This window comes from Colletotrichum destructivum, chromosome 3 (genome assembly GCF_034447905.1).
Source record: "Colletotrichum destructivum chromosome 3, complete sequence".
In the NCBI taxonomy this organism is placed as follows: domain Eukaryota; kingdom Fungi; phylum Ascomycota; class Sordariomycetes; order Glomerellales; family Glomerellaceae; genus Colletotrichum; species Colletotrichum destructivum.
Genome location: NC_085898.1, coordinates 4,116,580 through 5,034,177, shown reverse-complemented (window position 1 = coordinate 5,034,177; position 917,598 = coordinate 4,116,580). Strand labels below are relative to the sequence as shown.

Below are 917,598 nucleotides of genomic sequence, written 5' to 3'. Positions count from 1 at the left end.
AGGCTCGCAACCGTATCTCGCGTTTGACGATGGAAACCCTCCCGTGGAGACGATACCCGTCCTTGTGTGTGTGTGCTTACTTAATGGCGGGGGGAGGAGTTTCTGGGGTAATCTAGTGCCTCGCGGTAGACCAGACACTCGAGTGAGTCCTCTTACAGCGGCGCCGATGGTTCTCACGAACTGCGCCACTGCTAAGAAACACGAAACAGAAGAAATGGAGCAAGACGTTCCATGTCGTCTCCGAGTCGTAGGTAGGTCGTAAGTAGTTCGTAGGTAGGTGTCGACGGCGGCCTTCTCCCCCCCCCCCGCAAACTTTTTTTATGATTCTCGACTCCGGTCCCGAGTGCTGTTCCCCCGTCTCCTCCTTTCGGCTTCTGTCTTTGCCCAGCTGGAAAATCAACCTCAATTCCGTTCCTCGCAACGTCGTGCTCGGTTAAGGAGCACCCCCCGGGTTACATTTTGCCGCCCGCTCGCTCTCTCGATCGGTCTCTGCATCGCTTCCCTCCGTGTTGGTGCGGGAGTGGCTTTAACTTGCCCCAGCCACGCCGAGCGTCCCGACGCCCAGCTTTGATTTCCGGAGGGAGGGGGGGGGGGGGGGGGGAGGCTACCCCCGCGAGCTCCATCGCCGCTCTCCCGGATCAGTCGATTACTGCCTTGCCGTCCCAAAGAATAACAAGAGACTTGGAAGCTGATCCCTATCAGGAAACCCCAACAAACTCGTTAATGATATTATTCCGTTCGGTCTATCATAGCCTCTTTAATGGCAAGGAGAGGGATCACCCCGGCCCTCCCGCGTCGCTCTCTCAATCGGTGTCTCTATCGCTTTCCGCAGTGTCTGGTTTTTGGATTCCACTCAACGAGTTTGAATAGTGAGTATAGAGGACTGGCTACCTAGGCCAAAGCATAATGCAAAATAAAGATCTCAAGCCGGGACTCCTGGTGCAGTTTTATCTCCCTATCCCCCTGAAGAGCGCGTTCGGTCGTGTGGTATCATCCCAAAAAACAAAAACCCCCGTCATAGGAACTCCAGGCTATCTGAAACAAAACACTTACAGAGCGTGGGTGGTGGTACAAGAACAGATGGAAAGAAAAACAAGACGAAGGAACTGCCGTCTCCTTTTCCCAGCCTGATGTGACAAGACAAAATGACCTCACATCTTCCCCCAGCCCCTGACAAACCCCCTCTGCGCTCGGTTCACCCGAGCCAGGATCCCGAGACCGACATCCTCGCCGCCGCCCCAGCCACCGCCGCGCTTAACGTTGATCCCGTACGCCACGTCCTTGTCACCTTTGGACCCCCCGTTTAGGTCCTCGGCACCCCTCCGCCTCCGCACACGCTCGTAACCCATCTTGAACCCCATCGAGTGGCTGCCGTCCAGGAAGCTCCTCTTCATCTCCTCCGTCGCCTGCCACTCGGCGCCGCGCCCGAGGAACCCGAACACGTTGCCGTCCGCGAGCAGCGCCGCGATCGAGGCGATGCTGCACGGGTTTCGCGGCAGGATCAAGTCCGTCCCCGGCGTGAGGAGCCAGGCCAAGAGCGTCAGGGCGACGAGCAGTGCCAGAACGGACTGAATGATGCGTGTCGAGGGGCTGTCTTGCACAAGCCGCCGCAGCGAAGTGACGGAGGTGGACTCGAGCATAGCCGGGATCACGTCCTGCGCAGCGACATCCGGCAGGCGGCGGCGAGAGTTGACGTTGAGGTTTTGGGCGCGAAGGATGCCGTGCTGCCTGACGATGGCGTCAGCCACGAGCCCGCTCTTGCCGAGGCCCGGATCGCCCAGGCTGCCCGCCGGCACCGCAAACCGGGACGTGACGAGGGAGCTGAAGAACGGGTCGAGCTGGTTGCCCGTCGTGAGATTGGCGAGCAGGCCGTACTGGAGCGCCAGCAGGTTCAACGTCACCGGCCTGGCCGTGTTCTCCTGCAGCACCGGCGGGTACGTCGGGTCGACGTGCAGGGACGCGCCTGTAAGCCGGACGCTGGCCATGACCGTCTCGAGCGTCTCATTGCAGCCCATGGCCGAGATGTAGCCGACCTGCGACGGCGTGCTGTCGGCGAGCTGGCCCCAAACGTAGGTGAAGTCGGAGCACTGGGACGATGTGGCGGACCGGGGCGTGGCGACGCCAAAGACGGAGGATGGCAACACACCTGGCGGCAAGACGGCATTGGACTTAATGGACGGGTCCAGACACGGCTCGCCGGCGATGTCGATCTTCATCTCTTGGGAGGAGAACTGCTGCGTCGGCAGGTCGGGCAGGGTGAAGTTGGTGTTGATCTCGGACTGCGGATATAGTCTGCATTCAAGTCGCGAGCGGATGGCCGGCAGCGTCACGAGGATCGTCCCGGCGCCGTCCTGCATGTCGAGCCGCTCTGTCAGCTGCAGGCTGTTGAAGTTGAGGTCCTCGAACGTGAAGGACGGAAACGTCAAGTTCGCGTCGAGGATCAGGGAGGCCAACAGCGTGTCTGTGGTACACGTCGGGCACGGCGAAGAGGCGTTGACGAAACTATCGAGCGCTTTGAGACTGACGGGACGCGTCGAAGGTATCGGTGTCGTACTGTACAGCGCGCCTGAGAAGGTCGCGAGAAGTGATGCTACAAGAAGGGCTGTGGTGGTGAAGACGACGGCAATGTTTCGCGTCTTGACGGCGTCGTAGAGAATAATGGGCTTCGATTTGTCCATGAAGTCGACGTCGACCGTCGTTTCAAAGGAACCCCCTTCTTTGAGCTTCGCGTAGGGGGCGAGACATCGCGTCGCGCAGTCCGCCGCAGCGAGATACAGGACCACAAGGCCAAAGATAACCCCGGACCCAGTGGTCCACAGGAAGTGCCTGTCGGTGTTGGCTTTGATAGTTGTAATGCCGCTGTTGGCATTCGATATGCGGAGGACGACCTCGAGAGAGACGATCATGCCAATCATGGTGACCACCGCGGCCAGCCGTGCCCAGGGATTCAGCGGTAGCGGGTGTCTCCAGCGAGCGCTCTGAACGAACTCGGGCGGTGCGTTCTGCGGCGGAGGTGCCCCGCCAAATATCTTAAAGTACCCCCTCGCCTCCTTCTCGGCCTTCTCGTATGGTTCGACTCCGGTGTAGTACTTCGTTCCTAGTAGCTTCTCTCGAATGGTGGATATCTGCGCGGCACCCGTGCCGCGCAGACACTGGAGAAGCTGGCGGCTATGACCGAGCAGAGCCGCCATGTTGATGATCGTGTTCGGATTTCGGGGCAGGAAGCCTCTGGCGGGCGCAAGAGCAACTGCAGCCAACACGAGGACGAGGACGAAGCCGAGAAGCCCGGACAGTAGATGCGCCGGGATCGGGCGGACGTTGAGGCGTTCGCCGATGATAACGGCCGTGCCGGTGGACTTCTCCTGCGTCGCCCCCATCATCGAATTGCGTGCCACAAGCGCAGTGTACTGCCTCCAGTACGCCGTCGATAGTTGCGTTAGGTTGTCCGTCTTCAGAAAAGTATCGATCGGAGGCACTCCGTGATCATGGACCTCCATCGCGACGACCGAGTTCATGACGGCGTCGGACGCGACGGTAACGGCGCCAGGGTACCAACTGTTGACGTCAGGCATCGCGGCTAAAATCTGCGAATCGGTTGGGTAGGAGTTGAAATGCCCCTGGACAACGTCCCACGGGTGGACTCTGTCGAGTGATTTGTTGCCGGCGGAGGGGTTCCGCTCGATCCTGATGAGCTGGGTGTTGTTCTTGGTTACGTGAACTCTAGTCAGAAGATACGACGGGCGGCAGATGAGAGCCGCAGACTTGGTGACGATACCGGCAATGGGAACGTTGAAGACACCGCTCTGGGTGGGGACAGTTGTCTGATCAATGGTTATGGCCCCGGCCATTACAACAACGCGTCCGTCATCGGGAAAGGACGAGTTTCCGCACGTGCCGGCTTGGAAGGCCATGAAAAATGTTGGCAGCGTAGAGCCGAGGAGTGACATGCTCGGTATCGTCTGGGTCATGACACAGGCCGGGGTCGACACGGTGACGTTGAGCTGAGTGTCCGAGGCTTGGATGAACTGGACTCCGGTAAGGTTGAACAGGGCTGGCTCGCACTCGATATCGGATTCGAAGCCGTCGACGTTTGTGCGCAACTCAGCGGTGGCAGGCAAATCGGCCGAGAAAGACTGGAATGCGAATTGCTTCGAGGTGCCATCCGGAAAGCTCAGGCCTCTCGTCTGTAGAGCAGTCATCGTGAAGAAGGGCAGCGCTCCCGCGTTCTGCAAACCCGTGGGGTCGTTCACAAACGCGTTGTGCAGAGTCAAGCTCGCCCCTCGAGCCGTCACGATTTGAAAGGTCGGGCTGACGAGGGCGACAGCAATGACGATGATGATCTTTAGCGTCAGACCAACGGTGGCCGCCGCAGCAACGAGCCAGTCTCGGTTTCTTGCCGCCTTGACGATCGTCCAGGGCTCGAACATGAAGACGTAGTCGAGCATTAGGGTCCGGTCCACGCTCGCGGGTCCCTTGGCCATCCGCAGCCACGGCGCGCTTGCTTTGGCTTGGTGTTCAGGTCTCGCCCAGAGCGCCGCAATGCAGGTGAAGATGAAGGCCGAGCCGTACTGCCACAGGTACCTGAACCCGTGTTCGGGCGAGCCAAGTCCCCCTCTTTTATTTGATAAGTCTAACACGGCTTCCACAGTGACGAGAAGCCCGGCGAACAGGACCGCAAAAGAGCTGAGAACCCTTCGCTGTAGATAGAACGGCCGGTATGGCAGCGCAACATCGATTAGCCCATCTCGTTTGCGTGAGTCATCGGGCGAAGCTGTGATCGGCGGTCTTAACGCCAGCGGCGGTTGGACTTGCTGAACCCTTGATCCCGGTGGCAAATGTGGCTGCGCAGGCGGAAGCGGCCTCACCGCGGGAACGGCCAACCTTTGCGTCACTGGCCGAGGGAACGTCGTCTGACGAGGTGTCAAGGAGTATCGAGGGCCGGCCGTGGAGGTCTTCCCAGGACTCGTGGCGGGACTCGTGATTTTAATATCGGGCACTTTTAGCCGCGCTGGCGACTCGGCAACGCTGTTACTCCTAGTAGAAGCCTGGTCGAACGTCGAAGGGCGAGGCGTGCTGAAGGAAAGGGAGTGGCTGGTATACGGCCGCGCAACAAGGTCGCCTTGCGACGTCGTTGATGTCATTGTCGTTGTCGTTGTCGTCGTCGTTGTCGTCGTCTTTATCGACGTTAGCGGCGGCGAGGAAGACTCTGCGACGTATCGATGGTACGAGTCCATGCCATTCGTCGTCTGCTTCCCTACTCGACGGGGCACGTTTGCCCTGGCCCTCGCCTCTGATGCCATCGATTGGCGGCCTGCGGGCGAGTAGGAGGTGTAGTCGTCTCGAGCGACGGACAAGTCCGGTCGGAAGAGGGAGGGAGAGGAAGCTCTACCGCAGCGTGATGTTCATCGTCGTCTCGGGCTCGGATATGTTTGTGTGCGTTTGTGTGCCGGGCCGGTGTTTTGTTTCTATCCGGACTATTTGGGAGCGGGAAGGAAAACGAAGATCAATGTTGGGGTGTACCGTCGATCCTCTGGATTAGACCAGGGAACAAGAGCGCGCTTGTTGCGAGTAGATTGAACCCAAATGGCGTTATAACAAAAGAGCGGAGCGACTGACAGGCAAGAAGTTGGTGGGAGCCGGACTGAAGAGGGTGGCAACGGCGACAAGTTTGGTTTCCCGGCGTACGAGCTTGGACGAGTCCCGGAGAGGGGGGGGCGGGGAAAGGTTGCCCTATGCTTCTCACTTGTAGACGCGCGAATGAATTCCCGGGCCTAAACGACGGATGTTTCGAGCAATCTGGATGGGATTTCCTACAGTTCGGGCCTATAACTGGAGCCAGCCCAGGATGAGGCAATTCGATATACAAAAGTCAGATAAGAGCTAGAAATTAGAACAAGGGAAGAAGACCAAATCCCAGGGCTCAAGGGGGGAGGGGGGAGACAGGAAGGGCCTTGCTCGCAACCCACGGGCATTCACAGGTTCACGCATGATATAAGAGAAGGACTCGTCAATCCTCGGGACGAAAAGCGGGGAGGGGCCAAGACGGACGTCGCATGGCTGGCTGGCTGGGCTAGCTTCTGCCCTGACTGCAGATTGAATGTCGTCGTCCTCCCTCCCAAAAGAGATGGTGCCGAGCTGTCTTGTGTCGACTGTCTTCTGTCACCTCGGCGTTCCTCAAGTGCTATTTTTCGTCCCAAATTCGTGGGTCGGCCGCCTGGTACAAGCAGCCAGGCACGGAGAAAGAAACTTTGGCACGGCCAAGGGCGACAGACGTGCAGAGACAGCGGGCCAGTTTCAGAAGCAGGCTGGTCGAACGCCCGTGGATAAGGCTGGCGATGGGCGGGCGGATGTTGGGGGTACGGCAGCCCTGATTGGGTGGTATGAAACTGCCGCGTGTGGCGGCTGTATGACATGGTGTCACAGACCCCGGTTTCGACCGGTGCTAGCTAGGCTGGTCCTTTTCCGTGCTCAACTCCCTCCTAGGAGTAAGGAGTCAGAGAGTCGAGGAGAGTGTGGGCTTTGGCGCGCTAGTCTGGCTGTCTGGCTGTCTGGCGGCGTCGCATTGCAGCTTGGGATCATAGCTTGCTTGGGCTAGGAACGGCCCCGGCCTTGCGGGGACCCCTTTCGAACTTTGATGAAGACGCCAAAGAAGAAGGAGAAACGTGGAGAGCGATCTGCAGCTAGCAGGGAGACGCAGACGAACGAGTGTACCTGTAAGCGGACCGCATGGCCTGATTCGCTGCTCGCAGAGGGAGGCAGAACCCTTCAGGGTGCTTGTCCAATCGGCGACTTCGCGACTTCGCAACAAGCGGAAACATTTTGGGTCATCGGGTCTTCAAGTGACCAAAGAGTTGAGAACAACCGGAGTCGAGATTCGGTCTAGCTCTCTCAGCAGCGTGAAGTGGGTGTTAGGGAAAGAAGGGATGAAACATGGAGAAACTGTCTCCCGGGAGAGGAGGAGAAGGAGGAGGAGGAAGAAGAGGATTGAACCAGGTCGGATCAGGTCGTTGGGTACGTGCCCAGTTGATCCATTGGCTCCACTTCGGGATGGGACGGTTTGTGCGACAGAGCCAATCAAGAGATGCTTATGGCAGCACATATCCCACCTACTCTCTCTCATACTAATGTGACGAGTCTCAACCTTGCGCAGAGTCTTCGATGTTGTCGTTGCTGGTTGGTGTGCCTATTTATAAATCGTGCGCTATTTTTCAGACGCTAGCTGTACCATTTTGTTAAACGATTCAGTTTTGCAGAACAGTTGTTGGTTTCGTCGCCCCAATACGAAAGTTTACCTAGGTAGTTGGGTCATCCCAGCACCGTCCCCCTCTCGAGGCTAAAACTGACGAACACTGCGACCGGATACCGCCAGCCAAGCCCGGGAAGGCTACATGTTTTCTTTACGATCTCTAGTGAATCTCTAAATCATCGTTATACAATTATTCATAGTCCAGAGCTCGTGCTACAAAGCCCAGAGGTTGCGAACAACTCCAAATGCTGCGTTGAACATCGTCACTGGTGGAACCGAGACTTTACGCATCAAAACATAGGTCCACAAAGCGCCCCATTCGTCACACCGAGCAAGGCTTAGCCTTGAATCTTCCCTTGGTGTAGTTGGTTCATCACGTTCGACTGTAATGGTTACATTGTCGTCGAAAGGTCTCTAGTTCGATTCTGGAAGGGAAGAATTTCTTTTTTTTCGCTGGTTGCACAATTTTCTTTTTACCCTCCAGCGCCACACACTGATGCAAGTGGGTATACTGCACAGGGAAGCTTGGGGGGCGAAGTGTAAGTTTGGTCTGTCGTACGTCGTGCTTAGAACAGCACAATGCCAGCTAGGTTTGACACTTTGCTGTGTTTCCCGACTTGTGCTTGCTCTCTTTTCGTGTCATGTACCGGTGCGATCTTCAGAAGGGGCTACTTTAACCACGTCTATCCAACCCTGCTGGATTCTAGAGAGGCTTGGTAACAGGCGGTTGGATGTATTGCTGAGTAGATTTCAGATGACGGATTGGATGCAGCAACACCAGACATAAAAGTAGCTGGTGGGGTCGAGCTGCGCGGCCGCGGTGTGCGGTTGATACCTGTAAGCCAGCAGTAAACCAGTCTGGAACGATTCCGGGTATTACTGAGAACTAAAGAGATGAGAAGGCAAGGCTGTACTTCAACCAGATGAGGTAGGTTTGGCAGAATTGGTCTGCTCGCACACTCGGCCAGCCAGGTAACAACAGCCATCTCCGAAACCCTCATCTGAGTCACCAGGCAGGCACATGGAGAATCTTGACAATACATCACACCAACACTTTCCAATAGTTTTCGACGAACATAAATCACATTTTCCCCACCAACACCGTTATTACAATATCAAGCAAAGTCACAATCACCAGGACAAGAACCCCTCCCACCCCCTTTACCCAAAAAAAAAACCCCCCCACCATGGATCTCCTCGACGAGCTCGAATCCATGGCACGGTTCGCCGCCACACAGCCAGAGGACACCGAGCCGAACTCTGACGACGTCAAGAGGTGGCAGTCTCTCTTGGGCTACACCTACTTCGAAGCCGCGCAGAAGATAAAGGAGCACCGGTCCAACTTTGCGCGCAGGCAGGTGTCCGAACATCACTGGGAGATGGTCCGCGCAGACAAGGAGGCCCAAGGGCACGACAAGGAGTCGTATGCATATTCTTGCACCCTCTCCCCGATCAAGTCACCAGTGGCTGCCGCCTTGCAGACCAAAAATAAGGCCAGGCCCGCGACCTACCTCCTCAAGCTAGAAGGCCCCTTCTCCGACCCCGAGATTGTGAAGCGGGCCGGAGGCGCCTTCGCCTTACCCCCCTCCCGGCTCATCGGCATTGACGACACCGGCGCCGCGGTCTCCTTCTGCAAGGTTGACGAGGCGACCAAGAAGTCTCTCCTCGCCCAACTCTCCCGGATCGGGTCAGTTTTCCAGCCCACCTTCGTCCGCTACTCCCAAGCCGACAAGGACCTCTCCGCCGCCTCTGTCCACCCCACTCTCGGATCCGGCGCGACCCTGCCCCACAACCGGCTGAGCTCCGAGTCCGATCAACGACTGCTTCCGGCTCAGGACCACTACCCCGTCTGGTACTTCTTCTACGGAACCCTGGCCGACCCAGCCGTCTTATAGAGCTGTCTCGGTGTCGAGCCGGTCTACCGACCCACCAAGACTCGAGGCGGCGTCTTGGCCACCTGGGGCGGGAAGTACAGGGCCTTGGTTGACGCGCCGGCCTCCGGGACGGCCTCCGGGACGGCCTCCGTGGAGGGCCATGCCTTTCTTGTCGCCGACAAGGACCAGGAGGATGCGCTCCGGTACTACGAGACAGACAACTACGAAGTCGTCCGGTGCGTGATCGATATGGGCGAGGGCGAGGAGGTCAGGGGGCTCACGTTCCGGTTCATCGGGGAGGCGGATGCCTGACGCGAGTCGCGAGACGCGTTGGCTACCTCAAAGAAGGAACCACGCCCAGCTAAAGAAGAATATATACTAGGGACGGCTGTATGGGCTGAGGTTCTAGAGTTGAGGGTTTGAATCTAGGGATGCACGGGGAGCAAAGGATGGGTCCATTGACGACGGCATTTACACTGTTTTCTGACGAGGAAAAGGAGGAAAAAAGTCTACATGAAACAAAACTTATCCGGACTGGAGTCCAAGCCCCCTACATCCTCATCCTAAGTCAAATGATACAGAGGATAAGCCGTGATCGCTGGATATGGTTATCTTTCGTCGGTGGACGAATTCTTTTCTTTCTATTCGTTCTTGCATGACCCGTTAGCGAACATTCGATATCGCAACCCAAACATCCATTGTGGGCGTTTCCAGCAAATATTTTCGTTCGCTCTCTGGCAACACGATTCGCGGCCCAAAGTCAACGGGGGTCATATGAGAGCAATGACAGGGCCCAAGGTTCACGGCCAGGACGGCTGAGGCGAGTTGAGCTAAACAACTGCATACTTAAAGGTGCAGAGAAGACACGTCGGTGCAATCTCGCGGTCGACCCGGGCTCATGACAGCCATGCTTTGCCTAATTCTGGTCAGCTACGCTGTAGGAGACAAGCGGATTAGCCCTTCCCCCCTGCCGGACCGACCGAACATCTCATGAACCGCTGCATCGGCCCATCTCACAGGGCCGGCCGGCCGACTGCATCACCCGGTTCGCCGCCCTCGTTTTCTCACCTGCGGTAAGATACGTGCGTTCCGAGACCGAGGAGGGGGCCCATCCGTCTTGGAGAGTTTGATCGGGCGCAGTGAGCAATCGAAAGTCAGGTCATTTTCTGTTTCGACGGCTTTGGCCCCTTTTAGCATTATGTGTTGTTTCTTGGCTGGAAAAAAAAAAAGATCAAAGGGAACGCCGCGGCGACTTTTCGGGCCGTCATACACTCATCACCTCCGTGTTCAGGGCCCAGTGCGCCCCTAGATCATAAGCGAATCGTGTGCGACGAGGACCGACGAGAATTGGACGCTTTGGAGGAAAGCGCACATCGGATTGACAGACACCCGATTTTGTGACGGTCCTAGCAATACACACATGTGAAGTGAACCCCACGCCCCCCCGCCCTCATCCAAGCCGCCTTGCCGCCGAATGCACAGCCAACGTCGATGGGTCATCTGTTTTTGTTCCTCCCCGGACCTTTCATCTGGCGACTCGTCGTAAAAGTTCGGGTGTTGCTGTTGTACAAGATAAGATGCAAGCAATAATTAAATTTCAGTCGTCCTGGGTATATAAAATGCGAAAGCCCCTGGGTAATTTCGTTCAAGGGCGATACGTTGCAGTCGTGCCTTCATAACGCGCTCATCGCCCGCAAAACCCGCCCAAAAAATGTCTATGTTTCTTCGTCGTGCAGCGTGTATCGTTCCAAGTTTTCAACAAGGCGCAGGGCGGCCTCTCTGTTTTTCTGGCCGAGACTCTTTCCATCCCCAAACCGCGGCTTTGGCGAAAAATCCCTAGGCTCCGTAGGTTGTTGTTGAAGTTGGAATACCACTCGAGGCCTTCAGCTCACGACGTAGATCCTGGTTCTTCATGGGAAGCAGTGGTGATCAATGTGCACGTGTCGCGCAAAGCCCCGCTGGTGCCAAACGCGAGCCCTCTACTGCAGGCTCGGGGTGAGCGCGTCCTTGTTGTTCTGTTGCCTCTTTTCTACTCTTAGTCGGTAGCCATCAAACGCCGTAGTTCTCGGGGATCCAGTTTCGAGCATTGATGATGTTCTTCGACTCAGGTTTGACGAGAAAACCGGCGTCGCAGAACGACATGTCAGGTCGCGGAATTTCAGGCGGGTAGTGCTGTAGGCATGGTCAGTAAGTTGGTCTGGCTCGGCTGGGAGTGCTGCAATGTAGACCTACCAATCGCATACAGCATGCGTCGACCCAGCCCGTCGCACAGGTTCCCAAGTCCTGTCCAAACTTGGTCTTGTATTTCCCTCCGTTGGCCAGCTCACATTGGGTGCCGACCCTTAGCTTGTTGTCAATTGGGCCCTTGCAGCAATGCGGCTGTAGAGTGATGAAGGGACTTGCGAGCTTGTCGGCAGGCGGGTACGGGTAGCAGTGGAAGGGTTCGCTTTGGGCGAGGATGACAGGCAAGCCGATGATGAGAAATAGCACGACTAACAGGGCCGAGAAACCTAGAGGGCGTCGCATCTTTGGGGGGATGGTCGAGTGTAGGCGGACGACGATGGTAGAGGACAAGACACGGGCGATGTGATGTTGAGTCTTGCAGAGGAGTTCGTAGACGGGTCGGGGTAAATGTTGGGCCAGCAGCTGGAAATAAGTAGCCGTGATGGCCAGGATTGGGGGCGGCGAGGCGGCGGACGAGGGTGGCATGGCTGCAACCTGAACCAATGGACTCTATATTAGGTGTACAGGTACTGTGACAGGCACGCAACGCGACTCAGCAAGGGAGCTTCGACTGCGACCAGCAACAGCCCGGAGCAGGAGCGAATCGCCGGAGGCAGAAGCCTGTCTGGATGGAACGCCGGATTGCAAGGCAGATCCAGGGGCCGGCAGTAGGCGAGAAGTTACACTGTATGCTGTATCTGCCCTAAGCCTGTAGGGTGCTGCACCACAGACTCGCCTCTACAGTACGCAGTAAGTCAGGGGCTGTTAGGTATCACGGCGGCCGTTGCAACGTCCAGTACGGGTGTACCAGTGCACAGGGTGCCAAGGGAACGCGGCGTCGAGAGAGGAGTGCTGTCGCAGGTGGAGGGCGCCGGGACTGGGCGGAGGTCTCTGCGGAGGGGAGCGTCGCAGTGCTCTGAGCTTAAAGAGTGGCTCTACCGGGAATATCGCCGTTGAGAGGTTGAGTGCGGTCAGGGAAGGGGAGACTGGGGGCGCGTGGAGAGGCGAGGCGTGGGCGTGGCGGTGGTGGGTGGCCTGCCAGGATGTGGTGCCTTTGACAGACAGAGAGAGACCTTGCAGAGTATGGATGGTCGTCTTGAGGAAGAGTCGCGGCGGCAGTACTGCAATGGAAACGACTGGCTGTTGTGAACTTCAGACCCGTCTGTCTGGCCCTACAAGAGAAGATCGGACGAAGGAAAGGGGGATCGCTGGAGGGATTGGCGGCTGGAGAGTTTCGCGTTGACGAGGTGAGAGAGGCTGCGGCCCAGCGAGATGGGATGCGAACGCAGATGAAGCGTGTTACTGTCGGGGTATCGCTGTCGAGGAGAAGCTTGACGTTGCCGAAGAAAAGAAGTAGGCGCACGTTCAGGTTCGCGAGCTTGCGAATCGGGAGGAGAGCAGGTTGGCGACAAAGGACGAGACGAGGGATGGCGGCAAAAGAGGGAGAAAAGGGACGGAAAAGAGTAAGCAAAGAAGAAAAGAGGATTGCTTATGCAGGTGCAGGTTGTTGGCGCAAGTAAGCAGCACAAGCGAGGAGAGGCTAGACTCATCTAAGACACCCAGACATGTTTGCCCTGAGGACGGACGGATAACCAGGCACCTACCTACCTACCTACCTACCTGTAGGCTGGCTGTGGGTAGCCGAAGGTAGGCCAGCACCTATTAGGGAATATCGCAAGAGGGAAGGAGCCAAGAGCAGCAAGGGAGGGGACTTGCTATATGGGAGAAGAGGCACCGAGGTAGGAGCCAGAGGGCCAGAGGGAGAAGGCAGGAACGGCAAGCACTGATGCGCGGGGCACCTGCTCACGAAGGCTGGGCACACATACCAATACACTCTCACTCGCTCACTCACTCGCTCAGTCGCTCGCTCATTCAACTCACTCAACTCACTCACTCATGCTAGGTAGGTACACACTCACACACCGAGGAAACCAGTTGAGAATGAAGCAAGAGAGTCAGAAAAACGGCTGCCTGCCCGCCCGCAACGCAGTAACGCAGGGTACCCACCCCTGTACCCATAGTGCAGTAAGCAAACCAATTTAAAGCACCATGACAGCGAAAGAAAAAAAGAAAAAAAAAGGGCCTTCAACCGCGCCAACAAACCGCAGATGCTCGCTTAGCCGGGCGTCTTTTCCCCGCCCTCGCGCCGCTCTTGGAGGCGAGCTGCTAGAATGTCTCCCCCTCCAATGGTCCCCGCCGAGCAGAAATCGTCAACCCTAGCGCGGCACAGTCAGTCACCAGGGTCCGCCGTTGTCGAATGGCTCTGTGCGGACATGATGACCATTCAACCGACACCGACAGAAGGCAATCAGACAAAAACCTGTAACGTATAAGCACCTGGATGGTAGTTTGGATCTTCCGATCAAAAGGCAACAGCAATAGCATCACCGACACCAATACCAACACCAACGCCAGCAACGAGCTTGCACATCATCTCCGACAATCAATCCATTCTTCTTCCCCATCCCTGCTCCAAGGGTGTCGATGCTGCCATCGTCACCCATGCAACGGCATCAATCCACACTCCATAGCCCCGTCCGTCGCTATTCATTGGCTTCCGCCCCGTCGAACCACAGCAAGATACAGCTCCAACACCTCCCTCCGCCCCCCGTTCTTCTGCCTTATCAGGCGCGCACTCCATAATCTCTACAAATCAGAGTGCGCCCGCCTCACTCCGGCTCGGAGTCGGGGGGCACGAGCACCTTAGCAGCCCGGGCTCCCCGATTAAGGTTATCCAGCCGGCCGTTCATCACACGAAGTGCCGGGGTTGCCGGTGACAGCCAAGGCCCCCCCCTCCTCCGTCGCGAGTCGGCGTCTGAAGCCTTTTTCACCCCTTACCAAATGTGCCTCAGATTCCCATACTGTGCAGTCTGGATTGACAAAATACTAGCTAGACCATTGGAAGTTAGGTTCTCTTTTCGTATAGTGGTTTTAGTGTCTATTTGGACCGATATCACCACTTGGCTCCTCTTCTCCGAAAGACCTGCCGATGGGGATGAGGGCTGCTCGGCCTTTTAACTGCCATGACTCCGTCTCCCCCATCGACTCCAGTGGCACTGCCATCGCTGCTGCGCCGCGCCCCTTGGGGGACGCAGCTCTTCTCCGAGCCTCTACCCATCGAGTTAGACTTTTTCCCTCATAAAACTCTGACCTCACCTTGGGCCGATCCGAATATCTTTGTATGTCAACCCAAAGACTCGTTAAATTGCTGGCCCGCTTCACGCATAACTACGGGACCACACGGTTGGGCATCGTTTCCAAGCATCCCCTAGTCGCGACAGCGTTCGTCCATCGTGCCCTCAATCCTGCGGATTCGGTTGGACGCAAGGAAGGCCCTGGATCGGGGAACACCAGATCCCTCATGCATCGTACGCTTGACCTTTATGGGCTCCAACTAACGGGCAGATTCATCGGCGAAAATCACCCCTTTTTCACGAACTTGACCTCATGCATCATCGTAGGTACGTACCACACAAGTACGATGTATAACCTGCAGCCTGGAGGCTCGGCGGTTTTCCATGTGAAAGGCACATACAGATACGGAGTTTGGGACGACGAGAAACCAAGTTGAGCATAGGGTCTTACGTTTCTGTTCGTGTTAAATGCAACATTGTGTGCTGTAACTAGGTGCTGGAAAGCCCGCTGGCTCCCCGTCTCAGAAGCAATGCCGTTCCCAGTTGCACCCTGCGTCGATTCATCTCATCTCCAGGACGAAGAAGCATTCCACGCAAGATCCGAAGACCAGGATCGATGTCTCCTCCATCCCTTCGATTGCCCAACCATGTTTACTAACCCAGACAAATGACCTCACTCCCCTCCAGCAGACAGATGGCCTCCCCCACCCTCGCAAGCCACCCATTAGACGACGTTCACTAACACCACCACAACCACCACGACGAACCCCCACCACACAGTCTCCTCCGCCGCCGCCGCGTTCCTCCACCTCCACACCGCGGTGACGGCCCGGCAGCGCCCCTCGGCCACGCACCTCCCCCCGCAGCAGACCTCTCGGGGCCGCCCGCCGCACGACCCCGTCGGCCCGCAGCAGCCCCCGTCGACGCAGACCCCGCCGCACAGCGTCTTCCCCTCGGCGCAGCACACGCCCACCCGCGCGTCGGCGCAACGGAACCCGCGCGCGCAGCACCCCGGTCCGCAGCACGGCATGCCCTTCGGGCAGCAGTTCCAGTTGCGTGGAAGGTGGCAGGCGACTAGATGGGCCGGAAGCCGTCAGCACAAGACAGATAAGGGGATGGAAAGACAAAGAGAGAGAGAGAGGGACAGAGGGAGAGAGAGCGAGCCAGGCAGAAAAAAGACGAATGGAAGGAATGGGGAACGAGGGGAAAAGGGGTATGTGATATACCGGTGTCCCTGGGGCAGGTCGCTTCGCCGCTGTCATCCAGCATACGGCCCGGCAGGGCAGAAGTGCCGACCTCGTGGTACGCCAAGGTCGCGGCCGGTTCTTCCCACATCGACGACCGCCGCTCGTCCCGTGCGTTCGTCGACGGAGCCATCGTGATCTCCGGCTCGAGCGTCACAGAGCATGATGTGGCTGCGGCCAAGGCGGCTGCGAATAGCCACAGAGTCTGGAAGGCCCTCATTCTCGTGTTAACGTGCCGGCGTTCGTTTGTGGTCTTCGCCGTGTTTATATGTGTATATGTGTATATGTTCGTTCGTGTATTTGTGGGTGTACGGGTGAGTATGTTGCGTGGGCGGTGACGGTATAGACAGCGAGTCGGCCAAAAGACAACCTGATATAGATAGATTCTCGATGTAAGTTGCAGTGAATCACTTCTTTCGCGATTATACTCGTGTGAAACAAAAAGTCATTTTCTTCAACCACTGTTTGTGGATTCCGTTTGGTATTATAAATCCCCGTCTATGCAACTCCGAAAGCTCCCAGCCACCAATCCTCCGTACCGGTTTTCGCCCAAACCCTTTGCACGAACTCAGTCACAAGTGACTCAGACCTTTCCAGCATCCTCCTTCAGCGAGACGATACGGTTGAGGATGATCTTGTCGTCGGTGCTGTCGGAATCAACGGCCTACATGCATGTTAGTATGTCTCTTTTACGTTCTCATGTGCGCGGGCAACTCACAAAGTAGGCGATGCGAGTAGCCTGGAAGCGCACGCTCTCCGGCCCGCCCTTGCCCAGCTCGCTCTCGCCGGCGGCCTCGGGCCACGGCGCACGGCGCTTAACCTCGTCGAAGCCGCTCTCGATGAGCGCGTCGGGGTAGATGACCTCGCTCTCGGGGTTGATGTCGTTCAGGAAACCACCCTCGGCGTCGTCGGGCTTCTCGCTCTTGAACAACGAGTTGTGGATGCGCGCCTCAACCTTCTTGGAGCCCTCGGTGCCGACCCAGTTGATGTAGGCCTTAGGCTTCTTCGTCTCCTTGTCGAAGACGGCGCGAATCTCCGTCACCTTGCCCGTGGTCTCATCCTTGGTGTACGAAGTGGCCTTGATAGGGAAGGGCGCGTTGAGCAGGCCAACTGTCTTGTTGGGAGCGAGACGGAAGTAGTCCTTGCTGTCAACCTCTCTGAAGTCGGCTCGGTCGATGTACACGGTGGGCGTGAACTTGATGGTGTGCGATCCCATGTTGGGGTCCTTGGGCGAGAAGGCCAGCTCGACGTCGGCGGGCTCGGCATCCTCGATGACGACGCGAATGGGGTCCAGCACCATCATCAGTCTGGGCACGGTACGCTCGAGGTACTTGCGCACCGTCTGCTCGAAGCGCTTGATCTGGATGACCGAGACGGAGGTGGTGACACCGAGCTCGTTGACGAAGTCGAGAATGGCCCGAGGAGGCACACCGCGGCGCTTGATGCCGATGAGCGTGTACAGACGGGGGTCATCCCAGCCGCGGACGATCTTTTCCTCGACCAGCTTGAGAATCTTCCTTTTGGAAAGCACGGTGCCGGTGATGCCCAGGCGGCCGTACTCGCGCTGCATGGGCTCGTAGACGCCAAGCGTCTTGTTCAGCCACTCGTACGAGACGCGACTCTGGACGAACTCGGTCGTGCACAAGGAATGCGTGATGCCCTCGAAGCTATCGCACAGGCAGTGCGTGAAGTCGTACGTCGGGTAGATCTTCCAGTCCCAGCCGGTGCGGTGGTGCGGCGTGTCCGTCTTGATGCGGTATGCCGCCAAGTCCCACATCTGAGGGTTACCGTCGGTGATGTCCTGCTTCATGCGCAGGAAAGCCTCCCTGGGCTTGTATTTCCCGTCCTTCATGTCTCTGAATTTCTGGAGGTTCTCCTCGACGGTGTGGTTGGCGTGCTCGCATCGGAATCGAGGGGAGGCGCCCTTCTCGCCGCCGCGCTGAAGCTTGATCTCGGTGTCTGTAGGTTGGCGGGGTCAGCAATGAAAAGATACGATGGCTCTTGAGAGTAGTCCCACCTCCACAGTAGCAGACGTAGGCCTTTTCCAGCGTAATCATCTTCTCGGCCAGGTCGTACAACTTCTGGAAGTTGTCGCTGGAGTAGGTGATCTTGTAGGGGGTAAAGCCCAGCCACCTCACCATCTCCTCGATGGCCGTGAAGTACCTCTCCTCCTCCTTCTCGGGGTTCGTGTCGTCGTATCTCAGGTAGCAAACACCACCGTGGTACTTTGCGAACCCAAAGTTGACGGCAATGGCCTTGGCATGGCCAATGTGCAAGCTGGGAGGGCTGTTAGCCAGGCAGGCAACGAGGGTAAGACCAGCTGAGCACTTACTAGCCGTTGGGCTCAGGGGGGAATCGCGTCACGACATTCTCCGACGGTCTCTCCTTGTAGACCTCCTGGAGGAAGCCCTGCTTGAACATGGCCTCGGGATCCATAACAACCTCCTCAGGCTTCGCCTTGGGCTTGGGCGCAGGCTTGCTGTCACCGGCACCGACGGCCTTTGCGACAGCATCCTTGGCGGCCTTTGCCTTCTCCGAGGCGGCCTTCTTCGCGCGCTTCGCCATTCTCTTCTTCAGCTCGCCCTTGCTGACCATCTCGCCCGTCTCTTCATCGAGCTGGAGCTTGGCCGTCGACTCGGCCAGCTTGGCAGTGGGGTCCGCTGGAGCGTCCGCCATGGTTCGTATTCGATCGGGTGTATAAAGGGGAAGACGAAAAGAAAAGTTCGAGGCAACTCGTGGCAATCGTGTCGTTCGCTTGATGGTCGAGCGTCGTTCAATTGGGCATCACAGCAGGGGAAAATGTGTGGTTTAGTGGCGGGGCAACACTCTTCTTTTACGGCGGGGATGACTCAAATGGATCCAACGAGGGGTTACAGCGCTCTCTCCCACTGCAACACGCGACAAAGGGGGCCAGCCACCGATTAGATAAGGGTGACGATGCACACGGATAAGATAACAGTCCCGCCAGTGCGATAAGGCACCTGTGGTACCTAGGTAGGTATTGGTGAATTGGTGGCGCCGCCGTGACTTCAGGGTACTCTGTACTATTACACCTACCTACCAAGCTACACAAGGTGCAAAGAACCCTAAGCTATCAACCATGGTTGGCATTCTTCTGGACACAACGGTCAAAAGCCGAGGATACACGTTAAAGCCTTTAAAGAGAGTGTTTTTTCTCCGGAAAGAACAAAGAAGAAGCCGATTTTTCCATTCGCCCATCCCTCGGAAGTATTCAGGCAAGCAAACTCACCCTTCCCTCTGAACAAGTCCGCGGCAACAGCAGCAAATCCTAGGTGGTAAGTTAAGTCACTGATAAGGATAAGACCAGACAGGCCAAAGCTCAAGCTCCCTTACCTCCTTCCACGCGAGACGACTCCAGCATCTAAATTTAGCGCGGGGTCCCCCATCTGTCGTCATGGGCTGCCAAATCTCCTCCTCTCGCCAACCCACAGCGCAATCTGCATCTGCATCTGCATCGACGGCAACTGCCACATCTCCTTCAAACCCTCACAAGCAAGCAAACCGACGAGCCAACACCATGGCCACCACCGCCGCCGCCGACATCCCGACTGTCGAGCTCCTCTACAAGCTCGGCAAGCTTACGCCTTCGTCGCAGCCCCTCTACACCCCGAACGCGTCGCACAACCAAAAGGTTGCCGTCACCCGGGGCGACATCACGCGGCTCGCCGTTGACGCCATCGTCAACGCCGCAAACGGCTCCCTCCTCGGCGGTGGCGGCGTCGACGGCGCCATCCATCGCGCCGCCGGCCGCGGCCTCCTCCAGGAGTGCAAGACCCTGAACGGGTGCGCCACCGGCTCCGCCAAGATCACGGGCGCCTACAACCTGCCCTGCAAGAAGGTCATCCACACCGTCGGCCCTGTCTACGACGAGCTCAACCCGGCGCCCGCCCAGCATCACCTCGAGAACTGCTACCGGACGAGCCTGGCCCTCGCCGTTCAGCACGGCTGCCGCACCGTCGCTTTCAGCGCCATTAGCACCGGCATTTACGGATACCCCAGCTACGAGGCCGCGCCCATTGCCGCCGAAGTTGTTAGAGACTTTCTCGACGGGGAAGACGGCGACAAGCTCGACAAGGTCATCTTCTGCACCTTTGAGATGAAGGACGTCAATGCTTACAACGAGGCCCTCCCGTACGTCTAACATTTCCCTCCCCGATTCGTCCCTGCCATGTGCCGCACAGTAAACTGACGTAGTGCTTTCAGAGTCTTCTTCCCTCCCCCCGACCAGACCACTGCTCCCAAGCAGACAGACGACGGCCCGACCCAGAAGCAAGCCGACGAGGCCGATGCCATTGCCGCGGAGCTGCCCAGTGTCCCCAAGACCGATCCCGCCCAATAGACGAAGGAACAAAACGTACCACGACAGCAGGATTCAGGAGAGCTGGTTGGCAGAGGCCAACTGCTAACGACGTCACGAATGGATGCAATGACTTTCGGGGGTTCGCGGCGTTAGAACGGGGGAAAAGTAAGCCGTTTGGCATATGCCATTTCCCAGGATCAAGAGCGACGATACCAAGAACTGGTCGACTTAAATTATTGTTCTTTTTTAGCAGTAGAGAAGGGTACTTTTGAGTGCCCATCTTTCATAAACTTTGATTGTTTTAGGGCCCGTATTCGGCCACGTTAAATTAACTTCGCAATGGAACCTTCCAATCGCGGTAGGTGGTACTTCTTCGGGAAATGACACACCCTAGCTGGGTGCCTTTTGGTAGAGTGAAAAACATCAGAATACGAGAAAAAGCTGTAGACATCTGGGGAGTTCAGCAAACTCAAGACCCGAGGTATAACTACCTCAATAGTTACATATCGCAGCTTTCTGATCCACAGCAAGAGTTCTGTTGGCCAATCTTGTGGAATTTTCTTGAAGATTTTTTGCAATAAGCATTACAGCCTTTGGAACGTATTAAAGTGATGGAGAGCCACGAGAATTCCCTGTATCAATAGGATTATAGTACAATATGCGGACACTCATTTTGACAATCTCATCTGGGTATTGTAAATAAAGATCATTTAACTTGGTATTTGCACTCTTATATGATTGGCGAGAAGAAGTCTACACCATGCAGGCTTAATAGGACAGTTTCCATCCCTAGAGGTTTTGGGCCTGTTAGAAACACGACCTTAGATTACACTCGCAGTTCTAAGATGATTATATTCAACAAAGAACCGGTTTCAAGTTTGAAACAAGGAGTGCCGTTGGCCACTTGGACTATTAGAAGAAGAAACCTCGAAAGTTCGGTAAGAGACAATTGAACCTTGCCTTCGAGTTGCGTACGATCACTCGTCGTGTTAGTAACACGCCTTATTAGACCAGCTTGTCTTGAACACATTAGCGCCAGCTTCATCCTGCAACTTCCCTAGTCTCTTGCCTGGCTTGCGAGTCCTGGCAGAGGCACCTGTGTAGTTGTCTCATTGACCAACTGATGCAGGTCGAGCAGGCTCGTTGCAGAGAGCAAACATCCGATTCAAGGCGATTACTCCCATAAGACCGGAACCCAAACAGCGAAAGACCGGCCGGGGGAATTGCATCCTACGGGCCGATCGCACACCGGCAATTCTGTGCCGCAGACCGGGGCTCTCCCCTCCCGGCCTAAGCCGTGTTAAGCAGGTGTTTCTAACCGATCTCCACAACAAACACTAGAGCGATGAGAGTGACGCCAACCAACAGCGCTACAACGGCCAAACCAACTGGGGGGGTGGCGGTAATGCCTCATATATCTTAGCCTTGATGACTTGATAAGACCGGCCGTCTACTCCTGGGACAAAACTCTGCGGCCTGAAGTCTCCCCCCCCCCTTCCGAGCCCTCAATTTAGTTTTCTCTACGCATGTAACTATGCAGCAGACAGATGACGGTTGCTCGTATGCATCAGTGCATCCTGCTCGGCAAGGAGGCTAAGGATCGCGGCACTGGGGGGCCGGTCCCCAGTCGTGGAGTAACCTCGCAACGCGACCTGCCATCTCAAGCTAGCGGGCTCCAGTGGTGAAGACGGAACAAGCTCTTTTGTCGGGGATGAGAGCCCACTCGACAGGCGATGGTGACATCGCCGGGCCCGGCAAACGAACGGCGGCCCTCGGTCGACGGAAAGTGGATGACGAGTATAGAGTGACGCTGGGTATAAGAAGGTCGTCTTCCTGGGCGTTGGCCAAGACGTACGTTGAGCCTCAGTCTCAGCGTTCAGCCAGACTGACTAGAAGATCCAGCGGGTTGCGAAAGACCTCCGTCGCCAACATGCGAAGCTCCTCCATCGCCGTGCCGGCTCTGCTGGTCGCAGCCGCCGACCACGCCGCCGCCTTCTTCCCCAACACCACGGCCCCGGTCAACGGCTCTGAGCCCTGTGCCGCCGTTGGTGCTGCCTGGGCTGCCCAGCACGCAACGGCCCCAACTGGTACAAAATCCTGTGTAACTTCTGTGACGCTCCCAGCCAACTAACGGGGCTTTTGTTTGTAGTCACGCCGACTGTACCGGCTCAACTGGCGCATGCCTGCCTCAACTCGGTCCCCTTGGGAAAGGAGGCCGCCATTGAGCTTGTGGACTCGTTGTATCCTTACCTAGAGTGGCAGAGTGGTAAGTTACCAATGGGGAAAAAAAACTTGTTTCAGTGTATCACTCACTAACTCTCCCAAAGATGCCGCTTACAAGGCGGACCCCCCAGCCGGCTACGACTTCCCGGGCTACGACCTCTTCGCGGCCCTCTCCAACATCAGGGAGAACCTCGTCAACGATGTCTACCCCGGCGAGTACGCCTTCCAGTCCGCGCTTTACGAGGAGGTCTTCGGCCCCGGCCACGACGGTCACTTCGTCTACTACCCCGACCTGCTCACGGCCGTCTTCGAATGGACTCGCGAGCGGGCTCTGGTGTCCATCAGCGAGGACGGCTCGTCCTTGCCTGTGATCAAGATCTATGGTATTACATTGCCCCATTGTCATTGGTCGTCTTGAATTTGTTCAGTGCTGATGCCTCCCCCCCCCCTCGCAGAGGAAGTCATCTCCACGCCCGAGACAGCGTCTGTGGTCAAGCTCATCAACGGCATCGACGCCGCCAAGTATTTGGAGGACACCGTCAACAAGGCCAACTGGAACCGCGATGCCAACTCGGCTTACAACTCCATGTTCTTCGAGAAGTCCGGCGAGGCCGCTGGCGGCGGAAAGGGCTACTTCAGCTCCGGCGGTCGTGTTCGGTAAGAGAGACAAAGCCTTCCGGATATTGAGCCTGGACTTGCACTAACACTGCGGTCGGTCAGCTACATCTACCAGGGACCCAACACGACAATCACATTCGAGAACGGCACCGAGGTCGCGTTCGAGAACCACGCCCGCGTCAAGAAGGACCTCACCGGCGTCGTCGACGGCCCGTCTTTCTACGCCAAGTTCTGCAACCCGCAGAGCCCGGCGTCCGAGACCCCAGCCGGCACCATCACCCCGAACGCCACCGCCCCAGCCCCCGTCTTACCGGGCTACCCGGCCCCGGTCATCGTGACCAGTGACGGCGTTGTCTCCGGCTACTTCCTCGAGGGTGAAGGCTTCGAGGATGTCGCCGTCGTCGCCCTCACGGCCTTTGAGAGCGCCAGCCCCGCCGAGTTCCAACAGGTCACGCGGGACTTCTACGCGGCCGCCCTCGCCGCCGGCAAGACGAAGCTCGTCATCGACTTCCAGCAGAACGGCGGCGGTTACATCCTCCAGGGCTACGACTTCTTCCGCCAGCTCTTCCCGGACGCCGTGCAGGATGGCTTCTCCCGCTGGAAGGAGAGCGACGGCTTCATCGCCGCCGCCGAGATCATCTCGGACCTCGTCGCGGACCTGGACCTCGCCACCAGCGACGACGGCGACCTGATCAGTCTCGCCGAGAGCTGGTTCAACTGGCGCTACGACTACAACCTCACCAACCAGCCCTTCACCTCCTTCGACGACAAGTTCGCGCCCCGCGTCTTCCAGAACACGTCTTACACCGCCCTGATGCGCTGGAACCTTGACGATCCCCTGACGACCTCCAACGCCACCTTCGGCCTCGGCGTCGAGATCAACGGCTACGGTAACCTCACCGGCCTCCCGCAACCCTTTGAGCCCGAGAATATCGTCATCCTCTACGACGGCGTCTGTGCCTCCACCTGCACTCTGGCCTCCGAGTTCCTCCGCCTCCACGGCGGCGTCAAGTCCGTCGCCTTTGGCGGCCTCCCCGTCGAAGGGCCCATCGAGGGCGTCGGCGGCATCAAGGGCTCCCAAGTGCTCGACTGGAGCAACATCTACTCCTACACCACTTTCCTCCTGCCCTACGCCTCGACTGACGCGCAAAAGACCGCCTTCGCCCGCTACGACGACCTGCCCCTGAACCGCAGCCTCGCCGCCGCCGTCAACGTCCGCGACCAGGTCCTCCGCGACAACGTCGACGACGGCATCCCCGCCCAGTTCGTCCGCGAGGACGCCGACTGCCGCCTGTACTGGACGCTGCCCATGATCACAGACGTCGCCGAGGTCTGGAAGGCGACTGCCGCGGCGGCCTTCAACGGCGGCAAGTGCGCGTACGGCGGCATCGCGAAGAGGGACGTCGCCGACAAGGCCGAGGTCACGCGCAGGAACTACCTGGCCGCCTCGCGTTTGCAGGAGCGTGATGCGGTCGTCCGCCGCGACGCGCCATTGGTTACGGACCGATTCTGGCAGGACAAGTACATGTTGAAGGCTATTGACTAAAGGGAGGGAACTTGCTAGATACTGGCTCTAAGATAGACATAGTTTGTGTTTGTACATCCGACTTGCGAGTTTCAATGATAGCTGCTTGAACTCGTCTACATTGGTTCATGCTGCCCTCTTCGTTCTCTCTGCTCTGTTACAACTACTCCCTTTTAGCGCATGTTCAATGTTCTACAAAGAGCCTCATAGGAACTTGCGGTTGTAACAAGCCGTCATAAAGGAAACAGGTTCGGACCTGAAAGGCTGGCTTGGCTGTTGAATCAGGAGTAGACTATATGTCCACGTCCAGCCTCTACACCAGCGCCACTATTACAACACACGCGGCCACTGATGCCCAAATAGCGTTTCTTCTGAATGAAAGAACGCTGGCGGCCGATGGCGGAAACTCTCCCTCGGGCACCCGACTGCCGTCTGTGACGTTGCTCGGGGCCAGGCAGACCACCGCAGCGTGCCGCTCATCCGAGTTCGCCACACTGGACGTGATGAGCATCGGGATCGGCTGGCGGACACGAAGGTCGTAGGCCTCGAACGACTCCCGCGTCCGGTCCGCCGGGAGGATGCTGCCTCCGACGAGGCCGCTATATGTCCGATAACTTTCGGGGAGGTCGATGTGCCGGAGGCCGTCCAGCGTACACGTGCCGCTGGAAAAGTTTGACGGCGCGACTTGCAATGCCGCATCAGAGACCAGAAACATCAAGCAAGGGGTAAAAGCCACCGCAACTGGACTGAAGGGTCTAGGAAATAGAACACGAACCACGGCCGACGATGACTCCAAAGCCGCAAGCTTCAGCCGGGTCTATCCTGGGACAGTCGTCCTCTACAGGCGGCGGCGCGCGTAGGAGAGCCTGGATGCACTCATCGCTCAACACTCCCTCACACGACCCAGAAGCGCCCTCAGCCTGGTCGTCCAGCGTCTTATTCTGGCCCGGCATCCTGTAAGAGCAGATCCTGGTGTGGCTGCCGCGTGGACTGCTGATGAACGACGCGGGGACGCTGAGAAAGGTGCTTAGATACTGCATGGTGACCCAATGCCCGGCCCTGAAGTTCTCGGCGCGCATGTCCTGCAGGCCGTACGAAAGTTGCCAGTCATCCTCCTGGCCGAGGTTGAACGACGTGCTGCCGGTCGAGTTGTATCTTGCGCGCCCGTTGGCAATGCTTTGGATGTCTTGCGGGCAGCTGTCGAGGGAGGAGGTATTTGATGCCTGCGCAGAGGCCGGCGAGACACTGTTGGTTATGGCCCATGCGACTAGGAACCAATTGTTGGCAATGTTCATGATGATGGCGTTTGTTGTTAGGGGAGGGATGCCCGGATTGATGATTCACCTTCTAAGAAAAACGATGCAAAACTTGGAAAAAGGCGTGGCCCGTAGCCCGTCTGGTGGAGTGGAAAGTTCGGAAGTAAATAAAAGACGAGGATGGATGGCCCATCACGCTTTGTTGCCCTTCGTCATCGAGATCGTCGTCTCTGTTGCAACAGTTGCGCCCGACAAGAGCTTGGCGGTGCCAAGAGAACAAGGGAACTTGGCATTATGAGGCAGATCGTGGTCCCTGGTGGCGGCTGCTTGGCGGTTGAGGCTCTCGAATCCTTAAACTGGATACACGGATGACGTAGAAACGGCTCGATGGAAACGTGGAGGTTGTCAAGCGTTTTGAGACTTTTACATGGAGGTTTGTGGGTTGTTCAGTAGTTCCCATTTTACCCTTGGGCATGTTAAGCCAATGATATCGGAAATATCTCTCGAACAACCGGATTGGGTAGACTATCAGCCGTTCGTGCCGTCAAGGCCCTTGGCAAACTCCCTTTCCGCTCACCGCATTTGAACAAGACACATATGCAGCCAAGGCCATCCAAGTCACTTCACATATTGTCCATCAAGGTCCCTAAATCCAAGACAGCCTAGGGTTGGTGCTTCAAGTTTTGAACAGCCTCATGTTCTCAGCCTCTCGACAAGAAACGTGACCACCTAGATGGTATTAACATTCTGAAATTTGGAACTCCAATGAGCCTACTCTAATCTTCAGTCCAGCTGATGCTAATGACGTATGTGAAGTGGATAGGCTGCCCACGGGCACCTGCAAGACCGGTGTTATTGGTACCAGACCCGGGCGTAAACGATGTGCGAGGTGACTGCTCCGCTATACGAGCTGGAAACAACCGACGAGATGGAATGACATCATAATCCAGATAGAGTCTGGCTGGGTTGATGCCATAACCAGTGCCTCAATATTAGTTAGCAGCATAGACGTAAAGACATTGTGCATAGAAACGGAACCTGAAGTTTAATTTGCAGGTGCTACGCTGCTTGATTGTTCTTCCTCGTGTACCTCGAAATAAAAACTTTGGATGGATAATAGTCTGGTTTTGTTTCTTTTGGCTAGCGAGTGAGAGCACTGACTTTACCGAGCGAAAAACAACGGTATTGCCATGGCTTGAAGCAGAGGATTATTGTAACCCAACCGCAACTAAACCACCTCGAAAACACCGAATCTGACTCGCTGGAAAGGGGGGAGCTTGAAAAAGAGTGAACAGATTGGATTTTTGAATCAATGACAGCAGTCGGGTTTTCACATTGGGCCTCCTCCCAATCCAATCAACCGATCTGACCCTGACTTGGTTTCCGCGAAACTCTGAAAAGTCACAGTCTAAATTCTTGACTTGTATGCCTTGGAGGATTTTACAGACAAAGCGGCAGCTCTGCGTGGAGGCATGGCAAGTAGGCCTAGTCGCCCGTTGATTGACTAACACGCCTCCCGGCAGGTGGCTGCAGCAGAGGATCTCAATCCTTGGAAGTTTTGGGCGGCTTTTGTGGCTAATACGTCCAGTTTCGTACAGAAAAGGTTCAAAACCATCGAATCCACTCCAAAAACAATCTTGGACGGAGTCCATTCGAGGGAGCCGCCAAGCGCTCAACATCCACATTCCGGCCGGAACCCGAGATCCCCGACAAGCTGCTCGCCCTTCTCCTACGGCTTCTCTAGATGTCTTCACCGTTTATTAATGCGTGACACAACTTATATAGTCATCCTTGAGAGTAAAGAAGTAAAGCGACTTAGATCGCCAGCTCAACTTAGAGCGCCTTTCTATGTGGAAACCTTTGATATCATCTTTGCCGTTTGAGTTGGTCAACAAGGTGCAAGGGGGAAACTTGCTGACTAAGACAAGTTATCTGTCCTGTCGAATCCATGTCTGCTAACTCTCAATGAAACATTGCAACCAAACCAATCAACCAACCACCAACAGCCGATTCAACTCTGCATCTGACCGGACCATTTCACCGCCATTCACGATGGCGGACAAGTATGCCGCACAGGACCTCTCCGATGCCGCCCTGGGAGGGCCGATTGGCCTGAAAGACGGCTACTTTATCGACGGACACGGCCGCACGCTCACGCTGCACGGCCTCAACATCTCGGGGGCCAGCAAGCTGCCGACGAAACCCAACGGCCTGTCCCATCTCACCGACGGCTTCTTCGAGCACCGCACCGTAACCTTCGTCGGCAGACCGTTTCCCCTACAAGACGCCCCGCTGCACTTCCGCCGCCTGCGGGCCTGGGGACTCCCCCTCGTTCGCCTCCTCGTCACGTGGGAGTCCCTCGGCCACGCCGGCCCGGATCCCGAGACGGACCTTGACTTTGAGTACATTGATTACCTGCGCCAGCTCATCGAGCTCATGCCCAAGTACGGCATCAAGTGCTTCGTCTGCGCCCACCAGGACGTCTGGAGCAGGTTCAGCGGCGGGAGCGGCGCCCCCGGGTGGACTTTCGAGGTCGCGGGGCTCGACGTCGAGGCTTTCACCGACACGGGCGCCGCCTATGTACACGGCCAAGATGAGCTGCGCCGCGCCAATGCGCCTGTCAACGAGAAGGAGCCCAGCGGTCCCTTCGTGTGGCCTTCGGGGTACCAGAAGCTGGCTGCGTCGACAATGGCCACGCTGTTTTGGGCGGGAGATGCTCTCGCGCCAAACCTGCGCTGTCCGCGGCCCCCGAGCTCGTCGAAAGGCGACACTGTTTCCGTGCGGGAGTACCTCCAGCACGCTTTTATAGAAGCGTTTGGCCGACTGGCCGACGAGGTCAGCGGTCTTGAGGCCTGCGTTGGGTTCGAGCCGTTGAACGAGCCGCATCGCGGCCTCATCAACCTCCACGGGTTTGACGGGTGGAACTATGACACCGACCTCCACATCGGATATTACCCGTCTCTAACACAAGCTCTTGCGCTCGCCAGCGGCTACGCCCAAGAGGTGGATTACTACGTGAAGTCGTGGCCGTTCCCAACCCGCGTCTCGCACCGAACTCTCGTCGACCCCAAGGGAAGATCGGCTTGGTTGACTGCGAAGCCAGACGCTGCAAAGCCTCAGAACTACGGCCTGGGCGAGTGTGTATGGCGCGCTCACGGTGTTTGGGAATGGGACGAGACGAAGAAAGGCCCGAAAGTGCTGCAGAAGAACTACTTCGAGGTGGACCACCGGCCGGGCAGCGAAGGGAACCCTATCGAGTGGTACAGAGACTTCTACGGCCCGTTCCTGAAGCGCTTCTCTGACCGCGTCTCCCGCAAATCCCCTCGCCAATTCTGCTTCTTTGAGCCCATACCGAACGAGTTCATGCCGCCTTGGATCGGGCAGGGGGACAAAGCGGACGAGTCGGCGCAGAAGCAGACGTATGCGACCAAAACCATCATCGACACCCAGAGGCCGGATAACCTCGTGTTTGCGCCTCACTTCTACGACCTCAACGTCTTGTTCAGCAAACACCACTCGTGGATGAGCGTCAACGTGCAGGGCGCGTCGAGAGGCATGTTCATACTCAAGGCGCTCCACTTCGGCGCGAAGGCACTGCGGAAGAACTACCGCCTCCAGCTTTCTAATATCCTGAGGTACGGGAGGAAGTCGTTGGGCGGCCACGTCCCGGCCCTCATCGGCGAGGTCGGCATCTCCTTTGACATCAACGGCGGCGCGGCGTTCAAGACCGGCAACTACGACAAGCAGCGCGAGCTGATGCACGCCCTCATCTCGGCCATGGAGGACAACCAGGTCGCCTTCACGCTGTGGAACTACAACCCCGACAACCGCGTCGAGTACGGCGACGGCTGGAACATGGAGGACTTCTCCGTCGTCAACGGCAACACCGAAGCCAAGCCCGGCCACATCCTCCCCGACTACGCCAACGAGGCCCACGAGGAGGACGAAATGTACCGCGGGGGCAGAGTGCTGGACGTCATCATCCGCCCCTATGCCGTCAAGGTTGCCGGACGGCCCCTGCGGTCGGACTGGGACCCCCGAACCCTGCATTACGAGTTTGAATGGGCGACAGAGACCCCCGACGCGGACCAGACAGGGAAGAAGCAGTCGGACAAGTCGCGGACGACCGAAGTATTTGTGCCCAATTATCACTATGCTGGACGCGGCATCCAAGTCAAGGTCAGCGGGGGGGAGTGGTCGTACGACCCGGACCTGCAGACGCTCTACGTCCATCACGACGCCAGCAGGACCGAACACCGGTTGACCATCGATATTCCTAACGTGCCGAAACACCTCATGGAGACGGTGGAACGGCGACGCCGCGCGTTCCCGCCACGCTTCCCCCTGAGCCTGGTCTCGCCCAGCACCGAACTGGCGATGGAGGAGTTGATGCTGACGGTGCTGCTGCCGGGTCTCGTGCTCATCCTGCTGGCGGTGGCACAGATGTTTATCTGAGGGCGATGGGGCAGCCAGCGGAGTTTACGCAAAATGGGTAGGTAGTGGTATTTGAATGGGTACGATATGAAGGACGAAAAAAGTACGACGTGGTATCAAGAATAATACAGAGAAAAGAACGCGAATGTATTTTTGGCGTGACGTGTGAGGCAGGAGTTCAGCAAATGCGCCGCTAGAACCTCCAATTCCTGTTCAGCTTGCAATAATCACCGATATGAGCGTAGATGGAAGTCTGGCTCATCCAAATGATCAAGAAATAGAAAAGGAAAAAAAAAGGAACTACTTTTATCCGCACTTTGGAAATCAAATCTGCCCTGAGATGTACTTGGCTTCCCCCTCTTTTCGTCAAACATTGCTGGAGACCTGGGATTGATGTCTGTCCACGATCTCAACATATCCAGACGAATTGCATTCCCAGATAACTAAAACACCCCCTTTTCTTACGGATCATCGTACGAGAATTTGGTATCTTCTCGCAATCAGGGTCGATCAGAGAAGAGAAGCCCGTACGTTACAAGAAACGTCACTTCCACGCGTCCACATACCTAATCCACAGCAGATATTCGACAAGGACCAAGATAATACATCACATATACCCAATCATCAGCCAAGTAAGCTCGGCAAGATGATGATGGGCTACGACGATGACGATGGCCAGGGGAGCCGGCTCTTTGAGCACCGCGCCAGCGACCCGCACAGGCTGGTGCCAAGATCAGAGCTCGTCGTTTACGACCCCCGGAAACAAGTCTTCGGCCTCCAGATGTACTCGTGGCAGATAAAACGCGTCGTACCCGACCCTGGATCCCTCGTCGTCTACATCGACGGCGCCTGCCGGGACAACGGGACCCCCGCGGCCCGGGGTTCGTGGGGCGTCTACTTCGGCCCCAGGTCCCAGTACAACCGCCGCGGCCTGCTCGCGCCGGACCTCCCGCAGACCAGCTCGCGCGCCGAGATCGAGGCACTGGCTCAGGCGCTCGACGCCCTCCACGAGATCACGCGCCGCGACTACTCCCTGAGGCATATCACGATCGCGACGGACTCGGAATACCTCGCCCACGCCATGTCGCTGTGGATCGGGGACTGGATCGAGAACGAGGGGCTGAACGCCCGCGGCCGCCGGGTCGCGCACTTCGAGACGCTCAAGGCGCTGCACGAGCGGCTCGACGAAATGACGTACGGCGACGAAGGCGGGCTGGACTTCATGTTCTGGCCGATACCAGGGGAAGAGAACATGGAGGCCGACAGGCTGGCCAACCAGGCTTTTGAGTAGTTCTGTGGGCAGTGGCGGTGTCGACGAGCGGACAACAACAGGCTTCAAAAAACGCCTTGTTGTAGAGTGATCCCGGAGCCAGTGAAAAATACGACTGGACCTGCTTGAGACCATCAGTCAGGCAGCTCGCCTGAGATATATCCCTTGGTTCTGTCTCAGGTCTCTTCATTTCCCATGCTGTCCGGAAGTGATTACGTGAGTGTCAACTATGGCCGAAGTCCGGAAGAACAATAATCTATATAACCAAAAGAGGCATCCTATGGAGGGCACGACAAACGCCAAGACCCAAGATTCAGGAACTTTACTCTGGAATCCTTAAATTTTAGCGGAAGTCTGGTAACCTGATACACTAAAGAGGCAACTTGCTGTAGCCGTCATATTTTATGAAGAGTAGTAACCTTCACACTGGCGGAGAAATTAGTCAATCCAATCAGTTTCGCAACTTCGCAAATCTATCCGAACCTCTAGTATATATCCAAGGTAACGCGTGTTCCGCTCTTTGTCTCATCGTAAATACATTTGGGAATGCTCTGACTTCTGCTGCCATTGGCAGTGCCTTCCCCCAGGGAAGATATCTCTCTTTATGTGTGACAACTCAATCCAACCGCTTCCACCAAAGCTCGCCTCTGTTGCTGCCGTCTCTCTGGGAGGAGATGCGGAGCAGGTTCCCATTTTCAAAGGTCGTGTAGTTGCGCACTTGCCTGACTCCCACCATGGTGGGAACGTTTGCAACGGTCAAGGGGCCGTGGACGAGCTGGCCGGAGGTGGCAGTGGCCTCGATGGCGTCGGTGAGCGAGAACGGCCCGGCATATCCGATGCTGTGCTTGCCGATCTGGGCCCAGTCGGCGTCGGACTGGCCGTCTTGGAAGGGAAATGTCAAGTTCGCGGGTCGGTGCTCGGGATCCGTCGATGTGATCGTGGCCGACATGTAGCCGGACTTGCTGTAGGAAAGAATGCCGACCGGGTTGGAGCCGTACGTCCTGTCCTCTACTGGCACTCCGTCGCGCGTACTGTGAAATATCGTCAGCAAAGGCTACTACCGGCATGGACTGGAGTCGTGCTGCGAGGGACCTACGCTGATGTGTTAAGGAGCTGGTACGTTCCGGCCAAAATGGCGATGATCTCTGTAGGCTGCATCTTGGTGTGAAAGAGACAGGAGTTCTTCTCGAATGGCCGCAACGAGTGAATTTGGCTGCTGTGTTTCCTCCCTCAGGTCTTCGAAGCAAAGGCACGGGGAACGGACTTTAAAGACGTAATTGGGCACCCGGAACGAACGCCGCCCGCGCTGAGCTCGGAGACCCAGATGAGTCCAAACAGGTCCGGTCTTCCGCACGTCCATCGGCGCGTGTACTTGGGCTCTGGGACAGGGTGTGCCAAGTTCGAGTTACGTGATAGGGTGCGACATCTGATGGTTCGGCTTCGAGAAATGCCTCGCAAGGGTCCCCAAGGAAACTCTAATAAATAAAAACAAAAAAATCAGGCACGCCAATCCTTCCGGCGTGGGTTCTGGAAGTGGAACGCATGCGCCAAGCCGTTGTGATTACAGGAATTTCATGGACGTGCCCGTCCTGAAAGCTCGGAGTGGTCCCTCATGTCATCGTGGAGGCATGTTAGCCGAGCCTCGCGTCCGACTTGTCGGGGTCAACAAAGGGAGCACAATAGTCACTGTGTTCATGGCGAAGGGCAGAGTGCCGTGTCCCTTTGAACCCCGTTCCGAGTTTTCACGGCGACCCAGGCACAGGAAACACCTCGTTTCGTCCAAAGTCCCGCACTCTTGGCACTTGAAGGCTGTGTCAACCTTTGCAAATGGGGTCACACGGCGATGAAGGAGAAAACGAACCAAAGAGCTGACGGCCCTGCTTGGCAAACCGGCGAAATGGACATATACTGGGGGATTGTGGGGGTGAATGGGTGCGGGGTACATCGTTAGCCGTGTTCTTAATTGATGGAGGCCATGTGGGCATTGGAGAGCCCGGACTCGGTGACACTTCTTGAACCCGGCAACCCCATATACGGGGTCACAATGGTCTTCAAGACAAGGACCAGGGCTTTCTGCCAAGAGCTGTTCTGTCAGCCATGCCTCAGCTTGGGTTGGCCCGACAGTCCACCTTTATGGCTTCCCGAGGATCAAACTTCCATCCTAAAGGTCTTGGCCCAAGGGAGGATGATTCGATGCTCCGACACGAGGGATATCTCCTGAAAGAGGGAGCCCCGGGCGTTCCACTGGTGAAAGAAGGCTCTATGGATGCATGACTCGTGATAAAGGTATATTTGAACCTCTTTCTGGACATCCTAGAGACAAAAAAGATCCAGCAGTAAGGACACATTTCTCGGCTAGTATGGCAGGTGACGCCGCCCAGTCTATAAAGCTAGACAATCCTACAATGAACGTTCATCTTCATCTTTTCAAGTCAACAGAATTGTTACGGTGCCACCGTTATCGACTTGTCGTTGGCAATGTCACCTAGGGGTGGTTGGTAGCATGGTCAGACGGAGCATTTACAAGCTATGCTCGCGACTGTCTATGCTTTCGGATCTTATCTTTTATTTTGCCTCCGTAAATTTTCCAGTGCTTGGTTAAAGAAAAATTTCCGCCTGTCACATTTTGGTTTACCGTAACTACATGAAAGCCTGTTGAGAATCGAAGCAGTTTGAAATTTACTGGAACGAATGTTATTGCGCGCGGAATCTTTGTGGATCACAACCTCAACGTACCGGTATTGTTAGATGACCCCACAAGGCCTATGAAACATGGGCAGAATTTCGTTTTTGGGCCCTCGCTGGGTTTCGTATTCATTGCCTTGTTTACTTTTGGTTATATTGTGGCACCCGAGGGGCTAAAGTATAGACAACCTGCACGAAACTTCGCTGACTACAACCTGGCAGCAGTGCTAACGGAACCTCTTTTTTTGCAACGAATAGGAGAACGCGTTTTTAAAGTAAGCTTCGGGCCTCTCCCGTAACCCATATTACTTCAAGTAAGGCTTGACTGCATACAGCAGTTGTGAACTTTAGCAAACGAAGCAATACTCTGATGTCTTGAGTTTCCCTGGTTGGGTGAAGGAAAATGAAGATTGCCCAGCGGAGGAAGTCCTCCTGGAGAGATGACCTATTTAGCTAACATGCTGGCACTTAAGATCGAGTCATCTTTGTCCCACCACACACTGCAGTAAAGTTTGACCTTAGAGTCTGAGGAGAGGCCCGGGAACTCAATCATTAGGCTTAAGTTAAGTTTCTTTCTCAACGGCGAAAGGCGCACGAGTAGCGGTCAAAACTACCATCTTGATCAAGCATCATGCCACAACAGCGGTGAGGGCAGCAGACAAGATCATCGTAACTAAAAGGAATACACTCAAGAACAATACTGTTGAATTGAAGTATGGTATTAGGTAAGAAAATGTATGCTCTTGACTTCAGTTTATTATCTGGAATTGCAAGTAGCCTAAATAGATGAAACTGAGTTTGGAATAATAAGTAACTTTGTGCATGAATAGAAACATGCAGAGTGGTCGCCAAAGGTCTGACGTAAGATTTCAAGAAAAGGCTGCAAAGAAAAAAAGAGAACAGTCAGATTTAGAAGGTATTAATTAGCCTTGGATGTAACATAAGAAATCCTTTACACGTCCCCTTCCTCCTCGTCATAACCCTTCTAGGCTGCTGTGCACGCCTTGGCATCCTTGCTTGTCCGGGTCGCCCAGCTGGTCACCGTAACGCCAACTTTCGAGGTCTTCGTCTTGGTGACCGTCGAGCGGTCCGTGACGGTGGCAGAGGGGCGGACTGTAGAGCGCACCGTCGTCCAGATCGTCGCCGTGGAGACGGGGAGAACCACGGTCTGCGTCTTCGACGAGTCCTCCCGACGGGTCACGGTCTCGGTCTGCTGGGGGAGCACGCTGGTGGCAACGTGGGTCTGCGTCTCGACCACGGTCTGGGTGATGGTCTCCAGCTTCGTGGTAGACCTGACGACCGCCGTTGTCGTGGCTCCAACGACGACGGTGATGGTGGTTGGCTTAAGCGTGGTGGTCTTGCCGGCGGAGACCACTGTCATGATGGTTGTCGTGGAAGGGTTTCCGGCCAGGGTGGTCGTCGAGGCGAGGGTTCGCACGGTCACGCTGGTCTCCAAGATAGTCGCAGGCTTCAGCGTGATAGGCTTTCCTTCTGTCTTAGTCGTGATGAGCTCAGTCGTAGCGGTGCTTCCAGGCAAGGTAACTGTCGAGGTCTTTATGTCGGTGCTGAACGTGGAAAGGATGGTGACAGTCACTGTCTTGTCGCCGATGGCTCGAGCCTCGATGTATTCGGCCGCGGTGTCCACGGCGCTGACCTCGAACTCTTCAAACGATCTCTCATTCAGACCATTAGTAGGGATACACTTGATCGTAGTTGTCTTCTTGGCAACACTGGTAGTGGTCGTGAAAACTGTGACAGTAGTGACAAGAGCCTTGGCCGTGACAGTCGTTGCGCCACCGTCGCCAATAGTCTGCGTCTCAGTCTTCTTGATGGTAACCGGCTTGGGGGTTGTGGTCTTGGTGAAGAGCTGTGTGGTGCGAATAACCTGAGTGGTAGTTGCGACCTTGGGGGTGCTAGTGGTCCAGCGAGTGGTGGTAATCGTGGATGTAATAGTGCGAGGCTTGGCCTGCTGGGTTACAATCTCGGTGCGGGTGGAGGTAGCGACCAAGGTGGAGGTGGTCACGACAGGCTCGGGAGTAATCGTAGTGCCAACGTTGGTAGTCGTAGTCCGTTTCTGGGTGACAGTGGTGTCAGGCTCTTGAATCGTGACAAATTCCACAGTTGTGGACTTGACGACAGAGGTCTTGGTGGCGGGAGGAGGGGTGATGGTAGTCGCCGCGTTGATTGTCAGGGTACTCTTGAGCGTTACAACGGCATCAGGCCCTTGGATGCAAGTGAGCAAGGTCCCCTTCAGTGTAGAAACCTTGGTGGTGAAGACGGTCGTGGTCGTGATCGGGATGCTGCTAGACTCAGTCGACGTGATTGAAGTAGTGGAAGTGCTGGCTACTATAGTAGTTGTCGGCAGAACGACAGCACCAGCCTTGAACGGCGTGACGGGTACCAGTGTCATGTTGATCCACGATGTCACGCCGAAGAAGTTTGCAAGCTCAAACTGGGCAGCGGTCTCAGCAGTGAGGTTGGTGGCGAAGGGAGCTCGCAACGATAAGCCAGAACCAGGTCCGCCGTTGGCAAACTCGCCAAAGACAGCGCCATCCGTGCGAGGGTCGGTCTTGGTCCATTGGTCCCAGCCCGCCGTCTTGACACACGAATCAAGATAGCTGTCCACATAAGCGACGCGAGCGTACGCGTTCCACGGCCTACCGAGAGACACTGACGTGTACCGGGCTCCTCTGGCGGGCGTGATGGTGCACTGGTCGAACACGAAGCCGGCGGCGGTGGTGTTCGTCGCACGCTTGCTGGCAGTGAGGGCAATGCCGTCGCGGTTCGGGGCGATGGTGCTGTTGAGGAAGTAGCCAGCGCCAGCACCCCATATCATGTCGATGTTGCCCTCGATGTACGAGTTCGATGCGAAGAAGAAGCCGTTGATGAGCAAGCTATCCTGGTTTCCGTAGACTTGGCAACCGTACAGCGAGGCGTACTTACTGCTCTTGACACCAAAACCAAGGGAAGCGTAGCTTTGTAAAAGGGTCAGTTATGAATCAGTCGAGACGAAAATGGAGGCACAGGGGGACTCACTTGGAAGCAGTGCCAAAAGTGTTGGCAAAGTTGATGTTCACCGCTTGCAGATAGTTGCCTGTCGCGTAAACAGTGGCCGAGTCGGAGTTGGAAGCATCAGCTTGTGTGTCGATGCCCTTGTTGAAGCTGATGGTAACCTGGTTCTGAGAGTAGTCTCCAGACGCAGAGCTGTAGCCGAGCAGAATGGTCGTTCCCGGCTTGCTCAGGATTAGCTGCTCGTTGTATGTGCCAGGGTAGATGAACACTGTAGAAGTGATCTTGCTCGAAGCGGGAAGGGCGTTCAGTGCGGCTTGAATGGTGTCATATGTAATCTGGCCCTCAACTGGAGTCTTGGACACGATGAAAGCACCGGCAGGAGGCTTGGTACCGTCGTAGATTGTGGGAGTGGTTGGGGTGACGGGCACGACCTCGGGCTCAGGGGTCTGGATCTGGTCCCAGTAGGTCATATCAATCCAGTCCGTGCTTGGCATGACCTTGCTCAGAGAATATTCGTCGCTCGCGAGCAGGGTGCAGTTCTGGAAAGCTTGACGCGCGGCAACGTTGTTCTCCCAGCTACCCGGGCCGGTGTTGTTGTACTCGGCGAAGGTGATGTGATCGGTGCGAGGGTCCGAGGTTGACCAGATCTTCCAGCCGGCCGGATGGACGACATCGTCGAGATAACTGTTCTTGACGACGACGAGAGCATACTGAGAGTACGGGCGGCCCAGGTAAACCAGCCCCTTGAGGTCAACGGTGGCAGTGGCGGCCTCGGTGAAGAGACACTGGTCGAAGATGTAGCCGCCGATGGTTGACAGGCTGGAACGGCTATGAGCGGTGATTGCGGATTTGGCTCGCTTGGCAGCGATGGTGCAGCCCTTGAAGTACGCCTTGGAGTAGCCCCAGATGAAGTCAATGGCGCCGTCAATGTAGCAGCTCTCATAGTACTGGGTGCCCGCCGTGGCGCCAGTGAGCAGCGTGTCCTGCCATCCCACAAAGGAGCAACCGTAGAAGCCAATCTTGTCGCCGTAGATGCTGGCGGCGAGAGTCACGTAGCTGGCAATGGCACCATCCAGGTTGTCCCGGTTGACGAGGTTGATGTTGTACCAAGAGATCTTTGAACTGGCCGTGGCAATCGTAGCCGTCTCTGCATCGCTATGTCCAACCGGGGCGGGACTGACAGAAAGACCGCGAGCTTGGGTGATTGTGACCTGGTTGTTCTTGTAACTCTTGCCAGGGGCGTCGCTAGTGTAACCGATGATCATGATGGGGCCGGGCCGGTTGATGGAAGGGACCTGTTCGTTATACGTTCCAGGGTACATGAAGATAATTTGACTGCTCGCGTCGGATGGCAGGCTTGCGAGAGCTGCGGTCAAACTGGTGAAAGCCCCTGAGACGCTTCCATCAGCCGCCACTAGTACCGCTCCTACCGGAGGCTCAGTTCCGCTCGCGGGGTGTGTCAGGGCCGGGGAAGTGGGAGTGGTAGTGTCAGGGCCACGGGCCGGTCCAGTGAGGTTGTAGCTGGGCGTGTAAGCATAAGCCTTCGCATCGATCCAGCCAGTGTTGCCAATGAAGTTCTCCAGAGAGTACTGCGCGGCCTGGGCGTCGGTGAGTTTGGTTGCGAAAGCGGCACGGCCGTCCGTCCAGTTGCCGTCGCCAATGTTGTTGTACTCGCCGAACAGGACATTCGAGGTCTGGGGGTTGCTCTGCTGCCAAACACTCCAGCCAGCAGGGGCAATGTGCTTGTCCAAGAACGAGTTCATGTACACGGTGATGGCATATTGGGACCAAGGACGACCCAAGAACGTGGTGCCAAAGTTTGATCCATAGCTGGACGTGTACGTGATGACGGACTTGTCGAAGACGAAACCGCCCGCCCAATCCGCGTTGGGCCGGTTCTGGGCGGCGATGTAAGTGTTGGGCGTATTGGAAGCCACATAGCACTGCCGGAAGTAGGCCTTGCTATAGCCCCAGATAAAGTCGACACTGCCCTCAATATACGAGTTACTGAAAACCTGCACGCCCTGGTTCACAAGAAGGGTGTCCTGAAACCCGTTGAAGGCGCAGCCATAGGCCGCCATGTTGGTGCCGAAGAAGTTGCCGGCGAGGGCAGCGGTGCTCGGTTGCTGTGGGTATGTGTTGGTGAAGTTGATGTTGTACAGCGCGAGGCCATCGCCGTATGTGTTCTTCCAGTTCACCACGGGGGTGTCCTGATTCTGGCCTAGAGAGGTTGACACGCCGCGACTGAAGCTGATGAGAACAGTGTTTTGAGTGAAGTCGTTTTCGAACGGCGTCTCACCACGGAGCGTAACCTTGCCCCGACGAGTGATGCTAGCCTGCTCCACGTACGTCCCGGCCTTGATGAAGATGGTGTATTCCTTGCCATCGGCAGGCAGAGCCGCAACAGCGGAAGACACCGTCCCGTATTCGCCGCTGGCTGGGGAGGGGGCGACAGTCAAGGTGTTGGACGCGGAAGAGGTGGTAGTTGTAATGACTGTCGAGTTGGCCGCAGTCGTGGTCGTAGCATTCGAGGTAGTCGTCGTCGCTGCCGCATAAACCGAGCCAGGCCAGGCTTGCTGGGGAGCAATGGCAGCAGAGTCCAACCAGCTGTCATCCCCGAGGATCTTCTTCATACTGTATGCGGAGGTGTCTGACAGAATCCGGACAGCCGACGCGCGCCCCAGAGCACTGGCTCCTGGGCCTGTGTTGTTCGCCTCGGCGAAAGTGCCAGTGAAGGCGGCTGCGTTGTTGATCTTCCAACCGGCTGCGTAGATATGCGCATCGAGGTAGGAGTTGATGTAAGCAACCTGGGCATTCGCGCTGTAGTCTCTGCCCAGGTAAACTGACTGCTGGGCAATGGTCTTGCCGGAAGGCACTACGGCGCACCCGTCAAAGACCAGCTGGGAACCTCCATAGGCATTCTGATATCTGTGGGCAGCGATGCTCTGGCCGAAAGCGGTGTCCGTGGACACGATGACCGAGTTGTAGAAATATCCTACGCCGATGCCCCAGACAAACTCGGTTGTACCCTCAATGCGGCCGCCGCTAAAAAAGACATTGCCGTAGTCGAGATAAATTGAGCCCTGAGAAGACCTGACGTTGCAGCTGTAGAAAGCCACCTTGGTACCTTTGGAATAGGCGGCCAGCGCAATGTAGTTCGTCTGAGCGGGGTAGTTGTTCTCAAAGTTGATGTTGTAGAACGAGACAAGCTTGGCCTCGTACTTGTTGGCGGAGAATGTGGCGGTACCAGCAGAGTTACCGGCGCTGGAGAGGACGCCCGATGCGTTTTGGATGGTGACCTTGTTGGACGACGAGGAGAGCGCGTTGTCCGTTTCTCCTCGGATGATGGTGGTGCCCGTCCGCACAAGAGACACCTTCTCGGTATAAGTGCCGGCCAGGATGTAGATGTGCTGGGTGGTCGTATCGGCGGGCAGGGCAGCAATCGCGGCCGCGATGCTATTGTGAGTGGCGCATGAGGAGCCTGCTGGGCCGACAATCAGAGCTGTCGATGGCACCGACGACGGAAAACAGGACGCGGCGCCCGTAGTTGTCACGGCCGAACTGGAAATCGTCGTCTCGCTAGTTGATGAGACTTCGGAAGTCGCGGTGACATTGTAGCTTGTGCCAAAGCTCGCAGCAGTTGTGCTCTGAGCAGCAGTGGAAGATGTGGTGTTGGAAACACCAGTCGTGGGGGAGGAGGTTGCGCTGAAAGTACTAATAACGGCCGAGGTGCTGGGCGTGCCGGTTGTGGCGATGTTGCTCGAGGTGCTAGAATCCTGAGAGATCGTCGTAGATGATGATGCCGACTCTGGCGTGCTTCTCGTCCAAATCGAAGCCAGAATGGTTGCGTCAACCCAGTCAACAACATCAGAGACCATAACAGTAGGGTACACTTTGCTAAAGAATACCGAGATGCCATAAGGAGCTAGGCCGGTGACATCGGTGACCAGTGAGACGTAGGGGCTGCGAGCAGCAGCGTTGTTCGAGTAGCTCCCCGGGCCGGTGGTGCCAGACTCGATGTAAGCGTTGCGGAAGGCCGAGTCCTGCGTCGTTGCGTCGACATGCACACCAGTCCTCGCAACGAAGCTGGCAAGAGAGGTGTCACGATACACAACCACAGAGCCTGCGCCATTGGCAGCGGCCAAGAAGACGTTCGTGTTGGTGCTTCCCGGCTTTTGAATCACCTGGCAAGTATCGAAAACGACCGTGGAGTTGTACTGCTTGCCAGTGGAATCGGTGGCGCCCTTGTTATACACCAGAAGGGCGTTGTTGTTAGTGGCTGTGATGATGGTTCGATAAATATAGAGGCTGCCGTAAGAGTAGATGGCTTTGTCGGCGGCTTGGATGTACGAGTTGGCGATGATGCCCGAGGCTTGACTGCCTGTAAAACCCACTTGCCCGGCGGCAGTAAATTGGCAGAAATAAAAGGCATTTCGGGAGCCCCGGAGGGAGATGATGCCAGCGGCAGAGGCCGCGTTCGAGTTGACAAAGTTGATGTTCCTCCAGGCCACGCCCTTGGAGGTGCTTGTAACGAAAGTGACAGGCGATGAGTCTCCACCGCCGTTGGTGATTGTGACGAGGTTGTCAGAGTAGCTGCTGCCGGAAGTTGCGGTCTCGCCAACGATGGTGACGGCAGCAGTGGCCTGAATCGAAATGGTCTCGGTGTATGTGCCGGCCTTGACAGTAACCGTAGCAACATTATTGGTCTGGGCATACAGAATGGCCGAATTGATGTTGGTATACCGGCCAGTTCCATCGAGGGCAACAGTAACGACAGCCGAGGAACTGTTCGCTGCCAACAGTGGTGTTCTGGCGGTGTTGGCTTGGCTGGCAGCAGACGGGATCAAGACCGCGCGAGTCTTACAGGTCGAAACCTGTGAGACAGATGTGGAATCTCTCAAATCTTCCTGGGCGGCACTCCATGCGCAGAGGCCGAGCAGTACTAAAGGCACGATCACAACCATCGTGCTGACGGAAGCGGGTCTCCCTACGAGTATGGTCGACTCTCACAAAAGAATGAAGGAAAGTGGCACAGAGTACCCGGACCGAGGATCGAGACGCCACAGCTGTCCGAAGGGATTCTTGTATGCTCTCCAAGTCGGAGGAGCCTCTCCAGCTCGGCCCATGCCCATATTATTAGATTGGTACGTGGACCCAGCCGGGACTGTTTCGCCTCGGGATTTCTCCATGGGTAGCAGCACGCCTACGCAGTCAGATAGCAACCTTTCAAGGGTTGGTTGGACTGCCAAAAAAAATGTTTTTTTTTAATTTATCCTTGCTCGGCCTCGTGATCACTGCTTGAGGAGACCAGGCCCCCTGCAATCGCGGTAGCTGCAGGGCAGTTCCGAGCTGAATCCTTTTTGCGCTTGACTCCAGCAAGACAAAAGTCATAGATAGGCCTGGCCTGGACTTGAGTAGCAGCAGGGGCTTCACGAGTGATCCGCACAACCGGTGCCCCCCACCCCACGTCTCCAGTCTCGCGGCGCCGCCGGATCTAAAGACGCCTGACGTGTGGAGAGACTAGTTCCCAACAGGCTGGATGCGTGATACCAATCCGTAATCCAGCAGCCACTAGAGCCAATAGCTTGGCTGACATCATTTGATGTATGGGGAGGTTTTGTACGCGGCTGAGTTGCCTCCCTGAAGGGAAGAGTCCTTAGACATGGGGCCTGATGCGGGATCGAGTTAGACTAAGCTTTTCTCTGTGGGCCTCGCTTCCGCTTCCTAGCATAGCGCCGGACTACTTGGCCCAACCCAGCAAGCATCGCGGGAACGCTCTGAAGACCCGCAGGCCTTGAGCGACGGGGTCTCAGACCACCTCACCTCAGCTAGACCCGGTCTCTGTTCTTATCGTGCTTTTCCACCTGTAGAAAGGCTGCATTTGCTCGTTGGCCGGGTGGGCCGGCAACGGTGCCTGGTCAAAGGGCCGGCCCAGGCTCGGAACCGAGTCATCTCTCTCGCTCAGGTCAGATTACAGACTCCTAAACTTGTCGAATCCGGAGTTGCGGGGCTCTCAGCTCTCAGGAGCCACGGCCAGAATCCGAATCTTTGGATTGACCAACGAGCACTGTGCTGTTCTCGTTCTGTGCAGCTTCCTTTAGCTTTCGATGACAGTAGGTGACAGGGGCAGAAACAGGACGTTTTACAAGAGAAGAGGTAAGAAATGATCGTTGGTGTTTATGTAGAATGATAAGGGGAGGTGTCTCTTATCACTATTCCCTCGGGTGCGAAAAGGCTCCTGGACCCATTTATAAATGAGCTTCTATCCGGTTCTACTAACCCAATAAACAACACAACGCAACCATCTTGCCCCCTCTGTGTTTGTCTATAGATTTAGTTCTTGCTTTGGTATTTCCTATCTATGTACTGTTCTCTGTGTTTGACGAACAAGGGTAGCAGTAATGGGTTTATCATATAATCATCAAGTATGCTACATCTGCAACTTTTCTTTCAGGCAGAGACTGCGCCCTTGCTGCTTGACAAGGCCTTTAACGGCCCCTTTTCTCAGAGCGTAAAGCTTCTACGAGGTATACTGCTTGATACAAAGCCTGCAGCAGTCCCCTCATTATTATCAAGCAGCTGGATGAGCTGGCCAGTCACTCCTATCTCCAAGGGTTCTTAATGTGCCTCGTACGCTTCATTTCAATAATTTTAAAAACAGGTTTCTTCTTGAGAATCTGCTGCAACACTAAGGACTAAGATTCAGCAAGAAACCTATAAAACAATTTGGACTATACCGAGAGCTTAACGGTTGGCAATAAATCTCACACACCAGCAGAAACCAGTGACACAAGAAAGGTATAGCAGCCAATAGGCATAATTTAGAGGATAAGAGGAAAGGCTATGTACTGTATAGTATGCAGTTCCAACCCACAGCTCTCCACACCATATACTTCTTAAAAGGTCTACCGCCCTTACCAACCTAGCAATAGATACGACAACTAAGCAAGTATGTTTCAGTGACTGACTAGGCGCTGGTGTTGACCTGCCACGCATCGAGGGCGGCCCAGCGAGTTCCGTCCGTAGTAGTTCCGTTGGTCAAGATCGCAATGGCGAGTATGTTGTTCAGCCAGTAGTACTTCTCACTGCCCGTCTCAAAAATGACTCGCAAATGATTTGTTCCATCAGGCTGTCCAGGCCCGCTTGTCTGGACAAAGATCTCCGCTCCATCATCCGTCCGCAAGTTGTACCGTGCATCGGCCCAGAAAAGGCCGTTGCTGTCAACGATGCCCCAATCGGCTCCGATAGGAAGCACCTGTCCTGCAATTCTTATAAGCGTCTGCCAGAAGATGTTCTCGCTGTCAATGTATGCTGCTTACCAGAAATGTTAGGGCCGGAGAACGGGCCACCAAGAACAGGAAGGACGGCGCGCGTGCCATGCGGGCCTACTCCCGTCGAGAATGGCTCGCCGAGTGTACCGTTAAGGCTGTACAGATATGTCAAGCCTGGTCTAGTCGGCTCGGCGACGGCATAGCCAGCGGCCGCAAGGGCAATAGCGAGGTACTTGAATGTAGCTTGAAACGACATTTTGAGGAGTAGGAAGGGTTGTAATTGATACAGTCAGTTGATGAAGTTGGAAACGATTGTAAGATGGTGAGAACTGAGAGTTGTAGAGGATATTTCTTCTTGTACTTATAGCTTCTTACTTTCCTGCTGGCCGATTACTGCATCGTGTAATCAATGTATTTTGGGTTTCCCTCCTATATTGCGTTCATATTGGCTTACTGATCTTTCTGTAGACATCAATTTGGAGGCCGTGTTACACTACGGCTTAGAGTAGGGTGATGGTAGATGTCAAAAGCGGTGGCCACAAGTCATCCACGTGACGCGGCGAAGAGGTAGAGCAACTACATTTGTGTTAGGCCGAATCAGTAACACTTTTTGGAACTTAGTAAATCAGGTTCATTATGCTTATGAATTCATCCGCTCAACTCTGTAGTCTAGCCGCATTTGTGGTTAACAGGCATCGCAAGCGAAACTTAGACTAATGATGTTAAATTAAGGGGGAATTAGCACGCAATGTCTTCTGCTCGCAACAAAGATAGACCCAAAACCACTGTTCGAAGCTACAAAAGTAGGAAATAACGAGCGAATATAAGATTGAGGAAAACCTCCTGCATCGACCAATTTTTCCGCCACGTTACCAAAGGATATCGAGTTCAGCTTCCGGAGAAACTTCGTCTGGCCCATGATTTCGCCTCAACCTGAGGAGGGGAAAGGCCAGAGACTTGGTTCCTTGGCGCTGATGACACGAAGCTCTGGATGACAAGACCTCGGCTTACGTCACACCAATTTTTTTTCCAGCTCCGATTAGCCAAGGCACAATGGCACGCGACGGTACCAGAGCCGTCAGTTGTTGCTTGGAACCATACCCCTCTTCCATTGGACCATCATTGTAGTTCTACGTGCCGATGTGTTACGTTTTGTCGCCCGAACAGAGCCTTGCTGGCATCTCCAATCGGTCTCCGAGGAAACCTGGAGGTCGTCAGCCACAGACAAAAGTCTACAATGTGGCACAGCAGGAGCGTGATTCTCACAAGCGCGGTCCCTAAGACGATGATCTACGAAGGCGACAACACGTAGTTGGACCGCGGGAAACCCCGTCCAGATTCGGTGTCACCAGCCACGTCGATCAATCCTTTCGGAGCCGTGTATCCAGCACCCATTGTGTCTGTGACCGCGCCGAGTCTTTGATTGACATCAGAGGCTGAGACACAGCCATACGATGTGTCTTAAACCCTTGAAATCAGGCAACCGTCTTTGCTCAGGTTGGATGCGTTCGTGGTTTCTATTTCGCCCGGTTGATATGGGTCGACAGAATTATTTTACATATAGTCAGAACGGTAGCCGCAGCAGGTAGCACACTGTTCGTGACTAGTTTACGTCTTTGGAAACTCCAAGAACCTAACATTAATTACCATCAAATACTTTTGTTACTCAAGATCTGCAAATAAGCCCGCCCCAACTCTCCTTAACGATGGTCGCTGCACGCATGCTTCTGGGTCTCGGCTTTGTGTTGCTGCTTGCTTCCTTCAGTCTTCTTATCGTTACCTGTCTTTCTACTCCCGATACAAGCCTACCAATATTCACCCTGGAGGCTGGACGGAGGTCTAATGGGGCATATACTCCTGATATCAGACTTGATTTTGGTCTTTGGGGCTACTGCCAGTCGACATCAACTGCATGGTAAGTACTGCCACATCTAAAGTCACTGCTCTGCTCCAACGGACCAGAAGCCCGGAACCCAAAGGGCGTCTATAGCTAATCCGCAACTGTAGGAGAACTCACCGGGAAGGATGTATCCAGAGGACCACGCGAGGCTATGATTTGTCCTCCTCCGTCGGGTCCATCGTCGAAACTTTCCCTTCGTCCATGTCGAGAAATAAGCTGCGCGACTTGACTTTGGGCTTCATCCTCCCAGCGTTTGCCGCTACGACAGCCGGACTGGCCATCATCGCCACCGCCGTGGCCTTTTTCAGGCCCAAGCGGATTGCCTCCTTTGCCGGCATGATATTCTCCGCGCTGTCTTTCATCTTCACGGTTGCTGCCGTCGGTTGCGTGTTCTCGTGCTTCGAGAACATCAGGAAGAAGACGCCAGATGTCGGTAGCATATGGACCGCACCTTACAACTCGTCGACAAGAGTGAGGAACAGGTACTTGTTATCGACCAAGTATGGAGCGTGTGCTTTCACGTTGGCCGCCGCGTGTGTGACTCTCTTGGTAACCACAGTCGTCATGTCCCTCGCGTGGAAGACGAGTGAAAGACAAAATAGGCCGTCATGGAATGAGGCTGAGGTTGAGAAGAACAGAGTTTCTCATTCGGAGGGTAGACCGTCAGGTACAACCCGCTAGTGTTCTATCCAACAGCAACGAGATGGAAGGGCAAGAGATCGCATGGTTATTTCCCCAACGGGTGGAGAATAGAGAACGCTAGTTCCTTAGCGAACGAATTCTGCTTGTATAGGAAACAGAAGGGGACCCATTATCCGCGTGTCATCAACATGATCTCGACAGAAGCCATTTTCCATTTGGTGAGAAAATCATGGTCTTTAGATAGGAGGTAGAGGGGGGGTTGATTGTCGTGTTTCGTTGTCACGGGCTTGTGATATCAGAGACAAAGCCCTTCGCGGTTGCTTCAATCCCTCGTCAGATGCCCCAGAGGGAACCGGAATTGTCGACTTTAACGTCAAGCTTCCACAGACCTATTCCTATTCCTGTCAAAATGCAATCCCGCAGACACGGCTCAAACTAAGCTTATCCAGTCACGAGAACAACCAATCAGGTTTAGGTTGGAAATTCGCTCAGACTCATGAAGGCCGTCACTAGTCAGACATCGGATGTTTCACCATCTGACCTCATGCCGGACTTGACCAGTCGGACATGCGGGGAAAACATTGTTGCGGACTACAAATGAGCTTTGCCCCCCTCGGGATCAGAAATTCGCAGTTCTCAACAACAGCTAACCATATTTGTTTCATTTGAACACGACGGCTTTGGGCATCTCGCAATCCCACTCTCACTATGGCGACGGTCTTTCAGGTCACTATTCACGTCCATCCCCGTGATGTTGCTAGATTCTTGGAGGCGGCCGAGCCAACCATCGAGAAGATGAAGAGGGAGTCTGAGCTGATGTACTTCGAGATGTATCAAATTCATGACTCTCCGGGCACGATCACGTGGATTGAGAAATGGTGAGTCTGGGACACGCTTCCTCAACGTGGTCACCGTCATGTCTTGCGGGAGCTAAAGCAGTTGCTAGGTCCGAACCTGTAGATTGGATCCTGAAAGTGAGACGGTCTCAGCATAGAATCCATCAAAACTTTGGCTAATCGCTCCCATTATCCGACAGCACCAAATGACGAAGGAGTATTACAACGCCTATTTTGACGCGACAGAGCCCTTCTACGTAAAACCGCGCGAACTGAAGATTTTGAGTTCTTTGGGACCACGGTACTCATACCAGAAGTGATGGGAGGCTTGGTGAAGTTAGACATTGTTGATGTAAGAGAAGGGGACTTGAATAAGTTACATAAACAGGCTGATAATGAATGAAACCCTTTGTCACTTTTTCTGATGCATGCAAATGATCAAGAAAAACAATTTCATTCTTACCGGAATGGAAGCTGGACTCAAGCGCGTACGTACAGGCTTCAAACTGAATGCAAAATACTAGTATTGAAATGATATATGCAAGTTACAAGACATCATTATCATATTCTACTCGATCCTAACTCTAGGGGTCCACTTGACCTTCAACAACAAGCGACTCTTTGGACATGAAAGAGAGAGTGAGAACTGGCCTTCCAAGATTGCAAATCCCCAACGTAGCTCTGGGACGGCATCAAATCCGGCCAAACACATCAACCCCTGATGAGACTCGTCTTCTATCGGGGAACCGGTCCCAAGCTTCCGCATAAGGCACAGCATACAACTACCTTGGCGGCAGGGGCAATTTAGTTCCAATTGGCTTGGAGTCGGTTGAGATCCACTGCTGCAAACATCAACACGTCCAACAGACGAGTTGGCGGAAGTGTGAAATGCACGACGCTGCAGCTTGATGCCCCCTTTCCTTGGGAAAAGCTGATCTGTCGTCTCGGAGTCAGGTATTGATGGCATTTTTGCTTGTAAAACCCCGCTTCTTGCCACAAACTGTTCCAAGATCTCTCTCTTCTCTTTTCGTTGTTGTTGTATCGACTCGCCTAACCCGTGGACACTCCTCTCGACGTTGACGCCAAGATGTCTGAAGCGACTGATCAACAAACGAGCCTGGCGCCGGCGACTGTTGTGTCCAGCGTATCAGCCACCCCTGGCTCGGCCCGCCTTAACACCAGTTCAATTATACCCGAGTTGGATACCAATGGGGAAGCACAGGAAACCGTACTTGAGCCCGATGAGGGGGAAACAGTTCGTTCTTTTTGATACTCATTATTACCCGATAATCTGCTAATCAATAAAAAGGTTGACGACGTCAGGTCGATTGATGATCGAATGTATGCTTTCGCCCCGTAAAATCATTCTAATTTTATTTTACACTGCCGGTAACACGGGTTTCACGTCAGCTCGAGCTACACTGCGTCTCTGACATCAAGCGTGTTCAACTATCCGGTTGAGTACGGTCGCCGATACCATGCTTTCCGAGCAGGATGTGCGTTCTTTTCCTTACTACACTTTGTCGCACTTTGCACATAGGCCGTCCGAAAAGGTTGTCTAACAAATTCTAGCTTATATCGCTCCGAACGATGAGCTCGAAAGCGACCGGCTGGACATGACACATGCCCTGATCGTAAGGGCAATTGGGAATAGGCTTTTCTTGGCGCCTATTGAAACGGAAAACGTTCACCGCATCCTCGACATTGGAACTGGTACAGGAATCTGTGGGTCACTCATGTTCTTTGTACTTGATACTGAAACTTTGCGTGTGTTTTATGTGTTTACGCTGTTGTAGGGGCGATGGAGATGGGCGACTTTTTCCATCATGCAGAGGTAAGTTTACTTCGGTGTTTTCCAACGACTCGATTTCAAAATAAAGGGCTAATACGGCATTAGGTGATTGGTAACGATTTGAGTCCCACTCAGCCAGAATGGTGAGGTGTTGACTTCTGGAATCAGATGATGTCTTGCTAACTAGCCATCAAACAGGGTTCCTCCCAATGTCAGGTTCGAGATTGATGACGTGGAAAGCTCCTGGATCGAGGGCAAGAAGTACGACTTCATATTCTGCCGGTACATGGTGGGGGCAATTGATGATTGGGAAACTCTTGTGAAGCGAGTCTTCAAGTACGTTTTCAGGGCGGTCGGTGCATTGCCTTCCACAAACCCAACTGTCGTTGACGACAAGGTTCTAACGAGACGGCTTTCAGCAACCTTAACCCGGGAGGCTGGGTTGAGTTCCAAGACATGAAAATTCAGCTTTACTCAGACGACGAGACTCTGGAGAAGAAGGGTAAATCTACCATGGAATGGATAGAGACGTTCGTCAAGGCTCTTCAAAGCATCGGGCGCGAGCCCAACCCTGGCCCATTGCTTGAAGGCTGGGTGAGAGAGCACGGCGGCTTTGACCACATTGCTCACCAGAAGTTCAAGATGCCGTTGGGTCCTTGGCCCAAAGAGCAGTATTACAAGGATCTTGGACTTCTCAACCTCGCACAGATTCTCAAAGGCTTGGAGGGGGGCTCGATGAGGCTGTTCTGCGGTGTCCTGGGGTGGACAACCGAGGAGGTGCTGGCGCTGCTTGCGGGTGTGCGTCAGGAGTTGAAGAGCAACCAGTTGCATCCCATGTATGATCTGTAAGTTCTGCTCTTTGTTCCGAGTAAACTTTAGACGTTGCTGATTTAAACCGGCAGCCATGTAGTCTACGCCCAAAAGCCACACATCGATGAGGCGGGGGAGACCTGAAAAACGACTCACACAACCAGCTGTGCTAAACGGCACGTGGCCAGATGAAAGATAACTCTATTCAACATCAAGTCTGTAGTATTCTATTCCGCAAATAAAGACACATGCCCTGTTTCCATCAACTTTGAAAGATGTGGCATCAATCACCTTTACGCTGCGAGGCGAAGCAAAGGTGAACACTGTAGATCATTTTGATTATGGTCAAGGATGGATACAACGCTTGCAGTTTACGGCAATCATGGTTTAAAGACAATGTTCCACTTCCACCTCAGCTGCTATTGGTAAGAGAACTCGACCAACTGGCTATTAGCAAATCCAAACGGCAAGCCGAATGAGCAAAATTTTCCCGTGCCCGGCGGCTAGGGACCTTTTTGAAGCTTGGCGAGATAACACGCCTTGGCGAGCGATTTCGCTGGTCAGGCCGAAGGTTTCCTAGAGACAATGTCAAGGATCCGGGACGTTCCCCAACTCTTCCAACTCCACACGAGGAGGGGCCCCCTTCTCCACACTGCAGACAGACACATTCCTATTCCTGCATAGCTCTAGGTGAAGTGCCGTGATCACTGGTGTCACCGCCCAACGGAGGGGGAAGTCATGACGTTTCCTGGCGCCGGGGCAGCTTGAAATGAGGCCTTGGCGACCACTATCGCTCTCGGCGGAAAGCCGAGAGATGCCGGGGAGGTTCGAGACTACAATAGAAAGCCCGGCGCAAAGTGCTTGCTCGACCGTCTTGCCTCTCTCTCTCTCTCTCTCTCTCTCTCTCTCTCTCTCTCATTGACGAGCCCATTGAGAAGCCGGAGCCAAGTCCGCAACGATCACGACAATGCGTTTCCAGCAGGTAGCGACCCTGGGCCTGCTCCGCGCAGGTCTCGCGACGGCTCAACTCACTTACGCGGACAACCAACCTAAGGTTATCCGCGACAGCGAGGCCGTCGCCGCCAATTTCCCAGAGGTTGAGGGCGTCGAGCTGTTCTCGCCCGCGTTCGCAAGCCCGGAGAGTGTGCCCAGCACCTTTGCCAACGGCACCAGCGGCCCGACGGACGAGGCGACTCTGGGTGAGTCGAATCCAGAAGCCTTCGGCTGACTCTCTCTCTCTCTCTCTCTCTCCCCACTCCTCCGGCCCATTGGCTAACAAGATACTCGCGCAGACCACTTCCTCCGCACGCTCGCGGCGCGCAACGAGTGGATGACATACCACAATCCAGCCTTCAAGTCGGAAGAGGGCCGCTCGATCCCCTACGTCTACCTCTCGACCTCGAACCGTGTCGTCGACGGGCTCGCGTCCCACGCCAACGCCAGCGCCCCCGGCAAGGTGCGCATCTGGATGCAGGGCGGCGTCCACGGCAACGAGCCGGCGGGCGACCAGGCCCTCCTCGCGCTGCTGGGCAAGCTGGACGCCAACGCCACGTGGGCTGCCTCGGTCCTCGATAAGGTCGACATCATGATGCTGCCGCGGTACAACCCGGACGGCGTGGCCTACTTCCAGCGGTACTTTGCGACCAACTTCGACCCGAACCGCGACCACACCAAGCTCGCGCGGCAGCAGACCCGCGACATCAAGCAGCTCGTCATGGGCTTCGCGCCACACGTCGGCGTCGACTGCCACGAGTACAGCCCGACGGGTCCGTACGGCGCGCGCGAGCAGTGGGTAGACGCGCAGGACGGCCAGTTCTCGGCCATGAAGAACGCAAACATCCACCGGGCCATCCGGGACATGTCCGAGGCCGTGTTCGCCAACGCCGTCGCCGCCGCCATGGAGCGCCGCGGCCTGCGCTGGGGCGCCTATGTCACGGGCCCCTCGGGCACCGACGACGTTGTGCTGGAGGAGACGACGGGCGACGCCAAGATTGGCGACAGTTCCGTCGCGCTTGGCCAGACCATCATGTTCCTCACCGAGACGCGCGGCATCGGGTTGGCGGACCAGCACTGGCAGCGCCGGGTCGCCGCGGGGCTGACCATGGTCGAGACCATCGTCCAGACGGCCGCCGACCGGGCCGAGGAGGTGTACGCCACGGTCGAAGGGGCGCGCGCCGACTTCATCGCCAGCACGGAGGATATCGTCGTCACCGAGTCGGCGCGGCCGACCAACATCACGTGGCAGTTCATCGAGGCGACGACGGGCGCGCTCGTCGACGTCCCGGTGCAGTTCCTCAACACGACGCCCGTGGTGGCGAACCTGACGCGGTCCCGGCCCGAGGCCTACGTCTTCTCGCGCGCGTGGGCCGACGTCGCCGAGCGCTTGCGCGTCGCCGGGGTCGAGGTGCAGACGCTGCGGGCCGACTTCCGCGGCGAGGTCGAGGCCTTCAACGTCACGGGCGCGGCGGTCGCGGGCGCCAAGTACGAGGGCGTCGCGCGCACGACGGTGACGACGGGGACGGTCCGCAAGGAGGTCCGCATCCCGGCCGGCGGGTTCTGGGTCAGCACGAGGCAGAAGAACGCGGCGCACGCGTTCGTGACGCTGGAGCCCGAGGGCATCGACTCGTACGCCACCTTCAACGTGCTCCCGGTCAGCGTCGGCGACGAGTATCCCGTCTACCGGGTCATGGCTTGATGCTGCTTTTGAAGTCTAGATAATGAAAGGATAATGTCAATGAATATATGCATGCTGCATTTGTATCTTGCATCAACATCACATGCTTGAACAACCTGTGACCATGATAAAGACTGTAAAAGCACGGAGGCAAGGCCCCGATCACCCCGAAACATAACGCTTGTGGAGGGAGGTGTACGAAGACGCATCCTGGCCAGAGTCCTGATCCTTTGCGGGGAAATGCCGGGGGGTTCCGACCGGCGGAGGTCCGGGTTTCGGTGCCGCGGGCAGGGTATCACTCCGGCCTATTATTCTCGGCTTTGATTGACGGCTGCTTCCCTGCTTTGACCCTGACAACACATCTTAGATTCCGCATATCACTGAAGCAGGCCGCCCGCCTGGGGGGGAAATGGCAGTTGAAAGATCCCAGAACTCCATCATCCCGGACTTCGCACCCGACCCTTACTCAAACTCGAGACGAGCGACGACGGAAAAGCTGCGCTGCTCCCGAATCACAGTATCACACAAATCAGAAGCTTAGTGATACACAAAACGTCGGCAACCAGGAAGCCAGAGAGAGAGATGTCCAGCAAGGCAGAAAAAGAAAGGCAAGAAGGAGAACGGATAGAAATCCTCAGCTTGTAAAAAGGAAACGCGTTTGTTGCCGACTGACGACGGAAGCCCCGAAAGGCAAAAGATTTTGACCAGCATGGGGGTCGAACCCACAATCTCCTGATTCCACGGTATATCGTAGTCAGACGCCTTGCCATTGGGCCAACCGGCCAGACAATTCAGAGTACCTGAGATACTCGTCTGTGATTTCGGGCTCTGAGTTTGCAAACCATATTCTCTTCGTCGGAAGCAGGGTGGAACGCTGTTGAAATTTATGGATTTGCTCTGACTGGGTCTGTGAACTCCCGTTGGCCAATCACGTGTAATCCAACAGGGGCTCCGTCACTCCATGTTGGAAAAATTTGCTAGCCCGGCTATCTTCGGCGGCTTCCGGGGGGAAACGCTAAATGCCTCAGCGCCCCTCCCGATGTCGGGGATCTGTGAGTGATCTGTTGGAGGGGGGAGGAGGAATGAGAAGACCCCGATCTCCTCGGCCCCGCTGGTCGCGGCGAGTCTCCAGTGGGTGCCCCGGACTTGGGCCCCGCGGAGCAAAGAGTCATACATACGTTTGCGTCCACGCTGACGTTGTTGAGTGGAAGACGTTGTGGCTTCGGAGGTATCGAGAATCGAGATGTCGAATGGCGACCATGATTAGGGGTGAGGTGGGTTTCAGTTGACAGACACACACGACTAGGGTATTGAGATCGGAAATTGGGAGAGCTCGACTTCAACGAGGAGGCCCTGTCTTATGTGTCGTCTATTGTTTTCTGGTTTACATCGAAATTCTATCAACAATAGCACCAAGCGTCACCGCCGTCGTTTTTACTGCGACGTTCGGTCGTTATCCCTCCTTTACAACCCTTTTAATGACGGCAAACAGCCGGCTAGTATCTGCGGAAGATAAGGTCCTCTCTCTTGGGGCCAGTGCCGATCCAGACAACCTTGACGCCGACAAACTTCTCGATGAACTCGACGTAGGCGCGGGCCTGCTTGGGCAGGTCGTAGAACGTCTTGGCGCCCGTCGTGGGCGTGTTCCAGCCCTCGAACTCCTCGTAGACGACCTCGGCCTCCTCGAGCGCCTTGAGGTCCGCGGGGAAGGACGCGAACTGCTCGCCCGTGCGCTTGTTCTTGTACGCGACCGCCACCTTGATGGTCGGGAACGTGTCGAGGATGTCAAGCTTGGTAAGGTTCAGCGCCGTGTAGTGGTTCAGGTCCGTCGAGTACTTGATCACGACGAGGTCGAGCCAGCCGCACCGGCGGGAGCGGCCCGTTGACACGCCGATCTCGTGACCGATCTTCTGGAGCTTCTCGCCCGTCTCGTTGAGCAGCTCGGTGGGGAAGCCACCGCCGCCGACGCGGGTCGTGTAGCTCTTGACGACACCGACGATGTTGTTGATCTTCTTGGGGTTGAGGCCAAGCTGCGAACATTGTCAGGAGCGGATTAGGGAGCACGAGACCATCATGAGGAGGGAGAGAGGGCTTACACCAGTGAAAACACCGCCGAGGCCAGTGTTCGACGATGTAACGTAAGGGTACGTTCCGAAGTCTGTGGGTCAAGTATCAGCAAAATGTCGCGCGCAAACAGAGCATCGTGCCGGCGTACTCAGGTCGAGCATGACAGCCTGGGCGCCCTCGACGAGGATCTTGTTGCCGTTCTTCTGGGCATCGGCGATGATGGGGACGGCGTCGACAACAAAAGTCTGTAGATGCGCGCGCGTTAGTGATGAGTCCACAAAGTCGTTGACGCGCGACCGGCCAGACATACGCGAAGGTCCTCTCTGTACTGCTTGAAGCGGGTGATCTCATCCTCGACATCGTAGACGAGAAGGTCACCGAAGCGCTTCTTGAAACCCTGGGCGAGCTGGCGAAGCTTGCGCGCAAAGACCTCCTCGTCGAACATCTCGCTGATGGTGATGCCGTTGCGGGCGGCCATGGTGCTGTAGGTTGGGCCGATACCGCGCTTGGTGGTGCCGATGCTGTTACCGCCCAGCTCCTGCTCCTCCAACCCGTCGACCTGGATATGGCAGTCGGTGATGATGTGGCAGCGGTCCGACACGAGGAGACGCTCGCGGATGTTCTTGAGGCCCTTGGCTTCGAGGTCGGCCATCTCCTTGAAGAAGGTCGGCACGTGGACGACGGCGCCGGATCCGATGAGGCTTATGCACTTCTGGTGCAGGAGACCGGAGGGGAGAAGGTCTGGAGAGAGGGAGAGAGAGAGCAACAACAGCGGTCAGCATAAGGAGGAGGGAGAGAAAGCGGCGCAACGGCATTGATCGGAGGAGACAAGAGGGACTCACGGAAGTCGTAGCTGACACCATTGGCGATGACGGTGTGACCGGCTGGAAAGCAGTCGGGTTAGAATCCCTTGTCTTCGGGTTGGTCTCTAGGAGTTTTGGAGCGACTCCTACCATTGTGTCCGCCCTAGGGCCATCAGCATGCCATCGATTAACCACAAGGTACCGCATTCCCAACCTGAGCTCTGGCGCAAATCTGCGCGTCTTGTCCGAGGCTGCAACCGGGGAGAGGGGGGGCGCGTTAGAGGGTCATTGCGACGAGACGAGATGAGGGCACCAAGGGTGAGCTTACACATCAACCAGCTTTCCCTTGCCCTCGTCACTGTTGTTGCGCCACGTGTTAGTCGATGAATGCCGTCGCAATTGAAGATGCAGCAGGGCAGCGCGCGTCATGCAGAAGACGCGACCGCAGCGGGCATATACACATGCAAGATCCCCCACATGTATACACCCTCGGAATGTTCCCCGACGTGACCGCCGCCCTGCTGGCTGGGGGAGTTGGGATGGATGGAGGTAGGGAACAAATGGGATGGGAAGGCAGAGAGGGACGCCATTGGATATATGGAGGGAGTGACGGCTGAAGAGACCAAAGAGACTGGAGAGGCAGAAAAAGCAGACAAGAGCCGGAACAAGGAGAAGGAGAAGGACAAGGAGAAGAAGAGGGAACAATAGGTAGAGCAAGAAGGCTGGGAGTTGAGTGTTGAGTTGAGTTGTGCCGCGAGAAGATTGGCAGCTTACCCCCACTGGGCGCCGAGAACGATATCAATCGTGGCCATGGCGTCTCGTAGTAGCGTTCCTGGTTGTGTGTTTTATGTGTATAGCAACAAGCGGTTTTGTCTTGCAAGCGAAATTGTCCAAAGTATGGGTTGCTGCGATCGCAACGTCGGTCTGCGATAGTCTCACAAAAACAATTCAGAAGGGAAAGACGCGGGGTTTTAAAAATTCCCATGGAGGGGCAGGTTTTGCGTTGGCGGGGTCGGACGGCCGGGCTCCACTGCTGCGACTACCTAACTATGACTGTGACTGTGGACTCTCATTTTCCTTTAGGGTGGTCAGTCAGGTCAATTGCCAACTGCGTTATCGGCCCGGGTGAGGTAGGTACCTACCTAGGTTGGTAGGTAGGCACGCATACAGGTAGGTAGGTACTTGACGGGCACGGTTGCAGTCACGTAACGCGGTAATTACGTGCAATCGCCGGCTCGCTTAACGGGACGGAACCGTCCGGAATGGAAGAATCAGGTAATACCGGGACGCCAATTGATGCTGCCGTCATGTGTGGCTGAAGTGCCAGTTCAGCCACAAATACTCTCAGCCACATTCTGCCACACCACCAACCACATCACCGGCCACTGGGCCGCATTCTTCATTCTCAGTCATGGCGGTTCACTGCCCATGCCTCCTGCCTGTCCTTGCCTGACATCCATCACACCACCAACATCGACAGCCATCAACAATAACAGCACTCAACGTTGCTCGTCCAACTTGAGTTCCGAAAAGAAGGGGAAAAAGCGAACGAATCCCCCGTCAAAAGTAGCAAGATAGCCATAGGTGGTGCCAGCAGCCAAGCTTACCGCTGGGCAAGCAAACAGCAGCTCTCAGGGTACGGTAGCTTCGGTCATGCTTCAGCCAGTCCGTTTAGTGTTGGTGAATGGAAAACATCGTTTCGACTGACCCAACAACTAATGGACGCTTACACAGCAGGTGGGCACCAACAAGCTTAAATCCCAGCAGGCATGATATGTCTATGACCCTTGTCGGCTCTCCGCTTCACTGTTACCTCGTTGCCGAAAGCCGAGGAGTCCGGCCCTGAATCGCCCTGTTCCCAATGTCCGCAACACAGACTTTAAGTCTAGTATTCGTACAACAATGTTCAAGCTCTTCACATTCTTGGGTAAGTAGGATGGGGATCTGACACAAATACATCGACGCAATCATCTATCTCCTCGACCATGCGGACAGACCCTGGCTTCGCCTTGATCCGGCGTGAGCTAGCACGACGTTGTCGCCGAGGAAATCTTCTTCACATGGCCCTCCAACAACAAGTCACAACAACCTCGGACACAACAAAAGCCCCTTCTCTTGGCAACGGCGGCCAGATGCATCCTACATGGGCAAAAGCTCATTCACCCGAAATTGTAGGCCGAACAAGGACAGGGAACCGACCCCATGAAGGCTAGGGGAGGAGGAGGGGGAGGGGACAGAGCAGGACAGATTAGGGCGAGCAGCTGAAAACTCGTCCCCTCTCGACTCAGGACTCAGCGCCATCCAATCTTATCTGATCCATCAGATAACCTTCGAACCCCCGTCTTCCATGCGCTGTGCCTCCATCCTCAGACCATTATCAATCTTATCACGCCGCCCTGCCAATCACCGCCCTCACCGACCGGCCGAGAATCACCTCTCCACAGCGCTGTCAAAAAGACCCTGGCCGAGAGCCCGAATCAAGCGACTGAGTCTCTAGCCGAGCAGCCTGATCAGGTATGGCCTGCAGAACCCCTGCCCGACTGCCCGGACCATCTAACCAACCTTGGCTACAGATGCACCACCGAGCCACCCTACACGAGTTTGTTGCCCTTCTGGCATTCACTTGGTGATGAAGGGGAAGAGGGGAAAGGAGGGTCTCGTCCCCCCCATCATGTGCGCCACATGCAGGAGCTTGACTCTTGGGTCTTGTCGTTCGTTGTCCCCGGGCAAAAAAGACAAGACTGGGCTCTCAGGGGTGGGCGTCGGCCCTTACCGATGCCAGCTGTGTCTACAGACTTATAATGCTCACTCAACCCCTACGCGCGAGGATTGGGGGGAAAGGGAGATCGTCCCTTCTCTCTTCCTCTCCATCCCGCTCACCCTATCACCAACAAGCGTCGAGAATCAACCACTCGAGGTCGTTTGCACAACACTGTCAAGATGAAGTACTCCTACGTCCTCCTGGCCACCGCCGGCCTCGCCGTCGCCCAGCAAAAGTTCACCGACGTTATCCCCAAGTGCTCCGTCGAGTGCCTCACCCAGGCCGTCAAGGACGGCACCAAGTGCAGCAGCATCGACGACTCGGCCTGCATCTGCGAGGCCACCAACTACCGCAACATCTACACCGTCGGTGTCCCCTGCGTCCTCCAGTCCTGCCCCAGCGACGTCGCCACCGGTATGTTTAGACACCTGTCCATCTCCCCTCTCTTACCATTTTTTCTATTTCTTCTCTCCTCTCGTCTTGCCACCACATCCCAGGCCGTTACTAACACCCACCCGTCAGGCGAGCTCCTCCCCGCTGCTGCCAAGTTCTGTCGCGAGGTCACCAACGGCGCCTCGGTGCCTCCCGTCGAGTCCGCCTCCGCCGCCGTCTCATCCGCCATCGCCTCTCTCTCCTCCGCTGCTGCCTCGGCATCGGCTTCCGCATCGGCCTCTGTGTCTGCTGCCGCTTCCGGCGTCACTACCTCTGCCTCCGTCACCTCCGCCCCCACTGCCGCCGCTTCCGGCTCGGGTGCCGCTGCTACCAGCACGGCTCAGCCCGCCGCCGCCCCCGCCATGGGCTCTATGGGCACGTTCGGTATGATCGCTCTCGGTGCTCTCGCCGCCTTTTGAAAGGGCTGAGGGGATTGTTGTACATAAAGGGTCGATAAAGGGATAGGTGTCGGGAAAGACGCATGTACACTTGAGACTCTGTTCACGAAATAATAATACGTCAATAATCAATCAGAGCGTGTATGGGAATTGCAAATGGTCATGTTCGTGTCTCGGCAACTTGGTCACTGGACCAGCACAGCTCTCAATTCATATGGCCACATTTGCAATGGATCTACCCTCGGCTTCTCATGCGTAACGAGATTGCTCGTCTTATAGCGGAACGGTGCTTGAGGAATTTTAATCCTGCCTGCCACGAAAGACTTGAGGCTTCATGCTTGTCAGTGTGTACTTCTTGGCTCGCCTGCCAGCCATCTGATGCTGTCTGATTTCGACATTCATAGCTACTTCACCAACACTGTACGTCCACTATCCATCCTTGTCTACAAAGTCCACACAGGGTAAGCAGCGGCATCTCGGTGCCTGTTTGAAGAATCGCCATGAGAATTGGGGAAGTTGTAGCATGCACTTCTAAGTAAGTACTTGAGTCTTACATAGGTAATGACCATGGTTCCTGAGAACATCTGCGATGATCACCACTTACGTTGCAATGCCATGACCGTTTCAGCCTCCATTGCGCACTTTTCTGTCTGTCTGTGCTTCTTTTTCCGTCTCCCTCGAAGCTCTAGTATACAAAGGATCCCCAAAGTATTGTTTCCTTATCCATTCCCCGCGGTCTCGATAGTCGTCATGTATTCATCATCATCCGATTAAACAAGGCTTCCATACTGGTCCCATCCCTCCTCCTCGAGGCCGGCGTTCTCCTCGCGGGCCGAGAAACGGTGCAGGAAGATCTTCATGTCGACGTCGTGCTTGGCAAAGGTCTTGATGAAGGGCTTGTCCCGGGCGAGGCTGGTGCACGCCACGTGGAGCTTCTTGAGGCTGGGCAACTTGCGCTCCTCGACGAGCTTCCGCAGCCGGGAGATGCCCTCGACGAGGTACGCCCACTCGCAGCCCGTGAGGAACAGCACGCGCAGGGAAGGGGGCAGGGCCTTCATGAGGGCCACCGTCATGTCGGGTCGCTGCGTGTGGCTCGGGGGCAGCTCGTTGAGGCAGCGGCCGGTGAAGTCGAAGCGCAGAACCTCGAGGGACGTGAAGCTCGCGACGATGTGGAACGGCGAGACGTGCAGGCTGTTGAGGCCGTCCCAGATGGTACGGTCACCGGGGGCGACCTGGAGCGTGAGGCGGAGGCGTTTCAGAGTCGGGCGCAACGGGTACAGGATGTGCAGCGCCGACGCGGCGTCGAGCGAGCCCGCGCCGTACTGGACCTCGACGAGGCCGGTGCAGTGCGCGACGATCTGGCGAAAGATCTTGGGGGACTCCCGGAAGCGGACGTGGCTGGCGAACTTGAGCGACGTGAGGTTCGCGAGGAAGACCGCCAGGCGAGGCGAGACCACCATCGGCGGACGCGGCAGGGAGGCGGCGTGGCTGGCCACGCGATGGCTGTGGAAACAGTACGGGACGAAGATCTCGTGGATCTTCAGAACGCGCAAGTTGGGCGCGAAGGAGGCGAGGCGGCAAAGGTAGGCCACGTGAGAGCGCTCGTCCGTGATGAGGCTCACGCCGATGTCCATGGCGACGTTGCGAAGGTTCTTCAGGCCGTTCCACAGCTGCTGCTGCTGTTGCTGCTGCTGCTGAGAGTTCTGCACGGCGGCCATGGTGAGGAATTTAAAGGCGAACTGAGCGTCGACGACCTCGGGCCGGTCCTTGAGGGTCACCGACACGATGTTCGGGGTGTGGAGGAGAAGCATCTCCTCTAGGAAGAGCCGAAGCTCGTTCTCCCAGATGGAGTCGGCGTGGGAGGAGCCCCAGAACCTGTCGTGCTCGGCGGGATCGATGCCCAAGGCGGCCGCCCGGTCGCTGATGGATTGCTTGTAGCGGTTGACCTTGGTCTGGCTGTAGAGGTTGGCCGAGGGCGTGAGGTAGGCGGTCTTGACGCAGGCGCCCAATTCGGGGCGCATGATGATCGTCTCGAGGAATCCGAAGATGGTGTTCTTCTCGGTCGAGTTGAAGGCCTCATAGAGGACGGGCGTCGCGATCTTGTTCCAGTCCTTGCTAACGAGGCAAAGGTTGAACAGTGTTTTCTTGGAGGCCTTATAGCCCGCAAAGTGAGTCGTGGCAGGGACGCAGTGGGTGCAGAGCATCTTGACAATGCCCTCGCGGATCTCGAGGGGGAGACCGTCCAAGACGAGGGTGTCCATCTCGACGGTCTCGACGGTCTCGACGGAGGTCTCAAGGGAAAGATCCTCCAGGGCGAGAGAGCCCATCTCTGCCTCACGAAATGACATTGTGGCAGGCAGAACGCGATGATGATGTGAGACAGTTCTGAAGAGATAGAAGACGATGAGAATGCTTGTGTGAGTAGGCTATTAGCGTAGGCAGCCCGATACAGCGTCAGGAGTAGCTGTCAAGATACCTTCGTATGTGATGAGGGCGGGGGCAGCGTCGAGAGGAGGCTGCGCAGAGGTTTTTGTTGATGGGGAGGAAGTTGATGACAAGACCTCTGAAGATTTTGATGAGCTCTCGTTGAAAAGTATGAAGAAAGGTGACAATTACACCTGAAGATACAAGCCGGGGTTTGGGGAGGCTCGAATGGAGAGTGAGGAAGAAGATCTCAAGTGTCCACAGCCGAGGAGAACTAGATATTTTTGCCCTGGGGCTTCTGTGCTCAGAACAGAGGGCTACTCGAGACTCGAGAAAACAGGAAGGAGCAGTAGAGATAACAGCCAGGAAGGAGCAAGTAAACAAATACTTTATTGCCAGAGTGGACGTGTCTTGGGTCACCAGGCGTGGACGGGACGGGTGTTGATGGGTAGGAGGAGCTAGTGTGCTCAGCCTTTGCGCTGGCGCTGGAGAACTGGAAAACTTGAGGACTGTGAGCCCCGTGAGCTTGGATTCAAGCAACAATCTGTTTTGGCATAAAATACATAGCTCACTGCAGGTCAGTCTGACAACTTGGTATTTATAACACCTAGTGAAGAGCATCATCCAAGGGACTCTACTTTGGATTCAAAGCGTAGTAACTCGGTCTTTAAAGTTGTCATAGTACTGTTATGACAAGACTTCTGACTGTTAGCAAGTCAACACACTCTTCAGCTTGACTCAACTTTGTAGACCTTGTTATGATCCATTCATAGTCTGCAATCTCTTGATTGTTCTTGACTGGGCCTCTATCTGAAACATTTTGGTAGTTCCACAAAGCACTTGAAGCTTCCAACTGATAGGTCGCATAAATGAAAAGGCAGTATTTATTTGGTTTGCTATCTCTAATCTCTACCTCAAAACCAGTAGTCTTGGTACAAAAGATGATACCTTTCACCCCTACACCCTTTGTTCTACTCGAAAGTTAAAGGGGGGATGATTCTCCGCATATTTCAAGGTTACTGAATAAACGATTTACTTTTCCTAACAGTAGACTCACCTAATGCGCTGCGTTAAACTTCCACAGTAACAAAAACATTTCATTGTGATTCTCTTAACATCTGTGGAAGTTATTCTTTCTCTTTCTTGATGCCTGGGTAAACAATGCAGCCTACCACGCCTGTACCACAACTGGTCAAGGTCAATATCTGACTAAGTTTCAATTCTGTCAAGTTAATATTGCTGCTGGCTGAGGGTCACGAATTTCCTGATTGTCAAGCTCCTACATGTTCTATACAACCACCTCCATTGCAGCAATCGGCACTAACCTTACCAGGAACTGCTCCAATGTATTTAAGTTTCAGTTTTGTATAAAATCTTCCGCTCCTCGAAGCATAGCTGGGCAACGTCACGTTGTTGGGTGTGAATTCAGTTCTTGTGGTTCTGTTTGTGATATTCAGGCGAGGCCTTTGGGGCGTCTTCAATGACATCATGAGAGTGGTTGATGTCTAGATAATGGAGAGCGGGCACTGGGAAGCTAGAGTCCTAAAAATCCATTCAATGTTTGCCAGACCACAAAAGTTTGAGCTCGTCGTAGCTGCGTCCAATGCAAGCCTAAGCAATGTTGGTCCGATAACGAGGAAGAACATAGTATTGAGGCCATTCAAATGTTGAAAAGTACGGTCTCAAGTGAGCCAGGGGACGATGGTTCCAGAATCTAAGCTTAGACGAGGTCCAGGCTCCAGAACAGTGGAGGAGTGTTGCGATCTCCATCTTTTCCTCAAAAGATTCTTGCGCAAAGGACTTATAGCAACTGTTGACTAACTGTTGAACAGATTGCGAACCGTGCACCGTTTGGGAGACCATTCTCTCATCTCAACTAACAGCAAGCTAGCAGTTTGATAAACTCACACTTTCAACCAACACAGCAAGAGATACACAGTAGCTTTTGCATTCGACCTCGATCTGCATTTGAATACGTTGATCCAACGACCCCATTCCAGTTTGTCCCTGCAAACAAGGTTCTCCAAGGGGTTGTTCAAACTTTGATGAGGACAAATTTATTGACGTTTGGCAACTATGTACAAGAATAGCCCAAGACAACAGACTCCATACGGGGTCCCACCCGGGTAAGAAGCAGAGTAGATACTAAAGACTGAATGTGCTCGCAGCGAGTGTTCCGTTTCCTCCTCCTTTTGATTCTTTACACGCCATCGTGCGTTTAGCAGGTGAAGACGGCGGGGCCGGGGATGACGTAGTTGGTAACGGGAGGCCACCACTGTTAAACAATGCTGGTTAGCCAACTGATGGATATGCACGACCAGAATGGGAACAAGACTCACAATGCTGAGGGTGACACCAGGGTCGGATGACTTGTAGGCACCGGGGAAGCTGACGGTCGAGGGGGTCTTGGTGCCGGTTCCTCCGACGACGTTGATCTGGGCGCACTCCATGTAGAACTGCGCTCCAGGGTAGCTGCCGGCGCCGTGCAGGGCGATCATCTCGGCGCGGAGGAGGTACTGGCCGGGGGCGATGCACTCGGGGATCTTGATGCTGTGGCGGCCCTGGCCGTTGATGACCTTCTCGGTGCCCCAGACGCCGTTGCTGAAGCCGTCCTGCTGGATCTTGAACCAGCCGTTGCCGACGCCGGTGTCGGTGGTGGCGTCGCTGACCTTCTTCAGGTACGCGATGGTCGGGCCCTTGTGGCTGCTGTCCATGACGTCCGCGGGTCCGGAGCCGGTCGTGCTGAGCATGTAGCGCCAGATGGCGGTCACGTTCTGGCCGGCCTGGACGGTGATGACCTTGGAGGTCGGGGACGTGGGGTTGGGCGGTCCGTTGCAGGCGAGGGAGTTGGACGTGACGTCCTCGATGGGGCCGTTGTAGCTGGGGATGCGGACTCCGTTGCCTTGGCCCTGGTTCACGCCACCGACCTCGAGGGAGGAGAAGATGGTGTGGGCGCTGGCCAGGCTGGCCGCAAGGAGAGAAAGGAGGACCTTCATTGTGACTTTGGGCGGGTTGTGAACTTGGAAGAGAAAGACCGGAAGAGGGGGCTTGGAAGAGGGCCGAAAGAATGAATATGTGCTCAAATGCGCTCGTCCGATTAGCGTTGTTCGATGTGGAATGATCAGAAGACGATAGGTTCAAGAGGTTATATATACAGCTCGACATCCCGTCACGACCCTGGGACATCACGGCCTGCCTCTCGTCGTCCCAGACTGTAGACGTTGCTCCCGCAAGAGGCGACATGGCGACACCAGACCAGGTGACAGGGAGCCAAGACCGCCACGACGGCGAGACCACGGCCGTGTTTCTGCTACCATTGCTACGTCTGGACGAATGGGCCGCCCGGAGTGGGTGAGAAGGACACCAGTCAGGCCTCCGGGTGGATCGACGGAGGATGATGGTCCGGATAATATAGCACAACGGCACGGAACTCCTACCGACGTTCCCGTCCGCGGCGACCCAAAAGTCTGGGCTTTCATTTAATCGAGGTGTCTTCATTCGTGCCATTCTACTTGTTTGTTTTTTCCGTGCAACAAACGCTCACATGGTCATGGTTCCTCACAATTTGGCCACACCGCGAGTAGTTCCCACGGAGCAACGATAACTCGGCGAAACATGGAACCATTTCTCGGCGCTTAGCTAGCTGCAGGGTCGCTACCAAAGATGGAAGGCCAGCTCCAGAGATGAGGTGGGCTGGAGGTCGAGTTGACAGCGCAACTAAGCCCCCTTCCCTGACACGAACACTTCAGCCTGGCTGTCGCTCATCTTAGGACCAATGTGGCATGCCAGCGAATTCAGGCCACCCAGCCGATTGATCCCCAGTTGATTTTACCGATCAAAGGAAACTGGGAGACAGAAGTCGAAACCAAGGTCCAGATGCTGCCGTCTATGCTCATCAATCCAGAACATTGGGCCATTTTGCGATTGAGCAACCTGCTACTCATGTTTCTGCGGGAGCACTGCCACCATTGTTCATCCACCTGCTATCGCGTAATTCAAATTACGGCAGCGCATGGCGATTTCCATCGCAAATTTCAAACACAACTGGAATAGCATGCTACAGAGGCAGTTGAGGAGTGAGGCACGCCCGTGATGTTGAGAAACACTTTGAATATTCATTCACGGCACGCATCTGGCACATATATGACCGAAAGGGTTCAAGCCGATGTACCTCAATCAATATTCTTCTTGCCTAGCTGGTAAAAAAAAAATAAGAAGCCAAGTCATGCAACAAGCTCAACAACTGTGGACGGAGGATCTGGCCCGGCCACGGCTCTGCGGTCAGAATAAGCAGCAGCACCAATCAAGTCACTCTAACGGCAAAAGTTATTGGCTGTCGACGGTCACGGGGCATATAATCGGTCATAAATTGACAGTGCCAGCCTTTTGCCTTAGTTCATGCAGTCATCTTTTTATGCCCCCCCCCCCTCCCACTGCCTTTTATGTCGTTTGATTTTTCTAACCGTGTTACGGTGGTGAAGTAGGTGGCTCATGACCTGCCTACCGGATACACGGTCTTCTAAATCCTGACATTGGAACAGCTAGTTGAACCTGAATTCTCTGGTCAAATTAACAAATGTGGAAGCAGCCAGGTGTAACAAGGCACGTGTTGCTTATCTTTGCTTATGGCACGTGTTGACGTTGGTGTTGCTGATTATGAATGATTATGAATCGGATCAGCAAAAATCAACAAGGAGCAAGCTCGTAGAGAAGACGCCTATTTTTAGGTGACGGTGCCGAGACACCGTCCTCACGAACCAACTCCGGCGTCGCCGACAAGAGACTGCGCTCCTCTGTTCGCTGTTGACTATTTTCCCCCTCCGCTTCCTCTTCCCATGCAGAAGCATCGTGTTCAGCGCACTTGCGGCCATCACCAACGGCACGCCAACCCCAGACCAACGCCGGCGGCCCCCCCGGTCAATACGTCGTGATGCCACGATTGGTTTGCCGGTCCCGCCTCGAGCGAGCTTCTCGTAATCCTCGTGTTCCACGCTGTGGCCGTGGCCGTGACGGAAGCAGTGATAGTAGTCCCGAGCGTGCTTTCTGCCGCCGCGGCGCCACTGTCGACGTTAAGGGTCTCGTTCGCCATGATCATTCCGGGGGGTTCGATCGTTAATTCATTGTTCACGCAATCCTAAGCCTCCTTGCAAGCGACCTCGTTGGACCCGCACATCCACACGGCCTGGTGAACGCCAAGGTATGGCCAAGGACCAGAACGGCGTCAGTTGAAGTCTATTTCTCATAGACCATGCCGGCTCAACCGCAAAAAAACAAACAAAAAAAACCCAATTTGATTGATGACGTGCTGTCGCTCAGGTAATTGTTCCTGCAGTATTTCGAACATTCCTGGGCCCAAAGGGGCGTGTGGGGAAAGGGGCACACACCCCGTCAACAGGTTGTCGAATGGGACATAGCCTTCTTCTCAGTCTTAGTGATAGATGCCGAGTTCTCAAGTACATCAAAGTTCCAGTCTCGGGAAATCGTGCTGGACAAAACCGACAACCTGATCTGTTTCGTCCCTACTCGAGAAGCAACCCTAAGTTGAACGGTCATTGATACCACCAAGCCCTGACCATTCGCAAACCCCTTGGAGATCTCGTAATTACTTTATAGACTGGCAAAAATCCCCATTAGCTGGCTCAATGCAGCGAACAGCTTCATTGTCTTGCGGTTCGTACAGAGAACGAGCAGGCAAAGAGGTCTTGTGTGATACCAGCCGTTCAACCGGATTCTAGTCAGAATGGTGTGATGCTAAGTAAATTGACGAATTTTCCCCAGGAGTTATGTTTCAGGTGCTGAGGGCTGCTGCAATGAAACTCGTTGACGCCCGGAACCTCGCTTCTACATTTTGAAACATCATTTGTCGCCACTCGATTGCATCTGTACTATCCCGATCAACTTATAATAGCGATAGACACTGTCATTTCCATGCCTTAACCCCAATAGCCTGTTCAGGTTCTTCCCGTTCAATGCCGCTGTTAGCAGCTAACTCTGAGCTCAATCATGCCCTTTTCACTTTGTCGTAGATCGCCTTTCTGACCCGAACTCATCGGAGTGCAGCGACATCTCTCCGAGGATCCTGTGAGCGCCGTGTTTGGGGAAGTATTCGTCGAGGCGCACATAGAGGCTTTCCTGGCAAGAAGCGAAGTTGGGCGAGCATGAGCGTGGTCTCATGGTTAAGATTTCCCGCTAAGGCCAAGCTGACGCGGCCGACCTAGACGGAGACTTTCCAGGCGTCAAGGGTCAGTCGCGCTTGGGGGTGTGTGAATGTGATTTCTTGGACAACACAAGGAGAAACCCTTATGTGTGGAATTGTAATAACGGCGGTTTTTTTTTGGTCCTCATCTCTCTGCAGCATCCAGCCAATTTAGAGCAAAGGAGTCGGGCTTGGCTGGAAGTTGCAGAAGCAATTAACGACCCTAGCAATCTGCGACTGTCAGCCCCCGCATTGTGACACGAGATGTTCGCAGTTCACGCTTCACGAATCAGCTAACCACCCTTACGTGTTATCTCCGTAGGCAGTTCTCTTGGCGATATGTAATATGTCATCAGGGGCGAAAGGACCTTACTTCTCCTTCCAAGTCCGAAACCACTCCAGATCCACCCCAAAATCGCTGATCCTGTAATCCTTAATCAGATTCAAGTGTCAAGGTAATGACTTTGGTTAAAAGGCCTACCTACCCTTGGCAAAAGTCAGGTTTGTTCGCACCTCTAGGGATCGAGTCAAAATACTCGCCTTTAGTCAACCTGTTCCCTAACTGCTAATTAAGTTTGTGAAAGAAAAAAGGTTAACTTTTTCGCCGATGACTCAACCCGGTAGTTGGGGCCCATGAAAGTCAAACGTCAACCTGTTCCCCCCGGTGCGCCTTGCGGCCTCTCAACGTGGCTTCTGCGGGGAGAGCCAAACTGGCTGGCAAGGGACTAGATAGACTATTTCTGCCAAGGGTTTAGCGATGGGAAGCGGTTAAGTGTGGCTTTGCACCGGGCCAACTATTGGCGCAGCAGTCCGAACTCCCGGGCATACGGGCAAAAGAGATGGGAACTGCGACATTCGCATGAACCGGATCCCTGTTGAACCGGTCAGTCCGGCGGCTAAGACAGGCTGGCGGCCCGCGTTAGCCCGCACGGTCGGGTACACGGCAGTAAGATATGTGGAACCCACGACAATCGCATAAACCGGATCCTTGCAGGACCGGCCAGTCCGGCGCCATCTTAGCCCGGCCCGAATGCTGTCAGCCCGTACCTGTACGATGTATATCGATCAGGTGCGGATCAACTTCATGACAACACTCCAAATTTACCCCAAGATCGCTAATCCTGTGCCTCTGTAGCTTAATTAGATTAAAGTTCTAAGGCAGTCCCTGCAGTTGGCACAAAGGAGGTCTACAGATTACTTGCACCTGGTAAGATGAGGGCAGCTTGCGGTCCAAGGCCTGTGTGGCCCTTGTCCTTCCATCCGTTAGACACTGCAAGCAATAGACTAGCCTACTGTCTCGTCTTCATACAAGACACGTTCACATACATGTATCAGCTGTGATATCAACAATGACACTTACTATGTATGCTTGCAATGACAGCCATCAGGGTGTATTAATAGAGCTTCATCCATAAAGCCCAGGTCTTCATCGCAGTACAGCACAATATCCCATCCAATGCCGCAGCCCAGTTTCCGCTAAGAGCGGTGGATGCCTACAGTTGACCCGTTCTAAAATTTCACCTCAGGCGGTACTTAGCAGTTTAGGGATCAGCAGTCAAGCAAGCTTAAGCGACCTGAAACAAAAACAGGGGAAGGCTCAAAATAGAGAAACAAATGCCGAATGGCAGTTGACAGAACATTGGAGAAAACGTCTACTTCTATAGCGCGCATGGCTATATGAATAAGGTATTTAAAGTTAAAATAAAAGTGTATCACGTATGTTATGTCCAGTAGTGTGTGACTGTCTATTTACCTTTCTGCTAAGACCCATAGATTCTCTCATATAGGCTTGCTGGCACTGCCCTCCCAGCTGCTATTGCAGGCTGTAGAGGCTGTGCGAAGGCTGGGCCGCAAGCTACGGAAGAGCTAGAAGGCATGACAGTCGCCAAGCTACAGGGCTCGGCGGGGCCGCTGACTTACATTTCCAAAGAGACTAAAGAAGCAATGAACAGGCAAAGCAAAGCAAACCATCAAACAAACAATAAGGAAAAAAAGGCAGATGTAGTTGAGTGTGTCTCTTTATGGTAAGTTTGTCTGGGGGAAGTGGTTACTACTGTATGGGCACATGTATCTACATTTGCTGACAGTTAGTGACCGCTGTGCTTACATGGGGCTCATGGCCGCTGTCTGCAGTAGACTTCACGGTCCTTACCATACGCGATAATTACACTTCGTACCTAAACCCAGGATGTCAGGTCTAACTTTGTACACCTCTCTCTCTCTTCGGACTCGCTCTAAGATTGTGATCTGCAATTGCTTCCCATTGCTGCATTCGCTTTTCACGATGACTTTTTGAGTCTAGCTCAATGAAACTGCATATAAAATGATGGCTCTTCCCCCCACGGTGAAAAACCTTCACCAACCCACCACCCAATCATAGATCCACACATTACACAGATCAATCTTTAATTCCTAGCCATGCAATTCCTCACTGCAATTCTGGCATTTGCCGCAGTTGCAGCCGCCGCCCCTGCTGCTTCGCCTGAGCCAGGTGCCCCTTATGAGGCTCCGAACCCATGCGGTCCTGGAGGTGAAACATACTGGTCTGTGGCTGATGATGGTGGCGGTGGAGGATGGGGCGTAAGTTAATCTTTCCAAAGAACAAAATCACTATAATACTCATACTCCTGCGATCTAGTGCATCTCGAACGGGGCTGGAGGCTGCAGCGAATACTACTGGAAGACGGTTCCTCCCTACTGGAGCGTAAGTATAACAGAACCCCCCCCCCCCTTCTCCCTTTTTTATCTTACTATCTTGGACTTGCTAACTTTGCTCTCTAGTGTTGGATGGGAGGCAAGGCTTAGGTGCACTTTCTTCCAGGCTGTTGCAAACTTTTGTCCACATCTTTACAGAGTATGGGGTCTCTGTTTTATTCTGTAACAATAAGAAAAACACATGTGGAATAAGGAAGCCTCCTAATGAGATATAAAACGCAACATAAAATGTTTAGTGGTAGTAGAACAATGATATTACCATTGACAATCTGAATGATACTAGGTGATAGTTGTTCGTTTGAATTGCTTAAAAGTGCATTGAAGTAAAGTACTACAATATCTTCATGATAATTGTCATGATAGGACGAGAAGTGGCATATGGATTTGCGTTCAATAATATGTATAAAAGCCCCTGGTAGTATGAATCGCAAAATGGACAATTAGCCAAGAGTTAGAGTTAGTGGAAAGCCAGGTCTGGAGGATAAGACTGTAAGTATCGGTCTATAGAACCTAGGGCTGCGTAATCGGCCATCGCCTTGTACATTGTAAGGCGCGGACTGCAAATACAGTAAAGGCATTCTTTAAACCTCCTGTCGGTCTTGATAAAGATGCTGTTTGGCGGCTTGCGACATCTGGCTTAGCAACTCAAAAGGGGGTAACACCCATGCCATGATTGCTACGCCGACCATGACCAGACGGTGCTCCCTCTTCCACACCGCAGTGTATTGTGACTGTATTGACAGCATTGATCCTTCATTGCAGTTCCAGTTCTGTTGATTTCCCAGCTCATGTGAGCATCGCGCCTAATTAGCCAGGCCGTTGTGATGACACGTCTGCCCGACCCGTGTGTCCTCGTCTCCCACCTCGCCTGAAAGCTACCGCTCCTTGTCCTACAGCGGTTGGACCGTCTAGTGAAGCATGAAAGTGTAGCCGAGAAGTGGTCCCCGCTGCCACTGACTCTCAATCGTGAAGCGTATAATAACCCACTGCTTCTAGTGTCGTCGACTCCCAAGACGAGCGGCGAACATGTCGGGTACTCGTTCGCGCAACTTAAAGATACACGAAAGGTCGTCAACAAGCGCAGGTTACTCTGCTGTCCTTCGGCGGCCGCCTGGGTTCAATAAAGTGTCCTCTAGAGCACGCTAGCGGTATCAGGTCCCCTTTGAGTGTCCAACCTAAGATACACACCCTGAAAATCTGTTTCATACACGACCTAACAAAACCGCTGACACTCCAGTTGACGATGTTGAGATCACGGGTCAAAAGTCAACGAGCCAACGTAATTATTAAAACACCTCTGCCTCCTTCCCCTGAGGTCAGCACTTAACATATGAAGATATCAAAAACCATGTAGCATTTTTTCACAAAAAAGCCTTTTCAGAAACGGAGGCATTCACGTCAACTAAGATTTTGACCTGGTTGTCCTTGTCCGTAATGAGCGCTTTGATGCCGTGCTCAATCAAGTCATCAAGCGGGATCTTGCGGGTAATCATCGATGCAGGCTTCAAAGCGCCTAGACGCCGTGTTAGCAACACAACTCCTGAATCTGACAGGAATGGACGTACCTGTTCTCAGGTTCTCAATGACTGCCTCGTAATCAGCTTTCTGATATCCGAGAACCGACTTGTACGAGCTTTCTCTCCAAGTCACCCAGTTGGGGTTGAACGGGATCTCCTTCTCCCAGATGGCGACATTGACGACTGTCCCGCGGGTTTTGACAGCCCCGCATGCAGCTTTCACACTATGCCAGACATCAGCTACCATTGACAGAACCCGCGGTGGTGGAGCGGGGTTCATACCTCGCGGGAACGCCTGCGCAGTCGAGTACGACATCCGCTCCGATGCCGCCCGTGATGCTCATCGTCTCTTTCAAGACGTCCTGCTCCTTGGGGTTGATGATGTGCGTCGCCCCAAACTCCTTTGCAAACCGCCGACGAGCAGTTGCGATCTCCGCGACGATGATCTTCTTCACCCCCTTGGCGATCAGACACAACACAGCGGCCAACCCGATCGGACCGCCGCCCATCACCAGAACCGTCGACTCGGGCGTGACGGGAGCGGCGGCGACGGCATGCCAGGCAACAGAGAGCGGCTCCACCAGCGCGCCCAGCTCGAGAGGCACGCCCTCGGGCAGGGGGAACACCTGGTCGGCGGGGACGGACACCGCCTCGCTCAGGCCGCCGCCGCCGCCGCTCAGCCCGATGAAGCCGCCGGTGTGGCACGCGTTCTCGGCGCCGGCGTTGCAGGCCGCGCACTTTCCGCAGTAGACCGTGGGCTGCACGGCGCAGGGGAGACCGACTCTCAGATGGGCCGCCCTGACTTCGGAGCCGATCTCCTTGATGACGCCCGAGAACTCGTGGCCGAGGGTCACGGGGATGCTGTCGCCCGTAACGGGGTGTCTGGATGCGGGGCAGAAGTTGGGGCCGCCGAGGTATTCGTGGAGGTCGGTTCCGCAGATTCCGACGAACGCTGGGGCGATCTGGGGGTAGTAGAGAGTGATGAGCGGACTGTAATGGGGGACCACCATCTCCAACAGGGATGCATGCTACCATCCTTCCCAGCTTCCCCGCGCGGGGTCGGACATTGACTTGCACAGAGCAGGCAGAACATGCGGAAAGACATCTTACCTTGACCTGATTTGGGCCGCAAGGAGGTTCAGGTATCTCTTCGATGCGGATATCCTCTCTGCCGTAGTATCTTGCAGCTCTCATGGCGATGTGAGTGTGTAACGTGAGTTGAGGGTGTTAGGGAGATAACTAGTGCTTTTCGTGGATGATGAGACAAAAAGTTGAGTGTTTGTTGTATGTAGGATCGATGCCGGATGAAGGGAACCACGGCGAGCCCCTTCTTATGCTTTCTCCTCTCGTGGCGTTACTCGAGAAGCTTCCCGGTCCCGTACGTCTCCCGGCATCACTGCGGCAGTAGGGACAACCGCACTTGTGTCATCGTACGAGTACGATCACTCACTGCCCCGCACCGTCAGACCACGTGCTTGGCGGATGTCCTCGGAGGCCGGGGGACCATCCGTGTCTCCCCATCAGAAATCTTGCTTAATGACAGAGCGTTGTTCAAGGAAAAAGATATCCGTATGATGTATGATACCTTGACCGGCCATGGCCCGGCCGGTCGTTGCCGCCAAAAGTGGGGTTCTGAATGTTCGGGTCCCTAGAATAAGAACTGGGCCACATTCTGCATGCAGCTGCACTCGATGTCAACCATGTCGCAAATAGAGATTCGTGATCGAGCACTCGGGTGGAGGTTGGAAGCTCATATGAGAAAGATGTCCAAGCAAAGGATCTGATCTTTTATACATGTTGGTGTTCTGGTTGAACCGGGATCCTGTTGCCAGAATTCAAGATTTAAGTCCAGCTCACCAGCCAAGAGGAGTCCCAGCCTAAGCCGACAACGGCGGCTATCAATGACTTGCCATTACGGCAGGTTGAAAGCGACTACAACTTTGGGGGGGAACATTGAGTTCCACCATGATTTTTCTCACAAATCTTTCCGTTTGCAATTGCAGAGGCAAGGCTCTATTCTCAAAAATCGACAGACCATGGCAGGTATACCTGGCCAGCACGGAGAGGTTGCTCCAGCCGCTAGCGTCTAGAAAAACAAACAAAATTGGGTATATTGGCCTCGTTCTTCTCACTTAACCATATCTGACCTGAATATGGTGTTCTTTTGTGAACTCTCATCCAGCCAGCATCCAAACACCTGACCGGTTGTTGCTGAGCGCAATCTTGGAAATTTGTTTGACTAGGAAACGTCAGCGCTGCCCGTTCACCTTCACTCTGTATGTCTCGATAGGACCTGTGCTTACAGTCTTGCCAGGTCATCGGCTGCTTGGTCTCATCGGCAGACTGTCGCCAGAGTCTAGCCATCCAGCACGTGACCAACAGATCCAGCTCTTTGTCCTCCATCGGGACCTTGACATCCAACTGCGGCATGTTCAGCAGGTTTTTCGCCTTGTCGCGCTTGGGCAGCGTCTCGACCGCGACGACCTCGCCGCTCATGTTCTTCCAGTGAACCTCGTTTTCGTGCTTCAGCTGGTGCGCCGGGCTGTCGCCGACCTTGAAGTGGTCCTTGACTTTCCACCCGCCCACGCCGGGCATCAGGTGCACCTCCTTGTACGTCCTCTTCGAGCTCTTCTGGCCCTGAATGACGATGACGTCATTCATCTGCATTTTGAAGCTCTCGAGGCCTTTGAGGGGGTCTTGGGTGAAGTCGTAGATGTGGTCTAGCTTCGTCCTGACGCTATCGCTGCCCGTCGCCTGGCTGACCCTGTAAACGACCTTTTGGATCCCGTAAATGGGCGACTTGGCCTCGGTGATGACGTTGCTCAGCTCATACAGCGCGCGGGGTGGTGATGTGTTGGCGAATATCGTCGTCTTATCCAAAAATAGCTTTGGTGTCTCTCCGCAGTTGAGTTGCGCCCTGGCGTCGGTGACCGTGTCGTCGTAGGTTGGGGGCTTTACGTCTTCGTCGCCCAACATAGACGACTTAGCGGCAGCCATGGTTCCAGTATGGGTTGTGGACATATAAGTTTGGTGTTTCGTGTTATTATGAATTCGTTGTGGGACAGGAAAAGACTGACAAGAGCGGCGAGGTTAACCCTGTTGACGGAGTCAGCATGGAAAGAAAAAGGGTATGGTGGCTGACAGGCGGGTCATTATATCCTTAAGAACCCACTTCTACGAGGTCGCGATTGCTTCTAGACGATTGCATCGCATTAGCTCCTCGGCATTCGAAGGTGGCTGAAGTAGTAGGATTGAGGCCATGCACCGTTTTGACCCGTTCCGCCATCTGCAGCCTGAAAGGAATTGGTTCGCTTGTAAGGCAGATTTGAAAGTTGGCGAGTGTGCATCCACAACTGCATTCAATCATATGAGGCGTGACCTAGACGCTGTGGTCTTATTGGCAGTGTTGTCAAGAAGGATCTTCATCCCTGTGATCCCTTGTTGATCAACGGAGTCTTGGTCTTTGAGACACACCAGAACACAGCCACGGGCCGTAGGCAGAACTGTGTTCGGCTCCGTCCCGGATCACGGCCCCCGGATTGTCAAGAGCCTTCGGATCTCTCGCGGTTGGAAAACACCTGTCATTGCTTGTGATTGATGTCATCGCTAAGCAACCTCGTGTGTTGATTACTGAGGAGCTGAGATGGAAAAATCCACAGGTGGGACAAGTCGGATGCGGTGGTGGAGTGATGTGATGTGATGTATGTGCGCCTCAACTTGGCCTCCTTAGCTGCAGGCTGCAGCGATCGCTGAGATAGAATTCATCAAACATCAGAGTTGGTGCTGTGATAAAAGTCTAACAGAAAGAACGGAGAGACCGAGATTAGAAGGTTAAGTTTCTATCGCCTATGTCCTGTAGATTACCCCCCAAATGTCTATCATAAGTGTCTACAGTTTTGTAATGACGAGCGATGACGCAAACATGAATACAAGACATGTTCCCACCACCTGCACCGCATCGCACGCGACCTCCCTTTTCTCACCCATCACCGGCGCTGATCATAGAAGATTCAATTCAGACATCGCCCCAATCAGCCAAACCAATTACAATGTTCCGCCCACTCAACCGTCTACCTCTGCGCCGTCTCGCGCCGAGACTCATCGGAACCCCAAGACCGCCCGGCCAGCTTGTACCGGCAGCGCGTCTGGCCACCAATTCGCCACCGGCGAAAACCGACAACGCTCAAAACACCACGCGGTATCAAACGCAAGCCACACCAGCCAGTGACGGTGCCGCAGCTATACAAAAAAAGACGGTGGCGGAGCAGGACGAGGAGTTGCGCCTGAAGCTGGAGGGCATGTCTGGGGAGGGAGGTGCCGCCGGTGTCGAGTACGAGAACGGGAAGGCCGAAGGACTCAAGCGGGGTGTTAAGTCAAATATGTTCCGAGTCATATGAGAGCTTCCTTGTGGGCCAGGTTGGATTTATGTTGGAGGCTGAGTGGTTGTTGATCTTGTAGTCAAGGAGCAATGCAAAAATGGCAGACGAAACACGCTGAATGTATTGATGCATAGAAAAGCAAACGCTATTTCGACATCCCCAGCTCAAGGGGCACGGTCTATTTTTCACGTTAACTCAGCTATCAACTAGGATTGTTCCTAATTGGCGGTTGGCGGCATGCCCTTCCTGCTGGGTCAAGCGGGAAATATAGGCCTTACTGTCTGATGCTAACAATGATGCCTGGGGTCTATGATGGAAACTGAGGTCGGCCAGTACGACGGAGCATTTTACTGTCATGCATTCCTAAAAATACTTGTTAACGCCTGCGTCTCACTTGGAATTAACGGTTAAACGCATGTGATACTGAGAACTTGTGCCTTGGGAACAATTGCTGCCCCTACCATCTTATCAATCCTAATTCCCCTTCACGAAAGTCACTGTAGCTTCTGTACATCATGATCATGGCGCTCTACATCCACGATCAATTTGCACCGAGGGAGCCTAAGTCCGAGGGCGAGCCTCCGATAGGTTGCTGGCTGCAGCTCCAAGTTTCATCAGCACAGCAGCCGAGGCACCCGAGGTCAAAGGGGTCGTGAAGCAGCATATCAGGAGGCAATCTACACACTGAGGATCACCGCACGGGCTTCGTGACAGTGGCCTTTGGCCGAGTGTTATTAAGGATTGGGCTATCGCATCTTCCGACTCACATTCTCCTTACCATCATGTCTTTTACCATCAAGTGATTTCGTCGCAAAAAAAGAAAACGGCTGTTGATCCATAACGATATGGAGACCGAGTCGCTTCGCCATAGGTCTGCAGCTCGGTTGTCTGCGCTGCGAACTCAGTTAACAACACCAGCGATGGCCAGCAATACGATAACCACGAACCAACTCCAGAATCCGGACACGGATGGCTATCCCGCAAAGGTACCTATCACGTATTACCCTTTGGATACGCAAAAGGCTTTCAAGTACAACGCGAACCGGGTTAAAGACAAATCGTACGCCAAGTATTACAACCGCGAACTGTATATCTACGCCGACATCCCGCAGTACATCCGCGAGCCGATGCCGGCAGAAGGCGTACTACCGATCACGGATGCCCGTCGTCTGCTGGACCCCGGCTATCACCCTCACGAGAACGGCTGGGTCGCCCTCCCGGACGGGACCGCCTATGTCGCCTCGCGGACTCGTTTCCCGGGATCGACAGGAGACATGGTCCGTTGGTGGTTTTGGTGGCACAGCGTCGAGCCCGAGCGCTACGCCCTCTGGTATCCCTACGACCATCTCAGCGTCCGGTCGTCGTACGCGGACCGCCTACACCGCACTGAATTGTCCCACACGCAAAAGTGGCTTGGCTCCACCCACCGTGTCACGGAGTTCATCGGCGCGACCAAGATGGCCGTCCACATCCGCTTCGTCGACCCTGCCCACTATGGCTTGCCGTGGGAAGAGCTCAAGGCATCCGGCTACGAGGCTGCCGTCTGCGCAGAGCTGCACGACGGCTTGGTGTCGAACTTGAAGATTGGGGACTTCTTACACCTCTGGCGGAAGACTGAAGATGGGCTTGAGCTGCGAAGCCGGTATTGGCTTGGCGGGGGCGTTCATTACAAACTCCTCGGCATGAGGATCGGGATCGACTATCTTGCAGGTGCCTTGGGGTTCAAGCACCTTTTGGGCGGGGAAAAGGTTGCCTATGAGCACTTCATACACGATCAGACCGAGTTTACCAACCTGGCTGGTTTCCTACCGAACCTCTATGCAGATTACCTGGCTGGACGTCTTTGAGGGCACCTCGTGTCTCAGAATTGGTTGCAAATCTAATAATTGCTGCGGTTTTGTCTAGTCCCAAGCATGGAGGGTGGTTTCCGTTGCTTTAAAACGACCAAATAAGCCTTGCATGTCGGTCCTTCTGCCGACGTATGTGACACGTAGCTTTCCCTTGCTCATGTAACAAGGATGCTTTAGATGTCTGTCGGTGGCTTGACGATATGAGACACCTGAAGACGCAGCCGGACTGAATTCGCCAAGATCGAGAGCGAAACTCACCTTTTCAAATAACTCTCTCTCTATTATTTCCTCTTCAGAGTTCCTGCCCAGTCTCCCTCGAACAATACGGCACAGAAAAAGCTCTAGGCCTCGCCAATGGAGAGTGGGGTGTTGCGCGAATGCTGCCTGTCTGTCATATGCCCAGCAAGACTAGAATATCACGCAAAATAACCAGTCTCAAAGAGATTTCATATCATGTTCTAGCCATGAAATCGCAAGAAGACAAAATGAAAGCAGTATCCGTGGGATTAGAAACATTCTTGAATACTGTGATAACTAAAAAAAGTGTGCAAGACTGCGTACTGATAAGCGCCAGCCAAAATTACTCGCCCTTGACCCAACCTTCCTTCTCATTCTGCTCCTTACTTCTCTGGCTCCATTCCGGTGCCACATCGATGCCATCCTCTTCCTCCTGGTCACCTTCTTCCTTGGTCTTGTGAATCGTCGTCGGCTTGTGCTCCGCCGGCGAGTACACCGTGTACAGAATCAAGGGTGTCGGGCCCTTGTTCAAGAACTGGTGCTTGGTCCCCGCAGGAACGATTACCATGTCGCCGGCCTTGACCTCTTGCTCTTTGCTTCCGACTTGCGCCAGACCTTTGCCAGAAGTGAAGGTCAGGACTTGGTCGACGGTGTGAATCTGTCGCCTTGTTAACCTTCGGGTCTAAAATTGAACAGAGACCATTGGGAGCTGATTACTTCTTCACCAATGTCGCCACCAACTGGGATTGTCATTAGGACTAGCTGGGAGTAGAGACCCGTCCACAGAACTCGACGGAACTCGGCGGACTCGGAGGGCAGAGCCGTCGTCATTCCCGGAAAATATTGCATTTCATTCTGAGGCCGATCGCTCGAGGGTGTAGGGAACTTGGATGTCATCCTGGCGGTTGCGGAGAAAGCGTGGGTTTGAGCTGGTACGGAGATGATGGGTCGACACAGCGAGATTCGGGTAACGGTGCGCGCTGCGCGAAAGGCTTTGGGGGAGAACATGAGTCTTATTTGTAGCGTGTTCGTCTAAACAGTATGAACCATTTTATCTCAGCGACGTTGAGTAGATTTATAAGGAGACTGGTGTTGATGCGACAATGACGATTTAGATATGTATGTAGTCATGATTCGTCGGGGATCCTTACGTCATCGGTCGAGCAGACCAGACCCCGTCGTCACTGTTCAAACCCCGTTGGCCCGCTGAAGGCAGTCTAGGGGACGGTGAGTAAGTCGCACTGGGAAACCTTACTCACTCCTCATGGAGCCGAGAACCTTCATTGGGAAAACAGAGTAAACCGAACTTGAATGCATTGATGCAAGGCGATCAACATGGCAACCTGGACGTATTTCTTTGAAATTTCCGGCGGCACAGGAGCCGAGAGACCGTCAAACCGCCCCGGTGTATTATTGTACGAAAGAAGTGGTGGCCATGGTGACGAAAGGACGTTTCCATAAGCCCGACCACACATATTCCATCCTTACTGAGATCAGTTAAACAACACCTCGGAAGATCGATTTCATTTTCAATTCTATGTCGAGGATGGAGTTTTCGTCAACTAGAACAGATTGGCTTCAAAACCGTCACGTCATGCCAGAGTCCTCCCCACACCCGAGGTGCAAAACGGTGAGTTCGAATAGGTTTTTAATAAAACTTAGTCTTTCAGAACGTAGCCTTCAGTGCCTTCGTTTCTCCATTCTATATCGATTCTGTCCCATTCAACGCCATCGAGAATCCGGATATTCAGTGGCTGAACCTCAAGTTGTCTACGCACAAACTCTTCCTTGGCCTCGGGAAGTCTGGCAAGGACCTCTTTTGGCGGACCGTATAGGTTTCCAAAGCAATGGACGCCGCAGATCCGACAAAATGGCGAGCCGTTGAACCCACGGCCAAATTTATAGTCCTGTGTCTGGTCTTTGCCAACTAGCGTAACTAGAGACTGATGAGGGTAAACGCCGATGAAACCGTTCTGGATATTGGCTTGGGGTTAACCGAGTGCTACAAGAGAGGACTACAATTTGCAAATGAGGCAAACTTACCCGGACGCAGATGCTACAATTGTCTTCCTTGACCTCAATGTCATTGAGTGGTTTGCTTTTGAGTGTAACTTGAACGGCACCGCACTCGCAACCTCCTGTGTACAACTTGAGTTCTTCGCCGGGTGCGTCCAATTGGGCCCTAAGAGATTCGGTGGGCTTGGAAGAGACAACCTTTTCAATCAACCTGCGTGATAGTTAGGCCAGCCAACGCCACTACGCACACAATGCGACAAACCTCTGAGACCCTGGATACAGGCTGGTCTTGCCTGAAGAATCCAACGTGACTACTTGTTGTCCTCTGAGATAGACTCCCTTCACATCAGGTACAAGCACCCGGAAGTTGATGCCTCTCTTTCCAGCTTGGGGACCAGTCGAATGGGTTCCAAACAGTCCTGTGCCACAGGTAGAGCAAAACTAACGACGCGCGTTGATAAGCATTTAGATACGCTCTAGTCATTTCTGCGCATAGCAAAGTGGAATCAACGTACCTCATGCTCAAGTCCCGTGTCACATGCGCTGTATACTGTCAAAGTATTGACGGTGCATCCTCTCCTGATTGTCAAACTATCATCGGCATCGTAGACCCAGACGTGGCCTTTCTTCGTGCAGAGCGTACAGCTGCAGATGGTTAGTGCTGGCAAGTCGGGCAACCGAACTTCATAGCGGTTGGCGCCACAGTGGCAGTGACCTTGATAGGTGCGCCACGGAAAGTCCATAGCAATACGTCGGTGGTGGCACGTAGACAAGTCGTAGGTGGGAAAGTTGCGAAGCGGACGACAAGGTCAAACGAAACGGCGATGTGAGAACGCGGGGTTATTTGGCTAGGCTGCCACCGAAAGACCCGCTTGCCCTCCATACGGAAATCGGCATTGTTACTGATGTCAGCGAACATGGGGGTTGATAAGCTACAGTCTTCCTATCAGAGCCCTCGTTGGTGTGCCCAAACCGTCATCAGATGTTGCCTTCTACATCTTTATGGCACTACATGTTGCAGACAAGGGCCTAGACTACACCATGACTACTGGAGATGCAAGGTGCTCTAAGCCGCTTCCTTTAGCGTGTTTGGGACACATGACACATGAGACAGGCATGATATTGTGGTTTACAGAGGATCAGTTATGCTGATTATTTGACCGAGCCACATGCCTCAATGGTAAGCCCTTAGGACCGCCCTGCTTGTTCGCTTATTGGTACCCATTATCCATTGTTGCAGTCTTATGGACAACACCGGAGGGCTACTTCAACATTCTCCAATCACAACATTGTAAACGCCGGTAATAGTGGAACCATCGGCGACCCGCGCCGGATGCGAACCGGACTCCACTGGCCGGACAACGTGAAGTTGGTCTGACCCTCGCCGATGAGACTTGTGAACGGATTGCATTATTAGACGCCGTACTTTCATTAACTCTTAGTTCTGCATATACAACAGTACCATCTTGCAATAATCTATCGATCTTCGTGAATTGAATCCTCTATGGCTGCGTCAGACCGCTTAGCATTCCTCCAAGGGGCACGCAAGGCCGAGCGTTCCGTATCTGTCTCCCGAAACATTGCCCAGTTGCAGAGCAGCACCAATAACACCACCCATGCCCTCGCCGGCAATCATACCGGCAGCGATGGCATAGCCGTAGACCTCGAAGCTCGCAGGCTTCCACTTGCGCCAGACGAAGGCAATGATGGCACCAACGAAGGCGGCGTTGACGAAAACGGGCCCGGGAATGACGAAGGAAAGGGCGATGGCACCCCAGTTGGGCAGCCACTGCTGGTACTTCTCGCGGGGGCCGGTCAGGTAGTAGTGACGGAAGATGACCTGAAGAATCGAGAAGATGCCGAGGACGATGGAAAAGATGCCGGACGACAGCGGGATCGGGACGTTGGGGCTCGTGACGACCTCTGCGACCGCAGCCCACGCGCTGACGGATGGGACCAGGAAGGGGCAGTGCTCAATTTCGGAGTCCGTGATACAGGGGTAGGCGGTGGTGAACAGGACGAACAATCCCGGTGCCAGCCAGACGGACACGAATGTGCCGATGGCCTGGGCGATGAACTGCTTGTTGGGCGGCGTGCCGAGAAGGAAACCGGTGCGGAAATCGGACGTCAGCGCCGTAGCGACGTCGGCGGCGCCGGCTGCCAGGCCGGCGGAGATGAGGTTGATTCGCTGCGCGTGCTGCACCGTGTATCCCGCCCCGGTTGTGGTACCACCAATGACCAACTGGGCGGCCTTTGCAGCAGCCGTCAGCGGCGTTTGGTCCGTGACGGCGCCGATCTGAATGGCGAGGAAAGAGAAGAGGAAGGCGAGCACCAAGGCCAGAATCGTAATGCCAACGTTGACCTTCCACTGAAGACCCATGACGATACATGCCAGGATAATGGACGCGAACAGGCCGACAACCCAGACCCAGGTCTTGACCTGCTGGTCGGGCGTGGCGGGGTCCTCGACGGCGTCCGCGTCCATCTTCTCCTCGGCCTCGGCGTACTTGGCGAAGAACTCAATGCGCTTGTTCTTCTTCATGGCCGTCTCGTGGATGGACAGACAGATGGACCTCCAGCCGGCCCTGAATCCGAAGTAGATGACTTTCCAGTGGACCAGCATCTCGCCCATGGAGGAGCAAACCATGACCATGACACCCGGCCACAAGAGCCAGTATCGGGGCGAGGGGGGGCCGACCCCGACGTTCTTCAGAGACGTGAAGCTGTAGTAGCCGTCCCAGTTCGGGTCTCCATCGGAGGCGTCCCTCCCGATACATTCGCCGTAGTGCACGAGAAGGGGTCCGATCAACCCCCATGCCAGGATGCTTCCGCCCATCATGGAACATGCGGAATTCATGCCAATCAACATTCCAGAGCCAATGAAAGCCGTCGTAAACTCCCAATACCATCCCCAACTCTCTATGTTCATCGCCCATGACGTATGGCCGCTCCAGATATGAATCCAGGTGAAAACGTGCCAGTCGTAGAGGATTCCGATGGCATAGTACGATGCAACGCGATGGACGAGGCAGGCGCCGAAGGCGTAACCGAGCGCCTTCAGCTTCCCCACGGCTTCTTTGGCTCCATTCACACCCGCGTGCATGGACCTAATCGTCAGGGCAGTCGCGGTCGAGGTGGGAAACATGAGCTTGAGCTCCCGGGCGGTGCGGATGATGAAGAACTTGCGGAGCGGCGTGACAAAGAAGAGTCCGAAGAAGGAACAGCAGATGGTCAAGGTAAAGATCTTGCCAATGTCACCAGCAGGCGTGCTGTCCATGACTCCGAGGCGGTACATGGCGGGGATACCGGCGACGAAGATGCCGGCGATACCGCCGGCACCGGTGGCGGCGGCCTGGACAATGGAGCTATTTTCCACAACGTCAGTGTCCGTTGAAAAACTAAAAAAAAAAAAAAAAAAAAAAAAAAAGAAGAGATTTCTTGAGTCGGGCTTACTTCTCCTGCGGTCCAAAGGCTCCTCCGATGATAGGAAGGTTGACTTGCGAGAGAAGCTTCAACAAGCCGTAACCGAAAATGGCCTATGTCGAGAAAGTCGTGTTATTATGGATCATCCACCCACAAACCAGGCCCGAGGGGGTTATCCATTTCACTTACACCGAACATGGAGGCGATGAATGTGAATCCGGTCTTCAATCCGAGGTACAAGTTGGACGCGTTGACGAGCGATCCCAGAATGCAGCCGACGACGATCGCGCGCACGGTCAGGATGTTGGCTTCGTGCGGGATGTTGGGGTCCATTAGCAGAGGACGGTACAGGTCCTCCTCCTTGTGATCCTCGGTCTCGGGGACCTTGGTGTCGACGACGGGCTCGGTCCATTCGCCGCCCATGGCGCCCTTTTCATCGGGGTGGACGCGAGAGGTGCCGGTGTACGACGGGCGCGGGTCGGCACTGTCGACCCTGGCGACGGTCGCCGGGGTGACCTTTTCTTCGACCATCGTGGCTTCGACGATGTAATCCGCTCTGGTGTCAGACAACCTCGTTCGGCTAGGAATGGCTAGAACGAGATACCGTCAAGCGTAAGTTCGAAAGCACAAGGAGGTGAGCGAGGGCACGACGAGGTCCAGCAATCGACGGGTGACACAGCTCATATATACGTCCTCAATTCAAGTCGCCCGTGTGTAGGGCACCTTGTCGTATTCCAGAGTCACAGCCGGCTTGAAGGCCGGGTCCCTCTCCCGTCCAGCAAGTAAAGGTCCACGATATGGAAACGCTCGTTCACTGGCTGGAGAGCGAAAGGGATCATCGCGCCAAACTCCTCCTGGGCCGAGCATCAAGCAAAAGGACCTCTCCCGGACACGGGGCATCGTCAAGCCCATCCTTGCTTCTTTAAAGGTGGTGTGGCTCCCCGGGGCGCGTCGTGCAGGGTGCAGGGTAGACACTAGACAGACATATGGAACGTTTGTTCAGTGGAGGCAGCGACCCGGCCAGCCAGCATCGAGACGCCTCCTCGGCCCAGACCCGACTTACAGAACTGTGCGGCAGGCTTGTGACTCGAGTGTGCGATCCTCTTGTCATCCCCTGGTCCCCCCCCCCTTTGAGACGCGATGGCACCTTTGATATAAGCATCAGCGGTCCATCGGTTCCACAACAGGAAGGTCCTCCGTATTATGGGGGGGGGGGACCCCAAACTGCAGAATAACCTATGAACTACCATAATGATAAGCTTGTCTTGCCTAGCTGCAGACCAACGCAAGGCAATGACCGGGATGTGGTTGGTGAGTGATAGGGACACCCGTTCTAGCGGTGTTCCTGAATGTGAATGTAGTCGCAACACCTACCGCCAACGTTCGCTGTCAGCACAAAGGGAGCGATACGAGGGGCCAAAAATCCAGACGAAGGTGCAAGCTTGCTCGGGTGACGATCAAGCCGTAGACGGCGTTTATTGGACGCCACCAACGGCGACTAGGGACAAGTGAGCACGGGTTCACGAAGGATCGTATCAAAAGGACCATACCCTCTTGGAGAGAGATGGTTTTATGGCGGCTCAAATACAGTAGAGCAGAAAGCAGAACCTGATAACGCCTGCATGAGCTGAAAATGAGTCGCTAGCATCGCCGAGCCGGGAGGTACCGACAGCGTCTTGGCTGCTGCTGCACCTATATGGGACGTATGACTGGGGGCCCGGGACGGCCAAGACCTTCGAAAGCCAAGTCTCGGTATTTGCTCCCGGGGCAATGAAGGACAAACAAGGCCCTTCTTCCTCTTCAGCGTACCAGTCCCATGAATGAGCACGGCCATTTCACAGCCATGTCGAGAGCATTGTCTGCGATGACTTGAAGCGTTTGGCCAAGTGACCGCTCACAAGATCCGTGTTGACTGATAGACTGTGTCTCTGACTTTGCCGGAATACAGCTCGGTGGCCACGCATGATCAATTGCCGAGTAAGTAGGTCGTGTCTGAAATCAGACTGGATAGATGGTCCTCCTAGTTGTCATGCCATTCGTTGTGGGAAACGAGACGCGCTACAAAAGGCCCTCTCGAACATTGGGCCGCAGGGGTGCGATTGGTTTGATGGGTTTTGGCCCTGAGGTTCCAGGCCCTGGCAAAACCTGCATAACCCTAATGAGTGTCGCACATGAAGCAGTGTAAGTCGTGTGTTCAGTGCTCTGATCGGGCAGCCAACTGAAGCGCGACGTCAGTCTTTGCTGGCAAAAGCAGCGAGCAAGTGACGAAATAAAAACGCCCTCTCAGTGACTTCCTATGGCACTGTTCTAAGCTGGTATGCATCAACTCCCCGTTGGAAAGGAAAAAAAAACCAATTGTTAGACCGGTAGCCATAATGTAATATATGCCTGTCATTTCCATGACTCCTATGCCCTATGCCCCTCCCCTGACAGATACGTCTTACAGCAACACTTGGCCTCCGGGATGGGGGCCTGGCGTCGGGGCGACTTGCCACAGGGGACAAGGCCACTGCCGTACGAACAGCGCTGTAGGATCCCGCCGACCCCCGCCGACTCCGCCGTCGCCATATTTCTGGATTGAGTCTTTAGGAACCATTTGTCTGGCGTCTGTCGGTGCATCTGCCCTGAACCGGTGCGCTGGGTTACTCAAGGCCCGCCAAGATAGCAGCCAAGCAAGCGACGGGTTCGTCGTCAACACTTCCAAGACGGAACCGAGATCTGTCATAAAGCTTGGCTTTCCCTCAACCCCCAACGCTGGTCCGGAGAAAAAGGGCTCCGGGAAGGGGATTGGTAATCTACTGCTTGTCTACTGCTTGTCAACCACGACGCCCTTGACACATCGAATCCTCGTGATGGAGCGATGGACAAGAACTTCTGTTTCCAGCCCACGACGGAATAAGAAGCTGCCCAACTCGGGGCTCGGGGACCCTTTCGCACATGGAGAAGACAGCCTTGGCTGACAATCCCCCCCCCCCCCCCGCCGGCAAACCCCAGGTCTCGCCGCTGCGTCTCGCCGTGTCCGCAAACCCAACTCGATTACCCACGACCACGAGGCATCGCATATGGGATTAGCCACCCGTTCGACGACCCCCGCAATTGGCGCGGTGGTCAGCAAAACGCGTGTTCCAGCCCCGGACATTGACACCCAAAACGGCCTCGCGCCGGTCCCTTGGGACGCCACCTCTGACTTTCGTTCCCTGACCCCCGCCACGGATGATGGAACCTTTGCGTCGCCTGGAAGGGGATCTTTGCAAAGTGCCAAGGCCTCGGGGCGGTTGACACGCCGCCGGCCTCGAGCCCTTCGCGTCTCGGTCGGTCTGACAGTCGGATATCGGTAATAGTCCACGCTGTCGAAGATACTGGGGGTTATAGGCCGCCAGCTTCGGTCACGCATGAGCTCAAACGGAGGCTCCATCAACGATTGACTCTTACAAAACACCTTGACTACACAAGTGTCAAGACGAAGCATCGCTTAGAGCCTAATGCTGCCTTCTTTTGTTCCTCATTTGAATGTGTTGACTCCCTTTCCGAGATTCGGGCAGCTCGTTTTTCTTCTGCTGCCTCAGCAATAAGTCACCTGTATGATGATGGATTAACGGTGCGTTTTTTTCGCGGCTACTCTCCTGCTGGCCAAGTGCGTGGCCGGCCCCGGAGTGGCAGAATACTTCCTATGTATGTGCATAGCAGCAGTACTTACTCATCTAAATGCGAGATGAGCTATACACGAGCATCGCCCTCCAATTACAAGCCGTTTCGGACTCAAGGGTCCTACCGGGGCTACAACGATATCGTTTTGCGTATGCACCCTTTCTCTCTCTCTCTCTCTCTCTCTCTCTCTCTCTTACTCCAACACTGAATTCTGAGATTTTTTATTCATAGCCCCCACATAGTCTGCAACTCGACTCTCCAGCTTCATCAGAATCGTGATAGTGTAACGGTATGTGGGGACCACAACAACACACCATCATGGTCACCAGTCAAGCTCCTAGACTTGGCAAGTATTCCTCCAAGGTATCTCGAGGAAGATCATCTCGAGGGGGTGTTGAAACCCATGCTAATCCCCGTCCTTCATAATATTGGAAAACGAAATAGGTGAGTACTGATGTTACAAGTTCATTGATGGGCCTACTACTACAACCAGTAGACATGCGTACTTTTCAGTCCCTGCCGCCCCATTCCAGTGTGCCCTTAATTGTGTTCCGCGATCCAGGCGCCACCTACCAAAACATCTTGAGCCAATAGGTGCGATCAGGATAGAGGGAGTAGCGAGCACCTTCGGTGTTTGCCACCCTTCAAGCCAACATATTTTCCAAGCCCTGCTCAATGGACTGTAAGTGCGATATGTCTAGCACGAGCTTTGTGTTTCCCTCCTACGCGATTATCCAATCTTCAACTGACGTCCAGCACAAGATCGTGAACCTATGCCGCAATTCGAGGACCACAGGCCCATTGAGTCACCTTTGAAAGTTCATATCGAGGTCGAGGATGTTTTCACCTAATCCCCTGAGGGTGAATGAGGCGCGGCTGCGTAACTTGTGGTCTGGAATTCTCCCTGTGCCACTTACCGGTGTCTCGGATTGTTTCTCCAGCCGCCAATCGCCTCTGGATGCCTAACGTCTCCCTCACTCACTCGTTCCAGATCGTGACGATCAACAGATTCACTCGACTAAGGTGTAAGCACGAAGAATTAACAACACGAAGATCAGTACGATCGACCATGAGCTAGTTTTCAAAGGCCCGTTTTGTGAAACCGGAATCAATCTCGCTTTTGCAATGAATGGCCTTGGCTCCTGGATCTGATAGTTCTTCTCATTCTTTGCCCTATCCCTACGGTGTAGACTTAATTGGCCCTGGTGAATGACAGCGCGGAGAAAGGATTCGAGGTAGCTTCGGCTTAGTCGAGACAGTTTTAGCATGCTTCAAGGTAGAGTCAGGTTAATTCCCATCGGAGTGGTTGGTAGGTCATAACTAACGGCGGTCTTCCAAAAACCAAGATGCTTTGAAAATCACTTGCAGAATGAAACCTGTATCTCATGGCTCCTGTCTGATAACCCCTCATTGGATCCGGTTTGAAACGACCTAAAGAATTACTCAGATGTACTAAGAATTCATCTCGATGACCTGCCGTGATCTGAGGTTGTGCATTAAACCACCTCTTTCGGTGACTATCAATTCCGCCGGGGCACAGCACATTGGATCATCGGTTCAATCGAAGGCCTTTACACGATCATGTACATCAAGAGGGTCCAAGCGAGGTACAGAAAATGCTCACCATTGGATCGGGCTACTTGAGAGACGAAACGGCTGGTTTTTCACAGGCAGTCAAGGCCAGGCAGCGGACGAATCGAGTGGTCGTCAACGCTTGGGACATGGGATCTGCACATATCTCCAGCCGAACTTTGGCAAAGATTGGCGAGATGAATCGTGATACTCGAACAACGTCATGTCTGCATGGAGGGTTCTAATCGAAATGGGAGATACTATCTAGTCCAATACCACTCCCCCGGGAACCCCCGAAGCGCCCCATTGATGCATAGCTAGACTTCAGTGCCGCCCTGGATCAGTCATGATGAGTCCTAGACAGCCTGCTTCCGCCGCCCCCTTTCTCTCCCGAACGCTCTCGACTTTGGCAGGCCAAGCTGTTCCAGAGCGTCCGTCACTGAATCCACAGAGCTCAGTGCTGCGCTCGACGTCTCGGACCTTCGCGTGTGCAGCGCTTCCCTTTCGTGTCGTCGCCTGTGATGTACGGGACGGCCGCACTTGCGTCGCTTCTCGGGCTTGTCGCGAACTTGCTCCGCAAAGGTCATGCCAGGGGTCGTGTCGGCCGTTGTAGGACAACTCGAGGCAGACTCGGCACCATCTCTGTGCCAGAGTGAATCTTCCGACATCTGGGGTGACGATGATGCCTCGGGAAGGGCAGGCTGCTCGTGCTTCTTCCGTCGACGATGCCTTTCTGCTGCCAGTCCCGCGGTGAGGTGTCGCGGTGCACGAATGTCCGGCTTTTTCCAAGAAAGTTGCTTCTTTCTGGCAGCATCGTGAATCTCCAGAGTGGTTGCTGGCTGGTCAGCTTTGGGTTCGTTGACCTCGGACCGTACAGTCTGTACTGTAGGCTCTTTGGGCGGCGTGGCAGGCGGATTGGCGAACGCTACACCCTCCGAACCGGGCTGCAGGGTGGTTGCCCGAGAGAGCCGCGACTGGAATGTCAGCGACTCTGACGGCGACCCGGTACGATCTCCGGTGCCGTCTTCCTCTTCTAGGAGCGGATCGAGGGGCAGTGCAAACTCAGGCAAGCTTTCCGTTTCCTGTTCAGGACTCGGATCTACTCCCGGACCTGCGGCCACATATCTCTGCAAAGCGCGTCTGTAGGTCTTTGTATTGATCAAGTCGTAGTCGAAGTCGAATTCAGTGGTGCTGAGAACCGAATCTCTGACCCTCGGTGTTCTGGCCTCACTGCAGTTATCCAAGGAATCTGGACTCGTTGGCCGGAAGTCTGCGTGGTATGACGCGGGCTCTTTAAGGTCTTGCTTCGCTGCGTTCAACGTTGACTGATTCTGTAGCAGTAGAGCCTTGATGTCTTGCGTAGAACGTCTGGGGCCAGTGTCAGCATTTTCCAACAACTTCAATCCGCCGGGCGACGTCAAGGGACGTCTCACAGGTTCAACGTCTGCGTGAGGAGCGTCAACGTCGCTTTCTTCCGGTCCAGGCGACCAAGGAGCCGCGTCATCTCTCCATCCTTCCACAGGACCTTGATCTTGGCTCTCCAGTCGCTGCGGAGGAAGAGGTCTTCATATTCCTTGCTGATGGACAGAAGCGTCGCGTGGCAACCGTTGACGGCGACGGCGAAAACGTCCTCCAAGTTCAGCCGTTCGATCGCCTCGGGGTCCTGGAGCACGACGCTCTCGACCTGGCGAAGGGCGATCTGGACCGCGTGCACCTCCTCGGCGATGTCGGCGACGTTTTGCGGCGCGTCGTCGTAGGCGTCGACGGTCTCTTTGATCTTGAACGACGCTTTCAGAACGGCGCCCGCCAAAGATGCTGCGGCAGTGACGATGGTGAGCGGATCCATGGTGAGATGTCGATGAAGACAAACCGTCCCGTGACATGACAAGAATCAGGGGACACGGCATCGCGTTGCATTTTTGTTCTCGCGAAGGGGACGTTGCTAGCTTCGTGTTTCATCAGGACCGCGTGTATTTGGGATCAAGCTCCGTGTTTGAAACTCGAAGCTGCGAAGCCGAGGTTGTCAAGCTTTCGGCCTCATCGCACATGCACGGCGGCACTCATGCAGGACTGCTGTAACTTTCGAGGAGGCTCTGCCGAGGTGCATGCTGCACGCACTGCAGGGTCTGTCCGTCGTCGTTAGTGTGTCGATATTCTTGTACACTTGCGACGGGGGATTTCGTAGACAAGCAACTGCGAGGCTTCTGGACGACTCTGCGCACACATGAGGCAACCGGGGAGACATGGGTTCAAGCAAACGATCCATTTTTGGACATTATCTGGGCGATCCAAATCGAGTCGGCGATTTGTGGGAGGCTCGGCGGACAAGATTAGACATGTGGCAGTGTGGGCGACTTTCGTATTGGGGGAAAAAAGGGGGCAAAGCTTTGAAGACACAACGCTAGGGGCAACCGCGGAGTGATGCTAACGGGTCTCATTTGAGGTCATATTGAGGACCTCGGTGTGAGGAAAAGGGACTTGCGGCGGTTAAGTTTGTATCGAGATGCGTCGTGCCACGTGCACATCAAGGGACTAAAGCTTCAGATAGACAGACAGATAGATAGACAGGTAGATAGACAGATAGACAGACATTCCGAAACTGGGCCGCAATCGTTCGCCAAGAGGAGAGTGGCATCTTCATCAAACATGGATCTGCCCTCTAGTCTCTGGTCCAAACCTGGGAGGCTCTGAACTCTGCAGTCGCTCTGTGAACTGTGATGGTGGAGGCTGTGATTATGGGGGCTGTGTTGCTGTTTGTTATTTAGGGGGAGGGAATGCTCTTTAATGAGTGCCAAGAGGTTTGCATTTCTCGGTCCGAGACGCAAACAGAGCAGCTAGTTGTTGGTTGGCCACCGTGTCACAATGTCTCTCTCTCTTTCTCTCACTCTCGCTCTCTCTCTCTCTCTATTTCAGCGCTGACATGGATGGTGTTCGTTCCACAGCCTCTCTGTTGGAGCAAGGGTAAGCTGGCCTACGCTAAACCTAACCAAGAGCTTGGGACTGAAATGAGGTGACCCATCCTGTCATTCTGATCCCGGTGGGTTGCGGGGGGAGGGAAAGGGAAGAAGAGAAAAAAGAGAGAAAAAAAGAAAAGAAAAAAAAGGGAGGCTCCGCCGTCTGCTAGTTTTGAGAATCCGAGGATCAAACCCCGTCCCAAGGGCTGGACCTTCGTGGTCTCGGGTATCCGTAGTTAATGTTGACTTCATCAAAGCCCCCCTCCTCCAACCTGACACTCTGCAACTCGGACGGCCTACCGAATCATCATAGACAGACAGAACCCCCCTCTCCCCCTTCATGTGTCACCGTTGCGTGGGCTGACGAAACCCCCAAGACTCTCCAAGACCCTCCAAGACCCCCTGGCCCGAGAGTCCGGCGGGTGATCTTACATATACGGGGTTTGCGCCCAGGCTCGCCAAAGTTCAATACGCATCTCGCCCAGACCGCCCCATCCCTGGGCGCATTCCCGCCACGGCCTTCGTATTTGGCTTGGCGACGCACTACCCGCCAGCGAGAGCACGAGTCGAGATTGGATGGCAGGTTGTGCACCGCCCCAATGCCCAGGCGAGCTGGTGCTGTGCTTTCTTGGTGTTGTTCGTCGAGGCTTTTTCTAAGCCTATGCACCGCGTCATCGTTCTTCTTGGAACATACCTCTACAGCTCTGCAAACAGTAGGTACTGTAGCAGAGGTACGACCGCATCACGGATACTCCCTGTACTACTGTAGGCTGTCTGTTCGTCTCGTCTCTGGCTGGGGAGGATCACGCCCGTTCTCTCTCTCTCTCTCTCCCTCTCTCTCTCTCCGAATGTATCCCTCTCCCCCCATGCTAAAGTTGCCAAGTCTTTTTTCCACCCCTTGGGCCCAGGGCCCTGAATCAAAGTGGGAATCGATCCTCTTCGTCAGAGAAGCAGAATCCCCATCGACACGCCAAGCAATGCCAACAGGACACACAACAAAAGCAACCCGGATGCCGCCCGCCATGCTTTCCCCAGATTTCCCTTCCCCTCCTGGGAAACCTGCTTTAGTTCCTTAGCTGCTTTCCCGCCTCTTCCGCTCGTTCCTGGACGTATTTCTTCTTGCTACCTTGATAGTGTATTCCGAAGCGGCACAGCTTCTTCTTCGTTGTTGATTGTGTTCTACAAGGTTATTTTTTGAACAGTCTGCTTGCCTCACCTCTCTCCCCTCCCAACGTGTCTGTCTCCTCGTCCGAATACTACACACACTGGCACACCCTAAGCCGAATCCTCCTCTGCCTGCGACCTCGAGTTCGACGACGACAACCGTTCTCTTCTCATCGATCGAATCCTTCTTCGAGTGTGGACTTTCTGTCCCCCCAACTGGCGATTCGTCCCAATTCAAGGCCGGCATTCTTACTCGATTTCGTCCATTACCCCCCCGGTCGTCATTCCGTCACTTCCTGGAATCCAACCCGTTGCGTCGTACCCCCCTCCGGAATTGCGCATCGTCAACCTCACTTTGCCAGTACAGCGAGGTTCCCGCCATTTGCTGTTGACATCTATATTATCGATCATTTTTGTCGCTCGTTTTCTTCGCACGTGTAGTTTCCAGCCTGAAAACCGGCTTACACACACTTAACCCCCTCCATCCTCCGATTCACTCGCTCAAACATGCTGTCGTCCCTCGTTTCGGGCGCTTTGCCCGTGGCGTTGCTGGCCTTCTCCGGGGCTGCGGAAGCGGCGTACTCGATCGACACAAGAGGTATGATCAAGCCAAGCCAAGCCAAGCGCCGCAGTGCAGTGCACGTTGGGCGCACAACATAAGTGTCGTCCGATGATGGAGCAAGTTTGTCTAACCCCCAAGCGCCGACACACAGAGGACATCCTTACAACCGCAAGTACACTCGCATTCGATCTCATGAAGTTTTACGACGGAAACCAGACGGGCAAAATTCCCGGCATCCTCCCCGGGCCGCCAGACTCGGGCATCGGCGACTACTACTGGTGGCAGGGCGGCGCCATGATGGGCACGTATGTCGACTACTGGTACTACACAGGCGACGACAGCTACAACGCCGTCGTCACGGAAGGCATGCTGCACCAGACGGGAGATGACCGCGACTACATGCCCCGGAACCACACCCTCTCCCTCGGCAACGACGACCAGGGCTTCTGGGGCATGACGGCCATGCTCGCCGCCGAGAACAAGTTCCCCAACCCGCCGCCCGAAAAGGCGCAGTGGCTCGCCCTCGCGCAGGCCGTGTGGACGACCCAGGCGGATCCGATACGCCACGACAAGACTTGCGGCGGCGGCATGCGGTGGCAGGTTCCCCCGACCAACGTGGGCTATGACTACAAGAACACCATCTCCAACGGCTGCTTCTTCAACATCGGCGCCCGCCTGGCCCGGTACACCGGCAACGACACGTACGCCCGGTACGCGGAGGAGACCTGGGACTGGCTGTGGGCCGTGAACTACATCGACCATGAGAGCTGGAGGGTGAGTCGCCCGCCCCCCCCCCTTGAATAGAACACATGTGTGTATGTGTGGCATGAGAAGCCTAGGATCTGACATGACCCATAATCAACTCAGGTGTACGATGGAGGCCATGTCCCCTACAACTGCACAAACGTCTTCAAGGCCACCTTTTCATACAACATTGGTGTCCTGATGCAGGGCTGCGCATTTCTCGCCAACTACGTGAGTCTCCCCCACCCGCATGCAACATGAACGCGAGCAACCGGAGCAGCTCTCAGGCACAGGAAAAGAATAAAACTAATGTCCCACCGACAGACGGGAGAGCAAAAATGGTTCGACCGCACGCTGGCCCTCGCGAACCGCGCCATCGAGGACTTCTTCGCCGACGGCGCCGCCTACGAGATCCCCTGCGAGTTCGAAAAGGGCCGCTGCTCGCAGGACATGCTGAGCTTCAAGGGCTACCTCCACCGCTGGATGACCGTCGTGACGCAGCTCGTGCCCTCGACCCGCGACCTCATCATGCCGGTGCTGCGCAACTCGACGGCGGCCGCCATCCGGCAGTGCACCGGCGGCGCCACGGGCCGCGTCTGCGGCTTCTACTGGACCGGCGGCGTGTTCGTCGACCCGGCCGTCGACAAGACGTCCGGCGCCGGCGAGGCCATGAACGTCCTGGCCGCGGTCCAGAGCCTGCTCGAGGTCGACCCGCCGGCCACCAACGACACGGGCGGCATATCCCAGGGCGACCCCGACGCCGGCCTCAACTCGAACCCCTTCCGGGAGCCCTCGCCCGTCACCACCGGCGACCGCGCCGGCGCCAGCATCCTGACGGTCGTCGTCCTCCTCAGCGCCGTCGCCATCTGGGGTTGGATGTCGGTACCCCACGCGGAATGGAACGTGGATAAGGGCAAGGAGAAGGAGAAGATGGGGTCCAAGGGCGCGCACCTCGACTTCTCGCAGGAGAGCGTGACTCCGGTCAAGATTGTGAGCTAGGGATCGCATTTCTTTAACATGTGAGCCGGGGAAAATATCTCAAGGGTCGTTTTGATGGCATTGGAGTAGCATTCATTCGTAGCATATGGGCGGCGTTTACTGTTGGCATAAAAGGGCCTAAGCCGACATCGGCATAACAAATTATCACCAGTTTCTTTTTTTCCCTCTTTTCCAGTAGGATCCTTTTTCCAACATCGCCGTGAACCATTTCCTTCATATATGACTACGATATATGACCATGTTGATCCCTGATAAACTTATACAGGTAACTAGTAAATATTCCGAAATATACGGCATGGACCACAGGAAACTGCCATGTCTAAGAGAAAGTTACTCCTGAGCCGACCCTAATTCAAGTATATTCTACCAACTACGAATTCACATCTGTCTACAGTTGATCTTGAGGACGAAGAGAACCACGAGTACGACTGAGTATATGTGAGCTCCTGAGAATACCATTTCCCAAATCCAGGTCCATGTTGTAACAATTAATTCGTCATAGTTTGGGGCAAAACAATAATACTCTTCTCTTCATATTCAATTGTTTGTACAGCATACTCGTACAACTAACTCCTGGGTATCGCACTATGTAGTATACACTTGTCCACGCATTATACACAGCCTCCGACTTCTCATCAGGGCCGACCATTCCTTCCTTCCATTCGCTTCAGATTATTCGTCCAATTTAATCCACCATTTACTTCGCGTGAGTGCCATGGTCGGCAGTGTGTGCAGGCGCCATGGGAGGCACACCGTAGCCGGCCTGCCCCGGCTGCGCAGTGTGCGCGTACCCGTAGCCGGTGCCCTGGCTGTAGCCGTAGCCACCTGCCTGGCCGGCGTTGCCGTACCCTGCTTGACCCGGGGCCGGCGCCGGCGCTCCGTCGGCGGTGCCAATGCTGGAGCGGTTATCGCCGTAGTATTTTTGCATCTCTTGCTGGCGCCGGGCGCTCTGCTTCTTGTGGCGGCGGAAAAGGCAGAAGGCGACGACGATGAGGGCGATGAAGATGACGGCGCCGATGACGATGGCGGCGATGATGCCGCCGCCGATGGCCCTTATGCCTGTCCTGCTCGTCCTGCCGACGCTGCTGGTGCGGCCGGTGGTGACGCGAGCGACGAGGTTAACCACCTCGCGTGCTGCCTTTGCGGTGTCGATTTGTACGGCCGGCATGTTGGCAATTGTGATTAGGGTAATAATAAAATATGTTGTAGTAATTGGGATTTTATGTTATGAAACAGGCTCCTAATCGAAGACAAGTAATACTGAGTTGAATACTTGAATTGAAGAATTGCAGATTTGTGATGCAACAGGAAGTTCAATTTATGTTGAAAGCAAGGGAGTCCCCCAAAGCTTTATCTCTCTAGGACGAGGTCTAACACCAACAGAACGTCATTCGTGAAAGTGCTGAATCCCTCGCCCGAGATGATCACGGAGGGACATCACACAGACTCACATCGAACCAGACCAGCACGGCGCCAGATGACATCGTCTGTGGCACAGCATAGGCACAACCTCGTCCCAATTGGGCAGTACGAGTGGCTTCTATACGCAGCCAAGGCGGTCCCTTGGCCGGCTAGCTGGCCCCTAGTGGTTGCTGGCGGTCATGGTCCTGATCACCAGCGGACGCCTACACCAAACAACCCCCGATCGGCGTTGATGTCATCGGTCTCACTGCCAAGGCGGGCAGTGAGTGGTGAGATCAGCCACCGGGCTAGGCTGGCCCTACCTGTGGCTTCCCACCGTACACCTTTCGCCCGGCCGTCCGCGGGGAGGCAGAAGCATTCGAGGGGAGGAGTCTGTCTGGTGACGGCGTGAAGACGGCAGAAGGATCGGTGAGACCTGAAGGGATGCCCTACACCAGGAGAAACAAGAAAACCGGCAAGACGCGGATCGGGCCCGGATTCGGACTGCGTTTTTGGAGCAATGAGGTACGGGGCCCATCCCCCCCCGGCTATTTGTCCGTTTGCCCATTTACCCAGTTATTTCCGTCCTCCGGTGAGATGCCTAGGGGCAGATCCGTGGCGAGTGCTTCGCCCGACGAGATTGAAGCGTTTCTCCCTGGGTTACAGCGAAGACTGAGATACAGATTTTTTGCGGCAAACGGCTGCCTTGAGCAGGGCACCGGGGTGGGAATGTGCAGTGACTTATCAAGAGTATTAATGGGTCGTCGCGGCAGGTGTCATTGCCATTTGCCATGCATGACCATCGCCTACAGTCCACTTCGTCCAAGGTCGAAAGCAGTGTGTCAAGTGAGCACTTGCAAAAGAGCCCATTCGCCTGGTGCTGCGATGATTTGGTAGCGTCGGTATTGGGGTCTTTGTACGTCCAGCAAAGATCAAGGTGCCAGGGGCATCAAAACTTGGGGGGTCGAGGGCTGTCCGACATCGACGTCTGCTCCACGCATTGTACTCTTTATGGACTGTCGAGACCAAGCACGAAGCCGGGACTGTCCGTCCACTATATCCATCACACGGCAATAGTCTGCACAGCACGGCGAACTATGCCGCAACCCCCGTCAGGACACCCATGTCTTTGGGCTGAATTCACCAGGTCATGCTGGCATTATGTGTGTAAAGACGGGCCTTGTCTTCAACTACTGTTCCGTGAGGGAACTTGCTGTGGATCTCGGCTAGAGGTTAGCCAACGAACAAGACCTGACCGATACTGTGTTCGTGGGCTCCGAGCCTCCGATGTGTTACCGCAAGTGGCCCCTCGGATCTCCTCTTCATCAAATATTTACACACTTATTGACCGACCCCTGGCGGTTCGCGGGGCAGCACACATCTGTTGCTTGTACATGCGGGACCGGAGATGATCTGATAAGATAAAATAAGGAAAAAACCCGTCTGTATTGCTCACCACGCGGCATCGTCCCCGCCGTGCATGTTGTAGAGTCGCAGTCTCCCGACTGACCACCACCACCCCCCGCTTGTCGTGGAGAGCCGAAAGAGGACCCTCGCATCGAAAAGAGCGAGCCCACAGCAGAAATATCGCGCGTTCGTTCTAGAAGGAGGGGGAGGGGCAGATTTGCTGGTTTGATGCCGAAATAACCTCACAAACAACTAATCCTCATCTCCAAACGCCGGAATCGAAACCCTCCAGCAGGCCCTGGCTCTCCCTCTCTCTCTCTTTTGTCACTCTGTCCCTCTCTTCGGAGCTCTATGCGGTCAAATGCCACCGCTGCTGCCCCCCATGCGGCGCTCGCGCAACGGCTGCATCGACTGCCGCAAAGCCAAGGTCAAATGCGACGAGATCCGCCCCTCGTGCGGAACTTGCGCGCGACGCAGGCTCGTCTGCCAAGGATACAAGACGCCGGCCGCTCATCACTCTCGACACTTGTTGGTCGATGTCGCCGGTGGGATTGATAACTCAGCAGCAGTAGCAGCAGCAACAACAACAACAACAACAACAACAACAACAACAACAACAGTAGCAGCAACGAGATCATCCGGGGCATCTCCGTCCAGGTCTCCCGTTGGGCTCTCGGCGTCCGAGATCACGGCCGGAGAGCGTCGGCCGAGGATAACTCTGGACACCCGGGCCCTCTCGCTGCTCCCGCCCGGGGCGATACCGGCCGCGGACCAGCCGCACATCGAGCTCTACTTCAACAGGCACCCGTTCGAGCTGCTGATCGGTCCCGAGTTCGTGAGCGAGATGAACGCTATCGTCGTGATGATGATGCAGCAGGACCCGGTCGTCATCGCCGACGCCATCTCGGCCATCGGGTACTCGTACGAGGTCGGCAGCTCGTCCGGCGCACTCTTGCCCGTGCTCGACCGGAGGGCCAAGATCCTCGCGAACCTGAGGAACATGAAGCCCTCTAGCCACTATTTTGAAGAAGCTCTCTTTTTGCTCTTAGGGTTATGTGCCATGGAGGTGAGTCGCTCTCTCACTTCGTCGCCTCACTCTCACTCTCACTTCCACTCTCACTTCCACTCTCGCCGTCACTCTCACTCTTAATCTCTTACACTCTTTCCATCATTCTTGCACACACAAACTCCCCCACCGTGGGTCGTCGGCCCTCGCCCTCGGGCTTGGCTCGACCCAAACTTGCATTGAAATAAAATGACGGGCAAGGATCGCATGCTCACTGGGGCCCCCAGCTCGTTACCTTGGCCCAGCCGGGACACCATGCAACCATCCCCACGGTCCTGTCCAACGTGGCCTCCCTCATCAGCCACCACGTCTCGACCGGCGGAGACGTCTCCTCTGTCGCGAGGTACTACCTCCGGGCCCTGGCGCGACAGGACCTCGTCGTCTCGCTGGTCCAGCTGCAGCGGCCCCGGGTCCCGAGCTACGTCTGGCTCGAGAACGAGCCGACCAAGCCCGACCGGCTGCTCGGATACACCGTGACCCTCATGCCGCTGTTGGAGGAGCTGTGCACCCTGGCCGAGGAGGTCCGCGGACGCATCCTGCAGCCAGCAGCGCTCTCTGTCGCCCTCCTGGGCGGCGGCGGCGGCGGCGACACCCGAACTCCGAGCCCCGAGTACACATCGTCTGCATCATCGTCATCACCGCCGCAGCTGGACGTTGGTGTCGACAGTTGGCTTGACTTCGGGTACTCAGACCTGGCCCTCCGGGCAGACTCCCTCCGAATGCGTCTCGAGTCGTGGAAGCCCACCATCTCCGACGGCCTCTCGTTCCGCTCGGCGCGCAAGTTCCGCGCCCAGGCGGCCTGCTACCGCGCCGGCGCCCTCTTGTACCTGCACCGCCTGTTCTACCTCCCGTGCTCATCGCCGGAGGCGGACCACGAGGCGCTGAGCAGGGCGCACGATGTGATGCTCTACACGAGCGGGCCGCCGCCCGAGTCCAAGATGCTGCTCTGGCCCGTCTTCATGGCCGCCTGCGAGATGTCGGACGCCGACGACCGGGCCGCCGTCCTCGACGTCTTCGACGCGATAGGCACGCACCGCAAGACCGTCACCGTCGAGCGGACGAGGGCCTTCGTCCAGGAAAGGGTCTGGAAGGCGAGAGACGAGGGTGGGGACTGGAACTGGATGGTCCTGGCGCAGGCTTACCCGGGGGAATGTCTGCCGATATGATCTTGAGGCGGCATGGTCAGAGTGGGACAGCCGGTGGGATCACGGTCAAGCCCACAGGTAGTAGTAGGAGAGACGTAAATCTTGGACCTGGGACAGCTAGCCAATGCAGAGAGAGGCCGTTGACGTTGAAATAGGCTTCTCTGCAAGCTCAACCCGTCGTGGACCAGCCCCGCGGGTGACCCAGTCCTTTTAACCGCCGTATCGGGTTCACCACGTTGCGGCACGGTTGTTGGCTATCTACGCTATCACCAGATCATGAGAAGCTATCTTGATAAAGAACGACGAGGTTTCTCGCCCAGAAAAGACTATACAATCTCGCAACAGGCGGGCCAATGGAAAGAAGCCCGAAGTAATGCACAATCCTGTATCCTGCATATTCATATCATACTATATCTATCTCAAAGCCCGGTCACCCACCCACACTATGAGCGGACATCACTCTCTTTTCAACAACACCGGACCGCTTTCCCTTCCTCAAGCGAGAATCGTCTCCCTCTCCCTTTTTCTTTCCCTCCTCCAAGAAGACACAAGCCGACGATGGATTCCCACAGAGTGGCTGGAACAGGTGCGGGGTCCAATGCGACGTCGGAGTGAATCGGCGTCGTCCTTGGTGGGAATTCCCTGCTGATCCCTCGGGGGGGTTTAGCTGCCCAGGGATCAATGAATCTGATAAGGTCGACGTGCAGACATGGCCGCACCACCATCTGATAAGCTACAGGGTGTTCGTGTGGGGGTCTTGCGGTCTTTTTTGCTACCGCCATAAGAGCGCCGTCTGCTCTTCTTCGCCGCCGTCGTCTTCTTCCTGCTCTGCTTCGCTGGTCGTTCAGAGATAAGACAGTCCTCGTTTCCTGGATCTGAAGTTCCTCAACGAACTTTGGCGGTATATCCTTCTACTCTCTCGGATCTCGGCCGTGAACACCTAGGAGACCGAGACCCATCTCGGTTCGGTGACTGAGTGGATATCAGGCACTCAAGCAAGCCGGCCCATCTTTGGCAATTAATGCAGCAATAATCAACCCCCCAAAGGCAGGCAAAATGGCCAAGACACTCCTCGAAAGACTTCGGGTCCGGGACGACAACGAGCACGGCTACGAGACCACGAAATGGATCAACCCGGACATTGCACCGCTTCCCCCGAGTAGGCGGACTTGGGGCATGTGGGCCTTTCTTGGCTTCGGATCCATCTCCAAGTAAGTCTGGCAAATTAACAGAGGTTTGAACGTAAAACTCGGTGGACTAACGCTGAACCCGGCGTTCAGCCTATGCATCTCGGCCTGGACGGGCGCGGCGTCTCTCCTGTCACTGGGCCTCACCATCCCGCAGACGATGGGCCTCATGATCCTCGCCAGGGCGCTCATCTGCCTACTTGTTATCGGCAACGGCTGGATGGGCTCCGAGTGGCACATTGGATTCACCGTCTCTCAAAGGTAAGGTATTCGCAAGGATGCAGAGAAGAAGCAAAAGAAAAAGGGGCTAACGTTCTAACCTAGAATCATCCTTGGTATGAACGGGGCCTACATCGGGCAGCTCATCCGGATCATGCTATCGATCGTCTGGTACGGGTCACAGGCCTGGCTGGGCGGCCTTTGCGTCTCCGCAATGCTCAGCAGCTGGAGCTACAACTTCCTGACGATGGAGAACACGCTCCCGGAGAGCGCCCACATGGTAACCAGGGACCTCGTGGGCTTCGTCATCTTCCACCTCATCTCGGTGCCTTTTCTTGTAAGCCAGCCCCGGATGCCCCTCGTCCCGTTCACCATACTGATCCGTCCTCGCCGAAACAGCTCATCAGGGTTGAAAAGGCAAAAGTGCCCGTCATCATCGCCAACCTCATCGTCTTCGTCACCATGATGGGCATCACCATCTGGGCATGCCAGACCGGCGGCACGGGGCCCCTGTTCGAGTCGGGCGCCAGACAGGCCTCGGCTTTAACCAAGGAATGGGCCTGGGTCTACGGCATCATCGCCTCGGTCGGCAACATCTCGGCCGGCATCCTCAACCAGAGCGACTTCACCCGTTTCGCGCGCCGTCAGGGGATCCAGGTCCCGGGCATCGTCTTCTCGCTCTTCGTCCCGGGCATGATCGTCCCCGTATTCGCCATCCTGACGGCGTCGGCCTCGATGGCCATCTGGGACCTGGAGGAGCCCATGTGGAACCCGCTGACGGTTATCACGCAGTGGATGGTGGACGACTACAGCGCAAAGGCCCGCGCCGGCGCCTTCTTCTGCAGCCTGGGCTTCATCCTCGGCCAGATCGCCGAGAACATCCTCGGCAACGGCTACGCCGCCGGCATGGACCTCGCGGGCCTCCTCCCGACCTGGATCACCATCCGGCGCGGCGCGCTGCTGGCGGCTGCCCTCTCGTGGGCCGTCCAGCCGTGGGAGTTCTACAACACAGCTAGTGTCTTCGTTTCCGTGGCCGCCAGCTTCTCCGTCTTCATGGGCCCGCTGACGGGCATCATGATGACGGACTACTTTGTCGTCCGCCGGCAGAAGATCGAGATGAGCCAGCTGTACACCGGATCCAAAGAGGGCGCCTACTGGTACACATACGGCTTCAACTGGAGGGCCTTTGTCGCTTGGGTCGTCTGCTTCGTGCCCGCCATGCCCGGGATGATCGCGGCGGTCAATCCGAGCGTCAAGATCAGCGACGGGCTCTACAAATACTACCTCGGTAACTACATCTTTGGCTTCCTCGAGGCCGGGACGCTCTATGCGGTCCTGACTTTTGTGTTCAAGCCGAAAAGGATCGGGTACCAGGATGACTTTGACATCTACGGGACGTTCGATGAAGACGTTGCCATCAAGAAGGGCATGGCACCTTTTGAAAGACCGAAGAGGGTGGATGGGCCCATCGAGGGTACACCCGTGGATATTGACGACGACCGTGCCAAAAGGGCGGCTCTTCCGTAGATAGATACCGTGGGAACCCGTTCTGGCTTCTCTTCGTTTCAAATCTCCTCAAACCTGTCCTATTTGCGTTGTACTGCCCCGTATCAAGAACTGATGTATATATGCCGCGGCAATCTTGATACAAGATCCTTTCTATTGCATTATACCAGGCAAACTGACCGACTTTGAGGGCCGTCCTTGCTGCCAACTTTGCTTGATAGGAATTAAAGCAGTATTTTACAGCCCACGCAAAATTCGAAGGAGCTCCTGTGTTCCGCCAGCAGTTCTGTGGCGCCCAAACAAATCGACTTGACATCCCCCCAAGGTATGATAATGTATACATACAGGCTCTCTCGATGTCCCCTTTCTATTGCTGGGTACACGAGCTTGTACCAGCTACTCAACGCCGATAAATATAGTAGTAATATTGCGGTAGGACAGTTGACAGCGTCCGATGGTTCAGGTTCATTCTTCATGCAGAATTACGCTTCGTTTCCATATTTATACCTCATTGGCAGGTAGAGCTAATCTCATAATTACGATTGACACCATACGTCTAAGGAGGATAGCAAAAGGTCGAATCTGAATTACTAAATATTAACCTAAGGCGACGGCCCCGGTTGGAACAACATCCCTGAAGCCGCACAGTTTGCATTACAAGGACGCGTAGCTCGTTGACGGAGAATTGTACCACACAATAACTGCTGTTCCTCAAGAATGACTGGCTGGACCGTAGAAGCGGATCGGAGGCAGCGGGTCAGGATTCAAGTTCAGATTGACGATAGGGTCCGGTGCAAACGGCCAACACGGTCAACACGGCCAACACCGGGAAACTTCCGGATGATAAGGCCCCACCTCGGAACAGGCCCCGATTTTGGCCCTCTCGGGGTCTACTTTTGTGGCCGAAACTGGCTCGAACAGACTGCATCGCAGCATTTATTATGTCGAACTTGATCCGACGTTGCAACCACCAAGTACTTTCTATACACATAACGACTCTAGAAACTGAAACGATGGGAAATACTATATCGTACCAGGAAACGCCGGTTGAGGTCAGTCTGGGCGACCGAGGCACGATCCGCGGCCTCCAGTTCGACAACAAGTCCCGTCGCTTTACCGGTGTCCCTTATGCCCTGCCACCGACCGGCAAACACAGATGGCGCAAGCCGCGTACTCTGCCCGCATCATACGCCTATTCCGACGCCGACGGGGGCGTCTACGACGCGACAAGGTTCCGGGCAGTCTGCCCCCAGAAGGCCTGGAGCGTCGTGAAGCCCGACGGTGGACAGAACACGTATAGCGAGGACTGTTTGTTCGTCAACATCTGGACCCCGGTGCCCAAGGACGGCCAGGAGGACGCGAAGTGGCCGGTCAAGCTCTGGATCCACGGCGGCTGGTTCCAGATCGGCGACCCCTCGCACGAGCCGGGGATGGACGCGACCGAGCTCATCTCCACGGGCGGGCTCAACGCCGTTGTCGTGGCCATCGGCTACCGTCTGAACGTGTTCGGCTTCCTCGCCGGAGAGGCTCTCCTGGACGAGAGCAACGGCGAGGCGGGCGGCAACTTCGGCCTGTGGGATCAGCGCGTGGCCGCGGAATGGGTGAGGGATAACATCGCCCACTTCGGAGGGGATCCGCTCAACATCACCCTCGCCGGCCGGAGCGCCGGTGCATACAGCGCCGAGGCCCAGATGCTGTACGATTTCCGCAAACCCGGCGACGGTGGCTCGCTGTATCGCCGGGTCTTCATGGACTCGAACGCGATCCCCGCGCAGCCAAAGTCTCTCGCCGACGTCCGCGGCCAGTTCGACGAGCTGTGCACGTTTTTCAAAATCGACACGGGGCTTCCAAGCGATCAAAAGCTGGCCATCCTCCGAGAAAAGAGCGCGGAGGAGCTCCTGCAAGCGATCCCTCAGCTGGAAAACCACACTTTCCGGCCAGTGACCGACGACATTTTTATCCACTCTGGCATGATTGGGTACCTGCAGAGCAAAGAGTTTGCGGACGAGTTCAAGAAGAGGGGATACAAGATCCTCATCGGCGAGGTCCTCAATGAGGAGACTCTCTACTCTTCCTACAACCCCCCAACCGAGCCAACCCTCGAAGCTCTTCGGCTGCAGATCTCCAACTATTACGCCCCGGATGTCACTGACCGAGCCATTCAGCAATACAAGCTCCCAGAGTCGGACAAGCTGAGCGACTGGCAAAAGACATTTGGTAAGTTTGAACAATACCGGCGGGTGGAAAGGTTCGAGTTGCTGACACAAAGGTCAAGGCTCGATAGTTGCCGATGGGCAGGTGCGCGCGCCGTCTAGGGCCCTCGTGAAGGCGCTGGTGGACAACGGTGTCGACATACGAGACGCTTGGCGATATCAGATTGCTTACCGACTCTCCTTCATTGACGAAAAAGTTGCCCCGGCATCTTTTGGGGTGGCACATTCCATGGACAGGCCCATTTGGAAGTAAGTCGTCTCGCTTCTCTCCGGCCTTGAAGGTTGCGCTCGCTTACAAGGCGTTACTCTCTCACAGCTTCGCCATTACTCATGGACCAACCGCGGCCGAAAGGGTTTTGATGGAAGAGTGGATTGAGACTCTGGTGGCTTTCGTAAACGGCAGCGATACCTACGAGCACGGAACGAAGACTGTGGAGGAGATGAAGGTCATGACTCCGGAGGGAACGATCGAGATTCGCCCGGACAACCGGTGGGATGAACTTGTGAGCCTGGGCAAGATATTTGCTGGCAACTAGACTTTGCAGGGGATGAGAAACTGGGCCGAGTGCGACTGATTGTGTCTAGATTACGTGTTGATGGTCAGGTGCAGCATCACAGCGACTTCGAATTTTTGATAGAGAATGAGCAAAGTCTCGACGCAACCCGGCCATGACCTTATAAGCCAATCCATATTCAACAATGTATTTCAGCATTTGGTATGACTAAAAATAGGGAGAGCGCGAGGCACACTAATCTTGGCACCCAGCCGTCAGCGCAGCATTCATCCTCCATGTGAGCTTAAGGGGGGGTAAGCTGGTGAATCAGTTCGACCCCAAGCCCATTCCCATCAGCGACAGGGATTCGAATCCTCAAGGCTTACAGAGTAGTTCCATCCGCAGCCTACACAACGTTTTAGTGAGACCGGTTTTACTTATTGCAGGGGCTTCGCCACCCGGTCTAGCGGCATGGTGGCTTTGCCTGCGTGCGCGCCAACGGGGAACCCTTATTAAAGCCCCGCGAGTGCTTCCAACCCCCTCGGGCTTCACATCGAAAAGCCTTCTCGGTGTGTCCTTTCGGCATACGACTGCAGTCATGTTAAGCTCGCTTCAATGGTCAGCCTGGGGCCCGCAGTACTGGGCCTTGTCGGGCAGCATCGTGTCGTTCGCAGCCATGGTTGTGCTCCTCGCCCGCTTCGACGACAAGCCAATCTTCGCCTGGCAAGGCATCACCCTGAACGCCGTCATCTCCATCCTCTCCGTGGCCATGAAGGCCGCCGTCGCGTTTGTCATCTCCGAGTGCCTGGCCCAGTGGAAGTGGGTTCTCTTCACCCGCGAGGACCGGCCTCTCATCGACTTCGACCGGATAGACAGCGCCACGCGCGGCCCTCTCGGCAGCCTGCGTATCTTGTTGGGAACAAAGGGCGCGTGAGTTGCAAAAAGAAAAACACCCGGGGACGTCATCGGCGGCGCGTGATCGTAACTGACCAAACTCTCGCCTTCCAAAGCTTCGTCGTTAAGCTCGGCGCGGTGCTCACGCTCCTCGCAGTGGCCCTCGATCCCCTGGCCCAACAGATCATTCAAGTTCGTGAAATAGTCGTTTACACCCAGACCAACCGAAATGGAGGAAATGGCCTTCCTGCACTGAACTCTGGCACCGAAAGCTATTCCATGGGCAGGGCCATCCGGAACCAGCGGCCGCTACTCAACTCAACTCTGTCGGAATGGTCAGTGACCACAGACTTGCCCTTGTCTATGCAAGGTGCCATCTTGAACGGGATCTCCAAGCCGCCATCGGAAGTGGAACAGGAAGCCCTGGTCCAGTGTCCTACGAGCAACTGCACCTGGAATCAGTTCAGCACCGTTGGTATCTGCCACAGATGCAACGACGTCAGTTCTGAGCTTCGGCGCGTCCCAGATTTCGGGCAGGTCGTCGTCGCCTTGGCAAACACCACGTACGCAACGGCGAAGATCCCGAGTACCGCCTTCACCCTCCCCAACGGCCATTTCATCGCCAATATTGACGGCTGCCCACCTTATAATGGGAGGTTTGCCGACTGTGAAAACGAGCAGAGCTTTGGCGTCTACTCTGACAGCAGATATACCGTCACTTCATACGGGACCGCCATTCCGAGCAGAACAAACACCATGAAGGACATCGATACTCTGATCTGGTCGATGAGCATCATCCATCCCGACATGGAAGCTCTGAACAAGTCCGTCGGGTTCACACCTGGGGAATCTGATGGAGGCTCTAAGGCCGGCCTTAAGTTGTGGCCCGACGTTCCTCTGAAGGCGACAGAGTGCGCGCTTTACTACTGCGTCAAGAACATTGACTCAAAGATCGAGGGCAATCGGCTCGTTGAGAACATTGTGGAAGCCAAAGATGCATTGCGGGATCCCGAATCGTTCCAGCGATACCCCGAACTCAACAACAGTCTACCAGAGACCGTGATCACGGAGGAGGCCAACGGGACTCTGGAATTCGACAAGTACTGGTCCGCCGTGGGCTACTCGGATCTCAGGCTCTGGTTTCCAGACAACAAGACGCAGAACTACTTCCGAATCTCTTCGGGGTCCGTCCTGGCGATCGGCGAGCACATGCAGAAACTGTTCCGAGCCAACCTGACCGGCAGCTCGGACCAGCGGGACGAGATCGAGAAGAAGCTGGGCAGGGGCGCCGTCGGCTTCAACGGCGCATCGTTCGGCCCCTACGAGGAGTTGACGATGCAGGCCACCCCGCCGGCGCTGAACGGCCTCTGGGCCTGGACGCGGCACAACGTCTCGAGCACGTTCTACGCCCTCGCGACGACCATGACCAACGAGATGAGGCGGAACTTCAGGCCGGGCCAGAACCAGCAGAACGGCCCGGACGACAGCGGCGGCTCGCAAGACGGGACGATGAGCAACTACGGCCAGGTGGGCAGGTCGACCGTGCTGTACCACATCCGGTGGCCGTGGATCGCGCTGCACGGCCTCATGATCGCGTCCGCCATCGGCTTCCTGTCGGTCACGCTCAGCAGCAGCTCATTCGGCGGCCGGGGTGACGTGCCGCTGTGGAAGAGCAGCTCCCTGGCCGCCATCCGCCACGGCCGTGACGTGGGCGGGGTCTTGGAGAGCAGCAAGACGCTCGGCGACATGGCGGGCGTTGCGAGGAGGGTTCGTGTAAACCTGCGCGGCGACGACGGCGATGAGGCCAAGGCGTGTATCGACCGTTCGGCCCTGGGAAGTCAGACAGAACTTTGAGGGAATATTGGAGGAGAATTTCAGATAAACAGTTCAGCGTTTTTTTTTCTTGTCCAAGCATCGTACAAAGGGCATGTCTCCGATGGAAACTCGCCTTTTGAACTTGTCGAAACCAGTGCATGAGATACAGGTCTGCCCTGTTATCACGAATCAACATGGACCTTCATCCATCAACGATAATGATTTGGCAAGATAAGCAAACAGTGGCACGGTTCATGCTGTAGAAGGACCGCTAATCTGCGCATTTCCTTGACTGTGCCCCTTCCTTCACCTCCGCCTCACTCGTAGAGACATGAGAGGATTGCCGCTAGCAAAAGCCAACGCGTGGTGGTGAGATTCGGTATGGGTCTAGCCTGTCCCATGTGCCTAAAATCCACAATATCGGAGGTTAATACAATCTTCCTAGTCGGTGGTGGAGGGGGCTAAGCCAAGAACGGGGGTTGTCTATCGGCACGTCAGCTTCTCAAAGTGAAAGTCCGCAAGTCCGCGCCAGGCAAATCCGCTTCGTCAGCCAACAACCTCAAAGTAGCGAAGGGGGAAAAAAGCCAGCGGAGAGACCTGAGACATTTCGGAAGGGGGTTTGGGGAAACAGGCTACAATTCTAGAACGCGTCTCCGCAAAGAGTATGTCGTGGATAGTAAACCTGTGCTTCTTTGATGTTGGCCGGACATCGAAGAACCGGCGGGCATCCTTATGAGGGAGCAGAAGGAGTCTTGACTAAAAGACCTCTTGTCCCTCCAGTTTGAAGCTCAGATTCATTCTCAAATTGTCAACGATTTCCAGACTTCAGCCAGGCATTTCACCCTCTCCAAGTTCCAACCCGTCTCACCAATTGAGTCGTTATAACCCGCAGCCATTGTTCCTTTCGACAGCTCACCGCCTGAAACCAAGCACCAGCCATGTCTTCACCGAGGAAGCTCAACATCCTGATCACCGGGTGCTCCCCAGGAGGGATGGGCGCGGCTCTGGCCACCGTCTTCCACGACGCCGGGCATCACGTCTACGCGACGGCGCGGAACCCGTCCAAACTGGCGCCGCTCGCAGCGCAAGGCATGCGGACGATTCCCTTGGACGTGACGTCGGCTTCTTCCATCCAATCCGCCGTCGAGGCCGTCTCCTCCTCTCTCTTCGACGGCGAGGGCCTGGACATGCTCGTCAACAACGCGGCGGGCAGCTACACGATGCCCATCGCCGACGTCTCGCTGGACGCCGCGAGAGCGCTGTTCGACCAGAACGTCTGGGCGCAGATCGCCGTCACGCAGGCCTTTCTTCCCCTGCTCCTCAAGTCCGCGACGGCCTTGACCCGTTCGTCAAGGACGACAAGCAGCGGCCCGGCCCGGGCCATGGTCGTCAACCACACCTCGGTCGGGTCCGTCGCCGCGCTTCCCTTCCAGGGCGTCTACAACGCGTCCAAGGCCGCCCTCGCCATGCTATCCGAGACGATGCGCCTCGAGCTCGCGCCCTTTGGGATCGGCGTCGTCGACCTCAAGACGGCGGGCGTGCGGACCAACATAATCTCCAACAACAACGTCAACACCAGGGCCGAGGGGTTGCCGGCAGACTCGATATACGGACCGGCGCGAGAGGTCGTCGAGAAGGCCATGAGCCAGAAGGGCCTCGCCGAGAGGGGGGTCACGGCGGAGCAGTGGGCTGCCGAGGTGGCGGCGCTCTTGCTGGGGAAGAACCCGCCGGCGGTCATCTGGAAGGGCGAGAGCGCGATGGTGGCTCGGGTCGCCAGCTCGATGCCCTGCAACATGTTTGAGGGGTTCATCAAGAAGATGACCAAGTTGGATGTTGTGGAGGAGCTTATTACGGAGAGCAGGAGGTGATCCGAGGGGGGGCTGCTCGGTTAGCCCTCCTGCGCGTCACGCCGACTATGAGGGCGACCCAGACATCCAACGGATCAACCTAGGAGGAAGGGATGTGCTCTAGTCAGCTGAGAATTCGTAGCCCCAGCTAATAAGCTGCCTCATTAGCAGTCATCCTTTTTTCCATTAACCTTGACCAGCAGTCTTTATCAAATATTGCACTTTGATAGATTCTTTTACTTGGCGCCATCAACCAGCAGCTGAGCACCGGAGGAAAGGGACTCTCGGCCTCGACTTTACGTGGAATGGAGGCAGATATGATTGTAGCAAAATGGGTTGAGTAAGATGTGATTTAATTGCCTCTTTAGGAAAAAGTTGGGTCACCTAGTGACCTAGAGTATTTTGTCCCCAGCATGCTTGCTACCTTGATCAAACTCTATCTCGCTAGTTCGTCTCATTTTAAGAATCTAGATGTTGATGAAACCGACTAGAGCCTGCTTGCTGCTGTGTTTCTTGACCCGAATGCGAGATAGCAGTCAGATTCTATCTCTCAACAGCTATATATGGAACTGGAAATAGACGTAGCTGACTTGTAGAAGCGGTTCAGTTAAGCCCCAAATCAGTAGATTATAAACCTATTAGCCCTCTCAACCTCTGTCGCATTATTTCCCTCCACCAGCTTAAGAAACATTTATTCCTTACTGATCTCACGTCTTCTCTCAAACATACCCAACAATCGTCTGTCACAATGCGTTTCTTCGCCCTTACCGCCGTCACTCTCGTTTCCGTCGCCTCGGCAGACTTCACCTCATACTGCTGTAACGGACTTCGGCCCCTCACAACGGGCGACATTGCCTGGGCGTTGGATGCCAAGAACGGCCGCACCGCCGAGATGGGTATCGCCGGAGGTGCCATGTACAGCTCCCAAGTCGGCATGTGCACGTTCAATGGCACACAGCCCATGGCTTGCGGCAAGTACATTACATCTGCCCGCACATCTGACCGGGCCGGAACTAGGCTCAAGAACGGCTTTCTCTTTTGTGACGATACGTCGTACATGAAGACCAACCACTGGGATTGTCCATTTTGAACACATGCGCCAAGGACAGGCAAGCTATGCTCTATCGGTAACTGCGTTATTCTGCTAACTCGGTTGGCAGAAAACCGCTTTGGCTTTCCCCTTTTCTCACTCAACGCCTCGACTCCAGCCTGAACTTAGCAAGTTTCAACCGACACAACCTGAGAGCTGGCTTACGCGGGGATCTCCATCGTAAATTTTCGTATTCTTGACAGCTCTTGTTTTGTTGATATCCACGAAGCTCATATCGATATCTAAGCCGCACATCATCCTTTCAGACGCAGTAGTGAATAAAAAGTTTGAATCGAGCTACTATCCTTTTGAGAATCTAAAATCCAAAGTAAGGAGTGAAAGCCTGACTTACACACGTCGTAGAACACAATACGGTGAGGGACATATTCAAAAGTCCAGTCAGCGGTTGAGTTACAAGGATTGCCTTTTTTGAAGTGAGATTTCTCCTCTAACCCAGTCACTTAGTCGCACACGTATTAAAAACCCCTAGTATTAATGATACAAAAACTCATGTTTGTTCTAGACTTTGCACAGAGTACCGGAAAGTTTAACTGGTTGCTGTCATTCCGGCTAGCCATGGTATTCCGTTCACTACCCAACTACTCCGACCACAATGACACAGCTCGTGCCACGCTTCTAGCAAGTTTCAAATCATAGAGCTCCCGAGCTGCCTTGATAAGCATAAGTCGTAAAAGAAACACTACTGCAATGCGCCAGAGGTATCCACATGGACCAAGACGTAATACAATCATCCTATTGACATGCAATTACCGAGGACAGAATACAGATGAAAGCACAGGGCGGCAGGCTATCAAAAGGTAGTCTGCAACTGTGGGTAGTCCTTGGCTCGAGCCTGCAGGTCAGCAAAGATGGAAGCCGAGTCGTCGCCCGAGAGATGCTCCATCCGCTTGATGTCCTCGTCTTCGATCTCTTGAAGGACGGTCTCGGGGTCGTCGTTGCCCTGCTTGACATCCTTCTTCTTTGGCTCGACGGCCTTCTCAATACCAGAAGACTCGCCGATCAAGAGGACCTGAGCGTTGGCGTAATCGAGGTGCTCGGGCTTAGTCGGCATCCAGCGGAGGTCGCGGAACTGGTCCTTGATCCTGCCGACGTGTGTTAGTATGGCATTGGTGTCGAGGGTTGTCAGGACCGCTTACTTGTCTGGGAAGTCGGGTGTCTCCGGGAGGCTCGCATTCGCAGGACCAGACTTGTAAGGGTTCTTGGTGCTCAGTATGAAGCTCCCCTTTTCCTTGAGCCCAAGTTCTTTCTGAACCTCGCCGAGGTCCGAGGGCAGAGTTAGCATGTATGCAAGGTGGGTCTCGCGGCCAGTCGACGTGATGACATAGACTCCTTCGCCGGCAGGCGTCGCGGCAGGCGAATGCGACGTGCCGGCCTTGGTCTGGTTGTCCGCGCCAGACAGGAACTGCTCTTTCAACTCTTTGAAGGAAGTACCCGACTTCTCGACGAAAGCCATGAACCGGTCCCTGCCGCTCTCGGGGAGAACTTTCTTTGGCAGCGCAAGCAGACGGGTGTTTCCCGCGTCGCCAATGGGACCGTCGCCGAGCTTGGAGTCCGTGGCCATGGGGCGTAGGATGATGTAGCTGCGGGCAATGTCGTCGACATCCTCAGTCTTTTCAGTGTTGACGCGGCCACGGAAGAAGAAGTAGACAATGCCCTTTTCGAGTATGTTGGAGGGGACCTTGGACCTTTTGTGGGCGAGCTCAGCGGTCTCACCGCTAGCAGGCTTTGTCGTGGTATCTTCCGTCTTGTGTGTCTCTTTGAGGTGTTGTTGTTGTTGTTCCTCGGACTTGTCTGCTTCCTCGGCCTTCTCTGCCTCTTCCACCTTTTCGGCCATGGCCGCCTCCTCTTCCTTCGTCGGCTCCTCAGCCTGTTCGGGGTCCTTCATCGTCACGTCGGCGTTCTCTTTGTTCTGCTCCGTCGCGTCGTCTGCCTTCATGGGTTCTGTGGCATCCTGCTTTCCGAACGTCTCCTCCAAGGTCGTCTGGCGAGTGGAGTCGACGTCGTCAGACTTCTTTGCCCGCTTGGCGTCGGGAGGCCCCTTGGTAGCAGCAGCAGTAGCATCCTCTTCAATGGCGTGCTTCTCGCCGGCAGTAGCAGTGGCAGCCGTTTTGGTGTTTGCTTCGGTGGCGCTGTTGGTGCGCTCTCTGTTTCTCGTAGTAACCATGGTTGTGGTGATATTGTGCGGTTGATTCGCGTGGCTAGAGACGGGGCAGTGAGGTCAATTGAAGTTGTGCAACGTGTGAGAAGGAGGTAGACCGAGTCGGAGGGGGAGTGTGGCGGAAGAGGAGGAGGAAGAAGAAGCAGACGGTCACTGAGTGAATTATGAGAGGCACGCGCGAGGTCGAAACTGATCGGGTACTGATGTCATCGGTAGTGGCGGTCGCACGCGTCGCGTTTCTGTTTCTTTTTCTCCAGGCAGGTAGCCGCCATTATGTAACGGGGCGCCCCTTCGCTGTCTGTGACGTGATACGGTTCCATTTCGCGGGAAGGTCTTCTGTTTCCCTTTGTAAGGTGTCGTGCGCGTGTTAAGTGGCTCGAACAATCCGTCGATCAGACCGGGAGAAGGCGTGTTGCTCCTTGAACACACTCTGGCTCAAGTTCTCATCATGCTCCGCCAAATTCTCAACCAGAACAGGAACGAGTTCTTATAACTCATGTCTTGAGGGCTTGTTCCCATGCTGGTTTGTTCTAGGGTATGTTGGACATTTTCAGCCATCAATTGACAACCCAGCTATTCCAGAAGATGAAGGGAAAATAGCAAGAGTCCATTGGAGGTGGGAATGGATGGGGGGGGGGGCTTTGCGTTGTGTAACCCCTGTTTACCCCACTGCTCCAGACAATGATAAACTCAATTTCTAACTGTCACTGCAACAACAAGCATCTCATCCCCGATGGCACAATTGGCTAGCGCGTCAGACTGTTAATCTGGAGGTTGGTGGTTCGAGCCCACCTCGGGGAGATTCAGCGGTTAAATTCCGCCTCGATGAGTGCTACGAATTCATTTTTGCTTTCCCTATCAGGATTTTCGTAAACCGATGTAAACGGTCGTTGTCTTGTTTGGCTTTTGCATTCGGAAACACGATTTATTGTCTCTTCAATGTCATTCAACCTACTTCTCATTTGTGCTATTTGGTAGCTGCAGAGCCTAATGCCATGGAGTCGCTATTTGCACTCTGGTAAGTACTTGTCAAGCAGTGGCTGCATAGACACCTTTCAAACGAGGGTTGGCGAATGTCCTGAATGGGCCCATTCATTTATATTTGCATCTTGATGTATGATGCAACAGGTACCTTGTCGCCTACATCATGTTGACAGGGAACACGCGGTACAGACCAGTCGCGGTTGCCTTCTGGAAAGCTTCAGAGAGGGGGCCTCAATATCAGCTAGGGTATGATGATAACGGTCGTGAAAATGCCAATCGACCGCAGTCTACCTTGTCTGTCCCGTAAGCCCTGGACGTCCCTTGCCAGATCCCGGATTCAGTGAAGGCCGAAGGCATACAGCGACAACTGTGGCATAACTGTAGCAAGTCGAGGTTCAGTAACTCGATGGCACTGCCTCCGCTAAGCTCTGACGAGACATGCGTCGTGCCTCCGTCTTCTGTCCTTCCCATTGGGCTGGCTCGGTGAGTGACGCTCCTGGAGCGAATTGCCGCTTCGTAGCTTTTCCACCGAGTGTTCGTTGGCTGCCACATCGCATGGCACTGGCCGCTTACTTTCGGACCGAGAGCGTTTTCGACACAGGAGTCCTTCCCAAGGAGCAGCGAAGGATGAGTCCGTATCGTTATTTCGGGGTGATACATCCTGCAGCAGCCCTTCCTTGGTCATCCAAGTTGTAACACTAGTGCACATCTCTCAACACTCGGGGGCGATGCGCGTTTGACAAAAGCTGATCGGGCTTCTCTCCTGTCCGAGTCTTCCTTCCGTTTGTCTAACCGAATCATGCAGATAACATCGACTTCTGTAACTTTTCAGAGGTTCTTTAGGTAGTGATGCTTAAACTTTTTGTTGGCCCGGTCGGCGCCGCGCGTGAGGAACTGGTCGCCGAGGACCTCGAAGACGAAGCGCCGTGGGGAGGCTTCCGTGGTCGCTTGGGGGTCGGCGACGGGCTCTTTGACTGGTATCTCGAACTTGAACCAAGTCCCCTCCTTCGGCACAACCTTGATCTCGTTCTTGGGCGTGATGATCTCGAACGCGAACTTGCCGTCCTTGATGACGATGCCCGTGATGCCGACCCTGCTCGGGCAGGAGCTTCGCGAAACTTCGACGCGAGCGCCGTGAAACTCGGCGGCACTCAGCTTCGCGGCTGCGGCAGCTCCGCCGTGGTATAGCTCAGAACCGAGGATCTCCTCAATGTATCCCAGCCACAGGCGATGTAGGGGCTCGAAGATGGCGTATTTTTGGCCTCGGCGAGGCACGTCGTACAGGCCGCGTCTGTGCCGTTCGCGGGCAGCTAGGGGCTTCGGCTTGAGCTTCTTCTTCTTCTTGGCTTCCTCGCGAGCGTTGCGGCGGGCGTTTCGGGCGTTCGAAGGCGGCGGCGGCGAGCTGGGTCGGAGGTAGAGCGGGCGGTACTGGATTTTGTCCGAGAAGATGCGGTTGACGCTTTCGGGAGAATGCGCCCGCGCGAGCAGCGCCTGCGTGACGGATTGGCTCGAGGGAGCCATCTCGACGGGTTCTTGCTGGGCTTCTGGGTAGTGCGCGCGGGGGAAAATTGGCTGCAAGAAGGATGAATGCGACGGATCGGACGTTGGTTCGAATGGAGATTGACGAGCGGGAAAATTAAATGTTAGTGCCTCCAGGTTCCTCGATCAGTGGTGGTGGATGAAGGTACGTACTTTTCTCCAACTGTTGGCAGCTACCAACGAGCGTGGCACGGTGGCCACTGACAGGAGACCCACACCAACTGCAGCGGCAAGGATGGTTAGTGTTTGTTCACATGCCGAAGCCGCGGCTGAACAGTAACAGGCGGGCGCTGATGGTCAGTGTTCGGTGGTCAGTGGCCATTCAGTGGTCACTGGACTGGTCGGTGGTCATAGCGACCTCGACGGTCCACTCGGTCCAGCACCCGGCGGGCGATGACAATGCGACTCGGCTTTCTTTGGGGGAGGAGAAACGAAGGAAAAAGATACACAGTCCGGCGCATCCTCCTCCTCCTCCTCCTCCTCCACACAACACTTTCTACAGTATCATCTTCTCTCCTTCCAGTGTTCCCCCGCACCCGCCCCTCCACCCCAAGGGTCCGTCACTTCTCCAACGTCATCTGCGACCTTTGGATGCCGAGGAACCCAGCCGAGTTAGCCCCTTCCACCTATCGGCAATGGCAAGGGATCTTTGACGGACTGCTTCGGAACCTCTAGGACAACTTACAAGCAAGCACCAACGCGAATAAGATCACGCGCCCTAAGTTTCGACGGCTGGAAAGACCACGACGCGCTCTACGATTGATACCCTCGCCTTAAGATACCCCCCAAACGACACCATCTTTGTTATTGTTAACCTCGGCGCACTCTTCTACCCCAACCCCTAAACGATAATGGCAAAGAACGACGATTCGGCGCCGGATCTGAAGATCCTCGGCGATCAAATCACCCTCCAGCCTAGCGGCTACGTCAAGCCATCCCAACCACGCCATGACGAGAAGGAGGAGGCTCTGATGAAGCACATGGCCCGCTTCCGCTCCGAACCCCTACAGTATGTACCGCCGGCCCTTCCCGCCCGCCTCAGCCTCCAGGTCGATCCAGGAACAAGACTAACCTATTTCTTTCCACGCCAGGTTCCTCCGCGAAGTCTCGCTGTACGTCTCCGGCACCGGCTGGCGCGCTTACGACAATGCAATCGGCCAACCCATCTTCTACCCCGGCTTCAGTGATAAGATGAAGGAAGCTGTCCTGTCGGCTAAGTTGCTGCAGGAGCGCATCGCAGATCTGGCCGAGAAGCGTGTTGCCGTAGAAGAGAAGGAAGGGCTGTTGAACAAGCAAGACAAGGACTTCGACTTGAAGCGCGCGCGCAGACGAGCAGTCATTGAGTCTGGCATTCAAGAGGTGGCTGAGAAGATGACGGACGACATGATTTGCAAGTTCGAAAGCAAGACATTCATCCGGAGCGCATACTACCTCGTCACTCAGCTGACCCTGCGCGCTTACAACCAAGGCATACACGTATCCAGCGAGGAGGTTCTGAGGCTGCGTAAGGTCGCAGAGGAGGCCGAGAAGAAGAAGCAAAGCATCATATTCCTGCCCTGCCATCGATCACACGTCGACTACGTCTCGCTACAGCTCATCTGCTACCGTCTGGGCCTGGGCTTGCCTGTCGTCGTGGCGGGGGACAACCTCAACTTTCCCCTCGTGGGGAGCTTCCTTCAGCATGCCGGCGCCATGTGGATTCGGAGAGCCTTTGGCGACGACATTCTGTACACGACCCTGGTGCAGACCTATATCGACACTCTGCTGCAGGGCGGCTTCAACTTCGAGTGCTTCATCGAGGGCGGTCGGTCAAGGACGGGGAAGCTGTTGCCGCCAAAGTTCGGCATTCTCAGCTTCATTTTGGACAGCATCTTGTCTGGCCGAGTTGAGGACGCCATCATCTGCCCTGTGAGCACACAATATGACAAGGTCATCGAGACGGAAGGCTACGTGACGGAGCTGTTAGGCGTGCCTAAAAAGAAGGAGAACTTGGCTGATTTTCTATCGGGCGGCTCCTCGGTGTTGTCCTTGAGGCTCGGTCGAGTCGACGTCAGGTTCCATGAGCCCTGGAGCTTGCGCGGTTTCGTCAACGAGCAGCTCACGAGGCTGTCCAGGTTACCGACCGGTCTCAGCATGGACACGCGGAACCCCGAGAACACGGCCATCCGCCACAAGCTCCTTCGCATTCTGGGCTACAAGGTCCTGTCCGACATCAACGACGTCTCCGTGGTCATGCCCACAGCCTTGATCGGCACCGTTCTGCTCACCTTGCGAGGCAGAGGCGTCGGAAAGACCGAGCTTGAGCGTCGCGTGCTGTGGCTAACCGATCGCGTGCGTGCAAAGGGTGGCAGAGTCGCCCATTTTGGTAACGCACCACTGTCCGATATCATCGAGCGTGGTCTCGACGTCTTGGGTAAAGACTTGGTGGGCGTCGTAAAAGACCTGCCAGAACCCACCTACTACGCCGTCGACCGCTTCCAGCTTTCCTTCTACCGCAACATGACTATTCATCTGTTCATCTCGGAGGCTATCGTGAGCGCTGCCATGTACATGAAGGTCAAGCAGGGCGGCGGCCCAGCCATGCAAGATATCTCGTTCCAAGAACTGCAGGATCAGATCCAGTTCTTGTCGTCTCTGTTCCGCGGAGAATTCATCTTCCCCAGCGAGGGTCTTGCCGCTAACCTGGAAAAGACGCTGCGAGACTTGGAGGCAGACAAGGTCTTGAAGCTTCACCGGGACGCCCAAGGCAAGGTTGTCGTGGTTGGTCTTTCGGATCACGAGAGGGTTGTCGGACGAGAGAACTACGACTTTTACTGCTTCCTCATTTGGCCCTTTATCGAGGCTAGTTGGCTCGCTGCAGTCTCCCTGATGGGCCTGACGCCACCTCTTGGCCAGAAGGACGACATCTGGATCGAGGTGGCAAAGGCCCAAGGTAGCGCGCAACTGGTAAGCGTGATTATGTGACGGTTTTCAGGTCTAGTCAACTAACAACTCCCAGCTCGGCAAGACACTCTACCATCAAGGCGACCTCAGCTACTTTGAGGCGGTAAACAAGGAGACGCTGAAAAACGCCTTTCAACGGTTCGAGGAAGAAGGCATTCTGCAGGTTGTCAAGTCCAAGGACCCCAAGATCCCTCCGCGCCTGCGGCTCGATCCCGAGTGGCGCCCTTCTCGCGATCCCGAAACCGGCAGTCTGAACGCGTCTGGTCGGCTCTGGGACTTCACCGAGAAAATCGCCTCGAGCCGACGAGAAGGCAAGAACCGTCGTGACGGGGCCACCGTCAGCACCCGTGTGCTGCGCTTGACGGACCTGCTGGGAAGCAAGCTGTTCGATGCCGCCAGGAACATTGACGGTAAGGGGGTCTCGCCGACGCTGAGCATCGAGGACGCGCGACAGCTCAAGCGGAGCATCAAGGAGCAGAGAAAGCGCCGGTCGTTGGAGAACCGCGCGCACTTGTAAATGATGTACTATTGTAAACGCCCTAGAGCGTGGTATGATATTATGAAGTATATTTTTTCTTAGGTCGAGCATGGCATTCCCGGGTGGTGTTCGAGAGTCTAATGTAGCACCAAGCAATTTTATCAAAAAGTTCAAGCAGTGGTTGTGCCCCAAATCTCTAATCCATGCCCGTGGTTTTGAGCAGCTTTTTATCTTTTTTATTTACTGTGTGTTTGGTCGGGCTTGAGAATGATGTTGTCGATAAGTCGCACTGCCGGTCCGTTGCTGTGGCCAAGGTCCTCGCCCGGCTGCGGCTCCTCCACCGGCAGCATCTTGACCGCGCCGCTGAGGATCCCGCCCTTTGTCGGCACGACCGTGTTGATCTCCTGCATGGAGTCCGGGTCCGCCAGCGAGATGTAGTCTACCTCGAACATGACCCTGTCCTTGGGCGCCAGCTTCGACTGCTCCGACAATACGGCGACGGCGACCTGGTTCGCGGCGCCAAGGATCGCCTCGCGGTCGAGCGCGCCCTGCCGGTATTTTTCCTCGGCCGCCCTGAGAGCGCGGCTCAGCACCGTCGCGACCTTGCGCCTCCGCTCGCCGAGGTACACGTTGCGCGAGCTTAACGCGAGGCCGTCCGCCTCGCGCATCGTGTCCCCGACGACGACCTCCATCGGCAGCATGAAGTCCTCGACCATGCGGCGGATGATGACGGTCTGCTGGACGTCCTTCTGGCCGAAGTAGACGCGTTCGGGCTGGACGATGTTGAACAGCTTCATGCACACCGTTGCGACGCCGCGGAAGAAGGTCGGCCGGCTGGCGCCCTCGAGGACCTCGCCGACAGGAGTGATGGTCACGAAGCTGCCCTTGCTGCCGACCTCCTGGCCGGGGAAGCCCGAGGGGTACATCTCGGCCGTGGTGGGCGCGAAGACGGCGCTGACGCGGCCGAGGTTGGCGCCGTCGTCCGCCAGCTCGCGGTCGAGGTCGCGCAGGACGTCGGCGTCGCGAGCCCAGGTGACGGGGTACGAGGCCAGATCCTCGGAGGCGCCGAACTGGGCCGGGTTGACGTAGAGGGAGACGACGACGTGGTGGTTCTCGCGGGCGGCGGCGCGGATAAGCGAGAGGTGGCCCTCGTGCAGGGCGCCCATCGTCGGGACGAGGCCGACGGAGCGGTAGTTCACGACGTGCGGACGACGCCAGGTGCGGAGGGCCGAGACGGAGCGGAAGACGCGGATGGGGCTCGAGGGGAGGGTTTCGGGGCCGGCGGAGGAGGAGGAGGAGCATGCTGTTCGGAGCTGCTGTTGTTGATGAGCGCGTGCGGCGGCGGCGGCGGCGGCGGCGGCGGAGCCGGGACTTACGCCCGCGACGCGGAGGGTGCGGGCGAGCATCGTGGGCTGGGGAAAATTCGTGTTGGACGACGAAGGATGGCGACAACGTATTTTTAACGAGGTAGAAAGGGAATTGTGGCCATTGTGATGGCGCAATGGCTTATAGAAGTCGGCGGACGGTGTGATGATTTCTGCGGCGGAGTTTTGGGGACGGAGGAGAGGGAGAGGAGGTTTGTGGAGATGGAAGGGTCCTCGGTGACGTCGGTGAGCTCGGTGACAGACGGAAGCTCAGGGAAGGGGGGGAGCTTGTGTGGATCTGGCACGTGAAGCATCTTACATAAACAACTGAGAACCCGGATGGCATTTTCGAGAAGGGTTGGAATTGAGATCAGCTTACCGAGGTTTCACCGAACCTCTCTGCTGAGTTAATCACGGTGAGTTTGGTATGCAACCGTGTCGGGGATTCCGCAGCGTTATCCACTGAATAACCTCTCCAAACTTCCCGCTGTCACAGCCATTCTTCCTGGTCTCCCATGCTCACACTCTTTCTTCTTCTCACACTCCGCCGCGGAACGGAATATAGATCAACTCGTCAGGGTAGGGAGATGCAAAAAATTAAATAAAACAAAATAGTGAAGCTGTTCTCCTGTACGACATGTAACACAAAAAGCAAAATACCAGGTCAATCCCTCGTACAGCATGACACCATAAGAGAGAATCCGTGTAACACGAGCATGCAAGATTGCCGTCGACCTACCCTTTTTTGGGCCACGATCTCACTCATACCCGATGCCATCGTATCGCCGTCTTCATTTTCTTTCTCGCAGTCTAAATGTCGTTCTGTGCTTCCGACCTAAACCAACCTGGAGCTCTAGGATAAACTCCCCCCCCCCCGGCCCTTGATACTGATTTTCCGAGTCTCTCGTTTCACTTTTGGAGACGGATATCTCTTGGCATCTCGGCTGAGATGTAACGGGAGTCTTCCCGAGTTTCCCTTTTCTCCAGATACCTATAGTAATCTCCTACCGGCACTTGAGAGTTCAGACGAGCTCGGCAGGAGATCGAGGCTCGGCTTGATGCAGGTGGCTGCGGCGAGGGATGACAGCCAATCTCCCGGCCGATGCTTGTATGACCCAGCCCAGCACCAAGAGGATTCGAGACCCGAGAGGTGGCCGGCCCGGCAGTGATCGCCAAGAAGACGTGGCCGTGGGCGGGAGAGTGTGGCACAGGAGACTCGAGATGCACCACCTCTCCCGCCAAGCTGCCCGATCAGCCTGGGCGTCGGTTGCAGATGACTGGTTCACGTAATGACAGCACCGAAATCTGAGTATCAGGGCACTTGGCGCTGCTTCCACGAGGCTTCGACGAGCTCATCCGTCAGGAGAGCCCCACGAACCACCACCTCCCAAGTGACGGGGCGTTACGACCTGCCCCTCACTTGAACAACAGCATCGGGAGCCCTTGGAAATACCACCTGTGAGCAAGGCGATCCTCAATACCTGACGGAGAAGCCTGTCCTTCCTTCGTCGACTAGGTATGCAGGTCAATGCCTTGCTAGAGTGCAACCTTTGGTTGCGAGTTGCGGGTTGCGAGTCGGGGGGGGGGGGGGGGGGGGGGGGGCAGAACCAGGCATGCGACAGGGTCATGCATCGCAACGAGGTCCTGTTCTGGTACTCTTTTGCTACGGTGTACAGCAGTCGGTGGTACGAAGCTGGCTGCTGATTTTATACAGTATTCCTGTTGCTCCGCCGCCAAAGGACAACACAACCTTGTGTTCCTAGCTCGCTAAGCAACGAGGTCGGTCTTTGACGTAGATGTGTTTGGATGTGATAGCCATTCGTACTCGTTTTTCCTAAGCAGTCTCTGACGCCGAACCATCGGGTTCAAGCATCGCTTTCCGCTTTTGGGTAACGCTGAGATCTATCCTATGAAGAAAAGAAAAAAAGAAAAGAAAAAAAACACCTAGTATGAGTATCGTTTCGGACGTTTCTCGCCCATCGCCTCGATGAGGGGGCGGGGGCGCTAAGTCACAGGCTGACAGCACAGGAATATCCCAGATACTCATCTCCCTGCGTGGCTTTCGCGACTTTGTTTCAGCCTGGTTCGTCTGGTGCAGGTTTCGCACCGCTGGGCGGTACTTGGCGAACCCGCCAACGCGGGCGTCTTGGCACCCAAATGCAGCTGCTCGTCACGGACCTGTTGTTAAGTCAGGATAAGGTGGCATATGGGCAAGCGAGTCTCGGCAGAGTGAGCAGCCGGGCACAATGGCTAAGGGACACCATAGCTGACCACCGCATCCCGGGGCGGTGGACTCTTCTTCTTACCGACAGTTGAGCACCCAGAGAAATGCGAGACCAGATGAATCTCGAGACGGCGGTCAAGGCGTCCCTGTACTTTCGCGGAGAAAGAATAATAAGGAGAAGAATGACAACGAGACCCGGTCGAAGCAACGCCGTGTTTTATTCTACGATAGGTGAGCCGCGCGGGTGGGCTCTACGGCCAGCGCAAGACCAAACGAAACATGGGCAAAAGCTTCCCCTCAGGAACAGCCCATGTTGATATCCATGATTGTGTTCGCAGCACAACCGATACCGACGTGGCAAAAAGAGACGAAAGGTAGTTGCTTAAGCTGTCGCAATTCGATGCCATATGGCCACTAAGGGACGTTTCTTTGGGCCTTGATCGCCAAGTTGGGTGCCCCCCCCCCCCCCCCCCCCATCTCGCTTGGTCATACTTGTTAGTGACCTCACCACTTGTACAGCCAGGCCAGATTCAGCAGCCGAGGGAGTCGTAGATGGCTTCTGGTTTTGCCTATTCGAATAGCGGGCATTTCCTCTGGAGATCTACGTACCCGGCATGGGAAGAGGGTGCACTGGGGGACGACGATCAAACCCGTCCCGAGCGGCCTCTGAGCAAAACACTCGGCCGGCCGGGGTGGAGGAGGGTGGAGGAGTCTTGAGAACATGAAATAATCGGAACAACGCACATACACACACATCCTGGCACGATACGACGTTTTGAGACCGCGCGCCATCTCGCTGGCTGAGGTCAAGAGCTCCACAACGAGACAAAACCCGCAACGGGAGCCGGTGTCGACCACCTGTCGACTACTTGGCGAAGGGGACGGCCGAGATCATCATCAAGCGGATGCAACTGCAACTCGACCCGTATCGTGCGGCCCCGGGAGTGTTTTCTCGGTGGGCAGTTAAGGGGTCCATCTGTGTTTGGTGGAGAAGCAAAAAGCCCTACGACGCAACGGCGACGCGACAAGAGAGGAGGAGACAACTGGCAGCCAAGCCTTTAACGTCTCTTGGATGTAAGATATCTCACAGCCATGGAACCCTCGGTGGCGGTTGCGCCTCGACGCCGATGACACAACACGCCCATGATAAGACGGCCGCACTGACACAAGAGAGACGGGTCATCTTTCACTTTTGCCTCGCGACATCCGTTGTGCACAGTTCCGGCGTGTTGAATACGATCTGCTCGGCCCCATGGGAAATTGGGGGAGACTTAATCAATGAGAGGCAAAAGATAACTTCTCATCGAGGTCAAGCACACAAGTACTAACATGTAAGGGTATGTGCGACGGCCGCCGCCCTTCCGACCAAAGAAAGATTCTAGCGGGCAACTGGAACCCGGGGAGGACGGATCTGCAACAAGTCCCGCGTACGGACACTATGTAAAGTTTGGGACTGTGGCTGTGTATGCGTAGTAGCATGGCAGCATGATGGCATGTTGGTGTGGGGTGGGGAGAGGGGGGGGGGCCGTCGAGTCTTGGGTGGCATCCTGGACTGGACATGGCTCTTCAGCTGGCGGATGCTCAAGCGTGCAACCTCAAGAAGAGCCGATGTCGAGCGGGATTCCAGGGTCAGCATCGGCCGTACCTGGCCAGGGGTTTTCAGCTTCGTTGGAGCTCTGTAGCCCAGCACCAAACAAGAGCCGAGGACATTGAACAACGACCACGATGGACAGTAGATGCTGTTTGTTTCTTCCAAGTACACAACGGCGCACAACAGGAGTAACAAGAGCAGCAATTCCAACGACAGCCACACCGGCTCGAACCATCCTCCGAATCTTCCTTCAACAGCTCCACCACCACCACTATCATCATCATCATCATCATCGTGAACGCATTCAGGCACAGGTAGGTTTGAACCACGGACTCTATACCTGTCAGCAGCCATCGGCAAACGCTTCTTCCATCTTAAAAAGTGGAAACCGCGTCAAAGGGGACCCTCGCTCCGGTTTTAGAAGATGCCACATCCAAAGGACTACAGGTGGCCGGATACCCTGTAAATCAAGCGACAGAGAGACCTCCTTGGGTTGCACGTTGGAGGTGTGATCGAGACACGCCCCTGTGTGTGCCCAGCACATATGTCCTACCTGCGACCGTGGTGGTGCGTCTCTCGCCATGGGAGCCACTTGTCGCACCCTCTCCCCCTTCTGTTCTTCTGAGTTCTCTCTCTCTCTCTCTCTCTCTCCCACACACTCTCACTCCCACTCTCTCGCTCTCTCGCTGTCCCCCTCGAAGCCACACACGCTCCGCCTTTTGCTGCACAGTGGCTGGATCTCTCGTCCACACTCTCTCACTCTCACTGTCCAGTCTCACCAATCAGTCTCACAGTTACGAGAGAACGCCCTGTGGAAACCCCGTTCTGGACTTCATCCCGACATCCACCGGTTCTCCCTCCCGCCAACTCGCCCACCCGCCCGAGAACCGGCGCTGCTCAATCTCTTTGCGGCTTGGGTTACCCACATCACTCTGCTAAACATAGCCACCTCTCAACGCGCTCCCTCTTCACTTCAGTCCGTCCCGCCTCACTTCACCTCACCTAGCCTGTCTACGACTTAGTCGCCGGGCTTCACGACGAACGACGAATCTAGAATTCGCATACATAATCCCTCGGTCTACAGGCGGAGGGACAAGAATCCGGCCAACCTAGTTGACCAGTTCCAAGACCACTGCATCTGCATCTGCGACTGCGACTGCGACATCACGTACCCTTGGCTTCGCGCCTCTTCTCACTGCAAAAAGGGTCTTGGCTAGAATACACTCTTACAACCATAACCCAGAAACAAGCGAACCACCACCCCCCCCCCTGGCCCTCCCCTTTGCCTCTTCCCCCGCTATCCGATCTGAGTGAGTCCTTAAACTGGGAACGCCATCCCGCTTGATCCCGCTGCGTTGCCGAGATTTCTCTCGTGTCCTATTTCTCCCCGGCTCCCGCCTCGTAGCACCCAACCCAGTCCTGAACAAATCCGTACACTATTGCTTCTCCCTCTCCAATCCTCGGGCTGAATCCCGCCCATCCATCAACCAGCCAAGCAAGCAGACAGACAGACACACGCACCTGGGAGAAGACGACACCGCCAAGAAAGCAACGATAACTCTGTTACTGGGTGGGTTGACTGCGCACACACCCACGCGCGTGCGCTCTCGCCCCAGATTGTCCACCCCATCGGCCGGGATATCCTGCATATGTAGGCACGAGAACAGACCAAGTCTCACCCACCAAGTCTACCGCGCGCCGCGCGCACACACACTCATTCTCACACACACACTCACTCACTCTCACTCTCTCTCACTCCCACCACCCTCACCCGGAGTCTCTCTCTCTCACACACACCACAAGCCACCCGACTGAGATACGTAGCCAAGACCTGAGAGGGGACCACTCTCTTCACACACTTCCACTCTTGGCGCTAGTCAAGTCAATTCCCATCCTTGGACGAGACGAGCTTGTGACTTTGCGCATCTCGACTTTTCAATTCACACCATCCGCTTTTCTCCGCCCCTTGCTCGCTCACTCACCGACCTGCTCCCGACCTTTATACCGACCTCTATACCGAACTTCAACTTTGGCTGCATCGCGCCACATAGACTTTAGAAGCTCTCCATCACATCATCGCCACCATCCGACCACACAACGCCCGGTTACCATTCTCACGATCATCAAGAGTGGTCTCGCTCGTACTCGTACAACTGAGAACCACCCACCGCTCATTTGCAACACACTCGCCGCCCTTCTACCTCCCTCGCCTTTTAATCTTGAGAGAGAGCACGCGCGCGACAATTTACCCCGACGACAGATATCCCGCGACCTCTTCTCACCACAAGCAAGAGTTCATGCTCACGACAACACGCACATCGCACCCCCAATCGCCCCGACCGGGTGTTCTGAGCCCTCGTTGAATCGCCCGCTCCGTCTCTACCCGCCAGAGACGGACTTTCGGTAGCCCTGGAGGCATACGACGCCTCTACAGGCGTCCTCGTGCCAGGCTTTGGCCTTGGTTCGGCGGTGCTGCACCCTTACGAGCATCCGCCCCTCGACTTTGCCCACGATCCCTATCTAGGCGTCGACGACGAAGAAGACGACGACCAGGTCTCCTCCCTCTCCTTCGGCTTCTCCTCCGACTTCACCGCAGACTTCGCTCTCGGCCCCGAAGCCGACTCGGCCGCGTCCAACCCGGAATCCCACGCCTCGACGGCCTCGTATCTCAAGCACGACGACCACATCCATTACCTTTACCACCAGCACCAGCACCAGCACCAGCATCATTACCAAGCCGACATCATGAACTTGCCCAGCTCCCACATCCCGCCCCGCCGCAGCGCGAGCATCCACTCGCTTACGCCGTCGCGCGACCTCCTCGTTAAGCCAAAGTCCCCGGAAAAGTCGGCCGCCGCCGCTGCCGCAACCGCCACCAAATCAAAACGAGTGCGGACGGGCTGTCTAACGTGTAGAGAACGGCATTTAAAATGTGACGAGGGGTTACCAAACTGTCTAAATTGCAGGAAAAGCAGCCGCGAGTGTAAACGCGGCGTGCGGCTCAATTTTATAGACATCCAGGTCAAAAAGCCGCCATATATGCCGCCCACCGTCGAGTGGTCCGGTAAGTCATGTCGTCCTTCTCCTGTGGCGACCTCTCGCCCTTTGGACCGATGCTGATCATGCCACAGTCCAATTTCAAGACGAATCAAGGCAGATCGCCTCGGAGTACGTCGGAGGTCTCGGCCGCTACGCTCACCTAGATAAGCAAGCCGCCGCCGTCGCCGCCGTCGCTCCTCCTCCTCGGCACATGGGTCATCTTGAGCCAACCCTCCGCCACCAAGGCCATCTTCTCCCTCAGGCACACGCAAGCGGCCCAGACGCCTCGTTATCACCACGGACTCACCTCCAGCACCACCCGCCTCCGCCGCCGCCGCCGCCGTCGCTGCCCCCGCCGCCACAGTTGTCGTCGTCGTCCATGTACAGCTACTCACACCGACCCGAGCCGCCTCGAGCCGTCGAGTCGGCGTACCCGCGTCGCGAGAGCGACAACCCTTACCTGACGCCCCAGCATTCCGCCCACCCGGCACCTCACCCTTACGGTCTTCATGAGCACTTCGCCTCGTACCGCGAAAGCGCCCCCCGCAACCACAGCCATCGCGACAGCGACGCATCGAGCGCCGCCTCCATTGTGCCGCAGCCGACGGCGCCGCCCCCGAGCTATCGCAGTAGCGCCGGTGCCGGCGCCGGCGCCAACCCGCTGGCCCCCGACGGCATGATGACGCCACCGCCGAGCGAGAAGGCCACGGCCGGTGAGAGGGAGTATCTCAACTCGCCCGAGGAGATCCTGTATATGCAGGTCTTCGTCGAGGAGGTGGGCGTGTGGATGGACTCTCTCGACAAGGAGAAGCACTTCTCGCGCCTCATCCCTTACCACTCGCTCAAGTCGCCCATGCTGCTCAACGCCTTCCTCGCCTGCGGCGTCAAGCACCTCACGCTCGTCAACCCGGCCTACCAGGACGACAAGGCCCTCTTCTACTACGACACGGCCACGACGCAGCTCCTGCGCAGCCTGCAGAACCCGGACCGCAACACGGGCGAGTGCGCCACCACCGCCGTCGTCCTCAACGTCTACGAGATCATGTCCGAGAAGCCCGCCCAGCGCATGAACCACATCGCCGGCGCCCGCGCCCTGATCCGCGAGTGCCGGTGGGACGCCAAGTCGTCCGGCATCGGCGCCGCCTGCTTCTGGCTCAACATCGGCATGGAGGTGCTGTCGTGCCTGGCCTTCAACTGGCAGACCTCATGGGACCCGGACCAGTGGGGTCTGGACATGGACTTTGCCGCCGACAGAACAGCTACCGGTCCCGGTGCCGCCGCGAGGTCGGCGTCGTCGTCTTCCTCGTCGGGAGACGGCTTCGGCCAGGAGGAGCTGTGGGTGCATCGGATCCTGTACATCGTGGCCAAGATCGCCAACTTCCGCGCCACGATCCCGCGGTTCCAGGAGCCGAGCCCGCACGACGAGCAGATCCGGCTGGGCAACCGGCTCGCGCAGTGGCAGGACCTGAAGAGGCTGTGCGACAAGTGGAACAACGCGTGCCCGAGGACCATGCATCCCTTTGGCTACCTATACCCCTCGCAGACGAACTCCAAGTCTGCCTTCCCTAACGTGTGGTAGGTGTCTTCTCTCTCTCTCTCTCTCTCTCTCTCTCTCTCTCTCTCTCTCTCTCTCCCCTTCTCTCATGTCTTTCTGTGTGTGTGTGTGTGTGTGTGTGTGTTCCGAGATCAAATTATCATCTGACACCCCTGGCAGGCTCATCAAGCGCGCCGCCATCATTGGCCGCCTCTTCTATCACACGGCCCAGTGCCTCCTCGCGCAGACGAACCCGATGGAGCCCGGCAAGGCGTCCGAGGAGATGCGCGCGCTGCAGCTGCACCATGCGCACCAGGTCTGCGGCATTGTCGCGCACACAAAGGACCGCGGCGTCGCCTCGGTCGCCATCCGCTCCCTCGCCATCGCCTCGGCCGTCCTCACCGACCCGCGCGAGCAAGACGAGGTCCTCGAGATCCTCGACCGCATCCACGCCGAGAGCGGCTGGCGCCTCGGCAAGATCCACACCGAGCTCAAGAAGACCTGGGGCTGGCCTAGCCCGGCGCCCTCCCACGCCAACACCCCTGGCGGCGGTGCATCCGGGGGAGACTCCCACCACCACCACCACCATCGGGGCTCGGTGGGTAGTTATACTTCCCGGTCCGGTCCGCCTGGTAACCCGCCCGCCATGGCGACATCGTCGGCCCAGGGGTCCGGCGCCGCCTCCTCGACGCCGATGAAGGCGCTCGTCAACCCGCTGTCGTTTGCCGACTTTAGCCTGCCGAACCATCCGTACCAGAACTGGTACGAGCCGCCAAACCGGTCCAGCTCGTACGGCTCGCAGAGCTTCTTCTGATTCTTTCCGGCGTGCTTCGCGAACACCAAAGACACGCACGCACACACACACCCGCGCAGTCACTCTCGACGAAATCCTTTCTACTCTTTTCTTTTTCTTCATCTTCCATATCCTCCTACTCGTATACATCTTACGGAACACCCCGGATCAGAGGGTGACCTTTATTCTACGTGTAATAGCACTTTTCTCGAACCCACCCCCCAAAAAAGGAGGCGGAATCATCGTTTGATCCCCCTACCCTTAAGCGTCGTGGATGACATCAAAAGACGGCACTGGCTGCCGCCGCCCTTTACATTTACAATAACGATAACGACAACCCCATCTTCTCTTGCGTCCCGCCAGAAGCTTCCCTCTCATCCTTTTACTTTCTTGCCCCACCCCCCTTTCCCCCTTACTGCATCGTCACATTTCAAGGCTTTATATACGCGGGAGACGGTGTGTGTGTGTAAGATCGGAAGGGGAGGATGGCATCACTTGCTCTGGGAGGGGTTTATACTATTTACACAGCGGCCGCCGGCAACATAGCATCGCGTCCCAGGATGGAGGAAAATGAGACAGACGGATTCCCGCCTTGGGATCTTGTGGCTGGTTTTCATCTCTTGGAGTTTTGAACCCGTGCGTGGAAGGGGTTCTTTCTTTGTTTTTAACTCGGCGTTTTTTCGGTACTTTGGTGACAAGAAGAGATGGGAAAGGGAATCAAGAGCCCGCCGCGCTGTGGACGGACTCGCTTCGGCAGTTTTTGAGAGAGGACGGAGAAAAGAGGTCTGAAAAAAGGGGAGGAGCCCACGCTCTGCGAAAGGCATCGATACCATGAGAGATAACGTTTATGCTGTTCTATCTCGGGCGCTTTTGAATCCCGTCTACTTCATCCCTGATGGTCGCGCAAAAAAATGGAGGCAAAACATACTCCTGTGCACCTCCAGCCGGCGTTGACTTGTGAGATTCAGAGTGTGTATGTGTTTGTGTATGTCTGATTCGTGTCTGGTTTCTCTATTACGGGGGGGAATCTATCGCAATGCCAATGCTCATGTAAAAGCAAAAAGGTCTGGTGCGTCGTTTGGCACCAGACATTCTATGACGAGTTTGTTTCCTCCCAGGATCGTCTTCTACGACCGTAACCCCCATTGATCCCATTCCTTCGTCAGTCGTCGTGAAATGCGTTTATTTTCTCTTCGTCCATGGCCGTTCTCGTGATTACGCTCGGCACGGAACAAAAACCTTTGGGGAAAATAAAAAAATAAAGAACCCAATACCAAGTTAAACCAATCCAGATGCCCGCCCAACGTCATTTCGTGTCCGTTGATAGGTGGGAGGGTTTTCTGTACCCCCTAAGCGGAGCCGTTGGTCTTGTCAACGAGGACGTCGCCGACGTTTTCTTTCATGAAGGGCTCGTTGTCAACCTCGACGGGGGGAATGGTCATGCCGAACTTCTCGTAGGGGAAGTCCTCGAGGGTGGGCAGATACTCGGCCCAGCCATCGTCGATCTCGCCGACCTGGTGCATGTCGACCTGGCCGGCCTCGCCAGTGCGGCCGGCGAGGACCTCTTTCTCGCGACCGGCGTACTCCTTGAGAAGGCCCTTGTGGGGGCACCAGATGACGCGCATGCCGGCGCGACGGCCGGCCTCAACGCCGGGGACCGAGTCCTCGAAGACGAGGCACTCCTCCGGGGTGATGGGCTTCTCGCCGTCACCAAGGGACTCGTTGATGGTCTTGAGGGCGAGCAGGAAGATGTCCGGGTTGGGCTTGCCGCGGCCGGGAGCGATGCGCTTGTCGTCGCCGAGGACACGGCGGTGGGAGGGGAAGACGGAGAAGAGCTCGGTCAGGTGGTCCGACTTAAGCTTGAAGTTGGCCTCGTGGGAGGAGGTGGCCAGGGCGATATGGACGCGGTGGGGGTCCTTCTTACCGTCGGCGGCGGGCTTCAGGTCCCAGTAGCGGGTGCGGCCGAGGTTCTGGAGCAGGTCGGGGACGCCGGGGAGGGGTCCGGTCGTGGGGAAGAGCTTGCGCTGGTGGGCGGAGAGCTTCTGGTGGTACTCGTCGTGGGCAATGGGGAGCTGCGCCCACTCGTGGAAGATGCGGGTGGCGTCGGGGCCGGGACGACCCTGGAGCTTGGCCTTGATGTTCCAGGGGAGGAGAGGGCGACCATACTGCTCGAGAATGAGGTTGATGCAGGCGGTGTACAGGTCTTCGGTGTCGAGGAGGAGGCCGTCCATGTCGAAGAGGCAAGCCCGAATGGGAGGGAAACTGCATAGCACATCATTAGTTAAATGGCACGAAAAGCGGCGAATTGGGTTCTTTTGGTGCTTACTCGGTGCGAGGGGCCATTGTGATGTGGTAGGAGGGGGCGAGGGTTCCGGGAAGGAGTTTTGAGAAGTTGGGCGTGGTTGAGAGAAGGAAGACAGTCGAGTCTGTGATTCCGAAGAGGGAAGAATTGGAGTGGGCAGAGAAGGGAGGCAGGCGAATTTGAAGTCGGCGTCGTTGAGGGGTGGGAAAGGGAAGAAGGGAAGAAAGAAAGAAAGATCTTCGGCTGGTTAATTTATATATCGCGGGGAAGAGAGGGGATGCGTTGCTTCCTTCCTTGGATTATTTCGTCTGGGCGAATTTGTTTTTTGTTTGTTCCGATTCCTCTCAAGGGAAGGAGCGAAGACCAAAAGGTGAAACTTGGGGAGAAAGAAAAGGAAAGGAAGGAAACAGGCAGGCAGGAACAATGGAAGCCACGACGATACGGCAGGTGCAACGGCAGGCAGGAACGGCGGGGTGAAGCCGGAAGCGGAAGCCGCCGATGGGGGGGAATCATAGGATGGAGGGGTCGCCTAGCTCTTGCCCGAAAAAAATTGGTTCAGGGTCGGGGAAGTGGGGGGCGACTCATGTATACTGTGTATCGTGAGACGATCGACTGTGTCATGATGGATGTAGCTGTTGACGGCGTACAGAGAGTACTTGGGTACCTAGGCACCTAGACCTGAGCTGAAGTCGTACATGGCTTGGAGATCGATCCCTAACTCTTTCCACTGAGAGAATAGTATCTGCTATTCGGATCGTGATACTTATGATACTTCGTTTATCTGCTACTATTGCTGGGCTGGAGGTAGTCAACGCTGCGCGCTGAAGGACCCCGAACTACGCTGCCTACAGGGGCTTAGGCCGCTAAGGTTCCAGAATACTTATCCCCACTGAACGTTCGCCCGTGTGGCTTCGACTGTCCCTAAAACATGTGAACAGCCTCAACGTCCCACCAAAGCCCAGCCCACGTGGGTATGAGACTGGTTCGAGACCAGTGACGACATCTTCATCGCCTTGTCTATCCACCCATCCCAGACTCACGACTCACGACTCACCCATGAGCTCACGGCTGACCGTCGAGCACATCACATCACCCAAGCGCACCCCCCACCTGAATCGTCTCAAGGATGGCGCCCACCGAAGCCGAGAAGGAGCCCCAGGGCAAGGGCAAGGACAAGTCGGTCAAAGAAGACGAAATCGAGGAAGCAGCAGCCCAGGAGAGGTTCTCACCTGAAGAAGAGGCGGTAAGACTCCCCTTTGCCTAATATGCCGTTTCTTTCGTCTCGTTGTAAGGGGTTGGTGGAGGCTTCTCAAATTCCCTTTGGATTTCTGAGGGACAAGACTAGTTGTCGTCTACAACCGGTTTGGGAGGCTCACCTCCCACAGGACCAAGTCAACAAAACTCAACGAGAATGAGGGAAACATAGCCATGCGTCCATGATGTGACATCCCTGGCTAACCAAGCTCCAGTCCCTCCTGGCCGAGTCCAACACAAACAAGACCGAGGCCAACGCCCTCTTCTCCTCGTCAAAGTACGAGCAGGCCATCGCCAAGTATGACGACGCCGTCGCCGCATGCCCTAACTACCTCGACTATGAGCTCGCCGTCCTGCGCTCCAACATCTCGGCCTGCCACCTCAAGCTCGAGCAGTGGAAGGACGCCGTCTCGAGCGCCTCTGCCGCCCTCGACGCCCTCGACCGCGTCGACAAGGAGGCGGCGCTCGAGCAGGACCGCCGCGACAGGGAGAAGGCCGCCGACGAGGACGTCGAGGACGAGATCGTCAGCTCCGGCGCCGCCGCCGCCGCGCCCGCACCGCCTCCCGAGGACGACCCAGAGGAGACCGCGCGCCGCGCGCGTGGGGAGGACGTCCTGCGGATCCGCGCCAAGGCCCTCATGCGCAGGGCGCGCGCGCGGAGCGAGCAGGGCGGCTGGCAGAACCTCGCCGGCGCCGAGGAGGACTACAAGACGCTGTCTTTGATGAATAACCTCGCGCCCGCCGACCGCCGGATCGTGCAGGCCCAGCTGCGCGCGCTGCCGCCCCGGACCAAGGCCGCGCAGGAGGCTGAGACGGCCGAGATGTGGGGGAAGCTGAAAGACGTGAGTTGATTCCAATTTGTTTCTCGCTTCGTTGTTTTCTATTTTCCTTTTCCTCTTTTCTCTTTTTTCTCCCCCTTTTTTCAAATGGTTTTTTTTTTTTTCATTCGTCTCCTCTCTGCGTCCGACTTGTTCGGGTAGGCGGCTGACTGGTGTCTATCTAGCTGGGCAACGGCATCCTCAAACCCTTTGGTCTGAGCACGGACAACTTCCAGATGGTCAAGGACGAGAAGACGGGGGGCTATTCGATGAACTTCAACCAGGGGCAATGATGGGTGCTCATCTGAAGACGTCCACCCAACTCCTCGTGCCCGGCGCTGCGGAAGTGGAACGATGGCATCGTACTGAGGGAGGAGCCATACGCATAAACTAATGAGGACATCAAATACCCATGCAATGAAAGTCTATTCACATCTAGATTCACCACCCTATGAATGGTTTCAGTACCTGTTCTTTTAGGTCTTCCCTTGTGTAGAGTCGGTGTTTATGATGTCTCGCGTGTCTCCTCGAGAAACACCGGCGGAACGATGACCGGGAGAGAAACAGTTCGCCGAGAGCGGGCACCAGGGCTGAACGCCTGACCCTCCTTGAGCACCACCACTCTTCGATGCAAGCGCGAAATCAGCAACAAGTCCGGAGCGAGTTTGCAAAAATCGAATCATGTTGGCTTAAGTGCAAATGCCCACGGCAAGGCAACAAATCAACAAATCTCGGGGGTATAGATTTCTTCTTTTTTTTTTCCTCATTGGTTGTCTTTCTTCTCATTTCTTCTTCTCTCGTCATCTAAGCACCCTCAGCGGCCGCGGCCTTGGCGGCCTCCTTCTCCTTGGCCTTGGCCGCCTTCTTCTCCTCGATCTGGCGCTGCTTCTCCAGCTTCTTGAGCTGGTTCTTGGTCATCTTGCCGTCGCCACCCTCGGCGCCCTCGGCACCCTCACCTCCGGCAGCGGCGGCGCCCTCGCGGATGGGCAGGGCCTTGAGGCTCTCGGAACCGCCCCAGACGAGCGGCCGGCGCGCCATGAAGAGGTCGACGGTGCTCTCGTTGACCTTGGACCTCCTCTCCTGGAAGGCGGTGCAGTACTTAGCCAGCTCCTCGGCGCATCTGTGTATGTGTTAGTATCGAAAAAAGAAAAAGAAAAACCCGGATGTCCTGCGGTCTCCGGTGAGCCTGTTTGTGGGTGGACCGACCTCTTCTTGATCTCGCCCGTGAGCATCTTTCCCGTGCGGTAGTCCTCGCGGATCTTGGCGAGCTCCTCGTCGTCCTCGAGGAAGAAACGGAGGTACTGGTAGCTGACGTCCACTGCGAAGTCGTCAAGGTCAGCCTGTGTCCTGTCACATGGGCGTCGACGAAAAGGGGTCATGTGCGTTCCATACCATCGGGATCGGCGCCCTCGGCGCGCTGCTCCTCGGCCGTGACCTTGCCGCCGCTGAAGGCGTACTTGTTCATCTTGTTCTGAATCTCCTTGGGCGTGTCCTTCATGAAGATGGCGCTAGACTCGATTGACGCGGACATCTTTGAGCCCGGGCCCTGCAGTGCGTCGAGGAAGCGGGAGTGAATGAGCGAAGGCTTGGCATAGCGCAGGCCGGCGGCGCAGTCTCTCGTCACACGGAAGTAAGGGTCTGTCCGGGCGTCAGTCGAGTCGTGGTCTCACGGACAAGGGGAAAAAAGCGAGAGTATAACTGACCCTGGTCAATGGCGCAAGGGATGAGGCACGGGATCTGGGTGGTTCTCTTCTCGTCCTCGCCAAAGATATGTGGGAATGAGTTGGCAAAGGCCGAGCTGGCCTGGATGCTGGCGAAGTGGACCTTGCCGATGTTGGAGCTGTCGTCGAATCCGAAGACGGCCTTGGCCGTGTTGACGGTGATCCTCTTGGCCACACGGGTGATGTTCCTTCGAAGGGGGGTCAGTCGTCATCCGGTAGCAGCAGTTAAAGGGTGGAGCTCACTTGTAAAAAGCACCGCCCATGTAGTCGTAATCGGAGAAGATGAAGGTTCGCTCGGGGTTGAAACCAATGGCGATGCTACGGGGTGTTAGCGGGCGCTCCCACGGGCGGCAGTTGAGGGACTCACATGTCTTTGGCGTTTTCTCTCGTGTAGTGCTGGACCTCCTCGACCGTCCTCTTCTCAGAGAACAAGAACTTTTCGTCTTCACGCCATGTCAGCTATATCCTCTGTCGTGGAGCACAACGCGGTTCTCACCATCGGTCATCATGATCTATAACCAAGTCAGCGACAAATCCGTATTGGGGGGGGGGGGAGGGGGGCAACGTCTGGAAAACACATACCACTAGCGGCGCATCGAGAACGTCGGACAACCACTTGGTCAGCTGGAAAGGAATGACGTGTCCAATGTGCATGCTGTCAGAACTCGGCCCACGTCCTATGCGGCACCATCGTCAGTCCTGTGTTGTCCCAGTAGAGCCCTTGCGGTGGGAATCTCCTCCATTGGCATCATATCCAATGGGGAAGGTCAAAACACACCTGTGTAAATGAAGAAGGGCTCCTTCTTCTCAACGCGATCGAGGATGAGGTCGAGGTCGCGGTGGGAAAAGACAATCTGCCGGCGGAGGAAGTGGTGAGGCTTGTGGCCGGTGACGCGCTCGAAGCGCTCGAGGAGGGCATCGTCAATCAGCTTCGTCCCGAACTCGTCGACGATTTTCTGTCGAGGCGTTCCGTCAGTCCCAGCCCGTCTTCGACGTTGGGGAAGAAGTCGTTCTTCGTACCTTGTAGTCAATCGCCTTGACCTTGCCGTCCGCGCCAACCTATGGTTCACTCTACGGTCAGCCGCACTACCCCCTCCAATCAAAAGCGCCAGCGTCTAAAAGCAGCAACTCACCTCTCCTGACACGTTCCAAGGGTCGACCTTCTGGCCGCCAGAGGAGGCGTCGCCGACGGCTTCGGCGGGGACGGCGGCGGTCGGGGCTTCGGGTGCGGAGGCCATTGTCTCTCTCTCTTTTCGATCTCGGTCGCAGGTGGTGAGGTGCGGGTGTGGATGTCGTGTCGGCGAACGAGAGATGGGCGAGAGGGCAGTCGTGGCCGCGAGATCGATGTGGATTCGAGGGTGAGCGGGACGACAGACTATTTCGAGCACGGAGCTGGTCCAGCCAAATTTCCCGAAAAAGGTGAGTCAATGGAGGGGTGAGGGGTGCAGGCCAGTTGCCAGAAGCGGCGAATTCGGTGTGTGCCCCGCTACCCCGCAGTCACCGGTGGTAAGCATGGTGTTCTCGGTGAGCATTCGGTGAATCTTCGGCGAGTGCTACCGCTACCTACCTGGGTATTGTTCTCACCACTCCAAAGCTTGATCATCGGAGTTGTCATCCACATCCATGATATTATCCACTCGTGGCATTATCGAGTTCCAAGAGAAAACATGGACTGAAATGGCTGCAGAACAGGTTCATATAAAGAACAATAAAGATTTTATTTCGTGTGCCCTGGTCGAACGGCGAGCACGAGCAGCTAGATAGCCGCCCCTTGGTATTAATGCATTAATCATTTGTAACCCCCCCCCCCCATCATTATCCCACATCCATCTCTTTCCAACTTGAGCTTGGGCTCTTTGATCCACGGCACCAAAGCTCAGGTATAAATACTCTCGGTAATCTGGTTCACCTGCAACCCCTTCTCGGCCATCTCAGCGTCTCTCAAGAAGTCGAGCGGGAACCACACGAGGTGGCCCTTGATCTGGTCAATCTTCTTACGCGCGTCGGCAGCGGGCATGAACTGGTCGAAGATGTGGCCGGCCTTGACACCCTTCGGGGGCAGGTATCTATCATAGTCGTCAAAGGTTTTGACTGAAAATCGTCATGTTAGCTCGGTTACTTCCTAATCAGAGGGAGGAGGATGGGCTCAAACACGTACTGTGGTCATCGGGGTCGGCATGGAAGATGTGTCTGTACAGGTCCGTGTTCTTGGTGGCATTCTCGGTCCACATGTTCCACAGGTCGTCGCTCATCGGGTCCTCAACGAATTTCCACGTCTCGTCACGGTCCCACGCGTCGTTGGGCGAGTGGCCGGGCGGTCGCGCGTTGGGGTCTTCGGACCCATCCAGGTCCTGTGCAGGGAGCAGGCCGAGGTGCTCGCGCCACAGGTACCGTCGCAGCGAGGTCGCGTGCCACCCGGCCTCGAACGGCTTCCCGTCCATGGTGCTGGGCACGCGCTTTGTGTCTTCCATGACGATACTCAACTCGCTGTCGTGGTAACCGAGCTGGCTGCGGTCGTTGAGGTTGCTGGAGCCGCACACGACGATGCGGTCGTCGACGATGAGGAGCTTCGAGTGGATGTAGAGCTCCTCCTGGATCCAGTTGCGGACCTCCGTCTCAGGATCGTCGTCGTCCCACGGCTCGTCCTCAATGCTGCCGGAGTTGGCCATGGCGTGGTGGGCGACGGAAAACTCGCCCTTCAGCTGACTGTCGCCGAGGCTGGCCTCGAACCGCCGTTTCGCGTCCAACGCACTCGCCGCCGCCGCCTCTCGGCCCATGCCCGTCTGCTCGGCCTTGCCGCCCATGTGCTCGTCGCGCTCCTTCTCGGTGGGGTCATTCGACCCGTGGATGCCCGTACCCATGACCTCCTCGGCCTGCGCGCGCTGGACCTCGGCGTACTTGACGCCCGTGTCCTTTTCTCTCTTGTCCACCGACGACGTCTTGTTCAGACGGTCGTAGGAGCGCAGGTTGAAGAAGAAGATGTGTTGCCTGGGATCGACGCCCTCCTTCTTGACCTGCTCGAAGATGGAGTGCTCTCCACGGCAGATGGATTTGTACTGGTAGTCCATGATGGCACGGGTGCCCGTAGCGGCATCGTCCCGCAGATCGCCGGCGAAACCGGGAATGGCGGGGATAAGGATGATGACGCGGAACTTGCGACCCTCCTTGCCGGCCCGGACGACGGCGTCGACGATGGCGCGGCCGATGGTGTTGCGGATGGGCGTCTGCTGGTCGCCTGTCGCCGTGATGAAGAACTGGTTCTCAATGTACACAAAGTGCTCGGCCTTGCTGATGATCTCGGCGTAGGCGTTCTGGATCGAGTGGTCCGTCAGGATACCGCTGGACCAGTCGGCGCTTGAACGCACAATCTGGGCATGCATAGTCCCCTTGTTCTCCAGGTTGTGCAGGCTCTGCTCGTTGAGGGGGTGGGTGAGATATTCTCCAACGGGATGCTTAGGCCGTTGGACCCCCACAAGATCCTCGTCGTCGCCGAGACGCCCGCGCAACTGGATCCAGTCGAAACGGTCGTCGCGCTTGTACTTGTCGCGCTTCACAAAGTTCCAACGCAGCACGAAATGCTCGGCGATGTCGTAAACACACGGCCCGACGAGTCCCATAGAAACATCGTGCCAGGGCATGCGGCCATACTCGGCCTTGCTCAGCTCGTTCTGCTTCCAGTCCTGGACGTTCTGGAAGTCCATGATTCGGTTGTTGTTGAAGTCCTGTCCCGGCCAGACCTCGTTCTGGACGCCCTCGGGGTGGACGTCGGCCAGGGGATGCGTGTGGCTGTCCCAGCGACCGAAGCAGAGATCCAGGCCGCCGATGAAGGCCATGGCGTAGTCGATGACGATGAACTTTTCGTGATGGGCCCAGTAAAAGGTCATATCGGCGCCGTTGGACATGAAGTTGTGGTCGGGATGACGCATGATCTTGATGTTGCCGTAGCCGGGTGTGCCCTCGGGACACAGGGCCTGCAGCGCATGCTTGGTGTGGGCCGAGTTGCAGGTCAGAGCAGCCTCGACCTCGCGGTAGACGATGATGTAGATCTGGACGCCGGCCTCGGCGCGGCGCTTCAGGACCTGATCGAGCCTCCATTCCTGGTTGAAGTAAGGGGGGCGGCGCAGGAACAGCTCGGGCGACAACCACCAGTCGCAGATGTAGATGGTCTCCTTGGCGGCCTCGAGGGCCTCGGAGACGGCCCAGAAGTAGTCGCGGCCGTCGACATACCACTTGATCAGATTACCGTCGCGCTCCGGGAAGAAGGAGTTGAAGCGGTGCTCCTCGGCGATCTTGGCTCGCTTGTCGTCCGTGGCCTTTTCGTGCTCTTCGTCGTGGCGGTGGTTGGCGTTGAACTGCGGCGGGTGGGTCACGTCAGTGTCGGATCTCTTGGGTCTCTTGGTTTCTTGGTCGCACGGGCCGAGAATGGCTTGACAAGTGCTTGTCTACGGGGAAAAGGGCGGAGAGGGTGGGTGGCTTACGAGGTTGGCGAGCTTGCCAATCTGGTGCTTCTTGTGAACAATGTGGACCTTTGCGTCGTGAAGATGGGTCCCTTCGAGCTTCTCTTCCAGTTCGCGGAAAGGCTTCTTCAGCTTGTCCATGAAGCTACCGCCGCCCTCCTTCTCCTTCTCCTTCTCCTTGTGACCATGATCGCTGGTCGTCATAAGCCCCATGATTGCAGTGTGGAAGGGGGGTCACTGGGTATCGAATTGAAGGTATACAAGCCGTGTGTCTGTGTGTCTCTCTGTCTCCGTTTGAAGTGGTATATCTAGGTCATGAAATCCCGTGTCTTAATTTGGTGTGGAGGGGTATCATGGGATGCGCGGGGTAGATCAACTGGTGGGGAGCGCAACGAGTCGAAGCATGCCGGTCATGCAGAGCAACGGCAACTCGGAAGGGGAAAATGAGCTTGAACTGGGAGCTTGAGCTTGGGGTTGAATTTGGGCTTGGGAGGGGAAGGTCGAAGAGGAGAGGAGAAGAGGAGAAGGACAAGACGGAAGAATGGCAACGAGAACGGCGCGAGGGAAAGCTTAAGAGAAAGCTTGAAACCCAGGCTATGTCATCCGCCAGAGGGGGCTAACAGTGCTGCAGCAGCAGCAGCAGCAGCAGCAGCAGCAAGGAAGGTCGGCCGGAAGCAGGATTGCGACAGACAAGAAAGGAAAAATAATCGAAGGACCAAAAAAGTGTGGGCGCAACGCAACGTTAATGCTGGGACGGAGGGACTGGGGGCCGGGTCGAGTACACTACGGCGGACTCGATACGACAACACGCACAACAACACGCACGACACGACGTTTTGCTGGTGGTGAGACTAGGAGGCTAAGCCGCCAGTGCTGGTACTGGTGCTGGTGCTGGGCTTTAGCTGGGCTAAGCTGGGCGCGAACAATGTCTCTCGACTCGACGGTGCCGGTGTACATCGCGTCGTTTGCTGACTTGTTGCGCCCAGTTGATGGATAATTTGTAATGGACGGTATGGCGGGGCAAATCTGACGATCCTTTGGGTCGGACGACTCGAATTCTTGGGCGGCGGCCATGGCCCCCTGGTCTCGCGGCCAAAAGCTCCATCGGGTTCTCTCTCTCTCCTTGTGCCTGTGGTGATCCGGATGCGAGATGTGAGACCATGGTGGGGTGCCGGGGGTGTCGAGGAATGTCAGGGACATGACCAAATGCAGCCAAGCTCGCCCTCCGTTTTCTTGTCTAGGACAGCTGGAGGACTGGGAGACTAAGGTCTCTCTCTCTGTCTCTGTCTCTATGGCCCGTACAGACTAAGGAGGTGCGGCCATGACGGACCCGATATGCAAAGCCGCGCGTCGTGTGCCTCTGCCAGCCGAATTGGTAGTACAAGTCTAACTCTTCCACCCAGTGGCTGGGGGTGACACTTCTCGGCCAAGCAAGCAAGGCAGTGATCGCGTGCTTTGCTCTCCCTTCTCCTTTCTCTGCTCTCTGGGTGAAGTTCATTGGGAGGTACGAGTACTGCTGGACATCCAGAGGGGGGATGGAGCCATTGGACTTGAAAAACGTTAGGACCTAACCAATAAACATCGTCTAGTCCGTTTGCTTCCGTTCTTTCTGTCGCCGTCATACGACATACGGTTCGGTTCGGTTCGTCTGAGGAGCAGCTTAAAAAAAAGAAAAGACAAAAGGCTGAGCTGCAGGAAACGCCAAAGAACGATTGCCCCGCGCGCTCGGTGCGTCGGTGGCAGGGAAGACGCCTCGGCCGACAACGATGAATTGGTCAATGTTATGCCACTATTGGCCAGAAGCTGGCACCCGTGCCCTTAATGACGTCGTTGTCGCTTGACAGGCACTCACAATTGGTCGCATGATGCTGATAGGTGGATCTTATCGATAAGCTACTGGTCGGAGCTCCTCCCAACTGGGTCTGCTGGTCTCGAATTGCGCCTGTGAAACCTCAACGTGCAGTGCAGTGCAGTACAGTGGTGGGTGCAGTGTCTTGCGACAAGCAGCCTTGTCATAACTAACTCATTCTCCCTCCTGAGTCTCGACCATCGTCCAAGGCCGCCCAGACGAAAATCAGCATGGCCAAGTGCCGAGTTTCCGAATCGACCCTTGTCGTAGTTGTCATGGTGCACGGGACGAGGTGCCATGCTGTGGCGCCATTCGAGTTGAGTGGAGGCGGGAAGAGAACCTTGAATTTAAGTACGGTGTACATAGGTAGGTAGCTTAGGTTCCCGGCCGACCAACCTCGATGACATTGTCTGTGACGTCAGGGCTGGCAGGTGTCCGTTCTGCTCAGGAGCAGGCCCCTTGCGCTCAGCAAAGCGTGCATTTTTCTCTTGGTAGGCCCAAGTGGCATATGGCCATTATTTTGGACCGTTCAGGATGTAACTGTAACTGTTGCCGTTGAACAACTCATCATTTTGATCGTGAGAAGCCACAGGAGCTGACAAGCTAGCTCAGCCACCAACCGCCCTCTACCCGATATCAGCAGATACCATTGGTATCGCATGCCGACTCTCGAACACCAAATACCAAAGGTTTGATTTGTGATTAAAGTCGTGAATGAGGCTTAAATTAAGGCCTGGCCAAACTAGCATGAAAACCACCCCAGTCAGAATCGATCGGGCCACAAGCGGCTTTGCCTGGCTGTGCGTGCTGTGTCTTGGCACGACATGATGTGTTTCGATTGAAAGGTGTCGAGCGTGGTCATCCCACGTGTACGCTCGTTCTCGCATGGGTGCTTAAGCCGTCGTGCTGCAAAGCCATTGGGCCTCTAATTATCCTCTTTGGTCTTGGTTCCAACGGCCAGACTGAGACACCATGCCCCGCCGAGACAGTCATTCAATGAAACACCAGAGCCCGAATGTCGATGCTCTGCCGACACTCCATGTCGTCCATGTCCGGGTCGCGGAACGCACAATGGGCCGCCCGTCTGACCACGGACGCGTCCGAGTCGAAACACTTGATGAGCAACGGCTCGTCCGGCCGCTGCCTGTTTTTAAAGTACCAGCGGTGCGCCGGGTTCGGCTTGATGGTCCACGTCTCGGCGCGGTGCCTGGGGTAGATGATGGCGCCGGGGACAAGGTCCTCCTCGGCGACCGTGTTCCCGTCGGCAACGGCGAGCGGGTCCTTTTGGACCGTCTTGATGGGCCGCCAGATGTTGATGATCTGGAAGCGGCGCTTGAGGAGTTCATCGGCCTCGTCGCCGAGGTGGTGCCTCGCCATCATGATGGCGCCGTCGTACGACTGGTCGACGTGGGCCTTGTGCAGCGGGCCGCGGTGCTCCGTGTTACGCTCGCCCAGTGTGTGCCAGTTGGCCGGGCCCCGACGGATCTGGTGATTGAAGATGACGACCCGGTTGGCCCCCGTGCTGGTTCGTCGAGGACCCTGGTGAGCATGGGAGAGGTTTCGTTGAGAGACGGCCCACAGCCATAGTGTATGTACAAACAACCCTTACACCGCCCAAGCCCAAGCCCGCCGCCCACTTGGGCCGAGCGGACGACCTGGCCTGGGCAACTGTTACTGAGATGCCACTCACATGTCCTTGTACACTTTTTCCATCTCGGGATAGTAAACGGTCTTGACCTGCTCCTCGTCGACAAAGTCCTTTTCGGCGCTTGTGTGACGGATGTACTGGAAGCCGTGCGTGTCAAGGGCGAACTTGTCCTCGTCGCCCGTGATGTCGGTCACAGTCATGGTCCGAGGCGTCATTTTCCTCTCATTTGTGACTTTTTGACTGCAGAGAAGCAAGGGCATGAGTACGGTACATGGCCATTAATGTGTTGGGGAAGCATTGTCGATGACAGTATTTCGGAGCAAAGAGGATAGATATGGCGACTGAAAAGCGGCTTACCCCCCTACGATGATTGGGGTTGGAGGAGACCCATCGCCGGGGTCGTCGTAGTAGTTGATGGTGGTGACGACCGTACGGCGGGCCGTGTCTGGCAAGAGCTGTTGCTGTGTCGTCCCCAGTGCCATAGTGGTGGACGGGAAGAGGACGGTGATGTGATTCTTGATATCGGATCTCGTGTCTCAGGGGGGGATGACGAGTTACGTTATGGATAGATAGCACTATATCTCGAAATAGCGACTGGGGTTGGAGACTCTGTTCGTCCCACTCGGCAACTCTGTTGTGCGTGAACCACGGAACCAGGAGGATGAGATGGATCAGATGAAGCCACGTAGGGCGGATGCAGGAACGCGCAGGAGATTGTTCACCAGTTTTGTTTAACCTGTCGTATCTTGGACATGCTGTTAGTTACTTGGGTACCTGAGAGAGACAGCAGATAATGGGAGGGGAGGCCCTGAGCTTAGCCGGCAACAGAGCACCTTGTGGTGGGCAGGGGAGGGAAATGGCCTGACTGACGGAGCGCCGCCTTTTCCTTTTTCCGCGACCCCGCGACACACTGTGTTTATTTCACAAGAGACACAGTACAGATCGAGGGCGGTGACGCGCTGTTTCGGCCATTGTTTCTGGTTGAGCCGGAATGAGGGGTAGCTTAGCTAACACTGTGCGGTACGTACCCCAGACGATCAAGCTGTCGCAGCGCCACTCTTTGGACCCTCAATGCCTCCCTCCCCTGACTTCTGAGCGGTCCAGTCCAGGTCCAGCCTGTAAGGGCCCCTAGTGAGCATTGCTCCAGTGGAGCCACTCGGGTCTCAATGTGGCCTGCAGGCTGTCTGAGCCTCTGAGATGCGAGAGGGTTCCCCGCCGTGGCTGCCGCTGGCTACGCGTGCTTGACCGCCCCTCGGTTTCCCAGCTGTGGCCTCTCTGCTTGCTGGTCTCTGGTTGCTGTCTCGACATCTTTGGGAAACTCTCTGTCTCCCTTTCTTTTCTTCTCATGCTCCCTCTCTCTCTCTCTTCTTCTCCCAACAATACACTTTCCACCTCAACTGTCTACCTCCTCTTTCAATCGTCAAGCAACTAAACAGCCGATTCAATTTCTTGAACCAAAATCAGACACAATGGCAGCTCAGATCCCCCCTGGCGGCACTTACCTCGACACCTTCAAGCAGTCGTTTGTTAACGTCCCCGTCGACGCCGAGAGGGAGAATGCCATTGCTACCACCGAGTTCCTCGACGCCGCCGAATCCCTGACCACCATCTTTGGTATGTTTGCTTGTTTTGTCCCTTTCCCCAGCAAAGGGTTACACCACACATGCACACAATCGTCTTTGACCGCCCAGCCTGCTAACAATGAGCTTCCCTGCAGATGCCCTTGGTGGCGTTGCATTTGGTCCCGTCAAGAGCGACATGGGCGGCAACATCAAGGTACGAATTCTTCTATCCGTCTCTCAGCATCTAGTCCCTCCATCAAGTTCTGTCTTGGCTCCTCGAGTCCTCGGGCCCTTCCATGAACCGACCGGAACCTCGGACGACACGACGCAACCATCGTGACCCCGAACAACCGCTGATTTGTCCTTGTTCTACAGAAAATTCGTGAGCGCCAGCTGGCTGCCCCCGGCCAGTCTGCCACTCTCCAGGACCTCGTCAAGAACGAGCTGGCCACCAAGAAGCACGTCGCCACCGAGGGCCTCCTCTGGCTGACTCGGTAAGTCACCCGAGTCTTGATGCGCACACTATAGCACACAATGGCACATGGACGAAAGCTGACAGCAGCCCGTCTTCTAGTGGCCTCGAGTTCACCTGCATCGCCCTGAGCCAGAACGTCGCCAAGGAGTCTGAGGAGCTCTCCGACTCGTTCCGCAACGCCTACTCGACCACCCTCAAGCCTCACCACAGCTTCCTTGTGAAGCCTATCTTCAGCGCCGCCATGAGCGCCTGCCCCTACCGCAAGGACTTCTATGCCAAGCTGGGCTCCGACCAGGCCAAGATCGCGGCCGAGCTCCGCGTCTACCTCGCCGCTCTCGAAAAGATTGTCGGCATCCTCAAGGGTTTCCTCGCAAGCAAGGACGCCAAGTTCTAAGCCCAGCCACTAAGACCACCTTCACTACCACCGCCGCCCCCTGTGCCATGCGCCCCGGCCGAGATGAAAAGAAAACAAAAGGAGAGAGATTAGAACGAACAATGACGATATGATGGAAGACAAACAACATGTCTGTGTCAATGTCAGCTGCGGTGCGAAGCACACCGTCAGCCACGAGCCAGTTTACGCAGCCTAGAAATGAAGTATTGCCTCGAAGCTTAAACAAATCTGTTTTGTTTTTGTTTTTGTTTTTTGTCTTTTGAACCATCTGAGCCGACTCATCCAGACATGCTTCTATACAGTCGCTCTTTGACACGAACAAGCCAACCGACTGCCGACCATGCGAACAACAGTTGGAGGCTCGGTACAGTGATAGACATACATAACCAACCCTGCTTCACATAACTGAACGTGGAAACTGGCAACTCGACCAACACATAACATTTCAAGACCCGCAATACTTTCGTAACCCCAATCCTCTTATTCTTGGCGTCGGAACATGTCTTTTTCTCCGCCTCCCACCCCAGACCTCGACCGATTAAGCAAGCTGCCTACTGAACTCTACCTTCTTATCCTAGAAGAAATAGGCAAAGAGACCATAGGAAACCAGCAGAGAAACTGTCTACGCCCTTCACGTCCGGCCTGGGCATCGCTGCCACCGGGTTTCCCGCCCTCGTGGGCCCTGGGGCGTGAGGATGCAGCCACCAATGCCGATGCGAAGGAGCATACGGAGTCGGTATACCCCTCTATAGACCTGCTGAACGCGAGTACAATTAACAGCAAATACCGTGATAAATATCTCCAGATCGCTCTTCGATTGGATGCTGAAAGCGAAAACCCGAGAGCCATCTATCACGCCGCTGTGAACAACCACACTACCCTTCTCCGCCAGGCTCTTGGCCAGGACGGGGCCCGGCCAGATCATGTGCCCCACGGCCTTGCGCTGCCCTTGATCACGCCGCTGATGCTGGCTGCCGTGCAAGGAAACGTAGATGCCGTCGATCTGCTTCTCGGCCATGGTGCAAATCCTGGCTATGAGTTTCACTCGGCTGGATTCAACGTCTGGCGACCTAGACCTGGACTCTTCAGCACGAGCTACGACACCATGCTCAAGGAGCCGGAGGATGTAGGTGTTGTGACCAAGGTAACCCCCGCCCATTGCGCCATGGCGGCTGTCCAGAATGCCGACAGAATCGCTTGGAAGATACTGCGCGCAGCTCCGGATGAGTTCTGGCCAAATTCCGCCAACGCAAATACCAAGCTTCTCGCCTTTGCGGTCGCCGCGGACCTGGTTGATCTGATCGAAAGCTTTGTAGTTTGGCGCGCAGACTTCAACCACGGCGGTCTCACAGTAGACTACCTATCTATTCCAGTCCTCCACCACGCCGTCTCGGGCGCAATGGTCAGGAAACTGCTCGATCTTGGCGCGCCGCTTCACACGCCACCCCATGTTGGGCTCAATGCTCTACATGCCGTCTGTCTCCGTTCGACCGACTGCCATACCGCGATCGAGGAACTCGTCCGCCGCGGCGTTGACGTGGACGAGGCCACGGCCGGCGGAAGACAACGCAGCACTCTCATCAACATCCGCCCGTGTCTTCTCGTGAGAACCCCCCAGACTGCTCTGAACTTCGCCTGCAGGCGTCTCAACCTTCCGCACATCAGGGCTCTCTTGAGACTAGGCGCGAACCCTCTGGGCGTGGCTCAGGCATCGAAGACAACGAACTGCGACCACGACAATGGCGAGTTCCGCATGGTTACGCCGTTTCACGACCTATTTCTCCCCGACGACCTATCAGAAAGCCTCACTGCGGGCAGAGGCACCGCATTGCGCAAGACTCTCTACGAGGTCGTTCGTGGGATGCTGGCACACCCCCACGGCCGACGGGCGCTGTCGCTCAGACAAAGCGTCCGTTTCGATACACGGGACGTGGATTCCAAAATCGACCAGAGGTACTGGGTCGAAAGGAGTATCTTGAAGCGCGAGGATTACGGTGAGTTCACCCCCTTTCAACTCTTCTTCATGCGTCCACTGGTAGACGACGAGCGTATCCCCGCGATGATGCTTTCCGTAAGCAAGCCGGAAATCCGACTGCAGATCAACATGACAACACGGCCGTACGGTGTAACGCCTCTTTTGGCTCTCCTGAGTCATCGCTTCGACCACGGCGTCGGCGAGGAAAGCTTCTACAGGCCCCAACTAGTCGAGTGGCTTTTGAAGAACGGCGCCGACCCGAACATAGCCGACAGTGAAGGCTTCACCCCTCTTCACTACGCAGCCTTCTGGCTCGACGACAGAGCCGTCGATTTACTGTTGGCGTACGGCGCCAGCGTCGAGAACCGCCACTTGGTCCTGCCCACGCCCTTGGAGGTTGTTCTCGGCCGCGTTTATACAGAAGACCACGGGACGGTCGACCTGCGAGATAGCATATGGAGGCAGATGGTCAGGCTAATTGAGCAGGACCGTGAGCAAGGACCGGCAGACATGTTTGGCATTCAGTCCTGCATCAAACGTTGGCAGCCTGGCGGCCCGCTGCCGCTATGTAGTCTTCCTGGTTTCGAGGTCAAGTTCAGACGCCATGTCTCGAGTGGCGTTTTCTTCTACAACGAGAGCGGCGATCAGAGCCTGCACGAGGAACTACGGAAGACGGGTCTTGTTCCGGTGTTGACCCAGCATGCACTCGAGCGTAAAGCGCGCATCTTTGAGGTCCTCTTACAGGCCAACGGGACCCTCCCTTTGCCCATCCCGAGGTGGTATAACTGGTCTCAAGGTAAGGTCTACAGGAACAGCGTTCTCGACTGGGCGGCCGCGACGGGCCAGCATCAGTATTTCCTCGAGAGGCTTTGGGCAATGGGTGGGATGGAGTTGGTCGGGGACGTCCGCCCCTCGTTCGAGTACAAGACTGTGGGTTGGGGAGAATCCCGTGAGAATTGGGACCGTTACAAGAGGATGGTCGTTGAACATGCCGTGTATCAATAGAGAGTTTCGCTTTTTGGATAGAGAGGCGGTCATTTATGAAAGTCTTTTAGCGATGTTGGGGATTTTTGCCATGTGCTTGGTCTATCTTTTTGGCCCTATCCAAACAGGTTTGCGTTCTTGGCTAGTCATATCTGATGGTGTATGTATTGGATCACTTCTGGTATAAGCCAGGACTCCTTTGATAGGAGTTGGAAGCATCAGATCGCCATCTTTCACTATGCGTCAATGTCGTCCGCGTCACAACATCTTGGTAGACGTGCCAGATCAATGTTAAGGTTCGGCATGGCCACGATCAAGCTTTTCAACACGCGACGCTGTACAAACACGACGAGAGGGAGAAGGGCACCACTAGCAGGTCGCCTAACCTAAACACTCGTTGGCGAATTCAACCCAAACAGAAAGCAACACCAGCGCGACCTTTTCGACTCCCGCCGTCGCCGCCGCGCCGCCACCCCCCTCGACATTATTGCTGATCTCGGGAAATAATGGCGGGCGTGGCACGGCTTTCGTACGATCTTTGGCCTTGTTCAGGAAACCTGCGGCCTGGATGGATGCCTGGACGGTCACTTGGTGTCGTAGATCGTGGTGGCGAGGTGCGTTGCTGTGTTGTTGAAGGGGGCCTCTATTGGCGTGCCTTCAGCTACATGTTGGCTACAAATGCCATGCGCGAGTAGAGTTTGTTACCAGTTGGCTTCATTCTCCCGGACAACCCGGCATCTTTGGTTTGCCATGCTGGTGTGCCAAAAGCTATGCAGACAGTCATCATTTCCATGGAAGCTCATAGGACTCACAATTGAGAACGGGATTGCCAGAACTGTGACATGACGGGCGCCAGCACCCCGATGCGCCGCTCACTTTAAATCAAGTGAATTAAATGTAGAATCATCATCTCATTACATCGTACTTCTAACAGCTAGTCTACAGTTCTTTTTCTCCTTTCCCATCTATCCACCTCTATCAGGAACCCCTTCAAACAACCGTCGTGAAGATTTGCATGGTGCCCTTGGTCTCCCACTTGGCCTCGACGCCGTGGGCGATGAAGAAGATGTACCCGGCCTTGACGTCAAACCTCTTTCCGTCGGCCTCCAAGACGCCCTCGCCGTCCGTGACGATGGCCACCGCGGGTCCCTCGCCCGCCTTGATGACCTCGGTCCCGTTCTCCGCGTCCAGGTCCGTCTTGAGCATGTCGAACTCGCGCAGCGGCGGCGGGTACACCACCGTGCGGCCCCGGGCGCCGCGCGGGCTCGCCTCGGCGGGCAGCAGCACGTCCTCCCTGCTGTGCGCCTTGAACGTCAGCGTTTTGCTGAAGAGGTCGACGTTGTCGCGGTCGCCGGGCGGGCAGAAGCCCGTGTTGAGGACGTTGTTGGAGCGCGCCATGCACTCGACGATGTCGCCCGACAGGTAGGCGTGGATGCCGTCGGCGGGGATGTAGAGGGCGTCGCCGGCCTCGAGCGTCAGGAAGTTCATGCACAGCAGCGCAACGAGGGTTCCCGGGTCGCCGGCGCCGTACTGCTCCTGCAGGCGGGGCAGCAGGTCGGCGACGTAGGCGTTGTCGCCGAGGTCCCCGCGCGGCGTCTCGGCGAGCGCTCGGGCGGCCTTCTCGACGGCGGCCTCGTCGGCTAGCAAGATGCGGCGCGTCACCTCGCGCAGCGTCTCGTCGGTCCAGGTCGAGGTGCCGTCCGGGATGAAGTCGCGCAGCGCGGGAATGTTGAAGACGGGGGAGATGTGGTCGAGGGGCTTGAAGCCGGCGAAGACCTCAAAGCGGCCGAGGGCGACGGCGATTTCAGGCTTGTGGTTCGAGTCGGTGAAGGCGTCCGGGTCCTGCTCGTGCAACCGGCTCGCGAGGGCCTTGTTGGGGTGGATCTGGAGCGGCAGGGCCTTTGCGATGGAGAGGATCTTGGGCAGGTAGGGGAGCTGGGCGTCGAGGTCCCGGACGACCTTGGGCCCGAGCAGCGTCTCCTTGTTGCGGTCGAGGACGTCCTTGAGCAGCTCGCCCGTCTCGAGCACGCGGGCGGGGAAGTCGGGGTAGTCGCCGAACCACATCTCCGAGTAGGCCTCGTTGTCGTCGATCTTGAAGTCGCCGGGCGAGTTCTCGCACAGGCGGGCGGCAAGGGAGTCATGGCCCTTGCGACCCCAGCCGTAGTTGTTACATGTGCCGCTTAGCTGAAAGACTGTGTTTTGTGAAGTCATCCTGGATGCTGTTGTGTGTTATTGTTGCTGTTGTATTGAGTTGTTTATGTGTGTTGGTTCCGGCGGTATTCTGTGTCAAATTAGAGAGTCGGCCAGTGGTGTTTAGGGACTATAGATAGATAGATTCTGATTGTTCTAGAAGGGTTTGAGAAGGTTGTAAGTCTTTCCTTGTCTCGTGCTGCCTGCTGTTTTGTATCAACACCGAAAAGGTGACTGATTCCATGGGACCAAGTGACGGCCGGTGACGTCGGCTTGGATTGACGCAACAGGGTCGTCATAGCAGACCAAGACACCGGTAACCGCCCCTCCGGATTTACGCCCGGACCCACAGGGATGGGGCTCGGCGGGCCGTGGCGAACGAAAAGCCGGATCAGGCCCTCCGGTGAGCCGGCGGCAATTCCGGAGTGGACGACGCTGTTATTGCCTCGGATTACCTCACTACGCCGCAATCTGGATAGGTAGGTGGGACTCATTTGCTGTAAAGAGTTGGCTTGAATAGTAGAGGCGGGACTAAATGCATGAAACATAAAATACTGCCTCACCTGGCATACCACCCCGACTTACACGCACTTCATCATCCATCCAGAACCTAAATGTTGGTGAGTTAAAATGGTGAGAATCGATACTCAGATCTTGGCCGGGTTTTAATTATCGATACGAGTGAACTGCCGTCAAGCTGGTGATGCAATTGTCTCTCAATCTCAATCTCACTTTTGGCTCTCACTCTCACACGTTTTCACTCACACTCCCTCACTTACTTACCGAAAGCTAAGTAAGAGAATGCTTGTGCACATAATAAGAGACCAAGGTCATTTCCATGATGCAGCCGAATTATAGCCCACGACCTCACCACATTTCAATCCATCCATGAGACACCACGAAAGAATCACTTCTCAGTTCATGAGCAACAGTCTCAACAGATCGCATTATCATAAAACTGTCTCTTACTCGTCACACAGAATCTCGTAAAACTGCGACAGCTCGACGAAACCGAGCCCGGACCCGGGAGCATGCGGCCGGCCGACCACCGCGAAACTCTCTTCCGTCCGGAACCCGCCGCCTGACCGGTCGGACCTCCCGTCGCCCTTGGGACGCGTGCCTCCGCTCTTCCGAGACGACGAGGACGACCCGCCCTTGTCCCGGCTCCCGTCTTTGTCTTTTTCCCTGGCTCCCCGATCCCAGCCCTGGCCATGAGCATTGTCATTGTCATTGTACTTGTCGGAGCCGTCGGCATGATCAGAGTCGTCGGAGCCGCCGTGGTCTCCCCTATCAGAGCGACCGCCATCGTCGCCGTCGCCGTCGGCAGCAGCAGTGAGGACGGACCCCTTTTCGTGAGGAGATTTAAATGCGTCGAGTGGGACGGCCGCGGGCAACTTTGCGCGCGGTGTAGAGCTTAATGGAGCGCCCAGCCTTGTTGGACTTCTTGCCCTCTCCGGCCCCAGCGGCGTTGCCGGCGTTCCCGGCGTTGGCGGTGGCATTGTTACCGGCACCGGCACCGGCACCGGCATCCTCTCCGTTGTTGTTGTTGTTGTTGTTATTTTCATCGCCAGCGGCGGCGTCTTCCTCGTTGGCGTTATCGTTGTTGTTTCCGCCAGCGGCTGCCTCATCCTCGGCGTTGTTGTTGCCACCGTTGCCGGCGTTCTTCTCATTGCCGGCATTGCCGCCAGCAGCGGCATCCTCCTCGTTGGCGTTGTTGTTATTGTTCCCACCAGCAGCAGCATCTTCTTCGTTGGCGTTGTCGGCGTTGTTGTTGTTATTGTTATTGTTGTTGTTGTTGTTGTTGTTGTTGTTGTTGTTGTTGTTGTTGTTGCCGTTGCCTGCGTTCTTCTCATTGCCGGCATTGCCGCCAGCAGCGGCATCCTCCTCGTTGGCAGCATTACCGTTACCGGCGTTGGCATCTTCCTCATTGGCATTGTTGTTGTTGTTGTTGTTTTCGTTACCAGCGGCGGCATCCTCCTCGTTGGCGTTGTTGTTATTGTTCCCACCAGCAGCAGCATCTTCTTCATTGGCGTTGTCGGCGTTGTTGTTGTTGTTGTTGTTATTGTTGTTGTTATTGTTGCCGTTGCCTGCGTTCTTCTCATTGCCGGCATTGCCGCCAGCGGCGGCTTCTTCCTCGTTGGCGGCGGCATCCCCCTCGTTGGCAGCGCCTCCGCCGGCGGCAGCGTTCTCCTCATTGTTGGCGTCGTTGCCGGCGTTGCCGCCGCCAGCAGCAGCGTCTTCCTCGCCGCCGGCGTTGTTGTTATTCTGGTTGCCGCCCTTGGCTTTGGCACCGCCAGCTCCGGCAGCCTGCTGGCCACCACCGCCACCGCCGCCGCGCTTGCGATTGCTAGAATCGAAGATGTTGATGAGACCGTCGCGGCTCAGGATGGACGGGGTGCCCTCGGTGCTTTTGCGGTTCAGGGCGGACTGCAGGTGCTGGATGACTTCGTCGCCTCCGTCGTTGGCGCGGCGCTGGCGGCCGTGGGCGACCTCGGACGTGGGGGCCGCGACGACGACGCCTGCCAGGACGGCAATGGCTGCGGTCGAGAACTTCATCTTGAAGGAAAGGGAGGGTGGGAAGATGGGGGTTGGGGGAGTGAGTGAGAATAAAGGAGTGCCTGGGAAAGAGGACAATAAGGGGAAAAGAGAGTAGAAAGCACAAGTGAAAAGATTGACTACTGCCCGAGTAGTGTTTGAAGAGAATGAGACTGGCTCAAAGTGAAAGAAAGGAGATGAGAAGCGATGAAGGTGAGGAGCAAGGACTGAAGCACCCCATCGTCGGCGGCCAAGACGTCGACTTTTTATATCCCATCTCGTCAGGTCGCCCAGACCCGTCAAACACCCTCCTTTCTGACATGTACTCTCCATGCGTTCACCCCGTGTCTACGCCTTCGTCCGGTGTTCTTGCGCCAGACCCCCTCCGAAGTGGAGTGTCCCCTTCATCGCGTGACGGCTGCATACCTACGATCGTCATCACATCCCACGGGGGCGGGCGGACGGCTGACGGGCGAGAGAAGCCCTCATGAAACGGGCATCCCGATGGAGCCGAGTCGACACTCTCTAACCGTGGCATGTGCCAGACGGTCGGGAGTCGTCTGGATCGACAGTCTTCAGTCTCCATCCAGTCTTGGCCTCCAGTCTCGGCATCCAGTCTCCAGTCGCTAGTCTTCAGTCTCCAGTTTCTATCGGCTCTTGGGAGCCCCATTCTCTGACGGAGAGGAAAAGTCTTGGGGACCTGCAAATAGTCTCCTTGGCGAGCCAAGAGTTTTCCCTCACAGATCGACAACGGAGTTGCAACCATCCAAAACGTTGCGACTCTCTTCCCCACAAAAGTTTCGCCGAGTCGCATCAGTCTCAGGACTTCTGTTCGGTTGTCTCAACTCCTTGGAAAAAGGGAAAGGGGAGAGGAAAAGGAGGGAAGGACAAAAGTCTTGGCTGGAAGATGCTCTCCTCGGCGCATATTGTGGATGGGGGGATAACACCCTGCCCGAGCTTGGCAGAACGTCCCATTCCCATTCCTATTCTCAGTGTCCGTCGCCCGTCTGAAAGAGTGTGGCGATCAACAGCTATCAAACAACGCGCGAGTGCGCCAAGAAACATGCCATCAAAGGAACAGTTCCGTCTGGGGTTTCCATGGCTGCCAGTGTCGGTTGCCCCGTCCATCGTCCGGTTTTGCTGCTGCTGGTGGTCCGTTGAAGGGCTCATCCGAAGGGCGATGAACGTCATGGGAACCTCCGGTAACACGACCCCGGCCGTCGTCAGCAATGCGCTGAAACATCGGACACGACCGTCGGGTTCGACCTGTACACACGCACTCAATTGTGAGTAAGTGGTCGTCCAGCCCAGCGCACATGCCGCATTGTTTGGTTACGGTCGTACAAAGAACGAGGGGAGAAACGGGGCCTTCACCGGGTAGAATAAGCACCAATATGGAGCGCGGGAAGCTTGAAAACACAGCGGACGGGGAACCACGGCTCTGGGCCCCGGGGGGGTTTGCAAGACCGGGGGGTGGATGGCATAGGGAGGGTTGTGGGGGTTTGAGCTGTCTGCCGATCGACAAGGTCTTCTGCCCGAACTCGAGACTCAGAAGTCGTCGAGTCCAGGCATTGTCCCGGTCCAGTCTCGGACTCCCAAGAGTTTGGAAGTCAAGCGTCAGGCGGCATATGGGGCTCCTGGGCTATTCTTGGACATCAGACTCGGGTTCCGTGGTTCTGGATCCAGGATCCGCGATTTCGTCTGAGAACCCCGGGAGATCAGGTCTTGGTGCGGCATATTCTTTCTGGTCCATCGTCCCAAGAGTCCTTCATCTTTATGCCGCCATTTTGACGGTTACAAGTCTAAACCTTGAGGGAAACCTAATGAGTGCACCCGGAAGAAAAAATCCCAAAAGAAGAAAAAAAGAATTGGCAGAAGATCATGGAGTAAATTTGTGCAGGCATGTAAGCCGTTAAAAGAAGCGTGCGCAGAAAGAAGAATGGACGCAGAGGCTCGCTTGGGTGTGGAATAAACCACCTAATAGAACAAAATAGGGATATCGTACATGTAAGTAGGTATACGTTAAGATACTGACATCATGAGAAGAACAAAAAAAGAAGAAGGAAAGAAACCAGACAGTCATTACTATGCCCAAGGACACAAAAAAAAAAGCCATTCATGAGACACAGTCTCAGAAGCTGTAGCACACATCCCACAAGGGGACGCGGGTGCTGTACAGCTCGCCGGTCCACCACTTTGTCGCGAAGCCGGTGAGGTTGAAGTAGAAGTCGGTCGCGAGCTCGACGCCGTTCTTCTCGGCGCAGACGGGGCCGTCCTTGGGCACCTCGGCGACGGCCTCGGTTGGCTTGCTCGTGAAGTTCCCGGCCAGGCCCAGGTGCTGCTCGCCGCGCAGCTTGAAGCGGTTGTCGAAGCCCGGCGTGGCCGTGATGCCGGCGCTGAGGTCGACGAGGCCGCCGAGCAGCTCAAAGGCCAGGCGGACGGTGACGTCGGCCGAGGCGTCGACGCGCACGTCGGCCGACTCGGTGATGTTGGCGTGGCTGCTGTACTTGGGCTCCCAGCCCGTCGCCGAGGACCGGGCGCCGTCGACGAGGTCGAGGTGGACGTTGGCGGCGGGCAGGGCGACGCTCAGGCCGGCCGAGACGCCGACGGCGGCCGAGACGTCAAAGTCGAGGCCGACGGCGAAGGCGACGCCCGGGCCGAGCTGGACGATGCCCGGGACGGAGACGAGGGAGTAGGCCAGCTCGTCGGGCGCGTACTTGAGCGAGTGGCTGTAGGCGGCGGCGACGTCGACCGAGACGCCGACGGCCGAGTCGAAGGTGGTGTCGAGGTCGAAGTAGAGGGCCTCGAGGCGGAAGCCCCAGAAGTTGTACTTGAGGTAGCCCGAGAAGGTGACGGTCGAGCTGAACCAGGCCTCGTCGGCTGTGACGTTGACGTACTGCCCGTCGCTGAAGAGGACGGTGTCGTCAGCGAGCGCCTCGGCGAAGGAGAGCGAGACGCTGGGGCCGAGCGTGAGGCGCTTGGAGAGCGTCGCGGCGGGCAGGGAGGAGAAGGTCATCTCGCACTCGCCGGCGATGTTGGCGAGCTCCTCGCGGGAGGCGGCGACGGTGACGGACAGCGATCCTTCGTCCGACGTGAGGCCCGTGGCGAGGAAGAAGCCGCGCTCGAACTCGGCGTCGCAGTTGCCGAGGTGGTTCGTGATGAGGACGAAGCCGCCGTCCGTCGACGACTCGGACCAGTCCTTGACGGCCTCGCGGAAGGCGTCGGCGTCGGAGAAGGACACGGTGAGCCCGTCGTCGGAGCAGATGACGGCGCTGACGGCGTCGACATGCTCGAGGACCACGGCAGGGTTCTTGAAGGCGAGCGTCATGTCGATAGAGCCCTGCTGCTGCTGCTGCTCCTCGTCGGTCTCGGTCTCAGCATCGGCGTGGTCCGCGGTATCGGTCTTGGCTGCCTTGGTCGCCGCCGAGTAGTGCAGCGAGACATTGACGGCCGGGACGATGTTGACGGGGTCCTTGGTGTCGACGCCCGGCGCGGTGGACGGGCCGAAGGTGTGCGTCGCGTTGGCGGCCGGACGCAGCTTCTCGGGCTCGGGCTTGACGGCGAGCGCCTCGAAGGCCGGGATGTCCTCGATGACGTGGGCGGCCTGGGCCGCGTAAGTGCCGGTGGCCGTCGGCTTCGACAGGGACGTGGTGAGGGTCGAAGTAGAGAACGTCGTCGCCGCCGCCGCCGCCGCCGCCGCTTGCTCGGACTGTTCGGGCATCTCGACAACGATGTACGTCACGCGCTTGACGCCGTCCGACGAGCAGCTGCACCCCTCGGCATGGGCAGCAACGCCAGTTGCGAGAAGGAGGGCGGCGGCCAGGAGGCGGCCGGCGAGAGATGAGCGAACCATGGTGAAGAAGTTGGGTGGGTATTAGAAATAGGATATTAAAGAGCGTGTAGTAGAAGTGGTGTTGATAGTAGTGGTGATAGTAGTGGTGATGGTGACAGTAATAGTAGGAGTAAGAGGAGGAGAAAGAAGAGGAGGAAGAGGTTATTAGAGTGAGAGTCGTGATAGCGAGAGAACGCACAGCAATGAAGCTGGCTTTGGTTGATATAAGGGAATAACTTGACGAGCGCCAGATCACCGACGAGCAGGAGCTGCAGCTTCAACTCCAACAGATCCGACTGACGAGGCGGTTACTCGATTCTTATACGGCAGACGACGTTCCTCTCTCCGCGTTCGTCCTCCTTCTCCTCTTCGTCCTCCTACTCCTCCTCGTCCACCCCCCCTTTCTGTAGACGGTTAGCCCATGGGCGCGCGAGATTGGCTTACCGGCACCGGCACTGGCGCCCAGATATGCCGGCAACGGGAACCGCGTAAGCTTCTCTCGTGGACCGCGGCCGTCGATGGTCATCCGCCAGAGGGCATGGTCATGGGCGGACGAGTGACCAAGAGAGAAGAGGGAAGGGGAAGGGGCAGGGGGGTCATGCATCGTAGACGCGGCGGGAGATGGCGTGATGCCTATTCGGGCAGCCCCAAGGAGCCTATCTTCCTTTGCCTCCTGTCCCCGGCAGGGATCCTCAGGTCGGAATAGAGGCGGCTGATCAGATTGGAGGCGATGGATGCGCCCGATTAGGTCGGGACTGATGCGCGCAACGTCCTGGGCATCGTCGGATATCGGCCGCGAGTGGGGAGGGGGAGGGAAGAGGTGCACTCTCGCGTCTTCCCCTCCCTAGTCAGCGAGGGCCTCGGAGACTTCCCTTGGCGAATGACTTCGTCCTCGGCGTGTTTCCTCAAACGGAAGAGGCGGCATCCAGGAGCCATCTTCGTCGAGGGGCCGTGGTGGTGATGGGCCCAAGATGATGGAGTCGAGTCGCAGTCGATGCGCCGTCAGGTAGGATCCGGTGGGAGAGCAGAATTAAGGTCGGCCGGGGGTCGGTGTGTCTTGTTCCTAAAGCGACTAAGGCGGGCTTCAAGCTCATGCAGGTACCTCTGATTGTATGCCAGAGCTATCGTGAGTCTCGTGAGTCTCATTGGCTATACCGGAGCCATTGGCCAAATGCAAAGCGTCCCCTATCGATCCGGCTCAATGGGGAATCCCGGCTCTCTGGGCGGGCCGGACGAAGAGCACCCAGTTAGGACGCCCATGTGGACAGCGATATCTCCATTGGTCTGTTGGCCCCGTCAGCTTGTGCTCTTTTCGGGACTATGCGTGGACTCAATGGACGAATGATATCCTCTTCGCTGACTTACACACCCGTACAACACGTACGCACTCATATATCGTACGCCAGTTATCGTCGACTCCCCTCCTCGTTACAGGTAATGCCCCTGAAGGAGGCGGATTGCGCAACAGGGGCCTGCGTGGTTATTCGTTCCGCATGCTCCGCTGCTTCTGCCCATTCGTGGTGCTTGGGCCGTCTTTTGTTTCCTCTTCTGGGTCACGTTACGTTACGTTACGTTACTGGAGAGGGTTTGACATGCAGGTTAGGTTGACCGATACTGGCGTGGTTGATAGGACCTCTGAGATGGCCATATCGTCTGTCTGTCTGTCTCCTGCTCTACATGGTATTGACAGAGACTTTTTTGCCTCCCTCCAAAACAGGGTGGTCAAACAACGATTAAGAGACGGGAATCTGCGTATCGGGTGGGGCTATATTGGCTTGTCGACGCCCCCTTCACAGCATTTTCCCTCGTCTTCCTCATTTCCCCCTTCGTCGGTTCTCAGTTCTGTTCACGAGTCATTCCCCATGTCCACCACCCGTTCTCGGCCTAAAAAGCCCCACAACGCTGCCCTTTCTGATAGCATCTTAAATCAATAAAGTCACATGGTTTTCACCAGGGGGAGGGGGCACCCAAGAGCGTAGGCCCGCAGAATAAAGCCAAAGCGCCGCCGGGGGAGCCAGGCGGCGGGGACGAATGGGTTGGCATGAGGCCGAGACCGATACCGATGACATGACGAACCCGCGCGGTTCGGGCTGCTCGAAATCAGCCGCCGGCTTTGGACCTGATCTCGGATTCCCCCGTTCAAGCGAGACGCGTAGAGATCAAGAGACGCAAGGTAAAGAAACTTTGTGTGTACAATGTCGTACATAGTATGTACATGAAATCGCAATTCAACCGACCGTAACCCCCACCACCATCGATATCAATCCCCTCCTTTCCAAAGAGTCATACTCTCTCTCCGCTATCCCCTCCCACCTCCACAAGGTAGACAAAGAACCCGTTCCCTTCACGCCAACCATCTATGCCGTGACGTAAATGGTCTTGACGGTGGTGCGGGTGCTGCACTTCTGGCCGCCAGGACGCGGGCCGTTGGTGGGACGGGGCCCGTTGCCATACTCGCCACGGCCGCGGGTGCGCGTGCGGTTCTTGGTCTTGGTCTTGTTCTTGGTCTTCGAGGGGACGGCCGTCAGCTCGGGCTTCGCGCCGGAGACGGTGGTCGCCGGAGCGTCGGGGACGCTGGCCGAGGGCACGGCGGCCGACGAGGAGGCGGCGGGGGGATCCTGGGACAGCGTCTCGAAAATCGGGGCCGGGGCGCCCGAGGGAGCCGACACGGATGCGGCGGGAACGGACGAGGGCTCGGAGGCAGCGTCGGAGGTGGGAGCGGCAGGGGCAGATGCCGTAGGGGTGAAAGCGGGGCCGGAGAGTGTCTCGAAGATCGGGGCCGGAGCGCCCGAAGGAGCCGACGCGGACGCGGACGCGGCGGGGGCCGAAGATGCGGCGGGCTCGGAGGTGGGAGCGGCGGAAGGAGCGGCCGGGACGGATGCCGTCGGGGTGTAAGCGGGGCCGGAAATGGTCTCAAAGATGGGCTCCGGGGCGGTGCCTTGAGCGAACGTGGGGTCGGCGGAGCCGGGACCGCTCGAGGCGACGGCATCTTCGGCGGCGGCGGCGGAGGAAGAGACGACGGCGACGGGAGCGGCGCTGGAAACGGGAGCGGCGGACGACGAGGGGGCGGCGGGGGAGCCTCCGCCGGTACCAGCGCCGCCGGTCATACAGGCGAAGGAGATCTTGGAGACGGCGGAGCCGCGGACGGGCCCGTCGAGCTTCCAGTCCATGGCGACGTAGGGCCAGCAGATGCGGCCGTCGGCCATGGTGACCATGTCGCCGGCGACGTAGGTGTCGTCGGAGCTGACGGGCTCGCCGAGCTTCTTACCGGTGCTGTCGACCATCTGGAACTTGGTGCCGGCGAAGGCGCCGCGGCAGCCCATGGCGTCGAAGTCACAGATGGGGTCGGCGATCTCCTCCCAGGTGACCAGGGCCCTAGAGGCGTCGAAGGCGGCGGCGTGGGCGTTGGAGCAGTCGTTGGCGCCCGAGGTGACCCAGTTGACCTGGCTGTCGCCGGCGGCGGCGCCGACCTCGGAGGTGGCCTGCTCGCCGACGAGCGTCTTCTTGTCCGAGAAGAGGGCGATGGCGACGTTGCGGTTGCTGGTGCGGTTGACGGACTTTGTGTAGCCCTGGCCCATCCAGTCGTTGAGCGTCAGGTCCTTGGCGCCGCGCGAGACCCACGAGAAGATGTACGAGTCGGCGCCGACGAAGCGGGCGAGCACGCTGTAGGAGCCCGAGGTGCCGCCCATGGCCTCGTTGGCGCCGCCGTTGATGACGTGCTCGTTGGAGACCTTGACGCCGTTGTTGCTCATGCCCTGCGTCTCCGTGTTGAGCCAGATGGCGCCCTGGTCCTCGGCGCAGAGCGAGGCGAAGGGCGCGGCGTCGGCGGCCTCGAAGGCGATGCCCGTGTTGTGCGAGCAGCCCCAGGACGAGGACGCGCCGGGGATCGCCGTGAGCTTGCCGGCCGTGTCGACGTAGCGGATGGCGTCGCCAAAGTGGCCCTTGGCGTCGCCCTCGTAGGCCGTCACGACGATGTAGGCCGCGTAGTAGCCGGCCTTCTCCGAGAAGACGAGGTCGCCGTTGATGTCGGGCGACGCCATGGCCTGGTTGCCGTCGACGCCGGGGCCGCCGAGCCAGGTCTTGAACGTCTCCTTGCCGCCCGTGTAGCGGTAGAGAACGGCGACGGGCACGTCGGCGGGGCCGCCCGCGAGCAGCTCGTTGGTCAGGAGGGCGAAGCCGTCGTTGTGGGCGACGAGTCCGCCGGCCTCCTTTCCGCCGGCGATGGTGATGGGCTCGCCCGTGGCGGCGAAGGTGGTCGGGTCGACCTGCTGCACGTGGACGCCCGTCTCGGAGGCGTCGAGGTACGCGAGCCAGGCCGACTTGCCGTCGGGTGCGACGGCGAAGGGCGTGCGGCGGTGGTGCGGGTAGCCCGTCCAGTAGGCCTCCTTGACCGGGTTGAACGTCTTGCTGAGCGTGACCGAGTCGACGTGCTTCTCGAGCGATGTCGACGTCAGCTGGGCGACGGCCGCGGCCGCGAAGCCGAGGACAGAGAGGAAGCGCATGTTGTGATGTTGGTTTTTCTACTTCTTCCTCTTCTTATTCTTCTTCTTTTGTCACTGAAGAGTAGTCGTGTTTTGTAACAACAAAAAGGTGAGCTGATAAATCAGGGGGGGGGAGGAACTTTCAAAGTTCCGATATAAAAGAATGAAAATCGGGTCGGATTCGGTGATGCTGATGTCGATGTCGGTGTATTTCGTCGTGTGTGGACGTTTCGTTTGGTTGTTTTCTCGAAGGACTGACTGGATGCAAGATACACACGCCTTGATGAAGGAATGAATGAACGAATGGGCACAGCGGAAACACACTGAAAAAGAATGTCGGTACGGGCAAAGGAGATGGTCAACAATCCCTTGATCGAAGAAGGAGAGGAAGTAGAAGAAGGGAGCGGAGGACGTCACCGGGAGAGAGCCAGGAGAGGTGCGTGTTTGCCTCCATTTAAAGAGGAAGACACTGACTGCATGGAGACTTTTCCAACGAGAATCCCCATTCGAGATACACTTACGGGCCCTTGGCGTCCGTGGATCCTGAGCCTTGGTATCCCGTGGACAGCGACAGCAAGGGGCTGAACCCGACGGATAGACGGACGACAGGGCTGTTCTCTGCACGAATAGACGGATCCGTATGCGCGTCTAACGATGTGACAGATCCCGGGCTGGTCAAATCTCCCTCGCCGTTTCACCACAGCAAACGCGGCGGAGGATGCAATTTCGGTTCTTCTCCACCCCAGAGGCCAACCGAGAAGAGCCCAACGTTTCCGCGGCTCTGGGGGGCGTCTGTCTTCTGTCAGTCTGGTTTAGTTAGTGATCGTGGTGGTGATGGTAGTGGTGGTAGTGGTGGTGTCGTCATCCTCGTCCGTCTCTGTCAATCTAGCTTTAAACTCCCGTTGTTTCCATCACACCGGATGGACGTCTCGTCTCGTCTTGTTGAGGTTCTTCGTTCGGGTTACAACAGACTTCCCCCCCACCCGGTCAGTCCGCGCCACTGTAAGAACCCGGCTCATCACCGTATTACCCGATCTTGATCTTCAACTTCAGACGAATAGTCTCTTGGATGAAGCCCGGCCAAGCACACTTGTGTGTATCAACCTGAGCAGAGACAGAGAGAGGGGGGGGGGGACAGAGAAAGAGAAAGAGAAAGAGACAGAAGGGGCTGCAAATGAGATGGGGACAGGCCTGTGTGTGATGATGAAAAACACAAAGCAGCCGAGCGTCTCCCGTCACTCCTTAATTCATGTCAAACAGGTGGGGGAAAATCCCCTCCCCAGGCCAGGGTGCGATGTGGCGCATTCCACCAATGAACTCCAACAAGTCCCTTTCCGCCGCCCCCCCCTGAGATGATCGCTTAGTTTCGACACCTGGTCCCAGCATCCACGTCCTTTCTCTCTTTTTCTCTCTCTTGAAGTGGTGTTTATTGATAGATAGACCATAGGTTGCGATTATCCGGGGAGCACAGAGTCTGAGTCTGGTCCCATGGCCATGGAACATGACAGCCAAACCTGAGATGCTGTGAAGAGACTCTTGACATTAGGCCAGACTCCCCAGCTCCTTTCTCCAGCCTGCAAATGCTAGCGCCGTGCCAGTGTCGTCTGTTCTCACCTCCTGTATGTGCCTCGCTTGCAGGTCCCCAGTTCGCCTTGAGCACACACACCTGACAGGGGGCCATCTTAGTGCTCGAGCGTTGCCGAGTCGCAGCTTAATTGGCAGGTTATGTACTGATAGTATGGTTTCTATGCGAGATGGGACGATGATTATTAGTCTTTGTCATCTTGATTTCCAGTCTTCTGCCAGGATTCCTTTCTCTTTTTTCTCTCTCTTACTCTGCGTGAGTGTATCTGGGGAATGGGAAACGGGTGTTCATCAACAGCCAACTTCGTGTAAACGGTCGCTTTGAAGACTCATTCATCCATCGTTGGGTAAAGGAGCGTTCCCAAGAACCATTCGACTAACAGATCTCAACTGCCGGAAGAACCGCCTGATACCTGCAACACCAGCCCGCTTTCTTCTTCTTCTTCATCTTCTTCTCGCCTCCATATACCGCCAACGCCCTAAGACGCAACCCCATACTGCTGACATCATCTTGATGCTAAAAACTCCCGAACCGTCCTCCGCGGTGCCAACGTCCCAACGTCCCAGGATCACCATGCAGGGCGGCAGATTAGCCCTGCGTCGAGCATCCAACGCTAAACTTGCAAATCCCTCAACTCGCCCAGTTACCTCACTCTCAGCCAGCCAGCTAGCCAGCCAGCTAGCCAGGTTCGATGTGAAAATCATCCTTCGTCCTGCCGGGACCCCAACAACCTAAAAATCCCCGAGAATCTAGACCTTTTCCCCCTCTTGATCCCGCCCGTCCTCTCTCCAGCCGTGGAGCATTGTCGCCCTGGGACGCTCTTTAAACCCGACACCCCCCGGGAACCCTGCAGACACGAGCATCAGCAATTCTCTCTCTCTCGCCCTTGGCGTTGATCCTGAGGCGTCTCCGGAAACCTTCCCACCAAGCGAGTCCCGGATCCCTCCCCCCCCCCCCTGGAAAACAATTAACGAGAACCCCCATGGGCCATTAAGAAAGACAAGAAAAAGAACCGTCGCAAGACTTGCGCTGTTATGTAATCCAAGCAGAGACCCTGTCCCGTCCCTTCATGTTCAGACCACTGTGACATCCCCTCCCAAGCATTTTGCCGGCACTTTGTGCCGATGGGCGGAGAACCACTGACCGGGGTTAACTCTCACAAGGAGCAGCAGCGTCAGCAAGTAATCTCACAACACTCAACGAAGCAATCTCAGGAAGTATGGAACCATATTACTAGTTGCACATTTACTTCGCAAACGAGCCAGAGACCACGGGGGTACATCCGGTATTTTCCTAAATCACTCAGTCAGGGCAAGTCGCTACGGGAGAGCCTGCAGGCTTTGTCGATAGACTCGTTTTACGAGCCCCTTACTACTACAGATACATTCAATCATATATATTTTCATCAAGAGGAAACACTCGTACCGAGGGCCTAGAACCATCCGTACAGGCCGTGGGGGGGGGGGGGGGAGGGGGGGGAGCCATCATTTCATGGCCGACGTCATGGCTGAGGTAGACTGTAAGATGGTCAGCCGGAGGATGTTTGCGGCCCATCTCACTCGCAATCCTGGTCTACTGGGCATGCGAGAGGAATGAAGCACCGCCAAGGCTGCGATGTTAAATACGAAGAGCGATCAGAGATTACTCATGACGAAGGCCGGCTGGGCTCGTCATGAATTTGTATCGAGGTTTGTGACTTCAAGCTCAATTCAAGGGGCTTGGTAGAGTCATCGTCATAGAGTGGGAGTGACCGGGGCGGCCTCGAATTGCCTGAACGAGCTAGGGATGACTGTACGATACCGTGCTGTCGTTGTTCAGTTGCCAGTTCGTCGATCGTCAACAGTGACATGTTGTCCAAAAAGTCTACTGAGAAAGCCATCCTGTTTAAGCTACTTTTGCGGTTGATAATACGACCAACTGACGACGTATCACCGATTGGCGACGCAGCGTTAACAGGTTGAGTACGGGCTGCTTGACGAAGAGTTGATACTCGAGGAGTAACGCGAGACAATGAACTGGTTGCTGGTTGCTAGAGGCTGGAGGCTGGCGTCTGCTTGTTGACCGACCTCAAGGACATTCATTGCCTTACCGCGGGCGCCAAGTAAAACAGTGGGAAGGGAAGATTGAACCTCCGTCCATTGATTGCATAGACACAGTCTGCGCAACTTCAATGAGACTGGAGGTATTTGAGGCGTTGCGGAGGAAACTGTTTGAGCAATCGCAAAGGCCGACCTTGACTCGTTCACCTCCACATTGTAGGGTGGTAAAGGTTACAGCCATACGGAATACCTGATTATTCTCATCGGAGGTGGGGAACTGCTCGACGCTGTCCGGTGTCGATCATACACTGCCTTCCTCCAACATGGCATTATGATCAACATACCAGCTCCTCTTTGGCACCGAGTCAGTAGCCACCGGTGAAGACCATCGGGGCACGACGGTAACCCGCTACAAATAAGACGTTGTGCTCGTCCAAAGAGTAGTAAATCGTTTCTTTCTCTTTGAGTCCGTGATCATACTCGAGTCTGTTGGAGTTGTCGGTTCACGTCTTTCGGAACCCTTTCACCCCCAATCTCCTCTGCGTCCGTTTTCAACTATCCGTCTTCTCACTTTCAGAATCAAACACAAGTCAACAGATGATGAAGTACGTCAGCATCCTCGCCCTGTTGACGGCCAGCCTGGCGTCATTCGCTGATGCGGCGTGCCAGACTCGCACCACGGCTTGTGTAAGTAGTTGAAGCCTCATGCCAGGAACCGAAATCACACCTCCAGAGAGACTGACTCTGTCACAAATATTAGTCTCCTTTGCAAGTCTGCAAGTCGATGAGTGGCGCAGAAGTATGTGGCACCACCGAAACAGTGAGCGGCACCGGCTGTACCTTGAAGATCGTGTCTGGCGAGGACAACGGTGAAGTTACGGTCCGTACTACCCGCCCCCTCAGTACGTCGAACGAACGAAACTTACTGACATTGACTGTTCTCCAGTGCAACTGTTGCTCATAGGAGATGTTACGCCTCGGCCACGTTGTGCCTTCGTCGTTGTGCGCAGCCAGACCGGCTTCTGGGTATACGCGCATTAGGAATCGAACCTGTTCAGTGACGGGAATAAGCACTTCATCCATCACTTGGTCGGCTATATTGAACATGAGTCTTCTCCACATACATCAAACTATTATAGTTTTAGTTCAACAAAGTGCTATTTATGCATTGATCTATTCACAGCTGATTAAATTCGCTTGGCCATACACAAAACAAATGAACCGCTCCCACGCCCCTTCGCTAACGACAAAACACAAAACCTCCTCAAAGCTTGAGACCATGATCCTTACTCATGGCGCTCTTGACCGCGTTCTCAACGGCCGAGGGGAGGTCGAGGTGGAAGAACGGCCTGTTGATGCCACTGACGGCGCCCAGGTGCCCGGCTTCACCTTCCTTGAAGCCAACACCGCCTTCCTCCAACGCCGAAGGCGAAGACTTATCAGGTTCGCTGGCTACGCGTGTCGTCTTAACTCCCGAGGTAGGATGCCGATCTTCACACAGCGCAGGTGGCCGGCCCGCTAGATCGGCCAGGCTGAACATTGGCTCCCACCGGCCCAGGGGGCCCACGGTCGGACAGCCGAAACCGGAGACGGAGAGGGCGCGGCGGGTCCACCGGTTGTGCAGGCCGGCGAAGTGCCACTCGACGGGTTCCGGGGCCGCCCATCGGTTGAGCTGGCTGCGGAGGTCGACGAGGCCCTCGACAGCCCCCGAGTCCATGTTGTTGACGGCGGAGCAGTCGAGGACGACGGCCCGGAGGAGCGGCTTGGCGGCCGCGGCCACCGATGCCGCGGGAAGGTTCTCAGCGTCCGTCTCGGCCGACGACGGCGGCGGCGGCGTCACGGCCTCGTTCCACGGACGGTCGCCCGGATGGTCGTAGTGCGGCGTCGTTGTGCGGCGGGTCGAGCGGGTGACGCGCTCGATCAGGCGGTCCACGTACTGGGCCTGGTTGAGGTAGTTGAATCCCTCGGTGAAGCGGTAGACGAAGACGCCCGGGTGCATCTCGTCGACCCTGACGGCTGGGTTGGTGCCGTCTTCACGGTCGAGCGGGAGAAACACGTCGTGTGCAGGGGCGCGAGTCGGGGACGGGGCCGCGTGGTGCGGGAGGGTCTGCGAGCTGCTGATGGAGTGACGGTCCGAATCGCCATGGTCCGGGTGTCGGTAGACGCGGGCCCGGCCGAGGAAGCGGCCCCTGGACCGCGCGAGGCGGAGAAGCAGTAGGGCCGCCGAGAGGGCGACGGTGACGTAGATTCCGTCCTCGAGGGTGGTGAAGAGGGACACGAAGACGCCGACGAAGTAGATGACGACGTCGGGCGGCGACATGAGCCACGACTTGAAGACGTGGTCCGGCGAGGTGATGAGGTTGACGACGGCGTGGATGATGAGGGCGGCGAGGCTGGCCATAGGGATGTAGTAGAGCACCGTCGTCAGGGCGTACAGGGCGAGGAGCAGGATGGCGCCGTTGAAGAGGCCGGCCAGGGGCGTCCTGACGCCGGCCTTGGACAGGATGGCGGTGCCGCCGAAGGAGCCGGTGGAGGCGTAGGCGCCGAGGAAGGGCCCGAAGAGGTTGGTGCAGCCGATGGAGATGAGCTCCTGGGACGGTTGGACGGCGTAGTTGTTGATGCGGCCGAACGACTTGCCGATGGCGATGTGCTCGATCACGAGGATGATGACGGTGGCCGGGAGGTCCGGCAGCAGGGCCGAGACCAGCTTCGGGCTCAGGCTCGGCGGCCCCGCGTGCGTGAAGCCCCGGGGCAGCGTGCCGGTGACGCGGAACCTATGCTCGCCGTCCGCCAGCCCGCGGTTCACCAGGAAGCTGACGAGGGTGTAGAGCAGGATGGTGAAGGTCATGCGCAGGGAGCAGAGCATCTCCCACGCGCGCCTGTGCCTCGGCTGCCGCCTCGCCATGCGTTCGCAATACCACTTGACGGCGGCCAGTAACGCGAGGGCCGTCAGCCCCACGGCGGCGTCGAGCCTCGCGCGCGGCAGCCCACGGGCGGTGTCGATGAAGACGCGGTAGGCGGCGGCCCTGGAGTCGACGCCCTCGATGCCGAGGAGGGACGGCACCTGGCTCAGGGTGATGGTGATGGCGGCGGCGGTTACGAAGGCCGAGATGGCGACGTGGGGGATGAACTCAACGACCCAGTCGAGGCGGAGCAGGCCGAAGACGAGGAGGACGGCGCCGGAGAGGAAGGCGAGCGTCTTGGAGATCTCCTCGTGCCGGAACTCGCCCGGGTGCTCCTCGAGGACCCGGGCGCTGACTTTGCCGACGAGGAGGGAGACTACCGCCGTTGCCTGTGGGATGTCGTCTTTGGATTAGTAAAAAAAGATATTTGAGGTTAATAGACTGAGAGCGAGGAAACAGCTTTAAAAAATAAAAAAAATAAAAAGAACTCACGCCTATCGCGATGTCTTTGGATGTGCCAAAGATCCAGTAAAGCGCCGCGCCGGTGAAGGACGTGTAGAGACCGTATTCGGGGCTGAGACGTGCCAGAAGGGCATAGGCCATGGCCTGGGGGATAACCACCAGTCCAAGAGTCACGCCTGCGCGGGGTTGGTTAGAAGACTTTGACGGATGAGAAAAGAGAGGAGGGGGGGGGGGGACTCGAGACTTACCGGCGATGGCATCAGAGACGAGCCAGCGAGTGTTGTATCTGAGAATCCATTTCGTAAACGGGAACAGGCTCTTGACGTAGCGGGCCGACGCGTCTCTTGTCGGGACGTGTTCTAGTAGCCACTCGTTGACTGTCGGATCTTGCTCGTAGTATGGTTCGTATGGGGAGATGGCGTCGGTGACGTGCTCGTGTAGTTCCCGTGTCTGATGGCGAGTGCTGGCCTCGAGATCGATGCCGAGGACCTTGGCCAACGCCGTGCCGGCTTTACTGGCTGCCATTTCCGTTCGGAATTTTGCCTGTGTTATCATTCGATCTTTAAAATTTGTCCAAAGTGGACGGTTCGTTTCGAAAAAAGATGGGACGTGGAAAGGGTCAGTGAAAGTCTACAGCATGTGTCACATAACAGGACAGAAGCGTGTGAAGTGGCGGGTCGGTTGTTTAGATGAAAAAGAGGCGAAGGCGTGTGTCTAAGTAAGAGATCTCCGATATCTACACGTGGGACTACTGATAGACGGGGGATATAGAGCAGAGGGAGCAACGGCTGTCTGGAGGCGAGCATCTCTCGAGAAGCCGCACCGCCAGCCGCCTTGGCGCCCGACTTATCGGGAGGACAAGGAGGAGGGAGGGAGCTAGCTTGGCGGCAGGACGGGGAAGGTCATCCTTACGTTATGGGGCTTGAGGACGGCGATCTAGACTGTTTGACTCGGGTCTTGTTGGGCCAGCCAGACTTCAAGGAGGCTCGGTGAGGTCTGGATTCCCGCGAGTTGCCGTCCTGGGCTCTACCATGTCGACACCATGTGCAACCTTCGTATATCATTCGAAACGTAGGTAAACAGACACTTGAAAGGAGCTATCAACAACATCGTCAGGTTGAGCCAGAGACAGGCAGAGATAGAGAGAGACAGACACAGAGAGAGAGAGAGAGATGCTTCGCGAGGAAGCCGCACTAGATGTCCCGCCCCCCATGATGTGATGCCAGCGTTGTTAGGCCGGGCCATCGGCGACCAAGATAGCGATCTAGTGCCCTAGGGGTGGATCACGAAGGTGATCGGTGGATAACGAACTTGGCATGGGCCGCCGATGTGGATGATGTGGGCGAGAGTGTCTGCATGCCGCATCATCATGTTGACAGGTAGGCGGTTGTCTGTCTGTTCTCCGGCCGACAGCCGTCCCGGGGGAAGGGGGCTGAGGGGGTTGGAGAGAGTTGCGTGCGGGTATCGGCCCTCGGCGGCGCGGGATCCACGACTCGGCCCCGTCTGTCGGGGATCTATGGAGATGACGCTCCCTTTTCCCTCGGGGGGCCATTAAAGTTTAAAGAGAAGGAAAAAAAGAAGGAAAAAAAAAAAAAAAGGCTCCCCACGGCGGTTTCTCCTGACGGCCGAGTAGAGATGCGGCACTTGTAAGTGGGGGATGGATGGTCCCGCCGCCGACGACTCGTCGTTGCAAACACGGCAGAGTTTTTTACAATTTTTTCTTTTTTCTTTTTTGCAAGGACCGGGATTTCTCAGGACCTGTGGCCAGAAACACTGCCCGTCGTTTTCGGGATATCTTTCTATTAGTGACTGATGGATAAGAAGACCGCTGCGCATTTGCGGCACTCGGCCTGTACCGGAGCGGCTTTGTTCTCCGTCGCGACGGCAGCTGAGGAAGCGCTCGGTGGCGCCGGTTGCCGCCATGGTGTGAAAGTCGGTCTTGTCAATGACCTGGGGGGGGGGGGGGGCACATGACGGACACATGGACGACGACGGTCTTATCACTAGTCAAGGTCTTTCTCGCAACACCAGTACGGTCATCCCTCTGACCAATTCTAGGGCAGACAGCTAGATAGCTTTGCATCTTGAGAGACCTTGCCATTACGAACCAGCTGGGCTACAGCTTGGCGTTGAATTTGAGATCAACACGACATCAACTAGATTGCAAAACTACGTGCGTGGACTTTACCGCAGTACATGGCATCACGACTTGGCGCAAAGTGGCAGCCCCATTCCAGGTTGTACACAATCTGGCCCTTCGGCTCAATGGTCTAGAGGTATGATTCCTGCTTTGGGTTGCAGACTCATAACCCGCGTTGCAGGAGGTCCCGGGTTCGATCCCCGGTTGAGCCCCAATCGCATAGGCTCTGTCCTGTGCGTACTTTTTTATTGTTTTCTTTTGTCGTTGTTGGTCGCTGGTCGTGGGTTGTAAAGGGGGGGGGGGGGGTTGGGGTTGGGAGGGTCGGCACGGAACTCGAGTCGATCTCGGGGGTCAGTCAGTCAGCCCAGCCAACCCGGTCGTCCCTGACTAAGTCCAGTTGCTGTAACGATGCAATCAATGCAATTGTCCATGTAGAACATTCGACGCCCTGGCCTCTCAGAATGCGGCATGTTGACAACACGACAAGGATCCGTGCAGCCTGTCCAAGATCGGATCAGACGCCCTCCAAGTGCACACACACACACACACACGTACGTACACGGGTGTAAAAATCAATAACGTGCGGCCATGTGCCCTTTGTACATCGTATGATACCGCACGAGCTAGCTGTCAGCCCCCGAGCGTATCCACGCGAGCTACCCTAGGCTTGAGGGTTTCAGGGGGCGGAGGCGCCCGAGCCCTCGGATGGTCTTTGACATTTCCAAGGACAAGGGCGCCTAACTAGCCCCGGCACCTCGGGGAGTTTGGGAAAAGAGGCGTTTTTGATCGTTGATCGTTGACCGTTGATCATCCTCGGGGTTGCATGTAGTAGCTCGACACAACATTGCAGCACTCTGGCTAAACGCACGCAAGCCGACGCAGAAAACTACTGACTGACTTTCATGCCCGGTTCCGAACGACAGTATATGGTTCAAGATGTCATGCCTCTGATTCTCGAGGGCAACCGAAGCCTCATTCTGCAGCAGCCGTGCCGTGTAGTGCAGTGCAGTGCGACCCGCCACTCGTTTGCTTCCTGCGAAAGAAAGGGATATCAACAATTCAACTGCTTGCTTTGCTTACACATCGCGTCCGTGGGGGTAGGACACGTTCTCGGCGGCGCGACTTGGCAGTTCATGCTACTTCGGCGAGCAGCCAGCAGCATGCAGCTTTTGACCTTAAAAATCAACAACAACAACAACAACAACAACATAGCCTCCAGGGCCAGATCTGCAACGAGTCAGACATCAGCTAAAGGCCTTATTTTCCATTAATCGGCCGACGTGCGTGCGTGCGGGAGTGGTGCCCAAAGCCCATCTTACCCCCCTCCGTTTCCGTGAACATTACCAGAACATGAACCATGAACCCCCATCCGCCACCTCCCCAGATGCCAAGATCAACGGCTGCTTCACTTCTCGTGGTCTCCCGAAGGAGCATTCCCTTGATAACGCTTCCCTCCCCCCGCTCCATGCAGCATATGCAGACGGCAACAGTGTGCACGGCTTTCACGATCCTCCAGCTGAACCGCTTTCTCGGGTTGCCACCCACCACCGCCACCGCATCGGGCCAGTGAAGGCGGCCAGACAGAGTCACCGAGACCGAGACCTCCCCGGGATGTGGACAGATCATTATGGTTCCTGCAGGAACGGCTTGCTTTTTATTTTAAGGGGGGGGGGGAGTGAGGGGGAGGAGGTGATACGTGCTGACCGCCGAACGACCATCCGATTGTCGCCGGCAGCGATCGTAATGTTCTAGATTTCCCCTTCACACGACCCAAGGCCCGTCAGGATCCTGTGCTCTCACTCTGCCTACCTACCTACCTACCTACCTACCAACCTAAATTCCCGTTCCGCCTGGTCTGAGCCACCGGCAACTCAGGAGACCTCATACAGACTTCCGGTCTCCATGTATGTTCGGACAGCCTCAGCCGGGAGCGCGACAAGGCGGCGATAATCTGGGTAGACGCTCGACGCCACTCGGGCAAATCCTAACCTGAGAAACTCCCGGGATACGAAGCTTGAGGTTTCCAAGAAGCCGTCGAGGGAAAATCCTACACAGACATATATATATATATACAGGAAAACCATGTCGTCTCTCAAGGTTCCCTCCATGTCGGTGGTCCATCAGGAAAGCCTTCACCTCAGGAACAGTTCTCCTGGGCTCTCACTCGTTCAGTTTCCTTGATCTTCTCGTCAGCCATGTTCTTCAAGGCCTCTCACCTCGTGGCCGCCCTGGCCCTTTTCGAAGGGTCGTCGGCCAAGGACTGGTTGAGTCCCGAGTACCGGTTCTTCTACCAGTTTCCTCTGCCCATCCCGCCCGTAAAGAAGCCGAAGCTGTAAGAGACCTTACACCCACATTCACACACACACGTTCACTCTCTTTCCCTCTGTCTCTCTGTCTCTCTCTCTCTCTCTCTCTCACTCTCTCTCTCGCACACACAAACACACACACTCTCTCTCTCTCTCTCTTTCAAACGATGTACCGCAACACACAACAGCAAACGAGTCACTGACATGACCCTAGGTCCGTCACCAACCCGGTCACCAACAAGCAGATCGACTACTACGAGATCGACATCGTGCCCTTCAAGCAGCAGGTCTACCCCAACAAGGGACTGACTTCGCTCGTTGGCTACGACGGCATCTCCCCCGGTCCCACGTTCCTGGTCCCCAGGGGCCGTGAGACGGTTGTCAGGTTCACCAACAAAGCTGTTCTGCCAAGCGCCGTCCATCTCCATGGCTCGCCCTCTGTAAGTCTTGAGAGCTATCCCACTTCTGTTGGTGCCGCAACAAACAAAAACAACCAACTGACTTTTGTGTGTGAAAGAGGGCTCCCTGGGACGGCTGGGCCGAGGATAGGATCTTGCCCGGGCAGTACAAGGACTACTACTACCCCAACAGCCAGAGCGGCCGCTTCTTGTGGTATCACGACCACGCCATGGACATTGTATGATCTTTCGGCCACATCCCTTCTTTCTTTCTCTCTACAGAAAACCCCAAACAGAGGCATTTACTGACCACACAATCGCAGACGGCGGTGAACGCCTACTTCGGACAGGCCGGCGCCTACATCATCCAGGACCCCGCCGAGGACGCGCTCGGCCTCCCGAACGCCTATGGCGTGAACGACATCCCCCTGGTGCTGTCCTCCAAGCAGTACAACAACGACGGCTCCCTCTTCTCCCCCGCCGGCGAGACCGACAGCCTCTGGGGCGACGTCATCCACGTCAACGGCCAGCCGTGGCCCTTCTTCAAGGTCGAGCCGCGCAAGTACCGCCTCCGCTTCCTCAACGCCGCCGTCTCCCGCTCCTTCATCCTCTACTTCAAGCGCCAGACCGGCGGCGCCAACATCCCCTTCCAGGTCATCGCCTCGGACGCCGGCCTGCTCACGGGCCCCATCACCACGAGCACCCTAACCATGTCCATGGCCGAGCGCTGGGAGGTCGTCTTCGACTTCTCCAAGCACGCCGGGCAGAACATCACCCTCCTGAACCAGGAGGACGTCGGCAAGGACAAGGACTACGGCTTCACCGACCGGGTCATGCGCTTCGTCGTCGGCCGCGGCCCCGTCGCCGACACCTCCGTCGTCCCGGCCCGCCTGCGCGACGTCCCCTTCCCGCCGCGTCAGGGCAACGGCGTCGACCGCCACTTCGAGTTCCACCGCCAGAACGGCCTCTGGAAGATCAACGGCGTCGGCTTCAGCGACGTCCAGAACCGCATCCTCGCCCGCGTGCCCCGCGGCACCGTCGAGATCTGGGAGTTCGAGAACGGCGGCGGCGGCTGGACGCACCCCATCCACGTCCACCTCGTCGACTTCCGCATCCTCAGCCGCACAAAGGCCAAGCGGCCCGTCCTCCCCTACGAGGCCGCCGGCCTCAAGGACGTCGTCTGGCTCGACGCCGGCGAGGTCGTCCGCGTCGAGGCCCACTATGCCCCCTGGGACGGCGTCTACATGTTCCACTGCCACAACCTCATCCACGAGGACCACGAGATGATGGCCGCCTTCAATGTCACCGCCCTCGCCGACCTGGGCTACAACGAGACCTCCTTCGCCGACCCCATGGAGGCCCGCTGGAGGGCCGTCCCCGTCTCCGCCGCCGCCTTCAGCACCGACGCCATCGTCCGGAAGGTCCAGTTCATGGCCTCCCTGCAGCCCTACAACAACGAGGAGGAGGTCCTGCGGAGGCTCCAGCAGTACTGGGCCACCCGCGGCGGCGTCAAGATGAGGCGCGTCGCCAGGGCCGAGCTGGATGCCGAGGCCATTGACGGGCCCGAGCAGTAGACAAGGCTCCCCCCCCCCCCCGAGGTGTGTAAGAATATCGTGGGTGCAGAGGGCGAACGAGCGAGCGGGTACACGGGATGTACACAAGGGTTTGAGACGGCGTGTTTGTGCTCCTTTTTTCAATTGTATATACTACAACAACTGTATCATCTTCCCCCCCTTGAGAGGTTACATAAACACGAGGAAATAAAGACATACATAGCTTCTCACTGCAGGTATTGCCCGACTTAATCGCTTCCGCCACGTCCAAAGATGGGCACCCTGAGATGAGCTACAATAGCTGCCTCTCCACGATCCATGTTTTCCGCTTCCTTGACACTTGGTGGCAACCCCATTCCGTTCTCAAACTTGTTTGCTATTTTACTTCAGCCTCCTTTTCGGGAGCCCTCGAGAACTCATGTTGCTTGACCGGCCAATCTTGGGCTGGCGTGCGTAGCAAATGGTATTTATTGGTGGTCTTTGATATGCTCCTTCAAGACAAATATAACAAGATGGGGTTTCTCAGACACTCAGGACGGCGCTCCGCCGGGTTTTCTGGCATATATAACGTGCCTAGCAATGGTGGTTAGCGGATTCTACAACATGATTAAAGAAGAGGAAAAAATGAGGGAAGAACAAAACCCACTGTTTCCAGTATGCGTGCAACCTCGTGTCCAGGACCTCCCTCTTGACCTCCTCGCACAACTCCTCGACGGCGTCCCGCGTCCACCCCTTGACCCTCGTCATCAGCGCCAGCGAGAAGCCCTCGAGCCCCATGTCCAGGTTCGCGCAGTTCCAGCGGCCGATCTCCTTCAGCTTGGGGTCCTCGGGCCACGAGTTGAACGGCCACTGGAAGACCTGGTGGCGGATCTCAACGAAGCCGACGTCCCGGAGGTCGTCCAGGGAGGACGGCGCGTAGTTGAGGGGCCGGCCGATCTCGTTGGAGGCGTCCACGAGCGCGTTCTGCCACCGGTAGAGGGCCGCCGTCGGGGGCACGGTGCCGTCGTCGCAGTACGACGGGAGTTCCAGGTCTTGGATCTCGAAATAGCCGCCTGGCTCCAAGTTGCTACACCCAAAAAGTCAACCTCTTCTCTGTCGATGGGAGTACGGGGAAGAGCGGGGACGGGAAGTGGTAAACGGACGAGCAGGGGAGTTCATACTCATAGGCCTTTTGAATGATGGACCGGAAATTCGACCAACTGCCTGCGACAGAGCGGTTGAAGATGTAATCGAAGGGTTGGTTCCACTCCCAATCGAGCTCAAGGTCGTCAATCTCGAAACTGCAATTGGCTGGCAATCTGGACAGGGAAGAAGTGTGTTAACGAGGACGAACGAGTACGCGAATTGCCATGCGTCAAACCCACAGCTCAGGCTGGATAGCACTCAGGTCTACACCAATAACCTTGGAACGAGTCAGTTCTCGACACTCTGCTGGAAGACTTCGTCATTCCTAAAATCTTTACCTCGGCGCCAGGATATGCGTCGGCTGGCGGAGTAAGTCAGCTCGAACCCTAATCTCCCAAACACGGAAAAAGACCCAACACTGACCAAAGTCGATGGCCCAGATACCAGTCCCCGTGCCCATATCCAGCACTCTCTTCGCCGTATGTCTGCCCGGACTAGTTCCCAGCTCTCCGTCCAGGGTGATCAACCAGATGTGGTGCTGAAGATCTGGTCTGCGTGAGCGTCTCTACGAACTCCATGCTTGGTTGGGGCGGGCATTGTGGATTTGGTTCAACCATACCGTAGCGTATAAGCTCTTGCTAGACGCATTTCACTGTCAGATTAACAACAAGTTCCTGCGTTGCCGCTGCTGCTGCCACAGACAAAGTCCAAAGGGAGGAATGGAAAATACATCATCATTCGGGTAGGCATATTCTGCCGGTCATTAACACGGGTGCACACATCATGGCCGCGACGGCCCGTGGGTGGATGACTCAACTGCCTTGGCTCATGGAGTGGTATGACCTGCCGTTTTCGAACTGGTAATCGAGGATGCTCGACGTCAAGGAGAGCAAATCGGTCTGTCCGGTTGCCTGCTATCATCAGGTGGGATTCGGCTCAGCTGTGAGGGATATTCTCGTGGTGGCCTACCTCGTCGATCGCGGAGTCGACGTCGGAGTCCATGTCGTCAACGTGTGTGCTCTGCACGCCGTCAGCATCTCGTCAATGACGCACAGCAGCACAGATCACTAGGCCGTGTGAGTGACCGAGTTCATGTTTGACTTACTTCGTCTCTAGCCCATTCTATCCCATCGCTGTCCATTACTTTTCCTGGGCAAATAAGAAGAGGAGGGTAGAGAAAAACGCCGAGGCGAGATTTTAGCTCGATCCAGACTGCCGGGTGCGGTGCTTGGAGAGTCCAAGTAGGTGGTGCGGGGGGGCGTGAGGAGGAATAGGTGGGAGAATGAGAACGGGTAGTCGGGTACACTTTGAACAGGTTGGGTTCGACGAACCCACCGGGGGAGGAGGGGGGGGGCGATATGCACGCGTGGACTAGGTAACATGTTGTTGGTTTCATTCATTGTTGGTTCGAGGTGTGCGGGATATTGTCTTGGGACCGGGGCGTTTCTGGTATCCTATTCGTCCAACCAACGAGCGTGACTAGGGGGTTTTGATCGATCCCTCGCTCTTCGCCAACAGGACAGGCCAACAGGAGGAATCAGGTCAGGTCCAACGGGCAACAAGGTGGCGGTGACTGGGATGTCTTCTCTTGGTGGTGGGGTCTATGCATGCAACTCCAGACAGAGAGCCCATCTTGATAGTGACCCGATGGACCAGGGCCTGACTAGGGTGCAGTTCGTGGGAATGAGATTGTGTTTGTGATGTTCTGAAGGCTTCTGAGTCAAGTATAAACTCACTAGAAGGATCGACACAGCACAGATGAGCACCTCAGGTGTTCTGAATTGTCTGGCCGGTTGGCCCAATGGCAAGGCGTCTGACTACGATATACCGTGGAATCAGGAGATTGTGGGTTCGACCCCCATGCTGGTCACTAACTTTTGCTGGTTGCTCAAAGTCTCTCTCTATTCTGTTTTTGGATGAAGAAAGATAGACTTTGGGCATTTAGCCTTTTGTTACTTGGCAGGTAAGCGGTTACGATGAGATTATTGCCGTTCGTTCCATCGCACCGGTCACTAATGTATTTGTTGATTGCTTTTAAAGAGTTGTCAGACTGAGTGAAAGAATCAGAAGCTAGAGACAGACAGTGGAACGAACGAGAGCGTATGCTAGAAACAGCAGGTTGGGTATTGCTCAATGCCTATCGTGAATACTGGGAACGACGCACAATTACGAAAACTTCGCAAGTTTATTTTAAAGACAACAAAGATCCCCAGAAGGCCTTACAGACTGACCCACGATGATGTATCTTCGTTTCCGTCAGGTCCTGTCATTCGGAGTGGTGGGGTACTTGTCCTCGCCATAGGTCGAGTTCAAGGTCACCGAGCCAACAACGGTGCCAGACTCCAGTCGAATGGACGTGTCGAGCTCGCCCTTGGCCAACATGTCCCGCGTCAAGAAGAGCTGCCGCGAGCCGCGAATCCAGTTGCCATACCCGCCGTACCCGGTGCGCTGGCCGAAGCACAGGTTCACGCCCGTCCCGTCCACCGCCACGCCGTCCACCTTGCCCTTCCACTTGGTGCACCAGCTGTTGCCGTGGTCGTGGCCGCTGAAGACCCCGATCACGCCCTGGCTCTCCGAGATGGCCTTCATGAACGCGACGTCCTGGCCGCCGTAGCGGCAGCTGGTCTTCTGGCTACCGTCGTCGCACCACCCTTCGGCCTGGTGCGACAGCGGCTTGTCGTCGTTGATGCCCGGGTTCTTCTCGGCGTCGATCCCCTTGTCCTGGATGGCCCGCGACACCTTGGGCGGGATGTGAACGAAGGCGACGCCGGGGATCTTTGCGTTGTGCTTCTTGTTGAGGTCGGCGCTCGTCGACTTGAACCAGTCGACGACGCTCCCGTCAACCCAGTTCGGTTGGCCGACCATCTTCACCGAGTCGTCCGGGTTGGTCTGCATGTACGCGAAGCCGCCCCTGCTGTCGAAGAACCAGAGAATCACCTCGGGCTTACAGTCGTCCTTCGTGCAATCGGACGGGTAGACTGGGAGGTAGTAATTGGACACCCCGGCATTGGGGTTCGAGACCATCTTCTGCGTGCGGGCGTTGGGCCACTGCTTCTCCCTCGCCATGATGTCGCTCCCCGTGATGTTGAGTTGATAGTCGTGGTTACCGTAGGTGCTCGCCCACGGGAGCTCGCGCTCGACCATCGGTTTGACTAGCTGGTCGAGGACGAAGGTGGCGTTTTCCAGATATGCGTTCTCGCCAGTGATGAGGTCGCCGTTCAACACCACCAGGTCCGGTTTCTCATCGTCAAGCACCTTTTTGATAACCCCGACAGTCTTGATGTCTGCCGCAGGGCCCCACGCCTCCCATGCATCTGCAACCTGCTATCAGCAAACGAAGTTCCCAAGCCAACCCGTCTCCCCGTGCTAGAGATCTCTATAAACTTACTCTCCCCAAAGTGAAGGTCTTCAAAGACGGAGATTTTAAAGACCCCATCGTTGCTGAAGCTCAACGGGCTGTCACCTTTGTCCATCAGGGCAATTTGCCGCCGGCACGCTTCTGGAAGACCGCGCGATGTCCCCGTGACGATGGCCGCGATGGCGCAAACTCTGGCCACAAGCTGTGATGCCATTGTTAACTACTAGATATTTTGAAACATCCGCGTTCAAACGTAACCCAGAAGTTGCTTCATCAAGAACAGCAGCCTCATATATAAAACCATCATCTGAAGTTTCGTGGTGGCTCGGGCTATGCGCGTTGTGACATCGTTTCATCGCCATGTCTAAGAGACGGTTGGAAAAAAACACCAAACGTGCAGGTTCTCGGCAGGGAGGAAACAGAATTCGGCCTCCTTTGTGCTGAGTTTGTAGAAACGGGGATCCACAGCTAAAGGGGTTCCTTTCGAGGTCGCACAGGTATACAATGCGGCCAAAAGACGGTAGACGTCGTGCTATGAACGCCATGCCTCGCACTCCAATACAATACACGGAGCTTTGTGCATAAAATACAGTGTCATTCAAGCTCCAAGATTCAAATTACTCATCCCATTAACGTTTGGTCTTGACCAGAGGAGTTGAGGATCATAGCAACTCCTTGCAGGCCAATGGTCAATGTGCAAGTCTCCCTGTGACAGTTGTAGCACCCCCGTGTCACTGGAAAACATACAGAATACGCCAAGGTTGAATTTGTAGGTACATGGGTAGACACACAAAAGTGCTCAACCTTCTGGCTGAAAGCGGCGAAGGGAACGTTGCTTCAATTACAGGTCTAGTTGTACGACACACGGAGCTGGGTCTTGAACCACCAACTTCTTCTCGACATGCATCCTAGCGAGAAAAGGGCACGAACCCATATGTGCAGTGATCGCGGGTCTTGGGGTGTCAGTTATCGGCGGCTTTCAGCCACGTTAGCCCCTTGCGCTTTGATCAAAGCTCGAGCTGCCTACTCTAAGCATCCCAAGACATGCACCCCTAGCTGGCGGCACCCACAGGAGCAGTGGAAGGAATCCGTGTGCTTACCAGACACCTTTGCCACCATTGACGCTCTTGACGCCTCGGGGTATCTCGCCGCATTTTTAGATGCGATTATGGGATCAGTCCCTTGTCGGTGTTTGCGACCGGTACTTGTGATGTATTAAGACAAGATCTTGAATCCTTGGTTTCTCATTCGGTGATGGCACACATCAAGCTGTAAACGTTTTTCGGCCCTCATCGCTTCTGCTCTTAAACACTTCTTCAGCCGACAAAAGCCAAATCTTGCGTTACTATGCGTGTTGCTTCTAGGGAATGTTGGTTTCTTGAATGGTGTTTGATACGCGCCTTTCCCCCAACATCTTGGACATGTGGTCGTCATCATCAAATTATCAGACTCTAGTCTCTATCGCGGTTTCCTGTTCAAGAGTAATAGAAATTAGTCAGCCGCCGAATTGTATTGACTTGAATATGCCGTCGAAAAGGTATTGCTTATGCTCAGTGATATCATAAGAGGATCATGAGGGGCACCTTGGTCTGAGGGCAGCGTTTTGTGGTCCGTGGACGGCTATCAGGTTTTCCGACACCTCGGTTACGATTGCATCACAGACATGTGTTCATCCGATAATACCGAGAGATGGTTGCATTTATCTTAGGATAATCCAACAGAACTCGTCGACCGACTTGCAAAAGTCATTGTTTCAGCATCTCCCAAACCAGACCAAGTATGCCGGACATCCAAATCCAAGACTTCAAGGTCGATATCCCAGCAGCGGAAGTTGAACGGTTGCACCGCAAGCTTCGAGACACGAGGCTTCCTGGCAGGCCTGTTGTTCCGGATGCCGGTCTAAACTATGGTCAGTTCTTTGAGACCTCAACCCATTTCTCCTCGAGGGACTGACAACATACCTTAGGCCCTGAGTACCAATGGGCGCAGAACCTGTACAATGCTTGGATAACCAATTTCAATTGGTACGATGTGCAGGAGGAGATGAACCAAGTGCCTCATCACATCGCCACCATCGAGGACCTCAAAATTCACTTCGTTCATGCCCGGTCAGACCGCCCAGAGGCAATTCCGCTTCTTGCCGTTCATGGCTGGCCTGGATCCTTTTGGGAGTTTAGCCAAGTATGGGGGACCGTTGTCTAACCCAACCGACGCGAACGACCCGGCTTTCCATGTCGTTGCGCCCAGTATGCCGGGCTTCTGCTGGTCCTCTTGGCCGCCGCGGTCGGGGTGGAAGCTCCAAGACAACGCTCGCGTCTTCGACAAACTCATGAAGGGGCTTGGGTACAATGAATACATGGTTCAGTGTGGCGACTGGGGTCATTTCGTCGGACGCGAGCTGGGTTCCAAGTACACCGACTCTTGCAAGCTTGTGCACTGCAACTTCGCCCCCAGTCCCATGCCAGATGGTGTGGAATACACTGATCGCGAGATGAGGGTTGCCGGGCGCAAGCAAGACTGGCTTCAGAATCACATAGGCTATGCTGTCGCCATGAGAACTCGGGTGAGTTATTCACGGGCCTACTCTAGCACATTGGCAGGGAATGATTACTAACTGACCTGGGATACAAAAAGCCTCATACGATTGGCATAGCGTTGCATGATAATCCCATGGGTATCCTCATGTGGGTGGGCGAGAAGTACAACGAGGTCGCAAACCCTGAGAATCAAGCCAAACCGTTCTGGACAAAGGCGATTTTGACGACGGTATCGCTTTATTTCTTCACCGGCTGCATCTTGCCTTCAATGCTGCCTTACTACGAAAGCCCATCCCACGAGGACTTTAATAGGTTTGTCATGCAAGAGGAAAACCGTATTAGAGTTCCTTTTGGGTACACGTCTTTCCTCTTTGACACTGAGCCGGCATCAAGACGGGCGGTTGAGCGGACGGGCAACTTGGTATTCTACAGAGGTATGAGACCAGGGCTGGTTGACTGATCTGTACATGTGGCAGCAGTGGAGGCTAACGGTTATATAGAACGTGATAATGCCGGGCACTTTGCAGCACTTGAGCATCCCGATGGTTTAATGCAAGATGTACGGGACCTGGTCAAGCAGTCCTGGAAACCAGTGGCGAACATTACAACCCCTGCGCCCCCTGCCACAGGTCTGAGGCTTTCTTCGAACCGAGTAAACAACCAGATTCGACCAGAGTATCGCTCCGGAGGGCTGGAGTAGAGAGAGGCGGTCAAAGAGGCGTTGAAAGCACTAGGCCTTGGAGTTTTGACTGTCGTGCTCGAAACCGCCCACAGTCCGTCAAGCCCCCCCCTCATTTTTCTTGATGCCCAAAACAGGCTCTGAAAACTCAACTCGGCATTGCGAGGGTAGCTCGACGCCGTAGGAGTCGAACCCAAGTTCCCCAGACGTCTTGTTGACAGAAATCCATCTCCTGTTGCGCAGATCGCCGTCCTGCGCTCTGTCGTGGAAGTTTTGGGGCGCAAAGACTATGCTGCTGACGGCCTCGTTGTAAAGCGTGACGGGGACGTCCTCGGACCTCGTGAAGTGGTGCATGCCCAAGTTGAACCAGAGAACGATGTCCTCGTTCTCCACGCTCTCGCCATCAAAGAACTTGAGGAAATCCTGCTGGGGTTTCAGAGGCAGGTTGACGTTTGAATGACTGTTCGCATACGGCTCATTGTCGTGCTGTCGAGAGAGCGCCAGGTGAGACTTGGCAAACGGGCTCTGGTGCTTGGTCCAGGGAGAGTCGAGGGACGTGAGGTGGATGTTGGATCTTCCAGGGATGATTCGGTAGCCGCGCTTCTCGCCCCACGAGTTGTTGGCTCCGGGATTGACGACACAATACATGGCTGCTTGGTTTGGTTGCCAGTTGAACTGCTGCTCACCCTTCATTGTGGACTTCTGCAGCTGCATCTGCTCAAAGAAACCAAGCTCGGGGTACCATGGCTGCGTCTGGTTGACCAACACGAGTTGGCTCACTTCGAGACTGTTTTTGGTATCAACGATGTCAAAATCGGCCTTGTAAGTCAAGATGTGGTCGTGAAGGGACCCCATGGTTGCTTCCTGAACCCTAGGTCCAAATTGCTCCTGGTCAGGGTGGTAGAAAGAGGCTTGTATGAATCCAGAAGCTCGGACCACGACCTCGAGAGAACCATCGACATGAAAAGAATAGTCGAACATGTAGTCATAATTACCAACGGTTGCAATGGACCGCATAGTAAGAGCCGACGCTTTGACAGTTCCGAGGTAGCTGAACCCATACTTGTTTTCCGTTTCAAATCTATGCCGTGAGATAGGGTAGCCAGCATCTGCTTCGAAGATGCATATAGCATCGGTATTGACGACCGAGGAGTTGCCCTCGTGATGTGTGACGTTCCAGAATGTGCTGCCGAACGGACAGTCGTATCCCTCAACCAAGGTACCGAGGTCAGTACCTAAGCTGTAATGCGTATCTTGATAGACTGTTCCAGCAGCACTCGGTGTGAAGCCGGCATACTGAGCTGTAGCTTCCTGCAGCGAGAGCTCGTAGATGACGCTGTCGCCCTTGAACCTGATGTCGTAGTACATGAGCCCAAGTGTTCGAGAGTACGAGGTGTAGAAAGACCAGCCCATGTATTCGATGTACTTTTCTTCCTCGTCGATCTTGTAACGTTTGCCTCCAATCTCAAGACTCTGGGGCGCCAGCCTGTGTTCCAAATCTCGGACGCCAAGCTCAGACTTGTAATCGAGAAGCGCCCAATCCGGGTTCCGCGTTTGTTTGAACTGTTTCTTCAGCCCTCCTTCCACCCAAGCAGCCCTGATAGCCGCAGTCGTAGGGAAGAATCTTTCGTTGGTGACGATCCCCCTCAATCTGTAACGCGAAGCATCCGTTCCGTTGATGTCCAGCATTACGAAAAAGTCCAAGGGTGTCAGATACGCTGCCGCATTAGGGTATCTGAACATAACGGTGCGGAAGGCTTGGGTACCGTCGTAAGACATAGGCGTGCCACTGGTTGGAAGGAGAGTCGTTCGATTGTCTCCCAGCCCGTGGTATACGCCGCCAATTAGCTCCGACGTAATGTCTGAGATGTTCCTCATGACCGAAATCAACAACGGCTCGGTGGCTGCTTCGCGGGCAGCATCGAAATAGCGGCTGTTGAAAGGAATATTCCCTCCGCTACCGCCGTTGAAGATGTAGTCGAGTTCCTCAACCCTTGTGTCAGCCGTTACGGGAAGAGGCCCGACCATGTACTCTTGAGAATCTGGCACTTCCTGTCCGCCTCGGAAAATGACCACCCGCGCATACTTTGGTGGCGGATTGGCAGCCCCATGGAGATATGGCAGAACGTTGGACTTGTTGGCGGGCAGAGTGTCTATCCAATAGACGTAGTTGTCTGTTATCGTAGCTTTACTGGGATCTGTGAGATTAAGGCCCGTGTCTGGCTGGTGAAGGAGATTCCAGACAGCAAGGTTGTCTCCGGGGGAGATTGGAGACCAAACGTTGGCTTTGGGAGCCTTCACCTTGGGCGCAACTCCGTTGATGTCGCAGGTGCTAATGTTTGCAAAGCGCTTGGTCGATCTGCCGGCCGTGGCTGGCTCACAGGCTGCCCCGAGAAAGACCAGAAGGCAGAAAGCGAATTGCCTCAGATACATTTCTGCCTAGGTAGACATTGATGTTCTGATCGAGCTGGATCATTGCACACGACAAGTGATACAAGTCTAGAAGCACATTATGAACGATATTTTATCAGCGAATAGGATCTGATACTGTGGCTGATGTTGTCTTCAGTGACCTACTCAATGGCCGGCCAGAAGGCTTTCGGTTACGGTGAAGATGCTACCAAGGATTGGTATTTACAGAAACGCTCTTATTTCCAAATAGCTGATTACGAGTCGACCCTCCGGATTTTTTGGTCAACAGAAACGGTATTCTCTGGAGCTGTCCGCGTAACTACTGACGACACAGCATCGATTACTGCGTTTGTGGAAGACGGTGGAATGGAAACGAAATCCGATCTAGCGTTCGTGCCAAGGTTTCTGACAGTTTTTGTACACAGCCAAGCTGGAAATAGATACCGCCATGCGTCTGATCATCTTGCGTTCGGTGTTTGATTGTCTGATCTTCGGAAGTTCGGAACCTTCTCTTCTGTCTCACTTGTCGGAAGGTTTTGGGCAGTAGTAGTAAACGGTGGTCTCTCTCGAAAGTGATGGCTTTGACAGTACCGTCTTGCCTGAAAGGTGTACTTAGATTACTGTAGTATTGTTCCTTGGAAGTCGATGCGGTTTAATTTGCTCTCCGCTGCTTCCGCGGCTTCCGTGCAACTGTCAAGCCGTGACTGTTTGTGAGCCTCCTCATCGTGGTGCTGAGGATTAGTCGGATCGTGCTTTGACTTTCGGTCTTGGCACTGACTAAGACGAGAATTTGAATTATGAAACCCATAAAGTTTAATTCAGCTGCTAATGAAGTGTAATGTCCTCAAACTTTTTCCTTTCCCCTTTTTTTGTTTCCAACATCCTAGTGGGTTTGCAGCTGAAATACAAACCCAAAAATTGGGGGCTCAGAAGTCAGAGATGAGCTAGCAATCAGTCCCATCAATCACCCGTGTGGTTCGTATCCTCGGGAGTTGGTAGGCTAAAGTCAAAATTTGATGAAGAGGACTGACGTCGTGTGAATCACGAGATAAGACGCAGCATAGCGAGGGGATTAAGGAATTGTTTGCGTTGCTGTTACTCTCACACCTACAATATCGTGTCAGTAGGGGAGGAGAATTCCATCCAATTTCATTTTCATTTCCATTCTGTTGCTATGATTTTCCCAAAGTCGCTACAAGATACTGTCATCCGCACTCTTTGATATGTTCCCGCTGTTCTATTCCTGTGTAACGTAGGAGGTTTTTGTTTGCCCTGATGGCGTCCAATCATCCCGATATGCCTTGTTTCAGAACAAGTAGGACATTTCCCGATCTTACCTCTGTAAGCAGGTCGTTCCAAGCAGACAAACTGCGGACGTGCCCAGATGTAGCCACGTACACAAAAGGGACGTTTACATATGCTTCCGCGAGATGTGTCGAAGACACATCCCATGCTCAACGCCGAGTTCCATGTTAACTAGATAGAACGTCTCAACAATATGCTTTTCTCTTTTATTTGGCTGGTTGACGTGACAGAAGTCCCTGCCGCGTAACTTGTAGTGACGGGGAAGATTAGGCGTTGAACTTGTCTTCTCGGGACCAATAACCAGCCCCCATTATTGAAGGATATTGAAAGGAGGGAAACGTCTATCTCAAGGCCGGAATTTTTGTCTTTGCGTATTTGAAATAGGTGATATATGTGCCTATATCGGCGAGTAGATCTAATACCTTGCTACAGCAGTTTTCACTAGCACCCTGCGCCCTATACTCAGCTTATGATGTGTTGTAAGCTTTAAGTGTTGGTGGCGTGCAGTCATTGTGCGAGGTTCCTCGTCTATCGCCTCTCCAAATAGCAAGCAGGTAGTACATGACAATGCAGGCAGGGGTTGTGGCGTTTGAGGTTGAGGAATTTTGATCTTCGCACTGGCAATTTCTCAGTACACCTTTCATTGGTAGGGAGTGATTTTCGATGGCAGTAAGTCATCTGTGAGTGGGAATGGAATAAACGCAGTACGGTTCTGTAGGTGTCACCTCGAATAGCCGATCTAGAATCTGATTTGTATGTATAAAGCGGTTTATACAGACATCCCAGGTTTTCAGAGCCCCTGATGGTCCTGTAATGTCTCCTCACATTACATATCTCCTGGTTCTTGTTCAATCTCTTTACTCTGTACAGTCCACTTTGTCATACACATCTGACAATACCTCTTACAAAAAAACTTATTCAAAGCCCTAGAAAGATAGTTTCCCTCCGAGATGCAATTTCTATGACCCGAGCTTCTTAGACGGCATCTGCAGCGAACATTACTTTGGTCCTATTCATTGAATGTTACTTCATATCTACGTACAAACAGTGGTAAATAAAGATATTGCTGTAGTAAATGGTACGCAGATGTCTGTTCTCTCTGTTAACATAACTGATTGTACATGACTTTACTGAAATGGGCAAATGTTGCCAATTCCCAGAAGAGTCAAACTTGCACTAGCGATCACCAAGATAAGTTCGGATTTTCACTTCAACAAATAAACGCCAATATGCAGAGCGAACCGAACCAATATAATGCTTCTGACTAAACAATAGGGTATTCTTGAAATTTATTATTTCATCTGAATCGTAACTCATCCCACGCCATCGGGCCCTCGCTCGTAGCTGTCATCTTCGACGTAGCCATCCGAACACGTCGCCCTTTATCCTGTGCCGCACGTGCTGGTTGAAGCCGTAGGTGATTGCGTTCGCGAGGCCGATGTACTGGCTCGAACTCTGCAGCGCCGACAAGACCCTGCTTTGCGAGGTGTTCCCCGACGCCTCCATAAGTCTGTTGACGAGGCCGGGGATCCAGAGCACCACGTACATGACGGGGTACGCGTTGAGGAGCATCATGCGCTTGATTTCGCGCTCGACTTTCCGCGTCTGCTGGCGGATGGGGAAGTCGCTCATCATGGTCGCAGTGACGTTCTGCGGCGCCTGCTTGGTCGGGATGTTGTGGAGGCTCGGGTTCAAGGGGAAGTCCCTTGACTGAAGCTGCCGGGACGGCGGCAGATGCCACTCCAGGGTTGAGCTACGGCTTCTGTTGCCCCGCTTGCTGCCGGAGCCGAAGGCGAAGGAGTCCATGGCGATTCGTGAGAGTCTCTTTGCCGCTGGAGGTGGCATGTCCCGCTGGAGATGTGATGGTCCTCCCGCCGCGCTCTGATGCAGTTTGTCCTCCTGTTCCAGGTATGAGAACCTTGCCTCGGACGCTTGGGTCATGTCCAGGTCGTGGTCGTCGAAGCGGGAAATCCTCGCAGACATCTTCCGCCTCGGTTCTTCGGCCAGTGGATCTTCGACGAAGTGCGGCCCCCTGGATTCCGATAGTCTGTTGCTTTGTGCTCTTGCTTCCACGTCGTCGTCTTCGTCCGAGCTCGAGTTCCTGGCCGGGCCGAGTTCATGAGCGTGGAGCCCGAGGGCCGTCTCCTTGTCGTGTTGCGGATTCGGTAATTTCTTTTGCGATTCGCTCCAGGTCGGTTTCGGTCGTTCGAACTGGTCCAATTCCAGCTCTGGTGCTTGGATAACCTCGAATCCCTGCTTCTTGCGTATGGATGATGTGATGACGTCGCCGTTGGAGTCGCCGCTGTTGTATAATGGGTCGGAGGTGCTGACCATGGAACGGAAGTGTCGTCCGAGATACCACCAGACATAAAGATAGATGAGAATGGTCGTGAAGATTATGCCGAAGCGCCAGCCGTGAGTGAGTGCGTATCGAAGATCGGATCGGTCTCGTGATATCCAACACCAGTTTCCGCTCACAGGCTCCATGGTGCCCATCACTGTCGCTGTGGTGCTGGTGATGATGGGGACTACCCAAACAGAAAGGCAAATAATGACTTTTCTGGAGGTTGAAGTATTTGGCATGTAGGTTTTCCGTGTAATCGTAAGGAACGTGACGACCGCAATAGCGAGAATGGAAAAGTCGGAGGCCTGTACGGAGAGCTGGCCGATCATGCCGTTCAGGACGCACGCGGCACCCGGGTGCAGTTCTTTGTCCTTGATGTAGATGATACCTGAGATACTGTTGCCAAGTGAGTTCATAAACTCTTTTTTTTCAGCGGTTATTGTCAGCTTGAACTGGGCCTGGAAGGGGGGGGATGATTCTGGGGTAATAGGCTTACCGGCCAACGTCAGGTTCAGAACGAGGGCATGGCGAAAGGAACGTTGCTGATCATGGTAGAAAATGAAAGAAATCAAGACGCCTAGTGTTGCTAGAAAAGAGAGAATACTACCCGTGAGGGTGACTGATGCGACTGCCGCATCGAAGGCCATCGTGAGCCCGCACGCCAGTAATGATGGTTAACGCCACGCGCGACCTCACGGTCGACGTGGAAATGGGTAACGTCTTGTACCAAAAGCCGTGCGCTCTCTTTCCCAAGACCGCGGGCTGGGCGGCACTGGCTCCCCGTTACATTGACTGGGTCACGGGTCAGTTGAGCGAGTCATGATGCCGTCGCGAAGCGTGGGTCTCCCTCCCCTGAGCATTCTATTTATCGAGTGATGGGCGTGATGCCATCCGAACTTGGACAGGCCGGGCAAGAGCTTAAAATGCACGAGGGAACCCAAAACGTGCGACTTTTTGCAACCGAGACCGACTCAGTGAGCCGACACTTACTTGATGACCCGATTAGGACCTCACTTGAGGCTTTTGATACATGAGTTTGCCTTGCGGTCTTGCTAGATGCTACCCAATTGTAAAAGAAGAAGAAGAAGAAGAAAACTCTTGCGTCAAGCTGCCTTGTTGTCAAGGCGCGAGTGGGAGCCGGGGCTGGTTGTGAAAGTTCCCACATGAAGTAAGACAGGGTCTCCTTAATCAACATGGGCGTTTTGGAACGTCGTACCCTGTCGCTTCACTCCACTGCATAGTCCGGGAGCCGTTAGCGAAGGCGCAGTTCCACGTGGATTCATGTGTCAGAGTTCGGGAAACAGTAAAAAGACGGCTCCCTCGGCTCTTGCATTGGAGAGGTTTCGCTGGAAAGTTGGCTGAACTTGTCATGTCATCCCAAGCTTGTGGCGCGCGTCTGTCGCCAACTTACCAACCTCTTGGGGCCTCGAGAAGGACGGGGGGTCCCTCCCCTTCGCTTCGGAAAATGGGCTGCGAGCGGTTCTGTCACGCTCTTTGAGACAGACGTCTGCAGCACTGGACATGAGAACAGGCCAGCGATAACGTCAAACCTACGCGTATCCTGCAGGCGAGGTCACGCAATCGATTCGCTGCCACTTGTCGCATAACTCTGAGCGGAAAGCTTATGAAGTTGGCCCTTGAACCTTATTACGGCAAGATTGGGTGCTTGAATTTGTCGAGAGTGGCAGGCCTCGACCGCACCTTGTGCCTCAAGAGCGCCCTGCTTCAGTGCGGGTGAAGGGTAAAGGATTATCAAGGTTCAGGCCAAGTGCATGCATGTTAACGGTCTTACCCCTGAATATAGCTCAGGATCCCTTGCTTGCCCAGATGTCTTGAGTGATGGTCTCCAGGGGAAGCCTTGCAGTCCCCATCCAGCTTCCGAAAACGAGCAAGGAGCGGCTTGACATCGCCAATCCGCCGGCGGATACTACTTCGTCGGGGTTTAGACAGTTCTGGTCAAGATCAGCTCTAATGCCTTGGCTGGAGACGGAGAACGTGTGGGCGCACAGATCGCCGTCCTCTGGTAACTGCCAACTTTTCTTCAAACTTTGAAGGATGCACGACATTGCCACGATTGCTGATCAAGCCCAGACTGTACGAAAAAGTATGGATTACACGCGATCCCATCCCCCCCACGTACGATGCACATCGTATGTTGCCTCCACAGGCCAGCCGTTGTTCTACCCCTCGCGCCCTTGCGGAACCCTTGGCCCCGGTCGTGCGTTCTCCCATCATCTCCCTCCTCCGCAGCAGAAGCGGACAGGCTGAAACCCAAGCGAGAGATGGGTGTCTGTCCCCCTCCCTGACATGTTCGAAACTTGCCACACTGGCGCGCGAGACCGAGACTTCCGCGGGCCTACCGCAGTCGTGCTGGTTCTATCTCCATCTGGCCACAGTCAGCCGCGCGGGAAGCGGATGAGAGCCCGAGTCCGGCTAGCCGCTCTCTGCAAACTTGCCCGCGCAGTGCGGGTAGACATTCATTACTTTTAATTTTCGTTAGCGTCCTGCTAATATAACTCGCACTGGTCGGTGGGCTGCCAAGGCGCGTCAAGAATAGAAGTAAGCCCGAAAGCCGGATTAGACAACGAACCGTTCAGTCTTCAGTGGTCCCGACGATAACTCGGGGTGCTTCCTGTGAATCAGAACCAGAAAACGATGCTTTTGAACAATCATCTCTCCTTCTCTCCCAAGTCCTCTGATCGTTCTAGCTTACGATTAAAGTTGGGAGAAATTAATCCCCGAGTTGCTTGCGGATGAACTCCGCTCTGTTGAGGGGCGAAAACGATGGGCGAGAAAAGCACAGAGCGCAGCGTGACATACGCGACGGATGCGATGGAGACTTTCCCGGGTCATGAGTCGTGAGAGTGTGTGATGATCAGCCTCGAATCCCGAAACAACGGATTCATCCTGGTATAACTGCCGATGGAATAATCGACACCCGCCCCCTTTGGCCCTGAGAAAGTGGCCGGCCTTGCATTCGTCACAAAGCCCCCCTCCCTGGGGATGGTGATATTTCCCCATTCAGCCGGAAACTGCTTCAAACCGATTTGACTCTCTCGTTTTGTGCTCCGAGGCATCGGGTGTTGCAGTGTCCGCCAATCGGCAAGTTGCGTCTTCATATTGGCGAGGATCACACATGGCCATCGACATCAATCTGACGGAAACGTTGAATGCTTTCGAATGAAACGACGTTGCGGTTGTGTACAAGATACCATTTTTGGTAGAGTAGGGCAATGACATTCAACAGTGGCAAACGGGCCATTTTCTTGCAGGTTTAGTTGGCAAATGAGAAGAATCTGGCGAATGGTATTAGTGAACATTCCGACAGACAGATTCCTGGTTGTATAGCTAGCAAAATGTATAAGAGTCTCAAATAAATTAGAACTTGGAAGAAGTTTTCTTAGGTTTCAAGGATGTGGAAAACCCTATTGTTGGTGGGTGGTTGCCCTTCCTGGAACTCCAAAATCGTCAAGTGTCGGCGTTCCTTATTTTCATCTTGCCGCTCATCAAGCTATAGTGTTCTTGATAAACAAACCGAGAATCAATAGAATTGTGATGACACAGGCACAAATGTTGTGTGGGACTGAGAGCCATTCATTAATGTCTCCCCCAGCTGCACTTCTAAACATGTTGCTCGGAGCAATTGTCTCAGATGGTGCCATGAGTTCATGCATTTATGTTTATTAATCACATCATCCAACGAAGGCGAGACGAGCATGCGTTACCACTCGCTATCGGCAACTCGTTGGTTACCTCTAATCTAGTTTCAGAACCCATTTGCCTTTGAGCTAGTTCGACGTCAGTTGGTTGTCAACTTTTCGAAAGATGGAGAACTCTTACCTGGCCCGCGTGCATGGTCTGAACAAGCTCCTCAATGTCGTCAAGCTTTCCTAGGTGGACCTTTGGCACAACAGCACGTCGTCTCACAAACTCAAGAGCCTCCAGTATATCCGCACGGGCCCCAACCGATGAGCTTTCGATCCTCCACCCCTTGGCGATGAGCCAGAGAGGGTTGAAGTTGACCCTGGCCTCAGCCGACAGAATGCCCACGCACATCAGGGTACCGAAGGGCGCAAGCAGCTCGAAGGCCTCTTGGTATGCGACTGTCGCCGTGGCCGCGACAACCACCGCCTTTGCGCCGTGACCTCCAGTAGCTTGCCTCACCTTCTCGCCCAACGTTCCCGGCGTGGTAACATCGATGTACAGCTCGGCGCCATGCGCTTTGCAAATCTCGCCCTTTTCGGGGCCGGCGTCGACGGCAATTACACGATAGCCCATGGCGTGAGCGTACGCCACGGCCAGAGCTCCGACGCCGCCACCCGCTCCCGATATCGCGAACCATTGACCCGGCGTGATGTGGCACCCTTTGATGGCCTTGTAGGCGGTTACACCACCACACAGAATCGGGGCAATCTCTTCATCGGGCAAGTTGTCGAATTGCGGCGGAAGCCGGGCCAGGTAACGGAGAGGTACGAGTGTGTATTGGGCAAAGGTGCCGTCGTACGCCTTGCCTGAGTGGAGTGCCTTTTCGCAACGAGTTTCGCCCTCGTTTGTGAGATCGACGCAAGACTCGCAAGTGCTGCAGATGTCGCGGGTCCAGGCAACCCCAACTCGCTGTCCAACTTCGACCGACTGGTCGAGGGCGGCGATGTTGGAGCCCAAGGCTGCGATGCGGCCAACCCCCTCATGTCCGAGGATGTTGCCCACCGGTCCAAAATGGCCCATGGCCATTCCCAAGTCGGAACCACAGAGGCCTGTCATCGAGAGGCGAACAAGGACCTCATTTGGGCCCGGGACTGGACGCGCCTCATTTCTAACAGTGAAGGTGGGTTTTTCTTTTGAGCCCTGGGGCGACTATGGGAATGAAAACTTGTTATAGACCAGTTTGAGCGGGGGGGGGGGGGGTGTTGATGGTATCAACAAGTCTGAGGTAACTCACCGTGAGAACAGCGGCCTTGTGTGTGTCCATGTTGGATATTGGACACCGGGTATGGAAATTTGAGAGGAGCAAATTGCTACTGAGCACGTATGGGTAGTCGGGGATGATCAACTCCGCGTTTTATCTCCCACCATCTATGATGCATCGGTTAGCCCTGGCTTCCCCGCCATTTCTGGGCCAGCCGGCGCGGAAACGCACTTCCGCATCATCGGTTCCCCTCACTTATGAACCGAGAGCGCTTTGGTCCAAGTGATCGTCCGTGCCTAGATCGTGTTCGCGTACAAAAGCTCTGCCATACGTCATGGAATCTGTAGGCGGGACTGACGCCAAGGCCTTCGGATTGCGCAACGACAAACGGAACTGGCTCAGACTTAACACTTGCTCCCAACGCACAATCAGTAATTCAGCATAGCTAATTCTACAACATTTAGCCGTTAGAACAAGAGAAAAAGCAAGTTAAAATAACACTACAGGCCGACAGTTGATGGCTTGTGAGATCTATCTGTAGGTTACCAGTAGATGTGTTGACCAATATGCAAAGTAGAGTGACTTCAGCGCCGGTGCATTTCCCTATTTCGCAGAAGCCATTACAGATCTAAGATCATTCGACGATTCCATAGGCAACATCTAAGCCCAAATCACGGCCCGTTCCACTAGTTGCTCAAAGGTGGCAACAGTTCACAAGGGCAGAAAGACGCTCGTTGTTCATACTTTGCCTTCAGAAAAAGCCAACAACACTGAACGCTAATTGTATCTGCACTGAAGAAATTGAGCGGCCCAAGAGCCTGGCCATCCAGCTTGTGGTATTGAAAAAGCTTACAGTAATGGTTTTCTGCAGCCAGTCCATATACTTGGAGCCTCAAAATGAGTAGTACTCTCATATTGGCGTCGAAGCTGCAGCTGACTTTGAAACGAACGTGACTGGTTCCTGAGGATCAGTTTTCAGATACGCTCCTTAAGCAGCAGATTTGTAGTGTATAAGCGTTTAAGTTTTGGCTGGATAAGTTTATGCCTCAATAAAGACATTCATTTAGTTGCTTTAATAGACGGCATAAGAATTGTGCCTTGCATCTGACCCCTGAATAACTACAAGCTATCTGTTACTTTCTTATACTTACCTTTGAATTGGAGTGTCATTACAAGCAGATTTTGGGTTCATCTAGACGGAAGACGCTGGAGACATTCTGCATTGAACCGTCTCTTTAGCCCCTGGGTCACGAGATTCTCTTACTAAGATTTGATCGTTGCTATTCCTTGAGCATGCTTAAAAAGTACCCTTCTTCGACCCCACAACCTTCAGAAAGGAACACGTTGTTAGGTTGGCTGGGCTCCCCAGACATGTGTGTGATTCGACTGTCTACTCAACACCAAGACGGCCTGCTGAAGCCTTTTGTTGGTTATATAGCCATACTTCGTTTTCTGACATATAGATATTGACCTTCTTGATAGACAACGCGTCTATGTGATTCAACGATGCCTGTGCTAGTACAGAGGTGCAGGAGAATACCTGAAACCTTGCGTTAGATCACTTCACATAGGCAAAACATAGTTTTATATAGGGGTCTTGCAATAGGGATAAGAAGCTCCTGCTATTTTCGTCCTTTGATTAAGGATCTGTTGCTGAAATTGTCGCATTCTGGGGGGGAGCAAATGGCAGAAACTGTGAATGGCAAGCAGAAAACGCCCCGCTCATGTGAATTTACATCTTAAGTGCTATTGTAAGACCAGCAGCTTCAGACGCTCTCTTAGGCGGTAGTGGGCGTTTTTGTTTATCTTACCGTCCTTTCTTTTATTGAAGGTTCATGTTTGTGTGTGTGCCAGCATCTGTCATCTCTCCAGAAAATTACACGACAGACATGATGCGACGAACATCAGAGCTTCAACCCCCAAAACCCCACCCGTAACACAGTTTGGAATTCATATTCAGCATACACTGATGACATAAAATCTAAATCTCTTGTCGTGAAAATGCTACGGAACGGGTTATACACTCTACCCAAAAGTCATATGCTAAGCAGCGCCAAGTGACAGCGTTGTTGTCCACCGCAAAGTGCTGGGCTCAGCTGTACCACACAACATTTGCCGGCCCCGACGCCAATCCGAGGTGCGCCACCGCGGACGCCGTGACGGACGCGCCGGCGGCGGCGTCGATCTTCCAAACCTCGAGGAAGTTGGAGCCGCTGTCGGTGATGGCGAAGTAGTCCTCGCTGAAGGGGGCCGGGGACACGGCGTTGGCGGAGCCGCCGCTGTTGGTGGTGGGCAGGAGGAACAGCTGCTCGGTGACGGCGCCGGACGCGCCGTCGAGGGCGAAGGCGGAGACGTAGCCCGGGACGCCGACGGTGCGGGAGCGCGTGGCGGCGAGGAGGTACTTGGGCGCGGCGGCGCTCGCATTGCCGCTGGGGATGGAGAAGAGGACCTCGTCGGCCCAGTAGGAGGAGGTGTTGGTGTATCCTTTTTGAGTAAGGTCAGCCGGCTACTTGCCCCCCCCGAGCTTCTCGTACTCATTGCTGGGAAGACACACCTGAAGGCAGCAGTGAGTAAGTGGTGTTGGTGAACGTCAGCTTGCCGGTGGTCGGGTCGCGCTTGTAAGAAGCAATCGAGTTGGCCTCCTCGTAGACGACGTAGACCCAGTTGCCGTTGGGATGCACGGTCAAGTGCCGCGGGTTCGACCCCTCGGCCGCGGCGAGGTACTGGACCTCTCCGACTTCACCAGTGGTGTTGTCGTAAGAGTGGACCCAAACGGCGTTGCCCATGTCATCGGCAGAGTAGATGAAGTCATTCTGGGGACTCAAGGAGGTTCCGTGGACGCCGGCGGCGCTATCGTAGGTGACATTTGCAGTTGCCTCTTGGAGCACGCCTGATTCGTCGACCGTGATCGCGAGACTGGAGCATCCACCTCCGTATGGGGTTCCGAAGACGGTGTAGGGAGCCGCAGTGGAAGAGGCGATGAAGTTGGCGTTGGAACCTGTGTGCTGCACGTAAGTCTCTGCGGGTGCGGAGACTCGGGTCACGAAACTTACAGCCTGATGGCAGGCTCACGTTGCTGCTGTATGACAAACCGAGGTCGTCGGTGATGGAGTAGCTCTGGAAGTAGCCAGTGGTACCCACATACAAGTTTTTCAATCGAGACTACAGGATATCAATCAGCATCGACCTCAAGGGGTATCGAGGTGGTAGGGCCAACCATACGTCGAGGGCAATCCACTTCGAGCCGGCAGACGCATCGGTGGTGATATTGTTCTTGAGGGTAAGAGAGTGAGTTTGGTCATCGAACTCGACGCCAACAATAGTGCTGCCAGAGAAGAAGCCCGAGAAGAAGTAATGAGTGTCGGCCAACGCAGGGGTGGAGGCTGCTGCGAGCGAAAAGAGCTGGAATAAGCGCATGTTGTCAGAGTTGGGTAGATGAGATGAACAGATGAGGAGCTCAACAAATCAAGAGCAACAAACGGCTTGGCAGAGAAACACTGGCCTCATATGTAGAAGAGTCGGCGATAGAGCTAGACGACGACGATTGCAGCCGCTCTCTCCATGGCATAGCCCACGGGAAGAGGTATTCCACATCACGGGGATGCAGGGCCCCGTGTCAAGAACCATTGCGCGGCTCAATAAAGTATACTGAGCTTTTTCGCATGGGGCACGCAACCCCAGGGGCGAGGCGAGATGCCGCTGTGGACTGAATCGGCATGGAAACAACGGCAAAAAAGAATGAAGGGAACGATGGAGGTCGAACAGGGGCGAAATATCCATGTTCATTTCCAGTGGGAGGGGGGGACGGTTGTGCCAAGAATAGCCTCAAAGGGTGACTCGATGCCACCGCAATTGACGATATTCGAGGGGGGCAGGCCTATGAGAGTTCACGCTGACAGACGCATGCGTAATCTCTGAACAGTCCCATTCGAACACAGCGAGATCCGGGTCAAATATCGCCATATTAGACGACGTGCTCTGTAGTTCACTGGGCAATGCTTGTGTCAACTTGAGTGTTGATGGTTCCGTATGTCGCCCACATCCCGATGAAGCGGGACCGAGGCCACCCCGGCGTACCCCTCTCTCCCGCGCATGCCGACGTCAGGAATGTGGCTGCTTCCACCAGGGTCAGGACTCGGAATGAGCCGATGGAGGAGGCACATATGGGTTGACTCTAGGTTTGGGATGCCGCTTTTCGTACGAAACTTGAAAGAAAAGTCGACAACGGTCATATCTCCCGTGTCTAAGTCGGATGGCCTTGTAAGTAGTGGGGATTTCTCTGAAGATGTCCAAATGGCAGCAGGTCACTTGTCTAGGCGCGCCATGAGTCAAAGCCTCTCTGGAGAACGTCTAAGGTCCTCAGAGGGTGTGTTGACCTAGGAGCCAGTCATGTGAAGAAGCGTCAACACTTAGTATTTTTACCATAGGTAATTGGAGATATTGCAGGAATCTGGGGCAATGGGAAGCGGTGTTGACAAGGATTCAATGTGCCATGCCTGTGTTCAAGCAGTCCGCGTCCATGTGTCGGTTCCCGTCGCCGGACGAGAAGGGGGGGCCGCTTCCGAACTAGGGAATGTAAGACGGCCCCCTAAACGGGTCAACGGGTCAACGTGGCACAGGGCCCGACCGACCTCGGAGCGAATGAGACGAAGCAGCCTCCGTCACCGGTTCGCCGAGCTATGCTGTGTAAGAGAGGGGTATTTTGCGGATTGCCGGATCCGGAGCAGCGGAGATCTGGCTCCACTAATTGGTCCGCTCGCAATGCCGGGGCAAAGCTTTTCCTTTGGTTGCAGTTGCACGGACGCTGCGCCGAATTTTCCGGAGGCCAGAGGAGAGGTTCTCTTACGCTCACGCTCATTCTCAAACTCACTCTCACCCTCACTCTCACTCTCACTCTCGCTCTCGCTTTCACTCCCCTCTCCCTCTCACTGCCCTACCAATCTTCTAACACTTCACTCGCCCCCCCCCTTCTCGCGGTCGAAACGCCCCGAAATCCAACGCACGCTTTGCACCATCTGATCCCCCTCCCCTTCGCTCCCGGGTTTGAAGGATTCAGATAGAGTTAACCAAGACCAAGCTTTCCGACAGCCCGAACTCGACCCAATAGTTTAACCTTCAGCCGGTCCACGCGCGTGCCCCTGTCTCACGTCGCCTGTAGGCTGTCACCCCCCCCCGGTCTCACCCGTTCTCTCCCTCTCCATCTCTCTCTCTCTGTGTGTGTGTCTCTGTCTCTGTCTGTCCCTTTTTCTCGTCCCCTCTTGTCTCACTTCCCCAAAACCTGAAAATACCCTTTCTCCGCCCGTATAAACCCCACCATGGATCGGCGCGACCGAGATGACCGGGCCGGCGAGACCAGGCCGTTGCTGTCGGACCAGCCGCACCTGAAGCCGGACATCGAGCCGGCGACGAGTAGCGGCAGCAGCAGCAGCAGCAGCAGCAGCAGCTGGCCGGCTGAGGCATGGCTGCTCTGCCAGTACGCGCTGCCGCTCATCGCCACCTACCTGCTGCAGTACTCCTTCACCGTCATTACCACCTTTGTGGCCGGCCACCTCAGCGCCGACGACCTCGCCGCCGCCAGCATCGGCCTGACCACCATGAACATCGTCGGCTTCGCCATCTACGAGGGCATGGCCACCGCCCTCGACACCCTCTGCGCCCAGGCCCACGGCTCCGGCCGTCTTACCGCCGTCGGCCTGCACGTCCAGCGCATGCTCATCCTCATGGCCATCGCCACCGTGCCCATCGGCCTCTTCTGGGTCTTCTCGCCCTCCATCCTCTCGCTGTTCGTGAAGCAGCACCACCTGGCCGTCAAGGCCGGATCCTTCCTGAGGGTCAGCCTGGTCGGCATCCCCGGCTACGCCGCCTTCGAGGCGCTGAAGCGCTTCCTGCAGGCCCAGGGCGATTTCAAGAGCGCCATGGTCGTCCTCATCATCTGCGCCCCGCTCAACGCCCTCTTCAGCTGGTTCTTCGCCTTCAAGCTGGGCATGGGCCTCGAGGGCGCCGCGCTGGGCCAGGCCCTCGTCAACGACCTGCGGCCCGTCTTTTTGCTCATGTACATCGTCTTCTGGGGCCAGTGGTCGCACCAGTGCTGGGGCGGCCTCTCCCGCAAGGCCTTTACCGAGTGGAGCGTGCCGGTGCGGCTGTCCATCGCCGGCTCGGCCGTCAACATTGGCGAGTGGGCCGCCTTTGAGATCCTGACGCTGAGCACCTCGTACCTCAGCACCGAACACCTCGCGGCGCAGACCATCATGACGACCATCTCGGTCGTCATGTGGCACATCCCCTTCTCCATCTCGGTCGCCATCAGCACCCGCATCGGCCACCTCATTGGTGCCGGCCTCGTATCGACCGCCCGGCGGGCCGCGACGCTGTACGCCGTCGTCTTCACCGTCGTCGGCATCCTGGACGCCATCCTGGTCTTTGCGTTCCGCAACCAGCTCGGCCTCATCTTCTCCGAGGACGCCGTCGTGCAAAGGCTGACGACGAACTCGATGCTCGCCGTCGCGGCGTTCCAGCTCATCGACTCCATCATCAACGGGTGCAACGGCGTGCTGCGCGGCCTGGGCCGGCAGTCCGTGGCGGCCTTTATCGTGTTCGTCGTCAACTATCTGGCCGCGGTGCCCATCGCCGTCTGGCTCGAGCTGGGGTCGCCGGCGCTGGAGCTCGACGGTGCCTGGCTGGGCCTTGGCGGCGGCATGGTAGTCATTGCCGTCATCGAGTGTGTGTACTTGAAGGTCATCAGATGGCAAGACTGCGTCGAAAGTGTCAGGGAAAGAGAGGGGTTGTAATTGGTCTTTGTATCCTTTTGAGCGGAGCGTAGCATAAGAAAGCGAGATGGCATATAGACACAAAAGTAATGCTGATGGTGGGTGGTATCAGGCCAACGCCATGCAGGCATGCCGCCAAGCCGAATTAGATATATGGTTGGGACTTTTTCCAACGTTAGAGAATACGTAGGGTCCATAATGAGATTCTCACACAGTTGGTATACTGATAATCACATCTCCATTTCGTACTCTGTTGAAAAGGGATCTATGACGAGCGATGACATGGGAGAAATCTAGGGATACAACCCAGATAGTCTTGTGAGATATATTCTAGCTAGGTACCTGCCTACCTTAGATATCTTATGTACCTAGGTAGATAGGTAACTGCGGGTAGGCACTTACGGCCCTTTTGATGGGTAGGTACTGTAGAATGGGATTATGTCAGCGTGGTATGATCGCACGTGAGAGCAGAACAACATGCTTGTCACTGGTTTTTGAGCACAAGCCTCAACTTTCCAGCAACTCATTTACCTGCGACTACGACTCTCAAACCCCAATTTGGCTTTTGTCTTCGAGTCAGCTACCCTATCCTCGCCATGCCGGGCATCGGAAATCTAGGCCCGGCCGTCGCGCAAAACAAACGGCTTTGCTCCGTGTGCCACGACCTGGACCGAGACAAGATCCCGAACAAGACCAACGATGCTCTTGTCAGTCTGGTTTGCCCACTTGGACAACTTCTCCAAGCCAGCAAGAAGGGATGCCAGACATGCTATGCCATCCAAGAGGCCGTCATGCGCGTGGGAAAAATCGATCCGGCCACGACCGAGATAAAGCTCGGCGTGTCCCTTGTTTGCATTTATATCGGGCACCTCGTCCGAGTGGCGGCCGTCGTTGCCTGCAACGGCCCCGGAGGCACCATGCTTCCCATACAAACCACCTTCGAGATGTTCACAATACCAGGTGAGGCCGTGAGAGACGCGCGGCAGGTCTCTCTGCCTGCTTCGTGCTGAGCATGATCGTTGGTCAATGGGTACTGACGCGAGGCCCGCAGGAAAGCCATCTCCCTGGCCGGCGTTTGGCCCGGCCAGAAATATCGTTCCGAGGTTGCATTCCAAGCTTCGAAAGAAACTCGTTGGCGCTTGGATCAACGATTGCACTGCATCGCACTCACTCTGCCACGAAACTTATGGTCCCATCCATGATGCCATGAGGTTGCATCCTTTGCGGTATCTCGACCTGGGCAGCAATCCCCGGAACGGTCTCAAGCTCGTCGATGCCGCCTCTTCTCCCGGCTCCTATGTCGCCATCATCCATGGGGTTGATGGTCCGCTGCCGTCTCCTTCGTCGCTCACGACACTCGAGAATCTGGAGGCCCGCCAGAAGAGCATCCAGTGGTGGCAGATCCCGTTGGCTCTACAGGAAGCCTTGGCCGTTGCCCATGAACAGGACGTGCGGTACGCTTGGATTCCAGACTTTTGCGTGCTTCACGACGACGAGCAAGACCGCGTCTGGCATTTGGACCGGGAAGATAGCATCTTCCAGCTTGCGCATTTCACCATTGCCCTGACCGACATCAAAGACCTCAGATTCGGCAACTTTGGCCCGGGCCGCAAAATCACATCGCCCGAGGCCGACTCGGACGAGTCGAGTGCGTCCATCACGGTTGAAGTCAGCCACCGTGGCCGAAAATATCCCATCCAAATTCGCCAGACCATGCATTGGAGCCACTGGATCATGGCTGAGATGGGCATGCTGCGACCGCTCAGGGCCGGCGGCAAGCTCACAGACGTCGCCGATCGCCGCATGGGACTCCTACGGCATGCACCGTCGTTCCAACGCCTTTTGTTCTCGCGCCGGCTGCTCCATCTTCACGGTTCAGAGATGGTGTGGGAATGTTTCGAAAGCATGAGGTGCGAGTGTGATGACCAACACTACCTGAAGGAGCTCAACAGCATGCCCAGCCTCCCAAAGAGTAAATTCCATGCCACAGGCTACGTCAACAGCATGAGCGATGTATTTGATATGTACATGAGCCTGCCCATCCCCGACCCCAGCGATAGACTGGTTTACATGGCAGCAATGACTCGCTACACTGCCATGATTCACCAGCAGCGGTACATTGCTGCCCTCCCGGCGACAAACGCGACAGGCCTGGCGGAGTCTCTCCTTTGGAACTTGGGCCCCGTCTCGGATAAGTTTGCTGACGCGCCCAGCGGTGGAAGCCAAAGCCGTCGTCATCACAGCCATCGCATCCCAACATGGTCCTGGGCGTCCATGGTTCTCGAAAAGGGTCAAACCATTCAGAGAGCCGAATCAATGATACCCGGCATCGAGCTCGGCACAATCTCGTTCAACACGCTTTTTGCCGTATGGGCATCTCGATCCTGCCCGACGCCGGGAAGCCGCGGAGACGGTATAATGGGGTGCTGTTTCCAACTCGGTGTGGACGCGGCTCTCTTTCAAGCGACCGGAGTCTTCGTGCCGGGAACCGAGGACGATCTGATGCTCGCCCCAGCAGAAGGCATCCCCAGCGAGAAGTCCAAACTCGCCAGGTTCTGGCTGGATTGTGAGGTGCATATGGCCAAGCTCAGGGCCGGAGAGGTTGGCTCGGAGTTCTACTTCATGCCATTGGCCCAGATGAGAGTCAAGGATAATGACCTGTCGCCCGAGAACTACTGTTTCGCATTCGATGCGCCCATGAACGTCGGCTTGGTGCTGCTTCCCAGCGGAAGAGGTCACGCGCCGCCGGGCGGATTCGAGCGGGTCGGAGTCTTTGCAGTGTCAACAGACCTTCCCTACTGCGATGGGGCCCTTAATTCCCGGCTTTTCCTCGTTTGAGATGGGAGCGGTTGCAGGATAGCGCAAGATAGAGAGAGAGAGCATGCTATGGTACCCTAGACTATTGCTAAAAGAGGAAGGGGGGGGGGGGGGGGGGGGGGGGGGCAGCAAGCAGAGTCACCAACTCTACTTGAATTATTCCCCTGGTTTCAGTCCACTCACGTTGTTTGGATACTGTATTCCACGATTAACAACCAAGAGTAATGATATTTGCAGCTACCGACCGCCTGTCTGAGAAAAGCCGGCATGCGTGGGATCCTGGGTTAGTCGGTCTTCTTCTGTATGGTCGACCTGTAATCCAACTGCGACTATGGGAACAATTTAATAAAGCAACCAACGAGAGAGAGATTTCCAGTGTCCTGTCGTCTTTACCGATTAACCCAGCCCCAATCTCCAAGGATCCTCACGACCATCTTACTCGTTTCAATATCCATCCTCGAAAGGGTGGTGCAAAACACAAAAAGAATAAGAAGTACAAAAAAGCATAGTCGAGCCGCAAGGGCGCAAAAGAAAGACCGCGATCCGTGGGACTCGAACCCACAGCCTTCCGATGGCATTTACAACGTAAAAGTCGGACGCTCTGACCAAATTGAGCTAGGAAAGCAACCGGTTTGTTATGGGCTGCTGTTCTGCGCTCAGGTTTGCTGCTTATGTCTGTCATTTTACCTCGACCCTTCCTTGGTGGAGCAATGACTGGGTCTGGTCTGCACTCTATTGACTTTTGACTCAACAATGACTGACTCAAACAAAGACTCTGTTGGAACCATGGAAGACAATGAAACAGGATGAGTTGTTTGTTACCCCTAAACAATGGGAAGCTGTTCATAGCCACGCCAGTCAAATGGACAGACTGACAGATTGATTGACTGACAGACGCCAGGCCTGCTGCAGCCCAGACCGCTCTTTCGTGGGGGGGTGCAAAGAGGGTTAAGAAGACGCAGGTGTGCCCACCGTCCTCCATCTTTGAGCTCTCGTGTGTCTACAGCTGTCATAAGCAACCACTAGGATCGATAGCTCAGTGGTAGAGCGAGAGATTGCAGTTTCTTAACAGCAAACATCTCTAGGCCCCGCGTTCGAATCGCGGTCGGTCCTTGTACCTTTTGTCGTTCGGAACGTTTTTGCTGCAGAATGGGCGCAAAACGTTGTTTGTGCGACGTGTCGTTTTGGTGCGTCGTCTCCGCAACTGAATGGAGGAGGCTTTTTTCGCTTCGCTTTGCTTGCATTGGCGCCGTCCACTTAAAGTTGGAGGGCGACTCCACTAGTCAGTCCCCCCTAAATGACTCGAGTCGTCTTCAATCAAGTGTTGATATTAGATGTTTATTGGCCTCTTTTAGGCTATGGTGTGTATGTATGTCTATGTATCTATATAGATAGAGTGTGTTCCAACCATGTCGTGTGTGAACTGAGATCAAGGAGGTTGGTTGGTTGGTTGGACAAAGACAGACAGGGAGAGAAATGTTACTCATGCCAGATATCAAACAGGGGCCATGAGCGCTACGCCAGCCAGCAGGGCAACCCCCCAAACAGCCAGCGTCGCTCCCTTCGCCGAAGAAGCCGTGCTGCTTCCTGACCCGGTGCTAGGCCATGGTGCCGACCCCGTTGCCGTCGAGGACGGCGTGGCCGACGCAGTCACAACCGGCGACGTCTCGGCGGCGGCGGCGGCAGATCCCCTGTTCACCATGGTGATAGCTGGCGTGTACAAGATGGCTTCGTAGAGCGTGCGGGTGCTCTCGTCTACAACCATCGTCGTCCCGACGTACTCCACCGACTCGTCCCCCACCGACCAGGCGCTGCCCGTGACCACCCGCCCGTGGTACGTGAACGTCCTCTCGACCGGCTTCATCAGGATGGTCTCCTCGTTTACATACTTGATCTGGCAGCCGGTGGTGGCCGTGTAGGCCTCTCTGGGGACGGGCGAGTAGCAGTTGCCGCCGACCAAGCCGACCTTGTAGCCGCTGTTGCCTGTGTCAGTAAAGAAACGTACTCTTCCCGGGTTCGAACGAGAAAGGGGACGAAGACGAAGACGAAGACAACGGAGACGACGGAGACGACGGCAACTGACCTTGGGCAACACAGGATGACGGTCTCCGAGGGCTCCAAGGCCGACATGAAGAGGTTCTGCGGCGGCTCGAAGATGGGCATCCCCTGGGTGATGGTCGTGACCTCGGTCGACACACTGGTCGCGTAGATCAGCTTGTTGGTGCGGGTGACCGTCGGGTCCGCGAAGATGCCGCTGAGGGAGTGCGACGAGGCCTCATCGCGCACGCCGTAGGCAACGGTGGCCCAGCCCGAGGGGCACTCGTAGGCCGGGGAGTGGTGGACCAGGTAGTTGAAGCGCTCCGGCCCGCCCTTCCTGGCGTGGTACAGCGAGTTGACGGCGCTGGCCGACGGGAAGCAGTCGTTGACCACGGGGCCGTTGACGTCGCACGTCTGGGCCAGGTACACCACGCTCTCCACCGCGGCCAACGCGAGGGCAACCGGCGGGGCCGTGGTGGCGCACGACGCCGGGGCGGTCCATGATGTCAACGGGCCGAGGTTGATGATGGTCGTGCCGGACAAGGTTGGCGTAGGCATCGTGAAGTTTGTTTTGGTTTTGAGAGTCGAAGCTGTTAATTGTCCTTTTTTTTTTTTTTTTTTTTCCCTTTCCACGACCAAAAAGCCACGGCCGGCCGGACGTTCCCTGTATGATGGCTTTCCAGAGGATGACTGACAGTAACCAGAAACAACGGGGCTTTTTTAAAAAGTCGAGTGTAAACAACCCTTTTCAACTCGGGTGCCTAGGCGCCCGCGAGGGAAAAGAAAACCCGCGAAATTACTCTGCGGCACAGTCCCAGTCACATCCTTCCAGCCTGTCTCCAAACAGAATGGCCGGCATGGAAACGCAGAGATTTCATTGCTGGAATTGTCTGGCTTGGGTTGGCACACTAACCAGCTTTGGCAGACAGGGTCCTAACCGACGGTTTGCCCAGCCCCGGTGTGATATCGTGATATCAACAAAAGTCCCTTTTGGTGGACAAGACCGCGCGCTGTATTGACCGAGTATCGATGTACGCTTTTCAACCGGCAACCGACATCATGCGGCTTACGGGAGATTCACAATCAGGGTGACAATCATTATTCCTCAAGAAAGACGTTTCCGGATGAAGATGTTTATGTACACATGTTAGCCGCGCAAAGCAACAACAGACAGAGAAGTTATCTACAAAAATTCAGAAATTCAGAGTCACAACCACGACCCGAACCCGTACAGGAATGTCCGAAAGCGTCTATTCGCTTGGCCCAAAAAAAAACCCCTTCTTCTGTCTCCTTCCTATTGACGACATCTAGTTGCTGCAGCCAATGTCGATGCCGGCGGCGAACAGGTCGCCGCCGACGGGGATGAAGCCGGCAAGGGCACCAGCAATGGTCCCGACCCACCCGCAGCCTCCGGAGACGGCGTTGGACCTGGCGGCGAACTCGATGATCAGGTCGTCCGGCTGGAGGCGGCCGTCGATGTAGGCCGTCACGCGCAGCGACGAGGGGACCTTGTGGCCCCAGGTGTGGTTCATGCACTGGGCCAGGCCGGGCGAGTTCTCGTTGCGGCACGCGTGCTCGCAGTTGCGCCCGCTCCTGGGGCCGCAGGCCGCGTCCGACGTGTAGCCGACGCTCTCCATCCACGTGAGGCCGCGGCAGCCGTTGAAGACCTCGTAGCCGTACGGCTCCGCCGCCCGGCTGAGGACCTCCCACGCCGACTGCACCAGGCCGTCGCGCATCTGGTTGTCGCTGAGGCCCGGCGTCCGGCCCCAGGCGCCGTTCATCTTGACCTGCACCGTCACGTCCGGGTCGTAGTCGTCGGCGTGCGTGCACTCGTTCGTCTGCGTCCCGAAGGAGCGGTCCGTCATGATGGCGCGCGTGTTGCCCGACTCGGCGTAGATGGCCTGCCACGTCGCCGCGAAGAGGTCGAGGTTGCCCACGTCGATCATGTTGTCGCTGTAGCGGACTTCCATCTGGACCAGGGCCGAGGCTTGGGCCGCCAGGCCGGCGAGGAGGATGTTTCTGGTGGCCTTCATTGTGGTGTATGTATGTATACTGTCTAGTTGTTAACCCCCCGAGCCGTCCAAGTTACCAAGACAAACTGATCTTGAACTCACGTCGAGACTGATAGGCAACCGAAGAGAACGAGGAGAGTTATGGTGAGAGATGGGAGAGGTAGTAAGTAGAGTGAAAAGACTTAAGTTGATGATGATTTCGCACTTCGAGTGAGACGGAAAGCTGGAGCACAAGCTGCTCTTTATGGACCTCGAGATCAATGACCAGAACCATTTTTTTCCCAAGTCAACCATCACGGCAGTCACTACTCTGTACCCAACATCCCTTCGGCACTGGATGGACTCCGCCCTTTCCTGCCAAGATTCGTCATTTCACCAAACCCAAGAGTTGGGGCTGTCTGAACGCACACATAAAATCGGTCAGAAACTCGGCTGACCCTGTACCGACTCCTCCACAGAGCCCCAGCCGGAGATGGAATCGATGCAAGGTACAGAGTACTGGATGAGAACATGGCATAAACGGTGGTGCGTTTACTCATCGCCCCGAGACTCCCTCCTCGTCTAGGTGGAGTTGTCCAGGACCAAAAATGCCCCTTCCCCCCTGGGTGTTGGTTGAGGCGCAAGCAGTACCGGCGTTGAGAGGGAATCACTACCGAAACGGACAATGACGTTCCCACCTGAACAATCAAGGTGCAGTATATACGACCGGTTAAGATCCTGTCGTCCTACGGATACAGAGTATGAAAAACAGAGCCTGTAATGAGGTGGTTCCGTCTACGCCCGAGCCAGGGGTCGTTGGTCTTGGACCTCTCCATAAACGCTTGCGAGGGTCACATTGGTGTACGGATTGGGACTCCCTCGGCCCCATATGAGCCACTCTTGACGAACTAATAGGGAGAACTGCCCCAACCAAAAGTTTCCAAGCTCAGGTCGGCCAAGCATATCCAGCGAGCTACGTGTTTCAGCTCTTCTGGCTCGGCTCCGTAGTCTTTTTTTGAAAGCTTGAGTCATGGCCGTGAAGTGAGGGTTTCTTTCGACGATATCTGTTCTCGCCGTAGCTGCGTGGGTTGTGGCTGGGCGCATATGCATCGTGATGGTCACAATGGGGCGGTTGCGAGCTATGAAATCATCGGGCATGAATCTGCATGTCGTCTTGTCCTGTGACTTGGACGTCCCACCTCCCAGCCGCGATTGCGCTTGCAAATTACGGGAACCAACAGGTTTCAACAACATTCTCTGTCTTTCAGCCGCTCACAGGAACAAGATGAATCTCGTTCTTCACCGTTCAAGCATTTGGCACATGTACAACTGTATGGCAACCTACCAGATGGGTCCTCGGGAGCATCCCGAGATATGCGCCACCCGCCACATGTGTCAGCAAGCATGTTGCCCTCTGTATCACGTATGCTTATACTGTTCGATGGATTCCGCACGTGTGAATAGTACGTGATGTTGCAGGGGCCCTATCCGCTTGCCCCAGTTGCCGCGGAACCCGAGCCGCACTGCCCTCCAAGAAGCTCGTTCACGGTGATGTTCTCAGGGGTCTACAGGTCTGCGAGTAATTGCCAGCTCCGGAAGGCTGACTCGTGCCACGCTTGACTGGCGCTGAAAACGTGCAATGGCCCGTGGCTTTAAATGATCACGACTCCCTACAGCCCCCCCCCCCTCTCCGTCACCGTTTTTCCCCATACAATTTGCGGTGGCCAAGACGGAGTGGGTTTGACAACCGCCAATGTTTGGACGTGCGGTCGCCGAGCCAAGACGCGAGTTTTGCAAAACATGATGTTGTATGTTTTATATTTCCGGCGTCAAATCTTATAGCAATTGAACTCGTGTACCTCTCAAGGTTGGTAAACTCTATCAGACGGTTATGTGGATATTTGTATGTCGAGATGCTTGGCAATGTCTTCGCGGAAGAAAGCATGACATGGAGCAGGCTGCACTGACTGAACAGTTGGCCGCGGCGTTGACGACGTACGGCTAACCATAAGCCTACTCAATTTTTCATCTTGACAAGTATGCGGTATCCATTCCTTTCGTCCTATCACCACCATGCCAAGACTCCCGAATCCATGCGGACACCAGACAAAAAGTCTTCCCAGCCTTGGTTGGTTGCCTCCTTACCACCCATAAACAACATTGATCCATTTATTAGTGTTTAGCTAGTGGTCTTGGAGCATATCGGGACGCATAACTCCCCGACGCCGGTCGGAGGCGGGCTGGCGGCAAACTGTCACATTTATCAGCTCATGTCTAGACTCCACCATTATAGACCATGTCTGCTAGCAGCTCTTCAACGACTCCTCGGATGTACCACCTTGGACCTGAAAGTAGTGAGGACAACACTGTTATTCTAACTGTATGGAAGCACAACCAGCCATTTTATAGAAGCATTTCTGCACGATGCCAGCTATCAGCGCCCCACAGTCACCTGGAGCTGTTAGTCGTCTTCGTCGTGAACAAGAAACCTAAGCTCTTGAAAAATTGGAGTTTCGGTATGATCATACCCAATTTCTTCGCCGCCTATTTCCATTTGTTCCCGTCGGTTTGGGAAAGTCAGAGAGCCCTCTGTAACTGACTCCACTCGTAGACCTACCTCATGTGAGCGTGCTTGAGTCATTGGTCAGCAATATGTAGAAGCAGCACAGCCTCGAGAACGAAAAGCCGTGCTTCAGACTAGGCTGGATTCTCTTGTGATATACATCGTGTAATCTAAACGTGTATCCAGTGACCTTCCTATTGCGGTCGATTCTGTTTGCCAGAGATGGACGAGGATGAGTATATAGAAACATCTACCTCGTCAACAGATGCGCAGCGCAGCTGCCAAGCCATACAATGTTCTAACAAAACAAGGACGCCTAGTATTGGGAGTTCGCAACCCTAGCCCCGAATCTCCATGTGTTCATCCAGATGTGTATGCCTCGGGAGACGGTCTCTTCCGAGATTTTAGAAACGGTTGCCTGAATGGTCTTGTGATCGCAAACCTGCTTCCCCAATGATTCTTTTGGCTTCTCTGGGTAACCTGATCTGGTTCGTGAGCATGGGTTTGCGTCCCCCATTTCCTTCGGTGGTCTTCTCTGTACTTCTCCCAATCACTCTGCCGTTTTCTTTCGTTCCCGGAAGCCTCTTCCCTCTGACCCTCGGGCAGGGCCATGATTCCGTCGCGTATCAGATCTCTCCTCGCCAGCTCTCGCCGAATACTCATCGCGTCGAATGCGTTGGGCGAGTTTACTACCTAGCATGTTAGTGGAGGAATCCGGGCGGGCGGGTATCAGGGGTTGCTCACAATCGACTAGGTACTGTTCCTCCAAGGCATTCAACTCACTGCCATACCTGCCAAGGAGGCGAATGTTGAAAAAGTGGAAAACGTTTTCCTCCGAGTCGATGTCAATAAACCACTCCGGGTAGGTGGAAAATATTTCCAAGTCGAAAAGATAGTCCTTGCTCAGGACGACGTCCACGCAGAGATCCTCCAGTACGTGAAATTCGCACCGAACTGTCTTGTCGCCAACAGCCCATGATACGTCCCGCACAACACCGGTGGTCAGGCATGTGCTACCATCTGCAAGTCCAACCTCGAGCCGGTGTTCCGACCCGTTGTCCACGAGCAGACCGTTTCTTCGGGCGTGCGGTCCAGACACAAGCATGAGGTCTGAACCAGTATCCGGCATGGCAAACGTCATTTCGCCATTCAAAAATCCTACGACACGTTGCCTTCCACTGCCTAGAAGTCTTAGAAATGGTGCTCGCAGAGAAGAGAGCTTGTTCTTGACTCGTTGTTTGAACTTGGTAAAAGTTTGAGTCATCTTGATAAAATCATGACCCAGCACTAGGTCGTGAATGCAGCCAGGGAGAATCCAGCATTTCAGTAGATGCTGCTCGTCTTCTCCAGCGAAGATCCAAGGGACCTGAACCATTCCGGGTGACTGTACCTGCTTCTTGTTGGCAAGGCGCGTGGCTCTTTGGGTGTTGGTCATCGGGCTTAGGCCGAGATTCGACGCCATCTCTGGTGAAATGAAGCATTTCTCTGCGCCACTATCAGGAAAAGCTTCAATGGGTAGACCGTCCACAGACCCCTTGACGTAATAGCGTTTCGATGCAGATGAATAGCCTGATAGGCGTTTGTAGTGATGCTGGTTGATGTATGATATCAGTCGCAGAGTTGTTGCCAGGCCCCTGCGCGCTTTCTTCGCCATCACCGGCCACAAGTACTTTCTGGACAGCCTGCGGAGGGCTGGGCTATATGAGTCTCGTTCATGAGGAAGGGAGAAGTCATGGTGCTCGTTGAGCAATGCTCGCTGTAGAACGACGAGGGCCTGCCACAATCCAGTGTCGAGCTCCATCTTGATTTTCTCCATTGCACAGGCCGCGAAATCGGCCTCGGCAGATTTGCGCATGGCTTGCTGGTAGCATTCAAGTCCCTGGGGATCACCACTCTTGATAGACTCAAGTGGGGATTTGGGTTCGAAATAGTCCCCTCTATCGTCATGCGGTTGGCCCCCGAGCTTGGGGGGCATGTTGCCGGCTATTAACATGGTGGGCTATGGAAGACGTAAGGTTGCAAAGAGAAAAGAAATCCCGAGAAGATGAAATTTGGCGTGTAGAAGGTAATGTGCGTGTCTTGTTACTTAATACTGAACCGTACTGGACCGCACACCAACCGCTTCTACCCAGACGGGCGTCCAGTTAAGCCAGGCTGTGCGATTGCGGCTATCGCATTTCGGGGGGAAAACGAAACTCTCCTCCAATCATTGAGGTATCAGTCGGTAAGTGTAAGAACGCTACTGCAAGCCACGTCGAGCCCGACTTCTCTTGAGGCCCAACGGTTCCCGCTGCTGCCTGCTGACGTCTCACCGCGTCAATAGTGTCGTCGTCTGGACCATCTCGTTCAATCAGAGATCATTTCGGTGTGTTCTGTGTGCTTGAAGCGCCAACTTGTTGGAGTTTCGCCTTGAAAAAATGAACACTTCATCTTCTGGCGTGCTGGACGTCATCTTGCCTTTGAGTTCCGTTTTCCGCTTCAAAAATGCCGTACTCCACTTTCCACCTTTGCAACAAGAGAGTTTCTATGAGCATGCCGAGATCTTCGCCGTCGAAGCGCCGCACGCGAGCGCACCTGGACCGCGCGACCAAAAGCAAAGAGGGATATGCAAACGTAGCTAGGTGGATGGCCCTTGATGCCGATGGCGAGACCCATATCTACCGCAAGTTCGACGAGCTGGCCGCCCGGAATCTGTTGTTTTTCCAGTCCGAGCTGCTGGCGCTGGCGGCGCAGCTCGACCACTTCGACGAGAAGGACGCCGAGACCGACGACATGGACCTGAAAGACGCCGCGATGACGTGGGAAACCCTAGAAAGGCGAGCGGCCTCGGATGACCGGGGAGCAAAGTCGCGCATGGAGCTTATAATGAGAATCCGCGAGAAAATCATAGAGTACCGTGAGTGAGCTACGGAAGACAAAGTGTTCCGCAGATATTATTTTGATCAGCATCCGTTCGTGCTGACACGTGATCCCAGACGAGGCGTTGCTCCTTCACAGTGAGATCACCAAGTTGCGGCGGCCCAACAGGCGAGTGCTGGACGCGTTCCTCATGTGGTTCAAGCAGCCCTTCCCGGCACTCGGCGGGCGGGCCAAGACCTTCTTGGACGATCCCGACGACCTGGTCGCCCTCAACGCCGTGTCAGAAACCGACTTCATGTCAGAGTATCTCCGGCGGCACTGGCCCGCCCAAGTACGCCGTCCCCCGCCCCCAAAGCACCTGTTTGGAGGGTCAATCACCGCTGACTGAGTCTCAGAAAGAAATATCAAGAGACGCGTCGTTCGGCATAGGAAGATACGACGAGGGGTCTGTGACTCTCGCTGTCGCAATCGTCAGCATCCTCGTGGCGGCCGTCCTTCTGGTCGGCTCCATCACCAGCCTGTATTTCGTCCAGAGCGATGCTGCCAAGCTTGGCATGATAGCCGCCTTCACGGCCCTGTTTGCGACGAGCGTCGGCACCATGACGACGGCGCGTCGCGCGGAAATCTTTGCCGCCACAGCAGCGTAAGTTAAATCCGTCTCGGAGAGCTTGCTTGCTTGGTACTGACCATCACAAAGGTACGCGGCTGTGTTGGTCGTGTTTGTAAGTGGCAACATCTCGAGCAACTAGCGCAACGGTGTAAAACAACACAACACTAGAGGAAGCAATGGGTGGGCCCTATCATTTATGGGTGTTGGTGTTTAATAGAGACGAAAACTAAATCATTTTGTCTCGGTCCACTGCATTCAATAAAGCACCGGAGTACGGAATGAAGCGTACAGAAAACAAAGCTCTCTGGGAAGTATCAGGAGGAAAAACAAGGCATATTCATTTTCCGCAACTAATAGAACATTGTTTTACTTTTGCAACCAAAGCAATGCAAGCTCCAGAGTTCTGTATCGTCAAAATCGGGGCAGTTGATAAAATGGAATGAACTTCTCTAAAACACGTCTCTTTCTTGTAAGGGCTGATGTGCTTCTCTAAACTCTTGGAAACGCTCGAGCTGATTGATTCTACGTCAACTACACACCATGTTGGTCTCTTTCTATGCGCCTCGGTCTCATTAGACTACACCTGGCCCTCGTCCAAATCAGCGAATCCAGCATCGAGCTTCTGTGGCCTCCTTCTAAAGTAAACCCTCTTGGCCCACTTGTACGCCTCGGCGCCTACCATGAAGATGAAGACGTCGATAAACACAATGGCCCATTCCCAGCTGATGCCGTGGTGCATGAAGACCGTATGGTCCAGGACGGGGATGTACAGCGTCGGGAACACGACGAAGAAGACGATCGTCACCGACAGGAACAGGAACAGGTTGCCCCACAGGTGCAGGGCCCACGCCTTGAAGCCGTGCGGCATGTAGAACAGCGAGCGCCGGGCGTCGATGAGCTCCCAGGCGAAGAGCAGAAAGATCCACGTCATCGTCGTGTAGCTGGTGGCGCGGGCGCGGAAGACGGGCTCGCAGAGGGCCGAGTACCCCTCGTTGCAGCCGAGGCCGAGGTTGCCGTCGTTGAAGCCGAAGATGACGAGGGTGAAGGCGCCGAGGACGCAGCCGGCCATGAGGAGGCCGTAGACGACCATGTCGAAGAGGAACTCGTGGGTGAAGACGCCGTAGTTCAACTGTCGGGGTCTGTTGTCAGCATTTATTGAGAGAAATTTCCCCGAGGGATTCGGCAAGGGGGACCCTTGGAGGAAGACTCACATTCTGAGGCGGGCGGTTGAGGATATCCGGCACAGCCTTTTCGAACCCGAGGCCGGTCTCGCAGAAGGCTCCGGTCCCGAGAAGCATCCAAAGAATCTCGACCGGCGACAGCAGGAAGACGGAGGTGTTGCTCCCGTCCTTGAAAGCCAGTCCCGTGAGCAGGGCGATCACGAACCCAATGTTGGCCGCCAGCACGTGGAGGATGAACTTTTGGATGTTGTCGAAGATGCGGCGGCCTTCCTCGATGGCGTTCAGGATCGAGGCGAAATTGTCGTCCGTCAGGACGATGTCGGACGACTCCTTGGCGACGTCGGATCCGGATCCCATGGCGATGCCAATGTCGGCGCGCTTCAGGCTCGGACTGTCGTTGACGCCGTCGCCCGTCATGGCGACGTAGCGACCGCGGCGGTGGAGGGCCTCGATCATCCGCACTTTGGTGCTCGGCGCGCACCGCGCCACGACCAGGGGCAGCTGCGGCAGCTCGTCGATCTGGGCGTCGGTCAGGGCGTCAAAGTCGAGTGCGGGCATCACCATTGCCCCGGCGACATCGGCGGGGAGGAGGCGGAACTTGTCGGGCGATGGCAGGATGCCCACTTCGGTGGCGATGGCGCGGGCCGTCTGCGGGTGATCGCCGGTGAGCATGTGGACGACGATGCCGGCGGCCTGGCACATGTTGACGCTAGGGCGCGACTCGGGCCTAGGCGGGTCGTAGATGCCAATGAGGCCGCGGAACGTGAGGGAGTGTTCGAAGTCGTTACGGTTCGGGGCCTTGTCTTGGGCGAATTGGGACTCTGAGACGGTGCCGTCGAGCGTCCGATGGGCCAGGGCGAGGACGCGGAGACCTTGGCTGGCGAGTATCTCCATGTTGGCAAGGATGTCGTTCTGGTCGACGTCGGTCAGGGGGCGTATATCCGAGTCCCACGCGATGGTTGTGCACGACGTCAGCACACGCTCGACAGCGCCCTATGGAGGGATCAGTCAGTCAGTTGAGACAACCTAGGAGGAGGGAATAATGTAAGACACAAGTTCCTTACCTTGGTGAAGACATGCATCTCATTCGATGCAACATGTTTGAAGACCACGGACATCTTCTTGACGTCCGAATCGAAGGGGAACTCGGCCATCTCTTTCCAGGTCGCATTAGGGCCCTGTGACAACTCCAGTCTATTCCATCCGAACCGAGACGCAAAGACTTCGATCGCAATCTCCGTGGGAGCGCCGCGAGCCTTCCACTCTCCGGGATTGGCGGAGCTGTCGTCGCTCTGCTTCAAGGTTGCCAGGTTGGCCAGCGAGGCGACGTTCAAGTACCAGTCTAGAGCAGGCCTGTTTTTGCTTTCCTGGTGGGAATCGACGAGCTCGGTGGTCTTGTCGTACTTCTTCTCTGTTTCGGTGCCGATGTCTTTCGGTTGGCCGGCCGTGAACTGGACTTCGCCGGCGTGCGGGTTGTATACGTCGTTCGTCGTCTTCACGGAATAGGTGCCGCAGCCTGGAAGCCATGCTTTACGGACAACCATGCGTCCCTGGGTGATGGTGCCGGTCTTGTCGGAGCAGATGTCTAGGGGCTTGGAGTTAGAAAGCGAATAGGTCTGGATGGGGACAACTCAGGGGCCCTTACTAGTCACGCCTCCGAGTGCCTCCAGGCTGGAGAGGTTGCGGACAATGACATTCCGATCGAGCATCTTCTTGGTGCCAGCAGCCATTGTAACTGTCAGAACGAGCAGAAGGGAGACGGGGATAGTGCCAATAGCGGTTGTGACGGCATAAATAATAACATCTTTCCGCGAGTCGAACTTGTTCGCGCCGAGAACGACAATGGCACAGATGATGGCGAACAAGAACAACCACAGGAACAGCTGGGAGAGCTTCTTCTGCAGCGGCGTACCGACAGTGACGCCCAGGAACTCGCCGATCCACGCGCGGACAACCATGTACCCGCCAGAAATGTGCGCCAGCATCGACGCGCTCCCGTCCTCGTTGCGCCGCACATGCGAAAGGGCCTTCTCCCTGGATCCACCGTTCAGGGCGCCGGCAATCAGACCAATCTCGGTGAACATGCCCGTGGCAAACACGACGCCTCGGCCGCGGCCCTTGGTGATGACGGTGGAGCTGTAGACAACGTTGAGCCGGTCACCGGGGCCCGTGTCGTCGTCGAACGTCGAGTTGGGAATCTTGGACACCGGCGCCGACTCCCCGGTCAGCAGCGCCTCGTCGGCTTCCAGGTTGACGGCTTCGATGAGTCGGATGTCGGCGGGCACCGAGTCGCCCGTGTTCAAGTCGACAATGTCACCAGGCACCACTTCTGCCGTCTGGATAACCACTGTCTTGCCTCCACGGAAAACGTTGCAGGTCGGCTTTCCGAGGTTCTTGAGCGAGTTGATGGTCTTTTCGGCCTGTAACGTCTGGAAGAAGCCGATAAAGATGTTGAGGACGATGATGCCACCCAGGATGCCGCCCTCGATCCAAGCCTGGATACCGAAACTTGCACCTAATGCCAGCAATAGGACCTAAAAAAAATTAAAAAAAAAAAGCCCACCGTTAACAGTTGCTGAGAGGGGGTTTGAGTTGGCAGGTTCAACCGACGCAAAACTTATTGCCTCTAGTCTTGGTTTCAGCTTACCAATGTCATGGCGTTGAATATCTGCTCCAAGAAGATCTTGAGGGGCTGGACGCCCTTTTGTTGCTGAAGTTCATTCCGTCCAAGCTCTGTCATGCGGCGTGCGGCGTCTTCGTCGTCGAGTCCTTGTGCGATGTCGACTTGCAAGTCCTCAACGACTTGTCTAACCTCCAGGGCATGGGGCGGCCGGCTCAACGGTTTGTTGGACTGTCCCGAGAAGTGCTCCTGGAAGGAGTCGGCTCTCTTCTCATTGGTGACTGTCATCGTAAGAGATATGCTCGGATCCGAGGTCTACAATGCAGTCCGTTTCACTAAGAAATGAAGTCCATCTGGATAGGCTATAGTAACAGATTGACGGTTCGAACAAGTCGGCCTCAGCCAGCCGCACAGTATTTGTATTGTTCCCATCGACCACAATTCAACGCCGACGGAAGATTCGATCGGGGACCTGGATGAGTCCGACGTATTACAACGTTTATGCTGGGCCGAAAAAGGCAACCAAGACTCAACTGCGACCAAGATGGACATTCCATCATTGCTGTTTCTTGTCCGTGCTTTGAGGATCAAAGGCGGTGCTGGCCAAGGGCCTTGGGAGGTCTGCCCGATGAAGTGGTCGCTGTTACGTGAAAAGTACGTAACTGAATCCAAACCATTGGCCAAGGCCGAGTTTAAGTTGACTTAAAAAAAAAGAAAAAAAAGACGAATTGGACAGCGATGAATAGGCACGTTGTATAAAGCAGGGTAGACGGGGTTGTAAAGAATTTGCTAGAAGGGAATGATCAGAGATGGGAGGTCGACAACTCGGACTTGGCAACTCGAGTTCCCGGTAAGCAAGGACCCAGAAATAAAGCATATGCACGAGTTGTCATAAACTTGCCTAATCAGGCAACTGACGTCGGGGAACCGTGACTTGGAGGAGAGCAACCGTGTGCTTGACAGAAGCGGGCCCTCCCTCTTACACTCTTTGGTCTTTGACGGGCAACGGTCAGAGGGTTCAAGGCCGCGGAGGCGGGGCAACGGCAGAGGTGACGCTAGGTAGGAAAAGGCAGCCAAGACGCAACTGAAGGCTTATTCCACAGCCGGCGGGGCGGGATTCTCCCAGTTGACAAGTCGACAATAACATCCCAGTCAAAGTCAATGACGAAGAGATTTGGTTCGACTCATATGCTACAGACACTTGGACAAGTCTTCGGGTGGTTAGACAGTCTTTCACGTACAAGTCTAAAAAAATTAAAATAAAATAAAAAATGATGAAAAAAACCCCTTGTTCTCGTGCTTGTTGATGCCACTTGATCATACTTAACATCGGCCTTCTGGAATTCGGAAACGTGACTTGAAATGCCGTCGATCAGGAGACAAAGGAAATAGAGTGACCGAAGAGCAGTACTGTAGTTGAGAGCAAGATACGACAGAGGCATGGAAGCAGCCCCTATGTCGCAACGTCTCGGAACCATGTTCTGTCATGTTCCCTGAACCGTCGTTGGCCGATTCTTGAGCAGTGCCACTACTCCCTTCCCCTCTCGCAAGTCTGCCTCTGTCCCATCAACTGCCTCATGAGCGGCGTAAACTTCCCCTCCTCATCCATCAGCTGCGCGGCCGGACTGACAAAGTCGTCCGCGCAGTGCGCCATGCACCCGAACCATCCGTACTCGTCAACCCACACCTGCTCATCCATCCAACTGCTCATCTCTTCCGTGAACCTCACGACCTCCGCCTTGTCGCGGCTGGTAGACGCAATCTCGGAAACGTTCAACGGGAGTTGGTACCTCTCCCACAGGGACTCGATGTACTGCTTGGCATGCCCGACATCGCCGCCGTAATAATGAGCCCCCAGAAAGTCCGGCCCCTCACAGCCGCTGCCGCCGCTGCAGACAATGCTCATAAACTCCGCGAGCCACCGCCCGCCGGCCTCGTCGCTCGCACAGGCCGGCCCGACGAGCTTCTTCCCCTTTGCGTCCCGCAGCTCCGGCACGACCTTCGCTCGCCACCACGTCGCGGCGTCCTGCGGCGAGATGCCCTGCCGTTCCGGCTCGTTGAGGTAGTGCACGACCGCGGCGTCCGAGTCGCGGATCCAGTCCCACTCCTCAGTGTCAAGCTGCGCCCGCGTGCGAATCATTGGCCGGAAGGGCAGGCGGCCCTTAAGCTCCGGCGGGTACCAGGCGTTCCAGTTGTGGACCGACCTGAACGGAGAAGCGGTCGAGGTGGGCGGGAAGAGCTGGTCGATTGCCTTTGGGCGGTCGCGTGTGTTGGTGTAGTCCCACAACAGGCATCGTTTTTGCGCGTGCTGTCTAGACATTATCCGCAATGACGTCTATTAAACGGTATGCCGCTTCAGGATCCGGTGGCTGGATTCTCTGTGCAATATAACAAAAGGGCCATTGTTAGGAAAGGGGGGCGGCGAGATCCAGCTGTGTGTGTCGAATCAGGAGCCTTACGTCACTAGTACGATCACCAAAATCAAGTTCAAGTCCGTCGGGGCCGGTATTTGTGGGGAAGACACTGCCGAACGCCGGACGCCGGATCCGCGCGCCGGACATTGAACCGGACCGCAAGGAATATGCTATCCTCTAATCAGAACACACAAACACACACACACACACACACACACACACACAGCAAACAAAAGAAACATAGTCTTGTACAAAACGCTTTTTATTACTATCAAATACCAGCATGTTTCCTCCACCCTGGACCGACCCAGCGCCTACTTCCTGCGCGTCGGCCGCGCGTTCTTTTCCATGCGCTTCTGCTTCTCCCACCTCGCCTTGCGGATGTCCTCGACGCCCTTGATCTCCTTGCGGTTGCCCGCGCCGTCCTTGTACTGGCCCACGCGCTTCTCCTTGGCCTCGGCGATGCGCTTCTTGCGCGTCTCGTAGTCGTCGCGGTACTTGTCCGCCTGCTTCGGCGCCTTCTCCTGCTTGTGCTTGTACTTGTGGTTCGCCGGCAGCTCCGGCACGTTGGACTTCTCGAGCCCGCCCACCTGGATCCGCCCGAGCCGGTTGGCCTTGCGCCACCGGTCGAACCGCCCGCTCTGGAAGCTGGCCGCGATCCTGACACCGCTCTCGCCGCGCACGTATTTGGACCCCTTGGACCCGTCCTCGTCGTTCTGCCGCGCCACGTACTTGTTCTGCTTCTTGTCCCACCGCATGCCCTTGGCTCGCGATGGCTCGCCGAATCCCTTGGTCGTGTCGTCGTTTGTGAGGTCCATCTGGAGATGGCGCGCCGCCTCCACGAAGCTTGACGTCTGCGCGCCTGACGTGACACCGTAACCGCGCTCCTCGGCCGCGTTGGTTGATCTGGGCTCGTACGTCATGAACACTTCCGGGTCCTTCCACGAATCCGGCTTCTTCTTCTTCTCGCCGGTGTTGGTGACCGTGACTTCGAACCCGTCATCGTCGTCTTGATCGTTCTCCGAGTCGTACGCCTCCATCGCTTCGGCGTTCACCCCCTCGTCCGCCTCGCCGTCCGAGTCATTCGCGGCATCGTCAAAGTCTCCCATCTCGTCGTCCGAGTCGACCTTCTTCTTGCTGCCGCGATGCGGTGTAATGCGTTTCCTCAACTGCTTCATGACCTCCGCCGCCTCACTGCTTGAGCCCTTTCCTCCTCTTCCAATCTCGAAAATCGTCTCGGCCGGTCTAAAGCCACTGATCTTAGCCATCATCTCGTTGCGTGCCTGCTCGGCATTGTTGATATCCGCGCCAAAAATGGGATGCAGCGAGTGCCAGGCTTTGGTGCCCACAAGCTCGCGCGCACGCTTCGCGCTCTGACTTGACGCAGAGTGGCGCGTCTTGAGATAAAGCTTCTCGGCCTTTGTCGAGACTTTGCGCATGGCCTCAATGTCGGCCTCTTCCTTCAGGATCTTCTCCATCCACTCCATTTGGATTTCAATCTTGTCGCGTCTCAGTCCACCAACGACAACATCCTCGGCGTGGGAGAAGTTCTCAGTGTCGTGGCCCACGACCAGCCTGCGGCCGAGGAAGAGCTGCAGGTCCAGGAGGTAGGGCGTGTCGAGTTCGCGCACGATGCTGTAGGCCCAACCCCTCTGACCGGCACGCGCTGTACGTCCAACGCGATGCACAAAGACCTTGGGCTGAGGGGGGAAATCGTAGTTGATGACGTTTGCCAGGACGGGGATATCGATACCTCTGGCCGCAACGTCCGTCACCACCAGGATATTGGCGCGTCCGTTGCGGAAGTTCTCGGTGTTGATGCGACGAGCTTCTTGGTCCAGAGAACCGTATACGTATGATACAGCGTAGCCGGCCTTGGTCAACAGCAATGCCAGGTAGTCAACGTGATGCTTGGTGGCTGCGAAGATGATGGTCGAGTGTTCCGTCGGCTTCCCTCTGCCTTCTCCCTCACGCTTCCTCTTCTTTGAGGGCACGACATCCAATGGGATTCCGTCAGGGGTGCCTTGCGGCATCTTGATGAGGTCGTTGAGAATGTGAAGCAGGGCAGCCTCCTTTTCTGCTCCCTTGACAGAGAAGAAGGCGCTCTCGAGATCGGGAGAAATCTTTGTCTCGGCATCCAAACGCACAAGGGTCGGGTCTTGCAGACCGGCTCTGGCGAATTCGACCAAGGAGGCCGGCAGCGTGGCAGAGAACAAGAGACTCTGCCTCGAGAGAGGAAGGGCGTGGAGGATCTCGGTAAGCTGGGCGGCGAAACCCATCTCGAACAGCCGATCGGCCTCGTCGAAGACGACGTACTTGATCGACGACAAGTCGAGACCCATTTCGACCTTGAGATGGAGGAAACGACCAGGTGTAGCGATGACAATATCCGGGTTTGAGGACATCATGCTGAACTGGTCCTCCATACTGTCACCACCGACCAGCAAGATGCACTTCAGGTCCGTACCCTTGCTGAACTCCTTGACAACCTTGAGCGTCTGGAGCGCAAGCTCACGGGACGGCGACATGATGAGCGCCCGCGTGCCGACCTTTGCGCTGTGGGCGCGGAGGCGCTCGATCATTGGAATGACGAAGGCCGCAGTCTTTCCGGAACCCGTTCTCGCCATGCCCACGACATCTTTGCGGTCCAAGATCAGAGGAATCGTCTTTCGCTGAATCGGCGTTGGGACAGAGAATCCCTTCTTCGTAATCGCGCGTAGGAGGTTCGCATTCAGACCTGCGTGTGTACGGTTAGGTTGGATTCGCGCTGGGGGGGGCAGTCCGAGGACGACTCTTGTGTTCACTAACCCATGGCCTGGAAGCCACCGCCCTTCTTGACCGACTTTCCCTTCAAGTTGGACGCCTTCCGGAACGAGGCTGCCTGCTGCAACGCGATGAACGCTTCGTCGCCATCGTCGTCGTCTTGCCCTCCCTCGTTGCCGTTCATGATGCCGTCCATGTCGAAGTCGAAGCCTCCGGTTTCCTGCCCGCCATCGCTCCCGTTGTCGCTGGCGTTCGTGGCGAAAAGTGAGTCGGCGATATCAACCTCTCCCTCGGAGGGCGCAGGAGATGCTGCGCGACGAGGCATCTTGACTGTAGTTCTGGCGAGGCCGTATAATGCGTCGTCGTGAAACTCTGGCCCGTGAAATCGTTTTTCAGCGAGTTGCGAAACAAGCTCAGCACCCAAGAGGCGGCCCCGTCTGGGAAAATTTGGGCGGGCGACAGAGAAATTCTTTATCGCTATCTTATCTTATCTTAGTCTCGTGGGGCGGTTCTCTTATCTTATCAACAAGGGTCTTCAGCGGATCTTCATGTGGCTTGTCACACAGCACCTTCGCCTCGTGTACAACCTCACTCGCTCCCTCCATCTTACAAGATTCCTACAGTACTGCCAGCGCTCATTGCCTCCCAACACCAGCGTCCTATATACCGATCGATAGACTTTTTGGGGTTTGTAGCTCACAATGGCAACGACACCAGACGTAAAAGAGGAGAAGGATGCGCTGGACGCGCTCGAGCTCGAGGCGAAGGAGTTTGACAAGGTAAACGCGATGGCAAACAATAATGCGACACAACGACAGTACTGACTAGTCGCCCCGTTTTCCAACAGGATGCGGAAATCGACAGAATCCTCAAGGCCTTCCGGCTAGACGCCTACGCCGTCCTCGACCTGCAACCCGGTGTGCCCGAGTCGGACATCAAGATCACGTACCGTAAAAAGTCGCTGCTCATCCACCCGGACAAGACCAAGAACCCGCTGGCGCCGGACGCCTTCGACCGGCTCAAGAAGGCTCAGACGGAGCTGATGGACGAGAAGCACCGCGAGAGGCTCGACGAGGCCATCGCAGACGCGCGCATGCTGCTGATCCGCGAGAACAAGTGGACCGTCGACAGCCCCGAGCTCAAGACGGACGAGTTCGCCAAGAAGTGGCGCGACAAGGCGCGTGAGGTGCTCATCGACAACGAACACCGCCGCCGCCGACAGATGAAAGCTCAGATGCAGGAGGAGGGCCGCGAGCAGAAGAAGGAGGAGGAGGAGGTCGAGCAGCGCAAGCGCAAGAGGCAGCACGAGCAGGACTGGGAGGCCACACGGGACCAGCGCATCAGCAGCTGGCGGGACTTCCAAAAGGGCAAGTCTGGTGACGGCAAGAAGAAGAAGAAGATGAAGCCCATTGGCTGAGGCTAAGCGGGGTCTGGGACGACGGACATGGTACTTGTGTGAGGCTTGTGGGTTTGTTTTGCGATTCCCCCCCTTCTACAGGCAGCAGAAGGTGTTTATCTTGGAGCCTGGGGAGAATATCTCTTGTCATAACTCGACAGGTCTCGACTACTACGGATTATTCCCGGCCACGCATGCACAGCAGCAGCAGCAGCAGCATGGGTTTTATATCAAAAAGAGCCAGTGAGTTTGATATTGAACACCGCGGTTATGTCCCTAACTATGTTAGAAGTGTAATGCTCATGTCCCCCCACCTCCCTCCCCTCTCAGAACCGTTTTTGTTCCCCTTCGAGGGCTTCATCTAGCCATTCAGGTAAGCAAGCACCTTTTTTTCCCCTTCCATTCGTTGCATTGTGGCTATGCATTCATGATCCAAACACGTACTTTTTGACACCTTGCCCATGCATCCATTCCCCCGGCATTTCCATAAGATTGAAGAGCCCCTTGTGATCTTTTAAAGCATACATCAACATATGTGCGGGTGCCTCCGTGTCGGTGAAACCTCCAGCTGTCCGTCTCTTCGTCGGCCCCGTTTTGCTTTATGGCTGCTTCTTCTTCTTGTACTGAATGAAGCGCCCGAGGTTCAGGACCACCTCGTCGGCGCGAGTACGCAGCTCAGGCTGTGTTCTCTTGTCAATCGTCTTCACCAAGGCCTTGACTTTGGGCTGGGCGGCCTCAAAGTGCTGCAGGAAGTTGTCCTTCCAGAAGACCTCCTTGTCGCATGCCAGCTCCTCGTCGCCGTAGATGTCAAACAGCTGGTTCAGGGCCTCGATAGCGTCGGCGGCCGGGACTTCGGGCAGAGCGTTGACAACGGTGACGAGGAAGACGCCGATCTCCCTGTTCAGCGCGATAGGGGCCGGGTCGCGCGCCAGCTGGCCCAAGACGCCGATGCACTTGACGCCGAGACCCTGGAACGGATCTTCGGGCTCCTCGTCCTTGGACTTGTCTCCATTGGCAGCACCGTTCACTTCCGTTTGGGCAATGTTCTTGGTCGCGTGGTAGAGGGCCATGAACTTGCTGTGCTCGTCACCGCCCAGAGGCACGCCTCCGGGCAGGCTTCGAGAGACGGCCCACGCGAGACTGGTCACTTTGGTCGCCAGCTCGACGTCGGCGGTGTTGGCGGCCAGGATGGGAACAATGACCTTGCCCCAAATGGCCTTGCCAGAGGGCGTCCAGGCCTTCAGGATGGCTTCGTTGTGATCCTCGGAGAAGTCAAAGACGGAAATCGACCAGGCAATGTTGCTGAGAGTGGACAAAGCATGCGCCTGGAGCTGCGTGGCATCCTCGGAGTGCGAGGATGCGGTCGCCAGGATGATGATCTGTGGAATGGCCTGTTGTACCAGTTCGCGCAGGGTTGGCAGGTCATCCATACTCCCCTCGTCGTCGTCATCATCGTCAACGCCAGTCACCAGGTCCATGTCAGCTTGCAGCGCGTCTTCGTCCATTGACTCGTCGTCCTCGTCGTCCTCGTCGTCCTCGGCATTGTCCTCATCGCCGGAACCCACATCCATTTCTTTGTCGTCCTCGTCCATAGCGGTGTCGTCTTCATCGCCGATGCCATTCCACTCCTCTCCGTCCTTCTTGCTGTCGCCCCGCATAGACTGCTGGAGGGTTGTTCCGATGTCAGCGAGGATCTCCAATGCCAGCTGGAGAACCTCTGTCGGGTTAGACCATTGACTCTTGGGCGGTAGGTCAGACTCCTGCTTGGCTTCCTTGAGTGCCGAGGACAAGGTCGGTATCAGGGATGCGTCAGACAGGCTCTTTTGCTCGGGCGTCCCGTCGAACCATTGCAATGTGGCGAGGATGTTGTGCAGGACGCCGCATGCCAAAACACCCTTGGCACCAGGCACGCCTTGCAATCTGGTCAAGGCCGTAAGCGGCTTGGGGCTCTCGTCGGCGACAATATCCTGAGCGAGACGGGTGTTGTCCTCGGACAGAGTCAGGAGAGCGGACAGAGCATCGAGGCAGATGCTCGAGGGTGAGTCGGCGTAAGCGATGATGGCGAAAAGGAGGTTCTTGATGCCCTCAATGCCAACAATGGCTTCGAGTATCTCATCCTGGGCCTCAGCAAGGGCGGACAAGAGGGCGACAACAGACTCAGTGATTGCCCAAGTAATCTTCAGCTCCCCCTTGGTCAAAGTGGAACTCTTGGCGAGGTTCTCAAGGATCTGGAAACAGTCAGCACGGTGTCTTGCCACAGCCGTCGTGCTAGTTATCTGGCAAGGAGGTCACGCACAGTCTGGGAAGCAAAGCCCATAGCACTGAGGACATCCTGACGGTAGAGGTGGATGCAAAAGTCGGTCTCCTCCTCCTCGGCGAGGAGCCTCAGGATATCCCATCCGGCAGCGCGGCTGTCTAGGCTCGCATCGGTGAGAGTCTCATTGAGAACGATGTGGACGATCTGCTCGCGCAAGAGCAACTTCCGGCACTTTTCGTTGGAGACGATATTTGAGACGGCCTCGGCAGCGGCAGCGCGCGACTTGGGCTCGGAGCTCTGCAGGTCCTTGATGACGGGCAAAATGGACTTTTCCCTAAGGGCTGCCAGCTCGGGGTCGGAGGGCGGCTTGACGGATTTGGCGATGGGGTCCTTGCGATGGCTTTGGCCGCCTCTGTTTCGCCTTGACTTGCCCATGTTGCGGGGAGTGGATTTTGAGGGGACGGAATGAGGTTGTGTGAGTTGAGATGCCGTGTCTTTGAGGCGTGTGTGTGCAAAAGATGTAGGCAAATGAACTTTGTGTCTTGTATAAATAAATATTAACGTTTGTTTTACTTGCTTCGTGACCGACCTTCACGTCCAAAATAAAAAAATTCGAAAAAGCGTTGCTAAGGGCAGCCACAATGTGGCTCGTGGCGCGGGTTCCCGAGCGCCCCGTATCTAGGTAAGGTCAGTGATCCACAAGGACGCAGGCACGTACTCACTAGTACCTACCTGCTTGAACACCTGAGCAGGTGAGTGCAATGGATACGAGGTATACAGTAGCTACCAACCTAACTTCCGGTAGGGTACCTCCACTCCCTAGGTAGGTACCTTAGGTAAGGTAGACAGCCAGTGACTCCAGGCCAGACCGGTATTCCTTTTCCCCACTCCTCGGGACAAAAATAACACCTCCACGTGTACGAAGGTATCTGAAATAAGTACCTGTGGAGATGTACATCCCTGTCATTTCCAATCTCCCTCTTCTGTTGCTTTTATTGTGAGATGTGAGACACGACACCGGGAGATCAGCTGCCAGCAAGCAGAAAGGAAGAGTGGTTGATGGATGCCATTGCTGTCAGTGTATCTGAGCGGACAGACGCCAAGCCGGACATGCTCGATACGCTCGTCCGTGCTCTCCCTCCCCTCCGCCCTCCCTCCGCAACGGTCCCCTTGATCGAGAGCTAGTTGATGACACTTTTCCTCTCGCACAAACACCACCACAACCATATTCACTTCGTCACTGTCACCGTCCTGTCACATTCGCGACACATAAATGCACATACGCACATACACACACACACACATATATGTGTGATGAGACTACTTGTAGTGCACTGAAGCTTCGACTCTCGGGGTTCCATCTTCCTTCCTCCCGTACCCAAGCTTCGCGTCTGGACAGCTCCACGGATCCACCGCCAACACTCGAGAACCCACCACACTCAAGCTCCCGCAGTCGCGTCTGCAACATAGCTAGCTGCACAGCCCAGCTCGAGAACAAGGAGCAACAACCCTGAATCTGGTCTGGCTGCTCAATTGCCGGCACCAAGGGGGAAAACGAAGGGGAAGGTCAGGAACTGGACAAGGGGCACGCACACACACACACACACACACACCTAAGCGTTTACCTTAGTATTCTGCGGCTGTCCCATCCCATCTCATTCCATCCCGTCCCGCCACTCCCTTCACCTGTCCACTTCTCTGTTTCAAACTGCTGTGCCGCGTTGCGCTGCGCTGTCCTCCTCTTCTTCCTGTGCATCTGGAGCTTTGCCAGATACGCAGCCAACATCGACGTCAACGGTAAGATGTGAGACGTTCGACTCTCGGATCCTCCTCTCTTCCCCCCACCCCTCCGTTGCAAACCTGTGAACCTTGATTTCTTTCTCGCCTATCTCTGGGTTTCTCTTCTTAGCCCCAGCGCCGCGCCGCACACATCCGTGTCCCTCTCAAAGTAGAGAAGCATGCCGGGCCCATGGCGCCAACTACGCTCCTTCGTCTTCCTCAACGATGAAGAGATGGGCAAGAAGGACGACGACCATCACCGCCCCGGCGGCAGCGCCATCAAGAACCCCATGCTGCTTCGAAACCGCAACCCTCAATGGCAGTCCGCCACCAAGATGCCATCTCGCCGCCTCTTCCGACGTCTGGCCTACCTCTTCCTCATAGCCTGCGGCCTCTGGTATCTGCTGAGCGACCTCTCCCTTGGCTTCGTCTTCCGCGAAAGACCTCCGAACTACATCTACCCGTACCCCGACGACCCCCGAGAATCCCGCGATGCCACCCTCCGAAAGACCGGCCGCCTACCCAAAGGCCAGTCTGTCCCGCCGGCCGCCGAGCAACAACAACAACAACAACATCACGACTACAACGGTCCCGTCAAGTTCCTCCGCCTCGCGACCTCTCTGCACTCCATCGCCGCGACCAAGGGGAGCCAGCCCGTCAACCAGAACGTGCTCTTCGCCGCCTCCAACCTGCATAGCCTTTCTACTCTGCTGCCGTTCGCCTGCAAGATGGGGACCGAACTGAGGAGTTATGTGCATTTTGCCGTCATGAGCAGGAGTGACTTGGACCTTGACCACCTGAAGAAGATCAATGGCGTCGACGATACCTGCTACATCATCTGGCACGACGCCCGCCCCGACTTCTCGACCCTCTCGACCAATGCACGACTCGAGCAGTCCACTCTACGCGCCCTGCGACACATCTATACCTACATGCACCCGCAAGCCATCGTAGTTGACGGCTCCGACGACGAGTGTCTGCCCTTCTTGAAGGGCATGCGAGATGAGACCGCTCGCCTCAGGACCCCGCTCATCGAGCTCCCGGCGAACGCCTGGACACGCCTGTCGTGGCTGGCCAAGCTGGACAGCGCTTCGCTGGCGGCCTGGAATCACGTCAGCGTCGATATCCTGATCCAAGCTCCCGCGAGCGGCTCCGGCAGTCTGCTACGCCTCCTTAAGTCCCTGGCCGACGCCGACTACACCGCCTTCACGATTCCCCACCTCACAATCGAGCTCCCGCAGGACATCGAGCCCGCGACGGCCAGGTTCCTTGAGACGTTCCAATGGCCGCCGCCACACGTCCACAACCCCGGGCGCGTGCAGATGCTTTCGCTGAGGCATAGGATCCCCCGACAGCGGATGACGGAGGAAGAGAGCTCCATCCGCTTCCTCGAGTCGTTCTGGCCAACGACGCCAAGGCACTCCCATATCGTTGTTCTTTCTCCGCAGGCCGAGCTAGCGCCGGGCTTTTTTCATTGTGAGTTTCTCGCGCGTGACTGCATTGCCTCGCGCTCGCGCTCACCAAACCCGCAGACCTCAAGTACACCATGTTGGAGTACCGCTATTCTCGCCTGTCGACCCTCCAGAGATGGGATCAGCGTCTCCTGGGCATCAGCATGGCGACGCCTTCCACGTACCTAAACGGCAATGTAGATTTCATACAGCCGACTGCAGAGGGTTCCAAGGCCGGTGAAGGGACATCCTTCTTATGGCAAGCGCCCAACAGCAACGCCATGCTCATCTTCGGCGACAGATGGATCGAGTTGCACGGCCTCGTGTCGGAAGTCGACGCGCTGCAGCATGCACGTGGTTCCCAGCCACCACCGGAACTGTTGACCGAGAAGGTCGTGAGCAAGAGGTTCCCCTCCTGGCTTGAGCACGTGTTGCGCCTCTCTCGGCTGCGGGGCTACTTCACGCTGTACCCCAGCGCCGAGACAGCGGCTACCCTCGCGACGGTGCATCGCGAGCTTTACCAGGCGCCCGAGGAATATCAAAAGGAAGGGGGCGAGAGCAGGAAGACGGCCGGCCTGTCAGAGTCGGCAGTCGACTTCGGGACGCTCATCCAGACTCTGGACACGTTGCCGAATAACGGCAGCCTTGTGCCGGCCAACGACCTTCCCTTGCTCAGCTGGGAGGGCGACGGCACCAGTCTGCGGTACGTGTACCAGATGGCGGTGGAGTACATGTTTCGGTGGCGCGAGCAGGTCGGCGGCTGCAGCAAGGAAGCGGCGGGGAGCGATCACATCGACGGGTCTGCGAAAGACCTGTTTTGCACGCCTGATGGCAAAATCAAGGGGCTGTAAGACGCACAAGGTCCGGAACGCACAAACTTCAGCCCGTGGCAGGGTTGGAAAAAAGAAGACCGCACGGTGCCGATTGTATTCTACGTAGAGCTTTTTCCCTCTTTTCTCTTCTTTTTTTTTTATATATACCCACGGGATAAGCATCAGCACGGGCTGGTAATGACGCGGCGAAGAATTGGGAGAAACGGGAAATACATTGTGGCTATTGACATCGACCCCGTTTGCTTCATTTCAAGACGTGACCTGCCGCGTAGACCGCGGCATGTGAAGATTCTCCCTTCTCAGCGTTGGCCGTGATCTTGGCAATGACCAGTAGCACGGCACAGGCCCCAACGATGCTGAGGGCCACGATGGAGAGAACCTGTGCAATCCGTTAGAACCGCTCTGAAGCACACAATGGAGGCCAGGCGCGCTCGATTCGCTGTTCTCTTTTCTCCAGGCGGGTGGGTCACTTACAAGCTGGGTCCGCCATCCCGTCTGCACGATCGCCGCCTTGCGACTGTATTTGTTCACGGTCTCTGGATATTGTCAGGGCCTGCTTGTCTGGAAGCCGGGGTTTTATGCATCATTTGGTCTCACGCGGTTTGGAAGGGACGAAGGTGAAGGGAGACATTGAGAGAGAGAGAGAGAGAGAGAGAGAGAGAGAGAGAGAGAGAGAGAGAGGGCAGCTCACTGATGTAGTTCCCGAGGCCGAGGCACAGGCACGCGACGGCGAGGATCCAGAAGACGATGCCCAGGGGCTTGGCCATGCGCAGCTCGAGCTGGCTGGGCTCGGACTTGAGGTGGAAGGAGAGGACGATGGCGACAGCGACGATGGACATGTAGACGGACAGGCGGAGGTACGAGAGGAACGCTGCGTTGCCGTGTCAGCTATGCGAGCCCCGGAAGCACTACTCGCTCGCTTCGCTCTCGCTCTCATTTCCACCCACTGGAAGTACGAGAGACGACGACGACGACGTGCGGTGGCGGAACGGGGCGTGCGTACGTACTCCTCTCGTTCGCGCAGTGGTCTCGCGCGTCGCTGGTCGCGTTCTCAAACAGGAGCGGCCCGAGGATGGGCCAGGCGAAGAACGTCGACTTCCCGGCGTGGCCTGGGCCGCTGTAGAATCCCCAACATCTCATCTCGTCAGAGAAAAGAAAGAAAGAATGCGGTACTCATAAGGGGAAAGAGGGGGGATGGGGGGGCTGCGAGTGTGTTACTGACCCAATCTCGCCAACTTCGACGGGCCTCAAGAGCTCCGAGGCCCGAAGGGGCGCGCAGCAGTGGAAGGTGAGATCCTCGTCGTCGAGGTCGGTTCTCGAAGCCATTGTTTACTGTATTTTGGATTGCAATTGGGGTGTAGATGGGGGGAAGGGGGCTAACACTGGGCGTGGTTCTTGAAATCCGGGAGGGGGTTGGCGGCGGAGGGGAGGCGGGCGTTGTTGATGTATCAGGGAATGGCTTCTTAGAACGCACCGGATTTGATCACAAGCGCCATGTATGATGTGATCCGCGCACGGTGAAGGATCCGGTGTGTCGCGGCCGATCCTGGGGGCGTGCCGAGACATAGCGGACACTGTACGGCAACGGCGATCGGCGGTCGGGAGGGTGTATCCACCTCAACTCTTGGACTTACATGGCTGCGGTAGTACATCTTACCGACCGACCTTTCGTGTATGATATCGCGAACAGGTATCTGTACATTTATACCAATTCTCTTAGGACGGAGTATGCTGTATGATGACCATCGCCACTCTGCCGCATTCATGACGGTCAAATTCAGCTGCTCACCTCCCGTTACGGACATCAGCGAGTTTGTCGGCTGTTTGGAGCAGGTCACTGACTGAACCATTTGACGAGAGCAAGGACAGAAACATTTTTGTACACATTCAGCTATAATCTACTCCCGTAACGTAGCAAGCAAATAAGTACTGTTCTCCTCGAGGAAAAGGAAATAGCGGCATGTCCTGCTTTGTATAATATCTTGAAGAATGCAGAGTATAAGTCGACTGTGTTTCAACCGGAACATCCTGCCCCCCCGCCAAAGCTCTAGATCAACACCTTTCAAACACCCGGTATAAGCCCTTAAGATCGGCAACCTCGAGCACAGCAGCCTTCATCAGCGGCGTCGTCGCAACTAATCTCGCCTTGAAGGCAGGGAAAAACACGTGCTCCATCGCCCAACGCACATTCTTCCGCCTGTCCGCGACTAGACCATCCAGCGTATCTCCGCCCTCGTTTTCGTCGGCCTCGCCGCCGATGGTCGGTGGCAGCTGCTCGGGCACATAGAAGGACGCCAGCTCCTTCAGGAACGTATCGAAGCACGGCTTCTCCTCTGTCCAGTCGACGCAGGGCCCTAGACGCAGCAGAAATCGTGGCAGTTTGACCATGGCGGGCGTGTAGCCCTTAATCAGGAGGGGAATGGTAAGGAGCTCGCCTGCAGGGGTGACCTCGAGCGAGAAGTACTCGCTAAGCATCTCGCGTCGCTCAATCAGCTGGGCAGCGACCTTTTCGATCACATCATCAACATCGAAATCCTCATCGGGAGACTCAATGTTACTCTTCTCGATCTCGGCGCCCACACGGAGAATCTCCCGCAAGTCCAGCGGTGGCGTGAACCGAATGGTGCCAAAATTGCCAAAATCCGTTAGACCAACTTGGTAACAGTACTCATAGCAGGTGCGGCCGTAGTCAATGAGGTACAACTTGATACCGCTCTGGATGGCGGCGAGGCGGCGACGCTCGTCGACGATGCCGACGAATGTATGATTGGCAAAAATGTCCGTTAGGTCATTGTGCATTTCCTCTCTGACCTCGGCACGAAGCTCCTTGATGCTAGTGAGCTTCATCGGCGCAAAGGGCCGGTCCACCATCTCGTAACGAATATCTTCAGAGGCAGACAAGACATTCTGGTCAGCTGATCCAGCCGCTATTGCCGCCGCCGCCGCCGCCGCGGGGGAGGCCTTGGAGGGTGTTGTTGCTGTAGCGGATGGGAGCATGCTGGTAATTTTGCGCAGGCTCGTGTCGGTGCGAACGAGACTGTTAGAGTTCCTCCGCGGCCGTTTCGAGCCTGGCGTTTCTCGCGCAGGAGTCGCCGGCGTCGCCGAGACACCCTCATCCTCGGCCTGAAGGGACGCGTCCACCAGATGGCTGCCCGGAAGCAGGCTCTGTGTCATGAATGTGCGGCTTGTGTCTACCTCGGCGAGCTGTGATCGAATGTGCTCGCATATTGATTGGATGATATCGTCCTCATTTAGAAAATGCACCTCCTGCTTTGTCGGATGCACATTGACATCGACGCGGGCGGGGTCGATCTCCAAGCTGATGTAGATGAAAGGCCGACCGCCCTTGGGCAGGAATGACGAGTACAATTGTTCGAGGGCCTTTTTGATGTTGGTGGACTCGACACAGCGGTGATTGATGAAGAGGAGAAAGGTGGTTTTCTTGATGTTGTAGTTGGCATTCGTGGCCCAGCCGGTAGCCTTAAAGCCCCAGCGGTCTTCGGATGTTGAGAATTGCATCAGCTCGTTGGCAACACTTGATCCGTAAATCTGCCTAATGCGGTCGACCTCGGTCGCCGTTGCCTGGATTGAGACACTGGTGCCCGATTCGCCGTACTTTTTGCACGAGAAGGCGACTCCCTTACAGTGGATGGCGTATCGGCCGACGATGTCGATGATCTTGTTGTACTCTTCAGCGGGCGACCTGAAAGCTCGTCGACGCGTTGGTATGTTATAGAACATGTCTTCAACGCTGATCTGGGTGCCCTGGCGTCCAGCCGTAGGCTTGGGCTCAGCCGACTGGCCGGGTTTGGCAGGGGCCAGCTTGCCATCGAGGTAGGCGGCGCGCCAGGCGCAATCCGAATCCTTGGTCTTGGTGGTGACGGAAAGATGGGCGATGTGGCTGATACTTGCCAATGCCTCGCCTCTGAAGCCGTAGGTGGCGATTGAAGCAAGGTCCTCAAAGGCGGTGATCTTGGAGGTAGTGTGTCGTTCGCAGAGAATGTCCATGTCTTCTTTCTTTAGAGAGGGTCAGAATGGCGGAAACTAGCCATGGAGCAGTTGCTGATGCATGCACAGACACGCATGCACTCACCTGGATGCCGCAGCCATTGTCGGTGATCTGGAGGAGTTTGAGGCCGCCGTCCTTGACCAGGACTTCGAGAGCAGTGGCGCCAGCATCGACCGAGTTCTCAATCAATTCTTTCAAAGCATTGACAGGGGCAACGATGATCTCTCCTGCGGCGATCTTGTTGACAACGTTGGGGTCAAGAGCCTGTGAGGTTGTGCATGTCAGACATGCGACAAGTTAAGTGAGGCGACAAATGCAAACTCACCCGAATGCGACGGGCAGCACGAGACTCGTCCGGGTCTTCCTCTGCCTTCCGCTTTGTTCCAGCCGCAGGTGAAGGATCAACGTCCATAGGGCTAGAAGACATGATGGCAACACCGTGTGCAATCACGCTGAGGCGGAGGCAATACTGGTGATGCGAGGCGGGGACGAATTACTTGGATGTCAAGAAAAGATGCATTCAGGACCGCCCCAAGAAATCTCGTCACACTGCTTTGTTTTTTGAATCTGAATCTGAGACGAAACACCAGAAGACTGCATCTGAGGGGTCTGGTAGATCCAGAGGAGAGGGTCAATATGTGTAGGTACTTAAACGGGAGTCGGAACTGTCACAATTACTACCTACTCAGAAGAAGGAGGCGGAGGCCCTTGGGAGTCTTGGAAGGTGTGAAGTCACGACCGCGAGGCCAGGGGAGAGGTACCCACTGGCCCAAGTTCCGGCGCGCGTTCACGTGAATGAATGAAGCTTAGTCATCACCAACCACTTAATCGTCTCTGTCCCTCAGTGCGTGCCTATCTAGATACCTACCTAGGTACCTAAGCAATTAAGGTAGGTAGGTCCAACCTAGGCAGGTGTATTCCGTAGTCCCTTGTCTCAGTTGCCAAGTCACCTGGTTATCAGCATCGCAATTGATATTGCCCCAATCATGTATATCGACAGGGACACAATTCATCTATTCCCTAACATTGTCCATCATCCCCCCCGCCTCGCCACCATTGTACTGAATCTCCAGGTGCCTCTGCACAGGTACGCATCATCCGAATCTTGGTGGGCTGTGCTGGAAGGGGGAGGAGGTGCGCCAAAGCCATCTTCAATAACACGGCAAGGACGATATCCTTCACACGGAGAGCGAGAGCGAGAGGTCATGGGAGACAGAGAGCTTCAATGCCGTTTCAACCCCCAACCGCTCTTTCGAGTCGGCAGGCAAAAACGCCAACCAAGGCCTGTCTGCAATTTTGCTGCCGAGGAAGCCCTGGGTCTTGCTCGGATGGCGCGGAAAGCCCTGATCGCCTCACTTACTCCCAAGTGCATCTCGTAAAAGGCAACAAAGTACAAGACGACTCTTGAGGCCTTCGGAGTAGACGAGCAATCGTCGATTATGATCCGCCCACCTATCCCCCGTGATCTGTTCAGTAACGAGAAGGCGTGGAGTGATGTTGTGATGCTTGCTGGTCAAGGTTGATAAAGTGGTCTTATCGTCCACTCGACGGCCTACGACGGTTGCCTACAGCGACTTTGGACAGCATTTGTTTTTGTGTTTCCACCTTCGCTCGGACGCCATGCACCTGCAAAGACCTGGCTGTCAAGACAAAGAGTGACAACCGTACTCTGTGTCAGACTTGTACTAAGCATCTCTGTCCACTCATTAACTGCTGCAGCAGCAGCAGCACTAACTATGTGCGAAGACAGGCATTCGGAAGGCTCTGCGGGTGACGGCGTCGCCTCGACACGCGCCTACCCTCCAAGTGCGAGGTGAGTACCAACTTCCAGGCTCTAGGAAGACCCAAGAACCGCAGTACGGCTGCATGGGTAGTGTTGCGTCTGACAGCGTGCGTCGACGGATAGTGGACGGAGCTCCAGACCACCTTCGCCAGATGCTGTTGCTTCGGAGGCGGCCGGCCGGCGCATTCCCCGAAGCCCTCTCGCGCCCCACGCAGAGAGCTTGATAGACATGGAAATCCCACAAGCGGCACCGTCACCGCGGCCGGGCAGGAAAAGGGGCCTTGACGAGCTATTTGGCGACAGCACGCCGCCGTCGCCTGATAAGCTGCAGCGCGAGCTTGATCGGCAGCATCAGGAGGCCCTTGAGGCTCGCCGCTCCTCCTCCTCCTCCTCCTCCTCCTCTACCACCACCACACTTCTCCTCCCCCCTGGTGCTCACCCTGGTGTCCGGGTCCAGGACAGCAAGCGTCAGAAGAAACTTGTGTATCGATGCAAGCCCGCCGAACACGATGCGACGCCGCACTCGACAGTCGGCCGCGGCAACGACGACGGTAACGGGTATTCGTACGCGGCGGAACGACCATCCGGCTCCCCTGCAGACTCTTCAAGACACCACGACGCGAAGGTCTCGCATCGCCCGCCGCCAACCCATCCCGTGATACCACCCATGCAGGAACAGGAAGATTGACCGTCCGACGTCCACCGGCAACGCAGCATCGCCCCTCTCTTTTCAGAGTCTAGCTAGCACCCATCTCTGCACTATCCTCTGGGCCTCTGGGGCTCCCAGCATCTCGCGTGGTTCGAGTTCCCCTTTTCGGTCGGATCCGATGGCGGACGCCGCAATTCCTTCCCAGCAACATACCGGCAGAGTAGCAGTCATTCAAGGAGCAGCCGTCCCTCTCGTTCGCTCCAGCAAGTCGTGAGACTCCTGACTCCCGACTCCCGGGCACACGACGATGAAGCTGTCAGTTGGCGAGTATTACAGCGTAGCCCACCCTGCTGCTCACGTTGCGGTTTAGCGGTCGGCATCGCCACTACCTGATGCCCCTCTCTCATTTCCCTCCTCCCCAGCAAACAAGCGGCTAGACATCTGACGACTCCCGGCTGCCATGCGAGGCCCGTTTCGAAACAACCTTAACAGTCGACGCCTTTCCCATTTGCGCCGTGGGACACCCTCATGTGGCCCCTCCCTCTGGGTGGCAGACAGCCCATTTCAGGAAGCTTTGCCCCATCTCGCATCCTACGCGACCTTTTCGCAGCCTAGCGCGCTGGAGATGTTGGAACGCAGAGGTCCAAAAGCAGCGATAATGATGAAGATCCGCCGGCAGCGCCTCTCTTGTTTCAGGTCGACATTCCTATGGGCCACCAGTCTTTTCTTCTCTCGAAATCCGTATTTCCGTCTGCTTTTTTTCGTATTGATTCTTATTTCCGATCCCTCGAGACATCCTCAGACAAACGATATGGTGCTGGCAGGCAAGCTTGGCGCCAGTCTGCAGTGGTTGTGAGGCCAGGCCCGAAATAGTAAATAGATAATTTCAAACCCCTGCCGCGTTTCCCCCCTTTGGACTGCACGCATCCACCACACTCCCAATGTGTCCATCAGCGTTTCAACATTGGGTTATCGTCTCCGTTGCTCGGACGCAAGTCAACATGGCGACGTCGTCGATGTCGTTGCCGCTGTCGTCTTTTCCCTCGGTGCTTCACCCTTCTCACACGCAGCTAGAGAGGCGTTTTCCCACACTGTCGATGCTTTGCAGATTTATAAGCAATTGGATGTCCCATTAGTCTCGACCTTTACCAATTCAAAATTCTGTACATATTCGACGAATCCCTACCACCACCACCACCACCACCACCACCACCACCACCCTCCACGCACTCATATTCATGCAGACAGACCGAGGCGCCGTTCCTTGAGCAGGATGGGCAGCTGCGTCTCGGAGATTTTCCCCAACCGTAATGAGCACCTCCCTTCCCCCCCTGCAATCTTCATCCCCATTCCCATCCGACCCCCCCCTTGGCTGGCGCACGCTGCACGCTGCACGCATGCCACTAGATCCGTTTTGTTTCGTTTCGTTTCCTTGTTCGGTTCCCAGTCCCTCCTTTCGGTGGGCTCCGGGGTAATGAAGGAGACGCAAACGGTTGACCACAACGCCTGAGTACTGACAGACTGACAGAAGGAGAACTAGAAGAGTAACCCTTCTCCCTTCCACTTGGCCTGGGTGAATATGCCCCCCCCCCCCCCCCCCCCCCCCCCCCCTCTTTCCATGTGCCCCTGAACCTCGTACCTTTCTTCTCTCCATCTCATGTCATCTCATGGAGTTCCGCTCCCCTCATCTCATCATTCTGGCTTTGTTGGGATTGTTGCCCACATTACGTCGCGTCACAGAGGAAAGATCTGCGGCCAGGAGAAACGGAGATGCCCATCAGCCGACGGTCATACACAACGCCCAAAGACTTGCGGAACTGACAAGAAGAGGCGCCAGGACGTCTGCAAGCAGGCGGCGGGAAACACAGAACCGCTAGGCAGAGACATAACGCCGGGCCAATAACAAGGCAACATCAACGAATCACCCCGAACGTCCAAACAAGAACAATCAAGTCCCGAGAAACCCTCCGGGACAGACACAGACAGAGGCAGACCCTTTGCGCTCCTCCCTCCTCCGCGGTCTATTCTACAGTCCACTTGGGGGGAGCCACTCTCGCTTCTCGTCTACTAAAACCATGGATGCTTGTTGTAGCTCGCCGGCAACAAGACGGAGGGAGTCATCCACGACGAGCGGCCCCGTCACCAAAAACCACCCAACGCTCGAGAGGCCGGCAGCACCAATACCAGGCCCGGATTATACCTTCCAATGCGGATGCGACTATCCGGACACTAAGGGCTCGGTCCCAAGGGCCACGCGAAATGACACACACACACACACACCACCAGCCCACCAGGCCCGCCTCGCATGCACCACTTACTTGTGCTGGACACGCGCGACACAACGCAGACAAATGGGGTACTGCTGCTGTGCTTCTAGCTAGACGCATGCATCTGCATCCGCCGGCCGCCCGGCTGGGCGCTTGAGTGGATGGGCTCTGCAGAACCTTTTGCAGACTGACCGCAGAACGGACATGCGAATGGGGTCTGTGAGTGGTCGGTAAGGTATGTTGATTTGCTCTCTTATGAACCAGGTGCTTGAAATTATCTACGGGCCTGCTCTTGTGCGGCCGCAAGGGGGGGACGGGGAATATCGTCGTCCCCAACTGGACCTTTCCTCCCTTATACTCCAAGGTCTTATACTCCAAGGCTTTTCCTTCACCTCTTCTTTATCCTATCCGTCTTTCTCTATTCCCTCTATCCCCTTCCCCCCCCGCTCTCTCGCGCCCTTTGGCATTATCCTCCCCCCCTTCTCTTATTCGATGGGGCATGGACAATCATCTGACGCCATCGACATAGACGCATGCTGCCATGCTGCCTCACCCCTTCAGAGCATGGAGCATCCATCCCCTCACCAACCCTCGCGGCCATGTCGCCACCGACCACCGGGATCACCTGCCGGGTTTGCGGGAGCGTTGTCTCGCCGCATTGACCCTTCCCGACGGTCTCCGCAATTCCCGGGGTCCCTGAGTGATAATGATGGGTAAACCCTTTCCCATCAAAAACTTGCGACCTCGCCCTACTCTCCACCAGGTCTTCTACCCCTTCTTCTTCTTCTTTGCTCTTATTCATCCATCAACCAAGTAAGAGACGGCTTTGTTGTCTCTCTGGTTGTGGCCGTGGAGCGCACCGCGTTCATTTGCCGAACCGTCCATGTTCAGCGACTCGCCGCCGCCGCTGCCCAGAGGACGTCGCCGCCGTCATTATCAGCTTGGCTAGCACGCAACAACACCACTCACTACGCAAAGGTCTGGGCAGAGAGAAGAGAGAGGGCGCACTGAGACAACGAAGGCGAGAGGGACAGACTGCACACACACATCCACACAAACAAACAAACAACATGGGAGGAAGCCAGACGGTGTGACCAGCGAAGAATCGCCCGGCGAATTTCTCTGTTGAGATACAAGAAAGCTGTCCGAGACCCCAGACGTCGACAAAACATGCACGATGACCGCCCCATGCATGGTTCCTCATCTCTGCTCCGCCCGTTACCAATCGCAGTCAGAAGACAACAGCAGCATAGTTCTACGCTCTCTCTCTCTCTCTCCAATATCTTTCGCCGACGAATGCAACAGTCCCCCCCAACGCAAGTCTGACAACCCAGGAACCCGAAGCTACGACAAACGCCTAAACAGATGCCAAAAAAATCACCCCCCACCCAACCGGCTCCAGCAAGCAAGGAATTCAGTATATGCAAAAAGTGAGTAAATGAAAAAGAAGAAAGGGTGGTTGTACAAGTGGTATCTTGTGACGGCTCACGGCCGCCGGGGGAAAGTGGGGAAAAAAAAGATGATGAACAGCTGAGCGGCGGTCTTAAAGGAAAGGGGGTGGGCGCTTGGTGCAAATACAAGAGTTGGGACAAGGCGGCCATCCCGTACCAAGAGAATTGGCTGGGAGCACGACTCGATCGACGATGCGAGGGAGAGCACGGCACCACAACCGGGCCGAGGGAAGCGAAAATCATTATCGACCACGACCGCTAGGGCGGCCGAGGGTCGCTCACTCACTGCGGACGCCGCTGCTGCGGATCCGGCTTTTCTAACAGACCGCCGATATCGACGCGGCCGGACCGGTCGTCCCTTTGCCAGGAGGGCTCCGGATGGGGCGGTTGATGGGGGCCGGCGCGGATGGGCGGCAGCTGGAAAGAGGGTTGCGGGGGCCGAGTGGTCGGCGGTAATTCACTGCGAGGAATCTGGTACGACGAAGGACCGGCGGCATAGTCTGGCCGGCTTGGCGACGCGGCATACGACGGCATGCCGGGGCTGGTGCCCGGGCTCAAGCGGGTCGTCATGTGGGGAGGTTGTCCAGGAGATGGCCGCGGCGCGAGTGTGCTCTCGCCGAACCGAGGTCTCGCGTGCTCAAAGGTCGCAGAGACGGGTGTGTGCTGTGTATACACCTGTTGTTGTTGCTGTTGTTGTTGTTGCTGTTGCTGTTGAGGCTGATACGAATACGGCATCTCTCTGATGTGGGGCGACGGCGACGGGTAGGGATACCTGAGCGCCGGCGCTGCGTTGATGAGCAGGACGATGAAGTAGATGGACTCCCGCTTCGCCAAACCCAACCGCACCGAGTAGGACCGCGGTTGTCCGTCGCTCGCGGCGAAGACGAAGAAGTCCTGGCGATCCAGCTGGAAGCGCGAGATCTCGTCAGCCTCGAAGCGCAGAGAGTCGAAGACGCGCTCCTGCTCCTGCCTGCCAAAGATGGGAGGCAGATAGACGGGATCCTTCCTCGACCTCTCATCTTGCATGCTCCGCTGGTGGCTCTGGATCTTGTCGCGCTCAGAGGGCAAGACGACGTCCAAGAGAGACCGTCCCCTCAAGCTCGGAATCCCGACGGCATCGGCAAAGGCCGGGGAGGCGCGCGCCATTTCCAGCTCCATTGTCAGGAAGACGACGGGTTCGGGCGTCCCCGCCGCGAGGGGCGGCGGCTGCGCGTACATGTTGGCATCGGCCATGGAGGCTCGGTCGAGGTAACGCGGCGGCGCAATGGGCTCGCTTGGTTGAGACTTTAGAACACGATAGGAGTGACTGCCTCGGATGGGGTCATCGTACCCTGAGATGGGATGAGGAGGGCCGGCCGAGTAGTGGCTCAGCGGCGGCGGCCTCCTCGCGGCGGCGGCGGCTGCTGCTGCTGCTGCTGCTGTTGCTGCAGTATCCTGCGGATGCTGATATGTTGAGGGACCGTAACGGGCATCTCGGTCATCCCTCAGCCGTGGCCGACCACGCTTCTTGTGTTGCACGTCGACGCAAGCGTCTTCCTTGCCATTGCTCGTGCATCGCGAACACGGTCGTTGAGCTGTATGTCGCAAAAGCAAGTCAGCAAGTTGCCATCCATGTGTCTCCAGCACAAGCAAAACCGTAAAAGACAAAAAAGCCACGCAAAGCGCGCGACTCGGAGCTGGTTGCAAATGCAAGAGCCCCAATCAAGCCAGTAACCCGAGCAGAATACCGCGCCGCCTATGTTGACGACGTCCCCGATTCAACAAGCACTTGCTCCTTTCTTTCTTTCTCACACACACACACACACTCTCTCTCTCTCTCTCTCTCTCTCCCTTTCTTTCTCTCTCTCTTTCCCTCAATCCCCACCATGCGATCGTTGCATTGGACTTGACACGACACAATAGTGACACGCTAGTCTCGCCCACTGGGGATCATCCCGCGCGCGACCAGGGTCGGACGGAGGGAGAACAGCGGTGATCAACTAAGCCCAAAGTCCATCCGACCCGAAAGGCACTTCGCATGGGAAAATCACCTCCGCTTTCTGTTTCAGACGTGGCACACCTTGGTCGCAACCACACCGGCGCGCCGCGGCTTGCGATTGGCGAGTTCGCCGGGTCCCGCAGTCATAATCAAGATTTGAGCGTTCGCTACCGGGGGCGCCGGTTGTCACCCGCCTCTCTCCGCTGACTACCGGCCCGAAATCCCGGATGACACGGGTCCAGGAACCCGACGATTATGGGGTTGTCGGCCGATCGCTTGCTTGAACAGATGGTAATGACGAATGGAGTCCGGCCGGCGAGATAGAAGTTCGACCAAGGGCGCTCGATGGTCGGTCAAGTGCTGACAACGAGAAGGTCGCTGCTCGCCCGTCCACCCCATGGACAGACACCACCCGCACACAACCCAAGACATGCTAGCCAACAAACAGCCTTTGTCTTTCCCAAATTTTCTGTTTTTTTTTTTTTCTTTCTTTTTGGAAGGCTGCGCCATCCATCCATCCCATGCCACCATCCCAACTCTCCGTCTTGAGTTTCTGCGTATGATCCGTCCGGGATAGGGGGGGGGACCGTCTTGCCCCTCAGCATTGGTGTCAGGTCGTCGGGTTGATCCCTGCACGCTGCGTCGAATGTCGCGGTTAATATCGCGCTCAGGGCTCGGAGCCACTGTCTTCACGCGGTGATTATGTGCAGAATTCTCCGGGTACTCGCAGTCTCTCATGCGCTCCGAAGACCTTCGGCCGTCCATGTTGCCCTTGCGGCACAAGCACAAAAAAGTCTTCTTGTAACGATTGGTCCGAGGAACGAATGACAGGAAAAGGGAGGGGTTGGTGGTGGAGGGTACAAAAGGCTACCCGCAAAAACGAAAAGGAAAACGAAAAGAAAACCGACTGGCGCACGCGCCGTACGTACCGTCACATCTAGAGACGAATGTTAGCGTCACCAAAGCAAAGGGGGGGGGGGGGGGGGGGGGGGAATAAAAATAAATAAAAAAGCCACCACGACACGTTCCACTTGGGCGTCTGCGGACAGGAGAGAGGGCGCCTTACCGAAGATGGGCTCTTTTGCATGGCACACAGGCCGATGCCACATGGCCCTTTGTTTTTCTCTGCGTCTTGGGAGACGTGTAAGGAGCGCTGTCCTGGGACGTCTGCGACATAGCTGCCGCATAGTTATGTTGATGGGGCCCTCCGGCCGGCTGTGGTAGCGACGGTTGACCCGGCATTTGCATGTAGGGCGGAGGTCGCTGCTGCAGAGCCTGGCTCGCGAGGTGTGCGTATCCAGACGGCGTGTTGCGCAGGTGATCGTCGGGTCGAGGATACGAGTAAGGCATCCTCTCGTGGTGTTGTTGCTCAGCGTGATATGATCGGGGCTGGGGCGGCGGCGGCGGAAGCAACCCTCGGGGGTCGGCCTGGGGCGTTGTCGTCGTCGTTGGCGGCAATCCTCCCCGGTAAGCATTTTGCGGGCTGGTGGTGGACGGATAGCTGCCATGCAGTTGCCCTCGGTCACCAGCCTCTGGGTTTGCTTTGGGCGGAGGGGGAGGAGACCCTGACATGGGCGGAGAGGGATATGCTCTGGGACGAGCAGGAGTCTCGGACTCTGCTCTTGGAGGAGTTGCCCAGGTCAGGTCAAGGGCGAATCGCGCCAGATCGGAGATGCCTCGGCGCTGGCCGAGCGAGGTAGACGACGTATCGCAGTCTCTGCTGATGTCTTGCATGGATGGATGGATGTCGGTGATTTAGCTTTCACTAGGGGCGCGTCTGGGTCGAGAGCTCCCCTAATATCTGTCTTCTTCCTGACGACGCCTCAGAGTCCCCTGACTCTTCAACGAGATCGAAGCTCTCTATTTTCTTCGTCTTGGTGAAATCTGTCAGTCTGTCGCAGCGGACTGGTGCTGGCTTATTCCCCTAGCTCGCGTTCTCGGCTTGTTGATCAGTCTGGATTGAAGCGAGAGATATGTTATCTATCCCGCTAGCCGTCCGAAAATTGGGAATGGGTTTGGTTCCCGGCCTATTCGCGTTGGGTCCTCTTGGGGTCGTCGGATCGGCTTTGAGTGTTCCCAGGTTTGCTTGCAGTTGAAGCCACACAGAAACCACGACCGCTTTCGCAAAGGAAGAAGAAAACGAGGGCCTGGGCTAGCAAGATTTCCTCGGATTTCGATATAGCACGTTCGCGACGTCTTTCAGAAAGTACCAAACGGTTGGGGGGGGGGGGGTTTGTTGGTTTTTTAGTTTTTTGGGTTATATGCCAGGTGCCAGGAGGCAACAAAGAATGGTCGAATCGGCGGTCCTTGGAAACCAGTTGGGAGGGAGATGCAGCCACGACTGCTGTGAGACGACGATGATGCTGACGCAGCGTGATACTCGCACAACAACAATCCTTCGGGCTCCAATGAAGCTACCTGCCGGCGATATTGGCGGTTCGTCGAGGGAGATGCTGGTGCGGGCAGCTGCAGGAGGTCCCACGGCTGGACCTTGGGCACGGGATGCGGAGATGGATGGCTGGATAGGTGGGATGGGATTCGGATACCTTGGTACCGGCAAGCTCGTCCGTCGGGTTGGATGTGTGCTGTATAAATGTATGAAGATGAGGTGGAAGTGGAGCTGAGGTAGAGAGAAAAAGGAGGAGGACGAGATGAAGATCTAGCCCGCTCCTCGTCTCTTTTTGTCTATCTCTCTCTGTGTGTGCGTCTTCCTGTCACGCTTGGCGGCCGGAGTAAAGAAGCGGTATTTGTCGAGGGTTGGATATGGATACGTTGGAGAGCAGGGCCCATAGACTTATTTTTTTTTGGGAGTAGTCGATCGGTGGCTCCCGGTTGGTTTTTGTGTGACTGACTGACTGCAGGCCTGCTGGGCCTACGGAGGAGAGAGGGGGACAATTGAGATGAAGCTAGGGTGGTTCAGGGTTGATCTGGTCGAGAGGGACAGGCAGGTCAGGGAGGACCCCGGTCGACATCTTTAGAGTGGCTGCTAATCAAGGGTAGAGGGCTATGCCATCACGATCCCCTGCCTATCGAATTCTCCGTGCATCTGGGTAAGAGACCGAGAGAGAGAGAGCCAGTGAGTACTCTACTCTCTGGGATACATGTGAGTGATGCTACAGTGCCCGCTCATGCAAGCTGGTTGACTTCATGAGCGCGAGAGCACAACAATGTCGCTCTGAGGTAATGACAGAATGGCAGGTGATGAGTGACAGCTTGACAAGATGCAATACCCAGACTTAAGAGATGAGTACATATATTTTGCTGACGGTAGCGATAGCGATGGCGATAATAGCGTTGGGTCTGAGGGTTCCTCGACGAGATTAAAGCAAGCACGTATGAAGCCACAAAAGGCAATAAGACAGTGGGGGAGACAAGAGTCAGGCCCAAGCTAAGAGAGGAGCATCGAGCGGGTGACGGACAGCAGACAGGGACACAGGCCCGGAGACGGGACGGAACCGCGGCCGTGGCCACAGGATCCAGAAGTGAGAGACGACAGGAGAGAGAGGACGGCGTCCCTCGCGCGCACGCATACACACACACCCACACACACGCTCTCTCTCTCTCTCTCCCTCTCTCTCTTTCTCTCTGACGGATAATAGACAGGCAGTGTGTGCAGTGTCTGTGCAGTGTCTGTGCAGCGTGTATGTAGTGTGTATGCAGTGCGCAGAGTGCCAAATTTGATGGGTGATGTGAAGGAGGTCTGGTTCAGGTGGGAGTGGGCAGGGAGAGGGGTGGTCATTGTCTCGAATGTCGGAGCCGGTAGCAGATGGCAGATGGATTGACAGGTTGGGGAATGTACCTGTAGTGTATGTTCAAATGTAGCCGGTAGCCAGGAAGAAGGGGGGGAAAGAAGACTAACTGACGACTGGTGGATGGAACGGGATATGAGATGGGATGAGATGGGGTGGGATGGGGTGGGATGGGGTGGGAGGATGGATGGATGGCAGGCGAGTGGTCGGGGGGGGGGGGGGGGGGGGGGGGGCAACACCCTCCCGGCAGGGGGTCGCTCTTGGAGGAACGGTGCGGGTACACACGAAAAGAGCATGTTGATGTAGGCACCAGGCCGGGGCCAGGAGACAGGCAGCGGGAGAAGAGTGGATGGTCTGTAAGATTGACCTGATATTGCTTGAAGAGACCTGACCAGGACGAGGGAGTGAGAGAGGTAGGTACCAGGTGGACAAGTGTGGATAGAGAGACATTAGATCTCGGAAGGAATAAGAAAGCGATGTGCAAGAAGTGCCCATGGATGCGGTGGACAATATGATGGCGTTTGGATACCCTAGCACAGCATGCTCTTCAGGTCCCTACGAATACCTGGCTCCGAGAAGCGCGAATGGGATCCCAATGCAAAAGCATGGACTTACCTAGTACGATGTATGCGAAGAGCGCATGGCAAAGCTCGCGCCAAACTGCTGTCGTTGCTGCAAATGGGTGTCGGTAGCCCCCTTCCCAGGGTCCGTTCAGGGCAGGACGGGGGGGAACAGATGAGCGGGCGTGGGTGTGTAGGGCCGCCGGTGGAGGAAAAAGAGGAAAACCAGAGTACCTTGTAAGAGGTAGGACTTGAGGAGGGGGGTGGGGTTGGGGTTGGGGGGTGAACAGATAATGGTCGATGGGGTCGAAAGAAGGTTGTGGGATATGTGGAGAGGCGAGCGGAGGGATCGACCTGCGAGCGCAACAGAAAGATGAGATGACGGATCCAGGAGGGTGGCACTCGATGAATGAAAGGGAACCGGTGCAAACCACGGACCAGCAGAGACAGAAACGGATGGGAGAGTGTGTACGAGAGAGAGAGAGAGAGAGAGAGAGAGAGAGAGAGAGAGAGAGAGAGAGAGAGAGAGAGAGAGAGAGAGAGAGAGTCGAGTGAATGTGAGTTTGCTGGTGAGTTAGTAAAAGAATAAGAGTGGAAGAGTGAAAGAGAGAGAGATATGGCGGATGAATGGGCCTTGAATGAGATTCGGTCAGAGGTTGTGTGTGGTCCATTGTCTCTGTCGAAAAGGCGTGTCTAGCATAGGCCTGCCGCGGTCCCTGGGCGGTTCGAGGCAAGTTCGTTGCCTTGTCTCTGCGCTTCCATCTCGGATGGGCCGTCTTTTTGACGTGTCGATGCAATGAGAGACACGATCAGGGTGTCCCGTCCGGATAGGCTGGTTAGGAAGGGTAGGGAGGGGGGTGTCTCTCGACAGGCGCTTGGTGGCACTGTCCGCACCTCACCTCAGCAGAGGAGAACGGCACGTTGCGCCCTAGCGCAGAACCTGGGAAATGGAGGCGGCGAATGTAAATTGTGGGCGCGCAGATGTGCGTGCGTGTGTGAGTGTGTCAGTTAACAAGTCGGCGAGCAGGCCATGTCACGCACATACTCAGGCTGAAGCCAGTGCATCTGTGAGGATATCATCTGTACCCATGACGACGGATTGATATCGTACGGGGCCTCCCCTTCACTTCTTAACGAGGCTCTCGGCGATGTCCGTATTGCACAGGAATCGATCGAGCCGGGTTGGGTTGGGTATTGCTAGCTATACAGTGGCCGCGCCCGTCGTGGCCTCGTGCGCGAACGATTCGGCAAGGATTAACAATGTTCATGGCCAAGTCGAATCGTAGTATATCCAACCTTGCCTGGCACGCGTACGGTCAAGATTCGGCCGTCTTCGTCGTCGTTTTCGTCGTCGCTCGGTACGAATATGCCCCGAAGAGGAGGAAACGTCGAGAATCAGGGTCTCGACCGCAGCCGTCTTGTAGCCTGCATTTACTGGTGCTGGTGTGCTATGCAGGTAGGCATGACGATAATAGCAATGGGGGCGGGCGGTTCCCCTGGCGAGGGTTACCATACGCAATTTCCCCTCAGCTGCCTCTCGTGGGCAACCCTTCTTCCGCGTGGCTTCCACCCGGATGATACCTTGGCCGACAAAACGCTTTAAATCCACAGTTGGCTGACGGCCAGGCCGGGCGGGCAAGGCGAGAAAGCAGGGGCAGAGGGCTGAGATGGGAATGAGACTAGAGACCGAAGATGGAGACCGACCTCGAGGTCACACACTCCGTAGTCTGTAATGCCGGGGTGAGAGAGAGAGAGAGAGAAAGAAGAAGAAAAGAGAGAAAGTGAGTGACCTGGAAAGGGGGACGGGAAGAGGGGACAAGGCGGCGCGGCGACATGGACCAGGGACGGGCGGCCGTTGGCGAAGAACCTTGAAGAGCTGTCACCGTTACTCTCCTCCCCACCGGCCTCAGCCGGCCGGCCGCCTTGGGCTTGGGCACCCCGACACAGGTATACACAGGCATACACACACACACACACACACACTGTCTCTCTCTCTCTCTCTCTCTCTCTCTTGTGCCATGTCTGTGTCCTCTGTCTTTCTCTCTCTCCCCTTTGTTGAGATTGACGATTGACGATTGACGGGCGGACTTGAATGTAGTACTCACGCTTGTGCGTGGCCGAGGCCGTAGCCGTAGCCTTCTTCAGGTTCGTGCGAGTGCGAGAACGGGATTTGGAGCCCTTGAACCTGGTAGGCCCCCAGGGACGAGTTAAACTGTATGCGGGGCAACGTAATGGCATCGCAATCGCCATGCCGCGAGAAGCAGGTATAAGAGCCCGTTGTTCCGTGTTACTTGGAAAGCACCGGCTTGCAGGGCCAAGGCGGACGCCAGGTGAAGCGGCTGGAAGCGAAGCCAGGCACAAGAGGGAGGGAGGGAGGGAGGGAGAGCAGGAGACAACGTGCTATCTGTCTGTCTGTCTGTCGTCCATGTGTCTGTGTCTCGGTATTGGACATTGGATCCCACATGGCAAGGCCGAGCGAGGATCGGATACGTTCCGAGATGGTGGTGGTGGCGGTGGTGGACTCTGCAAATGCAAGACTAAGCTAAGCGGTGGGAGGTAGCGCTTCTTTTTTTTGCCCGCAGTTCTGGTCCTCCCGGACCCAGAGTCGACATCCTACCTCCCCGAAATGATTTGGGGCAATGTTGCCGTCCAAGTACGGAGCCCGTCTGCTGAGCTCCAGTTGTCGTCCGTACTGTAGCTTTGCTGCAAGGGGGGGGGGTGTGAGTGTTCGGCCTCGTCTACCCCTGTAGGACCGCCGTGGTCCCCTCCTTCTCACAGGCTACCTCGCTCTGCCACACGAGGCACTACCCGTTTCCAGTTCCGTGCATGCGTCACCGATCCGGACAGGGTCACTCGCACCTTTCAGATTCTACCCGGTCTTGCCAGCATCCATCCATCTGTCTGTCTCTCCGTTCGTACTACTATGAGTAAGGACGGCGGTAGCGGTAGTGCCCTGTCCCGGGTTAGCTGCCCACTGTCATTCGGTCAGCATTCAGCATGCTGTACGGAGGTACCCAGGCACCTTGTCTTGCCCTAGCACGGCACCGGGGCTGGGGGGCTTGGCTTGGGGCCAGCCCTCTCACCAAGGCACGTCGCCCGAGATGGATGGAGACCTCATGGAAGAATCCACGCAAATGCATTCCGAACTGGCAACTGCTCGCGACTGATACCTATGATGTTGCCCTTTAGGTGACCAGGCACATAGATTCGTCATGTTGGGCGGACGGCTTGTTGATCTACAGTATGTTGCTGTGAAGGCAAGCCGTCCGTCCGTCTTGCTGGTCGATGGGATCGATGACCCCTGGCAACTTGAACAGGCGCGACACATGAACCCCAAATTGTTCTGTCCTACGCACCGGTTCCGCCTTGTCTTGAACGTCCTTCACCTCCCTTTTCCCTCTTGCGTCAAATCCGTGATTTCCGCGCGTCTGCAGCTCGTCCGTCCGGTGTGCACTGACATTCCCCAGAGCTGCATCGCTTCCGTGTCAACCCCCCGGCCGGCGGCTGCCAGCCCTGAATCGCCTCATCTTGTCTTCAGTTGAGCCGTCCGTAACGAGATGAGTCTTCTCCAGCGCCCCATCTCCAACCAGTCAGCCACAGATGAGATGCAGCTCATGGCCCGCGCCCGCCCCCCGATGCTGTCAGGTCTAGGCCGCTCGGCCGTTGGAGGGGCGAAAGGGGGGCGTGGCTAGACGAGGCTGGTCATCCTCGATACCACTCCGTACTGACCACCTGAACAAAGCCTGCAGCCAGGCATTGGATATAGCAGTGTCGTACGCCGTCAATCTCCAGGCCGCAGGGAGCCTACTCTCCGTAGCGTAGCCGCGCCGACATGCGCCGACATCGTGTTCCTGGCCTGGCGCTGCTCGCATGGGCATCGTGTTGTGCCCCACGTTATGCGGGAACAGCCAAACTCGGGCTGCCATTTTCGGGTTTGGGTGGAAGAAGCCAAAGACGCTCTAGAGCCAAGTAGGAGACTGCCTTTGGCTCTCCTTCACAACATGCACCATCCTTGGTATCTCTTTGCTGCTGCAACAACAACCTCGTTCGGCTGTGTGTCAATATGTATCCAGGCACGGGCGTAACGGCATCCAACTGTCGACGCCGCTAGTCGGGGAAGCCGTACGCTGTTAAACTTCTTCTGGGCCTCTCCTGATTACAGAGTTAAACCCCATATCGCCTCGCCACCCCCCCCCTTCTCCGGGAGTGGGTGTGGTGATTCCCCTCATGGTCCCCCCTTCCTGTTGCTTCGCAGGGCCAGGGTTACCTGCGAAGTTCAGGTGGCTTTGCCTCCGAATATTCTCGTGGCTTTGCTTCGAGGCGTGTGCTTCCAAGTTCTTCCGCCTTCCACTCGTGCTGAGTCCCTCGAGTCCTGCAATGTTCTGGAACCTGTCCTGCTCCCCGAAACGGCTCGTCGCTCCCTCCAGAGACTGGGTATACCTTGCTGGGTGGGATATCTCACCCTTGCTTTTCCACTTTAGGACGTCGTCTCTCTCGGAAGCTCTCTCCCAGGCCTCTGGGCAGCGCTGCATGATGGCCTACGATATGCCTCCAATGCACCACGGCTACCGTACAACGGAGCCGCTGATCGAGAGTGCCGGCGGCGCAAAGGCACGACAATGTGGGCGCCCGTGGGCCATCCATCTAGGGTTGCTGCTGGTTCGCTCGAGACCCGAGCTGCAAACTGCGACGTTGACTCCAACAGTGTAGTTAGCGAGTTGGAGAAATGCTAGTTGCAGCAGCAGGGTGTGGCCGAGCGAGTACCGACTCCTACAGGCGCATGCAGCAACACGCTACTTGGAGGCGAGACGAAGCGTCTAGGGATGCAGTGGTCGTCATGCAGGTTGTTGGCGTCATGCTTGCTCTGGGTCCTTGCGTTCGTCCCATTGCCTTTGAATCACCATTCGATCATTGGATCCCATTCGATGCACTCGCTCCCAGCATCTGCGTGGGTGCCCAGGGAGGGATCGCTGGATTCAGGCACCGTCAACCCGTCGGATCAGCCAGATGCCAGCCATGGCCCCCTCGTCGTCATCCCTAGAGCCGCCGTGGCCGCGCCCCCACCCCACCTCTCTCCTCTGCTTGCTTCCTGGGATTGGGAAGCGATCAAAATCCACCAACAAGATGTCGACCTGGTCCCCAACCAAGGCCTAACCCTCGGCCTCTTTCGGATGCGCTGTTGCGACTTTGCCATCCCGAATAGGGACTCTGACGCATGTGGTTCTGCGATGACTGACCGATGAATCGGCAGCATAGACGCAGGCTCTCTTCGTCCTCACCCAGATCTATTCGGCCGTATAAGTACCTCGTGTATTCGTTCCGGTGCCAATGAGTAGTGCTGCGAAGGTCTCGTTCTCAACTAAGCGAGGCTACTGCAATCCTGGCGTTCGAGCAAGCCACAGGCAGCCCATGTGGCTGGCCTGGATTGTTCGTGGCAGAGTCTTCCCAACTGTGCGCACGCCACACCAGCCGCTCATTGATACGATCGCCTCCAAGCCTTCGGGAAACTCCTCTGTGAGCGCCGTCCCGGTGGTGTGACGGAGAGTCGTCTACGTACTTAATGCGACGTTATGATGCACAGGCCCAAGCTTGCAGAATCCTGGCCACAAGGAGACATGTTATCGTTCATCTGAAGAATGATACTCTGGCCCCGGTATCCTCGGTTTCTCCTCATTGAATGCGAAAACAGCCTCATCTTCCAACCATCATATCCGTGGGCGAGGAAGGAGACTGGCCAGTGTCGCCCACTGACAAGCGCGCTTGAGTTTCCACTGGCAACCGTGACTGTTGTTCTGCGAAATGAGTTTTAGGTAGCCCCTAGAAATTCGCCTCATTCAGAGCCGGTAGCCGTTGAGCCATACAACAGGGATCCTTTTCTTGGTGCCAGACCGGCGACCATACTGGAGCCTGGCGGAGACTCGGCATCGAGCCGAATCGCGGAAATTTTCAGTGCGAGACTGGTTCGCAAAGCAAGGGATGTTGTCGTCATCTCACCTCGGTGAGAGTCCTACAATTTGCCCATCCGCAACTAGCTTGTTGCCCATACTGCTGTTGTCGGTGTTGCTGGCATTGTTGTTTGCGGGGCATTCCCAAGACAAACCAACATTTGGCTCGCTTACTTCGCGGCAGTCCTCTCATTGACAGGCAAGTTCATTTGGGATGATAGTATCAGAATTCGCCGGGCCAAGCCCTCCTCAACCTGGTTGGCACCGATCTGCAAGGCGCTCGGCTGGCATGTGCGTCCCGCGCTGATGCCACGGACGCTGGGTTGGCCCTGGTTGCGCGCCACTGGAAAAAAGACTCCGCAGGTGGTCTTTTCCATCCTGGACCTGGCAGACATGCCTCAATAGCTTGCTCTGATCCCTTGGTCTAATAACCTGGTCCAAAACCATGGCACTGCTCGTCCGCATCTGGGTTGTCAAGGCAGGCCTGCCGGACCTGTTGTCAAGCCTCAAACTTTTTTTTTGTAGAGGCAAGCCAACTAGCTTGCTTAGAGACATCAATGCGAATGCTGCCCTTGGAAATTTATTGAGTTTGCTGCGGTCCCCATTCCCGCGACTTGTTTGATCTGCGGCTGCTCCTGTCATGCATCATTGTGTATTACCAAAGTCCTTGATTGGGTTTTGTGTGCGCTGGAGGCGAGTTGGGCATGTGGAGAGCTGTTAATCGGTTCCTAGATGACTCGCGGTTGTGTCAAGTTTCGAGTCGATGTGTGTCTCAGTGAGTATTTCGCGACAGCTGTCAATGCAACGATCCATCTATTGGTCAATGCTGCGAAAACTGGTTGTCTTTTCGGGCGTTCCGCTGCATGTGTCGTCCGAACTCTGGATGCCAGCCCGCAACGGAAAGATGCAATTTTTCCGGTTGGAGGGTGTGTAAGTCGGCTGTAGCCTGTGTATGTCGCAGCCGTGTGATGCCATCCGAAACAAGCAATGGTAGGCGGTCCCTCAGGCGTTGAAGCAGCTTCAATGGTTATCAGTGGGCTGACAATTTGCTCGGATTCTGGCGGCAAAAGCCAGCGTTACTCTACAGACAGGCATGGTGGAGCCGAGTGGCAGGGAGTCCGACAGGGGAGGCGTCTCCTTGCACGTTCGTCAAGCGACGGGACGGCTGGGCGTGGTTCGTTGCGACGCTGTTGAAGAAGAGGTTGCAGGAAGACGCGGGTCGCAACCTTGGCTGGGTCTTTAGCTCAAGTTGCTGGATTAATCTTGGATTAATATAATTCAGGGGATAGCCAAGTCTGGGTCCAAGTGCAAGATGTTGGTCTCAAGCCTCTAGGCGGAGAGGCACTGAGTCAAAATCCCAACGACGATGAAGAAGCAGAGGCTGGTCGGGCGGGTACAATGCGATGCGGTGCGGAAGTTGAATCGCAAAGAAGCCGATGCTCCGAGGGCAAGGATTGTGCTCCCTGGATGCTTGATTCCCTTACCTCCGCCCCGGAGAGTTTTTATTTTTATTTTTGCCCTCGTTTCCCTTCCCTCTCTCCCTCCCCTCCATGCCGAGAAGCGCCCCATGCGCGAGAGGTGCGCAGCACAATGGGAGACCGGAAGTGCCGCCGGTATCCACCGCGAAAGACGGGACCAGGTCCGTATTGCAGTATATCGACGAAGGAAACACGGTGGCGAGGTCCAAATGGCCCCGTGGACTCGAAGTCCACTTGCGGAAAGGGAGACGAAATGTACGATTGCGGACAGAGACGATATTGGATGCAATGATGGCCCGGGATGGCGCGGTGCGAGTGTCTTGGTCGTGATCCGGTCCAGACTGGTGTCTGACTGACCGTCACCGGGGCCGAGGGCAAGGTCTTGGTTCGTAAACTACTTAGGCTGTATCGTCCGTGCAGATACAAGGTATCGAGTGATGGATGCGTCGATTTTCCTCGGTGGAGAAAGCAAAAGGCAGACCTCGGCAGATGGCATAGGCCATGTTCTTCATGTGCAAGTGAGTGCTTTGGTGGCGGTGCCGCGGTGGTGGGAGTCGTGATTGATGAACGACCCCGTTTGTTTTGGTGGGAGAGGGGGCAGGGGATGGATATGGATGCCTCTGGTGCATATGCCCCGGGCGGCCGAGTCTAGTTGGGTTAGGTAGACAGATGGTGGACATGGAGACGGCGGGGAGTTCGCTGTGTGATGGGGGTTTCGTACGATGGGGTCTGTGATGGAGCGTCGTGAGGAGTTCCGAGTTATGTGAGAAGGCGGAGACAACAAAAGAATCCTATTGGGATACGATGCCGACGATGGAATCGAGAAGGAGCATTCCTTTGGTACATGCACCTGCACTTGCACCTCACTTGCATTTGCGCTTGCAGCCGTGTTGGCGCGCCTGCCTCCTTGCCGGCGCGGTAAGCATCTCACATCAACGCACTCACCTCCTAGTGCCCTGGCCTAAGTTGTACGTACGTACGACAACGTCCCTTGTATCGTACGGACCCGGAAATCAATGGAAGAGAGCATGAGAGGACTGGGATTGTGATGTTGTTTGGCTCTCAAGGGCCTGTCTCTCTCGTCATCTCCTTCAAGGTAGGATTGCGAGCGGTAAGAGAGAAAAGAAGGTGCCATAAGATAAGCGGATGTCAGGATACGTACCACTATCCTTCCGTGGTGTAAGTAGGTAGGGACTTGAGCATGTAGGAGCTTACCTTAGGTAAGGCAAGCAAGTGCTGTACTGTTGACTGCCGCAGTTTTCGGAAGGAGGTGTGCGAGAAGGTGGGCGCGGGGCGTGGGCGTTGGAGGATGGATTGGTCCCACCGTTGCAAGGGCGGGAAGGTGCAACGGCGCTCGGAACTTTCTTCACCTCATCTAAGTCTGTCTCTCTCTCTGCCAGCACCCAGCACTCGCAACACATCATCTCCCCACGCCGCCTTTTGTTCTCGACAGCGACGGCTCCTTGTCTTGTCTTGTCTTGTCTTACCCTGAGTGTAAGTTCAACATCCACGCGTGCAGGGCACGCGGCAGGCAAGGAGAAAAAAGAGCCCGCCAGCTAGCCACCTACCTACCAGGACGGATCCAACTTGTTTGCGCCTCCCGCTGCGGGTTTGTTCTTTGTCTCATGTTGACTCTCCCAGTCATTGCCATCGCAGTGAGGAAGGGAAGCAATCGGTAGAAGGGAGATGGGGCAGAAGGGAGATGGGGCAGAAGGGAAAGACAGAAGGGGGAACCATTGGTCAGCCTGACTGGCTAGTGTGTTTGTACCTCGGGCCAGAGGCAGGACGAAGCTGGCGACCATCTCTGCGCAGCTAGCTGCCAGCACCTTTGCGGATAGAGGTGGATGCGTGGCCGGCAAATTACTTCAGCGACGGACATTTATGATTTGAGCAGCAGAACCCGGCCAGGTCCTTCCCTCGGCGCCTCGGACATCCTCATCCAACTTAATGAAATGCTCCGAGAGAAACACCCCAGACCCGGTTTCTCGCTGGGTATCTCGGGCCCAATTTGCAATTTGACCGGGGCGAAACATCGGACCAAAACTCCCCGGCGCATCTTCCTGGAGACAGCAGACCTTGCAAGCTGCACCAGGCGTCCTAAACTTCGTCCGTGTTCACCGAATGTCTGTACCTACCTTTCCTATTTGTACAGGGTCAGCAGAGTACAGATGCCTACGACATACCAGAGAAAGCAAGCACCTCCCCAGCAGTCGTCGTCACTTTGCCAGACCATGACGGGGGTTTCCTGGGGTTTCCTGGGCACTTCTGGGCTTGCTTCATTCTCGTCCAATTTCCAGTGGCTCGCGGCAACTTTCAACGTGCTATGAATCGTGCGCCAACAACCGTCAACCCCCCTCCCCTCCCCCCCCCCCCCCCCCCCCCCCTCAACTTTCTACCCCACCTCACCTGAATTCCTAACAGACCTCACCACTCGGCCGAGTACTGAATTATCTGCAAGACCGGGATTGTGCAGCTGGCCTGCGCGAACGCTCATCCTGCAATCAATCAAAAACGTCAAGATCAAGATCAAGAGACCAGAGGGCCTGGCTCCAGGCCCGGCTCCAGGCCCAGGTTCAGATCCAAGTCCATCAGGACCAGGTCCGGCCAGGTCTTTGCTATTAATGTCTTAGTTCAGCACGCCAGGCCCAGCGAACGTCCACGAGCCCCGGTCAATCAGACGAGTCCCCATGTCAATCAAACTTGTCATCCCATCTTTTTGTCTTTTCTTTTTCTCCGGACGTCGATTTCCCCGACTTGCGGCACAGCGAGTCGCAGCCTCCGACAGTTGTTGCCAAGCCCCACGTCGGAGTCGCTCTATCCGTACCAAGTAACGAAGATTCCGATTATCTCCTTGCCCTCGCTCTTGACCTCCGGCGATGCGGCTTTGCTGCAGAGTACAGAGTACGATACAGAAGATAACACCGGCGTCCCAGTCGACGACACGGTCTATCATCGTGTCCCGGGTTACCGTTGTGGAAGTTGAAGAAGCTAGAGGTTCGGCACCGCCTTCGTACGAAAGCCTAGCGTGCATCAACGCCCACGCCAACACCCACACGCAACACAAGAGTCCATCCTGGTCGACTGCAAGCAACCTCGGAGCGATTAGTTGACTTTGCCGTCACAGCCAAGAACGATAAAGTGGTGGGGTAGGCAGATTTGGGGCACCATCCGCCTGCTGTCTGCTGTGACAGTGTGACTGTCTATGGACGAATCGGCTTTTTTCAGTCATTTCAGACGAACCCGTCGCTTTTATTTCACCCGACGTGACCGTCTGCTCCACTTGGGCAATGAAACGCCAATCTCGGCCAGTCTGCTATTATCTGCTCGTTCAAGTTGGGCGAGGTGCTGGTGACGAGCCATCCCGCCCTCTCATGTATGCCGAGACTTTGAATCTACTCCGACGAGCATCTCCAAAACATCACGAACGTCGTCATCCATCACATATGGGCGGGCACCCGGCGTGTACCGGCGCCGATCTCTTCGACAGTGGTCCGTCGGGACTCGGCATTATTTGGGACACGCGTGGCTTTGGACTGCAAGCTTCAAGCCAGCATCATGCAACAGAACCGATATGTCAACCACGAAGATTTACACCTACATGGGCACGTCCCATTGATCGATTGGACTGACCGCTAGTCAACTGAGTCAAGACATACATGGGCCGGAGCTTTGTCCGTCCTGGTCTCCATCGTCGTCTGGGTTCGTTTGTCCTCTCCTTCCACCCCGACTCACCCTGGCTCAGCGACGCTCCAAGGAACCGACCGACCGCATACATAGAGTGCATCTAGCATACGGCACATGAGCACCACCGCGATACAGTATCCCCAAAAGATCACCAGGCATATGCAACGTGGGAGAATGGTCAGGGACGCCTGTGCATGATGGAAGCGCGACGCACCCTCGTTCTCACGGACCTCTTTGTGATCCCTCGTTGTCGGCATCGATCCATACCTGCCTGCGCACGCGATCAGGGCAAGCGTCATCTGAGCAAGTTTCATGCGCTGCCTCGACGTAGCCAGCCGGAGAATTTCTCGCGTACCGGGAGCCCTCATGGACCTTGGGACCAGATGACATGCCTTTTTCTTTTCTTTTTCTACTTCTTCTTTTTCTTTTTGGTTGGGCACATCCGTTCCTTAGCGCCGCGAATTCGTTCAGCACCCCGTTCAGACAAGCAAGATATTAGAAAACGGGCGCGAGCGGCGAATGCTACGTCGTGTAGGCATTATGGCATTACAGGACTGGGCCGCGCAGGACGGGTACACACAAACTCTCGACAGTCCAGTGGTTGTGTCAGCGCTGTAACAGTCGACGTTGCGCATCCCGAGGGAAGCGCATGAACCTTGCAACGGCCGTCACCGGAGCGAGTGTGGGTTTTGCTGGGTGAAATATTCGTACAAGCACCACATTCGAGACACCGCGGCGCCCACCTACGACGCTACCGAAATGGGCCTTGACCTAACCCGCAGCAGTACCAGCCAGCTGGGAACAGGGACAGCTTAGCACGGTCCTGCTTGCCTGCCGTGTTCATGCTACTACGAATGTGTGTAGCTGCAGATCGGCCGAACCGACCCTGTTGCCCTCCCCAGTCATCTTCATCCGACCGGTGACGGGGAGCGGGGGTGTAGCGGAGTGGCAGATACTACAGAGTACTGGTACCTACGGATTCTACATCGTACGCGTGTGCACCTTCACAACGATGACGATGCTGCCTCAACATCAAGAGGTTCGGTTCACCTTTTAGCAAGTCTACATGCTGACTTGGCTCGGAATGCATGGGCGAGCCTCATTTAGCTTTCCGGTAGCATCCTTGTCAGAGTGGTTGGCTAAGAAGATGGGACGAATTTTAAATTGGGATAACAGGGGCCGGCGAGAGAGAGGCACAGAGGCTGGCTGGTACCGAGTGGCTCCGTGTGTGGCTCCAGAGCTCAGTGTGCCTTTTGAGCCGATCGTCATGCCTGTTGTCCTGCAGCGGAATTCTGAGTCCCGGGGCCCCTATATCTGATCTCTCCCTGACGATAATACCCGGGTCGGCGGGGGAGGGGTGTTAATCACCATGCCAGTCAGCGAGCAATTGGTCAACCGCAGGCAGAACTCACGCACGCACAAACGCTTGATATCTCACCTCTGGGCCGACTGGTCAACATCATTAACAGCAACAGCAGCAGCAGCAGCAGCAGGCTTGTGGAAGGTTGGTCGCGAAGTTGAGCGTGTCGATGACTTGACTCTGTGTGTACGACGGTGGCTGACTCCAGAGTTGACGCTGCATTCGGAACGGGCCCCCCCCTTTTGTCTTCCCTCCCTCATCCCCCCGCCGTCGTGGACGCTCGGCGACACCGCCCATTGCAAGCAACGTCGGTCTATGATCAACATCCACGATGGAGTCTATTTATTTATTTCCTTTCTTTTTCTTCCGGTGCATGGGGCTCGTGTGGTCGCAGAAGCCTGAGCGCTGATTGCAACTCCAAAACGATGCTATTCCTCATATGTGCCAAACCAATGAATGTTACATCGAGGGCGAGGGTTAGGGAGGTCGGTTGTGCCGAAGACCCAAACACGCCACGACGTTGACTGCCATCCATGCCGCCACACGGTGAACACACAATGACAGGCGCTCGGCGCATACAAGTAAGCAAGTAACAAAGCTGTAGTCCGGAGTCTCCAGATGACGCACATCCGATTTCACCAGCGTCTAGACTGGTCCAAGAAGTCCTACTCAGCGGGCCTTCTCGCCAATACCACTTACGGCGGCACCAACAGGCCTTGACAACCACCAAGCAGCCCAGGGTCGCTGTGCTGGGCTAGGTAAGGCAATCAATCCATCGGTGATTATCATCCCGCGCGCATTGGTGGTGGGGTTGGCTGCTGCTGCTGCAGCTGCGAAAAGCCTGTGAGTGACGGCTCCACCAACCTGACGACCGCATCTGAATTACTGATGAGCCGGCCGCATGTGGCCTGCCACACGCCCGGCGGGAAGAGAGAAGGGCGGTTCACGGACATGGTACCTAGTCACTAGCGTGCGGATACAGACATCGGACGAACCTGGTGCCCTTGTTCAGGGCCACAGATGTCACCCCGGCGGCCAACCGCTCTGAAGGTGCTCGCAGGAGAGGAGGCACTCAGCAGCCCGTCGGTACGAATACATGCCCGGGCTTGCATAGATAGGTACGAATACATACATGCCCGGCTGCGGCAGGGTAAGCTTGCTGAAGCCTGGCAATGGACCTGTTATCCATATGAATCTTGGAGTCCGTCCTGACAGCCCACGGCATGGCGGCATGTTGGCATTTGGCGCCCTGGTCTATGCTTGTATGTGCTTCGTATCCCTCTCCAGTTTCTTCCTATTCCCTGGCAGAACAAAATGACGCGCCCCGTCTGCGTCAAGCGATCCTCTCATGATCGTTCGCAAGGTTACCATATCAGTCCAGAATGGGCCCGTGTGCGGATTGCCAAAGCATCTTGCGTTGCCACGGATATACGAACGCTCGTGCGTTGCACGGGTGCACGGCATTCGGAACCCCCCCACCCCAGTTGCTGCTGCTGTGGCTGCTGCCAATATCGCGAATCACGGCCCTGCTTATGAAAAGAAAAAGACATCGACGTCCTTTCTATCCTGCACCCGGGGCGACGGTCAATGCGACGTGGACAAGCCGGCGGCGGATACCAGCTTTCAACATGCGTCACGACAGGACAGATCATTCAGTCAAACCCCTTAAACATCATTGGGCTGTTGAGGGCATCTGCGTGACCCTGATCATTTCCTCTGGATGTCGCCATGGGCTTGTCGTCTTTGTCAGGTCTGAGTTACGCTTGGTCGACCAGGGGAGGAGGGGGACTCTGGGAGAGAGATGCTGAGTGGAAGTTGGCAGGACTCCTCCCCCTCCCTCCCCCTCCGCTGTGTTGATCTCATTGGCAAAAAGCCTTGCCCGCGGGCCCTTTCGGATGACTTCTCAACTAAGCAATGATCTTGACGATTCGAGGCATTTTTCCAACAATGCATCCTTGGATAGGGCACTCCCCCCCCTCCTCCTTGCGATTGTGGCTATCTGTGGCCCTCAAATCAGCCCATTACTGACTGACCTGCCTATTGCTGATGTTGATTGATACCCGACGTGACCCTGTCATCGAACCCACCACAAATCTGCGATGCCGGTTCGAAGACAAGCATTTTGAAGTCGTCTCACCGAGGATGTCGTCACGTTCGGGTCACCTACGAGCCTCGTCTACGAAGCTGTGAGTCTCGGGGTAAATCGCCAACAAAAAATAGCCGCTCATGCTCACCCGTCAGAACCATCACCACGGGTGCCGGGTCCGCACCCAAAAGATAGATAGCCAGACACCCGAAAAGAAAAAGCGAACCCCCAGGGACGAAGGGAAGGAAAACCCTCTTTTTTGGTTTGTGTGCCACACGGGCACGGCGGGGCTTGTCCATAGCCGCTGATATGATCTGCCACCGTCAAGACAAGAGCTCGTCGTCAATTCCATCGCCCGTGAGCCGCCGCCGCCGCCGCCGCCGCCGGTTTCCCTAGCGTCCGAGCCAGAGGCGCATTGGTCATGACCGACAGGCAATAGAGCTGGAGAATGACACTAGCTGACATGTCCGGCCGGTGTCAAGATTGCAAACCCAGCCACAAAGGCTCCGTCTAGTCTGAGCGGACGAACACTATTGAGCCTCCCCGGGCTGCGTATCAAAATGAACCCCGCCCCGGGGGATGGAAAACGGCCCGAGTGGCTTTCTCGACCTCATCACGAATTACGAGGAAGCCGGCCACGACGGCGCCCCGCGTCCTGGCAGCCTCCTCTCCGTCAAGTGCGAATTGACCCCCACGCTGGTCCGGGTGTTCTTTCGTTGCATCGCGGACGTCGGAGAAAAGATGAGGAGATGCAAATGACCCGTCCCTACCGGTGCGAGGCTGCTCCCGGCCGTCCCCCCCCTCCCCCTCTTCCCCACGAACGTCGCTACTTGGGCCCAATAGCTCCTGGTGTAGAATGGTAAGGCAAACGACTGGCTTCCCACTGGCGTATCTCTAGCGCCAGCTTGGAGACGGCGTGCCTGCTGCAGGCTCCCCTCCCCGTGGGTACAGAAGTCGCAAAATCGACATGCAAGGCATTGACAATAGGACCATCCCATCTCGCACGAGCTCATTCCGGATAGCCACGACCTGAACAAGGACACGATAGTGTCAGAGCATCCCCAAGACAACGTCTGAAGCTTGCCCCCGGACTACCTCCTCCCGCGCCCGAACAGGTAGACTTGTCTCCGAGACACCCTCCTCCCCCTCCCGCTCGTTTCTCCACTTCCCACGCTATCGTCAAGCCACCTCCGCGACGGCGTGTGGGTAGCACGAGAGGACAACGAACAGGTTCCAAAGAATATCGAACGGGGGAGGAAGGAGAGAAGGGGGGGGGACGGGAAGGGAAGGGAAGGGAAGGGAGGGAGGGAGGGGGGGAGAAAGTCTCCGTAGTACATGCCTCTTTCCCTTTTCTCCGTGTAACGAACACGAATCTCCCCCGGGACCAAAGACTTTCGCTTATCGAGTCCCAGTAGAATCTGGCCATGTCGTGGCACGAAGGCAAACAGGAGGTGGGCGGGAGGAGGCGCGGGAGTGTCTTAGGAACACCAAGTTCAGGAACGACAGGCCTCAGAACCACTCCTTTTCAATCCGCTGCCGCGCTGTGCCTATCCGGCGTGGCTGGAGTGTCTTCGTCTCGCAGTGGTCGGTCGTCCCAAGGAGATCTGACAAGCCTGGTGAACAGCCACTGTGTCCGTGAACGACGATAAAGCCCATGATGAAGATGAGGAAGGTGGAGGTGTAGAAGGGAAAAGAAGAAAACATGCCCGATGACGCCTGTTCTCTCTTTCTCCCCCTCCTTTTCGCCATGGATACGGTCAAAGACCGACCGCGGGAGGCAGCCAACATCGCCACCCGCTCCCCCCTCGGCTGTTCACTTCCTGCCGCCGGGGACCGGACGCTTACCCGCAGCCTCGGGACCGGAAGCGGCGCGGAAGAGGGTAAAGGGGGGTTAGGGATGCGACGGGTCGACACGCCCTGGGAAGCCCTGGGACGCACCGGTCGGGCTACCATGGTCACCGAGTCCTGTTGCGCAGGTTTGCCCTTGCTTGTGAACTGAACGCCTAGACGAGAGGGCGGTATTCGCTGCCGGGTGTCCCGTCGATATCGAACAGAACCGTTGGCAGGGTAGGCCTCGTCGTCTTCGAGCAGGTCAAAAAGTCCAGAGACATAGAGAAAAGGGGGGGGGGGCGACTCTGGCGGGTCTTCTTTCAGACCTCTCTTCCCGCCCCTTCAACTCACGATTTTCCTGTTGGGAAATGCTGTAGCACCAGGATATGCAGTCCAACCCCCCCTGTCCCGACGATGCCCTCATCGTGCCTAGTCCCGCACCTGCATAGCATATGTCGACCAACGAGATGATAGACGACCACCTTATCTGCCACATATTCTTGGGGTGTCTCGATGATGCAGGCATCCCCGGTGAGGTCTCTGCTTGGGCTGGCCAGGCATGTGGGAGGGCGGTTTCCTGTCCGACTCTTCAAGCTCAGAGTATGGCGAGAGCAGTGAGTCGCCTATTTGCATGAAACCTGCTTCACCACAACGTGACGAGCGGCAAAATGTCTCAAAAGCAGCAGTGGTATGGAAGTTACGTCGGTGGTTTGAAGATACATGAATACAGATAGACGTAAATACATACTTTGCACGCAGAAATGCATCCCGAAACACTGCCTTGAACGCCCGTCTCGCGCACCCGAGACATATTTGAAAACGCCGTACCAACCGAGGCTTTGATCGCCACATAACCTCGACCCTATTTCGTTACTTGCATTGTCGTTGTGAGAAGCTGTTGCCCCGGCTTCGTGGTGTCAATAAATGAATGACTGGGCTGAGTAGAGTAGTTAATACAATGGGAGCAAGTGGCTCACTGATGCGCCTGCCTGCTTCCGAGGGCTGCGCATCACGAGGACCATTTTACGCGGTTTACAGCCGACTCTCAATGGGCGGGAAGGGCTCCGCGCCGGGCCACTGGGAATCGGGCCAGACGAGCCGGATGGCCTCCCAGACATGACTGAGGTAGGGCAAACGTCAGTGACACGGTACATGACAAGGAAGGGGTTCCAGGGTCGGGGGCTCAGCAACAGTTGTGTGGTCGCACGACATCGGGGGCACGACGCCAAGAAAACAAAGGGGAAAAGCAAGAAGGGAATACACGATCTCATGTAGCGAGGGAAATATAGCGACTCGAGGCGAGGGGGTGCCTGGGCGTTTAGACTTACTTGACGTGAAGGATCTCCAGGCCGTCCTTGACCTCCTGGGGGAGATCTTTTACATCCTTCCGATTCTGCGCAGGCAGAAGAACCGTCTTGACGCCCGCTCGGAGGGCGCCGATGAGCTTCTCCTTGATGCCTCCAACGGCAGTTACACGGCCCCGCAAAGAGATTTCACCCTGTGCCACAACATGTCGTGTCAGCGTACCGGGTTTTTTTTTTATGGACCAATCATCTCATCATCGAAGAAAAGGGAAAGGGTGTGTGCTTACCGTCATGGCCATCGTGGGAGGGACTGGTTTGCCGGAAAACAAGGAAATAAGGGCAATCGCCTGTGCCATCCCGCTGCTGGGGCCGTCCTTGGGAATCGAACCCGAGGGGCAATGGACGTGGATGCTGCGCTCCTTCATGATGTTGGCGGCCGGCTCCGATGTCAGGCCCAGCTCGTACGCGTGGGCCTTGACCCACGACAGAGCGACCTCGACGCTCTCCTTGAGGACGTCTCCCAGCTTGCCAGTAAGCTGCACGCTGCCATTTCCAGGCATGTCGGCAACCTCGATGAACAGGATACTGCCGTTACCGCCCGAGCTGTACGCCACCAGACCCGTCACGATGCCTGGTTTGCTCGTTTTCTCGGCAATTTCTTCCTCGAACTTTTCTATGCCCAGGATTTCCTCAATGTCGTCGACCGTCAGTTGCGGCCTGTATGTCTCGAGCTGCCCCCCATCCTTGGCTTCGGCGAACTCGACGGCCTTGGCACGACAGACAGAGCCAATCTCGCGCTCAAGGTTGCGAACCCCTGATTCACGAGTGTATGACTCAATAATCTTGGAGACGACATCCTTGTCAAAGTTGACTTGGTCCTCCGAGAGCCCGTTGACCCGGATCTGCTTGGGCACAAGGTGTTGCATGGCGATGTGGCGTTTCTCGAGCGTCGTGTAGCCCGGCAGATAGATTGTCTCCATCCTGTCGAGGAGCGGCGCAGGAATGGTGTCGAGGCTGTTGGCGGTGGCGATGAACAAGACCTTGCTTAGGTCAACGGGCAAACCGACGTAGTGGTCCGTGAACGAGTTGTTCTGCTCAGGATCCAGGACCTCAAGCATGGCTGCGGATGGGTCCCCCTGGTGGTTGGACATGCCCAACTTGTCTATCTCGTCGAGGAGGAACACAGGGTTCGCCACGCCGACCTTTCTCAAGCCCTGAACAATTAGACCGGGCATGGCTGCCACGTAGGTCCGTCGATGACCGCGAATCTCGGCTTCATCTCTGACACCGCCAAGCGAGATACGGTGGAACTTCCGGCCCAGGGCCGTGGCGACAGACCTGGCCAGACTTGTCTTGCCTACACCAGGAGGGCCAGCCAACAGCATGATGGGGGACCTGTCGACCATTCGCTTTGATCGGAGCACGTCGATCTTGGTGTTGGCTAGCTTCGTGCGCTCCTCCAAGTCAGCATCAGCGGCCTCCTTCTTCTGGGACTCCTCCTCCGTCTCGGACTTGGGAGGGACTGCCTCCTGCTCTGCCTTCTTGATCTGCTCGTCAACATTGTCATTGATGGACTGCTTGAGCCGGAGCACGGCCAGATACTCGATCAGGCGCTTCTTGACCTTGTCCAGGCCGTAGTGGTCCTCGTCCAGCTGCTTTCGGGCTCTGGCAAGTGTGTCGGGCCCCAGTCTGTCGTCTGTGGTCGCAGACCAAGGAATCTCAGCCAGCACGTCCAGCCATGTTCGAGTGACCTGGTATTCTTGGTTGCCAGGCATCATTTTCTTAAGCCTTCGCAGCTCCCTGTCGGCCATTTTGGCCGCGTCAGGGGGGAGCCCGGCCTTGTCCAGCTTCTTCTTGAGCTCTTCAAGCTCATTGGGCTCCTGTTCGTCGTCCTGGTTCGGGCCTATGACGCCGTTGGGGCCGGGAGGAAACATGGTGTTGGGCGGTACCGCAGCGCCGTTGGAACCGACGCGACGTGAAGCCTTGTCGTTGATCTTGTCGAGGAATTGCACGGGTACACTGGTGAATGTGGTGATCTTGAAGTTGTTCTTGATGCCGCTAACCTGACGGTCCAGCAGCTCAATGACCTTGGACAGGCGGACTTTGACGTCGAGGGCGGCCAGAACCTCCAGCTTCTCCTCATACGAGGCCTCGACGATATTGGCCATGAAATCGGCAAGTTGACCGGCTTCCTTTAGCTCCTTCTTATTGATGAACATTTCGAGCCTCCGAGTCAACAGGGGCGACAGGCCGCCGGGGCTATCTGGGCTTCTGGGAAGGAGTGCGGATATGCGAAGGATCGTTACGAGTTCTCTCGACCTCAGCTTGAGGAGGGAGAATAGTTCCTGCATCTGGGCGTCCGTGGCGACTGAGAGTGATAGGTCAGCAAACTGGTGCTATCGCCAATGGGGGGGGGGGGGGAATAGAGCTGTATGCTAACCTTCGTCGTGGAAGTACTTGACCTTGGCTTCGAAGTGCGGCCTCTCCTGGGTGACCTTCTCTACACGGACTCTCGCAATACCCTCTACACGCAAAGCGAACTCGGCTGTGCCCCTCCCCTCGATGCCGGTGATACGGGCGGCGACACCGTAGTTGAAGAGGTCAGACTTGCGGGCGGTTCCAGGGTCGACCTCCTTGATGAGAGACTCGTCCATCTGGTCGGCATCTTGAATGAGGAGTTGGCCATTGGGGCCGACAAAGGGGGAGGAAACGGGGACGCAAGCGATGGGGATGGCGTCGATGCGCTCGTTCGGGGCGGCGGAGGCGGCGCGGGTGTACACGTTGGCGAGGAGAGCGGGGATGTCGGGGCGGGCGGCGGTGACGGGGATGCGGTGTGCAACGCCCGGCAGAAGGATGGTGCCACGGGCGAGGGGGATGACGGGGAGGATGGTTGTTTGAGATCGCGCCATGTAGAATTCGGTTCGAAGGCGTGTCGCGTGATGCGGGCTGCTGCTCGGATTTACGTGCGCCTCGGGTGTGGTGACGATAAGACGGATGGCGGTGGAGTTTGGCGACGGGCGGGTGTCGATGTGGACGTGGTCGCGGAATCTACGGGAGAAGGACGACAGAAGGAAATACTGGCTAAACAGAGCAAAGCGGATGGGCGTATGATGCAGAGGTGGTCGCAGTGGCTGGTGGTGGAAGAGCAAAAGGTGTGGTTCTGGTTCGGAGGATGGGATGGGATGGGATGGGACGGAATGAATGGTTGATGTCAATGTCAGAAGCAACGGGCATGCCCAACGAGCGTCTCGACCTTCAAGTCCCCGAGGAGCATCTCCAGACGGTGCAGTCCAGCGGTCCAGTCACCGTCAAAGCCGGGGTGGGGGACCTGGGGCCCTGGGGTGGGTGCTCTGTTGGTGCGGGAGCCTCCGCAATGCAGCCGAGGCTAATCGGCGCAGTGACAAACAACCACTATGGACAGAATCTCATGGAATTGCAAGGCAGCCGTCAGTCTACCATGTGTGCTACATCTTGCCACAAGAACTAGGAATAGGAATGGATTTGGTCGTACACAGCAGGTCTACTTGACATTCCGTGAATCAATGGCCCACAGACCGAAGTTGATGCATGGAAATCATGTCAGGGTCTATACTGCGAACTGCGAGATGAACTACAGCGTTCTCATCAGACTCGGCTCTGCAAGTAGACTAATATATACAGTATGAATATCAGACCGGAGTCCGATAACCGGATCCCCTGCACAGACCACGACCACAGACCACACTGCTTATGTAACTTGTGGCCCCAGCCTTTCATCCAGCCATTTCGTTCATTGCCTGAACGCGGGGCAGCCGGCAGTAAGCATTCCAAAGAGGACAGGCGTGCACATCAATTAAACTCCTCGTCGCGTCTCCAGGGAAAAAGACGCGTCCCATCATCACCACCACCAACACCCGCCACCACCATCTCACTCTACCAACAACTCGCCCTCACACCTCACGACCCCTCGACAACCGACATCCGCTTGATCCCTCAATACAAACACACGTAGACAATGAGTAGGTTTTTCTTTTGCATCTGTGACCTGAGCAATCGTTCAAAACTAACCGCGACCACGCGACAGCTTCATACGGCGGCTTCACGAAAACGCCCTATGGCGCCCAGGGAGGCGACGATGCCGGCGGCTTCGTCTACGGTGGCTCTCAGCAGGGTAGCCAGGGCGGCGGCAAGGCCTACAGCGAGGAGTCCCTCCGCCCCGTCACCATCAAGCAGATCATCGACGCCGACGAGGCCTACCCGGGTGCCGATTTCAAGATTGACGGCGCTACCGTCACACAAGTCAGTCCCCCACATCACAAACCCAACTCCTCCTCATCTTGATTTACACAAACTCGGCGGCGCAACATCCAGCTGACCCCTCGACTCTCCCCGCCCGCAGGTAACTTTTGTAGCCCAGATCCGTCAAATCTCGCCGCAGCCGACAAACATTACCCTCAAGCTCGACGACGGCACCGGCCTCATCGAGGTCAAGAAGTGGGTCGACACAGACAAGAAGGACGACGCCGACGCCAACCTCGAGGTTGAGGGCTACGTCCGCGTCTGGGGCCGCCTCAAGTCCTTCAACAACAAGCGCCACGTCGGCGCCCACTTCATCCGCCCCGTCACCGACTTCAACGAGGTCAACTACCACCTCCTGGAGGCCACCTACGTCCACCTCTACTTTTCCAAGGGCCCGGTCAATGGTGCTGGCGCCGGCGGCGCTGATGGCATGTTCGTTGACGGCGACGATTCATATGGCAGCGGCGCCGGTGCCGGTGCCGGTGCCGGCGGGAACTCCGGCCAGGCCGACAAGCTCAGAGGCTGCTCGGCCGCCGCGCAAAAAATTTTCAACTTCATCAACAACTCGCCCGGCGGCAACGAGGGCGTGAACATCAACCGGATCGTAAGCGGGACTGGCCTCAGTGCGCAGAGCGTGATAGCTGCTGCGGACGACCTGCTCGGCAATGGTCTGATTTATCCGACGGTCGACGACGAGACGTGGGCCATTTTGGATTACTAGACGATCCAGACGCACATGGGCGTTTCGAAGACAAGGGGGTGGCTGGTATACTATCATTCAGTCAAGATGATGGGAATGGATATACGCACGCAGGAAAGAATCCTTGCGTGCGGTTTCATCGACTTCGGGCCAAAAGAAAAGGATCAGCACAGGTGGTGTGCTGATGTATTTGTCACGACATGGGCGGGAAAATTAGGAGACAGGCGTAACAGCCCGTGATCCTATGAATATGAATGAAACGAGAGGATCGATCGGTATTCTAATGAATGGCTAGAGCTAGTCGCCGGATACAAGCAAAAACAACTGGAAGCAAGAAACTGCCCCTAGAAGAAAAACATGTTAAAAAATTTCATAACCATACGGCTAAACCCACCATCCCGTCGTCGCTGCGGTAGAGACGGTGGACCGAGCCCGCGCCTGGTGTTGAACCAGACCACGCCCCCGTCGGGGATCATGTTGAACTTATCGAGCTGTCGTCAGCAAGAAGACGCAGGCGCAAGCCGCCCGGGAGGGAGGAACGCATCAGACAAGGGACAATCCCCACGGTAGTAGAAAAAGAAGAAGAAGAAGACGAACGCGTCACCGAATTCCGCGCGCTACCAGAAAAAGAAACTGACCGTCAAACAGACGCCATTGGTAGGCGAGTGCCGCGACGACGGATCAAGCCCGCACCGTCTCCTTCATGACAGCGTTAATCTGCATCTTGATGTGGCTCGGGACGGCGGCCGAGTACATGTGGCCGCCGGTGCCGCCGCCTCCGCCCGCCTTGCGCGGGCACGGCTCGCGGACCATGATGAACAGGCTGACGGGGGCGTCGCCGCGCGTCAGTCGGATCTCGCGCTTGAACTCGAACCCGAACTTGCGGTAGTACGCGTTATTGGCGAGGGAGCTGGACTCGAGGTATACGGCACGGTTCTCCGCGTCGGCCTAATCGCGCGTGTCAGTCGGCGTTGGATGAAACCCTCAACGAGTTATCTCATGTGAATAGAACAGGGGGAAGCGAGAGAGACAGAGAGAGAGAGAGAACGACAACGCCCAGAGACAGCACCCAAGTTTTGAGGAGCCTGGACGGACGAAAAAGAAAGTCTTCGACGTACCCTCTCTATCATGTCGTTGAGCAGCTTCCGCGCGTACCCTTTGCCCCGGGCGTTGGGTTTGGTCCCTAGGTAGACCAGGTAGTAGCAGTCACCGTCCCGCTCGCCCATGACCTCGAGCTTGGTATCGTGCAACAGGGGCAACAGCTCGTCGTAGTAACGACGCCTGGCCTCCACGGTGAGCTGGAAGTAGAGACGCCACAAACCGCTGCGGAGGACGGTCCACCATCCGTCGGCGTCCTTTCCGGGAGGCATCCTACAAACAATCCGTCTGGTGTTAGCCCGGGTTCGTCATCTCTGTGGGGTGCTTGTCTGGGTGATACACTTATACGCCTCTAACGTGGACAGTTCATCAGGAAACAAGGGCATGGGAAAAAGGAAGAAACTCACCACAGAGCAACGGCGTCGTGGTCCGGGCCGATGGTGGTGACGGTGCCATTAATGCAGTGGGCGGCGGCGATGTAGACCATGATGTCGACGTGCAGCTTCCACTTGGACTCGGCCGACAGGTTCGCCATGTCATCGGCGTCGAGAAGATACTGGCTAAGATCATCAGCAGCAAAGGCATGGGCCAGCGAGAGGCCGGCCTCCTTGCACTCCGACATGCCAATGACACGCACGGTATCCTCCCACTTCGGGGGCACGAGGGAACGGCTGAGCTCAACAAGGGTGACGCTTTTGCTTACGTGCTCCATGACGGGCGGGCTTCCTCTTCCTCTTCTTCTTCTCCTTTCGCTTTTTTTTGTTTTTTGGGGGTTTTTATTTTTGCCGAAGGCCCCCGTCTCTGTTTCACGAATCTGGTTGAGCGAGTTAGCATCGGACATTGCCTCGGGTCCTGGGCCCATGTGCTGCAGGTGTGCGGCGACGTACTTAAATTCTGTATACTGTCGCCCGTATGTACTCTCGAGAGTTGTGTTCTCGAGACGGGCATAAATCTGGATGGGTGGCGCAGGCAATTGAGGCTTGTACGGAGGTCAACCGACATCAATAACGATTTCGACGGGTTAAGTCTTTGTGCTGGATTTGTTGGGCTCGGAGCGTAAGAGTTTGTCGTCAGCAAGGCGCGGGATCCAGCGACGACGTCTTCACGATGTGCGAGGAGCGGGATGCTTGGTTGATTGACGGGGGTTATTGTCAGGCAGAACGTCAGACGACGGTTATGAGACTGGGGAAGAAAGTTGAGGGATGGTATAAGTGGAGTCTGGAATTGATAGTAGTAGTCGAGACGATGAGTAGCAGTCTAGCAACGAAGCACAGCTGACGGCTGCGAGCTTGTCCAGAGATCTGCCCCCCGGTTCTTGGGGCCTTCGAGACGAGAGACTCTCGATGCAAAAAAAGGACTTTTATCCTTATTCTTGCCTTGGTAGGAAGCCAAACAGTTTGCGTGTGTGTTGGTGAGAACCTATCCAAAGTGTGTGACGATGAGACGAGGAGAGGAGAGGAGCGGGAAAGGGAAACGAACGGCGGGAAGGGGGCGGAGAGGAGACGGGGGTTATGTAGCCTGGTAAGCGTCACTGGACGTACAGGGGACAGTAGTGTAGACAGTGGGCGAGAGGGAGGGTGAGACAGGTAGCTGGGACGATGGGGAGGGTGGAGGTCGTGGAGAGACAAGAAGTTCCGGCGAAGGATGAGCTGCAGATGGATAGCTTGAGAAGCCGTGGCAACAATGGAGAGTGGGATGTGTCGAGAGGTGCTACAGAACCAACCAGTCACGGGATGGTGGTTCAGTGTTCAGTTGCACGATTCTATCCCAACCGGAGTGAGCTGGCGGCAATGGGATAGGCCTCTTGTCCCATGATTGACGGATCATGAGAAGCGACGAGAACGGCAAGTTGACTATCGATTGGAGAGAGAGAGAGAGGGAGAGAGAGCAAGTGGCTTGCACCGATAGTATGCGGGCAATCTTGCCTTTGATGCGCGCCTTGGCTCTACCTCAACACTAGCCAGAACCATGCTCGGAGATCCACAGACTATCGAGATATGCCGTAACGAAAGAGGCACGAGGACAGCGGCGTGTAAGCTGATGAGGGGCCGGGCTTGGTGTGCGCGGGTACGCAGGGCCCAACCAACGTTCGTTCGCCTCCCCAAGTGCCGTTGTTGGTGCATTCAAGCAGCGCCAGCAGGGTGGCCAGGCCGGCTGTTGAGGACTGCGAGTGCCGCACGATGCATCCTGGCTTGTTGGTGACGGGAGGATGAGGTGGAGCAACGAGCGGACTGCCGGTATGTGCGGGGAAAGACAGGCCGGTCAAGCCCTGTGTGTGGGTGGTTTGGGAAGCCTGTATTAGTACCTGTATCTTGGGATCGACCATCACATATCTCCCAGACTGACCAATCGCAGCGGTTGGACTTGCCAACAACGGCATAGTTCGCCTTCGAAACCTGTGGCCAAGATGTCCACCTTGCTCCTATCGTGGAGGACCAACCTGCCAGCTCCGTCTTGGGGCAGTGGGGCCACGGCGCACTTCCGGGCGTCGATGTCCGGGGGTACCGCACCGTGCGGCGTGCGGCCGCTCCGTTACTCGCGTCCACCCCAACCCCAGCTTAGCAGGGAGCCGGCTGAGCTTGTTTTCAATCCAGATATGTCCCAACGAGGCCTCCTCACAACATGTTGTGCAGGCGTTGTAAACGTGGGCCGTTGGCACTTTGGAGGCTGGCTTTGTTGGTTCGGCGTCTCATGGGGAATCGGCCAGGAATGTTCGTCGAGATAAGGGGAGGGTTTCAAGACCAACAGACTACAGCGTGGTGTGATAAGCCAAGCACGCATAGCATCGCATTCTTCGTACGTGGGGTGCATATGCAGTATTGTGTCACCTCGCCTCTTCGGATTGTTGTGCCACCCGTGGGTAGCAGATCGATCTTGTCTCACTCCCCCCCCCCAAATCCATAGTGTGCAGTCATATTGTGCCATTGAGGGCTGGTTTCAGTTGAAGATCGAACTGGGCTTGACGATTACAAGCCTCCTGTTATCTCACACATGCGTTTAATCAGCAATACTCCCTACGAAGTCTTTATTCATCTTTCCAACAAGTCGTGCCTAGTGATATCAGCAACTCACAGATAGATAGAGAGCATTTCATGTCGAAAAAATAGCGAGACAGAACCGAGGTGCAAGCTTGATAGTATATAACTCGACTCGCCGAGCCTGCTGGAGGAATTATTAGACACAGTTGAGTAGGGGCTTTAATTTCCAGTTTATTTATTTAGATACCTCATTCTGATCGTTGCATGGTAACTTGCTTTGAGATGAGCTTCCCAGAGTCTCGGCAGTATCTGACGGCATTTCGGTGGATTTTTCCTCCCCGAAGACTTACTGCATATTGGCCCGTTTATCCTCCGGTCCCCAGCAACATGTCCCAGAAACATCTCCACGTTGCGCCTGTGACACTAAACCCCTCGATAACCGAACCGGCACCTCCATGGTATATACTTAAAAATAATATGTTGAGGGTTACACAGACTGTCTTAATCAATGTGGCCGAAGGCCGGTGCCCCAAATTGTATTTATGCGAAACCTAGTAAACCTAGTAAAAAAGTAAAAAAAAAATCAAAAAGGTAAAAAGAATTGTGAGAGAGGTGGATATCTCAGTGTAAAAATTCCAGAGAAAAAGGCTGGCGCGGATCAACACCAAAAATGCTACCACTTTTTTTCCCGCCGCATGGCAGTAAACCCCCACGTCCTATGTTCTCCGGCCGGCGTCTCTACGTCCCGGGACCAGCAGCAAACCTTGCCGCAATCCCAGACTGGCACACTATTTACTATCCGCTCACATGCGGCGGATCTCCTGTTCGTTGGCGTACTTGTCCAGACCGCTGTCAAGGCTCTGCCACCACTCAAATAGCATGGACTCGCAAATAAGCTTGAACCAGGGGGTGAACTTGAGGTTGGGGTCCTGGAACAACTTCTTCAACTCATCGGCGCTGACGTACTGGGTCGCCTGGACCTCGTTCTTGTTGATGTCGAGGTCGACCTTGGCCTTGATGAAGAGGATGTAGTCGACTGTTTCGTGTTAGCATAACCGCTCTCCAGTTGGACCTCCCGTTCGTGTTCGGCTGACGCGTGGGTGACATACTCTCGTGCTCTCCCCACTTGCCATCAGACGGAGCCTTGTAGTGAATCCTCGTCAGGAAATGGAAATCCTCAAAGGGGACCTGGGCCGGGTTGATGCCCAGCTCGTGCTCGAGCTTCCTCTGGGCGGCGCGCTTCACGCCGGCGACCGAGTCCTCGAGGTTCGAGCCCGTCTCACCGGGGATGCCCAGCGGGTGGGAGCAGCAGGTGTTGGTCCACATGTCGGGGAAGGTGATCTTCTCCGATGCGCGCTGCTGGAGGAGGAGGCGATTGTCGGCCGGGTCAAAGAGGAAGACGGAGAAGGCGCGATGGAGGAGGCCCTTGTCGATGTTGGTCATGAGGTGGCCTGCGTCCGGACTCTTGTCAGCTGGCTGTCTGCGTGCCGAACTCTCTTATGAAAGGAAAGGGGCGGGGGAAGAGAGAGGAGACGCACAAGCTTTCTTGCTGGCGTTGCCAATGGGCTTGTCGTTCTCGTCCAGCACAATGCAGACCTCGTCCATAAGACGGATCTGCTCGGCATCGTGGCCGGAAAGAGCCTCGGTGCTAGTGTCGATATCGGGGAAGAGGCGGAGGATGGACTCGGCGGTGATGGCCTCATTTTGCGCCGTGGTCGTTGTGGTAGTGGTGGCCATGGTAGGTGTTTCGGCTGCCTCTTCCTATACTGTCGCGCGTCAACCTCAGAATCGAATACACAGTCCCCAATGATCCAATATTGCTGTGTTCAGGAGAACAGAGGCGCGCGCGCAATGGCATGGGCATGGGAGGGGGTTATCTACCGTTACTATATGGGCGGATGGGTTAGTTAGGTGTACGTAATGCCACACGACCTTCACAGATAACCGATCGGAGCTTCTCCCGTCCGAAAAACAGTGAAAATGGAAATTCAAGTGAGAAAGTGCGAGAGAGTGCGAGACGCGCAAGGAGAGACGTTAGGTCTTCTGCGTTCTGTTAGGTACAGTAAGCCAACGTGGGATGTCGTCTGGTCTGGGCGGTGGCCGGGCGAGGAGCAAAAAAGGCGCCGAAAATGAGGGGTCCCCCGAGCTCGAGGAGAAAGTATGAAATGGTGCCCCTCACCCTTCTCACCGTTGCAGGCTTGCAGGGCAGGTGTGCATGGGTGCAGGGGGCCAGTGAGCCAATAGTATTACTGGGAAGTGTGTACCTAGGGACCTACTTTTCACTATTTCGGTTGTTTGTCACTGTTGCGGTTGCCCCCCAATCTCCCGTTCCCCTGCAGCACCAAGCTTCCTTTCTTTCTGCTGAGTGCTCACTCTCACCACACCCTCTATCACGCTCATCCACCCACTCATGAGCGACGAAAGACTGCAGTAGTGAGGGAGTCGAATGCACCCGCTCCGATTGGAGTCGAGCCCCAGAAACTCCGTTCCGTGTGTGTGTGGGTGCCGCCCTTCTATCATAGACGGACGTCCGTCACCGAAAGCTGGGCGAACATTTCACTCCCACAACGTTACAGGACAACATCCATCATGTGTCAATGGCATGTGATATGGTTGGTTGCCATTCCTGGGACACGGGAGCGAAAACGGCTTCCGAACATGCGACGGCTGAGCCGCGTTGTATGTCGTGGATCGCCCTGCTTGCTTGCTTGCTTTCTCTCCCCTCTTCCGCTCCTTCCATGTTGTTCATGCTTTCCCGCTGCGTTTGGTTGCTCAGTATTACCGCTAGAGAAAAATGGAACAAGAAAAACCATGCTACAGACGCTTCTAAGATTCAACATATGATGCCGTTTGGTGTGTAAATAGACGCAAACACTCGCAATGAGCTCCTGCTGCTGCTCTCGACACGCACGAGCGCATGCTCTCATGAGGCTTTTGACATCCGACCGTACATCGTACCGCGAGATGTTTCACTCTGCCTGGTTCCTCGCGTGTGCCTCTCTCGCCGCCTTGTGCCAGTCGGTAAAGTACACAAACGAATACTCAATAGTCGCGACCCTGTAACAAAAGAAAAGAAACCGCTCAGTCAGCCAAGCTTCTCACGTGGTGTATGTTTTTTGCCTTGTCCCCTCCCTCTCTCTCTCTCGTCCCATCTTCGGGAGGTCTGGGAAGCACCGTTTCAAAATGCAGGAGAACACTTACAACGCAAGCCCGACCGTGACGCCCAGCCACAGTCCCTTGAGCTTCCACCCGAGACCAAACGCCGTCCCGAACGACAAGGGAATCGCGATCAAGTAGTACACAGTGATGTTGGCGTACCCGCCAATCGACGGTCGCCCGATGCCACGCAGCAGCCCGTGGGCTCCCGCGCTAAGGCCGTCAAACACCTGCATCATGGCGCACAGCGGGAGTACGTCGGCCACGATGGCGATGACCTCCTCGTCGTCGGTGAACAGCCGCGGTAGATGGAACCGCAAGCTGCCAAACATAATGACATTGAAGATGCCCACTATTAACGCTGCGGCGAACGCCTATAGGACCGGTTAGGGCGGCATCATGTGGAGGGTAGGGAAACAAGGGGTAGCACTTACCACTACGCCGGTGGTCTTGGCCGCATCCACAAGCCCGGCCCCAATGAGGTTGGCGATGCGCGTCGACGCGGCAATGCTCACGGGGAATGGGATCTGGTAGGTGATGGCGCAGAGCGTGACGACGACGCTCTGTGCAGCGAGGTATGACGGCCCAAAGTGGCTCGAGAACAGCGTCAGCACCTCAAAGGCCATGTACTCGGCCTCGATCATGATCATGCCGGGCAGCGCCAAGCGAAGCATCGGGCCCCAGTTGGCGAGCGCCCGCTTGCTGAAACCGCCCCAGCACTGGTACCCGTCGACGAAGCGCACGTAGAGAAACAGCAGCAGCGGGAGGAGGTTCTGGGTGCAGACGACGGCGGTGGGGGCGCCGACGAAGCCCCATCCCAGCTTCCAGACGAAGAGCCAGTTCAAAAAGATGTTGACGGGCGCGGCGATCAGCAGCACCCACGTCGTCGCCTGGAACAGACCCTGCGCCTGCACGAAGCGCTTGCCGGCCTCGAAGCAGACAAAGGCCGGCCCGCCGAGGATCATGACGCGCAGGTACTGTCCCGCCAGCCGCGCCGACTCGGGCTCCGGGATGATGAGGCTCAGTACCGACTCGCCAAAGAACCACAGCACGGCGAGCGGCACGAAGCACATGAGCAAGAAGTACGTCATGCGCTGCATCTGCAGCCCGACGAGATGACGGTGGCCCGAGCCGTACGCCTGCGCGCAGAGGGTGTCGAGGCTCGTTGCGAGGCCCTGGAATGGCGCGTAGACGGTGATGGTAGCCGTCATGGTGGACAGGCTCACGGCGCCGAGCTCCATGGTGCCGATGCGGCCAACGGCGAAGATGGCGACGACGTTGACCGAATACTGCAGCATGAAGGTGACGATGAGCGGGCTTGCATACTGCACAATGGTCTTGGCCTCCCGCTGCCAGGTAGTACGGAGCTGACCCGCCGCAACCGCCGCCTCCCACTGTTCGTTAAGGTGCTCGTGACCTTCTTCGGCGTCGGGCGCCGGGGCGGCGCCAGACAACAAAGGAGTGGACTCGGTAGGTCGGCGGATGACGATCTGCGGTGTCTCTTCGTCGTGAGGCTCGAGAGGGACCTTTGTGCTGAACAAACGTCTGTAGGCACGGCGATAGAAGGGTTCGCTGTCCGTCCGAGGTGTCTTGGGCGGCAGGATATGGTTGTCCCGGAGAAGACTCCTCTCGGCGTCGCGCGACTGCTTCTTCTCGACTCTGGTGAGGGCGGCGGGCGGCTCTTCGACGGCGTACGTCTGCGGATTCATAACGGGCCGAGAGGTGCCAAAGGCGACACCGCTCGGGCGCCGGTAGAAGAGGGGGCCCTCTTCGGACTCGGACTCGGAGGCGGAGCCGATGGCGGCGTCGTCGTTCTCGTCGGGAATCTCGTCGTCTGAGCATTCGGCCAGATCGCTGGCCAAGATCTCCTGTGCCTGCGGCGTGCCCACGCGGAACGACGAGCTGAGTTGGGCGACAAAGTCGCGGCTTGAGGAAGCCTTGATTGGGATGCTGCGGTCGTCACCCATGGTGCCGGTGTGTGTTGCTGTTATGTAGGGCCGACCCGAACTCTCAATGTCGAAGTAGGGTACGTGAGAAGTAGGAAAGTCGAGTTACGCCCTCTCTCTTGGTTCACAAGAATAGTTGGCCAATCGAGCTCTGTTCCACTGCGCTGCTATCCGGGGATCGACGGCAATGGCGCAATCCTGCAGGTATCTATATCCGCTGGGTGTGACTATGTTTCGGCACTGCGTGTGTCACTCGGATCTGATGTGAGACGATCTCGGAACCAAAGAGTGAAGATCCAGCAACGACCGAGACCGGTGTGTTGTTGGCAGCCGACCCCTCTACAGGCGTGAGGACCTGGTTGCGCTCACCCCCAAACGCCACGCAAGTTATGGATTCGCGGCAGATCCGATAATCGTAGGGTCTTGTCGTATGATCCGCCCGGTTCCCCCTGTTCGACAACGGGTACCTGGACCAGAAAAGGAAAAGATAGGGGGAAGGGAAACTCGGCGAGGGAATAGATGGATAGGAGCGCAGATACTGTCCTCCCGAGGTAGAAAGCTGGGGAGCAAGACCGCCTATATTTGTAAAAGAACGGGGGGGGAAGATACGGAGCGGAGACGCGCGCCGCGCACCGGCGCATGGGAAACATAATGGAAAGAAAGGAGCTCCTTTCTTTCCAAGGGTCCTTCGCCTCGGCCATTCCTGGCTGGGTAGCTGGACTCGGGATTTTGAGAGGTGTCTGGACTCTGCTGTGCTGCTGCTGTACTGTAGGCATCTCGGCGTGCCAGGCCGGGCTTCCCTGAACCGCGGTCCGCAGCTTTGTGGCCCGCGGAACAGCTAGATTGGCCCAGTGGACCATCCAATATATTGCGCTATCCACTCCTCTGCAGGTCGTTCTTCTCCACAGCGCTCAACGCTCTCTTGCACTCACGATACCTACCTACCTGGGTACGAACACTGAGAAACATCTCAGTAGCCGAGGCGGTCCCTCCTGTAAACTACTTCCAAAGCGCAGCCAGTACTTACACGCCGACGCAGACGCAGACGCAGACGCAGGTGCCATGGCCGACCGCCAATCTGTTTGTGATTCAACCGGTCAATGGCCAACGGAGCAGGCCAATCAATACCGACCGTCTCTCGAAGCACACGGCTTGGCATCTGGCATCGGTTCCCAGACGGCAGGACACACTCCAAGCAGCCTTTCATCAACAACACACCGACTTGCTTTCCAATCACCTTCAGAAGCCTACAAAAGAGACACACACATCCACACACACCAACCGCCCAAGAATAACAAGACTAGATAGAGGATGTTACGAATGTACCACAGGACCAAACGACGTGGCGGCCGACATCCCCCTCCCCGGCTCCGTCGCACCGACCGGGGCCCCGGGATCTCCATTAGCCACAGCTACAGCCAACAACAGCATCAACATCAACCCTCCCACCCACGACCACCATCGAGCCTCTCCGTACATCCGTGCTTTTCTTTTTGTCTCCTCGATCTCGCCTTGACCGTAACACCAAGTCTGTGAGACCAAGACCGAACAACCGTCCACGTCTCGCTGTGGATAGCCATCATGGCAACCTCGCATCGCAATCGCGTTGAGTCGGACATGGGTCTCGCGGCACCTCCACTTCGTCACTGCGACCTCTTCCTCCTCCACCAACACTAGTAGGCGAGAGGAGAACTCGAGACACGCCCCTCCGCTGCTCTCGCATATCGCGCAGGGTGCCACACGGCTCAGCGCTACCAGCCTGGTTAGCCTTCTTCACCCATCAACCCGTTCGACCCACGTTCCGTCCTGTCCCCCGTGGGCCGTATCGCTTACAAGCAGAAGCCCACCATTGCGATTGTGACGTCTATTACGTACGAGCAAGGTAGCTTCATTCTCGTCGGCTTCGTCCACGCTCAGCCGTTCCCCGCTCAATATGTCTCAAGTCTTCAACGAACCTGATGCCACTATTTTGTATAGACGCCATGGACCAATTGAGTCTTTCTGCACGACTCGATCGGTCAAGTTACCCCTCGCCTCACCGATGTCGGGCCTCCCTCTCACCGCCGTCCACCAACATTTATGATCCCGCCCACGTACATATCTCCGACAAGGTCACTATAACAATCTTGAACGCCTTTTCATTGTAGTAGCTGATCCATCTATTCGTGTGGGATCCCATCTGTCTGATGCCATTCCGAATGCCACTCACAGACGTAGAATTACTATACAGTGTATCGTGTCCCAGTCCCAAGCCTGAACCTACGATCCCCCAAGACCCCATAACACCCCTAAACCATCTATTTGTCCTCCTCCCAATTGGGGTTCTGTCCGTCGTTAGTATCGCCCGTCGTCGTCGACTTTGGTAAGGATGGGGAACGGGGGAGGGGAGAAATTTCCATGCAGCAAAACTCACCTTCTTGAGAATGACCAGTCCCTCTAGTGTGCTGTTCAGGCTGATGTACTGCTCATCCTCGAGCTCGGCACGCTCGCCGTACGCCAGGACCACCGGTGTGCTCTGTGTTTGCCAGCCGGTGATGGTCTTGGGCCGACCCGCTTGTCCGACGACATCCACTGCCTGACCGACGCGGACGTTGACCTTGAGAGGCTTCAGGTCCTCATCCAGCGTCACCAAGAAGCGGGGGTGCATCGCCGTCACCAAAAAGTAAAGCAGGTAGTGTGAGTTAGACGTGATGAACTGCTTGGCGTCGATCATGGCCACCAGCACCGCCAGCAGACCACCCGTCGACACGCGCGAAAGTACGTTGCGGTCCGTATGGAACGGGTTGACCGACATCGTTCCCTTGCCCATGTGCAACAGGCCCTGCGCAATCCGTACCATGAAGAGAGACTCCTGGTCGCGGTGGTAGAAGCTGGCCAGCTGCCGGAGCAGCTGAGCCAATCTGGCATTGTTCGTGCCCGCTCCCAAGAGACCCATGGCGAAGATGGCGTTGATGGCAACTTCGTTGTCGTTGTCGTGAGAGTATCTCGACAACGTGTCGTAGACCTTCATCTGCGGGTTGCTGGGGCTGATGAGGCCCATGGCCAAGGGCACTGCTCTGCGGATGTTAGGCTCGCCGTAGTGCATAAGGTGGCCGAATTGGCGGAGAACCATCTCCTGGCCCACCTCCTCTCCCATGGCGACGAGAGCGATACCAATCACGGCGTATGACTGGAGGAGCTCGTCGCCCTTCTTCTCGTCCGAGTCCTCAATGTGCTCGTTGCAGATGTGCAGAAGCTCCTGGATCTTCAAGACAGCGCCAGTACCAGCCCAGGCGCAGATCTCGGCCAACACTGCCGTCGGCTTCGCCATGGGATGGTCGACGGCCTTCAGTGTCTCCAGAATGACGTCAACTTCCTCTTGACGGCCAAAGAAAAGCAGACCGAGACCGAGAGCAAGGAATCGAGTCCATTTGTCGGTGAGCTGGTTCTTGCGCTCATCGTCGAGCAGGGTGGTGACAATAGCCTCGCTGATTTCGGGGTTGGAGGAGCCAACAAAGATCAGACCGCACGATAGAGCAGCCATGGCGGAGATCTGCATCTCCTGGGAAGAATCGGTGATGATGGGCAACAGCAGCTCCAGAAGAAGTTCGTTATTCGATCCAGCATAAGAGAGGCCCAAGCCCATTATGCTGGCCGTCCTCACGAGAGGATTCTTGTGGTTGAGCTTGTCCTCATCACCCAGTAGAGCCAAGGCAGGCTCCGAGTCGACACGAGCTCCCGAGTTCATGATACCAATGGCTAGCATCGAACCGGCCAGGATCTCGGGCTCGGCGGCATAGGTGTACTTGTCGATCTTATCCAGACCAGCCTCGACGTCCCAAAGCAGGAGGGTACCCAGAGAAGCAACGGTCGACATCATGCCGTCACCCTTGGTCTTCCATACCCAACTCTCCTTATCCTGCTCCACCAACATCATCTTGTCGTTGCCGAAACCGGCGTTGACAAAAGCGTTGACGAAGGCAGCCGCCAGGTTGTGACGGGCCGAGTCGAGGTTGGTCATGCCCGCAACACGGCTGCTCTCCAGGTGACTTTTGTAAATGTCCTCGGTCGTCTTGGGGTCCAGGATGTTGAGCTCCTTGCCCAGGGATTTGAAGTGGTCCGACAACTTAAGGTTCGACAAGCACTCGACAATCGCCTGCGAGTCTGCGTCTTCAGCGGGGAGATCCAGAACAATGCGTTGCCGAGCAATCAGGAAGGCAAGCTGCTTCTTGAGAGCGGGGTCCTCGGCCTTCTCGAAGTCAGCCTTGATGAGGTCGATGTCGTTGAGGCGGATGGCAAGCGTCATTGCCAGTGCGTATTCCTTGTATGTCAGATAGATGTCGTGGGCCGTCTTCAGGAAAAGCTCGTTGTCCGGATAAGTAAGCAGGTTGACCATGCTGACCATGTACAGACACACGCGACCGTACGTGTTCTCGTCGAGGTAATTGGGAATTTGGTCAATGATCTCAAGTTCGCTCATCAAGTCCACGGCGTCGGCCTCGGCGTTGCTCTGCAGGAACAACGGGATGAGAATCAGGGCGAGGTCGACCAAGTCCTTTGTCGGCTCGTCGGCGTTTATCCGCTTTCCGTAAACCTCACCGATCTCCAAGGCCAGATGCCGGGTGTACTCGTGACCCCACGATCCAATGTCGGATGAGGGCGCCAGCAGGCGGTACTTGAGGGTGTCTTGTCGGTCTTCGTCAGAATATGTCATACCGATTACTGACAAAACGTCTGCGAGCGAAGTCTTGTTCTCGCCCGCCGACCACTCCTCATGCAGCTTCGTCATTGTCTCATAGTGTGGTCGGAGGAATTTGAGAGGCTTGGGCACGGCCGTCATTGACGAGGTCGAGGTCTTAATGAAGGTCTTCATGGCCTCCAGGGCTGGCTTGTAGAGGGAGGCATCGGCTTCCTACGGTGGATTGTCAGCGTCCGATAGTGATGTGACAGGCATGCGTAACGAACCGTCAGACGCTCGACAAGCATGTCCAGCTCGTTCTTCAGCTGTTGGTCTTCTTCGCTGAGCTCCTCCGCGGCTGCAAACGGTTAGCCCCTCCTCGCCTTATGACGCTGTTCAGGCTTCTCTCACAGTCGATGATCTTCTCATCTTCCTTCTTGCCGTTGACTTGGGGCTTGTCCTTCTTGCTGTCCTCCACAGCCTTTCCCTTGCCCTTGTCGGCAGCGGTAGGCTTCTCGCTGTCCTGCGCCATCTTGACGTATGCTTGTGGACTCTTTGCGGGGTGTGTACGTCCTCGAGATTTCGGTCAAGAAGAAGCGCGGCTCTTTCTGTGGTTCGTCAGGAAAGCGAGATCGAATCGATGGTATGCGGATGGGGAGGATAGGTTCGCGGGTGGTTCGAATCGTGAGGGATGGGAAGATGATGGTAGCTTTGTAAAGCTACGCAGCAAGTCGAAGCTCCCCGGTTACGCGAGCGCCTTGCCGCCTGCAAACGGTACCGGGAAAATGAAAGCTCCGGAGCTTGTGGGTCCAAGCGACAACCGCCTCGCGGTCGCTTGCTAACCTGGGTTAGCGGTCTTCCTCTTATCGATAGCCGTCCCTCCCACGACAAGCCAACTTTTTCCAGACCAATGGTGGGGTCGAAGAGGTTCATCACCGGAGTCCTAGATTTCTGCCATCAACGTCGACAATCGATCTGATACTGCACTCATTCCCCCTTTTTGAGACTGTTATCTTAGGAAGATTGCGACGATTTCAAGATGCATTTGGATACCAAAGCGCTTCGCCACCTGGCCGCCGAGGACTGGCGCGTCCTTGCAGCGGTTCGACCCCTTACCCCTCCACGACCCCTCGCAGCCCACTTACATGTCCATACCTAGGTCGAGCAAGGCACCAAGAATCACGAGCTGGTTCCAACTCCCCTCATCGAGAAACTGTCGCGCCTCCGCGGCGGCGCAAGTGGCGTGCACCGGTCCATCTCGAACCTCGCCAAGGTCGGCCTCATCGCCAAGGTTAAGGAGGCCAAGTACGACGGTTACCGCCTCACCTACGGTGGTCTCGACTACCTCGCGATGCACACATACTCGACGCGCAAGGAGGTCTACAGCGTCGGTAGCAGAGTTGGCGTTGGAAAGGAGAGTGATATCGTCATGGTGGCCGACGATAGAGGCATGCAGTGCATTCTGAAGATCCACAGATTGGGCCGTATCTCCTTCCGGACGGTTAAGTCAAACAGAGACTACCTCAAGAACAAGCAGTCGGGATCGTGGATGTACCTTTCCCGCCTCGCGGCAATGAAGGAGTTTGCCTTCATGAAGGCGCTCAAAGAGGAAGGTTTTCCCGTACCCGAACCCATCGCGCAAAACCGACACACTATCGTCATGTCGTTCATCGACTCGTTTCCGCTCCGCCAAATCTCCTCGATCCCGGATCCGGCAACCCTCTATGCCGAGCTGATTGATTTGATCCTCCGCTTAGCCAAGCACGGACTCATTCACGGCGACTTCAACGAGTTCAACATTCTTATCAAGGAGGAGACATCCACTACGAAGACAGACGAAGGCGAAGAAGAGACCATCACACTGATTCCAATAGTCATTGACTTCCCGCAAATGGTTTCAATGGACCACCAGAATGCCGAGATGTACTTTGATCGAGACGTCAACTGCATCAAGCGCTTCTTCGAGAAGAGGTTTCACTTTACCGGCACAACCCCAGGGCCATTCTACAAGGACGCCAAGAAGTTGGTTGGCAAGGGCGGTGCCAAGAGGATAGATGCGACCTTGGAGGCGTCAGGGTTCACGAAGAAGATGGCCAAAGACTTGGAGAAGGCCATCCAAGAGCAGGCCGCATCCAAGGGCGATGAAGGTGACCATGGCGGTGCCGCTTCCGAGGATGCGGATGAAGATGAGGATGAAGATGAGGATGAAGATGAGGAAGACGGCGAGGAGGCAGCCGATGACCTGGAGGGGTCTGCCGTGCCATCGGTAAACGGGGAGGGAGAAGGGAGGGATTCCTCGAAAAGCGGCAAAGAAAAGGATGACATTGATACCCAAAAGTTTTCAAGGTTGGCAGTAGCAGACGAGGCATGAGCCATCAATAGATACGATGACATGACGACTTTATTTTACCATCTTCACAATGGGCCTCTCCTCACTCGGATTGCTGCAGGAACTGTCCGGATTTCTCCCGTCGATCAAATGTTGCCGCGGATGGTCGGTTTTGTAGAAGACCCGTCACATGGCACCACCATCACGGCTTCTCCAGTAGCAGACATCTTGAATACGTGGAAAAGACGCAACGCCGTCCGGATTTTTTTTCTGCCCCCCCAAAAAACTAACGTAAGGTACAAGAAGAACTAAAGCTGGCCCATGCGAGCTCCATGCACCTAGACTATCAACTACCTCAGAGCATAAAATGTTCCCTGATCGAAACCATACTACCATTTGCTGTGACGCAGAAACCCCCGAATTCCGCGTGACAAAACGACCAATGATGTAGCCCGAAAATTCAAATGCTCCTGATAATTCTTGTTCACTTCTGCTCCTTCTTCGAGATCGGGGAAGACTGCGTGCTGACAATGACGGGAGTGGTCGAGTCGGCATGGATCGTCACGCCTTCGTCGCTGTCATCAGACGCCGTCTCGATGACAGTAGCCTCCACGGATGATCTGAACAAGCAGGTTAGTCAAGAAGAATGCTCCAATGGCGAGGATGGTCACCGTACTGGGGGTTTCCCTGAACAGTGCCCGCCTGGTAGGCATCAGACTTGACCACCTTGCCCATTCGATCAAGACCACCGGTCATGGAGCGAGGTGCGTAACCGCTATGTACAGTTAGTCGCCAGAATTCCAGGTTCAGACGTCAGACACTCACGTGTTGGCGGTGGCGTGCAGGGCACGCTTCCAAGCCGGCTGGTTGTACATGTTGGGCTGAATGCCAACAAGGGGAGTGCCGTAGGCACCGATATTGTACTCGTTGGTGCGGAACTGGCGGCGCTCAGCGGTCACTCGCTTGAGCTCCTTCTGACTGGGAGTGTCGGCGTAGCGGATGTTCATGACCATTCCCTCCTCGCCGACGGGGATGCCGTTGAACTGCTTAATGACAGTATCACACACGTCGCGGGACTCGAAACTGCCATCTTGTCAGGACACGCCAACTCTAGACGACAAAACTGCCACGTACCGAGCGAAGCCGACACCACGACTGTTGCCCATGCTGTCACGAAGGATCTTGGACGACATGATGTGGTAGCCCCCGAAGATGTCGCCGAGATCCTGAAATGGTCAGCAAACTGGAAAGAGACCAAGTCAACAAGTGTATACAATAGACTCACATTCTCAGTCAAGCTCTTGGGAAGGTTAGAGATGTACAGGTTGGTAGATCCCTCGTCGCCCTCGGCCTTCAGACGAGAATTGAAGGATTCCTGGACAAAGGTCAGTCAAGCAGCAAGGCGGCTTTGCAGGAGTGTACTCACACGGGCGAATCCAACTTCGTAACCAAGACGATGAAAGCCTCGGATGCACATTTCCGAGTCACGAACGTCGTAGAACTTGGCAAACCCAAAGCTAAAATATCGTCAGCGAAGAACGTCAACGTCGAAAGACGTCGGCCTATCTCACCCCTTGCAAGCACCAGTGGAAGTGTCAATGATGGCCTTGGAGGTCTCGACGTTTCCAAAGCGGGCCGCAAACCGAAACAAGAGGTCATCGTCAGTAGTCGGGTGAAGACCACGTATGTAGACGTTGCGGTTGCCCGGAATCCGATTCTCCAAGCTTTGGTCCAGAGTCTTCATCTGGGTGGCTGGGGTGAACACGGCGGGAACGGCCTTGGGCACGGCAGGATCCTGCTTGAGAAGCTCCTCCAAGTTGCGATCGACGGGGATATTGATGGCACTGTGCTTGGCAGCAGGTTCAACGAAGATGTTGCCACCGACAACCTGCTGTGGAGAGGGCGTGGTGTAGGTCGATCGGTCAAGTGCAGCGACACGAGGACCTTTGTCGTTCTTGCCACCTCCGTTGTAAAACGGAGTCGTGGGAGCGGACTCGGTAGTGGTATACGAGCCACCACTGTGACGACGGTTCTCGAGGCCTGGTAGGTCATTGTGGCCACGGTTGGTACGGTCTAGAAGAGCCGCACTTCCGCTGACGGCACGGCCAGGGGTAAACGGCATCATGGGGTAAGGCATGTAAGGGCTGAACTGTCCAGGAGCCGCCAGGTAGCCACCGGCGGCGGGGCCGTACGGACCCTGGGAGAGGTGGTCCATTCCCATGGCCGACGGTAGATGGGGAGCAAGCATGTAGTCTTGGGGAAGCAAGTAGGTGTGAGCGGCAGCCATCTGTCCCATGTTGCTGGCGCTGTGAGAGATGCCGTTGCCCAAGGTCATGCCCTGAAACTGGCTGATTGTACCAGCCAAGGCGTCAACGCTGCCCATCATGCCGGGCAACTGATTCTCAGGGAACTGGGCAGCGTGATTTCCGGACATGTGGTGGTTGCCGGCACTGGCGAACGCAACGGTGTGCTTGGGGTCCATGGTTTGAGTCTGATAGGACATAGTCATGCCTGAGGGCTGGAAGAAATGAAAAGTTTGTCAGTGACCAATCGAACAGACATGCCCCCGAGAGGGGGGGAAAGGGAGCATCAAGGTGCTTGGGATGGAGTGGTAGCAGCCAGAGAGTGTATGTTGAGCTCCGTGGGCGAAGGGTGGTGTTAACTTACTCAACCGAGGCCAAAGGCTTCCAAGATTGGATGAGGTGCGTTGAACTAAGAATCCCTCAGGATGGAACTATTTAGATGTTAGCCCATTAGGTTCGAGGGAGCTGGAATGCAATTAGTGTAGATAGAGAAGGACGATGGCCACAAGATGACTTGCAGAGAGGTCGTAGAATGGTGTTTGAGGACTGAGGTCGCCGGATGGCTCCCGGAAGGGCCTCAAGGCCAGTAAAAGAGCCTAAGTCCTGCGATGTAGAACCAAGTTGCCTTCTGCAGATAGTGGAAATACCAGTAGACCAGCAGGGGATGGAAGAGTATTGGAAGAGGAAATGATTGACCCAAGATCCGGACACCATTACACATACCTTTGCTGTCTGGAGAGGAGCAGAGGCTTGGAACCAGAAGGGAAGCTCGGTCAACGTCAACAATGGCAAATGTTGTCACCAAAGACTCTGTGAAGAAGCGAGTGATCAGTAAAAAGATGGAACAAGCTATCGGGAGCAATTCGGAGTCAAAGAGACTTGGCCGTGGATCGAAGAAGTGTGGTGGTGATGCTGTGGTCGAGAGAAAAGATAGAAGAGGGAGAAGAGAAATTGGCTGAGGGGGGAGAGGAAGATAAAGGGCGAGCGGAAGAGCGGGGATGGGAGCGTACCTGAGGGAGCCTTCTTTCTCCAGATCCGTTTGAATGAGGCAGCTGGAAAGAAAGAGCCGAAAGCTGCTTGCCTTGGGAAGGAGACGTCGACAAGGGGAGGAACTTTTTCAGTGATGAGGTAGTCGGAGAAGGTGAGAAGACCACTTAGGGGAAGGGGCCCAGCTCCGTGAGGGTCTGAGTCGATGTGTAAGGGGAAGAAAGCCTTGCAGGGACTTGAACCAGTGCAGGCCCGTTGCTGCTTCCTTCTGTTAGCAACATCCCTTCAAAAGCATGACGAACCATTCATTCATTCCTTCCATGAAGGAGCATACGGGATATAGAGAGGATAGGGATGTACCTGAAAATATGCCCTCGACGTAGGGTCCAAGGCTCTGTAATTCCTGTCTTTTCCTTTCCTTATTACACAACTCCCAGAAGCATAGATGTTTCCTCGACAATCCACGGCTCCCAGGCTTGTCAATGATTCTCCTTGAGAAAGCGTAAAAGGGAACGACCAGCCAGCAAGTAGCAGACTACGCGGTTCTTTCTCAGGATAAGTCGCCTTTGGGGTGGCAGAATTAGGGAACAAACCGGCAACGTTGTCCTTGGCTACTCCCGAGTCAATGGCAAGCAGCACTCAAGAACACGACAGTCTCCTCTGACAGGAAGCTCCGGACTCTCGTCGCCGACTTTCGCTCCCTGGCGTAGATGCGATGCTTCCGAGGCCTTTGCTGCGCTATTTCGGCAGCAAAAACCACGACCCCTTAACTGCAGGTTGCTTCGAGAAATGGTCCAAGAACCAGTAGCTTCTTCTTGGCTCTTCTCGCTTGGTACTTCCGTTAAAGCCCAGGTTGGTTACTGATGTCGGCTGTCTGAACCGGCGACGTTGGTAATGCTCAGGGTGCTGAAAACGATGTAGAAATTGTGCTGTATGTGTCAGTGTTTGTCTGCAACGAAGGCAAAAATGGCTGATCAAACCGTGTGTATAGAATTCCACTCTTCTCTTCCCTTATGTCGTTCAGACCCAACGCCGGTGCCGCTTCCGACCTCCGACTGTATGTGACTGCTACGAAATAGAACGTCTGCGTCGAACCGCCCTCAACGTACGTCCTCAAAAGACGAGGCTGCATGTACCCAAATCGATAAGAAAAGTCCCAAAATTATAATGTAACCGCCATGCACCGTCCGTTTGTCATAAGAATACCGGGTAACCGTTCAACCCACGAAAGATCGATCAAGAAAGATGCCTATCAGGGTTTCATTCTTCAAGCGAGTGTCGGAATGCTGGGACGGCCGGGGAGGATCGCTGCCCATCTTTATGGAGGCTGCTCCTCCCACTTTCTGTGCGGCCTGTTACGCTTGCCCTGCAGCCAAGCGTCGTTGTCATAAAGTGCCGATCCACTCAACTTGTTTCTTTTCCTCCCACTGATCTCTGAGACAGGGTTAGTGTCGAGAAGGGGAGGTTACCGGCCGAGATTCAGAAAAGTCGGGCTGCCTGATGTCTCTCTTTAGATGCAGCCGCTCTGGGGCCCAGCGAGCCACCCGTGGTTGATCCCCATTGATACAGGTGTTCACTTCGAACCAATAGCTGCCGACAACCGCATCGGATGAAGCCCTCGCCTTGGAAGACACGTCCACCGCCAGGCCGCTTGCCACCAAACCGGACGGACGCATCTGGGAGCTGACTGGCCAGCTGGTTTCTACCAGTCTCGATCCCCAGGTTCAAGGGTTTAGGCCGCTTCTTGGGCGAGGCAGACAACTCAACTCGTTTCCACAGGGTGCTAGGTGGTAGACGAAAGGTATCTGCAGTTTAGTTAATAGAAAAGGACGGTTCATCTCCAGTGGCCGATCTCTAGCTTTCCTTTTTTGTTGAGAACCTCTCACTCGACGACGAAACAGGACCTAACCGTGTTTGGATTAGGAGACATGGGGCCTGCATCTCATGATGGTCCCGGGCTGGCGTGGTTTGGAACGTTGGCCTTGGAGGAAGCGCAAAGTAGCCAGACCAGGCACAGCGTGGCGGGTACCTGAGACCAGTTCCGAGGCACATGGCAAAAGAATGTTTGGTGAACGAGCCTTTTCGAGGTCGTGGATCTTACAAGTCGTTCAAAGTATGTTCCTCCTCCTGGCTTCTCAAAGGGCTGACAAGAAAATGATCAGGACGACCTTCTGCCGTTGACCGTTGACGGAAATCCCACGACAAACTAGAACTCATAGCGGACTACAACGCCGTCGAACTGGCTTCCACATCGCGTTTCCACGGAACGAGAAAAAAATGTGTGTTTCTGATTTGACCAGGTACCCTGCGTCTGGCCCAAATCCGAAGGCCAATATGCTCGTTCCTTGCTAGTGCCGACGAGGAAAAAGCAATGTCATGGGGTGTGTGGAAGGTGATGACCGTGCCGCTGCTTTCTTTCACTCAGATGATGAGACGAACCCGGCTCCAGCACTGGCAAGGGGGTGTTTTCCTGGTTTCTTTTGCGGCGGGTCAGTGGCTCCGAGCTCATGCCCGTAGCGAGATATCGACGCTTGTCGCGAGGTTGCGAGAGGGTTGAGGCTGAAGACGTGGGTGCGGCAGCGACTTCGCAGCCGCCTCTGGACTCTCACCACGTCCCACCGTCCTCATTTCCCGTGTTTCTCCTAGCAATCTCACCCGCTTCCCGCTTCAGAACATTCGGCACTGGTGTGGGCAGCTAGCTACCTGTAACTGTTGCCACACTCCGGCGAGCCGTGTGTGGGACCAATGTTGGGGTATCGAGCGGTGTCTCGAACCGGGGATTGGACGGCCGCGTATCCTGCAAAAGAGACAGTTAAGATGACAGGTCTCTGCAATCCTCCTGTCGTCCAAAGTAGCGGTAAGCTACGCCCCGGATGTCGCGAGAAAAAGGTTGCATCAGCCTGGCAGGGGCGCGGAGATCGAATCTTGCAGCGGGTAGCATAAAAAAAGAACGCAAACATCGGCTTCGTCGATGCAGCCCCCCCAAATGATGCGCGTATGTACGGTTGTCCTCTCATCCTCTCCGACTGATTCAGCTCCATAGCTTGAGGACGACTGCACTCCCTCGGTGGCACAACCATCGAGGAAAAAGGGGCAGACGAGCAAAGAGACCGGTCTGTTAATGATCCCCGTCTGGGAGGAATCAGACACGGATGAACATCCGGAAGAGCGCAGGCCAGTCAGTCGCCTGGGCCAGGTCGGTTTGCGGTGCCATTTTGGCGCCCTGCTTCGGCGGTCTCGCAGTGCCATGCCGGCTTCTCATGTCTCAAACAACTCTCCTCGAAATCCCCACTGGCCAAGGTACGGGCGGCTTTTCGCCGCACCTCCTCTATACCACCTTGATAGGGGATGACGGGGTTGGTCGCACAATGGCAACGAGACTGCTTGGCTAAGCGTATGACGGCCCAAAGGGATTCCCGGGCATGTCATTGTTTGCCCTCGATTGCTTCCCCCTCCCCCCGGTCTCCCCGGTCTTGCAAGATATCCGCCCCACCGCTGCAACAGATCGGATCGAAGGATCTTGATCGGGATCGGGGCATTGCTGCGTGGGGGGTTAAGCAACCTATGCCGGGCTCAAGGGGGAAGAAGGAGTCTTTCTCTCATAGCTCCAACTTCACGATGGCGGAGTATCGCTCCGTGGGGGAGAGATGGAGGGAGGGGGAAGAAATAATAGCACAGAACCTCGGACAGTAATTCTGTTTCTAACCCCGGCGTCCACCCCGGTCGCCGAAGTCGACCTGGATGTTTGCGGGGGTGACTTCGGGGTCTTGGTCCGTCCCGCTGCTTGGTGGCCTGCTCTCCCGGCTCAACGACGACGGCGACGACGTTTCCCACCCCAGTGACCCCACTCCTCTTACCGGGTTGCAACAGGCATTGCGCGCAGATAGATAGATTGGCCACGGCACTCTCTCGCTGCCGGACGGCTTCGTCCCTTCATCTCATGTGCCTATCTGTTAAATCGAGTAGTGGCCATGTGAACATAACGGACGCCGCCGTGCGAAGGGTGGAGACAGGAGGGCGAAGAGGTTTCGTGCCCGCTCCCCTCAGAGATGATCCCGTTGAAGAGAAGGGGGTGGTGCGTGTGGGAGCTTATGTCGTTCCAGGATGAATCACTCCGTTGCGGCGAACTTGGTTCTGCGGATGCCACGTCTAACCGGCATTTTCCCACTCTCTCACCGCTCACTTATACACCCTTCCCTCCCACGCCCAATTCACGTGCACTAGACATGAAGGGACCGGTGGACGATAAGTCGTAATGCCCAAAAGACTCTCACAGGTATAGACGAAGACATGACAAGAGCTTGGATAATTTATATAATGAATTGTCTATACTCTGCTGCGGTCCAAGCTCAAATAGCAGGGCCGGCGATAACTCAAGAAAAAAAATAAAAGAGGTCATATGCCACATTGAACCAAATTAGCTCCGCCCCTCTTTCCTCTCCTTTGCAGGGCTTCGACAAGATTGGCTCTGCTCCGACGGTGCGCGGAAATGCTCACAAAAAACGTAGATGGGCTGGGTGTAGGGTCGCGAGACAGTTCCCCAGATCGTCCCATTCCCGACCAACATGCACACAACATACGCCGCCCTATGCTATTATAGAAGACGTGCGCACATCCCCACGCACACGACCCCCTATGTGCGCCTGTTCTCGTTTGCGCAGAAATACTTGGTTCGTTAACATCCTCGCCTCGATGACCGAGGCCGGATCTATGACCAGACGTCCTCCTGGAGTCGTTGTTAGCGAACGATTGCAAAAATGTGCCAAGCCGAGCAGGGCCACGTACCTGGTACTGGTTTGCTGCCCTCATGTTCTTGACGATCTCCTCCGCCTTGGCCTCTGAGATGCCTCGCTGCTCTGACAGGATCTGTGCGAGAACGGTGTTGACCTCGCGGGCCATGTTTGCGGCGTCGCCGCACACATAGAAGTAGGCCTTCTTCTCGAGAAGCTTATTGATCTCCTCGGAACGCTCCTTGAGGCGGTGCTGGACGTAGACCTTCTTGGGACCCTCACGGGAGAATGCAGTGACGAGCTCGAACTTGTCGCCGAGATCCTTCTTGTATTGCTGCGCACGGGTTAGCTCACGGTATCACGGCCATGGACACGGGTTGTCGACGTACCTCCCACTCGTCCTTGTACAAAAAGTCCTCGGTCGACTTGCGGCATCCGAAAAAGAGAATCGTCTGGCCGACATCGGCGCCCTCGCGAGCGAGCTTGGCTCTCTCCTGGATGAAACCGCGGAAAGGAGCGACACCGGTGCCGGGACCGATGCAGATGACGGGTTTGGAGGGATCGGAGGGCAGCTTGAAGTTGGAGTGGCGGACATGGACAGGGACGTGGATTCCGTCGTACTTGTTTCTGGGGCCGGTGATTTCGTATGTCAGGCCGAAGGCGGTCGGCTCGGGGTCGCCATTCTGCTTCTGCTTGAGGGCCAAGAGATAGTTGGTAGCGACGCCGCGGAACGCGTCGTCACGGCCAGGGAGCGTCTGGTTCTCAACGACAGCGGTGATAGAGATCTTCTTGGGCTGAACCAGAGACGATGAGGAGATGGAGTAGTAGCGGGGTTGCAGCTTCGTCAGACCCTCGATCCAAGCGGAGAAGGGGATGTTGGTCCACTTTTGGCCGCCGCTGACAGAGTCGAGGAACCGGGCAATGTTGAAGAAGTGAGCACCCGTCTTCTCATGGAAGAGATCCTTATCGCCACCAAGCCTGACCATCTCGGCCTTGATGTCTTCGCTAGGGGCGAAGGCGGCAAGGGTGGAAACGAACTGACGCGAGACGGGGGCGCAGATCTCGAGGTGGTAGCGGATGATGGCATCGTACGTGGTGGGTGTAGGGAAAGGAACCTTGGCGGTGGGCTCGAGAGCCTTGACGCTGATGACCGAGTGTCTCTTGTCCGTAAGTCCGACGAGGTCCAGGAAGCGGTCCACCTCCTCGCCGGGGTTCGTGGGCCAGATGGCGATGTGGTCGCCGGTCTGGTAGGACAAATTGGATCCGCTAATGTCGACCTCCATGTGCAGGCAGTTTCGGTCCTTGACGCTAAAGAGTTCCTTGGATTCGGCAATGGGAGCGATGTAGGGGTTGTGAGCGTTGAAGGGGCCCTTGGCGGTGCCCTCGAGGTGCATCTTGTTGGGCTCTCCGACGTAGACCTCGGGGGACGATGCGTCGAGGCCCTCGCGCTCCAGGATACTGAAGGTGGGCTCGTAGACAGCCTCACGCTCCTCCAAGCCCATCTTCTCGGCGAGAGCAGACCACATGGGGTCCTTCCAGGCCAAAAAGTCCTCCTCCATGGTGCCGGCGCCGTCATCGCCCTCGCCAGCCTCGCCGATCTTGTGGGCGCCGAGCTTCACGAGAGCCTTTGTGACGTTGCGAACCATGGAGTTGTAGTGTTCGTAGGTGTTGTTACCAAGGCCGAAAGCGACAAAGTTGAGGTTGCTCAGAGCGGGGTCATTGCCCTCGGAGAAGGAGACGTCCTCGCCGGTGATGAACTCGTAAAAGTCAACGGCATTATCGGTGGGCTCGCCCTCGCCATAGGTGGCGAGAACAAACATGACGACCTTGTCGCTGGGAATAGCGTCGAGGTTGTCGTAGTCGTAGTCCTCAAGATCGGCGACCATGGTCTCGAGGCCGAAACGGCTCTTGCCCTCCTTTGCGAGTCTCGAGGCGTAATCCTCGGCGGTACCGGTTTGGGATCCATAGAAGACGATGCAGTTCTTGCCCGACTCTTCCATCTTCTCCAAGATGTTTCGCGTCTTGCCGGCCTTGGCTCCATTTGCGTTGGCGAAGGCGTTGGCATACGGGTCCTTGACGACTCCCCAGTATTTACCCTTGGTGAAGTAGGCGGCCGTACCCAAAAGGATGGCGGCCAGGACAATGATGTCCAGGGTATCGAGTTCCGCCATATTGGGCCGTCGGACTCAACTGTGCTGCTCGGAGAAGGTTGCAACTCGGAGGCACCGAGATTCCGAGAGGGTTTGTGCGGGAGAGCAAGAGGGGTTTGTCGTAGACCGAGATAGTGTAAAAGGGAAAGTGAGGAAGAAGAAAAAGAAAAAGAGGACGGTGAGATTGTCGGCGGTCGAGGAGACGAACCACCGGGACTTGTGATTGCCGAGCTGACAGCCGTGTGTAGGCGGGCTTGGGGGCGATCTAGCAGTCGCTGGATTGTTGGAGGGAGTTGGGGAAAGTCGAAGCCTCGAAGGGTACAAGATACTGCAATCGTGTTCACATGAGATCAGCCGGGATGATTCGACAATGGGCCGGAGGTGGGGACGCTTGGGAGGGTCGGCCAGGCAGAGAGAAGTGTGTGTGTGTGTGTGTGTGAGAGGGGGGGGGGGAGAGAGCGAGAGAGAGAAAGCGAGCGGGAAGCGAGGGTACGCAGAGAGAGAGGCGTGAGACGAAAAAAGATGCCGAGTTTCGGACACACACAGCGCCAGCATCGGCGGCCGGCGCCAATAGCGAACGAAGCAGCCTGGTATTTCTCCAGTTGCAGCGCAACAAGTTTGAACCTAAGGTACCTAGGTAACCCAAAAAGCGCACACTGACTGGGCTGTGGGGTGGCCACTGGTGGGACGGGACGGGAAGAGGGTCCAGAGAGTGTCCGTCCAGCACGCGAAAAGACAGCAAAGCGTACCTTGACCTTACCGTAAAGTAGGTAGGCAGGTACTTTATGGCCTCGGTGCAGTAGGGAGGTAGGTAGGTAGACAGGTACGCGGGCAAAACATTCGAAGTGGACTTACCGGTCCGTGCAGGAAGGACGTTCCGACTGGGGTGTGTGCGGAGAGGTAGGTGTCCGTCCGACTCAGACGCTGCGCCTCTGCAAAGCGACCTCCAACTCTAAAAGAAAAAGGAACGGAAAAATTATAGACGCAGCGCGCAAGAGATACCGCAGCAGTGATATCGATGGGGGGTAAAGAAAGGAAAAGAGAGAGAAGGAGAAGGTTGCGCCCCAATAATATAAGGGTTAGTTTGTGCGCTGTAGAAGTTGGTCGGGTGAGGCTGAGACTGATACTGGGACTGAGAGTGGCAGAGGCCACTGGTGACCAGGAGTGGACTGGACGGAACTGCAGATCGGAAGTGCGATAACGAACGAGAGAGAGGTCGCATCCAGTGGCTGTGGCTGGACTTACAACTGCCTAATATGAGTGGATGGAGAAATGTGCGAACAGTTCCCTCCATCTCTAAGTATTCCGCACCCGACACCACCCGCGAAAAGATACCTCTATGGTCTATGACTCTCTGTAATTCCCAGGGTCTGCGCAAAGCAAGGGCCGTTCCGAATCGAAAGCGAGGGGCCCTTCGGCTTCCACCCAGCGGAAAGTCGCTTCTTCCCTCCGCTACTTTAACTTGCCTCGGCGCCGATTGTCAAATCTTTGATAGACGCACACCCTAAGTCTCGGCACGTTTGTCGACTTTGGCTTAATCAGACCCCTTTTCGAGCCACTCATTAGGTAGGTAGCTTGGGAGAAGTGGGCCCCGAGCCTAAAACCACTTGTACCAGAGCTCTCTCGGCGTCGGAAACATTACCTTCACCTCTCCAATGGCTTTCTTGCTTACCTCGTAGGTACGTCGTGCGGCACGGGGCAGTGATCACGGCGGGAGAACCAAATGGAAGCTTGACGGAAGACTTTGAAGGTTCTTTCCTGCGCCGGGTGCGTGGGCTACAAACAAGCCGTTCGTAACACGGTGTCCTACGAGATCCTTGAACGGGGCGGTCGAATGATGAGGCGTCGATCCGAGGGCTGGCTGCTCGCCCTTTTCCCCTCGTCGGAACAACACATCAACCCTAGAGCATCGGGGCGCGTCTGACTCGGTCAGTATCGTTGAATCATCAGTCAAGAATGAGCGGTTGCGGGATGCCTGCGTAAGGGAACCCCGCGAGACCGATAACGAGGCCGCCCCAGCCCACTACTAGGTCCTTGGTACTTTTTCCGTACATACGACTGCACGGCAGTTGACGCCTGCGCCGTGTCATGTCCTCGAATGACCCATGCTTGATTGGCATCTGTTCGCCAGTCTGCCCGCAGCCTCCCGTTTCCTCGGATTCCGTTGCAGGGAACCCACACCTTCCACCCTGGGCCACCACATATTTGCTTCGTCCATGACAGCCACATTTTCGGACACCTAACGTCACCACATCCGCCTAGCCGGTATTCCAACTATACTCTCGGCTACAGTGTGTAGTCCACTGAGCCGGACGCACTCGCAACCCAGGATGGCGCGAGGCGCAGCAGTCAATGCTTCTCTTGACTTCATTACAAACGGACCAACAGCCCCCTTCCCCTTGTTTGCTCACTTGCGTTGCTGAGGCTCAGGCGCAATCCCGCATGGGTCGTTCATTGGTGGCAGCGGATACCTCGTCAAACACGAATACGCACACTGCATACAGATGCTACCTGCTTCCCAGGCTTGCCAGATAGGCGGGGCGTAACATTCTGTCTCTCGGCCGAGCCAACCTACCGCCATTCCGTCTCACAATGGAGCCGATAAATGAGTGAGCGGCATGATGCATCATGGCACATCGGGCCCGTCTGAAAGTCCGCAGCGGCCATGATGCGGGCCGGCGGCGTTGCGCAACATATCAAATGGCCGGTTTCCAACTATGCCCAGACATTCCTATACGTACATATAGTCGAGGCTCCACCCCCCCGTTCGCTCCGGAGTTATGCGGCATCGGTGCCCGAAAGTCCATCGGAGGGGGGGGCATCCGCCCTATGCACAAGTAAGAGCGGGACCTGGACCTGGGAGATTGGGACGGGCCAACTGGCCTCTACGGTGTGGGTTAGGTGGTTTCATCACGGCTTCGGTCTCGGACCTTGGCCAGTCTCTGACCACACACCGCCAGCAAGGGACACCCACTCTAATCCTACGTGAGCCATATGGATTCTTGTCTTGGAAGCTCTGGATCGGGCCTTGAGCCGCGGTGCAGAGCAAGTCGCAACGCTGCCAATAAAGCACAAGCAAGCGGAATGAAATCGAACGACATGCACCAGAAACGTCTTCGTTTATTTGAAAAGATAGCCACAGTAGCCTCTGGGATCAGTCAGGCGGGTGCTGGGCAATCTCATCGTCTCTCACCTCCCCTATGGCTGGGTCTGAGGCTGCTATGAGTACAATCAGCCACAACACTTAGCCAGCATTCAGACTACCTAGGCTACTTGACATACATAGGCAATGATACCCCGCTGCCGCCTATAGATGTCCTGTTGCCGTCTCCTGCAAAGGCGTGTATTTAGACTGGCCTTCTACCTTGGCCATTTCTCTTTCTTCCCATTTGACTTTTTTTTAAGATATTGTTTTCCCTCTGTACTAAGGGCCTAGCCTTCCAGAGAAATGCCGTTTTCCCTTACTTTTCTAATACTCCAATCTAACTTTAGAATATTGGAAAATTGAGGGGAAACGGTATGAAGCAGGATTACTACAGCTTGCAATGAGATTGATGATTGAGTTATGATACCGGAATACAAACTATAAATTCGTCAGCCAGTAGATATTTATGAGTGGCAACATGACAGCCAGTGATACCGGGGGGGGCATCACGATACAACACATATAAAAATACTCTAATTGGCCGCTACTGCTGCCCGGAAATATCTGGGCTACTTAGCCAGCGATCTCGACATTCACCTTGGCGCAAGCTGTTACTCGGCCTTGCCGAGAGCGAGAAAGAAAGGCGGGTCTGATACCATCACGGACTAGGCACTGGGCCAGATGAAGGCCCGCCTCAAAGTCACGGGTGAGGACTTTGAAGTTGTTCGCGTCGAGGAGAAGTGTAGCAGACACGTAAGAACACTAGTATGTATTCTTTTGGAGAGGATTGTTTGCTGATGCGCCATTCCGTAGGATATCATGCCGATAGGTCTATTGTTTTGTCATTCTGCCGACCGTTGCTGGTTGTGTTGCCTTCCACTTTCCCAGCTAAGTCTTGAGCAACACATCCACGCGTTCGACGTTGCTGCTCCGGCCACGGTCGGGATCATGCATTATGGCGCGGCGACAAGCAGTTTCTCACCGACAATCCCCGAGTCGATACTCGTCCGTGACGTCCTTGAGCCATTGATCAAGAAGACAACCAAGGTGTATATCCAACTTCTTCTCTTTGGCACTCAAGTGGAAGGATGGGTCTTGGAAACATCTATAGCTGGCACAATTCTCTCTGACTCAACATTGGACGCACACCGGACTCCTGCTGGCTGCTATCCAGCTGAACCCAATCTCGCACACAAACACCTTCAGGTGACTCAGCTGATTACAGCCGGAAAGCAAGCGGTCAAGTGGGCGCAAGATGCCATGCTTGACCTCCGTAGCATGGAGCAAGTCCGCAGTGAACTCAAGTTCTGTGGCGCCCGAGGCACAACCGGCACACAAGCCTCCTTCCTAGGGATCTTTCAAGGAGACTCAACAGAGTGTGACGCCCAAGCCAGCCGCTTTCGTCGACCCCTACACAGACCAATGGGTAAGTGGCGCGAGAACTCATGTAGACTGACAGCTTGAATACCACAAGCTGACCTGTTTCCAAGTGTGAGCGAACTCTCGAATGCAGCACCGCTCACACATTAAGCCACGATTTTGCTTCTGCGATCCTCTTGACTGCGGCTTACAAGGCTAACGAAAAGACCAGGAACGGACCTGCCCAAGATGAGACTTCTCGCAGACGCTGTATTTATCGATCTTGTAAGACGGACCACGGAGATATCTCCGCGCGAACCTTGCTAATATGCCATCCACACGGTTGCCAGGATAAGTGTGATTAGCGGCCTGGTTGTACATCCCAAGCGCACCGCAGCCCACGTTCAGTCCGAATTGCCCTTTTTATTGACGGTACACAGATCTCTTTATTTCCTCGGCCCTGAGATGTCGGCTGACTTGCGACGTCGTTTGGACTCCATCCCGATGAGACTTTAGTGCTTGAGGAGCACCGAGACAGGAGGCGCATGAACAGGTTCAAGCTCGTCAGGTTAAGGCAGGTAGCGTGGTAGAGAGCGAGACCAGCCAGCCAAGCTGGTAGGCAGCACATTCGTCTCACGTACTGCTTTGCCATGGGCCTGGTTGATGACTATTCGAAAGCCAAACCGAGCGACCCAGCATCGCGGATCAAGATTAAGGAATTTTTTCATGCCCATCGGCGATGAGATTGGCAGAAATCTACAACGGTTGTAGCGTAGAGATCGTCGACAAGTACAGCGGTCCCGGGGGAAAAGGAACCGGTTGAGTAGGCATTGACGCTCTGCACGGCGTACACATAGAACTGGCACTACGAAGCTCATTATGTTGTCGAAATCTGTCAACACGCGTGCCGGGACATGGCCAACATATATTCGAGGGCTCAGATGGACAAATCTGCGTACCAGAGAAAAGGACAAGGACGCCGAGGAAGTTGCTGTTGTGTGCCAAGAAAACAAGTCAGATACAAACTGCAGCTCTAGTCAAGTCTCGCGGCTGTAAACCAGCTCACAACAAACAAGTTGTAATGCGTCTACCTGGGCCTAGGTAGCCTACGAGAGCTTGTGACGAGGATGTGGCTGATGAATATCCACTGCGCATTTGGTGGCTACTAGCGGCAGGGTTGAGATTCGATGTCTACGTCGGATTGCGATAGTGTCGAGGCTAGAAGCGCCGACCGAATGACGAATAGAACCGTTGGCATACGAAGTATCCGTAGCCGTACGAATACAGTAGGCAACATCCGAAGGCAGAAAGAAGCCCGGGTTGAAGGGGATAAGGGGGATTGGACATTGTTCGGATGTTTTCATACCATACGTGCAACGTGGTCGTCGGCCTGCATGTTCCGCACCTTTTCCGCGGTTCTGTGACCTCAACGGCGGCGCATCGGCCAGCGGCAGCCTGTGAATGGGAGGGAAGACAACGGTTCAGCTGGGGGTCGAATGGGGCCAATCCACCGCGTCCCCGGGCTCCTGGGTTCTCAGGCCTCAGCGGCTCGGCCTCTTAGGGACCAATGCTTCCCTTGCAATCGGCCGGCCCCATGTCTCGGCCCATATTTGCCAACCAGAAAAATGTGCTGGTCTTGGATGATTCAGGCGAAGGATGGCCCGGAGGAGAAAAGGAGAAAAAGAGAAAAGGGGGGGAGGGGGAAAAGGGAAGGGAAAAAAAAAGGAAAAGGGCCACATGTCAGGACTCGTTCAATGCGGCAGGCCATTCACTGGTAAACGATGCATCGTGAGGCATCGAGCCGGAGGATGAAGGAGAAGGAGAGAATTGCAAGTCTCAATATCAACAAGTATCGTGTGATCTCATCGATGGCCGTGCCTTGGGCAGCTGGTGGTCCAGGAGCGGGAGGAGAGGAGCCAGAGCATGAGATGGACCGGCATGGACCTGGTCTGGTTGTGCGGACAAGCCATTCAATGTTGAGATGAATTGGAAGAGAAAAACAGGCCGGCGAAGCATATGGGTTGGGTTGGAATGAGAAGTGAATTGTTCGACCATTGGGTGCTTTGTTGACTCTAAACACCTACCTAGGAAGGTAGGTAGGTAGGCATGTTAGCATCTGTAGTCGGGATACGTTTGCCAGCTTGCCATCCCATCCGGGCCATGCATCCCCTGGAGGGGCACTAGGAGACCCCTCCCTGGCCCCAGGTGACACCCTTGCCTTATGCTTCTTTCGCTACCCCCCGGTCAATGTCAAAGCCTCAACGGCCAATGGCTGGGTAACGTTCCCCCAATGCAGCCCCGAGCCCGCAGAATTACCACATGGTCCATCCAGTCTTGTCCTTCGTGTCTCCTCTCTGGGCGGCCGAGAGAGGAGGTTGGTGCTTGCTTGCTCCGGTCAATTCGATTGATTGATTGACCGAATTTCTCTTTTTCGAGGCTTTTAATAATTGATCAACGCTGATTATTGACCAGTGTGCCCATGGTTGATTGATTGCCTGTTTGCCTTGTTTGCTTGCTGGCTTTTGCTTTTAGTCCTACTTTTTTCCCTTCTTCTTTTCTTCTCCCAGCTTTTCATCCATCTTACATACCTACTATCTACCTAGGTAGTAGTAGTATCCGTACATGTCCGTACATACATCACACACACACACACACACACACACGCACACACCCCTCCCAGGACCAAAAAAAAAAAGAATAGCACCAACACCAACACCCACACCAACATCAAGACCAACACCTCCAACATCCACCACAAAAGAACACGGTCCAATCCCGAATTCGATTCCTCGATCCTCCCGGTTCTCCCGCTGCCGCCGCCGCTTGTTTTTCTCCCAATTCCCATCTCTCCATTTCATCCTACCGAGTTGCTCGTAGCGGCCACCAGCGACTGTGCACAACCTCCCCTTCGCATCCGAATGTCGTAAGACCCCCGGATCATGGGACTCGATCCGACGCAACAATGGGTGAGTGCCAATTTACATTTCCCGATAGACCCGTCTCGCCTCGCCTGTACATGAACACTCTACCCTATATGGACAACAGGACGGCATGCCTTTCATCACCCCCCCCCCCCCCCCCCCCCCCCCTTAGGTACCTTGCCGTCCCTTGACATGCGTGCCGCGCGTGGATGTCCGCCTTACGTACAGCATGACGGGATAACGATTCGTCTCGTCTCGTAATCGTCCCGTCTCCCTGGCCTGCTGTAGTTATGGCCTGGTCTCTCGCCTTACATCGTCCGACGCCTCCTAGCCCGACATCTCCTCCGCCGTCGTTGCTACTCACACCACCACTTTACCTTATTTCGAATCCACACCCGCGCTATTACATTGCACTGCACAAATATTCACACATACACACACACGAGCACACAGACACACAGACACCACGCCCCTTGCCCAGCCCCTCATCGCCTGCCGCTTCGCTCTGCCCTAGGTCCGACTCGTTCGTTCACTAGTTGCACGGCTTCCTGTTGATTGTTGCTGTGCTGTGCCGTGCTCTCTCTTGTGCTCTGATCTTGGGCTTAGCGTTGCGCCCTGCCTGCTTTGACTCCCCCCCCTTTCGTCCATCTAAGCTAGTCCTCCTCCTCCTCCTCCTCCTCCTCTTCTCCTTTCGTTGCGGCTCTTCACTTGGACTCTGACCTGACCTGGCCTGGCGCTGGTGGGTGCGAGACCATACATCTATGCACCTTCAAAACGTCCAACGCATCCAAACCTCCGCCCCGTCTCCGTCCCTTTGCGCATCCTGCCCGTTTCACAAGAGAGGGGGAAACCTGTCACTAACCACAAGACGTCGTCTCGTCTACTAGCTCCGTCCCAGACGACGCTGCCTGATCTTCTGCAGGACCCGCCGTTAAAGTTCTCTCCGCGATCCGTCACCACCCTCGACGAAGAAGACGAGGACGACGCAGACTGGGACCGAACCTTGAGACCCGCCGCCCTCGAACCCCATCCTTATCCTCATCCTCATCCTCACCCTCCTCCGCCGCCTCGTTCCGTCACCCATTCGCGCGAGTCCTCCATCGAAAAGCCTCCTCACCCGTTGCCTCCCGTCTCCGGTTCGACCCTTGCCTCCCCCCGGACACACAACCACACCCACGCGCACTCACGCTCTGGCCTCGTCATCGAGCGAGTCGTCGACCCCAAAAGCGCGTCTTATGGCCACCACCGCCAGACGTCTATAGTACACGGCATACAGCACTCTAGAAATGGAAGCCACGCCAGCTCTTCTTCCAGTCCCCTCAGCCCGCAGATAATCGCTACTGCTGGCGCGAGCCTCAACCCTCTCGACCGCGCCGACATGCATGCCGTCGGCCGTTTGGAGCCCGACGCGCCACCCGCGCCGCGCCCTAGCACTGCCTTGTCTGGCTCGACTGTCAACTCGGGTCCCCTCGTGCCCGAGAGGACTTCCTCCGCCACAGACTTCACCAATTCCTCCCTTACACAGCGAAAAATAGAGCGAATGCATAGCAAGTCGAGGCGCGAACACGCACACCACCAATCCCACTCTTCGAAGCACCACAGGGATGAGCAAAAGACTGTGGGCGAGTACGCCTTGCACGTGCTCTTCACCTCTGTATGTCCTGCTTGCGCTGCCCGCCTCTTTTCTTTCTCTACGTCCAAATCTCTGACCATAATCGTCCAGTTCATTGCTCAAGCCGAAGAGAAACTCAATGACTGCATCACAGTGCCGTTCGAACCCGAGCCGCAGGTCGAGCATATCTGCGGCCCCGGCGTCGACCCCTCCTTCGACCAGATCATCACTGCCTTGGGCCATATTGCCCGCCCGCGACCGAAACCCCTGATAGATTCCATGATGCTTTGGAGGAAGAGCAAGAGCGACGCGGCCAACGAAGCTCGCAGCCAGCTGCAGCAATCGAGGGGCGTCCCGCCCGGTCCGCTCCAACGAAGAAACACCGAGCCTCTTCAGCCTTTACCTGGCCCCATGGACAACGGTTTGACAAGTCCGCAGACCTCGCTTGCTGCCAAGCAAGAATTCGTAGCCCATGCCGAACGCCGCTCGACCGTTTCCATCTATATCCTGTGCCGTGTTTTGTTGGAGGTCATCAGCCAGACCAGCCTGCCCTTTTTGACCCTGGAGATGGAAGAGAAGCTCGAGGGCATCATCTTTGGTCAACTCAAGATCGCCGATACCGAACAGCTCATGGTCAGCCCCCTGAAACTCGCAAACTGGAATCTCTTCTCCCAGCTTCTCGGCGTCATGAGCGAGATCAACTTCAGGGGGGTGACAGACAGGTTCCTCGGCGACTTGGAGCGTTCTCTCCAGGAACTGGTTGCCAAAAGCCCGACTTCTCCAGCAGGCCGCGATGCCGAAGGCAAGATTGAGCTTGTCCTTGGGGGCATGAAACATCTCAAGGTCAACATAGCACACCCAGAAGCCTGGGAACAGTCATGCGACTTCATGGTGGCCGTCGGCCGTCTCTTCCATCGATCCCATGGCCAGCGTGTCAAGACGGCCTTCTGCCAGGTCCTCGAAACGCTCCTGCTTACCGTCGCCGCCCAGGCGACGAACCAGGACCTGGCGCATCCCAAGTGGATCGAGGTTCTTGGGGCAATCGGCCCCCGACTTGCGCAAATGTTCATCAAGCCTCGGCACTGGGGCTTCGCCTTTCCCCTGACAGCAACGCTTCTCTGCTTGTCTCCTCCCGACACCTTTGGATCCCAATGGCTCCAGTTGATTCTCCCTTTGCAGCCAAAACTCAAGGATCGTTTTACGCGGCCGCTGTGCCTGCAGGTGATTGCGAGGCTCTTGTGGACTTACTTGTACCGGACAAACGATACCTTGCCCAATACCACTAGAAAGTTGGACGAAGTGATGAAGTTGGTTTTGCCGCCAACCAAGCGCGGCCTCGTTGCATCCGACTCAGCTGTTGCCGAGCCCATCATTCAAATCATCAGAATCATCGGGTACAAGCAGCCCGAGTACTGCTTCAAGCATGTCATCTTCCCTCTGATCAATGCTGAGTTGTTCGTATCCAACAAAGATCTGAGAGTAGAGCAGCTCGACCCGGATCGGATGGTGATTGGCATCAGAGCCTTCTTGGCCATCATGTCGGACCTGGAGAAGGGAGACGAAGGTCGGCCCCCTTTTCCAAGCTCGTTCCAGCCGCCGCCCGCAATCGAACGCATCCCCACGTCCCCGGTGATGGCTTCGCCTCACCACGCTTCGTCCATGCCCTTTGCCGGGACGTTAGGAGAGGGCGAGCAGCTCTCCCGCCCTGTGCGGACGGCCGCTCTGAACGACGTCGTCAAGGAATACTATCACAAGTTCTGTGAAATCCTCGGCAAAATCACCATCATCTGCGATAACACGTTTGGAGGCCAGGCTGTATTGGACGAAAAGTTCAGCAGCCCAGGCCCCAAAACTCCGATTGCAGATACCTTCAATTTCTCGCGGCGAGACGACCACCAGTCTCCCGCAGACCATAAGCAGGCGTTTTACGAACTTTTGCATGTTGCGGTTCAAGCGTTGCCCCGCTGCCTCTCAGTCGACATACCCTTTAACTCGTTGATCAACTTGCTATGCACGGGCACCGCTCACGTGCAATACAACATCGCCTTTTCCTCGGCACAATCCCTCAAAGCGATCGCCCGACAAGCCCACGCGCAGCAAGTCACCATGGGATTTGCTCGCTTCATCTTCAACTTTGATGACAGGTACTCGACCATGTCCGATGGCGGCATGCTTGGACCGGGTCATATTGAAAGCACGCTTCGTCTGTACGTCGAGCTGCTACAGATTTGGATTGAGGAGATCAGACGAAAGACCCGCGACGCTTCCATCGATCAGCTCGAGGAGAATGACAAGCGTGGCGCAAAGCTGGACCTGTCCGGCATCTGGGCTGAAGTCGACCAGGCGGAAGCACATGGCTTGTTCTTCCTGTGCTCGCAGTCCCGGAGGGTGCGGTACTTTGCCATTACCGTCCTTCGGCTCATCACCGACTTCGATAAAGCACTCCAGAATCAGGACAAGGACACCTTGAGAGTCATCGACATCTTGGAAAACGACTCGATGCAAGTGATGAACTTCAAAGACGAGGGTCTTTCCGTTGCGGAGAGGAGCAGGCTTCAGAGGGGAATGCAAAACAGTAACAACCGAGGCGCTCTCGTGGAATTGTGTACCAGTGATGTGTCGTACGATACGACGCTGTGGTTTAAGCTCTTCCCCAATCTCATCCGCATCGCGTACGAAAAATGTCCCTTCACCGTCACTATTGGCCGGGATTTGATCTGCAACCGAATCCTGCAGATGTACAAGGCCATTGTTCTTTTGTCGGAGCCCTCTAGGGGACTGTACTACGGCTCAGATCCTGGGAGCGCCCGTGTCGCCGGTAGGACGCCGACAACCCAGCCGGAGATCCTCGTGGAACAATGGAAGCTCTACCTCATATTCGCCTGTACGACGCTGGCCGACCCAGGGAGCGTCGTGCCCGCCAACCCCCAAGGTACACAGCATAGCCGGAAGACATCCAAGCCGGCCTCGGCGGATAAGATCGTCTCAGCCAGAGTCCTCTTCAAGTACCTAATACCCCTGCTGTCCGTCTCCTCGGCATCGGTCAGAGACGCAGTGGTCCTGGCTATGGGATCAATCAACATACACATCTACCGTACCCTGCTCGAGGAACTGGCAGGACAGGTTTCACGCTGCAACGATGAAGCCCGTGCCCGCATACACCAACGCACCAACAGCAGTCCAAAACGAAATCGCAAAATGGATCTCCTAAGGACCGAAATCACACATGTTTACAAGCTCACCTGCCATTTCCTCAAGGAAGAGGAGGTCTACAACGACGAGTGGGTTCTGACAAACCTCGTCACGTACACCCGGGACCTGAAGCTCTTCCTTATGGATGGCGAAGTCCAGATGGACTGGGAGTTTCAGAAGCTCAGGAGGCACTACTGCGGCCTTACGGAGGAACTATTTGAGGGGATCAACAGGACGAAAGACCCGTCTCGGTGGATGACGTTTGAATCCCGAAAGTCCGCCTTCTCTTTGATGGAAGACTGGTGCGGCTTCTCGCCAAACCAGACACAGATCCGAGTCAGGGAAGATACCATGCGACAGTCCCTTATCGACCAGCAATCTCTCGGAGAAAGAGGCACCGTCACGGCGGCCATGGAAATCGAGAAGCGAAACCTACGCACGGCGGCTCTCAGCGCCATGGCTGCCCTTTGTGGTGGGCCGATGAGTATCACCACCGAGAGTGGTGCAACCCTCCAGTTCGATATTCGAAGAATGCTCGCGTGGATTGAGGCCATCTTCAACTCGGGCAGCGACCGCATGAACGTGATTGGTCGCCGGGCCTTGCAGAACCTGATCATCCACAATCAGGAACTTCCATACCTTCTGGAGCACTGCATCGCTCGCTGCTACCTGTCTGATGTTTCCAAAGTCCAGGAGAGCTACTTCGCTGTCGTCACTCAGGTGCTGCTGAAGCACCTCGACTACTCGTGCCCCTTTTGGAAACTGCTGGGGCTCTGCCTCTTCACCCTCGGTAATGACGAGAGCGAAATACGGTCTAAGTCGGCCCGGTTGATGAGGTCGCTCGAAGAGAGACAGCAACCAGGCCGGACTTCCAAGATTCAGGACTACGACATCAGTATTTCTGACAAGACGAAGGCGGTGTACAAGCTGGCCCAGTTTGAGATCTCCAAGCGGCTTGCAAAACAGCATACTGAGTTGGCATTCCATATCTTCTCTGAGTTTACCCTATACTTCAAGGATCTTCACCCTGCCTCACAACGTAACGTTGTGGCCGTCATCTTGCCTTGGATCCAGTCAATTGAGCTCAAGGTTGATCCGAATGGCGGCCCCATCGCCCAGTCGTACGTTCTCTTGGCCAACTTACTAGAGATCACCATCAAGTCGAGCGGCGCGCTGCACAACGAGGTTCAGGCACTATGGCAAGCACTCGCAACCGGTCCGTATCCAGGAAACGTCCGGCTGATCCTCGACTTCATCATCTCTTTGTGTCTTGAGAGACGAGAGCAGAACTTTGTCGAGTACGCCAAGCAAATTGTTGTCTTTCTTTCCAGCACCACCAGCACTCCCGGCATGAAGGTCGTCGAGTTCCTTCTCATGCAGATTACCCCCAAGGCGATGGTCCCCAACGAGAAGAAGGACGCCATGCCGCCGCCGCCAGACATTGGCCTCCTGCCCTACTGCGCAGACCTAGGGGAGGCACTCCCCGTCGGCACGAAGCAAGCCGGATTCTCCCTTGGGCAGCTCTCGCTGATTCTCCTGGTCGATCTCATGGTGTCCCCTGTGCATCTCGTACCCGAGAACGTACCAGTGCTCCTTCAGGTAGTGACCGTGCTCTGGGATCACTATACGCCGCTCGTCCAAGAGCAAGCCAGAGAAATGTTGGTCCATCTAATTCACGAACTTGTCATTTCCCAGCTGGATGACCAAACGGAGCCGACGTCTAGGGCCTCGATCGAGGACCTCATCGACTTGATTCGACGTCATGATCGTTCGGTCGTCTGGGGCTATGAGGACAGCAACGGCAAAGCTGACGATCGCGACAACAAAGTCCCTCCAAGCATGGAGTTCTTGACTGCCGAGGTTGTCAAGACTTTTGAAATGACTTACCCGGGCATCAAGGACCAGTGGGGCAGGCTGTCATTGACATGGGCAACGTCATGTCCTGTCCGACATCTCGCTTGCCGTTCGTTCCAGATATTCCGATGCATCCTCACCTCTTTGGACCAATTCATGCTGGGAGACATGCTCGCACGCCTATCAAACACCATCGCCGATGAAGACACCGAGATTCAAACTTTTGCCATGGAGATCCTCACCACGCTCAAGACACTTATCCTGAAGCTAGACGCGGACAAGCTACTCACATTCCCGCAGCTCTTCTGGACAACGTGTGCCTGTTTGGAGTCCATCAACGAGCGCGAGTACCTGGAGGCTGTAGAGATGCTGAACGAATTTTTGACAAAGGTCGACTTCCGGTCACCCAACGTCCGCAGGCTTCTTCTCGACGGCCAGCCCTCGAGATGGGACGGTCAATTCGAGGGCCTTCAGTCCCTGCTGTACAAGGGGATGAGGTCATCTGTGTGCATGCAAGCCACTCTGAGCACGCTTGACAAGATGGTTCAGCTGCCTAGCGATGGCCTCATCGGCGACGACAGCCGGCTGTTCTTCGCCGTGCTGGCTAACTTCCCTCGTTTCTTGCACGAGATGGAACAGGACGAGCCCAGTGAGCAAGCTTTACAGTCTGCCGAGATCCTGTGCGCCGTCTGCGAGACTCAAGGGTACGGCAACATTGCCGAAGTCCTCGGGGAATACGTTGCTTTCAAGTACCAGGGCAACAGCAGAGAGTTTCAAAGCCGTCTCTTTGCCTCACTAAAGGACAATTTCCTCCCCAAACTGGACTTCCGGATGGTCATCTTCCTGATGGGCTTGCTCACAAATTCCACTGCATGGGTGAAGCTCAAGACCATGAATATCCTTAGTATCGTCATTCCCGAGATCGACCTCCGAAAGCCCGAACTGGCCGGCCACGGCTCAGATCTCATCTCGCCCCTTTTGCGTCTCCTGCAGACCGAATTCTGCATGGAGGCGCTGGAGGTGCTGGACAATATTATGACGATGTCGGGTAGCGCCATGGACAAGCAGCACTTAAGAATGAGCATGACTCGATCTACGTCCAAGACAATTAGAAAAGAATACGAGCGGACGCAGAGCCTGTTCGGCATCCCCGAAGCGTCGGGCTGGGCCATACCGATCCCAGCCAAGAAGACGGACTCGACGCGTGCCAATATCCACGCCGCATTCTACATGTGCCAGACCGCGGAAGGACTTCTGACGGAGGCGACGCCGACGCCCGATGTCGAATTTCATACCGACGACTTCCCATACAGCTACTTCCAGATGCCAGACAGGACCGAAACGATGATGTCGGATGAAGGTCGCGGAGACGGACACCTCGGCGACCTCGTCACAAAGCTCGACAGCCTAGATGACTTCTTCGACGATCTCGGCACGAGCTCACCCAGCGACGGTCGCTCATCGAAGACCATCACTGAGTTCTCGCCGGACAGTTTTGAGTCCGGAGCGCAGTTGTATGATGAGCAAATCCTGCCAATCCTGCATCAGGCTTCCAACAACAGCACCTTCCAGAATGGGTTTACTGACAGGCCACCAGCGACGGCAAGGGATCCGAGCTCCAACACGATGAATCCTGGAGCTTTTAGTGCATCGTCGGCGTTGTCGGCCGGCGTCGGCGGCGGTATGGGAGGAGGCTCGCGACCGGGGCTTCACTACAGATCCATCACGTCGCCGTCGGCGCCCGCGTCGTACCAGCCGCACATAAGCGAGTTCACGTCGGACGACGAGTTCCTTGAAGACGTCTTCTCGGACGCGGACGATGAGCGACCGAACACGGGCCACGGCGGCGAGGGCTCTTTCTCGTTGGAGAACATGATCAAGCCGCTTGCGCAGAGCACGAGATCACGGATGCGTCGCTTGACGGGAGGCAGATCGCGCGAGAACGACCGACAGCAGGAACTGTTCCGAGCCGAGCGGGTCGCCGCCGCGCAACAAGTTCCCAAGGTGCCGACCAATTTCCTTACGAAGATGCCGTCGCAAGGGGAGATGCTTTAAGAGAGAGAGGTGTAGTGGGGCACTGAACTGGCTTGTTATCGAAACCACACACAGTCTATACATCAATGCAGCGCTACTTACGGAAAAGGTGGAGAGAAGAGGACATCCATTCACGATGCGAGTTGATAGCAACAATTACGACAACCACGTCCGGTACGGGGATGGTGCGAAATATGTAAATGACTTACGTATCATCATGTCACGACAAATGATGGATAGAGGAAGACAAAGGGGAAGCAGAGCATACCTTACCTAATGACTAAATAAATCAAGAAAGAGATCACAATTCTTTGGATCACGAAATTAGCATCTTCAGAGTTCAAATGTGATAGAGTTCTTGATTGTGAGAGACCAACCCTCTTTCTGTCCTGGGAGCACCTTCTGCTCCTATGCCTCGAGAAGAAGAAAATAAGAGCCGCAAGAATAGCAAGGTGAGGAGAGCGTAGTGATGTGTTCGTCGTGACGCTACAGCTTTGGCTGAAGTCGGTGCAGTAAACATTGCTGTGTTCGAGGTGGTATCTAATATCGGTGCCTGGTGGAGTAATCTGCAGCGAGAACAAGTCAACGAAAAGACCTTTTACCGATGGTTGAATGCCGTCTGGTGCGCGCATGAGGATATGAGGCCTGTTGTGAGGAACGAGGGGGGAGCATAGTTCACTTCCTTACCCTTTGGACTGACGACCAGACCACGACCCTTCTTGGCGCCGCGGTAGACCGTTTCGATGATGTCTATGAGTTCTTGTTTGTCTTCGAGGACCCAGTTGAGCTACGGTAGCAATAACGTTAGAAAATGTTTGCCCCCACCACCCCCCCTTCCCGTATGCGCAATTAAGGGGGAACTGTGGAGGATCGCGGCGGCGTACCTTGTTGTTGTTACCCGTTCCAAAGTCGACCATCATATGCTTGTTGCGGAAGAAGAACATAATTGTGCACGGGTCGTAAAGCTCGTACACTGTTTGAAAAACCGACTGTTAGCAACTGCACCCCGATATCGTATGGTGTGAGGTAGGGAGAAAGGAAGACAGACGAGCGTAGGCGAAACGTACTTTGGTTGAAGTCGGGGACTTGATCGATGTCGCAGACGTAGATGACGGCGAAGTTCTTGACGCGCTCCGAGATGCGGTAGAGGACTTCGTCCTGTTGCATACATGACGGGTCGGCATCGCGTCCGAATCGGATGACCTGTTTTTGTTCCCAACCCTCACGGTCAGCAACTCTCGGCGTGGTCTAGGAAGGGTTGAAAATAGGGCTGCGACTTACAACGAGGCGCTCCTCCTCCGAGAGGATCGCTTGGTCGACGTGCCAGCCGCTGTTGAGATGGGGAATGACGATGGAACCCATGGTGGACGAGTTGGGATTGATGTCGGTCCGAGGCTTTCTGAGAGCGGAAATGGATGCTGCGCGGGGGTCGTATCGTGGAATCGTCTGGTGGTGTTTTGGTAGATGGAGAGATTGCGACAGGCAGTTCTAGAAAATGGTCGGCTTGTGTTTGGGTCCCAGCGTTCGTTCGGCGGGATGTCATTGTGGATCGTCCCCTGCTGGCGGGACCCTCGAAATGCCCCTCCCAGTCCCCGCGCTAAACTAGGAATGGGTAAGGTTAGAAGCGGTGGGGACCGGCAGAACTTTTTATTTCTTGGAGGGTCCACTGCTCGATGTTCCCTGGAGGAATTGGAAGCGCGGGAGAGAGAGAGAGAGAGAGAGAGGGACAGCGGACGAGATCACTCGTTGTTGCACAATCTCTTTCCAGTTGGCCAACCTAACGATATACTCACCACTGATACGATGCCCAAACGTCCTCCGCGTGGACTCGAAGGCGCAGATGCCTCGCGCAAGAGGCAGAAGGTCGTGCACGAAGTTCCCACTTTCGAAGAAGTCAACCATTCGCGACACCTTCAACAGCTCTTGACCTTTGACCAGGATCAGAAGCGATCGCGGCATGGTAAGCGCATTCTTCGCCTGAAACCAGTCACCTTAAACAAGACTGACATGGCACGGAACTCTTCCAGGTATCCAATCCCTCAAAGTCTTTCTCGACGGCTTCAACTTGGGCGATGCCGACAGCAATAAGGATCGGTTCACCACCCTCCGGGAGTACCTCGACGCCGCCCGGCCACGCGACACGAGCGGCGATGCCGTCCATCTCGGCGACATCATGGAGACGTGGTCGTACAGCGCGCAGATCAACAACGAGGCCATGATGTCGGCCGTCCCCGCTGTGCTAGCCCTGCTGCTGCAGGTCGCCTCGCAGTCTCTCGAGCTGCTGCCGCATGCGCTCGACGTCGCCCGAACGTTGCTGCAGGAACGCCAGCTCAAGCTCATTGCGCGGTGTCTGTCGGCGCCCAAGGGCAGCGGTTATATCATCTCGCCGACGCTGCGACTGGTGCGCGAGATCGTGACGCTCGATGGCGGCGTCCTGGCGAAGAGGGTGTTCCGTGCGCGGGACCACACGTTTGCAAGCTTTGCGAGAAACCTGGAGATCCGGCACCTCGGGGGGGCCGACGGCGAGAGGGGGGGCATCGAGGACCCGTCGAAGCCGTCGGTACGGACGAACGCCATCAAGTTGTTCCTGACCTGTCTCAAATTCCTGCCAGTTGAGGCGAAGAAGGAGATGTTAATGCTCAAAGAGGTGTTTTCTCACCTGACCTTCTTGTTGAAGGATGACCCGCCGTTCCTGATCCTCGAGATGTTGGCCGCGCTGAAGAAGCATGTGCTCCTGGACGACAAGCTGCCACGCGAGGTCAAGTTTCGTGCGTTCAATACGAAGACTTTGGACCGGTTGGCTGGGCTGTATGCATACAGACACGACGTTGATGGGGATGACACGCCCTCAGTCAGAGATGTTGCCCACGAATTTCTGCTTTACACCTGCACAACCCCCGGCGCCGGTGTGCTCTATTCGGGAACCGGACTCTACCCGAAGGAGCTCGAGGACGAGGCGGCGCAGGATGTCAAAAGCCTGGATGACTACGGCCTGGAGCGTGTTGCGTGGATGGACAAGTACAAGGACGATGTCGCCGTCGCCAACTTTGTGCTCTCCGAGTTCATTCAGAAGCTACGCCCGTGGTCGAGTCTGAAGCACAGCGAGCTTATTGTCGCCATCTTTCAGGCGGCGCCAGAACTGGTTGCCAGCTACTTTTTGAGCAATAAGTCCTTCACGTTTGAGCCCAAGCTGTCCATGACGTGGATCGGATACGCCGCCTTCCTGTTCAACACCGTCAATTTGCCGCTGCCGCCGCATTATGGGGCTACGGCGGGATACCGTCGCGTCCCTCCGCCGACTTCGATCCTCCTTGATAACATCCTGCCGCTCCCGCTGAAGCAGCGGGACCTCGTCCGTTGTCTCTCAAGCAAATCAACCCTCGTCTCCTTCTTCGCCATCCGCATACTCGTCCTGGCCCTTCAGAAACTCGACGCCGCTCTCAAGATGCACCGCGAAGCGGCGGAGTCTTCCAAGTCAACCTGGGAGATGGCGGCACGGAAGCTCGTCGACGAGTTCTGCCAGAAGATCCCCGACATGAAGGAGGTGACCAAGTGCTATAAGGCCATGGCGGAGGAGAACGTCCTGCAGCGGGAGGCCGCCAGCAGGTTGTTGCTGCTGTACTACGAGGTCATTCCGCAGGTCGCTCTGCGCGCCAACTTCGACGTCTCGCCGTTCCTGGTCAACTCGCTCACCCGCCTCGATAGCAGGGCTGAGGAGCCGCAGAACCAGGCCCTGGCCCTGATGGAGCTGGAAAACCTGATCGCCATCGCGGGCTTCTCGCCGGGCATGAGGTGGTTCGCCAAGACGGAGGGGCTTGCGGCGTCGCCGTTTGTCGCGCTGCTCAAGTTCTATGTAGAGAACGCCCAGGGGCGGTCGAAGCTCAAAGAGGTTCTCGAGTCCGTGGCTGTGCAGCACCAGCTCGTGCTGCAGCAGACCGGTCTCGCCCCGCTACTCCGTGCGGCCCGGGAGCTAAAAAAGGGCGGCAAGACGCGGAACCCGGACCTCATCTGGGAGTATCTCGACAATTGCGCCGGAAGATGCGCCGCCTCGCCCCTCAAGTATGTCGACTTGATGCAAGAGAGCGTCACCGATGGCCAGGAAAATATTTCAGCTAGCTTGATACTGGCCACAATGGCCGAACAGCTTTCATTTGTCGCCGACAAGGCAACGAACAAGAAGGACCTGGAGCTTTTGTCCAAGTTCTTGACGGTGTTGTTGAGTTGTGTCCAGACGAAAGGGGAGACCCCGGCCTTGATCAGCGCATTTGCCCAGAAGATGACGGGAGTCCTGGCAGGTCACGCCTCGGCGGTTGTGCCAGAGGCTGACAAGTCGTTGCTCGAGGGCGATTCGGAAGAGAAGGCAGCATCAAATGACAAGGGCGTCGAGTCCCAACGACAGAAGCCAGACACTGTGAATGACGAGTTTGACGACTCTTCGCTGGAAGCCATTCTCGACGTGCCGTTTGGCCCTGACGAGGATAATTCGGCGCTCCTTAAGTGGAACTCCAAGAGCGTCGAAGACCTTGTCGACGAGGGTTACGCCGCAGCGCTCATCCGTCTCTTGTGGTCGGAGCACGGCAGCATCCGCCAAGAGGCCCTCACCAACATCATGAAGATGGCGGCCAAGTTCAAGGAGTCGACGTACGAAGAGAAGGACCAGATCTGGCTACTCCTCTCAGAACTGGCCGAGTCATCCCGCGTCCTTGTGACGCGCGGCCCTGTCGCCTCGCCGTTGGTCTCCTTTGCCATCAGCGCGCTCGAGGTGCTCAAGAACCCTCTGCACTGCCTCTACCCCAAGGTCAACAGCTTCCTCACGCGCGGGCCCGTGTGGCAGCACGACAAGGTGCCTCTGGCGCACGACATCCTCCACGGCGCGCCATCGGACGACGACAGGTACTACACCGAGGTGAGCTGGCTGCTGGCGTACCTGCTGGACGGCCTGCGGACGCCTGCGGACCTGGCTGTGTACCACCAGAAGAAGTGGTTCGAGAAAGTATTTGCGCTCGCGGGGAACCCGTACATGCGGGCGAACCTGAGGACGAGGATCCTGAGGGTGCTGTGGCGGGCGACATTTATCGAGGGCGGGAGCACGACGCTGGCGACGAGGTTCGGAATTGTGAGCTGGCTGGAGGCGCAGGAGGCGAGGTGCGATGGCGCACCGGTCGAGGACAAGGCCGAGAGGGTCGTGGCGGACGGTCGGGAGACGAGGCGGTTGTACCGCGCCCTCAGGAGGAGGGTGTGGGAGACTTGCGACCAGGAGAGGGTCGGTGAATGGAGTCGGAAGGGAATCCCCTCGGCTTTGGAGGCTTAAGGACGAGGACGAAAGAGAAGACTACATGATGTACACAACTAAGAAAAGGAAAAGGGAGATGAGATTTGAACATACAATCATGTCAATATCATGAAGGTTCTTTTTGTACATCTCGAAATCGGATGTGGTTGACAATCGAAACTATTAGAAGAGCAGGCACGTCATTAAGATCGATGCTTACTTTTGTTATAATATAAGACTTACTCCATCAGAAAATACATGAGAGTTTGGTTTATGAGGCCGTAAATACTTCCACGTTTCATGTTTTTAGCAGCCCGTTCAACCAGACATTGCCAATAACCCAGTCTGCTTCGGAATTCGCTGCAACCATTTGGGGTCACCAGCGTTGTCTACCCCAGGCATTCCAGTCGCCAGGAGCGTGTCGATGAGACAGGTGCACCACAAGTTAGCAATGCCATATTTACACAAAACCAAAATGAAGTCATTTCAGATGACTCTTGCGCAAGGGGAATTCTACAACTGCGCCAAGGGAGGGAGGGAGGGAGATGGCATTCATTCGAGTTCCTCGGAAAGCTATATACAGATGCGTTGCATTGGGGAAGCAGGAGTTAACAAATGATACGTTGGCCTATATACCAAAACAGTAACCTAAGTTATTACAAGCTAATACCAGTCTGCTAAACACGCGGGTGTCTCTGTACACTTTGGAGGAGTTTCTATGGTTGGATTGATTTGAAAATTAGCCGCTTCATAGGCATTCATGTTTTTGGTCAATCCCCAAGAGGGAAATAACGGGGCCGAATAACGATGCCGGACCTCCCCCCACCAAAAGACTGCAAAGTTGCTTGCAGTCACTTGGCCCACTGTCTGTTCTGGTCTTGGCTGTTGTATACCTACCTACTTACCACCTAGTAGTATGTAATGTCCCGTGACGTCGCAAAGATTGACCATTCACAAGAAAGGCCGCCACATAACACAGCCTTGCGAACAGAACAAACAGGCATCAAGGCATCTTGTTGCCATCTACTCAGGTAGGGGAGCGACGTGCTGAATGGAAACTGTCACCCGGCCTCTCAGGTGATGTGACCTGGTGGGGGAATCTACCTAAGGTGAACCACTGGGCACCAGACCAGTGCAGTGCTGAAGGGGGGGTTGCACCTTCCTCAAGGCGTCGAGGCTCGAAGAGATGTAGCAGGGTTGGTACCTAATTGGCTCCTACCTGCCTACCTACCTAACTGTACCTTCCCAAGGTGAAGGAGAAGGTGAGAGAAGGTACGTACCCCCTGTGGCTCCTTCCTCTGCCTGCCACACCACGTATTTGACCTAACGATGGAAGGTGGGGAAGGGGCGGGGACAGGCAAGCAAAGCTGCGCTGCTACGTACTCCCTCCCTATTGCTGCTTCTACTGGTGCTGTCGCTACCGCTGCCGCTGCCGCTGCCGCTGAACCCAAGCATCTCCTCGACCTCCACCAGGTTTCGTCCGAAGTGACCAAACCTCCTTTGACCACCACCCTCTCTCCACGCCCTGACAGTCCGCTGCCAAAACCCACCACACATCACGAATACTTCTTTCACCGCATCCGTATTGTATCTCTCGACTGCCAAAGAAATCATCACACCTTCTTCGCCTTGTCAGCCTTCCGATTACCATCCTAGTCGTGACGAGGCACCACGCTCATCTGTACCTTTCGCAGCGCAGCCCGATTGGGGCCCGTTCTCCATCTGCCACCGCCCACCAACTTTGGTTGCACCTGCGACAGCGACCGCTGCCGACCGCCCGACGACCGACCGACCGACCGACTTGACCTCCCTCGACACCGCACTACACAACACTACACAACACTGCATCACGTCTCTCCTCCTTCTGCGTGACGCCCGCCTACGCCTACGCCTACCACTGCAAAACCTCAGCCTCATCTTGCCGACCACGGCGAACAGCAAATAAAAATCATCCCTTCATCTCCAATCCCTCCTAGTGGTGTAGCACCTCCAACCTGCTTCCACCTCGCTGTGGACTGAACCGCCACTCCCTGTCCATGCAATTATCACCGCCCTCGACCTAACATCAATAGCCTTCCCAGACCTACTCGGATGCGCATCGCATCAACTCACTGCTATGTCACTTCAATACACGGCAGAGTTCCTCGTTCATCTGCGAGAATCACCACTATGTATCAAACCGCCCGCGTTGCCACCTGCTGAAGAATGGATGGGGTATGCCAGTGTCCCAACTACAATTCCGCCTGGGCTCCTCACTGACAGTCCAAACAGACCTCTCCCCGACAATTCTCGAACCCAAGGCAGCAGCAACAACAATAACAGCCAGACCAAGACTCCTGCCGACAGAAGAAGCAACGACAACCCTCTGCTTGATCAAACGAATCGTCGCCCCGCCCTTGATCGTCACGTCTCACGAAACAGCGCAAGTATGTTCATATCCACGTCGACCCGCTCCCACAAGCCCTTGTGCTGCAGTAGCTGACCCGGAGATCAAATGCAGACCCCGAAGACATCATTCTCGGACCGCCCCGAACTGCTTTTGCTTCTGCTACTTTGCGCAACGGCAAACCTTTCGACAGCGAAAAGGGCATCAAGGACGCTGACTCGCCCAGTCGCTTCAACTTTCGCAACCGCAACGGAGACACCCCAGAGGGTGACCGCTTCCGCGACTCGAGAAACGCCAACTTCCGTCGTCGTGGTGACGGCGATCAGGATCAGGAGGGATGGAGCACCGTCAAGCCACGCAAGAGCTTCGGACACGAGGGCGCCGAGCGCTTTCAAGGTCGTATGGGCGCTGGTGGTGGCGATAGGCTCCCCAACGAACGTCGTCCGCGTGATCGCGACGATCGGGAGGGTCACAGAGACCGAACCCTCCGCACCTTTGAGCACCACGACAAGGACAAGGACCATGACCACGAGGAAGCTGAATCACGACCCCGAAACGGTCTTAGCAGGGGCAAATCGGAGCCCTGGTTCAAGAATGACAGCAACAGTAACAACAACATCAGCAACAATAGCAACGTTGCCAGCACTCCCGAGAAGCCTCCCATGACAGCTCGCGAGCGCATCGATCGTGCCAAGAGCTGGAGAGATCGAAATCGGGATGCCGAACCCGTTGAAGAGAAGACTACCAGCCGGAACTACGAGCGTCGTTGGGATCGAGGTGATCACAGGCAAGAACGAGAGCCCGAGTGGTTTGACGAACCTGCCGGAGAGAAGTCAGGAGGCCACACGGAAGAAGATTTCAAGAAGTTCATGGAGAGCATGAAGGCCAGCCGTAACGCCTCGGCTGGGGACAAAGCGCCAGTCGCGGTCGCCGAGGCTGCGATCAAGGCCGAGCAGCCGGCTGTCGCTTCAGCGCCTGCTGTCGAGGTTGGTCCCGACCAGTTCTTCCTCAAGTTTGCATCCACGGCCGGCTTGGATGCCGGTTCCCCCATTGAACCCAACAAGGAGACTCCCGCCAAACCTAAGACTGGCGGTGGCAAGTCGTCGCGCTTCACGTCCTTCTTCAACGCTCCTCAAGACGACCCCAGCCGTCGCATGCAGACAGAGCCCTCGACACCTCTTGCTGGACTGTCTATTGGTGCTCCTGATGGGTCTGCGCCGGCTCCCGATTCCGAGAAGCAAGCTTTTCAGGCTTTGCTCATGAAACTGCAGCGTTCCAACGTCCAGTCTTCTACGCCCCCCGCATCGCACCCTTTCCAGGAACCCCCCCCACTTGCGCGTGAACCGGCTTCTTCAAGTTCAGTAGCGTCGCCCGAGCCATTCCAGCAATATGGCGGCGAGCGCCGGGAGGAACACCGTCCTCGCATGCCCCAAGCCTCGATGTCTATGTCGGACATTCTTGCTCCGCGCCCCACGATGCCAGGCCAGCAGCCTGCTGTCCGCCAAGACCAATTGCTTCAGGAGCTGGTTGGCCAGCGTCACCAGGCCTCTAGCCAGGGCTCAGGTAGAATGGAGCCGAACCAGGGTCGCAACATGAGCAACACTGAGTTCTTGATGAACTTGATGAGAAACCAACCCGAGCCTCCGCGCACCGAACAGCTTCTCATGCGCATGCCGCAGCCTCAGCGTGCTGCTCAGATCCCGCATGCTCCAGAACGTGATCCCGACTTCCCGCAGGGGATTCCCCAGGGGATCCCACAGGGCATGCCGCAGGGCGGCCGTGGCTCTCAACGCCAGATGAGAGGCCAAGGCCCGCCGGGCTTCATGGACGAAGCATTCCACCACCCGGAACCCGAGGCTCGTATGCAGCCTACACAGATTCTGCAGCGCCCTCCTCCGCCACCTGGTTTGGATCAGATGAATCCCAACTGGATCCAGGGCGGCGGTCCCCTTCCCCCTCAACAGAGATCTATTATTCCTCCTCCTGGTCTTGCGGGCGGTCCTGGACGCAATCACCCCATGGGTGCAATGTTTCCGCCCAACTTCCCTCCTGGCGCATTCCCGCCCCCGGAGGTCATGGCGGGCCCGCCCCCGCGCAACATGCCACCTCCTCCGGGCTTCTTCGGCGGCCCTCCTCCTGGATTCATTCCTCCGCCTGGAATGCCTGGATTTCCTGGTCCTGCCGGACCCGAAGGTCACGGTTTTCACTTTGACGGACGCATGCCTCCCCCGGGCGCCGCTCAGGCGTTCCGGAGACAGTAGCCATCACCATACAACCTACGGATCCCATTTCGACCTCGTCTTCGGGGTCACACTGCCGCAGCACATCAACCGCTGTATCAAACTTATTCGAGTCTACATAAAAATGTTCAGATGTATGTTCATGAGAAGGACATGATTTGAACACAACACCATGGAATTGTCGGAATCGTGACGTACTGCTTGTCGGGTTTACTCAATCAACAACAACCTTATCTCTAATCCTCGGTAATGACGTCTTTCTAGTTGGACTGGAGAGGGCGATGCTTTCTGGTTCCATCAGTTTGACACTCGCGGCCGACCGCCTCGCCAGCGAGGTAACGCACTGTTGCGAGTGCATATACATCGCTCAAGAGTAGAAGCTGACAAGACCGTTGCCTGGGACCAGACTACGAGAGCCTCGTCTGCCTCACATACCATTGAAGATTCAGGGCGGATGGTACTTGAATCGAAACATGAAAACGACCGAGGAATTTCGGAGGGGGACTGTGAGAGGATGCCTTGATACTGTTCTACCAAGGTAGATATGAATGAGATGAAATGGATGTCTTGCCCTTCGCGTCTGTGACATAGTTTCCCGTATCTAATGTTGTCCCTAACGTATGTGTGTGTGTGGGACTGAAATCCATCACACTTGAATGAAGTATCTTTCAGCTCAGCTGTTAATCTATTAGCTATAAGATTTTCACCAAGACGGTACTTTTATTTGTTTGGCAACTCTCTCCTCTCAAAGGAAATAGAGTAGGTGAGCTCCAACTTGTGTACCACAAACTTAAAACACATTTTAGAGGCAAGAAAGTGGTTGATAGGGACTATGAAGAAGGGGCCACACGCTCTTTTATCGCCTCCGACATGAGTCCTTGTATGGGTGTATTTCGTACCATAAAACCCCCCAGAACGAAATCTGCCCGGCCCAAGCCAGCTAGCCAGCCATGCATTGCTCTCTCCCCTCCTCTCACTGACCTCGTCAAACCATTTGAGCTTAAACGATATCACACAACATCTTGAGACTGCAAATCCAACCCTTTCTGGATCGATCACACCAAGAAACGCCACGCTGGCAAGCAGAGAAACAAAAGTGCAACATCCAAGGTCAAAAGTATATTGAGTTTGTTTCCCAACATTTAATCTTCCTGCCTCTTCAGTGCTTGTCCTTGTCTTTGTGGCTCTTCTTCATGCCTAGGAAATTACGCTTCTTCTTATCCTTTTCGAGCTTGTGCGGCTTTCCGCCGTCTGACGGCGCAGGCGAGGCGCCGCCGCCGTTCGGTATAGGTGATGGAGTGTTGAGGCTCATGCTGCCCATCTGGGCCGTAGGCGGGGCCACAGGCCGGCTTGGAAGTCCACCCGGCGCCGGTGCTCTGCGGCCAGGGCCTCCCACCGGCTGGCCTGGCGGTGCTATGCCGGGTGCAGGCCGTTGTGCCATGGGGTTGGGAGGAGGGGCGGGTTTCTCGTAGACCCACGCCGGAGCTCGGGGCGTTGGTCGCTCCATGGGGATATCCAGTGTGCGCTTGTCCTTGCCCAGGTCGCCGACTTGACGGACGTAGAGCTGCGGCGTAAGCATATGGCTGGTCACCAGGAAGATATCTTTGCCTTGACGGGACGAAACCTCGTAACATGCTCGGCTCTCACTGTACGTTGCACCGCCGGCCATGAATACGATATAACGCTGTCGGTTTTCTGGCGGCCGTCGACCTGCTGCCGCCCAGTTCGGCCTGCCCGCGCGCAGTGAGCCTTGCTGAGATGCCAAGAGGTCCTCATTGGGGTCCGCTGGCGGCTTCACATAGGGAAACGTCGCCTGGTCCAGAGTGCCTCGACTAAGCTCGTCGAGCATTGTCTGCATTGCTGTCTCGAAGCGGGATAGCGAGTATTCCTCACTGACTTCGGCAGATTTGGTGTTCTTTTGGAATAGGGGCGGCTGGGGCGGCCGCACGTCTTTCAGGCCGTTGCGAACCGGGCGTCCGCCCAACATCTCGAGATTGGCAGCAACTTCCCCATCCATTTGTGGCAGGCCGGAATGCGCCAGCAGCCGGTTGATGTCTTCCATAATGACGCCGTCTCGGTAGAGTACGTAGAGAATGATCAATCGTAGTCGGTCAGAGGGAGAAACAGCGTCGTCATCCAATAGACGCACAACCTGATCGAGAATATTCTTGGGCTTCTTGAAGTCCTCGTCCAGTCCTGTTGCTAGCGTTTGCTCGATAGAAGCGATGTCCGGTAGCTTGTGCTTCTCAAATATGTTCATGGCCTCCTGTGCCATGTTCAAATGAAGCGAGTATGCCTCCTTCATTTCCTGGAACTGCGGCAACCCGGCCAACATGTCCCTGATGGCGTTCAAACTTGTCGTGTCTTGATTCTCATTGACGAAATGCGGATTGTCGGCCAAGAACTTCCGAAAGTCCGACATGAGCTTTTCAATGGTATCCTTCATGTGCCGGTGGCGGTTGTCTACCCAGACGGGATCCTTGTCCGACAGCTCCATGTCTTTCTCCTCTTCCTCCGGAGTGCCACCGTTGGTGACCATGTGGTATGTCACCTTGTCGCCGTCTTGTATCGGGAGAAGGTCGTGAGCCATGGCCTGATAGGTAAACTCGTGTACCAAGGGCGCCAGGATATCCATAGATCTGTCCGTGATAATAAGTGTTCCTGCCGGCCTCGTCGACTGTGGTGGGAAGTTGGGGTTCCACTGCGCGTATTCGTCCAATTCTTCCTGTACAAAACGGGCGAGGTGAGAGCTGAGTACGGCGGCTTCGTGAAGGGGGTTCTTCGGTCTGTAGTAGCGTACTTTGGGATATTCACCCAGTGTAACGCAGACGCCAGTGATCTGATTACGGCTGTTAGCGGAAGGAATGGCCCACCGGCCACCGTTTCACCACGTACCTTTTGGGCCAGAATCTTCATGTGACGAGCGACTAAGTTGTTACAAGCCGGGTGGTACAGGATTGGGAAGCTCCAGGGGTCTCTAAAGGTGACCAGGTGCGACTCGCGAGGGAAGAAGTCAATGGACAGAGTCTCGAAGCCCGCGATGCGTGACTTTGTCGCCGGATTGCCGTCAATCATGCGGCGAACTCTAGGGTCCAAAACGCCAGTCCATACGAGGTAGGCTTGCTTATATCTGCGGCGCTCGAAGTCGTTGACAAGGATTTCGACAATGTTCTCTTGCGGTGACAGGATGTAGATGGCATCCATTTCGGGGTTCATGTCTCGCTTCTGCTCGATGCGCTCGATGTCTGTACACCAGAGTCAGGGGGGGTTCGCTAGCTACAACGGTAGGAGCCCTCTTATGCAGGACGTACTGGCGATGTTGTGATTGAGGATGTCATCTTCTTTGACGACATTGTCCAAGATCTTTTTGGAGCCCTCGTCTAGAACCAGGACCTTCCACTGGGGGTGTTGTCGTCGTTAGCTTGGATTGATGGCACGTAGCGAGGCCGTCACAGAATGGGTGTATCTCACGTCGCCGCGGGTAATGTTCTTGATGGTGTCGATAATGACTGTTTTGAAGCGGTCAGTTTCGCGAGGCGCACGAGACCGATGAGCGGGAGCGGGAGTGGGAGAGAGTGTGGAAGTGGGGGGTTATGGGCTGTTGGACACCGAGCGAGCTTACCGTCATGCTGCTCCTGGAGCGTGGAGACACCCATCGTGGCAAGTTGCCGCGCGGGCAGCGATCGGGCGGGAATGCGTCGTGGGAGAAGACGGGGTGGTGTGGCTACGAGGCAGATGGGATCGTTGGTTCTTGTGCCTTGGGCAAAGCGAGGTGCAGTTGCGGGTGCGGCGTCAGATTTCCAGATGGACGGGCCGTCGTTGAGCAGGAGGTGGGTGGAATGCGCGCTGTTGACGTGGAGAGAAACGGGGGTTCGAGGAGTCCGGGCTTGTGCCTTCGTCCGAGTCCTAATTACGGCGTACCCGAAGCAGTAGACGTCGTGGGCTGGCGGGGTTTCAAGATGGAAGGAGGAGCGGTTGCAGTGGTGGGACTTTCAATGCTCGGAGCCTCAAGCGTTCACTACTTAGTTAGGTCGATAGGTATGGCCCGGTGGCCGATGGGGAGGGGAGAAAGTGAGCAGGGTAAGGTCCGGTACGGCTCTATGCGGTCAGGCAGGGAGGGCGGGTGATGTAGCTCAGAGGCGGCTACCTTGATCCGCAGGCCAGAACTACGAGCGGGCGGCACGAGTATTTCGCACGCGGCGTGTCACGTACAAACAGGCTAGGCAAGTTGACGTTCAGGACGAGATGAGAGGTAATAGAAGCAAGGGGACATGTTATGTTTATGTGAGAGGATGGGGACCATCACAAATAGGTACGACTCGTCGTCAAGCCCCCCCACATCGAGTTCTACCTGCCTACCTTGCCTACCTACTCGATAGTACTCACTTGTCTGTGTACTTACCCACAAGGGCTGTACCTAAGTACCTGACAGAGGAGGTAGATGGTACAGAGTACGGATACCTAATTCCTGTTCCATGTTCAGTCCCCCACTGCGCATCGCACCGCTATTTTCTCCCCAGTCGGCGCCTCAAGTTGAGTGCTGAGCTGCCAGGGCGGAGCCTCGCTAGGAGAGTATCGTGCATTTGGTGTGTGCAGTGTTCGTCGGCAGGTATCCGTGTTGCATCTAGAGACGTAGAGAGAGAAACCTTAGAGTTATGCATTGCGCATTGCACATCCTGGTTCGCATCTTGTCGGCATTACCCCACTTTTGGCCCCAAAAAGTAACAAATGAGGTCACCGCCCTTGCATTTCCATCTATCAACCGCGCTCCTTTAAAGAAACGACATGCGAGATGGTCTGGTATCAGTCGAGAGACTCGCATGGATCATGGCTGTCAGGGCCCCTAACATTCCCTTGTACGTTTCAACGGAATGTGATCTTGTCTGCGGTTCTGGTGGAGCGATGATGAGCAACGCGTCCCCTCTGCATCCGCCGTGAAACCAATCTTGCAGTTGCATTATCGCAATTATGTATCTATCACGTTTGGCTTCAAGTTCTGACAACTTACAGGTACACCTAGATACTGACTCTTCTCTCAATTTCTCTAATGCCTGACTAGGATGTTGATGATATCGACTGAATGAGTGGAAGTGAACAGTCAGGGATTTGGTTCAGCCCGCCAATGGTATTGAATCTCGTCACTGAACTCTCTGGTATGGGTATCTTATTCTTCGTTACAAACCGGAACCAAGGTATCTGTCCATATCCTCGCTCCCGTAGAACATTTGCCGCAACCTCTCTGCCTTCTTTTTGTCCTCGTCGGCTTTCTTACGACATTTCTTCGCGTCCAGCGTTTGAGGAGTCTGCTTCTTCTTCTTCTCGACTTTGTTCTTGAGGTCCTTAGGAATAGCCAGGCCGAGACCATACTTGTCCTCCTTCGGCTGCGTCTTGAGAGGATACTGCATACCCTGGCCCGCGGCGCCGAGACCCTTCCGCGAATCCGGGTCCCAGCCGTGCGACGACAAGTAGGTCAAGCCCATGCGTGACCTGTCCAGCGCCGATGGCGGATGTGAGTGTGTGAGACAGACCTGGTGAGCAATCGACGCCTCGTGCTGTGGTCTCTTCGCTGTCGTCTTTTCACCGCTGTTGCTGCCGCCGTTGCTGACTTCTCCCACGGCATCGTCTTTACCAAGTGGCAAGTCACACACGGCGCATATTTTTGCCGCTGGCGTCTCGACCCCCGGTCTCGCCTTCTCGCTCGGGAGAACGAGGCTGAGGTAGAAGTCACCCACAGAAGAACCGGGCTTGGTGGTCTTGACTGGTTCGGCCGTGCTTAGGTTCGGGTCAGATGCCTTAACGAACTGGATAGGCTTGCGCTGGATGCCTGCGCCAAAGGGCCGCCGATGCTGAAGCGGCACATCGTCTTCCTCGCCGTATTCCTCCTCGTCAATGACCCGTCTTTGCATTGGCGCGGCATGCACTCCGAGATCGTCCCCTTCGAAAAACTGCACGCGAAGCTGAGGACTGCAGTATGGTTTGTTGATGATATGAAGGGGCGAGGTAACGGAGATGAGGCAGAGTTCCACACTTTCATGCCCAGGGGCAAAAACATGTCAGCAGTCTAGGTACCTATGTACCTTGAAAGGTAGCAGGAGCCGGTAGTAGCCAGCGCAAGTCTTGCGCCGCCAGAAAGTAGCGCCCGGTAGAGCGGGCCTGCCCCTGTCAGGCTGTCATCACAATTCGGAAACCCCTGGCGGGCCGCAGGTGCATCAGCTTTTCCACTTGAATCTAGAAGCGAGCTGGCGGCCTCGTCGGACACGCGCAATCTGTCTCCATCTCTCCTCAACGAGCTTATTCACGACAAACGTCCGACCCGAACCTCCCTACACCAACACCACCAACGTCTACTTTCAGCATGGTTGAAGGTTACCAGTAGAAGCCCACTATTCCTTACGCTCAGCCAAGTCGCCGCTTCAACGCAATGCCCCTCGACTTCTTCGGCCACGTGCTCGAAACCGGCCTCCCGATATGGGTAACAGACAACTGGTGGTTCATCACCAAGACTTTCGTGACGGTCACTGCTCTCTTCCTCATCAAGCTCTGGAGCGCCGGCTCCTCCAACCCGGCCGAGCGGGACATGCACGGGAGGGTCGTCATGATAACGGGCGGGACGTCAGGCGTAGGGGCAGCGACAGTGCTGGAACTCGGCAGCCGCGGCGCGCAAATCATCCTGCTGACGCACACCCCCGTTTCGGACCCCTTCCTCGTTGAGTACATCGGCGACGTGCGCGCCCGGACCGGCAATGAACTCATCTACGCCGAGCAGGTCGACCTCGCGTCTCTGCATAGCATTCGCAAGTTCGCGACCAAGTGGATCGACAACTCCCCGCCGCGTCGGCTGGACATGGTCATTCTTTGCGCCGCCACCGTCACGCCCGCCGCCGCCAAGAGGACCCAGACGAGTGAGGGTATCGAGGAAATGTGGATGGTCAACTACCTCTCCAATTTCCACCTCCTTTCCATTCTCAGTCCCGCCATCAAGGCCCAGCCCTGGGACCGTGACGTGCGCATCATATTCGCCACATGCTCCTCATACATCGGCTCGGGCTCCTTAAAAGAGCCTCTGAGCAAGGAAGACTGGTCCGCAGGCAAGGCGTACAAGCGCAGCAAGCTAGCCCTGATGGTCTTTGGCCACGCCTTTCAGAAGCACCTTGACGCCTACAAGCGACCCGACGATCTACCCATGAACTCGCGCGTCTTTTTCGCCGACCCGGGCTTCGCTCGCACGCCAGGCATGCGCCGCTGGCTCTCGCGTGGCACGCTGTGGGGACTATTCGCTTACCTCCTCACATATCCGCTACCGTGGTTGTTGCTCAAGAGCTCCGAGCAGGGCGCGCAGTCAATCCTCTACGCCGTCATGGAGCCGAGTCTCGTGCGCGTCGGCGGCGGGAAGCTGATCAAGGAGTGCCGGGTAGTTGATTTTGCACGCAAGGACATCGAAGACGAGGAGGTCGCCAAGAAACTGTGGGAGGAGAGCGATAAACTCATTGAGACGACGGAAAAGAGGGAGGCTACCCTTAGGGCTATGCGGAAGGAGGAGGACGAGAAGTTGAAAAAGACTGAAAAGGAGACTGCGGCTATGGTCAACGACCGGAAAGAGAACCGCGCGAAGAGCAGCGAGAAGAGCAGCGAGAAGAGCAGTGAGAAGAGCAGTGAGAAAAGCAATGCGCCGCAAAAGTCCAAGGGCAAGAAGAAGACCAAAAAGGACACGTAGATGTGGTTACGAAAACATAGAAATATTATTTAATGACGTTCAAGCGCCGTAATTCTGGCTGCTTTGATAACACCTATGTACCTCGGCTGTATACAATTAAGTAGGTAGTTTGCTCTATGCCACTTAAAAAGCGTTCATTCCTCACATTCTTCCTCCAAATTCGGGGCCCCACCTTTACCGTTCAAGTGCCGTGGCTCGGTGCAACGACTGAGTTGGGGGAGAGCTTTCCCCGCAACACCGCGGACTGGGATGACGACAGTACGTGAAGGACGCATCTTGACAAGAGCAGCCGACAAGCACGACTACATCTCAAAATACGTGACCGACCAGGCTCGCTTGAGGGTCATGTCCAACAACCCATCATCGGCACCGCCGCCTCAGATGAGAGCTCCACAACTCCAGACGGCCTGGGAGAGACACGCCGGGACGGGGCAGCACAACTCCTCGGTCCGGCACCCTGTCTTCTTTACAGAGAAGCTGCGCCGGCCGCCGCCGTCGCTGGGGCCTGGGGTGGGGATGAGTCCCGTGGCACACGGCTACGTCTATCAGGATGGCCGGAGGGCCGATGTGGCCTCGACACCAAAGCTTTGAGAGTGTCGCCGCGTACCCGGGGGGGAGGTCGGCCAAGGCTTCCATTCGAAGGCCACGAGAAGACGTTTCGGAAGAGATGAGATGCGTACAATGTCAGTCTCTTTGATTGGGATTCGTTTGGTGTCGAAGTTGACTGTGGTCTAGGGGGTCCAAGGCGCTCGATGCTCAACGAGCCATCTGGTACTAATGACAGCTCCGTCGCCGCCAGGGGCGTGTGTTGATTTGCGTTCGAGTGTATTGTTTCAATAGGAAACTCACGGGCACCTGTGGTCCGACATGTTTTATGGCGGAAATGTAGAACCGACGATTATCGACTCTTTTATCAGTGCCCAGTGAGGGTCTTTCCTCAAGAAGAAGGCATGGCATCGAGGCGTATTGGTGGGTATGAGTTTTGATGGCTTTGCCTGCAATTTAATGTAATTTGGGCCAATGGCATAGCCTATGCAACACGATGTGACCTGCTGGTTTGTGACTCGAGAGACAGCTAATATCGTGCACGATCTTCCTACTATTGGACCACGTGGAATTGTTCGGGTGAATGGGGACTGTAGCCTGGCATATTACATCTACGGCTCTAGATATACGTGCGAGGAGGCAGAAAATCGGCGAGTAATAGGTAATTCATTTGTATTTCGACCTGTTGCATGAGCCCACGAGTGGCGGTGTTTGAAAGATACGTAGTCCAGGGTGGTCCCCCTTCGTGGTTATTGAAAATGAAATTAAAGCCTCCTTTGTTTTGCTTTCCCAAAAAGTCGAGTTTCCCGTTCGCCATTCGCACCATTGCCCAATTTGAAGCCAGCATCTACACCATCGAAACATTCCATCTCCGCCATGTATACAAACCCCGCGTGACACTCAAGTCGCGAAGGGTCAGGCCGGGCCCCGGCGCACCGTTCCCTGATCAGTTTTTCACCGCAATTACAATCGCAAGGACAATCAGCACGACAACAAGCGTCAGCAGCGCCATGAGCTTGACGTTCTTCCACCACATCTTGCGCTTCAGGCCGCGGCTGCGGACGCGGAATTCGCGGGCGCTGCCACCGAGACGGTCCGTCTTGTCGACAAGAAGATCGATGCGCTCGCCCCTCTCGAGCAGACCCTCGATGTTGCGCGTCATAATGCCGCGGACGTCGTCGATTTCGCGCTGGACATTGGAGATGGCGTCGTCCTTGCCGCCGCTTGTGGTGCCGTAGTCGACCATGAACTTCTTAAGCTGGCCGTTATAACTGGCAGCGCCATAGTTTGGCAGCTCGGCGTAGTCGGTTGACTCGGCTGGGAACTGCTCGAGGAAGCGGCGGCGGATCTCGAAGAGGAAGCCGAAGGGGATGCGGCGGCCCAACGAGGCATCGGCGATGACGAGGAAGGTGAGACCGCCGGCGGACGGGTGGTCTGGGTGGTCTGAGGGCGCCTCGGCGATGTAATGGATATGGTGCGAGCCATGGGTGTAGGTCAGCTTCTGAGGGCTGCTGTGATCGATCTTGGGTAGGATGAGGGAGGCGAGGGACGAGGTCTGCGACGAGGCCGATGTCGTGCATTCGCTGAGGATGGTATTGTTGTGTGCTATGCACGAGCTGTCGGGGGGTCAGTTGCGTCTGATGACGAGGCGAGCGTGAGGGATGCGGATGTCACTGGTGACACTTACTAGAGCAAGGGGGTGATGGGCGTCGATGAGGAAGCCATGATGATTGGAATGGGTGGATTCACAAGACCCGATGAGCCTATCTTGAGATTCTGCTGGTTCCTTTTTGAATGCGTCGTAGGTAGGCCGACAGGCAGCGATATTCGAAATGCAACGGGCGGGTAGCTTACGTAGGGAGATGCGTGGAGGGCGTCTGTCGCAGTCGCAGGACGCAATGCGGGAACCTGGGGAGAATGAATGCGTGATGACGATGCGGACGTGCAATCGGCAGACGGAGGCGCTAGGCCGGAGTGGGGCGACACACGGCCACTTGGCCAGGGCGAATCAGAGCTCTTAGTGATAAGAGGCCTGACAGGGTAAGTTCTTCTTATCGTCCCCCAAAATTTCCGACCGCGAGAGTATCGATGCTCGGTGGGTGTGCAGATCGCTTCTTGGGTAGGTAGCTGATGTTGCCACGGACGGACATGTTTCTTGCATGCCATCAGCCATGCTTTGCTGGCCAAAACACAACCCACCATGAGAACAGTCTTGCGAGCCGCAAAAATTTGCGCTGCAGGCAGTCGCCTTGCGCCGAGCCATGGCTTTGCGACATCATCCCCAGCCGCCTTCAAGGTGAGTGACTGTCACGGCTGCATTGCACATCACAGTTGCTGCTGCGTAGTAGAAATATCTGACATTGGGATGTGGAACAGGCGGCAACTGCGCTGGGTTCTAGCAGGAAGTACACCCCCGTCGAAAGTAAAAAGTCCAAATACGACGTCTTCAGAACCATGATCCTTACTCAGTTCAATGTTGTTCTGAATAATATGGGTGGTTGGTCAGAGACCAACCGCGAATTCCAGAACTTCGGCATCAGGAGCGAACATGGGCTCAACAACGAGATTGCGCTTTTCCGTGAGACGATACAGAAATCGATTCATTTGGCCAACAAGGGCGCGACGTTGCGCAAGGAGAACCCGCTCTTTTGGTCCCTGCGGAACGCCTTCATCCGCGGCGACGTCAAGGGGCTGACTTCGGAGTTGCGGTATTCGTTTCAGAGCTTCATGTTGCGGTCACGACTGGAAAAATCCTCCCCGAGGCAGAAGAAGTTGGCGGACCTGAGATTCCCCCAGGAGTGGTTTCCCGCCACGCGAGCCATTCAACGCACTATCCACCTACACGTGGGACCGACAAACTCTGGAAAGACATACCGGGCCTTGAAGGCGCTCGAGAATGCACAATCGGGCATCTACGGAGGTCCCTTACGTCTACTGGCGCACGAGATTTATTCGCGGTTCCAGGCCAAGGGAAGGCCGTGTGCCATGATCACGGGCGAGGAGCAGCGCATACCGGACTCGGACAACTACTTTATTAGCTGCACCGTTGAGATGACGCCGCTCAACAGACTCGTTGACGTCGCCGTGCTGGACGAGATCCAGATGATCAGCGATCGGGATCGAGGTTGGGCGTGGAGCCAAGCTCTACTCGGTGTCATGGCAAAAGAAGTCCACCTGTGTGGCGAGGAACGCGTTGTCGACCTCATCAAGTCGATTTGTTCCAGCATCGGCGAGAAGTGTATTGTGCATCGCTACCAAAGACTGAGCCCATTGCAAACGATGAAGAAGAGTCTCGGCAACGACCTCACCAAGCTCCGAAAGGGCGATGCAGTTGTCGCTTTCACCCGAGTCAACTTGCACGGTCTGAAAAATGCCATCGAGGATGCGACTGGCCGCCGCTGCGCCATCGTCTATGGATCTCTTCCACCCGAGACTCGAGCGCAGCAGGCAGCTTTGTTCAACGACCCGGACAATGAATACGACTTTCTCGTTGCTAGCGACGCCATTGGCATGGGCCTGAACTTGGAGATCAAGCGTGTTATTTTTGAGACGGCGACAAAACACGACGGCACCCAATACCGTACGCTGACGACGTCTGAGATCAAGCAAATTGGCGGCAGAGCAGGCCGGTACAAGACAGCCAGGCAGGCGGCAACGGACCCCAACGGTACCGCCGCTCCCGAGGAGAAGATGGGATACGTGACGACGATCGTCGACGATGACTTGCCGATTATTGAAAAGGCATTCAACTCCGAGACGCAACCACTCGATGTGGCTACTATACACCCCCCGGCCTCCGTGATTGAGCAGTTTTCCGAATATTTCCCCCCTGATACACCCCTCAGCTTCATCCTGCTCCGGCTCCGCGAGCTTGCCCCCGTCTCGCAGCGTTACTCGGTCTACATCTCTGAACTCAGCCTAGAGATTGCCGATGCCATTCAGGAGTTCCCGATGACGATCCAGGAGCGCATCACCATCCTCCACGCGCCCGCTTCGCTTCGCGAACCTGGCATGAGAGCAATTATCAAGGCGGTTGCAAAGTGCATTTCGACGCGGACCGGCGGCGCTCTGTACGACATTCAACCCATCAACCTCGAGCTCCTCGACGCGACGCTAGATGACTTCAGTAACCAGGGCAGGCGCTACCTGCACTCCATCGAGGCGCTGCACCAGGCCATTACAATCTACCTGTGGGTGAGCTACCGTTTCCCCAACATTTTTACGAGCCAGGCGCTGGCGTTCCATGTCAAGGACGCCGTCGAGGAAAAGATTGAATTCTACCTCGAGAACAATACCGTCTTCGATGCGGACATCCACGGCAAGGCTCGTGACCGGCAGCGCAGGGAAGCGTTGCAAAAGCAGCTGGAGCAGGAGTTGCTCATGGCAGAGCAGCTCGAGAGCCCCGAGGGCGAAAAGGAACTTGTCGACAGCGAGCCTTCTGACGAGAGCCCCGGGCAGTGGAACTCCCCGGGCCACGAGGAGCCCCTTGTTGATGATGAGAGCGAGTACGAAGAACTGCAAGACCGGCCGCGAAGTGAGCCTGTCCCTCGGCAGAAGTCACTATGAAGCGTGTGTTCTAAGACGGCCCGCGACGTCAACTTAGATGTAAAAACCCTGTAATATTTTAAAGTGTATAATCCAACCAAAGAGGGATGGATGATGGCCGTCGACCAATGGAGGCGCAAAGAGGTGGCATTAGAGGCATGTATAACATCGAAATGGTAACAAGAATAAATAGGCGTCCCCCTAGATAGGACGGTAACTTCCACAAGAAAAGAAAACATCTCCGCCATACGTTGAAAATACCCATACCACACAAAAGAAGAAGCGGGAGAGCATCCCAAGTGAAGCAATGTCGCTCAACCGAATCACGATATTGCTCAGACCCCCCCCCAAAGCTCTCAGCACCCCGCACCCAAGCTGGAACCCCCCTGCGCGTTACCTCACTGACCCCACCATCCTCCCGCATTGGCTTGGAGGGGCAAACAGCTCTCTTCCCAGTCCGCAACTATAAACCTGCGCCCTTCCACACTACATACAACCAACCAACCAACCCTGTGGACCGCTCACAAAACCCTACCAACTCTGCAATCCTCGAAAAGCAACAGACACCCACCCCTCAGTCGTCACAGTCCGCGATATACAAAGACGGACAGACAGGCTACAGCCCCAGAGATCGAAAGCTATCCGCCAAGATGTCATCGACGAACCCGGACCCCTCCGCCGCGGCGCCCGCTTTCATCCCCCTCGAGGCAAACCCGGAGCTCATGACGTCGCTCCTGCACAAGCTCGGCCTCTCGCCCGCGCTCTCGGTCCACGACGTCTACTCCCTCACCGACCCAGACATGCTCTCCTTCGTGCCCCGCCCCGCCCTCGCCGTCCTCCTCGTCTTCCCCGTCAGCGCCGCCTACGAGAGCCACCGCCTGGCGGAGGACTCGCTGCTGGACGAGTACAAAGGAAAAGGGCCGCAGGAGCCCGTCGTGTGGTTCCGCCAGACCATCCGCAACGCCTGCGGGCTGATGGGCCTGTTGCACGCCGTCGCGAACGGACCTGCTAGGGAGTACATCCGTACGTTCTCCCGTCTTCCCCTTCCGTCACACCTCCCGTCCATGCCTCCGATGGACAAAGATTTCATCATGGAGGGTTTGGAGACGAGGAACTCTGCTAACCCTTGTTACGTTTGTCTCGCGATGCAGAAAAACCCTCGGACCTCGACACCCTCATCGAGAACGCCGTGCCCCTCGACCCCGTCGCGCGCGCCCAGCTTCTCGAGAAGACGCCCTCCCTGGCGACGGCCCACCGCGAGGCCGCCTCGCAAGGCGCCACCGAGGCCCCCGAGGCCTCGGACGACGTCGATCTACACTACGTCTGCTTCGTGCGCGGCGAGGACGGCACCCTATGGGAGCTCGACGGCCGACGTAAGGGGCCCCTGAACCGCGGCCAGCTGGACGCCGGCGAGGACGTGCTGAGCGAGAAGGCGCTCACGTGGGGCCCGCGCAAGTTTCTCGAGAGGGAGGGCGCTGATCTGCGGTTCAGCGCTGTTGCGCTGGCGGGATCTCTTGATTAGGCAAGGGTTTAAGTCTGGGTTGAAGCAACGCACTGAAAAAGTCGAGTATGTATTTCGGCGTTTGGGTTATGGGGAAACACGGACACGTCATGTACGACTTGGGCATGACTTGAGGCATTCTTGGTTGAGATTCCTAGGGACTTATTCTAGTACAGGGAGCATGCTTAGGAAGGCTATACGTAACATGAGGGCGTGTCAGGGCTCCTGCTTGTTCTCCGTAACAAACCCACCAGAGCGGTCCATCTACCTCCTGTCCGAACCCCAGAGTCGCTGTGGGGCTTCCTGCGACTGGGGCTTCTGCCACAGCTGGCTGTTCGATTTCCGATTGTCGTCACTTTGCCCCTCAGTCAGAGCGGAGCGAGGCACTTGAGGCTCAGGTGGGGGAATTGTGACCTCGTCCTGAATATGCGGATCGCACCCCAGACCGCGTTCTGAAGACGAAGTTAGCGTCGGGGAAAGGGGAACGTTTGCCTAGGAGGACGGCCACCTGCTTGCAGACACGATCCGGTTGAACTCGGTAGACGACCTCCGGTGAGCCTGGGAGCTCGTATCAGGGCCCCTGGCCATGTCCAGGTTGGCGAGGACGATGTTTTCAGGAATCGAATTGAACTCTGTCTTCGACTTCCGGTGGCTGCCCGCTTCCGCCCCCTCTGTCATGAGATCAAACTGGCTGCCAACAATTTCTGACAAGATCTGCGACTTGCCATAGTCGTACGGCCTACTGTTCCCGAGAGGAAGCGATGGGCTTCCCAGCGCGACATCCCCGTGACCGCGGTCGCCCGGCGTTTCGGGTGCTTGCTCACTCACGCCATGGTCCTCGACGAAGGTGATGAATTCGGAAAGCGCGTTCTCTCCGGTCGGCGTAGGGAGGGGCTTGCTAAACTCGGCAGTGGGAGGCAGCTGGCCGGTGGTCTTTGTGCTGGTTTTGTTTCTGGTGTCTTCGATGATGGGGGAGCCGTCGTGCTCGGTGAAGAAGGGAACCTAGCCCTGCGACTCGGGAGGCGGGCCGGGCGTGTCGGGTTCTTTCTGAGGCTTAGACATAGTTGATGGGCAAATGACAGTTTGGTTCGGTCTTGCAGAAGGTTGTCGCTCTGTAGTATATGTTGATGCTGGGAGCTCTATAGCCTTGGCCGAGTTCGAGGGAGGGTGGAATATAGATATGCTCAGTAGCTGGGTTTTGCGGTGGTGGACTAGGCTACAGTTGAAAGGAGAGTGTCTGAAGCCAAGGTCGAGGACGAACGCGAACAAAAGGTCAAAACTGTTTAGGAAGGCAGTAGATGTCCACACACTCCCATGGCGAGTTTCTGCCTTTCTGATGTGGCCATTTTGCACTGGCGGGAAAGTACGTACGTGCTTAACATTCTGTTCTGTTTACCTAGGAGGCACCTTGACCACCCAGATCCCCCCGTAATTGAATTATGCTGGCGCGTAAAGGAGCTCACAGGAAAGAAGAAAAAAAGAGACAAGAGTAACCAACATCATGGAGTGAGCAGGTAGGTCGTGCGCCAAGCAGCCTCGGGTATCTAGTACCCAAATTCACAAACATTTCGCGGGTGTCGTAAGCCCTCAAGGGAATGAATGGGGCGGACACATGGAAGCACCTCCCCTATTCCCGTCTTCTTTTTTCTTACCCGGGTACTTTCAATCACCGGTTTCTTAGCTGTTCTTCCATTCCAAAAACGGAGACTATTGGCTTGACGAGAATCTGTGGAAATCAGGTCCAGTCCGGTGAAGGCAAAAGGCATGTACACCATCAGCCAATGATCTCCCGAGGACCAATTTCCCCCAGTCTGTCCTCTGAAATTAGATGTTGACTGAGCTGTCAGGCGTCGGCGGCCAGCAGGCATGGAGACGGCGTCATGCTAGCTTTTTAACGGCAGTCAGATCAGTCGCAAAGAGTCTGCCACGCTGGCCTAGGTCATACATAAGCCTTGCCGCAGCCTGCGATGGAACATGCTCAGACTTTCGTGTTTGCAATGCCGCTTGTCATCCAAGAAAACAACTGTCTCATTTCTAAGCTTGTTTATCGCGATCTGGTATTCATGCCGCGCCTACTTGCTCGAGCAGCAGCTTGAAGGCTGACGGCGCCCACCATTTGAAGTTTGACATGTCCGCTCGGACGCTGCAGTGTACAGCGTTCGGACGCTCGATATGGCATCGGGCACGGGGTGCCATCCGAGCTGCGGCAGCGGCTTTCTGGAGATTGGCGCGTCGAACGGACTTTGCATGTTCCACCACTGCCCAGGAGAGGAATGAGCAGAGGAGACGGCGCCCTGTAGTGAGGACGACCTTAGCCGTCCTAGGCCATGTGACACAGAATGCGGAAGACCTGGAGAGTTCTGTTTGTCTGCACTGGTGAGCCAGAACCCCGTCTGTACCAAGATGAGACGCGGGTTGGTGCTGAACCGCAGTACATCAATAAACGGGCCAAGGACAGCATCGGGAGCGGGCCTGACAGCGCCTAGGGTTGAGACTTGCTGTCAGTCAAGAGTCGAGGCCAGGAAGGGGGCTGTGAGAGCGAGGGGCGAGGGTCATGGAAACATGGGTGGAAACATGAAAAGAATATGGAACGACACTACTTTGTTCCACGTGGTGGCTGATCGCCACTAGACGGCTAGCTGATCGCGCTATGAAACGCCTGAGGGACTTGCCCGCGTCCAGCGAAAAGGATGAATGACCATAGGGAGACTGAAGAGCACGAGCATGCATGCATGCCACTGCCACTTGGCGCTAGGAGGTAAGTTGGCCCAAACCCCCTGAGTTGAGGCGTTAGCCGTTTGCCTGAGAGTGAGACCGACCCGTTGATGATTAGCGGAGATGGATGGGCATGCATAGCATATGATACGTGGAAGCGACTGAGCACTCGGACTACGTATCTCGGTTTTGAACGCGGCTTCTGCTTGTTCGTGCAGCCAGCTGACAGAGAGGTGGCAATGTGGCCAGGAGGTAACTTTGGCGACGATCGAGTGAGCGCATGCGTGCGGCCGCAAGTTGTTTGTTGGTCCAAGCTAGCCATAGTTGACGCGTCGAACCTGCGGCTTCAATGATGCCTGCATATGTCAAATCTCGATCTGATTCGTGGGAGTCGTCGCCCTGCTCGAGGAAAAAGAAACAACTCAAGACGAGAAAAGGAACAACAGCTGCTGCATGCGAGATGGAAACCGTCCAAAACGACATCTCAAAAACGACGCTTCAAAAGGACACCGCACAAAACCGAGCAGATTGACGGTGCTGTCCCATTTGCTGAAGCGGGCGGGCGGGGCGATTTCACAACTCTGCAAAACAAAGATGTGTACCTACCTATGGCGGTCCCTCTTGTTAAGGTCGCGGATGAAGTTAAACACGTTAAACGCACATAATAAGTGACAACCTAGTCTGCAAAACATTGCACCACATTCTCCGCGAAGCTATTCCTGGTTGTTCATTTCGTTTCGTCATCCACTCAGCTGGGACTAAACCGACGACGTCCCGCACGGAACCGATAGACCTTGCAGTGGAGGCGTACCACCGTAGCTAGCGCCGGAGATTCGATGCAGTTGCAGATGGTGGCGACCTGTGGTGACCTGAGCTATCATTGGCAATTGCATAGCGGCTTTGGGTGTCTTGGACTCTGGAAGGACTCGGCCGTACTTCCTGGTATCTCGGATATGAGTATGAGCCCGAGGCAAATTCGCCAGTCTCGCCGTCCGTATCAGCCAGCCCCCAGGAAGCAGCCAACAGACATGTTATTCCCAACCAGCTTTAGATGATTAGTACGAATAACTGATTTGGAGGCTCGGCCAGGCCAACACACACCCGCAGGATGGCAGGGGCAAACCCCTGAGACGATCTGCTGCTGCCCGCTTACAATCAGCAGGGTCACAACTCAAAAGTGATGTGTGTCTCGCAGACGCGCATCGCCTACGAGGTGGGGCAGCAGACGTGCAAGATGGGCTCACACTCAACAAGCGGGGGAGGGGGGGGGGGGTACTGTCGTCGTCGACATCGTTCGATCCATGTGTTTTGGCTCGGCAACGCTACTTGTTGCGAATGCCTTGGAACTTACAGTCGCACAATGAGATCAACTCGGCGCATCAAACAGCTTGCCCATGCCAACAAAGTACCACCTCGCTGAGACCGAGAGGGGGCTTCGCCTTGGACCGAACAAAGCAAGCCACTTTTGGTCGAAACTTCTTTGATCTCTTGGTCTGAACCTGAATCCTGGGTCACACAGGACGCACTAGTCTCAAACCAGTCGGCAGAGCTGGGTGGCTGCTGCCAATGAAAAGAACTGGCAAATGGGCTTCTTCCAGCCCACATCGACTTTCTTTCCTTATTTTCCCCTCCGAAGCGGCACTAATCGCCATGTTTGACCCCTGAACCCGGACCCCATGTTTTCTTTCCCGATCAGCAGCAATGTTGCTATCATCGTGTGGATACATACATCCGAATCTTGGTTCGCTTGGCTCGCCTTCTTGGCTTAGCTTCCACGTAGGGTTGTCTTGTCCCCATCTCTCTTCTCCCTGCCCGTCTTGTCACGGGATTCAAGGTGACGACCAGGATACATCCTCTGATATCTTGAGCCAAGAAGACTCTCGGATACCGTCTGCCTTTGCACCCGCAGGGCGAGGACAGTCCATCCCTGGACGGCGTTTGTCACTGCCAAGCAGACAGACTTGTGTACGGATACATACATCATAACTCCGCCGACAACCTGGGACATTCGATTCTTCGTCTCGCGCCTCGTCGCTGCAGTGCTAAGGCGGAAGTCCCGATAAGCCAACCATGACGCTGGACCATGGAACCGGCCTGAAAGTTGTTTCGGCCTACTCGCGCCTTTGTTGTCACTTTCGCACGGGCCGCGGTCCATCCCATCCCATCCATCCGTCCATCCGTCCATCCGTCCATCCATCCATTGACGCCATCCCACTCCCTCCGTCCGACCATCTCCTATTATCTATCCGTTTGCTTACCTATTTTCGAAACCTCGAAGCGCCATTTCGTCCGAGCTACAGCTACCACCAGCCAGCCTGTCCCAAGCTCCCTCCGTTCTCAGGCCTTGACCTGTTCCTCCGTCTTCAGGCGGCCGTTTACTGCCTTCGCAGCGTCAAACGGAGGGACTCGCTCGGCTGACATGGTTGCATTGGCTCCGACAGACATCTGGAAAAGAAAGTGTCGACGGCAATCTCATCTCTCATCATGATGAGGTCTCTGCTTGCAAGCTGCAAAAGGAGCTTGCCACCCTGTCCAGATGCCGGGCCACAGCATGGATAAATGCTGGAAACTCTGATCACCTCAAGGTTTCGCAAACGCTTGGCTAGCTCTCGAGGAGAGTCTTAGAGAGGTTTGGTGTGCTGCGGTTTCTTACTCACGCTCAGTACCACACGCTCTGGTACATAGGCGTCGTATCGTATGCCTCGTCTCGACTGCACGAAGCCCTCGACCTGGCCCTAACACTCGCTCTAGCGCGTATTATCTTCTACCCATTCGCTCCACTCGCTCGTGTCCTGCGTGTGTGTGTGTGTGTGTGTGTGTGTGTGTATCTGCACGCACTTCAGCCTTAGCACCCTGACACGACTCGTCGTGTTGCATTGTCCCGCCGTTTCTTTTTTCGCTAGTTCTGAGAACCTAACGCCATCTTTCCCGCCCGCTTAACTTTTAGAGTCTCGCCTCCCCCCGTCCACCGGTCCACCGGCTCTTGTCCTGCTCTGCTCTTCCATGTCGTCTATCCCTTCATCTCGCCCACGTCTTCATCTTATATGCGACGAGGTCTGAGTCTCCCAGCAGCAATCGACTCTTTTGCTGTGCTTCCAGTCCCAGACCGTTCATTTTCACACCAGCCCTATAACTATCGCAGCTCTGGGTCCTGGGCTAGTGCTCGCTCAACCTGACTGATTCCTGGAGGCTCACCTTATGGCGGGCGATAAGTCGCGAGAATGGGCATCCTGAAGTTTTTCTCTTCCAAGAGGCTGTCGGACAAGCCGTCAAACGGTATCAAGGTTCAGGCCTACGATGCCACCACCGCCTCCCTCCCCCCGCTCTTAGGTAGGATTGGATACAACCTCGATCGGCTTCGTGAATCCAGCTTACACGGACTAGGGACGTATCCTGTGGCTGGGAATGGCCCAACCAATGTCTTTGAGAGCCTCCAGCGGTCTCATCACAAGATGAGCGAGACCAATTTGTCTCTCGCAGCAGGCTCTGACACAGCAGCTCCAGCCCCGCCCGTTCCACGATTCCGCGATGCCAGTGTCGAACGCCCAAGTTCCGCCCCCGGCAGCGCCATGTTTGACGCGTCCCCGTCAGGCCGGAGAGGGAGAGATTCATCGAGGGGCTCGCCGCTATCGTTTAGAAAATCACGAGTTGGATCGGTACCATCTACGACGTCGGGCTTATCTCCCACGCCGAAGCGGAAAACCAATTCGCCGGCCGTCCCTTTTGAAGGCGACCCGTTCCGACCTCCAGCAGCTCCGTTTTCACATTCTCGCCATTTCTCCTTGCAAAATACCGGCATGGCTGCGAGGGGCTTCATCGACCTGCTTGACGCCCAGTCCGAGATCAAGCCCTCCGGCTTCCAAAGTCGGGTGAAGGCGTCGGGAGTGAGGGATTACGGCGAAGATGTTGCCGACAGGAACATTGGTGAAAACGGGGTCGATCTGACGTCCGAAAGGGTTCGGGCATTCTATGCATCAACGAGCACTCCGCGAGCCCAATATACGGGGGTGTTCGCGTCACCTTCGGTGAGGGGCTCTCCTACGGACAAGCATGAAAGGTTCCAGCCTTCCCGGCGCCTCCACTCCATGGATACCGAAGGCCGCACAAAGTCTCTGACCACATCGAGCGCCCAAGTCGCATTCCGTACCAACATGTTCAATCCAGAGAGCTCTATTAGCCGTGAACCAATCATGGAGTCCGTTGCCGAGTCCGTTCGCGTCCGGCGAAGGCAATCGCTTGGTGCCTATATCCCAGTCACGCCGTCGTCACTTGCGACAGACGGGCCGCTAGATGCTCACAGGTTGACAGTGGACACGGATGGCCCCCAACGTGCCAGGCAACACAAAAGACGGTCTACACTCAGCGGCGAAGCACCAATGAACGAACTGGGCATTTTCTCGGCTTCGGTCGGAGTAAATGCCGAGTCTTCGTCATCGTCAAAGACGCTCCCCAAACCAGCGTATCTGGTCAAACACAACTATTCGTTGCCTGTACAGCAACGCCCGAAAACCTCGGGCCATACTCCTGTTGAGTCGTATCATGGGGTGAGGCCGCCATCCCGCGCAGGGTCAGTAGCCAGTTCCAAATTCTCCTCCCCAACCCAGAAGTCGCCATCCCAACAGCACACCCTGTTCGCCACAGGTGCAGCTGCCCGCCATACCGAGCGGCCGCAGAGAGCGATGCCCGACGGAGGGAGTGGCACGAGAGGATGGGTCGGCCGAGTTGAGGTCGAGGGCTTTGTTGATTCTGCGGATGTGGCCTCGCCGGCGCCTTCACCTCGTTAGTGTCTACTGCCGATTTCTGTCATCTCTGTCAACATTTTACCGAGGATCTTCTTGCTGACATGCTTGGTTTAAATAGATGTGATGAGAAGTGGCCACTCGTGGCGTGAGAATCTAGACGACTCGTGTCAACGACCAAACATCCATGGTTCTCCGTATGGAAAAGGCAAGCTGGATGAGATTTACGAGCATGTGCCGCTACGTGGAAGCAGTTTGCATCATTGGTCGGCGTCGTCCGCAACACCGACAATGTCAAGCACCAGCTCCTTTCCGCGCCCGCATTCCCGACATACCACGACGACCTCTGTGGATCTGGCGACAATGTCATCATTTATGAACGATAGTCACAGTTCGCTACTCAGCGGCACGGGAGACCACACCTCGTTCCGCACAGCCCTCGAGAGCGCCTTGCCGTCACCCATTGACCTGGCGGCTTCCGGCGGCGGCTTCAACATCGACGACTATCTCTCGTCCGACGACGACATCGACGCGGACTCGTTCATCACCACCCGCAAACGAGACTCTGCTCATAGCGGGGGCCACGAGGACGAGCTCCTGTTCAGCGACAAAGGTTACGGTGAAGGAGGCCTGCAGCTACCGGGGCTCTTCGATAGCCTTTGCAACGTCCCGGATCCAGACACAACGTCTCCCGAGCGCCCCAGCCTGCGGTACTCGCTCAGCAACACCAGCCGGTTTGCCAAGAGGCTGTCGCTGGACCCCTGGATCGAGGCACCCACATCACCCCTCGACGAGGATGAGGACGAGGTCGACGACATTTACGATATCCCGATGAGGTCGGACCTGGCGCTCGGTCGCAGGGGCACGCGGAGGATCTCGGCGCTGGGGACCATGTACCAGAGCATCGAGGAGGAGAAGGAGGAGAAGGTCGATGTACGGACAGCCGTGCGGCTGCGGAAGGAGGCCAAGGCGCGGCAGCGGGCGATGACTAGACGCAGCAAGTCGCAGCAGAGACGCCCTGACGATGTCGAGGAGAAGCGCGGCGGGTGAATGAGGGAGTGAGTGAGTGAGTGGTGCTGCTCGATCGCACAACACACTTATCCTTTCATGAGTTCGACATGTTTCTTTATTTACAGAGTTCTTGCGACGGGAAAAGGGCGGTGGGGGGGCTTGCTTATTTCGCGTTTAGACAACCACATCAAAGGAGTTTTGAGTTATACCCAGGGAAATTTTGGACGAGACAAGGTATCTAAGGACCAGACAAGCGATCCTGGGTTCGGGGGGAGGGGGTTGACAACGACGGAGCCATTGGGCAGAGGCGTTGTTGGGAGTAAATAGATACTCCTGACGGAGATACCAGTAGAAGTTACGAATCATGTCTTGTCGTTGATTGTTTGTTTGTTACACAATAGAGCCACACGATTCCTCTGATCAAGCCACTTCGAGCAATTATCAATTAAAACCGTGTCAACGAAGCAACACATACCATCATTATCCCCGTGGGGAAAAAACTCCATTGCGCCACATTCGCTCCACAGGAGTTTATTATCGACATCCTGAGCAGGCTTCATTCACCCTTTCCACTACGGGATGATGGGGGGGGACTGGGTTTGGAGCTTCGCCATGTTTCGTCCTGAAACAGCAAGAAACAACAAGTTTTCACGGTCCAACAAACCGACAGAAAGCGAAACCTTTAGGAGAAAGCAAACATACCCTGATGCATCCCGTCCTCGCCACCGCCACCGCCGCCGCCGCCGCCGCCGCTGTTGCCGAGGAACGCGCCCCAGTCCAGCTCCGTTAGCTGCTCGTCGCACCATCCAAACAGGTCCATGCCGCTGTCCGTGGTGGCCGACGGCGTGCGAATAGCGGAGCCGGCGCCGGATCCGTCGACGTCGGCGGTAACGGCCTCGTAGAGAGCCGAAATGATGTCCGGCGTGCGGTCCGAGGCGCGCATCCAGGGGCGCATCTCGGCGAACAGCTCGAGGGCTTTCGTGAGGCTCGCGCACCAGGAGGCCAGGAGGGGATTGTTTTCCGGCGAGGGTGCGGCTGTGGCTACGGTTCTGGACGGCGGGACGGTGTCGGTATTAGTCAAGGACGTTCTCGAGGAGATGGTTGGCTGTTGCGATTGTGACAAGTGCGGTTGTGTCTGTTGTTGTTGTTGTTGTTGTTGTTGTTGTTGTTGTTGTTGTTGCTGCTGCTGCTGCTGCTGCTGCTGCTGCTGCTGTTGCTTGCGAGATGAGTGGCGGTGGTTGGTCTCGATGGCAATGGACAGCAGCGGGACCATACAAGCTTGGAAGAGATACCACGCCGAGTTCCAGACGTGAACGCGGTTGGGTGTCCAGTAGAGGGTTATGGCGTCAATGGCCTCCAGCGCAACAGAGCGGCAGGTGTCGACCAGCATCACGTCGTCGGGGGAGGGCTCGATGACGGCGGAGATGGCAGCGGCGCCGCGTTTGAGGCTGCGGTCGTGGGCGAGGTACAGCAGGAAACAGCGGGACAGGATGAGCCGCACGTTCAGGTAGCGATTGCGCATGAATTCGCGGGCCACAGTCAGCCGTGGCGGCGAGTTTACCGGATTCCTCAGATACTCGGGCAGGGAGGCGTGCCATTCGCGCAGCTCACGATCGAAGGCAAGGGCTTCGTGGGCGGACAGGCGGGCATGCTGGGCGAAGCGGTGTTGGATCCGGTCGCATATGTGGCAGAACAGGCAGCTCGCCCGCAACGAGGCGGCGGCGTGGTCATCGGCGAACAGCGGCGTGGGGAGGAGCGTATCCATGGTGCTGCTGTCCCAGCGGCCGCAGGTCGGGCGACCGAGAGTCATGCTAGCCCATGTGTCGAGGCAGAAGAGGCTCCACCAGGTCCGGCGGCGCGTCTCGGCGCGGGAGATGTGGGTGGCGTGTTCCGGGTGGTTCTCGGCGCGCTCAGCGGCGCGGCTGCGGGCGGGTTCTCGGTGCAGGCCCAGGGCTATGGCGACACGGTGGGCGGCGCCGAGCACAGCGTAGGCCATGTTGGGGGAGTTGCGGTAGTGAAGATAGTAGCCACCTAGCAGGCAGAGGGCCTGGAGGCTCTCCATGTTGCCAGAACCGAGGGAGTCAAGGTCGAGGTAGACGCGAGCCTGTTTGTAGTACTGTACGTGCAGAGAATCGCTCCCGGAGGCGATGGAGCCCAGCGTGAAGACCATGTTGAGGAGGGCGAGCCAGGAGCTGTCGTAGCGACCACCCGCTGCAAGGGTCCGTCGGAAGTCATCCTCGTTGAGGATCGGGGTGATGGGGTGGATGTGGTCAAAGTAGAATTCGATGCAGCGCTGCTCGCGCAGGGGGTTCAGGCCGGCGCCCGGGCTGATGAGGGACAGCGACGGCAGCAGCTGGGACGGGTACTGGGACTCGGCCCACGTCTTTGCGCGCTCGGCGGTGTGCTCTTTAGCGGCGGGGCAGAGGCGGAATATGGCTCTCAGGACGGCGCTCATGGAGGTGACACCGAGGTAAGAGCGGCGGTGCTGGTCCGTCGCCAGGCTGATGGCGTTGATGTCGTCGCTGGCGCGAATGGTGGCGGGCTGCTGGGCAGATTCGTCCCAACGGCGGTCGTTAGCGGCTTCTCCGTTCTCGTTCTCGGAGATCTGCGTCGAGTCGTCAGGCCCATCGTCCTCGTCCTCGTCGGCGGTGGTAGAGATGCCGGCGACAGGCGACAGGAGGTTGGGCTGTGAAGCGGTCATGGGCCGCACTCCAAAGAGGGAGTCTCGAGGCAGTAAAGTGAGCAATTCTGCGCGGCTCTTGCCGACCAAGTCGTCGACGGAAACATCAGGGAAGAGTTCTTGCAGGACACTGGCCTGGGCGCGGAGCTGCTCCGAAGTCTTCTCAAGAGTGCTGGCAGATGGAGGTCAACGGTCGTGGCCCTAACGAAGAAAGGTCTCAAGCTTCTTCATGCACACAAACATGGGTAGGGAAAGGGGAAGAGGGGGGTAGCGAGCATCGTGGCTTACCTCCTGCTTACAGCATGTCGCCTGCTCCGCTGTCTGTACTCACACGTTTCTGCAACCTTGTAATACTGGCAACTGGCGCAAGGGTGTCCACCGTCACACTTGACTTTGCGCCTTGTGCACTCCTGGCACGAGCGGTTGACTTTGCGGGACGGAGTCGGGGAGGCAGCTGCCGAGGCGGAGGGACTCCGGCGGCTGTCGAACGAGTGGAACATGCCGTCACACCTGTCGCCGGCCCCGTCTTCGCTGCTGTGGTGATGGAGCTGGAGCTGGTGCTGGCACTGGTGTTGGTGCTGGTGGTTGTTGTCGGGAATTGCACGGCCCTCGGCACGGAGAGGGACCCGATTGAGCGGGAGACATTTGGGGGAAGGTTGCGATGCGGAAGTGGAGGCGGGAATTTGAGGGGAGAAGGCCTGGAAGGGGAAACTGTGGATTAAAGGAGAGAGGGGAGAGAGAGAAGAATACGACGAAGAGGCGGGGGGAAGATGTCGATTGTCGAAGGAGGCAACGCGGGGAAGGTGGAGGTAACAAGGACCAGGGTTTGTTAAAGAGAGTCGAGGTTCGACATGGCCATCCATCTGGGGTTTGCAAATACATTACGATGTATATCAAAGCGTACAGAGGTACAGAGTTCTGTACTATGATCGATGAGTGGTCCATGTTTTTTCGTTAAAGATTGGCCAACTGAACCCGGTAGCCTATCTCTCTAGCTTTTCTTCAACAATAGTAACCTCATGTACTGCCTACAGCAAGTTCATTGACGGTTGAATTGGCAGGAATCTAAGCCAGAACCGCAACAAAAGTTCGTTCTATGTGGGTCTGCATTTCACGTTAGATGATGGACATACAAATTTCATTAAAAGTGTCTCCTCAGCTGCTGTAAGCCGAAACCATGCTTACCCAAGTCACCGCTTTACGCCCAGGTCAGAAGCCAGAACGTTAGAATGACTCGAGAACAAGAACCTTACATAGGAACGTAGCTGGGTAAGGTGAGGCAGCTGCCCAAGCAGTGGCCCCGGAAAAGCTCGGAGCACAGCTCCACCCCCCCCCCCCCCCCCCCGGCACAATAAATCCTCGTGTCCAAATGAGGCAGTCGGGAGTATAAAGTGCCGCCCCCGAAAGAATATCGCAGTTATACCATCCAAGGCTGTCGTGAGAAATCCCATCACAGAACCCCCCCCCCCAATCTTTCGTTATTCATGACGATCTCTGATATCAAGCCGTGTAAACAGGCGCATGCTTCATATACAATGAGTCCAACGTTGTCTCTCTCGGAAGGCATGTACCCCTTCAAACCCAACGTTAAGTGACCTGCTAACAGGTCGCAGTCCGCCGCCACCAAAGCCCCGGCGATTGCTGGATGGCAATCCACGGCAAAGTCTACAACGTATTCAAGCCACATCCCTTTCGTACCATTGGGGCACAAGACTCACTGGCGTTGTTGCCTATGAACAGGTCACCGCATTTCTCTCTAGTCACCCAGGCGGCAAATCCATTCTCTTGAGAAATTCGGGCAGGGACGCAACTGCTGCCTTCGATGCAGTACATCCCATTGAGGTCTTGGCGGAATATTTGAAGCCCAATCAACTGATTGGAAATCTTGAGTCGAATGTGGAGGACACATCGCCACCCAAGGGTAATTCTCTTCCGGATGTGCCTGCAGAGTTGTTGCCATCCCGGGGCAGAATAGAGGATGGACCTCCGGTATCTCACATTCTCAGCATCTACGAAATGGAACAATACGCTCTGAAAAAGCTGAGTCCGAAAGCCGTCTCATACTACGCCTCCGGAACCGATGACGAGATCACCAAGATTGGAAACGGCGCGATTTTCCGCTCCATTCTTTTACGGCCGCGGGTCTTCGTCGACTGCACTCGATGCTCTCTCTCCACCAAAATTCTTGGTAACCCAGTCGGGATGCCCATCTATGTCTCGCCCGCCGCCATGGCCAAGTTGGCCCATCCTGTAGGCGAGGCTGGCATCGCCGCAGCGTGTTCGAAATTCCAGGCGCTGCAGCTCATCAGCAAAAACGCCTCCATGTCTCCCTCGGCCATTGTTCGGGCCGGACCCGACGCGACCTTTGCGTGGCAACTCTACGTGTTGAAAGACATTGAGGCAACCGAACGGACGCTGGCGCAGATCAGGGGAATTCCTCAGATCAAGTTCATCGTCCTCACCCTCGACGCCCCTTTCCCCGGCAAAAGAGAGGCGGACGAACGATTCAAGATGGCCGAGGTCGCCGGGGGAGCACCGCCGCAGGCTTGGGGCACGGAATCTGGTCTGACCTGGAAAAGGACTTTGGAGTGGCTCACCAAGCACACTTCGCTGCCCATCGTCTTGAAGGGCATCCAGACACACGAAGACGCCTTTGCGGCCACTCTATTCCCCAGCGTCAGGGGCATCATCATCTCCAACCACGGCGGCCGCGCTCTGGACACGACCATGACGCCGATTCAGGTGCTCTTGGAGATCCGAAAGTTCTGTCCGCAGGTGCTGGACAAGGTGGATGTTTTGATCGATGGCGGTATCAGGCGAGGGACGGATGTCGTCAAGGCGTTGGCTTTGGGGGCTAAGGGCGTAGGTATTGGGAGAGCTGCGTTGTACAGTCTTGCTGTCGGTGGACAGGCAGGAGTCGAGAGGGCATTGCAGAGTGAGTACAGAACACCAAATCCATGATTGTGTTGGCCATACGTTAACTGAGTCTCGTCTAGTTCTTGCCGATGAGACGATTACGGCGATGAGATTGCTTGGAGTCGAGCGAGTTGACCAGCTTGGGTTGAGACACGTAAGTTTCTTTGATTCAAGTGCAAACCCACGTATGTCAATGTGATGTAACTGACGAGGCGATGTCCAGATCAACACTGATAGTCTGCAGTCCCAGCTCTATGGCGGGCCGCCAGGTCTTGAGGAAGTAGATAGAGAGTTGAGGTCCAGACTATAGACAAGTAGAGGGTAACACCATCCCTGTCTCCTGAGAACCAAACTTGTTGGCGCATTGCAAATGAGAAGCATCGAAAAGCTCCCGCGTCAGCCCGGCATTATCTGCAACTCACTATCGAGCACTATGTTGTATCCGAAGCCGGCCAAACTGAAGACAGTGCGAAAGTTCTAATCGACAATCTGCTTCCATCCAAGTGGGTATTGGCCACATGGAAGGCCCTGACAAGAAGCCTACGTGAACAACTAGCCATTATCGGCCGCCTTTCTTGTCGGGCTGAGGTCAACAAGGGAAACTCGACTTCTTTCGATGTCGGGCGAGCGCATGGACAGCTCGGCCCCTAGTCCCGGCTAGCCTGGGATCAAACAAAGTGGTGTCACGGCCCCGTAATTCTCTTCAATGGGCCGAGGATATAAATCCCCGCGTGGACCTCGTCGTCACTGGGGATGCACAAACCTGGGGCCTCAATTGTTGCAAGAAGAACCGGCCGGGGAAAGCTTCAGTGCCGCCATCGCTGGCTATTTAGAGAGCCGGATCGCAAACCGTTTCTGGGTTATTGGGACTGCTCAGAGTGTAACAGTCAACCCTATTCCTTCTCGCCCTTCGCCACACCCCATCTTTGGGCACAAGCCAATGGTATAGAAGCCTCCGATACGAGAGGAAGCCCTTTGACTGCAAAATGGACAGAAGAAAGGAGGGCCCGGTTCTCAAACATGTGGACGATGTCGAGACGGGGGCCGATACCTACGCGGGCATCATGGCCACCAACAAACCCAACCCGCGAGGGCCTGGGTACATGAAGCTGTATCTTCTCGCCGGCATATGCTTTTTCTGTTCGACCATGAACGGTGAGAGATCCTCTAGTAGTTACACATTTGCAATAGTCACTTACGCTACGAAAGGTTACGACAGCGCTCTTCTGGGGTCCATCAACGCCCTGCCAAATTACACAGAATACTTCGGACTTCCCGCTAATGGAAACGCGAGCACCGGCATCGTCTTTGCCATATTCCAGGTTGGTCGCGTCCCAAATCTTCTCGACCATCATTTCTTAATACCCCGGATGTAGGTTGGTCAGATGTGTGGTGCCCTCTTCATCTGGATGGCGGACTGGTACGGCCGGACGTGGCATATCTTCTTCGGCTGCCTAGGCGTCTGCGTAGGAGCGATTATCACGGCACTTTCCACCAGCCTGCCCATGTTCATCGGCGGTCGGTTCATATTGTCCTTCTTCGCCACTTGCGCCCACACCTCGGCGCCGCTTTACCTGGTCGAGCTGGCGCCTGCAACGTACCGAGGGACGATTGCAGGGATGTACAATACCTTTTACAACGTGGTATGTGGAATCCCCGACCGACGGGCGCTGGCACGAGGTTAGGAGGGGGGTAACGTGATCGTTGCCGGGACTAATGCTAATGTTCCTCTGATGCAGGGCTCGATCTTGGCAACGTCAGCCGTGTATGCCTGCCACCGCTACCTCAGCGACAAGGGCGATCTGGACTGGCGTATTCCACTATGGCTGCAGATGGTCTGCCCTGGACTCGTGTGTATCTTGATCAAGTTCTTCCCCGAGTCGCCTCGATGGTAAGCTTCTCTCTCTCTCCTCTGGCGAGCGTCGACATATATCTGACACCGGGCAGGCTTGTGGCCCAGGACCGCCACGACGAGGCCAAGAACATTATCGCGACCTACCATACCAACGGCGACCTGGAACACCCGCTGGTCGACTTGCAGATGAAGGAGATGATTGGATCAGTCGACCCGGCTCATGTGCCGTCCTGGAAAGATCTCTTCGACCTGCGAGTCCTTGTCGAGAGCCGTTCTAGCCGTTACAGACTCATGCTCAACGTGGCTTTCTCCTGGTTTGGGCAGTTCAGCGGCAACAACATTAGTAAATGACCCTCTTACTTCACCCTCTGTTTTTGTTTTTTGTGAAGAAGACCACAACTAACCTCACCTCAACAGTCTCCTATTACCTCCCAATCATGCTTTCGGGTGTCGGTATCACCGACACCGACACCAAGCTGATTCTCAACATCATCTATTCCGTTGTCGGCTGGGTCTTCTCGACCGCCGGCTCGCGCCTCCACGACGTCGTGGGCCGCCGCAAGATGCTCATCACCGCCACCTCCGGCATGACCGTCTGCCTAGCCGTCGTCGCGGGCTGCTCGGCAGGCTACACCGACTACGGCAACACGGCGGCGTCAACCGCCAGCATCGTCTTCATCTTCCTGTTCGGCGCCATCTTCGCCGCGGGATTCACGCCGATGCAGCCCATCTACCCGGCCGAGGTCGTCAGCAACAGGATGCGCGCCAAGGCCATGGGTACGTTCAAGCTCACGGCGGGCGCGGCCGGGTTTTTGAACACGTTCGTTGGGCCGATTGCGCTGTCGAGTGTAAGTGTCTGACCCGGAGGATTTGTCGTGTGAATGCTGCCTTCTTGGAACCCAACCGCTAATGTTGTGGGAAACAGATTGGATATTGGTTTTATGTCTTCTTCGTCGCGTGGGACAGCTTCGAAGTCTTGTTCATGTACTTCTTCTTTGTTGAGACCAAGGGCTTCACATTAGAGGAACTAGATGACGTTTTCGAGGCCGAAAACCCACGCAAAGCGTCTGTGCAGGCCAAAAAGAGACAAAAGCGAATCATGAGGGAGGGTGGCTTGGTTGCTTAAAGATGGGAAAGGCCGTGTAGGCAAAATGAAGGGGGCCATCTCATGGTGGCGTTTTGGTGGTCTACCGTGGGGAAGCGTCCTTGGATGGTTGTTGCAGCCAGCGAATCATGGTTTCTGAAGAAGTCCGAATCGGAGAGAAATGCGTGTCTATTCGTGACTGTACTCTCAGATGAGGGGCCGGACGTGTCTCGAATCTCACCGTATGTAAATTCTTTCCGGTCATCCAAATGGTCGGCCTGGGTCTTCCGTCAGTGATCGGTTTGCTTACTCGGGCCGGAGACACAACCAGCCAACCCATTCTTCCGGAAAGCATATCCCCTCCCCTTTCAACCTTAATAACGACGTACCTGGTGGCCTGTACCCTTCGTACATCGCGTCGTCAAGAAGCCCCTTAAATACAAGGGGGAGTAATTTTGTCGAGGATGCACTTGCACCAGAAGGTCGCTCTTCGCTGAAAGGTCTTGGGGTCATGGGAAAGTGAACGTCGATGTTCTTGAAGAACAGGCCTCTTAGCTGGAGCTGACATAATACGACTGAGTGGTGGCATTTGTGCCAACTCAACCCACATCTTACCTAAGCACCTGCTTTTGATGGTGTTCTGGTACTGGCAAGGCTTTCAAATGTGCACGATAGCTCGTAATTCTGGAGGAAGTCGGCGTTCATCTCGAGTAATGCTTTTCGCCAGATGCATCTGTATTATTCTATGAACCTTTAATAGAGTCCGTGGGATCGACACCCTTGACCCCTGACATGCTTAATCAGCCAGCGGCGTTCATGGTCTAGTGTCACTGATAAGATAAGCTGCGGCCAGACCCGCCCCTCCAGATTTTTTTTCTGATTTGGCACTGGTTCGGGCGTCTCGATCCAGGACTCGTGCAGTTTCTCCAGAACATCACTTTTGCGACACCGACCGATCCCACGATGAAGAGAAAGCAACCCGAAGATTCCGTGCCCGCGGGCGAAACCGAAAAACGCGCAAAGACAGAGCAGTCCGCAACCCCAGAGCTTTCCTTCGCCGATCTCGGGCTCGACACACGCCTGGTACAGGCCGTCGCCGCTGAGAGCTTCAAGGACCCGACACCGGTGCAGCAAAAGGCTATCCCACTGGCCTTGGACGGCAAAGATGTCGTCGCAAAGGCCCCCTGTGGGTCTGGGAAGACTGCGGCATACGTTCTGCCAGTGCTTTCCAGCATCCTGAAGCGCAAGACTGTGTGTAGACGCGCTTTGCACCTTTCCACACGAATCTCGCTGACCGTTTAGACCGACTCTTCACCCGCCACGACAGCCCTCATTCTCGTGCCGACCCGCGAGCTCGCCGATCAAGTCCTCAAAGCCATTGAGCAGTTCTCGGCCTACTGCACGAAAGACATCCACGCCATCAAGCTCGTTGACAAGATCTCCGACGCTGTCCAGCGCTCCCTCCTGTCCAACTTCCCCGATGTCGTCATCTCTACACCAGCCACCGCATGGCGCAACATCGTCTCCGAAGCCTTGTCGCTGGACAACCTGACGTGTATGATTCTTGACGAGGCTGACCTTATTCTGTCTTACGGCTACAACGAAGATTTGGAGAACATTGCGAGAAAGCTGCCCAAGGGTGTCCAGTTGACGATGATGAGCGCAACCCTTTCGACGGACGTAACTTCGCTTCAAGGGATTTTCGGCAGGAAACCTACCGTGCTGGACCTCGACGACGAGGAGACAGAGGGTGACAGCCTTTCTCAGTTCGTTGTCAGGTATGCTACTCTCAACACACGTCCTTGCCTGCCACTTACTAACTGTTTGCAGTTGCGGAGAGGACGAGAAGTTTCTTTTGGCATTCATCATCTTCAAGCTCAAGCTCGTCAAGGGCAAGTGCCTGATTTTTGTCAACGACGTCGATCGTTCATACCGCCTGAAACTTTTCCTCGAACAATTCCAGGTCCGAAGCTGTATTCTAAATTCAGAACTGCCTGTCACATCAAGGGCGCACGTCCTCGAGGAGTTCAACCGCGGAGTATACGACATAATCATTGCTTCCGACGAAAAGAGCGCTATGGGTGCCGAGGAAAAAGATGTTGAGGGGGAGGAGGGCACGGAACAGCCCCAGAAGGAGAAGGAGCAGTCCAAGAAGAAGCGCAAATCAAAGCGAGACGCCGAGTTTGGTGTATCGCGAGGCATCGACTTCAAGAACGTTGCTGCAGTAGTCAACTTCGATCTCCCCACATCCGCCTCGTCATACACACATCGCATCGGGCGCACAGCGCGAGCCGGCCGGACCGGCATGGCTCTGTCCTTCTATGTGCCAAGCGAGCTGTACCGCAAGCACTTGCCGACGAGCATAGAGACGGCCGAGAACGACGAAAAGATTCTGGCGAGAATCAAGAAGCAGCAAGCGAAGCAGGGCAAGGAGGTCAAGCCATACAACTTCAAGAAGGAGCACCTGGACGCGTTTAGATACCGTCTGGATGACGCTCTGAGAGCTGTCACCAAGGTCGCGGTTCGCGAGGCGCGTATGAGAGAGCTGAAGCAGGAACTTCTCAAGAGCGAGAAGCTGAAGAGGTATGCACTTTGCGATGACGGTTGCCCGCATCATAGATACTATTTACGCCATTGTGGATGCCCGAGCCCTACTGACCCATCTTCAGATATTTCGAGGAGAACCCCACGGAACTGCAGCATCTCCGACATGATGGAGAATTGAGAACTGCTCGACAGCAGCCTCACCTGAAGCATATACCCGAGTACCTGCTCCCGAAGGAGGGGAAGGACTCTCTCACAAAGAACGACATCGGCATGGTGCCCTTCCGAAAGATCGGTGGCAAGCAAAGGAGGAGTAAGGGCAAGCCAGGGCGCAAGAAGATTGGGACGCGGAAAGTCAATCCTTTGAAGACGTTCAAAGCCCGGAGGAAATAAGCAAAAAGTCTCGATCATACCCTGACGCAGTCGCTTCTAGATAACTTATTAATAGAGACCTGCTGTGTTCCCCCCCAATCAAGGCTGCCCATAATGGAGTGTCTTGCTCGGGCGCGGGCCTGTCAGACGCGAGTGTACATTGTGTGCGAAGAGATCAACAAAGTTCCGCCGTTATGTGGCGGGAAAGGTGCCGAGGCTCATAGTGTTGTCAAGTCAAGACCTTGTACGCTTCTCGATTAGCTCCACGCGGCAATGGCCTCTTGTCTTTGGTTCACACGTGCCGTCTTGAGTCGCCCTCAGCCCTCTAGACATTTCATGCACCTCATGAGGACACCGTCCCACCGGCCTGTTGTTATCTGATGTCTGCCCAGCAAACCCCGCCCCCGATGACGAGCTGACTCGCAAAAGTACAGTCAGATGGACAGAAGCGTCAAGGCGTGTGCTCAAGGCTCGACCGGCTGTCAGAGAGAACTTCTCCCCGTCGGAACAAGTGAGCGAAAAGGCAAAATAGATAGGGGTTGGATGAGCTGCAAGCCATTGGTCAGTCGAATGTTCGCAACCCCCTTCTGGCACCGTGTAAATGACAGGGCGAAGTGCAGAGACAGAGAACGGCTCCATCGGCATGCAATACAGTAGCGAACGTTTCGTATTGACCCAGCATAGTCGTCCCATCTTTGACGTTGCGAGAGTCTGTACTTCGCAACCTCCACCTCGACGAATCACCGGAGGATCCAGGCCTTGGTCCGCGAAGCTTTGTGGCATCGCGGACTGATCGGGAGCACGGACGGGACCCATCGAAATGCAGACATCGCGGAGCTCGGCCGAGTCCCCGACTGACCTTGCGACGTAACGCAACGCCAAAGGCAGCTGGCTAATCGTTGTCGTTCATGAGGAGGCGCGCAGTTACCGCGATGCGCGCCTTGGCGTGCATGTTGCACCATTCCCTTCACCTAAAGAGGTTTGGACACGCTACACATGTGAATTTGAAAGAGCCTATATTCTGTCAAGGGTGTCCTGGGATTTGTGGAATGTCAGCTATCTCATTCTTGCACCAACAGAAAAGCGACCCGCCACCTGTGCGTGAGAGTACCCAGCCAACTGACAAACTTGACATAAGAAGTGCTCAACCCCCTTTTCGATCTAGTGGCTTGGCTGTCTGTCTTACACCCGTACGCGAGCTCTCGGGGCCATGGATACCTTCATCACACCGCTGCATTCCCAATGCACACATTCACTGCTGGACGTTGAAAAAGCTTGGGATATGGCACGGCCGGACACCTTTGCCGGGGCGGCAATCTACGTCCCGATACTTCTCCGCTACCTCTACGACCCGTTCGTCCTGGGCTTCTACTGCCCTTACGCGTGGCAGATATCGTCAAGCAAGATGCGCGGGTTCTTCAACCGCCACATCACAAACGCGGCCTCGCGATCACAGACGTCGCAATCCCTCCTCAGCGAGACAGGTTTCCGGCCCGCAGCAGGCACGTGTTCGCCTTGTCGTATCCTGGACATTGGAGTCGGAACGGGCTACTTTCTTAAGCATGCGCCTATACCAGCGGGGTCCGAGGTTTACCTCGTTGACCTTAACCCGGCCGCGCTCCACGCCGCTAAGTCACGCATGCTGAAGGCGCACCCGAAGACGACGTGCGAGGCCTCCGTTGCCGACTTTCTGGATCCGCAGGGGAGGGGCTTGAGTTGCGGAGATCTGGGTGGCGGTTCCTTCGACGCCATCTCGACGACGATGCTGCTTCACTGCTTGCCGGGACCTCCGGCAAGAAAGGCGACGGCCCTGGTCCGCCTACGCCACCTCCTCGCTCCCGGGGGTACCTTGTTCGGGGTGACGATCTTGGGACGTGGCGTCAAGCACAACATATGGGGGAAGCAACTGATGTTTTGGCACAATCTCCTGGGGGTGTTTGGAAATACGGAAGACGACGTTGAGGGCTTCGTCGGGCCGCTGAGGGAGGCGTTTGAGGACGTAAGATGGGAGGTGCATGGCGTTATGCTACTGTTCGAAGCGAGAGACCCCATACCTTGACGGTTTGGATGCCAGCATCAAGGACAAACATTGGTTTTAGCAAGCTATCTTGAACATTAGCGTTGTTTGTTCCAGATACATGTTTTGTACTGAGATAATATTATATGTGCAGTGTTCGAGGCTTCATCAGCTGAGGCTATGAAAAACGCGAAACAAGTAATTTACAGTCCTCCCACTGCCGGGACAAGCCCTTTTGTTGGAATGAATGAGGTCGTGGTAGAAGGGGGGCGGCTAGCAAGACTCCTCCCCTCCTAACCCCGAGCGGCCTGACAAGCTTTCACAATAGAGTTGCAACTATGCTATGTCGAAGAAAGCCATGCAGTTTTGCCGTAAGTCCGTGGCCGCTAGTCATATGGATGAGACGAACGTCCCCAAAACCTTCCGCCTGATGGGCGAGTCCGGATGGCCTCCGCGACCGAGCGTGTGAGTGGCTGCTTTGCTTCGCAGTCCCAACCCATCAAAATCACAGTCATGAGATGTTTGGCCACACTTAGCCGCTCAAGCTTTTACTGTGACTTTGACGATGATTACTAGACAACTGCTGCCGCTTGGACATCTGCAATCAACTAATGGGTGGTAATCCCGGGCCAAAATCCCCGCGCCGCCTCGATAACTCTCTTCCAATTCGAAGGTTCATACGATCGCTGATAAGGATTTCGACTTGATGGTATACAGCCTCGTTAACCTTTGCCACTATGTCTGCCTCTAGTATGCATTTTGTTAAGATCAATGATGAGGTATCTGTGAGCCAGTCCTTCTAGTCTAACGTAACACTTCGGTATGCGTTGTCTTCAAAGATTTTCGAGCTTCACGTGGATCAATATCTCCAAATAGGACGGCCAGCAGATTTCCAATGTCAAAAATGGGAATTGTGATGGGTGTCTTCGCCAAAACCTTGGAAGCTGGCAGTAGCAGATGCATGGTGTAAATTGACGTTCAGCCAATCTCTGGCTTCTACTAGTTTATGAGCAAACGGAACCCTAACTGTGCCATTCTGAGTAGCCTCGCAAACAAGCGCCTCCAGTTCCCCTTGGTGAGAAGAAGGATTGCAAACTGACCCAAGTGAGCACTGTGCCATCTTCCATCTACTCGCATGATAGAATGTGTGCGAGTGTGTTTTCATTCTTTGCCTAGGGCCCGAGTCGCGATGGAAGCATGGCGCGTTGCTTGTTGTCGCCATGTGCGTCGGATCGGTGTCAAGTAGTCAGCGACTCGTCGTTCTCGGAAGACTAGGCATCATTCGCGAATCTCCTCGGCCTTAGACCGTTCATTTTCCACCTGCCCGTGGCCTTGGCCTTTTTCTCGGAATATCTCTTTTCGATTGCCTCGAGACTGTGCCCTCGGGTCTCTACCATGATAGCGGCCACGACCACGGTACAGACGAGAGAACAGCCCGCAAAGAGGAAGTACGCTCCAAAAGTGGACTTGGATAATAGCACTGGAGTAATCAGTGCAACGATATAGTTTGCAAACTTTATTTTCTGTCAGTCTGGTCCAAGAAGTCAACGGGGTCTGGGGAAGAGGATGAAGAGGAACTTACCCAGTTGGCGCTTTGAGCCAGACTAGATGCACTGCTTCTCGTCTTCCTCGGCAGGCTCTCGACCATGAAGGTCCGGAAACCGATGGCCCACGTAGCACTGTATACGATGGCGAAAAGGTAAATTGAAACGATGACCACCCACTTCCCTGCCCCCGATTCGGCCTGGACTTGCCCGGCGGCGAATAGCGATCCCATCAGAATCATCAGAGCCGTGATGAGTACCCCGCCCAATAAACTTGAAGTCCGTCTCCCCCATTTGTCGGCCAAGAAGGTGGCGGGGACGGTCACGGCTAGAATGACCAACGCCGAGACCCCGGACGCGAGGAAAGTGGCCTGCTCTCCTTTGAGTCCCGCTTGTGTGAACAGAATCGGGGCATAGTACAATATTCCGTCGATGCCACTGAACTGCTGCATTGCCATGAGAAAGCAGCCGAAAGCAGTTCTGCTGCGAAAGGGTTTCGAGAAGGCTTCCCCAAACTCCACAAATGTCTGCCGTATGGTGTCCCAGAGTGTCGCATCGACATTCTGTTCGTACGTTCCCGACATTGACTGCTCGAGGAGCACGGCCCGCTCGCTATCGTCTAGCCCCAGCGTATCCAGCACGATGCGAGCTTCATCGAACCTCCCCTTGCTCAACAGCCACCTGGGAGAGGGTGGGACTGTCCAATATGTGCTGGAGAGAGCAAAACCTAAGAATGAGGCAATTGCCAGCGGGAGCCGCCACGCGAGGGATGATGAACCTATCCGAGCGGTGCCGTAGCACATGAAATATCCAGCGACGATGCCGGTGACGATAGAAAATTGTGGCAGGGCTGTCATGATCCCGCGGACACGGGCGGGGGACATTTCTGACACCTGAACGTAGACGTTGCTGAGAAACATGCCCTCGCCGACGCCCTAGCCCTCGTAAGCTGTCCGCCCGAAGCCTACCATACCTAACTCTTACCTTGATGAGGCGTCCTAAGACAAAAACTCCTAGCTTGGGTGACGCGCACTCGACGGCGGCGCCGCAACCGTAGACGAAGGCGCCCAGGGCGAAGAGGAGGACGTGCCCGAACCGGTCGGCCATGGCACCCGAGACGAGAGCCGACAGGGCTCCGGGGATGAGAACGGACGACACAATGACCCCGTGCATGGTGGGAGAGAATTCTCCAAACGTCTGGTGGAAGGATGGCATGGTCGTCACCGGGCCGATGCTGCCGGTATCGAGGCTTCGTGCATAGCATCTTGTCAGCTATGGCCAAGGCAGAATGAGGGCATTGCGGAAGCGAGATGGGTTGAGAACACACCCAAATAGCATGGCTACACACGAAGCGATAATACTAGCTCTCACATAGAGCGGAATCGAGAAGGGTTTTTTCATCTTGAAGAGATGGAGCGATGCTGTAGTCGAGGATGACTTCGTCAAAAGCGGCTGGGGCTACTCTTGAAACCCCGATGGTTGTCGCTGGAGCTGAAAACACTGAAGATGACGGTGGCAATTTGATGGAAGCTGGAAGCCCCCCCCCCCCCCCCCCCCCCCCCCCAGCGGGAGCGAAAATTCGGCGCTGGGCCCTCATCAACATTCCGGTTCCGGGGGATGTGGGGCCCCGTTATCTTCTTTCACGATTGGTAGGACTCCGGTGGGTGAACATTAAGCCAGAGTTGAGCACCATTGGAAGTCAATAGTAGATGACGAATAGTAGCACTAAACTATTGAGATCTGGTGGTAGACAGTAACCCCGGATTTACTGATGATTGGATGAAGCGTCTGACAGTCAAACCAGCGCATCATGCATGCATGTCAAGCATGGCCACGTTGCACATGTCGAAAATCACTATCAGCTTGCACCTTTTTTCGGGGCGTTAAACGCGGACACTGTTGGCGAGCTGATCGGGATAACTGTCTGGAAGAGCATACAGTAGACAAAGTCTCATTGCTGACTTGGAAAGCTACATTCATGGATGCTGTAACCTAAGGCCTTAGGGAAAGTATTGCTTCTTGTGATCTCGTTGATTACTCTGAGGAAGCTGGAAAATGTGAAAGTCGGCTGAGATGAACAGCGCATGTATTCTTAGTAGGATTTCATGAGAGACCCACAACAAATTAAATTATTTGCAAATCATGGATGTTGTCTCCAAATATGTACTTCTCTCAAGGCTTTTGTGGTTGTTGACCTTCGAAATGCTTCGGCCGGTGTGAGTTTACCGCTTTAGGAATTGTTCAAGGTAAGCAGCCCAATCAGACTGAGCGAAACCCCGGGAAAAGCGGACACACCGGGCTGTTTACCGACATCGCCGGGCCCGCAAAACTCGTGAAGCCCCAATGATCACATTTCTGCCGGACATGACTAACCAGACATGATGATGTGAACTATGCATGGCTAGGGATTGTAATTGAAACCCTATCCCGAGAATATGCCAGAACAGCTACTTGCTGCTGAAAGAGACCACCTTGACCATATGTTTGGTGCCGCCAGCCTCTGAGCTGTTCGCAAAGTATCAGGCCCATATTTTATTTTTATACATATTATCTGGGCTTTGGAAAACAACAGGAAATGCTTTTTGAGGTTCGTATCAGTCATATCAGCCAGCGGGTTTCTCGCCGCTTGCCAACCTAGAAGATTTGCCTCACGCTGAGGTGCTGTCCGACGGCCGATCCTCCCAGTTCAATGACTTTGACCAGTCTATTCAACAGAGCGTTAACGTAACCCATTACTTAACCTGAAATTCGATGGAAAGCTTTTTGCTGGTTCGTGGTGTTAAAGCCTCAATGAAGTGCACAATCAGCATAGGTCCGGATCGACACATCCGAAGATGCATTCAGTCGCATCACGTTACTGTTCGGATCTCGTACAAGGGATTTTTACGTCTACCAGATGAGACCAATACCGTATAAATCTCTGGCCCATCATACTTCTCTCTAAAGTCCTTGGTTTCCAGGGCCGAGGGACTTCGGTTCGTCTGCTGTAGTGTCTGGGAGTAACATCTCAATCTTGAGAAGTTTAGATTTTCACTTCGAAATTGTCCAAGTCAGGAGGACCTTGGTTGTTTTCCTTCTCAATTTACTCTTTTATAGACTCTTCTGCTCTACAATACGACGAACCCCTGTTCTCCTGGCATGCCCTTTCATGAAATAGTGCAAACGATCTTCCCCGAAGTAGAGTTGGCTTCCAACAAGCCGTGAGCCTTTTGTATCTCCTCCCATGGCAAAACCGTATCAATAACCACCTTGAGATCGCCCGTCTCGAAGTGCGGAATGTACTCTTCCAGCCTGTCCCGGAGTTTGCCCTGGTATTCGATCTCTCTACTTCGCAGCGTACTCCCTTGAATTCGAATTCTCTTGTAAAGCAGTTGCTCAATGTCTGCGCCATCGACCTTGCTTCCTCCCAGTAGGCCCAACTGCACAATATGAGCGTCCCGAGCTGCGACATCAAGGTTCTTCTGGAAGTAGCCGCCACCGCCGATGAAATCGATGATGATGTCTACTCCCTTACCGTTCGTTACCTCCTTGATGCCTGTCACCCAGTCCTGCGTTTTATAATTGAAAGCCGCTGTTGCCCCTATCTCTCGAACAACGAATTCGCATTTCGCAGGCGATCCGGCCGTGGCGTATACGGCAGCTGCGCCAGCATCCTTGGCAAGCTGGATGCCAGCAATGGAGACACCCGACATACCGGCATGCCAGAGCACTGTCTTGCCCGCTGTAAACTCCCCAACTAGGAACAAAGCCTGCGTAGCGGTAATCCACGTCTGAACCTAGGTTAGTTAAGGTATTCCAAGGTGCTAGGAGATAAGGCCTACTTCTGGGATGCCGGCAGCTTGCTCCCAGGTCAAACTCGCAGGCTTGTGCAGCAACATTTGATGGTTCACGGCGATGAATTCGGCATATGCACCTCCGTAGGCTAGGCCAAAGACTTCGTCATCCTGTTTGAAGTCCCCGTGGTTTCCAGTACCGAATGTCTGGATGGTGCCACTGAATTCCACACCGAGAGTATTAGGCGCTTGTGGTGGCAAAGGGTAGTCGCCAAGTCGCTGAATTGTATCCATTCGATTGATGCCAAATGCTTTGACTTTGACAAGCACTTCTCCCTCGCCGGGGATGGGCTTCAGCACATCTGGATTGATGAATAGGTTCTCTTTGGGGCCCTTCCCCTCTTTAATATCTGAGATGGCTTCAGTACTGTCAATGTTGGGCGAGACCGGAATACTAACCGACTGCTCTCATGGTTTCGCTCATTGTGCTTGTGTTAACAGGCCGGACTTTGAAGCAACCCGCTTTCAGGGAGAGGGGAGAGGGGTAGAAGGGAAAGTAGAAGTTTTGAGTGATTAGCTGTAGGGTCTGTATTCCTCAAGTTTGAAGAATCAAGAAACCAAGAGCTGTATCCATTGATAAAGATGACTTGATGAGACTTTCCGACTCCGTCATTATCCGGTTTCCCTCTCTTACTGATCAATCCGGTTGCAAGTTGCGCGGTGGAGCTCGATACACGTACTTGATCTTACTGACGTGAGTAATTACTCAGAAGCGGCCATCTGCTTTCGGGGTCGCCGAGCCTGCCTGCTCGTCTTAGTGCGCCCAAATCTCGTTTTAGAGCAATTCTGTCTGAGAAAAAGGGTGACTAACCGATAAGCTTGCGAGCGTGGATTACTCAGAACCAGGTCTCACACTGGATAAACCGGCATTCCTTATACGAGCAGCGGTCAGCACCCGGACTATCGCGTACTAATCTTCGGCCCGTCTGACATCATAGAATGAAATTCAGACCACAGATATGTTAAGCGCGTGCTTACATGAGCCCTTGGAACCCAACTGACATGCTATGTTCTCGCGAGGTTCAATGCCTGTGAAGTCGAGTATATGAACTCGCTCATGTCTTTTTTTGTGTGAAGCTCTGGAAGCCACACTAGCAGCAAACCAATTGTCTATCGAATCCACCATTTCTTGAAGAAGCCAATCAGGCATATTTCCGTCGCTCATACCCGCCAAGATGCCCTGTTATATTCTTCTTACTGGCGCTAATGGCTTCGTCGCCCAGCATATCCTTTCTCAGCTTCTCCAGGCAGGTCATTCTGTCAGGGCTGTTGTTCGAACACAGTTCAAGGCCGATCAGCTTTCAACTACTTTCAGGGCCTTCACCTCGGCCCAATTCGAAACTCATGTTGTTCCAGACATCACTGCACCTTCGGCGTTCGATGAAGCTCTCACCTCAAGTCGCCCCTTCGATGGAGTTATACATACTGCATCACCTTTCAACTACCGCGCCGTCTCCTCGAACCTCGAATTCCTCGAACCCGCCGTCAAGGGCACTACCGAGATCCTGTCCAGCATCACACGTGTCGCTCCCTCTGTCAAGCGAGTTGTCCTTACAAGCTCCATGGCCGCCGTCATCAACTGGGGCGCGCCGAAGGAAACAGACCCTCCCAAGGTTTATACCGACGCTGACTGGAACCCTATCAGCTGGGATGGTGCACTTGCCACTGATTCGATGAATCTCGCCTATAGCGCAAGCAAGACGTTCGCCGAGAAGACAGCTTGGGATTTCATCTCTAACAAAAAGCCTGGGTTTGATCTTGTCACTATCAACCCACCCATGGTGTATGGGCCATATGTTGACCCGGCTGTCTATAAGACGCCCGAGGACCTCAACCAGAGCAACTTTAACCTGTGGCGCAACTTCCTCGAGCCAAGCTTGAAGTCGACATCTCCACTGCCACCCAATGGATTGCACCTGTATGTTGACGTGCGCGATATGGCGCGCGCTCATGTTCTTGCGTTGTTGAAGCCCGAGGCTGGCGGCAAGAGATTTGTTATTGGCGGCGGTGGGGTCTCGAACCAGAAAATCGCAAACATCTTCAGACGCACGCTTCCAAAGCTGGCGGATCGAATTCCCAGGGGCGAGCCCGACAAGGCGGAGTTGCCAAAGGGGGTTTTTACTCTGGATGCGTCACTGGCACGGGAAGTGCTGGGGTTGGAATTCATCAGTCCAGAGGACACTTTCAAGCAGATCGCGATTCAACTGGCTCAAGTTTCTGAGTCTGGAAATAAGAGCACGTAGTGTTGGTGGTAGTAACTTGAAAGAGGGGCCCCGGGACCAGTTCCAGGAAGTGAAGCTCTTAGAAGCATTGGGATTTTGTTATACTCGGTTGTAGGCAGCTGTCGTATCTAACAGTGGCATGTACCTGGGAGTTAAACAGCAAACCACGTTAATGTAATTACCATTATGCGATACTCCATTCCATCGTTGACTTTGACAAGGCGAATACCATGCGGCAACTGAAGGGTCCTGTGCCATATGTCCCTTGGCCATGTATCCTTGGGAGACTCTGTTGGTCCCAGCCTGCCCACCAGGGGCCCTCCTTCCTACCAGGAAGAGGGCAAGAGAGTAGAGATGAATACAATCACGCCAACCATACCTGGATTCTGTTGAACTATTCACTCTGCATCGCAGCCCATGACAACCTGAATCAAAGCTCAAGATGTATCGCTGCGTACGATAACATTTGAACCCGAAAATCCACGCCTGACTCTAAACCTTCAAAAAAGGTGTCTTAACCTTGTCAAAGAAAGGAGCGTAGAAGGCGCATCGTCCATCAACAGTAGCCGAGTCGATGAGAGTCATGGTTTCGCTGCCTACACACCCAATGCAAGCAATATCGTTCCCATCGACGTCCACCTTCTCCCAGCCGGGTCCATTTCTGAGAGGATCCTTTACAAAACCAGCCCAGATGGTCTGCAAGTAACGACTTAGGCTGATCTGTCGGTCAGTAGCTCCCTCTCGAGGATATGTGCCCCAAATCATTCGCGTATCAGAACCATGCGATGCGCCGAGTTGTTCAGAAGTGTACCCCCCTGCAGCCAGGTTTGGGAAAGAGGCGTTGTAGTAGTACCTCCATGTTGGAATGCCACTTTGGGCCGAAGTCTGGGAAATCAGAAGATTTGGCTTCAGCGTGTCAGTGATGAGCAGAGCAATCGAATGGGGAGAACGCTTACGCATTGGTAAACAATTTCGGTGTAGACCTGTGCGGCGGCGTGGAACAGAGAAATTCCACTCGCTTGTTGTACAAGTTGAATAACTTGCAACATACCCCCAACGCTTTCCGAGTCACCCCCAGTAAGGCCGTTGAGGAACTGCACAAGAACCGGCTCCGTAAAATTGGGGATGTCCAGGTTATACGCGGGTGCTAAGTAAGTTCCCTCTTGTCCGGTCGAGCCGATCAGTATTGGTACTGGCGCCAGACCACCGGCGGCACGAGTTGGCAGATATGGTAGCTCCATCTGCGTAAAGTTGTCATTGACTGGGCTGAAATCCAGGCCATGATCAGAAACGACTTTCTGCACTGTTGAAGCATCAATCCCTCGGACGCATGCAGCCTCGTCTTCTCCACGACATCCCAGAATTGATACGAGAGCTGCCCACGATAGGGGACCGGCATCCCTACCAATGGCGCTGACCGTTGCCTGTCCACTCGATAAAGCGGCCGCCCGGAAGCTCTGGTTTGTGTGAATGGTTGTGACGAGGCGGTCGACGGACGAGCCACCAGAAGATTCGCCGGCAATAGTGACTTTGGCAGGGTCTCCGCCAAAAGCATGGATGTTAGCTTGCACCCATTCGAGGGCAAGGCGTTGGTCAAGAAAGCCGAGGTTTTGGGCTCTGAGAGGCAGCTGCTCGGAGTTCGGGAACCCAAATACTGTGACAGAATTAGAACCACTAGAAGTCCCATGAGCGTCTTTGATATGAAGAACCAAGTACCATTGAGACGGTAGTTGAAGGTAACAACGACAATCCCTTGTTGGGACGCGAAGCTGGACCCGTCAAACATGGGCTGGCTGGCCGTTCCCTCTCGGAGCCACCCGCCGTGGATCCACACCAGGACCGGCCGTCCGGATCTTGAACAACCCACTGCGGCCGGCGCAAACACATTAAGGAACAAGCAGTCCTCGCTCTCAGCAATACCGTCGTCAACTACACTATTAGTTCTGAGGATTGTCAATGGAAGAAGGGCAGGTCATGCTCATACTGATCTTGTATTGCAAACACTTGCTGCTCCATACAGTCGCGTTTAGGGGTGTTTCGACAAACGACTTTAACGACTGGGGCGGAAGAAATCGTTTATCTCCAACTGGTGGTTGGGCGTATGGAATGCCCAGAAACTTGTTCACTAACGCCGTGGACGAAGGTAAAGTCGTCGTGGTGCCGACCACGGTACCTGCCCCAACCACCACTGAAGGGGGCAAGGCAGCATGTGCGACGGTGCCGAAGAGGAAGGAAAGAATCGAAACAATCATTGAATTCTTCATCGTGTCAATTTGACAGTTGCTACTGGAGTCTTGGAAAACATTGCGCACAACAGGCCAAGCGTTTGTCTTTATGTAGTTTAACACGCCCTTTCCTTTCAAGCCAAAGAGCCAACCTCCAAAGGGATTGAATGTCAACAGAATCCTATTCACCCACTATGGAATAGTGAGTAGCTAAGAAAGTTAGTGTTTAATCAAGAGTCCTCCATAATATAGCCGCGCAGTATCTATTGGAGGGTTAGATAGAAGGATTGCTCCAGCATCAACTAGCAGAATAATATTGCTGTGCCTTTGCCACGCAGCTCTGATAAATCTCGGGTAAATTGGTTGTAACTGCGGGAAGACCAGCCGACGAGGCGTTTCGGGCCGGTTGATGCGGTTGTGGTTATTGGGCTGAAGTCCTGGACCGACAGTAGTTGGCATGAATCGGTAGGACCGTGCGGCTAACCCGAGTGAGTGATGTCGACCACGCATCGCCCCTTTCCCATTGAGACTAATTGATTTACTTAGACGTTTAAAGGATTTCTGATGTTAGAAATTTGCCGCGATAGCACGGCCTATAGAAATAACCTTGTTGGTTACTTCGAATATATCGTAAGCCCAGTATTATGCATGTAAGAGGTGTATCTTATATGCAATAGAAACGATACTACTGCGCCGTTTTTTTTCGCTGAAAGCATCCGATTAATCGATAAGATAAGCGACCTTTACCGTCGCAAACCTGTCGCATCGAAGAGGTCATGTCGCCTCGGGACGGCCCCGCATCACAGGCAGAACTCGCAAATAAGCTGGTAGCTTCTCAGCAATGGACGAGTTGCCGAGATAATACATTCAAAAACCGTACAGGATGCTGAGTGGTACATGTGTGCGCTTGGCCATCGTGGCCGCCGTCTTCCTCATCGCGGCAATCTTCCTTGTTCCCCAGCTCCCCCACGTCGGCTACAACGTACCAACCAGCCTCAGCCACAACACCCCTACGACCGACGGCAAAGATGCCTCGACTGGGACCTCAATCCCACACGATCCTGTTCGCAAGCCTCCTGGCGCCGCTGATGCGACTACGTCTCTTGCCGTTCCTGCTGCGCCGCATAGCGCGACGGAGGTGAAAGGGTCGGCCTCGAAACCAACCTCTGGTTCGGTCCCAGAAGTAAAGCCTGATACGAAGACGGTCTCCAAGCTCGAACCTGGCCAGACCCTGTCGCCTTTCCGGCTCACGTCTCCCAACGGCCGCTACAAGCTTCACCTTCTCGACAGCGGTTCGCTTTCTCTCCTCGACACGAATACCAATGCCGAGCTATTCACCTCCGACACCGAATACCACTGGCCCGTTACATGGCAGGTCGAGCTTACCCAGGAGGGTGTGCTGATGCTCTCTTGGGCTAATGAGACGGCCGCGCCGTATGGCGCAACGCCATGGGTATCAAACCTCCTGCCCAACTGCGGCTCCGTCGATGCCGGTGACGAGAAGCCTGTCCTCGAGCTCCTAGACTCTGGCAAACTACACATACGTGCCGGGAGCAAGACGACATGCCTCCTACACCGTGCCGCCGATGACATGGGCCGACTCGCGATCGTTTACACTGGATTTCTGCGCACATACTTGAAGACGTGCAAGGAGCAGAACAACAAGCTCGTCAAAACATGGACCGGAAGCGGTGGTGTTGACGTCCACGTATTCACGTACCTCGAAGACGTGAATCATGACTCCAGCGACCCAGTGGATAAAGAAAGTATAACAAAGCACCTGAAATCCTGCTTCGGAGAATCCCTCAAGACGGTCGAGGTCAGAAAGCTGGATGAAGTCAAGGAGAGCGTCCTCAAACCTCCAGCGGTGCTGGTTGAGGAGTGCGGTGAGGATAAGCTGAATCACCAGCTCAGCCAGTGGAAGGCGCTGTACCTCGCCAGCCAACAGATCCAGAGCTACATGATCAAGGAGGGAATCTCGTATGACTATATATACAAGGGCCGTCTCGATCTTCTCTACTGGGGCGACTCACCAGCGCTGTCGTCGCTGAAGGTGCCCGAAAATGGCATTCTTGCGCCCCGCGTCACCTTAGACTGGACATGGTACGCGATGCTTCACGACGGCGAGCTGCGCGCGGGTGTCACCGACATCACGGCGTTCGGCCGCCCCAACGCAATGTTCACCTACCTGGCTCTCTACCGCGAGTTCATCTACATGCGAACCTTGGAGAAAGAGACGGCGAAGTGGAAGGGCTTCAATACCAAGACCAGAGAGAAGAAACCTGAAGGGCAGGAGGGTTGCACACCGGAAGGGATACTTGCTTATTGGCTCCGGATAAATGGTATTGCGGTGAAGACAGACTGGCGGTTCAAGATGGGTCTATTGCGTGGCGATGGAAAGGTTATCTTCACCTGTCCTGAGGGCAGGGGCTGGCTTTGTCCCGGCTTTATTCCACAGGTCCACGACGATGGGACATTGTTTTGAGTAATTGTAGGGTGGCATGAACAACCAATAAGAGCCAACTGAGCACTCTGTGATATTATCATTTGATATAGGGACTTCCTGCCCTACTGTGCTCATGTTACTCTGCAAATTCCATGGGTTGAGAGTTCAATAGTCTTCTCGGCACTCTCTACTCACCAACTGGACGTTCTGTGAACTGGAAACGCCTTTCTGATCCAGCTGAACTTTGCTATTCAGTCTCCAAAATATCGAAGGGGTTCGACGACACTTTCTTCTCTGGCCTTGCCCGAGGTTCCGTCTCTGAGGTCTTCTTCCGCTTCTTCTTCTTCTGGCTCTTGCTCTTGCTCTCCTTAGATGGCAGAAGCGCCTCTTCTGGCAGATCGAGCGCTGTTGCAACCTTGGCCAGCACACCGTTGGCCTTCAAACTCGCCATCAGAGCTATCGTCCCGCTCACTGAGGGATAATCCGCGAGAGGCGGCAAGGTCGCCAGCAACTCGCGCAGCTGCTTCGAGCCTTGAACAGGCTTTTCTGCCTTTATCTCATACATTAAGTCTAGAACCTGAGCCAAAATGCGAAGAGAGTATAGGGTCGCCTGGACCTGCGCTGCCAAATGGACGACGTCCCAAGGGACAAGATTTGAGTCTTTCGCGACAGAAAAGACTTGCTTGATGGAGCCAAGACATGCATCTTGCTTGTCCTCCTCCAACGCGTAAGCGAGAATCAGCTGTAACGCCACAGCTTGCCATGTGGATGTCTCGTGTTCTAGATTGCTTTTCGCTTGGGATACGCTTCTAAGCAGAGAGTCCACCGAGTCTTTGATCCAGGGGCGTGGTAGAATGGCGACGTGCTTGCCCTGGTTCGCCCCCGAGTATACCCTCCGATACTCTCTGACGTGTGATACAGCCCCAGGTCGCAGTAGGCACGTAAGGCTATATGCCAATTGTCTAATGGAGGCGCTGCTATCCCATGCGCTTGCACGGGCTGGGCAGTCCAACAGAGGCGGTAGGCACATCATGCATCCCTCTGCGCCGGATTCCCCTGGAGGCGGCGTCGCGACACCAGAGTATCCTACGCATTGCAAAACGACCTCTGATAGCCTGGCGTCGAGGGTAGGGTTGTCGATACCGCCAAGTACAGGCACATCGCTCCAGTCCGTTGTTTCCAACGTCTCGTATGGTATACAGAAGCTGCGAAACTCATCTGGATCCAAGAGGTCCCCCTTGCAGTTTTCAAGAACCTGGGCGAACTTTGGTCGGCTGGATTTGGACAGCTCGTAACCGAACCTTCGCATTCCTTGGTTTTGGGGAAGTTGCAAGCGCCTTGCAATATCTGATGGTGAGAACTTAGGGCCCATAAGCCGGTACCCTTCCTCGGTGGAAGCGATGTGGAGGTCCCTGAAGAATGTTACGGCGCCTAACTTCAGATCATGAATTGTCAGGTCCGAGTCCGAGGTCAGGATGGTTCCCCCATTCCGAAAGACATCCTCGGCGCAGTACGCGTCTGCTTCGCCGGGTACGAGACGGACGACGGTCGCGTACTTTGAGGTCTGGCAGAGCTTGTCCACAACAGCTGCCACCAGGAACGGCGGCGGCGGGATGAGGGGCTGGTCTCTTATGGGCGCATCAGTTGGGAAGAGCGGAGGTAGTGAAATGCGGGTCGAAGCTATCTGTCGCGCCGGGCATCCGTTGGGAAACCCCGAGCGGTAGACCTTTAATGATGAAGACACTTTGAGTATCCTCTCCAAACGAACTTCGGACTTTGACGCGGGTAGGAACCCATCGAAGTAGATCGCGGCACTTCAGAGCATCAGCTTGCGACGTTCGGGCAGATATTGTTAGCGGGGAAGGTAGGTACATAGAGATGTCATGGCTTGTGAGCTTCTCCAGCCATCCAAGAGCCGTCCTTCCAAGCAAGTCATACGAAGGCAATCCGGAAGTGCTTCTTGTGCAAAGATGGTAGATGTGGTACGCCAAGGCAGGGCCATCAATCACAACCCTGTCACTATCGAGAGGCCCCAGGACTCCGTACGGGGAGAGATGGTTCAGAAGATGGGGAATCCCCATGGTGGTGACAAAGGATGTAATCTAAAGATTTCTTATTAGAATAGGAGCTCAAACAAGTTCGCTGGACAAGGCAGCTCCGTGATGTCCTGCCTGGAGAAAGAACCCGCTTCGAGTTATCGTTCACTAACCTGAGCTTCTTCGCGAGTTACGTGGGCTGTCCATATCACAATTACTAGTTCTGAGTGAGCGAGGTCAGATGGCCGCAATGTCAGCTTGGCATCTTGACAGAAAGTGTTGTACGTGAATGGTATGGCGCATTCTCTCTCTAAATCTCTTGGTGGGGCTTGAGGACCAGAAATGCATCGCGGGGTCCCAGTGTCTTTCACACTGTACCACCGAGATGCGTCCCTAAGTGGTTGGGAGTGATGTCTCCAGTTCGGATTAATACAGTGCTCACAGGGTCTTTCACCACCGCAGTTCAAGTTACTGCGCACTGTCATAAGCCCCACTCCCACTGCTTACTCCGTGCCCGCTCTTCGGCTCAGCCCACCCCTGACCAACTCAATTTTTCTTTCGCAGCAATAAAAGCTCCCCACTTCGAGAACCAAAACTCTTCGTCCTTCGCATTCCTCTTTCCAAAATGCGCGGCACTCTCATCTTCGCGGGCTCCTCCTGCCCAGCTCTCACTACTCAGATATGTGAGAACTTGGGCATGGCTCCTGCTGAGGCGGAGCTTACCCAATTTTCCAATGTAAGCTGAGTGCGATCGCTATTGCCGTCAATGCAATTCATTGGCGGGGGAGGAGGGATGCCGCGCTCGCTGCTCTCGCTCCCCCACGAGACCGTGTCGCGGCTCGCCTCCCATACTGCCTTGATTGGATCCAATTCCAACCTTGCTTGGACTCCCTGTTGAGGCTGACCCGTCACAAAAGGGCGAGACGAGCGTGCGAATCTTGACTAGCGTCCGAGAGAAGGATGTGTTTGTCGTCCAATCTGGCAGCGCCAGGGTCAACGACACCATCATGGAGTTGTTGATCATGATCTCGGCCTGCAATGGCGGCTCGGCCAACAACATCACTGGTAAGCTTTGATCCACTGTTACATCTCCCGCCATTGCTTCGTCTCTAACATTCCTGGCCCCTCTAAGCTGTACTGCCATACTTCCCTTATAGCCGTCAGTCAAAGAAGAAATCTCACCGCGGGGCGATCACGGCACGAATGCTTGCAAATCTTTTGGGTGTCGCTGGCGTGAAGCACGTCATCACCGTCGACCTTCACGCATCCCAGATGCAGGGATTCTTCAAATGCCCCGTTGATAACCTTCACGCCGAGCCGTTGATTGCGAGATGGATCCGCCACAACGTTCCCAACTGGAAGGAGGCTGTCGTTGTGTCCAAGAATGCCGGCGGAACCAAGCGTGTGACATCGCTTGCGGACGCGCTGAAGCTGAACTTTGGCATGGTTACCACGGAGAAGAACCGAAAGGGAAACAACATGACCTCGAGCATGATCCTCCACCATCTGGACAACCTAGACCGACAGCCGGTGCTGGAGAGCAGTCGCCAACCCGCAACGGTGCGACCCTCTACGCCTCCTGCAGCTGGACGCGCCGCCAGGGTGAGAGCTGACGCCTCTGGTTCCCCTCAGCACACCAGCGCACCACGGTCCCACCCTCGCTCCATGGATGACGTACCTACCACGCCCACGCAGTCCCAGCCCGGCGATGGCTCTGTCGATGAAGAGGAGAGCGATGCGCTGTATGACGACCGTCGCGCCCAGGAGGTCACGCACGGACGGCTGGTTCAGGGTCACATAGTAGACGACGACTATCCATCGCCGGCTGCATCGACCGTGAGCGGCAGTGTCCGGGACGAAGATCCCATGACCATGTCTCACGCCTCTTCCTTCTTCGCTCCGGAGCCTCACGCTCTGGGAGGCTCGGGAGATGCGGCCCCTGAGTCGGACGAGGAGGACGAAGTCCTGAAGGACCCCAAGGTGGAGCACATGATCACCCTAGTCGGCGATGTCAAGAACAGAACTGTCTTCATCGTGGACGACATGATTGATAAGCCTAACTCATGGATTGCCGCGGCCGAGACCGTTGTCAAGAAGGGACGTGCTAAGAAGGTTTACTGCATGGCCACGCATGGTGTTTTTGGTGGCGACAGCCTCGAGCAGTTGCAGAAATGCGAGTGCATCGACACCATCCTGGTGACCAACAGTTTCCCCATCCCCGAGGACCAGGCTAAGCGTGCTCCCAAGCTCGTCGTTCTGGACCTTTCATTCCTTCTTGCCGAGGCCATCCGTCGCAACCACTACGGCGAGTCGATTTCTCCTCTGTATCAACACATTCTGGACTAGATCCATTGAGAGAGCATGGAACCGGAGACTGTTCCGGTTACAGTTCGCTAGAGACACGGCTTCTTTCTTGCCTTTCTATTTTGACTGGCTCGGATTTTTGAGTCCAGTTTGTGTGGCATACTTGGGGCATTTCAGCGCGGCGTTCTGGAACATGACGCGGCTCACAGTGGAACAGCCAGATGGCGGCACCAAAATCAGGAGACTTTGGGTAGGTCTATCAAAAACACAACCCACGGTCAGTACTAGAGATGAATGATGAAACCTCGATACCTTGAACCAGCCGCTACCTTCATGGTGTGTGAGCTCGTCAGCAACTGATGCTTTCCTCTTCACTTTCTTCCCCGGAGCTGAGTGGCATCACTGCCGTCTCAGCTCCACCCCATCGATGCTGTCTTCTGGACAGCAGGGGCCTTGTTCATCCCAGAACGGGTTCTTAACGGAGCGATGGTAGATCAATTTTCGATTAAAAGAAGATCACTCTTCCGGCTGTCATGTGACAGTCGCCGCCTTCGGGTTCGGATGGAAAAGTGATAAGAGAAACCTTCGAACATACTTCCACGTGAGAACACATATTTTTTAAAAATAAAATAAAAATACCAGGCAATAGGCACAGTTTTGGTAGAACTCGACTCTTTTGTGTCGTTTCGGCCATCCATAATAATACAAAGCAGCATTCATCCTCAAATATGAATTCCCCTTTCGTCTTGACGTCATAACATCGTCCCATTCGCAATAACCTCCAAGATCCTTGACACTCTGCACACCAGTTTGCCGTTGCCAGCTCTAGAGTACAACACCCGGTCCATAGCCCATGGCCGCGTGACACGTAACGAATCGAATGCCTACTGAAACAGTTCCCATCCGTGAATCTCATCCAGCAGCTGTAGATAGGTGCTCTTCTCACCCTCCTCCTTGGCAGCAGCTACATCCTGGAGCAACTCTTCGTTGAAATTGCCCAATCCCGCGGATTTGATGATGCGCCACGCACGCCGGAACTCGTCGCGGATGGCGACGATGCCGTTATGTGTAACGGTGCGAGCAACGTTGTGGTCGAGCTCGAAGGGGTCCTCGATGGCGAAAAGGTAGCGGTGTCGCACTTCCTTGACCTCGCCGTTCTTATACGTTGCCGCCGAATTCGTCGCGGCTTTGCCGAGGCCGAGCGATGCGACCTCGTGGCCGGTGACGCCTTCCGTCGTTGCGGTCGGGGTAGACGGGTCAGCGGAGGACTTCAGAGCCATGTGCGGCGCGGGAGGCGGAGTGTCGGTGCTCGGGGAGTTCACGGCGGCGTTTGGACGGTACTCGATGACCGTCTTCGCGCCCGTCCAGCCCTTATCCGTCTTGGAGAGCAAGCCGCCAGGAGTGCGGATGCTGAGGACGTCGCGTCCCCAGTCATAGCCTCGGCCTGGATACGTGCTCATGGAGCCATTCTGCGCGTAGTACTCGAAGAAGCCGCGGAGGAGCTGGCCGAGGGAGTCACGGTTCCCGTTGAGCTGGTTCATCTGGGCCAGGCGCAAAATCTCTGCCTCGTCACGCCAGAAGCCGACGAAGTGCCCCCGACACATGATAGTCTCATCGAGACCGGTGGGCGACATACCCTCGGGCGGCGGTGGGGGTCCAAGAGCTTGGAGGTTCGGGCAGACAAAGGGCTGGACGACGTTGACGAGGTAGTGCAACATCATCAAAACGTAACCATAACTGCTGAGTGTCCCGCGATAAGGCGTGTTGATGCCACGGACCTTGGCCCAATGTTTGATGAACAGGACCAGGGGCCGGACACGGGGGTCGCTGTGGGAGTAGCAGCGCAGTAAGAGGGTATTGTGCAGCGCGAGGTGGGCGGCGAAGTTGATGTCGCACTGAACACCGACGCCGCTCTTGGGGAACTCGAGCTTGTCCTTGTAGGGGTCGCGTGGCTGGTTGACAGCCATCTTGGCCGGGTCCCTGAGGCCTCGCATGCGTTTGATGGTCTCTATGTTATGCTTCGTAACAGGGACAACATAGTCGTACTGCGGGTCATGAACAATGCTCTCCCGCATGGGACCCCGAAGAATCGAAATGTATTTTCTTATGTCACTCTCGAGACTCGGGTCGTACAGTCGGTGTTCCACTGCCTTCTCTAGCTCGAGAGCGAGCTGTAGGCTCTTGTGACGACGCGCAACGGCGACGAGACTGAGTGCTCCGTTGGTGCTGTCGACGAACTCGCGGACCTGAGCACGGACGGTGCTGGGCCAGACGCCAGCAGTGTATTTGTCGATGATGAACTGTTTTGCAGCCTCTGCATCGCTGTCGTTACGGGGCCGAAGGTTTGACAGGATCTTCAGAGTCCTCGCGTGGTACCCGGTGGCGGCCTCATGCTGATTCTGCTCGAGAGTGAGAAGCTGCGCAGTAGGGAGCTTTTTAAGTTTCTCAAGGTGTAGCTGAAGTTGCTTCGTGTAGGCGAGGGGCTCAATGCCGAAATGAGGCTGGTTCTGAAGGTTCTTCCAAGATGCGATCAACATCCGGGCCGACTCCTCAACGTCCTCGACACTTCCAATGGCGGAGTCTGATTCGCACAGCATGACGATTCTTTCTCCTTCCATCTGCGCGAAGACACCAGCCAGAGATCGGTAGTTCGGAACATTCGGAAGCGGCTTAAACGACAGGGAGAGGTAGTCCGAGAGTCTGCGCTTCAGCTCGGGGTCACGAAGGCCCTTCAGAAAGGCCTCACAGACTTTGTTGAGCATGATGTAGTCCTCCTCGACAAGCTCTCGGCAGTTGGAAAGGGTGATATCCCGGCCTCCCGTCTTCCTTAGAATCCGCTTTGCCACATTATAGTAAGCGGAAAGTGACTGGTTCTCGGGCTGGCGAATGGCCGGCAGCGCAGGTTCGCTCGAAGAACCGGTGGGTGAGGAACCATCGTCTTTCTGGCCAGAAAGATTGTCTGTCGGGTCACCGGTCCCTTCCTTTACGAGATACTCCATTTCGGCATTCTCGTCTTCGTCCGCGGCGTCTGCGTGGTCGTTGTCCACGATGCCCTTTTCCCACTTCTCGCGCTCTTCTAGCAAATCCACTCGCAACTTTTCGGGTGGTTTCTCGCAAAGCTTGATGATGGGGACTCTTGTTCGAGTGAGGAGGCGAGCACCGAGGCCAAGTTCAAGGAACGCTTTTTCGATGAGTCGGGGGATCGGAGAGCCCGCAGCATCCGGCTGAGGCAGTGAAAGGGGGGAAACCAAACCGAGATCCATGTCCGATGCCTTGGTCGCAAAGCCTGAAGACAGACTGCCAAAGCATTTTAGTTGCACGGATGACGAAGGGAAGTTGACAAGGCTATTTTGAGTAACCTCATACTCGGTGATTGCAGCACGACAGACCTGCTCAATCTTGGTGCGGAAGGCCTCCTTTTCGGCAATCTCACCTCGCTCAATCTCGGCGCCAGCAACAAGTGTGTTGCAAAGTCCCTCAAGATAGGCCGCTTGATTCTCCAACTCCTCAGGCCGCACCTGGTGGTGTTGACCACGAGGACTGTAGAGCGTGCTATGGGTGTTCCGCGGATAGCGCGGCGCACCATTGTCATGCCGACCATTGGGGTGCTGATCGTGATGGTTCCGGGATGCGTCAGAATGTACGGAAGGGTGATGTCCATTTTGTCTGGGCGAGTGAGGTTGGCCATGGCTGTAGGGGCCGACCACTTGCCCGGGACCATGATGGGGACCATGACGGGGGCCAGGATGATGTTGGTACCTGCCTCTGTTGGGATAGAAACCAGGATTGTGGGAGGGATTACTAGGAGATGCTGAGAATGGGCGTCCATGTTGCGTGGGGGGCGACGGGCGAGGATCGATCGGAATGGACAGCTGGGCGTTCATCTGGCGCCTTTGGGCCTGGTTTGGGCGCTTTCTAGCAACCTTGGGTGAGACCGGAGGCTTGCCATTGACGGATGTTGCAACACCAGCTGGATCTTGGGAGAGAATGCCACCCGAGCCACTCATAGAGCCGTCGCCGACGATAGGCGCGGTCGTCCGCGGGGTGTCAGGAAAGTGAGCTGGGCCATTTCCTGGGGTTCCGTTTGTGAGAATCAGGTTTCGTAGGTGGTCCTCAAGGCCGTTGGTATGAGAACCGCTGGACTGGCCAAGGCTGGGTCTCGCCGGGCTATTTTGCATGATGAAATTCTCTTGGAGTTCGCTCTCATGCGAGGCTGTAGAATTGGCCACGGTTTGACAGAGGGTACGTTACTATGGAAGGGAATGAGCAACGATGTTTGCCATAGGATAGTTGCACCAGAGGACCTACCTGGTCAGACGCGTCTAGGACGCATGGCTGAAGGGAAAGCGAAAGTTCGTGTTTCTCCCGAGCTGGGCCGTTCAAGGCAACTTTTCGGTTTTTGATTTATCTCAGTCTTGTAAGGCAAGATTGTGAGGTAATATGCTGCAATTGAAAGTGACGTGAAAGCTGTACGTGGGGGAAGAAGGTTGGTATATTCTGTGATGAGGGGCTACAGTGTTATTATCAAACACACTGTAAAGATCCTGCAGCACAGACCGTTTTGTCACTGTACGGATACTGGCCTTCGCTAAATATACTTGGATGTGGAACAGATCCAAGCAAGGCCAAGGGCGATTATCCGTGGAATGAATTGATTTCTTCGGTATGTACAGCTTTGAGTCTGTCGAGCTACAGAACTTGCATTACTTGGAGCCATACGTGCAGATCAGATATTGCAAGGGATGGGTGAAGGTGGCAGTTAGTTTATGTAGCATTCTGGTGACAGAAACACAACGAATGTATGCCTTCACGATCGTCTTCTCCCTTACCTCTTTGTCCCATGCCTTTCTCGGCTTCATGCGAAAACCCAGTCTGGGCCCTTCGTCGATATACTTGACTACTCGAAATAATTAGAGTAGGAGGGATTGCGGCGAAGAGAAGAGAAGAGCAAGGTGGCTTTACTACCATTCGAAATCCAGTATCAGTGTCGTGTGCTAGGTGAAATGGGCATTGTCGTTCTCGAGAGAGACACTCCCTTGAGGGTTCTACAAGGCGATGATCCGGTTTGGTGTGCCATATACTTAGAACAGGGATCCGGATACAGAGTGGCGTGGCGTCTTCAGAATAGGAACAGTCGGTCTTCCTTCACTTTTTCTACATGCATGTATATACATGTATCAAACAACGTTGTAGTTTTGTCATGCTGCGTCAAATCCGAGATGGCTCTCCTGCGGTGCACTGAGCCACAATGACGTCCTGCTAAGACCAAGGCATCCCTTCTGCATTCGGCTGTCATTGGTGGATTCACACCCAGACAGTACCGCGCGCCCTAAAGCCTTATGTACTTTCACACCAAGTATGGCGCTTGAAGTACAACAGTCATCGTACCTCGACTACCTACTTAGGCAGGCAGGTAGTCAGCCCACCGCCTAGCTTTTCTGCAAGCTTCCCAAGCTGCCAGCGTCTGGCCTGGTTTCTGGGGCGCCAGCCAATCAATCTTTCCCACCCGCACCTCGTCGTCTCTACCTACCTAACCTAACATACCTAATTGCAGTGCTTTCGACTGCTTGCCATCGCCTCATCTCTTCCCTTCTCGCGATCCCATCCATACTTATTCGATCGCGGAACCCTGATCGCCGGCCGAGACAGTAAATCAGGTTTCCCTGCAAGCATCTCTAGTCTCACTTCCGTCGCACGAGCGCGCCTGTTATCCCCAGCCAGCTATTACCATTTGCGCCGCCGCAAGTCCTCTCGACATCACGCCGCATCAGCCTCGTCACCTCCAGTTGTCCCACGCTGCTCCGGGGTTGACTGGAAATACATAGATCAGCTGCCGGAAAACAAATCCTGCTGACCGGCACCGTTCGAAAACGCCGCCGATTACAGACAATTTGCTTCTTGCGCTACCGTTTTATAATGAGCGCGCCTCCGCCGTCCGGCCTACCCAACGGCCAGAACCCGAATGGTCAGCAATCCGCGCAGGCTGGTCAGCCTGGACAGCCTCGACCCCCTCCGATTAAACGACGACCTCGCGGCGATCCTCTCGTTGCCCGTAAACGACCAGGAGCTCCGCGACCGGCCGCTTCGCGACCCCCGCCGGGAGGGTTGCAGACCGCATCAGGTGCTCGGCCGTCGCCTGGCGCATCAGGTCATCATGGTCTACAGCGGCCCGAAACCGAAGAAGATATTAAGGCCAGGAGAGCCGCAAATGGCGGTTGGCTGGATCCTGCCCCTCAGAATATGAGAGAGTTCAAAATCGTGACGACAAAGAAGGCGTTGAGAGACGGCGTTCGCCACCACGTCATGAAACTTTCCTCTGCCAAAGCAGATCTCGAAAAGAGGGGTATCGACCCTACAAACCAAGAGGAATTCACTCGACCCGTCACTCTTCAACGACGCGATCCACGACAACCCCCTCCGGGCCGCGAAGTGAAGCAGGAACAAGTCGAGCCGCAGCCAGTCGACGAGAAGGAGGCGGAACGACTGGCACAGCTAAAGGCCGAGCGTGAGGCCGTTCGTGCTGTGGAGCTTGCGAAGAGCGCGCCGAGCCTCAAAGACCCCAATGCCGACAAAAAGGCAAAGCCGAAGGAAAAGGAGAAAGATGTCCAGTTCCACCGACAGCCCAGGTCTGAAAAAGAGAAGAAGCAACAGGAGCTGCGATATGAGGAGGCGCTTCCTTGGCACCTGGAGGATGCTGATGGTAAGAACGTCTGGGTCGGATCCTACGTTGCTCCCTTGTCGGAGACCACAATCTGTTTCGTTGCTACTAGAGATGGCAAGTTTGCTGCCGTTCCCCTGGAGAAATGGTACAAGTTCACCGCCAAGCCCCATTTCAACACCATGAGGCTTGAAGAAGCCGAGGCTCTGATGAGCAAGAAGACGGATGTCGGCCGGTGGTACATGCGAGACAAGCAAAAAAAGAGCGAGCAGGAAGAATGGGAGGCCACCAGGCATGCGCTCTATGGCCCCGCAAGAATCAAGACGGAGAGCAGTACCTTCAGGGCCGCTTCTCGGGAAGAGAAGTTGGATCATGACCAGATCGACATGGAGGGCGACGAGTTCCAAGATGATGATGAAAATCCCGGATTGGAGCAGGACAACGATGAGGAATACAAGGAAGCAAACGACCGCATTCGTCGCGATCAGCTTGGCGCCAACCTGTTCGGCGAGGCCGATGAACGTAGAGTCGAGAAAGAACTGAACGAGTTAAAGAAGGCGGAAGAGGAGCGCCGCAAGGAGGGCAAAAAGACCCAAAAAGCCCTCATCAAGAGAGAAAAGGAGACCATTTACCAGTCCGATTCGAGCGGCTATGATCCTTTCGAGTCCTCATCTGTAAGACCCTCAAAGTACCCTTCGAGTTGCGTTGACTAACTCCGTCCGTAGAGCGAAGATGATTCCGATGAAGAGAAGCAGAAGGAAGAGAACAAAGACAAGGAGAAGGACGAGGAGAACAAGGACAAAGACAAGGATGCCGACCCCAAGGACAAAACAGCATCCGGCGTCTCTTCCAAGGGCAACACGACTCCGTCTGGCCGACAGAAGCACACAGATGCTCTGAAGAAGGGCAAGTCTTTGAAGCGTCCTGGATCTCCCAACTTATCCGAATCGAGTGGCAACGAGTCGTCGCGAAAGAAGCTGAAGAAGCATGCCGCGACTTCAGTCCACCAGAGCCGCTCGTCGACGCCTTCGGCTGGCCTGAAGAGCAACTTGGGCAAGGGGGCCATGAGCGATGGAGAAGCCACAGGAGGAGAGATGTCAGACGGCCAGCTCAGAAAGAAGAAGATCAAGCTCGTTGGCACTGGATCAAGAGGCACGCCTGTGGGTTCGAGGGCTGGCAGTCCGATGCCCGCCACCTCTGGTAAGCATGCATTTGGTTTTTTGCACTTGCGTTGTGGAAACAAACTAACGATTTGAGAAGGTTCTAAACCCGGCTCGCCTCTTCCAGAAGGTTCCCCGGCTCCGCGTGCCGGATCGCCCAACGGTCCTATCGAGGCTTGGGAGATTGTGGACGCTCTGCCTGAGCTGCCTGGTGGCATTAGCATCGGCAATCTCATGAGGAGGTTTCAAGGCCGTATTGGTGACGGCCCTGGTCAAATGGATCGCAAAGAGTGGATCAAGCTCGTCAAAGAAAATTGTGCTTATGGTCCTGACAAGATTCTGAGACGCAAGCCAACCTAACCCCTTGGCGATGAACAAGCTGAACATACCTTGCGAAGTTGCATGGTACTAGTGCTCTTCTGCCGATTGAACAGCGGAGAGAGGTTTGCATTTGTGGCTGGGCACCTAGTTGTTGACCACAGGAGCCCCAGCTGGATACCAGCCAAACGTTTGATGTTGCCAAGCTCTTAGATTTAAGCTTGGAACCTTCCAAGCAGATCTCCAATAAACATGAGTTGGCCTTAGTCGTCTTCTGTTTTTTGAAACGTAAATCCACACTGGTGGACTGCACTTCGGATGTTATGACTGTCCTTATGGACACGGGGTTGGCGAAGCTTCCAAGTCGGACTGATCGCCATTCCTCATGGTGGAAGCTTCCGTCCATGGAAAGGGCTTGGCTGAGATGTGCATGCTTTAGGTGACTGGAGACGTTCTGGAGAAATTGTTCAGGCGTCTTGTGATCTTCAAACGCAATACCTGTATGCGCCTTATTATTCATCCATTTGCCAAGCATAGTCCAGCCCCTTATTTCTTTCCCTCCGATTGATCGCTTTAAACCGTTCCCCTTCGAAGCCATTACTCCTATCTACGCCATCCCACCTATACCCTGGCTTAATGCCATACCGGTTCGGCGGCGCAGCGCCAGTATAGATCGGCCTCTTCTTCCCCCTTTTCCCCTTCGCGCCCGCACCGCCCGTTTTCTCGCTCATGAACTGGGCCATGGGGTCGTTCCACCGCTCCTGATCCTTAAGGTCCCGATTCATCTCCTCGTCGTCCGCCGTCCGCGCAAACGTCATGAGCTTGGCATCCTCCAGCGCCTCCCTGCGCTTCCGCGCCTCCGCGACTTGCACGTCGCCCTTGGGCGCCAGCTTGGCCTGGCGCTCCTTCTCTTCTGCTTCCGCCGCCAGCCTGCGGGCCTCGGCGCGCTTCATGGACACATCGACTCGTCGGCCTGTTGCGTCGCGATAGACCGTCTCCTCCTCCTTGCCGTGCTTCCGTAGCTTCGCAAACTCGGCTTCCTCGGCCTGCTGTCTGCGGCGCAGTTGCGCCGACACGGCGGCAGCGCTCTGCAGGCCCGCATGCGTGCCGTCGCTCATCTTGACCACGCCCGTATCGTCGCCGCCACTGCCTTCTATTACGGGCATCTCATCGTCTGCTGCCGCTGCTCGGGCGTTCTCTGCCGCCGCCGAGGCAAGGATGGCGTCTGCTGCCGCGGCGCCGTCATCGTCTTTTGAGTGCGTGGTGGTGCTGCTTCTGGCGACGACCGTCTTCCAATTTGAGTTCTTTGCGCGCCGGAACTCTGCTGACGTGCCTGAAACCAAGGCTGGCCCTGAATCGGCGTCATCGTCATGTGTTGCGGAATTGCCCCAGCCGCTGTCGTCGTCATCAGCTATGATGAGGCCTTGGTTCTCGGCGACTTGTTTGCGCTTGCGTTTCTTGGTAGGTTTCGGGTCTGCTACTAGGTAGCGTGTAGCTAGGTATGATGACAAGTCGGAGGGCATACTGTTTGGGAATTGCACTCGCAGCGAGGAGTACTGGACGGGATCGTGGTAGTAGCTTGAGAGTTAGGTAGATGATGGTTATTGGTTAATAACTAATTCGTGATGCTCTAAGCTATCGAGATCACTGCGACGACTAAGACGCACAGACCCAATAGCCAGATTAGAAAAGCAGGGGCCATTGAACGACAGCGGTTCGCTTACCACTCCTCCACCTTCCGTGAATGAGCGTGCATGTGACGGGGCGCTAGTCACTTATCAGAGGATCGATTGATCTTCCCGCGCCGAACCTGACAGTGACGGCTCTCTGGGAAGTAATTTGGCCTTGCTGCAGTGCACCTTGTGGCATCGTCATGGAACAGTCTCTGTAAGTCCTTTACTTCTGCGCTTACCTGTATGGCTCATTTATATAGCATGATTTCTGACCTATTCTCAAGCTTTAGACTAACCCATCCGTCCATTCCTGCGATCCACATGCGAGCCTGCCCCCCTAATGATTACGACGCCTAAAGCCATCCGGCGAAACAACGAATGCTAGAACATCAGACTTTTCGCCGCTTGAACAAACGAGCAAACTTTCACTTCCGGAAAGATCAGGGCGAAAGGGTATCAGTCGGGCTCGACTGATGCACCTCATCAAGCCGTCCTCATGGAGTCACTAGACAGCGATGTGCCGCCGACCGATCCGCTACAGGCGCTGCCGATGGCGGCCTCCACCGCGAGACTGCCAAAGAGGCAATCTGTGCCGGAGGGTCACCCGCTATCGCAGTCCGAAACCACCCTGCCGTACCGGAGATCGAACCCCTCAGTTGCGCCGCTCTTCGCTTCGACACTGACCCCCCCGGGATCACGATCGGGTTCCCCCATGGGGAGGGGCTCACCGGGACGCCCACTCTCCGGCTCGGTCTTTGGAGGCCCAGCGGGGCGTTCACTCATCGACGACGCCTCAGACAGCCCGGGCGACCCGCGTAACCTGATCATGAAGGCATATGTCCCCCACGTTGCAATTTATGCCTCGCCGGACACAGAGGAGCTGGCAAAGGACAAAGGGTTCAAGAACGGCGTGTGGGAACTCTTGCGCCCGTTTGGGGAACAGATCCAGGGCAAAGTTACCATCAGAGACAGCAATGGTGCTAGCAGATCGTGGGAAGATTATTCGGTTCGATTTGTCAAGTTCGGAGAAAACATCGAACCACCAGGAGCCGGCGGCGCGAAAGGTGCACAGTCTGCCGTCTCTAACGGACAATCCGGATCTGCATTAGGATCGAGGAGCAACTACGAGGACGTCGAGAATGTTGTTGAACGCCATCTCTCTTACGCTGAAGAATCCTTCCTCAATACGCCGCACCATGGGTTGACCAGACAAGGTCTGGATGTGGAGGCCACTTCGCCCTACTACTCATTATATCTACGAAGGCTGCTATCTGGCATCCCCGTGTCACCTCACGAGACTTTTGCGCATCCGGTAGCTTGCGTGATTGCTATCAGTTCACGAAGTCCATCGCCTATAGATGACCTGCGCAAGCTGTACAATGACACGAGCTCCGGCGAGAACAGACTGCCAGTTTGGGTAGACGGGGACTATCTTCGATACTACGTTTTGGTGCACGACGAGGAGCGCGACGATATCACGCGATCACTCGCTCTTTTCGATCAGATGAAGCGCCACCTAGGCCTGCATTGCCATCTGCTACGCTTACGAAGCACGCAGAGCGCCGAGACCGACGACGACAGCATACCGCTTCCCAGGAGTGACTGGATGTCAGCAGCCGAGGAAATGGCGGATATCCGGCACAGCGAAGACCAGCAAGATTTCGAGGACCCGACAAGGCACATCTTTGAATCGGATGCGACGGCGATTCGGACATTTGTGAGGGAAATGGTGACACAGTCTATTATTCCCACCATGGAGCGACATGTCTCGCTCTGGAACGATCAAGTAGCATCTCGTAGGAGAGGTATTACCGGAAGATTCATGAACCTTTCGAGGAAGTGGGGCGGGTTTGGCAGCAGCTCACGAAACTCGGTTGTGGGAGGCAGTAGCTCGTCCAGCGCCTACGACACTCTCGGATTCTACCGTGCGGACGCGTCCGAGGCGATCATGCGGAAACTCGCCGATTTCGCCTTCATGCTGAGGGATTGGAAGCTGGCACACTCGACTTACGACCTCCTGAGATCCGACTTCAGCGACGCCAAAGCATGGAAGTACCACGCAGCAGCTAACGAGATGGCCGCCGCCAGCCTCCTCATTATGCCGCAGAGCCTACCCTCCAAATCGCGTGGCGAGACGATCGATCAAATGTTGGAGGCGGCGTTCTACTCATACCACACACGCTGCAGCTCCCCTTTCGGCGCACTGCGGTCTCTGACGTTGGGCATCGAGCTTCTTCGACTCAGAGGCGGAAGCTGCATCGACGACGCCGTACGGTGGGGTATCCGTCTTTTGGACTCGAAGATACTCGGTTCCGTTGGCGACGCCCTCATGAAGGAACGTCTGGCTGTCTGCTACGCTTCGAAACCGGGCGTCGGCTCCGGCGCTTGGGGTCACCGGAAGCGGAAGTCAGCTATGTGGTGCATTCTCGCAGGGGAGGCCTGGCATACGCAACAAAAATACATCCAGTCGCAGCGATGCCTCAACGAGGCCGGGCGGATATACTCGGAGTTCCCGCATGAGAACGGCATCTCCAAGTTCAACCTTGCCAATGACTTTGTGAGCAGTCTGCAGCATGATCTCGACGAGAAGCTCGACGTGAACGGTGAGGGCAACCAGTCGCCATCTCAGGATGTCGAAGAGCTTGTCGTGGACGAGGTAAGCGAGCCTCTGGATCTCCGGTCAAGGAGGGCGAGTATGATGGGTCGTGGGGCGGTGCCGGCTGCTAGTCTCGAGACTGCACCGTTGCATGAGGTGGCATCGCCTGTCAAGGAGAAGGCAGACGGTTCCATACAGGATGAGTTCGGCTAAGATGAACGTCACGACGGCGAAGAGGGTTACGTCCCCGGATGATTGAAGTAGTAGATGTGTTTACGAAGCGGACCAATAGCAATTACATCTGCCTTTTCTCCCATATCTAAGTCGTGATTATCTGTCACTTGGGACTTTCACACCCACGGCCTAGATCAATCAGATATGTTGATGTATCACATGCCCCTTTTCAGATGGTACGAGTAATCTCTAAACAGTGGTTCTTTGGGTTCTGGTCTACGTACCCACAGGTAGGTAGGCGCTTAGAGTTGAGATCCATGCGCCGCTTTGAGATACGTCCCCGGAACGGCTCTTGGGGCTGTGACCCATTCTCAGTGATCTCATAGGCAACCGATAGGGGGAGAACAGCAGTACAGTAGGTAAGTAGGTTAGTGCCGATAAGGCACGGCACCCCACCCTCCCGCCGAACAAGGTGCATGCTTTCTTTGGCATTCATTGCATTGTTGGAAAGTCACAAGGTCTCACTTCTTCGAATTGCGATTTCCCGGAATCCCCTCAAACGATATATCCTCCTTCTCCTTGAGCCTTTCCATCACCCAGGCTTTTCGTTCCCACGCAGAACGTTTGTCGATCGAGTCGACGTCGAGACGAGGAAGCCAAAGACTTACAGAACCAATCCAAGACGAATCGAGACCTCGGCGTCACTCGGGCCAGGATGGGAGAGCTGGCCGACTTCCTCGTTGAAAGAGACGAGAACTTCCGCAAGTCAGTTTCCATTGTCATTAACAGCATTCTCCTTTCCACACGACCCACTGACGTTTCATTGCCTGTGTTCAGAGCCCGTTTGCCCGCTCTCTACTCTGATTTCCGTCCTCAACGAACCCTCAACCCCGATGGCTTTCAAGCAAATGTCAGCGCCTGGCGTCAGGCCCTCGCCCGCGCCGCTTGGGAGGGCAGGATAGCATCCCAGATTTCGGCCCCGAACCTCCTCGTGGTAAACGTCGACGAGCAGCTTGTGCGATCCCTCGAAAGCAAGCAGTTCGGTCGCCCGCTGGCGTTGGGTACGGTCGTGAGAGAGGCCGTGAGCGAGAAGGATCTATACCCACTTAATGAGTTTCTCGACGCCAAGGACAGCATTTACGCAGGTAAAACTTGGGCGCAGGTGCCGTGGAGCGTGGTGTCGTGGGCAGCGGGGCAGCTTGGGTTCGGCGGGAAGTCAACTGCCGGCGAGGATAAGTTACCACAGGGGAAGTTCGTGGTGATCAAGAACGCCGAGACAGCGGCGAAGAGCCTTGCAGAGAAGGTGAAATCTTCGGACACAAGATTTGACAGGACCTACACGAAATCCCACTTCCGGAAGACCTTTGCAGATACAATCGTCCAGGACCGCCGACTATCCGAGATGGACGTTGACATTCTCCTCGTCTTCCTCTCGCGAGACAAGGGCATCATGATCTACGATGGGCATGTGGTCAAGATCAAGGGCGCTACGGACGAAGAGGAGTCCACCATCACAGAGGAGGACGCAGCCGTATCGTCGCTCAAGGAGCTCATCGCCGACATGAAGGAACAAGCAGAGTTGCTCACGCGGCGCATCGACGAGCTCACGACCGCGGCCAAGGAGGCTGTCTCGAAGAAGAACAAGGTCGCGGCGCTGGCGGCGCTCAAGTCCAAGAAGATAACCGAGGCGTCGCTGGCAAAGCGCTTCGCGACGCTAAATCAACTTGAGGATGTGGCAGCGCGAATCCAGGAGGCCAGGGACAACGTGCAGCTTGTCAAGGTTATGGAGTCAAGCACTGGGGCACTTAAGGGTCTCAACGAAAAGGTTGGCGGTGCGGACCGCGTAGGCGACGTCGTTGACAGGCTACGCGAGCAGATGGGTGAAGTGGACGAGGTCGGCAAGATCATCTCTGAAGCTGGCGCGGCGCCTGTCGACGAGTTTGAGGTCGATGACGAGCTCGAGGCCATGGAACGCGAGGAAAGGGAAAAAGAAGAGGCGTTGGAGCGGGCCAGAAAGGAGGCGCAGGAGGCGAAGGAGGCCGAGGAGACACGTTGCCGGCTCGAGAAAGAGATGGCGGATCTACGTCCGCCTGTGACGGAGCCTGCGGAGAAAGAGGGCGCAAGAGAGCAGGTGCAAACGCCAGCGAGGGAAACAGCGGATAGCTTGGAGAAGCTGGATCTCGAAGAGCGGGAGAAGCCATTGCCCGCACAGTAGAGGCGAATCACATTATGACAACGAAGGTTTGGGGGGGTTAGATATCGGCGTTTCGGTCTGTATTGAAGCAAGCACCTGTCGTATGGCTTGCATCTGAAGGGTATAAAAACGAAGCGCTGTGCCATTTCATCACAATGCAAAATCACCGCGCCTCTTGACTGCTTGGTATCTGCGGCTCTGAGAAGCTGCTATGCAGGCAATGAGCCGCTGTGGGCTGTTGAGGCTTTGCAGCTGCGCTCCCGTGCTCCACTCCGAGCCCCTGGTTTCTGTCCATCTCGTCGTTCAGGCCGTTCCTATCAATGTCCGGTGGTCGTGTGGTCAGGTCAACTATTGTGACCTCCCTTGCCTCCATTCCCGAAGGACTGCTTGCAGCATCCAGTACCGCCGCAGGTGATCCGTCTCCAGAGACGGGAGCGGCCGCCTCCTCTGTCTTTGGCAGCGCTTGCGCCTTCGACTTGCGCGCATTGGCAATCAGGTCCTTGAACGAGGTATCGTGTTTCGCCGCCCACGCCGTGCCGTCAAACTCCTTGTCCTTGACCGCCACCCCAGGGCGCACGAACATGGGTGCCTTGGATCCTTGCGTGCGCTCCCAGACGTCAAGGTCGTGCAGCAACTCGGCGCGACGCTTCGGGCGCGCAGAGTCGCAGTTCGCATTCCACAGCGTGACCCACTCCTTGTGACGCTTCTCGAGCTGCAGGCGGGACCCCGTCGTCGACAAGCCCAGGTCCGTCATCTTCTTGCGCAGGGCGGTGTCCTTGAGCATAGAGTAGGCCAGAGCCGGAAGGCGATCGGGTGCCGGTGTCGATCTGGGGCCGCCTCGAGCGGGTGTGTTTGGGGTTGAGGTGCGGCTGGTGCTCGCGCGAGCTGTTGTCGGGGCTTTCGCGCCGGTGCAGGTGTCAAGGTGTCGAAAGACCTGAGCTTCCTTCATGCGAGTGCTGCATATGGGGCATGGTACGAGGCCATCGTCGGGAGCTAAAAGAGCTTTGTTAGAGAGTGAGAAAATGCGCAATGCCAAGGGTTGACTTACCAAATGATGCATCCTCTACCTCGTCGTCCTCCTCTTCCTCCTCCTGTGGCTGCTCGAAATCGGCTTCTTCGTGTATTGCTGCAACCGCTGCTGGCTGTCCCGACCTTGTCCTGCTAAGCCTTGCCGAGCTCCTAAGCCGCTTGGTCTCTGGCTGAGCTCCGCCCGTTGTGAAGTCCTCGGCAGCCAGCTTCCTCTTGGGGGAGCCTCGGGTCTTCGTCTGTTTGCCTGATGTCCTTGCGAAATGAAGTGTGTCTTTCCTGGCCTTGACAAAGGACTCAACAACCTCCTCCATGGACCAATTACTCCTCAATTTTAACTCCTGGTCTGAGGCCCGGCAAAGGGGGCATTTCCCGTCGTTGGCAAGAGCGCGACGAATGCAAAGCGAGCAGAATGTGTGGCAGCAGGACGTAAGCATAGGTGTTTTGAAAAAGTCCTTGCACACCTGGCATCGCAAGGAGGCTTCAACCGTTGAAAGGGCTGGGAGGGGTGTTGAGAGCCAGTCTGTTGAGTCGGGGACGTCCTCAAAGTCGGCCATTGTGGGGGTAGAGGCAGTGTGTTGGCGAGATATTGGCTTTGGAGGTTTGAAGGGGTTTCACGTTCGGAACGTCTTGTTGAGCCTATTAGCATAAGGAGAGAGGGGCGAAAGCACAGTGAAGCCTGCAGTTGGATGTGAAGGCTTCCAGGAAGTTTGGATGCGCAAGTCGCGTCGAGTGGAGGCGCGCTTAGGGGGGTAAGATAGGGAGGGACTGAGGTGGGGGTGAACTTTCTAGTGGATCCTGCTGCCGACCTCGCCAATCGTTCCAACCTAATTCGCTAGACCATGGGGGTGTCTGCAGAAAATCAATTAAGAGCAAGTGCGAACCGCGTCCTTGTCCTCCCGGACGCGTCTCACCAGCCCCATTGTCTCTTCTTCATACAAGAGCATCGTGAATGCTCCCTGCAAAGGATTTTTGTGTGGTTTTGATCGCTTTTACATCGCCGTTCCTAACAAATCCAACATCCACGTTCTGCGCCCCAATTACTTTGCTATGGACGAATTCAAGAAGTACCTGGCGGATCAGATCCTTAGTGAGGAGAAGATTGTAAACTGTGGTTGCCCCTGTTGGGACTTGAAATCAACACTGACGCTTACCCAGGTCACATATCGAAGCCTTAGCAGAGCACTCAAAGTGCATGTTAATACAGCAAAGGGGTCAGTGCCATCAACCTCCTCGTATTGCATTGTTCAGCTACTTATACCGCCCTCCACAGAATGCTCTATGAGTTCCATAGGTCACAGAATGGCATGCGTCCTGGCACAATTCATGCCACCTACCTGATTTATGGCATCCAGAAGGCAGAGAAAGTACAGGAAGATGGCGACATTGAAATGACTAGCTCTCCTCCTGATGCTGTGCCTTTGTCTGATGAGGTCTTGACCCACTCCTTGACCTTGGTGCCCGGAGATCGTCTGAAGGGTATGTCCAATGCATGCTGATACAGCTGTGTTTTTTCCCCCGCTGACCACCACCTAGAGATTTTGGCATCATACGAAGAGCTCTTATCGTTCCACATCTATAGCTTGGCCAGACATCCTACAAGAGTAAGCTATCCAGCTCGCTCCTCCGGGCCAAAAACTAACTTATCGCTCAGGAGTTGCAAATGCTAGCAGACGTCTCACAGCAAATCAAGGAACAGTCAACTGAAGACAGCGCATCCATGGCAGAGACATATGGCACCATTATCAATCCCAATGTTCGAAAGCGCGACCGTCAGGGGCGGCCAGTCCCCGCTCCTCCACATGCGGCAACAGCGGCTAAGCCTGTCAAGAAGGAGTCCGCACCATCTACAGTCAAACCAGCGGCTTCTGCGCCCAAGACAGAAGAGCCGGCCGAGAAAGAGATCAAGGTACCGGCCAAGGATTCGCCGTCCTCCGCCGCGGCCACTATCAAGAAGGGCGCGGCACCGCCCTCATTGAAAAAAAGCGGCTCGTCGGGCATCATGTCATCCTTCGCCAAGGCTGCGGCGAAGGCTTCAAGCAAACCGAAGGAGACGCCGAAACCAGAAAGTCCAGCTGCTCTGTCTGACGATGGAGAAGATGACGACGATGACATCCCGGCTGCCAAGTCTTCAGGTAACACCGGGCGAAAGTCGCGAAAGGATCGCGAGGCCGAGCTGAAGCAGATGATGGAGGAGAGCGAGGAAGAGGAAGAGCCCGAAGAGGATGAGGAAGAGCCTGCGGACGAGCCGATGGAGGAGACTCCGGGGCCAGAAGCGAAGCCCGAGCCCGAGCCCGCGGAAGTCGTTTCTAGCACCAGCGACGGTCGCAGGCGCGGCAAGCGGAGAGTCATGAAGAAGAAGCAGATCATGGATGATCAGGGCTATTTGGGTAAGGCTAAAGCCATACACTTGATGCCCCTGATACTAACACTGCACTCACAGTCACGATTCAAGAGCCCGCTTGGGAAGAGTTTTCCGAGGACGAGGCTCCTCCGCCACCTGCTAAGGCTAAATCTTCGTCTGCGCCTAGTTCAGGAAGCCAGACTTCGAAAGGGAAGAAGGCGGCACCCAAGGGACAGGGCAACATCATGTCTTTCTTCTCGAAGAAGTAATGCGGCCCTCCGGACGGTCCCAGTCGAAAATGTCAAAGTAGCGAAATATAGCCAAGGAAGACGTGGAACCGGGTAGCAATTGTCTGTGCATCCATTACTGCCGTATGTCGCCAGCGACAATCGAAAGCCGCCATCAATAGAATCATTCGAACACGTAAAAGATGAGATGCCAGCAACAAGCGATGTAGAACTGAAACATCTGTCTACCTAGTATTCGGGTTTCATGTCTTGCCAGAGGATTCGGGTTAGAGAAGCACGGTGCATACGTGCACACGTGCAATGCCTCAATCATCCAACGTCGGTCAATTTGCGAAACTTGACTAAGTTGCTTTACTAGGTGCTCATATAATTCGAGAATTGGTATGGAGAGATTCTTAGCTTACAGCGAGCGACCGGATGATACAGAATCATGGGGTTCACATAGATAGGGTGGAGTGTCTAGCTTAGCGAGATCAACATTAGTGACCTATTTAACAAAATCCGTGGACGATTGTCAGCCTTTCCGTTGCAACGGATTGCCTCTGTTTTCTTCTACGAGTCTCAAAAAGGTAACGATCATGGGGTTTGCTGCCAACTATCACACTCAGCGGTGCCGGCCAGCACCACCGACTGACAGGTGAGCGGTGCGGACGGCGGCCGGAAGCTGTCCCGCGCAACCCCGCAGTGGGCCCGGGTCGTTAAGATGCGACGCTAAAACATGCAGCCCCGGTCAGAGCTCCTGCAAGGGACCTCAGTGACGCTGCGGCATCCCTCTAAAGACTGTAGACAGCGGACACCTGGCTGTCCTAGGACCCTGGAAGAGCTTCCATCCTAATTTCAGTTCTCGTGTCCCTTTCAAAGTCGCACACTGCTACTGTTTCGTAACACACTGTCCCTTTTTACTAAGTCCACCCACGCTCTTTGCGAGAGTTCTCGAAGTCACCCATGCGGACATAGACTTGATTTATTTCCACTCCTTTGCCTTCCAGGCCTCGAAGCCATGCCTTTGCGATCGGTTGCCGACTTACTGCTTTCTGTAGGCCTCTTCGTCGGCCAGGTGTACGCGACGCAAGAGCCCTTGACGGGTGATGATCGCGCAGCATGCCCCAACTACGCGCAATATTCTACCTATCCCCAGTGAGTTGCGAGACCAGTTTTGACGTCCTGCCGAGAAACGTGACCGGTATTGACAGCCTAATGCCAGCAAGCCTTTAAGCGAAGGGCCCCTCGCTCTGCCCTACCAACGACCCGATCCGCGATGCCGTACTTTCCAATCCGATGCTATCGAGAAGGTCATCAAGGATGTCACCTCTCGAATGAAGGATCCCGATTTGGCCCGACTCTTCGAGAACGCCTTCCCCTCAACAACCGATACCACCGTCAAATTCCACACCGACGGCACCGACACACGCTTCGTCGATCTGAACGGCCGCAGTTTGCGCGACGAGGGAAAATGGGAGGGGCCGCAGTCCTTTATCATCACGGGCGATATCATCGCCGAATGGCTGCGTGACAGCACGAATCAGCTCTCCCCGTACCAACCACTGGCTAAGAAGGACCCGGCCATCTTCAAGTTGATACTCGGGGCCATCAACACCCAGGCCGAGTACGTCATCGAGTCGCCCTACTGCAACGCCTTTCAACCCCCGCCGATCGCGAACCTCCAGCCGAGTCACAACGGACAGGACGATACCGTACACCCCATCTACGAACCCTCATTCGTCTTCGAGTGCAAATACGAGCTGGATTCGTTGGCGCATTTCCTAGCGCTGGGCAATGACTTTTACGAGCACACGGAATCGAAAGACTTTTTGACAGGAAGGTGGTATCTTGCGCTGGATACCCTTCTCAACGTTTTGGAGGAGCAGTCGCGCTCGACATTCGACCCGGAGACAGGCCGGTTTCTGAAGAATGAGTACACCTTCCAGCGCAAGACGGACGCAGGAACCGAGACGCTGAACCTCAAGGGCGTTGGCAACCCCTTGAACAACGGCACCGGTCTCGTCAGGTCGGCATTTCGACCCAGCGATGATGCCACGATCCTCGGATTCTTCATTCCGGCGAACGCTATGATGGCCGTGGAGCTGAAGCGAACGGCGGCAATTCTGAAAGATGCCGGCAAAGATGTTCTTTCTCAGACGGTCGACAAGTGGAGCCAAACCATCACGGATGGTGTATGGAACAACGGAGTCGTGAAGCATGCCAAATACGGAGACGTTTTCGCGTACGAGGTCGACGGCTACGGCTCTTCAATCCTCATGGACGATGCAAATTACCCTTCGCTGCTTGCTCTGCCTTTGATGGGATTCTTGCCGCCGGATGATCAGATATACCAGAACACCCGGAAGATGCTTCTTGAGAAGACTGGCAACCCTTACTATCTTGAAGGCGCAGCTTTTCACGGGATTGGAGGTGAGCAATGTCTTGTGGGCCGACGCAAGACCAAACTGCTGACGTAGTATAGGCCCTCACATTGGCTTATCAAATGCCTGGCCAATGAGTCTTTTGATACAGACGCAGACGTCTGAAAACGACAAAGAGATCACCGAGTGCCTCGATTTAGTCCTCCACTCGGCTCGGCTCGGGTTGGTTCACGAGAGTGTCGATGTCAACCGCATTTCGTCATTTACCAGTAAGTGGAGCTCCAGTCGATGGCATACTCCTCGATCTCATGCTGACAATTCACTGTAGGAAGCTGGTTTGCTTGTAAGAATCGACTTGAACGCCAGTGATTTGTTGACCATATTAACATAGACCAGGGGCCAACGGTGTCTTTGCTGAGACGATTCTAGATCTCGCCCGACGCAAGCCGCACCTAATCTTTACTGATGGAAAGCCATACAGCATTTAAACGTGGCTATGACCGCCCGACTAGACAGGGGAGACCATGCTGATCTAAGCACAGCAGTGTTGATGTTGGATCCGTTATAGAATCATCAACAGATGGGCTTCATCGGGCGTGGGGGAACTGGCATCGCTTTACCTGCATTTGTTTCATATACCCAGAGAGGTCCACGTCGAGAGACGGACATATATAAACATTCTCCAAAGCGTACGAGCAGCCGGTGCAACATTGATGTTACGTCGCATATGGTTGCATCGACTTCGTATTTCTCACATGTTGATATCAGACACAGCTGTTGCAAGCTCCTCGTCTCCAAGTCGGCCAATTTTTTCTCAACTCTCTAACTTCTATATTCGTTTCAGGGGTCGTTGTGTAACGTCGCCTAAATAATTGCAGAAACGCTCATTTGACGTTGTCTACATCAAACCCACTTGTCGACTTCCACTGGACGCCGTCCTTCATTGCCTTTAAAACAGCACCAAGCCTCTTCACGCCCTCAACGACGTCCTCTTCCGGCTCCCAAGAGAAACACAGGCGAATCTCCCTGTCGAACCTCGCAGACTCCTCGTCCCCGTGAACCTCGAACTGAGCACCGTGACCAATGACCAGGTTCTCCGTCTCCTTGGCCCGGGTTGCGGCCTCCCGGCTCGACATACCCTCCGGCAGGCTGAACCACACGAAATAACCACCGTACACGCCGGTGCCCTTCAGCGCGGACTCGCGAACCGCGAACCCGTCGCCCAACGGCTTCTGGACGTGTTCTGCAATGGCCTGCATCATGGCCCGGTGCCGCCTCGCCAGCGCGGGCCTCGTCTCCTCGTCAAGCTGCCTCTGCAGCTCCCCACTCTCGAGGAGCTCCGCGACCAACGTCGCCGCCAGCTGGCTTGGCGCGCCGCCGCTGCACGTCGACCCCGTCTGCGATAGGCCGTACGCGAAGGCGGGGCTCCCTTCGGCCCAGCCCGTCCGCACGCCCGGGGCGACGATTTTGCTGAAGGAGCCGTTGGATACTGCGTTGCCGAAGGAGGCGTCCGAGACGCCCAGGGCGCGGTCGATGTCCACGAGACGGGGCAGGCGCATCTCAGGGGTGTATGGGCCTGGGGGTGTGTCGTAGGAGGTCAGGGGCCACTGCAGAAAGTCGTAGACGTCGTCGCTGACGATGAGGGCGTCGTGCTGGCGGGCGAGGGCGACGAGCTCGTAGCGGCGGGCGAGTGACATGGTCTTGCCGCTCGGATTGGAGCATGTCGGGACGACGTAGATGATGTGGCGGTAAAGCTTCCTCTTCTTCGCCTGTTTGAAACGCTGTTTCACTGTCAGCGAGGATCTCGCACTTGGTATGTCATGACGCTGCTGAGAAGCACGCATGTCGTGTCACAGAGGAGGGGGCCTCCCAAGATGGGGTGGACTCACTTCGTCACTACCTTTGCCCGCGGCCTCGAGCCCCTTTCTCAGATACTCGATGTCGATTCCGTCATCGTCTTCAGGAACCGACTTAAGGCGCCCGTCGAACCCAGCATCGGCGAAGATGGGGCATGCAAGGAAGTAGCACGGCGCGACCATCCAGACGTTTTTTGTGTAGAGCGGGTCGGTAAAGGACTGCAAGATGCACGCGAGGTTCTGGCTGGCACCGCCCGTGACACAGATGCGGCGGGCGTCGGGCGGGTGATGTTCGAGACGACCCTCATTGCCCGTGTTCGCTGTGCGGCTAGCCGACGGAGGTGCGGGGTCGGCGGCTGTGTAGAAGGCCGAGAGCCAGCGGGCGATAGATTCACGGAGGGGCTGGTAGCCGGGGTCCGGACCATACTGGAGCCCGGGGACGTAGACGGCGGGGTCGGCGAGGGTCTTGACGGCGGCGGCAGACAGCGCTGCTGCCGGCAAGAGGGAGGGGGAGGGCCAGCCGCGGAGGAGGTTGATGGGTTTCTTGTGCAGGGGGGCGTTCATCTTGAAGTCTGATGGGGGCGCCAATGAAGTTGAGAAGTGACGGGATTGGTTGTATGTACACGGGTAAGGAGAGGTTACAAAGGATGGGCTTCGGCTTTGAGTGTTCGCGACGTTGGGAGAAGTCGGTACAATGGATAGACGGTGGTGAGTGATGAGGGGTCGATGGTGACGAGGTAGTTGAGTGAGGTGCTTCGGGACTCTGATCACGCTATGCTTCATAACCTCCACTCATTAAAACGTGCACCGGTCTGAATCAAGAGGTTGTTAAAGCACTCAGTCCTCGGGAGGACTTCTGGTCATTTATACGAGGGTTCGTTGTTAAGTCGAAATTCGGGGTGCCGCCTCCGCAGTCGGAGGAATGTCAGTGCATGTAGAGAGAAGAGAGACGAGAGAGAGAGGGTGCGCCCCACGCAGAATCCCGCAACTGAGCTGAACCTTGGTTCTCAAGTCGATCTTCAATAACCGCGTCTCGTCGAGAAGAATCATCATAATCAAAATTCGCCGATGTAATTTCATTTTGTGAAGCGACTAAAAACAAGGGGTATCATGTACTTAAATGCATTGTAGTCAAACAAGTTTCGCCACGAATGACTAAAAAAATGACTCTACCATCCCCATGTCCTCGTTGAAGCAGTGAACACAGGCGGCTTCCACTGGATCTTGCTAGGATCGATAAGCCTCTTCTGCTTCACTTTTTGCTTCTCTCTTTGCTGTATCAGCTTCTCCGGTATCACAATCTTGTGCTCGCCCTTGTGGTACACCTGCATCTTAAGCGCCTGTAGTGTGTGTTCCACGTCCTGTGGGATAATGGCAAGCGCCGTTGAAATGGTTTCAATCGTCGTCTTCTCGTCACGCTCATTGTATCCTACTAGAAGATCCAGGATATTCTCACCCCAGTATTGGCGGTAACTCAGTAGACCCAAATCAGAAAGAGGCTTCTCGGGTGACCCCAGCTTGCCCTCAATCTTGGACAGCTCGTACGAAAACTGAATCAGCAAGCGACCGTAACCTTTTCGTTGGTACTGGGGCAGCGTGAGAATACAAGCAACGTTGTAGCCGTCAGCACTCTCCTTTTCTTTGGAAAAATATCCAATGATGTGACAGCCCTTATCGTCCCGGGTTGTCATGACATAGAATAAGAAGGGGTCGACATCGTAGTAGAGTGTCTTGTGGTCAAGGAACATCTTGGACAGCAAACATAGATTGCGACAGTAGGTCCGCTGTCTCCTACCGTCGATTTCGAAGAAAGACACCGATTCGTCCCGGTAGATCTCGTTGCCGGGTGGATGCTGCAAGGTGCACTTGCGCCGATGCCTTGTGAAGGACTTTTCGTCACCGTAGTACCCGAGACAGAATTCGCATATGAAAATAACATCTTCCTGGTTGAAGATCTCAGGGTACGGTGAAAAATACCAGGGGAACAGGTCGTGTTTTCCGAACTGCACCTTGGAGATGTTTCGGATTCGCGAGATCTCAGCCGGATTTTGTGTCATGGAGCCGTGTGTTCTGAGCTTCTCGATCTCGTCTTCGCGGCTGAAGCCATTGAGTAGATCCTTCTTTTGGACCTCCTCTTCCAGGTCGATCTCCATCTCGTCGGCCCCTGCCGCGGGTGTAGCGGTCGCATCGCCTGTCGCTGGTGTTTGGCTGTTGCTATCCTCGGCTGTGGGCGTCATTCTCTGACTTTGTGACTCAACAAACTCGCTCCATGGGTGTGGGGTAGGGGCCTCGGACGGCGCCGACTGCTCCCTCTTCCCGGGCCTCTTTTGGGATTTCTTGGAAATCTGCTTCTTGGATGTGGCGACGCCCTTCTTGGTCTTGGGGTCCTTGGGTTTCTCCTTCTCGGGTAAAGGCCACTCAACATCGTGATCGAAATCGATACGAATCGTTGGCACCCATTCGTCGAGACGCTTGTTGAAGTTATCGAAGTTACAGTAAAACTGTCGCCCGCTTTTCGTTTCCTTGATACTAAGAATCTCGGCCCTACGCGGTATACCCTCCTTTCTGACCATGGCGATGCATCCTACTCTGTGGCGCGTTGGTTAGCGAATAGCTCCAAGTGGACCGCATCGTTTGCGTGGTGATTTGTCGCACCTGATGGTCTCCGGAGTGGCCTTGCCCTTCTGTCGAGGCTCGCTGGAGCCGACAGTGGGCTCGCCGTTAGCGCCATGCGCCGCCATGATGATAAATTCTCGAGGTGGTGGTTGTTGGTTGATGAAAGTGTCAGACTTCCAACATTTCTATCGCAAACCGCAAAAGGTGACGAAGCAGGAAAGGGAAGAGGAAGTGGTGTGGCAGAAAACGCGAGGTTCCAAAGGCGGTGAACAAACCACCGCGAACCCCTGTTATGGTCAAGTGGGGCGACAGCTGCGATATGCGATGGGTCCACGTCCTCTTACCTCGATAATCGCATTTTTAATTTTCTCTTACTGGGAATCTATGTACTGCCGACTTCACCATCGGGCACTTCTTATTCATAAAATCTCAAAAAACGCGAAGGAGGAAGCACTTGTCTCTCATTTTGACGGTATCTAATTACCTGTTTCCAACACCATCATAAATTGCAGAGAACATGGCCCCGGAGCTATCGTCAAATTGGAAGAAGCTTCAAGCCCAACTCAAAGCGGCGAGCCCGTCTTCCTCCATAGCATCTGGACCCATCAAGAGGAAGGCAGACATATCAGATCAGCGACTGTCGAAGAAACCGAAACTTAAGTCCGACAACAAATCAGTGCCAGTAAAGATCATTCAAAAGAACGACAAAGCAAAGAAAGAACACATGGGTGTCACGCAAAGCTCGAAGGTGGAAGTGGAACCCAAGGTCGGCTCCTCGCCGTCCCTTGCCCTCTGGGCCGAAGAAAATGACATCTCGCCTGAGGCCCTGGCCGAGGCCTACGGTCTTGGCGTGAAGAACAACTCCATGCTCACTTTGGAAAAAGACAAGATCAACGCTGGCCTAACGGAAGGACTCGACGTCGGCAAGTACGTTGCCATCGACTGCGAGATGGTGGGTGTCGGACAAGGAGGACACGAGTCTGTACTGGCCCGCGTGAGCATAGTCGACTTTCACGGCCGCCAAGTGTACGACTCATACGTACGGCCTCAGGAGCGTGTTACGGATTGGCGCAGTGCCGTCAGCGGAATCCATCCCAAGCACATGAGGTTCGCCCGCGATTTCGACGAGGTTCAGACTGACGTCGCCAAGTTGTTGAAGGACAGGATAGTAGTCGGTCACGACATCAAGCACGATCTGGACGTGCTCAAGTTGAGCCACCCAGGCAAAGATGTCCGCGACACGTCTAGTTACCCGGCGTTCCGGCAGTATGGCAATGGCAGGAAACCAGCCTTGAGAAGACTGGCGGAGGAGATACTCGGTGTCACAATCCAGGGCGGCGCCCATTCGAGTATCGAAGACGCGAGGGTGACGATGCTCCTGTTCAGAAAACACAAATCCGGATTTGACGTCGATCATGCAAATCGCTTCCCAGGCTCCGCCGGCGCATCGGCAAAATCGAAGCCGAAATCAAAGAAAACCAAGAAAAAGAAATGAGCTGATGCCTCTATTACGCACAAACAACAGGGCTCGAGCCTCGCAAACCACCTCTTCCAAAATCATGGTCGTCTTCAGGGCCCTCCCCGTCAAAGCCTGGTAGTCAAATCCAGTTAAAGCCAGTAACTGGATCTCGCCCCGGCTGCCGCCATGAACCAACACTTCTCATAGTGGAATACCCTCCATCAACTCGAGAGCGCCCTCTCGACCCACGGTTATAATAACGTCACCCAGTGTCTTTGTTGAGAATCCAGCCTCACAGTAGGTGAAGTAATACTGCATCAAATTAGCATAGAACACACGAGGGACAGATGGTATGTGTCTTACCTCCCATTTCCTCCTAAATACATCCATCTCTTCCTCTCCCATGTTGGCGTGTTCCCGGTTCAATGCTGGCCGAATTTTCGAGTCAAAGTTCCTCAGAAACTCCTCTTTCCACAACCTCAATGTCTTGGCATAATGCCCTCCGATGTTTTCGACTTTGTCGACGATTAGGGTTCCTCTTGACTCTTTGCTGATGTGGTTCAGCAGCTGCGTGATCGACGGGAGATATCCTCCAGGGAAGATGTAGTGGTTGATGAAACTGCCATCTGTCAGCGCCTCAATATTCTAGTAGGACTCACTCCACTTACTCTTCTCCCTTCGAGTACGCCTCGTGGCGGCCTTCGGGCATGGTGATGCATTGAAAGACGGCAATACCTCCATCCTTCTTCAGCAACCTGTCCATGCAAGCGAAGTACGTTCCCAGGAACTCCTGACCGACAGCTTCCAGCATCTCGATTGACACAATCTTGTCAAAAGGTCTTTCAGGTGTTTCCAAAGCTCGGTAGTCCGTCAAACGGACGTCGATGCGATCAGAGAAGCCCGCAGCTTCTATGCGCTCTTCTGCGAGGGCCTTTTGTTCCTTGGAGAGCGTTAGGCTCGTCACGCGGCAGCCGGTTTTCTTGACGGCCTCGATGGCAAAGGAGCCCCAACCAGTGCCAATTTCCAACACATGATCCGATGATTTTATGCGAGCGCCGTCGATGAAGCGGTGCAGCTTCGTCATTTGTGCATGTTCCAACGTCTCTTCTGGTTCGCTCGGATCAGGGTGCATCTTCCAGATGGGGCACGAATAAGTCATGTCTGGGGACAGGAATGCGGCGAACATATCGTTGCTAATGTCGTAATGCGCCGAGATATTGAGGAGCGCGTTCGAGAGGGTGTTGGTGGTTCGGGCCAGACTCGAGATGGCGGTGGACAAGCTCGAGAACCATGTTGTCCCGTTGCCCATTTCCTCACGGTTGACGATGAAGAGCTACATCAGGGCCGTATTAGCGGTACGAGCGGCACACGAATGATTGACCAGGGCCAGCCAGCCAGCCACGGGCGTACTGACCTGGAAGAAAGCAGTTAGATCTTTGCACTCAATCTCACCGAGCATGTACGACTCGGCAAAACCCATGTCGGCGAACAGGAATAGTCGCATCCAAAAGGCCTCGCTCTTCACAACCAGCTCGACCCTAGGGATGGCATCTGCGCGGCGAGAAACGTATTCACCGTTGGTGAGGTTCTCGTTGTACTTCGCGCCCAGCTTCTGACCAAACACCTGCCTAAACTCGGCCGGCTCGTCGACGAGAAGAAGGGTGCCACGCTCAATCTTGGAGAAGACGGAGAGGATCGTAGGCTTGGCCACGGTCAGAGCCGGTCCCCAGGTCAAGCTGCCGACGGCACCTCTCACCAGCTCTGTGCCGCGGGATAGGGGCTGGGCGACAGCCGCCGGAACCAACGAGGGCAGCTTGGGCATGGTTTCTCGCGCGAAAGAGACCGGGGAGGACGGAGACGTGAAGATGGTTGGGAGACGGCTGGATGCACCATGTATCTGAGAGCGAAAGACCGATGGTTCGTATCAGACTGAATAGTGCAAAAATGTCAATTGAGTTAAGCAGCCACCGAGGGAATTGAAACGAGCTCTTCAGGTAGTAGGAAGATACACCGGGAAGCTTGCCTCAGCTTTCCAAAAAGATGGAGGGGAGTGAGGAGGCGGGGCTGTAGCTGTAGGAGGGGTGGAAGGGCGAAAGTCAACAAGAGGAGGAGCAAAATATGCTCGCATCTGAGACTCAGCGGTAGGGCGGGACGATCATTTTATTGCAGGCGTGCGCGAGCGCATGTCCGATGTGTGCTAGTTACAACGAGACATGCTAGGACAAGCGGCGCATATGCAAACAGTCCTGGCGACCGGCACATCAACTTGCTCTTCTTCGCGGACGTCAGAGAAGGATGAGATAGCGCATGCTTTTGTCTCGCCCATCGGTACCGTCGCAAGCCCGAGGGCAAAATGTGGGTAAACGAGGGTCCGAACCAGGATCCTAGCATGCATGCCCAAGGGGGCCGCAGCAAGGATAGTTCAAACGGGGATTCCCTCGGGAGGATAGACAACAAAAGATAGAAGTCTTAGCCATCGCTTCTTTCATTGAGAAAATCGACATGTTGAGTTGTGCTGACGATCCCATCTGCACCTGGTATTGTAGAGTTCTTGGGCCACTTTTGCCTCTTCATGTGCCGTTAGCAAATACTGACCACCATGAGACTGTCTGAATATCCGTCGATCAGAGTCATTCTTGGAGACGGAGCAGCATCAACCATCAGTGAAACAATAAGCTCGGCAAGGCTGCCGGGATGGGGAGGGGGGGAATCTCCTCAACAGAATTGCTTTAGGACAGGGCTATGTATGTATGTGTGTGTATGATGTCAACTGTGATCGGAGGAACAGCGAGCCGGGCGCACGGCAACGTGTGCATGCTCTAATAAGCTCTTGCAGCTCGAGTCGGAAGTTGGGCTAGTAGTCTCATTTGTCGCTAGGTAGACTTGTGTGATGAATAATCAGCCGCCCATAGCATAATATGAGATGCATTAGACCAGTGCGCCGTCGGAGCGTCCGGCCACATCAGACCTCGAGCTGCTGTTAGTGTTTGAGAGAAACGGAGATAAGTGCTTGACCTTTTCAGGTTTCGGCCATCAGATGAATCTAGAATTTGCAATCGATTGCGCCGACAAGAAGAGGTGGTTCTTTCCATCGGAAGGTAGAAACATCTCCATACGGCGTGAGTGCCAATCTGGTAACTAAGCGGTGAATACAGAGTATGTGGCATGCTATATCCTTGTGATGGGCTATTCAGTCCCTGCATCCCGGCAGAGAGAAAGGCTAAATTTGACAAGTAGGTTACGTTGTACTCGGTTGCTGTCTCCTGATGATTGGTATGTGAATGCAAGTTGAGCCAGCAGCGCCTTTTCCTCGTCCTGTTTTTGATGAACCGTTCATCTAGACCAGAGCGCGTTCTAGTATCAGGCAGGCACAAGTCGATCCTGCACCCAACCTTCGATGATCGGGTCCTACGGACATTTTCAGAAGAGAAATCTGCGATACTACGATTTGGGTGTTCCTGGCTTACATCGTGCGACAGGGTCCTTTGTGCGGATTTGCGGAGCTTTGCCCGAAATCTCGACTCAGACTAGGGTCTTTCAAGGTCAATGACATCAAGACTTTTTGATCACACCCACTACTGGTATTTGACCGAGGACAACTGACCGGCGGGATTTTCTTCGTCTGACCCCGGGTTGAGAACCCTGGAATCCCTGATTTTAAGGATCGCGCTCAAGAGACCGATGGAGATGCCTGCAGAAAGGAAACGAACGACAGCCCCAGAGGATAGTTCCGACCGTGGAATAGGCAGACGACTTCCCAGCTATTGACGGGCCTTTTGGAATCCACTGCCGCGCATCCGACTAGAAATGCATAGAGACCATGAAGAGGGGCTGGGTTGCTTGCATTGGACACGTTCCTGGCGCCGGCTGCCACCACCCTGCATGTCTCATTTGGATGGACAGCAACCAACGCGGGTGCCAATTTCAGGTGTGGTGTGAGGTCCTGTCTCTTTTTCTTCTCCCATCCTACAGGCTACAGCCCTTGAAGGCGCAGGTCAACAAGCCCAGATGAAGTGACACACCAGCCCTTGCCTCGATTGCCTCGATTGCTGAAACAGCGGGACAGATAAGAACCAGAGGCTCGTGGGTGTCGGGGTGGTAGTCCGTGCACACGGGAGCCAAGCCCGTCTTATCGATAGTCAATCTTATCGAAACTTCTTATCAATGGTTAATTGGATTCGCGTTGTTGGAGAGCGGCGGACGCGTCTTGGTACCTAATCAAAGAAGTCGCATCGTTCAGTAAAAGTGCACTGATCAACAGCTCGGAACGATCGCCAATTACACAAAGTAGCCCAAAATGTCGAAAGCAATTCTCTCCATTCAGTCAAACGACTCTGGAAGGACCAAAAAGGCAGTCGCCAATCTGCTGCCGTGTCGAATTCACCACGATGGACCTGTCGGCGATGCCAATTACTTTTGGAACCCTGATCAGTCTGAAGGTGCGTTGCCATCTTCGTTCGAGCCTTGAAGGGAATTGAAATGGCTTGGAGCTGACTTCAGGCCACTAGAAGGAAAACCAGTCGCATACTTCCGCGGGAGAAAACTGCACGGCACGACTGTCAAGCTACCAGAACAATACCGAGGCATCGTGATGGAGAAGAGCGATAAGGTCGAGATCCAGCAGCTCGAAGGCGAGGCAGAAGAAGCGCAGGGCGATCTGGTTGAGCTGGGCACCATGGACGTCAAGGCCGAGTTTGACGAAATGGTTATTTGGGGCCACGAGTCGAGCGCCGATGCGGCGTCAGATCCTTATGTGAGAAGTATCGAAGAATGGTTGGCTGCGGCTGAATCGGTAGGTGTTTCCGTGGTATTTCAAGCGTGTGTCGTAGCTGACTTGATTTTCAGATACACTCGTACCCTTCGCCGGAGACTAAGACTGGCGCATAATCGGGTGAAGGACTCTCAGCGTTCTGCTAAAGGGAAGTGCCACCTGGGATTTCTGGGTGTATTGGGTATTGCATGGTTTAGGCGTTATAGAAGTTGTGTAGATCGGCATGAACATCAAAAACCTCACTTGTGATTGTATGCTGGCGCGTTTCGGCTTTAGTTTTTCAACCAACCCTTTCTCTGTCCATGCTGAGGATCGCGAGTTTCGCAGCATGGGAGGGTGTTCCCAGAACTGACTAGCGCCAACGCAGTCAATTTAAGCCGTCGCGCCGGCAACACACGACGACGCGTTTTCTGCCCCTCACGCGCCAAAAACCAATTAAGCCCCCTACTCAGTCTCCGCCTTCCAATGCGAGAAGGTATCCATCGCATCCCACCACCCAAAAACCCGCCTCCACCAAAAAACAACATCCCGCTCATCAGCCTCGTCTCAGTCGCTTGCGCTTCGTCAACCCACACTGTTGACCCCATTCACGCCGAACGACGATTTATAGCAGTCTCGCTGCCGACGAGAACCAACAACAATGACCCCCCCCAGCGACGCCGGCATGCTGATGTCGGACGCTCCATCTCGTGCGTCGGCTACCCCTAGACGCTCCCTCATGCCCAGTTCCTCCGGCGGCAGGCCAAGAGTGCCACCCTCCGAGAGCATGGGCGCTCCCAGCGACGACGAGGCTGAGGGATTTGCCGACGATCAGGTTCCTCGTGGATCGAGGATACCCGACATTACAAACATTCCCCGCGTGGAGGACAAGATCGGCCTCATGGTCCAGGACCACTTTGAGTCTTTCATAGAGGAGTAAGCTGCCATCCCCTGCTCTCGTTGGCTACGCAGTGTCTCTTAACAACACCATAAATGCAGATTTATAGAAGATCCGACTTCTTCTGGCGCACCGACATCCAGCGCCGTCACAACGGACAAGTACTACGTCGCCCAGATTCACGGCATGCGCACATACCAGCTTTCCACCTTTTATGTCGACTTTAAGCACTTGGTTGCATGGCATAATGGCGAGCTGGCAGATGGTGTCATGCGAGGCTACTACCGCTTTCTACCGTTCTTGACCGCCGCCCTGCACAACATGATCGCCAAGCACGAGCCGCAGTACTTCCGCGAACATAGGCAGCCGACCTCTTCCAGCAATCCGACCAACTCGGCCGCGAGCCAGCTGGGCTCCGCTAGCCAGACAGAGATGGGCGACAAGACCGCCAACCAGCAGACAGACAAGCTGTTCGCCATCGCCTTCTACAACCTGCCGCTGATCTCGAGAGTGCGCAGTCTCAGAGCAGCCAACATCGGCCAGCTGCTCTCCATCTCCGGCACCGTCACGCGGACGTCAGAAGTTCGTCCCGAGCTTTCACTCGGCACCTTTGTTTGCGAGGCATGTAGGACAGTTGTTCCCAACGTGGAACAGACATTCAGGTACACGGAGCCTACCCAGTGCCCGAATGGAACCTGTCAGAACCGCCAGGCATGGCAGTTGGACATCCGCCACAGCACATTCGTCGACTGGCAAAAGGTGCGCATTCAAGAGAACAGCTCTGAGATCCCCACTGGTAGCATGCCGAGAACGATGGACGTCATCATGCGTGGCGAGATCGTGGACCGGGCCAAGGCCGGAGAGAAGTGCATCTTCACCGGTGCGCTCATAGTTGTGCCAGATGTCAGCCAGATGGGTTTGCCCGGTCTGAGGCCGAGCGCCGTTCGAGATGACAAGAGCGCGGCTGGTGCCGACGCCGGTGGTTCTGGCGTCAGTGGTCTCAAATCTCTTGGTGTTCGCGATCTGACCTACCGTCTGGCCTTCCTTGCCTGTATGGTCACTCCCGACGTTTCCAACCCGGGCCAGTCGGCGAGCGGTCAGGTTTCCGACATCATCAGCTCACTGACCCAGAACAACACGCATGACAACTCTGAGTCGGTCGAAGACGTTCAGGCTGCTGTGCTCGCATCCATGAACCCATCGGAGATTGAAGAGCTGCGTGGGTTGGTTCACAGCGATCACATCTACTCGCGACTGGTGAACTCGATCGCACCAACGGTGTACGGCCACGAGGTGGTCAAGAAGGGTCTCCTGCTTCAGCTCATGTCTGGTGTGCACAAAACCACCGCCGAAGGCATGGAACTCAGAGGTGACATCAACATCTGCATCGTGGGCGATCCCTCTACATCCAAATCCCAGTTCCTCAAGTACATCTGCTCCTTTGCCCCTCGCGCCGTCTATACCAGTGGTAAGGCATCGTCTGCTGCGGGTCTCACGGCCGCTGTGGTCAAGGACGAAGAGACTGGCGACTTCACCATCGAGGCCGGTGCTCTCATGCTGGCAGATAACGGCATTTGCGCCATTGACGAGTTCGACAAGATGGATATCGCCGACCAGGTGGCCATCCACGAAGCCATGGAGCAGCAGACCATTTCCATCGCCAAAGCCGGTATTCAAGCCACCCTGAACGCTCGCACCTCCATCCTCGCTGCCGCCAACCCCGTCGGCGGTCGCTACAACCGTAAGACGACGCTCCGTGCCAACATCAACATGAGCGCTCCGATCATGTCTCGTTTCGATCTCTTCTTTGTCGTCCTCGACGAGTGCAACGAATCTGTTGATCGCCATCTTGCCGAGCACATTGTTGGAATCCATCAGCTGCGCGACGAAGCCATCGAGCCCGAGTTTAGCACGGAGACCCTGCAAAGATACATCCGCTTCGCCCGCACTTTCCGCCCTGAATTCACTCCCGCGGCAAAGGAACTGCTTGTGAAACACTACAAGGAGCTTCGCGCCGACGACGCGCAGGGCGGAATCGGCAAAAACTCGTACCGCATCACTGTCCGTCAACTAGAGAGTATGATTCGTCTGTCCGAGGCGATCGCCAAGGCCAACTGCGTAGACGAGATCGAGCCTCCCATGGTCACCGAGGCCTTTAACTTGCTGAGACAGAGTATCATCTCCGTCGAGCACGATGACATCGATATCGAAGACGAGGAGTTGCCAGAGGAGGGCGAGGCCCTGCTCGGTGCGGCCTCGGAGGCGGCGGGTCAACCTGTTGAAGATGACAGCATGGCCGTCGACGAAGCCAATGAGACCCCGGCGCCCGCAGCCCGTCCCAAGCAGACCATCACATTCGAGAAGTACTCGAGCATGGTCAATTTGTTCGTGGAGCACGTCAACGAGGCTGAGACCGAGAACGGCGAGGGTGTCGAGGGCGATGCGCTCGTAGACTGGTATCTGGAGCAGAAGGAGGATGAATTGGACGACGTCGCCCATGCAGAAGAGGAGAGGGCCCTGGCGAAGAAGGTGCTTAAGAGGATGGTCAAGGTACGCGATATTTTGTTGCTTATGCCCATGTCTGATTGGAAACTAATCTCGGGTTGTAGGAGAACATCCTCATGGCTGTTCGCGGCCAGGGTCTCGCCGACGACGAGGCAGGCGAGGGAGCGTCTGCGACCGCCGAGGCGGAGCAGCGCATCGTCTACGTCTTGCATCCCAACTGTGCTGTTGAAGAGTTCTGAGCTGCTTCAGCACGTGTATGTTGACGTTTTAAAATGGTATTAGGGTTGGACTTCACTGGGTTGGACTTGGGATGGACGAGTCTTGACGAGAAGAAGAAAAAAAGTAAGCTAATGTCCACGGCATTTTGGACTTTCTTGAGCCTTTGGACGGGTGGGAAAGGATTTTGGGCTCGTGTTGTCGCGGCCCGGGAGTTGGGGCGTTGGTCGGAGGAGCTGTCGTACTGGAGATGACTTGACTTGTATGCGAAGAGAAAAGAAGAAGAAGACCATCTTGGACAACGCTGCAGTTGGCTGCTTTCGTCTGTTAGCTTGATTATCCCTCCCGGTTGTGGGGCATCCCGAACGATGATTCTTGTTGTTTCAGGCCGTCCGTTTCAACCAGCCCATTCTCTACTGTACCTCCAGGCTCATCTCTTCGTCTTTGCACCATCATGAGCCTTTGATAAACCCGGTGCAGCCAAGCCAACTTTTGAGGTGCTTTCGAGATCTTGGGCAGACGCATAGGAACGCAAAGATTCATCTCAATGCGGCTTCATAAGAAACTGGATCTCGGCGAGGGTTTGGTTCCTATTTTCTATCGGCTGCCGACAGGCAAGGCAGTCAAGTCAGTTTTGTGCAAAGGAGAAACAATTCGATCTCGAACATGTATACCCCCCCCTTCCCCCCCACGAAAGCTTGCTAGGCCCTTGGGTAGGTTTCACGGGCTTTACGGTACGTCGGTGGCTTGTTTTCTGGGAACAATGCTGCCAGGTAGCGGTCTCAGATCATGAGGCGATGCCCGCCAAGGTATTGCTGGCCACGTCCACCCCTGCGAAGTCAATAAATTCCATCCATCCTGCACCATATGATGCTACAGAAGCCTACCCTCACAGTGCGTTTATCTCCTGCTTTCAAGACTGCGACGGTGGTCTCCGTTGAGGTCGCACAGGTAGATACAAATGGCGTAAAACACGATATAAGACATAGTATAAGTGTCATGTACCCCCCCCCCCCCCCTTTTTCTTATGTTATTTTATTGAAGCCTCAAATCTCCTTGACAGAGGCGGTATATGTACACATACAGATGTACGTAGAAATCCTATTTCTCCATCGAGATCTGAACCTTGACGCGAGTCGTGATGGGCCCCTTGACATCAGAGTGGGAACTACAGTGTCACTAAAGGAAAACATAGAGCGGTCAAGCGCCATTTCATTCCCGTTGGTTTGCTTCAAAAGTATTCACTACAGCAACATAATCCATGAAACAATCAGGATGACATGTGTCATCCCGCAGAGGCCAACAGAATCATCGTTCGGGCAAAGCTCGCCATTGGCTGAAGGATGGGGGAATATCATGTAAAATTTGAAATATGATCTGAAATGAAATCATTGTAAAAAAAATCATACAGAAAAACAGCAAATCGCAACGCCTGCCCCTGGATGCTGAAGCTAAAGCGGATATAAAACATACATCTTACAAATTGTACTTTTCTTTTGCCCTCGCTTGTCTTCACGTCCTCTTCAACCCATGATCACACCGGGTCATATCGCATTGGTCCAAGGACCAACATATACTTACTCCTCGTCAGAGTCTTCCTCGGGAACCTATTGTCTCGTTAGCCAAAATCGCTTCACGACAGTGAAAGTGTGCGTTCGGGATAAAAGTCACTTACCCCCTCGTGGAAGTCCTGGCCCTCCTTGGTAGCCTTGATAACGCCTGCGCGGATGCAGAAGTCGCCGAACCTCTCGCCCTCCTCCCTCTCGGTCGCATACCGCTTCAGCAACGGCTTCATGATGGCCAGGATCTCTTCCTCCTTAATGCTCTGGCGGAACAGCTTGTTCAGGCGCTGTCCGTGGTAGCCGCCGCCGAGGTACATATTGTACGCGCCGAATGCCTTGCCGACAAAGGCGACCTCGGCGAGCCACGGGCGGGCGCAGCCGTTGGGGCAGCCCGTCATGCGCATGACGATCGAGTCCTGGCGCAGGCCGTTCTCCTCGAGGCAGTCCTCGAGCTTGGAGATAAGCACAGGCAGGTAGCGCTCCGACTCGGCCATGGCAAGGCCGCAGGTCGGGAAGGCGACACAGGCCGAGGAGCTGAGTCGCAGGCCGGAGAACTGCACGTTGTCGAGCTTGTACTTCTTCATAAGCGCCGTAATGGAATCCAAGTCCTCATCGGCGACGTTGCTGAGAATCAGGTGCTGATTGCCCGTGAGGCGGAACTCGCCCTTGTGCACCTTGGCGATCTCGCGCAGGCCCGTCTTCATCTGGAATTCGGGGGTGTCCTCAATGCGGCCGTTCTCGATGAAGAAGGTGAAGTGGTTGAGGCCCGTCTCGTCCTTTTGCCAGCCGAAGGTGTCAACGTTGGACTTGAACTCGAAGGGGCGCTCCTTTTCGAACTTCTGACCCCAGAGCTCCTCGACCTTGGAGCGGAACACGTCGACGCCCATGTCGTCGATGGTGTACTTGAGACGGGCGTGCTTGCGGTTCTTGCGGTCGCCGTGGTCGCGCTGGACGAGCATGACCTTCTCGCAGGCAATGTGGACCTGGTCCGTCTTGACGAAGCCGAGCATGCGGCCAACCTGGGGGTACGTCTTCTTGTTGTTGTGGGTGGCACCCATACCGCCACCGGCGAGCAGGTTGAAGCCCTCGAGGTTGCCGTCCTTGCCCTTGATGGCGATCAGACCAATGTCATGGGCGTAGACGTCGGTATCATTGTGGGGAGGGATGGCGATGGTGATCTTGAACTTTCTCGGCAGGTAGGTAGGTCCGTACAAGGGCTCAAAGTCTTGGACGGCGTCGCCGGCGATCTGCGTCTTGGTATCGTTCTCGTCCGCCAGCCAGATCTCGTGGTAGGCGGTGGTCGAGGGCAGCAGGTGGTCGCTGATCTTCTTGGAGCTGGCCCAGACCTCCTTGTGATATTTGGACTGGGTGGGCAACGAGCTGCACATGACGTTACGGTTGACATCACCGCAGGCGGCGATGGTGGTCATGAGCGCGCGGTTGATGGCCTGCATGGCGGGTCTCAGCTTGCCCTTGACGACACCGTGGAACTGGAAGGTCTGACGGGTCGTGAGCTTCATGGTCTCGTTGCCGAGCTCGTTGGCAATGTCGTCCATCTGCACCCACTGCTTGGGGGTGGAGATACCACCGGGCAGACGGCAACGAATCATGAACGAGTAGGCGGGCTCCAAGCCCATAGCCTTGCGCTCGTCTCTGACGTCGCGGTCGTCCTGCATGTAAGTACCGTGGAACTTGGTGAGCTGCTGATCGGCGGCGGAGATGGCACCTGTGCTGGTATCCTTAAGGCCCTCGGCGATGGTACCACGGAGGAAGTTGGACGCGATCTTGATGTCCTCGTTGGTGATGGGTGCAGGCTCCTCGGGGAGGCCATCGACATTGTCAACGCCGAGAGCGCTCCAGATCTTGGGCTCCCACTCCTGGTAGCCAGTCTGGTATCCGTCGGGGTCCTGGTCGTCACCGAGACCGACTTCGGCAAGCCTCTTAGCACCGAGGTTGGCCAGGACGCGGTCAAGGTCCTTGGCGGGCTTGTTGTAGTAGATCTTGTCCTCCTTGCGGGGCCAGTAGTGACGGTCACCGAGACCAAAGACAGAGTAGTTGACGTTGGCGAGGTCGAGCTCGGTGTTGTCTTTGAGAGCATTCCACAGCGCGTGGCCGTTCTGGGGGAATTCTCCCTGGCCGGCGGTGGAGGAGACGAAGATGATGTTCTCCTCCGAAGGCAGGTCCTCGATGGGGTAATCCTCCATGGCCATGACCTTAGTCTTCAAGCCGCGGGCCTTGCCGCGGTTGCCAAGGCGCTTAGCGACGTTGGTGGCATTGCCGTTGTCGGAGGCGAAGAGAACCGTGAGGGGGGCTCCGAAGAGACCCTCGAGCAATTGGTCGTAGGCGTCCTTGGCCTTGCGCTTCTGCTGGGCCCTGACCTCGGTGCCAAAGTCTTGCGACAGGTTGGCGGCGAAGACGGGGTCACGCTGCATGATCTGGGTCAGCTGGTTTTCGCGGTCCAGGAAGGCCTTGAGCTCGCTCTTGATGCGCTCGGAATCGAGGGTGAAGTTGGGCTCGCCCTTGGCCTCGTTGGCGGGGTTCCAGCGGTACAGGGGCCAGTAGCCAACGTCGATGGCCTTCTTGGTCTCCTGGAGGACAGTCAGGGGGGAGTCCGTCTCGCCAAAGTAGGGGAGGTAGGCAAGGACGACGGAGGGACCGTTGTGCTGATCGGCCTCGAGCATGGCCTGCAGGACCTGGGTGTAGGAGCCGTAGACGGCAGTAGAGGCGACGTAGGCGTTGCCGAAGTTCATGGCGTACAGACCAATGTCCTTCTTGCGGCGGTTCGCATCGGCGGCGGCACGCTCCGAGTAGGGAGTCGAGTCAATGATGAGCATGTTCACGTTCTCGCCCGAGGCCAGGACATGGTGCACACCAGAGTTGCCGAGGTCGTAAGACCAGGCATCAGAGCCGACGAGCCACAAGGACTCCTTGCGGAACAGACGCTTGCTGGACAACAGGTTACGGGCGATGGAAGAGCCATCAGTCTCGAGACGGGGGATGAGGTCGTCTGCGATCTCGTTCGCCTTCTTCGCATCGGCCTCGTTGGCGGCCCAGCGAGCGAGCCAGCTCTTGGGGGCATCGGTGACGAACTGGTTGCTGTTGGCAGCCTCCTTGACCTCGCCAACGAAGCGCACGCGGCGCTCCTTGCGGGCCAGCAAGGAACCGAAGCCAAACTCGGGACTGGCCTGGATCGAAGAGTTGATGCCGGCGTTGCTGGCCTTGAGGGCGTTGGCGACGTAGGCCCTTTGGCCAAAGAGCTGGTCGAGGATCTTGGTGTACGAGTTCTCAACCTGGGGCTTCTCGAGGCCATACTCGAGCGCCTGCTGGGGGACCTCCTTGCGGCCGACCTCGAGGTTTTGGACGGGGGACTCGGCCGTCAGATTTTGCAGGACGCCGCGCAGGGCCTGAATGACAGTCTTAGGGTCAATGTAGCCGAGCTGGTAGCCAACGACGGTCTGGACGCCGCCGAAACCGCTCTTGACGCTAGTAAGGACGTCAATGAGGACGGGGCCCCATTTCGTCGTCTTGCGGTGGATCTGCTCAAGGACAGCAATGCGCTTCACCGACTTGGGAAGGGCGTCGGCCAGAGCGGAGCTGAGCCAGGGGCGGTACAGCCTCGGGGTGATGATGCCGACCTTGGAGAAGTCGCCGCCGCGACGGGCCTGGTCGATGACATCGCCGAAGAAGTAGGCGCCGGAGCCGAAGACGAAGAGGCAGTTCTCGGCATTGGTGGGGCCGGCGTAGAAGAAAGGCTGGTATTCGCGACCGGTGAGCCTCTTGAGGTGGGCCCATGTGGCGTTAGCGTACTTAAGGATGTCCTCGGAGGAGACGACGGGCAGAGACGACTCGATGGTGGTGGCGTTGGAAGAGACGACAGAGGGGGGGCTGTCGGTGACGCTGTGGTCGGCGCTGGACTGGACCGAGGCCCGGGACGAGTCGAGCTTGGAGTGCACGGACGAAGCGAGTTCGGAAGAGGTCAGGCCAGTGATGGGCGAAGAGCCGGTCGGCGGCACGTCGGATCGGTCAGAGGCGACCGGCAGTCGGCCGTCATCGGCATAGATGCCGACAGCCGCAGCGGATCCGTTGTTGGACGGCTGCTGGAAGCGCCTCGCGGCATCGACGTCGAGAATCTGGCGCACGAGCTCAGGGTCCTCGGCGTCGATGGGCGCGTCGTTGTCGCTTGAGGACGATGCGAAGAAATGCAAGACGCCCTTGCCGGAGCGCAGAGCGAGGGCATGTGCCGTCAGGGCCATGTCCTGGGCCTCCTGCAGCGACTCGGACTGGAGGAAGGTCCATCCCGAGTTGCGGATGGCTGTAATGGCTGAAAAGTCGGGGAAGCCGGCGGGTTGGAGGGAGACGTGCAGGACGATGGGGTAGTTTGCCAGCTTGTAGAGATGGGAGATGGCGGGCAGCAGCGTCGTTGACGAGGTCGTGACGGCAACGAGCTTGCCGGCGCGCGAGGGCGCAAACGCGGACAGGAGGGGGTCGGCATTGTGTCTGACGTGTTGGACCTGGGGTTTTTGATACAGTCAGTCGACCTGTAACTATCTTCCTGGGTTCTTGCCTCGCGCGCCCAAAGCACGAGCAAAGGATGTAAGGATGCTCACCTCGGGAACAGAGGCCTTTGCGACGAGGCTCTTGTCGCCTTGAGCGACGTAGTGCTTCAGGTGGGATGAGAACTCCGAGTCCTTGGCCAGCGACGGCTGCACGGAGATGACCACGTCGCTAGAGAGGAATGCGATCCTTGCAACTGAGGAGGGCGCAATGTTAGCGATGCCATTGTAATTGCTAGTTAGTCTGCGGCGACGGCGTCGTTGTTGTCAAGCATCGTCGCCTTCTTGTCTTCCTCACAGCGCCCATCGTACATCCGGTGGCGGGCGCTGGCTGGGGGAGTAGGCGACAAATAGCAGGGCTCTGATTGGCCCGCGCTAGGTGTCGTAAGAGCTTCGCTGTAGTTACAGCGGATAATGCGCTGAAGGACGAAGCCGCCGCAGCCAGTAAAACAGGGGAAAGCGAACGCTGTAGAGCACAACTCACCAGCCTCTCCAGGCGTCTGAATCTGGCCTCTTGCCGGTGCCATTGTCGATGTGTCTTGGGTTTTGGGTTATCTCGAGGGGTATCGTATAAGCTGCCGAACAATGACTTGCTCGTCACTGGTTCTCGTCACTGGTTCCTTTCTTCCCTCCCCTGAGCCGGCTTTGCAAAAAAAGTTCTTGGTGGGAGAAAAAGGAATGAACAATACAACAGCAGCAGCAGCAACTACACAACAACCGGGCGATGGCGGGTGGGAAAGGTTGAAGATGGATACGGAAAATAAGATAAAATAAAAAGTCCCAGGACTGCGAAACAGCTCCGGTGCTTTCTGCTTTTGGATTGGATTCCCCGGTCCAGATCGAGTACCGGGTTTCGTCGTCCTCAGCACGTCTTAAAGCTGGGCCACGGCTTGCTCTTTGCTGCGTTTGTCGTTCCCACCGACGAATTTGGCCCCGCAGAAAACAATGAATTTTGTCGACATCAGGGTCGATTGCGTGATCGGCTAGCGCAGCGTCTCCCCCAGTCCAATTCGCTCCTGGCTCCGACCGCACTGCTCTCTCTCTCTCTGTTTTTTTTTTTTTCCAGCTTCGGTTTGGGGTCGCATTTCTTGGGCCATGCCGCCATGGCAATGACACCTCGAGTGAGTGGACAACGTGATTACCGGTGCCGGCATCACTGACTCTCATTCTTGCCCTTGTTGTCTTGAGCTCTGGTTCCGTACTCCGGTCTCATCATGACCCTCTGAACCTCTGGTCGCATCACAGACACAGTGGCGACGACAGCATTGTTGGATACACATTTCTCGCTCACTTTTGCTTGCTCGATAGACAATTTTAGTTCACAACCCCTCCCCGTCTTTCCCCCCATCAAATCACCTACCAATAAGCCAAGGTAAGATGGAATTTCTTGGCCTCTTCAAGCCATCACGATTGTTAGCAGGGGGCAAAAGAAAAGTTGGTGCAAACTACAGTCTGGAACCAATGACCGAATGCCGAAAAAGGCCGTTGTCGGCCGGGAACCCTCCTCCCTCACTTACTCACTTGCTCACAACTCCCCCTAAGTGCTGGATGGAGAAAACAGCCTTTACCATCCACATGGAGGCGAATCAAACTAACACCGTAAACGTGCTCCATATCCCGCCGTGGACCCCGTCTATTCGCCCACTGTCCACTGTCCACTGTCCCCATCCCCCCGGGGAATCTTTCGGATTACAAATAGTAGGTACTGCATTTGCAGTTTCTGCCTTGTCACCGGATACCCTCTTCGAAGCCCAGCCCAGCCTGCATCATGATTTGCCGTCAGCCCGTCGAATCAACAGTCATTGATTGAACAGCAGCTCGTTGCTTCGTTCATGGATTAGTATTGTACTGTGTATGTCGTGTATCGTTGTGCTCTATCACTATGCCATCCCGGTTCGGGATTTGTAACCGCCCTTGACGTGATCGAAACTCCCGCCCCCCATCATCTCTTGGCCGCAACCCGATGATTCAATCCCCTTCCTCGTCTTGGCCATCCCAAACGCCGATGTCCTCGTGCCAGAGGAGTCATATTACAGAGCCATTAAATAAATAAAAAAGTAAACCCCGACATACAGCGCCCAATGATCCACCAGGCCGCGTGCGTGTGCTGTACCATCCACATTAGATAAATCTTCCATTCAGCATTGCACCGCCCGGCCAATGGCACCATCGCGCGATGGCATCATCGGACCCCAACCATCATCGCTGGGGTGACGGGGTCACCACCCCGTTGCCGGACCCGCCCAGTGGCGGTCAGCCCATCCGCGATGCCGCCGACCTGCCGCGCCGATATCCATCAGACCCGACCGAACAACCGCCGCCGTTTTCCGTATCCGTAGGAATACCTTCGCGCATACATAGGTACTTAAACACTCCCGTGCCGGAACTTGGCGCTCACCGCGCTCGCCCACTCCTGCTGCGGCCTCTCGCTGAGCCAATACCCGCGACCAAGCGCGAGCATCACACGACCCAGGCGGCCGCGGGATCCCTCGCCGCCGGGCTCGCCTACCGAAAAGGGACCGTCGGGGCCCTTCTTGCGCCCCTCCTCCTCCCAGCCCATCTCGGCGTACCGCTGCAGCACTTGTTGCGCAAAAGACATGACCACCACCGCGAAATAGACGCGCATGAGGGTGACTGAGCAGATGAGACCCAGGCTCATCCACGACTCCTGCGGGCCGATGTGCTTGGTCGTCTTAGGCACGTCCGGGACGACGGGCGCGCCGTTGGCGAGGGCAGTCTCGGCGATCTCGGCGCCCGCGGGAGTGCCGGCGCTCCCCGGGTGCGTGTCGAGGGCGGTGCTGTTGAGGTACCAGTTGACGGCGAAGAAGGTGGTGTAGGCGGCGTTGAGAATCGTGTCGACGATATAGAGCCAGGCGAGCGAGAGGTTCTCAAAGGGGCTCTGCTTGCGGATGTGGGGCATGAACATGGCCAGGAGCACGACGACGCCGAGCGAATACAGGTACATGGTCAGTTGCGTTACCGACAGCTCGTAGCCCGTGAGGATGGCGAGGAGACCGTAGAGGCCGGTGAGCCTGTTAAAGAGTAGGACAAGGGAGATGATCTCGGTGCCCGTCTGGAGGCTGATGCAGCCCAGGAACGTCTATCGCAAGAGCATTGCGTGTCAGCCGCCGATGCGATTTTAACCACGGATGCGCGGCTACACATGTCTTCACCCCGAGACCTTTGCTCAGACATACCTTAGGCCGCGGAAACCGCAAGCTGAATCTGGAGAGCGCCATATTTTCGTTTGTTTTAACGCCCTTCACTTTGCAATGGTCGTCGCGCTTATTCGTGCAAATGTGTATTGCGTTAGAAAGAAGGGGTCCAGGAGCTCTGGTAAATGGGTGTCGCGATGCTTTTGAGTTTCTAATGCAGCACCGAGGCCCGTCGCTTGCAATAAAAGCGGCAGCGCCGGATGACATGGGAAAAATACTGGGCAAAAAAAAGAGTGGAAAGACCCTGCGTTTCCCCCGATGACATATGACAGTGGGCCCCGCCGCATCCGTCATAGCGTCACCCCATGCAGCGTTGTCTGAGCGAGCTGGTGGTGCAGCTGTTGATGCTGTTCTGCAGATTGCAACACTGACACACCATGCACGATCAAATAGCTACCTATCATTCCACTAAGTAGGGTGACAAAAACAGCGCCTGTTTCCCTACCTCTGCCACACCTATAATCAGGTGCTGTATTTGGTCACCCGAGCACATACCCATCTAGGTACGAAGAGCTGCCACAGGGATAACGTTCGTGAACAAGAAAACAGTACTGGCCCACCGGCCGCGCTGGCACCTGATACCCTGGCACCTGGGACCCTGGCACTCGGTGGCAGCCCGCGGCACTACAAGCGCCGAACCATCATCAAGAGTCTGGCCAATGTGATTCTGTGTCATTTCAGGCGGTGAGCAACCTAATTTCCAGCCTCTTAAGTCTGGCCAAGAAAGACATCAGCGTCATTACGCTCTGCAAGAGTTCCGACGGGGGACACGAACAGAGGCTGGAGAGAAGAGAAGAAAAATAGAACCATTAAATGTAGGTATGTACTAACGACCGTGGATTGTAGCCCGTTATTATACAAACTGTAACTTGATGCTGAAATTCCCCATTGCACGCTATGCTTAAGATGTTCTGCCCCGCCAGTCGTGGTCGTAACGTAACGGCAATCCGGCCCCTGCGTCCGCCGTTGCGGCTTGCCTCGGGGCTGCTCCAGTCATTCCGCATTTCTTTTTCGAGTCCGTCTAGCACGCGCATCCCTCCTGCGACGATTGGGCCGGGGCCGTCTTCACGTCAATCACTGCACATACGTTAGCAAACCTCAGTCCGCTCCAATACTTGCTTCCTGCTGTTGAGGGAAATACGCACTTTGGCTCGAGGCCTGCGTGGCGGCGTCTGATCCCTCCATGCCCGGGAGAGCCTGCGCTATTCTCTTGAACAGCGTCTTGACGTTGTGTCCCAATTTCGCACTGGTCTCCACGAACATGAGATTGTTCTTCTTGGCCTCCTCCTCGCCCTGCTGAGTTGTCACTTCTCTCTTGTCGTTCAAGTCCGTCTTGTTGCCAACGAGAACAATGATCACGTCGTTTCCTCTCTCGGCGCGCACGTCGTCGATCCACTTCTTCGTGTTCTGGAAAGATTTCGCATCTGTGTACCCATCATCAGCTGCTGGCCCGCTTCTCACATCTGCTTTGTCCGCAACGCACTTGAGATATCATAGACGACGACCGCGACGCTGGAGTCACGGATGTAGGAGGGAATCAAACTGCGGAAACGTTCTTGGCCGGCGGTATCCCAAAGCTGTAGTCTGACGGTTCGGTCCTCAAGGTACATGGTCTGTAACGAATTAGACGAGGTGGGTTCGAGCCGGGCCGAGGCAGCAGCCCTTTGAGCATTAATGACAGCTTGCCTTGGAAAGAAAGTCGATTCCGATGGTCGCTTGGTACATGTTGTCGAATGAATCATACATGAACCGAGTGATGAGGGACGTTTTCCCCACTGCCACAAGGAGCGTATTAGCCAGGGTTACAAGATGCCCAAGGACACACGACAAACACATACCACTCTGCTCGCCCAAGAAGACAAGCCTGGTAACACGTTGTCAGTTGGGTATCCAATTGCCATTGACGGTCTTGCGCATCATACTTGAACTTCTTGAGGGGGTTGTTGTAAGACCCGCTTGCGCCGGACGCCATGGTTGCCAAGTATTTGCGGTGATCAAAGGGAAGCTCGACGTGGTATCGGGGGTTGGTTTGTTTGCGGGAAAGTCAACACTAACGGCTGCAGAGACAGATGCTTGGTGCAAGGGATGCGAGTTTTGGGACGAAGCAGCAAGCCGAGGACACAGGAGAAAGAGGTCGAGGGCGATGAAAGCTGCGAGAAGGGGACGTGTGAGTTTAGGTCGCGACCTGGATTGAGTACTAAACGGTAAAAGGAGGTTAACTTTCATTCCCTTGGAGCGCATTACACCCCCCCGTCATCCACTCTCAGAATCTGGCCAACCGAAAATACGGGGAACGTCACGTGGGGATCTCCGATAAGAGGAGATAAGATAAACGATTAGCATCCATACCCTGTCAGCTTATCTCAAAAAATTCTGGATGGCCTAGGCCCCGCCGCGGTGCAGAGTGCAGAAACCGACGAACATCAAACGGCAGGGTGCGCAGATCAACTTTTCTTTTGGCCAGCAGAAAATCTTCTTCCCAGCGGGACATTTTGAAATTCCAAATATACCGAACAAGTCACAACTGCCGATTCCTGGTGGTCTACAGTCAGCATGCCTGTTCTCAAACCCCTTTCGGGCGACGGCGATGCGCCGCAGCAGCACAAGCAACCCTCGAGAAAGGGCAAGAAGGCATGGCGGAAGAACGTCGACGTGACCGAGGTACAAGACGGTCTCGACGAGCTCAACAAGCAAATCATTACGGGGTATGATGCGTTCCCATTCCGAAGAGACAAGATGCAGATTGTCACAGATACAAGCATGAGATAACTGACAGACCCCAAGTGGTGTCGTCGCAGAGAAGGACTCGGCCGACCTCTTCACACTCGACACAGTCGGCAAGATCGAGAAGCGCCCCAAGCCCAAGAAGACGCTCAAGTCGGACGAGATCATTGCCGCCCGCTCCTCCGTGCCCGCCGTCTCCTCCCGCAAGAAGCGCGAAAACGAAAGTACCAAGACGGCCAACGGCCTCCTCCCCGTCAAGCGCCAGCGCACCGACTGGGTCTCGCACAAGGAGCTCGACCGCCTGCGCCGGGTTGCCGACGGTCAAGAGGAGTCAAGCATCGTCCCCCAAGAAGCGACCTACGACCTCTGGGGCGCCGCCGCCCCCGCCGCCCTCGCGGCAACAAAGGCGGACCCCAGCACCAAGGGCGAGGACAACTTCCTTACTCCCGTAGTCCGGGCCAAGCCCCCCAAAACGCTCAAGCACAAGCCCCTCTCTCTCGCCGCCAGCGGCAAGCAGATCCCTGCAGTCCTCAAGCCCACGGGCGGCTACTCGTACAACCCGACGTTCGACGACTACGCCGAGCGACTCGAAGAGGAGAGCGCCAAGGCTGTGGCAGCAGAGGAGGCGCGCCTGGCGGCCGAGGAGGCAGAGCGCGTCAAGCGCGAGGCCGTCGCCCGGTCCGCCGCCGAGGCCGACGCCGCCGAGGCCCGCGCCCAGCTGTCCGAGTGGGATGAGGACTCGGCTTGGGAAGGGTTCGAGAGCGGGGTCGACGACGACAAGCCGTCCCTGAAGCGCCCGCAGCGCAAGACGCAGCAGCAGAGGAACCGCATCAAGCGCCGCAAGGAGGCCGAGCGCGAGGCCAAGCACCAGCTCGCGATGAAGAAGAAGGCGGCGCAGGCGGAGCAGATCCAGCAGATTGCGGCGGAAATCGCCGAGCGGGACGCGTCCAAGAGCGCGCTGGCGCTGGCCAAGGAGGTCGGCGAGGGCAGCGACGCGGACGACGACGACGATATTGTCGACGAGGGCCGCCTGAGGAGGAGGCAGCTCGGCAAGATGAAGCTGCCGGAGAAGGACCTCGAACTGGTGCTGCCCGACGAGCTCCAGGACTCGCTGCGGTTGTTGAGGCCGGAGGGAAACCTGCTCAAGGACCGGTACCGCAGTCTGCTCGTCCGCGGCAGAGTGGAGGCGAGGAGACATATCCCGTTCAAGAAGCAGGCCAGGTCGAAACTCACGGAGAAGTGGTCCTACAAGGACTTCAAGATCTAAAAAAGGGGGTGCATACACTAGAGGGCATCGGAATAATAATTCAAAAGCGTGCATATTTTGGGTTTTCACTTTCTCCGGCCATACATGAGGTGCAGTTGAAAGGCGTCGGTGAGCGATAACTGACATTAGTAGACATCATACATATATGTCTCTCCTTTTTTTTCTTTTATCTCTTTCCTTTCTGTTTCTTTTCTCTCGTCTCCTGATCTCTCGCCATGCTACTCTTTCGTTAACGCGCCAATGCTACAATTCAAGGACCTTCTGTCCCTCATCCTCCACAGGGTATGCTAACACGACAAAAACTGGTTCCTGCCACCCTTTACAATCAAATCTAATAGCTCATCAAGTCTAAATTTCGTCAGTAGCCATAGTTTGGAGGGCATGTCTCCACGACGACTTACCTCTTCCAAAGAGACCACGCTTGGCCCAGTCCATAGCAAGTAAAATGCGCGTCCGCAAGCTAACGCTCTGGGCGAAGTAGACGGACCGCCACATGTAGACAGCCCATAAGCCACCAGCAAAGTTCCATCCTTCGCCCCAATCGAAGACAGCCGAGTTACCAATGTACGCCAAGCTGCCGAGATGGCGATACACGAACGCCTTATACACAACGGAATCGATGTCGCCATCAAGGACCATGTTCGCCTTCAGGCCGTCTGAGGTGCGCGCCAACTTGTTGAACTTGTGCGCGAGGTACTGGCCCTGCTGGTGGGCGCGCTGAGCGGTGGCGGGGAGCGAGGTGAGCTTTGAGTCGATCTGCTTCAGCAGCTCACGGAGCTCGCCAAAGTCGAGGGTGCCAGACTGGTCCTTGTCGAACTGCTCAAACAGCTTGTCGAGGCGCTTCAAGTGGCCGACGGCCTGTGGGAAGCGCTTCTTGACGTCGTTGGCCACGTCACGCCAATCACTGAAATGCAACTCCAGGGTTTCGGGGTCCTTGCCCCGCTTGAAAGCAATGCCGCGAAGGAACGTGATGATGTGGTCGGCTACATTGTTCTGTACCGTTGAGCAGTCGCCAATGGCATAGACGTCGCCTAAGGGTGTGCCGTTGAGGCGGAGATGCGTATCGGTTTCGAGGGCGTGGCGGTTCGTCTGCGAGGGACCAAGTTTGGCGGACAGGCGCTTGCAGAGGTCGGCTTGGGCGACACCGGTTGACCAGAGGCAGAAGCCCATGGGGAGTTCCTTGGTTACGAGAGATCCATCAGGTTGCTTCTGAGTAAAGACGATTTTGTCGGGAAGAACTTCCTTGACGCGGGAGTTTGTGAGAATGTCAACCTGGTCGCGGGCAAAGTGCTCCTCGGCGTACTTGGAGACGGCTTCATCGTAGGTGTTGAGGATGTGACTGCGACTCTGAATCAAGTGGACGGAGATCTCGTTGCGGAGGAGCTTGGGGAAGTGCTGCGTCAAGTCTTCGTTAAGCATATCGAACAACTCGGCGGCGAATTCGACACCGGTAGGGCCACCCCCGCTGACGACAAAGGACAGGAGACGCTTGCGCTCGTCATCAGCGGTCGTAGGCAGGCAGGCCTGCTCGAGGTTATGCATGACCTGGTTCCGAACCTTGCGCGCATCGCTGATATCCTTGAGGAAGTGAGCGTTCTCGAGTCCCTTGACACCGTGGGGGTTCGTGGTTGATCCAACAGCAATAACCAGCTTGTCGTACGGGACGTAGAAACGGACTTCGTTACCAAAGGCATCGGGTTGGGAGCATTCAATCAGCTTGTGGGAAAACTCCACGTCCTCGGCCTTTGCGCGGATAAAGTGACCGTGTACACGCGCAAGGATTCGACGGACAGGTTCAACCAAAGATCTGAGCTCAAGAGTTCCTACAGTTGCAGACGGAAGCATAGGGGTAAACAGGAAGTAGTTGGTCGGAGAGATGACGGTAACGTGATACTCGTCCGGGTTGAGTTCTTTGAGGAGGGCTACGCCGCCCCATCCGCCGCCCAGAATGACCAACTTTGGTTTGTCCTTTGCCGACTTCATGTTTTCGTTGTCCAGGTCGTCGATCAAAACTTCAGCGATTGGCAAATTTTTGGGGCCGCCTATCTTTGGATTCAAAGCCAGCTCGGATACTTTGATCTCGCCGTGATCGGGGTGTTCTTTGTAGGTGGAGGCGTCGTAGATGAAGAAGGCAACCACGCCCAAGCCGACGAAGATAACACCACTGCCGAGCCATACTGCGCTGCGATATACGAAGCGGATAATTCGTGACCTGGATGGGGGGGAAGGAGTTGTGCCTGAGACGGATCGAAAAGCTGTACCCTTGGGCAGACCATGGGCGTTGAAGAAGGAGTTCGCGAGAGGTGTCCGGGTTGTTCGTGATCGTTGGGGCAAATTAGCGAAGGCACGCCTCTGAGAGGAGACAATCTGTCGTCTGCATATTGGGGAGGCCTTGAGGAGACCGATTGACGAGGTCTGGGAAGCGGCGCGAGGTAGGCGCATCAGCGCCGATGTGGTGGGAGGCATTTAATAACCGGGAACTCGCTCGTGATGGAACGTCTGACGATGTGGTCGTTTAGGTATTCAACAAGGAGATATCATGTCGAAACGAGTGATTTGGGAGCAGTCGAGGCTCTTAGGTTGTATCCTCGCGTCGCAGTTTCCAACAACGGGAGAACAAGAATCTAATCGAAGGTGGGCGTGTTCCAAGGAACGAATAGTGCAAGGCGTCGTGTGGTAATGGCTACGAAAAAAAAAAGGACGACCTACCTCAGGGCTGGCGGGATAATAGCTCCCTGCCTTATGCCGTATGCGTAATGATGCTGGTACTACGGATACCTAGGTAGGTCAAGCCAGGAGCGACAAACCCGAGCAGCTCCTTTCCCGGCAGCTCCAGCAACTACGTCATTGTTCGGTTAAGCCGAAGACTCGCCTCCCATGCAATTATACGACACGCCAGGCAGGGAGGGCTAGGCAGGGCCAGCCAGACTGTTCCAAAAAGTGCCGAGCTCGTCCTCCATCATTGGCCAACCTTTGATGTCGCATATCGCCGTCACTGCTGCCGACAACTCGGACTTTCGTCTCGATTCCCTGCCCCGTGGTCGGCGCCGCGTTTCTGGTCCTCCGAGCTGGCAGTGTCTCTATTACGGGGTCCTTCCTCGGCGAGATTAGTGCATTTCGCGACGCAGTGGTCTCAGTCAGCGATCTTAAAAGCGCATGCTGCGTGCCGGACTCTCCACCATCATATCCACTCCTCGGCGTCTCGTTCGGTCAATTGACGCTTGACACCAACCAATGATGAGCATCTTGGGTGCGGCTGGACTGGAAGTATAGGAAGTGGCGGATGCAGCCTGGCTCACGATGTCAAGGTTGTTTTCAACTCAAGCCAAGCTCGCACCGTGTTGAGATCCAAGGCAGATGCCATGGTGTATCCTGGCACTGCTGTTCCTAGTTTGTTGTACTGATTGTCTTTACTGTTGCTATATACATCACCTGCTCGTCGCAGGTGAAATGCGATGGCACACCTTTCTCAAAGACGGCTACTAAACTAGCATCGGAAGTACTTCTTCTCGACCCAGCGATCTTCGATATCGGCAAGCATGTTGCAGAGAACGATGGTGATACCAGGGAAAACCTTGGCAAGCCGGTGAACACCAAGTCTCCCGGCGGCATAGCAAGCCAGCACAATCTTCTCCTGGGCAACGCCGTGGTCGACGAGAACCTGCACAGCCATAAGTGCGGCACCTCCGCTCGCCATCTGGGTGTCAATCAACAACACCGACTCGTGGTCGTCAATGTTGTCCGGAAGCTTAAGGTAATGCAGCTCGGGCTCTCCCGTCCGTACGTTGGACTGGATGAGGACTCGGCCGGTTCTCATATCGGGAACAACTCTCTTCAGGGCAGTCTCAAAGGCAGCACCGCCTCGGAGAACAAGCACCGCACTCACATCGCCTGTAGCCTGAAGACCATTATACTTGTAGCCTTGGGGCGTGGAAACGGTCTTCTCCCTGAACTGCACATTGTTAAGCGCCCTGGAATAAATCAGCCTACTGCAACTGCACGTACGATCGCTCCGGAGCCAAAATACTCACTGCTCAATCAACAAGCAAGCGAGGCGGTCAAAGTAAAAGATGAAGTCTTCCGCCGACGTGTCGATGTCCTGGATGATTGTGCACATGCCTCTGAGTTGCGTTGTCTGGTCCAAGATCACGACTCTGTCAGACAGAGGGTCGCTGGCAGCAGCGAGCTCCAGCTGCGTCAATGCCGCCCGGTGGTGCGTTGACTTTTCGATCAACTTTCGCTCGATGTACTGAACAACCATGGCTAATCGACATCTTAGTTCAAGCTGGCACTACTGGCACGGACCACTTACCCATCGCGACATGGTTTTCGATACCTCTGGGCACGATGATGTCTTTTTGCCGTCAGTATCATGGCAGAAGCTCCACGGGGAGTATATGAATTACCTGCCACTTTGCGTTGAGGCTCAACGAACTGAGAACACGTCAGAATACAGCGGTAACAGAGGCCCTGATCCGAGTGCCGTTACCTTTTCGAAGTTGGGTTTCACAAATTTGAACCATTGCTTCATGATTCCTTCGACATCTCGGGCGCGCTCCTTGACGTCTCTTAACACTGCCAGGGATGGTTAGCTTCGAAATAAACAGAGTTACGTCCGAGGCGCGCGTGACTGACCTCTTCGAGACAGACACGTATCGGCATCCGCTTCACAGAATATCTAAATATCTGTCAGGATTTTTCCCCCCGTGTACTGGTTTGACCTGGGAGAATGTACCCTCATGTCCAAAAGATCTATGATGCGAGGGTCGTGGAGGGCAAAGATGCCTTCCAAGATGATGACGTGAGGCGAGTAGATGGTTGTGGTTTGGTCCAGTCGTTGATGCTTGGCAAAGGAGTACACGGGGATCTCGGCCCGTTTGCTAAGGTTGAGCTTGTCAACTTACTTCTCCATAGACGAAGCTCCTCAGCCTCGTGGGTTGGACAGAGAAAACCCGAGATCACTGTGGCATGACGACTCACCCGGCCTTGAGGTCTCGAAGACATTGAACGAGAACATTGAAGTCGATGGCCTGTGAACGTGGTCAACAACTAAACTAGCCATTACACAAAGCATTACTCACATCAGGCGCATCGAAGTCGAAGTCATTGGCAAAAGCCTTCTTGGATTCCTCGGGAGTTAGGGGGTTGTAGAAAGAGTCCTAACATCATCGAGTCAGGGACGTTGCTAGATGGTCGGCGGGGTAGATAAACACATACCATGGACAAAATCACCACCCAGGGCAGATTCAACTTTCTCACAATAGCATGCGACAGAGTAGACTTTCCCGAGCCCGAGCTGCCGGCAATGCCAATGATGCTAACATCTGCCCATGGTGGTGAGTAGTGAGTTCGCCGTTGGACAGTCACATGAGATTCCGTGCCGCTGTGGTCGTCGGCCATTTTGAGTCGGAGGTCGCCGACGTCGAGGCGCGGGGGACGATGGTATCGGATAGCTGCAGCTTAGACCTTGAGATTCTGCAGCTAGGCAGGCAGAAACGACGACGACGATTGAAAATCGCCGCACGAGTTTTGGGCCTCTGTTCTGCTTTCTTGCGACGAGCGGGTGAAGGCAAAGGGAGGCTCGACTATAAAAATGAAAACAAGAGGCAAAAGTCAGGGTCCAGGTTATCCCAGAGATAAGCGCTGAGGGGATGCTTGACTTTGACAACCTAGGTCAAGTAGCCTTGGTTGCTAGTGGAGCTGCAGTGCCTGAAGGGAATGTTGCGTTGGAACAGGTGCTGGCTGGCTAGGGCGAATGAGGGGGGACCTTTTATTGTGGCTGTATCAGGAAGGTTGTTGTTGAATAGCCTCGACAGCTGGGTGGTCTAGTCGCCTTCAATGGGATCAATGTAGCAGGGGGGAAAATACCAGCAACGACGGAGAAGCAAGCACAAGTGTTCGTCTGCCGTGTTGCCTATTGCACCTCACTCCCATGGCTCGTCGTGGTTCATGTACCTACAGTAGACCCTCGCCGCTCTCGCTGACGGGACGGGATGGCACATTGCTGGGATTTGAAAGTACTGCAGCGGTGCGGTACGAATCGGAAAAGATACTTCAACTTTCGTACCTGCTGTTGTGCTTCACTGGTGGAGCCCGCCCTGCACTTCTTGCCCTGTCAAGCCCGCTTGCAGCTTCTGCTCATGTGTCCCGAATTACATAATCATGGGTGCCCCACGTCGACAGCCGGCTGATTCTGCGATTGGCCCCCCTGCAGGCGCAAACTCTGGAACTGAATAAAGCTCCGCTCCAGCCTCTTTCCCTTTGTTCTGACGTTTTCTTCTTCTTCCACATCCAATCCCATTTCTTCCTCGGTTTTCTTTCAACCCTTTCGCACAACAAACAACCGGGAGCTCGAACGGCCACCCAAATGTGACGGCCGCCCAGAGTCTGACCCTGCCCTGCTTTCCCTGCTTTGCGCACCTTCCATCGCATGTCAGGACTGCCGGACATAAACGACCCAACAGCGATAGCGGTTTGGAACAGAGCTGCTGCTCGTCTCGTGCGGGAGACCTTGGAGAGAATCATGGTCCGTTGAGCTTCTGTGTGCCCTGTCGCCGGGCTCCGGCTCTGGTCTTGCAGGACCGCAGCTAAGATGTCTTTCCAGACTTCGTCTGTGTCGACCGCTACTCCCATGAAGCATGCTTTCGAGAGGCGTGTTCAGGACGTGAAGTCGCCCAAAAGGTAAGTCGTTTCCCTTGCTATCTGCTAGCCCGACGCTAGTCATCGATCCGCGCGGCTCCCCCTCCCCAACCAGCTCACATGATGATCGACTATCAAATGGGAATCTCTCCTAGCAATTACCATGCGGAGAACTCGATATAAAATTAACCTGACACCTTACTGTTTTACACATCTTGGCATTTCGAGACAGACTCAGAAGAGACTGTTTGCTAACATGATCCTCCAGCGACATCAACGCCCTGATCCTCGACTATTTAACCATGGAAGGCTATCCTAATGCTGCCGCAAAATTCAGCAAGGAAGCCAACCTGCAACCCCACCAAATCGACGAGACGATCAAGGTCCGTCAGCAGATCCAGAAGTCGATCCATACCGGAAGCATTCAGTCTGCTATTGAGGCGCTGAATGACTTTGACTCGGAGGTACGTGTTGCCAAATTATGCTCGCCTTCCTACTTTGCCGTGATTAGACCTAGAGTTATCATGCACCACTCATAGCACCTTCGGGTCTTTGATGAGAAACAACCACTTTTTTTATGAGCTTTTCTTTACCTCCCAGCTTTCAAACACGCATACAATTCCACGCATATGCTCTAACACGTATGCCAGATTTTGGATCGCGATCCTACCTTGCATTTCGCTCTTTTGCGGCTGCAGCTCGTCGAGTTAATCCGCTCTTGCACGAAGATGCCCGGTGGTGATATCACTCCCGCTTTGACGTTCGCCACGAATCATCTTGGCCCTCGAGCGCCGACAGATTCGCGTTTTCTCAAAGACCTCGAAGAGACGATGGCGTTGTTGATTTTCCCTCACAACGACCTCGAACCTCAATTGGCAGCCATCTTGCACCCAGACCTGAGACGGGATGTGGCAGATGATGTCAACAAGGCCATTTTGCAGCGGCAATCTGAACGCAGGGAAGCTGCGATTCGACAGTTAGTCAAGATGCGGGCTTGGGCTGAGTCGACTGCGAGAGCAGAGAAGAAGGCCCTCCCGGACCGCATTGGATTGGGCTTAAATGGAGACGAGAGTGATGGACACGACCAGATGCAGCTCTCCTAGGACGACGATAGTGAGCATGGCAGTAGCGACAAGGAAAACATGGGACCGCCGCTCGACGGCCCATTGCCTGATGGCTCGGTGCACATCAGAACCATCAGATTGAGCCGAGTGTTGCTACCCACGACTCGCCCGGGTAATCATATTGGATCACGAAGGCTGATAGCCACCCACGGGATTCGAGACTGAAGCGAATGAGGCATCCATTAACAATCTCGAGCCAACGTGTTGGTGGCAAGTAGGTCACAGTACAGTGAGCCTGTAATGGGATCATGAACTTGATAACGAGAACTGGAGGATTTATAATTAGCGCAGGGCGTTTCAGAGCAAGGTTTGATTTAGGATTGGGAATACGGGCAACAGTATGGATGGGATTCCACGGGGGAGGCGTTGGTCATTCGGTCACGACTGAATGAGAACATGGTACACATAAATCTTAGAATGAGCATGCAACATCGGGACAACAGAATACCGATACATGAATAGAAGTGCTACCAAGGACTATTTCACTCGGTTGTATATTGGGAGGCCAACTCCGAAAAAGAAGGGAAACTGGACTTCGTTGTGAGAGGCTGGCGAGTCTGCTTCTCGGGTACGTAAAAGTATATATGTATCTAAACCTTCGGATCAGCCAGGCTATCGTGGAGCCTGAGTGGCCAATCCCCGCGTAAGTAACTCCGCTTACAGACAAGCACGTAGAAGTAAGTCCAGCAGCTCCGGTTTCTGCTTTATGACAAGCCGCATAACTTCTAAGCATTGTGTGTGCAGAAGAGATTGCAGTCGCAGTTCGTCCACTCAGGAGATGAAGTTAGGTAAGATAGTACCGATGCCTTATTTCAACATAATCAACTGGAGAAATCGAGAAACGTCTTGAGTTAGGTATATACAGTCGGTACGTCTATTTGGTGCGGATGTGCTTGAGCTTCTTAGGCGAGTAAAGGAAGTTGTTGTCGTAGGCCTTGGGCTTGATTCTCCTCGACTGAGGCTCCGACACAAAGTATTCATAGCCTTGCTTCTCGGCAAAGTGGATGGCGTCCTCCTTAGACTTGAAGTTGAGCTTGGTGCCCTGCATCATGTCTCCTGATGACTGCCATCCCATCAGGGGGTTCTCCCAACGATGGCCCTTGGGGAGGATGTCCCAGTCCATGCGCCAGTGGTGGCCCTGCCAGTTGCCAGATTGCGTCGCGGGCTTGGCCTCCTGGAAGATGCTGCGTGTGGCCCACTGTCAGTAACCTGCTTCGACGAGTTCTTGGAGGGCGGTGTGCGCGTACCGAACGGTGCGAGCCTGGAGCTCCATGGGGGCGCCGGAGATGACCGCGGCCTGGATGTAGGGAACGTCTTCGCTGCCGTTCTGGACCTTCTTCGGGACGGGGGTAAAGGTGCTACGACGCGGGTTAGCTGTGAATGCAGCATTCATGGCGCCCTTAAAAAGCTCTCACGATGTGGCCTTATCGGCAGTAATGGTATAGTCGGGCGTGTTCTGGTTGGTAGAGGGGAGTTCAGCGGGCACTCCTGCGGTGCCGCGTGCGAGCTGGCTCTCGAACCGGCGAGCAGTCATCGGGGCGGAAGCTCGGAAGGGAGCGGCGCAGCGCAGGAGACGAGCCGCATTGTAGGCTCTGGGGGATGCCATGGCGACGGTTCGCTCCCTCAATTGATGCAGCGGTAAATCGTCGTCGTCGAGAGGGTTGGTATTCAGGGAATGTGGTGGTGGTGGTTGACGTTCGGCATTGGCAGAAAGGGCCTTGCTGGGTCTCCGTTTCGGGGACGCTGATTGGCTGTCGCAAGAACCTTGACCCGAAGAAACGAGTGCTTTTCGTCAAACCTCACTTCGGCAACGGGGCGTCACTTCGTCCACATTACAGCATCAGCCTCCCTCACGTCGAAACCGAAGTCAATTGATCCCGCTCAATTGACTGTTTGCGCCGAGCGACCGACCGATACCTTCATCGATTTTCTCGCGACCCCGATACCCAGACATCATGAGCTTCGTCCCCCGCCGCGGTCTCTCGACCCTCATCCCCCCCAAGGTGCGCTCCTCCATCGACCCGAACAGCTGTTGTCCGTCATCGTCATACTAATCGAGTGCAACTAGGTCGCCTCCCCTAAGGTACGATATTCTCCCGGTTTACGTTTGTTTTGATGGGTACAATACCGTTGAGAAGGCTGCTCCACGATTCGGAGGTTAGGCGCGGGACACGGAGCACCGATGAAAACTAGACGGAGCAGCTCGGAGCAATGGGAAACCCAACAACACGGGCTAACATACGAACCCCTTCCCAGGCTCTTGGTGCGGACCCCAACGCTGTTCGCATGCAGCGCGTCGTCAACTTCTACGAGAAGCTTCCCCGTGGCCCGGCCCCCGAGACCAAGGCCACTGGCATCCTCGGCCGTTACGCCGCTAAGCACTTCAGCGGCAAGAACGCCTCGGCGAAGCGTATGTCATTTTCCGGATGTGATGTGTGTTCATTGCGAGCAGTGTTCTGATGTTTCGTGTGCAGCCATCGTCCACGCTCTCGGCCTCCTCCTCGTTCTCGGCTACGCCCAGAACTACTACTTCCACCTCCGTAAGTCTAACTCTTCCGTACGAACCGTCAAGCCGTACGATTAGAGTAGATTTTGGCTAAACGATGCTGACACTTTGCAGGCCACCACAAGAACAATGCTCACTAAGCGATTTCTAATCGTTGGTTGTAGTCCAGCCTGAGGCTGTGTAATGGCATTGGGACTGTGTATATAAGAATTAGAACCTATTCTCCGGGAGGAGGCTCCTCGGCAAATCCCCTTTTTCGTGTCAAGCGAATACTCGTGAACATGACCAGGAGCAAAGCCCAGCTCCTCCATTAGCCGCCCTGCCAATGTGTACAGTCAGGTACTGAGAATTTGTTTCGGTTAGTTAAAAAGGATAACTGAGTGGTATCGCGTAATGCCCAAATAAGTCCTGGATAGGAGACAAGAGGATGTTAAAGTGATGTTGGAAGTAATAGTTGCTTAGTAGTTGACGTATAGAACAGAAGGGTACATGCACCTACTGCCTTTGGCTGACTAGCCAAGCGCAGCTGTCAAGGGACCACTGTTTGGCAGTTTACTGCTAGAATGTAATCCTTTGATCTAGATTTAGCAACTTAGCAAAATATTGTGAGTTGGCATAGGATGCATCAGTCTTAAGACCTGTGATATGCTCAGGCCAGACCATGGCGTTGCTCATCAATGCTGAAATGTCCAAGAATAGGTAGCATGTTTGAATGTCGGGGAATCCCGCTTTGGCTCCTTCCCCCCAGCCAACCCAGGAGCACCCACCACCCTTCACTCTTCCTTTCTGCCTGGGTTCCATAACCCAGGTAAGTGAACAGTGCTAACAATTTACAGTGTGCGTACCCTACACACTGTCACAGCCTTCCGGTGACCAAGTCGGCGACCAGGACCCCGTTGTATCCACTCTTTTCCCTCCCCCTCTCAGGCTCACTTCGCACTGAACACACAGCACCACTGGCCTGCTCCCCTGCTGCACGCTAATCCCTGATTAGGCGACCGCAGCTCCTCTGGAAAATCGACCTCACAACCATCACAGCCGCATAGGTGTGCCTTTCTGCCACCACCTCACCCCCATCAGCCCAGCGCTCCTTTATTTTCTCCCGACTCCGAAACCTCCTCCCCCACAAACAAATACCTGAACGACGATACCCGTCTTGCTGGTAGGGGAGTTTTAAACACGCGACTTTCAAGATCGCATTCACCCCGCGAGCCGACCTACAAAGCAGCCCCGACTTCTGCGACTTGTCGCCCGGTCGTACCAGCCACCCTCCTACCTGAACCGACCAAAACCGAGCCATCCTCTACAACCCCCCAAAGACTTGTCCTCTTTCCCTCAGCCAAACTCAAGTCCGGAAAATCCCAACCTCGCTCTTCCAGCGCAGAACATCCGACGACGTATGATGGCAACTGAAGCCACCCTCGACGCCCCCGTTGATGCTTCTGTCCATTCTGACTCCAAGCTCGTGAGTTGCCTCTTTTCCCCTCTTCAAACTTCACAGCTGGCGTCGGCCCCATCGCCCGCCGATCCCCACGTCCTCCTTCTTCATTTGGCCCTCATGCAATCTTCATACTCTCTGATATCACCTTGTCGCTTGCCATGGCTAATCTAGGGTCCTTGGGATTCTCCGTCCAGCAGACTAACGACGCTGACAACGACTCGCACAATGTTGGCCCAGATCGCGCGAATCTGAACGGTAGTCCCGCCGTCGATGACTTAGAAAATAAGCGCATCACCGGTGTCGAAGATCAGCTCGTTTCAGCAGACGTTAGTGTTAGCGGAGGGTCGGATACGGAAGCATCGCGGTTTGCCCGAGATGGAGAGAAGGGCCACGGCAGGACGTCATCGGCTGTCAAGAAGCCTGCGACATTCAAGGCTGTGTCGGTCAACAAAAAGTTTTTGGCCTCGAAAGGCCCTACGAGTATAGCTACGACCAAACCTGGCGAGAAGACCAACTCGACGACAATCCTCAGCTCCTCGCCATCGGGAACCTCGACACTGTCGTCGCGACCTAGACTTGTCGCAAAGTCGGGAACTGGCACGGGCTCCACCCCGCGCCTCAACCCGGCTGCGAATGGCGCCCAACCCGCCTCAGGCCCTGACCCCAACGCCGTGTGGAACAAGAATCGACGTAAGGCTACTGGACGACTCGTGGTGGTTGCGCTCTATTGCTAACCGTGACTCTCAGCTGTTCCAGTCCCGGAACCCAAGAAGCTGACGGATGAGGAACTTAAGAAGTATGGCATTCACATGGCGAGCCGGCTGGCTCCGGAGAGTGGGCAGGCGCAAGGGAACTGGGCGGACATAGAGGACGACGACGATGATTGGGCGCCTGAGACCATTACCTGGACAGATGGTACCAAGACTACGCTCCCGCACCCCGACGAAACGCCCGCGCCGCCGCCTGAGCCGATCCCGGTACCGCCCAAGGAGAAGGCGATAGAGAAACCGAAGTCACCAGCACCACCACCCCGCAGCACCGTGTCGCCCTCTATAAAGCCCGGAGGGCTTGCTTCTGGAAAGGGCCTGATCCTCAAGGCCGGATCTGCCGACAAACCGACACTGGTCGCAAAGCCGCCTGCTCCCCCGACGCCCGTCAAGTCACCATGGGCGCCTCTTCCGCCTATCGAGAAAGCGCCGCCAGTTGTCGCCGAGTCATCTGCGTTCCACGCCGGCACGAGATATTCTGCCAGAGACCAGTACTCTACGAGCAACACCCCACCGCCTCACCATGCCAAGGAGATCGCTGCCGATGATTTTAGTCGTTCTACTTGGAGAGAAGGGCCTGCGGTGGGCGGAAACAGGGAACTATTCAACTCACAGTCTGGGCGTTATGAGCCAGCACCTGATCGAAGGGGCTCCATGCGGTCCGACGCTCACCCCAGACAACCCGCCGTGCTACAGCGCCCATCCCAGTCTGATCACCCTGAGCCGTCTGCCGCTTTCCAGACAAACAGGAGTTCGGTCCCTGATGGTCCCTATGGCAGACGTCGCGGATCCTCCGTAGCTAGTGGTGGAAGTGGGTCCTACTTGCAACGACCGGGCAAGGGCCACGAGATGCCGATGCCTCCCCAGGATTTACTCAGCGCTCGCAGAGGTTCCATGGCCGGGTCAATCGACAGCCCTGTTTCCCCGCGAAACTTCTCTCCCTCGGGCTTGCAACACGGCCCTCGGATGCATGGCAACCAGCAGTGGCAGCCTCGGCCTTCGCCAGGAACCAATTATGCCACCTTGCACACATCAGCCCCTCAGCCGGACAATAGACCAGTACAGCCACCCCCGATGGCCCGTTTGGAGGAGGATCTTGAACTGCAGAAGAAGATTATGCGCGAGAAGCGAGAGCTGGCGATGCAAAGAAGACGCGAAGAGGAGGCCCGCGAGGAGGCCGCAAGGAAGGAACGCATCAAGGCGAAGTTGGAAGCCATGGGGCCGCCTCCGGAACGCAAGAGTGCAAAGAAAGATTCATCGCCCGAGGACACTAACAGGGCCGCTCAAACACAGGCACAATCTCAACAACAGGACGGCTCTACTGGCCCAGAGGCGGGCTCACAACCAGCAGCGAGCTCGAGTTCATCCATTGCGCCAGCAGCAACTGACGCTGAAGTGAGTGATAAATCGTTCAGCGAAAGACCTATCATCGCTGGCGGAGACCCTGGCAGAATCCAGGGTGGGCAAGATGCCAGACAACCTGATTCTTGGGTGGCTGCTACACCTCAACAGGAACGTCTGCCGAGCTGGGGCTCCTCTGCTCCTCAAGCCCCTCGCAACGTTTGGGGATCGCCTAATAATGATCGCGGGCTCGGCAACGGAACTTTTAACACTGATCTGGGTCGTTTGCCTGGGTCGCAGGTGGCTCAGCTACCCGGCCAGCTTGCTCCGGTTCAGAATAGCAAGGGCCCCGAACCCATCGCACCACCCGTCGTGCAGCGAGCACCGCCTCAGGTTCCGGTGGCCAATCAGTCTCGCTCAGGACATGGAGGCCCGCGGGAAGCAAACGACATGAGAAACAGATGGGCCAACTCAGTGCTGGAGGGGGATAAGGTGGTCCTGGACGAGAAGAGAACACAGCGTCTCGAGCGCGATCGGACTCTCGCTGAGCGCGGACTTACCATTGAGCAAGCACAAGCCTCGATCAAAGAAACATGGCGGCCCTCTGGAGACAGCAGGCGCGATGCCGCACACATCATCCACCACGATGTGTCTTCTCGTAGCGTTGATCACCCCTCGGTACCTGCTGGCCCATCGGCGGGTTCGATCCTGCCTCCCACCGGACCATCAGCCGCTACTCAGTCGCGATCTTCCTCCAGATTCTTCCCGCCCAAGGACGGCAGACACGATCCTTCAGGCTCCCATTTGGAGCCATCGAGGCCCAGCTCGCCTTCTCCGCCGCCTCCGGACATGTTTGGACACCCAGCTTTCGACGGAGATGCCCTGCATCCCCATGTATCCCTTCCCCGCCCACATCCTGTTGTCAAGCTGCCCCCTTCAGCTTCGGCTGCGCAACCCGCGGCTTCCAGATCTACCGGGCAATTCGCTTGGGCTACTCCAGCCGGATACAAGGACGGACCTGGGTCTCATGCTCGCGGGCCTCACCAGCCGAGTCATGCGCCGCAACGGTCGCAGGACAACACCGGGAATGAGAACTGGCAGGATCGTATCAACAACCTACTCACAGGACGAAAGCCAAACTCCCCGCCAAAGGCACCAGGTGTCGAACCTGTCACTAAGAGTGCTCTCGACTATTCGGGCCATTTCAACCCGGCCACTGTCTCTTTGCCTCGTTCTATCGTTCCGCAGTCGTCTGATGATGTAAAATCTTTCAACACGAAGCCGATGGCAGAAGAATGCTTTGAGGAACAGGAGATGGGGTCGCTCCCTCAAATTCGGATCCCGCACAAGACTCCGGATGCTGCGTGGCACCCAGCTGCCGCTCCGAGCAAGCCGCTGCCGAGGCGCTTTTGGGTATCCGACGTTGAGACAGTCCGGTCACTATGGTTCCCTCACGAGATGTCCAACAGCAGCAGCGTGTACCGCATCCTTCTCCCCGGAATGGCCGAGGCCAAAACGGTTCCCCTTCCGTCCTCTCGATCGGGTAGCAACCCACGACGATCTAGTGGGCGTGGGCAGCGCGGATCTGGCCCAAGCCATCGGGGCAGCAAAGGTCGCGAATCTTCTTATTCGGGCGAGGCAAGCAACCCGAACCCCCCTCCCAGCCGGGGAGGCCGAGGCGGCTACCGTGGACGTGGGTCCGAGAACTGGTCGCGTCGGACGCCCCCTACGCAGGCAGCTTAAGATAAAGCTGCCACGATGACACTTTGTGAAAAGTCAACACAACGTGATTTACTTGCGGTTGGACTTGCGGTTGGCTGCATACACTATCAATCGTAGTCGGCAATAGTGAAGGCCACACGACGAAACGTACATATACGTTATATGCTGCAGGCATGCTACAATCGCATGCAGGGGCAAACAGCTCCGCTACGAGCGGTAGGCAGTATGTACCCTTTTAAAAAAACAAAAAAACCTTTGATAATTTCCGCAGAGAGCGTTTTGCGTTTTCCAACTTTGGCGACTCGGAGTCAGCCGGGTTGCTTTGGTCGGCTTATGAGCATGACGGCTCCAAAACTGGCAAAGAGGTGAATAAAGGCAGGGGTTGGGCAGCGAACCCTACTCGCGACTTTCTTGCCTAGACCGCTCTCAACGACACACGGAGCTTCAACTCCTATCGACCAGTTTCCCGACTTGAAAACACCGCCAATAAGCCTCGCCAAGTCAACGTGGGAAAGCACTGGTCACGTTGATCCAGGCCAGGCGTTTCTTCGTATGATTGGTATCCATGACACGAATAACGAAAGAGGCGGAGGGTAGACGAACAATGGAGGGAGCAGCGAGTGGCCAAGGGGAACGTCCTGGGGGGCGTGGAGCAACGCGGTCTTTTACTTATGACACCGATGCGACAGGAGGTGACAACACAGGACTCGGATATGGATGATTGAACGGCGACCGGCACATGCTCGGTCACTGCAATGACAAAGAGCAGTGACTGCTTGTGGGCAGATAAATGTCCTTGGTAATTGCAGCTCAGAAAATTCACAAACAAATGATTAAAACACCAGGGCTTCATGCCGCATTACATTTGTCAATAATCATGCACAGATGGCGGTCGCAGGATATCATGTGCAGACGATAACCTGTCTAGCACATACGCTGCGTGTCTCGAGTCGCACATGTCCTATGAAGTCATTGAGCTTGTTTCACATTGTAGCCTCGGTCTCACGATTGAGATGAAGGCATTCCCGACTCAAGGCATCACTTGGCTGACCTCCTAGAACAAGGCAAACCAAAACAGCAGCGAAGCGACCACTTCGGCTTGTCGCCAAGCCGTTCACGCCCCCGAAAGCCCCTCCTCATCCGCCCAGCCGGCCCAGCGGCTTCGTAGCGGAGGAGTGGCGCATCTCGGAAGTCCTCGAGGTCTAGAGCACCCGAGGGGCAAAGAAGACGTCGAATGGATTTAGCACAGAGAGAGGGGGGAGAGAGTGAGAGAGAGAGAGAAGTATAGGGGAGAGGGGTGGGGAGATGGCGGAGGACGGGCGGGGCGGAGGGCCGAATCTTGGATCTTGGATGCCGGATCCCTCTTTGATAAATGGTTCTCGGAATCTGGTTCGTGGCGGAACGAAGTTGAAGTCTCGGAGAAGCAGACTGGGAATGGGAGGAGAAGAAGGCGGAGTTTGGCGGGTTTCCTCGCTGTTTGCGGTCTCGGGTGGTCATGGGCGTGGGGGGCTTGTTGCTCTCGTCCGGCCGGTTTGTTCAGGAGGGTTTGTGGCTTAGGGTCTGAGACTGTGGCGGTAGTGGCTCGACATTAGACTTGTTGCGGCTGCAGGAGTGTCTTGTATATGTCACCACGTTTGGAAGATAATCAGTCGAGAGTGGTGGTGGTGGGGGTGGATGATGTCGCTACTGAAGCTCTGTTCGTGGCCCTCCCTCCACCCAACCCACGCATCCTTGCCATCCATCACCAGTCACTAACATATATCAGACTTCTCAAAAGAACCCACATCATCCACACGCGAAGAAACCCACAACCCACAAACGATAAGAATTGTTTTCTCGCGACTAATCCGCATCCCAGGACAGGATCCTCGGATCACATCAACCAACTGGCCGGTTGGCCCAATGGCAAGGCGTCTGACTACGATTCCAGTTTCTCGTTTGTCTGACCACGAGCGAAACAAAGACTTAGAATCAGTCATCAGGAGATTCTGGGTTCGACCCCCAGGCTGGTCATTTTTTTTTTGGTTTTGAACCTCGCGAAGGGTATTGTTTGTCCCTGAGACAACCACCACCACTCATTCTTCACTTTGCGAATACGTGGTAATGAGGCGGCATTCCTCGAAGGTCCCTGATCTGTTTGCCCAAGCATGAGGGAGAGCCTTCAACTCGCACACTTCCTTCCGGCTGCAATGTGCTCATCCCACATAGCACGTTGTCGACAAATCGGGAACGCCTTCCATATGTTTCAATACCCGCCCTTTTTGTCCCCTCTGCTAGTACACATGTAGTCAATACAAGACTGGAAGATATGTCTTTGGGGAATAGAAACGACGAGATTTCGACGATGGTGATTCTTCCGCCGTCCTACCAGATCCCCGGGATCGTAGGCGGCGTCTGTCTCCGCATATAAAGAAGGGAATACTCTCAAGCACTCCCCCAACTGTTCAAGCCGCTTGACAGTCTTATTTGTGGTGGCTTCTCGCCGAAAACGGTGTTGCCACTTACCGGGTCTAGATCGTCGGCCCCAAACCGAACAGTCGTGAGCTAGAGTTGAACATCGTCTGGAGGCAAACGCCATTCAACCTACTTCCGCGACAAAAAGGGCCTGTTCTGTTTGTTCTCTTCTTCAAACATAAACGCACTACTTCCCACCGCCCGGCTTTCCCCCCTCCTCCCTCTCCCCCCCCCCCTCCCCCCTCCGCTCCCGCTGCGACTGAGCCCTCGACTCGTAATGCCTCCCTCGTCGACCTGGCCTTGTGTGTCTGTCCCTGCTCCATCGCGGTTGTCTTGCCGTCAGTAACCACTTTGATGGCGGCCCCGTTGTCTGCGGTTCTGCCAGACTGTGCCGTGAGTCGCCGACCTCCCCATCGCGCTTCTGTGAGCGTTCTGCACGATTAGAGAGATCGCTAACATAATTGATGCTCGGCCAGGTACCGTGCGTCTCGCAAGCGCTCAACTTCACCACGTGTGCCGTGTCTAACCTGACTTCGGCATGCCTGTGCTACGATAAGCCATACATTAGCGTCCTCCGTAGCTGCGTGCGCGCTTCCTGCGATCTGGATCAGGCGTATCGTGAGAAAGATCCCTTTCCTATCTCCTCTTTCCCTCGATACCGGTTCATCGACATGCATGTATCACACCTTCGTGTCTGAGGCTGCCTCTCTCACTTCACTTCCGATCACTCAAGCCGGCGACTGACATCTGATTCTTTCCCAGTTGCTAAGAACGTGACGTGGACGCGATGCGGGTTCCCATATCACCATCAGACAGGAACTGTGGCCGGCAGGGTCAGTCTGGTGGTAGGAACCGCCCTCTTCGTCGTTGTGCGGTTGCTCGCCAAGGTTCTAAGATTGTCGTCGTGGGGACCGGATGATGTGACGTTGATGATTGGATATGTGAGCATCTGCTGCTCTACCCCCCCCCACCCTTCGCTCTGTTCTATTACTGATCTCGCAAGCAGTTCTTCTCACTGGGGTTCGCTATCTCCAAGTTTCATGGTAGCTTCCCCCAGATTCCGGGCTTGATTGTACACCTCGTCGTTGACACCCTTCCAGGTTTCCAGCTCGGTATTGGCCGTGATGTATGGGCGCTATCATACGATGAGATAACCCGCTTCATGCAGGTAAGCCTTCGAATCGCAAGGATCGAAAACTACGGCCACGGACTGAAACCACATCCGACTGATCACACCGTCCACAGGTCTTCTTCGCTTTCGAGGTGATCTACACCCTCAGCATCTCGGCCCTCAAGGCCTCGATCCTCTTTTTCTACATCCGCGTCTTCAGCATGGTCAGCAGCACGTTCACCATGGTGCTATGGGCCACGCAGGCCTTCAACCTCGCTTTCTGCATCGCCTTCACTGTCGCGAACTTGAACCAATGCCGGCCCTTCAGTAACGCCTGGGAGGCATGGGACGGCAAACACCCGGGCTACTGCATCAACGTATACGCCATGTTTATTTCGCACGCCGCCATCAACATCGCCCTAGATGTGTGGATGCTCGTGCTGCCGGTCACACAGATCCTTTGGCTCAACTTGAGGAAGAGGCAGAAGGCGGAGATCGTGTCCATGTTCGGGCTCGGCGTGTTGTAAGTCTAGGACGGCGAACAGAAGCCTTTTCAATTTTCTCCCTCTTGTCTGCCCCTGGGGTTCCGTTCATGTCTTCCCTTTTGATACCTCACAGCTGACTTATCATTCTAAAAAAGTATCACAATCGTCAGTGCCATTCGACTCAGAGTATTGATTAGCCTAGAGGGCTTCAAGGACCCTACTTGTAAGCATGAAATCCTGCTTTTCTGTCCCGTTTCAAAACCGCACCCCCATTTTTCAACCGGCTAATACTAACCATCGAATCACCCACCACCTAGACGATGCTTTCTACCTCCACATGTGGTCATACATAGAACTTTCTGTGGGAGTCATTGTCGCTTGTCTTCCGTCCACCCGCCAGCTGTGGCGACACCTGGTGCCCAAACTCCTACGATTTATAGGACTGGGGCCGCCATTGCACCAGAACCAAGCACGGCACGAAGACTCGACCAGAAGGCTCAAAGACATACTCTTCATGAGCACCACACAAGATAAGGCGATTCCGGCAGAGGGCACGGAGAGCGCGGACGCGCCATCGTCGTATCGCACGCGGTCAGGTTGAGGCCTTGATGGCTTCACGTACCGCTTCGACTATTCAACACCATGTAACAGTTAATGCAATGATTGGCTTTATAGACGACTACGGACACCACGTCGAGCGGCGACGGAGCAATAGGTGTCAGCATCGCAGGGACAATGGACTTAAACCCCAAGCTTACGTTTGCATAGGGTTACAAGAAACCCACGTGTTCAATTGGCGATTTGGGATGGTAGACATACACTGCGTAGCAACTTCGAGGTCGACGGGGCATCAACATGTATCATGTTCTGATTCCCGTTGTGCATTTGGGTTCTTCCAATGTCTTTGTAGCACGAGACGATTTAGAACGGAATCTGTTTTAAAGAAAAGCTTTTCGCCATACTTCTCGCCTGATAAATTGAGGAAACAGAGATGGCTAACTCGGGCTGGCGGAGGGAGGCATAGTACGCGGCATAGGAAATGAACTGGCTACCATCGTCACCACTGGAAGCTTGTTTCCCTCCGCATCACAACACGTAGTTAAAAAGAAATATGTTGAGATTTCTATTACAGCAAGGTTGGATGAAGTCATTCACTGCGTGACACCCTCAGCTCTACCAATTTCTCTACAGCGTCCGGTCACTTTTCAAGTTATATCTTAACGCCAGCTCACCGAATAATTAATTTGATTGGCCTTTCATAAGAGACGAATTTCCGGTCCAGCATTGGCCTTGAATTTGACGTCTCTGCATTTTTACTAATTCATTTGAACTGTTGAAACGATGCGGGAAGTTTTTCTTTTGTAACATTTTTGAATTATAAACTGGTCGAAAATACCACCTTATCCCCAGAAGTCCTGCGCAAGAATTAATTGCTATACTTTTTCCTCTATCGGCCACCTCTCGCCGTCCCATTCCCTGCCGACATCTTCAGCCCCCCCTCCTCCGCGTCTAAAAGTTTTAGAGAATGAACTTGGCAAAGGTTCAGTCAGTAAACTCCCGGCCAATGGTCAGAGTATCACAGCATCGAATCCAAATCATCAGCCAAGAACGCTTCATGAGCTACTCACAAGTTTTTGGAATGTGCTCTGAGGTAAGAGGGTGTTAATGCGCCCCTCTGGTAGGAATTCCGTCCACAGCAATGTTTGTCCCATGTTCCAAGATCACTAGATATAGCGTAACACGCCATTCACTAATCATCGGCAATCAACTAGGAAAAGATGAAAGCAATGGATCGGCATCGTGAAGCGGAGTTGTCGAAATAGTGTATAATGCGTGGGTCATCGCCGCGTTGATCACCGTTGCAACAATTATAAGCCCAACCCGATAGCGCTGTCTTTATGATGGCATTCGTTCAACCAGATGACACTGCTCACCAAATGGCGAGGCTACTTCCGTACGGGAAGCTTCCGCTCTCCTTGATAGTCGCTGCGCTTTCGGTGCGTCCGTCGTCTGCGGAAAATATACAAGAAACCCCCACCGGACTCTATCAAGGGGATATCATACAACCCAAACGCGTCTCGAAGCGTTACGGGCGACCTGTCAGAGCTAGTTGTCTTGGTCTCCTGGACGTGTAACACAATGACTTGGGTCCACGAACGGCCCGAGAAGTGCGATTTGCCTGTGTACCAGGTCTTCTTCCGCTCGCTGTTGCCACCATGCGTGATCCTGAGCGACTCCCACGATACCCAGGTCCCTTGCATGCGACGTAAGGGTTTCGGTCACGGGAAAACCATGGAAGACCTCTTTATGGACCCGAAACCGAGTCATAGAGTCAGGCTGAGCATCAAAGATGGGTGTAAAACGCAACGCCAGTTGCTCCAGGACTAACGTCGTCCCCTTTTTGGGCAAATCGTTGCCACACCGGTGATCTACCTCAACTTTCTCCATCTGATCGACCTGTGGCACGAGAAGACATGGATAGTCGACGATCGTCCGTTCTGCGCGGATCAGGACAAATTCTATGCGGCCCTTGATGCTGTCGCCGCCTTCTCTTTCGGCTAAGGCTTCTCTCTCTCGATGAAAGACGAGGCAAGCTCTTAAGGCCCATGATTGTTGCACACGACTCCGCGGGAGACATCCTTCATTGCGCCAGCCCCGGCCTGCTTGTTGAATAGAAAGTCTTTCGTCAAACCGTTGTGCTCGGATGCTTTATACCCAGGATTACAAAGATCTTGCGCCTCGGCCAAGGGACTGGTAGAAAGAAACCCGTAAAATTGATGAGACGCAACGGGGCAAGACATAATGTGCCGCGACTAAACGCGAGAGCATAATTCGTGAGCATGAAAGCAACGATGTTTTTCAACTCACAATCGAACAAGTCTGTTGACTGGGTGGCTTATCTGGCTATCCAAGTTGCGGTAGTCAATTACGACGGCACCCGGGCTGACCGGACTCGGGACCGGGAAAAATGGGTATCGACGGAGTTGGCAAGACAACTGCGCCCAATCAGGAGATGGTGGCTCCGGCCCGGACTACCAAACCCCCGTCCGATGAGCGTCCCTCTAATCTGCCGATACAACTGAGATGGAAACCTGAAAAGTTGATCAACTCGCAGCCAGGAGAGTCTCGAGTTAAAGCTACCCATCATGATTGGAACTCAAAACAGACATGGCGCACACATAGGAACAGGGATTCCGGCTCACTGAATGCTCAAGTGGATGCGTTAGGTGGCGACCTGGTGGATTAATCACAGTGTTATCAAGTTGTTGAATTGCGAATACGCCCCGAACCCACAGAAAGATGCCGTCGCTCCTTGTCCTACCAAATCGGAGGCGGGCCTCGGGAACCACTTGGCGAGCGGGTTCGACAATGCATCATGTTGATACGGTGAGCAGAGGCAACCGTGCGTGCCAGCGTGCGATGGATCGACAAAACAGACGCGGATTTTCGAAAACATAAGTCGGCGAGGGCATCGCCGTTTTTTTGCTGGTGTGAGAGTCCCGTTTCTCCCACATCTCTTCACCCTTCCGCCCACCTAGCTACACGGACACGTCGATTCCTCCAACGCATCCATCCCATCATGTCCACCAGATCTTCCATTTACGACCCGGGCGACCCCAGCCAGCCGCTGCTCTCACAGCAACGACGGCGCACCAGCACCTTCAACTTCCACCTGCCGTCGTTCAGCAGCCACCGCCGCGTGTCGCCTCTGTCGGTGCGGCGCGCCTCGCTTCAAGAGGTGCACCCGCACCACGACGACGTCGAGCCGGTGTTGCCGGCCGCGCCCGTCGCCGCTCACCAGGAGACGCGCTTGCACAAGCCCCAGTGGGCGCTGAGCGACCGACCGCCCAACACATGGGCTCAAATCCGTCACACGTGGCGCGAGGAGTTTGCGTAAGTGTCCGCCCGGTGTTCATCGTAGGGAGAAGGGGGGGGGAGAAGAGAAAAGGTTGAAGCTAATCCGAGACACAGCGAGTTCTGGGGCACGTTCATGATCCTGCTCTTCGGCGCGGGCGTCGAGTGCGAGACGCGGCTGCACTACAGAGGGCCCGACATCCGCGAGAACGCCGGCGACTTCCTGCAGTGCCGGCTCGCGTGGGCGGCCGGAGTGTCGATGGCCGTGTGGATGTCCGGCGGCGTGTCGGGCGGCCACTGCAACCCGACCGTGACCGTGGTGCTGGCCCTGTTCCGCGGCTTCCCCTGGCGCAAAGTGCCGGGCTTCCTCGCCGCGCAGGTGCTGGGCGCCGCCCTCGCTAGCCTTGCCGTCTACCTCAACTACGCCACCAGTATCGCCGCGTACGAGGGCGGCGCCGCCCGCTCCTTGGTCGGCGAGCACGCTACCGCCGGCCTGTTCTTCACGTTCCCCGCCGCGGGGCTGCCCTACGCCGGCGCCTTCTATACCGAGTTCCTGGCCTCGGCCGCGTTGGTCGCCATCGTCTTCGCCCTGGCCGACAAGAACAACCTGGCGCCGCCCAAGGGCACCCAGCCCTTCGCCATGTTCCTGGCCCTGCTGGCCATCGGCTCCGCCCTAGGCATCAATACGGGCTACGCCATGAACGGCGCCCGCGACACTGGCCCGCGCATCGCGTTGGCTCTCGTCGGCTACGGCTCCGACGTCTTCACCCACGATTACTACTACTGGTTCTGGGCGCCGTGGGTCGCCGCCATAGCCGGTGGCGTGGCGGGCGCTTGTGTGTACGATGCTTTCATCTACACCGGGAGGGATTCGCCCTTCAACATGCCGAGGAAAGAGGACGAGCGGGGCTTGTAAGCTGGGTAACGTGAAGAGATGTAGCGTAAGATTAGGTGATGTGGAATGGCGGCTGCATGTGGCCTGGCCTTTGGGAGCCGAGACCGTCTAGCTGTCCTAGAAGCACGTACCACACGGATAGATCGATCTGAGATGATGTGTGACGAGGCTATACAAGTAATGTGTGACGAGGTGTAGCGATAATACAGATCGAGGAGGGAAACTATAGACACTAGAGAACTTGGAGCCTTGCGCGGACGTTCGGAATGCTATTGGATATCATCACGTTCTTGCTCGGATTCGAGCTTTTTATAGTTGTTTCCGGTTTATCGGAGGCCAAACCAACCTCCCCCCCCCTGTCTAGGTCATCAATGGGCAATGCTCTGTTAGACAACCCCTCCATACTTTTGAATCTCACGAGTACTGCAAAAAAACCGTTGATGCAACAGGGTATCGAGGACGGCACGTGTGACTTGTCGGGCACAATTCCACCAGAACGGGTCTCCCAATCCGGAGTCTTCATCACGGCCGTTCAAATTTGAAGCGATGCAAAACAAAATCTACACTTACAAAATGTCTGCTCTCGCCAAGAAGAAAATGTTCTTAGTCTAGATGAACCCCAATAAGTCCTTCTTGGGCCTTTGCACCAAGAGCCACTTCCCCTTCTGTCCCTCGGCGCGATGCTCGTAGCCGTCCCCGTAGAACCCCGTACCCGCCACCTCGGCCTCCTCCTCCTTCTTTTTCTCCTGGGACTCGTCGCCGTCGATGGGGTTCCCGGGTTCGGCGTACTTCCTGACGTGCTCCACGGCCCAGATCAGCTCCTCCGAGAGCACTGGCGGCGCCCGTCCCTTGCCCCGGAGCGTGGGCAGGCCCGCCACCCGGAACAGCCAGTTGAGCCACTCGAACGTCTCGCCCGTCTCCCACGCGATGTCGTGGAACTTGCGCCCGTCCTTGCGGACCAGCTCCTCCCGCTCCCTCTCCCAGCGCTCCTGCTCCTCGACGGGCGGCAGCGCGACCGAGTGCCGCCCCGAGAAGACGCGGGCCAGCGCGATCGCCTGGTACTCGAAGCTGCGGAACGTCAGGACCCGCGGCATGCCGACGATGCCGAGCGTCTGGAAATCCTGGAAGAAGGTGTGCCAAAACGTCTTGATGAGCTTGCCCTCCTTGTAGTCGTACAGCGCCCTCCCGCCGTTGGCCTCGGAGTTCCAGAATGGGTACGAGGGCTTGTAGCCCGTGCAGTAGATGACGTGGTCGACGTCGTCGAGGTGTGAGCCGTCCTCGAAAACGATCCGCCCGTCCAGGTGGTACTCTTTGATGACCGGCTTCCATTCGATCCCCGGCGGCGGCTCGTCACCGTCCCATCGCGATTTCGAACGCCGGGACTGGAACACCGGCGTGCGAGCCGTCTTGACCAGCTCTTCCGTGACATCGTGGCCCGACGCGGAGTTGCCGATGGTCACGATCTTCTTGCCGGTGAAGGACTCCGGGGTGCGGTAGGTCTTGGAGTGGACCACTCGGCCCGGGAACTTCTTGATATACTCGTCCAGACCCTTGACATGAGGCACCTGAGAATGCTGTCAGCATTTCTTTTTTACCATTTCCCACGACTCATAAGAGCAAATAAGAATCGGGAAAGGATGGGCTTTGAAAAAAGAAGAAAGAATTAGCAACCACATACGTATGGAACCGAGTAGTGCCCGTTGGCGAGGACGACGGCGTCAAAGACCTCCTGCCACCAGATGTCGACATTCCGCGCGGCGTCGAATTTGCGCAGCGTCAGTCTCCACTGCTCAGGTCTGTCCTTTGCCGGGATCCTGGTGACGTCTTCGACGGTGGTGTTGAGTACCAGAATGGAGTCTGTCTTGTGCAGTGAAAAGTAGTTCTCGATGTACTGCCGGGGGACCCAGTGCGGCGCAAAGGGGCCGTAGGCGAACCTTGAGTCCGAGAAAGACATTGCAATGTCAGGAACATTAGTGCTGCGGGCTCCCGGTTAGATACCAGGTTTGTGTCCTCTTACACACACATATACGATGCCGAGAACTTACGTCAAAGAGCGGTAGATTGGGGTCTGGGTGTATCTCTCCCGCTGGCTGTGAGGCTTGACCTGGGGCAGCTCGCCCGGGATCTCCACAGCGGGATCGACATCCGGCGGAAGGCTTCCAGGCTGAAGTGGAGGAAGCTCGGCTGGGTTTGGGTCGTAGATCCTGGGGAACGGGCACGATGTCAGTCATGATCCACCACCTAGACCGTTCACGGCGACCTCTCACCATGTGCCACCAGCAGACTCCCGCCGTTCGAAGACTTGGATCCTCTCGAAATAGTTCTCGGCCTTGAACGCGGCAGCAGTAACAGCGCCTAGTGCGATTGCATGAAAACCGTCAGCCCCTCCGAACCTACGATGAGATGAAAACGCACAGAGTGCCCGTGGCACGCCAAGTCGATGAAATACATGCCACGTGAGATAACGAGGTGATTTTGGGGTGGTGTAAGTTTACCTGCGGCACCGGCGCCAATGATGGCGACGGACTTGATCTTTCGCTCGCCGCCCATGGTTGTCTATCAGTCTCTTTCTTTCTCTCTCTCTATCTCCAGAAGAACCTCAGACCACGGGAATCCAGGGGAACAGAGACCGGATCCGTTTTATCAAATTGAAACCTGTCAAGAAGTAGTGCCATACATGTACAGAACAGTATTTAAGAAAAGGGACAATGTTCTTCTCCCTACCCAGAAAGACGAATCGTCTGCAAACGAGTCAGACCACGGTCATTTGTCATCTAAACAGACTACGGGAGGGGTTTTTGGAGGGAAACCGGGCTGATCGGACGCATTCGCCATCTGTCGCCATCCTCAGAAGCGATTTCACCATCGGCGCATCACGTGAGGGTTCGGAGGTCGGAGTCGGCACTTCATTTTTTGGTGGAGGGGGGGGGAAACGGGCGGGCGCAAACCTTAGGGGCCACTCCTAAAAAGACAAGCGAAAGAAAACATTCAAAACGCCTCAATTGGTGTTGAATTGGGTTCGCAGGTGCCGATACTTTGCTTAGACACGAAGCTTTTTAGAGCGGAGGGGCCGGAGACGCATGGTGCTCCGGCCCGGGCGGCGGCTGAGTCGCGGAACCTTTCCGCCCCGCTTTCATCGGGCGGGTGCTCCCGGGTGCGTCCTCCGGAATAGTTCATCAGTACCTCTGGATTTTTCTAATCTCAAGACCGCACATCAATCGCAGGCGAGAGAGTTCCATAGCCGTTATCACTACAGATCAAGACATGTCCTACTTAACATGGACTCACCAAATCGGCAGATCAAACAGCCAGAACCAGTACTCTGGAGAGCAAACGAAGGCGTCCCCCTCGAGGACCCATCCCTCTTTATTCCGTTCAGTATCATTCGTCTATCTACACGTGACTCTTTTCTCAATCCTTGTACATCAAAGGCGTTGTCGACCCGTCCGTTGTTCGTTCTCGTCGTCTCTCATCGCCATGTACATCCTGACATCCTGACATCCACCACAATCTTCCAATCATTACGGGTGATCAAGAGTCCAATTTCCTCCTCATCCCATCAGTATCTCTTCGCGAAAAAACAAGAAAAAAAAAACAAGAGGTAACAACACAAAGTTCCCCGTCTGATATCTCTGAGAAGCACACAACAAAAAAAGAAGGGGAAAAAACCCCCCGGAAGAAAAGAGAAATACAAAAGAACAACCCAAACCTACCTCCATGCAACTTTTTATCCCTACTTTCGGGTTTCGGGGTAGGAGATGTTGAGGAAGAAGAAAACCATGGGGGAAACCATGAACGCCAAAAAAGCTGCAAGTCATGCCCTCGTTAAAAAGCCGCTACGCGCAGAGAACAATAAGTCTAATCCTCAGCGTCGAAAGACGCTGCTGAGCTTGCTGCCACCGACGCTGCTTCCGACGCTGCTTCCGACGCTGCTCATCTTCTCGCTGACCTTTTCGCCGAAGCCGCCCATCCACTTGGGCATCTTGAGGCTCATGCGCACCTGGCCGTCGACGATCATGCTGACGACATTGAGGACCGCAAACGTGGTGGAGCCAATAGCACGGAAGAGCGCTAGGATCGCCACGGACCAGAGAATGAAGGCAAGGTAATAGTTCTCACCAATGCCGCGGTCGCTATACGCTTCAGACACGGCCATGGCGAGGATGGCGTTGCAGATGAGCCACGACAGCACCATGTACGTGCGCACGCTCTTGTAGTAATCCTCCTGTAGTTGCGCTTCAGAAACGGCTGACGCCGGAACGTCGACGCGATCGCGGAGGTTGCGCAGCGCCTCATCGTACCCCGAATCGATATCGAGTTGTTCCGAGGGCATCTCGAGCTCGACGCTGTTGCCCTTGCCGATGGCGCCACCCAGATCCGTCTTCATGACGTTGTCTCCCTTGGTACCCCATGTGACGTCGTGCGTGTTGCAGAAGGCGTAGACTTGTAGAGTGCAGATGTACGCCGGCAATAGCATGAAGTACTGAGCCGCACTGGTGAACAAGTGCCACGGGTCGAGATACATGAAGGACATGACAAAATACAATCCAATGGTCGATAGGATAGAGACGATGAAGTTTGTGAAGACGTTGTTCCCCATGTGAATCTCTGGGTTGTCTTTCTCTTTCAGCTGGCGGATGACGATGTAAAACGTGGCGAACGTCGTGTAAATCATGATGATGCTGTACACGATGATACTGAAAAGGTACAGTTTTTTTGCTCCTTGTGGGCGATTACCCAGCGAGAGGATGAACTGCGCGCAGATGAGCAGAACGCAGATGTACCGCAGGACCGTAAAGATGTATTGGCCAATGTTGTGACCGAAGGGATCCACCAAGGGGTCGCCCAGACCGCCGGCAACGAAGTAGAAGGTCAGGTAAAAATTGGCCAGGGAGAAGTAGGTGAAGATGAGCTGCAAAAATTGGTAGACGAATTCGATGTGGAGGAGGATCTTGCGCGTGATGGTGTGGTCGGTGTGCCAGATCTGCTTGAAATGAACGAGCGAGTACACAGCAGCAAAGAAGGCACCATTGAGCCAACGACGTCGCTGCGATATGAACTCGGGAACCGTGTCTGGGATGTAGTCAGTTGATGTTGAGAACGAGTGGATGTGGGCGCTTACCTGGCACGTCCGTTTCACCGTGGCATCCCTTGACGTACTTCAACACCCAGCTCTCACCACGCTTGGCGACAAGCTCCCAACAGAGAATACGATCCTCGGCGAGATACATGTTGGCGGTGAACACGTCTGCGTGCTGACCGTGCAGCGTCTCTCCTTTGAAGTACTGGCTAAGGGGACCGTGGCCGGTCTCGTCGTTCTGCAGGGCGTGATAGCGGTAGGCACTCAGGGCGCCTGGCAAGACGGTAATGTAGCCAAAGATAGACTCCAACGGCTTATCGAGAATATTGGACATCTTGTACTCGAAGTTCTGCGAGGCCACAAGCGGGTTCAGGAGGTTGACTCCAAAACGGCCCTTCATAGCCTTGATCTCTCCACAAGCACCAGCGACGTTGGAATCGTTGTCGAAGGCCTTCCACAAGTGGTAGAGCGATGTGCCACCGGGCCTCGTGCCGACGTCGAGCAAAATGCAGACATTGGGATTGAGCGCCTTTCCGAAAGCGTTAAAAAACCAACGATGTGAGTTGAGCTTCCGCTGATTCTTCTCCTTCAGACAGAATATCAGCTGGCAAGGGACGATGCCCTTTTCGGCACCCTTGAACTTGAGATCGGAGTCGAGTGAGACTTGCGTCGTGTACTCGTAGACGTGAGCCTGAACGGCTTTCTGGTTGACGTAGTTCTTGGCGATGCCGTGCTGATAGACACCCATGGCTGCCAACGCGTCAAGCGTGCGAGGATGGATCTTCTCTCTGCCATCGGAAACGATGCAGACGACAATCTTTTGCCAACCATTGTCGCCCCACGTGCGTGACTTGGAACGGGCGCAGAAGTGGGAGATGTTCTTCATGACGGCGTACATTGTTCTCGTGAAGTCGAACTCGTTTTCGTTGTACATGGTGACGCAGATGAACAGCTCCGTCTCGCGAGCGGTCTTGCCGATAGACTGGCGGAGCTTGTATCCGCGATCAACAAAGTCGTCGGGGTCGCATGTGACAGCTGTGTATCTCATGTGGGTGAACTCGACCTCGTCACGGCGAGGTAGAAAACTGTAGAGAATCGTGGGGATCTTGCACTCCAGTACCAGCTCACCGTTGATGAGCTGAACCTCCTTTCTCGACATCTGCGGCGCGCGCACACCTCGGCGTTCCTGCATGCCGTCTGGGGCCGGGCCGTAGTGCTCAACCTTTTCATTGACGTCGGTCTCCGTGTCTCCCTCACTGAGGGTGACTTGGTCATGCGACAAGTACGACTCCCTCATGGGCTGGGTCTCGCTGATGTCCGTCTCTGGCCCAAAAACGTCGTCGGTATCATGAAGAGGGATCGACACTGTGGCGTCATCTGCAAAAGCGGCCGAGTTGCGGTTCGCACCGGTCGAGAAGAGCGGCGCAGGGGGGAGCGGTCGTCTCGGGCTTCCACCATATCTGGAGGACGGGGTCCCCGGTCTGGGGCTACCATTGATATCAGATGGCTCGTAGATTCCAGATGGAGGTGGTCGAGTGAAGTCTGATGACAGACGCGACGGGCTGTATGTCCTAGTGGGCGAGGCACGGCCGGCCTGGTACTCGTAGGGGTAATCGTCTTGGTACTCTTGCTCGTAGGTTCGCTCATACTCGCGGGCGTAGTCGCGGCCTTGGAATGGGACGTAGGTCGAGTCGGGCGGCGGCATGCTGGGAGGGTCTCGGATGGAGGCGGATCGGTCGGACAAGATTGACGACGCATAGGATCGTCGACTCGATCGGGGCCTATCGTTCGCTGAGTGTGAGCTTGTGCCTGTACTGTCACCAGAATCGTCTGAGGATGGGGGAAAAGGGCAACTAGAGAACTGGTGCAGTTGACTTTTCCGCACCGAAGGACCCTCTGGAATGGTTGGGAGACTGTCCCGGAGCTGCGTCTCTCTGATAGAGGCGGGCCTCGTCCTCTTCTGCAACTTGACAGTAGTGGACCGCACTGGGATGCGGGAGGCGGGCTGCACATCCGCGAAATCGACAATGCTCACGCCACTTCGGCGTGAAGTGTAGATGGGTTCCGGAGACGAGGTCGCCGTTGGGCGAGCCTCCTCCTGCTGCCGTAAAGCGTCAAGGTGATCTGGGGTAGAGAGCGCCGGGTTTGCAGCGTCCGACTTCTTCCTGCGCAGCGAGAGCGGGCGCGGGAAGAGGCTGGGCGACGACTCGGGCGTCTTGTGAAGCTGTCGAAGGCGAGGGATAGAAGACGCAGAAACAGGAGTAGAAGCAGAAGCAGAATGACGGGGCCGCGATGCGCTGCCGGCGGCGCCGGCGGCGGCGACAGTGCTAGCAGGCGGCGTCTGAATATGAACGCTGGGTGTTACATACGGTCGGCTGTCCATAATGGGCTCCTCGACTGAGGTCAAGAGACGAATAGCGGCAGGGTTGTTGGAGCGTCCTGTGGGTGTGTCGTCGTCGCCGTCATCGTAGGGTGGCAGACTGTAGTCGGGCGGTCGCGAAGGGGTATTTGGGTCCATGGCGAGCGAGTCTCGTGTGTGTGCGTATGTTGTTTGCGCGTGCGCCTCGTGGGTTACCTAGCCAAAACGGTCTGTGGAATGGCGGTACGAATGCCTCCAGAGCCGGTCGTGTGGAGTTTTCTTTGTCTGCAACGGGCCGGCGCCACGATGCGATTGTTACGAGCGAGGGATTGACGTAACTCCCAGTCAGTGGGTGGCGTCTGGGGCGGTACTAATGTCTCGATGCTGTGATGCTATAACGCTGCGATGTTGGGAACGGGGCGTGTGTAAGTTTCAAATGACGATAGTGTCCGTCGCCTGGAGAAAATGAAACTGGCGACGGGATTTCCAGTGGCAGGCAATATCGATGGTAGTACGGAGACTGGGTAGCTAGCTTTCTTGCAAAGTGGGATGGATACGGGGGGAGATGATAAAAGGGAAGACAAGGCAGAAGCTGCGGGAGGGAGGGTCGACCTTCTCTTCCTCTCTCTTTCTCTTTCTCTGTTGGTCTGTCGCCCAGCGCATCCGCGAGTGTGTCGAGGGGCAACAGGGCGGATCGGAGAGTTGGTTCAGGTTGGCACAGCAACGGCGCCGCAATGCATGGGATTCGTGTGGTGTCCTTGTCATCGAAGAGTGGGTCGGAGCAAGGGGGCCGAGCCTGTTGGCCTTGTTGGTGGAACCTCTCAGCTGTTAGTGGCTTGCTAGCGCCTACGGGGAAGGGGGGAAGATCCGCCGACCGTTCCTGATCAGTGATGGCATTGCCTGAAGCGGCAGCGCAAACAAACCACTTTTCTTCCCAATGTTGCACTCACTCACTTTCCTCGCTCGCCTTCCCGCAGCTGCACATCACCCGAGATCCCAGCAAACAAACCTCCTCAACACATGACATGAAAGTCTCTCCGATTTGCCCCTCCCTCAGTCTGCGTAAGCTACTATCTGCATCTTTCAAAATCTATCTGTAAATTCGATGGCACGATGCGTTCTCTGCTGCCGCCAAGGTCGAGCAGGGCTGGCCATCGAGGGCTTCCGTGATCTTAGCTTTCTTTTCTTTTTTTCTTCTTCTCTCTGGCAATTGGGCACGTCCATTTTCTCCACGAGTGACCCTCTCTTCTTCCCTTGATTCCACACATATACGACCCACCATCTCTGAGGCACACAATCATCTCCACGCTCACCAAGCGAGTAATAGGATAGGTAGTCTACATACATGATGTTCCTACACACCCCAGAGCGCCTTCCACCGCTTCCCGTCCGTCCTCAACGGCCCGTCAAATTGTCCAAACCGCGCCGGAAGGCCCTCGTTGGCCTCGGGCAGGCAGATCCACTCGCGCACGCAGTCCGGTACCTCCTCCTTGATGTGGCTGATGCAGATCAACGCCTGCTGTTCCGTCAGACCCCTGACCCTGACTTCGCCCGCCTTGGCCGCCTCGCTGTCTACGATCCGATCGCCGCTGTGCGTCTTCTCCTCGCCCTTGGCCAGGAAGAGCATGCACTTGTCCCGCACCGCGTCGTCCATGCCGCTGAATGCCTCGTCGAGCACCACCACGTCGGGGTTCTTGATAACGGCCCGCAGCAGCAAAGCGATGCGCTGGGCGCTGAAAGAGAGACCGCCAAAAAGGTATTCGTCAGACCAGGACAGGTTGTCGCTGCTGCTGCCTACGGCGACACTGTTGCTGTGGCCCGGGTTTAGTTCGGGGGCAAACCAGCGCAGTGTGGCTTCGACCTTGCCTCGTGCCTCATCGTCGAGCTTGGGGATCCCCTTGAACGTGTCCGCCCACGCGTTCTCCAGTACTTGCCGTACCGTCAGACCCCGGGGCATGTGTTGGTGGACCTCAGGGCTCGAGTGTCCAATACGTGACTGGATGTCCCAGAACGTGAGGGGCTGTTGACCGGATCCAGGCTCGGGCAGTCTACTTCTGCCGAACAGCTTGATGGGGAGAGAGTACGTCTGAGGGTGATCGGAACAGAGGAGGGAGACGACGGTGGTCTTGCCCGACCCGTTCGGGCCGAACACGCCCCATCGCTCTCCTCTACGAACTGTCCAGATGAGGCCGTCCTTGGGGCCGGATGGCGTGTCTTGAGACCAGTTGCCCAGTGCGATCTTGTTTCCATACCTCACTTGGCAACCGTCCATCTCGACCAAGGGCTCGCCGAATCGCGTCTGGGAGGGTGAGCCCTCCACCGCAGCCGCAGACTCGGCGGCATGCTGGCCCTTCTCGTTCGACTCAAAGAGCCCATCGCCCTCGACGCCATTCGCAGTCAAGGTCTTGCCCATCTCCACGAGCGAGTGCACGGGGAGCTTCTCGTCCTCCTGCAGCCCTCCTTTCCACACGCCCCTGACATACTTCCTGAAACCTTCCAGCACCATGTCCTTGGGGCCCATCGAGCCGATCTGGCAGTCGCTGCGGAGGTAGATCAGGTGCGTGATCCAATCGGGCAGAGGATCCTGGGGCCTCGCGCTGAGGACCAGCCTGGGGCTCTGCCGCTCGGCCAGCGACTGGAGCAGCGGGCTCAACGACGCAACGGTAGGCGGGTCGAGCCCCATGAACGGCTCGTCTAGCAGCAGAACCTCGGGCGTCGTCAACAGCGCCCTCGCGATGCGCGCCCTCCTCCCCTGCCCATTGCTCAGGAATGCTACAGGCAAATCGAGGAGCGGGTCCAGCCGCAGGTCCGTGACGACCCTCTCCAGAAGCTCCCTGGGTATCAGGTTCTCCTCCCCAGGCAAAGTCTCGAGCGGGTTCAGCTCTGTGTTGCCCACCAGAAAGTCCCGCAGCGAGAAATCCGTGTTCTCCCTTCTCGACTCGTACCGCGCCGCGAGGTACGCGCTCGTCGTTGGCCCGCCCAGCGCCCCGCCTTGTTCGCCATCGAAACCGACGTACTGAATTGCCCGGTTCGCGATCCGCAGCCGCGCCGGTACCTTGTCGGTCGAAAGGTACGGGTATGCCCGCGCTGTGGGCGGAATCGCGAGGTGCTGGCCCCGCAGAACCTGCAGCAGCGTCGTCTTGCCCGAGAGCGAGGGCCCGACGATGCACCAGTGGTTCTTGGTCTCGGTGAAGGACGGCAGCTCGAAGCTTAGGTTGCTGAAAAGCGGCGGGTTCGGTTGCGTCGAGTGCACGTTTGGGTGGCGGCGGTAGAAGGTGCCATTGGTGATCCGCAGAATCGGGGGAGAACGATTCGGTAGCCTCATTTCTCGTGACGCCTTCAAGGCCAATTAACCGTCGTCTCTGTGGTTTTGTGGTGATTCACATTGTCTGGCTCATCCTCTCTTCAAGTCTGGGGCCGATGGCTTTCCCCAGACTTTTTTGTACGTAAACGCCCTGCGATCTCGGTGTGAAGCTCGTCCGTCATCGCCCCGCCGTAAGGTTCCACCTAGCTAGCGTAGGTAGGTACTTAGTCCACTGGCCTTGCTACGTACTTAACCCGCCTGGGGAAGGGAAAAAAAGCGACAGGGATAAGGTAAGCTGTCTGCCGCGCCTGCATTTCAGCCTGGACGTCACGTGCAAGCGCCTTAGCTAATGGCGGGACTCCGACGCAACGCAACGCAACCAGGCGGAAAGCTCCAGGCACATCGTTGAAGCGCAAGCTCCCCAGCAATCAGTTCCCTCGTCGTTCCAGCTGCATCGCCATCCGTTAAACGCCCAACAACCTATTCTACACGACTACACATATACTCCCACCCAGACACAAACCCCAAGATGGCTGTATGTTCTTCCCCTATTCACAAAAAAGCTATCTATCTGCAATCGCACATGAGAGGGTGAAAGCTAACAGCCCGCCTCCCCCCTCCCCAGATGCGAATCGTCCCCGCCGCGAACCAGCCCACAACCTTCGCCGCCGGCGCCGGCGCCCCCTCGGCCCCGGGCGTCCACGACACACTCCGCGCAGGCGTCGGCCAGTCGATCCTCGACGCCCGGTCCAACGCCCCCGCGAGTGCCCACCCGCTCGAGTCGCGCCTTAAGAACTGGGAGGCCACGCAGGAGAACATGCGAATGGAGACGCTACGCCGCACCTTTGGCGCTGCCGAGCCCATCCGACGACAGATGGAGCTCAAGATCACCCAGACGGGCGAGTGGCGGCCCCTCGCCCTCGGCGGCCAGAAGCCCAGCATCCACGAGGAGATCCTCCGCGGCAAAGACACCAGTGTCACGTGGGAGGACGTCTACTCAGGCGAGGAGAGCGTCGGCATCGTCGGCATGCACGACGAGATGGAGAGAAAGCTGAAGATTTGAAGCGGAGCCGCTCCCAACGCACGGGGCTAGCAGGGAGAAGAGGACGACGGGTAGGGTTTGTACAACTACGACATGCGCAACGATATCTGGACGGCGTGGCTAAGGGGGGACATCATCAAGACCATAGAAGTATGATTCGGCTAGAACGTCCAGGTTCAAGGGAGAGGGAAAAAATCTCGTTCTACTATCCTATGGACAAACACCCCATGGACGGATGGATGGGGAGGGCGTGGGAAGAGAATCAAACAGAACAAATACACAAAGCTATGATACGCCGCCGTACTCCTGGTTTCCCCTTATCGTCTCCGCTCTTTGTAATACGCTCGATGAATGTGGGAGGGGATGGGCATCTCTAAAGAGAAAGAGACACTCGAGACATAAGGAATGTGGCCTTAAGAAACAACCCAACCCGAAAGATTCTGTGCGTAGGCCACCCAGTCCACCCAATGTGGACACATCTGAAAATGCATGCAGTGTCGAAAGGCCATATGACCCGGGCCGAGCCCCCGCCTCTTGGGATCGTGTACCACGCAGAGCACTCGGGGCCTAGGCCGAACCAGTCAGGTCCTGCTCCCCGGGCCCTCTTCCATGCACATCATTTTTTCTTTCTCTCCCCTCTCTTTGTGTGTGTGTGCCATACGAGCAAGGAGGGAAAAAAGATCAGACCGCTCTTGGGGGAAGAAAATTGATAGCCGCCTTGAGAGAAGGCTGATGCTAGCCGTTTCAATCATAAGATGACGCAGCATCCACTGCCACCTTCTCGGTTGCGGCCACCGCCGGAAGCTGACTTATTACCTCCCTTGGGCTCTTCCTCCTCAACTATGTCGGCTGGCCGAACTGTCATGTGTACAACATTGGCTGCCTCGGCGCTGAAGTGATATTCTAGCCATGTGTTAGTAAGGGAGAAGGCTAGCAAGATATTGCTGCTGGAGCTTGTGCTTACGCTTCAGCTGGTCCTTATCATCCAGCAGCTTTCCAAAATGAATCAGGCGTATACTACTGGGGCTCGCGGGCTTGGGGTCCCATTCCTCACGCCACTCCCGCAGTATCAACTCCTTTAACGTGTAGACGCTGATAGTAAAAGGGTCTTTCTTTCCAGCCTCGGTCAACCCAGGAACGTTCACGTTCCTCTTTGTCAGGTACTTCTCATCCAGCTTATAGGGATGTCGTGCACCGGTAGTTAATAGGAGAGTGATGTTGCAGACGGGACCATCTGATGGAGAGTTGCTGACGGACTGGACATCATCAACAGAGGGGCCAATAGCCATGGTGTCGTCTTGACTCTTGGCCACTGGCGGGGGAGCGGATTCTTTCTCCTTTCCCTTGGTGGATGGTTCGATTAAATCGCCGACAGCCGAGGTGGCAGCGGCGTTAGCAGCAGTATCGTTGCTGGTTTCAGGGTGAGTTGACGCAGCAGCGGCGGGTGCGTCGTTTGACGAAGTCGTCGTCGTCGTCGTCGTCGTCGTCGTCGTCGTCGTCGTCTTAGCGGTATGTGCGGCAGCGGCATCGGCGGCACCGGCCTCTGTCGATGAGGATTGCGGCAGTGTCTTCATGGGGACGGCGTCGCTGGAATCGGCCACCGAGTCCTTGGCTGGTTGGCCGCTGGCCGAGTTCGCGTCGGCGGGTTTGGTGTCGGGCATTGCGGATAAGAGAGGCGAATGCACACACGGAGAGCGACGGGTCTCGGGAAGGAATGCGGGCTCGTGACGGAGGTCGTTGGATTGACTCGGACACAATAGCTCAATGCATGCGGCAGGTCGCGACTGGGAGACGACGATTTTTCGATAGTCGGGATCGATGTTGCGCGAGAAGGAATTGGGGAGGGTTGGGTTGTTGTTCGTCGTTTAGTGAGACGCAGATCGGGATGGTACCAGTTGGCAGTTGGCGTGGGCGGCGAGGCCGGTGTAGTGGCAGTTGCCAGGATCAGGAGGTGGATGGGGGGGATTTAGTGGTGGGGACGATAGTGGGCGGATGGGAAAGGCGGGTGATCAGTGCATCCAAGTCAAGCGTCCAGCGGCCGTCGACTCAAGTTTGTCTGATGGCATGCGACGTGCGATGTCCAAGTCGTCAGATGGGAAAAAGGGAAAAGGGAAAGGAAGGATAAACTGGGGGACTGGGGCCGAATTGGAGAGGTTGAATCAGAATGGATCCAGTGGAAGACTGACTGGGAGTGAACCTTGGCGCAAGCGTGGCCGTGGGCCGTGGGCCGTAATTGACTTGGACGACTCTACGAATACAGTACTTGATGATACCTAGTCACCTGAGGATAAAAGACTGAGGGGGGAAGGGTTCTAAGTATCTAGGTAAGATAGTTAGGTACCTAGGTAGGTGGTTTTCGGCCTGGATGGCTCGGCAATCAGCGCCCGTTTAGCTGGGGAGGCAAAGGGGAATTGCGAATGGCAGCACCTGGCAATAATTGGCTGACTGTATGCACGGTCTGGTGTCGTGCTGCTGCTGCTGCTGCTTTGTGAAGCGGTGTTGTCCTTTATCAAGACAGCAAGGCAGGCAGGCAGACAGGCAGACGGGTAGGTCAATGTCAATGAGGATTCCATCTAGTCTTCCTGGTGTTAGTTCAAGTCATCCTCCGTCGTATTTCCGATCCGTCGGTATTCGTAGAGTCGTGCAGGCTATTTCATCGACAAGGCCCCTCCTGGACCAAACTTGCTTCGGCGGCGGCGGGTACCGGCAGCAGACGGACAATGCAGTTCGCTCAGGGGTCGAGGGTGTTTCGGGGAAAAGAAGCGGAGGAAGGAGGAGGCCAGGAACCACGCTGGAAGAGCATGCAGTCGACGATTCCACGTCGGGCGCCGTTGCTCTCGCACAATGATGGAATGACCGGGGGGAGTTGGCGTGGGAATGAGACTCTTTTCGTACGGCAGCTAGGCAACCCGCGACGGAAACCACAGAAGATACATGATTACGCATACTAATATACTGATTATTTTGTTAGATACAACGCGTCCGCGAGGGAGGCTAGAGATGGGCGGTGGCGCCCCGGGCAGCAAACGGCGTGTGCTGTTGTAATTCGTTTCCCATGGCAATCCCCTCGTCGTCTCGTCGTCTCGTCTCTATGCCCCTTTTTCCCATCGTCTTCGAAGTTTGTTGGAATGAAAGGGCAGCTTTCTTTCCTGAGGAGCCTTCGCGGTCGATGGCAGGAAGAGATGCACAATCCACCCTCTTCCACCCTTTCGGGCTTCCTTCCCAGGGCTTCCTTCCTAGGTGCCTTCCGCGTTCCCTTCGCTCCCCAGCAGATCAATCCCGTCTGTTCCCTTTGGTCCTCGAGGTCGCACTGTATTTCCAATGTCAGGTCCCAGTAAGGTTAGCGTCATGGACGAGACTGGCAAGTCCTCGCCAGCACTAGGCTTGATAGCGGCGCCCACGGATGCCCCCGCCACCGCCGCCCCAAACAAGACGACGCTCTCTCTCTGTTGGCCGTGACACATTTCAACCACACGCATCTTCATTCCCACTCCCCCGGCTCTGTAGGGGTGGGGGGGGGGATTGGAGGATCAAAATACAAGTGTCACTCACTGCCAGTGCATAGAAAAAAAGCCTCAACCATCTTGTACGGGCAGGCTACAGCACCCTCACCAGTTGGGCATACGCCGTCCATCCCAACTCGGAGAAAGGACAGGCGTGGCTGCTGGCAGCCTCTCCAACGTGGGAAAAGACGTGAAATGTTTCAGTCGTCCCCCTCCTATTGCACCAACGCCTGTGAGAAAGGCGAGAAGAGGAGGCCCCTCCTCCACTCACCGCTTTGTCTCCCTACCACTCAGGCGTCCTCCGTCTTGTTGATGTTTCTGAACATGGGATTATTCGCCAGGCGAGACGGCCACGACGGCACGAAACTCTCCTCGGTACTCACCGCTGCGGGAACGACTCAATTCGACGCACACGCACACGCACAAGCACACTCACCCGCAATCCAAAACTTTTGGGGCATGGTTGCGGTATAACAGAAACGGGCTTGGACGAGCCACTCTACTGCGGTAGGCAACTTGTTCGGTTTGTTCGACTGCGCTCATGACAGACAGAGAGGCTCTAGCTGATTTGGCTCTCCCAGGGAGGGGGTTCGAACACCGCAATTGAGACACAAACACTGGGACGAGGTCGAAGATACGCGGAAGACAGAAAAGAATTCCACAGATCCCGGCTAAGCCCGTCGCCTGGTCCAATCTGACCAGAATCCAGGTTCGAGGGCCATGTCGACAGGCGATCTGAATTGACGACGGCTCCAGCGGGTGGAAAAGGCGTCCCGCATTCCAACCAATCCCGCCAAGGGCCAGAGGGTGGGCGGTCAGCCCCTCAACTACAAAGGCAGAGCACCCCTTACCTTCTTCTTTAGGGACACTGGTCGGCGCCCGTTTGACACCATCATCACCGTCTCTGTCGACTGCATGTTGTGTGGGCAGACCGACCTGTCCGGTCTATCCTTCCCCATCCTTCCCACCGAAAAGACCGCTAAACCCCACCGATGTCTCCCCAGTTTCCCCTCCCCCGGACCGCTGATCAAGTAGGAACACCACCCGACCAGCGTGTCCCCGGGGCAGGCATCCCCTCCGAGAGTGATGCTGATGGATGGCCACACGGACTGGCTCCAGCCAAGATTCTGGACCCCACCTGCTTGCGAAGCCCGCCGAGCGTCGCCAAGACGAGCACAACAACCACGCCGACCACAGTCCAGCCTCGAGAAACCGGTTCTGCGCCCAAACCTTCTTCCTCCCCTCCTCTCTCTCCGATTCTCCAAGTTCATCCCCTCCTGCCGTGCGTGTGTTCCCATCAAGCGAAGCCCGTCCCGGCCCTTCAGCCCCGCCGCTTGCTCTCGCTGCTGTCATGCTGCTTCTTCCCTCCCCTCCCTTTTTCATGCATCTTAGGTTCTAGCCTTTCTATTAGACTTCCCGTCTGGCCCGTCCACCAACACACACACCACACACACACACACACACATCAACCTAGCGTGGCCCGCCCGCATTGCGCGATTTGGTCCCTTCTTTGTCTGAACTATCTACAACCTACCACCCCTTATAAGTAGTGTAACTGAGCCAGTCTCTCCCTCTATCTCTCTCTCTCTCACTGTATGTGCGTCCTGGTTCCGCTTCGACTCTGTTTGGACGGTGTGCAGGTGCTGGCAAATCTCGATGAAAGGATTGGGGAAAGTCAACTCCACACTTTGATAGAAAACTACCTAAGTGACCAACAATCAACATGTACATGCCTTGCCATTACTGATTGTTGAGGATATCGTCCGTAGCCTACAGCAAACTCCCACATATCGCTCTCCCACACACACTCTCTCCCTTCCGTATCCTGCATTGCCTTCACAGAACCAAAAGATCCCCGTTGCTCCCCTGCGCCGGCTGCACCACCTGCTGAGGCGCATGCTGGTTCACCACGTACCCGGTCTCGTATCCTGTCGTCTCACCAAACACGTCGCCCTGGTCGATCCGCATGGCCGCCATCTGCTGCGGCCCGATGCTGTTGAAGTAAGCGTCCGCGTCATTGACCGCCTGCGACAAATTCCCATCCGCCTGGCTGACGTGCTGGCTGTGCATGCTCGCGTCCTGCGCCTGCCCGCCCATCCCCAGCATGCTCAGGCTCTTCTGGTTCTCGATCGACGTCGGGAGCAGGTGCTTCTGCAGCGCCGGCGAGTCCAGCAGTTTCCTCGGCCGCGCCGACCGGAACACCGTCTGCACTGGCTTTAGGTACACCGTCGCCAGCGTCCCCACGTTGAGACACATCTCCTCCAGCGTCGCCGGGTCGAGCCGCTCGGACTCAGCCGTGATCGGCGGCTTCTCTCCCATGACAATCTGCTTCGCCGCCGCCATGTCCGTCGACAGCAGGCGCCAGTACATGTAGGCCCTGTCTCGGAGATCCGGGTTGTCCGTCTCCTCCGTCGCCCACTTCAACACCCGGGGCACCAGTTCCTGGCCCTTGGTCGGTCGCTGGATGAAAAGCTTGACCGTCGCTGTAAGCAGCGCCAGCTGCACCTCAACCGGCTCCTCCGCGAATGAGTACAGGAAATCCTCGAGCAGGGCCTCGCTGTTCTCAATTCTGTCGGCGTACTGTCCAATGACCCACACCATGGCGGCCTTGGCCTCTGGCTCGTCCAACGAGTCAAGATGCTCGCACAGCGTGCCGATGATGGACTCGTATTGGTTGGGGTACTTGCGGAAGATGTTCCTTATGACGACCGTCGCCTCCTGCACGATATATGTGACCTTGGTTGCAACCAGCTCGAGCAGCAGGTTGATGCATTGCCGCGACGCCGGCTCAATCTTGATGGCCAGCTTGCCAATGGCGCGCACGGCCTTGCGGACGAAGTGGACATCGATCTCGGTCGCGTACTCCCTAAGCTCCGTGAGAACTTCGTCAATGTTGCCCTCGTTGGCGAGCATGAAGATGAGCTCCAGCTTCGTGACCTTGACATAGATGGGGTCGTTGTATTTGCAGAAGAAGACGCGGATGTCGTTGCGCAACACTTCCGGCCGACGCTGCAAGATCAAGAGCGCATTCCTCAAAGCAAGGTACTGCACCTCGGGCCCCTTTGCCAGAAGAGTCACCAGTGGGGGTGATAGCTTCTTGCATAACATTGTGATCTGCCTCTGGTCCGAGATATAGTTCATCAGATAGAGCACGACACGGATGCAAGTCAGTACCACAGCCGAGTTGGAGTGCGAAAGGCGCGGCGAAATGCGCTCGGCAAGAAGCAAGGCTTCTCCCGACTCCTGGGGAACGTAGGACATGAGTGCCTCAAGGATGTATGTTTGGCCCCATCTGCCATTTCTTGTCAGTAATCAATCACAAAGCGGTTTCTGACGTACTTACTCTGAGCAGTCGGGGAGAATAGCCACCATTTTGGATGCATTGCTGTAATCGATAGTGAGCTTGATGGCGTCACTTCGCTCCCATATGTCCATCAGCGATGCCAGTGCGCTGGCGACCACGGTCGGGTTATCGTCTCTGAGTAGGGTGTTGAGCCTGTCGATCAGGTCGGAGCCCTCAACTGTACGCCGGTCGTGGTCGTAAAGCTTGGCGACACAGAACGCTGCCGTTTTCCTGACGTATGGATCCGCATCCTTCAACATGTGCTTGACCAGGGGCACAGTTGCTTCGACGAATTCCCTTACGTGGATGTAGGACATTGTTCGAAGGGCAAGAGCTCTGACAAGTGGATTGTGGTCCTCCATGTCCTAAACACCTAGTTGTTAGACGATCTGCATCGTTGCGCCAGACCATGGAGATGCGCTCTCACCTGCTCCAGTACAGGAATGGCCTGTATGGCAATCTCAGGTCGCATTCTCGCATAGTTGACTAGGAACAAGAAGCACCTAGGTCGGTCATCAACATCAATTTCATGATACGCGCAAATGATGGGATTACACACATCTTCTTGATCTCCAGGCTCTGGATATGCATACAACTGATGATGTCGGGAAACAGCGCGACCATGTCGTTGTTGCTCATGGTCATGTTGGCAACAATCTTCTTGAGGGCGATCTTTTTGTTCACATTGTTCTTGTCCTTCTTGCCGCCGCTGTTCAGCTCGAGTCGCAGCTCAGCAACCTTGCCCTTTGAGGTTGTTAGTTTTGGAAAGTGAGCCGGCGGAGGCATATAAGCCATGAACATGATGGGCAGTACATGTGGTGGTGTTTGACGCAACAAAGCAATTTGAGAGGGGATCACAAGCAGTGAAGTGAACTTGTGAGAGGGGAAGCTAGCTCAACGCCACAAGGCACAGCAAGGCTAAGAATAAAGATGGCGGGGAAGATGGTGCGCTGACAAGCCTAGAATATTTATATTCTTGGGATTTGGGACAGGGGTTGACTTGAATAGACGCAAGAAGTACTACCGCAGTTGAAGATATCCAACTGCAGGGTGCATACAGACAAGACCGAGGGAGAAAAGAACCGAAGCTTACTTACCCTGGCAAACAATTTGGAGTCTCCTCCACCCTGGGGGCCCGACATTGTTACAGTTTCCTCTCGTATGAGACGCGACGGCAGGTGTGATAGTATGTGACCAGACTCTCACACAGATCCCTCCGAATGGGACTCTAGCAAGCTTCGCCGGTGGTTGAATGCGTCGCAGAGTGGTGGGCGATAGCTCCAGAGACCCCTCACGCCCAGCTGCGCGATGTATGTCGACTTTGGCCTCCCTGGACTAGGGCCAAGCCACTCAATCAGAAATCGGTCGCAAAAGTTGGCGGGAAGCCGCAGTGTTTCCCGGGTCTGTCTTGGATGGTGGGAGGGGTGCAGAGGCAGAGGGATGTCACATGCGTTGTCGGGCCGGGGGGGCTGCGGCCAATGGAAGTGTGACCGTGTCGTCTAGCTGAAGGCCTGGCAACCTTGCTTTCCTACGCCAACTACTAAGCGTTTCGTTCGTTATTGTAGCGTGATATCGGGGGTCGTTAGGGTTCGGCGCGACGGGGGGAGGCGATCGTGTCGTGTTCGGTCGTGGTGTCGTTCTCGCGGACAATCCGCTTTCGAATCCAGATGTTTAAGGGGAAAGTTAACGTTGGATCCCAAGCTCCCGCCGTTCCGCAGTGGAGTGCGACAGGCCCGAGACAACGGGCTTATCGGACAACCGATAAGCCTAAGCGAGCCAGACGCGCCCCAGTTCCAATCGCCCGCGGGGAGGTGAGGTGCCTGAGTTTAGCCGACGCATCCAGATTATGTGGAGACCTCTGTCTACCTAAACGTCTGCTTGTCATCCGCGCGACCTGCACCCAGCCTTTCGTCTCAACCACCTACATTCGAGTCTCTGAACCTCCCACTACACGCCCGATTAACCGATATCGATACCAAACTTCCGCAGATGGCTCTGATCAACGGTGACGTGCCGCGATGGGTGGTCGATCTGCAAGCCCCTCCGGCCGCGAAGTCTAAGGTCCCGGGCGTCTCCGACCCGCCAGGCTACCCGGTGCAAACATCCAGCTCTAAGGTAAGCTTGTGCTCCGTCTGCACTGGGATCCTGTCATGCTGACGTTTTTCCGCAGAAACAGAAGGACCAGAAGATTCAGCCGCGCAAGCAACAGACACCAGAGGAGATGGATACCCTAAAGGTCAAGAAGGCTTGGGAAGTGGCGCTCGCACCCGTCAAGAACCTGCCCATGACAGCCATCATGATGTACATGTCCGGCAACTCTCTCCAGATCTTCAGTATCATGATGGTCGTGATGGCGTTCAAGAACCCGCTCGTGGGCCTGACCGCCGTCAACCAGGCGTTTGAGAGATTCGAGTCGGAAACGAACAAGGGCAAGATGCTACAGGTCAAGGTGGCATACATCGCCATGCAATTCGTGGCACTGGCTTTGGCGGTCTGGAAAGTCAACTCTATGGGTCTGCTACCGTAAGTGCAATTGCCACACACGGTGGAGTCATCACTAACATGACGACAGGACAACGCGATCAGATTGGTTGGCTTGGGAAGCTCAGAGAGAGCCTTTGGAGTCCTCGGTTCCCGCTCTATAGACGACGACATGAATCCATGAATCCACCGACTGAAGTCCGTCCAGAATTGGTTTTCTTCTCAACACACATCATTTTGAACTGCTCTGATACATTGCAGCTCCTCCAGCCACTGCTCCTGTTGACGATGTACCCCTGTTACCGTGGTCCAGCCACCCATTGCTTGTACACGGAATGTGCTTAATCTGACCAACCGTATTGTACGGCTCATGATCGGTGGGTTCAATCAACCAATACTGTAACGGACCGAGAACTCGCTCGTCCACAGTTTTTGGGCTGCAAGTCCCTTGGATCCGCCCAGCTTCTCGTCTTCGGGTCCAAGGGCGATCGATGGCTACCATGCCGGGGAGGGGCATCGACAGATTCTCACGTTTCTCAAATGATCCTTCTTGAACAACAGACCGAGAGCTTCCTCCGGTCCTTCTGGCTGGTGCAGGTGTCGATGCTGTTACAACTGGTTGGCATGCTGACTGAGTCGGCCGGTTCACAGGTGTTGCTGCTCCAATGGTTTTGTTCTTGTTCATGATGGTCCAGAAGACTTTCAGCTTCATTCTTGGCAGGGTTGGGACGGTAACTTACATTCTGATTTGATGGGGTATATGCGGTTGGCAATGCTGCTTTTCTGGGATTGAAATGCGATTGTCCTCTCGAAGGGCCTGAATCTCATGCTTGTGCCGATAAGGGAAGCTGTCGGTTCTTATTCTTACACTGTCGAGGCGACGCCATGCCTCCCTTCTGCAGAGGTCAAGCTCCTACTTCATCCGACGCCAAGTACATGTCCCGGGTCGGTTAAGACTTCACAAGTCATCTGAGAAGCATCCCGCCTGGCTATGGCCGATGGTAGCTCCCGAGGTAGAATTCACATGCGTGGAGCAGACCGAGACCCGTCAACAAGGCCACTTATTGCATCAATAGCACTCTTTGACCAGCCAATCACCATGTCCACCTCACTGTAGGAGATGTATTTGATACCCTGACAGCAAAAACTTCGAGAGAGGGGTCACTTAGGCTTGACAAACAAAGAGGCACGGAACGTAAGGGATAGATCAATCGTGAACCTGAAGCTCGGAGTTTACCACCACAACTATCCGACCAAGAGCCCGATGGCATCGCCCTGCCTGCAGTCACGCATACCACAGCCGATAGCAACGCCGGATGTGGTTCCGGTGCTTGGGACTATCTCGACAACTCAAACCCGCCGGTCTACCGGGGTGGTGAGAGTCAAGTGAGACAGACGTAGGAAGAGGCTCCCGCCGTCGTTGAGACATAGGCTAGAACGGACGGGGGGTAACAAGCCATCATAGCCGGCCTTCCAAGGGATGACTTTGCGAGCACGGAACGTCTACACAGTCACTGTCCGTGTTCAAGCAAGTAAGAATCAAACAGAACCAAAACATTCGCGCCCAACAAAGAGTTGGTCTTACTTGCTGTTCTGAGCCAGCTTGACCTTGTTGCCTCGCGTGGTCCGCAACGTGGTCCCCTAGCTTGCTCGCCGAGATCAACTTTTGTCGAGATGTCTGCTTCAGAGGGAAAACATGGTTTCTCCCGAGAAAAAACATTTGGGTTCAATGATCTGCGCAAAGAGTGTTCTCCAGCGCGAGCGGCAAATATGGCATGATCTAAATTTGTCACAATGATGAACTCTCTACCTGTCCCGAGCCTGAAACTCAAGTGAGATATATAGACATTACCGTCCAACTCCTAAACAAGCACCCCAAAACGCCTCCAATCATGCCCAATCATGAAGCGTCCTCCCTCGCCCGTCTTTCATTCCTCCACCTGGGACCTCTCCTCACGATTAAAAACAACATCGGGCTCAAGACCGCGCACAAGGCGGCCAGAAACGTAAACGACCACCCCCTCCCCATGCCAGCGATCATGTGCTCTATGACAGCCGTGCCGACGGCGCCCAGGGCGCACCTCACGAGGTTGTTGGCGGCCGTGGCCGTGGCGGGGGCGTCCGGAAATAGGTCGACGATCAAGGTGTTCATGATGCTGAAGGAGCCCGTGATAGTGAGACCAATGATGCTCTGCAGGACCAGCGGTGCGGCAACGCTCGTCTCGATATGCAGCACCCACCCGTACGCCACCAAGGCGACGAGCCCAACTGCGACGGCCGGATAAACGGGTTGCAGGCGCGCCTCCTCAATCGGGAACTTTCTCAGGTCGTCACCGCGCCGGCGGTCGATGGTGAAGCCAATCTTCCGGGCGATGCGGCCGTAGTTCCAGTCGAGGACGTAGCCCTGGCCCAGGCTGGCAACGACGCATCCCGCGCCGTAGGGGAGGTAGCATAGGCCCAGCTCCAGGTCGTTGAAGCCGTAGATCTCGCGGAACAGGGTGCCAAGGGTCGCGGCGACGCAGATGAAGGCCACGTAGAGCATACTATTGTACGCGAGAACGAGGCCCATCTCCTTTTCGAAGATGATCTTGACGGAGCGGATGGGGTTCGGGAAACGGAGCTTGCGCCTGGGCTGGGCCGCCGTCGCGGCGGACTCGCTCCGGGAGAGGGGATCAGCGTTTTCTGCGGTAATGTTACTACGGTGACGGCGGCGGCGGCGGCGGCGAACAAGGTCGACAACGGGCCGGTTCCAGGGTTGTGGGGGAAGGGATCCATTGCCGACGACGTTGCGGCACGTTTCCGGGATGAACAGGGCGTAGGGAATGAGCCACAGCCCGATCAGGACGACGCAGAACCAGAATATAGAGGCCCAGCCAAAGTACTGGGTCAAGACGCCGCCGAGCACGGGTCCGATGGTCGGTCCAACGTTGATTCCGGCGCCAACGATGCCCATGTACTTTCCGCGCTCGGAGCTCGTGGAAATATCAGCGACCATGGCGAAGCCCAGGGCGATGGCGCCGCTGCTGCCGCCGCTCTGCAGCATGCGGAGGACCAAAAGGGCGGCGTAGTTGCGCTGCAGGGCCAGGCCGACGCAGGCGACGAGGTAGATGGTGAAGGCGACGAGGAAGGCCGGGCGGCGGCCAGCCATGTCGCCAAAGTCGCCGAAAATGGTCGGGGAGATGGCCTGGAGGACCATGTAGGAGGTGACGGTCAGGTTGACAAGGGCGACGGAGACGCCGAGGTCGTCGGCGATAGGGGCCAGGACTGGGTAGTAGATGTTGGCGGACATGGGCGGGACGAAGCAGGCAATGGCGGCCATGAAGGCGATCCAGCGCTTGGTCGAGGGCGTGAAGACGCTGTAGGCCGGGCCGCTTGGCTGCCGGGCGAGGTTCTCAGGATCTTCCGGTGCGTCGTCCGGGGGCGCTCCATGTTGGTCTTTGTCGTCGTTGGCGAGTCCAGCGTTCGAGTCTGATGGTAGTGGAGCAACGGGTGGCTCATGAAGGGACGGAGTTGAAAGGGGACATTGTTGTTTCCCTTCTGGCCCCTTCTCATTCAGTCCATCATGTCTCATTCTCATACACAGGGCATCTCAATGCCAATGTTTGTCCGCAATCGAGAACGAAAGTGTCTGTATTTGGCACGGTATCGGCCAGCTGCTCAAAGTTGCTACTCGAGGATTACACCAGGACAACGATTGACTTATATAAAAAGATTTAAAGAGAACGTTTTAAAGGCAAAAAGAAAAAAGGCCCCAAAGAAGGAAAAGACGTTGCCATCGCGGCGAACTCTTGCCGTCCATATCCGTAAGCGGGCCCTGAATTCCCGCCCAACCACTGAATGATGTTATTTCCGCTCTGGATCGCCTCCACCGCCCCTGGAAAACCGGCATCTGGCCGAAGGTGGTTTTGGGTCTTCCGTGATTCGCCCGGACCGGCCAATGGCCTCCACAAAAGCCCGCCCGTTTGGGCAGCTGGGTCGTCTGGCGTTTGACCGAGACTGGGTTCTCGGTGCGGTATCGGTAGGGGGAGGGTACGAAGTATTCTTTGGATGTAAGCAGGCTGCAATCGCTGCCGCGGACAGAACCTCCTACAAACGCTGGAGGTTTCCATTCCGCAACGCCTTCACGGGTGCTTGTCTGGGGTCACTTGACTCGGACGACAGAAGTTGATGGCCGAGATCGGACAGCTTCATCCACGTTTTGAAGTTTTGTCTACAATCACTGACCGACCTGTGCGGCGCGAGAGGTCGCTTGGCCCTCGCATAGTATCTGTATTCCCCATACGACGGCCGATTTGCTTCGGCATTTATTGTGATGGATATTGGGAATTGACGATGACGGCAATGTCCGACCGCACCGGTGTGGAGATTGGACCGTTGCTCCTGGCCGGAGCCGTAGCCGGTACCGTTGCCGTTACCTACCTGCCGATGCAGCCCCGAACCCAGTTCATTGAGCAAGCCACAAAGCCAATTTTCTACAGCCACAATTGCCCCTGGTGACGATCTGTGGCTGGTGCACCAGAGTTCCAAAGCCACGTCATTGGAGAACAGCTTTCCACATCCATGACCGCCGGCTTCAATGTGGAATGGCCACCGACTTGTACGACAAACCATTGCTGCTCTGACATACCTGCAGACACGCGAGTAGCATGTTCACCGATATAAGGTGACGAATCCCACAATTGATTGCACACTCGAGTGCTGCAACCGCCGACGTGTACCAGAATGGACATCACGCCAGTGTTCAATGAGCTGCTGCGGAAGCGCAACGCACCCATCGTCACGGAGAAGAAGATCAGCCTCGAAACGATTGATGGTTTCCTCAAAGAGGCGTACAGAATAGTCAGTCCCCGAAACCGGTCCCTCGCCGCCCGTCGCGCGCCGGGATCCGTCGGCTAATGTTCCTCAGAACCACCATATAACGAGCCTCCACAACGAGCTCAAAGATGTCCGACAGGCCTACCTCTCAACGGCGCAGCCGCGCAAGACGCACATTCGACCGGGGAGTAACGGAAGTCAGCCCCGCCATCTCACCGACCGCGACCGTGAAGAGGTGGACGCCAACGCGAAGCAGATGCTGCGGGAGTTGAACGCCAGCATCACGGCGCTCCGGGACGCCGAGGTGCTCCGCCGCGAGACCGAGACGGCCGTCATCCGCAAGAAATTCGTCCGGGGCCTGGGCGCGCTCGGCGCATGGGCGGCCGGCGCAGCTGCGGGAGGCGGCGCCGGCGCATCGAACGACAGCGGCAAGACGGCGGAGCACCTGGCGGCGGAGGCCAAGGCACGGACGATCGAGCAGCACCGCGACGAGGTGATCCAGTCGCTGAGGAGGGGCCTGCAACTGTGCGGGCGCACACAGCAGGACATGATGGAGGTGCGGCTGACGAGGGAGATGGAGAAGAATCGGAGCGTGCTGGCAAAGGCCGGGGGCGGCAGCGCGATGCCGGAGCTCGGAGGATTCTATGAGTCGATGAGCAAGAGCGCAGCGAAGGCTGGGCTGCCGCTGGACGAGGGCAGCAGATCGTACAAGCCGCAAGAGGAGCTCACTGAGGAGCAGATCCAGATGTTCGAAAAGGGGAACCAGGACATGCTACAGCATTACAACAGCACGTTGGACAAAGTCAGGTATGTGGCACCAGATCATCTGGCACTCGGCGAGAGCATTTCGGGACACTGACGGGTCGGCACACACACACAGGACGGCGGAGAAGTCGCTGCTCGAGATTGCGGAGCTGCAGACGCTGCTGGTGGGTAACCTGGCAACGCAGTCGGCGCACATTGAGCAGCTCGTGGCGGACTCGGAGAACATCACGCAGGACGTCGGGGGCGGGAACAAGCAGCTCAAGAAGGCGGCCCAGCGGCCCAGCGCGGCGCGGTACACGTTCTTCGCGTCGGCGGGGCTGTGCGCGTTTCTGATCCTCTGGGACTTGGTTATATAGACAGAAAGAAGTCGATGGCAGTCTATCCATGGCCGGGCATGTATTAAATTGGCATGGCCTTGGTGAGAGAGTGACCAGGCGATATTGTGGCGGGCAAAGTTTAGCGAAGGGTGCAACAGCATGCACGTCGCGGCAAGGAAGAATCGCATCGAATGAACAGTGGCCTTGACAGTCTCTCTTTTCATATGCCCAAGTCTTACATCCGAGATGGCTTACCGAACTTCTTGAAAGTTGGATCACGAGAGAGGCCCTTTTTGGAAGGAGGCTGGGCAGGTTGGCATGTGAAAATAGTATACACTGCTGGGGGGGTTAACCGTGTAGCATGTCACATGTCGGGGGAGAGTTGGGCGCGGGCCAGGTGACGTCTGGCTTCCAAGCCCCGGCGCGCTTTAAAAGGGGATGAGATGGACCGGACCCCCCGTCCGCCTTTCCATGACTACGTTGTGAACGGTGAGCCGTCGAATCCAGAAGGCCGTCCGTGTTGCGGTGAGCTCGCTCATTGAACCGTCTCCCGGGGGGGGGGCTCGATCGACGGAGATGCTCGGCAGGTGTCTGGACGAAGGTTGTTAGCAAGGCGGGGCTTCTGATTGGCGCTGTTAACCGCAGCTGACATGCGAAACGGGACCCGGTACATGCGGCGTCGGCGTTTGAAGGGCAGGGGAGGAGGAAAGAGTGTTCAGGACCGAGGCGTGGTGTCATTCTGGTGGTAATACAGAACACGTACAGTATGGGATTGCTGTCTGACTGGCTGTCCTATCAGTTGAGCTGCCATTGACCAACAGATGAGGTGATCTCAGGATAATGGGGCATTTGTCTTATTTCCTCGTCGAGAAAGAGAAAAAAAAAAACCCCCAGCCGAACTGTGCAGCAAATGAAAAACAATGAATTGTGCATATCACACCACCACAAAGCAAACCATGTGTCGAGTCGTGGGCGGCAACAACGGGTAGAGAGAGTCAGTCATGGTCATGGGGGTTGGCCCGAGACCTCGGTCCACTCTGGTGACCTCACCGGCTCACAGGCTGCAGCTGTCGTTGGGGAAGTGCACTGGGGGGAGGAGGCAGAGGATAAGAAGAAGACACATTCCCCCACTGCCGTCAAATCTGGAGGGAAGGAAGGAGGAACGAGAGTGCAGATTCCCCGATTGTAGTCCGACACTTCGCCGATATCTCACTCGGCATCTCCCCATCCTCCGCTTGCAAGTTTCCCCTTGGTACATCATCTCGCATTGTGCATTGTGCATTTGCCCAGTTTCCTGACGACTGAACCCCTCCCCCTCGCCCTCCACTTCCCCCTCCCCCCAGTTGCGACTCTGTTACCAAATCGACAATCTATTCCTGCAACACCTACCTTGCTTTACTATCCGCCCAGGTACTCCGTACCCCGTACCTAGAAATCCCCCCCTCTGAACTCGCCCACCTGTCGACTCTCTTCGAGCACCGAGTTACGAAATACAATACTCCTTGTGGATACGGGGCCCGCGTCACGCAGAAGTCAGAAACTGGAGAGGGAAAAAGTATCCGTGTCTTCGCCAAGTCCCTCCCCCCCTCACCCCGACTTGGATTGAACCCCGGAGCGTCCGAGTCAAAAAGAAGAAGAAAAAAAAAAACACATCAAACAAGCCCGCATCTGCAGGTACATTTCCTGCAGCAACGGAAGCTGCAACGCAAACCAAATAAACCGCAACGCCTCGAGACGAGACCCTCGGCGACATACAACCGTTAGACCCAGCTACATCCTACATCCTACCTGCCTCGGTATTCGTACACATACCTGCTTGCTATCGGCTCCCTGCTACCAAACCAACCCAGGTAAGCAGCCCACACTGCACACTGTGATACACACTATTATAGTACCTACGGATGCTCCCCCCTCCCTGTTCCCTGGCTTCAGTGGCATCCTAGCGGGAGCCCGTTCGATGGAGGCGCATGTCCGCTGCGGGCAGACGGGTTGGCGCCTGTAATCGCAAAGCCTCCCATTCGCCCGTCTAACCCCGTCGTACCACTCTTGATGTGATGCCATAATAGTAACCGCCCCCAGACGGACACAGACAAAACAGACCACACCCTACCGGTACCACTGACCACCACCACCGACCACCGCCGCCGCCGCCGCCGCCGCCGCCGTCAGCCGTCAGCCGTCACACCGAGACCCTTTATTATTGCACTGGCCCTCCTTGACTCTTCCCTGCCTCTCTCCCTCACGAAAGGGAAGCTCCGACACTGAAAATGCCCGGTGACTCCTCCTCAGCATCCTCTTCTACTTCTTCCTCTCCCCAGACCAACTCAACCCTCTCGAGAATACGCAACATTGCATCACACATCATGGCGCCCGTCGCAGCAACAAGTTTCCCCGCCGACACGGTGCCCCAAGCTCCCGAGGACCCCCTCTTTGGCTTGATGGCTGCCTACCGTGCCGATGAGAGCAAGGACAAGGTCGACCTGGTGGGCTGACTCCTTTCTATTTTTTTACGCTCCCCGAAGCTATCACGGCTCTGTTCTTGCTGCTGCTTCTGTTGCTGCCAATGTCGCTAACGCAGCCGTCTTGTTTTCTAGGGCATTGGAGCGTACCGCGATGACAATGCGAAGCCTTGGGTGCTACCCGTCGTCAAGAAGGTGAGTCGCCACATCTTGCTGATCTCTGTTTTCCATAAACCCTACCTAGCTGCCGTTGCTGCTGTTGTGTTGTAACTGCTGTCCCGGCTTGTCGCATTGTCGCGGTTCTTCCGGCCTCCGACAAGGAGAAGCTCTCGGCTACATCGCGCACAGCACCTTTATCGTCATCATCATCACTGTCGTCATCGTTCATCTGAGCCTTCCCCCCCCCCCCCCCCCCCCCCCATCCATCTTCCCTCTCCTCCACTTTACCACCCTCTTATCCACCCCCGCTGACCCCGCCATGATGCAACACCGCAGGCCGACGAGATCCTTCGCAACGACCCCGAACTCAACCACGAATATGCTCCCATCGCCGGTATTCCTGCCTTCACCGGCAAGGCCAACGAGCTGATGCTCGGCGCCGACTCGCCCGCCATCCGCGAGAAGCGCACCACCTCGGTCCAGACCATCTCCGGCACCGGCGCCGTCCACCTCGGCGCCCTCTTCCTCGCAAAGTTCTACAAGGGCAACCGCACCATCTACATCTCCAACCCCACCTGGGCCAACCACAACCAAATCTTCGGCAACGTCGGCCTGCCCATCGCCCAGTACCCCTACTTCTCTAAGCAGACAAAGGGCCTCGACTTTGACGGCCTCAAGGCCGCTCTCTCCGGCGCCCCCGAACGCTCCGTCATCCTCCTCCACGCCTGTGCCCACAACCCCACCGGCGTCGACCCGACCCGCGACCAGTGGAAGGAGATTGCCGCCCTGATGCGCCAGAAGAACCACTTCCCCTTCTTCGACTGCGCCTACCAGGGCTTCGCCTCTGGCAACCTCGCCCAGGACGCCTGGGCCGTCCGCTACTTCATCGAGCAGGGCTTTGAGCTGCTCATCGCCCAGAGCTTCGCAAAGAACTTTGGCCTTTACGGCGAGCGCGCCGGCTGCTTCCACTTCGTCACCGCCCCCGCCGCCGACGCGCCCCAGACCACTTCCCGCATCGCCTCCCAGCTCGCCATCCTGCAGCGCTCGGAGATCTCCAATCCGCCCCTTTACGGCGCCCGCGTCGCCGCCACCGTGCTCAACTCCCCTGAGCTGTTTGCCGAGTGGGAGGAAAATCTGCGCACCATGTCCGGCCGCATCATTGAGATGCGCAAGGTCCTGCGAGCCAAGCTTGAAGAGCTCGGTACCCCGGGCACCTGGAACCACATCACCGACCAGATCGGCATGTTCAGCTTCACTGGTCTGTCCGAGGCCCAGGTGCTGAAATTGCGCTCCGACGCCCACGTCTACATGACCAAGAACGGTCGCATCAGCATGGCTGGTCTCAACACGAGAAATGTCGAATATTTTGCCAAGGCTGTGGACAAGGTCGTCCGCGAGTCGCAGTAAACAAAACAAAAGGGGCTCTGGTTGGACGTTTCGGCATGAATTGTAAATGTGACGAGTTCCGAGCGTCTAAATGCTGCTCAATGGGATAGGCCCCGGGACTGTGATGTCCCGGCAACGATGAATGGTTACCGCACCTCAAGGATGATGGGCGACGTGCGGCAGGAAACGGAAAAAAAGGATTCTAGATTTCCCTGCTCTGGAGTAATCAACCAGCTCTTGTACTTTGCGCGCGACGCTTTGCAGCCCGTCTGATCCCTCGTTTGATGTACCGAGTGCTTAACTGCACACAACTTACATGATGGCGTCGCGAAGGATGATGTCTACTTCCTGCTGGTGGAAAGGAGCGCCGTCGCATCTATCTCCATCTTGTACTACCCGCCGATCTACTTACCGACCACCGGGGACTCTTCGAAGAGGGGTTCTTGGGTGTCTATGAGGCAGAGACCACTTGGGGGTCGGACTGAACAGAGCCGGCATGGGTGTATCCAACGGAAAGCATGTTGCGTACGCACCATTGTGAATGTGTTGTCGGGTGGTGGATGACGGCGATGGGGCTTGGGTTAAACCCTTCTCCCTCCTAGCTGTGTACCACGGGTGTTTCGAGTCACCGGGTCGACGAGCGAAACTCCCCCGCCGGGGGGTCGACTCCGGAGACGCCCGTGCCAGACACCCCACCCTCTTGTCCGGGCCGCTGCTTCTCTGACCTTGACCTGAACATGTCTTGCGTCCGAGTCGGGATTGCCAAGTCTTTTTTCGGACGGTGTGTCACGTAATAGTGCTGACCCGGGACGAAAACGAAAGGAAAAGAGCCCCTTGCCTTGGCTTCCCTTTCCGTCGTTGGTCTTCGTCGTTGTCGGGGCGTGTCTTTCGGCCGTCGGGTGTCGTCGGTGGCGTCGACAAGATCCTTCGTACCCACTCCTCGGCTGCCCCCCCTCATTAGGCCGTTCTCACGAGGAGTCAGTCAAGAGAGAGGAGGAGGTAAGGGATTCAGAGAGACGAGAGAAAGAGAATCCTACGAAACGGACTGGTTTGGAGACTTCAGGGACGACGTCCCGGTTATCTAGTCCCAATGCCTCGTGGCAATCGGCCCTTCTCTCGGGTCTTTACGGCTAACAGTGTTCCCCGCCCTCCCGCAATGCCGGCAGAGGAAGAGGGTGTGACCGATTTCTCCCCCCCAGCAACCCCTGCTCGTGGAGTCGTGGGCGAGTATTTGTGGGGGGGGGGGGGGTTGTAATGAGGGACTGGACTTCGGTTTCTCCCGCGCGGATGCCTCGACGGACAACCGATCCTCCGCCGCGTCTTGTCTCTCCCCCTTCATGCCGTGAAGATATTGGTCTTGTTGGACAAGCCAATGGAGCCGGGGCGGAAGAGAGGGAGAGAAGTAAAGAAGAAGAGAAGGCCGCCTGGGTCTCGGGCTGGGGGGGGGGTTGGCAGAGGATCTCTCGTCTTGGGATTCTTGGCCGAGTCGGGAGGGTTACGAGGGGGCGCAACGTTTCTCCAATGGGGTTGCTGGTGGTGTCTTCCCCGCAAAAAGGTCTGGCCCTTCTTCCGAGTCAACGAGATGAACATGGGATGGCATGGCATGGTATTGGGGAAGAGAGAGTCCAGCTTGGATGGCTCAGACCAATCGTTGACGATGCGACGCTCCTGATTTGGAACCCGAGGAGACCACTTAGAACGAGAGACTCCGGGCGATGGAGACGGAGCTGGGAGGATAAGGGTTGTCAGTCACACCACTGGTACTAAACAGTTGGGCCAGCCATCTTGCTGAAGGGGGCAAGCGAGCTCTTCGGATGCATGCTGCTACGTGTACACACGGCTGGATGATACATGCCATGCCATGTCAATCACTTTTCCCATCGGGTGAATCCCCCCAAGGCCAGGTGCAATATAAAACCACCTCGTGCCTTTTTGCCCGCATGCGGTTGACAAGTCAGCTAGACGAGCTGTGCCGCATTGGGTGCTCGGCACGGGTCCGCATGAGCACCTGCAGCTGCGTCTGAATGTCCCGTTTTTGCTTGTCGATGCAGGTTTGTAGAGTCTGCCTGGCGCTCGCACAAAAGGCATCCTCGATTCAACTGCCTCCAGTTCACAGCCGATTCACTGGCTTATACGACAAAGTCCAGTAGTGATGGTGACTCCCCCAAAGCCCGGTGGGCGCCCGGGACTGTCCCCCGTCCCGTCCCCCGTTCTGTGCCGAGTCGGAATTCCGCCCAACAACCTCGGCGTACAGGGTAGGGAGCGTCTCGCTCCTGGCCCTCCCGAATAACCGAATACACTCCCCCTCTTGAATGAAGACACCGCCAAGCACCATCCTTTGGGAAATCAAAGAAAAAACTTGATATCGAACCCCCGTTCCCCTTAATCATGAACGAAATCAGCCAATATCGAAGCTTCTCCTCTTTCTCCAAACACGTCAACCAGCCCCCTCCCCCCTCCCCGTCCAGCGGAGTGCGGAGTTGCCGCTCCAACGCCCTCTCTCACACACATACAGACACCCATAAATTAAGCACAACCAAGTGAGCCAAGAGCCCATGGGGAAGCGGAACGCCATGTGGGGAAGGAGGATGGTGCACAGCTAGCTTCCCCGCATGTTGCTTATCCCAAGTGTGACTGGTTCCGAGTCTCTCGCTCAACCAGTCACCCCCATCTCACCACCCCCCCCCTTAAGCTCCATCGTAAGCAGAGGAATATCTCCTCCCACTGGATGGATAAATGCAAACGAAACCCCCCCGTGCCCCCCGACCGCCGAGAGTGTAGGGCCTTGGCAAGCCACAACCCGGCTCTTTGCTGTATGCCCCCCGATGCAACGGTCATTCCATTCGGACCTTCTGCCACCTGGGGCCCTGGACAGAACGCTTCTGTCTCCCGCCGTCCCGCCTCAGACATCATGTCGTCTCTGCCGGATCCGTGCATGGGTAGACAATGGGCAGATGGCAAAACAACATGGGGAGAGGTGGTTCTCCTTCACGGCAGTGCGTATAAAGCACCCGGGGTGGTCCTCGTCGGATGTTGAACGGTTTGTGGCCTCTTTCAGCCCAAGGACAAGGACGCGGCAACATATACCCCCGGGTCCATTTCTGATATAAACACCGTTCCTACCCCCCTCATCCTCGCCCGTCGTCGCACGACTCTTTTTGATATCGTTTCCCGCTCGCCCGTACCCTCCCCCTCTCCCTCCAAGGCACCTTAGCAACAGGTCAGCAACCCCCACCATGGTCCAGATCAAGCGCATCCAGGAGACCGGGGCGTCGGACCCGATCCTGACCCGCATCTCCGAGGAGGACAAGGTGCCGTGGTACCAGAAGCCGAACCTGCGGTACCTCTACTTTATGCTCTTCCCGACCTGCATGGGCATCGAGTTGACGTCGGGCTTCGACTCGCAAATGATCAATGCTCTGCAGATCGTGCCCTCCTGGAAAGAATGTAAGGCTGTCCCCCATATCCTTTTAAGAACCTCAGATCTATTCAACCTCACGAGACGAGCCGAATTGTTTTCTCTCTGTCGCTTTTTTCCCTACCTGGAGCTGACGAGTTTCTTTGCTTTGCCTGTCAGACTTTGGTGACCCGCAGGGCAGCCTGAAGGGCATTATCGCCGCCGCCTACTCGCTTGGCGCCATCTTGTCCCTTCCTTTCATCCCCGTCGTCAACGACAAGTTCGGGCGGCGATGGTCCATCTTTGGCGGCAGCGTGATCATGGTCATCGGCGCCCTCATCCAGGGGTTCTCTCAGCACGGTATGTCTCCATGGACGGAGTGTTCTCTTCTCCGTGAGCGGGGAGGAGAAAGGAAAGTGAGATGTGGCTAACTCTACGGGGGATGATTAAGTCGGCATGTACATCGTTGCGCGCATGATTCTCGGCTTCGGTATTCCGACCTGTATTGTCTCCGGCTCCTCCCTCATCGGCGAGCTCGGTTACCCCAAGGAGCGTCCGGTTCTCACGTCTCTGTGAGTTCGATCCCGCGTGAAGGGAAAACAACAAGGACTGACGGGCTCACAGGTTCAACGTTGCCTACTTTGTCGGTCAAATCACGGCTGCCGGTATCTGCTTCGGCACCAACAACATCAAAAGTGACTGGGCGTGGCGCATCCCGTCCCTCCTCCAGATCTGCCCGTCACTTTTACAGATCACCTTCGTCTTGTGAGGGAACCCCCCCCCCCCCCCCTTTGTCGCCGTACGGGAGAATCCATCAGGAATTCATCTGCCCGGTCGATCTTGAATTCCAAAAATCCTAACTCAACTTCGCGACATAGCTTCCTCCCCGAGAGCCCCCGTTGGCTCATCACCCAGGACCGCGCCGAGGACGCGAATGAGATCCTCATCAAGTACCACGCTGAGGGCGACCGCGACTCCGAATTCGTCAAGGCGGAGATGGTGCAGATGAAAACTGTCATCACGCTCGAGATGGAGGCCTCGAAGCACTCGTGGATGGACATCCTCGACACCTCCGGCATGCGCCGCCGCGCTCTCATCTCGGCGATGCTTGGCCTATTTACCCAGTGGTCCGGCAACACGCTCATATCGTGAGTCTGGAGTCTATGTTTCCACTTCTACTGTTTCCCTCCTTCTTCTTCTTCTTCTTCTTCTTCTTGCCCCCGTTTTCCCAAATTCTACACCATGGCGCATTGGTTTGACTCGATGCCACAGGTACTACCTCGGCGACCTGCTCGAGATGATCGGCTTGACAGACTCTACCGTCAAACAGAAGATCAACCTCGGCATCGCGGGCTGGTCCCTCATCTGCGGTTTTACCGTGGCCATGCTCGTCCGGACGTTCCGCCGTCGCGTCATGTACCTCGCCTGCACCATCTCACTGGTATGTTCTTTGCCCCGCCCCCCCTGAATTGGAGAGTTTAAGCCCGCCGTATACTTACCGGCATGTAACAGCTTCTGTGCTACATCGCGTGGACCATCTCCATGGAGCGCGCTGTTCACGCCCTAGACAACGATTACAAGAACGAGAGCGCATCGGTGGCGACCATCTTCTTCATCTTCATGTACTCGCCCTGCTACAACATCGGCTACAACGCGCTGACGTACACGTACCTCGTCGAGCTGTGGCCCTACGCGCTGCGCTCGCGCGGCATCTCGCTCTTCCAGCTGTTCGGCCGCCTGGCGGGCTTCTTCACGACCTTTGTCAACCCCATCGGCATCGGCAACGCCTCCTGGCGCTACCTCATCAGCTACTGCTGCTGGCTCGCCTTCGAGGTCGTCTTCGTCTACTTTATGTTCCCCGAGACCGCGGGCCGCACCCTCGAGGAGCTGGCCTTTTGTAAGTTCCCGTCTCCCGCTTCCCCGTCGCTTGTTCCGCAAGCCCGTCGGCTGACAGAGATGCTATGTCACCAGTATTCGAGGACAAGGCCCTCGCCGACCAGGCCGTCGGCGCCGTCGAAAAGGCCATCCACCATGAGGACATGGACCCCGTCGGAGAGGTCAAGAGCGGTGGCGGCAGGGCGGAGGTCGTGGAAAATGTTGGCGCCAGATCCAAGGTCTGAGTCGTGCTCGCGGTCGAGGGAGACAAGCCTTCGTGTCGGGATTCTTTAAGGATAAGTGAGTCCCGGCGTCTTGTAAGAGGAGCAGCATCTGTATCCCCGGTTAGTATATTCGAGTATGAATTCCACATCTCCACAATTTGTGCAAGAAGTCCATCTCAAGATGCTCCAACCAACCCTATTTCGTCACTGGTTAGCATCACCATGATGATAGATGACCAAGTGGCAGCCGTCAGGTCAGCGCACGCATTCCGTACCGACTAGTTGTCTCACGAATAATTTCCGTCGTGAACACGTCCCGTTTGACGGCCTTACTTGCTTTACCGTTCGGGTTGGCGGCAGTATGTACGCAATCCAGTAATTCCTTTCAGCGTCCAACCCCCCCTTTACCAACTCGCAATTCACTCACTTCTGCTCAGTCATCCATTACCAGGGAATTCATCCAAACATGTGATGACTTCAGACAGAAGAACCGACGAGAAACTACAGTTGCACTGCATGGCAGGCCAGTTCCGAGGGACTTTCATTTGTCCTCTCACGCTGGGGAGTGTCTCCGTGGGCCAAACGAACGCATGGAGGTTCACGGATTTGCGTGAGTGTGTTCTATTCATTACGAGTAGTATTCTTCTCTACATTAGATTAACGACATCAGGCCACTCCGATCACGGCACAGACAGCAAAGCATACGGCTCCCATGAACAAGGTGCTACCAGCCAAGGGCACCGCCGCGTTCTCCGAAGTGGGAGATGGGGATGACGCGGCGTTATCGGACGTTGGAGACGCCGTGGCTGATGGTTCGGTCGTTGGTGAAGCGGAACCCGAGGCTGTTGTGGCTGTCGCGCTGGCAGAAGGGGTTGCAGACGTGCTGCTCGGAGCCGTGGACCTCGTGGACGACGATGCGCTTGTCCTCGTCGACGAGACCGCCGTGTCCGCCTTTCCGACCATCTCCTGCACCCACTTCCCGGCCTCGCTGGAGTAGATGTCAAAGTAGTTGAGGTGGTTGGCCGCCGTGTCGCCGACGGCGCAAATCGGGTCGGAATCGACGCAGTACGAGCGCGTCACGTTGGCGAACGCCCTCATCCCGGCAAGCTGGTCCTCCGGACGGGGGAACAGTCCGTTGACCCCGGCACCCGAGAGATAGTTGTACGGCTGGTTGGCGGTATGTCTTGTGTCGCCGAATATGAGCGCAGCAGCGACTACGAGAGCGCAAGGTTAGCTAAACGCCTCTCGATACGAAGCGTCATGTTATGGCCCAACTCACTCTTGTTCCCCGGCGCCTTCGTCGCGTCCAAACCGGGACTCGACTTCTGTTTGCATTCCTGGAAGAACGTGCCGCCTCCACCGCCCAACACATCGCCAACGATGTGGGCGCCCTGGGAGTATCCGCTCACGACGAGATTCGCGTCCGGGCACCGCTTGTTGTAGGCGGTGATCTGCGAGGTCCCGTTCGCGGCACCCTCCTCGACGGACTGGCAGTACGGCGACTCCAGCGGGTTCCAAAACTGGATGTCCTCGTAGTCGCAGCTGTCGAGCCCGTCGCAAATGGCGGTGACTAGCTTGCCCTGGCGGCCGGGGTACGGCTCGTTGTTCCCGCGCGCGAGGAAGACGTGGACGTCGCGGCATTCCGAGGCGCCCGTGGCCTGACGTTCGGCGACCGACGCCGCCGAAGCCGCCCGGAGGGCGGAGAGGAGGGCGAGACCGGCTGAGAGAGCTGAGACCATCTTGAAAGGGTCGGCCGGTAGCTGGCTGAAGCGGTTGAGGATGTGTGGGATGTCAAAAAGGCGAGATGGAGGGCGCACGCGACCAAGGGTACAGGGAGGCTCTAATAAGTCCTTTAACACTCGGATTCGCCATTGCTCCTGATCCATAATCCAGAGGCTGATGGACGGGATGCCGGAGGCTGTCAAATACGAGTCAACGATAAGACGGGGTCCACCAAGACTGGGGACCCTGGGCGGGATGCCCTGGGCTCGGTGGACTATCGGCGACGACAAACGTCATGTCCCCGTTCTTTTTGGCGCTGTTAAGCTTGACCGAAAGACGATGTAGTAGCGGAAGTTCCTATCGATCGCCCGGGAAGTGGATGCCGTTGCCCCCATTGGTGATGGTGACGAACAAAAAGAGAAAGGAAAAAAGCCCACTTCCTCCCGTCGGCAACATTGGACGAAGTTCGCTGGCCGTTGAGCAGTAGTTCCCAGACCTGACTCGCCATGCGGCGCCCTTGAGCCGTGGAAGCTTGCAGGGGACAACCACGGCGGGAGTCCAGCATTGAACCATGCTGCTACTGCTGGGTGAAGACTGAAATAGATATTCGGGTGTGTCGGGTTGAGTGCCGGGATCGTGTCTTGGTGGATATGTCGAGCCGAGCACGGGGAACCTTGGACGACGAGTTTTCAGTCACCAAGCCTTAACTCGTGGGCCATGACATTAGAACGAATGGAAACGACCAACACACCTCAACCCCAATATGCTAATTGTGCTAATCGTGTGGGTGAGTGCTGGGAGTTTAAAGCGTTGAAACTCGGAACACAGTTTGAAATCTGTCGGCGGCGGCCTCTGGGCGCCAAAAGCTACTCCCAGTGGCGTTGAGTCGAGAGACAGCACTGATAACAAGCAACAGGCACGTCGTTCAAGTACAGAACTGTTCAACTGAGAGTCAATTTTCAGCACTTGAAGGAATTGATGTGCGTACAAAAGCGTATCAAGAAGGGATGTGATGGTCTTGATGTGTTGGCGAGCTGTTAACTTGGTTGCATTGCTACCATGGAATCAACCTCAATTGACAGCATCAACCAGCACATAGGGCCTGATCGGAAACTTGGATAACTTTCAAATGCCAGTTGGATAACGCAACTTGGATAAGAAATGAACCCTAAAACTGAATAAATGCTGCGCTAGGCCTTTTTGAGGCCCATTTTCCATGTCCTGGGTTCGCCTCTGCATGAACTCAAAGTTATGCCACATTTGCCCCGTACCTGGATAAGATTGACATTCTGCCGCCCTGAAAGGGATCATAACCCCTCTTTGCCCATACAAATCCCTAATGGTCCTCCGGACCATCATTAGCACTTGGATAACGTTATCCAACCGCTAATAACTCACAACTGTCATGAAAAATACGCAACTATTCGCAACAGTCGCAGTATCTGGCGCTGTTGCAGTCGGCCGCTGCCCATATAACTATGGGCAAATTGCAGCAGAAAAGGAGGTTATTAATAAGGGTGGAAAAAAGGCAGCCCAGCGGTTCTGTCAGCAGCTCCTTCGCGGCTCAAATCGTCGCTTCTTCAGCCTCTTTCGTATGGGTCAACGGCAGTTTCGAGTACTCATGAGGTGGCTTAGGAATAACACGCCTCTACAGTCGTCAAAGAACCTTCTAATTGAGCAGAAAGTGCTTATTAGTCTGTTTATATTGGCAACTGGCAGCGCACAACGGAACGCTAGTCATTTCTTCCGGATCAGTCAGTCAACAGTGTGTATGGTGTGGAATGAGGTATTGCCATACCTTGTTAAACTCCACAAGGCATACGTAATACCAGCTGGAGAAGCAGAGCTTTCGCCAGAGATCGAGAACAACAAGAAGCTAGGCAAATACTTTACTGGCTGTGTTGGCGCAGTTGACGGCACTCTTATTAATGCGTATATCTCCGAAAACAATCAGGCAACGTGGCGAAGTCGGAAGGGTACCGTGGCCCAGAATGTCTTTGCTGCAGTCCGGTTCGATGGAGGGTTCTCGTATGTGCTTGCTGGGGCTGAAGGATCTGTCCACGATGCCAGCCTGGTCAATTTTGCGTATAGTCGAGGGTTTCGAGTCCCAGAAGGCCGATATTTCTTAGCTGACGCAGGGTTTGGTGGACGAAGTGGCCTTGTTGTTCCGTATAACAAAACTCGTTATCATTTGCAGGAATGGAGGGACGCAGAGAGACCGCCAGCAACAGCCCAAGAGCTATACAACCTCCGTCATAGTCGCCTTCGAGTCATCGTTGAGCAGGTCTTTGGTCGCCTTAAGCGGAAGTGGAAGATTATTCGCCAAGCAGCTCCAGAGTATTGCCTTGACTCGCAAGTCAAGATCATATACGCAGTAACAGGCCTCCACAACTTTTTGCTTTATCATCTTGAAGAGAAGGTTGTTGAAGACACCGAAGATAAGGATATTGATGTATTTCAAGCAGGCGAAAGGGCTGATAAGTGGTGTATGGGGCGAGGTATGGACGATATTCGGCAGCAGACAGCAACGGTAATGTGGCAACAGTGGCAGGCAGTAGGCGCGCAGAGGTAGATAGGAATAATTATAACTGTTCATTACAACTGACTGACCTATCGACTTTTCTCTTGCTTATATACTTCCATACAATACGCCTTCTTTAACTCGTCACTTGGTAGTAAGTTCCAATACCTTGCTCGCGATACTACCAACTTCTTCTCCTTCGTTATCAACCTATTTGAAACAACCAGATAAACCTCATAGTTAAGGTCACTTTGAAACCTCGCAAGGTCCTCCATCGCTTTATTCGCCTCAACTTCTTCACGTGACGGCTGCTCTCTCACCCTCTGTTTCTCCTTTAACTTCATTGCTAACACCTCTCTTTTACTGCTGGAGAACTTGTTGCCAAGGTCCTGTATCGACTGGCCAACGTACGCGTTGGCCTCGGCAGCAGTAAATGTTTTCTTCCTCCGTGGGTTGTTGCCGATAGGTATGAATTGGCAACGTTGAGGAGTAGGAGTTGAGTGAAGACATGACGTTAGGGACTGAGGCGATGAAAAAGGAGACTGACTTGGCTGTAGATCCCGTGTACCTGGATTAAGGTCGTCTTCTTCGACATCGTCAACGTTCTCTTGGTCACTACTGTTGCCCCCAGAGTCGACCTCACGGCTGACCTCGTCAATAGACTGGATATTGTTGCCCTTGCCAACAGTGGTACTCCATATCTCTTGGTATGGAGCTGGCGGTCCTATCCCTTTCTCGAAAACCCACTCTTGCCGTGGGTGGTCGCTGAGAAAGCTCTCTTTTGCCTCATCACTGCAAAAGACTCTGCCGTCATCTTCATCGTACGTATTGCCTGACCTATAGGCAACAGAGGCCCAGTTATCGTACCTCTTTCTCTCAACGTCATACTTATTAGCTAACTGTATAGCAGTTACGCTGTTGGCGAACCAGGCCTCGTCGTTTATTTGCGTTGCAAGCTCGATGAAAATTGGCCTTCTCGTGGCAGCCTTGGTGGTGTTGAGTTTCTTGTCCCGATAAAGGATGACGAGCTCCTCCATGAAGCGATGAGTTAGGTCTGAGTTCCATGGCGTACGAGACCGTTTTCGTGCTTGGCTAACATTCCTGATAGACTGCTGAGTCTGTTCTTCGTAGGAAGGCAGAATGCTGCCTTGGTTGACTGCCTCACCAACTTCTTCATCATCATCGAGATCATCAAACCACCGCCTTCGCTTTGCTGGTTGCCTTGATGACCGCCGTGGTGGGTGCTTTCTCTTGCTGCCGCTGCCGCTGTCGCTTCCGCTGTCGCTGCTGCTGTCGCTGCTGCTATCGTCTTCGTCAGCAACAACAATGATAGTGCCCTCTTTGTTAATGGAGAGTCCTTCTTCGCTTTGCCAATTCGCCATTGCAGTTTCGCGATAACGACGTTAGCAAGAGGAAGAAGCAATCAATAACAACGTCAAAAGTGAGGGGAAATGAACCCTATTATCTACAGGGCAGGCGGTGAGTAACATCCTCAACATCAGGGATCACAGCGATACTTCATGCAATTATGCTTCCACTTGGCAGGAATTACTAAGCAACAAGTACTAATTATCCAAGTTACCTACGTTATCCAAGTTTTATCCAACATACCGATCACTGCCATACTCAGACAAGACCTACCAAATTTGAGTGAGAGATATGAAGCCATGACGACCCCTCACAAGGTCGTAGAGGTACGCAACTCGAAATACGGTGCAAACCGCTGTTATAGGTGTTGTGTCCATCATTATCACAAGGTTTCTGCACAAATGCAGTACGGTGACAGCTTCAAAGTCCAGAACCATCCCATTGACTAACTTTGTATCAGGGTAGCATCCCGCCATACATCGATCTGATAACTACTAGGAAGCTGCTCCGTTGTCTTGCATTGCCGACACATCACGTCGATCCCGTCTACGTGTATGAGGATGGTAACCGTCAAGGTCTTGGCAAAGGCACAGTTGAACATCGCACCATTCATCGTCAACAATCGCGAAGCACTAAATGGTCTCCAAGTCTGCATTATCTAAACGAGCTTCCCTGATTACATGGTAGCAGAATCGCACCTTGGCATTGCTAACATTGCGCGATTCCCTCGGGGCGAGATAAAGATCGGGCTTAGAGCGCTGCTATTCTCAATACGACCTTCCTCATTGCTCGAATCGACCGTCCGGGGGGCTCCACACAAAGGTGTATGATGCCATCCGCCCATGCGGCATAACACGAGAGAACAAGACGACTGAAGATAATTTAAAGCTTCAATTCCCCGAGCTAGTGAGATAGAATCAGTGGTCCTCGCTCCAATATACCCATTTGCCGAATTCATCACGAGGAGTTCTCCGCCGTCAGGATGAAGCTCTCGGCCACGTCCGTCCTTGTGTCCTGGGCAAGCCTCGGCGCCTGTTTTATTCACGAGCGGCAGACGTCGAAGCCTCTCGTAGACTCGGGCAGCTTCCAAGAACAAATTACCAAAGAGAAGTATGCGGGTCCATGATGTTTTCCTGCCTCGGCTTGAGTGAACAAGCTGACCTCCATTCCTCCTAGTCTGGAAGCCAACCTGGTCCGGCTGAGCGACATCGCGACGGCCAACGGCGGCAACCGCGCCTTCGGCTACCCAGGCTACGACGCCTCCGTCGACTTCATCTGGAGCCGCATCTCGGCCGTCCAGGGCGCCAAAGTCTGGAAGCAAGACTTCCCGGCCGTCTTCAGCAGCGAGCTGAGGGCCAAACTGACCGTCGACGACGAGGATCTCGCCGCCTACGGTTTGTCGGGATCTCCCTTCACGCCGGGCGCGGGCATCACTGGCGAACTTGTCGCCGGCCCGGAGGGCGTCGCCGCGTGCGAGGCGGCGTCGTACGCGGACCTCGATGTGGCCGGCAAGATCGTCCTGGTCCGCGAGGCGTTGTGCCCGGGCTACCGAGACGGGTACCACGCCGGCGTCATGAAGCCGGCCGCCGCCGCGGGCGCCGAGGCGGTGATTGTCATCAACGACTTTTACCTGAACCTCACCGCCGGGACCCTGGGCCCCGCGGACGACGGGACCTACGTCCCGACGGGCTTCGTTAACCAGTACGTGGGAGACCCGCTCAAGGCTCGTCTAGACACCGGCGAGACACTGACTGCTACGTTCTGGGAGGACGAGTTCGTCGACAGGCGGGTGACGCAGAATATCTTCGCCGAGACAGAGGGCGGAGACGAGAACAATGTCATCGTTGTAGGTAGCCCTGTTCCGAGTGACCTGGAGGACCTGCTAAAAAAGCGCAGCTCGGAGCGCACCTCGACAGCGTTGCCTGGGGACCAGGCATCAACGACAATGGTGAGTTTGGTTGTGCCCTGCTTCAACATTACGTCGGTGTGACACCATACTCACCGATACAGGATCCGGAACGTCGCTCCTGCTCGAGCTGTTTCTCGCCCTGAGCAAGTACAGCACCAACAACAAGATCCGCTTCGCGTGGTGGGGTGCCGAAGAGAGAGGCCTAGTCGGGTCGCGGTACCACGTCAACAACCTCAGCGCGGCCGAGGCGGCCAGCATTCTCGCCTACCTCAACTTCGACATGGTCTCCCGGGGCTACTACGGTGTGTTCGACGGCGACGGCGCCTCATACGGCGTCGCCGCACCGCCCGGCTCCGACGTGATCCAGGAGCTCTTCGCCGCCGAGTTCGCCGCCAGGGGCGTCAACGTCACGGCGGCCCGGTTCACCAACGGCAGCGACTACGCCTCGTTCTGGCAGGTCTTGAACAAGCCCATCGGGGGCCTGCACACCGGGACCGGTTCCGCGCAGGACCCGTGCTACCACCAGCAGTGCGACGGCATTAACAACCCGGACCTGGACCAGCTCACCGTAAACGCAAAGGCGAGTTCTGGGCATCATCTGTGTGGAAGGGGCGTAACGTACCATTACTGACATCTGAGTTTCTCAACGCAGACCACCGCCCATGTGCTATCCGCCTTGGCTCTAGATGGGACCAATCTGATCAAGAAGCTTGGCGTTCGCGGCCTTCCCATCCGCTTGGCTGGAGGCGAGAGGATCATCGCAACGGTGGAGGAGTCGGATGACGAGCATCATCATTGCTGAGGACCGGATCCTGCATGCACTGCGCTTTTGGCACTTAATATCATACATGTCCAATCTAAACAAACGAAATTCGAGCCGATGGCTCTTTATGAGTCGTTCCGTTTATATCGCCGTCTCGAATACTCCACAGATGCCTTCCTTTCCTTATGACTTCGGTCTTGAACTCTTCAACCACGATTCAAACGTCTGCATAAAAGCACGAGGTTGTTGAATAACGCCCCGATACCATCCGATGTCGTGTGGTCTTCGAGATCATCGCTGTTCTCTTCCTCTTCATCTTCCTCATCCTCTTGCTCTTTCTTGATTTGCGGAACCTCTGGTTTCATAATCGCCTTCTTGAGATCAGAGCCTAGTTTGGCCCGGACCTCCTTGTCCGCCAGGACTAAGTGCTGGTTGGCCCGTCGCTCAAGCTCGTCTAACTCTGCGCGACGAGCGTTGAGGACGTCCATCTTGGCCTGGAACCTCGTAGAAAGCTTCTTCTTGCAGAATTCGAACTGCTCCAGGGATCTCCGGGTCTGTTCCCGATACCTCGCCAGCGTCGCGGCGCCCTCGTCGTCGCGGAGGAGCCTCGTGAGGGCCTCGGCGTCACGGAGATAGAGCTCTACGTCGCTGCCCTTGAGCTGCTCGCGGTGGACGGCCTTGTGACGGAGGTGGACGATGGATTCGAAGAAGCTGTCCCAGCTCAAGTACGGGTACGGAAGATCCTCGTTGTTGAACCTGGCCTTCGCCTCGGTCTTGAGGAGGCGCGCCCAGATATTGAGCTCGCCACATTCGGGGACGTCCCAGTGTCGTGCTTGGAGAACACGGGGCATGTGTCGCGTCGCGTAGATGAAACACGCCTTTTCGAGGACTTCTTGGGCCCTGGTAAGAAGGACGTGTTGCGCCTCATACGATAGAGACGTTGGGCCCGTCTGCGGATGAGACAACACGAACGGACGACTGGTTAGGTTCAGCTGTGGAGCAGGAGCGGCAACCGATGCCATTGTTTGGGAATCCGCGTTGATTGCAGTCGCAGGTAGTGGTTGATCTGCGCGACAGTGGTCAGCCATGGGTCCAAAGTTGGGATCTCGACGACGGTTCGCCTCACCATTCGCCGCCTCGGCGATGGCATCTGAGCTAATGCTGGTGGTTGGGTTTGCTGTTGGGGTTTCGACTGTCTCGTGTTCAGCCTCAGCCTTGTTCTCAATTTCCGTTTTGTCTTCGACTTTCGTCTCGTTTTCGACTGTTTTGTTCTCGGCTTTCATCTTGCCCTTGAATTTCTTTTTCTTCTTTGCTTCCTTATTTTCTGCACTCAATGCTGGATGGAGTATGCCAGGGAAACGAGCCTCTGCCTTTTTCCTACTTTGAAACACTCCTGCTCTCAAAAGCTTCTGGCAGACGCAGACGGGTAGTACGTTCTTAATCTGGTACTTCCCTATCAAAGCAGCGGCTTCAGGGTTGTATGTATTTGGCTGCTGGCAGAGCCGAAGCCTATGCTCAACTTTCTTAGCCTTGCGGAGTAGAGCAGCCGGTCCCCAGAAGACCTGGCACAGAGTAAGATATACCTCCTCCTCGTCAAGCCCTGGCGCCATGACCTAGCTGTGACGGCAGCTGGAGTTGTCTTGCTGTACTGTGCATGTAGACAAAGGAGGAAAGTGAGGCTTGAGGGACTGGGATGAGAGGACGGATGAGATGTCTAGAGGTAAGGGCAGACGTGAGGATGGACGAGGAGACGGACGACCTAGAGGATCCTAGTCATAAAGAAGATTGACAGTCAGTGCTGGGCCAGAGTGACTCTTGCAGTCCTGCTGAGTGATGCAATGCCAGCAGCTGAGTATAATTAACACACCAGAGAGTAATGTAGGTAGTGTTGTACAAACTCGAAGAAGAACTGGAGATAGAAAGCAGTGTGCAAAAAGGAAAGAAAAACAACACCTTCAGGAAGACTGGAACCGGCGCTACCTTTGTGTCAGTGTTATCCATAGATAACTGAAAGGTAAATAAGGCTATTGGAGACGTCTATCTAGCATTTGTGTAGGTGATTGTGAGAACGTAGGTGTCTTTACAGGCTGAGCCAGCAAATATGGCAATTAATTGCAGGCCTTTTGACTAGAATTAATAGTGCTAAAGGGAAATTTGCATTGCAGAAACCTGAAGAACTTGCTCCGCAAAGATACAGTTTGGACTCTTTGTGTGCACTGACACTGAGCAAAAATGTGGGAAGGGAGACAATCAGATATGGTTTAGGATCATTGAGGTAGGCCCGGTGGAAGAGGGGAAACGAAAGCCTAATCAAGCCAGCCATGGAGGTTTCGCCAAGGGAAAGGGGGCACATAACGATAAACCGAAATGGAAGCATGAAAGACGCCAGTCAGGCATCTCCATCGGCCCTGGAGTCGACTCCAGGGCCAGCCATTATGTCGGTAAAGAGATCAGGGTATCAGCTTTTCATCGATCGGGTAGACCAAGGTGCTGTCAACGTAATAGCGAGCGACGGAAAACGTAAATATGTCCATTCGTATTGAGGACATTCAGATGAAAGAAGGAATGATATCCCGACTGCCCTTCGACTCTTGCTCATCTTTCTTCGTCTCCGGTACCCGACGCTGTGACCTTGAATTGGCCTTCCGGTTCTTGAATCTTGTAAATATGTCATCGTCATCTTCGTCTTCGTCAAAAGTCGGCTTTGTCTTCGTGGCTGTGGTGGTTGGCGAGACTGATTTCGCTGTCACGGTGGTGGATGGACGTCGGCTGTGTGCGGCAGCCATGGCCTCTGCTACCCGGCTGCTGGATGGTTGCGGAGAAGGTCGGCTCGTTGCTTTCGCAGCAGGTTTGGGCGGATGAGCCGGCCTTGCAGTCGACGGTTTGCTGACCACGGCACTCCCTCTGACTAGGGCTTGGCCGAGATCTCCAAGGTCATCGCTCTCGTCCTCCGTCTCCGCATCATCCTCGTCGCGTCTCGTTGCAGTCGCCGGCCTCTGGCTCTGAGATTTCACCACGCCCCCAAACACACTCGAAGCCTTCGTCCCCAAGTCGGCCCTCGTAAGCGCCATCAACGGCACCTCCTGCTTCTTGCGGCTGTGCATGAGCCCTTGCAGCGACGTGCCCCGCCACGGCACGCCCGTCTCGTCTCCGCTCTCATCGTCCTCCCGGCCGGCCTCCTGCTTCGCCCGCCGCAAGGCCTCGCGCTGCTTCTTCTTACGGAGCAGCTCTTCTTGGCGCTTGCGCGCGAGCTCTGTGAGAGATCCAACGACGGGGCGCGAGATGTTCTTGATCGTCTCTGCATTCTGTGAACGCGTCTGCGCCTTGAGGCGCTGGTACTCCGCCGCGTGGAGATGAGCGGTGAATTGCCCTGCGATGGTGAAGAGCTCGTCCTCGACCATGCGGTAACCGTCGTCGTTGTCGAGGCCCTCGGTCATAAAGCTGTTTGTTCATTAGCGTCCCGTGGGCAGTTAGTATGTAAGCCTAGACGAATTTACATTTCTGGGATGGGCTCAGGAGGTGGTGAGGTTGGAGGACTCCTATCTGTGGTCGTTTCAGTGAGTTTCCCTGTTGAGTGAGCAAAGAACATCTGTCGGCACGTACCCCCGAGAAAGTCATTCGAGCGGGCTCGTTTGCCGTTCCGCTTGTACAGCGGCGCAGGAGTCCCAGTCGCCTTTGGTGTTGTGGCCCGCCCAGGCGTCGCGGCTTTGCGCGGAGTCGCAGTTGTAGGCTTCGTCGGTGTTGGTAACGTTTCCGGGCCATCGCGGTCCCAAGGAAGTCGTCGCGTCATGGTGCAAAAGGTGTATGGAATCCGTAGTTAGTGGACGTTCCAAGCAACGCAAGCGAGTTCATTGCATGAGAAAGAAAGAGGGGGGTTTCAATCGATAAGACAATGAGATCAATCGACACTCTCGTTGGCGTAGTAGGCAGGCGCGATGGAGGTGGTTGACACAGAGAGACTGGTCCATCTTCTAAGCGTGCACTAAGTAGGCAGGTAGTTTGGTATCTGTAGTTATGCAAGATATGCAATTATGGGGCAGGACGAACGATGCTATCGCATCCATTTATACAAGAACAACAAACAACCAGAACAAGCTGGGCTTTCTTAAGAAAGACCTTGGGAAAAAAGAAAAGAGAGGCGATATGACGTCTCGTGTTCTTCCGAAACCGAGAATCGAACTCGGGGCTATGCCTTTCCATTTCACGGTTCAGTACCGTGATTGAGAGGGCATCATGTTGGCCACTACACCATATCGGATTGGATTGATGACTGTCACGAGCCCTAAGTGAAATATCTGCGTGTGGATGTCAGTGGAGTTGACTTGTTTTGCGCACAGACGGCTAGCTGCTCTGATTCTGGAGAAAGACCTCTCTCTCACCCCACTTGCTCTATCATCGTCCCCCTCTTAAGCAACTACCCCATAGGTTGATCTCGCGAGATAGAACTTTGCATGAAAGAAAGAAAGTACCCGATTCGGGATATGACTATATGTAAACGCTATGAGTTTGACCGTTTTTATCTATTATCCGTACCCAGTCCACGACATAAGAAAAAGTGAGAAAGAGACTTCCCTTTCTCCCAATCAACCCAGGTTGAATTCGCTGGCTGCGTTCATCACAGACCTCATCTTCTGCTTCATCTTTCTCTCCATCTCGCTCGGCTCAGCTCCGTTGGTATCAATGTCCTCCATGGCGTTGCCCGAGGGCCTGTTGTCGCCTCTCCTGCCGGCCGCCTTCTTCTTCATGGCCGTCTTCTTGCTGTCGTGGCCACCGCGACCAATGCCCGACGGCGCCTCGCGCAGTCCATACGCCTTGGCCATGTGACCCAGATGCAGCTCGTTGATGTCAAAGTAGACGCGTTCCTCCTTGATGTGGGTCGCGTACGCCCTGATGTGCGAGCGGAAGGCCTTGCGCGCCTCGTCGAGGAGCTTGGTGGACGATGGCAGGAGAAGGCGTTGTTCCAGATGAAGCTGGAGGTTCTCGGCGCGGGTGCTGAAGCCCCTATCGGCCGCGGGCTGGGGCTTTGCGTCCGTCTCAACGGGGAATTCCATGCCCGTCGTGAGGCCCTTGTGAAGCACGGTGTCGTAGAGCTCAGGTTTGGGAGGGGAGGCGTTCTTGGCTTTGAGGAGGTCGATGTAGCCTTCTTCACAGCCAGGCATGAGGAACAGGATGGCCTTACCGGGCCGGCCAGCACGTGCCGTACGACCGATGCGGTGGACGTGGTCTGCTGCGCTGAAGGCGGGGTCGTACTCGACGACCAACTCCACGGAGGGCACATCGAGACCACGCGACGCGATATCTGTCGTGATGAGGACCGTCGGGTCCGTACATTTGCTGTATGAGGCCAGTGTCGCTGTACGCACAGGTTGGGGAAGAGAACCGTGCAGTCTGTGTAGGACGATGTTGGTGTTGGCGGCTGAGGTGATGTATGCTGACGGAGCCACGGTGTTCGCGGTCGGTGACGGGTTGTCGGTCGGCTTCTCATCCTTGCCCGGCGGTTGACGCAGGAGGTCGAAGTGGTAGTCGACGGAATCGGCACAGGACAAAAAGATGATGGCCTTCATCACGGAGCCCTTGCGCGAAAATGTTGATTTCAGCAGCGCGATGAGCGTGACCAGTCGCAGCTTGGCGGGTACGATCAAGTAGTTCTGCTTCAGCTGCGCCGGTGCTTCGAACTTGATCTCCTCTCCGTCGACCTGTTCCTCCTCCGACGTCGTTATGTGGACGGCGTCCTCCAGACTGATCTCACCGAGCTTCTGGACGTTCATCTTCATGGTTGCTGAGCAGAGAACGGTGACGCGGCGCTGGGGGAGATTGGCGAGCGAGACGCCATTGGCCGTCGACTTTGCCAGGGGGCCCTCGCGGATCTTGCTGACGATGGTCCGCAGCTCAGCCTCGAACCCCATCTCCATCAGGCGATCGCCTTCGTCGAGCACCAGCCACCTCACCGTACCGACATCGAGAGTCTTGGTGTGCTGAAGATGATCGCTGAGGCGACCGGGTGTCGCGATGAGAATGTTGACACCTTTCCGCAGACGGCTCTTCTCGGAATGCTTGCTTTCACCACCAATGACCGTCGTGCTGACCAAGTACGGCGGAAGCACCTTGGCGAGGACAAGCTCGATCTGTCGGCAAAGTTCGCGGGTTGGCGCCATAACGATGGCGAACAGGCCCGAGTCTCTCTTGATCTGGCCCTCGACCGAGAGAATCCGCTGGATGATGGGGAGAAGGTAAGCGAGGGTCTTTCCGGAACCCGTCTGGGCCTGCACGAAGGCGTCGCTATCTTCGGTGATGAGTTGAGGAATGACCTTGGCCTGGATGGCCGTCGGCGCCTTGAGCTGGATCTTGCCGGACAGCGTCAGGGCCAGTCGTCTTGAGATTCCGAGGGCGTGGAAGCTAGCAGCTTCATCCGAAAGCGGCGCGTTTGAGGGTTCAGCCACCTTTTCCTCAACCTTCTCGGCACCGGGCTCATCGAATATCGTCTTGGGCGTCGGGTTGTAAGAAAAGAGTTTGGAGGTGACCGGGCCGTCTCTTGGTCTGCCGCTGGAGATGCTGCCAGGCGGCAGCTTGCCTGTGCGGTAGGCGTTCGCCTGGGGGTGCTCTGCTCTCGGCCGCTTGGCCGGGCGCTCATACGAGGCGTCATCGTCTCCGGGGCGGTCGTCTCTCTGAGGTTTTCTGGATCCGGGTGTGTATCTTTGCGGCAGCGGGGCATCTTCAGAGGGGGACGAAGGTCCCTTCTCGCTCTTGTTCGCGATCCTCTGCGCCTTGTTCCTCTCGCGCCATCGTCCGCCCTGGATCTTGACGTGGGGCTTGACAGGGCCGCTGCCCATGTCAAAATTGAGAATCATGCCATCGTCCGCCATTTTGTCGATGAGTTTTCCTGCTGTTTGGTCGCAAGACTAGCAAGACTGAGCGCTGGGATCGCTCATGTCCATTGGAAATTTTCAGACAGGTAGAGTCTTATCGTCATCGGCGTTTAGATAAGCCCCACGGCAGAACTCACCAATCGTGCATCTCATCATGCGCTTGACCCTTTTGGGCCCCAGCTAACAGGCTGAGTCATCGGCGAAAATCACCCTTTTCTTCGCCAACTTCAATCATCAATTACTGTCTGCTGTAATACCCTGATAAATACCATGAAATGGTTTACCGGTCCTTTTCTCTACCGTATTTATTGTATTTTATTAGATGTTGGGCGCCAGTCTAGTTGTAAGGTTTCATCAAAATCCTGATTAGTGGCGAGAGTGGATTGCTTGGCCCAGAAGTCGCTAGTGGAAGAAAGCGATGTGGACGAAGTGACGATGATGGCCGACGTCCACGTACATTCTGTAAGTAGCACGGGAATCAACTGTGATTTCCTGCTGTCAAGATCCTATAGCTACCGAGAACAAAGGCCACTCCAGAGATTGTTAATCGAGTCAGGCTTGGGCTTGAAGTTGCCGAGACTGTTATACTCACCAGAGCTCATGTCGCGCCTTGAGTTGGCGGCGTCCCGGAACTTGCCGCGGCTGAAGCCGGCGCCCAGGAGGGTGCTGAAACGGTCATGAAGGCATTTTTCGGGTCGTCGACGATGCTGTAGACGGCTAAACCGACCTCGGCACCGACTTCGATCGGCCAGAGCAGGGTGCGCACGCCGGTCGCGATGGCACCGCCAGTGGGGCCGATGAAGGGGATGAAGAAGAGAAAGATCAGATTTCACGAAATAATTGGGTTGAACTCTGTGCTCATCATGCGGCCATGAAAGGCATCTATTCTTCCTCCCTTTCCCCAGCCCGGCTGAGTGTTATTAGCGGCGGCGAACTCGAGCTGCAGTGATTTGAAGTCCCCTGCAGTAAGCTTGGTGGTTTTGATACCAAGAAACGTCACATAGGAACGCAGGTGAGCTATAATGCTCTAAGCTGTATCTCTGTAGGTAATAACATTAGAAGTGATAGAGTTGAGTATGTGGTGAAACATCTACACAGTAGAGCTGCCCCTTTAGCTTAGGCTATTTTTGACACAGATTGCCAGTGTATGTGTGAACCCTCTTATTTACTATCTGAACTAAGGTAGCTTCTAAAGAGTGGAAGTTTTTGAAAGTAGAGGCGGAGCGTTGATAAGCCATCTGCAACAAACGAGGACGTTGTAAAAAGTAGAGACTGTAGAGTAGGATGCTGCTGTTATCATACAATATCAACTAGCCTGTTAGACGGCTAGATCTTTTATAATTGTTGTTGTAACTGATTAAATGTATGTACATCTAGAACATCAAGATAGCTGTTTTCCTATAGTACGACAGGCTTAAAAATAGAGGATGGGAGGGTGGATGGATGGACGGCTGGGTAAGTAACTGCTGTCATGATATTTCTTTAATGCGGAAGGTCGAATTTTCAGAGATTGTTATGTGAGGGGGGATCAATTCTTCAGATTAGATTCCGAAGTTCCTTCCCTACGTTTTCACACCCAGATAGCCCTTGTCCTTACTTCCTCTGCCCTATACCTCACCCGGGAAAACACGCTTCACAATCTCCAAAACGAAGTAAAAACCCAGCAACTGCTGCATTCCATTCCGTTGAGATTCTTTCTCGAGTGACGCGATCCTCCCATACCAGATCATCAATCATTCATGGGAATTGAATTTCATCGTGGTTTGTTGATACTTTCCATTCCTTTTTTTTTTCTTTCTTTTTTTAAGGAGCAGTATCGGACTCTTCAACTCCAATGAACACGATCCATCAGTTTGGGGCGCTCGTGAGGTTTTTGTTCCGCTTCGCTAACCTTAGCTTCCAGGCCAAGATGTTCTGTCACGGCGTGGACGACGGGACCCTGCAGCCAATCCTCCAGATGCAGCACGAGGATCTCGAGGAATTCCAAAGGATGAGCAAGGGAAAGCACCGAGAAAACGAACCGCCCGACTTTGAGCTTGCCAAAGACTGCTATAAGTCGGAGCTGGCATCCCAAGCCCAGCTCGTCGCGGACAGATGTATGTCTAAGAGCATCGCACGAGCCATCCAGACCGACAGTGAAGTCATCAGTGCTCTCGTAGCGCAAGAGAAGCAGGCGCAGAGAGACAGAGAAGCGGCTCTAGGTGTAAGCCGTGGGGGAGTCGTCGGCGAGGATGGCACGAACGATGTAGAGGTTGTTGTAGGAGAGACGCCCTGCCTGGATGATGAGCTCTTGGGAAAGCTCAAGACATTCAACGAATCTGCAGGAAGCACTGCCGATGAAGAACGCGACGAAGACGACACACTGATGCAACCAGAGTCATCCTCGTGGGCCGATTCACGAGCGCATTCCAACCAGGCCACAAGCGATGGCGAGAGAAAGCGAAGAGAGTGTATTTGCTGCTTGAACCAGCATGACTTTACTGACGTTGCATGCTGTCCGTGCGGCCACGAGTACTGCCGTACCTGCCTTGAGGCACTCGTCGAGATGTCTCTTACCGACGAGTCTCTATTCCCGCCCAGATGCTGCAGCAAATCGATCCCGATTGAGGACAACCGAACCTTCCTCCCATCGAAACTGATTGGGCAGTTTCGGGCCAAGGCGCTGGAGTTCTTGACGCCCGACAGAACATACTGTCATCTGGCGACCTGTTCAACCTTGTCCCCAAAGAGTTCATCAGGGACGACATCGCCACCTGCCCCAAGTGTTATTCGAGAACCTGCACTATTTGCAAGGGCGCCAAGCACGAGAACCAGAACTGTGGGCAGGACACGGCTACCCAAAGCCTGCTCCAACTCGCCAACAAGAACGGCTGGCAGCGATGCTATGGTTGTCGCCGATTCGTAGAGCTGGTCACCGGTTGCTACCACATGAGTAAGTCTATCCATCATGTTCTCCTGGGTACACAAGCTCACACACCTCGGGCTAGCTTGTCGCTGCGGAGCTCAGTTTTGCTACCTTTGCGGTAAAAAATGGAAAACCTGCAAATGTGCCCATTGGAACAAGGAGAGGCTCTTCGCTCGCGCCAACGTCATCGTGAACCGCGACGCAAACATTCCAGTGCTGCAACCCCAGCAATTGGCCCGGCGGATGGAGAGGGAGGTGCAAAACCTCCTTACTGGGCCAAGCGCTCAGCCCCGGGCGAGTGCGAGGAGTGCCACGACTACATGCCCCGTTTCATCTTGGAATGCGTGCAATGTCGAATTCGAGCTTGTCAAAGGTGCAGGCACAATCGACTTGCGTAACTAACGCTATGTGAAAAGCAGGTTGAGTGGGCGAATTATCTGGCTTACAGAGAGAAAGGATCGGGTGACATGATGGACGATCAGAACTATCAAGAACACGCAAGTTTGCCATAGAATAATATATGGCATAATACTGCGTAGATGCTGTAAGAAGATCAACCGTTCAACAGTCAATGAATGAAGAATTGTAGAACACCACGCTGGACTGCCGGCACCGAAATATGTCACAGAGTGCGCAGTTTTGAATCGCGTTAGTGGTTTGCTTGCGCTGATTGATGATGCGTATTGCTTGGCCCAAACTAAGCCCATGGAGTTTGGTTCCATTTTATCATTTTACTTGCTTATTAAAAAAAAAAAAGTGCCAAAATGTCAAGCACAGAGATATCAAAAAAAACAAAAGATTATGCGGCCAGTGTGGATTGAACACACGACCTTCAGATTAAGTGATTGAAGTTGACTTCAGTCTGACGCTCTCCCAACTGAGCTATGTCCGCCGCATTGATTGTTAATAACAAGCTCAGGTTAGCGCACTATGGATGATCCACAGGCGCTGACTTGTCCCTGCCGACCCATAGAATTAACTACCTGCGATTGACAACTCCATACAAATGTAAAGCATATGCGTATCTCAAATCAGTGCTCTCCTTGCTTACTCTAACAAATCCGTTTGTATATCTGATGTTGCCATTGCTTGATCTTGTCCCACATATACTAATATCCGATCTTTGTGTGCTGTATATGTATATATATATATATATATATATGTAGAGAGAGTGAAAGAGAGGCAAGGCGCTCGCATCGCTTTTTGGGCTCGGACTCTCAACACCATTAAGACAACCACCCGGCATATGTGTCGAGCGACTCCCTCTTCGCACCCTCCATCTCACCCATGACGCCCAACAGTCGCACCCGTCCGCCCTTCTCCTTGCTCCACCCATCCAGGAACTCCTCGACCCTCTTCCTGGTCGCATCATCATCGCGCATCACCAGTGCAAGCGCATCGAAACCGCCGGCGCCAGGCACCACGCCGCCCAACACGCCATCGACTGCCCCCAGCGCGTCCAGAAGCTCGGTCTGGGACTCGGGCTCGATCGGCACGCCGCTGCCGTCGCCCATCGCCCGAATCAGCTTCCTGACGTCCCCGACGGCCGCGCCGACGCTCTCGACCTCACCGTCCTTCAGCACCTTCGCGAGACCCTCGTTCTTTGCCTGCAGCTCATCCCACAACGTCTTGGACACCTCCGGGTGGCTCTTCCTCCACTCCAAGACCTTCTTCACCATCCCCACAGTCTGACTTCCGCAGTCTACGTCGCACATCCGCAGACAAACGCCCTTGGGCAGGCTCACACCCGTCTTGTCGACCTCGACATCCCACGCGAGGACCTCGTCGACCTTCCTCACCAGCGCGTCGGCGAAGCCCGGCGTCCCGGGGGCAGCGAGGTCCGAGAGCAACGACGGCGAGAAGCGGCGGTACCTGCAGCTGCCGAACACGGCGGCGGCGACGTCGAAACCGGAGCCGACCTTCCCCTGGGCAGCGCAGTGCGCCGCCTGCGCGAGGTTGTGCAGCGTGTGCTTGCCCGCCTCCGTGTCGAGGTCGAATAGCGCGGGCGGTAGGTGGTGAGTTAGTAGGGCCGCAGTCAGGGAGGTCACGAGCGCGGCGGACGAGCCGAGGCCGGTCTTGTGCGCCTCGCCGATCGTATGGGGGTACCGCGCGAAGCGAGAGTCCTTGCCGGCAGTGGAGGTAGCACCGGCGGGCAACGAGTAGTAGTCGTTGTCGGCGAGGACAATGAGGCGGGTGGAGGTGAGAGAGTGGTTGGGGCGTTGCTGATTGACGCGGGCGATGTAGGTGAGAGCGTAGCTGAGAGTTGTCTCGACGAAGGGGTTGCGGTTGATCTTGGAGCCGCTATGAGGGGCGTGAGTGAGTGAGCCAGCGTGAAATGAGGGTCATGTAAGGTGTTGCGAGATATGAGAGATGCCCATCACGGATGAAGACAGGGAAATTTCAACGCGACGCCTCTCATGCAAGAAGTTGACGGACGACTAGAGAACAATCCTTCATCAAGTCACCCACCAAGTCCTGTATCTCCTGTACCTGGCTCAAAGCATCCTCACATCAGAACAGAAAACATAGACTTACACCTGCAGCTGGGTGACGGTGATACCGCCGTCCTCGGGGGCGAGATGGAAGCCGTATCGCCACACGGCATCGAGGAACTGCGGGCTCTCGACGACGATCTCGGTCAGGTGCACGCCGGGCATGGTGTGGATCTCGGCGGCGACGACGTTGATGCGGGCGCTGAGCCCGAAGACGAGGCCCGTGTAGGCGCGGTCCAGCACGAGGTAGCCGCCGGCGAGGAGCACCTTGCCCGGGGCCGAGACGGCCGTCGTGGTGGGGTTTGAGGTCATTGAGGCCGTCATCCTGTAGTTTCTGTGCTGCTGCGGCGTTCCCTTTTCCTTCTCTTCCCTTTGGTTCCTTGGCCTATTCTGCGTTCTCTGCGGGGTCCTTTGCGGGGTCGCCGAACCGTTTGGCTATTATTCTCTGCCGTATTGCGGGTTTCAGTACACTTGCTGCAAGTTTCTCGCCAATTGAAACCGGGCTTGACGTTCCCGAAAGGATTCGGTGCTGCTCTTAATATGGTAGTAGGCCGGCCGACAAGATGCGGCGGGGGGCGGGGCGGGTGTGATGACGCAACGTGAAGAGAAGGTGAGGCATGGATCCTTGAAAGTTTGACATGCGAAAGCGCATCGTGGGAGGGGAGAGACGAGGCGAGCGGACAGTGCAGTGCCAACTGTATGGGGACTGTGTGGGACCAGCCAGCTCCGGGCCCCACGGGTTTGACGTAGGTAGGTAGGGTCCCTGAGTCGGGAAGGGGAAGGCTCAAGAGAGACGCTGTCGCTTTTTTATGGCTCACATTCCACTATAACACCACCGCCCTCATCTCCAGACGGACACCCTAAAGATCGTCTTCGCCTTCGCCTCTCATGCTTTGGACCTGCGGCAATACAAGTCTCAGAGCCTTACGATCAACAATCTTATCTCTCCGGTCTTCATCGTCCTCCTCCTCCTCCTCCACCGCACGGGTCCCGTCGCTCACCTCGGACATCCTCTTCAGCAGAACCACTACAACCCCGCCTACCGTCCACGCCCGCACCATGTCCGCCGCAGCAGCCTCCCTCGTCGAGTCGGCCAAGAAGGCCGCCGCCTACCGTGCCGTCGACGAGCACCTCGCCCCCTCGGCGCGCTTCGTCGGCATCGGCTCCGGCAGCACCGTCGTCTACGTCGTCGACGCCATCGCCGCAAAGGGCCCCGCCTTCCACGCCGCCATGACCTTCCTGCCCACCGGCAGCCAGTCCAAGGGCCTCATCCGCGCCGCCGGTCTGCGCCTGTGCAACCTCGACGAGCGGCCCTTGGGCCCCGACGGCAAGCTCGTCCCCATTGACGTCGCCTTTGACGGCGCCGACGAGGTCGACGCCGGCCTCAACTGCATCAAGGGCGGCGGCGCCTGCCTCTTCCAGGAGAAGCTCGTCGCCATTGCCGCCAAGAAGTTTGTCGTCGTCGCCGGTAAGTCATGACTCATTTCTCTTGCATGAGTCCGAGAGTGAGTGAGATGAGCTGACTGTCCCCCGCGCAATAACAGATTACCGTAAGCTATCCTCGAGACTGCTCACCAACTGGAAGGCCATCCCCATCGAGGTCCTCCCCATGTCCGCCCCGGACGTGCTCGACAGGCTGACGGCGCTCGGCTCCGTCAAGCCCCTCGTGCGGCCCGGCGCTCCTGGTAAGGCTGGTGAGGTTGTCACCGACAACGGCATGTGGCTCATTGACGCACCTTTCCCGAAGCTGCTGCTGCCCCAGGACCTGGCTGGCGCCGACCCCTCGTCCCGCCAGCTCGGGCGCGATGCCGCCGGCGCCTGGGAGGTCTCGGCTCTCGCCCGTGAGCTGCTGATGATTCCCGGCATCGTCGAGATTGGCATCTTCCACGGCCTCGACGGCCTGCAGGCCGCCCGCGCAGGCAAGGAGGGCCTGGCCCAGAAGCCTGTCGCCGCCTACTTTGGCATGGAGGACGGCAGCGTCAAGGTTGCGGCTGCGAGCTCATAGACTCGGTTGCCGAGGCCAGGGCAGGGGCCGGGCGTTCTTGTGGTTTTGGAGCGGATTTGATTTTTTTGGGGAATAATGAAAAGTTGCCATGCTTTGGATCAAATGACATCGACACCATGGGGTTTTTGGTTGAGCGCCTTGGTGCCAGTATCTCTTACATGTTGGCACGATTGAAGTAGGTCACCGAGCAATGATGAGACTCAACCGTTTCGACATCATCTTCACCAATGACCATTGACCTCGGCAACTCGCTCACTGACCACAATGATTGAGGACTGGCTCAATGAGATGCAAGCGGGTCATTTCATCAAGCAACTATTGCTCGTTTGTTGGGCGGACGTTACTAGTCGTGGTTGATTGACATCTAGATTGCCTGCATGAGCAGGAAACGCAACGACCACTTTATTGCTCTAGCCAGACAATGCTTGACCCTACCTTCGGCAAGATTGTCGGTACATTCGGTGATCCCAATAATGACTTGCACACAAATTCATCACATGCCCCCCCCACCAGGGCAAGAGATCATGAAGATTCATGGCAAGCGTCTTGAACAGTCGACAAGTCTGGTTATTTGATGTTGCCGTTAATATACATACAGCTGGATCACATGCCCTCATGACATGCCGTCGTAAACCGACCCCCAGAAATACCCCTTTACCATCCTGTCCATAATCCTTCTATGCTGCATTCACTCTTCTATCCGGCACCCTCTTTTTTATATATATGCTGGAGTGGGGTTTGTGGTCTATGAATTAGGCCATCATCGCTCGCATGCCAATAGAACTGAACAAAAAACGAAAAAACCTATCGGGGAAAAAGGGCCCTCCTCCTGATGATTAAGATGATCCTTCACCTTGATTGATTCTTTTACTTCCTTTGAACGCCGTACCGCCCAGGGCATCCGGGAAAGCTGAATCCGTCGACCTCCAGTTTCAAGATCCCGAAACCCCCCAAAACAATGACAATAGGAAAAATTTGTTTCCGGCGCACTGCCGTAAATCAAACAAGGCCGCCCATCCTTGGCCAGACACCCCAAGACCCTCAGTCCATCGACCTCAAAACACAACGGGGTATCAAGCAACACGGTAGATGAGGGCAATTACAAAGGAAATATGGGAACCCGAAAGGAACATGCAGAGCGGCAGCTCGATGCGCGTTTCAAAGGAATTGGCGAAGCCGGACGGGACGAAGTGGACGAGTACTTAGTTGTGCGCAACAACTTCATCGCCACCGCCACCGCCCAAAAGCTCCAGCACCTTGTTGACAACAGCGCTGGGGTATCCGCGGCAAAGCATCTCACCAACAACACCCTTGGCCTTCTCACGCTCCTCTACGGCGAGGTATGCACGGGTCATGGCCTCGTATGTGCTGGGCTCACGCTTCTCGTGACCAACCGAGTCGTAGATAGCTTGCGCCTTCTCAATTTTCTTCTCCGCAGCCCATCCATGGATCAGAGTGTTGGCGATGTATGGTGTCATCTCAACGCCCCGACGACGCATCTGCGCCAGGATGGCCTCGGTGTCAGCGACTTTGTGATTGGCGACCATGGCCTCGAAGAGTGCCTGGAACAGGCTGGCGTTGGCCGTGACAGATCGGTCCGACATGACAGAATCGAACACTTTGCGGGCGCCCTCCATATCGTGGAGGTTGCAGCCACGAGCGTGGACAAGAGCAGCAAAGTGAATGGCTTCAGGCTTCTGACCAGAGGCACGGATAGCCTCCAGAACCTTCTCGGCCGCGGCCATGTCGATGGGCTCGAGAGTGGCGTGGGTGTCGACAAGAAGCTTGTACGTGTGTGCAGTGGGAGTGATGCCCTTGGACTTCATGCGCTCGTAATAGGCAAGGACCTTGGACTTGTCGCGCTTGGTGGTCAAAAAGAATTGCATCATGCTGTTGTACGGGGCGGGGCGAGCCTTGTAGTTGGGCATGGCCTCCATCTCGTCAAACAGCTCCTCAGCAAACTTCTCATCACTCACCCGGCAGAGAGCGTTGACAATGGTGCCATAAGTGACAGACGTGGGCTTAATGCCCAGGGCGCGCATCTCGGCGAAGTAGAACAGGCAGTCGTCGATGCGGCGAGCCTTGCCAAGCTTGCCAATTAGGGCATTGTACAAAAAGGAGCTGGCTTCGACGCCCTCAGCCTTGGCCCGATGGAAGATCTTGACGGCCTCGGAGGCCTCGTCAAATGTCTTGGCCGACTCTTTGAGGGTGGTGATGTACAGACCGAAGGTGTTGGCGGAAGGGGCGGCGCCCATGGCAAGAAGTTCCTGGTGGTACTGCTCGGCCATCTGGCGGTAACCCATGGTGAGACACGCGCCAACCATGGCATCCAGGATGGAAGACCAGCCGTAGCGGACGACGGCATACTGGGGAAGCAGGGGCACGTCGGTACGGGCCATAGAGAGGATGTCGTTGCAAAGCTCCATCTTGCCGTCGCGAGAGGCGGCGGAGATCAGCTTGGCGTAGGTAATGTAGCGGGGGTGGCGACCGGCACGGCGCATGTTGCGGAAGCGAGCCAGGGCATCGTGAAGCTTAGGGCCCTTGCGACCGTGGGAGCCCTCAAGCTCGTCGGAAATGAGCGAGGAACCCTTGAAGTCGGTGTTGTGTGCGTACGGATCGAATGAGTCCTCAAAGCTCGAGACAGTGGCGGTGGCGGCGAAGGGAGACGCGGACATGGCTTGTTGAGAAGCCATCTCACGAGGGTCGACGATGCCGCGGCTACTCATGAACTGGTGCACGAAGTCGGTGCCCTCTTCAATTTCATCCGCACTATCAGGGTTGGCGGCCCGGATCCTCTGGAACATGAGTTCAGACTCGGCCAACCCCTCGGCAACCTGGCCCGAGCCAATCATGGCAATGGCGTACATGGCAGTAGGCTCGATGAGGGCGGGAGTAACGGGCGTCTCAGGAGCGCAGAGAACATGCCAGTAACGAGCCGCCGAAATCACGTCGCCCTGGCGGACGCTCAGAGCCAGCAGCGCCATAGCAGGAGTAGCGATCTTGGAGAAGTTGATGGGCAAGTTGGCGAAGGCAGCGGCGGCCGTGTGCTTGTCACCCTGGTCAGCAGCGCGAGCTGCTAGGTTACCCATGGGATCCGCTCTGTTCTCGGCCTCGACGACTTGAGCCCAACGAAGTGCCTGGTTGAAGATGCCACGGTCGGTGAAAGCCTTGACCATACCGGAGCTGACAATGGCGTCCTTGATGTCACCGGCGCGAACTCCGTACTCCTTGATGATCTTTTCGTAGAACTTCATGGCGCCGTCGACCTTATCAGAGATGATGTAGGCGTGAATGACAGCGGCGTACACCTCGGCGTCCAATCGATCGTGAAGAGTAGTCTCGCCGTTGTCGTTAGCGACAGCAAGTTCCTTGTACTCATTGTAGCACTCGACAGCGCTGACCAGGTCGCCAGATGTCGCGAAGGCGGTGATCATACTGGGAAACATGGCGGCGAAGGGGGTAACACGGTTCAGCTCCATGTGCTCGTACAGACGCAGCATATCATTGACGCGTCCGGACTGAGCACAAGCGGAAATAAGCTGGTGGTAGGATTCGGCCGAATAAGCCGCTCGTTGAGTGAGGACTGACTTCTCGAACATGTCCATCGCAAGATCGAGTCTGTCATCCTCAGAAAGAATGGCATTCTCGAGCTCATGAGACGCAAACATGAACTTGCCAGGCTCGTCCATGCCACCGAACCGTACGAGCTTCTCCTGGAGGGTCTTCTTCAAAGAGGCAACCTCGAGAGAGCGGGCAGCGAGGAGGCCGACAAGAATGTTGTAGGTGTCGCTGTCCGGCACAATTTTACGGCGAAGCATGTCAGCGTACACATCCAAAGCCTTGGTAACGATCTCGTTCTTGGCAGTTGGCAGGTGGATAGCAGCCATCAACAAAGCGTTGTAGGCACTGGCGATGGGCTGCACGCCAGCAACGAGCATGGCCTCAAATACTGCCGGGATCTCGGCATAGCGGCCATCGGCGGAGAGCTTGTGTAGGTGATCGGCATAAACCTGAGATTGAGGGTCGAAGGGAGGGGTGGCAGTCCGGACTTCGCTGAAGGGTGACCGCGATCTGTCGATGGCCGGGGACTGGTACGAACGGGCCGCAGAGCCACCGCGGGAAACTGATCGAATAGAGTGCTCAGAGGCCTCTTCCAAAGTCTCCATGCGATTTCTGAACTCGATCTCCTTCTCCAAAGCAGCGTCGATCTGTGCGAGGGCGGCCTGGGCCTCTGGGGGGATAGCTGATGGCGTCTCTCCATCTTGTGCAGCTGCGTAGTCCTCGGCATCGTGGGTGTTGGCCTCGCCAACGAGGATGGAAGCAGGCGTGGGCTTCCACTCGATCTGCTGCTGGAACTGAAACTGCGTCCATTCCTTCTCAAGCTCCTCTTCCGAGGCCTGCTGACTCCGCAGCGCCTCGAAATAGGCGTCTAGACTTCCATGTTTGAGCTTTTCGTCGAGTTTCTCGGTGTGGTGCTGGGGGAGACCGGTGCTTGTCCTCTCAGCGGTGTGGAAGGCGGACTGAAGCTGGAGAGACTGAAGACGACCGAAACGGTTGGTGTTCCGGCGGGCAAATGAAGGCCGGTTCTGGGTGTTAAGGATGGGATGTGTGGCGGCAACGACGGACTGGGCGTAGCCGTGGGTGAAAGATTTCGCGAATCCTTGACGGATGAAATTCTGGTAGAGGGAGGAGTAGATGGTGGGCATTTAGAAGACGCGGCGGAAGGGGGAGTTCTAGATGGTGAGATTGTCAGTTGGCGTTTTTCTCTCTCGTGTCTAGATTGCTGCGTAGGCGGTGATCGACAAGATTTGCGCTCTGCTTCCCGCGCGGGTTCAGATGACAGATTTGGAGGTGAGTGGGCAGTTAGATAGGTTATTTGGGGTAAGTACGGATGTTGAGTCACGGTAGAAGTCATGGAAATGGAAAAGAAAAAAAAATCGGCGGCGAGTGGCGTCCGGTAAGATGCCTCATTAGGATAGAAATTGCATGTGTTAGGTGAATTGACAGTAAAACTTACTTGGGGAAATTGGTGAAGAGTCCGTTGCAGGTTCATTTGACAGCACCGTAGCCGCCAAACAAACGCGCGATCTGATTAGAAGGAGGGTATCTATTGGGGTGTTGAAAGGGAGAGAAAGGAAGGAGAAGAAGTGTGTGTAAAAGTGAAAGGGGGCCTCAGGTAGAAGTATTAGTCTGAGATGCCAGTATATTTTCTGTGGTGTGCCAGACAAACAAGTTGCAGGGTGTTCGACAGTAGGGAGGTGGGAGAGTAGGAGAACGATGGAGCGAAAAAGACGGCGGGCGGGACAGGGTTGAGACGGGACGGAGTCGATGAGGCGTACAGCCGGCTTGTCTTCCTTTGCTGCTGCTACTGCTACTTGCTTAGGTACTGTGTCTGTTCGGCCGCACCTTTGCAGTCCCGAGTTGCTAGCTACAGCATCGTCCCCGGGCCACGGCTCTAACGCGGTATCGCTCACCTTCTCTTCCCTCCTCTGGAAGGAATGGAGAATAGACCACGAGCGGGGGCGCACAGTACACTCAATGGGTACGCTAGGCTACCTGCGGACAGAAAGGCACAGAAGTGGCAGGGTCAGGCGGGGGGGAATCAGGGCGAGAGAAAGAGACTTGAGGGAGACTCACACGACTCCACGAGGGACTTGCGGGCCTTGACTTGAGTGGCACTTGCGACTTGTGACTTGCGACTTGCGACTTGAGCAACATTTCCCAGAAAAACGGCGCAGCCAGCATGGGCAAAACTGGGGAAGACTTTTTTTTCTTTCGCGTGGAATCGGAGCTGTCGCGCATTGACGGCCTCGGTGTTGGCCACTCAGGATGCGCGCTGGCAGGGGGAGCGGTGCGGGTACGTGAAAGCCAAGGGTGGATCCGGGAAGTCTAATTACTAACGCCGTTTGGTTCATTTTCCTCCCATTTGCTGCGCGGGTGGATTCGCCCTCGTCCTCGAATACCAGTTTGTAAATGACTCAGGCACCAAATCCCGAGGGGCGCTGGCGGTCCAAACAGGCTGCTCTGAGTGGCTCGCCGCCCTCTCTAGCCTCGTTTTGCTGTGGCTCACTACCCTGTCGTGTTTGGTATCAAAAAAAAAGCAATGCTTTGATTGGAATGGATCGTGACTCCTTGTCCATTTGGAGACTGTGAGAGGGAGAAGAGGAAGAAAAAATAAAGAGGTACGGAGTGACATGCAGACAAACACAGAGACAGAGAGACAGGTGGCCTCATCTGACAATGCCTCGCGATCCCGATTCCCGCCTTCATCTGTTATCAGATTGCGCCTCGACAACGGACCGGTGACGATTTTGGGCACCGGGGGCTCGAGTATGCGTGTCATCAACTGTTGCCTTTGCCCGCAGCCTTTGGAACTGCATGGACTAAGGGGATATGGTACCCTACTTTGTTCAACACTGTCGAGCTCCGTCAATCACAAGTACCGCTACGGATGCACCGCCCACACACACACGTCGTACCCTCGGCTTTCACGTTGACTCCCGTTGCGAGATGACGACTCCGTCTGCCGCCTAAGGACGCAAGACTGATCATCGCTACGGCAGATGCAGGACGGCTGCAGGCTTAGCTGCGTTGTAGCAAGTGCTGAGACGTCAATACCAAGAAAAAACACGGGGAAATTTGGGGAGCATCCAAGGGGCCGCCTTGCTCTTCCCGAGGGAACACGGGGGGGGCCTCCCAGGGGTCGGTTCGTTGATGGCTCACGATTCCAGAGGAGAGTCCAGATGGCTACCAATTCAGGCCGATGACTCTTCCATGCCCCTTGCGGCCCTCCCACCCCCTACCAGCGAGAAGAAACCGGCACCAATGTACTGGATTGCGTGGGGCCGGCTCAAGGCTGGAGACATCTTGTCAGAATCCATCTGCATCTCCAATCTTTTCTCCAAGTTGTCCAATTGGATTGTGACGGACGGCTGCTCCTCCCCTTGTCGGCCCAAAGTCGAAGGTCGTGGACGCGAATAGACAGCGACCGGGTTATGACCAATCAGGCACGGGTTAAAGCTGGGAGAAGCCGGAAGACACGGGACTGTCGGGGGGTCCACAGCTGCATCCACCTCGAAAGCCACTTCCAGGTGGGAGGGAAGGACCTATTCCGTCCTCTCGGGTAGCTGCCACTTTGCCCCGCCTCTGCATTCCGTTCCCACCCTTTTCCCACCAGTGGCTGCAGTCGCTACAACTTGCTCCCCTGCTCCGGTACTTCCCCGCCGGTAGCTTTTTGTTAGTAGTGTTCATTGGTGATTCACCACCAGAGTCGATCTCATCGGGAGCTCGCAAATTTTTTCACCACCAGAGGCCCAAAGGGGTCTCGTGCTCAGCCTTCGCGAGTGTGGGAATGCTGGCGGGCACCGGCGTGGCTAAAGCCGTTCATGATAAGGCTGGCCAGCTGCTAGTATCACCGGCCGTTGACTCAATGTACCAGAAATGCGTACCAGCCACAACCGCCTTTGTTAGGGGATTATCACGGATCGTCGCCACCAACAACGCGTGACACGAGTATGAAGAAGGAAAGCGGCAGCATCCAATTCCGACCTTTGGATCAATATCCAAAAATGCAGAATCGCGTCCCGCATTCCCCCCTGTCGCTCCCCTATCTCAAGAGCACCCAAGACCCGGCTCTGTCCTTGTCCCTCCCATGCCCTTGGGCCTGTCTCTCATCCATCCATCCCTTGCATCCGCGAACGAATGGCGGCAAGCCCAAACAGACAATGTAATCTGCTTTGCCCCTCCAATGGACCCTGGGCTCAGGCTGTCAAGGGGACTCAGGGTTCGCTGACCGCAATTCTGAAAGTTCAGCTCGGACGACGGCGATGGGATCTTCATTGCCAATTGTCTCGTCAACAGGACGCCAAATCGGGACGGGTTCTGTAGTAGCTGGCACTGACCTGACGATGAAGCCGACATGTCGTCGCGCCCTAGTAGACGCGACACGCCGGGACAAATCAACACGAGCTCCTGGGGCACATCTCCATAATTCCGACAGCAACACTTCCCTGACGAGGAGGGCGGCGACTGGGCAATCGAGCAGATCGCCCGTGGGCCGTGGCCCAGCAGCGACACAATTTCCCGCAGGTCGTGAGGGGAGGGAGGGCACCATTGCCTACTCTTGGTTTTTTTGGTTTTTTTTTTTTTTCAGATCACGAGGTCATCCTTCACGAAAAAGAGCCGCCTTCAATCCACCATCCTGCGGCATGGCGTAGGGCCACAATCTCACAGATCCAAAAACAAGATGTCAGGCACCACCTTTCTGCCAGACATGGGTGCCCATGGAAGACGATGCGTAGCTCGATGCGCATGTGCGCGGGCACTTCGCGACGCGTAGCTCGTCAGGGACCTGTCACCCTCGGAGGGGCGGACTTCTGGTTGAGCCGGCTTACCTCCGGCTCTGGCCGGACGATGAGAGACTTATCCCCGTGCATTTTGTGCCTTCGGTTTGCCGTTTCCCGACCGCCGACGGCTCTTTGCCGTTACCCGGCGCTGGGCCTATCGCATGTCTGACCATTACCCTGTCCTGTGTGCCTGTCTATCCGTGCCCATCCTATCCAGATCTGCTCGCTGTCACGTCAATCAACCATCCGGGCCAAGGGGATGGGGTTTCCCGGGTTTGTCGGCTTACTCAGCCCGCTAATGCGCTGCAACGCGCGCCTGTCCGGGAATTTCGCCTCCGCCTGTCACCGAGGGATGTCGGCTCGGTGTGGATTGTGGAGGATCGACGCCCGTACCCAGTCGATACCCAGCTCCGACGTCACGCTTTCACTTCCACACCAGACACGTGGGGCGCAGCGTACATACATACATACATACAGCCGCAAGTGCGTGCAGTGCCGCCACAAGCATCAGGGGGAGAGACGACGTCTCTTGCGCATCATTACGCAGCATTACGACGCCCGTCGTTTGCAACAGTTCGGTTCCCAGCTACGAATGCGGAGTTAGCATGCGGCTCCGAGAAGGGGGGGGCATCGGAGCACTTCGGACAAAGGACGGGTCACTCAGGCATCAAGACGCTTACAGAATATACCGATACCGCAGGGCTGAAAAGTCCGAGCAAGGGCTGGACCTGCCATGGGCTGGAACTGGCAAGCGCTGGAAACCCTCGACGCTTGCAGCCAGTTTTCACGTCTGGTTGCGGGCACTGGCGGGGAGGGGAGGGAAAACAGATGATTTGATGAAGATGTTTGAATTTTTATTCATTTGTTTGATTTGGTTTCTTCTGAGGAGCTTTGGGGTCTTGACCCCCTTTCCTGCTATCTTGCTTTCTTCCGTCCTCGGCGATGCATATCGGCTTCTTTGCGATGCAGCCTCCTTCCTCCGCATGCCCATTCCCTGGTATCGATTCTTGTCTTTTAGACAAAGCAAATCTTGAAACAAAACGTAAAAGAAAACTGCGTGCGACTGTCGTCGCCGCTGTGGGTTCCCTGTCCCGAAAACGCCGTCGCTTGCTTGCTTGCTTTTAAAAGTGATCCCAAAATATGTCGAAGGTATCATAGTACCCCTCCCCATGCATCGCTCAAAATGCTTTTTCTTTTCGCTCTCCAGTGCCATGCAGATTCTCGTGAGTCCAGCACCAGCCTGGGTGACCCCAAATCGCAGACGGCTCCCATTAAGTCCAGCTCTCATTACGGTAATAGTGGTTTGGTTTTGTTGACAAAGAAGATTGGAGGAGTTGAGAGGGTGAGGCGAGCCGATCAGCTGCTGTAGGAGCTGCGGAGGGTCGAGATGGAGGCACTGGACATGACGGGCTGAATGGAGAAGAGCGGGCGAATAGGGTAGTCGGAGTCGAAGTCGGCGATGCCGATACGGCTGGCGACTGCTTGTTCCTTGAGCATGGCGATTCTGGGAGATGGGTTAGTGAAAAGTGTCCATGGGAAGCTTGTGTGTGGATGAAGTACTTACTCATCTGCGCTGATGCCGGCGATGTCGAGGTTGCATTTTTGGAAGTTGAAGGGGGCGGAGATCTCCATGCCCCTCTTGGCCTCCTTCCTGTTGCGGCGGATCATCTTGTTGATGAAGACCTTGAAGCCGTCGTTGGAGTGCATGGCTGCGTCGTGCTGCATTGTGGCTGGGTTGTGGGTATGTGAGAGTGTGAAGATTGTTGTTGGTGATGAAGAGTGAAGTGGCTGAAGGTGATGGGACGGTTGATGGTATTATATCTGATGGCGATGTTGTTTTGTTTGTTTGTGTTTGAGCCAGCGCCGCGGTCATACACAGGGATGGGTGAGAAGAAAAGAGTATTGTTCAAAGGGAGAATGATTGTTGTTGTTGTTGATCTCTTGAACAAAAAGATCGGTAGTCGATGGTGGGAGAGACAGAGCTCTGATATATCTCCTTCAATTGTCTCGTTCGAGGTCGTGGTTGCGAGTGTGCGTTTGCCCCCCTTGTCTGCCCTTGCCTTGCTTTTGCTTGCTTTTTCTTCCAGCTCTTCGGTTGTCGGGTCTACCTCCCTGTTCTCGTGTATCCTTCGCGGCTCAGCCCTGAAGGAATAGCTTGGGAAGAGGGTGTGTGTGTGTATGTGAGTGAGTGAGGTATTGGGTCAAGGTGGATGAGTTGTTGGAGATTGCTGTTTGGAATAAGAAAAGATGGTGGATGAGGATGTGGGAATGACCAAACTCATATATCCAGTTTCCCAGACCGGCGGAGAGACAGACGTCCACGCCCCTAGGCAGACAGAACAGCCGTGTGGTGGTGTGCAGCAGGAAGCCAAGTCCTGGGTTCCCAGAAGACGTGCGCGGCAGCAATCGGGGAGGGTGTGGCGTGCGTACGTCCCCGGGAACGAACACACGCCCCCCATCCTCCCCGTCGTCGCTCTGCCTCCCCTCTCCCTTTGGGCTTCATCCCAAAAGCATCTGGGGATCATGCAACAGGGCGTACACCGTACAGAGAGAGAGAGAGAGAGAGTAAGAAGTCGGGGAGGGGGTGGGTATGTTTGAAGGGAGAGGGGGGAGGGGTGGGTTTGTAACTGCCGTCTTCAGAAACAACGCCCATGCCCACACACATAACGCACGCATGCCATCGCAAAAAGAAAGAAGCGTCCGTCCGTCGGCCGACGGGCGCCACGGAGTACGAAAACAAGGTTAGGTGGACTGGTGTACAGTAGGGCGAGGGGAAAGAGAGTTCAGAGGTAAGTAGAGATGGCATTGGGAGGGGGGGTGTATCTCCATTGCAACGGACGTAAAGTCACAGTAGAGGACGAGTCGATCAAAGGGCCGGGGGTGGTGTGGTGGGGTCGGGGGGTGTGTTGGATGCCAAAATTCTATATGCGGATTCATGAGACAAAATGCTTGGTTTCTTGATTGGGCAGACACTGGTTCCGATGATGGGACTGGTGAGGTGAGTGATCAAGATGAGTGAGTAAGTGTTCAAGAGAGTGGGTAAGGAAGTAGGAGAGCGAATGAGCGAGAGTGCCCGTAAGATGACAATGCGAGATGGGCACGACAGGCCAAAAGCGAAGGGGTTTGACACAATTCCGTCAGAGTTTCGACTCCGACTCCATGATTGGATCGAGATTGAGAGAGTGTGTGTTGATTGATCGGGGACCTTCGGGAACCTCGCCAATCAGACGTGTAGATGCGGTCCGTCATCGTCGCCGTCGCCGTCGCCGTCGCCGCCGCCGCAGTATGACAGCTCTTGGTTGGCATGCTGGGTCGAGAGAGTTCGGATCGAGAAGCATCTGGGAACGGACGGCAGGACGACTCCCCACCCATGCACTCACTCACTCACTCACTGTCACCTACCATAAAGCAGGCAGGCAGGCTGAGGAAGCTGCGGATTCTGAAACTCGGCGCGGCCCCCCCAGCGTGAAAACAAAAACCCTCCTTGGGACCATGTTTCATGGTTTTGGGTGGGTGGTAGACGCAGCGACCTTGTAACAGTCGGGGAATTCTCACGGGTAGGATGTGCGATGGGATGGGATGCCGGACGCCGTCGGACGGCCGCGGACTCGAACGCACCACCAACGCAACGCCTGTTGCGGCGTGCAGGACGGAAGCTGCGATACCGCACTCTCGACCGTGCCTCATGATGCTCTCGTCCGCGTAAAGCACGCGCGCATACACGCAGAGACGTTGAGAGCAAACGCTTTTGCTCAGGCGCGTCGTCATACGGGCGTCCGCGAGCGCGCGAGCCGGTCTGGGTGTTGTCAACCCCCTCCCCCCCTGTGATTTGGCATCGACACCCAATGACGACCATGCACGACTGTATCCCTCTTCCAGCACCTTGTCCGGGGGCGGCGGTTGACAGATATCACGTACACATACCGTATTGGGAAAGGCAAGACGAGTTTGGGAAATTGCAGACATGGGCCACATCGCCGAGCTTCACGGCGGTACCGTGCATCATGGGAAATCTCACTCTCTCCCACCCAGCCCAGTCTGCCAGTCACGCAAGTCACTTCTGCCTCCTCTCTCTCCCCCGCGTGAAGATCTCTCGGCTGCAAGGGACCAACCGGCGTGATCGTCGACCCCTGTGGGCGATGTGCGCGGCCTGGATAATCTCGCAACTGCGCCTCCCGCCCGCGTGTGAGTGGGTGGCCTGTAACCTGTAGCCTGTACCCAGATGGCCGGAGTCGTAGGGGAAATTCAGTGGGCCATGGGGGCTGCCGGCAGGCGATAATGGGCTGAAGAGCCAGAGAAAAGAATACCCCTCCCCCCCCCGGCAAGCTGCGATATCCACACGCATACCACGCACGTACCGTAGTAGGGGCCGGGATGCTCTGTTAAAGCACGTACGGCACGTCGAGTCGTATTGGGCACGCAGAGTGCCTGCAGGAGGGAGGTGTAATTACTGATTCCTGTGATGACAGATATCTACAATGCTTAGAGAAGCTGGGAGAGGCGCCTCGGCGGACGCCGCATGATGACGAGCTACACTAAGCCGGGGGAGGCTGTTAACCGTAGGTTTTCCTTCTCCTTCTCTTTCCTTCTCGGGCATCACTCATGGGCGGAGGTTGCAATTCGGCATCGCTATCGGCATCGTGATCGCGAGGTTGTCAAGACAGGCCGCACGTGTCGCATGTTGTAGCACGAGTCCACCATGGACAGTCAGCGTGAACGACCGGGTTGCAGTAGGTACGGCAGGCAGCGGTAGCGTTGCAGCCTTGTCGGCGTCGTGCCCTTTCTCTCTGGCCTTGCCAGGTCGGGCTTGGTCAGGCGTAGCGAGAATGCGTTCTTCTCCCCAAACTCCGAATGACACTGCCGCCTGCGTCCATTCTGCCGCTCATCCGGGCGCCGCCGTGTCGAACAGCGTGACATCTGCTCTTTTGAGTTTGTTCTTCAACAGCGTCCGGTTTGATGTATCTTTCTCTATCTCCCTCAATCCGGCTGGCTGGAATACGAAAAGAGAAACCCCTGACAATGGTCAAACGACCCTGGGAAATTGATTGGATTCGATCACTTAGACTTCAACCCCCCTGGAATTGGGCATTGTATGCGTGATGCGTCAGGCATTCATTCCTTTGGGGTCCAAGGGACGGACGTCTTCGTCGCCAACCCTTCACCAACACCTGCGGATCTCGAGGCTCAATCCAAAATGAACACCTAGCCAAGTGGTGCCAAGGGGAGGTAAGGTGCATGAGTACAGACTCAATAGGCCACCCCCCAGCTCAGATGCCAAGTCTCGCAGCAGGGCACTTGGGTTCCTTTGCACCCTTTGGGAGAGAGAGAGAGAGAGACGCACACGCAGGCTGGGAGCAGAAAAAACCAAGCACAGCGAGCCAAGGCCAGCGTTGAAGCCGCCTTGCCGCCGCCGACGACGACGCGGTAGGAAAGCCAATGTCGAACTAACTGACTAATGCAGCGACTATGAGGGACGCGCCAAGGCCCGTTTAGGCCGGTCAAGGTTTTTCTGTCTTCGCATTTGGACATGTTTGAGAGAGGGCTTGGCCAGTCTATACCGGGGGCTTGTAGCAGCGTAAGCCTCATACTGGAGGGGCAGAGGGTTTTGCCCCCTCGTTTCTTGGGACGGCAGTTAAGAAAAATAGAGTCGTGAGCATTTGGAAGAAATGAGAGAGATCAAGGCAGATCTTCATTTCACTTCACATGGCCTGCATAGGCTACGCAGCGTGCTGTCGCTGGGATGCAAGACACTTCTGTCTTGCATGGTTGCCTCCCGCAGGTTCCGGGCTGGCGGGACCGTAAGGGAAATAACTGGCGAGACAGCCATGACAGATCGATGGATGGATAAATTGGCTGTATGATTGATTGATTGATTGATTGATGACGATGATCAAAAGAAGCAATATGAATTATTGATTTGGAACCGGATGCCTGTCCCCGACCGCCAAGTCGCCCTGCTGCAGATTCGCTAATTGCGTCTCTCCCCCAACCCAAGCTGAGAGCCAGCATGGTTGCAGCTCGTCAAGCAAGTCTGTAATGGGAGATCGTCGCGGGAAAGGATCGTGATGCCTGTCGTCCCTCCGCAGTAGCTTGGGCAGTAGTCGTTTCGCCATGTTTGCTTGTTTCGCCGTGCCATCTCTCCCCAACTAATTTAACCCATCAAATAGACTCTCCCGATTCAACATAGCCCCCACTCCAAAGGGTGCAAGCAAGGCGTTGCAATGGTCAAGAGTGTCCATCCTGATCCAGCCGCCCAGGCTCATCGGAGAAAACTGACCAGGTAAACACACGCCCGGAGCAAGGCAGATCAATGCCTGCCAGTGCCTGCTGAGGGAAGAGCCTACGAGGCGGAGGCGGCGGCGATGGATGAGCCAGCGCAAGGGTAGCAGCAACACTGCAGTCTTCAGTCTTCAGTCCGCAGATCAACGTCGACGACGTGCACGCCGGCCTCGATGAGAGGGAAAAGAAGAAAAGTGACCTTGCGCCGCCTCATTGGACAGGACGCGAAGGCTGCCGCCGGCACGCACGAGCGGCAGAGGCTTTTTGGGCGTCACGGAGGCACGGTTTTCCGTGAGCGAAGGGGTCCACTGGCAGACTGGGCAGTTTAGTTACGGCCGAGGAAGTGGGCTGGGGTGTATGTATACCATTTGTGATGTAAGTGTGTGAGTGTCTGCAAATCCTGCAATCTCTCAAGCTAGTCTACTGAAGGAGGTAGCTCACACTTAGGGGCAGCTGGATGGGCTTAGGTAAGCCTTTCTGCCTCGTCCTCCTTCCTCCTAAGATCCGGGTGGCTGCGGATGTGCGGTCCTGGAGGCCATCGCCAGATCTGGGTGGCGCCAGAGAAGAGGGAGGTGGCCAGTGGCCTGTGGGTGATAGAGGCTCTTGTGGTTTGGGAAGGAAGGTCCAGTGGGTGGAGGTACGCACGCTACAAGTGGATAGTGGCTTGTGGCGCTTGTCGTAGCCAATAGATAGAAAAGACCCACCCTTCCCGCGCTGCTCCACCCAGTGCACGGGTCTTGGTGGCTGCCCTCACTCCCACGCACAACCAGTCCTGGCAGTCCTCCAGACTCGCTCTGCCACTCCCACTCCCCCATCTCTCCAAATCGCCGGACTCGGCTGTCAGTCCTTGTGTGGCTTGCCTTAGCGTGCCGTGGGATTGGGCAGAGGTCGTGCGCACGACTACACCACGGCCCTTCCTCGTCCCGATGCATCTAATCCGCCGACGGGAGGTAGATCGACCTGCCCGCCTGCGGACGCACAGAGGCCCGATAGCACGCCGCAGTCACCACCGCGGGCGGCTCCCTCTCTCTCGATCGTGGCTTGGAAATGGCTGAGCACGGCAGTTGTTCCTGGCTTTATTCGAGTTGGCCAACACCTCGTCGAGGTGTTCCCTTCCCCTCATCGGTAGATGCATCGTACGCTACCCACGGCGCGCGGCTTCACCTACACCACCAAGCCATCACGATATTCCGTTTGCGGATGGTTTCAAGAGTCCAACGTCGAGGCGGAGTCGCGGAACCTCAACGGAAACAAGCCGCCCTCTCTTACGCCCGATGTGATTTTCTCCGTAACAACGGCAATCTCTCCGAGACGTTCCTCCGGCTGCCTCTCTTCCTCCCCATCGCCCTTGGTTTCTTTTACCCTCATCCTTCAGCGGCCGACAGTCGCCTCCTCACCCGTCGGCCCTCAACCGCTTTCCTCTCCGTTTGCGTCGACGGTTTATGGCGCGGAACAGAGAAATTCGTTGTCCCTGCTGAAACGAAGACTCTGCGACCTGACGAAGGGATCTATTGGTGTTCTCGACGAGAGCATTGTTCGGACCTACCGAGTCCCTCCCTCCAATGAGAGGTGGGAACCTCATACAAGCATTCTGCTGCCATCCTCACCTTCGCCACACACGAGAACCTGCGAGATTGTACGCCCGTAAAACGTGTGTTCTAGAGATGTTCCCAATGCAGCAATGCCTCACTCGCCCGAAACCAAGGTATTCATGTCCGGGACTCCGCCCAACTTTGCTCTCCCCCGTGGCCAAAACCGTACTGTCACGGCCCGTCAAAAGTCTTGACATGGTTTGCAGCAGGATGATGTCTCGCACGAATCGGAAGTAGAGAGCGAGACTGCTTGCAGACCCTCAACCCCCTCGTCCTCCCCCCTTTGTGCCTCTATCGACAAACCACGTTGACATGTTTCTGGTAAATTCTAATTCCAGTGTCTGGAGAGTATCGCTGGTTTTGCAACACCCGGCGTTACTGTGTCAAGTGTGTCTAGTTACTTCTTGACAGTGTCTGGCGTCTGCTTCCGAAGGAGGACCACCCTCCCAGGAAAAACGCCTCCTGAATAGAGCTTATCACCACCGAACCTTCTCGCATTCCGCTGTCCCGGGTTTCAAGGGTCCTACATGACGTTCTGATACTTAGCCTGCAACTCGTCCTGCAAACTATGCAACCCTTCTTGTTGTTTTTCTTTTGGGGGGGGGGGGGGAGGGGGTTCACAACCACTCGGTTTCCATTTGACTTTTCGCCGTTCATCTCATGAGAATATCGGGGAGGACGAGGAAAAACCAGAGGGTAGCCTGCTGTAGCGAAAACGAGACGACGTCTCGCGGGAAGACCTTAATTTCTGTTTCTGATTTTGTGACCAAATTCGGCGCAGGGAATATGACTCTTTTCGCACGCACGCCTCCCACACACTCACTTACACAAGCGCACACACGGCCTGCAAACGCACAACCCTGTACAACACAGACAGCACAGCAGCGCCCAGGAACGCGGCCCTAAGCATTCCACATGCCACATCTTCATCCGGAAACATACTTCTCGACCGCCGTGTCACTAAAACCCTCCACTCAGAGCATCGCTTTCGGGTGTATTCACTTTCGAGACAGGATTAATCGCGGCCGGTGGCCGTTCCCTGAGCGCGGCCGACTCGAAACACGGGAAGGGGGAAAACAAGCTATTGCTTTGCTTTGCTTTGCTTTAGAAGGGGAGGGGTGGGTGACATGGAAGCCTGTCGGGGACTTGGACGAGGCACCGCACCGCCCGTCTTGCAATGCGTTTGGCATGCGCCATCTGAGCGCGACAGCGCCGTTGACGTGAAGTTGACACTGGCCTTGACGTCGACGTCAGGGGCTTGATCTCAGGGCATTGATCCATTCACTGCCTTCGCAAGGTTTTCGACGAGCGAGCCAGTCTGCCACTTCTACACCTAGGGCCCGCTAGGAGAGGGTATGGATTGGGAGGAAGAGGTATATTGTGATTTCATTAAGAACAAAACAAAACATCATCATGCTCGCGTCTACACACTCTCTCTGCGCCACACATTGTCGTGGGGTGTGTTCCCTTCTTCGATCCCGCCTTACTCGAGCCCACATAGGCGCACATCTCTCTGCCTGTGCTCCTCGGCCCCGTCCACATAGCAGGCCGACAAGGGAAAAGGACCACAAGCCACGGGAGCCAGCGGGCTGCTGCCCGTGCGGTGAAGGGACGCTGTCCTCGATGTGGGCTCGTGTCAAAGCGAAACAAGAACTCTCACACCGTGCCCTGGCCCGGGTTTCCTCAGAGGCGTTGGGGACAGGTTTGCGGCAGTACCGCCACCCGCCCGGCAAGTTCCTCCTCTCTCTCAAACAAGCGGGGGGGAAACACCCAATCATCCTGCCACAGCTCCAGGCCACTTCGAATTTACCAGTTCTTCCGTCTGCTTAGTCCTCACAGAATGACAAGAAAGGTGCCGGCAACATCCGGGGCGCATGCTCGCCGCTGTGTCGGCTTGCGAGACGCCTTGTGCTAAGCCGCTCATTTGGGGTAGTCCTTAAGGTGGTAGCTCTTGAGCTTGACGAACTGGTCGAAGCCGTAGCGGCTGAGGGTCTGCCCCTTGCCCGAGTTCTTCCATCCGGTCCATGCCAGGTCCTAAAAGGGCTGTCAGCGCCGAGAATTGATTGGGGGAGGTGATATAGCGAAGGCGGCTTGATGGCGAAGGTGGCTTGAGAAGGGAGGGGGGGGGGGGGGTTGGAGAGACAAGTAGATCTTGAACCGGCAGTTGGGCAGAAACGCAGAGAGGCAGGCACACGCAGCAGCGGCAGGCAGACAAAGTGCACCCATTGCCTACAAATGCCGCGTGGTGCCCAACAGGCTTGCTAGATGTGGGCAGACGGCGCGGTTTCGCACTGAGGGTAAAAGAAAACGACGGAGGGGAATGAGTGGGGGCCGTGGTTCAAAACTACGGAGGGCGATCGGAGCGGAAGGGCAAAGATCGGACGATCCTCAGGGCAAAGATGTGGCATATGTGTGAGTGAGTGAGTGAATGACTTACAGGGCTGGGATAGTCGCAGCGGTTCACGAAGACGGTTCCCGCCTCGACTTGGTCCGCGAGCGCATAGCCCCGGTCCGTGTCCTTGGTCCAAATGCTGGCCGTCAGGCCAAACTCGCTGTCATTCATGAGTTGGACAGCCTCGTCGTCACTCTTGACGCGCTGGACGGGGATGACGGGCCCAAACGTCTCCTCCGTCATGACCGTCATGGAGTGGTCAACGCCGGTCAGCAGCGTGGGCTTAACGAAGTTGCCCTTGGGCGGCGGGTTGTTGAAGGACTCGTTGGCGGGGGTTGCGTCGGTGGCGCCCTTGGCGATGGCGTCCTGGATGTGCGACTCGATCGCCTCCTTGGACCGCTTCGAGATGACGGGCCCGACGTGCGTGCCCTTGTCGAAGGGGTCTCCCAGCTTGTACCCCTCGAGAACCTTCTGGACAGCCGCAACAAAGGCGTCGTGGATCTTGTCGGCCACGTACACGCGCTCGACCGAGCAGCAGCTCTGGCCCGAGTTGAAGACGGCGCCGTCAACGATCTCGGCCGCGGCCCAGTCGATGTCGACGTCGTCGCGGATGTAGGCCGGGTCCTTGCCGCCGAGTTCGAGCCCGACGTTGACGACGCGGTCCGACGCCGCCTGCTGCACTGCGAGGCCGCCGGCCACGGAGCCGGTGAAAGCGACGAGCTTCACCTTGGGGTTGCGGACGATGGACTCGATCATAATGGGGGAGCCGCAATGGAAGTACTGCAGCACGCCAGCTGGGAGGCCGGCCGCCTCAAACACCTTGGCCACGTGCTCGACGATCGTAGGCGTCTGCGGCGACGGCTTCAAGATGACGGTGTTACCCGCCAATAGGGCAGGAATGAGTGAGTTCACCAAGATGAGGTAAGGGTACTGGGGAGCGAGTGTCATGTCAGCCAGAGTCAGGGGTATCGCGGCGGTGTGGCATGTCTCACAGCGCAGGGAGTAATGTCCACGCTGCTGCTGCTACCGCTGCTAAAGCCCCGTGCGCGCCAGACCACGCAGATAAGGGAAAGGGAGGTTGAAGGGAAGACAACTCACATTCCACGCGAAGAGAACGAGGACCGGGCCAACGGGGACCTTGCGGATGAAGCGCTTGAAGCCCTTCTCCGGCTCGCCGTCGGTGTCCTTGAGCACCTCATCGCTGATCTTGAGGAGGTACTCGCCGCGCTTCACGGCGGTGGCGACCTCGACGCCGGTGTAGGCAATGGGGCGGCCCATCTGGACGGTGAGCTCCTCGGCGAGCTCATCCTTCTTCTCGAGCAGAAGATTCAGCGCCTTCTTGACGATGGCCTGGCGGTCGGCCAGGGAGGTCTTGCTCCAAGACTCGAAGGCCTTGGTGGCGGTGTTGGGAAGCTCATCTAAGTCGGCCTGGGAGACGCCGTTGCGGGTGATGATGGGCTCATTGGTCGTGGGGGAAATGGTCTTAAGGACTTCGACGGACATCTTGACGGCGTGAAGCAGGTGATGATCTAAAAGATGAAGCAACAAGTGAGAGAAGTGGTTGAGTTCTCTGCGATGGATCAAGAGGGCATTGCACGGCTTAGATATCCTCTCAACCCCCTTTGCGATTGGTACATGAATCGTCGTCACTCGTCACTCACTGAGGGGCAGAGGGGCAACGAACGGCGTGGAGGGGTTACGGCGCGTTACGCACCGCGCACCGAGATAAGCGCGGTACGGGGGATGATGAGGTAATCAATCGCGATAAGATGTTCGGCTGTCGGCCAATACGCCGAGCCCCACTAAAACTTTGCAAAGTGCTAACGGCGGCTTTCGTCTACAGGGTGCATCTACATCTGCATTACCTATGTAACTACCTTTGACGACACATGCTCTACGCTTGACGAACGAGGCTGATACCACTGATCACCGGCCGGACTACATCACATCAGGACCTTGAGATTGTCTCTCATAGCCGACTACCCCCCTCCCCCCCATTATCGCCATTATGGCCCCCGAAAAGCGGAACAAGTTCCTCGAGGCGGACGACAGCGAAGACGACCTCGACCGGGGCTACGACTCGGAGGCCGAGGAGCTGCGCAAGGGTGGCCGCAGCGCCAAGAGGCGCAAAGTCGACAGCGAGGACGAGGACGACTTTAGCGACGAGGAGGCGCACGACGTCTCTAAGACGGATGACGGCGCATCAGGCGACGAAGACGGAGACGGAGATGCGGACGAGGGCGCCGAGGCCTCGACGTCAAGCAAGAAAAAGTCAAAAACTACGACGGGCCTGGACCTCCCGGATGTCTCCAAGCCCCTGACGAAAAAGAACCTCGTCGCGACGGAGGAGGCCGTCAAGAAGTCGGGCGTCGTCTACATCTCGCGCATCCCGCCCTTCATGAAGCCGCAGAAGCTGCGGTCGCTGCTTGAGCCCTACGGCCGGATCAACCGCATCTTCCTCGCGCCCGAGGACCCGGCGGCGCACGCGCGGCGCGTTAAGAACGGCGGCAACAAGAAGAAATCGTACACGGAGGGCTGGGTCGAGTTCCTGCGCAAGCGCGACGCCAAGGCCGCGTGCGAGCTGCTCAACGCCCGGACGATTGGCGGCAAGAAGGGCAGCTACTACCACGACGACATCTGGACGCTCAAGTACCTCAAGGGCTTCAAGTGGCACCACCTCACGGAGCAGATCGCCGCCGAGAACGCCGAGCGGACGAGCAGGATGCGGGCCGAGATCAGCAAGGCCGGCAAGGAGAACAAGGAGTTTGTGCGCAACGTCGAGAGGGCGCGCGTGCTGGACGGCATCGCGGCGACCAAGGCGAAGCGCGGCGAGAAGCAGGGGGAGGACAAGGCGGACGGGGAGGGGCCCGCTTCGGGCTCGGGCGCGGTGCCAGGCACGGACACGGGCGCCCAGCCGGACAAGAGGCGGACGGTGTTCAAGCAGATACCCTTGGCGGACAGGAAGGGCGACGCTTCCTCGGGCGGCAAACCGGCCGGAGATGTGGCACGGGTGCTCGGGAAAATCTTCTAAGCAAGGAGGGTGTCGCGCGTGTATGTATGCTACGCACCCCCCCCTTTGTTTCTTTTCTTTTCTTTTCTACGCAGGTGCCGTTGCAGTTGTCAATGGAAAGGAGCATAGTCAAAACATCACAAATTACAGGACGAAAAAGGTTCCCCTGCGCCGGTATCTTCGGGAGGGCGTGCGTGTGCGAGTTCGCGGGGTTTGTACGCAACGGGACATGGTTGCATCCGTGGCCAGGTCCGCCAAGACATCGAGTGCAAAGGTTTTCGGACCAACACCACCATCTCTCTTGCGCAATGGCAGGCTTGAGAAATTGCGAAATATGATGGCTTGGCACGAATGGCGACGATGGGATATGACGTTCCGTTGCCCCCTCTCTCCCCCGCCTCTGGAAGGAACAGACGATGCTATCCGCACTCTCCGCCATTCGCACTCGGAAACCCGGAGGAGGCGGAGGAAAAGAGTGTTGCGCATCACACACTGGACGGCGTGATGCCATCCATCATCCGTATTATGGGTAGCACTCAAAACAAGAAAAGAGCCTCGAGCTGTCAAGCAATGTCATGCAGTGCGTCGAAGCGAGTGCGAATGCCGTCATCACCACCACCACCATCACCGCCACCACCTTCTTCTTTCGCTCCCGTGTAACGGAACGCCGGCTCGGCATGAAGGCGATGATGTCGCCATTATCGTTCCCCGTTACCTAGACTAGGTAGGTACGGACGAAAAGTTGGTCCTCGAAATAAGCTGTCAAAATACCCGGGCGCTAGCTCGACGTGGACATCGCGGAAACCTTTGCGTTACCCGCTCCGTGCTAGTGTTGTCGGGTTTGTCTTTGGGACGCTTCCAGTCGACCCTGAGGGTTCACCGTTCGCCCATGGACACAACGGCAGAGCAGATGCGGATGCGAGACGACCCTCCCCACGATCGTAGACCACTACCACACGTGTTACGCGGTAATGCCCCGACAATTCGACGACACACGAGTCTCTTGACTTACAGCACACTCTCACAGAAAACAAACCCAGTCATCACGTGCCATGCATGTCTGGAACGCATGAACCTCCGGGGACACGGAGAATCAAAGGGGGAAAAAAAATATTCAAACCCATGATCGTCATCATCAACATGACGACCGCCAGGCTCACACACATAAATCACAACAACCCGACGCCGCCTACCCCTAGGACACCGTGGCGAGGACGCGCCGCCGCCAAGCCAGCGAGAGAATACAACGGCCATCGCCAGGTCGCGTCACCCATCGCGACCTCCTTTCCGACATCGACAATGATCGAGAAAGGGCGGCCGGGGGCGACGGGGGCGGCCGGACGGGCGCGCATTATGTGTCCGTGTAGGGCATCTCGATCGGATGGCAGCAGGCTCGATGCGGCATGGTCGAAAGACAAAACGCATCGCACACCGCAATAATGCCGCACACGCCGGCTCTCCTGCTGCTGCTCCTCCGCCAAAGTCCCGCACTCAGCCCGCCGAACTCCGCCATACGTTCTCAACGCCATGCGGCGCCGAGGGGTCATGCCATACCTGCCCTAGCCTGTTGGGCTGTCCCTCATCCTCCCCTGAAATCAGGAGGAAACACCACCACCCCCCCTCCCTTCCTCCCTCCCCTACCCCGTCTCATACCTTTATGCCTTGCGAGGTCGTGAGGGTGGTGACTTACCTATGGAGAAAGGGGGGGTGGGGGGGTGAGGGTGTGGTGCAAACATCTGGCAGGACCGCGGACGGGCGGGCGCGGGAGCGTCTGAGAGTGAAAGTCTGGAGAGATGGAGGGAGGGTGTCTACATAACATACACATAAGGTGTGGGGGGCAAGGGAGACACAGGGAAGATACTCACTCGGTCGGCGCCTGTTTCGAAACTGGGGGTTCTGGGGACAGATGGAGTCGTGGGGTGAAGGTGTCGTGGGAACGAGACTCGGCCGGCGCCTGTTTGAGCCTGGTTTCTAGCCTCGAGTCTACCAGTAGCTTCCAGATCTGAAGCAGTAGTAAGGAAGGCTTAGGTAACTCACTTTTGACATTGGAGTGAGCGTGGTTTGAGGAGCCTCGAGGAAGGGGGAAGGGGCAGGAGGCGAACTCGTCGGACTCGTGAACTTGAAACGAGACCTCGGCTTCCTCCGGTAGTCGGCGAGAGGGTGTACATCATAGAGAGGGCAGAGCTTATTCGAGGAGGGAAGCCTCGGAGTGTTCAGTGCTGGAGCGGAGCGCAGGGGACCCTCCCGTCCGCGAAACCAACCCCCGGAACCCAGAGACACGGGCCATGGAGACCGAGAAAGACTCCGCGGTGCAAAGAGCGTTGTGTGCCTTGTGTTTGAGGGTCGTGTGTATGTGTGTGAGTGGGTGTAAGTGCTGCCAAATAGGAGCCGGGGGGGGGGGGGGGGAGGAGGGTCAGGAATCGGCGATCAGAAACAGTTCGGCCGGCGACGCTCGAGCGTCCTTCCGCCTCGCGGTGCGGCCACTGGCCAAGGCGGGAGGAGGCACAGACGCCGGGCTCAGTTGAGGAAGGTCGAGTGAATATTGATCAGGGGGGTCTTCTGTCGAGTCGAGGCCTTGGGTGCCATTGCAAGGGGACGTGCCGCCCGCATGCACCGACACGAAGGCGGTCCAAGGTCCTCCAAACGGACGGGAGACACGAGTAAGCCCTGCTGACTTGAAGATGGGATATAGAGTTTGGCCGTATCGCCGATAGGGCACGCCAACACATGACACTTGACACTTGACACTGGTAACTGCCTTCATCCGCCTGTCTTGCTTAAGTAAGTAGCGCCGACGGACCGGCGGCGCCCGTGATGCCGGTGGCGGCGGAGGCGGCGACGGCGGAGGCGGGTGAACGGCAGGAGACACGCATCAGCCAAGCGGCGGTCCAAGTATGTATTATATGCTGATTCCAACGACAAGAAACACACAAAACGCTTTTCCTTCTTGCTTAGTCGAGACTCTTCCTCTATCTCTCCCTCTCCCACGCTCTCTCTCGAGGCGTCAAGGTATTTATCCGATGCATACACGCCCGTTACCATTCATGAACCGTCCCATCCCGTTTTGCAAAAGAAAAAGAGAGAGAAAAAAAAAGGGGGGGGGAGAAGGAGAAAAAAGGGAAATAGATGCACCCTTGCCCTTCAGTTCTTCAGTGTCTACTACTTACAGAAAACACCCCGAGAGAAGCAACTCTCCCTCCCGAGTCCCTTCCCGAGTCACCGTAGACGGCCACTTTCAATTTAATGGCCGGCCCTCCTGGGACCGACATATATGTTCCCCGTCAACCAAGACAACACACGCCCATCCCCTGGCCCGTTTGAAAATGGACAATGAATGCATCTATTCCTTGATCTGGAGCTCGTCCATGTCGTCCAGGAGCTCGTCCATGTCCACCCCCGGCACACCATCGCCGTCTTCGGTCTCGGCGATGCTCATCGCATCGGGGTCGACCTTGGCCGCCTGCTGGGCCTTGTAGAGGGCCATCGTTGCGCGGAGCTCGTCGTCTTCCTCAACGTCGCGGAGGAACTGCTCGTAGTCTTCGTTCATGCGGTCCTGGTCCGCCTTCTTGGGCAGCAGCTCGCCCTCGTCCTTGTTCATGCGCTTGAGCTTCCAGTTGCGGTTGCGGTGCTTCCTCCGGTTCGGGTAGTGCTTCTTGACGAGCATGACGTCCGGTATCGTCGAGGCGTAGACGCCCGAGGCTTCGATGGCGTCGAACTCCTCGTTGTTGAAGTTGGTGCCCGTGAGCATGTAGCCCAGCACCGAATCACCCGCATGCAGCAAGTTGCCCAAGTGCGTCCTCGCAAAGTACGTCTTGTCGTTAACGCCCAGGTCCGACGCACGCGCGACCTGTACCTCAGCGAGCCGCCATTTGCCCTTTGTGATGTTGGTCGGCTCGATGTCCATGACGATAAACTCAACAAACTGCTTGACGTCGGCGAGCGAGTGGAATGGCGCGCGCCAGTAGATGGCCGCGCTGATGTCGGCCGTCTGGAGGGTGTTGGGGTCGAGGAGGTATACCGACGTCCCGATCTTGTGGCAAATGACCAGCGGCGAGATGTTGCCGGACGCTTTGGCCAGCTTGATGGGCATGGCGACAAGGTCGTCACGGCAGATGGGCACCAGCTCGACCGAGAAGGTGAACTTGAACGATTTTGTCGACGTGTGGACGTCCTGCGAAATGAGCTCCTGCGACTTCTTGGCCTTGCACGGCACGACCGAGTTGAGGAAGTCGCAAAACTTCTCGGCCTGATTCCTCGCCGAGAAGAAGAAGTCGATGCCGTCCTTGGCCTCCTTGATGTTGAGGGTATCCCTGTGCGCGCCGTGCTTCATGATGAGCTGCTCGAGGAAGAGGAAGGTCCTCTTGTGCAGCACCTTTTGGCGCACCTGGACCGAGGCGCGCCACACGTTGGCTGTGTACGACTTTGCGCAGTCGGGGCATTGCTGGTAGGCGACAATGTAGATGGCCTCGAAGGCCTGCTGAAGGAGGACGCCGGTCTGGACCTCGTCCTGGATCGTGATCTTGACCTTGACTCGTCTCGAGTGGGGTTCCGTCCACACAAAGGAGGCGTCGATGATGCGGATCTTGTTCAGGCCTTTAAGCTTCTTGAGGCAGAGGGCGAGCAGCTCGCGGGACTCGGGGGCGGCGACGACCCAACTGCTGGGGGGGAGCAGCCAGCGGTCGCAGTCTCGGCAGAAGTTGAGCGTGGCCTCGCGCTGGACGCCTTGGGAGATGTCGACGGTCAACTTGATGCAGTCGTAGCAGAGCGCACCGGCGGCCGTCGTGCCGTCGATGGGCGCGCCGCAGTTGCAGCAGAGGATTGTGGCGTGCATCGACATGGTGGTATGCTCTCTTTCCGTGTGCCCTTGGTGTTCCTGTTCTCCGTGTCGATTGTTTTGGGACAGATGGGTGAGTGGAGGGCAACAACAGACTGACGCTCTATCTCTTTGGGGGGGAAGATTGGGCTCTCAGTGATATGGCGGGGTATCTATCGCGTGAAGGTGGGATGCCCATCCCAAAAAAAAATTCGAGGACGGCGGGGGATTGCTTATCGATAGAAAAAAGTCAAGTCACGTGTCTGACGCTCAACGATGCAAAGTCGCCGCCAGTGGCGGGATTTGTTTTGAACTGCGCTTGTCATTATTAATCACTTCGGAACCCCTGCAATCCCTACTTAGTTACCCGCCCACCGGCAACAATGCAGAAGACATTCTGCAGCAGCCGGATGCCAAATCGTACCTGGACAAGACTGCTGCAAAATTTCCGAGGATTCATATTATTTATTGTCCTTGAGAATATTAGGTGTTAAATTGCTGCCCTTTTGGTAGCGTTCTAGAGCGTGATGTGTTTTGCGAGTATCCGGGTTTGGGCCCGTGTTGAGCTCTCCTCCATTTCGTCGGGTTTCTCGGGCTCCTTTGTGACTCACAGGAGCCATTACGATGAGGGTCTGGGATGCACAGGGATGCAGTGAGGATTATCTATTGGGGCTCGCTTATGCTGATGCCGTTGTCAGGTCCAGCGCGGCATCCCTCCGACCATCACTGTTAGCAAGAGAGCGAAGTGTGAGGAGGCGAGCCGTACATTCAACCAATGCTACCATACGATTTATCATCGTCGTCTTCACGACACAGCACCATGCGCCATCTGTGAGAGGTTGCGTTGAAAACGACGCGATCAAAAGTCCTGCCTCACCCGCACGCACCCTTGGATGCCACTAACATTAATCAGCCTGCAGCACCCGAACGTCATGCCGTCTCTCTCTTTTTCGAGCCCATGCCAACGGCGGCAACCTACACGTAATAGTAAAACATTGAGTCAGCCCACAGGAAGGAAATGCACCCACCCGCCTTCCTCAAATCACCCTTGGCGGGAGGAAAGAGGATGTTAGTGTGGCCGAGCACACAGACGAAAGGGGTACGTACTTGTGTCGTCGGAACGTCTTTCAAGGGGACAGTAAGTCCCAGCATCAATTGTATCATGCCATTTGACCCTACAGCACTTTGGTTGGGGTCATACTCTAAAGGTTTAACTGAAAGGTAGTGATAGGCTGGCTCTGTGGCAGGCAAACATAACAGGCTCTCTCGAATGCAACATGCGGATGGTGCTGTATGACTGACTGCCAATATATGTAACAGAAAGCAGTACCCCTTTACTCATTCAGCTCAATTACTCATGGACGAACAATGCCATCCGTCATTGTCGTGTCGTGGCATCGCCGGCAGTTGTCTACTGCCCTTCTCTACCCCTCGAGGATAAACCTGTACGGGTCTCAGATCATCATCAACCGGTCGTGACTTGACACCTCTCACTCCTTACCGTTCGTCTCCTCGGTCTTCTCCTCGGCCTTCTCCTCGGCCCCCTCCCCATTGGTGCCGTTCTTTTGCCCCACCGGCCCGACCGCCTGCCGGGCAATCATGAGGTCCTGCGCCAGCCCGCCGAGGTGAATGACGTCGGCCGACATGGCGATGAGGCTCATCCGCTTGGACGCCTCCTTGATCTTCTCGGGGCCACCGTACGGCGGCGCAGCGAAGGCGAAGCCGGCGTACGGCTTGTCGTGTTTGTTGATGGTGTCGAAGAAGACCTTGGAGATCTCGAGCCACTCGGGCTCGTCGGCGCCCATGCCGCCCATCTTGCCCTCAAGGTTCATGCTGATGCGGCAGTCGAGCGAGCCAAACCACACGACGTCGATGTCCGGGCACTCGGTCAGGATCGCGTCGAGGTTGCGCACGCCCTCGGCTGACTCGATCTGAATCATGACGGCCGCCTGGTCGTTGAGGCACTTGTGCAGGTCGCGGCTCGGGTCGTATGGCGTATCCGTGAGGAACGGGATCAGCCGGAACGGCGGCGCCGACCGCGTGCCCCGCTGCTTCGTGCCGTACTTGGCCGACGACAGCACGTGCTTGGCCTCCTCCACCGTCTCGACCTGCGGCACCACGATGCTGGCCCCGGCGTCGAGCGCGTAACCGATGGCCGCGTGGTCGTGGCCCGGGACACTTGTGTGATGCCATGTAAGTGCTAGCTCTTCCCATCGTGCTCGGGCGTGTGAGAGGGGGACCCCTTACCGGACCCAGGGGATGGTGCGTCCCTGGCTCATGAAGATGGCTTCATGGACCATCTACAGGCGGTGGTCAGCGCTATTGTCACCGACTCCTGTTGTCCGTCCTCTCCAGGTAGTGGGTGACATACCGATGTCATGGTCTCGACATTGCAGGAAGTGTGCTCCCAGTCGATCCAGACGGCGTCGAAGCCCATAGGGGCGAGGAACCGCGTGATGGGAAGGGCGCTGAGGCCGGCATAGTAGCACATCAAGGGGGGGATCTTCTTCTCGTGGGCGTCCCGGATGGCCTGGCGGGCCTTGTGAGGCTGGAAGAGCGACGGCGCGGCGTAGGCGTTCATGCCCTGCGTGGCCACGTTCTTGTATTCTTCTCCAATGATTGACATCTTTACCTGGCTTGCTTTCCTTGAGGGGGTTCGGGAAGAAGGAAGAAAGAAGTAAAAAGGGGTGTCTCTTGAAGGACTTTTCGGAATGAAGGGAAGAAGAATTAGTTGATTTCAACTCTCGCTCAATTGACGGTCGGGAGGGCAAACCCCTTTTTATACAGTTGGTTTCTCACTGTTACCTTGCATGCATACCGTGCAACAGAGCTCACCAGGGGAGGGGGCTACCCGCATATCGCCCCGCCTCCTCCACAGATACTGTAGGCAACGAGGTCTTTGTGGTTGGATGGCTGACCGTCCCGTTCGGCACAGTCGATGGTTTCCGCTGGTCTCAGTCTCCTTGAAGGGGGCGGCCTTGGGCATTGAGGCTATTCTGGACGGCAAGCGAACCCTCGCTGGCGACCATGGAGATACGGCGGCCCACCTACTCTCACGTCAGCCCAAGTGGTTCTTGTTGCGGAAATGATTGGGCTGCAGGAACTAAAAGACGAGGCTCTTTGGAAGAAACAGACCCTAGCCATTACGATTCATTTGTGCTGTTGGCTGATGAGACACATGTCATTGCTTAGCGGCGTCATCATCATCATCACCGTCAGTGCTTCAAAGGAAGGCGGGTTGCGTCGCGGTTGGTTCCGAGGGAGTGAGCATTTCGCGGCCTACCAAATTTCCATGGATTGAGAGAGACGTCAATTGATATCCGTTCACTCGGCCACGAGGCTCCTTTCATCGGGTTGTCGAGGCCATTTGGCCGCGGTGCCGTAAGCCCCAGTTGCCTGTGATAAAAGATAAAAAGGGGGCGCTAGACGCTGCCTGCCGCAGTAGTTCTCACTGTACGAATATGCAGGGTTAGAACCACGACCGCAATGACCGGGATTGGGCCGTATTCCAGTTCGGGAAGGCATATCAGAAGATATCCCACAAGGAAATTTTGCCGTCCTTGCTTCCGGCCGCCAGCCAGTGTGCATTCTGCGCCTGTTGTATGCGTCTGTCTTTGACGCTCAGTTGTCCCACATGAGAGACAAGATCGCTGGGTGGCTGATTGGGATCGCTCGAGGTGCCTCGGATCTCATCAGTCCGAGTGGTCCCACAGACTTTGGCCAATGCGATGGCATAACAACCGACTTGGTGCCATTTGAGCGTGGCCACCTCCTTGAGGGTCTTGGACGAGTACACGCGAACCATGGCATCCCAGCCGGCAGTGGCGAAGATGCGGCCGTCGTCGCGGATGCGCAGGCCCTGCTGGCCCGAGTGCTTCGTGTTGGAGATCTTCAGCGGTTGTTGAACCAGGACACCATCGGCGGCGACGGAGTTAGCAGCCGGAATTGGGTGTTTGGCCACCACTGCATCGGCGCCGGAGGTAAGAAAGTAGCCCTGGTCCGCGACGACGTCCAGCGAAAGAATGGGCTGCTTATGGACTTGGGCCAGGTAGGTGGTGGTCCATATCCCGCCGACGAGGTGCATAACCGTTGCCAAGCCGTTTTCGTACGCGGCAACAAGAGTCAACCGGCCACTCGCGGGAGGCTCCGTAGAAGCGACTCCGTCGACGTACAGAAGGGCCAGGGCCATGGCCATGCCGTTCTTTTCCGTGGTTTTGATGGTGTGAAGTCGCTTCTTGGAGGGCAACTCATACACGTCGACCTATCACGGTGCTCACAGGTTAGGTGTCGGTCTTCTGAAGCAGTAAAGAGCACCCCGGACTTAAGAGCCGGGGATAAAGGTGTGTCCAACTAACCGACTCCGATGCCAGCGTGTTTGGCACGGCGAGCAGCAGGTCTGCGTCCTCCGACGCGTCACCAAGCCGGGGCACGCATGAAGCAAACGAGCAGAAATTCATGGTGTTAACCTCGATGAGATGCAACAGCCAGGGTTGGGGTCTTGGTTCAGGCGTCTCGTCGAGCGGTAGCTTCTTGCTGAGACGCGACTCGTCTTTGGAGCCCAACTGCCAGACGGCGAGCTTGTGATCCCGGCCATGACTGCACGCGGTGTGAGAAACAACAAGCGTCCCAAAGACGGAAGAGATGCGGCTCACGTTATAATGCGGTCGTCTCCCCAGCCCTCGATGCCCAGGATTGCGTTCTCGTGCGGTCTCCATACAGCTGTAGGGCGCATAATGGTCAGGTCCCAGAGGACGACGAAGCCGTCGGCATCACCACTGGCCAGCCGCTCGTTGCCGCGGACGAAGGCGAGAGCGTGGACTTGGGCTTTGTGGCCGCGGAGGACAGATTTTGGATGCGGAACCGAGTCCGTCATGATGGCCGATGTGCGATCAATCGATCGGGCGGGAATGTTGAACAAGCCGGAGCAGCAACTGTGGTGATCGCAGACGGACCGACAGAGAGGTGGTGAAAAAGCAGAAGACAGTGATTGCGATTTCTTCCGGCACAGTGCTCCAGCAAGCGGAACCACAGGCTGTTTCTGCTGAGTTGGTCTGGACGTACCGGTTCCAGCGCACCGCGCAGAGGGCATTACAGTGCAAAAAAGACACTGCTGCAACGTGCTTCCGCCAACTTTGGAACCTAAAAACATGTCAGGCAATTAATTAATCGTATTTTTGCATCGCCTTGCGAGGTATTCTACCAGCAGCCGATAGTAGGCACTTCACATCATGAGACGGACTTCGGTGTGAGTGACACGCTCTGTCTGATATGAGGAGTATCCAATCAACTATTGAAGGTCTGACGGAGGACAGCTGTACCTGTTGGTAGAAAGGCACGATAAGAGAGTGCACGCCATACGCTAGGTTTATCAGGAGGATGAGTTCAAGTCAGGGGAAATCGCCGGGCGTAATTCTTTTTCGTCAACACATCCGTAGAAAACGAGGTGTATGGATTGGAGAGCAGGCTGGGTGCCATACACCCATACCAGCAGGTGCTGTGAGGTCTGTTTAGAGTTGCACGCCATCCACCATGAACTGGGATGGTATCGAGAGAATGAGGTGGTGAGGAGACATGACTCTTGTGCCGTGGAACTCGGACCAGCTGCTGGACCGGTTACTCTGGAGTGTCACTTTGTCGCGGTATGAGTGACGAGAGTTCTTCCCACCGCGATGAGATGGATATTCAATGTCGCGGGGGGAAAGCCCCGATTTCCCGGGGCGGCCTGAAGTCTGGCCGTCTTGGAGGGTGGGATGGGATGGGATGGATGCAAGCGGCGCGGCCGAATAGACCGAGACACTCCGGCGCCTTCGGATACAAAACTTGGGGAACGGAATGCACTTGGGGTACCCTACCCGGTGTTCGGTTCACGTCAGCTCCGTAAGCAAGAGGCGCTTCGGTTCTGCGATGGTGCCTAAACCCTGCCTGGAACAGGTTGTGTAACTCAACTGTACGTACGTGACAAGCGCATGGGAATTCCAACTGTCTGGGTGGTGATGTGTAGAGTGAAACCCTTCCTGGTCGGACGGTAATTTTTTGTGCCCGGTACCAGGACAACGGGATAACGAGATAATGGTGTGTGCCAGGTGGGAAACATTGGAAAAGAGCTCGGTGTGCTGGCGATCCCACCTCCGTCTTAGATTCGGCGGTCTGGTTGGATCAAAAGGTGTGTTTGTTGTTCCTGCTAGTTAGTGGTGACATCCCCCCCCCCCCGATGCTTCCGTCCGTGCCCAAGCTGCCTAGATTTACGGTACCTGCCTGCTTCTGTTTCTTCCCCCTGTCCTCCCTCGGTCACTTTTTAGTCATCGTACCGACGACTGCAGCCCTCGTAAATCTCAGCCAAAGCCAATCTCACATCATCCATTCACACGTGCATCGGCAAGATTGGCACGCAAAGAGTCGACGAAGACCCTCTTCCGCCTTGCGTGCCCCCGTTAGTGTCAAGCGTCGTTGTTGTTCCCTTGGCATCATCCTCACAAGACACGTCCGACTTCCTGGCTTCTCAACGATCGACACGCCCGTCGTTTGCGCCGCCTCAAGGCTTGCTTCTTCACACCTCGTTCCTCTCATTTACCCGACTGACTCCCTCCAAGTGTCCCGCCCACCCCCTTCTCCTTTTCTGCCTACACTGTATTGTTTACGGGCAGGACGGGCCTATGATGAACTCCTAAATCCGAGGTTGCGGAGACAACGTTATGGTGACTCAGTGACCGTCAACCAACTCTTTGCTGGCCGAAAGCCACTCGTGATGGACTCTCCCTTGCTCCCCGCCCGAGGGAATGAACGCAGTGATTCGTGTCAACGTAGTTCAATACGATTGACCATCGCCATGGTTTATTCCGTCGCGGCCAAGCAGTCACGGACGATAAATCATCTTGAAAACGGATTCGCCGTCCAAAAAGCTTACTTGGTGGGACGTCCATTGACGAGATACTTCTCCACTCCTCCCGCTACTTCACTAGAGTATGCTTATCTTACTCACCTATCTAGCCAAGCAACAATTGCGACTCGTTTCTTTCTTCTTCGTCCGCATCTCTAGCCGCCTCAGCAGTGACAACGTCCGAATCGCCGCACGAGTTACCGGCCGGCGAACCATGAGGTACACGGTTGCTTTACAAATCAATATGGTCAACGTTGGTCCGAGATGCAGGGACGGGCGCAGCATTTGATGATGTGGCGGCGTCGACTGGCCAGCAAGCGCAGCCTTATCCGTCGGCAGCATCCAAGGGGATGCCTGTGAAACTCGAGCTATCCCCAACTAGCACAATCCAAGTCCTCTCAAGCGCCATGTGCTAGCTCTCTGACTCCCTCCGCTTAACTCCAATCCAAAGTCCGCAGGGGAAATCTTCGTTATGTCCGCCGACTCGGCGGAATCGGTATGGTACTGCACGCTGTTGCGACATGCTGCATGCCCACCGCCGGATACAAGGGGCTGTTGTTGGCTGAATGTACCGTAAGCAATGTCCCGTCGGCAGGGCCTATTGGCTTTCTGTCCCAACCTAGTTTGCCTGGGAAGCCTCATAGCAAGAGAAGGGGGCGCCTCTCTCAATTCCGCCAGGGATGGATGTTGCGGACTTTCAGAACATTCCAGATCTTTCTTCACCACGAGCAAGAGTCTGAGATGGTAGACCTGCGCCAGCCTGCCTGGTCAAGGGGATGATGCTTCACGAATCACGAACCGTAAATCAAAACCATAAGCACGGCATGCGGGCGGAGATTGGACGATGTTCGTTCTGCTTGGTTACCAAGCAGCGACGTCAAGTCGTGCAAACGGTCGCGCCATTTCCCACTTCGATCTTCGGTGTCACTCCGCCGTCGTCGTAGCCATCTGCCGACACCATAGTAGAGCGTACCAATGACGCCTTCAAAATACGCCTCAAGCCGATTCCTGTATTGCCGTATCGCCGTACCGCCGTACCGTCCCGGCCTAATGCATCCTTCGCGGGCCTGATCCCACCACCAGTCTGTTGGGTCGTCCCGCCGCCCGTTATGCTACCGCAACATGCTGCACTGAAACCTAGTCTTGCGCCATGTACAGATGAGCAATCAGTTCTGCACAATGTCTCCGCCGCCCTGGGATGGTACGTCGAGGGATAGCCTCCCGCCAGCTGGTCCTCGCGGCCAACCGCATACTACGTCCACAATAGGCCAAGGTACGTTGCCCGTGTCTCTCTCTCGTCCTCCGAGCGGCGGGCTCCCAACACCGCCCGGCGTCAACACTTTCCAAAGTCCGACCCGCATCACTTGTCGTTCACGGTCCCTTCCCAGATACATAAGGGGCCTGGGTCACCCCCGGCTGTGTCCCATTCTGTCTTATGCCACAAGCTTCAGAGACATTCAGCCTCAATCTACACACCCTGGACTTCCACCATCGTATATCCTGGATTCCAGCAGTGACAAGTTGCCGTCGATATCGAACTTTATTCCCCATAGCTTGATTTCATCCATAACCGAACCCGAATCTATTTTCACGCCGACGCAATGGCCTCTGTCGCGAGTACACTTGTAGCTCCCCGCGAGAGGGTTGAGAAGGGCGAGACAGACCGAGAGTCCAGCCCTACACCTTCGCCGTCGATTCTCGATGAAGCCGTCGAGAAGAAGGAGAAGGCCGGCATTGCTACCGATGAGGAAGCCGGCACAACACAACCCACGGAGGCGAAAGAGGCCGTCTATCCCACCGGCATTCGGCTCACCTTCATCGTTGTCGCCCTCGTCCTCAGCATCTTCCTCGTTGCTCTCGACATGACCATCGTCGCGACCGCTATCCCCAAAATCACGGACGAATTCCGCGGCTTGGACCAGGTAGCCTGGTACGGATCCGCGTTTTTCATGTGTGTTGCCGCCTTCCAGTCGACATGTAAGTCATCATCCCTCTCTTGTCCCCCGTGAGCGTCCTCCGATTGCCATTGAACACCGCTAACGCGATCGGCGAATAGGGGGTAAGGCGTACAAGTACTTCCCGCTCAAGACGTCCTTCCTGCTCTCCATCTTCATCTTTGAAGTCGGCAGCCTCATCTGCGGAGTGGCGCCCAACTCGGTCGCCCTCATCGTCGGCCGTGCCATCGCCGGCGTGGGTGCCGCGGGCATCGGCTCCGGCGCCTACACCATTATTGGGTTCTCCGCTCCGCCGGACAAGCGACCTACCTTCACCGGCATCATCGGCGCCTCGTACGGCATCGCCTCCGTCATCGGTCCCCTAATCGGCGGCGCCTTCACAGACCATGTCAGCTGGCGTTGGTGTTTCTACATCAACCTCCCCGTCGGTGGCGTCTCGGCCGCCATCATCCTCTTTTACTTCACCACCCCGCCCCAGGCCGTCCCCGTCAAGGCCAGCCTGCGCGAAAAGTTCCTGCAGATGGACCTAATCGGCACCGCCCTCATCATGGGCGCCACCATCTCGTTCCTGCTCGCCCTGCAGTGGGGTGGCCACACCCACCCCTGGAACTCGTCCACCGTCATCGGCCTCTTCGTTGGCTTCTTCCTTATCATCATCGCCTTCGTCGTTCTCGAGTGGTACCAGGGCGAGCGCTCAATGATCGCGCCGCGCCTCATCAGCGACCGCACCGTCTACATCTCGTCCATCTACGCCTTCTTCTTCGCCGGCTCCTACTTCGTCCTGGTGTACTACCTGCCCATTTATTTCCAGTCCGTCGACAACGCTTCCCCGACCCAGTCTGGTGTTCGGAACCTCCCGCTCATCATCGCTGTAACCATTGCCACCATCGTCTCCGGCGTCTCCATCTCCAAAACCGGCATCTACACCCCGATTCTCGTCGGTAGCGCAGTTGTTGCCACCGTCGGTGCCGGTCTTATCTACACCCTCGATATTGGCACTGGCAGCGGCAAGTGGATCGGGTACCAGATCATCGCCGGTCTAGGCTGGGGTGCCGGCTTCCAGGTCCCCATTATTGCTATTCAGGGCACCGTCGGTGAAAGTGATCTGGCCTCTGCCACCGCTGTTCTCCTCTGTAAGTTCTCACCAGTCCAGTCTACGCAACATGGACTTCCTCCTTACTGACAAATACCCCTCTTCCAGTCTTCCAAACTGTTGGCGGAGCATTCTACGTCGCCGCCGCTCAGTCGGGCTTCCTCGTCACGGTCCTCAAGAAAGTCACCGAGAACGTGCCGGGAATCGACCCCGACCTGGTAGCCATCACCGGCGCCACTCAGATCCGCAGCGCCTTCCCCGCCGAGTTCGTGCCCGGCGTCATCCAGGCCTACATGGACGGTCTCAAGATCGCCTTCGCTCTGGCCATCGCCGGCGCCGGTGTCTCCGTTCTCGTCTCCCTCGGCTCGAGATGGAGGAAGCTTAACACCCAGAACCTGACCGGCGCCGCTTGAAGTCTCTTCCCCTTCGAGTTGTTCTCTCGCTTGCTTCTTTGCTCCCGGCTTCTTGCTCTTTGGCTTCCTTGTCTCTTTTCCCGATACCATGATACGGATATGTTTGGGTGGTCGAACAGAAACTCACGAAATGCTGCGGCGTTCCGGATGGCAATTGTCTTCATTTGAAGTTGTTTTTTGAGCGGTTACGAGGCCTGTTGGCTCTCTCACAGGAATGATTTGAGCCTTCGAACGACTCAGCTCCCGTCATTTTCTATCAAGGGTGGAGCAAAAGATCAAATAATGTATCAAATAATAGAGCGTTCCTATGCACACCAGAATATCAAACATCACCACTTCTTATCACAAAAAAATGTAGTGGCTATCAGGGGCTTCAAAGAAAAGAGGTGCGAGTGAAAGCTTCTCATATCTGCCGAAGGTCTGATCGCCGCCCCCCCCCCCCCAAATATCCAACGCCCGTACTCGTTACATCTTGCCCCATCCTCATTGAATTCCTGGTATTTTGCTTATTGGGATGATACGTCTTTGTGGGATGCGATGAGCTGCCTCGATGCCTGCTGCTCCCCCTTCAAGCAAACAACTCTTGCGTCCTGCGCTTCGTTTCTCCCACGGCCAACTCTCCCGGCGAATGCTCGGTCTTGAACTCAATTTCCTTCTGGATACCTCTCACCGGCGTCAACTCCGTTTCGCTGCCCTGGGCCGAGCCGTGCCTATAGCTGTCGTCGCCTTCTAGGCGCACCGCGTCCTTCTGCCACCTCCTTGACCGTAGCGACCTACCCGAACCGCCGATCGTCGGGCCGTCGTACTTGTTCGTCGTCTTTCTTGTTGCGGTCCTGTTCCTTGCAAGGAGGAAACGGAACGCCGGCAGCGTCGCGACGATGATGCTGACAGAGGACTCGATGTGGCTCCACATGCTGAGAAGCACCGGCCCGTTGGCGACCGTCGTCGGGTCCTTGGCCGCGTCGCCCGTGGCTTTCGTGACTTGTAGGAGACGCGCGATGGCAAAGGCGATGATGATACCGCCGAGGGAGAAGAGGACGGCGAGGCCAAACTTGCGGGATCGCGAGGTGGTGAGCTTGCGCAACAGATTAAGGGGTAGCATCATGACTACAAAAGTCGAGTTAGAAAGCAAGAAAGAGAGAACTGATGGATGAAGGGGCAAACCGCGACTTACTCAACACATCGGCGGCAACGTCGGCGCCGGTCGCAAACTTGATGGATGCATCGGCCCGTACGAGATCTTCCGGCGCACTACACCCGGCTGGGTCGTCCCCCGCTCCGTCAATTCCATGTATCAACGGACAGCGTTGCGGCCAACTCACTTGCACTCCAGTACTTGGTCAACGGCGTGCACGTCAGGAAGTTGGAGAAGATGCATGCCAGGTACAGCAGCAGGACCACGACAAAACACGCCCACCACGCGCGTACGTATCTCGGCAGCCCATTGACAAGCCGCCTGACGAAGAAGAGGATGGAGAACTTGGCTGGCGGGTGACACGGGTTCCGTCAGTCATGCAGCACTAGGCTAGGGGATGGGTGGGTGTTTTCGCAGCAGGGAGGACGAACCTGCCCAAAGAGTTGTCCAGAACAGCAACATCTGCGAGAACATCAACTTGAGGGATGCAACAGTCCTCGCAGTGAACTCCTCCAGCGGCAGAGGCAGGGGCGCCAGGGGGTTCGTGGCAGCGGCCTTGGTGTACTCGCCGGCGAGGTAAAACTGGGGCAGCATCATCGTGATAACCGCCGACAGGGCCGTCAACGTGGCGAGGCCGGCGATGATGAAGTAGTCGTCGGCGTACAGACGACGTTGGAGGATCCATTGGAAGCTGCCCCGGAAGACCGTCATTCCAAACGCAGCCGCCCACAAGGTCCAGATGAGAGCCTGTGTTATGATGGAGCGTTGTTAGCACAAAGATGGATCTCGATCGGGGGTGGAGTACGGATATGTTGGAGACACAGATGTCCCTCTACATCAATTTCACGAGTGCAAATTTAGGACTATTTTGGTAATAATTCTCTATTGCCGGCGCATTTTTGGTGCAAAATGGCGTGATGTTCGGAGTCACCTACCTGACGATTACAAACTGGCCCTTGCTTGGAATTCGCGTAAAGTGCAATTGCCATGAACTCCGGATGCTTTGCGACTAAGCTTGGACGTGTTTCTGCAATGGTTACACTGGAAGGGCAAATCCTCATCACATCCATGCTCAAGGCACAATATCTCAATGGAACATAGGGATAGGGGATGACGATTCGAAGCAATTCAATATCAAGTACATCCCGGCCTTGTCAAAAGTCGCCCACGCAGACTTTTCAAAGCCATGGAGAAGTACAAATATGCCCGTCTACACCAAATACTTCTGTAAGGAACTGCATGCATCATTAAGCGACGGGGAAAGACCAGACCGTCCTCGAGTAACTCTTAGACACGGCGCTTGCTATGAGACGAGTAAAAGAAGATCATTGGCAAGAGAGACGACAAGTTGATATGATCGGGAAGGATGTGAATGACGTAGTGGGGTCCTCAATGCATGGTGATGTACTCCTGATGTGACCAAGAGGGAGCGGATATGTTGGGTAATGTCTTCTGAGGGGCTTGAAGACTATTTGTCATTAAAGGTAAGGTGCTTGAAGCTAGGGAAGCTTCTCAGCATTGACGGAGAGCGCGGGGTTTCGACGCAGGAAAGAACCTGGTATGGGAACTCTCGCAACAGTTTGAGAGAGTACAATAGGCAAGAGCGCCTTTGGGTGCAGCGGAAGTAGACAACAGAAGGTGAAGAAAGAGCGGAAAGTAGCATATACCATCATGAGCCTCGACCAAACACTTTTTCCGCGACTACCTGTGAATCTATCTGCTGCTAGGGGCTGATTCTGCGAAAGGTAACTCTTGCCTGGCTCCGCTGGGTTATTCTGTCCTTTCGTGTCTCAATCCGACAGCGTGATCTTTCCCTTGGATCTATCAGTTCCACTATCCTCTTTGCTCCGGTATCTTCCTTCTCTTCCCTGGGCCATGCTACTTCTTTTTGCGTTGGTGCCTTCTTTCCCTTACTCTTACTCTTGAAGTAAAAGGTTTTGGACACAGCAATTTACCGGTGGACCTACCGAACAAGGAAGTCATTAACAACACAAGCAGCCTCGCCCACTGTCTCCGTCTCTCCTGGTCTGGACCCAACCCATTCGAGAACCCCGGCTCTTTCTCGTTTACGGGACTGCAACATATGTCCGGACCAGTCCGACAGGAACGAGGCATACCGTACCTTCCCGCCAGACAATTTCACGTCGGATCACATGACGTAACTTGTTCTGCCGACGAGTACTTAAGGCGCGACCTCTCGCCTCTCTTCTCCTCGTCTTCTTCTTCTCTTCATGCTTCCTTTGACTGACTCTAGCTGGGGCTTGCCCTGGACTAAGAGTGGGTGCCGCGCTTGGCCGTGGAAGAGATCTGCGCGATGTCTTTTATTGTCAAGGGGCACTCTGTTTCCTTCCCCATGGCATCTAAGTGTCTGTGTGTACTCTTTTGGAAACCCTACTGGGGTGATGCACTTGGTATTACACTACCTCCAAGTTGCGTTGCTTTCAGACTTCTTGTTTTTTTTTCATTGAGATCTGGGCCTTGAGCCGGGACTTGAAGAAACACCCTTCCATTGTGGTCATAGGTCACTTTCAAGAAGTCGAGGGGTCGAGGGGTCGAGGGGTCGAGGAGTCGAGGAGTCGAGGAGTCGAGGAGTCGAGGAGTCGAGGAGTCGAGGGGTCTGGAGTTGGGTGGTGTGAGAATCGAGATATCGTTGCAACCATGAATGGCTGTTCGCTTTAATTGTGATCTCTTGGAATTGAAATGTCAAACAAGCAAAACCTGGAAAAAAATTGATGCTCGTGGATATCACAACTGCGTTCGAACCATATACCACGTAAGACCGCTGTGTGCGCTCCGCCTCGAACATTGCAGAACAAACAATCCCGGTTTTATTTCCTCTCGATGATTTATTGATTTCATGCAGGGGCCCCCGTTTGAGTGAATGTCTGCCCAAGATCGTGTTGCGTACCATCCAGCGCTGCGTACGACCGTGCAGTGAATACCATGACGACTGCATACCAAGCCCTCTTGGAAGAAAATTTACCATCACGACTCATCCACATCCAAATGGGTGGTGCTGAGGTCAGAATTCCGGCGAGGCAGGTCACGCGGCTCCGTAGTTCAGCGACCCACACCTATGGTTTAGGGTATATATATTTCAATAATCTGGCGACAGTTGCCTTCGGGCAGCCATCAGTCAAATAGCGCAAGTGGCCCTGCTCAAGTATCTCTTTTTTGCCAACTTTTCAAAGGTTGTAGGTTCGAGTCTGACATCTTCCAAGTTTTTTTATCTCCTACAATACAGAAGAATCTTACCTTACTTAACCTATGCTCCCTCTAATTTACCTCGAGGAACATTTGCTAATTAAAACAACTACTTTGATGTAGACAGCTGGGGGAGGTGATTTCATCTGGACGGCATAGTGCGGTGCCACCACCAACACCACCTTGACCTCATCTCGGATCTGCAAGGACGCAACCAACCTGCCAATAGGAGACTGACGACTAGAAAGGCTTGCATGATCCAAACCATTCTTCGCTAACGATAGTATGCAGGCTCAAGGGGACCCCTCCCCCCCTTGGGGTCCGTACAATTTCGCCATAATTCCCCAACGCCACGACTTGGAACCTCCTCTCTATCTGAAATCCTGTGATAGAAATATGCTTCCCTCCTGCATCCAGACATCACTCATGGCTTGCTGGCGTCTTTCTTGCTTTCCACTGCCAGCAGACTAGTCAACAACCATGGTTCGTGTTTCGCTCATCCTCGCGCAGCTGCTGGCTGTCGTCGCAGCCCCCGTCGCCACCGCAGCCGAGGTTCTGGCCGACGCCAGCGTCGCATCAGCCGTCGCATCCAGTATCGCTGGCTCGGAAAAGACCGCTTGTGCGCTCCTGAGATTCAAGTACCCGAAACAGACCTTCTTGGCCGGCTCCGACGGGTACACGTACGAGACGCAGGCGCAGTACTGGTCGGCAAGGGCCTATGCCACCCCGGCGTGCGTTTTCGTGCCGCAGAACGCACAGCAAGTCTCCTTCGCCGTCACCACGCTGACGCTGAGCTTGACCAAGTTCGCCGTCCGCGGCGGCGGCCACATGCCGGTTGTCGGCTACAACAGCATCGGCTCGTCGGGTGTCCTGCTGTCGACCTCCAACCTGACCACGCTGGCCCTCTCCGGAGACAAGAACACCGTCTCCGTCGGTGCCGGCCTCAGATGGAGGGATGTGTACTCTTATCTCTCGCCCTCGGACCTTGCCGCCGTTGGAGGACGCATCGGCGGTGTCGGCGTCTCTGGTCTCCTGCTCGGAGGCGGTATCTCCTTCTACTCGAACCAGTACGGCTTCGCCGCCGACAACGTCGTCCGTTACCAGGCCGTCCTGGCGAGCGGCATCGTCGTCGAGGCGACCGCCACCAACGCCTACTCAGACCTCTTTTGGGCTCTGAAGGGCGGCGGCAACTCCTTCGCCATCGTCACCTGCTTCGACCTCAAGACCGTCAAGTCGTCCAAGGTCTGGGTCGGCATCTCGCAGTACGCCCAGACCGACAGCGCCAAGTACCTCGACGCCGTCTACAACTTTGGCAAATACGGCTCCGCGGACGGCAAGGCGGCCATCATCCCCACGATTCTCACATACCCTTCGTACAACATCACCGCGTACGCGGCGGCTCGGTTCTACGATTCCGAGACCCAGCCCGCTACGGCGTTCGAGAACTTTACCGCGCCCGTTCTCGCGCCCGTGGCGGATTCGTACGCGCTGCAGCCTCTCGCTGAGTACATCAGTGCCGTTGACGCGCTGCAGCCCACTGGCCTCCGTCAAGAGTGAGTCGCTTTCCAACACAGTTGTCTGGAGCATGCTGTGGCCTCGGCTAATCAACTTTCTCAAGGTTCCGCGTGTTATCCCTGGTCGTCGATCGTGACGCCATCGACTACGTCCACGATGCCTTCCTCGCCGCCACCGGCTCCAAGCTCACCGGCATTGCCGGCCTCTCGGCCTCCATCACCTTCCAACCCATCACCAAGGAGTTCATCCAGCAGGGCGTCGCCAAGGGCGGCAACCCGCAGGGAGTAGACCCGGCCCGGGCCCCCTACTTCTGGGTCGTCGAGAACCTGACGTGGCAGGAGGCCAAGGACGACGCGGCCGCCAGCGGATTCGCCGACACCGTCACGGCCGAGATCGAGGCGGGCCTGGTGTCCAGGGGCGTCGCGGGCGGGTACCTGTACCTGAACGACGCGGGCAAGGGGCAGAAGATCTTCCAGAGCTACCCGGCGGCCAACCTCGCGAGGTTGAAGGCAATCCGTGCCAAGTACGACCCGTTGAGGATTTACACCAACCTCTTGACCGGGGGCTGGAAGGTTCTCGATGCCTGAACGAAACAAGAACCATGATCGAAAGGTGGGTTTCAGCAGCGATTTATCTCTGGCCGGCCGATGGAGGGCTGCAGCGCTTCCTTGAAATCAAGGCAAGGGCCTGAAGACGAGAGGAAATATGTGGAATTCAAGGTGATAATCATGGCCTGGCGTGAAAGACTAATTGCGCATATGTGATGAGTACATAAGAATTGTTGCATTAGAAGAGAAATACTAGTTACTAATATATGTACTGAGGCATCATCTCTTTAGAGGAAGAAAGAAAAGAAAGTCAGTGCAGTCACTTATCTAACCCTCAAAGTCTAGGAAACAAGACGACGCTTAACCCACCGCATATTTACTTCGTCATCATCATTAGGGGCGTACCATCGCATCTCGCCTCGTTAAAATTCTCCTTTCCTCGAACAGAGTCTTGGTCTGGAACTCCATGCAGCAAGCCGAGCAGTTAGACCCTAGGCGGCGATGCAGTATAAGACTCTCTCGTTTTAGTCGAACGGCACCTCCGCGGCAGGAGGTTGTTTCTACGTTGCTGATTGATAACAAAAAGGTGATTTAATATATATTAAGAGTTGGCACAGTTGTCATGAACGAAGAGATAAAGCAGATGCTCCTTCAGGACATCCGCTCATTTCTCGATCAGAAAGCTCGTTCGTAGTACGTCACCTCGTTCAACTTCTTATCTATCCTAGGTCAAGAAGATGACGCGCAACGAGGACAAACACCGTCTCACACTATCGAAACCGTAGTCCTGCAAGACTCAAGCTCTCCCGGCGCGAAAGCATCCGCGTTCTGCACCACAGCACCGATCCTCCTCATGCACCCAGGCCTGTCCAAAGCAGGGGTGACAAACAAACCCCGAGCAGCCGGCACGCTCTGCTCCTCCTCCTGCGCCTCCCCACGCAACGGAGACGCGTACGTAAAAGCCAAAACCAGCGCATACACCCCCATCTCTTCAAGCATCTCGGCGCTGGCCTCGTAGTTCCTGTCCATAACGTCAAGCATCCCATAAAAGTCCTCGCTCCCCTTCTCGCTGCGGAACGCAACGTGGCCTGTCGGGCCTTTGTTCTCAGACACCCTCATTCTGACCAGCGGGGCGTCGAGCTTGATCACCCCGTCCCGGACCCGGCCGAAGGGATTCTCCCCCGCGATCTCGACCGCCACGTCAAGAACTGTGGCAACCTCCTCCAGGGTCCCGATGTGCCCCGTGGCAGGGACCCCGTCGACGGACGCCCACGACCACGACGGCGCGCGATACCCCTCGACGGCCCTGCAGCTCAGGCTCTGCCAGCACAGGCCCCGGATAAGATGCCCCCTCCACAGACCAGCGACATACTCGTCGTCGAGAATTTTGCTCATGACCTTGGCGATCCCGGTTATGGCCGGCAGTTTGTCCGCCGGGTCCGTCATCTCGCGCGGCCCGTACTCCCGGAGCATGCGCTCCCAGCTCCTCAGGTCCGCGCCGGCCTCGTCCTTGGCCCAGCGGCGGCGGCGGCGGCGGCTGCCCGTATCGTTCTCGGCCGCGCGCTCCCGGGCGTAGGCGGTGACGTCGGCGTCCTCGCTCACGCACTGCAGGCTGCGCGGCAGCCTCAACCCCTCCTCGGCCTGGAACCCTTCCAGGCACTCCCAGTACATCTGCCCGCTCGCGAAGTGCAGCACCCGGCGCGCCAGCACGCGCTCCTGGAAGCCCCACGCCCGTTTCGTGAGCGGCTCGTCGCGCATACGGGTGTGGTAGTCGTGGATAACCTCTTTATCGAGCGGGAGCACGCTGGCGAGAATGTACGTCCCGTCACCATCCCTCCGGGGAATCTTGAAATACGACCTCGGCGTTCGAGAAGATAGAAGACCGCCATTGACGTCAGCCGCTTTTGTTGCGGCGAGTGTCAGGTATGCGTTAGAATAAACAGCCGCCATTCTTGCCGACTCGCGCTCCCACTCCCCCAAGTCGTCCTGGCATATGCACAGCCTGTCGATCCAGAGGTACCTCACGCCCAGCATCCGCGTGAGCGCGACCGCGTCGCGCATCGTCTGCGGGAGGGCGTCGACCTCGATGCCGGTGCGGCGGGCCTGCATCGTCTCGCTGGTCGTGATGAAGTGCCGGTTCCCCTCGCCCCAGCGGTAGCTCAGGGTGACGTAGCGGTCGCAGAGGCTGGCGTCCGGCTCGACGAGCTTGATCAGCGGGTCGGAGTCGGATGTCCCGACGTCGAGGAGGCGGGTTGGTATGGAACTGCCGTGGGACTGGCAGTGCGGGTGCTCGTCGCACGTCTTGAGCCACGCGGCGATGCGGTTGAGCGTGGTTTGGTCTGGGACTTGTCGCAGCACGCGGTCTGAGGAGCCGGCGGAAAGAGGATCATCTGAACTCGCGTCATCAGTCTTCTCGTCTGAAGGAATGCAATCAAGATGGCAGACCCGGACGTACCCTCGTCGGACGCAAAGCCAATCGCAGCAACAGGAATCAAGCACGGAAATCCCTCTCCATCAACGACGCTACTGCACACGACCCAGAGCCCGTCGCCGCCGGCCTCGCTCCGCCGTACGAGCCACATGTCCCAGCTCGGGTCGCAGCGGGCGATGCCCCATCGCGGCCGGGGCAGGTTCTCAATCTCCTCCGCGAGGGCGGCGGCCTCCTTCTCGACGGCCTCGCAGAGCACGCAACCCTCGGCCGCGGCCCTGAGGAGGCCGTCCAGGTCGCGGTGGTACTGAACGCCGAATCGCTCGACGCGCGCGCCCTTTTTGAAGTCCGACTTGACGAGGTGGTGGAAGCGGGGGTACCCGCTGAGGGACTTGCTGAAGTCGTCGTCGGGGAAGGGGGGGAGGTCCTCGAGGTTTATCGAGCTACACAGGTCGCAGAGATTCATGACGTGCGGTGAGAGATGGATAGATTGCTGGATACAACCGGGCTAGCAGAGTAGTCTGTATGAAGGCTTTCGGTCTCAAGGAATTCGAGTGATTCAAGTGCGATTAAAACTGTATCGTAGGTATTCCAAGATTAAAGTACCCCTCTCAGTCGTTGGACGCTATAGGTTGTAGCCCCCTTACTTCCCCTTATGCAGGTAGCAAAGATAACCTTTCTTAACAGAAAGGCATTAAAACGCTCCTTTCTAGTAGCCATACTCGCTATTACCACCTTGCAGGTGATTCTTCCACCCACTCGTCCAAGCGACCTGCACCACAGCTCTTCTATTTCCGAGCGAGTTCCTATCTCTACGCCGCGGTGCTGCAGTACAAAAGTCCTGTGATAGTAGCTGCTTAAGTGGGTCGCTCAGCCGTTGTCATTGCTTACGACGGAAACGAGGGACGTTGGTTCTATGGACACTGTTTACGCGAGGAACTTTAGTGCGCTAGCAGACTGCACTTTCGCCTCTGAAGTCCCGTTATTGGTGGTAAACCACCGCAAGTGAGCTGATCTGCTGTACGAGATGAAGCTGAAAACGGAAGGAGCTGATTGTTGGCGGACGGAGCATTCTGCAAACCTATGGTTGTGCTGGTCGACCTCAGAAGCTTGTGTTGGTTGTTAAATTGACTTTAAGCTTCCTTTTCTGGAATCTATGTTGGGGTGTACTAATTAAGTTAGAGCACCTACTTCCTAGCCACCTAAAAATCCCTTATTTCCTCTTAACACTATAACTGCCCTCTAGCTTCTAACTATTACAAAATTTACAACCCTTATCTAAATTACTTTATTTTTTGCATACACCTTCCTTTATACCTTGTAGTCTAATATTCTAAAGATAAGCTTAATTAGGCGCTAGAGGCTATCAGCAATAGTCTTAGCCTAAAAAGGTATTATTATAGTATAGTATACTAAGGTTAATACTTTAGCTTTAATTATAAGGCAGCTAGGTAAGAAGCCCATCTAGTGCAGGTCCACGGGGCCCCAGGCCTCGGTTTCCTTCATGTCTTTGGTAAGAGGAGATGGCGGCGAGGCGGTGGTGGTGGTGATGGTGCTGCCGTTACTACTACTGCTGCTGCTGGGGGACCGAGCAAAGTAGAACAGCTCACTCGAGGCGGGGGAGAACAGTTCATTCGAAGCCGGGAAGAAGGCTGAGGGAGGGGATTCCGACCGGCTGTTGAGGGCGTTATAGCCGGTGTTGTGGTTGGTTGGGTAAGTGAGTGGGCAAATGGTGCTCACCAAAGGCATTGGTGGCTGGGATGAGGGAACAGAATAAGGGTACCAAAAGGTGTTAAGCTCGTCTCCGGCTAGAAAGGGAATGAACTGAGGGTCGAACACGTATTCCGAGAGGCTGGCGTTGACATCAGGGAAGAAGGTATAAGATGTTTCCTTCAGGTAGGACTTCATGTTGTCTGATTCCGGCCAGAATACTGAACACATTGAAATGATAAAATGTGAAAAAGAAAAAACCTGTTATTTTGTAACTGAGTGGCTTATTGTTATGGAAGTTGAAGACACATACGAACCAACCTTGGCAGGGACTGGATGGGCGTTGACGTTTATGTATCTCAAGATCCAGGCTCTCAATCCTCAATGCACCGCATGCAAGTCATATAAACAAGGTAGTATAGCTTGGTGTGGGATGTAACGTCGACGAGCCTCCCCTCTTTTCAAACGTCGGGTTTGTTTGCACGGCTTCCATCCAGAGGACGTCCACGAGCGGCCCCCATGGCGGCGGCGAACAAAAACAGGTGATGAAGTGTAGAGTGTGGAAGAATCCCCTTTCTCGGCAGTTACGTTAGACTTTGAACACTCATGGGAGGATCTGTTTCCAAAACGGGAGACCAGCGGCCGAGCGTTTCAATTGTCAGCCATTTCACATCGGCGTTTGGAACAGGTCTCCCTGCCCAAGACCTCGGTGGCACAAACAGTTGGGGGAAATGAGGAGGAGAAGCCCGGCGGAACAAGAGCGTGTTAGGTATATGCAGGCCGCAATGCGATTCGCTATTCAGCATGCCTTGGATAAACATGTTGCAGTGTCAGATCGCCTGGAAATCACGAAAGAGCACAACCCGTTGACTGGGGTTTACATATAGCTGGACTGTATTATAGGTTGTCAAAGTTGAATCAGAGGGTTCGTGCCCTCCCCTCAGAACAGAAAGCTATGTATGTGCCTTTCTAAGCGCTGACTGAACGTAGCAAGAAGGATTAAGCAATATTCAATCCCTAAATTTGTCGATACCTGGCGGGGGGTCCGCTGCTGTGCCGTGTTGATCTGCGGGTATGCCTTTGCTATCATATACGTGTATAATCATCCAGGTTGTCTAAGTTGTTTGCGACTGGCTCTTACGGTTCTGTCCACTTCAGACCCAGGGTTCAGGAATCGCAAAACTCTGCAGGTTTCGAGCATTAAGAACATGGCCAGTTCGCCTCATCTCTCGGACGATGCGGCCCCTTTTGTTTTTTCCCCTTTCTTTTTGACGTTCCTCTGTTTCCGAGATGACAGCTTTCACACAACACAGTCATCCCCCCTCTCAAAGTCACAAATAAGGGTGTCCCGGACCGGACCCTGTCTTTCTCCCCCTGACGCTTTGAAATACAACCCTGAACTTCCTGATAAGGCTGGATGGACGGGTCGTCAACGTCTCCAAGCGGATAAAAGTGGAACTCAGACACCAACTGTGAAATGCGATTCGCTCATAAGGATTCCCCTCAGCCACCAACCCCCCACCCCGGGCTACACGGCGTCTCGTGACATATGACGGGACGAGACTCCCATACCCTTCCCCTGCGCGCCGACTGGATCTTCGTCGAACACCTTGTTATAATCGCTGTTGCTCAACAACGTCCCCCCCTCCAAAGAACTAGACGCCCCTCGAAACCGCCCACCTCGACGGTCGACAATGCAAACGATCAACATCCGGCGCAGGCCCCTTCGCTTCCCCAGGACGTTATTTTCGTGCTCCCCCGCTGATCGTCATGGTTACGGGTCGCTGGATGGTCTGCTGCTGTGGCGACCTCTTCACCGGAAAGTCCCAAACCGCTTACAAAAGACATCCAAAGATGGGACGTTCGTTTGCGGCGGAGCAACATTTCCACCTTCCCAGAGACCACTTCCCCATTAAGTCGGTTTCAACAGTGCGTCGCGCGACCGCATTGACTATGATGACCTCGTTACTAGTTCCAGTGCTGGGGCCCCGGTTCGGCAGTATCTCAGCCGGGTCTCCTTACCTACGGGCATTTATCTGAATCCTTCACAGGTAAACGGGCTGGGCATTACAATTGCTGTAGGCTAGAAACACTATACCACGTAGATCGAATATGGGGAAGACACAAACCAGTGCTCAGCCAGCATCATTCGTAGTAGAAACAAAACGGCATGCCAGAAAACCCAGAATAATTGTCGATTTTTGGTTGCGAGGATCGAGCTGGAGGTCCGGTCCGGTAGCATAATGCTTTTAAGCCCGCTCGAAGACGGTAGACCGAATGTTTTCAGCCACTATCTTTCCAACACAGCCTTTTCACTCAGATTGTGTGGATAGAGGTCTCTCTATGAAGGAAGGAAAAAACACCTCATGTGGTATACTTAGCATTTTCCTTTTAAGATAATCTTGATCCAACTATTTGGCGAGGTTCAGCCTGTGCGCGCAACGGACCACCAGGGGTGGAGGGATTGTTGCATGATATTACCATAACTAAGAAAAGCTTCGTTGAAGATTCCAAGTGAGTCGAACAGCGATGTGACATGAAATTACATTAGGTGTTGAGGTATCCGTTTCGACCAAGAAATCTAGCTTCGCAGGACGCATCGATCAACCGAGTCACCTGTGACCGAATAGCTCTGACAACGGCTGGTATTTTGGACGAGAAGGACGGGCGAAAGGAAGCGATGCGACGTTTCTGCCACTTGGCATACTTCCCAACTATTCGCTGGATACGAAATACGTAGCGCATGTCTCCAAAACGAGCTGAGTGCCATGTAGGTGGTAGCGTACTTGGTATGTTTCCTTCTCGTCTGTCCTTTGTCTTTCCTCTAGAGCTGAGTATTTTTTTTTCACGGAGCATCATGCAGTGTGTAGACTCGAGTTGGGGGATTGTTCGGGCTTACTACATAAATCAAGGTTCTATGAAGGGCTGGTGCACTGGAATGGTTGACAATATCTCGGATGCTTTCAGAAACCTACAGCTTGCAGCCAAATCTCTTGATGAACTCTTTGATATCACCCCACCATGTTTGTCACTCCGACTTGATGATAGTGGGCTTTACGATGAGTTGAGACCAATTGACTAGTTCCACTACTTCTCTACAAATTGGTTTGGCGGACCATGGATGAACCATTGAATACAGTTCCTCTGTAATATCATCTCATCAATGCTAAAAACTTTCAGATCCAAGAAAGATTCTACATTCCATTTGGCCCATGTTCTTCTCTAAATATATGATACAATCTTCAGGATGCTGACACGATATCAAGATGCAGACCTGCAAGCAGAAAGATAGTGGTGATCGAGGCTGCTGCCATAGTCTTCCAGTGCTAACACCGTAGACACCATTGCAAACAAAGCTTTGAAAGCGTCAAAGCTTATCTTGCTGCACGGAAACTTCAGGAAAGGCTGCGTCTCCCTCTTTGGTGAACAGTGGCGCCACCTGGTTTTCCAACACCAAGGCGGCAAAGGCCTCCACGATCTTCGCCACTACGGTTCCCACCCTTCTGTACTCCAAGGTGCCCAGCTCACCCTCCAGCAACGACTTCGCGGCTCCGGGAAGAGTCAGATTCAAAGACGAGATAAGCGTCGGGAAGTCGGTAAAGCTCGCATGTGTGGTTCCAGCAACGCTCAGCAGGGCGCTCGGCCCGCGCAGACCCGCGTAGAACTCGTCCCACGTCGGGTCTTCGTCGACGTGTCCCGGTCGCCCCACCAGGGCAAACGGCCGATCGAGACCGGCTTGGAGGACGGGGTTAAGGAGTTTGCCATCGAAGTTGAGGCCTCCGCGGATGCGAGGGTCTGTCAGCATCGCGGCTGCGGCCGTGGCGCCGCCGAGGGAGTGGCCGAACATGATGGTGCGGTCGAGATCGACACCGGCGACGGGATTTTCTTGTAAGTGTGTTAGGACGAAAGAAGTGTCTTCGGCTCGGACCTGTGACGCTGTTAGTCTATGACATGCCCCGAGGGAGAGACTCCCGAGCATCTTACCTGGGTGAGGACTTTCAACTCTGCCGTGTCATCCGTGTCCAGTTCCACCGCCTGATAAACGGTGCCGTTTGGGAATTCCACGAAGGAGGGGTCGTAAGGGTGATCGATGGTCACGACGGCAAAACCGTGGCTTGCGACCTCACGGGCCATAGCGCCGTAAAGCAGGCGTGGGTTTCCCCAACCAGGTGAAAAGAGTACGAGTGGAAACCTGGGGCGTTTTCGTTGACATGAACGAGACCGCGTCTGGCAGAAATCCATTTCCAAGGCGGAAAAGGTGCCGTTAGGGAGGCCTACGGCGGTTCCGAGTACATCATAGGCCTGGGCGACGAGCGGCGTCATGTATGGGACCCTCTTCCGACCAAAACAGGGAGTCTTGGCTTCGTCAACAGGGAGGAACGTCGAGATCATGACTTGTCGAGAGTGTGGGCTGTCCTCGGGGGCGTAGGGGTCGAGTCGGGCGTTGTCGGTCAGGGCCTGAACCGACATGGACACTGCGTAGGGTCCAGTTGGCGGGGACACGAGGACGGCTTGAGCGGCCGAGGCCAGTGTCCAAAGAACCACAGCTGATATCATGGTGTCGGATGGTGGTTTAATTGCTGATTCGAATTGGTAACGATGTGGAACTAGGTCTTGAGGCTTTTCTTCGTGTGCTTGATTGCCAACGATGTGAGAATCTCACGCGGAAACCAGTCCATCTTATATCGACATATTGCCAAGTCTGAAGACTCTTACAAAGAGTACTTCGCACATTTGCTTCCTTTCTGGGACAAGTGGAATGGATCAAGAAGAGTAAGAGAAGCTGCGCCTTCTGGAGCCTCACGGGACTCCCCAGACTGATAGTGCAGGAGTCATCGTATATCTTCAGCACCCCAATTCCAGCTTCTGTTCCAGCCGTGATATGATTGGTGAATACTGCCAAGAACTTACTCTTTCTGGGGTTCGCAACTAGCTCCGCCCGATTGATTCCGCTTTGAGTTTAGTTCCATGAATTTCTTGATCCACTTCGAGACTCAGGTCTCTGTCGCTCCCCCAATATCCACACGCATCTTTGTCCGGTGCCGGCCAATGTTGCCCGATGATTCTGACGGTAGAGCTTCCTAACATTCCCAAAGCGCGAAAACATCAGGCTTGACAGTTTTTCTGCGCAGAAACTCCCACAACGCCTGCAACGGTCCTGCAATGCCTCTCGGCCCCTTCGACCGCCGGGCTAAGCGTTCCCGTTGCACAACTTGCGCGGCGAGCCACTCCAAGGTAAGTCCGTCCGCCGTCCCCGCCCAGCCGTTCTGGTATGTCTCTCTGTCTTTGTAACCAAGGATGGAAGTAGCTGCCAACCTCTGCTGACCGAAGTGAGTGTTCCGGTTCCCTCCCATGTACTCGATGCCAGAATCGCGGAATCCGGTGTCTCTTCCCGGAACCGGCGGCCTCGGGAAATGGGACTGTCATTAGGCTGGACAGGGGAAAGATTCACACGGTCAAAGACTTCAGAGCTACGAAGCTGTCTCGTCCTCACGCACCCCTCCCGGATAGAATGAGCTGCTATCTCTTCTATTTCGACATTTTTATGCGAAGGAATAGCTTCACGGGAAGAGAGCCTGGGTTTCTCTCCGACGTACAGAGCTTAGTGAAAGGCTCTGCTGGTGGACGGCAGGTTGTCCCGTGCCAATACCTGCTTAACGCAATGTTGGCCTTGGGTGCCATGCAGGCGGTCCCCCTCAGCACTTCGGGGTCTCAAACCAGCCTTCGGTTCGCGATGGAATCATACCTGCAGTCTCTTGCAGGCCTTCGGGTGGCCGTCTCGGCCTTCTCATCGACTCAGAGGGATAGCATACTGTGGACAACTTTCCTTCTTGGTCTCTTTGAGGTTTGTGGTTGCTCGATAATCCAGGGCAGCCCGTGACTAACACACAACACACAGCTGATGCAGGACGCTTCGGGCCAAAAGTGGCTTCAACATATGGTTTTCGGCACGTCACAGGCACTCATCGCAAGCGGCCCGACGACATGTGCTTCCGGAACCATGCGAACATTTTTCATCCAGGCCCGTACCTTTGAAGTCTGCCGATCTATCATTTTCAACCAAGCCAGCTTTCTAGCATCACCAGAGTGGATCGGACTCACTGACAGTTTGTCAAACGCCAGTGTTGCGACGGCAACCGCATCTTTGAGCGATCTTTTGAAACTGGTCGTACTATGTTCGGCGTTGCGAGCCCGGTGAGTCCCATCCCAAACGATTTCGGCATAGCAAGCCGACTTCTAGTGTGCAGTGGTGATTATGCTGATGTTGAAATCATCAGCACTGCCGAGTTCATCGACTTTCTTCCTGTCAGCTGCCCAAATATGGACAGTGGCGGGTTCCTTGAAGCTTTGAACCTGGCCACTGAAGGGTTCCATTTGCGCGAGGCACTTGGAGACTGGAAGACTTCCGCCATGTTTCCGCCAGAGAGGCGTGAAGAGATGCTACTTTCGACTGTTTACTACTCAGCAACCAGCATCTATCTTTCCGGGAACTACGACTATGACTTGCGTCACTGGCAGATGATGGGTGTCGGGGTGCCAGTACTGGACCTACACGAAATTGCGGAACATTATGACACAATTGTCACAACCGTAAGGGAAGCATTGATGACCACTAGCTTGTCACCGTTGTTATTTCTGTTTCCATTGAGAGTCGCTGGAGCGCGGGCGAGGCAGGCGTGGCAACAGTATGCTGTCATGGACCTCTTGCAAGAAGTCCGCAAGCAGTTCGTCGTGGCGGATGCAATGATTCTGGAGCTGACAGACGTGTGGTCATTGAGTAGAGTCTCCATGTAGCCCATAGTGGAAAGACAAATGTGATTGCCGGGTCAAGGCCTCTTTTCCGCTCTTTTCACGCAGATCTGAGGCAAAGAAATTGTTCCTTGCATTGGTGGGAAGAGTGTGAGATCTGGGGTTCTGATCTCTAATAGGTTTATGGCCATTGGAGTAATTGAAACTTCTAGGACTGTTCAGATGGCTATTCCGTTAGAATCGACAGGAACGCTAGGGTCCTTCATTATTCGATCAGTCATCGTAAGCCGGCTCTGAGTCCGGACTCGCCCCTCCAGGAAAGGGATCTACACTGTTATCGCTATCATAATGGGAAGAGTAATGTAGAAACAGGCCCATAAGATCGCGGGGGGAATTTCACTCGGCATAAGTACCTACACTTTATGTGAGGCGAGATTTACTTTCAGGCTGAGCGACGATCCGGCCAAAGTTACGGCGGAAGACCCATATTGTTCCGAAGCCGAAGGACCGGCCCGAAGGCCCCACTTCGGTGAAGCCATTGCGGCACATCAGGTTTCCTTCTTGTACTCACCCTTCTCACCCTTCTTACCATGCTCACGCTGTTCTACTCTCTCGCCTCGGAAGAAATCAAGCCGAGTCCAAAAAAAGGGTCAAATCGAGGTAAGCAGTTGGGTAAGACGACCACACCACACTTGAACGACAGAGTGCGATGCACCGTGTCATCATGGTGTTTGAAACCTTGGCCGGATTATCACAAGACATTGCGACCCCCAACAACGTCAACAGTCGCCTGGTTTTTCAGATGCGACCGAGCGGGCGCGGGGCTGTTAGTAAGGTGTCGGCACAGCGATGCCGCGAAATCAGGGCGCAGAGTAGCCTCGTACAACCATCTCTCGTTCAGATGGTCGTTTTAGTGTGTATGCGCGTTTCAAGATGAGGTTCGCACCAACCTTATCCCAAAAAGAAAGGAAGAAAAAAAAAACCACATGAAGTACGTCAGGACGCAGAGTAAAAGATAGCCCCAAGTCAGGTACAGACCGTAAAATGTAGGTTGAAGAGAAAGAAAAAAAGGTTTTGCGTAAGTTGCTGTATTTAGAGCAGTTTCATATGATGTCTGCCTTGAAGACTTATGAACCTCTGTCCGTGTCGGCCTTGTTCCTCCCGTCTTGGAATCTTGATATATGGGACCGTGTCTTTAATTTTATAATGGGATAGACCCCCGGCATCTCGCTGTCACCGGAGACCACTCACCCATTCAATATGCCGTAGCAGACAATGGACGTAAAGGATTTCAAGATCACCCCAAGTAACGCAATCGGCCTGGAGTCCCTGCGTCCGCCTCCGTCAAGCTCGGATGTCTCGGTCGACGACAAGCAGGACGCCCCGATCAACGGCTCGGCATCGGTGCCGCCCACCCTCTCAGACGCGCTCATACGCGAGGCACATACCCAGACTGACTCAGGCTCGACAGACGTAAACGATGCCAAGCTAAGAAGACGGGCGCGTTGGGCCCTTTTTGTCATGGCTTTCTTCATGGGCGATGTGCAAGACGGGATTGGACCCTTCCTCGGCGTTTACCTCCAGCAACACGGGTGGTCTCCCGGCCTGCGCGGCTCCGTGAGCACAGCTAGCGGCGTGGCCACCATTATCGCGACCGCGCCGATCGGTGCGCTCATAGACGCAACGAAGTGAGTGATGTATAGAGCAGGGCGATGTCTTCCATCCTCACCACGTGTGGTCATCTCGAGGTCACTGATACCCGGATCCGCCAGATACAAGCGCCTTCTCGTCTCCGCCTTCGCCCTCCTGGTCGGCGTGTCCCAAGGGCTCAACCTGCTCACCACGCACCCGGCACTCGTCTTTTCCACACAGATCGTGTCCGCCGTTGCGGGCACGAGCATGATGCCCCTACTCGTGGCGCTCACGCTAGGCGTCTGCTCTCGCCATCCCGGCAGCGACGACGCTGCCAAGGGCAAGAACAAGCACAGCTTCCGCGCGCTCAACGGGCGCAACCAGGCGGCCAACCACGCGGGGAACATGGTCAGCGCGGGCCTGGCTGCCGTGCTGGGCGAGCGTTTCGGGCTGACGGCGGTCTTCTGGCTGGTCATGGCCTTCTGCGCCGCGACGATGGGAAGCGTCCTTCTGCTGCCGGAGCGGGCGATCGACCACGCGGCCGCAAGGGGGGGTCCTTCTGTCGACGATGATATGAACACTACCGGTGGTCCACAGGATATACAGGAAAGAGACAGGTCAGGGACTGACGAAGAAGCGGAACGGGGTGGTGCTTCCCAGACTCAGACTCGGGAGGCTCCAATCGCCAACCCAAAGGAAAAGAAGAAGAAACGGTTCCTGAACAGCACACTCGGACTCCTGCTGAGGAACAAGCCTCTCGTCGTCGTCGCCGTCACCGTGTTCTCGTTCCACCTCGGCAACGCTGCGATCCTCTTCCTCTACGGCCAGGCCCTCGTGGCCGCCGGCGAAGGAAACCCCGCCAGCACGACCGGCCTGACCGTCATCATCGCGCAGGGAACCATGGTCATTGTGTCAGTCCTGACATCGTGGCTCGCCGGCCGCAGCGGGTACTGGTTCGCCGTCCTGCTGTCGTACGCTGCCCTGCCTGTCCGCGCCGCCGTCGCGGGCCGGTTCATCAAGAGCTGGGGCGTCTGGCCCGTCCAAATCCTCGACGGTGTCGGCGCAGGAATTCAGAGCGTCGCGATCCCCGGGCTGCTGGCCGTCATGATGGCCGGGACCGGACGGGTCAATGTCACTTTCGGCATCGTTGGCGGCGTGACCCGCCAGACGGGCGCCGCCATCTCGCACTCATTGGGGGGCTGGATGGCGGAGGCCAGGGGATACAGCTTTGCGCTCTACCTGTCAGGTGTCTTTCCGCTTGTCTCACTGGCAATTTGGCTGGGGTTTTACAAGATGCTACGCCCGGTCATGGATAGGAAACCTAGTGAGGGGGTAATGCTCACAGTTTAGAGCTAATGTAGTCAACCGGTGATGGAAGAACAAAGGCTTTGTTTCCACCTTTACCTAGATGAGAGTTGTTTTTGGCTGTGTTTAAGTAATCGTATCTGTCACTTTCTTTTCTTAGTGGGGGCTCCATTTTCTTGTTGAGCATCGTTTCTCTAGCGTCATTGGAATTCACTCCTGTAAGATAAGATTGCGTTGTCAGTACTTGCATCTCCGTGTCATTTCGAGACACAATATCTAGGGCTTGACTTGTCAAGTAAAAAGCATACCAGAGTACATGAGGTATGAAAACAGCTCAGAATATAATATTCATCACAGTTATAGAAGTCAAATGGTATGCAGTGATGGGACATATGACGACGTATGTAGCGGAAGAAACACTGGACGAACCACGGGGTTTGTATTAATATCCAATCACCTTAGTCGTTTCTTTGGTATCAGCATCCCAGACTAGCTGAGGTATGCCTCACCACAATGTCGCCACACGCGTTGTAGGGCGGTACGCTTCTTGAATTTCATTCACTCAGTCAGGCTGATTCAAACAGCTAGACGCCCCTCCCACCTTCGTGACAGGTCTTGAAATCGCGATAGTTGTGTTGCCTCCGACCGCCGCGATGATTAGTTGGCACGAGCATGAGTGTAAATACCTCTCCGGACGTTTACATATCAGACGACCTCATCCCGCACCGCAAGCCCTTTCTTTTCCAGCCAATGGTCTTCTGGCCGATGCGAAGGCGGTCGGTTATACTTCGCTGCGTCTGGGAGTGAAATATAGACAGGATGTGAATCTCATCATTGGTCCTCAACCGCACCTTTAAAAACCCTTGGACCGACAAGAAGTACAACAAGCCATCGTCGGAGACAGTGATGAGGCTAGGGGGGTTGTTCAAAGCCCACGCCCATCACCGTCCCATCCTAACAACGAAGCTGGGGTTAGGACTGCCTTTTCTTGAGACTTTGGGCTTGGAGACTCTATTGTACCAGTTTCAGACATTCCAGACATAGTACAATCATGCTAAACTCTTTCCTCACCTACTACTTATGTAATAGAGATGTACCAGTGTCCCATTTTGTCCGCAGTAGGGTGTTTACTGTTCAGACTGTTACCTGTCACATGATGTCATCTGTAAACGCTCCTGTTTCACTATGCCACGTCTGCCCTATGCGCAGAACATGACGTCAAATTGCCCTGTAACCCTTTTTATAATGTCTCCCGGTGCCACAAATACACTGATGGAACCATGGCTAGGCATAAGATGACATGCAGTGAGAGTCAAAACTTTGAGCGAAAGAGGGTCTGAAGCCCATAGTAATAGATATCAGAGCCCTTAATAGCAACAGCAAGGTTCTCATGCCCTGCAACAATACCTGTCCTATCCAGAGTGATTCAAAGTAATCAATCAAAAACACCTGATCCACAAATTGTTCCTTCGATGCCATTTTTGACATCCTAGCTAGTGCAAATCCCCCGATCACAATCCTAAGCGGAGTCAGGTAAATTGTAGGGATACCTATCAACGTGGAGAGACAGACCTTATCAGAATCCGCAACACAAATCTAATAGGTATCTAGTCAGCCGTCCCGTTTTCCAGAGGATTGAATATTTCCTTGATCGAGTAGGCAAGCTTACGCAGTTCTTGCCGTCCGTTCTGCAGCAGACCTGACCCTTTTCGGGGTACACGGCACGGTGTCGGAGGTCGCGGGTGATCTCGGCCAAAATCTGTGGGCTTGCTGCGGCCACGGCCGCCACGAGAGCGAATATGGGTAAGATGGACTTCATTTTTTGGGCGATTTCGTTTGATCCAGGCGGGTTTGTCGTGACTGACCGGAAACACGAGCGGGTGATTTGTGTCCCCATTTATAGCTTCGCGGGGGGCTTGTGGCCACCGGATACTGCACAGACTTCCTTTTCGGACCTCGAACGGCCCTCTTTGACTTGAGCATTGAGCATTTTCCGTTCCAAAGCATTTGTTCTATGCCTTGGTGCTCTGGTTCTTGGAGCTCCATAATCTGGACTATCAGACGAACACCAAGGCCCGTCACTTGGACAGAGGTGCCGCCTAGAAAACAGCCCGAACACGGTCCGGACTTCCGTAGCGTTCCAGGTCTTCCTTGTAGTTTTGCATTATTCGCACAGGCAGCGCACAGGCTACTGTAAGTGTGAGTGCGTTGTCAGCCGGCATGCTGCCAAAGCATCTTGTTCCGGCTCGCCTGCATCACCACCACCTCCTTGCATTGGGGTTCTCAAGATGCTGTCAGTCACCGCATACAAAATAAGTTGAGCGAAACCGTATCTATTATTCTCGGTCCTCCCGATGACGTCCCAGCTCCTTCTACTCGGACTTTTTGTAGCTCGGCGAGACCTCTGCCAACTGTCTCTGGTGCTCTCCCTTTTCAATCATGTCTTTGAGCACCTCATCGGCCACTTTCATGGCCTGGACGCCAGCTGGTGCACCACAGTAGACGGTCGCCTGCAGAATCGCCTCACGAATCTCGAGCTCGGTAAGCCCGTTCCTGATGGCGCCCCGGATATGGATGCCGAACTCGGCCCAACTCTTGAGAGCAATGAGCATGCCGATGTCTGGTACCTTGGTTAGGCGTCATCCCCTAGGTTCTGGGGAGGCGCAGATGGCCCTGGAAACGACTTACTGAGAAGGCTTCTCTGCTTTCGCTCCAAGCCTGGGCGTGACCAGATGTTCCCCCAAGCCCATCTTGACGATTGCCAGTCAGAGGTGCACTTATCTCTTGCCAGACCTACTGCAAGTGATTCTTGGGGGGGGGGTCTCTCTTACTCCGTAATCAGCTCTTGTTGGGCATAGGCAAACTCGCTGGACCCATTGCGCAGGGCAGTCTCAACGTAGGCTTCCCCGACCACTTCCCGACGGTTTTGGAGGCCGGCCTCAAATAGCTCGGCGCGTAACTTCTTACTATTGTCGGATGCCATTATACTGGGGGGGTTTGGCGTTCGAGGGGAATTCGTAGGCACAAGATGGAAGGATGTCGGTAGCGGGGCGAAAGACGCGCAAATGTTCTCTTTGTTGTTGTTGTTGCTGCTGCACAAAGATGTGGCAGACATCCGGGTTCGGCCAAGGCTCGAGCCGATTGAGGGGTCATTGCTAGCTTCCGGAACCGGGAGATCGCAACACGCCGCGCCGTTATCCCGATATTCCGCGCCCCAGCGAAGTATCCCAGTTTCCCGGTATCCCGGTATTCCGCTGCAACGCCTCATGTGTCAGGGAAGCCAAAACTAAAAAAACAACGTTCGACGGAGGAGTCGAGTAACTGCCACGACACATCTCTCCGTGTTGTTTCGGTGAGTCCTTTGTGTTAAAATAACCACTACAAAAGACAGTATTGGCCCGTAAGCCTGTAATTGCATGTGAAGAGCCTCCACGGTTTGCTTGTGCTTCAAATCCAGTTGCTTCGTCATCATTCGGTTGCCTAGTTGCGTTGAATGTAGAGAATGTAGCATCGTCCCAATCCGGCACACTTCTTGTTCATTCTTGTTTCCTCAATTGGCGGCGGTCCTGTTCTTGAAATACTGTTAGAATCGGTCCCTTTTCATACACATTCCGGATTGAATCCGGATCCGCCAGCGCTCAAGATGGCCCCACTAGCAATTGCTCTACCGCAGGCCGTAGGCCCACAGGCCAACAGGGCACCTACCTAGCCTGCACTAGGGCAGGCAGTTTCTAATACCTACCTACCTAGGTAGTTAATAACAATGAAATCAACAACACTATCCCACCAAACAACATGTGATTGAGCGAAGCTGTGAATAGCTCCCTTCTGCCTAGTTCAACATGGATATATCCTCCTAGTAAACCCAGCCAGTACCGTCGACAATGAAAAAAATCGAAAAAGAAATATGGGTTTTGGCGGAGAGACGTGTACGTGTTGTCAGCACTGATGCCGAACTGAATTTAGGCCCATAGATCCTATGTTGACTCAACATCAACGATGTATTGCACTGTTGTCCTTCGTGCGGTTGATAGTGGGTGGATATATACATTGTAGTATTTCTCCATATAATGAGGTCTAGATTTAGACAGAACCCGACAAAACAACTACCATGAGGCCGTTGACGCCCTTCCAGCGACATGGAGCGCCTTTTGCGTCTTTATCTGGCCATGTCAGCAACGCCCTTGTTCCCACCTACCCAAAATGGCAACTCTGGAATCCAGTTCGGATAACCGTTAAAACCCTCATAAGCACCCCTATCCGTTTTCATCACCTTTTATAATTGCCTCACTTCCCACGACAGAAGAAATGAATTAAATCTGTCGAAGCCTACTCAACTCTCTGCCTCACACAGCTGTGCCCCGTCCAGGAAGATCCCCACAACATCAGCAACAACAAAAATTAAAAAATGGCGAACGTCATCCCACTCACCTTCCGCATCGCCACTCCGGACGATGCGCCGCAGCTTCAACAACTCGTGCAAGCCGCCTTCCGTGCCGAAGACAGCCGGGCGGGCTGGACGGCCGACATGGAGCTTGGAAGGTCCTTCCACTACTCCGTCGAGGAAGTCCTGAAAACCATCAACAACCCCGAAGCCGTGGTTATCATGGCCATCGACCAGGACGGGGTCCTCGTGGGATCCGTCGATGCCATCAAGCGCGCCAACGGCCTCGCTCGCTTCGCCATGCTCTCCGTGGACCAGACCCGGCAGCGCGGAGGCGTCGGGCGACGGCTCCTCGCCCACGCCGAGGAGCACGCCCGTCAATGGGGCGTCGACACTTTTGGCCTGAACGCGCTCTCGTCGCGCGCGAGCCTCCTTGAGTGGTACGGGCGCTGCGGATACATCAAAACCGGGGAGACCTCTCCGTTCCCGGTTGATCGTTTCCCTCAACTGGATTTGCCGAAGGACTTGTGCTTCGTTGAGCTAGAGAAGAAGGCGTAGCTGGAACTCTCTTGCCTCGGCAGGCTTGGAAGTTGTACAAGACGAGTTTGATCATTCGGAGACTTGGAATAGTACGAAACACGAGAACGGCTGGTATGTACACCGTCGACGTATCCTTAGCACTCAGTAACTGACCATCCCTTGCGGTGTTCTAGCTCAACACAGTATCACAGCCTTGAACCTTGGCGGGGTATAGTCGATTAAGCATACTGATGTGCAATATAACTGAAGGAGATACTTAGCTTAAGCCCTAAGGGCTGTTTCCTGATGATGTACATCCTCTAGAGTATGTCATGGCCGAAGCTTAGCTACACAAAAGAACATTAGCATTTTTTGCGGAACCGAACCAAGCCGGCTTGGAATTGGTGGAAACACGGCCGATTCCACAATGGCTCTCGTGGTGCGCCAATGAATGCTCCTCGGCAAATCTCAGAGATCCCCCCCCCGTGTGTGCTGTTCAGAACAGGTGCGAACTCCGTCAGGCCTTGGGTGCGTGGCCGAGTTGAAACAAGGTGGATGTGGAAGGCTGCATCAAGTGACGATCGCGTCGATAGTCTACCCGCCCATCTTCCTTGGCCATCCTATACCAAACCAAACGTCTTCCGGATCTCTCCTGGCTCAGTTACAGTCGCCAATGTAACAGGTTCAATGTTTTACCGTCGGCGGCAAAGATGCGTCGGAGCAAGTCACAGGGTCGGTCGTTGGCCAAAATCATGGCCTAGAATCGCGAGTCCTTGGTATGTTGTAAAACAACACCAAGCCGCGGTTGAGGCCAAGTGATGGACGGACTCTTCCGTCTACCATGAAAGCAGATCGATGACATTGTCACCACATCGAGTGGGTATTGTCCTGTGAAAGAAGAGCCCCCATCCTAGAACACACCTGAACTGACCGACCCGTTGTGTCTGACACTTACCATTCGCTGAGTCGTTCTTCCTAGACCAACGTCGTGGGTAGCTCGCTCGGCCAAGATATGCAGATGCTTCCTTATAACTTGAGTGTACGAAGGATATACGGTCGTGCTACGGGCTTCTCCCCCTTGTCCACCCCCCACCCCCCTCTTCTCTCTGATGATCCGGCGTTTTAGTCCAGACAGCCTAGGGCACGATCGACGGCGCGAACATTCCCCATGCGGCGGTATCCATTTCACACCGATCTCGGTTTCGGTTCTACGACACCCCTGTAAACAAGAAAGGCCCCACCGAGCTTCAACGCCATCCGGCCAGGAGGCACACGATGCAGGCGGCTGGCTGCAGTGGAGATCCTGTGACGCTTCAAAAAGGAAGCGGAGATGTTACAGTCGGGCCAGCCGCAGCGTCGGACGAACGGCGATGTCGTAGCATGTTTCTGCATGACCTCAGCCAGCGCGGGCCGGTGTGAGGCGAAGGATCTGGGTCTCCCTGCTGCAGGTGAGTTTGTTGACAGGACACCAGAGCCCACGGGCTCTGGCTCAAAAAACTCCGAAAGTGTCCCCGTTTGGCAGGTGGGTGGCTTTTTTATATTCGGATCCGGACGACAAAAGGGTGTTGACTATATCCTATTCAGGAACCCGGACGTCGGACCTCTACATGCCCCCGAATGTCGGACCTCTGGATGCCCCCGAGAGGGTGTGAACCAACTAACCGCCCGTATCAATGGACCTATTTGAACCCCCCCTGGTCGACGCTGAATGGAAGAAGATTGCAGGATACAAACGCCAAGCCCTCGTGGGGACTCTAGAATGTGCTCCCCCACTGGCCCCTACATGAGCGAAAGAAGAAGTCAAGACAAGAGAAACAGCCAAAGAGGTGTCTAGAGAAAGATTGAAGTCTCGCCAAGGAGTCTAAAAGTCCATTGGGGGTCCAAAAGGGTCAAGTGAGGCGCCGGGGGGGGGGGGGGTGTGCAGGTTCGGAAAGAGGACGACGAGTCTTGTGATGGAGTGTATACGCCATTCTTTTCGACTCTCGAGCTTCCATATTCGGCAAGCAGATCGGACTGAGGCCCAAGTAAAAGATGGATATAAGAGGATGGTACAACAGCAGAAAGTAACCCATCAGTCGTTACAAATATATCGCAATCTTCATTGTCTCCGCCGGGTAAGCTCTGATATCCCGTCACTAGTAGCCCGCCCGCCCGCCCCGTTCCTGTCTAGCAAGCCAGACCTTTCACGATGAAGAGCCTCCTATCCGCCCTGTTACTCTCCGTCGGCCTCGCGGCGCCCGCCGCCGTCGCGCAGGTCGTAGGCTCCCCTTGGGGTTTCGCCACGGGCGTCACGGGCGGCGGCAACGCGAAGCCCGTGTACCCGACGACCAACGCGGAGCTCGTCGCCCTGCTCGGCAGCTCGCAGCCGCAGGTCATCGTCCTGACCAAGACGTTTCAGTTCGTCGGCACCGAGGGCACCACGACCGCCGAAGACGGCTGCGCGCCCTGGGGCCAGGCCGCCGGCTGCCAGCTGGCCATCAACGCCAACGGCTGGTGCGGTAACCGGCCCCGCGTCCGGGTCACGTACGACACCGCCGGCACGAAGCCCATCTACGTCAAGTCCAACAAGACGCTCGTCGGCCAGGGGAGCGCCGGCGTCATCAGCGGCAAGGGGCTATACCTCTCCGGCGTGTCCAACATCATCATACAGAATATTCAAATCACCGACTTGAACCCCAAGTAAGCACTATCTTGAGGATTTTTCTATGTATATGCCAAGGAGTGAGAGACAACCCGTTTTCTAACTGCCCATGTAGGTTCGTCTGGGGCGGTGATGCCCTTACCTTCTTCGGCTCCGATCTTGTCTGGATCGACCATGTTCGCGTAAGTCCGAGATCATTTTGTAAATGGGGGGGGGGGGGGGGCAAGGTGGACATGATCAACTTACACTAACTCTGGAATATGCCATCAGACCTCAAAGATTGGCAGACAGCACTACGTCACCGGCTTCGGAGGCAACAAGAGACACACCTGGTCCAACAACTACATCGACGGCAGGTCGGACTTCTCGGCCAGCTGCGACGGCCGCCACTACTGGGGCATCCTCGTCTCAGGCGACGGCGACGAGATCACCTTCCAGAGTACGATCCCCGAGCCCGCTGCCCCTTCATCTCATATTTCCGCCCCCCGGCCCCCCTTTTCCCAACTCCTCTCTCACCACTTTCTCAACTCTTCTCCCAACCCTTTCTCTCTCTCTTGGCGTAACTGACCAAAACACCCCCATAGACAACTACGTCCACTACACCTCCGGCCGCAGCCCCGCCCTGAGCGGCAACTCCATCTTCCACGCCGTCAACAGCGTCTGGTCCGACAACAACGGCCACGCCCTCGAGGGCGGCTCCAACGCCCGTGGCCTCTTCGAGGGTTGCTACTTTGACAAGATCAAGGAGGTCGCCGGCACCAACCTCCAGAACAAGCTCTTCAGCGCCAGCCCCGCCAACCGCGCCCAGTGCCAGGCCGCCCTCGGGCGCACGTGCCTCCCCAACGGCTACCGCAGCTCCGGCACGTTCCCCCACAGCGACGCGAGCCTCCTCGCCGACTTCAAGGGCCGCCGCATCGCGCCCGCCGGGTCCGCCGACGAGGCCTTCCTCAACGTCCCCAAGAACGCCGGGAATGGGAAGCTTTGATCCCCCCGCGACCGTTGACACACCGCCGGTGCGTCTTTCTGTCTGTCCGCCCTCTGGCCAAGACTCTGGGGGTATTGGTGCACGAGAACAGCGAGTGGGGGGATATGGAAAGTGGAAGGAAAACCGGCTAGGTAACATGGATGGTAAATTACTTCTGTGCCAGTCAGTCTCTAAACAGATCACAACCCGCGTGGTATGTTTTCTGAGAAAGATGGTGGTCGCGCCCATATAGTTCTCGTATAAGAGTGATATGCCACAGGGCCACATCAACCTTATCAGCCCGTTTTCATCGCCGGGATAGTATACATACACACATTTTAAATCCAACATATCACACAATTCTCCATGTGGAATTCAAGACAATAGTCAGAAACGCAAACCAACAGCGGTATCACCTTGAAAGCCTCAAACACTGGGCGAGTCTGGCGAGCTCAGGCCGCTTAGCTCAATGTAGGGTCACTAGGTCCATTTAAATTATCACAAGTATTCATGGTTGTGCAGCGCGGAATTACAAATCACGTTGCCAAAGTTTCACCAACACAGCGCCGGCTCGGGCCGCCCCCGTTGGTTCTTGGTGACATACACACAAATGAAACACTGACTACGCGGCTTTTTTACCTTTTGTCATATTGGTGTAGCGCTCTAGTTGGCATGCCATGATTCGCACATGTCCAAGATTGCAAATAAGACATCGTGACACGGCAATGTGTGAGGAGAGTGGATTACGGTCGTCAAACATGAATAAATGAACCTATCTGCAGACATACTAGACTACAACAGGAATCTCAAGGCGCGACGGCCAGAGACTCTCTCATTTCCTCGCAACTAGAAACTTTTTCTCTTCACAGTCTCGGTACCATCTAGAGACGACTCGGTACGCTTCCCGAGTTGCTCTTAAGGTCGAAGCGGTCAAGGTTCATGACCTTGTTCCAGGTGGTCACAAAATCCTTGACAAACTTCTGACCAGCATCAGCCTGGGCGTAGATCTCAGCCACGGCGCGGAGCTCGGCATGGGAGCCGAAGATGAGATCGACACGGCTGGCAGTGTACTTCTTGCTGCCCGACTTGCGGTCGTAACCCTCGTACACATCCTGGTTGTTAGTGGCCTTCCACTCGTTGCCCATATCGAGTAGGTTGACAAAGAAGTCGTTCGTCAGGGCGCCAGGTCGGTTGGTGAAGACACCGGTCGACGATCCATCAAAGTTGGTGTTCAACACGCGCAGACCACCGAGAAGGACAGTGAGCTCAGGGGCGGTGAGGCTAAGCAGGTGTGCGCGGTCGACGAGGTAATGCTCCGTCTTGGCGCGGTCGGTGGACTTGCCGTAGTTGCGGAAGCCGTCGGCAAAGGGCTGAAGATGGTCAATAGACTCGACGTCAGTCTGCTCTTGAGAAGCATCGCCGCGGCCAGGCGTAAATGGAACGGTGATGTCGTAGCCAGCGTTCTTCGCGGCCTGCTCAACGCCGGCGGCACCGGCCAAGACAATAAGGTCGGCCAGAGAGACCTTCTTGCCACCGCTCGAGGAGCTGTTGAACTTCTGCTGGACGCCCTCAAGAGCCTTGAGGACCTCGGCAAGCTGCCTGGGGTTGTTGACCTCCCAGTCCTTCTGGGGTGCCAAGCGGATGCGGGCGCCGTTGGCGCCACCACGCTTGTCACTGCCACGGAAGGTAGATGCGGAAGCCCAAGCAGTGGAGACGAGCTTGGAGGGGTCAATGCCAGTGCCGAGGATCTCCTTCTTCAGCGAGGCGGCATCCTGCTCGTTGATGAGAGGATGGTTGGGGGCGGGAATAGGGTCCTGCCAGATAAAGTCCTCGGAGGGAACCTCGGGACCGACATAACGAGAGCGCGGGCCCATATCACGGTGCGTCAGCTTGAACCAAGCCTTGGCAAAAGCGTCGGCGAACTGATCCGGGTTCTCGAGGAAGCGTCTCGAGATCTTCTCGTACTCGGGATCAAAGCGCAGCGACAGGTCGGTGGTCAACATGGTGGGCAGTTGCTTCTTGTTAGGGTCGTAGGCATGGGGGATGATGGGCTCGGCGTTCTTTGCCACCCACTGGTTTGCGCCAGCGGGGCTCTTTGTGAGCTCCCAGTCATACTTAAAGAGATACTCAAAGTACTTGTTGCTCCACTTGGTAGGCGTGGCAGTCCAAGTGACCTCGAGGCCACTGGTGATGGTGTCGGGGCCCTTTCCGGAGCCGTGCTTGTTGGCCCAACCCAGACCCTGCTGCTCGAGACCAGCTCCCTCGGGCTCGGGACCAACGTTGCTATCAGGGGCAGCGCCGTGGGTCTTGCCGAACGAGTGACCGCCAGCAATGAGGGCGACAGTCTCCTCATCGTTCATGGCCATGCGGCCAAAAGTGGTGCGGATGTCCCTAGCAGCGGCAACGGGGTCAGGGTTGCCATCGGGACCCTCGGGGTTGACGTAGATGAGACCCATGTGGGCAGCGCCGAGGGGCGACTCCAGCTCGCGGGAGTGGATGTCGGACTTGGACTTGGTAGCTTGAGAACCATCGAGGACACCGGAATCGGCCTTGCCAGCATGGCCGTGGGCGTAACGGACATCATTGCCCAACCATGTGGTCTCGCCACCCCAGTAGACAGACTCATCCGCCTCAAACGTGTCGGAACGACCGCCGGAGAAACCAGCTGTCTGGAAGCCCATAGACTCGAGGGCGACGTTGCCGGTCAGGATCATGAGGTCGGCCCAGGAGATCTTGTTGCCGTACTTTTGCTTGATGGGCCACAGAAGACGACGGGCCTTGTCGAGACTGACGTTGTCCGGCCAGCTGTTGAGGGGGGCGAAACGCTGCTGGCCCTGTAGGAGAGAACGTGGTTAGGACATCATCTTTTTTTTCTTTTTTTTTACATTGAATTAACAACGCAAGATCGACTCACCTCGCCGCCACCGCCACGTCCGTCATGAACGCGGTAGGTACCAGCACTGTGCCATGCCATACGGATGAAGAAACCACCGTAGTGGCCGAAGTCGGCGGGCCACCATTCCTGGGAGTCGGTCATCAGGGCGGTGAGGTCCTTCTTGATTCCGTCGTAGTCGAGGCCCTTGAAGGCGGACACATAGTCAAAGTCGCCGCCCAGCGGGTTGGTGACGGGCGTGTGCTGGCGGAGGATGTTTAGCCTCAACGAGTTGGGCCACCAGTCGCGGTTCTTGGTGCCGCCACCGCCGGTGTTCATGGTCCGGATGAAGGGGCACTTGTCTTCGGCCATGATGTCTGATTTGTCTGATTTCCTTTGACGTTGGGATAGATATTTCCAATGGTCGAGATGTTATTTGACGGCTCTTGCAAATGTCGTCAATCGTCGATTCGAAAAGGGATGAGGGGAGGGTAGTAAGAAGAGGAGAGATGGAAGGAGAGAGATGGCAGGACGGAAAAGAGTTCGCTCGTAGGAACCCTCGGCCGTGGGAAGGAGGCGACCCCGCGTTTTATGCCATGACCTCGACCCCTCATCGACTGCATGACCAATGGCGGGAGTCTTGTTGGCGGTTGGAGGGGGGGGGGGGAGGGAAGGAGGGCCGAGAGTACACGGCGAGAACCACTGTGCGGTCACATCTGTGTGTCAGTACATAGTAGGTAGGGGGGGTAAATGCCGGGCTCATCGCTGGTGGTAGGGTGGGTAGGGGTGTTGCTGTTGCTGGCGCAAGGTCGGTTCATGGTAGCTCGGGAGTGGCGGGCGATGATATGACAAATGCTGGGAGGCGAGACAAGGCGCGTTTTCGGGGTCTTTTTCTGCATGTTCGAGAAGACCAGGCGAAGCACACGGGCTAGCGGCTTTGTCTTACACGGGTTTGCCCCTCGCCCGTGGGGCGAGAGAAAAGATTCTATTCTGTGCGTCACACAGACTACTGTAGACACAATGTCGCGACGCGACGATGTCGGCTCGGAGCTTCACAGCCGCTCACGTTGCGGTCCAGATGGCCCCAAAAAAATCGACGAAGCCCTCGCTGGGGTTATTGTCATCGGAGCGCGGGCGTTGTGGGGGCGGGTACATAAGGCTCTAGTTGCTCGTTACCTATGACGCGGACATCCAAGCGGTCCTCGAGCATAGACCCTAGCAGTTTTCGGGTGGACTGCCACTTCGGCGCGACAGCTTCACAGTCCCAGAAAGATGCAACAGTGCCGTGAGCTTGCGTGACCGGCTTGGAACAAGAGCGTGCAGTGTTCGTAGCTACACTGTACTGTGGCAAAGGAGCTGTGCTTGCTTCGAACAGGGGGGGGGGGGGAGCAAGAGGGAGGGAAGGGGGCCCGGGTCAAAATGCCGTGCGGGGAGCAGTTCTGTATCTCTGCAAAGGCGGATGGATACACGTGTAGACGACGCCAAGGTGCGAACGAACCCTTGCGCCCAATAGCAACGGGCTTGATAAGCAGACCGTGATGCCATGGATGGTCAATGACCATATGCAGGTGGAAACTGAAGAGTGATATCAGCATTGGAACCCCCCCCCCCCCCCCCCCCCCCCGACAGAATTGTCTCGTGGTTTTGCTCGTTCCGAGCCGGCAGGTCTGGCTGGGCTGGTCCTGTTCCACTATAAATAAATCCACTCTTCTCCCGCTCTGCTCCATTTCAAACAATTAGATGGCGACATCCATTATCCTCTCTTTCTCTTTTTGGGTTTCCACAGAGAGAAGGCACCTACCTACCTGGTGTCGATTGTATTGTCCCCTTCTTCATTGGCCGAGACAACCCCGCAGTCGGTCTTTCCACTCAACTGTTTCTTCTGTAAGGATACAGAAAGTGGAGATGCAGCTGCAGCTGCTCTCCGCAAGCCCCCACTTTCTCAGACATGCGTGAACGCACCTTCCCTGCTGCTCTATATATAAGATACCTTTTGGTAGGCACAGAAACCAACTCTGCACGGGTAGCTTTCCCCTACCTCACACCTTTTGCAAAATGCACGACGTCACCCGGCCCCACTTCTCTCTGTCCACTACTCTGTACCTGTACAGTACACAAGTGCAGAAGTACTATGTAGAAATCAATCTCTGCCTGCTGCTCCATCATCACCGCTAGTTGAAATAGGAAGTAAAGCGCGGCTTCACCTAACTACAGAATGGACAGGGGTCGATCATGGCTATTTTCGCCGGTTTTTCGGTCGTCTCCTTCGAATGGCAGTGACTGGTGCCACGGGCATAAGCCCCGGTGTCCAGGGCACCTAACCACCTAAACGATACTGATCTCACCATCTGAGATATCGAGTATCAGCAACGTGAAGCACTTTACATCGTGCTACTTACTGCTCGCCTTCGGCCTCTCCCCTCCTCTCTTCCCCGAGAACGACCCACTGCCGATTTCATCCTGGACTGGTCACGCATCTCCTGTGTCTTCAAACTATCTTGCCCTCGATGGCTGCTGGCCCATGCGCAGCCCCCGCCCGAGCTTCCCCCGCAATCTTGGCAATTCCGCGATTCGAGCGAAACATCGCCGACCCAAAATTATTCTTCTCCCCATTTTCCCTTGCCGCCTACCGCTCTCTCCTAGAAAGTTACGGTGCGGAAACGTCCCTCAGCACATGTCAGCTCCGGGGGACCACTTTTGATTTGAAATGTTGAAATATTTTTTTTGTTGACTTTGGGGTTCTCGAACAACTAGAACTACTTCTCAAATCTTCTAGCCCACCGCAGTGGACGGGTGTCGTGACGCGTAATGAACTGATCGTAAGCGTTCATCCCCACTAGAGTTGGGGGTTGCGAAAATATATACGCTGCCGGTTTGCCGTTGACTCATCTTCCGTCTCTCTTCCAGGCACAATACTGCACGGCTTTGTCTTCCGAATCAAACAAGACAAATTGGGCAGAGACAGTTGACAAGGGGCTGGCTGGGTCACGTCGTCACTTTTCTCTCGTTCGAGATGCAGACAAGTAGACCGTACGAAAGAATGCGGGTGTCTTCGGAATCCCCGCCTCGTCGAACAGCGACTTACATAGACCGCGTAGACCGGGACGGAAGAGGATGACTCGGTTGCCGTCGAGCCGCTCGCAACGGGTCACTAACTGCCTCACCACAGGAAGTAGTAGGACCACACTACCGATACTACGCCACTTGAGTTCTTCGTCGTGTCCGTTGAATTGATGCGAATCTCGCTCAACGTCCCCCCATCTCGCGGAATCTACGACGTCGCTTACGCCTGCGCCAGAGTATGATCCCTGCCATGGCTATGGCCGCAGCTGCAGCTACATTTCACACTCACGGTTACCATCGTCACGAAGGCTTCGGGGCCCCATGGGGTTTCCTACCTAAGCTCCCCAGGACGCTCAGAGCTATCACGCCGCTTCCTGTGGTGAAGCCGGGGCCGCGATTTGACCCGTCCGCGGATGGCTGCGGTTGGCTGCCGCCATCGCTGCCCGTGTTGTTCGGAGATAAGTTTGGTATCGCAGTCGCCGTGACCGTGACCGTCAGCGGGGCTGCGGTGACGAAGGCCGTCTTGGTGGGGCTTTGGAGCACGGATGGTGGAGGCTGTGATGCCGCGATGGACGAGGTTGCGGAGCTTTGACGAGCGGATGACTGAGTAGGAATGCCGGGTGCCGAGGAGGACGAGGTTGTTGCTGGGATCCGCGTCGAGGAGACAAGGGAGAAGGAAGTCGGGGTAGCCGGAGGTGTCTCGTTGGGCGAGGGCGTTGTCGGAGGCGTTGCCGAAGACGTTGCCGAAGACGTTGTCGAAGGCGTTGTCGAACTCGTTGGTTGCGCAAAGGGCGGGCCGGAAAGAGTCGAGACCACGAGTGGCCGGTGAGGTGTTAGGGGTCCCGGCGGAGTCTTTGGACCATCCCGTTCGTGATGCTGATGGGCGTCGAGCCTCAACCTCGGAGGGGGCGGTCCCCGCCGCGCCAACGACAGACCGACCATGTTGAAATGGGATCCGTCGTTCTCTGGGACATTTACCAACGAGTCTCGGTACCCGCTCCTAGAAAAAGAAAGAAGGCCAAGACCCAAGACAAGACACTCATGTCAAGCCAAGGCGTGGGGGGTTGCGGCTGGAGTGTATGGAAAACCAAAAGAGACGTGGCCCAACAAAGAAGCTGCCTTTTGCCACGCTTCCGGGTGAGACAGTCGCTCCACGTCTGAACTCTTGGCTTCCTATTAAGTCTCCGGTCAGCCATACCCCCCCCTGCGATCCGTAGGAACAACGGTGATAGGCGGCCCTGGCCACCGGGTTGCCACATCACATGCCGCTCTGCCTTGTGATAACCTGCGTACTGGAATCGTGGGGTGCGAGTTCTGTGACAGTAGATGAGGGCTCTTACTACGCAGCTGAGGCAGCGTCTATTCTTGGCATCTCAACTGTTCAAGTCTCTTTTGGGGGGGTGCCGGGGCCACCAGCGGGCATGACATGACACGAGGCCGGCGGGAACTCGACGTTTTGACTCGGGGCGATACCTTGCGATTGGTTTCATGCCGGCGCGAAGCTGGCCACCCATACCTCGAGACGGGTATTTTACTGGAGCAAAAAAACCCTAGCTGAGCTGAGGCGGAATCAGCCTTTTTGTCGGTTCATTGCTTCGCGGGAGTGAGATAAGCCACGGGGAAAGCATGACACTTTGTTTTTGGCGATTCACGGTTGGTTTGGTCCGGGTGTGTGGGTTTGCGCATCGCACGACGCGCGTGTCGCTTTCCCGGGTACCAGGGACTCGCTTGTTTTGTATGAAGACCACGCTGCGACGTGGTGTTTGTTTGAACTGTGGCTGCATCCGAGGCTTGGCTGTATTGACGATGCTGATCCAACTTTTGTTGCCCGCTTGCCCCGGGGTCGGGGAAGTCTCATAATGTGTGTGTAAGAGAGAGAGAGAGAGAGAGAGAGAGAGAGAGAGAGAGAGAGAGAAAAAGATATACGGTACTCTCCCCTCCCGCCCTATGTTTCCGAGATTTCATTCGTCCCATCGACTGAACGACTCTCCCCCCCCCCCGTGATCATGACTTCTGACGAACTGTCATCGCCCCGGCGGCTGCAGAGGGTACGCCGTACTCTCTCCTCGGCAGCGGTGGGAAGTCTGCACCTCCTGGCGAGCGATACGGAGTTCTCGCAGGGTAGCCGCTACGAAGAACACACGAGTCCCACACGGACGTCCTCCAGGAGCCAGACGGCTCGATCTCGTTCGTCGGGAAGCCGGAGCACGGAAATCACGAGCTCGTCGGAAGACGTCTTGGCGAGGACGTTGTCTCTGCCGTCAATACCGGAGGGCGAAGGGAGCCACGGCACCGATCACAGGAACCCGTTTGCCGACCCGCGCCTCCGGGTGCAACTCTCGAACGAACCTCGAAACCCGTTCGACGATGCGTACTCCACAGAGCTGGCGGGACGGCCGGTGGAAGAGGCGCCGTCCTATCACGTCTTCTCCAGGAGGCAGAAATGGTTCGTCATCGCCGTCATTGGCGCTGCTGGTTTGTTCTCGGGGCTCTCTTCCAACATTTACTTTCCGGCGCTGGACGTCATCTCAACAGTAAGTCCCTCCCCTTCCCTCATCAGCTAGCAGCCTAATCCCCCTTATTGCTTGGAAGGAAGTTTAACGAAGCTTGCAAAGGACCTTCAAGTGAGCCATCAGATGGTCTCCCTGACGATCACGTCCTATCTCGCCGTTCAAGGTGTCTCGCCCTTGATCTGGGGGTCGATATCCGACGCTCTGGGCAGAAGGCCCATCTACATCGCGTCCTTCGCGGTGTACATCGTCGCCAACATCGGCCTCAGCTTCTCGCCAAACTTCGCCGTCCTCCTCATCTTCAGGGGCTTGCAAGCAGCCGGGAGCGCTTCGACCGTCAGCATAGGTGAGTAGACGGACGCGGGCGGCCAGGCCACAACAATTCCTGAAGCGGATTCGTGTTAATCGATGTCGTCACTCCAGGAAACGGCGTGATCCAAGACATCTCTCCCCCGGCGGAGAGGGGGACGTTTATCAGCTTCTACCAGGCGAGTAAGTTACCATCAACCCCCCCCCCCCCCCCCCCCAACACGATTTTGGATCTACTCGGTCTTCGAAAGGCGGGCTAACTCGAAGTTTGCCTCGAAAAAGTCCGAAACTTCAGCATCGCCATCGGACCCGTGCTCGGCGGAGTGCTCGCGAACTTTCTCGGTTTCCGGTCCATCTTCGTCTTCCTCCTGGCCCTCTCGTCCGCGGTCACGCTCGTCATCGTTGTCTTCCTGCCCGAGACCATGAGGGCCATCGCCGGGAACGGATCGCTCCGGCTGCAGGGCGTCTACAAGCCGCTGATCCGGTATCTGGGAAAGGAGCCGGACTACATGGAGGATCCCGAAGGGCCCGTCCGGCGAAAGGAAGTCACGCCAATGACGTTCGTCGAGCCGCTGCGCCTGCTGGCCCAGAAGGACATCCTCGTCAACCTCGTTTTCGGCGGCGTGGTGTACACCGTCTGGAGCATGGTCACGTCAAGCACCACGGATCTCTTCAAGATGACATTCCATCTTAGCGAACTCCAGATCGGTCTGGCCTTTTTGCCAAATGGTACGTTGGGGACTTTTTTTTCTCGGTCTCTCGTTGCGGTAAGGGATGATTGTCACTTACACAAGTGCCTACAGGGTTCGGGACGATCATTGGCTCGGCCATCGCTGGCAAGTTGATGACGCGAGACTATCTTTCCGTCGAGGAAACATACAAAGCATCCCACGACTCCGACGCCACCGAACGTTTCACGGGGGGCAACCTGCCCGCCGACTTCCCCATAGAACGCGCCCGCCTGAAGCGACTGCCGTGGATCGTCCTCATCTTCGTCATCACCACCGCGGCCTACGGCATGTCTCTCAACTTCGCCTCCCTCACTTCGCGGCGCGGCTGGATCGCCGTGCCTCTTGTTCTGCAGTTTTTCGTCGCCGCCACAAGCAACGCCGTCTTCTCGCTGAACCAGACCCTCATCACCGATCTGTGCCCCGGAAAGGGTGCCAGCGCCACCGCCGTCAACAACCTCGTCAGGTGCGGAATGGGCGCCGTCGGCGTCGCGCTGGCGGAGATGTTCATCCATAGTACGGGACCTGGAGCTACGTTCCTCGGCCTCGCCCTCACCACAGTTGCAGTGGGACCCCTGGCGGTTGTACATTGGTACTGGGGCCAAAGCTGGCGGGCCAGCAGGATGGAAGCGGCCGAGAGGGCGAGGACTGAGAAGGCACTCGGCAGCTAAGCCTGGATGTAGGGGGGCTTCCGAGGATATCGCTTTCAGGGTTCGTTAGCTGAATCTAGCCATCATGGTAGACACCCAGTTCTTCGACCACAGCAAGTCAATCTACAGAAGAATCCCACTGTGACAGACAACACATCGTTCTGCGTATGAATGTAAAAGGCTTTATTGCGTCGGTGGCTGTCGAATGCCTGGCCTGAAGGTATACGAGGACGACGGCAAGTTCTTCATACTCCCGCGCATCATCTTTACGTCTCCTACGGTTTGTCGTATGGGATGGGGCTGGTGTTTATTCGTGTAATGCCATTGGCTCTCGAGCTTCCCTCATGCCTGGAATAATAATCTCGCGCAGCATTACTCGCACACAATTAGCTTTCTCTAGGGGTCAGGAAACTTGATGTTCAAATACTAGAAGTGCAGATAGGAATTTAATCAAATTAAATCATACATGTAGCCGCTGTAACCCACGCCGGACAGAGCAGAGGCGACATGGCTTCGGCTTTCGGGTTTGATCGCCGGTCGTCTTTCCCGAGAACGCCGGCAAAGTGGCTGAAGCAAAAGGCGGTACAGTCGGCTTCCCGATATCGCATACCCGAGCGGGGTTTCTGGTGGCCGTCAGCTTGAGTAACAACTGATAGCACTGTAGCATCGGGCAATCCGTCATGGGTCATGACCCATCCATTGTCAACTTGAAAACAAAAGAGTCCAGTCACTCGGAACAGGGACAGCGAGTTTCCATCTCAGAGCAAGTTTTTGAACTGAACGCCAAAACAAAATAAATAAAAATGACCACGGAACATAACAGACCTGTCGGAGCGGACGAGCCAGCGGTTAAGATTGAGCAGCAACTCAAGGCATGCGTCGATAGATATGTTGCCGAGAACCCAGGGTCCGGCCAGGTCAACAAGAGCGCGTCCGGGTCGCTGCCAGGCGGGACGACGAGATCCGTTCTCTATTACCAACCCTTCCCGTTGGCCTTCTCGGGCGGCCACGGCTGCCATCTGACATCGGTCGACGGCCACGAGTATCTCGACTTTGTGTCCGAGTACTGCGCCGGCATGTTTGGCCACTCGCACCCGGACATCATCGCCGCCGTCGAGAGCGTCACGAAGTCGGGCTTCACGCTGGGCGGGCCGACTCCCATGGAGGGCGAACTGGGGGCGATGCTCGTCGAGAGGTTCCCCAGCGTCGACGCCATCCGATTCTGCAATTCGGGGACTGAGGCGAACACGATGGCGATAGCCACGGCTCTGCACTTTAACGGGCGGAAGAAGGTTTGGCAACACACTCACACAAACACACACACATGATGCGAGGCCGTTGGGAGTATTGGCTGACTCGTGAAATCGTGATGAGCGGTTGGGCAGGTTCTAGTTTTCGAGAATGGGTATCATGGCGGCACGCTTTCTTTCTCGCAGGGAAACCCGCTCATTCTGCCTCATGAATTCGTCTACGGCCGATACAACGACGTCGAGTTCACTCGGCCCAAGATCACGCACGACATCGGGGTCATCATCGTGGAGCCGATGCAAGGCGCGGCCGGCATGATCGCAGGAGACGCAGAGTTCCTCCAGTTCCTCAGGGACGAGGCAACGCGGATCGGCGCCGTCCTCGTCTTCGACGAGGTCATCACGTCGAGGCTGCACTACGGCGGCCTGCAGGAGCACCTGGGCATCACGCCCGACATGACCACCATCGGGAAGCACTTTGGCGGGGGCTTCTCGTTCGGCGCGTTCGGCGGCCGCGGGGAGATCATGGCGCTGTACGACCCGCAGTCGCCGCGCAGCCTCTTCCACTCGGGGACGTGGAACAACAACGTCTTCTCCATGACGGCAGGCGTCGCGGCGACGAAGCTGCTGTCGAGGGCGGCCCTCGAGAGGAACAACGCGCTGGGCGACAGGCTCCGCCGCGGGCTCGCCGCGGCTTTCGCGTCCAGGGACGCGTCCCAGGTCATCACGCTCACCGGCTTCGGGAGCGTCATCGGCGTGCACTTCAATGGACCATCGGCCGACACGCTGCGGGACCTCTTCTTCTTTTACTTGCTCGGGAAGAGGATATACGTCGGTCGTCGGGGGTTCCTCGCCTTGAACCTCACGCACGGGGAAGAGCACATCCGGCGTGTGCTCGATGCGGTTGGAGAGTTCTGCGACGAGGTGTTGTGAGAGTCAAGAGTTCTGGAGAACTCTCGTAGGCTGCTGAACTGGTTGAAGTAGCGTTCAATGTTTGGAAAAAAATAAATCTTTGAGAATTGCTGGTCATAAATTCCAGCAAGCAACCCAGGTCAACGGAATGTGTGATGTCGAGCTGCATGTATTTAGACATTTATTAACTTCAATTGGCCCCCCCAAGTACGGATACAAGAGGCAGGGGTTTGTCTATGTCATCCAAGACTTCGGCTCTCACTCAACACCTTGTCTCGATGCTCAGACAGGAAGGTTGATAGACGCGCAGGATCAACCTGTGGCTTGGCAGCCCCCGAAAGCAACGTGGTGTTTAAAATTACAATCATTATCTCAGACGCCTGTTTATCGGGAGCAGATCAACCAGCCTATCGCGCGGGGTAAAGTTAAGTAAACAACAAACCATGCTCGCCCTCTCTCACACACACACACACACACACTCTCTCTCTCTCTCTCTAGTATTAAAGACTCATTCCGCAGTCCAACCGACGACCAGTTCCATCTCTGCTCTTTCTCTCTCTCTCTCACGCCATCGCCACTCGTTCTTTACACAAGAGCTGCCAAGGATCTCGGCGTGCCCAATCTCCTCTCTTATCCTTGATCCATCCATCATCCCCCCTCCCCTCAACCTGTCACACCTCCGAAAACCGCAGCGGCCCATCATGCCGGATCTCGGCCCCCGCTCCGCCCGGCTCCTCCTCCTCTCCCTCCTCCTCGCCGGCCGCGCCCTCGCCGAATCTCACCCTTCCCCGGGCCTCCCCATGGTCATCAACACGTGGGGCGGCCCCTTCACCGCCGCCACCGACGCCGCTTACCAGGCCCTCGTCAGGCCGGGCGCATCGGCCCTCGACGCCGTCGAGATCGGCTGCGCCACCTGCGAGGCCAACCAGTGCGACGGCAGCGTCGGCTTCGGCGGCTCGCCCGACGAGCGCTGCGAGACCACCCTCGACGCCATGATCATGGACGGCGTCACCATGAAGTCCGGCTCCGTCGCCGGCCTCCGCCGCGTCAAGAACGCCATCGGCGTCGCCCGCCACGTGCTCGAGTACACCTCCCACACCATGCTCGCCGGCGACCTGGCCACCGACTTCGCCGTCGAGAACGGCTTCCCGGCCGAGAACCTCACCACTGAGGCCTCGGCCGCCCGCTGCGCCGAGTGGCGCCGCAGCAATTGCCAGTCCAACTACAGGCAGAACGTCACGCCCGACCCCAAGTCGTCCTGCGGGCCGTACACGCCCGTCGAGCTCGACTCGGGCGCCGCCGGGTACTTTGACCTCATCGCCCCGAACTCGGCCCAGGCATCCCACGACACCATCTCCATGATGGCACTGGACGCCAGTGGCGTCATGGCGGCCGGCACCTCGACCAACGGCGCTTCCTTCAAGGTGCCCGGGCGCGTCGGCGACGGCCCCATCACCGGGTCCGGCTCCTACGTCGATGGGGACGTCGGCGCCTGCGGCGCGACGGGCGACGGCGACATCATGATGCGGTTCTTGCCCTGCTACCAGGCCGTCGAGAGCATGAGACGGGGCATGAGCCCGCAGGAGGCCGCGAGGGACGCCGTGGTGCGCATGGTGCGGAAGTACCCCGCCGTGGCGAGCGGGATTGTGGTCGTCAACAACAAGGGGGAGCACGGGGGAGCGGGATCCGGATGGACCTTTACATACGCCTTCAGGGGCGGCAAGATGAACGCCACCGAGGTCGTGACTGTGCCGCCCGTGTGCGTCAGTCGGTCATTGGACAGTACAGAGCTGAGATAGTCGGATGGGGTGTCTTCGCAGTAATTTATCACACACCACGGTCAATGTGTTGCCAAAGAGATCAAACGCGGCATCGGTCTTCTTCAAAACTCCCTTACACTCTCCGTCTGCCCTTCCCGCCTCTTGCTCCGTCCGGAAATTGTTCGTCGAATGAAATCAAAATGTCTCAAGACGTTAAAGCAAGGTTGCATATCACCATTGTGGAGTTCCAGCACATCATTGCTTCACCCTGTCGTCGAGGGTAGCCGACCGGCACACTCGAGCCAACCGATTCGTCCTCCTCCGCATCTGGTTACTGTCTATTTGTACCGATATCGCATGCTTCCAACTCCGCAGATGCCTCTCTTCCCCCTGCCTTTGACTGTCTTGGCCGTCTCGAACGCCCTTATCCCCGAGTCGACCATGCGCCGACACTCGTTGCGAGGCCACTTGCCGGTACACTGGTCTTGGCTCTTGAATGTTGACCCATACAAAACATTGCGCAATGGCGGACAACGTCCCGATACTAGGATTCCCGGGATCTGTCCTGTGCGCCATATAAGGTGCAGAGACCCTCGTGTACTATGTGACCGTCGCAGCCACCGGAAGTCTGTCTCGATACCTGTCGAGTCGCTTGGAAGTATGGCGTCTGCGCTCAAGGAATCCGTCCCGAGGGATAAGTGGTGGGAATGGAGATGGTTTTCTCCCGACGACACAAAGGAAGAGAGGCGCCTGATCACCAAGATTGACCTCCTCTTGGTGCCCTACTCGGTCCTCGGTATGCTTCGACCCCGGCCGCGACACCAACGTGGAATCCCTCCAGCTGATGTTCTCTTCCTGAAGGTTATTGGGTCAAATATGTCGACCAATCGAACCTGAACAACGCCTACGTCGCCGGCCTGAAGGAAGATCTCGGCTTCTACGGCAACGAACTCGTCCAGCTCCAGACTCTGTTCACTCTAGGATCGGTGCTTGGCCAGATCCCCTTTCTGTGAGACCAAAGCTCGTTTGTTGTGATGTCTTGCCGCCGCATGGCTGATTCAGGATCCAAGGTTCATCATGACATATGTCCCAATCCAATACCTCATCCCGATCTGCGACATCATGTGGGGTATCTTCACGCTCCTTCAGTACCGAGTCAACTCCTATGCCGAGTTGGCTGCGTACAGATTCATGGTCGGCTGGTTCGAGGCTGCTTTCTTCCCGGCGATGCACTACGTATTTGGTACGCTGTCTCTCTCTCTCTCTCTCTCTCTCTCTCTCTCTGAACATCACATCGACCGTCTGCTAAAAACAAGCCCCAGGCTCTTGGTATCGAGGCCACGAAATTGCCCGCCGCGGAGGTATCTTCTACACCGGTCTGGCCGCCGGCACTCTGACCGCTGGCCTCATCCAAGCCGGCGCATCGAGATCTCTAGAAGGCGTTCATGGTACGTTCACCATGCACCCCATACTAACAATACCGAGAGACGCGCTATCTCTCGACTGACCTCGCACCAACAGGCCTGGAGGGCTGGCGATGGATGTACATCATCTGCGCCATAATCACCATCCCCGTCGGCATCTTCGGCTTCTTCGTCATCCCGGGCACCGTCGACCAGCCCAACAGATTTTGCGTCAACAGCAAGGACATTGAGACCGCGCGTGAGCGTCTCGAGAAGCACGGCCACGTGCTGCACGGCAAGATGAAGTTCGGCCACATCAAACGGACCCTGCTCGGCTTCCGCTTCTGGCTCGTCATCACGACCGACGTCCTCTTCTGGAACGCCGGCATCCACAAGAACACCGGCTCCTACCTGCTCTGGATCAAGAGCCTCGGGCGCTACAGCGCCGCCAAGGTCAACGAGATGGGGACCATCGCCCCCGCCCTCGGCATAGCCTACACCCTCATCGCCTGCTTCGCCTCGGACATGTTCCTCGGACCGGCCTGGGCCATCACCGTCTGCTCGGCTCTCAACGCGCTCGGCCTCATCTTCTTGACCGCGTGGACCGTCCCCGAAGGCGGGCTGTGGTTCGGGTTCGCAACCATGTATTGGTCCAACGCCCTGTCTTCCGTCTTCCACGGCTGGGTCAACAACCTTTTGCGCGACAGCCCCGAGGAACGTAGCTTCACACTCGTGCTCATCAACCTGCTCTCGCAGAGCTCGACGGCCTGGACGCCCCTTCTCACCTTCCCTACGGTGGAGGCTCCCCGGTTCAGGAAAGGATATTCGTTTTGTCTGGGTTGTGCCATCGCTTTGATCGTCTTCACTTGGGTCATGCACTACTACCTGAAGAGGGACAGGAGACAGAAAGCCGGCTCGGCGGATGAGGAGACGAGCAGTCGTCATGGCAGCGGCGTGACGACCCCGCTTGAGGGCGACTTCAAGAAAACCGAGAACTCTGCTGCAGAGAAGAAGAACATTGAGAAGAGCATTGACGGCAGTGGAAAAGGAATCAAAGGAGGTGGCGACAGGATCACAGTGCTCTGAGAGCGTCTTCAAAGTATCAACCCCGTTTGGGGGGGGATTGATGTCCACAAACTATCTTTTGCGAATTTGGAAGACTGTCAATAGCCCCGAGTAGCGGGATATGATTTCCGTATGAGAGCCTTTCATTGAGACTATCTACATGTTTAAGAAATGAAACCTATGTCAAAGTTGGTAATACATGACCAAAGCAATACAAATACATCTGGAGGACAAAGTGTTGTACTTGGAACGAAACTCTACTTCAAAAGCTTTCTATGGAACGTCGGGTCATTTGCCCCTACATGAGATACTAACACACCTAGTAAACGGGGATCTTGAAGGCAGGGAAGGTGTAGGTCCAGCTGTCGATCGACTTCTCGTCGTTGACGCAGTCAAAGTCGGAGCTGTTGCCGCGCCAGAGGGGACGCGTGGGCCACTGGCAGAGCATCTGCGTCTCGCCGGCATTGACGTTGGTGGAGGAGGAGACGGTGGCGTTGAGCCGGCTGGGCTTGTTGCCGCCCTCGACCCAGTCGATCATGGTGGCCATGTTGCTCAGCGGGTACGGGCCCGGCTGGAGGCTGTTGGTGCCGCAGTGGCCGGCGCCGGGGACCAGGTAGAACTGGTACCAGTCCGCGAGGGACTCGAGGGCCTCCGCGTCGGACGCGTTGGGGTACATGACGGAGCGGACGGACTGCCAGTAGTGGACGGAGGACGCGGCGGGGATGCTGGAGTCCGACTCGCCGTGGTAGTGGAGGAGCTTGCCGCCCGAGGCCTGGAAGGGGGTCAGGTCCGGCAGCGTGGTCTGGAGGGTGTCCGTGTAGCGGATCATGCCGATGTTCATCCAGTCGACGAGCGTGTCGTAGGTGACGTTGTTCAGGTCCGACAGGTTGTCGAGGTCGAGGAGCTGGACGAACTTGGTGACGTACTCGCCGCCGGTCGAGGGGATGCTCAGCTCCCAGGCATCCGTCTCGGAGTTGTACGTCGTGGAAGCGTCCCCGAGCTCGGAGCCGATCTGCCACGACAGGTAGGCGCGCTGGCCCTCGGAGTTGAAGACGCCGTCGTAGATGGCCTGGGCGACGGCGACTCCCTGCTCGGAGACGGTGCCGTTCTGGGCGGGCTGGTAGCTGGTCGTGCTGCCCTGGGCCTGTCTCTTGTTGAACCCGAAACCGAGCGAGGTGCTGTTCTTCTCGGCGCAGTAGTAGGGCTCGCCAACAACGGACTTCAGGTCGAACTGGAGCTTGCAGAGATCGGTGCGGGAGACGACGCCGTCGGTTCGCCCGTCGAGCCCGTCGCAGGCGGCGATGGTGGCGTTGACGATCTTGGCCAGCTCGCAGGGGGGCGGGTAGTAGTCCTGGGTATGCTCGACGGCGGACGAGTAAACGTGGAGGACCTGCTGCTGGGCGAAGCGGAAAGCGGGAGCGCCCGCGATGACGCCGTCGTACTCCTCGCCCCAGCGCTGGACCTGGCTCATGCCCTCGCGGCCACCGTCGGAGCAGCCCTCGTAGTAGGTGTAGACCTTGTCGTCGGCGCCCATGCTGTAGAAGCCCTTGGTGAGGGCCTTGCCGACCTGGGTCATCTCGCCCAGGGCCTGGTAGCCGAACATGTGGGTGGCGTCCCAGTTGATGGAGCCGTTGCCGTAGAGGACAACCTCGTCGTAGCTGTTGCTGAAGGCGTCGTAGCCGGCGTCGGAGGCACCCCCGGCGGCGCCGTACGACAGGCCGCCGGTGGCATCGCTGGATAGAGAGAAACCGCCCCCGCCGGCGACGTAAAATCGGCTCTTGAAGTCAGTGGGGCTCGGAAGCGCGTACTTGACAACGACCGTGTCACCCTTGCCGGTGTGGGTGTAGTGGACCGTGACGTTGCAGTAGGTGTAAGTCGTGCCGGAGCTGCTGCCGCCCATCATGCCTCCGCCAGTGGTGGCGTTGTAAACCGGGCTGGCCGTGACGGTCGATGGAAGAAGGTCGATCCCGAGAAGAGTGCCATTGGAGGGCAGGGCGTTTTGGACGTTCTCGACTGTGCAAACATCCGCCAGGGAAGACGTGGTGGCTCTGGCCGCCAGCGCGCGGAGAGCCGCTTTGGAGTAACGAGACATAGGTACTGAAAATTGTGCTTGTATTGGATGAAAGATTGAAAGAAGTGAGTGAAGAGAGAGAGAGAGAGAGAGAGAGAGAGAGACAGCAATGGATTGTTGCGGTTCTTGTTGGTTGTGAGAGAAGAGCGATCGGGGATGTAGGATTTATATCCTCAGCAGCCATAAATGACTTCGTCACCCACTCTCGCCAAACCCTCGACCACGGTGTAACCACATACCGGAAGAGTGGCAGATTGCTCCACATGCGGTCCGGTTGAGTTGTACGCCTCATAGCGCGGGGGCGCAGTGCGTAAACGGGAACCGGGACTCTCGCATCAACCCCAGTGCGCTATTGCGCAGGATGGGGGGGCAGCAAACTGGGTCCACAGTCGACTAACTTGCTCTACTATGAGTACCGATGTATGAATGCTGCGGTAGGGCTGGTGGTCTGAATGAACCTTGTTCATGTGGAGTAACAACCCCCAATGCTTGGAAATGTTTCCTGGTTCATCCCATATACACCCTCCTACCCTTACCACGGCAATTGCCGCGTCACAACAGCCTTAGATGATCTTTGAAAGTAGTGAAACTTCTTTATGTGTGACGCGTATCCCCTGTTCAAGATAGATCTGTTTCCAGCATGATATGAGGCATCATCTAGACCCATCGCTCAAGTCCAGAGGAGAATCCGCCTGTGTAGCCAGTTTTGCATTCCTCGCGTCCTTTTTACTCAGGAAACAAACGGACAAGGTTCTCGGGCATGTCACCTTGAGTAACTGGTGATTTCCAAATCGAAACAATAACAGTTCTCCAGTGGCAAACCGACACGCTTCTAAAGACTTGGGAGCGCGCATGTAGCGACTAGACCCTTAGATGTGTGCCCAACCTCGTAAAGCACGCACAGCACTCGGCGGCCTGGTCTGTGAGCCGGGACTGGGTCGATTAACGGGTTGTGGGCGCCAGCTTCTCGACCATTCCCATAGGTCAGCAACACTTGTTCATAGTCTAGGCTTTGATGATGGATGATGCCGTTCAACGGCCATGCCGGGTTCCACTTTGCTCCGTAGTCTGTTGCTCTACTGGAAGGGGGCATAGTTATGGGGCGTCTCCGAAGGACAAGCCGGGATCGCGCCGATCACGAAGTGGGTCAATTCCGAGCGGCACTGCCAATCAAGGGAACGAGTGAGGCCGCAAAGCAACACGTCTGTTACGAAGCCAGTCAGTGGCCAATAAGAAGCAGGAGTAGAGGGAGCTTAATTTATGTCTGCTCTGGGTAGGGTGAGCTTGATGTTGACACCGCCCGTATTCCTCTAATTTGACGGAAATAGATCTATCAACCATATTCGCGCAACCCACATTCCGCAACATTCTCTAGGGCAACCATAGTGTTGCTCTACCATCAATCGTTACTCCGAGTGGCTGGCTGAAGATGGTCACATTGCCCTGTGACAGTATGAAAATGTAGTTATTGTGGGGGGTTCTTTATGCCCGAGTAGCAGACAAAATGTCCTGGGACCTTGAGAAACTTACTCGAAATGCAGCACATACCTGGAACGAGTCAGATCTCTTCTGAGCCTAAATTCATCGTCTTCGATTCTGTCAGGATCACTCCAAGGGGATGAGGATGTAATGGAAATGGCCCCTCATGCACAAGACGATACCTTGAATTCTTTTTTTTTTTCTTTTTTCAGATCAGGCTGCTTGGCGTGTCTTTCGCAGCTGCTGCCTTTATTGCAACCTCAACCGAGGCTTTTCAGATGTGAAGCATAATCCCACTTCTTCCCATCCCTCCAAAACCCTTCCACGACCGGCGGCCGGGGCGTCTTGCCCTCCACGGCGACCTCGTTCAACCAGCTCCAGTACGTCGTCTCCTTCCACCCTTCCTTCTTCCAATCGTTGATGTCTCTTCTCGGCTCTCTGTTGAACACGGGCAGCACGTCCAGCAGGCTCGCATCGTGCGCGATGCAAACCATGATGTTGTCCTTGATGTCGAGCTCCCGCATTTTGGACACCGAGTCCGCGGCCAGGTCGATGTCCGCGTAGACCGGGTGCTCCCCGCTGCGGGGCAGCTGGTACCACGGCGTGGTCCTGGCCGAGTCCTCGTCCTTGGCGTTGGGGTGATGAGGTGTGAAGTAGGAGCACGGGCACGCTGCCTTGGAGGACCAGTCCGAACGTCTCGTGATGGCCGAGGCGGGGATGCCTTCAGGGAGCGGGGTGTCCGCAGTCGGCCGGAAGACGCCCGCGAAGTGGCAAATGTCGCCGCCGAGGAAGACAAAGGTCGCTCCACTGGGAGACGAGGAGGGCGTGGTCCTCGCAAGAGCGCAGATGTGCTCTGGTTGGTGTCCGGGGGCTTCCAGGAGATAAAAGGAACCGTCGCCAAAGAAGTCTTGGGCCTTGAACTTGCCCACTGTGAGACCACCGTCGAATTCTGCCTCTTTGAGCACCCGACCTTCGAACTCGGGGGCTGCCTGCGGATCATCTCGTCCGCCCGGCCTGCCCTTTGATGAAAAATACCCAGGGCCAGTAACCAAGGTCGTCGACTTGGGGAAAACAGACACATCGCCGCGGTGGTCGAAATGTGCGTGAGACCAAATGCAGTAGTCTTGGGTGTCATCGAGTCAGCAAAAGGCGACGCAGAAAGAGATACGGTTGTTCCAAGAAAAAAAACAAGAAAAAAAAGGTCCTCACCAATAGACTCAGGGTCGACGCCGCCGTCTCTCAAGACCTCATCGACGCCCTTTTCGACACTCATGCCGAAGATGACGCTGTCGGGTCCCAGGACCCCTTGTTGAGCGGCCTTTGGCAGGTTCCAGTAGTCTTTGCGGACTCCGAGGTCGAACATGGCCCTCTTCCCGAGCGTTTCGTTCTCGAGGAGGAACGCTAATGAGCAGAAGTTGATGACTTCGTGCCCCTGCACGACCGGCTGCACGAAGGACTCGGCCGTGCCGACCATGGCGGTCGTCGTGTCAATCAGCTTGACGCGCACGATATTGTCTGACTCTGGGATGTTGGCCATGTTTACGAGTTTTTCAATTTATTTTCCACCAACGGTCTTATGAAGATCAGACTGTTCTTAGAATAGGATACCAGGAGGTGGAGGAGGAGGAGGAAACAATTGTTTTTCTAGTTCGAAACTTTGAAAGTCGTAAGAGCCGCGTGTGCCACGACGACGTCATTGTCGCGTTTCTTCTCCACTTCCCCAGGATTCGTCCCAAATATTAGAATCCTATTGCCCCCATCGGCGGCGGCCCGCGTTGAGATTTGAGGAAAACGATAACCGACATGCATGTGGCACAACCGCGCGTAAGCCACCATCGAATCAGTCCGACATCGGACTTTGTAACCGTCTGGAAGGGAAGAGGAAGTTTCTTGATATCTATGTTGTACAATATGCCAAAACGCAATCGAGACCGTCAAGATCCCGTCTCTAAACGCCCACACGCCCCGCCAAATGCTTCTAGTTGAGTAGGATATCATAGCCGTCCCCTTCGATGCGGACCTCCTCGTTGCCTAGGCCGTACTTGCGTCGAACCAGCTCGAAAATGATCAGCCCAGCGCTCGTGCTGGGGACCTGGCGGATCGTGTTCCACCAGAAACCGCGCCAAAGCCACTTCCTCACGCCCAACCCTTCCTTGGCAGCCTCGGCACAGCACTCCGACCACGTCTCCTTGTAGGCTCGGTAGTAAGCCCGGAACATCCTCCAGCCGTCGCTTCGTTGGCTCGGGTCCGCGCCTCGGAGTGCTTTCAGCTTGGCCGCCTTGGCGTCCAGCCCTTCGAGACGGTCCCAGTGCTCGACTTGCACATGCGTCAACGGGTGGAGAACAACCTGTTGAGCGAACGAGGCGCTCAGGCCGCCGAGCAGTAGGAACAAGGGCTCGATGGCGTAATGAGGTCGGATAATAAGCGGCTGTCTGTCGTCTTCGTCCAGCTTGTGTTTCTTGGGCGGCCGCTTCTGGGCGAGGAAGTCGACGATGTGTTCCTCCAGCCCGCCGTAGTACCAGGACACGAAGCGGTAGTACCCCTGGGCCTTGACGTACTCGAAGACGCTGAAGAATATCGCGGCGCCAAAGCTGTCCTTCATGAGGGACAGGCCCCAGCCGGCGAATATGCCGCGCGCACCAATCTCTCTCAGCTTCTCAGCGCTGAAGGCCCACATGCTCCTCGGCTTCCCGCCTTCGGTGGTGATGAGATCGCGGTGGTCATACCGGGCCTGGATGGCGTCCAAAGGCGCTGCGATAAAACTCTGGAGGCTTCCGGCGAGGAGGCCCGCAGTGAAGGTCTGCGTCGGGTGCGGTGGTGGATAGACGGTCTTTCTTGCCTTCCCGCTCTCCTCGTGCAGATTGCCGAGGATGGTGAGGTAACTGGTGTACAGGACAGCGCCGACACCTACGTTTGCGATGAGCGGCGGGAGAACCTGGTTCGGCAGGACGCTCCAGCCATGCTGTTTCACCGCCGAGGTGAGCACGCCCGGGGTGGTGCCTCGCAGGTAGAACCACGCCTGGTGGAGGGTCGCGCGCAGCCTGGTGGAAGGCTCTCTCGCGGCAGCCTGTGCGAGGAGGTCGATCTGGGCCTGGTGCACACTGCGGGCGTAGGCGAGGTAGTCGACGCGGGTCCGGAAGAAGGCCTTGACCGGGGCTCGGAAGTAGAATGCGATGGCCTGGGCGCTCAGGGCGCGCACGCCGGCGGCCGAGGCGGCTGTCGCGGCGTTGCTGCGCGGGTCCTTGTCCGGGAGCGAGAGCTCGGTGCCGGGCGGGAGAACGGGGAGTACGCCGGTGTACGGGTCGTAAGGTGCAGTGTCGTCATCGCGACGTCGCGTCATTGTTCGTTGCTGCTCATCGTCCGTCCCTTTTTTACAGGCGTTAAAAAAAGACGGCTGGCTGCCTCTGCGAGAGATTCCAATCGGCAAAACTTGGCTTCGGTTGAGATCGGCTCCCGAGTCACCAGGCCGCTGACTCAGCGCGTGACGTCGGTCCTGGAGAGCTGTGCCGACATCCCCACAAAATAGGTAGGTAGATAGGTACCTAGGTATGCTGCATAAGTCACAGCTCCTAAATGTGTTGGTCCCCTAGCTTGGCTTACATAGCCTCCAACTTCTGAATCACATATGACTTTATTTGCAAGGTCACGATGCCTTCGCTAACCCCCTTGGGACATATGCTTCTGTATATGGATGGAGGACAACTACTCCTAACCTGTTGTCAAGAAACCCCGATAAATAGGCTTGTGAGAAGAAAGTATCGGCATTCCTTGTCTGTCAAAACTGCTGAGCACTAATTAGAGCGAACAGCAGAGGTGGATCAGGTGGGCCGTGGCTCACGGACCATGAACGTGAAGCCGCATTCAGTATCCGTAGACATCTGATTGGCCGATGGTCTCATCGGCTTTACAATTGAAGTACCTAGGTACCTGGCGTAATCTGTATTGCGCCTGTCCGGCCGGAGATTTACCGGAGTCGGCTCTGATGGCCAGTCTTCAGTAGACTTCGTCGCCCCCTGATTCTAGCCTTTCGGTCCTCGCTCGCTGCCGGGCTCTTCACGAATCTCAATGGTGTACTGCGGGAAGCCAAGTCGGGGGTGCGAGAACTGCAGGTACGCTTCCAGCTGCATTTTGTACTTCCCCTATCAGACCTCGCTGCTAATGCTGGGACGCCAAGGAAACTGCATAAAAAGGTAGGACAGCAGCCCGCCCTGCCTGTCGTGCTGCCGGTCGAGCACAGCTGACAAATAAAAAGTGCGACGAGAAACAGCCCGCATGCTCACGCTGCGTGAGAACTAAAAAGATATGTCCTGGGTACCGAGACCAATCGGTTCTCTTGTTCCGTGACGAGACGGCCCGGACGCAGGTCAAGATCCGCCGAGGACACCTACGCAGCCATCCTCCGGGCTGTACATTAGCAGTAAATGCACAGCAATCTCCACTACTTGCGGGGGTCTCGAAATGGTCGCACGGTACTAGTGTGTCTCCGTTCGAACGGCTTTCGCCGTCTTTGGAAGAAGTAGTCTTGTGTCGCTTTTATCACACCACACTTGACAATCTATCGCACGCGGATCCTGTACGCTTCCTCCATTCGCAATTACCAGACCTTTACGCTCGGAGCGGGCCTAACTCTGCCTTGCGCTTGGCTACGGAGGCAATTTCATACGCTGCCTCTAGGAAGTTGGTAGACGAGGCGGCGCTGGTGTCCAGGATACGATATGTCCAGGCCATCAGAGCCGTTGGAAAAGCCATCCAAGATCCGGAGGAATTGGAACACGACCAAACGCTATATGCCACTCTTCTCCTCAGCGGGTATGAGGTTAGTCTATCATTCTCTAGAACACGCTGCCCCAGACTACGCTGACCTAGTGCCCGTGCAAGACCATGCTTGGGGATCCAAATACACCATCCGCATGGGGGGCCCATGTCGACGGAGCTGCCGCTTTAGTGAAGTTTCGCAATGCGAAGGGAGTGCACACGTCCCTGTCACGCAGTATGTTCAGGTTCATCCGGAGGAATGTGGTACGAGCGCTTCCTATGTTTTGCACCTGTAAGCGTGGTTCTAACGGCTAGTGGGTTAGGTTTTGGGCCAGATGCAGATGTGTCGGCCGGTTGACGAAGTTTTTTCCGACACAGATGTGCCGCTGTCTCCAACCCAAAGCCCGGAAGATTATCTTGTGTGGAAAGCGGCCCAAATCTCTCACATCCAGTACCGGAGCAACTTCTTGTTCACACAACGGCGGGACCCCGAAAAACCCGATGTTGAGGATTTGTTTCGCAGTGCCAGTGTTCTGGATCGAGAATTATCGGAGTGGTCGTGCACTCTCCCCGCAACCTGGTCCTACTTGGCGGCCATGAACATCGACAGCGTGGGAGGATCGCGATTTGTTCCACTTCAAGTGCACAGATACACAGACCTCTACACTGCTCGCGTCTGGAACTTCTATCGAGTATCACGGCTGATTGTGCAGTCAGTCATCATCCGTACAGCCTCTTGGTTGTCTGCCGCAATGGAACCGGGTCCGTTCATGGACGTGGGGAGAACCGAGAGCAGCAGTCGTGAGTTGGTCAACGACATATGCGCGACCATCCCGTTTCTCCTGGGGCACGATTTGTCCAAGATGAAACTTCCTACCTCGGAAAGAGGCCGTCGCCAGGGGACAAGAGCAGATCAGCCCACGACAAAGAGAAACAGCCTCACAAGCACCGGGGGGTTTTCACTTATATGGACCCTCTTTGTTGCCTGCAGCTGTTCGCCAGTGCCAGAGTCTCAACGGGAATGGATGCTTGCGCAACTACGGTGTCTATCGGAGCTATGGGAGACGCAAGCACGGTTTGCGTGTTCCGAGAAGAGCGAACTCCTTTTAGGCGGTGCCGATAGCGTTCGGTTCGACTGTGTTTGAAGCATGCCGCCAAAATGCGCGCTAGCCAAATATGGTATGCTTTGAGCTGGCCAATCAGAGTTGGGTAATTATGCAGGGGGCAAGCACTTGGCGCAAGCCTAGGCCCCACCGCCGCAATGACATTCAATGTTGCATCGCTCGTATATAACCTACCCTCTCCTTCTTTGAGAAAACCGCGACGAGTATGGAAGCCAGCTCTGCAGGTATCTGTTACGTTACTGTGCTTCTTGTGGACTTGCATGTCAGCCAGACATGATAGTGCGCAATGTCTAACCCCGTATGTGGTGTTCCATCCCTCGAACCTCTTGCTCCCGAAGTGTTGCGACAAGTTCAAAGCCGGCTATCGCAAGCAGGAGAGAGCTCATCTTGACTGATCCCGACTCTGCGCATAGATCATTCGTCGAAAGAAGAATGTCAAGAAGGGAATCCAGTTCTCCCTCATGGTCTGCGGGGCATCAGGAACCGGTTCGTAGGGTGCCCGTACCTCGGGATTCTTGGGACAAGCTGACTAGACTGGCTCTCCCCTGTAGGCAGAACCACCTTCGTCAACATGCTGTGCGGCCGCAGGGTCCTAGATCACAAAGACGCAGATGAACCAAGCAGCGCCCACGCAGAGCACGGGCTAGAGATCAAGCACATAACCACTGGTAAATTCACAAGTCCTCGCATGTTGGTAGGCGCGAGGTTAACTTTGATCGGCGATCCAGAGGTAGAGCTAGACGAGGAGCACACCTGCGTCTCCCTTACCGTCGTTGATACGCCTGGTTTTGGAGACGACATTGACAATGAGGCCAGGTCGGAGTTTCCCGCCCTTGGTTCAGGCATATGTCTACGCAGGTTCGAAGAGCATCACTGACAGCGCCATCGCAGCTTCTCCAAAATCCTCGAATATCTCGAACGACAGTATGACGACCATTTCGCGGAGGAAACGCGCATCAAACGCAATCCTCGCTTCAAGGACAAGAGGGTCCACGCCATGCTCTACTTCATCACGCCGACAGGCCACGGGTGCGTTTTCCGTTTTACTGAGCTACTGAGTCCCCCCCCCTTTCGACGCCTTGATAGGCAGTCTCGTTGGGCTATCCTTGATCGCTAACATCTTCCTAGCTTGCGCGAACTCGACATTGAGCTCATGAAGCGGCTCGCTCCGCGCGTCAACGTCATTCCCGTCATTGGCCGCGCCGATTCCCTCACCTCCGTCGAGCTATTGCAATCCAAAAAGTTGATCATGGAGGACATCGAGCACTACCGCATTCCCATATACAACTTCCCCTACGATGTCGAGGAAGACGACGAGGAGACAATTGAAGAAAACACGGAGCTGCGGGGCATGATGCCGTTCGCGATTGTCGGCAGTGAAGAAGTCGTTGAGATCCATGGCCGGAGAGTCCGCGCCCGACAATACCCCTGGGGAATCGTGGAGGTTGATAACCCAAAGCACTCGGACTTTCTGGCCGTCCGATCAGCGCTGTTACACAGTCACCTGTTGGACCTGAAAGAGAACACGTACGATTTCTTGTACGAGAACTACCGCACTGAGAAGCTCTCGAATATCATCAATGACGGTGACGGAGGGTACGTCCCACTGTTTCCTTTTCTCGAAGATTTGGTCGCGGCTAACAGGTTCACTGCGCCAGGAGGTCGCCCATGTCTACAGAAGACCTGGTTTCTCGGTCGATGCGCCTGAAAGAACAGCAGCTCCGGAAAGACGAACAGCACTTGCGCGAAGTCGAGATCAAGATTCAGAGGGAGATAGAAGAGAAGCGGCAAGAGCTGCTGGCTCGTGAAGCCCAACTGCGCGATATGGAGGCCCAAATACAACTGGCTGAACGGGTTGCCGGGGTTGGTGTGACTCAGACAGACGATGCTGGTGATAGGTAGACTCGGGCGAGCGACCGGAAGTAGATCAACCATCATCGATCAAGAGCTGAATTTTCCTCTTCTGTCCGAATAGTAGATTAGAAGAAGTAGGCCTTTTGGGCGAGTTCCGCGCTTTTTAATTAACATAGTACTTTCAATTCTGCTTTTCGCTCCGAATTAAGTATGTATAATAGAAATAACGCTAAGAACTCCTAGTAAGTAGAGTCTGATCATACTACCTTAGTAGAAACAGTAGAAGTAAAACCTAAATGCTGTCATTCTCTAGTAGCTAAACAACTGATTCTAGAGAAGTTGAAGGGAGAAGATGTAGATAGATGCATAGAATATCAAAGATATAGGGCAGTTAATAATGCTTTTAGTAACCACCCATTTGTGGCCTTGGGACGATTCTGATTTCAACGGGGAAACACGCAGTTGCTTCGATAAAGAAGAGACAGTGCATGTAGATAAGGCCTAGACTAGGGAAGAAATCAAGGGGAACTACCTTTGGTGTGCTAGTGCAGCCAGGCGAGGAAAGCTAAGATTCGTCCACGTCCTCCCAATGTTCCCACGGGCGTTGCTGTCGTGCCTCCTGTTCTCGGAGATGGTCCCTTGTCGCTATCAATGCTTTGCCCAGCCGGTTCTCCCCCCAATGCTTCCGTTGAGTCATGGCATGCTTTGCGGTATACCCGATGCCCCAGACGCGGTCGCGCGATGCGGCCTCACAGAGCAATCGGTTGCCTGTATCCAGCAGTTTCCGTCCCAAGTGTGGGTTTTGGCCAAACTTTGCGATGTTGCCCGCCTCAACAACAGCACTCTTCACCTGATCCCAGCTTTCCGCTGTGAACCCAACTGTTTCTTTTCCAAGCCGCTTTTGCTCCTTGGGACTGTCTGTTGCAAGCACGCGAGCCTGCCGGGCTGTATCGCGGAACCGTGCAGCTTTACAGTACATCATGAACTGTTCGGCGCAGTTGAATGTAATCAGCCCTACAGGGCCCCGCTCGTCCACGGTATGTCCGACAAGCTTGGATATTTCCTCTTTACTGACAGTGAAGCTGGACTTGTACCACTGGCAGAACTCGCCCCATTGCGCGTCGGGCATGTAGAAGAATAGCGGATCGTCCTGCTCTTCGCTCTGCGAGTGTTGTTGTTCGGGACGATCTGGGCGTGGAAGAGTCATGCTGAGTTGATCTTTGTGTTTGCGAATCCAGGTACCTTGATGTCTGTGATTTTGTTGGAGGTGAATGTCCACGATAAAATTTGCTGGGGGAAAGCGGATGGTGAGAACAATCGCCGTCCTCTGCCACCAGCCGAGCAACCATTGAGATGATTTCTTAGCGCAAAGGTTAAACCAGAGAGGTCTGTCAGGGTTGTGTCTAGTGCCATCCATGAATACTGCCTACGGGACAATAAGAGCAACAAGGTTGACAATAGTGTGTACGGTAAAATAGACGGCAAAAGGCAGGACCAGAGAGGGGGAGGAAAGTCGACGAGACCAGCAAGAGGAATGGTGAGGGCTCAAAACTGTGGAGAGAACAAAATACGTCAGTGCTACCGAATGAAGCAACTCCATTAGCAGTATTCCATCGGAAAGGAAGGAGTGAAGGTTGCGTGGGCCAAGATGTCAACGTCTGAGAAAAGCATGCAAGTTCCCTTTGCCGGACGGGCACTAGCAACAGCAAAGCTAGCATGGAACCGGGAATATGTTTTTCATCAAACAACGGCACCGTTGATTTGTTAGTCTGACTCACCGAACCATTTGCAAAGCGCGACTAATCGATCGATTTCTGCGCAATTACCTGCCGGGCAAATCTTATGGAATTGTGCCTGGAGCAGTACCAAGAGCATGCAAACACCCATTGATGACTCGGCCTCCTGGTGATTTGATAGACTGAACAACGAAAATTGAATCAAGAAACTCGATGTCCTCGTAAGTGCAAGTCCCTGCTCGTTGCCTACATAAACTGAGGTCTCGCAGACAGAACCCTGGGTCTAGAGGATATCGCCTTTTGGCGCAAAGAGCACGCTTCATGTTTCGTCATATGATAAGTATGGGTTTCTACTAGAGTAAGGAAAATCATCGCTTCTCATTCTATGAATTACCGAGGCTGTGCATAAGTAGCTGCCCGGATTGCTACATGAATTTGCAGGGGTTGGGACTCTGTCAACTTCCCTTCGTCGCCGCAGTGCCGTCGCCCTCATCTCTCGAAGGCACCTTTTGGCTATGGAATGTGTCCATTTCCCAGAATCGAATCGCCTCAGCGGCCCGCTTACATTTCCAGTGGTCCAGGGTGGGGTATGGGGACGGGTTAAACGCCAGACGAAGCCGGTGCCATGCTGGCGGTTCCTTTGGCATGAACATGCCCTGCTCCAACCGCAGCCTGTATTTCTTTGGCTGAAAAGCACTCTCTTCCAGGTTCTCCTCGTTGATCTTATACCGATCGGGTATTTTGGCTATCCGACGTTTCGTCAACGTTATCTGAACATCAAACTCGGTTCCGTTGTCGTGGTCAGGTTCGAGGGGCTGTGCCAAGGAAGGCGTGGTACCCGAGGGCTCCCAGTCGAATTCTGCAGCAATGAATATGACCAACTCTTGGCAGGCCGTAATCTGACAGGTAGTTAGGCGATATTTTGTGGAACAACATACTCCTCGGTAGGATGAGCAGATAGATGAATGAACACTCCAGTCTCACCTCGCCGGTACCATTCTCATGGAACTTCAGACTATACACCCGACCCTGATCCCAGGCCCACTCATCGCCACACAGGAGGGATAGAAGCGTCTTGCCTTTGTTGCTATTGGTGGCCATGTTGTCGAGGCCGCAGTTGAGGGCCAAGTTCAAACCCCGGAAATTCGTTGTTTTCTCACCTTTCAAAAACGAGGACACGAAACTAGTGGAGTGCCGATTGTATCTTCTGCCAAATTGTTGGTGAAGGCAAAGGGGCAGGACTACACGTGTTGCAAGCCAAGTTTCATGTCGAATTGTTGCCCTGTCCAGCAACCTGATGGGTGATGGGGGGGGAGGGGGGTATGCTGCTCCTTATATGTATGATTGGGTGGGTGCCTAGAGTATGTGACGTATTGGTTTGCTCCTCAGGTCCCCATGCCCGTTACCCGCCCCCACGTTTATTTTAGTCGTATTCTCTCGCCTCATGCGGCCGCGGTCTGGATTCCCAAGTCCTACTATGACTTCGATACCCTCAAAGCATACATCAAAGAGATGGACGATGGAATCAATCCAAACAAGGCATTCCGCATGGCACACATCATCTTCCTACGGGCTTCACAAAAACGACTGCGAGGTTGGTTCTGTGTGTCCAGCCTTGAAAGTGCTACACATCACAGCAAGCTGCGAATCTAGGCTCAACAGCCAACACAGCCTGCAGCGAAACCAGGGTCTTACATCGGTTATATCTAAATAAGTAATCAAAAAGGAGTTTTACTGCTCACTGTGGCATTATAGTTGGGCCTTTCTTGTACCACCATGCTAGCGACAGCCAACTGAAGCGACTTTGGAGGTCTCGCGGCACATATCTTAGGGCTCGTGGAAATGTGCTTGGACAGAGCGAATCGAGATAGAAATCGGTGGAAGAATATAGCAAGTACTTTAATTCAAACCCAAGGCTTGAGCCAGGAAGATGTTGCAAGTTTCAACATGTTGGTCTGTTGCTACTAACCTTGAGTGCTATCTAACCTGACTAATCTTACCGGGACTTACAGATCACCCTATCGCTGCTGCCTGCAGGATGAGATGTTAGGGGAGGAAACCTACCAACTACATCACAAAACCCAACAACCGTCGCCGCCGTATTTCTTGTCGACAACGTGTTCCGTGTCACAGAAAATCATGGCTTTTCCATCAGAAATCGTCGATCAGGTATGTCAGCACAATCGCACGACCCTACGCATACTCTTACCCCTCGCTGCCATCACACTAACAGTAACTGCCCAAGATCCTCTGTGCGTATATCGTAGACCGACCTTTTGGGAGGATGCAGTATGGTGGTTCTCCAAACTCGTGGCAAGACGGTTCTCTAGACTCGTGGGCAGACTTCACGGCATCTTCGGGTCGCCATACTGTCGGGGTCTGGGACGGGAGACAGTACTACGAAACCAAGTTCTACCGGAAAGACATGTGCGACGCCGAGTCCTTCACAAGCCTATTAAGCTGTCGTCTAGTCTCGCGTCAATGGGACTTCTCCGTTTGCAGGCTGCTCCAGAAGCACCAGTGGTGGAATCTCCATCTCGACAAGAACATTACCTTCCAACGCGCGACAAGCTGCATCGAAGGGGAAAGCAGCGGTTCATTGAAGTTGATCAGAAATCTATGTCTCGATGAGATGACGGACTTGCGAACCTTTTCACGCATCTATTCTTATGACAACGAAGCGTAAGTTGCACGTTTCCATTTCTTCGAGCGGACTTGCTGAAATTCACTTACTGACTTATATGTGACAGTGTTTCCAGGTTTGAGGGCCAGGACATCGACGATGATGACATACTCTTAAATTCTTACGTCGACCAAATCACGGCTGCTGACAGGCGCTCAACGCGGACTGACTTCGAGCTACACTACGACAAGGGTGAAGAGCTTGGCCTCCTCCGCCGTCTTTTCGACAAGCTCACAAACGTCGAGCGCCTTCGCGTTGCATTCCCTGGCGCCGAAAGCGAAAACGAACTGCAGGCTCAATGCTACGATATGCAAGGCGTCGACGAGGTCGTCGCCACGATCCAGTACGGCCTCAGGAGCCCAGCCTTGTACCACCTGGTGGATCTCAGTCTCTCGCTTCCTAGCACGTGGCATGTCGGTCAGTTGGGTAGCGCGATGACCCAGGACGCCAGAGATCGTCTGTGTCATCTGCAGCTGGTCATCGTAGACGAAACGGGGCCCAGCGGGAGCTTGTCGTACACCTTGGGTGAGGATGGGAACGACAACGGCGATATGACAAGCGTCTTGGATTCTAGCTACGCGCCCAGCAACGTACAGGTGGCCTATCCTAACAGGGAACACCAGGCAGAATTGTGGCGTTTCGTCGCGTCGTGCCGCAATCTTGAATCGCTCGCCATCGAAGCAACGCATTATCTTCAACTAGAACAACTCGACTGGAGCCCGCCATTGGGGTCCAGAGGCTTGAAGAACATCTTGCTGAGAAGGATGTGGGCCAATGTATCGTCCATCCGCAGGCTTCTGTCGACCTCTTCGGGATCAAAGCTGAGCCCTGCCGTTCGGCGTGTGGTACTGGACGATGTCAAGATCTACGCGGGCGGCGGGAACTGGGAAGTGGTGTTCAACCACCTACGAACCAACTGCCCCGATCTCGAGCTGCTCAGTGCCGAGCAGCTTAGCTACTTCTCTGAGCACCCGCGTTATGTGTACAACAACAGGCCATGGGAAAATTTCGCCAACGTTTGGACAGCGGACAATGCCGAGGTCAACAACGACACAAGATATCTGCACATGATAAACAAGATGATGATCCAGCGATCTGGATCGAAAAGCCGAGGCTATCCCGTGTTCTTAGATGACTGGGAGTCGGAGGACGAAGAATGGTAGTTGTAAGACTGTTCATGGGGTGATCCACTGGGAATCACCAAGTCCCGTTTTACCTTCTTGGCGCGGGTTTCTGTTCGCGAGGGGCTTGGCCCTATCGACTTTTCGGATATCCAACCCGATTTGAGAACTGGGAGGGAGCTTTGAATCAAGTCTTGTTATTTTCTTCATGCCTTCAAAAAAATCCTTTGCCAGCTTTCATTGAACATCGAGCTTCTTTGAGCGAATTTGACATGAAGAAAAACATGGTTTATTCCTGTCCCTTCGACCCGTTCAACTACAGATTCTTGGGGGAATTCTGATCACTTAGATTCCCAATTTCCGCGACTCTCTACTCGATGCCATCGAGACTTCCGTCTCGGTAGGGCTCTCGACAAAGACAATAGTGCTTGTATGGCTGTCTTCTTTTGGTGCTTCAGACGCCGAAGTACCGGCACCCCACGTCTGCTTTGCTCCGGTTGACGGTGTCGAGATATTCCAAATCTTCCTCCAGGTGCCCTCCAAAGTGTTTTTGAGCGCCTTGAAAAATCCCGGAAGCTTTTTAAGTAGCGGAAATAGCGCAGGCAGACTGCCGCAGATGATGGCTGTGTTGACCTCAATACCGGACCAGAGGTTGACCTCGAAAAAGTCATCTAGATGGGTTCGTGTGAGTATGTTTCAACATTAACTGAAACCTGAATTAATCTCACAGGTGGGATCGTAACTACGGGAAAACATGACCATGTATTTCAGCCGTATAATGCTTGCAATGATGGCGCTGCGACTTCATGTCAGCCTTTCCGTCCTTCATCATGATAAGGTTGAGGTGAGTCCGGTCCAATTACTTACAATGACCCAAACCCAAACAGAAACACGACCGCCAGCTTCTTCTTCAATCCTAGCTGCAGCTTCATAAGCTCTGGGATCGGCATGGCGATGAGTATGAGGTCTTCGATGATGGTGACAGCCGCACCCGCGTAACTGATAGCCGTTATGTTGAGGCAGCGGCCGTGGATCGACCGATCCCACACTGCTTGAATCGGGATACACTGAAACATGATCAAAAACACAAACAAAGGTGTCTGGATCGCCAAGCATGTGAGGAATATGTTAGTAGCGAGGCGGAACCGCTGGTGGGAGAAAACCCGGGCATAGAAGGCGCAGAGGGCAGCCTTCGCGCCGGTACTAGATCGCCTTTTAGTGAAATTTCCCGGGGGAGGGGGTTGGTTGGTTGGAAGGGTGGACAAACATCACCAAAACATAGATCATCTGTGCTGCATAAAAGATCTGTTTCGAGCGATTAGCAATCACCAACCATCGCAGCAGATCAAGTGGTCTCCTAACCTGCAAGATCGTCGTCGCTTTGCCTGGGTCGATGTCCCAGTAATGAAGCCCGAAACCGATTCGATGATCTGTTTAGAAAGAAGGTTAGACTGCGCCAAGGGCCTAGAGCAAGTAGCCTTGTTCGGAAGTCCCATACTTATCAAGGCGATGACACCTGATGCAAAAAGAAAGAACTGTCTAACAATTAGCCAGACTCCGTGCTGGGCGACGGGACTCGGGCGAAACCTACCGTGGTCACCAGCGCAATCCAGTCGTCCCACCACATCCCTTTGGCAACCGCTATCCTCGAAATGCACCTCAGGAGAACCACAGCAATGGTTATGGCAGGGAGTACGATGGCGGGGATCCTAGTCGAGCTTCGTCGGTCTTCGATCGGGTATCCGCGACAAAGGTCTCGGGATATCTGGGCGGCGGCTGGAGGAAGAGATTCTCTGTCAGTCGGGGGTCTACTGGATGATGAACATGCTTTTACGTCGGGAAGAACTTTTGTAGCTTACCAACTTGATCTTCGTATATGCAGGATGTCTGGACGCATTGTGACACATGCGCTTGAAGAGTGGTGTTGGTACACACGCAGTCCGCCGCTTTGGCCAAGGAACAGCCCCCATCCATGAACCCGTCGACTATGCACGAGATCTGGGCCGGATATCAGTACAAGTTATCTAAGAAATTTATGCGTCCTCTGGCAGGGGGAGCGGTGCGTGGCGAAACTCGGTAGAGACTGGATCTTGGCCACTCACGGCGCATTCTGGAGCATTTGCAAGTAGCTCAGACGGCGACGTTGAGTTGGTGGCCGCCGCCTGGGATAATGCGGCCGTCGCCAACAAGAAACATGTTGAGACAATTAGCCACGGCATCGTCGTCTTCGGACGAGATGAGGACCAAAGCCTAGTTCTTGCGATTTGCTATCCGTTTCAGAGGCGGAAAGAGGTGTCGTGACTGTCCGAGGATAATTCCTTAAAAAAAGGCGTGGCAGGGTCAGCTTCATAGCAAAACCGGGGGAACAAAGAGTCGAATTGCCACCGAACACAGTGCAATGATTAGTAGCTCCGTTTCCGGAAGCGAATCGTTGAGTTCCCCACGAGCCAAATCCCATTCCGCCTATTGAAATATACAAGACATCTCATGCCACTTTTCTCTTGACGCCGATCGCCCAGTTCGCCGGCATCTTAGGCCCGGCCTGAATGCCCTCAAGTATCCATATAAGAAGCTCGCGGATGAAGGACTATTGGGTCTTTGTCCTTCCGTTCGCTAGGCATCAGTATTATCACTAGAACAACTGCTACTTCACCCTGCCTAGAAGCTGCATCGTATGTTTGGTATTTTAACCTTTGACAAAATGTGATACCAGTACTATTACTTTGAGTCCAAGATGGTATTTTCCTCCTCTCCTGGCGTTAGCGGTACTAAAGACCTAGCCCTCCCGAGAGACAACCCAATGCAGTTTACACAACAAGGCCAACACATGATCAGCGCGCTGTACTTGGGAAAACTACACGGTTCGTTTCTACGAGATGGAAGACCTGCCAGATATGTGGTGTGAGACTATGGCCTGGTGACACTGATTTCTGGAGAGGTCTAAAGTTGAAATGGAGTGTCGGATGCCAAGCCTAAGACACTAAGACTCTCTGTTAGTCACCAGCGCCGCGTAGTTAGTACCTTGTGCTAAGGAATGAAGCGGCACCAGTTAGCTGGATTATAGGAGTCTAGCTTGATGCATCCAAAGACGGTTTCAAAATTGTTCTTCAGGTTTCCACGGGCTAAGGATTTCTGAATTGGAGCCCGCTGTGTTTGGCAGGCATTGAAACTTATATGTCCTGGGCTTCAATAAATGGTGGTAGCGCCGCGAGCGTCAAAGCTGTGCCATCCAATGGTTGGGATATTGAGGTATCAACTCGATGGCCCAACTCCGCGGCCCTCAATCAGACCCCAGTTAAAACTGTAAGGCGTCAGGGCCTCCATTCGTGTTAGTTCGTCATATCAGCTTCTCATAAGATGTGCGGATATGTTACTCAAGACGCCAAAAGTGTCCTTACTGGGTCCCTTTTCAAATTTGCCGGGTGCTATCGGCAGACTGCTTTTCTTTATGTTTACTCATGGAACAATTCGTTCTTTTAGTGACTACAGGGCATCCAGAATCCTTGACTCATAACCAGTTGTTCGGCCTCGGCTTCGGCTTCAACCAACACATCAAAGGCTAGGAGCCGCAATCGATACGGACACCGGCGTGATGACTCGAACATTTGAAATATCGGCAACCTTTCAAAAACTCAATCGACGTGTCGCTCCCATCTTTTTGGCACCCCATTTCGCGTCATGAGTTTGGGCAGTTTCGGATTGTCTCGGGTTCACCGGGACGGCATCGGCTTGGTCACACAAGGCCCATATATGGGAGATCGATCTCGGCGGCTCGCATCTCGTGTCACCGTCATTTCGATACACAGAGATGAGCTTCGCAAGGCACACCCGTTGGGTCTACCGGCCGGTGACATATGTGCGACATCATCTCGGCGGTTTTTGCGAGTCTTGACGTCACGGGTCGCATCGATATATCTGAGAGCTTGATACACTCTCCGAACCAAGGATTGGTCAGTGTGAGAATAATCAAGTTTAAATACAGTATGGAATTGCTTTTCTGTTTCGGATACAGGTTGCCAGTACTGGATACCTAGATATAAAAAGCGGTCAAAAGTCCGGCGCCGAGATCCGGGACCGGAACGGATCCCGTTTCCCGGAACTAGACCCATTAAACGCCCCATATCGCTTCGCACAGACCAGTAAGTAGACGGTCTGCAGCGGCAACGGAGCTGAGCGAAAGTGGGAATTTTTACCCAAGCCGAGACGAGACTGCTGTGAGTGAGAGCGAGTGAGAGCGAAGGATCATGGATGGACGTCCTGGCTTGTCCCCAAGGCGCTTCTGCCGTCGTCGCATACCCGCTATTGCGTGATTGGTCTGCCGAAAACTTTTCCGAGGTCAGAGGTCAGAAGGAAAACCGTTCCGCGCGAGGCTAATGCACGACAGCAGCACGTAGGGTGCAGCACATTCGAGACGTTGGAAGGAGTCAGTCACATGGGCCGCTGCCGGGAGCTTTAGCCAGCGCGCAAAGGCCGGGCCGTGACCGGCGCGGTGGACGGGAGGGGGGCGGGGCCGGGACCATGCCCATGCATCTATGTATGTACCTACAATGGCCTGTATTATCCCTCACACTGCATGATCAAACCGCCGGGGAACAGGTTCCAAAGACGTTCCCATTGTCCTTTCCCCGATCGAGTCGACAACGGACCGGGGGGTCCAGGGGAAAAACAGGAAGCGATCCCGTTTTCTGAATGGGGACGGACTCTTCTCTCCCTCTTTTCTCCCACTCAACTTCCTCTCAGCACTGCTCACCTTGGCTTTGACTCATGGCAGTGGCTTTTTTGTACATGTCACCCGTATCATTTTTCCATTACTCTTGGTTCACATTCCGCTACGTAAAACCGATCCGAGAAGTGTGAAGGTCGAAAGGCACATCCTGGATGCTTGAGAATCCACGTTGGTCTGCAAACCGCAATCCTTGACCGAAATCGTCCCTTCCAGGCAATAAACTTAGATTGGGGTCTTTCAGGTAAGCTTTTCAGCCCTCGGGAGGGGGAGGATCTTTTAGACGACGTCAACTGATTCATGAGCAGATCTCCCCCGCCCGGCAACCTCAATCCGGTCTTATCGTGAAGAATATCACCCCAGATTATTTATCCCCATTACGTCGGACAGCAAAGCAAATAACGATGGCACCCTGGACGAAACCCGAGTCGTCGCCAGCCTCCAACGGCCAACTCCCCCGAGCAACGGATGAGCGCACGCCTCTCCTCCAGGTCGACGAGCCAACGACCCCTCTGCCTATCACCCAGCAGGACGCGGACGCCATCCCGCCGAATGACTTTGACATCCTCCTGTCGCGGTCCCTCCCCACCTCGGGCCCCTTCCTTGAGCCCGAGTCGACCGTGAACCCACTCCTCCGCGGTCCCCGCCGCTACAGCACCGCCTCCAAGAACCGCCGGCCCTCGCTCGCCAGCCGCTCTGACCGCGATGCTGTCGCCGACTCCGCCGCCGCTGCCTACTCCGACGACGATCGAGACCGCGACTCGGACGACGCCGTCTCCGTCAGCAGCGCCGCCTCGACCCCGTATCTCAATGGCATCTCCCGCTCCCGCTTCTGGTTCATCTTCGCCGAGATCCTGCTGACCTACTTCATCGCCTGCTTCGACGGCACCATCATGGCTTCGTCCCACCCCGTCATCACCTCCTACTTCCACGCCTCCCACAGCGCCTCGTGGCTGTCCACCGCCTTTCTGCTGACCTCGTCCGCCTTCCAGCCCTTGCTTGGCCGCCTGTCCGACAGCATCGGCCGCAAGCCGCCCTACGTCGCGACCATGGTCATCTTCACCTTCGCCACCATGTGGTGCGCCCTCGCCCAGAGCATGACGAGCTTCATCTTCGCCCGCGCCCTCTGTGGTCTCGGTGCGGGGGGCATGATGACCCTGGGCAGCATCATCGTCAGCGACCTGGTCCCGATCGAGTGAGTTTTTTTTTTGGGTTTCGCTTGTTTTGTTTTCGCTTTTCAAACATGTCTTGTTCTCGACACGACATCCCTTCATGACGGAGTCGTGTCACCCCCCCTCCCCCCCCGGTCCCAAGAGCTACGCCCGCCCAATTTAATACTGATGACGGGGGGACAGGAACCGCGGCGCGTACCAGTCGTACATCAACATGATCTATGGCGTCGGGTCCGCCCTCGGGGCCGCCCTGGGCGGCGCCATGGCCGACCACCTCGGCTGGCGCTGGGAGTTCGGCGTCCAGGTCCCGCCCCTGATCCTCTGCTGCGTCATCGCCGTTATCGCCGTCCCCAGCGACCTCGGCCTCGCCGGCAAGCGGGAGACCTTTGTCCAGGCGCTCAAGGCCTTTGACTTCAAGGGCTCCATCCTCCTGACCACGTCAATCACCTTCTTCGTCCTTGGTCTGGTAAGTCTCCCTTGTGTGAACGGGTGGGAACTGCGTGAGACCCGGCTGCTCAGATATCTAACCGCCTTTCGCTTTGCAGAACCTGGGAGGAAACATCCTGCCGTGTAAGTCAACAGCTCCCCCTTAGATGATCGTGATCTCAAAACCCTCCCCACCCAAGCTCGGTGACTGACTAGACACCTTTAGGGTCCCACCCTGTCGTGATCGCGTCGCTCGTCATCTTCGGTGTCTGCTTCCCCGTCTTCCTCTACGTCCAGTCCTACGTCGCCCGTCCCATCATGCCCCTCTACCTCGTTCGCCGGTCGCCGCGCATGAACATCATCTTCTCCAACTTCTTCGCCGCCCTTTTGAGCAACGCCATCCTCTTCAACATGTAAGTTTGCCCCGTGTGACCACCACCATCATCATCATCACACCAATCGATCCATTGTGCTTTTACGGCTGCCTCACGAGCATTCGTCACGAATGATCCCCAACTGACAGCCCGGCCAGTCCCCTCTTCTTCCAGGCCGTCCTCCTGACGACGGCCACCTCCTCCGGCCTGCGCCTTGTCATCCCCTCCCTCGTCTCCTCGGCGGTTGGCACCGCAACGGGTTTCCTCATCACCTACACCCGCCGCCTCAAGTGGCCTGTCCTCACCGGCGCCGTCGCTCTCCTCGTCGGCACCGTCGCCCTCTCCAGCATGCGCCGCGGCTGGGCCTCGTGGGTCTACCTCTTCTGCCTGGTGCCCTCCTCCATCGGCCAGGGCTTCCAGTTCCCGGGTTCCTTCATGGCCATTCTCGTCGCCAGCGAGCAGCGCGAGCAGGCCGTCGTCACGAGCACCCTCATCCTCTGGCGCTCGCTCGGCATGGTCCTCGGCGTCGCGAGCAGCAGCCTCGTCGTGCAGAACGCCCTCGTCGGGTATCTCGACGAGTACGTCCAGGGGCCCGACAAGGACGAGGTCATCCGCAAGGTCAGGGAGAGCGTCGAGTCCATCGTCAAGCTGCCCGAGCTGTACCGCGAGCAGGTCGTCATGAGCTACGAGGCGGCGCTGAGGACGACTTTCTTGTGTTGCACCGTGATAGCCTTCCTGTCGGTGTGCCTATTGGTCCCCATCAAATTGCCCAGGCTCGGCTCGAGGAAGTAAGATCGGACGCGAACCAGTGTGTTGCTGTTGTTCTTGGTAAAACGAAAAGTCGATCTTTATTGTGGTACATTGTAGCATCTTGCATGGCATCTAGCGGAGCGTTCCAAGGAGCGACATCATACAGCTTCAAATTTGTCGTGTCCAGGCAGTCGTAGTAGTAGTAGTAGCAGTGGTTATGGTAGTAGTGGTACTACTACTACTAACAATCTTCCCTTCATCATCCTGTAATATTACACATGTTTTCAGTAATGCCCATTGACCCCGTTAGCCCGCAGAGCATCAAGTTCGTCCTTCGTCTTGCGATACAGCTCTTGTGCCTCGCGTTCTCTTGTGCTGACGAAGCCGACCTCGTCTCTCAACGCGGCCAGACGTCGCTGGATCGCGACTTCTTCCGAAATAGCTAGTGTCTTGAATCCGCTGAGTGCATTGTCCGCCTTTTCCAGTGCCTCGGCGGCCGCGCCGATCTTGTCCTTCAGCATCTTCTGTCGCTTCTGGTATCCACCCAGATGCAAGCCCAGCTTCTTCTCAAGCTTGATACCCTCCTCGGCGGTAGTCGCGATCGAGTCTTGAATAGACTGACATGGTGTTAGCAACTCGAGCCAGAAGAAAAACAAAGGAAAAGAGAGTGGTGGGGGGGGGGGGGGGGGGGGGGTTAACGAAGGGAATCTCTCATACCTCAAAGGCCTCTTTCATGGCCGCCTCCTCTTCCTCTTCGTCGTCGCCGTAACATCCCAAGCCAAGTAAGAATGAGTTCTTGCTGCGGCTCTCGAATGAAGCTTGGATCTCGGCCGCAGGAGGTTTCGGCTTTGTCTCTGACAGAATCTGAAGGCGTGCCTCGGCCAAGTCATCGTCGCTGATGGTGTCCAAACGAGGGGCGATCCCGCTGACTTTAGACCCGGGCAAAGGGTACTTGACGGCATCGTTGGCGACCAGCGCGGCAGCTTCTCTAGCGATGAGCAACTGGGCGGTGTCCTGGATTGCTTCGGCACTTGATAACAGTGCGGACACGTCGACTTTGACCGGCCGAGGCAACTGTCTCTGCATGACTTGTGTCCGCCTCCGCGCTTCCAGAGCTTCCTGCGCTGCCCTGAACTCGCGTTCCCGGCGATCCCTTTCACCGGCATCTTCCATGAGCATGTCCTCGTTGGCGGCCACCTCCCGTTGGTCTTCGGGAAGCTCAAGCTCCCATTCGGTGTCTTTGGGCTTGGGCAGAGACGCTAGGCCTTGCTTGAGTTGGCTGCGCAGGGCCATCTGTCGCAGTTTGACATCCTGGGGTGTCGCCGAGACGAGGGCCTGGGTCCCATCGGCGTTCAAGGCAAAGCTGTCGCGAGGTGTCCTCATCGGAGTCTGTCCAACACGTGCAGGAGTCTGGCCGACACCATTGGCATGCATCGGAGTCGCCAGGGGGTTCGGTGTTGCGACGACTTGCTTGCGAGGGGCGACACCGTCAAACCCGGTCGACTCGGATCCTTCGTGCAGAGGCGTGTTCTCTCCACCTAGCAATGAGGACTGGGTGTTTGTCAAGGCTCTAATGTTCCGGATCTCGTTGGCGATGTGGTCTTCTTGGGCAGGGGCTCGTGGGGTTCGAATTGGCGCGTTGTTGTTCAAGGTCGAGTATTCGCTGATTAGTCCCCGGGTTGCATCGTTGTCGCTTTCGCGCGCCATCATGCTTGCCCTCTCGCCCATCATGCCCATCTTGACGATTTCCTCCAATTCGCCCTCGCTCACCTGGGGAGCTGGCAGGTTCAGCGCCCTCCTCTTGCTGCTCTGCTCGGCCTCTCGGATCTTCTGCATCTGACCGGCCTTCACGGCGGCTTGGAACGATGCTGAGGGCGCATCCTTCTCCTTCTTCCTCCTCTTGCTCTCGCCGTCGTCGTCGCCATCGCCCTTGCGCTTGCTTGCAATCTGCTGTTTTCTCGGGTCGAACGCCTCGCGCTGGTGCTCGTTGCGGACCTGCTCTTCGACGGTGTCGTAGAAGCCCGGGGCGGCTTTCCTCTCAAAAGGGATGTCGGCGTTGTAGTCCATCTGGCCCTTCTTGCGTGTGACGACCTTGATGTTGATGCCGGCCGTCTTGAGCTCACGGCGCTTCTGGAGGGCGGCCAAGCGGCGCGACTCCTCCTGCTGACGTTCTCTAGCCTTCCTCTTCGCTTTTTTTCCTTGTGTGTTTGCGAGACGTGCTCTCGCTTCGCTCAGCATCTCCTTTTCATCTTCGTCGAGGTCGATCGTATCGGGTCGGGCCGGCTTGCTTTCGGGGTCCGGATCGACTTCGCCGGGGCGCAATCTTCTAACATCGTCGGCGCTAGGCGCGGATGCCTCGCCTCCGTCTATGCCTGTTAGGCCAAACTGGCCGGCCTCTCTAGCTTCTGCTTCGTCGAGGAGCTTCTGGTATCGTTCCAGACATTGGTTGGCGGTTCGGCCGACAGCGGGTGCGATGGTACGCCATTGGGTGGGCATGAGCTTGGCGAGGTGGAGGAGCTTTTCGTCTTCTTCTTTGCTCCATTCCGTCTTCTTGATGCTCGGATCCAACCACTCGTTCCATCTGGCCTTGCATTGCTTCGGAGTCTTGCGGGCGAGCAGCGACGAAACACGCGCCCACTGGTTCAGGCCATACTTGGAAACGGAGGCCTTGAGGATTTCATCCTCGATGTTGGTCCAGACGCCTCCCTTGACGACACCCATTTTGGAGTACCTGATTGAATAAATCGGGTCAGTGGCGTGGTTGTTGTCGTTGTCGTTGTCGAAAGTCCCCGTCGCGAGGGCGTCCGTTGCGCAAAGGAAATTGAGTCGCGAGGCCAATCGTCAAGGATTTAGGTACACAAGGCTGAGTAACGAGCGGGTGTTAGTAAGCAAGCAGAACTGGTGTTGATTGGTTCCGCTCCTGACAGCTGTAGCGCGACTCACCGAGATATACCGAAACACGCCGGCAGTTTCTTCCTCGGTCAAAAAAGGTAAGCGGCACCAATCATCACAGGCGCAATGGTTGCAACTCAGACGCTGTGGTTTGTACCTGACCCAACTTGTCAGTCAGTATCATCGTCTTCGTGTCGGACGAGGCGCATGTATTTTTATGCATATTATCGCAAGTCATTTTCCACCAAGACGACCTTCATACAGAGCAAGTATTTTTTTTACACTTTCTCTCTTAATTAAGCAATGACCTGAGTGGATCTTGCACAAGTCGGATGCTCAAATCTAGCAACTCCAGCTCCGCCCGTAGGAGAGTTAAGTTAACTCGTGCTGCAACATGCAGCGCAAGCATAGACCAAAGTCAGTTACGACGACACATCGCGAGGGTGCATCGAATTCGGCCATGATTAGCAGCCGCAGTTGACTAACCAATCCATTTCAATGAGAGCAGCTGCGTATCACAAAGTCAGCCCGACGACCCCCCTCACCAGCCTGGTCGCAGATGCCGAGGCATGGTCTCACCATCGCGTCCTTGTTATCGAAGGGAGGGGAGGAGGAGGACGTTTCGATTTGTGTGTCTCGCTCCTACCCCTCCCACATTCGACTCGAGGGACCCTTACTCGAGTCAAGCAATCAAGCCTTGACGAGCTCTGAGCATTCCCTTTGCAATATGGCGTGGCCTTTGGAATGCTGCAGTCGGGTGGGGTGTGCGTGAAATAGCGACTCGCGCTGTTCCAACACAACCGACGTTAAGGCCAGGGCTCGACGGGACACGGCAGAAGGTGTTCAAGAAGACGGTCCAGACAGACAACAGACACATGGCGGAGGGAGGGGCCAGGGCAGAGGGAAGAGAGCACGTTGTCGCCAGACAAAACACCATCTGACAATCCGAGTGGATGCCCTACAAGACAGTACGACAGCGCACCCTCACGGAATGCCAGGGGATATGCCGTCGGATAGCAGCCAACACACCGACCCGCAGATGGGACTGGTTGTCCATCTCGAACCAGTCGCTCACAGACGGTTGTTTGGAAGAGAGGGGAAGGAAGGGCAGGGGTGAGGTCGAGTCGGAAACCGGAAGACGAAAACCATAACGACATGAGACGAAAGAGAGCCTGACGACCTCTGTGAGCACGTGTGGACTGTGACTGTCTTTTGTTAACTGTCCAGCCCAGAGGACAGGCACGAGCAGCGTGGTTCCTCCAGGAGGACGGATCCGCGGGACTGGACCACCGCGTCGGTGCTGAAACGGAGTGACCACCGAACCTTGTCGACTGCGTTAGCCATTCGGGCATCCAAGTCAGTCCGTCAGGTATCGTTCTGTGGCACGCTAGCCTTGGGGGCTGTTGTCTCTGTAAGCGGGATTCGGGGACCGAGGATGCTGGGCCGCGACAGCCATTACGAAACTCTGACAGACTCGAAGACGATTGTTTTGCGTGTGGTGTTGTGAGATTGTCGGCCGAGTGGTGTGGTGGTGACAGCCAGTAGTTCCTACCTGTACCTGGCAGTATACGGATAAGTACCTCTCTCTCTCTCTGTGTGCAGATACTTTGTACTTGCAGTTCGCGCGCGGGAGTGGCTCAAGCTTAGAAATCAGTTCTACCGCCGGATCCGCTCTTGATTGGCTCTGCGGACTCGTTCCTCCCTCTTTTCAGGGAATGTTCCTTTCCCAGCTTCCAGCAATGGTCGCCTCCCCCCTGGCAGATCTGGGTTGTGCCCTCCCCTTATCGTTCATCTACTGCAAAAGTGCGTCATGGATATGCCTGGCACACCCTCAACTCATGCGCCTGTTGTCCCACGAGATTGGTTCAAACACATCGAGCGAAAGCCCGGCAGGCACATACCACAGCCAAACCGGGGAGGATTGGCTATTCAATCCGCAGCAGGGAGAGCCCTTTCGTCTGGTCTTGTCGTCACCTCTTTGTCCTCCTCCTCGTCCTGCTCCTCCTCTTCCTCCTCCTATCCATCCCTGCCTTGCTCTTTGGCGTTGTTCTTAGTGTACGAAGCGAGCAAGAGACAGACAGCTCTGTCTGCATCGTACGGATATTACCTGTATGAGTCGGTGTATCTACCCCTTCAACCCCTGTGATCCCCCCTCCCCGCCAATACGACTTCATCAACACGCGGCCATGACCGCAAGATGACGCCCCCAAACGAAACGTGTTTAGGCCGTTGCCGATGCCAGAGGGTGCACTGCTCTTGTCAACGTCCCAACGCCGCCCCGACAGCCCCCCCCCCCCCCCCAAATCAGCCCAAGTAGCCCAATAGGAACCGATGGCGCCGTTACTGTTGATGCTCTGACCTTCCGCTTTCTGAAGAACACAATACGATCCATTTGTGGGCCATGCCCATCCCATCCCGTCCCATCCTATCCTAGGTAGGTGGGTAGGTATCTGTAAGTATTCATTCGTACGGATAATCCTCATTCCTCTCCTACATCTCCTAGCCCCCGGCCTTGGCTCTTGAATCATCAAGCGTCCACCGCTGTCCCACACTTGCCTTATCTCTCCCATCTCGCCAGCGCACCCCGGTCCTCCGCGACGTAGCTCGGATTTCTATTTCTTTTTCCCATCTCCCACGCCACGCCCTTGGCTCGCTGCGCAGCACCAAATCCCAAGTCCGTCCCTTCGCCTGGCTCATGTTGGCTACCCTCCGCCTCCTCCTAGTCCTGATCCTCCCGTCGGCCTGATTGTCGTCACTCTCGAGAACCAAAAAGAGGAATTCTACGGCTGAGTGCAGCGGACCACACGATCCAACAGGAATGGAACCGGCGCTGTGTCGCTCCCTTCATCTCACCAACTTCGCCCCCAACGTCCCGGCCCGAGTCACGGCATAGATCGCTCTGGTGCTCGACTGTCCTGCTCTGACAAAAATCAACGAGCACATCCGGTTCTGCTCTGGAACGTCGCTATCCCCCGTTGGCCGGTTTAAAGCTTCAACAGAGCACACCGAAACCGTTTTGCGCCAACTGCGTCGAGACCGTTTCAACCGCCCACTTGTTAGTCAACAGTCACGCACAACCGAAACCGATTCTTGCGAATAAACCCACGATGCCGGCCCCCAAAGACGACGTAATCGTCACCCGCGTCGACCGCGACGTCCACAATAAACCCGTGAACGAAGCAACAGAGACAACATCATTGCTGAGCGCAGGCGCTCCTGATGGTGATGGCTCCTGCGCAGATACATGGCCGGGCTATGCCGACTTCGAAGGCTTGCCGTGGTGGAGGACACCATCTGTAGGACCTTCTCCGGCCTCGGACCTCCCCGTGATCCCAACGTTGCTGACGTCTCTTTTGTGTGTGCGCGCCAGGTCTATTGGCTCCTCGTTCCGTATGCCCTCTTTACGTTGGCCTTTGGAGGCTCCTTGGTGCCGAAACTGAACCTGTATGTCGTCAACCTCGTGATGTTTCGTCGTCGGCTCGCGCAGCCTCGACTGCAACCCCAGCCACCGTCGCTAATGCATGCGACATAGTATCGTCGACTTGGTCTGCCAGCGGCATTTCGCTGACCAGACGGTCCTCGACCCGGCTTTTGCTTATACTCCCGTGTTCATCGGCGCCGAAAATCCGCAGTGCCTCATCAAGGAAGTGAAGAAGCGTGTCTCCATGTTCACCCTGGCCATCAACCTCACCACCGGAATCCTGTCCGCCGTCACCGCTCCGAAGCTGGGCCAGCTCTCGGACCGATATGGCCGCAGGAAGCTCCTCGCCCTGGCCTCCTGTGGCGGCGTTGTGGCCGAGATCATCGTCATCCTGTGCGCGAACTTCCCTTGGACATTCCACTACAACTGGCTGCTCCTAGGCGCCGTGGCCGACGGGCTTACGGGTTCTTTCACCGCCGGCAGCGTCCTCGTCAACTCGTACACGAGCGATTGCACCCCGCCATCCCAGCGCGGCGTCCGCATCGGCTACCTCCACGCCTGCCTCTTCACCGGTCTGGCCTTCGGGCCTCTCTTGACGGGCTACTTCGTCGCCTGGACCGGCAGCCTCCTCTCGGTTTTCTACGTCACGCTAGGATGTCACGTCTTCTTCATTCTCTTTGTTGGCTTCTTCATTCCCGAGTCGCTCAGCGTCAAGCGCCAAATCCGCGCTCGCAACAAGTACGACCAGGAGCAAGAGGTTCTGGCCAAGGGTGCCTGGGAGACTATCAAGGCCGCGAACCCGCTGGCCCCCCTCAGGATTCTCTGGCCCACGGGCCAGGGCAGCTCGTCGCGTCTGCGCCTCAACATCCTCGCCCTCTCCTTCACCGACATGATCCTCCTCGGGGCCGCTATGAGCGCCGGCACCGTCATCCTGCTGTACTCCGAGTCTCCGGAGACTTGGGGTTGGGGTAATCTCGAGAGCTCGCGCTACATCTCGGCAGTGTCCATGGTCCGCGTCGTGGCTCTTCTCGTCGTCCTCCCCCTCATCAACTACGTCTTCCGCGTGAGGCCCGCCGCCTACCGGAGGAGGGTCTCAGGCGTCTCCATCGTCGAGGCGAACAACGGCGCCGACACGGTCGACTGCTGGATCCTGCGCTTCGCACTGTTGTCCGACGTCACCGGCTCACTGGGCTACCTCTTCGCCAGGAATGAGTCCGTCTTCGTACTGTCCGGTATGATCACCGCCTTTGGCGGGCTTGGCAGTGCCACCATCCAAGCCGCCATCACAAAACATGTCCCGGCCGACCAGGTCGGGCAGCTTCTGGGGGCCATCGGCGTCTTACACGCCCTCTCGAGGGTGCTGGGCCCTATCGCATTTAATACTCTTTACTACTCGACTGTCGGAGTGTTTGACCAGGCCATCTTCGTCCTCCTCGCGTCCTTGTTTAGCTTGGCCCTGCTGGCCAGCTTCATGGTGCGGCCCGGTGGTGAGTTGATACCTCTTGATTCGTCGACCGCAAACCATACTAACAGAGTCAGTGTATCTCGAGGAGGTGTACACGCCTGTGCCTACGTCGGAGTCACAGCCCAGCTCCTACTCCAACTCCGAGGCGCTGGAGGTGTTGACGGAAGAGGAGATGATACCCAACAACTAAGGTTCAAGAGGTGGTGATATGTACATTTATGCGTGATTTCCAAGAGAGCGAGATGGAGGATACGATGCCTAGATCATAGACGTAAGCAACCTTCTGCGCTTGGGAACTACATAGGTTTCTTTTCTTTGTTTTGGGCTTTAGAGCAACAGCAAAAGATGCTGTTGGATACATCACCACCTATCGATACCACCAATACAGTTTTCCTTGACTTTCACATATTGGCCTCGTCACATAGCAACAACCTGCCTAGCGACCTGGTGTGGACTCTGTCATCGGCCACATTTGGCATTGACTTCGTCATTCTGAGAACGGATCGCAGATCTCCCTTGAGAAGCAGTTGTGTGTAAGGGCTACTTCTACTATTTGGTTGAATGTACCCTTGAATCGAGTACTGTTCCGAACGATCCATCGACTTCCTTTCATCCCCTGCGTTTCGTGTCAAATATTCACTGAATGCCATGCAGGGGGGCCATTGTACAACCACCCCACCCTCAGTTGCGGTTTGTTTCCAAGTAGTCCTACCAAGTAAGGGGCGACGATGCCAGGCTCTTCGCATCGGCCTGGGTCAACTCTGGCGAAGTGGTGCACTGGCTTTCTTATTTCCATGATGAGCCAGGAACTCCCTTCATCTATTCTAGGTCAGATTGGTTGTGCTTTTTTCCAACACTTGATGGACGCAAGACTGTTTATCATCCTAACACAGTATCTGGTGTGAGGAGCTGCCATGTTCAGGCAAATGAACCTCATCCCATGACCGTTGGATGAAGCTGAGATTGTCGCATTCATCAACGTAGCGGTGTAATGTCGGAGTCGCCGCTTCTCGTTTCAAAGACTGAAAACTGTCAGGTGGGATTCATTTCGCATTTTCTCCCATGTGGACGGTCTGTATTCGGCCTCTCAGTCTTACCGACCGCAACCCAACTATACTTGGCGTGCTAGTAGCAATTATCCTGACTGTCTTCTCAACCATTCAGCTACGCAGTTTTGACCATTGTAACTTGGCGCCGACACTCTCAAATGCTATGGCATGCCGCTCATTCTTTGTGCTTCGGCGCAAACGGACAGCACTGCATCCCTTACATCCTCTCAAAATTTCTTCATAAGACAGATCAAGATTTTGCTAGCCCCAGAAAGTCGTCTTTTCTCTCCCCATTCTCACACAGAAACAGAACCTTCCATCAGTTCTTACCGGAAGTCCAACACATGGTGACTACGCCGGAGTGTACCTGTTTACGAGACTCCACTAACACAACCAGAAGCTTCTCAGCGCCCTTCTCCTCCTCTTGCAGGCCGGGCCTCTCGTGCTCTGCACCACGCTCGGGCGGCGGGGCAATGGCCGTGGCGACTACATCACCGAGGCTGAGGTCGAAGCCAGCAGGATAATGGAGGAGCCGTACAATCCCGTTCGCAAGGATGGCAGCAACACCAACGACCCGTTCGACAAAGTTAAGTACAAAGAGAAGGAGAAGTTGTGGTCGAACTGGGGCACCAGGATCGGATCCGGGGGCGAAAACCCCGGCGGGCTGGGGTCTAGAGCCGTCGCGGACAAGGACTACAGCTCCACGCTCAGGGACGGCAAGGACAGCAACGACCCCTTCGACCAAGTCAAGTACAAAGAGTCAGAGTTGCTTCTTTGGGGCAGGAGAGCCGTCGAACTCGACGCGCGAGAGTCCGGACCCGATGACGCGGAGTCCGCCACGGGCCCCCCGCCCACGAAAAAGACTTCCAGCAACTCCAACCTCGGCCGCGGCGTCGAGGGCGCCGAGGTTCCGGAATCCGTCGAGAGGGACCACCAAGAAGCTGCATTCGGATTCGAAACCGGACACTACTCTGTACCCGGGTTGGTGGCCGCCAGAGATTTTGTCTAACGGCAAGTTCAAAGAGGGAGAACACTGGCTTCCCATACCCAAGGACGGGAGACCGAGCAGGGAGCTGTTCAAGGTGCCCAGATTCTGGGAGTAGCGGAAAGGCTACGTTACATGCGGTCACTGCCTTCTGCGTCTTCGCTTACCGGAGTGCATATTCCAGAATCTTGGTCGATTAATGTTACGGTCCATCAGAGCCAGCGGTGCTCAGCCAATCAATGACGACCGTCAGACTTTCATGTTTCTTCAATCCAGCATCAGTGATCCCCCCCCCCCTTCCCGCGTGCGGGACCGACCTCTTTCACTCACTGGTTCTTCTTGGAATCAGGGGTCAAGGTGGCGGGGGCACTTCTGTAGGCACGAGACATCGTCTGGTCTGAATTCCAACTCGTGTGCAAACATCTGTTGACTCAGCGAGTCTTCGCTGTTACTGGAAGCGAAGTCGTTGATAAATCTTATGCGTATACATATTTCTAGAAAACCTCGAGTCGAACCACACTTTGTTGTTATGCTGGAATATGTGACGCCTTTGATCTATTTTGTGCTTCAGACGCATCTGATACAAGTGGACTTACCAGCTAGCTCGGTGTCGTAGTTCTGTTTCTGTGTCACTTGACGGCTTTTTCTGACATAGTTGGCAGCTACATGAATTGCACGCTAGCAGAATGGATGATCTCATCTCTACTTCGACCTATCTATGTCTACAGGGTCAACTGTGTCTGCCCTTTTCACATAAAATTTGGTAAAGTTGTAAGTATGGGAGCCGCTTTGCGACTCACCAGATTCCAGCCAGGGTTAGGAAGATATGGATCTCATCTCTTTAGTCCGAAACTTTTATGACACCTTTTCTCGGAACAGAAGGCCTACGCCCATGCAGCCTGAGACTAGGATTGGCGAGACCTGTCGGGTACGCGTGCCGAACCAACCCACCACCTAGGGGTCCATGTGATTAAGCACAAGCATCAAAGACGACTGAGAACTTCGCCTTTCTATGCCTGATGGTGTTGTTGCGGTCACTCGCCGGTGGGCCCGGGCAGCCCCACTCTGCTCGGGGCCGGGTGTAAAACCACTGGGTATGCTCGGGGCCGGATCACTCCCGAGCTTCCGAAGGTCGCGGGCTCGAATCCGACAAGACCTTTGAATAGGCCCATCATATCCCTAAACATAAAGTCTTGGGAAGGTATCTCGTGTTTGCAGAGTTGTAAGCATTATGTAGGCATAGAATGTTTTGGATACCGGGAACCCTTTTGGAAATTCTGATCCAATACCCTCCCTACTTTGCGAGTGGCAGAGATAGGGGTTAGGCCTGTGGCAACTCGATGAGTTTGTCGAATTAGTTGCAGGTATGGAAAAACCATGGGATACAATCCAGGAATCATGACATGAGCATGAGCCCATCTACCCCCCCGCCTCCCCTATTGTACCAAGGCCCTTTATCTCCGGTTTGCGAGCCCAGTTGTCTCTATCAGCCGGAGGACGAGTCGGCCGCGGTATCGCAAGCTACCATTCGGCTTTGACTGCACCTTGGACTCTTGGTTGGGTAGGACTGGCTTCACGTTTGTTGCTTGGCAGTCTTCATATCGTGTCTTGATGCAGCCGCACGTCGGGAAGAGGGAGCGTTCGACAAGGGGGATCGATGCCTCCATTCTGTTGGAAGCAAACAAGATCGTCGACCGGCCGGGAGTACGTGTGCTCTGCTACTAATTATACTCTAATATGCTTGTCCGCCAATCCCCAATAGCTGCAAGTGCTGTCGTGCCAACCCCTCAAACATCGGGGACACGGCCGGCCAAGAGGCCGCGAACGGATAAATCTCCGTAGACGGAGCGTTGGATTGCAGAGAACCAACCAACATGATCTGATGTTGGTTCGGATAAACAAAACAGGCTGAATACGAGCATAGCCACAGCAGACCCTATGATTCGCCGAAAATCCCAAGCTACCCCTGCAGGCGTGACGACAACGCTCTGTATGGTTCAAATTAAGGGAGAGAGTATGCGGTGAGCTGAGGGATGTCCTGGTTCCAGTGCCCCTGGCTACCATGGTCAAGGGTGACGGTCACATAGCTATAGTTAGGAACTCTTCGCAGCGTGTACGTGTAGAACCATTGGAACCCCGCCCTTCCCAGCAAGTTTATATCTGTTGGAAAAGTGTCAGCCCCTATCAGGGCCTCCCTAATCTCAGACTTCTGCGGAAAACATCGTCCATGACCCTTTCCTAGCAGTGCTCCCTATCACAAGAGCCACCAGAAAGCATGGAGGGCATTCCAACAGAGACCTCCCGTCCGGCTGGAGTGACCGCAGACGGCATCGATAACCAGCAGAGCGAAGAGCAGCACGCAGCTGAACACATGCAAGGATGGGCTCTCGCGTCTTTGACCATGGCTTTCATGTCCGTATGCTTCGTGCTGGCGCTTGACAATACCATTCTGGGTTCGTCTTGCCTCCTTCCTTGGATATGGAGAAGTGAGCGATGCAACTAATGTGTTCATACCAAGCGACCGCGATACCCCAGATCAGCAGCGACTTCCAAAGCCTCAACGACATCGGTTGGTATGGCTCCTCCTACCTGATCGCGCAGATGGCGCTGCTGCCGACCTGCGGCCGTCTGTATGCGTTTTACAACATCAAGTGGGTGTACTGCCTTTCTCTCGCCGTCTTCGAACTCGGCTCCATCGTCTCGGCAGTGGCGCCGAACTCGATGACGCTCATCGTAGGGAGAGCGGTCTCTGGCCTCGGCGCCGCAGGTTTGGTCAGCGGGACGACAACCATTTTGTCTTACTGCGTCGCCTTGAAGAAGCAGGCGATACTGTCGCCCTTTGTCTTGGGCATGTACAGCATTGGTTCTACCGTGGGGCCGCTCGTGGGCGGTTCTATAACCGATAATAAGGCACTCACTTGGCGGTTTGTGTTCTGGATCAATCTCCGTAAGTCCTGGTCTATTCTTGGCAAAAGAAACACATCAACTTCTTAAGAATCACCGGCTAACGGGTCCCCAGCTTTCGGGGCTGTCGGACTGCTTCTGGTTTGGTTCGCCTTGAGGAAGCCTCCACCGGCAGTACAAGGAGGGTTACCATGGCTCCAAAAGATCCGTCAAATAGATATTCCGGGGGCCATTCTTCTGCTCGGGGCAACATCGTGTCTGAATCTAGCTCTTCAGTGGGGTGGCATCGTTTACCCATGGTCCAACGCGAATGTGTTTGGCTGCCTGATCGGATTCGGTCTACTCCTGGCCACATTTTTGTACTTGCAAGTCCGGGGCAAAGAAAGGTTGGTTCTCTTGGTTGAACCACCGTTTAGGAATAGTCAGTATACGGCATGCATGCTAACATCATCTCAGCTCCACCGTTCCGCTTCACATCTTCCGTAGCCGCACCGTCTCAGCGTCATGCGGCTTCATGATGCTCGTCCAGGTGGCCATAGTGTTGCAATCGTACTACTGGCCCATATACTTCCAGTCGGTCAGGAACACCAATGCCAGAGACTCAGGAATCAACCTGCTCCCATCGATTGTGTCCAACAGCCTCGGCACTTTCTGCGCTGGTTGGATCTCGTCAAAGACTGGGCACTACGTACCACTGATGTGGATCGGCGCCCCCGTCTTGGCTACCGGAGGCGGTCTGTATCAACTCATCCGCGCCAGCAGCCCTATGGGGCAATGGATCGGGTTCCAGATCCTGTCCGGGCTTGGCTACGGCATTTGTAGCCAGATGCCTATACTGGCGGTTCAAGTCGTGCTCAGCAAGTCAGATGTGCCAACGGGCCTCGTCATGATCATGTTTTTCCAAATGTTGGGAGGCGCCTTGGCTCCTAGCGTTGGTCAGAACCTTTTCACTGACGGACTTCTGCGGAATCTTAGTAGGGTTCAGGGGGTCGATGGTGCAGCCGTAGTGGCGGCGGGTGGAGTGGGATTCAGAGACATGGTTCCTCCAGAACGACTGGATGCAGTCATTAACGCATTCAACTCTGCCTTGAGAAATGTGTTCTGGGTGGCCCTCGCTGCCCCAGTCCTTGCTTGGATCGTCAGCTGGGCGATGGAGTGGAGGAAACTGCCCGACTCTAAGACTGCGACAATACAAGCCCCCCCGACTACAGAGGCCTCGGAGAAATAGTTGACGGTTGGTGGATCAAATGTTTTTAAGACACAAGGAAAGGAGCTATTTCTGTCACCAAGATTGAGAAACCGGTAAGCACGGCCAGTACCAGGACACTCACTGAAGCCTCGATGGTCTCGTTGATACATTCCCGACCACAGCGGGGCAGCTCTCTGCTCCCGCCTCTTTCCTTGCTGGTTCAAGCACAGAATCTAGATATTAGACGACAAACCCAGGTTCCAGTGAAAGTTATTCCGAGCATTGTCCCATGTCCGACACGATTTTCAGAAACCACACACGTAATGACACTTCATTGTTGTTTGGCGGAGAGCTGCGGAGAGCTGTTTGATGTGTACAAGGATATAGAAGTTACCAGGCATAATGAACTTGTCGTTAGGGCCGCCACTCGGTTAGAAATGGCTGGCGCTAGTTTTGGTACCTTCAGCATTTGAATCTCGAAGATTGATTTTGGTTGTTGTAAAGAGTTTGTAAATATTCTGCGGGGCTATCGACCTCAACTACCTAGCTGCTTTAAGGTACCGACCGACGGAGGTACGGACTTGTAACGGTGAAGTGATACACTGGGCCGGTGGGCGGCGCTTGGCAAACATGTACATGTAAGTACCTAATGAAGGATAGTAGAAGAACATGATAGTCGCGCGCGGGTATTACACACCACGATGGCCGGGGGTCTCGCCCACCCTTGCACGGACGGCTTTCTTTCAACTCAATCAATCTCCGCGCGCGCGCGGATGACGGTTCATTTCTAAGCTTCCACAATGATGGAACTTGCACAGCAACGACTGGTTCCAACCCAACTCCAAGACGCTGGTTGTGGCGGGTTGTCTTCCACAGCAAACCAGAACGTTGCCACGTCCTTTGTAAGACACGCGTTGTATGCTTGTAAGCATTACCAAGAACAGTGAGATCTATCAGACTTGGTGTCGCCAGTGTTCCGCCTGCACTTCAGCCTCTCTTTTGTCTTTTGTATTTAGTCAAAGTACTTGACTGCACAAACAGTACACATGTCTCTCCCTAAAATACAACAATTTTCCCACTCTATCATTCTGTCTTCAGATTTCAGCACAACAGCAAACCAACAATGTCGAGATCCCGTGCAATCAACCTCGTCTTTCGAGCGCCCGAACAGGCCGAGGGCGCAGGGGCCCGAGTCCGCCGCAGCATCGGTAGCGCCCAGAAACGCAACTTTTCCCCGTTCCTCATGTTCGACCACATGAGCGGCAGCACCGGCGCAGGCTTCCCCGACCACCCCCACCGGGGCCAAGAGACGGTGTCCTACATCCTCAAGGGGGCGGTGGAGCACGAGGACTTCGCGGGAAACAAGGGCATCCTGCGGGCTGGCGACCTGCAGTTCATGACGGCGGGGAGGGGCATCATGCACTCCGAGCAGCCGCTGCCGGACGACGACGGGACCCCCGGCGCCGGGTTCCAGCTGTGGGTCGACCTCCCGAAGCACCTGAAGATGTGCGAGCCCAGGTACCGGGACCTGCACGCGAACGAGATCCCCCACGCTCGGCTCGACGACGGCAGAGTGAACATCAAGGTCATCTCGGGCAAGGCCGGCGGGGTCGACTCAGTCAAGGACTTGGCGTACACGCCCGTCTGGTATCTCGACGTGGAAATCAAGCCCGGCGGCAGCATCACCCAGTCGCTGCCGCAGGGATGGAACGCCTTCGCCTACGTCTTTGAGGGGTCAGCGGTCTTTGGCGCCAAGGGCAACGGCGGCCGGAGCAGCGCCGACACGTTCGACGCCGTCATTTTCGAGAGGGAGGGCGACGTCGTCGACATCGAGGTCCCCGCGTCCGCGGGCGGAGGGGCGCGTCTCGTGTTGATCGCGGGACAGGTCTTGGACCAGCCGATCGCGCAACACGGGCCCTTTGTCATGACCAGCCGGGAAGAGGTGCAGCAGGCCGTCGAAGACTTTTACATGCACAAGAACGGGTTTGAGAGAGCGAAGGATTGGAGGAGCGAAAGTTCGAAAAAGAAGGGGATGTACTGAGAGGGATGATTCATGAAGGAAGGCGTGTGAAAAGTAGTTCATATGAGGGGGGGTCGGTCAAGGCAGAGCCACTGCGCGTCTGAAGTTGGAAACGAGATGTGCGCAAGGAACCATGATTTACCGGTTAAATTGTATCATTATGGAAGCGAGAATACTTTTACTTGACGTTTATTCGTTAGAACATCCCTGAGGCATTACGTACTGGACAGTTCAGTAGCAAGCACAATAGACCAGGGATGATTATCCCCGGTGTAGCGGGTGTGTGAGTTGATGATGTCCTCCTCGGGTGTTCATTGAGAAGCAAGACTTTTATGGCACACCACATCTTCTTTGAGTTCAGACTCCACGACGTGTTTTTTAGATCTCGTCTCGAGAGTCCTTTGAGTGGGACACTCGCTGCCCCCTACTCGTCCCCGACTCGGCAATGACATGTCCTGGTCTGATCTGTACTCTCCTTGAAGCACGTCTTCGTCCGGTTCTCGGCCCTGACCGCATTGACTTACATTCGATTGGAGAATCAGAACAGTTTGATACATCATACGAGCACCAGTTCAGCCAATCCTGTGCCCACGACCCTACCCTCCGTGCCTCTCGGGAGAGAAGGGGGCTTTCAGGGTCACCCCGAATCAACCCGTCCAGTCGGATTGCCCAGATCGTTCATCTAGTCAGGTTAACAAAGTTCTTCCAATGAACTATCGCGAATCGGAGCGGGGAGAGAAAGGCAAAATGGCGGAAACACATAGAAGCGCGCCGGCGCGGAAGAGGGTTTTGACGTCAGTGAAACATGGGCTGACTGCCTGACTGCCTGCTTGAAAGGCGTCACATGAATGTTTCCTCTCTCTCTTCCGCGGCAAAGGATCTCGGAGTCTGGGATACATATTGAAGCCCGAAGTCTGTGTGGATGCGTCTTTCGAGATGCATCACGTACATACGATGTACACGCACTCATCTGCATGCAGACTCGTGTTTCGTTCGCCATAGCGCAACGGTCTGTGTTGTAATTCCAACCTCATCAGCAAATTTCCCTCTGCAGCCTATTGCATATTGTTTAAATCTCTCTGCCTCTGTTGGCACAAGGTGAAAAGAGCTGCATCTTTCCCTGTCCCCCCCGCCTTGTATAACAGTTTACAGCATATCACAATTTCACCACCGTCACGGTTCTGATTCCAGTATGAATTTCGGTGCTGCCCCCTCCCATACACACCCATCCGCCAACCACAGGCTCCCTGTCCGTGACGCGAGGCGGTCGACGGATTCAAGTTCCCTCAAACGGGGTTGGCCGCTCGGTGGCGACGACAAGACCGGCGGCCATCATGGCTTCGACGCCCAGCGGAAGAGGTCCGGCAGCCACAGCAGCTCGTCGACACAGCCCAACAACAAGGAGCTCCAACACGTCGACTCGTCCCGTTCATTCTTTGACGACGAGGCCCAGGCCCGCGACGGCGTCCTCTACAGGGACGGCCGGCTCATCCTCCAGCCCGCACCGACCAGGGACCCGCGCGACCCCCTCAACCTGCCGCTGCCGCGCAAGATTCTGGCGTGCGTCTGCCTATGCTGCTTCGGCGCGCTGGCCGCCGCCGCCGAGCTGATCCTCGGCGCCATGCTGCCCGTCTTCGCCCTCGAGTACTCTGGCCTCGACCCCAAGATCCTTAAGCCGCTGACCTCGAGCGGCGGCCTCCCCGCCGGCAGCGACCCCCTGAGGATCCTCTCCAACCTGCCGGGCGCCCCGCCCATCTTGTACATCTACCTGCTGGCCTCGCTCCCCGTGCTCGTCATCGGCCTGGCCAATCTCGTCCTCGTGCCAATGGCCATCTCCGTCGGCCGCCGCCCCGTTGTCCTCGCCACGGGTCTCGTCGCCGTCGCCGGCTGCGTCTGGGCCGGGAGCAGCCGGTCCCTCGCGTCCCACTTGCTGGCCCGCTGCGTCCAGGCCGTCGGCGCCGGCACCGTCGAGAGCCTGATCCCCTTCATCCTTCAGGACATGATCTTCGTCCACCAGCGCAACTCGTGGATCTCGGGCATCTTCGCCGCCCAGGGCCTCATCATCATCATCCTCGGCATCGCCGCCCCCTACATCATCATCGACCTGAGCTGGCGCTACATGTACTACATCACGGCCGCCGGCGCCGCCTTCTTCCTCGTCGGCGTCTACTTCTTCATGCCGGAGACTAGGTGGCAACGCACTCGTGCCGAGATGAGTAAGTCTTTTTTATTATCCCACCCCAGGTCCCAGCATCGAGCCTTTTGATCGGTAGTACATATCTCTGACTGACACCACCACACGTTGCAGACGGCGTCCCTCGCAATGAGGTTGGCCAGCAGTACGCCCCGAGAACGTTGCGGTACAACTTGGCTCTATTCCACGGCAATATGGAATGGCGAAAGGGCTGGAACGCTTTCGTCGACACGCTCCGCACTTTCTTCTACCCGCAGATCTTCTTCATCACCATGCTTAACAGCGTCATGATCGCCTGCGCCTTCGCCGCCGGGTACACCGTTGCTCCGGCCCTCCTGACGGCACCCTGGTCGTAAGTGATTCACCCCTCCGCGCCAGAGTTGGCCCTTTGCCTGACTTTCAACTTTCTAGATGGAACTTCAACTTGCTCGGCCTTTGCCTGCTGCCAGTGCTTATCGCCGCGATCGCCGTCGTTCTCGTCACCGGAAACGCCGCCGACTGGATGGCGAACCGCATCGCCAAGAAGCGCGGCGTCCGCGTCCCGGAGAACCAGCTGGTCAACCTGATCATCCCGACCATGGCTGGCCTCGTCGGCTCCGTCATATTCGGTCTGGCCGGCTCGAACCAGGACAAGTACTCCTACTTCACGTTCCTCACCGGTCTCGGGCTGATGGCGTTCGGGTTCCTGGGCGCTAACTCTATCGGCGCCGTCTACGTTCTGGAGTGCTACCCTCATCTTGCGGGCCCGGCCCTGGTGAATATCGCCTCATTCCGGTGCCTTCTGGCGTTTGCGCTGTCATTCAAGATCTCGGACTGGGTTGTCGAGATGGGATACTTCAACGCCATGATGATATACACTGGGCTCATTGCCGCTTTTGCTGTCTCTATCCCGGTGGTATACCATTATGGGCCAGCCTGGAGAAAGAGGTGGCCTGCCGATAGCTTCGGAGATCATATGTAAATCGCGTTATGTTGATTGAGGGGGGTTCTGCTTTCTTTGAAAGCTCTCAGCTTTGTTCGTTGGGTGGCCAGCAATGTTTTCAGTGACACAACTATGGTTGGGAACATGGTTAAGAATGAGTTGCTCCTTTAGGGAAACAAGCTACATTCGTTTAATCCAGATAATTCTTTTTTAACAAAAGGCCCACTTCTAGTCTAAACTGATAGGTGCTTATATCTCCAGACTCTTTGAGGGGGAATCTCTACACACGCAAGAAGCTTGATCACAGCAGAAGCCGTTCTATGGAAAACGGACCGCGGCGATCCTTTCGAGATTCTTACAAATCAGGGAGGAAATGACACTAACCAGAGGCCGCTGGTCTAAGCATTGCTACAGTTACTCAATGGGCCATCATCATTAACATTGAGCCAAATCTGCAGTAGATCCGTCTCATCCGCCTCATAAGCTCTACATCCCCTTCATAAACTCCTGCAGCGTGATAGGCTTCCTGACAGCATTATTCATACCTTCGTGGTACGTGACCCAAACCTTGTTGTCGCTCTTTTCGTGCTCGTGCCCCTTTCTGCTCTTTGCGTTGCCGTCCACCTCGCCGAGCGGCCGCGCCGGGATGATGCGTCCGAAAAAGTCCCTCTTGACGCTCGCCTCGAGTATCCTCGCCTGCTCCTTGAGTATGTTCTCCTTGTTATCGTGCACGGGAATCTCCTCGAGTCCCATGGGACCGCCGGCCGTGAACCGCGCCTGGCGCGCCGCGGCCTCGCGCAGCGTGATGGTCTTTTGCAACTCCTGGTCCAGCACCTGCCGCACGGCGTAGCGCGTCGGGGCCTGACTGGAGAGCACCAGGCTGCCTGCCGTTTCATACACCGCAAGGGCGTCAAGGTCACTGTCCTGATATTAGCTCACGTGACGAGCGCGGTTGGTAGTCAACTCACGGTTCCATCCGGTACACCCACTGCGGCCCCCTATTCACCAACGAATCTGTCTCGATCTTGCCCTTTTGCATGACAATGCCGACCTCCGCCATGACTTCGGCCGCCCGCTTGACCATGGCCTTCTCCGTCTCCTTTCGCACGCTGGCCGTACTGATGCCGCTGCCGCCAATAACAACGGGCTTCACGTCCGGCGACACCATGCGCACCAAGTACGGCATGAACTCCGTGGAGATATCCTCAGCGCTCCGGAACGACCGTCCCAGCGTGGGAGTGAGCTGTGCCTGGATGGCCTGGAGCATGGCCTTGTTTTGCTTCAGCGCTTCGTGGGCAGCGAAATCGGCTCGAGGTCCAGAGAACGGCACCGGTGGCTCGTCATCCTCTTCTCCGCCGCCCCATTTTTTGTCGTATCCCATCGTGACCTGATGTCGACGGGACGAGGCGAACAGGCTGTGACAGGCCAGGATCGGCTGGCTAAGGTAGGGTGCCAACTCCCACTCCTGGCTTCCGAAAGTGCGTGATGAACAGGTATCCAAAAAGTTCATCCAGTCGTACGCGGCGTTTGGCTTCGACAGAAAGGAGTCGTCGTTGAACTCCCTGTTGGGATACTCCAGAAATATGTCGGTCATGATCCGGTCGACCTCTCCGCTGGTGTCGATCATGTGCCGCAACCGCTCCATCGCATTCTTCTTGTGATACTCTGCAAAGCCTAGTTGGCTCTTGGGCTGCTCGTGCTTATGCTTGAAGTTTTGAGAGGTGTCCAAGGCTTGCTTCGGGAACCCACCGCCTTCTTGGAAAATACGCGTAACGATGTCTTTGGCGCTGCCTCGTCCGAGCCCCCTCCCCCCTCCGGCGCCGTTGGTTAGGTCGTGGAGCACATTCTGTTCGAGCCACTGCCTCGTCAAACGGTCGTTGAATCCAGCAGTGGCCCTAAAACGACCTGCGACCCACTCGCCAACAACCATTACTCCTCGAAGATCACCTTCCGTTCCGCTTTCGGCGCCGCGCTTTGCGTCGATGCCACTTGTGATGCCCCAGGCAGCCTCGCAGATCTTACGCGCGGCATCCTTCTCGCAGGGAATGCCTTCCTTGTCAAGCACAGTCTTGAGCCGCGTGACGACAGCATCGATCCCCGGCTTCCCGACGTGGATGACCTCCGCCATGCCTGATTGCCGCAGTGGTCTGAGGGAAGGGTGGTAAACGTCGTTGCAAATGAGAATGAGCGGCCGCATCAACCGAAAGTCGTCCCCCTTTTTCTTCTTCCGGTTTGCGGCGTTGGAGGCACCAGCACTGTTTTTCTGATCAAGGAGCACGAGGTCTATCAGGGCCCTGACGAAGCCACCTTCTCCAGAAGAACCAGAACCGCCAACGACTCCGTCGACTTCATCGACTATTACGCAGGCTGGTTTCGCGACCTTTTGCAATGTTTCCCCGTCCTTCGCTTTTACGTTCTCGACAGTCTTGACGCTCTCGGTTCCCAGAGAGGTTCGTATGCGGCTTTTGACCACGTCTCGACTTCGGTCGTCGCTGGCATTGATTTCCATCACATCGTACCCTGCCTGTTTGGCACAGACATGCGCCAAAGTAGTCTTTCCGAGACCCGGTGGTCCCGTCAACATCAGTATCTTCTTGTGCGGCTTCTCCTCCTCTTGGACCTGTTTCGCGCCGGGCCTTCGCACAATAGGAGCTTTCTTCGCAACACCGGGGAATACGATCGGGTCCCAGCGCTTCAGCCAGCGGAGAACCATCCGATTCGTGCCGTCATCGCCGCAAAGATCCAGGAAGTTCTTGGCCCTGTACTTTTCGGTCCACAGCAGCGTCTTCTTTTGTGTTTTGCCAGTGGTCGGCGGTTCCACCGAGCGGACTGGTACATCACTCTCCTTTCGCTGCGGCCGGCGTGACTCGGATGCTTCCTGTTTCGCGGCATCAATGAGCTCGTTGATGTCTATGCCGTAGTATGCGCGTTTCGCCCTTCCCTCTTTCGTCTTGGAGCGCGCAGCGATGATGCTCTCGTAAGACGTGTTCGTTGTCGGCTTCCGTTGTTTGATGGTGGTGGACGTCCCGGCGCATGTCGTAAGTTTGAAGGTTCTGGAGGACTTGAAAAAGGATGGCGTTGAACTGAGAAGAGTTGAAGCGAGACTTGACGGTCTTTCGGTGGGTGCGGTCTGTGCAGGTTCGGCAGTGACATTGTCGTTCGTCTTTTGAGGCGCTGGTGCTACCGGCTCAAGAATGTCTTCGTCAGGGATGGTCGTCAGAGGCGCTGGACGCTGCAATCGAGCGGTGAAATCTACCAGCTGCTTCTTGAGCGGAGGTTGTTGCGCATTATCGTCGTCGGAGTCGGAGTCATCGTCGAGGAGAAACCCGCTGTTGACCTTCGGTTTGGGTTTTGTAGGCTCGGCCGCCGCGGGCCTCGTGCGTTTCGCGGCGGGTGGTGAGGAACTGGCGGGGAACGTAATGGGCGATGAAGCGCTCGGCATCTTGACCGATCAATTGGAGATATTGAGAGAGGTGCCCAAATAATGTGAATTTTGCCGTAACGAAGCCGCAGTGACGACTGTTGCGATGCGGTACATGTGTGTGTGTCGCTATGGTGACAATTAAATCTTTGGGAGGATGAGACGCGACTGGACGCGATGCAAGACGGGCTCGAAGACGCGTTAATGACATGTGGGGCACTTTCCGGCACAGTGCTAATTAGGTCATTCAGGAACTCTAATACGGTCTCCATGACGTGAGGGTCCGTCTACCCATGATAGAATCGCGCCTCGCTTCGTTTTGCGAATTTAGATGAAGAGGGGCCACAATGAAGCATTTCTGACTGATTGAAACTAGCTCACCGAATTTTTAGGTTTTCAAACTTTTTTATTGCATCATTTGTGTACCGAATGCCTACAGCTACGGCCCTCACGGTGTCCTAACTGTCAGATTTGCTGACTGCTAGAGACATCTACCTAGGTAGACCAAGACTTATCTCGAGATGTTGGATGAGTAAACCTTCATCGTAGACGTACATATATAGCCATGGATAGACAGAATGCATGATGCTTCCTCTACTCCAGTGTTGCCTACCTTTCGCCGATAGCGCCCATCTCTTCCAGCAAGGCCCGATATGACTTCGCCTCCTCGACCATCTCCTCCATAGTCCTCGCCTTCCTCATCGCATCCTCGATCCTCGCAAACTGCCCTCCAGTCTCGGGCCTCTTCCCCAGCTCCCTGTCCCACAGCGCACCGCCCACGTTCCCTTCCTCGCCGGCCATCTGCTCGTAGATCTCGTCCCTCGGCCCGGGCCTGTCTTTGCCCGTCTCGCCGGGGATGCGCGGAATGATGTGCACGTGGACGTGCGACACCGTCTGCCCCGCGTCTGCGCCGTCCTGTACGGCGATGTTGAAGGAACCGGCCTCCGGCGACGCCGGCGCCGACGACGACGATGACGAAGGGAAGTAGCGGCGGGCCAGCATCTTCTGCACCAGCTGCGTCGTGGTGAAGAGGTCCGTCACCTCGGCCGGAGGGAGGTCCGTCAGCCGCTTATGAGGCTTCAGGGGGCAAATGAGGACGTGGCCTGGGAGGAGAGGCTTGAGGTTGACCAGGGCGAAGGAGTGGGCCGTTTTGAAGAAGACCTGGCTCGTGTTAGTCCACGTCTGCGACCAGAGTCCAAAGAGGCGTTCAGGCGAGCAGAATATGCGCCGCCTCAACGGGCCATTCGTAGCCCAACGCCGCCATGAACATAGCAAGGATTGAGTCCTCAGTCAACGTAACTAGGTCAATGCCCCGTGACGATGACTTGAACCGAAGCGATATGCAACGAACCTGGCTGGTGACCTCGAAGGGCCCAAAGTGAATCTTATCCTGAGAGCTCATGGTTCGTCGGAAATCAATGGCGTGAGCTCGAGGTAGGGGTATTCTTCTGATTACTGTCCGTGTGCTAAGCATCATCCGCAGTCAACCTTAATATGTGTTGTGAAGATGGTGTAAGTACTCCGTAGATCAGACCTGTTGATCCCAAACATCCCGGCGGTTAGGTGGAGCGAGCTCTTAAATTGTTAGTGCACTGGAATGAATACAGTGGCGTCATCATCATGGTCAGGTAAGAGTTCGATCGGTGCTTCATTCGCAGTAATTGGCAGCCATGAAAAAGTGTGTACAGTCTTGACGATATATGAACACAATGGTGTAAAACACTGCAGATTTCAGGTAGTGCATTGATTAGGGAGTTGGATGAATTTTTAATTCCCGCCATTCCCAAGTCCTGTAAATAGACCCTAATAGACCCACGATTCCTTTTAATGGTACATAATTACACGCCGCTGTAAGAGGCAACTGTAAGCATTTACTGCGCCAGAGTTTTCTCGTGCGCTGCTGAAATTTTTGTCTGCTGTCCGGCAAAGAACTTCTTCGACTCCAGGCACCGCTCGCTCTTGCAACCAGGGCAGCGGAGCTCCATCTGCGGCGAGCAGGCAATGCCACTGTTGAGGTGAGCCTTGGCAATGTCGGCGAGAGCCCTGATGAAGACCGGGCTTCCATTCAAGCTCTCAACTCGCTTGACCGTCTCGGGGGACCCAGAGTCTCCAATGACTTCAAGATCCAACTCATACAGAGTCTCGATGTGGTCTGACGTGAATGCGATGGGGATCAGTACAAGATCCTTCTGACCCTTGTGAATATAATTCTCCACCGAGTCGGAGGTCTGCGGCCCAAGCCAGGCAGACGGGCCGACCTGAGACTGCCAGCAAAGGCGGTAAGGGTTCGAGAACTTGAGGCGCTGCATAACGGCATAGACTGTCGCGGCAACCTCGGCCGGGTAAGGATCGCCTCTATTGACCACCGACATGGGCAAGCTGTGGGCGGAGAACAGCAGTACGACATCCTTGCGCCTCTCCTCGGGGTATTCGAGCAACTTCGCCTCAATGTTTTGCGCAAACGCCTCGACCAGACCGGAGTGGACTGGCCAGCGGTCAATAACACTCCACGAGATGGTGCCGTCACCCGGGGTCGTCTCTCCAACCGCCTTGCCTTCCAGCCGTTGCCGCCACTTCCAAAGCTCGTTAATGCTGCTTCCCGTTGTTGAGCACGAGTACTGGGGGTATTGTGTGAATGCGACAGCTCTTCCGCCCTTTCCGTTCCCAAAGCCATCTGCCAGCAGTTGGTTGTACATTTCCTCGGTCAATGGGTCTGCGTAGCGAAAGGCGGTATACGGCTTGTGAGGCGCAGTCTCGGGGGAGATTTCGTCCAGGATCTTGCACATCTCGGCGTTCTGGTACTCGGACCATTTGCGAATGGGTGAGCCGCCACCTATTTCGGCGTATTGTTTCTCGATCTTGGGCGTTCTCCGCTTGGAAATGAGAGGGCCGAGATAGTTCTGGAAGCGTCCAAGGGGAATCAAATCACCATCTGCCTGGGAACTGTTAGTATCCCACTGAGCCCAGCAATCGGGGGAGAACAGCGTACAAAGAGCCGGCTCAGGAAGTCGCCGACTTCTTTCGTTGTCGAGGGGCCGCCCATGTTCATGAAAACCATGGCTGTTGGACCCTTGGAGCCGACGGAGTTTTGCGTAACAGGTGGGACGGTTGCCATAGACCTCAATTGAGGCGAAGCCAGGGCAAGGGGCGAAGAGGCATGGCGTGTTGAGGTTGTCGCCCTGGACAAGCTCCGGGAGAGCCGCCCTGTTGAGTACTTCAGGGCCATTGAGTTTGCGTTGTAGTGGTAGGTTGGATGGTTCACAATACACAGCTCTGCTCTGCTGGAGAGAGCAGGGTGTATATACTCAAATGCTCGACTGGTTCGAGAAAATCGCACTTGTGGCAATGCGCGAATCCCGGTGATGCGTGTTCGATGGCGGACAACTTTGTGGAATTCGGGCTTCGATGACGAAGGAAATCCCGATCTGGACGTGAGCCCACCGAACACCGAGCAGGACCCTTGCATGGCCGAGCTGATAGAGGGCGACCTCAGCACACCCCTGCTTTTGTTTCTAAACCAGCTGCTGCCTGGGTTTCCTCTTAACTCCAACAGCTTTGGCCAATCAGCACTTGCGTAATCAACAGACATCGGTCACGTGGTCGCGCGCCGCGAGCTTCGGTGGAGCACCCACCCCTGGTACGCTCGATACCGCGAAGCTCCCCCTGGTCTAGGCGCGTTGGTGCCTGGAGACGAAACCCCCGAAGGTGACATACACTTCCTCGTTGCTGCCAAATCATCCGCAAACCAAACCACCTTCGCACTCAAATTCCTGAGCAATTTTCGGAGAATGGCTGATCGTGGACACTTCAAAAAAGAAGGGGAGGAGGAGGAAGATGCTGAGGAGGAGCTTGACGAGACCGTGGGCGTCCCTGTCCGCAGCGCTTGACTTACAACTGACGCATCACAGGACTACAAGGCCCAAAAAGATGCCGTTCTGTTTGCCATCGATGTTAGCTCATCCATGCTGCAGCGCCCCCCGACGTCGGGCTCCAAGAAGGCGGATAAGGACAGCGCCGTCGAGGCGGCCTTGAAATGCGCCTACCACATCATGCAGCAGCGCATCATCTCGAACCCTCGGGACATGATGGGCATCCTTTTTTTCGGCACTGAGAAGTCCAAGTTCCAAGAGGAAAGTGGTCGTTCTGGTCTGGGGTATCCGCATTGCTACTTGTTCACCGATCTCGACATTCCCGCAGCAGAGGACGTCAAGGCGCTCAAGACGCTAGTCGGCGCCGACGGAGAAGAAGGCGAGGATGAAGATGAGGTCCTGGTTCCGGCGGAGGAGGAAGTCCAGATGGCCAACGTCTTCTTTTGCGCGAATCAGATCTTCACGACTAGGGCGGCGAATTTTGGCAGCAGGCGCCTGTTCATCATCACAGACAATGACAACCCTCATGGCAATAACAAGGACGCCAAATCGGCAGCCGCCGTTCGAGCCAAGGATCTCTACGATCTCGGCGTTGTCATTGAACTATTTCCCATCACGAGAGAAGACAAGAAATTCAACCTCGGCAAATTTTATGACGTAAGTGCTGCAGAATCGCTTGAGGATTCTAAGCTGATTCGTATAGGACATCATCTATCGAGACCAAACCGCCGAGGCCCTCTCCGAGGTGCGGAGCTCAAAGTCAGGGGACGGCCTCACCCTTCTCAATTCCCTGATATCCAACATCAACTCCAAGGAAACCACCAAACGTGCCTTGTTCTCAAACCTCCCCTTCGAGATCGCCCCTGGCCTGAGGATATCGGTCAAGGGCTACAACGTCATCCACCGCCAGACGCCAGCCAGAACGTCGTACATCTACTTGGACGGCGAGAAGCCTCAAATCGCTATTGGCGAGACGACCCGGATAGCCGAGGATAGTGTCCGCACGGTAGATAAGACCGAGTTCAAGAAGGCTTACAAGTTTGGCGGCGAATACGTCCATTTCGCCCCGGAGGAGCAGAAGTCTCTCAAGGACTTTGGCACCCCCATCATCCGCATTATTGGCTTCAAGCCGCGCTCCATGCTCCCCTTCTGGGCCTGCGTTAAGAAGTCCACCTTTATCTTTCCCTCGGAGGAGGATTACGTCGGTTCGACCCGCGTATTCAGCGCCCTGTGGCAGAAGCTTCTCAAGGACAAAAAGGTCGGCATTGCCTGGGCCATCACTCGCGCCAACGCGAGTCCAATCCTCGTCGCCATCATTCCCTCCCACGAAAAGTCGGAAGATGACTCAGGAACTCCCTACCTCCCAGCCGGTCTTTGGCTCTATCCGCTGCCCTTTGCCGACGACCTCCGCGAGGGTCCTGAGCCGCCCAGCAACCTTGTCGTCAGCTCCAACGAGCTTATCGACCGCATGCGCGTCATCGTCCAGCAGTTGCAGCTACCAAAGGCCATGTTCAACCCCAAGAAGTACCCCAACCCCTCACTGCAGTGGCACTACAAGATCCTTCAGGTCTTGGCCCTCGAGGAGGAGTACCCGGAGAAGGCGGAAGACCTCACGGAGCCAAAGTACAAAGCCATCAGCAAGCGCGCAGGCGGGTACTTGGATGAGTGGGCAGAGGTCCTGCAGGCCGAAACCAAGAACGCGTTGGCAAAGGCTGCCATTAAGCGTGATATGGACGACGACGATGACGAGAGGCCTGCCAAGAGGGTGAAGGCGGCGCCGAGGAGCGCGAAGGTGTCCGGGCAGGGGCTGACCACGGCACAGCTCAAGGCGGCCATCGATGGCGGCGGCTTGAGTAAGATGTTGGTGGCGGATCTGAAGGACATCCTGGCTGCGAGAGGACAGAGCACGACGGGGAAGAAAACCGACCTCATCGAGAGGGTCGAGCAATGGGTTGAAGACAACGCCTGAGATTGTTATGGAATGATTGACTTTGCAACGACTGTACGATACCACTTGCGAGCAGCCCATGAGGAATGCCAACTATTCTGGCAACTGCATTCATGCACTTATTATTTTTTGCTCGGCAGTTTCCTCGCTGGTCATCCTATCTCATCAATTTGGCCCCCTTCGGTGCCGGAGAAGCTAGCGTATAAGATGATCACAGTTGTTCACTGTGTGACTTCGACTGTTCCTACTTATATCTCAGATTCTGTCCCTCCAACTACCGAGTCACCACCCTGAGGCATCTAATGTTTGGAATCATCCACAGCCCCTCGGATCCCGAGACAGTAGAGAAATCAAATGAAGAGAAAGAGACATAAAACCGGTGGATGGGTGGCTCACCAAGTGCAACATCAATACTCAGTCAAGGCGATCAGGAGAGCATTATTATTATCATTGAGCAACTAACTCTTCTACTTCTTCTTCCTTCCGTACTACTGCCCGAATACGCCATCGCTCGAGCTATCAGACAGCACCCTGAACGGGGGGCCACTTTGGAACACCGAGAGGGCAGGCCTCCGGGCTGCTCGTTGTATCCTTGATGATGTCGGCTGCCTGTCAATAGTGTTGTTAGCAAGCTTCTTGGCCACTCATAATCACCATCCGACGAGGACATACCTTTTCAGCCACGGCATAAACCGCAGCCTGGATATGCGCACCCGGGATCAAGGGCATGACCCCCGCGTCGACGACCCGCAGGTTACACGTCCCGTACACCGTCAGCCCCGCGTCCACGACGCCGCCCAACTCCCGCGGCATCATGCTCGTCGTCCCGCTGGGGTGGTACTCGGTGCCGACGAGCGGCTTCAGCGCCGTCATCAGCTTCCCCTCGTCGTCCCCCTCGAACCGTGCGTCAGTGACGGGAAGCAGCGGCCTCATCGCCTCGGTCTGCATGAGTCGCCGCGTCGTCTGCAGGCCGAGCCGGATGATCTTGCAATCGAACGGGTCAGCGCAATACCGCGGGTCGAGCAGCGGCCCGTCGAAGACGGAAGTGGAGGACGGCCGGACGGTGCCGCGCGACAGGGGCTTCTGCGCGGCGACGGAGACCTGGCCCCAGGAGGTGGTGAGGAGCTCGTAAGCGCCGACGTCGGCGCGGGCGAGGTGGGATAAGACTAGGCGCTTCTGCGCGGCGTAGCCGGCTTTCACTGTCGGCGGGGTGTCGAGGGGGATGAATTCGAAGGAGGACTGGCTTGTGGTGTTTTGAAGGGCCTCGCCTTCGTCTCCGTGCCAAAGCAGGCTTGGGAAGGCGACGGTGTTGATCAAGGGCGCCGTCAAGGGGCCTGAGAAAGTGAGCTGCTTGTTCCACTGTCTTTTCTTGTTTCACAATTCGTACGTACCAGAATGGTTGGTAAGGAAAGTGTTAAGCGCGTCTCCGAAAGCGTCGCCCGTGAGGTCACGAGAAGTGAAAAGGGATGAGTTCGAGTCTGGGCCAGGGGTTAGCTGGACGTCTTGTGGTTCCAAGAACGTAGTTTTATGCTCACAATCAAATGGGAAGTGAGCCATAGGATGATCCTGAAAGTTATTTCCAACGCCGGGCAGGTCGATCTGCACGGAGATGTTCAAGGATTCCAGGACTTGTCTGGGGCCGATGCCGGAGACTTGAAGCAGCGTCGGGGACTGGATGCCGCCGGCGGCGAGAATGACCTCTCTGTTACTCGTCACCGTCTTGTTGATCCCGGAGGGTCCTGATGAGAACTATGAGACCGTAGCAGCCTTGTCAGTTGCCTAGTTGAGAAACCGACAGGCTAGGTAGGATGTTGGCTCACATCAACTCCGATGATACGGCGCCGGTCGTCTTCGGCCAACGAGCCAGGCAAGCCCACAATCAGTCGCGTAGCGGTCTGCCCGGTTACAACGTGCAAGTTCGAGCGGGAGATGGCCGAGTCAAAATATCCAGTTCGCGCATCAGAGCGAGTCTGGTTGGTAGGAGACATGCTTGACGGAACGATCATAGCGCCCGTCAGGTCACCCGTGTTAAGGTCGCCTGACAGACGGAGACCGATCTCCGAAAACCCTTGGAGAACATGATCTGCAATAGTCGGTTCGAGAGTTCAGTTTTTAAGGGAGTGGAGAGATAGGCTACTTACCGGATGAGTCGTAGAAGTGACGCGGGTAGGCAACATTAATCGGTCCTTGGGTTCCGTGAAACAGCATGTTCGGGTGAATGTTGAGGCGGTTTCGCAGATTCTCGTCCACATTGACGGTGTAGTTCTCGACCTTTATCATGGTTCATTAACAACCCTCTTCTTGGTCATTCGCGAGGGCACTGTTTACCTTCTTGAAGTAGGGAAGAAGGCCTTTCCATCCCCAGCCCGGATTACCCAGTTCTTCCCAGGCGTCGAAGTCGGCAGCCGCGCCTCTGGTCCAGCACATTCCATTGACCACTGAGCCACCGCCAATGCCTTTGCCTTGATTTATACTGCGCGTCTTGCCATCGAGAAAGTTCTGAGGGGCAGTCACCACGCTCTGGCCATAGGGCGAAGGGTACGGGAGGCCGATGTAGCCGGGGGCCACAATATTGCTCTCACGCCCGTCACTAGAAGAGTCAGTAATAGGCCTCGAAGATCTGAAAGATCTTTGGATGGCCAACTTACAGTTCACCCGACTCGATTACGAGGACGGTCCCTATATACAGTTAGCAAGCCCAGAATAAGACGGCGCAAGAGGGGGTCGGTACTGTTCGAGTCTTCGCTCAGTCGGTTCGCCACGACCAGTCCTGAGATGCCACCTCCGACCACGACATAATCATACTCAGCAAGTAGAAAGTTGTCGATAGTCTGGCTGGTGATGTGGAGGGCGCTCGAGAAAGGGAGGAGCACGAGGGAAACGAAACAAAAGAAAACCAACGTGGAATCCATGTCAAAGAAAGTCGCCAAAGAAAGTGCGTTTGCATGAAACAAAAGAAACCTTTCCCAAGGGGGTATATAGAAGAGTGAAGGTAAGAAAAACCTAATGGTGAATAAGGGCGAGGGTTGCAGCGAGTGAACCGGTGGGGTCACAACAAAGCTGCCAAGTTGATCAAAAGTAAAGTGAGAGAACCGGACGAGGGAAGAGCCTACAGCTCACCCTGAGCGTATGTTATTGCACAGATCTGCTTCCAATTTCATCTTAAGCCCAACGGTTTCTTGGCCGGTTCCTCCCAAGTCAGGAAGCCCTAGATGCTTCTTTCAAGAGGAGTGGTGTGAGATGATATCAGAGGGGAGGTTTGCCGACACACCAGGCTGTATTATCGTTTTCACATCCATAGCAATATGTTTCGAAACAAGTCAACCAAAGAGTCGAACCTGATTCCGGCATCACACCGTTCCCGCGTGATTGGCTCATTTACCTCGAGGTTACAGTTGCTTACTCTCAACACTGGCATCCTTCACCACATATTGACTCGGCTTTATACGTCATAAGTACAGGAGAGCTTTCTACTTCGGTACTGGATGAGAACTGGGAATCGGCAAAGTTTTACTGTCTGATTACTTGCAGAACAGACGAATTATCTTGCTGGCATTCAATGTTGCTACGGTGGTAAAAAGGGTGTTACGACAGAATCGGAGATTTTTGTGGTTTTGATCCTTCATGGACTTTTGTCCCGGAATAGATCATAGATACAGGGGTGTCGTTGCAAGGCAAAGCTGACCTTCCTGGCAAGCATCCGCTCGGACCACACTTAGCCCCTGTGAGAGGAATCGTCCGAAGGTAGGTAATATTAATAAAGTGTAACTCTGCTGTTAGCAATGCCATGCAACCGGATCGGTAATCCCCGGCCTTCAGCATGTCTAAACTGAATGCAACCCGGCGACCTTGGAGACAGTTGCCAAGAGACCTCCAGCGATTACCGAAACCGCATGATCCGAGGGGATTTCAGCAATTCAGTTGAGAAAGTCGTGTTGGCGGTACGAAGTCAAGTAGGACAAGACTGAGTCCAGAGGTCGGAACCTGAGGTAAGGTAAAGTAAGGTACCTTTGGAAGAAGAAAGAGGCACAAAGTGGCACCTTCCCTGTCAAACGCAGATGCCTACCGACCTGCCTTACCTTACCTACCTAGGTAGGTAGGGAAGGAACGTAGACCCACACCGGTCTCTTCAGCCAATGGTGTGGCATCTTAGGTAATACGACCTCTCCTCATCATCCTCCTCCTCTTCCTCTTCCTCCTCCCTGTCGTCATCCTGTGACGCGATAGCTGTTTCCATCAACTTCATCTCGGCTTGCGATGATTGCATTGCACAATGAACGTGAAAACACTGGGACGAGCCTTTGTACGACGACATGAGCTCTTCCGCCGTAATCCGGCCATGGGAAACTCTCGTCGCTTACTCCACCTCGCGCCCCCGTTCCTCCTTGAGGACTACATGCCTAGGTACATGACATTGTCTTCCATCGATGAATCCAAGAAGCGATCCAAGGCCTACGCTCATCTTTCCAACTGCAATCTATGTCCGCGGCTATGCGGGGTCAACCGCTTTGAAAAGACTGGAATGTGCCTGGTTGGCGACAACACGAAGGTCAATGTGATTGCGCCGCATTTCGGTGAAGGTCTGAAGCATCCTCCCCCTTCATCGTGTCCAACCACACAGCATTCCATCTCGGAATTTCTGCAAGGGCGGCCACACTGACCAAGACCCCAGAACCATGCATCCAGGGACACAATGGCAGCGGCGCCGTATTCTTCTCGGGCTGCAACCTCCGCTGCGTCTTCTGCCAGAACCATGATATCGCCCATCAGCGCAACGGCCAGGACCTGACGCCTGAGGAGCTGGGCGAATGGTACATCAAGCTGCAGCAAGTCGGCCGCGTCCATAACATCAACCTCATCACCCCGGAACACGTTGTTCCCCAGGTTGTGCTCAGTATCCTACATGCGAAGGAGCTAGGCCTGAGGGTTCCAATCATCTACAACACTTCCAGCTTTGACTCGCTGGCTTCCCTTGAACTGCTCGATGGCTTGGTGGATATTTACCTCCCCGACTTCAAGGTATGGGAGGCGGCCACTTCCAAGCGCCTTCTGAAGGCGGATGACTATGCAGCCACCGCACGCGAGAGCATCAAGGCGATGCACAAACAGGTCGGCGACCTGTGCTTTACCGGGGACGGCATCGCCAAAAAGGGCCTCCTTGTGCGGCACCTGGTAATGCCCGGAAAAGAAGCAGAAGGCCAACGGATCATGAAGTTCCTGGCTGAGGAGGTCTCCAGGGACTGCTTCGTCAACATCATGGAGCAATACCATCCGGATGCTCATGTCGGCAAGCCCAAGAGGCGCACAAAGGACGACACCGAAGACCAGGGCGCGGTGCGGTACAACGAGATCAATAGGGCAGTGTCAGGAGACGAGGTTTCGTCGGTGCGTAGGGCCGCAGAGGCAGCTGGTCTGTGGCGCTTCTGCGATCCTCCCAGACACGACGGCTTTAACATCTGAGATAACGTCCCTTGCGTTAGCATGCAGCCGTGGTATACCTCTGCATCTGGGACGGGAGCGGTTTGCCAAGTTGGTGGAACACCCCTAGACGTTACGGTCAGCTGCAGATGCAGCAGCGGAGCCTCCCAAGCAAGGGGCTCGCTCGGATTGCACTGGCGATACGACCAAAGTGCACAGCAACTGCAGGTATGATTACGGTTGGCGATTCGAGTGTATCATATGTCATACCATTCTATCATGGCACAATTCTCTGGTTGGTGTTCAGGTTCAGAAGTACGATTAAGCAACTCCATACTCCTCGGAGAGTTATCGATCTGACGGGAGATGAATGTGCCGTCTCACCATGCAAACCCAGGAGGAGAAGTAGGACACCGCGGATGTCTTTCCAGCTTGCCCCATTCAAGGCGAACCTCTCATTGTCTAAGAGGCACCGATCAGCTTGGAGCTCCAGCTGCCATGCCAGTTCTTTTGCTCCCCCTGTCGGGCGCCTTCTCTTTCTGGAGCATATCAGGCTAAAATCGGATTGCCCTTGATCTCTGCATCTTTATTTGATCGTTTTTGATCAAAGCTTTTCGGTCTTACATGTGTAGAAGCTACAGCAAAGCAACCTCGGAGTTCTACACTGCTCGTATCTAGATCCTGCCGGTGAGGGATACAGTGGAGGTTCGATCGAGCCTGCGGCCTCTGTATATATATCTGGCTCGCAAGAGCCAGATTTCCCCTTGGGTATCTTGACAATAACAATCCATGATTCCTACTGCTTTTCGCCATGAACAAGTACGTCGAAGCCCCAGTTTTCGTCCCTTCGGCCGCCACCAGGCACGATACGATGAGCGCCTCCCCTGAGGGTTCGTCACCGAACCGGCCTTCGCTTCGAACTTACTATAATGAATCCGACGTTTCCTACCCCATATTAACGCCGTCGCCTCTCAGGCCGACATTGAGTCTAGGATGCACGAGTCCGAGGAGCAGCATGAGCACAAACACCAAGCAGCAGCAGCAGCAGCAGCAGCCTGGGTGGTCGGCCTTTATGTCTCCAAACTCGTTCGAGCAACTGTACACTGAGAAGGCCTATCTGACGGCTTCACTTGAGACCCAGGGTGATAAGGAAGTGAGCCTCATGAGGAGGCTATCCATTCTGCAGGAGAAGATCGACAACGGGTTGCCATCCGACGAGCGACGCCGGTCGCGGAAGAAGACTGCCTTGCTGAAGAGCAAGATCATGGAGGCAGCGGCGCAGAAGAAGACTATTCTCCTCAGGCTCGGCGACATCTACGTGGCGCTCCAGAGCCGGGAGACGTGGGTGCAGGTTCAGAGCGAACTCTACGAGCGACGGCGCTCCTGGTGGTCCACAGACTCGCCCGGTACCGCCTACGAGACGACGCCCTCGGACGTAGCGTCCATGATACCGACGCCATTGAACGCCGCCTCGCCCATGTTCTTCCCCATGGGCTGCCATTCATCCTACGGCACGTGGGAGGCCATGACGCCCTGCTGCGAGTCTCTGGTGCAGGCTTCGCAAGATGGTTCGCCGTACGAGTCTTGGCCAGAGGGCAATGGGGTCGTCGGCAATCGCGCAGATGAGCTGGCAAACCGCGGCTTACGGTTCGAGTACAGACCCCAGACATCGCTTCAGTACGGCAACGTAGACGGGAATCATCAGCCTTTCTTCAATGAGATCAGTCCCCGCCGGCCCAACAGGAGAATGAGTCTCCCATCGTTAAAGTGTTTTTGGCCAGGGTCCGAGAAGTCCGGTGGCCCACAAGTGAACACAGGCGAGCCCCGCAGATTCTAGAAAAGCGACCAGAGGAACTGGGAAAACACGGTCTGTCCAGGGGATGTTCATCTTTCTTCTTCAATATCATGTCCATTGGGTAGGCTCATGTACGGTAAACCGCAGCAAACGGCGTAGGGAATCTTGTACTTTTAGTCACGAAACAAACGGTCCTTGGAACTCCTTGCATCACTCTCTTGACTGCTCCTTTTCTTGATTCGGCCACTGCTCGCAACCTGATGGAAGTGACGTGCCGAGGGAGGGGATTGGGATCTTCTTCTCGAACTGTACAGAGAGAAGTCCTACGCAAACTCGCCAAACTGGCCGTCGTCGAATCCCAGGTCCTGCGCCGATTTCCTCTTCTCCCGCTTCTGCTCGCGAACGGCGGATGCGCTGGGCGGCGGAGGCAGGAAGCTGCTGCCGCCGCCACTGTTGCTGCTCCTGGGCGCGCTCGGCGGCGGTGGCAGCGAGAAGGCCTGCAATGCGGCGCCCGAAGCCGCAGCGCCGGCGCTGGCGCCGTTGGTGTCGGCATCGGGCCTCGACCGGCGGCCGATCTTGGAGCCGGCAAAGTTGATGGTGATGGTCTCGCCCTCCTTGAGGCTGTAGTCCTTGTTCCGCTCCTCCTCAGCGCGCTTAGTGTTTTCGGCGGCCTGCTTGGCGTGGGTGGCGTCGAGCAAGCCAAGGCTCTTCTGGGCCTCCTGCAGGGCGACGCCAAAGTCGAAGGCCTCGCTGCGCTCCTCGAAACCTAGGCCGAGGACGGCGCGACGACCCTGGCCGTCCATGACGCGGATGGCGAAGAAGCGGGACGAGTCAAGGACGGGCTCGACGGCGGAGATGGACGTGTAGGGGGCGGCGGCGAAGAGCTGGCCGTTGGAGGGGTCCTCGAGGACGATGTCGACCTTGATGTGGTTCTCCTTGGTGGCGAGGCCGGCGGGGGCGCCGGGGGCGACGGGGACGACGGCGCTGCCGACGCCGACAGGGACCGGGGCGGCGGCGGCGGGGGTTTCCCAGGCGGTCTCAAGGACCCGGAGGCGGGCGGTGAAGATCTGGCGTTCGGTCCAGCCGGCGGCGGTGTAGCCCTTGTTGGAGGTCAGGGGCGGGATGTTGTAGACATGGGCGCCCGAAGCGATGAAGAGGATACGCTGGATCGCGTCGGCGGGGAGGGGCGCGCCGGTTGTGGGATCGGTTTGCTCCATTGCGAAGGTGCCGCCGTTTATGTCGTGTCGTGTCGTGTCGTGTCTTCGTTTTCGTGGTTGCGGGAAGGGGGAGGAGGTGCGGGGGTGTCAGGTGGACGCGGGAGGGCGTGACGGAGAGCTTCGACGGAGTTGTTGTCGGTGGTGGAAAAGTAGAGGAAGAATCTTCATGGCGAAGGGGATGCTATGAGTGAATTGCTTTTGCTTTGGGTCCAGGAGGGGTTAAGAGCGGAGGGGGGACGGGGAACGGTATGAAGGCTTACAAGGACGGGAGCTCGACTAGCTGGGTTTTGGTGGTGGTGTCAGCGTTTCGAGTGGAGGGGGAACCCCGCTGTCGGTAGTGGAATGTCTTAGATAATGATACAGAGTACAGGGCGGTGGTGCAAGGGAGCGAGACCTGGAACGAGACCGCTATTTTGAGGGAGGGGAGGGGAGGGGAGGGAGGAGAAGGAGGAGGGGAGCAGGACAGATAGATGGATACTTGGCCTCTGGGCAGAATGACGTGCAGCCATCGGTAGTCCCGTATCGTGCCTGTGCAACGGATGGACAGCTGCGATAAGATTAGCAGGACTACCCCGCCAAACCACAACCGCCAGCGATCGAATGCCAATCCCTGTTCTGCGGTAAGCTCCATTCCTGGCGGCCAGTCAGTGTAGGAATTGAGTCACTGGTCCTGACCCCTTCCAAATTTATTTCCCAGTGCTTCAACACCAAAGACCGCCCCCACGCCATCACATCGCGACAACAGCATTGCGCTCCATCGCATCGGCGTCTTCGACCCCCACACGTATTCCGCGACTGCTGCCCTGCCAGGTCTCCGGATAGCTTCGCTTCACCTCCACCGGCGCATCACAAGTGACCTTGCGTGCCACCTCTCGAACTCTTCCTCCCTCTCTCTCCCTCTCAACCCTCCTCGACATCACCATGGCCACCGGCGACCTCACACGTACGCTCTCCTCCACTCTACCGCACGACTCCCACAATGTATTCGCACACAATGCTCCAAATCATAGGCTGACCATACGGTCCTACAGCGACAGGCGACGGCCAAAAGGCCCAGGGTTCCGACATTCCCATCCGCAACAAGACGACGGATGCATTCGAGTACCACCACCACTTCCCGACGCGTTGAAGCACCACTCCCCTTGCTAACCTCTCTCTCTCCCTCCATCCAGCATCGTCTCGACGTACCACTCCCTCCTCCAAGACCCCGACCTGACAAAACCCGTCGCCGCCATCGAGGCCCTCATTTCGCTCCTCAACGCCTCGGGCACCACCACCGTCTACGAGACGCTCGACCTTGTCAAGCGCGCTTCCAACACGCTTCACGCCTCCGTCAACAACCCCGTTCCCCTCCAGGCCGGAACCGACCTATTCCTGCAGTACCTCGTCTCCTCGCTTAAGCAGCAGGAGGGAGCCCCGTTCGCCAGCGCCGCCACCGCGAACCCGCACCAGTCCTTCGACGCCGTCCGCACCCACCTCCTCCGCAACGGTCGTCTCTTCGCCTCGCGTGCCATCGCTGCACGCGACCGCATCGCCGACGCCGGCTGGCGCTTCGTCCGCGACGGCAAGGTCGTCCTCACCCACGGCGCCTCGCGCGCCGTCTCCACCCTGCTGTTCCGCGCCGCCGACCAGTTCGGCGCCGGCGGCGTGCGCTTCAAGGTCGTCTACGTGCGTGACGAGCACCGCCCGGCCGAGTCGGACCGCGTCGTTCGGGAGCTCCGCGATAAGGGCATTCCCGTTGCCGAGATCGCCGAGCCCGCCGTCGCCCACGTCCTAGGCCTGCTGCGACAGGTCCACATGGTCTTCGTCGGCGCCGAGGCCGTCACCCAGAATGGTGGCATCATCTCGCGCATGGGCACCTACCAGATCGCCAAGCTGGCCAAGCAGGCCGGTCTTCCCTTCTACGTCGCCGCCGAGTCCCACAAGTTCGTGCGCAAGGTCCCTCTAGACCAGCGCGACCTGGGCTTCAAGCAGCATGTGTTGGACTTCCGGACGGACGGCGCGAGCGTGCAGCCCGAGGACGCCGTGGATTACACTGTGAGTCTCATTGTGCTTCTGGGTAGCGTTGAATGTTTTGTGCACGTCAGCTGACACGAGTGTTCCCTCCACAGCCCCCCGAATTTATCTCAAACCTCGTGACGGAAAACGGCGTCAAGCTGCCCAGCTACGTCTTCGAACAGCTCCTCGACATCTACGGCAGTCTGAACGGTTGAGTGGTCATGTGAAACGAAACGCCTTGGTTGCAATCGGAATGCGACTTCCATATGAAGATGATTGAAGCCGTGGGGGAAGGAAAGGTGGGAAGTCCATCCAGTGCTTTTTCAGCGGATGCGGTGGGGCCCCGGGCAGGCTCGGAGCGAAGGCCGGCCGTATTGCGGGCCCGGACGTGAAAAATCGTGAAAACCGGCTTTTGGCGAGGTTGTGGGGTAGCCGAAATCTCCGGAGAAATCCCGGCTCGGCGGTCGGGAACGCGCGCGCACGACGCTTTGGCTCCGGACGGTCCGAGGTTCAGACAGGCGGGCGGTTGTGAGCGAGGTATCCTATCCGTCAGGCACTTGTCGGCCGGCCCAATGGGGGCATGTGTACAGCGAGGTACCTTTTGTCGGCGACGTTGCCCAGTCGAATACATTCCCAGATACCTATGTTAAATCATCCATTACTTCCTCTGCCGAACCATCGCGGCGTCACTATGACACCAGGAACCAGAACAACTTCCGCAGGAGAACAGGAGCAGTCCACAAAGTAGTGCTAGACTGTGTACCTCACCCCGCCCCCGCCCCCCCTTTGTATTCTCCTCTATGACAGGTATTCTACATGAGATGTATCTTTTTGTACTCGACTTGACCCCTACAGCCTAGAAAATACCCCCGAAAAAAGCGCTAGAAGCCCCCACCCGCGTCTTGACGTCATCACTGCACATGGGAACTGACGCGCTGCATGACCTGCATTGCGGATTTCGCCCGGTGAGATTGGAAAAGAGAGAGAGAGAGGGGGGGGGGGGGGGGTAAGCCAGGTTTTGGATGGACAGATTCCTTATACCGAGGCGCTGGGAAATCTTCCGGGACAAACGCAGACTTGGCGGGGGGAGGCGTCCCGGAGAAGAAGAGGAAACAACGTCATCAAGAGTTGATCGGAGAGCGAGAGATTTTTGAAATTTTTTTTAAAAGAAGGTGGTGATGGTGATACATGGAGACAGAGACACACACACACATACACGCCCGGTTGGGCATAAAGAACGTGAGCGAGTCAAACGCGGACGGAACACGCAAGACAATCATGAAAATGAATCCGACGAGCAAGAGTGGTTCCCCGTCATCACTCGGCATGAAACCCACCCCATACGTGCCATCCAACGAAGAACTGCTTTTGGTAGGAAGCAGAAAAAGAAGGAAAAAAAGAAGAAAGAAGAAAAAAGAAAAAAAAAAGGAAAGGACTACGGATCGTCACAGAACAGCGGAAGACCTTCTCGGCACAACGAAGTTGAGTCATTGGCCCTGGACGGCGGCCTGGAACCTAGGTGTTGAAACAAAAGTACACCTGCTGAGGAAGGGGGGGGGTGAGTAGGGAGAAAAGCAAGGAAAACAACCCAAAAAAACCGAAGAGATTACAAGTCCATTTAAAAAATGAAAAAAATAAGCCAAGGCACCAAACACTATACAGCAGCTTGAAAACAACAATACAGCACTTATAAAACACGACGTCGTTTCTCCATCGAGCGCGGTTCGCTCTAGTTGGCGTCCCTCACGAGCCTGGCTCCGCACCAGGCAAAGGGGTAGTTGCGCTGGTACCAGTTCACGCTGGACTTTCCATTAGTATTTGTGGACGAAGAAGGCGGGGGGTGGGAGTGTTTCTGCAAGTCTAAAAAAATAATAATAGTAAAGGGATAGGAGTACTTACAACGAACGTCGTCCGGCGATGCGGGGGTGCGTCGCCCAAGACCCCCCGAGGACGATGTTGTGCTTGCCGTCGAAGAAGTCGGCTGTAGTCGCATTGTCAGCCGACGAAGAAAGGCTGCCTGACGATTTACAATGGAGAGAGGAGGGCGTCTTACATGTGTACTGGGGGTACAGCGGCATGGGCTCGAAGCCCTCGTGCCGGGCGAGGGGCGAGCTGGTCCACTCCCAGACGCCGCCGAACTCGCCCTGCCCCGCGAGGCGGCCACCGTCGGCCGTCACGGGGACGGGGTGCCAATGCTGAAATCCGACATTGGCACCGTCGAGGTCCACGAAGAGCTCCGAACGAGCCTCGCTGGCCTCGAGGGACCCGGGCTTTGGGGGCGTCTCCTCGACCCCGTCATTCGACAGGTGTCTGTGTTTTTTTCATCTGCGTTAGCCTCAAGGTGCGACACAAGCACACATTGACCGGTACTCACCCGTTGACGGCCGGGACCGTCCTCCCGAGAGTGCGCTCGGCCTCCATCCTCTTGGTGTTGTGGACGTAGGTGTAGATGCTGCGGGCCTCTTCGAACGTCGGCACGCGCCCGCCCATCCACGCCGCGCAGCCCGAGAGCTCGTCGTAAGACGCGAAGATGGGCCAGTCCAGCGCGTACTTGAGGGGCACCAGGCCGTGGACCGTGCGGACGGCGATGCCGTCGAGGAACGAGTCGGGAAGGTCGTTGACTCCGTGGTGATGGCCGCCGTTGAGATGACCGTTAGCCATGCCGTCCGTGTGTCCATTGAGATTGCCGTTGGTGTGGCCGTTAGTGTGGCCGTTGGTATGACCATTCGTGTGGCCATTCGTTTGACCATTCGTCAGGTACACCTGGCCGTTGGCGTCGACGGTCTTCTTGAAGTCTGACTCGGCGGCAGCCCATGACGCGGGGACCTTGTTGATGTGGTTCTCGAACATGTATTGCGCGTACTTCTCACGTTAGCTTCATTCACCTCCTAAGAAAGCCGAGCCAGTGCTCACCTCCTCGTTGGTGATAGGTCGACCCTTGGCCTGGAAGGCGTGAACATTCGCCTTTCTCGCCGGTCTCTCGTTGTCCCTGAGCTCGTGTCAGTAAAGGATTCAACCACAAACGGTACTTAAGAAAACTGACCATCCAAAGTAACCGTCGATGCCAGCGTCGAGCTCAGGCTCGTTCATCCCCAGGGTGATGGACTGGGCGGGAACGTCGTGCCATTCGTTGGCCACCCGCGCCTGGCGGGCCTTGTTGGCCAAACGCTTAAAGTCGGGTCGCTGGACGTCGGGCGGCGGGAGGGTCTTGTCACTCTGGAGCATCATGTAGAGCAGCGTCTCCATGTGCATGATCTCATGCTCGAAGCCCACCCAGATCCCCTGGGCGACGGCCCTGGGAATCCTGTCGACGCCGCTCCTGTACTGGTCCCGGAGCCTCGAACGCACCCGCTGCTGGTACTCGAGGATCTGCTCGACGGGGGGCCACTCATCGGGGATTTCCGAGTGGGAGTGGCACTTCTCGGGGTTGTCGACGTCCGGGTCGATGCCTCTCTCGAACATGGGCTGGAAGTAGGCCGGCTCGGTCGGAGGCTTCTTGGTCGTCTTCGTCAATTGGATGTCTAGGAAGCCCGGAATGTGGCCTAGGTAAAAAATGCAGGCGTTGCGAAGCTTGATGGGTTGGTCCAGCAACTCCTCCCTCGGGAGCATCTTCTGCGTGACCGCGTCCCATGCCGCCCACAACGCAGACCAGTCGTCCAGAGTCGGACACGACGAGGAGGCGTAGAGGTCCGGAAGCAGGCTAAAAGGCATCTTCCTCTTGGTAATCATGTGCAGTCCTATTTCCGGGGTCAGCTTTGAGTACATTAAGGTCGGAAGGCCAACGGTAGTGTAAGTGGCTCCCCAGGAAAATATAGGATTGAAACCCCCGTCGTCATCTGATTCCACTGGGACCAGTCGCGTCCGAAATCTTACGATCAGGAGACCGCACTCCAGCTCTTTCGGTCATTGGCTCCAGGTCGGTGGCCAAACGTGGGGGAGGCTTATTGGGGTGCAGGACTCGTTCCCGCGTGAAAGAGGGGGTGTAGCCACCCTCGGCTCCGATTACTTGAGGTTGTGCACGAAAGACGAAACAAGAAAAACCAAGCGTCGACTTACCATGCTCGTTGCCCTTGGCCCAGCAGTTGGTCTCGATCAGGCCTGCCATGTTCCACAAGTTCTCGGCGCCCAGCTGGGAGTACTTCAGGCTCTGCTCAACCTGGATGCGCTCGTGCTGCTTCACGAGGGTTCCCATAACATATGTGTCGCGAACGGGCGAGTAGAAGGCTTGATGACGACCGCCTTCTTCGTCGTAGACGTACTCGCCGATGACTTCCCAGTCGCTGAGCTTGAAGGCCTCTTCGCCGAGAATCTCGTTGGCATTGGCGAGACCGTTCAAGATGAACCTATCGGGATGTTAGTTGAAAGAAGTAGAGGGGACTGGCAAACGAAGAAAGGTTTCTTTACGCGTGGGTGATTCCTTTCTTGTCTGAAGTTGTACGTGTTAGCAGGACCAGTCCATTGAGCGTCATATGTAAGAGCGAATACCATTGTAGGCATGACTGGAGATTGTATTAGCAGGGTTCAACGATACATCAGTGACGAACCCGGCACTTACTAGACCTTGGACGGGTCGCTGCAGCCGTCCAGACCGATCAACAGCTTGTCCGACTGAGTGAGAACATCGCTAAAGTATTTCAAAAAGCCAGCGGCATCGTCGCGTTCAAAGTTTCCTGCGCAAAACTCGTCAAAAAAAAAAAGTCTGACTAGACCTGGTCTTCCCATGACGATGTCGACGAACCGATGCTCGACCCCAGGCTCAAGATGCACTTGGCGCGGGCCAGGTTGGCGGGCTTCTTCAGCCACTCCCGGCCATCGTCGTAGGTCCCGAGCAGGCCGTGGCAGCGGACGTGACGGAACTTAGGCACTTGTGCCAACGTGCGCTCCAGCTCCTCCCGGGAGAGGTCCAGGGCGTAGTAGTCGATGGTCTTGCCGGCGTCTTCAAAGGCTTGCAGCAACAAACAGACTTTACGGAGGTTTCTTTACGAAAAGAACAAGAAAAGGAAGAAAAAGTCAGAAAACCGTTCCCAGGCCAGTTCGCCAGTCAGCAAGGGGTGGGGGGGGGGGGGGGGGGGAGGGGGAAAAATCACGAACCCACTCCCTAACTCAATGACCATGGACCCGGATGCGATGTTCTGAGCAATCTCTCTCGAATTCTTCTCGAGAACCTCGATCTCATTGTTGGTGAGGTAGTACTCGTCCAGATATGTGATCTGGAGAAGGGGTTCGTTAGTGTGGATGACGCAAGATGCGGCTGAGGTGGTGAGATGGAGAGACGAGACGAGGCACAGAGAGACAGAGCTCCCCCGGACGCACTCACATCCTCGAACAACTGCAGGCCCCGTTCGTTGTAGAGGAGCAGGGTCGGCAGCCTCCGGGGTCCGTTTGTGGGGTTCCACATGGAGATGATGTCGTCTTTCAAGTTTGTTTCAACCGCAACACGCCGCACGTCGATGATGTCGAGACCACCGGCAGCGGCGGCGGGCTGAGCGGCTGCTGCTGCTGCCCGTTGCTTGGCGGCCCGGAGGCCGGCGTGAGCATGAGGGAGCTCGTCCTGAGAGACAGCAATAGAGCCCATGGTGATATCGGTACCTACTACTTGAGGAAAGGAGGAGGGGGACGGAGGGAAGAGTGATTTGCGAGGGGTGAAGAACACACGCTTTTGCGAGTCTGAATGCTGAGCCGGGTACAAGAGATTTTGGGACAAAAAAAAAAAAAAGGCAAATATGCTCTTTGGTCAAGATGGAAAGTAGCATGTGCAAAGCAACTGGTTGTGTGTGCTTGAGCTCGGGGACGACAAAGAACGGACGGGTACCTACAGCTTATAGCCACGGCGAGAAAGTTACCTGGGTCCTCCCAGACTCGGCGGAGGCGCCGGCAAGCAGACGGCGATACATGGACGTCGGCATTTTCCCATGCTAGCCGTAGTGTACATAGGGCGGCAGCTGTGTTCAGAGACGCGTATCGTGTCAAGCGGGTGATGCCCCCCAGAGTGGGTTGTCAGACGCCCTTTCTTACCCAAAGTACCGCATGTACAGACAGTACAGTGCCAGGGAGTGACCCGATGAAAGAGTGCCGAAGATGGACTTTGGGGATATCTGGCAGGGCAGGACGGGAATTAATGTATACCAAATGGGTACCGGTCATCAGAGATGGGATCAGGTGAGACAGCCACCAGACGTGAGATGGGTCGGAAAGTAGCCTAGAGGTAGCCAGGATCCGTGGGGCCTTGTACCGATTTCAGAACGATTCCTTTTGTCATAACGTGCAGATGGAAGAGGAGTGTGACGGCCTCATCCCGGACACAAGAGTGGGAGAGGATTGGGTCGGGAGCAAATCAGCGGACGTCATTCGAGATGTATCCCACGCCGCGGCGGGGTGGGGGAGAGGGGGGAGCACTACGCTACTATTGTTGGAGCTTGACGCGGATCACCGGATTTGAAATGGCTGTGGTTGACCTGCTGTCACCAAGGAGCTCGGGGAATGTTGGCAGCGGCCGTTTCTGCGCCCTATGGCGGGCGGGGGGGAGAGAGTGTAAAAGTGTAAGCTTGGGGAGCAGATTTTACAGAGTTTCCCGCACGTACGTCGGAGCTGGGAACAAGCGATGCATGGATATTCAGGGCCAGGGCAACAAGCATAATATTGTACTTCTTGTACTCTGTACCGTACCTAGGTAGTCGTGCAAGTCATGCCACAGCAAAAAGACGCAACTTCTTACATGAGAGTGTGTGTATCTCATGTATCGAGGTACCTGAAGCATGAGACACGCACATTAAGTAAGGTAGGTAGGTAGCTTGCCATAGCTCCTTGTAGCTGGTTGCGGAGAGCGCTGAGCTCTGTCTGGCCGTCCGTCTCTCTGCAGAATTCAGAGTGTGCGGTCACTAAGTAACCACCAGATGCCCGCTGGTCTGGCCATCTGTATCGGCGCATTGCAATGGTTGCAACCCACCCCCGGCCAGCCCTGGCCAGCCGCAAAGGGAATAATAATGATCATAAAAAAAAACCCACCCCTGAGGCTTGCGCTGAAGCTTGCGGGGAAGGCAGCCAAGCAAGCTGAGCAGCAGGAGAGGGGGAGAGGGGGGAGGGAGGGGCATCTATGACCCAATATAGTGCACGACTACGACTGTGTGAGCCGCGGACTGTGTCAATGTGAGAAACCTCAGCCCACCCGATGACCAATCCTCCCGACTCGACGGGTCATGGTGTCGTGGCCGGTGAGGCTATGTCGACGTCATTCCTCTCCTGACCGCGGGGGGGGGGCACGATGTATATTTCCACAACCATTCAAAAAGTACATTACCACTCACACCCACGAGTCACTCATAGAGCATATCCGATGGTGAGCCCGGTAACAGAAAGATTCAATCGAAAGGGGAGGGGAGGGGCGGGGTAAGGCCCGATCCAATTGAGTTGCCCACGATGGGCGCGTGTTGAGCCCGGATTCCTGGGTTTTGCGACAATGCCATGCTGCGGCCGAAAAAGCGTGATTTATGCGTTTGCCATGGATGGACATGCGTTAACTTGTATTCCGTAGGGGGAGAAACACACATAACGCATGGTGGTGCAAGGTACAAAGTACATTGCAGCGTTGCTTCCAAGTCGACGGGCCCGGGGAATTCCTCGCGCTCTTTCACACTTCTTGTCTCTTCCATTCCAATTCCCCCCCCCCGTCTTTTTCTTATTCTTGAAACAGCTCATGGAGGATTCGGTGCATTCTCCCTCTGTATTATATCTGTACAGAGCATTCACACTACCCGAAGAATCCTGGTCGGCCGGCAGGAAAGGGGAGGAGTGAGGCTTTGTTGGTAAGCAGGTGGCGTAGCTAGGTCATGCGTTTGGTGTATCAAAGTGAGTCTCGGTGAGCCTCGGTCAGGATCAGCTAAGAGCAACAGCAGCAGCAGCAGCAGCAAGGTTCCAGCCCCGTCTTCAGACTTCGGTCGACGGCCAGATTGACGATGCTCGGCAATCTGCTCAATCTCCCAGTTTTGGACAAGCCCGGGCTGATTCGATCACTTGTTCCTTGCATAAGAGGCCACAGATGCCCGGGCTCCCGTGACGTGACGTGACGTGACGTGACGTGACGTGACCCCAGGGGCCCTCCCTCGCTCCCGAAGCTGGGGTTGATCTTCTCGACTTGATAAGCTTATCAGTCGCTGTCCTGGTGAAGATCATGGCGCAAGGGTGCGTGTGTGTGGTGGAGGACGCCGATTCGAGCGTTTGTTTCCCTTTGTCACAGTCAGAGCTGGAGGACAGATAAGAAAGCTAGCTGTCCCAGGTCTAATTGTGTCCAGGCACGGGTAGATATGGACGGTCATGACCTCAGATACGTGGCCGGCCGCCTCCCAACTCCGAGCAGAACCAGGCCGTGTTCATCGTGCTCTCAAAGAAGCAATCAAAGCAATCTCCAGAATAGGCCTGCGCAGTGTGGTATGTATGTATGTTAATGCCGTCTATACATCGTATCATCTACTACTGTCGTCCGACCCCTCAGAAAATCACCATGAATCCGTGGCACCCAAAAGCCAACTCCCCCCTCCAAAACGCCGTCCAATGCAAAAAGCAAACACATATAGGCAACCCTCAGTACGCCGCCCCCTTATTGGGCTTCCACGCCTCGATCCACCGGCCTATGATGGCCACCTCCTGGGACACCACCTCGGCGTTCTTCTCACTCAGCTGAAAGTCCGGCACGTGGTTGCCCCCCTTGACCACGAGCCGCGGCGCCGCCTCCGTGCTCAGCGACGGCCCTCCCGGTCGGTAGTCGGAGCTCATCGTCGCCGAGCGCCACGGGTCGAACTCGCCGTCGCAGAAGAGCACCTTGTCGAACGTCGCGTTCCACCCGCCCGTCCACTCGTTGAACATGGCCACCGTGAACCCCTCCGACACGGCCGGCCGGTGGCCGAACGACTGCGGGAACCGGAGGTCGCACTGCCGCTGCCGGTGCTCCAGCCGCACGTGCGACGACACGATGCCCGTGCCGTCCGATTTGGGCGGCCCCGTGTGCCACCACCCCAGCGGCTCGTTGCAAAGCTGCCACACCCAGCTGCGGCCCCATTCCAGGTCCGTCGGCCTGTTGTACCCGACCGCGTCGCCGTACAGGTCGCATGCCTCCTCCGCCTCGCACGTCTCGTTGTACCGCCGGTGCATCCACGACGTGTACCCGGCCCACGCCGCCTCGAGCCCGACCCCAGATTGCTCGCAGCCCGCGGCGACCTGCCCGTTGGTCGTGCTCGTCTCAATCCAGTCGCAAAAGTCTAGCACGGCCTTCTCGCTGTCGGTCCACGCGATGACGGGCTTCTGCAGGTAGTACGCAAAGTCGCCGTGGTCCTCGAGCGTCTCGAGCCCGAACTCCTCCTTCATGGCCAAGATCTCCGCGTCCGAGCCCCGGTCCAGCACGGCGTCGACCTCCTTGATGACGAGCTTGATGTCGGCCGAGCAGTTGCGCGGCAGCGCCTGCTCGATGGGCGTGAAGAACTGCCAAAAGTCCTCGATGGCCTGCACCACGGCCGAGCTGGCGTGGTACGCCGCAAAGGTGCCCGGTGCGATGACTGACGTCCACGCCGCGAGCGCGCCCGCGTAGCTGCCCCCGATCAGCACCCACGGCGACTTGTCCGCGTTGGCGCCCTTGTCCGTCGTCCCCCGGTCAAACGGCAACGTCGCCGTCTCGGCGAAGTAGATGTTGTCGTAGATGGCCTGCGGCACTTCCAGCAACTGCAGCGTGTCTGCCGTTGAGGTCTTGTACGGCCACGATTCCCCATAATATCGGTCTGTCATGAAATTAGTTATGCTCTTCATCGCTAGACGCAGGTAGGTCGCGACTCACGTTCGATGAGGATGACCGCGCCCTTGTACGTCTCGGCGTAGAGCCCCGTCACCGTCCCGTTCTCCAGGTAGCCCGTGAAGCCTGCGGCGTCGGACTCGCCGCCGTTTATCAGGAAGACAGGGTAGCCCGGCCCGCCCCAGTGCTCGGCGTTCCACCAGTACCGCTGCTTGAAGGTGCCCCTCCACGGCTGCGTGTGGTCGAGCAGCTGGTCAAAGGTACCGTTGTGGATTTGGTCTCCGGAGTGGGCTCGCGGCCGGAGCCCACCGAGTCTCGGCGTGTCTGCGATCTTGAGATCTGCGGCCGTCATGGTAGCCACTGCGGTGGCGGCGAAGGCCACCACGGAGGCGAACAGGGATGCCTTCATCGTGAGGCGAAGACCTGGGGAAAGGTACTGTGAAAGAAAAGGGGGAGGGGGAAAGAGGAAGAACGAAGGCAAGGCCTTCTGTGATTCGCTCAAAGGAAACAAGCAAGATGTTTTTGGCTTCTTGAGGTGTCGACAACCGCTGATCGAAACAGACGTACGCAAAGAGACGTCATGGCCCCCATCATATATCTTTCCTCCAAACAAACATCCGCCTCCGTCCTCTTGCCAGTCCCAGACACTAGGCCTTCGTCGACAAGGGGGGGCGCACGCGACACGGTGAGCAAGCAGCTCAGCCTCCGCCGCGCGAAGCGAAGGAACAGCACCTTCGCCAAAGCCTCCAATCTAAGCTGTTGACTGGCCCGGTGTCTAGGCTTCCTGGGCTGACAGTCAGCCTAATCACCCATGCACGTTGCCGTGGCTCTCTCTCTGGCTTAGGTCCCCAGCCTACGGAAGAAGACCTGCGGGAGGAGGGGCAACGGGCCATCTCCCTTTGTGTGCGCCTCCACAACTCGATGGAAGCGTGGCAGGTAGCGGGCCAAAGTGAGGTCAAACGTCAACCGCCGTTCTGGTAGGGCTAAACGGCGGTGTCTAGCCTAGGTCGCCAAAACAACAAAGCCACCCCGGCCCTCTCTCTCTCTCTCTCTCTCTCTCTCTCTCTCTCTCTCGTGGGATTCGCGCTACCAAGCTAATAAGCTTATTGCGTCTAGTCCCAGACCTTAGAGACCTGGGTTTGCAGAGCAGCTGATTGGTTCGCGTCCTTCTGCATGTCTCTTTGTTGGGCATAGCTGCTTCCTTCTTCTCATCTCTGTAGCGTGTTTTAATCCCCCCGGTCCCTCAGCCCCGAGAGACTGCGGCCGCCCGCGCCGGCCTAACTTCCACCTTTCTTTTTTGTTTTCGTTTCCGCGGCCTAGGCTGGTGTGCCCGTGCCCGTACCCGCTCGGTACAGTTGTTTGCTGCTGCCTACCGCTGGTCCGCTGCGCGCTAGGCCTTCGAGGGCTTGGAACGGGGCTCGAAAGCTGACCCGGGCTGATGCTGACTGAACCTGCATGACCAATCGGGGCCTTGTTTTCTATATATAGGAGAGAATTGCTAATTTGCACGCAGCGGTCAAATCCTCCTAATGAAATCCTGTCGAAACTGGGGATGGCTATGCCTATGAGAGTCCCAGATACCACTCTTTACCATAGTACTGATCAATTTCCATCTCTTTTGCATTTCCGTCTTGGCCGTCGACCAATCATGTTTGCCTCCGCTCCGTGTCCGGGTCCCGGGCATAAGCAGGGCCCCTTGCCCGGTCGGCACCCGGGTCCGCGGCCCCGGTTTCCCAACGGAACATCCCACCGTCGTATAAAGGAACCCTTGCATTTCGAACCAGTCCACTGTCCACAAAAAAAGGGTGAGACAGTAGGATGCCGTGACACATCGGTGGCAACGCATCATTCCGGGCCACACAGGGTTCCCAGCTATGCACAACAAGGAAAGTCACGTGCTCGATTTGGAATATCCGGCTGAGGCTTGACTTGAACGCACGCCCAGTCGATCGGTAACATTCCAAACGAATCGAGACACTATTCCAGAATGTCGGAGCATTCGCAATGGGCCGTTGCATCTGCACTACGCGACTGATGACGTAGAGTAGCGGCACCAACGTGGTCGATGCCGCAACGACTCTCACGCAAGCATGGACTCATCGCGCCTGACAACGCTTCTCCTCGTCGTCTCACAGCCGCAAATGGGGAATTTGGCGCACTCGTTTAATCGGTCATCAAGGTGCCAGAAGAAATCCCTGCTCCATTCAAACGTTTCTTCTCGTGATTAGAGCCGGCCCGACAGCTTCCCTTGTGGGCAAGCATGAAGGCAGAGTGTGTGCAGTCGTAGCCTCATAACATGTTTCCGTAAAAGCAATCCGTCGCAAACACCGCGTGCAACCAGACCACAGCTAAACCCCAAGCTCATGCTGTCGTCCCTCGTGCGTCATTTGTGGGGACATTGGAACCCATGCTGCTTGGACTCTGACCTATGCCCGCCCGCTTGGTCAAGAGAAGTTGCTGCCATTGAACTGCGGCTGCTGGCCGCCGCCCGCCATCTGCGTGTAAAACGGCGGCTTAAGCATGTCCCAGTTTCCAACACTCGGCTCGCAGACCATCCCTCCGGTGCTGAACTCCTGTATGTCCTCAAGCATGGTGCCGAACCGCTGTCCCTGAGTCTGTCGAATGTACGAATCGATGTTGCCGGTTTCTACATGGAGGTCCGCGATCCCGACATCGTTAGCCATGGAACCGGGAGTCGAGGAGAAGCCCTGTGTCGGCGAGTGATGGGATATACCGCTGGCAAGGCCTTCTTGACCAGCTTGCTGATGGAACGAACCGAGGTTGATGGCGGTGAAGGTCGACGCCTGTCGGGAATCCCTCCTGCTGTCGAGGCCGCCGGCGCCGAGTTGGGAATACTCGGGGCCCAGAGAAGAACTTCTTTCCAACGTGCTAGCCCGTGATCCTTCAGACCCGTCATAGCCCGCCGGCCGGTCGTCGTCGAGGATGATGCCGTTGCTCGTGATCTTGTCCGCCTTTACCCTCCATTCTTCAAGCCCGCCGCCACCTCCGCTCAACCGGATACTCAGAGGTCCATCACTGCTTTTCCTTGACCCTCGGCTCGTGTAGTCGGAGAAAACCATTGTGAAATATTGGTCCATGTCCCTGAAATAAGTCACGTAGTTGGAAGCCATGCTGAAATAAGGAGCCACTTTGGTCAGCGCTTGGAAAGCGATGCCCGTGGTCCCCGTCTGTGCAATATCAGACACTGTTCCTGAAGCCCGCTCTTGAGTCTCTTCTTTGCTGACCATGTGGTTTTCCGTGTCCATGTGCGGGTAGTGCCTGGCGTAGATGCCGACGAACGCTGCCTGCCATATGGCGAAGGTAACCAATGATGAGTGAGGCACCTTGTCGCGACATGTCGAGATCAGGTCTATAATCTCCCTGGCCGCCTTGAAGACCTGCTCCGCACTCCGCTCCCAGAAATACTCGGGTACAATGGCAGGGTCGAAAACGGGTTCGTCCAGAGGGCCCACCGGCTTTTGGCATTTGATGGCGAAGAAGGGTATGTATTCCCGGTGCAGCATGATCTTGCAGAGAGAGCCCAGCATGTGGAGTGACACGTACATGCTGTTGTCGTGTTTCCAGAAGTTCGCGCCTGACCAGGTAAACTCCTCCGGTAGGTGGGCATAGAAGGCTTCCACCTTGCTGCTCAACTGATGAAATGTCGATTCCGCGTCCCAGGGCGGAAGCGTTTCGTTGTGGCGGCCGCCCGCAAAGCTATACTTGGTGATGTCCCCCCAAAAGTCGGCCAGTTGCACGAAACGGCTGAGAACACTATCGTCAATGGGCCGCTCCATCTCCCGTCCCACTTGTCGTAGAAAGCCGGTATAAACGACGCGGCCGAGGTCGAAGGCATGTTCGGTGCAGGGGAGCTGGATCTGGAGGTCCTCAGATTGAACCACCGAGACGCGGTCGGATCCACATGACAGGAGCCGGTCCAGTATCAGACAGCTGAACATTGTGCGTCGCCTGATCTCCTGGTCCTTCCATCGATCCGACGGTAGCTGTGCGGGCTTGTTCGATCGCGGAAGGGGACCCAGAATCTTGTTCCCGCGCGACGGCCGGTCACCGAAGCCCAGCTTCAAGCCCTGGGCCATCCTGATGGCCACGCCGACGTACATCCACGCCGCCAGGCCACCGCTGGGCTGGCTCCATTTGTACAGGCCGAGCATGAGAAAGGCCTGGACACGGATGACGGTGGCCGAGGTCAGAGCCGATTCTAGGTTCCCCAGCGCTTTGGCGAGAGCATTCGCAAAGTAATCCGAAGCCACCGCAGGCTCCGGCCTAGGCAAAGCACCTCGGGACTTGGGGCCCGCGACTTTGTCGTACGTTATGTGGGCAACGTACTTGACCAGTTCGGGCTGAAATCTTGCCGTGAGGGCCAGGATGCCCAGAAGAACCAAGTTCGACTCGGCCGACGGTTTCTTGCTGTCCTTGTCGTGGATGATGCCCTTCAACGTCGGGAGGTGCAAGAAAGGAAGCTCGGTGGCAAAGTGCAGCTTGTAAATGTCGAACAGTTGGTGCCACAAATCCACTGTCAGGTACGGTGCCGCGAGAACCTCCTGCGCATACACTGTGCCCGTACGTCCTTCGGAGTGAGTGGCGTCTTCGAGCTTCTTCACCCGTTTCCGATCATGGCCGGCGTCCTTCTCCTGTTTCGGTGCAGTGGGAGGTTCGGCTCGCTTGGCCGGGAGGGGCGTGGGATCCGGAAACTCACACTTGTGGCCCGCCTTGATGCAGGTGTCGCAGGGCGACCCAGTGTTATCATTGTCGCACTTGATCTTGGATTTCCTGCACCGAAGACATGCTATACTAGACCTCATTGGAGGCCGCATGGCTCTGGAAGGTCTCTTGGCGCTCGAACCGCCGCTTAACGTGGGCCTCGAATCATCGTCGTCGGGCACGGCGGGTATGTTGGGCCTGGAACCGGCCGGAGGCTGTCTTTCCGTGAGGTCTGTTGCGGCCGGGGGCACGGAAGTTCTCTCCGTGGGGGAATAGACGTCTTGGAACCTCCTCTTGGGCGTGGTCTGGGTGGAGGATGCCGTTGGTGCGTCATCGGAGTCCGATGCGGGGGAGAGTATAGACTGGATGCGAAGTTGGGAAGAAATGGTGACGGTTTGGGCCTGTTATAGACCCGCGGAGTCGATGAGGGATGGCGATCGAGAGCAAAGGCCTGTGTGAGACGGACTCGGTGCACCAAGTACCACTGAGCTGCTCCCCTCCTGCAAACCCGCGGGAAGCCAGGATGGCGATGCTTGTGACGGCGTAGATTTGGAAAAGAAGAGGGCGGGTAGTGCAAGGTCGGACAAACCACGACCAATTCTCGTCGAGGCAGAACTAAACAGAGCGCGTCCCCGCGTTGCACTGATATGCAGGTGGCGGATGTTGACAGCTTTGTGGCTCAAGGGTGACTGTATCGGGTGCCACACGAGACCTACAGCAGCAAGCCGGAAAACCTTTGGTCGATGGTCGATGGATGAGTGAAACCGAGAGAGAGAGAGAGAGAGAGAGAGAGAGAGAGAGAGAGAGAGAGAGAGAATGTGTGTGTGTGTGTGTGTGTTGTGATGAATAGACAGTCAAGTTGATGATGATGGTTAATGGTGGGGTATCCGTCGCCCAAGGTCCTCTTGCAGCGGCGGGGAAGAATACAAAAATTGGCTGAGGATGTCTTGGCTGAGAGAACTGAGCGCTTATGGTTCGCAGTTAGTCGGTCTCAGTCAGATAGGCAGCGGTAGTAGTGGTGAAGATGGTGATTCTCTTGCAGGACGGTGACGATGAAGATGTCAGAAAAGGACAAACGCCCCGGGTCAGAAGACGCAATTCGCGAGCAGATCAGGGAAGCAGGACGACGGCCAGCGAACTCGATCGGGGGTGGGTATTAGCCGACCAAAGGCAATAAGCAATGATGTGGTCTAAAGCTTGCGTTCCCACGAACTGTACTTGGGGGCCGGGGCCGGGGCAGGGAGGGTGAGAAAAGGGTCGATCGGCTCTGGAGACTGGCGGTGCTGTGACTGTCAGCCCGATTTTGACTGTGTGTGTGCCGGGCGTCACCGACTAACAAGGTCAAGGTTGGCCCGTCTCTCTCCCTTGCTTGTTGTCTCTCTCGCCATTGATGGATTTGTAGCTTCCTCTCTCTCTCTCTCTTTCGCTCTCTCTGTCTTGCTTCATCATGGGTTTTTTGCTAGCATCGACTAGATCGACACAGTTTGAAGTAAGACCGCATGCCTTTGTTTGCCGCCGTCCAGTTGCTGGCTCTGATAGAGTACCTAACGAGAATGCTATGGGACACGCGGCTAGAGAAGCACGACATTGCACAGTCGAGCGAGCCGAGCTTGGTCCTGTCCTTAGTGTATTGTGCAGCGTGCCTGTCTGGTCTGGTCTGTTCTGGCAGGCAGTCTGCCGCCGCTCCTAGGCCTCCATGTCTCTGGTCAACCCCACGCGCAGAAGGAATGAAGCGGGCACTGGGCAGTGGTGGAGAGGGGGCCACTTCAAGGCGGATGGCCAGGTCAAGATCAAGGTTGGATCAAGCAGGGATCCTGGGACGAAATTCCGGATGGTGTCAACGACGATGGTTCAGCGAGAGCAGGTGCACAGATGTCGGTCCCGTTCGGCGGCGCACAATGTGCCCCTCGGCGCTTTCGCCGAAAATCCCGCGTGCAATGGAAATATGAGACCTCGGGAGCTCGGAACATGCCCCTCTGCAGGACAATCACCCGTGTGATGCGGATACACGGGAGGTTTTGCTGAGAGCTTGAGTCGGGTAGTACACCTCTGTCTGGGTGGCTAGCATTCGTGTCTGATAGTCCTGTTCGTTACCTTGCTTGTTCGGTGGCACAGCCAAGTCCCAAATTTGGCACTCGACCGGGCAGCCCCGCATGGCGAACTAGGGGTTGTTGTTGCTGTTGTTGTGCTCGATCCCGGTGCCTCGATCTTTGTTCGGTTGAAAGGGTTAGTCAGCGGAAACGGTTATTGCGTAACATATGGCGCTGGTGGCAATCGTTGAACCCGAAAGCAATGGCCTTGGGGAACATGGACGTTATCACCGACGCCTCCACACGCTGCGATCGGTTCTTGGCCCCTTCTAAGGACTCTTTTCGCCCCGCTTGGTTGGCAGCTCACTGTCTTGCCTCAAAGCCTACACCGTCAGACAGGCAATGGAGTTAAGAGCCGATGATCGACAAGTTCTGGTGTCTAACCTATGGACGCAAGTTTCGCTCAACACCTGTGGCTCGAGTCGGCATATCGAAAGGGGTGAAACATTGGCACCTGTGCTGTCAGAGGTGTGATGATTGCCCCAAGATGTGTGTGGCCGGGAGTGGTCCATAAGCGAAAAGAGACCAGCCGCTGCCCAGGGAGATGGATTGTAGCATTGTCCGTTGTGGTCCACAACGCACCTTGTGGCGGGACAAGGGCCGCGCCGCGTGGAATGTATCCGAAGGGTCCCTAGGGCCGCTTGTACCAGGCTGAGGACTCGGGAGGTGGTTGTCTGGTTGTGCCACGGGCGCCGATGCTTCCTGACAGCCAACATCGACCGTGGCGACATGGCGAGGCGATGCTGTCGCTCATGGGCCCTGCTTTGGTGCATTTCGGTCCGTATGTCACGGGACGCCTTGCTCCCGGGCTGGCACCGGTCGATCTCACGTCGATGGAGGGTTGCTAAGGGGGCAAGGGTGGGAGGTAGGGCCGTAGCGGCGGCAATGGCTGGCTGGCTCTGCAACTAACGGCTATAGCTTTCGGACCCAGGCCAATGCGGCCGGTAAGTATCGATTGGCATCGCATCTGACAGCTCGGAAGTCCTCGCGGCTCAGAACGGCAATCATGGCCGATTGGCGTGAAACGGAAAAGAAAGTAACCGGAAACCCCCGCCTTTGGTTTGGCAACCTCCATCGGCAGTTGGCCGAGCAGATTCCAGTGCGTGTTGATGATGATGTGAATGGAATGTGCGAGGCCGGCCCTCGTCTCATGGCACGGCGGCGGCGGGATTCGGCATCCGGCATGGAGTCGGTGTGTTGCGTGCCGTGTTTCTCGGTGAATAGACAGACGCTTGATCCCCGGGCGGCATCAGGCGGGTTGAGGTGGTTGTTCCTGGCCGTTGACGATGTTCGAAGGTCAAGCTGCTAGACGCTCGGTGAGGAGGAAGGGGATGGAAGGGCCCGCAGAGCTGTTCTCCGATGATTGTATCCATCGTCGATGGCATGGGCTCCCAAGTACCGACCTGGTCGAAGCCGCCTCGAATGCATCGGAGGGAGAGCGGCGTCTGTGTACTGTAGAGCTTCGACGCCACTGTCTCAGACGACAAGATAGGCATGGTAATGAACAAATGTCTTCATTGGCTCGGTCCTTGCTGCGCACCAATGAGGGGAATGGAAGGAATCAAGTCGGCTTAACTCCATTCCTCAGGTTCCCAAGGACGTGTTCTAGTGTCTCACAGGGTAAGACAAGGAAGGGGACGCCATGGCTTGTTACACGGGAAGCGAGATAGAGAATGCCATTCGAAGTGGCGTGCCATTCCAGTGATTCCACTTGTCCAATGCGGCCAAGGATGTGCATAATGCAGAAGCCCATGGCACTGGCAGCAGAGCTTGCGCGGCAAGCGCACAGATTTGTCGAGGGGAAAGCCGTGCTGATGGTGTTGATTCTGCTGACAGAGAAAACTTACAGAGTCCAGACCTACCTACCTTACCTTGAGGTACAGTACCTACCCACCTGCCTTAGCTGGAAAGATACTTACCTAGGTAGGTATTTATGACGCATTCCGTACCTGCCTCACATGCCTAGGTTGGTAAGTAACTTGTCTGCAGAGGTCCACAAAGCTCATCACAGCTGGCAATCTCCGTCTTGCAAGCGCCACCAGCTGCAGGCCGTTTCCGTGTAACGAGAGAGCATTGTCGCCGCTCACGTGGTGCCAAGAGTGGAGCCACCCCCGGTAGGAATGGCTTTCACTCCGCCCCATCCCGTCCTCGTCCTACCTGACCTACCTATGCACTCTTCTCCCCCCCCCCCCCCCCCCCCGGCGACAAGCTCCATTCACCTCCCTGCAAAGCACTCCGACGAACCAAGCACACCTAGCTTCATCTCATCTTCTCCATCCAGCACGCTCAACGAGCTGGCTCTCTGTCGGTGCACCATTTGACCTGCTTCCTTCTCGATCGGAGTGAACTCCGTCGGGTTGTGCTAGCCCGCCCCTTCCATCGCGACATCAGCACCGTCAAGGAGTCGATGCATCCATCGTTGAGAGTCCCATCGATCATCGAACTTAATCCAGCATACCTTTCACTTGTCCGTCCATTCCCTTCCATCGCCCGAATGAATGCATAGTGTATATCGGCGATCGACGGCGACGGAAAAGCTCGAATCAAAGGGGCGGTGGTTGAGTGGGATTTAGCCGGTCCTCCCGTGTTCCGGCATGCAATGTCTCGAAGGAAGGCTTCCTATGGTCTTCCTCCTCTTACCCAACATTGGCAATCGACGGAAAGTCAGTTTTGCTCTCCATGCACATCATCCAGCCTTGGCACGAGCCCGGCATCGCGACCTGCACGGCTTCCCGAATCCCGATAACAGCAAGGGAGACATGTCCCCAAAGTTCAGACAGCACTTCATTCTCGCCTTGGAAAGACGGTCTCTCTTTCCGGATAGCCTACATCGCTTCTCCCCACCGTGCTAGATGGGGGCACTTCTGCCTGTCGTGCCGCTAGTCTAGGAGCTGCTCGCATCTGCTTGATATACGGTCGAGCAGCATGCTGCATCACAACAGCCAGTCTGGGCATCATGTCCACGGTATTCAAGAGGCTTTTTGCATCCGTTCCCTTAAAGTCTATTTATTGAGAAACATGCTAGTGGCATGGGGTTGCGCAGCCATTTGCCATCACTTGAGACCTTGTCTCATCAACTCTTGGCTTGGCTCCCTGTTTCATTGCTTCAGGCAGCCCTGATTCCACACCGCCGCTTGGGGAATCTGCCATCGGATTCTGGACGAATGCACTATTATACACCATGGCAAAGACGACTCTGGGCGGAAAAGTCCGGTCCTACTATCGCCCAGCTCCCAAGAGAACCCCTTCCCATGTCCCTAACCAAACCATGGGATCGTCACGTCATCTTCAGCTAGGCCAGTCCAGCCAGCCAAGGGACAAATATGTTCGGTTCGGGGTGCTCCCAGGTCCCTCGCAACGCAGCCTACAAGCTTTCCATCAGCCCCGTCTGGATGAACGATCGGTGCCAAGTCTACCGATAGTGTGGAAAGGGCACCTTTAGAGCTAAGACAGGTCGCGCGTGAGCTTGTCCGTTTTCCTTCTTTCCAAAGCAGAGCAGCAGCATCGCCAGTCTGCCAGGTCGGTGTACCACCATCACGATCACCTTTCTTTCTTTGAGCTTGACAGTAAATCTCAATTTGTTATGTGTTGCAGTCGCTACATCCGGGCCACCTTTCCATCTCTGCCTCGATGGTCAACGTCCCTAGGCCAATTTAAACTGCGAGTTTGGTCGATGTGAAGCCTCGCTCGCTCCTTCCTTCCACAACACTCTTAACTAGACCAGTCGGCCCGCCCCCGTCAAGGCCTCGAGTTGAATTCGACTCGTCGAGGTCTTAGGAATAACAACGAACAATCCACAACTTGTGAAAGGCCGCCAGGGCTAGGCCAGAGGTGGGAAGGTTTTTCCCCGTGGCGAGACAGTCGGTCGCCACGCAAGCCGACACCCCGCAGGCCAGGCGCGCTCCCCCTTGACAGAGAAATTCTGCTTTGCCATGCAGAGCGCTACGCCATTTAGAATTCCTCGATGGCGGGAGAAGCGGCTGAATTATATTAGCTCTCTGGACTCCGTCGTGCGGGCGTTTCTAGGTTACATTGCATTTCTCAACATCAACCAAACCCCATGCATCACAAGGCGATGGATTCGAAAAGCAAGGGTGGAAAAAAGAAGAAGAAAAGAAAGAAAAAGATTTTGTTTGCAGATGCTGCCTTGCCAAAGGATTCCGAGAGAGACAAAAATTAGTGGTCTCGGCCTCGACAGACGCTCCTTGGGCAGGGTAGATAGATGAGCGTCGATTCTTCTTTGTCTGCCAGTGATCTTTAGTCACTCCTGAGAGAGAGGTCAAGGGCCATCGTACTGCAGCCCCATCCCAACCGAAAGATCGCCAATTTACAGAAAATCTCTTGCATCTGAGCTTCACTGCATTCGAAGATCATCGGTCACGAGCTTCGTCAGTCACGTTCTGGGACAGGCAGGGATCTTCGCGCGCGGGGCCTAGAGCAGACCAACGCCCGTCACCAGCAGATCTCCGTTTGTGCAGCGATGCTCATGCATATTCCTGGGCGCTGTTCTCACTCTCGAGACTTTTTACTTACATTTGGTTCTCCCTGTGGAAAGCTTGCTAGGGACTGAACGTAGGACACACTTGTAACCGGGTATTCGCATTGTATGCGGGGCTACCTCATCTCCCTTGCACTCACTCGACCCCCCGGAAGCTTCCATTCTTCATGACAGTTGCCGGAAGCCGCGGTAAATATCCTACATTGTGTTGAAAGCTTTTGCGGCACCGAAAGAACGAACGGGGCATCATTGCAAGCCAGAGCCACTTGCCTCGTGGCGAGGGGGTGTCACATATAGCTACTGTTTTGTCGGGCTCAAGTAACAGTAGCTCTACTCGCCCGCGGTCCAAAGTCATTACTCACCTATACGGTATTGGCTACAAGAATACTCTTCTGCATCTCCAGTTTCTTTGGACTTGGTGAGTCCTGTATGGACATCCCGTGATTGGCATTAACAAGGGGCCTTGATTTGTAGCACACTCTCGTCACGGTCCTCTCAACACCTTCGCAGGCTTGTGTTGGGAAGGTTCTAGGCACAACAATGCGACAGGGAGAAGCGAGCGTTCGAAAGAAGGATAGCAGGATATCGGAAGATGGTACTTGCCCAGAGGGCATATCCTGCGTTTGCTCATCGAAGGCGAAGCAAACCTAACACTGGCCGTGTGGTGCTTTACCTCCTCCCCTCCCACTGACAGCAAGTTACGACCCTAAAAGGGAAAGGAAGCCTTCTCGTTGTTGTGGGCCTCCAACATGGTGCGCTTTTCACCCCATCTTAGACTACACCGTCCCCGAGTATTCCTGACTACCGGCCATGGGCGACATTCGGTCCGCGCCGAAGACCCTGGCGAACGGCGTCCAACAGGCGGTCGTGGTATTTCCCGCCAGCAACAATCCACCAGGAACTCTAGAAGGCAACGAGAGGGCCGTCTGCTTGGACACGCGCCAGTTTGGATCCAGCGTTGACCTCGGCGCGGTCCCCATGGGTGGCTCTGGACTAAATATCAAGAGGTGAGGTCTATGGCAGTCGGTACCCTCACAAGAATCTCGAGAGTCTTCTCTCCCTGCTTGTGTTGGTCGTCAAAACCTAGTATCCATAATTTCTCTCCAGTGGCTCTAGGTCTCTCGGTCTTGGCCAAAGGGTCCCCGGTTCTCCTTGTCCCAGTCGATGCCCACGGCGCAGAGCAATTCGACGAAGTCCCAACTTCAACAGGGAGGACGGTGGGTATTTATACAACTCCCTTGGTTCTTGTTGGAACAAGCGATTATGAGTGTGTGGTCGGGCAATGGCCTCGAGAGTAATGGTAGCCTTGTTGGCCCTAGGACGAGACACTATGCCCGGGTATGGTTGAATTTGGCGCACGATATTCTTGGGAACGCGTGGAGATATGCCCCTAGTCAAAGCCATCCGCTTTTTGGATTGGTTTGGAAATATAGCCTCATGTTGGGTTCATTGAGAGTTATGTGGTAGAAGGTCGATTGGCCCGAATTCGGTTTCTCTTTTGTGATTCTTCTCGTGAGAGCAGTACAGTGTTTGGTCTATGCCCTTGAACGTAGCCAGTCGTCCCCGTGACCGATATCGGGTATCTGCCAGCCGGGACTCAGCCTAATGCGGTCTTTTGATGAAGGTATAGTGAGTGCTCGTGTTGACTCTCCAACCAGAGAGTCATTGCTGCAGCAAGGAATGCCATTCCAGGATCGGGAGTTGTTACCGGCCAAGGTGCAGACGGTGAACTGGTGGTCTGGAACGCGCACTCGAGCGCCGCTGACATTGGCATTCCCTCGCACATTTCCATCTTTTCAGGCAACCATAAGATGAACCCGTTCCCCAAGAAAACTCCGGTGGACTCGGACCATTCTGATGTTCGGACCCAATTCTTCTTCGACGTCCCAAATGGTGTTTCCCAATTCCTCTTGTTCCTTACGAAAACGCCACTCTCGAGTACCAAGCCTCAAGGTGGACATTCGACTAAAGTAGGGGGGCCTCATAGAGGAGGAGGTCCGAACCCCCAATGTCAACACACCCTGTTGCATAGAGACTGGCCTCAACGAGCTGGTCACGGCAGGAAGAGCATACTTCCCGTCGATCGATGGCTCGACATGGGTTTCTTTGCCTCCAGATGGCCACGTTGGCTGGTCGAACATCTGTGGAGCTGCAGGCTGGATGAAATTTGAAGGGGGAAGGCCTGCCCCTGACAAAGACAGACATGTCGACTTGAAAACAGTTAAAGAGATCATTGGACTTTGGGGTAGATGCGCAGCAATGGTTCCCGATCTGGAGGGACCACATTTTGGCAATAGCTCTCCAGAAGCCATGAGCATGCCCGGAACTCACCTAAACACCATCTAGCATTTTTACACATGGCATGGCAACCATGGCCCTAAGAAAGAGGTCAATGGCACCAAAGGGCTTCATGCTACGATGCAGGACGTGCTCTGGATGGCAGCAAATACAAGCAATCGGCCGATGGCTTGTTCAGTGTATGGACAAGCGGCCGCGGGCCAGAATCGACTTTGGAGAGCCAAGCACCAAGAAGTGAGTTTTGGGAGATGGGTGAATCGGTAGAAGCGGGCACAATGGGCAGGTTTGAGTTATCTGGCGGACTGTCGTTAGGCCAAATGTCTGAGGGGGAGACACGCTGTTGTCAACGCCGAGCAGAACAAAGCGAGGGTAAACACTCTCCTCGGATGATGCGCCGTTGATAATTCCATTTTTGTAGAAGCAGCATTGGGGAGTTCTGTGTTCTTGTCTGGGTCTTACCAGATTTAGGCTTCTTACACCGAGGCCTTGAGGAACCGTCATTCACCGTCAATGACTGCTTGGTACATCCCAATCGCCCTCAGCTGGGGCGGAGAAGTGATAGGAGACGACGTGTGTATCAGCTTCACACGGCGGGCATGATTGTAGATAGATACATGGAGACCGTCGTTGATATGTTTTTGAAAACCTTAACACGTATCTCTCGGCCCTGTCTGACGGCACTTAGAAGTGAACGTTATTCAGCACAAGGAAAACACGAAGGAGCTGCCGACACTGTTCACTGTTGCGTACCGCACAGCATCATGGGAAGTCGAAGGGCTACGAGCCAAACCTTGCCGAGTGGGAGGTGGTCACAGTGGTGAAGAATGGATGCCAAGATGCGACGGGCAAGACTTCAGGTCCTAAGACGCGCGTTCTGGGGGAGGGAACTGAAACGACACGACGTCGAGGCTGATGGCTGTCGTCAGCTGCGCTACGGTGCAACCTCTCTCTCTCTCTCTCTCTCATGTGTTTGAAGAAGCAGGGGGAAAAGCTCCTGGCGATGATGGGCAACCACGGTTCCAGGTCTCGATCTTCATGTGATGGCTTCTCCTGACTCCGGAGGGTTTTGGCCAAAAGGCCCCGTATCCATGGGCTGCACCGCCACCTTTGTATTCAGAGCTGTCGTCTTCGTCAGACTCCAAACAGCTCTTACAAGTGGAGATTCGCCTCTGGGGGCGTTTTAGGAGATGGGTTTCTTGGGCAATCAATGCCGATCAGGGATGAATAGACATTGCCTCGACCGGTCGGTCTGTTCTCCCGTTTAAGGGGCAAATGGATTGGGTGGTGAAGACCCAGTAAGTACATAGTACAGGAAGTGGTTGGTGAATGGCAAAAAGGTGACGATTGTCGAAAGAGGGGTCGAGCTTGCGGTACGTACCGCCACTCGGCTTCTGAGTGCAAACTCCACAGCATCAAGAAGCGAGCTTTGAAGCGGGTGGGGCGCGTCAAATAAGAAAAGCATGGGGTTGTGTCAGTGCGTGTGACGATCTGACAGGTACCTTAACCTATCTAGGTGCCATTAAAGGGGGGATGGGGGGTTCTTTTACAGTGGTCCGTGGACTGGGAACACCCTGAAATGTGCTGGGCAGAGAGCGTCCAATGACGTCGCTCGCCGCCGAGAGGCCTCTCGCGCACGCACCAGTGACACCAACACGACGACAGCAACAGGCTACAAGCTACTGGCTACAGCACGACGGACCACCGACAGACATAGTTTAAGCGCCATCCGAGTTGGTTGCTCCGACTTGGACACACCTTCAATCCAACCAGAGTCACACTCACTACACCCTAAACTCGTCTGTCCAGAGACAGAACTGCAGTCGTCACTCGTCACAGAGTCTCGCAACACCGGCCCCCGGGTGCCGCTCAACATTGTGTCCTGATCCTGCGGCGTTTATGTCGCCTACTCGCCACCTTTGTCTGATCGCTTAACCCGACCCGACCTACAAACAACCTCGAATCCACGGACATCCGCCCTTTAGCAAACCAACTCTTGTTCTACCCGTCGTGTGCCTTGGATCCAAAACATCTCAAGTACCCTGATCGCCCTGCGATTCCGCCCCAGACGGTCTCCCGACAATACGCGCCAGTCGCTCCTCCAGATACCACTACTGCCCACAAGTGACGGCTCGCTCTGCGCGACACCCACTGCCATGGCTTCGGGACACAACGTACGGCCTCGAGAACCGAGACGATCACACCACACTGGGACCGGCCTAGCTGACCTTGAAACCAGGACCCCAAGCTCCTATACGCCATCAATGGCGTTAAAGCCTTCCACATCTCAAACGGCAAGGAGGAGTCTCTCACTCCCGCCGGCCCGCAGACCTTGTCGCTGTTGATGGTGCCGACGTCCTCACCTTTTTCCGACAGCGTAGAAACTCCCGCAGAGGACTTCTACCTGCACCTACACTTGCCTCCCGAGCTCGACCTCCCTCTCCCCGCCACCACCCAGATCTACCACCAGCCGCCGACGAGCTACCTCATTCCTAGATGGGACCTTGGGCCCGACAGCGGCGCCTTCACCCGCATCGAGTTTCCGGACACAGGTAGCAGAAAGGGTCTGCAGGAAGACGTCGATACCTTTGAGACCATCCTTGCTCAGTGCACCGCCTTCCTCGAGCGCGCCCCGCCCCCAAATACCACCTCCTCGTCCAAGTCGAAAGCTGCGGCCGCTGCCGCAGCCGCCGCATACCCCTACGACGACCCCGTGTCTGACGGCCCCTCAGCAAAGTCCAGGGCCGCCGCCGCCGATGGCCTCCCCGCCTACAACCCGGCTGACTACCAGCCGGGACAGGGCTATGCGCCGGGGGCTCACAGCTCATCCAATAACGGCGGCAGGATCGTGCTCATCGACGAGGAGGATGGCAGCGTCATTGGAGAGCTGACAGAGAATTACCAAGTGAACGAGGAGCTGGGCGTCAGGCCCGGCACCAAAGGTAAGTTCGGCGGCGGCAACCAGGCCGAGCTTGACTCACATGGCATGTTAGATCCGGTGGAGATCACACTCCCTGCCGACAACAGCCAAGCCATTACCGTCCAGCCCCTTTCGCAGGAATACCGCGAGCTGGTCATGCACCCTTCGTATAAAAAGTCCTTTCTAGTCGCCAACGCCTCCAAGGCCTCGCGCCTCATCGTGACGTCGTCCGACCTGGTGACCAAGGGCCTGCAGTCCTCGGCCGACAGCTTTACCAAGAAGACCAAGTCGACGAACGAGCCAGTGACCTTTACCCCGGCGGCCCACGACCGCATCCGCCGCATCAACCAGTTCTCCACCAAGGCGGCCGGCTTGTCGGCCACCACGGTCGGCGCCGTGGGCAAAGTCGCGCAGAATCTGGGCGCCACTCTCGCTAGGAAGAAGGACGGCAGTGGACGAGGCTACGACAAGGACGGCAACCCCATTGAGGGTTACAAGCCCGGTCTGCTGAACAGGAGCCTGATGGCCTTCAACACCGTCGCGGACGGCATCGACCAGGCCGGACGCAACTTGCTGACCGGCACGTCGTCCAGCGTTTCTCAGATGGTGGAGCACCGCTGGGGCCCCGAGGCCGGTCAAGTGTCGCGTAACATTGGTGGCGGCTTCAAGAATGTCGGTTTGGTCTATATCGATGTGACGGGCGTCTCTCGCAGAGCCATCCTAAAGAGCGTGGCCAAGGGCATGGTCGTTGGTAAGGTCAAGGGAGGCGGGCAGATCATCGTCGGAGGTGGCGATGGAGGCGCTGTGGTGCTGCCCGAAGATGCCAAGAACCGGCGAGACGATCAGAGTGACACGGCCAGCCTGTACACGGCGTATGAAGGCAACGGCAAGCAGCCTGCCGGACAGCGGCCATGAGAGGAGATGGTAGGGATGAACAGAAAGCCATGAGAGAGGAGGAAGCCTGAGGAGTAGGACCTAGGTGCCAAGGAGAAAGGCTTTCTTAAGTAGGTTTGCAAATGACAGAACCAGTGTCCATGGACACGCACGTCACGGAGGGGCAGCTGCGGGGGTTTTTCTTTCTTCGCGTGTAGAAGCGTATGCGATACGAGTATACGAATGGGCCCAATTTAGTAGAAGCAAGTAGCGACCACTGGGAACCATTGGCATCCGTTAGACTTCCATTCCCCGAAAACGAGGATATGGGATGGCGGCTCGCCGGTGCCGTTCCAGCTCCTCCCTTACTACCTAGTTATGCAAGGTACCTTAGGTTACCTAATCCATTTGTGAGACACGTGACATCTGGCTGCGGGTCTCAGAAGCAGCCACTTTAGACGGTTCCGTCGCGTCCCCAGTCGCCAGTCGCGCTTTCTCTTTCAAGCCCATCTTATCAATGCGGCTGCTGTGATATTGGAAAGGGAATTTGGGCCCTCAGCATGGAGTCTCCTTGACACCGGCGCAGTTTCGTTGTGGCTCGCGCTCTCTCCTATTCCCCAACCCAACCGAGGAGGAAGAAATCCAATTGGGCTCGTGCCACGATATTTTTGCATGCAGGCAGGGCAGGCCGCATCAGGTAATTGATATCACCCAACCTGCCAACCGTCCACTCTCACCATCCACTTCCACCGTCCGCCATCCACTCATCCATCATCACCCCCCTCCTCGTCCCAAACGCTCCTTTGCTTCCTTCCTGCCCCCGGTCATTCTCACACCAGGTCCTGGAATACGCCCCCTTGCGCTGTTTGCTACACCGTCAAATGAATCGATGTGTCGCTTCGAGCTTCTCGGTGCTTTCATCCTGCTTCTCCGCGACTTTGGCGAAAAGTCAAAGTCGAAGAAGCCGCCGCAACTCCGCGAAATGTGCCATCTCTTCCTCTCCTTGCCCTTTGGCCACGACTCTCTCTCCCTCTCTCTCTGTCTCTCTCTACTCCTCCGTAAACTCTACTATCGTACGTACCTTGACCAACTAACGTCTTCCGTTCTTTCTCTCCTGCGCAGAAGCAAGCAGCCGCCATGCTCCACGAAATCCTCCTCGCCCTCTCTGGCCACCCCTCCCCTCTACTCCGGACCGACAACTCCGACCCAAATGCGCTCCCGACGGCCGTCTCACCCCCGGAGCGCGAGCTCTTAGCCACCGCCGGCCACCTCAGCGATCTCCACGTCAAGCTGCAGGGCTATACGGCGCCCATCGCCGCCGAGCACCCTTCTACTATCTGCCGTGCTGTCGCCACCGCCGTGCAGTCCGTCCACCTTGCCGCCTTTCAGCGCAAGGTCCTCGAGGTCGAGGAAACGATCCTCCGCAGGGATTCGAGCCTTGTTGGCGCCTACAACATTGTACCCCTGACCGCCGTCGTCGGGGAGTTCTCCGAGTGGACGCGGCGGATGGAGTGGCTGTGGGAGATTGTCCAGTTTATGCTGAAGAAGCAGCAAGGGCAGACGTGTCGAGGCGCTCACCTCATCGATCGGTTGCGGGGCGAGCTGCAGAGTGGGTACGTCGACATCGAGCGGACGGCCATGAGCCTTGTCTCTGTCGCCGAGACGGCGTGGTTGAAGCAGGTGTCTGCATGGATACTCTATGGGCGTCTGCCGACGTTCGGAGGCGACGACTTTTTCGTCCAGAAGATGGACACCGGTGACCAGGTGTGTTGGTGCCACGAAGTCGTTTGCGTCGTTTTGGGTGATGGCTAACTGGTGTAGGATTACGTCTCAGTGCCGGCCCTGCTGCCCAAATTTGTCACTCCGGTGGTCGCGTCGTCGATGCTGTTCATCGGCAGGTCGTTGAATCATGTTCGCGTCAAAGGCAGTGTGGAATCAGGACTGCAAGGCCTTGACCACTTGTCATCTCAGCTCAAAGAGCTATCCGCCCTGACCTACCCCCTCAACACAGCCAGCTTCTCGCGCGCAATAACATCCGTTCGGCTCACCCTCTCGCGCACAATATTGCTGAAATTGCTACCCCTCACCAAGGTCGTTGAGGCTCTCCAGATTCTGCGCGAGTTCTTCCTCTTGGGCCGCGGCGAGTTCGCCATGGCTTTGACCCAGCAAGCAGACGAGAAACTGCGCAGCCGGTGGAAACGGTCGGATAACCTCGCGTATGAGAAGCGCGAAGGGTTGGGCACTTTCGCGGTCAAGGAGGGTGAGGCTGCGGCAGTGCTGGCCAAAACGTGGGCGGCGATGGGCCTGATGCAGGGCCAGCACGCAGACGAAGATGAGGGCTTGGAAATTGCGCGCGAACTACTGCGGCTAAATCTTACCAAGTCCAAACCGGCGGTTCCTATAAAGCTCGAAGCTAGTGTATCACGGCCGACAGCCAAGACCTTGGCCACGACTCCCTTTCGCAACCTCTTGCTCTCCGTCCCAGTCGTTTTGACTATGCAGATTCCCTCGCCGCTCGACATGTTTCTCACCCCCTCCGACCTTCAGATCTACTCCACCATAAACTCTTACCTCTTATCCATCCGTCGAGCACACATACGTCTCACCGAGTTGTGGAAGATCACATCTCTACGTCGTCACCATCCGGCACCGCCGTCACCTCCCGCCGGAAGCACTAGAGTCGGCCGTGCCAAGGTGATTTTGCTTCGTCAACGCTACGCGACGCGGTCCAACGCCTTGCGCAGTGCGTGGGTAACCTGCAGCACAGCGCTTTTCTTCCTCTCCGAGACGGAGGCATACTTGCAGACCGAGGTTGTGGCAGGGCTGTGGGATGGTTTCCACGCCTGGTTGACGTCGAGCGAGAAGGAGAACAGGCATGCGGCCGCTGCGTCTGGCGCATCAATCAAAGCGGCCACAAAGCCTGCAACGGAAGACGAGGAAGGGGACGGAGATGACGACATCTGGCTTGCACAGAGCGCATCTGACAACAAACCAGCCGCCAAACCAATAGACTCGAACCCAACACACGACCCTCAAAGTCTCGCCACTGCCCACCGGGCCTACCTTCGCGCCCTCTCCACCCGCCTCCTACTCACATTCCCCTCCTACACGGACCCGCTGTATAACCTTCTCACTCACACCGACCACCTTGTCGCCCTGACACAGCGCCTCCACGCGGTCTGGACGTCGATGGACCTCGAAGCGGACGCCGGCGTCGTCGACGCGTTTGTGGACCTCGAGATCGAGGAGACGGAGGTGCGCTCCGCGATCCGCGAGGTGGAGAAGCATGTCAAGGACGGCATCAGGGATGTCATCGCCGCGCTGCGTTCGCTTGAGGCGGACCCGGCTGCGTTCGCAGACGAGGAGGAGGGCGGCGAGGAGGGCGTCTTAAGGGAAGAGGGGGAGTACGTGCCGCGCAGGGTTGGCGGCGTGGAGAGGCTGCTGATGAAGCTCGACCTGGCTGGGTGGTTTGGCGAGAGGAAGGATGATTTCGGGTTTGTGTATAGCGAATATTGAGCGCAGCGACGAAGTTACGAATGCATATGCCACGATTCTCGTCACGATGCTGCAGAGCTACAGCTCACGCGAAAATGCCCTGCACGCTGTTCTTGGGGGAAGTCACGCAGGAGCGAGGGCCCGCGATGCAACACATGTCGTCATATCCGGCATTCCGATATTCGCATCAGGAAACAGCCTTTCCTGCGGAGGGGCGACGAGGATAGAAGTGCATGACAGCAAGCTGTGATTCCACGGGGTGTGTGCCACGTCCTGTCGGGGAAACTAGTCTGGCGTTTGAATCAAGCAGGCGACGAAGGGAATGAATGACCTTGCTCGTGCAGCAGCGCACGTCAAGCGAAAAAGGCAGCGAGAGAGAGAGAGAGACAGAGAGAGAGAGCGGCGAGACGGGACGGACGTCATGGGTCACGCCAGAGCGGAGCTGGGGTGTCACTGCCGCCGGCTCGCGGACGGATAGTGGCGGCAGGCGGTGTGGGGACAGAGAACCATGTCCAGGACTTGGCGGCTCCCAACGTCTCGCGATGGCTGTGAGGGGGCGGTGGCCGGTGGGACGACGTCGACGTCGACGTCGTTTTTCGACCGTAGTCCGCAGTCGGTCGGTCCATGCCATTGACGAGAGGGAGCAGAGTAGGGACGCCGGGAACCCTCCCCCCCCTTACCTCCTTTCCTCCACCATTTGAGGTTGGCGGGCTTTTGCAATGTGTCAATCGTATAAACAACGTGGCTCAACGGAGGTTCAATCAGGAAGGGCCTTTTCATGTGCCGTTGCCCTCAGTCAAGCAGAGGTTCAGTCGAATGGACAGAGGGCACTGAAAAAACCACGATGCATACTTTCTTTTCGTCATTCATCATCTCGATCAGTCTGTCCGTAGATAGGAAAGATCCCAAGCGTCGTGTCATTCCATCCACGCCCTCCTCCGCTCATCCGGTCCCCTGAAACCCAATGCATCGGATCCTACGCCTGTTGGAATGCGATCCTCCTTCGAAAGAAGGGGTAAGGAAAAGAAAAAGGAAGAAAAGTTACACGCAGATAAATGTACACACGTGGAATAAGAAAAATCGCTCGAGAACGCCGTCTTCCGCCCCGTGCCCGCCAATGGGGGTGGGGCAGGAGGAGAGATCTCATGATATATCCTGGTCCATCATATCCCATTGCCGTCATCGGGTTTTGCGTATGTGGGTGGGTGACCTATGTGTCTGTGTCTGTTTTTATATGTGATGTAGCGTACTTTTGCAGCTGATATGTTCCTCTCCCTCCTTGGAGATGGGCTGTATTCATTCCCAGCGTCCCATCTGGATGGTGCTGTCTCTGTTTCTGATCCTTTTCCCAAAGAAAAATAAGAACAATTTGTTTGGTTGCTTAGTTGATGTTTTTCACATTCGGAGGGTTTGAAATGAAAAGAGTCTAGTGAGCGCTCCGAAACAAGACTGTGCGCGCCATACAACCCGGCTCGCGCATCTCAGTAGGTTGGAATTGGGCGTTGTCGCAAAGGACTCGATATCTGGTCCGAGGCGCGGCGCTGGAAAAGGTGTTGTACAAAGGCCCGGGGCCCGACGTACTCAACATCGACCGTCCGGGACGTCAGAGGCACGGGGATCCGATGGATCTTTTTGGTCTGCCAGCGGTGCTTGATACAGTCGTCGACGAGAGCCATGAGGCCTGTGGCGACGATAACGTCGGCAACGTCGGTGACGGCGTCGAGGACGCTGCGGTCGCTGATCCACATGTGGCAGGGGGGAACCCAGCCGCCGGAGCTCTCGTCCTCGACGACTTGGTTGGGCGAGCGTGTTTCGGGGACGATGTGGGCGACGGCGTCGCTGGCGTTGTTGTTGCCGTCCTTGACGAGGTGGAAGGAGACAACGCCAAGGTTCTTGTCGATCACGCGCTTCCACTGGTATTTGTGACCCCACCACTGGAACTCGTAGCGCTTGTTGTGAGAGCTGCCGCGACGCTCGACATCGACGCGCGCGTAGTTGGAAAACTCGAGCTTCATGGCGTTGCTGGGCACGGGCCGGGCCTTGGGCTTGGGCTCAAAGGAAGCAGACCGTCGGAAGAAGCCCGAGGGCTCGTCGGCACTGTTGCGGGACGAAGACGCGCTGGATTGCGGCCGGGGCACAGGCACGTCCTTGCCCTTGCCGCCGAGGACGGGGCCGCCCGAGTTTGTGCGCGGGAGCGGCTTCCTCATGGAGAGGGTCTTGATGGCGCTCGAGACCGATCGTTGAAGCGTCGGGCGTTCCTCGACGGTCTCCTCGAGGTACTTACGCTTGGAGTTGCAGACCTCGCGGCCCGAATCGCGGCAGTACCTCCGGAGGGAGAACTCGCGCTTGCCTAGGTCGTACATGCGCAGATGGAACAGCTGGATATTGTAGGGGCGGCGTCCGGGTGCAACGGTGTCGACCCTCAGGTTCATGTTACCGTCGGGGGTGAGGTCGTCGTGGCAGATGGATAGCCTGTTCATGGAGGGGAAAAGCTTGGCAAAGTCCTGGGGGGTGGAGGGCCGGACGTCGGTGTCGACGATATCGCGATAGTAGGCGGGTAAAGGCGGGATCTCTTGGTGTTTGTCAAAGCCGTCCATCTCGTAGTCGCGTTTCAGCTCGAGATCGTCCTCGTCGTCCTCGTCGTCGGAGGCCAAGGTAGAGTCGAACGTGTCGACAGATGACCGTAGGCAGTTACTCGTGGAAGGGGATATGTCTTCCTCGTAGACAGGCTGGAATTTATGGGAGAGGGTCCTGGCCTCCTTGACGGATGCGGATGCCTCGGTGCTTGCGTAGTAGGAGGTAGGTGTCGTGCTTTGCGACTCATACGTCTCGAACGAGTCGCAGGACTCACAACTCCTGCGGGAGTCCCGACTACTCGTCGAGCTCTCGGGGCCCTTTTTTCGATATGACTGGGACATTGTGTGTTGGGCGGTGGTGTGTAAGTGGTCGAGGGTGGTTGGTGATGAAAGCGTATGATGGCGTGTGATTGAGCCGAGACCATCAAGGGAAGGACCAAGGCTTCATATACCCCCAGTGAGTGAGGCGAGCCTCGTTAGGCACTGTCGATTTGGTGAGGGAAGAAGGTGAACGTGAAGTAATGTGCAGTTAGCGAAGGGCTCTAGGCAATGATGTGTTTGACTTGTGACCGGGGTCTTCGTTTCTGGCCGGAACCTGAGGCGAAGGCGACGGTTGGATGAAGCAAGGGTGTGCGAGTCGTTGGGCGGGCGTGCGTGTGAGTGTGAGCGTGATTTGGCACAATTCTGCATGTGTCGAGAAGCTGAGATGTGAGATGATTAAGAAGTGAGTATGGTAAGGGGGTGTTGGATATGGTACAGATGGCAAAAGATAATGAATTGTTAGGCAGAAAGACGGAGAGTGTGAGGGAAAGGGAGCAGCTAGAGAATAAGAATGCAGAGCAGAGAAGGGTGATGATATGTTAGTGGTGATGGGGGGTCGGAACGTTGCGGACGGTATCCCTACGGCACCTGGGTAGGTACCTGTACTCTGTACCCTGGGTACCTGGGTAGGTAGGGTAGGTACATCAGGTAGGGGGGTTGCCAGTGTCACCACACGACTGGAATTGGAGCAACAGGCCCTGAGGCGCGATGTCGCTGTGCCGGAGTCTACGATGTACCTACATCGTAGGTAAATAGGTAGGTACCTAGATACACAACTATGTAGACACCTAGGTAGATGGGAAAAGAACAGAGATGCTGCCCAAAAACAGCTGCTGATGAGGCCAGATACGTACTCCCAACGGGGGCGAAGACAGTCTCTTCGCTGAAAAGGGAGCTTGGGGTGGCACCACAGGTCTCACGGTTTGGCTTTACGATGGCATGTCGTTTTTTCCCAGATGGACCCCGACCCCAGCCAGCTTGTCGACGTTGCAGTCAACCGGGAAAGCTCGGTTTGCTAGTCTGCCAATGTTGAAAAGCTCGAAAAGTTTAAGTATGCCAGCGAGCTAATAATCCAGCCCAACGACATTGACAACGAACCCTTGGCTTGCGACTCGTGGCTGAGCAAACTGGGAGAAATGAAAGCAAACAAATGTCTGTAGATGAACAGTTCTGACCGGGTGAGTTTTTGGGTTGTTTTTACAGCGGACTCGCTAGTGGCCCCGGTACCCTCTCAGTACCTAGACAGGTCGGTACTCTAACGGCTGCTCTTTCCTCTCCTCCCACCTCCTCCGTTTCTTCCTTCCCCCATATTGCAAGTGCAAGATACCTAGGTGGGTAGGTAGGTAAGGTTCCTTCCTACCTTAGGTGGTACAGATTGATACCCAGGTACTCGAATAGCCTCGGGAAGGAAGTCGGTACCGGGAAAGCATCATCGCACTTGCCCAAAAGGAATGCAAAGCAGCACAATGACCAAATCGTCTCGCGAGGATCGTCCGTCGTCGACCGCCCTGGACCGTCCACCCATTTCCATCTCTGGCCCGTTCTGATAGAATGAAGCACATCGCATCAACCATCGGCAACCCCTCGCTCGCCCTTCTGGACCCATCCGTCTTCTCTGTCGTAGCAGCAGCTTACACAGCGGTCAACGAACGATGCCCCTCCATCCTCGGCCACTCTCCCTGCCAGCTCTTCACACCAAGACTTGGGCCTGCATCTAGAACGTGCTCGCGTCTTCCCTTTCCCCCACCCTCCCGTCCTGTCGTTCGCTGGCTGGCCGCTCCGTTATTACTATCGATACACCACACGCAGTACTCCGTGACTCAGTCTCACGACCATGGGCCCGCCACAGCAGCGGTTTCCCAACTCGCACCCGTCGACCCTCCAATCGAACTCTGTCACGCCCGTGCCAATTACAATTACATTCGGACTGCTACGACAGTCTTCTGGAACTCCTGCAGATGGCCACCCTCCGTCACTGGGGGCGTGGATGGCACACCGTGTGTGACACCAGACCCTGCTCTGTGCCCCGCGATTCCCAGACTCGGCTGTCTACTGCTTACTTACACAGCCTTCAGCATCCAGGCGGGCCTGTCCTCAGCGTAGCCTGTCACCCTGCACAGGCACCCACCCGCTGTCGCTGCTGTTGGCGGAAAGTCAATCCATCCATCAACTTCGCTACCTCTCCATCACGGGACGAAAACTTGAGGCACCAGAGGCCTGAGCTGCGTCGACAAACCCCACCAGGTGCGTTGGCCGCCCCGGCCTGCTGCGCTCAATATAGCACGCTGCCAGTCTGTCAGCCACAATCAGCCGCCGTCGTGACGCCGCCTTTCCCTACGATGCTGCCGCTTCAGACCCCATCCCTCAGGCACTCACATTCACCTGGCCTGGGATCTACGAAGACACACGGAACGGTCTTGCGGAGCGCTCCAGCTCTATCGGCACCGTTCTCCGGAGATAGATGCCTTTCCACTATCGAAACACACACTTCATCGCGGGGCCCCTGGTCGCCATCCAACACCAAAGCGACTAATCACCCACCCATTCTTACCGTCTCCTGCGCCTTCGCTCGGTGCCCAACGTCTCAGCTAGCCCCATGATTCGGTCATACACAAGCTCGCATACCGCTTTGCATTCATTGGTGGTGGTCGTCACGATCGAAGCCCCGTAGCCCACTCTCGCGTTGCTGTCCGTCCTCTGGAGACCCAGCGCAGTATTCCTGCGAATCCGACTCGGCAACCAGTTCTTGGGATACGGGGCCTGGTCCAAATATGAATGCTGCCTGGCCGCCGTTTTGGTTCGGTCTGGCGCACTTGACGCGTGAATACCCCTTGCTCTTTGCAATCTGTTACCTGCCTTATCCCCTATCTCACAATTACTCAGCCCTGACCTTGGATTGCACCACATCACAAAGGTCCCGTGGCGAAACAGACTGAATGATGCGAATTCGCGATGCTCGTCATTGAGGGCTGTGTAAGAGTTTGTCTCGGCTCCCTCCACTCACCTCGCAGCGTTATAACTCGGTGTGACGCAACGAAGTCTCCAATCGACGACGAACTGCCCCAACTCTTCCAAGCGCTACATCAGTACGGCCTGAGACATTCCGTCTCACGACCTTGCAGCAAGAAGGCCGACCTGCATCTGCTCGGAAACGCTTTCTTCTACATTGCCGTACCTCCCCGTCTGCGAGGTGCGGTCATCTTGGCTCTGGATCGCCGCCGTGTGTCAGATGCTGATTCGCTGCACCTGTAAGTGTCGCTAGTGTATATCCGAAGTCGAGTCTGGTCCCGTCATTTCTTGAGCACCCAGCAAGTGCAGTCCCGCGGCCGATACCCGTCTCTTCTAACCGGGCGCGTCGCTTGCTGTGCTCGGTTGAAGATGGCAGCGCTGCTTCCCGCTTCCCGCTGCTGGTAGTTCTTCGGCATCTTTTGGCGGCCCAATGTCCGATGCAGTGCGGTGCAGGGCGAACTATCAGACACCCAGGTTCCTGATTTTACCTCGAGTCTGGGAGAGGCGACCAGGTAACATCGTATTGTAGCCGGAACCCTAGGAGCTGCCGTTCTTTGGCACGGCCGGCATACTCACAAGAGGTTCAACATGCGCCCCAGATCATGCGGCGCCGCATGCCTTTCGACCTTTGATGCGGGACCCTTGATGACCCTTAACAATAACCGCATGCCTGCCATGCAACGGAAGAGGCCATCTCGGACCCAGGCCTATCAATCAGTTTGTATCCGTAGTTGGTGTGCTGATCAGAACGGTAACGGTTTGTTCCCTTTGTATATTAGTGCCCGTCCCTTGATCGGCATGTCTACCGGCCACTACTCGCCGCTTGTCCATCCATGGACGTTCACGCTAGTAGCCAAATTCATGGAGCATCATTTGGACGTGAAGATTAACGCCATCGATAAGCGATATACCCATACTCGATACCCAATAGAGAATGCCAGCGGGACGGAGTGGACAGGTATTGGCCAGTTCGTGCTGCGGATTTGTCTCTGCTCGTTGGGAAACGGGAGTCTGGGACGACTTTGCGGCAGAAAATAGACCCGATGCTGTTGATCCCGGGTCATTCTAGGGACCCAGTGATCTCACCATCCCCTCGCATCGATGGACAAGCCGCGCCAGACATGCAAGCGTCCGAAGTCGGACTCCATACGGGAGGAACAGACCGTCGGTGGCTTATTTTTCGTTCAGTTGACGCAACAATGTCCGCCAAGAGGTGCACCTCTTAGAACCGTGGCAGAAGAAGCATCGCCAGCTGAGCAGAAGCCCAGAACATTCCTTCCTTGTTGGTTTTTGCTGTTTGACTCACTCTGTAGCAACCATGTAGCCCCTCGTCATCATGCCTCACTTGCCATGATGGTCCATCAAACAAACCCCCTCAGGACATTGACGTCCCGGTGGCGAGCAAGATAGTTAGGCTTGCTTTTCCAGACTCGTCTCGCGTTACATGAAGGTTCGATGAGGAAGAGTCCCAAAACTAGCAGTTCTCCTCGCTGTCACCGTCCAGTGGTGTTTGCTGGCGGTGCGCGGCTGCTCACCTGTTAAACGTTAAACCCGTGTGAGGCCATCTTCCACTCCTGTTCGGTCATTTTGCCACGATCCCATTATCGAAATTGCCACACCATTCCGCCCCGACGCTGCTCCATTTGCTTTACGAATGTACGCCGCGTTGCTCCCTGTGTCCATACAACCAACAAGCGGACATGGACATGGGAATGTCTATCCGCCCTAAGTGCTACGTCGGCACAACCGGCGTCTGCTTGATTCGCCCCGGCCCATCGTCCTTGATGATCCGGATGCAACATTTTGTGTTCTCCGACGACGTTCTAGGCTCTGGCGTTCAGCGCCTCACCCCCCTGTTTGGGAATAACTCTGCGCAACAGGCAATTGCTGGAGGTCTGCGAAAACTTGTCTGGAGCGTCTGTCCGCCGGGCGTCAGTCGGGTCGGGTCGACGTGATGCGATGTGATGTGAAGCTCCTGGGAAGCGATTGGACACGCGCGGGCTCAGCTGACCTTGGGTGACTTACCAACGGCATCCGAGACAGCTTGTTGGCAGAGAAGGTCCTCTCCCCGCACTCGAATGCAAGCCATGATGTACCTCCATCGACAGAGCTGGAGGTTTGCACGGCAATAGTCTAGCGCAAGTCTGCCATCTCGGCCTATGATGGGCTTTGTGGTTGAGAGTCCCGGCCAAGCTCCTCCGCCTCCGACTTATAATGCTGGGCAGGCTTTCTGCCAGCAACGGAGCGGCCTGCGTCCTGCGAGCGGGCCCTCCGACTCCACCCCCGCTCCAGCCACCGCCGAAGCGAGACGATGTCGACTCTGGTCCACGATACCTAAACATGAAGACTGAATGTCGTCATCCAATCAGGTATCGCCGAACGTCTGCATCTGTAGTGTAGGGGTTATCATCCCAGCCTTCCATTTTCAATGATAGCTGGGGACTCGAGTTCGAGTCTCGACAGATGCAAGTCAGCATATCACTTTTGTGGTCTGGCCGTATTCTTTTCTCTCTTTTTTTTTTTTTTTTTTTTTTTTTTTCAAAATGTGACGCCGTGAGGGGCTGTGTGTGTGTGTGTGTTCGTATGTTATCGTCTTGGCCTGCCAGAGAATGCATTGAGAGCACGCGTCGTCGTCGTGGTTTGTTCGGACTCGCAGTCTTGGACTCGGCGAGGGTTTTGAGGTTTGGCGATGTGGACATTGGGCCTCACTGTGATGAAGGAGAATGGGCACCGTGGGTACAGAGTATCGCGATTCAAATTCCAAGAGATGACGTGACTCCTGCTCAAGTAGAGAAGGAGAAGGACGCCGGTTTTTTTTTTTTTTTGGTCAATCTAGTTTCGAGAGACACAAGCACAACTTTCCCCCTGTCGATTTTCCTTAGCCATGCAACGTACTACCGGGTTAACGGGTAGAAGGCTGATCTGGCCACCCCGTACCTAGCTTAGCACTCCTCCCTCTTCGGCCTATCGAATACTGACCCGGCAAATTATGAAGCCCAGCTCTACCCCCCTCCCCCAGTGTTCCCAGCAGACGAATTGCGGAAAAATCGCACGCGATTCCTGGTGATGCGGTTGGGCGGGTGGGCGAAGATGGGGCGTGATTTGGGGTTTGGAGAATGGGATGACATAGGATAGGATGGCATGACATGGCATGATATGAGATGGGATGACGGCTGCGCGTTAGAGGTGGAGGGGCGGTTGGTGAAGGGGCAGGATGATAGGGGAGAGCTGAGGATCATCTCGCCACTTGGGATCAAGTGTTCTGCCATTGGGTCAACTGCCCCTGAAGAGGCGACGAGGTGTCTTTTGCAACCGTTTGACGGCGGTCTCATGGCATTTGTGGGATCATTGAGATGGACGGGTGTAGTAGAGAATATGGTAATGCGGGCTGGTTTGGCTTCTAAGAAGTGACCACCCCTACCCCCTCCCTCTCCCAGCGTTGGATATATGCTAATGCTTAACTGAAATCTGACTTGGTTTATATGCACGACCACATGCCGTGCTGGGGGGGGGTTGGGCGGGATGTATCCACACATTCGTCTATCCGAGGCCGGCGATGATGAGGTTTCCGTCTCCATTGTGAGGAGCCCGGATTATGTCAATGCGTCTGGTCTGTTTCCCACCAGAACGAGCTGCGAGACGCAGGGCTGCCTCTGTAGGGTTTCCTTGTATGAAAGCGGTTGGGTTGGAGCCCTTCTTACAACCTGGAAGACGTACCTCGATCGAGGATCTTGTTGGGCGAGAAACCAATAGTGTTCAGCACGCCCTCCCCCCTTCACGTTCATATTGGGTTCCTGGTCTTTACGCAGCGTAGTGATGTGCTATGGTGACGAATGATGTTTAACCGCAGGACATATAAATTACGGATCTGATAAACTTTCGTTCCACGGACATGAAGGCCGACATACTTAGACCCCTCACTTAATCTGGCGAGCACCGAGTGGCTGTTGCATCCATTGCAGGTACCCAGAGATGACGCAGGCGACGACAACAGTTTGCAAAGACTAGCGTGACCAAAAGAAGTTGAAAATAATTTGTAACAATCAATGCGTTGCTGCTAGGGTAGCTAAGGCAAAAGAAACTATGCTACGGGCGTGTAGCGAACGGATGGACACGAGGACGAGCGAGACGAGGAACAAAGGCGCCGGTAGTCTCTCATCTCCCCCATCCTCCCGGGAACGCGCAACAAATGCATCATCATCATCACACCGACCCGTCGTACCTGTGGGCTCCCATCACCAGACGGTGCCTCCGACGCGACGACCGCGTCCTCTCAAGCGAGCTTTTGGAGCTCCTTGAGCTCTCCGTCGTTTTCCTGCTCAGCGGCAGCTGCCAGCACGTCTCCTAAGACGACGGGCTGTTCCACCCGACCCAGCTCCGGGGCATCACGCGCCAGATCTTAACCTCGCCGCTACGCAGGTCGTCGAGCTTAAAACTCTCGACCTTGACCTTCTTGCTCTCGCGACCCTGCTCCCAGGCGCGGACCTTCTTCTTGGTCCCGTCCCACTCCGACACGACGGCGACGTGGTCGGGCTTGCCCACCTCCATTGAGTACTTGGCGTGCATGGGACCGTGCTTGCCCTGGAATCGAGCGTTGCGAATGGAAATGATGTCTCCGGGCCGGATCTGATCATTTTGTTGCGTCGAGGCGTTGGCCATGTTGGAATAGACGAGCGCGCCATACGCTCTGGACCCAATGGGCGCGAGAGCATCGTTAAATGGCTTCAAGAGCTCTTGGACAAGGCCCTGCGGCGTCCCGTCGCCTACAACCGTTTCCTTCTTGGACGTGACCGCTTCGGAAATCGGCCGTCCGAACCGCTCATACGACTGCTCAAGCTCGTCTTGACGCAGCGCTCTCGGAGGTGGGTCGTGTCGCTGGTCGAGCATCACGTCTGCTGCACTGTTCTGGTCGTATTCGACAGTGATGATCGTCTGCGAGTAGTCTTGGAAGAGTACGTAGATGGTGCGTGTGACGTGAGAGCCCGACGTCGAATCGTCCGTCTCGTAGTAAAGGTCTCGTCTGCCCTGGAACACCGGGGGCACCGTCTTGTCCTGGCGCCACCACCCACTCTGCTTGGCCAGATCAATGTCATTGGCGATGAAGCCGGACTCTGCAGATACGGATGGCCTGTGTGCATCCATGGAGCGCCGTTGCGACATGGATGCTCGGGAGACATCCAAAGACTGACGCGCTCGGCCTCCGGGAGGGGCGGGGGGCGGGGCGGGAGGCGGGGCTCTCGTGAGCGAGGGCGACGGCAAAGGCGGAGTGTCCTGGTGGAAATATCCTTCCTCCTCGATCTTCGGGGTACGCTGAGAGAAAGGCACTTTTGGGGAGGAATAGTTGTACGGATCGTATTCGTCGTCGTCTCTGGCCGATGGAGGCGGCGGCGGCGCTGCCCGCGGAACATCAACGGAACGACGCTTTTCCGAGGGCGGTGCCTGCATCGGCACCGGTGGCGGAGCGGCTCTAGGTGGAGGGCCGGTCGGGATGGGCGGCGGCAGGGTGGGAGGGGCATCAGAGATCGGTGACCTCACCGGTGTGTTGTCGTCAAGGCTGGAGTCTCGCGCGTGAGACTTGAGTGCGTCCTTGTGGGGAACCGACGACGCAATGTCGGTGTCGTAGTCGCCCTCGTACTCGGTCACCTCGTCATCATCCTCACCCTGCGGCGGTGGTCTGACGGGAGGGGAGATGGGTGAAGCGATGTGCATATCCTGGGTAGACTGACGGCTCAAGGGTCCCCCGGGGGGCGGGGGAGGGGGTGGTCGCGACTGAGCTGTAGGAATTGGAGGAGCAGCTCCAGGAATAGGGGGTGGCACCCTGCTCATACGCTTGTTCGTAGAGCTGGTAGGTGAAATCGGGGAAAACTCAGAGCCAGGGATAGGAGGGGCCGAGCGAACCGATGTTGCAACCGGTGGTAGCGGCGGCGGCGCGCGCGCTTCTTCGGCCCTGGGGGTGTCCTGAGCGCCGCCTGACAGCTCATCGTCGGATTCGGAGCCTTCACTAGGTGACTTGAGTCCAGAGGTAGGAGGGACAGGAGGGGGTCGAGCTAGAGCTTGTTAGCTGTCGTCCACTGTCGAGTCCGTTTTAACCACTCACATTCAGCAGGTACGGGCGGCGGTGCAGGCCGGGTCCCGGGGACGGGAGGAGCGCCAGAAGGCTCACGGGCAGAAACTTTTGATTATCAGCAGGGAGCTTCAGTGTGGCAAAAATCGAAAACTTACGATTGGGAGGAGGGCTCGCGAGTGGCTCATCGTCGGCATTGTCTCCCTCGACCGTTCGCGGAGGGGGAGGCGGCGCCCTTGGCGATGTTGGAGGCTCAGGTTCGTCGGCGGCAGCCTGCTCCTCTTGACGTCGGGGTGCGCCCATGCCCGGCAAGGCCATCATGCCCGGAACAGGGACACGGCTAACGGGTGACGTCGCTTCCTCATCACGTTCGTCCGTCGGCGAGACCTCGACCGGACGGTCGGCCGTCTTCTTCTTCTTCGGAATGGCTGGGGCACCCATTGGGATTCCAAACATGCCGTGCATACCCATACCACCACTCATTTTGGCCATTCTAGCTCGAAGCTCCTCCTTTCGGCGGACCTCGGGGTCAATGTCGTCGTCGTCCTCCTCCTCTGCATCCTCGGCATCCTCTTCAATTTGGTCATCTTCCCTTCTTTGCTCGACGGGGGATGCAACTTGGGGTCGGGGAACAGGACGCGGGCCCGCATCGCTGTCGTCGCGTTCCGTGAGATCCTCAGGCCCCTCGGTGTCACCAGCACCAGACATGTCAGCCTCGTTTCCATCGTGATAAGCCTCAGCAGCAGGACCCCGAGAGGACTTGCGACGGGGCGCGGACGGCACGCGCGGGGAATCCACCGAGCTCCTGCCCGCTGCCTCGTCGGCGTCGATCTCGGGCGTAGCGACGGGAGTATCAGCAGCAGTAGCAGAAGCAGCAGGGCCGACGTCCTCGGAGGCTTCCTGGCTGTCGGTGCGCTTCTTGGGCGGAGGGCGCTTTGTCTTTTCCTTCTTCGCGGCGGCATCTGCATGGCGCTGGGCTTGCTCCTGCTGCTGCCTCTGCAGAAGGGCGATGCGCTCCTTAAGACTGGTGGGCTTCGGGGTATCTTCGCCCTCGTCGCCAGCAGCCCCCCCCGGGGCCATACCGGCCCTCTCTGCGCTCTCTTGGTTCTCGGCCTCTCTTTCCAGGATCTCGGGGTCTTCGTCTCTGCGATAGACCTTGGCCACCGGGGCCTGGGAGGGCGGGGGCACATATGCATTACGGCTGGGAGGCGGGGCCACAAAGGGCTTCTTGATGTGGTAGGAGCCCTGAGCCAGGCCGCTGGGCTTAAAGGGGGCAATCGGGGCGGCCGAGGCCTTGTTGAAAGCAGCAATGCGATCTTTGAAGGCGTTGCTGGAGGGCTTGGGCGGTGGGCCGGGCTTCGCAGCAGGGGCAGGCGATGATTTGGCAATGGGGGGCGACGTCGCTGCGGGGGGCTCGCTGGACTTGCTGGCTGGAGCCGAAGCTACCGGGGTGGGATCGTGAATGGGCTCAGGTGCCTTCGCGGGCTCGGGCTCGGGAGCTGCGGGTGATTCAGGGGAGGCGGGAAGGGCAGCTGGCGCCTTGGGCTCGGTGCGCTCGACATCGCGGTGAGGTTCTTGAACGGGCCGGGGATCGAGTTGAGAAACCGGGGCGGGCGCATCCGACACGGGGGATGTGAGCTCGGGATCCTTTTTGGGGCGGGTTCTCGTCGGGCGAGGCGGGGCCTGAGGTTCGATCTTTTCGACAAAGTTGCGAGGGAAGATGCCCTGGTGCTTGGCGCCTGCGTCGTCGACGTACTCGCCGCTGTACCAGTCGGCGTCCTCCTCGTCGGTGACGGTGATGATGACGCCGGCGGGGAATTGAAGGTCATCCTCGTGGGGCGACGAGTATTCGAACAGGGCCTTGACCCTGAAGGGGGCGGAGGACATGGCCGGCAATGGTCGGATCGTCGGTCGTCGTCGTCGTCGTCAATGTCCTCGTGTCGGTTGAAGAGGCCGTCGGGTGATTATTTTGTTTTGTTTGGGGGGGTGGATGGGAGGGAATTACTACTAAGAGCAGAGGACTAGGTGTTGATTGTCGAAAGAGGAGTTGGGCCAGGTTCGGAGGTCTGAGCAGCGGAACGCTGGACGCTGGAGCTGCAGCAGCAGTTGGGGCGTGTGGGGCACTGAAATGGGGGAATCGTCGTCAGCAGCTTGGACCTTGCGTCGTCGGCTGTTCTGTATTGTTGGTTGCGCTGCCTTGTCCTTTGTGCCTCGGTAGCAAAGGTCGCAAAAGCTCGGTAGTGTGAGAAGAAAAACGGAATCGTTGATTTTGTGAAAACGCCGACGATTTGTTCCGACAAGCTGGTTGCAAAAAGTCAACGGCGGGGAGGATATTACACTGTCGGAGGAGGAGGAGGGGACCTGAAGGCTGAGGCGGTCGGTCGGTCGGTCGGAGAGAAGGAGACGGAGGCTGTGTGGAAAGCGACAGACCAGGGGGGGGCTCGAGGGGGATGGGATCGACAAGCTGGCGCGTCGACGTCAGCGCATGAACTTGTAACTTGTAACTCACTCTTTTAGTACAATGTTCAATGTGCCGGAGGGGGCCAGCAGTTGGGGAGGGGACCCTGCCTGGGAACTGGGAAGTACACGGCTGTGACACTATTATGCGTGCTCACTGCACACGCAGAGTCATGTATTCGCCCACTACGCTCCTGGACCTTGACAAATCTCTTTCGGCAGCCGGCTATCTCTCCGCATCATCGCTATGGTTGCATGCACAGTAATTAGTAGATACGAGTAGGTGAAGTGGGAGGAGGTAGCTATTCCGGGGAGCCGCAATGCGGGTGAGATGCGTCTGCCTAGGCTGCAACCCTGGATTCTGCGTCCTTTCTCGGCCACCCATTATGGCGTCCTCTGTCTTGTCCTCCGTCTTTTCCTCCGTCTTGTCCTCAGTCTTATCTTACCTCGTTCCTGTGCTCATCTATCATATCTATTCCTCCTAGTCGCTCCGTTTGACTAGTAGCAGATGGTGATGTTAAGGTTGTAAGTTCTTGACTAACAACGTCAAGAGTGGGAAAGAGTATCTGTAGACAGAGAATCAACCCAATATCCTTCTACCAATGACGATGTCACTGCACTTTGCCGTCACGAACCCACTACCCAAGGCAAACAGATAGGAACACCATGGCGCTACAAAGCCTCTTCCCGTCATCGACCACAGCGACGGCAAGGCTAAGCCGTACCTAATGCACAACAGGTGCAAAAAGGATATCTAAGCGGCATTATAGGGCATTGCTGAAGCCGTCACTCGACGAGCTCATCCGGTCGTGGCGCAGGGCAACCTGGTCAACAGCTCAAGGTCAGACAATCAGGCCAGTAACCGCGCTACGATCGCGCTACGTTTCTTCAGCCGCTCAAGCCAATAGAATCCTCCCGTCAACGGGCAAAACAAGGCGACATGGAGACATTGGGAGACAATGGGAACGGGGCAAGAGATGGAACGGGATCCGCGTGCCAGCCAAGCCACCCGAGCACCCCGGGCCACGGACCAGACGTGCGGCGTGCCTGAGTGTAGGTACAAGTATTAGTGTGTGTCGTGGCGGCAGTCATGGAAGCCAGACAGCCAGAGAGACATTCATCCATCCTTTGAAGCGCAGGCTTAGGTAAGGAACATCCTCCCGTACACCCCCCCCATCATCGCATTGTGGTTTGGGTGTCTGCGGAGTGTGTGTGGGGGGGGGGGGGGGGGGGGAAGAAGCAATACCGCGAATCGAACATTCTCCAACTGATTTGCTTAACAATTTTCAATCACTCACACGCCTGCAACGCTAGCCTCCCACATTGCCCACCTGCATTGCAATCCGTCTCAATTGTTGCTGCTGCTGCATCGTCACAACCCAGACTTGAGACCTCTTGCCATTTCAAATTGGAGGTTAATACGCCTCACACCAAACATCAAACACCTCTCAGTGCACCATTCATACTCCCCTCACAAACCACACCATGGCCACCGATACCCGGCCACTCAAGGGCATCCTCAAAAAGCCGGCCGGCCCCTCCGTCACCAACAGCAACGGCAGCAACAACACCGCCGCCGCCGCCGCCGTCCTGAACCCGCGGAAGCAGGACCCCCGCGAACTCGCCCTGCAGCACGCCCGCATCATCCAACAGCGGAAAGACCTCGAGCTCGAGATCCTCGAGTGCCTGGCTCTGCTGTCCGAGTACCCCACCGAGCGCGGCAGCCGCCTCTACTCAGCCGCCCATCCCTCGCCCCGCGACGCCGCCGACTTCAAGGCCAACGTCCGCCTCTTCCAGCCCTCCGACTACGACGACCTGATCGAGGAGCGCAACGTTAATGGCCTATGTGGCTACACCCTCTGCGCCCAACCCAAACCCCCCGCCTCCAAGGGCGGCGAGTGGCGTCTCGTCAACTTTGGCACCTCGAGCTTCGACATCGTTAACCGCAAGGAGTCGGAGAAGTGGTGCTCCAAGGACTGCCAGCGCAGGGCCCTCTACGTCAAGGTCCAGCTCAACGAGACCGCCGCCTGGGAACGCGCTGGCATCCCCGACATCGAAATCGAGCTGCTCGGCGAGCACAAGTCCGCGAAGGAGGAGGACCCTGCCGCCCAGGCGACGCGCGACCTCGCGAACCTGAGGTTGGAGGAGACCAGGCGGGTGGCCGACGAATCTGCGACGCTAGCCCTGGAGCGGGGTGAGGTGCGCCAAGAGGGAAAGAAGACCTTCACACTGGCCATCCGCGAGAGGGAGGTCCAGCCGCCAGCCGACGACAACGGTTCCTTTATAGAACCCGACGATGCCCACTTACTGGTAGAAGGGCATCGGCCGGGAGCCGGAAAAGCGCAGGCTCGGGCCGAAGCATCTCAAGCCGAAGCCCAATTTAGGAACGAAAACGCGTGACTCGATGGCTTTTAATCGGTGTGATTAGGGTGATTTTCGCCACGAAGGTTGGGAAAACACTTCGGCGTAAGGGATGGTCGCAAGAGACATGGTCACAGAAACTGGTTGCTCCATATAGATTTGATACCCAGCGAGACAACCAGGAACTTCAACATCACTTTTTGCCTCGGAATTCGTGACGAAGACAGCCATGTGTGGTTGGATCTTGTCTCGTCTCAGATCTCCAGGTTAAAATCGACAGCATCACGACACAAAAAGGGAGGGGAGACGAAGTTTTGGCAGTCAAGCGTCATCTCCGGAATTACCCTAGAGAATCGGCGACACCTTGTGTGGGAAAACAGAACTTTTTCTTGCAGTTCTAGGTGCGTGAACTCACTACCGTCCCGTAAGACGCCTGTGGTAGCATGTGTGATATCATATGCCGTCCTTTCCCGTAAGCCCGTTAAAACCAATCCATTTTCCTTTCGCCCGATCCGAACTCGAAACGATTTAGTCGCGGCGGGGGGGGCGGTCGCCGAAGCGGCGGCCACCACGCTCCTGGACCTGGGTCTGGCCAACGGGGGTGACGTTGACGGGGATGGAGTCGAACTGTTGCAGGGGTTTGTCAGTATGCCACACGGATAACCCAAGTATCAAAGGAGGGGGGAAATAGACATACGCCGAGGTGCTTGAGCAGGTCCTTGGTCTCGACGTCGACCTCGAGCTGGCCGCTCTCGGTGTTCTGGGTGAAGTCGAGGGCGGAGATCTCGGGGACGTACTGGTCCTTGCGCTCACGCTCCTCCTCCTGGAGCTTGAAGGAGATACCGCGGACGGGGCCACGCTGGATACGCTTCATCAAGTGGGTGGTGTATCCGGCAATCTGTTGACATTTCTCGTCAGCAATCTCGTCCCTTTTGCTTTTCTATCCTTCGACGCCCGTCTCGCAATTGTAGCGACCGTCGTCGCCGTCGTCGTCGTCGGGTGTATGCTGACCTTGTTGCGGAGGCGCTTGGAGGCGATGATGGCGATCTCATCGCAGATGCGCTTGTTGGTCTCGAAGTCCAGGGTGAGCTTGGGGTAGTACCGCTCAATGATGACCTTGGCGGACTTCTTGACGGTCTTGGTGCGAACGCGACCCATTTTGGCGGTACTGGCTCAATTTGGCGGAGGGGGAGGGGAGGTGGGTTTTGCTGGAAAGAGGAGTTGGTCGGTTAGTGAGGCTTTCGAGATGTTCACAAGAGGATTCCGTCGCGCCAAATAATTTTGTTGCCTTTCGCCAAATTTTCTAGGGCAGCTGTGGACCGAAAGGATGGAGCACGGACCAACGGGGCAAGAGCAAGGGTGTCGACACGTGACCCATATGGCTCCCGCCCGGTGACCCGGTTTTCTATCCGGCACGGAGCTGAACATGCCGCTTCGGCGATCCGTCCCAAGTTGAGCTCTCATTAAGGTCGCTGAAAGTGTACAAATGTTGTGAGAACCCTTATAAGAAGCTGCGACCGGCGATCCCCATTCATTTCCGAGTCTCTGACAATGAAGGTGTGCATGTCCAGCCGCTATCTCAGCACCTTGTAACGATTTGATATCGATTGGTGGCCTTGAACGCGCATCCACATTCATCCATGATTCTGGCTGCATATTGAAATTGGGCTGTATTCTTCTTATTTTACAAAACCATACATAATACACTCGGCACGCTTGCCAATCTCATACGAAGATGTATGCCCCCAGGCCGGTCTTTCGTCTCCTGCCTAAGGTTCACTTCCGCTCGGGTCTGCTGACCGATGATAATTCCACCTCGTTTCCCTTTGCGACGCTCAGGAGTCGAGTCCGTACGTCGTAGAGCTGCCAACGGTCTCCGTCGGCTGTTGAGTGGCGGTCCCCCGCACAGTCCTCAGGTGCGGCTTGCGGTCCTGCCCCGTTGGGAGGTCGGTTTTAGACCTGTCGTTGTAAATTGTGGCCTTGCCAACCATCTCCTTGCTAATCAGCTGCGCCTCCTGGTTGGCCTCGCCGACAGTGATCTGCACCATGCCAGAAGAGTCTACCCGGGCAGACGTGGGCTGCACGTAAGCCTTGGCACCACCCTTGATATCGGGGTCGAAGGAGGCAACACCGGCAATGCCAGACTTGCGGCCCGAGTAGGACCTCTGGTTGAAGACACTGTCGCCCTGAGGCGTGTCGGCGATGAAGCCTCCAACTCCCAGCTTCGCGTTGCTAGGTCCCGCCCTCGGGGCAATGATACGGGCCAAGACAGGCGTCTGGTGTGCCTGGGGGCCATAGACGGGATGGTTCTCGACGAAAGCCGCGGTGCGAAGGTATGAGATACCGGCCGAAGGGTGGGAGATGGGCGGGCCGTTCTCGGCATACAGACTGGGACGCTTCGTCTTCTCGGCCGACCTGCCGAAGTCGGCCATGGAGGTAGGCGGGTTCAGGGGCGCAAGGTCCAGGAACTCGCTGACCAGCGAATACAGCGTGATACGGTCGGATCGCAGCTTGCGAAGGTACTCGGTCAGTTGCTCATCGGTAACATCCTGGGGCAAAACCTGCTGGGGTATGCCCTCGCCGGCGTCCAGTGATTTTTGGTGGCGCGCAGCCGTCAATTCGGTAGCGATACGCTTCTTCAAGAAGGCGCGGAAAGGCTCGCGCCTTTTGCGGACAATTTTGCGCAGGAATCGGTTGAACTCGCCCTCGGTCAGGCCGGCCAGCCAGGGGCCCTTGAACTTCCACCTCTTCTCCTCATTTTCGCGACCGGGCTCCATTGCGGTGAAGTCACCGTCATCCTCAAAGACAGACTTGGCGCCGACGTTGGGGCCGCCCAAACGCGAGCGGTTGGCTCCGGGTAGTGAGATGGGTAGGTTGAGCTCCTGGAACTTCTGGAGAGAGAGGGTGTGGTCGGCGGCGGAGGAATAATCGGTGACATTCTCGAAGCAGTCGATCTGCTTGATGCGGACGACCGGGGTCGAGGACTGTGTCGTAGATCGAAGAGGAAGAGAACGCTTAAAGCCCCAGTCGCCGAGGAGTCTCGATGATTCGGTTGTGGTGATGGATTGGTGCGTAGGGAAAGGCGCCGTCGCCGTCGGTGATGCGAATCGTGCGATGGCAGCGGCTTCGCCGCCAGGTTTCGGGAGTGGCTTGGGGACTGAGAACATCCGCGATGTTCTCAAAAGCGCCCCTCCGGGCGACAATCGGGCAGACATGACGGATGTCGAAAGCTCTCTGTTGAGCTCAGATGTCCGTCGTAAGCAGTCGCGAAACGCCGTCCAAAGTGTCGTGTTGCGTGAGAAATTTCAATTGGAGTACCGGAAGAAGCCGACGATATGTGATTGGGTTAAAGCTATCCCTGTCGCTTTCATGTCCCACTTTGGGGGGGGGGGGGACTTCGGAATCTTGGGCGTCGTGCAGCAGCACCATAAGTAGGTATCTACTTACCTTATGTAGGTAGGTTAAGTAGACGCACCCAACTAATTCAACAGGCACAAATCGACCAAGAGTTGAACATCCAGACAGAAGCAACTTTGAGATAATTCTTTCTTCGTTGACATCCAGTCTGTCATTGTATGTCCTAACAAGCATCGTATATACTGTGTTCCAACTACTGCAAGTGTACAGTGTGTGTCACTTGCTGCAAGCGACTCCTATGTGGACGCTCTCCAGAGTGACACATAGGTCGAAGAGAACACCCTAGGGAGAGGAAGAGAACAACACAGCTGAGGATTGATATGATCTCAGAAGATGAAGGAGAAGAGAATCGAGTGGCACCTAGAAGCACAGAATACCTATCTAGGTATATGTCAAGTACCTGGGTTGGATGGGACGGCATGTCCACGTCCAGGAGCGCCCGGCGGATAGCGGCCCCACCCGCCCCGATGATGGAAAGGCGCACGTCTAGCGTCTGCGGGTTTGGAGAAGGAAGCATCGTTGCGAACCACACACTCAATCACTCAACCCTCCCTTTTTCTCCCACTTCAAAGCCATTGACCGCTCATGTGGATAGCGAAACGGATGGCGTCAACCAATATTGGGTCCTCGCCCGCTCTCACATTCGAGCTTGTTGCTCGCTGCTCAGTAAGTTGCCCAGAAACGCACATCCATTCTCATGTGATTCTTCGCGCGCAATGCTGATGGCTTAGACTAGACTACAAGAGCTCGCGCATCCATCCTGACGCTTCCCCATGGCCCGGTTCACCTCCCCATTTTCATGCCCGTCGCGACGCAAGCCTCGCTCAAAGGCTTGACCCCCGAACAGCTCGAAGAAACCAGTTGTCGCCTGTGCCTCAACAACACCTACCATCTCGGCTTGAAGCCTGGACAAGATGTCCTCGACGCTGTCGGAGGCGCGCATAAGCTCCAGGGATGGAAGCATAACATTCTGACAGATAGCGGAGGGTGGGCATACCCGCAAACTCGGCGTGGCTATGGGTCGAAAGCTGACAACGTCCAGCTTCCAGATGGTGAGCCTGCTCAAGCTGGCAAAAATCACCGAAGAGGGCGTGCGCTTCCTCAGCCCCCACGACGGCTCGCCGATGCTTCTCACTCCTGAGCACTCCATGTCCCTGCAGAACTCGATTGGGAGTGACATAATGATGCAGCTCGACGACGTTCTCGTTACCACGTCCCCCGATGCCGCCCGCATGCGCGAAGCCATGGAGCGCAGCGTAAGGTGGCTCGACCGCTGCATTGCGGCGCACAAGAACCCCACGACACAAAACCTTTTCTGCATCATCCAGGGCGGCCTCGATCTCGAAATGCGACGAGAATGCACACGGGAGATGTTGGCGCGCGACACCCCCGGAATTGCCATAGGCGGGCTGAGTGGAGGTGAAGCCAAAGCGGATTACTGCCGTGTCGTTGAGACTTGCACGGAACTGTTGCCCGACCTCAAGCCTCGCTACGTCATGGGTATTGGGTACCCCGAGGACTTGGTCGTAAGCGTCGCACTCGGAGCAGACATGTTTGACTGCGTTTGGCCGACGAGGACGGCGCGGTTCGGCAACGCGATCACCAAAAACGGCGTCATTAATATTCGAAACTGGCGGTACGAGAACGATTTTGGCCCCATTGAGGAAGGATGCGGCTGCCTGTGTTGTCGAAAGGGGGAAGGCAGCTTGGGCGTCACCCGAGCCTTCATCAACCACAACGCCGGCAAGGAGACGGTGGCCGCCCACTTGCTAAGCATACACAACGTGTGGTACCAGCTGAACTTGATGAAGGACATACGTCAAGCCGTGATCGAGGACAGATTCCCAGCCCTTATCAGACGGTTCTTCGGTGATCTGTACGACGATGACAGGTCCAAATACCCGGCTTGGGCTGTAGAGTCTCTGAAGAGAGTGGGGGTTGACTTAATAAACGAGTAAACTCCTTTCCGCCGACTCACGAGAACTGAGTCCTTTCGCTGAGTTGGTTGTTGTTTCGAAACTGGTGATCGATGACGTGAGGATGGCATAAGCCGGTTTCTTGTTCGTTATGCGCTTCGTCTGGCGATGTTGCATATGAAGACAGAGGTAATCTGACTGTAATGAATGATCTGCGAACCCTCTTCAACTTGGAGACGTTGATGACGGTTGACATGTTGCTAGGACAGAGTTGGTCTCTGGCGGCTGTTGCCATGAATGAGATGCCATAGTTGGAAGCTGGCCTGATGATAACAGGTCTTTTCGTGGGTACCTCGCGCTTGCATAGCAAACTGTGGCAAGTGAGCAGCCGGCATTGACATGTATCAGTCCGGCTGCCATTTCGAATCACATGAATGCCACCATGGGTTTGGATGTTTGCCTTCATTCGCGCTCCTCGCTTGGAGAAAGAGATCTACTAGGCTCTCGAGAATTACAGCCAGACTCGGATGATAATTGAAGCGAGACTTTTCTTTTCTTTATAAGGACTTTGTTATAGACCGGTTTACAAAATCTTAAAGTCAGGCTCCATCCAGTCAGGTAGAGGGGCTCTTATCCATTCTATATGCCTTCTTCTCCTCGATAGCCTCAGCCCTAATAGTTACCTGCATATATGTAAATCTTCTACCTCTTATATAACGGTCTTGTGAATCCATTGATTCATGTTTACTGAGTAGGGCGGCAGGATCCCGGGGGGTGGGTGGGGGCGGGTGGCATACTACTTTCCTGTCTTGCGTATTCATGTAAACCCCTCGGACAACAACAGAGTCGTTAGGGAAAGGGAGGCAAAAAGCATCCTTCACAGGCAATAATCGAACCCGAGCTCTTCAAAACAAAAAAGATGGGAGCCCCAGGCAAACGGAGAAGAGGTTAACGGTAGTCGGACTGGGAAAGGCAAGCCTCAACCCATACCGCTAGACCAACAACTCTGCTCGGCAACTCACATCTGGCAGGTTTTACGATTTCTTTCCTTAAGTGTTACCGTAGTCTGGAGGACACTGTATCCCGGAGGAAGCAGGTTCCCCGCTGGATGCTTTCACCTGAGTTCGCATCATTCCTTTCTGTTTCCCAGGCGAGAGGTGAGCTACTGAAGTTCAGTCGCTATCTGAGGCACCCTAAATATACCTAAGAAGAAACCATAGAGGCAGAAAATATCACACTTTGTTGGAAGGTGTTTTTCAGATATCTAGTTGCAACTCGACTTTCGTTATTACTACCACACTTACCTGTTTTCTCATCGTCCTCATCCAGCACGTTACTATTGTGGGCAACGACGCAATGCTCAGAGGCAAACAAGAGATTCCATCTACTTCACGATTAAAGACCTGCACGCCAACGAAATTTTTCAGAGGGTCCCCATGAAGATACTCTTCGAGAAACGGAGATACGGTGCACTTGGGATGGCTGAAAGGAGTTGCTTGCTCGGTCCCCTGCCTTCTCCTGAAGTGGAGCCCGACTATAGAGATGTCCTGCGAGTTGACTGTATCACGAAAAACTGCTTTCGGCGGGCCTCTGCTGAGAATGAAGTGGTGTATGTCTTCCGAGTAGGAGGGACCACCTGCGATATCACCTGCGAGATTTGTACAAAAACATAGTGGTAAGATATGCTCAAATATTCAATGGGAGGGACGGTCACTATAAGGCCTTAGTCCAACGATACGACATGATAATTCGGTGATGTTAGGATATACAGCCTGGTAACACTCCGCTGACGTCGGCATGAGAGACTATCGCAGGTGACTTCGCGCAAGTTGTTGCGGTTGCATGAAGATGGATAAATTATACATCACCAACTCATAAGAAAACTTAATACTAGGTGTCTTACGCAAGTAAATCGTGCGACATTGCGTGGACCTGACTGCTCAAGGTCAGAAGAGATTATACATGTCCTGGGATAAGAGGAGGACTTTGTATATCCCAGATCTGAAGACAGATGTCTGTCTGCATGGGCGGTAGTGAGGACGGGAGGGACCCCGGGGACGATCTCGGTTAACCACCGGGAGGCTACAGTGCCCAAAGGCACCTAGTGGAGTGACAATGGACTACCCCTGCCTAACCTAATACGGTTCTGGTTCTCTTCCCAGCCCAAGCGGGACAAGGTGGAATGCCCCGCACATCCCCTATTTGCTGGCACCCCACGTGATGGCATTTATGCACCTTATGACGCGTGTTATGTATACAAAACTATCCTTAGAACAGACGCGACTCTGACGATACGCCATGTGCTATGTGCTGGCTGGCGGTCTACAAGTAACCACCTAAAGTCCCCCTGCCACTTTATCTTACACCCTGTCGACAGCTGAAAGTTGCCGAAAGCAGCGACATACAACACATACCACACCGTACGTCGCTTTCTCCAAGACTCACATCCGAACTGCTTTTCTCATCCAATTTTCGGACGAACAATATAAATCCCCCAAACACCTGGCAGGATCTCCATGGGTTTTGCGCATTCGCCATGGCCTCTCCATTCGACAGAGCGCCATCGCGGCGCCAGTCGATGCTGAACACGCCCAATGATAGCGATAGGGACCTGGCGCATTCGCTCAAGCAGCTGTCTCTCTCAATCTCGCCTACTAGCAACTCGCCTCGCACCCCGAGCGCCCTCTCGCCGTTGAGACCGGCTGTGAACCGGACCTCTCCGGCCCCGAGTCCTCGAGTCCCGTCCCGCAGTCCTTCCTTTGCGAGGGAGCTCTCCCGATCCCGATCCTCGACCCCGACGCTCCAGCGGTCTTCAACGCCAACACTCCAGCGCAAGACGTCCACGAGCTCATTGCACTCAGTGGGAGGCTCCTCGAGCAGGGCGCCCAGTCGAGCCCCTTCGCGACGGACGAGCATGGCGCATGCGTCCTCTCCTGTCGCCAAATCACCCCTGCGACCGAGCCCCCCTGAGTACATCAAGCCCCCGCCCACGGCAAATACGGTTGCTCGCGAATACTTCAAGACGGAGCTGGGTGTGCACCACTCTCCGACTTCTACCCGTGCCACGGAGGCTCTGGTCATACTGCACGATGCCTGCTACGGACACCGCTTCTCCCGCCCCAAGACTTCCCGAGCTGCCCTCAGCACCATCGTCGAGCGACCCGAGCGAATCAAGGCCGGTGTGTTGGGAGTGGCCATGGCCTACGTACGGCTTGGTGAACGACATTGCGATGGCGCATACGCTGTGCATCCGAGTCTGGACCCGTCGTCGATCCCGAACATACCGTTCCGCATTCATAAGACCGATCGGAGACTACCCCTGACGTCGCCGGCCGTCACAAACGTACATGGCACCAAGTGGATGGAGGAGCTCAAGATGATGTGCGATGTGGCTGAGGCAAAATTGGCAACAGGCGGAAAGGAGCTTCAACGGCCTGAGTTGAACCGAGGCGCAGAGGGACCACCTGCCAAGTTTCACGAAGGTGACCTCTACCTGTGCTCTGAATCCCTCGAAGCCTTCGAGGGCGCGCTGGGCGCTGTCTGCGAAGCGGTGGATCGGGTCTTTACCTCGGGCCCTCGCCGAGCATTTGTTGCAGTGCGTCCCCCAGGCCATCACTGCTCGGCCTCGTACCCTTCGGGCTTCTGCTGGATCAATAATGTGCATGTCGGAATCATGCACGCCATTCTCGAGCACGGCTTGACCCACGCGGCTATTCTCGATATCGATCTCCATCACGGGGACGGCTCGCAGGCCATTGCCTGGGCTCACAACACGCGAGGAGTGAACGCTGCCAAGAACACGGCTGCTTGGAAAAAGGCATCCATCGGCTACTTTAGTCTCCATGACATCAATTCGTACCCGTGTGAGATGGGAGATGAAGAGAAGGTCAAGAACGCGAGTTTGTGCATCGATAATGCTCACGGCCAGAACATTTACAATGTCCACCTGGAATCGTACGGTTCCGAGAAAGAGTTCTGGGAGCTGTACGAGTCCAGATACTCCGTCCTTTTGGAGAAGACGCGCAAGTACCTAAAAACCCAAGCAGCCCGCCTGCGCTCCCTCAATCTGCCCCCGAAAGCGGCCGTCTTCTTATCGGCAGGATTCGATGCCAGTGAATGGGAGACCAAAGGTATGCAGCGTCATAACGTAAACGTTCCCACCGAGTTCTACGCCCGCATCGCGCAAGACGTTGTCAAAATCGCCGCCGAGGAAGGCCTGGGAGTTGACGGCCGGGTGATCAGCGTGCTCGAAGGCGGCTACAGCGACCGCGCCCTATACTCTGGCATTTTCAGCCATTTGAGCGGACTAGCAGGAGATCAAACACCAGCAGAGCCGAGTCGGGGTCGTGCTTCACTCGGACACGAGATGGGACAGAAGGATGCGGTAGTTCCTGAGGGCCAAAGCATTGCTCGGGCCCCTGCTACCCCGGTTTCCCTGCATCCTTACAACCCGTCTTGGTGGTCTGCCTCTGAACTGGATGAGCTCGAGGTAGCAATGGGCAACCGTCCACCGAGCCCAAAGATGGTACGGCACTCAACGCCACCCACTTATTCTACACCCACACAGGCGTCGATCGGTAAGGCCGTAGACCCAGCCAGGATGAGACGCATGGCGTCCGGTTTGTCGAACGGAATCCCTTATTCTCGGCCGCCGACGCCGCCTCCTCCAGACGTTCACTGGACTGTTGCGGCTCACGAGCTGAGCAGGTTGCTCATCCCTTCGGACCGCCAGGTCGACAGCTGCAAGCCTGAGGACTTGAACGCAGAAGCGACAAGGGCTCGGAGGGACCGCCAGTCCATGCTGAACCCCGATCTCGTACCGCCAGCGCCAGCGCCAGCGCCTGCTCCTGCTCCAGCTCCAGTCAGCAGACCGACCTCGCGGATGTCGCTGAGAGAACGCAAGCCGGCGAGGCCGGGCATGTACGTTGAGGTCGACGAGGATGGTGACAAGCAGTCCAAGAACAGACGGAGAACAGTGGCGGGGCCCCCAGCGCTCTCCTCAGACAAGGTTAGTAGCGACTTTTGGTTAACCCCCTAGAAGACTCAAGCTGACAGAGTGAGTAGGCTACGGCTCGAGGCGTTCCGTCTGATCCCAACGGATCAGCCAAACTACCAGGTCGACGCCTTAGTGGAGTGTCGTCGGCGGCTTCGAATACTCCGGAGATGGAGCAGGGAGGCATTAAAGTTGCAGGCCCTCGACCGGATACTGCTATGAGTGCCCGGCCAGATTCGGCCATGAGTGTTAGGACCCAGGCCGGGACATCTCTTACCGTGAAGAAAACAAGGGCACCTGCCGCGAAAAAGGAGGCCCCCAAGACAACGAGGACAGTGAAGAAGCCGACGGCACCAGCAAAACCGCCTCCGCCGCAGGGCCAGCCGTCTCAGGCTCCTCAAAGGAAACCGAGCCCGGCCATCGCGTCGGAGGACGACATGGACAAACTAACAACTGGTATGAAGAAGATCAAGATCAACTTGATCACAAAGAAACAGAAGGAAGAGCGCGCCAAGACAGCGCAGTCCGCGCAAGCGAAGGCGGCAACGCCGGCTGCGGTCGAACAGGCAAACCCGACTTTTCCAGCCAAGGTCGAGACCCCGACTGTGCCCTCACCAGTGGCACCTCCAGTCGTCACTCCTCCGCAGGACGAGGCCTTTGCCACGCCTCCAACGCAACCCCCGGTGTTCGATGACCCATCGCCGTCGCCGTCGCCGCCGGCAGCTCCGGCAGCTCCGGCAGGCCGGTCTGAAGTATCAACGCCGGTTATGGAGCAGATGTCCGTGGCCGTCACCCCTGACCCTCGTCAGTTGGAGCTCCCTGCCAGTTCACCCGTCACGTCGCCGGCGGTAACAACGCCGTCAGGCTCGGACGTATTCGTCAACTACCAACCCGCGGGCCCGGCCCCCGTGTCTGTGGCGCCGCAAGAACCCCTGACGTGGCTGCCGCCCAACACCAACACGCCGATCAAGACTCCTCCGTCCAGGCCGACGCCTGCCAAACTGTCGCCAGCCAAGCCGTCGCCGGCCAAGAAGTCGCCGGTCAGGATGATGCGGGCAGACCTGCCGGTGTTTTCATCAACTTCGGCAATCCCCTTTGCACCGCAGGGGCTTGACGGCACGCCCGAGGTCAAACAAGAGCTGGCCGTGAAGGCGGATCCGGCGAAGAGGGAGAAGTCGATCTGGGAGATACCTGAGACACCGCAGAAGTGACAGATTTCTCGAAGCAGTCGAATCGTTATCGAGTTCTTTTGGTGGCACAGCATGTCACCAGAGAATGGGCCCATCGCAATCCTGGGCGGGCGAAAATGTCGAAGTTTCTTCAGAGGTCATCAGTTCCTTTCTTTACCTATAGAGTCGTTGTTTTGTTGTTCTGCGGATCTGGCTTTGCGAGCCCTTGGCTTGGAGTTGGCCGCCATGATACCCTCCTGTCCGAGTAGACCTATATTTTACCTCCGGTTTTTTTATTTTCAAAAAAACAACATTCATTTCCTTCTTTCTCTTTTGTTGGTAGATCGTTTGCTCTTCATGTACAAACTTTTAGTATCTTGGCTGCCGTTGAAGCAATTGACGAGTTTTGCAAGCAAGTCGTGTGTAATGCAACAAAACCAGTGAACGATGCGGATGGAAGGACTGATTCGCATGGGCGTACGTGATACAAGCCGTCTCAAGCGGCCCATTTGAGACCATGGGTCTCCGCGGATGCGCGAAGCTTGGCACGCGGAGTGAGTGAGTGGGAATTCATGCGCGCCAACGTGGACGGATCAACGTCAACCATTTGCTACGGCGGCGGCGGGCAACTGTGGCCGCCCAGTCGGCCCCGAAAATTCCGAGGGTGGTGGGGAAACCGCAGCAGTCTGTTTTGGGGCAGTGAGAGACAGCGGGCTTTTTTTGGCTTTGCATTCCCGAGTCGCGTCCCATGGGAAACCCGACCTCTCATCGCTCAGTGATTGGAGATAACCCCCCCGTGCCTTTCCCCCCCTCGATATCTACATGCGTATTGTGTTCTCGAGCGTCTATATTTTCATACATGAGTAGAACGTATGCGCATTATCAGCTCTTTTAGACTCGCAAGTCGATCGTCCCGTGTCGGATAACTCTGTTTGAAAGACGTCACTCACTCACTCACTCACTCATCGCCTTGACCCACCTCCTCTAGTTCATCTCATCTCATCTCATCTCACGACCCGTCAATCTCGCACTTGCCTCTTTACTTACACACATACACACATACACACATAACTCACACACTCATCATGGCATTCACGATGCACTCCCATTCGGGGCAGTTCTGCCCCGGCCACGCAAAGGACCAACTCGAGGCCATCATCCAGCACGCCATCAGCATAGGCTACAAGACCATGGGCCTGACAGAACATATGCCGCGCCTGGAGATCGCAGACCTCTACCCCGAAGAAGTACGACCCATTTCCCTCCTTCCTTTTCCGATACGATACTGACAGTGTGCCCACCAGCTCGAAGAAGGCGACCCCGAGGCCTCTATTGCCGTCCTCGCCCCCCGCCACGAGGCTTACCTCCTCGAGGCCCAGCGCCTGCGCGAGAAGTACGCCTCCCAGATCGACCTCCTCATCGGCTTCGAGGGGGAGTGGTACCGCCCGGCCTACGGGCCCTTCATCCGGTCCCTCGCGTCCCACCCAGCCGTCGACTACTTCATCGGCTCGCTGCATCACGTCAACGCCGTGCCCATCGACTACAGCCGCGAGATGTACCTCGACGCCATGCGGACGGCGGGCGCCGGCGAGGAGGCCATGTACGAGCGCTACTACGATCAACAGCACGAGATGCTGACGGCGCTCGAGCCGCGCGTCGTCGGCCACTTCGACCTCGTCCGGCTGATGAGCGAAGACCCCGGACGGGACGTGAGGGCGTGGGACGGCGTGTGGGAGAGGATCGTGAGGAACCTGCGGGTCGTGAGGGAGTACGGCGGCCTGTTGGAGTGCAACAGCAGCGCGTTGCGGAAGGGACTCGACGAGCCTTACCCTTGTCGGGTCATTGCCGAGGTGAGTTTTTTTTTTTTTTCCTTTTTTTTTTCTTCGTCTTCCGCCTCTCGGCGGGTGCGATCCAGAGAGAGAGGAGCTGCTGCTGACGTTACGCCTCCTAGGCTTGGCTCGAGATGGGCGGGCGGTTCACCTTCTCCGACGACAGCCACGGCATCGCGCAGGTCGCGACGAATTACAGGCGCAACCTGGACTATCTCGAGAGCTTGGGCGTCAAAGAGGTGTACACCTTTGAGCGCGGGCCCGTCGAGGGCGTCAACGGGGATGCGAAAGCGACGTTGCGCGAGAAGGGCGTTTCGCTGGCGACGTTTCGGGAGAACTTCAAATGAGTAGAGAGTTGGTGGAAGGCGAGATGACCCGGTTGTTGGAGTAGACATGGACGAATAGAGATAGATGCCTCTGTATGAGGTTGCATAGACAAAGTAGCGCTCGGTTGTGGCGCCTATACTCAGGCTGTGTTGTGTCTTGAACTTTTTTTTACATCTTCCCATCTCTCAACCGAACCAGGTCCAGGGTGAGTTGGATTGATTGATAAGAGTGTAGTAACTGATTCCAGACCTGCTTGCTCATGGTGATTTCGGATCTTCACTCATATCCGAGCCCGCCGGGCTGATGCAGATGAAGCCAGCCGAACAAGAAAGACTACTAGACAACGAGCGTCATTCATGACTTCTATCTACCATGAGACTTTGCAGTGAATCAAGCAGCAAGAAACCTAGGTTAGCAATGGGAAATCCACCTGATGAAGACTTGAATACAGGTCACACACACTCACTAAAATGGCACTCCATTCAACTTTGTTCACATAAGAATCGTGGATACGCGACTTCAAGCAGGAGCGGGCGGGCTGGTACATTACCTATTAGTGCGACGCTCCTGCCAGTGTCCAAATGCGCCAATAGCAGCAACACTACCACCGCCACCCCCGAGCACAACTATCACCACATCTTAACATCACGACCACGCATCCGAGACGCAAAAGAAAAACGCGTTATGGGTGATGGGAATAGTCTCATGACGCACAAAAAGGATGACCCCCACCCGATTTGAACGGATAACCTTTCGATTGCATTCCAGAACTGGAGTCGAACGCGCTACCGTTGCGCCAGAGGGCCGGATTGCGGATGTTCCGTATTGGGAAGATCCGATGTAGACGATGCATGAGGGAAATGAGCTTATCAATCGGAAACTGCACGAAAGAGGGTCCTTGGGCACGAGAAGTGGGTCATCTGTTCGCGTGTTGTGTGCGTGCAAGCTGCAGGAGAACTGCCGTCTTGCTCCGTTGCGAGCTGTGGTCTACTTCGGTTTACTTTCTGGCGTCAAGACCCTTCCTGAATCAAGGCTGTTGTTTGCGACACGGCCACGACTGTCGCAGGTGCCTCTGAGACCAAGTATGTCGAGTTGTCCGAGTTGTCCGAGTTCTGTTCCGAATTCTGTTCCGAGCCAGTATGGATGGCAGAGGGAGAAGAACCCCGGCGCCTTCATCCAGATCCAGCGACTTCCGGCGCTTCCATTGTTGGCGTGCATGCCTTGCAACAACCTTTTTGGGTCGCTGAAAGAGTGCATGCAGATTTACTGCTCAGAAACCGCAACTCTGGCGCGGAATTGCCACAATACGCGCGTTGCCTGGTTGCGCGAGGAAAGGCATTCCAGCTGGGACCGCAATCACCATAACTCAATTTAGGCCACAGCCGCTTCCGAAATGGTGTGTGGTTTGGCAGTTCTGTCAAACTGGTCGTTCTTCGTCAAGGGAACTCATGTATTCACAGGCTGCCGCTACCTTGATAGAAGACGTATGACTGTCGCTTTTTGGTTTCAATCAGCTTCTGCTACGGGTAGTAGGTATATTCCGTCATTCGGGAACTCGCCCCCATTCCAAGGTGAAAAATCCCATTTCACATGCTTCCATGTGAAAACCGATTCGCTTGTGTGCTGGTTCTGTTAGCGCAAGGTCGAGAAAGTAGGCCGAGTCGAATCCGGCGGGCATCGACAGTCTCACTGGGTTGGCGCAGTCTCTGAATTCAGCCCTAGTACTGCAGGGTACAGGAACAAGCTTTAGCCTCAAGGGATCCTGACCAGAGAGCTTCCGACCACCTACCTTCTGGCGCGCAAACATTGATGCCGAGCGGCCGTCTTTGTCATGGCCGTCACCATACACGAAGCTACCTTCGTCGACGGGGCCAAGAGAAGCTTCCCCCGCATAACCCCGAGATCTACTAGGTCTAAAGGGCAAACAACGCCAACCAACCTTGGAACTCCTGCAACGGGGTAATCAAGAATAAAAGGAACTGGGCTCGCAGTTTGGAACATGGCTTCTTCGGCCTTGACCCTGTCTTTTTTTCCCGACTCGTACGTACATTGACAGCCCAGGACGCTTGGCATGATCATGACCATCCTCGACCGTTGTTCATTCGCAGGCGTTCTTGTCCTCGCCGGGCTCGCCACTGCGCAAGGGCAAGGAGAGGGCGATGTCGACCCCTTCGCGCCTGTCTACGCCATGTGCCCCTCAGACTTGCGAGTACGACCTGCCTCAGAAGTGAGTCGTCACGCTTCCGAGTCCCCATTGCACGTAGTGACTTCTTAACGCAGGGACTGTCGCGGGCAGAGTCGTCTTGGAGGGCCGGCCGCGGGGAGAAGGTCATGCCAGCACTCTCTTCGTACCTCACGCTGGCCAACATAGACGGTTTCGATGTCCAAGGCTACATCCAGCGCCTCAACGCCTCCAACTTCCCCATCGTCGGCCTCTCCGTATCGGGAGGAGGAACGCAGTCCGGCGTTGGGGGTCTTGGCATATGGCAGGCCTTCGATGCTCGCAACCCTGCTGCAGTCGCCGCCCGTACGGGAGGCCTCACGCAGGTCTTGTCGTATATTACGGGCTTAAGTGGTGGTGGTGCCCTGACGGTGAGCACGCTGTAAGCAAGCACCGTTTGCGTCGTCTCTCTCTATGTTCCAGTTGGCTGACCCCGAGACCAGAGCCGCGAACGATTTCGTCACGATAGACGCCCTTAGGAAACAGATCAACTTCGCTGTTGACTACACTGTTGGCCCTGACGGCAACCAAACCGCATACTTGACAGACATGTTTGAAAATGTTGGCGCCAAAGCCGAAACTGGTTTGCCCGTCTCCGTCGCCGACGCCTTTGGTCAGTTCTGGGGCACCTATCTACCAGAGAACCGGACGTACGGCAACTACTCAGACCTCGCCCTCCCCGGAACTGTGTTCTCCCTCGGCGAGGCTCCGATGCCCATCATCTCTCTATCCGAAGTCGTTCCCGGGCAGTCGCCTAGCATCGGTGGCATAATGTGGCCCGGGAGGAACGCCGCCAACGGGTTCAATCTGACTTCGTACGAAGTGACCCCGTTCGAGTTCGGAAGCTGGCGGGGTGGGAGAATCCAGGCCTTCGTGCCGACCATGTACCTCGGGACCTCCATGTTCAACGGCACGGCCCAGAACAGCAGCGAGTGCGTCCAGGGCTTCGACAAGTTCACCTTCATCCAGGGGTCCACGGCCGCCGCCTTCAACGCCTGGTTCATCGACGAATGGTACAACACGCCCATTTTCGCCAGGCGCGCGTTGAGGACCGGTCCTCCGGCATCTAGCGACATCGTCCCACCTCCCCAGTTTGAGGATGACGGGCGCGTGATCCTCGTCAGCCAGACGGCCGAGTCCTTCAACCAGACGTTCAACGAGTCCCTCTGGGCCACGTACCCGAACCCCTTTGAGAGCTACAGCCCGGCCATGCAAGGCATTGACGAGCTCCTGCTCGTCGACGGGAGCCTCGGTGGCGAGACGAACCCCATCCGGCCCCTGATCATCCCCGAACGCGGAGTCGACTTCATCATCGTCTACGAGGCCTCCCTGGACGCGGCGTACAACTGGGTCAACGGCACGAACCTCGTCAACACCGCCCAGTCGGCGGCCCAAGGCAACATCCCCTTCCCGCGCATCCCGGACGTCGCGACGCTGGTGACGCGGAATCTTACGAGGCAGCCGACCTTCTTCGGCTGCGACGCCGCCACCTCGCCCCCGACGCCGCTGGTGCTCTACCTGCCCAACTCGCCGTGGTCTGGCTACATCAACTTCACCTTCTTCAAGTCGTCCTTCACGGACAACGAGTTCGACCTGACGGCCGACAACGCCTTCAACCTCGCCACCTACGGCAACGGCACCGTCGACCCCTCGTGGCCCGCCTGCCTCGCCTGCGCGACGATCCGGGCCAGCCTGACGAGACTTGGGCTCGGTTTGCCGGACGAGTGCCAGGAATGCTTCCGGCGCCACTGCTGGGACGGCGAGGTTGCCACGCGGGCGATCGCGCCGGAGGATCTCGACCCGAGGCTGAGGCTTAACCCGGGCTTGTCGTATGCGGAATGGAACCGGACGTATTGGAACAGTCAGAAGAGCACGGATGGAGGCACGGGAGGTAATGGCAGCGGGGGCGGCGGCGGTAACAACGGGGGGGGAGGAGGAGGAGCCACGCCGTCGCCGTCACCTTCGCCGGGCTCATCCGGGGCATCGATCACGGCCGAGATCGGGCGGGCTGCAGCTGCTGTGACCGTAGCTTCTGTGATTGCCCTCATCGCGCTTCTGTGAGAAAAAAGATCCTTTGAAATACTCTTATGTGTAGTACAGACGACAACAAGCTTCGTCAGGAGCTAAATGAGACATTGAATCCTTGTGGCTTCAACACGTTAGGGGCGAACATGCCATATTCCCCGTCTTGCTGCTCCATCCCAAGTACATCTGCAAGCACGTCCCGTGCCTGTGCAACAAGGGTGGGCATATTGCCCAAGAGGCCTTGGGCCAGGTGCATCCAGTCGGTGACGTCCGAGAGTTTCAGTCGGAGAGCCTTTGGAAAAAGAGCATTGGGGTTAGTAGCCGTGGGGGGTCAATTAACAAGAAAAAAAAGAAAAAAACTTGATGAAGTGCCTATGTCTCTCACCTCGAGTTGGTCTCTCACATCCGGGTCCTCTTCCAGTGGCCTCAGGAGTCTGATCGTCCTCTGTGTATACACGGTGTACTTGGCAACCTTGTATAGCTTCGAGCAGCCGTCCAGCACGTTCTGGACGTCCAGGCCTTCTTCCTTGACTCCCGCCAGGAACTGGACAAACTGACCCATCATCCTGACGTTGAGTTGGGCGTGCGGTCCCATGGGCTCCTCGAGTGAGGCCCAAAGAAGTATCAAGGTCGCCATCACCGGATAGCAGATGATGGCCCTTTTCAAACGACTGTCAGTAACGCGGGGGGTGGGGGTGACCGGGATGTTCTTGGGGGGTCGCTCACCATAGATGCACATACGGCTGCGGCGACATGACCCGAAAGAGATCAATCGTGGCCCGCGCTGCCGAGACGCACTTGGCGTAAGACTGCTCTATCAAGGGCAAGGACTCGCTGCTCAGCCACGAGGTGTAGAACGGGGACAGCGGGTGCAGTCGGGATGCGTTCTTGACCTGGGCCAGGCCTATGTGAGTCTTGATCAGGGCGTTAAAATAGACAAGATGCAGCAGAGCCACCGGCGTCTCCAACTCCCTGGTCGCGAGGAGGGCGGTGTAATCCGGCTGCAGGTCCTCGGGAAGCGAGCTCCTCCACTCGTCAAGCTCGCTGTCGCATGTCATGACAACCACGTGGTGATCCCCGCCTGACCGTAGCTGGAGGTTGTGGGGAGAAAATTGCCTGTGAATGCGCATCTGGATCACGGACAGCCGCGCCATGCTTGGGAAGAAGTCAAGTGGACGTGCAGCCGGGTCGTCGCCGACGGCGAAGCTCTCCGTCGGGAACTCGATCATGCCACCAAGATCGTGGGGAGAAGGCAGCCCGCCGTGCTTGACCATCACGTCGGTGTTGAGGATGTACGACGCCCAGTAGACCCGCTTCCGCCGCTCTGACTCTGCGGCGTCGAGGTTGGCGTAGGTCTCTCGCACATGCAACCCCAGTATCTGCGATGTTCGAGCCGCCGCGGATGCCAGTTGCGTCGTTGTCCGGGTATCGGCTGTTCCCAGCAAGAACGTGGCCATGGCCAACAGCGCCTCGCAGGCCGAGACGTCGCCCCCCCCAACGATGAGCTCTGGGAAAACTGCATAGGCGTTCTTGTAGAAGCCCCAGCTGATTGCGCTCATCTCGTCAAAGGAGTCGTTCGCCGTCCTCCAGCGCACGGCGGTCCCGAAAAGGGCGTTGATGATGGCGAACCTCGCCGGGTGGTCATCGCTGTTGGCGGGGCCGGCAGCGTACTGCGCATCGAGAAGGCTCGAGAACTGGCCACGCGTCACGGTCGGGCAGAAGAGCTGCGTGTCTTCGACGACGGTCTGCCCCAGGTCGAAGATGTACTCCTTTGGCGGGAACCGCACGAACGCTTGTCTCTTGAACGGCGTCGGGTTCATCTCTGTCTCGATCTGATCCCGGACCATGCGGAGCCCGGCGAAGAAAGCAGCGCGTGGGAAGGCGTTCTTTGCGGCCAGCAAAGCGTCGAAGGGGGGTATCCTTTCTCCGTGGCTCGAGTCCGGCTGGTCAGTCGGGCGACTTTGGCTCTCCGGTGCTGAGTTCTCTAGCAGGGCCAGAGACTGAGCGTTCGACGTGCTACTTTGTGCCTTAGACTGCCCTTGAAAATGGGAACTCCGTATCTGGTCATCGTCTACCTTGACTTGGTTCCCGGTGTGATTATCAATCACGTTGAGTTGGCGCATCTGCTGCTGCAAAGGTGATTCACTGCGCTGAAGCGTCGATTCCTGGTCAGCCGCTGCTTTGTTCCTGGTCAAATACTTGTCAGTGCCGTAATCCTTCAGGACCAGCAGGGTTTGGGCTCTCAGTCAGACATACTTCCGCCCTGGTCCTCTCTTCCTTCGTTGTGTGTAGACACAGGGAACATTCAGCCGTGTGCAGAGCCCGCAGACCGGCTCACATCCATCGCAGCGTCTCTTCCGCGCTTGACAGTTTTGACAGGCCTACAGGGGGGGTTCCCCCCTCTGGGGATCAGAAAACAGGTCTTCAGTGACATCAGGGTCACTTAGGTAGGTAAGGTACTTGAACTTACATTATAGATCCGCTTCTTCTGCGATTCCTCGCCATTGCCGTCTTTGGAGACGACGGGTTCCGCAACGCCAATCATGGCTACCATTCGAGGCCGGTGAGGTGATTAAAGCATGGTAAAGATTGAGAAGTGCATCCGCCAAAGGAATCAGAAAAACCATCCGCTCTAGGAGAGGTTGGCGTGTCGTAGGAAGGGGGGGGGGGGGAGAGGGAAAGAATGAAGCGGATATTAATAAGCATCCGCGCTATGTCACACGGCGGATGTTTCGGCGGATACAAACTGCATCGGGTTTTTTTTGTTTTGGGGGGGGGGGGGGGGGGGGGGTCTGCTTCCTTCCCCACCGCCGCACTTGGACGACAAAAAATGAATCCGCCTGCGTTGTGATGATCCTCAGCCGCCGCCAATTACGGATGCAGAATGCACGTTCGTCTAACATTGTGGGTGGACACCACAACGCGGGATTCGCGCTTCCGTCTCATCAGCGTCGAATCCCGCCGGCCATGCCCCCGTGGGAATATCGGACACAGCAGCAGACGCAGCAATGAATGGGTCGCCTACAGCTGAATAATGATGATCTGATCTCCCCGCCGTTGGGCTTCCGGATAGCAAGAGAGGTGCCTGTGCATGAGCGAATGCAGCTATGGAAACGTATAAGAGAAACCCCATCGCCCACACTCGTCGGGATTTGGAACAACCAGAATCAACCACAGTCCAACAGATCATACCCAACCGGCCGAATTTCAATATCCCCAGTCACAAAAATCTCATCTGCACGCCGGCAACATGAGCACCTTCAAGAACGTCGCCCTCCTTGGTGTAAGTCCTTGCTTGTCACATCACCTACCGAATTCCAGATGCTAACCCTCCCACAGAAGGGATATCTTGGGTCTGCTATCCTCAAGGAGCTTGTTGAAGGCGGCTTCAACGTCACTGTTCTTGGTCGCTCCGAGTCGACCAAGGACGGCCTCCCCGACGGCGTCGGATTCAAAGTCGTCGACTATGGATCAATCGATAGCCTCACCCCGGCTCTCCAAGGCCAGGACGTAGTCGTGTCAACTGTGAGCAAGGCCGGCCTGCTCAGCCAGCCCGTCGCCATCGACGCATGCATCAAGGCCGGCGTCAAGCGTTACATTCCCTCCGACTGGGGCTCCTTCACGACCGACCCCAAGGCGCACAGCGACCTGGCCACCGTCCTCGGTCCCATGTTTAACGCCCAGAAGTATGTCATTGAGAAGGCCCGCGCCGGCGAGATTGAGTACACCATCTTCTCCGTCGGCGGCTTTATCGACCTCTTTACCCGAATCCCCGTCGCCTTCGATTTCGCCAATAAGAGCATCACCATGTACGACGACGGCGTCCATCCCTTCAGCATAACGAGCATCGCCAGCATCGGCAAGGCCGTCGTCGGCGCCCTCAAGAACCCTGACGCCACCAAGAACCGCAATCTCAAGATTCACGAGCTCCTTGTATCCCAGGCGCAGCTGCTAGCGCTGGCGAAGAAGCTATCACCCCCGGGAACGCAGTGGAAGGAGACTAAGCTGGACGGCAAGACCGAGTGGGACAGTGCTCTGAAGGCTGTGTTGGAGGACCCTTACAACGAGCAAAAGATTCTCGAGGTCATCAAGACCAGTCTGTTCAGCGGACGCTACGAATCTGCGTACGGCAAGGTCGACAACGAGCTGGTGGGTGTCCCGCTCCTTACTGAGAAGGATCTGGAGGAGAAAATGGCGGCTTCCTTCAGTTCTTAGGCTGCGGATTCAAATGATAAGCGCGAAGAGTGGACATGCTTCATGTAATAGGTCATCTGGAGTGTTTTAGATAAACACAAATTTAGAGCGAGCATTACTTCATGGGTTGTGTAAGCCATCAGCCAACGAGCGCCATGCAAGTACTTTATTGGCCTACTTGAGGAGAACAGCTTGAATGAACCAGAATGATGCAAGGTTAGGCTTTAGAAAGAATGGGCAAGTTTGTATCAGAGATGGCCTTGTGTTCAAAATGCGTGTTGACCGTCCGCTCATGTCCGACTCAGTGTTGTGTGTCAGAGGGTTTATTTTGCGATTCTTCCTGTGCCTCTCCGGAGCAGCGTCCCAAATCTTGTCGGCTCCGACATGATGTCCATACCGATCTTGTCACCGAAACGAAGAGCTGCCAAAACATTAAATAAATTGGGTATGTATAGTAGAGTTTGGAAACTGTACAGGCCTTCAGGACGGGAGGTCACGTTTCGACGGCCATCTGGTGGCGTGGATTTTGGGTGGGTGCCGAGCCAGCGCCCAGATTGACACAGGGCAAGACACTACATATGTTGCCACGGTACGACGAGTCGATCATATGCATTTGAACATCTGTGTATGATAGGTCGTGTACGTGAATTCTCTTTAACTCACTAACTTGATGGAAGAAGACGAGGGTTCTACAATCTCAGGTGTAGCTTTATATGTCCAAGCCGCCTCAAGCTCATGGAATTCCCCGCAACCTGCGTCAGTGCATCTTGCGGTTCATACCCCGACAGCCCATGCATCAAGGAACAGCTTTGGGTCATCCCGTTAGCGAAGCTGTCGCAGTCGCATGCCGTGAGATGACCAGCACCCGTGGTGCGGCATGCTGGGTTGGGGGCCAAGAAGGGCTCGCGGTAGCCTCGAGGGTCTGGCACCTCGCCTACCTCGCCGACTCGGCGAGGCGTTGCCGATGGGGATTTTGAGATCCCATCTGAATGAAATGAAACCCACATCATGGTTTTGAGTGCCCGCAGACCCGACGCAACGGAAAGGTCTGGAACGCTCAAAAGCGAGCTTGACACCGGCGCTAACAGCCGTTAGTGTCCCTGTCTAGCGTAGGTAGTGATGCTCCGATGCAATGTGCTGCAGTTGATCCTCCAAGCTAGCAGCCCCCCTGCTGCTACTGAACTTCCCGTGGTGTAACGATACTTAAATTTGGGCTTTGAAGCGATTTGGTCCAGTTGCCTTCCTGAGTAACCAGCTCATTAGTCAGGTGGTCAGGGTTAGACAGGCACTGGGAAACAGTAAGCGTGCCTTGAGCGGTATTATCATAAGGAGGTGAGGGGCGGGGGAGGGGATAAGGTAAGCAGCGACTCTGCACCAAATCAAACTTCTGCCACACTAACAATCCAGCCAATGGCTGGCGCCTTGGTTGCCATTCTGAGAAGATCTCCGTATTGGTATCCCGGCCCTCGCCGGGGACCCACCTGTAAGCGACGGCATTACGGAGCGGAGCATGTGGGGGTATCCCCGTTCCCTGGGCCGTGGGCGTTCTGTTCTCATTGCTTCGCAAAAAACAATTTTGTCACCCCTGTTCGTCTCGTGTGTGCCATTCAATTGGTAAATTCATCTGAGGAACAATCCGGGCTCCAAACTAACACTCAAGTTTCTCACTGTTCCAAACACATTGAATGGCATGCCGCATGGTCGGAAAGAGAAACTTCGTTTTATCTAACGCGCAACGAAAAGCATAAACAGCTCCTGAGTCTTGGAAGTCAGTCTAGCGTAGTTAAATTACAACACATGTATATCAATCACCAATTCATCGACCAACACGAGACAAGCCGTCCGAAATGGCTGTTTCTCGCATGCATTAGCACATCATACTTGTGCGAGCCCAAAGGCAGCGGGAAAAACATTCGAGGTGCCGCCCAACAAACGATTTGAGGACACCATCACTGCGCTGGAAAGCGCACTTTGGAAGACATCCACAACGCGACCCCTGACACCAAGGCCGATGATTACCATTAACTATCACCTATCTATAAAGGCGGAATTTGGGCGGTGAACATCCGATAAGAACTTGTCCGCTTGTAAACGCAACTCTGCGAGACCGTAAACGGCCACACAAAGGAAATACCGATGCTACATCGCCTGTGGCGACTGACCCCTTAGATCAAGAACGAGTCGGGGTGGTCGTTGAAGAACTGCATGGCCTCAACCCGCCAGTCGTCCCTGACCACCTTGGGCCCGCTTTCCTTGAAGTTGTACGTCTCCAGGCCGTCCTCGGTGTACCTCGGCCACTTGGCGAGGTCCAGGCCGTGGTTGTTGGGGTCCAGCGTGCGGATGAAGGAGATGGCGGTGGCCTGGTAGGCCTGGGTGTTCTTGCTCAACGCGTACGGCAGGCCCGCGAACATGTAGAACCAGACGTCGAAGGCGTGGAACGAGCCGAGCACGGGGAGGTGCGTCAGCACGCCCAGGTCAGGCAGCAGGCCCGCCGCGGGCACGCTGACGTCCGTGATGTAGTTCCAGACGGCCTGCTCCGAGGTGTTGTAGTGCGCGAGCAGGTTGCGGCGCTGCGCCTGGAAGCTAAAGTCGCCCACGACGGCGGCCAGACGCTTGAAGTTGGGCGTGACGGCGTTCAGGACGCCCGTGTCGAAGGGGGAGCCCTGGCGGACGTCCGAGGGGTAGAGCTCCATGAGGGCCGCCATGTCGGCGTCGGTCGCCTTGGGCCACCAGGTGGTCTGGAAGTAGGACGCGAAGTCCTCGTCCGAGAGGGTCTCGAGCTGGGCGAGCAGAGAGAACAGGGTGCCCTCGTCGCGCATGTCGCCGGTGATCAAAGGGACCGAGGCCATCTTGCCGGCGGCGGCCAAGCGGTGCGGCGAGTCCTTGAGGTGCTTCCCGTCGGGCCGGATGGTCCACGTCGAGGCGAGGGAGCGAGGTCCTAGGACTAGCACAGAGCACACTTGTCAGCCAGGTGGAACCAAAAACGTGATAAGAGCCAGACAAGCGACGAGAGGGGAGTAAGGTAAGGCAGACAGGAAAACTCACGCATTCCCTCTTCGTTGACCGACGCCATGATGTCGTCAAAGTCGGCAACCTTGAGACAAGCAATCTTGTCCGTTGCCCCGGCGCACCCCGCCCTCTCAACCATGTTGTCGAAGAAGGGCTGGGCGCGCTCGGCGCTCTCAACCATGACCGGACCGCCCGAGAGGGCCATAGCACCGCGGAACAGGTCGGTGGCGCCCTCGCCCTCGTCCCACAGCAGGTGTGCGACGACTGACCAGCTGCCGGCGGACTCGCCCATGATGACGACGCGGTCCGGATCGCCGCCGAAGTCGGCGATGTGCTCCTGCACCCACTTCATGGCGACTCTCTGGTCCTCGAGACCGAGGTTGAGCAGGCCGGCCTCCTCCATCTCGCGCGAGGCCGAGAAGCCGAAGGCGTTGAGGCGGTAGTTGGCCGACACTCCAATGATGGGCTGGCCCAGGTTGACCGAGGTGCGCACCAGGCCGCCGACGTTGTAGTTGAGCGCGGCGCCGCGGATCACGTCCGTCTCGCTCGTGTCGGTGAAGGGGCTGCCGACCTCGAACCCGCCGCCGTGGATCCAGATCACCACGGGCAGCTTGTCGCCCCTGGAAGCGTTCACCGGAGTTTGCACGTTGATCAGAAGACAGTCCTCACTTCGGGTTTGCCCCAGGGTGTTGAACACCGTGTCGGCCAGGGCGCCCACGACGGGGCCGATGGCCGTGCCGGTCTCACCCAGCACCAGGCTGCTGGACGAGTTCTTCGCCAGGATCGATGCTGTCGTTTTTTGCGGGCAGATTGGACCGTAGCTGCTGCCATCGAAGTCGCCCAGCTGCTGGGTGAAGAGCTGAGGATGCTCGAAGCGGCCGGCGGAAGCGAAGGGGATGCCTTGTACGGGGTTAGCGCTCTCGTCTAGGTGAACCGGCTTGTGGGCTCCCGGTGTGGGCAAGTCGCACCCAAGAATTCTTTGATGTTTCCGCTCACCCGTCCGGTGATGTTGGCATAGTCGATCTCGACCTTGGGCTTCAACCAACTGCGGGACGTGACGGGCTTGGCCACAGCAAGAGCCGAGTTGGACGCCGCGAGAAGAGCCGTGAGCCCTACCCACATGGAGGAGGAAGTCATCTTGGATTAAAGAAGCGACAGGTAGTGGTATTAAGGAGCGTGGTTGGGGGGTTGGTGCTTTAACCCGCCAGTTGGATATTCAGACAATACAGAGACGGAAGGGAACGAGTGAGGCTGTAGCCAGCAACGGATGACCACGCTACATGCAAGATATGAAAAGAGCCCTCCACGCCAAGGGGCACAGTAGATGTACTCGACGGACTTCATCTGTCCACCAGTTCACCTGCTCGCCGGTCATGCCAGACCCTCCTTCTCTTCAGGTGATCGATCATGATCATCTCCCGAGGTGCCGAACGAGTCCTTTGGAACAGGGCGGAATGTCTTCCGTCTTGAAATTATACAGTTCCCGGACGAGAAAAGCGTCAAGATTCCGACACGGCTGGCTAGTCATGACTGTGCCCAAGAAGAAATAATCAGCGAAGATCAACCGCCCCATATTCCGTAACAAGTTGGGCTGGGGGCTTGCGGGCTGATGGGTTTCTGGGCAACCCGGTTTTCTTTTAACCCCTTTCAAACTGTGCCCATCGAATATTGCCCAACTGAGACGATCACAACTCCATCTGGCCGCCCCTCTCTCAACTTGATATTAGTACAAAGACGGTGTACTCCGTAAGGAGTAATTTGAATGCCGCTGAGGCCCTGTCTTTAACCGAAATCTACCCGGGTAGGGTCGTGGATAAAAGTTTACGATGTCATGCCTTCTCGATATGAGCATCTCGATTTCATTTCTTCGCGGAGACAATCCATCGGGAATCTCTTCCTGTTTACCTGGAAGCCCCTTGTCCGGGTGCCAAAAGGGAAGGGGAAGGGGATAACCTAGACAACCCCGGCCGTCTATCAACGAAAGTGGGCGTCAGGCAGCCGGGATGCTGGCGATGGTCAGTTGACACAACGGTCGAAGTGACCGGGGGGGGGGGGGAGGGGTCATTGGACATTAATTGGATACAGACTCAACTCAGGGGGCACGGACGTGACTCAGGCCATGTGTCTGAAAAGCTTTCCACGTGTTCATGATCGATTTGGGAAACCCTAGATAGGAAGAATTACGGATACGTTACCAGAAGTGAAGAATGGTCTTGAGGCCCTGGGCCTGTGTGGGCCCACCGCTCTCTCTACAACACGGAAACGAACATGGAATACGGGACATGGGATGGACGATTTGTAACCTTGGTAGGGACATAGCCTCCAAGTTAGTTCAAACTTTGTGGGAGATATTTGTTTGCCAAGCAAGGCAGGCTGTTTTTCCCAGGCATCAAGAAGAAAAAGACGGATTAAGACCCGGGATTCCTCGCAAACAGCCTGTTGTTCGGACTGCTCCATACCTGCTCCTTCGTATAGCCAACAACAGATGCCGTCATTGGTATATAGTTACATGATTAAAATTGTACAGCAGAACTACACGGTCTCGTCAAAGGCCTACACATGCTGCTTCTCCTTCCGCTCCTCCTCCCACGTAACGTCCCTCTGGACGACGATAGTGTCCATGGGCAAATCGTCTCCCAGTACGTCGCTCTTGTCACCGGAACCCGTCGCCCCAGATACCGAGTACTTCATGCCGCCGCCGTGGTGGAGGTACTCCTCGGAATCGTTGCCCGTGGTCAGACGCTCGTGGTTCGCAGAGCGCTTGAAGTTGTGGACGCCCGGCCGCGACCCGGCGCCGCCGCCGGTGCCGGCGAAGGCTCCGGTGCCCGACGAGACCTGGTTGGACTTCTGATCCCGGGTCGACCACGGCGTTCCATAGCGCATCTTGCGGTACACGGGGACGAGGGTGACTGCGCAGGCGCCGATGATGGCAATGTAGATCTCCACGACGGTGGCCGTCCACATGAGGGCGTACTGCTCTGTTTGGACGAATGGTCAGCATCACATTCAAGTCTTGAGAAGAGGCTCCGTGGGAAGAACGGGATTGAACGTACGGGTCATGTCCGTCACGCCTATCGAATAGAGAGAGGCCAAAGAACCGAAACGTACAAGGCTTGCAACAACGACACTGGTTTTTTGAAATATCGTTAGCACATTCATCATGCCCAAAGCGAGAACCCCCCTCCTCTTCTCGGTCCAGGAAGGTCTCAACTCACAGACTTCCCAGGCCGAAAACACAGCAAATGCCGACTTTCTTATGCGAGCTGACCTGCAGCTTCAGGGTCTCGCGGATCGGCAGCACCAGCGTGAAGATGTCGATGAGGCTGTTGGCTATGGAGTTTCCCACGAAGTAGAGGACCAGGTCAATGCAGGTGCCCGCGCCAGGGTTCGTCGTCTGCTCCCATGAGTATGAGAGCGGGCGGCACTGCAAGCAGTTGGTTATGAAGATGGCGACGAGCCAGCCGAGACACATGGCCGACAGCACGTAGATGCCCCTCTGCATGAACTGCGTCGGGAACACGCGCCAGTAGAAGGCCAGCAGAGACAGTTTGATCAGCGGGGACGAGAAGCCGTAACAGAACTCGGCAACGACCACGCACTGCGAGAATTCTCAGCTTTCTCTTCTTTTCTTTTCTTCTTCTTCTCCCCCCTTCCCAGCAAACGGAGTAAGAGTCACGAACCTTGAGGAATATGACCAGCATGTTCGGGTCCTCAGCCATCACGTCGACGATGCTCCGACCCAGGCCACCGTGGACGGTGGCCTCAATCGTGGTTGCGCAGAAGGCGTGGTTGATGATCAGGCTGATCAGCGCCAGCCAGTCGTCAAGACCCCATCCCACACCCGTGAGCTTTCGTGCCCAAAACCGCCCTACACAGGTGATGGTGGCTATCACAGCGAGGATAACATTGATGGCGATGATTGCTGTTCCCGTGTGGGAAGTGGTGTCGGTCGTCGTCGTCATCGTTGTCGTTGTTGAGGCCATTCTATCTATCAGACCGTCCTGGGTTGACCTGGAGCCCGTAGCCAGTCAACTAAGTCCAAAATTTCGAGAAAGACAATCGACCGGCCTGAGAAAGAAAGCAGCGATGAATTCTCCGGGCCTCGTTTATGCACGGCGAAACCTCCTTTTGTGGCTCTGGGGACGAAACCCAGGTGTTGACGATTAGTATGCCGGCACTAACAAGCCCCCTTCTCCAGGCTCCCCCCTCGCCGTATCCCCGCTGATAGACAACAGTCTAACTCGAGATTGATACAGATTCGGAGATATGTAACGGTGCCTGAGCCCAAAGCTGTGCCTCTGTCCAGATACACCGATCCATACTACTTACCCCCTGCAAAAGGGACCGGATTACCGGCATAAGAACGAACACTCAACTACATGTACTATGGTATAATTTGCAGTGGGATACGTAAGTCCTTGGCATGCGAGTCATGTAAACGTCCACTCTCCATACAACGAGGCTCCATCCAACGTCCACTCTCAAAACCATCTTGAACTGTCAACTGGGGACATGACTCGCCAAGAACCCACCGTTGTCAAGAACTGTCCCATCAAAGGGGTATTCAGAACTCAGGCATTTTGCAAGATACCGTTTCGCCGAGATTGAAATGCAACAAGGACTGAATCGAGGCGGGGGGGGATAGAGGGAGGAAACCCGGTGAAATGACTCCCAGCTCCCATCCATTAGCCTTTTAGCCCCTGACCCCCGAAGCCTTAGTTGCCGGATTCTAGCCCCGAACTCTGAAGAACCAAGAAGCCCGCGGCAACGGGAGAAACGCGGCATGCAGAGATTTCACGGATTTGCTGCCCATCTAGCAAATTATCTCTCTGGGTCGCGACAGGGGTGAAGATGGGGGGCTTGGTTGTGACACGATCGAGTTGCCGGCATGTCGTGCTCATATCAGTTACTCTCTCCTCGTCACCGTCACCCCCACGACTGTGCCGAGGGTTTGCCTGACGAGCTCCATCGGAGACTTTGTGGCCCTTGTGAATCGTGATCGACACTACCCTACATCGACATCAACAACACCTTCATCGGAAAGGTTTACCCAAGGCAAAGCAAGGCAAGGCAAGGCGGCAGTTCTCTCGATATGGCCGGCAACAAAGGGGCGAGCTTCCCCATCCTATCGTACCAACCCATACGGATCCTCTACCAGCTCCTCGGTGGCCTCTTCATCCTCGTCCGCCTGCCTGTGTGGTGCGTCCAGGCCCTGGTACCGGCGTGCCGTCCTCACCCGAAATGGGGCTTCAAGCAGACGCTGATGGCCCGCCTGACGCGCAACTTCGTTGACCTCTACTCCAACGTGGGCATCACCGAGACGCACACCCTCCAGCCAGGCAAGGAGGGCGACCGCTTTCAGGCCATCGAGCCCTTCCCCTTGGACCTTTACCGCGGGCCTCTCGCCTCAAACCCGGACGTGAAGCCCGCCACCGTTGGCGGCACCTGGTTCCCCGAGAAGCCCGACGTCGAGAAGGGTGGCTTCGATGGCACCGTCGTCCTGCATATCCACGGCGGCGCCTTTGTGCTCGGTGACGGCCGGACGGGCTACTGCGGCTTCATGGCCGACACGCTCATCGACAAGGCCGGCGTTGGCGCCGTCTTCGCGCCGCAGTACCGTCTATCAGGCTACGCCAGCGGCAGCGGCGACGCGGCGACGAACCCCTTTCCCGCCGCCCTGCAAGACGTCCTTACTAGCTATCTGTACCTGACTCGGACACTCAGCATCCCGGCCCGGCGCATCGTGCTCTGCGGCGACAGCGCGGGCGGCAACCTCGTCGTTGCGCTGCTTCGCTACCTCGATACTTTCGGACGAGACCTCGGGCTCGCCGCCCCGAGCTGCGCCGTGCTCGTCGCCCCCTGGGTCAACCCGCTCGCCAGCCTGGGGCCGGACTCGGTGTATGAACAGCACGACCACTGGAGCACCGACTACCTGCCCGTGTCCTTCCTACGCTGGGGCGCCAGGGTGTACTCGGCTGGCGTCGCCGATGAGAACACGCCGTACGTGACGCCTCTCGGCAACCCGTGGGCCACACCGGTGCCTATCTTCGTCTCCATGGGCGAGGTCGAGATCCTCGAGACCGATGGCACCACGTGGTGCCGCCAGATGCAGGAGTCCGGGAGCAGCGTCACGGTGTGGTACGAGGAGAATGCCGTGCATGACACGCTGCTGATGGGCGCCATCATCGGCTGGACGGAGAGCGCGCAGACTGTGGCAGTGAGGATCGGGGAGTTTTTGAGGCAAGTGCAGAGTGGATCGGAGACAAAGGGAACAAAGGATGTGTGAAATATAAGACAGATATGCGTCGTTGTGGAAGTGTAAGTCAACATAAGGTGGTTTTTCCGAGGGATTGACTCGCGATCTTTTTTCCCAAAGGCTCTCTAATAGCCCCGTTGCAAATCGGTATTTGAACGCTATAGCTGGCAGCAGTGTGATCAGGACTGTTTTACACAGTTTCTTCAAATACAAATCAATGTAAGAGGCGTGTGCGGAGAGCGCTGCTCAGGCTTGCACGGATTGCAGGTGAAAGAAAGCACCCTCGATTATCCGAGGTCTTTGGCATAGTCATGCGTTTTATTTGCTGTGCATGTGGCACATTTGTTCAGATTCGTCAATGTCCATCATTGGGACTAGATACGCAAGGAATCCCCGATTTCGTTCAGGTACGCGATGGCCTCCTCGCGATAATCATCAGCCACGATCTCGGCACCGCTCTCATGCCACAGCATCGTCGACCGGCTGACCGAGTCGTACTGTGGCCAGGCGGGCACGCCGTCCATATCGTGCGCGTTGGGATCGAGGCGGCTGACGAAGGCAATCAGCGCGCCCATCATCCGCCGCGAGTTGTTGGATGGCAGCGCGCCGAAGAAGTTGAGTACCACATCGCTCGCATGGAAGCTCCCCAGGAACGGCACCGCCTCCAGCGTGCCGACATCGGCGTAGTCGGCCGCCGTGACCTCTCCCAGCGTCGCTGTGCCGTCCAGCACCGCCGCGGGCAGCGCCTGTTCGGCCAGGTAGTTCCACTTGCTGCCCGGCGCGGCCGCCAGCAGCTGCCGCCGCTGGCTCTCGAAGCTGTAGTCGCCGGTGATGGCCGAGATGCGCTTGAATTGAGGGTACAGCGCGTTGCTGTCGCCCGTGCCGAACGGCGAGCCGACCGTCTGGTTGGCCGGGTACAGTGTCAGGAGCTTCTCGAGCTGGGCCTCGGTAGCGTTGGGCCACCAGTTGGTCAGGAAGTAGTCCAGCACCTCGTCGTCGGTGGTGGTGTTTGCAGCATTGACCAAGGAGAAGAGTGTGCCCTCGTCCCGCATGTCGCTGGAGATGATGTTTAGTACCGGAACTGCTCACACCAGATAAGGTAGGAGGATGCTTGCTTACCCCCAAAGAAGAGGAACATCGGCGATGGCCCCGGAAGCGACAAGTTTGTCGGGGCTATCGGTGAAAACGTCGCCATCAGGGCGAATGGTCCACGACGAGGCCAGGCTGTTGTAGCCAAGGAAATACGGCACCGTCTGCATGTGCGTGTAGATGTCATCGTACGCAGCCTCTCGCAGGCAGGCGATGACGTCCGCGGCGTCGTTACAGCCGACGTAGCTGACAAGGGAATCGAAGGTGGCCTGCTGCCTCGCAGGACCTTCAACCTTTAGCGGTCCGCCTGAGCTGCCGATGGCCGCCCTGAAGAGGCCCTCGTGGTCGCCACCGTTGGCGACGAGATGCGCGGCCACCGACCAGCTGCCGGCGCTCTCGCCCCAGATTGTCACCTTGTCAGCGTCGCCGCCGAACGGCCCGATATGCTTCTTGACCCAACGCAGTGCGTTGCGCTGATCGCCAAAGCCCAGGTTCAGCAGCCCGGCGTCGGCCAGCTCCTTGGAGGCGCTGAAGCCGAAGTGGTTCAACCGATAGTTAATTGAGACAACGACGATGGGCTGGCCCATGGCTACGCTGCGCTCGACGATGTTGGCGGCCTCGTAGACGACGCCCGGGCTTTCAACGCCGGTCTCCAGCAGCGAGCCGCCCGCGCCGGCCTCAAAACCGCCACCGTGGATCCACACCAGCACGGGCAGGCCGGCGGTGCTGCTGGTGTTCTGCGGCACGTGGATGTTGACCGAGAGGCAGTCCTCTCCCTGCTCGAGAGTGGACTGCGACAGCGCTGCGACAAGCACGCCAGACAGGCTTCCCAGCGGCAGCACGGACGGGTCGATGGACGACGGGAGCTCATGCTGTGGGCAGACGACGCCGTAGGCTGAGACATTCTGCACGCCGGACACGGCAGTCTCGGCCAGGACTGAATGGCTGAATCGCGCGGCTGTGGCATAGGGAATGCCTAGCGAAGGTCACAGTTGGTTAGTGTTGCGCCTCTGATAGTCGATGGAGAGATGGAGAGACAAGAGGCAAAACTCACCTAGATAGTTGGAGGTGCCCGTCCTATCGTCGTTCTTGCCTTGGAACCGGGCGTACGAAGTGTTCACAATAGGCGACGAGTCTCCGACAAAGAGAGAGGCTCCGGTGACGATCTGCGTAGTCGCATGGCAGAGGCCCAGCGCTGAGGCGAGGACGGCAAGTTGCTGCAGCATGGTAAGAAATGAACGTCTGAGTTGGGCAGACAAGAGGGTGGTCGTTGACGATGAGCCAGGAACCCGGCAGGACTTGGGGAGTATCCAACATCTACCTATCTATATACCTACCTACTCGTGAACGCTTCGGGTTGCCTGCCCCGTACTGTAAATCGACAAGAGCTTCCTCCGAAGCCAGCTCCGGAGGGCCCGTAGGAGAAGAACCCCTCCTATGGACCATAGCAGACCCCGAAGCAGATGCTCTGGCCAGAGAGTGACGCAAGCCGAGAGTCGAAGCGATCTTCCGATAGTCCAAAATTGGATAAATAAATTGAAGCGAGGCCTGTCGATGGCGGTATGCCACGTGGTAGCGCTGGAGTATTGGTTAGCGATGGAATATTGGCTTCTGGACGCGCTGCGCTCATGACTCAGTCGCCGTATCTGAATGCTGAGCAGGGACTGACCTTGTTGAGGTACGAGATGGAGCGAGATGGTGGTCGGTCGCTGGAATCCTAGAGAGTGGATAGCTGTCTGCATGTGGTAATAGCGCAGGTAGGTATTCTATACTCGAGGGATTCACGTGAGTACGGCAGGCCGATGACCAATGAACAGCACACCCGGGCACCAATCTGGGGATTCAAAGTGAGATAAGGGGAGTGTTATGGCTTTGATACATGACCTGCTTATAGTATAAATCTCTGTATTCCTTGTTTCATTTAACAGATTTGCAAATACGCGATATGTACTGGAAGGAGACAACGCCATCCACATCCGAGAAACATCATCGTCCACATCGTTACCAGAACAAGTCATTGCATGCTTCTGGTGCTTGCATCGGGTTCGCCATCGCTTTGCATCCATATTTGTGCTCCAGGTTCCAACTATTTACTCTGTAGTATTAAAATCAAACCGCAAGCGAGAGAACCGAACAAACCCAACTCGTCCTATTCAGCGAATCTTTTCCTCGGGCACAACATACCACCCTCCCTTTCTTACTCATTCTGCATCATTTGATGAGGACTACTGCGACTTGACAGTTGACACCGCTACCACCGTAACACCAGCTTCCTCTTTATCTCTCGGCGGCCTCCCACATCTTTCGCTCTAGCGCTAAGGATTTCGGGACGTCAAAGGATCATCCCTGCTCCGCACCGCATCTTGCATCAAGGAACCGAACAAGCTTCACCGGCTGAAGTCGACATACCCTACCACCCCAGAAAACTCTCGGTCAACTTCACACACCGAGACTCTCGCAGACTGTCTGTTGTCCTACCGACCATTAGAAAATTGCCTCATCAAACCATTTGAATCCCCTAAAACACCGCAATGAGGATCAAGGCCCTCAACGTCTACCCCATCAAGGCCCTCCGCCCGATCCCCTTGGAGTCGGCGACGCTCACCCCGCAGGGCATCCTCCACGATCGGACCTATATGCTCTTCAAGGTGAACCCGGACTCGTCCCTCCGCAAGATGCAGCTCTCTACGTTTCCCCAGTGCGCCCTCTTTTCCCAGGAAATAGTCTCGTCCGCCTCTTCTTCCCCCTCCACCTCCGAGTCCCCTGGGGACACCATCCGCGTCCGATATAACCCCCCGGACCCGCCACCCCCGGCAGACACCCACCCCCTCCAGGGCAAGACCCTCTGCGTACCACTTGTCCCGGACACTGCCGCCCTCGAGCCCGTTTCGGTTGACCTCCACGGCAGCCCCGCTGAGGCCCTCCGCATGGGCGACCCCTACGACGCCTTCTTCTCCGCCTGTTTCGGCTTCCCCGTCATCCTGGTCCACATCGGCTCCGGCCGCCGCCGCGTCCTCGGCACCCTCGCCCCGGGGTCCCCTTCCGCAGCATCATCCACGCCCGAACAGCAGAAACACCAGACCCGCTCGCTTCTGTCGTCCATTGCATCCTACTTGCCGTCCTTCTCGTCCTTCGCGACCCAGGGAGAGCAAGTGGGGGACGACCCCGCGTGGCTGACCTTCACCGACTGCGCGCCCTACCTCGTCACCTCCGCCTCCTCCCTCTCCCACCCTTCCCTCGAAACCTTCAAAGACGACAGTCTTATCATGCCCAAATTCCGCCCCAACATTGTCGTGGAAGACCCGGAAGAAGCCCCTTTCGCCGAGGACTTCTGGGCCGAACTCGCCCTCCCTGCCTCCGGCCCCGGCCCCAGCGGCGCTAGGCTCCTCCTCACCGCCAACTGCGGCCGCTGCTCCTCCCTCAACGTGGACTACGACCGGGGTCGCCCCGCCGCCGGGCCCGAGGGCAAGCTCCTCAACGCCCTCATGAGGGACCGCCGCGTTGACCCGGGACACAAGTACGCGCCCGTGTTTGGCCGTTATGCGTTCCTCGCCGTCGACGCCGCAGGGGATGATCCGCTGGCGTCGGTCATCCGCGTCCGCGTCGGGGACGACGTCGTTGTCGTCCGTCGCAACCCCGAGCGCACCGTATTTGATTGGGGCTTATCCTAGACCCGAGCGAGAAAGATAGTTGCCGCCGCCGCCATTGCCTAGTCTTTATCTGTGTGCTGCCGGCGGTGTAACGTAACCGCCTACCGGTTTTCCGTCGCTCGCGAGCGCTGAACTGTACCAAACCATGCACCATCACCTTTGCCCCCTTTCTTCCTCCTCCGCGAGTACGTGACAAATGACAGGTCACACATGTCGAGACATACAGGAGGTAGAGAGTGGCATTCTGAACCGGAGCTTACTCATCGTCACACCGAAAAAGAAAAAAGAAGAAGAAGAGAAAAGCATGTGATATGGTGGTGGGAAATTTCCATGCCGGACAGAAACATTCAATGCCGTGTAACCCATCTACTCATCCCTATCATTACGCCCGTAGTCTTTCGCGCCATCATCGTCTCGTCATCATCACGACATACGAAATTCTACATCCTCAGATATGAACCGCCTCCCACGTGTTGTAAAACGTCTTCCTCCCTCTCGTCGACACCTCTCCACCCCCCCCCCCTCTTTAGATCGGTCCTGCATGTGTAGCACCCAAACAAACGAGTTTGCCTATCATTGCTAAAACAGATGGGTGTGTGGTTGTATTGCACCAAGCGAGAGCCAATGAAGGAAATTCTGCGAGGATGCCCATAACCGGTGCTATCCAAAGAGGTAATATTCTTCACCCGGTGTGGTCAGTGGTGCGAGACGCCCCCCCCCCCGCTGCCCGTCCTTCTCGGGAGTGGAAAACCACGTCACTGAGGTCGAACCCCTGATTTCCATGGCCAAAAATAACATCATCCAGAGCCTCACATTGTAACTCGTCACCTGTTTGCCACGGGGCTCCTCACCATTTACCGCGCCGTGTCATCACTGAGCAAGTCGTCGTGGTTTTAAAGGGGCCCTGGCACAACGGGACCTGACATATAGGGGGGGAGCCGATTATCGCTACAGTGTAATAGAACGGTAAGATCGAAGAAAGTAGTATAGAATGTAGATCTTTGTATACCAATCCCCCCCGGGTGAGACAGGGTTGTTTCCGTTACACGACAGTCTATATCCTCGCGTGAGCCTCTGCTTGGTCTCGCGGGGAGGGCATCCGGAAGAAGAAAAGAAAGGGGGGGGGAAACGACCGCTGCGCCTTGCCGTGCGACATGCCAGATTTACATGCTGCAAACCGCGAAAAGCTTTGCCTATGAGGCCTGCCTCCCTGTGTCACCACCACGACCACCCTTTTTCCCCGGATCTCCCCTCGTACCACAGGGAAATACCGAAAGAAAAGGCCCTGGAAGGGAACAGAAAGAGCCTCGAATGTTTCCCTATCCAGCCCTGCCCCAACGGTCGTGACGCCGCCGACTTCACGCCGACTTCACACACACGCAAACATCCAAAAGGCCCGAGGCGGCTGCACACATTGTTTCCCCGGGGGGCTCCGGAACGAGGCCGTGGTGACACCGAGGAACCCCGCGACCCCTACTCTTCTTGCTCGATGCCCCCTTCCTCTCAAAAACCATCATCCACCAGGAAACCAGCTCGAATGACACCTCGGCAACGTTGACGCGAATGACTAGAAATCATACCTATTTCTTATTTTTTATTTTTTTGCCGTTGTATGACCCTTTTCCCGCCATTTCGTTATAGTATCTATTGCATGTTTTATTGCTCGTTCCATCCAACCCATGTCAGGAGTCATTTTTTTAACTGCCGGATCAAATGGATGCCGCGCCGTGTTCTCTTTGACATCCATACCAGTTGCGAAACCGAAGCATACAAAGTAGACTGCGGTGTAGCAAAAAAGGCTGCGCAGAAAAGACAACTATAGCACGAGAACGGGACATGGTGCTAGCATTGTAGTGATCTTTGCCTTTTATTTCTTTTAATACTTTATTATGAACTGCACGGTTGCTGAGCTAAACCGATGGAACCAGAACAGACGCCTCCAATCAACCAACTCAGGAACTCAACCACTGGAAACATTTTGGTTCCTTGCCTGTAGAAGTGGTCTTCAACTGAATGAGTGACCAACAGTCGAGAACGTGGGCATGAAATCGCAAAAGTCCCGGACGAAGCCCTGTGCTGCGAAGAAATAAAGCAATCCTAACTATTGTCAGTCGGAGTCGCTGCCGTCCCGTCCGCCAGCTCTTGCGTGCTGATGGGACGCAAATCTAAACTCGGTTTGTGTTTTTTTTCTTCCCCTTCCTGATTGCTATACTCCGTGAAACCGTTCGTCTTAGAACCCAAAAGTCTACTGTGTTAGAGTAAGAAATGTTTTCGCCTCGCAAATCCTGCTGCGAGTCTCCCTCGGACCCTGGTTCCGCCAATTCCGGATGATGAGTGACCAAAAAACGAAAATAGGAAAAGAAATATTGCTATTTGCCGCTTGCCATGGAAGACGGGGTGGGTATTGAGATTCGTGCGGCCGCTAAAAACTCCGTTGCTGTTTGTTGATGAACAATGAAATGAGATTGGAGAGTGGGTGTCTGTCTCGAACTGATGAGCCGTCGAGCCGGAAACTCGGCGAGCGGACGACGAGCTGTGGATGGATGAGTCTCCCTGCTGATTTACACGCCTAGCTGTTCCAGATTGTGATTGTGGCGAGGCTCCACCGCAGCATTGCCGTCCTTAACCAGGCACGGCAGCTCGAGGGCATCATCGCACAAGGGCTAAGCCGTTGACACAGACGCTAGAGCGGTCCCCTGTCCGCGGGATGCGCTCCCCGCCGGGGTCGTTTAGCTGCAGCCGGCTACACAGTAGCCTGAGCCAGAGTGTCCCACGTGTGCCCTGCATCGCCGAATTTCGGCACCACTGAGCTAAACCGGGGCTGGGCCCAAGACCCTGCCAGTGCGGCAGGGGACTAGGCGGAGCCAGTTCTGTTCGGACATAGCAAGGTGGCGGGACTCCAATCGTCCGGGGAGGGTTGCAAGGGAAAAAATGGTCGAAGAAACTCAAAGATCGAAAAGGGAAAGAGCTGCATAGCGTCCATGGTGTCGACGGCCGCGGCGAAGATTGAAGGGATCAAAGGCGGAGAACCCCGAAAAGAAGAAGAATCCGATGTGGTCCGATACAAGTGGTCCTATCAATCTGCTGCTGTCGGTATCGATCGCTAAAGCGCTCCTCTCCGGACGCATCCGGTTCAGCCTGCACCAGGTGTGCCATCACAGGATCGTCATGAACGAGAGGCGGGGGGAATGAGAAAAAAATGGCGAAAAAGGATGGAAAGAAAAGAGAAGGAGTAGCTCCGGGCAAGGGTGTCAACGAGGGGGGGGGCCTGGGCTTCTGTCAGCCGGTGAACGTGTATCAATTGCAAGAAATAGCTCCATTCGCAACTGCCGTTCTGCATCGCCCCCTCCAAAAAGGACTCCCCTTGGATTGCGATCTCGTCACAATGGAATGAAACAAGAGAGAGTGATGAGATCGGGATCGGATAGGGCGAGACAATTGTCTGGTGGATTGGTGTTGGTGGAAGGGAGTTTGCGTCATCAGAAGCAGCTACCGCAGAGCTCATCTGAGACGCGGATAGCTGCCCCGGCAGAGCAGCAACAGCAGAATTTCGTTGAACATACCTTGAGTGCATCCAATGCAAAACCCCCACGTCGTCGGCCAGCGTTGTCCTTCCTCCTCCCACGGTGAGCGGCGTGCGTCCCTCTCCAGTCCAGCGTACGAGGCGTGGTGCGACGCTGCGTCGACGGAGGGAGTACTGGGCGTGCATCGGTTAGGCGCTTTGGGTGCAAGGGCGGCAGGTGTGAAGCTTGCAGTACCGACACTCGAAGATGCACCAGTGAGGGCCGGAATGACATAAGTTGCAGGTCCACTGGATCAGAGTACTGTCCGACTTGATCATCTTGAACGAATGGGCACAGGCGGTTGAGACGGCCATGGTGAGCCAGAAGTGATCGGGAAAAGCTTGAGAACTTGGAGACGTAAGTTTTCGGCGCAGGGGGGAGCTGGGCTGCTGAACGAAGGCCCTGTGCGACGCGTGTGGTGACCTGTGCGGCGGTGGTATTGATGCTGATGCTGGCGCCAGGCGGTTGTTGGCGGTCCTGTTTGTATCGTCTTCGGGTTTGTCGTTTGCTGGTGACCTTGTGTTTTTAGGGATTGAGACCGAGCAGGTGCGATATGTACTCTGATGGTAGTAAGATGGCGGTTCCCCACGCCCTAGGAGGCTTGACTTCGTCCTGGAAACTCAAGTCAGTATCTGGCCGAATCCGAATTGATGGCGAAAGGTGCTTTGGGCATATAAGGTTTTTGTTTTTGTTTTTGAAAGGGCCACCGAGCAAGCCCATTCAGCACTTGCTCACCTTGGCGAGGTCGGCTGTTTGAAGTTGGAGGTTGACCAAAGGGGGAGGGGGGGTGGGGGTTTGGCCAAATGAAGATGTCTGAGCTCCAAAGCTGAGTCAATGGGGGGCAGTTTCGCAGAGAGTACCAGGCAGAGTACGTGATGTGTAAGAAGGGAGGAGGGAGAGTTTTGGGTTGGAAATGGAGGTTGGTCTCATTGAAATAAAATAAAAATAAAAAGGAAGGAGAGGTGAAGAAGGGTTGCGCTGCTGGTAGTGTTCGTGTTTGACATGGGACAGGATGAATGGGACGGGTTGGGCAAGGGTCACGACGTGAAAAGTGAATATAAGGAGGAAACTAGGCCCACGTTTGGGTGTCATAGAAGGAAAGCACGGCCTGATCCTGAGGGTTGCAGGCAGGAAGTACCTTGAGGGAAGGGGAGAAGGGAAGGGAAGGAAAGGAAAGGAAAGGAAAGGAAGGCAGAACCCGGCCATATGAGGTTGAACGTGAGGAAAGCGCGCGCACGTAAGGTCGGGTGAGTAGGCCAGAAGTACCTCTCCCAAGTACCTAGGCACTCTGGGAAGACAGGAAAGGAAGGAAGGATGCAATTGCGCAGGGCCATGTAGATAGAATGAAATGGAACGTACCAATTGAGGACAACGATGCCCAGACCACGCCGAATGAGACTTGATGTAAGGCGGTGGGTGAGAAGAGTAAAAGAGCAAGAGTGTGACGATTATGTTGTTTGTGTCTGTGTATGCGGTATGCTTGGCTGCGAAGCTTTTGTTGTTTCTTTTTCTTGACGACTGCTTATACGAGATGTAATCGATGCCGAGCCGAGAGTTGTGTTCAAACGTATGGGAGACTGGTTGAGCGGCGGCAGTTTAAATAGGGAAGCTGAGTGAGGCAGGGTGAATGTGAAGTGGAGTGGGCGGGTGATGGTGTTATGCGAGTTGAGGTGAAGCAAAGCAATAAGGTGGAACGAGTGATTGATTGAGGCGAGGCGAGGTGATGTGAAGGTTTCAATGCGAGTGAGGGTGTAATGACGATGAAGCAGGACCGAGGGCACGTTGCAACTCGGACGATGACACTGACCCATCCAGAGTCTGGTCGACAGCCGCTCTTTATATCCACGGGTCGCTCATGAGAACAGACGCAGCTCGTACAGGCAGACAACGTCTGATTGCAAAGGTCGGGGAGGAGGGGACGAGCAAAGCGTCAACCGTCGCAACTCCCAAACTCTAACGCTGGTACCGAACTCCGCAGGACCCGTCATCCTTCTTCCGGCAGAGTTGTTGCTCGCTGTTTGTCTGTCTCCCGTGCCAGATCCACAGCGGGAAGGGTCGGATTGCGATGTTTTCTTGCCCATGGGTTTCCACCTCTGCCTGGGCCCGCGGTCTCTCTCTCTCTCTCTCTCTCTCTCTCTCTCTCTCTCTCTCTCTCTCTCTCTCTCTCTCTCTCTCTCTTCCTCGTCTTCTTCTTCTGTGGTGTAAAAATACATAGGGCTGCTAAAGAACGACTGGTTGTCTCTCCAGTGGAAGTTGCCGCGGCTTGTGAAGGGTGAGGGTGTGGATGTGAGGCGGAGGCGGAGGCGGAGGCGTGTAGGGCGCGCCGGCCAGGAAGTCAAGGGTTTGTTCAACCGAAGAACGGTCGAACAGAAGCAAAGAACGAACACCCTGAAGCCAAACTCCCAGGCTTTCTGCCATTAACGGGAGAATCGCTAAGTAGGCAGTCGTATTCCAGAGCAACTCGGTTGCTGGAGAGGCAATCAGTCGGCAGTGCGCGGTACGGCAGGGTACTGCGAGCCAAGTGATACGGTGGTGGTGTAGATAGAGAGATTAGATGCACCAAGCAAGGGGGAGGTCGCAGGCTTCAATTGCACTGCGGAGTAACATGTCAAGCTTATCATTTTGCATCCCGTCGTGGCATCACGACGGGATCTCGAGACGGGACTCCTCCCTTCCATGGCGTTGTGCTGATGATACGTGAGCGCCTGTCAACGGCGGTCGACCAAGCCACGCGAAGCCGTCTTCTCGGCCCTTCCACGTCTTCCTTCGCCGCCCTCGTCCCCGGGGAACAGTGACCCTTGCATGTGTGTCATGGCAACATGTCTTCCGTCGTCATGGCCCGGCCCGTTTCTTTTCGTAGCTAAGTAGGGTGCATGTACCATTCCTTGGCCAAGGTACCTACACCCGTACACTCCGTACGCTAACTACTATACCCGACTTGGCCGTTGTCAAACATCACGGGCAAGATCTTTGGCTGGATCCCTGACGATGGTAATGGTGATGGTGTTGATGAGGATGGCGCTTGCCAGTGCAAAGGGTGGCCGTATGATGGTCAGGGGATTTGATGGAAAACTCGACCAACGCGGTCGCATCAGATTCTACACCTCTGATTTGTAGTCGGGGACCGTCACTATAGCGTAGTTGTATGTTACATGGTGGGCACAGTACCGGTACAACCTCTCTCAGGCAGACAAGCTATCTATGTAATCTTTGGCGGATCATCCAATCATCCCGGTCAATTGGGGCAATGGTACGGATACACTTGTCAAAAGCCAGTGCGTCGACTTTTGCGCGCGGGCACCACCCATTCGTCCGCCATGTGCAGAGGCATGTACGATGCATACTAGGACAGTACGATGTAGAACACACCAGACGTGCTGCCACCATCATGTTCTCTGGGCCCCCTCCAAGACCTAGGCCGTCGGAGACAGCTCTCGAAGGAGTAATTAATCTGGCGCTCGCTTCTTGATTTTGCCTTGGCCGTTCGGCATCAATCTTCATCTCAAGCGCCACAAGCCAACAAATCTCTGCGATCCATGTGGCTCGGCCGCTGCGACCTGGCAGCCTAGGCTTCTGTCCAGTAGTGGGCACGCTCCTGCGCTGTCAGGACTAAGGTTGAGCCTCTGTGGCCCCAGAATCGGGCTCGAACCCGGAGGGCTTGCTTAATAGGAGCTGTCTCCTCCTGAAGGGGCATGCAGCGTTTCTGTTTGACTCCCAAGAGGGGAACCCTATCCGCACTGCAGGGTTGTGTGGCGCAGGCCAGGAAGTTCTGACACGTAACTTCTGTAGACCCAAAGTCAATGTGCTTGCAGTCAAACATGGCCGGGGCACGGCATAGCCCAGGGAAAAATCGACGGGAGACTTCGCTATGTAGAGTACGCAGACAGGGAGAGTAGTGGTTGTGGTGGATGTACGTGCTGTACGGTGAGCGACCCATCTTGCAACCATTGGCCTGCCGTTGAGAATGATGGTACCGTATACGGATTGCACTGAATTCAAGGCCTCGGGGTGAGATACTGCACTGCCTGAGGGTTCCTGGGGTCGGGGGTGGATCAGGTACAGAACGACCGGGCCCCCGGATGCACCGTTCTGTAAGTGTATACTTGGAGTTGTGAGAGCAAAAGCCGACAGGTGTGGACTTAAGAAGGGCCCGATATTCCAGTCTAAGGGGAGGAGGGGGACCTTGGCTTTGTCTATTCTGGGCTTCACTAATTGCCAGAGTTCAGAGAAGCCCTGTCGGTCCACTTACAGCCAGCACCTAGTGTAGCTATCACTGGAACAGCGTAGTATTCCGATCTTGATACGGAGTGGAATTCAATGTTCTTCATCGTGCCCACCAACGGCTATAATCCGTCTCGATTGTTGATGGAACTTGACAAGCTAATGTGAAGGTGGGCAGAATATCTCCATTCCCAGTGCCTTGGCACTCAAGACCACCAACGGCGAAGATCGATCCTGCGCTATCATCTGGCTGCCCCCGTCGTGGATTCGTGGACTCTTGCGCCACGCATCCTGCCGTGCGGCTCGGCCGTTCTTGTGGGTGGGGGGAGCAGCCCCAAGACAGAGTGAAAATAGGACTGATCCCTCTCCTCCTCGCGCTCGTATGCGATGGGGAAGGGACGAAACAGAAAAAGAACCGTAATGTGACGGCTTGTAACCTGGAACTTCCGGGCTGCGGTGGGTGAGTCAGAAAAGAGTATCCAGAATCATGGACGGCCGGCTGATGATGGTCCGACGAGGCGTGCGTGCAGCATCGGACCCCATATCTATAGATGCATGCCGTGTCTCGCTAAGAAGGAATTGCCGTTGCCAGGCGGGAAATATCGTTGGCCTGTATGCGTAGCATACCCCGTGCTTCGTAATGGTTTATGGATGCCGCGGGCGCATCATTAGATGGTACTTAATATCCTCAAGTTTAGAGCATGGGAGACCGCATCTAGGTAAAGCCGCAGGATAATTGCAGGGGGGCCGACCACCGGCTTGTGGCTGGTATGGCACGTAAGCACGCTGGACTGTCGGTTCAGTTCAGTGCGTTCAGGGCAGATACCTTTCTTTTCTTCACTTCCTTGCCCGCCTTCGCTTGTAAGTCGGCTGCAACCCGAAATCAGATTGCATGCTTTCCACGAGCCCACAGAAGTCTTATTTTTTATTTCGTTTTTTGACGGGGAGGGCCGGTTGCGTCTGTTTCCAGACTATGGAAGATGGTTAGGCAATCGACACTTCTTGGGCAAACCAGAACACGATGAAGGGGTACTCTGATCTTTCCTGGGCCATACGTTTGAGGAGACGTTACCATCTATCATCGTGGTACACAGTACTCCCACACGTGTGTGTGTGCGTGCGTAGCCCTAGTCTTTGAAAACCGAAGGCCGGCAACGGGGCGTTAAAGTCTTCTTTACCTCGCTGTCCACTTGTCCGTGGACCGCGACATCAGAATGCGAGGAAGGAGACGCTCAAGCGAGCTGTTCGGTAGACCGACCACAAGGATGAGCAAAGAGCGTTACATGCCGGCTGCGAGAGGCCCATTAGAGACAGGGGAAAGGAGAGGGGGGAGCATCTTCCTATTTTGGCGTCACGCATGCAGGCTGCGACACCCCCAGAAGGGGCGGACATTGGGCGACCATGAAAGGCGTATGGCTGGAGAACTAGTTAAGCACAGTTGTCATTGACACACTTGCAAACGAGAAATAAGGGTGTTGTCCCGCCATGGCGCTCGCGTCCCCTAGCTGACCATGGATGGCTAGGCTAGACTCCTCGGACCAGTAGCCGTGATGGGCGAAAGAGGAAACGGGGATCCATCTCTGCGGGACGCCCAGATGCCCATGACGAAACAGGCGTCGTTACTAGCAAGAGAAAGCCCTTTCAAGTTCCGGCACTGGAGCAAACAAGTAGCAATCGGACTGGCTGGCTGGCTGTCTTTCCGAGGTGATGAACCGACAAAGTAGGGCGGCGGCCCGTTTGATGAGGCTAAGATTGGAGACACGGTCCCTGTGGTTCATCGCCGTCCCACCTGTAGCTGCTGGGAAACGGAGGAGAGGTGGGTAAAACCGGCTCGTCGATGAGGCGCTGCATCTGAAGAATAAGACTTGCCCGCGCCACAGAGAAGGTAGCAAGCGGTCGAGCGGAAAGGAAACGAGGAAACGAGGAAACGAGGCAAATTCAACAGGGCGCTGACTGGCGTGGCGATTGATTGTTGTCTCCTTTCTCTCTCTTGTCTCTCTCGACATCGCAACCAATCGACAGGCCGACGGTGTGAGCGTTTGATGCTATGGCTGTTGTCAACGTGGCCAAGCGATTTGTGACGTGGTTGGTGGGTGGGAAGGGAAGCTGCCCAATCTCCATGTAAACGGTCTCGCCTGCCCTCTTTCTGGTCGCCAAGGAAGGTCAGACTCCCGGTCAAAGCTTCCCCATAGGTAGTGTATCCGTAGGTACTAACTGGTGCATACAACAACCCACAACCTCTTCCTCTTGGTGATAGTCGGTCTTAGTAGGAGGGTGGGATTGCACGCCCCGGAGCCCCCGACCAGGATAACAATGCAGTCGCAAAGAGGCAAGCTACACCATGCGTTCTCGTCTCATCTTTTTCTTCTTCACTGTCTCTCTTCAGGTGGTGTAGTGGAACGGATTCTTGTCATCGCGGATCACGGATCACGGATTCATTGCTAATGAAACCCAACGAACACCCAAGGCTTGCGCCATTCATCACGGTACGAGTGGCTCAGTCAGCTGAGAGGACGTAGTAGGTATGCTGGGTGTCGGAAGGAACGACTTCGTGTCAAGTCAGCAAATCGTGCCTTCCTCGGATATCGAATTAATCTCTCTTGACTTGATATACAACCGCAGTCACATGATCTGACTGCCACGTTCCCCACCTCACCATTTGTTGCTTCTTGTGAATCCAGAGATCCGTCCAACTCAACACCCCCTCTCTCTTCTCGGTATTCACCAACTGCACCTCGTCCGACTACTCAATATCTGTCTGCACTGATACTCCAGTCACGGCCCCGCCAACCAGCCTCCCCGACCCAAACCATAGTACACGTGTACAAGCGGGCTTGGATAGAGTGTCGTCACGAACCGTCATCGCATCTCATGCCTGTCAACAATGAATCTGTCGATATGATCAGCTGGCGCACAACATCCAAGTGTCAGCACTGAGAATCCTCATGAACACCTGGTACCCTCGAGCGGCTCCACAAGGGCTCAATTCATCATTGTTGTATCCAAGCGGGACACGCCTGGCGATGTCCAACCATTCTCAATCACTCCAGCTTTCATTGCTTCATCCGCCGGGATGGGATGCGTCCGCGGCCCCCTCTTGGACCCGCGCCATTTGCCTCACACCTTGTTCGGTCCGCTTTTTCTTCTTTTTTCTGCTTCCTTCCGGGTGACCGAGGCTGTCAGTGGACCCTTTTCATTGGCCGGGTCGCGGCTCCGGGTCGTAGCCTGTGCGGACACCCTGGTTAGTGAATGCTGACTTGCAGATGACAACGTCGCGCCTCCTGAGACTCGGGGCTGGCTCCGTCATTCGCTCCCCACAGCCTCTCGATGCCTTCACAAATCCGCTCATGGGATACGGATCGATACGCCCTGAGTGGCTGGCACTCATTCCCCCTAAACGCCCAAATGTGGCCCACTTCGCGCGGTGCGGTGCGGTGCCGTGCGGTGCGGTGCCGTAGTTCCCTCCCCCCTCCCGTCAGCCAACCTCGATACTGATGCTCGGTTGTGGTTTGATGATGCCACCGCAAGAACGACACTCGGTGAGCTTTACATGATTGCCCTACACCCTCTTTAACGAAGTGAGAGCAGTACCGGTCAGTAGCTCTGATGTGTGTGTGCTGACCAACCAGCACATCTGACGCGCCCCGAATTGACATGACTTGCTGGCAAGGATCTGACTGCACCCCTCGCCGTCGTGCCGGCGGCCAAGGTCTGCACGTCGCTACATGGGGCAGCCGCCTGCCGGAAGAGAGGCGACGACATCGAATCATATCACCTCAGAGACATCTTTTCTCCTTCCCCACCGCACTACTGGAACCGCTATCCAGGAATTATGTGCATGAAGTCATGGGCGTTTCGCCTTTCTACTACCTCGCCCGGTTTCCGTTCCGAACGTCGCACAAGGTACTTGGAAAGTAAACATCGCCAAATGGTTTTATCTAGGCATGACCCCCGAGTTCCGCCATTGATGCCGCTCCCTCCACCAAGCATCCGGCGGTGACTCCGACTCCGATCCTAGGACCCACCACCGATTGCGGGGACACCGGCCCCACTCTTCCTTTCTGAGAGTTTTACAGGAACGAACTGGGTCTCGCCCTTCACTTCACTTGCAGACACACATATACACACGTACTCTTGCCGGCAACACTCCGCTGCAAGCTAGTTTGCTGCTCAACGACAGGCATCCTCGCATCGCGCCACCAGGTTGTGACTTCCCTTCTCGAGCCAAGACTCGCTGAAGAGGAAGGGCCTGCGGCATTAGGGAATCCTGTCCCCGCGAACCTTTCGCTGCCCTTGCTCCCGGATGTTGACACCGCTCTTCTCACACTCCGACCAATGAAGCATAATTCTTTCCGTTTTCGGCTGATGCCAACAGCCTCTCCTACTATAAGTCAGGGTGGCCAAACCACGACGAGGCTGGCTGGCGTCTCGGAGGAGCCCCTCTGTGTCCACGTGTAAGGACAGCAAGGCCACCCGCTATCAGAGAGCAATGGCTTCAGCAACCCCTGACTCAATGCTTGCTCGGCTGCTCCCGACTGGTCTTCGTGGCCGGCTCGGACTGTGACGACGGTCTTCTCAGGCATCCATTTTCTCTTCATGCTTTTTCTTTACGACTGGGAAGGAGAGGCATATGACTTTGGTGACACTCTAGCACGTTTAACAAAACGTGAAGAGGGGGCAGGGATAACATTATAACACCGGGCCTGCCAGAAGATGCTATTTGGTCCACAGATACGATCCCGGCAATTTGCAAGTTGAGAGCGGGTCGCAACCAGCTTTGTTACGGAAGCCTTACCGACCAGGGGTCCCTACCGCGCAAATCTGGCCATTTGCCTACTGTGTAAAACTCGTTTTCCATCTTTCCTTCTCTCGGTTCTCAATTTTACGGGTTTCTTGTCACGATTATGTTTTGCGCGCGAAGGAATCCGAAATTCTCGCGCGGGACACAGCAGCACCCCTGAGTTTGGACTTGAGGGGATCGCCGTCGTGGACCTTACGACCCACGCTCAAGCGAGGGGACCAGATTCAGATTCCATGCGTTCCATACCAAGCACACATACACACACACACAAAGCCCCATTCTGCGGATCTGCAGTTGACAACGGACGACTGTTCGCAAGGGCATTTTGCTGGCGGGTCATTGTCCCTGTCACATCCTCCTCTGCAACCAACCTTTGCCGTCGCGCGGCCCTGATCGACTGACTGGACTCCCCATACCGGCGCACAAAGTGGAGCAACCGTGGGAACCGGTGTGTCGGATGCTGTATTCTCGTACGACATTCCGACGGCTTTGCAGAATTCCACGTTCTTCTTGCTGCTGTCACACCAGTAGACTAGCCATGTTTGGCACCTGCTTTGGCCGGCAGATGCTACATGTGCGGTTTCTTTAAGGGGATACGTGTGTTATTTTTATCTTAATCTTATTCTAATATGGGGCGGGGGGCTCAAATATACACCGCCTTTCCTTGCTTCCTGTTCTATTCCTTCTCGAACTCTTTAGTCTGTGGTCTCCGCGCATGATGCATGATGCACGATATGCCGCAAATGTCCATCATTGCTCGCTAGACTCCGTCGCCTGAGATATGGTCTCGGTCTCAGAGGCGGAGGCACTTTGTCTGGTTCTTGGGCTCACGGGGCTTCGGGTTCCATTACAACGGACGATGCCGAGGCGAGAGCTTGGCCGGCTTTGATAAACTCCTCGGATTCGGCCTCAGTCTCCTTCTGTGGGACGGCTGCCTGCCCCGCTGTGGTCTTTGGCTTGGGGTGCAACGACTTCATCTCCAATCCTTCGCTGTCACTGTCCCGTCTTTCGTTGTCTTCGATTGAGAAGAGATCCGATAGGTTGATGGCGAGAAATGTCTTGGGAAGCTTGACTCTGCAGCGTTCGTTAGCAGCACATCCGACAGCCGATAAGGAAAAGTCTCGTAGCGGAAACTTACTGGTTAAACTTGGCCCTCAAGGTACGGATCACTTGCATCCAGTCGCTATGAGGGGACAGGCTGCGTCGTGGGGCGCAGCTGATGCAGTGCTTGCTGTCTAATTGAACATCGAGAGGGTCGAAGACGTGACAACCGGGACTGATGGTGATTCTGATGCTGTAGGCAAACGTCTGCTCCTCTCCGCCATCGGGCGTGTCGGCGGGGGCCTTGGTCTCGGATTCATACAGCTCGAAGCAGATTTGCGACAGGTAGTCGAGCTCGGGAATGGTGCTTCGCTTGATCTTTGTCTCGATGCCGCCTTCGAAGATGCAGTTGAGGAGGGTGTAGATGTGGGACTCCTTGGTGAAGTAGAAGAAGGATTTGGCATCGTTCGACGCCTGCATCTCTTCAAGATCCTGCACAATCTCCTTGAGCAGCGGCAGCGACGTTAGGAGACCAATCTCCAGTTTCTCGCCATCAGAAATGCCATACTCTTGCGGGCAGATAAAGTCAAAGAGCACCTTGGCGAGCTGATAAAGTTCCCGCAGCGGCTCAAACCGAGCGTCAGTCTTGGCCTTGGTCTGCGTGTTGCCCTTGTAAAGGTGGAAATACTGTTCCGGCGGGGCTTCCTCGGCGTGTCGCAGACCGTTAAGGAACGACCGCCGTCGGAAGATGCGCCGGACGGAAGTCGAGCTTTTGCTGGCTTCGCTCTTCTCTGCCTTATCGCCGGACCCCGGAACATCCCGTCGCTCCTCGCGCGAGTCTTGAGAGGGTTTGCCTTCGTCCGCGGTCTTCTCGGCAGCTTTGCCGTCCTTGCCGCCGTCCTTACCGCCGTCCTTGCTCTCCTTCTCCCTGACGCCGTACTCTTCCTCCAACATGGCCTTGGGCGGTGTAAAGACCCATTCCAGGAACTGCCGATTGTGCAGGGCATCGAACTTCATCGTGTCATAGAGCTCGGAGATCTTGCTAGGGTCGACCTTTTCTCCGTCACAGAACTCCGCAAAGAGCTTCTCCCAGCGCTCCCGGAAGAGATCCGCATCTTCGCCACAACACCATCTAGGTTGTATGTTGCTCACTGCGTTTGCTTGAGATAGCGAGGATGAAGTGGAGCTTGTCGAGGCCGAGCCGTCTCCGCCGGCAGGCTTTTCCGTGCCGGGGTTGGCAATGGCATTGTTCAACGACGCGACGGCGCTGCCGTTGTGCAGCTTGGCGTAGTTGTAGTGCATGACGCGGCGATGGAAGTTCATTAACTGAACAACGCGGGTCTGGACCTCTGACGGCTCAGGCATCTTCTCGGGCCAAGCGAATTGGGGAGGTCGTTCGTTGCCCTTACGCAGCAGGCCCTTCAACTTCTTCTTAACCTTATCCATCTCATCTTTGGCGGCATTTGAATCGTCGAGCAGATCCTTGCGGATCGTGATAAAGTCTTCGGGGAGGTCCTTACGGTCCAGGAAAGCAGACGTCCATATCTGTGCGCTGGTGGTAACCCTACGTTCGGAACTGCTGAAGACGTGAACTTCGTCGAGCACATCGCGATTGAGCAGGATGAAGTCGTTTCTCATGTTCTCGCCGAGCTCCTGGGCTTGGTACCGCGCCGAGTGAGTGGGCTCGCCACCCCACTTGACAATGAGTTGGAGCTTGTCTAGGACCAGGCTTTCCTCCGCTGCCGTGATGCGAGACATGGTAACGCCCGAAAGAGAGTCGTGCCTCTTGGGCGGCATCCGCGACGGCGATGAGTTCTCCGTCTTGACGGCACCCTCCTCGGATTTTTCGGCGAAATCCGTCTCGACGCCTTCTTTCAAGACTTGCGAGAGCTCGTCGCCCGACGTAACGGCGACGTCTTCTGTCTTCTTCTTCCGAAACATGGGCTTGATCTGCACCTTGGTGCCGGCCCATCCGCCCTTTTTAACCAGGACGTTGCGAAGCGACTTCAGCTTGGTGCGGTCTTCCACGCCAGCCTTCAAGGCAACATCAACGGCCTGCAGCACACTGGCCAAAGCTGCCTCGCCGATCAGTAGAACCTCCTCCTGATGACCTTTGAGAAGTTCAATGAAAGGTGCTGTGTGGAAGGTGAACTTGTACTTCTGCTTCGGCGTACGGTCCGCGTGACGAATGACAGACACGATGCCCTTGAGCTTCCAAGAGTGCTTCGGCGGCGGCGGCGGCGGCGGCATCGGAGTCTCTTCGGGCGGCGGGGCGGTTGCTTCTCCTTTCAAAGAAGGCGCAGCGGACGGCGTGGTTGATCCTGTCGTGGAGGGAACACTTGCTACAGCAGGGTCAACCAGAGGAGGCGGAGGGGGAAGCGTCGGACTGGTACAAGAGCTGGTGACGGCCGAAGTGAGTGCGCTCTCTGACTTTTGGGTGGGTACACTGGTGGGCGCGGGCTTCGGCTCTTGAGGCAGCTTCTCGGAGACGGCCGACATGCTGCCCAAGGACTTGTTTTGGGTCGGCGGCACAGGGATTGGCTGCGACTCCCGCTCCTTACCCCGCGATGCCAGAGGGTCCGTCATGTCTGAAGGTGCCGGAGACGGCGCGGGGGAGGTGACACCGCCTCTTCGGAGTCTCTCCTTGACAAAGACTTCCTTGAGAATGTTGGCGCAATGGTCATAGTAATCGTCATTGTCCTTGACGAAACTCCAACCGTTGACGTCAATCACATAACTCTTGCCACCGGCCCTCAAGAAGTCGAATCCGCAGACTCTCTGGCCGAAAGAGGTCGAGATCTTGCTGGCGATTTCCTTCTCCTCGGAGTCCAGGGCCGTCACGTAACGGAGTTCCTTGCCATGCGTGTTACGCCTGACAACACCGTCAACAACGGGCGACTTGCGAGTCTCGGCATGGCAGTAGTTGGGGCCGACAGTGTAGGCCTTGACGTCCTCGGCATTGTCGACGCGCATGAACTTTTCGTAGATGTAGCTGTTCTCGGGCTCCAGAATAGCGCGAGGAATGTTGAGGTCCGGGTCGTATTCCGAGCTCTTGTTGCCAATCTTCCGAAAGAGCCTGCGGGCGCCACCGCCGGTAGACTTGGGGAAATAAATTATGATGTTGTGGTCCTCGCCGCTGACGGGCTTCTCGACGAAAGGCTTCCGGAGTAAAGTGCCGTCAACGCTAAGAATATCGCCGTCGTCCAGCAGCTCGACCTTGCGGGGTAGCCTGTTGTACCCCAGCTCTTCGGGGTCCATGGTGATGCCCGTGATTTCCTTGATGTGCTTAGCTGTCTCGGGGGTTAGGATCTTGGGGCCGCCATCGCGGTTGACCTCGATTCGACCCGGCGTAGGGACGCCAATGCGATCGAGGATGTTCAAGCAGAGACGACGATCCCAGAGGATCTTTTGCATCGGCACATCGTTAACACAGAAAGGTTTGCGAGCCTTGACATACGCAATGGCCTTGTCCAAAGGAAAGCCATCCGAGTAAAATGAGATGAGGTAGTCGCTGGGAAGAGTGTCAGCAGAGATATTCGGAAATTGAAAAGATGATGGCGAGATGGAAGTTGGAGAAAGCCATGGAGACCATTGCCGGTGAGCATCAGCAGGGTGGGAAGGGGTGAACAGAGTGGGCGGGTGTTTCTGCAAGGGGGTACAAGTCGTCCAGGAGAAGGAAGCTATGCTGTTTCGGCTCACCGAGCCGTATGGAATCCTTTTTTTTTCTTCTTCTTCAATTGCAACGGCGACTTACCACATAGGCCAATTTTCAACCTCTGCGCGAGAAGACAAGACAAACAATGGTCAGCGAAACATCCTCAAGAAAAGGGAGCACCCCCACGCCTTTGCCGACCTCCGATTTTTGTCTACACTTGCCTTTGTGGCATGGCACGGCAGGCGGGGGAGGGGGTTAGGGGTATGCCTTACCTTCGTCCAGGATGACCTTATCGCCAAAAACAACGACATCGAACTCGCGATTCGCTATGAGGCGGTTCAAGATGTTCCTGCTGGGCTTGCTGCGGGCCTTGATGTCCAAAGCGCACACTCCAATCACACCCCAAGGCGCGGGCTTGACTGCAGGTGCATTAGAGCCTGTCGGCACACGTTGTCGAGGCGCGCTTGTATCTCTTAACTGACCCTCTTCTTTCTCCTTGTTTTGGAAGAGCCCTCGATCGCTGCTGGGACTGTGGCTGCTGGCGCCAGTACTGGCGCTGAGCCTGCGCTTGTTACGACTGCGGGAGCGAGTGGGCTGAGGCCTGTCGGGACGAGGGGGACGCTTGATGACCTCGTGGTGACTGTGGGTATTGGTATCGCGGGGCGTCAGGTGGTGAGCGCCGGGGGCAGCGTTGGCGTGCTGACCATTGGAGGAGGAGGTGGTGACGGTGACGTTGGAAAGCTCGGGGCCAGGCTGCTGGGAGGCATTGGTGACTGGTTTTCCTGACGACATGATTGCGGAAACGGAGCGCGAAGGGCCGGCGTCGGAGCCGTTGGTGGAAGCGGCCGAGGATTGGGTGGCGGGAGCCGTGGAGGAGGAGGAGGAGGGAACGACGCCGCGGGCCGAGGCCAGCGAGTAGACAGAGAAGACGCTGGAAACGGAGGTGCGTTTTTGTTCCGACTCGGACGAGGAGGATGAGCGGGCTGTGAGGGCGGGTTCGGGCAGGGGACGATATGGGGCGGTGGGATCTTGGTGGTTGTGGGCGGCGGAGCTAGAACCGGAGCCAGAGCCAGAGCCAGAGCCAGGCGTAGTGGACGTAAGGCGGGGGGTATCGAGGTCGTCTGCGTCGGCAACGTGAAGAATGGAGTCGCTCCAAGCGTCGAGCGAGTTGTTTGACTCTCGGCGACTGCGGCTGAGGGAGCTTCGAGGGCTTTTTAAAGGGATCGAAGAGGGCGGGGGCATGGAGAGGCTAGCGGTGGCAGAGTGGGCATCGGTCGTTCCAGGCTCAGCATGTCGGCTCTTCCTGCTGGCGGAGGAGGGGATGTTGAGAGAGTGGGAGACGGAGCGACCAGGTCTCGATCGCGGCAGAGGGGTGTTTTCGGCAGGCGGCGTCGGCGAGGAGGAGGAGGAAGTGGTGGTGTTCACGGCGGAGTGAGAAGGCGACGGCGAGGAGTAGGGTTTGGGATTGAGATTGGGCTTGAGAGGAGAGGCAGTTGTAGCAGTAGCAGTGGGGAAGGCAGGCGTGGTGAAGGAAGCCGAGCGAGCACTATCTACAGACCGCCGCGGGTTAAAATTTGGTCGGTCCATGGTTGCCAGATGGGACGAGGCGAAAATGATCAGATGGAATTCGGGACGAGGGGGGCTGCTGACTCGAGGGTTTTCGCTGGAGCGTGTGGACTGTAGAGCCTTGCTGTCCTTTTATCCCTCCTTATTTTATCCTATTTCCTTCTTGTTCACTTCTTCTTTTCTTACTTTTCTTCTCCCGTGGTTGTGTTCTTTATTTGATTGATGTTTTGATCTCTGGGCCGGGCTGGGCTCGGTTGGGTGGCCCTGTATTCAAAAGACGAGAAAAGTGAGGCTTGCCCTTCTCTGGCCGGTGAAGTTGGTAGGTGGCAGGAAAGAAAACCCAGCGGTACCTTGATTCAAGAGAATTTTCTGGGGGGGGGGGGGGGGTTGTCCTTGGGGGTAGAGGGGTTCCGTGCTCCAACGACGTCGACCTGCAGACACACAAAGATGGGGTTTGGAGTAAGGCAGTTGGAGTTCAGTGTACAAGTCGTCACTGTTGCCGTTGCTGCTGTAGTTGCAGTCGTTTGCGGTTGCAGTTGCGGTTGCATCCAAACCAGACCAGACGAAAAGGTCGTTGGAGATGACGAGATGGAGAAAGCGACGCTAGATGTAGCACTATCCTCGCTACCTCATTGGGCTGACCAAGTAGGGGGGAAGGTTCCTCCTTCCTGCCTTGTTCACTCCCAGCGCCTGCAGCAGCTGCAGCTGCAGCCAAAAGCATACGAGAAAGTCAACGCTTCTTCCGTCTTCTTCCTTCAGATTGATATTCTAATCAATCAATCGATCAATCAATCTCAACCACGCACACCAAGGTCACACCAGGTCACGACGGATGCGATGCGGCAGTCGCGAGCTTGATGCGCGTACTGACTGAGACCCGGCAGATGCAGAGCTGGGGGGCGCTTTTGGGTTTGGGCATGTCAATGCCTGCCCAAAGTGGCACTAAAGTATCCGCATTGCGGGACATAAACATGCCACGGGAGCATTCCAGAAACCTGGGTGAGCCAAGACATGGAACGCCACTGCACATTGGGACACTGTACCGGTAACTCAGGATTTCCAGTAGAGAAAAGGGAGAGGAGCAGGCAGGGGAATAAGAAGATAAGAAAAGAAAAGAAAAGAGGGGGGGATTAATAGCCCGTTGACAGCGCAGGGATGGCTTTTCTCATGTATGCACAGTTACAAACACAGATTCAGAACGATGCAGATACCTACCTACCTACCTACCTCCCTACCCGTACCTACCTGTAGGTAACCTGATATTTACGTACATGTGAACGAAGTGGGTGGGGGTGGGGCACTTTTTTCCTAATCCGTCTTTTCTTTTTCATTTGCACCATTGTTCCTGTCGCCAGCAACACTAATACCTTTGACAGCAGCGCGCTACAGCTTCCGGCGAATGAGAACGCATCAAACATTTTTTGACAATTCCAAGCTCAATCGACGGTGTCATGTCATGGCGCATTAGTTCTTGCTCAATACCCCCCTCGTCTCCCTCTCTCCCTCTCCGTACCTACCTTACCTTACCTAGGTAGGTTGGCACAATAAACTCTCCCAAAAGACCGGATGAAATGTTTCCCGCATGAGTAGGTACCACAGGATTGGTATATGCTGCTAGGCGGCTGCTACTGCAAAATCGACATACTCACTTATTGAGTCCAAGGTATCCCATTGCAGACTTTGCCCTACGCATTGGTTGCGGCGAGCTGGGGCCACGGCCGACTTGCCCGGAATGTGGATACCGCCGGTGCCGGCGCCGTTCCAGCACACATCGTTTTGTACACCTCCTCCTACCTTGGTACGGATACCTGACAACGTATCGCAAAAGTGCAAGTGCCAGGCTTTGTCCTCGAACCCTTGAGAGCCTCCTCCAAAGCGTCATATCCGGGTACACCCGAACGTGTACCAGTTGAGGATCTCCTTGGAGCTGTTCTTTTGACTCCAATGTAGCGACTGCTGTGGCACCAATCAAAGATGTGTTGCAATACTGGCGGTTGTTGCCTTGGCTTTGCAAGCTTAGCCTGGATAGACGACAACTCGACAACTCTTTAACAGACGGAGAAGCTTTGGCATTCAGTTGCCATCTCGAATGCCACCCAGACGCCAAATCCCCATTGCGGGGTATCTGGGGTACAGACCGAATTCGGAGGGTGGCATGGGGGCGTGCCGCAAACACATACCGAAGAATAGGAGCATGGTGTTGGTTTTGACCTGCAAAATCGTTCTTTGAAGCTCGCATCACTCACTCCGTCGGACTGGCTCCGTGACCCCTCGTCGGAACATATCCGTAGCGACTTTCCGGGCCCAAGCGTTAGCTCAACCTCAGCTTGGAAATTCATTGACCATCAGCTAGCTAACGGTGATTACCAATGTCGCTGTCTATCTCCCAGACCAACCTATTAGCGATGGCATATTTGCTGTGTTTCCAAGTCGAATCGGCATTACAACGAACCGAAATGTGAGGAGACAGGGAAGAGGTTGGTGACAACAGCTGCCGGTCACTACAGCCGAGCAAAGCCGGACTCCACCCCCTCTTCAAGTGCCGGGCCGGAACACGTCCGAAACGCCTGCCTTCCACAACGTTGCTTTACATCAAGGGAGTTGCACAGACAGGATTCCGTTACGGTCGCCGGTAAGACGTGATTCTCGGCCGCAACGACCGAAATGAGCTCCACTGCAGCTCCTCTTCCCAGACTCCCTGCCTGCCAGCTGTGTTATCGGAAGAAGATCAAAGTATGTACACCCACTGAGCAGCGAAAACGCCAAGGAGAAATTCGCTCGCCATCGTCGAGGCGGCCCGTCCCGACCCCATCAACGTACTGATTTGCTTTCAGTGCGATAGCACGAGGCCAAAATGCAGTCCATGTACGAAAAGCGACAGCCAGTGCGTCGTTCTCAGCCCTGGCGGTGAAGAGCCGCTCTTTAGAGCGTAGGTCCCCGTCGATCTTCGCCGAACCCTAGCATCCAGCATTGACGACCAGCCTCGACAAGCAGAGAGATTGATCGTCTAGAACAAGAGGAGAGGGCGTTGTCCTCAAGACTTCAGACATTACGACGTAATGATGAAGGGTCGACCCCAAGAGCACCCGACCGTCCTGCAGCCGGAACCGGGCACACGGTCGCCTCGGTCGAAAGTTCCGACGTTTCGCCATCAGACGTCGAGGGCCTCGGGTGAGACGACTTGGGCATCGCTACACCACGGATTCTTTCTAACCTCATGCTGCTAGTTTTATGGCTTCTCTCTTCACCGATCCTGATCTCAGAAGAAACAACACCGAGTTGTTGCAGATCCTAGCCAAAGTGCCCAACGCCCCTGAGCCCTCCATAAGCCCCTGCGAGCTGCCTTCTTCTGAGGACGCCGAGTTTCTCTTCGAAAGATAGTACGTCGTTGGCTCTCTACCATTTCGTGTGCCTTGGGCAGCCCCGGAATTTCTCACGCTCACCGAATCCCCCCGTAGCATAGACTGGTCACATGTCCAGAGTCCCTTTCTCTGTCGGGACGAGATTAGTGAGCTTCGCCGCCGGCTTTTCTCGTTTCCTCTTGCCGGCCAATCTGCCCCGGACCATGATATTTTCAGAGCCTTCATGATACTGGCAGTGGGCTCCGTGTTTCCGTACCGCAATGGCTCACACCACCAACATCCCGAAGGCTATTACCTTGCCGCTTTACAGCACCTTGGTGCCGACTTTTTGACGCGCGGGCTAGACTCTGTGCAGGATCTGTTGTTGGTATGTCGCTTCGGTATCTATCATCGGATCGGTAAGTAAGCTGCATCAAGTCTGATCCGGTTGCCACGCCGCCTTCCCCTCGCTTCAGTAGTCTGACCGCACCAAGGCACTTCGATATGGGATGTGATCCGGCTGTGCGGTCGCCTATGCATCGAGCAAGGCCTGCATCTCAACGACCAACCGAGCAAGAGTCTTTTGCATGCACAGATGAAGCGGCGCGTCTTTTGGTACTTCTACATCATCGACCGCTACAGCTCGACCCTTCTCGGGAAGCCCTTCACCATCAACGACCGCGACATCGAGACCAGCTTCCCCGTCGACGCAAACGACGAGGATCTCGTAGCCGCGGACCAGTCCCTGCGAGACCTCGCAGCGTTCCAGATGACGCACGTCCCGCTCGGCCCAAGCGAGATGACAGTGTTCTTCACCGCGGTGCGCCTCAGACAGATTTCATCGAGGATTCATACAGAGTTCTCCAAGCTTTCCCGGAACCATTCCGAGGTCTCGCGGAGCTACCTTGCACCTGGTCACATCTACACCACGCTAACACGCTTGATGCGCGAACTCCAAGAGTGGAGGGACCACGCGCCGGTCTTCCCGCGCCCAAAATGTCTTTACGAGTCTCAGGACTGGTTCGACCTCCTGCTCGCCCGGGAGCAGCTCTACCTGGTGCGAAGAGCGATCGACCTCGTGCCCAAGCGGGACGGTAAAACACCGAGGCACGTCTCCGTCCTATATCTCAAGACGGCTCTCCGAACCATTGAGGTTTATTCCCTCCTGTGCCAGAATCGCCCGCTCATCACCCACACCCGGAGCTATTTCCACATGATGTTCACGGCGGGCCTGTCTGTGATATTCTGCGTCTCTGCTGCGACGGCTCTCGACGTCGAGGATATCCAGAGCGCTTCCGCCGGGCTGACGCAGTGTGAAGAGACTCTGCGGGACATGGTTGAACAGCTTGCGAGCGCGAGACACTACGTCGTCGTGTTTGAGGCTCTTCGTCACAACACATTCCGGAAGCTCAATCGAGTTCTGGAAGCGCTGAGGCCCGACAACGGCCCTCAATGTGTGACGGCTGGCCCATCGGCTTCGACTCGTCCCTCTGGGTTTCCTGCACACTCCTCGCATCCTCTTCCGTCATCTTTGGGGATGGAGCGGCCCAATCACGCGGAATATCGCATGGAAGACGTAAGTAGCAGCGAGGCGGCTCAGAACCACGTCCCGGTCGGCGATACGTCGAACACGCTCAACTTTTCGTTGCCTTTGGACAACAGGATGACCGGGGACGCTACGACGTACCTGTTTACCGGGAGAAGCAACTTTGGTTCCCTGGGGATCACCGGAAACCCATCTCCCAGCAGCGATCTCCTTGACTGGGCTTTCCTGAACGACGAGACGCTGTGGAACATGGAAACGGTGTTGGGGGAGTACGTGTATGGCGACCCTAGCCGGCACGCTGGCTTTGACGGTTTTGAATTTTGACTTTACTTATTTATCATGATGAATACACCCGACCTTGTGGGCTTTTCTCAAGTTTCTCGATTCCTGGTTTCTCCTCTCTTACCTCTGCCCTCAATATAGGTGCCCGAGATAAGGGCCGTTCGTTCTCTTTACTTTCAGAATCCATGTCTCCTTCCTTTTCCTTCACTAAAGGATCCAGAAAAGCATACAATGTTCTCGATAAAGACGGTTTACCCGGAACCCATTTCCCATCCATTCACTTGACACGTTGGCACCATCAGATCGTCTAGTTCACCCTAGCGGTAGCATACTCCAACAATCGCACGGCCGCCGCCATTCCGGTCTGGACTTGTGTTTCCCTTGTCGCCGCGCCGATGTGGGGAGTGCTAACCGCCCCGGCTTCCCACAACGCCCCGTACCTCTCCCGGCTCGGAGGCTCTTGCTGGTGGCAGTCCAAGCCAGCGCCCCATATGAGGCCCTCTTCCAAGGCGCGCTGCAGCCCGTCTTCGTTGACGATGCCCCCACGGGCCGTGTTGATGACGATGGCGGTCCGCTTCATGCCCTTGAGCTGGTCGTATCCGATCAGGTCGCGCGTCGCCGGCGTCAGCGGCATGTGGACCGTGACGACGTCCGACGTCGACAGCACCTCCTCGACCGACTGGGCGCGGCGGTGTGGGACGTCGCCCCAGGCCTCGGCCGGCAGGTACGGGTCGTACGCGACGACATCCGCCTCGAACGCCCCGCGGAAGATTTGCGCCACCGACTTCCCGATATTGCCCATGCCGAGGATCCCGACCGTCTTCCGGTGCAGGATGAGACCGGAGCACTTTTCCTTGGGTACGACAACACCCGAGTTCTGCTGTCTGGCGATGACGCCCACCTGGCGCGCGACGGCCATCGTCAACGTGAGGACCAGCTCGGCGACAGCGCGAGCGTTGACGCCGGGGGTGTTGAAGATCTTGATACCGCGGGCCGAGCAGGCCTCGGCGTCAATCTTGTCGATGCCGACGCCCTGCTTGCCGATGGCCAGGAGATTGGGGCAATCCGCGATGTCTTCCGCCGTCAGGCGCGACGACCTGATCAAGAGGAACTGGGCCTCCTTCCATCTCGCATGCTTTGGTTGTCCCGGCAGGATGGCGTTGAAGTTTTCTTGGCAAAAAGCAATGACTTCGGGCTGGAACGAGTCCAGAATATAGACGGTCGGCTTCGTGCCAGGAGAACTGGCATTGGGAAAGTCAGACACTGCCGATGGCGCCATTCTAGAAGCTCGTGATGGTAGTGACTGGGACGGTTGTCATGAAGTAAGAGCAGGTTTTGATTCGAGTGGTGTTGCTGCTTGTAAGGCAAGGGAGTTTTGGTGGGTTGTTGACTGGAGCAGGCGGATTGGATGGACAGCGAGCCTTTGAGCTTGAGATCTCTACGTCTATTATATCAGTCGGCCTGTGATACAAGCGCTACATGACCTCTAATGCCATTTTTGGCGGCGCGTGTCAGACTTGGCCAACATTTGGCTTCATCGGTAACTGGTGTGTGTGGCTCTCGTCGGACCCTTTCCGGGCCGATCGGACTGACTCCGGATGGCCACTCTGATACCACATTCCACGGCCGGTACCACACCGAAGACCTCTCGATATTGCTATTACGGTCGAATCCGACACTCTTCCGTCCGACGGAAGTCCGATACTGGTTGGGCGGGGGGCCGAAAGACTCATGATAGCCTCGGCACCGGTCCGATGAGCAGAACCATGCTCGCGCGATCGTGTTAGTATATCTAACGGTTTTATCACCTCGTCTCTGTATTGTAACTGCTGTGTAACCAGCACGCAGCCTCAACTCGTCCGAACCCCCAAACTTCAATCAAAAATGTCTATCTCGATCCCCCATTCGCTCAGGGAGAAGCTCCTCCGCAACGAGGTGGCGTCCACGCTTAGCGTCAAGCTGGTCAAGTCCGTCGAGCTCCCCATGATGGCCAAAACGGCCGGCTTCGACGGCATCCTCGTCGACATGGAGCACTCCTCGTTCGACCTTGAGACGACGTCCCAGCTCTGCATAGCCGCGCTGTACGCCGGCATCTCGCCCATCGTCCGCGCACCCAGCAAGGACCCGTTCTTCGTCTCGAGGATCCTGGACGGCGGCGCGCTCGGCGTTATCGTGCCGCACATCCGCAGCGTCCAGGACGCGCGCGACGTCGTCTCGGCCGCCAAGTTCCAGCCGGTCGGCACCCGCTCGTCGACCAACGGGCTGCCCCACTTCCAGTTCCGCACGATCCCGGCAAAGGTCTCTAACCCGGTCACGAACGACGCGACGCTCGTCATCCCCATGATCGAGACGCTCGAGGCCCTGGAGCTCGTGGAGGAGATCGCCGCCGTGGAGGGCGTCGACTCCCTGCTCATCGGCACCAACGACCTGACGGCCGAGATGGGGATCCCGGGCGACTACGAAAACCCCAGGGTGACGGAGGCGTACCAGCGCACCATCGACGCCTGCAACAGGCACGGCAAGTGGGTTGGAGTAGGCGGCCTCCACTCGCGTCTGGACTTGGTCGAGAAGTTCTGCCAGATGGGCGCGCGGTGGGTCATGGCTGCCACGGATGGTCCTCTGCTCATCGCCGGTGCAACCAAGAGGGCTTCCGAGATGGCCAGCTTGAGTGCCAGGGCGACGGGGGCTAACACCAACGGAGCCTCATAGATCTGATGGTGAAATCTTGGTGTTGGGTTGTTGAGCTGGGAAATGCACTGTTAAACGACGGCATGAGGTCTGCCTAGGAACGGTTCCTTGATGGAGTCACTAATAGAACATCAACATTCACAAATTCCACGACGTTACTTTGCTACTTTCATCTGTCGAGACTGTGGAATGCAAATCGGCGAGCTTCAGCAGTCTGTAGATTTTTTTCTTGCCTGGCAGCTAGCTGCCTGCCGTCTCTAGACTGTGGATATTCGACGGCCTTGCTTCTGAATCCAGCTTGAACTATGGGAGGCTTAGATACTCACCCTGGCCTTAGCACAATGAAGTGTGCCCCGCGTCACAATGTACATCTACGCCGTCTTCAATCTGGGGTAGGATGACTAATGCGGGGGGGAAGGGGAGGGGTAGGGGGGGGGTGAGACAAAATCGTTGTGGGCCAGCGACACTGGTTGTCTTGGAATCAAACACAACTAGTTCTTCAAGGCTTCATTCAGAAAACAGCAGCAGAACACGGTATTCTTCAACTTTTGAAGTCTGCAGATCACTCATACGTTCCTATGGTTGACCCACCAAAACTTCTTCTCACCTGGTAATTGGCGGGGAGCTGAGCCATGAGTTCAGCTTCGTCAGGTCGTGAGCCGTCCAACTCTGCTGGAACCCCTGACGTCTCCTCCGAGACGCCGAGAACTCGACCAATAGCCTGCGTACGATGCTGGAAACGAAAACAAAAGGTTTCCTCGAGCCCTTTAAGCCCTTTCGAGGTTCGTGTTGACGTGAAAGTCCCACCCGGCTAACCACTCTGTATCTTGGACATCGCCAGTGTGACAAGCGGTTACCAACTTGCACCGCATGCCAATCGCAAGATGTCGAATGTGTTCCCCGACACCAAGACATCACTTCCTCTACTGAGCTCTCTCATAGTTCTGTTATAGGGTACGGAATTTGGTGCTTCTCGCCCCGCGCCCTGTCACAACTTCCCACCCATCGATCGCCCCCTGCTGATCGTTGACAGTTACGTCGAGTCCTTGAAAAAGCGTGTCGCTGAACTCGAGCACAATGTCCAATCCTCTTCGAGGAAACGAGCCCGCACAGAAAATCATAGGGCTGAGTCGGCAGATGGACCTTTACTCGCGGACCCGGTCAGCACCCGTACCCAGGACGCCGTCTCTATGGTCTCGAGCCACGCCTCTGCCCGGACCACCACCAGACGGGGCCACGAAGACTCATCTGTGAGGGCCACTATGGGCGCCATCGGCTTCTTGTCACGCAGTGCCATGGCCGAACCGCGTGGTCAGTCGGACGAATTGGCTAGGAAGTTTTCTCTCGGTGAGATCATCTCCGGGGCACTGGCCATCGATGGACGCGATCCATCAAAGGCTTCTCCTGCGCCAAAGACACCCACCATAGATGGTCACCTATTGCCGCTCACTCACGATGCAACCAGTGGCCATTTGCGGCGTTTCTTGGACAGCATTATGTTCCTGCCCTATCTCGATGAGGCAGGCCTTCTCGAACAGTACGACATTGTTGTCGCCAATAACGACCGACGTGACGACGGTGGGAGCATCAACCCTCTTCACGTTTTTAACGTTCATATGGCTTTGGCTATTGGTATTCTAATGTCCCCCGATTCCGCCCATCTGTCGATGCTCAGCTCTGGGTATCACGCTGTTGCCGCCAATCAGCTGCACTCCATTTTGCGCTCCGAGGTGTCCCTCGAGCATGTCCACTGCATGGTCATGCTTCTACTGTACTCGCTCTTGAGCTCCACGGGAGGCTCAGCTTGGCATCTTCTTGGCCTCACAGTGAAGACGTGCATCTCACTTGGTCTGCATCGAGAACCTGATGCCCATGCCGACTTGGCCATGGCTGAGGCGAACAAACGAAGATGGCTGTTTTGGACTGTGTACTCGCTCGACCGGTGGGTTCCCCTCAATAGAATTCAAGTCGTGGATCCCGTAAGTATTGAACTGACATTCTGCACAGCTCTTTAAGCATAGCTATGGACCGTCCTTTCAGCATCCAAGACGACGACATATCAGTCCAGGTACGGATCGGTGCGAGGAGGTTGAATTGAACGGGTCTTTGACTGATGCTTACTATTTAGGTACCCCCAGAAGAAGAGGATGCAGCAGTTTCTATTCAGCACATCTCAAGAAAACTTCATCTGAGCCGGTATGTGATAAACCATGCGCGGATCATTTCCAGTATTCGGACCGGAAGGGGGGCAGATATCATGCTCGATTACAGCAACATTTGCCATTGGAGGGACCTCCCCCCATCCCTGGATTGCTTCTCTCCAATGACCTTGAATGTTACAGATATTTTCCAGCAGCTGTCTTGTCGGGCCTTGGCCCGGCTGGTCTCGCCAATACACCAGGCAGAAGGGGGCAGAGATCTATTGCTTTGGAACGCCCATGATGTAGAAATGGACGCCATCAGCACTTCCGAGCAGTTCGTCGACCGGTGTTATGCTCGTTTCGCGCAGGGTGGTTTCACGGGCACTTTCATCGACGCCTATGATATTTTCCATGCTGCGGTAGTATGCGTCTGCCTCGCGTGGAGGATGAGCCAACAACCGCCCGCCGAACGTAGGCTTACCAAAGTCACGGGAACCCTCCACAAAGCCTCGACACTCGTTACAGCTATAGCTTCTAGATTTCCGGCTCTGGCGTCTTTTCAACGGGTACTGCTAGCTCTTTCGACATGTGTGATGGGTGAGAAGCATTCGGATTTCAATGTAAGATCCCATCGGAGCTCCCCTTCCCCTCTTAGGTAACTTGGATGGACTCTGACTAACAACATCTTGGAAGATGATTACTTCTGAAGCATTCTCGCCGATGATTCCCCGTCGGATCCAGCAATTCATCCGTTACACGTTTACATGATGGTCAAACAGCTAGATCAACATGCTCGCACAGCAACATGGGCAGACAGAATGGTTTTAATTCAAAAGTATAGAAATCCGGATATTGCTCCTCTGGCCTAGAACGTGACTCGTGCATCCCTCATAAGAGGCTGGCTGTATGAGCCCTAGAGTTTGCCACTGTCTCGGAGATGTGCAAAAAGGTAGACAATGTAAGTGAACATTGGAGAATGGGGTGTCCACTGTTGGCCCAGACGAAAGGATGCATCTCCTATCCTGATCGGTCTCAACCAAGTGAAATGCAGCTAGAAACGGAGTGTGTCCGGGGAGGGGTAAGTTACCTACCGAGGCCGACCATCAGACCATGAAAGCCCAGTCCGTAGTGTCATAGCAATAGACGACATCCGGTATCTACCCATCAACGATGGTTGCAACGCTGACACCCGCTAAGCCCATTGCGGGTCGGGTCATCGAAGACGGATTGCGTCCGAAACTTAGACCTTAGCATCGGACATCCTCCGGCCTAGCAACTCCACAACCCCAGATAACCCACAATGTCCAAAACATCCGTATGAATCGCGGGGAACGGGGTGAGGGGGTGAGGAGGAGCTGGACACAAGGAACCTGGTCTTGGAGGAACGGACCATTGACCTGATAGGCGAGGGGGTTCTTTCAGAACCAGGAAACTGCGAGCTTTGGCTTCGACATAAATACCTGGCATCAAGACCTTTTCGAGATACTAGCCCTGAGTAGGCAGCTCAATCCACCCTTCACTCATCACGGAGTGAAAGTAAACCCAAGCCAACTCTCGCGACGAACATGGCACCCACCAACGACTCAAAACGCTCGTCCATCGACGTCAAAGTCGGAGTCGAGTTGGAAGAAGCCGCTCCTGTCCGCGACCCTCTCATCGAACGATATGAACTCATCCGGGATAAGTCGCCCGAGGAGCTCAAGGCCCTCAACAAGGCGGTCGTTTCCAAACTCGACTGGAGGTTTTTGCCCATGGTATGCGCCATGCTCATGATGAAGTAAGAGAAACTACCCCATCTGCCTAGCAGCCAGTCAATCCCATCGATGCCATCCGAGCCTCAATTTGAAGCTAACGATTCGGAAACGACTGCAGCTACCTCGACCGTATCAACGTCTCCAACGCCCGGCTGGCAGGTATGCAGGAAGACCTGCACATGTCCGACACGATGTGGTCGGCCGGAATATCCATGTTCTATGTTGGATACATCATCTCGCAGGTCCCTGCCAACGTCATCATCGCCAAGGGCAAGCCGCGCATCTTGCTCCCGTGCTGTATGCTGGGGTGGTCTGTCGTGACCATCTGCATGCCCGCCGTCACCGCCGGCTGGGGCTTCCTGCTCTGCCGATTCATCGTGGGCATCACGGAAGGGCCGTTCGTGCCCGCCGTGTCCCTCATGACCTCGTCGTGGTATACGAAGCACGAGTCCCCTCTTCGGATGGGGATTTGGCACGCCGGCAACACCATTTCGCAGGCGATTTCCGGTCTCCTCGCCGCCGGCGTCCTGCAGAACATGGATAACATAGCCGGCTTGGCGGCCTGGCAGTGGTTCCTCCTGCTCGAAGGTACGTTGTCGCTGGCTGGCTTGCCGCTGCAGATGCGGTTGTCAACTTATCTCAGACGGCTAACGTGACTCCAGGCATTGTTAGCATACTGGTAGCTCTTGCCAGCTTCTGGTTCATCCCGAACTTTCCCGAATCGACCGGGACGTACTTCTTTACTGCCGCGGAGTCACAGATGGCTCAGTACAGACAGGACGTGTCGGCGGGTGGCCGATCCGAGGACGATGAAGGAGACTACTGGGGAGGTGTATGGATGGCTCTCAAGGACCCGTTCACCTACTTCTTCTCGATTATCCATTTCTTCCTCATCATCGCACAGTCTTACAAGGACTTCTTCCCATCGGTCAGTAAATCTGATTTTCTGTGTTCAATCTTATTCGGCGGCGTTGGACTAACGTCTCTCCAGATCCTTGCTACACTTGGCTTCAATCAAACCACCACGTACCTCATCCAGGCTCCGCCACCCATCATTGCTTTTCTGGTTACGTTGGCGGTGTCTTGGTCTTCCGGACGCATGCTAGAGCATGGATACCACATCATAGTCCCCATGCTGCTCACTCTCGTGGGCTGTGTGGTCATGATCACGACTCTTAACGTCGGTGCTCGCTACTTCTGTATGATTTTGTTGGTCACTGGCCCTTTCGTTGGTCTCAATGTGAGTTTATCCTCATCGTGTTTCTCTCTGGTTGATACAACGCTTACCCTGGTTGCCCAAAAAACAGCTCCAAATCTCCTGGGAGACCACGGTGGTGCCCCGCCCGCGTACCAAGCGAGCGGCTCTTATTGCCATTGCCAACTGTGTATCTTCGGTTTCCCATTGGTTCACGCCATACTTCTTTCTGCGCAACCAAGAACCTTATTATCAGACCGGCGGCGGAGCCATTATTACTGGTTGCGGCTTGACGGTCATCTTTGTTCTGATCACGAAGTGGTACTGTCGCAAGAAGAACAAGGAGTTGGAGGAGCAGGAGAGGCTTGCGGGCGAGCCCAAGGGATGGAGATTCGCTTCGTGAGATGTCTTTGTGGCAGAGGCGTATGTCCGGCAGCTGACGTTTTCTTCGATGACGGGTGTATGGCATTACAGTCGAAGGTGTTCTGGCTCAGTTGACGGAAAATGATGCGACACAACTGAACAGATAGAGAGACATATTTATGAGTTCCCGAATGACAGGTTTTATCGACTTGATTGCTGCCAAACGATGCCTCTGCTCGCTCTCGTTTTGCCTACCAACACTGCTCACATGTAAATGAGGTGGAACTCAACGTACGATTGCGCAGCCATGGTTTTGGTGCTTACTTAAAGGCCTGTCACGGCACGCTGAACTTCGTCGTTGAAGTTGAAAGAGGAGAGTTTATCTAAATGCCTCCCTGGCTGTAACTTGAAAGGTTGTCAACTCCCCACTTGATTGCCCCGAGTTCCGTACCTTAGTTCCTCGAACCAGGTTCCATTTGCTCGCTACAAACACAATCGAGTAGAAGAGACGTGTAAAATCAAAACAGGCAAAATTTCAAGATTTCACGGTTATCATTATGAGCTTTTCCTTTACCACTTTTGCATCCCAGCTCGAAGCAAACGGAGTCTCTGAACAATCATACGTTTAGTAGCTGGCTCAGCAACTGGTCAAGAGTGTAGTTGATTATGATTGGTAGTTGCTGCGGAGTTGTCCCACTCAATCGGCACACACCTAGGTAGACAAGTGTCTACTACTAAGGCAGGTATGCAGGTACCTAGGTACACAATTAGGTATAACGATACTTGAGAGGACTCCACCGGCTGAAGACCGGTAAAACTCCAATGCCGATAAGATAAGCAAGCTCCCGCTCGAAAAAGTGTAGTCCGCCGGAAAAAAAATCTCGGGCGCGACATCGACATTGAAGGGGACCCAAGGCTTCCAAGGAACCGCTGTCCGATCCCGTAAAGTTCCATATGCCTTCCACAATGCCTCATTCGGAAAACGACGGGCCGCTGGTCAAGCGCCAGAAGCTCACTGTCGTTTCCAAGTCTGCGACTGCCACGCGCCAGTCTTCCCGCATCTTCGCACCCTTCCGAGTATGTCTCTCGCCCTGCTTCTTCTGCGTGTGTCCCTCTCGGCTTCCCAATGCTAATACCTCTCGCCCAGACTGTTGGCCTCGTCTCCCCCACGAACGTTCCTTTCACATCGATCCCCCTTGGAAAGACGACGTTCCAGATTACGACATCTGTTGGAAGAGCTCTGCAAACCTACGATCTGAAGCGGGGCCTCAACCTCGTCTTCGTCACCCGTCCCCAGACGCCCGCCGACATCACCGCGACGCTCGCATGGAAAGAGAAGGTTTTCGCAGCATGGGGCGACGCAAGGAAGGGCGAGAAGCAGGGTATCTGGGCTTTCAAGCGCGGAAAGAAGGTCGAGGAGCTCGAGATCCCGGGAGACCTCGACGAGCCCATCCAGCAGATCCTGATCTTCGGGTCGTGGATCGTGGGATGCGCCGTGACGAGACTCGAAGTATGGAAGTCGGCCACCCTGGAGCACTACACCACGCTTCACACCATGGCTGGCAAGAGGGGCGCGAATGAGATTACTGGCGGTGTCACGAACATGCCCACCTACCTCAACAAGATCTGCGTCGGTCGCAAGGACGGCTGGGTCGAAATCTGGAACGTCAGCACCGGCAAGCTCATCTACACCATTCTCCCGCCGACCCCCGACTGTGGCGCTGTCACATGCATGCAGCCTACTACTGCGCTCTCTCTGCTGGCCATCGCCTACGCCAACGGCACCCTGGTCATCCAGAACATCCTGACCGACAAGCCAATCGTGCAGCTGAAGGCTGGCCATGACGATGAGCCCGTCACGTCCATCTCTTTCAGATCCGACGGGATGGGGGCCGGTCATGACGGCCGGAAAGACGGTGTCATGGCGACCGCCACTGCTGCGACTGGAGACGTTACATTCTGGGACCTGAACAACGGAGGCAGAGTCATGGGTGTTCTGCGCAGTGCGCACAACCCTCCATCCGGAAACGGCCCTCTGGTGCGTGGTGGTATCAGCAAGATCGAGTTCTTGTCGGGCCAACCCGTCGTTGTCACCAGCGGACGCGACAACTCGTTGAAGACGTGGATCTTTGACGAGAGTCCCTTCTCGGCGATCCCGCGTATCCTGCACCAGCGCAGCGGACACGCCGCCCCCGTCAAGTGCCTGCAGTTCCTGCCCTCCGACTTCGAAGGTGCCGATGCGGGTAACAAGTGGCTGCTCAGTGGTGGCCAGGACCGCAGTCTCTGGGGCTGGAGTATGCGACGTGACGGCCAGAGCACCGAGCTCAGCCAAGGAAACATTCGCAAGATGGCCAAGAAGACGGGCATTCTGTCCACCAAGGCTCTCGCGCGCGGCCCTACGACGACTCTGGAAGACCTGAAGGCCCCCGAGATCACGTGCATTGCCAGCTCCCTCAACCGCGACGGCGGCATCGGCGCCATACCCGGCAACCACCCCATCTGGCAGAAGCACGGCAACACCAAGAAGCAGCTGGACGCCGAGGTCAGCGGGTCGACGGGCTGGGAAAGCGTCGTGACAGCACACAAGAACGACGCGTACGCCCGCACGTGGTTCTGGGGTCGCAAGAAGGCGGGTCGATGGGCGTTCCCGACCGGCGACGGCTCCCACGTCTCAACGATCGCCATGAGCCCTTGCGGCACGTTCGCCCTCGTTGGCTCCGTCGAGGGTGGCCTCGACATGTACAACCTGCAGTCCGGCCTCCACCGCCAGCGGTTCCCCTCCAAGCTCACTCCGGCACAGGCCAGGGCGATGAAGATGCAGCAGCTGAAGCAGGCCGACAACGTCGTGCAGCTGCACACGGAGAGGGACAGCCACTTCGCGCCGGGCACGGGCAGGCACACGAAGGCGATCACGGGCATCGTGGTGGACTCGATGAACAAGAACATCATCACGTGCTCCCTGGACGGCAAGATCAAGTTCTGGGACTTCCTCACGGGCAACCTCGTGCACCAAATCAACTGGGCGCCAATGACGGCGATCACGGGCTGCAGATACCACGCGGCCAACGACCTGATGGCGTTTTCGTGCGACGACAACTCGATCCGCGTCGTGGACCTCGAGACAAAGAGGACGATCAGAGAGTTCTGGGGCTGCCAGGGGGCCATCAACGACTTCTGCTTCTCCAACGACGGCCGGTGGGTCATCGCTGCGTCGCAGGACTGCGTCGTCAGGGTATGGGACCTGCCGACGAGCCACCTCATCGACGCCATCCGGCTCGAGAAGGCGTGCACGGCGCTGGCCATGTCGTCGACCGGCGAGTACCTGGCGGCGACGATGGAGAACGAGCTCGGCGTGGCCATCTGGACCAACAAGTCCCTCTTCACGCACGTGCCGACGCGGCAGGTGTCGGACAAGGAGGCGGCGCTGCTCACGGGCCCGACAACGTCGGGCGAAGGCGGCGAGGGCATGCTGGAGGCGGCCTTCAACGAGGACGAGGCGGACGGCGAGGACGAGACGGTGGTGGCGCCGACGGTGGACCAGCTCAGCGCGGAGCTGACGACGCTGTCGCTGGTCCCCAAAAGCCGTTGGCAGACGCTCCTCCACCTGGACCTCATCAAGCAGCGCAACAAGCCGACAGAGGCGCCCAAGGCCCCGGAGAAGGCGCCCTTTTTCCTGCCGTCGGTCGGTTCCGGCAAGCAGCCGCAGCAGTCCAGCCTGAGCCTACTCGAGGGCACGACGGCGGCGGCGACCGAGGCCGAGGCTGCCTCCTCGGAGTCCAAGTCTCGCATCACGAAGCTCGAACGCGGCCGGATGCAGGAGGTGTTCACCAGCAAGCTCAACGACGGTGCCATCTCGGGAGACTGTAAGTTTATCTACCTGCCTACCTGCCCACCCAAACATCAATCTACCCAAGCGTGATGGTTTGGTGTGAACAGCACAAGACAAGACGACTAACACCGTAGCAGTCGACGACTTCATCAACCACCTCAAGTCCCTCTCCCCCTCAACGGCGGACCTCGAGCTCCGTTCTCTCTCGCCCGAGGATGACGGGCTCCTGCGGTTCGTCCGGGCGCTGACGAGCCGGCTCGCGTCGCGACGCGACTACGAGCTCGTGCAGGCGTGGATGACGGTGTTTCTCCGGCTGCACTTCGACCTCGTCATGGGAGACGCGCAGCTGCTCGAGGCGCTGGGCGAGTGGAAGACGCTACAGGAGCGCGAGGCCGGGCGGCTCGACGACCTGGTGGGCTACTGCAGCGGTGTTGTCGGCTTCCTGCGGAGTCCCAGGACGTGAGACGGGCGTAGGTAGGGGGCTGTGTTGTGTGTTGTGTGTTGTGGGAGGTATGGTAGTAAATGGTTGGCAAGGATAGATTAAGATGAGGTCAAAAGGCAGATAGATGCCATGTTCACTAGCAGAAGGGGTGGAGGGAGCGAGGGAGGAGACACGATCTGTGTAGCAAGCATTCGTCAGGCTTGAATTTTATGTCAATACCCACAAAAGGTCTTCATCAGTGCGTATTATACTATACGTATGCGCATGTTCATATTTTCTTGGGTCCTCCCACATGGACCCTTTTCTTCCCCTTTCCCCGGTAATTTTGTCTCCTGTCCTCCTCTCGTCGGCGTCGATCCTGAATGTTGCGGTTCCCATCCTCCCCGCAATGGCGATGCCCAATCCACCGCCCACACACCTTCACGTAGCAATCACACTATGCTTCACGATCGCTCGTCCGTCCCTTGTCGGCGGGACACATGCGCAACCGAGAGCCGCCTGCCGATCACGAACGCAGGGTGTCATGCCCATCAGTGTCGATGAGCGCTAGGGAAGTCACACACACCGGCAGCCGTCCACTTAGCCTATCCCTCAAAGTGTATGTTTCCCCGTGGGGCGCAATACGTGGGAAATTGCTCCGCCCCCGGCTCCCCTCGACGTGTTGTTACACCGACGCGACGCAGAGGACGGCACGCGATGCAACGTGGGCCGGGGTCTTCCGGTTGTCTGGTTCTGGTTCCTGGGGCCTTGTGTTCTTCCTCTATGTCTCTGTTTCCCTATCTCTCTCTCTTTCTCACTTTCCCACTCTTTCCTTTCTCTTTTCTTAGTAGTCCAAAACTCTGCCTTAGACTGCTTCTTGGCAACTTTGGGTCGGCTGACCGACTAGTCCCCTCCCCCCCGGCCCCCGACTGCTCGTTGCCGGTTGCTTGGGACGGGGGGGCAGGGCAGGCATGGCAGGGCAACTTCAGGCATTCCCGGCTCGGCTCGGCGAAGAGGGCACCGAAGTGTGGGGTGCGGAGAAGTCCCCAGTCATCTTCCCCGGACCTCCATCTCCAAATGGCAAAGGGGGGAGCGGGGTCCCCGCCAATTCATTTCGAACCGACCCTCCTCCTCCAAGTCATTGCTTGCCACTTGGTGAGCAATTGGCCAATGTCATTCGTCAGGGACCTCTTCCTATCCACGCAGACATGGGTGCTGCTGTCTGTCAAAGGCCCCGGCCATGAATCTTTCACAGGTCTTTTTCAACCAGAGCAACTTCCCCCGCATCTCTCGCCTGCGCCACCTTGAGCGTTCTAACCTAATTTTGCCTCTAACCCCCGTGTTTCTCTCTTTCTCTCGCTCTCTCTTCCCTTCTCGTGCGGGGAAGTGTCTCCCGGGATGTGTGCCCAAGAGGAAACAGACAAACATCCGGAGATGACATGTCCGAGGCTCACTCACCGTTCTCAAATCTGCTCGACGCTAATAGGTAAAGAAACATGGGTGCTTCGGGAGAATGGGTTGCGGAGACATATAAAATGAGGTCCTCGCCATCTCTCCTACGACTCACTCCTGCTTTCCCCCCTTTCTTGCTGGTTTTAGGCACGCGAGAGTACGAGTTCCGACGAGTCCCAGTCGAGCTTACACCTTCGCCAGTCCCCATTTCCATCTTTTGTCTTCGGAGCGTGTGAAAAGAGAGAAACAACTCCAACAGTTACCATATACCAAAGATGCGCGTCTCCTCCCTCCGCGGCGCGGCCCTCGGCGCGGCCCTCGCCCTCGCCACGCCGGCCGCCGCCGTGCTCAACGCGACCGAGACCTCCAACCGCCTCATCATCGCCAACGACCGCCTCTACGCCGCCATCGCCAAGCCCGGCGGCTCCGTTGTCGAGCTCACCCTCGACGGCGTCAACCTGCTGGGCACCCCCTCCGGCAGCACCGGCAAGGGCCCCTACCTCGACTGCTACTGCACCCCCGAGGGCTTCTGGACCCCCGGCACCGTCAAGCCCACCTTTGAGCTCTACTCGGGCACCGACTCGGCCGGCGTCCCCTACGGCGGCGTCAAGATGTCCGACACGTACGCCTCAACTGGCCAGGTCCTCGAGCAGTACTGGTTCCTCCGCGAGGGCGAGACGGGTCTGCACATGTTCAGCCGCGTCGCCTACTACAACGAGGAGAAGCCCTTCTTGCGCAATCTGCAGGAGCTGCGCACCCTCTTCCGCCCCAACGACCCCATGTGGACGCACCTCCTGACAAACCCGACCCAGTACGCGCCCCTACCCTCCAAGGACGCCGTCGCCAAGCAGGTCGTCGTCCAGGACGCCACGTGGTACCTCGGCAACACCCCCGACGACCCCTACGTCCAGCAGGAGGCCGACTGGTTCACAAAGTACACCTTCCAGGACACCTGGCGTGACATCGACGCCTACGGCATGTACGCCGACGGCTCCAACACCGCCGACGGCTCCGCCTACGGCGCCTGGATGGTCTTCAACACCCGCGACACCTACTTCGGCGGCCCGCTGCACTCAGACCTGACTGTCGACGGCATCGTCTACAACTACATCTCGTCCAACCACCACGGCGACCAGACCCCCAACATCACCAACGGCTTCGACCGCACCTTCGGCCCCCAGTACTACCACTTCAACAAGGGCCCCGCCGGCACCTCCATCCTCGACCTCCACGCCGACGCCGCCAAGCTTGCCGACCCGGAGTGGAACGCCGACTTCTACGACGACATCGCCCACCTCGTCCCCGGCTACGTGCCCTCGGCCAAGCGCACCACCTGGAAGCTGCACGTCGACCTGCCCGCGGGCGCCTCTAAGCCCATCGCCGTGCTCGCCCAGAACGGCATCGACTTCCAGGACAACGTCTTCGACACCAAGGCCTACCAGTACTGGTCCGACATCGACGCCCAGGGCTACGCCACGATCCCGCGCGTCAAGGAGGGCACCTACCGCCTGACCATCTACGCCGACGGCATCTTCGGCCAGTACATCAAGGACGACGTCCAGGTCGTCGCCGGCAAGGTGCAGACGACGCACGCGCGTTGGCGCGAGGAGACGGCCGGCAACGAGGTCTTCCGCATCGGCACGCCCGACAAGTCGTCGGGCGAGTACCGCCACGGCTACGCCCGGGATGAGACCAAGCCGCTGCGGCCCGAGGAGTACCGCATCTACTGGGCGCGCTACGACTTCCCCGACGAGTTCCCCGAGGGTGTGCGCTTCCGCGTTGGCGAGAGCGACCCGGCCACGGACCTCAACTACGTCCACTGGGCCGTCTTCGGCGGCAAGGGCAACTCGATCCGTACCGACATGTACCTCGGCGACGGCAACGTCAACAACTGGACCCTCGTCTTCGACCTCGCCGAGGCCCAGGTGCGCCAGAAGCGCTACGCCACCTTCACCGTCCAGCTCGCCGGCGCCAAGACGGCCGCCGGCAACACGGACGTCTTCAACGCCAGCGAGCCGCACTCCAACCTCCGCTACACCGTCAACGTCAACGGCAAGGACCTCGAGACCTGGGTCATCCCCTACCACCAAAGCAGCTCGTGCGCCGTGCGGTCGTCCGTCATCTGCTACAACATCGCCAACAAGTTCGTCTTCGACTCCAAGCTCCTCAAGGCCGGCGAGAACGAGATCGTCCTGAGCCTGCCATACGGCGCCAAGAACTACGAGAGCGCCGTGCTCACCGAGGCCATCTACGTGCAGTACGATGCGCTGCGGTTGGAGATCAAGTAGTTAATGGAGGGGCGTTGTGCGTTTTTGTATATGCGAAAAGCGAATCTGATAATTCATAATGAAAAACATGCATTAAAGAGAAAGAGAGAGAGAGAATGTGTGTGTGAACGACGTATGTGTGTGTTGTCTCTCCGTCATTGTTGCCGTACATACATATCTAGATACCTACTTAGGTGCATAAGCATTGGTAAGCTTTTGAACTGCGTGCCGCAGAGCCGGATCCCTTGCTTGTAGGACGGAATATAAGATAGATATTAATAAGAGAAAACTTACGCACGCACGAACGCACGCACATACGCAGCGGGAAAAGTGGCTGAGTAAGGATGAGGAACGTCGCGGTCAGATAAAAACCCGTTCGTTTCAAAATACTGTCTGCTTCATGTTATAGCCTCCCTCCCCCTCCCTCTTGTTTGTGATAAGGGCCGGACCGCAATCCGCAACAACAGCAACGAGAAGCGCAGGAAGTGCGGTTTCCAGGAGGTTCAGGGGGAGTGTGTTTGGGCCTGCGCTTTGCTTCATACACTTGGACGTCGCAAACAAGTCGAATTCGGAGGTGGCCGGCGCCGATCGTGTACCCAAGGATTGAGGTTTCGACCTGCTAACAGGGTTGAGCACCTTGTCGATTGTCACGGCTCCGTTGTAAGGTGGCTGCAAGTATACGAGATTGAGTTCGGCAGCGCAAGCCACCGGTAGGCAAAGAAAGCAATGAAGTGCAATGGCCTCTCGTCTTGTTGCCACGGACTTGGATGGCTGCGACTGGAATACCCGTTGGACTAGGTTGATTCGATGGCGCTGGCGTCCCGGGTGCAAATGCGTCAATATTGCCTTGCTAGTCTCGGACGGGAGACTATCCGCGAGACGTTAGGGAACGTTGCACTCCAATGATCGGCTCCCTTTATGAGAGGCCTTTCTTGCGTCGACGAGACGCGCAAAGCCCGGAGCAGAGAGCTTCGTCATTCGGATTACCAACTTTCCAACAACTGCGTAACCGTCGGAAGATTTTGGCCTTGGCCGAGCGTAACCCGACCACCCAATTCCAGAGAACAGGCAATCGACTACTCGTGGGGTTCGGGATGCAGTGCCGTGCTTAGGCATGCCGTGCAATGCCGTGCCGAGCTGAACATGGATTGAACCAATGTCAACCAGTCGGCGATGGACGGCGGGTGAGTCTGATGCGCCGAAGGTATTGTCTTTGGGCGTTGATCGGACATTCCTTCAGCAACGATAGGTTTTCCTCCACGGGATGCCTTGTGGGTTTCCATCGAGGCGAGGCGACGCATCTCAGTGATGGTCTCACCATAGCATCGCTGCCGTGCTACCTGGGTCGCCGGGCTGCCAATGCTGCAACGCTGCCACGTTGGGGCTGATAATTCGCGAGACGAAAGCCAGGAGTACTACATCGTAGTCACTGGGAGGTAAATAGAAGACATGATGCAAATGACCCGAGTCAAAATCAACTTCGCCGTGCTGTCAGCTCGTGGTGCAGGGCGGTTCCCGGCAGGACTCAGGAGGAATGGGCCCCAGTCCCCCGCCGTCAGCTCGGGAAGTCAGAAAACCCCCTCGGGACCGGGATGGCACTGGCGGCTCTGGTGCCCTTGCTGGCAGGTCTTTTGTGGTCTGCATGGTCGAGGTAATCTTGTTCGAGACCTCGAAACAAAGCGAGCCCTGGACAGTGTCTCCGCGAGTGGTATTCAGGAGAAGAAGGAAAGAAAATTCTGCTAGGCTGGCTCTCTCAGGCTCCACCGCATTGAGCAACGAGCTCAGCGTCGCAGCCATGGGAAATAAGATGTCAAGCGTCGAACCGCAAACGTAGATGCCGGGGGGGGGGGGTGGGTTTCCGAGTTGGCTTCGGAGGCCGTTGAATGGGTGGGTTCTCTTTCTTGGAAGGTCTGGTACATTGTTTGCCGACCATTGGCATGACGCCCTCCGTCATGCGCATGAGACGACAGCGTACCTGATCCGCCAACATTCGGGCTGAGTCGGTCTGCGACTGCCGTCTACTACGTATGTCTCGCAAGTCATGCGTTGTCCACAAGATTGTCGATCCCTTCTGCTGTGGTCAGAGGTGCTGTCACTGTAGAGAGCAAAGCTGAGTAGCCGCTACGTCAGCAGGAGTGCAATGATTCGCTAGGCAGATAGGATCTGCCGACAAGGCTGCGATGCTGTGCAATGACGGGGACCACGACCCGGAGGCCTATAGTTATCGTCTTGAGGCCCATGGGATAGACTGCGAGTCTGGCTCATGTGAAGATGTCACTACGATGCATAGTCAAGGCATGGGAAGAGGTAACGGCAGTGAGTCGGAACTTGCTCATGCGCCGGTGCGGCGTGGTATTGCTTGGTATTGGATTGTGTATGTCGTACCTTTACCAGTCAATTCTGTCAGACGGGTCCGGCCTCTTGGTAGACATCGATGCATTTGAATACGACTCGGCTCTGCAGAGAATCAAAGTCTAGCCAACATGGAGGGCAAAGATGGAAAAGATGGAAAAGGAAGAATACGTCCGTCCTCCCCTCCTACACCAGGAGCCTCAGGTGGACCAAACTTTCAGGGGTTCATCAAGTACCTAGGCACCTACTGAAGCAGCGCGAGATACCTGGAAAGGGCGGGCCTGCACGTGGCAGTGCGTGCTGTGAATATATTCCCCGTGAAGGACCGTACTTACATCGTAGGCAAGGTACAAACTGCCAACTGTAGGGGGTTCTTGGGGTTGTTACAGCCAAGTGGGTGCCCAGGGAGGCCCTGCAACGCACTGTGAGCCCCTGGCCATAGCATCCGTGGCTTTGGTACGTACCGGAGACCCGGATACCGATCTTGGGGGTCTTGGCGGCTGAGCAAGAGAATGACCGTGGCTCCTTATCGGCCGGATAAGAGATACGTACCCCCATCCCTCCCCGCCATCCTACCTACCTTACCCTTCGACCACAAACCTCGCCCGCCAGTACAGCATAACGTACAATCTCGTCTGAAACAGCATCTACCGCCAGTCAACTTCTACAGCTCCAGCTTCCCAACGTCTCCAAGAGTTCCTTCGCGCTGGGCGGTAGACCTTCGTCCCAATGAGCGGTGGCGCTTACCGGTTCACCTCTAGGGAACCGCCATCTTCTGCCCTGCTTTGCCTCACCTTGCCCTACCCTACCCGCCCTGTCTTGTCCTATCCTGTCCTTTCTTACCGTCCTGGCCCCTTTTTGTTCTCTGCTGCCCTTCTATTCGACGCATTACACTACCCTCCTGGCTGTGTGAGCTCATCCTATGCTCCCCAGGGAGACAACGAATGCCGCATTGGGCCGGACCCCTGACTGTGATCTCCGTCCTGGCTTTCCCGGGTAGCCCCCCCCCCCCCCCTGTCTGGGCGCACCGCGCTGGCACGTCTTGCTCGACGAGAACGCAGCTCCTGATCCCAACTTCAGATGAAGCCCTGTTTTGTTTTGTGCTTGTTTCCGGCCTGTGAGCAACGACATAGGCAAAGACGACCATGGCGCTGCCATCGCAGGATTTCGACGCCAGCAAAAGCTGTGCCTGCGCCTGTGCCTGCGTTTGCGCCAACTCGTGCTCATACTTTTCCTCTTCACCATCCCCTGATGATATCTCGTCTTCGTGCCCGACATCTTCGTCCTCTTGTTCCTTGCTTCTCCAGTTTACCGCTTCCAAGACTGAAATCCAGGAGGATCAACGTCACCCACCCTTCTCGCCGCCTTGTCGGTACCTGTCATCCCACCCTCCCCACCGCTGCGGTGAAGGGGCACATGGATCCGAACACTCATTCACTCCTGATATATTTAGCATCCCGGTCCTCCTTCGCCGCAAGTGGCTGCTCTTTGTCCTCGCTGTTGCAGCTAATACATATATCCTCGTCCTCTACTCTCACTCTTTTACTTCCACCAGAGCAGATCAGACGACGACGACAACTCACCTCATCTCCTTCCTCGACTCTTTGTACCTAATACTCGTCAACATGGTCGCCAACATCGGAGGCCTCGCTGCCCGTGCAGTCTTCCTCATGTCGACTCGCCCCCTCGCCCAGAGAGCGGACGCCGCGACTTACACCAGCAACGCCGTCGACGCCATTCGCACCCTCCAGACCTCGTGGTATGATGTCGGCACCGGTCTTTGGGACAACGCGTGGTGGAACAGCGCCAACGCATTCACGACGCTCGCCGACTTTGCCGACCTGAACCGTGATGCCGCCAACGAACTCAACCTTGGAGGCGTTCTGAAAAACACCTTTGACCAAGCCCAGAAGGCCACGGCCACGGCCGCCAAGTCCATCAGCGCCCTTGGCCTCGTCACGACTTCCTATGCCATCACCAAGCGCGAAAACCCGCTGCCCCTCGAGGCCCGTCAGTTCAGCGCCCAGGGCTTTCCCAACTTCATCAACGAGTATTACGACGACGAGGGCTGGTGGGCGCTCGGCCTTATCAGAGCCTACGACATCACCAGGGACCAGGACTACCTCGACATGGCTGTGCGCATCTTTGCCGACATGAAGACGGGCGGCAACACCACCTGCGACGGCGGCATCTACTGGAGCAAGGACCGCAAGTACGTCAACGCCATCGCCAACGAGCTCTACCTCAGCGTCGCCGCCTCGCTTGCCAACCGCATCACCAGCGACAAGGCCAGCTACCTCAGCATCGCGACGTCCCAGTGGGCTTGGTTCAAGGCCAGCGGCATGATCAACGACGAGGGCACCATCAATGACGGCCTCGACGGCGACTGCCAGAACAACGGCGCCAACGTGTGGTCCTACAACCAAGGTGTCGTTCTCGGCGCTCTCGTCGAGCTGAGCCGCGCCACTGGCGACAAGTCGGTCCTGACCGATGCCGCCAACATCGCCAAGGCCGCCATCAAGCGGTTGGCCGACGACAACGGCATCCTCCACGACACGTGCGAGCCCAACTGCGGCTCCGATGGCAACCAGTTCAAGGGCATCTTTGTTCGCAACCTGCGGTACCTGCACGCCGTGGCGCCCCAGAACGACTTCAAGACCTTCCTCCTCAAGAACGCAGATAGCAACTGGTCCAAGAACCGCGATGCTAAGGGAAAGCTAGGTGTAGTTTGGTCAGGCCCCGTACAGGGTGTTTCCGGACCGACTCACAGCTCAGCACTAGACTCGATTGTTGCCGCGATTGCGGTCGCCTAAGAGCAATTGCCATGTTCGCGGACCGCTGACCACTGGGCCGGAATTGGCATTGGATTCATAGGGTCGCTTTGATCACTCGTCTTCCTTTTTTCCCCCTCCTTTTGATTCTTCTTCTTCTTCCTTTTCTTCAATTGGCGTCGGGAAATAGGGAGCGTACTAGACTTGTTCAGGACGGGATACCCTCTGACACGGACACTCCTTTGGCGCTTGTGGCAAGACCAAAAGAAACTCAGGCGCACGGGGATTTATTGTTAATGATGACTCTAATGAGTAATGATACCACAGTTCTTCAAGTAGTTCGAAAAGTTTGTGTTGTAGATCCGGATGACAGTATGCAAGCCTGCACCACTTTGGAAAATACATCATCTTCCAAGAGTCCCAGGAGTCACATCAAAGTCAGTAGTCGAAAAGTGCGTGACTTGAATGCTATGAGCATCCTTTCAGCTCCTCTCCTCTCCGTCGCCCCTTATGGTGTTTCCGGACACTAGCCCATGTAGGGAAGAGGCGGCCGCCGGTCGACTCGTGCCCCTTACAGCGAGGTTCGACGAGAGGTCGAAGCGCCGAGCTGAATAGAGTTGACGCGGACCAGCAGACTCTCAGACCAGAGGCAGATCTCCCGAACGATCATATAGGTTTGGGGGGAGCCTGTGAGCCGGTGGGAACGTGATTTCTAGCTCAATGCTGATCGCTTCCGCTTTAAATTGCCCGAGAAGATCGGTCGGGGGTCGCGGTGTCATGCGGGGGAGATTTGAACTGGAGATCACATTGCGAAGTGTTTGCCTGTTCATGGCGAGGATTGTAACTAGGTAGTTTATGAACATGTGCTGCATTAAGAGATAAAGGAGGAAACGACGACACTTATGCTCTTAAAGAGTTCTAAGCATGCGACTGCTATCCATTAGTGTCTTGGCGGTGTGGGGTTTAGTTGAGGAGACGAATGCGCAGTCAATGATAATATATCCCTTGGGAGTTTTCCCCCCCCTTGACATCTCCAAACAAAGCCACAGGACTCACGGCGTCATGGCCTGATGTCGCCCCTCCCAAAAAAGAAAAAAGACCCACGGGTTCGCCATGCTACACAAACGCATCCGTGTTCGAGATGTGGAAATCCATCATCCCATGATTTTGGAGTGACTCCCAAAAATAGCATTGGCAAAGCAAAGCCCGAGCTCCAGCCCAACCGGTTGGACGAACGGGACGAGATTAACCCCTCGCACAGGAATGACAACACAAACCTCTCTTTACGCGGTGAGACACGCGGATACAACAGTACGCGCATTCGCGCGTATTTGATACGACACAGTAAGAAGGAGGAGGAGGAGGAGGAGGAGGAGGAGGGGAGGGTCCCAGGGAGTCCATGACGTGCACTTTTACCCAAGTGGGCGGGCGGTGCCGCGGAGCCTTCGGAGGAGAGGCGGGGGATACGTTATTATACGGCCATACACATGAAATGGATGCGCCGTGGTTCACATCTCATTCCTCACCCGCTGTAACCCCCCTCCCCTCTCCCTTGGACGAAAAAGAGGCAGCTCGAAAAGGTTGTTTCATCCCTTCTACTACCTACTCCTCCTTGTCCGACCGGTACATCACCAGTTCACCCAAGTGATTCTTCGCATCACCCATCGCGACCGTGGTTCAGCGTCCTGTGGTGACTGGCCGTCTCATCTTCGGCTCAGCTAATTCCTCTCCGGCCCCCCTCCTCCCCTCTCGTTTGATCATTCCGAATCGACTTGAGGGTTTCATATCCTACCCGCGGTGACCGTTCACCTGCCATGGCACCCTCCTCGCGCGACCCCTTTGGCCAGGTCCTCAAGAACCTGGCCCTCATCGCCCTGAGCCTCGCCTTTTTGCCCTTGAACACGGTCCTGCTGTTCGCGTGCTATACCTGGCAGCACCTGCGTCCCGGCCGGGCTTCCGGCACTCCCGGCACTCCCGGCGCTCCCGATACGGCGGACCAACGGCAACCGCTGCGTCGCCGGACCATCCTCGTCACCGGCGTCGGCATGACCAAAGGCCTCACATTGGCACGCCTGTTCCACAAAGCCGGCCACCGCGTCGTCGGCGCCGACTTCTCCCCCCACGCCTGCGGCAGCAGGTCCCGCGCGCTGTCCGCCTACCACGTCCTCCAGAAGCCTAGCCGCGGAAGCGCCGACCCTTACCTCGACTCGGTGCTCAGGGTCGTCAAGCAAGAAGAGGTTGATCTCTGGGTCAGCTGCTCGGGCGTCGGCTCCGCCGTCGAGGACGGCATCGTCAAGGAGGTCCTCGAGGCTCGCACCGGCTGCCGTGCTGTGCAGTTCGACGTCGCGCGCACCCAGGTGCTGCACGAGAAGGACTCCTTCATGGAGCACACGCGCGAGACAGGGCTGCGCGTGCCCGAGTCCTATCTCGTCACGAGCCGCAACGAGATGATTGCCGCGCTCGAGGGCGCCGCCGCGGGGCTGTCGTACGACTCGGAAGGGGAGGCCGCCAAGCCGCCGAGGGCCAGGAGGCCGCGCTTCATCGCCAAGTCGGTCGGCGTCAACGACAGGGGCCGCGGCGACATGACGCTGCTGCCGCTGCCGACGGAGAAGCAGACGTACGACCACATCTACCGCCTCGAGTGGCTGGGCTTGTCGGACAAGGAGCCCTGGCTGCTGCAGGAGTTCATCGACGGCCACGAGTTCTGCACGCACTCGCTCGTCGTGCGCGGCAGGGTGCGCGCCTTCGTCGCGTGCCGCTCGGCGGAGCTGCTGATGCACTACGTCGCGCTGCCGCCCGAGTCGTCACTGTCGCTCGCGATGCTCGAGTTCACGAGAAAGCAGGCCACGTCGTTCGGGGAGAGCTTCACGGGCCACCTGAGCTTCGACTTCATGGTGACCGACACGGACGTGGCCGTGGCCAAGATGAGCAGTCCCGAGCAGCTGGCGTTGTATCCCATCGAGTGCAACCCTCGGGCGCACACGGCCGTCGCGCTGTTTGGGGACACGCCGGACTTGGTGGAGCAGTACCTCGCCGTCCTCGATGACGATGATGATAATGACGACGACAAGTCTGGGGAGAGGCTCGGTGTTGAGGTGGTGACGCCACGGAAGCCGACCAACTACTACTGGATCGGCCACGATCTTCTGACGCTCCTCCTGCTCCCTACGGCGCAGCTCCTGCTCTTCCGTACGTCGTTGGCGGCGTATGGACGCTCCGTCAAGACGTTTGCCGAGCACATCCTGTTCTGGAAGGACGGCACATTCGAGCCGTGGGACCCACTGCCGGCGTGGTGGCTGTACCACGTCTACTGGCCCTCGGTGTTCTGGAACTGCATCGTCAACTGGCGGTGCTGGAGCCGCATCAACGTGAGCACTACAAAGATGTTTGAGTGCGACTGAGTTCAAAGCAGAGGACACGTTGGGCTATGCATGTATGTTGTGGGGAGGATGTTGAATGAACCGGGTCCGACAGGGCGCCATGCGAAGGACTCGTTCACCGGCATGTAAAGCTGCAAAGATGCTTCCCAAAAGATTAGACATTGCACGAAGCAGTTCCAATGATGCGGTATTCATTTTGGAAAGTGAAACGGAAAAGAAAACGAAGAAGAAAAATGCATGTTGTCGAGGCAGTTTCGAAATCATGAGTGATCTTGCCTCTTTCCAGACCCAGGTCTCGTCCCCCTCGCAGTCATCCCTACTATCCACACATGGACTAAAAAAAGATGTGGTGAGTAAATGGTACTCTAGAATGGACTGTCGACCGAGTCAGCTGGTCAACAATGTCGTTCTCTACGCCCTTCGAAGGGGGGTTCGTGTCAACATAATGTGGACGACACGCCCGGAACCCTTCCGAGGCCATTCCGGGCGCCGTTCCGAAGGGACCCGCCGCCACCGAACGGGGTAACACAGACTGCCTGGGTACAATTACAGGTGGACAATCGACAATATATCGAGATGGGAGGCGGGTGGGGTATACTCATATCGTTGATAGAGGGTAACCCCCGACATCAGCAGCTGCGCTTGATTGGCTGTTCTGTTCTCGATCCATCCACATCCAATTGACTTCAACTCAGGTTTCTGCGGCAGCGTGGCATTAAAGGATTCAATATATATTGCCTTTCGGTTCTGCCTCGAGAGAGAGAGAGACGTTCACGACAACTCTCTCGCTATTTCAATCCCACGAACCATAGACGGAGAAAAAAAAGGAATAGAGCAATAGGTCGTTCAGCATGGACTCGTCCGAGTTCCGCGCCGCGGCCCAAGAGGTCGTGGAAGATAGTAAGTCGTCTCTCATTCTCACTCTCACTCTCATATCTCATAACTCACTCTCAAAACTCACCAACTCACTCACCTAATTCCCTCTCTAACACCGTCCCCAGTCACCAAGTACTACGATACCATCGCCTCCCAGCCCAAGGTCCTCACCTCCGTGACGCCAGGCTACCTCCGCCCTCTCCTCCCGGCCGCCGCCCCCGAGGACCCGGAGTCCTGGCAGGCCATCCACGCCGACCTCCAGTCACACATCGTACCGGGAATCACCCACTGGCAGTCCCCGTCCTTCCACGCCTTCTTCCCATGCTCCTCCTCCTACCCGGCCATGCTCGCCGAGCTCTACTCCAACGCCTTCAACGGCGCCCACTTCAACTGGATCTGCTCCCCGGCCGTTACCGAGCTCGAGACCATCGTCCTCGACTGGCTCGCCCGCCTCCTCGCCCTGCCCGCGTGTTACCTCTCCACCGCCCCGACCCGCGGCGGCGGCGTCCTCCACGGCACCGCCTCCGAGGCCATCCTCACCGTCATGGTCGCCGCCCGCGACAAGTTCCTCCGCGCCGCCACCGCCCACCTCCCCGACGGCTCCGACGAGAAAGAAGATGAGTCCTGGCGCCTGCGCTCAAAACTTGTCGCCCTCGGCAGCGAGATGGCCCACTCCTCCACCAAAAAGGCCGCTCAGATTCTCGGCGTCCGCTTCGCCACCGTTCCGGCCCCCGCCGAGACCGGCTACGCCATGTCCGGCGCCGCCCTCGCCGAAACCGTCGCCGCCCTCCGCGCCCGCGGCCTCGAGCCCTTTTATCTCACCGCCACCCTCGGCACAACGGACACCTGCGCCATCGACGATTTCCCCGGCATCCGTGACGTGCTCTCCGCCGCCGACGAGCGGGACAGGATCTGGGTCCACGTCGACGCCGCCTACGCCGGTTCGGCCCTCATGCTGCCCGAGAACGCCCACCACACCGAGCCCTTCGCCGCATTCCACTCCTTCAACGTGAACCCGCACAAGTGGATGCTGACAAACTTCGACTGCTCCGCCCTCTGGGTCCGCGACCGCGCCTGGCTCGTCGAGTCGCTGAGCATCAAGCCCGCCTACCTGCGCAACCAGTTTTCCGAGGCCGGCCTCGTCACCGACTACCGCGACTGGCAGATCCCCCTCGGCCGCCGCTTCCGCAGTCTGAAGCTGTGGTTCGTCCTGCGGGCCTACGGCGCCTCCGGCATCCGCGCCCACCTGCGCCGTGGCATCGACCTCGGCGAGAGGTTCGCCGACATGGTCCGGTCGAGAGACGACCTCTTCGAGATTATCACGGGGCCGCGGTTCGCCCTCGTCGTCTTCACGTGCAAGGGAGCGGACCGGGCCGAGGGCAACAGTGTGACAGAGGCCGTGTTGGAGGCAATCAACGGCGAGGGAGTCATCTACCTCACACCGACGACATTGCACGGCACCTACGGCATCCGCATGTGCACGAGCAGCAGCCAGATCGGTGAGGAGGAACACAATAAGAAGGCTTTTGATATCTTGGTCGCAACGACGGAGAAAACATTGGCTGAGCGAAAGTAGATACGGCGCTCGGGGTAGACGAATAGATGATGAATAGATCCGGCCACGGAGCGTAAATTTGTCTTTTTTTTTTTTTTTTTTTGACCACATTGCGAACAACATACTCAAGGGCAAGCACGGTCTGCTGGCAAGTGTGACTTTGTGTCTGGAAAGTCGATATCGACGGCTGACGTAGAAGTACGATGCGAGATGCAAACCAAGTTTCGAGGTTATGCTTGTCACACGCTGTGACGCGATGCGGAGTAACAGGCGCAAGTCACCGTCTTGACAAGCTGCTGTTAGTATCGTAACAATAATTGCTTAGTGCTATGATGTATTCACAGCTTTGCAAATGCTTCCCATCCACTACTCGTGTAACTCCGTTCCCTCCGACACTCCGACACTCCAACATTCCAAGAAACCGAGGCCAACCTTTTCTTCTCTTTCTGCTATGCAAACCCCTTAATGGTAATCATAATCGTTCTCATAATTTCGTATAAATGCTTTGTTGGTGTGGTCTGTGTTATCCCCGATTCGATGATCCACCCAAAAGGCCCAACGGACGGATCTCCAATCATCACCAATAGTCCCTCGACCGCGAAGCTGGGTTGCTCCGGCTGCGTTTATGCTCATCGTACCGCCTGCCATACCCGTAATCCCTCTCGAAAGGGTCAACAGCGCGTGCGTACTCCCGCTCGCCCCTTGCGCTTCCCTCCCTCATTCGCACCCTCGGCTCAGAAGCCTCGCTCTCCGGCGGCCCGTAATCTCTCACCGATTTGTACTCGCTCTCGTCCCAATCGCGATCATAGTATTCCCTGTCGCTCTGGTCGTCCCGAAAGCTTCGGTCGTCTCTGTCGAGGCCCCTGTCCCGGTCGCGGTCCCGGTCCCGATCCCAAGCGGCCTGGCTCCGGCTGCTCCTCGGGGGGCGAGACCGCGACTGTCGCTGTCTCCGTCTCTCTTCCCTCCGTTGTTCTTCCGAGTACTTCTCCTCCGTCCGTCGGAGTGACTTGTCGATGCCGAAGACAACGGTGGCGCCGATGAGGCCAAGTGCAAGGGCTTGTCCCCAGTCGAAGCCACCGGCCTCTTTCTCAAACTCTTTTCGCTGTTTACGACTCTCGGGTTCGGCCTTCCATGGTCGCGGATCGGGAGGGAGAAAGTTGGCCGGCTTGACCATTGCTCTGGTTGCTCGTTCTTTGGTAGACTTTTTGTTGTCTTGTGAAAGGGCGATTGGTCGGGTGAGCTAAAATATAGTCCAACTTGTGTTTCCGGCTACAGAACCTCAGAGCTCAACCGCGTCTTCAATGGGCTTTGCTAATGTAAGATGCGAGGGCAGTAGTCGTCCGCCGCCTCGGAGGTTTATGCTATAAATCTAAAGGGTGATTGACAAGTGGCTTGGCGTATGCGGTTTAATGCCCGGATTGAGGCAAGAATGTCTGGGGGAGGGACCTGACGGCGTCGCACTTTCCAACGGCAGGTAGGAGCTGACAGATGTGGCTGGAAGCTGTCATTAAATGTATTCCCCCTAAAGACGGTGTGTGTGAACCCCTTGGGTTCCGACCGTTTTGCCCCTGGGCCAATGGCACGCCCCCCCGCCTGATGAACTGACATCCAATGTTCACGGGATGCTCGCTATCGGGCCCCTTAGAGAGCTATCCCATTGGGCTACGAGTGAGAGCTTGTCGTCACTCTGCAGCATGATGTCATAGTGCGGCCCAGGCCCGATCCGCACATCATTCATCGCCAAGCCGTTGACGTCAAGTGTCGATTTGGGCCATAGCTCCAACCCTCCCAGGTCGTTGCACACTTACGGCGTTCCACTGCTCGAGAGCCAATCCATCATCAAAAACCGCGCGCATGCCGTGGGTGTGGCTTAGCCAGGCGACATATGCAAGGGTCGGTCTCCTCCGGTCTCAACTACATCCGAAGTTGAGCGGTCAAACTCGTCGGGGCAAAAAGTACGAAGAGGATCAGAAATGTCTTGAGCTACTCGACGATGATTGCGTCAGGTTCGCAGCAAACAACAATGCGGTCGTGGTATTATTCAACACTCTTGGTCTAAGGAGTGGAAATCTACTAGATGCTTGCCCTTCTGGGCGCCATGGTCCTCCGCATCGCCTTCTTGGCCTCGGTTTCTTCCATAAAAGGCAGCGCACCATCATCTCGAAGCTTCTGCAGGAAGTCCTGCCCATACTTGTATCCCATCTGGTACAGCTCGTCAAATTTGCCAAAATCGAGCGTGCCATAGTCGTCAATCGGAGGTCGCATATAAAAACAGCCCGGCATCATCTTAGCCCTTTCCAGGGCGTCGACGCTAGACACGTAGGCAAGTCTAGCCTGTATCTCCGCCAGCGTTGGAGGATTGGGCGTTACTGAGAATGGGTTCCACCGGTTCCAGAAGGCCCACACTCCCGACAGCGAATCGCCGTAGGTCTGCGGTGTGTCATCGTCCAGGGAACCGACATCGATCGAGAAGATTGTGTCCACTCCCAGTCTCTTCATGTGCGACACAGTCAGGTTGTCAATGTAGCCACCGTCCAGGAGCATGCTGCCTTCGTCGCACAATGGTGGGAGTAGGCCGGCTAGTGACATGGATGCTCTGATGTACCTCCATGCGTAACCACTAGTATGGTATTCGATTCGACTCTTGCTGATGTTCGTTGTGTTGCAGTAGAACTCGAGCCAGAAATCTTCGATCTGAGCCTTGCCGAACGTCTTAAAAATACCGCGATTGAACTCATGCCCAGTGGTGTACGACGCGGTTGGGTACGTGAGGTCCAGCGCCAAACGCCACATGCTGGACATGCGGCCTGCGAACTTCTTGGCGAGACCAAAGATCGGGACAACATCGGCGTGGCGGGCATAGAGAGCACCGATGAAGGCTCCGATCGATGTTCCACCGACGACATCAATGGGGATGCCCGATTCCTCCATGGCTTGAATGATGCCGATTTGCGTGAAACCTCGGGCTCCGCCTCCACCAAGAACCAGTCCAATAGACTTGCCACAGAGTCGTCTGGCCAGGCGGTGGAAATCGCCCTTGTATGGTGCATCTGGGGAGTAGAAGGCGCTGTGTCGAGTCTTCCTTGACGTGTACTTCTGGATCTCCGCCTGAATTATCTGAACCCGCTCCTTCAACGTAGTGCTCGTCCTTTTGGAAGGCGGATGCACAGGTAAGATGTTCGGTCCAAGAGGCATTTGAACATGGTAGTGACCGCCATTGATCCACATGCGATTCCTCAGCCACGCCCTGGTCAAGCCAGACTGGGAGTACCGCTCAGGATGGAGAAGGACAAGGAGCTTCCTCGCTGTCGACTTCATCCCCAGCATGAAGCGCTCGTACTCGCCAATCTCGGGAGAGCCCTCGGCCAGACCCACAAGGAGGATACAGTCAGCTTGCGTGATGCACGTCTGAGTCCATGGAGAGTTGACATTGGTATCTGATTGATTGTTAGCATCATGTTCGGCACAGGATGTATCAACGACAAATTGCGAGAATTATTGTCCAATCAGGAAAAAATTAGAGTTAATGTTTGGCCTTCAGCGGGCTTTGCCTCGGGAAACAGGTTTATTCATCATAAAAGGGACGGGTAAGAAAAACGAACAGAGATGGAAGAAGCTTACCTGCGACGTAAACAACCAGCCCGTATTTCTCCTCCAAGTCGGCCAAGTACTGGGAAAGCTTGAGCTTGCCCATCTTGTTGAAGGCATGTTTGCCAAGGTGATTAAGAATTGCCGACTGGTTGAGAGAGGTGGCACCGTTTGCAGGGCCGACCTGAGCCAGAGCATTCATAAGTCGGTTGCCAAACTCCACCACGGGAACACCAGAGGTTACGGGCAAGATAGCGACAGTCCTCAGGTTGAGAGACGAAGAACCCTTGGTGATTGTGTTGGTGTTGCCTGCCTCCTTGGAAAGGAGTTGCGAGGGGTCGTCAACAAGGTTCCTCATGCGCGACGCAATGATCTTGGAAATCTTGATGGTGATATTTGGATGTTCTTGAGCAAGGCTGTTGAAGAGCGTGCGCGGGAACTTAACCAGCTCGGTTTGCCGAATGGCATGAAGCGTACCGGGTCTGACTGACTCCGTCAAGACCTCCAGCTCGCCAACGCTTTCGCCTTGACCGAACTCGGCTCGGACACTGACACCACCATCCTTCCTGTCTTGAACGAGACGCAACCGGCCGTTGAGGACAATGTGGATGGCCTCGCTCTCCTCGCCTTCATGGAAAAGCACCTGTCCAGCATCGACCTGCTCCCAGTCGAGAGCAAAGTCGATGTGCATGATCAAACGCGGAAGAAGACTGGTGAGTCTCTTGGCCATTGTGAGTAAGACGATGGGGTAGCGATCGACAATCCGCTCAAGAGCCGACCGTGGAAGGAATCCGACGTAGACATCCGTCTTCGCAACCACGTCAATGAAGGATCGATATGACGATACGGTGCCAACGTATCCAGCTAAACCGCCAGGCTTGATGAGTGACACACTGCGACGGTACGGCGTCTTCTTCTTCGAGTCCGCGTTGTCTGAAAATCCGGGGGAGCCATCCACACCCGTGTAATCCGCGTGCAGTGATGTTCTGCTCGAAGATTGTAGAATGTCCGCCGATGTGTCCTCCTTGGAAGTGCAGATGTCAAGGAATCCATCGACAACATAGTAGAGGCCAGGGTTGCGCTCGCCTTGCTCAACCAGAACGGATCCTTTGGGAAAGAAGACAATCTCAACGTCGTCCTTCATGTCATTTGCGAGGATGTGGGCATTGGGCGGTGTGTTCAGAGTAAACCCTCCAGAGGTCATCGACTCCGTATCGCCATCGCCAGAGGCGTCAAACGGGCCCATGAGACCAAACGCGTTGTTGCCCAAACCTTGTCTGGGTCGTCTTTGGTCGTAAGAAAAGAGCCGAGGAGAGCCTTCGACAGATTCGGCTTCGCGTGACACACTGCCGTTGCTGCTAAGACCGATCGCCTTGAACATACATTCAAGAATCGACTGTCGAAAAAGATTGTCCTCATCCAACGACTCTCTGCCGTCGACTGATACCCGAGAGTGTCGCTCGGTCGTGAAGGGGTTGAACGAGCGCTGGGCAAGAGGGCTGACGCCCTCGTGGCGAAGGGCATCGGCGACTTGGTCAAGGTGTACACTGCTCGCACCCGATGGCCGATGACCGCCGTATCGGGCGGATTGAATATTGGCCAGAAGATCGCCAGGGCTCGGTGTGTGCGTAGAGGCTCGCTCCCGTGGCGGCGCGATTGTGGTTGCAACCTGGGAAAATGATCTTTCCTTGGTGGCCATGGAGTGTATCATCGCATCCTTGCGGAGAGTTGATGTTGACTTGCGACGACGATGGGCGTTCGCATTGTGAAGCGCAATGCCCTTGCTTTCTGATTCGCCACCAACCCTCTCTCGTTCTCGATCAAACTTCTCCTTCAGGCGCTGTAAAGCATCACCCCGGAGCATGTTGGGCAACTGGCAGGTGGTAAAAGAAAGCATGTTCTTTTCAGTTTGAAGAACCTCGCCAGTGAGCCCCAGGTAGTTGTAAGCTGTAGCCAGCGTCACTCTCTGGAAGCGAGAAAGAATGACCTGAACGATGTGGGACGTCGCCTTGGGATAGACCTTGGTCAGACGACGAAAGGCGCTGGCCGGGATAATGGCGATGGTTGTGTCGACAGTCGCTCTGGCAATTATGTCTGGGTGAGCTGAGCCTGACGTCGCTCGACTTTGAAGCGTAGGACGTCTGGCTTGACGAGCGCCCCCGGCGCTGTCAAGAGAAATGGGCGGAATCCTCGCGCTGCCAGGAAGGTTGGGCGTAGCCGCCCGTCTCGGAGGTTCCTCGATCCGCACACCAGGCCTCTCTTCCGTGCTCTCAGGAAATTCAGGAGTGGCAGGAAACGGGCTGACGGGGTCAGAGGGCATGCGGCGGAAACCAGCATTGCGTGGGAAAGGGGATGTTCTCAAGCCTGCGCTGCCAGTGGTGGACTCAGGTGTATCGTCATCTGTCGACCGAAGCTTCACATCCTCTGTGAAAAGAGACATGATGGAGAAGAGAGATGACATCGGAGCACCGTTGCGAACTTCAGTAAGAAGCTGGTACCGCTGCTGCCCATGTGGCGAAGACATATCTTCCTCTTCCCCGACATCGGCAGAATCGGCACCATAGCTGTCGCATGGGTCTGTATCCATGGCTCTGGCAATTCGGCCAGATTTGACAAATATCTCCACCAAGCCGTCGACAACAATGCAAAAGCCCTTTTCCTCTTCGAGATTGAAGGTCTCGCCAGCGATGAGCTTGCGAGTCTGCATGCTCCTCGTCAATTCGTGGAAGACCTGTCGCTCCAGGTAACCGAAGATCTTGATGGCGCTCAGGAACTCGTCCAGGTAGCTTGACAGGCCAGACTTCTTGCCCTCATCGTGTGTGTCGGGGAACAGGTCCACATCGGGCTCCTTTCTCTGCGGCTCTGGGGGGAGGCGAGAGTACATGTTGAGAATGCGGTATCGCACGACCCAACTGACCGCAGATATGATGGCTACCACAATGACCATCCTTTGACCGTCAGGTCAGCAAGAGCTCACGAGGGCTATGGAATGTCGTCGTACTCACAAGGTAGTGGCGTTCATCGTCACGGTCCAGCTTGTTGAGAACAATGTGAAGAGGACAGTCGGGATCGTGATTGTGACGATCCGTATGGCCCAGTACAAGATCGAGGAGACCAGGGACAGGATGGCGAGGATCAAGCGGCCAAACAGGCCGAGCCAGCTGGACGATCCCTGAGCCGCGACGACCTCCTGCGCGCGCGTAAAGGCAGACGGCAGGGCAGCATCGGGAGATGCATTCATTGTTGCCGACAAGCTCTCTGACACCGCGTGGGCGGCACTCGAAATGTCGGACGACGACATGACTGCGGTGTTGGGGGATGGGACGGGCGTTGCAGCATAGTGCAAATGCAAAGGATATAAAGACAGATTACATGTTTGGACCACGCGACCCTGGGGCTAGCAGGACACAGCAAGGGAGGATGGCTTTTTAAGGCCGTTTTGGTGGCTGAGACGCAGGACCGAGGTCGAGGGGTGGTTGGTGATTGGAAGGAAGGAAGAAAGAGAAAAATAGAAACGGGAAGAAAATGACCTTTTTGCGCTTGTGGGGGGGGGGAGCTTGAAGAAGCTTGGAAGATCAAGGAACTCGGGCACGGGCGGTCTGCAATTATGCCGCCCCATGCCGCTAAAAAAGAAAGAAAGGTCCCGGAGCGGGACGTGCGGCATGTGATACCAGGCGCTGGAAGGTGCTGAGTGAGGTACCTAAGTACACAATTATGAACCGCGCTGTTGTTGGTAATGCTGCATGGAGGGGCACAATTGCATCGGGGAAACTTCGACCTTCGACGATCTAACGACGCTCTGCGACAACCAGTTTCCGACGCCACAAATTGCCTTTACAGTCCTTTCGAGTGAGGCTACGAACACCCTAAAGTATATTACTCGAAACCCACCGGTATGCCTTTTGCGCAGCTAGTTCTGGGCAGTCCGGGCTCCGGAAAGAGCACGTACTGCGATGGCAGTAAGAGTCACCCTTGCCAACGCATGCTTCGTGGTCTCGGAAGCTAACGACATGTACCTTTTAGTGCACCAGTTCATGGGCGCCATTGGTCGCGCATGCTCTGTGGTGAACCTCGATCCCGCGAACGACCACACAAGCTACCCGAAAGCGCTTGACATCCGGGACCTGGTGAAGCTGGAGGAAATCATGGCGACGGACAAGCTGGGTCCGAATGGAGGCATTCTCTACGCCCTGGAAGAGCTAGAGCACAACATGGAGTGGCTCGAGGAAGGGCTGAAAGAGTTCAGCGAAGACTACATTCTGTTTGACTGCCCGGGACAGGTCGAACTATACACACATCACAACTCTCTGCGCAATATCTTCTTCAGACTACAGAAGATCGGTTTCAGGGTCGGTCCTTCAACTTCTACCCCTTGAGTTGACCAACCACCCACTGACTTCGAACCAGCTTGTCGTAGTACACCTCTCCGACTCGTTCTGCCTAACCCAACCTTCGTTGTACATCTCGAACCTGCTCCTGGCCCTCCGCGCCATGCTCCAGATGGACATGCCACACATCAACGTCCTGACCAAGATCGACAAAGTGGCCTCCTATGATAGCCTGCCCTTCAATCTCGAATATTACACCGATGTTGACGACCTGTCGTACCTGATCCCCTACCTCGAGGAGGAATCGCCGGCGATGCGGAACGAAAAGTTCAGTCGACTGAACGAGGCGGTCTCGAACATGATTGAGAGCTACAGTCTGGTCCGTTTTGAGGTCCTCGCTGTGGAAGACAAGAAGAGCATGATGCATCTCCTCCGAGTGATCGACCGAGCAGGAGGATACGTTTTCGGAAGCGCTGAGGGTGCGAACGATTCCGTCTGGCAGGTCGCCATGCGCAATGAGTCGGCCATGATGGAAATTCAGGATATCCAGGAGCGCTGGGTCGACCGCAAGACCGAGTACGATGAGCTGGAGCGGAAAGGGTGGGAGGAGCAAGCCAAAATGCGGGAGGAGGAAGACCCGAGCGCGGGTCAGTCATCGGCACAGCAGGCTGCGGCGGATTACGATCCAGACTTCGGCGACATGTCGATACCCGCGGATAGCGGTGTAAAAGTAGTGCGCAGGAACAAATGATACCCTTCAGCCGTCTTCTTCAACCATGTCATCCTCATCAGAGACATCCGACGCGTCGAACATCATGGTGTCCTCGGCCGGGATCCTGGACTCGGTAAATAGCGGCAGCGCGCCACTAGCAGCGGCAGTAGCAGAGTCCTTGGCAGCCAACACGAGCTGCCGGGCGCGTCGGACGGCTTCCTCTTCAGCCTTTCGAATGGTACCACTCACTCTGACGACCTTGAAGGTGCAGGGCTTGCCATCTCCGGCCTTCAGAGGCACGTGATTCATAAAAGTCAGGGCGGCCCAGACAAGACGGTAGTGTGCTCTCTTCACTTTCAAAATGAAGGTTGATGTTGCGGGAGAAAGGTACTTGACTATATGCCCGTTAGACTCTTTCGTGCGACGAATTATAGAGTCTGCGCTCACCTTGGAGATTTCCTTCCAAGGCACCAGAACCGTAGTCGCCAAACAGAGCAGCGGCCTCGAGTTTGATCGCCTTCAACAGAGACAGAGGAGTGAGACTGCCCGTCGTCGGCTGGTGCATGACCACGAAGTCTGGGACATTGGGTGCTTGTGGGTTCGAATTCTCTGGAGGATACAAAATATTGACGAGAACGTATCTCTCCTTGATTCGGACCATTTTAGTGTATGGGTATCGGTGTTATTCCAAGACAGAGTTCTGCTGAGGTCGAGTATTGAAAAAGTTCATGGTTCACGGTACGTACCTTTCGCGTGCAACCATTTGAAGATCAGCCCCTCCGAGTGGACTTGTCACTCTGGGGGCTGTGGCTCGCTGACTAAGGTGGGGGAGCTTCACCACTATTGATACCTCCCTCTGCACGAGCTCCCGACGTCACCAAGCACAGTCCGCCCATGTAATATTGGTCATGTCTTTAGGATCCTCTTAGCGGTTGCACGTCTTTTATGTTAATCTGATTCTTAAGTCGCCTTTGTTTATCAACTTTCTCAGCACATACCACATATTCGCGATTCCCGCCATGACTGACGCCCCTCTCAAAGTAGCTATCCTTATCGTCTCGACGACAGCGTCCAAGGACCCTTCAACAGATAAGTCGGAACTCGTCCTTAGAGATGTCATCGAAAATGAGGGTGGTGGAAAGTGGAAAGTCACAGAGACCAAGATCGTACAAGACCATGTTCCCCAGATCCAACGCCAGATCATGCTCTGGGCAGACCTAGGTCCCATCGAAGGTGTCAACTTAATCCTGACCACGGGAGGAACTGGTTTCGCAGTATCAGACAACACGCCCGAGGTACGATGGAATTCTGACTGATGCTATTCAATATTGATTTGGCTGTTTAGGCTGTCGCAACCCTCCTCCACAGGACCGCCCCAGGTCTGGTCCACGCAATGCTGGCTTCGTCCCTGGCTGTGACTCCATGTAAGCGAAGTCTGCATCTCATCCAAGACCGAACTGACAGCAGCAGTCGCCATGATGTCCAGGCCGGTGGCAGGCACTCGCAACACTACCGTTATCGTCACGCTCCCTGGGTCTCCTAAAGGCGCCAAGGAGAATTTGCAAGCCATCCTGAAGACGTTGCCTCACGCATGTGTCCAGGCCGCCGGCGCCGATTCCAGAATCCTTCACGAAGGCGGGGTGAAGAAGCTTGAATCAGATGCTGGCATCGGCCCAGATTCCGCCGCCGCCGCATCAAGCCCTCCACAAACTCACTCTCATGACCACTCTCACGACCACAGCCACGGCCATAGCCACGGGCATTCCCATAGTCATGCTCCTGGCCATGGGCACGGACATGGACACGGAGCTCTCGTCAGACACACGAAGCCAGGTGACAATCCCTTATCTAATGATCCCAGTCTTGGCCCCTCGCGCAGATACAGAGAGTCACCTTACCCCATGCTGGAGGTGGGCGATGCTCTGCGGCTCATCAAGGACTTTACCCCCGAGGCCGAGGTCGTAACTTCTAAAGTCGACGTCAGCCTCGTGAACTCGGTGCTGGCAGAAGACGTCACTGCTAGAGAAAGCGTGCCAGCATTCAGGGCGAGTATCGTCGATGGGTATGCCGTGGTCGTGCCGGAGGACGGCAACCTGAAGGGCGTCTTCCCCGTTGCCGCAGTATCACATGCCGCCCCCGGTGACGTGAAGACCCTCAAGGAAGGCGAAATCGCAAGAATAACCACAGGAGCCCCTCTGCCGCCGGGAGCCACTTCCGTAATTATGGTGGAAGACACCGTCCTGAAGTCTATGACCAAGGACGAAAAGGAGGAGAAGGAGGTGGAGATCCTCGCTGACGGCGTCAAACCCGGCGAGAACATCCGAGAGATCGGCAGCGACATCCAGGAGAAAGACGTGATCCTCAAAAAGGGAGAACAGATCTCGGGCGTTGGCGGCGAAATCGGCCTCCTTGCGGCTGTCGGCGTCGCCGAGGTCAAGACTTACAAGCGCCCCGTCGTCGGCATCCTCTCCACGGGCGACGAGATCATCGAGCCGGACCGTCCCGGCGGCCTCCGATTGGGCGAGGTCCGCGACACGAACCGCATCACGCTCATGTCCGCCGCGAGGCAGTGGGGATTCGAGGTTGTCGATCTCGGCATCGCCCGTGACAAGGCCAAGTCGCTTGAGGAAAATTTGCGCGAGGGCCTGCGCCGCAGCGACCTCCTCATCACCACGGGTGGTGTCTCGATGGGCGAGCTTGACCTCCTAAAGCCGACCATCGAGCGGTCCCTCGGCGGTACCATTCACTTCGGCCGCGTGGCCATGAAGCCCGGAAAGCCGACCACATTCGCCACGGTCCCGGTCAAGACGACGCTCGGCGATCGAGTCACCAAGACCATCTTCTCGCTACCCGGAAACCCCGCGTCGGCCCTCGTCACCTTCCACCTCTTCGTCCTGCCGGCGCTGCACAAGCTCTCTGGCATCGAGACCACAGGGTTGGCTAAGGTACCTGTGACCCTGGCCCACGACTTTTCTCTTGACAAGGTGCGACCCGAGTACCACCGCGCGATCGTCACGGTTGGGAAGGACGGGTCGCTATCGGCGAGCAGCACCGGCGGCCAGAGGAGCTCAAAGGTTGGCAGCTTGAAGTCGGCGAACGCACTGCTTGCTTTGCCGACAGGCTCGGAGCCGTTGAAAAAAGGAAGCAAGGTTGAGGCCCTTCTGATGGGAGATATCCGTGTGGAGCTTTGAACATGTAGATGAGGTACACTTAGACTGACAGACGAGGAATAACATATCGGTGGTATATGCCGTGTTGAGTCGCCAAGTGAGTAATTGTAAGTCCAACAAATGAGACTTGTACGATTCAAACGTCAGACCGTAAATTTAAGTCTCTCGGTCGTATGTATGAATGATGCGCAGAAATCATGTCGATGAGGAGCTATAATACTTCGATAGTGTACAATACAAAATATCCTCGCCCTGCCTTAATGCCATTAACGCCCGCCCAAGTAGCCTTGGTGCAATGCAGTGCTCCCCTGTACATCGTGCCCGAGGCAGACAATTGCTATGCTGTCTGTGGTAACCTCCTCCTTTTTGAGCCTCTCCTGTCGCCATGGTGTGTTTGGTTTATACCTTGCCGAAGGCGTTGGCCTTGCCGGAGACAAGGAGACCGACGATCAGACCGAAAAGACCGAGGACGGAGCTGAAGATCTCGACAACGAGAATCTTGACGAACCTGCACAGTGTACAGTCAACATACTGAGCCACACTCTCTCTGCATTACGGCGGAACTTACAGCGTGGGGTCAGCGGCATCGGCCAACGCGGCTCCACTACCGTTGATGCCGACAGCGACACCGCAAATCAGGTTGCACATTCCGACTGTGATACCGGCCCAGAAGAGGGCGAAGCCAGTGTAGTAGCTGTTGCCGTCGTGCAGGGTTTGGCCCTGGACGTTTTCGAGTTGGGCGGAAAAGACGATAGCCATGATGACGCCGTAAATGGCGACGACTTCACAGAAAATAATGGAGATCAGGTTCTTGGTTCGCACGCGCGGCGCCTTAACGCCCGCGCCGAGGATGGAGGAGCCAGTGATAAAGATGCCCCTAGATGTCGACGCCCGTTAGCAATGTTTCCGTGATGCTGGAGAATGCCAGATCCTGTCCGTACCATGCCGCGCCTACAACAGAAAGACCGATACACAGAGCGATGCCCGTGTCCGCCCACGCGTATGGTGAGATAGATTCGAGGAATTCGCCGACGTTAAAGGCCTCGCCCGATCCCGTGAAGAGCATGTCTATTTGATGTGTTAGCTGGCGCTGTCGCGGGTCGCCGATGCATCGCGGAGCGGGTTCGTACAAGCTCCCACAACGAGGAGGGTGCTCCCAATGCCTCCCAGGCCATACGTGAGACTCATCGTGCTGGGTTCGGCGTGTGTCGTTCCTGGTATCGTGGATGGTGATTAACGGCAGAGGAGGGCTTGGGGGGCGTTGCAGCTACGTCGAGCTCTCTAACCGATCGGGCGAGGTGAGGTAAGGTATCTGAGGTAAGGCAGGACCCAGAGTTGGAAAAGTCACATGACGTGAGCTTCTATCCATCTGTTAGGTAAGCAATCGGCAAAGCAGGGAGAGTCAGAAGGGGAACAGGCAACAGCGGGAGCAGCATCGGCCCCACCTGGCAGAGTCGATGAGTAAGCGGTTTCCAAGGATATCCTCAAACAAGGCCAGTATAAATACAACCTTGCGTCTTTCACACTCACAACCACCAAAAAGCCGCCCGCCCGAAGGAGATCCGAAACCAATCTCCAAGATGGCAGCCGCACCTCAATCGTTCTACGAGCTTTATCGCCGTAGCAGGTACTGCGCTATCCATCTCAATTACTACACACATACTGCTACAGTCAACTAACCCTCGTGTTTGATTACAGCATCGGTCTTGCGCTGACGGACATGCTCGATGACCTCATCAGCGAGGAGCGCATCCATCCCCAGTTGGCGATGAAGATCCTGGCAAACTTCGATCAGGCTATAACAGAGGCCCTGCAGAAGAGCGTTAAGGCTCGTCTCACCTTCAAGGTTAGTACTGTTGATTTCGTCGCCGCTTCCCTTCGCACTTCCCTTCCTTTAGCCGTTGCACCTGGCTCGTGGCTCGTGGCTCGTGGCTCGTGGATCCAGGTCCTCTCAACAGCTGAAATACTGTCCAAAGTCGCAGCTACATGACCACAATTCACTTTGCGATTCGTTTACCGCAAGAAACAAATGCTAACACTGTTTCTCACATAGGGAAGCTTGAGCACTTACCGTTTCTGCGACGAAGTCTGGACGTTTCTTATCAAGAACGTGCAATTCAAGCTCGATAATGGTGGGCAGATTGTCACAGCCGACAAGGTCAAAATCGTCAGCTGCAACGCCAAGAAGCCTGGCGAAGGGCCTTGAAGGATTACGGGCGCACAGGCAGATCGAGAGGGCCAGCAGCGGCCTCAGCCATCTCTCTCGTACACGGATGAATATGCATTTTTGGACCGGGGCGACGACATCGACGAGCGCCTTAGTGGCTGCATATATTTGGCGTTCAGGTTCATGGTCTCATGGTGGCAACGGGCTTGGGACAACTGGGAGTTCACACAAGATTGCGATTTTGATACCATAAGAGGTTTTACACAGCATCGTTCAACTCGATACACTGGAGAGTCAATAGACCGAGTGCCTACATGGAAGTTGTGCTGTTATCTGATCACATGGTCTGCCTAAGAAGCGGCTTGGACCATCCAGTGATATTTGAAGATATGCGCAATACACGTGACAATAGTCATTTATTGCGTCATGTGTTCCTGGCGCTTGTGCGAAGCTCACCTTCAACAAGGGCTGTTTGAAGATGCTTGCTTCTTAACACGAAATGTCATCGCCGGCATGATACGTCATCTCACGGGCAGGGTCTCCACTACTCAATTGGAAGGTTTACCGCTCGATTTGCAGACAACCATCAAATGGCGAATTTTGGCGGCACGAATGTTCCCTGAGGCCTTCTGGAAACTCTGACGTTTTTATCTGCCAAGCATCAGCAAACAGTCGTCTGGTATTTGGCACTGTTCCCAGCCGCTTCAAAGAGGGGGAAAGGCCGATGCTAGGTAGGTACCTGCAGAGCCGGGGTCTGTGTTCCGGAAACCGGGGGGGCTGGCCTCCGTATGGTTCCTCTCGGAGCAGGGCTAGTTTCTTCAATAGCAACCGCGGTTGCACCTTTCAATAGCCTCAAAGGCTTGTGTTTCCAACGACACGGTGTCCGATTGGACAGCTTGCCCACTCAGACTTTGTCAAGTTGTCCTTCTGGCAATGCAATTTACTGGAAACATTATCCAGCAAAAGACCACTATTCAGCGAGCGAGTCAACACCGAGACTCTGAGGGCAGCAAGCGCCTCCCTGCCTTGCTCTAACTGGGATTCCCCTTACACATCGTTGGCTTCTAGAGACTCCCACAATCCCATCTGCCGTTGAGACACACCACCGCTATCTGTCCCGCTGATGCTGCGGACAACTCTCTCCGGACTTCTTCAGACGCTCACACGACCACATGCGTTGCGTCTGCAGGTGCTACACTGACTGGACCACAGCGCAGCGCACCTCGGCCCGTTCTTAGCTTCATCCCATCGCCAAGGCCACCACCTCTGACCCCGACATCCACCGGCCGCCAGCAGCAGCAGCAGCAAGCAGGGGTCGCTCAACCAGCAGTAGCAGTCTCCTTCTTTCCTTGCTCTCTCCTCTCCACATAATGCTCCGCCAACGACAACCCGCCGCCGCCGCCGCCGCATCCGCCCCTTATTACCCTCAAAAGGAACAGATACCCACCATGGCGGCCGCGACGACGACTACCCTGGACAACGAGCACCGTCCGCTGCTCCCACGCCACGAGGACGACGTACGCAGCAGCGGCAGCAGCAGCAGGCACCCCACCGAGCCAGACCACAACGACGACGACGACGAGACGCCAGAAAGCATGTCTTGGGCACATCGCAACCAATGGATTGTGCTCGCCGTTGCGAGCGGCGCCTGCGCTGCGTTCAACGGCGTGTTTGCGAAGCTGTGAGTTGTCGACATTTTCCGTTCAGGTTCAATCAGGCTCCTGAGCGCCATCGCCAAGTGTTCACAAAACAATTTCACTTGGATGACTTGATTTCAATTGTTCTCCCGTCTGTGTTGTGTGCTTGAATATGTTCGCATTGTTGTTTCATTGATGCCAATTGTCACAGTCTCGTTTCAACGGTTCAGAAACACATCTCTGTTTACCTAATGCCGAACCTCTTACTCACACCCCAACAGGACCACGACTGATCTCACAACAACGATATCGCAAGCGATTTCCAACTTTCTTCATTTACAAAACATTGAAGGTGCCTTCGAGGTCGTCCTGCGAGCCGTAAGCTCACCTGACTGCTCATTCTCGTCACTGTACTAACTTGGTTCACCAGGTCTTCTTCGGTCTCAACCTCGTTTTCAACGGCATTGTAAGACTTCCATCCCCTACGCAGCATCACTCAACTAACACATTCCCCCAGATGTGGACTCTCTTCACGAAAGCCCTCGCCAAGGGTCAGTCGACGACACAGGTCTCCATCATGAATACGTCCTCCAACTTCGTCATCACCGCCATCCTTGGTCTCGCCATCTTCTCGGAGGCCCTGCCACCGCTGTGGTGGGTCGGCGCTGCCATGCTGGTCGCCGGTAATGTCATCATCGGCCGAAAGGATGAGGAGGCCGACAAGCCTGGTGGTGATTACGTGCCGGTGCCCCAGCAGCCCGGCCTCGCCACCGTTCCACTAGACGGCCCGGACGAGGACAAGGACTCTGACGACGAGGATATTGTCGATTTGGGGGACTTAAACTCGCCGGAGCCTCGGGCATGAGACCGGTTGAGAGAGAGCGATACATGGATGAGATGTACATGTTTGCATACGTAATTTCTATAAAGACTCTTAGATGATGCATTTGAGAGATATCGAAACTGTAAATTAAATATGCGTCTTGCGCCAATCTGTCTTTACCCTCCCGTAGATGCCTTTGGAAGCTATGATGCACGAGTATGCAAGTAAAAGATCTACCTGGTTCCAGTCTCGAGGCATTATGGACCGTCGAGACCGATTCCCCTGGCTAAAGAATGGACTCGGCTGTGTTTGCCATCACATGAGTATTTCCACAGGACTAGTATTTTGAGAGAGAGGAAATAGACTTGACAGCCAGGCGAAGCTTGCCCGGCTTCCAGGCCGATGTTGCTCATCTTACTGCCCAATACGTAGAAGAATGGGTTGGGCACTCCTGGACAGGCGTAAAGGGCAGCCTCTTCTTCGTCAGAAGATGGTGTCATTCTCGTCTTTGTAAAACGGAAAATGAAGCCAGTATTCGCCTGCCTCAAAGTGAAAGGGGAAGCGGAGCCCCAGGTACCAAAAGGGGATAGGGGGCTGGCATGGTAGAAGGAAATGAGGAAGAGAGAAAAGCATGGCACGAAGGAAGAAAAGGGGAACGAAAGGAGGAAAGAAAATATGACCAAACGGAGGATCGAACAACGCAAGCCAAGCGCGAGCCAGCGAAAACCGAGCCATAGGGAACAAGAGTTCAGCAGCACTCGACGTCTACCCCGTCCCGTGATTGTTGTTGAGACAGACGAGATGAATCCTTCCCTAGGGGGGCGAGGGAGGTCGAAGAAGGGATGTAGGATACTGCTCGAGCCAGCGGCCATTATGCCATGTCAAGTTGAAGGCCAAACTAGGGGGCCGAAAAAAAACAAGATTCGAAGTGATAAAAGAAATTGATGGCTAGGTGGAGGATCGAACGGTACAGGTCAAGGACAGACCGCCGAGAATCAAACCGGCTGGAACAAGACTTCGGCACCTCTCGACCACCTGGTTGTTAGAAAGACGACGACACTTGGCTCCTTGTTAAGGGCACTCGCTCCCCGGACGGAGGGACCTATGACTGTATGGCGTGAAAGTGAGCCGGACGTTGTATTCACTTCCCTCCTCCTCCTTCTCCTCCTCCTTCTCCTCCTCCTCCTCCTCGTCTTCCTCCTCGCCCCTCGATTTATTCATAACGGTCCCCAGAGACTGCCCATGCTGACGGGCTTTCGGCCGCAACAATTATCTTTACTATCCAGGAGACGATGGGCTTTGTCGTGGGCTACATATTTCGTTGACCTCCTATCAGCCTCCCCCTACCTTGGGCCATTTAAATCACCAAGAAACTCACCAGAAGCATGCCACAATACAACGGAAACAATTTGGTACTTAGTAGCATTGTTGCCGTCTTGTTCTATTCACCTCTAGCGATCCGGAAGCAAGCCCTGGCCATATTTACGCCCACGTACGCCGGCCAAACATCATGCTCCCTATATCATGTTGAAACTCCCAGGCCCCCAAAGCAACGTCAAATCATACAAGAAAACAGACCACATCAACGGTTCTCGAGCTCCACGGCCCCGTCATCGACATCATCCTCATCACCGTCCAGTATCTGCGCACCGGCCGGCCGGCCGACGCCGCCGCCACCTCCACCTCCACCGTTTCCACTCCCGCCCCTCCGCTCGTCGACCGACGACAGCCGCACCCTCCCACCAGACGCCATCAACACCTTGTCCGATACCCACCCCGCGGCGAGCCGCATCGCGCTCCACAGCCTCTCCTGGCTCTCAGCGAGGGCGGAGTCGTCGCGTGGGTTCTCAGCGTGCTCGGCCGTGAATTGGTACTTCAGGCAGTCCTTGACGGTGACCAGACCCGAAAGGCGGCCGTGGTATTCGACGAGCACGACCCTAGGGCCGATTTTGCGGAAGAGCTCCATGACTGTCTCAAGGGGTAGCCGGGGATGCGCCGTCACGGGCGTTGTATGGATGTACCGGCTGAAATCGACAGAAGTGGACGACATCGAGTCGAGATTCACCGTCACGGTGGGTGTGAGCGGGGTGGTCGAGTTGAGTGCCGCCGGCGGGGGCGAAAAGGTGCACCTCGCGTCTGGATTAATTGGCCTCTCGCGCCTTACCCGGTCGATGGCGTAGCGAAGCTCAGTGCGGCCGATGTAGCCGACGAGGATCTTGGAGGTGGCGTCCTCGACGATGGGGAAGCCTTGATACTTGTCCTCCTTGAGGAGTTTCTCGAGCTCGGAGAAGGCCATGCCGCTCACCGGCAACGATGTGATCTCGGTCCGCATGACCTCAGAGACGGGAACGCCAAAGTTGTGTTCCTCCTTGTTGTCCAGGAAGGGGAACCCGCTGAACCAGATCATCCTGTCGGCGATGCCACCCTTGCCAAAGAGCTCGCTGACGATCTTGGTCACTCCGACAACGATCATGGTGGGGAGGATGTACGTCAGAGCGCCGGTGAGCTCGAACATGATGACAACCACAGAAACAGTAATGTGCATGATGCCGCTCAGCGCCGCAGCTGCACCTAGGAAAGCGTATGTACCGGGTGTGATGCAAGGCTCGTCCGGCTTGCAAGCAGCGAAGAACGCACTCGTGGGGTTGGCTTCGTGGATTGCCTGGACAATGATGCCAACTGTACGGCCGAATGATGCGCCAATGGCCATGGATGGAACGAAAATGCCGGCTGGGACTTTACAGCCGTACGAGATGATGACAAGCAGAACCCTGAGAACCGTGGCCAGAGCCAGCGACAGAATATTGGAAAGCCGCTTGTCGGGCTCGCATAGACCGTGGTAATCCTCGCCTCCCTCGCACTCGAGGAACAAGATCTCCATGCTCTCCGTCATGTCGATCCTCAGGAAGACGTTGGGGTAGCAGATGATGGCGGTTCCGGCCGCGAGGATGGTCGCCTCTGCGATGGCATACTTTGACAAGTACTTCTTCCTGAAGGCCTGGGCTCGTAGATTCCACTTCATGACAAAAGCGCCGTAGAGACCGCCAAAGATGCCCAAGATGATGTAGAAGACCACCTCGAAAAAGTGCCACGATCGGTCGTAGTGGACCTGGAACATGACAAGCTGTCCCGTCCTAAAGGGGTTCATGGCCGCAAGCACGGCCGTTGCGACGAGGGCGCAGAAGTAGCTGCGCCACAAGGTCTTGAGAGGAAAGTAGTTCGACATCTCTTCCAGAGAGAACAGCACGCCGCCGATGGGACTACCAAAGGCAACGGCAACACCGGCCGCGGCGCAGGCGCTCAGGATCTCCCGCGTCTTGGCGGCATTGCGGCGGTACTTTTCGAACAAGCGTGAGATGACGTTTCCGGTGCACACGGCATAGTGCACACTGGGGCCCTCCTTTCCGACGGACAGGCCGGACGCGATGGCCAAGGGCAGGCAGACGGACTTGATCAGGAGCGTCCAGGAACCCAGGAATCCCTTCATGACGAAGCCGGCAATGATGCATTTGATCTCCGAGATACCCGACCCTGCGGCGTAGGGCGCAAATGACTTGACGAGCGTGGCCGAGGTGAAGGCGAAGACGGTGCCGAAGAGGATGTATAAAAAGTAGTTCGCCGGTCCGAAGCCCGTCCAGCGATGCCACTCGTCGCAGCCGTTGTCCTCGCCCCAGCAGCAAAAGTTCTCGTTGAGGTAGAAGGCCGTCGTACAGTATCCCATCTTTATATCGGACAGCCACTCCGTAATAATGTTGAGAAACGCCGCATTCAGCCCGATGGCAACTCCGATCAACGTCACGACAAGCCAACCCTGGGCGGCGTCGTAGGACTCGCGCAGGCGGTGCCTCCACCCTGCCTGGCCACTGTCGAGCATGCCGGCCCGCCGCCTCCGCCGCAGCTTCCTCCGCGCCTGCTCCCGGGCGGCATCCTGGACCCAGTCTATCGTGGTGAAGTCCTCATAGCGCTTGATCTCGGCGATCTCCTCCTCGATCTGTTGCTGCTGGTGGTGGTGGTGGGCGGGTGCCGCACCGGCGGCCTCGTCGTCGTGCTCGCTCTGCTCGGCGGTCGAGACGGCGAAAGAAATTCTCGAGCTGATGGATGGGCGCGGAGGCCGGTGCGGACTGTGGGAGAAGGACGTGCTTCGGGAAGTCATTGTCGCATCGGCGGCGCCATGCGCATGTTCGCGGCGATCGAGCACAGAGAGATTGGAGGAGGGGTGGCGGTGGTCGCCTTTCGTCAATGTCGCTTTGGTGGGGTTGAAGTCGGCAAGATGTCAATTGATCCCCATGGGTGTTACTAGTACGGATACAATCGTCGCTCGCTGATCGATGGGGATGCTGCGATGTTGGTCGCAGGCTGCGGGCGAGGCTGGCCAGAGGAGGGGAGCAGGGGTGAAGAGGACAATGACGGTTTCCCGCTAATGGGGAGTCGGGACGCTGCGAGCGTCTTCGCGGTGGCCGGGCGGGGGGTGTCCCTGCAATCAGTTGGCGCTGCTACAGCTTGCACTTTACTGCCTGCGGGCGGGTGTAGAGCGGCGCGTTTTTAGTGGTCGCGTCTCACTGACCTTTTTCGGCGCGACTCTATCAAAAGCGACCCTCTCCTTAACGACGACCTGCGGGAAGACATCTCACATCACGACGACGACAAACGGCACAGCGACGGCGTTTGATCCATATGCCTTTTATGACTTCACCAAGAATCAACTAGACACATCCAGGACTTCAAAACCCAAACTGCTGGCGGCATCGAGCCCCCATTGCCTCACCCTCCTCGGTAGGCACATACACCGAGTCCGGAGCAGGTAGGCGGTTTTCGTCTCATATCCACCCAAGAGCCAACGCCTCTGTATGCGGCTCAATGTTTTTTTTTTTGCGGTTGGGAAACATGAAGACGGTGCAGATTCTATCGCCTCGATTGAGAGAAGTAGCTTTCATTGTCCTTGAGACTCACTTATATCCATGATTTCCAAAGACCGAGCTGGTCAGGATATCTCAAGGCGACACTGGAAGTCCGGGGTTTCGAGACGGCAACCATTGACGAAGAGCTCCGGCTGGCTTTTGTCACCTTGGAATAATCTTCGGCCGGTCTCATTTCACTTACACGGCCCATCACGAAGACCGAGGTCTGACGTCTAAGCAATGCCACCTCACTAACTTTTCTCCAGGCATCATCACCTTTGATTCTACCTCCAGCCCCTCGAAATCCAAATTCCCAATCCCTAATCCATCATAATGCCTCCCAACAGCAATGCGATACCGCCGCGTAAGGAGGCAACCGGTCAACCGGCTCTACCATGTATGGACTCACCCGGCATCCCCTCCATCATACGCCCCTGGTTCTCATTGTAACTCTTTGGCAGTGGCCCGCGTGAAAAAGATCATCGGCACAGACCCGGACATCGGCATCTGCTCAAACAACGCAGCCTTTGTGATCACTCTGGCAACCGTACGTCCACCTTACTACTCACCTCCTCCCCTAACTTAGATCTTACGCTGACCCATTCAGGAAATGTTCATCCAGCACCTCGCCTCAGAGGGCCATAACATGGCCAAGGCCGAGCGCAAACCCCGCCGCAACGTCCAGTACAAGGATTTGGGTAAGCTTTCGTTCCCTGACTGTGTCCCCGTCCCCCCTTTCCCCTTTTCTCCCCCTCGCTTTCTGGTACCTCTAGACTGACAACGCCAGCAACCGCCGTGAATCACCACGACAACCTCGAGTTCCTCGAAGACGTCATCCCCAAGACCGTCCCCTACAAGCAGATCAAGGACCAGGCCGCCGCTTCCCGGGCCCAGCCGAGGAAAGCCGACCAGGAGCCCAAGAAGCGGCAGTCTACCCTCAAGACCGGCGCCGCCAACGGCGTCAACGGCTCTGCTGATGGTTCCGCTGCCGCCGACCCTGTGACGACGGCGCTCCACTCCGATGACCCCGCCGCCCAGCTCGGAGCACGGTCCCGCCAGTCTGTCGCCAACGGCGACAACGAGGACGTCGACATGACGGGCTGATATCCTGCCCGGTCCCTGCCGTCCCCCCCCCCTCTCCCGACCTCATTTCCATGAACTCCCCCTCCCCCTCGTTGACAAGCAGATACGAAGAATCTTCCTTCTACAAGGAGATCAAATGGGGGCGGTGTTCGTGCAGAAGCATCCCCATCCTTACCTACATCAACACGCACAGTTACATACTAAAGATTGGGGGAAAAGAGCAGTAGTCTGTTTGTCTGCAGAAATGGAAAGCATCGTTGACGAAGTGTACGATGAAACAGTCCTTCCCCTCTCCCCAAGTAAAGGGCAAAAGGGGACTCGGGACTTGTTCTTTTCTCTCTTTCTCGGGGCTCCATCCAACCCCGAGTTCCCATTAATAAAAAAAGTTTTCAAAAACAACAAATCCCTTTTCTTTTGTCGTAAATGAGCAGAAAAAAACGCCAGTCCATGATATGAACACATGCCACCCTCCCGTGACTCTGCCCTGCCGCTACTGATCGTGATTTGTGGCATCCCTCACATTCTACTGCGTATCGTCTCTCAAATGGCTTCAGTCCTCCATGGTGGCGTCTCCGTCCAGGTGGACGCCCGCCGGGATAGTGCCCTCTGTCAGCATCTTCTCCAGCCGGATAATCTCCTGCAGGCTGTCGGCCTTCTTGATCATTTCCTTCAGCCGCTCCTTCTCCTTATCCGTGAGCTTTATCCGCGAGAGCTTGGAGGGAGCGCCGCCGCCACCGCCGCCGACCGCACCGTTCGAGGCGCCGAGGTCGAGTTGCTTGGACTTGATGCCCATAATCTGTTCAGGGGAGTTGCTGTCAGTACCTGCTACCGCAGAGAGAAAGAGAGAGAGAGAGAGGTGTGGACTGGAATGGATGGGAAGACCCAAGAAACTCACCTTGGAGGCCTCAGCCGTGGGCTCCTGTGCCGTACCGAATAGCTCCCTCGCCTTCTCCCGCTCCGCCTCCTTGACCTTTTGGTAGTCCAAGAACCGAACTGAGGGACACCGCCAGACGACCCAGTACCGGTAGTTCTGCGTACATCTTCGGTCAGCACAACCAGCCCTGACGGCAAGGCATGACCCAGCATTAAGAGAAAGGGGGGGGGGTTGCTGTTCAAAACGAACCTCCTTCTTGGTCACGGGGTTCTCCGCCAACACCAGGTGCGTCAGCCGTTTGAAGCCCGCTAGCATGTCCAGGTCCGCGAGCTCGGCCATCTGGTTCGACGCCAGCACGAGCTGTGTCAGATTCGGAATTGCGTTCGGCAGCGCGGGCTGTATGCTCGACACTCGATTGTGCGCCAGCAGCAGTGTCTGCACGCGCGGCGACAGCGGGAAGTTGCCCAGCACCTGGATATCGTTGTCGGTAAAGTCGATGGAGTCATGGGGCTGTTTGGTTCGGCCATGGTCAGCAACTCATTTTTTTGCATATGCCACTGTTTCTACCCTTCTCGCTATCTTCGCGGACGAAACACACAAAGTGTGTTAGGGGATGGAGGGTGGACTCACGCCTGCAACACCCAGATTCTCAATCGCCGGGATTCGATGTCCTATTCATTCCGGTCGGCGCAAACGGCCCTTGCTATCAATTCTGCTCTCTCAAAAAAGTGTAGTATCCGCCCTTTTCACAAAAACGCACCTCGGAGATCAAGCTCGCGCTCCTTGAGCGGGTTCAGGTAGGACAGCGAGCCCTTGATGAGCTCCGCTGTGAGCCTCATCTTGGTTGTCGGCTATTTGGTGCTGTTGGTAGTGGTGCTGGGGGTTACCTCGGGAGACTGGGGGATCGGTTTGTTTTTTTGCGAGTAAAGCTGTCGCGTTCTATGGGCCGTGATCTATAATGCGTCGCCGGGAAGTTTGTTGGTTCAATGGCGCCGTCGCAGTTCGTCGCGTCTTGGAGTCGCGTGAGTTTGTTTGTAGGGGACGATTTGACAAGGCTGAAAAGCTGGCGATTGACAAGGCGGCAGAGCGTCACAAAATTTCCCGGCCGATAAGAGCTATCATCCCCGCGATTTGGCACAGTCCATGCGGTTCTATACACGGTACGATACCTCCTTTTTGCTGTTGCTGAAACCAGGTCGGGCACACTGTCTACACTGTATCATATTGAATTGCTCCGCGACATTTCAAATGGGCATTTTTGCCATGTTCATTATGTATATTTGCTACGTACATAGGTAAGGTTAGGTATCCGTATTTGTCACAACCCCAAGCCCAACGCCGTTCCGGCCAGCCATCATGAAAACACAAACACTACTCCAGACCTATCCACCGATAGCGTCATGCTGTATGGCAACTCCAGTAGCGCGACGTCCATGATCGAGTCCAGGTGAGACCGAAGAAGCTGCTGTTGCTGAAGCGAAATGACGGTAGAACGTGGCGGTCTCCCACTGTTCGTCGTGCCCTTCCCGCCGACGGCAGCGTTTGGTGCCGTCGGTGCTTGCCTGGGAATCCTCTCCGTGTTCAGCGTCATCGACGTCGTCGGGTGGGAGGCTGTGAAGCTCGGTTTCAGATCTTCCCCTTGCAATCCGCTATAGACCATCGAGCTCTCGATTCGAGATAAATCCCAGAACCGGAGCTTCTTGTCCGACCCGCCCGTGACGATGAATGCGTGCCGTACGTCGCGCGAGTCTTCCGAAGCGCCGGTGCCCGCTATCATAGCACGAACACCACGGTCCGTGTTCCCGGTGCCACTCGGCTCAATGTTTGTCGCGAACCGCCCGAGCATGCCTTCCGGCTTGTCCTCGTCCACGTCCCAGGGTTCGTATCCCTTGGGGCCCTCCTTGTTGCCCCCCACGCGATAGATCTCCCTGCAAATCGTGCGTTCGAGATCCCAAACCGTGACCTCACCCTGTCCCGTCCCGCCCGCCACGCAGACCCATTTGCCGCGTCCCTTCGAGGGGTGAATGCATAGCCTGTAAATTGAGCTCTTGCCAGGAACTCCCCACCCCTTGAGTCTCATACGGAATCTCAAATCCCACAGGTCGAGGACTCCATGAGTTGTACCGACGCATAGCCAGTTCCTCTTGCGGTCCACACAGAAGCATGTGGGTGTCCCGTGATGGACAGGGTTCTCCAGCGCGTAAAGCAGAGACATGGTACGGAGATCGATGCCCAAGATTCGAGATCGATTCGTTGCGAGCAACATGACTGACGTCGACTCGGCCTTGAAGTGCTCGCACCACACCGCGTACTCGTCTCCCGGCAGCTGGTACTCCCGCAGAAGACGAAGCTTTCCGTACCGCAACGTGCCGCTTGCCGCAACAGTCTCGACTTTGACAATGTGGACGCTTCCATCACTTGCGCAGCTGATAAAGCAATGCGTGTTCTCGATGAAGCACAGCGCGAGCACTCTGGCTCCGTCGGCGTGCTTGTGAGTCTGTCTTGATCGATGTGTAATGTTCTTCTCCAGTCGGGCACTATCCCAGACCCGGACAGTCCCATCGTCGCCTCCCGTGATGAAGAAGACATGATCTGGTGACACCACCAGACGATTGATGGCGCCTGTGTGTTCTGCAAACGTGGCGACCATCCGCCCTTGTGGTCGCCATGGCTCATCACCCGGCTGGCCAACAGACCGGTTGGTCCTGCGACGGGTAATCGGGTTGACCATCGGTCCAAACACCGCAATGTCGTGCGGGTAATTGTCCTGGTACATGGAGTTGAGCATTTTGAGAATGCTGGGATCCGATCCCTCGTATGAGTGATTGGGCTTGAGCTTAGTAGTCACAACACTCGCTGTGCTGGTTCGACGATTATGTGCGTCAGGTCGAGCAGGGGGGGCCTGAGGAAAGGGGCCCCCTACTTTGCCAAACGCATTGGTGCCAGACATGCCTGTTTCTGGTACGCTCTTGTTGCTATCTTTGCGGTCTAGGAGGCTCAGAGCGCTCGCTTGGTGGCGCATTGCCCTCCGAGATGCGTACGGCTGGTCGTGAACGGAGCCTCCATCATCAGTCGGGCTACCAACTGTCATTTTGCCCTGTCCGGTCGAGGCATTTTTTGAAGGCTCGATCGACCTTGCTCTAGAAACATCGCGCGAGGAAGACCCTCCGTCTTCCACTACACGAGTGCGCAGACTGTTGAGGGCGGCAAACCGCCTTCTTCCCGTTGAGTCGTCGATGGTCATAGAGGCATCCAACAGAGCATCTGCGATGGTGTAAGGTCCCTTTTGGGCTGTGTCCGTGTCGAAGGTCGACTGCTGTAGCGGCTCATCGTCGTCGAAGAAGACCGTCTGTGGAGTAATACCAAGGCTCTTCAGTGATACCACCTCGTTGAGCTTAGCTGGCTCACTGTCCATGGCGTCTCGTGACTTCATTCTGCTGATCCGCCAGATAAACTCCCGTAGGACGAGAAGCTTGAACTCGTCATCGGGCCCCAGTCCGAGATTCCGCAGCCGCCCAAGCCACAACTCATCCTCGTCATTCCGATTGACTTTGCTCAGCGTGTCCTTAGACGACCGGCTGCTTATGGTCTTCGGTAGAGACCCGAATGAGAACGAACGAAGTTGCTGCGACAGTTTCCAAAACATGCCTTTATCCGTCTTGAGAGCCCAGATCACGGCCTGTTCAAGGACGGCCCTTGACATTGGCCGCTTCAGGGCGTCCAGCAAGCTGAGCTCTGAGAATTCAGGCACCATACCCGACTTCAAGTATTGTTTGACCAAGGGGTACACGATGCACCTAACGTCAGCCTGGGACAAGAAGCGAGTCGACTCGGAGAGAAACTCCGTAGCAGACTCCCGGATCCATTGGTTCGGATGCATCGTAAATCTCGCAGCGACATCTATCAGCTCCCAGATCTTGGTTTTTGACAGAAGGCCAAGCCGCGCCAGCTGTGCCAAGGAATGAAGAGCCGCTTGTACCACGAACTCCTCGGGGTCGGTGAGGGCTTGGACCATGAGTGGCAACATGAACTCCTCAAGACTGACGCTTCCCACAACACTAGCGATGCTGACGATGGTCTCAAAGAAAGCACACTTCAGCATCCAGTCTCGGTCGTTCAGGTACGTGTTGAGATGGGTCAGCAGGATATCGTTGGCCTCTGCTGGTCCAAAAAAGAGGCAAAGGTCGGGTACAGAGGTCAGGAACGCTCGACGAACAGAGACATCAGGGTCCTCTATAAGTGCTTTCGTGTGTAACTCGAACATCTCATAGAGTTCCCGCTGCGCATCATCAAACAAGCCATCAAAAACAGCCTCAGCCTCGATCCCCGGTTCAAGCTCGGGATCCGCCACGGTCAAAGTTCCGTCCGCTTTCAGGGTTGCTGCCAGCTCCAGATATCGGGCAGCGGTGGTCGCGAGGCTCCCGAGACATGATGCGTAAGTTGCTCGCACCAGGGGACTTGGTGGCTTGGCAGGCGCGATCAAGGCGCTCTGGAGTCGCGGCAAGATGTACTCGACGAAAATATGTGAGTTAACCGGAGACACCACTCGCACCAAGTGAAGTAGCTGGGCGATTGAACGCAATGCCGCGATCACCACCAAGTCCGACCTGTCGTTAAGAAGCGTAATGAGATACGGCAGCACTCGGTCCAGCTTTGCTTCGTCTGTGATTTTCTCCGAAAAGGCAAGCAGTACGTCGCAGGCTCTGATCTTCGACGCCGCCCTAGCCGTGTTGCGGAGGGAAGAGACGATGAGAGTCAGAAAGATGAGAGTCCCATCGTCTTCAGGCGGATCAGACGTTCCGGTGACGTACTGGTCGTGATTCGGGATGTTTAAACGGATGGGGAAATGGCCCAGACCCAGCTTTCCGGCCAAAGTTTCGGCCTGGGTCGGACGCTTGTCGCTCTGGTAACCGAGAAAGTAGGATATTTTATCAAAGTCGAGGAAGACACGATCGATGCGATCGTCCGCTTCCCCCAGATTCCTCGTCGCACCGGAAATGGGGCTATTCCCAGAAGAAGGATCCGTAATCAACTCCATGTACTGGTGAAGGAAGCTATAGAAGTATTCTGGAAAAACCTTTTTCTTCCAAAAGTCCAGGTACTGCTCTGCAGAGTATCGCCGCTCCGGGTCAAGCTGGATCATGTGCGATATCATGTCGCGCAGGTCCTTGTCCGGGATGCGACTGATTAGCGAGATGGCCGGGTCGTACTCGCCCTTGCGGTACTTGTACAGCTGACTGAGAGTGAAGATTGGGGACTCCAAGAACATCTCGGCAATGACGCAGCCAGCGCTGAAGACATCCATGGCCCACGTGAGCTTCGCGTCCTTGCTATTGACCTCATCGGCCGCGACGAAGCGTTCAGGCGCCACGTAGCACGTTCGACGGCCGGATGTGTCAAAGTAGTATGAGAAATCGCCGGGGTTGTCGTCCGGAAGCAGGATGGGTTTAAAGGGGGCGGAGAAGTCGGAAAGATAGAGCCAGTTCCAGGAAGTTACCAGCGTGTTTTCCGTCTTGATGTCGCCATGGTAGATGTCTCGAGCGTGACAGTCGCGCAGGGCGCACAGCAGCTGGAAGGCCAACCACTTTTTTTCAATGTCCTCTAGAAACGGGCGGGTGCTCATTCGGTCGTAGAGGGAGTTATAGAGGAACTGCCGGACCAGGTATCCGTTCGTTTCGGTTTCGACGATGCGGTGGTAGCCCAAGGCGTTGGGCACGTCGGCCAAGGCGTTGCGTTGCTCTAAGAAACGTCAGTCAATATTCTTGCCTTCTGAATACATCAGAAGAAACCCACCCTCTATGTCGCGCTTGTACTTCTCCAGAGGCATCGGGGTGTAAGGCTTGACCAGCACCTTCACCAGGGCGACTCCATCGTGATGCCGCGCGCGGATGCTCTTCATAAAGCGCGCATTCCCAATGCTCTTCTCGTACACGAGATCAGAAAGCTCGGGTATGTCGATGCCCGCAGATCCCACAGAGGGCGTCGCCAGAGAGAATCCTTGGCCCATGGCGGGCAGCGATGGCTCGGTCTGGAGGATAAGGAACCTATGCGATTACTTGGTCGGCACAGTGGGGAGCTGTCATGTTGGAGGTGCTAGGTTGACAGATGTGATCCTTGGACTACCTAGGTAGGATACGCCCCCGAATCAGGTTTGCGTGTGGTAGGAGAACGCGGATGTCTCGAGCGTGGCTAGATATTCCTAGTAAAGATGCTAGGTAGTTGCGATCACGAGTTGCGATTAGGTCACCGTCTCCAAAGTTAAGCAAGGTACCGCTGCGGTATGCAGCTAAGGCCGACCGTCCACTTAAGCAATCGGTGGGGATGTCGGCGTCCCGCTGCCCAAACCTCCGACCGACAGGGCCCAAGGGAGAACCGCGGGGACAACAGCGGCCCGTGCTATCTCCTCCACCCTTGTCAGGTTCAAGCAATCGCTGGAGGTCACTGCCAGTTTTCCGTGCACCTACAGTACCTATCCGTACGTTTTATGCGCAATCAATGAATGTATCTAACAATCCAATCCAGCAACAACAATTCCTACTCTATCCGCAAGAAACCCGAAACTTGCCAAAACAGCATTAGTTTTGGAATCTATCAACAAGCCCTCAACTCAAGGTAGCTTGATCCGGTGTAAGTCGTCCCGCTCAAGTACAAATCTCAGCCACTGAGACGACGGACGGTCTACATAGTAGGCGGCAGAACGTTTATTCATGGTGCATCGTGTCATGTGTTCGAACACATTGGCATCTACATGTATGCATTCAAATAAGTGTTGCACAGCAAGCCAACCCTCACTCATAAGCAAAGCACAAAATACAACAGTCCATGTTGCAATTTTGCGACATCCAGTTAAGTGTGTCGCAAAGGTGTGAGTTCTTGCTGACGACTTAAAAAGCGGCACATCCGCTGCTCAAGTGTGTCACATTGATCAGATATTCGTCCAGTATGTAAATAATCCTGCCCCTGCATGAGCCGTCAGGTTATACCGCTTTGTGCGGCATAAGTCCAGGTCCTTTTCTTACCGGTCAAGCAATCGTGGGTTGAGCAATCGAGTGTTGGGTCTTGTTGATCCCGGTCTGCCCGCGAACGGCCTCCGACTTCACAAGAACAACAAGCCATCTCGGCATCCCGTCCATAACCAAAACTGCATCCCACCAAGTCAAGTGGACTCATCGCACAAGGAACGTCCCCGGCAAGATAGTTCCTCGCACGCATTTAGACCAGAGTAGCCCAGCGGAACCTCAAAGGCGAAAACCCCTCTCCATTCGCTTCGCCGCCCACTTATCCATCTCAAAACCGGCACCACCACCCATTGCAACAGCCCTGGCTCTGTTTAAAAGCGACGAGCGTGGTTCATCTGAAGAGTCGCTTAAGGCCCTCTTCTCCGTTGCCCAAGTGACAGATCCGACTTTCCAAGTGTCACCTTAAAAAAAAAAAAAAAACACAACGTCCAGCTCCTCTCGCCGTCTCACCGCTCAATCCCACACGCGCCACCCCTTGCTGTGTGATCGTTCTTGTGCCATCTAGTTTCGATGTTAACGCTTGGGTCAGGGACCCCACGGCAGAGCAAAAGCTGAATTAAGCTGACCATGCGTACATGACCCTGAAGGTTTCAGCCCCCAGAGGCGGGTCAAACCAAACAGTGTAGAACCGGCGGCATGAAAGTCGTGAGGTCAGCGATGGAGACTTGTTTGTGCTGTGCTGGTTTAGAAAACTCTCTTTAATATTTGGGCTAGGTAGAAATTGAGTGGCTGCCCAGTGGCATAGGTAGGTACACCAAGTAATGTTGTCTTGCCAAGTGTAAAAACAGAGGTTTCGATCCGCGAGGTCGGTGACGAGAATGTCTGCGGACCTTCCGAAATTTGCAACATCCTCTCTGGAGCGGTCCCGCCCCTCTGTTTCCGGCCGGTCCTCGTCCCTTTTCTGGTCCTAAGTTTACCTTGGCCAACTGGTGGGCAGGACCAAGACACACTCAGCTATTCCACCCCAAGAGTTCGTCATTAGGTAAAACTGCAGAGGCCCTCCCCGACCTCTTTGCTCTCCAAACACCAGCATATCGTCGCCGCACCCTGGGTATATAAGTCGAATAGTCGAATTGAAGGGGGAGGGCACAGTGCGTGCGTTGTCATCATAAATTAGGATCGCGTATCGTAATCTCGTCAAATCGACTCGCATCGGGTGCTGAAGTTCGTCGTCCGTCAAGCCTCCGTGCCGTCATCATGATCCGAGGCGATTCCGCGTTGAAGAAAGAAACTTCCGTCTAGGACCGGGAACATCATGCGCGTGTCGTCGGCAAAGTGTAATATCTCGTGTCTATGTGCAAAACAGAAAGCCCAGAGAGAGTTGGCTGGACTGCCGCTCATGAAGTCGTATTGCACGACTCATTAAGAGTTACTGGCCGGGCTTTTGCATAAGGAAGTTGATCGTCTTTGAGATGTTGAAGTCAATGCTGGCTCAATGTCCGAACGCCGTAGCCAATGCTGAAAAGACAGCTATTGTCGTCAGGATGTATACAAAACTCATCCAGATCTGTGCGCATCTCATGAGAATGATGGATGGCCTTGGTGGGCGCTGGAGCCTTCTGTCGAAAGGTCGCCCTCGATAGTCTTCCGCCAGTGTTCTGGCAAGCAAACACAAACAAGAGGGAAGGCTTTGATTTCGCCGCTGACGGGCGGTGAAGGGTCTTGTCGGCCAGACGTGTTGGAAACGCCACTGTCTCGTTGAGCTTGTCGGCGAGCTTCCCACTCGTCGGCGTGCTCGTCCATCAGAACACCCGTCGCCCAGCCGTCGTCCCAGATTCCGACCACCTTAAGCATGTCACCGCGTTCGAGAGAGAACTCGTCCGGCGCGCGCGGATGGTAAGCCCACAAGGTGGCGACTCTATCGCCCGGATGGATGTCATCTTGAGAGTAGTAATCTTTGAAAAAAGGCAGTTGCTCTGACTGTTGGCTAGCCATGCCTTGCGGGGACGACATTCCAGCGCTTGTTGGCGACTGAGGATCAGCGAGGACCGAGCTGCTTGACAAGGAACCTGTCCTCCTGATGTTAGTTGGAGGGGGCCGTAACACGCCGGCCCTGGTTTCCGACTCGGGGCTGTCTCCAAACTCGGACGAAGACGGGTCGTCGCCTCTTCTTCTGCCAGTCATGTAGCCTGCTGCGCCTCCGACGGCGGCTGCTGCTGCGAGAGGCCCGCTGCTGCGACTGGGAGGGGCCGGGGCAGGATCCGATGCACTCTCCAAAGCCGACATGCGGGCGATGCGGCCGCCGGGCAAAACTTCATATCCACTCGTAGTCTGGACCGGTGATATCTTAGCGGTAGATGGCCCTTGCCTAGAGGGTGATGGTTGGTTGAAAATGCTTCCGCTCTGGCTTCCACGCCTTCGTCTCCTAGCAAGTAGGATGCATGCATAGATGAGTCCAGCGAGCAGCAGCGCGCCAGCCACGCTGCCAATCACGATCCCGGCAATCGCACCGCCAGACAGTCCTGCGGCCGCAGCTGCAGCTGCCGTACTCGAGGGCGTCGGTGTTGCTGTCGCTGTCGGAGGCGCGAACGTCATGGTAGGGAAGATGGAAGGTAAAGTGACACCGGCGCATCGTTCATCGATGTTCGAGTTGTAACAGCAGGTGTCGGTCGAGTTAATACCGCCAGATGCGCAGTAGGAGCACAGTCCCACAGTGCTGTTACCGTAGCCACAGTTGTCGCGCTCATTGGCGATGCCCTGGATGCAGTTTGAAGACGATAAAGAGTCGGCGGGAAGAGCGCAGTTTGTGAAGTCGGCCCTGATCTGATTCATGAGGTTGCTGCCTGGATTACCACAGAGACTGCTGTCCGAAGTGAGCAGTGCCTCGCTCTGCGCGAATTCGGCCTGTGAGGATCATCAGCAATAGATCACATCGACATGAGCATCACACCACTAACGCATGTGTCAGCGCAAACTGGCCGCGAATTCGCCGCAGTCAGGTTGCACGTGTCTATCGAGTTTTGGACGATGGCGTTACAGATGACTGTGGTGGTGAAACGGGCATACAGCTCATCCGGTTGAGTAAGATTAACGCTGCTGCAGCCAAGCAATGTTTGATATCTGATGAAGCGTGAGTAAATAGTGGAAGCCATTTAAACGGGTTGATACTGACTTCTCTCGTACGTAGGTTGTGTCAATATATGACAGCATCTGCTGGTCGAATGTTTCCCTATTCGAAACAAACTGTAAAAAGGGGCTGACGAAGCTAGTCAGCAAATGCTATGGCGGAGAGTGATTGCTATCGACCTACAAAATTCCTGCAACGAAACCTGTCGTCGAAACGGAAGCTGACTGGAAAGCAGAGCAGGTAGTTGAGCCCTGGAGCGAGACACAGTTTGACTGTGCCGAAACAAGTGCTGAACTCGACAGCGCTGACAGTAGCGCTATCCTCGCCGTTGCGCCCATGTTTGGTCTTCCGGTTGTGCGGTTTCTCTTCAGAGTAGTTGGGGAAGATATCATCAAGTGGTGGGTGGCCCCCAACTTAGGAGGTGTCGAGTAAAAGTTGGTCACCGAGAGAGAATCTAGTTCATGACTGTCTTCCTGACAACTCGCTGCTCGTGGTCTAGTCAGCTGACTTCTTCTCTAGTCGACTCCAACGGGTTTTGTCGCAAATGTAGGCCGACGATAGTAAAGAGCGCTCCGAGTGATGTTTGGCGAGTAATGGTCGTAACCAAAAAAAGGGGGGGATTCCTAGGCGTCTGATTGATGTGTGAGAGAGGCGGGATCGATAACAATCGAACTGTTTTGAAACAGGACACAGAAGACTCGGGTGTGGGTGTGCAGATGATTGACATCAATCGAGGGAACGACGACAGGCGGGTACCGCGAAAGGAAGTTGGCGAACACTCGGGTGCCCGGGTCGCGATTGACGAATTGGCAGAATGTACGAAAGGTCTTCGGAAGGCAAGCTCAGCGCATTGCAGGAAGGAGGTCGACTGTGGTTCGGACTCGGTTCTCGGAGGTTGAATACCGAAAAGTGCACTCGGAAAACAGCACACACAGACTAGGTAGAATGGAATGAGAAACTGAACGAGAGTAAGTGGCTGTGGTGCACCAGGATTGGCGATGTTCGGACGGGAATACAATTAAGAGGATGCAGTCAGCATTCGAAGTGTAGGATAAGTCGACGTGTTACAGTCTGTGCTCGTTCGAGACGAGTGAAGAAGGGAAAAGGTGACGATGATGATGATGATGTTGACGATGGTGGTGGTGTTGCGTTTCTTTGGCGGGACGATGTTGTTGGCAACCACACACTGGTACAAACACACACAACACTCACGCGCGGGAGAGAAAGGGAAGGGGAATTAGACCAGAGGAGGTACGGGAGGACCTTGGGAAAATAGGGAAAAATTGGAGGCAGCGAGCGACCAACGGCGGACAACAGAAAAGGACGGACAGGACATGGGCACAGCCTATCAGCAAGGTACCTGGACCAGGACTGGACCTAGACCTTGGACCTTACGGCACGCGGCGGGAAGGGGCGACCAGGTGGTGTGGACCTTTTCTTTCTTCTCCGACAAGGATGGAAGTTCCTTTTAGACGGGGACCAGACATGGGGCTGGGAAGCCTCGCTGGAGTCAGGTGGCAGGCGAGGTTGGGGGCCTGCCTTCTTTGGGAATTCGGGAAGAAAAAGGAAAGAGCGCGTAGCAACAATTGGATAGCGACGCGCGAACACCTGCACCGCACGACTTTTCTTCCCAAAGAGAATTGAGAAATGGGGGAAGGTCGGTCGGCTGTGGACGTTGCGAGTGGCTGCACCGAGGGAGGCGCCAGTTCAGTCCGGTCCGTGTCTGCATGGGCAAGGCACCAAGTAATCCGTACCTTTCTATACTGCTTTTGGAAGGAAATGTGCCTGTAGTACCTATCTAGGTAGGAACAATCAGTGCTACAGAGTACTAGTCTCGCAATGGCATCCGGGAAGAAAGCTGGGGTTTCCACAGAGAGGTACGCACATTTACGGAGGAACGGGTGAGACATACACGTATCTGACCCTTGTAGCCAGGTACCTACCTGACGACGTTAGTACCGACTACCCCTGCCCGCATGAGGGAGCAACGGCCACCGGAATCGTCAGAAACAGGAAAGGCCCTTGACCATTCAAGATTGGCAGAGCAGGGGAGCAGCTGCGAGGCGGTAGAGGAGCAGAGTCACACCCTGATTGGCCATGAATCAAACTCGCAGACAACAATCAACATTGTCACAGGTGCCTGCTCCGTAACTCCTCCGTATACGAATACTTCTTCCATTTACGTTTGCATGAACCGCCTTCATCATAGTTGTTGTACGCATAGACTGCCCAGAGCCCCCTTTCGACCGATGGCTTTGACTACGCAATAGGGCTGTCTTTCAACAACATTGCCTCTCTCGAAGAGTTTCTCCTAGTGCCGTTCCCGAGCACCTGGGATATCAGCAAGCCGTAGCGCCGGCAAGCCCTCCCTTCTCGTCCGTGCCGTACCGTTTTCTTCATCTCATATTCATCCATTTACATCCATACCCGCCTTTGCTCCCTTGAAGTCGCCTACTCTTGAACCTCTCTCTATTTTCTCTTCTGTCCCTTTTCCGCTTCTGTGCTTCTGGATACACGATCCCACGTTGTGTCCGCTGCGTCGCGGTATGGGATGCCGATGGGCGCCTATATTTTCTCGACAAACCCAAACATGATTTCGACAGTGGCGTGGTAGAGGGATGGTCCATGCTGGCTCTTGGGGTCTACCAGGTCAGTGCGAGAATGCGGGATAATCAATGTGAAAAGGACCAAGCAATTGTCCGTTTCCTTTCTATCTGCTGCTGATCAAACCCAAGCAAATTCCTTGCACCAACTCGTGTCTCTGTCATACCATCTTGAATGATGGTACGGACAGCCTTCTGCCATCCCTTTTTGTCCTCATGACACCCTGCCCGCACGGCAGTCTCCGTCCGACTTTGCGGGCGGTCTTCCGTTTCTGTTTTCTGTTCCAGCGTTAGCCCGCCAGGCAGATGTTATGTGAACGTTCCCATTCGGCACCGTTAGCAGGCGTTGACAGCATGTCTCATGTCTCCTGTTTCAATCCACCGACCAGGTCACACGGCAGCCGCTTCCACGCTGACACAAACACCTTGAAGAATCCCACATTGGAGAACGCAAGCGCCGACCAAATCTTGGGGTTCATCCATTCATTCACATCCCGGGCGCTCCACTCTTACCACGGTCCACGCATCGGTCGGGTACCATGCTGAGCGCCTCGTCGGTTGGCCGGCGTGCTGCGCTCCTGCTCCTGCTCATGCTGCTGTTCCATGACGGTGAGAAATAGCAGTGCGTCTGCAGATGACGAGACAATCGGGGAGTCGACTTCATATGTGTCACAGATGGGTTGCGGTGTGGCTTGCGCAGGTCCGAATCCCGGCAGGGTCGTACTGCAGTTGCCGGCACAAGACCACACACCACACTGCACAAGATAGATGGGCAGCAGTGGTGTGGTAGCACCCATGATATAGTCAACCGAGCCGAGCTGTCAAATCATGGCCCATGAGTCCCCCAGGCGGAGAGTATACCTGTATACAAAGTGCCGAATGGACTCGAGGCGCAAGAACCAGGGGCGCTTGGCAAAGCGAAGCAAGAGGCGAAATTACTACAACTTCCCCCATGTCTCGTGTCCCACGACGACATGCTCTGATTGGTGAGGCTCAGCACTGCTTCAGGGTTAGAGCAGGGGTCGTGATAAAACTGGAGAAGGGTCCCGCACAAGCACCAGCAGGCGTTTGCGAGATGAGAGGTGGCCCCAGCGCTGATTGTACTCCGTACCCTGCTAGGCACGGACAAGGCCTGGCCGCTGCGTCGGATCATTCCCCAGGGATGAACACCACCACCGTTTGGACGATCTACCCAATCACAGCTGGCCACCACTCGTGCTATCAGATCTCTCTTAGTTCGTATTCTATAGACTGAGCTTGGGTTACTGTTCAATCGACAGCCGACCTGTTCTACATATATATTTCAACGGTGCGACACGAATTGTTTTTTTAAAGAGTTATTATTTTACTAATAGCTAGCGCTTTCTGACACCTCTCTACTTCCATCGGTCGTCTTGGATTCCGTCTTACTACCCGTGCATCTCATAGCCTGGGAATTAGTACTGTCCATAGACTGCAGCACGTCATGTTGTGATAATCATAATACTACCCACTTCCGACTTGTTGGGTGCTCAAGGCAGCTTGCTCTTATCGATCGAGACTTGTGCCTCTTGTCGCACGTGCTATTGGCGAACGATGAGGTATTAATTGTGGTCGAGATGCCTACAATGAATAACTTAACCTCAAAACTTCCAGCCAGATTCAATATTTAAACAAATTGCAATGCTTCTTGGCTTCGTTTTCTAAGTACCTCAACATGCGCAATGTATCTCTAACATCTTATGGCAGCTAACCTTTTTGCACAAGTTGGTCCAAAAGAACCATAATCACAGGACAGATTATGGTAGGGTGTAGGGTTACCCTCCCTAGAAACGTTTAGAGTATCCTGATAGTAACTGCTTACATGAGGCAGATTAGGCATTAGTTGATACTGCATAAGGTTGACATGATGTACATTTTTCTGCTTATCCACGTTATAGCATGGTTTTCTTGTGCAAGCAACAAGACAAGGGCTTACTTCAATTTGTAAATTGTAGTTTTGCTGCCAACAAGGAAAAAGTCCTCCTCAAGCTATCTTACCCACCCACCTTTCGCGCAAGTCGTTATTTAAAACAACAAGCCTCTTTGTCCTCATCACGTAGCAGCTCCCTACTCTTTCTCATCTAACTATGTCTTTCTCCTCAGGGGGCAGCTGTAAACAGAGTGTATCAGCAATCTTGCACCAGTCTCAGGGTCTCTCAACCAGGCTTCAGTCTTGGCCAAACAAAACCAACTCTATCCTTAAGTCAACAGCCGCGTAATTGTTTACAGCATAGTCTGGAACTTATAAAGATCTGTTCATCGCAAGTAGTGCCATCACACCCAGGAGACCTATTTTCACACCTCAGTCGACAATTGTAAACCGTCTATAGCCTTCCTGGAATGCTAGGAACGTCTTCCTAAATTAGCTGATTGTTTTTACATGACGGAAATTGTGTAACTAAGACAAACTTAGCCAGTTAGGGCTGCAAGGCAAGGATTTCAAATTTACTTCCACAGCAACAAGACGCATTTCACGCTCGTCAAGTGCTCCTACTTTAGCACCTTTGTTACAACCAAGGGCTTGGCTTTCATGCCTATATACTACGTATGTCTCTCAAGTTCGCCACAAGAGGAATAGGGTTCGATTTGGTTGTCGGACTTGTGTGTCGAATGTATGTCTTTCCACATAGCCATCCTGTTCGTACACTAGTTGCTGACTACAACAGCTATTGAGACACAGGTCGAATCAAACCTAGTTTGCTGCTTTCGACTCCTCCCGGAAAGAATGTTGAGTCAGTCTCAACATGGTTTCGATCCGTCTTTGTGTGAGTTTGAGACACTGGCGCCATGCCACTTGACTGAAGTGTGGACTACAGCACCTGAGCGTGCATATTACCGGTGAGTCTGCGACGGATCTGCTTCACCACTGCCCCTCTATTGATGTTAATACGGAGGGCTAGCGTGGCCGGCATCTAGTGGCTTTCCTCTCGGACAATGAAGATGGGCGCGGCAAGTCTAGGCTCGGTCGCTTCCATTCTCATCCCCGTGACGCCCCATGCCGGTTGTACTTCTCATCCAACAAAGCCCAACAAAGGATCATCGACTTGAGACCGTTGCTCGCCACACCACTGCACACAACGGCATTTTAGGGACTGGATTGACTCCTCAAGTACCGTGTACAAGCCCCACTGTCATCAATAAAGAAACAAACGTCCGCCTTAGGATGGAGTTGGGAAACGGTCTGTGGCACTTACGATATGAAGCGACGGCTTGGGAAAAACTTTGGGAGAAAATCACTCAGAATGACCACGCCGACGAGTTATTGTTAATGCGGTAAAATGGTAGTGTAACGTCAAGAGCCAAGAAGAGTTAAGGGTGCTCAAGTCGGTACTATCCAGCAGCCAGGAATATACCCAAAAGTATCATAGGAAAACAGCAAGTCCATGCGTGTGGAATGCACTCGCACAACCCAGCCTCGGATCTTGCGTTAGGGGAAAGATATCCTCCTGTCAGTCACCTTAAACGACACAGGCTACATTCCTTCCAACTTTTAAGCAATTTGATCAACCGAATACCTCTCAGTCTTTAGATACACTCGACGGAACTGCTCACAACGTCTTCAGAGAACCCAATACCAAATCCTACCTGGCCGAACTTTGAAGATAAGGAACTTATCTCCGCTAAGCTCCTGAAGTCATGACATCGAGCTTGCCAATGCAAGGCGGCAAGAACATCGAACGCAGATCCAATTCAGCAGCTGAAGACTTCGGCTCAGCAGTGGGGTGGAAGCCACCGTCATGTATGGCTCGTCATGTCAACTGCCAATCACAAACCATCATCACTTCATGTATACCCAGGCTCCCGTAGAGCTGTTTCATGGTCTATAGATGATATATCACGACAAGGCCAAGGCCAGGGCCAAAGGGGGGGGGATGAACACATCCTATACGAGGCCGTGTTCCTAAGGCGAATTCAAGCATGTTACCTCAGTGTAATAACTGGTCCTCTGTTTGATGAGTAAGGGACGCACAGCTATTCACTTGAAATCAACAAATGTCACCGGTAACCGATTGAGACTCTTCCGACTCCTCTCCTAACATTGTGCATTATAATCACCGCACTGAATAGGACTGCCCGACGTCCAGACACAAGTCCCCTCGGCGACGAAAACTGCGGATCGAGGCCCCGGCACTAGACGGCTAAGGCCCGTGGGTTCGTCTTCCTCCGCCATCCACTTTTGCTCTCGTGGACCAGCGACCACCTGCGCACGTCCTGGAGGATGCGGACTACCGACGTCGAACGTCCCAGGAGGGCTAGGCAAAGCCGATGGGAAACATGTTTCTGCAGCACAACCCACCGCGTGACGACTCTCTCCCTTGAGACTGTCTCGCGGCTTGCTTATCCCCTCGCCTTGCGGATCCGAGCCTGCAGAGATCTTGCATGTCGCATATCGTAAACTGCCACACGGCTGCGTGCCCATCATGCCCGCGGACTGGGATCACTCGCTGAGTTCGTGGAACATGTGCGAGTTAACTGTCATTTGAACGTGGCACCTCAGTCGGGCAGTCTCTGTAAGAACACTGGAGAATACAAAGACAAAAGCGTTGGAGCTTTGGAGAGGCAATGTCCTGTCATCTTGACTTGACTCTTCACAACGTCGTTCCATCCTTGAGATGCACGTCCAGCCTTCGAGAACACCACGAAGCCCTACAACTCCCAGCTGGAGAAGCCCCTCCCGCTTTCTCGTTCTCCTCTTAGCTGTCGCCTCTTGCCATGGGCTTGAAACCACGGCTCGTCCGTTCCTCTCGCCCAACTCTCAGTCTGTGCCGAGATATCCAGAGACCAACGCACCCTTCGCCGACGCTAGTGAAAAGCAAACGATGCTTGGACGAACAAGTTCCCACACCCGCGATGATAAGGGTTGCAGCCCCCCCGTCGTCGCCGGTTCCCCAAGACCCCCGGGCAGAAGGATGGACGTGTCGATTGTTGGTGACCTCTGTTGCTCGATGTCTCCCAGTATGAGCATGAGTGCCGTCTGCCAAGAGTCTAGATCCTGCCTCCTCGGATTGTAGCTGCCCGTCCCCTTCTCCCTCCCCGCCTATACCTCATCGCGGCCGCGCCGCTTGGCCTTGTCGCAGCGTCACGCACGCCATCAGCTCCGACATCTGTTACTCATCAGAATGGCGACGGTTGTGCCCATTGGGGACCCAGTTCGTGAATCCCCTTGCCCCCCTTCCGCCCCCTTCCCTCTCGAATTCTGTTACTAACATCGCCGCCTCCCTTAGCTGTCACCGTACGGTTATGGGCCTCCTTATCCGCCGCAGGTGGCCGTCCTGGGCCTCATCCCAACGGTCCGCGTTGATGTGCCGCTCTGCATCGTCCTCATCGTCTTCTTCTTCGCCGGCGCCGCCGTCAACCTGGCCATTTTCGTTCGCAACAAGGCCCGTGGCCACAAGTTCCTCTTCTCGAGCGTCCTCGTCGGCTTCTGCCTGACGCGCATCATCGCCCTCTCCTTGCGCATCGCCTGGGCTACCCAGCCTTGGAACATCAGGCTCAACATCGCTGCCTCCATCTTCGCCGCCGCCGGCGTCGTTTTCTTGTTCATCCTCAACCTCTTCTTAACCCATCGCCTCGTCTGCGGCCTCCATCCTAACATTGGCTGGCTCCCTGCCGTCGGCTACTTCTTCCTCTTCTGCTACTTCCTCATCCTAGTCTGCCTCATCTCCGCCATCACCGCTCTCACCGTTAGCTTCTACACCCTCGTGCCAAAACAGCTCCACGACTGCCGCCTCGTTCAGCTCTTCACCTCCACCACCTTGGCCCTCCTCGCGTTCCTCCCCATCCCCATCCTCCTTTGCGCCGCCTTCTACCCGGGCCTCCGCCGCCCAGAACCCTTCGGATACGGCTCCCTCACCACCAAGCTTATCATCGTCCTCGCCACCGCCACCCTCCTCACTATTGGCGCTGCCTACCGCTGCGCTGTGAACTACGCCGTGCGCCCCGTCTGGGCACCGGGGTGGTGGCATCACAAGGCCTGCTACTACATCTTCAACTACGACCTCGAGATCGTCGTCATCTTTGTTTACGCCCTCATGCGCTTCGACCTCCGCTTCCACATACCCGACGGAGCTCGCAAGCCCGGTGACTACCTCAAGGGCCAGCACGCCTACAAGCGCGTCAGCAGCCTCGCCTTCCGCGCGAGCCTCGACGAGAGGCTCACGGTCGCCGTCGACGGCCGCAGACGACGCGCCTCGTCCCGCACGGAATACTTCACGCCCAGCGGCAACCTGGCTCGCAGGGACTATGTTCGAAGGAGCCACCTGCCTCGGACGGAATACTTCTCGCCGACCAGCTACCTGACCGGCAGCGGGAGCGTCAGTCGCTCCTCGCGGAGTAGTCGCTCCGAAGAGATTAGCAACGAGATTAATGGCGGGAGGGATGTCAGGGAAACTAGGGAGGTATTCCGGGAGCGTGTATACGAAAAGAAGTCAAGGGGTAGGCCACCTCGGAGACGGTCGAGCAGGGAGAGGAAACGGAGCCATGAGCGTCGCCGCCGTCGTCGCAGGTGATGAGAGGTGGAAGAGCAATGTCTGACAACCGTGGGGCACAATCGAGGTTGGAATAACCTTAAGATGATATGGTCTTTCGACGTAGTCACAGACATGGATAAATGCCGCCGAGTTATAGCACGAGGATGCTTACCGGGGTATAACGTGCCAGCACCTAGACCAAGGGAATTAAAACATCAGCTTGTCATTAGTATCGACACCTTTTTCTGTTGCCGGCGGTCTATGATGAGTATCTAACACGATGACGGAGCAAAGAGTTCAGAATATCACCAGGGCGCCCCGTTGGGTGAAGGGGCTCGCGCTCATATTCGAGCTGCCTGGGCCGTTCTGCCTTTCTCAATCATAGCGCTCAACGCAAAATCTCTCTTTCTTGGGAGTACATCGGTTCTCTTGGCTGTGGCTGTAATCTGACAAGATTAGACCCCCCCCAAGCACCAATGCAAGTTGAGCATGTGCGTCCCCTGTATCTTTCGCATCTTGTCCACGAGTAGCATCCAGAATGCTCTGGAGTAGGCAGTTGGGGTATCGGATGGGTGGATCAGAGGAAGTAGTCGGGTGTGCGTCTTGAGACCATTGGCTCGCCGGCTCTAGGGCAAGGATCGAATTGCAGGCTAGGTGTGGTCAGTTTACTTCTCTCGAAACAAAACAATGCATAGGTCATTCTTAGACACTTACAAGGTGTACTTGAGATGTTCATCAATTTCCATAATCGCCGCCTGGTTACCGCATCTGTAGCAGTAGTTGGGTGCTGGTCAAGTCAGTCATGGTTGGCCATATCGCCACATTTAGAAGCAGCGGGCTCACCAGAGAAGATGGTCACGACGTTTCTGTCTTGCGACCAGTTGTAGCCCTCCATCACAAGCTGATGGGCACGCGCAATAAGCGTGAGACCGTTGTTGTGGTTGAAGGCTTCGGAGATGTCTTGGCCGAAAGTGTAGCCAGCGCCACGGGGCGAGATTCCCCAGCCGCAGCGGTCATCGGGGTCGGACCAGAGCAGGTCACACATGGGACCCTCGTGAGGCACCTCCTGGATTCTGTCAAGGGCCCTGATGTTGTCAAGAGTGTCGATACTGGGGGACAGGCCGCCGTGCAAGCAGAAAATTTGGTTGTCGATGAGGGCGGTAAGAGGGAGATAGTCGAAGAGATCGGTGAAATACTTCCACACATTGGCGTTGCCGTATTTCCGGAGGCACTCGTCGTAGAAGCCGTAGACTTGGGTGATCTGGCGGGACTCGTGGTTACCGCGGAGGATGGTGATGCGCTGTGGGTATCGAATCTTAAGGGCGACGAGGAGAGTCACAGTCTCGACGGAATAGTAGCCTCGGTCGACGTAGTCACCTGGTTGGAGAGTGAGCGCCTGGCCGCAAGATTGCAAGGCTATCGAAAGGACAACGTACCCATGAAGAGATAGTTGGTATCGGGGTTGGGCCCGCCAATCTTGAACAACTCCATAAGATCGTGAAATTGGCCGTGGATATCACCGCACACTGTCACCGGGCATTTCTGAAAGAAGGGGGTCAGCTCGAATTGCTTGCCCTGCGACCAGGGAGACATACGACTGGTTGCACGTTGGACTCGTCCTGCAAGACTTCCCGCGCCTATTGATGGATGTTAGAAACCGTTCCTGGGGGTCACGCGAGTGAGGGGTGGTCAAGGATGAGGGGAGACGACAAAGACGAATGGCGGATCACGACGGCTGGTGGACGCGCATCGTGGTCCCCATCATCGACCGAGAACAAATGGACTGACCTTCTCGCAAAGTCTCTGAACGTCAGCCTCGACAAGCTGCTTGCAGCTCATGAGGCTCTCGATCCAGCCGTCTAGGGTCGGGATCGTGGTGGGCTCAAGGTTCTGGGCGGAGGGCAGATCGGCGGGGACGCGGCCAACATCCTCCATGTTCGTATCCATGCTGAAAGTCGTCTAAGGAATTGAAAATGTTGGTTTGGAGATTGAGTACCCGATCGCAAATGACGGCGGGGTAAAGTGCTAAGAGAGAGAGACAGCGTCGGCGTGGTAGTGGTCGTCGTCGAGGTTGGTGAGGATGACGTTGTTTTCAGCAGCCGGTCGCGGTATTCAGATTAGCACAGCACCTCAATCCTAGCGTGGGGCTGGCGGCGAATCGTCAAAGGCGGTCAGAGCTTCGTCAGGGGCCAGACGGAAGGGAGGATTGCGATCGAGTATTCGGCGGCAGGGGGAGAAACACAACGTGGGAAGCGTTCGCGCAAGCGTGTGGGGTGGAGCGGGATTATGTTCTGTGATGCTGGTGGATGGATGGTTGAGAAGAGCGTCGATGTCAGGGCGATGGGGATTTTTGCGATGTGGAAGGTGGTAGGTACTCTCGTGCAGGTGCAGGTGCGGCGGGCGTGGTACGTGTGTGCGTGGTGCTTTCTCTGCTCTGCTTTGCTCAGCTCAGCTGGTTGCAGTCGCCAGACAAGACCAGGGCAGGAGCGAGGAGGGACACCTGAGTGGATGAGGGGGGCGTCCGCGGCGTCTAGGTCAGTTCAAGCATGATGGGACGGCAGACTGGAGGACATTGGACTGGATTGGAGGACTCGCTTAAATGGATACATACCTACTGCATCATCAGAACCTCCACTTACTGCATCGACCCCGACACAACGGTACACACATTAAGTTATTAAGTAAGGATAGGTCATACGGATGGATACCTATCTCCTTCACACAGACTTCGTAAGCCCTGAGTTGTTTGCACTTCGTCGACTACCACGTGTTTCAGTCTACTGGTTTAATGTTTTCTTTGGTCGTGTTCCCAAATCGATGCGAGTCAATAGCTCCCGCGATTGCTATCTCCTCAATCAACAAACGCTGTTGCAGGCAAAGTAAACAATGTCAGTTTAAGGGCGTCGAGCCAATCCCCAGATCCAAAAATGCTCCGGCACATGCCGGTGACCGTAGCACACCCGCCACTCGGCCTGCTAATGTCTCGGTATCATTTGCTCCTGTCTTGTCACCAAAAAGAGCCCGCAGTCTTCAACCCGTCAGTCATTCCCATTACCGTCACTGTCATCCTCACTACCGTCGACGGGTCCGTCTTTATCATGGATCATCCACGTGCTCCAACGACTGATAGGCATTCTGGCATTTCCGTCTACGACAACCCCAGACCAACAGGAATGGCGACTCCCGATGGCTGCTCTAGGTCCCGTCCGACGAGAGTGCGGAAATCTAGCTGCACCTCGTTCAACATCTTTGCGTGCTCGTGAGCACGCTCCATACAGTCGTTCCATACCTTACCGCCGCGCTCAGTGCCGCTGAGCTGACGGGCGAGGATGGCATTGAAGGCTTCTACTTCTTCCTTGGCCCATTTGACGCAGGCGCTCATCATCGGCGGGGGAAAGCATGAGTGAAAACAGCTCACAGTGTTGCGGATGAGCGAGAAGTAAACAAACGACACCTCCCAGATATACAGGTGCAAGTCGCCCTGGAAGATGCATTGTCTGGAAGAAATGTCAGTAATTGGTCATGAACATGCTGCCCAACCTTTCGACTTACCTCGACCTCTTCTGGATAATGTCGTGCCTCGCGAGCAGATACGCCTCGCGGGCTCTGTCCTCGTAGCCCAGTCTTGCCAACCAGCTAATGTTGCGTTTGTTCTTTGTGGGCGCAGTGTGCGTTGTCTCCAGCTCGCGAATAATCATGCCCGCCAGCTTCGCGCATCGCTCTTCGACCTTGAAGCTGATAAAGTCCTGCGCCACCGCGTTGTTCTTCAGGCCTCGGGCGAGGTTTTTGAGCTTCTCAACGCGGCCAACAGCCGGCTCGAAGCTCTGTAGTGCAATGTCGATATCCAGCTCATCCATCTGGCTCTCCACCCATCGCAGGTTCTGCTGCTTCCCATCCACCTCGATGAGCATATCCTTGATGTCGGATAGCGTCTCCAACAGCTCTGTCTTTTGAAGCAGACCAGGGTCCCGGGATGCAAAGTAGTTGATCGTCTCCTTGGCCTTGTTGGTGGCCTCCAGCTCCGACTGTCTCTCCTTGCGGAGCTCCTCTACCGCCTTGCGAATGTTCAGAAGCAGACTGTTCTTCTCCGTATCCTCGGGCTTCTCGGTTCGGTAGATGACGGATTCCTGGCCGACGCCTCTAACCATGATGGCATCCGCTAGCTTGTTCCTCGTCGTAGTGTTATCGCTCGACCCTGCCATGTCCACCACCTCGATATCAAGCAGTGGCCAACACCTATCGGCAACCAACTTAACGAGAGGGCCCTGAGCCTCACGCGGAGGCACATCCGCCTTTCTCTTCTTGCGAGAAGCAATGAGGAGGTGGTCGCTCAGGAGAAATATCTGCATCGCTCGGCGAGATTTGTAAGTGGCGTTGTCCAACTCGATCCATGCGCCAGCATTCTGGATGACATGGCGGCGAGCAGAGTTGGGCAAAAACTTCTGTGATCCCTCGACATTCTTGTACAGGGCTTGCATCTGCGAGTTCCACAGAGCGCTTCGATCGGCGACCGAACTTCTCTTGTCCCGCTTGCTCATGCCCGACGTGAGCTCTCCACTGAGGCCAGACGACGCGTTGTCCCCATTATTGGAGGCCTGGCGTAGTGCCGTCGTGTTGACCTTGAGGTCGGTCATAAGGTTTTTGAGCGCCCGCATCTCGCTCTTCAGTTTCTCGGCCTCCTTGCTGATCTTAATGAACTGTGTGCGGTTCTGCATGACGTTCTGCTGCAGATCTGCATTGGCTCGGCCTTTGAGATTGCGCAGATTGTCCTCGAACTCGCGGATCTGGTCTTCAGATGCTTCGCTAAGCAGGCTGGCAACATCTACAGAGGGTTAGTGCACTAGAAGCGAGACAAGAGGTAGGAGGTTCAATAGTTCAATACGCACATTGATCTGGGATCAAGCCAGGGTCTCGTAGAGCTTTAATGTCTACGATCGGCGCAGGGGCTGTATCGCCTCCTCGACTCGGAGGTGGTTGTGCTGCTCTGCGCTGGCGGAATTCGTACTTGTCGAGGGATGGCATAGCCGGTACCGGCGGGTTGTTCACATCGAAATCGTTCGGCAGGTTGTTAAATCGAGTTGAGTATCGTCGCTTCACCAAGTCCGAGGTCTGTTGATTCAACCGTCAGCCCCCAAAGCCCTCCATCGGCCCGATCCTGGAAGCATTGCTCACCTTTCCTCCTCCAGCTTGCGGCGGTGGCCGTAGCCTTGGCTGGACCGGAGGGGGGCCAGCATCGGCCGCTGGCCTCGAGCCGGGGGCCCGTACCGGACCTGATCCATCTTGAAGAATGGGTTCCGAGATCTGGCGAGGTGCACTAATCTGGGGGCGGCCCTTCCTCTTGCCGCTCCGGAGCGAGATCTTGCTGCGTTCCCGATCCTCCGACATGTTGGGCAATTGGGTTGATGTGACGCGAGAGGGTGTGGTTGGCCATACACGGTGGCCGCGAATAGAGCCCGGTGTAGAAAGGGCGAGGACAGAAGCCCCCTCGTGAAGTTGCAGGACGGGTTGGGTTGAGAATGTTTCATGCACCGTCAACAGTCCGTGGAATCTGGGAAGCTGTGGTGCTGTGTGCTGCGTGGTAAGTAGGTAGGTAGCCTGTGAGAAGGCGGGACGGGACCCCTGCACTGCACATTGGATACATGGTGGACGGCACACTCACCTAGGTAGGTACATACGCAACTCCCTGGGCCGGTGCCAGTGTGAGTTGTCGGTTCCATGATTCGATACGCCCACTTGCACTGGTCCGTGCCCGCAAGACCCACCCTCAGCGGCTGCTTGGCAGCCAGAGAACGCGACCCGGGAACGATGGCGCAGAGGCTAAAAAAAATTGGTAGAGGAAGCTCCATCAATTCCCGATAGAGCTTCTTCCCATCGATACTCTCTCCGTCAACGAAACCTCGCCAGTTGTCCTCTCCCGGCCCTCCGACCATCCCCAACTCTAGCGCATCTCTCGGCAACTTTCGTCCTTTCCTCAGCTTTTGTTGCTGCAACTTCAGAGCCAAACTTCCGTCCGCCAAAGTCAAGAAACGTTCCGAAAATCTCCAAATATGGCCCAGACGTCTACGATAGTGACGGCATCGGTCGCCGCCGCCGTTACCGGCTTGGTCGGTGAGTCTGCCTCGACACCTCCACGCGCCCCGTAACCAGTCTGCCGCTCTGCCGACGCCTGGAAGCCCTCGAGGCATCGGTGGCAGAATGCTATTTTTCTAACCTTGTACGCCCGTGCGAATAGCTTACGCTGCCTTCTTCGACTACCAGCGCCGCAACAAGGCCGAGTTCCGGAGAGAGCTTCGCCGGAACGAACGCAAACAACACAAGGCCGAGAAGGAGGAGGCCGAGCAGGAGACCGTCCGTCAGCGGCAAGCGATCAAGCGGGCTGTCGATGCAGCCAAGGAAGAGGGCTTCCCTACGGACGTTGAGCAGAAGGAAGCCTACTTCCTCCAGCAGGTCTCCGAGGGAGAGGTTCTTGCCCAAGACCGTCAGTACACACTCGGCACCGACAGGTGTCGGAAGCTCCAGTACAGGTCCGATTGCTGACAGCTGTGATGTTACAGCCACGCGGGTCGTCGACGCTGCGCTTGCGTTCTACAGGGGCCTGAAGGTCTACCCTACGCCCGGTGACCTGATCAGCATCTACGACAAGACTGTAGCCAAGGTGAGAACATCATTCGACGCCTACTCGCATCGCTGTGTTAAATGCCGCTGACTCTTCTTCCCTAGCCCATTCTTGACGTCCTCGCCGAGATGATTGCCTATGACGACTCCCTGAACATTGGCCAGTTTCAGGGTGGCGTTAACGTCGACCTCGGCAACATGCCCACCGTCGGCCTGGACTAAACGAGAGCCTCGTTTCCGACGCAGTAACTCTCAATCGTAACGAGTTCTCCTCCACTCTCTTGCTTTTCATACTGGAAACCTCCCTTTCCGGCACGCAAACCCAAAACCCGCAGCCACTACACCAACACGGTGATGCTGCAAATCCAATTATCCACCCCCGTAATCCCCGGAACCCTGCGAAAAGAACGAGGAAAGGAGAGGAATTACGACTTTTCAATGTACAATACCTGGCCGGCTGGGCTGTTTTGATAGAAGGTTTTGTAAGAGAAAACCATGTGTATATTGACGATCCTGGCAGGGACGTATCATCAGGCAGGAATAAAGGTTCATGACATCCCACAGCTTGGAAGCAGAATCGGCATCTTGCTCCGGGGAAACACGCGGCTAGGCCAAATTCTTTTTGTGTGCTCAATTGCTCCTAATCGACTAGCTTTCAATCTTCCTGCCCTTCCTGTCCACACGTTCGTCCCTGGGGTCGAAGCCACCGTTACCCCAGGTAGCCCACTCGGGCGTCGCCTCGCCCATGTAGTCCTCCGGCTTCCAGTCGCCGTCCGGTCCGCGCTCCTCTAGCAGTTCAAAGAAGCGCTGATAATCGATGCGGGGGTGCCACTTGCCGTCGACGTAGAAGCGTTCGCTCGCAAGCAGAACACAGCAGCTGTGGGCATGTTCCGCCGCGATGCCGTACTTGAGACCCTTCTCGTTGAGCCTCTTCTCCAGCGCCTTGACGAACTCGGCCACTTCCCAGTAAAAGGGCACGTTGGACATGCTCAGGCCGGCGTTGGACGCCGTCGAGGTGCCGCAGTATGTGACGCCCTTGATCTCGACGAAGCACGGCAGGCCCTTCTCCACGAGCTGGGCGTATCCCTCGACCTCGTCGTCGACGTTGAAGCCCTTGACGAGAGTCAGGCGGAAGACGGTGCGGTGCTTAAAGCGCTTCTCCCTCAGGATGTCCAGGCACCGCTGGAAGCGCTCCCAGAAGTCCCGGTGCAACGGGCGGTCGATCTTGCGGAGGGACTCCTTGTTGGAGGCGTCGATGGAGACGTACAGCTGGGTCACGGCCTTGAGGGCGGCGAGTTGGTCTGGATGCTGGGCGTTGCAGACGAGGAAAGACGAGATGCGCTCGGCGTGGAGCATGCCAAGAAACTCATTGATGTATGGGTAAAAGATGGGCTCGCCGACGAGGGAGAGCGCGCAGTGCCGGATGCGCATAGCCTCGGCGAATCTTTCGGCACGGACACCTGGCACACCGCGGAGCATCTTGATCTTGTTGTAGTGGTTGGCCTTGACGCCGTCGAAGATGAGCTCGGGCGGGTCAACGACCCAGCGCCACGTCGTGCCTACCGGATTTGTTCCATGGCGCCAACAGAAGACACACTTATTGGAGCACGACAGGGAGGGAGTCGTCTCCATGCACTGGTGCGAGTTGATGCCGTAAAACGAGTACTTATAGCACGAGCCGCGACCGCGAAGGGCCGACTTGGTCCAGCGGCAGATCTTGACGCCCGAGTGCGAGCCGACGATGGAGTAGCCTTGCTTTGTGAGCGATGCGTAGGTAGGCGAGTTCTTGGGCACCATCTCCTTGGCAGCGGACGTGGGGGTTTTTTTCTGCGTCGTCTTGCCGTACGAAGTGAAGTCAACGGCAATGGGTGCCGCTGCCGTGCGGTTGGTTGTGTCTGTGTCTGGATTGGAGCTCTTCATGATGCGTCCCAGGTCTTCAACATCGTCAATGTTCTTGCGGTTCTTGAGCTTCTCGGGCTTCGCTTCTGAGTCCTCAATCAGGACCTCGTCGTCCTCCTCTTCCGCGGATTCGTCGTCGCTCTCCTCTGGGGCGCCGCTTCCAGGGAGACCTTCTCCCAGGCTGCCCGTCTTTGCCAGCATGGTGAGCACGTCGACGACGCCCTCGGACCATTCAGATAGCCGTTCGGTGTAGTCCCTCTTTGTGTCACCCATTCCTACGGGAAAGGCTCGCTTCCGTCCCGTCAGCTTGGCCATCCACTTGTCGACCTGCTTGGCCTGGAAACAGAACCCATCTTCTTCCGTCGGCCAACCCTCCCTGTCACCAAAGCCGAATACGGAGTATCCAAGGAGCGAAGACAGCGGTGCGGTGTCAATACGGAAGTCATGGTGAGTCTCCTGGAGGTGTTCCAAAAAGGTGTCATTGATCGTGTCAATGTTGTAGCTCGGCAGCAGAAAGAGGTAGAAGAGTTCGGCAGGATCGTCCTCCGACTTGGGCGGAGTGATGAAGTAGTCGTCAAAGTCGACATCGGCAAGATCGAGTACCTCAGGGGTCGTGAACGAGCAGCCCGTGCCCGTGGCGGACCTCTGCAGCTCCTTCTCTAGGCGCTCGGCGTATTCTTTTGCAATCTTGGGCGTGTTTGCGGTGATACTCGAGAAGAAGACCAGAGGCCTAATCTTGCGGACTAGGGTCTCTGCGTTTGCCGAGTCCGAAGAGACACGTTTGACCAGACCGCCCTTTATCCTTCTGGGTCCGTTCGACTTGGGCGCTTTCGATTCGGTGACAGACTCTGATGGTGGTTGTTTGGTGTCCTTCTTCTCGTCCTTCTTCACATCCTTCTTTACGTCCTTCTTTACGTCCTTCTTTTCGTCTATGGGCTTAGACTGAGGCTTTTCTGTGTTGTAGACCTTGGGAAGCGCCTTCAGTTCCCCCTTCTCGTCGGTGCTATGAAGATAGAAACGGAGAACGAGAAGGCCAAAAGCCGCGAACAGAATTACGGGAATGCGAACTTGCTGCCACACATCGTGGGCATCTGCGTACAAGGAGCGTCAGCACGAAACCCATCTGACCCATTGTCGGCGACGCGATGTTAGGCAAGACTCACTGTTCAACATGTCCTTGAACCCGGCAGATTGCAAAGAAGAGGCCATGGTAGAATGAATGGGACTGCACCGTGCTCCAGTACGAGCTGTTGTGCGGGTGCTATGTCACTTTCAGAGAACGCGAAACGGCCGATTTCCTCCAAGTCGCATAAGGGTGGCGGGGTGTGCGAAATAGTCGCCGACCAGTGGATGCGAGCGCAATTGAAATTCTTATTCAAACTTTCCCGGCGTGCTGCGCCTGGAGTGTGGTGGTGCCCCGCCAGAGAATTTTAGGCCTGCCCTGTACCTCATCGACCCCGCCATTAGCGTCTTTGGAGTTCCCCCCGTTGCTGACAATCAGGTTCTGTCCGGGCATGCCGCCCTGAGCTTCCAGATCGCAAAATAGGCATTTCTGTGGAGCTTCTGGATGCCTCTTCGGTCGTTGTGTTCAGCAGGATTGACTTGCTACAAAACCAATTCGATGACCAAGGAGTAACTAAGTATGTGCACTACCTTGGCCAGAGTACAACTGGACATCAAAGACACTATTCAAAGGGAAAGGCTGCGGCCGTCGTGTTCGTACAGTAGACCTGGGATCGCTAAATTTGACATGCTGGAAGCTGGCCTAGGTGTGGCCAGCAGAGGGGACACGAAGCGTCTATCCATCTGCCTAGCGCAACGTAAGATGCGCCCCTCACTTTGAAGCTCAAGACAAGAAGAGCAGTGAAACGACTCCCGGAGGATCCAATAGGACTGAAACCCTTTGGAAAGCTGAAGAATACCGTCTTAAAAATATGCCCGGTAAATTTGTAGGATGTAGCAAAGTCCCTTGGTCTCCTAGGCTGCTCAGACTCTCCGATCAGAACCGCCTTGCGCTTGCTTGTCCCTCAGGTCTTTCAAACAGGGCGCGAAGAATATTTCGCCAGATATGGCTTGGTGGAGCGTTCCAACAGCTACTAGCAACCAAAGACAGCAAACGGAAAGCGAGAATATCTGGCAAGTCAGTTTATAGAACGGGTCTGACAAGAGGCGACAGAGAGAGAGACGAACCATGGTCATGACCCGGAAAAACGCACTATCCAACTCCTGAGCGAGCATACCTGTGCAAGTCGCCAAAACGCCAAGAGGGAAGGTGAACCCCCACCATCCCATGTTGAACGGAAACTTTTGCATCGTCCCGATGCTGATGAGCGCAAAAGACAACCATACCAGAGCGAAGCCCCACATGATTAATGCCAAGAAGATGCCCAAGAAGTAGAGAATCTCTCCGCCATGTATGGCTCCTGGAGCAGCCGTTTTAAAGACCGTGGTCTGTGGGAGGAGCTTGAGAGACACTTTTCCTAGCTGCTGTATGCCGAAACCACCTTGACCCAGGGGCCCGATGGGCAAGAAGACGGAGACGATGGCTTCCTTGGATGGAAGACTATGTATGGTCAGGCGGTGGAAGTAAAGCGCTAGCACCATGCCTGAAAAGCAGATACCGATGCCCCAGAGGATGTAGGAGGCGATGAGTGTGATGAAGGCATGGTCTGGGTTGACAAGGGCCTCGGCAACTATACCGCCAGTCGATGATGCGACCACAACCGGGACGATGGGCAGCAGACTAGCAGCTGTTACTGCCTGGAGTCCCGGGCGGTGTTGATGGATCCTGGGAAAACATGTTAATGCAACACTGAGTACTCGGGCCTACGGACGGCTTACATGACGAACGGCACCGTTATGCATGTCGCCAAAGACAGAGCGGTGTCCAACCACCAAAGCCCCCAGGCCCAGGAAACGACCCACTGACCCCAGATGGGTGCGCATACAAAGACCATCATATTTATGATGGCTGACACAAGTTAGCGTGCTGCACCAGACGTCTTTTGACTTTGAAACATACTTGCAAATCCCATAGGAAAGCAGCCAAGGAACATGGACTGAGCAGGATGAGTGACCATAGCCCTCCATATTTCAGGATATAGCGCATAGCGCAAAACTGTGATTGCGGTAAAGACAGTGAAGAGAGAAATGTTAAGAATGAAAAACGCGACTGCGACGCCATTTGAAATCCATGTCGTGTTGTAAGGGAGGTTGTGAAGCAAAATCGAGGTTATTCCTGTTCCCATATTAACTGCGAACCATCTATGCCCATGTTAGACTGAGAAACTGGTGTAGGATCAGAGTGCAACTGACGAAGGTGTGAAATGTCTGACAATTTTTCGCCAACCAAAGTCTTCCTTGCAAGGCGTGCCAGATACCGCACAATTTCGTTCCGAGATTTGCTGCCGGACTCCATCTTGTAATTCTGACTGAGAGGTCGGCGTAGGACTAATGATTGCCATCTTAAAATGGGGGAATAATTGCAACCAAGAGACGTAGTCTTTGTAGTTTTCGACTTTCAGAAATTGACAGTTAAAGACCTGTTTTACAATCAACCCAGTCTACAATGCAAGTGATAGAACGCTCAGAAGACATTGTGTTGTTTGGAGCTATTTCTTTATGGTGGTGGCAATCATTCCAAACTCAAGCTGAGCAATCTCTACTGTGACTAACACGAACAAGTCCCGTTTCCGGCAATTAGGCCCCACCGGATCCGCCCAGCTGACTACAAAACGATGCGGTTGTCGGCCAGGGTCATTAGAGCGGGTCCAGCCAATTGACCAGAGAAAATGGGAATCAGGTATAGTCAAATCTCACGTTTTGCACAGAATCAGCATCAAAGCGAGTAGGCCATAAAATCTGTAATTCCACTAGATTGCACCGCGAAACTCTAACCAAACCCATTTCGTCTTATCGTTGACCATCTGACCACGCACCTATCGGGGCCGCCCGTCGCCTATCAGCGGCTTTGCCGGGATCACTTGAGTTGACCGGTAGCTGTCTCGTCCAACCAGAAACGCGCATTTTTGGGGACCCTTCCGCCAACCGTAGAAATGGTCGCCGAAAAAGCACCCGAAGCTCGAGCAACGTGGACAATTTGACCCTGTCTCAAAGAGAAAGATAGGCACAACAGGACGACCCACCGTCCGAGGTCGGATCAACCAGTAGTTCCGCCAGGCCCGCCCATGTCCGTCAGGCATGCCAGCCAGACCTGGTGACCGGACAGATCGTATCACCGACGAACAAAAAAGAGTCGAAACCCCGCACCACAACCACTCAACAACTCAACACCATCCAGAGCAACAGCCAAGTTCATAGAATCCGTAGCCATGGCCCTCGACATCCTGACCAAGATCACCTCCGCCTTCGGGCATGACCTCAAACACAACAGCAACCAGTTTGACGAGCTCGTGTTGGCACTGAAGGAGGCACTTGGCCCATCGTCGGGGTTGGACTCCGCCGACGTCGACGTCAACGAGCTGATGAAGCTGATGGAGGAGTATAACACGAAGGAAAGCGACTGGATACAGTTCGCATTTGCGGAAAAGAGCATGGGATACACCCGCAACCTCGTCGATGAGGGCAACGGCAAGAGCAACCTCGTAAGTAGACGCCGAAGGCCACGACTTCGTGGCAGACATTGAAGCTAACACAGCACAGCTTGTGCTTGTCTGGTCCCCAGGCAAAGGCAGTCCCATCCATGACCACGGCAACGCCCACTGCCTCATGAAGATCCTTAAAGGCGACCTGACTGAGATCCGATATGCCTTTCCCGAGGGTGGCGAAGAGCAACCAATGAAGGTCATCTCTGAAAGAACACACAAAGAGAATGCGGTGGCGTACATGGCAGACGAGCTTGGTGTCCACCGAGTCTGTAACAGGGGCAGCGACTTCGCTGTGTCCCTCCACCGTAGGTTGCGCGTGACCGACTCTGCCGCGATTTGGCTGACCGTATCGTAGTCTACACCCCCCCCAACGTTGCAAAGGGGGGATGCAACATCTTCAATGAGAAGACAAGCAAGAGCAGCCATGTGGCCAAGTGTGGCTACTACTCGGCGTACGGCCGCCGACTGCCGACGCAGTAGATGGTATAGTGCCGATGGCGTTCGATATCGTTCTGGGCGTTCGCGTATTTGGCTTCGGAGACGACCCGAGCTTGGAGACGTTCTGTTTGATACAAGACTGAGAATGCCGAGAGCCGTAGAGCGCTTGTCGGTTGATTGATGACTGATGATGGAATGACCGATCTATCCACCACATAGAGTGGATAGGTACCGACGAGGAGCTCAACCTACCGCGTTTCCGTATGTTTTTTGGACACCAAAGGATAGCGAATTCAACAGACAATAAACTGAGAAGCGAAATTTTGAATGAAGTGAGGTTGTGAAGGTGCAAGAGCCGCAAAGTCGTCGTCGTTGGCCAGAGACCACCCATACAGGCCCCGAGACAAGTCACGTGAAATGTCGTGATTTTTCAATCGGTGGTGATTGGCTGATGTGGACCTTCCCCACGATGGCGTGCTCAGCAAACTGGCTCATAGACCGGGCCCACAGACAGGCGCGTCTTCATCCTTTCAACCCGTCAGCCACACTCAAGCCTCACACACCAGCCATACCCAGACAGATCCCTGCGTCGATCCCGTCCTGAAGGCCAAGCGAAACGCGTCGTCGCGCTTGTGCTGGTTGCATGAGTTTCCCGTCTTCTTGGGAAACGGATGTGTTTCGGTACCGACCTTCCTATCAATTTTACCAGTCTGATAGCTTTCCCATTCCGATCCATCGTTCCACGACTTATTCCCAATCCGGCTCCGGAAATAAGACCCCAGAACCGGGTGCTCGGGCACTAAAGATGCCACCCCACAAGCGCGGCCTCCCCGTCATTGACCTCGTTAGCAGCGACGATGATTTTGCGCCACGGCCGAGTAAGAGGGTGTCTGGAAACCGCTCGGTATCTCTAGGCAGTCAGACGGGTACCAGGGCTTTCAGAGGTGCACCATCGAATACACAGCCATTCGCCAGCTTTGGTGCCATACCCGGCTCTTCGTCTCAACCTCACACATACTACGACACTGACGAGGAGCTAATTGACTTGACTCAAGCTCCGGACGGCCCACCACGAGAGCTTTATGGAACTCTCGGTATGGAGCCGCCCCTGTTCTTGTTGGTTTCCGTGGTCTGACCCCGACGTAGATAATAAAATCGTCGGCGTGCGCTACTACAATGGATACGCCTCCCCAGGCGAATTGGTCATTTGTCTGCGAGAGCCCAACAACCAGGTATATACTCATCGTTGTTACACTTGCTAGGTAGAATGATTGTTCGGAGCCGAGGATGCTTGTTTCTCTTCACCCAGTATGACGTTTAACACAACTACAGTACGATCGCAATGCCATTCGGGTATGCAATGTCATAGGCGTTCAAATTGGCCATTTGCCACGCAAAGTGGTGGAGAAGCTGGCGCCATATGTTGTACGTGTTTCAACTGATCTGGTCAAGGAAACTACTCATGTTTGAGCCAGGATCGCGATGAAATTGCAATAGAAGCTGTCCTTACAGGAGAGAAGGGCATGTTCGACTGCCCCATTCGTCTGCATATCTACGGAACCAGCAACCCCATCAACCGGCTGGCTCTGGAAGAGAAGTTGAAAAGGGACAAGCTTATCAAGGCCGGTGAGCTCAAGAAGACAAGGGCAGAGGCCGAGGCACAGCGGAAGGTGCTGGGCATCAAGGGCAGCCAATCCAGAATTGGCCTTGATGGGGGCACGGCAGAGCCCGAAGTCTCTTTAGAGGAGCTGGCACAAGCCAGCCAGACGGTTCAGGACCAGCACCGTGGAGATGCCATCAAGTCATTCGTCGTGGACGAAGACTTCTTGTCCAAGATGACGATGGCAGAGCAGCCTGCTGTCCTCGAGTCAACATTGCTGCCATACCAACGTCAGGTAAGACCGCCCTCGTGCTGCGTCCAAGGTGGCCTGCGAACCCTTCGTCTGGGACATAATACAGAACACGCCGAATATGTCGGAACAAGACAGGGGCTAACTTCCATATAGGGTCTGGCCTGGATGACGGCCAAGGAGAATCCCCAGCTGCCTACCAAGGGTTCTCAGGAAAGCATACAGCTGTGGAAGTGGGACCAAAGAGGGCGTGGCATGTACAATTTGGCAACCAACTTCCTGGTGTCAAGTCCACCCAAACTTCTTTCCGGAGGAATCCTGGCCGATGAAATGGGTCTCGGCAAGACGCTGCAAGTCATCAGTCTAATATTGACCGGTGGCCCAGGCCCGACGCTCATTGTTGCTCCGTTGAGCGTAATGAGCAACTGGGAACAGCAGATCCGCAGGCATGTCAAGCAAGAGCACCTCCCCAAGATCTTCACATATCACGGAAACAATAAGGCAACCAAAAGTGAGCTTGCCCAGTACCAGGTCATCATCACCAGTTACAACAAGCTTGCAACCGAAGGCGGCAAGGACAAGATTGAGACGCCCTTGGGACCACTTATGGCTACCGATTGGAGACGAGTCGTGCTTGATGAAGGCCACATAATACGCAATGCAAAGACGAAGGCTGCTGTTGCTGCCAGAAGACTCAAGGCGCAATCCAGATGGGTGCTCACAGGAACCCCAATGTAAGAATGCATCCAACTTTTTCCATCCCACGAAGGTGCGCTACTGAGGACGCTGACTGACGATAGTCAGCATCAACAACATCAAGGATTTCCAGTCCCTGCTGCAATTCCTTTCTATCACGGGAGGCGTCGAACAGCCTGCCATCTTCACCACCGTCATTTCGCGGCCGCTTGCGCAGGGTAACGAAAAAGCTGAAACCCTTCTTCAACTGCTGATGCGAGATCTTTGCTTGCGACGCAAGAAGGATATGAAATTTGTTGACCTTAAGTTGCCGCCCAAGAAGGAATACGTCCACCGTATTGCCTTTAGACCGGATGAGAAGAACAAATACGAAGCCTTGCTGTGAGTTAACTTTGGCACTTGGTATGACCCTGGAACATGGTGCTGATGTAACGCGCAGATCCGAAGCACAGATTGCTCTGAAGGATTATCAGAACAACGCGAGCGGCATGAAGGGACAGTTCCAAAACGTTCTGGAACGGCTCCTTCGTCTGCGACAAGTGTAAGAACGACAAGTCCCGGTAGAGCTTCTTTCTGACTGACCCTGACTTAGGTGTAACCATTGGACGCTCTGCCGCAAAAGGATCGACGATCTCCTCGCCGCTCTTGAGGGCCAATCAGTTGTCGCCCTCAACTCTGAGAACATCAAAATAATGCAAGAGGCGCTGCGCCTCTATATCGAAACGCAGGAAGACTGCGCCATCTGCCTCGACACTCTGAATAAACCTGTCATCACGCACTGCAAGCACGTTTTCTGCCACGCGTGCATCTCCAAGGTGATTGAAACGCAGCACAAATGTCCTATGTGCCGCAACCAGCTACAGGAGGATGCACTGCTCGAGCCCGCTCCTGAAGTCAGCGAGGAGGAGGAGAGCTTCGACGGCGATGCAAAGAGTTCCAAAACCGAGGCTCTCTTGAAAATCCTTCAGGCCACTACCAAGGACCCCAAGTCAAAGGTCATCATCTTCTCGCAGTGGACGTCGTTCTTGACTATCATCCAGAACCAGCTTATCGAGGCAGGATACAAATTCGCCCGCGTCGACGGCTCCATGACGGCACCGAAGCGTGATGGGGCCATCCACGCCCTGGACCACGACCCAGACACGCGCGTGATGCTCGCCAGCTTGGCTGTCTGCAGCGTCGGCCTCAATCTCGTATCAGCGGATACGGTTATTCTGGCCGACAGTTGGTGGGCGCCGGCCATTGAGGATCAGGCCATTGACCGCGTACACCGCCTGGGACAGAAGCGGCCGACGACGGTATGGCGTCTGGTTATGGAGGGAACCGTCGAGGAGCGCGTGCTGGACATCCAGCATGAGAAGCGGACGCTTGTGGGCAAGGCTTTCCAGGAGAAGAACAAGGGCAAGAAGACCCAGGAGACCCGGATGGCGGACATTCAAAAACTGCTTGGTTGAATGACGTTGTGGTCGATTGAGCCTCTTTGTAAGTTTGGGGATCGGGTAGTTTGATCAAAAGTTGTGATTTGCAAAGTGTAATTGCTAGGGGTACCAGATTCGCGTCTTTTATGTCTCTCCCTTTGGATGCCCAATACGGTTCAGCTGGTGTAGGTTGTTAGTTGTGCGGACATGGTACGGAGGTAAGGTTCAAATTCATCCCTGATATCATACATCCGCCAGCTGGGGAAAATGCTTTTGCAAGTCACCTTTCATTTAAACCGCGACAGAACTCAGGAGTCCCGAATGGCCACGAATACACGAGGCTAGCTATCAAAATAACTCGGCTAATGCGAGTTAACGATCTCAGTCGACCACGCAGACCAATGTTGTTTCCATGCCGAGCTGCGTACCAAAGCAACTACAAGGCCCTGAGTTGATCTTCTCGCGGTGGGAACGTGGTTCGGAGATCCGCTGGTTAGGTCTTCCTATGCTATGCCTTGTACTTTCCCATTTCCTCCGATATTCATACATCCAGATGTTGATACTTCCCTGGCGGGCGTGGGATATGATTGATATGGGCTTATTGAAGAATCTCACGAAGTTTCTTCATAATTCCCCCTAGGTCATCGGCCAGGCCAAATTATCCGCCTCGAGTGAACCCCGCTGATCATACTGCCTCGGTGGTGGATGTCTTCGACCCGTGGCTTTTCATCGATGATTCATGTGACATATCGGTCTCCAAGGTTCGACATCTACTTCGAATCATGCGTTTGGCACTTAAAAGGGGGTGACGCCTGAGATCAGTGATTCTCCGTCCTCAGTGATCCCATTGCTTGCATTTACTACTGGGCTCATCAACGACAATATTGCCTCTTAGATAGCGTCCAGCGTCTGTTACCAAGCGGAAGCTATTTTGAACCCACAACCGGGGTTTAATCGAAAAAATACAGTTGATGTTCACGTGGAGTTGCTCAAGTTTTGTCGTGGGAACGCCTACACCTCGAGAGAAACAAATACATACTCCAATAACCCATCGGGGTTATGCTCCTCGAGAGTCATGGTCGCCGCCTCAGCTCGTCGTTGGGATACCATCCCTAGCAGCGAGACGGCAGCCATCAACTTGATCGCAAATTACCTCGGCGAAAAAGAGCCCGTCCCCGTGCCCGTCGTCAAACTCAGCGTCATGTTGACAAACGCTCTAGAATCCACCATGTCTCTCTTCTTGAACTGTCCCGCGTAAAGTAATATCTTCTTTTCTCCTTCCCGTGACTGTGGCGTCGTTGTAGCTATTGAAAACGGAAAGTAATGCCTTCCATAGGTCCTCTGGACCCCATTTAGAGACGACCCGTGCCGCGGCTTTGGCTCGCTCAAACAGTTCCCGGGCATCATCGTCAAACTCCGCTCTGGCCACCACTACCCCTGCCCAGCAGCCGACTTGGCCTCCCGGGAAACCTTGGCTAGCAACATCCATACTCGAGATGACCCAGCACGTGCACAATAGCACCTCCTCGGGAGAGCTTCCCAAGCCCCGGAAGCAGCTCCGGGCGCCGTCAGGCCCCCCACAGCAACGCCAGCTGGTGCCAGAGTGGCCCGAACACTTCGACGTGATTCCTCCAAGGCGGCTGGCGCTCGCCAGTTGGAAGCTGCATGTTTGGCCGACTGACACAGTCGTTATCGTTCGCGGCGAGCTTCTTGAGGACATCCGGCAGTCGTTCCTGACACCACTGCGCACAGCGCCTAAGCGCCAGGATGGGTAGGGACGGGCTTGTCTCGCCGCAACCTAAGAGAACCCAGTCGTGTGATTGATCAAGGAGTCTCTAGGCGTTGGTATTCTGTGGTGCCCTGGGAGACGAGGATTCTCTCCTCTTAGATGAAGTCCAAAAGGATCAGGGCAACGTATCGACCGATCCAAACTCTTCCAAGAGAAATTTGGGTAGGTGAGTAGGGCCCGCGGCACCGGCGAGGATCGAGGAATCGGTAGAACCGATGCTTTCCTTGAGATGCTCCTCCAGGTTTACCATTACACCCTGTCCAGTTCCGTAGCTCAGATTGTCGCAAATGTGAAAACACAAGAGGTGACACCAGCAACGTGTAACAGCGTCGGAAGGTTGCAAGACGCCCGATCTTAGTATCTCCAAGGTGCTCTGGCACTCGTCTGGTACGTCCGCAGATCGGGCGAGAGCGACCGTACTCTCATATCATTAAGATCGACTGCATTGCGATAGTCCGGCTAGGCACCCTTTCCGTCGGATGCAGCGAGCAGCGCATTGGCCTTGTCTGTCTGATGAGTTATCCTGTCGGCAATCATGTATCCTTCTTTGACATCGGAGGTTTCATCGGTATCGATCTCTGCACAACTCCCGGGCGAATCAATAACATCTCCTCCGTCCATATCTTCCTCTCCTTTATTTTACTTTATGCAGTCCCATTTGCCTAAACTATAGATCAACTGGCACCTGCTTCATTAAATCAGCACGATATCATATGCTTCTGTAAAGGGAGACCTACATGAAGAGAAAGTTTTTCTACTCTGTCAAGTAGCTGATCACCTTGTCAAGTTTCTTGTTGGCATATAGGTTGAAAATGAGCGGTTTGAAACCGCCCCACTGAGCGAAGGGCTTTTGAACTGCTCTCTGCTTCCGCATATTAGTCGTTCGTCTCGGAGATTCCCTGCTCCTCGCTATCGAAAGATGTCTCCCTGTCATGGTCACAAACGAAGCTTTTGAGGATAAAGCATTCCAGATGCTACTGGAGGTTAAACCTGTCGTTTGCAATGCAGACCGACGCCCGATAAAAGCCGGCTAGAGAAAAAGTCCAGCCTCCTCCCCGTCTTGTTGCGAGAAAGCTTGGCTATCTGTCACCCTTGCCACAGCTGAGGATTATGCCGCAAGGCTTCCAGGTCGCGGACCATCAAGACGATTGATATTTCCAGATGGACAATGCAGATAACTTCCCCGGCCAATCAAGGCTAAGCCACGACTCAACGACGCGGGCACCGCAGCCACCAGGCGGGCAATTAAAATTGTCCTCCACTTGGGCACCGAAGCTACCACCAAAATATAAATCAACATTTATTTGACCACTGGTGCTGGGCTGTTGAACTTCTGTTGGTATTGAAAATTCCGATCGGTTGATTGGTGATGACTTGAGTTGAGGCCAGCAGGTCATCAGAGTGTGCTCGAGACTTCACACAAGAAGGGTGGCAGTTTTGATACATCGAACCCATCTCATACTTGGAAACCAACAATGCCATCTCAAGTCTCTCTTACATCCCGCCAAGTGAACACTAGCTGTCAAGCCACTCGTCCATGGCATAACGACACTTGCCGCCAGCAACATATCAAAGACTGCAGCAGAGAAACAGACGTTGGCCCGAAAACCATGTCTCAACACGAATCGGCAGTGCCCACAACCCTGAGTCACCCAGAAGATATGTCGGTATCAAGTCGTTGAATAGCAAAGGCGCGAGGAGAAACGCGAACCGCATTTCCCAAGAACCATTTCCCACCCAGGAAAATGACAGTTCCGGATATGTAATCGGCATGGCGGGAACACGTGCCAAGCAGGATAACGGAATGGCATCGTCTACTTGAGACGGAAACACGATCGAGAGGAACGGCCCGAAGCCCCAAATATTTCCCACGCCACAGGACAGCTGTATGAGGCTGGGGATAAGTACTTTAGAGATACAAGGAGAAACGAGTATCTAGCCCGAAGGGCCGTGACCTTCTCCAATAAAGGGATATGACTAGGGAGAAGAGCAGAGTAGTGGATCAAGGAGTCAACGTGAGAGGTTAGATGTAGAAGATGGCCCCATCCATCACCTGAGAAGCGTTGGGAGCGTACCTATCTGTGATAAGCAGACGAGGTCGTATGTAGACAGCGGACAAGCCAATGAAGCAACTTGCTCTTGGCCTTGAGCGAATTTGAGACTGAAACCATCGTGATGAGATTCGCCGGTGAATGAAGCAAAGCTTGGTGCCTTGCTTTCATGGCAGCCAGTCGGCAAAGTGGTGGCCGCAGCACAACCTTACCCTCAGACGGCTGGTGCGCGGATGCTGTCATCGGGCGTGAGGGGCAGAACGAGCATATCCAGCTCGGGTGCATCGAGGATGGCCAGGTGATCCGAGTTGAGATGTGTCCCCGCAATTTAGCCCGGCAGCCGGAGAGAATGGTGCGGTGACGTGGGCCTGTGTCGAGTATCGACGGGGTATAGGTACATCATGTCGGATACAGACGGTCGGTCGTGGGGTCGATGCCAGCCACGTATGGGCCTGGACCATTGAACGTGCCAAGAACAGAGCAAGTGGCATGAGACTTGGAGTGGGTCAACGGTGTCTTCTTCAGAACCAAGCTACAGAAACAAAAGATACCCCACATCGAGATGAGGCCCAGGGAACCATCCTCGTATTAAACAGCTCGTCCTCCTAGCTGTCGCTCTGGACGATGGGAATCCTGCCCATAGGCAAAGAAGGCGGTGTGTGTTCAGGCATGTGTGTTGGATTAGCAGTGTGAGATGGTGTGTTGCGCGCACTACCTTACTACCTAGGTACTTACAGCTTCCGCCGCCTCGTCCTGAATGGCGTCCTCTTGGACGGCGTCCCGCTCCATTGGAGAATTGGACGATAGGTGGTGTGCAGCAGTCACAGGCAACTTTCCAGATGCGCAGGATACGCAGAGGCTGCATCTGCGCCAGTTCGAAGCGGGACGTCTCTTTGGAGCAAGAGACAACGTTGCCCTGTTTGGTACAGTGGGTCGTCAGCTCAGATGGGAAGCCATGAGGTGATGATGATGGGTGACCAAGGGCAGAATGTCGGTGCGAGACGTGAAAGGATGGGGAAGTTTTGGGAGCGGGAAGAGTGGCCCCTTTTTGGCTAGATGGATCGGGATGGGTGGAGAAACGTCTCGCAAAGTCGTCATACTCGTGCAAGGATGACCCAATCACGGATCACATTTGCCAGTGTTCGCACTACGGTCACCCCTGTTGCCATTAGCCATCGGACTGCTGCAAGGATCTTCTCTCTCTGTCTCTCAGTGTCTCTTCTCCATAGTCCACACACATACACACGCGCTCTCTCTCTCTCCGTCTCGCTTCAGTTGACCTTCACCTTATCGCTTCCAACGTCTGTATCTTTTGTGTCCAAAACCCAAGCCCGTCCAGTTTCATCATGGTGCTAGGGAATGGCGCTACACAGCCGAACGCAGTCTGTTCCTTGGCTAGAGGATCTCCCATCCTCGACCCCATCGGTCTCCCTCCTGACATCCTCCCAGCCTGGATGGTGGCACCCCGTCGGTCAAATGCTGCTGTGTCACCCCATCAAGGTAGGTACAGGGGATGACCAAAGTCTGGTGGGTGGTCTCAATCCTCCCCTTGAAAGCTCTGGTTCCCGTCGAATGGACTCATACAGCTTTGATGTGGTGGTAACCCGGCTCTTCCTTGCCTATGGAGTATCGTCAGCTCTGACGCCAACGCGTCGTTACCTGCCTGTCTAGACCTTGTGGTCCGGGTTGTGGCTGATATACCCTGTGCAGCCAAATCGGATAGAACAAGGAAGCGAGCGCATCAAACGGGCAGGGTTGGCAGGACCAGTCCGCCTGCCCAACTCCCAAAACATTGGCTCCTTGTATGAATACTTAGTGTACGCTTACTACCTGTGTTATTGTGTTGAACCGCGAAGCACAGGGGCGATCCCGATTCAAACCGCTGACAAGGGCGGCTGGCTACCTCTTCCTCATGTCTCTGAAATGGCCCTCCGACCGAGCAAGTCAACCATCAAGCTTGCGTGTGCTGCCAAGTACAACCGTAGGATGCGATGCAATGCTCCAGACGCCAGCCAGCGAACCAGTCCGTTGCCTTCTGGGACAAGCAAGGCGTCCAGACAAGCACGCCCAAGTCGTATCATCTCATTCGTCCACTGGCTCATGTTCCGGCCTTTCCAAGCTTTTCCCTGTGCGAACGCACAGATTGGATTATGCTCTTGCCACAGACGACCTGGGCCCAAGAGCAGCAATGGGTCATGTCCATCCTTCCCCGCCCAATGCGTGCCAAAAGTCGTTACTTCGTAAGGTGGGCAATGCCTTCCTATGAGGGAGTGGCGGGGGAGAAGCTCGAGAGGCGTATGGTAGGTGTGGCAGTTGAGTGGCATTGCGGAAGAGCACCTCAGCTACCTACGTAACCAACGCCCGGCGTGCTTGCAGCAGAGGGAAAGATACATACGAACGTTGCTATCCGTACCTTCCTTCGAGCTCCCGGCACCGTGTTACAAGCTAATGTACCTACGGATACTTGTGACGAGTTGCTTCCCCGCAGATTTAACGTCCCATTCAGCCATCCCCCCAACCCCAAGCTTCCTGCTTCTGCCATTTAAATACTACCTGCGGTCATCTCCAAGTCTTCTTCCACCTTCAAGCTTCTGCCTGCTAGCAACGTCGTTCTGTACAACACAACACCGAACAACGATTTAGGCTAGCCGTCAACAAATAGCGCTTGCCGACCGAGATACTCGACGAGAACAGTGACGAGTCTGGCAGTTCATTCTTCAAGATGCCTACCGCAACAGAGCGCATCAATGCCCGTGAGTCCTCGCAACCGTCGAGCAAACATGCTCTCATCTTTCGAAACTAACCTCGGGATTCCAGTGAACCCCTTCTCCAAGAAGGAGGCTCACAGCGTCAGGTCCATCACGACGTATAAGGTTTTGACCATTTTGAGCTGGCTCCTGTCCCTCGTCGTCACCCTCTACTATACCTTCAACGAGCCCCGCGATGGCTTCACGATTCGGAGAAGAATCTGGGATCAGAACTACCTGTACCCGACTGCCTTTACACTGAACTCGGTCATTGTCGACATTTACTGGTGAGTATGAACAGCGTTGTTTAGGTGGGCCTGATCTAACAACATCCAGGATCATTCTCTTCATTCTGCAAGTCGGCTACGTCGCCCACCTCTTCTCGAGCAATAGCGATTATGTCAATGCCGCCGCCAGTGTTGGATCTCACTTCATATTCAACAACCTGCTGCACTTCGCATTCGTCATGCTCTTTGTCCGCTCCCATTTTGTTTGGGCCGAACTCATTCTGCTCATCAACTTCGCTAACTTGTCGTCGCTGTATTTCCGCCACAACACCTACCCGCGCTTCATCCACTGGCCCGTTATTTCTGCTCCTCTGGCGTGGACGTTCGTGGCCATCTACTGGAACGGTGCCATCATGGTCCCTCACCCGCATAGCCTGGTTGCCCGCATCTTTGGAAACATCTTCATCTGGTCCATCCTAGTCTACGGCGGTTTCTTCATCGTAGCATACAAGGTACGCCCAGTGAAACCGTGGCAATTGTCCGTCTGCTGACTTATCCAGGATTACACCATTGGATTCTCCCTCAGCGCTCTGGCTGCCGCCATCGGTGTTGCCCAGTTCCACCGCCAGGTCATTGCCTTCCAGTGGATCTTTGCCTTTACCATCATGGCCGTTCTGTTCGTCTCGACGCTCGTCACTGCCTACCCGGCTGCAACCGGCAAGGACTACCCTTGGCGAAGCCGCTCTTCCGCTCCTGCTGACGCGGAGCGCGCCCCTCTTCTCGCCGATGACCAGTAAATGCTCCCAGCCTCACTTACTCTGACAGCGCAACATGGTAGCCTGCAGAATTGAGTGGACCTTACTCGATTGAAGCACCCATCGAGCTAAGACCGGAGACAGGTGACGGAGCAGAGAGAGGGTTGACCAGATGCCCAAGTCAGAATTACGGGACCAAGAAGTGTTGTACCGAGATATTCCTACGACAACTGACTTGTATGGTGTCATGTACATAGCATTACGCATGCACAGAGTTGGTGTGGAATGTAATTCCTCTTTGTTGTCATTTGGGTTGGGAGGTGGTGTAGGGATGCGAAGGAATGACGTAGCGGCCGTCTCGTCTTATCGTTATCGTTATCGTTTGAGCTTCATTTATCGATATGGATTAGTCTTAATGCGGAATGGTCGTTTCTTTTGGATCCCTGTGACAGTGAATCTATTCATTGCCAGCAATTCCGAGTTGTTCACGTTTCGCATTGCGGATTCACAAATCTGCTGATAGATGGACTCATGGTGTCGCCCAGGCCGTTTCCTTTCCCTCTGAATATCGGCACCGATATATGCCAAATCTCACGGATATATCGACTTTTGGCCAGTGACCGAGGGACCAGATTTCTTGAGCGTGTCTTGACCAAGGATGAGCGCGCCTCAGTACCTGTTGACCCTCCGTCGACGCGTGAGCCGATGGCGAAGCCCGAGACCAGCCAAGAGAGAGGATTTCCAGCATTGAAGAAACAGAATCCACTGTTGTGGAAGAGGGCATCTTTCGTAGCCGGGAGGTAAGCGCGCACATGCACGGGCACGCACTGCCACCAGCTACCACGATGATGCCGTCGCGAGCCACCCACCCCGGCGACGGCACATCACCCAGCCGCTTTTCGCCCCCGTCGTGGCGTCCTCGGAACTGACGAGGAAGCCAGGTTCGCCGCGAAAGAAGCCGCGTTCAAGGCGCACCCCTTTAGGAAGCTCTCGTTCCACGACATCACCATCGTCAGGCGGGCCCTGGAGGCGGGCAGGGAGAAGAACGCCAACGGCAGCGGGCCGCCCGTGGCCGTCATCCGGGGTGAGAGGGAAGGCGATCCCGAGCAGACCGCCGCGGTCTCGATCAGCCACGACGGGGACTATGCCACGGCCGTGTGTCTCGGGTTTGAGCCGGAGGCGACGGACAGGGTGGACTAGAAGGCTTCTGTCTGGACCGTGGGTCGACGGTGGGCGCGAACTGCCGAGGTGAGAGCGTGGTCCAGGAGAGCAGGCGTGCTTCTGCGAGACTGCCGTGGTAGTTCTGGCTGTGGGCCCCGTGCGCCTCGCGGCGTGGATGGATTTCGATGCACACATGTACCATATATGGTCTCTGGATCCTGACCTGCAAGGTCTCTGGCAGTCACCCCAAAACAATCGTTGCTCCCATCTGTTTAAATGTATAACTGGCAGTGGTCATCACCGTTTACCGGGTGGTTGTGTGCAGTTTCTTCTCCAGCGTGCTTACCACGAGTACGCTGTACGTAGCCCCAAAGCCTTAGAAACGCATCCCGGAACTCCCGTGCACATCCCACTGGTCACTAGTAAGGAACTAGAGGCCTAAACAGCAGCACCCAACGGATCGCCGAAGGGGTCTTCAACCAGCAATCCGTAACTGCCACAGCTTGCCATCCGACCCACAGGGACAACACCCCCCCCCCCTTAAAAGGAAAGCAAACATAGTTACTTTCAATGGCGGTATCCACCGTACACAGGCCCACTCAAAGCATAGAACTTAGACTTAATTCCGGCTGGGTTTCTCCAACAAAGCAATTAGATCCATATGGCCGGCTGGCCTAATGGCTAAGGCGTCGGATTCCTATGAGGAATACAAACTCATCCGAAGATTCTGGGTTCGAGTCCCAGGTTGGTCGTCGAGAACATGAGAAATGTTCTATGAGTCTCATTTTTTACATTTTGCCCAGGTGGGTTGTCAAACGAACCAGAGTGCCACCAATTCCATGTACCGTCTGTTTTCACAAGTCGAACTCCCACTCCATCTCCTCCCATTCAGACATCCTCCCCCTGCCCTCTTCCTCCCGTTTACCATCTTGCCTTTTGATAATCAAGTCCCTTCGAGCATTTCGACCTTGCCGTCTCTTTTTTTCTGCTCTCTAAACAGCAACATACACTGCGACTATTTCTTATTATACCTGTCTGTCCTCTTTGCATCGGTCGTTGCTCTTCACCCACCTAGGTTTTCATGTTGAGTTCTTGTCGCGGTGCATGCTATCGCGCACTGCCAACCGTCTTTCGTGGCGCATGCAGCCTTTTCATTTTTGAAGCAACCCCCGCCCCACCGATAGAAGAACCACATCCCACACGCAGGCAAATGCAGAAGACAAGCTGGAAGCCAATCTCCAATGAAGGGTATCATTGTATAAGTAATTTACTGCAGACAACGCAAACCGTTCCAGTCTCTGGCGATGCCGCCCAAACAGTCTAAACAAGAGAACACACACATGAATGGCGCAGCGCGCTCAATCTCAAACACAAAAGAAAGAAGGAATCCATCCTCAGGGCGCAGGACACGAACCATGCACGTACTCTTCCCCACGGCAAGCTCACTAGGCTTCGACCATGAGCTGCTCACCCTCCTCCAATAATTCCGTCACCTTCTTCAAGTTGCCGATGAGACTGCGTCCGAGACCGACGAGAAGCAGCTTCTCCGCGTTGGCAGGCAGGCCTAGGTACGTGGGCGGCTCACGCTCCGGCAGCTTGTGGATCCATGCCATAAAGTCCTGCAGGGAGGTGCCTGACGGTACGACGAGGCTGCCCTCCTCCTGGTTATCTGCGCCCTCGACGAGTTTGTGGCCGACATCGTAGGCTGAGGGAGTCAGGAACGAGTGTACCAGCTCGTTCAGCTGCTTGAAGTCGCCCTCGTTGTCGATCTTGCCGCCGTATGTTTCCGTCACAAGGTAGCGGATCATCTCCCAGGGGATGCTCTGGGGTGCAATGTTCGTACGGTTGCCGGCGGCCTTCTCGACCCACGTGTCAATGATGAATGCCGAGCATTCGTACTAGGGCGTGTTAGCAGATGTGCATCCAAGTAGACCGCACCGTGTAGGACTTACATCGCTGTCATTGAACTCCCAGAAGCCCTTCCAACCCAGGCTGGGGGCGTAGCGCAGACGCTCTTGGACGACGGCGTGCAAGAACGCGAGCAGAAGATACAGTCTTGTGCGTTCCACAGGGGCCTTGGTGGCCCTCGTCGACAGGGAGGACATGGAGTCCTTCATATTGGCGCGCACACCGGCGGGCTGCTCGTACATGAGTACTCTCGAGGCGCGGAGCAAGTTGACGGGAATCTTGGGACTCGACTCCATCGACAAAAACAGCCGGAAGTCCGAGTGGGGATTGAGCGATTCCATGCGCTTCTCGAGACTCTGCAGCCACGTAGGAGCGAGATGGACGTTCTTGACCAGGACCCAGTTGCCGAGTTGTGCGGCGTTGCTAATTGCCTTGTCGGCGCTTGCGAGACCCTCGTTGGAACCCATGGCGATGTTTGTGCACTTGACGCGCATCCTCTCGACGAGGTTGTCCACCTTGTAGCTGGCATCGAAACCAGGGCTGGAGACCAAGGAAATCGGTCTCGTGGCCGGCACCTGGCTCACGGTCTCCTTGAGGTCCTCAACAACATCAAATGTGTCAGAGCCGAAGACGAGGGTGACAAATCGCTCAGCGGCCGGGACGAACCGGTCGAGGCGGAACAGCTTGACGAGGAGCAGGGACTGCAGGGCCTGGTCGAAGGCCTCCGTGGTGTCCTCCCAGATCGGGGGCACAAAGTTCTCCGCAAGCTCCTCCGTCAAAAACTTGTCCCAATCAGTAGAGGATACCCTATCGAGCTTCTCCTTCAGCGCGTTCATGCGGCCAGCGCGTGCAAAGGCGTCGTCCTTGGCATCCTTGTCGGTGGAGAGATCCTTGCCCTCCACACGATCGTCAAGAATAACGTCGATCAGCGTCTTGTCCATCTTGTAGGGCGTGGCCTGAGCAAGCAGCATGGCCAGAGTGATTCGGTCCTTCTGAAGCAGGCCCAGTGCAGTCCGCTTGAACGTTGTGACGAAAAGGTCCTTGACGATAACGTCACGGCGGATGTTGTGGTTCGTCTCGTTGGCGAGGTTCTTGTTGCCATGGAGGACGGAGTGGAAGATGTCGAGGAAGTACTGGAGCGAGAACTGGTAGAAGTGGTTGAGGTAGTGAAGCTGCTCCAGCACCGCAAAGACGGTACTGCAGGAGCGGGCGATGATGCTGTACTGTTGGGTGATCTCTTCAACTTCCGCCATGACGCCCTCGGTGTTGCTCATCTTGTCCGAAATCTCGGCAGCCTCCGTCTTCAGCGTCTCCAGAGTCTCGATGACGTTGTCATCGTCGAGTATGTTTCCGCGAGACTCGTTGAGAGCTTGTAGAAGACGCTTCTCCAGCTGTCGCAGATGAATCTTGAACTCTCCTTGAAGCTTGATGAGGTTGGATCGCCGCTCGTCGACATCGGGCCTCTCGGACTTGAGCACATCGTTGAGGGACTGGGTCTGGAGACTGCTCTGTGTGACCGTGAAGTTGACGAATGTGGTTCGAGAGCAGATGTCGGGAGCAAACGTGGCCGACGGGTCGCGGGTCGACAGGTAAATCTTGAACGACGGCGAGAAGTCGATCTGCTGCTTGCCGAGCTGGATGAGAACACGCCCACCAGTCTTCTGGTATTCCTTGTTGAGGACGTGGTTGAGGATAGGATCGAGGTACTCGGCATCCTGGATGAGGATGGGGTTGCCGAAACGCAGCGAACTCTCCAACTGCTTGGTAAACGAATCATCTAAGAAACTGGTGACAGTCAGGCGACGCTCTTTGCTCTCCTTCTGCAAGAACTCTGTGACTCTTCCGGAAGGATCGATGATGAGAGGGTAGCGGTTGAATCGCTTCAGGATGATGGCGTTCTCCGTGCACAGGTCATCGACCGGCAAGCTGTTCTCCTGCCAGCTGAGGCGCTCATCGGCCGTCGAAAGGTACTCGGTGACCGGGTTGTGCGGCTTGAACAAGACACCAGAGAGCTGCAGCTGGTGCAGCCAGTCGTCCATCATCGACTTGCGGAAGGTCTGGTCGTACAGACCGCTGTAGGCCAAGAAGGCGGCGGCGACGAGCACGTCTCCGACGAGGGTGCTGATCTGCGTCTCAAAGGACTTGCTGCCCTCTTCCCAGCGCACTCTCTCGGATGACAGGCTGTCGAGGAGCTTGACACTCCTGTCGACCTTGAACTGGACCTTGGACATCTCGGACTTGATAGCCTGGGTCTCGCTGATGAGAGCAGCGTACTCCGTCTTGTACTGGGCGATGCTAGACTCGAGGTTGTTGATGGTATTCTCCACGGCCTTAGCCTCTGCCTTGGTTTGCAGAGCCTGCTCCTCGAGCTGGTCGACTTCGTCTCGGAGAGGGCCGACTCTGTCCAGGATCTCAGAGTACGAAACCTGTGCCTCCACCCACTGCACCAGAGGACCGCAGGCCTTGCTGGCACGGTTGACCTTGTCGAAGGTGAACTCGGGGTTTGATAAGAACTCGTTGCGCATCTTGACACGCAGAGACTTGGTCATCTGGCGCTCGTTGTCGAAGTTGACGATGCTGGCAATGAAATCGTCGCGACGGATGATACCTTGGATCATCCTCCAGTCGTTGACCTTGTGGCCCAGCAGAGCGCAGACGGACTCGAGGGCCAGCCTGACACCCTGGGGAGGGTTGCCCATGGAACGGACTTCGGTCAGGTGCTGGCGCTTGATGTTGCTAACACTGGCCCTGGCCTCTTCGACGGCGGGCTCGGCCTTGGCGAGGTCCTCCAACACCACCTTTCTTCTTGTGGCCACCTCGGCCTCTTGCTTCTCCAAGGCAACCTGGATCTCCAAAGAGGTGTTCTTTCTCTGTTCGGCCTCTCTCTGGTCCGCAACCATGCGCTGCAGCTTCTCGTTGGCCTCGGCGTCCTTCTTCTCAAGCTGGGACTTCTTCTCCGCAAGGCTGACCCTCAGGTCGCGAACCTTGTCGACCGTGTCTCGCAGCTTCTCGAGACCAACGTTGAGATGGCGCTGCTGTTCCTCCAGATCCTCGCGCTTCTCGTTATAGAGCTTGACGTACTGCGCGACGAAATCCAAGAAGTGTCGGGGGGTGAGGAAGGTGACCTTGCCCTGCTGCTTGAACAGCTTAGTGTTGAATCTCTGGAGGGAGTAGTGGATGTAGACCATGGAGTTGACGATGGTCTCGCGGTGCGAGGGGGGCAGGCTGAGGCCGCGGTACGCCACCGGGATGGTATCAGGCGCTTGGAAGTTGGGGCGGTCCAGGTCCATCGACTGGGTGAGTTCGTGGCCGACCTGGAAGAGGGCCTGATCGGACCAGTCGCCAAACCAGTTGAGCACGCAACGGTTGAACAGGGCGGGACTGGTCGCGGCCTTGGATCCGAGACCGCCTTCTGGCGGGTTCATCGTAAACACGACGTGCAGGTTCTTGACAATCTGCTGAGTGAACCATTTGTATAGTTCCTCGGGCGAGTCCAAGTGCAAGTTCTGTCGCTGGGCGCCCTCCTTGCAAGCCGTCATGAGCGCGGCGAACTCATCTCCCTCGAAAAGACCAGGAACCTCGGCGTTGGCCAGCAGAGTGTTCATCCGCTCGAGGAAACCAGAGTCGAGAACATTGGCCTCGTCCATGATGAAGCAGATCTTCTCTCCCTTGCAACCACAGCGACGGAGGACATCCCGGAGATCGTCATCAAAGTCTTCGGCGGAGTACTTGCCATGAACCTTGATCTGGAAGACCTTGAGGCCGTTCATCCATGCCACGAAGCGCGAAAGCGTCGTCTTTCCACTGCCACTGACACCGATGAGAATAAGATGGCCCTGGGGCTGTCTGAAAACACGGTCAATCCGCAGGACGTGTTCCAGGACATCGTTGAACAAAATGAGAGGCACGTCAACCTCTTCCTCGCAGAAGGTCTTGAGTCTGGCCTTGACGAAGTCTCGGAGCTGCTCCCGGTCGACAGGTACGTAGTTCTTCGACAGCCAGTTAGAGAAGAGGATGGGGCCGCCGAGAGCCTTTTGGTCATCAACAGTGGGGAAGAGCTCAAGGGCGATCCGTCGGACGGCGTCATCGGTCCATTGACGTTCATCCTCAGCGACGAGACGATCTTGGAAGAGTCGCAGCGCTTCGTGCGCCCAGATGCGGACGAGTCCCTCAATGGAAAGGGTCTCCAGAGGCCGGATAGCCTCGTAGATACCTCGCACCCATCGGGTGAGCTCACGAGGACTGTACACGTAGTGAGGCTGGATCTTGGGCGTGAAGCGCTGTTGCGACTCGAGATAGAGCTTGACCATGGCTTGGGTCAGCGGTTCCGAGTAGCCGCGGAGAGACGGGATAATCTTGAGAACAGCCGAGTTGAAAGTACCGTAGATCTGCAGCAGGGAGAGCTCTCCGGGGTAATCAACCATGATGAGAGGAGCGTGACGGAGGAACCTAGCACCAAGGGGCGTACGGCCTGCATCGGTGGGCGGGTTGCAAGCACCGACGAACTGGATACGGTCGAGGGTGACCCAGGACTTGTCCGACGTTCTCCAGAAACCGTTGTGCTCGACGAGTTGACGCAGGAAGGAGATGGCTCTCTGCGTTCCGTATTTGTCGGGCGCGGGCAAGTTGATTTCGTCGCAGAAAATGACCAACCATCTGCCGATCTGGGTCGGCGAGAGCATTACTCCGTTCAGGGTCTTCTTGTACTCGCAATATTGCTCAAAGGTCTTGATCAGGAGATCAGGCGTCGTTGCGCTGGAGAAGTTGAGACCGACAACCTCCATGTTGGGAAGCTTGCGGAGAGCGCTGAACAGCGTCATCGTCTTACCCGAACCGGGAGGACCGCAAAGAAGCAGTGGCTTGTGCTCGGCCAACCAGGAGTACAGGACATCCTCGTGACGCACGGTATCCAGCGTCGGAATGACCACGTCGGTCTGCGTGACAGAGTGAGTGTTGACCTCGATGGTCGGCACCTGGTTCTGCCACGGCGCCCACTCGGCCTTGGGGAGAGTGACGTCGAAGTCAATGAGCGAGCTAGTGCCGTCGAGAGGCGGGTTGCCGAAGCTGGCAAGGCCGCAGACAGCATCTCCAAAAGACTTGCGGTCGTTTAGAGGACAGTCGCCGGTGAGAGCCCATACGAGCGCGAGGAGAAGCTTCTTCGCGACGAAGGCTTCGACCTGATCAGGATCCAGAGGGAAGTCGGAGTGCTGGGCATTGTACTCGATCATGTCGCGCACTGCCTTGTTCAGGAGAGAGAATAGGGTGTTGAGCACACGCGCGACAGTGAAGTCCATGATGTGATTGTAACTCTCGGCTTCCTTGAGTGCAGCCACGAGGAAGTCTTCCCCGGAAAGGAAAGCACCGAGGAGGTCGGCCACTTGGGACTGGATGGCGAGAGCCTTTGCGGGACTCTGTCCAGCTGCGACATTGTCCTCGTCGAGGTCCTCAAAGGGCTTGGAGCGAAGCGTGCCAAGATAGTGCTCGAGCATCATAGTCGGCGTGACAGTGTCTTCGCTGAACCAGACCATGCCGCAACGACTGACCGTGGCAAGAGTGGCGTACTTCAAGGTCTCGACCTCGAACATGATGCGGACGTTGGCGGGCAAGTTGAGACGCTCACCGTTCGGCAGGGTGAGGAGCTTGTTGTCGTCCAACACACTGTTCAAGTTCTCGACCCATTCAGGGTCGACGTCACCGTCGAAGACAATCCAGTGGCGCTTGGAATCCTCTCCTCGAAGATTGTCGACAATCTTGCGCAGGATACTGGTGAAGAGACCGTCCGTCCACTCACGGGTGGTAGAGTCGAGGTTTCCGTACAGCGCCTCCTTGGACATGACCTTGGAGTCAATGACGTGCTGCACACCCTCCACACCCTCGACCTTCTGGAGTGCGTCGAGCAGAAGGGTCCAGGCGGCAGATTTGCCAGTGCCCGAGTTACCGACCATCATCACGCCGTGGTGGATCTTTTGGATCTGGTACAATTGGAGGACCTTGGTCATCCAGGTGTCGTTGACAACCAGCTGTCTCTCGTCCGCAAGAGTTCTGATGGCCTCCTCGAGCTGATGCAGGTTGGCCGGGACGTACTTGACGCCGGGGAAGCAGGCCTCTTCGACCTCGGTGAGGATCTCGACATCGCTCTTGATCAGCTTGGGCGCAATGGTTTCTCGGATGCTCTGGACGATGATCTCAGGCTCGACCACTTCTTCGGCCCCAAGGCTGCCATCGCTCTCGAGAAGTCGCGCACGCTTCAGCCCTCCTGAGCTGACGAGGACGCTCTTCAGGGCACGGAGACCAAAGTCGTAATGGGCTTGCTTCGACAATCTCGCCGCGCACTGGTCGAAGAATGGGACCGTATGCTTCGAGAGCTGTTTAGCCTGGTTGAAGCCCTGGGAGTACAACATGACTTCGGCAATGAGCTCCTTGTCAGGCTTGGACATGGCGACACTGCGGAACAGCTTCTTCAAGTTGTCCGGGAGGTTGGAACGGCCAGCGTAGCCGGGGTTCATGGTGATGAAGATGCCAGTGTTCGCGTTGACGCGGAGCTGTCGTCCAACGAGCTCGGTCTGGGCCTTCTCGTCTTCGGCTCCTTGTTTCAAGCCGAGCTGAATGTTCTGAATCTGCTGCGAGACGGCCGACAAGATCCTTTCCTCGAGACGGTTAAACTCGTCGAAACATCCCCACGCACCAACTTGGCAGATACCGAGGAAGATGCGGCCCATGGCCTGGAAGTCGAAAGTGTCGTCGCAGCAGAAGACAAGGGTGAAACGACCAAGCTGGAGGCCGAGAGCCTTGACTGACTCCGTCTTACCCGTTCCGGCAGGACCGTAAGGAGATCCACCCAGCCGTTGCTGGAGGGCTTGGGTGAGGGTGAGGAAGCATCGATCCGTAAGGGGTGTTCTGACGAGGCGGTCGGGAACTCCGAGATACTCAAACCCATAGGCGAGCGTGGCGTTGGCCATCTTGACCTGCAGGCGTTGAAAGAAGTCGCCCTCGGGAGTGTAGACGTAGCGCATCTGAAGCAGCCACCAGTAGTGAGTCGGCGTGGTGGCGTTGAGACTGGTCAACTTCTCGATGGCGTCTCGCTGATGAACGCATTCGGTGATGAGCTGTTCGCACTTTTTGCGCTGGATGATTTCAAGATCGCCCAGGACGGTGTTGGCAAGGAGGCGAAGCACCTGGACCTCGCGGTCGTAGAGCGACTGTAGCGTCTTGCCGCCATCAACCAGAGATTTCTCAACGGCTGTCGTCCAGACGACCTGGGTCGCGAGGACGACGATCTGACTGGGGAAAGCTTCCATGAACGTATCCATGGCCTCCTTCTCGATCTTTTCAGACTCAAAGATGGGGGTGTACTGATCGACAGCCTCCGCGAGGAGCTCGGCTAGGGTGTTCTTCATGCCGTTCTCCAGTAGAGCGAGCCAGTCGTTGATCTTGGGTGTCTTGGCAAGCGAGATCTCCTTCTTGAGACGCACGGCTTCGCCTTCCTTGGATGTGAAGCCAGAGATGATCGTCTCGTCGTCCATGATGAGCCCAGAAAGACCAGCAAACATCTTTTTGAAGTGCTTCGCGATGCGCAAAGTGTCATTGCTGTTGCCAATCATTTCAAGAAGATCCTCGTCACCGACAAAGTAGAATCGGGGGAATGAGACACGCTCCTTCTCGAGGTATTCACCCAGGGCCTTTTGGATCTTGTTGAGAAGCTCAGCCAGTCTCTCGAGAGACTTCTGGACGTTGGGGATTGTGAGAACGTCCAGAACGTAGGGCTGCTTGTAGACCTTCTTCATGACGGCGGAGAATTCGCTGTTGATGTTCTGGAATCTAGAGGACTCGACGGGCAACAAGTGCTTGATGTCGGCGTTGCCGGTGAAGACACCCTCGAGATAAACCCATTGGCGTTGGACGTCAATCCAGACATCGAAGAGGACGTGGACTCTGTTGAGCTTGTCCTCCCACGATGATGCCTCCTCTTCGAACTCCTTGTAGTAGGGTGAGTGCTTCATCGCCTGAAGAGAGTTCAAGTTCTCACTGCATTTCGCAAACAAATCGTCCCAGCCACGGATGAGACGGCACTTGTTCTGGTAGTTGACGAGCTCCAGCCCGTAAGTGGACCACGTCTCGCGAACCTGTTTGAGAAACTCCTCCAGGGCCATCTCACCCTGGGCCTGGGCAATGATGTCTCTGACAATGACTTCTGTAGCGACGAGATTGAGGTCCCAAACGTCGCCGAGAGTCATCGAGACCGGCGAGTATCGCTTGCCAGGCTTGATCTGCTTGTAAATCTTGGTCCAGTGGCGATCACGAATCGCCTCCGACTTGAGGTCAGAAAGAACAGAGTTGACCTTTAGCAGGCCGCGTAGGATAGTCTGGACATGCTCAAACGCAGCGTATTGGCGCATGCGACTGGGCATGTCCTTGGTACTCTTGATGAGGTCGTCAATCTTGGACCGAATCTTTCTGGGCTGAACGGCAGTCCACAAGATCTCTCTCGTTTCGTTGAGACTAGCCCAGATAGTGGACAGGTTGGACCAGACAGATTGGAAATCCTGTACCTCTTCCAAAATAGTGCCCAGAGAGGCGTCCGTGGCGGCAGGAATGTCGAGAGCTTCCTTAGCCTTGGCGACCATCTCGAAGTCGGATTGCAGCTTGGAAATTCTAGCCTCGAAGGAGCTCAGGGTCGCTGATGCAACATCGGGCTGGATAGTACCGGAAACAGGCTTCTCATCGTTCCACTGCACGGCGACTTCGGCAATTCTGTCGTTGACGATCTTGTCCTCAGCGATGATCTTTGATTTGAGAGCGTCGGTTTGATCCTGCACAATCTTGGACTTCTTCTCCAAGATCTCGGTCAGGGACTCCCACGAGCTGTCAATCTGTTCTATGTGAAGCCAGTCGTTGGCGAACTGGTAGCGCTGGCGCACGAGGGTGGACTGTCCCTGTCTGAACATGTCGATCTCAGGTGCCCAAAGCTTCACGTTGCGTCTGCAAGCCTGCACGACGGTGATAAACTGGACGGCTTGAGCAGTTGAGGACGCATCTAAGCCTTGGCTTTCGAGGTCTCGACGGGCCTTCTCAATGTCGGCGTGAACTTCACGCATGCGGTTGCCGAGTCTGCTGGCGAATTTCATCAAAATCTCGTGCTGCCACTGGTCATACTTGGCGTTGACCTTGGTCTGCACCTGGTCGTAGTCAATGGTGATGTGGCCGAATTGCCGGCTGACTTCCTGGGTGTCAAAAGTCTGGCGAGTCTTCCGAATCTCCTGGAGAAGCTGAAGCCATCTCGAGAGCTGATCACCGAGAGCTTCGTACACCTGCTCCGACTGAAGATCCCAGAGAGACTGGAACTGCAGCCACTTGTCGACATAGGACCCAATCTCACGGAGCTTCTTCTCAACAGACACGTACACGCGGCTGAGCAAATCCGTGCAATTGCTCGGGAGGTCGTCAAAGTGAGGCTCGTCCATCGTAGTCGTTGTCAAGGTCATCTGGTAGCGTGTGGCCTTGATCTTTTTGAGGTTGCAGACGATTCCCAACCACTCATGCAGCTGGACAAACCAGCTTGAGCGCGCATACTCCAGAGGAGGATCCAAGTAGATCACCTGATTCCGCATGGACAGCTCATGGATCAAGCGCCTGATGGCCGGTCCCTCTTGTACAGGTTCCTCGCCGTTCTCCGTGACTTGCTTGCGGCGACCGTCGTCAAGGTAGTCGTCCTCGAAGGCTTGGATCCAAGCCAGAATGGCCTCTTGTAGACGACCGAGAAGCACCTCCTTGAGCTTCTGGTTCATGTTCTCGACCCAATAGGGCAGGTTGACATACTGCTCCAGGTTGAGCTGATCGACAGCTGTCTGAATGGTCTCCAGGCGCGAGGCAAAAGCGCTGGCTTCATAGGGGCAAGCGTTAAGCTCGGCAACCGCCTTCTCCACAGTCGCATGGATGGACGCTAAAGAGGCGGTCTTGGTCTGCAGCAGAGACACGGCGGCGGCGAACTCGCGGATAAAGAGGCTGTGCTTGCTCTCCGACGGCTTCGAAAGCCCAAACTCGGACACGTTGGGTAGGGTCGCGTTGTTTTTGGTGGAAAAGAAAATTTCATGCGAATTGACAAACGACTCCCACCTGAGGGGGACGCCTCTGGAGACGAGTGCGTAGACGTCGTTTCTGTACCCATAAACAAGGACGGCCTCCTCGCCCATCTCGGATATCTGGCGCATCGTCTGCGAGAAGGTGCGGACGCTCTCCATGAGACTGACTGCAAACGGGTAGACACGCTTGGCGTCCTTGGACACGTTGTTGATCGAGTGGGGAACGGCGTAGTTCTGCCACATAAGATTCCGGGTCTCCTTGAAAAGGGTGATGACTTGGGGGTCAAAGTTGACCAGAAGCTCGTAGTTGCCGCCCGTCGATCGCATGCGTCGGATGTCAAACAAGAAGCCCGATATGGAAATCTGCCGGCGCTGAACGTCGTCGAGCCACGCCTTGTAGATTGTCTGCGTGTCGAGCTTCTTCCTGAAGAGGTTGCTCTCGCTCTGGAGCTTCTGGCCCTCGGCATGGATGGCCCACTCGGAACCCAGCACGTCCTCGACCTTCTTCATGTAGTTATCGAGCTGATGCTCGATCTGGCGAGCCCAGATGATGGCACCAGAGACAGGCGGCAGGTCACGCAGCTGGGCCATAGCATGAGCCTCGGAGTGGCCGTACTGCTGCTTGAAGCGCTCGTGGAGGGCGTGAATAGCTTGTTTGACATGCTCCATCAGCTGGTTCTGATACTCAGCGATGGCACCACGAATCTTGGGACGCACGAAGAGCGCGTTGAACTTGGAGAAGACGCGGAACATCTCGTTGGCGTTCTTGGCCGTGGCCAGACGGTCACGCAAGCGCGCGATGATGGAGTTCTCAACTCGAGACGTCCGTTCATTGTACATGTTCTCGGCCTTGGCCCACCTCTCCGTGCCCTCGGCGGAGACGTCCAGTAGGTCGACGTTCTTCAACGCCTCCCACGCCTGCTTGACTTCTTCGACCGCATCCACGTCACCCATCTCCTCCACGACGACAACGCCGTTGGTGTTGGTGGTCTCGGTCAAGCCGCTCACAGTAGCCTTGGGGCCGAGCACGTTGACAATGGTGCGTTGGAGCTGCTCGTGGTTATCGCGGAATGTGCTAACATACTTGAGGCGACTCTGAAGCTCGGCATGCTTGGGGTTGACCTTGATGGGAATGAACTTTTCGTTTCTCCGGCGGGTGACCTCGCGGGCGACATTGGTGAACTCCTTGATACTCTCGTCCCAGGTGGTGAAGATGTCATCGCTGGACTTCATAATGGCCTTAAACTCGTTGTAGTCAAGGTTCACAAGCTCCGTTCCAGGCAGAAGTCGATGCAGCACCTCATCCAGGTCCCCAGAGATGGCCTCCACCAGCGGCAATGCTCTCCGAATAGGATACGGACAGATCCTCAATTTTCTGTTCAGGTGACCGAAGATTTGGATGATGGCATCCTTCACCTTGGACAGGGACGTGGCGGAGAGCAGCTCATCAAGCGGGAAATCTCGCATGAGCTGATTGTACTTCTGAACCTTCTCCATGGCCTCCTTCAAGCCCGTGTCGGCAGTAAAACTGACGGTAGCCTGGAAACGCTTGGCGTGCTTGAGAATCTCTAAGGTCAACAAAACGCCCTCGCTGCGGAGCTGACCCTCAATTCCCTCCAGAGCGGACTCCATCGACAGCCAAAAGTTAACCTCCTGACTGGCGGTGAACTTGAAATCCTTAGCGTTGTCCGCAGGGTCTCTTGTCATCCTCGTGATGACCTGGATCGACTTGATCCAGCTGTTCACGTTGTTCTGCAAGCTGTTGAGGAAGGTGCTGTTTGTGAGGTCGGTACTGGGGATGAGATCAAGCGTAGGCTTCGAGTGCCGCGATTCGGCCTCCTCCAGTGCATTCTGTACCATTGTGTGGAACATCAGGGACACCTCGGGGATTTCCACATTCTGCTGCAGGTGAAGCAAGCTCAGCTCCAGATCGTTCCACCTCTTCTTGGTGACGGGAATTCCCGTCTTCGAGTCCACATCAGCCCTGCCCCTGGCACCATTGGCGATCTGGCTGCGGGTGTTGGCATCGAAGTACTGTGCCAACACATGGTGAACGTAGGAATGCAAAACCTCAAAGGGCGACGTGGAGGGGCCCTGCTCGCCGGCGGTGGCGTTTAGGGTTGCAGGGCCCGGCAGGTTGGTGATAAGTATCTGGGAAGTAAGCGGGAGTGTATGATCGATGGGTCCGGGGCGTTGCTTGAGTAGAACGAGCCACGAGACGGTCGTCGGGGTCAAAGAGGATATCTCGGTCGTCAGGGAGTATGTGTAGGCCGGGGACTCTGCGTTGACGTGGTTAGCGGGGGTATACTCCAAGAAGCGTGTTGCTAGGCGGGTCAAACGAACTCAGGTCTTCGGCACCATTTTGTATTGTGGACGCCGGCAGGATGTCCTTCTGAATGTACAGGGCGATGAGGGAATCAGTTGCGAAACGGGTGCAGCGCTGGAGCGTGTCGGAGTAACGGTGCTTGTGGAGCAAGCTCCCTGGGCTCTGGAGGTCTTCGCTCGTGGCCCCGAGGGCTATCTGGCATGCTTGAGCGACATGGTCGAGGACGCCATTCGAGTCGATCGAGGGATCGGCGGTGGGCGAGGCGACGCCGTTCGCGCCGGGGAGTTGGGGCGATGCCACCTCCATGGCGGATGATGGGTGGTCTGGGTCGGACGAGGCAGAAGGACGATATTTACAGGCTCGACGTCGACATCATCGTGTGTGCAATGGTAGATAAGAGGTTGGCGTAGCAGCAGGTCTGCCGAGTCTGAGGGCAGGCAACCTTCAGGGGGCGGTGATTGTCTGGCCGTAGGACCAAGAAGGTGGAACGCGGTGGATGCAAAAGAAGCGAAATGAAGAGAACGAGTGCTAAAGGAGAGTTGGATATCCTTGGGTTGGACGGGGGTATCGCGTACAAAAATCGGGAGTGCTCGACGTCGTCGTCGTAGGTTATGATTCGGTGACTATTCGCGGCCGGTTGGGTAGATGGAGATAAGTGCAGAATAGCCCTCCAAACAGGTGAGGTAGCAGGTAGGTACGATACGGATAATCTGCAATGTTGACTTTCCAGACAACCCCCGGACCGTTGACTTGGACGCGGTTCCACTTTTTCACGTCGCCCTCGCATCTTGCAGTAGCAAGCACGGTGAGTAATTAATGTACACCAAGCGCAAAAAACAGTGAAGAGTATACATGTGTCCACTCTTGTCAGAAGTCTGCAGGTTTTACGCGACCAGGCAGGACCCTTGTCGCGAAGGGCATGTGTTAGGGAGGCTTCGCTGGCCACGCTGGAGCTGCGCGGCGGGAAGCACATCAGTCCCACTAAGGACTCACGGGCCCGTCTGATTGATTGGTTGAAGCCCTTTACAGGTACTCAGTCACATCAAATCAAATGTAGGTACCTCCATTATGGAACCTTTCTTCTTTTCTGTGCTGGCATGGCATAGCTGGCAATGCTGGATAGAGGAGCAGTGAGAGGAGCTCAGACACGCTGTCAAGTAAGTCCCTTTGGCTCCTCCCAATCCCCCCTCTTAGTCTTCATCCCGTCTGTCCATCTGCATCAGGCATAATTACATTCGTACAATGTTGTTGTATCACGATCCCTCCCCTGTGCATAGAGCCATGTGCATGGATTGAGCTACTTTTTGTCATCCCCCCCCTTTCAATTTTAGGGGGGTTTGCTACTGGACATCGTATGCTGCTTTCTCTTCCCCTAGGTACCCTTCCTCGGGCATGTTGAAAGCTAAGGTAGCTCAATATGTGACTTCATCAGCCAATCAGACTCCAGGAAAAGCAACCCGCCAACCTTCAACATGCTGGAGAGGTGTCGTAGAAACATGGGACTGCATTTCTTCTCTCACATGCTGATGTCTTACTCTGTAATAAGTAACTTGTCTTCAGCTCTGTCACATTCAAACCAGGCAGTCATGGATAAAGCAAGCTGCCATTTCTAATCCCTACTCACTCACCCTGTTCGCCGCGGGCCGCGTGTGAGCTTTTCAAGCCTCGGCTGTTTAGATGACCCTAGCTTACACCAGAACAGGTCATCCAATCTGCTAGAACCGACGCTCGTTCCCGCCATCCTTGGGCCCCGAAATTGCTCTCACAATCGCCTGTTGACTTAGGTACCTTGGACCTACCTAGGTACCCAAGGTGTTTAATCGCGGCCCCTCGCCCCGCCAAGTACAGAATAGTTAACTTCCTAATGTTGAAGCTCAGTACCGATGGAATGGCACCGTTCATTTGCCGCACCGGCCTGGCCTCGCCTAACGTCGAATACCGTCGAGACACGCTTCACGCGCTTCTCAAAGTTAGTACAGATATAACTTGGAAAGGAAGCCTCGTCACGAAGTGCTGCTGTTGCAAACGACGCGTGAAAAGATCAAAGTTGAATGCTTGCTTTAGTCATGTTCGCGATATTTGCTGGTGCTAAAACCCGCCCAATGCAATCCCAGACCTCCAAGAACATACAAATAACGACCTTTTGGCCCCGAGCTCTAAGGGGACCTTGACACACGACCAAAAATCGACTCCGACCAAAATAAAACACCAGATCCAATCCTGCCTCGCCCTCCCAACTGCCCAACGGCCATGCTTCCGCTACGTAGAAAAGAAAGCATCGTACAAGCCCAACCTCAAATCCGACTCCCAGTTCCGTTTCCGCCATGCAACAACGCCCTCTCTGAACTGAACCCTCCGAATCCCCTTCAAGTGCCGTTGTTGCCGGCCCCCTCAGGGCCGCCGAGCCTTTCTCGTTGGACCATGACACGCTGGTTGCATATGTCGATGAACATCTCGAACCTCTCAATGATTTGGTCCTTCTCGACAAGCTTCTTCTTCAGCTCTTCCACCTCCTTTTGCTTGTCCTCCTTGAACTTGTCAAACTCCTCGCGGGCTTTGGCGAGTTCCTTCCTCAGATCCGCCCGAATGCGCTCTTCAGCCGTGGGGTGTGGTTTGCTGTAGATCGCTGGTCGGTTTTCGGCCAGGCCAGTGGCCACCTTTTGTGGATTCCGGTTGATCGCAGCCCGGGCGTTGTAGATGTCGCGGGGAAGTAGGGGAACGTGAGGGTTTTCGTTTTGGAGTATTTCCAGTGTCTCGTTCACACTAACCCCTGTCGAAGAGTCAGCGGCTGCTCTTTCTCGTGGTGTGGTCTTTGTCGGCTCACCATTCTCTTTGAGAGCCTTGACGGCGGCGACCATCTTGCTGTCTAGCTTGCGAGCGGCTGGGTGGAGCAGCGGGCTTTCGCTCGGCCCGTGGTTGTGCTGCAGATGCTGCGGGTCGGGTCGGTATCGGATCGTCCACTGGGTTCGCTGCTCAATGGCAAAGAAACCGAATTGGCAGTCGCATTTGCGCGACGATGTCTTGCGCTTGCGGAATTCCGGGCTGACGCGACTCGGCGGCTTGCCCGCTCTGTCGCACACAAACAGAACCTTCTTGAGGCCAGGAACCGTCTTCTTGGAGCGCCCGATGACAATCGCGTAGCCAACCGATGTGCAATACGCGAGAACACTCTTGTGGACCGCCTCGAGGGTCGGGAAACTGCCTCCCTCCGGAGGTGCGGACATCATCTCCCCCATGGGTGTCCTAGGAACGAAAGGCGTCCCGTCGAGCATCTTGGGCTCGAGGGAGTCGTCACCCTCGGCCAAGGTTTCAACTTCCATGCTGTCCCCATGGTGCTCGCTAGCCTGGGCTGGCGTCTCAGGCCGAGGCTGGGCTGGCTGCTGCACCTGCTGCTGAACTGGGGAGGCCTGCGGCACTTGTTGAGCCTGCTGGACTTGCTGAACTTGTTGCGGAACCTGCTGTATCTGCTGGACTTGAGGAGCCTGCGGGAGTTGCTGCTGTACCGCGGGAGGGGTAGGCTGGGACAGAGTCTGCTGGGGTTGGGGTTGAGGCTGTGCCTGGGCCTGGTGGGAGAGGATCGGTTCGTTCTTGATTTGCTGCTGATTCAAGTTCTGTTGTTGCTGGTGAAGACTGTGTTGTTGATTCAGTTTTTGTTGTTGAGTTAGGGTCTGCTGCTGGTGTTGCTGCGCGAGATTTTGCTGCTGCTGGCTAAGCGTCTGCTGTTGGCCCAGAGTCTGCTGTTGATGCTGCTGCTGCTGTTGTTGTTGCTGTTGCTGCTGCTGCTGCTGCTGCTGCTGTTGCTGATGCTGCTGCTGATGCTGCTGCTGATGCTGTTGCTGCTGCTGGTGCTGCTGCTGATGCTGTTGCTGCTGCTGCTGCTGCTGCTGGTGCTGCTGGTGCTGATGTTGGTGTTGTTGTTGGTGCGCCTGATGCTGTTGATGTTGATGTTGCTGGTGCTGATGCTGCTGGCCCAAGCCTTGCTGTTGTCCAAGGCCCTGCTGTTGACTCAAGCTTTGCTGCTGGCCCAGAGCCTGCTGCTGTCCAAGGCCTTGGTGTTGACCGAGGCCCTGCTGCTGAGCGAGGCTCTGTTGATGGCCGAGGCTCTGCTGGGCTCCGAGACCCTGCGGTTGTCCTAGACTCTGTTGTTGCCCGAGGGCCTGCTGCTGCCCAATACCTTGCTGGTTGCCCAGAGGAAGAAACATGGAAGGCGCGTTTTGGGGCATTTGCTGCCTCTGGGGAGGCACCCTCTGACGGCCAAGGGCGGCGGCATTGGGAACGTGACTCGTCGGGCGCGAGTTCGCGTTGACGTTGCCATTGACGGGGGTAGGGGTCTGGAAGAGATGATGGGGATACTGAGCCTGAGGAGGCTGTTGAGGAGTGTATGCTTGTTGGTAAGGCGACGCGTTATGAGGGCCCGGTGATGGTTTCTGCTGGGCGGGATTCGCGTGTAGAGGCGGGAAGCCTGGGCCGCCGTGGCTGCGTCGAATGCCTGGCTGGGGAAAGGCAAGGCCGGGATGGCTGCTGTGACCCGGCTGCCCCAGACTCGACATCTTGTCGAGGAAAGGAAAAAATCGTCGACGGTTCAAAGGAGAGAAGGGCGAGAGAAGGGGAAGAAAGGACAGGGTCTGTTTGAGGTCGGACGTGTGTGTGAGGGTGAGGGGGACGCTGGGCGGCGGCGGCGGCGGCGGCGGCGACGGCGAAAGTCGAGAAAACTCTCGAGGACGGCAATTCGGAAAAGGCTCAGCGCGGGGCGTGAGCGTGGGCGTCGACGTCGAAGTCGTTACCTCGAAGTCGTTGAGCCTCCGCTATCGTGAAGCAAATCCCCGAGATGCTCAAAAGGATGCAACAAACGAACCCTTGAATGTGGTCTGGGGGTGTCGATAATGGGATTGGGGGGAGGGAGAGGCGTGGAGTGTGTGTGGGTTCTGGGAGGTGTGCACGAAAAAGAAGGGGGAGAGCAAACATGCGAGTGGTGTGCGAGGAAGAGAAGGCGGACATGGAAGAGACCTGGGCGGATGGGGGCTGCGAGGGACGCGGACGTGGACGGGCCAGAGGAGCGAAAGTCAGAGCCTGAGCAAGGAAGCAAAAAAAAAAAAAAAAAAAAAAAGGCGAGGGAGGGGGGTCGGAAGGGAAGGGGAGGGATGGGGGGGGGGGGGGGACGAAAGGAGGACACTGGCCTGAAGGGAGAAATTTTCTGTGGCGCGGGCCTATTCTTTGGGGCGCTCTCAAACCTCACTGCACTTGGGGCGAAAGACAAGAAAAAAAGGGGGTCCAGACTCATTGGAAGTGAGGTGAGGGAGGGGGTAAAGCGGCCTGAGGACTGCCGCCTAAGCCGAAACGGACGGCACGTGATCATTGTTCAGCTAGGGAGAGAGTGATGTCACCGACGTCCTCGCCCCGTCTTTCAGGCCGGGTTTCCCATTGTTGCTGACTGCGCCGGCTTTTTTTTAGCAACCGCCCCCCCCAAATTCAGCGCGTAAAAACGCGCAGCAGCAGTAGTAGTAGCAGCAATAACAACAGGTCGCAAAGGCAACGTGTTTCGATTCCAGTGTGGAGGGGAAACATGAGCAGACGAGAAACATCGGATTGTCAATCAAGCACGCGCTCGGCCCATGGAGATGGCCGAAGAAACTGATAACAATCGAGAGGGAGAGAGAGGGAGAGTGAACAGAAGATGAAATACCCATGTTAAAGTGGGTTTTTCTATTCTGTCCATTCTGGTTTTATCGGCAAATTTGAGGCTTGTCAAAGGGATACACACATTTGCGACGCCCGCCACTAATCATTTATCACGACCCGAACCACCCGCTGACATCTTTCTACCAACACGACAAAAGAACGTGCGGCTGAGGGGGCACCAGTCACAAGTCACATTCGACGTTGGTTAGACGTCCCGACGGCGCAGGTTCGAGGTCGAACTTGGAGACTTTTGACATTGACAGCAACTTGCTCGACTTGCATGCCTTTTTCTATTCGCACTCCTGGGCCTCCAGCGCGCTGTCATGTTGGTTAGGTTGCGCTTGTACCACCTTCCCGTGCAGGTACCTTTCCTGTCGCCTACAACCAGCTCCCCGGGGGGGGGGGTCTCAGGACACACCCCCCTCCCATTGTACCTCACCCTCAGGTCCCGTCCTCCCCCCTCGCCGAACCCTCAAGGAATACTCGCCTGACGGCATCCGACGTTAACATTGTCTATCGTCATCTTTGCTCGCGGTATTGGAAATTCGAGCCAAACTCGCGAGTCGCCGCCGCCGTTGCTCCTTATCATTGTACCCATCTACGTCGAGCGATACGATTCACACTGCATCTACGCATACCATCGTACCCGGGTTTCTGACGGCTTGCTACAGCTACAGCATCAAGCTCCCCCTGGAGCCCGCAAATCAGCCCTACCACTCCCCCCCCCCCCCCCTTCAGGAGCTGAATGGCCTGTCTGTGCCTCGGGGTGCTTTTTTTGGTGGGGAGGGGGGGGGGGGGGGGGGGGGGGGTCCTCCGCCTCGCTTGACCAGGTCGTATCCCTGCCACACACTTGAGTCTACACCGACTTCACCGAGATACTCCAAAGGCACACCCCTACCCACCTACCAGATGTTCGCGAGACTATTCAACCTCACAAATCGGGCCACTGTTGTGGTCCAACATAAACTTTATCATAGTTCATATTCCACATGTTAACATTCAGTTATTTAAAGGCATATAGGCTGGGTTTGATATGGTAGGATGCTACAGCCAGCTTGCCTATCTTACTCTTGCAGGCACTTGCAGGCATGTATGTATAACTCTTTAATTCAAGTCCGGCATGCAAAGCCTCGTCACCAGTGCGACGTGTCATGACTATCAGTTCCATCAACACGTTTGGGGATGAGGAAACTAGGTAAGGTCGACCTTCGCTTCTTCCAGCATGATGATAGCTGAACACTGGTTCCATCGGCGCTGAATCCAGCACCATCCATCACTCTTGATTATGATCATTCCCCGTATACTACAATGATTCTTCCCTAGACTGGCAAGACCTGATTGTCTTATGACTTCCCTACTACGAAGCTTCCACAATGCAACATGGTATCTTTTGCTCCACCTTTATGCGCCAAAATATAATTTCACCACACGTTCTATATCCAAGAGCCCTCATGCGACAGGGAGTCGACATGTATATCACTCGTTTCTCTTCTTCCTCTTGCTAGGCCTCCGCTCCGTTGGTCCGTCCACAAAATGGCCCTTGTCTTGCTGGTGCTGCTTCAGGTTATCCGGTCGATGCTTGTACTGGCTCGTGCAGCCGGGGTACGGACACCGGTAGATCTTGGGAGGCGCCATTGAGTGCTGCAGCTTCTTATGTTTCGCCATGCTGCCCTTGAACCACTGGGGGTCGCCCTTTGGTTGGTATCCGCAAATCTCGCAACAATCGCTAGCCTTCACCTCCAACTTCTGCCCCGTGCTACTAAGAGACGCTTGCACAGACTCTTCGGGCGGCGCGGTACAAAAGTTGGTTGGTGTGAGCGACGTCTGCAAAATCTCCTTCGTGGAGCTCTCGCCGGTCTCGTAGAATAGCGAGATAGCGTTCGCGAGTTCCGCGTCATTCATCGCCCGCTGAGTGTCAGGCAGGGGCGTCGGCATGACAAGCGGATCCTCCGGCGCCAGGAGAAAACTCTCCCACGGGTCATCGAGCGCTGTTGTTGTGTTTCTGATGAATTCTTCGAGGGCCGCCTCGCCACCCACATTGGCGGTACCCTGTTTGGCGTGCTTGATCGCCTCCTTTTCCCAGATACCGGAAAAGATGGTTCGGGCGAGATCAACACCGTTTACATGGTACGATGTCCGTTGCATCTCCTCTAGCAAGTGCTGGTGGTAGAAACAGTCAGACAGCTCTCTTACCTTGGGGACGTAGCTGTCGAAGTATTCTTGCATTGACACGCATCCCTGCCAACAGTGTCAGTACCATACGGTGAAATAGCCTTCCGCAAGACTTACCTTGCCCGCCTGCATCAGCTCCAACTCCGCCCTCCTTGCGCTACGAATGCTTCCATTGTCGATGCGCATCTGAATCCGCTTTATGTTCGGATCAAGGTTCTCAGCATGACTGAAATCGCGGCGAATCTCGCACCGCCACGTTCTAAAACTGGCAGCGAGGTGTCTGTTTAGGGTCGAACTGTCGGTAGTATCCACAGAGTGTTTTGTCCATAGCATAGAGCTGAGGACCTCGGTCGACTCAAGATTCTTGCTAGGCAAGACGGCGTGTTCCAGCTCTGGTCTCCTGAATCAGCGGCAAACAATATGAGCGGCGTGTACGACTTACCGTCCAAGAAGAAGCGCGCCACTTCCAACAAAATGTCCCTTTTCAATTGATTTCCAGAAGGGGGAGAGGCTGACTCCTTGCCTTTCAGACTTGGTGGCGTCAGAGATACACGCCCATCTCGCTCTGATATCAGTTCGTCCAATTCACCGAGCGACAGATCCAATGGCTGCCAGATCGCAGACGCCACTTCGGCATAATCTGTTCGCTCCCCTGCAGCTAGCCAATTACTGTAATAGAAGGCTTGCGCAAAGAGCTGCTTTGAACGGTTGCGCGCGTCGTCTTCGTGCACAATGAGAGAAAGCGAGTAGGTAACGTGGATGAAGCAGAGCATGTCAACGCTGCTAGTCGAACGGCCACCCTCAAGCAGAACCTTGAGCACAGAGAGGCCCCTGTTGGCTATTTCCTGTAATGATATGCTTTGCAATTGTCCCACAAGAGGATTGTGGGTTAGGTGCCGCAGTTTTCTTAGGGATGAAGTGATATGGGTCTTTAGCGTGTCCCACGCTGATCCGACAAGAGAGTTGGCATCGACAGCATGGGCAGGGATGGCCGTGTCTGTTGCTATCACCAGACCCGAAGCGTCAGACATCTGTTCAGGGGCGACCGCGCCGTTCTCGTTCGGGCGAAGTGCCGCATCTGAACTTTCCAGAAGTGGGAGCTGTTGGTCGCAGTTCAAGTCGTCCGGGAGAAACGTAGGAAGCGGCTGGAGCATGATATCGTCTGCTGGCAGTTCCGAGATGAAGGCATGCGACGGCATGCTGTAGTTTGAGTAGCGACTCGCATTGGAGCAGCCTCGGGAGAGTAGTCCCCCCGAGCTGCCATCAGAGGTCGGCGAAGTGAGGCTAGTCTCGGCGGTCGTCCAAGCACCACTGAAAGCAGAAGCAGGCGAGACGAGGTAACTAGCTGTCGTGTCGGTACTGGCGTTCGATCTGAGCGAATTGCTGGGGGAGAGATTTTTAGTTCGGGCAGTGGGTTGGTGCTGTTTCCGATGCTGTTCGAGACCGTAGGTGTGTAGAGACAGCGATGGCCGGTCGGATTTGCCCATGATACTGTCATTTGTATAGAGGCAGTTCTGCAAAGGCCAGTCGAACGATGGGTCAGGCAACACGGGCACGGTCGACTCCAGGCCTGCCGCCCCCATGGCCAATGATACCGCGGGCTCGCTCTCCAAGATGCAACGATGGACATCCATCGGTGTTGGAAGAGGCACCTCGACGGAGTCAATCTCCAAGATTTCGGTGCACGAGGATAGCTCAACTTGTTGAGGTTGAATGCAAGAATCATAGCTGGGTGGTGGAAGGACGGCGATGTCGGATACATCCTTCATGTCGATGTCTGACACATGGTTGGTTTTCGACCGTTGCCCTAACGAGGAGAAGAAGTTCTTCGCAACGGACATGATCCTACGTCTCTTTCCCGGGTGGCCGAGGCAGCGTTTGCACTTCCCGTCGTTGAACTTCTCGGCCTTTCCACATTCATAACACCAGTACTCGCCAGTAAAGAGCTGGTCGCATGCGTACAGGTGCCTCAACATGGTCTCGTGATTCGGAAACCTCTTGCGGCAGCGCAGTAGCGGACATTCGAGACGATCAGCCGCTGTCATTTTCTGGGAGGTGTTGCGCTGGACGGCGGCCCAGACAATGAACCTGTGCAGTGCACATTGGTCCGGGGTGACGGTGCGAGTGCTGCGACGTTAGCTTCGAGCTCGAGATCTACACTATAACGGCCAGATATGCACCCAAAGTTTAAGCACAACAGACTTACACGCATGAGGATGAGCCGGTGGAGTCAATGGAGGAGCGGGTTGAGGATGATGAACTCGTGGAGCAAGAGTCTCGTCGTGGTCGTGTCCGACTGAGGCGGGATGAAGTGAGAGCTCGTAGGGCTGAAGGACTCTGGTTCAGCGAACGGCGGTCATCCCCGAAGGTCAACAGCGAGAGTTTCGACTCCATGGTGCTGCCAGGGCCCAGAGCCTGAATTGGAGACACGATGGCAAAGGAAAGCAACGGTCAGTGAAGCGTGGACCAAACAAGGACTGATCCGCCACCCATTTTTGATTTATTTGACCATGAGGTGAATGAATCCTGCAAGAGGGATGTCCTAGAATCCAGGACTCGGCAGCATCCCCTAGGACTTGAACGGCGGGTTGGGACTGGCTGAAAATGGCGGCCTCACCCCCCCGGCAGGTGCTGTGCGTGCATGCGACTGGGCTGTGTGCCCAGCCTGCCAGCTTTGTTGGTCTTGGTCAAAGAGAGGGGAAAGAGACATCCGGTGTGGAGAGGCCCCTCGGCGTCAAGGTGTGTTAAGGTGAGGTAAGCGGGAAATGTGGTGGCAGTGACATGTAGCTACGTTCCGTCGTCATCCTCCGTCCTTTTTGCCGTGTATTTTTCAAGAGCAAAGAGGTCCGACCACAATACGCCAACTTTACCGCTCGCCAGCATCTGTTGAAGTGAACTCGAATGTCGTGAAGATCGGCCTAAGAAGAAGCAAACCGAGCGAGTCGAGTCGAGTGTCTTGCGGCAGCCGGTGTATGTGCAGCATTGATGTCAGACCAATCACGCCGTGGTCTTGTCGAGGCAGTAAGCAAGGCACACTCGGCCAATACATTCTCCATCTGACACGGACGAGCTGGACTCGGGACTGGTGGGTGAGTGGAAGACGAGCCGCCACATCGGCTAGACGCGCTGCCGTGTGAGGTGAGGGTAACCAATTCAGGCACCCGGCGATGTTTTGATGCTGGAGACCGCCTTGCCTTCCGCCTTGGAGACACTGACGCAAGCAGTCGAAAGGCGGGATCGAGGCTTTCCGCAATCTCCATGCCGAAGTAGCATTTTAGCGTCCGACCTCGTTGCGCCGCAGGGGAGAAAGTCCTGGGCTGGGCAGTGTCACGGTATGAAGTGCCGGGGTTGCTAAGGCTTAGCACTTTGAACCTGGCTGCTGAACACGAGCACGGGGCTGCGACAAAAACTAAACAACAATGCACTAACTCGGATCATTTGTCGATGTTGAACTGATCCTCTATCCACGCTTTGTCGCTCCATCGGAAAACTTCGACAAGCGATGGTGTGCTTCCTGGGGCCTGAAGAAAGGCAATCAAATAGTTTAAGCGGTGGAAAGCCTATGTAGCTTAATCACTTTGAGACGGGTACAGTAAACACAAATATTTGGCAGGGAGAAGAAGTCGCTGCTACAACCTACGAAAAACTCTCTGTGGGAGACGGTGTTTCTTAGTCCGAGATCGAGAAAGCGAGAGAGGGATCGAGAAGAAGGACAATTGCACAAATCGTGTACAGCTTCAGGGTCTTTGCAATAAATACTCCTGCACCCATCCAAGTACTTAGAACTCCCCACGGCGACCAGCACTCTGTAATCTTTCTTTCAGCCAACACCAACCCGTTTGCTTGTGGCGATTCTCATCACGATAACCAAAGGAGTCGCTCAAGACGACGCGACGCTTTCCGTCGTCAATTTTACCGCCGGCGCCCCAAGACCCAGGATTGGCTTGCCATCTGGCTCATGCCAGGACCCTGATCCTGATCCGACCAACAGCAGTCCATCTGGTCGTCGACGACAGCACCAACAGGCGATCAGGGGTCACAGGTCCGCCTTACCGCTCGCCCAAACCAATCAACCTTGAACACTGCTCTCTGAATGTTGACGCATCTGTCACCGCTGACAAGGAGATACCTGATCGCCGTCTGCCCTGTCTGAAGCTCCAGTCTGGATAGTTCCTTGTGTAGAAAACAACGGCTTACCGCTTCGGCCGGGAGCCATGTAGAACCCCAGCGCCTCATCGGCTCTCCTCAAATGTCTTGCCCCCTAGTGGCCCAGGACAGCGACAACTCCCGGCTGATCTCGCCGACCAATTCGCCTTCTGCAAATCCGAGTCTCTCGCCTGGGCTTCTGCCGGTGTCGTGTGTCCGCGACGGACGGGCCACGGCATGTTTGAGGGGCGTCTAGACGATCAATTTCGGCCCATTCGGGATGAGGTCGGGCTATGTACGGATTCCTTTTTTCGACATGCAATCCATTCGAGCATTCTACTTGGCACAAGCAGCACGGAGCTGCTCCAATTCAGGCCAAACAGAGAAAGAGGGGCTTTCTTTGGGGAGACGACCTCCAAAGGCACAGTAGCATACGCGCTGCAAACTCCTTACCCACTGTTTCAGATATTCGGCGCGTGGGCGGATCGTCGCGGCCAGGCGACTTTGTGCGTTCCGAGCACCCCATGCTAGGGATTCATGTTGCGTGCTGACGCAACCCAACCAGGCATTGTACATAAACGGCAACAAAGAGAATATGGGCACCCCGCCTTCTACATCGTTGCCGAGTCGAGAAGCCGCGATGCTGTCCCAGAGGGAAGGGGGGGAGGGCTCAAAGACACCGTCGTGATATGCGGCTACAGCGGCCCATCTGTCCACCAGTCTTCTCTCCACCTCGGTAGCGCCTGCATATCGTGTCATGCTCGCATGGTTACGAACCAGTTGCTTGGGGCGAATGGGAGTCTTGGACCGACTTTGGGGCAGCAGAAACACCCCTGCTCGACTGTTAAGCCCCCTCCGGAGTGTCCATCAGGGGCTGGGTTATGCGGGGATTTGTTTTAGCCCATTCCCGCTTGCAAAAGTGTGTTACAGAAACGCCTATCGACTGGGTCTAGCATCAGGTAGAGGACATTAGCAGGCCGCAGACGATCCCGATTTCTCTTCTGGATTTTATTTGCGAGAACGAAACGATAGGATGCCGTTGACCCAGTACTGCTTACTAGCTAGCTAGGCTTGTGACCTCGCCGTATCCATGTCACCGATTAACCGTTGATTCTACGGGTGGCCCGAATGCCGTTCTTGACACTGTTGGTAGTTATCGCCGAGTTCGTCAGCCAATGACACACTCAAGGCCGGGACCAATAACACGTCGACGGTACCGTCCAGACCAAGAGCTGTCAGTGTCTGAATCTGGCCTCGATCCGAGGCATAAGTCTGAAGTTGTCAGCAATGACTGGATCTAGGCTGTTCGACATTTCAGGTTTATGGATGTTTCTGGGTCATGTCCTCCCAGCATGCCTTGCCAAAATACCTGGATTCCTGTACTGGTCCCGTTTATGTGGTCGCAGGACTCATCTAGTGGCGCTGCTTCTCATCTCGGGCATTTGACTGTGAACAGTCGCATTCACCAATTGACAATGAGTCGCACCAGACCGTTCATCGCTACAGTGTGTCTGGCATTTATCTTCAAGCAGAGACATGGTGTCGACTGGTAGAAACCACACTGCTAAGAGAAATGTAAAGCGAATTCCCAAAATTTTGATCAGTGATACACGGTGAAGTCTCCAGTCTTCAAAGCTCTCGACTTTTCCATAAAGCTGAGATTGGTCGCTGCGTCATTCCCCCAGTATCGACGTGGAGGAATGCCACTCTCTGTGACCATTTAGCACCTGCTTGCTGGATAGGAAATATGATTTCCCACATTCCAACGCAAGCAGATCTCCAACCGAACTAGTGGGAAGGACAATAGGCAAACAGGACGACATATCTCGTCCGCGCGCTGTCTCTGGCAACCCGCCAAGGTGCCGGCCGTCCTTCAGCTCCCCTCTGATAATCCGCCCGATGGCAACCGGCACTTGATGATTCGCCTGATATAGTACCGAAAACCCCCTTGAAGTAAAGGCCGGCTTTTCATATTTTCTTGGTCGTTTCCAACATGGTCTGGATTAAGAAGGCTGTAGAGCTAGCTGCCGCATCCCTCTCGATGGTTACTCACGCAAGCGCCATCCCTGACACGTACGACACGGGTTGCTTTCGCTGGCAACGGCGTTCCGCTACCGTCGATCCCCGCTGCGTTCGCCAACGGCCACTGCAAGCGTCAGGTCGCGGGTGGATTCATCGACACCGATCCTGGCCCTCCAGTCACAGGCAACTGCAATGTGGCGTCCAGTTTCACCCTGAGCTTCGCCGGTCAGCTGAGTGTCGCAGACGCGGTCGTCTCGGTGAAACCGTGGCACGTTCTTTATCCCGCTCCGCCCCATCAGCCCGCCGGACAGCATCACCGTTACTTTCTCGCTGAATAGCGGCGAGCTCGCGTAGTCAAACCCGAGCCTTTTCGGCGGCAGGGCCGGGTTCTGCCAGGACACCAGCGGTCAGGTCTTTGGATGTTTGTTAACCCGGCCGAGGCCTACCCGCCGAACTGCAACCCTGTAAGGCTTGGCCCCGTAGTAGGTGCGTGATACGCGAGGCGACTTTCAAACCGTGCATGTGATAACAGCTCGCAGCTGACGCTTCGGGGCGTGCAGCATCGACTTGCCAGAACGGTGCCATTGTCAGCGGCTTTTCTTCGTAGTCGTCCTCGACCACGACCACGACGACCCCTAGAGCGACCTCAGGACTGAGCATGCCGCCGGGCACGTCGATTACGACCGTCAGGACTACAGATGTCAGCGCCGGGCCGGGAGGCAGCGTTCTCACCATGGTCAGCAAGTTCCCAAAGCTCCAACGGCCCTGGCACGACGGTGCCGCCGCCGTTCGTGGCCCCGACGGCGGGTGTCATGGTCAACGGTACGCTCAAGCTCCGTTCCGGTCTGTACACCAAGGGCGACTTTGTGACGCCGGCCGGGGCCACCTGCCGAGCCATTTCCGAGTCTTGGATTCTATGACAGACCACGTTTTTGCCGGCCCGCGTCACTGGCATCTAAGACGAATTAGTGTGCAATTGATTATGAAGCCGGGCGCGAGTCTTGGAGCAATTCTTTCATTTGTTTCTACGTGAAGCATGCGTATGTTGCATGGGGTGACGGAAAGTTCGAAGTCATGTCTATGGTGCACGTCGTTTCGGCAAACCCACGCACGATGAGACGGATCTACCGAACAAAAGAACGAATGCCACAGGCCAACTTAAAGTGATTTATCGCCGTGCCCGATGACGGTTCTGATGCCACGAACCTTATCACACTTGTTCTACCTTTCATTGGTATTGCAAGGCCGATTCCAACGTCACCGTGCAGGGCTTCTTATCTTGCTTTGCTTCTAGTCGCGGCTTGCAGCTCGCAGCGTCGCATCTTTATGAGACACCGTCGCCGACAGGCTCTCTTCGTTGACCCGGTGTTATCGGCATTAGCCGTACGGCAGATTGACGGCAGCGGGCGACGCCTTTACACTTGCAAGGATATTGCTGGAGCTGTTGGTGGAACTCTTTCTGGGGGATCGGATGTGGTTCTTGAAGCGAGACTCACAAGAGCGGGTGGCAGTCGCGAAGAGGGGGGGGGGGGGGAGCTCATCACCGGGTAGGGCGGTCAGGCATCTGTAGGATGGGATGGCATGGCATGACATGGATGGATGTCGATATTGACTCTCGCCCTCTGGTTTATTGTACCGTGTATTCGGTCATCGTCTCAATTTATTTGAAGTCTCTTCCCCGCCATCATCCCTCAACGGCTTTCGTCATCGTCGACGTTTGACAGTCGATCCGAGGCAAAGTAGGTACGATACGAAAAGTAAATAACGGTAGACTCTGAATCAGCGCCCTCCGTGTTTCTCATGGACGAATACGAACGAAGACGAAGGGGGCACACCTCGCCTCGGAACTTGGATGACAACAGCAGCAGTACGGATATCACCGCCAGGAAAGGACCAACAACTTCTTGGACGCCTGGCCCAACGCTGCACCTTGCCTTACTCGTACCATTGCCCGGTTCGCCAGATTCTGGCTCAAGTGACTTGCTCATCTGCTCGCCGGCCGGACCAGCCGCTGCTGCCAGCCGGCCAGGCCTACTCGCTATCTGTCCCAAGATATGTAGTCCAATCCGATCCAATTCATCCCACCCCAATGACGCCTCTGCCCCCCAACACCCAACCACCACAGACAACAGTCCAAGACCTAGGGGTGACGCCAGAGACACAGCATCTTGCAGAATCTACCCAGATACACATGGCCTTCGCCGATGTCACCACCCATCACCCAGGTGTCTGCCGAGGGGGGTGAGTGGAAGGGTGGGTGTTGCGAGAAGTCTGATACGAATACCAGAGATACGACACCTCACCTCACGTCTTGTTGGAAGATGATAAAGCAACCTGCTTCGTACGCAATGCATGGCCTGTGCATCGACGGGTGCTTCGTCCACGAAGACAATGCCGGAGGGTGGGGGGTGAAACCGCAGCGACTGACGAATCTGCGAAACCAATGGCGACGCCAACAATCGCGGATAGACAAGACACCAAAAACCCCCAATAGAGAATTGCTGGGTCTGGGCCATCCCAATCGACGGGGAACCGGAGTCGACGACCAGGTATGAGAGAAGTGAAGGAAGAAGTCACAGCCATGATGCATCGGATCACGTCGCGGACGAGGACGGAACTGGATGGACTGCACGACTGAGCTGGAGTCACTGGACACCTCCAACTCCATGGAACGCAGCGGACCCCCCACCACCCCTTGGAAGTCTGGGCAAGGTCACAGACTCGCTGTAAGTGTGCAGTTGCCCCCACCACCACCCACTATCCGGGCCAAGAACCCCGTCCGTTGGTCCCAGACGATGGCAGATGCTGGCCTGGTTTGGGCTTGACAAGCCTTGGCGGCGGACCCCTCCAGCATGATTGGCGTGGTCGCGGTGCCGCCTTATCAAGCGTGTCAGAAGCTGGGAAAGCTCCAATGACACGGCGGCAGAGCTCCAAGAGAGACCCTCACCAAAAAAAATCCATCTGCAAGACGGCGGCGGGTGCGGATTTGCCCTGCTTCTTGCAGTAGCAGCATGTATGTAGCCTGGGAGCCTGTTGCTGCGGCGGCATCCTTCCCACCGCTCATCAGCGGCAGCACACACGCGACATTGGCGCTATCGCTGTCGCTGTCGCCGTCACTGTCGCCAGGGCTCAAAGCGCCTTGCCGGGGTGGTGGGTGTGTCTGTGTGTCTGTGTGTTTTGCGTATGTTCGCGCGTCCCTTTGTATCTCTCACACTGGCATCAACTCAGGAAACAGATAGACAGGCAAGGGGAGCCTGGAGAGGGGAGAAGCAGCTGGGCAGTGTGCCAGCCGATCCGATGATACGGATGGATAGTGCGGATAATAGGGTTGATATGGTAGAAACACACCTCACATCTACACTACACTAGCTCGCCCACATGCGTCAAGCCACCAACAAAAACCAGCGCATCGAGACGGATACATCACAAATACACACATGGATAATGGGGGGTTTCCAGGCGGAAAGATAAAACAACAGTACAAAAGAAAACCAAAAGAAAACCCCAACAAGATGTCTCCCCCCCTGGCTCGAGCTGAATGAAAAGGGGATTCTTGTCACCCAAAGTAGCCAAAGTGGCCTCGCTGTGCCGTAGCTAGCGGCGGAGGTACCTTCGTTTCGACGTTGGTTTGAAGGAGGTTCCCATTCGCAAGCGCACACGACAACAATCTTGTGTCTTTTTTCCCTTTTTCCTTCTCCCCGTCCCCATCCATGCCCATCCCATGCTCATCATCTCCCCGGACCGTCCAGCCCAGGCCTACCACTCCTACTTAACCAAAGTCCACCCACTCTTCAAAAATTTTCGCTCTTGTCTGCAGATTTTTAAGTCCCAAGCCTTTTTTATTTCGTTTTCTTTTCTGTCTGGTTACAATTTCCCATATATTGATTGGTACTCCCAGCCTGCAGGACGTAGGGCTCACGGAACCCAACCCCTCTTACCCTCTGCTTAATCCTTTTTGCTTCAGCCTTAGGTTCTTCTTCTTCTTCTTCTCTTATACGGTTCTCGTTCCACCCCGCCGTTCTTGAGCCATATCTGCAACTTGGGACGGGATCCCCGACGACGGGTGCGTGGGCGATACATCTACCAGTCCGTGTGCAAGTCCAACGGCGGCCGGCAGAGCCAACAGACAAGTCCAAGACCAAGAGACACAGACCCGACCAGACCAACCTTACCGGCGGTAACTGCCTACTAATAAAAGCAAAACGGCTTAACGCAACGGGAGTCATCGCACGATTGTACCCTTGCGAATTCCAGCCACCCTCAAAGACCAGCGTGGTCCACGTCCCGCTACGCATTCTTGGGAGTCTGTCTAGACGAGCTTCCTGGAGGTTATATAGACGAACCATCGATCCATGTTCTGCCCCTCTTACGGCGACAGGGTCTCACTCTCTCACTCATCAGTCTTCACACACGCACACCTCACGAGACTAGCATCCGTCTTGAGCCCGGCGCTTATCGTCTGTCGCCAGCTGCTACCACTAAGAAGCTAACCACACCCAACCTTTCTCTCCCCCCCCGCTTGCTGCAGCCAATCGAGCCGGCGTCATTGTCAACCCGTTAGCGGCCGTTCTCGCAGCAATTACAGCATCTGTAACTGGCGAAGCGTTGTTCCCTAGTACCCCGAGCCCCCCAGCATTAGAGGAAACCCTCCCAATTGGATCGACCCGACAGAACCAACGAACCAATAATATGGAGTCGCATCACCACATGGGCATCCGCGAGCTCAACGTGAGCAACTGGCACTCTCACAATGCTCTAACCGACACCTTCAACCATGCCGTTCCGGCCATCAAGACAAGCGCAGGTAAGAAGACATGGCGTCCTTTATTTTCCATTCCACAACAACAGCAGTTTCTCTTCGTTTTTTTCTTCTTTCTGAATATTTTATCTTTATTTGCTCTGCTTTGCTTTGCAGTTCTTTCCCATCCCCCCTCGTCCTGGGCCACTCGTTCTTCAACATCTCTTACTCTGTTCTGTGTCTTGGCACATACCTCAACCCGATATCTCTCCTCGACACACTTGAGCCGCCGCATAGCCACAACACGTCTTCATCGGCGCCCAGGGCCGTTCAACGCTCCGGCAGGCCGTTTGGAAGTTTCTTCCGAGTGCTTCTGTGCGTGGGGCCTGCGTCAAAAGCGCCGAAAGTTTCCACCACGGCCACGGCTATCGGCTTCTCAGTGATCCAGACCAGTCCAGAAGTAGACGTTTGTGGATGTGGAAAACCTGCACATCTCATCTGAAATATTGACAAGCTTTTCATCCTGTTTGTCACAACTCACACAACCTACGCTCACCCGCATCCTATTCACCGTCTCTTACTTGTCTTTGTCGACACACAACTTTGACGTCACTTTTTCTGACAGTCGTCCAGCTTTCTTCACCTTTCTACGCGCCAACTTGGTCTTGAACCCCTCGGCCATGTCGTCCAACACCAACACCCCCGTGCTTCAGCCCACCGGTGCTGCCCACAACAGCCACCGACCCGCGGCGCCATCTCCATTGGCATCTTCTCACACGCTCGAACCTCTCGACGACATTCCTCCGCTGTCGCTCGAGATACTCTCCACCCGTGAGGACAAGGCCGAAGCGCTGCACCTCGTCGCCGACTCCATTGCCCAGCAACGCCAACAGGCAGCCTACGCACTCGTCTTTCACCCCGTCCCCATGGCGGGCCTTGCGCTGGCTCTCGGCGTCGCCTACCAGTACTCCTATGGCCGTCAGCGCGACATCGGCATGGCGCTCACCCTTCTCAGCGGCGTCATCATGGCCTACCTCTTGGCCATCCGCTGGGTGACAAGTGGCTACCTGCCCCTTGCTGAGCAGATATCATGGTCCTTCATCCGGCCCCACCCAGACGCCTCTCCCGGCGAGGAGGATCTCGTGCTCGGCACCCGGTTCGGCTCCGAGATCATCGGCGCCCTCGTTTTGCATCTCGAGCCGGCGAGCCCTCTGGCGGCGACGACCTTCAGCAGCAAGCGCCGGAACAAGGCCGGCAGCTTCCGCGGCGGCAAGGGAATCATCCGCGCCTGGACGACCAAGCTCCGCTACCGCGGCAAGGGCGTCGGCGCCGACATGCTCGACGAGGCCGTCCGCATCACCCGCGAGCGCTGTGGCAAGGACGCCGAGGTCGGATTCGCCATGGAGCACGCCAACAGTCAGATGGTCCTGCCCGAGTTCTTCAACGGCACGTTCAGGAAGCGCGAGCGCTGGGCCGCCAAGACGCTGGACGCCGTGTTGGCCGAGCGGGAGATGACCAAGAAGAAGAGGTGAAGCTTCTTCCTCTGTCTAGGATGATTCCTCGAATCTGGCCTTTGGCCAGTATGGTACATGTTTTGATTTTTCTATGTTCCTTTTTGTGTTGCAGGTCTTGTCTGCGAAGCGGTTGCAATGGCCAGACGGCCGCGGCGGCGGATGGAACAGTTATACCCCAGAACCTATGTGGACATGCCGGCTGGCGCTCCCCTCGCAGGGTCGTGTTTCTTGGTGGCTTCATCCCTGATTTCTTTTGATCTGCACTTCAAACGATACCCCTCGTTATTACGGTTATTGACGGTGTTTTGCTTATTTATTTATCCATTTGGCCATATGTATAGAGCGGAGGAGTGAGGTAGACGGAACCCGGCGCTTCGTGCGCGATATTGTGCATATTCAAGATACCACCGGAGACGCGGCAACAGGGAATGTGGTCAAAGGTACCCCTTTCTCGGTTTGCCTAATTGAATCCCTCTGTTTTGGCGCATCGGCTCGATCCGTTTGCCCCTTTGTTCGCAATCTGCATTTTGCATCTTGTGTAGCGGTGTTCAATGTTTGATGTTTGCTCTTAGCTGCTATCTCTCTTTGAGTGTCCTCGGCAATCTTAACATTGAAGAGTTTCGGGACACGTTCACTCAAAATTGCCATCTACTCATCGAGCCCTCCCTTCAACTAGCATAGCATGTTTTATGCCGTCCGTGATTTGTCCGAGCCGGTCCCAAATACTCTGCTTGCTGACACCGCGGGCGAGACTCTCCTGTCTGTCCGTAACACGTAAGCCCTCCCCCCCGATGGAGTTCCGTTGCCCAGAGGACTTCCATCGTCTTTCCGTTCATCCTTGCTCGACGCTCTCGTGCAAGACGCTCTCGGGTTAGTGATGCACCCGTCGTGGTAGCCGAGTCCCGGCGGTGACCGATCCCTATCCCAACCCGTCGCGGATACCCACAATCGAGTTTAGTCCTCTTCCCAAGGACGGGCTTTGAAAAGCAACGCAGTTTGTGAAAGGATTTTTTTTTTGGCCTTACTTGCCTGACCTAGAACGCCAAACATAACCTGACAAACAGGCGGTATCGTGGGTGATGAAAAAAACGAAAACAGGATATAATTACTCCAGAACAACGATATTGGGTCGTGACACGTTTCTCGTTACGGACGACGGCGCTCAGTCATGTTTCACCGCCGCCTTGCGGCTCTTCGGGTCGACCCAAGTATCCGGGTCAAAACCGTAAATCGGAGTGCCTCTACGTCTGAGAGCGTGCAGTACCTGTGGATGGGTTAAAACCGGGACACTGAATAGCCAGGAGCGTGTGGGTTTGAATGCAAACTTACATCGTGGATTGTGATTGTCTTGGCCCCACGATGTTCAGTGTACGTGATACAGTCGCTGAGAACCTATGATGAGTGTTAAAGTCTCGCGTAGTATAGTGGGGGGGATTGGTCATAGAGGTTGAGACTTACTGCTTCAAGCCATGACTTAAGCGCACCGCGTGCCTCATCGTAGATCGTCGCAGAGATACGCTTGACACCACCGCGACGGGCGAGACGGCTGTGCGACATTGAGTGTTAGCATTGTTTGTGTTAGGCTAAGATCGTGGATAAGTGAGAGCGGTCGGGCTAAGGTGTAGCGAGACAACAACGAGGTGGGTAAATGAGAACGCCAAGATGGGCGATGAAGCCCGGGTGATATCGTGATGAAGGGAAGATGGAAGAACTTGAGTCTCCCTCGATTTCTGCCGAAGAAAAAGATGGTTCGCCTTGATGGGGGCATAGGTAGAGTGAAACCCGTCAAGAGCTTGATATGAAAGCATCAGTAATACATACCGAATGGCGGGCTTCGCTGTGCGAAATGCGTTAGATTAGCGCGGCTCTCTCTTCTCTATACACAGGTATTTGTGTTTTGGTGCAGAGTGGTAGTAGAACTTACTGATGCCCTTGATGCAGTCTTTTTGAATTTTACTACTCTCCAGGTCAGTGACTACATTCCCTTTAAGAATGAACAGCAACAGGTGAGCAAATACTTACCGGTGTCGCTTAGCACCTGCCGCGCCGGGAAGAATAGTCTTGGACTTGCCTCCCATGGGCACTCTGGACGCCATGCCTCGTTTGGCCGCGCTGGGACCGCCGCGCGAGGGGATCATGGGCGGCATTTTGGATGATCGCGCAGTTGGTTGGGAAATGGAGATGTTACTGTAGTCGTGTAGCACGCTGTTCCGCCTGGCTGTTAGTGAGCTTTGGCGTAGGAAGTGGAGGAGCGCTAGTCGAGGCGTTGATGGGTTGAGAGAAGCATGGGAACGTATCTTAGGAATGGAAGGAAGGTGGTGGGGACCGAGCGGGGCTTGCTGCAAACACGACCTCTCTGGAAGACGCACACCCCGTACCTAGGCATCCTGTTAAGCTTCTTGAAGGTCCTTGCCATCAAGTTGGACTGTGCTCGTTTGGCTGCCCCGTGCAGAAACACCGTGAGCACCCGAGGCAGACACTGTATAACCCCCTGAACCATCACGATTCAGTCAAAGGGACGCCGTCTCTCTGCCTGTCAGATGTCTTGTTTCAACACGGAACTTTGGCACTGGGGTCAGGGTCTTTGGGGTTCCCCGGGTACAGATTCGATGGCAGTCGAGAGTACAGACACGGCTCTGCCACGTACATATAGATAAATGGGCAGTTTAATCAGAACATGGAAAGTGTTTAATTGTATTAGAACATTGTTATGGAACAAATATGCGCGTAACCAAGGAGCGAGTGACCAGAGAGCCCCATCAGAACGCCTAACCACACCATCAACGTCTACCCAAGAAGTCACAGTCGTCGCTTCATTACCCATATCTATGCGGAGATAAAAGTGGCCTCGCTGAAGCAGAGACCCTCCTCGGATATTTCCTCATCTCCAATCTTGAGCTTCAAAGTAAGTTTAGTCTTTGTCGGACAATACTGCGGATTGGTGTTAGTACAGCGCGTACAGCAAATGACACGACAATATATAGCTCACCTGGTAGATGTAAGGCTTGGTGCCCGCTGTGCCCGCTACTATCTTCTTGACGAAGCCTGGAACCTCGGCCAAAACGTCCACTCTGTCAAGACGCTCTCCTAAGGGGCCCTCGATGATGGCATCGACAGCCTTGCCGTCCTTGTCCTTGCCGGACCACGTGAACTTGACCTCTTCGGGCTCGGGCCACTCGTTGAGAGCGTCGTTCTTCACTTTGGTGTGCGCGGCTGTCTGGGTAACGCCGCCGTAGATCATCTCGCCATCCTTCGCGATGCCGCCAACGCTTACGACCGTCGAACCATATGAGGGCGGCGTGGTGTACTCCATCATGACAGCCGAGAAGTTGGGGCCCTGGAAGTCGACAAAGTTCCACTTGGCCGCCGCGTGGTGAGGCTTCATGCCCTGCAGCGCGTAGACGTAAAACGCGCGGCCGGTGAAGTCAACGGGGCCGTCCTTGGTGGTAATGGTGCCCTCGACGACGCATCGCGGCCAAAAGGCGTGGCGCATGGTTCCCCAAGGCTTTGCTAGGTCGGTACCGAACAGCGTCTTGCCCGTCTTGCCAGCGTGAAATCCTGGTGCGGTGCGAGTGACCTTGAGATTGACAATCGCGTTCTCTGAGTTCATGCTCTTGATCGTGTAGTAGGTGCCGTCCTCGGACAGCTCGACGGCGCAGTCGTCGGCGTAGAAGGACATGCGGTCATCGCTGACCTCGTAGTGTTCGAGCTGTGTGGTCTCCCAGACAGTGGGCTTCGACTTCCCGGGATAGAAAATCTTGGCGTTGAACTGGCAAGTCGTGCGGATGCCTCTGCGTCAGGGCAAAAAGGTTAGCGTGACAGAAGACAACATCAGTGGCCACCATGGGGCAGAGTCTGTCCCGTACCCGACATTGCTGTAGATGACCTGAGCCAGTCCAAGATGTCCGTTGTCGCCCATCAAGTAGAAGCTCTGCGTCTCGACCGAAGTCGAGTCGGCCGCGATCCATTTCAGGTCATCCTTGGTGGTCTCGGTGTGTGTGGTTGTCTTGGCCTCCTCGGCAACGGATCTGATGGCTGTTGGGCCGTAAATCGGCTCCTGGGTACCCGCCACATCGGCGAGCCTGAAATGATTAGATAGATTAGCCTTGGCAGACGCAAGAGAGGACGGCAGCAGACGCTTTACTTTTGTTGCGCCCACTTGAACATGTTGAAGACAGGACTCGGGAGGGAGATGGACGAAAAGGAGCGGATAGGTTAGGTTGTGAGTCGGTATTTCGGCAGTAGAAGAGTAGCAAGTCTTTGCAATGAACAGCGAAAACAAGCTTCTCGATGCGGTCTTAAGAGGAAAACCCAGATGAGAGCGGATGTTGAGTTGACCGCCCCCAAACAAGATCCAGCGGAGGGGCCGAGGGGTCATCCCACGACCCAATGACGGTGAAACTGTGGCTAAGGCGACCAGGGTGGGTCCTGCGTTCCCCGAGCATCCCGGTTGCTTGGACGTTTAGCGCGTGGCTAGTGCATTAAGGCTCCTAAATTTTCCACCTCCGAACATTGAGCATCCGATTGAGCGAAGCTGTCGACCCTACTACCTACTACTACCCACGGCGCATATACCTGCTTACCACTCGCCCTTGATCACCCTCCCGGTAACAACAGTAACTCAAGTCTTTTGCAACTCGCGATCATGTCGAAAAGAGGAGCGACTATGGCCGACCAGGTCGTCAAGCTCATCGTGGGCGCCGGCCAGGCGAGCCCAAGTCCACCCGTTGGTCCAGCGCTGGGTAGCAAGGGTGTCAAATCGATGGACTTTTGCAAGGTGAGACTTCTCCCTGGACACCCCGATCAACACATACCACCATATGCCCAACATCTGTGCTTTTAAGGGGGCGCGATTATGCCATGGTCGAGATCAATGCTCATACGTCTCTGCTCGCCGTAGGAGTTCAATGCAAGAACGGCGCACATCAACCCTGGCACGCCGACGCCTTGTAGAGTTACCGTCCGAGGTGACCGATCATTCCATTTCGAAATTCGCACGCCTCACACGTCGTGGCTACTCCTCAACGCCGCCGAGGTGCCCCCGGGGAACAAAGGCAAGCGGAAGGGTGCGAGCAACCCCGGAAAAGAGACGGTCGGAACGGTCAGCTTGAAGCACGTCTACGAAATTGCCAAGATTAAACAAACTGAAATGCGTCTGTCGGGACTGAGCCTGGAGTCGCTCTGCCGGTCTATCATCTTCCAGGCCAAGTCGATTGGCATCAACGTCGTGCCATGAGAGAGCACCCGTCCTACGAAAGTCGATTGTCAACCACGTATAAAACCGGAGTCAGGCGCGGAACGTATCCACTTGTATACCATGTCAAACGAAAAAGAGCGCCTTTGATTACTATAATTGGAAGGGGTAGAGGCAGGGACAGAATGGCAGGAGGTGTTTGTACGATCAGAATTCCAACCGCTAAGCCAACAGGCAGAGTATGGCACAAACGTTGGTGCACTAGCGTCGCGTGATCGGAACATGGCAGACCACGAGAGATGCATCATGCGCCCCAGAAGTTCCAACGGGGCAGTGACGTTGAGAACACGGTCTTGGTTTGAGATGAAGTCTGTTCTCACCTTAGTCGCTTGCGCGAGACAGCTGGTGGTCAGCGGCCGTCTGCGGGCGATTAAAGCGAGCTAGCGGACTGGCCGATGCCAGAGACGTCAGAGAGCCAAGTACACCATGACGAAAAGTAAACGCGATGCTCGTGGAAATGCGTAGAGCCGGGTCGGCCTGGAGCTTGGATTCTCCGGGCCGAGAAGGGTTGATTGGGAGAAAGTCTCAATCGTGCCGCGCCGAATCAAAGTGAGAGGTTGGGTCAGCGAAGCGAGTTCAACCCCGAGTTGCAAGCGGCAAAGGCCAGCGCATCAGTGGAGAAGAACTGGTCAAGTCTGAGAAAGCTTCGCAATCGAGATCGACAGGGGTGCCGATTTGAGCAAGAAGCTTGCACGTCCATACTCTAACTGGAGCTGCATCTACACAGTATCGTATCAGTATGCTGTTAGTATCTAGGTGCCAGTGCTGAAAAGACTAGCTCGGAGGCTTCCACAGTGACATTAGGTTCTGGTTGATGCAGCACCACAGCTTCCCCGCTGGATGCGACGGGCTGGGAGTCCAGATCTGGACAGACTGCCCTGCCCACATTTTCGCCCCTGGAAAGTGATCCTCTTTTTGCATCGTGCCTGGACGAAAAGGTTCCATCGAAGCAGCCTGTTATGTGCAGCGAACGCCTCCCGAACATCGTCAAAGTGGAACCGATTTGATGCCGGTGATGTGACGGAACGTTGGCCGTTTTCATGCTGCAGCTGCAACATCAGCACCCACGCCACCGTGCTCGGCTTGTCGGTCTGAGACCGGAAATGCGGCGGTACTGCGGAATGGCAAGTGAGGTACGTCTCGGCATGTGCGCTGAACGTGACGTGTGTTGTCTCGGCCCAAGGGGTAGCTCAGGAGGGGAGCGAGGCTCAGTTTCCTCGTGCTACTTAGTCATGTCATCGGAACCCGGTCTGATTGCCGAAGCTGAGAGAAGAGCTGGCCCTCACGGCTTGTGTGAGCCGGCGGATGGTAAAATTTGTGCGTTTTCAGCGTTGATTTTGCTGTCTCTCGTGAAGGAGGGCGAAGACGGGCTGGGATTGGTGTGCTTTTGTTTCCTCGCGGGCTTGACTCGTTCGTCCCGGCCTAGGCAAGAGCTGCACTGTCGAATGATCTGGTGGACATTGACCTGGCGGATGGGATGTGCCCTGGAAACCTACTGTCGGGACTCGGGGAGACAAGAAAAAGATTTTCCAAGGGGCGTCAAGTGAGAGGAGTCATCGGCCTTGTGGGGGTCGGGCCACGTCCGAAGCTGGCAGGACCATCAATAGCCATGAATTCTTGTGTCTTGGGACTTGGTCCTTCTGCGAGATTCGTAAAATCGGTGAAGGTATGACCAACCCAAACGGCCGAATGGCGCCTCAGTGCCGTCGCATGTGTCACTGATGAGAAGCCAAGAACCACAACACAAATGGCCAGCGACCAGGGGTGTTCATCATGGACGGTTGTTGCGGTGGCATGGGCAAGTCTAGAGCCCAATTGGGGAAAAAATAGAATATTCCGATCACCACAGGGACAGGCAGGAGCTGGCTGCCAGGCTGGCAGAGCGGGCCAGGAGTGGTCGGCAGGGCCCTTCTGTCGGGTTCCTGATGCAGATACGCGCAATGCATCCATGATTTTAGGCGGGCTGCCAAGTGTTGCGGCTTGCCTCGCGGTCTCTCAAGCCGTAAAGACCTCCCCGGCCCCCTCTCGGCTCCCCTTTCAGCGGCCCAAACGCTCCAGTGCGATGTCACGGTGTCTTATCCTGCCCGCCGCTTCTCCGATAAGGGATGGGTAACGATGGCGGCGACCAGTCAGGTTGCACCTTTTTCCTGCCCAAATCTTTCCGCCTGTGTATCATGTACTTGCGCGCCCTTCTCTATTCCCGCCGTGATTTTACTTGCTGCGGATTACGGGAAGACAGACGGACCCGCGAAAAGTACCCTCTTCTCCGTCGTCCTCCTACTCTCCCAATACTTTCTACTATCTATCCAGAGGGATCATATCATGAGAGTCCGGCAGGACCGGCAGGAACGACGGAGACCACGTCCGTAATAAGAGCAATAGGCGAGGGCTAGCGACAATGGCAGAGATGCTTCTTGTTCGCAGGGGCCTTACCTCATGTTTCGCGACGCTTACCCATGCGGTGCATTTTAGCTGTGTACGTACAGTCAGAGTGCACCCAAGCAATTAGTGCTTTGCCCCACCATCCGCAATTGGCGGCATCCACTGCCCGTCCTTGGGTGTGCTGGGTATCCATCTGTACACTACTTTTCTGTCACAAACCCGACGTTGCGTCGTTTGGTTTGAATTTCTTTCCTCCTGCTCCTCTCCCTCCCCCGCCATAAACCTCATCTCTTGACTACACGCGACCGAATACTCTCCCTCAGCAGACGAACTGCGCGATTCTGTCGGGGTCATGGCTACCCCGTTTCCCGCCCGCGATCCTCACACAGAGGCATCACAAGTCCCAGGTACAACAAACACCCTACTTATTCTTCCGTCTGTTCCGGCGTAACCCCGCCCTCGGTTCGTCCGTTGCGCATGTCACAGTCAAACACTCCCCTCCCAGTCTCACCCAATGTTCCGCGCCCACGCCCACGTCCACGCCCCAAACTTCTTGCACCTGCACATGTACCTGCACCTGCATTTCTCATCCTCGCCGCCAACGCCGATCTCGTGCTGACCGCTGCGCTTGTCGCAATGCCCAGAAATCTCCCGCACCGCGTCGGATAACACCAATGTCGACAAAGACAAGATGTCCCCCCAAGATGCGCCCGCAGTCCGCTTCGCTTCTTCCGTCCAGGAAATAACCCCAACCGTCACCACGACATCACCGACAGACACCCAGTCTCCCACCGACGCCGCTACCGGAGCCTCTCTGCCCGAAGTCACGCCCGAGGAGCTCAGAGCCCTTTCCAAATCCCTTCAAAGTGCACCGTTGCAACAACGCCGGATGAATGTCTTTGGCTTTGAACCATATTCGCTACCTGCTTCTCGTGTACGTTGTCCATCTCGTCTTTTAATACTTGTCCTCGGCGACCTCAGCGTTGGCTTGCTTGCCTTCTGCTTGGGCGTTCTCCTGGACTTGCGTTTCAAAGTCTATTTCTACCCCTCTACTCTCTCTGAGCAACACCGCCTCAATGTCTAGGCCCCTCTCCCAAACACCTCGTCTACCCCCCACAACCAATTGGGCTCGTTCTGGATGGAGCTTCTGTGAAGAGGCTCCATTGATCAGGCAGTCCCATGCTCATCCCAGGTGCCCCAGACTTGCCATGCCAGCCTAGCTTCTTCATTGCCTCGCACGCACCAGCCTGCACAACCTGCTCTGTTGCTGACATCCCCTTGTTCCTTATAGGTTTGCTCCCGAGAAGACGAGTCCGATAATAGCAGATTACCCACACCGGTCTCCAGCGGGCCAAGATCACCGCGTTTTGGTCCGGCACATCCGATGCAGTCGCCTCCTCTGACCCCGGCAGGGACCGATCCCTCAGACCCGGCAGCAAAGAAGAAGGGAGACCAGCATGACGACAAGAAACCCTCCTCGAGCGAACCCTCGGTCATCACCCCCCAAGCATCTTCCTCCCAGGACTCGCCGCCATCGTCGGCCAGAAAGGGGCTGCCTATCCGAGGCAAGTCGAACGAGGAGGTCGCGACACGGTCGACGTCTGCCGACGATCGAGACTATGACACCAGGTCGCACAGAAAGGGCATGTTTTCCATCGGTGCAGGAGGTTCAGTTCCGGTATCGCGAGAATCTAGTCCGTCTCGGGCCTCTCTGTACTATTCCAAGCCGATGACGCCGGGTGGAGACGCTAATGACCCTTACGCCGCCCACAAACGCCAACCTCCGCCCTCGCATCCTCAACGGGGTCAGATCGACTCAAGATTCGTGTTTTCGCGCAGAAAGAACAAGCACGGGTCTCCGTCTGGCTCAACGTCGAGCTTAGGCCGACCAAGCGACAAGCGACAGTCAGGCCTCCTGGGCAATCTAAAGGGCAACGGCGATGAACTACAGATTCCTCACGATGATTCGGCCAGTATTTCGGGCAGACAAGGCTCATTCGCGGACCTCAAGAGATTCTTCAAGGTCGGCGGACATCACAAGAAAAAGAGAGAAGCCTCGCCCTCGTCTGTTCGGTCTGGCGCAAGAACCCCGCCTACGCGAGGGTCGCAACATCAACTCCCTTTTGGCGATGATCACGGACTGTCTTCCAAGTATGGAAAGCTCGGCAGGGTCCTTGGTTCAGGCGCTGGGGGCTCCGTAAGGTTGATGAAGCGAAGTGACGATGGTGTTGTTTTCGCTGTCAAGGAGTTTCGACCCAGACACTCTTACGAAACCGAGAGAGAGTATGTCAAGAAGTTGACGGCCGAATTCTGCGTCGGATCGACTTTGCATCACGGCAATGTCATTGAGACCTTGGACATCCTCCAGGAGAAGGGCAAGTGGTATGAGGTTATGGAGTACGCTCCATATGACCTCTTTGCCTGCGTAATGACAGGCAAAATGACACGTGAGGAAGTCGGCTGCTGCTTCCTGCAGATCCTCAACGGCGTGACATATCTCCACAGCATGGGCCTTGCTCACCGGGATATGAAACTCGACAATGTCGTGGTCAGCGAGCATGGTATTATGAAGATCATCGACTTTGGTAGTGCCCATGTCTTCAAATATCCCTTCGAAAGCGACATTGTGCTTGCTTCTGGTAAGTAACTCTTGTATTGATTCTAAAACACAAGACTGACTAGTCATAGGCATCGTAGGATCCGATCCTTACCTGGCCCCCGAAGTCTATGACGAGCGAAAGTATGACCCCCAGGCAGTCGACATTTGGTCACTCGCGATTATTTTCTGTTGCATGACCTTGCGAAGATTTCCCTGGAAGGTGCCTCGCATGACAGACAACTCATTCAAGCTCTTCGCGGCCGAGCCCACACCGGGCCATGACCCCAAAAAGCTCATTATGCCATCAAAGTCAGCCAACGATCTCGCGGACACTCCACAGAGAGACATGTTTGAGGAAGGCAAACATCAAACTCATAAGCATGAGCCAAAAGAGACCGAAGGCCAGGCATCGCAGGGATCCTCGACCCAAGCTCCACCAAACTCGACTCGTGCCGAGGGACAGCAAACAGACAAGAAAGAGGTCATACGGGGCCCTTGGCGAATCTTGCGCCTGCTTCCTCGCGAGTCTCGCCACATTATCGGGCGTATGCTCGAGATCAAGGTCAAGGAGAGAGCAACGATGCAAGAGATTCTGGATGAGCCCTGGGTTGCCAACACGGTCATTTGCCAGCAACCTGAGCCAGGTCGTGTGATCCACGCCGAGGATCACGTCCACACTCTGGAGCCACCACAGCCTCCTAAATAGGTTTTCGATCCCTTCATGTGGTAGTGACTTTTCAGATTGCATGTTAAAATGGCGTTTCGGCTGTAGACGGATTCGGGACGGAAACACTTGGGATGGGAACAGGACGCGGTGGATGATATTTCTCATGATATGGGCGCCTCGAGACGGGGGGTGGGGGAGAAAGCGATGACAGACACTCTTCTTATAGTTTGGGTGGTGCCGTAGCCCACGTACAGGATATTATGTAGATGCCGTATCCTCGGCTCAATGCAGGTTGTATCAAGCGATTGAACCCTAGTAAAGTAGATAATTATTATTTGGTGCAAGTTGCACTCCTGGAGCATCCCTCGCATTGTTGTAGATCATGTTGTACCCGTCATTGTTGGTGATATTTGATACCCTTACCGCCTACCTCCCTCATACTAAATACGCGTTAGATCAATACGAGAAGTTTACTTAGGTAGATTGTAAGGAAAACATACGCCTCTATCTTGTCTGTTGCTTCTTTGCCGCTTTGTAAATGCTGGATCCTTGACAGAGACAGGCGTGTTTTACCGTGTTCACATTACACATGCACCATAATTGCACTGTATAAGTGGTGGGGCATCGGGAAATCCTTTGGCCGACAGGCCCAAAAAAATTGTCGACATTCTGGAAGCTCTTGGAATAGCTTCAAGGCTTAAAGCTCGTCTCCCGAACTTGAACCTCATCCTCAACTGCTCGTCATCAGCCAATTCGTCCCCATAACCAACACTTGCGCACTCCTCCTTGATCCATTCCAAAATTCACAATGGTGAGAATATACCCTCAGAGTCCGTCAAACTAGCTGGCAGCATCCTCCGTTCGACCGCCGCGGTCTAAGCCGAGACCTCGGCTGTTGGACTAGACGATGCTACGTTAGCCATTGACATCTTGCTACCACAAAATGTTCTCGGTGGTTAACTCGACGGGTATTAACAGGCCACCTCCTTCCGCTCCGTCCGCGCACTCGTGCCCCTTTTGGACCGCGTCCTCGTCCAGCGCGTCAAGGCCGAGACCAAGACCGCCAGCGGCATCTTCCTTCCTGAGTCCAGTGTCAAGGAGCTCAACGAGGCCAAGGTCCTCGCTGTCGGACCCGGCGCCCTCGACCGCGACGGTAAGCGGTTGCCTATGGGCGTCAGCTCTGGCGACCGCGTCTTGATCCCCCAGGTATGTCGAGATGCATGAACATCACCCCTTCCCTTCTTTTTCAATCATGAAGCAAACCTGCAAGTTTCGCACTCTGCAGGCTTAACCCCTGACCGACATTTTGTTTGGCATTTCTTCTCCCCCGCATCCTGTTAGGGAGGATATCAAGGCGACGAGATGAACGGGAGAGAAACCGGGTGGTGACAGGTGCGACATCGGGGCGTTGATGGCTGACGATCACGATGCAGTTTGGCGGCTCCCCCGTCAAGGTCGGCGAGGAAGAGTACCATCTCTTCCGTGACAGCGAGTAGGTTTCATCCTTTTTAATTCCCTTTGTTCAAAGTTGCGGCCTCCCATTCTCTCGCCAGAGCAGACGAGCTGACCGATGGGCTCCTTCCCTGTAACAGGATCCTTGCCAAGATCAACGAGTCGTCATAAGTCAGCCTCCGTCACGATTGTAAAAGATACCCACGAGATGTTGGCGTGTACAATACTGTGTATCAAAAGAAATTTCAAAACAACAAGTTAAAATGGGACAACAAGGCTACCTCCCTTGTCAATAACACAAGGGCTTGTCTCTGGAGGGAGCGTGAGAGTGTTGCTTTTGCATAGACAATGGTGTAATCAATTATGCGTGTACACTTTAGTCTTCGCGATGCTAGGAGATGGGGCCATGGTCAGATTATGAAGGGATGTGGGAAGGGAGTTTACACTGTCGTTCTTGACCATGGCCCTGCTCTGTCTTACCGCCGGGGGCCTTTTCTTTCTCTAGTCCATGAAGAAACCTCTCCTCTCTGCCATCCCTGATTAACAGTCTGTAGAACAAGGAGTTCTGTTAATATGAGGCCACATTCAACGCGACGAGCGAACTTGGGTAAGCATGTCTTGACGGCACAAGGACCGGTGGGTTCTGCTCGTTTGTGCACCCCTTGAGAGAGAACGTCGAAACCTGAGCTGTCGTCGATGACATTGATCAAGAGCCTGGGGAAACCATCTGGTCGGCATTTGTCTGACGAATTTTGGACATCCGGGCCTAACGGAGGGCTCTCACCACAGGGAGCGCACATACTCATGTCAACTTGGCGACGAAGACTCCAGTACCTATCTCATACAATTGAAGCATTTGCAGAGTATGATCTCGTAGGACACCGGGAGGGCTAGATGCGGATGGCTGCTTGTGCTCTGGCCCGCTGTCTCCTCATCTCCCGTTAGTCCGGACACAAATAGACAGTTGTACAAACAGACAGAAAGCATCACACAAGGCATCTTTCTCCAGATTGGACTTTCCCGATGGCCACAGCTGGCTACGCACATGATGTGGGCAATCTACTCGCCACACTGACGGCCTGTCCCTTTTCGCCAAGGCGAATTGTTGCACCATTGGACACATTTAGTCTCGCTCTCGGGTGCACGCGCATAGTGGTCGTGCTGTTATGCCTGAGCCAGCTGGCTCTGCCCGGACCCGTGGGCTTGGACGGACAGCATTGCGGGTGGTGTGGGCAAATACATTACTCGGGAAACGACTTCATCAAATGGAGATCTGACTGAGCCACGCAACGAATGAGGCACTGCGAAGCGGTGGAGGAACATGGGACGGTGAGGGAGGGAGAGGGAGAGGGAGGCTTGGGTAGTGCCCGAGTCATTCCCTCTGTTTCACCACTTTTCTATAGATACCATTCGCTTGTGGGCTCTTCTTTGATGGAATGAGCGATTGATGAATGTTGATGACTTAGTGACGAACGGCCCGTGGAACAATGGGATTGTGAAGAGCCACCCGGAATGGGGGGCTCGGACATTGGATAATGGAACAACAAACTGCAGATGGAGCCAGTGGGAGCCTCACTCGGCCAGGACCAGGGCGAAAATGCGCGATAAACCAAACAACAAGCGCACACAAACGGGGAGAGAGGATCAATGCAATCTTAGAAAATCAGGAAAGAAGCGAGAGTGAGTGGGAGATTGTGCATTGTCCACAAAATGAGGGCGGAAGCGTTCCCATGGTTCCCACGCGAGTTATCCAGAATCCACGGATATATCCACGGGAGTCCCGGGCAAAAAACATGAACTGTTGTGGAACGCAGCCCACGAGTCGGGGGGGGGTCCAGACGTAGGTCTCGTCCGAGTCGTCCCAGATGAAGGGCGAAGTGTGTTCTCACCCTCCTTTCTCCTCTACTCTGGACCTGGCACCGAGGGAGAAGACGGACCCAGGCATAGGGAGGGAAACTGTGGGGAGCGGTGTTGGGCTGCGAGATTTCCGGGATCTGTCATGTCGTTGAGATCAACGGGGAGCGAATCGATGCTGGTCCCTCTCCTCGGTCTGATTCAGGGGGTGGGTTTCGCCATGGCAGAAGAGCGGAGTTGCGAAAGCTTGAGGGTTTCGTCGGTAAGCGACCCCGATGCACTTCATACGTGCCTACAGACTGGAGTATCCGTACTTAGTCTGCTTGTAAGGCGGCGGTTGCTGGCAGGGCGGCTGCGTATGTACGATGTAAGCGTTTGCAGGCTGCCAATCGGAGCAGCAGGCGTCTGTTGCCCGCAGGCTTGTCTCGTCTCCATCTTTTCCAAGTCTTCACCTTTCCCCGACTCTCATTCTCTCTCTGTCTCTTTCGCTCTTTCGCTCCATCTTTCAAGCCCTTGTCTCTGACTCCGACAGGACGGTGGTACGGCACATGCGAAGCAGTGTTGCAGCGTGTGGGTGGTGGGTTTCGTTGCGCGTGGCGCCTGGTCGGCAGCTGGCCCAGGACGGGAAACAAACATGTGCTGGAACCTGGAAGACTGGACCTGCGGGCCGGGAGAATGTACGTATCACTGTGACATCGGGGCAGGGGGAGAGAGGGAGGGAGGTGGAAAGAAAAGATGGGAACGTTGCGAGAGAGCTGGAGCCATCAGATCGTGGAACCGCTTCCGGCTCTGTCTAAGTCCAGTGTCTGGCTCCAGTGTATGCCCCCCTTTCTTCCCCAGCCCCGGTTTTAACGTTTGCAAAGTCGCGCAAGTTGCAAACCATACAGTCAAGCTTAAAGACAAGGTGTCGTGTCCCAAGGTTTCAAGGCTTTTGCTTAAAGCGTGTTAACCTTACTGCGTTGGTGCGTGGTTTGTTAATCAGGGTCTAGATGCCGTGTGAGTACCTAATAAGCATGCATCGTGCGTCGTGCCGAAGCCACTCGAGTGTGTGTGCGCCTGGACGCTGACGTTGACGGGAGGCCAACCGTCAGCTGATGGTCAGGAGTTAATTGAAATGTCTCGTCTCAATCATCGAATGGTTCGTCTCATCTTCTCCCAAACAGCCGCACTTGAACACAATGACAGATGTTTTCTTCTTTCCCCCCTGGGAGCCCCCTTCCCGCCACCCCTTGCGCTAATCTCGGCAGCCCGACCTCGAATCAACCAACAACACCAACAGAAAGAGAGTAAGACCAAACCAATTGTTGATAAGTCGGGGTCTAGTATTTACGGACGACGGGTTTTCTCTTGCTGGCGCCGTCTCAAAACACAATACAGGCAGAACCTGCCCGAAAGGCCGGTACGATACCCGTAGTATGTGGTTGAAGAGCTGAAGTAGCCAACAACAACTCGTCTCTCCCCAACCCCCTCCCCTCGGCTACTCCTGTTTCCTCCCGTTGTCTCTGCTTGAATCAGTCAAGCGATCGACTCGTCTCATCCCGCAGACCTGGGCCATCTCGGCTTTGGGATTTGCTGGACCGGGTTTAGTGCCCAGGGAGATCGACAAATCTTAAACGGCGCCCGAGTCTTGACTTGTCATGCTTTCTTTTGCCGCTCAAACATGTGTATCTACTATACACTCTTACAGACACACATACTGTCGTCGTCATCATCAGCATCATCCAACAACAGCCTCTCGGGCAAAAAGCTCTAGCGCGGCATAGCCAAGAAAGCTCCATCTGCAGCTACCGGGCTTTCTCTTCCTTCCATGATGACGATCACCCTGGGGAGAGGGACAGCCTTTCCCAGAGTCCAGACTGTGCGCGTTGTCATGGTGGTGGCGCTGCCCCTCCCCCCTTCGCCGCCGTGAGTAGTTTTCCCACGGACGCCAGGGCTGAGGAAAATCTCGTCGTGTTGGATGTGAACAATGACAGCAACACCGCGCGTCTAATTCGCTCCGTCGGCTCTTGGTCGATCCTTTTCTTTTTCGGGCCTGCTTTGCCTTGGAATCCTGCGCGGTAATTCCCCGATGGGACGGGCAACCACAGCATGCTAGGGGCACTAAGGGCACTGAGAGTGAGGATACCGGATAAGAGATTCACTCAGGGTGGGTATCGGTAGCGCCGCCCACCTTCGTTTCATGTTGCGCTCCCCGTTTGCCCGCTAACGCACGCCACTGGACCCTGCAATCAGAAGCCCAGCGAGCGTTTGCCAGTGTTTCTCGTCTTGGCAGGCTGGCAGGGAGCCCAGGCTTCTTTCGCAGTTGGCCGGGGCCTCTGTCCCTCAGTGTTTCTCTCAGAGGTGTCTCCTCCCTTTGCCTGCACGTTGCAACAGCCGACAGAAACATCCCAGGTCCTCCCGACGCCATGATCTGACATGCTTGGCTCGAACCTGGGTTTTCGCCTTCTTGGTCAGCTCAAATCGTCGACGACAACGGCCGGTCCCCAGCGGAAGAAGACCGCGCTAGCGCCACGACATGTAACCACCCTTACTGCACCTCCTCCTGCAAGGCGGGAACTGGGAGGGAGGGGTTAAAATCGCCGGCGCCTTGAGCCCCCCAAAGCGCACGAAGAAGGGCAGGGGGCGGACTGCTGCAAGGTACCAGACGACGCCCGCCTTTCCAAGAGATGAGATGGAGAAAGGGCGGGCTCACTCTGGAGTCACACAGGGCCTGCCCATGAGCCTTGCAGGAGCGGAGCTGCACGTCGAAAGGGGGGGCGTGCAAAGCCGTGTTGAGCTTTTCTCGCGCTCGAAGTCACTCAAATCCAGAGTGCCACTATTCGCTACCCAACCACCGTCACCACCCCCCTCCCCCCGGCTAGTCTTGATCCTCTTCCAACAGGACGGCGGAGCCTCGGAGAGGGTCAAGGGCGGGGGGGGCAAGGGCAAGGGGAGGAAACGGCCCTCCCTTCTCGGGCCTGGTCTCTCTACTGTGCCTGTCATGGAACGCCTGGGTTTTGGACCGTTGGTTGGTTGATATAAACCCATCTCGGGTCCTCGATAACAGGCCTTCTTCCCTTTTTGTTTCTCGACCCCATCGCGTTCTGTACACAGCTGGCCGCTGATTCACACTCCCTTCTTGTTCGCTTTCACCTTTGAACGAACTTTCCATTCCTTATACCCACCCGAGCCTCGTCACTTTTGAGTTGTCGTTGCTCCCTTCAGTCCCTCTCGTCCAGAACGAAGCTGCTGTTGAACAGTCCACTCCTTGATACTACCTACATAGGCAAAGCCCAGAGCTTACACCTCGAAAACCAACTCCGTTTCAGTCCTTTCTTCAGAATATCATCGACGTCGACCTTCTTTGGAAACAACCAAACCTCCATTTCATCCATCTCGACTTCAGCAGGCCTGTCCTCAGCTACATACGAATCCTTTCGTGCTCAGAAACTGCTCGCAAACTCACAACAGGATACCCAACCTTTCCATCCATCAAAATGAAGTTCTTCACTGCTGCCCTCGCTTTGGCCTCCGCCGCCAACGCCCACACTCTATTCTCTGAGCTGTACATCAACGGCGAGTCCCAGGGCGATGCTACCTGCATCCGCATGCCCAAAGAGGGTGATACTGCCACTTCCCCCGTTGCCGGCTTGACCAACCAAGATATGGCTTGCGGTAAGACAAACACCCCTTTGATGGTGCCACGACGCTCAGACCTGATCCACGAATACTCATTCTATTTACAGGCAAGGACGGCCAGATCGCTGCCGCGTACACGTGTGCCGCCCCCGGCAGCGCCAAGCTGACCTTTGAGTTCCGCCAGTGGCCCGACAAACGCCAGGAAGGATCCATCGACCCTTCTCACAAGGGCCCCTGTGCTGTGTACATCAAGAAGGTCGACGACATCGCCACGTCGGCCGCCGCTGGTCCCGGCTGGTTCAAGATCTGGGACGAGGGCTACGACGAGTCCACCCAGCAGTGGTGCGTCGACAAGCTCATCGACAACAAGGGTCTCCTCACCGTTGAGCTTCCCTCTGGTCTCCCCGCAGGCTACTACCTCGTCCGCCCCGAGGTTCTCGCCCTCCACCAGGCCGTCAGCCTGAAGGACCCCCAGTACTACGTCGGCTGCGCCCAGATCTACATTCAGGACGGTCCCTCGGGCTCCCTCGAGATTCCCTCTGAGTACGCCGTCAGCATCCCCGGCTACGTCGATGGCTCCGAGCCCGGTAACACCTTCAACCTCTACGACAACCCCCAGTTCCCCTACCCCGTCCCCGGCCCCAAGCCCTACAGCCCTACCGGCACCTCCGTGAGCGCCAAGGATGTGTCCTTCAAGGGCGGTGTCCCTAGCGACTGTCTGCTCAAGAACGCAAACTGGTGCGGGAAGGCCGTTGAGAGCTACACCACCGAGACGGGCTGCTGGGCCGGCGTTGACGCCTGCTACCTCCAGGGCAACGAGTGCTTCGATTCCGCGCCCCCGACCGGCGCCGCCAACTGCTACGTCTGGAACGACAAGATGTGCAAGGGTCTTGAGGCCCAGTGCAGAGCTAAGAACTTCAACGGCCCCCCTCAGATCGACATGGAGGAGAAGACTACCGCCGCCCCCGGCCCCCTCCCCGTCGCCGTCAACCTGAACCTCCTGGGTGGCTCTTCCAGCTCTAACACCGGCTCCGGCTCTGGCGCTGCTTCCTCCGCCCCCGCCCCCAGCCCCTCCAAGACTGCCGTCGCTTCCTCCGCCGCCCCCGCCGCCTCTTCTGTGGCTGCCACCCCCGTGCCCGAGTACGCTGCTGAGGAGCCCGTGGCCACAAGCAAGCCCGTCGCCACCGTCGCACCCGTCTCCTCCGCCGCCCCTGTCCCTGTTTCTTCTACTGTTGCCGCCCCTGTCCCCTCTGCCACCAACGGCCTGAAAATCTCCCCCGACGGAACCTGCGGTGGCGAGACCGGCTTCACCTGCCAGGGCAGCGAGTTCGGCTCCTGCTGCTCCATCAGCGGCAAGTGTGGCAGCAAGATCCTCCAATGCAGGCCCTCCTGCGGCTGCCAGGGCAAGTTCGGTCTCTGCCTCGAGGCCAGCAGCCTCCGCAAGAGCAAGCACAACTAAAGAAACCCTCGCGGCTCTTCATCACACCACGACAGGAAAAGAAAAGAAAAGATAGGGAAACGTGGTCATGACGATTATGAAAGAAACAAAACAACAACAACAACAACAACAACAACATGGGTGTATCCCCTCATCGGATTACATTCAACTTCGCTTCGGGGTTTTTTTTTTTTTTTTGCATTACTTTCGATTTCACAACGGGGGAGGGTGAACAACGGGATTGGTGAACATATCACGGATGGGATTTTTCTTCTTCTCCAGAGGTTATTTGAGCGGAAAAGAAAAAAGACATTGGGACAGGAAATCACGGGCTTTTTTCCAGGTCTTTCTTAGTGACTCTTTTCTTTCCGTGGCATTCTTGTATATAGTCTGTACAAATCGATCAAACACATGGATCATTGCGAAATTGGGGTTCTCGCTTGTCTAGTGCGTGAATGAATATCTCTGGTGCCTAGAGGTGTTTGCCCCCTTTGGCAGTGTTGCCGTCCGTCCTGGCTCCGGAGCAGAAGTCTGCAGTGAAAGAATTAGAGGACGACCGCCATTAACATGTTGACAGCTCATGCTGGTTTCAACTGTCGTCTTGTTTGGGCTCGGTAGTCACTGGCCGCAAGGGGGTGTCTTCGCTTGCAATGGCAACAGAGCTGACGACGTGCTGCATATTCGGAACGAACAATGATGTTCGGATCACCGACTTGAAATCAAGAGACAGGCAGTTTTGCAAGAAAATGGTATACGCAGTCGTGAGAGCCCTCCTCCCCGCCTGGGTATTAGTCTTCTTTGTCTCTACGGCGGCTGCCACGTTCGCAAACATGATTGAATCTTACCCCATCGCCCTCCTGTCAACCTTACATTGACTACGGCATCCCCGTACTCTTCGGGCAGAATGTATGACATCTGCCAAAAGTCGAGATGCAACTCAATACCCTGGTGATCCTGTGGGCACTGTGTGTCTGGAATGTGTTGGCGTCGTCGAAGTCGAGCGAGGGAGTCTTCGTCTGACCTGCCTAGTAAGTTCATGACGCGTGAACCTTTGACAGTGATTCCTTGCCTTGACGGCTACTACTCGCTGCCCTGTCCCAACGGGTGAGTTTTCGGTAGCTAACGACAGTGACAATCAATCGAAGTGACTTGCTGATAGGAGGTTCCCTCTACCATCTCAGATGTTGGAAACGTACCGGGAAGTTCTCTTCTCGTGTCGCGCTTTTTTCTTGGCAACACTGCTACACAGTGCTCTCCCAGACCTATAAGGGCCTACATAGTTACAATACAATACGGGACTTTCTGCCACAACTCGTTCCGGCCACCCACCCCCGTTGACAAGTTAGTTGCCAATGGCGGTAACATCTGGTTGACAGGATGGCGGAGAGGCGCTGCAGATGAGTAGTTTATAGCACAGCCAGTACGTAATCCGAAACTTCACATTGAGGGTTAAGATTTTCAAGCCAGGCATATCTACAATTCACGACAATGAGAGAGTGAAGGCCTTCCCAGAGATCATGGCCAGTTACATCATCTAGTGTCTGTAGGGACTGAATCCCGTTCCCAGCCTTAACTCTGATACCGGTATCACAAGATCCGCTTGCATCTTATGGAGGGAAGCTAGCCAGAACAACAGTTGATGGGTTTAATCGCCATCATGTGGCTGCCGGCGGGACCAGACACCACAATATGACCACTTTCGCAAGCCCCGGTACATTGATGTGCATACAGACAGAACCAAATGCCATGGGTGGGACAGCGACAGGAGAACGAAAGATGTCATGTCAAGTGGAAGGGGGAAAGAAATAAACGCCCCCTTTCCCCCTCCCACATCCCGAAAACCACAACCCTGATTGTCACTCCTTCCTCCCCAGCAAACCGGGGGCCTGTCACTTCCCGAGTACTACCTCTGGCGTCAGTGCACGCAATTATAGTTAGGTAGGCAACGGCATTGGTCCATAGGTAGGCTTAATGATATCTACCTACCTACCTAGGCAAGTAAGAGTCGTCACACGGCGATGGTGGGCGGTGGGCAGCACCAGCCCGTCCGGGTCCTCGAAACCGTCCCAATTGCCCATTGCAGGGGACCAGATGAACTGAGTCTCGTCTCCCAAGGCATAAATAGGTCAAGCCGGGACCCTTCCTCCCCCCCTTCTTCGTCGCGGATCTCTCTTTTCCACGGAAAGAAGAAAAAATTACGCGACCGTCTCGAATGTCGAAGCGTAGTTCATCTGACCATGATGATCTCGCCCTCACGAGGAATGGCTTAGACATGGTTTGTTACTTGTCGCGACCCGGCCGAACACACGGATATCCCAACCCAACATTGGACGCAAGAATTGCACTCCTACCCCCCAAAACGGCCTAGTGGCGTTGTTTCTACTTTACGCCCATCTGCCACCTGGCGCACTTTCACTACAACGTAATAGGGCACCCCTCAGGCTCTCGGCTCCCTCAACTCTGTGCTGAGCGGATGGGCCAAGCTCGCCCCCGGCCATCGGCGCCGCGGCACGCACCCCGACCGAGGAATGGTTCGGGATTACCCCTTCGGCCGCGCTTGAGAGCTCACAGCCGCCCCGCCAAGCTTATTTGCTCCCCAAGGTCCCCTGAAAGGGATGGGATGACAAGACCACCTAGTGAGGAAATTTGGCAGAGCGAGATATCGACAAGTGTCCTGTCTGAAAGTGCGACTCGCGAGCTCCAAGATTGGGAACAACACCTGCACACACCGGATTCTGCAGCCATTGTCACCAAAAAAACACCTCATCACTCCAATCTTTTCAGCAAATCGCACGAGACAGAATGGCCCGCTCTTGGAAGCCCGTCTTCTGGGCCCTTTTTCTGCTGGTGCAGCTGGGCATCGCGTCCTCCGTGGCCGAGAAGCTCGGCTTCGCAGGCAAGGCCGTCGCCGACCTTAGCCTCGAGGAGCTCGACGAGCAACTGCAGGTGAGATAAGAGCTTCTAATTGAGCGGCATTCCTGTGTTGCCCGCAGCACAGGCGAAACGCGCAGGCCAGACGCAGGATACTGTCGAATGCTAACAACCCGCCTTCGAAATAGCAATGCTCCGTCGTCCAGAGCCTCACGGCCGACAAGCTATCTAAGATGAGCGACACCCCTTCCCTCCTCTCCCGCGCCTTCGGTGTACTTTTCCCCGGCTCGCCCGCCGTCAACGCCATCCTCGCGACCCTCTATATCTCCGGCCCGCCCAACTTCCTCCTAGCGCTCTGCCCACCCAACATCGACCCCTCCTCGCTCTCCGTCATGGTCGCCTTCGCCGTCGGCGGCCTCATGGGCGACACCCTCTTCCATCTGCTCCCCGAGATCTTCCTCGGCGAGGACGAGCCCGAGCGCGCCCGCCTGGTCCTCGTCGAACCGAACCGCAACCTGCTCCTCGGTGTCGCCATCCTTGTCGGTTTCATGACCTTCGTTGCCATGGACAAGGGGCTGCGTATTGCCACGGGTGGTGCCGGCCACTCACACGATCAGGCCGGCCACTCTCATGCCGAAGCAAAGGCCGAGGGCGCCTCATCGGGCGTGGAGAAGGCGGGCGAGCTCAAGTCGCGGAAGAAGAAGACCGGCGCCGTCTCCGGCGGTGACGCGGTGGAGAAAACGGAGAAGGAGATCAACCCTAGTGTCAAGCTCGGAGGCTACCTCAACCTGATGTACGGTCTTTCTCTCGGCTCCCGCCGCATACCACGGGTCTCGGCCCATTCTCGAGTCTTTGGCTAACCCAAGAGACACATAGTGCCGACTTTACACATAACATCACTGACGGCCTGGCCATGTCGGCTAGCTTCTACGCCTCCCCGACCATCGGCGCCACGACAACGGTCGCCGTCTTCTTCCATGAGATCCCTCACGAGGTCGGCGATTTCGCCCTGCTGGTGCAATCGGGGTTCAGCAAGAAGGCGGCCATGGGTGCGCAGTTCGTGACCGCGCTCGGCGCGCTCTTGGGAACGCTCATCGGCATCGCCATTCAGGAGCTCGGCGGTAGCTCCGGTGAAGGCGTCATGGCGCGCAACGCGGGTCTCTGGGGAACTAGCCTGGTGAGTGCGACAGTTACGCTGACAACCTTAACGACGAAACATGCTGACAATGCCGCCAGACCTGGGGCGATATGCTTCTGCCCTTCACGGCGGGTACGTTCCTCTATGTGGGCACTGTTGCCGTCATTCCCGAGCTGCTGGAGACGGGCCCGAACAAGATGGCCGAGCTGCGTAAGACGCTGGTGCAGTTCGCTGCCATCGCCGTGGGCGCCGGCATCATGCTGTACATTTCGTGGCACGACTGAATGCGCTCTTGTGTGGGGAGGTTACATGCTCCAAAAAAAGAATAAAAAAAGGAGAAAGTGATGTGCCTAGAAGTACTCCGACTGCTCCCCAGCTGAGTCGTGTGCGATGTAGAAACCTATAGAGTATGCAAGCCGTCACTTGGCCTGTTGCGCAAAGAGATCCCCAAGAATCGTAGATAAATCGAACTCGGCCAATGCCCTACTTGGCACATACACGCATGCCTCAAGAAGAGTTAAGGGCCGTTTCCATACGTATGACATACAGTAAGCTGGGCGACGATGGCTTACCCCGACAGAATGGCGCAGACGTGGCAGAGACGGCCTAGGCTGCGCGCTCCCATAACCGGGTTGGCGGCCTGGCCTGAGTCTTGTTTCTGACCGTCTTTGGCAGACGTGCGGGTGTGGCCGGTGGCTGGCTGTCTGGCGAAGTTGGGGTAAAGGTAGACGAGGTAGAGGAACATGCGAGCCTCGAAGTACCATGGACTGAAGTGATGGTGACCTTGCTGCTCAAGAAGACTGAAACCTGTTGAGCCTGGCTGACGGAGTGAGTTTCTGGTCTAGGTTACGTGGTCTACTCGTGACAATGCAAGAAAACAACAGCTTGGCCAGGCCGCCTGACCCACTCCCTGGGACTGGCTGGGCGCGGTGTGGTGTAGTGCATTGAAGACGATGGTGGTTATGGTAGATGTCATGGCACGCCCCCGAGAGGCTAGTGTGTTCTGTTAGCAGAGCACGCAACAAGCCTCGAAGCCAACGACGAATGTCTGACCGGAAGTAGGTTGGCGCAATACAGCCCAGAGATTGTGTTTTTGTTTCAGCCCAAAGTAAGGATTATGAATTCCGGAACGGCATTACCATCAATTACTCATCATGGGGGTTGTTGGGTCGGTGGTGCGGAAGGGTTGGTAAGCTCCTTTTTGGCCGCCGTGATGGTCAGCGACCTGGGACGAATCGTCCCGAGTGATGCGTGTGTCGTCGTGTGTCGGTCTGCATGGTGCAAGGCTGTTGCTAGGCGGGCAACCGGATTGACATGAGGCGCTCTGCAGGGCGCGGCGGACAGACTCGTGCCGTAGGGTGCGTGAGTCAGCAGCGACCTCAGTGCTTGAGTTTTGGATCCATCTGCTCGAGGACTACATCGTATGGGCGAAGGTAGTGTAGGAAGGGGGGTTGGCACCCCACCCGATCAGCCGTCCCGTCCCCCGATTATAGACGGAGAAGTACTGTGTAGTCCCGTCCCGTCGTCAACGTTGACTAATAGGTACGGTCTGGCCACTACCGCCGAACGATGAGGCCATATGCGGAAGTACGGTTGGGCGGGAGTCTTAGGTAACTGATCCGCTCTCTCGTTCCGAGCGTGGGATGTATCATGTCTCTCTGCCAGCAAAGGCGGTGGTGCATCGTGGGTCGACCGATGATGGCCAACGACCATTTCTGACCCGTGTTCCTCAGAGCTTCTCTGAATGGGCCAAGCGCTTATGGAGAGCCCCACGTGTCGCCGAAAATGGGAGGAAAATTTTCCGTAATACATCTGTTGGAAGAAGAAAACGATATCCCTCGGGGGGCGGGGGGAAAACCCTTCATCCCACATGGTCCATCAGACGCCGGTGACGTCCTAGCTAGTATGAAAGAGAAAAAAAAAAAAAACAGCTTCATCGCATTAGCCCGTGGCCACCCATAGCTCGTTTGTCGTCGGCTGAAAGTGGATATGCAAAGGGATTGCACCATCTGGCGCCGTCCACAGTCGACCACCAGAACCCACAACTATCTCCTGTTTTCCAGACGGATGCTGGCTTGTGTCTAAGAGCCCCCGCTTACACACCCCTGATTTGGCCAGCAGTCAACGTGGTGTGCTCTGTAGTGCACGAATAGCTTGCTGTTGCTCAGAGCCGCAAGGTATGCGGTGATGCGTCGTGCGCTGTAACCCGAGGAGCCCCATTTTGTTCCGCGATGGAGACCGCAGATGTCTGAAGATCCGCGTGCTTCCATACCTTGGCCCTGACGTGCCTGACGTTCCAGCCTTCCATCGGGCGTTCCATGCCTTCTAGCGGCATCGTCTTGATGGATTCCATCAGTCATAAGCTCACCATCAGTCGTTTGGCCGTCATCGACGAGACACCCAACTAAGCCTTTGCTAGGCAGCGGCGTGGTCGGTTGCATGAAGGCGATTCGTCTCTCTCCCTCCCGCTTGGTTTCTCTGTGTGTGCGAGTATGTGTCCTCGTCAACAAATGGGCTAGCGGCCCTTACATGGCGTCCAGGAGAGGGCTCAGACGAGCGATGGCGGGTAAAATTTTCACTTCACGATGGCAATTGTCGCATCTCGGATGGATCTCATTACCATCGGTTTCCCCTAACGTCAAGAGTTCGCGAGGCGCACTCCATCGGCGCATCCTTGAGAGTGGACCTAGTACACCCCCAGACCCGGGGGTCCACCGGCGTGACAGAGCGCAACGACCGCTAACGGGAGGCCGAACCGGGTGGCCGATGTGCCTCCGCCGGCGGAATCCACTCTCAACCGTGTACGTCAAGGGCACCCGATAGCATGGATGTCGCCTAGTGCCAGCGCCAGCCGCCAGGCACCTAACGGCAAGGCGCCGCGCCCCTGGATGGATCTCATTAGACATCGATTCCGTGTACGTAAAGCCCAGCCGGATGTCGTGTGTTTTTTCAAACTTTACATTTTTTTTTCTCGGTGGTCTTTTTTTTTTCGTCGTTTGTCCACTGCATTGCGTTATCCACCTTTGCGGCTGTTTGAGGGCGGAATCCAAGAATTGAAAGGGCCCCCGAGGTAGTGGTACATGCAGTACTTGGTGAACGTACATGTTGTCGCCGCACCCTTCAACAACCTGTCCGGGCCGCCCTTGTTTAAATGAGGTGCTTGTTTTTTTTTTATTGGATAATTTATTTCTTGTTTGAATTATTATTTTGGGCCAAGACACACGACACATCTGCACATTGCCCAGGCGTAGAAAGAAGGTCATGCATGTGACCAGAAAATGCAGCCGTGACGAAGCGAAGTTCCAGGGGGGAAACTTCCCACCCTTCTTTGCAGTTGTAGTGTAGGGTGACGACCGGCGATGAATGGATTCAAGGCATCGATAAGGACAGTGGTGTCGGACTGGCGGTATAGTTGGAGCAGATCACTGAGGGACAGCGATGAGCATTTCCTCGGGAGGGAAGAGGCCGGTTGCAGTGTTACCGTGGTGTGGTGCGCGCCTTGTCATCGCGCAGTGCCGACCAAAATGGTTAAGAGACGAGACACGGGCTGATAAGAGATGCGGGCTGCAGCCGAGAGGCTGGCCTGCCGCAGCGATTGGCAGACGCATCATGGGGTCGGAGACGTTGAATCCATCATGGCTCCCCGCGTGCCCGCATCCGACCCT

The 917,598-nt window shown here is 55.8% G+C and overlaps 300 protein-coding genes across 300 annotated transcripts; 149 read left to right on the top strand and 151 right to left on the bottom strand.

Annotated features, from left to right (window-relative positions):
- Positions 1–792: 792 nt before the first annotated feature.
- On the bottom strand, positions 793–5,678 carry CDEST_05640 (uncharacterized protein). Its single transcript, XM_062921799.1, has one exon. It carries the CDS (start codon positions 5,298–5,300, stop codon positions 1,152–1,154), a length of 4,149 nt encoding a protein of 1,382 aa, XP_062777850.1. The 5' UTR covers positions 5,301–5,678; the 3' UTR covers positions 793–1,151.
- A 2,755-nt stretch (positions 5,679–8,433) lies between these two features.
- On the top strand, positions 8,434–9,432 carry CDEST_05639 (uncharacterized protein; the record flags this gene model as incomplete). Its single annotated transcript, XM_062921798.1, has 2 exons — positions 8,434–9,098; positions 9,144–9,432. 2 exons carry the CDS (start codon positions 8,434–8,436, stop codon positions 9,430–9,432), a joined length of 954 nt encoding a protein of 317 aa, XP_062777849.1.
- Positions 9,433–10,568: 1,136 nt separating this feature from the next.
- On the bottom strand, positions 10,569–12,848 carry CDEST_05638 (uncharacterized protein). The gene is made up of 2 exons (XM_062921797.1): positions 11,353–12,848; positions 10,569–11,292 (listed from the first exon to the last, which is right to left on the bottom strand). The coding sequence occupies exons 1-2, from the start codon at positions 11,827–11,829 to the stop codon at positions 11,170–11,172; spliced, it is 600 nt and encodes a 199-aa protein (XP_062777848.1). The 5' UTR covers positions 11,830–12,848; the 3' UTR covers positions 10,569–11,169.
- A 2,353-nt stretch (positions 12,849–15,201) lies between these two features.
- On the bottom strand, positions 15,202–15,941 carry CDEST_05637 (uncharacterized protein; the record flags this gene model as incomplete). The annotated part of the gene is made up of 2 exons (XM_062921796.1): positions 15,202–15,551; positions 15,704–15,941. The coding sequence occupies 2 exons, from the start codon at positions 15,939–15,941 to the stop codon at positions 15,202–15,204; spliced, it is 588 nt and encodes a 195-aa protein (XP_062777847.1).
- Positions 15,942–16,153: 212 nt separating this feature from the next.
- On the bottom strand, positions 16,154–18,565 carry CDEST_05636 (Putative large ribosomal subunit protein bL25/Gln-tRNA synthetase). Its single transcript, XM_062921795.1, has 4 exons — positions 18,054–18,565; positions 17,739–17,998; positions 16,440–17,680; positions 16,154–16,385 (listed from the first exon to the last, which is right to left on the bottom strand). Exons 1-4 carry the CDS (start codon positions 18,395–18,397, stop codon positions 16,305–16,307), a joined length of 1,926 nt encoding a protein of 641 aa, XP_062777846.1. The 5' UTR covers positions 18,398–18,565; the 3' UTR covers positions 16,154–16,304.
- A 450-nt stretch (positions 18,566–19,015) lies between these two features.
- On the top strand, positions 19,016–20,504 carry CDEST_05635 (Putative Macro domain-containing protein). The gene is made up of 2 exons (XM_062921794.1): positions 19,016–19,873; positions 19,946–20,504. The coding sequence occupies exons 1-2, from the start codon at positions 19,137–19,139 to the stop codon at positions 20,079–20,081; spliced, it is 873 nt and encodes a 290-aa protein (XP_062777845.1). The 5' UTR covers positions 19,016–19,136; the 3' UTR covers positions 20,082–20,504.
- A 1,249-nt stretch (positions 20,505–21,753) lies between these two features.
- On the top strand, positions 21,754–24,635 carry CDEST_05634 (Putative ClpP/crotonase-like domain superfamily; the record flags this gene model as incomplete). Its single annotated transcript, XM_062921793.1, has 5 exons — positions 21,754–22,129; positions 22,192–22,308; positions 22,370–22,648; positions 22,721–22,922; positions 22,986–24,635. The coding sequence occupies 5 exons, from the start codon at positions 21,754–21,756 to the stop codon at positions 24,427–24,429; spliced, it is 2,418 nt and encodes an 805-aa protein (XP_062777844.1). The 3' UTR covers positions 24,430–24,635.
- An 86-nt stretch (positions 24,636–24,721) lies between these two features.
- CDEST_05633 (uncharacterized protein) lies at positions 24,722–25,703 on the bottom strand (the record flags this gene model as incomplete). The annotated part of the gene is made up of 2 exons (XM_062921792.1): positions 24,722–25,092; positions 25,184–25,703. The coding sequence occupies 2 exons, from the start codon at positions 25,701–25,703 to the stop codon at positions 24,722–24,724; spliced, it is 891 nt and encodes a 296-aa protein (XP_062777843.1).
- A 2,013-nt stretch (positions 25,704–27,716) lies between these two features.
- CDEST_05632 (Putative glycosyl hydrolase, all-beta, glycoside hydrolase superfamily) lies at positions 27,717–30,119 on the top strand (the record flags this gene model as incomplete). The annotated part of the gene is made up of 1 exon (XM_062921791.1): positions 27,717–30,119. One exon carries the CDS (start codon positions 27,717–27,719, stop codon positions 30,117–30,119), a length of 2,403 nt encoding a protein of 800 aa, XP_062777842.1.
- A 369-nt stretch (positions 30,120–30,488) lies between these two features.
- CDEST_05631 (Putative ribonuclease H domain-containing protein) lies at positions 30,489–31,501 on the top strand. Its single transcript, XM_062921790.1, has 2 exons — positions 30,489–30,625; positions 30,679–31,501. The coding sequence occupies exon 2, from the start codon at positions 30,745–30,747 to the stop codon at positions 31,387–31,389; it is 645 nt and encodes a 214-aa protein (XP_062777841.1). The 5' UTR covers positions 30,489–30,625; positions 30,679–30,744; the 3' UTR covers positions 31,390–31,501.
- A 341-nt stretch (positions 31,502–31,842) lies between these two features.
- Positions 31,843–32,585, bottom strand: CDEST_05630 (Putative Lipocalin-like domain-containing protein). Its single transcript, XM_062921789.1, has 2 exons — positions 32,465–32,585; positions 31,843–32,399 (listed from the first exon to the last, which is right to left on the bottom strand). Exons 1-2 carry the CDS (start codon positions 32,524–32,526, stop codon positions 31,985–31,987), a joined length of 477 nt encoding a protein of 158 aa, XP_062777840.1. The 5' UTR covers positions 32,527–32,585; the 3' UTR covers positions 31,843–31,984.
- A 2,390-nt stretch (positions 32,586–34,975) lies between these two features.
- CDEST_05629 (Putative pectinesterase, catalytic, pectin lyase/virulence factor) lies at positions 34,976–42,102 on the bottom strand. Its single transcript, XM_062921788.1, has 2 exons — positions 37,090–42,102; positions 34,976–37,028 (listed from the first exon to the last, which is right to left on the bottom strand). The coding sequence occupies exons 1-2, from the start codon at positions 42,027–42,029 to the stop codon at positions 35,039–35,041; spliced, it is 6,930 nt and encodes a 2,309-aa protein (XP_062777839.1). The 5' UTR covers positions 42,030–42,102; the 3' UTR covers positions 34,976–35,038.
- A 1,930-nt stretch (positions 42,103–44,032) lies between these two features.
- Positions 44,033–44,592, bottom strand: CDEST_05628 (uncharacterized protein; the record flags this gene model as incomplete). Its single annotated transcript, XM_062921787.1, has 2 exons — positions 44,033–44,325; positions 44,385–44,592. 2 exons carry the CDS (start codon positions 44,590–44,592, stop codon positions 44,033–44,035), a joined length of 501 nt encoding a protein of 166 aa, XP_062777838.1.
- Positions 44,593–46,042: 1,450 nt separating this feature from the next.
- On the top strand, positions 46,043–46,917 carry CDEST_05627 (uncharacterized protein; the record flags this gene model as incomplete). Its single annotated transcript, XM_062921786.1, has 2 exons — positions 46,043–46,251; positions 46,344–46,917. 2 exons carry the CDS (start codon positions 46,043–46,045, stop codon positions 46,915–46,917), a joined length of 783 nt encoding a protein of 260 aa, XP_062777837.1.
- Positions 46,918–47,529: 612 nt separating this feature from the next.
- CDEST_05626 (uncharacterized protein) lies at positions 47,530–48,192 on the top strand. Its single transcript, XM_062921785.1, has 3 exons — positions 47,530–47,756; positions 47,825–47,852; positions 47,915–48,192. The coding sequence occupies exons 1-3, from the start codon at positions 47,587–47,589 to the stop codon at positions 48,032–48,034; spliced, it is 318 nt and encodes a 105-aa protein (XP_062777836.1). The 5' UTR covers positions 47,530–47,586; the 3' UTR covers positions 48,035–48,192.
- Positions 48,193–48,801: 609 nt separating this feature from the next.
- On the top strand, positions 48,802–50,355 carry CDEST_05625 (Putative S-adenosyl-L-methionine-dependent methyltransferase superfamily; the record flags this gene model as incomplete). Its single annotated transcript, XM_062921784.1, has 8 exons — positions 48,802–48,969; positions 49,024–49,055; positions 49,125–49,210; positions 49,287–49,439; positions 49,511–49,548; positions 49,612–49,649; positions 49,705–49,842; positions 49,926–50,355. 8 exons carry the CDS (start codon positions 48,802–48,804, stop codon positions 50,353–50,355), a joined length of 1,083 nt encoding a protein of 360 aa, XP_062777835.1.
- An 845-nt stretch (positions 50,356–51,200) lies between these two features.
- CDEST_05624 (Putative peptidase M14, carboxypeptidase A) lies at positions 51,201–53,092 on the top strand. Its single transcript, XM_062921783.1, has 2 exons — positions 51,201–51,515; positions 51,609–53,092. Exons 1-2 carry the CDS (start codon positions 51,284–51,286, stop codon positions 53,009–53,011), a joined length of 1,635 nt encoding a protein of 544 aa, XP_062777834.1. The 5' UTR covers positions 51,201–51,283; the 3' UTR covers positions 53,012–53,092.
- Positions 53,093–54,370: 1,278 nt separating this feature from the next.
- Positions 54,371–56,811, bottom strand: CDEST_05623 (Putative adenylosuccinate synthetase, adenylosuccinate synthase, GTP-binding protein). Its single transcript, XM_062921782.1, has 9 exons — positions 56,635–56,811; positions 56,189–56,218; positions 56,075–56,111; positions 56,011–56,023; positions 55,900–55,941; positions 55,368–55,798; positions 55,206–55,302; positions 55,087–55,148; positions 54,371–55,020 (listed from the first exon to the last, which is right to left on the bottom strand). Exons 1-9 carry the CDS (start codon positions 56,670–56,672, stop codon positions 54,487–54,489), a joined length of 1,284 nt encoding a protein of 427 aa, XP_062777833.1. The 5' UTR covers positions 56,673–56,811; the 3' UTR covers positions 54,371–54,486.
- A 1,776-nt stretch (positions 56,812–58,587) lies between these two features.
- On the top strand, positions 58,588–59,747 carry CDEST_05622 (Putative extracellular membrane protein, CFEM). The gene is made up of 2 exons (XM_062921781.1): positions 58,588–59,035; positions 59,144–59,747. The coding sequence occupies exons 1-2, from the start codon at positions 58,801–58,803 to the stop codon at positions 59,470–59,472; spliced, it is 564 nt and encodes a 187-aa protein (XP_062777832.1). The 5' UTR covers positions 58,588–58,800; the 3' UTR covers positions 59,473–59,747.
- A 474-nt stretch (positions 59,748–60,221) lies between these two features.
- Positions 60,222–61,799, bottom strand: CDEST_05621 (Putative leucine-rich repeat domain superfamily; the record flags this gene model as incomplete). The annotated part of the gene is made up of 1 exon (XM_062921780.1): positions 60,222–61,799. The coding sequence occupies one exon, from the start codon at positions 61,797–61,799 to the stop codon at positions 60,222–60,224; it is 1,578 nt and encodes a 525-aa protein (XP_062777831.1).
- Positions 61,800–64,008: 2,209 nt separating this feature from the next.
- On the bottom strand, positions 64,009–64,984 carry CDEST_05620 (Putative auxiliary Activity family 9). Its single transcript, XM_062921779.1, has 2 exons — positions 64,215–64,984; positions 64,009–64,150 (listed from the first exon to the last, which is right to left on the bottom strand). The coding sequence occupies exons 1-2, from the start codon at positions 64,869–64,871 to the stop codon at positions 64,094–64,096; spliced, it is 714 nt and encodes a 237-aa protein (XP_062777830.1). The 5' UTR covers positions 64,872–64,984; the 3' UTR covers positions 64,009–64,093.
- A 5,454-nt stretch (positions 64,985–70,438) lies between these two features.
- Positions 70,439–71,057, top strand: CDEST_05619 (uncharacterized protein). Its single transcript, XM_062921778.1, has 3 exons — positions 70,439–70,651; positions 70,710–70,775; positions 70,853–71,057. Exons 1-3 carry the CDS (start codon positions 70,490–70,492, stop codon positions 70,874–70,876), a joined length of 252 nt encoding a protein of 83 aa, XP_062777829.1. The 5' UTR covers positions 70,439–70,489; the 3' UTR covers positions 70,877–71,057.
- A 717-nt stretch (positions 71,058–71,774) lies between these two features.
- On the bottom strand, positions 71,775–73,639 carry CDEST_05618 (Putative alcohol dehydrogenase, zinc-type, GroES-like superfamily, NAD(P)-binding domain superfamily). Its single transcript, XM_062921777.1, has 4 exons — positions 73,414–73,639; positions 72,586–73,265; positions 72,352–72,527; positions 71,775–72,299 (listed from the first exon to the last, which is right to left on the bottom strand). The coding sequence occupies exons 1-4, from the start codon at positions 73,495–73,497 to the stop codon at positions 72,148–72,150; spliced, it is 1,092 nt and encodes a 363-aa protein (XP_062777828.1). The 5' UTR covers positions 73,498–73,639; the 3' UTR covers positions 71,775–72,147.
- Positions 73,640–73,905: 266 nt separating this feature from the next.
- Positions 73,906–76,125, bottom strand: CDEST_05617 (uncharacterized protein). Its single transcript, XM_062921776.1, has 3 exons — positions 75,569–76,125; positions 74,607–75,497; positions 73,906–74,542 (listed from the first exon to the last, which is right to left on the bottom strand). Exons 2-3 carry the CDS (start codon positions 75,322–75,324, stop codon positions 74,478–74,480), a joined length of 783 nt encoding a protein of 260 aa, XP_062777827.1. The 5' UTR covers positions 75,325–75,497; positions 75,569–76,125; the 3' UTR covers positions 73,906–74,477.
- Positions 76,126–76,352: 227 nt separating this feature from the next.
- CDEST_05616 (uncharacterized protein) lies at positions 76,353–76,700 on the top strand (the record flags this gene model as incomplete). The annotated part of the gene is made up of 1 exon (XM_062921775.1): positions 76,353–76,700. One exon carries the CDS (start codon positions 76,353–76,355, stop codon positions 76,698–76,700), a length of 348 nt encoding a protein of 115 aa, XP_062777826.1.
- An 827-nt stretch (positions 76,701–77,527) lies between these two features.
- Positions 77,528–78,529, top strand: CDEST_05615 (Putative DAPG hydrolase, PhiG domain-containing protein; the record flags this gene model as incomplete). Its single annotated transcript, XM_062921774.1, has 1 exon — positions 77,528–78,529. The coding sequence occupies one exon, from the start codon at positions 77,528–77,530 to the stop codon at positions 78,527–78,529; it is 1,002 nt and encodes a 333-aa protein (XP_062777825.1).
- A 489-nt stretch (positions 78,530–79,018) lies between these two features.
- CDEST_05614 (Putative rmlC-like cupin domain superfamily, rmlC-like jelly roll protein) lies at positions 79,019–79,861 on the bottom strand. The gene is made up of 2 exons (XM_062921773.1): positions 79,487–79,861; positions 79,019–79,427 (listed from the first exon to the last, which is right to left on the bottom strand). The coding sequence occupies exons 1-2, from the start codon at positions 79,775–79,777 to the stop codon at positions 79,113–79,115; spliced, it is 606 nt and encodes a 201-aa protein (XP_062777824.1). The 5' UTR covers positions 79,778–79,861; the 3' UTR covers positions 79,019–79,112.
- Positions 79,862–80,329: 468 nt separating this feature from the next.
- Positions 80,330–81,577, bottom strand: CDEST_05613 (Putative CENP-V/GFA domain, Mss4-like superfamily protein). Its single transcript, XM_062921772.1, has 4 exons — positions 81,301–81,577; positions 81,048–81,226; positions 80,813–80,996; positions 80,330–80,742 (listed from the first exon to the last, which is right to left on the bottom strand). The coding sequence occupies exons 1-4, from the start codon at positions 81,526–81,528 to the stop codon at positions 80,428–80,430; spliced, it is 906 nt and encodes a 301-aa protein (XP_062777823.1). The 5' UTR covers positions 81,529–81,577; the 3' UTR covers positions 80,330–80,427.
- Positions 81,578–82,201: 624 nt separating this feature from the next.
- CDEST_05612 (Putative oligopeptide transporter, OPT superfamily) lies at positions 82,202–84,844 on the bottom strand. The gene is made up of 3 exons (XM_062921771.1): positions 84,398–84,844; positions 84,239–84,321; positions 82,202–84,150 (listed from the first exon to the last, which is right to left on the bottom strand). The coding sequence occupies exons 1-3, from the start codon at positions 84,737–84,739 to the stop codon at positions 82,308–82,310; spliced, it is 2,268 nt and encodes a 755-aa protein (XP_062777822.1). The 5' UTR covers positions 84,740–84,844; the 3' UTR covers positions 82,202–82,307.
- A 3,069-nt stretch (positions 84,845–87,913) lies between these two features.
- On the top strand, positions 87,914–88,542 carry CDEST_05611 (uncharacterized protein; the record flags this gene model as incomplete). Its single annotated transcript, XM_062921770.1, has 3 exons — positions 87,914–88,005; positions 88,088–88,300; positions 88,353–88,542. The coding sequence occupies 3 exons, from the start codon at positions 87,914–87,916 to the stop codon at positions 88,540–88,542; spliced, it is 495 nt and encodes a 164-aa protein (XP_062777821.1).
- Positions 88,543–89,784: 1,242 nt separating this feature from the next.
- On the bottom strand, positions 89,785–92,212 carry CDEST_05610 (Putative fungal domain of STAND protein; the record flags this gene model as incomplete). The annotated part of the gene is made up of 2 exons (XM_062921769.1): positions 90,862–92,212; positions 89,785–90,796 (listed from the first exon to the last, which is right to left on the bottom strand). The coding sequence occupies exons 1-2, from the start codon at positions 91,272–91,274 to the stop codon at positions 89,785–89,787; spliced, it is 1,425 nt and encodes a 474-aa protein (XP_062777820.1). The 5' UTR covers positions 91,275–92,212.
- An 842-nt stretch (positions 92,213–93,054) lies between these two features.
- CDEST_05609 (Putative glycoside hydrolase, family 76, six-hairpin glycosidase superfamily) lies at positions 93,055–96,545 on the top strand. Its single transcript, XM_062921768.1, has 4 exons — positions 93,055–94,144; positions 94,260–94,882; positions 94,976–95,083; positions 95,177–96,545. The coding sequence occupies exons 1-4, from the start codon at positions 94,054–94,056 to the stop codon at positions 95,849–95,851; spliced, it is 1,497 nt and encodes a 498-aa protein (XP_062777819.1). The 5' UTR covers positions 93,055–94,053; the 3' UTR covers positions 95,852–96,545.
- Position 96,546: 1 nt separating this feature from the next.
- Positions 96,547–97,171, bottom strand: CDEST_05608 (uncharacterized protein). The gene has a single exon (XM_062921767.1). The coding sequence runs from the start codon at positions 97,017–97,019 to the stop codon at positions 96,549–96,551; it is 471 nt and encodes a 156-aa protein (XP_062777818.1). The 5' UTR covers positions 97,020–97,171; the 3' UTR covers positions 96,547–96,548.
- A 1,590-nt stretch (positions 97,172–98,761) lies between these two features.
- CDEST_05607 (Putative zn(2)Cys(6) fungal-type DNA-binding domain, fungal transcription factor) lies at positions 98,762–100,891 on the top strand (the record flags this gene model as incomplete). The annotated part of the gene is made up of 2 exons (XM_062921766.1): positions 98,762–99,725; positions 99,953–100,891. The coding sequence occupies exons 1-2, from the start codon at positions 99,021–99,023 to the stop codon at positions 100,889–100,891; spliced, it is 1,644 nt and encodes a 547-aa protein (XP_062777817.1). The 5' UTR covers positions 98,762–99,020.
- A 764-nt stretch (positions 100,892–101,655) lies between these two features.
- On the top strand, positions 101,656–103,962 carry CDEST_05606 (Putative purine-cytosine permease). The gene is made up of 4 exons (XM_062921765.1): positions 101,656–102,081; positions 102,151–102,318; positions 102,382–102,613; positions 102,676–103,962. Exons 1-4 carry the CDS (start codon positions 101,927–101,929, stop codon positions 103,801–103,803), a joined length of 1,683 nt encoding a protein of 560 aa, XP_062777816.1. The 5' UTR covers positions 101,656–101,926; the 3' UTR covers positions 103,804–103,962.
- Positions 103,963–104,795: 833 nt separating this feature from the next.
- Positions 104,796–106,531, top strand: CDEST_05605 (Putative carboxylesterase, type B, carboxylesterase type B, carboxylesterase type B, active; the record flags this gene model as incomplete). The annotated part of the gene is made up of 3 exons (XM_062921764.1): positions 104,796–105,999; positions 106,058–106,244; positions 106,312–106,531. 3 exons carry the CDS (start codon positions 104,796–104,798, stop codon positions 106,529–106,531), a joined length of 1,611 nt encoding a protein of 536 aa, XP_062777815.1.
- Positions 106,532–107,087: 556 nt separating this feature from the next.
- Positions 107,088–109,237, top strand: CDEST_05604 (uncharacterized protein; the record flags this gene model as incomplete). The annotated part of the gene is made up of 2 exons (XM_062921763.1): positions 107,088–107,419; positions 107,500–109,237. 2 exons carry the CDS (start codon positions 107,088–107,090, stop codon positions 109,235–109,237), a joined length of 2,070 nt encoding a protein of 689 aa, XP_062777814.1.
- An 899-nt stretch (positions 109,238–110,136) lies between these two features.
- Positions 110,137–111,066, top strand: CDEST_05603 (Putative short-chain dehydrogenase/reductase SDR, NAD(P)-binding domain superfamily; the record flags this gene model as incomplete). Its single annotated transcript, XM_062921762.1, has 1 exon — positions 110,137–111,066. The coding sequence occupies one exon, from the start codon at positions 110,137–110,139 to the stop codon at positions 111,064–111,066; it is 930 nt and encodes a 309-aa protein (XP_062777813.1).
- Positions 111,067–111,793: 727 nt separating this feature from the next.
- On the top strand, positions 111,794–112,135 carry CDEST_05602 (uncharacterized protein; the record flags this gene model as incomplete). The annotated part of the gene is made up of 1 exon (XM_062921761.1): positions 111,794–112,135. One exon carries the CDS (start codon positions 111,794–111,796, stop codon positions 112,133–112,135), a length of 342 nt encoding a protein of 113 aa, XP_062777812.1.
- Positions 112,136–112,565: 430 nt separating this feature from the next.
- Positions 112,566–114,885, bottom strand: CDEST_05601 (uncharacterized protein). The gene is made up of 2 exons (XM_062921760.1): positions 113,293–114,885; positions 112,566–113,238 (listed from the first exon to the last, which is right to left on the bottom strand). The coding sequence occupies exons 1-2, from the start codon at positions 114,318–114,320 to the stop codon at positions 112,947–112,949; spliced, it is 1,320 nt and encodes a 439-aa protein (XP_062777811.1). The 5' UTR covers positions 114,321–114,885; the 3' UTR covers positions 112,566–112,946.
- A 1,240-nt stretch (positions 114,886–116,125) lies between these two features.
- On the bottom strand, positions 116,126–116,913 carry CDEST_05600 (Putative ribonuclease P protein subunit Rpp29/RNP1). The gene has a single exon (XM_062921759.1). It carries the CDS (start codon positions 116,817–116,819, stop codon positions 116,127–116,129), a length of 693 nt encoding a protein of 230 aa, XP_062777810.1. The 5' UTR covers positions 116,820–116,913; the 3' UTR covers position 116,126.
- Positions 116,914–117,282: 369 nt separating this feature from the next.
- Positions 117,283–121,621, top strand: CDEST_05599 (Putative phospholipid/glycerol acyltransferase, GPAT/DHAPAT domain-containing protein). The gene is made up of 3 exons (XM_062921758.1): positions 117,283–117,846; positions 117,929–119,783; positions 119,836–121,621. Exons 1-3 carry the CDS (start codon positions 117,689–117,691, stop codon positions 120,295–120,297), a joined length of 2,475 nt encoding a protein of 824 aa, XP_062777809.1. The 5' UTR covers positions 117,283–117,688; the 3' UTR covers positions 120,298–121,621.
- CDEST_05598 (Putative pantoate-beta-alanine ligase, rossmann-like alpha/beta/alpha sandwich) lies at positions 120,495–121,664 on the bottom strand (the record flags this gene model as incomplete). Its single annotated transcript, XM_062921757.1, has 1 exon — positions 120,495–121,664. The coding sequence occupies one exon, from the start codon at positions 121,662–121,664 to the stop codon at positions 120,495–120,497; it is 1,170 nt and encodes a 389-aa protein (XP_062777808.1).
- A 5,076-nt stretch (positions 121,665–126,740) lies between these two features.
- On the top strand, positions 126,741–131,575 carry CDEST_05597 (Putative zn(2)Cys(6) fungal-type DNA-binding domain, fungal transcription factor). Its single transcript, XM_062921756.1, has 4 exons — positions 126,741–127,780; positions 127,830–128,501; positions 128,569–130,051; positions 130,191–131,575. Exons 1-4 carry the CDS (start codon positions 127,735–127,737, stop codon positions 130,822–130,824), a joined length of 2,835 nt encoding a protein of 944 aa, XP_062777807.1. The 5' UTR covers positions 126,741–127,734; the 3' UTR covers positions 130,825–131,575.
- A 1-nt stretch (position 131,576) lies between these two features.
- CDEST_05596 (Putative phosphoglycolate phosphatase-like, domain 2, HAD superfamily) lies at positions 131,577–133,475 on the bottom strand. Its single transcript, XM_062921755.1, has 2 exons — positions 133,130–133,475; positions 131,577–133,065 (listed from the first exon to the last, which is right to left on the bottom strand). Exons 1-2 carry the CDS (start codon positions 133,144–133,146, stop codon positions 132,153–132,155), a joined length of 930 nt encoding a protein of 309 aa, XP_062777806.1. The 5' UTR covers positions 133,147–133,475; the 3' UTR covers positions 131,577–132,152.
- Positions 133,476–134,043: 568 nt separating this feature from the next.
- On the top strand, positions 134,044–135,617 carry CDEST_05595 (Putative tetratricopeptide-like helical domain superfamily). The gene is made up of 3 exons (XM_062921754.1): positions 134,044–134,348; positions 134,575–135,201; positions 135,363–135,617. The coding sequence occupies exons 1-3, from the start codon at positions 134,232–134,234 to the stop codon at positions 135,468–135,470; spliced, it is 852 nt and encodes a 283-aa protein (XP_062777805.1). The 5' UTR covers positions 134,044–134,231; the 3' UTR covers positions 135,471–135,617.
- A 294-nt stretch (positions 135,618–135,911) lies between these two features.
- Positions 135,912–138,284, bottom strand: CDEST_05594 (Putative aminoacyl-tRNA synthetase, class I, rossmann-like alpha/beta/alpha sandwich). The gene is made up of 11 exons (XM_062921753.1): positions 138,032–138,284; positions 137,919–137,957; positions 137,677–137,854; positions 137,481–137,575; positions 137,395–137,410; positions 137,266–137,341; positions 137,142–137,216; positions 136,881–137,086; positions 136,570–136,815; positions 136,384–136,495; positions 135,912–136,297 (listed from the first exon to the last, which is right to left on the bottom strand). Exons 1-11 carry the CDS (start codon positions 138,134–138,136, stop codon positions 135,982–135,984), a joined length of 1,464 nt encoding a protein of 487 aa, XP_062777804.1. The 5' UTR covers positions 138,137–138,284; the 3' UTR covers positions 135,912–135,981.
- A 423-nt stretch (positions 138,285–138,707) lies between these two features.
- On the bottom strand, positions 138,708–141,866 carry CDEST_05593 (Putative phospholipase D/Transphosphatidylase). The gene is made up of 3 exons (XM_062921752.1): positions 141,377–141,866; positions 139,057–141,250; positions 138,708–138,989 (listed from the first exon to the last, which is right to left on the bottom strand). The coding sequence occupies exons 1-3, from the start codon at positions 141,566–141,568 to the stop codon at positions 138,775–138,777; spliced, it is 2,601 nt and encodes an 866-aa protein (XP_062777803.1). The 5' UTR covers positions 141,569–141,866; the 3' UTR covers positions 138,708–138,774.
- A 1,532-nt stretch (positions 141,867–143,398) lies between these two features.
- On the bottom strand, positions 143,399–145,649 carry CDEST_05592 (Putative hydroxylase/desaturase AsaB). Its single transcript, XM_062921751.1, has 3 exons — positions 145,210–145,649; positions 144,895–145,092; positions 143,399–144,726 (listed from the first exon to the last, which is right to left on the bottom strand). Exons 1-3 carry the CDS (start codon positions 145,332–145,334, stop codon positions 144,198–144,200), a joined length of 852 nt encoding a protein of 283 aa, XP_062777802.1. The 5' UTR covers positions 145,335–145,649; the 3' UTR covers positions 143,399–144,197.
- Positions 145,650–146,112: 463 nt separating this feature from the next.
- Positions 146,113–147,549, top strand: CDEST_05591 (Putative glycolipid transfer protein). Its single transcript, XM_062921750.1, has 4 exons — positions 146,113–146,466; positions 146,570–146,628; positions 146,790–146,908; positions 146,989–147,549. The coding sequence occupies exons 1-4, from the start codon at positions 146,322–146,324 to the stop codon at positions 147,281–147,283; spliced, it is 618 nt and encodes a 205-aa protein (XP_062777801.1). The 5' UTR covers positions 146,113–146,321; the 3' UTR covers positions 147,284–147,549.
- Positions 147,550–147,782: 233 nt separating this feature from the next.
- Positions 147,783–150,263, top strand: CDEST_05590 (Putative ankyrin repeat-containing domain superfamily; the record flags this gene model as incomplete). The annotated part of the gene is made up of 1 exon (XM_062921749.1): positions 147,783–150,263. The coding sequence occupies one exon, from the start codon at positions 147,783–147,785 to the stop codon at positions 150,261–150,263; it is 2,481 nt and encodes an 826-aa protein (XP_062777800.1).
- An 892-nt stretch (positions 150,264–151,155) lies between these two features.
- Positions 151,156–152,691, bottom strand: CDEST_05589 (Putative mannose-6-phosphate isomerase, type I, rmlC-like cupin domain superfamily). Its single transcript, XM_062921748.1, has one exon. It carries the CDS (start codon positions 152,451–152,453, stop codon positions 151,233–151,235), a length of 1,221 nt encoding a protein of 406 aa, XP_062777799.1. The 5' UTR covers positions 152,454–152,691; the 3' UTR covers positions 151,156–151,232.
- Positions 152,692–153,397: 706 nt separating this feature from the next.
- On the bottom strand, positions 153,398–153,931 carry CDEST_05588 (uncharacterized protein; the record flags this gene model as incomplete). The annotated part of the gene is made up of 1 exon (XM_062921747.1): positions 153,398–153,931. The coding sequence occupies one exon, from the start codon at positions 153,929–153,931 to the stop codon at positions 153,398–153,400; it is 534 nt and encodes a 177-aa protein (XP_062777798.1).
- A 1,053-nt stretch (positions 153,932–154,984) lies between these two features.
- On the bottom strand, positions 154,985–155,300 carry CDEST_05587 (uncharacterized protein; the record flags this gene model as incomplete). Its single annotated transcript, XM_062921746.1, has 2 exons — positions 154,985–155,050; positions 155,109–155,300. The coding sequence occupies 2 exons, from the start codon at positions 155,298–155,300 to the stop codon at positions 154,985–154,987; spliced, it is 258 nt and encodes an 85-aa protein (XP_062777797.1).
- A 1,451-nt stretch (positions 155,301–156,751) lies between these two features.
- CDEST_05586 (uncharacterized protein) lies at positions 156,752–159,132 on the bottom strand. Its single transcript, XM_062921745.1, has one exon. It carries the CDS (start codon positions 158,818–158,820, stop codon positions 157,099–157,101), a length of 1,722 nt encoding a protein of 573 aa, XP_062777796.1. The 5' UTR covers positions 158,821–159,132; the 3' UTR covers positions 156,752–157,098.
- A 1-nt stretch (position 159,133) lies between these two features.
- Positions 159,134–159,506, top strand: CDEST_05585 (uncharacterized protein). The gene has a single exon (XM_062921744.1). It carries the CDS (start codon positions 159,221–159,223, stop codon positions 159,503–159,505), a length of 285 nt encoding a protein of 94 aa, XP_062777795.1. The 5' UTR covers positions 159,134–159,220; the 3' UTR covers position 159,506.
- A 1,304-nt stretch (positions 159,507–160,810) lies between these two features.
- Positions 160,811–163,714, bottom strand: CDEST_05584 (uncharacterized protein). The gene has a single exon (XM_062921743.1). It carries the CDS (start codon positions 163,299–163,301, stop codon positions 161,157–161,159), a length of 2,145 nt encoding a protein of 714 aa, XP_062777794.1. The 5' UTR covers positions 163,302–163,714; the 3' UTR covers positions 160,811–161,156.
- Positions 163,715–167,361: 3,647 nt separating this feature from the next.
- Positions 167,362–168,166, top strand: CDEST_05583 (uncharacterized protein). The gene is made up of 3 exons (XM_062921742.1): positions 167,362–167,591; positions 167,665–167,784; positions 167,851–168,166. The coding sequence occupies exons 1-3, from the start codon at positions 167,502–167,504 to the stop codon at positions 167,866–167,868; spliced, it is 228 nt and encodes a 75-aa protein (XP_062777793.1). The 5' UTR covers positions 167,362–167,501; the 3' UTR covers positions 167,869–168,166.
- A 2-nt stretch (positions 168,167–168,168) lies between these two features.
- Positions 168,169–170,794, bottom strand: CDEST_05582 (Putative SLC26A/SulP transporter, STAS domain, sulfate anion transporter, STAS domain superfamily; the record flags this gene model as incomplete). The annotated part of the gene is made up of 3 exons (XM_062921741.1): positions 168,169–170,196; positions 170,300–170,445; positions 170,518–170,794. The coding sequence occupies 3 exons, from the start codon at positions 170,792–170,794 to the stop codon at positions 168,169–168,171; spliced, it is 2,451 nt and encodes an 816-aa protein (XP_062777792.1).
- Positions 170,795–174,604: 3,810 nt separating this feature from the next.
- On the top strand, positions 174,605–176,687 carry CDEST_05581 (Putative cupredoxin, multicopper oxidase; the record flags this gene model as incomplete). The annotated part of the gene is made up of 4 exons (XM_062921740.1): positions 174,605–174,741; positions 174,930–175,155; positions 175,233–175,352; positions 175,437–176,687. The coding sequence occupies 4 exons, from the start codon at positions 174,605–174,607 to the stop codon at positions 176,685–176,687; spliced, it is 1,734 nt and encodes a 577-aa protein (XP_062777791.1).
- A 509-nt stretch (positions 176,688–177,196) lies between these two features.
- On the bottom strand, positions 177,197–178,932 carry CDEST_05580 (Putative S-adenosyl-L-methionine-dependent methyltransferase superfamily; the record flags this gene model as incomplete). Its single annotated transcript, XM_062921739.1, has 11 exons — positions 177,197–177,239; positions 177,313–177,732; positions 177,827–177,964; positions 178,031–178,068; positions 178,130–178,152; positions 178,215–178,337; positions 178,411–178,429; positions 178,522–178,544; positions 178,609–178,702; positions 178,761–178,811; positions 178,897–178,932. 11 exons carry the CDS (start codon positions 178,930–178,932, stop codon positions 177,197–177,199), a joined length of 1,008 nt encoding a protein of 335 aa, XP_062777790.1.
- Positions 178,933–180,047: 1,115 nt separating this feature from the next.
- Positions 180,048–181,363, bottom strand: CDEST_05579 (Putative calcineurin-like phosphoesterase domain, ApaH type, metallo-dependent phosphatase; the record flags this gene model as incomplete). The annotated part of the gene is made up of 2 exons (XM_062921738.1): positions 180,048–181,105; positions 181,180–181,363. 2 exons carry the CDS (start codon positions 181,361–181,363, stop codon positions 180,048–180,050), a joined length of 1,242 nt encoding a protein of 413 aa, XP_062777789.1.
- Positions 181,364–182,928: 1,565 nt separating this feature from the next.
- On the top strand, positions 182,929–183,102 carry CDEST_05578 (Putative alpha/Beta hydrolase; the record flags this gene model as incomplete). Its single annotated transcript, XM_062921737.1, has 1 exon — positions 182,929–183,102. One exon carries the CDS (start codon positions 182,929–182,931, stop codon positions 183,100–183,102), a length of 174 nt encoding a protein of 57 aa, XP_062777788.1.
- Positions 183,103–183,250: 148 nt separating this feature from the next.
- On the top strand, positions 183,251–184,386 carry CDEST_05577 (Putative epoxide hydrolase, alpha/Beta hydrolase; the record flags this gene model as incomplete). The annotated part of the gene is made up of 3 exons (XM_062921736.1): positions 183,251–183,712; positions 183,784–184,120; positions 184,187–184,386. 3 exons carry the CDS (start codon positions 183,251–183,253, stop codon positions 184,384–184,386), a joined length of 999 nt encoding a protein of 332 aa, XP_062777787.1.
- Positions 184,387–184,464: 78 nt separating this feature from the next.
- CDEST_05576 (Putative copper amine oxidase) lies at positions 184,465–186,798 on the bottom strand (the record flags this gene model as incomplete). The annotated part of the gene is made up of 1 exon (XM_062921735.1): positions 184,465–186,798. The coding sequence occupies one exon, from the start codon at positions 186,796–186,798 to the stop codon at positions 184,465–184,467; it is 2,334 nt and encodes a 777-aa protein (XP_062777786.1).
- Positions 186,799–189,183: 2,385 nt separating this feature from the next.
- On the bottom strand, positions 189,184–191,107 carry CDEST_05575 (uncharacterized protein). The gene is made up of 2 exons (XM_062921734.1): positions 190,923–191,107; positions 189,184–190,847 (listed from the first exon to the last, which is right to left on the bottom strand). Exons 1-2 carry the CDS (start codon positions 191,071–191,073, stop codon positions 189,430–189,432), a joined length of 1,569 nt encoding a protein of 522 aa, XP_062777785.1. The 5' UTR covers positions 191,074–191,107; the 3' UTR covers positions 189,184–189,429.
- Positions 191,108–194,086: 2,979 nt separating this feature from the next.
- Positions 194,087–195,512, bottom strand: CDEST_05574 (Putative alcohol dehydrogenase, zinc-type, GroES-like superfamily, NAD(P)-binding domain superfamily). The gene is made up of 3 exons (XM_062921733.1): positions 195,366–195,512; positions 194,267–195,280; positions 194,087–194,214 (listed from the first exon to the last, which is right to left on the bottom strand). Exons 1-3 carry the CDS (start codon positions 195,393–195,395, stop codon positions 194,182–194,184), a joined length of 1,077 nt encoding a protein of 358 aa, XP_062777784.1. The 5' UTR covers positions 195,396–195,512; the 3' UTR covers positions 194,087–194,181.
- A 1,912-nt stretch (positions 195,513–197,424) lies between these two features.
- CDEST_05573 (Putative WD40/YVTN repeat-like-containing domain superfamily, lactonase, 7-bladed beta propeller) lies at positions 197,425–199,328 on the bottom strand (the record flags this gene model as incomplete). Its single annotated transcript, XM_062921732.1, has 4 exons — positions 198,555–199,328; positions 198,386–198,494; positions 197,887–198,330; positions 197,425–197,816 (listed from the first exon to the last, which is right to left on the bottom strand). The coding sequence occupies exons 1-4, from the start codon at positions 198,747–198,749 to the stop codon at positions 197,425–197,427; spliced, it is 1,140 nt and encodes a 379-aa protein (XP_062777783.1). The 5' UTR covers positions 198,750–199,328.
- Positions 199,329–200,214: 886 nt separating this feature from the next.
- On the top strand, positions 200,215–202,381 carry CDEST_05572 (Putative multi antimicrobial extrusion protein). Its single transcript, XM_062921731.1, has one exon. It carries the CDS (start codon positions 200,648–200,650, stop codon positions 202,118–202,120), a length of 1,473 nt encoding a protein of 490 aa, XP_062777782.1. The 5' UTR covers positions 200,215–200,647; the 3' UTR covers positions 202,121–202,381.
- Positions 202,382–202,695: 314 nt separating this feature from the next.
- Positions 202,696–204,937, top strand: CDEST_05571 (Putative heterokaryon incompatibility; the record flags this gene model as incomplete). Its single annotated transcript, XM_062921730.1, has 2 exons — positions 202,696–203,059; positions 203,151–204,937. 2 exons carry the CDS (start codon positions 202,696–202,698, stop codon positions 204,935–204,937), a joined length of 2,151 nt encoding a protein of 716 aa, XP_062777781.1.
- A 1,301-nt stretch (positions 204,938–206,238) lies between these two features.
- On the bottom strand, positions 206,239–207,668 carry CDEST_05570 (uncharacterized protein). The gene is made up of 2 exons (XM_062921729.1): positions 207,000–207,668; positions 206,239–206,892 (listed from the first exon to the last, which is right to left on the bottom strand). The coding sequence occupies exons 1-2, from the start codon at positions 207,509–207,511 to the stop codon at positions 206,412–206,414; spliced, it is 993 nt and encodes a 330-aa protein (XP_062777780.1). The 5' UTR covers positions 207,512–207,668; the 3' UTR covers positions 206,239–206,411.
- Positions 207,669–208,106: 438 nt separating this feature from the next.
- CDEST_05569 (uncharacterized protein) lies at positions 208,107–209,182 on the bottom strand. The gene is made up of 2 exons (XM_062921728.1): positions 209,068–209,182; positions 208,107–209,005 (listed from the first exon to the last, which is right to left on the bottom strand). The coding sequence occupies exon 2, from the start codon at positions 208,984–208,986 to the stop codon at positions 208,261–208,263; it is 726 nt and encodes a 241-aa protein (XP_062777779.1). The 5' UTR covers positions 208,987–209,005; positions 209,068–209,182; the 3' UTR covers positions 208,107–208,260.
- A 2,951-nt stretch (positions 209,183–212,133) lies between these two features.
- On the bottom strand, positions 212,134–213,551 carry CDEST_05568 (Putative aspartic peptidase domain superfamily; the record flags this gene model as incomplete). Its single annotated transcript, XM_062921727.1, has 2 exons — positions 212,252–213,551; positions 212,134–212,165 (listed from the first exon to the last, which is right to left on the bottom strand). Exons 1-2 carry the CDS (start codon positions 213,498–213,500, stop codon positions 212,134–212,136), a joined length of 1,281 nt encoding a protein of 426 aa, XP_062777778.1. The 5' UTR covers positions 213,501–213,551.
- A 131-nt stretch (positions 213,552–213,682) lies between these two features.
- CDEST_05567 (uncharacterized protein) lies at positions 213,683–215,399 on the top strand. Its single transcript, XM_062921726.1, has 4 exons — positions 213,683–214,403; positions 214,483–214,697; positions 214,762–215,009; positions 215,064–215,399. Exons 1-4 carry the CDS (start codon positions 213,992–213,994, stop codon positions 215,113–215,115), a joined length of 927 nt encoding a protein of 308 aa, XP_062777777.1. The 5' UTR covers positions 213,683–213,991; the 3' UTR covers positions 215,116–215,399.
- Positions 215,400–215,431: 32 nt separating this feature from the next.
- On the bottom strand, positions 215,432–219,540 carry CDEST_05566 (Putative P-type ATPase, HAD-like superfamily, P-type ATPase, haloacid dehalogenase). The gene is made up of 5 exons (XM_062921725.1): positions 218,805–219,540; positions 217,803–218,691; positions 217,222–217,742; positions 216,188–217,150; positions 215,432–216,105 (listed from the first exon to the last, which is right to left on the bottom strand). Exons 1-5 carry the CDS (start codon positions 219,063–219,065, stop codon positions 215,554–215,556), a joined length of 3,186 nt encoding a protein of 1,061 aa, XP_062777776.1. The 5' UTR covers positions 219,066–219,540; the 3' UTR covers positions 215,432–215,553.
- Positions 219,541–219,984: 444 nt separating this feature from the next.
- On the bottom strand, positions 219,985–221,253 carry CDEST_05565 (Putative glycoside hydrolase superfamily, asl1-like, glycosyl hydrolase catalytic). The gene has a single exon (XM_062921724.1). It carries the CDS (start codon positions 221,095–221,097, stop codon positions 220,306–220,308), a length of 792 nt encoding a protein of 263 aa, XP_062777775.1. The 5' UTR covers positions 221,098–221,253; the 3' UTR covers positions 219,985–220,305.
- Position 221,254: 1 nt separating this feature from the next.
- CDEST_05564 (Putative ATP-dependent RNA helicase DEAD-box, DEAD/DEAH box helicase domain-containing protein) lies at positions 221,255–224,366 on the bottom strand. The gene is made up of 2 exons (XM_062921723.1): positions 224,000–224,366; positions 221,255–223,928 (listed from the first exon to the last, which is right to left on the bottom strand). Exons 1-2 carry the CDS (start codon positions 224,277–224,279, stop codon positions 221,506–221,508), a joined length of 2,703 nt encoding a protein of 900 aa, XP_062777774.1. The 5' UTR covers positions 224,280–224,366; the 3' UTR covers positions 221,255–221,505.
- A 166-nt stretch (positions 224,367–224,532) lies between these two features.
- Positions 224,533–225,678, top strand: CDEST_05563 (Putative DnaJ domain, Chaperone J-domain superfamily). Its single transcript, XM_062921722.1, has 2 exons — positions 224,533–224,733; positions 224,802–225,678. Exons 1-2 carry the CDS (start codon positions 224,656–224,658, stop codon positions 225,369–225,371), a joined length of 648 nt encoding a protein of 215 aa, XP_062777773.1. The 5' UTR covers positions 224,533–224,655; the 3' UTR covers positions 225,372–225,678.
- Positions 225,679–225,689: 11 nt separating this feature from the next.
- CDEST_05562 (Putative armadillo-like helical protein) lies at positions 225,690–228,149 on the bottom strand. Its single transcript, XM_062921721.1, has 2 exons — positions 227,647–228,149; positions 225,690–227,578 (listed from the first exon to the last, which is right to left on the bottom strand). The coding sequence occupies exons 1-2, from the start codon at positions 228,040–228,042 to the stop codon at positions 225,950–225,952; spliced, it is 2,025 nt and encodes a 674-aa protein (XP_062777772.1). The 5' UTR covers positions 228,043–228,149; the 3' UTR covers positions 225,690–225,949.
- A 637-nt stretch (positions 228,150–228,786) lies between these two features.
- Positions 228,787–231,773, top strand: CDEST_05561 (uncharacterized protein). The gene is made up of 2 exons (XM_062921720.1): positions 228,787–230,862; positions 230,919–231,773. Exons 1-2 carry the CDS (start codon positions 229,566–229,568, stop codon positions 231,686–231,688), a joined length of 2,067 nt encoding a protein of 688 aa, XP_062777771.1. The 5' UTR covers positions 228,787–229,565; the 3' UTR covers positions 231,689–231,773.
- A 2-nt stretch (positions 231,774–231,775) lies between these two features.
- CDEST_05560 (uncharacterized protein) lies at positions 231,776–233,101 on the bottom strand. Its single transcript, XM_062921719.1, has 5 exons — positions 232,893–233,101; positions 232,678–232,787; positions 232,362–232,541; positions 232,145–232,206; positions 231,776–232,049 (listed from the first exon to the last, which is right to left on the bottom strand). Exons 1-5 carry the CDS (start codon positions 232,994–232,996, stop codon positions 231,915–231,917), a joined length of 591 nt encoding a protein of 196 aa, XP_062777770.1. The 5' UTR covers positions 232,997–233,101; the 3' UTR covers positions 231,776–231,914.
- Positions 233,102–233,555: 454 nt separating this feature from the next.
- CDEST_05559 (Putative DNA mismatch repair protein Mlh1) lies at positions 233,556–236,397 on the bottom strand. The gene is made up of 3 exons (XM_062921718.1): positions 236,005–236,397; positions 235,764–235,943; positions 233,556–235,687 (listed from the first exon to the last, which is right to left on the bottom strand). Exons 1-3 carry the CDS (start codon positions 236,104–236,106, stop codon positions 233,723–233,725), a joined length of 2,247 nt encoding a protein of 748 aa, XP_062777769.1. The 5' UTR covers positions 236,107–236,397; the 3' UTR covers positions 233,556–233,722.
- An 868-nt stretch (positions 236,398–237,265) lies between these two features.
- On the top strand, positions 237,266–241,778 carry CDEST_05558 (uncharacterized protein). Its single transcript, XM_062921717.1, has 2 exons — positions 237,266–237,492; positions 237,586–241,778. The coding sequence occupies exons 1-2, from the start codon at positions 237,416–237,418 to the stop codon at positions 238,148–238,150; spliced, it is 642 nt and encodes a 213-aa protein (XP_062777768.1). The 5' UTR covers positions 237,266–237,415; the 3' UTR covers positions 238,151–241,778.
- Positions 241,779–242,111: 333 nt separating this feature from the next.
- CDEST_05557 (Putative zn(2)Cys(6) fungal-type DNA-binding domain-containing protein) lies at positions 242,112–245,541 on the bottom strand (the record flags this gene model as incomplete). The annotated part of the gene is made up of 3 exons (XM_062921716.1): positions 242,112–243,403; positions 244,737–244,744; positions 244,874–245,541. 3 exons carry the CDS (start codon positions 245,539–245,541, stop codon positions 242,112–242,114), a joined length of 1,968 nt encoding a protein of 655 aa, XP_062777767.1.
- A 7,301-nt stretch (positions 245,542–252,842) lies between these two features.
- Positions 252,843–253,948, top strand: CDEST_05556 (uncharacterized protein; the record flags this gene model as incomplete). Its single annotated transcript, XM_062921715.1, has 2 exons — positions 252,843–253,064; positions 253,120–253,948. 2 exons carry the CDS (start codon positions 252,843–252,845, stop codon positions 253,357–253,359), a joined length of 462 nt encoding a protein of 153 aa, XP_062777766.1. The 3' UTR covers positions 253,360–253,948.
- An 11,098-nt stretch (positions 253,949–265,046) lies between these two features.
- On the bottom strand, positions 265,047–269,046 carry CDEST_05555 (Putative ribosomal protein uS5 domain 2-type superfamily). Its single transcript, XM_062921714.1, has 4 exons — positions 268,244–269,046; positions 266,091–268,171; positions 265,828–265,997; positions 265,047–265,619 (listed from the first exon to the last, which is right to left on the bottom strand). Exons 1-4 carry the CDS (start codon positions 268,710–268,712, stop codon positions 265,532–265,534), a joined length of 2,808 nt encoding a protein of 935 aa, XP_062777765.1. The 5' UTR covers positions 268,713–269,046; the 3' UTR covers positions 265,047–265,531.
- A 594-nt stretch (positions 269,047–269,640) lies between these two features.
- Positions 269,641–271,127, top strand: CDEST_05554 (Putative replication protein A). Its single transcript, XM_062921713.1, has 3 exons — positions 269,641–269,801; positions 269,867–270,081; positions 270,182–271,127. The coding sequence occupies exons 1-3, from the start codon at positions 269,798–269,800 to the stop codon at positions 270,800–270,802; spliced, it is 840 nt and encodes a 279-aa protein (XP_062777764.1). The 5' UTR covers positions 269,641–269,797; the 3' UTR covers positions 270,803–271,127.
- A 1-nt stretch (position 271,128) lies between these two features.
- On the bottom strand, positions 271,129–273,327 carry CDEST_05553 (Putative GNAT domain, acyl-CoA N-acyltransferase). The gene is made up of 4 exons (XM_062921712.1): positions 272,767–273,327; positions 272,287–272,693; positions 271,900–272,152; positions 271,129–271,729 (listed from the first exon to the last, which is right to left on the bottom strand). The coding sequence occupies exons 2-4, from the start codon at positions 272,589–272,591 to the stop codon at positions 271,463–271,465; spliced, it is 825 nt and encodes a 274-aa protein (XP_062777763.1). The 5' UTR covers positions 272,592–272,693; positions 272,767–273,327; the 3' UTR covers positions 271,129–271,462.
- A 2,133-nt stretch (positions 273,328–275,460) lies between these two features.
- On the bottom strand, positions 275,461–276,987 carry CDEST_05552 (Putative NUDIX hydrolase domain, isopentenyl-diphosphate delta-isomerase, type 1). Its single transcript, XM_062921711.1, has 4 exons — positions 276,739–276,987; positions 276,396–276,623; positions 275,967–276,308; positions 275,461–275,893 (listed from the first exon to the last, which is right to left on the bottom strand). The coding sequence occupies exons 2-4, from the start codon at positions 276,592–276,594 to the stop codon at positions 275,661–275,663; spliced, it is 774 nt and encodes a 257-aa protein (XP_062777762.1). The 5' UTR covers positions 276,595–276,623; positions 276,739–276,987; the 3' UTR covers positions 275,461–275,660.
- Positions 276,988–277,051: 64 nt separating this feature from the next.
- On the bottom strand, positions 277,052–280,672 carry CDEST_05551 (Putative multi antimicrobial extrusion protein). The gene is made up of 3 exons (XM_062921710.1): positions 278,448–280,672; positions 278,059–278,387; positions 277,052–277,914 (listed from the first exon to the last, which is right to left on the bottom strand). Exons 1-3 carry the CDS (start codon positions 279,978–279,980, stop codon positions 277,827–277,829), a joined length of 1,950 nt encoding a protein of 649 aa, XP_062777761.1. The 5' UTR covers positions 279,981–280,672; the 3' UTR covers positions 277,052–277,826.
- A 1,422-nt stretch (positions 280,673–282,094) lies between these two features.
- CDEST_05550 (Putative armadillo-like helical, 26S proteasome non-ATPase regulatory subunit RPN1) lies at positions 282,095–285,323 on the bottom strand. The gene is made up of 4 exons (XM_062921709.1): positions 285,028–285,323; positions 284,904–284,974; positions 282,373–284,850; positions 282,095–282,283 (listed from the first exon to the last, which is right to left on the bottom strand). The coding sequence occupies exons 1-4, from the start codon at positions 285,146–285,148 to the stop codon at positions 282,257–282,259; spliced, it is 2,697 nt and encodes an 898-aa protein (XP_062777760.1). The 5' UTR covers positions 285,149–285,323; the 3' UTR covers positions 282,095–282,256.
- Positions 285,324–285,531: 208 nt separating this feature from the next.
- On the top strand, positions 285,532–286,987 carry CDEST_05549 (Putative RIO kinase, protein kinase-like domain superfamily, RIO2 kinase winged helix; the record flags this gene model as incomplete). Its single annotated transcript, XM_062921708.1, has 2 exons — positions 285,532–285,718; positions 285,776–286,987. Exons 1-2 carry the CDS (start codon positions 285,656–285,658, stop codon positions 286,985–286,987), a joined length of 1,275 nt encoding a protein of 424 aa, XP_062777759.1. The 5' UTR covers positions 285,532–285,655.
- A 213-nt stretch (positions 286,988–287,200) lies between these two features.
- Positions 287,201–291,936, bottom strand: CDEST_05548 (Putative RNA recognition motif domain, nucleotide-binding alpha-beta plait domain superfamily). Its single transcript, XM_062921707.1, has 12 exons — positions 291,216–291,936; positions 290,596–291,164; positions 290,259–290,493; positions 289,972–290,058; positions 289,613–289,679; positions 288,517–289,463; positions 288,372–288,462; positions 288,231–288,320; positions 288,080–288,171; positions 287,771–288,028; positions 287,622–287,720; positions 287,201–287,565 (listed from the first exon to the last, which is right to left on the bottom strand). Exons 6-12 carry the CDS (start codon positions 289,452–289,454, stop codon positions 287,430–287,432), a joined length of 1,704 nt encoding a protein of 567 aa, XP_062777758.1. The 5' UTR covers positions 289,455–289,463; positions 289,613–289,679; positions 289,972–290,058; positions 290,259–290,493; positions 290,596–291,164; positions 291,216–291,936; the 3' UTR covers positions 287,201–287,429.
- A 2,629-nt stretch (positions 291,937–294,565) lies between these two features.
- On the bottom strand, positions 294,566–298,136 carry CDEST_05547 (Putative Flavoprotein-like superfamily). The gene is made up of 3 exons (XM_062921706.1): positions 295,355–298,136; positions 295,021–295,299; positions 294,566–294,961 (listed from the first exon to the last, which is right to left on the bottom strand). The coding sequence occupies exons 1-3, from the start codon at positions 297,134–297,136 to the stop codon at positions 294,944–294,946; spliced, it is 2,079 nt and encodes a 692-aa protein (XP_062777757.1). The 5' UTR covers positions 297,137–298,136; the 3' UTR covers positions 294,566–294,943.
- Positions 298,137–300,941: 2,805 nt separating this feature from the next.
- CDEST_05546 (Putative L-Aspartase) lies at positions 300,942–301,984 on the top strand (the record flags this gene model as incomplete). Its single annotated transcript, XM_062921705.1, has 4 exons — positions 300,942–301,013; positions 301,149–301,686; positions 301,852–301,904; positions 301,970–301,984. The coding sequence occupies 4 exons, from the start codon at positions 300,942–300,944 to the stop codon at positions 301,982–301,984; spliced, it is 678 nt and encodes a 225-aa protein (XP_062777756.1).
- A 741-nt stretch (positions 301,985–302,725) lies between these two features.
- CDEST_05545 (uncharacterized protein) lies at positions 302,726–303,416 on the bottom strand (the record flags this gene model as incomplete). Its single annotated transcript, XM_062921704.1, has 2 exons — positions 302,726–303,074; positions 303,367–303,416. 2 exons carry the CDS (start codon positions 303,414–303,416, stop codon positions 302,726–302,728), a joined length of 399 nt encoding a protein of 132 aa, XP_062777755.1.
- Positions 303,417–304,581: 1,165 nt separating this feature from the next.
- Positions 304,582–313,253, top strand: CDEST_05544 (Putative Cell morphogenesis protein; the record flags this gene model as incomplete). Its single annotated transcript, XM_062921703.1, has 3 exons — positions 304,582–304,585; positions 305,428–306,194; positions 306,264–313,253. The coding sequence occupies 3 exons, from the start codon at positions 304,582–304,584 to the stop codon at positions 313,251–313,253; spliced, it is 7,761 nt and encodes a 2,586-aa protein (XP_062777754.1).
- Positions 313,254–313,567: 314 nt separating this feature from the next.
- On the bottom strand, positions 313,568–314,747 carry CDEST_05543 (Putative Dim1 family, Thioredoxin-like superfamily). Its single transcript, XM_062921702.1, has 5 exons — positions 314,514–314,747; positions 314,300–314,435; positions 314,117–314,205; positions 313,920–314,019; positions 313,568–313,798 (listed from the first exon to the last, which is right to left on the bottom strand). The coding sequence occupies exons 1-5, from the start codon at positions 314,592–314,594 to the stop codon at positions 313,773–313,775; spliced, it is 432 nt and encodes a 143-aa protein (XP_062777753.1). The 5' UTR covers positions 314,595–314,747; the 3' UTR covers positions 313,568–313,772.
- Positions 314,748–314,929: 182 nt separating this feature from the next.
- CDEST_05542 (Putative nucleolar pre-ribosomal-associated protein) lies at positions 314,930–318,807 on the top strand. Its single transcript, XM_062921701.1, has 2 exons — positions 314,930–315,192; positions 315,260–318,807. Exons 1-2 carry the CDS (start codon positions 315,036–315,038, stop codon positions 318,541–318,543), a joined length of 3,441 nt encoding a protein of 1,146 aa, XP_062777752.1. The 5' UTR covers positions 314,930–315,035; the 3' UTR covers positions 318,544–318,807.
- A 1,170-nt stretch (positions 318,808–319,977) lies between these two features.
- Positions 319,978–323,784, top strand: CDEST_05541 (uncharacterized protein). The gene is made up of 3 exons (XM_062921700.1): positions 319,978–320,718; positions 320,776–320,930; positions 321,005–323,784. The coding sequence occupies exons 1-3, from the start codon at positions 320,621–320,623 to the stop codon at positions 323,149–323,151; spliced, it is 2,400 nt and encodes a 799-aa protein (XP_062777751.1). The 5' UTR covers positions 319,978–320,620; the 3' UTR covers positions 323,152–323,784.
- A 1-nt stretch (position 323,785) lies between these two features.
- Positions 323,786–327,397, bottom strand: CDEST_05540 (Putative sec1-like protein). Its single transcript, XM_062921699.1, has 5 exons — positions 326,753–327,397; positions 326,602–326,639; positions 326,442–326,529; positions 326,026–326,375; positions 323,786–325,969 (listed from the first exon to the last, which is right to left on the bottom strand). The coding sequence occupies exons 1-5, from the start codon at positions 326,784–326,786 to the stop codon at positions 324,290–324,292; spliced, it is 2,190 nt and encodes a 729-aa protein (XP_062777750.1). The 5' UTR covers positions 326,787–327,397; the 3' UTR covers positions 323,786–324,289.
- Positions 327,398–328,212: 815 nt separating this feature from the next.
- Positions 328,213–329,157, bottom strand: CDEST_05539 (Putative G patch domain and ankyrin repeat-containing protein). The gene has a single exon (XM_062921698.1). The coding sequence runs from the start codon at positions 329,034–329,036 to the stop codon at positions 328,305–328,307; it is 732 nt and encodes a 243-aa protein (XP_062777749.1). The 5' UTR covers positions 329,037–329,157; the 3' UTR covers positions 328,213–328,304.
- A 215-nt stretch (positions 329,158–329,372) lies between these two features.
- On the top strand, positions 329,373–330,917 carry CDEST_05538 (Putative short-chain dehydrogenase/reductase SDR, NAD(P)-binding domain superfamily). Its single transcript, XM_062921697.1, has one exon. The coding sequence runs from the start codon at positions 329,552–329,554 to the stop codon at positions 330,842–330,844; it is 1,293 nt and encodes a 430-aa protein (XP_062777748.1). The 5' UTR covers positions 329,373–329,551; the 3' UTR covers positions 330,845–330,917.
- A 150-nt stretch (positions 330,918–331,067) lies between these two features.
- Positions 331,068–332,291, top strand: CDEST_05537 (uncharacterized protein). The gene is made up of 2 exons (XM_062921696.1): positions 331,068–331,527; positions 331,580–332,291. Exon 1 carries the CDS (start codon positions 331,094–331,096, stop codon positions 331,433–331,435), a length of 342 nt encoding a protein of 113 aa, XP_062777747.1. The 5' UTR covers positions 331,068–331,093; the 3' UTR covers positions 331,436–331,527; positions 331,580–332,291.
- A 1-nt stretch (position 332,292) lies between these two features.
- Positions 332,293–333,298, bottom strand: CDEST_05536 (Putative Longin domain, v-SNARE, coiled-coil domain-containing protein). Its single transcript, XM_062921695.1, has 2 exons — positions 333,078–333,298; positions 332,293–333,006 (listed from the first exon to the last, which is right to left on the bottom strand). Exons 1-2 carry the CDS (start codon positions 333,113–333,115, stop codon positions 332,337–332,339), a joined length of 708 nt encoding a protein of 235 aa, XP_062777746.1. The 5' UTR covers positions 333,116–333,298; the 3' UTR covers positions 332,293–332,336.
- A 183-nt stretch (positions 333,299–333,481) lies between these two features.
- CDEST_05535 (Putative helicase, P-loop containing nucleoside triphosphate hydrolase, suv3 domain 1) lies at positions 333,482–336,179 on the top strand. The gene is made up of 2 exons (XM_062921694.1): positions 333,482–333,686; positions 333,767–336,179. Exons 1-2 carry the CDS (start codon positions 333,591–333,593, stop codon positions 335,954–335,956), a joined length of 2,286 nt encoding a protein of 761 aa, XP_062777745.1. The 5' UTR covers positions 333,482–333,590; the 3' UTR covers positions 335,957–336,179.
- A 232-nt stretch (positions 336,180–336,411) lies between these two features.
- Positions 336,412–338,811, top strand: CDEST_05533 (Putative peptidase C12, ubiquitin carboxyl-terminal hydrolase). The gene is made up of 2 exons (XM_062921692.1): positions 336,412–336,958; positions 337,087–338,811. Exons 1-2 carry the CDS (start codon positions 336,586–336,588, stop codon positions 337,455–337,457), a joined length of 744 nt encoding a protein of 247 aa, XP_062777743.1. The 5' UTR covers positions 336,412–336,585; the 3' UTR covers positions 337,458–338,811.
- CDEST_05534 (uncharacterized protein) lies at positions 337,929–338,782 on the bottom strand (the record flags this gene model as incomplete). The annotated part of the gene is made up of 2 exons (XM_062921693.1): positions 337,929–338,438; positions 338,747–338,782. The coding sequence occupies 2 exons, from the start codon at positions 338,780–338,782 to the stop codon at positions 337,929–337,931; spliced, it is 546 nt and encodes a 181-aa protein (XP_062777744.1).
- A 4,561-nt stretch (positions 338,812–343,372) lies between the features above and the next one.
- CDEST_05532 (uncharacterized protein) lies at positions 343,373–346,623 on the top strand (the record flags this gene model as incomplete). The annotated part of the gene is made up of 2 exons (XM_062921691.1): positions 343,373–344,930; positions 345,012–346,623. 2 exons carry the CDS (start codon positions 343,373–343,375, stop codon positions 345,938–345,940), a joined length of 2,487 nt encoding a protein of 828 aa, XP_062777742.1. The 3' UTR covers positions 345,941–346,623.
- Positions 346,584–349,081, bottom strand: CDEST_05531 (uncharacterized protein; the record flags this gene model as incomplete). Its single annotated transcript, XM_062921690.1, has 2 exons — positions 346,584–348,753; positions 348,915–349,081. The coding sequence occupies 2 exons, from the start codon at positions 349,079–349,081 to the stop codon at positions 346,584–346,586; spliced, it is 2,337 nt and encodes a 778-aa protein (XP_062777741.1).
- Positions 349,082–350,051: 970 nt separating this feature from the next.
- On the top strand, positions 350,052–351,879 carry CDEST_05530 (Putative FMN-dependent dehydrogenase, cytochrome b5-like heme/steroid binding protein). Its single transcript, XM_062921689.1, has 5 exons — positions 350,052–350,144; positions 350,195–350,253; positions 350,322–351,516; positions 351,578–351,651; positions 351,721–351,879. The coding sequence occupies exons 1-5, from the start codon at positions 350,066–350,068 to the stop codon at positions 351,805–351,807; spliced, it is 1,494 nt and encodes a 497-aa protein (XP_062777740.1). The 5' UTR covers positions 350,052–350,065; the 3' UTR covers positions 351,808–351,879.
- A 585-nt stretch (positions 351,880–352,464) lies between these two features.
- CDEST_05529 (uncharacterized protein) lies at positions 352,465–352,873 on the top strand (the record flags this gene model as incomplete). The annotated part of the gene is made up of 1 exon (XM_062921688.1): positions 352,465–352,873. The coding sequence occupies exon 1, from the start codon at positions 352,484–352,486 to the stop codon at positions 352,871–352,873; it is 390 nt and encodes a 129-aa protein (XP_062777739.1). The 5' UTR covers positions 352,465–352,483.
- A 9-nt stretch (positions 352,874–352,882) lies between these two features.
- Positions 352,883–354,478, top strand: CDEST_05528 (Putative major facilitator, sugar transporter, major facilitator superfamily; the record flags this gene model as incomplete). The annotated part of the gene is made up of 5 exons (XM_062921687.1): positions 352,883–353,140; positions 353,237–353,388; positions 353,445–353,695; positions 353,770–354,200; positions 354,278–354,478. The coding sequence occupies 5 exons, from the start codon at positions 352,883–352,885 to the stop codon at positions 354,476–354,478; spliced, it is 1,293 nt and encodes a 430-aa protein (XP_062777738.1).
- Positions 354,479–355,333: 855 nt separating this feature from the next.
- On the top strand, positions 355,334–357,522 carry CDEST_05527 (Putative helicase, P-loop containing nucleoside triphosphate hydrolase). The gene is made up of 4 exons (XM_062921686.1): positions 355,334–355,687; positions 355,739–356,214; positions 356,267–357,019; positions 357,106–357,522. The coding sequence occupies exons 1-4, from the start codon at positions 355,400–355,402 to the stop codon at positions 357,371–357,373; spliced, it is 1,785 nt and encodes a 594-aa protein (XP_062777737.1). The 5' UTR covers positions 355,334–355,399; the 3' UTR covers positions 357,374–357,522.
- Positions 357,523–358,092: 570 nt separating this feature from the next.
- Positions 358,093–358,314, bottom strand: CDEST_05526 (uncharacterized protein; the record flags this gene model as incomplete). The annotated part of the gene is made up of 1 exon (XM_062921685.1): positions 358,093–358,314. One exon carries the CDS (start codon positions 358,312–358,314, stop codon positions 358,093–358,095), a length of 222 nt encoding a protein of 73 aa, XP_062777736.1.
- A 320-nt stretch (positions 358,315–358,634) lies between these two features.
- Positions 358,635–359,411, top strand: CDEST_05525 (Putative S-adenosyl-L-methionine-dependent methyltransferase superfamily; the record flags this gene model as incomplete). Its single annotated transcript, XM_062921684.1, has 1 exon — positions 358,635–359,411. The coding sequence occupies one exon, from the start codon at positions 358,635–358,637 to the stop codon at positions 359,409–359,411; it is 777 nt and encodes a 258-aa protein (XP_062777735.1).
- Positions 359,412–360,339: 928 nt separating this feature from the next.
- CDEST_05524 (Putative major facilitator, sugar transporter, major facilitator superfamily) lies at positions 360,340–362,383 on the bottom strand. The gene is made up of 4 exons (XM_062921683.1): positions 362,241–362,383; positions 361,898–362,162; positions 360,952–361,848; positions 360,340–360,883 (listed from the first exon to the last, which is right to left on the bottom strand). The coding sequence occupies exons 1-4, from the start codon at positions 362,312–362,314 to the stop codon at positions 360,641–360,643; spliced, it is 1,479 nt and encodes a 492-aa protein (XP_062777734.1). The 5' UTR covers positions 362,315–362,383; the 3' UTR covers positions 360,340–360,640.
- A 1,621-nt stretch (positions 362,384–364,004) lies between these two features.
- CDEST_05523 (Putative GroES-like superfamily, alcohol dehydrogenase-like, quinone oxidoreductase PIG3) lies at positions 364,005–365,158 on the bottom strand (the record flags this gene model as incomplete). The annotated part of the gene is made up of 3 exons (XM_062921682.1): positions 364,005–364,683; positions 364,735–365,096; positions 365,146–365,158. The coding sequence occupies 3 exons, from the start codon at positions 365,156–365,158 to the stop codon at positions 364,060–364,062; spliced, it is 999 nt and encodes a 332-aa protein (XP_062777733.1). The 3' UTR covers positions 364,005–364,059.
- Positions 365,159–365,921: 763 nt separating this feature from the next.
- Positions 365,922–366,989, top strand: CDEST_05522 (Putative NAD-dependent epimerase/dehydratase, NAD(P)-binding domain superfamily; the record flags this gene model as incomplete). The annotated part of the gene is made up of 1 exon (XM_062921681.1): positions 365,922–366,989. The coding sequence occupies one exon, from the start codon at positions 365,922–365,924 to the stop codon at positions 366,987–366,989; it is 1,068 nt and encodes a 355-aa protein (XP_062777732.1).
- A 182-nt stretch (positions 366,990–367,171) lies between these two features.
- CDEST_05521 (Putative carboxylesterase, type B, carboxylesterase type B, carboxylesterase type B, active) lies at positions 367,172–369,251 on the bottom strand. The gene is made up of 4 exons (XM_062921680.1): positions 368,953–369,251; positions 368,685–368,897; positions 367,925–368,622; positions 367,172–367,874 (listed from the first exon to the last, which is right to left on the bottom strand). Exons 1-4 carry the CDS (start codon positions 369,230–369,232, stop codon positions 367,461–367,463), a joined length of 1,605 nt encoding a protein of 534 aa, XP_062777731.1. The 5' UTR covers positions 369,233–369,251; the 3' UTR covers positions 367,172–367,460.
- Positions 369,252–369,945: 694 nt separating this feature from the next.
- On the bottom strand, positions 369,946–373,975 carry CDEST_05519 (Putative PIN-like domain superfamily, Asteroid domain-containing protein). The gene is made up of 3 exons (XM_062921678.1): positions 373,849–373,975; positions 373,512–373,741; positions 369,946–373,453 (listed from the first exon to the last, which is right to left on the bottom strand). The coding sequence occupies exons 2-3, from the start codon at positions 373,718–373,720 to the stop codon at positions 371,887–371,889; spliced, it is 1,776 nt and encodes a 591-aa protein (XP_062777729.1). The 5' UTR covers positions 373,721–373,741; positions 373,849–373,975; the 3' UTR covers positions 369,946–371,886.
- Positions 369,950–371,680, top strand: CDEST_05520 (uncharacterized protein). The gene has a single exon (XM_062921679.1). It carries the CDS (start codon positions 370,077–370,079, stop codon positions 371,676–371,678), a length of 1,602 nt encoding a protein of 533 aa, XP_062777730.1. The 5' UTR covers positions 369,950–370,076; the 3' UTR covers positions 371,679–371,680.
- A 283-nt stretch (positions 373,976–374,258) lies between the features above and the next one.
- CDEST_05518 (Putative Phosphoribosyltransferase domain, phosphoribosyl pyrophosphate synthetase) lies at positions 374,259–376,417 on the top strand. The gene is made up of 3 exons (XM_062921677.1): positions 374,259–374,411; positions 374,593–374,740; positions 374,808–376,417. Exons 1-3 carry the CDS (start codon positions 374,301–374,303, stop codon positions 376,019–376,021), a joined length of 1,473 nt encoding a protein of 490 aa, XP_062777728.1. The 5' UTR covers positions 374,259–374,300; the 3' UTR covers positions 376,022–376,417.
- Position 376,418: 1 nt separating this feature from the next.
- On the bottom strand, positions 376,419–380,693 carry CDEST_05517 (Putative PAP/25A-associated, Nucleotidyltransferase superfamily). The gene is made up of 2 exons (XM_062921676.1): positions 380,288–380,693; positions 376,419–380,229 (listed from the first exon to the last, which is right to left on the bottom strand). Exon 2 carries the CDS (start codon positions 380,155–380,157, stop codon positions 376,864–376,866), a length of 3,294 nt encoding a protein of 1,097 aa, XP_062777727.1. The 5' UTR covers positions 380,158–380,229; positions 380,288–380,693; the 3' UTR covers positions 376,419–376,863.
- A 782-nt stretch (positions 380,694–381,475) lies between these two features.
- On the top strand, positions 381,476–384,387 carry CDEST_05516 (Putative transcription initiation factor IIF, alpha subunit). The gene is made up of 3 exons (XM_062921675.1): positions 381,476–383,311; positions 383,363–383,837; positions 383,898–384,387. The coding sequence occupies exons 1-3, from the start codon at positions 381,896–381,898 to the stop codon at positions 384,155–384,157; spliced, it is 2,151 nt and encodes a 716-aa protein (XP_062777726.1). The 5' UTR covers positions 381,476–381,895; the 3' UTR covers positions 384,158–384,387.
- Positions 384,388–384,593: 206 nt separating this feature from the next.
- Positions 384,594–385,750, bottom strand: CDEST_05515 (uncharacterized protein). Its single transcript, XM_062921674.1, has one exon. The coding sequence runs from the start codon at positions 385,636–385,638 to the stop codon at positions 384,628–384,630; it is 1,011 nt and encodes a 336-aa protein (XP_062777725.1). The 5' UTR covers positions 385,639–385,750; the 3' UTR covers positions 384,594–384,627.
- Positions 385,751–385,892: 142 nt separating this feature from the next.
- Positions 385,893–388,751, top strand: CDEST_05514 (Putative TRAPP III complex, Trs85 protein). The gene is made up of 2 exons (XM_062921673.1): positions 385,893–386,002; positions 386,079–388,751. Exon 2 carries the CDS (start codon positions 386,285–386,287, stop codon positions 388,595–388,597), a length of 2,313 nt encoding a protein of 770 aa, XP_062777724.1. The 5' UTR covers positions 385,893–386,002; positions 386,079–386,284; the 3' UTR covers positions 388,598–388,751.
- Positions 388,752–388,998: 247 nt separating this feature from the next.
- On the top strand, positions 388,999–390,917 carry CDEST_05513 (Putative Snf7 family protein). The gene is made up of 2 exons (XM_062921672.1): positions 388,999–389,323; positions 389,396–390,917. The coding sequence occupies exons 1-2, from the start codon at positions 389,274–389,276 to the stop codon at positions 390,771–390,773; spliced, it is 1,428 nt and encodes a 475-aa protein (XP_062777723.1). The 5' UTR covers positions 388,999–389,273; the 3' UTR covers positions 390,774–390,917.
- CDEST_05512 (Putative E3 ubiquitin-protein ligase Rad18) lies at positions 390,870–392,481 on the bottom strand. The gene is made up of 2 exons (XM_062921671.1): positions 391,801–392,481; positions 390,870–391,745 (listed from the first exon to the last, which is right to left on the bottom strand). Exons 1-2 carry the CDS (start codon positions 392,333–392,335, stop codon positions 390,916–390,918), a joined length of 1,365 nt encoding a protein of 454 aa, XP_062777722.1. The 5' UTR covers positions 392,336–392,481; the 3' UTR covers positions 390,870–390,915.
- Positions 392,482–392,687: 206 nt separating this feature from the next.
- Positions 392,688–394,627, top strand: CDEST_05511 (Putative DNA polymerase delta subunit 3). The gene is made up of 6 exons (XM_062921670.1): positions 392,688–392,882; positions 392,937–392,992; positions 393,052–393,257; positions 393,315–393,382; positions 393,433–394,168; positions 394,222–394,627. The coding sequence occupies exons 1-6, from the start codon at positions 392,829–392,831 to the stop codon at positions 394,389–394,391; spliced, it is 1,290 nt and encodes a 429-aa protein (XP_062777721.1). The 5' UTR covers positions 392,688–392,828; the 3' UTR covers positions 394,392–394,627.
- A 435-nt stretch (positions 394,628–395,062) lies between these two features.
- On the top strand, positions 395,063–397,421 carry CDEST_05510 (Putative metal-independent alpha-mannosidase, six-hairpin glycosidase superfamily). Its single transcript, XM_062921669.1, has 5 exons — positions 395,063–395,507; positions 395,575–396,782; positions 396,835–397,002; positions 397,062–397,076; positions 397,130–397,421. Exons 1-5 carry the CDS (start codon positions 395,371–395,373, stop codon positions 397,219–397,221), a joined length of 1,620 nt encoding a protein of 539 aa, XP_062777720.1. The 5' UTR covers positions 395,063–395,370; the 3' UTR covers positions 397,222–397,421.
- A 102-nt stretch (positions 397,422–397,523) lies between these two features.
- CDEST_05509 (Putative aminotransferase, class I/classII, pyridoxal phosphate-dependent transferase, major) lies at positions 397,524–399,557 on the bottom strand. The gene is made up of 2 exons (XM_062921668.1): positions 398,623–399,557; positions 397,524–398,514 (listed from the first exon to the last, which is right to left on the bottom strand). Exons 1-2 carry the CDS (start codon positions 399,370–399,372, stop codon positions 397,618–397,620), a joined length of 1,647 nt encoding a protein of 548 aa, XP_062777719.1. The 5' UTR covers positions 399,373–399,557; the 3' UTR covers positions 397,524–397,617.
- A 2-nt stretch (positions 399,558–399,559) lies between these two features.
- On the bottom strand, positions 399,560–401,506 carry CDEST_05508 (Putative histone acetyltransferase domain, MYST-type, acyl-CoA N-acyltransferase). The gene is made up of 2 exons (XM_062921667.1): positions 401,245–401,506; positions 399,560–401,178 (listed from the first exon to the last, which is right to left on the bottom strand). The coding sequence occupies exons 1-2, from the start codon at positions 401,328–401,330 to the stop codon at positions 399,759–399,761; spliced, it is 1,506 nt and encodes a 501-aa protein (XP_062777718.1). The 5' UTR covers positions 401,331–401,506; the 3' UTR covers positions 399,560–399,758.
- Positions 401,507–401,545: 39 nt separating this feature from the next.
- CDEST_05506 (Putative cyclopropane mycolic acid synthase) lies at positions 401,546–404,851 on the bottom strand. Its single transcript, XM_062921665.1, has 4 exons — positions 404,079–404,851; positions 403,333–403,997; positions 403,028–403,283; positions 401,546–402,976 (listed from the first exon to the last, which is right to left on the bottom strand). Exons 1-4 carry the CDS (start codon positions 404,484–404,486, stop codon positions 402,866–402,868), a joined length of 1,440 nt encoding a protein of 479 aa, XP_062777716.1. The 5' UTR covers positions 404,487–404,851; the 3' UTR covers positions 401,546–402,865.
- On the top strand, positions 401,723–402,700 carry CDEST_05507 (Putative ribonuclease H-like superfamily, exonuclease, RNase T/DNA polymerase III; the record flags this gene model as incomplete). Its single annotated transcript, XM_062921666.1, has 1 exon — positions 401,723–402,700. One exon carries the CDS (start codon positions 401,723–401,725, stop codon positions 402,698–402,700), a length of 978 nt encoding a protein of 325 aa, XP_062777717.1.
- A 911-nt stretch (positions 404,852–405,762) lies between the features above and the next one.
- On the top strand, positions 405,763–407,778 carry CDEST_05505 (Putative ribonuclease H2, subunit C). Its single transcript, XM_062921664.1, has 3 exons — positions 405,763–407,103; positions 407,173–407,456; positions 407,510–407,778. The coding sequence occupies exons 1-3, from the start codon at positions 406,962–406,964 to the stop codon at positions 407,549–407,551; spliced, it is 468 nt and encodes a 155-aa protein (XP_062777715.1). The 5' UTR covers positions 405,763–406,961; the 3' UTR covers positions 407,552–407,778.
- Positions 407,779–407,862: 84 nt separating this feature from the next.
- On the top strand, positions 407,863–411,497 carry CDEST_05504 (Putative mini-chromosome maintenance protein). Its single transcript, XM_062921663.1, has 3 exons — positions 407,863–408,350; positions 408,414–410,862; positions 410,922–411,497. Exons 1-3 carry the CDS (start codon positions 408,076–408,078, stop codon positions 411,054–411,056), a joined length of 2,859 nt encoding a protein of 952 aa, XP_062777714.1. The 5' UTR covers positions 407,863–408,075; the 3' UTR covers positions 411,057–411,497.
- Positions 411,498–412,423: 926 nt separating this feature from the next.
- CDEST_05503 (Putative Flavoprotein-like superfamily) lies at positions 412,424–418,055 on the bottom strand. The gene is made up of 4 exons (XM_062921662.1): positions 417,633–418,055; positions 417,203–417,345; positions 412,709–417,106; positions 412,424–412,640 (listed from the first exon to the last, which is right to left on the bottom strand). Exons 1-4 carry the CDS (start codon positions 417,673–417,675, stop codon positions 412,611–412,613), a joined length of 4,614 nt encoding a protein of 1,537 aa, XP_062777713.1. The 5' UTR covers positions 417,676–418,055; the 3' UTR covers positions 412,424–412,610.
- Positions 418,056–418,949: 894 nt separating this feature from the next.
- Positions 418,950–420,570, bottom strand: CDEST_05502 (Putative inositolphosphorylceramide synthase subunit Kei1; the record flags this gene model as incomplete). The annotated part of the gene is made up of 2 exons (XM_062921661.1): positions 418,950–420,248; positions 420,346–420,570. The coding sequence occupies 2 exons, from the start codon at positions 420,568–420,570 to the stop codon at positions 419,514–419,516; spliced, it is 960 nt and encodes a 319-aa protein (XP_062777712.1). The 3' UTR covers positions 418,950–419,513.
- Positions 420,571–421,384: 814 nt separating this feature from the next.
- On the bottom strand, positions 421,385–422,335 carry CDEST_05501 (Putative small GTP-binding protein; the record flags this gene model as incomplete). Its single annotated transcript, XM_062921660.1, has 6 exons — positions 421,385–421,440; positions 421,509–421,787; positions 421,847–421,976; positions 422,050–422,138; positions 422,202–422,227; positions 422,286–422,335. The coding sequence occupies 6 exons, from the start codon at positions 422,333–422,335 to the stop codon at positions 421,385–421,387; spliced, it is 630 nt and encodes a 209-aa protein (XP_062777711.1).
- A 418-nt stretch (positions 422,336–422,753) lies between these two features.
- CDEST_05500 (Putative ribosome biogenesis protein Nop53/GLTSCR2) lies at positions 422,754–424,478 on the top strand. The gene is made up of 2 exons (XM_062921659.1): positions 422,754–423,068; positions 423,148–424,478. The coding sequence occupies exons 1-2, from the start codon at positions 422,917–422,919 to the stop codon at positions 424,352–424,354; spliced, it is 1,359 nt and encodes a 452-aa protein (XP_062777710.1). The 5' UTR covers positions 422,754–422,916; the 3' UTR covers positions 424,355–424,478.
- A 31-nt stretch (positions 424,479–424,509) lies between these two features.
- On the bottom strand, positions 424,510–427,039 carry CDEST_05499 (Putative EF-hand domain, FAD/NAD(P)-binding domain, FAD/NAD(P)-binding domain superfamily). Its single transcript, XM_062921658.1, has 2 exons — positions 424,756–427,039; positions 424,510–424,702 (listed from the first exon to the last, which is right to left on the bottom strand). Exons 1-2 carry the CDS (start codon positions 426,818–426,820, stop codon positions 424,686–424,688), a joined length of 2,082 nt encoding a protein of 693 aa, XP_062777709.1. The 5' UTR covers positions 426,821–427,039; the 3' UTR covers positions 424,510–424,685.
- A 573-nt stretch (positions 427,040–427,612) lies between these two features.
- CDEST_05498 (Putative uridine kinase, AAA+ ATPase domain, phosphoribulokinase/uridine kinase) lies at positions 427,613–430,249 on the bottom strand. The gene is made up of 10 exons (XM_062921657.1): positions 429,572–430,249; positions 429,436–429,513; positions 429,335–429,384; positions 429,090–429,234; positions 428,990–429,032; positions 428,844–428,929; positions 428,761–428,788; positions 428,667–428,708; positions 428,386–428,617; positions 427,613–428,325 (listed from the first exon to the last, which is right to left on the bottom strand). The coding sequence occupies exons 1-10, from the start codon at positions 429,752–429,754 to the stop codon at positions 427,842–427,844; spliced, it is 1,371 nt and encodes a 456-aa protein (XP_062777708.1). The 5' UTR covers positions 429,755–430,249; the 3' UTR covers positions 427,613–427,841.
- Positions 430,250–430,613: 364 nt separating this feature from the next.
- Positions 430,614–432,599, top strand: CDEST_05497 (Putative CRA domain-containing protein). Its single transcript, XM_062921656.1, has 4 exons — positions 430,614–430,880; positions 430,959–431,035; positions 431,262–431,457; positions 431,644–432,599. Exons 1-4 carry the CDS (start codon positions 430,785–430,787, stop codon positions 432,094–432,096), a joined length of 822 nt encoding a protein of 273 aa, XP_062777707.1. The 5' UTR covers positions 430,614–430,784; the 3' UTR covers positions 432,097–432,599.
- A 346-nt stretch (positions 432,600–432,945) lies between these two features.
- CDEST_05496 (Putative NADH dehydrogenase ubiquinone Fe-S protein 4-like superfamily) lies at positions 432,946–433,803 on the bottom strand. Its single transcript, XM_062921655.1, has 3 exons — positions 433,533–433,803; positions 433,365–433,475; positions 432,946–433,301 (listed from the first exon to the last, which is right to left on the bottom strand). Exons 1-3 carry the CDS (start codon positions 433,721–433,723, stop codon positions 432,992–432,994), a joined length of 612 nt encoding a protein of 203 aa, XP_062777706.1. The 5' UTR covers positions 433,724–433,803; the 3' UTR covers positions 432,946–432,991.
- Positions 433,804–433,938: 135 nt separating this feature from the next.
- On the top strand, positions 433,939–434,873 carry CDEST_05495 (uncharacterized protein). The gene is made up of 5 exons (XM_062921654.1): positions 433,939–434,120; positions 434,186–434,200; positions 434,374–434,527; positions 434,592–434,657; positions 434,738–434,873. Exons 1-5 carry the CDS (start codon positions 434,073–434,075, stop codon positions 434,761–434,763), a joined length of 309 nt encoding a protein of 102 aa, XP_062777705.1. The 5' UTR covers positions 433,939–434,072; the 3' UTR covers positions 434,764–434,873.
- A 789-nt stretch (positions 434,874–435,662) lies between these two features.
- Positions 435,663–440,762, top strand: CDEST_05494 (uncharacterized protein). Its single transcript, XM_062921653.1, has 3 exons — positions 435,663–436,088; positions 436,262–436,754; positions 436,812–440,762. Exons 1-3 carry the CDS (start codon positions 436,023–436,025, stop codon positions 439,913–439,915), a joined length of 3,663 nt encoding a protein of 1,220 aa, XP_062777704.1. The 5' UTR covers positions 435,663–436,022; the 3' UTR covers positions 439,916–440,762.
- Positions 440,763–442,812: 2,050 nt separating this feature from the next.
- Positions 442,813–444,545, top strand: CDEST_05493 (Putative extracellular membrane protein, CFEM; the record flags this gene model as incomplete). The annotated part of the gene is made up of 6 exons (XM_062921652.1): positions 442,813–443,038; positions 443,111–443,289; positions 443,355–443,516; positions 443,594–443,982; positions 444,100–444,167; positions 444,262–444,545. The coding sequence occupies 6 exons, from the start codon at positions 442,813–442,815 to the stop codon at positions 444,543–444,545; spliced, it is 1,308 nt and encodes a 435-aa protein (XP_062777703.1).
- Positions 444,546–446,083: 1,538 nt separating this feature from the next.
- CDEST_05492 (uncharacterized protein) lies at positions 446,084–446,332 on the top strand (the record flags this gene model as incomplete). The annotated part of the gene is made up of 1 exon (XM_062921651.1): positions 446,084–446,332. The coding sequence occupies one exon, from the start codon at positions 446,084–446,086 to the stop codon at positions 446,330–446,332; it is 249 nt and encodes an 82-aa protein (XP_062777702.1).
- Positions 446,333–447,257: 925 nt separating this feature from the next.
- CDEST_05491 (Putative major intrinsic protein) lies at positions 447,258–448,727 on the top strand. Its single transcript, XM_062921650.1, has 2 exons — positions 447,258–447,838; positions 447,917–448,727. The coding sequence occupies exons 1-2, from the start codon at positions 447,525–447,527 to the stop codon at positions 448,713–448,715; spliced, it is 1,113 nt and encodes a 370-aa protein (XP_062777701.1). The 5' UTR covers positions 447,258–447,524; the 3' UTR covers positions 448,716–448,727.
- A 1-nt stretch (position 448,728) lies between these two features.
- Positions 448,729–451,696, bottom strand: CDEST_05490 (Putative flavin monooxygenase, FAD/NAD(P)-binding domain superfamily). The gene is made up of 5 exons (XM_062921649.1): positions 451,190–451,696; positions 450,962–451,049; positions 450,740–450,898; positions 450,373–450,670; positions 448,729–450,259 (listed from the first exon to the last, which is right to left on the bottom strand). Exons 1-5 carry the CDS (start codon positions 451,242–451,244, stop codon positions 449,303–449,305), a joined length of 1,557 nt encoding a protein of 518 aa, XP_062777700.1. The 5' UTR covers positions 451,245–451,696; the 3' UTR covers positions 448,729–449,302.
- An 863-nt stretch (positions 451,697–452,559) lies between these two features.
- Positions 452,560–456,292, bottom strand: CDEST_05489 (Putative chitin synthase; the record flags this gene model as incomplete). The annotated part of the gene is made up of 2 exons (XM_062921648.1): positions 452,560–453,767; positions 453,817–456,292. 2 exons carry the CDS (start codon positions 456,290–456,292, stop codon positions 452,560–452,562), a joined length of 3,684 nt encoding a protein of 1,227 aa, XP_062777699.1.
- A 1,155-nt stretch (positions 456,293–457,447) lies between these two features.
- On the bottom strand, positions 457,448–459,459 carry CDEST_05488 (Putative AAA+ ATPase domain, P-loop containing nucleoside triphosphate hydrolase). Its single transcript, XM_062921647.1, has one exon. It carries the CDS (start codon positions 459,456–459,458, stop codon positions 457,488–457,490), a length of 1,971 nt encoding a protein of 656 aa, XP_062777698.1. The 5' UTR covers position 459,459; the 3' UTR covers positions 457,448–457,487.
- A 1-nt stretch (position 459,460) lies between these two features.
- Positions 459,461–460,747, top strand: CDEST_05487 (Putative proteasome maturation factor Ump1). Its single transcript, XM_062921646.1, has 2 exons — positions 459,461–459,972; positions 460,063–460,747. Exons 1-2 carry the CDS (start codon positions 459,967–459,969, stop codon positions 460,498–460,500), a joined length of 444 nt encoding a protein of 147 aa, XP_062777697.1. The 5' UTR covers positions 459,461–459,966; the 3' UTR covers positions 460,501–460,747.
- Position 460,748: 1 nt separating this feature from the next.
- Positions 460,749–462,582, bottom strand: CDEST_05486 (Putative Ubiquitin-like domain superfamily, UBL3-like, ubiquitin domain-containing protein). Its single transcript, XM_062921645.1, has 2 exons — positions 461,444–462,582; positions 460,749–461,382 (listed from the first exon to the last, which is right to left on the bottom strand). The coding sequence occupies exons 1-2, from the start codon at positions 462,138–462,140 to the stop codon at positions 461,228–461,230; spliced, it is 852 nt and encodes a 283-aa protein (XP_062777696.1). The 5' UTR covers positions 462,141–462,582; the 3' UTR covers positions 460,749–461,227.
- Positions 462,583–464,285: 1,703 nt separating this feature from the next.
- CDEST_05485 (uncharacterized protein) lies at positions 464,286–465,604 on the top strand. The gene has a single exon (XM_062921644.1). The coding sequence runs from the start codon at positions 464,975–464,977 to the stop codon at positions 465,530–465,532; it is 558 nt and encodes a 185-aa protein (XP_062777695.1). The 5' UTR covers positions 464,286–464,974; the 3' UTR covers positions 465,533–465,604.
- Position 465,605: 1 nt separating this feature from the next.
- CDEST_05484 (Putative clathrin/coatomer adaptor, adaptin-like, armadillo-like helical, AP complex subunit beta) lies at positions 465,606–469,008 on the bottom strand. Its single transcript, XM_062921643.1, has 5 exons — positions 468,423–469,008; positions 467,885–468,069; positions 467,753–467,828; positions 467,326–467,690; positions 465,606–467,274 (listed from the first exon to the last, which is right to left on the bottom strand). Exons 1-5 carry the CDS (start codon positions 468,465–468,467, stop codon positions 465,819–465,821), a joined length of 2,127 nt encoding a protein of 708 aa, XP_062777694.1. The 5' UTR covers positions 468,468–469,008; the 3' UTR covers positions 465,606–465,818.
- A 167-nt stretch (positions 469,009–469,175) lies between these two features.
- On the top strand, positions 469,176–471,081 carry CDEST_05483 (Putative TMEM85/ER membrane protein complex subunit 4). Its single transcript, XM_062921642.1, has 3 exons — positions 469,176–469,440; positions 469,496–469,848; positions 469,898–471,081. Exons 1-3 carry the CDS (start codon positions 469,315–469,317, stop codon positions 469,968–469,970), a joined length of 552 nt encoding a protein of 183 aa, XP_062777693.1. The 5' UTR covers positions 469,176–469,314; the 3' UTR covers positions 469,971–471,081.
- Positions 471,082–471,091: 10 nt separating this feature from the next.
- On the bottom strand, positions 471,092–471,526 carry CDEST_05482 (uncharacterized protein; the record flags this gene model as incomplete). The annotated part of the gene is made up of 2 exons (XM_062921641.1): positions 471,092–471,238; positions 471,314–471,526. The coding sequence occupies 2 exons, from the start codon at positions 471,524–471,526 to the stop codon at positions 471,092–471,094; spliced, it is 360 nt and encodes a 119-aa protein (XP_062777692.1).
- A 180-nt stretch (positions 471,527–471,706) lies between these two features.
- On the bottom strand, positions 471,707–473,377 carry CDEST_05481 (Putative major facilitator superfamily, MFS transporter superfamily; the record flags this gene model as incomplete). The annotated part of the gene is made up of 1 exon (XM_062921640.1): positions 471,707–473,377. One exon carries the CDS (start codon positions 473,375–473,377, stop codon positions 471,707–471,709), a length of 1,671 nt encoding a protein of 556 aa, XP_062777691.1.
- A 1,001-nt stretch (positions 473,378–474,378) lies between these two features.
- Positions 474,379–475,975, top strand: CDEST_05480 (Putative SNARE-complex protein Syntaxin-18). Its single transcript, XM_062921639.1, has 3 exons — positions 474,379–474,645; positions 474,713–475,428; positions 475,502–475,975. The coding sequence occupies exons 1-3, from the start codon at positions 474,529–474,531 to the stop codon at positions 475,740–475,742; spliced, it is 1,074 nt and encodes a 357-aa protein (XP_062777690.1). The 5' UTR covers positions 474,379–474,528; the 3' UTR covers positions 475,743–475,975.
- A 903-nt stretch (positions 475,976–476,878) lies between these two features.
- On the top strand, positions 476,879–480,717 carry CDEST_05479 (uncharacterized protein). The gene is made up of 3 exons (XM_062921638.1): positions 476,879–478,186; positions 478,298–478,357; positions 478,658–480,717. Exons 1-3 carry the CDS (start codon positions 477,971–477,973, stop codon positions 479,726–479,728), a joined length of 1,347 nt encoding a protein of 448 aa, XP_062777689.1. The 5' UTR covers positions 476,879–477,970; the 3' UTR covers positions 479,729–480,717.
- A 517-nt stretch (positions 480,718–481,234) lies between these two features.
- On the top strand, positions 481,235–485,367 carry CDEST_05478 (Putative major facilitator, sugar transporter, major facilitator superfamily). Its single transcript, XM_062921637.1, has 8 exons — positions 481,235–483,154; positions 483,285–483,464; positions 483,556–483,676; positions 483,729–483,869; positions 483,983–484,252; positions 484,377–484,545; positions 484,617–485,001; positions 485,076–485,367. The coding sequence occupies exons 1-8, from the start codon at positions 482,944–482,946 to the stop codon at positions 485,222–485,224; spliced, it is 1,626 nt and encodes a 541-aa protein (XP_062777688.1). The 5' UTR covers positions 481,235–482,943; the 3' UTR covers positions 485,225–485,367.
- Positions 485,368–485,743: 376 nt separating this feature from the next.
- Positions 485,744–487,109, bottom strand: CDEST_05477 (Putative cutinase/acetylxylan esterase, alpha/Beta hydrolase, cutinase, serine active). The gene is made up of 2 exons (XM_062921636.1): positions 486,483–487,109; positions 485,744–486,417 (listed from the first exon to the last, which is right to left on the bottom strand). Exons 1-2 carry the CDS (start codon positions 487,087–487,089, stop codon positions 485,870–485,872), a joined length of 1,155 nt encoding a protein of 384 aa, XP_062777687.1. The 5' UTR covers positions 487,090–487,109; the 3' UTR covers positions 485,744–485,869.
- Positions 487,110–491,247: 4,138 nt separating this feature from the next.
- On the top strand, positions 491,248–493,635 carry CDEST_05476 (Putative PA domain, peptidase M28, PA domain superfamily). The gene is made up of 5 exons (XM_062921635.1): positions 491,248–491,924; positions 491,991–492,660; positions 492,711–492,762; positions 492,825–493,303; positions 493,376–493,635. Exons 1-5 carry the CDS (start codon positions 491,797–491,799, stop codon positions 493,523–493,525), a joined length of 1,479 nt encoding a protein of 492 aa, XP_062777686.1. The 5' UTR covers positions 491,248–491,796; the 3' UTR covers positions 493,526–493,635.
- A 57-nt stretch (positions 493,636–493,692) lies between these two features.
- CDEST_05475 (uncharacterized protein) lies at positions 493,693–495,096 on the bottom strand (the record flags this gene model as incomplete). The annotated part of the gene is made up of 1 exon (XM_062921634.1): positions 493,693–495,096. One exon carries the CDS (start codon positions 495,094–495,096, stop codon positions 493,693–493,695), a length of 1,404 nt encoding a protein of 467 aa, XP_062777685.1.
- A 347-nt stretch (positions 495,097–495,443) lies between these two features.
- Positions 495,444–497,621, bottom strand: CDEST_05474 (uncharacterized protein). The gene is made up of 3 exons (XM_062921633.1): positions 497,090–497,621; positions 496,984–497,029; positions 495,444–496,927 (listed from the first exon to the last, which is right to left on the bottom strand). The coding sequence occupies exons 1-3, from the start codon at positions 497,274–497,276 to the stop codon at positions 496,036–496,038; spliced, it is 1,125 nt and encodes a 374-aa protein (XP_062777684.1). The 5' UTR covers positions 497,277–497,621; the 3' UTR covers positions 495,444–496,035.
- Positions 497,622–497,868: 247 nt separating this feature from the next.
- Positions 497,869–501,361, bottom strand: CDEST_05473 (Putative helicase, P-loop containing nucleoside triphosphate hydrolase). The gene has a single exon (XM_062921632.1). The coding sequence runs from the start codon at positions 500,347–500,349 to the stop codon at positions 498,070–498,072; it is 2,280 nt and encodes a 759-aa protein (XP_062777683.1). The 5' UTR covers positions 500,350–501,361; the 3' UTR covers positions 497,869–498,069.
- Positions 501,362–502,186: 825 nt separating this feature from the next.
- Positions 502,187–503,659, top strand: CDEST_05472 (Putative Zinc finger, RING-type, E3 ubiquitin ligase RBR family, TRIAD; the record flags this gene model as incomplete). The annotated part of the gene is made up of 3 exons (XM_062921631.1): positions 502,187–503,116; positions 503,167–503,284; positions 503,340–503,659. 3 exons carry the CDS (start codon positions 502,187–502,189, stop codon positions 503,657–503,659), a joined length of 1,368 nt encoding a protein of 455 aa, XP_062777682.1.
- A 500-nt stretch (positions 503,660–504,159) lies between these two features.
- CDEST_05471 (Putative ribosomal protein uS5 domain 2-type superfamily) lies at positions 504,160–506,505 on the bottom strand. The gene is made up of 2 exons (XM_062921630.1): positions 505,793–506,505; positions 504,160–505,558 (listed from the first exon to the last, which is right to left on the bottom strand). The coding sequence occupies exons 1-2, from the start codon at positions 506,071–506,073 to the stop codon at positions 504,484–504,486; spliced, it is 1,356 nt and encodes a 451-aa protein (XP_062777681.1). The 5' UTR covers positions 506,074–506,505; the 3' UTR covers positions 504,160–504,483.
- Positions 506,506–506,560: 55 nt separating this feature from the next.
- CDEST_05470 (Putative ribose 5-phosphate isomerase, type A, nagB/RpiA transferase) lies at positions 506,561–508,294 on the top strand. Its single transcript, XM_062921629.1, has 2 exons — positions 506,561–507,217; positions 507,294–508,294. The coding sequence occupies exons 1-2, from the start codon at positions 506,638–506,640 to the stop codon at positions 507,752–507,754; spliced, it is 1,041 nt and encodes a 346-aa protein (XP_062777680.1). The 5' UTR covers positions 506,561–506,637; the 3' UTR covers positions 507,755–508,294.
- A 1-nt stretch (position 508,295) lies between these two features.
- Positions 508,296–512,955, bottom strand: CDEST_05469 (Putative tetratricopeptide-like helical domain superfamily, pentacotripeptide-repeat region of PRORP). The gene is made up of 2 exons (XM_062921628.1): positions 512,772–512,955; positions 508,296–512,487 (listed from the first exon to the last, which is right to left on the bottom strand). Exon 2 carries the CDS (start codon positions 512,458–512,460, stop codon positions 508,957–508,959), a length of 3,504 nt encoding a protein of 1,167 aa, XP_062777679.1. The 5' UTR covers positions 512,461–512,487; positions 512,772–512,955; the 3' UTR covers positions 508,296–508,956.
- A 3,662-nt stretch (positions 512,956–516,617) lies between these two features.
- Positions 516,618–518,648, bottom strand: CDEST_05468 (uncharacterized protein). The gene is made up of 2 exons (XM_062921627.1): positions 517,664–518,648; positions 516,618–517,603 (listed from the first exon to the last, which is right to left on the bottom strand). Exons 1-2 carry the CDS (start codon positions 517,822–517,824, stop codon positions 517,456–517,458), a joined length of 309 nt encoding a protein of 102 aa, XP_062777678.1. The 5' UTR covers positions 517,825–518,648; the 3' UTR covers positions 516,618–517,455.
- A 4,859-nt stretch (positions 518,649–523,507) lies between these two features.
- On the top strand, positions 523,508–524,026 carry CDEST_05467 (uncharacterized protein; the record flags this gene model as incomplete). The annotated part of the gene is made up of 1 exon (XM_062921626.1): positions 523,508–524,026. The coding sequence occupies one exon, from the start codon at positions 523,508–523,510 to the stop codon at positions 524,024–524,026; it is 519 nt and encodes a 172-aa protein (XP_062777677.1).
- Positions 524,027–525,332: 1,306 nt separating this feature from the next.
- Positions 525,333–527,967, bottom strand: CDEST_05466 (Putative aldehyde dehydrogenase domain, aldehyde/histidinol dehydrogenase). The gene is made up of 3 exons (XM_062921625.1): positions 527,461–527,967; positions 526,408–527,292; positions 525,333–526,004 (listed from the first exon to the last, which is right to left on the bottom strand). The coding sequence occupies exons 1-3, from the start codon at positions 527,863–527,865 to the stop codon at positions 525,891–525,893; spliced, it is 1,404 nt and encodes a 467-aa protein (XP_062777676.1). The 5' UTR covers positions 527,866–527,967; the 3' UTR covers positions 525,333–525,890.
- Positions 527,968–528,192: 225 nt separating this feature from the next.
- Positions 528,193–530,545, top strand: CDEST_05465 (Putative RNA recognition motif domain, nucleotide-binding alpha-beta plait domain superfamily). Its single transcript, XM_062921624.1, has one exon. The coding sequence runs from the start codon at positions 528,371–528,373 to the stop codon at positions 529,391–529,393; it is 1,023 nt and encodes a 340-aa protein (XP_062777675.1). The 5' UTR covers positions 528,193–528,370; the 3' UTR covers positions 529,394–530,545.
- Positions 530,546–531,785: 1,240 nt separating this feature from the next.
- Positions 531,786–532,136, bottom strand: CDEST_05464 (uncharacterized protein; the record flags this gene model as incomplete). Its single annotated transcript, XM_062921623.1, has 1 exon — positions 531,786–532,136. The coding sequence occupies one exon, from the start codon at positions 532,134–532,136 to the stop codon at positions 531,786–531,788; it is 351 nt and encodes a 116-aa protein (XP_062777674.1).
- Positions 532,137–532,238: 102 nt separating this feature from the next.
- CDEST_05463 (Putative ribosomal export protein Nmd3) lies at positions 532,239–534,366 on the bottom strand. Its single transcript, XM_062921622.1, has one exon. The coding sequence runs from the start codon at positions 534,207–534,209 to the stop codon at positions 532,713–532,715; it is 1,497 nt and encodes a 498-aa protein (XP_062777673.1). The 5' UTR covers positions 534,210–534,366; the 3' UTR covers positions 532,239–532,712.
- A 1,230-nt stretch (positions 534,367–535,596) lies between these two features.
- Positions 535,597–536,811, bottom strand: CDEST_05462 (Putative hpcH/HpaI aldolase/citrate lyase domain, pyruvate kinase-like domain superfamily; the record flags this gene model as incomplete). Its single annotated transcript, XM_062921621.1, has 4 exons — positions 535,597–535,628; positions 535,687–536,363; positions 536,433–536,485; positions 536,557–536,811. The coding sequence occupies 4 exons, from the start codon at positions 536,809–536,811 to the stop codon at positions 535,597–535,599; spliced, it is 1,017 nt and encodes a 338-aa protein (XP_062777672.1).
- Positions 536,812–537,711: 900 nt separating this feature from the next.
- On the bottom strand, positions 537,712–539,058 carry CDEST_05461 (Putative WD40/YVTN repeat-like-containing domain superfamily; the record flags this gene model as incomplete). The annotated part of the gene is made up of 3 exons (XM_062921620.1): positions 537,712–538,446; positions 538,541–538,781; positions 538,838–539,058. The coding sequence occupies 3 exons, from the start codon at positions 539,056–539,058 to the stop codon at positions 537,712–537,714; spliced, it is 1,197 nt and encodes a 398-aa protein (XP_062777671.1).
- Positions 539,059–542,507: 3,449 nt separating this feature from the next.
- On the top strand, positions 542,508–544,777 carry CDEST_05460 (Putative major facilitator superfamily, MFS transporter superfamily). The gene is made up of 3 exons (XM_062921619.1): positions 542,508–543,039; positions 543,119–544,150; positions 544,219–544,777. Exons 1-3 carry the CDS (start codon positions 542,664–542,666, stop codon positions 544,521–544,523), a joined length of 1,713 nt encoding a protein of 570 aa, XP_062777670.1. The 5' UTR covers positions 542,508–542,663; the 3' UTR covers positions 544,524–544,777.
- A 314-nt stretch (positions 544,778–545,091) lies between these two features.
- Positions 545,092–546,443, bottom strand: CDEST_05459 (uncharacterized protein; the record flags this gene model as incomplete). Its single annotated transcript, XM_062921618.1, has 4 exons — positions 546,090–546,443; positions 545,846–546,007; positions 545,698–545,784; positions 545,092–545,630 (listed from the first exon to the last, which is right to left on the bottom strand). Exons 1-4 carry the CDS (start codon positions 546,367–546,369, stop codon positions 545,092–545,094), a joined length of 1,068 nt encoding a protein of 355 aa, XP_062777669.1. The 5' UTR covers positions 546,370–546,443.
- A 2,775-nt stretch (positions 546,444–549,218) lies between these two features.
- CDEST_05458 (Putative FAD-binding domain, PCMH-type, FAD-binding, type PCMH, subdomain 1) lies at positions 549,219–551,175 on the top strand. The gene is made up of 2 exons (XM_062921617.1): positions 549,219–550,415; positions 550,481–551,175. Exons 1-2 carry the CDS (start codon positions 549,343–549,345, stop codon positions 550,962–550,964), a joined length of 1,557 nt encoding a protein of 518 aa, XP_062777668.1. The 5' UTR covers positions 549,219–549,342; the 3' UTR covers positions 550,965–551,175.
- Positions 551,176–551,540: 365 nt separating this feature from the next.
- On the bottom strand, positions 551,541–554,000 carry CDEST_05457 (Putative heterokaryon incompatibility). Its single transcript, XM_062921616.1, has 2 exons — positions 553,381–554,000; positions 551,541–553,315 (listed from the first exon to the last, which is right to left on the bottom strand). The coding sequence occupies exons 1-2, from the start codon at positions 553,817–553,819 to the stop codon at positions 551,691–551,693; spliced, it is 2,064 nt and encodes a 687-aa protein (XP_062777667.1). The 5' UTR covers positions 553,820–554,000; the 3' UTR covers positions 551,541–551,690.
- An 817-nt stretch (positions 554,001–554,817) lies between these two features.
- CDEST_05456 (uncharacterized protein) lies at positions 554,818–555,261 on the bottom strand (the record flags this gene model as incomplete). The annotated part of the gene is made up of 1 exon (XM_062921615.1): positions 554,818–555,261. The coding sequence occupies one exon, from the start codon at positions 555,259–555,261 to the stop codon at positions 554,818–554,820; it is 444 nt and encodes a 147-aa protein (XP_062777666.1).
- A 3,169-nt stretch (positions 555,262–558,430) lies between these two features.
- On the bottom strand, positions 558,431–559,620 carry CDEST_05455 (Putative alpha/Beta hydrolase, cutinase; the record flags this gene model as incomplete). The annotated part of the gene is made up of 2 exons (XM_062921614.1): positions 558,431–558,991; positions 559,048–559,620. 2 exons carry the CDS (start codon positions 559,618–559,620, stop codon positions 558,431–558,433), a joined length of 1,134 nt encoding a protein of 377 aa, XP_062777665.1.
- A 606-nt stretch (positions 559,621–560,226) lies between these two features.
- Positions 560,227–561,951, top strand: CDEST_05454 (Putative fungal transcription factor; the record flags this gene model as incomplete). Its single annotated transcript, XM_062921613.1, has 4 exons — positions 560,227–560,298; positions 560,372–560,908; positions 560,963–561,258; positions 561,342–561,951. The coding sequence occupies 4 exons, from the start codon at positions 560,227–560,229 to the stop codon at positions 561,856–561,858; spliced, it is 1,422 nt and encodes a 473-aa protein (XP_062777664.1). The 3' UTR covers positions 561,859–561,951.
- Positions 561,952–563,088: 1,137 nt separating this feature from the next.
- On the top strand, positions 563,089–564,795 carry CDEST_05453 (Putative major facilitator superfamily, MFS transporter superfamily; the record flags this gene model as incomplete). Its single annotated transcript, XM_062921612.1, has 2 exons — positions 563,089–563,501; positions 563,586–564,795. 2 exons carry the CDS (start codon positions 563,089–563,091, stop codon positions 564,793–564,795), a joined length of 1,623 nt encoding a protein of 540 aa, XP_062777663.1.
- Positions 564,796–566,084: 1,289 nt separating this feature from the next.
- CDEST_05452 (uncharacterized protein) lies at positions 566,085–566,588 on the bottom strand. Its single transcript, XM_062921611.1, has 2 exons — positions 566,420–566,588; positions 566,085–566,269 (listed from the first exon to the last, which is right to left on the bottom strand). The coding sequence occupies exons 1-2, from the start codon at positions 566,567–566,569 to the stop codon at positions 566,240–566,242; spliced, it is 180 nt and encodes a 59-aa protein (XP_062777662.1). The 5' UTR covers positions 566,570–566,588; the 3' UTR covers positions 566,085–566,239.
- Positions 566,589–567,043: 455 nt separating this feature from the next.
- On the bottom strand, positions 567,044–567,865 carry CDEST_05451 (Putative carboxymuconolactone decarboxylase; the record flags this gene model as incomplete). The annotated part of the gene is made up of 3 exons (XM_062921610.1): positions 567,044–567,370; positions 567,439–567,500; positions 567,582–567,865. The coding sequence occupies 3 exons, from the start codon at positions 567,863–567,865 to the stop codon at positions 567,123–567,125; spliced, it is 594 nt and encodes a 197-aa protein (XP_062777661.1). The 3' UTR covers positions 567,044–567,122.
- Positions 567,866–568,984: 1,119 nt separating this feature from the next.
- CDEST_05450 (Putative GNAT domain, acyl-CoA N-acyltransferase) lies at positions 568,985–570,014 on the top strand. The gene is made up of 2 exons (XM_062921609.1): positions 568,985–569,785; positions 569,848–570,014. The coding sequence occupies exon 1, from the start codon at positions 569,159–569,161 to the stop codon at positions 569,690–569,692; it is 534 nt and encodes a 177-aa protein (XP_062777660.1). The 5' UTR covers positions 568,985–569,158; the 3' UTR covers positions 569,693–569,785; positions 569,848–570,014.
- Positions 570,015–571,841: 1,827 nt separating this feature from the next.
- On the top strand, positions 571,842–573,279 carry CDEST_05449 (Putative pectate lyase, pectin lyase/virulence factor; the record flags this gene model as incomplete). The annotated part of the gene is made up of 4 exons (XM_062921608.1): positions 571,842–572,332; positions 572,410–572,476; positions 572,565–572,733; positions 572,879–573,279. 4 exons carry the CDS (start codon positions 571,842–571,844, stop codon positions 573,277–573,279), a joined length of 1,128 nt encoding a protein of 375 aa, XP_062777659.1.
- A 722-nt stretch (positions 573,280–574,001) lies between these two features.
- On the bottom strand, positions 574,002–576,792 carry CDEST_05448 (Putative catalase-peroxidase hem, hem peroxidase, hem peroxidase superfamily, peroxidase, active). Its single transcript, XM_062921607.1, has 2 exons — positions 576,173–576,792; positions 574,002–576,092 (listed from the first exon to the last, which is right to left on the bottom strand). The coding sequence occupies exons 1-2, from the start codon at positions 576,500–576,502 to the stop codon at positions 574,140–574,142; spliced, it is 2,283 nt and encodes a 760-aa protein (XP_062777658.1). The 5' UTR covers positions 576,503–576,792; the 3' UTR covers positions 574,002–574,139.
- A 1,079-nt stretch (positions 576,793–577,871) lies between these two features.
- On the top strand, positions 577,872–581,119 carry CDEST_05446 (uncharacterized protein). The gene is made up of 4 exons (XM_062921605.1): positions 577,872–578,263; positions 578,498–578,598; positions 578,660–578,949; positions 579,038–581,119. Exons 1-3 carry the CDS (start codon positions 578,079–578,081, stop codon positions 578,842–578,844), a joined length of 471 nt encoding a protein of 156 aa, XP_062777656.1. The 5' UTR covers positions 577,872–578,078; the 3' UTR covers positions 578,845–578,949; positions 579,038–581,119.
- Positions 579,525–580,135, bottom strand: CDEST_05447 (uncharacterized protein; the record flags this gene model as incomplete). The annotated part of the gene is made up of 2 exons (XM_062921606.1): positions 579,525–580,069; positions 580,129–580,135. The coding sequence occupies 2 exons, from the start codon at positions 580,133–580,135 to the stop codon at positions 579,525–579,527; spliced, it is 552 nt and encodes a 183-aa protein (XP_062777657.1).
- Position 581,120: 1 nt separating the features above from the next.
- Positions 581,121–583,831, top strand: CDEST_05445 (Putative major facilitator superfamily, MFS transporter superfamily). Its single transcript, XM_062921604.1, has 5 exons — positions 581,121–581,727; positions 581,809–582,049; positions 582,127–582,195; positions 582,295–582,741; positions 582,816–583,831. The coding sequence occupies exons 1-5, from the start codon at positions 581,200–581,202 to the stop codon at positions 583,409–583,411; spliced, it is 1,881 nt and encodes a 626-aa protein (XP_062777655.1). The 5' UTR covers positions 581,121–581,199; the 3' UTR covers positions 583,412–583,831.
- A 247-nt stretch (positions 583,832–584,078) lies between these two features.
- Positions 584,079–585,787, top strand: CDEST_05444 (Putative aminotransferase class-III, pyridoxal phosphate-dependent transferase, major). Its single transcript, XM_062921603.1, has 2 exons — positions 584,079–584,682; positions 584,776–585,787. Exons 1-2 carry the CDS (start codon positions 584,194–584,196, stop codon positions 585,568–585,570), a joined length of 1,284 nt encoding a protein of 427 aa, XP_062777654.1. The 5' UTR covers positions 584,079–584,193; the 3' UTR covers positions 585,571–585,787.
- A 463-nt stretch (positions 585,788–586,250) lies between these two features.
- Positions 586,251–587,348, top strand: CDEST_05443 (Putative peptidase T2, asparaginase 2, nucleophile aminohydrolase; the record flags this gene model as incomplete). The annotated part of the gene is made up of 1 exon (XM_062921602.1): positions 586,251–587,348. The coding sequence occupies one exon, from the start codon at positions 586,251–586,253 to the stop codon at positions 587,346–587,348; it is 1,098 nt and encodes a 365-aa protein (XP_062777653.1).
- A 621-nt stretch (positions 587,349–587,969) lies between these two features.
- On the top strand, positions 587,970–589,798 carry CDEST_05442 (Putative major facilitator superfamily, MFS transporter superfamily; the record flags this gene model as incomplete). Its single annotated transcript, XM_062921601.1, has 5 exons — positions 587,970–588,105; positions 588,171–588,318; positions 588,380–588,552; positions 588,632–588,757; positions 588,831–589,798. 5 exons carry the CDS (start codon positions 587,970–587,972, stop codon positions 589,796–589,798), a joined length of 1,551 nt encoding a protein of 516 aa, XP_062777652.1.
- Positions 589,799–590,096: 298 nt separating this feature from the next.
- Positions 590,097–591,869, bottom strand: CDEST_05441 (Putative tannase/feruloyl esterase, alpha/Beta hydrolase; the record flags this gene model as incomplete). The annotated part of the gene is made up of 1 exon (XM_062921600.1): positions 590,097–591,869. The coding sequence occupies one exon, from the start codon at positions 591,867–591,869 to the stop codon at positions 590,097–590,099; it is 1,773 nt and encodes a 590-aa protein (XP_062777651.1).
- A 1,718-nt stretch (positions 591,870–593,587) lies between these two features.
- CDEST_05440 (Putative metallo-beta-lactamase, ribonuclease Z/Hydroxyacylglutathione hydrolase) lies at positions 593,588–594,991 on the bottom strand (the record flags this gene model as incomplete). Its single annotated transcript, XM_062921599.1, has 2 exons — positions 594,537–594,991; positions 593,588–594,450 (listed from the first exon to the last, which is right to left on the bottom strand). The coding sequence occupies exons 1-2, from the start codon at positions 594,862–594,864 to the stop codon at positions 593,588–593,590; spliced, it is 1,191 nt and encodes a 396-aa protein (XP_062777650.1). The 5' UTR covers positions 594,865–594,991.
- Positions 594,992–595,193: 202 nt separating this feature from the next.
- On the bottom strand, positions 595,194–596,721 carry CDEST_05439 (Putative mitochondrial carrier domain superfamily). Its single transcript, XM_062921598.1, has one exon. The coding sequence runs from the start codon at positions 596,665–596,667 to the stop codon at positions 595,306–595,308; it is 1,362 nt and encodes a 453-aa protein (XP_062777649.1). The 5' UTR covers positions 596,668–596,721; the 3' UTR covers positions 595,194–595,305.
- Positions 596,722–597,373: 652 nt separating this feature from the next.
- Positions 597,374–599,413, top strand: CDEST_05438 (Putative zn(2)Cys(6) fungal-type DNA-binding domain, fungal transcription factor). The gene is made up of 5 exons (XM_062921597.1): positions 597,374–597,436; positions 597,502–597,517; positions 597,580–598,143; positions 598,206–598,346; positions 598,406–599,413. Exons 1-5 carry the CDS (start codon positions 597,393–597,395, stop codon positions 599,225–599,227), a joined length of 1,587 nt encoding a protein of 528 aa, XP_062777648.1. The 5' UTR covers positions 597,374–597,392; the 3' UTR covers positions 599,228–599,413.
- Positions 599,414–599,492: 79 nt separating this feature from the next.
- CDEST_05437 (Putative septin, P-loop containing nucleoside triphosphate hydrolase) lies at positions 599,493–601,108 on the top strand (the record flags this gene model as incomplete). Its single annotated transcript, XM_062921596.1, has 6 exons — positions 599,493–599,504; positions 599,620–599,692; positions 599,758–600,022; positions 600,098–600,235; positions 600,335–600,802; positions 600,865–601,108. The coding sequence occupies 6 exons, from the start codon at positions 599,493–599,495 to the stop codon at positions 601,106–601,108; spliced, it is 1,200 nt and encodes a 399-aa protein (XP_062777647.1).
- Positions 601,109–601,625: 517 nt separating this feature from the next.
- On the bottom strand, positions 601,626–602,267 carry CDEST_05436 (Putative YbiA-like superfamily protein; the record flags this gene model as incomplete). The annotated part of the gene is made up of 1 exon (XM_062921595.1): positions 601,626–602,267. The coding sequence occupies one exon, from the start codon at positions 602,265–602,267 to the stop codon at positions 601,626–601,628; it is 642 nt and encodes a 213-aa protein (XP_062777646.1).
- Positions 602,268–603,155: 888 nt separating this feature from the next.
- On the bottom strand, positions 603,156–604,087 carry CDEST_05435 (uncharacterized protein). Its single transcript, XM_062921594.1, has 2 exons — positions 603,781–604,087; positions 603,156–603,695 (listed from the first exon to the last, which is right to left on the bottom strand). The coding sequence occupies exons 1-2, from the start codon at positions 603,895–603,897 to the stop codon at positions 603,252–603,254; spliced, it is 561 nt and encodes a 186-aa protein (XP_062777645.1). The 5' UTR covers positions 603,898–604,087; the 3' UTR covers positions 603,156–603,251.
- Positions 604,088–604,869: 782 nt separating this feature from the next.
- CDEST_05434 (uncharacterized protein) lies at positions 604,870–606,831 on the top strand. The gene is made up of 3 exons (XM_062921593.1): positions 604,870–604,965; positions 605,042–605,478; positions 605,547–606,831. The coding sequence occupies exons 1-3, from the start codon at positions 604,936–604,938 to the stop codon at positions 606,640–606,642; spliced, it is 1,563 nt and encodes a 520-aa protein (XP_062777644.1). The 5' UTR covers positions 604,870–604,935; the 3' UTR covers positions 606,643–606,831.
- Positions 606,832–606,945: 114 nt separating this feature from the next.
- CDEST_05433 (Putative extracellular membrane protein, CFEM) lies at positions 606,946–608,819 on the bottom strand (the record flags this gene model as incomplete). Its single annotated transcript, XM_062921592.1, has 8 exons — positions 606,946–607,271; positions 607,329–607,396; positions 607,468–607,803; positions 607,868–608,030; positions 608,099–608,135; positions 608,192–608,376; positions 608,460–608,598; positions 608,703–608,819. The coding sequence occupies 8 exons, from the start codon at positions 608,817–608,819 to the stop codon at positions 606,946–606,948; spliced, it is 1,371 nt and encodes a 456-aa protein (XP_062777643.1).
- A 2,908-nt stretch (positions 608,820–611,727) lies between these two features.
- Positions 611,728–616,899, top strand: CDEST_05431 (Putative sugar transporter, major facilitator superfamily, MFS transporter superfamily; the record flags this gene model as incomplete). The annotated part of the gene is made up of 6 exons (XM_062921590.1): positions 611,728–612,518; positions 612,679–612,961; positions 613,041–613,065; positions 613,148–613,334; positions 613,454–614,662; positions 614,763–616,899. 5 exons carry the CDS (start codon positions 611,728–611,730, stop codon positions 614,085–614,087), a joined length of 1,920 nt encoding a protein of 639 aa, XP_062777641.1. The 3' UTR covers positions 614,088–614,662; positions 614,763–616,899.
- CDEST_05432 (Putative SANT/Myb domain, Homeobox-like domain superfamily protein) lies at positions 614,128–616,855 on the bottom strand. Its single transcript, XM_062921591.1, has 2 exons — positions 614,763–616,855; positions 614,128–614,662 (listed from the first exon to the last, which is right to left on the bottom strand). The coding sequence occupies exons 1-2, from the start codon at positions 616,764–616,766 to the stop codon at positions 614,330–614,332; spliced, it is 2,337 nt and encodes a 778-aa protein (XP_062777642.1). The 5' UTR covers positions 616,767–616,855; the 3' UTR covers positions 614,128–614,329.
- Positions 616,900–619,200: 2,301 nt separating the features above from the next.
- On the top strand, positions 619,201–622,231 carry CDEST_05430 (Putative sugar transporter, major facilitator superfamily, MFS transporter superfamily). The gene is made up of 4 exons (XM_062921589.1): positions 619,201–620,233; positions 620,308–620,381; positions 620,470–621,845; positions 621,898–622,231. Exons 1-4 carry the CDS (start codon positions 620,045–620,047, stop codon positions 622,011–622,013), a joined length of 1,755 nt encoding a protein of 584 aa, XP_062777640.1. The 5' UTR covers positions 619,201–620,044; the 3' UTR covers positions 622,014–622,231.
- A 1,164-nt stretch (positions 622,232–623,395) lies between these two features.
- CDEST_05429 (uncharacterized protein) lies at positions 623,396–623,881 on the top strand (the record flags this gene model as incomplete). Its single annotated transcript, XM_062921588.1, has 1 exon — positions 623,396–623,881. One exon carries the CDS (start codon positions 623,396–623,398, stop codon positions 623,879–623,881), a length of 486 nt encoding a protein of 161 aa, XP_062777639.1.
- Positions 623,882–625,917: 2,036 nt separating this feature from the next.
- Positions 625,918–628,439, top strand: CDEST_05428 (Putative major facilitator superfamily, MFS transporter superfamily). Its single transcript, XM_062921587.1, has 4 exons — positions 625,918–626,310; positions 626,376–626,804; positions 626,877–627,147; positions 627,218–628,439. The coding sequence occupies exons 1-4, from the start codon at positions 626,133–626,135 to the stop codon at positions 627,987–627,989; spliced, it is 1,650 nt and encodes a 549-aa protein (XP_062777638.1). The 5' UTR covers positions 625,918–626,132; the 3' UTR covers positions 627,990–628,439.
- Positions 628,440–628,778: 339 nt separating this feature from the next.
- On the top strand, positions 628,779–629,992 carry CDEST_05427 (Putative pirin domain, rmlC-like cupin domain superfamily, rmlC-like jelly roll). The gene has a single exon (XM_062921586.1). The coding sequence runs from the start codon at positions 629,074–629,076 to the stop codon at positions 629,989–629,991; it is 918 nt and encodes a 305-aa protein (XP_062777637.1). The 5' UTR covers positions 628,779–629,073; the 3' UTR covers position 629,992.
- Positions 629,993–631,162: 1,170 nt separating this feature from the next.
- CDEST_05426 (Putative major facilitator superfamily, MFS transporter superfamily) lies at positions 631,163–633,125 on the top strand (the record flags this gene model as incomplete). Its single annotated transcript, XM_062921585.1, has 3 exons — positions 631,163–632,186; positions 632,279–632,516; positions 632,576–633,125. The coding sequence occupies 3 exons, from the start codon at positions 631,163–631,165 to the stop codon at positions 633,123–633,125; spliced, it is 1,812 nt and encodes a 603-aa protein (XP_062777636.1).
- Positions 633,126–633,283: 158 nt separating this feature from the next.
- On the bottom strand, positions 633,284–636,648 carry CDEST_05425 (Putative AAA+ ATPase domain, ATPase, AAA-type, core). Its single transcript, XM_062921584.1, has 2 exons — positions 634,055–636,648; positions 633,284–634,005 (listed from the first exon to the last, which is right to left on the bottom strand). The coding sequence occupies exons 1-2, from the start codon at positions 636,526–636,528 to the stop codon at positions 633,573–633,575; spliced, it is 2,907 nt and encodes a 968-aa protein (XP_062777635.1). The 5' UTR covers positions 636,529–636,648; the 3' UTR covers positions 633,284–633,572.
- A 204-nt stretch (positions 636,649–636,852) lies between these two features.
- On the bottom strand, positions 636,853–638,041 carry CDEST_05424 (Putative HIT-like domain, histidine triad, HIT-like superfamily, FHIT family). Its single transcript, XM_062921583.1, has 2 exons — positions 637,859–638,041; positions 636,853–637,668 (listed from the first exon to the last, which is right to left on the bottom strand). The coding sequence occupies exons 1-2, from the start codon at positions 637,982–637,984 to the stop codon at positions 637,117–637,119; spliced, it is 678 nt and encodes a 225-aa protein (XP_062777634.1). The 5' UTR covers positions 637,985–638,041; the 3' UTR covers positions 636,853–637,116.
- Positions 638,042–638,378: 337 nt separating this feature from the next.
- Positions 638,379–639,733, bottom strand: CDEST_05423 (Putative ferrochelatase; the record flags this gene model as incomplete). Its single annotated transcript, XM_062921582.1, has 2 exons — positions 638,379–639,443; positions 639,497–639,733. 2 exons carry the CDS (start codon positions 639,731–639,733, stop codon positions 638,379–638,381), a joined length of 1,302 nt encoding a protein of 433 aa, XP_062777633.1.
- Positions 639,734–640,222: 489 nt separating this feature from the next.
- CDEST_05422 (Putative SAP domain, ku70/Ku80 beta-barrel domain, SPOC-like domain superfamily protein) lies at positions 640,223–642,946 on the top strand. The gene is made up of 3 exons (XM_062921581.1): positions 640,223–640,367; positions 640,416–641,033; positions 641,080–642,946. The coding sequence occupies exons 1-3, from the start codon at positions 640,296–640,298 to the stop codon at positions 642,343–642,345; spliced, it is 1,956 nt and encodes a 651-aa protein (XP_062777632.1). The 5' UTR covers positions 640,223–640,295; the 3' UTR covers positions 642,346–642,946.
- Positions 642,844–645,236, bottom strand: CDEST_05421 (Putative glucose-methanol-choline oxidoreductase, FAD/NAD(P)-binding domain superfamily; the record flags this gene model as incomplete). The annotated part of the gene is made up of 9 exons (XM_062921580.1): positions 642,844–642,933; positions 642,997–643,658; positions 643,716–643,802; positions 643,860–644,073; positions 644,145–644,407; positions 644,466–644,595; positions 644,653–644,914; positions 644,973–645,003; positions 645,056–645,236. The coding sequence occupies 9 exons, from the start codon at positions 645,234–645,236 to the stop codon at positions 642,844–642,846; spliced, it is 1,920 nt and encodes a 639-aa protein (XP_062777631.1).
- Positions 645,237–646,559: 1,323 nt separating this feature from the next.
- On the top strand, positions 646,560–648,243 carry CDEST_05420 (Putative aldolase-type TIM barrel, pyruvate-formate lyase-activating enzyme, predicted). The gene is made up of 2 exons (XM_062921579.1): positions 646,560–646,904; positions 646,997–648,243. Exons 1-2 carry the CDS (start codon positions 646,598–646,600, stop codon positions 647,782–647,784), a joined length of 1,095 nt encoding a protein of 364 aa, XP_062777630.1. The 5' UTR covers positions 646,560–646,597; the 3' UTR covers positions 647,785–648,243.
- Positions 648,244–648,553: 310 nt separating this feature from the next.
- CDEST_05419 (uncharacterized protein) lies at positions 648,554–649,799 on the top strand (the record flags this gene model as incomplete). Its single annotated transcript, XM_062921578.1, has 1 exon — positions 648,554–649,799. One exon carries the CDS (start codon positions 648,554–648,556, stop codon positions 649,577–649,579), a length of 1,026 nt encoding a protein of 341 aa, XP_062777629.1. The 3' UTR covers positions 649,580–649,799.
- Position 649,800: 1 nt separating this feature from the next.
- CDEST_05418 (Putative PH-like domain superfamily, NECAP, PHear domain-containing protein) lies at positions 649,801–651,088 on the bottom strand. The gene has a single exon (XM_062921577.1). It carries the CDS (start codon positions 650,752–650,754, stop codon positions 649,861–649,863), a length of 894 nt encoding a protein of 297 aa, XP_062777628.1. The 5' UTR covers positions 650,755–651,088; the 3' UTR covers positions 649,801–649,860.
- A 311-nt stretch (positions 651,089–651,399) lies between these two features.
- Positions 651,400–653,483, top strand: CDEST_05417 (Putative nagB/RpiA transferase, translation initiation factor eIF-2B subunit alpha). Its single transcript, XM_062921576.1, has 4 exons — positions 651,400–651,697; positions 651,786–651,855; positions 651,927–652,791; positions 652,866–653,483. The coding sequence occupies exons 1-4, from the start codon at positions 651,676–651,678 to the stop codon at positions 652,965–652,967; spliced, it is 1,059 nt and encodes a 352-aa protein (XP_062777627.1). The 5' UTR covers positions 651,400–651,675; the 3' UTR covers positions 652,968–653,483.
- Positions 653,484–654,481: 998 nt separating this feature from the next.
- Positions 654,482–658,327, bottom strand: CDEST_05416 (Putative sulfatase-modifying factor enzyme, C-type lectin, DinB-like domain-containing protein; the record flags this gene model as incomplete). Its single annotated transcript, XM_062921575.1, has 13 exons — positions 654,482–654,551; positions 654,652–654,733; positions 654,806–655,062; positions 655,127–655,614; positions 655,666–655,741; positions 655,796–656,489; positions 656,809–657,095; positions 657,157–657,178; positions 657,238–657,251; positions 657,308–657,422; positions 657,491–657,697; positions 657,848–657,962; positions 658,070–658,327. The coding sequence occupies 13 exons, from the start codon at positions 658,325–658,327 to the stop codon at positions 654,482–654,484; spliced, it is 2,685 nt and encodes an 894-aa protein (XP_062777626.1).
- Positions 658,328–660,112: 1,785 nt separating this feature from the next.
- On the bottom strand, positions 660,113–662,936 carry CDEST_05415 (Putative peptidase S28, alpha/Beta hydrolase; the record flags this gene model as incomplete). The annotated part of the gene is made up of 2 exons (XM_062921574.1): positions 660,113–662,516; positions 662,573–662,936. 2 exons carry the CDS (start codon positions 662,934–662,936, stop codon positions 661,330–661,332), a joined length of 1,551 nt encoding a protein of 516 aa, XP_062777625.1. The 3' UTR covers positions 660,113–661,329.
- Positions 662,937–664,970: 2,034 nt separating this feature from the next.
- Positions 664,971–668,599, bottom strand: CDEST_05414 (uncharacterized protein). Its single transcript, XM_062921573.1, has one exon. It carries the CDS (start codon positions 667,360–667,362, stop codon positions 664,972–664,974), a length of 2,391 nt encoding a protein of 796 aa, XP_062777624.1. The 5' UTR covers positions 667,363–668,599; the 3' UTR covers position 664,971.
- Position 668,600: 1 nt separating this feature from the next.
- On the top strand, positions 668,601–669,656 carry CDEST_05413 (uncharacterized protein). The gene has a single exon (XM_062921572.1). The coding sequence runs from the start codon at positions 668,946–668,948 to the stop codon at positions 669,246–669,248; it is 303 nt and encodes a 100-aa protein (XP_062777623.1). The 5' UTR covers positions 668,601–668,945; the 3' UTR covers positions 669,249–669,656.
- A 5,992-nt stretch (positions 669,657–675,648) lies between these two features.
- On the top strand, positions 675,649–676,183 carry CDEST_05412 (uncharacterized protein; the record flags this gene model as incomplete). The annotated part of the gene is made up of 2 exons (XM_062921571.1): positions 675,649–675,775; positions 675,825–676,183. 2 exons carry the CDS (start codon positions 675,649–675,651, stop codon positions 676,181–676,183), a joined length of 486 nt encoding a protein of 161 aa, XP_062777622.1.
- A 2,105-nt stretch (positions 676,184–678,288) lies between these two features.
- CDEST_05411 (Putative senescence/spartin-associated) lies at positions 678,289–679,967 on the top strand (the record flags this gene model as incomplete). The annotated part of the gene is made up of 2 exons (XM_062921570.1): positions 678,289–678,306; positions 678,372–679,967. 2 exons carry the CDS (start codon positions 678,289–678,291, stop codon positions 679,965–679,967), a joined length of 1,614 nt encoding a protein of 537 aa, XP_062777621.1.
- Positions 679,968–680,387: 420 nt separating this feature from the next.
- On the top strand, positions 680,388–684,769 carry CDEST_05410 (Putative gamma-tubulin complex component protein). Its single transcript, XM_062921569.1, has 3 exons — positions 680,388–680,909; positions 681,048–681,689; positions 681,747–684,769. The coding sequence occupies exons 2-3, from the start codon at positions 681,063–681,065 to the stop codon at positions 683,439–683,441; spliced, it is 2,322 nt and encodes a 773-aa protein (XP_062777620.1). The 5' UTR covers positions 680,388–680,909; positions 681,048–681,062; the 3' UTR covers positions 683,442–684,769.
- A 1-nt stretch (position 684,770) lies between these two features.
- On the bottom strand, positions 684,771–686,803 carry CDEST_05409 (uncharacterized protein). The gene has a single exon (XM_062921568.1). The coding sequence runs from the start codon at positions 686,336–686,338 to the stop codon at positions 684,902–684,904; it is 1,437 nt and encodes a 478-aa protein (XP_062777619.1). The 5' UTR covers positions 686,339–686,803; the 3' UTR covers positions 684,771–684,901.
- A 1,065-nt stretch (positions 686,804–687,868) lies between these two features.
- Positions 687,869–691,054, top strand: CDEST_05408 (uncharacterized protein; the record flags this gene model as incomplete). The annotated part of the gene is made up of 1 exon (XM_062921567.1): positions 687,869–691,054. The coding sequence occupies one exon, from the start codon at positions 687,869–687,871 to the stop codon at positions 688,418–688,420; it is 552 nt and encodes a 183-aa protein (XP_062777618.1). The 3' UTR covers positions 688,421–691,054.
- A 1-nt stretch (position 691,055) lies between these two features.
- Positions 691,056–691,710, bottom strand: CDEST_05407 (uncharacterized protein). The gene is made up of 2 exons (XM_062921566.1): positions 691,352–691,710; positions 691,056–691,244 (listed from the first exon to the last, which is right to left on the bottom strand). The coding sequence occupies exons 1-2, from the start codon at positions 691,413–691,415 to the stop codon at positions 691,150–691,152; spliced, it is 159 nt and encodes a 52-aa protein (XP_062777617.1). The 5' UTR covers positions 691,416–691,710; the 3' UTR covers positions 691,056–691,149.
- Positions 691,711–692,432: 722 nt separating this feature from the next.
- CDEST_05406 (Putative SH3 domain-containing protein) lies at positions 692,433–697,769 on the bottom strand. The gene is made up of 3 exons (XM_062921565.1): positions 695,549–697,769; positions 695,424–695,498; positions 692,433–695,373 (listed from the first exon to the last, which is right to left on the bottom strand). Exons 1-3 carry the CDS (start codon positions 697,275–697,277, stop codon positions 693,671–693,673), a joined length of 3,507 nt encoding a protein of 1,168 aa, XP_062777616.1. The 5' UTR covers positions 697,278–697,769; the 3' UTR covers positions 692,433–693,670.
- A 1,233-nt stretch (positions 697,770–699,002) lies between these two features.
- Positions 699,003–700,263, top strand: CDEST_05405 (Putative Rtr1/RPAP2 domain-containing protein). Its single transcript, XM_062921564.1, has one exon. It carries the CDS (start codon positions 699,333–699,335, stop codon positions 700,245–700,247), a length of 915 nt encoding a protein of 304 aa, XP_062777615.1. The 5' UTR covers positions 699,003–699,332; the 3' UTR covers positions 700,248–700,263.
- CDEST_05404 (Putative small ribosomal subunit protein eS17) lies at positions 699,062–701,548 on the bottom strand. Its single transcript, XM_062921563.1, has 3 exons — positions 701,220–701,548; positions 700,906–701,106; positions 699,062–700,835 (listed from the first exon to the last, which is right to left on the bottom strand). Exons 1-3 carry the CDS (start codon positions 701,364–701,366, stop codon positions 700,737–700,739), a joined length of 447 nt encoding a protein of 148 aa, XP_062777614.1. The 5' UTR covers positions 701,367–701,548; the 3' UTR covers positions 699,062–700,736.
- A 210-nt stretch (positions 701,549–701,758) lies between these two features.
- Positions 701,759–703,506, bottom strand: CDEST_05403 (Putative small ribosomal subunit protein bS1m). Its single transcript, XM_062921562.1, has one exon. The coding sequence runs from the start codon at positions 703,421–703,423 to the stop codon at positions 702,044–702,046; it is 1,380 nt and encodes a 459-aa protein (XP_062777613.1). The 5' UTR covers positions 703,424–703,506; the 3' UTR covers positions 701,759–702,043.
- A 573-nt stretch (positions 703,507–704,079) lies between these two features.
- On the top strand, positions 704,080–706,145 carry CDEST_05402 (Putative tRNA-guanine(15) transglycosylase, tRNA-guanine transglycosylase). The gene is made up of 3 exons (XM_062921561.1): positions 704,080–704,291; positions 704,362–704,612; positions 704,668–706,145. The coding sequence occupies exons 1-3, from the start codon at positions 704,211–704,213 to the stop codon at positions 705,581–705,583; spliced, it is 1,248 nt and encodes a 415-aa protein (XP_062777612.1). The 5' UTR covers positions 704,080–704,210; the 3' UTR covers positions 705,584–706,145.
- A 1,932-nt stretch (positions 706,146–708,077) lies between these two features.
- Positions 708,078–711,745, top strand: CDEST_05401 (Putative histone deacetylase family, Ureohydrolase domain superfamily; the record flags this gene model as incomplete). Its single annotated transcript, XM_062921560.1, has 2 exons — positions 708,078–710,549; positions 710,606–711,745. 2 exons carry the CDS (start codon positions 708,078–708,080, stop codon positions 711,743–711,745), a joined length of 3,612 nt encoding a protein of 1,203 aa, XP_062777611.1.
- A 744-nt stretch (positions 711,746–712,489) lies between these two features.
- Positions 712,490–713,981, top strand: CDEST_05400 (Putative PHP domain, histidinol phosphate phosphatase, HisJ, polymerase/histidinol phosphatase). The gene is made up of 3 exons (XM_062921559.1): positions 712,490–712,950; positions 713,008–713,553; positions 713,655–713,981. The coding sequence occupies exons 1-3, from the start codon at positions 712,789–712,791 to the stop codon at positions 713,877–713,879; spliced, it is 933 nt and encodes a 310-aa protein (XP_062777610.1). The 5' UTR covers positions 712,490–712,788; the 3' UTR covers positions 713,880–713,981.
- Positions 713,982–715,936: 1,955 nt separating this feature from the next.
- CDEST_05399 (Putative lysophospholipase, catalytic domain, Acyl transferase/acyl hydrolase/lysophospholipase) lies at positions 715,937–718,141 on the top strand (the record flags this gene model as incomplete). The annotated part of the gene is made up of 3 exons (XM_062921558.1): positions 715,937–716,086; positions 716,140–716,462; positions 716,524–718,141. The coding sequence occupies 3 exons, from the start codon at positions 715,937–715,939 to the stop codon at positions 718,139–718,141; spliced, it is 2,091 nt and encodes a 696-aa protein (XP_062777609.1).
- A 55-nt stretch (positions 718,142–718,196) lies between these two features.
- CDEST_05398 (uncharacterized protein) lies at positions 718,197–720,650 on the bottom strand (the record flags this gene model as incomplete). Its single annotated transcript, XM_062921557.1, has 5 exons — positions 718,197–718,397; positions 718,491–718,764; positions 718,832–720,292; positions 720,362–720,486; positions 720,576–720,650. The coding sequence occupies 5 exons, from the start codon at positions 720,648–720,650 to the stop codon at positions 718,197–718,199; spliced, it is 2,136 nt and encodes a 711-aa protein (XP_062777608.1).
- A 331-nt stretch (positions 720,651–720,981) lies between these two features.
- CDEST_05397 (Putative NAD(P)-binding domain, NAD(P)-binding domain superfamily) lies at positions 720,982–722,320 on the top strand (the record flags this gene model as incomplete). The annotated part of the gene is made up of 1 exon (XM_062921556.1): positions 720,982–722,320. Exon 1 carries the CDS (start codon positions 721,118–721,120, stop codon positions 722,318–722,320), a length of 1,203 nt encoding a protein of 400 aa, XP_062777607.1. The 5' UTR covers positions 720,982–721,117.
- Positions 722,321–724,296: 1,976 nt separating this feature from the next.
- CDEST_05396 (Putative carboxylesterase, type B, carboxylesterase type B, active, alpha/Beta hydrolase) lies at positions 724,297–726,575 on the bottom strand. The gene is made up of 3 exons (XM_062921555.1): positions 726,277–726,575; positions 725,345–726,208; positions 724,297–725,243 (listed from the first exon to the last, which is right to left on the bottom strand). The coding sequence occupies exons 1-3, from the start codon at positions 726,443–726,445 to the stop codon at positions 724,465–724,467; spliced, it is 1,812 nt and encodes a 603-aa protein (XP_062777606.1). The 5' UTR covers positions 726,446–726,575; the 3' UTR covers positions 724,297–724,464.
- Positions 726,576–727,628: 1,053 nt separating this feature from the next.
- CDEST_05395 (uncharacterized protein) lies at positions 727,629–730,217 on the bottom strand. Its single transcript, XM_062921554.1, has 4 exons — positions 728,989–730,217; positions 728,524–728,906; positions 728,362–728,435; positions 727,629–728,286 (listed from the first exon to the last, which is right to left on the bottom strand). The coding sequence occupies exons 1-4, from the start codon at positions 729,289–729,291 to the stop codon at positions 727,862–727,864; spliced, it is 1,185 nt and encodes a 394-aa protein (XP_062777605.1). The 5' UTR covers positions 729,292–730,217; the 3' UTR covers positions 727,629–727,861.
- Position 730,218: 1 nt separating this feature from the next.
- On the top strand, positions 730,219–731,595 carry CDEST_05394 (Putative lipase, GDXG histidine active, alpha/beta hydrolase-3). The gene has a single exon (XM_062921553.1). It carries the CDS (start codon positions 730,401–730,403, stop codon positions 731,592–731,594), a length of 1,194 nt encoding a protein of 397 aa, XP_062777604.1. The 5' UTR covers positions 730,219–730,400; the 3' UTR covers position 731,595.
- A 1-nt stretch (position 731,596) lies between these two features.
- On the bottom strand, positions 731,597–734,083 carry CDEST_05393 (Putative carboxylesterase, type B, carboxylesterase type B, active, alpha/Beta hydrolase). The gene is made up of 3 exons (XM_062921552.1): positions 733,708–734,083; positions 732,684–733,629; positions 731,597–732,620 (listed from the first exon to the last, which is right to left on the bottom strand). The coding sequence occupies exons 1-3, from the start codon at positions 733,877–733,879 to the stop codon at positions 731,939–731,941; spliced, it is 1,800 nt and encodes a 599-aa protein (XP_062777603.1). The 5' UTR covers positions 733,880–734,083; the 3' UTR covers positions 731,597–731,938.
- Position 734,084: 1 nt separating this feature from the next.
- CDEST_05392 (uncharacterized protein) lies at positions 734,085–734,395 on the bottom strand (the record flags this gene model as incomplete). Its single annotated transcript, XM_062921551.1, has 2 exons — positions 734,085–734,231; positions 734,323–734,395. 2 exons carry the CDS (start codon positions 734,393–734,395, stop codon positions 734,089–734,091), a joined length of 216 nt encoding a protein of 71 aa, XP_062777602.1. The 3' UTR covers positions 734,085–734,088.
- A 789-nt stretch (positions 734,396–735,184) lies between these two features.
- CDEST_05391 (Putative molybdenum cofactor sulfurase) lies at positions 735,185–736,767 on the top strand (the record flags this gene model as incomplete). Its single annotated transcript, XM_062921550.1, has 1 exon — positions 735,185–736,767. One exon carries the CDS (start codon positions 735,185–735,187, stop codon positions 736,322–736,324), a length of 1,140 nt encoding a protein of 379 aa, XP_062777601.1. The 3' UTR covers positions 736,325–736,767.
- Positions 736,768–749,383: 12,616 nt separating this feature from the next.
- On the bottom strand, positions 749,384–755,471 carry CDEST_05390 (Putative histidine phosphatase superfamily, clade-2). Its single transcript, XM_062921549.1, has 4 exons — positions 753,857–755,471; positions 753,684–753,705; positions 750,027–753,440; positions 749,384–749,962 (listed from the first exon to the last, which is right to left on the bottom strand). The coding sequence occupies exons 1-4, from the start codon at positions 755,169–755,171 to the stop codon at positions 749,716–749,718; spliced, it is 4,998 nt and encodes a 1,665-aa protein (XP_062777600.1). The 5' UTR covers positions 755,172–755,471; the 3' UTR covers positions 749,384–749,715.
- Positions 755,472–757,814: 2,343 nt separating this feature from the next.
- Positions 757,815–760,624, top strand: CDEST_05389 (uncharacterized protein; the record flags this gene model as incomplete). Its single annotated transcript, XM_062921548.1, has 6 exons — positions 757,815–757,883; positions 757,985–758,079; positions 758,145–758,321; positions 758,378–758,530; positions 758,609–758,910; positions 758,986–760,624. 6 exons carry the CDS (start codon positions 757,815–757,817, stop codon positions 760,359–760,361), a joined length of 2,172 nt encoding a protein of 723 aa, XP_062777599.1. The 3' UTR covers positions 760,362–760,624.
- A 1-nt stretch (position 760,625) lies between these two features.
- CDEST_05388 (Putative D-isomer specific 2-hydroxyacid dehydrogenase, catalytic domain-containing protein) lies at positions 760,626–761,598 on the bottom strand (the record flags this gene model as incomplete). The annotated part of the gene is made up of 1 exon (XM_062921547.1): positions 760,626–761,598. The coding sequence occupies one exon, from the start codon at positions 761,596–761,598 to the stop codon at positions 760,627–760,629; it is 972 nt and encodes a 323-aa protein (XP_062777598.1). The 3' UTR covers position 760,626.
- A 605-nt stretch (positions 761,599–762,203) lies between these two features.
- On the top strand, positions 762,204–763,087 carry CDEST_05387 (Putative hpcH/HpaI aldolase/citrate lyase domain, pyruvate kinase-like domain superfamily; the record flags this gene model as incomplete). Its single annotated transcript, XM_062921546.1, has 1 exon — positions 762,204–763,087. The coding sequence occupies one exon, from the start codon at positions 762,204–762,206 to the stop codon at positions 763,026–763,028; it is 825 nt and encodes a 274-aa protein (XP_062777597.1). The 3' UTR covers positions 763,029–763,087.
- Positions 763,088–763,502: 415 nt separating this feature from the next.
- On the top strand, positions 763,503–765,988 carry CDEST_05386 (uncharacterized protein). The gene is made up of 6 exons (XM_062921545.1): positions 763,503–763,759; positions 763,849–763,961; positions 764,041–764,949; positions 765,015–765,075; positions 765,136–765,768; positions 765,842–765,988. Exons 1-6 carry the CDS (start codon positions 763,640–763,642, stop codon positions 765,914–765,916), a joined length of 1,911 nt encoding a protein of 636 aa, XP_062777596.1. The 5' UTR covers positions 763,503–763,639; the 3' UTR covers positions 765,917–765,988.
- A 505-nt stretch (positions 765,989–766,493) lies between these two features.
- CDEST_05385 (Putative major facilitator superfamily, MFS transporter superfamily) lies at positions 766,494–768,673 on the top strand. The gene is made up of 5 exons (XM_062921544.1): positions 766,494–766,925; positions 767,021–767,490; positions 767,565–767,830; positions 767,894–768,142; positions 768,210–768,673. Exons 1-5 carry the CDS (start codon positions 766,714–766,716, stop codon positions 768,498–768,500), a joined length of 1,488 nt encoding a protein of 495 aa, XP_062777595.1. The 5' UTR covers positions 766,494–766,713; the 3' UTR covers positions 768,501–768,673.
- Positions 768,674–769,352: 679 nt separating this feature from the next.
- Positions 769,353–772,958, top strand: CDEST_05384 (Putative small-subunit processome, Utp21, WD40/YVTN repeat-like-containing domain superfamily). Its single transcript, XM_062921543.1, has 3 exons — positions 769,353–769,537; positions 769,608–772,323; positions 772,427–772,958. The coding sequence occupies exons 1-3, from the start codon at positions 769,415–769,417 to the stop codon at positions 772,750–772,752; spliced, it is 3,165 nt and encodes a 1,054-aa protein (XP_062777594.1). The 5' UTR covers positions 769,353–769,414; the 3' UTR covers positions 772,753–772,958.
- Positions 772,959–774,289: 1,331 nt separating this feature from the next.
- CDEST_05383 (Putative Galactose-binding-like domain superfamily, galactose mutarotase-like domain superfamily) lies at positions 774,290–776,455 on the top strand. Its single transcript, XM_062921542.1, has one exon. It carries the CDS (start codon positions 774,438–774,440, stop codon positions 776,448–776,450), a length of 2,013 nt encoding a protein of 670 aa, XP_062777593.1. The 5' UTR covers positions 774,290–774,437; the 3' UTR covers positions 776,451–776,455.
- A 1-nt stretch (position 776,456) lies between these two features.
- On the bottom strand, positions 776,457–778,226 carry CDEST_05382 (uncharacterized protein; the record flags this gene model as incomplete). Its single annotated transcript, XM_062921541.1, has 4 exons — positions 776,457–777,275; positions 777,321–777,619; positions 777,691–777,844; positions 778,029–778,226. 4 exons carry the CDS (start codon positions 778,224–778,226, stop codon positions 776,811–776,813), a joined length of 1,116 nt encoding a protein of 371 aa, XP_062777592.1. The 3' UTR covers positions 776,457–776,810.
- Positions 778,227–779,718: 1,492 nt separating this feature from the next.
- On the top strand, positions 779,719–782,084 carry CDEST_05381 (Putative glycoside hydrolase, family 76, six-hairpin glycosidase superfamily). Its single transcript, XM_062921540.1, has one exon. It carries the CDS (start codon positions 779,927–779,929, stop codon positions 781,592–781,594), a length of 1,668 nt encoding a protein of 555 aa, XP_062777591.1. The 5' UTR covers positions 779,719–779,926; the 3' UTR covers positions 781,595–782,084.
- Positions 782,085–783,059: 975 nt separating this feature from the next.
- On the top strand, positions 783,060–785,428 carry CDEST_05380 (Putative NAD(P)-binding domain superfamily). Its single transcript, XM_062921539.1, has one exon. The coding sequence runs from the start codon at positions 783,367–783,369 to the stop codon at positions 784,951–784,953; it is 1,587 nt and encodes a 528-aa protein (XP_062777590.1). The 5' UTR covers positions 783,060–783,366; the 3' UTR covers positions 784,954–785,428.
- An 80-nt stretch (positions 785,429–785,508) lies between these two features.
- CDEST_05379 (Putative pyridoxal phosphate-dependent decarboxylase, pyridoxal phosphate-dependent transferase) lies at positions 785,509–787,910 on the top strand. The gene is made up of 2 exons (XM_062921538.1): positions 785,509–785,832; positions 785,934–787,910. Exons 1-2 carry the CDS (start codon positions 785,784–785,786, stop codon positions 787,382–787,384), a joined length of 1,500 nt encoding a protein of 499 aa, XP_062777589.1. The 5' UTR covers positions 785,509–785,783; the 3' UTR covers positions 787,385–787,910.
- A 1-nt stretch (position 787,911) lies between these two features.
- On the bottom strand, positions 787,912–788,823 carry CDEST_05378 (uncharacterized protein). The gene has a single exon (XM_062921537.1). The coding sequence runs from the start codon at positions 788,535–788,537 to the stop codon at positions 787,941–787,943; it is 597 nt and encodes a 198-aa protein (XP_062777588.1). The 5' UTR covers positions 788,538–788,823; the 3' UTR covers positions 787,912–787,940.
- Positions 788,824–789,374: 551 nt separating this feature from the next.
- On the bottom strand, positions 789,375–794,492 carry CDEST_05377 (Putative cyclic nucleotide-binding domain, patatin-like phospholipase domain, rmlC-like jelly roll). Its single transcript, XM_062921536.1, has 3 exons — positions 793,957–794,492; positions 790,985–793,899; positions 789,375–790,800 (listed from the first exon to the last, which is right to left on the bottom strand). The coding sequence occupies exons 1-3, from the start codon at positions 794,250–794,252 to the stop codon at positions 789,437–789,439; spliced, it is 4,575 nt and encodes a 1,524-aa protein (XP_062777587.1). The 5' UTR covers positions 794,253–794,492; the 3' UTR covers positions 789,375–789,436.
- Positions 794,493–794,649: 157 nt separating this feature from the next.
- Positions 794,650–796,730, top strand: CDEST_05375 (Putative GPN-loop GTPase, P-loop containing nucleoside triphosphate hydrolase). Its single transcript, XM_062921534.1, has 3 exons — positions 794,650–794,910; positions 794,975–795,300; positions 795,359–796,730. The coding sequence occupies exons 1-3, from the start codon at positions 794,847–794,849 to the stop codon at positions 796,028–796,030; spliced, it is 1,062 nt and encodes a 353-aa protein (XP_062777585.1). The 5' UTR covers positions 794,650–794,846; the 3' UTR covers positions 796,031–796,730.
- CDEST_05376 (Putative RNase P subunit Pop5/Rpp14/Rnp2) lies at positions 796,037–796,652 on the bottom strand (the record flags this gene model as incomplete). Its single annotated transcript, XM_062921535.1, has 2 exons — positions 796,037–796,386; positions 796,439–796,652. 2 exons carry the CDS (start codon positions 796,650–796,652, stop codon positions 796,037–796,039), a joined length of 564 nt encoding a protein of 187 aa, XP_062777586.1.
- Positions 796,731–796,777: 47 nt separating the features above from the next.
- CDEST_05374 (Putative molybdopterin biosynthesis protein MoeA) lies at positions 796,778–799,298 on the top strand. The gene is made up of 3 exons (XM_062921533.1): positions 796,778–797,286; positions 797,337–797,415; positions 797,462–799,298. Exons 1-3 carry the CDS (start codon positions 797,011–797,013, stop codon positions 799,180–799,182), a joined length of 2,076 nt encoding a protein of 691 aa, XP_062777584.1. The 5' UTR covers positions 796,778–797,010; the 3' UTR covers positions 799,183–799,298.
- Positions 799,299–799,343: 45 nt separating this feature from the next.
- CDEST_05373 (Putative V-ATPase proteolipid subunit, F/V-ATP synthase subunit C superfamily) lies at positions 799,344–800,466 on the bottom strand. Its single transcript, XM_062921532.1, has 4 exons — positions 800,292–800,466; positions 800,103–800,229; positions 799,730–800,038; positions 799,344–799,669 (listed from the first exon to the last, which is right to left on the bottom strand). The coding sequence occupies exons 1-4, from the start codon at positions 800,347–800,349 to the stop codon at positions 799,561–799,563; spliced, it is 603 nt and encodes a 200-aa protein (XP_062777583.1). The 5' UTR covers positions 800,350–800,466; the 3' UTR covers positions 799,344–799,560.
- A 275-nt stretch (positions 800,467–800,741) lies between these two features.
- CDEST_05372 (Putative transcription initiation factor IIA, gamma subunit, transcription factor IIA, beta-barrel) lies at positions 800,742–801,367 on the top strand (the record flags this gene model as incomplete). The annotated part of the gene is made up of 3 exons (XM_062921531.1): positions 800,742–800,788; positions 800,860–801,007; positions 801,215–801,367. The coding sequence occupies 3 exons, from the start codon at positions 800,742–800,744 to the stop codon at positions 801,365–801,367; spliced, it is 348 nt and encodes a 115-aa protein (XP_062777582.1).
- Positions 801,368–802,698: 1,331 nt separating this feature from the next.
- On the top strand, positions 802,699–804,000 carry CDEST_05371 (Putative transmembrane protein; the record flags this gene model as incomplete). Its single annotated transcript, XM_062921530.1, has 4 exons — positions 802,699–803,009; positions 803,247–803,343; positions 803,396–803,431; positions 803,483–804,000. 4 exons carry the CDS (start codon positions 802,699–802,701, stop codon positions 803,828–803,830), a joined length of 792 nt encoding a protein of 263 aa, XP_062777581.1. The 3' UTR covers positions 803,831–804,000.
- A 1,196-nt stretch (positions 804,001–805,196) lies between these two features.
- CDEST_05370 (Putative CBS domain, chloride channel, voltage gated, chloride channel, core, CBS domain superfamily) lies at positions 805,197–808,137 on the bottom strand. Its single transcript, XM_062921529.1, has one exon. It carries the CDS (start codon positions 807,939–807,941, stop codon positions 805,371–805,373), a length of 2,571 nt encoding a protein of 856 aa, XP_062777580.1. The 5' UTR covers positions 807,942–808,137; the 3' UTR covers positions 805,197–805,370.
- A 241-nt stretch (positions 808,138–808,378) lies between these two features.
- On the top strand, positions 808,379–810,132 carry CDEST_05369 (Putative transcription factor CBF/NF-Y/archaeal histone domain, histone-fold). The gene is made up of 5 exons (XM_062921528.1): positions 808,379–808,589; positions 808,953–809,083; positions 809,148–809,233; positions 809,294–809,384; positions 809,474–810,132. The coding sequence occupies exons 2-5, from the start codon at positions 809,020–809,022 to the stop codon at positions 809,788–809,790; spliced, it is 558 nt and encodes a 185-aa protein (XP_062777579.1). The 5' UTR covers positions 808,379–808,589; positions 808,953–809,019; the 3' UTR covers positions 809,791–810,132.
- Position 810,133: 1 nt separating this feature from the next.
- CDEST_05368 (Putative U2 small nuclear ribonucleoprotein A') lies at positions 810,134–811,712 on the bottom strand. Its single transcript, XM_062921527.1, has 5 exons — positions 811,404–811,712; positions 811,274–811,314; positions 810,893–811,153; positions 810,665–810,799; positions 810,134–810,565 (listed from the first exon to the last, which is right to left on the bottom strand). Exons 1-5 carry the CDS (start codon positions 811,480–811,482, stop codon positions 810,320–810,322), a joined length of 762 nt encoding a protein of 253 aa, XP_062777578.1. The 5' UTR covers positions 811,483–811,712; the 3' UTR covers positions 810,134–810,319.
- A 213-nt stretch (positions 811,713–811,925) lies between these two features.
- CDEST_05367 (Putative serine/threonine-protein kinase Vps15) lies at positions 811,926–816,885 on the bottom strand. The gene is made up of 2 exons (XM_062921526.1): positions 816,437–816,885; positions 811,926–816,382 (listed from the first exon to the last, which is right to left on the bottom strand). The coding sequence occupies exons 1-2, from the start codon at positions 816,648–816,650 to the stop codon at positions 811,998–812,000; spliced, it is 4,599 nt and encodes a 1,532-aa protein (XP_062777577.1). The 5' UTR covers positions 816,651–816,885; the 3' UTR covers positions 811,926–811,997.
- A 1,442-nt stretch (positions 816,886–818,327) lies between these two features.
- Positions 818,328–821,987, bottom strand: CDEST_05366 (Putative SH3 domain-containing protein). The gene is made up of 5 exons (XM_062921525.1): positions 821,746–821,987; positions 820,913–821,687; positions 820,775–820,858; positions 820,560–820,722; positions 818,328–820,506 (listed from the first exon to the last, which is right to left on the bottom strand). Exons 2-5 carry the CDS (start codon positions 821,119–821,121, stop codon positions 819,181–819,183), a joined length of 1,782 nt encoding a protein of 593 aa, XP_062777576.1. The 5' UTR covers positions 821,122–821,687; positions 821,746–821,987; the 3' UTR covers positions 818,328–819,180.
- Positions 821,988–828,473: 6,486 nt separating this feature from the next.
- On the top strand, positions 828,474–829,862 carry CDEST_05365 (uncharacterized protein; the record flags this gene model as incomplete). The annotated part of the gene is made up of 2 exons (XM_062921524.1): positions 828,474–828,503; positions 828,579–829,862. The coding sequence occupies 2 exons, from the start codon at positions 828,474–828,476 to the stop codon at positions 829,860–829,862; spliced, it is 1,314 nt and encodes a 437-aa protein (XP_062777575.1).
- A 168-nt stretch (positions 829,863–830,030) lies between these two features.
- Positions 830,031–832,369, bottom strand: CDEST_05364 (Putative serine/Threonine protein phosphatase PP2A). The gene is made up of 6 exons (XM_062921523.1): positions 831,612–832,369; positions 831,419–831,460; positions 831,260–831,365; positions 830,667–831,200; positions 830,538–830,610; positions 830,031–830,473 (listed from the first exon to the last, which is right to left on the bottom strand). The coding sequence occupies exons 1-6, from the start codon at positions 831,768–831,770 to the stop codon at positions 830,401–830,403; spliced, it is 987 nt and encodes a 328-aa protein (XP_062777574.1). The 5' UTR covers positions 831,771–832,369; the 3' UTR covers positions 830,031–830,400.
- Positions 832,370–832,456: 87 nt separating this feature from the next.
- Positions 832,457–835,435, bottom strand: CDEST_05363 (Putative PH-like domain superfamily, cullin repeat-like-containing domain superfamily). Its single transcript, XM_062921522.1, has 4 exons — positions 834,996–835,435; positions 834,710–834,932; positions 833,376–834,645; positions 832,457–833,320 (listed from the first exon to the last, which is right to left on the bottom strand). The coding sequence occupies exons 1-4, from the start codon at positions 835,206–835,208 to the stop codon at positions 832,972–832,974; spliced, it is 2,055 nt and encodes a 684-aa protein (XP_062777573.1). The 5' UTR covers positions 835,209–835,435; the 3' UTR covers positions 832,457–832,971.
- Positions 835,436–835,672: 237 nt separating this feature from the next.
- On the top strand, positions 835,673–837,084 carry CDEST_05362 (Putative protein import receptor MAS20). The gene is made up of 4 exons (XM_062921521.1): positions 835,673–835,931; positions 836,056–836,301; positions 836,378–836,478; positions 836,544–837,084. The coding sequence occupies exons 1-4, from the start codon at positions 835,871–835,873 to the stop codon at positions 836,658–836,660; spliced, it is 525 nt and encodes a 174-aa protein (XP_062777572.1). The 5' UTR covers positions 835,673–835,870; the 3' UTR covers positions 836,661–837,084.
- A 1-nt stretch (position 837,085) lies between these two features.
- CDEST_05361 (Putative Flavoprotein-like superfamily) lies at positions 837,086–839,717 on the bottom strand. Its single transcript, XM_062921520.1, has 2 exons — positions 839,501–839,717; positions 837,086–839,428 (listed from the first exon to the last, which is right to left on the bottom strand). The coding sequence occupies exons 1-2, from the start codon at positions 839,544–839,546 to the stop codon at positions 837,087–837,089; spliced, it is 2,388 nt and encodes a 795-aa protein (XP_062777571.1). The 5' UTR covers positions 839,547–839,717; the 3' UTR covers position 837,086.
- Positions 839,718–839,964: 247 nt separating this feature from the next.
- CDEST_05360 (Putative transporter protein SLAC1/Mae1/ Ssu1/TehA) lies at positions 839,965–841,948 on the bottom strand. Its single transcript, XM_062921519.1, has 5 exons — positions 841,653–841,948; positions 841,360–841,601; positions 841,179–841,308; positions 840,528–841,125; positions 839,965–840,470 (listed from the first exon to the last, which is right to left on the bottom strand). Exons 1-5 carry the CDS (start codon positions 841,799–841,801, stop codon positions 840,324–840,326), a joined length of 1,266 nt encoding a protein of 421 aa, XP_062777570.1. The 5' UTR covers positions 841,802–841,948; the 3' UTR covers positions 839,965–840,323.
- A 189-nt stretch (positions 841,949–842,137) lies between these two features.
- CDEST_05359 (Putative cysteine dioxygenase type I, rmlC-like cupin domain superfamily, rmlC-like jelly roll) lies at positions 842,138–843,733 on the top strand. Its single transcript, XM_062921518.1, has 3 exons — positions 842,138–842,941; positions 843,000–843,249; positions 843,300–843,733. The coding sequence occupies exons 1-3, from the start codon at positions 842,669–842,671 to the stop codon at positions 843,422–843,424; spliced, it is 648 nt and encodes a 215-aa protein (XP_062777569.1). The 5' UTR covers positions 842,138–842,668; the 3' UTR covers positions 843,425–843,733.
- Positions 843,734–843,956: 223 nt separating this feature from the next.
- Positions 843,957–847,550, top strand: CDEST_05358 (Putative helicase, Zinc finger, RING-type, Zinc finger, RING/FYVE/PHD-type, HIRAN). Its single transcript, XM_062921517.1, has 8 exons — positions 843,957–844,476; positions 844,529–844,614; positions 844,715–844,807; positions 844,858–845,277; positions 845,389–845,966; positions 846,037–846,309; positions 846,368–846,469; positions 846,521–847,550. Exons 1-8 carry the CDS (start codon positions 844,026–844,028, stop codon positions 847,380–847,382), a joined length of 2,865 nt encoding a protein of 954 aa, XP_062777568.1. The 5' UTR covers positions 843,957–844,025; the 3' UTR covers positions 847,383–847,550.
- Positions 847,551–848,421: 871 nt separating this feature from the next.
- On the top strand, positions 848,422–848,604 carry CDEST_05357 (uncharacterized protein; the record flags this gene model as incomplete). Its single annotated transcript, XM_062921516.1, has 1 exon — positions 848,422–848,604. The coding sequence occupies one exon, from the start codon at positions 848,422–848,424 to the stop codon at positions 848,602–848,604; it is 183 nt and encodes a 60-aa protein (XP_062777567.1).
- A 5,152-nt stretch (positions 848,605–853,756) lies between these two features.
- On the top strand, positions 853,757–855,283 carry CDEST_05356 (uncharacterized protein). The gene is made up of 4 exons (XM_062921515.1): positions 853,757–853,939; positions 854,004–854,220; positions 854,270–854,672; positions 854,721–855,283. The coding sequence occupies exons 1-4, from the start codon at positions 853,909–853,911 to the stop codon at positions 854,955–854,957; spliced, it is 888 nt and encodes a 295-aa protein (XP_062777566.1). The 5' UTR covers positions 853,757–853,908; the 3' UTR covers positions 854,958–855,283.
- A 106-nt stretch (positions 855,284–855,389) lies between these two features.
- CDEST_05355 (Putative holo-[acyl carrier protein] synthase) lies at positions 855,390–856,372 on the top strand. The gene is made up of 2 exons (XM_062921514.1): positions 855,390–855,715; positions 855,857–856,372. Exons 1-2 carry the CDS (start codon positions 855,447–855,449, stop codon positions 856,113–856,115), a joined length of 528 nt encoding a protein of 175 aa, XP_062777565.1. The 5' UTR covers positions 855,390–855,446; the 3' UTR covers positions 856,116–856,372.
- Positions 856,373–857,300: 928 nt separating this feature from the next.
- On the bottom strand, positions 857,301–871,072 carry CDEST_05354 (Putative AAA+ ATPase domain, dynein heavy chain region D6 P-loop domain, dynein heavy chain, tail). The gene is made up of 3 exons (XM_062921513.1): positions 870,407–871,072; positions 858,029–870,342; positions 857,301–857,974 (listed from the first exon to the last, which is right to left on the bottom strand). The coding sequence occupies exons 1-3, from the start codon at positions 870,693–870,695 to the stop codon at positions 857,522–857,524; spliced, it is 13,056 nt and encodes a 4,351-aa protein (XP_062777564.1). The 5' UTR covers positions 870,696–871,072; the 3' UTR covers positions 857,301–857,521.
- Positions 871,073–872,755: 1,683 nt separating this feature from the next.
- CDEST_05353 (uncharacterized protein) lies at positions 872,756–874,939 on the bottom strand (the record flags this gene model as incomplete). The annotated part of the gene is made up of 1 exon (XM_062921512.1): positions 872,756–874,939. One exon carries the CDS (start codon positions 874,937–874,939, stop codon positions 872,756–872,758), a length of 2,184 nt encoding a protein of 727 aa, XP_062777563.1.
- Positions 874,940–876,874: 1,935 nt separating this feature from the next.
- CDEST_05352 (uncharacterized protein) lies at positions 876,875–880,760 on the bottom strand. Its single transcript, XM_062921511.1, has 4 exons — positions 880,447–880,760; positions 878,683–880,367; positions 878,358–878,632; positions 876,875–878,306 (listed from the first exon to the last, which is right to left on the bottom strand). Exons 1-4 carry the CDS (start codon positions 880,632–880,634, stop codon positions 877,545–877,547), a joined length of 2,910 nt encoding a protein of 969 aa, XP_062777562.1. The 5' UTR covers positions 880,635–880,760; the 3' UTR covers positions 876,875–877,544.
- A 4,346-nt stretch (positions 880,761–885,106) lies between these two features.
- Positions 885,107–885,328, top strand: CDEST_05351 (uncharacterized protein; the record flags this gene model as incomplete). The annotated part of the gene is made up of 1 exon (XM_062921510.1): positions 885,107–885,328. One exon carries the CDS (start codon positions 885,107–885,109, stop codon positions 885,326–885,328), a length of 222 nt encoding a protein of 73 aa, XP_062777561.1.
- Positions 885,329–886,260: 932 nt separating this feature from the next.
- On the top strand, positions 886,261–886,934 carry CDEST_05350 (uncharacterized protein; the record flags this gene model as incomplete). Its single annotated transcript, XM_062921509.1, has 1 exon — positions 886,261–886,934. The coding sequence occupies one exon, from the start codon at positions 886,261–886,263 to the stop codon at positions 886,651–886,653; it is 393 nt and encodes a 130-aa protein (XP_062777560.1). The 3' UTR covers positions 886,654–886,934.
- A 2,115-nt stretch (positions 886,935–889,049) lies between these two features.
- On the top strand, positions 889,050–891,171 carry CDEST_05349 (uncharacterized protein). Its single transcript, XM_062921508.1, has 2 exons — positions 889,050–889,212; positions 889,780–891,171. Exons 1-2 carry the CDS (start codon positions 889,098–889,100, stop codon positions 890,676–890,678), a joined length of 1,014 nt encoding a protein of 337 aa, XP_062777559.1. The 5' UTR covers positions 889,050–889,097; the 3' UTR covers positions 890,679–891,171.
- CDEST_05348 (Putative histone H4, histone-fold) lies at positions 891,170–892,924 on the bottom strand. Its single transcript, XM_062921507.1, has 6 exons — positions 892,683–892,924; positions 892,585–892,616; positions 892,482–892,497; positions 892,119–892,206; positions 891,990–892,052; positions 891,170–891,924 (listed from the first exon to the last, which is right to left on the bottom strand). Exons 1-6 carry the CDS (start codon positions 892,805–892,807, stop codon positions 891,823–891,825), a joined length of 426 nt encoding a protein of 141 aa, XP_062777558.1. The 5' UTR covers positions 892,808–892,924; the 3' UTR covers positions 891,170–891,822.
- Positions 892,925–893,332: 408 nt separating this feature from the next.
- On the bottom strand, positions 893,333–894,993 carry CDEST_05347 (Putative svf1-like protein). Its single transcript, XM_062921506.1, has 4 exons — positions 894,805–894,993; positions 894,527–894,742; positions 893,650–894,451; positions 893,333–893,591 (listed from the first exon to the last, which is right to left on the bottom strand). Exons 1-4 carry the CDS (start codon positions 894,825–894,827, stop codon positions 893,487–893,489), a joined length of 1,146 nt encoding a protein of 381 aa, XP_062777557.1. The 5' UTR covers positions 894,828–894,993; the 3' UTR covers positions 893,333–893,486.
- Positions 894,994–895,147: 154 nt separating this feature from the next.
- CDEST_05346 (Putative ribosomal protein uL11) lies at positions 895,148–896,450 on the top strand. The gene is made up of 2 exons (XM_062921505.1): positions 895,148–895,437; positions 895,561–896,450. Exons 1-2 carry the CDS (start codon positions 895,306–895,308, stop codon positions 895,894–895,896), a joined length of 468 nt encoding a protein of 155 aa, XP_062777556.1. The 5' UTR covers positions 895,148–895,305; the 3' UTR covers positions 895,897–896,450.
- Positions 896,451–898,514: 2,064 nt separating this feature from the next.
- Positions 898,515–901,917, top strand: CDEST_05345 (Putative serine/threonine-protein kinase, active). Its single transcript, XM_062921504.1, has 4 exons — positions 898,515–898,703; positions 898,941–899,230; positions 899,588–900,935; positions 900,985–901,917. Exons 1-4 carry the CDS (start codon positions 898,649–898,651, stop codon positions 901,599–901,601), a joined length of 2,310 nt encoding a protein of 769 aa, XP_062777555.1. The 5' UTR covers positions 898,515–898,648; the 3' UTR covers positions 901,602–901,917.
- A 328-nt stretch (positions 901,918–902,245) lies between these two features.
- CDEST_05344 (Putative GroES-like superfamily, chaperonin GroES, groES chaperonin family) lies at positions 902,246–903,589 on the top strand. The gene is made up of 4 exons (XM_062921503.1): positions 902,246–902,373; positions 902,541–902,768; positions 902,996–903,054; positions 903,155–903,589. The coding sequence occupies exons 1-4, from the start codon at positions 902,371–902,373 to the stop codon at positions 903,183–903,185; spliced, it is 321 nt and encodes a 106-aa protein (XP_062777554.1). The 5' UTR covers positions 902,246–902,370; the 3' UTR covers positions 903,186–903,589.
- Positions 903,590–907,901: 4,312 nt separating this feature from the next.
- CDEST_05343 (Putative auxiliary Activity family 9) lies at positions 907,902–910,342 on the top strand. Its single transcript, XM_062921502.1, has 2 exons — positions 907,902–908,522; positions 908,594–910,342. Exons 1-2 carry the CDS (start codon positions 908,345–908,347, stop codon positions 909,943–909,945), a joined length of 1,530 nt encoding a protein of 509 aa, XP_062777553.1. The 5' UTR covers positions 907,902–908,344; the 3' UTR covers positions 909,946–910,342.
- A 1,897-nt stretch (positions 910,343–912,239) lies between these two features.
- CDEST_05342 (Putative zinc/iron permease) lies at positions 912,240–914,603 on the top strand. The gene is made up of 4 exons (XM_062921501.1): positions 912,240–912,870; positions 912,984–913,588; positions 913,672–913,972; positions 914,032–914,603. The coding sequence occupies exons 1-4, from the start codon at positions 912,727–912,729 to the stop codon at positions 914,215–914,217; spliced, it is 1,236 nt and encodes a 411-aa protein (XP_062777552.1). The 5' UTR covers positions 912,240–912,726; the 3' UTR covers positions 914,218–914,603.
- Position 914,604: 1 nt separating this feature from the next.
- Positions 914,605–915,805, bottom strand: CDEST_05341 (uncharacterized protein; the record flags this gene model as incomplete). The annotated part of the gene is made up of 1 exon (XM_062921500.1): positions 914,605–915,805. One exon carries the CDS (start codon positions 915,803–915,805, stop codon positions 915,401–915,403), a length of 405 nt encoding a protein of 134 aa, XP_062777551.1. The 3' UTR covers positions 914,605–915,400.
- Positions 915,806–917,598: the final 1,793 nt, after the last annotated feature.

What these genes read in the sequence shown, in the direction of transcription:
- CDEST_05622 (XM_062921781.1), top strand. Translation starts at nt 58,801, where the DNA reads ATGAAGTACTCCTACGTCCTCCTGGCCACCGCCGGCCTCGCCGTCGCC. An exon ending in CCCCAGCGACGTCGCCACCG is followed by an intron (nt 59,036 to 59,143) that starts GTATGTTTAGAC and finishes CCCACCCGTCAG; the next exon opens with GCGAGCTCCTCCCCGCTGCT.
- CDEST_05638 (XM_062921797.1), bottom strand. Translation starts at nt 11,829, where the DNA reads ATGCCACCCTCGTCCGCCGCCTCGCCGCCCCCAATCCTGGCCATCACG. An exon ending in ACGCATGCTGTATGCGATTG is followed by an intron (nt 11,293 to 11,352) that starts GTAGGTCTACAT and finishes CCATGCCTACAG; the next exon opens with CACTACCCGCCTGAAATTCC.
- CDEST_05378 (XM_062921537.1), bottom strand. Translation starts at nt 788,537, where the DNA reads ATGGTCAAGCCGGCCAACTTTCTCCCTCCCGATCCGCGACCATGGAAG.
- CDEST_05361 (XM_062921520.1), bottom strand. Translation starts at nt 839,546, where the DNA reads ATGGCCTCTTCTTTGCAATCTGCCGGGTTCAAGGACATGTTGAACA. An exon ending in GTTCAAGGACATGTTGAACA is followed by an intron (nt 839,429 to 839,500) that starts GTGAGTCTTGCC and finishes CCTTGTACGCAG; the next exon opens with ATGCCCACGATGTGTGGCAG.
- CDEST_05490 (XM_062921649.1), bottom strand. Translation starts at nt 451,244, where the DNA reads ATGGGCGGCGAGCGAAAGATCAAGTCCGTCGCCATCATTGGCGCCGGT. An exon ending in CATTGGCGCCGGTGCCGCAG is followed by an intron (nt 451,050 to 451,189) that starts GTAAACTTACAC and finishes CAATCGCACTAG; the next exon opens with GCGCTGTTACTGCTGCCGCG. An exon ending in CCAATCTACCGCTCTTTGAC is followed by an intron (nt 450,671 to 450,739) that starts GTAAGTTCTCGG and finishes GGGAGCCCGCAG; the next exon opens with CACTAATGTTCCTGACATTG.
- CDEST_05445 (XM_062921604.1), top strand. Translation starts at nt 581,200, where the DNA reads ATGACTTCTGACGAACTGTCATCGCCCCGGCGGCTGCAGAGGGTACGC. An exon ending in CGCTGGACGTCATCTCAACA is followed by an intron (nt 581,728 to 581,808) that starts GTAAGTCCCTCC and finishes AAGCTTGCAAAG; the next exon opens with GACCTTCAAGTGAGCCATCA. An exon ending in CGCTTCGACCGTCAGCATAG is followed by an intron (nt 582,050 to 582,126) that starts GTGAGTAGACGG and finishes TCGTCACTCCAG; the next exon opens with GAAACGGCGTGATCCAAGAC.
- CDEST_05612 (XM_062921771.1), bottom strand. Translation starts at nt 84,739, where the DNA reads ATGGTCGAAGAAAAGGTCACCCCGGCGACCGTCGCCAGGGTCGACAGT. An exon ending in TCATCGCCTCCATGTTCGGT is followed by an intron (nt 84,322 to 84,397) that starts GTAAGTGAAATG and finishes TTCTCGACATAG; the next exon opens with GCCATTTTCGGTTACGGCTT. An exon ending in GCCTTTGGACCGCAGGAGAA is followed by an intron (nt 84,151 to 84,238) that starts GTAAGCCCGACT and finishes TGTGGAAAATAG; the next exon opens with CTCCATTGTCCAGGCCGCCG.
- CDEST_05504 (XM_062921663.1), top strand. Translation starts at nt 408,076, where the DNA reads ATGACCCCCCCCAGCGACGCCGGCATGCTGATGTCGGACGCTCCATCT. An exon ending in TTTGAGTCTTTCATAGAGGA is followed by an intron (nt 408,351 to 408,413) that starts GTAAGCTGCCAT and finishes CCATAAATGCAG; the next exon opens with ATTTATAGAAGATCCGACTT. An exon ending in TGCTTAAGAGGATGGTCAAG is followed by an intron (nt 410,863 to 410,921) that starts GTACGCGATATT and finishes CTCGGGTTGTAG; the next exon opens with GAGAACATCCTCATGGCTGT.
- CDEST_05488 (XM_062921647.1), bottom strand. Translation starts at nt 459,458, where the DNA reads ATGAGGCTACCGAATCGTTCTCCCCCGATTCTGCGGATCACCAATGGC.
- CDEST_05470 (XM_062921629.1), top strand. Translation starts at nt 506,638, where the DNA reads ATGCTTTGGACCTGCGGCAATACAAGTCTCAGAGCCTTACGATCAACA. An exon ending in GAAGTTTGTCGTCGTCGCCG is followed by an intron (nt 507,218 to 507,293) that starts GTAAGTCATGAC and finishes GCGCAATAACAG; the next exon opens with ATTACCGTAAGCTATCCTCG.
- CDEST_05498 (XM_062921657.1), bottom strand. Translation starts at nt 429,754, where the DNA reads ATGGCCGACGACCACAGCGGCACGGAATCTCATGTGACTGTCCAACGG. An exon ending in GGGTGGTGATTTTGTCCATG is followed by an intron (nt 429,514 to 429,571) that starts GTATGTGTTTAT and finishes CGATGATGTTAG; the next exon opens with GACTCTTTCTACAACCCCCT. An exon ending in TCGACTTCGATGCGCCTGAT is followed by an intron (nt 429,385 to 429,435) that starts GTGAGTAATGCT and finishes CCACGTTCACAG; the next exon opens with GCCATCGACTTCAATGTTCT.
- CDEST_05439 (XM_062921598.1), bottom strand. Translation starts at nt 596,667, where the DNA reads ATGACGCGACGTCGCGATGACGACACTGCACCTTACGACCCGTACACC.
- CDEST_05377 (XM_062921536.1), bottom strand. Translation starts at nt 794,252, where the DNA reads ATGTCGTCGTCCGACATTTCGAGTGCCGCCCACGCGGTGTCAGAGAGC. An exon ending in ACGATGAACGCCACTACCTT is followed by an intron (nt 793,900 to 793,956) that starts GTGAGTACGACG and finishes TGACGGTCAAAG; the next exon opens with GATGGTCATTGTGGTAGCCA. An exon ending in GCTGGTTGTTTACGTCGCAG is followed by an intron (nt 790,801 to 790,984) that starts GTAAGCTTCTTC and finishes ACAATCAATCAG; the next exon opens with ATACCAATGTCAACTCTCCA.
- CDEST_05422 (XM_062921581.1), top strand. Translation starts at nt 640,296, where the DNA reads ATGGCTGATCGTGGACACTTCAAAAAAGAAGGGGAGGAGGAGGAAGAT. An exon ending in AGGAGGAGCTTGACGAGACC is followed by an intron (nt 640,368 to 640,415) that starts GTGGGCGTCCCT and finishes GACGCATCACAG; the next exon opens with GACTACAAGGCCCAAAAAGA. An exon ending in ACCTCGGCAAATTTTATGAC is followed by an intron (nt 641,034 to 641,079) that starts GTAAGTGCTGCA and finishes TGATTCGTATAG; the next exon opens with GACATCATCTATCGAGACCA.
- CDEST_05347 (XM_062921506.1), bottom strand. Translation starts at nt 894,827, where the DNA reads ATGTTCAAGTGGGCGCAACAAAA. An exon ending in TTCAAGTGGGCGCAACAAAA is followed by an intron (nt 894,743 to 894,804) that starts GTAAAGCGTCTG and finishes TAATCATTTCAG; the next exon opens with GCTCGCCGATGTGGCGGGTA. An exon ending in CCAAGCCTTACATCTACCAG is followed by an intron (nt 893,592 to 893,649) that starts GTGAGCTATATA and finishes ACCAATCCGCAG; the next exon opens with TATTGTCCGACAAAGACTAA.
- CDEST_05466 (XM_062921625.1), bottom strand. Translation starts at nt 527,865, where the DNA reads ATGTCCGTCGAAGTCCTTAAGACCATTTCCCCCACGACCAATGAGCCC. An exon ending in TCGTTCTCTTCGCGTGGAAT is followed by an intron (nt 527,293 to 527,460) that starts GTGAGTTGTCTT and finishes CTCGCTCCCCAG; the next exon opens with TACCCTTACCTCATCTTGGT. An exon ending in GCTGCGACTATCCCAGCCCT is followed by an intron (nt 526,005 to 526,407) that starts GTAAGTCATTCA and finishes CAGCCCTTTTAG; the next exon opens with GACCTGGCATGGACCGGATG.
- CDEST_05430 (XM_062921589.1), top strand. Translation starts at nt 620,045, where the DNA reads ATGCCGGCCCCCAAAGACGACGTAATCGTCACCCGCGTCGACCGCGAC. An exon ending in CGTGGTGGAGGACACCATCT is followed by an intron (nt 620,234 to 620,307) that starts GTAGGACCTTCT and finishes TGTGCGCGCCAG; the next exon opens with GTCTATTGGCTCCTCGTTCC. An exon ending in CTTCATGGTGCGGCCCGGTG is followed by an intron (nt 621,846 to 621,897) that starts GTGAGTTGATAC and finishes TAACAGAGTCAG; the next exon opens with TGTATCTCGAGGAGGTGTAC.
- CDEST_05506 (XM_062921665.1), bottom strand. Translation starts at nt 404,486, where the DNA reads ATGCCCAAGCTGCCCTCGTTGGTTCCGGCGGCTGTCGCCCAGCCCCTA. An exon ending in ATCTAACTGCTTTCTTCCAG is followed by an intron (nt 403,998 to 404,078) that starts GTCAGTACGCCC and finishes GCCCTGATGTAG; the next exon opens with CTCTTCATCGTCAACCGTGA. An exon ending in GCGTACTCGAAGGGAGAAGA is followed by an intron (nt 403,284 to 403,332) that starts GTAAGTGGAGTG and finishes GACAGATGGCAG; the next exon opens with TTTCATCAACCACTACATCT.
- CDEST_05538 (XM_062921697.1), top strand. Translation starts at nt 329,552, where the DNA reads ATGCCCCTCGACTTCTTCGGCCACGTGCTCGAAACCGGCCTCCCGATA.
- CDEST_05619 (XM_062921778.1), top strand. Translation starts at nt 70,490, where the DNA reads ATGCAATTCCTCACTGCAATTCTGGCATTTGCCGCAGTTGCAGCCGCC. An exon ending in GTGGCGGTGGAGGATGGGGC is followed by an intron (nt 70,652 to 70,709) that starts GTAAGTTAATCT and finishes CCTGCGATCTAG; the next exon opens with TGCATCTCGAACGGGGCTGG. An exon ending in CGGTTCCTCCCTACTGGAGC is followed by an intron (nt 70,776 to 70,852) that starts GTAAGTATAACA and finishes TTTGCTCTCTAG; the next exon opens with TGTTGGATGGGAGGCAAGGC.
- CDEST_05356 (XM_062921515.1), top strand. Translation starts at nt 853,909, where the DNA reads ATGCCTACCGCAACAGAGCGCATCAATGCCC. An exon ending in AACAGAGCGCATCAATGCCC is followed by an intron (nt 853,940 to 854,003) that starts GTGAGTCCTCGC and finishes TCGGGATTCCAG; the next exon opens with TGAACCCCTTCTCCAAGAAG. An exon ending in TCTTCATCGTAGCATACAAG is followed by an intron (nt 854,673 to 854,720) that starts GTACGCCCAGTG and finishes TGACTTATCCAG; the next exon opens with GATTACACCATTGGATTCTC.
- CDEST_05460 (XM_062921619.1), top strand. Translation starts at nt 542,664, where the DNA reads ATGGCCTCTGTCGCGAGTACACTTGTAGCTCCCCGCGAGAGGGTTGAG. An exon ending in TGCCGCCTTCCAGTCGACAT is followed by an intron (nt 543,040 to 543,118) that starts GTAAGTCATCAT and finishes ATCGGCGAATAG; the next exon opens with GGGGTAAGGCGTACAAGTAC. An exon ending in TGCCACCGCTGTTCTCCTCT is followed by an intron (nt 544,151 to 544,218) that starts GTAAGTTCTCAC and finishes CCCCTCTTCCAG; the next exon opens with TCTTCCAAACTGTTGGCGGA.
- CDEST_05570 (XM_062921729.1), bottom strand. Translation starts at nt 207,511, where the DNA reads ATGCCTACGCCAACCTTGTCCGGCACGACCATCATCAACCTCGGCCCG. An exon ending in GTCATCCTGTGTTGCCCAAG is followed by an intron (nt 206,893 to 206,999) that starts GTCAGTTGCCGT and finishes CACAGGCAACAG; the next exon opens with CGGCTACAAGGTCGGCTTGG.
- CDEST_05617 (XM_062921776.1), bottom strand. Translation starts at nt 75,324, where the DNA reads ATGTCCACAACCCATACTGGAACCATGGCTGCCGCTAAGTCGTCTATG. An exon ending in GCCGATGACCTGGCAAGACT is followed by an intron (nt 74,543 to 74,606) that starts GTAAGCACAGGT and finishes GACGTTTCCTAG; the next exon opens with TCAAACAAATTTCCAAGATT.
- CDEST_05554 (XM_062921713.1), top strand. An exon ending in ACGGCGCTACCGTCACACAA is followed by an intron (nt 270,082 to 270,181) that starts GTCAGTCCCCCA and finishes CCCCGCCCGCAG; the next exon opens with GTAACTTTTGTAGCCCAGAT.
- CDEST_05564 (XM_062921723.1), bottom strand. Translation starts at nt 224,279, where the DNA reads ATGCCTCGTCGCGCAGCATCTCCTGCGCCCTCCGAGGGAGAGGTTGAT. An exon ending in CGGTGGCTTCCAGGCCATGG is followed by an intron (nt 223,929 to 223,999) that starts GTTAGTGAACAC and finishes GTACACACGCAG; the next exon opens with GTCTGAATGCGAACCTCCTA.
- CDEST_05407 (XM_062921566.1), bottom strand. Translation starts at nt 691,415, where the DNA reads ATGGCTTGCATTCGAGTGCGGGGAGAGGACCTTCTCTGCCAACAAGCT. An exon ending in AGCTGTCTCGGATGCCGTTG is followed by an intron (nt 691,245 to 691,351) that starts GTAAGTCACCCA and finishes CCCGGCGGACAG; the next exon opens with ACGCTCCAGACAAGTTTTCG.
- CDEST_05593 (XM_062921752.1), bottom strand. Translation starts at nt 141,568, where the DNA reads ATGGGGCTTATGACGACCAGCGATCATGGTCACAAGGAGAAGGAGAAG. An exon ending in TTGGCAAGCTCGCCAACCTC is followed by an intron (nt 141,251 to 141,376) that starts GTAAGCCACCCA and finishes CACCCGCCGCAG; the next exon opens with TTCAACGCCAACCACCGCCA. An exon ending in TGCCGACCCCGATGACCACA is followed by an intron (nt 138,990 to 139,056) that starts GTACGTGTTTGA and finishes GACGATTTTCAG; the next exon opens with TCAAAACCTTTGACGACTAT.
- CDEST_05586 (XM_062921745.1), bottom strand. Translation starts at nt 158,820, where the DNA reads ATGGTTCGCTCATCTCTCGCCGGCCGCCTCCTGGCCGCCGCCCTCCTT.
- CDEST_05400 (XM_062921559.1), top strand. Translation starts at nt 712,789, where the DNA reads ATGGCATTCACGATGCACTCCCATTCGGGGCAGTTCTGCCCCGGCCAC. An exon ending in CAGACCTCTACCCCGAAGAA is followed by an intron (nt 712,951 to 713,007) that starts GTACGACCCATT and finishes TGTGCCCACCAG; the next exon opens with CTCGAAGAAGGCGACCCCGA. An exon ending in CTTGTCGGGTCATTGCCGAG is followed by an intron (nt 713,554 to 713,654) that starts GTGAGTTTTTTT and finishes TACGCCTCCTAG; the next exon opens with GCTTGGCTCGAGATGGGCGG.
- CDEST_05630 (XM_062921789.1), bottom strand. Translation starts at nt 32,526, where the DNA reads ATGCAGCCTACAGAGATCATCGCCATTTTGGCCGGAACGTACCAGCTC. An exon ending in CAGCTCCTTAACACATCAGC is followed by an intron (nt 32,400 to 32,464) that starts GTAGGTCCCTCG and finishes GATATTTCACAG; the next exon opens with TACGCGCGACGGAGTGCCAG.
- CDEST_05349 (XM_062921508.1), top strand. Translation starts at nt 889,098, where the DNA reads ATGGAGTCGCATCACCACATGGGCATCCGCGAGCTCAACGTGAGCAAC. An exon ending in GGCCATCAAGACAAGCGCAG is followed by an intron (nt 889,213 to 889,779) that starts GTAAGAAGACAT and finishes ACAGTCGTCCAG; the next exon opens with CTTTCTTCACCTTTCTACGC.
- CDEST_05418 (XM_062921577.1), bottom strand. Translation starts at nt 650,754, where the DNA reads ATGGAGCAAACCGATCCCACAACCGGCGCGCCCCTCCCCGCCGACGCG.
- CDEST_05496 (XM_062921655.1), bottom strand. Translation starts at nt 433,723, where the DNA reads ATGGCATCCCCCAGAGCCTACAATGCGGCTCGTCTCCTGCGCTGCGCC. An exon ending in ACTGCCGATAAGGCCACATC is followed by an intron (nt 433,476 to 433,532) that starts GTGAGAGCTTTT and finishes CCCGCGTCGTAG; the next exon opens with CACCTTTACCCCCGTCCCGA. An exon ending in CTCCAGGCTCGCACCGTTCG is followed by an intron (nt 433,302 to 433,364) that starts GTACGCGCACAC and finishes GGCCACACGCAG; the next exon opens with CATCTTCCAGGAGGCCAAGC.
- CDEST_05383 (XM_062921542.1), top strand. Translation starts at nt 774,438, where the DNA reads ATGCGCGTCTCCTCCCTCCGCGGCGCGGCCCTCGGCGCGGCCCTCGCC.
- CDEST_05479 (XM_062921638.1), top strand. Translation starts at nt 477,971, where the DNA reads ATGCCCGGTGACTCCTCCTCAGCATCCTCTTCTACTTCTTCCTCTCCC. An exon ending in GCAAGGACAAGGTCGACCTG is followed by an intron (nt 478,187 to 478,297) that starts GTGGGCTGACTC and finishes CTTGTTTTCTAG; the next exon opens with GGCATTGGAGCGTACCGCGA. An exon ending in TGCTACCCGTCGTCAAGAAG is followed by an intron (nt 478,358 to 478,657) that starts GTGAGTCGCCAC and finishes GCAACACCGCAG; the next exon opens with GCCGACGAGATCCTTCGCAA.
- CDEST_05375 (XM_062921534.1), top strand. Translation starts at nt 794,847, where the DNA reads ATGCCTTTTGCGCAGCTAGTTCTGGGCAGTCCGGGCTCCGGAAAGAGC. An exon ending in GAGCACGTACTGCGATGGCA is followed by an intron (nt 794,911 to 794,974) that starts GTAAGAGTCACC and finishes TGTACCTTTTAG; the next exon opens with TGCACCAGTTCATGGGCGCC. An exon ending in TACAGAAGATCGGTTTCAGG is followed by an intron (nt 795,301 to 795,358) that starts GTCGGTCCTTCA and finishes ACTTCGAACCAG; the next exon opens with CTTGTCGTAGTACACCTCTC.
- CDEST_05463 (XM_062921622.1), bottom strand. Translation starts at nt 534,209, where the DNA reads ATGTCGATGCACGCCACAATCCTCTGCTGCAACTGCGGCGCGCCCATC.
- CDEST_05404 (XM_062921563.1), bottom strand. Translation starts at nt 701,366, where the DNA reads ATGGGTCGCGTTCGCACCAAGACCGTCAAGAAGTCCGCCAAGGTCATC. An exon ending in CCAAGCGCCTCCGCAACAAG is followed by an intron (nt 701,107 to 701,219) that starts GTCAGCATACAC and finishes AAATGTCAACAG; the next exon opens with ATTGCCGGATACACCACCCA. An exon ending in ACCTGCTCAAGCACCTCGGC is followed by an intron (nt 700,836 to 700,905) that starts GTATGTCTATTT and finishes CCCCTGCAACAG; the next exon opens with TTCGACTCCATCCCCGTCAA.
- CDEST_05519 (XM_062921678.1), bottom strand. Translation starts at nt 373,720, where the DNA reads ATGGGGATTCCCCATCTTCTGAACCATCTCTCCCCGTACGGAGTCCTG. An exon ending in ACAAGCCATGACATCTCTAT is followed by an intron (nt 373,454 to 373,511) that starts GTACCTACCTTC and finishes GATGCTCTGAAG; the next exon opens with TGCCGCGATCTACTTCGATG.
- CDEST_05583 (XM_062921742.1), top strand. Translation starts at nt 167,502, where the DNA reads ATGATGAAGTACGTCAGCATCCTCGCCCTGTTGACGGCCAGCCTGGCG. An exon ending in AGACTCGCACCACGGCTTGT is followed by an intron (nt 167,592 to 167,664) that starts GTAAGTAGTTGA and finishes CACAAATATTAG; the next exon opens with TCTCCTTTGCAAGTCTGCAA.
- CDEST_05515 (XM_062921674.1), bottom strand. Translation starts at nt 385,638, where the DNA reads ATGCCCTCCGACTTGTCATCATACCTAGCTACACGCTACCTAGTAGCA.
- CDEST_05343 (XM_062921502.1), top strand. Translation starts at nt 908,345, where the DNA reads ATGAAGTTCTTCACTGCTGCCCTCGCTTTGGCCTCCGCCGCCAACGCC. An exon ending in CAACCAAGATATGGCTTGCG is followed by an intron (nt 908,523 to 908,593) that starts GTAAGACAAACA and finishes TTCTATTTACAG; the next exon opens with GCAAGGACGGCCAGATCGCT.
- CDEST_05569 (XM_062921728.1), bottom strand. Translation starts at nt 208,986, where the DNA reads ATGAAGGCCACCAGAAACATCCTCCTCGCCGGCCTGGCGGCCCAAGCC.
- CDEST_05413 (XM_062921572.1), top strand. Translation starts at nt 668,946, where the DNA reads ATGTCTCTGGTCAACCCCACGCGCAGAAGGAATGAAGCGGGCACTGGG.
- CDEST_05360 (XM_062921519.1), bottom strand. Translation starts at nt 841,801, where the DNA reads ATGGCAATCATTAGTCCTACGCCGACCTCTCAGTCAGAATTACAAGAT. An exon ending in GTCAGACATTTCACACCTTC is followed by an intron (nt 841,602 to 841,652) that starts GTCAGTTGCACT and finishes ACATGGGCATAG; the next exon opens with ATGGTTCGCAGTTAATATGG. An exon ending in CTTTCCTATGGGATTTGCAA is followed by an intron (nt 841,309 to 841,359) that starts GTATGTTTCAAA and finishes AACTTGTGTCAG; the next exon opens with CCATCATAAATATGATGGTC.
- CDEST_05592 (XM_062921751.1), bottom strand. Translation starts at nt 145,334, where the DNA reads ATGGCACTGGGGACGACACAGCAACAGCTCTTGCCAGACACGGCCCGC. An exon ending in ACCCCAATCATCGTAGGGGG is followed by an intron (nt 145,093 to 145,209) that starts GTAAGCCGCTTT and finishes GCTTCTCTGCAG; the next exon opens with TCAAAAAGTCACAAATGAGA. An exon ending in GAAAAAGTGTACAAGGACAT is followed by an intron (nt 144,727 to 144,894) that starts GTGAGTGGCATC and finishes TCGACGAACCAG; the next exon opens with CACGGGGGCCAACCGGGTCG.
- CDEST_05509 (XM_062921668.1), bottom strand. Translation starts at nt 399,372, where the DNA reads ATGAAGCATAGCGTGATCAGAGTCCCGAAGCACCTCACTCAACTACCT. An exon ending in CGGGCAAAGGTAGTGACGAA is followed by an intron (nt 398,515 to 398,622) that starts GTGAGTCCACCC and finishes ACAGTGAAACAG; the next exon opens with CGTTTCAAACAGGCGAAGAA.
- CDEST_05620 (XM_062921779.1), bottom strand. Translation starts at nt 64,871, where the DNA reads ATGAAGGTCCTCCTTTCTCTCCTTGCGGCCAGCCTGGCCAGCGCCCAC. An exon ending in CTGGTGTCACCCTCAGCATT is followed by an intron (nt 64,151 to 64,214) that starts GTGAGTCTTGTT and finishes ATTGTTTAACAG; the next exon opens with TGGTGGCCTCCCGTTACCAA.
- CDEST_05409 (XM_062921568.1), bottom strand. Translation starts at nt 686,338, where the DNA reads ATGTCCCAGTCATATCGAAAAAAGGGCCCCGAGAGCTCGACGAGTAGT.
- CDEST_05624 (XM_062921783.1), top strand. Translation starts at nt 51,284, where the DNA reads ATGCGTTTCCAGCAGGTAGCGACCCTGGGCCTGCTCCGCGCAGGTCTC. An exon ending in GACGGACGAGGCGACTCTGG is followed by an intron (nt 51,516 to 51,608) that starts GTGAGTCGAATC and finishes ATACTCGCGCAG; the next exon opens with ACCACTTCCTCCGCACGCTC.
- CDEST_05367 (XM_062921526.1), bottom strand. Translation starts at nt 816,650, where the DNA reads ATGGGCCAAGGATTCTCTCTGGCGACGCCCTCTGTGGGATCTGCGGGC. An exon ending in GTACAAGCGCGACATAGAGG is followed by an intron (nt 816,383 to 816,436) that starts GTGGGTTTCTTC and finishes GACGTTTCTTAG; the next exon opens with AGCAACGCAACGCCTTGGCC.
- CDEST_05508 (XM_062921667.1), bottom strand. Translation starts at nt 401,330, where the DNA reads ATGGCGGCGCATGGCGCTAACGGCGAGCCCACTGTCGGCTCCAGCGAG. An exon ending in GCCACTCCGGAGACCATCAG is followed by an intron (nt 401,179 to 401,244) that starts GTGCGACAAATC and finishes AACGCGCCACAG; the next exon opens with AGTAGGATGCATCGCCATGG.
- CDEST_05499 (XM_062921658.1), bottom strand. Translation starts at nt 426,820, where the DNA reads ATGCCTCCCACCACATCGGCGCTGATGCGCCTACCTCGCGCCGCTTCC.
- CDEST_05547 (XM_062921706.1), bottom strand. Translation starts at nt 297,136, where the DNA reads ATGGCGGAACTCGATACCCTGGACATCATTGTCCTGGCCGCCATCCTT. An exon ending in TGTACAAGGACGAGTGGGAG is followed by an intron (nt 295,300 to 295,354) that starts GTACGTCGACAA and finishes ACCCGTGCGCAG; the next exon opens with CAATACAAGAAGGATCTCGG.
- CDEST_05606 (XM_062921765.1), top strand. Translation starts at nt 101,927, where the DNA reads ATGGCCAAGACACTCCTCGAAAGACTTCGGGTCCGGGACGACAACGAG. An exon ending in GGATTCACCGTCTCTCAAAG is followed by an intron (nt 102,319 to 102,381) that starts GTAAGGTATTCG and finishes GTTCTAACCTAG; the next exon opens with AATCATCCTTGGTATGAACG. An exon ending in TCATCTCGGTGCCTTTTCTT is followed by an intron (nt 102,614 to 102,675) that starts GTAAGCCAGCCC and finishes TCGCCGAAACAG; the next exon opens with CTCATCAGGGTTGAAAAGGC.
- CDEST_05591 (XM_062921750.1), top strand. Translation starts at nt 146,322, where the DNA reads ATGGCAGCTCAGATCCCCCCTGGCGGCACTTACCTCGACACCTTCAAG. An exon ending in ATCCCTGACCACCATCTTTG is followed by an intron (nt 146,467 to 146,569) that starts GTATGTTTGCTT and finishes GCTTCCCTGCAG; the next exon opens with ATGCCCTTGGTGGCGTTGCA. An exon ending in GGCCTCCTCTGGCTGACTCG is followed by an intron (nt 146,909 to 146,988) that starts GTAAGTCACCCG and finishes CCCGTCTTCTAG; the next exon opens with TGGCCTCGAGTTCACCTGCA.
- CDEST_05346 (XM_062921505.1), top strand. Translation starts at nt 895,306, where the DNA reads ATGTCGAAAAGAGGAGCGACTATGGCCGACCAGGTCGTCAAGCTCATC. An exon ending in AATCGATGGACTTTTGCAAG is followed by an intron (nt 895,438 to 895,560) that starts GTGAGACTTCTC and finishes TGCTCGCCGTAG; the next exon opens with GAGTTCAATGCAAGAACGGC.
- CDEST_05428 (XM_062921587.1), top strand. Translation starts at nt 626,133, where the DNA reads ATGGAGGGCATTCCAACAGAGACCTCCCGTCCGGCTGGAGTGACCGCA. An exon ending in TGTGTTCTGGATCAATCTCC is followed by an intron (nt 626,805 to 626,876) that starts GTAAGTCCTGGT and finishes ACGGGTCCCCAG; the next exon opens with CTTTCGGGGCTGTCGGACTG. An exon ending in CAAGTCCGGGGCAAAGAAAG is followed by an intron (nt 627,148 to 627,217) that starts GTTGGTTCTCTT and finishes ACATCATCTCAG; the next exon opens with CTCCACCGTTCCGCTTCACA.
- CDEST_05559 (XM_062921718.1), bottom strand. Translation starts at nt 236,106, where the DNA reads ATGTCTTCTAGCCCTATGGACGTTGATCCTTCACCTGCGGCTGGAACA. An exon ending in GTGCTGCCCGTCGCATTCGG is followed by an intron (nt 235,944 to 236,004) that starts GTGAGTTTGCAT and finishes ACAACCTCACAG; the next exon opens with GCTCTTGACCCCAACGTTGT. An exon ending in ACAATGGCTGCGGCATCCAG is followed by an intron (nt 235,688 to 235,763) that starts GTGAGTGCATGC and finishes CCCTCTCTAAAG; the next exon opens with AAAGAAGACATGGACATTCT.
- CDEST_05512 (XM_062921671.1), bottom strand. Translation starts at nt 392,335, where the DNA reads ATGGCCGACTTTGAGGACGTCCCCGACTCAACAGACTGGCTCTCAACA. An exon ending in GGTAGAGGATGCATCATTTG is followed by an intron (nt 391,746 to 391,800) that starts GTAAGTCAACCC and finishes AAGCTCTTTTAG; the next exon opens with CTCCCGACGATGGCCTCGTA.
- CDEST_05406 (XM_062921565.1), bottom strand. Translation starts at nt 697,277, where the DNA reads ATGTCCTCCGCCCCCTTCAGGGTCAAGGCCCTGTTCGAATACTCGTCG. An exon ending in CGCGAGCCCTCCTCCCAATC is followed by an intron (nt 695,499 to 695,548) that starts GTAAGTTTTCGA and finishes GATAATCAAAAG; the next exon opens with TTTCTGCCCGTGAGCCTTCT. An exon ending in GCCGCCCGTACCTGCTGAAT is followed by an intron (nt 695,374 to 695,423) that starts GTGAGTGGTTAA and finishes AACAAGCTCTAG; the next exon opens with CTCGACCCCCTCCTGTCCCT.
- CDEST_05390 (XM_062921549.1), bottom strand. Translation starts at nt 755,171, where the DNA reads ATGGACCGACCAAATTTTAACCCGCGGCGGTCTGTAGATAGTGCTCGC. An exon ending in TAAGGTCATCCTGGACGAAG is followed by an intron (nt 753,706 to 753,856) that starts GTAAGGCATACC and finishes CTTCTCGCGCAG; the next exon opens with AGGTTGAAAATTGGCCTATG. An exon ending in GTTGAAAATTGGCCTATGTG is followed by an intron (nt 753,441 to 753,683) that starts GTAAGTCGCCGT and finishes CACTCTTCCCAG; the next exon opens with CGACTACCTCATCTCATTTT.
- CDEST_05414 (XM_062921573.1), bottom strand. Translation starts at nt 667,362, where the DNA reads ATGCGGCCTCCAATGAGGTCTAGTATAGCATGTCTTCGGTGCAGGAAA.
- CDEST_05541 (XM_062921700.1), top strand. Translation starts at nt 320,621, where the DNA reads ATGTCACTTCAATACACGGCAGAGTTCCTCGTTCATCTGCGAGAATCA. An exon ending in CCTGCTGAAGAATGGATGGG is followed by an intron (nt 320,719 to 320,775) that starts GTATGCCAGTGT and finishes CAGTCCAAACAG; the next exon opens with ACCTCTCCCCGACAATTCTC. An exon ending in CGTCTCACGAAACAGCGCAA is followed by an intron (nt 320,931 to 321,004) that starts GTATGTTCATAT and finishes GATCAAATGCAG; the next exon opens with ACCCCGAAGACATCATTCTC.
- CDEST_05535 (XM_062921694.1), top strand. Translation starts at nt 333,591, where the DNA reads ATGAGAACAGTCTTGCGAGCCGCAAAAATTTGCGCTGCAGGCAGTCGC. An exon ending in CATCCCCAGCCGCCTTCAAG is followed by an intron (nt 333,687 to 333,766) that starts GTGAGTGACTGT and finishes GATGTGGAACAG; the next exon opens with GCGGCAACTGCGCTGGGTTC.
- CDEST_05480 (XM_062921639.1), top strand. Translation starts at nt 474,529, where the DNA reads ATGGACATCACGCCAGTGTTCAATGAGCTGCTGCGGAAGCGCAACGCA. An exon ending in TCAAAGAGGCGTACAGAATA is followed by an intron (nt 474,646 to 474,712) that starts GTCAGTCCCCGA and finishes AATGTTCCTCAG; the next exon opens with AACCACCATATAACGAGCCT. An exon ending in AGCACGTTGGACAAAGTCAG is followed by an intron (nt 475,429 to 475,501) that starts GTATGTGGCACC and finishes ACACACACACAG; the next exon opens with GACGGCGGAGAAGTCGCTGC.
- CDEST_05486 (XM_062921645.1), bottom strand. Translation starts at nt 462,140, where the DNA reads ATGCCCGACACCAAACCCGCCGACGCGAACTCGGCCAGCGGCCAACCA. An exon ending in TGATAAGGACCAGCTGAAGC is followed by an intron (nt 461,383 to 461,443) that starts GTAAGCACAAGC and finishes ACACATGGCTAG; the next exon opens with AATATCACTTCAGCGCCGAG.
- CDEST_05524 (XM_062921683.1), bottom strand. Translation starts at nt 362,314, where the DNA reads ATGAAAAAACCCTTCTCGATTCCGCTCTATGTGAGAGCTAGTATTATC. An exon ending in TGTGTAGCCATGCTATTTGG is followed by an intron (nt 362,163 to 362,240) that starts GTGTGTTCTCAA and finishes CTATGCACGAAG; the next exon opens with CCTCGATACCGGCAGCATCG. An exon ending in TCTTAGGACGCCTCATCAAG is followed by an intron (nt 361,849 to 361,897) that starts GTAAGAGTTAGG and finishes TACGAGGGCTAG; the next exon opens with GGCGTCGGCGAGGGCATGTT.
- CDEST_05613 (XM_062921772.1), bottom strand. Translation starts at nt 81,528, where the DNA reads ATGGACTTTCCGTGGCGCACCTATCAAGGTCACTGCCACTGTGGCGCC. An exon ending in ACACGGGACTTGAGCATGAG is followed by an intron (nt 81,227 to 81,300) that starts GTACGTTGATTC and finishes GCGCGTCGTTAG; the next exon opens with TTTTGCTCTACCTGTGGCAC. An exon ending in CTGTATCCAGGGTCTCAGAG is followed by an intron (nt 80,997 to 81,047) that starts GTTTGTCGCATT and finishes ACTATCACGCAG; the next exon opens with GTTGATTGAAAAGGTTGTCT.
- CDEST_05483 (XM_062921642.1), top strand. Translation starts at nt 469,315, where the DNA reads ATGGCTCTGATCAACGGTGACGTGCCGCGATGGGTGGTCGATCTGCAA. An exon ending in TGCAAACATCCAGCTCTAAG is followed by an intron (nt 469,441 to 469,495) that starts GTAAGCTTGTGC and finishes GTTTTTCCGCAG; the next exon opens with AAACAGAAGGACCAGAAGAT. An exon ending in AACTCTATGGGTCTGCTACC is followed by an intron (nt 469,849 to 469,897) that starts GTAAGTGCAATT and finishes ACATGACGACAG; the next exon opens with GACAACGCGATCAGATTGGT.
- CDEST_05500 (XM_062921659.1), top strand. Translation starts at nt 422,917, where the DNA reads ATGCCTGTTCTCAAACCCCTTTCGGGCGACGGCGATGCGCCGCAGCAG. An exon ending in AACAAGCAAATCATTACGGG is followed by an intron (nt 423,069 to 423,147) that starts GTATGATGCGTT and finishes ACAGACCCCAAG; the next exon opens with TGGTGTCGTCGCAGAGAAGG.
- CDEST_05495 (XM_062921654.1), top strand. Translation starts at nt 434,073, where the DNA reads ATGAGCTTCGTCCCCCGCCGCGGTCTCTCGACCCTCATCCCCCCCAAG. An exon ending in CAAGAACGCCTCGGCGAAGC is followed by an intron (nt 434,528 to 434,591) that starts GTATGTCATTTT and finishes TTTCGTGTGCAG; the next exon opens with CCATCGTCCACGCTCTCGGC. An exon ending in GAACTACTACTTCCACCTCC is followed by an intron (nt 434,658 to 434,737) that starts GTAAGTCTAACT and finishes GACACTTTGCAG; the next exon opens with GCCACCACAAGAACAATGCT.
- CDEST_05550 (XM_062921709.1), bottom strand. Translation starts at nt 285,148, where the DNA reads ATGGCGCAGGACAGCGAGAAGCCTACCGCTGCCGACAAGGGCAAGGGA. An exon ending in TGCTTGTCGAGCGTCTGACG is followed by an intron (nt 284,851 to 284,903) that starts GTTCGTTACGCA and finishes AATCCACCGTAG; the next exon opens with GAAGCCGATGCCTCCCTCTA. An exon ending in GACTGGTCATTCTCAAGAAG is followed by an intron (nt 282,284 to 282,372) that starts GTGAGTTTTGCT and finishes AACGACGGACAG; the next exon opens with AACCCCAATTGGGAGGAGGA.
- CDEST_05530 (XM_062921689.1), top strand. Translation starts at nt 350,066, where the DNA reads ATGACGATCTCTGATATCAAGCCGTGTAAACAGGCGCATGCTTCATAT. An exon ending in AACGTTGTCTCTCTCGGAAG is followed by an intron (nt 350,145 to 350,194) that starts GCATGTACCCCT and finishes AACAGGTCGCAG; the next exon opens with TCCGCCGCCACCAAAGCCCC. An exon ending in TCCACGGCAAAGTCTACAAC is followed by an intron (nt 350,254 to 350,321) that starts GTATTCAAGCCA and finishes GCCTATGAACAG; the next exon opens with GTCACCGCATTTCTCTCTAG.
- CDEST_05537 (XM_062921696.1), top strand. Translation starts at nt 331,094, where the DNA reads ATGACGACAGTACGTGAAGGACGCATCTTGACAAGAGCAGCCGACAAG.
- CDEST_05536 (XM_062921695.1), bottom strand. Translation starts at nt 333,115, where the DNA reads ATGGCTTCCTCATCGACGCCCATCACCCCCTTGCTCTA. An exon ending in CCCATCACCCCCTTGCTCTA is followed by an intron (nt 333,007 to 333,077) that starts GTAAGTGTCACC and finishes ACCCCCCGACAG; the next exon opens with CTCGTGCATAGCACACAACA.
- CDEST_05425 (XM_062921584.1), bottom strand. Translation starts at nt 636,528, where the DNA reads ATGCCGAGCGCTTCATCGCCCATTACGTTCCCCGCCAGTTCCTCACCA. An exon ending in TGGGTGTACCGGATGGAACC is followed by an intron (nt 634,006 to 634,054) that starts GTGAGTTGACTA and finishes ATATCAGGACAG; the next exon opens with TGACCTTGACGCCCTTGCGG.
- CDEST_05566 (XM_062921725.1), bottom strand. Translation starts at nt 219,065, where the DNA reads ATGACAGTCACCAATGAGAAGAGAGCCGACTCCTTCCAGGAGCACTTC. An exon ending in TATTCAACGCCATGACATTG is followed by an intron (nt 218,692 to 218,804) that starts GTAAGCTGAAAC and finishes AATTTTTTTTAG; the next exon opens with GTCCTATTGCTGGCATTAGG. An exon ending in AGATGCATGTCTTCACCAAG is followed by an intron (nt 217,151 to 217,221) that starts GTAAGGAACTTG and finishes ATCCCTCCATAG; the next exon opens with GGCGCTGTCGAGCGTGTGCT.
- CDEST_05384 (XM_062921543.1), top strand. Translation starts at nt 769,415, where the DNA reads ATGCCTTCCACAATGCCTCATTCGGAAAACGACGGGCCGCTGGTCAAG. An exon ending in GCATCTTCGCACCCTTCCGA is followed by an intron (nt 769,538 to 769,607) that starts GTATGTCTCTCG and finishes CCTCTCGCCCAG; the next exon opens with ACTGTTGGCCTCGTCTCCCC. An exon ending in CGGTGCCATCTCGGGAGACT is followed by an intron (nt 772,324 to 772,426) that starts GTAAGTTTATCT and finishes ACACCGTAGCAG; the next exon opens with TCGACGACTTCATCAACCAC.
- CDEST_05374 (XM_062921533.1), top strand. Translation starts at nt 797,011, where the DNA reads ATGACTGACGCCCCTCTCAAAGTAGCTATCCTTATCGTCTCGACGACA. An exon ending in TATCAGACAACACGCCCGAG is followed by an intron (nt 797,287 to 797,336) that starts GTACGATGGAAT and finishes TTGGCTGTTTAG; the next exon opens with GCTGTCGCAACCCTCCTCCA. An exon ending in GTCCCTGGCTGTGACTCCAT is followed by an intron (nt 797,416 to 797,461) that starts GTAAGCGAAGTC and finishes TGACAGCAGCAG; the next exon opens with TCGCCATGATGTCCAGGCCG.
- CDEST_05386 (XM_062921545.1), top strand. Translation starts at nt 763,640, where the DNA reads ATGAGTTCAGCTTCGTCAGGTCGTGAGCCGTCCAACTCTGCTGGAACC. An exon ending in ACGACGACATATCAGTCCAG is followed by an intron (nt 765,076 to 765,135) that starts GTACGGATCGGT and finishes CTTACTATTTAG; the next exon opens with GTACCCCCAGAAGAAGAGGA. An exon ending in AGAAGCATTCGGATTTCAAT is followed by an intron (nt 765,769 to 765,841) that starts GTAAGATCCCAT and finishes ACATCTTGGAAG; the next exon opens with ATGATTACTTCTGAAGCATT.
- CDEST_05465 (XM_062921624.1), top strand. Translation starts at nt 528,371, where the DNA reads ATGGCCCCCGAAAAGCGGAACAAGTTCCTCGAGGCGGACGACAGCGAA.
- CDEST_05520 (XM_062921679.1), top strand. Translation starts at nt 370,077, where the DNA reads ATGCTGAGTGGTACATGTGTGCGCTTGGCCATCGTGGCCGCCGTCTTC.
- CDEST_05631 (XM_062921790.1), top strand. Translation starts at nt 30,745, where the DNA reads ATGATGATGGGCTACGACGATGACGATGGCCAGGGGAGCCGGCTCTTT.
- CDEST_05595 (XM_062921754.1), top strand. Translation starts at nt 134,232, where the DNA reads ATGGCGCCCACCGAAGCCGAGAAGGAGCCCCAGGGCAAGGGCAAGGAC. An exon ending in TCTCACCTGAAGAAGAGGCG is followed by an intron (nt 134,349 to 134,574) that starts GTAAGACTCCCC and finishes ACCAAGCTCCAG; the next exon opens with TCCCTCCTGGCCGAGTCCAA. An exon ending in TGTGGGGGAAGCTGAAAGAC is followed by an intron (nt 135,202 to 135,362) that starts GTGAGTTGATTC and finishes GTGTCTATCTAG; the next exon opens with CTGGGCAACGGCATCCTCAA.
- CDEST_05362 (XM_062921521.1), top strand. Translation starts at nt 835,871, where the DNA reads ATGGCCCAGACGTCTACGATAGTGACGGCATCGGTCGCCGCCGCCGTT. An exon ending in CGCCGTTACCGGCTTGGTCG is followed by an intron (nt 835,932 to 836,055) that starts GTGAGTCTGCCT and finishes CCGTGCGAATAG; the next exon opens with CTTACGCTGCCTTCTTCGAC. An exon ending in AGAGGTTCTTGCCCAAGACC is followed by an intron (nt 836,302 to 836,377) that starts GTCAGTACACAC and finishes GTGATGTTACAG; the next exon opens with CCACGCGGGTCGTCGACGCT.
- CDEST_05575 (XM_062921734.1), bottom strand. Translation starts at nt 191,073, where the DNA reads ATGGCCTTCGATGCGGCAGTCGCATCAGTCACCCTCACGGGTAGTATT. An exon ending in TCTGAACCTGACGTTGGCCG is followed by an intron (nt 190,848 to 190,922) that starts GTAAGCCTATTA and finishes CTGAAAAAAAAG; the next exon opens with AGTTTATGAACTCACTTGGC.
- CDEST_05364 (XM_062921523.1), bottom strand. Translation starts at nt 831,770, where the DNA reads ATGGATACGAACATGGAGGATGTTGGCCGCGTCCCCGCCGATCTGCCC. An exon ending in TACCAACTATCTCTTCATGG is followed by an intron (nt 831,201 to 831,259) that starts GTACGTTGTCCT and finishes CTCTCCAACCAG; the next exon opens with GTGACTACGTCGACCGAGGC. An exon ending in GAACATCTCAAGTACACCTT is followed by an intron (nt 830,474 to 830,537) that starts GTAAGTGTCTAA and finishes GACCACACCTAG; the next exon opens with CCTGCAATTCGATCCTTGCC.
- CDEST_05542 (XM_062921701.1), top strand. Translation starts at nt 315,036, where the DNA reads ATGCCCAAACGTCCTCCGCGTGGACTCGAAGGCGCAGATGCCTCGCGC. An exon ending in TCAGAAGCGATCGCGGCATG is followed by an intron (nt 315,193 to 315,259) that starts GTAAGCGCATTC and finishes GAACTCTTCCAG; the next exon opens with GTATCCAATCCCTCAAAGTC.
- CDEST_05448 (XM_062921607.1), bottom strand. Translation starts at nt 576,502, where the DNA reads ATGGCCGAAGACAAGTGCCCCTTCATCCGGACCATGAACACCGGCGGT. An exon ending in GACGTGGCGGTGGCGGCGAG is followed by an intron (nt 576,093 to 576,172) that starts GTGAGTCGATCT and finishes TCTCTCCTACAG; the next exon opens with GGCCAGCAGCGTTTCGCCCC.
- CDEST_05503 (XM_062921662.1), bottom strand. Translation starts at nt 417,675, where the DNA reads ATGGCACCGGCAAGAGGCCAGATTCAGACGCCTGGAGAGGCTG. An exon ending in TCAGACGCCTGGAGAGGCTG is followed by an intron (nt 417,346 to 417,632) that starts GTGAGTTGTGCT and finishes CGCCCTCCTCAG; the next exon opens with TTGCAAGGATCGCATTCCTC. An exon ending in GCCAGGACTTCCACGAGGGG is followed by an intron (nt 412,641 to 412,708) that starts GTAAGTGACTTT and finishes ACGAGACAATAG; the next exon opens with GTTCCCGAGGAAGACTCTGA.
- CDEST_05355 (XM_062921514.1), top strand. Translation starts at nt 855,447, where the DNA reads ATGGTGTCGCCCAGGCCGTTTCCTTTCCCTCTGAATATCGGCACCGAT. An exon ending in GCATCTTTCGTAGCCGGGAG is followed by an intron (nt 855,716 to 855,856) that starts GTAAGCGCGCAC and finishes CGAGGAAGCCAG; the next exon opens with GTTCGCCGCGAAAGAAGCCG.
- CDEST_05358 (XM_062921517.1), top strand. Translation starts at nt 844,026, where the DNA reads ATGAGTTTCCCGTCTTCTTGGGAAACGGATGTGTTTCGGTACCGACCT. An exon ending in AGAGCTTTATGGAACTCTCG is followed by an intron (nt 844,477 to 844,528) that starts GTATGGAGCCGC and finishes ACCCCGACGTAG; the next exon opens with ATAATAAAATCGTCGGCGTG. An exon ending in AACAAATACGAAGCCTTGCT is followed by an intron (nt 846,310 to 846,367) that starts GTGAGTTAACTT and finishes TGTAACGCGCAG; the next exon opens with ATCCGAAGCACAGATTGCTC.
- CDEST_05518 (XM_062921677.1), top strand. Translation starts at nt 374,301, where the DNA reads ATGCGCGGCACTCTCATCTTCGCGGGCTCCTCCTGCCCAGCTCTCACT. An exon ending in AGCTTACCCAATTTTCCAAT is followed by an intron (nt 374,412 to 374,592) that starts GTAAGCTGAGTG and finishes CCGTCACAAAAG; the next exon opens with GGCGAGACGAGCGTGCGAAT. An exon ending in CTCGGCCAACAACATCACTG is followed by an intron (nt 374,741 to 374,807) that starts GTAAGCTTTGAT and finishes GGCCCCTCTAAG; the next exon opens with CTGTACTGCCATACTTCCCT.
- CDEST_05584 (XM_062921743.1), bottom strand. Translation starts at nt 163,301, where the DNA reads ATGCGCTTCCTCTCTGTCCTCGGCTTCGCGGCCGCGGCCGTCGCCCAG.
- CDEST_05474 (XM_062921633.1), bottom strand. Translation starts at nt 497,276, where the DNA reads ATGACGCGACGACTTCCTTGGGACCGCGATGGCCCGGAAACGTTACCA. An exon ending in CTCGAATGACTTTCTCGGGG is followed by an intron (nt 497,030 to 497,089) that starts GTACGTGCCGAC and finishes AAACGACCACAG; the next exon opens with ATAGGAGTCCTCCAACCTCA. An exon ending in CCTGAGCCCATCCCAGAAAT is followed by an intron (nt 496,928 to 496,983) that starts GTAAATTCGTCT and finishes ATGAACAAACAG; the next exon opens with CTTTATGACCGAGGGCCTCG.
- CDEST_05533 (XM_062921692.1), top strand. Translation starts at nt 336,586, where the DNA reads ATGTCATCGACGAACCCGGACCCCTCCGCCGCGGCGCCCGCTTTCATC. An exon ending in ACCTGCTAGGGAGTACATCC is followed by an intron (nt 336,959 to 337,086) that starts GTACGTTCTCCC and finishes CTCGCGATGCAG; the next exon opens with AAAAACCCTCGGACCTCGAC.
- CDEST_05540 (XM_062921699.1), bottom strand. Translation starts at nt 326,786, where the DNA reads ATGGGTGTCTCCACGCTCCAGGAGCAGCATGACG. An exon ending in AGAACATTACCCGCGGCGAC is followed by an intron (nt 326,530 to 326,601) that starts GTGAGATACACC and finishes CAACACCCCCAG; the next exon opens with TGGAAGGTCCTGGTTCTAGA. An exon ending in TGAAGATTCTGGCCCAAAAG is followed by an intron (nt 325,970 to 326,025) that starts GTACGTGGTGAA and finishes AGCCGTAATCAG; the next exon opens with ATCACTGGCGTCTGCGTTAC.
- CDEST_05555 (XM_062921714.1), bottom strand. Translation starts at nt 268,712, where the DNA reads ATGGCGCGATCTCAAACAACCATCCTCCCCGTCATCCCCCTCGCCCGT. An exon ending in CAAGTACTTCCACGACGAAG is followed by an intron (nt 268,172 to 268,243) that starts GTTAGCATACAG and finishes TATCACTCTCAG; the next exon opens with TCGCCACGGACGCCCAGATG. An exon ending in CTGGAGATCCTTCACGTCAA is followed by an intron (nt 265,620 to 265,827) that starts GTAAGTCTAAAC and finishes GCCCTACCTCAG; the next exon opens with TCATGTCTGGGAGGCCATCC.
- CDEST_05370 (XM_062921529.1), bottom strand. Translation starts at nt 807,941, where the DNA reads ATGACTTCCCGAAGCACGTCCTTCTCCCACAGTCCGCACCGGCCTCCG.
- CDEST_05618 (XM_062921777.1), bottom strand. Translation starts at nt 73,497, where the DNA reads ATGAGAGCTGCAAGATACTACGGCAGAGAGGATATCCGCATCGAAGAG. An exon ending in GCGGCCCAAATCAGGTCAAG is followed by an intron (nt 73,266 to 73,413) that starts GTAAGATGTCTT and finishes TACTACCCCCAG; the next exon opens with ATCGCCCCAGCGTTCGTCGG. An exon ending in CATTGAGAACCTGAGAACAG is followed by an intron (nt 72,300 to 72,351) that starts GTACGTCCATTC and finishes CACGGCGTCTAG; the next exon opens with GCGCTTTGAAGCCTGCATCG.
- CDEST_05385 (XM_062921544.1), top strand. Translation starts at nt 766,714, where the DNA reads ATGGCACCCACCAACGACTCAAAACGCTCGTCCATCGACGTCAAAGTC. An exon ending in ACAAGGACTTCTTCCCATCG is followed by an intron (nt 767,831 to 767,893) that starts GTCAGTAAATCT and finishes ACGTCTCTCCAG; the next exon opens with ATCCTTGCTACACTTGGCTT. An exon ending in GCCCTTTCGTTGGTCTCAAT is followed by an intron (nt 768,143 to 768,209) that starts GTGAGTTTATCC and finishes CCCAAAAAACAG; the next exon opens with CTCCAAATCTCCTGGGAGAC.
- CDEST_05562 (XM_062921721.1), bottom strand. Translation starts at nt 228,042, where the DNA reads ATGGGCAAGTCAAGGCGAAACAGAGGCGGCCAAAGCCATCGCAAGGAC. An exon ending in TGGGCTTTGCTTCCCAGACT is followed by an intron (nt 227,579 to 227,646) that starts GTGCGTGACCTC and finishes GACTGTTTCCAG; the next exon opens with ATCCTTGAGAACCTCGCCAA.
- CDEST_05513 (XM_062921672.1), top strand. Translation starts at nt 389,274, where the DNA reads ATGGGAGAGCTGGCCGACTTCCTCGTTGAAAGAGACGAGAACTTCCGC. An exon ending in AGAGACGAGAACTTCCGCAA is followed by an intron (nt 389,324 to 389,395) that starts GTCAGTTTCCAT and finishes GCCTGTGTTCAG; the next exon opens with AGCCCGTTTGCCCGCTCTCT.
- CDEST_05594 (XM_062921753.1), bottom strand. Translation starts at nt 138,136, where the DNA reads ATGGCCTCCGCACCCGAAGCCCCGACCGCCGCCGTCCCCGCCGAAGCC. An exon ending in TCAAGGCGATTGACTACAAG is followed by an intron (nt 137,855 to 137,918) that starts GTACGAAGAACG and finishes ACGCCTCGACAG; the next exon opens with AAAATCGTCGACGAGTTCGG. An exon ending in AGAGAAAACGCCAAAGACAT is followed by an intron (nt 137,217 to 137,265) that starts GTGAGTCCCTCA and finishes AACACCCCGTAG; the next exon opens with CATCGCCATTGGTTTCAACC.
- CDEST_05417 (XM_062921576.1), top strand. Translation starts at nt 651,676, where the DNA reads ATGGCCACCGGCGACCTCACAC. An exon ending in GGCCACCGGCGACCTCACAC is followed by an intron (nt 651,698 to 651,785) that starts GTACGCTCTCCT and finishes ACGGTCCTACAG; the next exon opens with CGACAGGCGACGGCCAAAAG. An exon ending in AAGACGACGGATGCATTCGA is followed by an intron (nt 651,856 to 651,926) that starts GTACCACCACCA and finishes CCCTCCATCCAG; the next exon opens with CATCGTCTCGACGTACCACT.
- CDEST_05609 (XM_062921768.1), top strand. Translation starts at nt 94,054, where the DNA reads ATGCTGTCGTCCCTCGTTTCGGGCGCTTTGCCCGTGGCGTTGCTGGCC. An exon ending in TCGACCATGAGAGCTGGAGG is followed by an intron (nt 94,883 to 94,975) that starts GTGAGTCGCCCG and finishes TAATCAACTCAG; the next exon opens with GTGTACGATGGAGGCCATGT. An exon ending in GCGCATTTCTCGCCAACTAC is followed by an intron (nt 95,084 to 95,176) that starts GTGAGTCTCCCC and finishes TCCCACCGACAG; the next exon opens with ACGGGAGAGCAAAAATGGTT.
- CDEST_05548 (XM_062921707.1), bottom strand. Translation starts at nt 289,454, where the DNA reads ATGACTATGTCCTATCAGACTCAAACCATGGACCCCAAGCACACCGTT. An exon ending in CCAAGAGCTTGACTGAGAAT is followed by an intron (nt 288,172 to 288,230) that starts GTGAGTCTATTG and finishes TGACCATTTCAG; the next exon opens with GATCTCGGCGACATCTTCGG. An exon ending in ACTGTTCAGGGAAACCCCCA is followed by an intron (nt 287,566 to 287,621) that starts GTACGGTGACCA and finishes CTGCTTGTTCAG; the next exon opens with ATCATCCGTGGAGGCTACTG.
- CDEST_05348 (XM_062921507.1), bottom strand. Translation starts at nt 892,807, where the DNA reads ATGCCGCCCATGATCCCCTCGCGCGGCGGTCCCAGCGCGGCCAAACGA. An exon ending in TTAAGTCATGGCTTGAAGCA is followed by an intron (nt 892,053 to 892,118) that starts GTAAGTCTCAAC and finishes CACTCATCATAG; the next exon opens with GTTCTCAGCGACTGTATCAC. An exon ending in AGACAATCACAATCCACGAT is followed by an intron (nt 891,925 to 891,989) that starts GTAAGTTTGCAT and finishes ACCCATCCACAG; the next exon opens with GTACTGCACGCTCTCAGACG.
- CDEST_05471 (XM_062921630.1), bottom strand. Translation starts at nt 506,073, where the DNA reads ATGACGGCCTCAATGACCTCAAACCCCACCACGACGGCCGTCTCGGCC. An exon ending in ACCGTCACCCAGCTGCAGGT is followed by an intron (nt 505,559 to 505,792) that starts GTAAGTCTATGT and finishes CGCCCCTCATAG; the next exon opens with CGGCTCCAAGATCAACCGCA.
- CDEST_05601 (XM_062921760.1), bottom strand. Translation starts at nt 114,320, where the DNA reads ATGGTTACTACGAGAAACAGAGAGCGCACCAACAGCGCCACCGAAGCA. An exon ending in ACACCCGACTTCCCAGACAA is followed by an intron (nt 113,239 to 113,292) that starts GTAAGCGGTCCT and finishes ACACGTCGGCAG; the next exon opens with GATCAAGGACCAGTTCCGCG.
- CDEST_05477 (XM_062921636.1), bottom strand. Translation starts at nt 487,089, where the DNA reads ATGGATCAGGAGCAATGGCGAATCCGAGTGTTAAAGGACTTATTAGAG. An exon ending in GAAGGCGCCGGGGAACAAGA is followed by an intron (nt 486,418 to 486,482) that starts GTGAGTTGGGCC and finishes GCGCTCTCGTAG; the next exon opens with TCGCTGCTGCGCTCATATTC.
- CDEST_05450 (XM_062921609.1), top strand. Translation starts at nt 569,159, where the DNA reads ATGGCGAACGTCATCCCACTCACCTTCCGCATCGCCACTCCGGACGAT.
- CDEST_05405 (XM_062921564.1), top strand. Translation starts at nt 699,333, where the DNA reads ATGGCCACCGATACCCGGCCACTCAAGGGCATCCTCAAAAAGCCGGCC.
- CDEST_05394 (XM_062921553.1), top strand. Translation starts at nt 730,401, where the DNA reads ATGGCCGGCAACAAAGGGGCGAGCTTCCCCATCCTATCGTACCAACCC.
- CDEST_05434 (XM_062921593.1), top strand. Translation starts at nt 604,936, where the DNA reads ATGGCTTTTCCATCAGAAATCGTCGATCAG. An exon ending in CATCAGAAATCGTCGATCAG is followed by an intron (nt 604,966 to 605,041) that starts GTATGTCAGCAC and finishes TAACTGCCCAAG; the next exon opens with ATCCTCTGTGCGTATATCGT. An exon ending in TATTCTTATGACAACGAAGC is followed by an intron (nt 605,479 to 605,546) that starts GTAAGTTGCACG and finishes TATATGTGACAG; the next exon opens with TGTTTCCAGGTTTGAGGGCC.
- CDEST_05589 (XM_062921748.1), bottom strand. Translation starts at nt 152,453, where the DNA reads ATGACTTCACAAAACACAGTCTTTCAGCTAAGCGGCACATGTAACAAC.
- CDEST_05476 (XM_062921635.1), top strand. Translation starts at nt 491,797, where the DNA reads ATGAAGCTCTCGGCCACGTCCGTCCTTGTGTCCTGGGCAAGCCTCGGC. An exon ending in ACGAGAACAATGTCATCGTT is followed by an intron (nt 492,661 to 492,710) that starts GTAGGTAGCCCT and finishes AAAAAAGCGCAG; the next exon opens with CTCGGAGCGCACCTCGACAG. An exon ending in ACCAGGCATCAACGACAATG is followed by an intron (nt 492,763 to 492,824) that starts GTGAGTTTGGTT and finishes TCACCGATACAG; the next exon opens with GATCCGGAACGTCGCTCCTG.
- CDEST_05521 (XM_062921680.1), bottom strand. Translation starts at nt 369,232, where the DNA reads ATGAAGAATTCAATGATTGTTTCGATTCTTTCCTTCCTCTTCGGCACC. An exon ending in GTGTTTGCAATACAAGATCA is followed by an intron (nt 368,898 to 368,952) that starts GTATGAGCATGA and finishes CTAATAGTGTAG; the next exon opens with TTGACGACGGTATTGCTGAG. An exon ending in CCGAAATTGTTTACCAATGC is followed by an intron (nt 367,875 to 367,924) that starts GTAAGCGTTCTC and finishes GACACGCTGAAG; the next exon opens with CCAAATCTTCTGATTTCCCA.
- CDEST_05485 (XM_062921644.1), top strand. Translation starts at nt 464,975, where the DNA reads ATGTCTCCCCAGTTTCCCCTCCCCCGGACCGCTGATCAAGTAGGAACA.
- CDEST_05379 (XM_062921538.1), top strand. Translation starts at nt 785,784, where the DNA reads ATGGACTCGTCCGAGTTCCGCGCCGCGGCCCAAGAGGTCGTGGAAGAT. An exon ending in CCAAGAGGTCGTGGAAGATA is followed by an intron (nt 785,833 to 785,933) that starts GTAAGTCGTCTC and finishes CACCGTCCCCAG; the next exon opens with TCACCAAGTACTACGATACC.
- CDEST_05368 (XM_062921527.1), bottom strand. Translation starts at nt 811,482, where the DNA reads ATGAGGCTCACAGCGGAGCTCATCAAGGGCTCGCTGTCCTACCTGAAC. An exon ending in AGAATCTGGGTGTTGCAGGC is followed by an intron (nt 811,154 to 811,273) that starts GTGAGTCCACCC and finishes CGAACCAAACAG; the next exon opens with CCCCATGACTCCATCGACTT. An exon ending in ACCCCGTGACCAAGAAGGAG is followed by an intron (nt 810,800 to 810,892) that starts GTTCGTTTTGAA and finishes AGATGTACGCAG; the next exon opens with AACTACCGGTACTGGGTCGT.
- CDEST_05517 (XM_062921676.1), bottom strand. Translation starts at nt 380,157, where the DNA reads ATGCAAAATAGCCCGGCGAGACCCAGCCTTGGCCAGTCCAGCGGTTCT.
- CDEST_05640 (XM_062921799.1), bottom strand. Translation starts at nt 5,300, where the DNA reads ATGGCATCAGAGGCGAGGGCCAGGGCAAACGTGCCCCGTCGAGTAGGG.
- CDEST_05494 (XM_062921653.1), top strand. Translation starts at nt 436,023, where the DNA reads ATGATGGCAACTGAAGCCACCCTCGACGCCCCCGTTGATGCTTCTGTC. An exon ending in TCCATTCTGACTCCAAGCTC is followed by an intron (nt 436,089 to 436,261) that starts GTGAGTTGCCTC and finishes TCCGTCCAGCAG; the next exon opens with ACTAACGACGCTGACAACGA. An exon ending in CGTGTGGAACAAGAATCGAC is followed by an intron (nt 436,755 to 436,811) that starts GTAAGGCTACTG and finishes CGTGACTCTCAG; the next exon opens with CTGTTCCAGTCCCGGAACCC.
- CDEST_05572 (XM_062921731.1), top strand. Translation starts at nt 200,648, where the DNA reads ATGGATCGGCGCGACCGAGATGACCGGGCCGGCGAGACCAGGCCGTTG.
- CDEST_05345 (XM_062921504.1), top strand. Translation starts at nt 898,649, where the DNA reads ATGGCTACCCCGTTTCCCGCCCGCGATCCTCACACAGAGGCATCACAA. An exon ending in AGAGGCATCACAAGTCCCAG is followed by an intron (nt 898,704 to 898,940) that starts GTACAACAAACA and finishes CGCAATGCCCAG; the next exon opens with AAATCTCCCGCACCGCGTCG. An exon ending in CGACATTGTGCTTGCTTCTG is followed by an intron (nt 900,936 to 900,984) that starts GTAAGTAACTCT and finishes GACTAGTCATAG; the next exon opens with GCATCGTAGGATCCGATCCT.
- CDEST_05543 (XM_062921702.1), bottom strand. Translation starts at nt 314,594, where the DNA reads ATGGGTTCCATCGTCATTCCCCATCTCAACAGCGGCTGGCACGTCGAC. An exon ending in GAACGGGTAACAACAACAAG is followed by an intron (nt 314,020 to 314,116) that starts GTACGCCGCCGC and finishes TTGCTACCGTAG; the next exon opens with CTCAACTGGGTCCTCGAAGA. An exon ending in TCTGGTCGTCAGTCCAAAGG is followed by an intron (nt 313,799 to 313,919) that starts GTAAGGAAGTGA and finishes TTCTCGCTGCAG; the next exon opens with ATTACTCCACCAGGCACCGA.
- CDEST_05393 (XM_062921552.1), bottom strand. Translation starts at nt 733,879, where the DNA reads ATGCTGCAGCAACTTGCCGTCCTCGCCTCAGCGCTGGGCCTCTGCCAT. An exon ending in GGGCACCTCCAACTATCTAG is followed by an intron (nt 733,630 to 733,707) that starts GTGAGTTTTGCC and finishes GACCTTCGCTAG; the next exon opens with GCATTCCCTATGCCACAGCC. An exon ending in GATGTTCCTCTTCTTTGGGG is followed by an intron (nt 732,621 to 732,683) that starts GTAAGCAAGCAT and finishes CATCATCTCCAG; the next exon opens with CGACATGCGGGACGAGGGCA.
- CDEST_05469 (XM_062921628.1), bottom strand. Translation starts at nt 512,460, where the DNA reads ATGCCCACCATCTACTCCTCCCTCTACCAGAATTTCATCCGTCAAGGA.
- CDEST_05505 (XM_062921664.1), top strand. Translation starts at nt 406,962, where the DNA reads ATGTCGAAAGCAATTCTCTCCATTCAGTCAAACGACTCTGGAAGGACC. An exon ending in GAACCCTGATCAGTCTGAAG is followed by an intron (nt 407,104 to 407,172) that starts GTGCGTTGCCAT and finishes TCAGGCCACTAG; the next exon opens with AAGGAAAACCAGTCGCATAC. An exon ending in GGTTGGCTGCGGCTGAATCG is followed by an intron (nt 407,457 to 407,509) that starts GTAGGTGTTTCC and finishes CTTGATTTTCAG; the next exon opens with ATACACTCGTACCCTTCGCC.
- CDEST_05435 (XM_062921594.1), bottom strand. Translation starts at nt 603,897, where the DNA reads ATGGCCACCAATAGCAACAAAGGCAAGACGCTTCTATCCCTCCTGTGT. An exon ending in ATGAGAATGGTACCGGCGAG is followed by an intron (nt 603,696 to 603,780) that starts GTGAGACTGGAG and finishes ACTACCTGTCAG; the next exon opens with ATTACGGCCTGCCAAGAGTT.
- CDEST_05427 (XM_062921586.1), top strand. Translation starts at nt 629,074, where the DNA reads ATGTCGAGATCCCGTGCAATCAACCTCGTCTTTCGAGCGCCCGAACAG.
- CDEST_05342 (XM_062921501.1), top strand. Translation starts at nt 912,727, where the DNA reads ATGGCCCGCTCTTGGAAGCCCGTCTTCTGGGCCCTTTTTCTGCTGGTG. An exon ending in AGCTCGACGAGCAACTGCAG is followed by an intron (nt 912,871 to 912,983) that starts GTGAGATAAGAG and finishes CCTTCGAAATAG; the next exon opens with CAATGCTCCGTCGTCCAGAG. An exon ending in GGAGGCTACCTCAACCTGAT is followed by an intron (nt 913,589 to 913,671) that starts GTACGGTCTTTC and finishes AGAGACACATAG; the next exon opens with TGCCGACTTTACACATAACA.
- CDEST_05359 (XM_062921518.1), top strand. Translation starts at nt 842,669, where the DNA reads ATGGCCCTCGACATCCTGACCAAGATCACCTCCGCCTTCGGGCATGAC. An exon ending in GCAACGGCAAGAGCAACCTC is followed by an intron (nt 842,942 to 842,999) that starts GTAAGTAGACGC and finishes AACACAGCACAG; the next exon opens with CTTGTGCTTGTCTGGTCCCC. An exon ending in CTTCGCTGTGTCCCTCCACC is followed by an intron (nt 843,250 to 843,299) that starts GTAGGTTGCGCG and finishes ACCGTATCGTAG; the next exon opens with TCTACACCCCCCCCAACGTT.
- CDEST_05497 (XM_062921656.1), top strand. Translation starts at nt 430,785, where the DNA reads ATGTCAGGACTGCCGGACATAAACGACCCAACAGCGATAGCGGTTTGG. An exon ending in GACGTGAAGTCGCCCAAAAG is followed by an intron (nt 431,036 to 431,261) that starts GTAAGTCGTTTC and finishes ATGATCCTCCAG; the next exon opens with CGACATCAACGCCCTGATCC. An exon ending in TGAATGACTTTGACTCGGAG is followed by an intron (nt 431,458 to 431,643) that starts GTACGTGTTGCC and finishes CACGTATGCCAG; the next exon opens with ATTTTGGATCGCGATCCTAC.
- CDEST_05424 (XM_062921583.1), bottom strand. Translation starts at nt 637,984, where the DNA reads ATGATGCTTAGCACACGGACAGTAATCAGAAGAATACCCCTACCTCGA. An exon ending in CCTTCGAGGTCACCAGCCAG is followed by an intron (nt 637,669 to 637,858) that starts GTTCGTTGCATA and finishes AACACGAGCCAG; the next exon opens with GTCTTCTTCAAAACGGCCCA.
- CDEST_05420 (XM_062921579.1), top strand. Translation starts at nt 646,598, where the DNA reads ATGAACGTGAAAACACTGGGACGAGCCTTTGTACGACGACATGAGCTC. An exon ending in TGCGCCGCATTTCGGTGAAG is followed by an intron (nt 646,905 to 646,996) that starts GTCTGAAGCATC and finishes CCAAGACCCCAG; the next exon opens with AACCATGCATCCAGGGACAC.
- CDEST_05600 (XM_062921759.1), bottom strand. Translation starts at nt 116,819, where the DNA reads ATGGCTCCCTCGAGCCAATCCGTCACGCAGGCGCTGCTCGCGCGGGCG.
- CDEST_05396 (XM_062921555.1), bottom strand. Translation starts at nt 726,445, where the DNA reads ATGACTTCCTCCTCCATGTGGGTAGGGCTCACGGCTCTTCTCGCGGCG. An exon ending in AAACATCAAAGAATTCTTGG is followed by an intron (nt 726,209 to 726,276) that starts GTGCGACTTGCC and finishes ACCCCGTACAAG; the next exon opens with GCATCCCCTTCGCTTCCGCC. An exon ending in GGTCAACGAAGAGGGAATGC is followed by an intron (nt 725,244 to 725,344) that starts GTGAGTTTTCCT and finishes GCTCTGTGCTAG; the next exon opens with TCCTAGGACCTCGCTCCCTC.
- CDEST_05457 (XM_062921616.1), bottom strand. Translation starts at nt 553,819, where the DNA reads ATGAATCTCTGCGACCTGTGTAGCTCGATAAACCTCGAGGACCTCCCC. An exon ending in TGGCTTTGCGTCCGACGAGG is followed by an intron (nt 553,316 to 553,380) that starts GTACGTCCGGGT and finishes ACGCGAGTTCAG; the next exon opens with ATGATCCTCTTTCCGCCGGC.
- CDEST_05599 (XM_062921758.1), top strand. Translation starts at nt 117,689, where the DNA reads ATGGCAAAGAACGACGATTCGGCGCCGGATCTGAAGATCCTCGGCGAT. An exon ending in TTCCGCTCCGAACCCCTACA is followed by an intron (nt 117,847 to 117,928) that starts GTATGTACCGCC and finishes TTTCCACGCCAG; the next exon opens with GTTCCTCCGCGAAGTCTCGC. An exon ending in CCCAAGGTAGCGCGCAACTG is followed by an intron (nt 119,784 to 119,835) that starts GTAAGCGTGATT and finishes AACAACTCCCAG; the next exon opens with CTCGGCAAGACACTCTACCA.
- CDEST_05373 (XM_062921532.1), bottom strand. Translation starts at nt 800,349, where the DNA reads ATGAGTCTCACGTATGGCCTGGGAGGCATTGGGAGCACCCTCCTCGTT. An exon ending in CCTCCTCGTTGTGGGAGCTT is followed by an intron (nt 800,230 to 800,291) that starts GTACGAACCCGC and finishes CACATCAAATAG; the next exon opens with ACATGCTCTTCACGGGATCG. An exon ending in TCTGTTGTAGGCGCGGCATG is followed by an intron (nt 800,039 to 800,102) that starts GTACGGACAGGA and finishes GTCGACATCTAG; the next exon opens with GGGCATCTTTATCACTGGCT.
- CDEST_05635 (XM_062921794.1), top strand. Translation starts at nt 19,137, where the DNA reads ATGGGCTGCCAAATCTCCTCCTCTCGCCAACCCACAGCGCAATCTGCA. An exon ending in GCTTACAACGAGGCCCTCCC is followed by an intron (nt 19,874 to 19,945) that starts GTACGTCTAACA and finishes TAGTGCTTTCAG; the next exon opens with AGTCTTCTTCCCTCCCCCCG.
- CDEST_05363 (XM_062921522.1), bottom strand. Translation starts at nt 835,208, where the DNA reads ATGTCGGAGGATCGGGAACGCAGCAAGATCTCGCTCCGGAGCGGCAAG. An exon ending in CGCAAGCTGGAGGAGGAAAG is followed by an intron (nt 834,933 to 834,995) that starts GTGAGCAATGCT and finishes TTGAATCAACAG; the next exon opens with ACCTCGGACTTGGTGAAGCG. An exon ending in ATTATCCAGAAGAGGTCGAG is followed by an intron (nt 833,321 to 833,375) that starts GTAAGTCGAAAG and finishes CATTTCTTCCAG; the next exon opens with ACAATGCATCTTCCAGGGCG.
- CDEST_05438 (XM_062921597.1), top strand. Translation starts at nt 597,393, where the DNA reads ATGGTGTACTGCGGGAAGCCAAGTCGGGGGTGCGAGAACTGCAG. An exon ending in TTCTCCTCAGCGGGTATGAG is followed by an intron (nt 598,144 to 598,205) that starts GTTAGTCTATCA and finishes TGCCCGTGCAAG; the next exon opens with ACCATGCTTGGGGATCCAAA. An exon ending in GGTTCATCCGGAGGAATGTG is followed by an intron (nt 598,347 to 598,405) that starts GTACGAGCGCTT and finishes CTAGTGGGTTAG; the next exon opens with GTTTTGGGCCAGATGCAGAT.
- CDEST_05395 (XM_062921554.1), bottom strand. Translation starts at nt 729,291, where the DNA reads ATGGCCTCAACAACGACAACGATGACGACGACGACCGACACCACTTCC. An exon ending in TGCTGGTCATATTCCTCAAG is followed by an intron (nt 728,907 to 728,988) that starts GTTCGTGACTCT and finishes GAATTCTCGCAG; the next exon opens with TGCGTGGTCGTTGCCGAGTT. An exon ending in GTTTTCGGCCTGGGAAGTCT is followed by an intron (nt 728,436 to 728,523) that starts GTGAGTTGAGAC and finishes TCAAAAAACCAG; the next exon opens with TGTCGTTGTTGCAAGCCTTG.
- CDEST_05432 (XM_062921591.1), bottom strand. Translation starts at nt 616,766, where the DNA reads ATGGGTGTCGTCAAGGGAGGCGTCTGGACCAACATCGAGGATGAAATC. An exon ending in CCATGAAAGAGGCCTTTGAG is followed by an intron (nt 614,663 to 614,762) that starts GTATGAGAGATT and finishes ACACCATGTCAG; the next exon opens with TCTATTCAAGACTCGATCGC.
- CDEST_05473 (XM_062921632.1), bottom strand. Translation starts at nt 500,349, where the DNA reads ATGGCGGACGATGGCATGATTCTCAATTTTGACATGGGCAGCGGCCCT.
- CDEST_05510 (XM_062921669.1), top strand. Translation starts at nt 395,371, where the DNA reads ATGCCTTTGCGATCGGTTGCCGACTTACTGCTTTCTGTAGGCCTCTTC. An exon ending in CAATATTCTACCTATCCCCA is followed by an intron (nt 395,508 to 395,574) that starts GTGAGTTGCGAG and finishes GCCTAATGCCAG; the next exon opens with CAAGCCTTTAAGCGAAGGGC. An exon ending in AGCTTTTCACGGGATTGGAG is followed by an intron (nt 396,783 to 396,834) that starts GTGAGCAATGTC and finishes GACGTAGTATAG; the next exon opens with GCCCTCACATTGGCTTATCA.
- CDEST_05491 (XM_062921650.1), top strand. Translation starts at nt 447,525, where the DNA reads ATGTCCACCAGATCTTCCATTTACGACCCGGGCGACCCCAGCCAGCCG. An exon ending in ACGTGGCGCGAGGAGTTTGC is followed by an intron (nt 447,839 to 447,916) that starts GTAAGTGTCCGC and finishes TCCGAGACACAG; the next exon opens with CGAGTTCTGGGGCACGTTCA.
- CDEST_05561 (XM_062921720.1), top strand. Translation starts at nt 229,566, where the DNA reads ATGCCGGGCCCATGGCGCCAACTACGCTCCTTCGTCTTCCTCAACGAT. An exon ending in AGCGCCGGGCTTTTTTCATT is followed by an intron (nt 230,863 to 230,918) that starts GTGAGTTTCTCG and finishes CCAAACCCGCAG; the next exon opens with ACCTCAAGTACACCATGTTG.
- CDEST_05444 (XM_062921603.1), top strand. Translation starts at nt 584,194, where the DNA reads ATGACCACGGAACATAACAGACCTGTCGGAGCGGACGAGCCAGCGGTT. An exon ending in ACTTTAACGGGCGGAAGAAG is followed by an intron (nt 584,683 to 584,775) that starts GTTTGGCAACAC and finishes GCGGTTGGGCAG; the next exon opens with GTTCTAGTTTTCGAGAATGG.
- CDEST_05381 (XM_062921540.1), top strand. Translation starts at nt 779,927, where the DNA reads ATGGCGCTGCCATCGCAGGATTTCGACGCCAGCAAAAGCTGTGCCTGC.
- CDEST_05527 (XM_062921686.1), top strand. Translation starts at nt 355,400, where the DNA reads ATGAAGAGAAAGCAACCCGAAGATTCCGTGCCCGCGGGCGAAACCGAA. An exon ending in GCATCCTGAAGCGCAAGACT is followed by an intron (nt 355,688 to 355,738) that starts GTGTGTAGACGC and finishes CTGACCGTTTAG; the next exon opens with ACCGACTCTTCACCCGCCAC. An exon ending in AAGAGCGAGAAGCTGAAGAG is followed by an intron (nt 357,020 to 357,105) that starts GTATGCACTTTG and finishes ACCCATCTTCAG; the next exon opens with ATATTTCGAGGAGAACCCCA.
- CDEST_05623 (XM_062921782.1), bottom strand. Translation starts at nt 56,672, where the DNA reads ATGGCCACGATTGATATCGTTCTCGGCGCCCAGTGGGG. An exon ending in AGTACAGAGAGGACCTTCGC is followed by an intron (nt 55,303 to 55,367) that starts GTATGTCTGGCC and finishes GCGCATCTACAG; the next exon opens with ACTTTTGTTGTCGACGCCGT. An exon ending in GGCTGTCATGCTCGACCTGA is followed by an intron (nt 55,149 to 55,205) that starts GTACGCCGGCAC and finishes CTTGACCCACAG; the next exon opens with ACTTCGGAACGTACCCTTAC.
- CDEST_05468 (XM_062921627.1), bottom strand. Translation starts at nt 517,824, where the DNA reads ATGCAGCACGACGCAGCCATGCACTCCAACGACGGCTTCAAGGTCTTC. An exon ending in GCCGGCATCAGCGCAGATGA is followed by an intron (nt 517,604 to 517,663) that starts GTAAGTACTTCA and finishes CCCATCTCCCAG; the next exon opens with AATCGCCATGCTCAAGGAAC.
- CDEST_05516 (XM_062921675.1), top strand. Translation starts at nt 381,896, where the DNA reads ATGAGCGCGCCTCCGCCGTCCGGCCTACCCAACGGCCAGAACCCGAAT. An exon ending in ATCCTTTCGAGTCCTCATCT is followed by an intron (nt 383,312 to 383,362) that starts GTAAGACCCTCA and finishes CTCCGTCCGTAG; the next exon opens with AGCGAAGATGATTCCGATGA. An exon ending in TCCGATGCCCGCCACCTCTG is followed by an intron (nt 383,838 to 383,897) that starts GTAAGCATGCAT and finishes CGATTTGAGAAG; the next exon opens with GTTCTAAACCCGGCTCGCCT.
- CDEST_05574 (XM_062921733.1), bottom strand. Translation starts at nt 195,395, where the DNA reads ATGGACACACACAAGGCCGCTGTTCTCACG. An exon ending in ACAAGGCCGCTGTTCTCACG is followed by an intron (nt 195,281 to 195,365) that starts GTGAGTTACCTC and finishes TCATTCCCATAG; the next exon opens with TCGCCCCAGGGCTCAAAAGA. An exon ending in AGACCATGCACGCGGGCCAG is followed by an intron (nt 194,215 to 194,266) that starts GTAAGAGTTCTC and finishes ACGTCGAACTAG; the next exon opens with CTCAAAGGCAAATGGGTTCT.
- CDEST_05608 (XM_062921767.1), bottom strand. Translation starts at nt 97,019, where the DNA reads ATGCCGGCCGTACAAATCGACACCGCAAAGGCAGCACGCGAGGTGGTT.
- CDEST_05585 (XM_062921744.1), top strand. Translation starts at nt 159,221, where the DNA reads ATGGGCGCGCGAGATTGGCTTACCGGCACCGGCACTGGCGCCCAGATA.
- CDEST_05344 (XM_062921503.1), top strand. An exon ending in ACCGCGTCTTGATCCCCCAG is followed by an intron (nt 902,769 to 902,995) that starts GTATGTCGAGAT and finishes ATCACGATGCAG; the next exon opens with TTTGGCGGCTCCCCCGTCAA. An exon ending in CATCTCTTCCGTGACAGCGA is followed by an intron (nt 903,055 to 903,154) that starts GTAGGTTTCATC and finishes TCCCTGTAACAG; the next exon opens with GATCCTTGCCAAGATCAACG.
- CDEST_05458 (XM_062921617.1), top strand. Translation starts at nt 549,343, where the DNA reads ATGGTTCGTGTTTCGCTCATCCTCGCGCAGCTGCTGGCTGTCGTCGCA. An exon ending in CCCACTGGCCTCCGTCAAGA is followed by an intron (nt 550,416 to 550,480) that starts GTGAGTCGCTTT and finishes AACTTTCTCAAG; the next exon opens with GTTCCGCGTGTTATCCCTGG.
- CDEST_05511 (XM_062921670.1), top strand. Translation starts at nt 392,829, where the DNA reads ATGGACGAATTCAAGAAGTACCTGGCGGATCAGATCCTTAGTGAGGAG. An exon ending in GCCCGGAGATCGTCTGAAGG is followed by an intron (nt 393,258 to 393,314) that starts GTATGTCCAATG and finishes ACCACCACCTAG; the next exon opens with AGATTTTGGCATCATACGAA. An exon ending in TGGCCAGACATCCTACAAGA is followed by an intron (nt 393,383 to 393,432) that starts GTAAGCTATCCA and finishes CTTATCGCTCAG; the next exon opens with GAGTTGCAAATGCTAGCAGA.
- CDEST_05410 (XM_062921569.1), top strand. Translation starts at nt 681,063, where the DNA reads ATGCTCCACGAAATCCTCCTCGCCCTCTCTGGCCACCCCTCCCCTCTA. An exon ending in AGATGGACACCGGTGACCAG is followed by an intron (nt 681,690 to 681,746) that starts GTGTGTTGGTGC and finishes TAACTGGTGTAG; the next exon opens with GATTACGTCTCAGTGCCGGC.
- CDEST_05452 (XM_062921611.1), bottom strand. Translation starts at nt 566,569, where the DNA reads ATGAAGTCCATCTTACCCATATTCGCTCTCGTGGCGGCCGTGGCCGCA. An exon ending in GAACGGACGGCAAGAACTGC is followed by an intron (nt 566,270 to 566,419) that starts GTAAGCTTGCCT and finishes GACTCCGCTTAG; the next exon opens with GATTGTGATCGGGGGATTTG.
- CDEST_05402 (XM_062921561.1), top strand. Translation starts at nt 704,211, where the DNA reads ATGTGGATAGCGAAACGGATGGCGTCAACCAATATTGGGTCCTCGCCC. An exon ending in AGCTTGTTGCTCGCTGCTCA is followed by an intron (nt 704,292 to 704,361) that starts GTAAGTTGCCCA and finishes GGCTTAGACTAG; the next exon opens with ACTACAAGAGCTCGCGCATC. An exon ending in ATTCTGACAGATAGCGGAGG is followed by an intron (nt 704,613 to 704,667) that starts GTGGGCATACCC and finishes GACAACGTCCAG; the next exon opens with CTTCCAGATGGTGAGCCTGC.
- CDEST_05552 (XM_062921711.1), bottom strand. Translation starts at nt 276,594, where the DNA reads ATGGCCACCACTACCACAACGACCACGGCGCAAAATGAGGCCATCACC. An exon ending in CAACGCCAGCAAGAAAGCTT is followed by an intron (nt 276,309 to 276,395) that starts GTGCGTCTCCTC and finishes GTCCGGACGCAG; the next exon opens with GCCACCTCATGACCAACATC. An exon ending in CAAGTGGGGAGAGCACGAGA is followed by an intron (nt 275,894 to 275,966) that starts GTATGTCACCCA and finishes AACACGAAACAG; the next exon opens with TCGACTACATCCTCTTCATC.
- CDEST_05558 (XM_062921717.1), top strand. Translation starts at nt 237,416, where the DNA reads ATGTGCGAAGACAGGCATTCGGAAGGCTCTGCGGGTGACGGCGTCGCC. An exon ending in GCCTACCCTCCAAGTGCGAG is followed by an intron (nt 237,493 to 237,585) that starts GTGAGTACCAAC and finishes GTCGACGGATAG; the next exon opens with TGGACGGAGCTCCAGACCAC.
- CDEST_05551 (XM_062921710.1), bottom strand. Translation starts at nt 279,980, where the DNA reads ATGGGTGACGACCGCAGCATCCCAATCAAGGCTTCCTCAAGCCGCGAC. An exon ending in CCAAGACCACCGGCGTAGTG is followed by an intron (nt 278,388 to 278,447) that starts GTAAGTGCTACC and finishes CCGGTCCTATAG; the next exon opens with GCGTTCGCCGCAGCGTTAAT. An exon ending in GTCACGGTCGGGCTTGCGTT is followed by an intron (nt 277,915 to 278,058) that starts GTAAGTGTTCTC and finishes CTTTTGTTACAG; the next exon opens with GGTCGCGACTATTGAGTATT.
- CDEST_05354 (XM_062921513.1), bottom strand. Translation starts at nt 870,695, where the DNA reads ATGGAGGTGGCATCGCCCCAACTCCCCGGCGCGAACGGCGTCGCCTCG. An exon ending in AAATGGTGCCGAAGACCTGA is followed by an intron (nt 870,343 to 870,406) that starts GTTCGTTTGACC and finishes ACGTCAACGCAG; the next exon opens with AGTCCCCGGCCTACACATAC. An exon ending in GGGAGTTCAATGACAGCGAT is followed by an intron (nt 857,975 to 858,028) that starts GTAAGTCCTACA and finishes AACACGCCCTAG; the next exon opens with TACGAATGCTCGGCATTCAT.
- CDEST_05478 (XM_062921637.1), top strand. Translation starts at nt 482,944, where the DNA reads ATGGTCCAGATCAAGCGCATCCAGGAGACCGGGGCGTCGGACCCGATC. An exon ending in CGTGCCCTCCTGGAAAGAAT is followed by an intron (nt 483,155 to 483,284) that starts GTAAGGCTGTCC and finishes TTTGCCTGTCAG; the next exon opens with ACTTTGGTGACCCGCAGGGC. An exon ending in CCTCGAGGAGCTGGCCTTTT is followed by an intron (nt 485,002 to 485,075) that starts GTAAGTTCCCGT and finishes CTATGTCACCAG; the next exon opens with TATTCGAGGACAAGGCCCTC.
- CDEST_05565 (XM_062921724.1), bottom strand. Translation starts at nt 221,097, where the DNA reads ATGTCTAGACAGCACGCGCAAAAACGATGCCTGTTGTGGGACTACACC.
- CDEST_05567 (XM_062921726.1), top strand. Translation starts at nt 213,992, where the DNA reads ATGCCGTACTCCACTTTCCACCTTTGCAACAAGAGAGTTTCTATGAGC. An exon ending in CGAGAAAATCATAGAGTACC is followed by an intron (nt 214,404 to 214,482) that starts GTGAGTGAGCTA and finishes ACGTGATCCCAG; the next exon opens with ACGAGGCGTTGCTCCTTCAC. An exon ending in ATCTTTGCCGCCACAGCAGC is followed by an intron (nt 215,010 to 215,063) that starts GTAAGTTAAATC and finishes ACCATCACAAAG; the next exon opens with GTACGCGGCTGTGTTGGTCG.
- CDEST_05366 (XM_062921525.1), bottom strand. Translation starts at nt 821,121, where the DNA reads ATGATATCTTCCCCAACTACTCTGAAGAGAAACCGCACAACCGGAAGA. An exon ending in GGTTTCGTTGCAGGAATTTT is followed by an intron (nt 820,859 to 820,912) that starts GTAGGTCGATAG and finishes TAGCTTCGTCAG; the next exon opens with CCCCTTTTTACAGTTTGTTT. An exon ending in ACAACCTACGTACGAGAGAA is followed by an intron (nt 820,723 to 820,774) that starts GTCAGTATCAAC and finishes ACGCTTCATCAG; the next exon opens with ATATCAAACATTGCTTGGCT.
- CDEST_05352 (XM_062921511.1), bottom strand. Translation starts at nt 880,634, where the DNA reads ATGGAGTCGAAACTCTCGCTGTTGACCTTCGGGGATGACCGCCGTTCG. An exon ending in GGCGCGCTTCTTCTTGGACG is followed by an intron (nt 878,633 to 878,682) that starts GTAAGTCGTACA and finishes TCAGGAGACCAG; the next exon opens with AGCTGGAACACGCCGTCTTG. An exon ending in AGCTGATGCAGGCGGGCAAG is followed by an intron (nt 878,307 to 878,357) that starts GTAAGTCTTGCG and finishes CACTGTTGGCAG; the next exon opens with GGATGCGTGTCAATGCAAGA.
- CDEST_05597 (XM_062921756.1), top strand. Translation starts at nt 127,735, where the DNA reads ATGCTCACGACAACACGCACATCGCACCCCCAATCGCCCCGACCGG. An exon ending in GCCCACCGTCGAGTGGTCCG is followed by an intron (nt 128,502 to 128,568) that starts GTAAGTCATGTC and finishes ATCATGCCACAG; the next exon opens with TCCAATTTCAAGACGAATCA. An exon ending in TCTGCCTTCCCTAACGTGTG is followed by an intron (nt 130,052 to 130,190) that starts GTAGGTGTCTTC and finishes CACCCCTGGCAG; the next exon opens with GCTCATCAAGCGCGCCGCCA.
- CDEST_05626 (XM_062921785.1), top strand. Translation starts at nt 47,587, where the DNA reads ATGGCGACGGTCTTTCAGGTCACTATTCACGTCCATCCCCGTGATGTT. An exon ending in ATCACGTGGATTGAGAAATG is followed by an intron (nt 47,757 to 47,824) that starts GTGAGTCTGGGA and finishes AGCAGTTGCTAG; the next exon opens with GTCCGAACCTGTAGATTGGA. An exon ending in CTGTAGATTGGATCCTGAAA is followed by an intron (nt 47,853 to 47,914) that starts GTGAGACGGTCT and finishes ATTATCCGACAG; the next exon opens with CACCAAATGACGAAGGAGTA.
- CDEST_05636 (XM_062921795.1), bottom strand. Translation starts at nt 18,397, where the DNA reads ATGGCGGACGCTCCAGCGGACCCCACTGCCAAGCTGGCCGAGTCGACG. An exon ending in CTACGTCTGCTACTGTGGAG is followed by an intron (nt 17,681 to 17,738) that starts GTGGGACTACTC and finishes GCCAACCTACAG; the next exon opens with ACACCGAGATCAAGCTTCAG. An exon ending in CTACTCGCATCGCCTACTTT is followed by an intron (nt 16,386 to 16,439) that starts GTGAGTTGCCCG and finishes ACATGCATGTAG; the next exon opens with GCCGTTGATTCCGACAGCAC.
- CDEST_05563 (XM_062921722.1), top strand. Translation starts at nt 224,656, where the DNA reads ATGGCAACGACACCAGACGTAAAAGAGGAGAAGGATGCGCTGGACGCG. An exon ending in AGGCGAAGGAGTTTGACAAG is followed by an intron (nt 224,734 to 224,801) that starts GTAAACGCGATG and finishes GTTTTCCAACAG; the next exon opens with GATGCGGAAATCGACAGAAT.
- CDEST_05539 (XM_062921698.1), bottom strand. Translation starts at nt 329,036, where the DNA reads ATGCAAAGACGGGTCATTGACGAGGAGGAATACGGCGAGGAAGACGAT.
- CDEST_05614 (XM_062921773.1), bottom strand. Translation starts at nt 79,777, where the DNA reads ATGTTCTCCCCCAAAGCCTTTCGCGCAGCGCGCACCGTTACCCGAATC. An exon ending in GTGGCGACATTGGTGAAGAA is followed by an intron (nt 79,428 to 79,486) that starts GTAATCAGCTCC and finishes ACAAGGCGACAG; the next exon opens with ATTCACACCGTCGACCAAGT.
- CDEST_05446 (XM_062921605.1), top strand. Translation starts at nt 578,079, where the DNA reads ATGCGTGAACGCACCTTCCCTGCTGCTCTATATATAAGATACCTTTTG. An exon ending in CACAAGTGCAGAAGTACTAT is followed by an intron (nt 578,264 to 578,497) that starts GTAGAAATCAAT and finishes ATCGAGTATCAG; the next exon opens with CAACGTGAAGCACTTTACAT. An exon ending in GCCGATTTCATCCTGGACTG is followed by an intron (nt 578,599 to 578,659) that starts GTCACGCATCTC and finishes GCCCATGCGCAG; the next exon opens with CCCCCGCCCGAGCTTCCCCC.
- CDEST_05629 (XM_062921788.1), bottom strand. Translation starts at nt 42,029, where the DNA reads ATGGTTGTGATCGTGCCTTTAGTACTGCTCGGCCTCTGCGCATGGAGT. An exon ending in ACTTTTGGCACTGCTTCCAA is followed by an intron (nt 37,029 to 37,089) that starts GTGAGTCCCCCT and finishes CCTTTTACAAAG; the next exon opens with CTACGCTTCCCTTGGTTTTG.
- CDEST_05380 (XM_062921539.1), top strand. Translation starts at nt 783,367, where the DNA reads ATGGCACCCTCCTCGCGCGACCCCTTTGGCCAGGTCCTCAAGAACCTG.
- CDEST_05553 (XM_062921712.1), bottom strand. Translation starts at nt 272,591, where the DNA reads ATGGAGCACGTAAGCAAAAGCGTCACCCTTGTTGAGCTCAGCCGTTCC. An exon ending in CACGACGCCGTTGCTCTGTG is followed by an intron (nt 272,153 to 272,286) that starts GTGAGTTTCTTC and finishes GATTGTTTGTAG; the next exon opens with GATGCCTCCCGGAAAGGACG. An exon ending in TCAACGACATGATAGAGAGG is followed by an intron (nt 271,730 to 271,899) that starts GTACGTCGAAGA and finishes ACGCGCGATTAG; the next exon opens with GCCGACGCGGAGAACCGTGC.
- CDEST_05560 (XM_062921719.1), bottom strand. Translation starts at nt 232,996, where the DNA reads ATGGCTTCGAGAACCGACCTCGACGACGAGGATCTCACCTTCCACTGC. An exon ending in CCACTGCGCGAACGAGAGGA is followed by an intron (nt 232,542 to 232,677) that starts GTACGTACGCAC and finishes ACGGCAACGCAG; the next exon opens with CGTTCCTCTCGTACCTCCGC. An exon ending in CGGGATGGCGGACCCAGCTT is followed by an intron (nt 232,050 to 232,144) that starts GTAAGTGACCCA and finishes CGGATTGCACAG; the next exon opens with GTTCTCTCCATCGTGGCCCT.
- CDEST_05514 (XM_062921673.1), top strand. Translation starts at nt 386,285, where the DNA reads ATGGAGTCACTAGACAGCGATGTGCCGCCGACCGATCCGCTACAGGCG.
- CDEST_05369 (XM_062921528.1), top strand. Translation starts at nt 809,020, where the DNA reads ATGCCTCCCAACAGCAATGCGATACCGCCGCGTAAGGAGGCAACCGGT. An exon ending in CGGTCAACCGGCTCTACCAT is followed by an intron (nt 809,084 to 809,147) that starts GTATGGACTCAC and finishes ACTCTTTGGCAG; the next exon opens with TGGCCCGCGTGAAAAAGATC. An exon ending in CGTCCAGTACAAGGATTTGG is followed by an intron (nt 809,385 to 809,473) that starts GTAAGCTTTCGT and finishes TGACAACGCCAG; the next exon opens with CAACCGCCGTGAATCACCAC.
- CDEST_05484 (XM_062921643.1), bottom strand. Translation starts at nt 468,467, where the DNA reads ATGTCGGGCCCCCAGGGTGGAGGAGACTCCAAATTGTTTGCCAGG. An exon ending in ACTCCAAATTGTTTGCCAGG is followed by an intron (nt 468,070 to 468,422) that starts GTAAGTAAGCTT and finishes ACAACCTCAAAG; the next exon opens with GGCAAGGTTGCTGAGCTGCG. An exon ending in CCATTCCTGTACTGGAGCAG is followed by an intron (nt 467,691 to 467,752) that starts GTGAGAGCGCAT and finishes CTAGGTGTTTAG; the next exon opens with GACATGGAGGACCACAATCC.
- CDEST_05403 (XM_062921562.1), bottom strand. Translation starts at nt 703,423, where the DNA reads ATGTCTGCCCGATTGTCGCCCGGAGGGGCGCTTTTGAGAACATCGCGG.